General features: G+C 36.1%; 1 protein-coding gene across 1 annotated transcript; it reads right to left on the bottom strand.

Moving 5' to 3' along the window:
- Positions 1-2,610: 2,610 nt before the first annotated feature.
- On the bottom strand, positions 2,611-576,911 carry GPC5 (glypican 5). Its single transcript, XM_050976550.1, has 10 exons — positions 576,746-576,911; positions 568,680-568,841; positions 486,670-487,364; positions 469,613-469,746; positions 468,371-468,478; positions 465,298-465,423; positions 385,876-385,996; positions 275,124-275,286; positions 3,412-3,545; positions 2,611-2,682 (listed from the first exon to the last, which is right to left on the bottom strand). Exons 1-10 carry the CDS (start codon positions 576,909-576,911, stop codon positions 2,611-2,613), a joined length of 1,881 nt encoding a protein of 626 aa, XP_050832507.1.
- Between the last annotated feature and the right edge of the window lie 398,264 nt (positions 576,912-975,175).

Raw genomic sequence — 975,175 nt, 5'->3', positions numbered from 1 at the left:
CCTACTGTGACCAGTCCATCATTTTATGTGGATGGAGATGCTTTTATACTCCATCCATTACCACAATCTCCAGCTTAACTTTTTTTTCTCCTGTTTCTCATCTTGGCTTCTCTAGAGCATTCTTCATGTTTCTGTTCAGTGCTATTCCTCTTTCCATTGTTTGCTTTAGCATCGCACAGCAACATCAGGGCTTTTTGGTCTTTTGTTTTCCCCCTGCCTTCAAAATGTGGAGTTATACAGAATATTCTCAAGGTTCCCACATTTTCATGCAATGATACCTCCATTGCAAGTTGTCAGATTGGGACAGATTGTCAAACAGCCTTGCCTCCCTTCTCCTTGCTCTGACGTATTTTAGTGATTATATGATAGTTCTTTAAGAAACTAGAATATTTCTTCATAGCATGGTAGATTTAATGAAAAAATCTTGATGCAGCCTGGCAGATGTATGACTCTAAGCAATGATGTGGAGTGTGCAGTGATGCCTAGAGATGGATGGAACAGGAGGGTGGATGAGGTCTCATGGCAGAATTGTGAGTGAGAAATCTCCAGACCTGACACTTTTATTCATATTGCTACAAGTTTTTTCATTTGTGTTTGGGAAGGAGAAACCTAATTTTCTACTCCAAAAGGAATCTTGGAAGTTATTCTGTGTAGGTACAGTGTTGAAGATAATGAGAATAGCCAAGAAAACCAAAAGAAAGGAGTATTACAGACTAGTAATTCACATATATCTGAGGAGGTCTTAGGACTAATTACTATCAGTATTTGGAAATGAGGCTTGTGTTTCCTAGATTCTATAGAAAAATCTACTGTTCCTGGACTATTTCTCTTTTTAAGGTCTTGAACAACACACAAAAGTTAGGAATGGAAACAAAGTGCTTCAGGACAGAAATAAAACTCTGAGTAATGAGTAATTGTGTATTTCTTTTCTGCATTTCTGTGTCTCCTTTTCAAAGCCTTATTCTATTTTCACTGAAGTGACTGATACTGGCCACTGTTCAAAAAAAAGTTGCCAAACTGGATTGATTATGTGTGTGAATTGACTTTACGAAGGAAAAGAATGAATTCACATTTTCTTTCCCTGAATTACCAATGTCATAATTTCAAGTAAACAAGACAAGTGAATTTGAAAGATTGATTTGCAAAATCTGCAAAGGAAAAAAGAGGTCAACAAAATGTACACTCTGGCACACATGCCTAATAATGGTATTTATCTGGGAGTGGAATTGTTCATAGAAATGTTCACTTGCTTTCCTAACTGTTATATCAGTTTACCTCTTTATTATACTGTATGTTATACTGTGTGTGTTAATGACTAACATATACGTTTGGGAATAAAAATATTTATGTATGTTTCTTTATATTAGTCTCAGAGAAACATTTTTTGTCTAGAAAGACTTCTAGTTATCATAAGAATACATACAATACGAACAGGTGGTTTTCTTTCCTCTTGCAAAATACTCTACTAGAGTAATAACTACAAAATATTTTTAAATACTTCTTGGTTAAATTGACACAATAATTAGTCATGGCAGAAAAATCAAATTTTATAGCAGTAATATATAATGTACCATTAGTACTGCAGCACACTCAGGCAGTACTGCTTGCCTCACTTTATGAAGCATAGGAACTTGAGCTGGGATTGTTGTGATTCAGGTTTGCATCCATTGGAGTGTCACCACTCCAACCAGATATCTAAGCTACCAGTAATATTTGGTGTATGATTCTTGGGCCCACATGTGAATGTCTAGATCTGTCTGAGTAAGGATGTCCCACTTAGCTGCCAGCTGCCACTCCCCATGGCTCCCATTTAAGGAAGCCTCTGGAACATCTCAGAAGTCCTGCATCATATATGCCAGTCCCCTGAGGATGTCTTGGATACTCCAAGAAATCTTAGGTGGCATCAGTCTTTTCTTTTCGGGCAACTGAGTTGCTTTTTTGGGTGTCTGTCTTTGTATGAGCTGAAAAATGCACTGGGCTTCACTGCCTGTGTTGACAAAGGGCTGTGCCCAGAGAAAGACCTGAGGCCATTCAGAACAGTAGTGGACACCAGGTGGGGTTTTTTTGAGCATCACAACGGGCACTTGTTGGGATTTTAGGAAGTGAATCCAATGACTACAGTTAAAGCTTTAAAGCTTTTGAAAAGCACCTACTTAAATATCTGTATGTTGACATATATGTTAAGATACCTTAATCCAACACTGAATGCTAACCTTGCTGTTATCTCTAAGTAAAATCAGCTATCATATTCATATATAGGATCTAACATAGGTTTTTCTGAATGATAAAAAAATTCTGAATTCAGAGGGACCCAGAGAGACTGAGGAATTGGCTTGATAGGAATCTCAGAAAGTTCAAGAAAGGGAAATGCCAAATCCCCCTCCTGGGGAGGAATGACCCCATACAACTGCAACAGGTTGGTGTCTGCTGGTTGAAAAGCAGTTTTGCACAGAAGGACCTTGTGGTCCTAAGGGACACCAAGCTGAAAAAGAGATCATACTGTGCCCTTGCAGCAAAAACAACTGACTACCTTCTGAGCTGAATCAGGAAAAATATCAGCAGGTCAAAGAAGGTGATCCTTCCCCTCTGTTCTCCACTAGTGAGACACATCTACAGTGTTATATTCAGGTCTGATTTCTCAAGGACAATGACAAGAGAGACATGGGGATAGTGGACGGATTCCTGCAAAGGACATGAAGATTTCTAAGGTATGGGAACAAAACTTGTGCAAGGAGTGGCTGAGACAGCTGGGCTTGTTTGGCCTGGAGAAGATGCAGAGTGGGATCTTTTGAAAATGTATAAATACCTGATAAAGGGAGCAAAGAAGATGGAGCCAAACTCTTGTCTTTGGTGTGTGACAGGACTCAGTGGGCAAAACGGGCAAGAGGCACAAGCTGAAATACAGTAGCTAAAAAATATCTGCTAGGAGTGTTAAAGCACTAGTACAGTTAGCCCAGGGAGTCAGTAAAGTCTCCCTCCTTGGAGACATTCCAATGTCAACTGAACTTGGTCTTAGGAAACTTGCAAGAAGTGAGTCTACTATGAGCACAGGGTTGGTCTAGATGATTTCCAGAGACTGTTTCAAACTTGGTAATGCTCTTTTTTTACAAATTGCTTTTAAGAGAAAGATTATCATAGACAACTTCTTTTCAACATAAAATATTAAATAGAAAACATGACTTTTTACGACTATACAAGTGTTTAAAAAAAACACAGATAAAATATTACACAAAACTCTTTGTTAATATTCAGGGCTAAGATCACTGGCTGATCTTATACAAGATACCATAAATATTGCTATATTCACCAGATCCCTTATTCCAGGCTTGTGAGTAGGGATAAATAGATGACAATGAGATAGATATATCAAGGCAGAAATAAGCAGTTACCAAAGACTGGAAACAGTATTACCAAACTAATCAGCATAAATGTCATGTCATCGGCCATTGCTGTACATCCTGCTCCAGTTGTGTCTAAAGTGCTGCCATCGTGGGTTTGATGGATTTGCTTTACGTCACTGAGGTTCGTCTTGTCTGGCATCCCTGCTGAGACAAATAAGAAAATACAGTATGATGCATGCCTTGTCACTACTGGCAACATATTATAGCTAGAAAAAATTTAAATATCCTCAGTGCACAGGCTGTCACAGTTTGGTTTCTAGTTCTCATGTTACTGCCAAATTGTAATGCTTTATAATTGCATCTAGAAATATGCACTATACTATAGGGCTATTCATCGTTGAAAGCATTTCTGAGGTCTGCCAACTCTGAACAAAGTTGTTCTTGTAGAAGTATATCTCAACACACATTTATAGACTGAAGTGAACAGTTTTGCAAGTCCCAGTAGTACCTAAAAGTCCACTGCTCACGTCTTTCTTGGATTTGAAGAAAAAGGAAATAATTTAATGTGAAATTTCTTGTGTCTGGGTCCCAATATTATTGCAAAGTTATGTATAAGTCACGGAAGGTATGCAGAAAAAAATATAGTTGTTGCTATATAAAACCTCCATCTTGGCACAATTTAAATAGACTTTACAATATTGTAAGGAAAAGCTCTAAAGCTAACTTTAAACAGGAACCCTTTTACTGAGTTCCTGGCTGAATATTTGTACTTAATTTAATTTTTTTTTTAACTAGGGTAAATATTTCTCCACCTCAAAACAGTACTCTTATGGAACAAGGATGTAATCACCCGTTATATTTCCTCTGCCTGATTAAACATGGGAAACAGAAGGTCTTAGAGACAGACTGAAATTTGGTAGCATTGTCAGCTGCTTGCATCTGCTGTGCATGCTTGTAGACTGTCTTATCCCATATAATAACTTGTGGCATGCCACTATCAATCAAAATTAACAAGTCTAAATTCAGTGTTATTACATACAACAAATATTGACATTGTAATTACACCGAGACTGAAAAAAGCTTCATATAAAGCAAAGTCAATATTTATGTAATTAGGTCAATACATATATAATTCAGAAGGTAAACTCTACTGCTGGAACAGCAGCATTAGAGAAAAGCTCAGCTCCACTGAACTGATATATTGATTTTACAGTCTGAGTTTCTGCATCAGTATTCATTGTTTAAGTGCTTCTTACCTTTATGTATCATTAGGAAATATGAATAAACTTGTGAATCTTTTTTTTTTTTATTATTCAAACTGACTATAACAAAGTAAAAATATTTTAGTCATGGTGTTATCTTCTTTGTCAAGCTGGTTTAGCAGAAGCTGCAGAAGACAGTTATTCTTAAGAAAACAATTTCTTTTTTTGGGACTTGCATTAAAAGTGCTCTTTTCTCTAAGAGCAGCTTGAAAGCTGCTTTTTGTGAACTTCTGCTCTATGTACTCAAATATCCTTCCTGCAGCCTTGAAAAAAAGCATTAAGGGAAGAGTCAGCTAAAGTCAAATGTGCTGTCTGAAAAAGCCTGCTGGATGCTTTCTGAAAAAAACCTGCTAGAATGAATTAATCTTTGCTGCTGTACTAAGCAGAGTACCCTGATATTTCATGTGGATCCCATTCTCTTGCCTGGAATTTGTGAAAATTAGCTGTATGAGTACAATGCAAGTGTACATATACAAGAAGGAAGAGTGACAGAACAGATGTTGAGAAGGAGGGAATACAACTTTTCCTCATCATGTACTTTCAGTAACCTATGTAGAAAAACATCAGTCAACCAATGCTTCACTGAGAGTGTTTTGGTGGATTATCACTTTCAAGGTATATCAAGGGTTTTTTCTGAGGGAAGGTTTTTAAGTAGAACAAAAGAAAAAAATATGCTTTCATAATTTCTTCAGAGTTTTAGTGAGGTCTTCTCATATTTAAAAAGACTAATTTCATTAAGTGAAAAAATTCAATTCTCGCCCACACAACAAAGCAGTTCAGCAAGTTCTATACGTATAATAAAGTAGATTTTCCAATATTAGCAGATACACTATCAAAATAGTGAAATATTGGGCCTTATGCAGGACATAAATTATAAAATCTAAATCATATAAAAATGAAAAATATTCTTAGATCTTGCAGTTGAAGAAATAACCAGCTTCCTCTGAATGTGTTTTGAATTTGAAGACAATGTGACTAGATAATAATCAATGACACTCAGGTGTAATTTCTAGTGAAAATTTATTTTAGAGTATTTCAAAAATAGGGATATTTTTTTGATGGAAATTTATTTTTTTTCTTTCCAGCCTCAAATGAAAACTGCAGACTTTGGAAGTTCCCATGAAAGCGGTGATATAAAAAAAAATGTTCAAACCTACCTATATGTTTTCCTTTGATCCATCAAAATGCCATAAACCATTATGTGTAATCTGTGATCTTAAATTAACACACTGTTAGAACTGTAGTGTAATCATACAGCAAACCTGTCACCTTTTCAGCCCCATAAATCTATGCCATATTGACTTTATTGAAATAAGACATCCAAAAAATATGTAGCGATATCCCCTGGTGAAAAAAAATCACTGCAAAGAAAACCACTCCTTTAAAATAGCCTATTTGAACAGAGCTGTGCTATGTTGCTGAGGTTTTCTTAGATCTAATAAGTAAAACTATAGACTTAATTCCTAAACCTAGGCTATCCTTTTTATTTAAATTTGTAGGTTCTGTTGTCCACTATGAATCAGGATTTAAACATATATGCCACTTTCCATATATCGTAATCTGTAAAAGAAGTGATCCCTCCCTGTAAATGAATTTAACTTTCATAGTTCACAGCATACTTGCAATGAGAGATATCCAATCATTTTTAGCAGAACAGACCAGAAATAAAGCAAACTTGTTTGGTTTTAGTCTCCTCACATGTCTGAAGCTGCAATTACGTTAGAGAAAAGACATTTAAATTCTTCTTTCCCAAGTATTTCAAATTATCTCTGATAAATGTCTAGTTAAGCAGTCAAATCATACTAGAACTAATATTTTGACTGGAAAGATGGTAAAATTCAGAAGTCTCATCTGAGATTCAGGGAGGTTTTTTTTTCTGATGAAATTTATAATTTAAGCAGAGGAGATCATAAATAGCTTGGGAATTAAAATCCATATACTGTGTTTGCATCAGTCTGCATAAAACAAAGCTGACAAGTATCACAGTCGTGTCCCCAGCATCAGCTCTGAAACTGTGCAAATAGCTGCAATTTAAAGTATTGTCCTGCTCTGGTTTAGAAAAAATAATCAGCTAAAGAATTTCCACAAACATTGTGATTAATATTACAGCATCAGAACACAAGTTCATACTTTGACAGAGCAAAATTTCATCTGTTTGCTGTGTTGTTTAAACAGTTCAGTTTGTGTCAGAAACGTTAAGTGTGAGCAGCACCCCAAATGCAGCATAAAATAGCATTATGCTGGTGCTGAAGTGATGAGCTTTAGAAGGTTTTAAGATTTGGATGGGGTAAATAATTCCACTTAGTTCTTGGTATCTGTAGAGTCTACATTTCCACCTTGGGTTCATTTGGTTAAACAGCAACCTACAGGCATTTTAGGCGTAGGAAAGAGAGGTATCACATTTGGCATACAGCTGCTTGTCCAAAAGTAGACTGATTCTTATAAAACACTTTCAGGATGTCTTGGATGCCTTAGAGCATCTCCAGTGACTTTTGGCCCTTCTAGGTAGACAACTGAATCAAAGTTAGTTACAGCAGTTTGCATTACAGTAAACATAGAGAAATAAGAAAATGCAGAAAAAGATGGTGGAGTACTCAGATGTACATATTTGGTCTGAATTTAAATAGTCAAACCCTACACTTAGTTACATAACAGGTTCAACACTGAGTGACCAGGGAGTGTTTCCCAGTATATCCCCTACCATCAAGCTTTATATCTTTGATGGAAAACTAAAACTAAATATTGAATCATGTAGCTGTGGCAAATAGATTACATTTTAGAAATTTTAGGTAGGAAAATAAATAATAAATAGTAAAAAAAAAGGTTAAATATTGATCAAGTTCATATTCTCTCACCTGTAGTAGAATATTTTCATTTTTATGCCTAAACCCTTGATTCTAATCAATTTTGGTTTCAGTACCTGGTGTTGAAGGGCATGATTGAGGGCTGCATATTGCCATGGAAATAGGCAATATCTGATGTGTGCAAACATTTATGAGAAGCCAGTACTTCATGAAAGTGTTTCCTGTCAAAGCACAGAAAGCATCATTGCAGCTACATTTACATAGCTAGATATGTGTCCCAGAAGGAGATCCCTCAGGCAAAGTGTGTTGAGTGGCTCATGCCTGCTGTGCTCAGGGACAGCAGTACCTAGAAGAAACTGCTAAACAAACCTCCTTTACATGGTACAATGCCTTGCATGTCTTTTAAGCCACACACAGTGATCTCCCAGGCTCAGAGATCCAGTTATCATTTGGTTTGTTTGTTTTAGTTCAAAGTGTCCGAAATAAATATCAGAGCTCTGCTGCAACCCACCAGGTGGTGTTTTTATAACATGAAGCTGAAGGAACACATTACAAACTCTGGGATATGATATCCAGGCAAGGGAAAGTGTTTGAAAATAAAAAGCCTGCTGTTGAGGGACTCTGCAGGGTTGAGAAACCCAAGCCTTGAGCCGTCTGGTTTGTATTGCCTTTTGGAAGCAGTCCTTGGAATGAATTATCCACAGAACTTGAAGTTTACTTTGGAGTGACCAAGATCATTTTCCTTAATGCTCAGCCATAGAGTGTGATGCCTTGTGAAGGCCGACCTGGAACAGAGACTAGACAGAGCTAAAGAATAAAGTAGGTATTTAGTAGGAGGCCTCAATAGATCCACCTTGGGCACAAGAGCACAAGAGCCCAGCCGGGGCTACACCCCAGGTAAACCTAAAATTGGTCCCAAAATGGATGACTGGTCATGGAGCTTCACACTTCTATAAGTTCTGGTCCATTAGCATAATGGAGTTAATTGTCCTGTTACAGCTTTAGCTCATGAAGTCTCATCCTTGTTTTTCTCTCTTCAGTCCACTGCTGTTTATGCTCTTGGGCTGAGATTTGGATAATTTTTCCTTGGTCACCAGCTAGAGAAGGAATTATTTTATACTCTGTGAAGAGAGCTTACTATTCCCTAAAATGAAGCTCAGAATTATATAGAATCTGAAAATATGAAAGCCAAATCATGAGGCATCAAGTGAACAAACGTCCATGTGATGTGGGTAAGCAGAGCTGAAACCAGGAGACAACTCACAAGCTAAGTTACTTGACAATGCAGACATAACCAATGAAGCCACTTAAATTTGGAGTCTTGCTTAGCATCATAGGAAGGTTCTATAATGTGATAGAAAACATAGCAGCAAATTTTCAATGTCTTCATAAGTCTCACCTCTGCAACTGGCCAGTCATTTCTTTCAGTGAAATGTAGTCATTGAGCTTTCATTGCTGCTCCTAAGTAGCCCATGCAACCTGTATCAAGATCCCAGGGAGAACTCTGAGTACCAAAAAGCTGTACCTGAGCTGTATGCCACAAGGTGATGTGGAACAGAGAAACTGTGCTCACTTAGAAACCAACCAAACTGCATAAATACTCAAGAAATTTTCTGTAATATTTATTTGGAGGAAATAATTTTATCTAAAATCCTCCTTTTTTTTAACTTTGTAAATTCTATCATTGTAATAATACACAAACCAACACAAATAGCAATTTTAACTGTAGAGGGAATATCAAGATGCAAGTAATCTCACATACAAACAAAGGAATAGTATTACTGTTATTGTTAGAAACCAATTAAGAAACCTGCCTAATAGTATTAGCTAAGAAAATTCTTCATAGTTGACAATATATTAGGAAATGAATCCAACATATCATGTTTAACTGTGCATATTTTATGAAACCTGTATACACAAGAAATAGAGTGTAACCAATGATCTTACCATAAGTCTGGCAAGTCATTTTAACTGAAAGAGTAGCAGACATTAAGTCTCTAGACCAGTATTTGAAAGTTTTCTTTCAAAGTTGACAGTGGCATTTGTTTCACATTATACATTAATGAACTCAGTATTTCCATTGAGAAAACAAAGCTTTTATGAGTTAATGTAACACAAACAAATGGTGTCATAGACCAAAACATTTCCATTTGTTTCACATTCTTAAGAATAAAAAAATGATAACATAATTTGTTGAAATAGCTAACGTGTACTTTTTTAACTTGTAGGTCACGTTTACCATAAATAACATATATGTTAAAACTACATTGCTAAAATTGCAAGTCTTAGGTGTCTAAAAGACTTGGGTTTATTTTCCAGACAGAGACCAAAAATAACTATGTCTGAAGTATAGAGAACCACAGTAACCTTCATTAGATCTATTCCTATTGCTTTCTTGGGCCATAGTTTCTAAATCCATGTTCATTATAAGACATGTTCATTATAACTTCAAGGCTCTAGGGTACTGGAATCAGCGTTGCCAATAATGCCTGTTTTAAATGAAGAAATCCATCTTTTCAATTCTTTTCACTATTGAAGGAGTTTTAACCTTTATCATTAACCTATGCAAAGGCTTTGTAATCAATACAAAATTAAAATAAGGCCAAAGTCCCATAAATCAGTCTGTGTAAAAGTAAGCAAATTCTTCATTCTCTGAATTTTCTTCTTATTAGTACTAGTTTCCTTCCTATGAGTCAGATGTCCAGATGTCTTATATAAATTACTGTCCTTTGAAACAGTTTACCCATTATTCTTTTTTTCTTTTTTTTCATTTCTGCTGTAGGAGGTTTATAATCAACAATTCTCATTTATCCAAAACTGACCATATAGAGGAATAGAAGAAAGAGATGAATTTGAACTGAAACTCCTGAAATTAATGTGTGAACTAGGTTTGAGGAAGAATGTTACCAGTTAGGGACATGAAAAAAATGAAATGTTTTTCAATTTATTTTTTTTAATCATTCAGATTCCCCTGATTTATAGCCCAATTCCACTGTAGCAGTTCATTATCCTACTGTTTGTCTTGTTGCTATTTCTAAAATTAAAGTAGCTAAAAAAAAAAATCACTACTTTTTGGAAAATAAATCTGCACTAAAACAATTTCCATTGTCAAGATGTTCAAATAATTTGGTAATATTTTTCAGATCAGTCTACCTAGAATTCCAGTCATTACAATCACTCCACTCTCTGTTAAAAGAAACATCATCTGTAGATTTACTTAATCCCCAAAATACTGATACATTAAGTAGTTCTTATGTTTTTCCTGAAAAGCAGATTTAATGACATATTTCTAGAACTTAGAACTATTTAAGGCAGAAGTTTTTACAGTCATTTCCTTATCATGCCTGCAGATGGGAGATACTAAACTCACCTGTTGTCATGCAGTGGCACATTTAACATCCCTCTTGTGAACCTGTTCCCAAAGGTGAGGGGTCAGATCTGTGATTTTTCTTGATGAGTTGGTATTACTGCCTTTTGGGCTCACTTTTGGAACCACCCCACAGAGGGATCTGGTATGTGTTGGGAAGAGGAAGCAGAACCATGCTGTTATAATTTGGAAAAGAACTTATGCTCTCAGCTAATCATAACATTGTAATGCACCCAGAAGCAGACTAAGAAAATGTAAAATCTGCTGTTGATGTCTGACTCATCCCACATCAAAGACTGGATTACTGAATCAAAAAAGAAGTGTGGAACAGTAAAGAAAGTAGATGTCCTTGTCTGCATTCCCTCACTGTAAACAAAAGCACAGCTTGTCTCCCTACAAATAGAAATGCAACACAGAGATCCTCTTCAGTTACTGCTTTCTCTTCATCTCTAGGTATACTTTCAGTTCCACAAGTTTTAACTCTGCTACTATGTTGAAAATATATCAAAGCATAGAATTGAAAAGAATAACTTTTGCAATGTCATCTTAGAAATGCATTTTCTAATCAGATTATGAAGTTTTAAAAACCACGGTCTTTCACAAAAATTTTTCCTCTCTGATTTTCATTTCTGAGACAGTCCTTTCTTGCAGAGGATTTCAACTTCTTTCAGGCAAGATGAATATCAGTGATAAATTCTACGGTGCTTACTGATGAATATTGATCTGCTTCCCTCAGTGTGTTTAGTGTTATGAAATGCCACAGGAAGTCTTGTGTCTCAGTGCATCCCACAAGTACAACATCTTTGATCTGAAGTCACTAAACATAAATAGTTAAACATCAAAATGTGTGTCCTCTTTAAGTTCAGAGGCAACCACTGGGAAATTCAGAGAACCAGCCTGGTATCTTCAGCAGTTTAACCTTTCCCTAGGAAAGCTGGCCTTGCAGAATTCATATAAATATGTAGGTTTCACACAAATATACTGCTCCAATTCAGCAACACATGAATGGTGCTGCTTCTATTTTGCTCCCAAGCATCCATCCCTGAACAGAAAATAACTGCTGATCACCCTGTGCTCCCACAACCTAGCAAGGCTGACCATTGACTTGATTGGCTGTGGTTGACTGACTGGACAAAAGTACTTACCAACAAAAGCAAGATATCAGTCTCTGGGCTAGCAGCAATGCGAGTAATGTAATAACAGTTCTAAACATAACGTGTCAGAAAGAGGAAAAGAAATATTGAGGGAAAAACATTTGTTTCTCAGATTGGTAGTGTGGACATTTGAGAAGCCAAAATAAAAAGAAAACCAATCTGTCTTCAAGAGTTTCTTCTTGAAAGTATGTCAGTTGTGCCTGATCCTTTCTTGTAACTGAAAGGATGCCCATCTATGTTACGTCACTTAATTAGCCTAAATATAAACAACGAGACAGAACTGCTATTTCTGGTTAATTTGATCATTTAGACATATTTTCTAAACAGGATTTTAGTCACAACACAGCCCTTCAAAGAGTACAGGAACACAGATGGATGAGAATCAGCTGAACTTTCACAGTTTAAGTTTTTAGCCTGAAGATATTGATCCAAGAGAGAAAGAATTGAGTAAATAATGGATGAGGGTTGAAAAGCAAAGAGAAGAGAGAAAGGTGACCTCTATTTAAAGCTATTCTGTGTGGACTGTAAGGTAAGGACTCTGTAGGTTTGCACTTAAGTTGAGCTGTACCATTGTCAGTGAAAAGGTACGTCAAAGTGCAAAAAAAGCTTTTTCCATGCATGGGTGAGTCATGGGAACTGAGGGGAATCCCTCAGTTCCCTCAGTCTGCATCAACAGACCAAGACCACCTCCTCCACCTCCTGTTTTCTCTGAAGCATCAGCATGGAGCAAAAGAAGGGGGGATGGTAGCAGTGACCTTGGCAGACAACATATTCACCTTTATCTTCTTTTAGATGAAGAGAAGGAAGATTGGATTCTGATCCCACAGACGGTGCAGCAGAGAAAGTTTTGCCAGAAGCCTCAACCCAAGTCTACAAATGTATGCCAGATTACCTGAGAACAATAATTGACATACCAAAGTTTGTTACCCAGAGGTTTTTTTTAAGTTGATGTGCCTACCTTAGTAGAAGCATCATTTCTTGGGAATTAGTAGGGAGGGTAATCATTCCAGTGGAGTAAAGCCTCGATATGAGGGACTTTAAAGCACAACAGCTCTTTGTGCCCTGAAACTGCTTTTGTTTTTAAATAGTCTTCTTCCAAAAAACGGCAGCTGAATAATGAGCTGGTTTCTTTATAGACCACCACAGGTTTGCTTTTCAGTCTGACACCAAGGATTTGTGATTTCATGGAGAGATTAAAGGTCATGGCATAGGTTTGGGGGAATGTTCAAAACAGAGAAAACAACACCTGGTTCAAATTACACCTATTTCTAGCAGTACAGACAGTTTTGAAGAAAAGTATCTTCTCAGGGCAATTGGATCTTTCTCTGTTAAGGGGCTCCAAATAGCACCTCTGAAGAAAATTACCATTAAGGTGAAGAATTTGAGTGCCTGGCTCCTAAAGCAAAAAAATATAAGCTCAGTCTACAGTGAAAAAACACTGCATCTTAAAAAAAGTGAATTTATTACCTAGATCTTATCTTATACACTCAAGTGTTAGAATAATTCCTTGTTTACTTTAAAGCAATTAATTTTGGGAAGTTAGGTTTAGCCAAATTAGGTTTTTTGTGTTTTTTTTTATCAAATATATACATGCATATAAAATCTTTTGGCAAATCTGACCACCACTTAAGGTAAAGATGCCACTAGATATTTGGCACAAAAACATGGAAATAATTACATGACTAAAGAGGCAGAATTGGAACAGAATGAATGAATGCATTTAAAAGCTAATGTGAGTTAAACAACAAAGGAAATTCTCCAAAAATAGTTCAGCAGAATAAGCAGATGAGTTAAACTGCTGAAAATGCAGACTGTAGGTTTTTAATAAGTCGATAAAACTACAAGTCTGGAAATGTCATGTAAGCTTAAGCGGTAATCATGACATTTCCTCCCTTGTGGTGTGCTGTCTTCCTAAGAGTTCCCTCTTTTTCCTTCAGTCTCATGGATGAGTTATAGCATGTCATGCTTCTCCTCCACACAGGAGGAGTTCCAGGACATGTTCAGCACACTCCAGTCATGCTCCAGCGGTTTCCACAGTCAGCAGGGAATTAGGGAGCGGCTGAGACTCTCAATGTTTACCGCTGGGAGAAAAGTATCAAATTGCAACACCCTCCCAGACATCAGATCAAGATGATGTCTCCTCACTTTGCCAGGCAAGATACCAATGAACAGCTCTGATTTTGGGAGCAGAGCTGCAGAAAAGAGAAAGATGGGATTAATTCTCCCAGGGTTTGCTGCTCTGTCTACTTGGGCACTGAGGATGACCCTAGCACAGGCCATGATGGTGCTTGTGGGGTGCAGTCCTTAGCACCTGAGAAGTCCTGGGCTGGTGACTGAGCCACTTTCTGTGCACTGCTCAGTCATACCAAGGCAAATTGAGGTATTGATTGAGACCAAGGTCCATCAAGGAATAGCAGTCAGGGGCTAGAGCAGGAATCTGGGCCAGAAACTGGTCTGGAGAAGAGGTTTCCTTCAACATTGGTTTGGGATCATTCAGGGGACAAGGGACAGGAAATGATTGTATCTGCAGGATAGCTCAGGGAAGATCCAGGTACACAGGACAAGCTGCTGTGGCGCTCTTGGGCCAAGAAGGCATGGGTGGGACACACAGGTGAGGCCAGTCAGGACCATCAAGGCTTGGAATGGTTCAATCTCAGTAGCAGCTGTCTGAAATTAGATCTTAATTGGTCAGATTTCCTCAGCACCCTCATCTTCCAAGGTATACCCTGAGATCTCATCCACTTTCCAGAGGGTTGTGTGATGCTGAAGAAAGGTTCTTGTTCCATTTATGTCTCTGAATAGAGCACAGGAACACAGTTTGGATGAGCAGTTGGTACAGTTCCCCTCACACAGCAGAAGTCTCCCTCCATTCCTCATGGTGCAGGCAGCCACCTCAGCCCTCTCCCTCTGCATTATGGGCTTGAGCAGGTAATTATAAAGCCAGACCCAGGGAATTCCTGCTGGAATTGGGAGTGCATGCCAGTGGCTGGTAGGGCACTCTCTGAAGAGGAACTTACAAGTCTTACACTGACTTAATGATTCCACCAAACGGGCAAATGAACACAATCCTATTGTGCTCATTTGGAAGATGCCAAATGGAAGATGCCTGTCCATTTGAGCAAAACTCCTGTAATTCCTCACATTTATTCATAACAAAAGTTGATTTCGGTAGCCTGTTTAGTCAAATGCATGCTGATATTGTCACTAAACTGTGCACCTGCCACTTGATCCAATCATCCCTTGCTGTACCCATTGCATTCCTCAATCTTCTCTTTAAATGATTCAGGGTAGATCTGACTTGTATGACACATCCTTCATTGAGATTAAAGACAGATGAATGTGTTGTAAATAATATAACGCCTCTTGCTTGATTACTCCCAGTCTTTTCCATGGGAACCTATTTAGTAGTTCAAACCTTAAATTTCCTATTAAAAAATAAAGGATTGAGATAAGACTATGCAGGCTTCTACAGGGTATGTTTTACCACACTAGTATCAAGCATAAAGTTGTTGCAAACAAATGAAACAAAAAAAAAAATCTCAATTTTTAAAAAATGCAATCAAGAATTACATCCCTGTTACAATTTTTGGTTGGTGGAAAAATATCACAACAATATTATTATATCTTAAAAAATCAGGTACTAAATGACTTTAAAAAGAGTTTTCCTGGGAAAAACCCCGTCTGAATGATTGGCTATTTAAAACAAATTGTGTAAGTTTTCTGCATTCTCAGGGACGTTTTTTGCTTTCCATGACACATTAAATATTACAAATTTAGTAATAATGTAGTCAGTTTTCCAGAGTATAAAAAGAAAGGTGTGGCATTCATAATGTTTGAAAATATTGAATGGTGTACACAGAGGGAATAAAATTGCTAGATGTTACTGAAAGCAGAGAGATATCTTGCTGTTTAAACCTTTTATTGTCACAGTGATCAGCTTGCCAGATTCAAACTACTTTTAGTGGCTTTCTCTGCATATGGAAGGTGGAAGCATAAATAAAGATTTTCTCCCCACAGGTGATCTGATTTATAAATAGACAGTGAATATCTAATATATTTAACACCATATGTCAATAAAAATCCAAAGGAAGTATGATTAGGCATTTTTATAAAATTGTTATTTGAAGACTGATTTAATTCTAAATGTAAAAAAGCCCATTCTTTTACTCCTATATTTAGTGAATTGTAACCTTGGTATTCTTTTAAAACCCACCAGTAAAATAGATTTTGTTATTTAATTGGGAACATAGAAACTTCAGGAATAAAGAATTAGAGATGCATTCTATTTTGACTGTTAAGTTATTTAAAATTGCGTTTTGTTTTACATTTAAACTGCATCACCCAAAACAGCATGTTAGAGACAGTGAGTCGGTCTCATTCACATTTTTGTCTGACTTGAAAAGGAGTTGTAAATGGGAAAATGGAGACACACAGACATAAATAATTATTCATTCCCAAGCACACTTTCAGATGACACGTCTGGGCTGTGTATGGATATCTTGATATATTAAAATTCAATGGCCTGCACTGTGCACAAAATCAGACTAAATGATCAAAATGGAATCCTTTTAGCTGTAGACTTAATAAGCTATGTGCAGATTGAAATCCTCTTGAACTGAAATTAATACTTATTAGCCAGACTTCCACATTATCACTTCAACTGAGAACTCTAATTGTAGGGAATCAGATATAAATGCTCACAAACAGGATAGCCTTAACTTGTGAACTTGACTTGGCCAGACTCATGAAGGTAGTTTTTAATTCTTGAACTATTTTGAAATATTTTTCTTTTTTAAAATTGCAAGCAATGCCAACATTTTCAATATGTATTTTTTTACCATAAATTTCTTACATTTACACATTTTGCCATATTTTGTCAAACTTTTATAATTTGCAAGTGACAATCATCTTTCAAAGATATATTCCTTATCACAAGAGACTGGTTTTTTGGGAGCACTTTTGCGTCAAAATGAATTCATAACTTCTAAAGAGGTAAATTCCTGAAAATAGGGCTTTACTAGCTGGATGCTGACAGACACTTACCTGAAGCACTACACTCAGCACTGTCCAAGTCCTCAGGCACCACCTAGGCAGTAGTAATTCTGTACCTTGTCTCTTCCCATATTTTGTATTCAGATGACATTTTTCAAAATCTTCCTGTATGCAAATACTTTCCCTGGAAAGATATTGTACCTCTGGGAGTGCAGGTGATTTTTGTGTGTTCTTTATTAGTGATAAGAACCTGAGAAACAGATGATTAAATATGAGAAGCCTTCCTCCATGACTATTGTTTCAGTGTTCTAGACCTTTCTATTGTTAAAGGGGTACCTTAAAATAGTTTGTGGTCTAAATGTTCAATTACAATATTAACATTATAGCTAGGCTGTGCTCAGCATTTTTGCCCTGTGGAGTGATTATGAAAGAAGAAAACACAGCTACCCAAATCTGCATCTCCTAAACCACATTTGCAGCTTGTATAACAGAAGGTATGCAATTTTTTATTACCTTTTAAGTATCCTTTCCAGTATACTGTGGTCCCAGCATAACCATGATTTATAACATATCCCAGGTTTTCTGAAACATTTGGCTTAAATTGAAGTGCAATTTGAGGTGGTCATTTGGCTTAAGAAGACTATTTATGCTAATATGTAATTAATTATTTTAGCATTCCCAGGCATATTTCCAGGTATTTTGAAGGAGAGAGAAACCTTATTTATTAAAAAAAAAAAAAAAAAAAAAAAAGAAGATGGAAAAAAACCACTATAAAATCATGGTTAATATTAATATTAAAGATGTTATATGTTGAGAAGGTGCAAGGTTAGCATGATAACCATTTGATCATGTTCACATTAATTGGTTTGATTATGGCTACCCCCTGCAACACTCTGCCCAGAGAGAAACAGTAGAGCTCTTTAGGGATGTTCTGCCCAAACATGTTTGCATGACCATCAGGAGACTGAAAACCCAGAAATCCTAGCCCAGTGGTCCCTCTGCAGCCACAGAAAGACAGAGACAGCAAAGCAGGTCCCACTAAGTCTGCTATAAGATGGATTATATCCACTTTTGAGTCTACCAGTGATGGCAAGACTGGATTTACAAGGTCAATGACGCACTGGCTATGTCTAAGCATCACATGTGACAATGCTGAAATTTTAGCAAAGCTTATTTAGTGAAAAAAGAAAGCTTGTTTTTCCAAGAGAGTTTAAAAAAAAAAACCCTCTATTGAATTTATTTTGTAGCTCCTTGCTGAATTTATTTGCTTTTTGCACAACTATAGCTGATATACAAGAATTATTAACAGATGGGTTTGTTTATTTACTTATTTAGAGACTGAGTGTTTGCATTTTGTTTCATATTGAAATCTAAACATGAGAATTTCCTGACTATATTAGATCTGTTAAATGTAAAGAAAACCAGTAAAGTTACTTTATGAAATCTTTTATTTATATGCATCATTTATGTAATTATTTATGGATGGACAATATTGAAAAAAATTGGATTAAAAAGAACCATTGCCCTGGATATCTTCTGCTCTTGAAATGTTTCCAGTGTTATTAGAAAGCTGACTTCTCTCCAAGACTGGAATTCTTTTGTGATCTTTTAAAAACGGCAAAGTGTAGTAAAAGTCAGTAATGTTTGGAGATTTTCAGAATCCACTAATTATTCAGAGAACAATTGTTTCAAAAATGTTTAGATTTTATCAAGTCTGCAATAATATAATTTAGCTCGAGACAGTACTTTGTCTATCTCTTACTAATGCTATCCAAACCACTTAAGCATCCCAAAGGGAGAAGAACTGGAAGAATTCAAAACTGTCATGAAGCAATTATTGCTGAGCAGACTGCTTCATATCCATGTGTTCAGCACATCTATTTCAATTTGTTTCTGGCAAGAAGGAATATAAAATTAAGGATTCACACAGAGGAAGAAACAGGAATAATATTCAATGAATTCAAAGTAGGCAATAAACCAATTTATCCAACAGAACAACTACAGATACTTTCAACTGAATGTAATTATTTCAGAGCATCTGGAGGAAAATTCTCAGGGCAAGAGGGATTTCTAATATTTAATACAGGTAATTGTATAAATCTATGTGTAACTTGACTTCTGGGAGTACACATGGACATTAGGGAAATTATATATCTGTCTGAAAAATTAATATATTTGAGTAAAGCTTTTTTCCATTTGTTTCAATTCTGAATGAAAATGGATATTAACCCCACTTCAACTAGAATACAAATGTCATCAATTTTCAGCTTTTAAAAGTGCTATATTTTTGTTTGGTTTGAGGTTGGGTTTTTGGCTGGTTGGTTAGTTGGTTGGTTTGTTTATGGGGGTTTTCTGTTTGTTTTTTCTTGAGGAAGATTGGCTTTCAAATACTGATGAAAACTGATAAAGTAAAAAAAAAACCCAAAACCTGTGTGCTTGCTGCTGGGCTGCTCTGTGCAGATGCAATCAGAGTAGGCTGCTGGGGGCTGGCTACCAAGTCAGAGCATGAATAGCCCCAGCCAAGCCTCCTGTCTGTGTCCCGTTTGTAATGGGGACAGGAGTCCATCCACACTAAAAAAATTGTACAGATAAGGGATGAAGCTCTGAACATATTGATGAACAATCAATATGTTCAGAGCTTCAGATATTCAAAATTATCCTGAATGATGGGTTCAATTTTGCCTGAGCATTGAAAGCACCTTTACAATCAGTAATGAAGGCAGTCTGAACAGTGAAGTTGCCTTGGAGCCTTGACTACAAACAACTGTTTTCAAAGCAATTGCTGAATAAAATACAGGCATTGCAGGCTAAGGTGGACAGATTTCCAAAAGAAGGCACTGTATCAGAGTAAAAAGAACAAATTGAAGCTTTTTAGCTGGAAGATGTGTTCATCTGCAAAAAAAGCCCAGCATTATGTGCATAATTTCTAGACTCCAACATCCAAAGATCTCTCCCATGACACATGTAATTCCTTCTTTTCCAGCACAGCACACCCAAACTGGTAGTTTTAAATCTATTGAAAAAGCTTGGTACAGGATAAGTATATTTTAAGTACTGTTCAAACAATTTATCAATACTAATCTCCTAATTCCACTGCCCAATAATGTTCCTGATTACTGTTGATTTGGCTGGTTGTCCAAGAATCCAGATGAGAAAACACCTTCTTGAAGCATTTCTTTTCAGTGCATGAGGGGGTTCTTTATAATCTCTTAGACTTATAGAGACACTAGGGAAAGATCATGATGGCCAGTCAATGTAATAAGAAGAAATGAAGTGTCAGCATATGCAGAAGTAAAGCAAAGTACCTCGATGAGAAGGAAATCCTCTTCCAAGAAAACACATTCTTGTGAGCATATCTGAGGCTGAATAAAGTGAAATAATAGCTCAGAAAAGGGGAAATGATTGACAACTGAAAAATATTTTAGAGAAATAGACTCTTCAGAAATTTTTTTAAGTTTTTGCAACCAGTGTTGCTGCTCTCGTATCCTGATGCTAAAGAGTAGGATGTAAGTACATCTGTCAGACCTCTCTAGCAACAGGAGCTTTCAGCTCTTGAAATCACTGAACAAGGATACTAGACTTAGTGCTTTTAAGCAATCCTCTTGGTGATTCATCCATTTGAACCTGAACACGATACATGCTTTACATTTAGACATCTACTCCAGCTCTACTGTTTCCCTGCAATTCACTGCTAGGTGGTTTTGTGGTTGTTTCAGGGTTTTTGCTTTTTTTTCCCCTGGTGCATGTGCTTGTACACTCACTCTCTGCCATATCATGAGTGAGTACTGATATTTCATAAGCAGTACCTTAATTTTTCCAAGCAGCCTGCTGTGGTTAGAAAGAATAATTGTGGAGTTGATGGGACATGGATTCTGAATGGAGCTCAGAACAGAACCAGATTATGGATTTCAACATTACTTGTGCTTTTGCAATAGAGGCCTTGATACACAGACCGGTGAGCTACATTGGCCTCCTATCTTGGATACTCTTGAATACCTTGCAAGATGTTATGTACCTATCAATACAGACATAGAAGAATCCCACTGTTGTTGTCTTCCACTCTGGTATCAATCAAAATTGGTTTGTGTTGTCATCTTGGCACTGCATGGTCCATCTCTGCTTACCGATATTTTGCGGCATCATAGATATTCCTGTTCTTTGACATGATCAGTTTGTAATTAGGCTTGCTCTTTGCCTGTGGAAAAATCAATTTCTTTGAATGACAACTTGAAATTGAAAGAAAGCCATGTCTCATCCAGATGAATATCCAAATAAACATTTATCAGAAGCAAAATGTTTCTAAATTTCTTCCAAGTCTATCAGATCCAGTATCTGTCAGGGAGAATGTGCAGTTCTGGTGATTGTCTGACTGCTGCTGTTCTTGGCTTTCATAAATGGGAATATAATTGATGTTGATGAAGCCTTTGAGAAGTCATGAAAGAAAACAATATGCTGGTTATCTGAAAGTACTTAGGTGTGTTCCTATTTTTCTTCATTTCTCAGATTGTTTCATAATTTGGAGATTCTCACTTGCATTCATATGGAAGTGTCTACAAAAAGACTGACTATCTAATGTTTCATACATAATGAAACCAATCTCTTTCATGTCTTTTTAGCTCATATTTTTCTCATTCTTGGATTGCAATATATGCACATAATTTTTCCATGTCTTTATTTTATGATCATTTGCTATAAATCACACACCACACAGTTACAGTTATTCACTGACATTACTTAGGAACTCGGGTTTTGTTGCCACTTCCTAAGGGGTGTCTGACTATGATAGAATGAAAAATGACATTATGATGTACATATGTTACTGACATCTGGGTTTTATCCCAATACCATTACCTGCTAAATAATTTTTTTTCTAGACAGCTGTATTGTGTGTAGTTAACACAGAAGTACATGAAGACATGACTTTAGGCACAAAAATCAGGGACTGATCATTCTATCTGTAACTGAAATTAATCCTTTCCAAAAAGTGAAAAATAAGGAGATATTTAAAAAAAAGTAATTTCATTTTAGTGTTAATAAAAATAAACTGATAATTAACAGAATTAAAACTGACTGTTTCTACCAGAAAAAATTCCAACAACTGCAAAGACCTGCATCTTGGTCATAATGACCTTCAATCAAAGTGACTTTCAGTTGCAGAGAACTGGATAATGGATGCTAGTGCATCAGTCCAGCTCTACAATTCCTACAGCACATTAATGCTACATTCGTCTCCTTCTGCAGGTTGTACCTTTCAGAACATAAAAAGAACATTTCTTTTGCAGGTCTTTTCAATCTCCTTGTTTTCATGAGAATGTGTCTGGTTTTAAACCATCCTATTTCATGAAAGTTCAGAACATATGTTGTAACGACAAGACTGTGCTCTTTAATCTACACTTCATTACACATTCTTTGATAGCTTTATTACTCTTTTGAATTTTATACCTGCACGAGGAACATCTGTTTCTCCTTTTCTTTTTTTTTTAAAGTACATTGTGATACATCTATTACAGTAACCGATTTACTTCCTCCTTTCTTCCTCTATACTGCATGTAAAAATAATGTGTGCATCAAGAACAGTGGCTAGTTGCACTATTAGGAGCAAAGTGAGCATCTGGTTTAATTTCTGCTCCAGTTGCTTTTGCATACAGGTCAAACCTGTGTTTATAGCATTTTCTTCAATATTTCCTGTAAATTTAATCTCTGCAGGGGGTGAAATGTATTTCATTTTCCACTGTCTTGCTCACTATTTTACTAGAATCATGCTGATTTTAAGTGTATATGACATTTCAAGTTCAACAAAATGCCCTTATTGAGATATTGAAATTCACATACTTATTAAAACTGAGTAAAAGTTTATTTCTTGAATACTTATCAAATAAGACTGCATATCCTGAATAATTCCAGGATAGAAATGCATATCTAGAAAGGAGCCTAATATTTTCTGCCATCAGGTATTCACTGGTGTAGGCACTGGAGTCATCTGTAATTAAGGCTTTCCAGGCTCGTCATTAAAGGTGACAAGATTCCTGCTTACCAGAATTGGGTTTACTCATACTCAAAAATCTCTGAGTATTTACAGTAAACTGAAGTAAAATTCAATTCTTTATTTGTGAATATTAAAATAAAATTGTTTTCGTGAAGGAGACACCCGTAAAGATACATGTTGATTCCCAAACATTTGCATCTTTTTCATTTACTCTTCTCTGTGGGGTCATTAGTCACATTTGGTTATTAAATTATTTCCCTAGCTAAAGAAATGGATGTTTAATAACTTGAAATGATATTTTTTTAATTTCCCCACTGCATATCTGTAACTATGCCCAGTTACATAGTTTTGAGTACGCCTATGTAATAGAAAAGTAATTCTCTTCCTTTATATTTCTGAAGAAAGCACTTCTTTGGTTCTCCTTCTTATGATTAAACTCCTCCTGCATCATTACAGTCAGTTAACTGACCTTGCTTCCTGTTTAACATGGGCACAAGTTCAAAACTTTCCTCTATATTTTTTTCCAATTGCTATTCTTGGAGCACTGTCAAGAAAACAAGGGTGGCCTTCCCTCTGTGACAGAGTGGCATCAGACAGCCTAAATTTGTGACAGAAACAAAATCTGGTTCAAATGCATTGGTAACAAATATCTTGTTGGGAAGGGAATTCAATGGTTGAATTTGCTCATACCCAGACTATGAGACCAGGGAAGGGGAAGGAAGAGCTTAGCACAAGAAGAAAATATAGGGAAGACTGGAGACTTTGTCTGGAAAAGGGCATTCAGTTCAAAAGAAGAAAGTGACAAAGGGGATCATAAGACTGACAGGAAAATCAGATTTGTGAATGAAGAAAGATGCTGAGCTGAGCAAACAATATAGAGTGGAATCTGATGAAAAATAGATCAGCTGGTGGGGCAGATTGACCTTGACATGAAGCTAGAAAGGAAGAGGTAGAAAAATGGGAACAAGATGGAAACTAAAAAAGTAGTACTTTGAAAAAGAGTTAATTTTTTAAAACTGCATAAAACAATTGAAAAGAGAGATCAATCAAGATCAATTACCATTGAGATAAATACGGTCCAAAATCTACAGTAGGAAGGAGACTTATATTTTGGAATTAGGGACACAGTGGAATTGTATAACAGCTGCTTTAGAGAATTTGTTTACTTCATTCTCATTTTATCTTTAGTTGAAACAGCAGAGTTTTGGCAAACCCACTCCGAGACTCAGCTTCAAGACCCACTGATTGTCATTGCAACTATGTGTATGAAAAATGAGGGAAAAAAAGCAACATGATTTCTTTTTGTTCTGGAGTTCTTCAACTTACTTTTAAGACAAAAAAAAATAAAAAAAAGAGAGAGAAAAGAAAAATGCAAAATGCATAAAACCAAAATTGTTACAGCATTAATATCTGACTGAAAAGTTAACTAGTTAAAAAATTAAAAGTAATAAAGTCACTTCTACTGAATTGATTTGTTCTTTTTATTACATCTTTATTTCCAATAAAGCACTGTGAGGGAGTGTTTTAGGTGACTGAAAGTAGAAGATTTGTAATTCTGAATTGTCAGAATGGTTTTAGACTAATGGTCTCTCCAAACCCATTTCCAGTCACAGGCTGAAAGGTATTATGAAGCACAGACATGGAAGAAAATAGTCACTTTGGGTCTAGTCATCCTGTCTTGGAGGGAAAGAGGGCTTAAATTTTTCTGTCCAGTTGACTTTAGTGCTATTTAAGAGTCCCATGCATGTTTGGTTTACAGATATAGACAAACCCTTACTATCTAAACCAATATTTTTTAAGTTCAAATTCACATGCTGCTCTTTTTCTCTCTGCATAAATTCAGTTAAAATTGTCCATTGCAAGGATAAGTAATATTACCAATCCTAAATAAGTAATCACTTGTATATACAACTCACCACAAAGGTGTTTCACAAGTTTTCAATGCAAACAAATAATTCAAGTTTATTTTTGATAATGAAACATGCTCTGAAATTAAGAAAAACTGTACATAAGTATTGATGTGACTAGTTTTTCAGATATGCATGCCAACTATGAAAAATAATTAAGGCTTAGATGCTGGATCAGATTTGAAATTTGGAAGTTCCTTTGTAGCCCTAAAAATAAATCTCCTTCTCTGTTATGTGCCTTCTGTAACAGTTCCTTATGTGCCATTGTAAGGTGACAATTAATGACACCGATCTGCCTGAAAAGAAAGCACTCAGTTTGAATGCTTGTAATAGTGACAGAAAGCATGGATTAGACACTGTCTGCCAACAGCAGAAATTGGACCAGAGCTTTTTTCTAAACTCAGTGAGGAGGAATAATTGCTCATTGCTATCCAACTGAGTCTGTTACTTTAGGAGAAATGAAATCTAAGAATAGCTTTATAAAACACGCAGTAACTCTCCCCTGCAGACACAACAGGCTTAAGGCAAATAAATGTCTTTAAAAATCTGGCTAAACACTCAAGATGGTCAAAAAATAAGTAGGACAGCCTCTTCCACCAGAATACTCTTTTGTTTAAAAAAATTTCCGGATTTATATTTTTTTCTTTACTGTGTTATGAAAAAATATAAAGGTTTTGGGGCCAAGGCCAATTGTATGGCCAAGGGCTGGGCCCTGCCCCTTTGTCACAATAACCCAATGCAATGCACCAGGTTTTGGACAGAGAGAATGGAAAGTGGCCCAGCAGAAAAGGACCTGGGGGTGTTGGTTGACAGCCACTGAACATGAGCCAGTGTGTGTCCAGGAGGCCAAGAAGGCCACTGGCATCCTGGCTTGTATCAGCAGTAGTGTGGCCAGCAGGACCAGGGCAGTGATTGTGCCCCAGCAATGGTGTGGCCACACCTCAAGTACTCTGCTCAGTTTTGGATCCCCACTTTGAGAAGGACATTGAGGTGCTGGAGTGTGTCCAAAGAAGGGCAATAGAACTGGTGAAGGGTCTGGAGGGTAAGTCCTATTACGAGCACCTGAGGGAGTTGGGTGCAGAAAAGGAGTCTCAGAAAAGACCCTATCACTCTCTACAACTGCCTGAAAAGAGGTGGTAGCCAGACAAAGGTCCCAGCTCATGACAGAACAAGAAGACGTAATCTCACACTGGGTCAGGGGAGGCTCAGGTTGAGCATCAGAAGGAATTTCTTCCTAAAGGGTTGTTAAGCATTGGAACCAACTGCCCAGGGTGGGGTGGAATCACCATTCTTGGAGCTGTCCAAGGAACAATTGGCCATGCCACTTAATGCTATTTTGTCTTTGACAAGTGGCAATCAGGCAAAGGCTGGATTTGATGACCATGATGGTCTTTTCCAAATGAAATGATTCTGTGATTAACTAAAAGGAAGTTGTAGCGAGGGGGATGTCAGTCTCCCCTCCTCAGTTATAAGTGCTAGGGCAAGGAAAAACAGCCTCCAATTGCATCAGGTGATTGAGATTGGATACTATACAATATTTCTTCACAGAAAGGTTTGTCAAGCATTGGAAGAGGTTGCCCATGGAAGTGGTGGAATCAGCATCCCTGGGGGTATCCAATGGACATGTATATGTGTTGCCATGAGATATGGTTTTGGTGGACTGGGCATTGCTGTGTTAACTGGACTCAATGAATTTAATAGCTTCTCCAACACAATTGATTCTATGATTCTTTGTTCTTTGATTCTATGCTTTTTTTGTTGTTGTTTTTACCACAAAAATGCAGCAAGGCCATAAATGCCAGAACAAATATAAATAGGTGGATTATTTGAAAAGAGGTAAAGCAAAGCCCAATTATCTGCCCTAAGTACAACGGAGACCTGAATATTAGCATCCTCTAAAAGGCCCCAATCTGTCAGATTTTATTCCAATTTCCGTTTTTCTTCTAAATCATTATGAAAATGACAGATGTAAAGTTTCTATCATATTTTCAACCATAACATTTACCATGGAAAATATCTTTATCACAACCAAGGCAACATGGCAAATCTCAAAACACTCTTTTCAGAAAGCAATAGGGATGCTAAATTCTGATTTCCCAAAAAATTATCTGAGGTATCACGTTCCATAAATAAATCACTGAGTTTCTGATATTGATTACAGCCTGAGGAGTGCTTAATTTCTTAAGTAAAATTTAAAATAAAATAATATGAAATGTTTGAATTATGTATTTCAAAAACTGGAAAATGTGTTACATGCCCATTTTAATCGCCTTATGGGTTTTACATTGCTCTTCAAAAGTAGTGGTATGAAACCTGCCTTAACATAGAAAAAAGTAAGTTCTCATATGTGAACTATCATTTCCCCTGTCACACTGGATGATACTTCTCAGAAAGAGAGGAAATAAATTTTCGTCTTCCAAACTGGTCAGCCTGTCCTGTAAAAAAATCATAGGCTGAATATCAGCACATTTAGGAGAAACTAGAATATGACTGCATTTCCCTCAGGAACAGAGCGGTAAAACAGTCAACATGAGCAATTCTGTTACAGCTTAACCTCACAGAGCAACAGATTCTTATGGCCACAACATCTTAACATTCATGAAGAAATTACAGGGACTAGTTCTCATAGTCTTGCTATTTCTAAGCAGGCTCATAATCAGAAAAAATCCCAGTAAAAACGATAACATTTTAAACAAAGCAGATATTAAATCTAAGTAATAAAATAAAAAACATTTTAATGCAGAGATGTAAAGCAACAACAACAACAAAATAAAACTACAAACTACAGAGCAGCAGTAGATAGGTGTGATGGTATTCCCAAGGCTAGACCCTCAACACAAAATTGAGAAACAGGAAAACATCTTTCATTATCGGCCACCAAGGCGAGATAATCAACAGTATTCATTTCCATGGCTTTAGAATGATGGAATCATACTTTGTCACATCTCTAATGCTACAGGAATGAGAAAAAGGCTAAGATTATCCCAGATGGAGGATTGGGAAAAATAATGCTGCACAAATTTCCTTTTTCCATACTCTAGTCCAGCTTCATGGAATTGTAATAAAAAGTGTTCAGAAATTCAGTGTGATTTGAGTATTACTCTCAGTAATACAATTTTATCTCTTGTGAGATTGAAAAGTACACAGAACTTTCATGGAAGGAAACATGTTCACTTATAATGAAGGTTTCCCTAAGTTTGTGTTCATCAGAAGATGAAATAAAAGGATATAGGAGAAATAGGAGACTGGAAGAACTCCTAATTTATTCTTTTTACATACACTGTGGCTTAAATACTTAGTTAGTGTTTTGGAAAAGTACATTATTTTTTAAATCAATCTTTTCTATCCTTTTCTTTTCTGAAAGTCTAAAATATTTTCAATCTGCCCCTGTCATATCCTTGAATGGAGGAACTTCTACTCTTTATCAAATATTTAAAGCTGTTGCTGCCAACTTTCTCTGCTCTTTTACTGAGGGTACTCTTCAAAAGTATAGCAAATCACAATTCTGTGACATCAAAGAAAAAAATATTCAAAACGGAACTGAAAGCAGGTTTTTATATACTGGTTTTTATATTTTGAATCTGCAAAGAGTTTCTCTGACTTTCTGTTTTATAAATCTTGTTCCTAGGCATATGAAATTACATTTATTCTCAAATTTACTCATCCAGAAGAATCAGATTTGCATGTGGAAATTTAAAGCAAAATATTTCTAGTTTAAGTGGACTACATTTTTCCAGGTAAATTTAGCCATTTATATGAAAGACTAGTGTTTATATTGATTTCAGTGCTTCTACAAGCAGAATATTAGGTGACAAATCGATTCAGCATTGGTAAAGATAATATCTCATTTGAGACTAAGAGATTTATTCATTACATTTTGTTGCACATTATTTTCTGAAATGTTTTAGCCCAAAATGCTAAGCAAGATCCATCTCTAAGGCTGTCTGCCTGTTCATGGGAAAGAGTACTTGTGAAGGGCCCTTAGTATTCCCCAAATACTATTAAATACTAAATACAAATTTTTATGCAGAAGAGGAAGGTGAATTAAAAAAGTTACATAGATTTAATAAAAGGAATCCTCTTTGTCTCTCTTGGAAATTTTTTATACCTATCTAGCTACTTATCTATGTGCACATAAATATGTATGTATATATGTACATATGTGCATGTACATTTCTTTATACATATATACATATTTATATACATGGTATTTAATTTTTATGTTTAATTTGTTTTTTTCTTTAGGCAACACAAAGTTACACAATTTTATAAGGTGTTTTTCATTTGAAAAATATTGTATTCTTTTTATGTTTGGTTGGCGTATTTAGGGGTTTTTTTGTTTTTTTTTTTTTAATCTATGTACAAGAACATGAATGAAATGTCACTGTGCTCATTGCAACATTTCAGATACTTAGAAAATATGTGCTCTGGCAGCCAAGATGGAAAACCACATCCTGGGGTGCATCAAACACAGCATGACCAGATGGTCAAAAGAAGTGATCATCCCTCTGTATTCAATATTGATGTGGTCTCACCTGCAGTGCCAGTGCAGGGCCCCACTCTTTAAAAAGAATGTGAAGGTCCTTGAAGGTGTCCAGAGGAAGTCAACCAAACTGGTGAAAGGGCTGGAAACAATGTCCTGTGAGAACTAGCTGAGAAGTTTGGTCTTGGACAGTTTGGACAAAAAGGAGGTTGAGGAATGACCTCATTGCTGTCTACTCCTTCCTGAGGAGGGGAAGTGGAGAAAGAAGTGGTGATGATCCCTTCCAACTGAAATAGTTTATTCTAAAAATATTTTTTTTGAGTTTGAGGCATAGGCATTCAAAGGACAGCATGTATTCTCACTAAATCTGCACAAAACTTCTCAGGCGTGATTTTCTGAATTTGTAACCTCTCTTTTTCCTCTTCATAACAATTTTCATGATTTTAAAGTCCAAATTTGGCTTTGAGTTTTATAACTACCTGAAAACAAGTCTTCATGAGTGTGATAAATGCTTTGCCTGAGTTAATTTCACTAAGTTTTGATCTCCAGAATATTTTTTCCCCCCCAGGAAAAATCAATCTTATGTTGTTCAAGATGCTTCTTTAATAGGCAGAACAAAATGTTTCACTTAATTTGAACTTCCACCAAAGATGCACAGTTTCCAAAATTTTTTGTTTAACCAGTGCCCAATTTTTTAGTCAAAACTCAATTTTAATTGATTTTTAGTTTAATTTAAAATATGTTTCTATCTTGAACACTTGTGAATTTAATGAAGTTTTTATAAAAAAAATACAACAATAGAACAGAATTAGACAACGAAAACATGTTGGTTGAGAAGACTAGCAATTTGGGCATCATTTCAGAAAAGCACTTAAATGTGTGTTTAAAAGGAAAGTAGCTTCATTTGAGGCAGACAGTAGACAGTGCATGAGACAATGTAGAAGACTGTCTCAAAAAGTAAAAGATCCCAAGACACTTAGAGTTTGGCAAGACAAGAAAGCCTCAAAAATCAAGCAGTGGGAAATTGACCAAGACTAAATAAGCAGTGTTTGGACAACTAAGATATGGAAAGTTTTAATTCAACTTGCAAGATGTGCTTCAAAGCGTGTAACAAAAATGTGTCTGGGATGTACTAGATGTGGTTCTCCTTGTGTAGCCCTACTAGATGGAGACATCACTAGGAAAATAAGGTAATCTAAAAAATTATTATTAATTGAATAGAAAACAAAGGTTCAATCTTCTTGCTGAAAAAGAGGTTTTAGATGCAAAACATAGTAAGAAGAAATAGAAACCAAACCAGAACCTAGCAAACAAACAAAACAACAAAAAAGGAAGTATATCCTCTCACAAAACATACATGCCATGGGATGCTTTGGACTTGATGAATTACTTAAGTTCAACATGCAGTTGGGTGAAACTACTGCAGGAAAGTCCAGCTGGAACAATTAAAAAAATAGCCTCAGCTTTTTTGCTTTAACTTCAAAATTTAGTGTTATTTCAGGCACCCTAGAAATGTGCAGGTGGATGTTAAACCTGAAAGACAGCCTCCTTTTTTTTTGACCAGAGCTGGTGAAATAAACTTGGGTGCTTGAAGTGACACCAGGCATTCATGCCTATGCATCAGATGTTTGCTTGAGCATGAACTGAATCTCTCTTGAGGTTCTATTGACTGTCTGGACTAGACAGTTCATTAACTATATTTCAGTGCATTACCTATAATTAAAGCTTAGACATGTAGCTCACAGCTAAGCAGTTGCATGGAGACATCCAAATGAAAGTGTATTAATGCTTTGCTAACTACTGAAAGCAACTGCCTCTGAATCAAGAAAGCCCTGAGCTGCAGACTGACAAGAACAGAAAATATTCCAGGAAATGATCAATGGCTTTTTAGACTTGTTGTTTTTGTAAATCCTTTTCTTTAAGCAGCTACTATTAGTCAATGGGGACAGATGATGAGTAGATAAGCTTGAGGAATCCTGAACTGTCTCAGTACAGCAAGATAGATGCCCTTGTGTTGTTCTCTGGGAACACAGTATGTTCTGTACTGTTAGGAGTTAAGGACAAGTCAGTTTAGCAAAAAAAAAAAAAAAGATAAAAAAAAAAGGATTATCAAGAAATCCAATGAAATCCAGGTGAGATCAGCAGAGAAGAAAAGGTTTTAATATCTGCTGTATGAAACAAACTTTTCCTTCTGAAAGGACTGGAGGTTTGCTAAAATAAACATCTTGCTTGCTTCCGGTAGTACCTTGAATTGTGTAATCTGCTTTATATGAAGACACTAACACATGCCAAATATAAAGGTACTACTAAGTCTAAATAGCTGAAACAGGTTGTTTTCCCCATTCTGGGTCCTCAGTTACCCCTATACTGAAAACTTTTGGGTCTTTATCTCCCTTCCCTTACCTGATCTAGCAAACTTCCTTACTCTCCCACACTTTCTTTGCATGATCACCCCAACCCTGTAGCAGCAATTTACAGAGACCAAAAGTGCAGGTCTGATCACTGGCACAGCAATCTGTCCTCAGTAAAGGCCAGCACACTCCACGGTGTGGTTTTGATCCACATTTCCAGACAGAACCTAGAAGTCATTTGAATGACACAGTACAATGCTGTTTGCAACACAAGGGATGATTAACACCTTTTTCTTCTCGGAGTGAAAAGTTTGCTCATCTGACTTTACAATTCTTTGGAATTTATCTTTTAATCATAACTGTTGAGTTTAATTTACTAATACAGATGTAACCGAGTGGGTTTTTTAGATATTGTTTTTTTGTTTTGGTTTGGTTTGGTTTGGTTTTTTTACCCCAGAAATTGTTTACACCACTCCTGCAAAGCTCTAAGCCACCAGAATACCAGAACACTATCCTTTTTTACAGGTTTATTATTCTCTTCTCTCTTACCTTTGTTCTTTCCTTGTGCTTATTTTCACATTTATATTTTAACTACCATTTGTGTCTGACCTTACCATGAATTTCAGATGGTTAGTGTTCACATAAAACCTCACCATGTTTTCTGTGAAGCAGGTAGTTAAGGCATTGATCCTACAGATTCTTTTACTGTAATCCTCTCCCTGTATAAACGTAGCCAGATTTAGGAACAGCTGCATCACAGTGGAGTATAAAGACAAAATATTTCCTGTAAATAGTGCATGGATTTTTAGAAAAGTGTGCACCAAGAAAAGTTATAGCCTTATCTGCAGAAGTATAAAACCCCCAAAAACTTTGGGGAAGCAAAATATTTTTATTCTTCTCTCATAAATTCCCTAATCCACTGATGTCCACTGGAATGCAGATGAAATAAATTTATGCAGTTATGTATTAAAATGCCAAAATGTACACTGGATTCTCTGCACTAATATGTATGATACAGCTATAAATCTGATAAATTAATGCCATTGTCTGTGAACAATTTCATTTTTGCAATCACCATTGGCATGCTTGACAGTAGCAAAGAAACCTTTTCATGTCCAACAATATTTAAAATGCATATAATGAGGTAAAGTCTTAAAAACCTGACATAATGGAAATAATTTCTGAACTTGCTACTAATGACACTCTCATAAGTCACAAGTTTTTTTCTCAAGAAACATGAATTTGAGACTGCAAGTTATAAGACAACTGTAAATAAATCCACACTAACTAACCTATTGTGTGTTCATTTCATTTTTAATAAATTTTCTTTCAAAAAATGCAATAATTTCTATGGCTTTCTGTACCAAAAAAGAAGAAATGTTAACAGGATCAATCCTTATTTCCTCTGCTTTTGCCAATAGTTGTTTTACATTTAGTTTTTAATTCAGCAATGTCTTCAAGTCCATTAGTAAAGTAAACCAAGGAAAGTAAAAATTGGAAGCAGACAAAACTGAAATTCTGAGAAAATGTTAGTGACTTGCAAGTTGAATTTCATTTACACTACTGGAACAATTATTTTCCATGATAAATTATGTGGCTGGATTTGTAAAGTACATTTTAGATCCACAGGGAACATGTGTCACTTTAACAGAATCAAACATTTTCAGTGAGGCATAGTATTTCTTTGTGAAAGTCATATTATGGAAATGTAGATTTCAAAAAAAAGTGTAGAAAATTTAAAGAATGATGTTTCTTCTAGACAATATCAAGTCCCAAATAAACTAACAGGAAATTTAAATGTAAGGAACATTGATCTGAATATTTATTTATATTATTGGCAGAGCTGACACGTAGGCAGTACACAATCTTTTTCTACCTACAAAGTCAACAGATGAACCAGACCTAAAGTGAGCTGGAGATGAATTTCAAAGGAAATAGAAAGCTGTAATTTATAACAAGTTTTAGTAGAGTAAACGCTTTTTTTTTCACTGCAAAATACAAATAGGAAAAATATAGAAACTCACAAATGAAATTGCATTAATTAATTTTTTATATATTGGTTTACATAGAGATCTGGATGTTAATCAAAGAAAAAAGACTTTGGAGATTAAAGTAATCAGTGAAAACTGCTGATATGTTTGCATATGCCAAATTTACAGCATAAATTGGTGTGATAAACCTATTGCTTTTTGATAAGCAAAAGAAATATTTAAATATAAATATCCTCAATGTAAAAATAGATTTTTAAAAAATTTTTAAAGGAGGATAAACCTATTTGTGAATATACTGCAGTTTTTTTTCTGTGTGCTGTACTGATGTCCTATTGAGTACATGAAATTAGGACATTTTAGAAACAACAACAGTCTGAACCTTCAAACTGAACTGTCTAGAAATATATAGACACAATGGATAAAATATTTAGAAGAGATTAAAATTTAATTCCCCTCTGAAAGCTGCAGGAAATTACTACACCTAAAAAAAAATTAAATGTAAAAACATTGTGTAATTATGATCTCATCATCAGATGCATAGAGGGGAGTTCTTTCCTACAATTCCCATATATGTGTCAATACTACCTGCAGAATGCACAGAGGTACAAACATGCCTCTAGAAGGAATTCTGGGCTGTACTGTTTCTGCTTATGCACAAACCTCTTTGGGGGAGGCATATAAAATTACTTATACTTTGTTTCCCATAAGAGTGAAAAGAAAGAGCTGTGGGAGTTTTGCTTCCTTTTTCTTTTTTGTTAATGAACAATTGTTTCTAGAACACAATTTTATTCCATGTGTCACTGCTGGACAATCTGTCATGGTGTTAAAGTAAAGTCCTTCCTTCTGACAAAAGAACAATGATTCAACACACCCAATTTTTATCAAAAGAGGTAAAAATACACAGAAATTTACTTCAATGCATTCTATTGATATAATAAATGCATTATATTGATATTAAAGCACCTTGATCAGAACTCTGAAGATGTGTCTATACAAGTGAGTAAAAGGCCTACTCCCTGACTACTCATGCAAGTCAATTTCTAACATGGTTTCTGTTAATGGTTTTGGTCCTTGCCAGCTATTATAGTTCCACATGATGCCTGGACATAGCTCCAGTTATAACTTATGGCAGGAATATTTCACGAATTCAGGCACAGTCACCATCTCCTTTGGGTGACAGAGGATTTAGCTGTGTGGATGTCAGCCAAGCTGTACCTGTGACTTTATGTGTTGCTCTTAGTTTGTTTCAATCTTTGAACCCTGAAAAAAAAGGAGAGCTAAAAGTAAAATATCTCTTGCATATATTTGAGTAAAGTGATGTGCTGGATCTGGCTGAGATAAAGGTAGCTTGCTTCATGGCAGCCCCTCTTGTGGCTGTGGTTTGGATTCATGACCAAAACAGTGTTGATCACACCCCAGTGTTCTAGATATTGCTGATCAGTGTCTGCATGGGTTGATGTTTTCCCTGTTTCTCACTGTCCCCAGCAGTGAGTGGGCTAAGAGTGGGCAAGAGGTTGGTGGGGGACACAGCTGGGTCAGCTGACCCCAACTGACCAAAGGGATGTCCCACACATTGGGGTACTGTGTTCACCAATAAAACACAATGGGTGTAGGGCAGGGACTCTTTCTGAAATTAATATTGCTTAAGAGACCAAATGGATATCAGTCTGCTGGTGGGAGGTGGTGAATGATTACCCTTGCATCACTTGCTGGTTTTTGAGGTCCCCATGACTCCCCCATTCATTTTAATTCCCTTATTAAACTCACAAGTTATTCTCAGTTTTACCCATCTGACTCTTTTCTCTATCCCACTGCAAGATGAATGAGTGAGCAATTGTGTGAGGGCTTTAGCTTCCAGCCAAGATCAACCCATAACACCTGGTTTTCATACCTTGCAGTGATGGAGTTGTACAACCTCACCAGCAATCTCATGAGGGCTGCATTTTTAGAAAGTTTTCGGATTTTTCCTATGTTTAGTTTAATTCTTCCTGCTGTAACTTAAAGCCCATCAGCTCTTGCTCTATCCACAGTGAGCATAAATGCAACTTTATGATTACTTGTTGTAAAGCTTTTTGAAGAAAAATCTGGAGGTTGTTATGAATCTGGAAATATGTGTTTGAAAAAGAAACTGCACAGCACAGAGTTGTAAGAGTGGCCTGTGTTGATAATAGGTGTATCATCAGTGAGGAACCTGCATACAAGCTCCAGGAGGATGCCAACAAGGTTACAGCATAACATATATATCAGTCCTTTTCCTCTTAGCCCACGAGAAAAACTTGGTGTACCAATAAAGAAAAAATATACAATGGGCAGCAAAGTGGCCTAAGAATTAGGGAAGCTGAGTTAAAGAAAGTTCTGGGATAAATGACCATCCAGCTATTGACTCCTACAGTGCATGAAAGATCTGTCAAAAAAATGGTTTGTTGCCACCAAATTGAGAAAAAAAAAGGCAGGAAAAGGACTTGTATCCTGTTCTCTTTTGCACACAAGCAATGGTGAACAGACCACCTAGAGAATGACTGCTTGTTGAAAAAATGAAATTTATGAAATTAAAAGTGTGAAAAATAAATCCATTGACATTCCTTGAGGGGGTGGGGGGGTGGAGGAAGGCAGTGGGGTGGAAGTCACCCTCATTTTCTAGAAGGCTTTTGAATTTGATTACACTGATTTCATTACAATTCCTCTGTGGGCAGCCATAACACATTGGAAAAGCTGTTATTACAGCAATTTCTAGGCTTTCCTTCTCTGACTCTGCAACCCAAATATTTAATTTTTTTTGCCTTAGGTCCTGTTTTCTAGATCTTGTTGGTTCCCAGTCTTCATAAGCCCATCTGGCTCATGTCCATTCCTAAAATTGCATCTCATTGGGTTCAGAATAGTGAAAATCCAGGTTGACAAAAAAAGTTTCTGGATGACTGGACTAAAGGGTCACACCTTACCTGGAGGCTAGTAATGCAGAGGTTCTGAGCATAAGGTTCAACTACAACTTCCTTCCTATCTGAATTATTCTGTTTCTTTGGATCACTGGTCAAAGTAAATAATTGAAGCGAAGTAAAGAAAGTGAAAGCTGTTTTGAAAAAGTTTGTGAGGCTTTGTGAATTATATGTCCCAACAGAGAAGCTATTTCTTCACAATACCACATTAAATGTTTTCAAATGTTCATCTTATAGTCCATAATAATCCTCTGGTCCTTTACTGCAAAACACGTCCTTTCCTGGTCTGCATTTGTATCATGGGGTTTTCCTCCTGCCACCATGGTATCCTTTCCTCCTGCTGACTTATATTTTACTTAAGCACATTGCTAAAGGAGATAATTTTTTTTAAAATCTTATTTTCCAAAGTATTTGCACACCTAGACCTTCATAGAATCTGAAAATTTAATAAAGATATTATTTCTTCCCCTATCACAAGTGAAAAATATTGCAGAGCCTTGGACAGACTTTTGTGATACCACAACAAACATTTTTTGACTCTGAAAAAGAGTCACAGTTAATTCTTTCCTAAAATAGTTTTCCACTAATTTCATATGCATGTTACAGTTGTTTAATCTGGACTGTATTTCCATTGTTTGTTTATAAAATTATCATGTGATAACTTCCAAAATCCTTCTAAAATGAAGAGGCACAGCAACACAACTCTCCCTCTATCCACAGAATGCATGAAAATGTAATAGATGTTTAATTGGAGAGATCCAGTTTCTGTCCATATCTATATTGTTCCAAATTACAGAGTGGTAGAGTTCAGTACTTCTGAAAATTCATGCTTTCTCAAGGTATTTAATTGAAGCCTAAATTTCAATATTATTAGCTATGGTAAAGATAATTAGAAATTACTGCCTGTTTTTTCAAATTAGAAGCAATTTAGCAGTAGAGACTTCTGACACCACTTTAATTCATTTTAACCATCTGAAATTAAACAAAGGCAAATGCAGTGTCATACAACTGATAAGCTGTGCTTTTCTTAGAGGGAAAAATTTTTGGTGTGCAGAGCGCTGAGGCTAAAGACAACCAATAATTTCTACTGACACTGTGTTGATATCAGCACAGAGGGATAAACTCCACTTATACTAGAGACACACGAAGAAAAGTAAAAACAAAGAAATATACTTGTCATAAAACCATTTAATTGCAGAATCTTTGACTAAAGGTCTGAAACAACTTCCTTGTATTACACTAAATTCCAAATTATTTTCTCATAGACTGCAGGGTCATATGTTGTTGGTGGTGAGGCCCTATGTGTCATTTTCCCTAACTACATTAATATTTCTGAAGCTTCAAAGACATCATATGTCATAGCACTCGATGTCCATTAGCTGCAGTGCTTGTTGGTACTCAGAAGCAGCTGGAAGAAAGAGCAGGAAGGAGAGTGCTTCAGGCTTTTGCTTAGCTATTTTTCCACCACTGGGAGTAGTGGCAGAGGAAGGAGAGCTGCTTTGCAATTCACTTTGCTTAAAAAAACCAAAAAAACCCATAATCTTTGAGGAGCACACAAAAGATGCTGTAAAGTTAGGTGGTGACTCTGAGCAGGGCCACAGGTAGTAAGTAAAACTACATCATTACCAGTACAGCTATTCTTCAGAGAAACTGATGGGGCTTTTTTTTTTTCCCTGCTTCAACTTTGGCATAGGAAAGGAACAAGGAAGCTGTTTGCTATTGGATTAAAATAAGGGGCAGAAAGAACTGAGCCTGATTGGTGCCTGGTGATTATTCCCTTGACTCCCTGCCCTTTTCCATCTCTCTTTGATAGGGATGGAAGGACATATGAATATATCCTGGCACTACATTCCCAGTTGCAGATGTTACAGTGGGCTGACCCTGAGCAGTGCCAGTGGTGCATTTTCTGATATCTCCAACCCTGCTCAAATCACCTGCACCTTACCAGACCTGCGTCCTTCCCTATTCTGATGGAGTTTCAAATACTGTACAGACAGGAAAAGGATATTGGCAGGTGAGGTAAAACTCCTTACCTACTGCCTAAGTGTATCCAAACGAGAATTTAATGCTTTCAAAAAACTTTCTGAGGAAACCTGCCACAACAAAACAGGATAAAAATGTTGCAGTTTGCAACTGGTGATAACCTATCTTATCAGATAACATAGGATTTCCCACACTTTTAATGGAGGCTAGGCTTGCCTCTGCAGTAATGAAAAATGTGACAAGCTGCACACTAAATATAAGCAACATTTTAGAAAAATATTGAGAGCTATGCTGGTAAAAATACCAAAATGAATGGCTTTTTTTTTTTTTGACGCTGTTAAAAAAAAAGTGAAAAGAACAGTTAAATTTTTATTCTTGTTTTCAATCTGTTTCTATTTAAGAGTTGGCAAACACAGAAATATAGTTGTTTTTTTGGTTAAAGAACAGAGATACTTCTCTGTTTGTTTCCTCATAAGTAAAACTGATCCTACAAGAAAGGAAAAATGCTCCTTTCACTTAATTTTCAATGAATGGCTTCCTGATGCTTTGCAAGGAGTAGCTCAATGCCTGCCCCAGGAAGCCCAGTCTCACAGAGGAAGAAACATGAATCTGAACAAAGTGAGTAATAGGGGCAAAGGTGCCTGAAAGAATGTATTTTTCTGCTGCTCATGGGATGCATTTTCCAGCTCAGCATTCACACATCACAGGGTGCTGACTCCTATAGGCATTCATTTAATGATGTGGGGGCATTTTTTAATCTCACTGGTAGAGGCAAATATATACTCAATAAAAAATGGAGAATTACTATTAAAAAAACCCTGTTATTGACTCAAATTCTCAAATTAAAAAAAAGGAATAAGAAAATGAAAATGAGCTAGAGATATAGATCTACTTTGTACTGTTCAGTTTTCCTGTTAACAAGAAAATGGAGAATGGTCTCATTTTATCCTTGTTAGGATTTCACTGATCAGCTGCAACAGCTGCAAGCATTTGATAGTATAAATTGGAAATAATCATTGAGAATCACTTCATTTTTTTCTGAAAAGCTTTTTGAGAAAGTTAGGAGTTTTCTCTGGTGGTTTCTTCTCCCATCCAAGTCCTTGCTCTATTTCTGACACTTCAGAAACCAGAAAACCTCTGAAATCTGCATAAAGATCTGAAACCAGATCCATCCATCAGTGGTCAGGTATTTCTGTGCATTCCTTCCACAGAAGCCTCATTCTCCTCTAAGGATCACAGGCAAGCTTGTTGTCTTCCTGCTCCATAGTTCAGGGAAAACAAGTTCCACAGCAGAAAACCAGTGAAGCTGTGGCCCTATGCAGCACCACATGGTGGTTTTGGCAACAGTTTTTAAAACCAGGCTTGAATTTTCAAAGCCAGATGGTGCAGTACATTTGTGTCCGGATCATATTTCAAGACAGAGCATTAAACAGTCCACCCCATAATTCAATATCCATACCAAAATAGCTAATTGAGTCACTCAAGACACAGGGAATGCAACTGAACCAAAAGTAATGTTTTGCTTTTTTTTTTTTTTAACTTAAATACTAACTGCATCCAGTCCTGGGCTCCCAGTAGAAGAAAGCCATGGAGCCATTTGAATGATTTCCTACAAGGGCCACACAAAGGAGCCAGAGGGCTGGAATACATCTGTGCAGACAGGCTGAGACAGTTGGGGTTGCTCAGCCTCTGCTAGAGAAGCCTCCACAGAGACCTTGGAGCAGACTTCCAATAGCTAAAATAAACTGAGAAGAGAGCTGGAAAGGGACTTTTTGTAAGGGTGTGTAGAGGTAGGACAATAGGATATGGGTTTAAGGTGAAAGAGGGTAGATTTAAATTGAACATAAGGATGAGATTTTTTTAGGATGAGGATGGTAAAAAGCTGCAACAAGTTGCCCATGGAAGTTGTGGGTTCTCCATCTCCGGAAGCATTCAAGGCCATGGTGGATGAGGCTTTGCATAACCTTATCTGCTGAAAGATGTCCCTCTTCATACAAGGAAGGATTGGATTAGGTGATCTTTAGACATTTCTTTCAATTTGACTTACTTGATTCTATGATTCTATAAATATGATGTTGTAGACATGCTCCAAGAATACAGTATAAAATAAGCATTTTATAGCTCCTGGAGCTCCAGGAGCTCCCAGTCTCTGAAGTGATACTATTTTCACCCATATAATTTTAAGCTTGCAGAAAACAAACTGTTTTAAAAGAACATCTCATAAGGAATAAGATTAAAGTGAAGAGTTTGCAGATAATGATCAATGGGGAAAGATTGGAATAGATAATAGATGTTATAATTGAACTTGTTAGTTTTCTCTATATATGTCAACACTAAAGAATGCTACTTAGCAAAGTAAACTTAAAGTGCAAGGACACCAGTCTATTGGCAATGAGATGTCTTGATACCCAGATAGATTAATACCATGGTAAAGCTTCCTTACTCAAGAAAAGGTGGGAATAACAGAACAATGGATATGGTGTGTTCCATTTAAAAAGCAGATTAATCTCCTTGTTGGCAGATGTGGCAGAAAGATGCCAGGTGGATTGTCTCAGATGTTGCAGCAGTGAGGATGCTGCCCAATTGAGGTTTGACTCCTGCTCCCAATTACACAGAAAAACCTCTCCAGAACAGTTCAGAGCTGCTGTTAGCTGAATTTAACTAAATAAAGCTTAATTTCTGAGTCTTATCCCATAATTGTTTCATTACTAGTTCCCCTACTCTACTAGAGCTTTTTTTTTTACATGTGCCTCAAAATCACTGAAAAATTTTGAGATAACAGGGAACTCTGAGGGTTAGCACTGTCTAAGGAATTGATACTTCCTCCCATAAAATAAAGAATAAAACCTTCCAAAGATAGATTTTAGTCTGACTTCTAAGAAGAAATGTTTGCCCCTTTGAAATTATTTGTCACTTATCTATTGATTTCTTTGGATTTATGTCCCAGGATATCCCTTCCTCACTAGCAGAACCTTTCAAAGAACTGTTTGGTCAGATTGTATAAAATTATTAATTTGATCTAGGATCATTAATGTAGGACATTGTAAAAGTGAGACCAGAGATATATTTTGGAAGCTGTGACTTTCCTTCAGAGACATAGTATTTTTGCTCCAGGAAATTATCCACAGTGTAATGAGCTTTTCCCAAAGCTTCCAGGGAAGACTGCTTACATACTTTTAAATAACAAATGAACTTTTGGAAAATATGACACTTTGTATTTATCATTTAACAGTCAAATGGCATCTGAAACACCCAAGAAAGGGCTTAACCTGTCTAGACAAATGTTTTATAAATTATAGATGTTCTGTTCAATCAAGATAAGCTATCTTTTTTTCAAAGCTTTCATCCTTTACTCTTGTGTCTAGTCTGATGAAAACTGTTTATTTTAAACTAACCCTTGAAGTGATTACTCAACATTCAGATCAATTACTTTTAGTTTTAAAATCAGTAAAAAGCTTTTGTCAGCACCACAAGAAAAAATTTACTTTCGCTTTCTCCAACACAAAGGCCAAATAAGATTTTTTCTGCTCTTCTTCGGGCCAAAGTAAAAGTCTGTGGCAGCAGACCAAGTGCAGAGATCAAATGAGTGTCCAGTGGTGAAGGGTGGCTGAAAGGAATCACACCGATTTTGAGATGCGTTTGGCCAGGCTGGGAAGCTGCTGTGAAGAGTAAGGATGTTCTTGGCGGTGGCAGTGGGCACTGAGTCTTTGAGAACACTAAGCCTTCCTTGGGACCTCTGTCCAGAGCCCAGGGGCTACCAGGGCTCAGTCCTGATCCCTGATTCTTGAGGGTCCAAGACACCCATGAAGAGCCTTGTGTACTGCCCTTGGGTGCAGCAACAGCAAAAGCAAAGGACCGTGCCAACGGGAAATGGAGAACAGCTTTTTAGGTGCAGTTCTGAAACACCTGATGTCTGAAGCTTCCAGCAAAAGGGAAAAGAATCTTGCTTGGGTATAAGATTCTTGCTACTGACAGTGCATATGTCTTGGATTCAGCTGATTAATATATTTAGCAGAAAATCAACTCTTCCAAAAGATTATTGTTTCCTATGCTCATATTTGAAATAGAGGTTGGCAAAGAGTGGACTCAGAATTAAAAAAAAACCAAAAAAACCCAAAAAACAGGTCTAGTGGTGATTCATGTATTTGATGGCAGAACACTTTTATGTATTCTACTTGTTTTCCTGAGGATAATTCTCTAAAGGCAGAAGATTTAGACCAATGATCCATATAAAGAGTGTTCTCTTAAACACTTTTTTGCTGGGAGTAAAGGTGAGGGAGCGAGGGCAATGCAGGGAGGGGGAAAATATTGCCTACTTTAATGCAAACAGCAAAATTTCTGAAAGCACAAAAAACAAATACCAATCCAATCAATACTAGGAAAATGAACCAAGAAATCATGCCCAAAGTCAATGGAGGGAGTTAGCTCTTCAGAATCTCAAAGTGAATCCACTCAGAGTATCCTTAATTACACATTGTAACCTAGAGCTGGTAATTCAAAGCAAATATATGATGTTGAAGTAGGTATGTTATATTTCAAGTAATGCTTTTTGACTAATTTATTTACACAATGTAGTATTCAAATTGTACGGATAAAACCAATATTTCTATAAATATATCACTCATGTAGAAAGATGAATCCTGGGTATAATATCCTGAGTGTGGGTCTGGAAGAGCTGTCCTTGCTATTTACATTTCCTAACCACTAACAACAGGGCTAAAAGTTTAGAGATGAAATCCCTAGCTAGTGACTTCTGGCATCATGAAGGCTCCCTTTTTCTTCTGTCTGACTGAAGTTACAAAGGAGATCTTTCTGTTGTTGTATTGCTTCTGGTCTTCTCTCAGAAGTGCTGTGTGTCCTCTCCAAATTTGTACCTTCTGCTGACTTTGCAATTAAGTCATGTAAACATGCTAAAGATTTCCTTGGATGCTCAGCCACATTCTCCAGCATTTTGATATTTACTTTTCTTTCGTACTTATTAATGTGAATTCCACCATTTTAATACTTGCTCTGCAGTGCTCACTTGAATAAAATCCCTCTTTTGATACTTTTGTCTTACCCCCTGGCCTCTGTCTTACTTGCAAGCACTTGCCAAAACCTTGTTTGACTGCATGGACTGAACTGCTTCCCTGTCTGCTTCTGAGATTCCCAAAAGTGATGTGTAAGTGCTCTCTATACCTCATGTTCTCAGATGTCTCAATGCACACCACCAGTTCCATGTACTTGACTGCTTTGATCTGATTAATTTCACCTATTTGTGGCACATAACATAAATCCCTAGGGCAGGAATGTAGTCACCCATGGCTTCATTTATAGTTAATGGGAAGTAGCAAAGTCCTCAAGAGTGCAAATTAGGATGTCATAAAAGAGGTTTTGAGGCAACAGTGCCTTTTCTTTCTTCACTGCCTATCTAAGAACCTAATGTGACTGCAGTCCAGTAGTGCAATGGTATAAATGCACTAGTTGCTGCTTGCTGTGGATTTTCTTCTGATTTATCTTCTCTCAATGAAGACAGACCTTTTTGTCCCCTAAGGTATATATTCATGAGGGATGACCATGTGTATTTGGTTGTTAGGAGTTTACTTTCCACATGTCATCACATTACTTTTTCCTAGTATTTTTTTTAATAGTAACTTGCATTACTATTAAAACTTCTATTCTTATTTGTCTTATTATTAAAAATTAAAAAACCCACAAATAAAATAATGGGATTTTTATATTGCTACAAAATGGATAAAAAAAATCCAAAAGCATACAGCACGGATTTATGTTTTATTTTTGTACCACAAATGTCTTTTAACAGAAGCTGACTCAACCTAAACTATAACATTTTAGGTACATTAATGCCGAATATTAAAGTCACAATAGTTCATACACTATTATCTGGGAGAATTTACCTGAATATATATTTACTGAAGCCATCTCACCATATTGTAATATTTTGACCATTCACTCAGATGCTTGTGTCTGAAATATATTTAATAATGTATAATGCCATTGTTTTTCAGAATTACAAGGCCGGACAAATGAAAAAGAAAAATGAGCTTCCTCATTAATATGCACAGTAAGACTTATTTTATATAATCTACAGAAACCTAGGAATAAATGTATATATGTGCACACTGGGATACCCTTTGGGTAATTTCATTTTTTTCAATTTCATTTATGAATTTGTATTTTATTTTGCTAAAAGAAAGATAGCTACCCCAAACTGCAAGATTAAATGCAGAGTGCCATCCTACACCTGCTTTGTTTCATTGTCTGACTGACAGTGAATGCTGGAGCTCACCCTCTTTTATCCAAAGCATTGATTTGTATTCAGGAAGTATATGAGGCATCTTAGGCTGCTAGACTTAGGAATGTAGCTCTTCTCTTCTAAATAGACGTGTTTAGCAAAGTTTCAAGCAGCCTAGAAATATCTTCTCAGTGAAAAATATTTGTCAAGGATAAGTTCAAATCCCCAGCCAGAATGTCATTAATGCTGTTCAGTGAGAGTGGCAAAGGCTCACAAAGAAATGAGCAGTCCAGCAAAATGTGCAGCCTCTTCAGTTCCTTTTGAATGAGGTGCAAGTTACTCAGCAGATCACTAGAAATATGCAACACATAACAGATGAAGCCCAAATGAAAGCATTTTCAATGATCTGGTAACTCATTTTTACTTGTGCTGATATTGCTAGTTTCTTGGTACCCTGCAAATGAGGTTCCAAAAAAGCAGAGAACACTCCCAGGATAATTAGTAATCAGAACCACAAAGCTTCTTACAAAATGTATAAAATGAGTACTTGTGATCCTTTTGCCAGTCTATTAATTTTCCAATTTAGGAAAAAAAAGAAAAAAGATAAAAAAGGAAGGGGGATGCTTCATTAGAGCTTAAAAGAAGTGAAGAAAAAAACCCTTGCAGAACAAATAAATAAACAAAAAGCACCTTGCCTTGAAAATCAAAGACAAAACATTAAAGAACTTTTGTAAAATAACTTTAATGTTCATGAAATATGTTTAAAGTGGAAATTGCTTTGGGAAGTTGGGAAATGTTCACGTAGTCACACAGAAGACGCAAGCACAACAAGGTTAAAAAACACCAAATGAGTCAAATGCAGAATTAAAGTGAGCACAGTATTAAAAGAGTGTGGGAAAAAAAAACCTAAAAAAGGTCCTGAAAAAGATATATACACAATAATTACAAATCTTTTTCCATTTTCAGTGTATAGTTGCCAGACCCTTTGACCTTTCTCAAAACAAAAACCAAAGCATTTAAATTTCATATTATTCATATATAACTTATGTAATAGACAGATGATTGCATGTCCAGATTCACTAGGATTCAGTGAAATAACTAGACCCCACTGATTGAGGGTAACTTCTGTCTTCTGGATACTTTTCCTCAAGGGTAGCATAATAATAGATATTCCCCCCACAGCCTTTCTTGCATTTATGTTTGTATTATGCCAGCTGAAACGCTACTATTAGGAAATACTATTTTTCCAAGGAAGTTATTCAGATCCTCTATGTTATATGCTAGTTAGCCAGCAGAAAGCAACAACACTGGCATAATTTCTTCAACTGAGCATTGCTTTCAGCACTTGAGGGCAAAGGGTGTCTTCAGCCCCCCCAAGGAACACTTGTCCTACCAGTCTCTAGCTGGCTGGATCAGTTGTCTAGTGGAGCTTTGGCCCATGAGATTGGCTGTCCCTCAGGAATGACTAAGAGGAGGGAAAAGTCAAGTTGCCTGCTCCTGACAGCATCTTGGGTGCAGCTGAGTGATAAAAACCTGAAAGGGATGTGATGCACCATTGCACTTAGATATGATCTAGGTGTCATCCAGACACAGGCAAAACAAGGATGAGTCTAGCTAGATCTAAGGCTGGATGAAGAGCTTCCAAGTTTCTGTAACAATAATAGGAATCTCCATGCTTCACACCAGGAAATCCATGCTGAATTGATACATGCTGTTTTTAGAATAACAATCTCTCTCATGCGTACAGTAGACAGTGCACTGTGAGAAAAACTTCTAAAATGTATTTGTAGATGAATACACTGTGCCACCTGGAGTTTTAATAAACCAAACCAAATTATTTTCTCTCCATCTCATATAACTTTATTTATGAATAAAGTATTCAGATTTCGAGCAAGAGTTTACTTCCATGAATCAGGAAATAATGAATAGATTTGCACCTGCTCTGAGAAAGGCTCATTGGCTCATCACAAATCACTACTAAGTATGTAATTTGTCAGTATATTTTGGGTACTGGAAAAAGGAGAGAAAAAAGAGGTAGAGAGAGATGCAAGTGCACTACACAAGTGAGTTTTTTCAGAATATTTTCAAATGCCAATATTCTGGGAAAGGCTCATGAGAACTACTGCTGCAGAGAAATCCACAACAATTGTCATTTGGGGATTTTTCACACCTTCTCCTCCCTCTCACTTGTGCCTGCCCTATTTGCCTGCAACAGCTCATCTGGCTGTGGCCCATCTTTATTGCATCTTTAGAATTCTGTCTGGATCAAGTAGATTTAAATGGATACGCCCAAGGTTGAGGTATTTCTATGTTGCTTCCAGTGCAATTGCCTTTCTTTAGAGAACACTTACTCTTTTTTTACTGACTTTTTATCTGGAGAAACCACTAAATGATACAAGAAGAAGTCTGTGGTGAAAGGGTGTTTATAGGTTTTTTATTTCATATAGAAAGAGCAAATGTCTACAGCTACAGAGTACTTGTACTTTAACAGCAGAGAATGTAGCAAGTACAAAAAGGTGAGAATATAAATCACATTCCTTTCCCTATAACAAACAGAATGCATCCGCTTTTGACACCTGAAGAAAGATTTCTGCTTTAGCAATATGAACAGCTCTTGAAATTGATAAAGGCTTTTCAAGATAAGAAAGTTTCCAGCTGAAACTGGAAGAAATTTATCTATTCAGAAAATAATATGGCTTTCAACTTTGCCTGTCTAGTAAACAAAGAAAAACAAAAGAAAAAAAGCACTTCACAACTTCTGAGGATCTACAAGCATAAGGCAATATATTCTTTGCCAAAGCTATAAGAACAAACAAAATCTCACTTGAACTGTCAGTCTACATACTCTATTCTTTTTTCTCCTTGTGAAAGGCAAATTACTGCTAGTGTCAGTGGATTCAGATGAAACTATAAAAACTCCCACTGGCTTGATTTTAATTTTTTTCCTACTAGAATGGTAGGTTAATTTATGTGCAATTTTACTTGCACACACAAACAATTTGAAGAAGGGAACAAAACTTACCCCTGAATTTTTGTGTGTGAACAAGTTTCCAATACAATCCCCTGCTTCCAATATGACCCAGTATGAAATGAGACCAGTAAGGCAGCTGTGCAGGTTGCCAGATTGAGTCTCATGTTTACTGATATGGATATACTGCATCCGCTGTCCAAAGCCTGATCTTTGCTTTATTTTTATTCAACATTGTGTTAGTCCTTGGCCATGAGTCTGACTCATCTTCCTTGGTCTGTGGTTCTGAACTAATTGGTGTAGCAAGGCAAAACTACACCATAGGGTAACTGTTTATGTCCTATGCCAAGTATAGAAGCCTGGAGTTTGGGATCTGAGTACCATTTCATTTTACAAGGCAACCACAGCTGGTTATCCTAACAGAATTACTTGTCTAGAATGTCTAGATAGATGACTTAGTAAAGTTTTCAAAAGAAATTATTTTCAGTAAATGTGATTTTTTGGTTTTTTTTTTTTTTTTTTGGAATTTCTTTTCTTTTTTTGAATTGCAACTTAAATGGAGATCATTAAGAGTAGTCTGCAAGGGAGAAGAGTTAGACATAGGCCAGGAGAAATATCCCATGGCTCCTACTGCTGCCTTTGTTGATGATTATCTGGGAAATGTAAGAAGAACAATAGCTTCAGGTATTAAAAATTACTAAAGTGTACCTGGAAGCCTTGAAAGGATATGAAACATCAAAGGTCATCAAAAGGTGTGCATGGATTCAAGATCACTCCATAGATCAATGAAGAAGAGGTGTTGTTTCATTCCCAGCTATACTGAACTCTTGGTCTCTGATCATATTTTGGACAAATGCTCAATAATATTAGATAGCAGAGAAACTCTGCCTTATGTGAAGCTCAAAGAAAAAGTGTCATCTACAGGGTATGAAGAGAATCCAGTGAGTAGCAATGATGCCAAGCTCTCTTGCACAGGACACACACACCTGAAGCAAACCCTGAGGCATCTAGCACATGATGCTCCAATGAGCTAAAAAGATGAACAAGAAGCTAAGGAAGTCAGAACAAAAGTACCAGTCCTGAAATCTTACATCCCTCCAATACAGTGCCAGGCTGATTGAAGTAGCTTAGAAAGCAATGTACAAGTGGTCCTCAATCAAAAAATCCTGTTGGCCTTGGCAATTATTTCAGCAATCTCCTGCACATGCAGGGGACATTTTCACCAACTGAGGTGGTCACGCCCTGGGCTCACCTCTTCTAGGCCCTGCATCACAAGGCAGACTGAACAGAAGTCCTTGGAAAGCCTCAGGATGAAGCCACTGCTGAGGTCATGTGAGTTGATCCAGCTCTGGGACGGAAGACCTACAGTCTAAGGGACAGAGGCCAGGGAAGTCAGCAGTGGTGGCAAGTACACCGCGTGTGCCATTTTTCTTCCACAGCATTAAACTGCTAACTCTGCAGAACAAGCAAAACTCTGACAAGTTACAATGAATTCCCACCTTTGATATGTGGCAGGCAATCCAGCAAAGTGCCTAGAAAGCAGAAGTTCAAGGCTGGTCAAATGGTTGGGACCAAATGCCACAAGAGATGAGGGATGATAGATGTGCATAGGACTGGACTTTGCTAAAAAGTTGCTGAGAATGAATCTCATTAGATTTAGGAGGAGACAGCTGCATTCCAGGTAGAAGACAGGCTGTTGCTAACAGGTCGCTGTGAAGGAGGTGTTTTGGCATCTGCCAAGATGACATGCACACATGTTTGTTTCATTTTCATATCCCTTTGAAAGGGACAAGGTGAGGAAGAAGGATATCACATTTTGTCTACTTCAAGCATCTTCCAGTAGTCCAGAGCACACTGCATTTTGGAGCCCCACAGTCTGGACTTGAGCTTCTTTTGGTTTCTCCCCTCATTCTGTTAGGTCTGGATTCCGCTGGGTCGCCCAGAGCCAGTGGGAAGTGAGGGATCCCATTTGTGCTTACCTGGGACCACACGCGCAGCTCAAGGCTGCTCTCTCTGCTGAGATATGGCCCCTCAGTTAGGTGTCACCATCACATTTTCTGAAAAATCCTCTTTGCCCAGGATTTCTATCCTGGGAAGCTGAGAAGCCTCAGAGAAAAAGGAAAACAATATTATCTCATTTGCTTCTCCTGTATTTTCCTGCCTTGGAATGTGTTTGAAGATTGTTTATCTTTATGATTTTTGTTTTAACTTTACGACCAATCATGGTCCAGCTGTGTCGGGACTCTGGAGAGAGTCACAAGTTTTTCATTTTTATTTTCCAGCCTTCTGTCTGTCTCCTTTCTCTATTCTTTAATATAGTTTACTATAGCATTCTTTAATGTAATACAAAATAATAAATTAGCGTTCTGAGTACATGGAGTCAGATTCATCATTTCCTTCCTGCCACGGGGGACCCTGAAAATACCACAGTTAGGATTGGTGAGTTTCTGCTGCTATTTTCTAACAGTATTCTGCAAAATAGTCTCTGTGTTTTCAAGAAAATATGTGCAATTTTTAAATTGTCACCTCTAGGCAAAAATTGGTGGAGTAATCAATTTAATGGTTAGACATCATGGGTGGAAAACCACTTTTCATCGCTGTTATGCAAACTTCTATTTCCTCTTGTCACAAAGCAGCAATAATAATTTTTTCATATAACGGACTTAAATTAACTTTTTCAGCTGAAAAGAAAGTTTGGTTTTTTTTTTTTTTTGGTCAGGTACATTTAACAGAAAATAATGCTTTTGATAACTGGTTAAGCAAGACATTGTATTTTTTCATTTTAAACACCATTTATTACCTGTAGGCTTTAGTGGTTCCAAAAAGGAAATGGTAAATCGTAAATGCCATTTAAGTTCTCCTGGCCTCCTGCTATTCACTTCATGCTATTTTCTCATGTGTAAGACTGACAAACCATTAAGCAATCAGTGGAAGGGCTTGTTTTATCTCTTTAGAACAAAAAACAAGTTTATGGATGTGAAAATATGGGAAATCTCACCCATATTTTATTAAAGAACACGTTAATATGTCTTCTTCAGGGATTTTCTCAGTGTGAAAGTACGCAAATTCCATTACTTATAAAAGCACAAAGGGAATATGATGCACACTGATAAAAAAATAAAGCCTTTCAGAAAATAACAGGCAACTCACTGGGGCATAACTGACCTATTCCTTTCTCACTTATTAAATGAATCTGAGGGCCATTTCGGGATCGTATTGATCGTGTTTTCAAAATGACAGGTGACCTCCAAATCAGTTCACAGGCCAGTGTCTCTCAGTAAAGCTCAGAGCCGCTTGTCAATGGTGCCCTGGCAATTGAAATAGACATTGATGGACAAGACCTTCAGCTGGCTGTTTAGAACATGCAGATTCCCCCGATTAGACTGGCCTTTTTGGCTGGGTTTTTGTTGTCATTTCTGTTGCTTGGGAGTATTTAATGAGCTTTTATTGATTATGTGTTTATTGTTACAGTGTTAAAGAATGTGTGTGATACTGTAGTTAGGAATTTGTATTCACCACCTTTGTAATACAATAGGGTTTGCTGCAGTCTATAAAAAGAATGATGCTTTTAGCTATAAACATGTGCTCTAGTCAAAATATTAATTGTACAAGCTTGATGCTTATTTCTGTTTTGAAAAAGGTTATGTGAAATTTCTGTAAGTTAAGCAGGCTGTTCTTCTAAAATATAATGAGTATTTTCTACTTATGACACAACTCAGTGATATTAGTTTACAGATGTCAGTATATCTGTAGTATCTCAAAATTTGTGGCAGCTTTTTAGTGTTACAAAGGTGAAAAAATATGATGATTTATCTTTTATTTAATATCTAGAATATTGTTTCATATGCATGCATGTCTTATTTTAAATGCAGCAACCACGTAAAAGAAATACTGTCTTTAGAAAAGGTGGCTGTTACATGTATTTTCTCAGAACCCAGTTTTGCTCTTGTAGTATCCATTGTTCACATAATACTTCAATATAAGGTGTTATTTAAAAAATGAAACCTTGATCAAAATTGCAACACGTGTTTATTAAATATGAGTGAAGGAAAAAAAGAAATCAAATTATACATAATCATTCCTTTCTCCCTGACTTCCTCTGCAAAGTTTTCCTGGTTTTGATTTTCCTTTAAGAGAATAGTGAATATTATATATTTGTAATTGAATCTAAGTTCCAACACATTAGCAATTACTCCAGCTCACCAAGACAATAATTTTATAAAGTTCTTTCATTAAAAACATTTATCTCAAAAGTATTCGCAATTTCCTCTCTGATTTTTTCCTCTTTGAATTAGATTACTCTCCTCCATATTTCATCCCCCAAAAATGCTAATTAAAATGCTCCTGGACCAAAAGCAGACTACTCTGTGAGGTCATAGCATCACTTTCTATCTTGACAATTTTAATGTAACAATAATTCTACATCTGATTCTGCCTTATGTAAGTTGCACATACCTGGGTTTTTAAATTATAAAAAAATTTGAACTCTTTTAGTAACTTTTCCTTCATTTTAAAGTCAAGCTCTCATGATTTCTGAGTGAAATTATTCAAACTATTTAACATGAATCCTATTTATCCTTTCCCAAATCCCATATTCTAAAAGTTTAAGTGAAGCCATGGATGCCGTATATTAACTCCCAAAAAGGTAAAATTGAATCCCAAATCTCTAAAGGTGACATTAGGAGTATGATATTCTGCCCAAGCATAGTGCAGGCAGACTTCAGACCCATTTGTCTTGGTTAGGATGGACACAAGCCTCTCTCTCTGCAATTTGAGCTGTAGAACCATGGTCCAGCTCAGAAGTCATAGCTGCATTTATCCTGCCCCTGAGACAGTGCTTCCTGCCTCTCAGAAAAGAACATGCACTCTGTTGCTGTCAGTATGTGTGGAGCATGAACCATACCCAGCTGAAGTGCAACCAGCTTGGAAAAATTTATGTTGCCTAAATGAATTCAGAGCTCCAGGATGCAATTAGGACAACTTATTTTTCACCATTAGATATCAGTTGTTAGAAGTATCCCTAGGCCAATTGGTTCAGGTGAGCACCCTAGACATAAAATGGTGTTCTTCCCCACCTTCTCTCAGCTTGGGAGAATTTGTATTCATGGTCACTGAGAGTGCATCAAACAGCCTGTGCAGACCCTCAAAGCTTGCCTTTTCTTATTCCAGACAGGCATCATTTCACTCTGGGAGGGGTGGGCAACCATAAATAAGGAGCCTGATTCTGTCACCTGATGATTAAGACACGTTCTTCACAGCAGGACAGCATCAGGTCCTGGCCCTTGTACCAGGTACTTTTGTGCATTTTCTTTCGCCATTAGCAGGTAAGAGAGATTTTGAGCAAGAATGGGAAACATGACATTCCTTCCCCACATTTTACCAGAAAATATAACCATTTCTGGGTGATTTGAATCAATTTTTTTAAGTGAGAGAAATTCACAAGAGTATCAGAAAACATATGTTACTGTAAAGTCAATGATTCAATAGCTCAGTATTATTTACAATACATTGTTGCATCATTAGCAATCTGTATAAATCTTGCTAATCCCATAATGAAAGCCTAGAAACTGATTTTGGAAGTTAGAGTGGCTCTGAAATCCAAATTGCCTACAAACTCAGCAATATTAAAAAGGGAAAATGTACAAGAAATCAGGCATCTCAAAATCCTTCAAGCAGTACCCAGAGTGTTGGAAAATAATGTCGTGTTGTCAGAATGCTAAAATGCTGGCCCAGAAAAAGTCATCTGACAAATATTTTTAAAAGCCTGTGTTTTTTTTAGTCTTTCTAGTAATGAGAAATTGATATTTCAGAATTCTAAGGAAAGTGAATCCATTAATTGTCAGTTTTCTTTCTATTATTTACACAGCATGGAACAGTTGGAAAATTAACTGGGAAATTAACTGGGAAAATAGTTTTCAATTAAAAGAAAAAGAGAAGCAAAACCAGATTTTCATGACTATGTTTATTTTCACAGTCTTTCCTCTACAGGTTTTGGACTTGTTCTTACTTTTTTTTTCTTGAGCAAAGACTTTAATGCAAAATCTTGTCAGTGGTTGAGAATTTTATGTTATGTTCTGCTCCATTCTAAGGCAGTGACCAAAGAGTAAAGGCACTTAATTTTTACATGCAAAGGGAAAGTCACATAGGAATTTTGTAAGTGAATTAATTTTAATGGCTACTCTATTACAAGTTATTCCCAAACCAGTTTTACATCTGAAATTATGTACCTTGGAGTTTTGACTGTTTGGTGGGAAGGGCTGTGCCTTAAATTAAATTCATGCAGTTATTCTCATGAGTGCAAAGTGTTAATCAAAGCTGCTGTTTCTAGTGACATAATGACTTTATCCTAACTAATCTTTGCAAGTGAAGGGATGCTATCTATTGAAATGGTAAAATGCTCTGTAAAAGTACATATTTGGAAAAATTCCTATCAAAGTACAGAGGATATATAAACATATTTAAGATATATTTATGAGATCACAGTGAAAAAAGAGGAAGAGACAGAGAGATTTCCTGGCTGCTTCTGTTGTGTGCCTGTGAATAAAATTTTAAAGGCCTTGCTAGCCAGCAGTTTTATAAATAAAGCAGGACTTGGGGCAAAAGGCAATCCACAGCAAGGGCAAGTTTTCTGGTAGGTGGCTGTGACTTCACAAGCTGACAGTACTGAACGAATGAGTCATCTAGGGTGAAAATAATAACTATTCACCTTTTAATTTTAGAAGAAAACCTATTTAAATAGCTTGTTCCTTAGGCTACAGTACAGCATCTATGGAAAAACAATGCAAAACTAAGGGGGCTGATCAAAATTTGTAGTTTCTGAGCTAGCATGCTCATACTCTTCATATAATAAAGTGACAGCATTGTTGTATGTGGTAGGGTTGAACTCCTGGGTTGTCCTTCTGACTGTGGCCCTCATATTTACTAATCTGAAGCAAACTTGTAATGAAAATGTATTTCATAAATAAATCAGGTAATTTCCCACAACTAAACCTTTGGGATGAAATCCTAAACCTATATATTCAACAGGAAAATCTCAATTAATTGTAAAGCAGGTAGTATTTTACCCTTTACCTTTCAAAGCTCTCATGTTATGAAAGCATAATGAGAAGCTGGTTCACTAGTGCCATTAGCAGTACAAGCCTCTATCAGTGGCTCTTGGTGTGCTAATACCAAGCTTTGTGTTGGCTTCACTCTTGAGGTTTCCTCTCATTTCAGTGAAGTAAAAATCTACCTATAATGATATATTCTAATTAGGATGGTGGAAAATGAAACATGCTTCTGTTATATCAGGGATCCAAGCACCTTTGAATTGCTCTATAAATACAGTGGGTGCCTTATTCAAATGGAGTCTGACTGTACTGAATGGTGCACTAAGCCTTTACATACCACTTCCTGCCCTCAAAGTTTTGAGCTAGCACTGACTGAGTACAATTGGGATGCTCATAAATTTGTTATAAGTGAAGGAATAGCTTTTCTGTCAAGGACTATTGTAAGGAAAATTGTCATGGTAGTGTGGGCCTAAGGGTCAAAAATGGAGGGTGTAACAAGAAGGTGGAGAAGTTCACCGTAGAAGAGGAAAGAACAAAATCCATACAAGACATTTTTAGATAGACCAAAAAATGAGTGAAAGAATAAGAGTGAGAGTACTTTCAGCAAACAGGAGAAAAAAACCAAAACTGTATAGACCTTCAACATTCCTGTTCATAACAAATCCTGCTAACACATCTGAGTGCGTTAATGCAATTCCCTCGCTTCTTTTACACTTCTAGCTAATAACGTGTGTTTGTTTACTTTGGTTATTTTTATTTGGCACACCAAATGTTATGGGTCTTATCAAGAAAGTCTTCCATCACAGCTTTATTGCAGCTTCATACTGACAACCTCAAACTTTCACAAATAGTCAATGTGACACAAAAATCATAGCATTTTCTTTAAATAGTCAAGAAGTGACATAAATAAATGTGAGGTCTCTATGTAGGCTGCCATCTCATTTCTGAGTTGTTAAATTACAGTTGCTTTATCATCAGGCTGTGTATTTGAAAAATAAATTTAAAAAAAGAATAAAAAAACATTCTTGGACTGCTGCGTCAGCAACTGTGGTTTGATCAAAAATGTTTAATTTTATTCACATATTAAAATTGTGAGTGTGGATAACATAGTTTACTGAAAGACTTATCATTTCTCCTGGGTATTTCTTTAAGATATTGAAGAATTTTAAAGATCAAGAAATTGTAAAGACTTCAGCCAACAGCTGGACAATAACATTTGAAAGGACTAAAGTCAACATGTACTGCTAAAAGTATTGTGTCCTGAAGTTACTGTACACCTATAAATAATTGCATTCAGGTTATTACTGAATATTATATACTGAGATAAATTATTCTAGAATGGAATACTACAATAATATCTATTATGTTGCACTTTCAAACTGCCTCTTCCAGGACAGAAAAGAATTGGAACAAGCTGTGCTAAGTGATTTAGCAATTTCCCCAACGTCCCAGTGTGTTTTGTTTACAGCTAGGCATTGCAACTGTCAAAGCTTTTGCTTTACGTTTTATTTCCTTGTGCAAAACCACTACAAATATTCAGCATTAAGAGAAGATCAGAAGGCATCCTGCAGTCCAGGTTATAAAATTTCTTCATCCATTTATATTTCATAGAGTTCAATAAAATTGGTTATGGGTTGTAAAATGTAAGCCCTGAATTCTCCTCTTGTGATGGAGACTGCACATTTATGCAATGCATGACATTGATCCACATTAAGCATCTGCCTATCTGTTCACTTATTTATTTGTTTGAATACCCATACACATGGATTAAGGCAACTAGTCATGCAGTCTATACTAGTTAAAAAGTACTTAATGGAAATCAATCTGGAATTTGGAATCTCAGGGTGGTGCATGTTGCAGCAGCCTGGCAGAATTCTGAAGGCCATGAACAGCATTTGACAGACAGTGGTTTCCTAAATGTAGCTGAAATTTTTGAGTGTGTTCTGTAAATCCATAAGGGGCTGGCATTTGCCATTTCACAGCTTTCTTCTTTCTGCTGGTGAAAATGCCACAGACAAATTAAACAATCACAGGCAAGCTTGTTTATACTTGCTAGAAAAGTACATTCTGAAAAAAGGACTGGTTCATTTTGCAGGTTTCTTAGCACAGCCTGACTTTTTTTTCCACTAAAAACTAAAATAAATTTAGAATTTCAGTGATTGTGCAAGCAACTGAATATGGGGATTTCAGTTATAAGTGAAACACAAACACCAATTATTAACTATGCTCAAATTCTTGGAAGAAAGACCAAAAAAAGGAGGGGTTCTCATCTCTTTTGTTGTACTCATCTCTTTTATGCTTTTCCTCCTTTGGCTGAACGTTCCAAAAGTTTCTGGCAGTACTGTGGCTTGAACTTTATAAGCGTCTTTAAAGTATTTTGAATTTAAATATTTACTTTTATAATTTTTACATAACTTCTTACATCTTTTAATTAATATTTAATGTATGATGATAAGTATTTCTCTAATTCTGAACAATATCACATTTATTTACCCACTGTGAGATAGTAAATGCGCTGGAACATTCCTCTATATTATACTTCTATTTTCAGCCATTCTTTGAAATACTAGATGGTTATTTTATTTAGCAGCACAGAAGGCAAGTACTGTAAATACCACAATCCATTTATGAAAACTAAAAATAATTCATGGAACTTCTAATTCAAGAAAGCAAGGTATGAGTGACCAAATGGAACTGCAGACTAAGACTTATCCACCATAGGTCAGGTTGTGTTAAAGATTTACTGTAAAAAAAAAAAAAAAAAGGAAATGAAAAAAAAAAAGTGGTTTAAAAATTAGTTACTGGTCTCCTCAAACAATCTTTCTGTCAGGAAATTTGTCTGGGGAAGCTGAACACTTTCCCAGTTAAGCTACATGGGTACAATCCCCATATTTTGAAATAAATCATCTCTAAGAAGTGTCTTTGCAGAGAAAATCTTTACTGTGATTAAAATGTAATTGCTCTCTGGGAACTTGTTGCATAATTCAGTATCTGTCTCTATAATAGGAACAAACTGTATGGCTTGAGCATGCTTTTAGATGCAGATTGAGCTCTTTTCTATCTCCAAGATGAAAAGAAGCCCTGGACTTCTCTGATAACTGCATTTGATTTTAGAATGAAAGAAGACAGACAAATTGGGAAAGTAAAATTTGAAGATCAAAGCTCCATCACAGAAACTTTTAGAAGCCTGAGAAACAGAATACAATGGTTAGGGTGCTTTTATTCAAAGATGTATCAAAAGTGGTTGCTTGATTTTAGAGACCATTTTTCTTTATTCTTGGACTAGCGTAGAGTGGATGCAACCTAGAAGTCAGGAAAACTAGATTAGAGGAGAAAAATAGCTGCGTTCTGGAAAACCTTTTGCTTTCCCATTCTTGGGGTCACTGAAGTAAACTTCAAAGGAAGATATTCATATCCCTTATACTTTAATATATAAGTCTTGGCTTTGTAATTTATCTGCCAAGGATTATGAAGAAGCAAAATCCAGCATTGCTCAAAGTAATTTCATTTAAAAATAAAAAAAAGCCCACAACCCTAGGATTTATTAGTCTTGGTCTCAGTCCAACATCTCTATTTTCTAATACAAGGTAAAAAAAGGAAAGGGGAAAGGTAAGGGATCTCCAATAACTTTTTTCATTTAATTGATCCATATAATGATTAAATCAGTGTTTAGATCACCTTAACCACTCACTTTTCCTGCTATTAATATCCTTGTTAGGTAGTTCTAGTGTACATAAGATAGTTTCTTTTGTTTATATAAAAATCAAACTGAGAAGTAAAATTTCAGAGAAAGAAATGGTCAAGTTCCTCAGCATGTACACACCATATAAGTATGCAGATCACAGCCCCCTGGATCCAGTACCCTTGTAAAATTCCAAGAAGTTTACCCTTGTAAACTTCTCAGAAATACTCTCAGACCACTGATATATAGACTAAACCCCATAAATTTGCATCTGCAAAGATGATGTTGTCACCTTATCAGTCAGAGTGGGCTCTCTAAAAGCTAATACACCAGGTGTAGTGCCTCTCCCAGAGCTGGGGAATTCCTGACTACATAACTCACCTCTGTCAAATTTCAGTATTCTGGGAAAGCAGAGATATGGGAGGGAACTGGGAGTGTTTGCAGCCGCTGATTCATTTGGTGACAGGACGTGCTATAAATTGTGAAGCAGGTGGTGTTTGCTGATGGTTTGATGCCCAGGTATGTTGCATTGTCTTAGTCCAGATGGCAAAACACATATGTCTGAGAGCAGGACATAGCCTGCTAGGCTTTGAGCAACTGGATAGAATGCATTCTTATGACTGCTGAGGTCCCTCAGAGAGCAATCCAGCAGCCCTCCCTACCTAATTAATTGTGGCCATGAAGAACCTGGCTGTAGCTGCAAGAACATCCAAGTATTTTCTGCACTTGTCAAATCTGCCCTTTTTACCTTCAGTATCAGCTGCTTGAATTCTTCATCTGGGGGCTAATAACTGTAAGAACTGTATTATTTTGATGGTGTTGAGTGGTTTTTTATTGTGAAAAACAGACAAGAGTGTCTCTGGTGGGTGAGGAATGCTCGCACTGGAATGCACAGTATTTCACAATTCGAATTATGTTAATTGTTACATAGATCCAGTGTCCAATGGTGCTGTCTCTGCTGCCATGGTGTGTGTTCATGTTTCTGAATATAAACTTATGCACGTACAGAGACTCTTTAAGAAGATGAAGAATTTATGCTGCACTTAATGCCTTTTGAACACGAAAGATTTGAATTTCAGCTTCCAAAGGGAAGTCACTGAGCCTGTGAAACTGGCCCGGAAGAAAGCAAGCAGGGAAATCAGTTTCTTTTACCTCCTTGATCAGAGATGGGGACGTTTAGCTACAGAATATATGGCCTCAGCATAGGAAACATGATTCAAGCAAGCCAGAGGGAAAGGACAAACATGAGAAATGTGGAACCATAGTGATAGGTGTCTCCCAGAGGATTTATTTTTTCTGCTACGTGTTTTAAAGGCAATTGATGGCTACTTGTTCAGGCCACCTACTGTCAATTTTTTACAGCTCTGAAAAAACATTCTGATGTAATTATTCAGTGACTTTCCAAATGTCAGTGTTGTAAAGGAAATGCTGGGGCTAAGAGAGCTTCAAAGAAAAAATTGTAGCTAGTTTTTGGCTTAATAAATTTACTCAAAAAGAACATGTTTTGCACAATGCAGAGTGTGTGGCAAACGATATAAGAAATCAGAGGTGTTTTTTTTTTCTAAAATAAAACTTTCATTATTTTTGACTATATCTCAGTTTGAAGTGTACTCTTTACCCAAATGTTTCCTCTTTTCTTAGTTTTGCTCCTTTCCATGTAACAGTAATGATTTTAGTCACAGCTGCTTCACTGAAAAAACATCCTCCATTTCAATGCAAAGGGGTAAATCTGTTTAAGAAAGCTTCAGTTGTAGCTTTAACTAATCCATTTCACTTTGCACAAAAATGGACTGGAAATTTACATGATCAGTTATGGCGTCTCAGCTGCAAGGCTGGTAACAAGCAGCTGGGAAGGATAATTTCATAAACTATTTCATCCAGAAGTGTAAGAGCATTTCTATTTGTGCGCTTGAGAAAATTGAGAAGTCCTATGAAGTCTTAGTGCATGGGCTAGTTACAGGGAATATGAGTTTCTTTATGTCTGCTTATAATTAACAAGCAAATCACCACAGACGTTGTGAATGTGGATTGCACCTTGCAGATGTGACTGGATATCTGGATACTTAAGAGCTTTTATGCTAAACTGCACCTGGACTCAAATAAAGAAAAGTCAAGAAAGAAGAGTGTAACTGGCAGATTTTTTTTTTTTTTGGTAATAATGCAAAAACACTATCAACAAATCAAAAACTGTCAGCATAAGCAAAGTGATAGTGTGAAGCAAGAAGAGCAAAACTCAGCGAGTGATTTTCTATCAGCTGTGGAAATCACCATTTGACTGTTGTTTGCCAACCTTGTGGTAAAATGAAGACCAAAAAAGGCATGTCTCAATTATCATGGGATAACTGATGTCTAACCACAAATGTCTGATGCTTTGAGATGCCTCAAGATTTTCTCACTGGCTTTTCAGCTGCTCCTTTCAAAGGGTGCAGAATTCCCTTGACTCATGTAATTTTTGCCAGGCTTGTGCAGATACCCCAGAAACACTGTAACATCTCAAGTGGTAGGTGACATACACATTTAGTCAAATGAATTTAGGTATCTGAACAAAATTCCACTCTATGCAAGGGAATACTAGAATGAAACTAGGGGAGAAATGCAAAGTAAAGGCTTCTGGATTTCTCATTCAAGCAAGGCTTTCACTTTGGTAAACATATTATTGAGTGGCAACTCAGCCCTCACCAAAATTACTTGAAACAGATTTTGTATTGCCTTTTCTGTGGAAACAGTTCAGGAATCCACAGTCTATTACTGTGAGCAAATACTGTAAAACATGCAAAACTAAAATGAGTCTATGAATTTCCAGCTGTGAGACAAAACACTTGTTTTTTGCTTAATACATGCACAGAACAAGATTTTCTAAAAGCTTGGTGTATGCAGTTCTAAACAAATGCTGAAAAATTAAACTTCAAAACAAATAGAAGGTCTGACAATTACATATAAAAGAGGAAGCAGTGACATGCACATTGTCTCCTTTTAACAGCCTAAGTTGTTTATCTAAAGGTGATAATTCTACTTTTAACATAAAAAGTAGAGCTTACTGTGTGGGTGACTAAAAGTTATGTTAGAATCAGAAAAAAAAAAAAGTTAGTAGGAAATGTAAGTAATCATATAGCCAAACTTCTCTCCATATGCTTTACTCAGATATCCTTAAATCATTTTCCTGGGAGACTTGCCTAATGATGGAGGCAATACAACCTTCCCAGCCACCTATTCCAGTGTTCATACAATTCAAAGATGTGTTTGTTTTTCCTAAAATATATTCTTTTCTCTATTATTTTCTATTTAGACGAAAACAGAATATTCCATCCCTCTTAGCTTGTTCCCCCCTCAATGAGATAATGAATTTTTCCCAGTACTGTGGGGTTTATAAAGCAAACATGACTTTATCAAGCACAGGTTACCATTCACTTTGAAGACTACTCAATTGCAGTCTTCTGTTCACTGTAAACATTGAACACCTTCCACCACTTCAGGTTAAGAGACAAATAGTGCAAGTACAGAGAAATTAGCAGTAATATTCTCTTAGGTGAATGACTAACAACGCCTATTAATGGTGTTCAGGAATTATTTTGTCAGTAAGTAAATCATAGCTCCAAACAGTCTTGTATTCAGTATTTGTACCAGCAGATCTCTACCTTAAATGTCCTCTACATTCCTTCAATTTTATTAGAAAATTTTGAAAAGAAATACCTATACTTAGATGATAGCTATATTATTTCAGAAAACATTAGTCTTAAAAATGCATGATTCAATACATATATTTTAAATGAGTTGAGGCATACTGGATTGAAGCCTTGAGTGCCACATAATTATCAGCTTCTGTTGTCCAGCATTTTACCTTGAGAACTGAAGGTTCAGATGTATTGAAATGTTGCTGTAACAGCAGGACACTGCATAGGAAAAACAGCATTATCCCAGAATATAAGGTATTATAAAAATCACAATGAAAACTATGTTTGAAGAGGGATAAGTCAACAAAGTTTTTCAGAAGGAGGTCTTGCCTAAAAAATCATAGGAACAAATATTAGCATCATACATTTTAAAATTCAGGGTATCCTAAAAAGGATAATAAAATCCCAAGCAAAACAAAACAAAACACAAAACCAAACCAAACAGAAAACCTCTAATTTTATTAGTCACAGCAGATAGAAAAAATTGGAAAAAAAACATAGAATAAGTAGTCTTTTTTAGAATAGAAGGCACTCAAATAAGGTGCCTCTTTCTCCTAGTATGTGTTGGTCAACATATTCATTAATTATCTGAAATACAAGATAAATAGTGAGAATAAAATTTTCTGATAATTTTAAATGATTCAGGATTATAAAAGTAAAAAAAAAATACTGTAAAGATATGCAGTAAGGTGTCAAAATATTGACTGACTATGTAATAAAGTGGCAAATAAAATTCAGTGTTGATTAGTGCAAATTAGCACGTGTGGGAAAACAAACCAAACTATATACAATGACTGATTCTAACCAGCTACTGCCCCAGAGGGCTGGGAGCTATGATTTACTAGAGATGGTAACATGCACATTTTGATTTCATGTCCATTGTTTAAAAAAATGAAAATTTAAAGAAATATTGGATAATAGACATAAAAAGAGATGAAATCACCCTTATAAAATAACATGTTGAACCTTGGCTATATGGACATCTGATTCTGGCTTGTGAAAAGAGTACAGTAAAACTCACAGAGAAAATAGTTTTGTTGAAACTTTATATACAATAATTTCTGTGCAAAGAGAAATTAATTATACTAGAACTTATTGAAAGAGGGAGCTGAAGAATAATGTGAAATGAAATCACCTACATGAGAAATTTAATTGGAAGTCCTTATTCAGAGGAGAAAGTAGGATCAACGTGATTTTTGACATGATAGTGGACTTATAAAATACATATAAACCTAACCAAACCATTTCACCCGTCATTACAAAGAAGATCGTAAGTAATTATTAAAGTCATGAAAGAAAAGCACATTATTGACAATTAAATAGTAAGAAACAAGACTGGGCTGCTTCAGATCATCGAAAGTACAGACTGTTTCATGCAGGTAAGCATGGCTGTACATTCTGGTCCTCCACAGCTGGCAAAACTTTGCATGGGGGATGCTTTTGAGAGATAGTTACTGGAGTAGATGGGCAAGGCTATGAACTGAGTGGTACTCCTGTAGAAGCTCTTGTATTCTCACATCTGCATTCAGAAAATAATTCAGTGATGGCCATTCTAGGATTGGACCAAAACTCCATCCGACAGAATATTCTTTCTTTGAGGAAGAAGTTTCAGGTGAGGGAATGATGGTAATGATAGAGAGAATACCTTTGGTTCATTTATTTTGTCACAGCTCTGAGCAGATCCAGCTCCCTGGAAGGCCTGGGAGGAGTGAAAGGCAGTTCTGTTCAGTGCAAATCTCAGCCTCCCTGTTTTATGCTTTTCCTTGCTTCATCACCATCCCTCTTTCATTTCAGGGCACAATTGATTTTAAGCTGCCTTCACATCCCAGTAACCAGGTCTGAAAGCATATCTAGCACATCTGAGGCCAGCTATAGAGCATTAGGACATCCTCCAACATCCATGCCAGTGCTGAGACTCGGAGTGCTGCACAGCCTCACACTACTGGCCACGTGTAATGGGAGCAGAGCCCTCAATAAAAGGCTTTACTATCCTTCTTTATGAACACAGAGAAATACCAAAGTGCTTTGTTTGCAGAAGGTTCTCCTTTTCTGAGAGATACCAGAATGCATGTTAGAGATTGGATGGATCTACTTTGGTGGATGACAGGGTTTGCAGAAAGCAGACAATTAGAGCCTGCCCACTGGAAGCCTCCCAAATTATTGCAGCAATGATTTTGTAACAAACACAACAGAAAGCAGACTGCAAACACAGAGAGAAGCTTCTTGTATTCTCAGTGCTGGTTATTTTAACAAAAAGCTGGGTTTTTCCAGAAAGAATGAGTCCTCTAACACTATTAACCAGCAGGTGGTTAATAGTGTTAGAGGACTACATACAGGGGCACTGTAGTCCAGCCATAGGGATACAAATGTCATCTTTCTTGCTTTGTAAAAACAGCTGATGGATCTTCCTTTATGCTTGAATTAAACTAGAAAACCACCTTAATCTAAAATTGTACTTATTACAGGCAGAAATCAGAACAGGAAGCTTTGCTTTTGCTTCTGTTTTAAATCTACCAACTAATTCCTCTATTTCACTGACTCAATTCTGTTATGTTTATTATACAAACACTGTTTTACTTCAACATTAATGATGTTCCATTTCCCTACTTTTCCATTTTAGGGTTTTTTTTAAATGTATGTAGGATTGTATAAATAAATACATGGATATATAAAATGAAACATACACAAACAAAACTCCACATAGTGAAGCCATGCTTGTATTTTATAAATGTACTATTTTGGAATATTTCTTCAACAGAGCTGCAGTAGGGAATTGGCCTTGTATTGGATGAACCGAATTTAGAGACTAAATTCTATTACTTGTCTATTTCACAGATGAAAATTCCTAGGAAAGTACCTAAAAAAAATTCCCCTTTTTAGGTAGAAACAACTTACAAAATATGCCTCTTTGGGACAAACAGCTCCTTAAGGACAATCTCATATAAATTTACAGTAATTTTGCACTGAGGCATGGTGTAACAGTTTCATGTGACATTTCAATTTGGACCAATCTGTTTATAGTCTTACTGGCAAAAGTAGAGAGAGACAGCCTGGAGTGGGAGTATAAAATCAAACTGTTGCTCTGTGAGCCAGTTTTCAGTGAAATATAAGCTATACATGCAACATACTCATTGACATGGTAGAAGGCTGGTGTAGTGCCCAGGCAATATTGGATTCAGTTTATTTACCAGGCAGGGTGCAGCAGCATCAGGCTGGTACAGCCAGCACACATTTAAGGTGCTTCCTACTAAGTCTACCTTGTAAACTGAGCCTAATAAATTCAATCAGCTCTGTGTTAGCTCAGCTGCTCTTGTGATGCACTCTGCTATGCACTGTAAGCACGGATGATGTTCTTTTCCCAAAAAACTAGAATTATGTGTTTTTAAAATAAAAGGCAATGTACTTTCACATTCTTGGGGTTTTGCTCTATCTTGCATTTATGCTTATGTTACAGCTTTATGTACTACCATAAAAACTGTTTGTGTTATGAACCTTTTCTACACACCACATTTCTTTTTTATCCATCATTTTTGATACTCCTCTAATAAGAAAAGGTTTATTTTTTTATGCTCTTTTAAATGTTACAAAATAAAACTGGTTCAGATATTCTGTACTTAATATACTCTTAGTTCAGCTATGTATGCAATATTTCTGTAATTGAACCTTCTGTACTGATAGGGCAGTGGCAAACCACAAACACTATGTAAAGTATAAGACAAGAATAATATGTCAAAAAAATTGTGCAAAGAAATGTGGCTAGAATGTGAAAAAAAAAGAGAACTGAAATATTAAGAAGAAAATTAATACATCTTCAACACCAAAAGCCAACTATCTGAAGATGGTGATACTTTATGTTGTTAATCCTTTATCTGTACTCTTCTGTAATGTTACAACAGCTTGGGCAATATTACAATTCATGACAGAAAACAATTAAGCCCAGGGAGGAGCATAAATTTTTATTATTTTTGCCCCATATTTCACAAATACTGTCACTCAGCACATGATCATATACAAACCCTCTTCTAGGGACAGCAAATCTATGCCAAAAATAAAGACCCTGATATTTGCTTTCTCCACAGTTCTCAAGGTTTTATAATCATGATCATCTCACTTTTCATTACAATAAATACCTGACTTGCACGTGACACAAAGTCTCTTACATCAGAATGATGTTTTAATGAGAATTTTTTCATGCTAAAGCTTGTGACAACCTTATCCATGGTTATTGTATACTATATTGCCAGGTTAACAGCTCCTATATATTCCTTCTGTTGTCTATTTAGTTTTTTAGTTTGTCATTAGTCATTAGAAACTAAAACTACCGCTGTAGCTTAATATGAATACAAGCCCCTGTGCTGATGCAGTCTTTGGAAGCCAAAGATTGTCTCAGGAGAAATTTTACAGCTGAGTTGCTTGCAAAGCTCTCATCTACTTCTGATGAAGTACCATGGTATGTGCATATCAAAACTTGGAATGGCTGAAAGAAAAAAAGATAATCTTGTAACACTGATAACTTAATAAAATGAAAACTCCTAGTCCATGAACTACTGCTGCCCCAAAAGAGCAAGATATTCCAGTTATTTGGAACCTCCTGAAAATAAAAAGTGTAGCATGCTCTTCGTGTACATTCTCCATCAGAAAGGCTAAAACTCAGACAATAAACTTGGTGCTGGTTTTTAGCATTATTTTGATTCAAATCAGGAGTAGGCAGTTACATATATGACTTGTCAAATTCTCTAGCAAAGCTTTTCAAAAGTTTTGAGAAAAATGAGCTGTTCTTTTTTCTCAGAATAATGATAACTGGAAAGTAGAATTTTTAGACAATAATGCCTAAGAAGAATGGCAGATTTCTTGAGCAAGATGTAAATCTATACAGCTGCTCCCTCTTTAAACACTTGGCAGCATGCAGTGGTGCTCTATACTTGTTATACAACAATAAAAACAGTGGAGTGTGAATAAAAACACCAATAAACTTCTTGGCCAATCCTTTCTTAAAGTGGACTGTACCCACTTTTACAGCACTATTAGTGAATTCCATGTACTCATCCTTGGTATTTTCAATGCTATTGATTTACAGGGAACATTAATTTCTTGAGAAAAACTCTGATATCTTACTCTAGCTGACTGTGAACTATTAAAATGTGCTTATCAGAGTTTTATGGAGAAGAACTCTGGATGTTAACTTCATGTAATGCTCTGATAAGTCCTGAAATTTGGCTTTTCTTTCAACCAAAAATTAAATAATTGGGATTAAAAAACAGGATTTACACAGTTCTGTGCCCAAGTCTGAATCATCATTGACTTTACATATAAATGAACAGCAGAGGGTGAGTAAATAGTATATACACCACTCTCTTTGCTTGTTTGTGCAGCAAACACTTCAGATGGCAGTGTCTTAGAGCAAGTTATTATTGCCTGTTTGGTGAAAGAAAAGAAGATTCTGTAAAAGAAGGCAAAAGGAAAAGGCAATTGGCTCATGATGCAGAACTTTCCCTTAGTCCATAGGAGAGATGCTAAAGGGTGTCAGCATTCCAAGTGCTCAAGGCATCCCAGCAGAGATCATGGCACACAGACCTGGAAGAACCTGTGCTTATAAACCATGTTCCTTTAATCACGGTGAGGTGGCTGACTGTTTTATGTCCCATAAACTGTGACACAATTTCCTGCCTTTACTTCCCAATGTGATAAAAGGTTTTTCATAATGCACCACATAGAGTTGGTGCAGTCTCTACCACTGTGTTCTGTATTTTGCATCCTGGAACGTACTCTGGGAAATGGAAGCAAAGCAAACAAGCAAACAAAACCTCTTTTTATCCTCTGCTCTTCTTCCTTTAATAGAACATAAATGCCACCTTTTATTCAAGCAAAACAAAACAACACTGTCACTAAAGGATGCTGTCTGTCGTAAAGCTCATGGTGTTTTGAGCTGAGCAAAAGGACAATTAAACCCAATAAAGTAGTAAAAGAAACCATGGGGAAATTTAACATAAAACTAAAAGGCGATTCAGAAACCTGACTATCAGATTTGTAATGTAGTTCTCTCTCCTCAGGGGAACAAAGATAGTTATAAAAAAAATTCTCACAATATTCTAAAGTTCCTCTCTGTAAAGATACATGAATTGCAACTATCTTACTAAGTACAGAAATATCTGAGGGTATCAGAAGTCTCTAAAACTGTCCTTAGCTTTGGCAGCATAATTTCAGAGTTATCATCTATTAACAGACACAAAAATAGTCAATGAAAATTTACTATTGGTTCCATGATCAGCCTCCTCTAACAAAAAACCACAACTTCAGCAAAGATGGTCCTTGCTTGAAATCCCTACATGAATCTGTTCTCAGGACTGCCAGACATTGTACTTGTTGTGAAGAATAAAATAGCAACATACGGTGTTCTTGTTGAAATAACCTGTGGATGTGATAATAGAAATATACAAGTAAGGTAAAATTGCAGATAGAGTTACAGTAAATCAATGAAGCTTTAAAAACTAAAGAAAAACATCTAAATTTGAAAGATTGGCTCAGGTGGAAACTACTTAGTGGCAGATTGCAGAGCAAAGCTCCAAGTTCATAGAGATGAATGAGCAAAAGGTGGTGTTGTACCAACAGATTCAATAGCTTTACCAACCAAAAATGCCTAGAGCTGTTTGGGCCAGGCTTGGGCAATGCTCTTAGACTCCAGAAGGACATGGGCCAACCTTGTATCTTATCTGCTACCCATGTGTGGTGTCCAGGATGCCTTAAGTTATGTCAAATAGCACCAGATTCCTCAATTACAATGTGGTCAATTTACACCTTCATTGTTCAGAATACATTTTAAGATGTGCAGTTTAAGTTTTTATTTCTTAGTCTTTATCCACTTCCATAGAAAACTTGAATTTATTGCTTCTTGACTGGTTCTAAATTCTTTACCCCAGCCCCTCTTCCTTCCAACTGGTACTACATTTAAGATTAAATAATGAAGGAACAGAAGCATGAAAAATGAACAAACCACTCAACAAAAAATATTAATTACATAGGACACACCAAAGTTCATGTAGTATGTTACATGAACCAAAGTTTATTATCATTCATCTGATAATGGTTTATAGATGATGTTTAGGAAGAAACTGTGATCCGTTTTTTTTTTCAGGCTATTTTCCCAGCTTTAAACAATCTGCACTACAGAGACCTCCTGAAGCCCAAGTGATATCTTTGTGTTGATACATTTCTCTTCCACAGCCATCAGAGGTCAACCAATCATTTATTCCGAGTGGGTGACTTGATTGCTTGCAAGGAGTTTATTGACGAGAGAGTAAAAGTTGCTGTTGTGGTTGAGAAAGAAGCAATTGGGCAGGGCATGTGATTTAATCAGTTTCTGGATAATTCCTTTAAAGAAAAAAATAAATGTATTTTCCTGTTCCTGATCATAATGAGCTTATACAATGTGACTTGGAATGGGCAATTTCCAATGTCAAGATGCAAGGGTAGCAAAATGTGCTTTATATTGGTTTCAAAATCAAAACCAGTATGAGTTGCATTTCATAAAAAAGGAACACCAATGCCAGCAAGAAGAATGACCATATTTGTTCAAGTATGGCCCAGCAGAGACAAAACTTCAAAAAATAATTTGAAGGTGTTACACAAAGTAGTTGAAAGACAAATTTTTAGGGAGATGTCTTATTTTTATTGTGTCAGAAAAAGGTTGTCTGTCTATTAAGGAAAGATATGTCAAAGGAGGATGTAAATCCAGGACCAGTTCTCTCCCACAGAATATATCAATATCTTGAAATTCATATGGAGTGACAATATGTGATAAACTCTTTGTATTACATATGAGCTACAGAATCATCTGGCAAAATCACACCTTTTTTTTTCATATATTATGGGGTTTACTAATTACACACATTTTTATATTGAGAGTCTTTAATCCTTAGGAACACATATTATAAAAAGATCCTGACTTCCATGTAAGTCAGGGAATTTGTTAGTTCATTTTAGTTGAATCCCGTTGCTCATGCCTAAAATCTCACTTTTCCACTTCATTCCCCAAGGAGAAGCCTAATGGGTAGCTTTGACCAATGTAGCTGTTATTAAAGCTGAAAGGAAGAATAAGAGGGAGAAAGTACACTGTGCTTTTCCATAATCATGAACCAGTGTATTGTTTCTTCCATATGGCTTACAGCCCTATCTCAGGAACATACACATTGAATTGACCTCTGGACAACCTAAGATTAAACTATTACAGGAAAAAAATAAGTAACAAGGGGCAGCTTAAAGCAAAGTGTGCTCCAGGCAGGGACATAGAGAGCCTGGCTGCACATGCAGTCTAAATAAGCTGGCAGAATAAACCTTCATGGAGTGAGCTGGTGGCACCTTTCCCTCCCCTTGCAGCCATCCACATAAACTTCCCATCACTCCTGCGGGCACTGCACTCATAAGCAAAGGAGCTCTTTAAATGTTTCAGGTTTTTTCCAGACAGAAATTTCTTAGAATATTTATCCAGAGAATATACACTCGGTTGTAAATGGTCTCCTGGAAAACAGCACAAAACCATCTAGGGGTTCTCTCCAGACCTTGCCAGCTTGCTTCCACCGATGAGTAAGGCAGGACAAGTCCTTGAAAGCCTCACCAGAGAACAACAATTACATTTCAGGACCCCTTTGCTTGAAATATTTGTCTTAGAAAGAAAATGAACATGTTTTTACTGTTGGATTTTAGTTTATAAAAATTTGTGTCCCAGCATGTTTTAGAGAACATAGAGTGGTGTCTAAGTGTCCGGTTGCCCCTCAGAGTTATATCTTAAGACAAGTAAGAGACTATGCTTGTGGTCTGGGTTTTTATTTTTCTTTTAAAATTTTGATTTTTTCAATGTATTAAATATTTCTTCGCTTATATCTTAATTTTGAATACTTCCACCTTTTTATTTATTTTTCTTTTCTCCTAGATTCCTGCTCTACTTTTTATCCTCTCTGTGCTCTTTTTCTTCTCCTATGGATGCTCAAAAGGAACACTAAGTGAAGCTGGTAAAGGAAAATAGAAAAAAGTATGCTCTGGTTTAAAAAAACCAAAATCTTAATGTTTTATTTTTGATAATTTTTATTCCTGGATTACAATGCACCTAATTTTTGTAGCAAGCTGTTACAGTGTTCCATTTTTTTTCTGTCTCATATGGTTTGGATTTTTATTGTGCCAGAATGTCTTTGGAAATATATAAAGTTCTTAAGAATTTATCTTTCAAAAGCCTGAAAGTATACAGGCATAATCTGAATTTACGACCACTGCATGAAATATTATCGTGTAGACCTTAGTAGTTCAGGATCATCTTCCCCTTCTTTTATGGGAACAGCAATCTCTGGGAGATGGGACAGAGAGTAAAGGGAAAAGTTGAGCCAACACTCTCTGAAACTGAGTGGATGTTGGATCTGTAAATGAAATGCTGGCACCATGGAAAAGAATGGCAAAATTGTCTCTGATTTCAGCAGAGCAGAATTTTGCCACCACTTTAATGAGACAAGTAAATGGAACTACATGAAACATATCTTTTTTTTTTTTTAACAAATGCAGGCTTCAGACTCAGTTTTACACCTCAATGTTTAACCTATCTTTGTTTTATCAACTTAGAATATGTTTCACTGATGGCAGTACTGAAAAGGAGCCTAAAATATTGTGTGGAGCATTAAATGTGAGAGAAAAGTAATATTTGAATTTGAAAAACCTCTAATTTTTAACAAAGTTCTATTCCCACCTTTTTTTTCTTCATCTCTGATGATGATAGCAAAGTGTTTATTTTGTGATAGCTTCCTAAGTGGCCATAAATAGGCAGGAATGACTGTGAGTTTAAGGAATACTCTTCTATGCCACTTGATTTTCATATTACAGCAGCAAAGGGATGCTACCAACTCACACAAGATATTTTTCCTTTGTCCATTTCTTTAACAAACTTGCACAGCGTGGTCAACCTTCATGCTACTATTATAAAGTTTTTAGTAGCCAATGTTTTGCTTAAGTATTTACCTCTTGAAAATGATGATTGTGTAAATAATTTCAGATTTTATTAAAAAGCATGTCTAGTGTCTAATCTTTACAGCTCTGAAGACCTAAGTAACCCCACACTTACAAGGAGGCATTAGAGCCTTTTGCTAACATTCAAATATGATTTTTAAATATTTGGGATCAAAAATCATGAACCTTTGGGCAGTCTTCCCCTATATCATAAATCTTCCCTGGTTTCAGTCAGACTCTGACGTAATTCTTCATTCCTTTTTTTCACTGCTTATTCTTTTTTCCCTGTTTCTTTTTTTCTTTCCCTCTTTCTCTGCTTATTCTTTTTTTTCTCTGCTCATTCTTTTTATTTTTCCCTTTTTTTCTCTGCTTATTCTTTTTTTTTTCCTTCTTTTTCCTCCCTACACCATTTTCTTTCAGTATCACTCCAAAAACTTGATGAGGTGCCAGTATCTGCTTCCACAGAACTATTCATCTTACATTCATACTGATGTTAGTAAGATATGGATCATGTCACATGAGATGACCATTCAGAGAGAGTGAGAACATCCAAGCTCCTTGTCTCTCTCTGCCCTATCAGCATTTTGGTACTCCAGCCTCATTGCTCAAAGGAGATATTTTTTTAAATTTTCAGGATGTCTTGCACTTCAAACGTGATTAGAGCTTCTCTAACCAATAAGCTAATAAGCTGATTTCTGTTCTTTTAAATTAATGATCACAGACTTTATTCCCTACAGAAACATGCTTAAAATAGCAATTAAAGATTAATAGGTAAGCCTTTAAAATTTAGGGTTTAAAAAAAAATCAGTAATGTCATCTGAAAAATTTTAAAAATCTGTGGTGCTCTATGTTCAGTTGTCTGTGTGTATAAATCAACAAAAAAGAAAAAAAACAATTCAGTAGGAGGGAATTTGCAATACACAGTTTTATACCAGAATCATCTTACTGTAGATTTTATTGGCAATAAAAAGGAAATAAAACTCAATAAAAAGGAAAATGTGTTAAAAAAATAAAACCTTATGGGTTTTTTCTGTGTGCTATCTTATGCAGCAGAATAAGAATTTTCATTTCTAGACAATTAGAATGAGTAAAGAAAACTTAATTTTCCTGTGGGTCAACTTTTTTTGTCATTATGTTGTTCTGGTTTTATATAATATCTCCTAGCCATTTTACTAGGTGGAATATGCAGACTATTATGTAAAAAGGGCTTCTGTTTTGTAAATACACTTAAGCAAAGGAGCAAACTCTCAATCCTATTATAAGTGCATACATACATACATACATATATATATATATATATATATATATATATATATATATATATGCACACAAATGAGCATAAACACTGATGAGGTTTTCTTTTCAATGGCATTTCAAGGCATTGTTCTGGGAAGATTGTTTTCTTTACCCTTGACTTGTGTTAAATATTCCACTCAGGTTATGGAAGATGGTTGTCTGATTGCTTGCCCTATTTTTCTTTGCCAGAACAGATAGACTATGCTTATCTATTAAAAGCACTCCCGAGCTACATTAAGCTTGGATACCTGTGGAGCTTGTCAGCACAGGTTCTCACACAGGTCACTGGTTGCTGGGGCAGCCTCAAGAACAGAATAACAAGCACTATTTGATATGGGAAACACACATCTGTGTCTTTTTCTTATCAGCATACTGATGAGAAATCCTTTGGATAATGAAATAGAAAAGCTCTCTAGGTAATTTTGTTGCTTTTTTTTTTTTTTTTTCATTTTTCTAACTCTTGTGTTCTCCGGTGCAACTATTTTTTATTCTTGAATCAGAGGAAGATTTAACACCTTTGTAGTGGTTGGGATACCTATGCATCACTCCCAGTTCTTGGAGAGATGTCTCAGTTCAGAAAAGAGCTCACAAACACAGATAAGTAGTTGACCACCTGAAAAAACAGAAGGAGTGGAAATAATATCCATCAGATATGATGTGACATAAAATTATACTGTGACTATGATTTCAGGGACTGTATTCAGTTGTGCAGCATAGGTGTCCACCAGCTTGGGACATCTGAGGAAGCTGTTTATATATCTATATTAAATCCTGAGTTGGAACCCATAGGAGACCTGCAGTTTTCTAGAGATGGAAACCAGGGGGGACAACTCTCAACACATGAAAATTCACAAGACACTTTTATTTAGGAAAATAACTTGCACTCCAGTACATTTTGCTTTTTCTTATTCCGTTGCTATTTAATGTCTTAACCCTGGGCTCAATTCAGGTGCCCACACAGAAGTGATAGTTAAAGGTGTGACTCACAGCAATGGCCTGCCCAGCTTTAGATGATCCTCTCATGGGTAGGTTCTCATGCAGATCCTGTGCCACAGCTGATAAACCTGTGTCACCTTCCCTGGGCATCTCAGGTTTTACCAGGTACTTACATATGGACAACTGCTTCAAATCTCTGTGTACTCCTATCTATAAGTTGTCCATAGAGAAAACACACATTGTGAGGGTACCACTAAATTTTTTCAATATTGCACAAGGAGATACTCTCTACCATTCAGGACCATTTTTGCTAAATAATAGGTGCCACGAATTGCACTCAATTCCCATTATTCTGGAACTTTCAGATTCCTTTTTAACTAATGCTTTTATTATTCTTTTGTACAAAAAGATCTACCAGGACAGCCAGAAATGCTGCATTATCACATAAAGACCAGTGTACATGATGTTTCTATTTTCGGAATATATGGAATACAATAATGTTTTCATTTCATATATGCCTGCTGTTTTAAACCTTTGATCTTTTAAAGAAAAATAAAAAGCTATAAATTCACCTATTAATGTATTTTCTAGCACTTTCCTTTTAACATAGAACTCTTACTTCCCCACTGTTCATGTTTCAGAGTGTACCAGAATTTACTGCAGATAAATATTTATCTGTATAGTTGTAAAGCATAGTAGATGTGCTATCAGTTTAGGCTGCATAACCCTGGTCTTACACAATTGCCTAAAACAAATTCAGTAACTTGCCAAAATACGTCATTCAATGCCTGGTTATTGTCTCAATGACATTCCTTCCTTTTATGTGTCTGTTTGATTCATTAAAAAATCTTAAGGAAATATTGCACAAACTAGAATTCCATTATGCAGACAATGAGAAAATTGTCATAAAATAGAGGCAAGCAAAATTTCATTATCATAATTTTGTATTACTTCATTTTTTATTTACTTCATGTAACTTTTTATTTATTTTAAAGAAGTATCCAATTTGACTCTTTTCCTCTCTCCCTTGCAAACTGAGCTTTGCTGAAGTTCTAGCACTACTTTTAAATTATGAGTATAAATATATACATGGCTTGGCTATACTGTATCATTTTTGGGATTTAATTTTTTTCTGTCTTGTTTTAGACATTAAATTAGAGCTAGACAGCTTATGACGTTGGATCTATCTTCAGGCAAGATTCCTCAGGAAGTTCTCTTTGTGAGATGAATAGGTGACTGAGATTACCTAGCTCTCAGACTGCTGTTTCCAAGATGCAGCTGTGCTTAGGAATCTGGACAGGTTCTGTTTGTCCCACTGATTAGGAAAGGGAGCAGATATGAGTTCTTAAGCTTGGAGTCAAGTGCAACAGGCTTGACACATCTGCACTACTGACTTCTACCTGAAATACTTAGAGTTATTGTCTTCTACACCAGTTTTTTTTCTGAGATCTAGGTCAGAGTGGTCCAAATATAAATATAGAGGTAGCTATCAGTTAGGAAGAAAGTTCAATTGAGCATCCAATCCTCAATTTGACTCCCTGGGTCTCTTTTACCTAACAGCATAAGTGAATGCATCCATGAGGAAACGGAAGGAACCACAGATTTGTGTCAATGTGAAGTGAAGAAAAAAAAAAAACAATCCAAGAAAAAAATATTTCTTTACATATACTTCCCTGTTCAAGAATAGATTATTTTTTAGCTTATTGTGGAAGTGATGACTCAGGGAACTTCTTGGCTTCTTGCCTAGTCCTAACCTGTGTGAAGATATTATTTTAATTTTCAGGCTCACAAGAGTGTCTTGCTATTTTGTGTTAAGCAAATATCATGTGCAGGACATGGTATCTGGAAATGCAAAGGACGAAGTCTATCACACAAATATTTGCAATCAACTTTTTAATAAACTAATTTAGAATTAACAGATAGCTAGTAACTAATAGGAAAAAAAGCTTCAGAGTGTGGGTAATGAGTAGAATGACACAGAGAGAACACAAGTGCTAGTGGGAGAGTTCTACTTTCTCCTGGACTAAAGATTCTTGCTGTACTTCATGAAGTTGTTGCTGTATCCTTCTACTTTTCTACAGGTTTTCCTCCTAGCTGGCAGACTCATAGGCCAGCTGGAGGTTAGTCACTTTCTAAACAGTATGTAAGGCAGCTTCTGTGGAACAGGGTTTACTGTGGTGAATTAAAGACATCTGATGCTTTTCCTATACACTAATAATATACATTAACTAATAGAAGTTTTAAAAAATATTAAAATATGCTTAAGAAAGCAAGTTTTATAATCTTACTTTGGATAGGAAATTTCAAATTTCAGGTCATCAGGTCACTAAAGGCTTTTCAGGCCATGGGATTTTTAAATTCCACTTTTCACACAGTAATTGGCTTTTGGTAACAGTCTCTTGCTGTGTCTTTTCTTTTTCTCTTTTGTGCTGTAGTTGTTTTTATAACTTTTCTTTCCATGCCCACACCTAAATGATCAGTCCAGAAAGCAAGATTTGTGAGACCTGAGTTTATTTGGATAGGCAAAGGAACTTCTGAAGTGTGCAGTATGAAATGTGGAAGCTTATAAAGTAGTCACACGACAATCATTTTTTTATCCAAATAGCACCTTCATTAATTGACACCAAACATTTAACTCTAAAATATAGCTCCTGTAAGAATATGAAGATTAAAAGGTCAGCAGCTCAAGTCACCATTCTTCCCCATCATATGCATCTTCAGCAAAGTAGAGGCAAAATCCTACCAAACCAGGGCAGTAGAAATAATTTTTCCAGGAATATCCCCAGAAAAAAGTTAGTCTACTAATGGGCACCTTTCAAACAGGCTCTGTACCTTAACTGAAAACACAATTGAAGAAACTGTTGGGATGGTGGAGAGACATATAAGAGATTTCTAACATTATTTTTCAGTCTTTATTCTATGTGACTTAATTTAATCTGAAACATGTTATGCAAATACGTATATGACCCTATTAAAGAAGTTAATATCTTTAGTCATAAGTTGGGTTTTTTTCTCCTGAAGTATATATTATTTATTCTTTGGGACCTGCATTTTATAAAGGTCAGGTCAGTCTCTGCTATTCTGTTATCAGAAAAGTGTTCACCTATTATGATACTATTCAAAAGTGTTTAACACTCAGCTAGAACAATGTACATATTGAATTGGAGGTGATGAATAATTCATACAATCTGATTTACTTTTTTTTTTCCTTGACATTAGATGATAATTTAGCATAGGGTGCAATCAATGATTTCTAAGATCCTGACATTCAAGGTTGTGCTTGGTAGCACCTAGAAAATGTACAAAATCTTGCTTTCACAATTAATTTAACGCAGTAGCTACTCTTGTCACTGTTGTGATGTACAAAATTGTACTGCATGCGTTTCTGGCTTCCCTAGATATTTAGAATGCACTCACTAATGCTAGCATGGAAATATAAAATGAAAGATTTCTTAATGTCTCATCATCAGGTTTTGACAACCTTGGTATTTCTACATTGGCTTTGGGAAGACTTCCAGACCCATAATTCACTTTTTGTCTATGTACTGCCTTTTCCTTTTTGCATAATGATTTTAGATACTGTGTCATACACAATCCAAAACCAGGACCTGAGACTGAAGTGACGAGATCTATTATGAAATACTAATAGCAATCTTATTAAAGATGATTGATCTTTGCCACTGTTTAAAAATGTGTCAAGATTTCAATCATTTTTTCTAGATTCTGCCATGGATTTTATACCCAACTTTGGGAAAGCAGCTTGAGGTTAATCTTTCCATATTAGAGCTGTAGGTATGTGTGTATTGTGCCTATTTCTCTCAAGTTTATAAAATGTTCATAATTCCTTGCACCCCAGAAGGCAAGAGACCTTGGATGTTTAACATTTGTGGACATCAGACTGAACTGGGGAATCAGAAATTATGATGGCTTGTGATGGTAGCCCTTGTTTCCAGGAGGCAGAAAAGCCTGTAGCAGGGACAAAACCTGAGACAAGTTTGCATAGGCTGCTATGAGATCACATTTTCATCTGCAGGTAGGCTGTGCCTGCTGCAAGGGCATTTCTGTGGCAGCTTGGGGGGTAACTCCTTCAGACTGCCCATTTTTTTATGACACTTAATGTATGTCAACCAGGCAGCGCTGCCACTTTTGCCAAATATGAAATAACACTTTTTTTCTTTCCCTTTTTGTTGTTGTTGTTTAGTTTTATTTTGTGGGTTTTGGTGTTGTTGCTGGGGGTGGGGAGAGTGTTTTGGTTCTGTTTTTGTTTTCCAGAACACTTAGAACAGACTTTGGAGTAGATACTTGGGAATAACAGATTAAAGTTCTTGCAGAATACCTATCGTCAGCAAGTCCCAACAACCTTGAGATTCAATGACAGCTTTACTCCCACACTTTAAAACCCATTGCAGTTATCTGATTTCCATGTTGCTGTTAATGAATCCCACTGGCAGAGCTGAGAATTGTGCCCTAAAATAAATACACTTCATTATCATTCCCTGAAGCCTTCTGCTATGGGAGGTGACAGTGGACAGTAAATTTGAAGAACAATACCTGTTGTGTTGCATAGGTCAGAAAATCATATTGGTTTAGGGAGTGTCAGTAATGCTCATTTTTTCTTTTTGGAGACTCATTTATCTTCTAGGAGTCAACAAGTTTCTGAGCTAGAATCAACCCATTAGTGATTGCCATCAGAACGCTGCTGAGCTAGCACAGGTTGGATAACTTTTTGTTTTACAAAATATGATTAATGAAATGTACTTCATGACAGTAAGTCTAATGATTTAGAGCTGGAGCTACTTTGGAGGTTTCCAAAAAAATTTCTTTGTAAGTTGACCTATTATAAACAATAGAATCTCAGAATTTATTTTGTGACAAATCCTGTACTCTTTATGCTACTCTTAAGCAAAATAGTGAAATACCACACTTCTTACTTCTTAGGTAAGAAGAAGTAAGAAGCTAATTAGAATAAAATAATCTAGCCCAAGATAAAATTAGAATAAATTAATCCAACCCAAGAATCTTGGGCTAATTAGAATAAAATAATTTATATTCAAATTGATTCTAAGAAGACAACAGCTTATAAATATTGCTGCAGTTTAGATAATAAATGAAATTATGTTATCTTGGGAATCATAGCTTCTAGCAATAAGGTTGATGTAGAACCAGTTTCATTCAATATATTATTTTCTGAAGAAAAAAACTAAGCATAAATGTCAACATAGAAAGAGGTAACGTCAGATTTGACATTATTCATTCATTAATGTTTTCTTTCCCTTTCTTTTGAGAATGTCCTTACCCTATTTTACTGTTTAGAGTAATAATATATTTAAAATGCTGCATGAATATATTATTTTTTTTTAATCAAACCAACATGAGGTTGGGTGGGAAACAGCAAAATTAACCTTGAAAGATGCATATTTTTACATTTTTTTGGCGTAGAATATATTTGTATCCCAATATAGGAGGAAGACGATTTTTGCTCTAAAACCTTTGTTTTGAGAAATCTTGCCTGGTTAGACCTGAGAGAGTCAGTTTCAGTACTCAAAGTACTCATCTCCTTAATTTCCAATATTTATAAAGATCACAACATGCCTAATTTATGATTTTATTTGCTTTAGCATTCTCTTTCTTTTCAGAGTAAAGACACAGGTATTTTGAGTGATTTAGAACTTATTTGGATTATTTCTCCCTGTTGGCTGCAGAATGAAATATTATTACATCACGTGAAAAGCTTAGTGCTGTAGGTAGTGCTTACATGCACTTGGCAGCTACACTAATACACAGAGAACAACTTGTGGTGTAGTCAAATACATCTTTAGGTTGGTATAGCTACAAAGAAAGACAATTTGGATGTTTCAAAAGACTGGACATCTGGATGAGAACTAAAATAATTTAATATATCTAGACTAACAAAACCCCCCATGAGATATACTTGCTCTCTATAGATATTTTGGAATTCAAACGAAGCAAAAATTTCAGAGAAGATTTACTTTAGTTGAAGAACACAAGGAAAACTGGACTATGTATAAGATATATTCAAAGAGGAAATCAGAGAAAGATTTTTAACCATTAGAGTGCTGTGATCGTGTTGCAACTTTCCAGTAAACCTTCTATTGTCTTTCAGGTCAGAAATACAGGCATATATTCCTGTAACTGTTTTTGAAGCTCACATGCATTGTTGTGGCACAGTTTCAGTACCATCTGCCCTATAATCCAAAAATCCATAACTTTGGGTAATGCTTGGTATTTAAAAAAAACTAATCAATTTTTTTCCACTGGCAAATTGATTTGTGATTCAAATGCAGTCTTTAGGCAATACAACTATCTTTTATCAGCTGCAGTTTGTATTATGTGTATGATGCATAATTAATATTACAAATATAATTTTAAAATATACTTTTAATATAGTACATATCCATTTTTACTGAAATGTTAGAAAATTTTTCTGAATGTTTTTGAGAGCATAGGCACATATGTATGTATACACTCATATGGATATATAAGCTTATTGTTTGCACAGTTCTTCAACCTTCCTGAGTTTAGTTTCCATAATTTTAGATTACCAGCACAAGAAAAATTGTATTACTTTCTTTTCCTGGTGGTCCCCTTTTAGGCTGCCTTAAAAACTATGCCAAACTATGCTAAAACTACTGGAAAACAGAAAAGAAAACTGATTATTGGAATGCAGAAGATACTTAAGAAGGAGGACCCAGATAAACTTGCAAGGAATTATGAAAAAATTCTATTTTTTCTTTTCTTTTTTGAATCCATGGGAATTTGTTTAAAATGTAGATAGCAAGTTAAAATGCAGGGATCAAATGAATTCTGTCAAAAGCAAGAGAAATAACTAAAACATAAACCAGCCAAAATAGTTGTCAAAGCTCATGACCACTCTTTTATATTATGTATTTCCAATGGATGGCTAGAACTTCAGGCAGATTCATAAACTTCAGTTTTGGCCCAGCTCAACTTTGTTCCCATTTAACTGTTGGGGTGTTACAGTGACAAAGTCTTCTAAGTGCAGGGTAGAAATTACTTGGGGTGAATTATTATTAATAAATTTGACTGGAGTTTGTGTTGGGATTCATTATGTTAAATCACATTGAGTGAAACTAAGTTGACTTACACAAGTAGATGGAGAAGAAAGTTACTCCTTGTTTAAATGACTTACTTACAAAGTATATGGCTATTCCCCTCCTAAAATGCAGGTCAGAAATTCAGAGATAAACTTTTAAATCAGGGAGGTTTTGATCACATCATCCTCATTTACTTCAATAGGATTTGGACTGTCAGCCCAATAGGCACTGCAGAGAGTGAAAAGAGATGGGCTGCATAGAGAATTTCTCCTTTATAACCTGCCTGCTTTCTGTATTTCAGCTGAAAGTTACACAGAGTTACTAAAATAGCTCAGTGGATATCATGAAGAATATTTCAAATGCTGGTGAGCTTCATATATTCCAGAGCCTAATGGAAGGTGTAAGAGAGGCAAAAATGTATTATAGATAAGAAAGTATGATCAAAATAGAAGCTATGGGTTCATTTTTGTGAGGCATTCTCTGTGCCTACTGCAGAGAATATTTTGAGTTATTCTATACATTTAAAATTACAAAATGCTTTTTACTGCTTTTTTTTTCCCCATTCACCAGAGGTCTCAAAATACACTAGGTGTACTCACTCAGGAGGCTATTCTTGCTGTCCTGGCAACTTCCCAGTAGAGCTGCTCTTTTTCCCAGTGGATGGGATAAAGAAGATGTAGGCACAAATACAGCAAGACTTCTTGAAGGCATGTCTCATAACAAATAGACTGATAGTGGGAATGTCAAATGACTGAAAAGAATTCCCCAGTGAATTAGAAGCTTTCCTAAGCAACGTGGTCTATCTGAATACAGCTTCTGAATGAAGTCTGCCTAAAATTAATTCTGATGTAACAAGAGAAGTGAATTGTAGAAATCTAAGGCTTTCCTCTAAGGAGAATGTGTCACCCAGCCCATGACATTTAAACTAAATATAGAGGCTGTCACTTTAAATGTCTCAGTTGATCTCAGCTACTGATATATAAAGTGTAGAAGACAGATCAGGTCTCTAAGATACTTAGGAGTCAAAAGGTAAAAGGTTTTATGAGCAAAACACCAGACCTTGAACTGTACTTAGAAAAAAAAATCAGAAGACACAGAAAATATTACCAGACTGGTGCAGTAGTTCTTGGCACATAAAACACTACCTGTAGCAGAACAGGCATGTTCTTTCATAAATGCACTTTCTGAGAGGTTTTCAGATGCAGATTTCACTTCAGTTGTATACATCTGTCAGTCCACTGGTGACTCTGACAGCATTTGTAAATAGAAAATCTCCAACGCATACCTGCATCAAGACCATAAGCATTCTGACATAATGTGATTCAAAGATAGGAGGTACTTCAAGTCATAAGACAAGCTGAGAAGAATTATTACTTCATATTCTTTTGTGATTAGATATATGACTTCTCTTTGGTTCTGGGACAGGACCAAGGTATTTTTATTACATCTATATAAATCTCATGTCTGTTTCTTATATTACTGCAGACATGTTAACATGCTGTAATAAGGAACCAGATGCATAAAAACTCTGATGTCCAAATATTTAGATAACAGCGTATTCATTCACCCCTCTAAAAATCCATTACAAATGTCACCAACAAAAAACTAAAGCACTTTAAATCCCATAGAACTATTTTTTAAGAAATGAAATAGAAGACAAATATATAACTTGTCCTTCAGAACCTTTTACATCCTAAACACCATTATAACTTACTGCTGATTAGCTGTAGAAATATCTTTTGTTTAATTATTTCATATATCCACTTTACTGCTTAGTGTATATTCATCTGTTACAATTACTTTTTTCTAGAGACACATTTTGACAAAATGTTTAAATCTTAGTAAAAGCCCCTAAATAAAACTAGCTCTTATTTTGGTGATCAAATCCTGGTATCAACTAGTGCACTACCAAGAAGAGTCTTAGAGTTTCTGAATATCCTTCAAGTGCTTACATTAAAAATTAAACTTTTTCCTCTAGAATTCCTTAGCATGCTAAACAGTGCTCATTTTCCCACATATCACATTCTTCATTAGTATGTGCTAAAAAATCCTGCTTGTAAGTGAACATCCTAATTTTTCAGATGAGAAACTTAAAGCACAGAAAAAGCTCTCATTGAATGTCCCATTTCATTGGCAGAAAAAGTAAAATAAAAATTCTCGCATATATCTTGAATTTTGTTCTCTTAGCCCAAATAAAAAACAATTTTTTTTCTCCTTTGCAAATACCTCTGTGACTAATAAATGATTACCAAAATGAATCAGTAGATTTTTTTTCAAACATCAGTACACTGAAGTAGCAACTTTAAAATAAATTAATGTGTAAGAGTTCTTTTAAAGGTTTTTTTGTTTTTTTAATTTCCTGATCTCTTAATGATTGCGTTCAGGTTGTTGATTATCTCTGCTCATTTTACTTAGGTGACAAGAGGTCAGTGCAATGTTTCTTTCCTCAAAAAATAATGTAGTCTCCATAGAGTAATTCATGTTAATTCATGGTCATATGGCCTTTCAATCCATTAATTAAATTAATGAGACTTCACTCCTCTCACCCATGCACCTTTAATTAAAAAACCTGAGAATGAGAAACACAAAAAAAGTAACATAAGGCATTACCAGTGTTGTGCCCAAGAGAACGATTTAATAACAGCTCAAGATAATTTATTGTTAATAAAACCTAGTCACTCTCTCAAAATGCATATGATAATGTGGAAAATCTGTGAATATTCCAATTTAGAGAATCTATTCACTTTTCTCTGCATCAGTCTTGTTGACTAATGCTCCATATTTCCGGTAGCAACAAGGTGGAATATTCAACTGCAAATCTGAATTTGATTGTATCAGAGCATATTTGATGAGAAGTTGTAACTGCTCTTCTGCTGATGAGATTTTTGGGTAGCTAAAACTCTGTATCAGAGGAGTTTAGCATGTTTTCTTGACAGACCTGCCTGAAGTCTATTGAACAAAATATTTACTCAGCATATGATTTACTTTGCTTTTTAGTGGATCGTTTTCCGAGGCTGTTGATGGAGCCTAGATGAAACACTAAATCTTAGAAACCAATGGAAAGAGCTAAAACTAAAAAACAGACAATTTTCATTGCCATGCAAACAGTAAGCAAGTCAATGTGTCTGGAATAAAAAAAATGGTGCCTTGAGATTCCAATAAAATGAAATTACTGACATTTCCTAAATTAATGGCTTAATACACCCCAATTTTTGGTAGTCTTAAGAGGAATTATTTAGGGTTCTGCATAAGTTCTGCTTTCTGATTTGCACAGTAGCATCCCAAATAACTCCTGCTGGGAATCTACCAGGTAGCTGGCATTGAACCTCTGCCTGAGGTACCCTTCAAGGTGCCTTGAGCACAGCATCAGGGAAAAGTTAGAAGAGGAGCAGCCCTGAGGTACTCAGATAACCAAAGGAATAGGGATAGAAAATGAACAGATAGAAATGGCAAGTCTTTTGCTTACAAACATCTAAATTGTCTGAGTTTGCCAGTGGTTCCCTGCATGCAACTGCAACTAAAGAAATATTCATATTTTACTCACAAGAAAAACTCCTAATTCTTGCCATCTCAAAGATGTATAGTAGAGCTATAAGTCCTTCCTTTCAAGGGCAGCACAATCAATCATTTCTCAGTTGCCCTCATTCACACAGAATCCTCTGACTCCTTCTTGGTAGGAGTTCCCAGGTTTCCCCTTTAAGAACTAAATTAATGCTCTGCAGATGGATTTTAGTGGCTGGATTCCAAGCTCTTTGTGTTCATTGGCAATCCACTATATCAGGATATATCCAGAATAACTTAACTCCATGACTAGTTTCCACTGAATGCTATAAACACTCAATGCTCTATTCTATTTCTGCTAATAAGAAATGGGTGCAAGCTGCTCACATAACATAAATATGTTAATGCACAGGACTGAGAAGACTTATTTTAATTAAACAAATCTCTAAATGAAAGCAAACAAAAACAGCTATAATAATTAATAATCAATTGAATGGTTCTGTAGTTTAGGATGTTTGCTAAGGCTTTTTTTTTCCAAAGTGTTTTATTTTTTAAAAATTCTTTATTAATAATATTAAAATTATACTTAATGGCAGTTTTAGAACTGAATGATTCTTCCTAGTTTCAATTCCTCCAGCAGTTTTCTAGTCATGGGAACTATATAAATCTTGCTTACTATTTTTCAACTTTTCTATTAATAAAAGTTAATAAAAACGGTGGAAAAACATGTTTGTTTTTTTTTTCTTTTTTCACAACTATTTGGGATTTTTCTCCACATCATGTTTACATTTGCTTTTTAAAGTTTAATGTATCCTGCATGATAAGGCTTCCTAGAAACAGTATGTGTCTGTAATTAATCCTAGGTGTTTTAATAAAACTAAACCATTACTTAAATAATTAGATCATTCCAAAATTATCTTCCTTGCCAACACTTTGTTTATCATTCTTGCCTTTCACAGTGGGTTCTTTTGCCACCAGATATTGGCTTTCTTCTAGTTTAGTTCTCTGAAATAACCACAATTAAGGACAAAAGAGTGTCAGAGACTGCAAAGCAGGGTCAGAAGTGCAAGACCAAGTTCAGGAGGGAAGAAGTGATTTCAGCAGCACCTCTTTAAATCTTTTCTAGAACTGTGCTTTCAGTTGGTATGAATACCTGCATTACATGTATTTTATATGCATTTTTAATTGGCATAGGGAGAAGCTAGATACATAAAGCCATTTTATTTCTTTGTTCTGCATTTTTTTCTTTCAAATCCTTAACCAAGTTCCTCTTGAAATAACATTTTGCTTTTTTTCAGCAATTCTGATTCCATTAGAAATATTCACAATTATGGAATTTGCTGTACAGAAACTTACTAACACATATCCAACCCCTGGCTAACTTGCACAACATTTAAAACAAGTCTCCTCATCTCTTGTGTGGTTAGGGTGAATTCTTTGAAAAATATTAAGAAAGAAAGAGGGAGCATGAAAACATTAATTGAATTTACTCTTCACTACTTTGGATCCAAAAAGAGAGTCATTATGCCTGTATTACTCCCAATTTTTTCTCTGATCACTTTCCTGACGAAAAAGGTTTTAGTTGCACACAACACTTTATCATTACTGGCTTTTTACCATCCCTATCCAAACATCTGTTTTGGAATAATATTTACTACTTAATGCAAAACAAAATTAGTGAGAGCCCACAATCAAAGGTCTGGTGACACCATCTGCTTTGGACACCTAGTACAGTTGTTTTTGGAAGGAACTCATGCTGCACTGGGAAAATGCAGAGTAATCTCTCTGACAAATAGACAAGGTTCACACTATGCAATATATGGGTGAGTCAGCAGCCATTTCCAGCAAACACCTTGAGCAAATCAATTGGACAGTTCCAGATTTACCTCCTGCTTTACCATGGAAGCAAGCCATGGTATTTATCCACCTCCATTTCCTCTCTTGTTAAAACATATACACACACAGAGCCAGCAGATCTCTGTCACCCCAACTTCCACTAGCATAAATTATTTGCTAAATAAAATGGAAGATTCCACCCAAATTCTGGTATCTTGAAACTCTATCTTGAGTAATTTGGCTGGAGATACGCTTGGTTTCATGCAGTATGCACAGGGAAAAAACAAAAAGAAAGAGATTTTAGTGTTTCACTGGCAAAGAGCCAAAATACAGGGAGCCATAATGAAAATAAAACCGAGGGTATTAAATACCAAAGTGTTCCCTTCTCTACTGGTAGCAGTCTGAGCTATGAAAAATGCTTGTTGTCTATATAACAAGTAAGCAAAAACATTTCAAGCCAGTTTTCATCATCTGCTTCGATGCAGCCAGTTGCTCTCCACAATATCTGCATTCCACTGCCCTGACTAGTTCAGGTCACTAAGATGTTTTATCAGGTATTAAAGACACATAATCAATGTGTCCCAGGAGGATAAGAAACAAAGAATAGTCATGTTTAGAGCTGACCTACAAGTGGCAAAACCTGCACTCCAGGTGTTTCTTCTCTTAAGCAGGCTCTAGTACCCTATTCTTTGGTAAGAGGAAGATTCAAATGAGACTATTTTTAAGCCTTTCACTTCAGCTGAAACACTGTACAAAAATAAATGCCATATGCAAAAATCCAGGGATACAATAAATAAGTGCAGATTTGCCTTTACATCCAAGTTGAAAAAAAAAATCTGTTTCTGTTCTATGTTCCACAAGCTCTGTTTTATTTGTTAAAGAGTAATAAACAGCAAACAATATTTGCACCACAGAACAGCATGCAAAGAATAAAAATATATTGTAAAGACAGATCAAAAGTGTAATGATGTCAATAAATCCTTTTTCCACTCTTTGTTTTCTGAGATTTTGAGCAAGACCCCACAAAAGGATTAAGATTTCATGATTTTTTAATTTCAGATGTTCCAAGTGTTCACATCAAAATTTACTGCTGTATAGATAGATAAATTGAGAATTTCAGTGTTTAAATATATAAAGATAAGATTGTATGTCTTTTTTTCCTTGTGCTGATCTTAACTTTAGTCATTTATGTACTCATTCATTTATCTTTTATAAGGAATTCTTTGGTTTTCAGACAGTTCAGGTGTTAAGTTTGCCTTTAAAAGGTAATTATGATACCACAAATCCCTGATGTATTATTTTCCCTTACCTAAAGATCATAAAAAGGGGACAGCGGGGGACTGCAGAACCTGATTTTTTTTAATTAAAAACTTAGCAGGTCACCTTCTAATAGATTTACCTATGCAAAGGGATTTATATATATTCAGTAAAGACATAAAAGTATAGATGGCAATTAAGAACTGTCCTCTGGGATATCAGCATATGCAGCCGTCTTTCCCCATCTGTACAAAGCTAAGTGTTTCCTATCAGATGTCAAACACCCTAAGAACCACAGCCAACAGGCATTGAAGGAAAAATCAGTTTTTAATGATGCACAGCTTCATGCAGGATTGAAATCCCAGATATGATGAATTGTCTTAGATTTCAAATTATAATTGTGATCATACAAAGAAAGAAAAGGTGTAGATAATTTTATTGCTCCTCTACATGTGTGCAAAAGCCAGAACTGGTGGCAACCCCATGAAAATTCAGCCCTGGAATGATCCCATCCAGGGAGTTGATTAGAAGGAGAGAACTGATAAAAAAATGTATCTGATCAAGCTAGTCTAGGATAAGCATTCAGCAAATGAAGATGTTCAAAACCCCAAATTAATTTGTTTTTTAAAATACAGGTGGATAACTGTAAAGTATTAAAGATGGTGTCTAGGATAGAGCATGGGAATCCCACATCTTGTTAGGACTGCTGGCCGCCTTTCAAATTATTGCTAAGGGAGGCAAAATCTTCCTCAGAAGAAGGAAGAATTAAAATCCACTTTTATTTTATATTTAGCTTTTTTGAAGCAGTACTCTGATTTGCCCTTTGCAAAGTATTTTGCATAATATATCAGAGAGGGAGAGACAAGCAGTGCCTTTTCAAACAATGCTTGCTTCAAAAAACATAAATGAAGGTATCCAGTAAAGAAGTACTCCTAGGCTGAGAATTAGTCTGACCTTTATGAAAATTGCAATGGCCAAGCCTTCATGCCTGTAATTACAGGAACAGTTGAAGAATTAGCCCTTTTGACAAAAGTCATATTACTTTAATTACCAATCTTCAAAATCAACAGTGCTCTTAAGAATTAGGAAGAAGAAAAAGTAATTATTGAAATACAGGTTTATTATTAAAATGCTAATGAACTCAAAGTGGTGACAATCACAGGTAATAAAAGTGATTTTGCAATATTTTAAATCTTAATCTTAATTTCCTAGTTTTAGGAGTTGTATTCATTATTAATTTAGGAATATCTAAATACTAGATTTGAATGATATTCATAATACTATGTTTGATGTGTTGGTTGACTCACTATCTTTCTTTTAAGTGTCTTACACAATGGTTGACTCACTATCTTTCTTTTAAGTGTCTTACACAATGACAAACTTCTATGAGGATTTTTTTTCCTCTTTTCACCCGAGCTAGGATACTTTTATTCAGAAAGGCACCTGAAGTAATTCTGAACAGTAAATAGTTGTACAGGAAGCTAATAAAGAACTGTGAAGTGCAGCACAGATATAATAAAAGATTATATCACAATAGATAAAAGGTACAGTGGTGCTTTTCTCACAGGGATTTTGAAAAGGACTTGAGTTCAATTACACTGTTAGGCACTTTAATCCTCATTCTCTATTTGCTATAAATAAATCAGAACCAAATTTATCAAGTCAACTGATGAATAGCATTCATTATTTTATACTACATTAACCCCCAAAGTTCTTCAGGGTAGCAATGATTCACCTCAATAAGTCATACCCAACTGAGGCCATTTCTAAGAGCTTCAGAGCTTCATAAAAAGGCATCAGTGTGCTTGTACATGGAATATTCTCTGCTTATTCCCATACACAGAGAATAAAGGACCCTCTCTTTGTTCCATATTTAATTTTTAAAAATTAAGTCTTTCCTACTTTAACTACAACAGATTTTTTTATTCATATCTTATCAGATTCACTCTTATTGCTTTCAGTACTTAGCTAAGGGAATGATTTTTGGGGTCTAAAGTTGTCTTAGAGTGCTCTTGTGGTTTCTGAGAGAAGTACCAACCTCTAGAATGTCACTTTGAGCATCCTCCTACATTTTCCCATGGAGATACAGACGTAGTAATGTCAGCATCTTGTAGGTAAAATAAAGAGAAGAGTTCTCTAAAGAGAAGGGTTCCACAGCGCAAGGGAGACATGGAGTTCCTGGAGCAGGTCCAGCAGAGTGCTAGTAAGTTGGCCCAGGGTCTGGAGAATGTCTGTTACAAGGAAAGGCTGAGGGAGCTGGGTCTGTTTAGCTTTGCAAAGAGGCAACTCAGAGAGGTCCTCTCTCTAAATACCTAAAGCAGGGGTGTGAAGAGGATGGAGCCAGGCTTTCTCGGTGGTGCTGAGCAATACAACAAGAGGCAACAGGCAGAAACTGATGCACAGGAAGTTCCATCTGAACAAAGGGAAGAACTTCTTTACTCTGTGAGTGACCATGCACTGGAACAGACTCTCCAGAGAGGTTATGGAGTCTCCCTCAGTGAGTTATTCAAGTGCTGTTTGGATGCAGGCCTGTGCCACATGCCCTAGGATGACTCTGCTTGAGCAGGGAGGTTGGACTGTTTGACCCAATGTGGTCACTTCCAACTTTACCCATTCTGTTTTTCTGTGATTCTTTAAGTCCATCTGACAATGCTTCACATGCAAATTTGTTTTGATTCTTCAAATGCACTTGGGCTCCCCTCCAGTCCCTTATGACTTGAAGCTGTGGATTCCACAGGCTCAATGTCATGCTACCTGTGAGGGAAAAGCAGGCTTAACCCTTCCTTTAACACCAGTGAGAGAAGAACACTTCTCCAGGATTAGTGAGTGTCAACAACCTGGCCTGAGCAGCAGCTACAACTTTGATCAGTGGCCAAGTGTTTAAATGTTTTGAATAACAGACTGCTGAGCATATGCAATCAGTGCAATGCATCCAGAACACGTAAAGCATAGTGTGTGTGCTCTGGCCATCTGTGCAGCTCACAGACAATTGCTCAAGTGAATCCCAATGTGTCAGGATAACTCTGTGTGCCTTGTACATAACACAGTCCCAGGTTTCCTGAAAGCAACACCCAAAAAGCAGAAACAGAAGAGATGCATGTCGTAGGATGCCCATGTTACAATCCCTTTGCCCCAGTTATATTGCTCCTTATCAGCTATTGTTTTACCACCACCAGAAAGGGGCATGCACCAAAGAGTGCCATATGACCCAAAAAGTACCTCTGTGTAATACATATAGCTATCCAGTTCTTTTACTGCTCCTAAGTTAAATAGTCAAAATTACTTGAATATTTTTTTCCCTCAGAATCCTTTGCATCTTTTTAAATCTTTTAATAGATTGTTTCTGAGAGCTCACACTCCAAAGAGCTGCAGAAGGGTGAATTCTCATGAAGTGAGATCTTGTTTTTCAGGACAGGCTACTGTCTCTTTCTTAGCAGAGTCATTTGGCTGAAGACTCTTGACTACTGGGGTAACCCTTTTGGTGGTGTGGTTGTGAAAATCTGAGAATAAGAAGACAATACATCATTAATGTATCTTGAGGGTTGAGTTAGTTTCTGGATCGATTCAGAATGAAGCCTTTGGGTGTGACTGGAGTTGATTTGTGTAACAATTCTTCTTCTCCCCTCAGAGATTCCCTGCTTGATTCAAATCCAGAACAGGGCTGTAAATGTGCTGCATACTTATGGCTACCACAAGGCATGGGAGAGACAGGTAAATATTCTCTTGAGACCAAGATGTAGGTACCCACTGCAGGCACTGCAATCAGTGGTAAGATGCTGGAAGCATGTATCCAAATGACACAAGCTAATTTATTGACAGCTACCTGAAAAAAGCTCTAAAATAGTATGGCATACATGAAAGACCACTTATTTCTAAGGTCACAACTCTTTCCTTCTCTCTGATTGAAATATTTTTTCAGCTATGACCTTTTCTGATCAGCATAATTTCATAAAATAGGGTGGCTTTACCCACAAATACTGCATAAGAAATTAATGTAGCTTGCAAAATAAAATTACTCTAAAATTCCATGTTGCTTGCTTACCAGGACCTTACTGTCTTCAAGCTGTTTGTTGTTCTCACCCTTGACCATTGTTTCCAGTATTGCAGAAATGGAAATCACATGTGTGGGACTCATGTGCCCATGCTGTTTACTTCTTTCTATTTTTAAGAAGAAAAACCAAAAAGGAGACTACCTACCCGTGCCTTTAGTTTTTTGCTACTGTTCCTCCCTGTCCATGTTTTTTCAGAAATAGAACCATAAAACCAAAGAATACGCCCTTTCTCTGAAGAGACCTTGGAAGACCATCTGGTCCAACATCCAATGGAAAAAGGGGCTTAGTTGAGTTATTTTGCATCTTGTCTAGTCAAGTCATGAAAATCTCCAGTGATGAGGACTTCATCCCTAGGGAAGTTGTTCCAGTGATCAATTACTGCCAGTGTAAAAAATTTCCATATTATATCTCTTAATGCCTCTTGTACCCATGCTCCTTGTCTACTCCCTATGGCTTCTTGTGAAGACAGAGACTCTGCCATCTTTTTAGCTGCCCTTTGAGTACTTGAAACTGTGATAAGACCTTCCTGGACCTCTTCTTCTCCAGGCTGAAAAGACAGCTGGTGTCACATTTAGTGACCACAGCAAAACAGTTAGCTACGAGGATCTTGATTGTCATTGACTTGCAGGAGTAGAACACCGTTTGTCCTTCACAGCTTTGAAAATCTCTTCTACCTTTTACACAGAAATATTAACATCTTGGGCAGCAGAATATCTCAGCTGACTAATTTGCACATGTTCAACTTTACCTTTACAGGCAATTTTTCCTTGCTAATTACTCATATTACTTTTTTTTCTGAACAAAAAAGAAATACTTTTATTTGAACAAAAATAACATGGCAGCAATTTTTACCATTTCTTTAATTGCCTGCATTACTTTATTCTTTTAATAGATCTACTTTCTCCTCAGTAATTCTTTCTCCACTGATGTATTTGTGCAAGACTGTCTCTATCCCATTGACCTTTATGGTTAGCCTCAACATACTTTGATTTTTCCTGCCTTCATCTTATCCTCAATACCAATAATATGCATACTATTACCCTTACATCCAGATAGCATTATTGCCATTACAAGTCAATGAATGCTTTCACCTTAGATAATAGTTTTTGCTGGGGAGTAAATTCAAAGTTAAATGTGTTAAGAATGCATAAATTATTTTCCTTGAAGCCTCAGCAGGTACTGAGTCACAATCCATTAATCTTTTCATATACTTCTCAGCACGAACAATCACTATCCCAATATAATGAGTATATAAAATAAGACTAGTGATGGGAAATATTAAAATTTAAAACAAGCAGATAATCAGAATTTTAAAGACTATTCAGAGACTGTTAAGTACTGTTAGATAAAACTAAGATCAGTTCAATACATATGCACCAATCTAGAATCTAGAATCTAACCATTAATAGGAGAGAATGCATTTGCAGCTATGAATACTATCCCATAAGATCTAAATTAAAAATTCAAATGTGATTCATGCTTAGGATAAACTAGACATTTAATGATATAACTTCATTTACAGAAACAAGGATATGACTGCATAAACCTAGAATAATGGACTATTTTGGTTCCTTTTATTAACAATGGATGTAGATATTTATACAACCAGTGGTTCATTTGTAGAAAAATGAACAAAGGAAAAATCTATCTAGAAAGATGATTTGATGTTACAAAGCATAATGAATACCTTGTAAAACCTCATGACATCCATTGCTGCACTTTTCATAAAATCAAAGAATTGTATGGGTCAACAGACCTTTTTCTATAAAATATTGTTGGATTATTTGAGTTAGCTACTGTTGAAATAAATTTATATACTGTGAAGTATCTATGAATTTACAAACCTCAGTGAACACTTCCTTTAATTATGTCTATAAAAAATCAACCTCTGTCACTATATCAAATTGGAACATAAATCTGTCTACGGTTGGTGTGCAGCAGCAGAACCATTGGAAAACATGCTCTGGAATTAAAGGTTGCCCTTTACCCTTATGCTATTGAAATATATCAAACTTTTGAAAACCAGGAAATTAGATCTTGTCTTCTCTGATTTTGTCTCTTAATTGAACTCACAGTAAATAGATATTGCATCAGCATGAGCAAGGAATTCCAATTGCTTGGAGGCTGGCTTGTAACAATTCAAAGATCACAGTTATTTCAACAGCTGCAAGAAGCTCAGTAGTTACAGCACTCAGTTTTCAAAGACAACCAGAGTTCCTTAAAGAAAAGCTCCATCCCTTTTCCATGAGAAAATGAGTCAATCACTTAAATTTATTTCTGAATGTTCATTAGTTTTTCAATTATAGTAGAAAAGGCTATAAGAAATAAAAGGAGAACTAAACACTAGTAAGGGAAAACAATGCTTTTAGTTAAGATAAATTTCTACTTGAGGCCTTTCATCTTTGTAAGTTCTTTCTGTGCAGGAAAATAGAAGCTGAGTTCCAGTTCAATGAGTTTTCTTCAATTATGTCTGGATTGTCATTAAACTCATATTAAAAGATTCAATATAGAATCATAAGGCTTTAGATCAAGCCTACATTAAGGAGTGAAAGACTGCTTTTTTTCTCTCACATAATTTGCTGAAGTTATCTCTCTCCTATGACTTAGGGATGAATATATGTAGCCTGTAGTTTATATATTTTTCCTCTCACGTGGCACTCCTGAATGACCCAGCTTCTCTATAAGCTTTTTGAAAGCCATGCTAGAGGAGCTTTATTTATTGGAGCAGTATGAAAACTGAACTTACATTTGAATATATATGAACTCCCCTAGAAGAGTGTGCAAGGAAAATAAGTTTATCTTATCTATTGTGGGTTTAGGAAAAGAGAATCAGAGTCAAAAACACCATGGATATTACTTATCCTACTCTTGCAACTTCAAATAACTGAGACCAAATCAAGCCTTTCTGCAGAATAGGGGGGAAAACAGTCTTTCATTAATTTCACAGGAATGCACTTAGACTGCATCTAAAAATCAAATTTAACTTAGATATAGAGAAAAGCACACGGCAATCCAGATAGTTTAAATACCTTGGATGCTCTGGAATTGCTCTTTACATTAGCTGTAGAAGCTTAGGCAATCTAGGCATCTAAAGTTAGGTGAAATGAATCATACAAAAATCAGCAGTCTCTGGAAAATTGTAGAATTTCGTTCTTGAAAGCAAAATGCACTTACAGAAAAAAAATAGCAAGACAATGTACTTAAAATGTATTGTTTGCAAAGTTTCTTTTTTCCTAACAATGAAATTATTGTTTTAACAGTCTATGAACATATGACTTTAATCAAATGGCATATTAAGTTAGCATAGATGAGTAACTCACAAGGCATACTCAGCAAATGTCACCATTTTGCTGCATGAATCACTTGTAACTTTTTAAAGATAAAAATTATCAGAAATCATTACACTCGAAAAAAAAAATACAATATGATTCCTTCTATCACTTGTGGGAGTTTCAGCAAGTTTCTGAACTTCTGAACAACCTGTTTTGTAAAGGTTAGGTAGGTGTCATGGAATATTTCGGTTCTCTGATGAGATGAATCATGATGAGATCTGATGTGTTAGCATATCTGAATATGAATTGGAAATGCAATTCTTGCTTGATTTATATGAAAGAGGTAATTGACAGAAACACCTCTGAAAGCATTTGTTAAAATAGACATAAAATTCAAAGCACTCCTGCTATTTTTCCTTACATACCTCACAAAAAAGTAGGAAAAAATAGAAATTAAGTTCTGGTCCAGAATAGATATAATATCATAGGAAGACACACAGCTTGGCCTACAAGTGCTACAGAGTAAATAATGTCTGACCACTGCTCCTATTCTCCCTTTCTGCCTCCATACCTGTTAAATACTTGACTATTCACAGCTAGTTACTGACCAGCCAGTGGTTGCAGCATGCCTCAGGGAAACTCAAGCAGCTTCACTCACCCCAGCTTCCTCTTCCCAAGTCAATGCTGTCACCACATCAGTTTGGCATCAGGAGAGGTTTGTGACTTCTGTCTCCATGGGAGAAGCTGAAGCCTCGTCACCAACGCCATAGATGGGTGGCTGCAGGTGTGCTGAAGAGCCTGGGTCAGCCCCACCTCAGATGAGTTCCTGTTCTTACTCTGCTCTTGGTAGACCCATGGTGGCCATAAAAAAGTGAACCACTTTTTGGAGGTGCTTTTTTCTCTGTGTTAATCATTTGACAAGAGCAGGTTTACATCACTGTTCTGCTAGATCCTCCTATTTATGGAGATTATGGTTCTTAACAAATCACTCCAGCAATCTGACTATATAATCATAATTACAGATTGTGATTATGATGGCAGCTTCAGTGTTGAATTTTTTATTTCAGCTTTACAATGCAGTACCTTCCTTAGAAGTCACATCATGAGAGTCATCAATTACAAAAAAAAAATAAAGAGAGATAGTCATAAACCAGCAAGACACAGAGAAGGGAGGTACAATACCAAAAATTTGGATGCTCCTCAGCAAAACTCTCTCTGCCTGGCATTATCTTTCCTGCACTTACAGAATGCCAAACCTCCTTATCTGTGGCAGTCAATCAAAATGAAATTCAATGGAATATTTTTTGTACATTAGAAGTGAGACTTTGAGTCATGCTCTTTAATTTCCTTTAGCTTTTTCTTTGGCCAAAAAATCTGAACTCATTTTAAAGTGGAATTTAATTTTGAGATTAAAAAACCTAATGATTTTATACTAATGCAAAATGGTGCATACTGAATTAAGTAGGACTGTATTTAATTAATTCTATATACCACATGGTTAAATTTTATAATTTTATTAAGCACAGAAACTGACTGAAAACAGTAAATGCATTTTAAGAAATTTTTTATACTCATTTATCACCTGCCCATACATCTATGTTTTAGCTATATTTTCAACATTTGTTGCAAGATTCTTTCCATCTTCAGGCAAAACTAAAACTAAATTTAGGAGTTACCTAATGACTATATGCATATATAGCATAAGCCTCAAGAAATAATATGAGGAGTGAATATAAAAAGCATTTAACAGATTTAAACAAAAACCTTTTCTGAATTAAATCATGCATTTCAGAAATATTTCACTTGAAAATTGGATCGACAGCTGCTTTAAATATTTGCCAACAAAAAGACCTTTATTGTTCTGTCATTTTAAAATCTCATATGAGTTGTATTTCAAAACAAGGGTACCTAAATAAAGATTATGATATCCCATTAAGCACTTGGTAGAATTTGAATTGGCCTTTGAAAAAAAAACTGAAATAAAACTTACAGTTTACAGAGACACTTCTTTTAACATTTTTATATTTTTACTCTCATTCCACTGGTAGTCAACTTGAAATAATCTGATTTTCTGAGTGAGCCTTACGTTTAAGGAACTGAGCACCAAGATGCAAAAACTAAACTTTGCATTAGGTATAGTGACTTCTGTCAAGACAGAACATATTAGACTTCAACTTATGCTAACCAGGAAAGCCCTTTGCCCAGCAAAAAGGGAAACCCGGGTTTTTGCAGTGTTTTTTGTGATTTTTTTTCAGATTATTTTTCTAAATCTTTCTATAAGTCACTTCCCACTGTTTTCTCATGCAAAATATACATGCTATCCATAGGCAGGAAGCTTTGCATATGCAAATTCTGAAAATGCACAGCTGGAACAGATATTATAGTTCTAAGCAATGCTCTGTTCATGCATGTTAACAATGATATGTGGACAGAGATCATTGCTGAACTTCTAGAAAGCAGGCAAAGGCACAGGCAGAAAGAACATTAGCAGGCCTGTTTGCTGCTGTCCAAAACACCTGTGATAGTGACAGAGAAAGCTGCCTCTTTGCTCAGGCCAGATGCCTGAACAAGGAGGGGAGAAAGCATGATGCTCCACCAGAATCAGACAGTCCTGGGGAAAAGAGAACCAAAAATACATGCAGAAAGCCCAGCCACCTCAATGTGCAAAATGGCTGTGATTAGTTGAGGTTGTGAGGAGAGGTTGGAAAATGGTGAAGTGGAAATCTGAGTCAGTCCTACTCTCTTGGCTGGTTACAAGAGTACTGAAACTTTCTGTTCATCACCTTACTCAGGATCCCTTGGACTTCTTCAAGACTACAAGATGTCCTCCCAAACACTTTGCTTTCTCAGGTACTGGCATAGTATTCCCAGGAATACATCCACATTTCCCAATCTCCTCAAGTGTAGGATCAAGGCACAGGCACTCTTTTGTTCCTGTGTTGGCTTGCCTTTAGTCTATTCACATAGATCTTCCTCCAATTCTGTGTGGCATCAAAAAATTAGAATTTTTTCTTCAACCAGATCTCTGTACCAGCAATAACAGCCTTTTCAATCAGCTGATGCTGCTCTGGATGCTGGTGGCCCTCATCTAAAACATGTAAATAAATTAATCCTGGGATTAATCCTGGGATTAATTCTGGGCAGGAAACCCATAGAAAGGGTAGCACAGAGGTGAGGCATTGAAGAAACAAGAAAGAACAAGGGTTGTGGGCAAAATGCTTAACCAGAAATATCTCCTGCTAACTTCAGAATGAGGATTCACAGCTTATATGGATTTTTGTCTTTAATAAAGGCTCAAATCACTTTGTCAAAAAGGAGAGGAAATGCAAAGAATTTAATTACTCTCTCCCAACGCAATAGGTAGAAAGGTTTGGCCAATGTGTAGGTCTTCTGAATTGCTTTTCACTGGTCACAGTGGATTGCACTAGCAATGCAAAGAAAAGAGATACATACTAATTGGTGCTTTAAAGGAATTTATCCCCAGGAGATAATTTCACTACCTCTAAACTGAGGGTAATGATAACTGCTGCTCAGTTCTGACATATGTAACTGCACTACACATAAGAAAGATTCATTTGGCTGGTATTATCAGATTAAATGGTGTGTGGTCATTGGTAAACAGATTTAAAATTTCCAGGCTTTCAATTTTAAAATGAAAATGGAGAAATAAAGATGAAATTAAGTGAACAGGATATTTAACTCTTGTGCCCTTATTTCTGAAGTGTTGTAAATGCAAGATATATTTAAACTTTTCAAATCAGGACATTCCATTAACTGGAAAAAACAATGACTGTGAGGAATCCATTATATAGTCATATAAAAGTTAGTACCAGACAGCACTTACAGTACAAAAGAAAGCAAAAAAAAAAAAAAAATCACCTAACATATGTTCTCAGTGTAAGCCGTGTGACTAAAGGAAAAAAAAATGGGGACATATGGTAACTGCCTTTTGAATACGGTAAAAGTAAGTTGAAATAACTCAGGATTGAGATGGTGAGAAGTCCCATGAGAAACCAGGAGTTTTCATTCCTGGTTTCACCCCCTTCTTCTTTTCGCTGCTTTTAGCTCAACTGCACCATACATGTGAACTCTACCAGAGTTTCTTTAGTGGAGGTATAATTTAGTATAATGACTTTAAAGGGTGTTTTATACTGTCAAAATAAGTCCAAAAGAGGGAAAAGCTGAAAACCTGAGGCTTCCATTGGAAGGAAGCTGCAATATATAAATACCTTTTTTGAAAGAACTATCATGCTAACTCAATAAACAAATTGCCCCAGAAATGCTCTGACTTTGTGGCATCTTTTCCCCAACAGAAATATCCTCAGCAAAGAAGAAACAGCTACATCCAGCACGTGGACTTCAGATGCTGGAATTTATGTATGGACAATATCAGCTTGTTTTCATGACAGAAAATGAAAGCAGAACAAGCCATTGTGTGTGGTATTGTGGGAACAATTGAATGCAAGTGGCAGTGGGAGGCCTCTTTGAGGGCTCAGTAGGGTTTCACCAGCTGTACCTGCTTTCTAGTTTTGCAAGAAACGTATGTGGGCATGTTCCAGCACATGCAGAGGCATCCAAAGCATACTCTCTTACATATGGACTAACACACAAGGAAGAGCAAATAGCCTCTGCCCTGTATGGAAATTTTATTCCTTCTTCTTCACTCCTTGGATGAACAGGCATGTATTTAGATTATAATGCCAACTGCTTCCATTGAGGAAAGAAAATGATTAAATGAAAAACCAGTCAGCCGATCCATACTTAGCATTTTTTCTGTGTTAAGAAATATAGAAGCACTCTACCTTGTCAAGCAGAAGCAGTGAAGACAATATGGCAATAATGCATTCTTCATTATTCCCTTAAAAAGGTTTTGTGAGTGAAAAAAAGCTATAAGAAAATAAATACCAATTTGCCTAAAAAACTGCATGAGAACACAATGATGCTTTCTATGGAAAGCGTTGTACTTTTCTAACTGCTCTGATCAGCAAAACACCCAAACCCTCCTATTATTTGCTATTTATATGGTAGTAGAAAAAATGTCTAAGTCATCTGAAGAGTCCATGTCCCAAAGCTTTTTAAAATCAAAATAACTTGTGACCTCATCAAACAAATACTAGAGAAAATGTGTTCTGTGCTGTTGGCTTACACTTTAGGCAGCTGCTTTTGAGTCTGTGCACTGCACAGACTGTAATAATGATATGACACACATAGCTTATCCACAAAAAAAAATTTCAACTTTTTACTAGTCTCCATTAATGCAATATAAATAGAATCTGTAGTGAAAAAGTTCAGTGCTCACCCCCCCATTTAAAGAACACAGTGTATTAGTGAAGCTACTAAATACTTTTTCTTCAGTGTTTATGTTGATATTTTTAGAAAACAAGATTGACTGTATAGCTTGCTGCAAAATTTCCTTATAACCAGATGCTCTTTTGAGACCAGAATCCTGCTGACTGGCACAAGAAGCATCTGGCCAGCTGTCAGGATTGATTTGGCTCAGTAGAAACTGGCAGCAATAACAGAGTGGAGGAAGGCAGCAATTACACCAGACAGTAACCCCTCCAATTCCAATAGGTGGGAGCATAACCAAATACCCTTGGCATCTGGTAAAAAAAAAACCAGTGTAATGTTTGGTTCCTGCATTAGTGAAAAAAGATTTCATAGAGCTCCACCAGAACTGCCTTGTCAGCACCCTAAAAAAATACTGCAGGAGTTACAAGTGGAAACCTGAGAAAAAGGATATTGAGGAGAAAGAAAAACAACCTGTGCTTCCTCCCTAATCCTTTTCACTAGCTCCTTCATGCATAAGCCTTCACATGTTTTATTCTGTGACTATTAAGACTCAGATTTGCAGTGCCTTTGTAAAACATTCCTTTCTAACTTTTTGGATCTTGCTTAAAGTACTTGAATACTCCCAGAAACCCCATCCTTTAAGGAGAAATAGGCTGGAAGGATTCTTTCTTCTGCCTTCAGTTAGAGCTGGCACCGGCTGCAGTCAGCTGGCACGTGGTGACTGCATGGCAGCAGCTATGTGTCATTTGTTTGTTGTCAGCTCACACTGACATTAACCAGACTGCAAGGTGAGAAGACACAAGGGGAGAGGGGAAAGAAGACTGTCTCCACAAAACCTTTGTCTGCCATCCTATTCAGCTTCTTCTCTTCATACTTGAAGGCCATTCTATTCTCTGGTATTGAGAACACTTGTATAAATATATGGTTATTTCATCTGTAAAACTGCAAGATGTTGAGAGGATTTGAATAACAGAGCTCCTGAAGACAGCAGGAATGTAAAATACCACCATATTGTCTTTCAGAAATCTAGGCCCACCACACAAGCTAAAGTGAACTCTTTTATACCTAACCAGGTTTTATTCTGTTGCAAAGCCAAGAGCAGCCTAATAACCTCACTGAGAGCATGTACTAAAGTGCAAGAGACTGCAAATTTCCTCTTGTCTTACAGGAAGGGAGTATTCTTTCACTGGAAACAGTACTTTTTTTTTTCTTCTTTTTTCTGAGTAATATAACCCGCAGGTTGTTAAATACCTTATAGAACCAGCAAAATTTTAAAACCCACAGAAAACTTAGATAAATATGAAACTTGGGTAAAGAACAAGATTTTCGCCTCCAAAGAGCAAATTTACATATTTAAAAAAATAGATAGCTTTCAAACCATAGATATTTTATGGTAGGACTATTTCCCTACTGCTGTGTATGTGAACTGTTTTACTTTAATAGATGTATCTCTGTTATGCAAACAAGCACACATCCCATACATCTCCACTGAATCTGTAAGTAGCACACAAGTATTTTTCTTGGCTGCTAATTTAATATTGCATTTCATTAGAATAGCCTGAATGTTTCTAAACGCTCTTTCTTTACACATATAGATGCCTCATTCTTTGACAGTCATGCTGGAATAACTGCTTAAAAAGTCATCAAGAAAGGCAGTGAACCAGCCTGCATCCCTGAGATCTTGTTAATGGAGACTGTGTGCTTTTCTAGTTCTACTGCCATTGTCATGAAGACTTGGTGTTTTCCATGGCTAAGCATGAAAGGGGTTAGATACTACTCAAAACCTCATTACTGTTATTTATTGGTACTAAAAAGTCAAAGAAAAATTACACCTGTCTTGTTTAATGTCATCTCTTACTACGCTTGTTTACTTTAGCTGCTAAAATGCTCATGGCAGGAAGCTATCGTTTCATTTCTTTCCAGGGCAGAGCACATTAAAAGTTTGGATTGACTCTGCTATGTGTAATAATTCATGTGGAAGCCAAAAAGGCTTCTCAAGAAAGATAAAAACTAGTATCTTAAATTAATGGGATCTCTCAACATTCACAAAAAAATTGACATGCTCAGATTACAAAAGACTGAATTTTTATTAACCCTTCCACAGAATTTAGAAAGGTTAAGGTTGGAAGGAACTAATGCATATCATCTGGAGCAATCCTTTTCTCAAGCTGGCCCACCAAGAGATGGTTGCCCAGGACCATGCCCGGGAGGCTTTGGAAGATCTCCAAGAATGGGGAATGCACAACCTATGTAGGCAAGCTGTGCAAGTGATTGATCAATCACCATCATCCTCAAAATTGTTTGCTGGTGTTCAGAGGGAATCTCCTGAGTTTCTGTTTCTGCCCATTGACTCTGGTCCTGTCACTGGGCACCACTGAATAAAGCCTGTCTCTGTTCTTTTTGCACCCTCCCTTCAGGCCTTTGTATACATTGATGGCATTTCCCCCAAGGGTTCTCTTCTCCAGGATGAGCAGTCCAGCTGTCTCTGACTTTCCTCACAAATGAGATGCTCCTGACCTTTAATCTCCTTTGCAGCCCTTCAGTGCAGACTCTCCAGTATGTCCATGTCTTGTGTAACATATAGCCTGTATGAAAAGTTCAGCAGCTTTTTAGTATGCAGTCATATTTAGAATATTAATATTATTTAAAAAATGTTCTGTATGAATTTTTAAAATCTGAATAAACTACTTGGAGATTAAGACAGAAAAACAAATGTAAACCAAAGTACATAGCACCTAGATGTTCTGTAATCAGATTTTAGTCTCAGGTTTTAGAGAAAAAAAAGGGTGTAGAAGAGGACAGAATACCATGTCCTATTTTTTCTAGAATGGATTCTATTAAGTAAAGAATAAAAGTGTCCATTCACACCCTCTTAATGGATTTAAACCATTGGATCAATAGTAAAGGATAAACTAAACCACTTAAGCAGGTATTTCATTAATAAAATCCTTTGCACCTGTCTCTGTAAAAGAGGATAAACAGAGCAGAGTTTCAGGGGGTGATTAAGAGAGCATCAGGTTGCAGTGAAAAGCTTAAAGGGGACAAATTAGCCTTTGCTGTACATGGAGATAAGGCACAGGGCTGCAAGACTGAGCTACACATTACAAGCTTTTACAGGCAGATTAAAAGGTTTCAGGTTTTTTAAAGATGCCAGGGGGATATCACATGACAAAATATCTTGAGGCTGTTCATATAACTAATAAAAAAGATGGTAAACTACTGTGCTGCAGCTGCCCTTAGGGCTGCTTGTTGATCTTATTTATTGCAGCCAGAATTATACTTGATTCATAGCCATTCCTATATTCATTCTGCAGAAAGCCTTCTGGGACATGTGGGGGAAATGTGAGGATTCAGTATGACTTTATTGCATTTTAATATTAAAATGTACAAGTTGTAATACTTTTATGAGCTTGTTAGTTTATAAATACAGTCTAGCAACAGTCAGAGAATCCCTTATGTTCATGCTCTTCACATTCTCCTTCATTCTCAGATGGCAGCTGTCTTCAGAGTTTCACAGAGCTGTGGGCCAAGGAAGGTATTTTATCACCTAGTCTCACTTCTTAGAGGTGAATATACACTGAATTTTACCCCTGTGTGGTCACAACTGACTTTATGGGGTTATAACAAGCAAGTGCTGAAGGAGATCTGGCTCACTACGTGTATCACAAAAGTTTATTAGGTAAACTACAGACTAAAAGATCTTGGTAAATATTACAAGGTGGTTCAAAAAGAGAATGAGAAAATGGCCGTAAATGGCCCATTATCACTGTGGGTGGAGAACATCAACAATATTCCATAAGACTTCGTGTTGGGCTCCACATCATTCAAAACATGCATAAATTTCCTAGAAAAGAGGTGAAAAGTAAAGTGAAAATATTGCTATCACTAAGCTATTTGATATAGTGGGGTCAACTATGAAGGATTCAACAAAGCATTTTAGGGGATTAGGGAAGAAAATAGCTAGCAATATGCAGCCAGTGTAGGTAAATATAGGGTGATGTTTGTGGCAAAGAATCACTTTCCCTCTTGAATTTTGAGTTAATTTCTATCAGTCAAAGAAATTAGCTTGAAGTTATACCAGAAAAAATCATTAAGAAATTAGGTGAATCTCAGTAACAACAACTACTGAGTTTTTAGAAATGAAGCCTAGAATAAAAAAATGGACAATGTTATTCTAAAGCTGCATAAAGCATTTTGCCTACTGTTTGTACTCTAAGTACCCAGAAAACAAAATGATAGAGAGGAACTGGATAAGGTTAAAAGAAGGACAACAAAGAACACGAGAAGTATGAAACAGTGTCTTTACAAGGAATAAATAAGTAGTCAGAGACTCTTCTGCTTGAAGTAGAAATGACTGAGGGGGAAATGATAGAGCATGTAGAAAACTGATCTGTTGTTCTCTGGCCCTTGACAGCAAAGGCAGTAGTAGGCATCAAATGAAGCTGTCAGCTGTCAGGTTCAAAACATGGTTACAGAGAGTGTGTGTATCACCTTGACACAAAGTATTGTGGATGATAAAAATGTAAATGGCTTGTAGGAGGACTAGACGAATTCATGTCAGAAAAATCCATACAAACCTTTTCTGCCTCAGGAAATCTTGTAGGCTTGAAGAAGTATTACCATATGCTGTTGGGTTTTTCTCTGGGAATTTACTTTTAGTACATGTCAGAAAAACTCTTGTGCCAACTTAATCCTTGGTTAATCTTTTTTGATGGCCTAGTATCAACTGCACTGTGATGCTAAAATCTCCAAAACCTAACAAGACAGCTATGATCAGAGAATGAAGACAATAGAGGTATTTATTGAAAACAAAATAATAAAACTCATTATCCTCTCCCTTTTGAATTGTCTTGAGTGAGCTGTTTCACCTAGAGTTGTCTTCAAATCACCTTATACCTATAGGATTGCTTTAGGGGTAAACTTTTGTAATCTAATATAGATAATCGCTCTTGCCCAGCCAAATTTTCAGTCAAATGCATTGTATTGTAGGCATTTGAAAAATTAATGATAACCTCATATTCATGAGACAAAGAAATCAAACATCTGACTTCAACTCTAGGTGACATGAAGGAGTACAATCATAGGGAAATCACTCAGTGGTAATCAGTGGGCATGAGGTACATCCTGCCCTACTGTTAAGAGTCAGATGTTTACGTGTGAGCTATACATGTCTAAATTACCACTGCATTCAACAGAGACTCAAGGAATGAGTCTTACCATGAGGGGTAAGGGAATGATTCAATGAGTGGGCTATTCAGATACATAGGCCAAAGGATATCATGCCATTTTAAGCACCCAGAGGCATTTTCTCACACATTATACTAGACTTACAACAGAACTGTATTCTTCTGGACTCACAGCTGGAGGCTTGGCAGCATGTGGGAAAGCATCTCAAATGTTTTAGCAACTTAAACACATCCTGTGTGTTTCCCTGATGATGATGTGGTCAGCTTCTACACTTCATCAGCAGCATCAACTGTAATTTCATTCATTTAGAGTAGCATAGCATAGCCTATAATAGAATAAATGGAGTAGTTCCAATTTGACAGGAAGTAACAACAACCCTTTAGTCCAACCACCTGAGCATTTCAGGGCTGACCAAGTTAAAGAATGCTGTTAAGGGCATTGGCCAAATGTGGCCCTCCTAAACAGTGGGGCACTGCCCACCTGTCTAGGATGCCTGTTCCAGGCTTTGACCATTCCCACACATCCTATCATCACATCCCAGGGAGGAGAGATCAGCTCCTCCCTCTCCACTGCACCTACCCAAGAAGGTAGAGAGCAAAGAGGTGGCCCCTCAGCCTCCTTTCTCCAAACTAGACAAGCCCAAAGTCCTCAGCCACTCCTCACAGGACACAACTTGCAGTCCTTTCAGCAAACTGTTGCCCTCCTCTCAATGCATTGAAGGACTTCAATATCCTTCTTGGGCTGTGGGACCCAGCACTGCACACAGCAGTGTGGGTGCCTCTGGATGAAGCTGCACCAGAATACAGAGGGCCTCAAGCCTCTGTTCTCCTAAATTTTACTTTTGCCCAGCTTTACTCTGTCCTAGGTACAGAATCCAGCACATGGACTTGTTAAATTTCATGCTGATGCTCCTATGTTCACAGATCCCTCTGCAAGACCTTTTGTCCCTCAAGAGTGTCTCAGTTTGATGTTGTCCGAAAACTTCCTAATGGCATGTTCCATTGTCCTGCATCCAGGCTGCTGATTGAAGAGGACTGGCCCCAGAACTGAGTTCTGAGGAATGCCACTGGCAACTGGTCACCAGCCAGAGGTAGCCCCACTGACTATAGACCCTGTGAAGGATTCTGCCCTTCAGCCAGTCCTTCACACATCAGTTACAGTATTAGTAACAGGTACACATTTGCACATGGATATAAGGATAGACAAACCCATAAAAACTATAATTCTAAACATCAACAGTGCACCTTCGTTTGACAAAAAATCCCAATGTGATAACATAAAATATATTTTGATATTTCAAAATTCATTGTAAATACTTTAAATATACTTAGAAGCAATGTGTAAAGAAAACAATTTTCTGAAAGTGAAGTCAGGATAGTTGTGGTAGTTGCTGGCAGGATACAATAAACTTTAACACATTCAAAATGAAATAAAGAGATATAAAAGCCATCTCATAATTGAGTAAGCCATTTACAATGAAATAGACATCTTTTAAATAAAGAGAATGCATTAACAGTAGTTATTATGTTAAAATTATTTCTTTCTCTTAACCTGTTGTAAGTTATGCGTGCTTTTAATGTATTAACTTTTCCTGAGTCATTGACAGACAAGCCTTTAATACACTTTGAGATATCTTTTTCTAAATTAAGCCTTTTATCTTCTGCAGTGATATCAAGTCTGTTTCTTGTGCAACATTTTAAAATGGCAAAATTGTTTGAAATTGATACTCCTTATTTTAAAAACATTAAATACAAAGCCTAGAACACATTTTTAAATTATTTGTAGCAAGGAAGATAATGCAGTTGTACTTTGAAAAGAAATAATTTTTGTCATCAGTTTCATGGTACGAGTCCAGTTTTCCATTTCTGAAGGATATATATTATGTTGTTAAATTTTGAGATTCTGATGTCAAGATGCTCTGGCATACTTCCTTCTGATTCCTTATAAAAACACATAATGTTTGCAATGTTCTTTATTTGAACATACAGTCTTCACTTGCCAAAGTAATAAAACCACATGTATAAAGCTACCTTGAGAACCTTGGAAAATTATAAAGAAATCTGGAATATGTCACTTTTTATTAGGTGACTTTGCTGAATATACCCACAAGTTCATGTCTCTTTTTATGGCACATAATAATTTATGGCTTTTACACTTTGCTATAGATATTGTGTATTAGCAGGACTGGAAAAGCCTTTTGTGGATTAAGGCGGATGCAGAATTTCAGGAACTGGATTTCAGGACTGTATTTCTGTGATAGGATTGCCTGCCATGGTGGATAGGTAGATCTTTGTTCTGCCCAAGACTTTGGAGTGTGGAGATGCTGTTTGTGAGGCCCCTCTTAGAAGGCTCTGCAGAGACATTTGTCTGACAGGGCAGCTTTTGCCACTGTTTGACAAGAACATGTCAGAATTAAGAGTGAGGAACTTGCAGGAGTACAGAGAGGGGCACATGCTATACAATATGTTACTATGTTTGTTGTATGCAAGACATAACATTTCTGAGTTGGGTTTTCATCTTATTTTCCACCTTATACTTCCTGTATAGTGCATGTTTTATGCACACCTCTGGTACTGTGGGATAAAAAAATGCAACAAGGCAAAGAGAAAAAGAAAGGCTTCATTGTTTTACATATAATTTGAGAATAAAACCCACAGATTTATTTATAAAAAAGAGGTATTGCAAAAATGTAATATGTATTCTTTTTCATAGTGCAGATTTTTTTAAGCCCTATTACTTGTTAAACTATCCTAGACCTGATGTATTACTGGTTCTATATATTTAAGTAATTTTTAAAGCAGGAGTTTCTTATGGAAAGAGACCCCTTTGTGTTCTTCAGTTCTAGTTTCCTTTTATAAATTGCACCTCTGATTTTGCTCATCATATATTAAGTCAAAATTCTGTCTTCCTGAATTCATTCTTCTTGCCTCAAAGGCCACTGAAGAAAATGCAGGGATTTCATAGCTTTCCTGTTGCTGAAAAGTGCACAGGGACTGATATTAGTATTTATCTTCTGTAATATATGGAATAATCAGGGAAGTAGCTTTCCTCTCAGCCTTCCCACAGCAGAAGACTTAAAATTCAATGACAGCTAAGGGATACCCAAACAATTTTGTAACCAATTTCACCGGTACAATATTTGCATAAGGACTTAGAATTAATTTTCACTATGACAGGGATTTGGGAAAATAATTCCACAATTTTTTATCTCTTTAGACTGCTTGGACTGGCAATGTATCACAAAGTTATGAATAATGGGGTTTTTACCTACATTGCTCTTTCTAATGGAAAGATACAATAAGTGACAAAAATGCACATTTTTCTTATCTAGGTCAGTAGCTACTTGAATCTTAAAGAAGGAAGGGAATTAGTGTTATTTTGTGTGGTCTTAATTATGGCATCATTTCATGCTGAACTGCTGTAACATCAGCACTGCTGTGACAGCATTACAGTCCTTTTATGGTGTCTGTATGGTGAAAGGTGGTAAAAAAGATCAGATACTTCTTTTATTTCAAGTGATTCTGTTTTAGGGGTGGAAGAATTTGAGAAATACAGATTAACTGAACTGCTCTATAAGGCAGATGAACAAGAATTTTTTTTTGAATTTTGAAAGATGTGAAGGGTGTTCATCTCTAATAATTTATATATCATAATGAGAATAAAAGTGTAAAAAAAAGCTAAGAAAATAGGGAAGGGTGGGATTAATCTTATCCTCCCTCAAAATACATATAATGAGTCATTGACATTTACGTACAGATTAATTGTTTTGATTCTACATAGATTCTTTCAAAAAAGGACACCTGGTTACAGTTCAGTTATGCTAAGATTAGGTCACTTGACAGAGAAGATAATGTGAGTCTCATCAAATCATTCTCATTGAAAATTTTAGTGGTCAGTGCATCTAGTTTAAGATGAACAAAAATGAATATGGATAACAAGTACATAAATCTGTAAATAAACACTCTGTATTACTCTCAGGAGCATTCTCTACATGTTTTACTCCAGCATGTATAGGAGTGTGCAAACCTGAACCAAACCCAATGAGGAGCAAGTAAATAATTAAGTCATATGGACAATCACTGGACAGTGTTTGAGACTGCTCACAGGCCCTGATACAGATGTGTCTAAAGATCCCTCCAGACTGGAGCTGGACTCCAGAGTATGCCCAGATACAGTGACAAAAAAAGAGATTTTGAAGTTAGGACACTGAAAAGATCTGCAACAAACTGCACCTAATACTGATGTGGAGTAACCTGTACCCTGTTTTCAGGTTGTGAATGGTTCCTGTAAGACCATACAAAAATTTTTTCACAACATTCCATTACTTGAGTTTTGTTATGAAGGATGAGAGTTTAACAGATTTCTATAAATTTCTGTTACAGAAAAATTCTTCTTGATAATTTGAGGTACAGATCAGTGTGATCATAAACCAACATAGGGGAAAAACACAACTGCAACATATAGATAGGTGCAGTCAGGTCCTGTCTGTCCGGTCCCAAAGGGACTTATAAGGGATAACAGCCTAGGGAAATGTCATCTTTTTGATTGATTTAGTAAAGCATACTGAATGGCTCTGCACAACCTGGCTCAATATGTGCTAGAGAGGAAAAAAAAGTGTTTAATTTCATGATAAATGTATATCAATCACTCCTTTTTGTCAAGTCAGGTCTCTCAGTGAAGAGGTCTTACCTTTTATAAATGGACTCAGGCTAAATCTAACTATTTGAATAAGAAGGTCTTAACCCATTCTTTTGGATGTCTCTGATACAAAGATATTCCATTCCATTTCATTGACCTTATTTTGCAATTAGCTTTCCTTACATATACACTCTCATTAAAACAAAACCAGATACGTATTTGGAAAATGTTAATAACTAAATGATATTTCTATTTGCTCAATTCTGAATAGTAGATAAGGAAGAAATAGAGCTAGAGATAATTACCAAATTTCAATATTTATAGAAACCAGGCACTTGTGTTGACAATAAGACAATTCTCAATCTATTTTGATGATGATGAAGTGCCAGTTTTCTGTAAATATTGAAATAAGGTAATTATCCCTTGAAATATTTATTATATATCTGGTTTCAAATCACAATGGATACAGTCAAATTGCCATTTTTTCATAGGAATGTGAAGCTAAAAATAAGTATTGTGCTAACCTTTCATATACTTACTTTCTGGAAGTAGTTTGAAAAGTGTTTTACAAGATGTGATGAGAGAGAATCTCTACATACATAAGGAAGGACAAATTTTTAAAATTTGTTTTTAAGTTAGGACAGCAAGTTTCCTAAAAATGAACTATCCAACGAATCTTAAATCTCTTATCACACAAACACTGACAAAGATAAAGTTATTTACCATATATGTGCACAAGTCTACTAAATAAGAGCAAAGGACATGTTCTGAGTGGCTGGGTTCTGTACTTTATATGCCTGCAATTAAATTAGTCAATCTGAAAAGCATTAGGACTCTTTTTAAACCAACTGCCTTTGTTGTTTCTGCTAATTTTATGTGAACGCTGTTTCAGAACCTGCATTTTTGGAAAGAAAAATTTTAATTTATCCTTAAAAAAAATCCAGAGTACTTGATAAGTATTTATTCTCATGCAAGTATTACTAAATACATTTGTAGACATTTGCAAAAATAAGTCTTGGCTTGTACTTTGCAAGGACTATATATTAGCTTTGTTCTTTATACAGCTTTAATTACAAAAATAAATGAAATGTAGTTTTTATAGATAAAAAGACACTACAGCACTCTCTAAATGTATTTATTTACAATATTTTTTATAATGCATTGAGTGACACACAGAACCTCATGCTGATAATAATTTGGAAACACAGTAACAAGAGAAGTATTGAAATGCAAATTTGCACACCAAACAAAAATTTCACTTATGATAAAATGATGCCTACAAAATATTAACCTTTATGTTATTTTAGTGTCTGAACATGCTGCACTCAGAATTATATTCTAGTAAGACAATACAGAATACTTTTATTTAGGTCCATATCCAAAAATATGTTTTGCCCAAAGATTGGAGAAGGTAAATATTACCTCCTTCAAGAAAGGGCAGAAGGAGGACTCAAGGAACTCAGACTGGTAAGCCTCACCTTGTTCCCAAGGAAGGAGTAGCTAGTTATGGAAACAATTTCCAGGCACATTAACAAAAGGAAAATCATCAAGAGTGGTCATCTTGGATTCTTCAAGTTGAAGTCATGCCTGACCAGCTTAACAAACTTATATGATTAAGTGATTGTCCTGGTAGATGAGGGGAAAGTGGTGAATACTACTTGGACTTCAGTTAGATCTTTGACACTGTCCACCATGAGATGTGCATAAAGAGGCTGTTCATGAATGGATGGAAAAGCAGACTGTGAGACAGACTGAAAACTGACCTCGTGGCTGGGTCTGAACAGTGGTGATTGGCAGTACAAAGTCCAGCTGGACACCAGGCAGAGTGGTGTTCACCAGGGGACAGTGTTCACCAGAGTGGTGTTCACCAGGGGACACCAGGCAGGGTGGTGTTCACCAGGGTACACACCAGTGGGTACAGTCCTGTTTGACATCCTTAGTGATCCAGAAGATGGGTAAGACTGTTTGCTCAGCAAGTTTGCTAATGATGTCAGACTGGGAGGAGGGCTAATTTATCAGAGATACATGCTGCCAGCCAGAGGGACTTTGCCAGGATGGAGAAATGGACCAGCAGGAACCTCATAGAGTTCAGCAAGGGGAAGCACAAAGTCCTGCACCTGGGGATGAACAGCTCCAGGCTCTGGCACCTGCTGGAGCAGACAGAAAGCAGCTTGGCAGAAAAGGACCTAGGTGTCCTTCTGCCCATTAGGCTAAACATGAAACAGGAATGTGTCCTTGTGGCAAAGAAGGCCAATGGTATCCTGGGCTGCCTTAGGATGAGTGATGCCAGCAGGTTAGGAAGGTGATCCTGCTCTTATATTTAGCACTGTGCAGCCACACCTGAAGTCCTGTTTTCAGCTCAGGGGTTTCCAGTACAAGCCATGGACAGAACAAAGGCAGTCCAGCAAAGGGCCATGAAGATGATGACAAAGAGGCTGGAGTATTCCTCTGTGAATAAAGGCTGAGAGATCTGAGACTGTGTAGACTAGAGAATAGAATGCCTGTGGGTGGAGCTGATTAATTTTTTCAGTGGTGCCAGTGACAGGACCAGAGGCCATGAAATCAGAAAATGCCTTTGGGCTGTGAGGGTGACTAAAAACTGCCATAGACTTCCCAGAGAGGTTGTGAAGATATTCAGAATCTGTCTGTACAGGGTCCTGGGCAAGCATCTCTAAGTGGCCCTGCTTGAGCAGGAGGGTTGGTCCAGATGATCTCCAAAGGTCTGTTCCAATCTTAACCATTCTATGATTGCCAGAATGGCAATCTGCCATACCAGATAAAATAACAAAATATTTCCCTCCATTGAAAATAAAATGTGTCTTTGTTTAAAAGAATATGATCATGATCTCTTAAGACATGGTTGTTCAAACTTAAATATGCAGCAGAAGGAAGGAGTGTCTGAAGGCTGGATGTTGTGAATGTTCTCTCAAGAGAGGCTGAAAGCTGGATGTCCAGGAATTGCTCTCTCAGGAGTGGCTGAAGGCTGTCATAGGGCCTGGAGTCCTCAGAGTGCTCAGGGGTTGTGCATCACCAAACCATGTGAACTCTTCTGCACTCAACAATATTTCATATATCTCAACAAGATGCTATCCCTCCTCAGCTTCTGAAGAACATCAGTGTGGGATTATCTTGCTATCAGTGGGTCCCTTGAAAGCACAGTCAGATGAGATGTGGCTGCATCAGGGCTGGACATCAAACAGCCTTGATCTAGCATTTAAAGAAAAGGTGTCAGTCTAATTTGCATAAAGATAACTTGAAATATTTTTCCTGTTTGTTTTCCATGAAAGCCACAAGACTTTATAAGAGAATCTTTCAGAAATAGAGCAAGACTAATTTGCCTGATAAAACCTTTCAAGTCAATAAGATATTTCACTGAAGAACACTTAAAAGTAGATATAATATGCCTACAAGCTCAGGGTCATAAGATCAATTCCTTTTGAAGAAAAGCTGTGCTTTTGTTAAAATTAGCAAAATTATTGACTCTATAGCTGATTCCTATGAGATTCTTTGGACACATGCTTTTTTAGTTTCTGGCTAAACAGGGCAAGAGTTTTGATGACACAGGTGGGATTCATTCATCTAAACATAGGCAGGTAGCACCATAATACTCAAAAAACCAGCCCAAAGCTGATTTTATGACAGGAACACACTCAACTCACTCTGAAAAAAATGAATGAGTTTAAACAATGCACTGGAGACAGAAATAAATTTCTGTGGTTATTATATGCAAGTAGTGAAAGCTTCCTTGGAAAAAAAAAAAAAAAAGACCAAACAAAACAAGAATCAGAGTACAAGAATAACATTATCACATCTTCAGCACTTAAAAAACAGGGAGCTTCAAGCTATTTATCCTAAGCATTACAATACTATTTTTATAATAATTACCAGATTCTTAATATATACTGAAAGGCAAAAATTATTAGTTAAGCAGTTTGTGGGATGATGTGAAAAATTGCATCTACAAAACAGCTTACACTTTTTTTTATCTCCTGTCTTACATAACAATTTTCCCAAGGCTATGTGGACTCTTAATAGCTTTTCCATTTCTGCCTTGTAAATGCATGTGCCATGGCTCATGGGCACATGTTGGTGTGTATAATGTTAGGTACAGCTAATTAAATTTTCATGGGGAGGCAAAAGAAGTATAAATATGTGTATGTTCAGGTGTAGGTAGCATAATAGTGCTGCAAGGATGTACACTTCAATTCCAAAAAAAAAGAATGAAGAAGAAGAGTGACTCAGTACTGATGAAGATGTGACCATACTCTTGTAACAGGCAATTGCATATTAGCATCAGCTCTGCAATGCTACAGATAGGAAGCAATTCTTACTCTTGTTTAAATGGTTAAAGTCCTGGTTCCACATGGGATGCCAACAGCTGGTATTTGTGTTAGACCTTACCAAATTCAGACAGGGATTATAACAGTTCACAGCATGTTTCTAGCACTTTAGCTTACCACAGCATGTATTAAAGCACACAAAGAGCATACCATACATCAGCCAGAATTAGAATCATTATTTTTACAGCATGTTGCTGTTAAGTACAGTAAGACAAACAGGATAGGTATGAATAATGACATTAAAGCAGATAGGTAGTGTTCTGTGTTCTTTCATATGCTTCATTGCTAAGAAATTTTGATTAACAGCCTCTGTAATTATTTCAAGGCTTGCAGATGTCTATCTGCTTTTCTTTTTTTTTTCCTATCTGCTTTTCTTTTCAGGTGTCTATCTGCTTAGAAAATGCAAAGCTTAAGAGTCCATAGAATAGTACCACACTGTGACTTGGGAGTTTCCATAACACTGAGGAGAAAGGATATTTTTTTAACAAAGTATCCCCAAGTTGAATATTATTTAGATGGATCCAAGCTGCTGAATTTACATTACTTCCATTTGCCAGATGTATACTTGACCTTTTGTGTTTGTTCATGTGCATATGTTACATCCAAAAATATTAATTTTTCTAAGCATGCACATGAGGCAAGAGTAATAGGCAATATTTCTCTGGATTCACTCATAGGCACCAGAGAAACTTTCTGGCTCAGTTCCCTCCTTTCTGCATTAACAAATCTAGACACCACCGTGCATATTGGCCTAAGAAGTAAAAAGGCCCCTCTCTATCCCCTGTTTGTAGGTGAGGAAGGGAGATAAGGTAGATTCAGTGTGCACCATCTGATGGAGCTGACTGAGCAAGCAGTCTTGCTACAGACAGACTTCAGAAGAGATAGGTATATGATCTGCAAGTTAAATTGCTTTAAAAGAGTGGTTGCGTCTCTATAGCAACATCAACCTGAAAATTAAAGCAGAAACAGCTATTGATAAGCAAATTTTAGATCAAAATTTTCTGCATCTAATTTATTGCGACAGAAGTGTTGTAGGCATTGTATCCTATATTTTTAATATAAAATAAATTATACTTATTGATTTTTCAAGGTCATGTTATAATTGTATGGGTCCTTTTTTTTAAGAATAAGTGTGTGCTAAGGAATCAGAAATTTTATCATTGCTTTCTTCACTGAAGACACATGAATTTGAATTACTTGTGCCTTGGCTTTGTATTTTTTCTGCATAGTAATTCAGTGAATGAACAGACATGCATATCCTTACCGAGAATTAAAAAATTCAATCCCACTGAATCAGGTGATTTCTGCCTTGCAACCTTCTCTTTAGCCTACGTGCCCTGTGACAGTTAGAGGCCACACTAGCAATTTATCTGTTCAGTCCATACTGTCTAAAAAGGGAGTAATACCTCCAAAAGGGAGTATAATTATTTCTGAAAAAGCCACACATATTGTCCAGAACACTTTCAACAAAACTTTGAGCTGACTTTTAAAAATAGTAAAACCAGAAAGGTAATTTGTGGATTCTTACAGGTACTCAAATACCTACTGAACAACAAAAATGCAGCTGTCAAGAAAGCTGAAAGAGGTAATAATAATAACAACAAACTGAGTAAATTAAGGCACAGAAGATGACATGGTAAAGAATTCAGGGAGCAAAACCATTTCTGCTGTTCCTCCTACACCCTTCTATGGAACCTTCATGCTTTCATTGCCTGTCTGAAATGGCTGTACACAAATGCATGCTGCATGGGGAATAAACAAGAGCTACAAATCTGTGTGAGGTTGAATTGCAGAGACATAGTGGGATAGCTCACGTGACTGGAATACTGTCATGGATGGCCATGTACTTTCTAAAATGGACACGTCAGAGAGGTGAGGTGGCAGAGTTGCTCTTTGTATCAGAGAACAACTGGAATGATCTATCCAGGCACAGATGAAGGAGATAACAGCTTATGGGTAAGAATTAAGGAACATGCTAATATGGGTGACACTGTTGAGGATTTCACTGCAGTCCACCTCATCAGGAGGAGGAGGTTGATGAGGCTTTCTGTGGACAACTGGAAATTGCTTTGTGTTCATGGGCCCTGGCTCTGCTGGGGGACATCAACCACTCTCATATTTGTTGGAGGGATAACAAGGCTTGACACACAGGAAGTTCCTGCAGATGACTGAAAAAAACTTTTTGGTGCAAGTGGTGAAGGCTCCAGTGAGGAGAGGTGTGTTGCTGGATCTTATATTAACAAGCCAGGTTGGAGATGTGGAGGTTGAGACAGTCCTGGCTATTGTGACCATGAGGTGGTGGAACTCAGGATCCTTCTTGGAGGAAGCAAAGCCGTAAGCAGGACTAGAAACATAAATTTACAGAGAGCTGAATTTGGTCTCTTCAAAGATCTACCTCGAGGAATCCCATGTGCTAGGGCTCTAGAAGAGAAAGGGATCCAAAAGATCTGGTCATTATTTAGGCACCATTTCCTCCAAACTCAGGGACCAGTGTATCCCAATGCTCAAGAAATCAATCAAAGGGGGCAGGAGACCTGCATGGATGAATAGGGAACTTCCAGTAAATCTCAAACAGAAAAAAGCAATTTATGGGATGTGGGAAATAGGAGAGAACATGTGGGAGGACTATTGAGCACTGTCAGAATATGCAGGGATATGATGAGGAAGACCAAGGCCCACTTGCAATACAGTCTGGCAGAGGACATAAAGAACAGGAAGAAGGACTTCTACAAAGACACCAGCAGTAAAAGGAAGATTGAGGGAAATTCAGAGCCACTGCTGAATCATGTGGGCATCCTGGTAAGGACATACAAGAAGGAAAAATTACTGAGAACCTTCCTTGCCTCAGTCTTTACTGCTGAGCTCAGCCCTCATGAATCCCAGATCTCAGAAGTAAGAGAAGAAGGCTGGGAAAGGAAGATTTCTCCCTAGTCGTAGGGGTTTGTTTTATGGGTTAGCTAAGCAGATTAAACATCCATAAATCCATGAGCCCTGATGGGATGCACCCATGACTGCTGAAAGAGCTGGCAGATGTTGTTTCTCTGCAGCTCTCCATCATCTTTGAAAAATCATGGCGAATGGGAGAAGTACCTGATGAATGGAGGAAGGCCAATGTTACTCTCATCTCAAAAAAGGGCAAGAAGGAGGATAAGGGAAACTACTGAGCAGTCATTGTCACCCCCATCCCTGAAAAAGGGATTGAGCAGATCATTCTGAAGGTTATCACCAAGGATGTAGAGGAAAAGAAGGTCATTGGAGTAGCCAGCATGCAGTCAGCAAGGGGAAATCATGCTGACCAATCTTACAGCCCTTTATGGTGACCTGGCAGGATGGGTCAATGAGGACAGAGCAGTGGATGTTGTCTGCCTTCATTTCAGCAAGGCTTTTGACACTGTCTCCCATAACATCCCCATAGGTAAGCTCAGGAAGTTTGGGGTAGATGGATGGACAGTGAGGTGGATTGAGAAGTAGTTAAATGGCAGAGCTCAGAGGGCTGCAATCAGTGGAGTAGGATTTGGCTGAAGTCTTGTAGCCACTTGCACTTCCCCAGGGATAAATACTGGGCAAGGGTAGGATCCTGCCCCTGGGGAAGGATAACCCCAATTGCCAGTACAGGTTGTGGGCTGTCCTCCTAGAGGGCAGCTCTGCATAGAAGGACCTAGGAGTCCTGGCAGATGACATCTGGCCAGGAAGGCCAGTGATATCCTGGGATACATTGGGAAGAGTGTGGCTGGCAAGTCCAGGGGGATGATCCTGCCCCTCTACTCAACCCTAGTGAGGCGACATCTGGAGTGCTGTGTCCCGTGAGGGGATCCTCAATACAAGAAAGAAAAGGAACTACTGGAGAGGGTCCATTGGAGACCACAAAGATGATGAGAGGTCTGGAGCATCTCTTATGAGGAGACACTGAGGGAGCTGGGCCTGTTTAGAGAAGAGAAAACTGAGAGAGGACCTCATCAATGCACATAAATATCTCAAAGATGTGTTCCAAGAGGATGGTGCCAGACTCTTTTCAGTGGTGTTCAGCAACAGGATGAGGGCCAATGGCCATGAATTAAAACACAAAAAGCCTCATCTCAAATGAAGGAAAATTTCTTTAGATTAAGGGAGGAAGAACACTGGAACAGGTTGCCAAGCCTCTGTGGGTCACTGAGTCTTCCTCTCTGGAGATATTCAGAACCTCCCTGGATGCATTCCTGTGTCTCCTGTTCTGGGTGACCCTTCCTTGGCAGAGGTTTTGGACTGGATGATCTCCAGAGGTCTCTTCCAATCCTAACAATTATGTGATTCTGTGTTAATATATTAAAATGAAAAACAATAGAGTTCTGTGTGACTCAACAGCTTTAATTTTATTACAAGGGTAAAGGCAGCCAAAATCTCATTTGAAAATTTACATATATGGCCAGGAGGTTGTAACCAAAACATTTCCCTTGGATAACTCATGTATGTGAAGGAAGATCAATGGAGATGTATAGCTCATTTTCTGAGCTGGTCCTTGCTGTGGTCTGTTTGGCATCTCCTATAAAATTCTAATTGTAAATCAAATTAATCCAATTGTGAGTTCAGTTGCCTAAGAATAGGTTTTAAGTGCAAATTTAGAGATTCTAGGGTGTCCACATGCCTTCCAGCTGCATCTCTGGGGGAATATAAGAGAAAGTTAATTGTCACCATAGGGGAAAACTAAAATAGCAACTGGCGATTTTCAAGCTTATTTAGCCCTATTTAATGTTTATGAAAAAGAAACCAAATACCAGGAGCTTCTTAGATACACATAGACATCTCTAATCCTATATTGTGTGGACCATATTCTCTTTCTACATGGCTTACATTGATTTACATAAATTTCTGGAATTTTCATGCCCAAACTCTAGATCATGTCTAATAATTTGGGCATCTCCTGGTCAGAATTGTCCTAAGCATCATTGCAGTATTGATAGTACAGATAAGGGGTTTGAAACATGGTATAAAAATAAACAGCTTCCTTGAAATTTAGCTAGTTGTAACAGTTGAATTAGCCAAAAATATAAATATGGTCCTGCTTCCCTCAAGGTAAAATAGGGTATATTATAAAATCTACTTGTTCCCATCTGATTTTTATGAAAAATTTAAATTAAGTTTGTCAATATCATGGTTTTTTTTTACATTTATAATTTGCATACATCTTGAGGACACTTCAGAGAGGTGGAAAAATTTATGCAAATACTATTCTTTACAGTCAATGAAGAAAGACAATTCTAGAGACTCGCAATAGGAATCAAATTGTAAAAGTTATTAACTCTTTCTTCATTAATCAAAAGGGGAGCCTGAAGGATCAGCTCCTTGAGATTAGCCCTGGCCCCTTTAGTCTTGTCTGTACTCATTTATAAAAGAGGAAAGAGGAACATCAAGCAAGGGCTCTGCCAAAGTTCCCGGCTTAGTCCTGGTCCTTCTGATCATGCTCGGGCAGAGTTCAGGGGAACCTCTCTGGCAGACATCAGCATCTATGGGCAGTTTTGGTCAAAACTGGTATCCTGGCACCATTGCCAGTCCTCCAACACTGTTACAGCATTCTTTGCAACTTCAGCTGCTCCAATGCCTCGTGCCATGTCCAGAACTCCCCTCACATCTACTCTGCCCTCAGTTTCATGCTGTGAAAAATCTCCTTGCGGCGAGCTGCAAGAGAGTACTCACATTGCCTTCTTAAAAACAGTACACAAAAAAGATAAGTGTAACTTTTGGAGTCAGAGGCAGTCCAGGGCTAGATGCTATAAACAAACAACACAACACAACCAATATGATTTTTCCTCCATCTTCAAGGCCAGAAAAAAAGCTCATGTGCTCTATCTGTCCTGCTCAAATGCTGTTAATCCCCTCCTTTAACTTCCAGACTACTCTATTTTTGATAAAGCAGACCATTTATATCATGCTTGTTCTCCTTGTTTATAATGCAAATTGAAACACTTGTGCTGCACTGATTTCAGACTTTGTGAAGGTGTTTGCAGGGCCGTGTCCAAAATTACTGCTATCAATTCTTCCCAAAAAGCTCATTTGAATCTACCTTCTACAGAAGTTTTGATTTGGTTCCTGAACTATTTCACTGAAGAAATTGTATATTCATAATATCTCAGGTTTCTATTTGAAGAATAAAATGTATACAGGTATCTATTAAAAATTAGTAACAGGAATACTGTATCTTATACTGAGGATACAGAAATGCTGTATCCTCAAAACTATTTTTAAAATATAGACATGCACTTCTTCCCCTTTTGCCTTCATAATATCTCTCCTCCTATCAGTCTATTTATTTCTTTAAAAAACAGAATTTTCTTGAAGTTCCATAAATTTACTGCCAAAATATATCTATGAGGGGACAACACTGTCAACTTTCCTTATTGGATTTTTGTGAAAGAATAAACTTACTACACTGAAAGAGCTGAGACATAGATTGTGCCCCGAAATTCTTCCAACATCCACTTTATTCCATTAGTTTCCTCTGAAATTTTCTCTTTAGAACATGAGCATATCAATATCAGTAATCCTGTTAAACTGAGTACAGTTCATGCATGACAATCACTTCATTGCCTCACTTCCATTTGAGATTTTTAATCTGAATTAATCTGAAATTTAATTTCAGTTTGTAATTTAAAAGAATCCCACTTTAATACTCTTCTAATATCAAACACTACTTTTGTCTTTGATTTTTTTTTTCCACAAAAACCTTTCAATAAACAAAAAAAAAAAAGGGGTTTTTGTTTGTTTGTTGTTTTCTTTTTAAGTGAAATGGATGGTGTTTGCTAAATTTTAAAGACAGAATTTTAAATACTTTATACATACACAGTCAGGTTTGACTGGCAAAACATCATTTGAAACAAGGTCCTAATAGAATGAAATTATTACTATTGGAGTTACAAAAGAAGATGGGATGAAGAGGTATGCCAATCACTTTTTTTTGTTGATCAAAAATCAAATAAATATGTATTTCTTCTTTGGAATTTTTGTGCACTTTGAAGTACTGGAGCTGTTGCCTTGTTCTTTTATTGTCACACTGTTGCAGTTTTACAAAACTTTACCAGAGATCCAACTGCTCATTTTTTTTGCAAGACCCTCTGAGAAGAGAATGGTTCTGCAGGGTAAGCAACAGCAGGAACTGTATTTTCACTATTTGTGAAGTACCACTTCCTTGCCAGAACAGACTGAACTTCAAAGCCTGACTAAAACCACCATACACAGTTTATTTGTTTGGAAGATATAAAAAATAAAAGCCAGAGCTAGGGTTGCTACAATGGTATTTCAAATAAATGATAGTGACAGCCAAGTGTTTGTCAAAGGCTGAATATGCTTTTTATCAGCCAAACAATTTCTCTTTTCCTGAAGTTAGTAATTGATCGCTAACTTAACTGCTTTATTGATGCTCAAACTATCACATTGTATCCAGAGCTCAAGAAAAAAAAAAGAATTCATATTTGTGGATCTATTCCCTTTTTCAATTTGTTTTTAATACTCAGTGTTTTTAATGCTTGCCTAATCACAAATTCTAGCCAGACTCTTTTAATTGGTTTTTGACCTACATTCTATTCTGGGCCTGATTAACAATTCCCTAATCAAAGTTGCAAAACACTCTTCTTTGTGTTCAATAATTTAGATATCCTTGTGGGAGTTCATTGTTGCTCTTAGTCTCACAGTGAATTTAGTTCATTCTGTGCATGTAGTCTTGAGATTCACTTGAGCAAAAATAATTTCAAACTCAAAAACCCCCTAATACATCCAAGAATACAATGAGTCTCTAAACTGTACTTTTTCATTGTTAAAGACACCTACAAATTGAATCACTGTGTATTTTGCTAATTAGCAAAATGGCATATTTGTTCTACCAGAAGCCCCCAGGACCAAGTCTTAGGATGATTACTTTTAACCATGTGGCCATAGTGCTTTTGGAGCTATCAAGATGTTAACAGGCAGGTTTAGGAAGGTTGCTCCCCTTCATGAGCAAGGCAAAGAAGATGACATATAATGCCTCTCTTTAGCACCCTCCTTCTCTAGTGCCAGGAAAACAGGAGCTAGATGTGGAAATATTTCCTGGCCACAAAATACTACAGCCTTGTGATTAAAGGTTTATAAGGCCAAATGTCTGTCCCTAACCCATTGACCTGTAGATTGCATCATTCCTGTAGGCTCCAGAAAGCAAGAGAGCGATGTGGACATCTCCAAGGCCAAACAGTCTTTTTCCAGAGGAACAAATGCCCTTTCAGAGAGGAATAGCTTAAAGTACAGGTGAGGACAAAGGAAGAGGTCTGGAAAGCAGCTCAATAGTCTTAACAGGCCTCAGTGACTTCTGCCCTATTATGTACTTCTTGGTCATCCTAATCTTCCTGTATCAGGGATCCCACCATGGCAAGATCTCCCTACTTACCCTCCTGCCTTTTTTCCTTTGTCCTTTATCCACACAGAAAGTTGCTAGTTGGTTTCAGAAATGTTTTATACTTAGGGAGCTGTTTCAAAGCACATCTCAGTAGAGTTGCAGCTTATTCCCCGTTCAAATTAAACACAGACCAGAATTATATACCTGATGACCATTCTCTTGGTGATTCATTCAAACAGTTGGACAAAGACTTTCACAGCTTAGGGAAAAAAAAAGCCCAAAACCCATTGTGGCAGCCTAGACTGTCCCTGAGCATACTGAAAAGTAGATTTTGGCTAAACATTTTCTCAAAAGGTGCACAAGGCTAAACCAAATGTATTTCAACTAATTTGCTGATAACCTTAGTTAGCCACCCGGTGAATTAAAGTAATACTGAAACCTTGGAATTACCTAATGAGCATTCTAAGACTAAAGATGAGGTAACAAGCTCCCTTGTTGATAAACCTGTGACATATTTTTTCACAGCCAGGGAATTTTATGTATCAGAGTAGACTTTTTAAGGAATAGAGAATCTACCTTACATGCATATTTAGTCTGATGCATGATGCTTTGCCAGGCAGTTTTTCCTCAGGGAACTGTGTTGAAATTAATTATAAATATTCAGTTTCTGACATGTCTGCAGATAAATTAATACAATCCAGTAGATAATTTCTTTTTTGCAAGAATCAGACAAAGTAGTTCCATCACCAAGAAGACACGGAAGTGTTTTTAAAATATATGCCGCCTGAACGGTGCGTGAGCAGCAGCACAATGCAATTGAATCTCTTGCAAACTGAAATTAGGAAAGAACATGAAAGTTGAAGAGATTGTTGTCCTTAATTGCTTAATAGCCTTAATTTTCTGTAAAGTTTAAATGTGTAAGGAGTTTCTTCTCATTGGTTTTACAAAAGCACAAATGTGTACGTTTGTACATAAACGTACACATTTGCTATTATGAAAATGCTTTTGGTCCTTAATGTTATTTCTCTGCACTATGAGAGAAGTAAAATTTGTTACATTTTTATCAAAACTAAAACTCACATCTTGCATGACTCCAGGGGTAATAGTGCTATTTACAGATTGAACAGGGATACAAAACAAATACATTATGAAATTTAGTGTCAATCTTAAACTCAGCAGAAAGATATAAAATAATTTAATAAAATTTAGACCCTATCAGGTAGGCATTATCAACAGAAAATTTATCAGGAAGTTGTTTGAATGTTTATACTAAAATCCCCAAATTGCATGCAAATGATAGAAACTGTTAGAGAATACAAGTGAAAAACCCAGCATGACATGTACTTTTATTTCAAGGTTAGAAAATCTACCCATTTATGTACCATAATCACTGTATCTACAATAAATTAGATGCCATAAAATTTAAACTAAAGCACACATTATGGTTTCTGAAGCTAACGAAGGATCTGGGGAAGAAACTTCAGAGAGCACACAGAAAAATTACCAAGAAATCACTGGGGGTCTTAAAGTACAGAAGGAAGTGAACTGTAATTGCTTAAAATCTTTATCTAAATGTTTAGCTAAAATAAATGATCAAGACTACATGCTCAGAGGACATTCCTGCCTGTTGGGTTTAAAGGAACTTTTAGATGCCAACAGAGCAGTGCATGATCACTTTGGAATAGCAACAGTAATGATACATTCTACGAAATTACATTCTGAGAAAACACTTATTCCAATTTTATTTGTCAAGTTCCAGTTTTGCCTATGAATGCTATTGAACTCTTCCCAATGTAAACTTTCATGGAAGAAGGTCTGAATTACACCATGGAATGCAACTTTACGGAGTTAAATGTTGTATATTTTGGGAAAAAAAATCCAAACATCTCCCCAAACCAAAACATCAAGAAAAGATACCTTTTTTCCTTATGATTGTGCTAAAATAATAATTCTCCCATTTTTTCTTATGTATTATTTTATGAGGAACTAAATGATAAAAAATTCAAAGTTTGAAAAGATTTGTTGCTCTTTGTATGAATACAGAGAATATATATCTTCATCTGTATTACAACATATTCTTTATTCATCCTAAATTTCCAGTAAATATTGTAAAAAAGTGGTGGCAAATTTGTAAAGATGCAATGAGTTTTCATCTATTTCTGATTCCGTTTTGGAAGTATATTACTGTTTTTATAGATGGAGAGATGACAGAACAAAAAAGGTAAGGTAGGTATAATATAGCACAGATCATCCTGTCTTGAGGCATGATTGCCACTTGCAGCATTACCTTTGTGAGGACAGATGGTATCAGTATTGATTAATGTTGAAATTATAGACATATTTCATTGGGTTCTCCAAGAGCTCAATATCTAATATTATTCCTCTGTTTTACCTGAAAAATGGTGGAATTTGTGGGCAATAGCATCCTTGGTAGTATTTATGTCAGAAATGGTTCAGACTCATTTAAAGTGCAGACATGCTTCCAAACCTGGCCAGTTAGAGACATCATCCCCAGAGTTTCTGAAAGATGACAGCGGAGAATTCACCCCTTGTAAGTTAGCCAGTGCTGCCTGATATCTCTGTCTGAGACTGTAGGAGGCAATCCACACTGCCATGCTACATCTGCTTCCAGGGTGTGGGCCATTTTACAATGGAAGTATGTCTAGATCACAACATCATAGAATGACTTGGGCTGGAAGGGACCTTAAAGATCATCTAGTTTCAACTCTCCTGTCACAGGCAGGGAAATCTTCCACTAGTTCAGGTTAATCAAGTGCAAGCTGATCCCGAGCACTTTCAGTGATAGAGCATTCACCTGTTCCAGTGTCCCACCATCCTTACCATAAAACAATGTCTGATGTTTGTCCATTCTAAACATGCTCTCATTCATTTTAAAAGCACTGCCCATTCTCCTGTCTCTGTGCTCCATGACACAGAGTCCCTCCCTCTCTTACCCATGGGTCTCCTTAATGTACTGGAAAGTTGCCATCAGGTCTCCTCAGCACTGTCTCTTCTCCAGGCTGAAAAAACCTAAATCCCTCAGCCTGTTTTCATAGGGCAGATGTTCCAACCCCTGATGACCTCATCCTCTGGACCCAGTTGAGCAGGTCCTTGTCTTTCTTATCCTGAGGGACCTAGAGCTGGGTGCAGTGCTCCAGATGGATGGTCGCAAGAGCAGAGTAGAAGGGGAGAATCCCCTCCCTTGACCTGATGGCTACTTTTCTTTTCATGTGGCCCAGGATATGACTTGCCTTTTGGGCTGTGAGCACACATTTCTGGCTTATACTCAGTTTTTAATGCCAAACCCTTCTCTTCAGTGTTGCTGTCAATTCCAGCATCACTCAGTCCTTTTTCATGTCTGTAAATCTCTAAGCCAGGAGCAGGACTTTGCATTTGCCCTAATTGAACCACATGAGGTTTAGACAGACCCACCTCTCAAGTCTGTCCATTAATGGCATTAATTTTATGTGTGAGGTCTACTGTTGTGATAAAACTTTTACCTTTATTCTTTTCTTCATTTTATTTTAGAGAGATAGAACATTCTTTACTTTTTCTTTGTGCTCCTCTTCAGGCATTCAAAACCTGCTTGGTAGATTCACTCTTTAAAAAGGATAATGTTGAAGTCTATTCTAAATAAGAGAAATCTAGATTTATGAATTAGGGAAAGAAAAGTTCACTTAGTATTTATATCAAAACTTAGGTGACTGGTCTCTGAAAATCAGTGTGTGAAAAGTAATAACATGAAAATGTATTAGAACTAGTGCTAGGGGAAGCAAAAATGCTTTGTTGCTGTTTTGTTTTTAGAATCAATAACAGGACTTTCACAAAAACTGAGGGAACAAAATATTTACTGCTCAGTCCAGCTATTTCACTTTTGCCCTGGTACTGCAATTCCCATTGATTTAGCAAGAAAAGCTGTCAAATTTCATATAGGTATAGAAATGAATTGCAAAAATCTTCTAGCTTTCAGGAAGATTAAATCATAACTCTGCTTGGATTGGTTTTTAGTTCCACCTATTTGATGCTAATGGCTATGATTTCTGAAATCCCAATAGTCCAGATGGAGTACCTCATACCACTGGGATGAAATTGAAGATTAATTCTATTTGCAGAATTTTTTCATTTGGTTTGGTAAGTACAACATTTTTCAAAAACACATAGACCATACTGTTTATTTTTTTTCCTTTGCTTCAAATATTTTTCCATGAAATTTGCATCTCTTGAACTCTAAAAAGCAGACATCAGCATCATGTTTTTAAGTGAGATAAAAAAAAGAGATACCATGAAAATTCTGAACTAACCATCTAGAGGTCTGTTTATAGTTTGATGAAAATGATATTGGATTTATTATTATGGCACAATGAGAACATTTCCCACTGAAGTGTCAAAGTTTATATCATAAAGTGAGAACAGAGTACAAATGGGAAAAGAATTGTGAGAAATTTGCTTTATTTACCTCAATACCTTAATTACCTTAACTAATGTTTTATATTTTATATTGCAGATTGAAAAGTTGTGAAAAAGCCATTTAAATTAAAAGAATTTGGGTTCCCTGCATAAAGAGATTCAATTCTGTGTGATTAAAAGAAAATATATTAGATAACTGCTGCTCAGAATTAATAACACTAGCTCTGTGAGTAATTTTATATTTCAAATCTAGTATTTATGAGTTTATTTCAGCACACTCTTCTTAATTTTGACAATTATTTGAGTCACTGAAAGATATGCTTTCTTATACTGTTTCATAAAATGTTCTCTTTTTTTATCTTAGTGTATACAAACTTTTTGACAATAAGGTATGTGTCCTCTATGCTAGATGCCCTATACAGGTAAGGGGAAAATGTCCAAAGCAATGTCATGCCTAAATTAAAGTTTCTGGTAAGTACATTTCAAGTCTTGTGGAACTAGTGAAGAAATAGGGGTTATAAAGCTTAATTTTTTAAACATTAAAAGAAAAGTTGTTCAATTTCAAATTTTATTGACATTTGATCATAAAGTACTTTAATAGCTGCACTGTTTTATAAGTGGGAACATGTCTCACTGCAATATGCAGTGCTTCCTTCAGTAATACATTCTGAAATAGAAAGACTTCTGAATGTCAGAAAACTTCACAACCAGTGACTTTTTAATGGAGAGATACATTTTAGAGCAAATTTTTCCATTTATTGAGAGAACTGTCTATGTATTTTGGGCAGAAGAGTGGGAACACAACTCACAGAAAGACATGCATGTATTTACTTCAGAAAATGAAAAGGTATTCAGAGTTTTTCATACAGAAACAATCTCTCTTCTCCCCTTCCACCAAGGTGGGTTTCATGAATTTAGTCTAGTTAGCCTAACTTGGAGAATAAAGCAGTGTACCAACTCTTTTATGTAGTAGAAGTAAGCAAAATACAACAACCCATCTGTTCCAAACAATTGAATATTTGCTTTGTGAGTTCAATTAGATAAATAGCCAAACTACAAAAGTTGATCATCACACTCAAACATGTCCTGGAGTGTCCAGAACAAGTAGACAGCATTGACAGCAAACTGGGGAAAGAATGCAATTTGATCTCATTTTCATCATCAATGAGATATTTTCTACCCAGTCCTACAAATGAGGACACTAAAGAATACTCAGAGAAGCCAAAGGAAGAGGTTCCAGCTGGGACACAGAAAAAGATCATGTGAAGCTCTGATGGGAATGCATGACCCTGAAGCATGATTTGGGACCATGACTCCAGCACTTCAGACCTTGTGGCCCAGCCCCAGAAGCACACGTCCCACAGCTCTGATTGCTGCACTCACCTTCATGACTTCACAGCTGCATTGTCTCTCCCATGGAACATGGACATTGTGTAATTCTCAAAGTTGCATATATCTGTGATTTAACTATTTTGGTATCCTCAGCCATTTAATATTCACTTTGTGATTTGTTCTCAAGCAACAAGAATTAGGTTTCCCTTGCTTTGGGGATTTTTTTCACACTTATGAGAAGATCAGATGGGAGTATTAATAAGCAATGGTTCAAGAGAGCTGCTGCTCTTAAGACTTCTTTAGAGGTTGAAGAAGCAAGGCTGAGTAGGATCACAGTATGTAGAGCCACTCCCTAGAGCTGTTTGAATGGTTACAGCCTCTGCACATCTTCCATGCTACAAGCAGTAGACAATACACAACCTTAACCTTTCAGAAAGCATCTTAGCATCCCGCTCAGGACTAGGTACTTCTCTATCATCCAGCACTTTCCTGGGTCTCTTGCAGGCTTCAAATATAACAATAATATTTCTGTGTACTTCTCCACGTGTTGTATTGCTCTGGGAGCAGTGTGACGAAGATTACCAAGCTAGCATTTACTGCGTGAAACGGAGGACATGAAGGAAACATTGGAGATATGGCATGAGGACATACTAGATATTTTGCAGGCCTAGAGGTATTTTTTGAAAGCCAGAGGACACCAGTCAGTGCTGTCTCAATCCTTCTTACTGTAAAAGATTCTCAGGAACAAAATATCCTCAAACTGTTTTGGTGCTTTAAATCAGTGAGAAAATTAGCAGTTCTACACCAAAGATTTTTCTAGGGACCTAGTTATGCCACACAACCAATTTTGTCGTAGCAGTCTAGAATTTAACAGTCACAATGGCAGTTTATGCTAATCATAAATCCTAGAGATTGTGTCTCTGCAGGCATAGAACATAATTTCACTCTGCTAAAAAGCATGGCCAATCTCATTCCCACAGAACCATGTCCTAAACACATCTAATACTATTAAAATCTGGTATGCCTGGTGTGCTAGGACTGTATCTTACAGCAGTCCTGCAAGACTACAAGGTTAACATGTTAAATAATCTTTTTTGGATTTGAGAGCAGTGTTAGGCATTTAAGGCTACAACTAAACTGTCACTATCTACACTGTTATGTATGTATGGATGTAATCCATGTAGTGTATGGATTATAAATCTCTTCTTCAGATAAAAGAGATAGGTCATATCCTACCTCATTGACAAATCCCTGCCTTCTTTTACAGTGGGCTAAGTTTTTTTTAAAGAAGTCCTCTAAAAGTCAAGGCAAATATATCCATTGAAAAAAAAAAAAAAAGCCAAACAAAACAAAATAAGAAAACCTTATATTTTATATTAGCAGTTTGGTTATATTGAAAAAGAAATGCCATTTAGTGAATTGAGGGATCACAAACACCCAAGTACTTTGAGAATGTAAATTTGAAGGTAACAACAATTTCTACAACAGACATGACATTTAAAAATATTATTTAAACTTTAGAAATATCCATAGGAAATTAATTTGAATATGCCAGAATTATCCCTACTGCATTTGGCAGCACACTGAAGGAGCCAAAGTTACTGGAAGTAACTACAATCAGATTTCTAGAGGAAACTTTTATTAAATAGATTGTAAAATAAAGGAAGTAATGAGTTTGGAATTATATTCCATAGATATATATTTTGCATCTACTCATGACCACATAATTGTTAAGTAGAAAATAAACCACACACATTTACCATAGCTACAACTTCACTGACGTATGAACCAACATGTAAAGAAATTTTGATTGATAGCTACAAAATATTAAGGCTGGAACACAATTATTTGGGATGCTGTAAGTTTTTCTACTTAACTATTCAACAAGATAAAAAAAAAATTACCTTTATGAAAATAAAACTTAGTAGGCTTCTATTTCATGGTCTGATCTGCACTTAATTGCAAAATTATTCTAAAACAAAAGTCTCAGTTCTTTGAAAGCTAAAAATGAAAACTACGTATTTTTGAAACACTAGTTTCTCTTTCTTATTTTCTTAAACAAGATACAAAACTTGTGTAAAATTGAAAACTTCAGCCTGAAGAAACTGTCTTCTCTGAGAACAGAGCTAATGATCTTTTAACCACAATATTTTGACTTGATTAAACAGGTTGAATAGCCATTGAAATTTATCTATTTAAATTTGCAAGGGATGCACTCACTAGTAGTGAAGGTGACTTGATTTCTTATTTTTCCATCTGCCTCACACTTCTTACCATCTACACAGTCAACAAAAAAACGAAATTCAGAGCAGGGACACTGTACAGTGGCCCAGTAAAAATGCAAACAAAAATTGTGCCTACTGTGCAAAGCCAGTGTCCTGACCTTTGAAGTACATTACCAACTTGTTATAAGTGGCTGTGTGAATTTGAGCTTGATACCAGGTGTCTCTTGTTATGATGTCGAGTTCAAGCATGGGATAATAGCAAGTGCCTTGAAAATGTATGGGAAAACAGAGGACCTAGACCTGCAAACAACCCCCAGATGTCAATTAATTACTGGCCACTGGGGACATACAGCACTGACGGTGGGGAAAAGACTCCTTTCAGCATACTAAAGAAAATAAGCAGGTAAGCAAAAAAAATTAGCTGAGCAACAGGATAAAGCACCTGCCTGTGAGAGTAACACCCTCAGTGCACGTTGCAGTCTCGTCAGCAGAAGCTAAAGGCAGAAACTGCCAAGAAGCACAAACATTGCGTAAAAAATAACAGGATTTGAAAAGGGGTTATGGAGGAAGAAGTATTTATGACAGGAATTGTTTCAGCAGAATTGGTGAGATCACTGGAGTAGTGAGAGAGCTGCATCCTTTTGCTGCCAGCTGCCAAGAGCAGCAGCTCTGGCTCTCTCTGCCTGTTGCAGAAGCCCTTCATTCTTTTGACCTGCAGTTGTCCAGGATTGTATGTGGGAGGGTGTGTCTGTCTTTCCTCACAATTTCTATGTATTTTTTCCCTGTAACTCTCTAACTTGCTGGTTAAGCCTTATTACACATAAATGATTCTACTGTTTCCTCAGCTGCCCTTGACCTTAATCTGTTCTCTTCATGTAGCCTCATATAATATTGTTTGGTACTATTTTACAAGCCAGAATATATATTTTTTTGAATCCAACAACTGGTCAGAATATTCTGCATGCTGTGTGCTAGGAACATGTTAGGAATGGGTGACTGTATGTATCTCTCAGTCATTTTGGTATTTTCTAGCCAGTTGTCTTAGTAATGTGTGTAACTACTATCCTCATCCTTGCCCCTGATCCATTAATCTGAAAAATAAAACTTGTTTTCTTGCTTATGTAAATTTGTTCCTTCCTTGAGGAATAAGAAGATAATGCCTCATAAAGGTGATGACACCTTGATACACTTATTTGTCTTAAATCCATTTTCACTGTATTTAATAAATCTAACTTAAAGAAATTTTGTGGTTATGTGGCAATTTCAGCATTTCACTTTCAAGGGTAAGACGATCCTAAAACTACAAATAAGACATTCAAATGAGAGCTAACTGATACAAAGGGAACAGGTGGGATTTGCCTTTACCTCAGGAAAATGTGATTAAAAATGCAATGACACATATCACAGGAAATTAAAATAGAAGGAACAAGATTTTAAGAGATGCAACATCCCTGGTTTTTTGAGATCTGTGTTGCTAGCTTCTAGCCAATAAATATTTTTGCTTTTCTATATTTTTCCTCTTTCCTGTTTCAAGGAAGGTGAAATATTTTATTGCAATTGGATAGGGTAAAGAATCCCAGTGGTGAAATCTATCACATAGTGACACAGTCTCCAAAGGAAAGTAGTAGAAGCTTTATTGCTCAGTACACTTAAGTCTAGATGAGACAAAGCCCTGGAAAATATTCTTTAGGGAACAATCTGGTAACTACATGAAACAGAAAACCAAATAGCTGTTTTCAGCCCTAATTTCTACCATTAACATCTATGTTATAGTATGAATTGAAAGTTATTCAGAGATTAATGTGTTACAGAGCTGCTAGAATAGATTAATAATGTAAAAATCTGCATTTCACTCATTTTGCTCATTACTGTAGGTTCCAGGGCTAGTAATTTACCATACTTAAAAGAAAGCATAACAAGCCACAGTCCTTGCTATTATAGCAAGGACTGAGCTGTAGCCAAAAATAGCCATCTGATTTTAAGTTGTTGCTTTCCACACAGCAACTAGAAATTCTAACCTCTGATCTTGCTTTTCTTCATAATGATAGATGCTGCCTAGGAGTAATAATTCAAATGGTATGTCAATGAATACACCTACTGGTGTCCAATGGGCTGAAATGGATACCCAAGACAGATATAAAATGCTTTTTAACAAAACATGCTGATTTATCAAGATAATGCTTTACTGATGTAACTATAATGCTAGTCTGTATTAACTGCAGGGGTGATGATAAAATGATGTGGAAAGACCTCTCTCAGAAAATATATAGATCTCATCCAGAGGGAACAGTGTTTACGATTTACCTAACAATGGGGATTTTAACATTCTTATTGTTGACAGTTTTAACTTCCTTTTTTTTTTCTATGATTTACACTTGTATTTGAGACTGGGAATTAAGCTACTAAAATAATTCATCAGTACTTATAAACAATACTATTTAAATACAATAAATGGAAATGTGTGTGAGAAAAAAACACTGGAAGTTTGCTGGCTTTAATATCCTGATACTTAGAAACATGTCAGATACTACCCCAGTGTTCTCTTGCTCCTATTCCTCAATGAGACAGGTGAAGAAAATATTATGTAAGATAAATAAATGAATATCACTTACCAAGGAGCAAAACAGACTTCCCTTGAGGAAGAGTCCATGAAAATTATCAGAAGGCTGGAACACTTCTTCTTTGAAGGAAGACTGAGAGACTTGGGATTGTTAAGGCTGGAGAAGAGAAGGCTCCATGGTGACCTTATAGCAACCTTCCAGCACTTAAAACAGGACTTATAAGAAAGACAAAGAGAGATTTTTTTACCAGGGCTTGTAGTGACAGGACAAGACTCATTGAATTTAAATTAGAAGAGAGTAAACTTAGATTGGATGCAAAGAAGGCATTTTTTGCAATTGGAACGGTGGAACGGTGGAACAGGTGGGTGCCCTAAAAATGAATGTGTTCACAATCAGGTTGGGTGAGGCTTTGACTAATCTGAACTGGTAGCAATTATCCCTGTCCATGGATGATGGGTCAGACTGCATGATCTTTAAAGGTCCTTTCCAACCCAAACCATCCAGGCACACTTGCTTTGTATCAACTCTCTGGAAAAAGATGGAGCACAGCAATACAAGATGTCATATTACAGACTCAAACAGGCCTGTTGAGTGGGACTGGCTATATCACCAAAGGTGAATTCTCAGCTTATTTTTAAAATTAATGTAATTTATTAGCAATTAAAATAGATTAGGATAGTGAGAAGTAAAGGAAAATTTTAAAATACTTTCCTGCCATCTATTTCTCAGCTCCAACTCCACTTGTTCAGTCCCAGCTCCCATAACTACCCCTGCTTCATGTGGCTGCTACAGTGTGGTATTTTTGGGGTCCCCAGGATGAAGGAGGAATTGATGAATCTGACTCCATGCTCTTAGAAGGCTAATTTATCATTTTATGTATTTATATTGTATTAAAGAATGCTATACTAATCAATAGAGAAAGGATACAGACAGAAGGTTACAAAGAACGATACTGAAAACTTGTGACTGCTTCCAGAGTCCTGACACAGCTGGATGGGGATTGGTCATTAAGTCAAAACAATTCACATGAAACCAATCAAACAACCACCTGCTGGATAAACAATCTCCAGACCACATTCTAAAGCAGCAAAACAGGGAGAAGCAATCAGATAATTATTGTTTTCCTTTTTGTCTGAGGCTTCTCAGCTTCCCAGGAGAAGAAATCCTGGCAAAGGGATTTTTCCAGAAAATATGACAGTGACAGCACAGGGAGATGAGGAATGGGGTATCATGATCAGTCAGCAGCACCTCTATGTCCATCCTTCTTCCTCACACCTTTCTTACACTTTTTAGGGGTATTTCTGGGGGCTTGAGGAAATGTCCATGTGTTCTGGCATAGGGTTGTCCCCCAGTCACACTGTGGATATCTGCTCCATCACAGTTCTCCATGGGTTTGAGTAGGACACCCTTCTTCATTGTGTTCTTCCCCCACTGTCTGTGGGGAAATTTCTTCTCTGGTGCCCAGAGCACCCTCTCCTCAGCTCCTTCTCTGACCTTGATATTTCCACTGGTGTTTCTCTCTTTTTTACCCCCATCACACTACTCTTTGTCTGGCATTTTTTCCCTTTCTTAAATGTGTTTATGGAGGTACCACACACTTGGATGATGGGCTCAGCTGTGTCCTGCCATGGGTGTTTTGTGGAGCCAGCTGGACACAACTGTGTCTGGCACAGGATAGCCCCTGGTCCCACAGAGACTACTCTGTAGCCCACGTGATGCCAAAACCTTGCCACACGCACCAATACAAAGCTGTACATCACGGGGTACCCAGTCCAAACAGGGTACCCAGCCCAAACTTCTGACCAAGCATCTGTTTTAAAGCTCTCTTTAAACCAGTTTTGTTGTCTTTAAGATTACGCTCTACCGGTCAGAGAAGTCAGCTTGTGAAACCCATTGCTCTAAAAGGATACCAGAGTATTTCAAGGTCTATTGACTTAGAGCTCTGTTTCTCAGAATACACATTCCTGATCCTGCCCTACATATGGACAGACAGATTTGCAAGGAAGGCAAACACTGACATTTGTGGTGTTGCCAGCACTATTTATTCAAATAACTGGAAAGGCACATATATGTGCCTTTTGCTGAAAAAGAAGGACTGGAATACTGAAAGGCACCTACAGATAGACCTTTACCCCATATTTCTCAACAGCATAATGTACCAGGATCTAGGAACATTCCTGAACTCCTTACGATTAAGTCCTCATCTTGGGATACCAGAGAGTTTCTCTATTCAGTAGACCTACTAGGGATTTTTTATCCTATTGGTTATTGTTACGAAGGTAAAGCAGTATGAATATTATTCAGCCAGAAGCTTGCAGTATTCCTGATCAAGTGATTGTGAAAAGAAAGTTAATGCAGGTTTTATATCTCTTCCCTGCGTAAATACTTTTTTTCTCAGTTCATATACCTAAAGCTCTTTTGAATTCAGAAAATAACTGCAAACATGTTACCTCCTGAGACATTTACTGACATAATGTCACAAAAAAAAACCAAAACAAAACAAAAAGATGGCTTTTAGCTCTTAAGGACAATGTAGGAAAAGAAGTAAAATTCATCATACAAAAATTCATAAGTTTATATCTGCATACATTGTGATATCATTCTAAATCATATCTGTTATCATTTTGCTTCACCTTTCATAGAATCAGATTGTATATTTGTTTTGGTGCTCAAACTATTAAGATAACCATTTATCTTTTTGGCACAATGAAAGATGAATGTTTAATGACAAAAGTTAGGAAAGTAGATGTTTCTTGGGATCATCTAGATCTTCTATAATAATTTGAACATGTACAGTCAAGTTTCTTATCTACTTGTTAAGATTTATGTTGAAACTGGTCTTTCTATGAAATAATGAAAGGGTGAGCTAAACCAATGAGGGATCATTTTAAAAAGAAAACATTCTCTCTCTGTATCACTTTAGCAATACAGATATAAAATGAAATGCTCAATTAGACTGCTTTTTCACTCTGTTCACTTCAGCCTTGCATGACCATGAGCTTCGTGTGAGAAACTTTTTACCAAGTCTGACATAATTTTTCATTTACTTTTTAAGCTATAGAGTCCTGCCACTTTCAGAGTACATAAATTTGTTCTTTGATACTGAGGGAAACTACATAAAGGCAAGTTGAACCCAGAAAATATGGGTGTGGTTTTGTTTTGTTGTTGCTGTTATTTTTAGAAAGCTATGTCAATTTATGCAAGCAATCTGGATAAAAGCATGTTATTACCCTTAACATTGTTCCTTCAGAAACAGTTTTTTATAAATTTCTAGTACTAAATGGTAACTCATAGGACAGGAGTAATGTCTGTTGTCTATTATATCACTAAGTATTTCACAGTCCTTGGCATATTTGCAAATATAAATTTATATCTTTTTAGGAATGATAGGAACTCCATGCTACATGTTCCTCTATTACTAGAACTATGAATTCATTACCTAATGAAACATGCTTCTGCCTCTGTTTTATAGCTTGACCTGATTTAGCTCTTCTATTAGAGTTCAGATGTTCTTTGTCAAAGACATTAGGCTTTTCCTTCCTGAACTCGTGTATTCAGAGACATTACAGACAGACAAACAAAACTATTAATAAAAGCATTTAAACATGTGATCAGTCACTGTTCAAACAGAGCTCATTTAAATTAAAAAAAAAAGAACAGAATTAAATCAGAAATTAATGAAAAAAACTTCCTATAGTAGGGAAAAAAACAAAGGACTGTTGCTGAAGACAAATATTATGTGGAAATCACAGATTGGGTATTTCCAAATTAAGTAATTTCTCAAACTCTGAGCTACCTAAAATTACCGAGTGAAATGCATATGCCATCATACTTATAGTACCATAAGTGCAGGAAGAGTAAAGTACAGCACCACTAATAGCAGTCCATAACTTTTATGTGTGGAAAACACAAGACAGGATGCACACAGAGCTTGCCTTGTTCTTTCCTCTTCCAGAAAACTACAGCATATGCCTTTTACAGCTGGAACATCTATTTGAAATGTCAGGTTTGATGGCCACAGACAAACCATTTCTCCGTGAACTTGCTGAAATAATTTTTGACATTTTAGAAATTATTGTGCTGAGTGGAAAAACTATTACAGTTGTTTATTTTAAACTTGCTACCTGAGAATCTTTTTAGATCCTTCCACATTCTCATATTGTAAGATAGAGTTCTTATTCACCTCTATATTTTATAGCACTCTTATACACCACCCAAGGTCATGCAATGGTTTCTAAAGGATATATAGAAGAGAAACACAGTACAATAGTTGCAAAAGGGAGGCTTTAAACTCAATTAAATGAAGAAGCTTCACTATATGTCTTTTTTAGACTCCATATTTAAAGAATAAGTTGCAGTAAGCAACACCTTGCCAACATTCTATCCTATTTTATAATTTTGCGATTGTAGAAATGTCCCTTTTAGAAAAAAATCCAACCAACCAACAAACCCAACCAAGCCAAAATCAAACAGCTGTTTGAATGTAATCTCTACAAGTATTTTTAAATTCTTGCATTTTTTTACTTAGTATCACTATGTGAACTTTCAACTCCTGAGGCCATTTGCCATCTCATACTCTCTGCAGTGTTAGATAATGCACTTTGTGCTTAGAAGTCACTCTGTATTTTTCTGACTTATTTGTTCTACAAACTTTCCCTCATCCTCCAGTATTTTCTCTTCATTCTCTGTTGTCAGCTTAATAAGGGTAAAATTCTATCCACCTACATTTTTCTTCACGGCAGTTGCTCTCAAATTTTCATCATTATTCCCATGCATCTCAGATACATTCAGAGATCTGTGATTTTCCTCTTGGAACCTTTTCTTGATTTCCCATCAATTTCTTAATTTCTAGTTCCTGGAATTTTCATGTCTTCTGACCTCATCATTTTGTATGATACCATCTCTCCTTTGTCAAGTATTTTGTTTATTTTCTTTAAGCAGAGAGTAATAATACACTCAGATATTTTGAAAACATAATTCCTATTTTATTCTCAACTAGAAAGGGTGTAAATATTATCCAGCAGTTCATCCTTTTAAAAGGCATGTCAAGTGTCTTAACAAAAGGAATGAACAAAGGTGTCTTTTTTCTTATGGTAGGTTTCAGAGTCACCCTTCAATTTCTAATACTAACCAAGTCACTTAATTTTATGTATTCAATTTCTCATCATTTTATGTTGTGAGATGGAGTCAATGTAACAGAGCAACATGTTATTATTCCCTTGTTACAGAAGTTAATTTAAAGTACTGAAGGAGAGCATTTAGTTTGGAAAATCCAATAATAAATACTAAAATAGAAATTTAGGTTTAGTGATGTGCCATACTTTGGGGCTTGCTTTGGAAGAATGTTTGAGACATGCTAGTACAACAGCCACAAAAAGCTTCTTAAAGGGATTTTCTTTTCAAGCACATATCAATTCTTAGGGAGTGTAGGTAGACCATATTGCAAAGGCACTTTCTCACTTTTTTACGGCTCTGCACAGAGTGACAAATATTTTGTTTGATTGGTTTGGTTTTGTTTCTTGTCTCTAAAGAAAACTAGAAGAAAGAGTTCTTGTTTTGAATATTAATAGCTCCTTGAAATACTTCTATGACACACAGTGACAGTGCAAAAGTATTCCTTCCCCATCCCCCCTCTTCTTAGCCATCTACTTAGTGTAAGGTCACCATTCTGAAAACAAGAATTGAATAATATCTTCGGTTATCACCTTTGGAGAAGGACATAAATTAAAACTCATAACACCTGTGGGGCAAACTGCATCCATATTTCTCAGTGAAGAAGAGAATAAAAGAATAGAGTGCTTTATGAATCATTGTGAATGGTAGAGAGAAAAACAAGTTAGAAACATCACCTTGGAATTTTTCTTAAATGGAGACTGAGAAAATAGGAATTTCTAATTAATCTTTTACTCTTTATAGGAGTGGCCATAAGAAGAACATCTGGAGTCTTGTGGGTAAAGAATGTCATGCTTTTCAGCTATGCTTTGAAGTTGGAGATATTTAACTTACTTTTGGCTTACAGTAAAATAGTTTGTGTAGGGCAGCTGTCTTTCCCCGTCTTTAATGTATCGGCAAAACACAGCAGAAGGAAGGACAAGAGTAATTACATAGTCCAGAATAAAACATCTTTCATGCACCACCACAAAAAGGGAAGATAAAATGGTAGGTCATCTCAGAATACATTTTTAGTACTTCACAAGCAGGCAAGTATTTTTGACAATTCAGATCTTATCTGCAATTGTCCGTATATAAAATTCATTAATTCCCGAAAGCAGGCATGCTATCCTATATCAGCATTCTATAAGGAATTTTTACCAGACAATTTTCCAGACATTTGTTGCTCTACCCCCACCCCAGTATTAATAGGACAGTACTTAGCAGAGAAGCTGTCTATGGTTGAAGAGGATAATTTTTCAAAAGATTGTCAGCAGAAACAAGATCTTTGGGGCCTTCCATCAGCCAGGGACCAAATTAAAGTCCAGCCATGTATTGTAATGTGTGTATTGTACAACATATGTGGTAGGGATAGAAAAGAATGTGTGGTGTTTAACATGCCTCCCTGAAAAAGATTGGTGTGAGCAAGGACTAAGGAGCATTCTAAATATCCTTGAAAACAAGCAAAACTCTCAATAGATGCCTCAGAGGAACTGTTTCTAACACTGTTTAGCATTGAGATTGTATGTTTTTATTGATCAGTAAAGTAAAGAGTGAAAAAACAAGACAAAAGACTGGAAATTAGAACTAAAAAAAAAATTATTAAAAAAGAATATAGATAAAATCAGAAGGCAGATAAAACAAGATTGTTATGAAAGTTTAGACAAAATAGCATCCCCCAACTGAAGCCCACTGTAGCATGATGTGCTAAGTATATAAGAAACCAGTGTTCCATTAAAAAAAAAAAAAAATTGTTAGGTACCTAGATGCAAATTAGTTTCCTAAACACAAATTATTCATTAGAATAATTTATTATAAAAACATATTTTAAAAATAATATTTCTACTGTTTTAGGGTCTCACTGTGATTTGATTAATATTGTCCAGAAAGCTGCATTCAATATACAAGCTGAATGTTTTTACCACTTTAATGAAAAAACCTTTTAAGCAAATTTCCTTTTTCTTATTTAATTTTTGCTATTACAGTCACCACTAAAATATGAGCCAGAGAAGAGAGACTAAGCATATAAAGAAAGCCCTGTTGAATAGGAGTGTTACAAAAAGTATTACAAAAGCATTATGAAACTTTTAAACCTATGTTTTTGTCGAGTTGTTTCAATATCCACTACACACTGCCAATTTACCAAGCTGCTTTAATGCCAAATAATTCCAAACTTATCAAAGCACTTTTTGTCATGGGAACTGCTACTTATCTTTCAGTTTGACATAATTTAATAAAATGATATTTTCTTCTAAATGGTCTTGAAATAGATAACCTAATACAAATAAGCCATTGCCAATTAAATAGGTAATGCTAGACCAAAACACCAGGTATTTCTTGATAATGAGGACACCCAAGAGTTCTCCAGGTCATTTGTGGCACAAAGTAATTTTCTTATTGAACATGCAGGGACTCTGTTTCACTCAAATTGATTGACACTGCTCAAAGGGAAGATATTGACTTTTATTAGCCTCTTTTTAGCCTTTTCTTTCACTCTCCAAGTCTTCAAATAAATTGTTTCAATTGACACACACACAAAGAAATAAAACTGCTCTGCTTTGATAAAGCCTGGGCTGCAAAGAAGATGATTCACTGCAGTCTTAGTGTGGAAACTCCAAGAGAGGACTAATTCAGATTGAATTATTCTTTTCAAAGTGCCTTCAAAATTAAAAAAATATAAATGAAAAATACAGAAAGAAACAGAGAGAAAAGATACAGTGGCCAAATGGAGCCCTTATTGCATATCTACAGAGTTTTCAATACCGTTTCCATTTTCTTCTTAACATAGAAACAAACCAAAACAAATTTTCTTTTCCCCCCTAAAGCATGTAGTTTAGTGGAAGTGTGCATAAGGACTAAAGAAGTAAAGAAGTGACTTTCAAGTAGCTGCCTTTCTCAATCTGCATCTGGCTCATGTTCCTATTATTTTTATGGCACATTGTGCATGTGACTGGCAAGGACAGCCTGCTGACCATTTAAAATTACCTCCTTAAAAATGAAAAGTCTACAAAACAAGGTTAAAATTTAATCCTTTTTTTAACTGCTAATTAAGGATACCTAGTGGTTTAAGAACAAATGACAGAGGTTTAAGGACAATATTTTTATACTTACTGATAATGAAAGCCACCTTCAGTGATTTTTCACTGACACCATTTACCAAGGGCTATGCTATTTAGTAAGGAAGAGTGTTAAAAGTTGCTCAAATGAGTTCATAAATGCTATGTAAAAAAAACTTTTTCAATTATGACGGATATTTGGAACAACACTTTTTCTTGATTTGTTTCAAGTACATCTGTTTGCTTCCTGTGCATACTAAATACCACACCCTATAGTTAACTAGCAATGAATCAGAAACCAGGCTTGGTTATCTTTTGATAACTAAAGCAAGCCAAAAACACCAGAATGTGACAGGATGATACTTTGGATAGATATGCAAGAGGAACAGTATGCTGATGTATTTCTTGCTGGCTTTTTGTATCGGTTTCACTGCTTTCCCTGTTGCTGTAAGAGCCTCTGATAAAATTCTGAGAATATGAATGGAGGCAGAAGAGGTGTCACAGTGCAGTGAAGAGTCCTGGGCAGAGAGATTACATTCAGCTCTAGTTAACTTGCTTCCTAGCATCTCCTGAAATAAAAAAGTCCAAATGAAATCTGAAAACATGCATTTCCAAACACACAATAAATTTTTAGATTAAGTCTTGGGAAAAATCCCTTTTTTCCTCTCTCTTTTTTCTTGGCTGAAGAAATGGAAGACATAACACTGGAAATATGTATGTTCTGTAACACAAGAAACAATATCTGCTGATATTCCTGTGCTGTCCTTTGGAACATATCCTTTTGAAGAAGAATGATAGTTTCTTTCCTATAGTTGTGACTATTTTCTAATATTTAAATGAAGGGCAATTCCCCAGACATGAATCTCATATAAAATAATGGAGGTTACATGTGACAATTCACAGAAATCCTGTCTGAATTCTGCTGTACTAGACTATGGAACATATAGTTCCACTGTCTAAAAGGAGATTGAGGCATATATTAATAAGCAATCAAGAAATGAAACATTTTTGATGGATGGAAGTGTTCTTCCTTCTGTCAAAATATTTCATGAAAGTTTCATTTCATAAGTCAGTTCTAACTCAAAGTAAAGATGTTATGTGCTGCCTTCTTTCCTTTTCTATTTTTGCATTGAAAAATCTCCTTTAATCATTTCTGAAGACAGTAACTTCAGTTTTTCATGCCAATTTATGTATAGAATTTAAAGCTGTACAACAAAGTTTAAAATGTTTGCCAGATGCTGTCATAAATGATAAATTACCATTAGTTCTACTTTCTAAATATTTTTTTTAGCATTGGGAAAGCTAGGGATTTTTTTTTATTAGATGTTAGAGTCTCCTTCTGGATAAATTCAGCCTGTCATATTCAGAGCAACATAAGGCTCCAAAAATATTGTTGTAGAATCCTTTTGTAATATAATAAATACTGTAAAAAGAGTGTCTTGGAACCTTAAAGAGGTAAAAGTGTTTATATCAGAATAAGTGACCAATATCACTCAGAGTGATGGGAACCAGCAAAATGGCAGCAAAGGACGCTGTGCAGGCAGAACTTTGAAATTTCAATTAAGAACATATGTACAGATAGGTTAGGATTTCTTTAAAACAAAACACTTCCCACTAGAGGTTAGTTTTATTATGTATTTTTGTAAACCCTTGTCTTGTTTCTTCTTTTCTTAGGTTACAGCCGTCCTAGCCTCATCTTTCATCTTTCATGCAACCCCCCTCAAAATGTTGAAGGTCAGGATTGAGTTCACTAGTGTACTTGTGTAATTTTTCCTTTGTCCTAACTCTTTCCATGAGCTTTAAATCCAATTCAAGACAAAACTCAATTTCCCCAATAATTCACCCCAGCGTTGATCATGATAAAGAGATATATATTTCAAAAATGAGTTTACAGACCAAGTCCAGCCACAAAAAGAGGAGAAAAAAATTAAAATAAAAGAAATGCAAATATTTTGTGTTCTTGTACCGCAAAGAAGAGTTTTGAATCGGGTTCTAGCCTATGAAATATCTGATTCAACAGACTTTTTTGGGTTTTGGATTGTTGTTTTGTTTTGTTTTGTTTTTTGTTAAGATTCTCTGCCCTTATCATCCCATAATTAGAAAAATCAATATTTCAATGAAAACGAAGTCATAGCTATAATTTTAAAGCAAAAACTGTTCCTTGGCGACAGCCACAAAACTGCAACAAAAGAAAGATTTTTTTATTCAAACTTTTTGTTTATTTTACAGTATTAATTTAAGACCATTCTTATTTAAAACTTTTAAACTAAACCCCCAAACTATGAGTTTCAAAATAAGAAGGTAATATTATCAGAAAAATATGCTTAGTTTTACACATTGTAAAGCTGTGTCTGTTCAAGAGATAATAGAGTTTCTTGTGGATGTATAGAGCACTTGACACTACTGACCTCTTCCAGAGCTGTCACAGCTTGCAATGTAAATATGCATGAGATTCACATTTTTAAGCTGATAAAAGGCAAATTCAACATATTTGAAAAGTAAGGCTCAAAGGTAAGTGCTGAATCAATGAAAAGGCAAAGATCATCACAAAGCACAATGAGAACAGAAGAGGCCTAGAATTTGTTCAAGGACAAACTTTTAGGTAAAATGAAGGGCATTACAATGGCTGTGGCTAATTATCAAAAGCTATTAAGAGCACATGCTGCCTTCTAATTATTTATATTCACAAAATATTCTTCCAATTGCTCAAAGCGATACTAGCACAGAGTCTGAAAACATGAACAAGTTATCCCAACACAGACAGCCCAACAAGAAAAGTACTGCAATCGGAGGAATAAACAGTATTAACCTAATTATTGCTGGTTCCTGCTGAATTTTATGCATTGTGACATCGCCACTGAGTAGAATCTCAGTGGCATAGCAGATGGAAGGGGCAGTACCAATGTGGCTTTTTTATTACGGTGTTTTTTTTCTAATACAGGGACTGCAATAAGGGAAATATTATTTCAGGAATGTTGATATAAACATTATCATCATCAGCAAACAAAAACATTCACAGTCCTAAAAACACTTGAGAAAGAGAGATGAAGAATAAGAACAGCAAGAGACTTGCATAAACACAACAGCCCAAGCAAAAAGTGAAAATACTTTTCTGTGTCTATGTCATTATTTTCCTTTATTTGTGAAGCAAACCAGAGAAGAAGTAAGGGAAAAAAGGGAAACTGCAAAATATGATCAGTTGGTAGAGAAAAGACAAAAAATAACAAAGAATGAGGAAAGGGATTTAGTGACAGAAGAAAAACCCTTAAGATGTTAAGAAATGCAATAGCTGTAAATTCTGATTTTTTGCTATGGAAAAATCAATGGTACAAAATTAATCGTCATTAAAACAAATATATACAACATAGCAATAAAAAACCATGATATTGAATCAGAGCAAAAAATGATTCTTTTGTTAGTTGCAGATAGGTAGATCAAAAAAAATACAAGACACAGGGCAAGTAAAAATTAAAATGTCCCTTGCTGAAGAGCAAGTATTCAGTAAGAGTTTCATGCAACAAACTATATGCCTGATATTGTTGTGCAAGGTGCTGCTGTTTTTGTGATCACAAACAATTGGGAAAAATTGGGCAGAAAAAGGGGTCAATGCAAATCGTTTTGTCTAGCTTTCCTTCCTTCTATACTTTAATTCTAAATCATGAAGCACAACCAGAAACTGGCTGTGGGAGAATAATCAGAAGTCACGTGAAAGTTTTGCACTGGCATGGGTGGCCAAGATATGAAAGGAAACCAATGGGCATGGGATCAATTGGTATATTGTACCCAGGAGCTCTTAGCCTGATTTTTAATGAACCAGTTCTTCAGTCCACTTGCTTAATGAAATATAAGTTTTCCCATGTAACTTTTGATGTACATGATTATGTAATTTTGCTGAATCTGTTACTACAGGATGATGTTCCCTGAATTTCTGCCATAGTGAATAAAAAATCAAAGCTAGATTTGGCAGAACTCACGAAATTAAAACTATTTCTATACATATGTTTTATGATGATTTCCCATGTGAAAATCTGTAACTTTTTTCACTCGATTTTCATTTAGCAAGTTAACCTTTCAGAAATCTGCTTTCTATTCTCAAAATACATATCCTCTACCGTAAAGTTAAAATGTTCATGATATTTGCAGAACCAAAAGATATGGTGCATTTTGAGAAAATCCAGGAAAAAAACCCCATAACAATGTCAGAGCTCTAACACCTATGGCTTTGTAAGAGCATTTTCGTAAGAGGAGTTGTAGCCTGAAGAGAAAACTGAAGACATACTAACTGCCTTAATTTATGTAAAATCTTCTGTTCTCAATGTCCATAGTAGAAAAGCCAAAAAGTATCAGACTTAAAATAAAGCAGGAAAACTTTAGGCTAGAGTTTTAGAAAGATTTTCTATCAGAAGGACTTCTAAGAACTAAACAGGTTACTGAACTAAATTGTAGAGACTCAAGATTGGCAACCCTTAAGACCAGATCTGACAAAATCTGTCAGGAACGACCTTCCTGGGGTTGATAAAGATTAACTCAATGAAGTGGAAGGATATCCCTGCATCTGCTGTAATTCCAGTTGTAGCTCATTATTTCACCTGGGAGTAGATCTCACATGCCTATTAAGAAACAGGGAAAAATGGTGTTAAGAAAGGCTTGAAAGACATTAATGCTTAAATATTTAATTCAGGTTTCACAAAAGAGAATGAATCTATTTACATGGGGATAGACTTTTTATCTTGTGTGCATTAAAAAAAATCCCAGTCTCTTTGAAAAGAAATTGGTATTTGTAAACAGGCTGATCCTCTAGCAAAATTTATGGAATGACAATAATAATTGCAATATAACAAGAAAATTCAGTTACACTTGTGGACTACCAGTATGTCAGGTCTGTTCCTGTGCACATAAGCAGCACTTTCAGTCTGTTCCTGGAGTGGTCCAGAAAGTCAAATCTATTGTGAGCAATGAGACAAGGAACTGATGTGGGGCAAAGTGGCTGACTGAGTTGCTATCTGGTTTCAAAGAATGCATTTAACAAATTATCACAGAACCTCTGCAGGTGGGGATTTCAGACAGCCCTACCATCATATCCTTACCCTAGGAAGCTCTTTCTGGACCTACACCAATTGATAGGTACTGTTTGTATGGACAGATGTATTGATAAACACCCTGGGGTAGATGTATTGATAAATACCTCTGGGGACAATTACAGAAACTCTCTCAGACAAGTGCTTCTGCTTGTGTCTAAGAGATTTCTATAGAGTCAGTGGAATCTTTACTGGCAGATATGGAATTGTTCATTTCACAGAATCACAGAATGGGTATGGCTGGAAGGGACCACAGTGGAATAATTTGGTCCAACATCTGTGCTCAAGCAGGCGCAGAGCACATCCTGGAGCACAGGCACCGATCTGCGCCCATGTTGATTCTGAACATCTCTGGTGAAGGACATTTCACAGCCTCCCTGGGCAGACTGTTCCAGGGCCTCACACCCTTGCAGTAAATAATTTCTTCCTGATATTTTACCTGCCCTCTTTTGAGCTTTCTGGCGTGCAAATTCTGCTTTACCTATTAAAGTGTTTTCGCCTCAGTCCATGAGCCCCCTCACTCTTACCCTTCTGATTCTCTCCTGCAAGCCACAGTTGGGCAGTGAGCCCTGCTAAGCCTTTGCTGGGATTAGATGACTATGGGGTTACCCACAATAAGTTTAATAATAAAACAAAAGAATTAAAAGTAAAAAAAAAGGTCACTTTTATGACAGGCATATGTATGGGTGCATTTATGTGTATATAACAAAAACCCTATTTTGACCAAAAGAATGTCGGGGAAGCTCTTCAGTTCCTAGACAAATCCCATTTCTTTGCATACATTCACTTAGCATATTTATACATACATTTTAATTTTTTATTTGATTTTTTAAATAGTGACAATATGACTTTTGCACTTCTAAAAAACTATATTATTTAAAGTATAACAAATACTGCAGAAACAGATTTTACTGGGGCTCTTGTAATGTAGCTCTTGCAACTGTTCTATTTTAAACTTTTTAATTTTTTTTTTCTTTATTTAACCCTGTGAGGCTGTAGCAAATCACAGCCTTGTTCTTAGATTAAATATTCACATGCTTAACTTTGAGCACAAGTAACCTCATAAAAACCAATGACTTAAGCAGATGTTTAAAATTAATCATGACAATAAATCTTTGGAGACTAGAGGCCTTTAAATTATATGTACCGAAAGTTGTATAGTCACTTTCAAGGAATGACAAGAATTTTTATCAAAAAAAAGTCATTCGCATCAAATTACCACTTATGTATATATTACTGAGTAATAACTTTGGACATTACCTTCTCCCTTAAAAATCAAAATCCTAGGCCAAACAAAATTGAGTTTGTAATTTCTAGAAAGAAGAGCCCTAATTAAGAAACATATGTGGTGTAGGGAGGAAAGCAAAATGGAATAGTACTCAGAAGTCATAAATAACTTTAAAATATTTTTTGAGAGCAATATTATTCAGAAGACTTTTAGGGCTATATTCAATATTGTGTTATGATCATGAAGTGCAACTTATGTGAAATTTAACACTAAAAATGTGATCCAGATGCCTTCAACTACATTTCGTTTGAGTTTTTGCAGGTGCTTCAATTCTTACTGTGTCAAATTACTTACGCTGATTGCACAAAAGAGTCACAAGATAACATTCATATATGGATTAAAAGAAACAGTCACAACACTGGACTTTTTCTTGTTCCTGGTATGCCCACAAGGCCTGTCTCCAGTGAAATATTTATACTCTTTTCCTTTTCCTGACTTTTGTGTTCTTATTGGCTGTGCAATATGGCAACATGGCCCAGCTTCAACCTGAAGCGTGCATCCATCCCAGTCTGTATTCTGGGTGGAGAAGTAGGGTTTGCAGATTTGGGTCAGAGAAGGTATAGGACTTGACCTTTTGATCCTTCCTCTGTGTCCACACAGTGAATGTAGAGAAGCATCTGTCAGTACCTAAAAGGATTATCTGAGGCACGTCAGTATGAGCCAAGCTGAGTTAACATGACAGCAGCCCAAACTGGTGGAAGACAAGCTATTTTCAGTCTGCAAATGCCTTGCAGCTGTACTACTGCAGGTGATAGCCACAATAGTGACTTATTAAGGCCAGTCTGATGGATCTATATGCAGGCATAGGCTTGACCTCATGTATATACCTAATTTTGGACTGGATCTGTCTTATATCCAGTCTTGTCATAGTGTGGGTGAAGGCCATGGGTCACACCTTTGCCTCTCTGTGCCAACATGTCATGAGGAGCCTGAGTTACCCAGTTACAATCAGTGTTCCTGGGCAAGGATTTTGGGAAACATATCTGGTTTCGTGGATCCCATTCCAGCTTCCTAAATAGTATATGTTGGTATAGTATTTCATTATACATAAACCTCTGGGCTTCATCGTCTTATTACTTAATCAAATGTATTTTTTCCAGATCAGACATAATTAGGAAATTTCATTGAGGCCACAAGTATAAGATCAAGTTTTCACTTCATCATATATTGAAAGTTTTTCTATATAAGCCACCTTAGAGAAAACAAATTAGAAAATATGTCAGTCCAAATTAGAGAAGTGGACAAGTAATGAATTCTTAATGGACTGCCAGTCCTGGAAAGAATTTTTGTTCTTTAAACTTGGACCACAAAAGCTATTATGGCAATGACTATAGTACCTTTTAGATTATTTTGTTTTGACTTGGAGGGTGGCAAGCCTTTCTTCTACCCTTCCAGCTCCTCCTTTTATGACAAAAGTCATAGCAACATTGGCCTTAATCCCTCAAATAAATCAACAGGTCAGCCTGTGTTATTAAGTAGTGTGATGTTAATTTCTAAGTCTGCAGATAAACAGGTATGTTTGAAAAAGAACATTAGGAAAGCAATTTCAAATTCACAGAATGCAATTTGTTCTTTTCCATTGTCAAGGCAATCCTGATAGCTTTAAGATGTTTGCTACTGCCCTGCTAATCTGTTTTTACGAAGAGCTGTCCGTCCTCTAATTTTTCTCAATTTAGTGAAGGCATTCTGCCTCTTCACTGCAAGAATTGCATTATATACAGAACTTTTAGGTCAAAGAAAAGCTATTGGTGCTTTCCTTCTACCTTTTCAGTGATTTCTGGTCATAATCATACCTACATGGTTATACTCAAGTCTAACACTGATTGATCAGGACATTACACTTTATTTGGCTAATGCATTTTCCATAGAATTCATATCCAGTTTCCCTATTATGTAAATATATCCTCTTACAGAGACCATACAAAGCACCTTCCATAATGTGATAAAAATGAGAGAAATTTCTCAATGTCCAAGTTCTCTGTGGCAGAACTCAGAGCCAAGTTTAAGTCTGTAAAATACTTTAAGTTCCCATCTCCATGATGAAAAATACTCAGGTATTCCTGGCTGTATTAGACATATTTACTTCGGACATCTTACAAGCAGTTAATCTGACATACTTATCCAAAGTTATTTTTCTAGCTGGTCTATCTAGATCTGGTCACAGACCCAAAACTTCAGGGTTGCATAGACCAGAAACTTGTAGTGACCAGACATCACCCAAGACTGAAAAAAGAAAAAAAATATATTGAGTCTCTGATCTAGGGTAGTTGGAAAGAATATTACCAAGAATGACTTCAGAGGATTATTACAAAATCCATGGAAGTAAATACGGTAATAAGATGTAGGAATGAAAACATTTTGGGCTTAGCAAATAGATTTTTTGCTGAAAGCTGTCTCCAGCTGTCTCCAAGAAAATATCCAGTTAGTTCTGTTTGTTACAGAACTCATCATGAAGCTCTATGCCTCCTAGTAATGGGATACAAAACAGATAAGTCTATATAAAAGTATGTAATGCATGATTTATGCATCAAGCACATTTACTCTTTTATTACAATTTCATAGGCTTTAATGTGAGAGAACATGCGCCAGACATGGAACTCAGTCAGCAGGAATAAACACACACATCAAGGTGAATATAGGTAAGTAATATGTTCAGTCAGGAACAAAAAAAACAAATAAATCAGAATTCTGAAACAAGTCACGCATTTTCAACAAAGGTTATGATGTTCCAACTGGTAAAAAGTATTTAAATGCTTAGCCCTGCTTGCTCAACATTAATCTATTCATCCATGATCTTTACCCTGAAACAAGCCCTTTCCTATGTTGTTCATGATTCTAAAAGGAGCTGCTTATTTTCAGTATAAGATTTAAAGGCACAAAAAGGATCTCTGAAGTAAGCTCGTGTTCTGATGAAGTACATTTAGGCATAGAAAATAAGCTGAAAATTAATTAAAAAATAATTTTTGCCCAAAAATCGTTTTACTCAAATACCATTCTGGATGATCAGCTGAAAGAAAAAATTCTGATGTTTCTGACCCATCAGCTAAGTCTTGACATAAGGTGAACAAAACTGGCACAATGTACAGGCTGCAATTGGCAAAGAAAAAATTCAGAGCATATTCTGTTTACATTAAAAGTGATGTAAAGGACAAGAACAGCTTTCAAAATCACTCTGTGAAAGGCATAACATGGACCACAGAATTCCTGGGGGACTCTGGAAGGGAGAAGTGGGCAAAGTGCTTGTCTTTTCTTGCAGGGTGGTATCTTGATCCAAAATTTAAATGATCATAGAATCATGGAATGGCTCATGTTGAAATGGACTGTAAATACCAACTAGTTCACAGAACCACAGTGTAAGGCTGAAGCAAACTTTTGAGATCATGGAGGCTCCCTCTTGAGATCAGCGAGATCATCAATTGCCTCTCTGGGCAATCTGTTCCAGTACCTCTCCATCCTCACAGTAAAGAATGTCTTCCTAGTAAAGAATTTCTTACAATCATGATGTTTAATTTCTAATCAATCAGGGCAACAGTGAAGATGTATTTCCTGGAGGCCCCTGAATTTGACTTTCTGGGGATGGTGGAGGAAACAAGAACTCTGTAAGAAGCTGAAAAAAACCCCAAATTAAAAACAGACATGATTCACTGCATTGTGAAATACCTACCTCAAAGTTTCCCTGTCGAAAAAAGGTGTAAATGGTAGTGGGTCCTATAGCTTCAGATACTAATCTTTCTGCCAATTGCTTAAAAATAGCATACAAAAACCAGATTCATACTTAAGAAAAAAAAAAAAAAAAGGACAAAGACCAGACTGTGATTAAAGCTAAAGTCTTAAATATTAATATTTGGTTTTGATGATATTACTAGCTCTCTGTCGGAAATACCTGTCACAGACTTCATTAAAGAAAACTAATTCAGTGACCTCCTTATTCAGTTTTAGAAGGGAAGACAAGTCTACTTAATAATGTATTCATTTTTTAAATTACCATCTGCAGTCAGTTATACCAGTTTATTTCTTGTGTATAGTGCTCTCTCGGAAACGTTTCAAGCAGAAATGCCATTCATTTATATGATTATTATTAGACTCTTCCTCTGTGCCTCTTTCAGGAAGGAAGTACAGGGAATTTGCTCCCCATCTGTTTAGCAAAATGCAAAACATAGGTGAAATCTGCTAGCATTCAAGGGATTTTTGTTTGCTTGGGCCCCAGGACATAGACTGATATACAGATCCAGAGTTGAAAGACATACATCTGGCATCTCCTATTAGTATCCTTATACACCAATGAGGGCTTATAAAATATTTATTTTAACCATGATATCATCAAACTTGAACCAGCAGATCTCAACAAGCAAATCTCCTGATTAGCCATTTAAAATACATAATGATAGGAAGCACAAAGGCATAGATTCCAAAATGAGTAGAGATCACAACAATATTTTAAATTCATAACAACTATACACTTATAGGAGTATGTTATAGACTTTTAATTATATGTATAGAGTAGATAATCTACTCTCAGTCAATCTAAGAAAGAAAAGCAGAAAATTCAGTTCAGGTTTAAGATAAAATTCAGACTGATTCCTACTTTATACATGCAAGTTCAGCCAAGCATAATAAATCCTTCACAAACTGTAAGAGCATGTATAAGCTTACTTTAGTGAGAAAAATATTATTTCTACTTGTCATCACAATACAGGAAAATCATAGATTTGTTTCCTTCTGGAAGCCCGTGTATATGCATTGCAACCAGACCTCTGGATGCTTAAGGACAGGGTGAACCTCTTAGAGCAAGTTACAACATCTGCAATGGCCAAAATTTTTTAAGACAGTACATATTTATTCTATTAAATAAATATCTCTCATCAACTAAAATCTGTTCCACTTCTGTTAGCTAACTAGACAATTGCTTAAATTAATTATAATAGATAGTTTTCTAGTCTCTCAGAATTAAGCTGCAAGCATTGCTCACAGCCTGAAAAATGTTTTTATTAAATTGTCATTTCCAAGATATTATGCAACCATCAGTCAGCTGTTGTGTTAAGCCACAATACATAAAGTATCTAAGAAAAACCTTTTTTTTCCTTACTGTAGCTTTCTTTCAACTACAGAAATCACTTTTTCCCTCTAGAGTAGTCTCCATGAATGACATTTGTCTTCACTGTTTGCTTATGTAAAGAGAAATAATATAGAATATGTTATTCCTCATTCAATTCTTATGTCAAATAACTGATTTCTATAACTCCTCCATATAGTCATTATGAAGTCCACACTTTGATGTTCTAGCTGCAGAGTAACTTAAGAACACTTAATACAGCAATTAATGGAGTGTAAGTAGGTCGTACAAGTATAATGTTTAGACTATTTCTTCTTCAAATGGTTATGAAGTGAACTGGTTTCACCATCATAGCAATGTAGCTTCCTTGTCAGGACATCCAAAGACCAAACTATTCTGTCCATGTGCATGTTATTCCCTGAAGTACCTCTTATGTATCTCTAGAAATAGGTTTCAAGCTTAGCTCTCAAACTGGCCGCTAACCATGAAATTAAAACTGTTATCAAGTAGGAATATCAAGTTTATCTGTTCTCTCATTTTGGTGCTCAGAAGACAGAAAAGTTTCATAACATCATAAATTTCCTGTGAATACTTATATGCCCCTTCTACAGGCAGGGAAAACTTGATCCAATGGAGAATTTTTGGTCACCTAGAAAAACTCACCAGTAGAGAAATGGAACACAAATTTTAGGAAACCAGGGGAACAAATTGGAAGTTCTCTACTCAAATTTTATTAGGTTTATTGGTCAGACTAGTGTTGCATATAGGTAAAGCCTTATAAAATAAGGGCCTTGTTACCCTTGTCAAAGCCTGCTTCTTAGGCTAAGTAGAAGGGAACTATAGGAGAGTGACTCAGCTGGAAGAGGGAGGAGTAGAGAGACATGAAAGACGTGAGACACGTGCTGAGGGACTGCCATGTGTCCATCACACATCGTGGTGTATGGTGGTTGGTCTTGTTGTGCCTTTAAACTATGTAAACTGGTAATTGGCTAACTGCTTGAAAAGGCCTGGTTTTTTTGCAATAAAGGGGCTCTCCTTTTCACTGCCTGGGGTCTCTGTGTCACTCTGCATCATCGCAGGCAAATGTACAAAGATGGAAAGTAGTCTCACCACTCAAAGGGGTGTGCTGGGTAAGGATGTATCACATATGATCAAAGTCGTGAGCAGATGTGTTGATTACAAACATCTGTAATTAGACATTTAGATTACAGTGCCTTCTGTTTTCTGTCTTTACTTTTCCTACCAGTTGACACCTATTCCCTGGTAGTATCTCTTTGCCAACTGATTTTGTTGCACCCAGAGAAGTCTTATGTTTGTTTTTCAAACTCTTTGTAAATAATGGAGTATGTGACTGTAGAACCATATTTTCCAGAGAAAAACTGCCTGCAAGATTTCTGAGAAAATTCATGGTCAGGTTAAACATGGTACTCAGATTTTGTTTTATCTTCAGGAAAGATCTGCTTCTCACCCCACTGCTAAATTCAGGTACACTGAAGGACAGTTACAGCTAGAACTATACAAGCAGAGTGAAATCATTATTAAAAGAATCAATATATTAATCGGAGATCTAAATAATTTAGAGCAAAGAAAGTTGCATAGTCAGTATCTTCAAAATTACATTATGCAAATGCATGCACAATTAAAGACAATCTACAAAATTGTCTTTAAACTTTTGCCTTATTGTGTGTTTCAAGAGGAGAAGATCGCAGACAGAGACTACAATGTGCCTTAAAAGATTACTTTCTGCTTCCATTCTCCAGAATTTTCTGAAATCTTTGTACACTTCTCCAGATTCTGATGCAGCAGCTACTACTTTTATATGCACTTCTATGGAGCAGCTGGTCTATACAGCTTTTTGCTTCTGTTTTGATATTAGATTACGAGCACATCTGCAAAGCCTATAAACAACACAGTGTTAGAACAAAAGAAGATCTAGTCAAAATATATTAGTCCATTTCACTTAGTTGTTCTTATCAAAAAGTACTGAAAGTGGTTGATTGAATAAAGAAGTTTTTTTCCTCCATGCAACTTCCAAGAATTTACAGGAAGCAAGTTCTCCAATAGCAACAGACTAGCAGTAGAAATTTAGCATGCAGAAGTTGTGAAAGAAGACTCTGTCAGGATTTTTACCCACACATCTCTAATACATTAATATGTGATTTTTCTGCAGTTCCTTGGCTGTGTTCTGCCTCCCCTCACTCCTAACATCAGCCTTCTGACTCTTTCCTTGACTTATAATTGCACACTGCCCTCTGTGTCTTCCAGTCTGTTTACTGACCAGAAGTATGTGTTATGTGTTGGCATTTTGGGGCTTTTGAATAGGATTTGTGAAAATATTTGCAGATATTCCTCCATTAGGTTGCATAATCAACTATGTGAAGAGCTATTCGCATTTACAGGCAGAAAAATATTTTAACTTGTAACCTTTCCAGCTCACCTATTCTACATATTAATTAAGACCATTAATCATTTCTCCCACCTCCCTCATTTTTTTTAAAGGTCACATTTGGTTTCAAATTTAAAAAGACCCTTTCTTAAATTTATACATGTGTGTGTGTGTGTATATAAATATATATATTTGCTTATATAAAATTTGTCAAAATCTGCAAGTAACAAGTTTTATGTCATAAACTTCACTAGCAAAGACCAAGCAGTACTTATTTACCTTTCCCCTGTTACTCAGACCATAAACCTTTTGCAACCAATTTCACAGTCTGTGTGACCCTATTCATAGTCATATTAAAGAATGACTGGAAATTCAATAACAGAAATTTTACAAATCAGATGAAAGATTAGGTACATATACAGATACCATTTCAAAAGTTTTGGCAGCCTGAAGGATCACTTAAATACATGCATCATGTTTATATTAGGAATTTTTTTTCCACTAGGGTGAAAAAGAATCCAGCTCATGTGTATATTTCCATATACAGTATTAATACCTTCTCGTAGCTATTATGTTTTATACATTTTTCCTTTAAATCACCTAAGCTTGTGTTCAATCTTCTTAACTGAAGTGTCTAATTCACAGTCTTAATTACCAAGGTTTTCCTCCCTAGCCAGTCACCCCTTAAGGGAATAATTTAATAGACCTAAAATCTCTGGAATGGTTTATCACTTCCAATTAGCTATTGAGGCAGCTGAAAGAAGAAACTTTCCTAAATTACATGTGCTGTACAAGGAGTAGCACCAGTTCTTGCCTTCACATCAAAATGAAAACATGAATCTGTTTGCTCTGCTTGAAAGAGCTTTGTGGTACAATATTCAATTTAAGGTTTCCTTGCCAGATGGAGGTAAGAAGCTTTCTGTTGTCAATAATCTTTCTTTTTATTCTTACTACACTAACTGCTAAAACATTCCTCAGGAGAGTCAGGAAAAATTCAGTGCACTAAATCTAGGCTTCTGGTGGTGGTTTTTTTCCTTTCCCACTGACTGGAGCCTACATTTGCATATCTTGTGACTGGCATGTGCACAGGCATTCAACTTCTGACACTTAAATTTGAGAGTCTCAATACAGTCACGCAGTATATTCCCTGTCTTGAAAGAACGTCAGCCTTACTCACTGGTCTTTGGGAAGAGATGTGCCCGATTTCTAGATGTCAGAGGATGTCTGATGTCCAGGCTTCCACTGGAAACAAGGCAAGCAAGTTCCAAATAAGCTCTAGTGAAAGGACATGGTGCAGAGTTGGAGACAGAATTTCATGCAATTCGAAGACACTGACATGTTAACTCACTGGAAATATGACAGTCAGTTTTGCTCTAGAGGTTTATTGTATTGTCATAACATCGTAGTATATCCTGAGCTGGAAGGGACAAACAAGAATCATCAAAGTCCAACTCCTGTCCCTGCACAGGCCCAAGAGTCATACCATTGTGTCTGAGAGCATTGTCCAAATATTTATTGGACTCTGTCAGGCTGGTACTGTGACCACTTCTCTAGGAAGCCTGATCCAGTGCCCAACCATCCTCTTGGTCAAGAACTTTTTTCTTGATATCCCACCTAAACCTCCCCTGACAGAACTCCAGACCATTCCCTCAGGTCCTGTCACTGGTCACCACGGAAAAGAGATCAGTGCTGTCCCTCCCCTTCCCTCATGAGGAAGCTGCAGACTGCAATGAGGTCTCCCTTCAGTCTCCTCTTTTCCATGCTGAACAGATCAAGTGAGCAGTTCCTCACACAGCTTCCCTTCTAGACCCTTCACCATCTTTGCTGCCTTCCTCTGGATGCTCTCTAGCAGCTTTATAGCTTATATATATTGTGGTTCCCAAAACTGCACTTGGGATGCTACGTGGGGGCACAGCACCATGGAGTAGAGCAGGACAGTCACGTCCCTTGACCAGTTTGTGACACTGAGTGCCAAAGATGCGGCAGATCTACCATATTTCCCCTTCCCAGTGTTGGGAGGACAGAGGTTTGCACAACAAGGTGTCTTTGTCTGTCTTAGGCACATTGCTGAAATCTGGTTAATCATTAATGTGTTTTAGAAGTTTTCACACTGAAAACCCACCTAGCATTTGACATATTTTTAAGCTTGGTTGTTTTGTTTCTGAATAGAAAGTTATGATTTAAAATTATTGTATGCTTGTAAGTTTCTTTAAAATTTTAAATCATCAATTGGAAATTGGGATCTTACACAGTAAATTATTCTGGATTCTGTGCTGGGCTGAGTAAGATAGATAATGTGAGGTAAGAATATGTTTTATGGTTCCTGTTAAAAACATGAAGAACACTTGATATTTTTCAAAGTACTAAACACTTTCTACCTTTTTATTCCAGCTTTGCATTACTGCTTTTCTCAATTCTAAGTAGAACTGGAAGCAAGAAGTTGCACTAGAAGTTTTAGATGCATGAAAGTTGTCATGAAGGTTTTTGGTCAACTGTAAATTTTCAAAAGATTGAATTTTCAAATGTGCTTAGCACCGTCAATGATGCAAAATCTCCAATGCCCCCCCCCCATCATTTGCTTTGGGTATGATGTGCATGGAAGCCAATAGAAAAACTTCCAGTCTCATTTAAGGGAATAAATGGGAAAAAGAAGAGAGCTTCTGTCTTTGAAAACACATCCAAAGAAAATTAAAAATATTGCTATTGTGTTTAAAGTCTGACGTATGGGGGCTTTTGCAATTTTATGTTACACATGGTAAAGAGAGAAGCTAGTTTTTTATATTGCTGGTAAGGGAAAATATTAAAAATTGAGCCAGTGCTAAGAACATGGTTTTTAATGACAGAGCTGGTCGTTATCACTTTTTTATCCTTGAGAAATGGCTCATAGATGGTGCTAACTAGAGTCAATTACTACCCAGTATCTTGTGCTGATAGATAGCCATTCTGCTCTGGAGGGCACTTGCAGAGAGCAGAATTATTTTTAGTTGTAGATACTTGGGAGCTTCAAGTCATTTACTATGGATCATGTGACATTAAATACCTGAGGCAAGCTGCCATCTCTGACAAACTCTTTACCATGACCCATGAGTACATGCACAATTAATATCAGACTGTACATCATTAAATTTTACTGTCTGACTGAGTTCTGCCCTACAGGCACAGAAAGAAGAAACAACAATGATCCTGCTTACCTGCCCAGGAACTGCTAAGTTACTTTTGATATGTCTTCCCCCATGACTCATAAAAAGATTGTTAATTACATTGGTGATATGTCATCATACTTTTATCCTAATAGGGATTTCAGTAAAAAATTACAGCTTTTTATATCAAATATTACTTCTTCCATCACGGACTTAAATTTATGTAATTTAATTAACTTACGCCTCAGTGATATTTTGAAAATGAAGTAGCCATGAAGTAGCCTTGAATGGGATTCAATTGATATTCTATCAGAGTATACTGCACCAAAAATCTCATTCTCTCAATAAAATGACACTTTCAATTTCAAAAAGGAGGAAAATTGGACCTTTCTACTTAGAATGAAAAAGACCATGCAGCTCAGATACCGTTGAAAAGTAATTGTGCTGAAGAGGAAAGACTGATGGAAAACTAAAGTTTACTTAAGGGTAGGTGTCTTCCAGAGCAGGAGCGCTCATTGACAATGGAAATGCTGCATATTTTGCATATTCAGTCTCTCTCAGAATTGATGGGTGCTACTATTATTTTTCATTTACTTTGGGCACATGTTCAACACAGCTGGTTTCCTTCTCATTCATCTACAGACAGCAGGCAAAATAATGTTTTCAGTTTTTATATTTCTTTCAAACTTGGACTTTTTTTCATCTAAATGCAGACCTAGCTGTCTAGGCAGCATCTGCACTTTTTCTACTAGCTAGTGATCTAAACTTCCTTCATATTCACCTAGTCATACAGAGCTTTTCTCTGAATTTAAAAGTAACTATATGAGTCTAGATAATGACTGCAAGATCAAACATTATGAAAATTGATGGACTAAAATTTAATTTTTGAATTGCTATTTTGTTAGATAAAGTAACTCCTTATTTACATGAAAACATTTCCTGTAATTTTAAACTGATATTTTTCAGCGAGTCTTTCAAATATAATAGTGAAGGTTTTTTATAGCATGGGAAGAAAATTGCATTATCTTTTGCAAAGGCAATTAAATATTTCCCACATTAAAATAATTTTTAATAGTTGTAGAATGTATTATATGAGATCCTGAACTGACAGACACATATATATGCAAAGGAAATGGTTTTTTGCCTCCAGTGAAGATAAATATTTCAGGGAGGGAAAAGTGTTAGTATCATTATAGTGAAAATTTGTGATTTAAATACAATGTGTAGTCTTTTCACTTAAAAAAAAACCCCTTAGCCAATACAGATTTCTATATTAAAAATAATACATATTTCTATATTAAAATACAGATTTCTATATTAAAAATAATATTCACTAATAGTCAAAACTAATTCATGGAGAAATAGAACGTGTACATGACATTCAAATTAAAACTCCCTTTCCTAGCCTCTTATCAGTAAATATCTGTAGAGTCCCAACAAATTGATGTAAATTCCACTTAACTTAGTGTCTATGATTGTAAGTGATTATTTTATTCTTTGCTTGAAAACAACACATATCCATGCAGAATCAGTCATTTTGGATGTTACTACAGTATATCAATTCTACTTGACCAACTTCAACCTGAGACATAAAATAGATAGTTAACTTCCTTACAGACAGCATACAGTGTGGACTAATGTAGCCAAAGCCTTCTGCTGCCATGATTCAGTCAGGCTGTTGTTCCTTCTCTACATTAAGAGAAAGATATTGCATTGTCCAAAGAAAGCAATTGGTCTCCAATTTTTCAAAAAAAAAATAAAGGGGCTAGTATTAGGCACTTTCTTGAATCAGGTCTCACAGTTTGCGACAGAAGCAGGGTGGTAAAAATGGTAGTTATGATTATTATAACAACTGCAAGTACTGCTGTTTGTACCTCTAGTGAGAATTTTTCTGTGGCCTTTTCCATCAAAAAACAAGGGGAATCTGTTTTTTTTCCCCTCCACACCAGGAGAGGAAACAGCTCCCCTGTTTAGCTTTGTCACAGGAATTTAATGTATTTTTGAAACCACTAATGCTATTGCACATAAACTACAAATGGCTGGATTTTCAGAATGTGCAGAATCCGGCGTATGAGGGTTTCTTAGGACCAGGCCTGGACTGGAGATGAGCTTTGCATGGGCCAAGTGTGGGCCATATGCACCAGATAAAATATCACCCAGTATGAACAAGCCTCGATGCTCCTCTGCTTCTTGGCACGTTTATTCCCTGTGGAGGTCATTTCAGCCCATTTGATTAGCAGGAAAGGACAGCCTCCCTTTAGATCAGGAAGCGGAGTTAACGAAGTCTGTTGCAAAGGTATCGGAGCCAGCTTGGCCATGGGAGGAAATAAAACATTTAGTCATTTCTGATATGACTCAGTTTATGGCTAATTGGTAGTTACCCTCTAAACTACCTGGCACTCAAAAGATAACATATTCTAAATTTCTGGCAGCCATTAGAATGCTAATGTTTAAGGTTGGCATAAATTAGACTTACATGAGCCAATCTATCGCTCACTACTCTTACACACTTCAACTGAATCGCTCATGTTTTTGTTACTGTGGATTGCCTCTTTTTCCTTTATTGCTGTGCTCAGATACAGATGCATTTTGTTTTAATTAAGTCATTACTGTTATCTTGCAGATCTGCTTAGCACTTTCAATGCTCAGCTGTTATCTACATCTGTAATCCTCATCTCTATAATTAATGTTATTTTTATGATATTTTAATGTGAAATCATTTTGAGAGAGACAGCCTTTAGCTGCTAATATAAGCTTTAAAGAGATAAAGCTCCAAAGGCTGGAAGTGGCTGGGATCTTCAAGGCTTATTAATGACAGCAACACACTTACAGCTATGCCTACATATTCAACTATTTTAATATATTTCAAATTGAATATCATTGCTGTACAAATTTGTCCACATGGTTTAAATTTCCAAAAGCTCTCAAAAACCAGGTAACCTTTTGGAATAACATGGGCTTGGAGTGGCACATGAAGGACGATGTTGAAGATTAATTTCAAATGACCCTTGTTTCCTGGGTTCTTTTAACAAAAATCAAAAATGAAACAATGGTGGTCAAGCTTAGATTTTGAAACAGAATAAAATAGAGGAGGGAGAAAAATCTGACCCAGGATCTGAAAAAAAAATTGATTTTGAAGAGGAATTTTTGCCTCTGTGACCAAAACTACCCTTCCTTGCATAACCACCAAATAATTTATTCAGTTATTTCTGATTCACACTTACCTTCCAACTATGCAGCTGAAATTCACTGAAAAAGAAAATATGTACAAAATGGCAAGACGTGGGATGCAAACTGTGCATATGTTCACTGTCACAAATATAAATGATGCAAAAACGTGCTTACCTTCTATAGTTAGTTTTTTTGACTCCTTTTTGTTGCTTCACAAAAGTAATTTTCACTTTCATTTGCTTAGCCCCATATGCCTAAGGATCTTTCCACTCCCTCTGAGCTGCTAAATTTTTTTCTTTAAATATTCCCTGGCTCACATACCTTTTGATTCTATTAACTATAAACCAGATTGAGCATTAAAACTGGTATATAACATCAGAAGTCATATGTATGTTATGTGGAAATGTAATTTCAACTGATTTTATACTGTAGCTGTCCTAGAAACTTTAATCAGATTCTCTCTTTCCATTTCTAATATAAAACTGTCTATTAATAAATAAAAAAAGACAAAAATACAGCAACTTAAGATCACACAGAGAAACTCTTTGCAACCAGCCTATTATTTTTGAAACAATAGAAAGGTATCTCCTATTACCCAAGAATGCTTTTTCTTTCCTGCTGGCAACTGTTTCAGTTCACATTAAATTGTATCCCCTGGTAAGAAAAAGCCCTTGAAGAGAGAAAATCTTCTTCTGAGATTAAAGGAGGCATTTTCTAGGCTACTACACCACTAGTATTAATATACATTTATTTTTAAATGTTATACTTCTATGCAATTTTGCCATCATTCTTTATAAGTAAATTTCACTTTGAAATCTAAACATTAGGAATAAATAGACAACAGTTTATTAATATATCCATGAAGGTGAAACTGTTTCAAGTTAAAACAGAAATGAAAGCTTTAAAAATATGACTTCTCTTCCAAAAATTATTAATTGATAGAATTTACAATTTATTTTGAAATAAATTTTAAATTTATTAGAAAATAATTTACCGAACTGTAAAAACAGAAAGCATTATGAGTTGTATCTCAATAAATGTTTTCAACTCCTATCTAAATGGTATTTTTTGGGGTTTTTTTTTAATGATTATCTAAAGAATGTTAACTGTGTATTTAATGGAACACCTTTGCACCACTTAATTTCTCTATTAAGCTTTTAAAGGAACAGCTAAGGAATGCAACAGCCTTTGCAATTGTTCTCTGTGCAATAACAAAGGCATATTGTTATTTGTTATTCAAAGAGGTTGTAAAAAAATATATTCCTTCAGCAAACAAAGAAACCCAAATAACCTGCATTCCTTCATGAAAAATCAAACTAGAATTTAAATTTTACTGAAATGCACTATTGAAAGGAACTATTTTTACTATCACAAAAGCAATTTCCCAGCATGAGAGTGTACTTCATTGTATTAATCAGTAATAACCATGTAACTGCTTTGTACTATTACTTAATGGTTTTCATTCTGAGTATTTATAGTAAAAAGTAGTGGGTGTTTTGAAAGTTAGGTGTCTCAGTGTGCCTGACAAACATTCAGATGGATAGACCTATTTTAGTCTATCTGAACAGGAAGCCAGGTCACTCAGTAAAGAATGGTCAATAAAAATGGTGAAATAGGTTTTCTCCCAAGGACTGATAGCTGGATAATTTGAGAAAGCGATGGAGAAGGATCATGAAATACCTCTGGATCGATGGCTATTAATTTAAGAGCAGCACATTTCCTGGAATGAAACAGTTGATGTTGTTGTGTGGAACAATTACCATTTTCAATTAACTGACATTTCACATAGCTTTGAGACTAGAGGAAGACAATAACCCTCAGCACCTAATCTCAGCTCTGCTGTTAGGTGAGTCTTTTGTCAATAGCTCTGTGCTTTTATTTCAAAGGCAAACCCAATACACTGTGAGAAGTTACTTTCTTTGTCCTCAAACAGTAAGAACTGCAGCCACAGTTCAGGCACAGTTCAGATGCAATGAGTATTGAGACAACAACAGTCTGCTGCACTAATGTATACCTAAAAGTGTATATAGCTTCTTATACATAAAAACAAATATGTATGGGTTCGTCTGTATTTATGGTTTTAACTAACTGTATTAGTGCATTTCTTCTGCCATTTCATCAAGGTGAGCTTTTATGGTTGTTATGGTGTATCACAAAAAAAAATGGTAACACAAACATCAGTGATACATCAAGCTGTCTCCTTTGAATGAAATGAACTAGTCTGCTCATCAACACTATGTTTTATATCCTGCTATATAAATCACTATTTAATTTCCTAGGCTAAATTCTTACCACAGCTTGGGAGATTCAGATAAGCCTCTATAATGACAGTCTCTTTAAACTGACTTTAGATCCCCATGGAGTTAAAAATTCAAGGGGAGAAAAGAGCAAACAGAAGAGTGACCAAGAAGAGCCAGATGCAGATAAAGAGTCTATAGCTGCAGCTGTTGTAATTTTACACTAACCAAAACCTCAACCATGAATTGATATATATTTTCTGGGACTCAATTCAGTTATCATTGGTTCCTTCTGAGACCCAAATTGTGGTTTTTGTGTCACTGATACGAGACAGGTAAATGAAGGGCACAACAAACCCCAAAGCCAGGTAAAGAAGGGAGGTGGAACACATGAATGAGAAATGCAGAAGAGGCTGGGAATGCAGCAGCCAGTGCTTACATCAGTTTAGGCTGCTGTGGAAACATAGGATTTGTAACATATTATTTAAATAATACAACTAGAAAAAAAAAAAAAACAAAACCCATAGCATTGTGCTAAACTCTTTGTGCTTTCAGTTATTTCTGCTTTCTATCAACTGACTCTTTGGAATGAAAAGGATAAACAGTCCATAGATCAAGCTGAGAACACAGAGTGGTTCTTTTTAGTTTCAGCTCTTTTAGAAGCATTTTATACTTTCATGTTTTTAGACCCAAAAAAAGTTAAAATACATCAGAAATTTATTTGGAGTAACAATATGGGGAAAAATCAAACCCACAACCAAACAATCATGTTAAAAATGATAAAAATCATAAGCTGATTTGAAATACAATTAACTGGATTGTAAAACCACCAAAGTGTGTGATCTCATCCTTTTATCTTCTGAATGGAGTCCTGAGGAATGGAGGTATCCACTGATAGAAGGTTTTATGACCAAGAGATAAGCAATTAGTTCTGTGATGTAACAGAACAACTTACATGTCCTTTTAATATATTGGGCTGACTTATAACTTGCAAAAGCTTTGGCCCTTAGCTCAGTATAGAAACTGCAATTGGTAAATAATATATCAGAAAATGAATAAAATAAAAATATTAAAGAATAAAAAAGAATATAAATAAACATACTTCCCTAACAGGTGGAAATGTTTTCAGTTTTGACCTCCTTCATTGAGTAAAATTAAAATCCTTATCATGGATGTTAGTTTCTTCTCAAAAAAAAAAAACAAAAAACCCCCAAACCCTGAAGGCATGTTAATTTCTTTGTATATGTAAAAGAAATTTTATAAGTAATGTTTAGATGCAGAATTGCCAGAAAATATTGCAAGTATTTATTTATGATGTGTATAGAACTTGAAAGAAATTTTATGAATATAAAACTAATTTTCATCTAAGTCCATTAAGCAGTATTATCCCAATCTTTAAACATGTGGTTATTGATTTGAAAAGATATTTATTGAGCAGTAATAATAAAATTTTTCTTTTCTACACTGTATATATTCTTATTTCATAGTTCTTTATTTTTTTTACACCAGAGTATGTTCAATAGCATTCTAAGTGATGGTACTAACACCTGTGAAAAACATGTTGTTCACATTTGTGTTCTCTCATCCTCTCTTTAAGGAGGACACACATGCTGCTTTGTTTTGATTGTTTCCAGTTTCATTTCTCTTCCAAATCAGCAAGACAAATACACTATTACATTGGAGAAGTTATGCAGAACTGCAATGGACTTTCATTTATAGGAAGGAGTAGCAGAATTTGTGATGACATGTAGCTCCACCAGGATTTAGTACCAGAATGCCTGGAAATTTTATACCCAGAAGAAATTATTTTCTTTTTTTGAAAGGTTTCTGAGTGTAATAATTGTGCAAACATCAGCCTTGGTTTTGCACTCATCAGCCTTGGTTTTCATTTTCATTTGCAAACATCAGCCTTGGTTTTCAGCCTGGAATTCTTGGATACCATTTGCTTGGTCCATTAAAAAAATCTTGAATATCTTTCAATACTTGCGACAGAAAATGGTTTCAATAAGTAAAAGATGTGCTAGATATCCTGAAATCCATGTAGGGTACACAAATCTTCATAATAAAGTCCTTGTCAAAAATTTCCTACTGCAGTTATTGAAAGAATGATGAACTTAAGGTTGTTGGCTTCCCTCACAATGGGTGTAGTGCAGTTCCTGGGAGTTTGGTACAATTCATAGCCTTTCATGGCAAAATCAAGATTTCAGTTGCCTGAGAATTGGAAAACCTCTCTTCAGAGTTCAAGACAGCATCTAAACTGAGGTTTAATAAATATTGAGCACTAAGCTAAATGAAAATTTGTTCCTGCAAGTTAATCTTCAACCCAATATCTGCAAATCCTGTGTTTCATTTCTTCTCTGAATTTGAGAAAGAAAAATAAAGTCTGAAGCAAACTTCTAGAGGACCCTTTGATTTCAAATGTTAAGCCAAATATCTCCTTGATGTCTCTCTGTTTTCTTAGTAATTGGTGGTTTTCTGACCCTCCAGATTTGTTGTTATCCAGCCAGCCAAAGCAAGAGAAATAGGAGAATTCTCTTTGAGAACTCTTTGAGTTGTGTGGAAACTCTACTAGATAAAGTTACTTGAAAGTTATTTTTTAAGTAACCTTTACTGCCATTACTTGGTAAAATGTCGAAGAAGCATCACTGATAGATGTTTCAGATTCTTGAACTGGAGATACTGTTATGCAATTGCAGTAAATTTATTCCTAATTAAAACTAAATTAATATCACAAATAAATAAAGATATTATCCACCACATTTAAAACACATCAGAATGTTACAAACATATATGAAAGGCACTCTGCCTCACCTTTATCCATCTGACTTTCTGTCAGCATTCATGGCTTTGAGGCATTCTTTCTGCACTAACACTTTTTGAATTAACTATAGATTAGATTTTCTTGCTGAATTGCTGTAACCAGTCTCACTTTTGAAATCCTCCAAGGGTCCAGACAAATTTAATCTTTCTACCTGAAACTTTTATTTCCTCCTTATTCAAGAGACAGTTTGCTTATTCTTCTTAATTAAAGTAAGCATCCTTTTACTCGCTTAGGGATATCTCTTTGTTAGATTAGATAACATCTCCTGTAATTTAGTGACTAATTAATGTTTCCTCAATGAGTTACAAAAAAAAAAAATCTCATTTTTCCTTCTCCTTTGCCAATGAATACCAAGTTTCACAAAACAGGTTGAAAAAAAGGCCCTGATTTCATGTGCATAAGATCTAGGTACATACTTATTGATGACAAAAAAGGAAGTGCTGTTCCTGCTTCCTGAACCCAGCTCCTTTCTTTTTTCTAGTTTTTGTCCCTCTCTCTCTCCCATTCAGCTCCCTTCCTTTTTCCTTTTCCTTTTCCTTTTCCTTTTCCTTTTCCTTTTCCTTTTCCTTTTCCTTTTCCTTTTCCTTTTCCTTTTCCTTTTCCTTTTCCTTTTCCTTTTCCTTTTCCTTTTCCTTTTCCTTTTCCTTTTCCTTTTCCTTTTCCTCTGCAGCCACCATATCTGACCTGTTTTGAATTCCTCTGTGCATTTTCTTAGCTCTCTAAATCAATTGAAAACAAAAGCAGAGAATCAAAACTGGATTTTTTTTTCAGCTGAATTGGTATTTTTGAACAATCCTCGGCAGTGGAGAAACTGCAAAAGCATAAGAGAAAGTGGAAGGACACAGGTACAAGGAGAGAGGAGGAACAAGACCCTCAGCTGCTGATTGACCCATGATAGCACAGCTTTATTTTTCCTGTATTTTACTCTTTTCTGTATCATCTGGACATTAATGATACGCATCATATAAACATCTAAGTAGGATAAGCATATGCAACACAGATGGCTCTTGCTTGAGATCACCCACCCTCAATTTGGGGTGCTTGTTCTTCATTGTCCGTCTTCTAAGTTTTCTATAACTCTGGGTACAATTTGACTTGCTTTAATTTACATGTCCACACTGTAGACACCTGTGTAATAGAGAGCTTATTTCAGCCAGTTAATCATAGGTATCTAGTAGTTTGAAGTGATATGGTTTGTCTGAGATATTCACAGACAGCACAAAAGACGTAAGACCTACGGAAGTCATGCCCATACACCAAGACACTAAAAGTGGTACTAGTGTCCTGCAAAAAAGATAGCTAAATCTCATCTCCTACTCCATGATTTGAACACTTTCTTGAAGAGCATAAATCTAACCTTCATTTTAGAAATTTCAACTTTTTAGGCCCTTGTAAGTCTTCTATTCCTCAGAAATAGGAGTGAATTAAATGGCAAAGATGAGAAAGAGATGTTCGATTGCCATGGTTCTATAATATGCTTTTTTTTTTTCAACTAGCTGGGAAAAATTTTAACTCAGGACATTTATTTTATGAACATAAATACACCTACAATATATATTATATGCAAACATCTTGTGCCAAAACTTAACTAAGAACTAGTCCCAGTGCACTCATTCAAGTTTTTATCTGACGTACACACATTGGTGTGTTTATATGCAGCATGAGTGGTTATATGCTTAAAGCTATCCATGTGTGTAATATCTTGCAACACTGAGATCACAATAAGCACTACTGTTTCAGAATATGTTTTGTTGAAATCTAAATTAGGATCAGGAATCTAGTAGACTGAACTATATCTCTAAAAAGCAACATTTTATATAAATTTCATGTTCAGTAATGGGGTCAGAGTTCTTCATGATATACTAAAATTTATCGCCTCTTACCATCAAATGCAAGTGCAAATTACATATGACACAAAAATGGTCACCTATTCCATTTCTTGATATGAATTTCAATTTCATAGGTGCTTTAATTATATTAAGTAAGCTTAGAAGCCAAAGTATTTTCAAAGTTTCATATATTTTCAAAAGGCATGAATCAGTTCCTTAGCAAGTCAGATGCCTACTCCTGTGTTCATTGGTCAGGAGGATCTGACATTCTTTGTAAATCATCATTACTGTGAAGATGCATAATAATCTTTCTTCCTGTTATGATATTTCAGTTCTTCCTTGTTTCACTAACTAAACATTATAATTGTTTGGATGAATGTTACTTTGAAATATTTCCTCTTTATTGAGACTCACACTCTAAGTTTTTATGAAATTCCTGGTTAAAGACTATATATATCACCATAATATTATGTCACAAAGGTCCTGATCCTTTCAGGAATTCCTCATGGAATTAACGTAGTCACAAACATTCTGTTATTTAATTGCCTTTTCTCAAATTTATTTTTACAGGAACAGATGTTATTTTTTCAAAGTATACACTTAGGCTAAATCTTCCATTGGGGCCAAATCAACCAAAAGGTTATTACACAGTGTGAAAGAAAACATTTCCAAGGTACTAAATAACAGTATAGTTAATCTCAACATCAACAGAACTGAATTTTGTATACACAAATGGTTCCAATAAAAATGTGGATACATTTTTATTATCAGAAGCAGTTACATTTAGCTGCATGAACTTCTCTAAGATGACGGATTTGCACTGTTGGAACAGAGCCATATCTAATGTTACAAATGCACTCCAGGTGTTAGAAGCAAAATTCTGCTCAGGAATTTACCCAGAACTACCAGAAACAAGAGGAGATGGATAATTTCCTGCATTACTTGGACAGATGTTTAGGTCTGGCTGTTCCGGAAGCTTGCGATTTTCATTTGTGTCACCACAAAGGCTATATCCTCAAGGGTACACAAGGAATTGCCAGTCAACATCTAGAAAAAATTAATTTATCAGGTCAGAGCTCCATACTGTGAATTAAGTGAAAAAGGGGTTGAATCTAATATCTAGGCCCCTTTATAGAAGAGATTAGCTACTACAATGAGACTCCTCACTGCAGAATTGGTGAAAAAATTTGCAAACATGAAACAAAACCAAAGGGAGTTCAATCTATTAATTTAATAGGCTTGTGAGTTGGGGAAATGGACTCTTTCCTCACTTTTGTAGGACAGTGTTGGGCATTTTGGAAAACAAAATGCGCTACTTGCAGAATACGATTACGCAAGTCAAGACTTATTTTAGTTTTCTGCAAGTAGGTTGGAGGTAGCAAAATACACAGCCAAGTAAATATTAATTGATCATCAGTTGCTCATATTGTCTTACAGGAATAGCCAACCTGTGGCAACAAATATCCTCAAACCTACACTGCAGCTGCAGTTCATGAGGGTTATTAAAATGCAACAGGCAGAGAAAATTTCTATGGTTCAGCTTATTGTGCAAGCGTACATGTATAAGGCACACCATCCAAGAAACAGGCTGGCATGGAAACTGTAATTTACTGCAAGTCTTGGTACCCTTACAAGCAACTGAGCCTTTGAAGAAACCATCCAAAAGGACCTTATATATAAAAAGTCAGTGCTCTATCACCAAACTCCTGAGGAACTGCCAGAGGAAGAAGCTGATATCCTTATTCATATTGTCAGAGGACAAAACACCCTACTTGGTATGATAATAAAATTTATAGTCAAAGCTGTGCTTTATGCCAGCCTCCTGTTTTCATTTGGATGTAATAGTCTCATATTTTTTTCCTCAATGACTGAGACTTTTCATATCACTTTCCTTATATTGGAAATATAGCCAGTCAAGGACATCAATACCTAAAATCAAGATCTCATATTTTTGGCAGTCAGTCACCTGGAATCCTGCAGTAGTCAGGAAGCTCCTGCTGTTTTGTACTGAGAGAGTAAGATACAGCTAATATAAGCCTTAGTGAGAATTGAGTCCAAAGCTGTATCCAAAACAATTCTCACAAGAAAAACCCTCTATTTGCTATTTCACTGAATTTCCTAAGAAACCTGGGGTTATGTTATGAACATGCCCTGAGCTGTCCCAATTTAAAAATCTCACTATTTGTTTCCCATCTAAATGGATTTGATTAAGATATAGCAATGGGGAAGGGAATATTTCTTAACTCCTGCCTTGCTTTTAGGGGCCTAAGACTGTTGAAGACAATTATTCATTCCCTGCACACTCAGTCTAATGGATTCCCTTTAATCCTTCCAGAGGGACGATTTATTTCCCTGACATAGATTTCTAATGTTAGATGAGCTGGATTTTATTTTGGGAATGACTTACCTATCATCATCTTTATATATATATATATATATATATATATATATATATATATATATGTATGTATTTACTGTTTTTTTCAGGTGGTGAACTATGCCTTAGATCAATATATTTCCTCCTACTGACAGCAAAGACAACTTCAGGTACTGACTTTGATGCAGATACCTGCTCTATAAATTTGGTAAATTAATATTACCTTAGATGTTATTCTTCCTCTATCTCTTCAGAGTGCCTAATACACATCAGCAACAGTTTCCTGCAGCTGTGGACATGGTTTTTTTTCCAAGGGAAAGGTAGAAAAGGTGTTTTATCCTGTCATAATTAGCAGTAAAAATTGCCATATCTGGAATAAGTGCCAGATGAGCTCCCCAATGGCAATATGGGATCTCTTTGGCTACCACAATGTTTCATTATGTATTATATCCTAAAATGGATGGATGGGGAGTGCACCATGATCTGTTGGAGGTCAGAGCATAGTGGTAGGAATCAGGAGACCCAACTATCTACATACTAAGGACCGTACTGAAGCAGAAAGCATTCCCTTTCTCTTTCTACCTTTTAGAAAAAAGAAAAGCAGGAACTGCAACATTTTCTGGAACCTGATCCTGTCAATCTGCATTAGGCATCCTCAGCATAAGAAATGTGTACGGCGTTTGAGCAGAAAACCCAATGATTCAGATCCTAAACCTATTTCTTGACATGTTCCTGTTCTATGTGAAAGGCTGATGTTTAAATATAGCAATATCTGAGATATCTGTGAGCTTTCAAGATACCCACTTAAGGCTACTAGGTTTTGCTGAGGATGTATGGGCTATTCTTTGAGTTTCTTGAGGTAAAGACTGGAGGTTACTTTAGGTCACCCTAAGGTCTAATAGGCTACCTCAGGATATCTCAGATGTAACAAGACACCCCAACTGAGGCTACTTCATTAAATTGTAGACTTCCATTGATTTTGACACCTGGTTTGCATGTATACACCTAAATCTGGGCATCTTAATCCCACATTTGGAAGCATAGAAAAGAATGGTGCTATTTTCAAATTTAGATTACATGCATACAAGCTTGTACTGAGTCTAATCCTAGATTTTTGTATCTTAAACCTTTATGTATAATACAGATTCTGTATTGAGTTACATTTTGTGATCTTTCTATTTAATTTGGTCTTTCTATTTAAATAGTCTCAGTACCACACATGATGTGTAAATTCATTAGGGAAACAATGCAAAAGAAGCTGGACAGTCACAGACTAATTCTAGATGGAGAACTTCCCTTAGAATATATGGCCTCAGCACATTCTTCTTAATCTTGGCTACAAAGTATATCATCATAGGGCCTTTCTAGCAAATCGATGAGGTCTCACTTTATCATACTTTCCCTAACTCAGCTTTTGTACTGACCTTTGAGAGAAGTTAGTCTATCATGACCTATGCAAGCACATTCCTTGTCTTTATTTTGGGATTAACTCCACTAAAATCTGGTGAGAACTGGGCTGTGGCATTACATTGCCTAGTCTTTATTTTCATGGGAATTAACAAATTTTTATTTTCACTTTCTTCTTTTGTGAGGAAAGGGCCTTAATGGCTTTCTGAGCAGAAATAAAATACCTTTCCTGATTTACAGTTTAACTCTTGCTCCCCTAGCAGAAAGAACAACATTAAAACTGAAAATAGTGTTAAATCACTTCAGTACAATGTTTAATGTGTTAGGCATTTCACTAACTTACTTTTACTTAAATTATTAGAATTTGGCAATGTGTGTTAGATTGGATTAGGAGAATGAAGAACCCTTTCACATCTCACTTTCAAACTCTGCTGCTATTCCTCCCCTTTATATTCTGCTTTAGATTAGGTGCACCAAATTCTGGTTGTAGACTCAAGTACTTCCTCAAAACCATCCTTTGACAGTAATAAAACCTAACTGCATTTACTACAGAGGATTTAAATATCAGGACTAGAGCCAAACCAGCAAAATTCTTATTTGTTATCCCAGATGTGCAGCTTCTGAGAGCTGACTCTTTATCTCCTTTTGTCTACAAGCATTTACACGTTTTTGTCAGTAATAATTTCTAGAGTTAGAAAGCAATGGGAAGGAAGACTTATATTTTATTTGATACAATTTCATTTGTCTACCTTCTTGAGAATGCTTTATAAATAGATAAATAGATAAATAGATAAACAGATAAACAACAGAGGAAATACTCTTCCTAGGAAATGATGAATCAGCAGGAAATTTTTGACACAATGGTAGGTCTCTATGACAAACATATGAGACTTCTATAGTTTCAACAATGTTAACAAGCGCTTGCAAACCCTCTATCTATCTTTCATGGAATTGTGTTACTTGTCTTTCACAGAAGTGTTCGCTACTGTTGAACTGAGTGTTCGATTTAGAAATCACAGCTGTTCTTGTAAATAGACAAATTTGCATCTAAGTAATAAATGTGAAATTGAGTAAATATCCACAATATGCACTCCACCACTCCAGTCAACATCATAAGCATCTCTAATTTAAACACAATTCAGTGTTTCTTTTGTCGTCTTTGTGATACAAAGCCTAAAACCAATTTCATCCATCAATGGGACAGTGAAGAACTTCATTAAACAATTTTACAGTAGATGACTTTTTTGAATTTAGTTTTTGAAATAAGTGTAAGTAAAATCTGTCTCTAGACTCAATAATTCCTGCAGAAACTTTCTCCGACAGAGATAACTACATACCCATACTTTTCTCAATCAGTAAGATACCAGCATTTGAATGGTCCATTATACTCCATTTCTTTGTATTGCTGTTGTATGACCAGTTTTCTGGATGGAGTTATATGGAGGTTTTTTGTTAGACCTATATGTGAAGTGGTTTACCCCCAAAATTCAGGAATAGTAGAAAAAGGAAGGCAGGTATTTGGTCACAATGAAAAAAACATTCTGTTTTTTTCACCCAGTTTTGAAGACTGGTGTCATACAGAAACTAAGTCCATGTAGTTATGCTCTCTCTGTGCATATGTGTATGTGTGTACAAACACCTTGAGCAGCCCCGAGTAAATTTTTAATTCCAATCCTAGTGTCAACAAAAAAATGAAAATATTTTAAACATACATTGTTGTTGTGTCTTGTAAATGTAGGAAATGAAGAAAGGAGGAAGAGCCACTCTGATAGAAAAGCTGAAACATGCACAAATACCTTCTTCATGAAGGTTCACACTTTAGATATATCTCAGTTGATCTCTGATGCACACTGGCACATAACCCTGGAATTTTGATTCCCTGCTCATGGGAGCTCTTTAGGATGCATAAGAAGATTCCATCTGTGTGAATGACATTGTGAAGAAAGCACATAGCCCTGACAGAGGCAGATGATGAACCCAGGCCTGCAGCCTTTGAGGGCCTCCTGGCTGCTGGATCAGGTGTCAACTAGACATAGCCAGAGACACACTATAAATACTTCAGCCAACAATGGCAGTCAATCAACCACAAGATGCAGAATTGTAGGAAATAGGCTTCTGATCCTCACAGACAAGAAAATTGCCTGTATTTTCATTGTGAGAAGTTTGTTATTTTTGCTTTTACAGAAACATGGGGTAATTTCTCTCTGTGTCCTTCAGAGACTTGTGAAAGGGACAACTGCATTTGGAATGCATAGCAAGCCTCATTATGTTAGAAGCATGTCTTTGCTAAAACATGGCTCAGTTGTACACTTTTTACATAAATTTTCCCCCTCTTAAATGCTCAGTCCTTTACCTCTGTTCACTGTCCTTTGCGGCAACAAGCTGAAACAAGTATCCCCTGCAGTTTTACATATAAAATATGCATAACGTGAAGAAACATTTTAATTCTGTTAAGGATCTTTTGCTTTCGGCTCTTTAAAGAGATACCAAGTTTCTATTCCAGTGCTAAAATAGTTAGATCAGTTAAGAAACTTGATTGTCAACATCACTGTTATACAAAACAAAGGCAGCTCTTTTTTCTGTAGTAGAAAGAACAAAGGATTATTATAACTATAATCTGTGATAGCAATATAAAACCAAATTAAGTCTGTCTATGCTGTCTATATGCTTTAGACCACACACAAAACATTTTGAATTTTTTGCTTCCTGGTTTTCATGTAGATGTTTATTTTGATTAGAGCTGAATCATTTTCTAACAAACTGACATTTTATTTATTATTTTGCATGACCACCATCAATGCATTATTTCCATGTTTCCCAAACATTAGTCCATTTATTGTTACAAAATCCAATGGTGACAGAAAAATATTGTCTCAATTTCTACACTTGTGGCCAAAGACCACACAGTTAAGGATACATCAGACCCTGGAACTGAACCAAAACCTCAAAGTCCCAGCCCAGCACCTTCCTGGTATGACTAACCTTATAAATTTCCTCTCAGACTTTCTTTATGGTTGTCATTTCAAGCAACACTCCACAACATGAAGTGATAATTACATAACCGTATTTACAGTCCATCAAGAGTTGCCGCAACTTGAAACAGGGAGCAATATTTTGTTTGGTACAAAGGAAACCCATGTCAGATGTTTTCATCTTCCTTAGAAGTTAAGTAAAAATAATTTCAGCATTGATGTGTGATATTAATCCGATGTAGCTGGCTATCTGGAGTGTGTGTATCATGACGTGACCTCTGATAGAAAGAGAAGAGGGCATTTTCTTTGACATTTGATATAGCCACAGTTACTCTTACTTCTCAAAACTTTTTATACCTCTCCTCTTATGATTGCATTTTATCCAAAGATCTATGCTGTGAGACTACTAAGACAAGGTCTTTATTAGGAAAAGAACTTAAGGAAGCAATACACCCTTTTGTTATTTTCATTCTTACTTAAAGTTCATATGATTTTTACTGAAAGAATTAGATTTTTATCTATTAGGAATTTCCAATAAATTCAATGTTAATAATATACACTCATACACATTTACTCATATACATATAATTATATATTAAAATTATGTATTATTATATATCTAGTAATAAGATGTTTAAGTCTGAATAAGTTGATAATGTCCAATTTTACAGTCAATGGAGAAGAATTTTCAGTTGAATATTCATTTTATCTCCCTTGGAATGAAATTTACTCTTGAAATGACTGTGTCTTTCTGTTGAGAAAATAAAAATACTTTTGACGACTACAATTTTGATACTTTAGGAGGCCTAAATAGGAACAGATTAACTCTATCCATATCTATAAAAATAGATATGACTGATCTGAAAGAAATATCCTCATGTTTTTCCATTTCACTGCTATTTTGCAGAACAGTATGTATCTTGGTACTGAACAGAAATACCTTTTTTTGAGCTGTACTGTTTGGTTGCAGAAAAGCACTTTATTTTAGAGAAAAAGCAAAGGTACTTTTTAGCTATTTCAAACAATTTTTACATCATACAGTGTGTACAATGCTTTAAATAATTTTTCTGTTTATAAGTCAAGAACATTCCTTTCATTCAGTCCAAAAGATTATAGCACATCACAAGTTAGCTTTAACAAAGATTGCCTTCTGCATTACATGTATCATGTAATGTGGATAATGTCATAGTTATCTATTTCAACAAAACTAAAAAATAAAAACCATTTAAGAATGTCCTTTAGAGAGGACATTAGATAGAAACACTGGGTTTAAATTTCATTATCTTTCTGTGAGAACAAGAAATATTTTGTAATTCATTACTTGGTTCTATCTGTCAGGCAATACTGAAAGGCAGCTTAGACTGTGGGGACATTTCACTGTATAAAGATGCAAGTCATCCAAGGAGATATAGTTTATATCTCAAATTTGTACTGGAACCCCCTCAAACTTCTCAGTAACTCTTGATAAAAAATGATTTTTAGAATATTATCAACAAGACTGGAGTTGTGATTGTAGTTTAGACGGTATATCTAAAGTTATCAGAGCACTACCAAGGTCATTTAAATAAATGCATTTTATTTGAAAAGCAGCAGACCAGTAAGAAACCCACACTTGGCAACTGTGCTTTCAGGAACATCAGTGATCAGGAGATGCAATTAAATTGTTTTAACGAAACCGCAGTAACCTCCCCACAGACTAAGGTAGAAGAGCGTGTATGTTAAAATGCAAACTGGAAATTCAATCCTGTCTGGCATTTTTTGGCCCATTGCCACAGGAATAACCAAATGTCCATGGCAATCCCTTGAATAATTTATTTTCAGTGGTCTAGAGCACTCAGCACATTGGACTCCCAAAACTGAGAAACATAAACAGAAATTTTCCATCAGCACTCAGTACCATCTTTTTTACCTTATTCTGGGCCTGTGCAGATATTGAAATACTCCAGTGGGAGAAACAAGAGGTAAAAATATAAAGAGGATTTTTTTTCAGTCTTGAAGGGAACATAATTGTGACTATGAAAAACATGTCCAGTGTTCACAGGCATTATAAGAAGCTGTGGCATGCATTTCACCTTGACACCTTATATTGTAAAATTGATATGGTTTCTGTCTTCTACATGTGGCTACAGTGCTGCAAAAAATACTTTTTTGGGGGAAAAAGCTTAACCAAAATTTTGATTGATCAGTTGAGTGTTGGATACTTTCTTTACCAAGGTATTGCTGGTGTATATATACTACAAGTAATACATCTAGTGTTATGTTATATTAGTATTTAGATATACTTAATTTACTTTTTCATCAACTTTCAGGATGTTGCTTTACAGAAAATATGTTTTTTACGATTTCTGCATATTTAATAAACTTGAGTAAATTTACCAAACCCTGTATTTTTTCAAATTATATTCATGTTGACTACAAAAGAAACCCTGAACCAAAACTGAACAAAAAGGGCCCCCAACCTAATTTATTGCAAATATTTTTACATCTATGCTTTCAGCTCTAAAGTTTGCATCTTCTAAGACTTATTTTTCAGTTATCTAAATACTATCAAGCCATACACAGCATCTGCCTTGGTGTACCTGCAGCCCTAATTTTTTATGAAGAAGATGGTAATTCACCAGCTCTCTTTAGCCATTTATGTTAAGGAGCTTTATAGATCTGTTACATTTGGGAGCCACATAACTCTGCGGCAATTCAGCCTTATGTTAAAGTGTTTTATCTCTTTGCACTATCTGTCATAAGGTAGAGCTCCATAAAGGAAGGTGACTGTGCAATTCCCAGGGATTTCAAGGGCACTTAGGGTTCTAAATAAATCAAGGCATTTGTGTCTTACTTGGTAAAGCATTTTGGGGTATACTTTAGCACTCTGCTGAGTCAACACCTAATGTCCTCTCATTTTTTTGCCATTTAATCTTCAAAAGAAAGAAAGAGTAAGGTAATTCCAACTTTAGGAAAGCTTTTGTCAAACAAGGATAGCACAGAAGGAGACTGGCTCCTGTACCTTAAGTGTCAAAATTTAGGTGGGATAAAGTTTCATGAATGTGAAACACTAGGGGGTCTGCTGAGTTTTTATTTTTTAGTAACCCCTTCATCAAGAGAAATAGGCAATTTTGGTTTGACAAAAGCAAGTAAATGACCCTGTACTTTTATTTTTTTTATTTTCATAAAACTATCATTTTAAGTAAGAAAGCAAAGAAGCAGAAAAAAATGCCATAATGAAAATTTTGAGTTTGCTAGTGAGTAAATTATTTTAATTATTTCTTTCCAGAATAATTTATCTACGAGCAGGTTAATCTTAGTGGAGATTAGCTTTGAATATTTTTCTGCTAAATGATATTTTATCCAACACATTCATTTATCTTCCCCAATTTCATCAGCTTAAAGAGTAATAAATACCAGATTATTTTTCCTCTGCATAGCACACATGTAATTATTTTTCATTCACAGTTTGCTAACAGTATAGGTTTTTAATGCAGCCTCCAAAGAACAACTTTGGCAGTTTATCTAGGAAAATCAGTATACATAGCTCATGACAGTAATCTTAGTTATTTTAGCCTTTCATTAAAAAGCTTAATTCCTGTAAACAGCAAGTATTAAGAACATTTTAGAATAATCTATGTTAATTTAAATGGTGGCAAGGCAAGGACTGCAGACATACTAAAATGCTATAAAATAAATATTAAGGTTTACTGTCTTCTGAGAATAAGAAATCAGAGAAGCTTTTATAAAAGATTAAAATGATCATTATTTGGTTTAAAACCTAGCATTACACTCAGCAAAGGTTTTATCTTCCAGTATCTGAACTGTGATGAAGTCATTGTGGTACTCAACATCAATATTTATTATGCTACAGATCTAATGAAATATATAAAATTTAATTAAAAGGGGTAATTTTTCTATATGTTTATCATTATCACAGGCTTTTAAATGATCTCACAGATTGCTGAATACAGTTCCTTTGTGTTCCAGGTACACCTATCAAATATCTGTCAGGCATTACATGGAAATTAGAATTAGAATTAGATTTCCAGTTGTTTCTGCTTCTACTACAAGGATATATTGGAATTTTGCTTACATATCCCTGAAAAACCTTCTAAAATTCCAGTCTAAATTTATTCTTGATCAGTGACAAATGCTGGTTCTCATTCAACACCACCCTTCAGCTTGACATCTTCCTCTCTTCCCAGTGCTTATTCCCCCAATGTTTTTATAATGTAACTGTATTTCCTCTCCTAACCTCAGTTTTGGAAGGGTTGGTAAATTAAATTAATTTACTCGCCTTTCATAAAATAAAATTTTCTTCACTCTCCTGATTTTGTTAAAAGTCATTCCTGCATCTCTTTGTTGTAAAATTAAAATTTTTCAAATGAGAATGAGCAGGAGTACACACAGGACTCTAGATGATATCTTATGAGTACAACGCCTTGTATTACAGTATTTAATAGAAATAAAAGATTTTAATACAATTCTTTCCTCTAATAACCTTCAGATTACATTTTGCTATTTATAAGATTATTCTTCATACCAAATATTTTTCTGATTTATTAATTTCCAGCTAAAAAAGTCTCTGTTTATAGCAAAGCATGTTCCTTGTAGATATGTCTCAGTCCTGTGTTCAATATCATTAAGTTTCATGACATTGTCACTTGATTACTTTCCCTGACTTCTTACTCAAGGAAATATTCCTATTTACTTATATATAAATGGTGCTTCCAACTTAGGCAGAAATTTCCTCAGAGTTTTCCTGTATATTGTATTTAAATTCTTACTTTTAAAATTATGTAAGTTTAGTTTCAAGGATAATCTTAAGAAACCCCACTGTTGATGCCACTTTTAACATTTCAGCTCTGTATTTCTCCTGATGGACCAGTTGCTATCATTATTATTTCAGCTCTTTACACAATTTCAAAATATTTTAATTAATCCCCATTTTTCCACCTTGAGATATGAGCTCTCATGTGGCACCAAGAAACCATATTGCTGAAGTCCAGACAATAAATTTGCTGCATTTTCTTATTTTAGAGGCTCAGGTGAGATAGATACAGATGTATTAGCTATATATATGAGATACATAATATATATAAAATTAAATTATTCTGGCATTGTTCCTATTTGTAAATTAATGCAGTATTTTACTCTTTTCTTTCCAATGTAACCTAAATCTTATGGAGGAAAGCCTAGTGAGATTGTCTGGATTGCTTTTCCTGACTTTTTAAGCATTTTCCATTCTTCAGATGTATGATAATACTCTAGATTTTAAAATTATTCTATTCAAACTTCTTTTGGTTTGAAATGTCACTTGTATCAGAATAAAAGTAGGACACAATTCACTTTTCTGGAGAAAACTGAATTTAGTGCATTGCACTTCTTTAGTTTTATTTCAGATCTATCACTGGTATTTTTCATTTCTATGCATTTATTTGTCTTAACTTTATTGCCTTTGTTTTCATATCGAACATCAACTCCTTGGTGGAGCACTGAGACATATTTTAGGTTGGAATACATATGATAGTGGGGCCCTGGGAAAATGTTAAAATACTCTGAAATGTTAGGCTTTGTGTTGTACCTGTGTAAGCAGTATGATAAAAGATATAATTGATGTGATGATTGTTTAGTAATTAAATATAATTATTGTATAATCATAAGAAGAATCATGAGAAACTATGTTGGAAAATCTAAGAGGGGCTATGCTTGGCTGAAATCTGTGTATACTGTAGAACAATATAAGTTGAATAATTAACATGAAAGTTATAACAGTAGAATATAAAAACACGTTCATCCCGAACCCATGTCGGAGTCAGATTTGGGTTTGTACCCCTGACACCCAGAGCTCTTCAATAAAAGCACCTGCATATAATCATTTCTCGTGATTTTGTGTTCCTGAACGCTAACACATGGGCACTGATTTCCAGATTACACGGCATATATCAGATGCAAGCCACACAAGTTATAAGAAAAGGGAAATTGCATAAATAAGAAGTGGAGAATCTTGAAGCACACAGGGTACTGATCAAAGGGAGACCACGACAGAAGGAAGAAAGCAGGAGGAAAGAATGAATAAAGAAATACACATTTAGGAAAAATGAAAATTGGCTGATATGAAAATGAACACAGACATTTTTTTTTCTTGCACAAGGATGAGAGATTTTCAGACATTGACAATAATCTTGCAAAGACCTGTTTCTAGATTTGACCTTGGGTACAGCAAATAGCTTTATATTAATGAGTACTCACTTTAGATAAGACACTTTAAAAGCAAGGAGCTGAAATAGCATCAAACAAATTACTCAGAAAAAAAAAAAGTTAATGTCCCTGTTGTTAGCATCTATGAAAAATAACACATGTAAATCACTTTCAGATTTTACTTTCTTTAATTGTGAACAATGTTTGACATGTTGCATTCCCTGGACAATAGTTTGAGAAATTATTTGTGTTTTAAATATTTACCCTAAGGTGGTTTTATTTCAGAAATTGAATGGTTATCATACACTGCACTTGCTCGCTTGTTTTTTTTTTGCCTCATAATAATATTGTACTTCAAGCATTAGCAAGGATATTTGGTATAGTATGTGCTTTCTTGTAGTTTACCAGTTATATGTCATTTGGTCCAATTATCAAATAACAGCAATTTAGCTTTTTGTAGATTTTCAGAGAGAATGTTTGTACCTGGGCTAGTTCCCTACAGAGAATGCAAATTGCATTCTTGAGCTGCATTTTTCTGACACATAGCTGGTACCTTGTTCAGGACAAAACAGATTTATTTTTCTAAAATATACCTTCCATTGCCTATACAACCAACAGGAGCAATTTGGTCCCATGTTTTCACCCCTCCGTGTTTAAGTATATATGTGCAAAGTTTTCATGTGAACTAGCTCTAATCTTTTTTCAGGGTAATTGGATATTTATTCAGAATACAGTCTCAGTGGTGTTGAGATGAAAAAAAAAATCTAGGCGTTGTCTTTGGAATAAACCAAATAACCTCTGCTTTTGCTCATACTTTAGTTTGTATTGAATAGGTATTTGTAATCTGGAGAAGAAACCAGCCCTAAAAGGCTGTTGGTCATGTATATCCAATGAGCTGCCTTCATGCAAAATTGCACCATTTTTTGTTTGGAATAATAGTATTCTTCAGTCCTTTTCATATCAGCTAAGAAAGAACAAGATGGAAGAAAAAATGAAACATTATCAGCAGGTTAATGTGTGGAGTGCCCACAACAAACCCTTAGTGTCAGTGTCAAGCCTGAATTTAAAGCTTTGGGTTTTATATTTATGTCCTGAATAAACCAATAGGAACTGTATATCTGCTTTGACAGAAAAAAAGCCTAGTGAATCATGGAATCACAGAATGGTTGATGTTGGAAGGGGCCTCTGGAGGTCATCTGGTCCCACTGCACTTCATGAACAAATAATGGAAAAGGAAGAATTCTTAGTAAGTTAAATAAACGTTTCTCTTTTTTTAAGACATGAAAAATGGGACCTCCTACTCAAAGCACTATCTCTTGCCCAACTTCTCCCTCAGCACTGAAGAAGGACACTATTTCAGCAAGAGCTAAAACTCAGCTGTTAATTTTTGTGGCAGTAGGAAAACGTGCTCTGGCAGCAGAAACCAGGGAGGGCGGTGGGATTCTGGGTTGCAGAGCTGATCTCCAACTGCTCAGACATCTAGAGCAGGCAATCTTTATTTTAGTACTTTTCCTTCTACATTGCTATGGCCAGGCTCTGGGCACTGAACTTAAAAATCCCACACGGAAATCCAGGCTCAGAGTCTGGAGTTACTTTCTATTGTTTTAGGTTTCTTGAGTTTAAAACAAATATGTTCAATTTTTTAATATTATTTTTAGAGTATAATCTCCTCCTGCATTTGGCTCCCCTGTTATCAGTAATAAAAAGTAATTCAACAGCAGTTGAATTTTATGTCTGATTGTCAGAGGGATCTACTCATTGGAGATTTATTAATTTGGAATCATTTATTCAAGAGCTCTCTTCCCACCTACTATTCTCACTTCTACTCTCCTCACCATAGATTTCCCATCTAAATCCCTTTTTTTGTACATTTTAGCCTGATGTAATGTGTAAGTTTTAAATCTTTGATTTTGTCTGGGCTCTAGAAAAAGACACTTTCAAGCACTGGATGCTTGGACATGAATCAGACTATCTTAGCATAAAGTTACATGCATGTTTTTTAAAGACAAATAAAAGGTTAAGGTCCATCATACAAGTAAATAATACTGAAACCTTGGATAAATAACAAAGCAACACCAGAAGAGTAGAACTGAAGACCGCTGACTTGAAGATGTGTTGGGGTGTGAGGTGGTTAGTGCCTTGGTGGTTGCTTTGTTTTTTGCAGAACAGGAAGCATTCCATTAGGAAAAAGTCATAACAGTCAAACACAAATTCCATTTAAAAGCCATGGAATTATAATCTATATAGGGGGTAAATAGGGCTTTCCTCTGTACCTGCTAGAATCAGAAATCTTGAGTTGCAAACTAATATGAAAATAGATAGATGTTACACTATATGATGCATGAGAGAAACTGAGGGTCTTGGAAGATAAGATTAATAAAAATATGTATTTAAGATTTAAAGTGTATTAACAATTAAAAAAATTCATTTTCTATCCTTTATTGATTAGTTATTAATTTTATAATATTATTTTCTATTTTTTATCAATGAAGTTATTATTATATGAGATGGGACTATTTTTTAAATAATAATGGAGCCTAACATGTTTGCACTGAAAATAATTTCATTGTTATAGAAAAATAAAATAACTACAAAGTTTCTAGGATCATGACACAACATTTTGCCAGTTTATTGGAAAGTGAGAAAAAAGGAGAAGCAATGAAATACTTTGTGGTATCAGAAGAGATATTCTAAAACAGAAGTAAAATTCACTTTGGATAAGTCTGAGGGCTTCCAACAAAAATGGCCCTTTTAAACCCCTAGCATAAAAACAACTCCTGAATGTTCCTGTTTGGTGGTCTTTTAGGCCACAGCATATTTTCAGAATATATATATTGGATTTTTTCCCAGAAGTACTAAGTTGTCAAAAGAACATGTATGAAGAGCAGCTGAGTGTGCACAGTACCTAAATGACAGGAGGACAGCTCTAAAATCCTTCAGACATTTGAAGAAGATTTCATTTGGAAAAATAATAACAGCACTTTACCAGCCTGTATAGAAATGTAAATAATATACAGATGAGGAAGCTTATAACAGCTACAGTTCTGCAGGTCTCACACAGGCTATCAGGATGTTTCCCTATCAAGGAAAGCTATTGCTCCCCTCGGCTTTGTGTTTGGCTAATAGAAGTTTTTCCCTGTTAGGAAAAGAAAATTGTCTTCAATTTATTTTAGTAAATACAATTCCCTTGACCTCTAGTGTTTCAGGAGGGAGCAATTGTATCGATTTCAGAAACTGAATTAATGACAACAATTTATATGCATAACTATCCTTTAGTGCATTTCAGCACAACATTGCCATTTTTGTTCGATGTGTTTGCAGTGTCCCCTGTCCTTTGTGTTAAGCTTCAGCACAGAATGCATGCAGCAAGGAATTGGCTGAAATAATATTTCATGTTGCTTGGATAATACTTGCTGTTAAGTAGCTGGTTCATTTGGGAGCTCGTTCTCAGGATGTTGATTAGAAAATGCAAACATGCATTGTTTCATCTAGAAATACATACCAAGCTTGTACTCATATATTGATATAGATATTATATAGATATATGTTATATATGTATTTTAAATATATATATATTTCTATATTTCTATATTCCCTTATGTATACCAAATGCATATATACATATATATATAAAAAGTTTATATATATGCATAAAGGTTATATGTATATACACATACCAATATAAATCAAGGTAACCTCTTTCTGCATTTACAAGCATGTTTCTATAGTAAAAGACAGTCAGATGATAGGGATTGACAATGTGTGCTTCTTTCTACAGTAGAATATATCTATATATTTATATGACTAAAAGAATATGAAGAAAATATTGACATAGTCTGAGAGTATTATGTAGAAAAAAACAAACTTGCACATTCTTTAGGTCATCCAATGCTTAAAGCTGAATAAAAAAACTATTTCATTTCAGCTGACACAAACAGTTGCTTTAATATTCAAAAAATTCTGATTTTGGATTCCTTCCTTTCCATGTTTTTCTCTGACTGGAACAATCTTAAGCAGTTTATGTAATGAACAGGTAGAAGTCAGTATAAATTACAATATATGGTAATGCAAATGGTCACATATTTTGTGAATGAGACAAGATCCTCCTCAGAATTTCTGTTTTTCTCATTCTCTCCTTTTGCTGGTTCATTGGGTACTAACTTGAATGTTCTAATGCTCTTCACCTGGTTCTATAGACCTAATAATCTCATATGTTTGTAAGTCTTTGCCCATCAAAATCCCATCAGTATTCCTACTCTTTCCAAAACCTAAGGCCTTCTTACCTGTTCTTGTCTATTTTCCAAAATCCCTGTAGAATCCCTGTAGAAGACCAGGATTATTTGCACCAGTGATTACTTTTCAAAAGAGACTCAATATTGGTCCCTAAAATCATATTACATGTTAGACCTTTTTGGAGGAAAAGGAGTAAAAAAAAATCTCTCAGAATCATTAAAAATTCAGTGTTAAGCTAAGATCAAACTCTATACAATGGCCATGAACAGACAGCCTTTCATACAACAGGCAGCTTTGGAAGAAACACAAATACTTTGAAATGCTCTCAAAACATTCACATTTTTCAGCCTGGCACTGAATTCCACAGAATAAGGATTATATTTCCTTAGGCAGCACCTCCAGATTAATTCTTCCTAAATTTAGATTTATTACTAAGCTAACTATTTGAAGAGATAAGTTACCTGAACTATGGTAACTGAGGGATAGGAGCTCTTTATTAAAATAAAAGCCTTCCCAAAGGATTCAGATGTACAAGGAATGTACAGATATGCCTAGATTGTTTCCAAATAGTGCCTCAAGACAAAATGAATCAGTACTCCAGGGATCACCATGCACAAACACTCTGGGTTTAAAATTCAGATTAATTTTTAACATAGCCTCCAAAAATTACTTTTGTGCTAAAGACAGTCAATTTAAAATAATGTGCTAATGTCAGCTACAATACTGTGAGGAAATCAAGTGAAACAGGAATTAAAATGGTATATAAAAATACAAGATATTCCAGCTCTAAAATGAAGTATTTAAATAGATATTTAATCAGGGCAGTTAACCAGTAATGACACCAATTAATCAAGAAGTGGAAGCACATTCACCTTGCAACCCTTCCCCCACACCAAACCATTACATTTTGAAAAAGATTGATTGTGTTTATTTAAAAAGCCAACAGTGTAATTTAATTATTATAAGACAATGTCAAACAGCTTGTGAATTCTGTGAACACCAGAACTGTGGCCCTTTCTCAGACAAAACTCTTGTATAGTTTGTAGACATTTTGCTATATAAGAAGTACAGGATTGGGCATTTCATGAAAAGTAGGAGCTGCACATTGGGGTAGAAAGAGATAGAAAAAAAACAGTTTTTCCCCCCACAAAGAAAATGGAAAATTTCTGGTCTTAAATTGTCCTTTTCAAGTATTCTAAAAAACACGCCTCACAAGACTTAAACTTCCGTACTTGCCCAGGCAGTTCTCATCCTGAGACTCATTTTTATATAGATAATCAAAAGAGGTTTTGCAACAAAGTAAGAACACATTTTCTGATACAAATATGTTATGAGATGGAGAATGCTTTTTCTTAAAAAAAAAAAGTTTACTGAAGCATCACTTAAGAAAATAGACATACCTCTAAAAATGTCAGTAGCACCAAGTGCCTCTGACAGAAAACATGAAGCTATGTTAGTGGTAAGCATAATTTTTAAATTCCAGTTTACTACTCCAGTTGGCTGACATTTAATAATCCTTTTTCTCCCCTATACAAGTTAATTAAATCAGGATTATGTATTTATTTGCTCATGTATTTCTTTGTCACAAAAAGACTGTGATGACTGCTTAGATCCTTCTGCAGTGTTTTAAGTTTTTTACAGCCACTCACAGTGTGTTCCTGTAATGCCATAAAGAATAAGACTTGTGCAGGATTCTGAGAGATAGAAGTATTCAGGACCAAATAAGAAAGAGAAAATACAGTCAGATAACATGAACTTGACATATTGGTATGAGAAAAAAAAAATCAGAGTTCAAAAGAAGGACTGAATTATCCTCTTCTCTCTTCAGAAACTTTTTAATGTTTTATAGCTTGTAGCATTCCAGTTGCAGAGACACCTGATTAGAAATGGTTTTAGAAAGAGGAAGGAGTTAAGCAATCAATATTTACAGCTGAAGGGAAGACCTGCATGCTTCATGAGAGGATCATTGGCTTGAATGTAAACTGTATTTAGCACCTCAAAAAATCCCAGTAAGTTCCTCCTTGGTCTGTATGGTTAAACAACTACTGAGGAAGAAAGCCAGAAATGGATCTCAGAAAGGGCTGATTGGGTCCTGGGGTGCATCACACACGGCTTCACCAGCCAGGCCAGGGATTGTCCCGCTCTGCCCTGTACTGGTGGGGCTTCACCTCAAGTTCTGTGTGCACTTCTGTGTGACACAGTGCAAGAAGGACAAGCAAAGTGTGTTCCAGAGGAGGACAAACAAAATGTAAAGGCTCTCTAAGGCAAAAGTTATGAGGACCAGCTGGTTTGTTCATCTTGCAGAAGAAAATGCTGAAGGATGAACTTATGCAGCCTATGATTTGCTGTTAGTAGGGCAGCAGAGCAGGAGGTGCTGAGCTCCTCTCTGGTGATCAGGGATAGCGCACAAGGAAATGGAATGATGTTACATCAGGAAAGTTCAAAGTGGACATTAGGAAAAGGTTTTTCATTGAGAGGGGGATTGGTCTCTTGAACTGGCTCCTCAGGGAAGTGGTCATGGCACCAAATCTGTCAGAGTTCAAGAGATACCTGGATGATGCTCTTAGTCATATGACTTAAGTTTAGGTAGTCCTGCCAGGAGAAGGGAGTTGGATGCAATGATCCTCATGGGTCCCTTCCACCTTGAGATGTTCTTTGATTCTACAGCTTGATTTTGGATTCTAATTTTCCTGGTGAGCAAAAGTTATTTCCTATTCCACCAAGCTGGTGTTATTGCACACCACAAAACAAATGGATAATTTATTTTGATAATAATTGATCACTATTTTTATTAATTGATATTAAGGATGTAGAAAGAGCTCTTTGAACACAGTCTGACATAGAGTAAGCTCTAAAATCTGCCTCAGAAAAAAATTTAGGAGAGGTTGAGCAGGCTGAAAGGCTCTCTCAACCCTTTAAACAACTGGACTGCAGCTAAATTTAAGATCATTTGAAGTCTAATAGCTCTTGGCAAGAGGTTTGACATATTCTTCAGCAATTACAGTAATTTAATTGTAGTTATCTTATAGTATTAAAGTGTACTGGGCAATTTCCTGTAATAAGCTTGATTAAGATACCTCTCAAACATCTACTGTCGGTTGTAAGTCTGCTTTAGAAGGTGAATCATGCCCCATAGAACCTGTTTCTTTCATTGCCTGTAAAGAGTGTCCAGATGGTCAGCTCATAGCTAAAAGACTACTTTGTACAGAGGTGCACTTGGCCAGTTGAAGTTTATTCTTTGTGTCTACAATACTTGTTTGTAAAAGAATGGATCTCAGACTTTGAACTAATACTTTGCCTTTTTCTATGAAAGAAAAAACAATATTACACTTTATTATGATTTCCTTAAGTAGGAACGCCTCCATTTAAAAACACACCACTTCAAGCCTCAGAATCATAAGGTAAAAAAGTAGTTTTAAGCCCCAAAGAAGGAAGCACTAAGTTGGGATGTGAGTCACACTTCAAGGGATGGTGACTCCACTACTTTATTGGCATGTTTCTTCCAATGGTTTAGAACATTTCCTGTAAAGAAACTTTTCTAATATCTAATATAAACATTCCCTGGTGAACCTGATTCCATTTTCTCTCATCCTTTCCCTTGTTGCTTGGGAAAAGAGATTGATACCCACCTCACTACAACCTCTCTTCAGACCTGTGAAGTCTCCCCTTAGGCTTCTTTCCTCCAGGCTAAAAATTACCAGCTCCTTCATTGCTCCTCATAAGACTTGTCCTGCAGCCCTTTCACCAGATTTGTTGCTCTTCTTTGGATTCCCTCCAGCACCTCAATGTTTTTCTTATAGTGATGGGCACAAAACCAAACACAGTACCTGAGATGTGGAAAGTCAGTTTCTAACTGTTTTAATTACCAACTGAACCACAGCAAAGTTCCAGTCCTGACAATACCAAGGATAATATTTCTCTTTACAAAAGCATTTATGCAGAAACAAATAAAAACAAGTTTCTGTGTTCTTACAAATCCCTTTCTCTGCCTAACAAACACAGCTAGAGTCTCTCAAGTAAGCTGAATCTCTTTGTTGAGATCATCCTTGAATTTTGTATTGATGCTTTTTTTAGCTTTCTGAGTTGCAAATCATTAGACAACCTTATTTAGAAACGTCCAGGCTCTTTGTTGTTAAGGTCCTATGATCTTAAAGGTGCTCTTTTTTCATTGATTGAGACCTAATGAAAAAGATGTATATTGAACTCTTGAAAAACATTTCCTGTATTAAACCAGCAGTGAGTACAGGAAGCAGATTTTTTTAAAGATTCTCTCAGGTTTTAATATCCTTGAGATTGAGGTGAAACTTGACTTAGTCAAAGGTCAATTTCCTGTCCATCAACTCATGAAGTTACATGGATATTGCTGAAATTCTATTTCTTGTGTTTCTCACGCTGTTACCCATTCTATCAGTTTTCTAAGTGTTGTGGTTTTATTTCACATCTTCTTTCTGGAGGGATAGTCTTTTACAAAAGTGCTGACATCCTTAATAAGTGGAATGACGATGAAGGCATGAGGCAAAGGCTGGGTTTGGTCACTAGACCATTTGTACTCTACAGTCACGATGACAAAGGCTGAACCACTGAAAAGCTAGAAACACAAACTCTTGCTGTTAGAGATATGTACATTTCAAAATTTCATCCTTAAACGGTTTACAAGTCTTTAGCAGGGACTCGTCAGCTTCTTTTTTAAAATCCAAGAGCCCTCTAATGGATATTGTGAACCATGGGTGTTGCAGTGTGTTTTCCTTGTTTGACAGGTGTGCTGCTTAATTTCTGTTTTTTGTTCACTGTTTGATCTGTTGGTTCTGTAATTCCCCTGTATTGTTCTCCCCCTGCCTTTGGAGAGGCACAGGCGCCTCATTTTGTATATTGTCTTTCTAAACTTAGACCTGCTCCCTTACTGTTATTCAGTTCAGTTAAGTGTCAATTTCTTCGTTTGCCACCCAGCCACTCCCTACCTAGGCTGATCCCCAGTCTTCCCAGTTGTCAATCCCTCTTGTCCCTTCCTCCCCCAGAGTGTCAATCCTCCTTTGAACCTGCCCTTCCTTCTGGAAAACTCCCTGTCTATCCTGTGTCTTTTAGCACCCTATTGGTTTACCCAAGTTAGGTTCCTCCCTATTGCTCCTTTATTGGTTTAAGTGTAAAATGTCCTGCCTTCAACCCCTCCCCAACCATACCCCTATTGGCTCGTTACCCTAAGACCCCTCCTTCTGAGTGAAGCTATAAAAGCTCTTGTTTGCCTCAAGTCTTTGTTTTGGGGTCTTGGTGTCTTGACATCTGGGGTCCTCACCATGAGTAAATAAAGCCATCCCTGCTTTAACCCCAAGACCCATGCTGCTGCCTTTTGTTCCTGCGCCGAACCACTGCTGGGAGCTGGGATTTGCAGAGGAGCTTGCGAGGGGGATCTGTTGTGCCCCCATTGTTGTCGTTGCCTGGCTTGCGACTAATTATCGCCCAGGCACATGGGTTCATTATACAAAAGGCATTTCAGCTGTTTCTCACGGTATCATGTCAGTCTGTCTGCTAGTTAACCCACTCCTCTAAACAGTCTCTATATCTTAACAAACTCATCAGGCTTTTTTTTCCCCTCAGGATTTCTTTTGAAGCACCCTTTAAAAATTGGCATTTGCCCCTTTTGTGGCAGTACCTTGGCAACAGCCAGGACTGTTTCAAGTAAAAGTGTCCATGTCTATTTTTTCAATTAAATGCTTAAAATTGTTAGGTGATTAGCATGTGGTCCTGGTAATTTGCTGAAGTTCATTTGTCAGACTGTTGTGCAGAGTCTTCCAGTGACATCTTTGAATTTTAAACAAAATCTCTGCAGTTTTTCACATCTCATTTGGGACCCCCTCCAAGCTTCTCTGTGTGGATCAAGGAATAAAAACACCAACATTTCTTTTATGCTATGGCCATGGATTGTTTGAGTGCTCCCTCATGCTTGTATATTGATCATAAAAGAACAGATGTATTTAGAATGGCCAGAAGTTATTTGCAAGGGAATTTTATAATTCTTTGGTTTAGAAAAGACAAAAAAATCTGTATGATATTGGCATACTGTGATAACATAAATACTCCTATAAGGCATATTTTGGTTTCACCATGAAGGTTAAAAATGGGCCATTTTCTTTTAAAATAGAGACTCTATCTGATACCTCACATTGGCAAGTTACCATTGCAGTGCAGTACACACAAAGTAGCATTTTGTGATTAAAACAGTTTTGGTGGAGAAGAAGATGTGTGTCTCTTACATCCATCCCTAAAGAACCTACCAACCAGAAATCCTTTGTCAAAAATGCATTAAAAGCACATTCCAGGACATGAAAATTCAGCAGAGTATACAAAGAAAATAAGACATCAGAGCAAGCCCTCTCACTTTTCGACCCACCTTTCAGTCCCATCTCATGTAAACAAAACTTGATGTAGGTCAAAACATTGAAAATCCCATTCTGAGTAAGCTTCACTTGGGTAAACAGGATTCTTGCCTTGAATACTTCCGTTATTTTTCCCTCGTGTAGTATACTCTCTCAGCATGTAAATATATATGGTTTTGAGGTTTTTTAAAGTGGTATGGATGCATTTATTTCAGCTAAAAAATGTTCTGGTTTTATTTGAATACTCAGGCTCTTCAAGGTAGTAGTAATATGAACTGTCTTTCTTACACTTACTATTGTAAAAATGGCTTTTCTAGTCATTCTTCCCTTTTCATAATGTGAGCAAAGCTGAGACTAGATTCTACCAACAGATGTTTCAGCTCCTTTATAGTGCCAGGTAACATAAAAATCTCTGTGCACAAATATGTCAAGCGTTGTATTTTCAATAATATAAAGGGAAAAAAAGAACAAAGAGTCTCCAGTGAACTTTTGTATGTATAATGCAATTTTCAGAAGTGCCAGTCCTAAGAATTGCAGTTTGAGAGATCTACTTATCTGAATGAAGTAAATATTTGTTTATCAAAGATAAATTGTGAATGTATGCTTCCTGACAATAGACGTGCTACAGTTCAAAAACAATATCCCACAGGATCTTTTTCGCTGCATTCAGACTAATAAGCTTCTTCACAAAAATTTTTCTTTCTACTTGTGGCAGTAGAAAAGAAGATAGTAAAAATAGAGCTTGCACTGTATTTGGAAAGTACTATTTGTGAGTACATTGCAAGACAATCTTTAGTTCACCTGTCTATGACACAGATATATGAGCTTTGAAAGATATTACTGAAGTCAATTAATTTAAAAGAATTTTAATTAAAATTTAATTGGTTATGGTAGGCAAGTAGAAAGGAAATTTTTTATCTCCCTGATTTTTCCTCAGAGACTACAGCAATTCTACTATACATCATTATAACTTTGAACACCAATGCTGTTTGATGGGATCAAGCAGAATGAATGATATAGGATAAACCAGAACACTTGGAGATGTAATGTGGCTCAACAAATCAGCAAAAATTTTAATTTAATTTTCAAATTATTTTAAAAGTGAATGGGAAAGCTATTGACCAGTGCTTCAAGTGGTTTTTTACAACATTGACATATTATTCAAGGAAATAAACTTTTTCTTTTTTTGTATATAGACAAAAAAAATTAAATACTAAATAGTTTTTCTAACGTTCCATAGAAATATTGAATTAGTTTTTACCTTAGCAGATGAGTGTTTTTTAAGGTACTACTTGAATTTAAAGCACAAAAGCTACTCTGATACTAGTTTAGACCAATTGAGACAATATTTGAGGTTCATCTTGCCAAATCTTGGACAATTAACTAATTGGACTACCTTTCTTTAGTGACTATAGAGAGACCTGGACCTTTTGCATTCCTCTGAATGCCAAGATGAAGACCTGACTATTTAAGTGTGACATTGGGCACTGCTTGGAGCAGGTTGGACTGAAGAGCTCCTGAGGTTCTTCTAAACGGAACAATTCCATTATTCTGATTAAAGAAAGGCAATCCAAACTTCACATTATCTGAGGTTCCTTTTTACACATTGGTATTTATTATATTTTGGTTCAGATTTTTCACCCTGAAGATGGTCATGTTGCACCACAGCCACATGAACATCAGTATGAAAGGTAGGTCCTTTAAAATTGGTGTTGCTGTGGAATCACACCAATGTGCATTAGAAACCAATTCTGAGAGTAGAATGGGAGGGGTTTAGTGTGAAACAGCTTTTAAACCATCACATACTGGGACCATAAACAGAGGCTTTGAGTGCTTTTCTCTCATCTACATATTGCACAGTTGTAATTGCACGTTGGAAAAGTTTTGTTCCTTGGATTCTGAAAACAAGGTAAATATCCTAGAGATAGTTTATGAATCAGAAACTATCAGAAATCCTTAAAAATATGCAGTTCAGTGCTTAGCAATATGATAATCTGGTTTTAAAAAATGTGCAGCTATTTTGATGCTGCCTAAAAACATGTATCACTCTGGTTCTCAGAAGACACATTAAAATCTTATAATGTCTGTTTAAATGAATGCCTGTGTACAAAACAGTGTGGTGCACCATATGACAAATTTTTTCCCTGCTAGGCAATAATTCATTGTGTCTATTTGTTTTAAACAACTACCTCTGAAGGAAATGAGTGCTAAACAATTTATGTGAAGGGGACCTGATAGATATCATGGTCCTCTGGAAAATATGCTTTAATCACAGGTTTGTTTAACAGTTGCAGTTTATAAGTTCATAAAAGGAAAGCAAAGTATTCTAAACCAAAAATGCTGTTATACAAACCCATTATTTTTAAATTCTTCCACTGTGATTCATGTCACATTCATATTCTCATTTAGTTAACTTTCAAATATTACAATGTGGTACCAGATTTTAACTGGTTTAGACCCACACAAGTTTTTTTTATTTTTCAGAAGGTTTTTAACATGTTAAAAACCATCATGAGTTTTTTTCAACATATTACTCATTATTTGTAATAATTCAGCCATTGTGTTAGTTTCCAGTACAGAGGCTGATTGTGTCAGCAAATTACAACATGTACTTTATATTACTAAAAATTATAGGGTTACCATATTATGCATTAAATTTAATGTATGTTTCCCCTGTCTATGGCCTCCTTTCTGCTCTAGCAAACCAGAAACACTGAAGTAAAGATACACTATGTCATAGATACTCTAAAGAAGTTAGAAGCACAGAAGACAACCTCCCACAAAGCTGCATGAAGCAATATGGATTGGAGATTCACTACGGTTAATGATAAAGGAATATTCAGAAAATTCCAAAATTTATATTTCTTGGCATCTGAAAATCCTCCAACTTTATCCCCAAAATTACAGCATAAGTTTAGGAGAAAAAGCTTTCTTTCCCCAGCTAAGCAGAGAAATGCACATTCAAACTGTGCCAAAGAGAAACATAACAAATCTCTGGATTTTTCCGTTTCCCCCAAAACCTATCTCACACACAGCTGCTTTCCCAATTGTCACAGTGAGACTCTCAGATTGCTTCTCACTCAATCCTTCCTTGACAGAGCAGACACTCAAAATGTGTCTTGCCATAAGATTGAGAAGAAAAAACCCTACTTTTTTCTTTGAATGGGTGATGGAGAGAAGTTATTTATGAAGAAAAGAATTAAAATATCTCAAAAATAAAGAAACCTAAAATTATAGCTTACCACTTAATATCAGTCCTGTCATAAACCACGAATGCCACCAGTGCCATAAATCATTAAGACACACTTATCTGTACCTGATTTTTATGGCTGACTGCATTGACAATAGTTTGTGTGATTAGCTGAAATGCTGGATGCTAGTAAAAACAGAACTGTTCACTAGAAGGCTATCAATACATTCACCAGATTGTGGTTACCAATTCTAAAATAACTTGCTTTCTGAAACTCCTGTTCTCCACTTCCTCCAGACTTTTAAACGAAAAAACAAATAAATCCTGGCTCTGAATTTTATACTGTCACACACAGGACTATCAAGAGGATGAGACAGAGCAGGGGATGACTATAGTGAAAACTTTACAGGTGTTACAGAAATGAGAGTCTATCATGCCAGTTCATTTAAGCTCCATTTATGCTCAAAGTACTTACCAAGAAACTAAAAGTGAACAAGCCCTGCAGGCCCTATTCAAAAGCATTAGCAATAAACCAGCCCCCACTGTGTCACTTAAAAGTTACAAGTTCTAATTTCATGTGGGAGTTATCTGGAAAGTTTGTCTCTGCTATGATTATATCAGTCTGATTTTATTCCCCTCGTCACACAAAGCCTCAATTTTTTTTCCTGCATAATTGTCACACATCTTGGGTCTGTCTCTAATCTGCACAATTATCTACCTACACCGATTTTCAATTAAAGGATCACAGTGCACATGGCCATAGCGTATTCTTGAAAGGCCACAGCCTCTATATGCAAGCTAAGAGTTTTGCTATCAGAAAAAGGCTATGCACTGGTTTTTACCTGACATTTTGCCTTTGGTATAGCTCAGCGTGTACAAGAAATATGAAAAGCAATCCTCAGTCTCTTTCGCTGACAAATATTTAACAGAACAGCAGGGGCTGAGAGTGTTGGTGGCCTTGGCTGTGAATTGAAATGTCAGTAGTAGCACCATAATGCAGCGTCTATCTGTTCACACACTTCAGAGAATGAAATCCAAGTGCTTTCCTTATAGCAGGACAATTTAACACTTAGCAGTGCACACACATGGACACAGCAAAGAAACAAATGGCATAAAAATGGTTGAATTATTGCAAGAGGTTTTGTAATAGATTATGAGCTACATTTTCAAAGGTCAAAAAGCTCTGAGTACTGAATATGGAATTACAGACCATACAGTACAACAAGTTAGCCAATTAAAGGTTTTTAATAATGTATATTTTGTCCTTCCACAGATGAAGTCTTTTTTCTAGAAAGTCAGTTATTATATTTTGCAGGAAAAAGATAAAAAATTTGAGCTAAATTTTATTTCAGGAAAAAATGCTGCTAAAATTTTTGTCTAGCAAAAAGAAGGCATTCCGAACAAGCACACTGGTTTAATGCCATCTTGGTTTTGGCTTGTGTCTTCACATTTTTCTCTATGACATCCAGCTCAAGAGTTAATTTCTTTTGATGTCATTTGACTAAAAAGACCAAGAAAACAGGGTCTTGCCTGCAATCAAGCCCACCAAAGTTCAGTCCATGAACAAATTCTGTATGAATCCTTAGGGAAGATTGTCTGGAACCCCATCTATTTAGTCATTTGGATAATAACAGAGACATAAGCACTGTCTTCTGCGCTCTTGCCTCTGTTTTAACAACTCATTTACATGGTAATTTGCTTGCCTAATCCATTGTTGTGTACATGCAATTATTAACTTCCTAGGTTTTGATTTTCACTAAAGAAAACCCTTCTGTAATTTGTTTCCCTGTATATTCTCCTCACAGTCATGAGCTTTGCAGCTTTCTTCTGTGTTCGGTTGTCCAGTGTATGATACTTTTTCACTTTTCATCTGAGCTTTAATGTTTTATTTGCTTCACATCACCCATAACAATTTCTTCCTCCTTCTTCCTGAGTAATTTGAGTAAAAATCACATGCCTTTAAAAAAAAAAAAATATAATTTTTCATTTTATCTTCTCCGGTATATTATTTAATGAATTACATACTCATACCTTAACTAGGTCTGGATACTTTTAGACCTCAGGAAGTTAGAGGCACTCTGGGTTATAACTATCATACTCCTCATGTACAGATTGGACTACTGGGTGAATAAAAATTTTAGGTTCCTACTGTCTTGTCTCTATTTGATTTACTTGTTATGAAGACATGATTTAATTCTGCCATGACCACCCTTGTACACACTTCTTTATTCAGCTGTGTTATTGTGATCTTTTAATAAATTTGCTTATTTCCTCTGCCTACTCCATCACATTCTCTCCCAGAATTTCCTGGTTTTATATTTTCCTACCTACACATTTAACATGGACTTTCTCTAGGAAAAAGAGAAGCAGTCCAGTAAATTTTACTTTCCCATTATAACCCACTCACCTATTACCAATGTCAATGCTTCTCATCTGTCTTTTTAAAGAGATTTTATTTTGTTCATCTGAATTAAAGTAAAAGATTTCAATGCACTGTTAAACAAAGGGCAGATACTTTGAATAGTCTTCTATTACGTATCTCAGCAGTAAATTCTAATGTATTAATTTAATATCACTCTGTGGCCCGGAGAATAGTCATAGATTATGTAGATAAAATATGCATAGTTATCATGACAGCCTCCGCAGGTTTTTTCTCCCAATTTATGATGCTGTATATATTGTCATATATCATCACACAATGAAAAAGAGTGCTATGAGTTTCTCCTTGTAGAGGCCTTAGCAAAGTAGTTTTTAAACCTCATAGGTAATTCTAGCCGTTCTCTCCTTAAAACTAATATTAAATAATGAAAAGCAATCTAAAGCCAGTTCTTGGTCCTAGATGAATGGTGAGTATGTGCAAGGTTAGATTCAATTCTGTGCATTCAACATCTAAGTGCCTGGAGGTTGACTATACACTAATTATCTGTGCATCTATCACAGTCAAAGGGCATCTGGGGATCTATTCAATTTCTTTAATAGAGGCACACTGTGTAATTTGCCATGCTTGACTGTCACCACAGCTTCCTTTTCATATCTGAGCTCTGGCACCGTACCGCAGTATCCAGGCTCATTGGCTCTAAGGACCCCAAAGACTCCATGTTCAGGTGACCTGTTTCTTTAGGGATGAAGGAGTAGCTCTCTAGACTGTGCTGTGCACACCTGTTAATATTTTCTTAGGTTCCAAAATAAAATAAAAAAAGCCCCAGCATCATAGGAAGAGGGGGAATGGATAAGGAAAGCAGGATGTGACAGCAGAGGTATGCCATACTCCTCTAGGGAAGAAGCAGGGTCCACGAAGATACTTTAGGGCACCTGGAATGGCAGATTCAGGAAACTAAATCCCACCTTATATTGCTGATCTTCACTGACTATAGCAGGGTGGAGTGGGTGGATCCTGGCCAGCAACTTGTTCAGTCCTCTTGTCCCAAGCAGGATGGGGAAGAGAATTAGAAGTGCAAAAGCAAGAAAAACTAGTGGATTGGCAGAAAGAAGGAAGGAAGGAAGGAAGGAAGGAAGGAAGGAAGGAAGGAAGGAAGGAAGGAAGGAAGGAAGGAAGGAAGGAAGGAAGGAAGGAAGGAAGGAAGGAAGGAAGGACAGGAAGGAAGGAAGGAAGGAAGGAAGGAAGGAAGGAAGGAAGGAAGGAAGGAAGGAAGGAAGGAAGGAAGGACGGAAGGAAGGAAGGAAGATGGCTAGATGGACAAATAGTACCCAAGTATTCTGTTCTACTGACAAAAAAAAAAAGTAATTAAAAAGAAGAAAACCACAATCTTTTTATTCCTTTTGGCTCCAATACCTTGAGTACTGTATTTAGAAAGGAGCACTATAAAAAATACCTGTTATAAAAAAAAAATCAAGAGAACAAAAAATGTTAAGGAAACAACCAATTTATCTAGCAATGTCTGTATCCTTGTCTCATGGTGCTTTTTTTTTTGACTCTGGACATGGGGGTTTCATGATAATACTCCAAGTTATCTTTGGAGTATTTATTTGTCTGGTTAAAGATGAATGACAAGAGCTTTCTGGGCAAATCTATGCTACTCATTGTCAAGGGGGGATGAGAGGAAAAAATCAACACACACTTTGCAGAGTTTGAGATATTCTAGAGGATTTAAAAACTAAGCAAGAATAATGGGGGAAGGAAAAGTCATTATTTATGTAACAGTGATAGGTGAACACATTTGCAGCTTTCTTTATCTTTAGAAAATGTTGTATGTTTCTTGTATTTGATAGGAGTTACTTCAGATAAATGTAGCTGTCAGAAAAGTAAGTGATTATGCTAGCATTTTGCTTAGGTTCCTGGTAGATACAGTGGGAACAGTAGATGTTTCCAACTGAAGGACACTATTCTTATTCTTAACTCAGCAGGATCCCAGTCTGTCTGTAATACATGCTTGTCTACATAATTCACACACTTATTGCTGTCAGAGCATAGCTAATTTCTGTCCTTTACCTATGCCATTTACATTTGATTCCTTGGTAAACACTCCCTCAAAACTCAAGAATTCTTTAAAAATAAACTTCTTTTTTTTTTTTTTTTTTTTTTTTTTTTTTTTTTAATGGTATGGTTTTGTATTCTAATTTCCTGGTGAAAGTTGCAGTGTGGCTCCTGGTCACCATCTGTCTCACATCTTAGTTTTGTGACCAAACTCTTGGATGTGCCTCTATAGCAAATGTGATGAATGATCATTGACAAAACTGTCTGGGCTAGTGAACATGACTTTTTTTCAAATGTTACTTTTAAATATGATAAAGATATATTCAGTATAACAACACAACTATTTTAATAGTGTTTTTAAAAGTGTCTTTATGTATTTCAAATTTCTCACTTCCACATAGAGAACTGTGGAGATACAAATCTTCCTATAAAAAGTTAAAAGTACAAAAATCCTGCAATTCACATGAGAAATTGTTCCAAAAATGATGTTCACAAGAAAAAAAAAAACCTCAAAGGTATACAAATGCAGTAATGAAGAGGCCAGGGTCATAAAGCTTGCTATTTTTTACATGCCTCAAGAAAATGGCTGACTATAAATTTTTAGAACTGAGTATAAAAATGTTGTGAAAAGCTGAGAAGTTTGAAATCTAAAGGAATCAGACAGTATTGCTACGAGTATTTGTGATACAATAGAGATTGCAACTAAATATAATATTTTTTTAAGTTTCTGTGTCTTAAAAAGGACTTTGTAATCAGTTCTTGAATGAAAGATGACTTCATCTTTTCACCTAATGAAGTTGGAAAAATCTATGTTTTAATCACCACTAGAACTCTAAAACCAACATTTATTGATTGGTATGAATTTTTTTCATTTATTGATAGGTATTAATTTTTTTAATATTCACATCTTTTTGCAGATTATAGTCTGTGGGTTCATTTTGACTTCCAGCTGACATGTGGTGGCCAGAGAAATCTTTCCATCTGCATGTAACAACAAGGTTGCAAAAAGATTTTAGATATGACTCTTATCTGGGCTTATTTTACCTTCACTGGAATTGACCCCAAACATCTTTAGCTGCGGAAACAATAACCTAATTTAAACCATCATCGGGCTGTATAAATGCTATAAAAAGACAGAGATACACCTTCAAAGTGTGATTCATTCAATCTGAAGATAAATATCTAAAATAATTGGGGGGAATAATCACCCTTTGAAAGGGTCAATTTTGTCCCTATGCCTGCCAAGCAAACCTATATGACTGTGAAAGGAATGACACAGTGAAGGCAACTCTACTGACTGACATCTAAGTGTTGGAGTACAACATAACTCAAGGAAGAACACACTGAAATAACTGAGCAGCACAGATCAGCATTTATGTCCAAATATAACTATCTGCTCTAAAATGAACATCTAAGTTTGCTCTGTAGACAACGCCACAGGGAGTTTCCATGGCTTACTTCTAAGGGGGTGTTTCATGATGTGAAAGTGTTTCATGGTGTGAAAGTGCTAAAACCAATGACTATCTCCAAGTAACTTTGAACTATGGATATACAAAATCATGCTGCTATGGACTTAGCATCTAGGGGATTTCTCTGTCTTCCAGAGTGCACAGCTGTTATTTAACCATGACCAGTGACAGGACTGGAGGAAACAGCATGGAGCTGAGTCAAGGGAGGTTTTAGGCTGGATATTACAAGATTCTTCAGCCAGAGGGTGGTTGGGCACTGGAACAGGCTCTCCAGGGCACTAGTCAGAGCATCAACCTGACAGAGTTAAAGAAGTGTTTGGACAATGCTCTTGGACACATGGTGTGACTCTTGGGGATGTTCTCTGCAGGGCTAAGAGTTGGACTTGATCATCCTCGTGGGTCCCTTCCAACTCAGGTTATTCTGTTTCTATGATTCAAAGTACCAACAGCAAAGTGTTCTTGGCATAGATTGGTTTTCTTCGTTAGTCAGTAACTATCCCTGCTTTTCTCCTTCGTCTTTGAGGAAAAGTAAGCAGCACCAGTGGTGCAGTACTCCAACAAACTTCCATCAATTTGAACTGATGCTACCTTTCAGTTACTAAAGGAACATTAAATTTATTATAATAATTTTAAATACACAGACACACATGCACTAAACATATAGTCCCAGTTTAACAGTATTTTGAACTGTGACCTGAACATTAAGAGGTGCTCCATGTGAATACCCAGTACTAGACAATTTAGGACAATGATTGTCATTAAAGCACCTTCCATCACCACTCAGTCTCTAAGAAATGTTAACTAATTTTTTTTTGATTCCTCAGAGCAAAGCTAAGAAAAAGCAAAGAACCCCAAAATAAAAGATTGTCCAATAAGGTAACATAAGCAAGGCTGATTCCTTATATAAATCACATTAGTTAATCTCATTTCTTCAAATAGCCAGCTGAGTGATATGCAGAAAGAAATTCCAAAATTGTATACTTTCATATAAAGTGAGTTTTTTATTAATGGAAAGTAGTTCTAGTCAATGAAAGATTTATTAACTCTTTATAATTCCAATCAGTAGAACAAAACATCAAGAGTAAAGTGTGCAGTAATTAAATATTAGTCTACTTAGGGCTTATGTATGAAAAAAATTGTTAAAGAAAAATTTGAGATCTAAGAGAAAAACATAACTACAATGAGCATGTGCAGCCCTTGAGCAGTTACAGCATTTATTGTTTATAACTAAAGCAGCCATGTTGTGTCAATAACAAATAAAACATCAACAGCACTTCTAAGGAAATGCCAGCAAATTAAGGTTCATGGATTAATGTGTATTCATGGTGCTTCACTGTCAGGGAAGTACTGAGCTGATCACACAGCAGATCCAGCACAGAAACAATAGAGTAAAATACTTTTATTTGAAAACAGGAAAAAAAAAGAAACAAAACCAAAACCTTTTGCAATTTAGTTGGAGAAGGTATGCCTTAAGCAAATCTCACAGCAGCAGTAAAATAGAAAGTGCTCATTTTCCTATGAGTTTCATGTGATCTTTTGAGCTGCATCATCAATTATCAATTTCCTACCCCCTATGGCTCCTGGATCAAGAGGCAGACACATTGATCAAAATGTTACTAAAGCATCAGTTAGAAAGATATGTCTGGATGCTATTTAAACACTTTGCCCTTTTCATCAGATTCCGAGGGAGGTGGAAAAAGAGTTTCCTACCAGACCATAATTTTTCTGAAATAAAAAAATGTATTTTTATTAAATCCTTCATGTATAAGCCAAAGAGTAGATCTTGTAAAAATAAAATCGATTAATTATTTGTAATGTAAAATCTTACAGTTATACAAGTGAGCAAATAATTTAGGCAGTGTTTTATACTATTTTGTACTTCAAAAAGTTAAGAACTGCTAGGCAGTTTTAAAGATATGAATTATAGGTGAATAAACAATGGGGAAAATGTAATATGACTTTTTCCATCACTGTGACTTACAGTGTTAGAAGCCAAGTAGAAAATATGACTCAGCTTTCTGATAATGTCAGACTCTGCAGCCTTCAGGGTCCAAATGGAGTCCTCTCACTGCTAGCAGCCTCTAGGACAATTACAGCTGGCTATTGCCCAAATTGTTTTAACTTTAGCTTAGATTGGTAGATACATGTGATACAATGTTTTTTATTAGAATAATTTTGGTATATTTCTGTCACAAACAAATTGTTTAAAAAAAGTATTTATTCTACGTACTTATAACACTATGAACGGCTAGAGTAGTATGTCAACAACTCCTTTTACAGCTGGACATATCTGACTCATGGGATCATACCTCCCATGACACTTTTCCACTAGCATTGCATCTTATTGTTGGAGGACAGAAAATAAGGTCAATTTCCTGTCCTGTTTTGATAGGGGACTTCCAAATAGATTGGAAGGACTTTCAGTATCCACTGGGAACAAAGCAGTAACTACTCCCAGTTGTTTGTCAACCCAATACAAATGCAACAACCACTACATTAAGAAAAAAAAGCTTAAAAGTACAGGCTTTAGGGAATTCATTACCTGGTTTAGAAAAACTGCTCTTAACAGCAATAAATTCCAACAACCATTTAACTTTCAGGTAATAGAGCATGTCCTTGGTATGCATTTTCTCATTTACCAATATAGTTTTTAAAACTACTGTAGCTCTTTCTGGTTTTGCAAATGCAATGTAAAATACACATGGAATCAAAATGCAGTTGTTATAAAATAATAGTACTGTTCTTTGGGGTTCCTAAGAGATTGAGAAATAATTTTGTGTGTGTTGATTTTATTATCTCACCTGCTTCTTCTTAATTTCATTCTATTTCTTTCCTCTTTTTTATTATGTATGAGAAAAAAAGTAATACTCTTTGTATTATGTGCCCAGAACATTAACAGATGCACTCAGAACTCTTTTTACAGCACCTTAAGGATTAGGGAGTATTTTATTCCTATTTTAAAAATAATTCTTTCAATATCTGGCAGATATTCTGCTGATCAGATTCCAACAAGATGAATAAAAATATTCCCTCTGTTGCAATGACTTACAAGTTTTATCTCCTTACTCAATAAACTCAGAATATATCCTATATGTTACTGAGCATCAGTGAGCTGCATGCTATGAAATGTTTTCTCTCAGCTAGTTTTATATTATCCAGTTTAGAGACACAAAATGTTCAATTTTACCAACCTGTTGATTTTTACTTTATTTAAACTAAACAGTTTACTTGAGAAGTAAACTGTTTAGTTTAAATAAAGTAAAATTTGGAGACCTACTTTTAAAGCCTAACAGTAACCTATAAGATTTATAAGTAAAATGGGTAAGAGGGCTGACATAGTAAAAGTTTTTCTATTTATCTATCTATCTATCTATCTATCTATCTATCTATCTATCTATCTATCTATCTATCTATCTACCTATCTATCTATCATCTATCTGTCTATCCATATTTGTGTATATCTAAGTCTATGTTGAGAGAGACCACTGTATGGTGCGTTCTAAATTTAATCACAGAATACAATTTTATTTCAAATTTAACCCCCCTTAAAAATCTGCTTAGGAAAGGATATTTTGTGTTTACCCAATATGCTAAATTAGTTCAGAAAATAATGGATTTTTCACATGGGGAGATGTTTTAAAGTGAATTGTTTACTAGACATCTGCATAGAGTGATTAACTTGTTCAGCATTACTATGAAACACTTGTTTATATTCCTGAGAATATTAGTACCTCAAAAAAAAAAAAAAAACCATAAAAACGACCTGGCAACTATATAAGAGCTTGGAAATCTGGATGCCTTGACTACAATTTCCAGTCAAGTCTCTAGGTTGATTGTTGCGTTCTTCTCCATTGTCATTATGCAACAGAAAAAAAAAAAAAAAAGTTCAATAAACTCACTGATTTCCTATTTCAGAGAAATTATGTTAGTAAGAATTAGAGGTTGGTAAGGCCCATCTTTATCCATGGGGATGTAGCCAAACAGCAAATCCTAGAAAACAAGCTGAAAACCTTTTATGATTAAGTTATTGGCAGTTAGATGGGCACAAACTAAAACACAGGAAGCTCCCTCTGAACATCAGGAAACACTTTTTCACTATGGAGGTGATCAAGCACTGGCACACGTTGCCAGGGAAGTAGTGGGGTCTTCATCCCTAGAGATATTCAAGAGCTCTTTGGACATGGTCCTGGACAGTTGATTCTGGGTGGCTCTGCTTCAGCAATGGGGTTGGTCCAACTGACCTCCATAGGTCCTTTCCAGCTTCAACCATTCCGGGACAAAACAGGTTAGTCTAGCAGTAGAAATAAAATCTGTTTATATATTAATTTATTTCTCTCTACCCAGCTGATCTTGCTACAGCCAGCCTTGTTTCAGTCCATCAAGATTTCTGTAAAGACGAGCATGTCTAGAACACAGTGTTTGTACCACAAAGTACATTTTTAAGTCTTCCTTTCATTCAGGTCTGTCCGTTTTTACAATTAGATTTTGTCAGAAATTGGACAGTTTTCCTAAACCTCCCAGTTAAGGGTTAGCAGAAGAGTTCTGACATCCAGCATATCTGACTAGTTCTTCCTTCTCACTCTTTCACTGTGAGATGGAGGGTGAGATGATATTCCAGATACCTGAAAGATAGATTACTATGAGCTTTGGGGTTTTTTCAAAGCCCTTTTACTTGACTTCAAGCCAGTGTGGAACTGAACTGAAGGAGGCATTCTAGGAGTACACCTCGTGCATTCCAACAACTAATCACATAAAAACATTAATAACAATACTAACAATAAAAACAATAATAACAATAATAACAATAACAACAACAACAATAATATATTATGATGACGACGACGATGATGATGATGATGACAAAAACTAGACTGGAGCTAGACTTCATTAAAATCCCTCATATATTTACAATGCTGGTCCTGGAAAGCAAGTGTTTTTCCACACAAATCCCACCAAGCCACACTACTTGCTCCAATACAAAGTAGCATTTCTAAAGGGTCAAAGAGTGGTTGCTGTCAGGCGCTAAAGAAAGGTTAGATGACTCTCAATCATCTGAGTCTCATGACTCTCAATCATCTGTGAATAAAAGGGCAAGCTATTCACTCATTCTGTAAGAGCTCCTGAAGAAGCACTTTTTATACTACAGTTTTAGAAATGAAGTTTAAAATACATTTTCCTTTTATATAAATTTATATACTTAACCACTGCTGACCTGGACTGGATTTCATGAAGAGCCCTACAGATAGTGGCAGCATGTTCTCCCATCACTGGCCTCTTGGATCACCCAAGGAGTCTACTTCTTCTAAACCACAATATTCCAAAAGGTCTCCTAATCCAATTTTAGGTGTTCTGTAAATAAATAATCTTTTTTTTCTATTGGAAACAGATGAGCAGATTATCATGCATCTGCTTATTTTCATATGTGAAATTCTTAACTGTACCTACTACTTGACCGCATGCTTGAATTCATCTGTGAAAATAGAGTGATGCTATTTACTCAAGAGAACTCTAGTCTCCTTAAAATAAACATTACAGGAAGATCCCTGGTGTTTTCTCACTGAGAAACTTGCCTAGTTTATAACATATGTAGTTTCTATATGATAAGGTACTGTAGGCAAGATGAATCAAAACTGAAATAATAATGAATTATTTTGCACCTGAAAATTCAACGACTGCTCAAATGCAAAAAAATAACTTGCATCTAGAGTTACTATGAATTCTGCTTTACTATTTCAGTCTAGAATTAAAAATACATTGAATATATTTTTGTCTCCTCCTATTTCATCCCTTTGATTCTGCAGCTGGAAAAAGACAATCTTGGTTGTGTGTACAGACCAGGGGATGGAGGCTGGAAAGCCATGCTGTGGAAAGGGGCATCCTGCTTGATGGCAAGACAAATGTTAGTCAGCAGTGCCCCAAAGGTGTCCTGGGGTGCATCAGGCACAGCTCTGACACCCAGGCAAGGGAGGGGATTGTTCTGCTCTGCTCTGCTCTGCTCTGCTCTGCTCTGCTCTGCTCTGCACTGGGGTGGCCTCACCTTGAGTGCTGGGGGCAGTTTTGGGTGCCACAACACAAAAAAAAAGACATTAAGCTATAGACAGTGTCCAAAGGAGGACAATGAGGATGGTGAAGAGGCTGGAGGGGAAGCCAAATGAGGAGTGGCTGAGGCCACCTGGTCTGTTCAGCCTGGAGGAGACCGAGGAAAGACCTCATTGTGGTCTTCATCATCTTCACAAGGGGAAGTGGAGGGGCACATAGTGATCTATTCATTCTCATGACCAAATAAATAAATACATAAATAAATAAATAATCACTCTGAAGTTATTGTACCAAAATACTGCCTTACTTCAGAAATTAGGTTTATGGATTTCAAAATAGACTATATATAGCCATTTTACTACCCTGCCCTGCCCCGCCCCCCCATTCTCTCTGTATTATGTGCAATTAAATTGCACATAATACACTTTTCATACACTTTTCATTTGAAAGTAGATGCCTGTCTAGGAACAGTGTAATAAATACTTGGTATATATTCAGCCTCCTAGACATCGCTGTTATTTCATTCCTATTTTCCTCCATAGTCACAATAAACAGAAGAGTAATGCATCCAAAATTTTGGTTAAAGAAGCGTGATCTCAGCACTCTGTTAAATCCTCATCATTGTAAGAAGTTTGCTCATTCCACTGAAAGACAATGCACAACTTTGCAATTTTTCTTTTGTGTGCAATAAGGGGAATGTGGAACACAGAAAATGCTTTTGCTAAATCTCAAAGAAGCTCCCAGAACTAGCTTTGCAAAAGAATACTACATAAAAATATCACCCTGAATCTGCTTTTCTTCTTGTAGTTGTTATACTCTCTTGAACAAAGAGTAATGGCAAAGACCAAGTTTCATCTTTGTATGAAACTAGCAATAAAGGTCCACCCACATCTTGCTGAGCATTGTTATCGTCTCAGCGATCCTTTTCCCAGTCCTTTGAGTAGACCTGCATACCTAAGATAAATGCTATTTTTCATGAAGCTTAATAGTACAGGTTACAAAATATATTTATTCTCCTTCCACAGGCACTGAAAAGTAATCCATGTATGTGAATATTTTATATTATATCAAAGAATGCCCAAAATATCTGACTGCAGAGAATGGGATGGTTTGATCAATTCCTGTTACCAAAAAATTCCTCAAACCTACCCTCAGGAACCCTGAAAAAAGGCTTTGGACTGGATTTAGCTGTGATAATGTACTTCATGCTGATAGGAAGGAAGCCTGGTTGGGAAGGATTCATCAGGGGCTGGCAGAAGTCCTGTTTCCAGTTCCAGAAAGAAGTTAATGGGAGCAGTGAGCTGCACTTTCCTAAAGACTGTTATGTACTTAGCCTCATGATTAGTCTTAAGAATGTAGGAGTTCCAACGGTTGAACTTGATTATCCTGGAGGTCTTTTACAACACTGGCCATTCTATGTTTGCATGACCTGTGAGGACTTAGCAGGACACTCAGGAGCAGAGGGCATTAAGCACTGTCAGCCAATGAAATGGTTGTTGTTAGTGGACAAATGTAAAGTACACGATGACTGCCCAGCAGAGTTTTCAGAGTTGCTTCTACTGGTGGTGCCTGTAACGGGGACACTAAAGAACCAGGGGATCTGCTACAGGACCAAAGATGAAAGAGATAAATAGACCTGAAGTCTCCCACTCTTCCTTATCATTTTTAGGATTGTTAACAGGAGATTGCTGCAAAGCTTTCCAACATCTTTGTGGCTAAATCCAGGCAGTGCTGTCCATCAGGTACTTCCACAGTAAAAGAAGATAAATTACTTTTTTCCCTCTACAGTTTTACAATCTCAAAATAAATATTTTCAATTCAATTCAAAATCTCCATTAAAAAAATATGGAGTTGATGGGTCCTTTTTAGCCCAAAAGTTTTTTAAATATTCATTGAGGCATAAGTCAAAAGACCCTGCAGTTACCACAATAAAAAATAATGACAAAGCAAAGAGAATTCTTCAGAGCAATATGTTCTTCATGCTTATATGTTTCCCTTGGCACTATATTTTGGCTGTTAGGACAAGCTGTAGAAGTAAAGTAGGAAGTGTAACTTTGCAAGATATCTCTAATTTTAAATCTTAGAAAATTACTTATTTTTTGTCTCTTTGCACTATTTTTAACTTGTTAACTCTTTTTGCTGTTTTTGATAATATACCACATGTATTTATCCATTCTGGAGCTCATCTTAGGATTGTACTGCATTGTTGAGCTTAGTATTGAACATTTCCATGAATGGGAGAAATGAAGGGTCCACAACTTGTTTGGAAAAACTATTCCAGTGTCTCACCACCCTTAAAGAATTTCTTCCAAATATCTAATCCAAACATACTGTCTTTCAGTTTAAAGCTGGTTTTGATTTCAAATAGTATTTGTGTTTATTCATGCTCTAGCAGCTCAAGACTTGGACTCTTCTCATGATGTTTCTGCTGTAATTACTGTAGCAGATATTTTGGTGACCCACCGGGGACCCTCACCTCATATGGACTGAAAATGTTCAGGTTTCATCTGTGCTCCCTGGTAATGACTGAAAGCTGGTTTTGGGGACACTTCTGAGCAGTGAGGTACATGCCTTCTGGTAGGGGCTTAAAAGGTTGGGTGCTGAGAGAAATTAAGTAGAATGAAGTGGTGGCTGGGACCCAAATGGAAATTTAGTTTTCCAATGTACAGGTCATGCAGGATTTAAGGGAACCAGGTTTAGTCCTTCCCTCCTCTATTAACAAGTAGAAAAAGCAACCCACAACTTCAATTTTTCACTTTAGCTTCAACATTTGAAATGAGTTTTGGCTGGTTTGGGGCTTGGGGTTGGTGTGTGTTCATGTGTGAGTGGCAGCCTCCAGAGAAACTAGAGCACTGGCTTCAGGCTAGTCTGGCTGCTGACCACATACCATTTTTTGGGGGATGACTGGATGAGGAGGCCTTTCCTCTGATCACATACCATTATTTGAGGGATGACTGGATGAGGAGGCCTTTCCTCTGATTAAACAGGGATTCAAGACAATGTGGTTTCATGTGTGTCAAGGGTACACATACAAGAAAAAGCTTCTTACAGCACTCAAGCTGTTAGTCATTACAACTCTAACAAAATGCTTACGAGAGGGAAAAATGTATTCAAGTAAAGGCTACATTTCCACATCCTTTTCAATAACCAAGCTAACACATGCAACATGGTTTAGTGGTAATATGGAGGAAATTCTAGAGGAAAATTAGCCAGAGAAACAACATATACAAAATTTACCCGTCTTCCTGAAAGCAGGTCTACAGAGATTAAGGCAAATCAAACGTGCCATATTACAGACAAAATATTTAGAAAATTCTCATATTTAAGTATTTGAATGTTCAATTTATGTATTTGGTTTTTTTCATCTTTGATAGCACCTCTTCTGTAAAAAAATGAGCCTCCTAAATTCTTGACTATATTAGAAGGTCTTGAAAGCTCTGTTCCTGATAGCAGTTTGGAGAGGGAAAATAATACCATGAGATATCAGCCTTCCCTCATACCTGGAAGGAATTGCTTTGACTCTAAGCGAGAAAAAGTCTAAATGATTCTGTCTGCAATCCAGGTGTAATCAAGTTCATCTACTCTCTGAAGCCTTGCCTTGGAGAAATACTTTTTTGATGAAGAGTGCAGCTAATTACATTGGAATTAAAACGCAATATTTCTACCTACTAAATAACTGTAACTCAAATTGAAGTGAGAAAAATTGCCAGATTATGTAAAATAAGCCCAGTGTGGTTCTCTGGGCTGAGCAGCATAATATTGACAATCAGCTAGGATCACTTTTTATACATGGTAATTCATTTTAGAAAGGGTAATCCCTAACATCCCATTTTTTAACTAAATATGTTCTGAACATATGATAGTCACTACTTTAAGGCCAAACAAGCACTTTAGATTTATATGTGTTTCTGAGATTTCAAAAGTAGGGAAAAACAATCAGAAAGTTTAATAGCTGTATTCAGGACACTTATAATTGCTATGACATCTATAAAGATGTGGAAAGAAGGGTACATGAAAAGAGAAACTCATTTTTTTACAATGACAATTCTGGAGTACCATTAATGGTTCTATTGCAGTTTCATCTGAGGAAATTAGGTCTTTGATTTCTTTAGAATGTATTTGGTGTTAACTCACATGGGAACTGCATCTCGTGCAAAGGAAATTGCAATGTAAGAAGTTTGACATACTTTTCCCCACACTTAATGTTCTATTTCCTTATTTGGAACATAACATAAAAGTCAATTAGACACAAAAAAAGTAGGAAGGGCTTTGACAAGACATATTTATCAGCCATTTAGATGGAAAGCTGAAAATACTTAGAGTTCAGACTGAATGGGAATTTATGTTCAAAAACAATTTAATATAATATACTGAGGAAACCCTATACTTCAACTTCTATATGTTTCCTTTATAGGAACTTTTATAGAAAGGAAAATAAAGCTGTTTATAAATCCATCATTCCTCCAGATTTTAACATTTTACTTTTGATTCCCTTTAAACTGGTTTATTTGTACAAACATTATTTAGCTCAGTGTGCTCTGTTTATCTCATATAAACACATCTTTTTTTTTTTTCTTTGTGTTTGATATTTTCTGTCTTTAAGCTAACAAATGAGAAATGTTCTTTTCTTCCTTGTTCTCCCACAACTGTTCAGTATGAAGTTTCTGTTTCATCAATGTCCAAAATCTAAGGATTTTTGGTTGAATTTCTGGGACACCATTACAAACATATTTTTGCTCTTTCTGGCAAGGTAAATTATCTGCACGTAGAGGTGAAAAGGTTGTGAATGTCATACCTTGCTAAATTAAGGGTTCTGATGAGGAAAAAAAAACTATAATAAGGTTTAACAGGTTAAAATAATGGTTAAAAATACTGTCTCAATATTAGAAGATGAAGACAGTTACGCTCTTACATTTTTCAAAGAACAAGTATTGAAGAAAAAAACCCAAAAACTGTAGTAAGGCCATACATGAGAAGATACAATATATAGGCATGAACAATAATACATCAATTTGCAATGTGATATCTCAGCAATTGGTTATATTGTGTGCAGTATTAAAACCTAGATAGATGGAATTGATTGATCAAAGGGAAATTGAACCACTACCAAATTTTCACTGCTAAATTAAAGATTCTCATGTGTCTTCCCTCTCTTACTTTTGCAGTCTAAATGCACACAGAGGGAGTCAGAAACTAGTTTTAAACCAGTCAAAATAAGACATAATAGCCAAATCATTTTCAATTTTTTTTTTCATGCACTGAAAAACAATGAAGTTTGGTGAGCAAAGCTTACAGGAAAAAGTCTGCCTAACTAAATTGCTGTAAAGCATTTAATATTACTGCAGTAACTAAGAAAAAGAAACACCAATGGTAAAAGTAGTAAGAAGTTATTAAATCATATCTCACACTTAATAAGCTCTAGGTATGACATGAAAATCGAGGTTTTATGAAACATTTGCAACTTCAACTCTTGGTAGTAGTGCACTGCTATTTCTTACAGAAAACCAGACAGTGGTCACGATAAGAAGCATTGCAATAATGAACTGGCTGGGAATACCTGGGAAACTTACTTCTATTTGGAAAATGCTGTGTTTCTTAGTCCTGGGAGCAAAGTCTAGTTAAAACTACTGAACACAGAATAGGAAGGGCAAAAGAGTGAGGCTAGCACACTCTCCTGGAAGAATCAGCTTTTGGACTTTTAGTATCACATCTCCTGTACCTGCCAGGCAAGCAAGAGTGCTTCCAGTGCCTTTTGTTCCACCTACTCTTTTGAGGCAATTTTAAAATAAAATATTACTCTCCTCTTTTGAAAAGGCTCAAATGTTTACACTCAGGCAAGAAATAAAGGTTATATATTATCTGCTGAATCGGGTCCCTGGAGAGGTGCTGCAAACACTCCTGTCACCGTCCTCACCATTTCTAATAAACTCATTTCTACAGCTCACTGCTCTGTGTTGGATATTGTTAATGTTATTCTAACAACTTCCAAAGGCACAGGCAACTCTGCAGCTACTGCACCCCACTCGTTAGCATGTGGGAGTGAGAGCAATCTTCTTCTCTTTGACCTTGGTGCAGAGTAGGCACATACCATTGAAAAACAGAGATATGAGGCCCAGGTACAGAGGGAATGATTCTTTCTAAGGCAATTGCTGATGGTTATTCCCCTGAAGCACCTGTGGTGGTGATAATGCATTACTAAACTGTGAGAAGGTCCTGCTTGGTTAAAACATAGGGATTTAAAATTACTTACTACAGAAAATTCTTAAAGATTAACTACTCAATAGCATAAGAAATTAAAGAAAGCTCTTACCAGTCTTAAACCAAGGTATTTTAAAATGTTCTGGAAGTTATGGGGAAGAAGGTTTTACCTTACAGAATTCTATAGCAAGAGAACAAGTTTTATTTGAAAACCTTGTCTTCTCTCACAACACACTTTTCAATAATCTTCTCACCCACTGGGCAGTATCAGTTGCCCATTAACAAGCATTTTATGATAAACAGCTGTACATGAAAACTGAGCTGGACTTGAAACCAGAGAAGTGGGATTACTGCATTCAGTCTGCAGAAAATAGAAATTATTATTGCCATGTTTTCCATGGAAAGGTGTTAAGACAACATATAATTTTTTGCCAAAATCCAGTAAATGCACACTAACAGCTCAACTCATGTCAGCAAGGACAAATCAGATATTTCATCCTTCTCAAACCATTTTACACATGCTTGGATATGTTCTGGAACACTGATTATGATCAATTATGATTAGTTCATAACAAGAAATTCAAACAATAATGGTCATTTTTTAATAGAAGCTTGTGGGAATTTTTTATTTAAAGGCTGCCAGCCAAAGGCAACACTGTTGTTATATTCCCACTTGAAATTTGTTTCTACCTTTCTGGATTAATTTAATTTGGATTAATTGTGATATGGATTAATGAAGGTATTTGAAAAATTAAATTATAAAACATATCACAAAAGCCTGCTGTGATAGTCCTTTTTCCTCTTCTATCACTTAGATTATATCAGACCTAGGGAGAGTCAAACTGTGATGAACCTTGCCTTTTGGAACCCTGAATGAATTTGACTTGCAATCAGTCTGAAGGCTGAATAAAGGTTTTACTTCTAAAACTGTTCCAAAATGTTAAGAATTTGCAATTGCATCTGCCTGGAAGTATTATTATATTGCAAATTGAATAATGTTGAAAAAAGTTAGATTTCAGACCCCTTTTACTTTGGGAAAATCTAGAGATACTAAATATAATTGTCAAAGAATATAATTAAATAAGCATATCATTAGATGTCTCCACAGGCTCATTTAATTGAATTGAAAAATTCCACGTTGAAAAAAATATGTAAAAGTATCAGTCACTACAGAAAATTTTTAAAAATTGCCTCACTGTATTGTTGAAAGCTTTATGAATTTTACCAGTGTAAACTTCTAAGTAGAGAACACACAAAATTTTGTTATGAATTCACAAATGTGCTCAATGTTTATATAATAATTCCTCTTCAAAGATGAAAGAATGAATGAAGAATAAATAAATTGTGACCTTCCTCAAAAACAACTTTACCTTTAAAGATGGATCATGTAGGGTGATGCTTCACTGCATCCAATATATTAATAGTTATTAAGCTGACAGAAAGTCAATTTCACCATAGCTCATTCTTTACCAGAAAGCAACAGTAAAATGAAAAAAAATAAAAGGAGGACATTCAATCCATGCTTCCTGTAAATGTCATTGTACATTTTAATAGAAAAAAAAAGTCTTCATAGACATTAATAAATAAGCTGTACATAAAATTTGAAAAACCCAAACCCTATATATATTCCTATCATGTACAGTTTAGGCGTTGACTGACTTTGTAGTGCAGTGATCCTTTGAAGTCATGTAGGACAAATGTCTCCAATAGCCAACAGTGCCTGGTAGGAGTATGATTTCTGCCACTCCTAAAGCAGTACTGGGAGAACATGAAATCATTTAGTCATCACTACTATACAGCTGTTTAGGAATAAATAGATAATATCATTTGCCATGCCAGTAAGTTATTGCATACTAATACAAGTATATGAAATAAATAACATTTGACACAAACCAAAAGGTTAAATCTTAAAGACAGAAAAAAAATTGCAAATTAATATGCTAAAAAGATACCACAGAAATGTAGAAAACAGGACATTTTGGATTCTAGAAAAGAAAAATACCAGACAGATTTACACAAGGATTGATTGATCTTATTTTTACTGTATTTATTATGAGTATATACTGAATATATTTTCAGCAGCTCAATTGTTTTAACTGATTGAACATATTCAGTGCAAAAAGAAACTGTTACATGACGTGGTCATCCAATGATCTAGTGTATTTTATGAAGCTACAGTTGCATATTAAGAAGGCACTACCATTAAAAAAGTGATAGCAGGCACTGAAATTCGGATCCCCCTTCAACTCTGCCTAGAATGATAATCTGAAATGAATCCTCTGTGCCTGATAGTGAAATACCAGTGTTTTCACAACTTGGCCATCTCAGAGTTGTTTGCTTCTAATGAGATGAGTTACACAAGCTGTTGACAGAGATGGTAAGAGCTGAGCTTTTCCATATGGAAATGTTAATGTGCAATCTAAATGCACCTTGGTGAACATTGGTCTTGCAGGGGGTCCAGAAATGCCTTACAGAGAAGGGATAGAGAACTATTTCTCAATTCAGTAGGATTAAGCACTCCATAAATCTTTTTTTTGTTCACAGAGCATGGGCATTCCTAGAGTTGGAGCTAAAGTGATAAACACTATCTTAAATGTTATTTCATGAGTGTTGCTTGAAAATTTACTCTTTCAAGATTGCTTTTTTTGTACAGAATTTAAACAGCTTATGTATTAGAGATATATCCTTATTTGGCAGCTTACATTAAACAGAGATTTATAATTAAAACTAAAAATACAGTGCAATGGAGTGACTTGCAAACAGAATAACACAGGACATAATGAATAAGATAAATAACAAGAAGTTCACTGAGACAAATGGCACTTAAAATCCTGCAAAGACTATGGAAAGTGAAAAATCCTCTGGTCTTTATATGACAAAAAGGGCCAAGAAATTATTTTAAACAATCAAACAAACTGCTTGTCTTCTGTCAAGAGTTATTTATTTCATACACCCTTGTAAATATGCATAACCTTCTGTAGGGGACCATACTTCAGAATGATTTGTCTCAAACATTTTGAGTATTGCTACAGGAGAGGTGATCAAAATGAAGGGTCCCATGGAGGTGGGGGAGAGGTGCTCTGATCCAGCTGCTTGTTTTTTTTCCTTGCTTTTCCCCAGCAAAGCACAACTATCATATTCTATTCCATACTCCATGTGGGAGTATATTCCATATTCCATCTCTGCTGTGGGAGTGGGGAGTACACCTCTTGTGTATTGGTGTGTTGTGGCTTGTGAGCCAGACCTGGGAGGAGTTTCTGGTGGGAGCTGAGAACTTATTGAAGTGTAGTGGACAAAATGAAGGGTTTGTTATCTGTCACTTGTGGAAGTCTACTGTATGAATTTACAGGCTTGTCAGCACCTTCTCAGTCTAAATAGTGGGCTGGTTGCCAAAGTTTTGGTGACTGTAAAATAAAACAAGGTTTCCCTGGCACATGGTTTGATGTCTTTGTTCAGCCTCATGAGAATTTACAAGGAACACCACAGCCCCTACCTGTGGGTCATGACACTTACTGGTAGGGCAAATGATAGTAGCTGCTTTTTATGAGAATAATTGTTGATATAATTTTATAGCATTGTATATAGGTATAGGGTGTGCTAGAAGATGAAAGCCTGTAAAGGGACTAGAAAAAAGACCTGTTCTAATAGAGTTTTCAGGAAAATGCCATAAAAGTGAGATTAATCTAGGAATTCCAGTAATAGGTGCAATCATCTTTCTTAAGGGAACACTTTGGTATGGGGTCTAATATGAATCAAAAAGTTTATAAAGCATTGCTAGCGTGTGGATTTGAATACAAACTCGTTTGATGGGAACCCTGGAAAAAGACAATAAATTATTGTCACATTGAAATGAGTGTAGCTAATATTTCCCATTTTAAACTTAGCAAAAGCACAACATATTTGTGATAGCAATTAAGTGCTGTGTATCTGATCTGGTTCTCCATTACACTTGAGCAGCACAGGTAGAAACCTGTACAGTACATACAGCCCCCAAGATTTCACTGTGTTTTCACCTACTCTCTGCTACACAACAAAGTTATGATGCTGAAAGTTATTCTTTAAAGGATAATTTAAGCCTCAAATTTTCATTCTACAGTGAGAGTTAATTAAAAATCTATTATTGCTGATTTACAGGAAGTATGAGTACTACCAGTTTTCTTCTTCATTTCATTTGCTCTGTCTAAACAGGTAGATAACACGTCAAGAAGACACCTGGGTGCTATAGGTATGCAAATCTTTCCCTACAGGGAATTGCTTGGCTAAGTTTCCCAGCAATCATTCTTATGACCAAAGACATTTAACATTTTTGATTAAATCACCTTGGCAAAAGGGCCAGGACTATATTCATGAGGTCTGCTGATGGCATTCTCATCACTATGGAGAAGGACTGGAACTTCTCACTGGAATAACTGGATCTTTCTGATGTATGAATAACAGTAATTGGATGAAAATCACCAATGGTTTAGACTGACTGGAATAATTAGGGACTGAAGAGAAACAAAAGGAACTGTTTCTTGGGTTGGTAAACACCATCAAGATAAGGCAATGGTGGAGAAGAGCGTTGTGCTGGCTGCATCACATAAAGTATTTTTAGCATAGTTCCACAGGGCTTCTGTAAAACCACATTTTGAAACATACAAATTATTACCTCCGATTGGACTTGATACAAAGACAAATGAAAAAAATCTGGTACTACCAATCTACCAGTAGAGGTTGTGGATAAATTTGCACTACAAAACTAATGCATTGTGAATGGAATATAAGGTAACCTTTGACTGCCCCCAGTGTCCCCAGCTGATTGCCTACTTATGAGGAAGCCTGTTTTCCTCAACATTTTAAGGATGCTGTTGGGAAAAAAATGTGTGTTTATACATACAGTTAATTCAGGTCAGCAAAGGCTTTTGGGTAGATAGAAAATCTAGGCTTTTAAAAATTGAAATAAATTAAATAAAATACATGCTATTCTGCACAATAATGGTATTTTCTTGATTTTTGCTCATGGAATAAAATATTATTACCAAGAAGAATATTACCTGTGGTAGGGAAAGTAATATTATTAAGCTGACTTTCATAAAAGTGAATGCTAATTATAGCTGCTAATCCAATGAGACACATTTCAGAGGTGTGCATAATCACTACAAATTTCACCTTTCTGTGAATATATAATGAAGCATCAGAGACTTATTTCTAAGCATATCAACTTCTGTCAAGAGATTTTCATTACATCAAACATTGATTAAGCTAAACTTAGGTCTACCATGCAAGAGATGGCTTTGAAGTGCTGGTAGGCATCATTTAAAATGTATCTTTGCAGAGACCTCTATTACAGTGTGTGAAAAGGAAAGAAGGGAATATTGTCAACTTGCATAAAGTACTTGAAAATTGCAAAGTAGAAACTTATGTGATTTCTGTTGCTTTAAAATCTGGAGACTGTGGGGAAGCAAAGGATAAGCAATGGAGGTAATTATAATTAATGCCTTTGATGGTTGTTGTTCTAACTCATAGAAAGCTTCTGTTAACAAACTGTGATAAGCTTGTCATGCTATTAGGATCCATGTGGGATCTTGTGTGGAAGCAAGAGCTGATACATGTACATATCCTGTATATGCAGAAGAACATATACACAGTGTACATACACATACTCTGATACAGGGGAATTCGTCCCTGTAAAGAGAAAATCTTTGGTAGTTTATGCAAGTTTTATGTTACAGACATAGACAAATGCTATCCTAGTAATCTGGTCTAATTTAACCCCTGTGCCACTGCCTGTGCATTTCTGTCACAGCAGGCTCTGTTTATTCATTTGCTGAATAAAATGCATGAATACATTTATGCCAACATGCTGCACTGCATCCTTATCTGGTCCTGCCAAAATGAACTGCAGCACATTCTCAGGACTGTACTGTGCTGTATTTGAACTATTATCTTTCTGGTTTACATAGGCTGGTTTTGGGTGGGACAGAGCTAATTTTCTCCATAGTAGCTGGTATGGGGCTGCTTTGGATTTGTGTTGCAAACAGTGTTGATAACTGAGGGATGTTTCAGCTGTTGCTGAGCAAGGTTTGCTCAGTCAGGGCCTTTTCTGCTCCTCACCCCAACCCCACCAGTGAGCCATCTGTGGCTGTGTGGGGACACTGGGAGGGGACACAGCTGGGGCAGCTGGTCCCAGCTTATGAAAAGAATATCTAACACCATATAGTGCCGTGTTTAGCATATAAAGATGGGGTAAAAAAAAAAAAGGAGTGATAGTTTTGAGTGATAGTGTTGTTTTTTTTTTTTCCAAGTCACCATTATGTGTGATGAAGCTAGGCTTTCCTGGTGATGGCTGAATGCCTGCCTGCCCACTGCAAGTAGGGAATGAATTATTCAGTTTACAGTAGATTCTACTGTTGTAGTCAGTATAAGTACCCAAAGAATACAAAAATGGTACTCAATATTTCATTAATGCCCATAGAGCCTTCTGTCTTCAAAAGCAATAAATCTTTTGAATGAAAACAGAATAATTCTTCAGTTTGTAGGAGGATCCTGTGGCAAGTTAAGCTCATTTCTCACAGCACTGAGACACCATCTTCTTTCACTATTTCTAACAGCAGGTTAGAACACTATATCTTCCAGGAGCTGTTGCTCCAAATTTTATTAAAAGCCTTTTAAACACAGTACTGTGCTTTGAGGAGTCTTATAGTTCTCGGTACAGTCAAGGGAAAACTGAGGTGTTCAAAATAAAGCCTTTAAAGCAGTTACTATCAGGGTGTGGCCTCATGTATTATTTTTCACACTGAAAAAGATTACCATTTTCTAGCCCTTTGCTGTCACTATCCTGCTGAATCACCACATCATCACTTTATAAACTCCATACACAAGTTTTCAAGCACTTTGTCCTGTTTGGGTTCCTGTTGTAGTCCAGCCCCTGGTGCTCTTATAGTGCTCATCAGCTGGCAGGGAGAAATGCAGAGGTAACTCTGAGGGATACAAGGAGTGTAACTGAGGAGTTGCATACTCCAGGTTAACTCTAAGTCCACTAGTGTTAAGGACGGTCATTTTGCAGCTTCCAAGGAGGATTCATGGGATGAAATGCACACCAGCTGACTCCAAAGGCTTCTTCCTCAGACAATGGAGATAAGTGTTCCCAACTAGGAAATTATGCACCTCAGTTCCAGGGACTCAGTTAAATTGCCTAAACAAGTAGGCTGAAATTTGGGCTAGGATATCCCACATGGTCTTCCACTGATGTGCCAGAAGGGAAAAATTCTGTCACAGAACCTATAATATTGGGGTTGGGTGTTTTTTGGAAGCATCAGGAGATCAGTTTCAAACATCTGCCAAACCCTGTTTTGGATTCCTTAAAGCATCTTAGATACCTTTAAAGCCCACAAATTAGCCCTAGATGTCTATATGAGAATAAGATATGCCCTAGCAATGCTTGCTGCTTTCCTTAGCAGAGATATTCAAGGGCAATTAGATCAGATACAGATGACTGGAGTCAAGTGAGATGAATAACTCTCTCAGTGGTAATTAGGTACTGCTTTGAAAAACATCAACCACAAAATGTACAGGAGAGCTTCAATTACTCCTCTCCTACCCTGCCTGCAGCTATGCTGTAGCCACTGAAACTGCAGAACTTCCAGGCTGTATGCTGGGGAAATCATGGGGTGTCTGAATACTCTGGCTTGGGGGCAACTTGCCTCTGAGATGGTGCATTTCGTAATAGTCATCCTGTAAGTGGCATAAATACCACCCATAGCTCTTTCTTAGGGAAAGGTTCTATCAAGCAAACTGCATTTGCAGATATGCAAGAATGGTGTAGTTATTTACTAGCAATAACAAGGCTATAAAAATACAGTCAGAACTTCCCTTTTTCACTCTATCCTTACCTTTTTAAATTAAAACTTAAATCAGTAATAAATACAATGTTCTTTACTGCTGCTTTGAATTAGTATTGTAGTTTATGGCAATTCCACTGATCTAACAAGACTGTCTGCCCAGCTGTCAACAAACAACTTAGGCAGGAGAAAGAAAGGAAATTGAAATTAAGTCAAACAGACAGTTTAAAAGTGCTAATTAAGGTGTTTATAGATAATGATGTAATTTTTGGTTTTCTACTATTTTAAGACCATATTAAAACATGTAAAAAAGGCTTTTGGTCTAAGGACACACTAAAGAGTGACCTGGAGTGGTACATTTGTCAGGTCTGTTTGTGCATCTCTGTGAGACAGGAAACCTTGCAGAAACTGAAGTGTGCCAACTAAACACTGTAATGGAGTTTCACAACCAGTATAATGTTTTGGGGATGTAATTTCAGTTTATGAAATCTGAATGGAAGACCAGATTACTGGGAGAGGTCATGTCTGCTCCATGAAGTGGTGCCAGAGCTGAAAGAGCATTGTTCAAATTAGCTTTAAATTAGAAAGGCTCCTGTTTGGCAGGATAGTTTCCAGCACTCTAGAACTGCTGCACATGATCTGCAAAGGCGAAATCAAGAGACTTTCAAAAGAAATTTCCAAAGAATCTTTATTTCATTGGATTTTTGGAACTGGCACATCTATGTAAATACTGTATCTCTAATTCCTTTTTTTAATTATGCTCCTAATATGGGGAGATTGCAGTTGTAGCCTTACATGCTAATATTTGCTCATGACAGTTTTGCTGATGAATTGCTTGCTTATTTCAGTCGTCAGTCCTGCCAATCACAATCTGGAATAAACACGTACATATTTTTTTTTTAAATCTAAATACATAGTGTAAAATGAAATTTAATCACAAAATTTCATTCAGTATATCAATAATACACTATTTTACTAGGATTCAAAGTACAATTAAACTGCTGGAGAAGCTACTGAACAGTAAAACACATTTTTTTCTTTAACTGAGAGCCAATACCTTAGAGGATAATATCCCTCTTAACCAAAAAAAAAAAAAAGAGATAATTAAAACCTTTATAAAGCATCTGTCATCCAGCTATACTCATTAGGGATTGAAAAACCACACAGATTATAAAACATGAAAAAAAAGGTATTTCTGAAGTTCTCTCCAAAACAAAACAGAAATATATAATGGTCAGACCTTTGCCTAAAAGCACAGATAAATTAAACCAAAAAAGCCCCAAACCCCAAGCCTATAACTTTGAGTACAGTTCTGATGTGTAAACAAAGCAATCACCATGTAACATTTCCTGAGAAAAAAACAGAATGATGAGGTACAGTGTGGATCACAGATTATTGCACTTTAATTTCTAAATGAGCTTAGACATCTGTGAAATTAAAACCCCAGGGCAGACAATTTATGTGACACTATGTTGAGAAAGAAACAAAGCTTTGAGATGCAAATTCCATCTTTCCATTGCATCAGACCAGGTAACCTTGCAAACAACCTTCACACAGACCAGTCTTCTCCACTCTGACTGATGTCTCCCATATGTATCTATTTCTTCTCTCCGTTTTCCAATCAAGTTGACAGCAATTCCCAGTTCGTTTTCTAAGGAGACTGATAAAAGCCAGGCTGGACCTGTACCTGTTATTAACCTCTCTTGTACCACTATTACTTATTTTTCTCCTTTGAGATAAGTGGTTACATTGCACTTGCTGATCCTTGCATGTGATGTGTTATTGCATAAAAACGGTACTGCAAATGTCAGCCTGTTACTGGGTCATTAAAGTCAGGTCATGATATTTGAAAAAGTGATGTTCTTAACCTTTTCAGGAATTAACCAACATATATTAAGGGATTATTTATCTTTGTTTGTTGGTTTTGTCATGGTTGTTGTTGCTTGCATCAATTATTCATGAACACAAGGGCATATATTATGCTATAAAAAGCCATGAAGTCTAATTGATTTATTCATATTATTGAAACTATGATTTAATCATTAATAGTGTTTACATATTTATTTTCACTGGCCACTTTGAGTCTCCTTCATCATTGTGAAGAAATAATTTTGAGCTCTGTACATGCACAAACAGTTACTCAAACATCTTCTATACATATGCACAATAGCACGAGATAAAATAAGATGGAAAATGGCCCCAAGCTGCAACAGGGGAGTTTACTCAAACACGAGGAAAAATTTCTTCACCAAAATGTTGGAACTTTCCCTGGCTGCCCAGGGAAGTGGTGGAGTCAGCTTCCCTCAAGGTATCTGAAAAATGGGTAGATATGGGACATTGTGGGCATGGTTTGGTGGTAGACTTGGCAGTGCTGGGTTAATGGTTGAATTTGAGCTGAAACATATTTTCCAGCTTAAATGATTCTATGAATCTGTTATTCTGTGATATCCTATTTTTTCTAAGTGAAAGTAAGACTTTTTGGCCTATCATTAGCATTCCTGAATCTTCTTCAGTTATGTACACCTTTGTGTTTGTTAAAAAACAAGGCGAGATGACAGATATTTCTTATTTTCAATTGTAAACTAAAACATTTGATAAAATATGTGTTTGAAAATGGGACACCCCGATATTTTGCGGATATGAATGAACTGCAAACTTCAGGTAATGCTTGAAACACATCACATGATAGGCATTCTAAGATGCCAGAAATTATGACACTTTCTTATATAACTGCAGCCCCCAAAACCAAAAATCTATGAAGTTCATTAGTTTTTACAGGCCCAGCATGATTTTGTGCCAACAGCTAAGGAGAAGAAAAAACAAAAAAAGATGGTGTTCAAATACTTGCCATGTTTGCTTTGAATTGGAACCAAAATTATTCTGAGAAGCCTTTCAGAGCAGAAGGTATGAACCCAAATTCCATAGTCTGCTCACTTGGTTTAATTCTCTAAATAAATCAATTCAAGATTTTTTTTTTCTTGACTTCTCTGCATACCACATGGTTTCTGCAGACAACATATTGTCCTCCTTTTGGTTATTACATTATAATTATTCTTACATAAACAACATATAAAGAATATTTTTTGCTAAGCGTATACCTAAATGTCTACTATATATAAATATATTTTAATTCATTTATTCAATATACTTGATGAAAAGATGTAATGAAAAAAGTCTTCTATGAGAACTTTCTTTGGTTGCTTATATAATTGGAGGAAAGTTGCTAAACAGCTCTGTGTAGATATCCTTTGCTGTATTTTATACATGCATTTATAGAGCAATAATGCCAATGGCATGCTGGCCATCTGCTGTCCAGCTTCAAGTGAATTGTCATTCTTCAAAACCAAGAAAATATCTTTTTTTTCCTGATATTTCCTTCATGGATAAATACTCTTGAATATTTAAGACAACTACCAAAGGAAGAAATCTCTTTTTACAGTGACAATAATTAAGTCAATTTAAAACAGGTAGTTTACAATACCATACTAGAGAAGGTGATTTGTGGGTCTTTTTCAAACTCCTGAGAACCATCACTGAAACAGGGCCATTTTATAAAACATCGGTAAAACAATCATCAGTTTCCTGTCGTTAAAGCAATCACTCTTGTTTAGGAGAAAAATGGGACAAAGCTTTCATAACTTGTAAGAAAAATAAGCTACTAAAAAAATTAAAAATCACAGATTAATGATTCTAGAAGTCATGAAGATGTAAGCTCCAGAAGTGATTTATCACCTTTCTGGGCAGGTGAATGGGCAAAGTGTGATTAACTAATTGCAAGTATGAGTATTTTTATGGAAACTTTTTGCTTCATGTCAGGTCAATATGCTGTTTCCTCAGTTGCTGATGTGACACAACCAACCAGGAATAGTGAGAGTTGCATCAAAAAGCCATTCACAGAGGGAATTATATTATTTTTCCTGGTAGTCCTGGGGTGGAGAAGCTGAGTCCAAAATGCTAGCAGTACAGCTCTTCAGAGAAAACAGAATATGCTTTCACTCATTCTTCTGGGTCATTTTCTAAAGTAAACTTCTTTTTTCTTCTGTTGTTGTGTTATTACTACCAATGCAATCCAAAATCAGTGGAATGCTCATTAGAGACATTAATTTTTTTTTTTTTAAGAAAACCTCAGTCTTTCATGTTTTTCTTAGACCTATGGACCAAAGCTATATAGTTCATGGGTGGCTCAAACCCATCCATCAACAAAATGTTTTTAAACCTTTGAATTTCTTTTTAGAGCTAGAGTCTATCTTCACCATATTAGGACAGGGCAGCCTAATTTACCTTTACTTTTGAAATAAACATTTCTCTGGAGTGTTGACCATTTCTTCAGGGAAATATTCCCCAGACACACTTGAGAGATAAATTGTCTAAATGAACTTTTTAATAACTTTTTACACAGCATCTAATTGAGGACTAGCCTAGCAGGCAGCCTCAGCAGGTGCATTTCTATCAAAATAATTTCACTGCATTTTCTATATAATTGAATTGACTAAGTTCTGCTGCATCATGACGTTTTCTTTCATTATAATGACAGCTGTGATATATTACAAGTTAGCTCTTGAGGAGAAGAAAAAAATATACATTTCAACCATAATTCTTCAAACCAAGCATCCAAGGGAGAAAAAAAATCAAGCAACAAATCATTACCCTGAGATAGGAAGCAAATAATCTGAAAGGCAAATATTTTTGTTCCAGAAGTACCTAGACTGTTTTTGGAACATTCAGCATATTTAGAGTAAAAAAAATTCCTTTAACATGAGTATGTGCCCTGAAAATATTATTCCTTGTGGTAGAAGAAAAAAAAATACTAATCCCTTAGAGAAAATCATGGTGTTCTTCAGTTTTTTAGCAGTGAAAATAGTCCTCAAGTTCTTCCTGGTGGTGCAAATAAGGCTTTCTTTCACTTTTCTCACCAGGAACACACATTCCAAAACATTCAATAAATATAAGCAGAAAATACATTGATTATCTGCATACTGTAACTGCAATTGGCAGCCATTAAGAAAGTGCCCTAAGAATAATTAACTCTTTAAAAAAGAGAGCTTATTTACTAAAAGAAAAAAAAAAAAGTAAAATTATTCTGTGTGTGCATCTGTTTTCAAAAAAGTACAAGGAGTAATTTGCTGTCGTTGAGAACGGCGATCACAGAATTAAATTAGCTTTTATACTCCACTGTGTTGAAGAAGTGTGTTCAATTGTCTAACAGTCAGAAATAAGATTCCTCAAATAGGATTCATTCTACTACCACAATTGTGACTTCTTAGTCTGAATATCACTTTCTCTTTGCGTTTGTAAGCATTCATGGCACAACACATAATGAATAATAACTTTACTGGGTTATTGAGTAACTAATTACTTTCTCATTAATAGTTCTCAGAGGTTTCACCCATTTCATCTGAACTGAGAAATTGCTATTGTCCCAAGCAGCTTTTTAATTCTTATTGGAAATAAGAATTTATATTATCAGTTCATACCCTCGCAAAACATGTAGCCTCTGTCAAACCCTTTTAGATACTTTGAACTACTACTTTTCACTACTCAGTGCAGTGCTTTTGAAAAGAGAAAGAATGATGGAATGAGATGCCAAAGGGAAAAACTCAGTTGTGGCAGAAAGGCAGGCCCAAGGAAGAAAAATTTAAATTGATTGTGTTCATCTTAGGCAATGTTTTCCACTCCTCATAGCTGAGTGTATGTGCTTCTTTCATAGTCCTTCATCTGAATGACACACAGACTATATGCACTTCTCAGGGGCCAACAGCCTATTCCCAGCTCTAAAGTGCCCCCCTTTGCCTCTAGTGTCAGCTAAAGGTTCAGGCATGAGATGGTGGAATGCAAGAGAAAGCTCTGAGGAAATAGAAAATGCATACTTGTAGGGAGATTGTTGCCCCAAGGGCAATTCCTCAGATTTGCTGCTTGTTCACTGCAAAGACTGATTTTTTTTTTAGGAAAGCTGAAAGCAGGAATAGACTTCAACATTCAGCCTATAGTGTTGTCTTTGGTGGCAAAGCCCATTCCAGGCTGAACTAAGCCTTTGACCTCCAGTGATTTAGACAAAAGTTTATAAACCTGCCATATACCTGGAAAAAACCACCTTTTGAGAAGTTGAGAGTATCCAAAACCTCCTTTGGGATTGGCAGATACTGCAGAAATCTTGTGAGAAATCTGTGTACTTCTGGACCAGCAGAAGGAGAAAAAAATCGAACCTCAGAATGCATTAAACACCATAAATACAACAACTGGACCATGACACCAATGTCTGTAGGTGAGTTAGGTCAGGGGACCCCCAGAACCCCGTTCAGCTGGTCACATGCAGACATATTATGTGGGCATTACCTGATTAGCTTGGGACAAATGAATAATGGGCCTACATTTGGTTACTTCATTGTAAATGCCTAAAATCTGGAGCTTTACTTGGGGCACAGCTCAATCAGTCACTTGATCATCACTGATCTTTCTTTCATAACACATGAATTCTGGCTATTGTCTCTTAGAATTTGTTTAAAAGAAAATTGGAATTCTGTAGAAAAAAGGAAGGGAGGTACAATAAAGGAAGTATATTAAGAACAGTATTTTCAAAGACTTTAGTAATTAATTCTTCAAGAAAGTATCCATTTATTTCCAAGCATTTATGAAATGTTTTCACAGATTTGTGGAAGGACAATGTATAGAAAGCAGGGCAAATTTTGCAGTCATCATTGTTCACATTTTACAGACATAAATAAGTTATAAAAGCTGCCTATCAGCACTTTTTCTAGCAGAACTTAAGTGCATACATGAAATAGAAAAATGCAATTAAGTGATAACACAAATCTGATTTAATAAAGTTTCAGCACAAGCTGAATATGATAACTAAAATTTTCTGAAGTCACATAAAATATAGACTATCTCTCTTATTTACTGTTAGATAGTTTATTGATGTAGTAGCTGATTAGCTATGAGAATCTGAATTTTTTCTGCTATGCACTAGTATTCCCAAATTTTGTATAGGAAATTATTTTTCTTTCATTTTTGTCCTTGTCAATAACACTCTTGCTTCTCTAATTCTATCTATGGCCACAAGGGAATTTTTATAATCTCAGTGAATGATCTGAAAAATTTTGTGTTAATTCTAATCAACTTCTTAGTGCTTCATGTTGTATAATTTCATTTTAAAAGAAATATTTATTTAAAGGTAGTTTTTTTATTTCTAGTATCTGAGCAACTAATTTTGACTCTTAGATAACAAAGACATTGTCTGAAATTATCTGCTTGTATCAAATAATCTTGGAGGATATTATCTCAAAACCTGCTTTTTCATTTAACACTTTTCCTAAAGTATTTACATAGTAGCAATACTATTCCAGAGAGTTCTTTACCTACATTTCATGCATTTTCCAGTTTCATGTATTATGAGGACTTTTGAATTTGAAAGATCATTGTAAAATAGCAATTCCATTGTACATGAAAAGCTGATTTCACTTAAAATTGCTTTACCTATCCTGAAAACAACTCCAGATGTAAGGAAGTGAAAGGATTAAGGGAATTGATATGGTTTTAGGGGACCTACTTATCATGACCTTAAATTGGACAGGGGTTTAAATTACATGTAAAATTACATGGAGTAGGGTCAAAGAGGGCACCTCTCAGACAAGTGTGTGGTTCACCTAATCTACAACACAGGTGTCCAACATGTGCTTTTATGCACTGCATTCAGGAGCTTTTGGGTGAACAAGACTGTATGGGGTGTGCATGGCCGGGTTTTGGTAGGGGGGGACTCCAGGGGTGGTTTCTGTGAGAAGCTGCCGGCAGCTTCCCCCACATCCAGCAGAGCCAATGGCAGCTGGCCAAGGCTGGGCTGATAAGAAATGACAGTAATGACTCTGTGATAACATTGCTAAGAAGGGAAAAAAGTCATTGTGCAGATGTAATTGTGGCCAGGGAGGAGCAGGGTGAGAACATGTGAGAGGAAGAACTCTGCAGACACCAAGGTCAGTGCAGAAGGAGGGGCAGGAGGTGCTGCAGGTGCCAGAGCTGAGATTCCCCTGCAGCCCGTGGTGCAGCCAGCCCATGGAGGGGCAGCTGTGTCCCTGCAGCCCATGGGGCTCTGTAGGGATACAGAGATCCACCCTCAGCCCATGGAGGACACCCACACCAGGGCAGGTGGGTTCCTCAGAGGAGGCTGTGACCCCGTGGGAGACCTGTGCTGGAGCAGGGTCCTGCAGACCCGGGGAGAGAGGAGCCCACACTGGAGCAGGTTTGCTGGCAGGACTTGTGACCCTGTGAAGGGACCCACCTGGAGCAGGCTGTGCCTGAAGGACTGCACCCCGTGGAGGAGTGACCCATGCTGCAGCAGTCTTGGGAGGATTTGTGGCATGGACTCACATTGCAGCAGTTTGCAGAGGGCTGCTGCTCGTGGGAGGGACCCCACAGTGCAGCAGGAGAAGGACTCCTCTCCCTGATCCTCAGGAGGAGCCTCAGGTCATGAACCCCCATTGCCTATCTCTCTCTGCCACTGGGGAAGGAGGTTGAGCTAGGAAGAAGAAAGCGGGAAAATGTTTTTTAAGGTTTATTTTACTACTCATTATCATGCTCTGATTTTGTTAGTAATAAATTTAATTAATATCTCTAAGTTTAGCCTGGTTTGCCCATGATAGTATTTGGTGAGTGACCTCTGTCCTTATCTCAGCTGATGAACCCTTCATTATATTTTATCTCCCCTGTCCAACTGCTTAGGGGAGTGATAGATTGGCTCTGGTGGGTGCCTGGCCTCCAGCCAGGGTCAACAGACTAAAAAGTCATCATGGGAACAGAAACAAAACCTCAGCTGTTCCATCTCCCCAGGAGCAATTATATTACCCAGCAGAACTACCAGCTTCTGTTCCTTGATTTCAGTTTTGCCCCTTGCACCTCACGTTGTTGGCTGTGCAGTGACACAGCTCTACCAGAAGGACACCTGTGTACTCTGTGCTTGAGAACTCTCAAACTCTCATGAGGATACAAGCTCAAAGCCCCTGGGGACAGGAACAGAAAGCTCCAGATATTCCAGTCCTGAAGTTCTACTTCACCACTCAGATAACAACTTTTTGCTGAGAAAATTTTGGCATGTCAGCTTACACTATAGTGACACTAAAATGCAAACTATGTCATATAAAGTGAGATGCTGATGAAACTCCCAGAGTGGAGATAGGAACAAGCTGATCTATGTGACCCTATCAATGTATCTTAAAAGCTGATGTGCCATTTCTTTTCACATTTTGTCACAGACCAGATGTGCTTTGATATGCAACATGTTTGAACAGCTAATTAATATTTAAAAGTGACATTATGGCATAATCTGTATAAACATACATTTGGAATTCGCAGCATCCTGTCAAATACAATTTTTAAAAAATTGTATTCAGTAAAATGGTTATATATGGGTTGTAAATATTGAAAAATCACAGGGTTTTTTTTCTGTCATTTTTGCTATTTCTTCCTTCAGAAAATGAGATTCACCTTCAAGTATATAAATGCAGGGAAAACATATTTCCAATTAACAGCCTTTTTGAAAAATATCCATTACATCTATTTTCTTAAAAGTAATAGGTTTCTCCTTCAAAGTCAGAAGTCTTTTACTAAAACTTCCTTAGAATAATTTCAATGTTTTAATTAAAGAACAAGTTTTATGATTAAACCATCTCTCATTGAAGAAAAGGAATGCAGTAATTTTATAGTTTTGTAGAAAAGAAAAAACAAAATTATATCTTCACTTCCAAAATACCTAGTTTGCATATATATTTAATACTTATATAATCATATTTAGAGTAAACTATAGCTAAATAAATAATTTACACATTTAAAATCCCAGTGGTACTATTTCCTTAAGAAGTGTTTCTCAGACATGTTCTATCTACTGCAGTGCTCAGTGGTTGGTTGCCTTTTTAGCTTTACCTGTTCTTTAACTGTTTTTGAGTTTTAACAGTTCTCTGAGTGGAAGAATGTGGATGTTCAAAAACTCCCTAAATTTTGTAGCCAACATCTTCAGGAGCTTTTCTGCAACACCGGTTGGGGTACAGCTCCAGTCAAAGACCAACCACAGCTCTTCCCTTTTAGCCAAACAGTTAACACTAAATATAAGGCACTTTTGGCTTTGTAACTTTTCTCAAACATCTATATTCAACATTTCAGAAAACATAATAAATGTATCTGTGAGTATAAGTGTAATCACAAATACCTTTGCTAGCAGAAACTAAGTTGAATACATTTTTAATCCAAATGTACCAATAAGTAATAACAGTAAATTAAAAAATCAGAAAGATAACACACCTACTAACTTTTCATTAAATCAGGACAATTTGTGGAACTTAATAATTTATCTTAAATACAATATCATACTTTGCTAGAGTATTTAATTCAATGGTGATAATACACAGCACATTTTACAAAAATACTACACAGCAAGCAGTGGTGCTTTGCATGATAACAATTAAGAGTACAAGTAATCTGCCCCACATCATATACGTAGAAATTTTCCATCTTTTCTCCCAAAAACTGGTTTAAAACTTTGTCTTTCTCACAAGATGTTAAATATGTCAGATGGATAATATTCTAAAATACTTATTTATGCTTATAAGTTACAAAAAATGTATTTTATTTAAAATATAGGTGTTCTGTATTGCAGACAAAAGGGTAGATAGAAAAATTATAATCAGTTTTCTCAGGTTGTGAGTCTTACATAGTCAAAATTTTCCATTTTAATGCAGTTGGAGTTAGCTTTGCAATCAGATATTTTTTAAGATCTTGAAATCAAATACATCCCCTCCTCAGCATGACTTCATACTTTCCAAAGCTCTACTTTAAGTAGGTCTACTGGTTTATAGTTCTGTGAAGCCACTGAAAGCTATGCTGTTTTGTGCCCTTTTCCAAGCATATTGTAAAATCAATTTTTCCTACACAAAATGTAATGCATCTAATCAAGTTTGGGTGACTTCTATATTTAATAAAGAAGCAGTTATTTATGGCACACAATGGTTAACAGCAACATGTTGATTCATTAGGAATCAAGTTATATTTTCTATATGATAAAATATCAACAGTAGATATTTAATTATTGATATAGCCAGTTTAAAAGATTTTTTTAGGATGCAGTAATTACTAATTACTGCATACCAGTATTTTTTTTAATTTGATTTTTTTGTCTTTTAAAACTCACAGATTTCTTTTGTAAAAAGCTCCATATCTCAGACCACCAAGGGCTTGTTCATATGAGCTTTATGTTTTGCAATTTGTATATTTCATGTGTTTTTCAGTGAAAAGGAAAGGAAGGGAGGAAACAGCTGACATACCTCAGTTTATGGGGCTTTTTCATACAATGCATCAGTTGGAAAACTTCCAACAAAAAAAACAAGGACATTTTTCTCCATGAAGAGAGGAAAAAAATAGCTGTATTTTTGATATATACATGCATGTACACATCCAGCCTGAATTACAAATATATATATATATATATATATATGTGAGTGAAGTAAACAGCACCAGTTAAAAAAATTATTTAAAGGGACACAACTCGGTTATCTTACTGGGTCTAGGAGCTCCAGATATGCTTAAACTCTAAACTATAAATAAATAAATAATTATAGTGGAATCGCATCTTCTGAAGGAAAAAAGCATGATAAAGGAAGAGATGTTGACATTCAGGAGACTTTTTCTCTCTGAATCTGCTGTTATAGCAATGTAAATTACAGCATTAGCTCATGAACTGTTTCAAAAGCAGACTTTCAAAGGTGATCACTTGAGTCTATTAAGGACATTTCCACTGTTCTCAAAATATGTCATTGAAACAACTTTGTGTTTTCTGTAGCAAACAATTATGTATTGTTGGATTGCTGTGTAGAAAAGTTTAAACCTTTCATCTTTGATGCTCTTGCATTTCAGAGAAACATGAACTCTATTTATTGTATGAAGTTTCTAAAGCCCTTCCCTGTGGGAGACAGACTACATAAACATAAGATACTGCATCACAAAACTGGAGAAATCTTCCTTTATTCATATTCTGTTCATATTTCTGTTCATACTGACTCCTAATGAAGTAAATGGGAATGCTGCCACTGACTTTGATCGATCTGGAATTGGACTCCTCAGATTTGTTTTCTCTTACCTTCAAGAATCCCAAAGCATTCTTATCCCTTTTTCTCAGGCTCCTTCTTTGCTTATAGATCCTTCCCTCACAAATTGCCTCTCAGGTAGAAAGACAGTGTATTTGAAAACTCATTTTTTGTTTCCATTAAGGTCTGGACCACAAGGCACTTGGTAATGTCTCTGCTTGTCTGTATCACATATAACTCTCAGGTTCCTTCCCTCAGTTACTTACAGCCCTCAGCTAGCATTTGAGTTAAAACTTTTTTCTTTATGTCTAAATTGCATTTGAGTTAAAACCTTTTTCCTTATGTCTAAATTGCTCCTTTTGCTCTCTCAATTATGATTAAAAGCTTCCTTAAGTGAAAGAGCATTCTAATTTTTTTGATGTCATCACTTTGAAAATGCTTAATCTGAGCAACTGTGGCCATATTACATTATCTCAGTGATATTTTACATATCTCTGTGATAGTTCTCTGTACAGTACATGGACAGAAACAGAGATTGCTGGAATCCAGTTCATTCTTTAATAGATGTCTGAACTATTAACATGAGTTAAGAAGTCTGTACCAGACTAGGTAAAGTAAAGGTGAGGAATTTTAGTATACACCAAAGAGGAGAGTGGGGATGTGGTTTGCTTCAGAGTAAGCTACAGACCTGCAAGTAACTGCTATAGGAGCTCTAAAGTAACAGGACTGAGTAGTTTTCACTATGGTTGTTTAAGTATGGAGAGGATTCTAAAAATACCTGGAGTGTGTCACATATATTAACATGACAGCATTACTTTACACTTTACCATGAAACGTGCAGTAGGTAGGCACAGGGCAAAGCCCAGTTCTCTTTTGCATCCTCACCTATCCAATATCACTATAGCTATGTAGGAATCCATAAATTCAGAAGGTTTTGGGAAAGCTGCAAAAGGCAGGCTTCAGAGACAGCAGAACTGTGATTAGAGCTAAACAGTAGCCATGAGATAGGTCAAGAGAAAAATTATTTAATAAGTAGAAAAGCAAGGACAAGTAGAACAATGGTCTGTGTATTAACGCTTGTCTAATAACGCTTGAGAATAACTCCCTAAGCTACAGAAAAGTTTATCTAGCAAGATATTAGGAAGTTTGAAGCTTAATAATGGATTTCTGTGCATTGTGTTTTAAGGCTTACAAGCAGGCATTGTATTCGAAATAAGCAAGCATTGTTTAACCAAAGGTACGTGTGCTTACAGTGGTTGGATGGAACCACTGTCAATATGCTTCTGCTTTGTGTGGTTGGTCAAAAAAGTTATAAAGTAAGTTGTAACATTAAGTTCTTGGTCTGCTGCCTGGGATGTGAGCTGCTGGCATCTTCCCATTTTCAGAACCATGTAATGAGACTGATGCCAAAAAATGAAACAGCTCAAGGCACGTTCCACAGCAGTCCTGTCCCATTCGTGATTTGTACGTAGCCCCCGGCCGGCCATAGAGCTACATGTAGTACGAAGTCAAGATTCATATGAAATTTCTGTTTAGTTGTTGGCCTCTAAGTTCATGTTATAAAAGATTAAGATCCAGGAGATGTTAGAACTGACAATTTACCGTACATATCTGGTAACTTGGAAAAGCCCATGAGTGATAGGGGCTACACTGAAAAGGAAACCGTTTGTGTTCCTCTGCCACTAGACTCCTGCTGAATGCCTGGCTTTGGTAGCTGGAAACTGTGAAGCTGAATTGGCAATTAATTCAATGAACTTTCAGCTCCAAAGAACATGAAACACTTCAGCCTCTTCCAGTATAAAAGAGATTAATTTTTTTGTAAAGCTAAGAACAAATATCTTTTTAATTTCTTGCAGTCAATGAATTCTAACTGCATTATAATTTTTGCCTTTTGGCTTTGAAGCAAGTACTCCAAGTAAACTCCTGTACATGTTGCTGTAATAAAATCCATGTTAAAAGAAGTAATAGACAAACTGAATTAGATAAAATGAATTTTTAAAGAAGATTGTGGATAAAATATATGCTTTATATTTTTTCTTCTATTATGCCCTTTACTACATTTTGCAATATCAATAACTTAATAATATAGGAGTACATTCCTCTCTTCAGTGTACTATTCCACTATAAAAATAGGAAAACTTGAATTTGTTTTCAAAATATTATAAACCAGACCTGTGACTGTTATATAGAGATTAATTAGAATAATCCCTATAATAGATGTGTTTTTAAAACAAAGCCAATTTTTGGAGGATAAATTGTTTTTAAATTCTAGCCGTTACCCATTTATTTTCACCCCTTTTTTCACTGCCACTTTTCCCCTTCTAATAATTCTGTAATTTTCCATAATTTTCTCCTAAATATATAAACCTTTAATACAGATTGCAATCCTAAAATTGAACAAGCCTATCTTATTCGTCTGGCCTGCTCCTATGGGTCTAAATATCCACTGGCATCTGGTAACAAGGCAGCCTGAAATTGTAGTAGTGAAGATATCATTTAATGGGGGCCATATGTAAAATCCACTGTGCAAGTTTGCTTGTTTAAACAAAATAATCACCATGTCACAGGTGGATGGAAATATGCACTAAGATTTTTGAAACATTTAGTCTTAGCAGCCTCTTCTTTTCCAGTTTTTGCTTATTTAGGTTCTGTTTTCCAGTGTTCAAGTCTTAATACATCTCAATAATTTAACTGTTATGTGCAAAAAGATTTTGTGCCATGGAAAATAAATTCTTCTTATTTCAACTTGCATATCATATCTGTTTTATTAATAGGTGAGTGTTTATTAGAACATAATATACTGATCATTTATTCAGGAACATATAAATGTATATGACTCATGAAGAGAGGAAGGAAAATTGTTCCCATTTCCACATTTTTAATATAGATAATATTTTATCAGATTTTATAAATCAAAGCTGCTCCATGTTTCATTTCTTCTCAACTGTTCATATTTTCCTTGAATTAAGTTTTTATTTATATATGAACCTCATAGCAAGTTTTGCTATCTTACAAAAATAAGGGTTGCCATATGCTTTCATAAACAGAACTTTTATTTGCTTTTATTAGCTTGCTGCATCAACACAGAGCAGATTGCTTTTGAAAAACACAGTTTCATACTGCCATAGAAGATCCAGAAAAGAATGCACCATTTTAAAGCTGAAGTCTATTTCAGGAGGAGCTATTCTTTGAATGAAGTTTTATTATATAGGGCCAACTGCAATGTTAAGACTACAATCTGGAAAAGGCTGGGGCTCCATCCCACTTTCTTAATATTTTTTTTCAAACAGCAGTATAAATGGAAAATCATTATAGTAATAAGCATATTGGAAATTATAGTCACAAGCATACTCAACTACCTTCTCTTTACCTGTTTCTTTTTCTGTTGTTCCACAGTTTTATTTGCAATGTTTTAAATACTGATTTCAAGTTTATTATATTCTAGAAGTTAAATTAAGTTGTTCAACATAGCATCAAAATAAATAAAATGATATGCATTTGAAATGGATATTTCTAAGAACTAGATTAGATTTTCAATGATCTGGCTGACATTTATCTGTTCAGAATGCAACAATTCATAAAAAACCCCTACAGCTTCAATTGTGTCTGGATTCATAAATATTCTAATCTCATTCTCCCAGGTAAATAGTGATAAACTGTTAATGTCATTTAGTATTCTGAACTGATAATTTCAATTTATTTTCCATTATAGGGGGCAATATTTTCTTCATTATTTTTGTTTCTTTGTACAGTGTCATTTTGGTTAATAACAGCAAGGTAATTCAGACTTGAATGAGGAAGGTAAGATATATCTTATTATCATTCCTCATAATACCTTACTTATTGTTGACATAAATTTCTATGTTGCTTAAAAAACCATTGAAATGCTATTCTTTTTTTTTTTTTTTTTTTAAGGAATCATAAAATTAGAGTGCAGGAATTAGGATGCTGAAAGCTCAGGAGTAATTATATCTTTTGTTCTGGCTGCACTGGTACAGAAGTTCCATGAAAAATCACAAGCAGCTAGTTTTAAAGATTCTCAATGCATGTGAAATAAATGGAAGCAAGACAATTTAACAGACTATTCAGTAAAACATCCTCACAGTAAAGAAATCTTCATATCATACCATTATCATGGTGAATAAACTATATACCAGACACTAAAAATGTTAGTGTTGCCACTTAATGAAAAGATAAGAATTAGTGTACCAAATCTTCTTTAATTAAGATAAATTAATTTGGAAATCAATTATGAAAAATAATGTAATAAACTTGAAATGTAGTGGAAAATAGATTCATCTAAACAGAGATTTTATCAATTAGCATTTTCTGAACATTTATCAGAAGAGGGTTTAGGAAGTTTAAAAATGTATATATAACACTAAATAAAATGCTGATCTTAGTTTAAGAACACACTAGTTTTTGATGACTGAAATTAGGCATTAGGCATTAAACCATGTTTAAAGTTAGTGAATAATTCAAAATTTCTGTGTGGAAAAATATCTGGTCTTCCACAGAATTAATATACTATTAGAAATTTTTTTTTTCCTCTAGAACTAATATCAAGATCATTTAGGTATACAATAAATTGGTGCTAATAACAAACACTTAGTACATTATTGGCACATTTTGGCTTTACAAAGCTAGGAAATCAGAATTCTCTAGCTATACACCAGATGCACCACAACCATAGGTTTATGTTCAGTGGTAATTTGAATAACTGCCACTTAGTCTTGTTCTGCTGAGCTGGGTGAAGTACCCTGTGTTCACCTGGAAAAGTTGTGAGATTGCATAGAAGGAAAAGTTATATGAATGGTTGTAAATTCAGAGATTTCTTGATTTCTGCACAGCTGCACAAGTGCCCGTGCCAGAATTGAGCTGATGCAGGGGCAGGAAGAGGTAGCTGGGATGGAACAGGCATTCACAGGATGAAAGAGACACCAAAAAAAGTTAATGATGTGTAACAGCTGAAATCACATGAAAGCCTCATTAACACTGCAATAAATTGGGGTTGTTAATTTAGATACCTGAGTGAAATACATAGAGACATATAGTGACAGCATCCTTGCCCTTTCCTTCCCAGAGCATATATTTAATGTTGGTAAATAAGGTGAAAGCCAAGAAACAATACAGAATTCTTACCATTTGTACAAACTAAGAATTCTACTTTTAAGAAGCACTCCAGAGAAATTAAAGGAATGTTGTCAGGTATATCTACCAGCAGGAGTTAAGGAACAAAAGTTCATTTTCTTTTTTAATACCATTTTTAGCAGTGATGCCTTTTTTCCTCTCCTATTCAGCCTAATGGTGAACCTTATTTTTCCATTTCTCTCTAGAAAGCAGCAAATAAGAACACAGTAAAATTTTTAACAGTTTACTGCAATGTTTCTTGGGACACTAACCATGAACTTTGTACTTAGACCCTCACCTCATAGTTCTACTATGAAAGTTTTCTGTGTTTTGCATGGAGATTCTCTATTACAGAAATGCCATTTTCTCCATGATGTTTTGAGCTTCTTCTAAGATGCAGTTAAATTGCAATGTTTTTTCCCCCATTAGTCCCTGTACTAACAGAAAAAGGCACCTATGTGCCAAGCACTGCCAAATACATCATTTAGGGATTCAATTTGTATTTCCAATCAAACAATAGTAACTATGCCTATTAAACTAGAAACAAAAAGGGAGGGTAGCAAGGCATAGAAGGAACAATGTGCTCTTTCCAAATGCCATGGGTCACAGTTAGTTGGTATCCAGATTTGGGAATGCAGAGATCATTTAATCTCAGGTCAGAAAAAAAGAAACTTAGGATAAACTGAAACTTTTTTCTGACCATCTTTCTTTGGTTTCTAGGATAGTCCTTTGGTTCAAATACTTAGATGGCAGATGTAATTTTGCTGTTATATATGTGAAAGCAATGTGATCCATAGGGCAAGAAGTCTCTAAATCACACATAGGAAATGTTTACAAATTTTCCTGAAAGAGTAAGGGTTAAGAAATTGTCCTGAAATTCAATATTATAAAAGCTTGTGGTACAGGGTAGTAAGTTCCTACCTTATGAGCATTTCCACAGGATCCTAGATCATTCAAGCTCATTCAAGCACATAGGACAAAAATTAAGGTCCATCTCCATTATTCCATAACTTCCACGTGCTTGACTTTGAAAATCTCAATTAAATTATTTTAATTTGTGTCTGAATACAATACAGTATAAAGGAAGTAACTGGGTCAGGAAGGAGCTAATAACTACAATGAAACACGTTTGCTTCTGGGCACTCTTTGCATGTAAAAATGGAAATAGTTTAATTTAATTTTCTTTTCATTATGGTATGAGGGACAGCTCACCCTATTACTGAATGAATCCCACTATTAATGAACAATTCAATTGATTAAGTTATCATACAAGCATTATTTTTTTTACATATCTTATATTTCTAATATACAAATAATGATTATTTATAGATCTTATTTAGCTCCACCCAATAACACTTAGAAGCTTTACTCATCTCCCCTTTACTTCAAACAAAACATGATTTTCCTATGTATCCTCAGTAGAGGGAGTCAGAAAATTAACAATCCAGAGATCTGAAATAGAATAAACAGCAGTGACTGGCCTAGTCCTCTGACAGGAATTGTAATATTCACATGACTTCTGATAGATGCTGATCCAGCATTAAGCAAAATAAAGTCTTCATTGGACTCACACGTTCAGCACATTGACCTCAGTTTGCTCCTTCAAGTGTGAGTCCAAGACTGGCACTCACAGACACTCCAGACAAAACAACTTCCCCACTAGTATTAGGATGGACCCCATTTTACCACAGGTATTTGAAGAAGGAAGTTTTCTGTCCTCACCAAGCAAGACAGTGCCAATGTCTGGCTACATATTGGCTTCTAAAAATCTGAAACTCCTGTGCTGGAAACACAGTCTGGCAGAAGTCAGTAGGTTTTATATCAGCCACATGTAAAGTCATTCAAAATTTACAAAATAGATCTCATTCATTTATACCTACCTACAATTCTGTCTTTCTTACCTCCTTTTATCTCTTGTAACAAAACTACACTCCAGAGGTGAGTTTTGATTGAACTAAGTCTGGATGACAGCAGTCCAGCAGGTTATTTTCTGGGCCCAAGATAAGTAATGCAGAAATACTTTTTTTCCTTTTTATTTAATCCAGTTTGATCAACAAACAAGTGGGTTAATTTTATATCTCCTTGTGTTTGGGGATAGGCTGCAGGATCCACCTCAATTCTGGATTTCCTCGGAGAGAAAGTAGGACTATGAAATAATCACTCCATGGCCAATGCCAGTTACTCCTTTAAAATATGGGCTACAAGTAATTAATATTTTAAAACCATGTATAATTAAATAAATTTCCTCAAAAGAAGACACATTATTTAATTTAAATTGATTTGATTTAATTTAATGAAAAGCTATTTTGAAGGCCCTATGGCTGAAAAATGATGAAATGGAAAAATACAGTTCATAATAATGAAAAAGAAAGGTAAAGACAGCATTTCTGTGCTTTAGCACTCTTTCAGAATAAAAGCACAGAACAACTTTTAACTAGTTCTGCAGCTAAAAGGTCTTGCCAAGCTTTCCTAATTTTGTGGAATGAGAAGACCAGATTCCAAGACACACTCTAGTAATTTGTCACAGGGAGCTATGCCATTTTGCATGGTTATTTTTAACCTTCTAACTTGCTGTCCTTCCAATCTTTCTTTTCATTCTGCTGCTTTCTCTTCCACTAATGACTTCAGTTGTTATTTGTGTGAGGAAATAATGCAGTATTTGATTCATGGCTAATAAGGCTTTGAGAAGAAAGCCTCTGAAAGCAGAGATTATGTTTTGATGGACTAGACATTCAAGTAAAATTAAAATGAAATAGCTGTTGAAAATGCAAATACCTACTGTTTCCAAGCAAGTTTTCTATTTTAGAAAACACACAATCTCTGTTCTGTGTTTAAGATGGACAGAGATATTAAGTTCTGTGGAGGCACTGAGAAAATATCTTATATATTGGAGTAGTGCAGAACAGGAATCCTTATGTAGGTAAAGTGTAATTCTGCCCACGTGTCCCCTGCAGGGGAATACCTCATATTTATCCGTCCCTACAGGGACAGGTTCTTGAAGGAAATCATTGTAGCAATTTAAAATTACCTACACACTATATTCAGGAAAACTATGAGCAAGGACTCAAGCCTGAAAGAAGAAAGTAGATTGTCTGGGTTTTGGAACCAAAATGTCAGCAGAATTAAATGAGCATTTAACACATTTGTTTCCTCCAGAAAGACCCCTGGTGAAATGGAATCATGACTTGAGGATATCTTCTTCTCTGTACATTATAGGTAAATATACTGATGTTTCAAAGCTAGAAATTCTAGAAAGCAGAATTTTGTCAATGAGGTTTATTTGGCTTTGAAAAGGAATAAAATTAACAGATCCTCTAAAGTATTCTGAATGAGTATCTTCATTTCAGAAGTAGCGTGGATAAAAAATGAGAAATGCCTGTGCAACATTTATAGAATGGGAGACTATATCTTGCCTACCTTGTCAAATGAAATAAGATCAGCATTTAATGAGTAGTAAAAGCGAGAAATGCAAGTATAATTATCTTATCTTGACTCCTGTTCTGGTCTTCTGCTTCAAATCCTACAAGTTTTCCTCCAGAAAAGAAATTGTAAGTATTTCTAGTCAAGTTTCACCATGCTATGTGGGGAGAATTAGCATTGCACTACGCCAGTACGCCAGGAAAATCGCACTACTGTGTTGAAATTTACTGCTTAGGGACTCAATAGGTTTTTAATAGGTTTAGTATTTCAAATAGGTCATGACACTCACAGAATTTGCTGATAATCAACACACAAACTGCTTCAAATTGTCAAATTCTTCCCAGACATTTTTTACGGAATAATAAGCAGGAACAAATTCCCTTATTTTTTTTCTCAGTTTTGGAAATGACTGAGGAAATTCTTTTTCCTTCGGATTTCCACACACAGAAAGAGAAACCCTAGTCAGAGAAGCATAATGTTTGACCAATCAATAAGCAGGGAAGAGGAGTGATTTATAAGAGAAATTACTGCATCACCTTGATTACCTATGATTTGCAAAAGCGAAAACAATGAAGATTTGTAAATAATCAAAGTTAATAACCTGTCTTCCTCCTCTTCCCACAACACATTTTGAATTAAGGCTGCACATTAGAAGTAAAATTATTTTAGAAGTTAAAAATAGCAATCATAGCTTGTTTGTATAGGACATATCTTTCATTTTGACTTGCACCTTCCTTTACAAATCCCTAAAATTATTTCCATGGGATTATGGCGGATTAAATGACTGTTCAGGGTAAAACTGGCAGAATTAGGTCCTAGAAGATTTCCTGTGCTATGCTATGATCCCAGAAGAGAAGGAGTAGGAATTACACTACTAAAATTAATAAAGCCAAATGGGATTTGTTATTTTACATACCCTTTGAAAAACATTTCTGCATTAACAGGAAGACAGACAGGATGACATGGAACTGCATATTTTACTTGAGTCTCATTTGTCACTATCAACTTGGTCTTTGAGAAAGGTATTTCTGTTTAACTTTATTTTTGAATCCGAGAAAAAATAAATATTTATATTCCCTGAATATATTAAATCTATCAGCTCATAAAATAAACCCATTTACAGAAGGGTTGGGGTTTTTTCTTTGTGTGTTTTTATTCAGAGTTTTTGGTTCTTTTTGTTTTTAGGATGGAGAGAGAGACAGGAGAATACAAAACTATGGCCTATGGGATGGGGAAAAGTAGGAACTGAGCAATTATATTGTGATTTATTTTATGAAAAGATAATATAACTTCTCATTGTACACTGAAAATGAGACATTTGAGACACTGCAAAAATGAATTTGCCTAATACAATGCATCAATTGAGAAATAGCAAATGCAATACTTGATACCCCATCCACTGTAAATAGTATCCTTTTATCTGATCTTCTTTGGCTGTATATTTTATTAACAAAATGTTGCAGTATTCAAAAACTGGTCAAAATGTTTTCTGTGAGATTTTTTTAGGAGAACAAATGCAGCATAGTAAGTATGCATCAAGAGGGCTCAGGAGACCTTTGAAACTATAAATTATCTACAAAACTCTCTGTCTTTTTGGGTTCACTCACTCATATAATTAAAAGACACAGAAAGACACACCTTGCAACTTTAGATATCTGCAAATGGCAAGAATCTAAGGGACCTAAAGCTCTAAATTGTATTTTAACATACTAATATGTCAGTAATAAAATTAACATCCTTGCAAGGGGAAGGATGAGTAAAAGATATCTTTGGAGAAATTATGTAAATTTGTGGAGAAATATCCATTTTAAAACTTGTGAGAAGAGTGGCTAAGCAGATTTGATTACGTCTTCTTATATGTATATTTTTTTCATACCTATGTTTCTGTGTTACTTTGATAATCATCGACTCTACACTGAAGTACATTGAGAGAAACAGTAAGGAAGTATTTCTTTGTATCAGTCCTGTCGTTGATCATATATGTCAAAACAAGCTCAAATCATCTCACAGCAAGAATGTCTCCCAGACCCAATAATTTCAGGAATAAATAAATAGAAAATCATAAAGGACATTAGTTCTGATTTTACTTTCAAGACTGATTAACAGGGTATTCAAAATCTACCACCCATCATGGTTCATTTCTCTTCACTTTCTTTACTTCCCCAGCTCAAGTACCTTACTGACCACACAGTTCCTACAGAACTACTCTGACACTGTTCTCATTTTTCTCTCCTCTCTAATTTTAGTTTAATTTGCCTTCAGAATAACTATTTTGGATCGGGACAAATCGATTAACATAATAATGTGCTTTAAGTTATTCATTATAATGTGTCTTAAGTTACTATCTTTAAGTTTATTTTCTCACATCCCATAAAGGCAAGAACCACAGACATACATATTGTGATATTCTTATCAAACCAGCAGATGTAAAGAATTCAAAGAATTTTCACTATATAGAATAAATATTTACTTATGGTCAAAGCATACAAGAAGGTTAACAGGTATGAGAAATAATTATCAGGAAAAAATAGAAAGAAGGTCTTAGTTTAAACAAAGGTATTCCTGCAGTTTACAAGACCATTAAGTTCATAATCTTGGCCCACAGTCCTCCATCTGCCACCTTTACCAATATCTTAGGAAGTCCTTTAAAGTATTTTCATTGTGAATAAAATAACTATTAAATTGTCCATGCTGTTGTAGTTAACACTGCATCAACAGTTTTACTGTAGCCCTTGGTTTCACAGCTTCATACCTCTACAGTAAACATGTTCTTCAGTCTGAAGCTCATCATAGAAAAGTGAAATCATAGAAAAAGTAATTCAACTATCAAGATCAGTGTCGAATTTTGAAAGAAGAGTTTAGATAAGTATGGTAATCTAAAAATTATTTTACGCTTTGCAAACTAATAAATAATAATCGTAAAGATTCAGCATGCCTTTTTTATGGTTGTCCTCATTTCAAAGGACAATAGATTCATTATGACAGACTGATGTTATTCCAAAATTGTGAGAAGTATTTTAAGTTATCTATAGTCTTCTAAACATGTGCACAACTTTGTGTCAGCAAATCTGCAGTGACTTTAAAAACATGTCCATGTGTACAAAGGGTATTTTTTTCACATGTAACCATTAGAGCTTTAAGTCCTTTCATATCAACCATTTTTAAAAAAGGTTGTTATTATTATTATTATTATTATTATTATTATTATTATTATTATTATTATTATTATTAATATTATTATTATTATTATTAATAATAATAACAATAATAATAATAATAATAATAGTAATAATAATAATAATAATGATATATAATAAAAGGTAGAGATAAAGATATAATGTTTTACAGAAGGAGCAGTAGTTTTTCGGAAGCAATACTATTTTTTGCCTTCTTGATTCTCACAGAGCTGCTAAAGCTTCATCCTATATGGCAGAAAAACTGTACTGTATACCATAACACAGATGAGAATTCAACATAAATAAAGTGAATATTTCCCTTAAAAGGAGTTAAATTTGGCCTGAAACACTCAGTGAGTCTAAGGAGAGGATGTGGAGTGAGTCCAACTTCACTAGAAGGCTTTCATGGGGCAGAATGGAAGATAAAGGATCTGATCCTATTTTTTACTGTCCTAAAGTCTCTGTTAAGAGACCTCTTCTGTTGAAAAGAGCACAATTTGCCAAAGCAAAATGCCCAGTAACTCTCTATTGTGAACACTTGCACCAGGGATTTTCATTCAAAGTGATGCACCTCTGTCCTCCTGTTAATGTGAAAATTCAGTGAGTCTCTGGCTTTTATTTAAACACATGCTACCACAGACCTGTGCCTGCTGCAGGATTTCCTATCAGTTCCAAGGTGGTTTTCCCACAGCTATAAGTCCCATATTCTCTAAGGAGGACACTGATTGCTATTGGGGTGTCATATCACCACAGTCATTGCATTCTCAATGAGATTCACATTGCACTCTCCCCAAAGAAATATGGGGCTTCACAATTATAAACTGGCTCCTTTCAGTTTATTTATTCATTGTATAAGAGCAAAGGCAAGCACCTCACAAATATTGAAGAGGGGGCATTGTTTAGAGCAATTCTTATTTTCATGCTATTTTATAGGTTTGCATTTGAATTACTGCATTAAACTCACTGTAAAAAAATAGCCCAAAAGAAAGGTCACAAGACTCACTTTCTGCTATGAATAAAGCCAAAAAAAAAAAAGAAAGGTTTCAAAACACAAAGTTAAAAAGGACACTAGCAGGATAAAAGTCATATTTTTTTTAGTCGATGTCATTTCCTTAGCTACTAATAACATTAGATTTATAAGACTGAGAGAGGAAAAGGTAATTTAATTTTCACCATTTGTGTTGTATATTGCCAAAGGTCAGTCTCCTCACAGCACAGTATCTACCTGCATCTGATAGTACGTAAATCAATTCACAAACAATTCCAGAAAAAGAAAACAGCATTAAAAATAATCTAATGACACAATTTAAAAGGGATAGGAGAGATGCAGCTTTGTAAAGTATTGAGCCTTGGAGTGATACAAAGCAACCACACTGAGTACAGGGCACACCTCCACAAGGAACCAGCAGGGCTTTGTGTTTGGTATTAACCAAAAAAGGGGAATTGCAAAATTTTTCATCTCAGCAGAGTTTCAGCAGCAAAAGAACTACTCCAGCAAAAGAACTCTTCCATTTCTCACAGCAGCTGGAGGTCTTCAGACAGTTTAGAAATCCTAGATTAATGATCACTACTTCACCCTAAATTATCTTCTCTGATTACAACAAATGCATTTGGGGCTGAAAGAAATCTTATTGCTGTCTGACTACTTATCATTATTAGTGTTACAGGAGATGATAGTAACTAAATGCAAAGAAAATAGTTCATTTGCTGTTCAGGGCTTAAATAGTAACCCTGAAAAGAGCCAACCAAATCTATTATAGCAACTCTCTGACCTGTGCTGTGCCTCAGACCGTTGCTCAGAAGTGTCAGGGTAGTCTCAGGTTAAACATTCCCTTCTGTACTGAAGAGGTGCAGCAGTCAATACAAGTAGTAGGAAAGATGACAGCACAACAAGACGTTTATGGGAGCTCTTGGCAGCAGGCTACAGAGTGGAAAGAATGAACGGAGAGAGACCAATGCTGCTGGAGCACAGCAAGAGTACGTCAGCAAGGCACAAGCACATTACAGTGGCTCACAATGTCACTGCAAAGCATTGCTGGATCAAGACAGAAGAGAGGCACCAGAACAGTACTAATCCTAAAAGAGAAGAAGATAATGCTCTTCACTAAAGGGACAACAAACTAAAAGTCTGGTGCTTCAAATTGTGTCTTCACGTTTCTACAGAGCACTAGTGCTTCTAGAAGTAAGGGTGTCAACTCTAGGCTGCTACTGGACAGAATGGATATTTCAATCCACTTGAGCAGACACTAATATTAGAATAATAGAATATCCTCAGTTGGAAAGGATGCAAAAGGGTCATTGAAATCCAGCTCCTGGCCCAGAACAGCCCAAGAATCACAACAGGTGCTTGAGAACATTTTCCAAATTCTTCTTGAGCTCTGTCAGGCTGGTGCTGTGACCACTTCCCTGGGGAGCCTGTTCCAGGGCCCAACCACCCTCTGGGTAGAGAAAATTTCCTGATATGCATCCTAAACCTCCCCTGACACAACTTCAGACCATTCCCTCAGTCCTGTCACTGGTTACCAGAGAGAAGACATCAGTGCCTGCATCAGCACCTCACTTTAAAACAGAACACTTGAGCAAAGTGCCAAGACTTAGAAAAATACTTAGTTTATTAAAGAGTGAGTAGCACCCATTCAAAAAGAAACAATGCAGCAAACCTTTGCAAATGCAATAAAAATAAATCTTTTGTTCAAAAGACCCATTCTGATTATAAAGAGAGTCCAATTTCTGGTTACAGAGCAAACGCTAAAGAAATCTGACTAAAATTTAATTGATTGGAATGTTTTCAGTCTCCTAATCTCATAGCATTGCCTGACATTTTGCTCTTAAATAGATATTTTAATAGGAAAGCAATTTTAGAAACAAAAAAATTACATATTGCTGTTTTGCAGAACCTAATGCAAACATTTTTGAGACACTGTAAATTCATTATGCCTATGTAAGTAGAGAAAAGATTTCACCAGAGGCTAAGGTTAGTATTCAACAAAAACTTAGTCAAAAAAATACATGACAGTAGATTAAATGTTGTGGAAAAATAAACATATTTTAAGACTTTATTTTTTTCATATTTAATTAATTGATGTTATTCGTAGAATGCATGTTTCTTTCCACCTCTATTGGACCTCCTGACTCTTAAGATGAGACAGCTGTTTTCTTTGAGGAATTGTTTTAGACAGTTAAAAGTCTGCAGATAATTGACTGGTCAGATCTGTAGGAGTCCCTTAGAGGCTGCAAAACATTCTTCTACATTTGTAATATTAATACCTAGTTTATCCTTGCAAAGCAGCAAAAAAAAATTCCCAATAAAGTTAGAAACCTCTTAGGTAATCAATTATGTGAGTGCTTTGAGTTCTGACCAAGGACTGGCATTGTCCAGGATAAAAAATGGAACTGAGTGGATTAGATTTTGTTGGTTCTTGTAATAATTGTTCTTACTGGAACAGACAGAAAACATGTATGTTTATACTGTGAGACTAGAAATGAAAAATTATACCAAAAGTATGAAGAAAATTATATGGGGTCATTATTATACTACATTAAACAGTCTTGAGATATTAATAATTTTCCATCTGTTTACTTGTGTTCTTAGAAATTCCCTCATGACTTTACTTGAGATTTAGCTCTCCAGTGTTGCTAAGAAAATTTTCATAAACATTGAGTTCTCAAAGGACTTCTAAGATGTCAGTAAGGAAAACTTGGCCAGCATCCCCACTATCAGGGTTTGATAAACTAAATACAAATATAGTTATTTTTCAAAAAAAGGAAGACAAATCTTATATGCATAATTATGTAATGTACTGCATGCAAGTTATTATAGTCAGTATTTTTAAATATGCAAATTTCCTTTGGTGTAAAAGCATAGTTTATTATCATCTGTCATTACTGAACCAGTATACTGCTTTATAAGAAGTTAGTTTCCACCAGCATCAACTTCTTTGACAAAAAAAAACAATGCCAAACCAACCAAAAACAATAAGCAAAAAGAAGTCATATGTTCTCTTATGTATTACTAGCCTCATCACATGTTTGGAAGTTCAAATCTCCCAATTCTTTTCTAAAAATTAATTTCTATCTGTTTATCAGTTGAACTCAGCCCTCTTGCAAGTTAAAGTTTTCCTAATGCCTTTGATTCATCAGAAATTCAAATATATTATTTCCAGTGTTTTCTATTTTTTTACCATACAGTACTTAATAATTCACATAAAAGTTTTCAGAAAGAAATTTGATTCCTTTTTTGAAAATTATATCATGTGTAGGCACATAATTATCTCTGAGGATGTAGTCTATAAGAAGCACAGCTTCCATGAAGAAAACCAAAACCTGGGCATTTAGAAATCAAGACGACTTTGTCTAAAATGTCAAAGATATATTTGAAAATCAGATTTATGCATGAGGGCAAAATAGCCTATAGTGGCTACACAGAGTTAAATTCTACAGTGATATAACACATGGCTTATTTATTTAGTAATAAATAAATAAGAAGAAAATTATCTTTTCCCTATAGACAAAGACGTATAATAACATTAGGTATGATCTTAAGTCACTCTTTAATAAGAACTCAGAGTTCATTATTAAAAGAAAAAAGAAATCATGCAATAATGTGTTGTGGTCTTGCAAAACATGTCAGAATTTTTCTTGTGGGACAAATCACACACAAGTTACACTGAAGAATAAAAATAATTAATGGAAATTTCATTGGAATGGGGTTTAGATATTCTGGAGCATTTACAACTGGTGTGTATAGGTGTATTTATCTGACAGTGTATATAAACCCCTTCCAAGACTCACATTCACTCTCCCACAGGACAGAGCAGAAAGAGAAGGAAAGCAAGGATGCTCAGGGTTCAAGGCAATTACAATATATGAAACTTTTTTCTCTAAACATGACTATACAAGTCTATATGACTATCTAGTCATAAAAGTGACTTTTTCTTATTTCAACTACCAGGCAACCCACTTGTTATCAGCAGAAATGACAGCAACTAAAAACTAGGAAAAACACCACTAAGACTATTATAATATAGTGACAAATACTGAACTACTCAAGAGTCAGAAAACTGTTCTAGGAAGGATTTCTTTTTATTTAATTCAGAAATATATATTTGACATGAAAAGTAGATTTTTCAAATATATTTACATTATTTTGGTTTCTTTGGAAGCTAATGGCACCTAAAGACCTGTGTAAATATAACAAAAAATGTGAACAGTTTGTTGAAAGACAAGGATTTAGAAAAGAAACCTGACAGAGATTAAGCAGCAAATAGAAAATTCTCTGTAATAGAATCAGAGACAATTATAGCACCAGTGATTGAATAATCCATTCATTTCCCCTTTTAAAGGATCAAAAGAAAGAAAGAAAATAATTTTACAAGCTGAAAATTTTTAGATATTAATGCAGCACATTAAATTAAGATCTTCCCTTTCAGCCTGCAAAATGCTTTATAGCAAATGCCCCATCTCATTCATATTTAAATTACATGAGTTCATGGCAACCTTAGAAAAATTCAGAATTAATTTAGTCTTTTTTAATGTTTGCAAAATGCAGGTTATATCGAGCTCCTCAAGTCTACTAAATCTACAGATCAGCATGGATCCAGGTGAAAAGAAAACTATCTATAGCAAACTTTGCAACTGAAAATACAAAGTTCCTTCACTGACTTCAATTTTGACATATATTTCTGAGTATGCTATTACACAGTCTTTCCTTTTGGATTAGCACCTGTAGCTAACAGACATGCTAAACTCATGGCAAAATGGAAACAAATACAAAAAAAATACGATTTCTTAAATAAACTCACAAAATTTTTATCTTAATCTGTATCATTAGATTTTAAAATAAATCATTGAGATATAAACTCTTGAGGAAAAAGAAGAGTATTTTTTGTCACACTGAATTTCTGTAATGCAATCCCCAGCACCTTAAAACAGAAGAAAAAACATACAAATTAAAAGACAAAGAATATCCCCCATTTATGTTTTTTTTTTTTGTTTCTGATAGACAAATACAAAATATCCTTAAATTCATATTTTTTGTAGATTTTAATGCACTTGTTTATGTCTTTTATAACAAGATAATTTAATGATTATTTGATTTTTAGTTTTCTTCTGATGCAGTTCTTATGCTCAATTCCAAATGGAAAGAATAGATAATGATTTAATATATAATGCTCTTCAAGTTATAATGTGTAATAGGACTATTTCTTTTCAAATAATGTATTTCATATCCATATAAATATGTCCTTTCAGAATATCCACACTCATGTGGATAAATGTTTCATTCTAAAAATAAGTTTTTCATACTTCTTGATACAGTTATTAACATATGTGTTTTTTCTTTCTCGATTTTGCCAGTGTTAGTGGCACTGTTATACTGAGATTTAATTCAGGACTTCAATACCTTCATTTGTTTGAAGATCTTTCTCTGGGATATGGAGAGGTTTAAAAAGTTTTATAAGGATAGGGCCATGTGTAAATACACAAAAATAAGACAAACTCAGTTACTTACATTTTGGAGACTTCTGTTTCCCTCAAACTGATTTGTCTGATACTCTCTAGGTTTGGTGATGGACAAGAGGATTTTACCATGAAAAATAAATGCATTCAATCAGACAATTTTTAAATATTTGAGGTAATAATCCTAAATTCTGGTATAGGGGAAAAGGCTTATTTACACTCACTTAATATTTATTAACAAATATATTGTGTGGAGGATCTTCTTACATTTTAATGTTGCAGCATATAAGCAGGTACCACAATGCTCCATATTAACTTTTCAGAAATTACAGAAGTAAAATACTGTTACTGTTACTGTATGTGCCTTTGAAAATTATAAAAATATAGAACATTTAATTTATCTAATCACATAAATTTGAAGAAAAGGTGTTTTTTAGCAGTGATCCTATTCCTTTAGATGTTAGTTCTGATTGATTACTAAAGGCTTACTTCCTTCCTATGATTCTCCAAACTGACACGCTTTAGCAAAATTAAAATGTCAGAATACTAAAAGCACAACAGCCACCACAAACCAGAGATAAAACAAATGGGAACAGATTCAGAGGAAGTCTTTAAATTGGGCTTAAGAATAAAGGCTATTTTTAAAGAGGAATCTGTAATATAGGGAAAGATGCTACAGAAAAGGAAGATCTAGGAGTAAGAACCTGAAAAACAGACAGCTATTTATTAAGGATAAGGCAAAGCAAGACAAGTGATGGAAAATTTGGAAGCATTTGGTGATTTATAGAAGTGTTAAGTAGGAAATGTGATTTAACAACATGGGAGTACAGGGTTGCCACTGTTTTTACTGTACTTGAAATAAAGCAAAGGGGTAACAGAGAAGGAAGTACTTTATTTAATTTCTAGTTTGGATGTATTCATGTGTGCATGCAAATTGGTCTGTGAAGAACCAATATCAATACTGGAATTACAGGTGAGATTGTGAGATCCATGAAGTGATTTACTAGAAGAAAAGCCTGTATTCTGACTAGAATGTTTTTCACAACATTGAAGCACTTGTATGAGTGAGTTGTTGCACATTCTGTGTTACATAAATGGACAGAAAAAGCCCAAAAAAATAAAACAACAAATAAAACAGGAAAGGCTTAGAGGCCAGATAATGAAAATTTATTGTTTTCTCTAGAAAAAGCGAGGCTTCCTCCTAAAATTGAGAATTTTTCTTCTTTGGAACCATTCCTTGTTGGTAGTAGACCCACCTGGAAGATTTCTTCTCAACTTATAAAAGATGATGCACCGGAGGAAGGATGTTTCTGAAATTACTCCAAGTTCAAAACAATTTATACTGTCTTGTACCTGGGAAGGGCTTACAACCTACTCTGAAAAATACTTGCTAAGACTCAGATGTGAAGTGATAATATGTCAAGCTCCAAACTCAATTATGGCTTATAAATGTCACTAAAAGAAAATATTTATGCTGATTTGGTTTTAAAAAAATCCATTGCTTACTAATTAAACATCTTCTGTTTCTACAGTTTCCTTTGTAAACATTTTATTTCAATTTTATTCCAACGAAAGATCAGCTCTTAATTTTGTAGAGAATTAATGTTAACACTTTGGAAGGGAAAATTTGAAAATCTCTATGGATCTTACCAGAAAACATAAAAATAAATCTAAAATATATTATTCAAGACTGTATTTCTTTAATGATGGATGTTAGACAATGTCATACCACACTGCATTTGAGGGATTTGGTTGCATTTGGTTTTGGATAGGAAACTCACTGGCAGGAAGAGTCAGTGAGAAATAACTTAGAGTGGCCCTAGTACTTGCTCATATCCATTTTTCCTATTCTTGTTGACCTTATCTGAATGCAGTATTTTCTCTAATCACTTTTCTGCTATGCAGGAGTTTAAAAGTATGTTGGTATCGTCTCTTTTGATGTTAAACTGTTAAACTGAACTGTACAGAGTAATGTGAAGAGGTGATGGATAACAGGCTTAGTATTCCTCAAAATTTTTTATTTTAAACCCTGGATACATACATTGTGGACAAGTATAATTTTATTTTCAGCCAAGAAAACTGCACTAAGCACAGTACCATTGAAAAGTTCTCTTTAATGATAACACAGAACAAAGTTAAAAACCCTGTATTCATTCCTACCACTCTTCAAGCTTTAAAATTAAAAAAAAAAATCAGAAAATACACAGTAAAGAGCTGTGGAAAATAACCTAAGATCAATATATTCCCTTAGGGAGTAAATAGAAAAAACTTTTTGTAGGTGTGTGGTCTAACACTGCCCAGCAGACATGGCCCCACACAGATCCTAGTTTGCCCCTCCCCAGTAGGAGAATGGAGTGAATCAAAAGGGTATAAGTGAGAAAACTCGTGGATTAAGATAAAGACACTTTAATAGAAAGTATGAAAGCCATGCAGAAATGCAAAGCAAAACAAGGAACTCATTCATCACTTCCCATGGGCAGACAGGTGTTCAGCCATCTCCAGGAAAGAAGGATTCCATGCAGCAGTGTGAAGACAAACACCACCAATGTGAATGTCCCCCCCAGTTCCTCCTTCTTTCCCCCTCACCAGCTTTCATTGCTCAGCATGGCACCAGAAGGGTGTGGAATATTTGGTCACCTGGTCACAGCTGTTCCAGCTGTGGCTCCTCAGCCCCCAGGGTGATTGGACACTGTGAAAAGCAGGAATGGCCTTGATGCTTGATAGCAAGTACATTGCCGTGTTATTAATGCAGATTTGGGCACAAATCCAAAACACAGCACCTTATGAAGAACTATGAAGAAAATTGATTTAATCCCAGCCCAAAACAGCACAACAGATAACTGGCTTAATTCTGTGCAGGGGAGAGCTGTTAGAAGAAAATATGGAGTTCTAATCTGGCCCCTCAGTAGCATCAGCCTTACTGACATCCTTATCCAAGCTGGATAAAGGGTATCAGAAGCACAGCTTCTCTCACTTCAGATGTGAGACACAATTCTTTGACCTTGGTTTGCAGAGAATTAAAAATTCTGGTGTGCACACAAAATTCACCCATGAGGAGAGAAAGGAAAAGCAAACATGATGTGACAGATGATGCATTGTTACTTAAGATTATTGTTGGCCCTGTGATGACAACCATGATACAGGAACCTGAGTAGAAGGTAAGAGCATAATAAGCTTTCCTTTCAATCAGCTAGTGAAAGAGAATTATCTATTACCTATTTTTTTCATCATTTTTGTCTTATGTAGTTTCATCAGACAACACATGGCCTTAGATGATTCGCATAATTTTAAAATACAGAAAAGGCCACTCTTGTTCTCAGTCTTTGCCTTATCTTAAAAAATACATTACTTCTCAGTGTGGATCTAGCTCTTGCAAAAAAGGTATTGCCTTAATTTTATTATAAGGCATCATGCTGTGTGTTTAACTAAGCTGTACAAAACAAAAAGGATGTATGTTGTTAGCCAAGGTATGCTATTGCATATATGCTGCAAAACCACTACTAGAAGTAGGACATTAATTTCAATGTAAAGAATAAAATAATTCCAATACAGTTGATTCAATTAAATCTTTAGTAGTTTGTTAATATTTTTTTTTTAATACTGGTTCTCATAATTAAGGAATAAGAGTCTGGTAGTTGAAATTCATTTAGTGGAGGACTCAATGTTTGATATTAAATATGTTAAAAAAATAATTTGATTGCTTTTTGCAAAGGAAAGGGTTCTCAGACCAAACAAGCCAACAATTTTCATTCTACATACTGTATGGCTCAGCTAAATATGAATAAAAGAAAAATACAAGATCTGATCATTTTTACAAACCAGTCTCCAACCCCTGAATACTTTTTCATTCTTCATTGCCTCAGAAAAGTATGAAAACAGGAGCAGAAATCTATTAGCTGTTTCTTCAGTTCTTAAACTACTGTGCAGAAAACTAGTTTTTTGTTTATACAGGTTAGGAGAGGGAAGAGAGCAGATATTTGTGTTCGATATTCACTGAATTCAACAATATGATCAATATAACAACATTTTAGACCAATATTTACTGAAGCTGGAGATGGCTTAGGAATGGGGGTTCTTGCCCACATATGAATGCATGGTAATACCACAGTATGTAATATCCCCTTCCTCCTTTCTTGTCCTTACTCTCACTGATTGTAAAGGTAAACTTGAGAATAAGAATAGATAAAGTAAGGGTTGTGACCAGGGCTGTATTTCTCTCTGCTCCCAAAGTCTGTTGAAAGGATTAAGGCAGCTGAAATTGTATCAGCTGTCTCAAATGAGCAGTTTCTGGATATTGCTGCCCTTGTAAAAGGCAGAGCTTGATAAGTCATGGGGTCACAGGAAGATGGCCTTTAATATATTTTTAGCATTGCTTATTGTTATGAAAGAAATTTGAAAATTTTAAATCATTATGACAATAAAAGTAGAATAAAAGGAAACAAAGTGCATTAAAATACTCGGGAGGAAATTAAAATCTATTCAAAATCCAATTTTTGAGACGTTAATTTTTGCCATGTATATTCAGTGAAGCCTTGTTAAAGCAGCATGAGGGATTACTTGTGCATAACATGACAACATAGAGATTATGCCCAGACCAAAGGAGAGCTAGTAGTTGGCTTCAGATATATGAGTGAAACAGAAATTCTCTGTGCCAGGAACAGCCAGAGAAGATAGCAGGAAAGCAAAGGATATGGTGAGGAAAATACTGCTAATATACTTCAGAAGAAAGAACCAAGGGAGAGAGCACCTTCAAGATAGATGTTCTGAATTATGGACAAAACAAATCTGCTATTTGCTTCTTACTGTACTCAGGAAAATAATGAGATGTACTTCCATAAATTAAAAACAAAAGAGGTTATGTCAGTGTCAGTTTCTATTCCTTGTGAAAGTGTACACAGACCTGAAGAAAGACTCACTAAATACCACAGTAGAAGTGAATCACAGAGAATATAAGGAAAATTAACATGTTAATGACTGAAAATTTACTGTGATCAAAGTTTTATATTTCATGCAAGAAGAGATAATTACAGAAAATGTTTTTCTTTAATCTTTTAATATGAGAACGGTATTCTCAAGATTGACAATTACATAACCTTCCAACTGGTAGTATGCTAAATATAATATTCATTCAAATAATTGATATTTACTGTTTTAAATATTGACCTAATTACTGGATTTAAAAACCTGTATATAGTCTAAGAGTGCATTTACAGGATATCTTTCAATGCAAAGAAAAATCTAAGGAAAAGGGCATTCTTGGTAAATATTGAAATTTTCAAAACAAACCTCCAAAAAAAAAAAAAAAGGGAAAGATAACAGTCTGAAAAAGCAGCATCCTGCAACACATGATGCCATGAGATATTGCCTCACACAACCTTAATAAAATATGCTATATGATCATACTTCAGTCCTGTATGGAAACTACTGGTTTGGCTTATTATCAAAATCAGCTCCCAAACACACTACAAAATTTAGCTAAAAGTACATTCATGTTCTCTTATTTTCTGCTTTGTATTTCTGTTATATTTTAATAAAATATTAGTATGTGTTGAATTTTCATCACCAGGGTTTGGTAGCAGGGGGTCTACAGGGGTGGTTACTGTAGGAAGTTGCCAGAAGCTTCCCCCACTGTCTGACAGGGATAATGTGAGCTGGTTCCAAGGCAGCCAAAGCAGAGCCCATCAGTGACAGGGCCAGCAGCTGTGGGATTAAGCAATTTAAAAAGGGTGAAAAAACCCCACTGCAATAGCAGCCAGAGTGAAGAGGGAGAATATCTGAGAGAAACAGCCCTGCAGACACCAGGGTCAGGGCAGAAGGGTGGGCAGGAGGTGCTCTGTGTGCTGGAGCAGAGATTCCCCTGCTGCACCTTGCAGTGCAGACCCTGTGAGCCAGGCTGTGCCCCTGCAGCCTCTGGGAGCCCACAGGGAACAGCAGATATCCACTGGCAGCATGTGGAAGATCCATGGAACAGATGGATACCTTAAGGAGTTGATGGTCCTGGCAGGACCTGTGGCCCCATGGAGAAAGGAGCCCCTTTGGAGAAGGTTTTCTGACAGGGCTTGTGATCCCCTGGGGGATCCATGCTGGAGCAGTCTGTTCCTGAAGGAACACACCCCATGGAAGAAACCCACACATGGAAGGGAGCAGAGGAAGTCTGAGTCCTTCTGGGGAGGAAGGAGTGGCAGAGACACATGAATTGATCACAACCTTCCCTCCTGGTCCCCCTGCATGCTTGGGAAAGGAGAGGTAGAGAAAATAAGGAATGGAATTGAGCCCAGGCATAAGGGAGGAGTAGGGGGGTGGTGTTTTAAAGGTTGGGTTCATTTCTTCTGACCCTATTCTGATTTCATTGGTATTAAATTTTAATAGTATCTCCAAGTCAAGTCCATTTTGCCCCTGATGGTAATTAGTGAGTGACTTATCCCTGTCCTTGTCTCAACCTACAAGACTCCTTTTATTTTCTCTCTCCTATTCTGATGAGGAGAGAAATAATAGAATTACTTTGGTGGGCACATGGCATCCAGGCACAGTCAACTCATTCCATAGTGAAATTTAGATTATTTCATAAAAAGGAATATTCAGAAGCGGTCCATCAAAGTCTTTAATTTAAATTACTTTCAACATTTTATAATAATATTTACCAGTGATGTTTTCCAAAAAGAGATGTGGGCACAGCTGTGACTAAATGCTTCATCACAAATTATTTTGGATCCATCAAACTTTTCTAAAGATAAAGATGAATTCAATGCATCAACACAGGAATAAGCAGTTTGTTGCTGGCAACACTGATGTGCACAGTGACATAATATTCACTGTCTATATCACTGGCCCTACCTATGAGTCATCAAAAAAATTCTCTATTGCATACTAAACCCTCAGCCACACTGTGCTTTGTCTCTCACCTAATATTTGGTGCCTCTGAATAATGCATGTGAACATCAGTAAACATGAAACCCAGGGACTGTGGTAGAAATTGAGTTAGTTTCTGCTAAAATCAAAATTAGGTTTTATGTGGATTCTATTTAATTCCAAATATACCTTTATTCACAGTTATTTTTAGCTGTATTTAGGGTAGAATAAATTCTGTTTTCCAGATAAAATTGTTGTAATTACTGATGAAAAGACCGTACATTTGCAACAGATGGGATACACATTTTATATACTTCACCTTCTTTGCCAAAATTCACTCTGCTGATGCATTTAACATGCACTTTCACCTTTTAATTATACAACTATAAGTTAGTTATACAACTATAAGTTAAAAATATGAATACTCAACTCTAGGGTGTATTTTAGAATTCCCAAAACAAAAAGATAAAAAGATGAGTTGCTATGGAGAAGCAATGAAGAAAGTTTTACAATGATACTAAACACAACAAAAAGTCTCAAAGTGTAATTACTATATAACATTTTATTGGTGGGTTCAGTAAGAACACTTAAGTTCAGTCCCTAGGACTGAGCATTTGTTATAATTAGACCAATTTCATAGGTTGTATTCAAGGCATTTGATTGTTTCAGCAAAAACTTTTGATAGATGTTTAATCAAAAATAACAATAGGCAGGTATGAGTTGTTGTTTTTCCTCATAGTAATCAGCTCTTCAATAATCTGTCACTTTCTCATTCCTCCCTACATATTCCTTGAGAAAATTGAAAGAAAGGACAGAATGATCAGCTAGTGTTTCATGAAGATAGGTGAGAAGGCATGAATTACAGTGCAAAAGATATCCCAAATTTCCTCACCACCTGGATGAGCTCAATGTGCCTTTCAAAGCCACAGCACAGAGACCAGGCTTTTAGTCTGTATGGAAACTTGTGAATTCTGATAACAAATGCTGTTCTTTCACTAAAGAGATGATTACTAACTGAGGAGCTACTGAGTGCACTGAACGGGCTGAATAGATGTGCTGGATGTGGAAACAAAACACTTTTGACCAGTAGACAAAGGGAAGGCAGTAAACATGGGTGTTTGGGATTTTAGAAAAGCTTTTGATACGATCTATCTCTCACTGCATTTTTATGAATAAAATGCCCAGCATACAGCTGGACATGCACACAACATGACGGGTGAACCACTTGCTGAAGGGTCAGGTTCAAAATGAAGTAACACCTCTCTGGTGACCAGTCACTAGAACTGAAAAATTCCAAATTCTGGATGAGAGACCTGCTTGATCTCAAGACATGAGGTCTTTAAATATTACCTGAAAAAAGAGAATATTGATAACACATGTCATAAAATTTGCATTGTGCTGTGCTTGTGAGTAATTTTTCCACCTTATGTGGCAGAAGAACCTGCAAATCTTAAATTCCACAACAGCATTCTGATTGTCCATTTGATGGCACTAACATTTGGCAGTGGATTTCAGTGTCCCATTGGAAAACTTAAGTGCACACACACTTTGCTGGCTTTCTTATGTAGGCACCCTGAGGACAAACAATTAATTAATAGAGAGCTTGTTCAAAGGAAGTGCTTTTAAAGTGCTTCTTCCTTTTGTAATTCTTTATAGATTATCAATTTCAACATTTTTGACCATCATAGCGTTGCACAGTAACCTTCCTTCCTCTTCTCCCCTGTCACCAGCAAGTAACACAGCTTTCAAGAGGTAAAATGTTTAAGTTAAAAAGATAAATAAATCAAAATAAAATAAAGCATCCTTTTAGGTAGACCTTTCAGGGAAATATTTTCTGGCCCTGTTTCTTTATCACCCTGGGGGAAAACCAAGTTTCTAAAGCTAGTGATGGACTGCCCACTATGAGAAATTTTAAAGTATAAAAAAGAAAAGAAAAAAAAAGAGCACCACGACACTGAAGTAGATAGATGATCTCAAACCTCTCTGCGATTAACTGGATACAGAAGAAAATGAAATAGCAACCTAAGAACACTATTTTTTCAAAGTGATTTATCTGTTATATTAAACAGCAGGAAAATCCTTTCTAGAAAAATCCTTTGGAGAAAGAACATGTACTCCTATTAGTGTTTGGTACACTGCTGCAGCACATAAATATCCAAGGTAGCAAATACAGGACTAGGCTTGCAGTTTTAGAAATTATGCCATAAAACAACTATTTCCTTTAATTCCCAATATGCAGTTATTTTTGTTTTTTATTTTTTAATAAATAAATATGGCAGAATCTCATTCTCTCACCAGATTAAGACCCTGTGCTTTTAGGATACTCACAGTAGTACCTTCTCAGGTGCAATCAATCAGATGCTGTACCTGATAATATTCAGGTCCTTCTCCCCTGCCATCAGTCTTTACTGTTGGTAAGCGAGTGCTACAGTGGCATCTTCTGGCATACAGAAGAATTAATTGCCTTCTTGCTGAGAAAGAACACTGCTATTTAAAAAGGTAAGTTAAGAAACAAGACTGAAGAACTGAAATAAAAAGCACCTGCTGTTCCTCAATTATTCTGTTTAGAGCAATTGAAATAGTAATGAATGGTGAGAAATTAAAATCCACTTCCTTGCTAAGTGGCCGTTTGGACACAGAGTTTATGTGTGAGTCAACTGCTCCTAAGGCTATTAGTATCCTACATAATGACTTACAATTATGTCAGTTGACATAAAATGACAAATGGTAGTTAATTAGAAAAAAGGAAGGAGCAATAAAAAAGGAAGAAAAAAGGCTATAGATAGCACTAACTAGAAGAGGAATAAAATCTGATGGTTCTCTTTTTGAAACCATAGCTAAACACTTTCTTTTACATTTTATGACTAACATTTTTTTGAAACTGCTACACAGTAAAATAAATTAATGTTTATGGATTTGGGGATGATGAGAGTTGTTAATGAACTGAATATTACATTTGAAATTTTACTAGAAAACTACTTTATAACTTCATAAAAATGTTACTGAGCTCACAGCTTTTAATCAGAATCTCTTTAATTATATATTTTCCTTTTCTATGATATATTCTATGTCATTATGCATCACATGTCTTGCTAAGTGCTTTTAAATAAGAAGTGAATCTTGAGAAGCAGAAACAGCAACTTCCTCAGTCTACTCATAAGAGTCTGAAGGTCACACAGGTTCTGAATGCAGGTCGTGAAAAGATAAATTTTTTCTACTCTCTGTTGAATTTTTCCCTTTTTTGTGGAAGTTGGTAACACCAGTATCAGGTTATCAATCACAGGGGCCATTTTGCACAATGGAAACTACTGGGATTTTGGTAGTTACTGACTGTCTCAAAGAACCTAATCCCAAATCTGTCAAAATACTTGCTACAGCAGCATGAGCAGCAGAAGTCCTGGGTGTGCATTAGCAGACCTACAAGCAAACACTTGGTAACTTAGAAAAAGTAACAGATCTTGCCCTCGACAGGCCAAACCACTGTGTGTTTGCAGCAGTGGGCTCCCAGCTGAGCCCACAGTGCTGGCCAGAGAGCTCACAGCTCACGGCCGCAGCGAGCGATTAACCTCAGCCTGTCCCCTGGGCCACACTTCCAAAAGTGATTCCCTCTTGGTAAGGACAGGACTGCCCTGTGCTGTCTGACACACCAGTGCCCAGTGTGCAGTCTCACTGGGTGTGTGTGCCCCAGTGCTGGCAGTGGGGGCTGTAGGGATGCCATCTGCGAGGAGAGACTGGGATGCTTCATGCCTGACACAGGCATTTGCAGTGGGATTCAGCAGATCCATCCAGGGCACGGCTCAGCCCCACCAGTCAGGACTGTGGTGTCCCAGGGAAAATGTATTTTAAAAAGGGAAAAATTCTGCTTATCACTGAGAAGGAGGAGGTGAGCGTGGTGGAAGTGAGAGAAACTGAGAGAAACAACCTTCTGAGCACCAAGGTGAGAGAAGAAGGAGAGGGAAGAGGTGCTCCAGGCACCACAGCAGAGACTTCCCTGAGCATCTGAAAGGAGCTGGTTACCACACTGCAGCCTGAGGAGGACTTTGTGTTGGAGCAGGTGGATGTGCCCTGAAGGAAGCTGCAGCTTTTGGAGAAGACCCACGCTGGCACAGGGAAGAGAATGTGAGGAGAAAAGGCAGCAGAAAGGAGCTGCTATGAACTGGCTGCAATCAATCCCTTTTCCTTGTCACCCCTGCAACACCCAGTGTCAGAAGGAGGCAAAGGAGCTGGGAATTAAACAATAACATGGATTAAAAAGAAGTGGGTGATGGGGGTGAAGCCATTTGGTTTTTGCCATCTGACTCTATTTTAATTGGCAAGAAATTAACTTTCTTCAAGTTGAGTCTTTTCATTTTTGGGATGTTAATTGGTAAGTGATCTTTCTGATTTTATCTTAACACAAGAAAGCTTTTGTCTCATCACACTATTTTTTTATTATTTGTTGAGGACTGGGAGCTAGAGAATAGCTGAGTACCCATCTGGCAATCAACCATATCAACCCTGCACATCTATATTAACATAGAGCAGAAGCACATTCAGTTTGCATCGAAGTTTTGGTCTGTATTAAAGAGCATCATTTGTGGTTCAGCTACAGTGACTAGAAGAGACACAGCCCCAGAGGATGGGCAAGGTGGGCAGCACAGATCACCTTCTCAGCTAAATTAATTTGCAAATGATAGTCCATACTCTTATTTTGCCTGTATTTGAGGTGTGTCTAGGTGTCTTGTGTGTCTAAGTCTTGGAAGTACCAGAGAGGAGTAAATTGTAACCTGGAAACAAAACTATTCAAGTTCCTTATTATCATTCAGTTCATTTAAATATATGAGTAGTCATTTTTAGTTATTGGAAACAAAATCTCTGATGTGCACTTTTAATTAGCAAACCCTTAAACAATAAATATTTTATTAATCTCAAGATCTTCTGCAAGTCATAACATATGATCAATATTTTTGTCCATAACTAGTTCTTGATGAACAATTTTATTAGGAAATATCTAATAGTTCCTTCATTTTTTTGCTTTTTTTTTTTGCTAATGACTGTGTTTATACATGTAAGGCAACAACACAATATGCAGTAAATTACTATTTAGCAGCTATTTACTTCATATGCAGCTACTTCCTTTTAAAATAACTCCCACATTCTGGTTTTGCTCCCTGACATTTCAGAACAGGTTTTTTTTAACAGCTAGCTGTCTCCACTCTAGCAACTGACATATTTTCCAAATGTCACTGTTACAATCCATAAGATTCTCTTAAGAATATTACACTTTCTACATCACTATCAGCTGTGCAAGTGCCATAAACTGTGTTTCTCACATCCCAAAGCTGGTCACAGGATCTTCTCTTTAGCCTCAGAGATGCAGCCTTACATTTATGTACATTTCTACTTTAGACTGTGAACACTGGGGAAAAAAATGGAAAACGGTGGAAGAGACATGGTAAAGGTTTGTACAAGCACATTTCTACATTTCTCTTTTACATCCTTCTCTAGTCAGACTTGTTCTCATTCAGATGTCTCAATCAAACATTTTCCTCAAAAAATCCTCTTTGGTAGTTTCTTATTATTAGACATTATATTTCATCCTATTCCTGTTCTCGAGGCTACATTTTAGCTTCTCCAGGTTAGGTCTCAGAGACATTTTGGCCCTGAATTAAAATGACATTGATTGATCTATGTCCACAATCCTTAGGGCATTAGTGATAATAAAATAAAAACAAAAGTTTCATGTCCTTTCTAGAAATCTGACCTATCTTTCTATATGGTCTCTTCATGTTTATAACAACCCCAAATCATATGCCTCTATGAAAAACACAGCAGCTACTCAGGAGGCCCTAAATTCAGTTTGTGCTGTTAAAGCATTTAACTGGGGATGACAGCAGGCAGCATCAACCTGAGAAAGGAATCCAAATGGGAGAAAAGCTCCATGTTTCAGAGACCTAATGGGCTTGACTTAAAAAATGCTAGTGACTACATGGTTCCACAAAGGATGCTTTGATGAAGTCTGTGTCTATAGAGCTGTGATGTAACCCTCTCTTTCTGCATGTCACAATGAAGCAGATTTTCCCTTCTTTAAGCACATCTACTATCCTTGAGAAGTGTCTGCTCATTGGGGCTCTAAATAGGGACAATAACTAAAGTTAAGCATGTCTAACCTCACTGCTACTGGCCAATATCTGGGGAAGTCATTCTCGTTAGTCAACCTTTGAAACCCCAACCACTGGAATTTATGTCCAGGTTAATCTATCTAAATGTAGGTCTCTAGAGTATAATGTTTAATAAATATGAGCTAACTTCTGCTATAGACACTGGAAACAGAGTTCATGCAATAAAAATAAACCAGTGACGACATACAGAAACAGACTCCTGAAATGATCTGCTAAAATGACAGCGTGTCTAAGCAACAGAGTCCCACCCCTCCAATTAGGTATTTGCTATAGCTTTTTGCCTTGCAACATCTTTTCCACATAGCCTTGCAAAAACCTTTTCCATACATTTAATTCTGGAAACTTAATATTAGTACTAGTGCCTGTTATCAGACTACTTGTAGAAATGAGACATCGCAATCCTGAACCAGATTGGAATTATACCTCACCACTTCCTTTCAAAATAAGAAAAGAAAAAGAAAAGTCCACTTACCATCTTCCAGGTACATTATTTTACAGAATACAGGTCATAACTGAGTATTTTGAATAGTTTCACTCTTTTTTTAGGGAACTTCTGATGATTTATATAAGTGTGTGTATATGTGTATATATACATATATATGTTCACACAATTTTTGCAGATTTTAAGATCAAGATCTTTCTTAGGCTTGTATCTCCCTTACATTGCTTCTTGGGGGAAAAAAATTGCTATGTTTCTGTAGCAAACACAAATTAATTGATTCTCTTTTATTTAAAAGTTAGCAAATGGTTTGAGCATGAATTACTGAGAAGCAGATTAGTCAAGGCATTGGAGTTATAATCATTAATAGTGGAAGACACAACTATGAAACTAATCTAATTTAAGTGTCTGCACAGGTTGCAAAGGGAACTCTCAGGAGATCACACACACTTTGATTTTCTAAAAGAATATAATAAAGCCTGGAGATGCATGACAGGCCAAAGAGCAACCTTTGACTATAAATCACCTTGGAGTAAATCAAAGTGTGACATTTATCATGGTAACATTCTGTTTAAGAAATAGAAAGATAACAGTCTGAAATCATTCACAACTTTAAAAAAGGACAGATTCTTTCATAAGTAGTGTTTTACAATTCCTTTTTGATTCAGTGAAGTAATTTCTTATTCAGGTAATGGCTATGAAAGTTTTGTGTTGTTGTAGTTTTAGATTTATTTTTGTGTTCAAAATCTAAAAGGAGAAACAGGTAAAAAAGATACCAAGAAGGTTTGATACCAAAACACACCATGGGATTTACAGACATTCCCAATTCTTTTTTCACCAGTAGCCATTTTCTACATCACAGATGATGGAGAATAGGAATGATTTCTTCTCCCAGCAAACTAGAGCTTTGAGCAATGTGAATTCTGTTTTACAGGTCTGATAATTTGTATTTGCAAGTACCCCCTGTATTTTTTATTGCAAGAAGTAATTAGTGATACTGACAATAAGACTGTGAAGTACATTTAAAGATATGAACTCTTATCTAAAAATAAAAATCAATATTGAACAGAACCAGAGTGAATGCAAAAGAACCTAACTTTGGGAAGGTGTTTTCTAACTAACTTTAGATATCTGTACTTAAGTTACTGGAGCTTGTCCTTTTAAAGTCAGTTGAGAGAAATAAGGATTGTAGGGCACAAGTCTCATCTTAACAGACATACTTAATGTAGGCCTAACGAGCTGTGCCCTCATGTGCTTACTCATTTTCAGGGATGCTTGTTAATTTCTTTACAGTGGCTATAAATGAAGTCTAAATTTTTTAGCTCATGAAGAAAAATCCTGTCACTGTGTCTATCATTATGTAAGTAGGGTTGCATTCTAAGGAAAAAAATGAAATTCACAGTAAGCTATAGCTGTCCTCCAATATTCATGTTTAGATTTTGGATGGTAATAGGAAGCATTTTTACTCTAAACTTGAAGTAGTTAATCTGATCATTTAAAGGAATTGTTACTAGAATATGATAATAGTTTCAAACTACAGAGGTTAGCTTTATATATTCTCTCACTCAAAGAAATAAAACCAGTTAATTTCTACAAAAAGAAAAAAAAAAGGGCAACTCAGTTTGAGGCTTTTGGTCAGTAGAGTAGAAGAAAACTGGAAGAGTAAAAGAATCATCCATAGTGGACAATAAAATCTATCACAGGCAGTATTGGAAATGGAACATCAAGAGAGAGATGCAGCTCTTCCCCTCTTTCTGGAAAAAAAAAATTAAAACATGGACAGATTTAAAAAGAATACTTCAAAATTATGAAGGATTTCTCATGTAAAGATCTCCTAGGCACAATAAAATCAGTCATAAGGGTAACTGGAGATGAAGGTGAGTATTCAGGTCTGTTCTTTAAAATGCATTGACTTTTGAGAGCTTATTTGAAGTAAAAAACTCTCACATCTTTGAGGATTAGACATCACGGCTCAGAGAAAGGGATTGATTTAAAATACAATTAATTAAAAGGAATGTATTTTTGCAGCAAAACACCTGCTCATTTTTGTTTTGCATAAAGGAAAACATTATGAATTCTCACCCACTGAATTAATGGAAGTATTTGATAAAACAGTGAATGTGGTTAGAATACAGGGATCAAGAGTTATAAAAATTTTTTTCTTCATATCCCTAATACATTATTATGAAACACATTTCAAAGAACACATTAACAAATAATGAATATTTATTTATTTATTGAATTTTAATCAATGACTAATTAGAAATTATTAAAATATAATATTGAAGTTGGTTCTATTAAATGTTACACGTATTTCTGCTAACTTCAGAAGTAGTGGTATTATAAGAAGGTAATGACTTGAAAAATACAATTAGAACTTTTTAACTCCATCAAAACTTATTATGTGGTCTCTCTGGAAAATACAAACTCATATGAAGTCAGTGAAATGATGCCTACTCAGAATAAAGTCAATCAGAACTGATTTCAAACCTAAAAAATTAGCCTTATTATTTTCCAATTAACCATACTTTGCATAAACTAGCAGTGTATTTTGACTTGATTGTGCACATATTAGATGCACATGCAAAAACAAATAGTCCATAACTTAATATAGAATAGATAAGGAATTTTATTGTCTAGTATGGAAAATAAAAGATGGTACAGTTATTTTTTTAAGAGTCGTTGCCTTGATGAAATTCTCAAAGTTCTTCTCTGTTAACAGGATGAATCATAAACCTTTAGAAGATGTTTTAGGGAAAAAACCCAATACACCTAAGTTCAGGTCAGACATTGGTGAAGTGGTTATTCTGGTTTTAGACTATCTGCCAGCTGAATGGCTTTAACCACAGCTGTAGAGACCTAGCCTGATTGTTATCTCCTACTCTATCCAAATGACTAAACAGTCTTTGCACCTGAGGGAGACACTTACAGTAGGTAAAGGCAGGAAACAATGCACTTGAGATAACACACAGCTTTTTGAAGGATTAGCCTTAGCTGGCTTGCCACTGGCTCATTTCATGGGATTGGATTAGTAAATAACACAAATTCTATGGTATCACATAAACCATTTGCATTTACAGTCACAGTTTATTCTGTGTTTGTGGAGTGGATATGGTTAACCTTTTCTTGCTAAGCTAGAAGAAGTGGCACTTAATGATTGTTCTTGACACATTTTAAAGAATTCAATGTCGGCTTTTTTTAACCTTACAAATAAGTCAAGAAAAAATCTGTTTGTATTCCCCATCTCAAAATTTTGTTTCTAGCTGGTGGTTTGTGTTTGAGATATGTCTGAAAGATCTTTGTAGAGGAGGAGCAGGAAATGAGAGAGCTCACAAAACAAACCATCCCATTTCAAAAGAGGAAATACAGCCTTGCCTTATGGAGGGCAAAAACTTCCACACAGAAGGTGTTTTTACTCTCCACCTTTCTTAAGAGTACCATTCAGAATTAAATCTTGTAGTCCACAGTAGGAAACTTGACATTCACTGTCAGGTCAATTTGAGCAAGGGCTGTATCTGTACTTGGCTTTCTTTACCTCTGTAATTGCTTCTGTGCTTTTTGGCATAAAATTTAGGTGAAATAAGGGAATGGTGTATTAATTATTTAATCAGTAAGAAACTTGTTGATTGAAAGCTTTGAAATTTCTATATGTCCAGAAGACCAATCACAAGAATTTGGGGTTTTTCTCCCCTCTCTCTATCCAAGGAAATATCCTGAAGGATGTCCATGCTTGTGAAAAGTTAGAAGAAAAAGCACAAATCCATGGAGAGCAGTTAATTGTAGCCTTAGTATTCTCCATGCTGATAAATTACTCTTTTATTAATCCATTACCACATAAAGTGTCTATCTCCACAAAGATAACTTTATTCTGATGTATAGCATAGCAGCCCAGATGATACACAACCTTCATGATACCTTTACTACACAATGCCATATTCTGTGTTTCTCTGATATTTACAAGAAGGAGCTCTTGAAGTGCTACAACTTTATATATAAATATAGTATTTTATATATAAATATTATATAATTTTTTGTTCTTTTTTTTCCTCTCTTCACAGGAGAATCCAGAGCAGAGAAGGACATGCTGGTGTATATTCTCTGTCCTCAAGTTTGGGAGGCATAAAGCAGTAGGCAGGAGGGGGATTTTGGAAGTTTTAAAAAACTAGTAATAAGTAATAAACCAGAATTTGTTCAACAGGTAGGTGCTGTACAATAGCACTTTTCCAAGATTGGCACTGGCTACTTTGATTCTACCGCTTTGGAAATAAAAATTTAGGACATTCTTTATCCTGATAAGTAGCTATGACACCTAATATCTTATTAGTTTTCATCAGGAAATATTACAGAATGGATGAGAAAGCAATAAACATTAGCACTTTGCCAGAAGTTTGTTTACTGGTAACAGCTGAGTGTAAATATTTATACATTTGAACATTTGTACATTATAAATATTTATACATTTGTTCAATGAAATAATACATGTAGTAAAAGGCTCCAGATTTCTGGTAACTTCAGAATTAATGGTATTATTATAAGGGAATTCCAAGCAAAATATAGCCTCATGTTATAAATGCAGGTTGTTTGTAATAATTGCACTGCTCTGATGTGCTGTTTTAGACCAGTGAGTGTGCTCATCAAACACTATATGATAACTTAAAACCTTTGAAGAGCAATTGTGCTTCTTTCTTTGTGTGTGATAGCTGCTGTCATAAAAATCTTCATGTCAATGTAACATATTAATGCAAGGCAAAAAAACCCCACTGTTGTAAAATATGAATTTTTATATTATCTGAGTTTATTTCTGTCTCTGTGTAAATTCCCTCAGCAAATTTTACATAACCCTTCCCCTTATTTGTTTTTGAATTAACAATCCATCCTGACAGTACAGTTTCAGTCCATTACTCAGGTTAAATTAATCACTCAAAAAGTACAAATGTTGACTCATGAGACAGCGTGCTGAGAGAGAGATGATACTCTTCAAATAGAAAACAATCAAAAATTGAAATATTGTCTTACTTTTTTCAAATGCAGGTCACTTACTTTTTATCATTATGCAGGTCACACCTTTTTGCAAAATACTGCATAAAAAAGTTGTATTGTAACTTTTCTCAGTGTTTGCAAGGCATTTTCAGTGGAATCCTTTTGGTTTTTTCTCACTGCTTGTATTGGTTCTGGCTGAGCTTGAGTTCCTTTTCCCATAGCAGCCCCCACAGTGCTGTGCAGTTTGATGGCACTTGGCACCTGTCAACCCACCACAGTGCTTCATGTTGTTGTACATCTGGCAACTTTACCTGCTCAGACTTCACTGGCTGGTGAAAGTCTATGCTTAAGGACACAAAAGTGGTTTTCGGATTTTTGGGGGGTTTTTTTTTGGTGGAAATCTTCGGAATTTGTTCATCCTTTGTCTTTGTTTATGCTTCAATAATTTAAATCATCACGTATTTTTGTGCCAACACTTGATCATGCACACAGAAAAATCTTTGAACTTCATATGTGTTCACAATATGTATCTTCTTGCTTAGTATTTACTAATTCTGGAAATGCAAATTTTTCACGGGAACGTACTAATTTCAATAAACCTTTCTCTTCAAAAAAGCTGCACAAAAGAAAAGGCTATGAGAGAAAAGAGCTCAGATTGTGATAGTCTTTATGTGAAAAAGAAAGGTGAGATCTCCCAGCCTCTCATTTAGCCTATGAAAATGTTATTGTTAAAAATTAATTTTGCAATATTTAGACCTAACGTGGCATTCACAGCAAGAACTTCTATTTTTCTTATTCATTTTTAATAGAATTGAGATGTTCTGAACTGAATGAACGATGAACAGTGAAGTCATGTTGCCCTTCCAAAGACACCTGAATAACACCTCACATTAACATTTAGGAATTAGGAAGAATACTCTTGTGTGTAAATAAAACCTGAAATCCTACTCAGACATAAGGGATTTCTTACTTTACTGAGGTAACAGAATGTAGATGAGAGTTAAAAAGAATTTAACAGATGGCAAACATCATAATGGAGATTTTATTGCCAGCTTTAAGTAGCTTTGTTCCTAGAATATGCCACCAGAATCAGATTTAACAATGAGAAAAGCAACTATACTGAAGTGGGTGAAGAAGCAGAAAGAGAAGAAAGGACATTTGATACTTGAGAATGCAGTATAATGTCAGGCAAGAGACACAGACTGGTTTATTTATATAGAGACCACAATGTAAAGCCTTTTTCAAGGCTCCAGCATGATTTGAACAAGAAAATAATAATCCACAGATTAAGAAGCCTGAGAAATAAAACATTTAGGAGAATTCTTTCTTCAAAGAGGATGAATATCAGGCGAGATTAAAAAAAAAAATGTGGGAGACAAGGTTTGGCCATGTATATCTTGAGCACAAAGATATCCTCGATATTTCTGCATATTTGAGCCCTGAGATCAGGGAGATCCCAAGGACAGCTCTGGCTGCAGTGTAGAAACATGTGTGCTGCATGTTAAAATGAGCACAGAACGACAAACAAGTGGTAGAGCACTTTTCTGTGAATCGGTGGTCTTGCGAGAAGTATTATGAGAATTTTGATAGATGGTATTGAGAACCTCAGTGGAGTGATATTGGGATTAGCCCCTCCTCACAGAGCTATTTGAAAACAGATTCAAATCAATGTGCAGGTGATAAGTATTTGTTGTTATTACTGCTGCCTTCCGCAGGGGGTTTCAAAGAGGTAATTCATTGTGACGCATGAAATAGTCCTGTGGGAGCTCCCAGGTTAGAGCAGAATAAAACTAGCAAATGAAGTGTCAAGGCTTTATACTACTGTTTATTTTATACATTTAAAGTACACTATCCTTTCCAGTACCTGCATTTCTTCAAATACCTGCACGATTTACTGTATATTAAAAGTACTTTTGAAAGAGCAAACCAGTCAGCACAATTGTGGCGCTTTGAAGCATTAAATATAATATAATGATTGGACTGTTTGATAGGAAAAAATTGATTTTTTAAAAATATAACACATTTAAAACATTTTTGTAATGCAAGGCTATCTTTTCTGTATTACAAATACCAGATCTCTTCACTGGCCTTCTAAAGCCCAAAGGCTGTCACCACACATTTGTCAGTCTTCAGCACCAAATGAAATAAATTCTTACATCTCCAGCACTGAATGTGGAAACAAGGAACCTTTCACTTCACAAGCTACCTGTACACATAAAATTTGTACAAGTTTGTTTGGCAAAAGTATATCCCCTCCCTTCCCCTCTGTTTCTTCTGGGTCTGAATATCAAACACACATCCAAAAGGCAATGACATGGCCAAAATAAAGGTGGATGTGTCTTTATACTTTATTTTTGTGCACAGCAATGTAATAAAAGGGGCTGGTTCTGTATCATCCTTTAATAGCTTTTTAAGATCATTGGTTTGTTGCACACAGGATTATCTCCTTGGTGAAAATGCCTGCAGAAGCTACCAAAAAGAGAGCCCAGGCTATGGCTCGGACCTCTAGATTAAACTATGGAAAAAAATACATAGCAATCCCTTTTTCTTTCCTGTCCAGCTATGAGAGAAAGCAAAGTTGTCCACAAGTAAAAGAATGCAGAAAGTTTTTTGATAAGGAAAAATGATACTAAATTTGTGGCTCTGTAGAAAAGCTAATGTTGAGGATCAAATTTACTGTGGTAAACTTGTAGGCTTGCCTGAAATTCAGACATATTTTTTTAGGTAACTGTAAGCAATATCATCATAGTGAATTTAACTCTTCTTTTAAAAAAACAGAGTTTAAAATCTTACTTAGCTTTTGATTGATACCAGTGATCCATAGCTAAGAAAATTACACAAAATTATATATATTGCAAAAGTACTTGTAAACTATAGATATTAAAAATATAAGCCTAAATTCTTATTATGTTTATATTTTTTTCAATTCTAGTTCCTTACATAAAATCTTAAATCTTGAGAAGACAATTTTGTTTTCTTACTAAAATAGAATGGTTTTCACTTTAAATTTAAATTCCTGAAGTCCTACTCATATATCACAGTGATGCAATAGAAGAATTTTTCAAACACCTGTTTCATCTATCTTAAACATACACTTTAACCTATACTTAAAGACACAAGTGATTACAGAAAAAAAAATCTTAATCTATATTGTAATAAAATTCTACACAATTGAATGTTTTAACTGTTCTGTTGGACAGCCCATATCTGACTACCCAGAACAAGGTAGGACTTTCTGGTACAGATTAAAGACAATTTTAAGACAAATTCCAAAAAGGAAATGCATGTCAGCATAAATCCATGAAATCACAACAGCTCATGGAAGGTATTAGTAGCTCAAGATTTATGCACAAGTCAAAATATCAAACAGTATGGGTTCAGATTTTTGTTCTATAATATCTTAGAAAATGTTCAAATGAAATAGAATTACATGAAAATTTCACTATGCCTAGCACACAGCTTATAATTCTAGCAATTTAGAAGATGTAGTATAAAGAGGATATGAAGGCTAATTATAATTTTGACATTTTGAAAAGATTGCACTAAATATATCAATATTAAGAAAATTCTAATGCAGTAGAAGGGAGTGAAATGAAATATACTGTTCTTGAAATTCCTTTGTCATTTAATACTTTCTTAATAGCTCTAGTCACATTCTAAGACTATTTTACAGTACTTCAATACCACAGTGTGTCATTATCAAATAGATATAAGATATATACTGTATTACAAAGAACATCTGGTTTTAAATATTTGAACTCCTAACTTCTTTTTCCAAAGTTAAACCTCCAAGGGCATGCTAAGGAAGTAAGTTTCCAGACTTTTTTGGATATTGCTCAAAATCCCATCTAGACTTCTAGTAGGACTTGAAAATGTATAGATTAAATGTCAGGGCAAGAAGATCTTAGGCTGATTCCAAACTGAATTAAGGCATGCCCCAAAATGTTCTGCCACATTTTTCCAGCAGTTCAAAAAGAAATGGGAAACCATGTTCTCTAGAGCGACAGTTTTAATTGCCTCTTTCCTGTCAAGTCAAAAAGGACCTGGGGTTCACATCTAAACCTGAAAAATGCAACACCCTCAAATTCAGTGAATTTAATATTCTATAACATATAGGATGCCCCAAAATGCAGGAAAAAAATCAAAATGGAGAAATAGAATTTAGATTAAAAAATTCATCTATTGCCATCATCTCTGCCTGTGTTTCTAAACTGGGAAGAGAAATAAGACATGCTGAAAAATGTCCTGATTCAGAGAAGTAGTAACTTTGGTTATGGTTGGAGTTCTATGCCTATCAAGTGCATAGCCAAAGGATTTTTAATGAAAATTATTCAGAGAATAACAAAACAAAAATACAATGCAACCAAATAAAACCCCAAACTGCATAAAAACAAGACTGTAAGAAAAGTGGAAAGATGAATAAGAAACAGCAGTGGCATCATTGTTGACTGCTTTAATACATTGGTTCCAATAGTTTTCCATGAAATGCAACTACCTCCACCAAACCTCATGGTTTGCCATTGTTTCATGAAAAATTAGTACAGTTTCTCTTTTTAACTACTAAATCTCCTCTGTTGATGTAATAACTCAGAGGGACATGCCACTTTATGCCTACTATTTGACTAAAATACTGTGTTAAGTCTATATTGTGCCAATACCATGTGTTATGATAAAACTGATACTCACTGATACTGTGCTCAGAGAAATCCTATAATTACAGGCCTATTCCTGTAAATCATGGAGCACTACACAGGGGAGTTTGCACATTTTTTCTGAAAAAATTAAGTTGCATACATTAGAGGAAAGCATAACAATTCACTCTTTAAATGCATGAAAGAAACAGAATCATGGACTTACGATCTGTAATTTTCAGGACTCTTTTGAATTCTCCACTTCCAGATCCTCCACAACCATCTTCATCATCACAATCACCACTGATTTGTTCATCTACACCTCCACCACTTCCTGTTTGTTGGAGATCCCATTTGTCAGGTTTTGGAAATGATTTGCCCTGCAACAGCTGAAGACAAGATATATTATGCAAGTTAGCAGTACATGTGGAGAGCTTCAGAGAGTACCCAAAATTTTATATATGTCCCTAGTAATTACCTGATTTGAAAAGGAAATTTCAGGATCAACAAAATGACAATTCTGATTTTTTTTTAACCCTGACTTACAGATAGATTTAAATGAGTGGCATTTGGGGATGTATAGTTTAGTTTTAATTAAAAAGCCACAAAATGTCCTAATCACTATATAAGAAAGTCACCAATTTCTTGCCCAGAGGCCAAGTGGAATGGTTAAGTACATAGAATCATAGAAAAGTTTGGGTTGGAAGAGACCTTTAAAGGCCATCTAGTGCAAATTCCCCTGGAATGAGCAGGGACGTCTTCAACTAGATCAGGTTTCTCAGAGCCCCAGCCCAACCTGATTTTGAATATTTCCAGGGCTGGGTCATCCACCGCTTTCCTGGGAAACCTGTTCCAACATCTCACCACCCTCATTACAAAAAAACTTCTTCCTTATAGGTGGTCAAAAACAAACCTCCTTCAGTTTAAAACCACTGCCCTTATTTCTACCACAACAGACCCCACTAAAATGTTTGTTGCCCCTTTCCTATAGGCCTACTTAGAGCAGATAGAATCTGTGCTACTTAACAGATGGACCTGGATCTTTTAAAGACCCATGTGGTGTCTACAGAGACTTGAGATTCATTTACTGTTTTATGTGAATTTTTCACATTTGAAATACCTGAAATAGTGTGAGAGCTGTATTGCAGCTCAATATTGGTGAATCCAAAACACACTTGTCTGCTCTGGGTGTGTCAGACAGAAATGTGGCAGAAGCTGAAGGAAAAAAAGGTGTTGGGATGATATCAAATGCTTGACCAAGGAACAGCAGACCAAACTGATACATTCAGAGGCAGGGCTAGCATGGAGAGAACTATTTCCAAACGACATCCAGGCATTACTTAGGTAGAACTAATAAAAGGGAGGTAAAATAAAAAAAAGGGATAGCTGGTACTGGCCTAAGCAGTATAGATGATTTGGTTCCAGAAAATAAGATTGTTCTCTGACTCCTTTTTATTTCTCACTATAGAGATGGCCAATGATATCTGCATGATGTATAAGAAAACAGTAGAGTTCTCTTTAAAACATTTCTCCACTCTGTTGAGCACTGCTGAGCAGTCATCTGAATAATGTTAATCTCTCTCATTTATCAAATGTACCAGTGCTGTCACACAGTTTTTAAATACTAGGTGGTACAACTGTCATATACACACAAAAAATGCCCTCTTCCCTATTCAGATTCAGTTCAGTTTATCTGTCAGATAAATATACACATCATAACTTATAAAAACCCAGGTTCTCACAAAGGTTAATAATTCTTATAACCTCATCTCATCCAAAATGCCAGTTTGTACAGCTTTGTGCATTACTCATGCTTTAATCTAGGAAGACTTTACACTGGCTGAAACCTAGTATCTCAGATTCTTTAATTTAAAAATCAGATAGTACTTTCTCCTTAAAGGAGATATTAATTCATTAGAAACAGACTCTGTTGTTTTATACCTTCAAAAATGTGTTTGCTTTTTTGTTTAATGAGATACTGGGTTCATATTTTCACCTGTACACTGAGTTTATTTTCAGATTATGGAGTCACTCCCCAGATGAGGATCTCTTAAGTGCTTTATAGTGCCCAACAAAAAATATTTAATCACTACTGCAATGAGATCATTCAGATAAATCTCAATGCTTCCATAAAATCCACTTGCTCCTCTCTGTAAGAACAGGAGAATGCCACTCACCACTGACTTAGCAGAGCCAATTTATGCAGCACTTTTAATTCAAAAGTTTTATTAGACATTTATATGCTACCAGAAAGACAAATTACCTAGCTAAGAGGAAAAAAAGCTCCTTGGTACTTCTGCTCTGCTCCCTGCTCATTGTGTAATCCATGCCATACTTCTACAAAGTAGTATTTATTGAAACAAAACACAGACTCTTTAATGAACCACACTCAGTTAAAGAGCACACTTCTTTTTCACCCCAATTCATATTGTGACACATTCCCAGGGCCAGTTGTATGATAAGGTACTCTATCCCTGAGATCTGTGGCATAAACATGGGCAGGAACTTCCAGCAAGACAGTTTTCCAAACAAAATGTGTTGCCAAATTTTCTTCAATATGCCATATTTGTATATACCATATATAAAACATATATCTGGTGTGTGTGTGTGTATATATATATATATATATATATATAGGCTTAATAACGTTTTATACTTTGTTGCTTCTTTAAATTTCAGCACAATTTAGTTATTTCTCTTTCCTCTCTTTTTCTTCCTTTTTTTTTAATATTATGCATTATTGGCTTATGAATAGAAACCTTAAAATACAGATGATCCCACTTAATTGCTTTAAAGGTAGGTTCAGTATTGAAAAAGTACTCTAACTTTTTCCAAACTTTTCACTGTGCTTGAGAAAGTAGAGATTAAATAATGAGCTCATTTGTTATTTGGACTTTGTTATTCTCAATTCAGTCTCCTTAATTGTACAAGAAGAAATATTGTCTCCATATAAGTTCACAATTCTCAGTGCTGGTTCTCTACTAAGCAAGACTTGGACCTAGTATAAATTCTTCATTAAACAAAAATCCATGTAGTGCTTCAAAGCTAAATTGATTCACATTATAAATAAAGATAAAAGTTGTTTAAAAGAATTGTTCTATTCTGCTGCACTTTTTATAAACCTATTCTTTAAGAGGAAAATAAGTACATGTTATAGCTGGAAAATTTTGTTGTATATACTTACTGGGTCTTTCAGCTGAATGAGGAGGGTTACCAGCTGTATACTATCTGTACAAAAAGTACCATGGCTGTTTTACTGCTGTGTCATAGTGTAAAATTGTTTATTTTCTTTTTATTTTGTCTAAAAGTTATTCCATTCTATCAAATTTTTTTTTCTCAAAAACCCTGAAACCCCAAATCCCATGAGTTTAATCACACATTATTCCAATTTCAATGAAAGAGACAGCAAATACTCTTGGCAACTGTGTTAATTTGAATGAGGTATGGCAAGGGTTAATTCACTGTTCTGAGACTGCAGTAGATACACCAACATTTCAGGTTTGCTGGTTCTTAATGTTGATGGAAGTTTAATGAACTAACATTTTGGTATCAAAAGCAAGTCCTCTGCTAGTGGCATTTTATTTTCCCAGAAAATTTGGGCACCACTACTATGGTGTATGTGAATGGGGGAATGATTTGGGTGTAAATCAGCTGAAAGGTCTTTGGGAGTCTTCAGCTTCACAGCTTCCCTACATAGCTTTGAGAAATTTGGCCTCCCCCTTAGATCTTTTAGTGCTCAGTTGCCAAAATACCTCTCAGGACTTGGACTGATGGCTTAGTGGAATGCTTTCTTTTGATCCAAAAGCAATTCTGAACAAGGTTATAACACCAAAAAGTACCATGAATAAATTTTGTGACATTTCACATTTAAGAATGGAAATATTTGCATACAGAAGTTACATTGTTGTATTAAAGTACTTGCAGGGTTCTGTAAATAGATGACTGTTCTCTGTAACATTTCAGGAAGAAAATGAACTGCTTGCAGCAGCTAGAGAAGCACCTTATGAGGGTTCTTGAAGCTTCTCAAATCTCAGAGTCTAAGCATAATTAGGAAAATTATCAGTAAGGATGTATGATTATTGTACAAACCTATAGGGCATTGTAATCTTTCAAGATTATTTGAGACTTTTATTGATGATCTGGAAAGCAAAATGAAAAACAAAGTGGTAATGATAAATCTTTTATTGCCACGGGAACTGGAGAACTACTAAATAACAAAAAGAAATGACAAACTAAGAAAATCTCATCTGGCAAGTGAGGCAATTGAGTGAATTTTAAAACACATACTATAATCAAAGACAGAAAAAAGGAAATTTGCAAGTCTAAATATTGTATTACATGCATAATAAAAGACAAAATATTCTGTTTCGTAAATTAATTGGGGGTGTCCTCTGTAGCCAGCAGAATATGAATTACCCAGAGCAGTGTTCTAGCTAAAGATTTTAATGGGATGTCTTTGGGGACAGAAATAGGAATACTAAGTCAGATTAGGGGTGTTACATTATTCCTAAATCCCATTCTCGTTGTCTTTGTTCAGAAAGGATGGCCCAGAAGTGAATTCCATTACAGTGATTAAAATGGAACCAAAAATCCTTTGGTTTTAGCCACGGAGCTCATCCTTTAGTACACTCAAAAAACCCTTGATCTCAAGATTTAACCAGCCTTATAAGCCTTGTAAGTGCCTATATGGCAAATAGAGATTTAGCAGATTGGGCAGGCCAAAGCATATGAAAATGGAAAATAAATTAAAAAAAAAAAAATCAAAGATAATTTTAAAAAATCTATTCTACCAGAATCATACATTTAAAAACATTCAGGTTGGTCTATAAAAAATATTTTTTTGATAATAAACAATAATTATTGACAGTTGAGGTAAGGGAATTTTTAGTTTGGTTTGGTTTATTTGGGCTTTTAGAGTATTTTTTTGTTGATTTGGTTTGGTTTTTCCTGGTTCAAATAGGTTTTGGTATTAAAGCAGGAATAATTCAGAAGTTCAAGGACATGGTATGTATGAGGTTAAATTAAAAAACTGAAATGGTCCCTTCTACCTCTCAAAAATTCATATAAATTAATCCAAAATGGCAAGAGTGTATCTGTTTTGCATTTTCTTGCTTGCAGAAAGTTACAAGTGATTTAATCTCTGTTGTTTGTCTCAGCAGGAGCACCAGAGAGCCATTCACTCACTCATCCTCAGTGGGATGAAGGACAGAATCAGAAAAATGGTAAAACTCATGGGTTGGGATAAAAACAGTGCAGCAGGACATAAAAGAAATGGCAAATAAGAGTAAGGATGATGAAAGAATGTACAAAACAAACCATGCACAATGCAATCTCTCATCACCCACTGACTGATGACCTGAGCAGTGGACCACCAGCCCCTGGCCAATTTATATTCTTGGTGTTATTTTGTATGGTAAGGGATAGCTCTTGGGTAATCTGGGCTCAGCTGTCACATCTGTGTCCCCTCCCATCTTCTTGCACAACTCCAGCCCTGCTCACTTGGCAGGGCAGCAAGAGAAGACAAAAAGTCCTTGACAGAGTAAGCACTGCTCAACAAAAAGTAACATGTTACTGTATTGTTATTATTGAAATGTTAATAATAAATCCAAAACACAGCATAATACCAGCTGCTAAGAAGAAAAATAACTGTATCCCTTCTGAAACAAGGACAATGTCTAATGAATGATGATCACTGAAAGGCAATGAAATTTATGTTTACATGATTGAAACAGATGTGATACAAAAATCTAGTATCCTATTCACTTATTCTACATCATAGACCTTAATGGGAAATATGGATATTCTATAAATTTTATTTTATTGTATTTCAATTAAAATATCTTGATGCTCTATTGCAGTTCAGTGTGAACTAAGCTCAGTCATAGTATTTCCCCTCTTTCATTTATGTGCACATCATAAGTACTTTTGGAGGGAATCTTCAAGGACCTCAACAGTGAATCCAATTTAGCTAATCAAGTCAGACCCAGAAGAATTATTTCTAGAAGTATTGCTTCCTTGAACTCTTTCAAATGAGAGGAATAAACTGCTATTTTTTTAACCTCTGCTTAACATTACATATCTGAATACTAAGAAATCAGAATTTCCTTTGGTGATCTCTAAAAAAAATTATTCATACACCTGTAGGCCAGAATGTCCTCCAGGGTTTCATTTCCTAAAAAAAACTGTGCATTCCAAATTAGTAATCCAGCTTATATTTGAGACTGGCATTTAGATCACTAGTATGACAATTCATTGTCCCTTATGAATAGTGAATGCCCTGTGGGGATTTTTTTTTTTTAATAAAAAGCTGAATTTTTATATGAAGTACATCACCTCCTTTCTTTTTTTTTCTTTTTTTTGGTTATATTTTCAAAAAGAGGATGAGATTTCTAATCAGGTATAGCCTTTATATCCTTGAGATGATACTAAGTCCAAGCACTGTATACATTGCTATGTCAAACCCAGTTTCCTGCCTACACACAGGGCTACAGCTCTGTGTTTCAGCCCTGAAAACTAATTCTTCTCCATAAAATCACCAGTAGGCTGAATTTCTGAGGGAAGTAACACAATACTTCTCTCGAGTCTTAGCTGAACGAAGAAAGAAATAGACATTCATTCTGCTTACTGAACTGCAAAAATTAGAAATGTGGCTGAGCACCAGCACTGCACAACACAGCTTTAACCTACTCTTTGTGCTTTCTTGATATACCTTTACCACCTCAGGATCAAATCATTTGCTGCCTGAATAGTGAAAATAAGAATCACCCCAGCTTATTATTACACAACTACTCCAAAATCCTTCTCAGTAGTTATTTATGAAGCATTCAAAACCACTTAGTAAGAGAACAAAATTTTCAAAGAAAGCTAATTGCTAAATCAGGTAGCAATGACTGGCAATTTTCGTTGAAGGTACAATTCCTCACAGTGGTTCTATGGGTTCAAGCACAAGAACACACTGTACATTTTGTTCCATCCCTAGCATGCTTCCTGACCATCACAAAGTCGAATTGACCTAACTAGCACTCTCCAAAAAAATGCTTGACCCCAGTTTGAGCCTTAGCATAGTCTACAGACTGTTCTGAGGAGGCAGCCTGGATATGGGTATTCTGCTGTAGGAAGTAGGACACATGAAGTCCCTGAACATTTTTATTTAGTACAATGGATGCAGGTTTTTTGGGATGTCTACAGTGCCAAATAAAAGAGAAGCAAGCAATAAGGTACAGTGACAGACAATGAATTCTCAGTCTTTCTAACTTACATTTGTTCACCAATCAGTCCTCCCTAGGGTAAATCAATTATCAAGAGGCTGTTTGTAAGCCCTGGGGATGTGGAGCAGTGTGCTCTCAACCTTTTTCCTCTTTTTACTTAGTAATATAATACAGCTCCTAAATGGAATTGTCCATTCACAAATAACCTTTTTCTAATTTGTTATGTATAGAAGTCTTGCTTTGTATCTGTGATGGTATTTCACAACTTAAACCCACCAATTCAGGTTCTCACTTGAGTTCTGTCATGAGCAATTAATTTTCTTTCCAGTTGTTACTGGTTCAGAATGAATACAAGAGCAAAAGCTTGGCTCTTATCCCTTGGTGCAATCCCTGCCACCCCAGTTATGCACACTATCAACTTGATTTGTTTAAAAAATTACGTATTTCCATCTATAAAAATGCATGTCTTGCTAACATTTCACTGCAGGTTTAAATCATCCTCAGAAAATTAAGTAAATGAGTTAGACATTTCTGAGATAACAAATGAGAGCAAAACAAAACCCCAGAACAATAGCATGAACTCCTATTTCTGTCTAGTATTTGAAATAACAGAAAAAAAAGTTACATTTTATATGATTAGTGTTTAGAGACTAATATTCTTTGCCTGTTTCACCCATCCATGCATATACTTGTATTTTTTTTGTCACTATTCTTTTCTGTTCATCTGTTTATTCTTAGTTATTTAAAGGTTATTGGTTATAACCCCCCCCACTAGATATTACAAATAATTTTTCAGATAATTTAAAAATAATTTTATCCTTTATCTTATCTTTATCTGAATTTTTGGACCTTTCTTCCTTGGCAAGGATTGATATAGATAGACATATATGACATATATTAGGCAGTTTTCTTTGATCCTAATAGTAGACTGAAATTATGTCTTTCCAGAACAGAATATGTGAATCACTAGACAGCTTAATATTGAGTGCTTGAATGAATGATTAATGTGGTATAACAAAAAAATAAAGAAAAATGATTGATTTAAATAAGGGCATACTGTGATCAGATAAAACTCATTTGAACAAACAGAGCCAGGATTTTGGGTGGAGTTGGGCTTCAGAATCGTACACCTCAGTGTAGATGTCAAAATATTGAAATGTTTTTATGTAAGTGAAGTGTCTAAAGTCCTCTGTAATTAGAAGTTTGATTCAGTTTTGTGAAGATCATTGTCTAGTGCTTTTTTGTTATGACCTAGAGTATCTGGGGCAGGGAGACAGGAGTGATAGAGAATTTGCAGAAGACCTTCTCAAGAAACTGCTGGAGGCCAAGGACCAAGGAGCAGCTGGAATTGTCCCAGGCACCTGAGCACATGCAATTGAGCCATAATCCTAGTTAAAGCTGGGAGTTATTCAGCTAAAAAAAGGCTGGAGTCCAAACAGATTTATAGAAAAGAAACAACAGAAAACATTTACCAAGAGGATTCTTAATTCTTTTAGCCAGGCAGTGGAATTTTTCTTTGTTTGGTAACAACACAGCTCATAGCACAACAGGGCAAAGTGGATAAAAGCACAGTGGGATCCCAACCATTTATCTAGATGCTATAGATATAAAATTCACGGTTTCTCTGTATGTTCCCTCTCTATATAAACAGCAAAAAAAAAAAAAAAATCAAATTATTTGTGAGGAAAAATGCTGCTTACAACTTAAGAATTAAATTTTCTCTAAGAAAGTTTCAAACCAAACATTTTCAGTGCTGCCAACTAGAACTTGGAAAATCATATGGAGAATGAATCAGAATTACAGCCAGTTTCAATAATCTCATGACTATCATTACACAGGACAGTTTTTCAAATAAAATAGGAAACCAGTGCATACCAGTGAAGCTGTGGAATGGAAGAGAATTCACCAACCTGCAAGATTCATATATACAGACATGAGTACACAACCATTAACTCATTATCATGCACTGATTTCTGCTGATAGTACCATCAATCTGTTATTAGTCTGGCTGTTACTAAGAAATAAAAATCATGGCATTAGCAAATTGTAAATGTTCAATTTTATTTTTTAAGAATAAAGTTTATTCCGTGGTTCAACATGTTTTTTATTAAATTACAACTGAAAAATAAGCTATGAATGGGTTCTACAGCAAATTATCTATACTACATCAATTTTCCACCTGTATATTTCCAGTCTGTGACAATTTGGAGATTATGTCTACAAAAGTAAGACATAAGATTCATTTTACTCCTTTGACACAGTTTTTTACTTAAGAGTTAATAATCTGTAAACCCTAGTTTCTTCTCATTATCAGTGGAAACAGAAGTCTGATGTTACAGCTGAAGTAAATTAAACATCATGATAGATAATGAAAACCACAGACAGGCTATTTCAGGTTTTGATTTCTTTTTATACTTCACAGATCTGCAAGTGAAAGGGCATTATATTAAGCCATTTAGAAGAAGGACTTTCTGGAACCCTTTTCACTTTATAAGAATATGCTACTTGACATTTCTTCCGGAGGGCCATTCAGGAGACATTATAGGAAAAGCTGCATTGAAATAATATGTGATGCCATCATGAGCAAAATTGTGACTACACTGTTAGAGGTACATTTCTTTTGCTACCCTATTGTGAGTGAATAAATTGGTGATTTATCCAGTGAACTGGTTTCAGAGAATGGAATTCAGTACACAGTCAGTGGAGGTGACACACCAGCAGTGCTGACTGACACACTGCTTTCCCTTACCCACCAGCAGCATGATAAAGCTACTTTTGTCTTCTATTTGGTGACATTTCTAGCCCTCACATCAGAGGACTCGAGTAACCAAGGAAAAGCAACATCTGCTGTGTAAAATTCATGAAGATTAAGCTGACAGCAAGGCCAGTATTGTGTAACTTCATAAAACTAGTATGCTCCTAGCAACATTAAAAGCAAATTAAATACAAAAATAAAATAGAAGGAAGCCTTTACTTTTGCATTAGGCATTGCTCTGTAGATAATGTAAGTGAAAAATAGTCCCATATACTCAAAAAATTGAAATATTAAAAATACATTTCCCTCTTCAGCAGCTGCATACGTACTTTTTCCTTAAATCACAGCATTCTAAATTGATCTAGAATAGGATATGACAGTAGAAACCTATAAAATTTAATGCAGAACTCAGTATGAAACAAAATCCTTCAGTATTCATTTATCTCACAACAGACCACAGCAATGTTTTCTGTAGAACAGTTTTTGTGGGGAGGGATTCTCTGTGCAAAAATATTGTCATGTCCCATCTCTCTTTCCCCCTCTCCCTGCAATACAAAAGATATTATGCAGAACCTTAATATAACTAATATAAGTTATAGCCAGGAATCTCCTCACGTTAGTGAGAGCAAGTATCAATCACAAAAGCATACCTCCAGTCCTTATCTGTGACTTTGTTTGGCCTCATCCTGTAATAAGAGATTGCCACAAAACATAGCACAGAAAAAACATGGACCCAGAATCTTCTGCATTATTTACCAAGTTTTCCTTAAGGTCCAATATATACTCTTTTAATTTTCAGAATATACCCTTCAGACAGAATGCCAGTATAAACTCTAGTACATAATTTATGCCACACTTGATTCTTACACTGAAAGTCCTCCAGCTGCTGAGATTGTGTGCCAGCCCTTTCCAGAAGACAAGTGAATTCTTAATGAGGTTAAAGCAAGGCCTTCCTGCCACACAATTTGCCCCTGGTCCCCATTCTCGAGTTGTCATTTATTTTCATGATTTCTGTATAACTGTACTTCTCTGGTTATATTCGTGTAGTAAGGCTGCTTTGCATAAATTGAGACTTATCACGTATGAAGGACTGTGGTTTTAAATATTCCTTGCCTCCAAACTATTCTTAAAATAGTTCCCATTGCCTAGTCTTGTCAAAATGCATCATCCCTGTTTTTCAAAATCTTCAAGAGAATTAAGGCATCCTTGAAATACGAAAGTGGTGGAGGAGCAGCCGTACATTACTTGAGAACAGGTTTCTTGGTGCATAAAGAAGAGGACCATTTACAATCAGAGTCTTCTCAGAAAGATTTGCTAGAACAATTCTTTAGATCCCATTGGGTCTTTGTATGTGTGATAAGATTACAACTTTTCTCAGAAAAGCTAGCTTCAAGTTCAAGTAGCGGCCTCTGCCATTTCTCTGCAGCATTACTTATTCAGATGCAATCAAGTACCATGGAGAATATTATAAAATAGAAGAAGCCTTTTTTGAAATTCCTGAGAAAGCCTGGCTCATACATTTTGCAGCTGTAATATGTGCGCAAAAGTCTAATTATAGTAATCCTAATCTATGCAGACTATGTTATTAAACGTGACATATATTTTAATTGTTGACAGATGGCTTTGAACCATGTATAAATATTTATAAAGTCACACATATTCCTATAGCTAGCACACACAAAAGTTCCAGGTATATTAGACTGTCTTTTCTGAATCCTTTTATATGCAAATGCAAACTCAGGATTTCCATTTTAATAACTATTTTATTGTTTAGGTTATCTGAAGACATAAAAGGACCATTTTCTTTTAAAAGTGAAATGAATATTGCATAGATTACAGGCAGTTTTGATTACTGTGGAAATCAGAGTACTTTTTCATCAGTACATTGTATTGTGTTAGCACATGTGCTCACAGTTATTAAATATTGCCATTGTGTTGCTTATTCATAAGCACCCATCTTCTCTCATCACTACAGGGAAGATATCAATAGAAACCCTAAAATCTCCATGAACAGAGCATAAAACCAGGCTCAATCCAGCAAGACTATTTATTAACACGCAAATCTAATGCATGTTCCTCTTGCTTAGAACTCAGAAATCCTCATGTAGTTGGTTATTAGGAAAACACCCAAAACAAGTAGAAAATGGGTAGCATTTACAAGAACTACCATCTAGGAAATACATTATCTGAGCTCTTCAGAGATGTCCAAGGGTTGGCTTAAACTAATGAATAAGGTGAAGGCTGAGGGATCCCACAAGTCAGAAAATCTGCTTACACATCTTTTCAGCTGTGAGGGTGGGACTCACTTCATGGAGCTTTAGAAATCTAAGGTTAGGCATCTGTCTCCGCAGAAAGACAGACAAGTCCAGTGGGTAATTCATCTTAGCCTAAAGTTATCTGTAAGATGGTTATTGAAGTCAAAAAGTCAGATTCTTTGCTGATCCGTGGTTTTGCAAAATATCCCAACCCACCAACCAAACAACCAAACCAACAACAAAAACTTGTGCAGGTTTGCTTTTTATTCCCCCCCCGCCCCCGTATGACATTTCTACTCAACTTAAACCCCCCCAGACTAGTTAAGTGGCACTTGTTACCTTTTAGAGTCACTAGAGCTTTCAGAGTCAATGGAAAGAAACAAGCACCTCCAAAAGCCTGACCTCATCCTAAAACAAGTCATGCAAGGATGTTTGGATATATGCATTACTGATTTTGGAAGAGCATTATCTGGTGCTATATATTCCAAAGAAGGGTAATTTTTTTTCTGCCTGGAGTCTTTCACTAAAAGCTCATTGTGGCACAAACTGCTGTCCTGCAGAAAATGGAGGGAGGAGGCAGCCATTTAAAACAAAGTGAAAATTAGAAACCTTAGAAATTAACTTCAAAAACCGAAGCCATGAAGGGATAGGATACTAAGTCCTTTCAAGAGGGTGTGATAGTTTCTTCCTTGAAACTCTGGTGAAGGGATAAATCAGCAAGGAAGGAAAGAAAATAAATGTCAGCCATTTGATGTCAGTCTTCCAACTGTTTCAATTGAAAAACAGAAAAAATAGAAAAACAGAAAAATTATTTTTAAAATGTTGAGAGTAAATTATAAAGCTATTTGTTAAATTCATTTTCCTCACACTTAGAAATTTTTATGGCAAGTTTTTTGTGCATATTTTAGCACAGTAACAGTAAGCTTTCAATTATTTTCTTCATATGAAAAATATTTCACACAAAGTGTGCCAACAATCAAACATCAGAAATAGATGAATTCTAAAGAAATGCAAAAATATATTGAATTCCTTTGAGATGAGCCATATTTATTGTATTTCTCTCATACAGAACATCTAATTGGGGAAATATTGCAAACTCCTATTCAATGCAGTTATACATTTTTCATTTTATTAGAAGTATGAATTTCTAACACTAAAAACTTTCATACAAAATTAAAAAAAAAAAATCATTGTTCAAGCCAAGCATAAATATCATATACTCTTTGTAAGGCACTTTGGGTGTTCTTCAATTTCTCATAATGCAGTTACATATGTGCATTTCCTAACTTCTCTGGAGATAATATATGACAGATGGAGTCTGAATTTTGTTTCAAATGCTAGTAAAACTTATATATTGTACTTAACCTGACACAGATTTCGTTATTGCAATGTGTTCATTTCTGCACAGTTTTGTAATGTAAATTCATGTAGAAACAGGAATCACTAAGAGATCAAGTATTAATGCCAAAAAAATAAAGAATGCCTTTGATAAAATATAAGACAATATATAAAAATGTTAAGTCTAAGGTTTATTTTCTAGAGTTCAGTGTTTCCATTTCTCTTTATATCTTTCAAAAACTGAATGTGTAATAATTTACAATCCTAGAAGCTGTTCAGGTCAAGACTTTAACATACAATCAACTGCATATGCATAGTATAAATCTTAGCAAAAATACAGTTGTGTTTCTAATAATAGAGCTTCAATCCACCACGTATAATGAAATTTGATTTTTTTCTTTTACTGTAGTGTTCTTTTGCAGGCAGGGCCAGGCTATACTGCTCTATAAATTGGAAAGAAAGCAGAGCAGTTCTAATGTGAGCTGGTGCACTACAGTGCAGTTCTGGGGGCTGCCAGCTCTTGTGCTCCAGCCTGGGAAAGATATTACCCCCCTAATCACAGAATCATAGAATAGTTTGGGCTGGGAGGGACCTTACAGATAAGTTAGCTCCAATCCTGCTGCCATGGGCAGTGACACCTTTCACCAGAGCAAGCAGCTCAGAACCCTATCTGACCTGGACTTGAACACTTCCAGGGATGGGACACCCACCCCAAGAGGCAAATGTCCCCAAGAGGCAAAGAGTGTTTGTACAAAAACAGCCTTAGGGAAGAAGATATAGCTCAGAAATCAAGCATTTACACACCTCACCCTATGTTAAAAATCTAACAGAAGAACAGATATCACTTATTTTCTTTCATATAATAACTTATTTATTAAGGTTTTCATGCAAAAAACTAGAGACTCAGGCTGAAATCCACACCCTGTTCACAGTGAATCCTATCTATATTTTCTCCTATTACCCTAACTTTTATATTATAGTCTAGTTCTATTAAGAAAGACATGTTCTCTATATATTCTTACAAAAAATCTATCAGCGAAGAATGAATCCTTAATATTTCATGGACCCAAAGTACTAAAGAGAAATCCGAGATCTGTAACCTCTTAAAGACCTGAAAGTTATATTAACTGAAGAATAAAGTTCTTCCTCCTCAAAGATCCTGTAGTTTTGATGTAGAGACACTCTCTCTGGAATAAGCTGAACTAGGATTTCTCAACTTGTACTTCAATAATCAAAATATTGGATCACTTCATATACTGAAGGAGTTATTTCCTAGGAAATGTGAGACACTTCTGGGGTGTAGGGAAAGAGCATTTTGAGATTGTACAAAGCTTAATTAGAGGCAGAACCAAAGATGGGGAAACATAGAGATCAAGGGGTTCTGAGGAGGAGCAAACATGGGAAAATAAAGAGGCAAAGAGATTAAAAGGGCAGGTTAATTTTAAACAGAGTCTCATCTGTACACTAACTGGCGATGCTCTATATGTGACCTGCACAGCCTGCCCTGAATTCCATTTGGCTCCCTCTCTAAGTGTCATTTGGGGTGAGATACTGGACAGGTCAGAGGGTCTATGAGTTGTTAGTAAAAGGGCCAGGAAGCCATTTGCACATTCATGTCAGTGTGTGAGGCCACCAGAGACCAGAGGATCCCAGACCAATGGGTGGGTGTTGAATGCCTAGGGGAATTACCAAAAGGATCTCTAGTCTGTGTGCCTGCAGGTATGGATGGGCAAAGGGATAGCATGCTCAAGTGCCAGCAACTGGGGACATCAAATTTCAGTTAGTGGACAAGATAGGTGTCCAAAGGCTAGGTATTGAAGGAGTAATGTGTATGTGTGTATGTGTGTATGTATATAGATATAGATACATACATATGTGTATTATATATATATATATATATATAGCACATATATGTATGTACGTATGTATGTGTGTATGTATGTATGAATGCATGTTTGTTTCATTAGCTGGTTTTTGTCCTGACCAGTCAGACAGGTGAAGAGAGTGAGGCAGTGGGTGCAGTTTGTTCTACATGATCACTGTGTTTGCCATCTATGCTGACATGTTGCATATAGCCCTGTTGTGTGTTTATACACATTTCCTTTTTGGGAATACGTGCTCAGCCTTGGTACTGACTGAACCCGGGGACACGATGTTGCAGCGGGTTTGACAAGCCCTAACATTAGGCATTTACATTAATGGGTTTTTTTAAGGACCTCATTCTTGGTCCGTGTGTGTTCAGCAATCTTTGAGAATGATTGCAAAAATGCAAAATTCCAGGACTGTTGCACAGAGAGAAGTCTTATTTTTGCGTCTGCAATAGCAAAACTTTGTGGTTGTCACAAAGCTCTTCTGGGTAAGACAACTTCACACATGCAGAAAGTTTCCTTTTAGAAATTTTAATTTAGATTCTCACCTTCTCGGTTTTGGGGTTATAGATTTTTTAGTTTTTCTTTTTTTTCATGGTTAGAGGAGGTCCATCTACCTTTTAAAGAAGATGAACAGAATCCTGAAGAATGGCAGTGATCACAGCAGATACCCCTGTCTGGTCAGTAAGCTGTGCAAGTTCCACATTCTGTTAGAGCCCTGTGCATATTGGTTAATAAAAGTTGGCAGTCAACATAATTTCAAAATTACTGTTCCCTGTGAGCCACATGATCTTCCTCCTGCCTGGAATTTCATTCCACAGAGCATTTGCTTTCAATACCTGATGCTGAAACCCAAATTCAGACATATTTTTCCTTTTTTTTATCCCCACAAATAAGCAAAAGCTCCAGGCCAGAACCTCAAGAAACCATGCATATACAAAACAGTATTTATGACAAGTGCATGCAAATTGTTCACAAATGCATCATATATCAAAGGCTGTATATTGGCTAGCCTCTGATATTCTTCAGTTTATTTCTATTGTTTTAAACCAGTTTTGATATAAACCATCAACCCTGTTCTACTGCAGCATAAATTAATGCTAGAGTTCTAATGGCTTCTTTTTATTCCTTTAGAACACACTCTCACAGTTGTGTTCCTACTTCACAAGCCAAATCTCAACTATGCACTATATGGTACATATCACCAAATGAACATAATTTAGGGTTACTATCTGGCCAAATAAGATATAGAATTAATAATTTATTTGATGTATAATTTTGAGAAGATCTATTACCTAACTAATTAAAATGTAAATGTTGGCAGAGTAGATTACCCATACTACAAGATCCCAGGGACACATTTGTGTTCCTGCCTACATTTCAGCCCTACTTATCTGAAATTGACCTTTTCATAGTTATTTTAACCTAAAAAATCATAGACTGAATTGTTTGTTAATGAAAATTTCCTGATTTTCTTCCCTCGACTTGCAAAAACAGGCACAATTTGAAAGAGAGTAAGATTTGCTTTGCCATATTTTACTGCATTTGAACAAAAAGCCTTTACTCTCCAATCAGTACTCACAGAACACTGAGGATACACACTGTAAAAAACACAGAAAAACCCCATTCAAATACTCAGTTCCAAGAGGATAATCATATATGTGGCAAAAAATGCAGGTTTCAGTAGCTCACCATATTTTGAGATAAAACTTATTCTCAATAATAAAACCCATCTGCTTTCACTCTCTTGCTACTTCTATTATTTCATTGAGTCACTGTCTCTTTTACCAGATCACTTTTCTCTGATTTACAGCTTGCAAGCAGCATTAAGTCAGGATTTTGAAATGAGGGCCAGCTATTACAGCAGATAAATATGTTCTATCAAGAGAATTCAGAACAATCTACGATCCAAGAGAACATAATTTCACCTATATAGTTTGTACACTGAGGCCTAATTTTCAATTATTCAATTATTCTGTTTAGCTATTACAGATTTAAGTGTTTTTTGATAATCAGCAAAAACTAATTAGACACAAAACTATAACACATTCATTTTCAAAAACTTTATTACCTTGTAAATGCTGCTATTAGCAGATTACACAACATTTTGTTTGGTTGCTTCATTAAATGATTGCTAGAGAATGCTCTAAAAGCAATAACATTTGCCCTCCAATTCCTTCAGAGTCCATAGTAGGTGCAGACTATTGCAGGAAAGACACAAATTATGCACATTTACTGTCAAGCACACCAGATAGATAAACAACCCCTGCTTACATTCACAAAGTTGCAGAGTGATGTCAGAACTGCTTTTTGTCAGTAGGAACTACAAAATATTCCTGGACATGGAGGAATTAACAGAAATTGGTCTACCATATGATCTCAGAATTGTAAACCATCATCACCACAAAACTAAACAAAAACAAGAAATAAAACAAAACCAAAACAATTCAAAACAAAACAAAAAAGAACCCCAAAAACAAATCTGAAGAGAGCACTAAGCTAGCAAAAAAAAAAAAAATCCTAACGGCAGCCAAATACATCAGTGGAATAATTCTTTCAATGGAGACAATACTTTTTCAAGGCCAAATGCTCCTATATCTGCAAGAGTATACATTTTAATTTTATTCTGTTATTTCCATGCAGTTATCTAGCTTTAAAGTACTACCAATTTGCTTTGGTAATATCTCTGTAGCAAATTACCACCCTGCTATTCAGATTTTTCTTCCCGCAACATGAAGATTATAAAAATTAAGCCAAATATATTAGTATCTCACACTGCTGGAACAAAACATATACAGAACCTTTCCTTAACCCTTGCAAACAATCTGTTGAGATACTGTTTATTCCAGGAGTCTGATTTAATAGCAGAAAAAGCTATTGAGAAGCAAAACAGAATAAAAAACAGCTGGCTGCATTCCTGCCAGGCACTTTCACAGTTCATAAACCCCCAAAACACAAATGAAATACATTAACATCAAGCAATTCTTATATTTCAACAAAAACCTTTAACTTCACAGCTGAAAAATATAGCATAATCTCATTTTTCCTGAAACTGACTCACACTCTGTTGAAAGTCTCTCTGCAAAACAATCAGCATGCTGAGAGATTCAACAACAACAACAACAAAAAAGTATAGGACTAATTTGTTTCTTTCAGGAAATCATAGGAAAATATTAAAGACTGCAGCTTAATCCAGAGCTACGCATTTTCTCTGCTTTGAAGGCAGGTCATGTAAAGGAATTATTACATTTTTACATGAGACAGAATGAGAAAGTATAGACAATGACAACATGTATGGAATGCAATGAAAAGTTAATATCTCAACACTGATACTAAGCACTTTTATTATTTTCCTTTCTAAATTTAAAAGAAAACTCACCACAATATTGACAAAGCTGCACTGTAGCTGTACCAATGGTATATTAAGTAGTCTGCACTCTGAGGACTCATTTTAATGTTGGCACAAATAATAAGCAGAACACTTTCAAAGACAGCCATGGAAACTGTACAATGCATTTTGCTAAAACAAATAAAACCTGAAAAATTTGTATGGCCTAGGAAAAAATGCTTGGAATAACTGCTGTCTTCATGCTTAATTCACTTTTCAGTCTAGGAATTTTCTCTCAAGTCAGGGTCTTGCAAAGTTTTACCTGTGCAATTTACTTGCATTTTGAAGACCACACAAATGTGTCCATATCATTTAATAAAAAAGTTGTGGCCATTGCTCAGTTCTCAGCCATAATCATCCCTACTTTCCTGAGAATGTGGCAGGATATCATCTAGAATGTTCTCTAGCCCGTATCAGCTGGCAAGGGCCACGAATCCCAAAGAAGAAAATAATATTTAAATTGTAGTTTGCCTAAAGTGAACACTTCAGTTGTCTCCATGCAACTTCCTAGTGTGGATACAGCCATCCAATCTAGCAGGTTGAATACTTTGTGTTTCAACATGAATCCTTTATTATAAAAGCAATATTCACAAACAGATGACTGAGATGTTCAGCAGTTATCACATAGTGGTTGCAACCCAGAATTAGACTGCCCAATTTCCAACCTCAAATTCATAGAAAAAGGAACATGTTAAATTTGAACAACAACTCTACTCTAAATGTTGATAGGTCTTTATTGCAATAATTAGTTTCATTGAGGCTCTACTCCTGAAAAAAATTAAAAGCAAAGAGCTTAATATAAATATTTTTTAAATCAATCAGAAGACTTTATCTGGTTACTGAGGCTTGTGAATCACTCCAAAAGCGTGAAATAGGTGTAGTCCAAAAAAGTGAAGGTTTTAAGAAGAAGAGCACAATTGTTTTGAATCTATTCTCTGTAAAAACACATGAATGATTTCCTTTGCAGAACTCAGACTAGAAGTAATTGTCAGAAATAAAAATCAATAATACAAGAATCACAGAAAGACATACATTACATTAAAAACGTGTAACAACCTCCTCAGAAAAAAATTTGAAAATTGAGTTATGTGAAAATTTTCTTGCAAAACACAAGGAAATACCAGAGAGTTCACTTTCAAATAAGTGTTTTCTCTTTTGAATTAATTGTTTGGCTCCAGGTAAGCCATAGCACAACTCAGCTTGGAATTTATGATTAATATCGTTCTCAGTTAAATATTTCCCAATCAGCCATTATTGCCTACTGGCATGAAGAAAAATAAATCAGTACAGTAGAATGTATTTTTTAATTATTTTTATCAGTGAAGCTAATGCCAGGATCTTTAAACCATCTGCTATATTTAAGGAAAAAGTATGGACAACTGGTGATTTTGCTGAAAAAATTTAGAGGAGAAACATATGTTCCAATGGCAATTTTCCCCCTGAGTGTAGAGGGAAAGAGGAAAACAACATGTAAGCTCCAAAGTTACTGTTCCAGAGTCTTGCATATTCTGAATTGCATTCCAAGACATTAAGGGGGTTTTTTTTCCTACATCTGCTGGTGCTCAAGGGAGCACAGGGGACAGAGTAAGCAACTGAATTGTCTTGTGATGTATGCACAGTTCAAAGTGAACACACAAGGATTGATATGCTGATGACTGGACCAGCTATCTGATCACTCAGGCACATTCTGGATAAACATCCTGGAAACTAACCTGGCAAAAAAAATCTGGTTTCATGTAGATACAAATTTTAAACTCAACCTCTGTCTCTGCCACTTGTACTATTTCCTGGTTCATCCACACTTTAGGAACATCCAGTTAGAAGGATTGTATAAGGCCCAAGGCATTAGAAGAGGGCACAGGTGTTTGTCAAGGCTGACAGAATAATTTCCTAGCCCCATTTGAAACTGATCTGTTCTGAAGCACTCCAGTATCATACAGTCAACTGTGATAGCTTGCCTTGCCAGCATCTCAGCTGCAATTATTTCCCTTCCTCCCCTATGTTACTGGGACTAAAACGACAGACCACTTCACCTGAGCTTCTGCTGAAGCCTGTCTTTTCACAGGGCACATGAAAAAGCAAACAGAGAAAGAATCTCCCAACTGATTAAAAAATTATCTGAGAGATATGTCTATGACCTTGGCAATGCTTATTAGCTGAGAACAAAGAAGCAGACCTTTCTGTGAGCTTCATATTGCTTTAAGCAAGCTCTGACTCTAAGGTATAACAATTCTTTCAAGGGAGTTTTTTAACTTCTGTGTCCAGAATAGCATGAGGAAGCTGTGCCAGCCCATCAGACATGTGGGATTCATGCATTGAAAAGCAAATACACGGGCCAACTTTTCTGGCTGTGGCATGTGACTATGTGGTGGTGCCTGGTGGTGTAAAGCCTGCCTGAGGTATTGCTGAAGGTCTGCAGAGACCCAAGGAGCTCAATGTACCTGAATCCCAAAACTGCCTAAACAAAGCTCTCCCTAGAAGAAGCAATCTTGAGTGAAATACTTGGGTTTTACATACATAAAATGCATTCATGAAAATAGCATTTACACATACATTTGCTGTGTTTTACAGTCCTCACAGAAAGCATTGATTATAAATCAGGGCAATGCAGTAAACATCTGAGTACAAGTCATTTAGAGGCCATCCATGGGAAAGGAAGACATCATGAATAGCTTGTGTAGAGAACACAGCTGCTACTTCTTATTTAGCAAAACTGACCTGAGATGACTGCACACCATGTTAGGGTTTACACAGGACATCAGAATTCCCTTACAGTTTCTTGTACTCAGCAGGCATCATATGCAGTGCCTAAGGAAAAACATTCTTCAGAAAGGATTTCTGAAAGAAAATGTAATCAGAATTCTTGTTGCAAAAAATCTTGTGAAAACTGCTAAGGAATGTGGTACTTTCAAAACTAAATCTCTCAGTACAATGAAAATTAATTGGGGTTGTATACTCTTGCCTGAAATACAAAGCTAGAGACACATATCTGTAGAAGTGACAGGTGGGAGGTTCCAATGGGCAACATGCCCAAACCAAAAGGGAGAGACAGGAATGACTTCTAAGAATTTAAATACAACTATTGTGAGTGCAGGCAGAGTAGAACAGAAATAGAGCAGAGATTATTACCAGGACCACATTCTCCCTTAACAGTATCTCCTAGTGCTACTGTAAGAGCAAGAGTACTGAACTCACTGGACCACTAATCTAAATGGAAAGGACTTTTCTGGTGCTCTTAATCATTTGACACTGAAGGAATAGCCATTTGGGAGGAGTCAACATAGCAGAATAGCCTTTATGTAAAATAACTAGTATTGGTTTGTGGTAAAGGAAAAAAAGAATAAAAGAAACTTTAGAAGGTAGATGAACTGCTCTGAATTAGGCTAGAATAAGTCTGATGCTGTATCTTAATATATTATTATATTTTGCATTTGTCAGTAAAGACACCCTATTTCTGACTAACATCACATTCTGGTTTTTAGCCTGAGGATACCAAGAGCCTTACTATGCTGTGTTCTTTCAAATACAAACAGCATCTGATGACATAGATATCATTGAGTATAAGCACCTTAGTGAGCTTCAGACATATGAATTATAAGCTCATAGGGACACAAATACAAGGCAAATATTTGCACAGAAGTGGCTCAGCAGGAACATTTGAATTTGAAATAGCTTTTGAGCATTTGGATTAAGAACCAAAGCTGAGTGGGAGGGATGAAAACAGATTATACCAGACACAGATGTCTTTCAGTAATATGCCTTGAGATGCATAACCAGAAAATTTGTGAATTTACACTGCAGACTTTACCTGGTGAGAAAACTGAAAGAAAAGACCAGGTCTTGGGAATTACTTCATTTGAATACTTCACAATTGTCTTCATATTAATTTGTCCACCTTCAGCTTTTAAACTGAAGTTTAAAAAAAAAAATAAATCTTATTGTACAACAGTCACAAGTGCATTGATTAAGAGAAATTTTTTCAAGAAAATATTATTCATTTATCTCTTTAGAGACCTATATTACACAAAAAGTCTGAATTAAATTTTACAAGAAACTGCATAAGGGTTAAGTTGCTTACAATTTTTAAACAGAGTTAGATCCACTGGTGTTATTCTAACAAATTACGGATTAGTCATTCAAAAAAAGTCGTATTTTATTTCCCACATGCATGTCATTATTTAATGTAATGCAAAAATGAAGGAAAAAAGAATTCCTGCTTTCCCCTGAATTGGGAGGTTCATGACAGTTCATGTACTCCTTTCTGCAAACTTCTTCTGGATTATTCAGCTATTTGGCTGCATGACCAAGCACAATACAGATGATTCAGAAGTATATATCCTAAGATTTATTAATCCTAAGTATAATACAGTGCTTCCACCAGACTAAAATCTAGCAAAAATTGGTCAAAATATTAAAATCCTGATTTTTGGCATTCTCTGTTTTACTGTTGGTCACTATCTTGCCATACATATCCTACCTAACAGATACAGTAACTAACAAAACAAAACCCTATTTGGGCATAAAACCTTTGCAGCTGTATATCAGCTGTGGTAACATCTGTGAGGGATGACCAAAAATTCTGTACAGGATAACCTCTGCTACTGGTTGTCATATTAAAAATGCAGACAGAGCATGCTGCTAGCATTCAGGCTGAAAGACTGTTTTAAGCCCAAGTCAACCTTCCAAACAGGTCTACTCCTGGGTGGTGGTTCCTGACATGCAAGAAAGGAAATACAGTTATGCTTTTGTTAAAATATGTCTGGCATTTATAAGTGAAAATTTTTTCACTAACAAATATCTTGTCAGTAACATTAGACTGGTAGCTGTCAGAGGGACTAGAAATATGACTGATGGAAAAAGAGAAAAAGAGAGAGTGAAAGAAAGAAGGAAAGAAGGAATGAAGGAAAGAAAGAGAAAAAAGAAAGGAAAGAAAGGAGAAAGAGAGTAAAAAAGCCCCACCTGCCTTTTCCCAAAACAACATGAATGTTAATCCAGATTCCACAATGAAAATTCCATTGCTTTTAATGACATAATGGGGTCCTCAGTCATAGAAAGACAGCCACATTTCTGTGTAGCACCAGGAACCCATTTACACTGAGGAAAGAAATGGCCACCTAAAACTTAAAGTTTTTGTGCATAATAGCTTTTTATGAAAAAGACATATGACCCAATTTCATTTTGAGAGAAACCATGCAGTGAAATGGCCATCTGAGGTAAAATTCTTCCATTAAAATTCATTTGTGCTGTGAGCTTTAATTCTTAATAGAACTTGGGCCATATAGAATTTAAGTACAAATGCAAATATTAACTCCTGCAGAGCTTAGCACAAAAGTTCTCCTTACACTTTGAGTCCTTCACTTAAAGGAAGAAATTGCCTACCATGACATTTGCTGTAGTTACATGACTGAAAGGCAAAACCCTTCCAGGCAGAAAAGGGAACAAGTCCAGAAGAAAACAGTAAGTCAGTAGTGGTTTTCAAAGGTTTTGATTTTAAGCAGGCTGACTACATGCCCTAATACAGCAAAACAGCTTTCTACATGCTTAGCATCTTGATTGTTTCCATCAAAGTCAATGAGATAATTCAACTACTTGCAGGATGAAACAAGTATTTGAACCCTTTATACCACTAAAAAATCAGCTTGAGCAAAGAATAACTTAAACATTATGAACCTTATTCTCAGTAACTGCAAATTCCTTTTACCCCCTGAATTTGTTCTAATTCCATAGACTTACAGCCATTAATGATGTAGGGGCATATAAATTGTTTTAATGCAACTTCTTGGAAGAGGGATAACCATTTAATCATTATTTTATCTCTAACAAAGTGGAAAGATAATTCAGAAAGTTATAAATAATTCTGTAAATTTTATAATATAGTAAGATAAAGAAAAACAATTAAGCTATTCACAAATAGTCATCTTACAGTTTTTCTCAAAGACCCAAAAACATTAAAGATATGAAAGATGCTAAAATACAAAAAATCAAATAAAAGGGATTTGGAAATTACATTATTTAAGCATTGAAATAAATTGTGTGCAAAACCACCTCAGAGAATACAATCTATCCTGAATTTATTTCTTTCTTATTTTGTACTTAAATATACGATCTGGCCTCTACTGACATTTTAAATGCTACTTTTAGAGTCATGTCATGCTTTAAATAATTCCAGTTTGAAATAATTGATTCATGAGCAGTTTATCTGATTTACTTCCTTACCAGATGGCACAGAAATGTTCTGTGTCATGAGCTGTGCTACTGGATCTGGCTAAAAGACTGGATTACTTTATGCATTGCACCTGCAGTGCCTTTTAGTAATGAGAGCCTGTAAATTAGCTCAATAAATGAATTTAACATTTATCTTTCAATAATCAGTGATTTTTAGACTACAGGAAAAGAAAAAGGGTTCTGGATTTGTGTTAGCAGCTCTGGTATAAGAAGTTCCCTTCTGTCATGAACATACCTTGAACAGACTCTTTTAGTGTGATCAAATACAGAAATGCAAGCAAAACCCTCATTAATGGTTTCTATGGGATATGTAAACCCTGAAAAGTGAAAAAGATTATGATATAATTTTAAAAACTAATTTTAAAAAAGTGTTCTCTCTCAAATTCTGTATTTCAGCATTTAAATTGAAAGGAAAATTATTCCGGCATCAGTTTTTGGACCATCACAAAGTGCCATGTAAAACTTTCTCTATCAAAATCTGCATCCATTTAACAGAGCAATGCTTTAAAACATTAACGATATCCAAAACTGTGAACTTTTAAACTTCATATATTTAAGCACTGAGTTCAATTCTTTCTCTTTCATTGCCTGATGCTACATAACAATTTATGAGATGAATATAGGAAACACAGAATCAGGAAGTGTAACTTAGAGAAAACACACCACTTTATCCATTAAAATGACTGAGCATTTTGCTGGCATCTAGGTAAACACACTAGAATTACGTTACCCAAGCAGGAAAAGGATGCTGCAGCCAGGGAAGTGCCTTCCTGGAAAGTTGAAGAATAAACTTTACAAAGTTGATTTAATAAAAACCCCTGTTGGCATCTGCCAAAAGAGAATGGCAGCAGCTTTTAAATCCAAACTGTCTCACACAGATAGTGCAAGAAAAAAACTGACAAAGTGTTTATGCCCAGAGCTGGCACTACAGTTAGGAGAGTATTCTGTCCTTTAGAAATATAACACTATGTAAAGTGGTGAATGTAAACACCATGTAAAGTGGAACTGCGAGAAGGTATGCAAAAAAATTTAATATGAAAATTGAGTTCCTTAATCATGACAAATATTATCTAAGTCAGGTGTGGTTTGCATTCTGAGATAACTGCTATACGCTTGGATTTTTTAAATTTTTAATTTGAAAAAAATGTATAGCAGCAACTGCTAAGAAAAACATTTTTGTTGGCTCTTCACCTACAAGTTGAGAGCAGTGGGTAAGTAAAAAGCTGAGACCAGGGATGAACATAAATTATACTAATATGGCAACCCATCACCTGATCCTTCCCAAAAAGGGAACCAAGTATCAAAAAGAAGCTGGAGGCAAAGAAAGCAACAACCATATCAGGCATGAAGAACTGATACTTCACCTTTGAGGTTTGGAAATATCAGTCACTCTGTCTCAAATCCAGCAGGAGAATTTCCACTGAGGGAATTTACCCAGTGGTGGAGCAGCTAGAGGCCAATCTAGGGAACAGAGAGCCATGGACACACCATCTTGTAATACTGGTGACCAGACAATGAAGAAGTGACACATGGGAAGTGGGGTCTAAGCCATCTTGCCGGATTCCCTGCTTGGCCATTTGCTGAGGAGGAGCCCTGGCTGGCTCCAGGGACCAAGGGTGGTACCATTTTTGACAGATTGCTGAGGAACTTCTCAGGGGAATGGAGGAGAGCTGAAGGACTGTCACTCATCCTTCACTACTGATGGAAAGCACACACTTTTGGCATCAAAGAACAGAGAAGTAAAACTCTGTGAAATGGAAGTGTTAAACATTGGAGAATGCTTTGAGGCATGTCCTCCTCTTGAAACTGCTGGAGCAACGAGAATGAGCAACGATAGAAAGCACTGACAAAGTTATGGTTATTGAATGTCAGCTGCTCAAGGAGGCATTCCAGCTAGGTGTTTCAGATGCTTGTTTATATAAAAAGAGGGTAGGCTTTCTCCATGCCATGTATATGTTTGTCTTTGAAAAATGTCTTGATGTGCTCTCTCAGCAGTTGAACATTGTAGTTCTTTATTTTTTAATCACTTAGAGAATTTTGACCTATACTTTATCAGATAAGCAAGCTGAAGGGAACAAAACTGTTTTATTTATGTTATCTTATCTCCTGACACAGCCTGCAGACTTTTAGGGTAAATTAAGACTGTGTAATGTGGGAACACTTCTGATTTCCTGGACTCAAGCATTAACACCAGCCATACTGCCTCCATCCTTGGGGATGAAAAGGAATGATATGTGATGCTGACTTCATGCTACAGATGAAGAAAAACCTTTTTACAGCATATAAACACAGACATTGCCTTAATTTTATTTTGTTTTTAGACATAGGATTCTGAATCAATGCAGGTGATGCTGCTGCTGTTTGTGCACAGTAACAACACACTCAGACTTGGTTTCAGTGCAGCACACTTGTGCTTACAGCCTTCCACATGCCATTGAACATGTATTTACTTTAGCAGCATACATACTTCTTCCACATATCCTGCTTGAAACTGCATATATAGTCAATTTCAGTGGAGAATAGTTTCCACATTTCATTGGCAGATTCCAAATTTTATCTTCCTGATGTTTGGATTTAGTTTAGGGATCTGCGAAGCAACCATATATCAGGGTTTTATTTCCATATATTAAATCTTATTTTAAGCCTCAAATAGTTCCTATGATTAAAAAACTGAACTACTGACAATATGTGTCTGATTCTACTTGTTCCTTGTGGTTCTTCAGTGCTGTGAAGTGAAGTCAATAGAGAGGTTCATATAATCATGTTGATCACCATTTAAAAGAGCACTAAGTCCAATTCCATGATCCATTATCCAGTTGCATAACTTTTCCTGTATCAAACAAAGGAGCTTTTATTTCTAAATTAATATTATTTAACTTCTAGTACCTTCAAAGACGTGGAGGAGCAGATCTGGTCTGTTAATTCACTTTAACTATAAAACTGTCTTGAGCAAGAGATAGCACTCCTGCGAATTTTAATTGATTTAGTCTGCTGTACTACCAGAAGAGTAACACCATTATACAGATACTTTGAGTAATCAATCAGCAGTGCTCCAAGGGAGCAGAAGCTGAGCTTTGGAACCTTTCACCAGCAGAAACACAGCTTCTGAGTTTCTGAATGCAAAAAGGCTTCTTGCTGCTTCCCCCGAACAAAACTTAAAAAAAAAAAAAAATATATATATATATATATAATAAAAAATGAAAATCAAACTCCATTCCAGCTGGAGGAAGGGGAGGAAAAGAAGCCAGCAGATTATTCAGTGAGGTTCTCTCACCTATTTTGCCCTGAACAATGTAATCAATCTCTGCATTACCATATTCACTTTACTTTTTCCCTTTGATTTTCAGATGGAATCACTGTCACATAAGACCACTAGACAGAATTACTGTGTCTTTTCTGCCAGCTACTGCATTACATTTATAGTTCAGTATCTGTTTTTCATTTTCTTTTTCCTTTTCACATCCTTATTTTACCTTCTCTCTGACCAGTGTCATCCCTATTCCCAATTACACTCAAGACTTTGCACATACTTGAGGATGTATTTTCATTATTTATCAGTAGTTTATCTCCTAAGTGCTCATAATGTACAAGGCAGCCTCACAGTACACTGTATATGGGAATCTGCATGTAGGAGTAATAACACTCTTTGAAGTGTTTCCTTCATGCTGTGTTCTAAATCTAACTCCCTATGACATGTTTGCTGCATTAGTCTGTATTCAGGACATGAGATAGACAGGGCTGTTATTATCACAGTTTTTTAGAAATTCCTCTTATTTCAAGAATAAAAGTTGAAACTGTTGGGCTCATAATGGCATTTTCAAAGTAACCAGCAGTTTTTACAATCATTTGACTTATTCTGCTTTGCCAGCAAAACCGAAAAATGCAAGTATTAAATATCAGCATGTCAAAAATTTCAGATGCCAAACCATGAAGCAAAAAAGCTATAAAAACAAGGCTTGCTAGATTAAATAATTCTAATGTATGTTTCCAAGCTTTTCTGTAAATTAGGAGCCTACAGTAAACACTACAGTTTTCCCATACAACACTGGTGCTCACAGCTCATGGTACCAGGAAATTCAGAGCATATGCATCCCAGAGCAGTTCCTTTTCCCACACATAAGGAAACCATAGCCTTCATGCCCTTAAACAAGCCTCCATTCTCCTGTCCTCAACTCAGAGGATAACACCATGTCACCACCTTTTCCCACCACTCCTTCAAACTGATACCCTATCCATCCATTGAACTTCCTGCCACATCCTTGTTACTGACAGCTGTAATCATGTCTGGGAATGTGTGTAATCCCACAGCCAGAAGTCAGCACCTCCAGACAGTCAGTTATTACTTTGAGACTGCTGAGTGTCAGAGACTTAGGTTTAAGAACTCCACAGAGGCAATTGTTAATCACTGATATCTTTATTATCTAAGGGATATAGCCTGCAACTAAGGTGAGCTTCTCCACACAGGCAGTGGAATCATATGGATCTGTTTCCCATAGGAACATTTCAAGGTTTATGTGCTCTAGGAAGTCTGTAGGGTGGCCAAAGCATTAGCTTTTATAAAAGATTTATAAATCAGTGGTGCCAGATGTTTTTGTCATTTCCTAGAATTTTGAAATCTAACCAGGATACCTTTCCTGAGAATCAGGACTTGTCCAACCCAGAATACTGAAACCAGTAGTTACCACGTGTTTTTTCAGGGAACTGTATTTTCAAGTGTCAATTTTTTCCCCAAGGACTGGAGTGCTTGATTTTTTTTTTTTCCTGGAAGACAAAAATAATGAGATTGTGTTGTTTAATTGCCTGCTAGAAAACTCCTAATTTTTTTTTTAAAAGAATTAGTGAATTCCAGAAAAAATTTCATAGAGGGAGTGGCATCTACCATTTCTATATATATCTTTGGGAATCAATGACTAAGAGACATTTCAAAAAAGAAGGGAAGGCTTACTTGTATTTGATTAATCAGCTGTGGAATCAGCAATCTAACATCACAGATGTTAGGGGAAGGAAGTGCAAGTGTCCAGAAATCATGTGTGCCCTATACACCAGTAACATGCCTGTGATGGTAGTGGATTATGTCTGTGACTATATTATTGATTATAATTCCATCTGGACCAGATAAAAAATAATCAAAATCTCTAGCCAATCTAATGAACTAGTGTAGTTTATTCCTTCCGTATCTCTAATTCTGAATTTGAATTTACAAATGTTTAGTTCCACTGTTTGCTTTAATTTTGCCATTAAATTTAGTGTTTGGTAACTGTGAAACATCTAGAAATAGTGAAGTGAAAACAAGACTACTATTTGAGAATGGCAGATCTGGTTTTACAAATCCAGATGGATTATAAGGTTTTCTCAAAAGATTTTGTTATTCAAAAAACTGCTAGAATCTATCTAGCAGGAAAAGAAACAAAAATTATGTTGAGAAGCTACAATTCAAGTAAAATGTTTTAATTTTTTTAATTAGTAATACAGGTTGGTACTGAAATAACATTTTGTCTTGAATGAAATACAAAACCACTCCGACTAGAAAAGGTTCACAGAGCTTTATTAGGCATTGATGCCACCTACTGGAAACCAATAAAGGCAGAAACTCCAAGTCTGAACAATGCTCAAATACCCAAAGGAAAATTAGTTAATTGCTGTCACACATAATCACTGAACACATAAGCCTGGTGTGAAACATGTGGACAAGCTCACTAAAAAAATTAAAATCATGATACTGTGTACCTACACAGTAACTAAAGAGAGTGCTTGCAATTGTGTGTACCAAAACAAAATCTGCACATTCTGAACTTTGAACTCTAAGCAAAAACCAAGAAGCTCTTAAAGAATTCTGAAGTTTAAGAGGGTTTGTTTGGTATAAGGGACAGTTATACAAAATATGTGAAAATATGAGATATTTCCCTATCGCTTTAGGGTAAAGACAATTCTTTTGTTGAGAGTTGAAATAGACCTTCCAATTACATTTGAATGCATAACCATATCTTTCTGTCATAACTTTAAAAATCATGGATCTGCCGGCTGTAAAAGGAAATTACCATATTATATCACAACCAGAATAAGGACCTCTAAGGTCTAACCTATCCCTAAGCAGAAATTAGATCAAAATATAAATTACCTTGAATATTATTTATTGATTTGAAAGGGAGCTTGTATAACCACCATACATGTTCTAAAGCCAAAAGTTTAACATTTCCACTCAGGCAATTAAAACCTTCTGTTCTTTTTTCCTTTCACAAACACAGAGCATTCTGGGCATATTTATTTTGTGTCAGTTCAAAGTTTCTGAGACACCAAGACATTCCAGGCATCCTCACACTATATATTACATTATGATCCTAATATTATAGCCCAGTAATCAGTGCCATTCACAAGCCACCTACAAGCATGAGAATGATTTTTAATAACAAAGAAAAGTGTAAAAGTACAAATTATAATGGGGAAAAAGAAAAAGATCATAGACTCACAGAGTCATAGAATCTTAGAATATGCTGATTTGGAAGGCATCCATCAGGATCATCAAGGCCAATCCTGGCCCTGCACAGGACACCCCAAGTCACACCATGTGCCTGAGAGCATTGTCCAAATATTTCTTGAATTCTGTCAGGTTGGTGCTAAGACCACTTTCCTGGAGAGCCTGTTCCAGTGCCCAACCATCCTCTGGGTGAAGAACCATTTCCTGATATTCAATCTAAACCTCCTCTGACTCAGATTGTTGCCATTTCCTTGAATCCTTTCACTGGTCAGGCGAGTGAAGAAGTTGGTACCTGTCCCCCCTCTTCCCTCATGAGGAAATTGGGAGAATGCAGTGAGGTCTCCCTTTAGTCCCCTTCAGGCTGAACAGACCAAGTGATCTCAGCCATTCCTCATAAGGCTTCCCCCCAATGCCTTCTCCATCCTCGTGGCCCTCCTTTGGACACTCTTAAATGCCATTTTTATATTGTAGCATCCAAAACTGCCCCCAGCACCCGAGGTGAGGCCACCCCAGTGCAGAGCAGAGCAAGACAATCCCCTCCCTTGCCTGGCTAGTGATGCTGTTCCTGATGCCCCCCAGGACACGTTTGTCGCTCCTGGCTGCCAGGGCACTGCTGGCTCACGTTTGTCTTGCCATCAACCAGGACCGCCAGGTCCATTTCCACAGTGCTGCTCCCCACCCTCTCTTTCCCTGGTCTGTACACACAGCCTGGGTTGCCCCAGCCCAGGTTCAGACCCCAGCACTTGCCTTTGTTAAACTTCATGTGATTGGTGATTGCTCAGTTCTCTTATTTGTTGAGGTCCCTCAAGGCAGTGGACAGCTCCTCCTAGTTTAGTGTTACTGGCAAACTTAGAATCTCCTCAAGTCCCACATCCAAGTCATTCATGAAGATGCTGAAGAAAACTGGGCTGAGGAGGGAGCCCTGTGGAACCTCACCAGAGACCAGATGCCAGCCTGATATTCTCCATTCCTCAGCATGTGAGCCAGTTGTTCACCTATTGTGTGAGCACCTTATTCAACTGAGTGCTGGATATTTTGTCCATAAGGATACTGTGAGAGATAGTATCAAAAGCTTTGCTGAAGCCCAAAAGTATTAGATCTACTGGATTTTTTATATTAAGTTACCCTGTTGTAGGAAGAAATTATGTTGGACAAGCATGACTCTCCCCTTGTGAAGCCATGTGCATCTTGGATATTCTCAAAAGAAATAAATTTGAAGTCATCACTGTTTCTAAAATAATATTTTTTCATTTTGTGTATTGCACTCTTTTCAACAAAAATAAAACTTAAAAGGTTGTGTTGGCTCTTGGTGTCTCAACTGCTCTAACTTACAGATATACAAATGCAATACTCTAGACAGAAATAGAAATGGCAGAAAGAAGAAAGGGCTTAGATAGTGTAAACTTGCTATATTAACTCAACAGAAATAGACAATTATAAAGACAAAATGTAGTAAAACATGACAAGAAGAAATCCTGCATCAGATACAAAGTCAATTGAGAGTTAAAATTGTTTAAATTTTGCTCTAGAACTCAAAATTAAATAGAAGAGTGCATTCACTCTATGCCAATTCCTTGACAACATACATTCCAACCTCATACAGAGAATTCTTGTCAGACAAGACTTTGTTAATTTGATACATTATATATATTTCAAGAAATAAAAACTTATCCCAAAGAGAACTCTTGTTCTCTTAGTCTCATAAAATTTCAGCATTTTTGCAGTGCCATTGGCAAAGGCAGCAGTAAAATGCAGGGAAAGATTTTAAAATTGATAGTATCCTGCTAAGCTCTAAGCACATTTAGTGGTTATGGCACAGGAAAAAAGCCTTATGAAAGGCTGCAAAAGGCAGATATATGCTGAACCCAAAGTGTAAAGACGAGTAAATCTGGTCCTAAAACTATGCAGGATATCCTTTACAATTACTAACTGCTCTCATATTTGCAATGACTGCATTCTTTTCAGCATAAGAGATCCTGTATCCAATTTCCATAATCTCAGCATAGTTATGGCAACTTTGAAAAGGCTTTAAAGCAAGTGCAGAGCTAAAGTCCTTTTCTCTCCAATGCTCTTATTCCACATCAATTCTCACTGATCTCAGAAAGAATTTCAGAAATGAGTACAGCAAAGCCTAGCCCCATGTCTCCTGGTATTTTTTCAAGTAGTACAGATGAGTAGAATATGTCTGACAAAGTACAGGTGTAACTGAATGTAGAGGACTTTGAGGCATAAGATCCCTGCAGTCAGGAAATCCAAGCATACAAATAGAACTGCAAAAGGAAAAGGGACAGGAAAATCTAAACAAATAAAAATATGCAACTTTTGGAGTGGAAAAAAACTTGACCATTCCTTGCCTTCAAGCTGAAGCCACTATGCTCAAACTTAGAGCTCCTCTCCACAAGTACTTTCCTATCCTTGAATTTTATAAACCATAGGTAAGACTTAATGCCAAAATCATAAAAAATCTTAGCTACTGGGACAAAACCACTACTAAAATCATTTAAAAATTAATTTATTCAGTTTTCACTGTGGAACTTCAAAATTAAACCCTGTGATAGTTAATGAGCTGGTAATTAGTGTTTAGGTAGAATGTGGACTGAGGTTCCAGACTTCTCTGAGATGAGCAGAGCACAAAGAGGAAGGTAAACCCTGGAATCCCATGGAAAGATTTGTTTTTATTGCAGTACAAAATAAGAAATTTTGATGTCACAAATTAACCTTAGTTATTTTTCACTGAAGTGTAGATTACACTGATAACAACGTTCATCTTGGACACTTCATGATTAAGTATTTCAGCCCCAGTAGGTCTATATTTGCCATAGGACCAGAGTATTTTGACTGATTTTTCCTTTTCAGTCCCCAACAACATCCACAGAGGCTTTGTCACAACACCCTGCTTTGGTGTTACTTGTATATTGTTTTCATTGAGCGATGCTGTTCTGACAGCATGCAATTTTTTAGTCTAGCCTGCTGTCACTCTCTAATGCTTCTCCTCTGAAGAACTAGACATATGTTCTGTTATATTTAGAGCATAATTCAACAAAATATTTAACTGCATGTTTAAATCTATTGCTATGAGTTATGTACTTAGATAACTTAGAAGATAATAGGGTTTAAAGTATTTCTCAGGTTTTATACAGACAGTATTCTTCACTTTGTACATGAAATTCTTTTCTTTTAAATATGTATTTATCAGATCTTGTCCTTTCAGTTAGCACTGTTGAAAAGAAAGTGTGAAGAGCAATGCTAGCTGCCATACTGTCAAATCACAGCCTAAACCTAGATTTTTTAATCTCTAAGAAGTCAACACACAAACACTAAATCATGATTAGCCATAAAAAGATATTAATTAATTAAGTCTTGATAACTATTAATTGTATTTTACTTACGTCTAAAGGCACCATGATTCGTCTTTCAGTTTTGCTATCATTTTATGATTAATGGGACAATTCATTATTATTTAATACATATAAGAAGGAAGGAAAGAAGTTGTGTCTGGTCTAATAATCTTAACAGTTTAAACATGTTCCTATAAAATATAATTGGAAGCATTTGTGAATTCATAAAAAACTAAATTCTTCTCAGTGGGGTCATCTAATTTTAATAGAAATGGAGCTCTGGAAAAGACATACAGGGCCAAATTCAGCAAAGGTCTCTATGCCTCCAGCAGAATCAATGCCAGCTTGAGTAGCAGGGCTGTCTACACTTCTCACAATAATAAAGAGGTGTCTCTGATACTGAACATGGAGATATCCATTGGCAGAAGGTGCTGCTCATAGAGAAAATGTGCAGAGAAAAACAGGGGTGTGAAATAGCATCTTTTTTCCCAGAGTTTAAGGATTCCATCACCAAGAATCAGAACCATTCTTTTGGATAAGTAACCAAAGAACCCCCCCACTCTTAGGCTGTGACTGATGCCACTTCCTGTGTGTATGGCACTCCTCAGTATCCTGTTGGAACTGCTTTTACTGCTCAGCAAAGAATTTAATGAACAAGGTGAGTAAAAGGCCAGATGAAAAGGCCACTTTGGTAGCCTAGTAATTATGGCTGAGAAGATACTTGGTATGTGCTCTTGCTCAGGGTACCTGCTACAAAGGATGCATTTTTATGCAGAGGTGTTTAAAATGAGGTTTAATCATTCCTGAAATCAAATGCCAAGTTGAGTTTATGTTATGGTCTTAATGAAATGCCCATGTCTTAGATTTGACACCTATCATTACAGCCCAATTCATGAATGTAGAAGAGAAATTCACCTTTATTTTCTTCACTGCTTTCAATACTGAGCAGCCTGGTCTAGTGGGAGACGCCCCTGCCCATGGCAGTGAGGTTGAATTAGATGATCTTTAATGTCCCTTACAACCCAAGTCACTCTATGATTCCATGATATCACCACTGTTGTTATTATAACTGTCTTATTAATCAAATATTACTGAATTGTCCCATTAATCACAAAGTGATAGCAAAACCTGGTTTGTCACAGACATATGTCCACCTTCCCATATGTCTCCTCTGCCTATTTTCAATGAAATGAAACATGATCTCACCTCCATCCTATCCTTAAAACAACCCCACAGCAATGCTTTAGTTCTCCTCCAGCAGTTCCCAATTCAACAGAAATGACAGATTGTCCTGACATCCCTATCACCTGCTTGTCATAGTTTAGCAGACTTTCATCACAAATTCCTCCCTAAAATCCCCTCATTTTCCCCTAGCAGCACATTCCTCCAATGGTACTAGTTTCCTTTGGAAACTTTCTCCTCCAATGGAGAAAGTTTCCTTTCTCCAGTTTTGGTACATGGATGAATTAAATCAAAAATCACTGCAATGTCCCCCTGCTGAGTGACATCTATTTCTTCATTAATTGTGGATCAAGAATGGTAAAAGGCACAGAAGTCATCAAGAGCATTGGTAAACACACCACCACTGCACAGGCTTCAGTTTCTTAGGAGGCTAAAAAGGTGTTCACATCTGATTGGCAAATCCATCTTACTGGAGGTAACATTTGGATAGTCATAGTTCTCAGGAAAAACCTATTTTGTGTTGCAAAGGTGACTGGAAGCATGGCACAAATTGATTTATTTAAAATATTTTGCTGCAGTGCTGCTGGGAAAGTGTTTATCATATTATATTAAACTAGGTCAATGATGGGCAACTATCTGCACAGTAGTAAGAATTTTTTTTTTTTTAATTCCAGCAACAATCTGTTGTGTGGAGCAGTATTTGCATATCTTACATACATTAATGCATGTTGGAAATTCATACTCAGTTTCCACAGCGTATGGGATGCACACTTCTGGAAATTCAGTTTTAAAAGCAAAAAAAAACTAACAGATTGTCTCCCTCTTGAATCCAAAGTGGCACTCAGACACGTTAGTAATGATGCCTGCTGTTCAAGTTCATCTTGCAATGTGGTTTTGTGGAATTTTGAACCACATCTTTCTCTCATTTGAATAGCCAATTTCTTTATCTGGAAATAAATTACTTTTGGAGGTGTTTTAGTGAGAGAAAAAAGTTTCCAAGCATTTCTCATACATAAAATATATCAAGTCCGTGTGAAATGCCTCAAACAGAACACTCGGCTTGTAGCAGAGGCTTTCAATTTTACCTTTTATTCTCTGTAATAGTTACAAGCCATTTTCCCCTTCTTTTCAGTATTTGAATGGCATATTTCATTCACACATCCATTGCTTTCTGCCTAGCACAGTAATTCAGCTAAAGGAAAAAGCTTAGTATTTGAAAATGTCAGCTGCCCAAAAGATATTTAGAAGTCTGTGAATGTTAACCTTTCTAACATTTGCTTAAAGCCATCTGAAATTAATTTTCCTCTCTGCCTTCCCATATCTAAATAAGGAAAAAGAACTACTCTAAGATGCCTATTTAAGCAGAAACTGATACAAGGTGTATGATCTCTGGGGAAAACAGGCCTCCTAATATATGTAAATAACTCCCATTCACATTACCATAACTGCAGAGGAACAGATTTTCTCCCAAGATTTTTATTCAGTAAATTAAATTCATGTTCACCTCTCTCAGTTCCTCTTACTTTTATTCTCATAAAAATTTCTTTTTCTGATGATCTGTGCACACCTTTCTCATCAGTTCACTGTACATAAAATTAAATGAATAGAGATTTATAAGTAGCTTTAAATAATCTTAGTACCCAGGATATTTGTTTTTAACCATTGATTAACAATTCATCAAGTCAAGATTACTGGCAAACACATAAATCCTGAAGAAAGCTTTGAAAATATTATCAATTCAAATAAGACTTCACTGTGTAACCTCAAAATGCAACAGAACTACAAAGTAAAATGCCTCAATTTGCTGGATCATCATTAATGTGAATGTGACACTGTCTATTATATGTTTGATTGCATCCTCTCAACACAAAGTAAAATGAAACTGCAGATCTGATTAAAAATAACGCACCATGTAATCATTTCAGAGCAATACAACAGAGCTAAAATTGTTTGTAAAGAAAAAAGAATGATCTTAAAATGATTTATGCTTGAAGCAAGTAACTTTTTGCTATTGATACAGCTTGCTCTCTACATCACAACAAGGTTTTTAAAATAAATAGTATATACTCAACATTAATAGGTCCTATTTGGATAAAACGATATGAGTTTAGAGAGGCAAATCTGAATTTTTTTTCACTTGTTTTTTCTTCCCTCTGTGTTCTTGAGAAAAGGAAAAGTTACACTCTTTCCTGCTGATGTGTAATCAGAGCCTCCTGCAGAAAAACTACTCTGGGCCACATAAATGGAAAGTGACCATGGTAACCAGAACAAATATTAGACAACGTGAGGCCACAACCAAGACTTACATAAAGCCCAACTTTTTACTTTTGAAATACTTAGCTTCTTCTTTTTCTTTTAAAATCACATCTGAGCTCCATCTTGAATCCACATCATTCATTATTCATCCACAGTGTTATCTTCCCTAAAGATGCTAGAGCTGGATGTCTAGCATCCCACATCCAGTGTCCTACCACACATCAATCTCCTTAAGCCATGACAGATGTATCCCAAGCCTACCCCAAGAGACAGAGAGCTTCTCCTTTGCACAGCAGAGCACTACCCTCCTTGTCAGGAGTTCCTCTACCCTTGACAGGACATTTGGCACAAGAGACATCTGTACCTACATGCAGAATCTCATCTTGTGCTACTATAGCAGCATTCAAGATCTTTCCCTAGGATTCAATACATATTCTTCAGCATTCCAAGAACATCTGACTAGCGAGATGTCAGATGTCAGAGCCCACTGTTCCAAATTGTCACACTTAAGTTCCTAATTTAATATGAACTGGTGGTAATCAAAGTCTAAAAAAATTGTTCTTCATTACTCCAGACTTGTGTGGTTTGCATGAACCACTCCCACAGCATCAGAGATCTTTGTCCAAGCTGAATTCCTCAACTCTCACTAGGGTACTTACACACACAATCTATAGCCAGATTCAAGATATCTGGTTTCCTTCAGCATTTAGGTCTTCCAGAAGAGATTTGTCTGCTTCCATCTGCATCAGAAAACATCAGTCTCTATGTCACTAGACTGCCAGTGTGCACTGTGAATGTTACCCTCCTGCTATTTTGAGCCATATATCCTTGTCTGGATTGTTGCAATTTTCAGCCACTACTGAACCCTGTGAGGCTAAAGATGGATATATACCTTCAGGCAAATGACCTGATGCTGAAGGACTTGCAGGGACAGTTTAGAAACCTGCATCCCTGAAGCCATGAGGGTCATCATGGTTTATTGCCCCTTGCTTTATTTCTGAGAGAAGTCTGGAGAACCACACCAGGTACACGAGTTCAAAATACCTCATTCAACTTAATAAAGACTGGGGCAACTGCTGCCATCTCCTTAGTACTCAGGAAGGGGAAGAAATTAATGTCCTATGAAATACATGAATGTTGAGCCCTAAGGGCTCACACCTTCCCACAAGACTGCCATCCATGGGTAACTGCAGGGAGAGAAAGAGATGAGCCACACTATTTTCCAGAGAAGAAAAGACAGCACAGCACATAGTATCCAAATGCAAACTGATTTGCAATAAACCATTCTAAAAGGGTATTGTATCTTAAAATGAAGGCCATAATTAATCTGTTGTTGACTTGCAGGATCAGCCAGTCTGACTGGGAGAAAATGAAGGGAAGGGGAAAGAAGGCACAGTCTGCCTACCTGCTGCAGCATGATACATCAGCCTGACTGCCAAAATGAGGTTATAGTATCTGCCTGTCCCTCTTCCCTCTGGATGTCCTGTGAAACTTAGTTTATATCCAATTGTTTACAGGCTTTGGTAGGGCTTTGGCAATGATTTTACAGTCAAAGGCCTGACAAAAGTTGATATAGCATAGCTACTTAGATATAGCAGATAGAAATTTTCAGAGGGCTTTTCCCCTATACCCCTAAATTTCTATAGATTTGAATTGGAATACCTGGTCCCTTGCACAGTGGTCCCCAGGGCTGAGCTTTCCAGATGCTAGGAAATGTCATGAAGCCTGGGGAAGCATTAGAAAAGTGGAAACCCTGTAGAAACCTGGACCTCAGTGCTTGCTCCCTGCCAAGGCACTGTTGAGTAAAATTTTCCCCTGTGCCCACAATGTAGAAATTAAAGAAATAGTCCAGACTGAATCAAGGAAAGAAAATGAAATTAATTTTAAGGTGAATGACTTGAGTTCCACGTCAAAAAGTAAAGCAGAAAATGATCCAACTTAGGTAATTATCCTCTAACCTTTGGCCACTTAACGTGAAAATCTACAGAAAAGGATGGTGGATAAGCCTTAACTTAAGATAAACCTCACAAAGTCCCTGAGATGCAGGACTTATCAGAAAAAAAAAAAAAAAAAAAAAAAAAAAAAAAAAAAAAAAAAAAAAAAAGAGCATAATCTTATGCAGCTTTACCTGTCCTTCACTGCCACATGTTTTGTTCTCTCTCCCAACACAGCTAGCTCTTCTGAGTACATTGCTAGCTTTTTTTTTTTTTTTTTTCTTTTTAAGTGGAGTTTCAAATGATGCTGTCAAGGATAAATATTGGAATGCTGTTTCTGGTTATTTGCAAAGCAAATGGTGTTTAATCATTGCCAGGGATGATTTGACATGACATTTTCAAAACTGAATTATTATATTTTTTACACTAAAACCTGACCACTTTTAATCTCAAATATGCAAAAGCCCATGATTGAGATGGTGATTATGATCACAGAACCTACATATTACAGTCTACTCTACTTTATGTAATTAGAATTTATCACCCATTTCTCAGAGAAATGACAGCCTCAAAGAAGAAGTTTCTCTTCACCAAAAACCTCTGCATAATCTGTCTGTATGAATTCAGAAAAAGTCTTAAACAGACACAGTATGTAAAAATTCATCCTGTGAAAATGACTGAAGCTGTATGAAGCCTGAAGCCAAAAAATGATAAATCACTTCCTTTATTCTTTGCGAAGTTGACAAAACATTTGCACTGGAACCTGAAAACCATTAAGAGATGTATTTTTTGCTTGTTTGCATCTAGTGTCTGTAAATATATGTAGTCAAAAGTCATATAGAAAGACAGTATTTTAAAATAATACAGGTCCAAAATCATCAGTCACCTTGGCTTGAATAAAGACGTCGGCCTTTCTATGAAATGAAAACACTAAAGTTTTAAGAAAGCTCTTTAAGGGATTTTTATCTGCTCTTTATAAATAGTTGTACTAATTATATCTATTATGATTACTGAACTTTTAAAACTTTGTTTAGATGGGACAGTTTTGTTTTCTATTGAGTAGAGAACAAAAGAGAGACAGAACTTCAAGGTTTGTGGCTGTTTTTATACAGCACTGGATGAAGTCTTCAGGCTCAATTGCATATGTGACGCCAAGTTTATTTTTTATTTTATAACTAGAATCAGTTTTTCTCTTTTCTCCAAGACTCAAAATAAGAAAGGTGCAATGCACATCTGAGCTTTTGGCATGCTCCAATGAAAGAAGGAATATCTAAAAAGCTGTGGTCCCACACTCATTCTTCCTCTCTGCTTTCAGCTCTGAATTCTACCTTTTTTTGTTGAATTTGCAGCTCACTGTGTCCCAACTCAAATTGATTTGTCTATTCAGTAAAATGCAAGAGGAAAGAAAGTGATATTAATAGAGGTCCTGTAAATCTTTGTGCTGATACCAATATCACAAGCACTTCAATCATCATCATCTTGCACTGCTACTAAAAATTGCCATCTTGCCTCTGACATGTCTGCAACTGTCCCAATTTTTTTTTCACACAGAGCTTTTGCAGCCAGGCAGGGAGCTGAATCTGAAAATTAACTACTGCTAAAAGAAATCCTCCAAATACATCAGGTTTGACTTGTGTTAGCTGCTTGATCCTGTTCACCACGTGGTCGTGCTAACATGCCTGCAGGTGAAAAGCATCCAGCTGTGCAGGACAGGGAAGTGGAAAAAGTGTCTCTTTCAGAAGCTATTTCAGGTGATAACAACTTAAAATGTGACAGCCCAATGAAAGGTGGGATAAGAGGTGTACTAGTCATAAATTTTTAACTAGTAATTGGTTAGGTTACATATCAGGAGGTGCAGGAAAATGTGGTTAGTCTTCAGCACCTCGTTGCAAGCCTAAGGAAGAGCCTAAATATAAGTTTCATGTGTGAAAATCTGTTCAGTCCATTGAAAATTATACAGTATTTAATCATTCTGAAATCACTGTGATACTAATGAGCTCAAATGCAATTTCGATTTATTTTGATGACTAAATAACAGAGATTCTTATGGGCATTGGAAAACCTCTAAGGTCTACTAAAAAGATATCTGAAAGGATGCTGGAAGCCAAACAAACTTTTATGAGTTGACTGCCTTTGCTTTGAACATTGGACTGATAACAGCAGCATCAAGATGTTTAGAATACTATCATCCTTCCTGCATTTTAATGATAAAAATAGATAATTTTAGGAATTTTTTTTTGTTGTTGTAAAATATAATCCAAAAGCTCTGAAATCCTTCACTAAACTGATTTGTTCCAGAAATTCTCTCAAAGATGTTTTCATCTGAGATACCAAGAAAAAATATGATTTTGCATCCTTGCAAGTATACCCATTTCATGGTGAAATGTCTATCACCAGGCCTGGCTTTCAAACACTTCACCCCCAGCTCCCATCTGAATTCAGGGCATGTTCTGCTGGACAGCCCAGCCCCATGAGACAAGTCCTTAGAAACTTCTTTGAATAAGAACTGTGTACTTTGAATAAGAACTGTGACACAAACTTAAATGGAAATATGGTGACTGAATAACAGATTTAATGTCTGTGTGATTTCAAGATAAAGTCAGTTTACAGTGAAAATGCTTTAAAAGCTGCTGAATAAAAGAACCTGGAAGAGTGTGCAGAGCTCTTTGAAACCTATTTTCGTGGACAAACTGAAATAGTCCACACAATTTTGTTAAAATTGTTAAAACTTATGAGATTTTTTTAAAATTATTAAAATTAACTAGTAAAACTTTTCACCAGAACCTGTAGTAGAATATAAAGCTGCATGATTTCTATTATTTAGTGACCAAAAAGGAAGACAAACATCCGAAGATGTAAGAAGTGTGTTTCCTGAATTAACAGAGACTTTCAGTCAATTATAAGAAGCAAAATCCACTTCCATAGCCTAGGAATTATGGGGGATTTTTTTGTTTTTAATGATTCAATGGTGCAACTCTCATCAAAGTTTTCAGGAAGAAACATTTAGTTCTGATATGGTATTATGGTCTCATCTAGAGTGGAATGAATGGTCTGTGAGATCTAACTCAGACATCTGTTGATGGTTTTGGACTGAGGGCATCAGAACTCTGTGATCCACATGACACCTTCCCAGCCTATATTTTCATACAGAAATAACAATCACAGTTGTACAGTCAAAGACTGAGCAAATAGCATGCAGGTAATAGTACTGGTTTCTGTTGATGCCAAAAAGATTCAATTTTTGTAATTTTAGCTATCAAAGGGAAATGGAATAGAGCTCACATATGAAAGACCTGTAATGCTTTAAATGAGTACATATAGAAGAGATTTACTTGCAAATCCTCATGGTTTAGGAATGATTCTCCACAATTCAGTGCCCCCACTGAGACTCCAAAACCACAGGAATTTTTCTCTCCCTCACCTGTTTTACCCTCCCCCTTCCCACTGCATGGGATGGAGTTGAGAATTGGAGGCACAAAAGGCAAAGGTCAAGGGTTGAGAAAAGATCCATTTACTGGAAACCAGAGACATAAGAAAGCAAACAGTAGCAGGAAATACACTGATGACAGAAGGTCAAAAAAACTAAACCAAACCAAACTGAACCAAACCAAAACAAACAAACTAAACTAAACTAAACTAAACTAAACTAAACTAAACTAAACTAAACTAAACTAAACTAAACTAAACTAAACTAAACTAAACTATTTACATGGGAAAAAACCTCCTGGTAATAGACAATACCAGACAGCTTCCTCCACTGTTTTTCCTTGGATTGGGAGGAAGCGCTCCTCCATGGAAGAGAGCTCCTTTTCCCTGCCCCTGTCAATGATATAGGTGGTATAGAATAACCTCTGTGTCCTAGCCATGATCCCTTGGGCTACTGAAAAAATTGACCCTGTCTTGGCTGAAACCAGAACAAAACATCTGTTCTGACTTTCAGGTTTTGTATAATATAATTGGGGTATAGAAATTTGTCAAAAGAAATTAAAACAAACTTCTCACAAGAGATTACTTCCTTCCACTTCTCACTTTTTAATTCACCTTTTACCACCACAAAGTCTTAGTGCAAAAGTTTATGAAAACATTAAACCACATATTTTGCATTATCAGCTCTGGAGCAGTGAAAATGAGATTATAAGAGAGTGATGTTAAATTATTTAAGTTGTAAGCCAGTTTCAATCTATGTTAGTATGCAAAAATTATTTTTACTATAGACTTTTTCATAATGAAAAAAATATTGCACATATTTCAGTGTGGATAGGCACAGTAATTAAAATATTATAACAGAATCATTGGGGAATCACAGTCTTTCTATTGAAGTAATTGCAGGTATTCATATCAGCCAAGCTTTATTTGGAAAACACTTTAATTTGATTATGTGATATATGAAAGTTCATTACAGAAGATAACTGATACATTTACTTATAATTACGGTTTTTAGTTAAAGCCTGATAATTTAATAGGCAGATTCTCTTGACTTCATTGAGTCTGCACTAAAGGAAATAAAGGGATATAATTGGCATTTACAGGCGGGATTGCACACCTACACTTAAAAATAGGAAAATTAGGCTAAATTACTAAATAGTATATAGCATTTATTTGATTACTAACTATTAGTAATGAATTTTTTTAATATTGTTTTAGATAAATTCTATTTTTGTCATGCCAAACTTCTGACCAATATTACAACTTTTTTTTCAACAAGTAAAGAAAAAAAAAAAAGAAAATGTAGCAATTGAGGATGTGACTGTTCAGGATGAAACCAGTTACTTAAAGCATAATTTGAAAAGACCTCCCATAACCCATAGCCTTCAAATCTGTTCCACAATATCAGCCTAGAAATATGAAAAATGTAAATTTCCTTCATCACAAAGAAGCTAAATGCAGCATGACATTATAGAGCAGCAATTGGTGTGCTGGGGGCCAGAGAGAAATGTCACAGCTAAGCTTCTGAATTCTTACTCTTGTCTCCTTACTATTTTGCAACTTTTCTACAGCTATGCACTTCACTCTTTCAGGCTTCTTAGTGGTTTAAAGTTCAGATTACCACATGCTGGTACTTGTAATTGCCACAGGCTTCACATCTGTTTTAAGAGGAAAATAGTCAGAGACCATCATGTAGAAGGCAGTGGAGGTAAAAGCCAGCCTGTAGGATATTTCACAGGCCAAGTTAGCCTCACATTACTTGTGTAAGTTGGAAGAAACTTTCAGTTATTTCTATTGTAAAATTCCCCTGCCTGGTGTCTTGATTAAATCCTCTGTTTGGAAAATCAAAGCAACGAAAAAATCCATGAAAAATCTCAGTTTGCATGTTAGGTTCCAAAACTTTTTTTCTTTCTTTAAATGACAGCTAACAACAAATAGATCCTAATAAAGCCTTTCCCTTAAAAACAGTTTGTGCAGTGAAGCAGCCATCTACAACAACCCCTTAGCTAAAGACAGCTGGGACCCAGTCTCAGAAGTTTTAATTAATCAATTAGCAAATATTATATAAAATATATTAACGAGATATCTCAAAATTAAAAAGATTGCATTTATTTGGAGGCAAAAGATTCATATTTATCCTTAGCTGTTAGAGAGATTTTTCCAAGTTAGTTCACTAAAGAGACTATCCAAATCTTACAATGTTAAAAAATACAAAAATAATGTGTCCCATTCACTTGCAGGAGCTTTTTGCAAAAACGAAGTCTGCTTATAGGGAAGCAATAAACATAGCATAAACATATGGGAACTTTCAGGATGAATACAAGAAGAGATCACCAAGTAACCCTGGCCAATTTTCTCATACAGAAGTCTCTCCAGATTAAATAGGCCTTCAAGATATTTAATTCTGTGAACACAGAGGAAATAACTAGTCCTCACAAAGGGCATGTGCCTTCTGACTAGAGGAAAAGAAATTAAAAGATGAGTACTGATGTAATGCATGAAAGAGCAGCTCCAAATGTTGACAGCCCCTAACTGCTTTTGCCATTTTACTCCAAATCTAATAATTTTGATAAACTTACAAAAAAATAGATATTACATGGATTTTTCAAAATCAGACTGTGGGAGTTTCATTCCCTGTGAAAGTCAGTGGTGTGCTTTTCAGACATTTAGATTACTTTATGGAAAATCTTCCCTTAGTGTACATATTATTCCTATTCTTTTCTGCAATTATGGAAGAATGGTTTTGGCCATCAGTGTGTTCAACATGCTGCATCCATGCATCATCAGCAAAACTGTGCTTATATCCATTGTTTTAAAGAAAAATTAAACCTTGATTTTATGAATAGTGGATGGAATTATAGTTTCATTTAAGATTTTCATGTTTTCAGTTTACTGAAATCACCTGAAATGAAACAAGACAGGGAAATACGCAGTCTTAATAAAAACAGAATAAATATTTTCAGGATTTGAGCTCAGTATTTTCTGCAAATGAACTAAGGCATATTGTTGTGAACAGACCTGAAATCACCATTATCAATTCCCAAAGATGAACGATTCTGGGAAAGGAAGTACTGCCTTCTACCCCTCTCCAAGACCAGAGAGAACAAAGTCTTTTGTTTAGTTTTTTGTTCTTAATAACATTTATACAATGTGCAAGGTCCCTTTCCTGCTCTCAAAACTGGAAATTGTATTCCTTCTGGAGTAGATTTTTTAATGAATTGTTGTAGTCTCTGTAAACACAAAGAAAGAATGAAAGCTCCACATATCTATCTCATTGAAATCTCAATGAATCATACCAAATCTTCTAACAATGATAGTTTTGACCTCAGGCTATTCAAATTTTCTGCAGAGACCTCTTCTACACAGCATGTTTCTTTTCGAGGCCTTGACATATAAGTAGAATTTACAGCAGAAGCCTTTTTTTTCCTTCTTGAACACTCTTTCTTAAAAGACAAAAATGTAATAAGTAAAAAGACACACTGAAGATTTGTGCATAACTGAGTGATGTGCTTCTTTTTCTTTAAGTTCCAGTCTAGTAAAAAAAGACCCCAACCAACAAATAATAATTTTTAAAATTCAAAACAAACAAATGAGCAAACAACCCACACACATGCACACTTATAATTACATCTGTGCCCCTTTCAAGCAGTGGCATTAAAAAGGTTTATTCCATAAAATCACATGGTGTATAATTACTATTTTTAAGAATGATAACTTACAGTCTGTGTAGTCAGTTTGATGATATTTTCAGGTTCCTTTCATCACAAACTCAACTACAAGTATAATGCAGAAGCTTCAGGCTACCACTAAGCTCTCAGTCATTGCAATAAATACCAAAGGTACGATATGAAACAATGTAAGTCAGATTTTAAATTCAAATTTTTTTCAAAGGTAGACTCTACATATCAGAACTGGAGCTCTCCTTTGCTACAGAAATAACAATGAAATCCACACTCTGCAAAAGTCCTGCCTCAAAGAGCATAAAATATGTGCAAGAAAAAAAAATAGGAAAAAACCTCTGCAATCCAGATTTCAGAAATCCTGAATTTAGACCTAATGATATTCTCAGTTACCATTTACTAAACATTTACCAGAACAGGATGTGATGAAGTACTCCTATCAGTAAGTACAGTAAAAGATCAATCATCCTCTCCTAAAGGACTTGTCCATGAAGAGCCTGAAGCATTGGTGTACTGAATTCCATGACTTCTTCCTCATCAGGCATTAGACTCTCAGGACACTGTAGAGGCTGGAAATCACCTAAAATTTTCTGTGCCTTAGAAATCAACCACAAAGAAATGCTGAAGATCTATCTAAAGTCACATTTTTTTGTGAGGTCTAGGTTTTTAAGATATGCTTGTGGCAAGGACTGCTATCAGAATAGCCTGAATTTATGTGTTTAGACTTATCTAAGTTATATTTAGGGTCTTCAGGCCTTTGTCAATGTGAATTTCAGCATTGGTAATTCATGTTTCCTGAATTTCAAATAAGTAATTCAACCATTAAACCTTAACTTTTTACTAAAAAGCCTTAGCTCTACAGAAAATAGATGCACTGATGTTGAGCCTTTGATGCTCATGATTTGTTAAACAGTTGTATAATTTTATATTCTATCTAGATAAGCATAACTTATTAAGCAATTACCTCCCTAGACGACTAGTTTAGTTTTTTTCAGGTAAATCCATCATGGAAAGTTTTAAGGAAAAAAGGCCACCCTTGTATCTTGCTGAGACATCTCATCACTTCATTAATTGAATTGGGTGAGGGAAGGCAGAGAACAAGAGAACAAAAATACCAATGTAACATAAGTGGCTATGTTGGTATTTTCAGTATGGCCATTAACACTTCTTTTATAAGAATATTTTCCTCTCCCCAGATGTCAATTTCAAAACAAACCAGGAAGAACCACGCCACAGGTCTGTAGGATCCCCAAGTGAATTCAACATGATAAATAAGCCAACCAGAGAAAATTTGCAGTAGACCACAGAGCAGGCACAAAACCCCACGACATTCCAAAACCAAGCACACAATGGAGGTGGCAATACCAGGTGATGGCTTCTATTTTGTAAAAAAATTACCATAAAATTATCATTTTAACAACTGCATTGGGCTGAACATGTCTTCATTAGCAATCTTTCACCAGTGGCTGTATATTTTCTTGCTGTAAAGGGAAAAATTGAAAGAATTTCTTTCAACTTGTGTAAAAATACTACCTCATAAAATAAAGCAATGAGATTACTCAAATTATTCTGTGTACTGTTAACCTCATTAGTTTATCTCTTCCTCTCATAATATGCTCAAATAATCACTATGTCTGAACAAACAAACAAGCAAACATCCCCTCCCCCTGTTTATTATTCCATAGAATTTCTCTTAAATGCAATTGCTGGGAATAAATTTCCTGTGCACTTGGAAGAGAAATCAAAATCAGTATGAAGAAATTATTTAGCTGTGCTGCTTTTAATTAGATAGTGGCAGATCCCATTAGCAATTTTGAACTATTATTCAACTACGAAAGGAAAAAAAAACCAAAACAAAACCAACAATAAACAGAAAACCAGCAGTAATTAATTCCTAATATTCAAAAGTAGAGCAAGTGGGTATTGCCAAGACATCCAACATTTAACTGATTGTCACTTTGTGCCTGGAAGATAAACTAAATTTTTCTTCTTTCAGGTACCAGGATGTCTAGGCTTTTTAAAATTCAATGTTTATTTCTAAAAAAATAATCTTTCTTCAAGATTTTTTTTTTAATTGTGGTTAAAATTATGCAACTGTTCTTTAGCTGAACATGTAGAGGGACAGAAGACCATTTATTATTTTTAGCATTATTATTAATGGTTAAAAATTGTCTTTCTGTGTGCTCTCTGATCCAGGAGGACTGCTCAGTGAAGGACCTCTGACACACTGGTTGGACACAAGGCTCTTAGCTTTTCTGGAAAGCTGACAGACAAATGGAATAATAAGGGTAGAGGAAATCCCACACTAAGGGTTGAGGAGATCTCCCCTTTTCTAACATGAGAAGCCTGAGTTCTTTTCACAGCTATCTGCCTTCCCCCAGCACGCCCTAATGAATGGGGTTGTTCCCTGCCAGGTAAAGGACCATGTCTTTCCCCTTGTTAGGGCTCTGTCAGTCCATTTCTGCTGACAGTTCAGGTCCTCCAGACTGGCAGCACAAACATGGTGTAAAACTTGGAATTGTCATGTAGCTGGATAGAAAGAATGATCTTCAAGACAGATGGAAAATATGCCATTGGCACAAACAGTATTAACTGCAATCTACAGAGCAAACAAATTTTTCTGTTTAGGTATGTGGATTACACTAATCAAATAAAAACAAAGTGAGTTTTGGCCTTATCAGCTCTTACACTTTGAGTTTGATTTTATATGAGTTTGATGTATATGAGTTTGATTTTATATTACTTTTCTAGTGCTAATAACTTTGGCAAATGTTAATCCTTCAGACCAAAACTCTGCAGATTGCAACAAATTTTGCCAATGTAAATGATAAAAAATGCCCAGTATCAATCACAGATTGTCACAATAAGTCTTACAAATCATCAGGTATTTCAAAATTTAAATCATGAATACTTAGCTGCCTTCTATTTTTCAATTTTTCTGCCAAATAATTTTGCAGGTTCTTCACTGATAAAGAAAATACTGCACTGGGTACAACATTAGACCTTCTCCTGGCCTTTCTTTAGGCTTCATTGCTTTCCACAGCTGGGGATGTTCTCATTTCCCATTGTATAAATGACAGCTTGGTGTGTAAGGACAGAAAAAGGAAGCTGGCAATGAAAGAACATCATGTGTCTGGATCACTTCTCATAAGATGGAAAATGGAAAACATAAAGAACTATACTGCTCCATTTCAGCATTTTACCTCTTTTTTTTTTTTTTTTTTTCAAAAACACCCGCATGGTTTCTAAAAGATGTATTTCACTCTATAGGTTATCTGCTTTTTTCCTATGAAGTGAGGTTAAAAAAAAATAAAGGATGATTAGATTTCTAAGATCTGGTGTGATTTGATGGCTGAAGTCATTTGAGGCCCTGATAACTTCTAGGGACAGACTGCCCTGAGTGAAAAGGGAGTGAGAGCATCTGTGGCCTTTGTTTCACCTGATACAACACATTTGTCAGTCCTGCAATGTGCTCACAGCCACTCATCTGCACAGATTCCTTTTCTCACACTGCTGTTCCAGAGACCTGCTTCCTCTCCATAAATCTCAACTCAAACCATGATTCCTTTCTATCTATAACTATTCCTCTGCTTCATAGTTTGCTCATTAACTTCAAAATAATTTACCAAAACTTAAGTCTTACAAGCACGTGGAGAGGGCCTGCCATCTATTTCTGTCACATAAGTAGCTCATGAGAGGCTAAAAGTAGACAGGGAGAATCCAACATTGTTAACCTGAGGTGGCTTCAAGGAAATGACAAATGGTTTTGGGATTGTTTTTCAAAAATAACTATTTTGCAAAGCAACTCTGTCAAGAACTGAAAAGGCGAGATAATTCAGGCTTAAGATTGACACCTTAATTGCAAACAGCAGCTTAAAAATGTGCCATAAAGACAAGTGGTGTCTGCAAATATGGGTTTTAACATGTCAATTTGTTTGGATGGAGATTTGTCAAGATTAGAGGTAAAAATTACACATATTTTCTCCTTGGAAACTTGTAGTAGGCAACCCAGTTGAAACCATGTCTTCTTCCTATCTCCCCTGTTATCAGAGGGTTGTGAACATTGCAGGTAACATCTCATGATGTTGATTCTGTGGTTCCCTGCTTCCCAATGCATTTCTAGTAGATATTACACAGTACAGGATGTAGTTTTTGACAATAACTTCTTCCCTGTTAGACAGCATTTCAAGATGTCCACAGCAGCATTCAAAACTGATTATTTGCTGTTTGTGTTTGGAGTCTTTTTTAAGTAAGATATATCAGCAGGTGAATTTGTGCTACTTTTTTATTCATTTATTGAGGACATACATAATTTGTCTGAAAGCCTCATTCCATTTCTTGAAACACACAGAATGTGCTTTGGAGATGGATCAAATGCTAACAGCTGCCATTTACCTCAGCCACCAAGGCTGATTATAATGTATAAAATCCAGGATGTTGTCACAGACATTGTCAATGAGGAAAGAACACAATAATGGAAAGTGCTCACACGGAGGGCAGAGGGAGAGTTAGTGCTATTCTGTTACATTAAGCTCTGAACTGTGCTATAAAAAAGATCACAAAAGAAGCAGCCAACAGCTCTACATGAGATCCTTTAATCCATTAGACCTGGGGTGAAGAAAGAGCTCAAGAACCTCTTATTCAAGAATTGTTAGTAAACACACTGATAAATCTCCTTCAGACAGAAAGAAGTCAACCAAAACCAGGAGGGAAACCAAATTACTTATTTGGGTTATTTAGCTCTGCAGCAATATAACAAAAAAAGCCACTGAAAAGCGATTTTCCGTCTCTTTAAATCAAATAGGAGTTCGATATAACAATATTTTGTTATTATAATCTGAAGATTGTGATATTAAAAAAAAAAAGCAGATATGTCTAAGGAAAGTCTGGTATTTTACCTCAACATACTTCAGATACTGTGTCATCTCTGAGAATCTGGGAAACAGGCATTGTTCAAGTCACATCTCTGACTGCTTTTTTGAAAGAAAATGTCACCATTGTGCCTTAGCACCTAAATCCAGTATTGGGCATGTGTAACATAATAATCTTTTCCAGCAGGGAGACTAATCTCCTAAAATATGCCAAGACCCTTTTGAAGACCTTCAAACCAAACTCATTTTTAAAAATTCAAATCAGATTTTTTTTTTTCATTTTCTGTATCTGATTTCGGTATTTCAAGTCTTTGTCCAGTCTCATTATCTGGACAATCTCCTATGGCACCTAATTTATGTTTTTGAAAAGTATTAGTGCAATATTATAAATTTACCCTCTTCATTCAGTACAAAATTCTACTGAAATTGCTTGCCATATAATTACCTTATTTCCTCCCACAGCATGTGTTTCCATCCTTATCATATTCACTACTTGTTTCTGAAGGCTATCTTTAAACCCACTAACATTTTTTGACCCATTATTTACATTAATGTCTTCTTTTTCTTATTTTTATATATTTATACACACAATTCTGCACTTGAACATACAAACAGAGCATTTGAACTCAAACTTCAGAATGCTGCATAGAATAATCATGCCACCAGAGGAAAAAACAAAATAATAGGAATTCATCTATCCCTTTGTGGCTAAGGTAATTGCCATTGCTGCATGGCAATCACACATTTTCATATACTTTAAACAATAGTTTGAAACATAGGTTTGATCACACTAAAAGTTTTGGTTTTATTTCTTATTGCCTGAATCAGATTAAATTTCTTGCCACATAATACAATTTTCTTAAATTAATACAAATATATCTTTTCTTGATCAATTCTCATTTCATCTTTGACTTGTGTTTCAGCATCTGAAGATATAAGAGGCCAATCTGTGAAAGTGCCGCACTTCCATGCTGAAAATGCATTTCATGTTTTTCTGCTGATTAAAAAACATATGACAAATACAAAAGAAAAAAAAAATTGTCCACTACCTTCCAACACCCAAAGGAGAAAGATGTAACTGTTCTGATCAACAGAAAAAGTGCTTTTCTGGATGATTCAATGAACGAAGTGAACAGAGAAGATTTATTTTCACTGGAGGCAAGGATGAGGAATGACACCTTTGCATATTTATCATCTAACCAACATGCATCCATTTCAGATGCTGGCAGCCTTTTTCCTGGTATATTTGCTTTGTTTTTGCAGGTGAAGGAAGCCATGGGGGAGATGTTTAATTGAACTCTGGTGTGGAGAACACACACAGAGAAAGCAGAATGGTTCCAGCTTTCACTTACAAATTACACAAAATCCTCAGGGATCTTTAACTGGCAGACATTTGGAGGAAATTAAATGCTAATGTGTGCAGTTGTACTTTTTACACGCACAGACATCAAATGTATAAAGACACTAGCTGCTCTTCCTTTGCAGCAAATTCATAACAAATGCACAAAGTATAAGGTTAAATCTCATGAAGTAAGGTAAGAGTTCAGTACCAAATCATGCACTCCCAATATAACATGAGTCTAGACAATTTCAGCCTTAAACTGTTTAAATAAATGCCAAACACTTTTTTTTTAATGTGCAAAAATATGGCTCTAGTGTAGAATTAGAGACGGTCCTTGTTGAGAGCTACAATGTGAATTATGCCCAGGAGAACACAGTAAATGATGTTCTGGGATGGCATTAAAGCTCTTTTGCATAAGCCTTCAACATCTCTATCCAGAGAAGAAAAATGCTTTAAATATTTCCCATTTAGGACTTCAGCAACTCAGGAGAAAGAGTATGAGCAAGTAATGGCACAGGGTGAGTTCTGGTCACAGTGCACTCATGAAAGCTCATGATCATATTCTTCTTTCCTGTAGCTTATCACAAACGTGTGCATGTGTATAAAGGACAAATTGGGATGCTATTACATATGTTTTGTTACTGCTCTGAAGCATCACAAAGATGCCATCTTTAGGAGAGAGTAGTGTGTAAACAGTCAACTTATGAAGTAATTATTTGCAAAAATGGTCTGAGAAAATACTGGATAATTGCATAAATGGACTTTTAGAAATCAGTCAGCAGCAGCTAGTATATGAAGAGTTGATGAATTATACCAAATGTATGCTTTAAAAATACAAGCAGAAACAATGGAATTTAAAAGGGAAAGGTTGATTTAGAGGATGCCAAACAACAAAAAAATCCATCTGTTTCCTTAGAAACCTAAATATTGGGTTCTAGATGAACATCTTGCTGAGTTGTTCCTTAAGAATAAAGGGAATCAGAAAATGGGATCTGTGAGACCTAAATGTTATCTATACCTGAAAACGGCTCATTTTGTAGTTAGTGAAGAAAAATAATTATTTTAAAGACAATTTGGATTACTAATGTTTAAGTTTCTAATACTAACTGGGATGAATTGTGCCTCAAGTTTTTACCAACACTAAGGATGAGCATTACCATATTGCTTGTCGCAGTTAACATGAGTTAGACCCAATTGAAAGTGTTTGTTGATGATCTTTAGTTGATGCTGTACGTAAGATACAACAGCAATATAGAGCACAGAGAGGCTGTTTGAGCCTATGGACAAACATGGACAAAGATGGGATTTGTCTGAGCTGCAAACATAAATTTACACAAAATTTATTGCAATTTAAACTGGCTAGAATCAACAGATTCTCATAGAGCTGGCTTTCAGTCAGTACACAAAATCTATGGTTTCACCTACAGAGCTGATTCAACAGCTCCCATTCAAGGTGCTTATCTTTCCTACTTATATTTCTCACCCATTCATCCCATACTTTGTAGAACTGACTTCACCAACCTTAAATTTCCAGAAGCAATATGGATAAAGGTTAAGTGGTTTGAAGTTCTTTTTGAATCAAATCTTTCGCAAGTGTTAAAAAAAAATAATATAGAAACTAATAGCAGCAGGCCTGTCAGAATATTGAAACAGTCTGATAAAGCAGTACTTCTGGGGGAAAAAAGCTCCAATAAATGGAAATGTAAAAGACCATTATCTAAAAAAAAACAACCTTCAAACCCAAAAAACCCCAAACAAAACCTGAAACAAACCCCTACACTGCCATAATGAATACAAATATCCTACACTTGCACTGTGTTTTCATACTGGTATACAAAAACTCAAACTTTGGAAAGCTTTGTCTTTTTCTTCTGATTTACAGAAGTATGATTTCACTCTAATAGAGCAAAAAGGGACTCAGATTCTAATATTTTTTGTATATTTTGTCTATAATGGTGTAGAGAGAATGTAGTAAATGAGTCTTTTTATGTTTAGTATTCTATGTTTAGAATTTTTAAAACTGTAATGAAGAGGAGCAATTCATTTCAGTAAAAAAATAAAATTTCATAAATATGGAATATTTTTACTTTTAAAAAATCATACTGTATTTAATATTGAAAATATTATAAAAAATTAATTTTAACTTCATCTGTTTTTTAACTTCATCTGTATTTCTTGAAATATTTTTTCATGAGATTTTGATAAAGTGACTGAATATGTTGGCCACATAAACTTATAAAACTGTTTTTACCTCAGCAATCCCTATAGCATAGAAAACACAGAAAAATTCTCACTGTGTTTTAAAACATATTTTTCACAGCCTCAATGGTAACTTATCCAAGTATGCAAATACCTAATGGGGATGAGTGAAAAAGATGTTGTCAGACATTTTTTGGTACCACCCAGTGACAGATGAGGGGCAATAAGCACAAAGTGAAATTCAGTAACTTCTATTTAGGTAGAAGAAAAAACCATTTAATACTGACAGTGATCAAAGGCTGGAGGTGGTTGCCCAGAAATGTTTGGAGTACCCATCCTTGCAGATATTTTAAACTCAACTGAACAAAGTTCTGGGCAACCTGTTCTAGTTGGCTCTGCCTTGAGCAGGCTTGTCAGCTTAGATGATTCCAGTGACTCCTTCCAACCTCAGCTACTCGTCGTTCTTTGAATTAAAAGGCAATAAAGCAGTTAAAGTGGTAATCTAGCTATTTATTTGAAACAAACAACTCCAAAGCAACAGATTATGATCAAGACATGATCTACTGCTGAAAAGAGTTTCCTAACACAGATGATGAGACTAAGCACTGTCTCACTGGAACACTTTTCATTGAATCAGAGCAGAAACAAATACAGTCCAAACTTTTCATTTCTGTGCCTAAGCATTGGAAGAGTGAGGATTGTACTGACTGTGGTACAAAGAGAGAGAGAGATAATTACAACACTTTTGACTGGCCAAAAATTGTCTTTGCCTTAGTGATGGCACATCTTTTATTCCAGCCTCCCACCCCTGCTGTTGCCAGGCTCAGTTTCTTGCAGTGCCTAGAAACAGAACCCTCAAGGCAGTCATTGTTCTTTTTGGTCTTGTTTACCAATAAAACATTCAATTTCTGGAAGTATTTTGGTTTGTTTTTTAAGATAGCTTCCGGATTAAGGATTAAAAAGTTCTTAGTGCTAGTACTAGATATGCTAGCAAAAATAAAGTTTGGGTTTTTTTTTTTTACAGAGATGACATGGAAAAAGGCATGCAAAAATCAAAGCACACCAATTGAGAAAGCAAACTGGAAAAGACACCTTTTTCTTTACCTTGTATTAATATAAAGGACCATTTTCCTTAGCAGCTGCAATACTGAAGGGCAAGACTCTTTCACTGTACTTCAAGTCAGTAATTCTGATAATGGTTTCAACAAACCAAGTTAGTAGCAAGACTGAATGCATTTTAATGTTTTTTTAAAGATTACTCTTGATGTTGTCTGCAAATTACATCTCCCACTGCATTTGGCTAAGCTCCAACCCTCTCCCACTGCATTTGGCTAAGCTCCAACCCTCTCCCACCAGGTAGTTTTAAAATACTAGACCACTTCAATAAAATCAGAAAATCCACATTACTTTAATATCTAACCCTAGTACACAGTGGGAATAGCACAGACCATCTTTAATGCTCTTTATGTAATTAGCTCTTCCACAATTATGAACTTGGAAAAAAGTATCTATTTGAAGAACATCAGTGTGATTCCAAAAAATCCAAAGGAAAACAGAAAGCTTGGTAAGTTTCTTTGGTACCAAAGTGTCTTTTTTTCTCACAAAAAGGTATTTATTTTCTTTTAAGTTCTTGAACATCCCTCCCTCAGCAATGTACAAAATATTTAATACTTTAATTATTTTAATTCTTGAGTAGTTTTTCTCACACAATCATGCTGAATTGTGCCTTCATGGGACCTGAGATGCCAGCCAGATGGCTGGAAGTTATCCAATGGCTACTTAGCAGAACACAGACAAGATTCATGAAAAACTATTGCTCAGAGTATGTTTATTCTTGTAAAATGTCAGTGAGTTAACTGGTTTATATAGAAAAGTGAAATTCTTTTTTCCAGTCATAGCATATATATCAGTTATAGTTACAGCCATGTACTGACATCCATCATCATTCATTTTCTGGTCAGGCATATATGCATTTACTTTTGTTCAGGGATTTTACTTCCCACACTGCTTTTCAGCTACTGTAGAAAAGTCTAAAAAAAAAAAATGCTGAGGCATCATGAATTTTTGGTTGTTCACATACGGTCTAATTACTTTTCAGGAGCTTAAGATACCAATTTGTTGCAAACATAGGTGTACAGGTACAAAGAGTATTCTCAAGACTCTCCCATTTCAGGATTTTCTCTTTCATTAAGTACTCAAAAAAGTAAAAAAAAAATCTAGGACTCAAGACACAGAGAAGCTTTGTGAATTGTTTTTTAACTGCTAGCTCTGAAAAGAATACCCATTTCTCTGGACAAAAGAATTAATATTTATGACAGTAGAAGCATAGTCACTTTCTTGAGTTTGCATGCCAGAGTATGCAAAGGTAAGTAATGCTCTTGAAATGCATAAGATTAAAATGCAGATAAGCTAAATGTACCTTTTCATCTTTGCAGGTTGCAATTTATTTTGTAAATCAGAAGATTCAATAATAACTTTGCCTGCATCTCCCCACAGGAGACCTCCACAGAGGCTGAATTGTCTTTTACAAGAAAGAAAGGATCATTTCACTTTCTTGACTTGAAAGACAGGATAAGTATTGTCTCCAGGGCAGGCCTAAAACCCATAAATATTGTTCCCTAGGCTCTGAGAAAGACTAGCCTGAAACCACAGCACTGTCAGTGAACATATTCTCCTCTAGGTAACTACCTAGAGGCATTTTAGTCTCTGTGCTGCAAATAATAGATCTTATTCTGAGGCACCTAAGTATTCACAGGATATATATTTTGTTTAAGGTACCATGACATAAAATTCAGGAGATGCATCATCAGCTCAGAATTCCCCTTCCAAACCACAAGGAAATGAATCTTTGCTTTCAAAATCCTTGGTTTGATATGGCCTGTTTCATCTGAATCAAGCTCAGCATTTTCTACCTTCAGGAAACATCCCAGTCACAAAGTCATTGAGCTCTTTTTCCTTTCTGTTTGGTTCTCCTATTCTCATCAGGAAGGCAGATGCTGATTTTCATGTTGGCTAGGTAAATTATTAAACTTCTGGGTAACACATTTTTCTCTGCTTTTCTGATCCAATGCATGTGTTTGGGACAGATATACATACATTTGCTGACATAATTTCTCATCATTCCTTGCCCCCAAAATTCCTATAGAACCTGCTCCTCCAAAAATAAATCTAAATAAATTGATGGGCAAAATAAATTGATATATCTAAATAAATTTATAGCCTGAAAAATGTCACCCTGGATCTATCTGTGGCGTTTTTTTTAATGTATAAGTTTCAGTGACTGGAGCTACTTTGAATGCTGTTAGCTGTCAGTATAAGGAAGAAAGTTTTTACCAACTCTGATTTGTGGACCTAGACTACTACTGCTCACAGGACTTTGCACAGTGCTTTGCTAACAGCTTTATCATCTAACTCAGAGATCTTGGAAAAAAAACTGCAGAGATTTTGCTGTTCACTTCAGGAAAAAAAAAAAGATGCTCCTCTCAGTCTTAAGAACTGGCCCTTACAAAAGCAGAGGAGGAGATAAGGGAAAACACAGGGAGCAGATTCTGCTTGTGGTACTGACTCAGCAGAAGGCTTTATGTATAGAGTGGTGCTGCACAGTAGTTGTGGGGCTAGCAGATGGAATTTATGGATACAGTTGAAGGAACTTGTGGATTCAGTAAAATATAGTGACATGGAAAAAAATCCTGCACTAGTTTGTTCTCTGTGTGTGAGTATATATCTGTGCATACATACATACATACATACATACATACATACATACATACATACATACACATATATATATATATATATATATATGTAAATATAAATGTGTATGTCATGTAAATTTATATGTATATAAATAAATACTTCAAGGAAATAGTATTTTTCAGCATCTTGGCTAGACTATCCTTCTGCTATTAAAAATGTGTGTCTCTCTCATAGTGGGGAGCCCAAACTGGACACAGGACTCTAGGGATTGGTTTAACTTCTGAGTGGAGGGAAAGAATCACATGCCTGGACTTGCTGGTGACACAGTAACATGGCCCAGGACAGCAGTGGATACCAGGATACCACCTTTGCAACAAGAACACTTTGCTAGTTTATCTACAATTTGTTGTCCACCAGGGCCCACAGGTCCTTTCCTACCAGGCTTTCTATATTCTTTCTATATAATGTGCTGGTCCATTTTATTGATGAATTTGTTCTTGTTGTTATTATAATAAATCATTTTATAAAATATACCTAAAAAGTCATAAAAAATTACTGTTTGGTACAGTGGCTTGGGCTCAACTATCTCAATTAAGTGTCCTGCACTATTTAAGAAGTCCCAGAGTGTCTAAGACACACAAACTGAGATGAAAATTATGACACAGGAAGAAAATGAAATTTGCAACCTATTGCAAGACGAGATGGAAGCCAGGAGAAAATCTCAGTTGACACTGGATATTTTATGCTACATTAACCAGATCAATCCCAATGAAAGAAATGTCTGTGCAGAACCTAAGATTTCATTTACAAGAAAATACATTAAAAACTATTTTCTCTTTGTTTTATGCCCACAGCTATTTCTGACCTTTCTCTTTTCCTCCCTCTACTAATGTGCTTCACACTGTCTAAAATGCAGTTGGTAATATAAAAAAAAATATTTAAATTTCTTACTTGTCCTGTCCACTTCCCATTTTGTTTGCTAACCTGCTTCAAACTGCTTTGTTTTGAATTGTTTTGTTCTCCACCATTTATGGCACAACTATGATTTCAACCAGAAACAACAACAAAAATCTAATTCTTGCACAATATTATGTTCTCTTGTTATTGTACTAATAATATAACAAATATGACTGGTATATTTGTTATATTATTACTACAATAACCAGAGAACATTGTTAAAAATAACACAGTTAACCAAATTGCAGAAATACATTGCTCAAACACTCAAATAAAGCAGTAATGACTGTCTGCTATTCTTAACTTCTCGAACTTCTGCTGATTTCTCAAACCCTCATGCTAGACTTCCCTTTATTTCATGTTAAGCACAAAGGGTTAAAATTACTAGACCCTGATTTTTTTTGCTTTTTCTTTTTCCTAATCAGAAATATTGAACAATCAATTAAATTAAATTAAATAATAACTTTAATATCTATGATTCATGTCTACTTACCATATGGACTTTAAATTTTCTTACATATAAATAAATAAATGCTTGTGTAGGTATATGGAATGACTTCATTGTGTTACATGACAATTAAATCCCCAAAAATTCTTTTCATATTTTCAGAAGTTTTGCATAAGAGTTTTTTTAACAGTATTTCTCAGAAGAATGAGGAAATCAAAAACACAAAGCAAGACTATGGTATGTGTTATCACAGCTGAGTAGAAACCTTCTGTGTACATTTATCCTTTTTCTTATGGAGTCAAATGCTATCTGAAATAATTAATTTTATCAACTCTCTTTAAAACTGTGTGCAGACTGTTACTTGGAAATATGCACATTTGTCTATATTGGAAATACAATTTATCATTGGTTATGAGATCATGATTAATTTTGGTTTATAGTTTACTATTGATTGCCTACACTTTCCACAGTAACAACAATTTAAAATTTAGTAAGTAATAATAGAAATGTCTGATTTTATCTTACCTGTTTCCACAAAAATTTTTAGGGCATTACTGAAAAGTACAAAAATGTTGAATAGCAATAGCTGAGTAGACTGGGGAAGATGAATTGCTCCTGTGCTCTTTAAACACCTACTTTTAACACTGATCCTAAATCCAACTATTCTGTAGGGCCCTTTGGCACATCAATTACCCATGTATTCCAGTACTCTGCCTCTGTGCATGTCTGGTAAGAGACTTCAAACTATCAATAGAAACAAAGATTTGTTGTCCAGGATTTCTGGTGGGAAAACATGAGCAGAGAAATGTGCAATGAGCACTTTTACAGAGGCTGCATTCTGTAAAGTCTTAATGACAAGGAGCCACCAACAACATACATCACCAATGGAAAAGTGAAATAGCTAACAGCCACCTGGTATGCATTATCAACTGGGAAATACAAGAAATTGCTGAAGGAAAACAAAGGTATGCATGAAAGCTCTGAGGCCAATATTAAAGCTAATAAGCAGCACACAACAGTGGAAAGAAAATATTCTAACACTGATGTGTGACTTGAATTTGACACAGATGGCCAATTCATCAATCAGTCATTATACAGCAGGTCAAAACAGTATAAGACTATTCCTGTATTTCAAGCAAAGCCAGGTGAAATATCTTACTGAAAGTGAAAACACTTTTTATCACATCAGTAAACAAAATTATTTCAAATGACACCTGATAAATATTTTTAATGCAGTTTAGATCCTATTTTTAAAATAATAAAATTTCAATATCACTTTGTTGCAAACTGAAAGTCTGCAGTAGACAATATACATATAGACAGAATATATATACAAGCTAATCCAAATAAGTTGCAGGGAAGAACACTGAAATTATGGATCAAGGAGCAGTCTGGATGACTGGTGTTGATACTTCAGTAAATGATAGAGGTGGACTACAGTGCAAGGCCTGGGGAATTTGGACCAGCTAATGTTCTCCCCAGCATTTTGAAATTGGTGGACCAAGGCAAGTATAGGTCTGCTAGTTCCACATCAACTTCATTTTAAAAAAATCCAAAAAAACAATGCACATCCCATCAAAAAAAACCCAAACAAACCCAAGAAAAATGTATATGTGATGTGATCTACAAATACTTAACAGATGGCAGTGAAATCATTCCAAACTTGGCACAGCTTATATAGATATATACAGATATATGTCTTCTGAGACATGAATGATACATATGTGTATCCTAATACCCACTCATGTTCATGTGTGCATGTATGATCATTTATAAGGGTATATATTCATATGAATAATTATCACTCAAGGCAAAGAAAATTACTCATAAAATTAGGTTTCCCTGGAATAAAGCACTCCAGTCTCAGAGGTATTTTTTAACCAACCTACCTTCCATTTCAGTCTCACATTGCATAATATTAAAAAAGCTTACATTAAATCATTCTTCTGTCATTTTAAAATACCTGAATCATCCATTGAAACAAAGCAGTAAGATATTAAAATTTCTTGTGCTGATATCTCAGTGAGGAAACTGGTTTAGCTGTCTATTGAGAGTCAGGAAAAAATTCCTACATGATAGTAATATGGAGCTTTTTTTTCTTTCTTAGAAGAGAAAAGTTTTGGCCTCTGCTTCTTTTTTTTCCTATTTTTTTTAATTAAAAAAATAAAGTGCAAACATAACAAATCTATATTTTCACCATTTTCTGCTAGAAAAACAAAACTTTAAGAGCTTTATAGAAGCCAGACATTGTTTACTTGCTAGAGAGTTAATACTGCAGTGGTTTTGGGAATTCCTTGCTCAGGACTAAGTGAAGTAGGAACAGCAAATAAAGGTTGTGCATTCAAGTGAAAATTTTCTTGATTATAATGAAGCACCAAGATAACCAAGAGTTTGCCTAGAACTATGGGGAGTGTGGAAAAAAGTGTGCAGAAATCATCACAAAATAAGGAGAAGGAGTATCAACTCTAGAGAAATAAATATATGCTGACTATCCAGCAGTGGTTCTCTGCAGCAAAGACTGTGCAGGAGGAAGACTCTAATTTCCTTCTCCTTAGGATTCCTCTAAATCCTAAATTAGATCTATATCCTCTTTTAGATAAATGTTGAGCTTACTTGTTTCTCACCCTCACTATATGCCTTCCTGTTGTTTCATTCAATTTCTCTTCCATTTAGAACAAGTTTGACCAAAAAAGCTTCAGGGGAAAAAGTGCAGTCTAAGTAATTTATGTAGACATCAACAAAGTGATCTTTGCTTTCTCTCAGAATAAGTTTTGGGTTTAGTTCATTTTTTCTTTCTTTAAAGTGAATATTTAGAAATCATAAAGCATTGCTTCATATCCAGAATCTGTGAATTACCTGAGGACAAACATGAGATAAACTTGGAAAAACCTGCTGTCATGTACAGGTTCTTTTTATTCCTGAAGATCTCATGTAGAATACAGTAATTTGTTTCACAATGAACAAGTACTGAAGCATCTTGCATAATGGATCAGCTTGCCTCAAAAGGAAATTGAAACTCTTTTTTTAATAGAATTGAGAAACTGATCTGTGAAGGTCCTTTAAGAGAATACACTTATTCATAACAGCAGGACAGATAATATTTTCAATTTTCCCTGTACCACCAACAGCTATTTATAAAAGCAGAAAGGCTTGCTCATATTGTGTACATGCAGTTGGTTTTCTTTTTTCTTTTTTTTCCTTATTTTTAGAAAAAATTTAGATACAACTTTTGCAATCTTTCATAAAAACAATTGGCAAAGCAATATATCACAAAACAATATATCACATGACACATCTTTCACAACTTCATATTACTCTTAAATAGAAATCAACTATTTTTTCATTAATTCGCATTCTGTGCAATTAATAATATATTCTGTGGGTAAAGAGATTTAATTATATCGTTAATTTGGGGATTTAACATGTATTACAGAATTATTTTAGTGTTCAAACATTTTGTTCATATTTGCAATTTAAAACAGCATTCCAGGCACTATCTGACAAGATATTTGTTTTACAAACCAAAAAACCCAAACAATTATTTATTGCAATAACTGAGCAAAAAAGGAAAGGAGACAACTTCTATGTGAAATCCATACCTCTGGTTGCCATTTTATATGGTGTCATTTTTACCAATTAGCATCATTACAAAAGTGAAATTTGAAATAACATTTGAAGGACTGATCTGTTCAGTGTTGTGTTCATCAGTAATCCAGGCCAAGGTAGACACCCAGAGCCTCTTCTTAAGAATATCAGATTTTGAAGAAACAGACAGGTGGTTCATTGAAGTGTTTTGTTATATCAGATTTATTAAGAGGATAATTAAAATATTAGTGACTGTATCAGTGTATTCTAATTTTTCTCCTCATAGTCTTATACACAGAGATATTTGGGAGATTTTCTTTGATAGACATTACTGTAAAAAGGTGATTTACAGTCAGTTTTGGCAATGTCAGTTCAGCCTTTGCATATTGTGAATGTTACCAAAAAAAAAATGAAATTATACGGTTTGATGCAGATTTCTGTACCAAAAACATTATAATTACATGAAATCCACATAGTAGTTTCTCAAAAGATATATCAGTGAAAAAAGGCAGTGAAAATTATACATTCAGGAAAAGTTATATTGCAGTATTTTGTCACCATCAAAACATCAGACAAGAACTCAAACTTGCAAGTCTTGCTGAAAATAATTTTTATCCTTTTTAAAAGAACAGAAACATTTGCCTATGTATCTAAAACAAAATTAAAGACATTAAAAATGAATGTACACTATTTCATCCTTCACACATAAAAAAGGCCAAAACATTATCTTCCTCCCCCGTTTTCTTTCTTGTTTGAGTATTTGCTTGTTTGGGTATTTTTTTTTTTTTGTTCTGTTCTTTTGCAGATGTGTGGAGAAAAGCTCAATAGAATAATGATGGGGAGAAAAATCATCACAGATCCATAAAAATGAGAAATTTAGTAAATGATCTATACTTGTGGACAACTTCTTTATTGTATTGGGTGTGGCCACTGAACTAAGATGTGGTCATGCAATGACAAATATAAATTCTCAAAGGAAGTCTTGTTACCTTTAATGAGATAGTCAACATCACTGTGCTACAAGGACATGCAAATCTTCATTGGCAGCTTAGGAACATTTTCCAGTACTGTATTCCAGAAAAGGGAAAACACACTTTCAATAGACAGAATGGGAAAGAATTAGTAAGAGCACTATACTTTTTAAGGCAGCTTTTAACTTTTTTTAAACAGAATGTAAAAAATGTTCAAAAATAAATACTGGCACTGTAGACTAATAATTTGCCAGTTCCTTTATTGATAAAAGTGAAAAATCATCCCAATTAAGCTCTGCAATATTTATGTTAAGTAATGTAATATTTTATTCACTGCATATTGTTCTCAACCACTTTATCCACTAATTATTCCCTCTTTACTTTTCAATAAGTATAGTATTTTTTAATAATGCAAATTAACCTCAGTTTTTCCTTTTAGGCAAACAATTACACTTTTCAACTAGACACTACTTAATCATGTCATTGCCACTTGATTTTAGGCTCACCTGATTGAGGAGCCTCAGATACACTGGGGTGTACAGTGAGTGTTGTTGGGACTCTCTCAGTTTAGGGAAATCAAGATTGAAGATTTAAAAGTACCACCCTCTTCATATAGCTTTTCTGGTTTTTACCAGATTCCTAATAACCTCCAGAATGATGGATCTGAAACCATTCAAGTCCAGAGGAAAAACTTAACTAACATTATTGAGCTCAAATCAAACTCTGAATAAGGACAGTAGGACCTTCTCCTGAAGTGTTGCTTCTAAATTCAGCTATGTGAAAAAAAATTAATTAAACTATTATAAAAGCATGTAACTATGACAATAAAATTATTTTTCTTTAAAAAATATTACAGGAAAATAAAGAGGGGTTTTGATAGTGTCCCTTTAACCAATGCTTTCTGCTCACTGAGTTTCAATATGCTACACTTTGTTAACAGGCAGCTAGATCTTTTCCCTGTTATAGAAAATCAATAGAAAATGTATCATTGATTTCAGGTAGAGTGAGAAATAGCAGGGAGTCAAGTCATAAAAGGGCAAAAAAGAGATTTAAACACATTTGTTTTATTGATTACTTTTGCCTATATCTTCAAACCCATAAACAACTTGATTATAAAAGAAGAGGCCTCCATTTTTTTTCCTTGTCTTGGACACAGAAAAAAAGAGTACATGGAAAAAACTGCACAAATCAGTTACAGAAAGGAAAGTGAGGTGAAATGCTGACAGAACTCTCAGGTGCAGTCTAGAAATTACTACCAGTAAGTTAGTGAAACAACTCATAAGATATATTTTCTTTATCAGCATTGCCTAACACACAGCTCTTCTGCATGAAGAATTACTGATAATATCACAGTATTCCAGTTGATTAAGTAATCTAAATATTAAGGAACATCACCAACTTCTCTACACATACTTGGATCAGTAGAAATAAATGGTTGAAGAGACACATTTTTCCAGAGTAGAGAGTGCACACCTAATTTCAAGGCTTTGCTATAAAATATGGGATTCTGTGTCACAAAATGAGATGCTAAACTTAGTGGACAAGAAACTTGCTCTGGTTTTGCTTAGAAAGGTAAGGAACAGAATGAAATATATACTTAATGGCAAAAGTTGGGGTTGAAAACCTTATAATTCATAAGCACTTGCTGTCATGGTGCCCAATGACCTAAGCACAGCCTAAGCACAGCCACAGTTGTATGGCTGGGTCTGCTTGTGTCTGAGCTGAGTCTATCCTGAACAAATGGCACTAGAAGTGTGAGAATGCAGGAGAGATTTTAAATCCACAATGTGCCATAGGAATATCTAGTCCTGTGCTCCACAAATGACACATAGCAAAACCTTAAGCACAAAAGACCAGAGCTTCCAAAATATATGCACAGGAAGGTACTCTGAACAATCCCCCTCTGGACTCCTCTCCTCAATAACTGGGACAACAGGCAGTATTGCTTCACTTGTTTGCTGCATTCTCATCTGCTGCACCCCATGCAACCTTGCTTCTAAAGCACTGTGATGTAGAGAATGATATGGTAGGGACCAGAAAAGCAAAAGTGACATATTCCACTTGGCATGGCTGAGGGAAAAAACAGGTATAAGGTAGGTTTATGTTCCCATAGATTCTGGGGCTACCTGAAGGCAGCTCACTCCAGTGCTAACTTGAGCAGTGACAAGTCTTCAGATTTACAGCACCCAATGATAATTCTCCAAGCACTGTTGTAGCTGCTAGAAATTCCCTAATCACAGCCAGATATTGCCTATATACCTTCCTTTTCTGAGAAAATCAGAGGGACAAGCTGATATGAAACAGCATCACAAAATCACTAACCTGGCCCTAAGCCCAAACACACCTATTATCATTTTGGCAGTGCCTCCAGTCTTTGTGTCCTTGTGTTATTTCACATGAATTTTGCATGAAAGAAAAGTTTCACCTGTCTGCCTTTATGCAATACATTTCCAGCTCCCTCTCTGAACAGCTCTAAGAGTGCCAGCACAGAAATGCACTCAGTGTCACATGCCAGAGGAAAGAATGAAGCCTGCTGTTGTGCACACATGATGCTCACAGAGGCACCTATAGTGCATGATGAGCATAATTTTGTGACATAGGCTGAACAATGAGGCAATTACAGCAGCCATCCTGCATTTCACAATCACCACTTCAAAAAACATTTTGTATACACAGTCATGCTGTTTGGGAAAGAACTTACTCTCAGAAGAGATAAGAGCTGATTGATTGAATTCTCTACTGAGACTGTTTTAACCAAGCATGCTTTATTACAGCTTACTGCACTTTAGTTTGTGTTTATGAACATGCAATGCTGAACACGCCTTGATAGACAATGATGATGTCTCTGCCTGACATGACTGTTATGATCCTGTGATTTTATTAGCACATAAATATTACTCCATTAAATCTTTTGGATCATAGTCAATTCTGTAGCAACTCAAATGGTTTCACTAAGCAAAGAGACAAAATAGAGAATTTTGCAGTCTAGTGTGATGTTAGTACAAAATTAAGTAAAAAACATTGGAAATGGGCTGTTTTCTAGTGCTAAAATCAATCTACTTGTAAAATGTAACTTGAATTTAAACTTATCTTAATTATTGAATTCACTTTCAGTTAATTATATTTAAATCCACTTAATATTCTGTAATAAATGTTATACTTGTAATGGATAGGCTCAGCACATTAAAACAATAATTTTTTTATTAGTGAGATGAGGCCAATTTAAAAGAAAATTAATCTGTGGATGGAATGAGGATTGAATTTCAATAGTTTAATATCTCAGACAAAATACACTCTTACCAAGGGCACCTCTATCAGTATGCAGCATATTATTCTACAGTACAAAGTACACTGACCTGGAGAGTCTTGTATTCTATTACTGTGGTCCCCAAACACTTGCTTTGGTTTTCTATTGATTAATAACTGTCAATATTAATTGATATTTTAACAGAAAAAACCAGAAGACAAAACTGAAATCTCAAACTTGAGAAGTTCATTTTGGAAACAATGGGTCTTGATTTCACAAAGTTCAGCTAGAAAAATGACAGCCATCTCTGGGCCTCCACATAATTTATGTCCACATTTTCAAGTAAAGCTTGTGGGTTTTTTTATATTTGCAGCACAATGAACCTGAAGGTGCAATTTTGCAAGCAAAGACATTTTTAGCCTATCTTTATGCAGAAAGTAATACTTGCCTTTTTTTTTTTTTTTTTTTTTTTTTTCTGGCAGATTTCCGGACTCTCAGGAAAAATGCTAAAATAATTCAATTCATTATTCTTGAAAATTCATTAATTTACTCAGTAATGAGAGATTGAAAAGTTAAATAAATATTCCACATAGAAGAATCTGAATTTTTACTGCCTAGCTCTTCTCTGGAGCTAGCAGTCATCTGCTAGCATTCCATCTCTTCTTAGAGTTGGTACTGTAAATAAAATTTTATATTATAAACCTTACTTAAATGTTGCAGTTGCACAATTAAATGGAATTAAGGCTGCCATACTCATATAATTCAGTTTCTTACTGCTATTATAATCATGTATTAAAAAATAAAATGAGAGTCCATGAAATGGCCAAGTAGACATCCTAACACAGGATTTCTCTTCTATACTTTCAACACCAAAGAACAATATTTCTTCTACTGAAACTCTCTGTCTCACTCACTATGGCCTCTTACTCATCAGTCCTGTCTCTGAACAAAGTCATATTCACCAAGTCTCCCAGAAAAATCTGTTTTCTTACTGAAAAATTCGAACCCACATTTGGTTAAGCATTTTAATTTCAAAAGAAAATATTACTTTCATTCAGAGCAAATTGGCAGCACAGGATGACTGCTTCTCATGAAATAGATTATATGGGCCATTTTTATCCTAAATCCACAATTTCATGTTCCAAAACATTGGAAAACATTGTGACATATTTTTCTCACCTTATGGTTTCAAATGCATATTTTTTTTCCTAAGAATGCTTAAGCTCAATGATCAGGTTTAAGTATTGGGGTAGAAGGGAAGGTACCTATAAACCTTATATGTGAATTTCATCCTCCACACATTAACATATAACAAACACAAATATGAATTGAGTTAGAAAAAGCATGATTCTTGTTTCTTACTGATTAACACACTCCAGGGAGGAGCTGTACAGCAGTCATTTCTGAGTCTGCCATTTAAAATAGCTAAAAATCACCAAGACATTCTTGTTTCAAATGCTAATTTATTTAACGGTAAAGACTATATTATTGCTTGTTATGTGCATATAAAATACTAATTCCACCGTAGTCATTCTGTTTTCCATTCTTCTTCTCTTTTAATCTTACTCATAGGTAAAGCCACCATATAACCCACATAATGCAATTTATCTACTCACCATAAATAGAAATTTTATGTCATGCATCTTACTTCCCATACAAATACAAAGGACAGGAAATTAGGACTCATTTTGAGTTCTCTCCTCTTATATTTAGCCAGTAATAGAGCTTAGTTAATAAAACATGACTACTATTAGGACATTGGACAACTACAAATGATCTCAAACTGATTTAATTCAATCTTTGTAGAGTCACATAATCACAGTTCTCCAAGTAGCATCCAAATGTTGTTTTGACATGCTTCCTTCAAGTAGTACTTGGTCATTCAAAAGGTGGTTGCTATAAATGCTCCCATTAGAGACAATACATGAGTATTAGGAAGAGAATCAAATTACAGGGTACAATGTTCTACCTGTTCATCACTGGGGTTTCTGCCACTTTTCTGACTTTCTTTTTTCTTTGTTTTTGCAGTCTTTAAAATGTCAACAAGAGACACATTTCTTTCTATGCCAGAACAACCACTCTGTGTTAGAGAGAATCTTTTACTTGGATAGCAGCAATATAGCTAGAACTTGTTTCTCCAGAATTCACTTTAAACCAGATCTTTTATGGTAGGGTATCACCCGTTCTTTTCTGTATTTGATGTGTTTATGCTGTGTTTAATTAGTAACTGTGTCACAGTTTGTTAGTGCTGATATATTAAAGATCACTTTTATTACTGAAGAACATTGATGAAAAAAATCAATTAAAATAATCACAAGCTTTAGTTACATATCAAACACCTTCTTATAAAAGAAAAATTCTTATTTTCTTATTATTATTTATTCTTCCTATTTTCACCACTGTTACTCACACACAATTCATGTAGGTATTTTGAGGTCTCTTTGTGCATTGTGGTATTTTTGCTATAGGAAAAGGCAGTGTGATTTCTACAAAGTCATAGATCATGTCTGCATGAACAAGAAAAGAGGAGCAGCAGTTACTGTGGCTCTCTCCTGCAGATGTGATAGAGGCACCAATATTCTAACCAGACCCCATGACTTGGGAGATGTTCTGGTTAGGGCCAAGTTTAGTGAAGCTCACTGCAATCCCTCTGCAAGGCTTCTCAGCCTATGGAAAGTTACTCCTTCCTTACCACAGGCACCAATCATACTGCCAGCAGTAACCTGGATCATATTGACACCATCTACAGAGCTCTGGGGTGGAGAGATGTGGACCAAGGTGTGGTTCTCCTTAAACTTCTCACTGAGGCAGGAAAGGCTTTAACAGAGATGGAACACACTAATTTTTTCTTAGATTCAAAGTATTAAAATTGCCATGAGAACGTTTAAGTACTGGCTCAGATTGCACGGAGAGCTTGTGGTATCTCTGTCCTTGCAAGTACTCAAGACTCTACTAGATGTTTACTCCGAGTTATCAGGTGTAATGAAACCTGCTGTGAGAAGGCAGCTGAATGAACTGACCTCTGGAGAACCCTGCCAACCCATGTTATGGTTATGTTTTTCAATGTCATTATGAATACATGCCTTGAAAAGAGCATGGGAGTGAAAGATGAAAGATTGTTCATGTTATAAAGTTACTCAGAGTAATATAAGTCAAGGTTCAGCTGTGATGACCTGTGAAAGAACCTTATGAGTGGTTTACCAATAAAATAATGCATGGAATTTAATACAAACGAATATAAATTACTTCATAAGGTGGAAGAAAAAGAATTCTAACAATATCTAGACAAAAGGATTTTAAATGATCATTTCCAGTTAAGGACATTGGGCTCATAACAGCTTTTTCCACCAAAACACCAAACAAATTAATAGATTACCTCAGAAATACATAAAAATTGCTAGAATTTAATAAGAAGCTATTAAAAAAAAAACCAAACCCACAGAGTCTTAGAGAGCATTGTTCACTGCATCAAAATTCACAAGTCGCACTCACATTTAGACCTGTGTTCAGTTTGGCTCATTCTTATCTGAAAACAAAGAGAACCACCAAAGCAATGAAAGATATTTGATGAGAAGTAAGCAAAGAATTTTGTACTATGAGCAATTGATTAAGAGGGCATTCTCATTAACGAAAGTATATAATGTCAGGGGAGATGATACTATAGAGATTCAAAAAATGACTGGCTTAGATATGGTAGATTGAAACAGACTATTCATCTTTTCAAAAGTAAGAAACAAGAACATCAAATAAGGTCAACTGAAGCCAGTTTCATAACAAGCAAAACGGGTACTTTGTGGAATGAGGCACAGAACTGTAAAACAGTTACAGTGATAACTGTTACTGTTTTACAGTTCTGATACATAGTGCTGTGAATGCCACACGGATTTCATAGGAAAACATGACCAGTTAAAGGAATCTAATGGTTATTGAATATGTAAAAATGACCCTGCCACTGAATGCATTAAGGACATGCTCTTCTTCAGGCAATTGTTTTAGGTAATACTTGAGATGGGGACTTGGGATTTCACAGATCTTCTAGTGGTGACCTGGGATAGCCATATTAAATTTTGTGGGACAGTTCATCTGCATGTCATATTCATAGATCCATAGAACAGTTTGGATTGGAAAGGACTTAAAAGATCATTTTGTTCCAACTGCCCTGCCACAGGGTTGCAGACCAGGTTGCTCAGAGCCTCATTCAGCTTGGGCTTGAAAACCTCCAGCGAGGGGACATCCAAAGGTTCTTTGAGAAACCTGTTTTGGTGCTTCATCAACCTCACAGTAAAGAATTTCTTCCTAATACACAACCTAAACCTATCCTCCTTAAGTTTATCCCAGCTTGCAAAAAGGACCTTCTCCAGGTCCTTCTCCAGATTTCATGTAGCTCCTCTTCACGTACTGGAAAGCCTAAACCTCCCCTAAGGTGTGCTTGACCCTATGCCACAAGCTAGCCAATCATATAATATGCAAAAAATGAAAACACACTAGTCAAAAGCAATTACTGTCTTTATTTTTCTTTTATACTGCTACATAGTGAATAAGAAGGGAAAATTTCAGATATGTGTTTTGTGCTGGATCACCAAGGAATGTTTACAACATCATTGTAATTTAAAATAAAGCACTGTGGTACTCTGGTTTGATTTACTTTTAAAAATCCTACTTATTTTACAACTAAAAATTCCCCATGCTTTTAACATGGAAGGCAATAATTTTCCTGTAATACATGCAAGGATAAATAAGAGCTGACAGATGGTATAATATACAATAAAAGTTTCTATTAGGTTCATAATACATATTACACAAACACAGTCCTTATGTTCATATATCCCCAATGGCCTTGGTCTAGGTCCTAGTGAAATCAACAAGACCATTTCCATTAAATCTGCTGTGTAGCATAAGAAAATTAACAGTTTTCCAGTCATTTCATATTTTTAATAAAAAATGAACAAAAATTTATTGCTTGCCTGGAGTATTGAGATGCATTGATTTTAATAATTTATGATCCCTTTGTGTTTATGTACTGCAGCCTGAAACCACATGATTAAACTAACTATATACATAGTTAAGACAGCAAGAATTTATAAAAGGAATGAAGTAATATCAAAAGAAAATGGTGTTTTCCTTTTTATTTGAGTCTTTGGGCACGCATTCTCTTCATGAAGCCCAGAGGAAACTCAAAGCTGTGGATCAATAGAAAAATGAAGAAATTAGGTAAAGTCAACCATGACAAAAGTAATAAAAAAATACAAAAAATAGTGTATAGTTTTAGTTTTTGATAAATGTTCTAGCTCTAAGAATATCAGTTGCCTAGAGAATTTAACCTATTAGTACTACAGAGTCTATTCTTTTGGGGCTCTGTTGTAGCTAGTTAACTGTAAACTAAATTCGATTAGGCAATGAAAACTTGGAAGATTTTATGCATGACGAAAAGAGACATGAAACTGTCTTTTCTCTTTCCATGTCAGAAGTAACCCTGGCCCCACAAGGACTTATTCTGGCTATAGCCCTAAAAGACAATAAAAAAATGTTTCTATAAATAGATTAGTAACAAAGGGAGGGCTAAGGATAATCCCAAAAATCCCCAGACTTTGTTGAACATGGGGGGAAAATAGTGACAAAGGAGGAAAAGGCTGAGGTACCTAATGTCCTTATTTTTTGCCTCAGTCTTTAATACAAAGACCATCTGCCCTCTGGATACCCAGCCCTCTGACCTGGAAGACAGGGATGAGAGCAGAATGAAGACCTCATAATCCAAGATAAAATTATCTGTGTCCTGCTGCACCATTTAGGCACACACAGTTCTAAGGGTCTGAATAGGATTATAGAAATATAGAAATCATTAGGGTTTGAAGAGATTAATTCCAACCATTGAACCTTTCACAAACTGAGACAGTGAGATTTTACTAAAGGCATGTCTTATTTGAATAACCTGGTCCCTTCTGTGGCAAGATGACCCACTCAGTGGATGAGGAAAAGGCTGTGGATATTGTCTTTCTGTACTTTAGTAAAACATGTGACACCATTTCCAACACAATTTTCCTGAAGAAACTGGAGTGATGGTGAACAGACTTAGAATCAGTTGGCAGACAGTCACAAGTGGTGTTCCCCAGGGCTCAGTACTGAGGACAGCCCTGTTAATTAGCTTTACCCACAATCTGGGCAAGGGGATTGGAAGCACCTTCAGTAAGTTTGCAGATGCCACTAAACTGATCTGCTAGAGGACTGGAAGGCTCTGTAGAAGGTTCTGGATGGGCTGGATCTATGGGCTAAGGACAATGGTATGAAGTTCAACAAGGTGAACTGGGTCATGCAGCTGGGTAAAAACAACCTCATGCAGTGCTACAGGCTGGCAGAAGGGTGGTGGAAAAGCTGCCTGGTGGAAGAGGACATGGGGATTTTGGCCAACAGACACTGAACAAGAAACAGTGAATGCCCAGGTGGCCAAGGAGGCCAATGGCATCCTGGCCTGTATCAGCAATAGTGTGGCCAGCAGGACCAGGGCAAAAATCATCCCCCTGTACTCAGCACTGGTGATGCTGTGGCTGAGGAAACTGGAGTTGTTTAGCCTGGAGAAATTAAGATTCAGGTGGGACCTCATCACCTTCTACAACAATCACAGAACAGGAGATTGTACTGGGGTGGAGGGGTCAGTCCCTTATCTGAGGTAACAAGAAACAGAAGAAAAAATCACCTCAAGTTGGGTCAGGGGAGGTTTAGATTTGATATTAAAAATAATTTCTTCATGGAAAAGGAGGTCAAGCACTGGAACAACCTGCTCAGGGAAGTGGCTGAGTTACTGTCTCTGGATGTGTTTAAAAGATATGTAGATGTGACACTTAGGGACATGGTTTAGTGGTGGACTTGGCAGTGCGGGTTAACAGTTGGACTCAATCTGATCTTAAGCGTCTTTTCTAACCTAAACAAATCCATGATTCTATAGCTGACAGCTGTGACAGAAAAAGAAAGATTCCTTTAGGATTTTTTTTTCAAGAAAATTGCTTCCTTTTGAAAAATGAACACAGAAACAAAAAAGTAGCTTATCCCAGGGGGGGAAAATTGTTGCAAACACTTTTACAGTTTGGTTATATTATAATCATTCTGTTGATATGCTGAATAAATGAGAAACTACAAAAAGCTGTCTTCACAAAATCTTTGAATATGTGACAGACACCATAAATACAGATTTTCCCTTTTATTTACCTCTTTCCTTAGGTTTTTTTTCAAAAAGCAGGAGGACCATTAGGAAAATGAAATGGTTTGATCTGAGAAGTCTAACAACATGAAACTTCTAACTCCAGAACACAGCTATTGTTTTTGTTGTCATGTGCAGTAAGCTGTGGATATGAAAAACCTTAATGAAAAACCATTCCCTTGTAGTCAAAAGGAATGAACTCCCAAGGGCATCTCTTATGTGTCATCCACATTGTGCTTTTTGATCTGATCAAATTTAATCTTTCATGCTTGCTGAATACACAGGTGGTGTCTTATAATGTTGCCTGCTCCTTGGATTTTCCATAGCTGTTTCTAAAATTTGTTTTCATGTTCTCAGTGCCCCCTGGGGCAAACAAGCTACACCTACTTTAAATTATTTTTGAAAGTTAAAGTATTTTTATCAGTATCTAACTCTTTTTATGTTTTTTTAACTTTTTTTCCCCACACATTTTTCAAACCACCATTTTTGTACATTTTAAAGAACAACAAGAAGAACTTGGGAGGCCAGTAGTTTTGAATGACACTCAATTCTAGCCCATTTATCTGAGCATTAAGTGCAAGCTCATGTAGTACTTAGAAGAGAAACTGAGTGTGTGACAAAACCATGATGCCAGAGAGAAGGGAATGTTAGAAAGATGGGATTTGTCAAAAGTGGTGGTTGAGAGTACATTTTTCCTTTTTTTTCACTGCTACACAAAACCAGTGAGTCATTAAAAACACTATAGCTGTGAAGTAAGGGAGGGAGGAATACTACTTAGTTGTACAATTATTACTTGAAAGTATAAAAGGTAAAACAGGAAAAGTAAAAGTTTACATATTATATTAACTATAGACAAAGGAATACTGGACTTTGACATTGCAGGAAAGAAAATTATCAAAAATTTTTCAGAGGTTCTGCCAATGTTTTGGAAAGTGCTGTGATAGGCTTTCAGAGGGTGGAGGGTGAGGGGGCTCAGGGAGGAGTGTTTTATATTTTTCATTAAGTATAACAAACAATTATAAAATATTTTGGGAAGCAAATAACATTAAACAAATTTAGACAGCTCTCTTTCTGATTCCCACTGCTTAGGCTTTTAGATTAACCTTTCAGGAGACCATGCCTTTTTAGTTACTGCACTTTGTGTAGAAAGCCCCAACTCAAGAACCACAGACCTCAAAATATCTCTTAAAAAGGAGAAATCTAAAGGATTTAGCAATAGGATAATGATGGTTCTTGGATAATGAGCCAACATTGCTGAGAGAACTGAAGTGCAAGGAAAGGAAACTCCAGTAAAACAAAGATGGAGCATATCTCTTTGGATTAATTATTTCACAATGCATTTCTACAATTTTAACAACCAATAGTTACAGCATCTAAATGCATAGCTTTGCAGTTAAAAAAAATTGTTTTAACCAGGTTTTTAAGAATCATCTCGTTGAGCATGGAACGCACCATGGTGCGGCTGAAACATACAATGCAAAAAGCCATTTAGTCATGATTTCCTGCTCTCACAGTATGAAGAGTTAATCTTCATATCAGTGCACTGGTATCCACCCTCACTAGTAAAAATTATTTTCTCTTCAAATGTGTCTAACTGCTTTCTCTCATCATTATTCTTCATAAATTTCAGATTAAAGCTGAATTTCCAGATTTTCTTTCTGAAAATTATTATAAACCAGGAAAATAATTCCCAAACCATCCTCCATATTTCTTTGCTTTAAAGAGCAGGTTAAAGATGCTTAAATAGTAGGTTCTGACTGAGAGCTATCTTTTCTAAACATAATAGCTTTCTCTGTATCTTCTGTATGTTTCCACACTCCTTTAAAATATTGACTTTAGGTCTGCATTGAAGTATTGGTCTCCTTGAAGACAGATTTAAATGAAAAATAGTCTTTCCTGTCTCTACTGTACACACTTTTGTTTAACCTTTCAAGGATGGCAATAAACGTGCCTGCACTTATTGTAATCTCAGACTGCTGAACATTTTCCAGGACTACTGCTTGCAAAGGCATGGACGTGGTTTCTGTGGGTATGGCCTATCCCAAAACATTACTATATGCATGTCTATTTTTAATTTTTTATTATTTTTTGCAGCAAAAAAGTGAGACACTGATCTGAATTTTTAGTTTCTTTAATAGTACTGAAACCAATTCATGTCAGTGCATAGTTTGGCAGTTTTCTACTACTATCAATGAATAAAACAACCTTAGCTAGTGAAACACTGCAATTAATTTTCAGTCACAGATTATTTGCAGCAGTAATATATAAGGACATAGGTTTTAAGGCTAATGGCCTAATAATTCACCTTTTTGCAGCTTCTTAAGATTAATTAAACTAAGTGCTCCCTGGGAGTGGTAGTTGGATATATTATTGCTTAGGCCACTACATCATTTTAAAAACAAAGAAACAAACAGAAACTCAAACAAAAAGAAAAAACTTAGCCACAAATTAAAAGACAAAAAATTTCTTAGCATTTCCTAAGGGAAGTAAAAGGAAGGAGGAGATAGAAGCAGATATTTAACCCACATCTTCCAGCTTCTTGCCACGGAACAATTTACATTCCCAGATCACAGGTGAGATTTTTTTTAAGATGCTTAATTTAAACAAAAAGATTTTGTGTGCCAGAAGCCCTGCTTTTGCTACAGGATGGAGCAAAAGATGAAAACTGACATGAGAAACCAATGTGTTCCATGGCTAAAGCAATATTCTTCTCACTCCATTTTCCACATGAGAAAATTCACTTATGCAAAGATTCTGATGTAGCTAAAAATGCTCGTACCACAGGCACGTATTTATCTCTAAGATAGGAATCTAAACTATCATCACAGCCAGTGAAGATCCACTAAATACAGTCAATAGAGTCTACAGAGCTATTTGTGTCACTCTAAAAGCAGACACTGACATTTGATCTGCTGGTTCTCTAGACACTATCGGTGTGCTGACAAGAGGCTCAATTCACTTGACTGCAGGTATTGATTTAGTGCCGTCTGAGACAGCAAAGTCTATCCTGCAGGGCCTCCAGCTGCTGCTCCTGTGACACCTGTGGTCCCATGCCATATTTGCCAGCCACATGCAGGTGCCTGAGATAGGCTAAGGTGTTTCAGAGAAGTCTTTGAGCAACTGAACAGAACTTCACCGTCTCAGTGTGTGAACTGTGAAGGAGGTGAATTCCACGGCTGTCAGGACATAAAGAATACATTTGAAATGTCTCAGCTCACTGTCAAAGAAAGTTCCTGTAAGATAAACCCCCACAATGGGCACAGATGTAAAAAAGGGAGGCATTAATTTCAGGTCTACACAAAGGTGAAAGGTTTGGAATTAGCACACCAGACAAAATACCACTGGGCATACTGTGAGAAAAGCACAGGCAGCTACAAAAGGAAGACGCTGAGCCTGATGAAGCAGATCCAGGTAACTTATCCAGACAAAACTTCCTGCTTACACACATGCCATCCCAAGTTATGGGAATGGCACAAACACCTCGTGGATACCTGGAACTGGACTGTATAAGAGCAGCACCTCAAGCAGAACACTTGGGCACCCACACCACTGAGCAGATCCGGGTAAAGAAGGGCCAGCAGGAAGCTGCAGGAACCATGTGGTGATGTTATCTTTTGCTTAATATCTCTCTCTTACTCATCCTCTTTCTCTTCTTCCCCACTCTCTTCCTATCTGTCTCTACCTCATTTTTTTTAAATAAAATCCATACTAATGTCCTTATTTGCACCTTAATTTGGGCAGAGGCATCCTTTAATGGTTGGACTCTAACATTATTTCAGTGTATCACATTATTTTGGTGTCAAAAGTGGGATCAGAACAATGGCAATACCCAGACTTCTCCTCACACTTCTCCCCATCATCTAGAGCAAAATAACTGGGGACACAATGAAGCTCTTTCATTATTAAGTACCATCATTAAATCAGGGTTTGGGAGGCAAGGAAAAAATATTTATGCAGATTAGAATCACAAACGATAGTCTGTAGAATAAACTTTTTCACTAACACTATTTGATACAGCCTTAGATATCAAGGTCAGTGATACTATTCACAATATTCACACTTAGTCTGAGCATTCTTTTAGCACACTAATAGTGTAATTGTGGTGCAGAAATATCAAATACAGGTGATAAAGTAGTTACAGCCAGAAACAAGACTGACATAAAGTCAATGCAAAAATTATGTATTTTTGTTCCATCAAGTAAATCAGGTATTTCCACTAGTTTTACACAAAATATTTGCAGTATGATTTGGAACAGACAGAGGTGGGATTTTAGCTATTTATATTTGGGAATTACATTGTAGACACTTCATGAGGCAGCCATTAATCTTGTACAGCTGGGAAGCTTCAGTAACCTAAGAACTATGTGATGGGTATAAATTATTACAATAGCAAATGTTTATTTAGAGAATTTTAAAATGGCAATTTTCAATTCTAAATTTTATAACTTTCAATGTCTAAGCTTTAGGTGTACTTTGAGTATTGATTTAAAAACAGAAAAACAAGATTCAATTACTTTTCCCAACCTTTTTGCAAAACTAGTTTTTTCCAGATAATTTTGCTTTCCCAAACACCCATTCAAAAGTCCTCATTATTAGATTTAGCAAAATCTAATATTAAAAAAGTTGTAATGAGCACCTAGATTATGAACTTAATTTCGGAAGCCTTATTAATTTTTTTTGAAAGAGTGTAATTTGTCTTTCACTTATTTTTGACAATGAAACCAAATTAAGTAGCTAATTTATTTTTTCTACGTTTGAGTCTTTAATTGCTGGCTTTGTGTCTCACTTTGGGCTGCAAAATGGATTTAGAATGAATAATCAAAGTATTTGGACTTGTGGGTCCAAAATGATACTTTTTTTTGCAATGGGCTATATTTATCTATAAATTAAAAAAAAAAGAGCTTAATATGTTTTTTTCTAATTATTTTCTATTTTGATCATACAAAAGTAGGAGCAGATTTTACAAAGGATTCAGAAATTCTTTTTTTTTTTATCTTAAATAGATGTCTTTCTACTCATATTAAGAACGTTGCTATCATACTGTAGTATTAATTCTAAAAGGTTTCTAGGTGTTTATTCAGGCAAGATTGTGGTGCTGAGCACTACCAAGTTAAAAGAATTATGAATATGTTAAGAATGTGTTGGAGAAAATAGAAATTTAGTATAAAAACCTTCTTTACAAGCTATACAGACACATAAATGAATAATAATTTATTTTATTTTATTTATGTCATGATTTTTTTTTACTGTTAATTTGTTCACTGTGCACTCATACAATGGAATTTACTGGAAAGGTTTTTAGACACCTTAAGGTATGTGCAAAACTTATCAATTCTTTATCAATTTTTCTTTATGCTGACTAATACTGATGATACAGTTTGTGATCTCTTAATCACTTCTTTCTGCAGTACACATATTGGAACCAGCATCAGCCACATTTTACATCTTAAATATCCCTTGATTTTATTTCTTATTAGCCTTTATGAACAAGAGAGGAGTTGTTCTGTAAGCACCAAGGTTCCCCCTTTTGCTTCTCTTCCACAACTATTTTTTTTGGGGGGGTGGGGGTTGGCTGTTTGGGAGGTGGGGGATTACAGTGTGAAACAGTCATTAAGCTCTGCTAACTGAGCAGAACTTGTACTTGGAATGATCCTGTCTCTTGTGAAATTCTCTTTAAAATATCAGCCAAATTACTGAATTTTCAGTTCAGTGAATGGCTTATCTTAGCATTTGGACTAATGCCTACTTCCTCTACTCTACAAATTAAATGCATTCTTTTCCCTTATCACAATATAAGTGGCTTCTGAATCGCCCTCTTGCATATTGACATCAGAGCTGTATCTCTCACATTCTCAGGCATTAGTTTCCATCTTCTTCACTCATCACTGCATTCCTTGCTGGCTCACTCTGCAACATGAAGTTTACCACATTCTGAATGCTGTTTTTTCAGTTTTCTTTTATCTTAAGATGTATATTGATTTTGAGTTAGCTGTCTACAGTTCGTAAAACCCCATTAACACCAGGTTGCATGAGAGATAAGATCTTCCAACTCACGATTTGCTTTTTTTTTTTTCTAATGGTCATCACTTGGCTAGGTAATTTAAAAATTATGGTTAGATCCAGATCATATATTATGAATATGTATGTGGACAAGATATCTTGGTCTGTTTCCTCAGGGAAAGCTCCAAAACTAAAAACTTGCTTCATGGAGCACAAAATTGTCATTTTATCAGTTTTGATTTTTATCAGTATAATTTCAAATATTCTATGCTCTCTCTCTCAAAAGTTGTGGGGTTTGGCCAAGTCCTTCTGTTTGCAACTACGAAGATAACAAATTGCTTCAAACAGTAAATCTTACATATGTATTTGGTCTGACTCAATTTTTCATCCTAAAATGAACTTCCTTGTTGACCTTCACCTCTAGGATTCACTCTCCTGTTCTCCCAGTGATTTCTCAGTTGTGTAAGTCCCTGACACAGAATAGATTTTCCAGGAAATATCGTGGTTTCCTGGGCACATTGGTGAAGCAATGAGTGTCCTGAAATGACTAGAATTTCATAACTGATGCTTCAATGAAGATTTCACCTCTGACTGTAAGTTACCAACTACAAAGCTCCCAGCCAAGTTTTGATTGGTCTGATTGGAATAATTTCTCCCCCAGGCTTCATCTATTCTTGTGCAACAGATCACCATTTCTAAATTACTGACAATTAAAGATTGTGTGCTGGTTGCTCAGGCATTTCAAATTCACAGCCTGGCACATTCATTTCCTATGCCACTGGTTTTACTTTAAATAAAAATAGCAATCCACCAGCTGGGAGTAGCTGGCATGTGCTTGTTTCTGACAGCCTTGGTTTCATTTGGAGAGCGACTGTTTACATGAGCGTGCAGTGACAGGACAAGGGGAAATGGTTTTAAAGGACAGTAGGGTTAGATTAGGTATTAGGAATAAATTCTTTAATGTGAGAGGGACTGAGGCTCTGGAACAGGTGGCCCAGAAACTTGTGGGTACCCCATCCCTGAAATGCTTAAGGCCAGGTTGGATGGACTCTTACCTAGTGTAGTGGAAGGTGTCCTTGGCCTCAGCAGGGGAGTTGGAGGTAAATGGTCCAAATCAAACCATTCTATGATTCTAGGACTCTATGTTCTGGACAACTTCTGAAGAAAAACACAGCAGAAGAAGTGGAGGAAATTTTTTTTTTTTTTTTTTTAATTGCATGAAGAATGAGTTGGTCTGGAGTTATTTGCCACCTTTTAGAAAAATATACAGACTTTGCTTTATTCCTTTTGTGAGGCTTTCGGCTAACTTTGTCTTATTTTACATTTCCTGGGACATATTTGATTTTTTCATCCTCCATTTTCTTTTTTAATTTCATTTTTCTTCCTTCATTTATGTTTAGCAAGCTACAAGCATATGCATTGTCTCCAAGGAAACTAAATCTTATGATTGCCATCAGTAGTGTCTTTTTTGGCTTCTTGGTTATCCAAACACTGGGGCTTGTGGGGGGTCAAACAGTCCCTATGCAAACTAGTTCATTTACAAAGAAAAAAACTAAATCTCATTCAGGCCACACTTGGTCCAACATTTTTCTTCTCTAACTTTTTTTGTCTTGCAGTCTTGTTGGCTTTTCTCTCTTTTTCTTCCGCCCTTTTTTTTCTTTTTTTTTTTTTTATTTTTGGGCCCTGCAAATAACAGCTCAAAGACAATTTTCTTCCCCAAGTGCCTACCTATGTGTTTATTCTGGGAAGTGATACCACCCTGGGGTTGAGGGCAAGGCTTCTGTTGTTTCAGTTAACTAGCTCCATAGAAGGTTTTAGAGCTTCCATCAAACCAGGAAAGAGGTTCATATCCAGCCTCAGTGAGGCTGAATCTGGCCCACAATATTTTCAGTAGTCATGGAATCATACTGATTTCTAAGCCAGTTTGCATGAGGACATTGCAAGTGTTAAACAAAGCAAGTTTTCTTTAATCTGCCATAATAGTTATATCATTCTCCTGGCACATCTACTATAAGAAAAGCTCCAGAGTTTATGCCAGAGTAATAAAATCTTCAGTGAATGGAAACTTAAAAATAATCTTATTCTGGTAGAGCTAAGCAACTTGCTTTGCAATAATGTACTTAAAATAGGGGACAAGAAAAATTTTGAGAAATGTCCACAGCTTTTCTCCAGACAGAGCTAGATGATCACTCTGACAGATTCCATTCTTTTGGTGCTTGGTTTTCTGTTACCGGAGTTTGTAATATCTTATTAAAAGGAGAGATGTTTCAAGGAGCTTATTTCTTCTCACTAATATCTAGCTTCCTGATTATCAGTTCATTTATGCTTTCCAAGGAATCATTTATTTTTTTGAGACAGTGTAATTTTTGTGCAAGCCTGACTGTTATCTCATTTGCTTGCAAAGTGACAATTAATTCCTGATCTATAGCCTCTAGTGTACAGCCCGTGTCAGCTGCACTATGAAATACTCATTCACTGATCTTGAAATCTGCAGGAAAACATACTAAAACTTGTATAAGGTTTAGGGGGGGATTGTTTGGCTTAGGTTTTTTTCTATAGAAATGAAATTAATGTTGACACATATGTACACATATTATCTGCTCCAAGGAATTTTTTATTAATTGCATTTAAAACTATACTACTCTACTATGGATCCTCTTGTAATTTCATTTTCTTTTGAAATTTTCCAGGAGACTGACATTTCAGACATGAAGTCCCTCTGTGCATGTCCTTTAGATGCTTGCTATAAAAAACAAGCTAATGTCTAGTAAGACCATGTATGGAGTTAGAAAGTTACATTCAAGCAAAAAATTAGACTGAGAATCTTTAAAAATGCATAGGAAACTTTCCCCAACCACTTAATCACTGATTAACAAAACCATTTAGAATGGACATTTCTATGAGAGATAAACAGGACTTGTGCCTTGACATTGTGCAGAGAAATCTGAGATCCAAGAGAAAATCAGCTAACACATCAGATGTCTTTAAAGTTATGGTCTGACTGATAAACTTTTATGGACTGAAGTGATGTGAAGGGTAAAAAATAATTTTTAACTGAGGAATGATATTGAGGCAGCAGATGGAGACAGCTTGAAGAAACTTTAGCATAGTATAGAAGGTAAAAAGTATGTGAAGAAAAGTGAAACACAGGTTTCAATTAAATTTACACATTTGGATCACTGGGGATAGTCCAGATTTGAAAAGACAAAGGAAAGGACATAACACCGTTCTGCAAGCTGGAACAGAACTTTATGCCAATCCTCATACCAGCCTTAGCTTTCCTCCTAATATTTACACAAGATTTAATTTCTTTTGCCTCTAAGTTAGAAGCATCAACCTGCTAAGTATATATATATATTTTAAATATTTTTTCATTAAGGTAAATAAAGTCTTCATAGAACTAGTATAGGGGGTTGCATTCCATTCCAGCTGAAGTAGCAGTAAATTTCGACGTGTTTTTACTTAATGCTGTCTACATTAATGAATGTTTAACCAATGTAATACATCTATCCCCTTATCTGCAATAATGGACTCCAGTAGCAAAAAGACAAGAAAGAAAAACTATACAGTGTTAAAAGATAAGGCCAGAATAACTCCAGAGTTAACATATATTATTTACCAGTCACAGGCTGCAATTCAAAGCTTAGAGGAAGAAAAAGAAAATTTTGACTTGGCATTGCTGAGCTTAGCATGGCTACCACAACACCTTCACTAGATTACAACTGCAAAGATTTACTTGATTCTTTGGCCAAGATCTTTTTCTTTCAATCTCCTAACTAGCTAAATTTTTTACAAAGTTACACTGTCATGGAAAGTACTTGGAACTATACTTGAAGTTCGCAAATCTAAAAATGTCAGGACATGAAAATACACTGATCTATCAAAACATTTGGCAGAACAAGTTTATCTATAAGATCTATCAGGCAATTGTAAGAGGATGTTGTATGAGGACAGACTTCAAAAAGGGCAAGAAGGACCCTGGTAACTAAGTGCCAGTCAGCCTCATCTCTATCCACATGGATAAAGGAGGAGAACAGGAAGAGTCAGCATGCATTCACTACAGGTAAATCGTGCTTGACCAACTTTATTGTCTTCTATGACAATAAAACTACCTGGATGGATGCGGGAAGAACAGTGAGTATTGTGTGTCTTGACTTTAGCAAGGCTTTCAGCACTGTCTCTCACACTACCCTCACTGATGAACTAAGTGTGGACAGAATGGGCAGCAGACAATGAGGTGGAGTGAGGTGGACTGGCTGAATGGCAGATCCCAGACGGTCACAGTCAGTGGCACAGGATCTAACTGGAGGCCTGTGAAAAATGGTGTCCCTCAAGGTTCCATACTGGGTCCAGTATTGCTTAACTTATTGATCAATCACTTGGATGAAGGGACAGAGGCCTCTTCAGCAAGTCCACTGATGACACAAACCTGGGAGGAGTGGCCGACACCCCAGAGGGCTGTGCAGCCCTTCAGAAGGACCCAACAGTCAGCAGAGATGGGCAGAGGAGAGCCATCTGAAATTCAACACAGAAAATGCAGTCCTACACCTGGGGAAGAATAACCCCATGCAACAGCACAGGCTGGGCACTGACCTGCTGGACAGCAGCTCTGCAGCCAAGGACTTGTAGGTCCTGGTGTACAACAAGCTGTCCATGAGCCAGCAGTGTGTCCTTGTGGCCAAGAAGGACAATGGTGTCCTGGGGTGCATAAGGAAAAGCTTTGACAGTAGATCAAGGGACCACTCAGCCCTAGTGAGGCCACATATGAAGTACTGTGTCCAGTTCTGGGCTCCTCACTACAAAAGAAACATGGAGATCCTGGTCCAATGGATGGCAATGGAGATGGTTGCAATGGGCAATGGAAAGGCTGAGGGAGCTGGGCCTGGTTAGCCTTGAGAAGTCTGAGAGGGGACCTCATCAATATCTCTAAGTATCTGAAAGGAGGGCGTCAGGATGGGATTTCCAGGCTCTGCTTGGTAGTGCTGAGCAATACAACAAGAGGCAATGGGCAGAAACTGATGCACAGGAAGTTCCACCTGAATATGAGGAAAAACTTTTTTACTGTGTGGGTGACCACACATTGGAACAGATTGTCCAGAGAGATTGTGGAGTCTCCCCCACTGAAGACATTCAAGAACAGTCTGGACACAATTTTGTGACATATGCTCTAGGATGACCCTGCTTGAGCAGTGAGGTTGGACCAGATGACCCACTGTGGTGCCTTCCAACCCTACCCATTCTGTGATTCTGTGACCTTAAAACTTTAAATATATACAGTCATAGTTGATACCATGAATTATATATATATATATATATATATATATATATATATATATATATGCACAGTCTGCATGTAATTAGGAGATTTCTCCTCTCTAGATACATGCACACAGAGTAACATTATTCCTTTCTTGCTTTCCTTGCCTCTCCTTTCAGCTTAATTCCCTCCTTTGTTGGTTTCTTTTCTTGTCTTCCACTTTTCCAATGTTTTTTCTTCTTGCTTGTCTTTCTCCATTAAATATTTACTAGCACATATCTCATATTTCAGTTTTTTCTCTCTAGACCAATTTTTGCATTATTTTCTGCTTCTACTCATCTTTACTCTTTTCCAGTTCCTTTGCTTTTTTGTTTGTTTGTTTGTTTGTTTGTTTGCTTCTCATCCATTCAGCTATTTAGTTATTACTATTCAGCTTCCCATTTGTAATCTTTATCTTTAGGTCACACTCTACCTGTGTAGCTGTAAACTGCATGCAGCACACACACATAAGTATTGCATTGTAGTTTTAGGATGTGTCTATGCAAAGCTTAAGTTACATTTTAATTCATTAAAATAAGACAGCAATAGATGTGAGTAGGCAGAAAAAAAAATCTGCTTCAGCATATTTGGGAGATGTAGTGAGTGGGATCTATTACTTTAATAAATGATGTATTTCATTCAGTTTTAAGCTTGTTTTGAAAAAGGCTCCATTGTCATTCTGTTCGTACTCTGCCCAGTGTAGCACTTCTTGTTGATCTTAAAGACAGTCAATAAGAACTACTGCAGCATTACACAAACCTTCTCTGCCTTTTGTTTTCTGCATAGATATCAATTTGTTAAACAATCTGAATCTTTGATGACTTACAAAACAGTTCAGCTAATGGTCCATGCTTTAATGCATCTTATCAGCAGCAAACATCTGCCAAAAAATGGCTATGCTTTCATGACTGTCAGGCTCTAGGGGAAATGTGAAGATAGATGTCATTTTGCTGATCAGGTTTAAAACAGGGAGTGAAAGATAAAAGATTCCTAGTTCTAAGCAGTAACTCCATGTAAATAATTTATAGTCCAAAAATAATATGCTATTCAACACATAGAGAAAGGAATCTTCTTTCTATATCTCTGTTATAATAATTCCTTTAGAATTCTTCCAATTAATATTCAAAGATAACCATCTTCCTATCTATAAATTAGTTTCTTATTAATAATACATAAGCTGTTCTCCTTTCTTCTGATGAGGCAGAGCACAACATGCTGCAAAAGGTATTGACAGGAAAATACACGCTTTGTAACTGTTGTGAAGGCATTTGCCATTCATGAAGTAACTTACTAATAATAGTTGCCTGCTTATGAAAACTCAAATGTCAAGGTTTTAACAGGGCATTAAGATCAAAAAGGATTAGTAACAAATGACCTAGAACTGAATTCTTTCTTATACAGCTGCATAGAACAGTGTTCAATTTGATTTGCACATGCATGTCTTGCAACACATGCAAGACTTTTCATTTGCTGGAAAAATCAATAGAAAAATACGACAAGCAAAAAAATGTTTGTAAATACCTTATTTACTGGCCATAGATATCAATAAATAACAACATGAAAATAGGATCTTTACATCAGTGTGTCTTTGAGGAAACAGAGGAACTATTCATAAAATCAAAGAATCAAATATGCTGAGTTAGAAGGGACCCATCAGAATTGTTGAGTCCAACTCCTGGCCCTACACGGGACACCTTAACAGTCACACCATGTTCCTAAAAATGTTGTCCAAGCAAGGCCTTAACTCAGTGGACAAAAGCTAAGTAAAGGTTGCCTTCCACACCCAACATCAATTTATCTAAAGCATGTACAAATCAAACACAATAACTGTAGAGCAGTGATGTACTGAATGAAACTTCATAACTACATGCCGATGATTTTGACATGTTCAGCTGTTTAACATCATGCCTGACTGCTCCTTTATAGCTTATGATTTTCTTTTGTTAAATATGACAAGTCTAAATAAATTTGAACCCAAGTGAATTAAAACACTGATTTATTTACTTTGGCTGAAATCCCATATGTACAAACTGAATTCATGGTTTTGCTATTGCTAATTCAATGATAGAAATGCACAACTATCTAAGAATTCATCTAATTGCTGCATATTCCATAATTCTACTGCACAAGCAAGATCCTTCAAGATACAACGCAGTCAGAAACTATTCCTCACAGGAGGGACCAAAGCCATTATCCATGACAATTTTTTTTAATTTTTTTTAATAAATAGAAAAGCCAAGACTTTGGTTCTTAAAATAAATTTGAAACTGGTTTATATATAATAAATGTGGCATGTGGCATCATATTGATCAAAGAAACTAGTATAGTATTAGCATTAGAGTAATGTTTCCTAAAGGACAAAACAGGATTGCACACAAATGAGCAGTCTGCTCAGACAGCATCACTAAGCCATACCAAGATCTAGTTGGTGTTGTAAAGTTAATCAGCACAGCATTGGGATGGGAAGGAAAATATACATGACAGCATTTTGTCTACTTTATAAAATAAATCTCAGTAATTAGTTTATTTTTCTTAGGAGATAACTGCTTTATTTTTCTTAGGAGAATTATGGTCCTGCCTTTAAAAAGAACTAGAAGTGAAACAAATTTAATACAGTCCATCTCTATTTTTCCTTAGATTAAAAGTTTTCCAGAGCAATAGGCAGGCACACAAATAGGAAAAAACCATTCTTCTCAAACGCAGTCCTGATTTTGCACAGTTTCTTCTTACAGATGTGACACACATGCTTATCTCTTTATAATTTCATCATATCACTTTCTGTATTTCCTCTACATGTTGGAAAATGCTGACTGAAAAAAAAGGTAGCAGTCATAATAAACAAGCAGCTGTGAAAGACCAAAGAAGTAGAGGTACAAGAAATTTAGGAGGTAGAATTTATATGAAAAACACAAGAAAAAGCATTCTTTCTTGAGAGGCAATTATTACTAAGTTTTCAAAGCTACATCAATATTTGTGCTAAGACAGCACACTAAAAAAAAAAAACAAAAAAAACCCCCACCAAACCATTGCCCTACCCCAAAAAAAAGATGCAAAAAGGAAAATAAAAAGTAAAAATCATTCATGTTTCAATTTACCAAAAAAGAACTAAGTAATAATTTATATGGAAAATCAGCTTCTTGGTTTTTTTCTCAGAATTTGTCATGGGAAAGAAAAGGACAGCAATAATGTTTCCAAAATCTCTTATTCCGGTTAATTTTTGCCTCTTAGAAACCAAAAGGCCAATTGAAGTCTGATAAGAGTAAATTGCAAGGAAATTGAATATCTGATAGGAAGTCTTCTAGGAAGATCGGAAGGATCTTATTGTTTGAATTTGAAAGGCAGATTTTCAAAATAAGCATGACTAACTGCACTAAATTCTATGCTTTCTATTTAAAAACACAAATTAAAAGATCTTCAAAATGTGAGTCAAGTACTGCCTGAGTTTCTGCTGCCTTGAATGTGAATGTGAATGAGAACATAGGAACATACAGTTTCCTTTCAGTAGAATAAATTTCAATAAAATACCTTCTGGATAGGGAAGAAAAGCTGCCATCCTCACTGGAGTAGCACCAGTGAGGACATAAAGTTGCAAATCTAGAAGTTTAATTTCTGAACACCTGTAGCAGAAGCAGCAGCCATGACCAAGTTCTGTATAGCAGAAGGACCATGTTGATCGTGCTAAGGAAGGAGGAAGCAGAGGATGACAAGACTAATAAATCCATTCCTGAAGAGCTTAAATTCAGTTTCTGCAAGAGTTTGCTTCTTTGGTGACAAGAATTTACCTCTCTTGCCCTGCAAGAGATTCTATCAGAATAAGACTGCTTACTCATAGTTGCCTATCCCCCACCCTCTTGAAATAAAAGTAGATAGTACATTTTTTTAAATTCAGTATAATCCTATGATATTGATATTTCAATGATTGATATTTCATATGATATGATATGATAATACTGAATATAATATAGGCCAGGATGTTGGATGTGTTTATTTGGAAACAAAAACCTTGGGTTTAGCATGCTGGAAGGAAACTTCACTGTCAAAGATCTCAGCTTGTTAGCTAGTTGCAAGGTGTTATCAGATTCATAAGATGGTTCAGATACTCCTAAGACTCTGCATATAAAAATAAGAAGCCCCAAAGTCTTTACAACTGCACAAAGTGATTTCTGAAGTTTTGGTAAGGTCATTTTTATCACAGCAGGGTGGTCAGATATAATTTACTTCTGGTGAGAAGACTGCAAGATTTTCCCAGGGAATGAGGTAAAGATGAGCCTGTAGCTCCTTGGGCTGACCGTCAGGCTTTTATTTCTTCCCAGTGACCATGTACCTTCTCAGATCTCCATGACATTCCAAAGATGACAGAGAGCAACCTGGCAAAGACATCAGCCAACTTTCTTAATTTTTTTGGTTGCTGCCCCAAAGTCTGTATGCTGCTTCTGTTCTTCCTTACTTCATTCAGGATACTGAACTCCCTGATTTTCTGGTGATTGCAGCCAAAGCTACTGCCAACTGACATATCCCTAGGAAGTTCCTGTTCCTGAATATCTGTTCTGTCTGCGAGCCTTCATGTAAAGAAGCAATAAAACTACTTTCACAAAATTAAGAGCAATTCAGCTATTGAAGTAAATGAAACTGGAAAATACGGACAAAGTTGAAAATTAAAAAACAAATATACAAAATATAACAAATATACAGGGTCAAATCCTAAGATTTTACCAACTGTAACACTTTCTGAGAAATCTCTAGCTAAAGTAAATGGGAACTTTTATTTTGGTAATATATGGCATCTTAAAAATAAATTCAGTTTTCATTGATTTTGAAAGTAACACTTGCAAGTATGAAGGTAATAGCTTTTTGATTGATTCAGTCAGAATGATTTAGGCCTTGTGAATAAAGGGGAAATTAATCAGTAAGGGTTGATTTAAGGCCTCTTTCATAATATGGATTTCCATTTTTTGTGTGTCATTGTTCTGTTGTTAAAAACCTGATGGACTGTTTGCACTGAGGTGAATGATTAAATGTCTGTAACTAGGAGTGGCTGAGAAGTGAGGCCATCTTTAAAGAATTAAAGCCTTCCTGAAATTAAATGCAACAATCAAATCTAATGTAAGAAAGTCTGCAGAAAGCTATAAAACAAACAAGCAGAAATGAAAACATTTTCCAGTTCAGACAGAGCAGCTCAGAAAGGAGAACTATTGCAGAAATTAAATTTAAGCAAGTGAAAAAATTGGTTAGGAGGCAATAAAGAAATTATTTGAGGTATTTGTGACAGGCATTCAGCAAGTGAAACACTTCAACCCTACACAGGACTAGTTTGACAAGAATCACCACATAAAGTTGTTCCCTACTGGACTTTGAGTTTCTTTTTTTTTTTTTTCCTATGTAGATAAATGCTATCTCAGCAAGGGCCAAAACATTATTAGACTTGCTAAGGAAAGCTGTGATTGAAATGGAGGTTACTGGACAGTGAGCTAAACAAGCAGTTTTTTCGCTTTTTAGCTATTAAAAATAATTATTCAGGAAATGTTGGACTACAGGAGTAGATACCAATTTTGTGCCAAAATTTCTGTACTCTAATCTACTTTCATATCATTGGACTGGAACTATTACCAGGACAGAACCACAAATAAAATTCCAAAAAACGCTCATTTATTCTCCCTTACAGATGAGACAAAAGAGGTCCCTGTTATCTGCTACCTTCAAGCAGAGGACAATCTCCCATCACAGCTACTTTTCTCTGGTCACAAAACCAGACCAATGGTATGGGATATTTCAGTGATTATGCACAAAGATGCTTTCTGTGTATGCGTGTGTAAGTGTATACACTTATATAACTTGCTGAAAGGAAGAAAGAAATTGATAAGAAAACCTATACAGAAACAGGCATTTAGTAGAATTTTTTTATGCTTGTATATATTATCATGTATTTCTCCCCATAATTATCTATAAAATAACTAGTTTAAATGAAAAATAATGTAATGATCAGGTTTGCATCATAAGACCTTGTTAATAATAGCACATATTGTAATGATTCATCAACTTACAGCTTACAAATTCATATTTCATCTGTTTCCTGGAACTGACTTAACTGATTATGATCAGCTAGTCCCTTTTAGAAATTACTCTTTTTTAAAGACAACATAGTTTAAAAGAACCTAGTAAAATATTACTTCAAAATCTTGAGTAGTGATACTATGACATCAGAGCACTTGAACAGAAAATTGGTCTCGGCAAACAGCCTACATCACACTCAGAAAAAACCAAGTATATGCATGCTTTAATAAGTTCAGAAAGAGAGTAAAACAAGATGAATGAATATAATTATTCCGTTGTTTGTGAGGAGTGCAACATGTATGTTCTTTGCTTTTCCAGATTGCTTTATGGCTACAAGTTTTCTCTACTATATTCTGTTAATAGGGCCATGATTAGGCATGGGAGGAAGCCAGCTGTTTATGTTGATTGCTGTGTCCCGGGTAGATATAGAGATAATGGTACAGTCTAGTGAAACAAGATCAATATGCAGTCAGGTTCATAAGCAAGCACAAACAATGGCATGAGACTTTTCTAGACAACTCTTCGCTGCTTCCTGCTTTTCAAAGAGGAAAAAGTCATAAATACAAAGCACCTCGCTGTATTACCACAAGAAAACTACAGAAAAAGGTAAAGAGAACTCTGTGTAGCTCTTCACACCCTGGAAGTACACATTCCTGCAGGTAATCACACATGCAAAAATGAAAATGGTTCTGTTTTCCCTTGAATATGGCAGATAAATGCCAAATTTACCATCATTTCTATTTGGCACCATGGATGGGCTGTTTAGAGCAGTTTTGGGTTAAAACAAGAGAATAATTTCCTGATGCTTATAAAAGAAAAGGAAGAGATAAAAGAGTAAAGAGTTTACTTTTAAAAAGCTTCACTAAATTTGAGTTTTACAAGGTAGCACTAAAGACACTTCTCTTATAAAACACCATGACCCAAGGTAGAACATTCTTTTTTTCTAAATGCACTGGAATACAGAGGTATCACCAACAATAAAATTATTGCAACTTCTTTCCCAAAAAAACCCTGAGAACTGAAGATTATAGTCTGCTTTATTCTACACTGCCAGTGTATTTTTTACACTGACTTTTTCCAGTCAGCTAAACTGGCTGGAAAATCTACGTATAGGCTGTATTATGGATGGAAATACAAAAGTTATAGAGTGCAGGTGGGTAAGTCAGAAGAATCAGTTAAGGGTCTAACAAAGCTCTTGCAGAGAGCAGACCTCAACTATTTTGGCAAATATTAGGAAGTGACAGCTGAAGAAAAAGTCTTTCAAAGTCTAAGGGATCTTCCAAACTTTAAATTGAAGAGTATGGCTGGCAAGCTGGCAAATGCTGTTTGGACAGGCATTTTTTTTCCCACTTCTCAATGTTCTCTCACTTCTGTTTGCCATGACTTTATGCTGTGCAGTTCTCCATGGAGAATAGGCTTTATTGGGAACATCATGGCCTTACCCTTGCAGACTACTCTACAGGCTGCTACTGATGCTGACATCTTGGTTAGTTTGGAAAACTCCTCACTATTCACCACCACTTGGTTTTCCATTAAAAATTCATGTAAAATGAAACACACACTTGGAGTGCTTTCAGAAATATTATCAAAAACCCTTAAAAAACAGTGCTAAAAATAATAGAAAAATGGCACAACAGGAATAAAATTCTCTTCTTTTGCTGAAATAGATGTACATTTTATGAAAATGTGGGAGCATGAAGTACTGAATTAATGATTTTTCAGAATGAATAATTTCAAAGGTCTTTTGATAATAGCTGCACTTTCTTACTTATTTTCTGCTGTTCATTTTACTCTATTTTTTTCTTGCTAATACAGAAACAGATTGCTTGCTGCGGTCACTGTAATAAAGGATTTTTTAAGATAGCAATTTTATTTCATTTGGAGATTTCTAGGCAAGAACTGTGCTATAAACACTTACTAATGCATTTTTTTGCCACTTCATGTCAGATAGCATATTGCAGAGACAACTGTTATACTAAACACTTCTGGAGGACACTTCTCAGTATTTTCTTTTACTAGTGCACTGGAAATTGGATATTTTTGTTTTCTTCTGTTTGGGAGAGACAGCAGTGCGATGGACTGGAGAGCTGGAATTGCAATTTTTATGAACAGTTTCGGAGTTTAAAAATTGAAGATTGATCCAAATACCTTTCTCTTTGAAGGCACAGTATCTATATTCACTATTTCCCAAGTATTTTTATATACACTTTGAATGAGTTTCATTTTGTGTTCAAGTTCGTATTATTTATTGTTATTTATCTTTCCAAGCTCACAGATTCATGTCCAATAATACAGTGCAATTAAACATGTTGCCAAGACATGCTTGTATGAAACCCATGAATTCACAGCAATACACTGCTCCAAAGTATGCATCAAAGTTACAGTCATTAACAAAACCCCCAAAATAAAAACAAACAAAAACAAAAAAAGGGGGAAAAAAAAGAAAAAAAAAACCCAATGAAAACAGAAAAAAATCTGCACCTGGGGAGGAATAACTCCAGGAACAAGAAGCGCAGGCTGGGGACCACACAATTGGAAAGCTTGGCAGAAAAGGACCTGAGGGTACTGGTGAACACCAAGGCAGTGAGGAGCCAGTGATGTGCCTCTGTGGCAAAGACCACCAGTAGTCTTCTTCAGTTTACAACTGCTGCCAGCAGGTCAGGGCAGGTGATCCTGGAGAGAATCCAGGGAAGGGTCACTAAGGCAATTGACTGGACTATATTTTGTGTAAGAAGAGGCAATGAGAGCTGAGGCTGTTCAGCCTCAAGAAGGCTCAGGGGATCTCATAAATGTGCATGAAGACCTGAAGGGTATAAAGAACAGGGAACCAGGCTCTTTTGGATGGCCCCCAGTGGCAGCCCATGGACTCACCCTGAAACACATGAGGTTCCTTCTCAGCATCAGGAAGCACTTTGTTCCTGTAAGGGTTACCATACACTGGCATGGGTTGCCTGAAGTGGTTGTGAAGTCCCCACCTCGGAATGGTTCCAGAACTGTTTGGACATGGTCCTGGGCAGTTCACTCTGGGTGGCCCTGCTTGAGCAGAGGGGTTGGGCTGTATGATCGGCAGAGCTCCCGTCCACCCTCAGCCGGTCCGTGATTCTGTGATAATTTGTCCTCAGGTTCCAATGCTCTCAGCTGGAGCTGTTCTTGGATTGTGAGCACTGCTGTGCAGTTGTAACACTGCTTGCAGGATGGCTGAGGTTTGTGGGAGCCCATTGCTAGCTGTTGGTTTGTAGTTTTCATTTCTCATAGCTCTTCTTGAGTCTGATCTAATACTGTCTCACTAGCATCTAGTGAGACAGTATTAAATCACCTTAAGATCTAATACTGCCCACCTTAAATATATGATGGGGGAGAAAAATAAAGGCTTATATTTTTTCTAATCAACATTGCATCACTTCATTTACTTTATGTTAATGTTTACTTTATGTTATGTTAACTGTTTTCCAAGTTTTAATACCATCCATACCAAAATCCCCAACAGAAATTCTAATTGCAGAAAGACAGAATTCACAACACAAGGAGATTTAATATTCTAAAGAGCACCTCAGAATAGTAAACAAACCAAGGGAAGGAGAAAGATGTGTCAGTGTAAAGCATTTTGCAGTAAACACCATATACATTTAAGCTAATTTATGGCACATAAAGAACCAGGCTTAAATTAAAATTTATGGCACAAGAAAGCAAAATTTAACAGATAGACAATAAACACATTTCACAAACAATTAGGAACGCATCATTTCCCATCTTCCAGATCTTGTTAAGAAAACTGTCTTTTATTGTTTCTTCCTAACACGTACATTATGTTATCTCACTGAATATATTTTAAATCAAACTCTCATTAAAATCAGAAATGAAGGAGAAATGCTGAACTTTTTCTTATCAGTAGACAATTAATTGTGATAAACAGGAAATATTTTGCCTTTTCACAAATAATAAGTTCATAGTCAAAATTTTAAAAATAAACCCAACAATTATACTAATTTTATTATCTAATAATGACTAGTATTAAGGTGAAATAAAATATTATTTCTTAAGAAAAAATAGGATAAAGGAGGTGTGACTATACAGATTGATCTGAGTAATTCTTATTCCAACAGAGGCAACAATATGTGCAAGCTAATCAGCACTTAGAAAGTGAAAAAAATCAAGAAAAAGGTTTTATTTTCTCTTTTTCTTAATTTTAGATTCAGAGGTCTTCTTGAGGACAGTCTGCAAAACCAGTCATTTTATGATAATGCTATGTTAGTTTTCCAAGCCACTTTCTTGGCAATTGTCAGTAGAAAAGGGATTTCTGAATGAAGTTTCAGCCTTTTTTAAATAAAATTTCATCAGCAGTTTGGAAAAAACCCATAAAAATACAAACATTAAAAAATATTTTTGGAAAGAATAACTAACACTTATAAATGCAGATACTTGTGTAAATCTATGCATAAGGAAAAAGGACACTAAATCAAACCAAAGAATACTACTAATTGTTTTTTTTCATTATAGTATTCATAATAAAAATTGAATTATTTTCCAAAAGTGGAGTAACTCACAATTCAAAACTAATCTTTCAAATTGTCATTTAAATATTTTTCTGTAAAAGTAAATTAATTAGCAGGATTACACAAGCTTTAAAAAAAAATAAATCCAGATTTACATTTATTTATTTAAAGAAAAATAAAACAATATCTGAATGCCTTATGTCATATGCCAATAATCAATCTAGATACTGTGTTCAACCCTTCTCTTTATTACTAAACTTTCTAAAATAGGGGAAAGACCTTTGATCAAGTCTGATATGAATGAAAAAGACACAAGTAATAAGTATTTAAACATCTTTTTCAAAGTGTGTTTCTACTTTTTTTAACTCTCAAAACTGCTTAACCAAACAATTAAATGTTGGAAAGCATCTTAGGACATCAAGAGGTTTTTTTTTTTTCCGAAGAGAGTATTTCTACAACAACAAGAAAAAAAAAAAAAAAAAGGGGGGGGGGGATATTTTTAGAGGTCTTTTTTGCCAGCTAAGAAAAAAAAAAATTGGCTTACCAGAACATGGCATAAAAGCAAGATTAATTTTTTTCATTTTGTTTTCCAAAGAATCATGACTCTGAAAGAGTTTTACAAAAAACATGGCTCAGATTTCACCACTTCTACAGTCTAAAATGTTCCCAGCCATCAGGAACATTTAGCAAAAGCAAAGAAATGTTCTCAAAACACTTCCATGAAATATTTTTTCATTGCAATTATTTATAATGGAAAGTTCAACGTACAGGGAAGTTCCTTATGCTTCACTTCTACCTTTTGAAATTATGTAATTATGAAATTAGATGTAGAAATATCAATAGAAGATAAAATGGTTAAAATGAATCTTCAACTATTAAAGAGTCAGCAGAAATTCAATGTTAATAAAAATTTAATATATTTTAGTGAAGTACGTGGAGTTTGGGAATACTCTGAGCTATTTAGTTCTAGTGAATTTACTAATAGTAGGATTATTGATCTTGTCAAGGCAATAAACTCTGAAATAAAATCACTTCATCAACTGATGCACCGATGATCAGTGCATCTCAGAAGCATTCAATAGAAAGTAGGAGATACTACTACAATAATTTTTAAAGTAGTGTTGCTTTTTCTCTAAGTCTCAGCAATATCTACTTTTTTCATTAAAAGCTCATAAAAATGACACAATCTTCATTTTCTAAAAAATACCCAACATTTTTTTACATTGCTAGTACTGAAAAAGCAGGTAAGAGATTTTTAATCTCTTATTTTCAAGAATCAGACTATCATATCCAGCTTTAGAACAGAACAGTTTAATATTTATAGATGGTTTGGAAATATTTAGGTATTTAAGCGAAGCTGAAAGAACTGAAAATACAAATTCTGACTACCAAGTTTACTTGTGACAGCATGATATATTAAAATCAAATATAGAGTCTGAAACTCTATTATATAAGGAATTAGGAAATGTTGAATAAAATACCATAGGGAAACTGGATTCATGAAATAAGCAATTAATATACTTATCCTAAAGCTCATCAATCACACTGAAACATAACACTATATTAATACCATTATTCAAGCTTTTATAGAATAAGGCTTAAAAATAAAAAAATCTAAGAACTAGCTTATAGAATTTGTAGAAAAAAAAATGAAATTTCATTTTTATTTAGTTTTCTATTCAAGAAGAATATAGAAATTTGAAATAACTTTTTAAAAACCAAAGCAATAAAACCCAGGTATATTCCACCCTTCCCTGAGTGCATATGTCATATTTGAATACTGTATAGAAAATAATTGGGAAGATGAATGTCTGATTAGAATCTGTTTCTGGACCAGCAGCTGTGAAGAAAATAATAAGCCTTCTATGATTCCAAATTACTGGGAAATGGAGGTGGCTCAAATTCATCTTTTGATCAGTTGCCAGACTCAGGCGTCCTCATTTGCTTCCAGCTGATGTTTCAGCCCCCATACAATTTCTGGATTGTAATGGGAAGCCCGTACAGCAAAAGCTCTCATTTCACATTTTGGTATTTAATTCTATTTCTATTGTTGTGGCCCTCAATAATTTCTGAATCATCTGACTTTTCTTCAGATTGCCAAATCTTGTCATTTCCAGATTTGTAAAACACCACCTTATTAAGCCAAGGAATAGGAAACATAAGAAGGAATGAAAAGTATATGATGCTAAAACAATTTTTTTTTCAGTTAGAAGTTTCAAAACCAATACTTTTTCTCTTTTAGAACTTCCAAATATTTCAAAATTCCCCCAAAGTGTCTATTTTATTACTTGTTATGTTTTCATAAACTGTTGCTTCTTGATAAAAGTTCTAACTGAAGAGATTTCCTCCTAGACAGGAAGATACACATCTTTTTACTGATGTGCATGAAAAAAAATTTCTTAAAACTGATGTTTCATGAGGTGACCTCTTCACATATAAGCCCCCAAGATATACAAAGATGAATATTTTATGAGATTTAATTTTACTTTCACCAAAAATACAAGTGTCTTTTTGCAATACATGCAGAGTTTAACTATGGTTATCCAGAAGAAAAATCCGCTGAAATCTGACCAACCCAGCGGTCTGGGATTGCAAAAGGAGAAAAGTCTGTTCCTTGATTATTATGGTATGTTCTAAAAAGTATCTAAATGGATATGTCCACATTCCACCAGCTAAATCCTAACTTTACACTCTGCTTTTAGCACATTCCTGATACAAAACTTCCTTGAAAGTGCTGAAAGAAACTCAAAGAAGTGGTTTTTTGAAGGATCTGATCAGAACACCACTATAAGCAATAAAAGCAATAACAAATGCACTCTTATTACATGCAGTAATTAAAGAAGCCACAGTGCCTTACCTGGCTGTGGTGAATGAACCCTGTGAGTTGTGTAGATAAGGTATGAAACAACTTTTGGATATGAAAAAACATTAAGGCTACATGTAGATCTATACAAAACCAATCAAAAGAAGCTCTGGATACATGTAAGCTGCTGGGAAGAAAATTGAAGCCCAAGCCTTCCATAGTAGCATTTACTGACATACTTTTAGAATCCCACATGCCTACAAAAACAAAAGTAGAGGAATAATATTAATCTAAAATTGAAGAAAAAGTACAAGGAAAAAAATATCTGATTAATTAAGAACAGTAGACAGTAGAAATTAAGAGAGCTGTTACAGGAGGAACTAATTGCAGCTGAAGGAATCCAATGGCTGGCACTTCAAACAAGGCTTCAAATTGGTTGTAAAAGAATTCTTGGACAGAAGAATGGGGGAAAACTGACAGCTATGATAAAATATGTACTAGGTATGTAACACTGAACTGTGGCATGGAGGTACAGAGGTTTAGAGGAGGACTTCTAATGAATGAAATGATAGAGTAGATCAACAGACAAACAGAAGGTGGAAAAAGTCAGATTAAATGGATTAAATCATTGCAATAAATAAAAACACTTCCCAGAGTGCTTCCATGCAACCATTGAATACCATGATCCATGATTATGATACTACCTGATTCTTCAAAATCTGTATGAGATTTACTTGGAAAGCAGATTGTATGTATGTGACTGTATATGACAAGGTGTAAAATCAGGGGATGAAGAAATAAAGAAATTAATGACAGTTTTATGATCAACAGCCTTACTGTGATACAGGTCTGGTAGAGAAGTTTGCACACTTTTCTTGAAAAACTAATGTTGCTATATTTATTGACACATTATGCTGCAGGTTTTTGTCTGCCCAGATCTGTGTGCTTCGATAAATTGAGCATAGACTTGAGTAAATAGTTCTGTTGAAAGGCAGAGTTTGGGCAAGGCAGCTGCATTAAGAATAAAATTACAGTTCAAGGTAACAGAATTGGAATTTTGCAGCCTCTTTCAATCTTATCACTGTGTTTTTATCATAGTCATTCATTATTCGCACTTCGAAATGCCTCCCTACCTTTCATCACAATCAAGACAAAAATTTTCACAGAGGCTATAATACACTTCTCTATTCCTTTCCTGCATGAATAGTTAGTACCTAACAGTAAGACTTTAACTCAGATATTTAAACTAATTTTTTCAGTTATAGACTAATTTTTTCAGTTATAGTCCTGACTGAATGGGAAACAATTTTCTTGCTTTTGAGCTTTTTGTCCCAGACCTGCATACCAATGGAAACATAGAAGTTCAGATACCTGTTAAAAGAAAGGTTGAATATGGCAGGGAAGTATTTTGTGGAACAAGATGAAAACCATATGATTATTTGAAAGAAGAAAATGAACTGGAGATGGTCAGGAAGCAGAAATAAGAAGGGAAAACTGAATCTGGCAAAATAATACTTAAAGGATTATAGAAGAAGGACAGAAGAGTTCTGTATTCATTGCAAATATACATTCCATTAACGAGCAGAAAATTAAGGAAAGCACTTTTATCTAAAATTAGCTTACAGTACTTCTATCAGCAAGAGCCTTTAGTCCTCAAAAAATTTCTTTTTGTCATTTGCACAGCCTGTACTATGGGCCAGTGTTCCTATGAGGACATTTATACAGTAACCACATGTCAAGTAAACTAGATGAGGGTAGTGATTACTTTTAATGATTTTGCTTAACTGAAGTGACAGGCAAGTTACAAGAAAAGAAGTTTTTAATCAAAACATTATCATACATGAAAAACTGGGCTCTGTAGATTTTGTTTAGGAATTTAAAGATACAGGATTGGTTTTGGGTTCTCTTTAGAAATCAAATGAATTTTCATTGCTTGAGGGTTTTTTATCCTACAGTTGTTTATATCAGTGCAGTGAGGCAGGCCACAGGTCAAGCTGAATGACTGAGAGAAAAGATAAAAGTGCAGGAAAAAGAGGAAGCAGAGATGTTCCACCAATGTCCCACTGACAGAAGAGCACTTTGCTACAATTATCACTGGTTCCAGAGTAGGAATGAGAAAGAGGTGTCTCCCATTTTCTCTACAAAGTATGACCTACAAGGATGGAGCCTTGCAAACAAGTCAGGGTGGGCATTTGGCAGCAGAATGTTTAGATCTTCAAAGCTTTCCTCGGTCTGCTCTTAAGGATGAAGCTTTTCAGACACAGGCAAATATTGAAAAGGCTAAAACACAGCATTAAGGGACTGGTAAGTATGCTGGGTTTAAGCCAACAAATAAGATAATATTACTTTTAAGATGTAAGTTTTTGAAAAGTCATTTCAAGAACTGAACACACAAAAATTTAAATTAGACTGCACAATCTGTTTAATAAAGTATATTAGGATTGGTTTGTTTTTTTAAGGATTAAATTTGAAAAATATGTTTTCAAAGTAATAGCTAACCTGTCTTGTAAAGAAATATATAAATGTCTATTCAATCAGGCTACTATAAAAGTTACTATTTTTTCTATCCTGACGAGTTTTCTTCTTTGAATGTCTTTTTTATTATAAGCTTGTTTCAGAAGGAATTTAGAATCAGCATATATATATCAGGCTTCTTTTGGGTTTTGTTTTTTAAATGTATCAGTCAGTTAAATACAGAGAAGTGTAATATTTCTGTACTGGAGAGAAGCTAAGAAACCTACCCACAAACCTAGTACATATCCATAGTCTGCCAGGATATATTTGTATTTTTCTGTATTCTCTCCTAAAACAAAAACTGCTTTAAAAAATGCACAGCACAGCTTGCTTCTGACACTTCCTTTTACTCCACAGTCCTGAGCAGCTTTGCTGAGACTTCATGCAAATTAAATACTTCACCTTTGGTACTGATTCTTCAACTGCTTGCTGACTTAGTCTCTCAAGACAAAAACAGGGTTGTGCTGAGCAAAATTTATGACCTTAAGCTATATGGTACTGTTTCAAATACAGTTTGTGTTATCCACATGGATTTCAGACCCACAGTGTTCAAAAGCAGTTGAATGCTCCATACTGTGCTGCTGCTTTTCACAATTCCAAAACTTCCAAAGAGCTGATGAGTTCTTTAGGCAACACACAGCCCTCATAGATAACATGAGATTTCTGTTTATAAGATTTCAGAGCAACAGATTGCTTTCCAGACGGATTTTTCTTGTGCCTATAGAACACATTGCTTATTTTACAAACTGGCAAGGAGAACAAATTGCAATGATGCTTGCAGCAAATGACTTGCTCTGTATTGCTCTTCACAGGTCACTGCCTCTGAGGATTTCCCAGGACTGAGACCAAAAGGAAATAGCGTGTTTCAAATAGGAAACATTCAACATGCTCAAAAAGGATGCATTACTTTCCAGGCCAGAAAGTCTGTGCCCAGCAACATTTTCCCCTGAACAGTTAACCATTGAAATGCTTCTGAAATGCCTTTTTTTTTTTTTTTTTTAGGTATTTTGTGCTGTTGTGGTACCTGATTCGTTTTAGATATCACAATTATATATAATGACTGTTATATATATAATTATATATATAACAGTCATTATATATATAATTATATATAATGACTGTTGCACATATTCTAAGAAATGGTCTTAGGATCACTGATGATAGAGAATCCTGTTTCCTTTGTGCTGTTTTAGAATTGCTGACAACATCTTTTCATGCCCATAGGATTTATGACAGCTCTTCTCACGTGTATTACCTGGTGTTAATAGCACATGAGTTTACACAGTGTAGTCATGGAGTCAGTAGAACCATAGAACAGTTCAGCTTAGGAGGGACCTTTAAAGGCCTTCTAGCCCAACCCTCAAACCCCCAGAAGCACTCTCCTCAGCTGTGACACTTGGACTGACAAAAGACAATGCATTCCCATCAACATTTTTGGAACTGCTGCTGTATTTGAACACTCTCTGCTCCTGTAGACAATCCAGAGCCAGCAAACCAAGGTGGGACACCGTGCTGAGCCAGCACCAATGCACAAGTGGACACCCAGCACAGCCATCCTGCTCATTGCCTTGATAGGTCAGCCTAGAGGAACCCCTCACACGGGAATTTCCATGGCACTGAGGAGACCACTGCAAGAGCATGTAAATGCCACTTACACCTTAATGGGACCTACTGTCCCACTCTTCCTTTTCCTTTTTAATGTATTTGCTCAAATACAAAGTATCTTCTTAATGTTGCTGAGATGTTGACAGATTACATCTGTCATTAATTAGCATGAACAGGAACACTAAGTGGCTTCTCAAAGTTTTGTTGATACTTTCCATCCTGATGTGATATTATCCTATCTAGTTGCTAAGATTCTTTTCTTAAGAGGCTGTCAATTAAGGTAACTAGGGGAAGGCTTTGTGATGTGTGTCAGTTTTCACAAGTTAAAGCCCACTCCTTGATTTTCACTTCTGACTAGAGAGTTGATATCCTGTTTAACTTAAATCTTTTACAGCCCTATTTGATACCTCTCTACATTTTTCTCTTCCCTTTTACCAAATATGTTCTTCCAAGCATGTCAGTTTGAGAATATTCCTCTATCCATTATTATTGAAATAAGAATATTGATTTAAGAAGTATGTACTGTTACAGTGTACAGCGTGGTGGTCTCTATGAGGAGCAGGTGAAGCTACCCCAGGCTCTTCCAAAATCTCAAAACTCTCCTTCCCTTTATATTGTCCTTAAAAATGAGAAGGTAGAACAATGGTCCTGTTTTTGCTAAAAAACCTAACACAAGCAATTTTTACCAGCTATGACAGCAAACAATTTAGGTGCAAAATAGACTTTTGTAGATAGGATCTGCACCATAATGAGTACTTCAGTTAGTTTCAATATCCACCTAAGTAGCTAGAAAAGGCTGTTTTATTTTCTCTGCTACTGCTCTCTTCAAAAACTGGATAAGAATTGACAGTATCTCCCTGCTGTATCAACAAATATGTTTTCTCACTGTGCACTGTGCAAAGATTTATAAGAAATGCAAGAAAAAAAATAACATTGAATCAAAGGTTAAGGTTTTTTTTTTCTTTTTTAATTAGCCCATTATTAAGAGCTTTATACAAATTTGAACAACAAAAAATTTCAGAAAGCCCTGTGCAATGTATACTCTTTTCATTTCAGCATAAATCCTATTTAAAAAAGATACTTCACAAAAATAATCATTTGTTCTAAATAAACAGGACTTTGATTAGCCCTTAATAACTCTGGTAATCTAGTTAGTGAAAAACAGAGTAAGCTGGAGAAGCTATTAGTAGTATTTTAATTAAATTACTGATCAGAAGGACTATGTGGCTGGTGACTGTTTTTCTCAATTTACCTCCTAAGCATCCCAGCAGTGGGAGAAGCATCAGCTAAAATGCATACCCTCCCAACTACGTTTTTTTCCTGCCTTCTACCTGTAAACAATATGTACGTTTGAGTTTACACATAATTTTCCAAGAAATACAGTCATCTCAGAATGTTCATGTAACTTTTAGTGTTTGACTTACAAATACAGAAAGGCCACCTTTGTGAGCAACAAAAAGGGTTTATACCTTCACTATCATCACAAAACTGTGAAGAAAACCTTTTCACTCCCAAGAAATACAAAAGCAACAGCAATCCTGCACTCTTTTGTGTACTTTTGAGGCTGGAAGTTGAAGTACACTTTAAAGGGAGGAGTATGAATCTCAGAAAATAATTTCCCACCTAATCTCTAACTGCTTAATGTTTTTACAGGAATTCTGCCAATATTTTACATGCAGTGGTAATAGTCAAGCACTTAACATATTGTTGGCACCAGCCAGCAGTCAGAGGCAGCTCTCCACAGAGAGGATAAAAGACTGGAACAGCTCGCAAAACAAATATGAAATAGACTTCTCTGTCAATTAGGAATATCCTGATATCCCTAGATCACTAGTACTCTACTATCATGCCAAGCCAAAACAAGAATTTCTTCAGGAGTTTTCTTTCAAAAAGACAGTAGCATTGTATTCCTTCCAGAAAGAAATAATAATTTAAAAAAGAGGCAGTGACAACAAATCTCTGGGGAAAAAAATTAACCCAATCAACATACTGAGCTATTCTTTACCTGCAGATTTGTTCTAACTTTACATGAAACCAAAAAGTGTAAAAAAAACCCCAATAAAAACAAAATCTAAGGCAAAATTAACATTTAGATATGCATTTGTAATATGAAATACAAAACAAACTCATGAGGAAGTCTTTCCTACAGCAAAAAAAAAAAAATAGGCAGTTTAGGAGCAAACACAGCTGAAAGCAATTCTACTACCAGTGAATGTTGAATGGCTGCTGCATAAAGTGCACGGAAAGTTTGCTTCCCACTTACCCATTATTGAAAGGTACAAACTGCAGGTTACACTATACCAACAAAAAGCATTTAAGAGAAGAAAGGGAAAGAAAAGTTTAGAAAGTGAGTCTCCAATAACATGTTACTGAAGAGTGAGTCAAACTAGGTATCTTTCTAATGCTGTACTCTTGAGAAATCCTTCATTCCAAGAGAAAGAATTGTGTTTCAGCCATTAAAAAAGTAATCAAAATGTCTAATTTGTGACATATATACAGCTGTTGGCACTAGTTTAAGAGGAAAGGGGGTTTTAACAATCATAACAGGTGGTTATCATAACACTAGAGTAAGTAGGCACAATTGCAAGTGCCACACCTTGTGTATGAATAATTTCAAAACATGGTTTTGGATTGATGAGGATTCAAGTAACATATTCCACCCCAATTTCCAATTCATACTTGAACAGCTCTTACAAAAACACATATTAACTTGACTCTGCTTTAAAGAATGCAGATGGAAAATTTAGCTGTCACCATGCCAAATCAGTGTCAAAACAAAGTCTCATCTCACTATTTTTGCAGCCTTTTTGAGTCAGGTAAATGGGCAAATGGGAGCATGGTGAAACAGAGCATTCACCATGCAATAATAATGACAAGTAGTAAAGGAAAAATTAGACTGTCATCAGCATTTAATGTCATATGAAGTAATGGCATTTACTCAATTAAGGAATGTAAGTATCAATTCCATCAGGGACAGTTTGCAGCCCTTTCTGGAGAAGGTAAATATTATTTTATGCATATCAGCTAGCACTCTAGTGGTATAGCAGTGCAAGGTGGGATCTTCTCCAAATGCATTCAGACATGCCTTTTACTGCACTGAGAAACTGGAAATCATTTATCTTGAGAGAAGCATTTAAATTTCCAGTATAGTCACTAATGGTAGGTGCCTCTGGAGATCTCCAGAGAGAGATTTGGTCTGCCTAATTTAGACAGGCAGACATAGGAGTATCTTCTGCCATGGTAAGATTTCCTAACGTGAGGAAGACTTTATTTAACCTGTAAATACAAGCTACAAGTAGTGCCTATTACTTCCAAAGGCAGTATTTGTTTGAGATTCTTTTAGAAAAGAAGAAACACACTGGAAAGGCCAAGGTCCAATTGCCTGCAATCACAGCTCCAAAATATCATACTTACTTCATAACCTTAGTATTTGTACTTGCAGGAATGATGAATTAATTACAGTTTTAAATTATTGGGGAAGAAAGGAAAATAATTCCCATTACTATTTACACTGTATGAAATTGACTTTGCTTATCTTGATTACCTGTTAGAGAGATAGTTGCAGACTGCAGTACATAAAATGATATGCACTGAACCCATAATTTGCCTGCCATGAAGATAAATGAATGAGAAGGGTCCATCATTTAAAACTCTCAAAAGTACCAGTCTGTACCAGTAAAGAGTTCTACAGAAGAAGGTGACTTTTTCAAGCCATATTCAGCACTGACTGGTTCATATCAGTTCCTCTAATTTCACTTTGTTGTTGTGAATACAAACCTGCAGAGTCCAGGGCAGAGATTACAGGCATTGGAGTCCAACAGAATCAAAAACTTCTATTGATTTTTTGGTAAATCCACTATTTACAGAAAAAGAAGGATTACTGTGAGCCTCTCACAAAAGAGAACTGCCCAGAAACCACAGCCTGCTGAAAAGAGATATTGTCACTTATGCAGTCAGGGGTTGATTTCAGGGGTTTAGAGTTTTTAACAGGAAACAACCTGGAAAATACAGTTTAAACATTGGATATTTACGTATTTTAAAGCAAATTCTTTGCCTGAGATTTTTATGCCTTTGTATAACCAACAGGAAAAAATGGAGGAGATGCTAAGAAATCCATCTGTTTCTGTATGCAGGACAGAATGGTCTTGATTTGTTTTCCTAAGATAACATTAAATGTGATCAGAAAAGGATCTCAAAAATATCTGCCCTTTTGCTATTTTCAGCCTAAAGATGAATTAAAGTATATAGCCTGTAAATTTTAGAAATTACTGGTTTTGGAAAACTTCACCAATATGTTTTACTCCTACTAAATTAGCTATTTAAAATGTTGAAGTTCAGAAATACAGCTTGGATAGTTTGTTAGGTTTAAGTATAACTCTGTCTCTGAGGCATCACCACAATCCATTAAGCTCCCCTTATTTTCTGCCCCATTGTAAAGTTTAGTATGTGATTCATGTTTTTTCAAATCACACAGGACAAAAAAATGGTGATCTTTTGTATTTGAATCTCTAATTTACACTCCTCATCTTCTTTTCCCAAGCAGTAATGGTGAAGAAGAAAGCTTTTTTCAGCTTCTTCAGCTGGGGAAAAGCAGTTATATGTCAGGTCTCTAAGGATTTTGATGCTCTCTTTATCCCTTGACCCTATTTTCATACTCAGAGCTACAAGGAAAGAAACAATCCCACAGAAGGAAAATATACTTGGAGGCTGGTAAGCATTTCAGTATGTAAATTGTATGCCCTCTTCCCCAAGATCCACTCAAGTCTTTAGGGACAAGGGCAAGTAAGCTCTCAAAATGAAATACTTTATAATGGAAATATTCTATTCCAGTCTTTTAGGTACTCACTCAAGGAGAAAACAGCACAACTTCAAGTCTCTAGAGGAAACCAACACAATAAACTATATGGAGCAGTTTTAATATAAAAGGAGGAAAGCACTTCTTATAGATGGAACTTACCAAGTAATATTTAGAAAGTTTATCTTTGTATAGTATTTTGTAGTTATTAATTAAACCACAGCATCTCTTGTAGTGAAAATTGCATTGATTTTTCCCACCACTGTAGATGGCATTTTAATAAAGAAGAGAGACAAAAGCATGATGCTGAAGCTGGAGGGATAAAAAAGATATTTCTTTTAAGAAGGAAAGAATAATGATTTTCTTTGAACTTCAAATCTAATGCCACTTCTCCCTGAAAACAACACTACTGATGGAAAAGAAATTTTTTTCTGTTTTTTCACTTTTTTCTATTTCAGCATTCTTTGTTTTGTTGTCAGAGGAGAGTTATTGCTCACAATTAGAGATGTAAGAACCAAGAGGCTTTACCGTGAAACTATCAGTAATATTTCAACTCCAGAAACCATGTGGAAAGCTGTACTTAAATGCTGTCAAGAAGATGTAAAAACAGAATGAAAGTAAGTCCTCAGATGGATATAAATGCACTAGGCAAGGAGAAGACATTTAATATCTTTAATTCTCTTGTTTGGGAAATGGGGTAGAGAAGGGAAGTTGAGACAATAACAGTGAGAAGCTTCATGGCTTCCCTAAGTCGCCTCTCCTTTTACCAGTGCAGAGAAAAGGACACTGGGTTAAATGGGCCACTGACAAAAAATGCCTGTAGAACTTTTCTGGTCACTAAGCCTTCAGATCAGAGTGAAAACTTGTGTTTTTAAACTGAAATACAGAGCTTTTTTTTTTTTTTTTTGTCTTTTTGTCGGAAAAATAACTGTTGTCTTGGACAGAATTACGTTTCTGTCCTCTAGTTCTGGCTATCTGTGCATATAAATGTGGCATGTGACCAGAGATACCTGTTATCCTGTAAACCTACTGCAATAATATAACTGTACAGAACCACATTGGAATTGACTTCCTTGTAAGCCTTCAGTTTAGCAATTCACAGATATGCACAGCAGGTGACTAACACCAACTCATTTAGCAGGCATGTGAGTTTCATTCAAACTTCCTAGGTTTTCTATCTGCCATCTAAACAAATACAAGTTAAGAAAGAACTCTCTGTTAAGATTTAACAGAGAGGGAAGAAGGAAATTAGGTCTTATTGTTATGTAAACATATGCATCCACTTAATATCCCTAAATCACCCTGTTGGTGCTTCTGTATGCTCACTGCAATGCCCAGTTGTGGTACTTGCAGGTACAGATGGCCCAGCTATCAGAGCCTCACTTCCCACACTTATCTACCATATGCAAGCCTTTTAACTAAATAATTTTTAATAACTGAAGTGAGGCACTGAGCAACTCGTGTTTTGCTGTGGATGTGCACTCAGCAGAAACTTGAATTAACCTTTATGGTGCAGTAAATGAATACTTTCATTACTAGAGTGGTAGTTAGAACTATACTGTATCCATAGGAAAAAGCTCCTTACCTGAATAACATGTTTCAGCTTGTCAATAATTTGACTTATTACAGGATCTGTTCCTTTCACTTTTACTTCTGGATTTGCAGACTGAGCTTTGATTCCACTGCCAACCACTCGGTGCGTATAGCTAGTTTAATACAGAAACACACATAAAAATGGTTTAGTAACTTACTCTACTCTCAGACAGTCATCTTCTGGTTTGTATTATCTCTCATGGCACCAGCATACCTCTTTAAGGAGATGCATTAGTTTTGTGCATGTTTTTCACAAAAAGGAAATACAACAAAATATAATTACTACATTCCACAGAGTTCTGTTATTTATTAGCATTTTAAGTTTAATGCAAACTTTAACAAGGAAAGTTATCTACATTTTGTAGCATGAAACATTCAGCCCTGTGCATGTCTCTTTGTGTGTGTGTAAAAAGACTGTAGTCCATTTTGGCTTTGCTGAATACAATGACATGATGATTGCCTTAATGTGTGACATTTAAAGGTCTTAAAACAAACTCTAGATTCCATACACGCTGTATGCTCAGAAATAAACCTGAAGATTTTTAGTGTTTTTGTGAGTGCATGCACAGAGAGAATATTTATTGAAAGATAACAGCCACATTGTGCATTAATTATTTAGCAATACATAAATTATATAAGTAAGAGTTGGCCAAAATGAACTTGATACGTAGATATATAAAAAGAAGTAAAAAACCAGATATAAGCTGATTCAAAAAAGAACTGCTTGAGTAAGTAGAACATTGTTTATAATATATCAAAATTCAAAATACAGTAAATAAACTAACCACCGAGCAGGATTCTGTAGCTTATTAAGAAGCAATTCTTCATTCAACTTACTACATTATATGTAATACTCAAGTTATGCAAGAAAAAATGAATATCTACCTTCTCATCACAGATACTGTACATTATGCAAATACTCTCCATATGCTATATTTTTTGAGTGTACTCTATAAGAGGATAGCTCTGTAGCTCTCTGTCTCAAAAGTATTTTGCCAGCTGTTATGCTGTAAGGAAAATAAAGGAAATAACCTTATCAGAGTAAAGAAATATCTAATTCCTGCCAGTTAGATCCACATATAAGCACAGACAACACTGCATATTCATATTTTGCAGAATTTGTTTTATGGAAAACATTATAGGTCCTCTTAGCTCTGCAGAAAAGCTTGCATATATGCTAAACAATGAATGCAGTTCAGTAAAACAAGGTTGCCACATAACAACAATATTTTGTCCTTGATCTTTACTTCAATTTCACCCTAAATGAGATTTAGTATATTCCTGAATAAATGAATGGCTCATATTCTTGAAAAGGTGTTACTTTGATTTACAGCAGACAGCTTTTTGTGCTGCCTTGTAGCAATGGAGCCATTTGCCAGCTTGAAGTGATGGGGAAAAGCTTTGTGTGGACAAAATCCACAGTCTGCCTGCTAGTCTTGGGCTATTGTGTAATGCAGTAATTTGGGCTGGGTCAACAAACCTTCTGGTAATTCTAAATGTGAAAAAACTAAACACAAAAACCTTCCAAAAATTTCTTTGGCAGTCGTTTGTATGAAACAAAATATATAAATAAAGAAAGAATTAATTGCAGCTGAACAATGCTGCAGTGAGCAGAAAAAACAACTGGTTTAACTCAACCTACTAGTTTAATGCAACACCAAAATTTCTCTTCACACTATAACACTATAAAAAAATCTTGAAGGTTATGTCTATTCTTTTAATCCAGTGGTCTTGTTCTGTTTCACAGCATGCAAAATCTGTGTTCTCACTTTCTGTCACTCAGAATTTTTCAATTAACACCTTTTTTTCAAATGCTGCAAACCCAACTATTGCACATTTTCCTGTGAACTGCATAACTGTGAAAAAGAATACCCTTTCTCTTTTTTTAATTCAATGATACTCATTTCTCTAACCATGCAAGAAAAATATATCATGCAGAAGCTGAAAGTTCCCTAGACTACAATTTTATTAGTTTTACTCATTTGAGAATTATTTGGCAATGACTTATTCAAGACTGACTATCATTTCTTTTTCAGCTATTTCTACAATGAAATCAGAGGTCTTGCACAGCTGGTATTTGCTGTAGGACTGACTCCCTTCTTCCACATGAGAGAAAGCAGCTGGGAAAGTAATGCTGTCTTGAGAGTGGACCTGATATTAGGAGTTTCAATCATGTTCTCCAGCTTCTTCAGAGTCAACATTCCCTAAATTCCTCTTCACCTTTCATCAGTTGAGAGTGGGGAAGGGTGAGAAGCTGAAGCAGAGGTAACATGCATTGAAACAGTGACAACCAGCACACTAGTGCTTGATAACACCACATCTTTAAGTCTATTTGCTTTAAACAAATATTTGGATCAATAGGTACTGGTAGTAACAACCTTGGTATTACTTTTTCTTATTTTCCTGAGCTGTTTAGCATATTTCTGCCTTCCTTTCCCACTACTAATTCTTCTCTCACCAACAGCTGGCATGATCCTTTCTGGAGCTTACAGAATTAATTTGTTATTTTCCCTGCTTTCTGCTGCCTGCAGGCTCCTTATCCTTCATTTTCTAACAGAACACTACACCTTTCCCCCTAAAGCCTTGCCAAATATACTGCCTACCCCCAAATTCTTCAAACCTTGCTCTGTGAAAACTGACACATTTCATCCCATTCTCCTGATATTTTTTTCTGTTACAGGCTCCAGAAGATCCCAGTTAACATACAAGTTTATGTCAATAGAGAAAATACCAATCCTTATATACCAACACTTTGGAACCAGTAATGGTGTAATCATTACATGTTCCAAAGTTTTATGGTTCATCAAATTTACTAGATATTTACCACATTCCCACCTTAACTCTTAAAGGAGTTGATATTTCTCTCCTTTAAAAAATCCTTATACTTTTGAAGTGATGCATTTTAATTCAAGCTTTGAGAAGATTTTACTCCCTTTAGAGTTTTTAATTTTGTATTCCAAGACTTTAGTCTTGAAATTGATCCTCCAGGTTCTGGATGTGATTTCTCCCACAGGAACATACCAGAAGTAACCATCACGTATGGAAAATGAAGAGCTGGATTTCAAAAACTAAGAGCCATTTAAATGGAATTCGATTTGGGAGAATATTTTGTCCAAAATATATTTGGTTTGCTTGGCAAAAGCAAAGCCCAGGGGTGGCTGCAGGAGTGGCTGCTGGGACAGACACCAGAAGCTTTCCCCAGAGCAGAGCCAATGCCAGCCAGCTCCAAGACAGACCTACTGCTGACCAAGCCCAAGCATGTCAGTGACGGTGGTAGAACTCCTGTGACAAAAGATTTAAAATGGAGAAAAAACTGCTGAGCAAGAGGAGGTGGATGAGACAAACTGAGACCATGAGAGAAACAGCCCTGTAGACCCACATGGAGAGAAGTCTGTGCTGGAGCAGGTTTGCTGGGAGGTGACCCTTGGAAGAACCCACACTGGGAGGAGCCTGTTCCTGATGTACTCCACCCTGTGGAAAAACCCACACTGGAGCAGCTGGTGAAGAACTGCAGGCTGTAAAAAAGATGCAAGTTAGAGAAGTTCATGGACAACTGACTCCCACGGGATGGACTCCGTGCTGGAGCAGGGAAAGAGTGTGAGGAGGAAGAAGTGGTAGAGACAGTGTGTAATGAATGTTCAAATGTAAGCACACTCAATGTATTGAAGTAAATGAATGTATAAGTTTGCATTTTTCTTGTTATTGGAAATCCTAACCCGTATTAAATTTGCTTTCATTTTAAGGTGATCCAGCTTTGACCAATTGACACCAAAAGCTCTCAATTAACTTTGAGTTTGTTGTAATTATATGCTCTGACAAATCGTAAGGCAGACTGAAAACCTTTTTTCTTTCTTTGGATATAATAAGGCATTGACAAAACCTTATGAAATATTGCTTTATTGATTCTTATCATAAAAGTAAGATTATGAAAGTCAACATACTTTTGTTTAATCCACTCTTTGTCTGCTTGAAATGGTATCTTTTGCCTACAAAAATTATAAATTACTCATAAGTTGTTTCATACTCCACGTAATTGTGTTTAATTAACAAATGTCTAAAAATCTAACATCTTCAAGTATTCTAATGTAAATTAAATGATCTGTCGAAGCTAAACAGGCTATTGGGAATCTGAGCATGGTACACAAAACTTCATCCCTGTAGGCTCACATTTACATGCAAAATTTGTTTCCCTTTATTTGGGTAGGGGATAAAAATCTCAGACTCTTGGTTTGAGACTCCATTCATTTTGAAGTTTTAATATGGCATTAATCACTTTCTGTTTCTCTAACTCCTAATGCACAAGTAATGGGAAAAATATTTTAAGAATCCCCACAGAGGTAGTCTGACTTAAGCAAGTCTTGCTCAGATTTGAATCCTGGGGAAAAAAAGATGACAAATTTCTTGCTAGAGAAATAATAGACCCGCCATCTGTGCTCATTTCTGTACAAGCATGGTAATGTATCACATCACTTTAATAGACAGACTTGGTCCCCAAGTACTATTCATTTTCATCAGCATTAGGGAAAAAACCCAAGAACTAATATATTTGTATTCTATAAACATGTTTTAAAGTGATTAATTACAAGGTGCCCATTTTCTGAGCTCAATATATGAATATTCATATAAGTTACCTATTACTCTCTGTTGTACTTATGAATACAATTGGTTGGGTTTACTTTTGATTCTCTCAAGATCTCTGATAAAAGAGAAAATCATGCTTTATTTGCTATCACAAATTTCTTGGTACATGTAGTTGGAAAACCTATAGAAGCAATAAATACATCAATTCTTGTATGATTCAGCCATTTTGGATGTGGTGCTTCAGGAAGATCTGAAGCACCACATCCAATATCTGGATATTCCTCCAGCACAAAATAATCTGTATTATCTTGTGATGACAACTAATACATCACGTTTATGGTCAACTGTTGCAGTGTGTTTTCCTTGTTTGACAGGTTGCTGCTTAATTTGTGTTTTTTGTTCACTGTTTGATCTGTTGGTTCTGTAATTCCCCTGTATTGTTCTCCCCCTGCCTTTGGAGAGGCACAGGCGCCTCATTTTGTATCTTGTCTTTCTAAACTTAGACCTGCTCCCTTACTGTTATTCAGTTCAGTTAAGTGTCAATCTCTTTGTTTGCCACCCAGCCACTCCCTACCTAGGTTGATCCCCAGTCTTCCCAGTTGTCAATCCCTCTTGTCCCTTCCTCCCCCAGAGTGTCAATCCTCCTTTGAACCTGCCCTCTCTTCTGGAAAACTCCCTGTCTATCCTGTGTCTTTTAGCACCCTATTGGTTTACCCAAGTTAGGTTCCTCCCTATTGCTCCTTTATTGGTTTAAGTGTAAAATGTCCTGCCTTCAACCCCTCCCCAACCATACCCCTATTGGCTCGTTACCCTAAGACCCCTCCTTCTGAGTGAAGTTATAAAAGCTCTTGTTTGCCTCAAGTCTTTGTTTTGGGGTCTTGGTGTCTTGAGATCTTGGGTCCTCACCATGGGTAAATAAAGCCATCCCTGCTTTACCCCCAAGACCCGTGCTGCTGCCTTTTGTTCCTGCGCCGAACCACTGCTGGGAGCTGGGATTTGCAGAGGAGCTTGCGAGGGGGATCTGTCGCGCCCCCGTTGTTGTCGTCGCCTGGCGACTAATTATCGCCCCAGCAGTCAACAACTGATTATGATTTCCTTTTCAAACTACTTTTAGGCACTATGACCATGTTTCAAGTGGGAGATTAAAGTACGGAAAGGTGTACTATGACAGAAAAGTTATTGTCCAGAACATCCCTAAGTGCACTGGCAGTCAAGCCTCTCCCTGAGAGACCTGGTGATATTCTACACTTTAGCAAGTTTAGCTGGTCACTCCATCCTGATGTATCTCTTTCAACTACCACCACCACCACTTGTCACAGCTTTCTTCTGGTCACCAGTGGTGTTCCTCAGGAATCAGTGCTGGGGTCCATCCTGTTGAACACCATTATCAATGGCTTGGAGAAGCAGCTCAAATACAGCCTCAGTCAGTTCACAGATGGCACCAAATTAGGTGGGAGTGTTGATCTGCTGGAAGGTAGGAAGGCTCCACAGAGAGATCTGGAAAGATTCAAACAATGGGCTGAGGACAATGGCATGAGGTTCAGCCAGGCCAAGAACTGAGTCCTGCACCTGGTTCACAGCAACCTCATGCAGCACCACAGGCTCAAGGAAGCGTGGCTTGAGAGCTGATCAGCAGAAAGGAACTTGGGGGTGCTGGCTGATGCACAGCTGAGCATGAGCCAGCATGTGCACAGGTGGCCAAGCACTGTCTGTCCTCTGCGTTGGTGAGGCCTCACCTCAAATCCTGTGTTCAGTTTTGGGTGGTCATGTCAAAAAGGACATTGAGGCAGTGGAACAGGTCCCAAAAAGGGCAACAAAGCTTATGAAGGGTCTGGAAAACTGTCCTATAAGGAGCTGCTGGGGAAACTGTGCTTGTTTAGTCTGGAGGAGACTTGGAGGGAACCTCATTGCTCTCTACAACTACCTGAAAGGACGCTGCAGTGAGAGTTTCTTCTGCCATGTCTCAAGTGAAAGAGCAAATGGCCTTAAGATGGAACAAGAGAAGTTGAGATTAGATATAAAAAAAGTCCAAATCACTGAAAGAGTGGTTGGCATTGGAATAAGTTGCCCAGGGGGTTGGTAGAGTCATCACCTTTGGAAGTGTTTGAGAGGAGTCTGGCGGATATGGTTTATGGTGATAATGCTGCTAGTTTGATGGTGGGACTAGATGATCTTAAAAGTCTCTTCCAACCTTGATTATGATTCTGTGTGATTCTTGTGCTTTTCAGTGCTTGGGACAATTGCCACTATCAAGAGCTACTCAGGAAGCTCTGCATTAAGTTGTCAAGTTACAGGGTCATGAAATTGAGACGACTGTTCTGGTTGTGAAAGGCTTCCAGTGGGCTACACTGCCTTACCCCTGAAATGCTGGTGGGTGTCAGGTCGTCACACAGCTGTGGGGCATTCAGTGGGGCCAGAGCTGATGCAGCTGTACAAAGACACTGCCTGACAAAGCTTGTTTTGTTAATCACTTTGTGGCAATAGAATTCTCATCTTCATTTGTGATATTTCATCTCTAATGAGATCTTACTGCAGCAGAGTAATCTTCATGACAGTAAAGAGAAAACAACCACCAACTCCTCATCTGCTAACAATGGAAAAGTCTCTCTCCATCCACCTAATTTTCTGCGTCTGAAACCCAATTTGGTGTAAATGATGCAATGCTGGCTTTCATCTGCTTGAAGTAAGCAGTGAAATGCTAGAGAACTCTTTTTAAAGTGTTTGCTTCTACTGGGTTCTTTGGGAAGATCCAGATGATGAGAATATATGCTCAGGAGACCAAACAACCTTTAAAATAGTACACTTATTTACCTTTCCTGTTTTCACATCCTTTAACTGCCATTAATACAGTAACCAAGCTGCAACTTCTGCAGAATGTTCTCTCCTTTGTGAAATGGATTTTCTTATTTGTACCCTCTAGTTTTTAAAAGCAAGCCTTCATGTACTGGCCTTGTTAAGGGATTTGTTTTGTTCAGCTTCTCACATTAATTGAATTCTAAATTACTTCAGAACTTAGCTTGTTGGCACTTACAAGTTTTGAGCAAGCACCTGTATTTATATAGTCTCACTGTGCTTAAGAATGGTAAAATACCACAGCGTTCCCACTACATTTTATTTCAGACATGGGGTGTGATTTTTAATAACTCAGCTTGCTCACTTTATGATTGCTGATAATTACTGGTTTACACCTGCTATTGTTAGCATCTTCATCATGGCTGGGCATTTCAAAATTCTGGGTATTTGAGAAATTATTAAGTACCTGAATACAAGTAAAAAATAAACATATGCAGCAACAAATGAGTAAGAGTGCTCAGTGGTGTAAATTTTAATTAGCAAAGATGAACAAATCAAAGAATCACTGCAATAATAAAAACTACTTGGAACTTAGACATATGGTGTCTATTTTTAGTCTTACATACTTTTTAAGAGTAGATTTGTAAAAATTAATTTCAGAAAGTTTGTAAAAAGTCTCTTACACCTAGGTATCAGAGACAGTATTTGTAGTAATCCTAGAAGAGATCCCATTTCCCCTGGACATTTTCAATATATTTTAATTGATAAAAATTTCAGTAAAATAAAATATAAAATAAAATGTATTTGAATTTTTAATGAGGTTTTTTTTTCAGACCTGCAATTTAGTATACGTTAAAAAAACCCAGAATGTATATACACTTGTTAAACATGAAGAGTGGAAAAAAATGGAGTAAAGTTGTACCACTGTTTGTGCTTCAGAAAAAAACGTGTTCCTGCATTATTTATGCTAAAACATGTATTTAAAAAGATAGGTATATAATTTTTATCATTGACCAGACCTGCCTTGTTAAAGGAAAACAAAAAATAGCAGATCAGCCTTAAGACTTTTCTACATTTGAAGACTAAGTGACATGTTTTTGAAATAATGTTTTTAAAACAGATATTCCATTTAAACAGAGCTATTTGAAACTGGGTTCACATGAATAAAACAAATAACACTGAAGTATGTAATAAAGCATTATAGAGTTTTTCAGAGTATTTATTTCAATTAATCTCCAAGTGTGGCCCAGTCCTGTTTTTTATTTTGTACAGTACAAAATCTTTTATCATCAATAATTTCCATTATGTTCTAATCCTACAAAACATTTTTGCCAACATTCCATCACAGCCTTTGTTTGAGTCCTAAAATTTTTGAGAGGATTCTGTGTGTGGTTGTAAGCCAGTTAGTCAAAGTTTTAATTTTGGCTGTGGCTTCTAAAAATTAGTTCTTAATAGGCCTTAAGAAGTACTAATGATGTCCCAAAGGCCTCCTTAGGCAGACAGGTCTCCCTCTAGACTCCCAAAAGCATCAACTGGTCTCCAGCTGCTATGCATGGAACATGTATTTAGAAGGATTGTTTAACTATGCATCTGAAAACCTCTGCAGGATGTGTGTCTGTTAAGTCAGACTATCCTTTTATGCAAATAATGTAACTTCTATTAAAAGCTAAATTTTCCTCAGAAGAAAAAATGCTGTAACCTACAAATTGAAAATTCATTTTTTTAAAGCTTTCTTCTACCACAGCAAATTTTATGCTGTTTCAAAAATTCCAGAACTTTTGAAGAATTCTCACTGGAAAGATGCCATTGAAATTTGTCTCCTTGTCAATTAATGATAATCATAGTAATAGTTATCTATCTGTACCTATCCCTGCAGTATGTTGCTATTTTCTGGACAGAGACACTATTCTTATATGTGATGCAAAATGAATGCCCCAAAAACCATGGGAAAACATGTCTGCAGTGCACCTAAAAAAATAAATGTGTTCTAGTAATTGCAAGGTCTGTCAAAGAGAAAAGAAGAGCTTTGAGACAGATATTTCATATAAACTAGGTGCCTTTGGGTAAGTCACATGTTTAAATTGAGAAAATAAATTCTTATTACATTAGAAAATAACTAAACAGCAGACATATGCAAGTGCACTAAATCTATATAAATGAGGACAACAGGATCTCCTTCTTCTTGTAGCTTTCTGGAAATCCTCTAACAACAGTAATAATTCTACTGTACCTTCATTTAATGAAGCAAGGAAATGAGAGATATTAATTACCATAAACAAGCACATAAATGTTTACAGCAAATAGCTGGCAAAACAAAAGGAATTACCTTGGAAAAACAATTCAAGCAACTTGGAAATACAAACCTGTCAAGCCTAATTAGTGTAAAATTGAGAAGCCTGCTTCCCCTGTAGGATACGGAAACATTTCTGCTTGGAAATTACAAAAGGGTCATGCAACTATGGCATTATGTAGAACATCAAACCCTGAAGACAGAAGTATGACATGCCATATTTTGTCCAACATAATGCTTCAGTGCAGAGACCAAAGGGTCCTCCAGGGACCTGGAATGCACCTGATAATTTTGGGACTGATACTTGACATAGCCAATACTTATCTCTCAGCCTCATAAGAAGTACACCGCTGAAAATGATATCAAAAGTGCACTTTTACAATCTGTTCTTTGTTATTGAATGGTTTGGGGTCTTTTCTGAGGTAATTTCTGGAAAATTAGCCCAAAATGAGAGTAAAGTTCTGGTGAAGGACTATTAGATAATTAACTTGAATATGATTATTGAAAAAAGAAAAAAGGTCATTCAGCAAATAAAGGTCATATGAAGGAATCAACCTAAGTCACTGTGCAATGCTAAGAGTGAAGTGCTATTTCAGCAAAATCACTGACATGAGCCACTCAATAGATTTTCTTGTTTATTCTAAAGAATTAAATCCAATCTGAAAAAGCTGATACTGTCCTTCTCCGTTGTCCAAGTACACCCAGAGTAAGAAAAATATTGGTGAATTATTAATAAATCAGTGTAAGTGGCCAATCCATCTCTGTGGCTTTAGACTCCTTCTGTCTTCCTAATTTATCTAAATGTGTATGAATGAAGATGATGCACACTAGGACTCATGACTCGTACACAACAGATGACACTTTTTATCTTGAATGTTTTTGAAACCTATGTGCCTCATAGTAACTGGGAGGGGAACGGTGTACGGGAGAGGGTAGGTTGTTTGTTGTTTTGATTTTGTTGGTTTGGGGGCTTTTTTCCCCCAGATAAAACACTTCAGTCTAATCTGTTCCCATTTTCAATACTACCAAGTTTTGGAGAATATAGCATTTTCCTCAGGAGATTCCCGAGGATGTAATTGCCTCTTCATTCAAACAGTTTTACACTTACTCAAGTGCACTGACATCATACACATCTGTGTGGAAGGAAAATCTGGATGACTCCACAGTCTGGATTTGAGAAAATTTTTCTCAGCAGCTAGAAGTTTGTTCAGGAGTAAACCTGTAAATTTTTTTCATTTCACAGCTTTATTATTCACAGCACCTTTGCTGGAAGCATTTGCATTCCCTGATTTGCAAGCTACCTGCATTGCCTGTTCTCAGAGCACCGTGAATAGCTCCTATTTGAAGAACAAATACAGAGTTATGTATCAGAAGTTCTACAGCTTGCTGCATTTTATTAAATAATAGAAACAAGCATTACACTATAATGCCAGATATGTGATAGTGTTACTTAATCTTCATGGGAAATTAAGCATTTTGCACAATGCCATATTTTAGCAATTACAGTAAAGTAACTTTTCATTTCATACTAATGCTTAACTAACCTTATAGTAAAGACAAGTACATTTGCCTTAACCTTTGATGCTTTTTACCCTCCATGAGAGCCATGATGGATATTTTTTAAAGTATTTCAGGACAGGTCACGAAGAATATGGACTTTAAATAAAGTTTTACTCAAATATAGTGGCACATGCATGAAGAACGTCAGTTTCAGAAGCCATTAGTAACAGAGTAATGAGCTGAACTTCTGTTCCCAGTAACAAACTTCTGGAGAAGGCTGAAGGATATTCTGGAAAGTCACTATGCAGTTATATGGACTGGCCTATTAAGACTTGTGTCCTTCATTTCCAATTCTGTTGGACAAAATTATATCAGTAGCACAAAAGCATGTTTTAGATGCTTTACATTTTTAGTATCTAACAGAATAGGAATAATGTAAACACTATACACAAAGCATATAATGGCACAGGGGACATGAGCAGGGATAAAAACACGTTCAAGGATCTTTCAGGGTTTGCCACAACATTTCAGCCCAACAGTTCTTGCATTCATGTGTCATATGGAGCCTTCTTTTAATGCTTCTTTAAAAAGATGAACTCGCTCTTTATCTTTTGTGAGCACAATCAACAAACAGATGAGCTAAGAAAGCTGACATAGATAATGTTAAAGTGTTTAAAGACAGGCATTGTATTGGAGGTTTAAGAGCTTTAATAAACTTTTGGGTTTCCCTTTCTTCCCAACCACCCCTTCGTGTGTCTTTTTACAAATTATACTTATCACATTCAGTTATTGCTTTCTTTTAGATAGAAATGAGTGGATGTAAATACATTTTTTTTCTCTTCAGTGGGAAAAGGTTCATAGGACCCTAGTGGTAAAAATATTTTAACTAAATTTTACGAAGATCATATTTCCAGGTCCTTGGTTAAGTTTTGTTGTCATATGAATCACAGTAATTGTTCTTAGTTTGGCTCCATTGTGACTCCTATTCAATCAAATCTTAACAAAATACAGCCTTTAGACAAATGCCACAAATTTTTACCCTGAGAATGCTCCCCATAAGAACAAGAAATATTACAAAATAATTAGCAACTGTACTCCACCTACTTATTTTAGCTATTGAAAAATTAGGCCTCTACTGCCTAAGCATCTACTTCCCACAGAGTATGGAAAAAGAAAGAAAAAAGAAGGCCCTCCTTCTTTTGGGAAATAAAGCAATAGTGTAGGATGAAATGATTAGTTGTCCTCTCCATTGGATATGCCTCCTAGACAACCAGTCTAGACACAATACTGAACTTTTAAATAACTAAACTCAAATTAGATTGCCTTACCCTTGGGGTACTGCTTTCTGAAGTGGTAAGCTTCCTAAAGCAAGCTTATTATTCTCTCTGTTTTTCAGTTTTCCATTCTAAAGTCATTAGAATTCTTACCAACTTGCACCATGGAAAGCTCTATGAGAAGGCAAGAGCTAAACATGATATGTCCAGCTATTTCATTAATGGGAACTGTATACCTAAGCATCAATAAAATGTCAAAGAACTTGACATTTTTTCCAGGAACACACAGTTCAGTGCATTCTAGAAAACAGGACGGATAATGACAAGATTTTTCTTCCCTTTTGTTTCTAAAGAAGCTGAAAGTATTTAATTTACTGAAATATTCAGCAGTACCAGAAAAATTGAAAGACAAAACTTATAAAAAACTAATATAGATTGTAATGAAATGCTGGAAGCAAGGAAAAGAAGGGTTCCACTTTCTTCCTTTGGGATCAAAAGGAGAAGAATTTTATCATCTATTATAAGTTTGAAAGCTCTGTGTGACTGCTTAGTATGCAGTCTGAAGAGGGAATCAATCTAGATAAGGCTATTCTCAGAGATTTGATTTTTAACTTCACTTGTGATATTGCCTTGGTTACAGAAATTAATGTCAAGTAGGCAACAAGGGGTTCAAGGATAATGTAAGTCAAGCAGGCTCTCTTCTGTATGGGAAACGCTGTCAAAGGAAGACAAGAAAGGGCAGTCAAAGTGTTGCCAAGAAACATTCTTCAGGACAACAGTACCCTACAGCAAATATTTCATGTCTGAAAATACTAAATGGACCTTGTGTTGCAAAAATATATTCAGTTTCTCTGTATAGTTATGTATTTGTAGGCATGCATACGTACAGCCATCTCATTTCTGCTATGATCTACATGCTAAGCCAAACTCAAGTATCCCTATTCTGCATCATGAAATGGTCAGAAAGTTTATGAAAAAATGGCTGGATTTTAAAAGCATTGTAACAGTGAGGAATTTCACTGAGAGATAAAAACATACTTCCGTATCATGGGACTTGAGAAAGTTGGGTTTCACTTGTGTCTCCACATATTCCTGATTTAACAGTGAACAGGCAACTGGAAACTAGGTCTTCCACACTACTAGAGTGTTACAGTGACATTTCAGTCATAAGTTTTAAGTCGTTGGCTGATGTCAGGAAAACCACAGACTAAATTCTTATGCAAAATCTCTAAACGGAGAGAAAACAGCTTTTAAAAAGGATTCACAATAACTAGCACAGTAACAGAAATTAACATGTTTCTGAGCTAAACATTATTTCATGTTTACCAATACACACAAATTTCAAGTCACCTTAAAATATTTCTCTTCAGTGGGTTGCTTCTTATTAATTCTATCAATTCCATGGAGTTTACTTCATTGTCAACTGATAGGATTAAACATAATGACTCAAATGATTGATGTGCCTCAGATTTACTTCATGCTGTAACACAAGAAAGAGCTGGTAACAGGAAATTCTCCTCTCTGTTGACAGAGTGTCAGTCACATCAGTAGGCCATTCACCTATAGACTAATTATATCAGAGACAATAAGGACTGTGGCTTGTTTTAAATAGTTGGGGAGGAAATGAAGGGAGATAAAAGTTCCCATATCTTTACATAAAAGTACACAGCCTTTCTTTTACAGTTCCTGGACAAAATGATGAAATGTGCATGACACCATGAACTAAGAAATCTATCTAATTCCTAGCAAGCCATCCTGATCATTAGACTAGAGGCCTGGTCATTACTGAAATTTTTTTTTCAACTCGTGAATCTCAAATTTATTCCATATAACCTAAAGAAATATAAGTGGTACAGACTAAGAACTGTGTTTTTGATGTCTGCAATGGCCTGTACCCCAATGGATTTTGAGATGAGCAGCAGCCCTGAACCCTCAGTCATACCCTGGCAGTATGTTTCTAACTGCTGATTTAAAGGAAGCAGGAAACTGCCAAGTTTTTTTTTGTTTTGTTTTGGTGTTTTGTTTTGATTTGGGGCTTGGTATTTTCTAATGCATCCTAATCCATTACACATGCTCTGATAACACTTAACAGATTGATTATTGCATATAAACCAGCCAAATCCTTTGAAATGTGAAGCCCAAAGAGGTTGGTGCTTGAGCTGGAATTCAGCTGTTCCACACCCTTATTCCTGGAACAGGCATTTAATAGCCAGGGATTAAACAAAACTTGGCAAGCAGTTTAAAGAGGAAGTGCCATATAAAGGCAAGCAATAAATATATGGAGCAACATGAATAGCCATGCAAACTTCTGATGTGAAGGGGGCTGTGCTTTTTTTTAGTATAATTCAGTGCCACTGATAATTATCTCCCCTCTCTGGGAGCTAAAAATATTGTGTAAGTAGCCCTTAGTATCAACATCTGAAGTCCATTCTTCAGACTGCAGGGTTTCCTCCCCAGATTTTATACTTTCCTCAGGAGACTGTAGTCTGTCAGTAAAAACCTGTTGGAAAAAAAGTACTTTGACCATTAAAAAATATTCATTTACAAATGATTTTTTTTTTCCTTTCTCCTTAAGCACCCTCCCTATTGGACAAATCAGGCCTCCCTAAGGTCTGGAATAGGTTTGGGAAAAGTTGTGGACTTGCCATTTGGGATTCAATGCTGGCAGTCTCATACTGTTGTATTGTTGTGTTGCTGTAAACACTCTAACACAGCTTGGAAACAGCAATTTCACTTGAACTGCTGAGCTCAAAACACAATCACACAAAATTCTAATATGCCCAATATTATGAAAAATATAGTAATATAGTCTATTACTTCAACTTTTTTGGCCTCTTCCTACTAATTTTGAGTAAGCATTAGGATGTACTTTTCATTAGAATACATCTTTTCCACCAATATAGATGGAACAAAGTGGAAGTCAAGTCAAGAAAAAAAACTTGGGTCAAAGTATTCAGAACACATCCCAGAAATACTCATTATTCAGGTCATTGATCTTACTATTGTGTTTTCAGATTAGGACTGAGTCACCAAATAACACTGAATATTCTTTTTTTTCAACTGGCAGCATTCACAGAAAGCAGTAATAATGCAAACTATATTCTCTGACTTAATCAAGGCACAATGTTATGCTCTTCATTCAAAGGAATTTTCAGTTTAAGGTCCTGAACTTTTAATGAGTCAATTCAAAGAGGTCTCTGTCCAGGCAGATAGTGAAAATGCAGACCTCAACTGCAAACTGGATTATTTTTTGTAATATCACTGTTTTGTACACCTTAGAAAAATACTGAAATAGAAAGGTGCCATGTTTTTTGCTGGTTTTTGCTTGTTTGTTTAGTTTTGGTTTTTTATTTACTGGAGTGCTTTTAAAACATGGCAGCAATATTATAAGCCAGAAGACATTACAAGAACTTCCTAAACAGCCTCCAATATTATCAAATGAGTGTGTTGCTCACCACAACAGGCAAGTGCATATCTTGCCCTGGGACCCCCCAATTTTCTTTTGTCTTACATGAATTTTGGCAAGTGTCATCCAAGTGTGTGAATTCAGAACCCTTGCTCAGAGTAAGAAACAGAGTCCTTTAGACATTCTGCTATAGATCTACCAGCTCAACTGTTTCTAAAAGTTTTATCAACACTGGAGGCAAGTAGGGTGGTTGTTATCAGTGACTTTGAACACTCTAATTCCCTTTGACAAAGTCTGAAAACTAAACATACCATTAAAAGATTATTTTGAAGAAAGAGATTGAAAAGAAGTCAGATTAAAGCACAAAAATTAGTTTACATTTTTCAGTTCTCAAGATGCGACAAGTATTCCACTACTTCTCTGGAATTTCATTAGTTTCTTTAAAATAAATAAATAAATAAATAAAACTACTGGTTAGTGCACCATGGGAATGAAGTTTGATTTTTTTCCTCTGAAGGAACTTACTTGTATAATTTTAAAACTCATATGAGTTGACAGAAATCTGGATATCAACAGAAGCTTATTTGTTCCTAGAGAAAAAGGGATATTAATTGCATCAATTCTTCACCAAATATTCAGGTAAAAATTAGCTGTTCAATATAATTTAGATTTATGGCCAATTCTCAGGAATGGTTAAATTAATTTTTTTTAATTGATATAATATACTCAAACCCTGGGAAAATAATTTTTTTTAAATATCAATATTTTTAAATGTTTCTCATCTGTAATATTAATATAACTATTTTTAAATAATTTCTAAATATATTTGAACTAAATTCTATACTGAATTTCAGGAACAGACAATATATTTATATGATATTATGTGATATAATACAATAAATATAATATAATATAATAAAACATAATATAACATAACGTAACATAACATAACATAACATAACATAACATAACATAATACAATATATAATTAACTGTAGATTAGGAGGGGGTTGCCAGTTTGCTCCTAAGGATAATATCAGCTTAATGAATTAAACCTTTTTTTTTTTTTATTTTTGCCTCATTCTGATTAACTATTAATCACAGACAGTGATCAATAAATAGCACCAGGAGACATATTTCACTAAATCATCAAAATCACTTAACTCAGGAGCCTTTCATTATATTTTCTCTCTCCTGTCCAGCTGAGGAGGGGAGTGATAGAGAAATTTTAGTGGGCATCTGAAGTACAGCCAGGAACAGCCCAACACAGATCTATGCAAAATAAAATCAAGAAGACGTAGAAGAGTTTTGAGATATTCTGAGTTTTTAAAGTTTCACTTTCAGATTTATCTTGCAAACAGCATGGACCGTAAACTTGGCAGCACACTGGGCAAGGGGTTGATTTTCTAAACAGCTGAACTCTTTCTGAAAAGCTTTGAGTTCATTTCACTTAAGTATTTCCTTCTTCTTTCATTAGACTAGATTTTCATGGACATTGACTACATTCACAAGGACTCTTTCTCTCCCTCAGCTATGTATGTGCTGTTTGAGGTGCTGTCAGCTACCACAGCTGGCCAACAGCTGCTGCTTCAGACCTGTGCAAATCCCCAACAGTGTGTCTACCTGCTCCAACCAGGTCATTCTAGTTACTCTGGGTATTGCAAAAGAGCACATTACAAGCATTGTATGTTATTAAACAAAATTCAGTACTGTAAATCCCTGGACTGCATTGGGAAAACCTAACATGCTTAGCCACAGTAGTAAACTGACACTAATATTAATATATGCAGTGGTTTCTAACATTGATATTAAATTAGACAGTTTTTTTTTTACTTATTCTTTAAATCATGACTGCATTGAAATAACAATTGGACATAAATATAGATATTCAGATATAATTTAGCCCTTGAATTTCTTGATTTGATTTTGTTGGGGTTTGAGTTTTAATGGATTTTTTAAATGTATTTGTTTCATATGAAAACTCCAATTTTCAGAAATTTTCTAAAAACTCTGGGTTTTGAGGCATTCTTTTACCCAAGCTCCAAGCTGGATAGATGCCAACCAATCCTGACCTGAGGGATGTGAGTTCCAGCTACTTTAGTAACCCTAATGAGAGTACAGCAGGGTGCTAACAAAGATGCAGAGCTTTCAGACTGGAGCAGGCTGGCCTTCAGCCAGCTCCCAGCACATGGACAGCAAGATTTGCTGTCACTTGCAGCACTCCAGATCCCAGGACCTCATGGAATGAGCACACTTTGAACAGCCAGGTGCAGAATGGCAAAATCTCTGAAAACATCTGTGGCTAATGTTTGAATAAATATGTCATATATCAAGAGACCTTTGTTGGCATGATAAGACGGCCAACTACACAGAAATGCAAGAAGGAAAAAATAAGTCCCAGTGAGATCTAGGAAACTAGAAAGGTCTACTTGATGCAGGGGTTTTTGTACCCAGAGAGACAATGTTAACTGGGGATGAGGTACAAAGATAAAAATAGTTATTCATTAGAAGTCTGGACCTAATATCTGGACTAGTTTACACATGGGCCCTTTGGAAGCCATTAATGTTAAAATAATGTACTTATACCAGAAAATACCTTCAAATAAATTTGAAAAGACACTTGTGTAACTAATATGAATGCGATTCCATAATTTCACACTTACACTACTTAAAAATGTTCGGGAAATGAGAAGTTTTCAGGACATAAAATACGATACAGGTGGTTGTGAGAAGTTATATTTATACCATCATGGTAACTCATTTTGTCAAGCCACATCACTTAAGAAAACAAGATTTTATATATAAACATAAATGACAGAATTTGAGAAGATTTTGTCTATTGTTGTTTTGTCTGTTTTACTGTTTTTTATGAAAGATAATAACTTCAAACAAAATAATGTTTACTCATGACTTCTTCTACAATGTGAAATGTGCGATATTTTACAATAATTTTAGTGACTGATAAAAAAAATGTATGCAGAAAAAGTTTATAGTTCTATTTAACCTAATCAGAATCAGATAAGGACTTCATCAAAATTAATTTTATTGATGCTGCCATTTCCAATACATACAAAGAGGTTGTTTTCCTGTTGTTAAGCTGTTATTTACATTTGGATGGAGGGAATGAACAGAACAAGAATTTTTGTTCTTACATAGGCAAGTAGTGAAAATTTTGAAATGCACATTTTGCATGTACCACACTTTGAAATGTGGTATGAAAGAACAGAATAAAAAATCAAAAATCTTTTTCTGCTTGTTATAATACTTGTGGATTTTATATTAACAACATCCAGTTGACTAGAGCTCCTTATGTTTGGAGCAAAGCTGAGCTCACACCAATCAGCTTCTTCATACAAAGTAGGCCACCAAAAAGTGCCTGCAGATTTTGACTATAGTTTAAGTGAATAGTCCAGGAAAAGTACCAAATAAAACATGCATCTATTTCAATGCAGAGAGAGATGAAAATTCCCTGTGCTGCTCACACACTTCTTACAGTGTAGCAGAATGTGCAATGAATCTTGTGATGTAATTCTGTGATATTTTCATCGTCTACCACCCATACAAATTGTTCAGCACCCACACACAGAGTGAATATTTCCATACCTGGAGAATGCATATGTATATACTCATGAAAAGACATATATGTCTAACAAACTAAAAATACAGCAATCAATCAAATCCCCAAAGTGGGATTTTACACACCATTTCTTGGGATAGCTTGCTATAATCCACTGTTGGCAGAACAATGTATGTAATAAAGTGGTCAGAGTGATTGTAATGTAGAGGAAAAAGGACTTTTGATCCGCCCGTAAAAAATGGTTTTAGCAGCTATCAGACAGCTCTCCAGTGGCAGGATATTATCTGGGGGTACACAGATTGGCCTGGGTTAATTCTGCCTAAGTGATTGTTTAAAAGTGCCAAGACTGTTTGCTCAGTTGCTGAGCCCCTCTGTAGTCAGAGGAAAGACAGGGGCAACTTGAAAGGGAGAATTATCCCTCTAAGTCTGATTCAGCTTTTGAAGGGCCTGGGTCTCTCCACTGGTGACAACCAACGCACCACCACAACAGAAGACTGAGAGGAGGAGGGCAAGGAAGATGAGCTCAGGGAAGGAGGTGAGGAGTCACCGTAGAGAAAACTGAACTCATCTCAACATGGCAGGGACAGGAGGGTGCCTTTCTGGCAGATATCTATTGTACCAGTGTGTCTGCAGCCTGTAAACAGTGCTCCCCACAATAATTAGGAGACAGCAATGCTTTCTGAGCTAGCCAGACCACCATACAATGGATGGATCCACCCAGCAAAAATTATAAAAGCTGCACAGCTAATGAAAGGAACTTAAAACAGAGAAATGGGCTTGAGATGGCTTTTACCCATGTTCTCCTTCACAGCAAATGGGGACACCTGGTGTCGTGACATGTTGGTGAGGATACAGGGATCAGTAATGGGAATCATGTTTGTTTTGTGGTTCACCTGTATATTTCAATCCCTCTGTTATGTTTTTTTGTGAGTTCTTTTTAATGTCAAAATCACTTAATGCCAGCTATCTTCACACAAGTAAATTTGATGTTAAACATTAAGATCTCCTTGTGTGAAATACTTAAAGTCCAGTCAAACAGTGCTGGACTCTGACACCACTGAACATAGGAGGCCATAGGACACAGATTCCTTGTTTAGCAGACAGGCTAGTCTTAATTGTGATGTGATGAATAAGGGACAAATGAGATGTTCAGGATTCAGGTCACTGGATTTCAAGAAGCATGGTGCCTAATAGGGTTTCAAGGACTACACTTAGCTAACTTTAATCAATACAGGACAGTCATTTAGGAAAGAATACAACATAATTCCATTTTGAGCAGCATTTTTCCAAATGGGTGTTTCCCTATATACTGGGTACACTGGCATGGGTGGGGAGCTTTGGATGTTCTGTGGGTGATTATCTGTCAGTAAGAAGAAAAAGAATAAAATTAAGTAAGGAAAAAAGTCTATTTCACATCTGGGCCTTATGCTTTACCCAGTAAGAGACATTTTCCAGGTAGTTCTGTGAGCAAATGCTGGCCAATGTATATCCTCCTGAATATGTGACTCTATTAATCACTTTAAAGAAAATGCAAGTGTCCTGTATATTATGATAAAAAAGGGAGACAGTACTATCAGTACAGGAGTTGCACTTCAGCAATCGCTTCTGGCTGTCAAAATAACTGATTCTAATAGGAAGATTCAACAGAGAAGAGAAAGTGCAACCATATATTATGCAAGGAAAAAATTAATCACAGTATCATGTAATTTACAGACCAGTGAATTGATTGGCCCAGGTTCCTGAATTTTTAATTTTGTCTGCTCTCAGTACAATCACTGTAGCTCATGCCAACACCATATGTTACCTCACATAAATGCCACTCCACTTCTGTGCACGTTCAGATAATGAAGATCTAGGAGAACTCTACTCGCTTGGCTGAGTCACTCGTGAGGTTTCAAGAAACTTGGCTCTGTGTATTCCTGTTTCTAAAGTATGCACTTGGTCCATGAACAGGTGTGGGTATTAGGTAGAGATATATAAACAATATATATAAAAACCATATATATAAACAAAATATTCTTGCTGAAATAAACATTTGGGGAAAAAATGTTCAAGGACAGAGAAGTACATGTAAAAACTTTTCTAGGTAGATTTCTTGTTTCCAAATTAAAATATTCGAGAAAGTCATTTGAAATGAGAATCATGTAAGTAAAATCTTAATGAGAGTATAAAATATAATTTTCTATTTTTATTTAAGAATGTAATCTAACTTTTAAACTTTAAGAGCAATGGAAGCAAAGCTAATATGTATAAGAGCTCAAAAGCCAAAGACAGAGATGAAAATGAGAACAGCTATCATTTGAACTGGAACATGGTATTAAAGGAATTGAAAAAAACATGTCATAATTAAGGGAAATTTTAAATATCTCTTATCCAAAGTCTTTAGAAAACCACCTATATATGTGGCATTACTTCAAGTCTAAAGTTATAGACAATTTAAAAACCAATGTATATATGCTGCCTTACACATCTTGTAGCAAGCAATTTTCAGACTTAAAATCACTGTCACAATTTGTTTCAGCCCATCATGTAAGGCACCTTAAATAATTCAATGCAAACTGAGTCTTTGTTCTCCTATTACAGCATAAAGCAAAAATATAGCAAGACTGAACATTGCTCAAAGAATTTACACTGAACTGTTTTATAGCATTTCATAGCACTGTTTTATTCCCAAACTAGAAACAGGAGATTTTTGCAATGCTGAGCAATGGAACAATTACTTAAGAGAATTAATTAACAGAGCAAGTGGCAGTTACCATCTTTCTTAAAAATAAAACTGGCTATCATTAGAATGTTAAGTGCGGATCTCATCCAGAAAGTGTTTGATAGGTGTGTTGAGAACATGCCTTCAGATGGAGCCTGTAGGGGATTTAGTGAGAAGAAAACCTAATTTAATGATCAGTGTTTGGATTTGACATGAGATAATCATGTAGCTGCTCCACTTGAAATTGCCTAAGATAATTCTGCCTACACAGAAGCAGAATTTTTGGTTCCCTGTTAAATGTTTTGATGCCTGTTGGTGTTGAGGAAGGCATTTTGATGATCACAGCTCCACATGTGCACATAAATTCTGTGGACCAGGGCCAGATTTATTAACCAACTTGTGATGCAGAAAATCTCTGGCAGAGGCAGGCAATGACTTGATTCCTGGAAGCAAAGGCAGTTCATGATTACAGACCTGATCTGGAATTAAAGGAAATGGCTAGTTTAATTCCCTGCTCTGTCACAAACTTTCCGTGACCTTCACCAAGTCCTTCTGGATACATCTATTTATATGTGTATCTATCTCCAGATTTTTGCTAAATGAATCAATGCGACCCTCTGAAGCAGCACAGTTGCATACACTCAGATCTGTGAAGCATGGCACTCTGGAATCTAATTCACTCTATTTCTTTTCCAGTAATTCCTTATCAGACAGATTTCAGGACTGAAAATATCTTAAATAATTAGGTTTTAGCAGCTATGAGATTTTTCAAAACCAAAACAAAAAAAAAAAAAATCACAAAAAAACCCCCAAAAAACCCAAAAAAGGTAAGCCATTCCATTCATTCCATTGCCTTCTTTTCTACGTCTTTCCTGCTCAGCATGAACCAAATATTTATTTAAAGACACTTCCATCACTCTGATACAGACAAAATCCAGATGGTATTTCTGGTTATATTTTACTCCTTACAGAGCTGTTACTTCAATATTGTATGTTTAGCAAATGGAGAAGGAAACTTCACTGAATCATGTGTACAGAACACTAAGTTGCTAATTTCACAGACAGCCATGATTCCCCTGTCTTTGGCATTACTGATGAGACTTGAGCCATGAAGTTGAAATTTGCTATTCAAACACCTTTAATAAAGAAACAAAATAGGATGACCAGAATTTTGTTTTTATCACTTCTTTGGTTCAAAGAAATGAAAACATTATATTAAATTCCAAAGAATTTAACCCAGAAAGGGTTGAAGAGGTTGAATATGATGTCACATATTTACAGAGGTCAGAAACTATAGAAAAAGTGTCCTTACCAAAGGTTTCAAAATCAAAAGTGTGGTTACTGTTTGATTTCTATTCCTATTGCAGCACTTGCTTTTGTTTCAGGCTCTGCAAGAGTTGGGTGACAAAGAAACTGCATGAAAAAACCCATCATTCTTTTAAGCTGTGTTTTCAAAAATAAAAAAAATCTTGATAGCAAAATTGGAAGACTTAAAGAAGGCCATTCATGTTACCCAGGAGAATACAAATCAATAAAGTTCATGGCTCAGAGGTTCTCATTGATTGGAACATACTGGTAGCACAGTAATTTCAAAAACCAGAACAGGGTTTGCCAACCACACCACATTTTGTGATTGTAGACAATAAAACTCCATGACCTAGAAACAGCTCTCTATGGTACAGGCCTCTGAATGACTTAATGTGCTTGATTCCAACATGGATCAGCTAAATACTGACCCCTTGAAATTTATTTCAGAAAATTATAATACTCATACAACATAAAATGTTTAATATAAGGAAATCCATAAAGTACTGCCAGCTGAAGAGCACAGACATTTTAAAGCATAAAAGCAAACTAATAATTCAAGGAAAGTTCTGCCTTATGAAAGCATGCTTAAATGCCATGTAATGCCCTTTAAAAATGTACCAAAGTAAACTCTTCTATTCATTCATTAGATGCTGTAGGTATTATTGCTGTCACAGTCAATTCATGCATGCTGCTATGCCAGTAATTAACTTCAAGTGAGCAAGGAAAAAAAAAATCCACTCCTCTTGCTCAGAGACATATCTCAGTTAAATTCTCAAGCAAAAATAGCCTTCTCTATCAGTCGTTGCTGTGAAAAAATGCAGATTATGTCTGAGATGTAAAGTAGACTATTCTGACTCATGGGACACACTGTAAATGCTATATTCACAGTTCCAAACCATGGAACCAAACATGAAACAAATTTCTACACAGTGCATTAACTCCTGCAGAGCCAAGCAGCTAGACTTGAATATTTAATTGAGGTATAAACACATAATATAGATATATATATATAATTATAATAATATAACATTCTCCAGTTAGGGTTGCTTTGTAAAGAAGCAACCCTAGATCTGAGGCAGGTTATGTATTTCATAAAGTCTGTATGGTGATCAGGCACTCATGCCTGAGTCAGAAAAAGCTGACCTAGAAGAGCAGCAACACCATGATTTTTATTTTTTTTCCCTTTATATGTGTTTTAGTTTCAAATAAAGAAACAGGTTTGGAATGGATGGAATGTTTCCCTGAACAGTTTGTCCTTAATAATTTCTGATTTTCACAGTAAAATCAGCATATTCCTTCCTGTTCCTCCATGACTTGCCCATATCCACAGGAGCTGCTCTTATGAAGTTCCTTGCTTACCTGAGTCTAGAGAGAAGACTTTGTAAGAACCTTCAGTGTCTGGGAACAGATTTTACAGGACTGCTTCTTCTTTCTTCTTTGTTTTTTTTTTTAAGTCTATCTTTCAGACTGCTCCAGATAGTTCATGCTCCACCTCTGTCTCTAAAGTCATATATCAGGTGACAGAAATTGCCAGTGTCCAAGTATGGATCTACTGCTGAGTGAATCTGATTCATTTCTCACCTGCTGCCTCCACATTCCGTGTTAGAAGCATTCGCTGCCAAGAAAGGCAGATACTCCCATGCATTTCCATCTTACCTTGATTATTTTTTCCTTTATCACTTTCAGGTAAATACTTTGGGATAGAAAAAACTCACATTTTATGTGTTTGTGTATTTCTGCTTTCTAGTCTCTTTTTAAAAAATGTATTATGTTTGTAATAAATAAATTACATTTACATGTTATCTAAAGGACCATTAAATCCTATCTTCAGTGGTGTGCCAGAAAATCATTTGGCTTCAGGCCATGTGAGCAAATATTCTGCCAGCCTTTTCCAGTTAGCTAAGCTGACTGCTTGCTATAGAATTTTTCTTTCAAACACCTGATATGCTTTCTCCAACATATGTGGGCTCCTGTCCTTTTTCCTAACAGAATTCAAACAGTCTTCCCACCTATCCTCTTTACATCTTTTTTCTCCTCCTCCTCCTAGCAGTCTCCCCCTCAGCACCTTACACACTTCAGAAGTGGAAGGCTGTGTGGCACAACCAAATCTGTAAGCATAGCTGAATTTTTCTTAGGAGCACTCAAGGACCAGCAGAGTTTGAGAAGCTATTACATCTTCATTCTTCTGGAGTGCCCCTGAGGCTGTTCTGAGTGGTGTGGTTTTGGGTAGACATCTGGGTGAAATTTAAATTGGGTAAGAATTAGTACAGAATGTGCACTGTCTTTCATAAAGAAATAAAGGCAAAAGCAAGAGGAGAGATAGCCTATATAATATCAATTACCTATTATCTATGACTATCATCATAAGAATTGTTAAAATCCCCAAGTAGGAACAGACTTTTGGCACTACAGATTTTTGCAGTATCCTGGACACTGCAGATAAGCTGAGTGCATGGTCTGAGCAGTAAAATTCTGACATCAACTTCAGATACAAAATCCTTAGAGATTATACCAATGCTGAGACTAAGCTCACGTAAGCCTGGATGACCTTGATGCTAAGCCAGTTCTTTTTAAAGCAGGTTCTTCTGTGAGGATGACAAACCCAAGCAGAAGTGAACATCACTACAGACACTTGGACACATCTTCACAGCTCTCCCACGTAGCAGTGTCCCCAAAAGCAAATGCTGAGAACACCTGTCTTCATTATATTTCTGTATACTCCATCAAGGTAGAAAGATCTTACTACAATCTCCACTTTCTACTGCATTATAGGCTTAGTACTACAGAGGTTAGGTTAGAAAAATATCTTCATATGCAAAATCAATTTTTCTACTCTGCAAATCACTTATTTTTGCTATTAAGTCAAAAGAATAGTATATCCTACAAGCAATGAAAACTCATTTTCCAAACCTAATATGCAAAAAAAGTAAATAGAGATTCCTCATGTCGCAAAATTAATCATGAATTGTTGAGGTTTCTTTGCCCCAGATAATTATGACTTCTAATTACAGTAAGGTTTCTTTTCATATATCCCAATCTTACCAAGCTAAGAACAGCTCAGATACATTGCAAAGAGACATGGCTAAGAACAGGCACCCAAGAGGATCGTTATAAAAATATGGTTTTGGATCACCTGTCAATTCAAAACATTTCTACATATGGTCGTGGCTTAATGCTTCCCAATGCTCTTCTCATGCTCATGTTCTCCTTTCAAGTCCCCCCTGCAATTAGTAGTATGTTGGAGCCAGCGAGCAGGGTGTAAATCACCCCCAAACTGGTGTTTTTATGATCCCTCCTGCTGTTGTTCGTCCTCTTCCAGCTGCTTCTCCTTCTGTTATTTTGCAACTTTACAGAATAAGGGCAACAATTTGAATTTTGCAGACTCATCAGTTGATGAACATTTTTGAAAAAGAGTTCCAGCCTTTAAGAAGTCTAGTTTCCATATTGCTTGTTTGGTAATTTCCATAATAATTTCCAATCTGATAGCCAGTTTAGTACTGAACACTGTATGGAGGCCAATTTGGCATTGGTTTTTGCCACTCTTAAGTCATACAAGTTGCCAATGAGAGTGTGGCAACATTATCTGTAGTTAAACTTCAAACAGGAAACATGGCAGAAAGAACTTTTAGGAATGGTACAGAAATTCAAAAGACTTTATTTTAAAATCTTGACCTTTTTTTGTCCAATTACTATAGTTCCATCCAGTAGAATTCAAAAAGCCTGTGTTATCCTCTTCACTATGCAAAAGCCACAGCTACTGAACAATCCTCTAGACCCACATTCAAGTCTGGAAGTCTCATTTGGGGAAGAAAAGTTGTCCCAGTGTGTCATCTTTTCCTCATAAAGAAACAGCTTCAGCAGAACAGTCATCAAGTATTCCTGGCTATTATTTCAACTAACAGAGCTATTTAAGGAGTAGATAATTGGGCACATCATGGATTCATCTGCTTTTCATTTCCCATGCTTGGAAGATTAACAAAATTAATCCAAATGGCAATAAAATTTTTAAGAACTGAAAAAATTATTTGGGATATTGCCAAAACTAAAGGCAGTATCTATATCTAAAAAGGCCTTATTTGCAAATCAACTCTAGAGCATTTCTTTACCCTCATGACACTTAGTACATGCTTTCCCTTTAGATACTCAAAAGAAATCATGTGTGCTCTGTTGGTTATGCAGGTATTTGACTTTTGTCTCATCTTTTATTCTGTATTTAGTGATGCAGTAGAAATCTGAAAGGCCATCTCTTTTACAGGCAAGACCACCATGAATTGTACTAGGTCAATAATGCAATTTGAAATAATTTTTCTGGATTAACCTACATTGAAATTATCTTGAAATAAATTATTTTAAATGACAAAACACAAAATTTTGTTTAAAAGGAAAAACAATGACAGAAAAAGGAACAGGTTGGGACTGTTATAAAATTTAGTGTACTTTCCATTAAGATAAGAGAACTTAAGAACACTATTTAAAATACTTTGTTTGTACTATTTTGACCCTAGTTAACAGTATTTTACTTAATGAAATTCCTAATTTTTAAATAAAGTAAACCAGGATACCTCTCTTAGTGAGAATGTATTTCGTTTTTTACTTTCATTGCCTTTACATTGCTTTCAATACACTGAAGAGAATCTTTTTTATCTTTCAACACAAAAGTTTGTTATCACATCCAATTAGTCAAAGCTAAATTGAATTCTCTGTACACTGGTCATATCTTTTTGATGTCTGGGTATTGAAAAAAATGAACACAATATAATTACATTATATAAAGAAGGACACAGACTCCTAGCTTCACATTCATATTCTCTTCCCATGCATTTTAGAAAATCACAGTAGATTTTTGCTTCTACCATGTCAAATTGCAGGGTGATACATAATTAGCCAGGTAGGAAAAGAAACAGAAAAGGGAATATTTATATCGTGCAGGGTCAGATTGTATTTTGAATTGTTCCTTAGCAAGGATTTGGAGTTTGCAATCTTCTTTTTAGCAGACTTATGATTTCCCTCAGTTCTATTCATTTGAAATGCCTGCTGAGACCTTTTTCAGTCTTTACAGAACAATTGAAACTTTCCATCTTTCATCAGAAGTCTTTCATGGTGCAATGACTACAATGAGGTGCAGAATTGAAAAGGCTTCTTCTGTCCTTTGACCTATTCATTACATGAGATATCATGAGCAGCCTTTGGAACTCCTTCTGAATTTCTGACCACATGGGAAAGAAATATGGTCATAGAGCACAAGAGTTGCTTCCTGCCTAGATGATCCATTTTCAACCTACTCCCTCAGGCTTTCTTTACATTCCTATTGTTGTTGCATGATCTCCTGAACTTGTTTTTTTCTTCATTATATTCTTAAGTCCACATTTTGCTACTGACCTTTGCTTTCCAACTCTTGCATTTTTCTGTTGATATAAAAAATACACATTTTTTTTCAAAAACTTTTAGGCATAGTTGTATCATCATAATTTTTATATGGATGAAAATACCTTCTGTCTAAAATACAGCCCTTGCAAAGAACAGTCAAAAGTGAAGAATCACGTGTATATAGGTATCTGAATTAAATGCTATATTAAACAGAATCCCACTCACAGGCTTCCTTATTTAGGGCCGTCTGGAAGATGCCCTAATACTGTGTACTAAAAAAAAAATGAAAAACAGATGACAGGAAATCTCAAATCAAGTAATCTAATACATAACAATTTTTTTAATCAGTTCAACAAAGGATTCTATATTATGCTCATATGTAAATCTCTCATTTTCCAACTGATTAATAAATTGTCCATAAGTATAAATATTTCACAGCCTTGAGTAATAACACCTTGTGCACAGCTCATGCTGTTTACTTTGACATGCCAGTTTAATATCTCCCACTTGTACATCCTGTTCCATAAAGTACCATAGGTATCTGGTGGCTACTCTGTTAAGTTTTTTGATGAAATATAAATATGATATTCATTAGCTCAGGGTCAAATGCTAAAGCTCTCTTAAGCTCATCATTAGTAACATTCTGCAAGTCTAGTGCTGCTTGGCTCCCCACTGAGAGAAAGAAACCTGGCACTGTCCTGCAGGTTCCAGCAGGCTCTGTTGCACACAATCAGGAGAAGAAATCTCCCAAGCCCTCTGGATTACTTTTTGAAGGCCGTCAGAGGCACTTCACTTTCTAGGAAAATAAACAAGGTGAGCACAGGCTTCTAATTCAGGCAGCATGAAATACACTGCTTAAGCATCACATCTGTGTTTCAGATGCAGACTCCAAAAGCACTTGGGCAACATTAATAAATTGAATTCCATGACATGTAAAGTAAACTATAATGTATACATTGAATTTTCCACTTTAATTCCAAAGTCCACTCTGCTAAGTAGAACACATTTCTCTTTGCTTACTATATTTACTGTAGCAGAGCCCCATCTTCACTTCTCTAATTGCACAGCATGGTTATGTGTGGTTTGCCTTCAATTTATGACAAGATTCATTGAATTCTACACCGAATCTGTGATTTAAAAAAACCCCAAACCATATATTTCGCAACCCTGCACTAAGAATCCATTTTTATTATCAAAAGTGTAGAAACAATCCTGTCAGAGAATATCTTAATTCACCTGTTTTTTTGAGAAGTTTCACCCATATTTTGTTTCAGACTACCTTAATGGATAATTCTATATTCATAAATGCATTCCACAAGCATAGCATTCCTCCAACATTGAAAAAGTGAAATATTTTTCAGTTCTCCTGCCAGCAGATGAGTTACTTGTTGCTCATTCTTTTTCTTTGTAAAGTAGCCAGGGTACAAATAAAGTGTGTGCATTCTACTTAAAAGAAGCTTAATGTCTCCACCTACTTTAAATACCTGCAGTTATTGAACTCACAGTTGCTGTTGCCTTTGTCTTCAAATGTTTGAAAATATTCCCACAACACCAAAAAGTGAAATAAAAAGTGCTCATCAAAATTGACAGAAGGCTTTATTCTGAGAACCAGAAAGAAGACAAAATATGGAATGAACTTTAAATCAAAAGAATAAAATAATCTTATTTGGAATCTGAAAAAAAATATTTGCTGAATAAATTTTCGGCTTTTATTTTAGATGCATAGATTGATAAATAGATAGACAATTATCTAGGAAATACTCAAAATATCATTAATTTTATTGGCACTTTGGATAAAAATATTGGTATTCCTGAGTATTTCTAACTACTTAACAAGACAGGCAATTCTGAAAAACAACAGCCTATTAAAATATATGTTTTAAATAATGGGAGATCACTACTAAGGACTTTATTTTCTCTCTGTAATAATTATCAGTTGGTAAGTGAACATTCTCTAAATTATAATAGTATTTCCCATAATATGGTGATAGTGTGGTGAAGACCAAGACAATCAAATGGGTATCAGTCATGGTTTTTCTCCTTCAGAGAATAACTTCTACTTGATCAACTCTTTCAGATCTATATCCTCAAAAAAAAGTCAATTTTTTCAGGTGTGTAATTTGGTTTAGCAAAATACATAATTTTTGTCCACAAACACAGATTTTGAATGATGTTTTTTACTTGTTCATCTGAGAAACTAATGATTTGTAAAGTGTGGTACAGAGCACTGTGAATATCCAATATTAAATCTTCTGAGTCACATAAAATGGAAGAGTTGACAAAACTATAGTCTCCTAGGAAAGCCATTTGAAATTCTTGCCAGTACAGCATATTCTCAGTTATTTAAAACTCACATAAGAATTTTATGGAACATTTCAGTCTGTTCTAAATTAACATATTTACTCCATTATGATATGTGGACTGCAATTATTAACATGAATTCTGTGACTCAAGAGACACACTTCTTCTCTTCAACTGGTGTAACAAATAAATTCACTTTTTAGAAAATTTTGTCCTACACTGAAAGGCCCTCACAATGTAGTCCTTCTTTTAATGATCTAAAAATTCTATCATTGAAAAAAGAAACAAAACTTTGTGATCCCTAGGACACAACATTGGGAAAAGCCATGCTTCAAGTTACTCAAATCTTCAGGAGAACAAAAAGATGTCTTCTCTCACATAAAAAAAAAAAAAAAACCAAAAAAACAACCAAACAAATAAAAAATAAAAATAACTCCTGACAGATTTGTATAACCCCTTGACAGGCTACAAATGAAGTTCCAATGCCATCATTACATACTAAAATGCAGCACTGTATTACTCAGTTTGGCCTTCTTGGTTCCTAAATAATGCTTTCAGCATGCTGTATAGTATATAGGTAGGTTCCTAAAAGAGAAAGGACTCCTTCTGTAACAATATTGAAAATACTCCTTCTGTAATAATATTAAAATTCATAAATTAGGAGGGAAAAGGAAAGTGAAAAGACTCAGATATCAGTGCAAGACAGTATTTAAAGGTTATATTTTAAATATCTTAAGTATGTGAATATAAAACAGCCACTGAACAATTACGGGTTTTGTACTTTTAGTTTCTCATGTAAAAATTAAACAAAAAAAAAAATAATAAAAGCTTTCCCTTCCTTATGACAAGATCCCATAGTGAGCCTGTATCTCATTTATACTGAATACATCTACATGTAACTGGCAGGGTTAAGGGGAGTTTCAATGAGTATAAATATAATTTATGTTCAACCAACAACGAAGAGTTGATCTCTCCCTGTTCTGCAGTTCCATTCTAATGCATAATTTACATATAACTGAATCATTAATGTCAGCTAAAATAATTAATTTTTGAAATCCTACATAAACTTAGTACCAAGCTTCATTTTTAAAGATGTTGCTAGGTGGCCTTTAATTTATATGATGTACAGTAACCTTTTCCACTGGTAAATGTGCAGTTTGATCTGCCAATTAAATTAAAAAGCTGTTCATGCCAGGGAAGATGTTCAAAGGATGAGCATAATTCTGGTAGGAATACTGCAAAGCTTCTTTTCTGTTCAAAATATAACAAGATAACTTTTCCTCAGTCAGTACCTAGCATTAACACAGATTTTACTACACTTGATGCTGTCCTTCAGCAAATATCATACAAGAAAAAAAGCCAACAGCTTGGTAATAGATCATACTAACCACATCTAATCCTCTACACTGCACCTGAGAAACTCTTTTTGGAGTCTTGCTACTTCATTCTGCTTTATTAAATCAGTTCAGCTCTACATCTGAAGACTGAGAGAAAAAATTAATTTATGTTTGGGAGATGATGCTGAATGTTAGGGATAATCACATGAACTACAGAAGTTATATGACAAACTAGAAACATAAATAAATAAACAAATGCAAATTGTGAAGTCAGTTTTGGTTGCTGATAGGCCTGAAGTTTGGTCTCCTTTCTAATCACAGAACCCATCCATGGATTCGTGGATATTCCTCATTCCCTAGAGACCTGATCATTGAACAAGGAAAGCAAAAGACAGAACATAAAGTTTTGTGAAAACAAAGTTAGAAGACACACAAAACCAGGAGTGGCACACAACCCTAACTTTTAGCTTGGAAAGTGAACAGGGGTGCATGAAAGAAGCTGCTTGAAGACCTTTGAAAATTTATACAGTAGTAGACTCAGTAGAAAATTTGCTATTTAATCCACTTAGATACTTTTATATTTTGCTGCAGCTTTCCATTGGCTCTTTTTTCAAAACTGAGGAAAAGCATGAAAGAGCTGAAACATGTGCCATGAGATTGATCCAGATCTTTTTTGTCACTTCTGTCCCAAGTGTTTTTTCTAATGGCAACTTGAAGCAGAGGGAAAATCCATTATATAGTAAAGAGATTGCTGTGCAAACATGAACATGTGAGATTTTTCTTTTTTACTAAATCATTGTGACACCATCTGCTCAGCATTATTTCCATACTGCTTGACCTATTTCCATATATCAAAGCAGAACCAGTCAGAAAACAGAAAAAAAATGTCACTTGATAGTAAGAGATGAAAAAATAGGATTTGTCCTGCAGTTGCTATGACAAAACTTTAACCCATCCCAAAGCTTTATTGAGACAACTGCTTAAACAAAAAATCTATTTTCTGTGTTCCAAGACAGTCTATTCACTGCTAATGACAAAGACTCAAATAGTCACACTACTCACTTTTCAGATCCACTCATAGTTTTTGTGAGCCATACATACTCACCAATACAGCAAAATGCTGGAGACAGAGCTAAAGAAAACAGCCAAAAGACATTGAAGTCAACATGAATATAGATTTTGAAGCATGAGCAATGAAGACACCAACAATATTTAGTGTCATTTTCCCTAGACACCCTCTCAACCAGGATGAGAGTGGACAGCAGCTGAACCACTGCAATTCTAAGCAGTGAATGAGAAGCATGTACCCTAAATCCTAATTCAAATTCTCCCTGTTTTCACTATGAGACTCATCTCAATCTCACAGTCAAGCTTTCTTAGAGCCCCATAGGTATTACAGGAGGATGTGCCCACACTACAGTGTATTCAGGGCCCTGGGTACTCAGATCACTCAAGCAATTGACTGCAGCGTTGTGCTTACCTGGGTAACATCCCCAGGTTTCCTTTTTGATGGAGTTGGTGCACTGGTTTCTCTCACAGGATTTAATTTGTATATCTGGATGCAGCACAGATACTGCCATCAGTAAGGTATTGGTTTGGTCACAGAAAAAGACCAACCACAGACATATTTACAGACCTTGTATTTTATTTTTTTTCAAGCAACTTGCCAATTATGCTTTATTGAAATATTTTGATATTCTGCTGTTATCAGCATATTCAGTTTTCCAATAAAATTGAACATCAGCACTAATGAATACAAGCATCATTTGAGATGTGATGGACTAAGTGGAACTGACATAAAGGTGGAAGACTGATTAAGAGTGACCAAGCCAAAGGATGGTCTAAGAAAATTATCTATGCAGGATGAGTGACTGAAGTAAAATTAGACAAGCCAGTTCAGTGAGCCCAGTTAGAGCAGCTATGTTCATAATCTTACTGGGTCACTAGCAATCTGGAAAAACATTTGAGAGAATTTGGCAGTACTTGGGGCATTTTCTGTGATGCCAAAAACCCACACTGCCAGTTTACACCAAATGGGAACCAAGTCCAGTTACAGCAATTTCTCTTCACTTGGCTGAGCAAATTCTTTCTACTTGGCTATGCTGGTTTGGGCTGAAGCAGTTTTCTTCACCATGGCTGTGTTTTGTGCAGGGCTGTGTTTTGGATTTGTGCTGAACACAGGGTTGTAGAGATTTTTTATTATTGCTGAGCAGTGCTTCCAGAGAGACATCTCTTTGTACTGCCATGCTGGCAAGGAGGTTGGGGGTGCATGAGATGCTGGGAGAAGACACAGCCAGGACAGGTGACACAAACTGACCAGAGGAACATTCCAGACCATGTGACATCACACTGAGTATATAAAGCAGGGGGAAGGAGAAGGAAGCAGGGGACATTTGAGGTGATGATGCTTGTTTTCCTAAGTCACTGCTGAGTAGGGCCCTGCTCTCCTGGAATGGCTGAACAGCCCCTCTGCCCATGGGAAGCAGTGAATTGATCCCTTGTGTGAGTGGCTTTTGCTTTCCCCATGAAATTCTTTACATCAACTCATGAGTTCTCCAGCTTTTACTCTTCCTATCCTCTCCTTGATCCTGCTGGTAAGGGAGCAAGTGTCTGCATGGGGCAAGGATGGTGGCTGGGGTTAAACCAAGGTATTAACTCACCCAGCTTGTTGTGTTGAGTGTATTCCATACTCTTTATTAGCAAGGAAAATAAAATCTATGACCTTGGCTACATTCCTGTGAAAACAGAAACAGCCCCCTATCTGAGGATACAGAGATGAAGTATGTGATTTAAATAAAGCAGTTAAAGAGAAAGCTGAGAAAGTGCTCCATGGAAAATGTGGATGTATTGATAAATCCCCTCTGAGCTTTGCAGGATGGCAGGTGTGACTGAAGGCCTTCTTTCTCTGGAACAGTGACATTCTTAAAATCCTGAGTGTATTGAAAACATCAAGCTCTTGGACAACAGTATTTTGTAGTGCAAGCAGGTTAAGACTGCAACAAAATATAAAAGCAGAATGGAAAATAAATAGACCCATATTTTGTGATTTTTTTTCTTCTAATATTCTGAAACTTGTGACTGGAATACTCTGATGGTTTCCATTATGCTACAGTGTACACAGACATCATATGGGGATTTTTTTCTTTATGATCACAGCAATCTCTGTCCCAAGATTGCTTATTACAAATTTATATGAAATAGCTGGTGTTCTCTATAAGCCACTGGGTGTTTGTTGATACTACACCCAGCATGTGTATTTACAGTACTCAAGAGAAAGCGGGGTAGTATTTGTTTTTGAAAATTCTAAAGCATCTTCAAGGTACAATGGAAAAAACCCACAAAAATAAAGTCTGCACTGCCTCAACTCACTGAGCAAATGCTGACTACTTAGAATTAATTTATCTTCTACTGGAAAATAATAGTAATTTATATTATCTGCCAGGTGAGGGAAAAGGAAGAGCAGAATAAAGTTGCCCTGGCTATTCAGACACTTCAGATTGGTAAAAACTATATGAAAATATAAACAGGAAAATCTGGCACTAAACAGTGTTGTTCCTGCATAGAAACAGGAATGGAAACAACCTAGGTCACTTAGAATAGGCAAACCTAGGAAAGGTTATGGCTTTACTACTTGAGGGAAGTATTTTAAAAATCACACCTGAAACAGCAAAAAATGTCACCCTAACCTACTAAGAATGACTGAAGCCACATCAACAAAGTTCATGTTTAGAACAAAGTGATGTTACAACACTGAGTATTTATTATTGAAAAGTGATAATGAAGTCCATGTCTGCAAAGGAAATTAATTTAAAATTAAAAAAAGCTGAGGAAATAAAAGCTGAAGGCACAGGAGACAGCAAAACCCGAAACAATCAGCTCACTGAAATGTGCATCAGTAATACTGCATTTTTGCATAATTTGATATGCCAAGACATATTCCTGGAAATAACTTGAATGAGGAAATGAAAAAAAAATAGCTTTTCAAGAGAGTGAAGAGATTACACAGCCTAGCTACTTGCAGCACAAAGCTTGCTAAACATGCAGGAGTGATTGTGTGATTTTCTTTTGATAGCAGAGCACAGCTGAGGTTCAGCAGACCTCTTCTAGGTCTTTTTAATTGTATCTGGCTAGTTGGGGTTTGTTTAAGTTGCCTAAACATAAGAGTTCAGCACAATTACAGATATCTACTCTTAGAATTCATCCTAAATAGGGCAATGGATTTACTGAATGTCTTTAAAAGATTTTGTAAAATACATCCTCTTCATGCAGCTGAGAGCACACAGGGATCCCAGTCATCTTGGCTATCACAGAATCATAAAAAAATTTGGGTTGGAAAGGACTTTAAGATCCCCTAGTTCCAACACCCCTGCCATGGGCAGAGTCACCTTCCGCTACACCAGGCTGCTCAAAGCCCCATCCAATCTGGCCTTGAACACTTCCATGACAATACTGTGGACCCTGCTCTGAAAGTATTACAGGATTGCTTAAGACTTTCTAAATAATCTAATTAATATAAAAAAAAACCTGGTTGTTTATTCCAGCATTTTGCAGTTTCTGGTCTCTGCTTAAGAAAAACTAGTCTGTCCATCACATAGTTTCCATGCTGTGAGGTTTCTTTAAGATAAGCTGCACATTTGTGTGTACTTTTTAAGTCACAATTTTATAGGTCCTGTGTTCAATGCCCTTAAGAGGTTAAGTGTCATGTTTCAGCCTAGTATAAAGCTTGGAAATCTTTTTTTTGTTGCACTGCAGGTCAAAAGTGCAGATCCTGACAGGTCACTAGTTCCCACTTGATGGTAAAATATACTCTGTGCTGCTGAGGAGATTTCTCAGCTGCTGATGAAAAAGATTGATGCCTGGAACCTGCTCAGGGGCAGACAATACAGGCTCTACCTCAGCATAATCTCTACTGTTTAAAGCTTCATTTAAAATATTATTCTCTAATATTTTACCTATTGTAAAAAATATTTACATTTGGGAGGGTAGAAAGAGCACAAACAGCTTTTCTTCCCTCCTTAGACTCTATGAACATGCTTATGTTATATCCTAGTTTATTTAGAACATCAAGTCCACCTTCTGCTTTTGTAAATCAGAGCCCAGGAAGAATTTTCTATTATAACCCAACAGGAGAAAAATCAATAAATGTTGAACTTGAATGTCTCTCTGAGAGCCTGCTAGACAATGGTTATGAAAAATGCTGACTCCAAAAACATGGAGGGAGTCCATGCTTATCTGTAACAAAAGAAAGAATGCACTGTTTTTCCTGTTACCTTGTATTCTATTTCAGAAGATGGCTATCCTAGATGGTAAAGCCCTTGCTCAACTGTCCAGGTTGATTACTTGGTAACAGAAGACAGGAAAGATTTATTGTTGTAATTAATTATTTTTGCCTTGCATATAGTACACTGATGCCATCTACAGACATGTGTAAAAGCATTCCTAAATGCATTCAATTCAATCTATGAAGCTTATCTCCTGGATATTAATTAATATGTTTATTTCACTATGACTGGAATGCTAATAGTTTAACCACTGGAGATGAGTTCCTCTGTGATTGAGATCAAATAAAAGGCTCTCACTAGTTTGTCAGAAACTGAATTAGGCCCTGAAACAGTTTTTCTTTTTCTTTTGACACCACTGTTCCACCACACACGTACACACATACACACCCCCTCCACACACACCACTCCTTCCTCTGCAAACCAAATTATTTCCTCAAATTTTGCTGCACAAGACAAACTGCTCCTTTGTGCCCAGTTGATATATTTTGTTTGATTTGGACAGACTCACCAAAGTCTTATAAGAGGTAAACTGTTCTGCTACAGTTTTTCCTGAGAAATTCCAGGAAAATACTAGAGGTGTAATTCCTACAGTCAGGTACAGCCCTGCATTGCTTTTACATTCACAAATCATCCAAACCTTTGGGAGGTTTGTCTTCTATTCATTTTTCTTGATTTGGGATTAAACAAGTGCAGTGCAATCTGATTTGGATTTTGGTTTGTGGCCTTTTTTTTCCCCTTGTCTTTGCTTTCATTACATCCCCTAGGGAATTCCACTATCTCACCTGTCACTGAAATTTTGTTCAAGATACACTTTGTAGTCCAAAACCTGCAGCTCTCTATTTCTGCAAATATCATCCTGAATCCAGACATAGTCACTAGTTCATTTCCTACAGCTGTGCTTTATTTGCATTTCTAGTGGACTGGGCATTAAAAATGTACTGCCTCCTGTACGAGGTCTGATGAGAGAAGGAGGTTCTAACTGAAATTATCAGAAACCTGAAAGGATGAATGTAACTGCAGTGTTCTCCCTGCTCTAAGATTGAACATTCTTAAATAAATTCATGTAAATAAACTTCACAGTCTTTAGCATGCATCATGATATGCTTTCAAAGATTTTGAAGCTCATTATACTCACAGCTTTTTTTTTTTTCCTGAATGGTAGAAAGAGGAGAAAGGAAAGCAGCCCTGAGAACAGGCAGCATGGGTACAGGAAAGGCAAAGGGCCTGACCCTGCTGGGGTCATCACCTGGCATGGTGGCTCTGTGGGTGAGGGGAGAACAAAGTGTCCAACCTACTTCAGCAAAGACTCTGAAATGGCCTGGCATAATATTCTTATAGCCAAGCTGCCGAGATATATTTTGGGTAAATGGTCTGTAAAGTAGTTGTAAAATTGGCTGGATCACTAATTTTAGTGAGTTGGGATCAGTAGAACAATGTTTAATTGAAAACCACTTCAATGGAGTCAGAGCTGGGGCTGGTACTGTTTAATGGCTTTATTAATGGCCTTTACAAGAAGGAAACACACTTTCATCAGGTTGGTGGGTGATGACAAACTGTGGAAGAGCAATCAACAGGCTGGAATTGGGCTACAATTCAGAGGCATCCCTGACTTGGAGAAATAAGACAGAAGGAATCTCCTGAAGTTCAAGGAAGGGAAAGGCAAAGTCCTACTCCTACACTTCTAGCTGGGCAACTCTATGGGACATCTGGGTTCTTGGTACCCACTGAGCAGACAGGCATTACTGTGAGAACCTGTACTAGGAAAACACACGTTAGGCAGGACTCCAGATTTCTACATCAAATGCTAATACCAGGAGGTTAAAAACTAGAAGAATAAAAAATTTAAAACCCTAATCACTTGGACTACCCTGATTTCATGAAATACTTTGTCTTGTTCTGGGTTGGATACAGCTAGCTCCTTCTCAAAGCAGAAATCCACATATAAATACTTTCATGTCAGCTTTGTAGCTTACAAAGAAAGGAAAATTCTAGAAAAAGACCTAATTTTTGACATTTTGCGTTGCAGACGTGAAAATATACATAAAAAAATCTGTTAACCTAAATTTTTCTTTTAAATGGAGAGAATAGTGAGAACAACCAAGAACTAATCCAGCACTTTGACTAGAAGATTTCTATTGAAATTTTAGGAACATCTAAAGCCAGGGTGAACTTTCCATGATGCCAGATACCTCCAACAGGTAAGAGTTAGATCCTGTGTTTGACATCACTACTTGGTACAACCCTGGAAAGTATAAAAGCTCAGTAATTGTTTGCCTAGATGCAGAAATTAGGTATCTAAATACATGTATGTGCGCTGTTAGGGAGAATGGTATTACCCAAAATGGAGTTAACATGAAACACAAGAGAAGCAAACCATCAACTGTGAAGCAGGTAATAAAATAAAATGAAATAAATTTTAAACTTTTTTTAAAAGAGGGAGGAAGCAAAAGAATAAAGGGGAGAAAGAAGGAAACAGGAATAGAGAATATTGAAATTGAAAATATTGGATTTAAGATGTATGAAGTTGAGAACTCATTTGAAAATAAAAAAAACCTTAAGACATTAGTTGAGGACAAGAAAATTAGACAAGGGGATCACAAAGAAAGAGGAAGAAAAACTGATTAGACTGGAGGAAAAAAAAATAACATCATGAAAAGTCTTTCTGTGTAAAAAAATTTGTACAGTGCCAAAGTTTGGAAAGATGAGTTCCAGTCATCAGAATGTTGGAGTATAGCTGGATGATGATAAAGTGAGGATTAATACCACCAGACAGGAATATACACCAAGAAAGATTTCATTTTTTAAATCTCAGCAACAATCTAAGATGAAAGGAGAAAATATATTTGTATAAACTATAACAGGATATTAGAGTGCTCTCTTTAGAAAAAGAAAATTACTTAAATAAAAGGAAAGATAAACTGAATAATGAAAAAAATAAATGAATGCAAATGAAGGTGCTATCAACCATTAGTAAAACACAAACATGAGAAACAGGAATAAGGACTAATCAACTTTAAATAGAACTTACTAAGTTTATGAAAGGAATAATATAGCACAGTTGCTGCTGACAAAAAAGGTTGATCAAAGTCACCTGCTCCAGCCCTAGGCTTCTCATGCTGGCTTCCCAAAGTGGCTCCAGAGCCAAAGCGGTTTTTTACATTTTTTCTCCAAAAAGGCAGAAGGGCTACCTTGACCTGGCTGAGGAGTTAGGATCTCACTCACAGCAAGTAGAGACCAAAGTGGTGACACCATGATGCTGAATCTGTCTAGGGTGTTCACATGCCTGCCAGGGAAATCACTTTGCATCATCTTAGAGATCTTAAAGATCTAAACTTTAAACATAAATTTCCCTTTGAACCTCTTTTAAAATTCCATTGCAATAAAAATGCAAAAGTATATTTGCCTGGAGTAATTTAGATGATGATACATCTCAATACCACCAGGAAAATTCTTATTGCCTCGGTGTTATGAACGTATAATTGCAAAGCAAAAGTTCCACTGTAACTGCTATCAAAACAAAAGTCACCCAAAGATTTAACAATTGAAAAACTGAAGCAAAATATGAGCAGCCTATGTCTTTTGGATTGTGAGCAAGACACTGGAAACAGCTTAGCAGCAACTTAAGGTATTTTGGTGTGCATATTTTGACTGTTTCAGACTTCTTGTAGCACCTGGATTTCTTCTGTGCTGAAGACCACAACCTAGATATGCAAATAACCACTAAACAGCTAGAGGAAGGGGTAACTGTTTGGTCCCCAAAAGACAGGTTAGGACAATTGGTCATCCAGAGGGTGACCAATTTTTGTAACATTTTTAATATTGTAATATTGTTTGGAGTCAGGAGCTATTACAAAAGCAGATGTGGCAAAAGAAGGGAAAGTCTACCTGGTTTTTACTAAAAAGGAGCCATCTCAGCTGGATATAGAGGTCACTGCAGCATAAAGTCTATGGGAAGTTACAAATAACCTGGCTAGTCTATTAAGTATGGTGAAGAAGGGATTTAGGGAGAAAAAAAAACTCCAGGAAACTGAAGTTGAAACTCAATATCAGATAATGAATAGAACAAGAAATGTAAGGGTCAGCTGTATATATCTACTGCACAGTTTGCACTGAGCACCCATGTGTGAGTGACTGAAATGCTGAAGATTAATGACTCAACAATCAGCCATTTGCAAGAGCAGCAGGTGCTTTGCAGAGGGCAAGTTTGCACCTCTCAGCCAAAGGGAAGAAGAGTTTCTGGGCTGGTGGTAGCAAAACTTCAGGTGTGCACAAGAACAGGTGCAGAGGGGCTGCCCTCCTGCCACCACAGGATGACCATGGCAAACCAACTTTCATTTTGCAGCAACCTGGGGTTCCAGCCAGGTAAGCAAAAAGGATGATATGAGGAAGACCCTTTGGAGCTGGAGTAGTGCTGTATATATATATATATATATATATATATATATATATATACACAGCCATCCCTCAGGGTTGTTTCACTCTAATCCATCCCAAGGGATCTACCAACAAGAACCTCAGTTACCTTCCCTTTTGGGGGTGGGTTGTGACACCATGGCACACTACATCCAGTAAAGCTGCATTCCAAGGGTGAAAACAAAGAAGTCGAGGCTCAAGCATGAGAGTTAGATTGGAATTTAATATTTGGATGGAGAGTGGAGTATCAAAGTTGCAGGGTGCCCCCATCATGGAAATGATTGGCATCTGACTCTGTTGCTTCAGAAGGCTGAACAACTGCTTTATTAAACTATACCATATTACATTACAACTATATTAAAGAGAGATACTATACTATATCTAGCTCAAGAACTCGTGACTCTCTGCAGACCAACAGACCACACAGTTTGAACCTGATGGGTTAATTAACATAAACAATCTCTACCAGAATCCAATTACCAAATTTCTTCCGGTAAACAATCTTCCCAACACATTCCACATGTGCAAAACACCAGGAGCAGCAAACAGACATAAAAATTGTTTTCTCTCTGTATTTCTCTAGGAAAAACAATAAGAGAGAAAGAAAATTATGTCTCTCTCTGTTCAGAGAATGTGAATGCCACAGCAGAGGATTTTGTAATTGGACAAGAGAACTCATACACCAGACACATACAGACCATGTGCATTCCTTTAAAATTTTTTTTAAATTCCAGAAATATGTTGGCAGGTGTAGCACAGCTCAATAGTTTCAGAAAACTTTTTCCTTTCTTATTGTTTTTATTTTTCATTTGTTGAGTGCAGTAATATTGTCTGGGAAGCAAATCAGTAAATGGATAAATGACCACCTAACAATACTTGACTGACTGTACAAGCCACAAACACTAGTAAGTTCTCAAGTGCAGTTTGGTATTTGTCTGAATTGCAAATGTTTACAAGGTAAGTAAGACAAAAGGGCACATTGTAGATCCTCTTGCTTCCTTGCCTGATCATTCCCAAAGAATGTCCAGGAACATGCCATAGGATAGCAATCATGGCATTTTCCAGCAAAGTGCAGATGTGGACAGTTAGTTTGCTTTTATAGATATAGCTCAGAAGCTGAAGAGTTGTGTTGAAAACCTCAGAAAAGGAGCTCATTATGTTAAATGTGCAACATCAGTTTGTTATCATGCAATTGTATTCCCTGTATTACTGAGAAAAAGACAAAAAAGATTCTGAGTTCCCTAATACTGACACCACAGATGCTGTTACCACGTGATGTTGCCACATCTCAGTTTAGAACCTCATTCAGAATGCAACTGTTTAGGTGTATTCAATTTAGGATACACTGCAATCATTTGCTTTAATGAAAAAATGAGCAAACCAAACCCTAAACTCTCCAGCAAAGACAATGTTAGTTTGGGAGATGGAAACTTGAAGGAAAGATAATTACTTTGAAATAGTGAGTGTCCAACACACAGAGAGCCTGAATATTTCAATTCATTCTGTGGTATATGTGATCTATCTGTATTATATTAAATTGACATTTGTGTGTTGGGAACATTTCCTGACACCAAGATAAACAGGTGTGAAGCAGCCCTTGCCTAGGCTAGTGAGATGTCCCAGCCTTCAAAACAGGGTGATTGCAGCATATTGCTAATTGGGAACAGTGCCTAGAACTTTCAAACTCCCAAATTATGCCTGGGAATTGCTTGGGGGAGTGCCAGTTGATATAAATCAAAACTCTTCCAGGGACTGTTCTAATAACCTAACAGGACAGATGATGTTTTTCCAATGCCCTGATACATTCCTGAGCATTAGTTACGTTATACACACATATAAAAAAATAAATATGGACATATACACATATAAAAACATATTCAAATGGTTGCTCATGTAACCAGAAGTTCTGACTGGCTAGGCACTCCTTATTTCACAGAAACCCTAGTGAAAAACTTCAAGAAACTCTTTTGCTTAACCCACCTTCTCCTGTCAGACCCCACTGGAAACTGTCTACAGGAAAAGAGGACTTTTGGGAATGGATACAAGCTCAGGCCATTCTAACAGGGAACTTCTATTTATAGAAGTGTCATTTCTGGATGGTACAGCACATAACAATAATTTAAACTTCTTTGTTTCTGAATTTTAAATAACAAATGAGAAATCACTGTGAATAAATAAAAAATAAAATTATCAGCAGTCGAAGGGCATATTGGCTTCTATAAGAATATTTAGACATAAATTATCCAGACTCTGGTCTGAGTATATAAATTTATTTTAGATCTATAAATTCACTACATTCTTGCAACTCACATTTCAGACTGTTCTTCTCCTCAATTTAAGCAGCACTGCAATGATGAGCAATGGGTGTAAAAGAATTCCTGTGTATGTAAAAGAAATGGCTGCCGAGGCAGCTTCACACATGTGAACTCCTTCCCTTTGAAATTATCCATTTATTTCTGGATCTAACACACTCCATAATATTTCATAAAAGCTGCACACTCCATCAAGTCTGCACTGGGTGGAATTTCTATGGGGAAAAAAAGGGATGCCGTGGGAAATTTTTTAAGTTGCTGCACTGCTAATGAGTACCACCTGGCTGGAAGGAAGCAAAAAGCTGCTGGCTTGATCAAGTTTGGTTTGTACCTGCTTTTTCTTGTAAAGAGAGATACACAAACCCTGGACTGGCAATTTTTGGGAGAGGACCTTCTAAAATAAAAGTTAACAAGCTTTTAAAAACACAGAAAAGTGAAAGTGAACTTACTAGCAGTATCCTTAATAAGAGTCCTTTCCCTGAGTTACCGCTGTATATGCCATAAGAAAGGCAGCTATTACCAATATCATTATCTCTTCCAACATACAGATGAAGACACTAGGGCTGCATACATCATTCTCTCAGCTTTGCAAGAATGGACAGAGCCCTCCTCAAAACAGTGGCTGTGCTCCCCCTGAATGACAAAGTACTCTGAATCAAGTCATGTTTAATAGCAGTATGTGGGGGGGTAACCTCCATGTGATGCTTTTTAACAAATAACTATCTAATAAAATGCTACCACTCAGTGTAACCACTGACATGTCTACAGCTTCTCTGCACTCAGGTGACTGAAATCCTGACAGGAATTTGTCTGTAGTGGAGGGGTTTTTTTCAGCCAGAAGCCTGACTATTCACCCAGGTTCCTGTCAGTCCAACGTGTCCTGGACTCCACACCATCTAGTTTTAAATCAGTTCAGTATGTGTGCAAACAGATCTACTGGACAGTGAGCTGCAGTCATGTCCCAGAATCACAGAGAGGTTGGATTTAGAAGGGAAGGCTGGAGATCACCTAGTTCAATCCCCCTGCTAGAGCAGGGTCACCTAGAGCAGGTTGCACAGGGCAACATCCTGACAGATTCTGATTATCTCCAGGGAAGGGAACTCCAGAACCTCAATGGGCAGCTGGTTCCAGTGTTCTGTCACCCTCAAAGTAAAGAAATTGTTTGTCTTGTTCAGATGAAACTGTGTTCATCTGAAGCAAGTTTATGCTTGCTGCCCCCTGTTGCTGGGCACCACTGAAAAGAGTCTGGCCCTACACTCTTGCCCAAATGTAACATATTTAAGATTCCCTCTCAGATGCCTTTTCTTCAGTTAAAACAGTCCTTGTATGTAATACAGGTCTAGACCTCTATAACAATATTGGTATTTTTAATCCATCCATTTCAAGAAGGCATTAAATATGTATCTGATTCCATGCAACATACAGGGACCATTGCCATTATTAGATGGCAATAGTCCTTCCCTTTTTTCCTTCCTTTCACCTTTGGTCCCAACCTGCTGAAGAAGACTGCTACATCCAGAAGGCTTTAGGGTGGGTTTTTTTCTTGGCTAACTCCATGCCTGCAATAGGTTGAGTCCCTGCTCTACCAGAAGCCCCTGTAACCCATCAGACAGTGAAAATATATCTAAAAAATAAGGGTGTTGCTACCTTTGCTGCATTCCGGAGTTTTACTCCCCATAATCTGGTGTATCTGGGCTGGCAGTACGACGTACTGCTATTGCATCACAAGACTACAGTGGCAGAAATCTTGGCAGCCAGACAAAAGGTAATGACAATTTCAAAGGTACAAGGTTCTTCTTGGAGCTGCAGAAAGTGACAGAGCTGTCAGAGGAATCATAACAGAAGCACCTAAGTAAAAAGAAAAACACCACCACTAACAGCAACAAAACAGAAGGCCTTTTTTTCTGGAGATAACTGAAAGTGGAGGTTAAAAATACTATATATGCAATTTAAAATAAAAAGTCTTTCCCAATACTCAGGAGGTTATTTCTATTAAAGGAGCTAGCAGAGAAGGGAAAGTGATTTTTTTTTTTTTTTCCTAAGGACAGAAGAAATACCACTAACATTAAACATTTAATAATCTGTCAAGAGCAAAGAGTAAACATACAAACACGGATGGCATTCTGTGTTCCTGCAGTGTAAATGCTTCTTGAACTGCAAGTATTTAGCTGCTCCATAGTCTGGTCTTTAAAAAGAGAGTTATATTTTCAGCCTGCAGACCCAAAGGGAATTAGATGCCATGCTTGGATATGTACTGTGTTTTACATTAAAAATTTCCTTGTGCTGCTCAGAAAAAAATAGGCTAAAATGATACGAATTTCTATGTACATGTGGATTGCTTTGTCATGATAGTTTTTAAATTATTGAGAGTTTAAAATTTTTAGTATATTTACCTAACAATCAAGACAAATATGCTTAAGAAACAGAAGCTGTATTTTATATGTTAAGTTTTGTATAGAAAAAGCTATACTCAAACATAAGTCAAGCTTTCTGATATTAAAATCATGCACCAAAAAAGAAAGTGACAAACCACAAAGAATATAAAATCCAATACTTTCCATTCTACATATGTACGTACATTTCATACAATATTTACAAAGTTGCAGATACAGGAAAGAATCCATCCAAGAATTCCTGCATGGCATTTGTTCTAAAATGTTGCTTCAAGCAAGAATCTTTTAGTAACTTCACCTGTAGTGGCACAGGCAAAGCAAGGGTTAGAGGAGAAGCAGCCAAAGGATCACTCCAAAGCCCTTTAGGAAATCTCCTCTTCTGATATGTGGCTTAAACAAGAAGCAGAAACCTTCCTGCAGCAATCTCTGCAGCACCTACCAGTGCAGCAAGAGCTCCCCCCTTTGTTTTCACAAATTTTAACCACTTTGGTCTCTTCTGATACTTGAAGAAGAAGACGGGAGGAAAAAAAATAAAAGGCAAAAAGTAGCTATGAGGCTCTATGAGTGAGGAAAAAAACCCAAGCAAATTAAAAAAGACAAAAAGGCAAAAGAACCCCACCCCAGAATACAAACCCAAAATCCAAGTTCTTAACTTCAACAGAAAATACATAACCTGAGTACGCTGGGATCCTTACAAAGTCATCCACTTCGAGCCAAACTGGACTTGCTTAGAGAGCAGGCTATTGTGCAGCAGTCAGACTGGGGAGAAGGGCCTTCTCAAGGCACATTTTTCAGAAAGCATGTCTGATGAGTCAGAATCATTTATTCACCCCCAGAACAAACCCCAGAATCTTCTGAAAACAAACACCTGGAATCTCTTTAAAGACAGGAATTTCTCCAAGCTTTTACCACTTCAGCCAATAATCTGGACACTGAGCTAAGGCCTCTCAGGTTGACTGGCCTCTTTATTGAAAATTTATTGAAGTTACTTATTTTATTGAAAGTTTATTGAAAGTTGTTTAAAGATCTTCAGTATACCCTATGAAGACCAGCACTGCACATACACTGAAAAGCAGTAAAATAAAAAGAAAGGCAAACAAACCTGGAAGACCATTTGAGACATTATCTATGAAGAGTTACTAAAACCTCTTAAAAACATTACTGAATGTTTAAATAAGAACAGTAACTGCAATTTCAGTAACTATAGCAATTAAGGCACAGACTCTTAACTTTCTTTCTCTGGACACAGACTGATGGTAATAAGGAACATTTCTTATAGTACTCCATTACTGGTTGCTTTTGGTAATGTGCCTTAATTTTAAACTCTAGTAACTGCATGAACCAGGAGGAAAGTTGAAATGTATCTTATTTTTCCAGAGAATGTTTTATCTCAGTTTTGAAACAAGTAGGAGGCCTTCCTATTAGCATATTATTCTTAAGGGGAAAAAGAATCTGAATTAAATTAAAATGCATTTGCACACACTGCAGATTAACTAATGCTTTGTCTCAATTATATTTTTGCTGCTTCAGTGGACCTGGTAGGGTGCTTCAGAGTTTCTGACTCATTTAGCTGTAGCTCCACGGTGTGGCCAACGTGAGAATATATTGAAAGAGAGAGAACTATCTATGAGAATATATTGAAGGAGAGAGAGAATTTTCCAGTTGCTATGTGCCTTCATTCTCAGTTAGGTATCAACAGCTTTGTCCACAGCCTCCTCTCCCAGTAGGAAAGACTACAGGATACTAATGGGTTTGATTTAATTTCTTTCCCACCATTCATTTCAGGAAGCTTAACACCTTTGTTATATCCTGTAAAATGATGGCTTCCATATAAAACATCATAATGAAAAAAAAGTGAATACTATTTATATACTATTGACAGAGACAAAAGATACCTCTGCCTAATAGAATAGCTTTTCATTTTTAAAGCAAATTCATGCTCTGATAAAACACAAACACACTTTAGCCATTATTTCTTTTTCTGCTGGAACAATCTACTAAGTGACATAAATACATTACATTGAATTACATGGTATTGATTATTAAATTCACTTACAATTATTTTCTTATGCTGAATTATTTCTTTGAGACTCTTGAAGGTAAAACCATTCAGGTTATTTCTTGCAGTGTCTATGTGCGTGCACAAGCTTGTTTAATTTAAAGCTGGACCACAGATCCAGATCTAACATTCCTTAGGGTGACTGGAGACAATACAGATCTGTTGTTCATTCAATACAAGTACTTATTGAAATGAACTATTAGAATGCATTAAAAGTTCATTCAGTGCATTAACTGCAAAAGTGATGACTATTCTGAGGGTTTAAGAACACAATCAATTCTGTGCTACCACTGCCAAACTGATTCATTCTAACAAGGAAGATTTTAAACTGGGAAATTACAATACAGTTAAGGTTGCCAGTTTGCATTATTCTATTCCTAGCTAAACCTTTCAGGCATTCATAAATTGACCATAAAGATTTGCTCTGCCCTGGGGCTACTGTGATACATATATTAGGCTGACAATCTGTTCCTTATTCAGCTTGCTATGTCTAGATAAGAAATATCACACGTTATCCTGAGTCTGCTTGCAAAGTCTGACAAGGGTGTATGAAGTTAAGAATCCAATGACACATTTTATCCTGTCTTTTCTCATATCAATTGACAATGCTCTGCAGAATTTTGCTCACCCAGTTTTGATTATCCTCATGATAACTAACACAGTAATGACAATTTATTAGAATACTTTAAAAGCATGATTTAATTTATATTCATTATACCCCCATAAGGCAGCTAGGTAAGTGATGTTACCCTTATGTGGGGAATCAGAAAAAGGAAAGTGACTTGCAAAAGGCTGTACAATGATTTCATGCATAGCCATAAGACCAAGACTTTTCTAACCATATATTCTCTCTTCTGGATTCCAGCTCCTGCCACATTTATTGGACAGCCTGGTCCACTGGGGGGTGTCCCTGCCCACGGTAGTGAGGTTTGGACCTAGACTATCTTTAGTCTCCCTTCCCATCTACACCATTCTATGATTCTGTGATTTTATAATAAAAGTTTTTGATACTAAGGATACTATTTTTTACAACATATAAGTTTAAGTGCGCTGGTGTGAATATACCTTTTTATTCATATTTAGTTCTGTGATTAAAATTAAAGACTGGTCCTGACTTAGAGTTTCAGATATCTATTTTAAAGACATGCTGGCAATATCAAATACACACTCCTTCCAGTCATCAAGCATCTGAAGTAATTGTATATGAGAGAGATAGTGAGAAATAACACTGTTTTTTTTTAAGTAAGTCTGATAGTTCTGGGAAAGCTTTGGGTATTTTGGGTTTAGCTGTTATTACCAAACCCAAAAGCTGTTAGCAGGAGCATTGTAACAAATTGTCATCTCTCCTTCTGCTCTTTCTATGATTACATTGAACTGAATACCCAGAAAAACATCCAAGATCTTAAAGATATTAACTCATTACACATGTCCAAACTTTATATTTTCATTTTTAAAAATACCTGTGAAAATTTCAATCTTCACAAGCTTGTGCTGCATGAAAACAGACATTTCACTTCACTTCATCTGATGCTACAAAGGCTTCTTGGAGTTAAGCCTTCTTAAGAAGTGTTTATCCTCTGCACTGCAGCATGGTCCTTGCTATCTGTGGTCTGACTCCCTCACTACCCTGATTTAAAGGGTGTAGTGGTCTCTCACACCTGCCTCATTTCAATGCATTTGCTTAAACACTTTAATCATAAAACAGTTTTTAAGAAAATGTTAAAAGAAAGAAATAACTCTATTTCTTGAAGGACAAGAATGTCAGAGAAGGAGACATAGTTTTTAAAATAAATGTATTAGACATTTCTTTAGAAGAAGAAAGTCCTGAAAATTTTACACCAGTTTTTGTTTGGATTTTTTTTTTTGCAATGCTTGCCAGTATGATATGTAGCCAAACAAACAGCTTTGCTGAGTTTCAAATTATTATTATTATCTGTGTATCTGAGGATTTATTTATCTACAATCAACTGCTGAAGTAATTGAAAAGAGTGTCTTTAAGTTCCACTGATAATTGCAGCCATATCCTTCTTAAAATGCTCTCTGCTTGCATGTTTTTGAGAGCATCTTTTAGTGGCAAAGAGCATATAATTTCCTTTTATCTTCCACTGTCACTTCTTGCCTTCAAAGGCTGTGAATATACCAATATTATAGTCTGAATAATGAAACATTTGTTTTCATCTGAAAGCATAAAATCTTATCAGTTCAGCCTCTGTCTCTATGCTTCAGAGACAAAAGAAAAAAATCCAAGTAACTTTAACTGTATTATAGTAACATACTCTATAGCATGTAAATATATTCTTACAGGATAAAAATGGCTTCAGAGAAAGGAATCACCTTCAAAGCATTTGGAAACTGTGCCCAGGAATCATACCAATTAAAATAAAGAGAAAAGAGAAAAGAAGGGAAAAAAATAAATCCACATGGCTGAGTATTCTCATTAAAATTAAAGTCTGTCTATGAGTATTTATCTTCATTCTTCTGCCTGGAAGGAAGGCTGAAGAAAGACTGAGCAAAACCAACTATTTCTGTCAATGAGCCTTAGTAATCAACTCTGTCACCAGAAGTCCTCTTACTGCCAGCTGTCATTCAGATGACAGGTTATTTCAATATATCAGCAGAGGGCCAGCTGGCAGGGGGATAGAAATGACAGCCTTGTTTGAGTAGTGAAAAATATTTTCAGCAGAATTAGCAAGGCTGAGATGCCTGTATGTGCCTGAGGATACAACTAAGGCCAAAGGAGGGATGCATTTGAGCAAATAGGCAGATTTATTCTCTGCCTTCCAGTGAATGTAGGAAAGTGGTTTTTTTCCAAATAGCATAAAGTATTTCACTCAGAGGTAAATGAATGTTTGATCTGTTTGACAGGTTACCTTTTCTCCTTTACGTATATTTCCTGGTGTTATTCCCCTGTCTCGTACATTTAAATCTTAGAAGTTTCAGCTCAACTCTGTTTTACTGCATCACATACAGTGGTTTCTTTGGACTTCCTGTCAACTTTGTGATATTCCTTTTCCTCCCTTCTTTTAAACATCTTTAGGGTCTTACTAAAGACCCTACATCACTTCTTCATTCAACTTCAGCTTCTTCTCAGTCTCTGTAATTTGTTCCCTGCTGTGCATTCATTCAACTTCCAACCCTCTCAGAGGTTTAACTCCAGTTGACTTTAAAATTATCTACTCAGGGACAGGGATAAAACTTGTATTTCCAAAACCTCACCACCAAAATTGGAAGGTCCTGTCAGTAGTGCTGCAGTGCAATTATAAGAAACTTGTACTGACTTTACTGGGAGCTGAAGGTATCAGAAGTTGTTGACATTTGATCTCTGATTATGAGTACAGACAGATAAAAACTTGACTTTTTTTCTGCTACCCATTAAGTTCATTTCTATTATTTATCTTCAGGTTTCAAAGTCTCCTTTCAGTGCTTCATTTCAATTCTGTCTTTCTCCATCAAATTGTTCAAAAACTACTGAGTACTCCATTTTCATAGGCAGAATCTGGATTTAAAGTGATGGATTCTAAATTAATTTGATTTGGAATTAGCTGGTATTCTATATAATATTTTCTGGTTTTAATTGCAATATATTAAGTAACTATTTTCACCCTTAAAAATACTTTTGTTAGGGAGGGAGGGAGCTTAAATAAGGGCAATTCATACAGTTCTTTCTAATGCTGAGAATGACATTATCTACAGAAGAAAGTATGCCTAAATTAATGTTTCTTAGCACACAGATGCATGATTCCATCTGTTTCCTATTAAGTAGATATTATCCCATCAACACAGGTTGGACCATGAAAAAATAATATTAATTTTTGAGCAGAACTCATTTGAGTATCAATAACCATTTTGGCCCCCCAACAAGATTTTAATATGCCATTTATAAATTTTTAGGCTGCCCTAAGGCACATTTTGCTACTCCATTTATCTGTGCCTTGTGTAGGTACAGAAAATACCAGAACAGCTGCCCACAACATTCCAAAGCAGTTTAACATTTTACTAAAAATACCACAAAGTGTTCTAATGGTATGTTCTAATCTATGTCTTATGGAATGTTTTAACCTATTTTGGTACAGATTTTTAATTTTAAGATGAGATTTCAATAACAACAGGACATTTAAAACACAGCACCACCTTTCCACTTACAGACTGTTTTACAGACATGGGCTTTAACATGCTTTTTTTTCTTTTTGCATAGGTTTGTTTTCCTTTCTATCAGGATAGTGAAATGACTGCAAGAAACAGGAAATTGCTCAGTTTTCAGGAATTCCTATAATGAAATTTCCACAAATCTCACTGATGATACCAACCTTCCTTTACTGGGATGCTGACACTGAACACTCACTGAAGAGATTTACTTGCCATACCTCTAATGCCATGCTGCCAGATTTTAGAGGATAATAGCACAATGCAACTTTTCTAAGTAAACTAGTGAGCTCCTTCCCTGGGTAAAGGGAGGGCCTAGAAATCCCAGTGGTCACTGAAAGGCCAACAGTGTCACATCTCTATCCACAAAATATTCTTTGAGAATGACCTGACTCTACATTCTTTAGCAACCTCAAGCCAGCTTGCATCCCTAAGAGTGATGCTGCTATTTTAAAAAGTGCAACTAAGCAAACTCTAGACACAACACTTCCCTGTTCCTCATGACAGAAGAAGAGATGAAAGTGCTACTTATTCTGTGGCCTAGCAGCATTCAATATTGTTTAGTATTTGGATATCAGAGGGACAGGTGCTGTATCAATATACAGAACTGCTTGAAGACATTTAAAAAAGAAAAACTGATCAATGTTAAGCCAGTCTTTAAAATGCATGACTGCACTATGTTACTAATAAAGGTGCCTTGGAGATAATGCTAGTGAAAGCAGACATGGGTTCTGAGTACCCTCTCCTAATTCTCTTGTGAATTGAGTGCATTATAAGCAGAAAGGGAAAAGGGTGATTCTTCTGAGACTGCACACTGGAGAATTCCATAGTGTAGCTTACAGCACATTCATTAGCATTCTCTTTCAGATACAAAAGAAACATTACAGGATACAGTAGGAAAATGATCCTAAATGAGCCACAAATCATGAAATTAATTTTTTAACCTCTGGAATTAATAAATCCCTTTTTCCCTCCTATGATACTTTCCCTGACATCATCAAAGACTGCTTCAAATCAGAACAAACCCAGCTTAAGATGTAATCTATTATTCAGGGCTAGAGTCAGACCCAGTTTCATTGGGACAGCTGCACATCATGTGTTCAGCATCCCCATTTCCTGCATCTCCCACACCTGTAGTATCTTACAAAAATTAATATTCACATGGTGGTACCATTAAGGTTACAAGGAAAAAATAATACATGGGAAAAAAAAAAACAAGAAAAAATTATGACTCTTATAATAAAGCTCAAGAATTTATGCTTAGGAAAATACTCCCAGAAAAGACAGACTTACAAGAATTGAATATGTTGTGGAAAGAATTAGGTGTTCTACACCTTTTGGAAAAAAACTGTCTCTGCAAATCCACAGAACAATTACATTATCCTAAGATATGTTAAATTACGGTATGGAATGTGTTTTTACTATGTTTAGGTAAAATAGTTAGAACCAATAACTATGTTCCTAAAATCTGACAATATATATTTTTAAAAGCTGATTGGTCATTTTCAATGATTCATGAAGGTCTAGGGCATAAGCTGATGCTACCAAACAGAGCAGATGGGCACTTTAAATTTGAGCTGAATGTCAAAAGGCTACTTCTGAAACATGCAAACTGATAAGAAAATTAATAGACATAAGTCAGTAAGGAAAGAAACTCCCTCATTTTTCAAGGTAATGCACAATTCTGCTTACACTTACCTGTAAGTGTAATTTTAATTACCTGGCTAATTAAAAGGATTTCATGTATCAAATGAGTGCTTAAATATATACCAGGCCCATTTCTTCCTATTTTTTTAGGAATCTTTGAACAGGAAGAAAGGAAACAGTCATTATAAAATATTATCTCATACAAATATTTTAGGAAAAGGGTAAATATTTGGTTGGCTGCATATTGTAGTTATCACTGACTGTTTAGTTATGAAAATTGCTCAACAGCCTCTGCATTTCCTGCAGTTCCTTTTTCTCTGATACTCCCTGGGAAACAGCGATAGAAAGCTTATGTATATTTAACTCCATGAGATGTTGACAAGTTGAATTAATTACTCAGAATTTTCTGTAGTTTTAAAAATATTGATGTGAGCCCTAGTTTCAGATGCAGCAGGCTAGTTACAACCATGAAAGGATGCCACATTTAAGAAAATTAAACTTGTTTAAAATTTGTTGCTACTATGCAATGCTGTCCAACACAGATGCTGATTTCTGGCCTTATTCAAATGCATTTCCTTTCCTTTTCTTCCCCCATTCTATACAGTTAGTCCATTTGTCCTTTTAATAATTTTTCTGATGGTATCTCTCATCTTTTGTCCCCCTAACTGAGCAGTAGTGGAAAACCTTCACATGCACAGTTTTTCCTGCCTGCTACAACATGATAATAGTCTCTAAATCCCACTCTATTTTTGCCATACAATCTCTGCTCTGCTCAAACTCAAAGAGTGCCCTTTCCTCAGCATAATTCCACCCAATGCCAGGAGCTAAGCTTGACCACAGCTGATTCACAACCACATCATCAGACACTCCCCGGGCTGCCTTAACTGGCTTGGGCTTTAATCAGGGCATGGCATCCTGCTGATCCTGTTGGACACTGATGTGTCTACTCCAAGGAATCTGGGAGCCAGTCAGTGGTGGTGGACAATAGATAGATAGATAGATAGATAGATAGATAGATAGATAGATAGATAGATTAGATATAATTAGATATAATAATTATTATATTATTATTATATTAGATATAATAACCATTCTGGTTCTGCTTGGTCCATCTGATTTGTACTATTGTTTTCTGAAAAAACAGGGAAGTAGGGTCTGGTAAGTAATTCAGCACAGTTATGGAGAGTTATTTAAAGGTTCTTCATGTGAACATCTTTTAGATAAACTTATCCATGTCCAGCTGTACTCCCTCCAAAAATCTTCAGTGAGGTGAGCCCGAATTATGATAGGTTGATACCAAGGTAGCTCTTGTGACTGCTGCAAAGCATCAGTAGGTGCACTGGGGTTTTATGACCTTGCCAGGGAAGAAGAAAACAGCTGATATGGGAATCTGGGAGGCATTTTTATTAACCTTTTTGCTCAATTGATGGGTTTAAACAACAGTTCATAGAAAAATTTATGGGACCCAGTATAGGTCACCACTCTGCATGTTTCACAGTTACAAGCTTAATCATAAATAATACGTAAATAATTTACATACTGGTATAAATGCACAAGTAGTGACTTTTATGCACATATAATTAAATTTATACCCTTTGTTATTTCAGTTCTACATAGGCAACTGTTTCACAAGATTTATAGACATTCCTAGTATTCATATACTTGAATATAATTGAATAAAAGAACATTGCAGAGATCGATAATTTGCAGGTATTTTATTTTTTTTCTTTTCTGCACTTTATTATTTGATTCTATAATTATTATTTTAGGGAAATGGTCAGGAAATATTAGTATGTATTGAAATTTATTTTTATCTAGGTAAGGGAATAGATTCAATTGGCAAGATAAATGGAAGGAAGATAAGGAAAATGAGTTTAAGAACTAAATCTTATTACTCAATATTTGCTTGCCTGGCTTTTGTAATTAGTGATTGATAATACCTTCTAGAATGAAGAAAAATCCACAGCTTAAAATTTAAATTATAATAGCAAAATACAAAGAGTAGTGTAGTGCTCTATACCCCAAAAAAGATCATAAGTTAAAAAAAATATGGATTAAACAAAAGATTATGAAAATTTTAGAAGCTGAAGATTTCAGACAAATAAATGTTTTAATAGGAATATTTTGAGCACATTTTAATATCTCAGACTGGTTTTTTGTGTAAAAGCTTTTGCCCACAGTTTGATAAAACACCATCTTCAATATTAATATGTGACTTGGGCATAATTTTCCATTGTTAGCAATTTTTAGTAATACTTTACTACTCCGTAAAATTCACTCCTTGCAACTGCATAGAAAATACTTAGAACCCCTTCTAAATTTTATTTGAATCTTCACAGAAGTTACTGCACTTAGTATTTCTTTCTGTCATGGTTTGAGAGGAAATGAAGTTTTTGTGATGGTGTGGGCAAGCCAATCGGTGTTCAGATTTTAATATTGGCACCTGGTTTGTCCACTGAGGGTATGGATACGCCTCTGAGAACACAGGGGGTTAAAAGCTGTGAACTCCCAGGGGAATTTCTCTTTTTTGAGTTCCGGTTTGGGACTGAGCAGACCCTCAACCCTCCCTGCCTGGCCCAGCTGGGCAGGGTGGGGAGGGGAGCCATGTGGCCCGAGGGAGGTAGGCCAGGCCTGGGCCCAAGGGTGGAGGAGAACATTGCAAGGGCTTCGGGCAGCCATCCCCTGTTCCTCCCCCCGGAGAGAGGGAGAGAGAGACAGAGCCGTGCCTGTGATAGTGGCCCGGCGTGAAGGAGAAGGGGGGGGTGCCCAGCAGGGCAGCCAAGCGTGGGAGTTGATGGAGCAAACCGGCAGAGCCTGGGACTTTTAACCCTTCTGGGGAGGATGGAAACCTTGCAAATGCTGATTCCTCCTGAAGTTGATGAGATTGAGAGGATGTTGAGAAGAATCCTAGGTGGGAGGAGATGATGGAGTGGCCTTTGGCTGGACTTTTCTTGTATAGCCACAGCAGAACCCCCTTGTGTTTCTGTGACACAGAGACTGCGTTCCAGGGGGAGGCAATGGCTCAGAGCCAGGAGAGTGCGGTGATGTGGAGGTGTGTGAACAGAGACGACGGGTGAGGAGGGTGGTGGTGGTGCCCTCCGTCTTCGATGAAGAGGAAGAGGAAGATGATCTCTGTTCAAGAGACCCCTCAGCCCCAGGGGGTGAAATTTGGGGGGGACAGGTGTCCCAAAAGGAGAGGAACTGTGCTCTTTTTTGGAACTGGACAAAGTATCCTTAAAGGGAAAAACCCTAGAAGCAGCTCTGGTCCATGTGCAGTGGTGAGAGCACTGGACATGGAAGGAAGAGTCACGATGGCAAAATGTTCTCCGGGCGGTGCCACACGTGACATGGAAACACGAGAAGTTTCGACTGTTTCCTGGGGAAGTCTGTGGTGCAAGAGGGACTTCTCTCTTCTCGAGGAACTGAGAATGGGTTATCTAAAGGGTGGTAATGGAATTGGAAATTTGGTGGGGGGAGGAGGAAAAAATTTGGAAGGTTTTCATCTTGTGTTCTTTGTGTTCTGTGTGTTTTTCTTTGTAGTTTTAGGTTAATAAAGTTTTTTTTCTTTTCAACCTCAAGTTGGAGCCTGCTTTGCTCTGTCTCTGATCACATTTTACAGTGGAGGCCAGGGAAAGAGGTATTCTCGTGGGGGCACTGGCATTGCGCCTGGCTCAAACGATGACACTTTCCCAAGAAGACTGACATGCAAATTCCATAATTTTTATGTTTATTTTATCTGCCTTCAAAAATCTTTAATCTTTATTATTTCTAAAGACAGTAATTTAAAAATTCAAACTAATCATATGTATGTCACCTACTTACTAGTAAAGATGCTGAGAAAAACTCAGAAAAACAAGTTACTTGTTTTCTGTGACAGCAAGAGCAAAAAGGACAAGATTTTGACAGAAAGAAAGAGACGTTGAGCTTCCTAAGGAAAAAAATTCTAAATTGTAGATTTATCACTTTAATCACTTCCAAGTCTCCTTCACAGCTTACAAAATGTGGAGGTTACGCTTTTAAAAAAATTAATCTTGATTTTAATTATGACAAGTCTATCAATACAATAAAAAAGAAATTATTTGTCTTGTGAACCAAACGTGCATTGTAACTGAACAGCTTTTGATAATTTAATAGTATTGGAGTTCTGAAATGCATATTTAATCTAAAAGAAAAAGAAGAATCTTTAAAGTGCCCTAAAACTGCTTTGACAGATAGCCAAATAGGTATATTTTAGATAAACTCAGCCAGCTCATGCCACAAAAATATGATCTGGTAATGGAAATGTAAACATTACTTTACTGTACCCAGTTTGCCTTCATCATGTGTCTGATATTTGTACCAGAGATTGTCAGGGATGGTTAGTAGAAGGAGTCAGAAATTAAGTGACAGAGCTCTGTATCATTACACTTTGTACTATTTACATTTTTCCCAATATTGTGTTTATGTACTTAACAGAAATTCTTTTCCCTCTCAAGTGTACTTGATCACATAATCACAGTGAGCTACCAAACATTGCAGCCATGAAAACAGGATCTTCAAATGCAACAGCAGAACACTGCTATGTGTGAATTAATATTCAGCTACACTGCTGCCAGGGGATGGCACCTCCACACAGTGCAGGGTGGACATGCCAGCTCAGCTAGGAACCTTCTGCAATGCTCTCCTTTAAGCAGGTAAGATATGTCCTGGAAGAGTTTCTTTAGTTTATCAGAACCACACACAGGCTAAGGGAAGATGGTTACTTCCATACGGACACACTCTTCAAAATCTGGAATGGACATGAGGTACTTAACTGCAATTTAAAAGTCAGCTAGATGGTGGCATAAGAACAGGACACAGAGGTGTGACACCTTAAAGACCTCAAAGTACCTTTAAAAATATTTCCTATTATTCTAAAGAGCCTTGCTTAATGGGGGAGAAAGGAACAGACAGTAGGCTCTGGCCAGTTCACAGATCTGCTTGGACAATTGTCATGGGAGATGGTTCTGGGAAAAAAAAAACAGGTCCAAAAAAGATCGTTCATCTTATCCAAGCTCAAGAACAGTCCACTTTCTTGTGCAGGAAATCAAGCAAAGGAGACAGGAGGCCTACATGGATGAACGAGGAGCATCTGAGCATGCCCTCACACTCAAGAGGAAGTCTGTAGGAGGTGGAAGTAGAGTCAAGGCACCAAGGACAAATACAGAGATTGGTACAAGGATGGAGGCGACTCAAAACCCACCTGGAGTTAAATCTGGAGAGAGTCACAAAGGATAAGAAGGGAAAATTTTACAGGAGAATCATAAGCAAAATAAAGCCTAAGGAAAATGCGGGACAGAATTTAGCCCTGAGAAACCTTGCTCTGAGCAGAGAGCTAGACTGAATGCTCTCCAGAGGCCCCTGTGTGACAACCCCAGCATACTCATCTGCTATACAGTTGTAAAATTCCTGAGCCACATCTGACTTCAAAGGATTCTGTGTCCTGCTCATCAGGTTTCATTGACAGTGGAGGATTCCTGCTCACTTTTTCTTTTCCAAAGGAAATGTTAAACATTAACTACAATTTTTACCCTAAATCAGACAAAGACTTTTCTGTCCTGTACAAAAATACAAAATACAGCAATTTGCACCTTTACTACTGTGCACATAGAGAACTTAGAGAACTTCTGCCTTTGCAGAGAGAGGATGCCCTTACCTATTAATACCATTATGGAGACACTTAATTTAATGTGGAGTAAATGGAGTGTTGCCAGAATAAATTAGATGGACCTGAGCTATGCGACGCCTCCACAAATCACCAATTATTTTCTCAGACATAACTATCATCATTTATCTCTGACCAGTGTTACTTCTTTCTAAATCTTTGCCATGGTAATCCTGCTCCGTTTTCTGTTTTTATAGCAACACTGGTCAGTATTATGGTGACAATATCATTACAAAATGACACAAAAGAACTAACAACTAAACAGACCCCAAACTCTGTGAGTGTGCCACAGCCCAACATTGCTTTATGAACACTGTGTCACACAGCTCTCAGCAGGAACTTGCTTTTCCCATGCCCTGCTTACCCTGGCTGGCCACACCATTCTGGCTGATCCTTCCTTTGTCCTCATAGAATTGAAAATACACAACAGTTTGGCATCCTGTGATGGATGCTTTCCTCTTTTCCAACAGCACATCTCTCTTGGAATACATTCTGACTGGGATGCAGCACAGCTTCTTCACCTTTCCTTGGAGAGCTGCTACCTAGTCAGTTCACCCAGTAAGCACACAACATTTATTTCTGTCTACCTACAATTACTAATTGGAGCTTTCCCCATAATTTTTTTTTATTCAGATATTTTCTATGCTATGTCAAGGTAATTTTAAAATATTAGTGTTTTTCTCCACTGCATGAGCCATTAGGGATCCTACACAAACACCCAAAACCCAGAAACCTCCAATGCTGCATCATTCATTCTACTTCAGGGTGCTACTGGTCTTCCACAGCTTAACCTGCTCTTTCTGTCAGCAGGTAATAGCTGAATTACAGATTCAAATGAGAATAAAAACTTGTATAAAACCTATGCTAATTTTATATTAATAGTAGAGAAAACTATTACAGAAAGTTATTATTTTATAGAAAAGATTTTCCATTCTGAGAGAAACCCCAGCTATACAGCCTGATTGAGTGCCTGACCTTTTTTCTTTCCCTTGAATAGGCCTTTTTACTGCTTGTTTCTAGATAGCTACACTGAAGAAGGGAAGCAAAACCTGCAGTTAATCACCTTCTTCTCTAGAGATCAGAAATGGGTCAAATGTAACTGTCCAGTATCTGAACAAAAAGTGTTAAATAAAAAGAATTAATGTCTTTATGTTTCTGCATGCTGATGTGAAAACATATTTGAAAATTCTTTTAAAAATCAGCCATATCTATGAATATAGCAGCATAGTTGTTTCTGTTTATCATAAGAGCCTTCATACAAAAATAAAACTTGTCATCCCTTGGTGAAAAGCACATGTGAAATATTTGAGTGACTATGCCACTTTTAAAGTCTCAGTCAGTCTTTGCAACAGCTTCAACATAAATACATTCTTATCTAAACACAAACACGAGAAGAAATACTACAGTTATTGATTGCAAAAGTAATGCTGTCTGGTTACTATTTATTTAACAAATAACTCTGCCAAACAGAGAACATATTCCTCAAAAACTTCATTATCTAACACTCCAGCTTTGCAAGTACTTTGTGTGTGTGTGTGGTTACACACATAAGTAGTTCCTTTGATTTCAGCAATACTTCTCTGACTGCATTTACCTTCCAAATGCCTTTTTCTTGTCTGAGTTAAGCAGATGACAAAGTCAAGGCAAAGGAAGCTTGCAAGAAAGATGAATCTGAGGGATTTGGGCATGGCTTCCTATGTTATCATGGGAGAAAGGTGGCTGCTTCTCCAAAAGAGCTGCTTAGAGAAGAAGCTTAACTCAGGGCTTCCCAATCACCTTCTTGCAGTCTGTCCAGCTCTGGCTGCTGTTTAGGAGATTAGCCTATGAAAAAGCCCAAAGTCAGATGCCTAAAGCCCAGGTTAAAACCATGCTCCATTATTCCCAGTGTTTGCAGACCAGGAACTGAAGCACATAATCCACCATGCTGTGGCAGCAATAAAATGCATTTTCTTAGGCTCTAAATCCACTTCTCTGACTAGACTAGAAATGTAAAGCAGCAAACACGAAAGCTTCATTCCCAAGATATTTTAGACAGAAAAAGGTTCAGTTTTCTTTTTCTCCCTGGGCCAGGCATACAGAGATTCCAATTTGAGAAACATTTTCTTTCAGTAAGAAATATATTTCATAATCTATATTTATGGTGATAGTGGTAGTGTTGCAGTCAAGCCCCCAAAACAGCTAAGAAGTACTGAAATTCAAACTATGATATAAAAAATTACAATATTAGGTAATTTTAATTACTACATGTAGATCTGAAGAATTTGCTACTTGGTCTTTAATATGCTAAATTGACACACACAGGGACATATGTATAAGTGTTTGTTGGTAAGTATCATGCTAGGTTTCATTTACACACTATGTTACATACTGGTTACACAATCTTTTTAGTCTGCTTGGAGAATACATTTATGCTTTTAGTTTACAAAATTTTCCATTTCCTATCCCACATGTGTCAGCACACACACACAAAGAATATAGGTGCATAAGTCAGGGATCATTACATTTCTAAAAGAATCTATACTTGTCATTATGCAAAAAAAAGTAGTTACCAATTTTATCATTACTTCTCATGGCTTAAACAATTGTTGTAAACAATTATGTATTTACAATTTTTAACCATTGCATCATTTTAGCAAATTGCTCATCTGTTTTGCTGAGGAAAATGGTATAAAATAAAAACTTCCCTAACATACAAAACATGCTCACCCTCAAAATTTCCAAATTTCCAAGACAATTAAAAAAACCTTTTTGAAAACTGTTCATGTCTTTGAAGACTGAATAAAATTTCCAAATTTCCAAGACAATTAAAAACACCTTTTTGAAAACTGTTCATGTCTTTGAAGACTGATGAAGACTTTTAAGTCTTTTCTCCTATTTTCAAAATATTTTCAAATACATCTTCCCTTATAAGCATAGGCAGGCTTTATGGTTTTTAAAATTTACATTTATTTTTACCAGGATTCTTGTACTGCACAGGTAAAATAACAGGTAAATATTAAGGAGAAACCACTTCATCTGGATTCATCCCATTTAAAGTGTTACCTTATAAACAACGGGCTTCGGTAATCAGTTTTTAATCCATAGAAACAAACAAGAATGATGAGTTCTATTTTTAATTCCTTCACTAAGCAGTATATATACTTCAAATCTGAACCCATCTGTCACTTTACCCAGTCATCCATCACTTGATGATGAAACTGAAGTGTCCCTGACTGTGTACAATTTATTCAGTGTTCCAAGATTTCAGGCAATAGGATAAAACCATCCTGCAGTGTGAAGTTTTTTCCAGCTCTGAAGTAAGCACTAGGGAGTTTAATCCACTGTCAGAGACATTTGCCCTTTCAAAGAGCAATGCAATCTCTAAGACTGCAGAAATGCAAACCAGCTGTTTCAAAACAAGATGAAGTAAGTCTATTAGTTCACTGAATGACTGCTGCACTCAAGAGTTTGCAGTAGTGGAAGAAAATAAAATCTAACCTACCAAGAGCATTTGGCCACCCTTCTGTGAATCCTCTGCCTTTCTTCCTTTTCTCTGTCTATCAGAGTACAGTGTCACACTGCTCATTTGATTTGTCCCCTTTAGTTTATTTATTAGTGTTGGACCAGACAACCTTTTGATACTGCTTAATGGAATGAGAGGGCTAGCAAATACACTGTCCTCAGACCTTCCCTTTCAAGTTCCTGTTTCTTCCAAGAGTCAAAAATTTCTGTGTAATTCTGCTGAGATGATCTCTTTGTTCTAGACAACCACATCGGCAGGATTTTGAAGTACATCTGCTCCTTAAGTATAATAGAAAAATAATGTCGAAAGCCTATAAATCAGTAAGCACCTGTAAGATCTTGAAAATGATATGATTTCATGCCAATAACAACTTTGGCTGTAAAAACTGTAAATTTTTAACCAGTAAAGCTATAAAAATTGCTGTTATAGCTCCAGGTATTTAAGAAGAAATGCCTAATGAGCTAAGGTTTTTCCCTTTATGTTAAAAGGATCCATTCTGCTGCAGGCATCTTTACACCCATAATACTGAATCCACACTGAGTGAATAACTGTACCCTGGGAGCAGAACAAGGAAACCTTAATAACAGGCTCAGCAAGAGATCTCAGTCATTCTGATACCCTTTTGTGCAAGACAGGCTGAGAATGCAGAAGGAGCAAAAGCTACGAGTAATTTGTAGCATTTCACAGTTACATTAACACCTCTAATTGTAACTGACAGGGCAATTAAGGCTGAAAAACATCCCAATACACTGCTTCCTACATGATGATTGTCCCACTGAAACAACAGAGCGTGTACTCTGTTTGGAAGAAAAGTGTTTCACTTTATTTTCCTCCATTGAAGTAGATGCCCCAGTTCATCATGCCTCATTAGAGATTTGTGTTGCTATAAACATGATTATTTCAAACAATCACAAGCCTTTATATCAAGCACATAATTTAACAATTCCCTTCTCAATACAAGTGTCAACAAGGTTCTTTTTAAAAAAAGAATGTTAATTGTTACATAATCCATTATAATAATGAGTCTTAGAATAATGAACAAGCAATAGAGGCTGAATACAAATATATCACACGTTGACCCTCCTTTTTTTTTTAATGTAGTCCAAACTATTCCACTCATGTGCCCGGGTTTAGCAGGTTTTGTACATTTCTTTTCCTACCAGTCTCCCTTCCTCCCACACACATGCACAGCTCTGTGATGAGCCATAACAAGCCAAGTTGTGTACAATATTAGCAAGTAGCTAAATTATGTAACCACTAATTTACAGTTGTTGTTTGTTTGGTTTGTTTTTTCTGTCAGAACTTGATGCTTAGGGCCCAATATCTACACTACAGATATGTGTGGAGGAGAGAATACTTGATTAGATCTATTTTAATCCCAAGAGACTGAATGTCCATTAGTAGTCAGGCTGTGTTAGATGTGATCTTCAGGCACGCCTTCTTGTTTAGCTTCATCCAAAAGGAATCCTGTTTATTTGGCCCAAGACTGTTTCACAACATTAACTGAAGAAACTAGAGATGACTGAGAGGTTTATGTCAAAAGCACACTCTTGATCCAAATTAAAATGCTGCTGTAGATGCCTCTGTGCCTGATTCTTCAAAAGGCAGTAAAAAGTCCACAATTTAGGAGAAATTAATCCCTCTCCAGTTTCTGCACATATATTCAGGATTTAAAATGGGTGGGATTTTTTTTTAGTCTGACAACTCTCCCCAATCTTAGCTGTTGACTGTTTATTTTTCTATTAATCATTAGTTATATACATCTGTATATCAAACATTAATAATATCTGGCCACAATTTGCACACCTTTGATTGTATAGGATACAATCTTAAAGAATATATAAGAATAAAAATAGTCTGAAGGCTGAATAATGATGTAACTAGTTCCAGAAATTAACTAAAAAAGAATAATAAAATGATTGCTCTTAGAAAAATACTCAGATCTATATCCAAAGTGTGACAGAGGTCATTTTAAGGGTGAGCAGTGGATTTCAGAGTGTGTTTTTGTTACCTTGCCCAACCTAAACTCAAAACAGAGCACTGAAGAGAAGAAAAACAGGACATAACACAAACCAAAACTGAAATTGGAAATGTCACAGTTTTATACGGGCCTTTATGGACCAGAAAAGAAAAGTGAATCCATTGAGATGACACCAAGATATTAAGAGAGCTGGAGAACTTGACATATAAAGAGAGGATGAATGAACTGTGTTTATTCAGCCTGGGAAAGACCAGGTTGAGAGGGGATCTCCCTACACAGTTCATAAAAATACCTAAATAGGTACAGAGAAGGAGGGTATAATCTTTCCACAAGGATGCACAGTGATGGAACAAGAGCTAACATGCACGAGTTGCTTACGGGAAACGCTGTCTAGACACATGGAAAGAAAAAGCAGCTGAGCATCAGAACAGGCTGCTATAAAAATAAGTGAAATATCAGCCATTGAAAATGCCACTTACCTTGCCAGTGTCCTGAATATACTAATCCATGGCCTTGACTTGTTAGAGAACTTGTACCAGCAATTCCAGAGGTCCTTTCCTAATGCAAGCTTTGCTGTGCTTCTGAGACCAGACTAACAAAAGAAATTCTACACACAAGGTGAAAAAATATTATCTTTCTTCTTGCCATTGGAATCCTGAACTTCAGGAGTTTATGCATATTTTTACTTTGAAAATTATAAATAATAGCATGGTTTTTGGTTTTCTTTATTCATACTGCAGGCAATGAGGAAAATACTGAGACATAGGTTTTATATCCTTCCAGGTTTCTGCCTTATCTGCTACAACCTGGTTTCATGAGTGCAAGACTGATAAAAGGAGAATGCTAATGTTAAGAGGGCTTTATAGAAACAGAATATCTCACAAGAAGTTTAAACACCCTCCATGAGCACTTGTGGGCAAAATTAGCCCTGCCCTCCTCTCCTTCCCACTCTTGAAAAAGTCTTTGGGGGAAGAAACTGAAAATTTGAGATACCAGGTAGCAGACTAGATAAGGAGGGTTCTTTTCAGCTGAAAATAAGAGGGTCAGTTGAAGACATTGAGTTTCTTTTAATCTTTCTAAAGAAAGGAAGCACTATTTGAGATTGTTTGCTTGGTAACTTGGCTTTTGTCACAGCAGTGGCTTACTACAGACTTCCAAAGACAAAGGATTTACCAGATATCTTTCCCCATTTGTAACTGGTCTCCTCTGGACACTGCTGGGGTTGTGGACCAGGGCAAAGTGATGACTTTTCAGGGAAGCTCTGGTCATAGAAGCTACTTGTCACTGTCTTCCATCCATCCATATATCTCTCTTTTCTTCAGAGTCCATCAGTGCCCTTCCTTTTTTTTTCTGCATTCTAATTCAACCTTCTCTCCTCCTTTTGCTAAACACTCAGAGTATTTCCTTATGATACACTACTTAAATACCAGGGGCTGCCAAAACTTGCCTACATTAGCTTTGTACAGCAATTGCAAACACTTAGATGAAATAAGTAGAGAATGAGTCAGAAAATTTCAGTAATATGAAGTGAAAAACAGGTTTGGAGTTTGGGTGGTTTGTTTTTCTTTCCTCAAAGTTGTGAGCTGCTTGTTTAAACATAGCTACGGCTAAAAGATGTTTGTATTAAAAGAGATTTTAACAGCACATGGCATAACTTAAATGAAGTCAAAAATAAGATCTTTTTTTTCCTAAAATACATGGCACTGTTGCAAATCACAGCTCTGATCCAGTGCCACGCTGATCAGTTTTTACATTAATGTAAATGGAACTGCATTGTTGTTCCATGTTCTATGGCATTAGCACACCTGCCAAACTCAGCAAATATGTACAGAGCAGGAGCAAACACCAGAGCAAGGGAAAACAACAAAAGCAACCAATGTTTCCCCAAAAGACCACCCCCAAATATTTGCTTGCAGAATAAAGGGCTGCTGTGCAGGAGGCAAGAAGTGGTCACAGCAGCAGAGTTCAAGAAGTGTTTGGACAACACTCTCAGGCACATGGTGTGATTCTGGGAGTGTCCTGCACAGGACCAGGATTGGACTCGATGATCCTCGTGGGTCCCTTCCAGCTCAGGACAATCTATGATAAAGCTTCTCACTTTTGGGATTGTGACAGGAGAAGTTACACTCTTCTCCACTGGGTGGCAACCTAGGATACAGCAACAGGCAGACCAGCTCTCCCGGCAGGAGCACCAGAACAAGGGAGTTTTCTCCTGTTGCTGCTTCACTTTGCAGGGCTGTGACATGAGAGGGAGGGTGGGGGGGAAGGCAGCTTTGAACAGGGGTAATTGATTACGAGCTAAACAGACCTGGTGAAGTTCAACAAGTATTAATATTGCCCCCCTCCAATGTTTTGTTTCTTTTTGATCGTAATAGTGTAATGAAATGTAAACTGAAGTTCCCATTAGACGTGCTGGAAACTAATGCTGACTCCTCATAAGTGGCTTTGCACATGCATCATGGCTACAGTTCTGCAATTTTTTTATAATGAATTATTTTTAAAGTCATTTGAAGTAGTAGCAAGATAATGTAAGACACAAATAAGATTAAAAGAGATTAAAAAAATTTAAAAAGTTAAAAAAAAGATTTAAAAAACCCTACAAAGACTATGCCTCTGATTTCTTTAAAAACCAGAATGTATTTTTTCTGACAAAATTCCCTAGAACATAATTACAGTATGCATATGTATCTGTACCTCTTACTTGCCAGAAGACAGGTGAACATGATAGAGATTTACCCTCACATGCACACAAGTTTAAATCCATAAGCTCAGAATTATTTCAAACACATATATAAATGAGAAAAAATAACTTAATACACTGCCTACTTACCAGAAGATGTTTTTCTAGGACACGAGCTGTTCTGTACCTAGAGAAAGATTTTATTCTCTTTCTATGAAATGATGATCTATTTTATTCAAGGTCTATTTAATACTTTTGGAAAAAAGGTGGGGAAAAGGCAGTGTAAATCTCAAAACAGTTAAAACGTTTTGGGGATTGATGCAATTACTAGAGAAAACTGCTCTATGATCTTTTTACATATGGCTTCTCTTCATGTATTCCAGTACAATTTTTGTACACAGCTGAGACAGGAGTTTTTCTTGTCGTGAGCATCTGCCTGGCCCATGGGGAGTGCTGCACCTACCACCGTGAGCCGTTCCAATGGCACTGCTGAAGCATCTGCCACACAGGCGCTCTCTACACAGGAATTCAGAGCCTAGAGAAACCTGAAAGGTAGCTGGGAACAGCAAATCAATGAGCTCTAGCTGGAGTCCAGGAAACCTGAAGGGTTTTTTTACCTTCTGATAACATCTAAGGGTGGTGCACAGTGGTGCTCTTGTACCTACAGCTCCCTGCGGCACAGGGTAGAAGTGATCATTTCTGTACTTTCCTTTTGGTAGCCCTGAATTATGCTCTGAATTGTGGTGGTATTAACTGGAGCAGAGCTATTTCTCTTCACAGTGGCTGGAATGAGGCCATGTTTTGGATTTGTGCTACAGAGGATTGATAATATAGAGATGTGTTTGTTACTGCTGAGCAGGGCTCACACAGAGTCACGGCCTTTTCTGCTTTTCTTACTGCTATGATGGAAAGAAGCTGGAGATGCATGGGAAGTTGGGAGGAGATACAGCCAGGACAGGGGACCCAAACTATCCAAAGGGATATTCCAGACCATAGGACATCATGCTCAGAATATAGAGTAGGGGGGAAGAAGGAGGGTGGGAGGGTGTTTGGAGAGAAGAAGTTTTGTCTTCCCAAGTCACTATTACATGTGATGGGGCCCTGCTCTCCTGGAGATGGCTGAACACCTGCCTGCCCATGGAAAACACTGAATTAATTCCTTGTTTTGCTTTGCTTGTGTTTATGACTTTTGCTTTCTCTACTAAACAGTCTTTATCTCTGCCCCTGAATTTTCTAGCTTTTACCCTTCTGATTCTGTCCCCAGTCCTGCTGTTGGGGTGATGAGCAAGTGGCTGTGTGAAACTCACTGGCTGGCTGGGGCTAAACCATGACAATCTTCCCTCAGGGCACAGTGTTTTACCATCAGACTTCCATCTTCTTGAGGACAAGTTTAAGATGATCTAAGCTGCACAACCACTCTGTGCTGCACACTCCCAAGTGATTACAGGGGTACGAAGCAGCCAGTCCACTAGCACTAAGTAGGACTTGTCTCACTCCACTGACTGCACTGACTCAAGAAGTCCAAATCAGATGCCTGTGTTTGCAGAGCTATGGATGTCAGTTGAATCTCACCACAAAAAAAAAATGAAGCTGTACACTCAAATTGTTGTACACTCAAATATGGCATTGTCAACATATGAATACAAAAGAATTAACTATATTGACTGAAACATAAGCTGAAATAATTTTCATTTTAAATTCTTCACAGGTGTCAAGGTAAATAAACAACTTCTGGCTGTTTGATTCAACTCTTTTTCACTATAAATATATTCCTTTACTAAGCAATTAAAATTACAGAGAGGGAGCACAGCCTAGCTATAAGCTCTTGAACTGACTGGTAAAAAATTCCGTTTGAAAAACCAATTCCCTCTATATTAAAATATTTATTTGAAATTAAATTATTACTGTGAATCTCTGAGAATACAGTCTGAGCTGTCACAAGCCTGAATGGAAGTCTTTCTAATCTGAGATTTTGTTGGGTTTGATCATAATAAAAACCTTCCTGTACTAGAAATATATGTTGTCCTGGGCTAGTAACATTTATCTAGACATTCTTGTTCAAAAAACCCCTACAATGGTTTATGCCACCTCTCTCCAACATCTAGCTCCTGTCCAGCACCCCAGGACCATTCAGTGCTGTTCTTCAACCATTCAGAAATTGCAATGTGTTAACTGACAATGTTTAATACTATTCACTGCAAGATGAAACATCCTTATATCAAAAACATTGTTAGGATTTTTTAATTAGTTTATCTTCTGTTCAAGGATTTCAGGAGGAACTGCTTGTATACTTTCCTTCCTTAAGGAGAAAAGAGGAAGTTGTTTTAGTGTTTGTACTGACTAATATTAGCTGTCTACCCTGTTATCTTTGTAGATTCCAGAAACACTTAAATAAACAATGAAAAAAATGCATTTTTATTAGATGGAACATAGGCTAGGCTTGTTACTTCATCTGTAACTGTTGTAGTAATGTGTGATTCAGATATTTTAAAGAGAGAGTGAGGCATATTAAAATAACGATTTCTGGGAAGCTATTTTATACAGGAACATAAGCATCTCTCAAAAAATGTCTTTGCCATATTTGCAGAAATGACATGAACATACAGGTTTTTATAGCACTTTATAAGAACTGCTTTAAGAACTGTTAATAACAGTTTATAATTATTGTTTATAAGAAGTGAACCTTGCCCAGAGAGATTGCAGAATCTCCCTCACTGGAGATATTCAACTGTCTGGACACAATCCTGTGCCATGTGCTCTGGGAGGATCCTACTTGAGCAGGGAGGCTGGACCAGATGTACCCCTGTGGTCCCATCCAACCTGACTCATTCTGGAACTCTGGGATTCTGTGGCTGAAGACTTAAAACCTGGAGTTCTAGACAGCATAACATCACCCACAGTGAAAACAGGCTAAGGAAACATGGAAAATCGCTCTTCTTTTCATAAACACTCTAATCCTCTCCAAATCTGTTCCCAACTTCGTCTTACATTTAAACTAAAACTTTGAGAAACTATGTGAAATGCAATGTTTGGTACCTTATTCAAGAATATGTCCCATCCTTGACCTACAGCACTGAGAAAAAATTAAACTGATGCTTTTTCTTGTGTAATTATTTTTTAAAGCTTAGCTCAGTGAGCTTATTACATAACTTTGACCAGAAGATCAGTACTAGCAAAAATAGATCAACAGTATTATATGACATGCAGTTAATGGATAAAGATGGGTACCTAGTTTTCAAGTGAAATATTGCAAACACTTAGACATACCTGCTTTGAATTAGTCTACCACCTGTAATATTTAGTCTTTAGGTTATTTTGGTTTTTTGTCTCAGCATAGATACTCTGTATTTGCTTAAGTTACTAGATATTTTAACCTTTTACAACATAAATTCTATCAGTACTTTTAGACTGATGCCCTTCACAAAGGGGAGGAAAAGTCCTTCTAGGAAGTTCTATCAAACTATTTGGAAAAGTAAACTAATTGCATCCTACAAGGTTCCATTTATCTCTTCACTGCAAAGAGGCCAAGAAGCCCATTCAGACATGCATTTCTTCACACAGATACCTGGAATATGTAAGATCAAGAATAACACGGCCAGCTCTTATTAACATAAGACATAAATATGTTTAATATGAGAGAGATTCACTCCTCAGACTAAGGAAGAGAAGCTACATCTTATTAAACAGCAGTACACTAGAATGCAAACCCTCCATCCAAGGGATTTTCACAAATAAGCATAAAGATTCCCAACAGTTTGAAGGAAGGTCTTGCTGGTAGCAGAGATATCTTGTTTATTCTGAAAGAAAGACACAGCACTTTGGGAGATTGGACTGGCTTTTATGCTTCTTATTTCCTTTCTCTCTCTCTCATAGGTATAAGAGAATGTTTTTAGGAAGAATCTGCAGTCTCCTGTTGCAGGAGACTGCAGATAATAATAATAATTATTATCTGTAATAATTTAGTTCAGCTGCTTTGATCTGTTATAATAACTTCTGGTATCTTAGGTGCTACCTGAGCATGGAAACCTTTCAAATTTAGATGTGACTATTCACATTAGTGCCATTTACTAAGGCTGCAGCATGGCATACATGGGTGTACCCATGTCCTTTTCACTGGGCTTTGCTACAGTCTTTTTTCAGAGATAGCTGTCACAGAAGCACTCACAGCAGGTAGGCATTAACTGGGTTGCCTCTTTGCATTTCTGTGTGGAATACTACACTTTAAAAATTAAATTTTTTTCTGAATTAAAGTACCTTCAGTTTGGGTTATTCAATGAACTGAGAAAAAAAATGAGCTAACATCACTAATTTCTAAATTCATAGTCTTCATTAATGCAGCTTAATTTTCCTGAGAGCCCACTTGTGGAGTAGTGATAAAAAACTTTGACCCTAGCAATGCAGTGTTACAATGGAAACAGAACAAAACAGTAATTTTAATGAATATAAGACAATTTGTGCTTCCAATCACATAATTCTAAAGGAATACAAGTAGAAGCTGAGCTGCTAAAGAAGATAAGAAGCCATAACTTTTATTAAGAAGGACAAAATGATATTTTGAAGTACATGCTAGTAGACTAACAGTTCTAAATGGCAGATTAGTTATACTTCATTAGAGAGAATATAATTATTCTTTTGACTACAAAAGCAGCAAGAAATATTTGATAAAACTGGAAAGAATAATATTTGTTTCTAGAAAAAATAATGAATGAACTAATTTTTGAATGCATTAATAAAACTATATAAATACCAATTTTTTATCATCTGTGTTATATAAATGATAGTAAAAATACCAATCTGTACACATAAAAAATCTATATTCATCAAATATTGTAATATTTGAATATTCATCAAATAGGACTATGTAATGCAAATTTTTCTTATATAAAGAAAAAGTTTCTGCAAAGTTTCACAATTAGGCTCATAGGAAAAATTTGTGATATTCATATAAGTCCCCCCAAAAATTTCCAGACCTTTAAAGGCACCTTGCTTGAGTATCTATGTCATCTGTAAAAATGTCAAAAGCAAAACCCTCAGCACAATCTAAGTTTCAAAAGCACACTTTCACAGCCAGTGCAGGAGGCCCAATGAAAATCTGACCTATAGCTGCCAAGAGAAAAAGTCTTCAGCAGAGGTTACATAATAATACAAAGGTTGAAAGGAACATCTGTAAATGCTGCAGTGCTGGACATTATTACACTGAAGTCTCCTCTCTGGACTGGTAAAGTTGCAGAGTTTATAGAAAACTGCTTGGGCATTACATTGAAAGAAGACCCCACAGACTATATTTCACAATCCAAAATATTGTTTAAATAAGTCCTTGAGGGTGCTGTATAAAATTGCCATGAATAGAGGTGATAAATAACTTGGGTTTAGAAAATGTTTCAGAGTATCAGTGTGTGAAATTGTAAAATATCACTAAACTTACTATTTGAAAGAGAACCTGTATATATAAGTTGAATTCAGTAAGAGCATATTTCTTTTATAAGAACTTCACTGAGGCACAAACTTTCTGTTTCTACTATGATTCATAGTTATTTATTCTATGCAAGGTTTATTTTAGAACTGTGCATCAAAATCTCCTGAATGAGTTTTCCTTGGGTTTAATATGAACCCTTATACAAAAAGGAGATGATAGATTTTTATTTTTATTGCCTTCTTTCTTTCATGTTATAAAGTGTAGTAAAGTAGTCCTGAATTCACTTGGAAAACCTTTAAGAGTCATCAAGTCACTAATATTAAATTGTGCTTCTTATTTTTCTATGATTGTGTAAAATGAAAAGCCAAAACCTTCCAAAATGAAGGCATGATGATGCAATAATTTAAACTTGGAATATTCTTTGTTACTCTTCTTTCTCACGCCTGCCTTTGAATAGTCTTCTGTGACTTTATAAATGCTACAGTTTATTTAGCATGGTGCTAATAATGTTTTTAATTTTAGAAGTCAATACAATTTATAAATTATTACCAACCTAATAGAAATTATTTCACCCACTGTCAGAACCCTTCTATTACAGGCTCTGCTGTGCACGACAAACAAGTGCAATGATTCTAGGGCAAACACTACAGAAAATGATATATTTGCTCAAGCAAACAAACGGAAAAGTAAAACATTTTTTTTGAGGTTATCAAATGCAATGCATACTTTGAAGATTTTATGTAATTAAATCCATTCCATCCTGATGAAACATGAGGTTTATCTAAGCATATACCGAGAACAGATATTACCAATATTAAAGCAGGAATTACTTTTATTGTTATAACTCACAGCAAAATGGGGAACCAACCCCAAAATTATTATAAACGAAGGGATCCTTTGCCAGTTCATGTCTTTTCTGTGTTGACACAGAAATATGTATCATAAGCCCCTCTTAAACTGACTCAGTGCTTTGGCATCTGAAAACTTCTGGTTCTCTTGTGGAAAGCTAGTGGTGTGAAGATTTTTGAGTTCATGGGAAGATTGAATGCTCACAGTTCTGGGCCAGGCATTTGCAAATTTGCATGTTTTGAGGAAGTACAAGCTTACAGTTGTTTTTTTCTCTATGATCCTTTGTTGGCAGCAGCCTATTGGGAAAAGCAGTAAGAGTCATAATGGACTGCTCCTATATTTTAAGTTGCTCAGGCACATCAGGTGTTATGTGGTGCCTTAGATGGCAGTTTACAGATTTCCTTGTTTTAAAAAGTGATTATTAGCTCAAATAGAAGGGAACTGAAATCAGCTTATTAATTTCCCTTATAGAACCATTTATCTTCTTTTGTTGGGTAAGAACAGGAACAGGATTTTAGTAGTTTCAGAATATTTAAGAACCAAAAGAGAAAATTTCCTCAGCCTAAGAGCTGTGCTAAAACTAAGCATTTATTTGATGAGAGATGCTTATTATAATCACTTTTTAATGATTTGCTCAGCAATTAAAATCAATCATGCTGTTTAATTTCTCTTAATTTGGGTACTTCAGATAAGCGCTTTATATGAAACTCTTCCTTCAAAACTTGATTAGCTGTTTTTAATAATCTCCATTACTCCTGAATCCTTCAACATACAAAATATTACTGTTTTTTTTACTCACATCTATTTTTATTTCAGTTAAATTGCTCGTCCCAAGGTGTAGAGTATATATTATGCTCTCCTTTGTGTATTTTTAATTTATCTCTCTTCACATTCTAGCCAGGTTCTCTGGACAACCAAAGCTGTATAATTGTCAGGTAAATCTCTTTATGTTTGTGAAGTGGAAAAATCTCAGTCTATTTATATAGCTCCCATTATTTTAGCTTTAATGCTAAGATGCCACTGAAATTCCAAACCCATATGCTTTGGTAGTGCATGACTTTTTAATTTCAGTTCTTCTTTTTCCATTGAACTTAATGAATCCTATAACACTAAATTCCAGGCACTTCATCACAACACTCGCCTGTGGCTTTGAAAGTGAAGTTTGATTTCAATTTCATGCTAGACCTCTGCAGTAACACAATTGGGCAAGAGAGGGAGGGGCTGAAGACTCCTCTGAGATGTCTTGTGCCTCTCACTGCAGGGACACAGACCTCACGAGAGTGGTCTTGCTCCTGCAAGTCCTGGCCACTCCTGATCCTGCCAGGCATGAGTGCAGGAATGTGGGAATTCTGGTCTGAGGTCTTCATGAAAGCATGAGCCTGTACTGTGTGAAATGCTAGATCCAGAACAATTTCTAGAATTGCAGAGTCAAGGGCCATATTTCCATGGCATTGTGATTTGGAAAAAAAAAAAAAAAAGAAAATGAAAAGACGGCTTAAACCAAAAATGGAACAGCTGAAGTGTATGAAATGTAAACTGTTAAGTAAGCTTTCATTTCAATAATACTGTTTTTCATTTTCTGACCTTTTCCCATCCAAGCTTAATAATCTCTTGGATAGCATTAGAGAAGGCAAAGGTTATAAGATTTAACTGATACCCAATATTGTCAGTGTTAAAACCTTTGAAATGCCTCCTTTAGAAAGACACACAAAAAAGGAAAATGAAAAACTGCAATGATTTTTTTTTTCCTCATTCATCTGTCTTCAGGGCTTTTTGCTACTTGCAGCTTGAAACACAGATCCAGCAAGCAGTCTAAGCAATCTCCTCAGGTCCTGATAGTTCATTTTATTGTTTTCTCATGCCAAGCCCAAATTTCAGTCATCAGCAGCTAGCTATGGCACATGTTTTTGAAACAGAAGGCAAAAACAGATGGAAAAGAATGAAGAATCTCAAAACAGATAAAATCTATTTGTCTTTAACTAATTTGAACAATGGAGACTTTTCCCCATCAGTGCCAGAAACACTGGTGTGATGCACTGATGAGTTCATCAGTATTGTAATTTATTGTTATATTAGTGGGAAAGCAGGATGAGGGGAGAAAAAAAAAAGAGTAAAGAGAGTGAGTGTACAGGTTCTTCAGTATTTAGAGAGAAAAGCAGTGATGCCTGCTCAGTCATTATTGCTTCTAAAATGTCACAGCATCCTGGCATCATGACAATAGAAGTTGAGCAACAGAGGATTTAGATAATCCTGCTTTCAGAATCATAGGGTTAGAGGAGATTTTAAGAAATTATCCAATTTATCTCCACATCACTAAGAGAAATCAGCTTTTGCTCCATCATTTCTCAGTGACTGCCTTACCTATTCTTAAAAATGCTTCTTTATGTAGATGCTGGACAAGAAAACTACTTATTTTTGTCCTTGTCACTAGAAAAATCTTGCAAGTGTTTAAGCAGAATATATTTTAAATGCTTGCTATGCATCCCAGCCATTAAAAAAGCAGATGCTAGACACTTTTTCTAAGGTCATCACTTCTGTAAAGACAATACTAACAGCAAAAAAACCCTTATCTTGGTCAAAGTGCAGAACAGCTTTTCCCCCTTCAGTTACCAATGAACAAATATAAACAAATTAAATTGAACAAAGGGCCTTTTGACTGAATAAAAAGGCAAAACGAAAGGGAGGAAGAGGATGAATCTGAGTGCCTTCATGAAGATAGTGAAACAGGAGATTGTGTACCACAATGTATTTGGTGTACAGTCAGAGGTCTTGAGATGAAGGAACTAATCTGCACCTCTCAGCTTCATTGGATAATCCAGAGCAACTCAGGGTTTCCTACTCTTCTGGTTTTAATAATCATTCTGTACTTCTACTGTCTACATCTCAGTTCTTTCAGGAAACTGACACTGACATGTACTGACCAAAAAAATAAATATATGCATTAATATATATACAAAGACAAAATATTTAGCTAAGGAAATTTTTAACTTAAACTAATAACAAAGTGGTATTCCTTACTTTTAAGATACAGTGCTTTTGTCACCCATTATATCTTTTGGGTGGATCCAATATTAAATACATTGTGTGCACACATATATATATATATATATAAAATATATATAAAGCATATATATATAAGCATATATGTAGCCTATATATATATATTACTATAACTATTAAATTACTCTAAAAAAACCCTATGAATTTATAAAATTTAGAGAATGTTTGATTTCTTTATCAGGACCCTAGTGTCTAATCAATCAAAATCAAACAGTACAGTATAATAGTATAAACAAAGTAATAATGTAAGTATATAAGCAGCCACAAGAAATGATAGGAGAACTCTGTTCTTAGGAAATCCTGTAATTACAAGACCCTCCTTTTATATCGTTACTGAAATATTTGGTAGGAATACTTAAAGTGAACTAGGGAATGGTCAAAAAAACAAAAGCAAGGAGATACAGTTGAGATTAAATCTCAAATACAGTTACCTAAAGAAGGAACATGGCCTCTTTAGAAGATTGTTGAAATCCTTGGACAAAGATTGCCAGTGAGACTGTCAAGGGAGTCAACCACTCACTGGACTTTGGTGCTGCCAAAGCACAGGACTGGCCGAGAAGATAAAGAAAAGTGGGCCTGTAGCTGTTTGATAAAATGATGTCCACTAAGTTTCCTCATGTATCAATCAATAGATCACAGCTCCTACCTAAATTTTTAGACATACCTAAATGTGCATATCTCCCACTTCTCTCTCCAATTGCTAGCTCACATTTTACTAACTCTCCTCACAGCCTTCTTTGACGTGACCTTTGATATTACCTACTAATCCACATCACACTAACATAATGATTTTTATTACAAATAACTGCAACAAACTTCTCAGTGTTTTGGTCTCTCTCATCATGAAGAGAAAGATTTCCTGCTCAGAGAAATACTTGTTTTGGTGATCAAAGCAATAAAGTAAAAACACAGAAATCAGCTCTCTGAAAATCTTTCTGCCATCCAAAAATGTTTTATAAGCTGTGTAATATACTGATTCCAGAGACACACATCCAGGACTGTAGCAGTTTATTATCTCTTCTTTGCCACTGCTGCTGAATGATGTCTCCCAAGCTGCTGCATATATAAAAAATACATGTTTCACTTTTAATGTGTTTTATCTTCCCATTTAACTTTTAGTTCTCTCATAGGAAACCATATATACTAAGAGATTACTTCACACTTCAGAGCCAGAGAAGGTTTTAAGCTTGGGTCCATTACCACACGCTGCATTAAAAGAAGCATCTTATAAAGACCAAGCTCAAACAAAAATCCATATTCTTTTTGTCCAACTGTATTTTGTAAATGCCAATCCAGCTTCTTTTCCAGTGTTTAGGTGCTGCAAACTTGAAGAAAAAATGTCTGAAGAACATTGGAATTCTTTTTTTCTTTTTCCTCAACCGAGATGCAGGGAGATTTTATTTACTGTGTACAGGTGAAGCCCGGGAGAAGGGATCCCACACTTATTTAATTTTCAAACTAATCTTGACACAGACACAGGGAAACACCACAGCTGACTGGAATAGAAGCTGTTTTAGCAAAACATGACTTACAACAGAAAACAGACAGAAAGCTACCTTCTTACAAGATCTTCTCCATCCCAGCAGGGGAGCCCATGGGCAGCTGCCAGCTCCTTCCCGCACAGCTGATCCGCCAGGCTGCCGTAAAAGGCTCTGTACAGCCGCAGGTGCCCGACAAACTCCCTGCACATGGGAACACCACAAATAATTGTCAGTGCCAACCAACAACATCGAGCTGCCTTGTGCTGGGCATTTCTAAAAGATAAGGAATCTGTTTATTCCATGATTCTCCACTGGTTCTGGTGATGTTTTAAATCGATCTGTCAACAGATGAGTTTGATTCTTTTAGTTATGCTCCATTAGTTTACAAAGTTGATACTCCCACTGGTCAAATTAAAAAAAAAACAAACCTACTTTATTTATGCTCTGGAACAGGAACTATTTCTTTCAACATGAAATTTTCTTGCTTTGTAGTGATGCAGTCTGCAATGCTTTAGTTGGACAAATAGATTAAAAAATGCTCCAAAAAAAAAGCATAGTAAAGAAAAAAATAGGTGCAGATGAATAAGTCTCCTGTTTTCCGAAAGTGCTGACAGAAAGTCCCCTACTTATCTTTACAAATACTATAAAATTGTAAAGTTATGCAGCAACTCAAGATTCAGGTAAAATGGGTTTCAGATGTAGGAGTTCAGAATTTAGTAATAACCATCGGAAGGATTGTATCAGTTCTACCACGTGCTGTGCTGGCAAGTTATAAATTATGCATTGTAATTTTAAATAATTGTAAAGATGCCCAGAGGTAGTGATAAGGTTTTGCACTTAATTCAAAACAAATGAATTACTTTTTAGTTGGTATGTTCCTAACAGAATTGTGGTATTTAATATAAACTGTTTGTTTATGAATTGAAAATCTCTTCCTGGGAGAGCCTTTCCTACAGTATAAATTAAAATACTTATTCATTCTGAAATGGAACATGACACATTACTGAGTTATCTATGACCTGCAGGCACACAGAAAAGCCCCACCAAATATTGCACCCATTGCTCTGTAACCCAGCAAGCTCCACTTTATGTTAACTCCTTTTATAGTGTCTGGAGCTGTGAAAAAAAGGCAGAAATAATCTATACATTTCCCTATAGTTAGTTACCATAGGACTATATCCTATAGGGATTTTAATTGTTCAGTATTGTTTACTTCAAATTAAAACAGATAAAACATCAGTGATTTATCCAGTCCATCATTTAAAAAGCCATACATTCTTTCATGTAACAGGGCAAATATTTTACACAAACTACAGTGGCTTTGATTTACTATGTCTATTAAAAGTGATGTGAGTGCCCTACTAATTTTAAAACTGCAGTTCTGAAAAATCCCATGTAGGGTCAATTTTGACTATGCAACATATAATTGCCTATGTGCATTAGGTTTTAAATGATTCATCCACACTCTCCTAGCTATGAATAATCATATCTTTTATTTCTCCACACCCAAAATTGAATCCAGTGTGCACAGTGGCTTTGCAATTTCCCTCCAAATGCCATTGAGTGGATTAATTTTGATTTTGCCTATGCTTTATGTTTACATTCTGGCTGAAAAATAATGTTTAGAGAGTCCTCTCAAAGTGAACAGTTGGAATTTTTTCTTCTGAAGAAATAAATATAAATAAATGTAGCTGTCATAATATCTTGTCACAAACTGCATTCTAACAGAAAGGTCATTTGGTTTATTAGTAAATATGTCCAGAGGCAAAATTTAATAGAGAAGTAATAACTGCTTTCAGCCCCTGTTAATGTCTGACCAAAGTAGTTAGAAGGGCAAATGGTATGAATGTCAATTTTCACATGATCATCCTCTAGACCAGAAAGCACATAATTATAGGCAGCTGACCACAAAAGTGCAATTACAGTCAGTGGCAGCTGAAGATACTTAGATATTTTTTATCTGGTTTTTTATCTGTTTATTCCGAAATATTCTTTTTATTTTCTTTTTTTTTTTTTTTTTCTATTTCATCCTCTGTATAGAGGCTGTTTACAGTTCTGGAGAAAAAAAGCATTACATACTTCCAAGTTTTTATGTTGCTATGGAAGGGTTTGCTTAGATTTTTTTTTAAATTCATCTAACAATTTTTTGGCATCAAAAGAAAGGAGAAATTTCTTTTTCTTCTTGTACCAAATAGTACCAGAAAATACCAGCTTAGGTCTAATGGTAAAAATAATTCAGGAGAAGTTCAGGCAGCAGCAGCCCGACATGTACCTTAAAATGTAAACTTTCATCTGGACATGCATTTGGAAAACAGAGGTGCCACAGGAGGTAACTAAGGTGGAGTTAGAGAAGAGCACTTCCTTAAGAGCAGGCTGCAAGCACTTGCTGAAGTCACACTTCCACGTGAGGTTCTTACAGTTGCTATGGGAATATAAAGTGAAATGTAAAGTGCCTGTGCCTAGTAAGGAAGGAGGTGATCCAGGAGGGAGCAACTGCAGATGATAGCAGAGGGGAAGTTGTGAAACTGGAATATGCATCAGTTAACCTCAAACTTTCTTTGCCTTCCCCTTTTTGGTGCAGCTTGCATGCCATGAAGAAGTGTCTCTATCATCTCAGACAGGTGACAGGGAAGGGAAGGGAAAGGGAAAGGAAGAGGAAGAGGAAAAGGAAAAGGAAAAAGGGAAAAGGAAAGTGGAAAAGGAAAGTGGAAAAGGAAAAGGAAAAAAGGGAAAAGGGAAAGGAAAAAAAGGGAAAAGGGAAAGGGAAGAGGCAAAGGCAAAGGCAAAGGAATGTTGCTTTGTGTTGCCCACTGCCTTTCATGCCCCTGAAGGTCTCTCAGGCAATCTCCCTGAGGTCAATAGAGTGTTCTGCTTTGAAACATGGAACAGTCCTGATTTAAGTGAGACTTTAGAATATGGTATTGTGTTTGCAGAGTGTTAGCAACCAGAAAACATCAAGAACTTACATGTAACTGAGATGCATGCACCCATGTAATGGGTATTCCCTGAAATACATCTGTGCTGGCTAAAGCAAACTTCTGGTTCACATATCTATCTATCTGTGACCACAATGTTTTTAAAACCCTCTATTTATATTTTGCATTGTTTTGGGGGTTTTTATCACTATTTAGTAACTGAAGGTCCTTACACTGAGAAGAATGGTGTGCCTTTGAAGCTCAGAGGCACCTTTTCTTCTCCAGACATCAGGAGTGAGCAATTATTCCCTGCAATTCTCTCATTTCTGTTTCCTTCTGCACTACAAAGTGAAATGAGAGGAAAAAGAGGACAAAGAAAACTTCTGTGTTTTAGCAAACACTATGACAGAAATGAAATTTCTGATTTTAACTTTGTACTTTTTTTGCATAATGGAGCCTTTAATCTTAACTGCAACATTCCTAATGCCTTAGAGTGCTATTATGGTCATTAAAAACCTGATTAACTTGTCTAAATATAGATTGGCCTTTGAGATTCCTTCAGCTACCTAAGATATCTGCAGAAAGCTGGAAGCCACCACAAAATCACAGAATCTGCTGATTTGGAAGGGACTCAGAAGGATCTTTGAGTCCAACTCTTAGCCCTGCACAGGACAGCCCTCAAGTCTCAGCATGTGCCTGAGAGTATGTTCCAAACACTCCTTCAACTCTGTCAGGCTTGAACTCTATGCTACAACTCATGGGACACCTGCATCCTTCTCAGCAGGAGAAGATCAGCTGAGAAGGATATCTCTGAGTGGCCTGGATGTTTACAGATGTGTGGGCAGCTCAAACACCTAACTCATACAGCTGCACAAAGTTCACCCTGCAATGCTGAGCCAGATTTAAATGAAATCTCCAAGCCTCTGCAGTCCCTTCAATTCACTATATACCAGGAAAAGAGTCAAAGAAAAAAAATCAGCAAGTTCTGTTTGAACAAGGCTTTCAAGATTTAGTCCCAAATGTTTAGTTGTCTCTTTTTTTACAGCAGAAAGGTATGTAAGAAAAGTAATTAATTTTTTCTGTCTTATCACCTTGTACTAATGGTTTTCTGTAAAAAGCTACTATCATTTCTTGTCAGATTTAATAATGCCTGCTGATATGTAAAGTTAAATGTAATTTTAAAAATTGCACATAGATCTAACATACATATTCTATTAATGTTATCCACCCTCCTAAATAATTTAAACCACACCAAATTACTCTGGTCATATGTCCATTACTTCTGAAAACAAAATCTACTCATGAAATTACCCTTTCCAAAATGTAACAGAGTAGACTGTGTTGCTAAAATGTTTCATTCTTTGGAGGCTTCATTCTCTAGTAATGCATGCCATTGCATTGAGCATAATCTACTCTGTTGTAAAATTAATGGCTTACTTTATTCTTTCTTTCTGGCTGTAAAACTAATGGCTTACTTTCTTCTGTTGGTGAGTGTTTGTTCACTGTCTCTGGAGAACATCTTCAAGCCTCGATTATCTTTGTTCTGATCAAAGGAGCAACCTGGAGACTGTTTAGGCTTCCTTACAGGAGGACCACATACCTTATTCACCTAAAAGGAAAAAAAAGCCACAAGAAGAAGGAAAGAACACATGTAAGCAACAATTGTTACGTATCTCTCAATTCACTTTCACTACATTTCAACAAGAAAGACAGACTAAGCTACAAAAAGCATAATTAGTTATCATACTGTGTAACACTGTATCCATAATGAATGCAGCAAACATATAATTAGTTATTTTATAGTAGAAAAAAATAGTCAAAGCATTCCTTTTTAAGGGATACCAGGTGTGTAAGAAAGTCACCATGTATTTTATTGATAGTGGTGTTTTTTTTCCCATAAGGAAGGGTATTTTTATGTAGACTGTACCAGAATCCTCAGAGAATATGATGTGTTGCGAACAGCAGCATATTTCCATTTTTTCTGTAATGCATCCCAATCACATTTTTAATATCCATTGAATTTTTTGCCTTCTTTCAGGGCTGATGAATTATTATGGCATGTTCAGCCCAGCTACACAAAGATATAGTGAACAGTTAGCATGGTGGATACTTGCATTACAACACTGAAAGACATTAAGGTAGTGACCCAAGATGTAAGTTTATTGATATTGGACCACAGATGTTGAAAATATCAAGGAATTTTATGTCCAGCTTTCTGATCCAGATGTCAACAGATAAAAATTCACATGAAGTCTCATTTTCTTCTTTGCAAAACGTGATACTGAGCATTTTGTATGACTTAGGACATCACATTCATAGCTCATTACTCTTCCTAATCATTGAATTAAAAAATTAGGCATATACATATATTTATTAAATAAGAAATAGTTATGCTTGCAATCACATCTGACAAGAAATATTAAGCAGACTGAACAGCATGCATTTGTGTAAGCTGGCACTGGTGAAACTTGGTAGTCATTAGGTAGTCAGCTTTTAGAGAGAAATAGGGAGAGAGGAGATCAATGTGGCCTCTAAGGCAAACACCCAGTCTTGAAGCAGAAACATATTCAAAATGCTACCATGTGAAGGAAGGAGTGTGCACACTACACAACAAGGATTATTGTTTCCTATTTCTATATTCCCACATGTAAGAACAGAGACAGCAAAAAAATCTCATTCTCAAGTCATCATCATGCATTAAAGAGAGAAATGCAAGTCTTATGGACCATCTTTCCATCTAAGAACTCCTGTAGAGCTAGTTAAGAAATACATTTAAAATTTAAAATGGAATAAACACATTTAATGTAACGAGTTTGTTGGCATGCATGTTGTATGTGGTATAATGAAACATTGCTGAATGCACCTACTTAGGTCAGTGAAAAGAAGAAAGAATCAGCATTATTACTACATAAGAACTGGTGCTCACCTTATGATTTGAAACTGAAGGTAAAGTTAGAAATACGACTACGGGATTACACTTTGTCCTTTAAGGGATTACACTTTGAACATCACTTGAAGCATTCATCTCTACATTTCTTCTTAGAGGCAGACTCTCTCTGGATAGCATCTGACTACATTCCTTCTTGTCCTCAAATTCAGTTTCAAACCTCCTTCACTCTATTTCCCCCAGTACTTCTTCTTCAGAATACACTAAAAATATTCCACCAGCTTAACTGGACTCCCCATTTCCCCCCTTTCAGGTCTCTACACCTTTTCTGTGTTTCACGTATCCTTATGCAAGTTTGCTTCTTCAGTGCCAGCCTCTGCAGCAGCTTATCACATTAGCCCCTCTATGCCAATATAATATAGATATACCAGATTCACAAAATGTTTCCATCATTTTATTTGTCTCACTTTTAGCATATTCTTTTCTGCTCACTGATGTGACACAGGGAACATTTTGCTTATGATCAGCTTCTGTGACAAAGCAACTGATTGCTCAAGTTGCCTCAGTTCCAGCTTCCCATACACTCTTCAGCTGCTCTTTGTCTTACCAAAAAGAAAAATAAGGTATAACAGAGAGTGAAAGTCAGATCCAGATGTTTGGGAAGGAGTCATCTCCAGATGTTTTGTCTCATGACAGGCCTGGGTCAGGTGTGTAGGGTGCTGTAGGTCTCAGGTGCCTTGCAGATCTGAACAGGGCACCTTTGCTGTCCAGGCACTGGCAGAGCCTGACAGCAGGGTGAGAGGCTGTGGGGAGGGGAGAAACAGGGTGGAGGTGACCTTCTGGCTAAGGCAGCCCCTGAGCAGATGAGTAACAGTCCTTCAGGTCAAGGGGAAAAAAAAAAAGACAAAACCAAATAAATTATCTCCACCTATAGTAAAAAACCTCACATACATTCACTTCAGTAGGAAAACAAGAGAATCCATGTTTCTTGAATTCACAGTAAAATCTCATTATATTTTGCTCTGATTAAAATGAACAAAAAAAAAAAAAAAAAAAGAAAACCAATAATTTTTACAGTCATAGATCCTTGGAATATGGATTATACTTGTTTTACATGTGCTTTACATAGACAGTTGTTTCAAAATTCTGTCTCACAACCTTTCTCTGCTCTCCTTGAGTCAATGTCTCAAGAAATGCATTTGCAATAATAGGAAATCTGCATTCACTGATATATGTAAATACAAACCTTAGTTTCAAATACAAAATCTTTCTTAAAAAGTAACCTTGGGTAAACTTCATATATAAAAATAACATTTAAAACTAGTAACCATTTGAAATGTCTTTTTAAAAACTGATTTTTTCCCAGTGTTGGAAAATTCTGAAAATTGTAATAAAAAGCATTTGCACAGCACCACATACACCTCTGCCATTCTCACAAAGATATGCATGACAGTAATCATACTGTTGAGAACTCAGTTCTCTTAATGAGGGCAGCAGCACAAAATTTGCTCTTTAGCAGCCACTTACTTATTCACACAGTTTCTGAAGGATGAGCTACTTCAGCATTTACCATGGTGATGTCAGCATCTCTGTAACCTTTCTCATATCTGTGATATTTAAACCTCTGGGACGACTGGCTTTGTATGATGTTGGTTCCTCTTTCTGTGTTTGGTACACCATGCTCATATTGCTCCCCCAGATGAACCCATCCTGAGGTTTTTTACCTGTTCAGTAGTGTCTCTCACTTTTATGTCATTAACTCTATGTGCATAACAAATTTACTTTTGCCTCCCTCACTAGCCCAGTCTTCATTATCACCTCGTTTCTGCAGTAAACTTGTGCATATGAAAATGTCATGTATTCTTGCCTTGCCTTCAGGTGCCTGTTTTGTCTGTGAGCCAAATAATTTATAACTTAAATATTCCAGTATTTAATTTTCCAGTACAGAGCTGATGACAGTCTAAAAACCAGATAAATACAGCTCCCATAATAATTTCTGCTTTACTTTTTTTTTTTTTTTAATGCTTTCTTTAAATGTACAGGAAGAAGTACATGTGCTAAGCATAACACCACCTCTTGTATTTCTTGACTTCAACTATATCCATAAGCTAGATTGTTTCCTAATTTTTAGTCTCTGGACAACAAAATTAACATTCCAATTGAGAAATCATTCAGTGCTATTATTGCCAGTCCTGAGAGACTGGAATCATAACTTTGAGAGAAGAGCAATGCTCTCACTATCCCACTGAATTAATAAATGACCATTTTGCAGCAATATCTAATCAGAATCTATTTTTACTATCTTCCAGTGTCACTGAAATGGGATTTACTCTGAATGTTTCCATAAACATTTTCTTGGCTTCAAAAAGAAGATGGTGTGAAAAATGATTCTCAAAGGGGATGAAAATAGAAAAGTGAAACTGAAAAATCATCAGAAAAAGAATTCAGTGAGATACCTCTCACTGAATTTCAGGAAGACTTAAAGACTTCCACAAAATTTTAAAACAGTCAAGCCTCAGCAACTTGCTAGGATTTTTTCTCTCTTTTTTTTTTTGCTTTTTTGAAATGTTCTTAAATACCACACAATATTTAAGGGCATAAAAAGAAACCTCCGAAAATTATAAAACTCCTGATTTTCAGAGTTCAGAAAAACCTATTGTCATTATAGTCAGCATGCTGTTATTACCCACAATTTGTATGCCACAGTATGATGACTGAGTTAATTAAAAGCTCTTGTAATAACCATGCAGTTAAATTGCAATTAGTGCCACACATGAACTTTATGGCAGTTTGATTTTCTTTGGTGCGATTCCTTAGAATGCCTACTTATGATTACTGACAGTTTGGAAAACTGCAGCATTATAAACCTTTGTATTTAAACAGGGCTGCACAATGAGGGGAGCATCACAGCAATAATGGTCACACACTGCTCTCTAAGTTCAGACACTCAACATGAGAAATGTGTCACATTCTTTGTTTCGGTTTTGGTTTGTGCCTTCTACTCGTTTTTCCCACTACACAAATGGTTCTTTCTGACCTCAGCATTTCCACCGAAATTATTTTGCACCAAATGACTGAAGCAAACAATTCACAGTCCTGTTATGCAGCCTTCTATTGGTGATGGCTTCAAACTAGACTTATCAAGTCTCAGCAAACTCAAGTTTTAAATGCCTGCATGGACTATGGCTACACTGATGCCCTGAAGGTTTGTGAGACTGGATCAATCTAGTAAACACCTAACACATTTACAGGAAATCCTAGAGATATATACATACATGTATCAAAAACTTACAGTGCTTGCTAAATTTACCAAAAAAAAAACCATGAAAGAGGTAAAGGAACTCTTTAAATAAAGGGCAGTTTTCAGACTCCTGATTCTGACACCCAGCCAGATCTGAGTAAAAGACCAAGAGGTTTTGTACCCAGAGAGGTGTCTTCTCTCCTGTTCCTCGATGCACAGCACAGTCTAAGGGACTAGACATGCCATTATGTGATTTTATTTAATGCATGTTTTAGCTAGTGATTAGTCTGGTGGCTTTCAATTCTAGCTGTCAGATCACAAACTTGCCATATTCCTAACAGTTAAATCCCCTCAAACACTCATGAGCAAATGGACAGCTGAAATCTAAAACCACTAAAATAAATCTAGAATGAAATATCATGCTGCTTGGAAACCCATTTGTTACAAATAAAATTGTGGTTGATTTTATTTTCCTTTCTAGAAATAGAAAAGGAATACTTTCTTCTAGAAACAGATTCTTGATGAGTTACCTGCATTTCCAGCACCAAATTACTAATCAAAAATACCAAAGATTTTGTTCAAGGAAAATAATGAATTAAACTGTTATAGATTCCCTGGTTTGTTTTATTTAACTAAACCACAAGAGGGAGCATCAGTATTTCAGTGTTCCCAAGCACTTCAGCAGCCTTCTATTGGTTTGGGAGGTTTTAGGGTTGTTTTTCTTTTTGCTTGGAACAAGTGCTCATTTAACCTCAAACATCTGTTTCAAAGAAAAATGCATTTTGATATATGAGAGTGTGCACACGGCACAGGAGATTAAAGTATTCCATATTGAGACAAAATCCAAGGTTTTGAAAACAAGGAGAGAAAGCATGAGGTAACAAACATCTACTTTTCCTTCACAACAGGAAAAATGTTAATGTGCAACCATTAATGTGAGGAGAGGCTAGTGGAACACCAGGTTTGAAACCCAGGAAAACCATGAAGAAACTCTGTATTATTTTCTTTGCTTTCTTTCCAAATTTTTTCTTCTTATTCTGTGACTACTTGACTCTAACAATATGTCTCAGACATAGGAAAATAAGCAAGTTCTGGAGTTACAATGGCAAATTACAAGATGCATACCTACACTTAAGCATTTTACAGAATTTGGAGGAGAAGTCCATGACAAGTGAGGAGGAAAACATTGTGAACAAAAGCCTAGAGAATTAGACACTTAGAATAATACCTGCTAAAATTACTAAACAATTTAGAATCCCTTGCAAGACAAATCTCAAATAGGCTTGCCAGCTTATTTTTCAAGAAATTTTATTCAAAATTGAAATCGAAATTTCAGGTGATACACAAAAATGTGCAGCTATAATTTTTCAACAGAGATGGAGTTGCAAGTGGTTTCAAGCTCAAAAAGGATAAAGCCAATTCAAAGAAAACTTTTGAAATATAAGAGTTTGTCTCACACCTAAGCAGGTGATATTGAGGAAAAATAAATGTAAACTGCAGATTTACAGAATGTACCCCCAGCAAGGCAATGGTAGCCTCCTCAGGGGAAAAAAAATCAAAGGATTACATGTTGGAAATAAAAGGAAAGTAATTTTCTGTGAGATGTAAACTGAAGCACAACTTGGAGATACTGAAATAATAATTCCACTTGGTTTGGCACTATGCAGAAACACTGCCATGGAGAAATGCCCCATCCCTGGAAATATTCAATGCCAGGCTGGATTGGACCTCCAACATCTTGTCTGGTGGAAAGAGTCCCTGTCAATAGCAGAGGGGTGGAACTAGTTGATCTTTAAAGTCCCTTGCAATGCAAACCATTCTGTGAGTCTACAAAATCTTCAGTCAAGACCAAGGAAAGAGACAAAAATGCAAAGAGTTTGCAAACCAGCTTTTTATAATCAGAATTTTCGCATATGGTTTTGTAAAAGACAGCTGTTCAAGCTGTTGGATTCTAGGAGTCACAGTCCCCAACTTTCACATGACTGAGAAGCATATCCTCCTCCTCCTACTACATTTATCAAAATCAGTAATCCTGTCCAAGTTCTTGAGAGCTCTGTGCTCATATCTTATCAATGTTTAATTATCTCTGCTTTCCTTCATAATTTTGCATGTTGGGGATTGCAAAATGAAATCTAAGAGCCCATTAAATATGAGCTACTTAATATACTTTTAATTTGTATCTTCTGGTCTTTAATCACTAAAATTGTAAATGGTTTTAGTTCTGGTGCTCCATTCATGAGGGACTAACACTCAGCAAGTCTGGCAGTAAAAATAGTTTCTCCTCCTGAATGGAGCTGGAAGGGAAGGAAATTTTTTTTTCTTTTTTTTTTTTTTTTTACTTTAAATGACTTAATGTCAGGGGAAATCCAAATGTTCTCAGCCAAGTTACCCTGTAGCCAGAACACAGCACTGCCAGTTCAAACTCCTCAAAGGCAGTTCAACAAAAACTGCTTCTTATGAGAGGCTGCCAGCTCTCCCGATCCAAGTCTGCTTCAGAGGATGCCAAGGTGTTCCATTCATGTTCAGTGAAAACACTCTGTGGTTCTCCTCCCAAAAATAATTATAAAAAAACCGACAGTAGCCCTTTCCAAAGATCAGCTGCTTGTGTGTAGTTTGACTGATTTATTTGTGCTTTCATGTGGTTCAAATATACTTTATTACTCCATATTTCTGTGTGCCCAGCAAATACAGCCCTGACACACAGGGCGAACATTGTGCTGTCTTATAGGATACAGGCAGAATTGTTCTTTAAATCTAGGTCTAAAATTATCCAGGGTCACCTGTGTAAACCAAAAGAGATTCAGTAGAATTGCGATTGTCAATGAAAGCAGAACTGGGTGCCTTTATCAGGCACATACCTCACTGAAACCAAAAAATACATTTAATATTACAATACATAAAGAATTAACGAAAGCAAACCAAGCTGACTGCATCAGCATATCTGCACAACATGTTTACACTTTAATGCAGACTGCAATTTATGTTCCAAAATTGTGAGCAGAGCACTTTCGTTAGCAAAATTCTGTAAGCTAATAAAATCATGTTCACTTCAATAACAGTCATAATACATTATTTCATTTAGCATTAGACACTGTCAATAACTCTTTCTTTTCAAGATAATAAGAATCAAAAAAGTCAGAAAAAAAGCAGGGAAAAACCCACTATCCAGTTAGTATTTCAGAGAACCTCCGTGTTTCTTCCCCATTCCAAACTGCAGCTTACAAGATCAATGTTTCTGCTTCCTGTAGCTCTATATTACGTGTTTCAGTGCCTCCTCACTCTCTTCTTTGTACCTGGGAAAAACAGTTTTCCTTGAAGATCTTTTGTAACGTAAAAGACAGGCATTTATTCATACATGTTCATATGATGTCAGGGACCAAAACAGTCCAGAAAGCTCAATTGCTTCAAAATCTCTGGATTTGCCCTGAAAAAAGTTTTTCCCTTACAAAGAGTTGGTAGCGATTTAAAACCAGCTGAGATCCCAGAAGTCTGCTCAACTCAGTACCTCTCTCTTCCTGAAGTCACTCTGTTTCACAATAAAAAATGAAGAGGAGAGAAAAAACACACACACAGCTCACAGAAAGGATTGTTAGGGTTCTTCTTTACACTTGTTCTTGCCTTCTACTCAGCTTTGGAGAAGGAGTGAAAAGTCTCCTTCCTTCTCTTTTCGCAAATATGAAGAATGAGATTGCAGTACTTTCAGCCTCTTAGAGAATCTTTCCCACCTTCAGTCCAAGTGCCCAGTAGGCACATTGAAGCAAACCTGCCATTGTGCCAACGCAGACTTAGATATCTATCATATCACCTAAACCCAGACCATGGTGGCAGCCCAGACTTCTCACTCTGCATTTTTCAGACCTCTGAGTCTCCATGCAGTCAGTGGAAAGCGAAAAGCCATTTCAGATCAGTGCATTTTGCCCAAATTTTGCCTAATCTTCTGTTACTAAAAAAGATTAAAAGGGGAAAACATATTAAAGATCCTATGCTTTCCTGGCATGCAAGATCTCAATCTTTAAAAAAAAAATGCAGCAAAATTAAACAAGTTTCAATAATTTCAAATTGTGAAGCAGGTTCATTCAAAACACATTAAATATGAATGCATAATGCACACCATTATATGCTCCTACATTATTTACTTAGCAGTCTGGATTGAACATATCTCATGCAAACCTGCACTACTCAGCATTGCTTGCCAGAGCCATGCATGTGTGTTGGTAACTGCAGTGGGTTGGACTAGGCTAAAAGCCAAAGGCCCGCCCAGCTGCTCTCTCACTCCCCCTCCTCTAAAGAATAAAGGGAGAGAAATAAGAAAAATCTTATGGGTCGAGATTAAGACAAGGACATCACTCACCAATTAATGCCATGGCCAAAAGAGCCTCAGTTTGGGGAAGACTAACTAATATATTGCAATTAAAAAGATATTGCAATGGTGGGAAATAAAGTTCAGACTAGAAACACCCTCTGCCTATCTTCTCTCTCCATCTCAAGGTAAATCTCATTCCTTCACTTCCAGCTCTTCCACTACCCCTCAGTCCCCCAGGTACTGCAGGGGTCTCAGAGACTGGAGATTGTTGCCAGTGCAACTGCAGCCCATTCAAGTAACTCCACTGTGGGAGGCACAGAGGAGGAATCTGGGCAATTCAGCAAATGAATTTTTAAAAAACACTTTTCAGAGAAGTGTGAGACATGAACTTGACACTGGATTTGAATGTCTTCTCACTGAAGGTGAGAAATATGTCCTCTGTCATTTCCATTTAAAAAAAGAAAATTTGAAAAAAAAGAAGAGGCATAGAAAAGGATGTACCTTGAAAGTGGGACCAAAAGCTGAGATACCATATATTTAAATTCTGAGAAGCTAAAGAACATAGCAACTGATTTTGTTTAGACAGCCGTGGTTTTGTGGTTTCATGGTTTCATGTTCTGCTATTATGTTTAAAAAGTTCTTGATGGAAACAAGTGCTTCCAGTATGCCCCACACATCTCCCTGTGTATCATAAACCTTAGAATAAAAGACAACCAGGATATTATCAAGTGTATGTCCAGCAACGTGTAAATATTTTGTCTTTCCAATTTGCATTTGTGTAAAATACCTGGATATATCAAAGGAGTAGATCATAACCCTAACACCCATTTTTCCACAATGTGCACATAACTATGCATGTATTATTACCTCTGCCAATATTCTGTGCACGATTTCAGACCCTGTTTCTACACATTAGAAAAAAGTAGAACAACTGCACTGTAAAAAGATACCAGTTTTGAGGATAATCCAGCAACATTAGGCATACAACTGCCATTCCAACACCCAAAATACTCTGACTTGTGATTGCCACGATTTTTATGTTAAATGTTGTAGCAGGTATCTTCTTGTTATTGGATAAACACTGATTTCAGTGACAAAAAATCAGCATAGTATAATATATAATGTGTGGTAAAAATACCAGAAATAACAGTAATACTTCAGACCTCAGTAAATGCAAGCTGCTGAAATACATAGAAAGGATGGATCAAACAAAATAAGATGGAAAGAGCTGCCCAATTGCTAAGAATGTTCAGGTACGAATAAAGTCTACCATTTAATGAAAACAACTTCTCATTAGTTAGAAACAAACCATAAACACTTTATTTGGTGATTTTTGTTTTGTTTTCAAAGTTCTCCAATCTCTTTTCTGATGAACAAAACCCAGCTTAGCTCCAGAAGAAAACTTTTTGATAAATGCAAGGAGCTTTTCCATGATGAAACAATGGGGAAGTGAAATACACCACCTGAAGAATCTGAATTTGATGGAGGTCATGAGTGCAATAGGCTTACTTCATGTTACATTAAAAAAATGATAGATGTATAAAAAACATGCCAAACTGTATCATACAAGCAGTACAGTTTTTCACAGCTATGGCTGGATGCATATCTGAATGGAGAAAAAGGGAAGGTGATGGTCTTAATTCTGTGTTAGCTGAAGCAGGAATCTTCTTTTCTAACACAATTGTATTAGACTTTAGATCCAATTACTGTTCAGCAGTTTTCAGAAATCAGTTTCTATTGATCTTGTGAAGTAATTTAAATTCATCAATGTATCAAGTAATTTAAATTCAGCAATGTTATGATGGCACAGTCATATGCCAAAAGCATCAGGCAGAATTCCACAATTTTATTCCAAAATCGGCTTTGCTGAAAATGAAAGGGGTTTGGGGGTTTTTTGGTCTTTTTTTAAGTATGAAAGAAATTTATGGCAAGTGACTCACTTGGGGGTTGTGTTTTACAAATTGGTAATGGGAACACACACTTGCTGAAAGTTAAAGAAATACAAGGCTAAGACCATATAGATAGTTTGGTGACAGGAACAATGTAATTAATTTTCCCACAATGTCAAATTCAGGTAGTATCTGTCCAAGCTCTAAACCAAAGATCATTTTTCCTCCATAGCTTATCACCAACACCTCCACTTCTCTTGAGAACCAAAGTACTACTGTTGAGTGGCAGCTTGGCTACCACTTCCTTTGAGAACCTCCAGGCTATCACTCCATTAGTCTCAAATTTTATCATCCTGTTGTGGGGAATTTTATCCACGCTTAGAGACTGTATAAAGAGTAATTCATTCTTTTGCTTTGACCAAAGATCTGTGAAATAAATAGACAGTACAGACTTGTGAATATTCAGTTTTAGCAACATGCTTGCATGGCAATGTTCACCAGCCACAAGATGAAGCCAGTGCCCACATCCTGCACTATAAGCACACCATGAACAGGATATGTTCCTGCCCTGTCCATGATCCTTCATGCAGGTCCTATCCCACCACAGCTCTTTTACCATCTGAGTAAAAGATGGTTGGCTCCTTAGTAAGAATATTCCCCTGATGCACCTACCTTCTAAACCATTTCACAGAATCAGATTTATTTAGCAGGGATTTTTTGAGGTCGTATAGTCTAACATCCCTATTCAATAAGGGTCAGATACAGCTGGTTGTCCAGGTTCATACTAATTGGGTTTTGACTATTTTCCAAAGTAAACTCCAAAATCTCTCTGGACAACCCATTCCGTGCAATTTCATGGGTTATGATTGCTGCCCATTGCCTCTTGTCCAGCCAGTGAGCAAGGCTGAAAATAGCTTGACTTTGTCCTCTTTAGTGGCTTTTACCATGTATTTATCCACATTGATAAGATTCCCCCTGAGCCTCTTCGTCTCCAGGCTCAACAGCCCCACATATGGAATATTCTATATATATACCTATGTATCTCTCAGCCTTTCCACACATGGAAGATGCTCCAGTCTCATATTCATCTTTGCGGCTGACCTCACTTCAGACACTCCGTAACTTTCTCACACTGGGCGGTCCAGAACTGGACAGAGCACCTCAGATGTGGTCTCAGCAGTGCTTCAGTGGATCACCTCCCTCAAACTGCTGGCAGCACTTTTCCTAATGAAATCCAAGAGATTGTTAGCCTTCTTTTGAGGTGCATTTCTCATGTTCAGCTTGGTGTCCTCCAGGAGCCTCATGCCCTTACTTCCAAAGCTGCTTCCCAGTCAGTCAGCCTCCAGCAGCTGTTGATGCATGGGATTATTCCTCCCCAGGTACAAGACTTTTCCTTTTGTTAACTTCATCAGATTCCCCTCAGATCAATTCTTTAGTCTGTTCCTCTGAATGGAACAACCATTTGGTGTATCAGCTGCTCCTCCCAGTTTTGATCTGTCTGCAAACTTGCCCAGGGTAAACTGTTCCATCACCCTGTCCATTAATGAAGACATTAAAGAGTATCTGCCCCAGTATCAGCCCCTGGGGGTCAGACCACTGATGACTTGCCTCCAGCTGTACTTTGTGCTACTGGTGACAATCCTTTGAGCCCACATTTTTCAGTCTTCCTCACTGTGCATATTGACAGTTTATACTTAAGGATATTGTAGGAGACAGACTCAAAGGCTTTGGTAAATTATCCAATGCCCTGCCCATACCCTATCAATCTGGCTGTCCTATTAAGGATGTCAAGTTGGTTAACCATTACTCCCAATCCACTTTTTCTCCATTTGTTTGGAATATAGTTTCTAGGATTAGTTACTCCATCACCTTTCCAGGGATGGAAAGGCTGACTGACTTGTATTTTCCTGTCTCATATAAGGCTCAAAATAAAGTTTATTAAATTCTTTTTTCTATTAGCATTTTATGCCCCAAGAAAGATCTTACTTTCTTTCCAATATTAGACAGCTGATTAAAAAAAAAAAAAAATAACAAGACAAAAGTCTCTCTTAATAGAATATAATTATGCCTAGTTTTTAGAAGACACATAACTTAGATATTCTTTCAGGATTAGACTGAGAAGAATGTATTGAGAGCTTCCACAATATTTGAATATACTGGTATTTTTGTTGTCTCCAACTGTTTGGAAATTTCTTAGAACATAGGGAAGACACAGCACTTTTGAAAATCCTATTCTAAATTTTTCTAGGCTTATATATAAAAAACACATTCAAGAATTTTACCAAACCTGCAGCACAGATTCCTCACTTTCAAAATAAGGAAATGCCAGAATTTTTGTGATCTTTTTTTCTGTTTTGGATTCCCACATTTTTATATGCATGTGTATCTTTTAGTATCATGGTCACATACTTCGTTTTCCTTCAGATCCCAAAATCATCAGTGCTCAGAATAGCCAATGAACAACTAATCAATATTCTTTTTCATCTCTTTTTATTCAATTTTAAACTCAGACACCATTGATCTTTTGGGAATCAAGAACAAAATTCATATGCAAATTTTGCAGGGAAGATTTAACTACAAAGTCCTGTGAATTTTAGTTTTCTCTTTTCTCCTTTTCCTTTCCCCTTTTCCTTCATTTTTTGCCCAACCTCATACTCATTTCCACTGCTCTCAGGTCCTCTGTTTGTTCCACTCCAATGAACCTCTCCCTTGCAGGTTACCCAATGTGCAGCAGCACAAGTCTTCAAACAGCAAAATGAAACTTTAAGAGCACAGACACTCCCTCAACCAGCATGACTTTCAGCAGCCAGGGCAGCAGGCACAGAGGCAAAAAGGTGGGAGCAGAGAGCTGAAGACAGTGCCAGAGCAGGACTTGGGCAATCCAGGGTGACACTGGATTAAAGTGCTGTTGAATCCCATTGTAAGTGACACGGAGTGTGTCTTCCACGGCCTGGGGTGGTGACATTAATCCACACACAAAGGGAGTGGGAAAATGCTCCTATGCTGGGGATAGCAGGCTCCATCCACAGCAAAACTTTGTAAATCTTGCTGAAATATCTCTTTGTCCTTCTGTCCTAACATTATCAGTGGTTTCAATAACAGAATGGGGGTGACATGAAACAATTTATTATAACTTGTAAAAAAATTTCCATGGATTTTTTTGCTTGGTTTTTAGTTTGTTGTGGTATTTTGGTTTGGTTTGGGGTTTTTGACATGTATGTAAGGCTTAAATGTGCCATAAAGTTCTTGTGCATTCATCAGGCTGTACAGTGCCCTCCACAGGGATTTCCCTGGCTATACACAAGCTCAGAGACCAGCATGTGCCAACTCTGTCTGGGCACAAAAGAAGCACAGGATGAGTCTGCAAGGTGCTCTGTAACAATGGGCACTTTTAGCAGTTATCCAGAGTGTAAGAATGACAAGAATTACATAACCTCTTCTTCAGATTATCCTAATAATGCAACTGTTCCTGTTTTGTATGGTGGAGCTCTCTTAAACCTCTATTACACTATATCTGCACGAGCATTCACACAGATGTTTGCTAAAAAATTTCTGTTCCAGCTAAAAACCATAGGGTACACTATGCACTGAGCAATATATGGACATATACAGACTTCAGGAACAGAAATGGCATTAAATATATGACAATATGTAGGTGTGAAAATACAGAAATACACGAATAGTTGCACAGCCCACACATATCCACTACAGAATAGCATCAAATAATGCACAGGTATCGAGATGATTAACAGGTGCTGATTTATTTGTCAGTCAGCAGAGCTGTGGGAGGCAGAATTAAGGGTGATTTTGAAACAGTAAGAAGAAAGTGAAAGATAAATTCCAGATGGACACAGAGTTGGCACTGCTCTGAAGACCCGAGCAGAAAATGGAACAAGCTGTAAATTACTAGAAAAAAAGAGTTTTGTAAAAGGAAGCCATGCTATATAGGCATTAGTGTTCTTTCCACAGCACACAGAGCTTAGAGCATGAATATACATCAGATTTAAATACTCCTGCAAACTGTTAGAAAAAATCCTTTACATATGGCTATTTACACAAACATAGCCATGAATGAATAAAAAGACTACTCAGCTACATATATCATTAAACAGGTTACTCTACAGATTCTCACATTGACACTTGCATAATTATATATGATACTTCCAAAGATTCAATTTTTTTTCTCTGTTCACTTCTTTAAAACTCACAAAAAGTAATGAAATTCTCTTTTAAAACTGCAGACTGCTGCGTGCCTAAGCAAACCATTATTTGCTTGCTCATAATCATCTTTTCCCTGTCTGTTAGAGTCACTGATGCATTAATTGCTTATCAAAACCTGAAACAGTTCATGAGTCACTCTGAAGATAAAATAAATATTAATGAGCCAATTTCAATGAAGTTCCTGTCCTCTGCCTCTTAAAGCTGAAATGCTATATTTATTGCATGTCAGAATTTGGTCTTGACACCTAATAAATGGGGAAATATGAAATATACTGACTAGATCCTCATGTTTCAAGGGATCATCACATTATAGTCCTAATTGACCAAATTAGTGATCAAAAAGAGAAAGGACTGGTCAATTATGACAGAGAAATTAGGTAAAAGAGATGTCTAGGTCTGGTGCAGTTGGAGTCAAAAATGAAGTATGTGGGTTTTGAAGCTGGGAAATGCTTCTAGACACACATCACATTAAAATCACGGATGATTTTAATGTAGCATTAGTAAAAATATGATCTTCGAACAAGCACATCAGCAACAAATATCATTACATAAGAAATTTTAGTATCCCCTACACTGAATGAAGGATGGGGAGAAGGAAGGCATGGAGTTTTCAGGAATATCAAAATAAAGCACTTTAGTTTGGATCAATATGAATTTTCATTAAGCAAACACACTAAGTGGAGGGCTCTTGACCCATTTAATTTTTTACTAAAATTCAGTGAAATATACTATTTTGGACTGTAAAAACTTTCATTTCGAAAACACAAGTTTGCTGAGAGATTTTGAAGTCTGGGCCAATGATAATTCACTGTTGAAAATCCAAGTCTAAAACTTTTCAAATTAAATGACACAGAATGAAGTAGGAAACACAAGTCCTTCCCTTGAACTTTTACTTGCTTGTTCTAGCTTGTTCCTGGAAATGGTAGGCAAAGAAGATCCCACAGAAATCAAAGGAGCTACAGGTTATTTTCCAAAAAAGACAACTGTAGATCTGAAATAACTTGTGAATTAGAGAGACATCAGTGAACCACTTTTGAGTAAAAATGTCAGTGAAAAACCCTTTTACAAAAAAATTACAGCCTTCCTCAAGGAAGCTGAGCAGCAGGATATTATGGCTCGTGAAGCTGGCTGGTACAAAGCAGATATAGTGGGAAATCTGTAGAAATGAACCCTGTTATTCACAGATTGCAGCAGGATGGAGAACCCATTTTATTAGACTCTGGGTCTTAGAAGGAAATGAAGAAACCTCTATTTCTGATATTAGGTATTTCTGATATTAGCTGCACCTCACTGATGTCACAGTACAGGGACACCCAGACAGTCTCTTTAGGGTGTACTATAAAACTAAAGGCATCTCCCCAAACCAAGCTATCCAATCCAATACTTAATACAGAATATGCCACTCTCAGTGGCATATTTTGCATGTAATAATATAGAGAACAAATGTGGATTAAATATAATACAGGAAAAATTTGGATTTTGGTAGTTATCCTTATAAATTACCATATATACTAGCTTTTTTCCCTAAAGTGTAGTTAAATAATGTCCACTTTCCATAGCAGTATGCTAAAATTCTTCACACATTCACAGCTAACAGAGCTCTCACACAACTTTTTGTTTTTCTCTTCAGTGTAAGAAAGGACTTATTTAATGTTACAAATTAATTGTGCTGCTTCCTCTGGAACATACCAATTTCCAAAATTATGGAAATAATATATGCAAAGTCATGGGTTCTTTAAGGCAGGCCACTGGTATCTAAAATAAGGATTGTTTACATTTATCATAATGTGCACATAAGATAACAACGAAACAATTTCCTTATGCTCATGAAAAGTATCTTTTATGCTCCCAGAAACTGCTTAATCAATTAAGGCTGAACTCAGATACAAATGTGTATCTCACCATAAAAATGGCCAAACAAATAACAGCTATCAGTGATACCTTTCCTACTTTCATGTTTGCCCTGAGTGTGGCTAAAACCAGCATCTTACCTGCTCAGATAACTCTGGCCCATTGATCCGAGCCTGTACCAGAGCGTCGTGGACAAGGGAATGGAAGTTCAGCAGCACGTGCTCGATGCCATGTGCTCCACTCAGGGCTCCTGAGAGCTCCTCCAGGGCCTGGATGTACTTCTGCCAGTGGAGATCAACTTCTGCTAGGGCAGCCAGGCAGCCCCGGATGATGCTGAGGCAGTAGCCCAGGCAGGGCTTGCTCAGCATCAGCCCCTGGCAGTGGGGGCAGTACTGCATTCTCAGCAAAGCTCTGCTGCAGTCTCTGGAGAAGTGCAGGTGATCTGTCGCATTGATCAGTTCAACCCCCAAATTCAGAGCCTGCAGGAAAGTCCGGCTGGGTAAGAGTGATCTTCCCATCTGTCCTACGGCCTTTTTGGGAACGTTGCCAAAGGGCCTGAGGTCTCTTCTCGCCGCTCGGAGGCACTCCGCGTACTCCAAGGAGATGTCAGTCGGACCAGGGTTAATTACATGGTTGTAGACTACTGGAAACAGGGTGTCAAAAAATCTGTTCACAAATTCCTCTGTGCTGGCGTCTGTGCCAAATAAGAAGAGCCCAACATCTGTGAAAAACTCCTGCACGTGCACAGCAGCCTCAGCAGCCATGTTTCTGTAAGCATTGCAGAAAAGTGTGCTGGTGTAATTCTCAGCCAGTCTGATGAGCATTTCAAAGGTTTCTGCAATAAATCAATCAATATTTTAAGGTTAAAAAATAAGAAAATAGAGTAAGAACATAAAAAAATTATATTAAGACAACTTACAAATATCCCAAATTAATTTTTGTGTCAGAATTTTTGAAGAGAAAAACTTCTCACAACTATGACAACTGTCTATTCTATATAGGGAAGCACCTTACATGTAATGTTACAACACAATTAATAATCCATATTTTCTTTGCAGGTTACATTAAACACAACCTAAGAAAAGTTCAGGAAATAACTGTAAGCTGTGTTAAGTTACAAAATACAGAAAAGTCCTATTGTATCTGTCTATGTATATAAATCCATGAGCTCTCTCATCTGATGACTCATTCTGCAAGTTGCAAGAAACAGCTGAATGCTCTCAGTAACTCCAAGCCATTCCTCTTACCATCCTAAATGGATGAGCAAAATACTAAACAATATAAACAAGTCTTCATTTCTACAACTCTCAATTCTATTACAACTTAATAACTCAGTTTTTATTTTGTGTCTTCCAGAGGAAGCAGATGTTCCAAACACACAGCAGAACATGACTTTGAACAGTGCTGTTTGGTCTGGCAATTGGTATGGTCAAGAACTGCTTTCCTCAGGAACTGATGGATAATCCCTTGCTGAGCCTCAAGAACTAGATAATGAATAAAGCCTGAATGGACAAACTTGCATTTCACACTTTAGGTGGTAATCCTTAAATACACAGAGTAGTGTTCAATAAAGCATTTAAATATACTGGAAAAACATCCCCTTCTGACTTGATCTATGATTTGCAAGTAAGAAAAAACATCAGCTTTCAAAACAGAAAAGAGTGTTTACATTGAGGAATTCCCTAGATCTGCCTGAGAAGGCAATGAAGCAATATATGGATCAAAAAGAAACTTGGCTTAGAGTTGAGAAAAGAAACACAGAAAGACATACTACAAATATTAACCCATTTTATACACTGAATGGCTTCAACTCAGTAACTTTTATTTCAAGTTTTACAAGTTTTCATGTATTTATTTTTTCACATTCATTTTTAAATAGGACTGTAAGAACAAAGTAAAGAAAAGCATGAAGTGCAGTTAATACTGTCCAAACAGTGATGTTAAATACAGGCAGAGTCAAATAGTGTGAAAACATGTCTGTCAAATAGTGTGAAAACAAATCACAAGCAATTTCTGAAGCATCTGAAGTCTGCTGGTCAGTCACTGACTGAAAGGCATAGTAGAAAAACCAGAATAAATGTAAAAAAGACAAGACTGGCTATCACACAGTTAAAAAATGCCTACACAAAAGGGCCTTATATTATGATAAAAGTTGGTTCAGTTCAGGTTAGTGAAAGGATTCTTGCTGACTGCAGTGATTTTGAAATTGCATGCTTTGTGAAACGATCATATATACTTTGTATTCAGTCTGTCCTGTTTCCAATAAAAAATAGATGCCGCGGCTGCTGTGTCGAAAGCACTCCCCTCCCGTCCGAGTGGGGGGGAAGGCGGCCGGGGCTAGCTCGGAGCACAGCAGCAGCTAGCAGCTAAGGGGGCACTACCCAGATCCGTCAGGGACGTCCGGGCTGCGCCTTCCTCGGCAGGACAGCAGCAACAGTATCGAAAAGAAGCGGCAAGGCGGAGAAGCCGAGAGAAAAGAGGGTCTTGACACGCCCGGTGTAGCCCAGTGGTTTTAATGTATCATTCCTCCACCGCGTCCAGGCGGGAAAAGACGCCACTGCGTCGGCGGGAAAGACGCCACTGCGACCAGGCGGGAAAAGGCGAGACAAAAGGGGGAGAAGGAGTATATAAAGGGGTGTACAAGAACCAATCGGGGGAAACTGAGGAGGGGAATTCAACATGACTGACAGGGGTGGCAACAAGTGACACACGAACGAAGGAGGGACTCAGGGCACCTGCCCAATCACCCCCTGTGGAAGGGAGAAGTTTCTGGAAGGATGGGGGGGTTTCAGGAGATGAACGGGGCTCTGGAGGAGGGGAAAGGGGCAGTTGCCAGGGGAACGGGGGTGGAGACAAGGGCTTGGCAGCGAGCCCAGACTGGGAGGATACCATTCGAGGGAAAGGGGGAACCAGGACTGAACCATCGAACTGGGTATAGGGTTGTAACCAGGGGAATCATCACAAAACAATACAAAACAGGGAAGATAACTCAATTGGGAACTGGACACACACCACAACAAATAGATACATGCTTCTAAATCACAATGATTCCTCTGCTATCTGTAAGTTTTAGTTTTGTATTTCACACCACTCTTAAATTGAATTTGCTGTTCTCTTTTCTATTCTTCTAGCATTCACACAAGTAAAAAAAAAATGTTGACAGCTCACAGTAAAGAGTCAGAAAGTGCATCTCACTTGTGTGGTTCTTTTGGGTTTTTTTTATTGCTATGTCACATACATATGTGAACTTCTCCTTAAGAGAATTTCACTTTAATCATTCATAACTGCCAAATATTATGATGTCAAAAATCAAAGAGACTAATTTGTTTCAGAAGTCATACTCCTAAAGTCAGTACCCTTCATGGAGGCTATGTTCCCGCCAATGGAGACCCATTCGACACAGAAAAGCCTCTTGGCTTTATCCTGTGAGTTAACATGCAGAAGTGCCAGCTCTGCAGCTCCCAACACCTCCACCAGCCCCTCACACCTCATCCCTGAGCTATGGGAGACCCATTTCCTTCTGGAGCAGGCAGTGAGGCACAACAAATCAGACAGGGCAGATTAAATTGATCAAGATGCCCACTTTAAGGCACCTGAACCAAGGATGATATCTAAACCAGTTGTACAGGCAGTTTGGACACCCAGCTCCCATGGAGGCACAGGAACATGGGAAAATAAATTATAGCCCTAAATTACTAAATATCTAACTATAGTACATCTCATTTTTGCTGGGGGAAATAAGGAATTCAAAGAAACTTTAGAAACTTTACTATAGAAAATTTATTTAGTTGCCCAAGAGTGTTTGATAGCATTTTTAATGGGAGATGCCATTTTTTATTTGCCTGTCCAAAATGGCATGTGTGTTCTGCAGGTCTTGTGCCATATCTGTAGGCTCTTTATAAACATTTTGCATTTAAAATGGTACTGGATGGCTGTGCTGAGACCACTGAACTAAACTGTAGGTATCTAGTTATCACAGACTTGACAACCCTTCATATAAAATCCTGGAGCAGCCCAGAAGAGGAAAGACAAAAAAAAATTAACTAAAATTGATTCTTGGTTTAGATGGCTTTAAAAAATAAAATGTGAAGAATATGAAAGCTTTTTTTATTATTACTTTTCCTAGATGGAAACCATTAAGTCTGCGATCTAAATGTCTGTTACAATCCATGGCTGCAGTATCCTATTACCAAGTGCACAAATATTAGTTGAAAGCATAAATCATGCTGCATTTGGACAATCAATAGATTTTGCAATGTGATCTAAACAATAACAAATCTTCAATACTGAACTATATCGGTGGTGCCTCAGCAACCCCCAGATGAAGGAGTACAATAATCAACTACAGAATTTACTGACTATTTCTGCCTTTCTAAATAGAATGTGATGATACTGGCTACTTGTGTTTCCAATTCTGCATCACGTTGTTTAATTGTCACTTTATGATTTCTTACAGAATTTGTTAATAGTTTTTTTTCTCCTGGCACATTTTCTACTTTATAACCATGGCTATTTCAGAGATTTGTTTTGCAAATCACACCTATGTTTACTTTTAATATTGAACAGCTTTTGTGAATACCTTACGAAGGCAATCTATGTCATTTACAGCACATTCTGAAACTTCAGTGACAAGTCAAGTTATACTGGTTCAATACTGCAAACTGTAGCAATCTGTTTATCTTTTAAATCTATGGGCTGAAACCAACATAATCAGCATTAATTACTCAGCAACATAAAAGAAGCGATGAGTTTTCCATCAGTCTAAATGTAATACATATAAAATACATTTTAAGTATAACTAAGATGAGCTAGAAAAGCTCTTTCTATTGTCATCAAATGATTTTTTAATCTTCAAGGTCAGTGTCTCTTATCTCCATAATTTATGAGATCTTCATATTAGCTGCTATACAATATCCTATAGATACTTTGTGCAACCTTATTATTTATAATGTCCAGTCTTTCCACAGATGACATGTCAATTTTATTTTTCTTTGGTGACAGTTAAAACTGTTGTTTGTACATTCCTAAATCAAATTTGAGTTGTCAATATTTAACTAATTCATTTTTTTTAAAGAACAGTAGTATTTCTCTTCCTGATTTACTAAGGACAAAACACGAGGCTAGGAAATTTGTAAATGAGAACTTGTTTGCTTTGTGTGTAGCATTTTTTCAGCTGATACTTCATACTAGTACATATAAATATTGTTTTTTGATAATAGTGTGTTTAACCAAGTGATTACAAAGTGATGTAAAAATAACTATCTGGTCATTGCTTTAAAGGGTTTGCTCTCTTCCTTTAGCCTTTCAGTTCCTTAGAGCCATGGGGAGTTCTAAATTACAAAGTTCCAAGGTATCAATTAGACCAGTGGATAAATGGGTTTAAAATAAAAATCAGAAGTATACACATTACTTGTTTACTAGATCAAAGAGAACGAGTCCAGTTTTTTATTCCTGGACATTAATCAGATTTAATGGAAATACTGCACAGAATGAAATAGAATTTGCATTAGGTTTTAAACCAGCCCTGCAATTCTCATCTGTAATAGTTTTGGCAAAGTGTCTTTATACTAAAGGTACCCTAAAAAATTAATTTGAAATACATTTCTATGGAACTGCGCTGTTGTAAAACAACTACATTTTTTTTTTTTAATTTTACCCCTTCTTTACACAAATGTTGAATAAATCTCCTAAATGAGACACTGCATGGTTCTAAATGCTTAGCACTACCTTTGGAAACACATATGGTACTTAATGCAGACATAGTCTCATAAATTAAAAATCCAGGATTAGTAGTGGTCCAACTAGTTGTGAAGTCTTATAATTTGGTAATAATTCACCAGCCTAAATTACATATTATAAATTAATTCATATTTAGGGTAACATATAGAACTCAATGAATTATAACCAGACAGGTTAAAATCCATCCTTGATTTATGACATTGCATTTAGCAAGACTTCCTTTCACAGTCCAGAGGAGATCCAAAATTGATGAGCCTGGACTATCGGAAGGGTCAGCCCATAATATACAGGAATCAATAACTAAATCTAAGCAAACCTGAAAAACCTAGCAATGTTATAAATTTATTATGATTTGAAAAAATTCTATGGGAAAGTATTGCCAGCTGCCATAGATGTTTGGTGATTTTGTAGGTTTTCCTTCTGTTTATGCGTAGCACAAATAAACCACGAGCATCATACTCCTTCTTCTAAAGATTTATATCACAATCAAATGTACCTTGCATGCATCTAGAGTCACAATGAATGTCTCAGGTGCAAGTTACAGCCAGGTAAGCAATAGGCATTCAAAAGTTATGAAAAAAATAGTGGAGAAGAAATTAATCCACACAGCATTACATTAATTCTTTTTTTTTTTAATACATCAAACAGAGAACTATGGATAGGTGGGAAATTCAGTGTAGTTATTTCTATTTAGCAAGTGACAGATTTAATGCAAAATCCCTGAATCATTTACCATATCAGAAAAATGAGCTGGAAGAATCATGTCTTCAAGACATATAAATGAATTATAAAGAATGAACTCATTAGGGCATTACCTGTGAAGGTTATATAGGAAAGAGATCAATAGAGCAAGTGCCAATCAAATAGATTTGGGACTCATTGAAACTGCTCCTCATTAACACATATTTCAAATTAATCCATTTCACAGACTGCAGACCCACCAATGAAGCCAGGAAGAAAACAGGTATAATAGATGAAACCTGTAGTATAACCAACTTTGTGTTGCCAAAGGACAGCAAAGCACCTCAGGCTTTTATAGCTCAAAGTACTCATAACAGACTTCAGAGTTTGCCAGGTCTTGTCTGGTCTTGAATTTAATTTAGCTGTTTTTGAGAAAAATACAAACATTCAACAAACTTGTTTTAGAATTGTTTGACCATTGCCTAAGTTCTTCTGTGTTCAGTGGCATATTATTCATATACTCAAGGAGTTTCTGACATATCCTGTGATTTGGAGTTTGGTTTAGTCATCCTGGTTTTTTTTTTCTTTAGATGGGGCTTGTGTTGGGGTGCTTTTTTTTTGGCATCAGGACATACGGAAGTTGGAATATTAATAGGAATTAGCAATCATATATAATCATACATAATTCAGGCTATAAGCATTATTTACACTAAAAAGAACTGCTGCACTTTGAAATGAAATAGCAAATTGTCTCAAATCCATATGTAAAATGTGTTCTTTTTTCCCTCCAAAGAAATTGTGAGGACTCATAAGAAACTCATTCCCAAGTTAACCAATACATAGAATTTAGAGAAATGTCCAAAGCCAAGATGAATTTCACTCATTTTCGTGCTGCATCTTTTCATTAGTCTGAATTGGCAAGTGTACTTCTCATTCTTGTTTTATAATCAACTTAATATCATCATGCAGTGTTAATTTTTGCTGACTAAACCTGACACAAACTATTTTGCTGTGTAGAATTTGCTTTCTAAATCAACAAATTTAGGTGTGTTTTCCTTTCCTTCTCCATCTTCTTAGCTATGCATGTGAGAAACGGCCCTGCAATGAAAGACTTCTCAAGTTCTGGTGATTTGACACAATCATCCAAATCTTGTCACTTGCTTGGGGGTTTTTGTGGCTTTTTGTTTCTTAGGGGTTTTTTGTTTTGGTTTTTGTTTCTTAGGGGTTTTTTGTTTTCTAGGGGGTGTTTTGTAGGTTTGTTTTTTTTTTTTAATTTTGTTTTTGTTTCTGTTTTGTTTCTCAATAAAAAGTTGGAATAAATTTCTTTTTTATCCAGTTCTTTGGAGTTTTTAATTTTTATGACTTAACGTAAATCATCAAAATTGATTCAGAAGATTAATTTTGAACTTTTCAGTGAAACTTGCTGCTGTTGATTTTAAAATATCTAGCCTCTGAATTAGCCATTTAACATACTCCTAAGTCATAACTGGAATGTAAAGTATTTCATCTTACCTCAACAGATCATATTTTAATATTGAATGTCTGTCATATGAATGAAAAAATGAATGAATAATGCAAGGTTATCATTTAATCTAGAAGTGATTCCACTTTTCTCTCAACACTGTTCTTTTCTTTTCTTTTCAGTCTGGTGTTATCCCTTTAATGGTGATGACTATGGAACCATTCATCTTGTCATTTTGGAAGCAACATGAGCAGATTGTTTTCTATGGTGCCAGGAGAAGAAATAACTAGCAATTAATAGAGCTCGACCAAGCCATTTTTTATTCCATTTTTTATTTGAATTCTGCTTATGTTCTCTCTGATTTTGCACTGCTCTCCAGGCAATGCTTTTCCAGAGGAAATATTTCTGAATTCTGAATAGATTGCTTACTGCCATGGAACAAAATATGCTCAGAGTTGCAAGCGGGGCACTCCAGGGAATCAGAGCTTTAAAACTGGTATCTTATAACAAAATTGTTTGGAAATAATTTGATGTAAACTGCTGTGCATGGTTCGCAAAAGGACATTAAATTGATACTGATTTCAGATAACCATTTTTACACATTTGCTGTAATAAATAAGGACAGCAAGTCATCTCAGATGTATGAAAATGGTATTATTAAGAATTTATACCAGGATGATGTTGAGATAGAAGGGCCAGAAAATTAATGGATTAGAAGGATAAATTAATTTCACATAATTTTCAAACTATATATATGAGAGTTAAGAAGCACTTCTAAGGCATGATTCATCTTTCTGACTACTTTAGACTGAGATGAAGTGCTTACTGGAACTGTTTGTTCCTCTCACTTGTACTATAAAGGGATGTGACATTGAAGCCCTAAGATTTTTGTAGGGAACTGGTTTTAAGGGAAGTGTCCTTAAACATAATTCAGTATTGCAATTTATGCAAATAAAGAGCTGAGATGCTCATGCATCTATAAAGTGGTCTTAATGGTAGATAAATTACCAAGTTCTTGTGTATTTATGCAAATCTTTTTTCCCTCTTCACACCTGTAATCTGCTTTTCTTAGAATGAAATATATGGTTGGTTCCAGGGAGCTGGTGGAGCATTATGTCTATACATGTTACCTTTATAGGAATTAATTATTTGGGAGTCACAGAGAAATTGCACTTGAAAAGAAAGAGCAACCTCAGAAAGATTTCCATAAAGCTACAATGATGACTGACATCAGATGAAGCTTTTGTCTTCCTGTTTAAAACCTGACTTTCTATTTATTTTTTCCAACTTTCCCAGTTTTATGGTGACAATACTCACTCATCTTCAGTAAGATGGGGGGGGGCTTTATACAAATTAAAGTGAAATGTTAATCAGGTTCTAGCACGTGCAACACCAAGATCAACATTTCTTGCACATCAAAGAAGTAAATATATTCATTTTGTATCACTGCATATTTAATCTCAGAGTTTTTTTCTAAGTGTTGATTAAGATTTGATGAATTCCTGCATCTGATAGTCTGAGGAATTCCACACTAAAAATTATCAGACTAGTCAGTGAAAAGAATTTGAGGAGATTGTTTAGTTGACATATGAATACATGTAATGGGTTTCAAAGATCTTCCAGACAGCTTGGTAAGGGATTAGATGCATTTATTATCTTTTAATTTACTTTGCTCAACTTGAAATTTACTGAGGAAAAAAAAAAGAAAAATATGAAAAAAGTCTGCATTTCTTAAACAAACATCCGTGCTTTTCATGGAAGATTCAGGAGCAATAAACTTTAGGACTGGAATATTCTGTGCAGCTGCTTTTGATGATAACATCTTAAAATCAAATATTGATATGGAACAGCTCACTCTACTTCAATTCATCCTTCCTTATCCAGTATGAATCCTGATTTTAATACAATTGATTTCTACACCAACTAATGACTCATTCTTTAGAAAATAAGGATAAAAAAATACATGTTAAATGATCCATAGTTGCTAGTAGCTTTGGCACTTAGAATGAGAGAACAGAAGAATTCTTTAGGTCCCTCTGAGACCCCTTCTGTCTCCTGCATGCCATGAACCTCCGAGCCCTCCCTCTGCTGAGGCAGCAGAACAAAGGATCTCCCATCTGATTTCTCAGTCCAGCTCTCTGACCTCATGGCAACAGGGAAGAAGTCAAACCCTAGATTTCTTAGTTTAGTCTGGATTTCTTCCAATAGTTTACACACATTTTCAAGAAGCAGACTACTCTGAAAATTGTTAAATCCTGTTTTTAAATACCAATACACTTATACATTTTTAATGAGATTATTATCCCACCTATTATTTTCTGGTTTTGTTTTGCATTATGCCTTTTTATGACTATTAGTATTCAGTCAGAGCTCGCTCAATGAACCAGAGAACAACCAATGTTAGATTTAAATGCATATCAATTTCTTACTGTGTAATTACATAAATATAGGTTGAGTATGGGCTGAATATAATGAAATTATTCTCTTAAAATTTATATCTTAATGCTTTTTAGACTTCACCAAGTTCCTTTCAAATACACAAAAGATAATTTGCCTTTTTAAATGATGCTACTTTGTTTCATTTCAGAAAGATTATGAGTATAGTCAGTGCATTATCTACTTTCACAGTATAGCTTTACCTGCTTTCACCCCAGCACTGTTTGCAGACACTCTGCTAAGCCCTGTCGTGCAAGCACTGCTCACTCACACATTCTCAAGGCATGCAGTGCTTTCCAGGAAGGAGCTGGAGATATTAGCTGATGGAAATACATGTCTCTTCCAAACTACAAGCCCACAGTAACTTCTACCCCATCGTGTGATTTGCCCCATTGTGCAATGTGACAGGGGGTATGCACTTCTGGCATCACTCAAAACTGGATCATTACCTCTCCACTCCCTTTACAGTTCTGTATCCTAGATTAGACAGGACTGGAAGATCTATCACTAAAGAATGAAACCATGTAGAAACACAGGGCTAGAAGGCACTTGAGATGGGTTCTAATCCATCCATTAAACCCAGAACAGGTTCAACTTGATTTATGACCTTATATTTTAACATTTTCATCCAAACTATCCTTAAAATATGCACATTAACAGAGAAGCCACAACCTTCAAGAAAATTATTCCAGAGCTTCACCATACCCTCATTTGCTTTTACCAATGAGAACAAATTATTTTCTAATTCCTCCTCTTAGTTATTTCAGACTAGATCCTCTGCAATTGACAGTAGACATCTCTACATACCAAATACATCTCCAAAGCAGATTTGTCCACATCTCAGCTACCAGTAGAGAGGATGATGGCATGATTCATCTGACCTAGTTTAGAGGTCCACATGGAAATAAGATGAATCACACTGCTTTTCTCCTCTATTTATTCGGAGAAAGAGGGTGATTAGATCAGAGAAACTGGGAGATGAATCTTACTCCTGAAAACTGTTAAAAATCTTTCCTCTTCTTTTTATTAAAAGGATCAATCTTCTTTCAGTCATAAGGGGGGTACATTCCACCCCCTCCTTAATTCTAATTACTACCAAAGAGAAGTCTAAATTGCCCATATTATGTGTTTAAGTGGACAAGCTGGATGTTTAGGAGTTCCAAATTCAGCTCTGTCTGACTAGCTGCTATAAAAATGTTATGTTAAACTACTTCAGAATTGCATGGTTTCTCTAAGTCATGTTTACTCTGGGAAACACTAAGCTTTATACATTATTTCAACAGAAAAACTGCTGAGCCAGTCCTTCTTCAGTCTTCAACTCAATCTTATTCCTGCCTCAGTGCAGAATCCACATATGTCCCCATTTTGAATTCTAGCTCTATTTTCCACCCTATGAAAGAGCTCTTGCTGCCTTCCCTCATTGAGAGCACACTGAATATTTCACCATTCAACACAGGAATGAAAATGCTGTCTGTACTTGCCTAAGAACTACATCTGAAGTGCCTTTTTCTAGTCTGACTGTGAACACTTGCTAACCAATCAAATTAACATTTACAAAATCTTTAGCATCTGTTTAGTGGTAATTTAATCAAGATCATTCCCAAATTACTTATGTGAATGCCACGTTGAAGATCATAAAGAGACTTAGGAAAGCCAGTTGACTTAACACCTGTACTTTTCACATACCCACATTTTGGATCCATTTCCCTACATGGAAATTAGATTAGTTTAACCCAACTTGTTACCAGTAAATACAGCTTCATTGTTATTGTTTGGTATGTTCTTGTTTTTAGCTTCTAAATAATTCATCTTTTTATTCCTAATAATTGAAATTAGGCTAAGAAGTCTAAAATGCTCTAGTCTCCTCCTTTTTTGTTTAACAAAAAATAAAACAGTCACCATTTTCAGTCTTTTGCTACATCTAGAAATCTAAAGACAAGTACTAGGGCGCTTCAGAATGTGTATATTTATAAAAGAAACTAATCAATGTAAAACCATGTGGAAAACAATTCTGAAGTGAGCATGCTTACATCTTCCAAATGCTGCTCCCTAGCTGTACACAGGGGTCCTTTACCTGATAATAGACTGATCAACATGGGTGATAGATGGGCTTGAACAAAACTAACTGCTTCTAGGGGATCCTGACAGGACATGTGGGAACATTTTGCCCTTTCCTCCTCTTTTCAATGGATCTGCATGAGAATCTGATTTACGCCCCTGGAGTGATATACTGTGATATCATCTATTAAAACACATTTCACCTCTGTTATACAAAGTAAAAGGTTCATTACAGAGCTTTCAATTTTATACTGTCCAGTTCATATGTACCCTTGAATGCATGCATGTCAATACTGATGAAAGCAGTTGATATTCACTAAATAATGACAACGCCAAACTCAAAATCCTCAAGACAGCAGGTAAAGATCACATCTGTTTATCACAGCTGTCACATAAGTATACAGGGTAGTGATTCATCCCAGCTACCACCTCAGCTAAATACCATATTCTCTTTTTCTCAGAAGAAAAAGAAGAAACTTATGGGATGTTTAAGGTATGATTCATCTGACATATTTCAGATGTTTATGGGAAAATGAATCATGCGAAAATATTTACGTGGGCATGATGAATCATGCCAAAAAAGTGCCTCTCTCCATTTTATATTGTGGGAGCTGATGGTGACAAGCTCATCAATCCACTCTATTATACCAATCATCATTAGTTTTGCTATTTCACATGTACATCTTATCTCAGTTACAAATTTACTTATAACTTCCATATTGTTGTCTTGGAAGAGCTGCATCTGAATTGCCGTTGTAGAAAATTGGACCAAACTCTGTTTGCTCCAGAGGTTTACTTGCCCAGAGATTATTTTCTTGCAAGTAGATAAAATGTTTTTTATTATGTATTCATCTAACTTCCACTACATGAATGCAATCTATATCATAGAATAAATTTCTGGTAAAAGTAATGAACTCGTAAAAAAAATATACAACCTGTACAGATGATCAAAAATTTGCCTCTGCAAATTCGACGTCATGTTCCATTTCTTTTTGATGTCACTTAGTTTAATATTGACCTAGTAGTCACATGAAATAAATGTGTATGCATCTTCTTTTATTTATGCATACTTACCACTAGACATACAATAATAGCTTACTCCAGATTTGTTTCAGATCACTCCTACTAGTTCTTTCCAAGAGTTCTTGTGTGGTTCTATAGACAGGCTTACTACAGGGACCACTCTGAAAAAACAGCACAGCTGAAACTGTGTAAGCTTCAGCACTCTCCACACTTTTTCAATATTGCTCCTTAAAGCTTCCCATTCTCTTTATCTTTCTGACACCCCATGGCCTATAGCAAAGTACCTTGGGTTTATTTTGGTAGCTGCAGTGCAGCCTTCCTATTATTGCAGACTAAAAAGTGCATTTAAAAAATTCCCTGTAAAATCAAGAGTGCACACACAGCCAAGCAGTACATGAAAAGGACGTGGTCATCCTGCTCTAGAAAGAAGTCCTAAGTGGTGTGGAGATGAGCCACACTGCATTACTTGGCCTGCAGTCTGGTATTTCTTGAGACCTCTTGAGACCTGTGCAGTTAGTAATGCTGATGCAGCAAACGTTCAGTTCTGGGCAATCTTCCTCCTGTAATGTTGAGGGCACATTAGTATTTTCTTCCTCCTGTGTACCTTTCATTTAACTTCTGAATATTGTACATAGTTTCAAAACTCCTCACAAGGCTCTGTCACCCTCTACTAATAGAGATCAAACAGATAAAAGTGGTACAAGAGGGAAAAGAAATACAAATCGTGTACTGTCTGTTGAAGACTGGAAGTAGCATCCCTATTCTCCACTCAATTTACCAATGCCTTTTAATTCCTTTCCAAATCCAGTTTGACAAGATCAAATATTAAACTATTAAATAATTAAAATATTAAACTATTTTCTGAGCTGGCTACTTTCCTAGCAGTGACAAAACCACAGCTCTTTTCTTCACTGGAGTCTATGAAGAATGGGACAGGAGAAGGAAAACCAAGAGCACCGATCTGCTGTAACCATCCAAGGGGAGAAAATTTTCATTTTAGTTCCAATGATATGTTTTTTTAAAAGAAAGCCATGGAAATTAGGCCTACTTTAATCCTGAGGGATGAGTTATAATCCCCGCTCTTGAACACAGACTATTACCCTGAACACAGGATATACAAAAGATGTAAAACCTTTCTCCATAACCATGAAAGCCATCTGTCTTTAAAGCAATAAAAAACTCCCTTCTCAAATCTCATGCAAGCAGGAATGATTATATTTCCAAACTAGCAAATAATAGACTGTGAAAACAAGAGGAAGATGCACTGCAGGGAACTTCTCAGTCTCTGAAGACTCTTGTAAGTGCCCTGCTATTCTCTTTTGTGACCAGAAGTTCATATGGGCAGCTTGTGCATATTTAATATTTCAGGAATGTTCTGAGAAGTAATTTCCTTCCTCTTTTTATTAGTGGGTCTTAGTGAGATGACATTTACAGCAGAGACAGAGGATCATCCTGTTCTTTCCTGAGACTCTTATGTATTGCTCTCAGTGGTTCAACAAGACTTCTCAAACCAGTATGACCGCTGATGGATGACTATCCTTCTTGAGATGAGAGACTGCCCTCAGAAACTGGTAATCTGACTCTCTACAAACAGCAAGAAAGGCATCTTTTTCTCTTCTATCTGGCAGATAATGCAAATCAATATACCTTAATATATCTTAATATATCTTAATGCTACCCTAAAATAAAGATGCAACTAATCCCATAGTGGGAGGCTCAAAACCAGAGCACGTGTACGAGGAACAGCACTTCAGAAGTTTGCTTCAGAAGCTTCAATGAGCATTACCTATGTGAAGCTGAGTATCAGAACATTTTTTAAACAACTATTTCTTTAGATTCTCTGACTTATTCCTATCCTATGAGAATTTTTCAATTTTTTTTTTCACCTGACATTTTGCTGCATGGTTTGGTTCCAGTTGGCTTTCTGTACAGCATGAGCCATAATCATGGGTCCTTTAGGAAGCATGAAAAAAGAAGTAGCATCATAAGAGTCATTGTGGATCAACTGAAAATATGGGCTTAGAAAACTTTCATCTACATGAGAAAAGATGACACCCATATATATTTTTTGTGGAAAAATGCACCATACCATAAACCATTCCACTAAGCAGACACAGGTCTGTGAGCACTCATATTACAGTCATATGTCTTTATAGATGGCAAACACAAAAAAGGACTCAGAGGAGTAATGAAAACAGGCCAGAAAAAAATCCATATAAAATAATTTTTTTTTCTATTTCAAGTCTTATGTTCCCTGCTTCATGGGCTTTACTGGTTTTTACTTTTCTAAACCCACAATAAATAATAACACAACTCTAAAATTACAAAGTTCTGACTTTATTCTGCCTTTTATCTGTTGATACAGTTTATGCATCATTTATAACTTGCTGTTACACCAAATCAATAGTTTTCAATAATGAATAAGTAAACAAATAAGTACTACTGTATGGCTTAGTTTATATGGGCAGTTAAGACAACAGTGCATCTGTATTCTTTCTTAACAGTGTACTGGAATGGGGGAAAAATAAAGTAAATAATATTTTATATGAATAATATTGTAATTTGTAGTTTCAAAATAATGAGACAATAACTGCCAAAATGTAACTTTTTCAAAGTTTAAAGCAGAATTCATTTCATCTTACTTTAGCCATACAGAAGTCAAACACTTCACCTACCCCATCTATTTGGATAATTAGACAGGCACCTCCTCATATTTTATCCCTGAGGCAAATCTAAGGTTACTGAATAATTAAAAAAAATTAATGCTTTAACTGTGCAAGCCACAGTTCACACTCACACAATTCATTCTGATTATGGCAACCATCCACCCTAAGATGGGAAGAGTTGAACTCTGGAATTCCTTTCCTTTATGAACTAGCCTGAGCCTAAATGAGGCAATTGAATAGACACACTTCTAGCTACTTTACTACAATTAGAGAAGATGAATCCCACTCTTGCAGTCTGAAAATTCAATTGTGTTCAGTTCTAGGTGGATTAATACTGAGTTTGCCTAGCTCAAAGGTCTTCAATCACCACAAAGAAAACTTCTATTAATTAATACACTGGGGGAGGGGAGAGGAAATAAAAAAGGGAACAATATTTTACAGAATTCCTTACTGTTTGGGAACCTTTAGGTGTTAAATATCTTTATATCTACCAGTAATATATTTGCTTTTAATGTCAATAAATATGTGTAGCTTGATATACAGGTCTGTTACCATCCATTTAAGAATTTAATAACACCCATTTTCCATTCTTACAGTAAGGATGCAACACACTACTAATTCAATACATTTTTTCCTAAAGAATAATCTACCATAATGACATGATTTTTTAAAATTTATGCCATAGAAATAGATATACTCCCATAGAACAGTTCCCATAGAAAAGCAATACTGCAGTGAAAAGTCAGTACTTTGCTGACTTTAAAGTACTTTTACTAGCAAACTATTTCCACTGCAGAAATATTTCCACTTCAAACAACTTTCTGAACTAAATCTTTATTACCAAAAATTCACCTAAAATAAAGTATGCTAAATACCTGCATCTCCATACACATTAAGATTCCAGATTTTTTTTTTCTGTGTCTGGCTGCATGACCAGTTAATTTCCTGAATTTAGGATAAAATCCAGGTATGCAGCAATTCCCTTTTCCAAAAAATAAAGTTAATTTTCCTCAGAAGGTCTATGATCAAAACACCTAGGAAAGCAAACATGAAAGCAGGAATCCAGATATTATTAAATAATAACACTTCAATTTTTAAGAACGCTTGTATACAAAGTTGAGCCAGCTCTACAGAAAGATTTCTAAGCAGCAGGCTGAAGGTGGATAAAAACCAAGCAGGCTGGAGGTGAATAAAAACCTTTTTGTACACTGATGTTCTCTGGTCTTTCTAACTTAGCTAGAATCTGAAGAGAAGTCTGAGTTTTACCAGCACTTGAGCCAGCAGAGACTTCTCTCTTCAGTGGAAGATGGAGAAAACAGCTCACCCTATTCTTCAGAGTAACACCTTTTTTGATATGCACATCTGTCTCACCTTAGGAAGATTATTTATTATTAAAAGCTAAAGTTCTAAAAAATTTTTGAGAGCTACTTTTGAGCATCAGTTGAAAATAACACACAACATAATGTATTGTTAATGTGGAAGTGGCACAAGGTTGTGGCATTCATCTGTGTCCCAAAGTGCCTTCCAGTACAGCATGGGACAGAATAAATAGCCTAGTTCCACTAATGCTCCACACATAATAGTTTTCACACCAGAAGAGAAATTACCCAGTAACAGTTTCTAAGTTCCTCTGAGAAAAACAATGTTCTGTGCGATCACCTATTTCTCTTTTATCACATAATCAGTTGCTAATGTTTGATATCAAAGGCCAGAAGGGAGACTGAGCTTAGAATCTCATACTGGTCATAGTGATAAGAAGTCATTGTTTATTGATGTTATTGGCCCTTGATGTTTTTTGTTGTGCTGTACTACGTCTGATCCTTCACTGTGAAACACACAGGAAATTCATTCATGTTGTGCATTTATGGAACTCAGTGATTATGTCTTCCCAGGAAGGAAAAACCTCAGCTAGTCAGAGAGATCCTGGATCAAATGCTGACAAAAGAAAAAAAACCCCACATACGGCATTCTCAAATAATGTGTTAAGTACACTTATCTGAAGGAAATCAATTATTTGGCTTAAGAGTGAGAAGAGTTTTGTTCTATTATTTAAAAAGCAGGAAAGAAATCTACTTTGGAGAAGAGACTGTGAAAAGTTTTCAAAGCTGCTTGAGTTGCAGCTTATATTTTCATGCTGAATGCATTAAAAAGTATTAAATAAACGTATCTAATTCCTTCAGGTAGAAAGCAAGTGCAGCTGAATTTTTTATACTCTGTTCAGTGTTACAGTTTAGTACACAAAATAAGACTATCAGCTCCTTGGAAGACTCCAAGAAAAGCCAGGGCTGTTACAGTATTTTGTGCTGAGATCAATCCAGCACACTGTGAGAATGAGGATCCATGAGATTTTGGCATGGGGTCCTCTAATTTTTGCATGTTGTCACACAGTTAAAAGCTGAAACATTAGAAATTGAAGTGCTCCCACATATTTATGGAAGTACACTTTTTGAGCACCTTTGTGAATTTAGAAACTGCAGTGCCTGTAGAGTTAGGTACCAGCTAAATGGCATGTTTTCAGATTACAGTTCTGAAGGTAGACAGTGAAGTTTTCTCCAGCTTCTGGTATTTGCTATCAAAGATAGGTTTGTCAATGAGTCATCTAAGAATATTACTATTCAACAGAACTTGACTTCTTGGCATCACATGAAAGACAGCTGTTTGCTGGACACACAAAGCCTATTCACTCACTTGTATCAAGAATGTCTGTCAGTTTACAGGTTGATACAGAATATTATGCTTCATCAGTCTGTCACACATCACACTGCAATTTGTGTGTCAGATCTTAATGTGGGAGCCCATTGAGGTTGCTGCTTAACTACCATGTTTGGTGTTTAATTGCTTCTTTAGACTTAAGTTTCTTGATCTAATGTTTTAAAGATGATTTGCAGATTTAGAAGATTTGCTTTCACTGAATGTCCTCAAATCTGAACAAAAAAATTCTAGTTTTCTTACTTTGCGATAATAAATAATACAGTGTACAAATCACTTGTCAGTCATGGTTACAGCAATAGTTAGCAATTAAACAGTGCTTTGAAATGGTGCATTTAATTGAGTGAACAGGTTAGACTGCTGATGCTATTTAAAGGTATCCAATCTAAGACCAGATCTACTAGATTACTGGATAAGTACTAACAGCATAGTATTTTGTAAAAAAACTTGACCAGCTTCAACATCATACAAAAATGGCTCCATTTTAGAGGAAAGGTCTACTTCTGAGTCCTGTGTGTTTCAATAACAGAAATGCTGGCAGACTCCATATAAAATATTACCCATCCATATAATGGGTAATATCATCACACATGCTCATATGATTGAGTATTGTACAGAATCTGTTTCAAAGTACTACAATATAGTTAAGCTATAGTGGGACGCTGTGTTCTCAGATGATAGATTGAAATTTATGTTATATTATTTAGGACTGAGAGCTGAAGATATGGAAATAGTAGTAAAATAGTTAGCATTTCTGACAATAATGTAGGGTACTTTGCATCACTGAATAGTACTGAGAATCCTGAAGACTCAAATTCCAGTACCCCAAAATTTTGAGATGTTTACTGTCTGTGAAGATTTGGGGAAGTCCTGTAATTCTGTCTGTTAGAAGACAGCTCTCAGACCAGCAAGTACAAGCATTAACCCAGAACTGCAGTGTCCACCACTAAACCACCCCATTCTATTATTTTGCAATGTTAGGATAATATACTTGTAAAGAAGGAGGCTATAAGGATTGTTTATTATTTGATCATCATGTTTTATACATCAAGAGACATAAATATTCTATCTACATTTATGACTAAATGAAGACAGGAAATTTGTCTGAAACTTCATTAATATTACAGCTTTGTTTACATATTCTAAAAATATATAAAATTATATGACTTGTTATATGTGACTATCCTGTTTTCTATTACTGATTGTTAAAGCAATGAGGAAAGAAAGATGGGGGCTATTGCACCACTGACAAACCAGAAAGACTGAACAGATCAAGATAATTCTTACACACATCTAAGAAACACGGCCTGAAAAATAAAATCAGGGAAAATTACAATCTCCAACAAACAAAATATCTTTTGGGAAAGTAATATAGTAAAATGCAGACTATTCATAAATCTCTCTGGTTGGACTGATAATAATTTGTTACACAATACAGAGAACAAGAAGACATAGACCTTGCAAAAGAAAACAGATAGAAGCACACACTGAGAAAAGTGAAGGCACACATTGAGAACAACTAGGAAGAAACATGCAAGGTAAACAAAGAAAAAGATCAGTTAGAACATTAACTGCAAAGGGAAGACAAAGGAAAGCTGCTCCATTAGTCAACAGGCAAAAAAGCTATCAAGTCATTATCACTCAGAAAACTTTAACATTTAATGCATTTACTGCTTCAGTCTTCACTAACAGAGTTGGATGTAATCAGGCAGATAATGTTAATAACATAAACATCAATGCATTCAAGATAGAAGAAAGGAAGCAGGTTAGGGAACACACCCATTAGTTAGTTGGCTTTAAATCATTCCAAAATTATGAAATTCAGGGAGTACAGACAATTTGCTGAAGCAATTTCAAAGGCACTTGAAAACCTCAAGGATGATGAATGGGATTCTGGAGACTGTGAAAAAAAACCAAACAAGCCACCTATCTATCCTTGAAAAATGGAAAGTAGAAAAAGCTGGAAAACTATATGTATCAGTCAGACTAATACTTATTTCTAGAAAAAACACTGGAATATACCAGCAAACAAAAAACTGCAAGTGTCAGTAGAAGTGATGATGAGTTAGAGTGAATAATTTTTTTAAAGCAGATTTCTATGGGGGACAAAGGGGCAAAACAAGATTTTATTTGTTTAACAGAAAAAAAAAGCTTTAGTGAAGCTTCTGACACATAATGTTCTCTAAATTCTCATAAGATGACTTAAAACAGTCTAAATTAAGTTACTCTTAATTAGTAAAACCAGTTGGCCAGATATTTCCAGAGAGATGAAAACAGTTCCCTGTTAAGCAATATACTGAGAGAGAGGAAAATGGTTCCCTTATAAACATGAATATACAGATTTGTGATTCCTGGGAATCTACTGTTGGCCGAATCAGTATTTTCCTTAGTAAGCAATTTTGGCATAGTTTTAATAAATGTGAAGTTATGAAATAGAAAGGCATTGGCAAGGTGAAGCTAACAGAAAGCATTTTTGCTCACAGAACTAAAATTCAAACTGACCAGAACATATTGAATACATGTTCTGCAAAAACGGAATTAATTTCCCCAAAGAGAAGTGAAAAATACTTCACTCAGGCAGAAGTAGTCAATGGCACAAGTCCAGACTCTAGAATAATTGCCTGCAAGAAATAAAACATCTGGGGGCTTTTGTGCTTATGAAGTTGAACAGGAGTTTTCTATGCCATGTAGGAAAGGAAAAGACTGGACAACTTATTAAAAAAGATAACATACCCTGTAAACATGTAAATAATCTTTCTGCTGTAGCTGGCTTTAAGATGCATTACCCTGCAACATTAAATTTGATTTTGGAACTAGAATCCCCAAAGTATCTGGATTGTCTAGAAGAAATAGAGGGGGAGATAACAAAAAAAATAATCTGAGATGATGATTTAAATATGGCTTGTAATGAAACATATAAGTAATAGAAGCTAAAATCAGTCTAAAACAGGAAAGGCATGACAGAAGGTAACTGCAGAGAGGAACAGAAAGAATATTCTTCATGTCTATTATGGGTAGTGCAAGTAGTAACAAGCTTCAACTTTGGAAAGGGAGATTAATTTAGGCATGAAGAAAAGCTTACTAGAAGTGATAGCTATGGTCCAGAACAGATTGCTTTATGAGAGTGCAGAGTAAATACCAGTGAGATTTTAAAAGACAAGTTACACAAAAGCTATTTAGTTTTGTCCTTTGTGGTTTGCAACCTAAAACATTTTGAGAGTCTGTCTTGACATTTCCCAGACTTCATAGTTTTCTGAATTCTTGAGCTGCTTATGATACTTGGTACCATTGTGACAAATCAGGAGAGAAGTCTGGTGTTCCCCAAGATCATGTTAAGATGGGAAAGGAGATGCTGTGAGGAAATGCTGACTGTTGGTCACAAAGGCGAGAGATGAGAAGTTGAATTTGACAGGTGACCTCGCAAATAGCCCAGCAGATACAGAACCAAGGCTGTATCTTAGCTCAGCTGTCTGATAGCCAGGATGCCTGATAAATGAACATTTCATCATGGATAATCACAGGACAGGAAGGAGTTTGGAAGACAGATCAATATTAAAGAGGGGAAAAAAAAGTCACAAGATCCAAAGGCCAAAGACCCAAGGGAATATGGCAGGTTTGTAGAAAATGAGACCAGAAACACCCAGCAGTTACTGTTTTTTTATGATGAAAGGTTTTTTCCAACCAGTATATGCCAATGGAATGTGTGAACTGCCACTGGATCAGAATTTTCCAGTGAAACTGCACTACCCACCAAAATACTGAAAAGCAGTTTTCTGTAATGGAATGAAATCTCACCAAGCTGCAAGGGTCTGTGTTAGAATTTTAAAGAAAGGAAAAAAAAAAAAAAAGGATTAAATACTTGTTCAGGTGACAATGAAGTGATAATATTTTTAAGTACAGGAGTATCAGTTAAGTGACTGAGAGTAACATTTGAGTAAGGAAATGAGAAAGATCTTTTGACTGTTAATGTTTGATCCTCTTTCTCACTCATGCCATTTTCACGTGAAGATAATTATGGTGGTCACAGGGACATGTTTCACCCAGATGTTTTGCTCCCTCTCTTTAGCAGTTCTGCATTGCTTACCTGTCCCAGAGCTGCAGCCTCAGTGAATACGGATTTGGGGTGGTCTGAGAGCAAAAATTACAAAGAGTTCTGGGGCTTTAGAGCTAGCACAAGAGGGAAACTTACGTGAGAATGAACCTCTGCACTGAGAAGTCTTCAAGGTTCTAGTGCAGCTGTGGCAATAATACAATTTTAGGCACAAGAATTACGATTTGGCACGTGAAAAGACTTTGAGACAGGACACTAATGAATTTTAAAAATTTCTTCCTCCCTCTAAACATCTAGAACCTGATCTTGAGTGATCAACACACACAGCTCATCCTAAAGTTGGGATAAAACAGCTGTGTGCGTTTTTACCTCCTTTCGATGCTATTTATTTGTTATTTTTTAAACTTTTAATGTTTTTTAGTAGGGAATATGATAGCCATGCAGAATTCTAAATGTCACTCCCAGAAATATGCCTCAATTTCAAAAGCTTAATAAATGAATCCCTGCAAGACCTTAGGAGTACAGCACAAATTCTACATAACACCCAGAAAAGCCAATGATGGTGAGTACATTGTGCATCAGAAGCTGCTCTGCTTTGCATTCCAAGAGCAGCAGCCAGTGCTCCATCATGCATGTGTTCCTACAGTATTGGACATTTCCCTCACTAACTAATAACATAATGCTGTTTGTTGTATCACTGTCATTTGGAAACACTGCTCTGCCGTGCTTTGTGGAATCAGCTGTGTATACAAACAGTTCATTGAAGGGTGGCAACTTTTTTGTGAGATTAAGAGTCCTACACCTGTCCCTCACTTGTCAGAAAACAGCAAAGAAATTATCAGAATTGTTCAAGAGAGCCTGCTGCAATATTTAGTTAAATCACTTTGCCAGACATATTCTATTTATTACTTACAATGTGCTCAAAAAAACCCCCACAAGATTATACAGTCCCTCATCTACAATTATTGTTCTATATCAGCCATTTTAAAGGAAACACCTGAGTTGAGAAATTGCACTTCTAGAACTTCTCTACAACAGGCAAGTCATTAAGCATAGGTGATATTTTCATACAGAATTTTCAGCATCATATTTGGGGGAAGGGGTGTGTTTCAGATAGAAAAATTCTTTAAATATGTATTCTCTTTTCCTCATTTCTGTCTCATGCAGTCACGTTCCTGATGCCAAGACATAACAAGCACACTAGCAATAAATACAACCCAATAAATTATTAAAAACATCACTACCTTACTTTTAAATTACTCAAATACATAAATTTGTTCAGAATATTCAAAGCATGACAAAATTAGCTCCAAAACAAACCAATGCCTGAAAAAACAGACTATGTATTCACATCAAATATTCTTCTGATTCATGTAATTTGATTAGAACACAAAACATGCTTGAACATAAAGTCATACACTGCTAAAAGTATTTACTGTTACCAAAGATGCCCATAACAAACTATTCACACTACTTCAGTGACTTCAAAGTGCTCCTTAGGACTTCTGAGATGGGGAGTGGGAAGATGACTGGGATGGTTGCTTAGGGACACAGTTTATTGATAGATTAGGCAACATTAGATTAATGGTTGGACTAGATATCTTAGAGGTCTCCTCCAGCCCTAAAATTTCCAAGATTCTATGATCAAGGTCAAATTATCACAAACCAGAATAAAAATAACCTCAAAACCTGCACAATTCCTGAAGAAATCACTCATGTTCCTAGGAAGAATAATTTGAGTAAGGTTTGTATATGCTAGATACTCAGATCAAAATAAAGAATGCTCTGTCTCCAGAGCCCATACAAAGTGCTGGAATTCTGCTGACTAAACAGACTTTGGAGTAGACAACAACACTACTTTTATGTTCTATATCTATCTGTATACACTGACTATTCAGCATGCACACATCAACAGAGGAATACTATCAGAAGACCAAATTTGCTTCCAGGAATATATTTCAAAATATTTTTTAAAGTGAAAAGAGCACAAAATTGTATGCACTAAATTAGTTTTTTATGGTCATCAAAAGAAAAAAAAAACATTATACATATGTATGTATGTTTGTAGGTATATGCATAATAGGATTTAATCCACTGGCATGTCCTTGAGCAACATTATTACCTTACAACTGGATGCATGGATTTTTTACCTTTAAATTCTTGTATCACAGCTGCTTTATCAATGTCATGCTTATTCATTTTCTCGCATGGCTGGCTGCAGAACTCAGAGCAGCCTGATAGAGAACAACTATGAGAAAATACACATTCACTTCCTTCTTTGCTGCCCAGAGCAAATGAAAGGAATTTTGTTGGATGAAAAGTAATTTAGAATCTGGGCATATACAATTATTTTGAAGAAATATTTTACTATATGTATCTTTTGAATGATGAGAAACTTCTGTGGTTCTTGAGCTTTGTTAGCAAGACGGAATGTTTTTTCATACTTGTAAAGAAAACAGATGACTGATTTAATAGGAAAAGAAAATATAATAGATGAAAAATTCTACTTAATGTAATATTGTTATTTTACTCCCTGTCATTCCTCTCAAAGAAGCAGCTTTAAAGTAGAACTTTTACAACATCTGAACATATTGCTCTATGCCCACTCCAAGGAAAAAGAGCTCAGAACACTTATACACTTAACTAATATGCCACCACTCTGATGGGCATATGAAGTTTCATGATGTCTTTGTACATACGCTGGTTATATCAAGTCTTTAATTTATATGTTATAGATACTGTCCTCGTGTGAAATTTGTAATGTAGTTTTCTTAATGAGACAACATTAAAGCTTGCAGTTCTTTTCCTCAAAGTAACTTCCCTTTATCTCCAATTAACAGATGGATCTAACATTCCTTGGGCATTGAGAGAGCAGGTGGGTCTAGAAAGTGTTGCTTTGTTTGGCTTTCTAGATTATTTTGGATATAAATTTTTCTGTACTTCTCTCTTCTGTCTCAACCAATCATTCTCTCTTTTAAATAAAAGTTTCTTCTGTTTCTTTTTCTCTTGGTACTTAGAGGATCACAAACCAGTGCTTAATTCATAAAAACATTGCTTCATACAACAGAGATAGACAAGCAACATGCCCTGCTTCTGAAGTGGGCAGCGGGCTAATTGCAGGCTCAGGTTAGAAATGCTGAGAAGATCAGATATAAAATTCAGGTGGTTGATTTGGCATCTCTTCGGCGTCTATATTATTCTACATTATTTGCATTCCATAACTGTTACTGTGTATTAACACTTCAGACATCTATTCAGCATTTGTGCTGGTATCTTTATGATCTGTATGAACTAAATATTTTTATGAGTCCAGCAAGGACATGATAAAAAAATGTGTGACCGTTCTGAGCACGTTTCACAACAATGTCAAAAACCAGAGTCACTTTTTTATCTCATCTTTTCATCAAAGTTTACCAGTCATGGTACTATTAATCTAAGGAAAGACAGACATCATCAGTGTAGGTGTGTATTTCAGATACAAATTCTAGATTTTGGTTTTACAAAGGCATCCAATATTGTTCCAGTGGAGTAAACCTGGACTATGGCTCATTTTTTCCATTGACTATAAAAGGAGTGGAAATACTTATACTATAAACATTAAAGATACAATGAAGAAACTCTAGATTAAGTTCCTGATCATTATTTTTTTCTCTTGCCTACTGTAAGGCAAATTTTCTTGTCAGCACTGGGACACCTGCACTTTAGTGCCTCCAGATGTTGGAAGACTTATAAAACACTTAGTGATGAAATGTGCTACTGTACACAAAGTCTAAAACCTTGCCTGAAGTTTCTTAACTACAACATATCCCATTTTCCAGGGGTTGTTAGGTGCAGAATAAAATTATTTTAGAGGAATTACAAGTTGAATATAAAATATAACCCAACATACTGATACATTTAAATCTGGGTAAACTATGTAGAAGCTTAAAAAACAATTTAAGAAAGTTAAATAAATTAATTCATTCCAAATGTTAGACTACAGTAGGTTATATATTTCTGCCAGATGTTTCTCTTCACACAAATTTTATTGTGCCGCAAAGGGCAATTTGCTTTAATATTTTTTGAGAATAATATTTACTTTGGAAAGCAGTACTTCTCTAGCTCCACATTCTAATGAGAACACTTTCCTTTGATTCATTGGTGTTACCATTCATATGTTGACTCAGTCAAAACACTAATTAGCTGCACACATGCTGCAAGAGTGAGAAAGCAAGAAAATGCTGATTAGGGTCCCAATCCTGAAAACTCTTGATTAATACCCTTAACTTAGTGGATTTCTTTGCATGTACTGATTGCATGATTTGGAGATTTAAAGGTGAAAAATTACTAAATAATCTGGTCCACTGTGTAGCTATTTTTTTAAATAAAAAATGTAAGCACCTCCATTGTTTAGGTTGTGTCATCATTAGCTGGTTGTCTTTCCTACTGTTCCAGCCCTTTTTTTCCAACATGTATTCAATATGTATTTGTCTCTTACATCTGCTACATATTATTTAGCTATTGCTTCAGATTTAGAATCTGAATTCTGGTATTGACAAAATTCAAATACACATACACAAGTGGTCTCCTATTTTCACCTATATCTCACTCTTTCAAGCTGCTACCAAAAATAGAATCTAAATTTGGTGCTGAAAAGCTGAAAGTTAAACAAAGGATTTTGCTTAAGAAAATGAAATTATTTAAATTCAGCTTTAGCTTTCAGGGGTTTTTACATCTTCTAGCTACTTTGGCCAACACTGATTTTCTCATGAAAAAATTAAGTCAGTATTAGATCTAGAAAGACTGAGATGTTAAAGAAAGTAAAAGGAAGACTAGTTTATCTTTCAGTGCAAAAATGGGTTCCTTGAATTTCTGTGTTTTATGAACAATCTATCTAAAACTGGGATCACAGGAAATTTATACAGCACATGTATCATGCATAAACTTAGAATTGTCAATTTCTTTAATTAGCAAGGCAAATAATTTTTTTTTTCCCTGCAGAGCAATCTCTACAGGTAAGATTCAGTTATAAAATTACATATTGAAAATACATTGCCTTTCAGTGAGTACTGTAATTCGTAATGTCAATTTTAACAACTTAATTTCTAAAGATTTGCCTTCTGACATTGATTGTAAAATTATAGTGTCCTCTGGCCCCACATATGAATCATCAAAAAAATCTGGTAGAGAACAGATTTTAGTGAACTGTGTATAAGCAGAAATTGAAATGATACAGAATAGATTCTTCAGTTTTTCATTTTAAATTACAACAACAAGCAACAAATAAAACAAGTCTGCTGGCTTAATGATGGTTTTTGTACACAGCAGCTGTGAGTAATACGTAGTAAGTAAGCTGTAATAAGTTAATGAAGCTTAACAGTTTTTTAATAAACTCAGTAACATTATTATAAATGAACTTTTTGGTTTGAGGTAGACACTATTCCGAAACTTTTATTAATTTCTCTGGGTTATTTTAGGAAAAAAAAATCACTTATGTAGCTCTGAAACAATCAGCTTACTTACTACATAAAAAAATGGAAATCTATTTGACATAAATGACATTTTTTATTTTGTTACCAGGAATATGATTAAGTTCATCAAAAAATGTTTGTTTTCAGGGACCTCTGGGAAAAAAAAAAATCATAGAATTAAAATTTCAGTTGGAAAGGGCCTTAGGATCTTTGAGTCCAACCATTCTCCTAGCACTGTCATGCCCCAGAGTACCACATCTACAAGTCTTCTAAACACCTACAGGGATGGTGATTTTTCCTCTTCCTGGGGCAGTCTCTTCCACTGTTTAACAACCCTTTCCATGCAGAATTTTTTTCCTGATATCCAATTTAAACCTCCTCTCATGCAATTGGAAGCCCTTTTTTCTCCTTCTATCATTTCTTACTTGGAAGAAGAGGCCAACATCAACCTGGCTACAGCCTCCTTTCAGATTGTTGTAGAAAGTAATAAAGTCTTCCAGCTGTCTCCTTTTTTTCAGCCTGAGTAGCTCAACCTCTTTCAGCTGTTCCTCACAGGACTTGTGCTCCAGACCCTTCACCACTTCCATTGCCTTTCTCTGGACTTGCTCCATGTCTGGTGTGACTTTATGATGCTGAATTGTATTCATCTGTTTAGCCCAGAAATAAGTTTTGCACCTTTAAAACTAGATCTGAGAGTGAAGGGGAGGACAAGGAGAAGTGGTGGAATGTTTGAGGTGGCTGTATTCAAAAACATAAAGATAAAAGCTTCATCTTTCCTTCTCACTGCAGCATGGACAGTGGGAGAGAGCTCTCTATTGCTTTTAGCTTTTTTTAGCTAGCTGAGGCAGAGAAGATCTCTGGACTGTGGCTTTGCTTGAAACTGATCAGCCCAGCTCTGGACTGAAAATCCAGAAAAACACTGGGAGATCACACCTGTGGCCCACTGGGGCCTGGGATGTGGCATTTTCCAGTGCTGGAGGGACTGATATGAGACTGAGAGAGCCGAGCTACAAACCACAAAAAAGACTTTCTGAATCTGCCATCTCTTCAGAACAACTAAAGGTTTTATTGTTTAATATTATTTACTTTTTAAGCTTGTGACTACTGTGCTTGTTAAAGAAACAGGTTTTTCCCACTTTTCTCCAAGGAAATCTTTTCCTGAACCAGTAGGGGGAGGGGCTGCTTGAATCTGCTTTCTAGAGGGACCCCTTTGGAAGTTTCCTCACTAAACCAGGACACTCCAGCACCTCAATGTCTTTCCTACAATGAGGGCCCAGAACAGGATTGGAGGTGTGGCCTCACCAGTGCTGCCTACAAGGGGACAATCCGTGCCCTGGTCCTGCTGGCCACACTATTGCTGAACAGGCCAGGATGCCATTGGCCCTCTTGGCCACCTGGGCACTCACTGGCTCAAGTTCAGCCACCGTCAAAGAGCACCCACAGGTCCTTTTCTGCTGGACAGCTCTTCAGCCCCCAGCCTGTGGTGCTGCCTGTGGTTGTGTCCAATGTGCAGGATCCAACACTCCACATCGCTGCACCTCCAGCCATTGGCCGCAGCCCACTGATCCATCCATCCCCATCCCCCTGCAGAGCCCTCCTAGCCCCAGCAGATCAACACTCCTGTCAAACCTGGTGTCATCTACTGACAAACTGACTGAGGAGCCCCTCAAACATCTGCAAACTGCACTTGATCCCCCATCCATATCACTTCTAAAGCTATGAAACAGGGCTGGCCCCGATACTGAGCTGTGGGGAATCCCACTGATGAACGTCCATCAGCTGGGTCTAACTCCACTCACCAACACCCTCTAGGACCAACTGCCCTCAAAGATTTTCATTCAGTGAAAACTGCACCCAGCCAAGACAAGAGCAACCATGTTTAAAAGCAGTATCGACTTCAGTTAATATATTCCTTCTCATGTTATTTTTCTGTGCATTTTTAATAAGTAATTATCTCATTGCAGAAGTGAAAAAATATTTTAAATACATTAAACACAATTTTTATTTATTTTAATTTCCTATGCCTTATGTCTCTTTTGATTTTTAAATTACCCTGAATATACATTGCTCAAGGTAATGACCCTAAGCCCATTAATAAAATTCAGAAGAACTATACATGCAGCAAACTGATAGTAATCAAAAAAGGTAATAAGACCCAAGTGCCAGAAGGGTTTTCAGCCATTTGATACATATGTATAAATATACCTACAAATATATCATGTTGTACTTTGAAGTGAGGTTAAGCTGGTAATATTGACGGCTTTATCAACAAGTGCACTGCTGTCATTTTTCAGGAGCACTCCTCAAAGAATGGAAAGAAGAGAATACCTGGAATATGTTAAAGATTAAACAGCTGCAGACTGGCAATAGGTATGACTTATATTTTTGCCTTTGCAATTCAAAGATGAAACAGAAAGAAAATCCCTATAAGTCATGCTGTAGGACTGACCCATAAGTGACTGGTTAGTGACTGTACCTAGTGATTTCCCCACTGTGTCATACACTTGGCTGCCTTACAGAGAAAACTAGCAGGGTATTCTTGTAAAACTTGGCACTGTAAGCATTTCTGGTAAATTCAGACATATACATGAATTTCCTGGATACTTATCATTCCTAGAAATACTCCTCAATGTTTGTGAAATCTGTAAGATATGTCCTTCAGCATTACTTGCTAGAAAACTGGTGTTCATTTCAATAAATATTTTTCAATATTAATGAAAATAATTTAGAAATAAATGTAGATTCAAACTTTTTAAAGGACCAAACCATGTGACATAACTGTACAGATGCTAATGTTGAAAAAGAGGCACAATTCCAATAAAACTGTTCTCACTCTTGGCTGTGTTTGAGATTTTATTGCAAAGTTTTTTTACAGTTTTATTTTCCTTTTCTTTCCAAACTGACCTCTCTCACATCCATTGAATTGTTTATAACCTATAACTCTAACAATATTATTACATATGTAAAATAAAAGTTGTTTAAAATAAACCCCTTTGTCTTACCCTGCGCTCTTCCTAGTAGATGAATGGGTTATTTATTACTTATTATAATTCTGTCCCATTCCAACGGTGCAGACTGAGAAATAATTGAATAGGGAAAAAAACCCCACCAAGACATGTACTGTACTTACACATGCAGAAAAAGACAAACACAGCAAATATACAGTGCTAATCTATATGCACATATAAGTTTATATACATACATGGATGCAAACCTAGGTTGTATCAAGAAAGAATTCCTTTGAGTGGATACAGGGTGAATGATGCCTTCTGGCTACTTTTTACATTGTAGACTGTTAGGGCTCAGCAGACAATTACCAGTAGCTGGAATTGCATCCAAAAGGGATAAGGACATCTACATGTATCAGATCTATTCCCCTATTCTTTCTTTTTTAATCACTGACACTAATAGCATTCTGGTAATCTGATTTAATAATTAAAATATCATTTTACTTAGTGCACAGGGTCGGGATTTTTTTGCTAAACTAAGAGCTCCTTTAGTTTACTATTTGTTTCAAACGGTATTCTTCTCATCTTTAAAGATTTAATTTAGACTGACAGAATTCATAATGATTATTTCCCTCCTGTCCCTTTCAGTTTTTGAAGATCAGCTCCACCTTAACTTTCTCTCTTAATCCTCCAGTGCCTACACATTTTTCTTAATTTCTCTTCTTTTTTAGAATAAATTACAGTTTTAATAAACCGTGTTGAAATCCACTGGATCTATGCATGTTTTTGCAGTTTGCAAATTTCTAACTTGGTTTATGTCCAGCTGCTATTGACTAAGGCCCAGGCTGTAAGGGAGAAAAGCAGAGTGAGGAGTTTGCCTGACCAACCAAAGCCAGGCATGGAGCAGCCAGCCCTGCAGAGGCAGCAGCACCTCATCAGCTGCCATTCCTCACTGCACAGATGAAATAGGATGCACTGGCAGATAAACTTAAACACGAGCATGATTTGAGCAGAAAAAGCAAGTCACAGTCAGGCATGGATGTCAGCCTCCCGATTCAATACCTGTTTTTCACCCAGACTGCATAGCTGTGTCTCTCCTGAGACTTGGAACAGATCCTGATGTGCCAACCTGATCATGCTTGCTCATTCCCTTCCTTTTTCTTTTTTTTCCCCCCGAGATTGATTTTGTTTTTTCAAATCACTTAAGCACTTGGCTACTCAAGAGTCATTAATCATTAATTTCATCTAGCTTATTTATTAATAAGCTTACTTTCTTTCTAGCCCTCCACTTTCCCTTGATATTCTTGAAATTGGCATTGACTGTAACTGCTACAGGTGCCACTAATCTGTTCTTATGTTTTGCTATCCTTACCTTTTCCCTGAATAATAAACGACCTTAAGTCCATTCAAATGTACCTCAAGAAATGACTTGTAAGTAAGTAAACACCACTTGGCTTCTTTCTTGAACAGTCTCTTGTTTACATATTAAATAAAAGGGTGAAAGACTGCATATGCAGTAATTGCTTCACTGCTGGTTTTCTACTTGATGGTCACTCAGAAAGGTACTTGCAGAAATAGCTGCAGCCTGCAGCAAGTACAGATGGTTGAAAAGGCCTGTGAGAAGAGACTGGAACTATAAAAACAGTAAGACAGGCTGAAATGTGACACTGAAACAGAGTTCTGTTCACTTTTGACCAACTTTCAGTTAATGCAGTTTCTTTTTTGATCCAATTATGGATCCATTCTTCAAGCAAGCTATAAATAAATGAGCAGAATCTTCTAACAAAAAAATCACAGAATAACAATGATTTTTAAAAACTTACCGCTACAATAACATATGTAAGTGATGAAAAGCAACATGAAATCAATGCAGATTTCAACTCTGCAGGTTTAAATGTATGCTGATTACAGGAATTAAGATGTAGTTTATACAACAGTTCTTCTTGGAAGTATTTTCTTTAATATGAAAAACTCTGGGCACTGCAAACACCTCTTCCCATGAGATACAATAACTTTTTTCTTCCATTTTTTAGAGATACTTGCAGCAGCTTGCAAGCCAATAAAATAATTTTCTCTTTGGAAAAAACCTGCAGCACTGAACTAGAAGGACAGTAAGGAGAAACTGGCTCTCACTTGGCCCTGATAATTGCACACACCTTACGCAAAAAAAATTTGTATATTGTCATGCACACCTTGAACAGAATGGCAAAAAAATTAACAAGAGATTTCATGTGCAGAAAAAGGCATACACATGTTTCCCCTTCAGCTTCAGAAATAACAGCTCTACCAAAACACAATCCCAGCAGAAATACCAATTCTCTTTCCTTATGAACATGACTATCATAGCATAACTATAGAAATACAATAAATTGTATTTCTCACCTTCTAATTGATAGATAAAGCCCAACTGATTTAAAAACTTACAGAATGACGCTGGTGGGGCATGAAAACTTGGCCTTAAACTTAGACTAGAAAGTCGACTTCAGAGAATGCAGCATTTCATAGTTAACCTCTTCTAAGGAGTCACACTTAACAAAAAAGCCAAGTAACATCTATTCTAAATCCACACTAATATGTCAGAACCAGATAATTTCATTACAAAGTCTCAATGATTCCACAGTATCCACAAGTGTGCTATGAGACACAGGTTTTTTTTCATAAGTGGAAAAAAAAAAAGCAGTATTTTCATCCATCTAAAGTTACAGCTATAAAATTAATAATGAAAAGAGACAGGCAAGTATTGTTTTTGTTCATAGAGCTTATGTATCATGTAAAAAAATTTAGATGACTGCTGGAATCAGTGCTAACTCTAGTTTGTGCTTTAAGGTAAGTAGGGATACTTTCCACTGAGACTGACCGGCTATGCCAATGCAGCAATAATCTTTAAAAGGAAGAAAATATTGTCTAATAAAATCTGGTTGACTGATCTGGGATTTTTTTTTTTTCTGCACTTAGCGAATATGCTTAAATCTAATTTTATTTTATTTATCATTACAACAAAATATTATTTTAAACCAGCTGAGAGGTTTGATGCTGTATGATTCATACAAGAATTATCTATACACTTCTTTGGTGTTCTAGTATATAGATGTGAATTACCTGACCCTTTGTTCTTTTCAAAATTAGTTCTGTCTGTATTTAATAATCTTATTTCACATGTTGAGCATAATTTTTACACAGACTCTGGAATGTTAATATACTTTGTTTCTGCAAGGAATTTAACCTGTAAGACGTGAGAACTACGTAAATATATACCTTTATTCACGGTATATATCTGGTGTGCAGAATTACCATGCTAAATCTGTTCTACCAGGACAGACTAGCCCCACAGTCAGTAACGCCCCGGAGCTGCAGTGTCCTTGCTAAGGCATGAAAAGATGTGAAGGCTCCCTGTAACCTGTGTCCTCTTGCTAGGGTTTCAAAGCTGTATTTTATCTTTTATAGTGCAAGCATTAGGGACATCTTTTTGATTACCATTTCTGATATCAAATTTATCTTTTATTTCACATGATTTGTTTAAATGTTTTTTCAAAGCCATGAGATAATTTTAATGGTAAGGTACAACATAATGTCCTACATGAGAAAAAGAACACCAAAGTAACATCTCTAACCAACAAAGAGGCTACTGTCCAAGGAGCTATAAACCAGTACAATGCAGCTGTGGGGCAGCAATATAGGACTGACACTGAAAGGATGCATTAGGGATGGCGACTAGACAGGGTTCAAACAGGTGTAAAGATTATACAAACCAGGTAAAACAGACACAGACAATAATAGCATAAGGGTTGAGAGATTTTCTGTGGGTGTATGCAACCAAAGACATAATTAAGAATGCAAACAAGAGGTGAGATAGGTAGGTAGAAATCTTACATTATTATTACATATGTAAAGAACATAAGCCATACTCTTACACTTTTCCTTCATGAAGCATCACTCTTTCTGGATAAGCAGATCAAATAAAACCCTCTCAAAATAAAGTGTTTCTAATGGTCTGAATCACTCAAAGTTTGACTCAGGCTGATTTACTCCTCTAACCCCAAGGTAATGCTCTTTCCAGACATGTTATGGTAGAGGGTTTGCCCATACTGCCGGCTGTGCCTGTGCCAGACTGATGGGACCAAGCACCACATCTGAGTTCACGGAACTCACACATGCATGTAGCTGCAGCCACTACAGATTGGCCCATGACACAGCACAGGTCTCTGGACATCACACAATAAACCAAAACTATGACTGATAAATGGCTGATGACAAGTTAACAGCAAAAGAGGGATATTTTGTCACCCAAACATCCAAAATGTCACCAATGATTCCAGTCCTCCTTCTTATTACTATAAAGAAAACTCTGTAAAGTTTTATAAACTTTAAAGTTCCTAACTCTCTGAAAGCGCTAACAGCCAACTTCTTTCATGGTCACAGTACACTTCTCTTGTCAAATGCAAACAGCCTACACCAGTCCAAATCAGTCAGTTACCTCTCAATCTAGCTATTTATACCCCATTTAAGAATGTTTTATGTAGAGTTTTGTATTAATCATAAATATTCTGAATTTCTACAGCTTTGCTGTTTCAGAAGGTAAACATCTGTTGTCTTGCAAGTGACAGGACTGGACACCCATACAGATTCCCCTGCAGTGAAACACTGCTGCATTAGGATGTAAAAACTTGATAATAAGCTAACTCTTTACAAGTTACTATTCTCAACATTTTCAAAGTAAGACTTTTTCCTAAAAGACATAGTCACAAATCGTTAGCGGAAATTCTCACGGTTAACCACAATGACGTGGATTTCACTACTACCCCTGGGTATTAGACAAAAATCTTTGCTTATTCAAGGAATGCCATGCTCAATAGAAAATCTGAGGAACAAAAGAACTAAAAAAACCAGCCCAATGCAGTTCAAAAGGTGCAAAGAAATGCTTAGGGATTCTACAATATTACAGGAATGTCTTTGCTGATCTACATGAAGCATGACAGATATAATCCAAGCTATGACAGGAAAGATTAGGAAAAATCCTACCACAAAGGCATGCAAAACACCAAACTATGCTACTACTAATACACTGCTTTTTGATAAGTATGCAACAAAATTTCAAAAGAAGTAAATGACTCAAAATGACTGGGAGGAACTTCTACTGCATCTTGTATTACATTGCATCATTCATTAAGAACATGAGTGGAATGGAATAACAATAATACCTTATATGTAATGAAATAAAACTATTGGACTCTCCATCGAAATTCAGAAAAAGACTGCCTTTGTTCTTTCATCTCCCACTGATCACCTGTGGGACTTCAAGGAAATAAACTTACTACTTGTTCTTTGCTTCTCTTTCTCATTAACTTACACTTCGAACTTCTTATGATTGAGACTTTCCTTGTTCTGTCTCTGCACAGCACCAGCAGCACAGAAGACTTGGAGAAATATATACTCCTATGTGATCCAGAAGCAATTTTAGTCATAATGAGCTCTTACATTTATTTTCCACCACTGCTTACTCTTACAGCTTTAGACACTCTTTTACATACTTCCTTGCTTGTCTTGACAGTTTTCTGGATAGCTATACTTTGATATTCACATATCCTAGGTCAGAATAGTCCTGGGACAAGAACACAGCCAGCTGTTTCCCTCTTATACTCCTAAGTAAACTAAGGTCAAATTAAATTACATCTTCCTCCTGACTAAAGGTCTGAAAGAACCCTCATTATTGAGTCTTCACTGCAGCTACCTACATCTCCTGCATAGTGCAGCTAGTTAAGACTTAATTTTGCTTTAATTACGGTATTTAACACCATTTTCCTAGTGAGTAAGACAATTCTAATCTAGATGTTCACCTTGATATAGCTTAAACACAAATATTCCATCTCAGGGGGAGGTTCTTTTCAGGGTACATGCAACAACTATCTGCTCCTTTTGAGAGCCTCTGGCCAAAGAAGCTATAAAGACATGAACAGCACATAGTAAGGGCAGTCATGTTAAGAACAAAGTGTGTCGGTGGCATAACTGATAAGGATATGAGGAGTGTGAGAATATCTTTCCAGTTGGGAGGATAAGGCAAGGAAGGGAAACAAAACGGAGAGAGACATAAATCCAGGCCAATTAGCCTTAGCAAACAAGAACCAGAAACAAACCAGCTCAGTCACACTAACTGATAGGCTACCAAAGAACTGTACTTTTCAAGAGATGAGGATGCAAACCTGGGAGTCCTGCACTGTGGAAGGGTTTGGTGGGACTGTGTCAAGTGGTGGGCAATGAGCAGGGGGAGGGGGAGCAGGAAGAAATAGATAGAGGGGTATGCAGAAAGGGTTGTATAAGCAAGACAATGCATAATCAGTGCTGGACAGAGCCAGTGGGAGTATTTATCCTACAACTGCTGTGAATGGGGTACATATTTGAATGGGGTACATATAAAAATAAACCTGAGGTACTGGGGTGAGTGAGGGGCTCGGAGCTGGTGGCTGGAGTGGGTCTTGGGTCACAGCCCATGTGCCTGGTGTTGGCTGATTGGGGTAGTATGTTTGTGAAGGGTCCTCAGTCCCGGCAGAGGTCTCAGACAGGCAGAGAGTCCACGCTGGTATTTAATGTGGGGTATCTGTGGGATGAGAGTGTGAGTGCTGCATGTTTGCAGCGAGCACCCAGCTGCACCAGCCTGTGGGACAGGTAAGTGGGGCTGGGATCCAGGCAGAGGTGCCAGTTGTGTAAAGGCACGCCAGGGTACCTCACAAATGTCCATGTGTTTGTGACCTTGGAGAGAGCTGTGTGTGTGCTCTGCTGGTGATGTCCTGAGGCAGCCTGGGTGATCAGCCGTGTCAGTGTCCTTGGCGTGCGCGTGTGTCCCCTCACCCGTGCGTCCCTGAGACACAGACTCAGCTCCACCAGTGGCTGAACCTGCAAACCTAACAGCCCTCAGCACCCCTAACACACATCATATTGCTTCAGACAATACATCAACAGTCCCTTTGTCACTGGAGACAAAGGCAGAAATGCAACAATCCTTTGTCCAACAGAGAGCAAGGAAAAGGAAGCCTGACTTTTAATTTGTCGCAAGGGCACTAAGCTGAAAGGGAGAAAACTAAAACTCTCATTTACTTTCTATCCACAAAATCATGTAAAATGCCCAAGCACTCAACAGGTAGAAAGTGATGTCTGCCTCTGGCCTCACCATTTCTTTTCTGGATGCTTGACAAAAAAAGCATTTTTCAGGTTATCAAGACACCAATTTTTTCCACTCAGACTGGAATGAAATCTAGCTACCAGCAATCTGTCTTTAGAATGTTCTTGCTCTTTTTTTTTCCTTGGCAATAGTTTAAATTTTGAATTTTGCCATTCTCATTTGCAGTTTATATTTATTTTATATTAATTATTTCTCAAGAAAATGATAAAAAAATAATTTAGCAAACAAAATCCATTTTAAATTAAAAGTTACAACAACAAAGTGGGTTTTTACCTGCTTATGATTTGCTGGGAGAAGAAGAGGAAATAGACATTTATTTTTAGTATAAATTAAATAAATTAAATAATATATACATGCACAATAAGGTCTCTAATTCAGGTAAATATATATGATGCTTAGCATCTGAACTTTCAGATACTTCAAAAATGTCACGAGCAAAACCATGTAAAATAGTGCCTAACAATGCATTTTTAGAACATCACCATCTGTTTCACCTTGTGTAAGGGATGTGAAGTACATATTATGTACTGTTTATTGCCATAAGCCAATTAAGATAGGTAAACTCATCTTAGACTTAAAAATTCAAATATGAAAATGTATAATAAATGCTTTTCTTCACAGTCTTTAACGATGCCTTTCTCAGTTCCCTCAAAGAGACGATACTTTAGAAAAGAAAAATGGGGGTTTCTTCATTTCAGCCTCAGGAAAGAAATCACTGAAGCTGTGCCATTTATCATCCTGGAAGGCACTGTATGTATTTCAGATAACTGTGAAAATACCATGCTTTGTTCGATAATGCAGTAACTTTTAATTTGGTTCACTCTGCTTAAGATGGTGACTTGGATAAGGTCAAATAAAAGAACAGAGGAAAAAGAGGATTGAATAAGACATACCACCCTAGAACAGGCCAGGCTGGAAGGGCTCTTGAAAGATCAAGTGGTCTAGTCTTTTGTGGGAAAGGGAGCCTAGATCAGATTATCAAGCAACCCATCCAATTGAATCATGAAGCCCTCCAATGATGAGTACTCATCTTTAAAAAGTGCATTTATTCACTGTAAAAACTTTATTTCTTATACTGAGATGAAAGCACTCCAAACGCCACTTGGAGCCATTTCCTCATGTCACCTCCATGTGGCTTTTTATAGAGAGCCTATGTCCTCCCTGTAGCTGCCCTTTTAAGTACTGCTATGCTGGACTTTAGCTAAGGTTAAAAACCCACCCATTTGATTGACAATAGATAAAACAAATCAGTCCTCTTACTTTGTTTTGAACAATTTCACTCAAAAATTATTGAGAGATGTGAGATAAAGGGACTCCAACCATACTTGCAGTCCTTAAGGAGAGCTGAACACTGCCAACACTACAAGCTGCACCTGGAAACCTCTAATAACTCTGTTCAGGTACATTAGCTTTACTACCTGTCTTGCTTCCATCAACTCTTACACGAGCCTGCTAAGTTCATTGACTTGGCAGGATTAAAATTTCAACAAAACTGAGCATTTAAATACGGCCTCGTGTATATTGCCACTTTGGAATGGGTTTAGGGACACAGTTAAATACTTGGCATGCCATGATCTCTGCAAACCCCAAGAACTATGTCATTTCTATGCTACAACCTCTTCTGAACACTTCCAAAGTCATATAAGATAACATGTACTCTCTTATTATCTCTAGTTGTTTAGCTGTTGTAACTGACATATAATAAGACATATACAGAGTGATGTAATTTTTGAAGAGTTTTACCTAAGTGTGAGACTGCAGAGCCCTACCAGGAAATGGTCCATATTTGCAGCTCTCAATCACACCACTCTCCTTTTACAATTCAGACAACCACAGGACTGAGTCTAAAGAGATCCCAATATATAGTCATAAACCCACAGTATAATTTATGATCTCTTTCAAGATTGGTCATTTGATTCTTTTTTGTTACTATTACTTAATACAAAGAAATGCCTAAAAAAGTCACACAAATGCTCCCAAATGTAATGCATCTCCATTTACTTCAAGAAATCAGAAATTAAACCTAATATTTCACCTCTTGCCAAAATTATTGCTGTCTCATTAAGCAGAAATCTTATGAAAAACATAATCCAGATGTTCCAGGATGGAACTGGGCCTGCATCTTTGCTCTTTGAATGCATGTACCCTGAAAATATTATCATTCCTAGGAACACCTCCCTTTTCAAACCAAATAGTGCATTCACACTGAAAACAGTTTTTTACTTACCTATAAAACCTATACTGCCATGTCAAACAGGAAATGAAATAGAAAAACATATTTTAAGTACTTATCTCCAGTACAACAAAGATGAGGGATGAGAGACCTTTCCTAGGATGAAAAGAAAATAAATTGAAACAGCTTATAGTCTTGACCACACGTAACTTTTCTGTTTCTCTAGCCGGAATTGAAAGAACTCATATGTCTCTGCCTTAAGCTGGAAAAACATGCAGCAATGGTGTGACACTTAGTTAAAAACTGCCTATCACAGTATGGCTGAGGTTGGAAGGGACTCTCGAATTCAGCAGGCCTGACTTCCCCTGCTCAAGCAGGGCCACCCAGAGTCAGTAGTCCAAGACCATGTTCAGATGACTTTCACATTCTCCAAGGATGGACACTCCACCACCTCTCTGGGCAGCCTCTTTCAATGTTTGGCCACCCAACATGACAAAAGGTTTCCTAATTTTCAGAGGGAATCTTCTGTGTTTCAGTATGGACCCAGTGCCTCTGTTGCTGCCAATGGACACCACTGGAAAGAGCCTAATGCCCTCCTCTTTGCACCCTCCTGTTGGGTATTTGCAGACATTAGTAAGATCCCCCTGGGCCTTCTACTTCCAGGCTGAACAGTCTCAGCTCTCTCAGCCTTTCCTCATATGAAAGATGCTCCAGTCTCCAGTCCTTGTGGCACTTTGCTGCAGTCTCTCCAATATATACATGTCTCTCTTGTACTAAAGAGCCCCTGCTGGACACAGTACTCCAGGTTTAGCCTCATCCATGCTGAGAGGAGCAGCCAAAACAGGACACTGGTCTTATTAGTAAGGAATGAGGAGAAGAAGGAATTGAATACATCAGCATATTCCATGATCTTTGCACCATGACCACTGCTCATTCAGCAGCAGCTACAGATTTTTCCCAGTTAGCATTTGGCTGTTTATATATTCATAGTCTCCTTTATTGTTGCCTCTGTCATTCTTCCATAGCTTCAACTTCAAGTGGGCTTTGGCTTCGCTAACTTCATCCCTCTAAGACTGGACAGCAATTCTGTGCTCCTTGTGGGTCATGTGTCCATGATTTCACATTCTGGATACTTCTTTCTTAATCTGACTTTTGCCAGCAAATACTGTTAGCCTCTTTTTCCTATCTTCATGACCACTGGGATGGACACCTCTCAAACTTGATCCTTGAATATCAACCAGCTTTCTTGGCCCCTCTGCCCTCAGGGACCTCATCCCAGAGAACTCTTTTAAAAAGATCCCTGAAGAGGTCAAAGTGTCCTCTCCTGAAGTCCAGACTCATGATCTTGCCTTTTGCCCTGCTCTCACCTCTCAGGATCTTGAATTCCACTATCTCATCATGGTCATTGCAGAATGTGCATCCGTAAAACCATTATTCTTTAATAACTGCAAAATTTTTTTTTGTTCTGCTGCCATTAAGTTAGCAGGAAAGAGAATTAAATAAGGTATAATACTTTCCTTTTAAAGAACTGTTGATGTAAGAAGAGATATATGAATGCATTGGAAAAGTGCTTGACTTCTTTAACTTTTGACTTACTTCTTCTTATTAAACCAATTATTCCTGCACCATCTAAATCCTTCTGAAATAACTTCCCACTGGCTGAAGCAAAAGCCACTGCAGGGAGCAAAATCAGCCAATTTTTTGAAAGCTGCCTACATTGAAAACCTACACAACATGCTACAGAATTCAAGCAGATGTTTTCACGTTTTAAGATTAAGCAAACTTTGTATTAATGTCTTCCAGTGGCCTGTTCAAAAAAACTGATGCCCTTTAGCTTCACTGGGGCTTGAGGTCAGCAAGAATGTGATATAAAAATATTACGGTTATTCATCACCAACAAGTAAATCTATGAGCTTGTAGCAAACTGAGAATAGGATTTGTATTGCAGTCTAAACCATTATTTTTTACAAAGCAGCAAATTGAAAGGCTTTTGTCTTCATGGACTTTTGAAGTGTACTTTCTGTTAACATAAAAAAATAAATACTGTGCAATCTCATGTTGCATACTGAAAAATAAAAAGTGAGTAGTGTCACTAAACAATATATGGATCTGATTGAATATAACAAGAATTATCATCAAAATCTTTTAGAAGTATATATGTGAAAGCCTGCAAGGAAGTGAAATTCTTTGGAGATCCTTGTAATACAGACATGACTTTTACATTTAGCTTTAGGCAATGAACTGCAAATTAGTCTGAGCAACAGAAAAGGAAAATTGGAGCTTATTCTCATTATAAGACATTTGTACATCACTTTGCTTGGTAATAAATTTTTTTTGTTTCTAGATGCATTTTCAATATTTTGAAGAAAAAGGAAATGTGAAAGAAAAGAAAAGGCAGGAAAAAGAGTGTGAGGGATGTTGTTTTCTATGGTACATTTGTCTGTGGAAACTAAAAAGTTGTTACTTACTAAAAGGATGGCCATGAATACTAACTATCGCTCACAGTAGCCAAGTGACCAGTCCTGAAACGGATCACTTACTTCTTAAATGAATTTACTTATTTGATTTTATGATAGAAAATGAATGTGGGAACTAGTTTATGTAAATCTCCTTTATGTTTTTACAGGGTTACCAAAAATAATTCAGAACATAATACGTTCCTCTACTTTCTGAGTCTGCCTAACTTTCCGAGTGCCTATTCATGCAGCATCCTCTTTGCTCTGGAAGGCCTTTTGCCATTTAATTACAATCCACAGCATTTGCTTATTTCTGAGAGTTTTACACTTTTCTCCTTCCTAGAATGGCATTTCAATACTTCTTTAGATAGATGGGCATCCAAATCCCACCTAAAAACCCTAGGGAAGCCCCAGAAACTTGCATCATTTGCAGCAGGTACCTGCAGGGTAACAGGTATTACCTAAATTTACTATAATAATTTTGATACCAGAAATAGGTGTCAAGTCCTCAGCAAACCAAAGGAAAATTGATCTTTCTGCAACTGGAAAAGACAGACTCTGTTTTTTCAGATGAAGAAAGAACCTAATGTATGCAGATTTAACTGTTTCTTAAAAAGCAAATAAAACATCTTGCACACATCTGAATCAACTCCTATTCACTCATAACAATCTCAAAAAAATCAGGGAAATATCTAAGAAATTTTGATTTTTATCAAAGTTTAGCAAAACAGCATGTTTATAATGAAGATTAAAAACTCCATTACAAACTAATGCTATCCGAGGGTAATCTCTTAAACTAATAAAAAGATCACTATATAAACAAATACTATTACTATACTACTAATATTTTTAATTAAACAAATTTTAAATTCATGCTTGAAATTATCATATTCATAAATAATTTCTTCTAAGCCAAAAAAGATATCAAAATACAAACCAATGTATGTTATCTTGAGCATCAAGGAAATTTTGAAGATACAGCTTAATTTAAAATCACAGATCGAGAGGCTTTACAACCCATCTGAAGATTAAGCATTTGTACAGCCACTGAAAGTTTTGAGGATCAAAATAATGAAGCACATTTAAATGAAGTTCAGCTGTATGTTTCCACCAGATGAGGATTACATCTCCATCTTTCAAATCTGTAACGTTTTGCTACTTTGAGTTGAAGACCTGTTTTCCTCATTTTTTTCAGCAATCACAATGTATAAGGCAATGAGTTAAAAACAAAAAAGATTCCTATGGATTTTTCCCTCATTTTAGTCATCTGCTATATGCAGAGCTTTTGTTTTATTTGAATTTCTTAAAACTCCTCTCTCAAAAATTAGAAATCATCTGGAACAAAGAAGAAAAAGCTCAGGGGAAGGAAATGAGAGCACTAATATTTGTGCAATATTCAGTGCTCCTAACTCTCTCTGGATTTTTTTGAAAGTGGATCAAAGACCTTCCCAGATATTTTGTACAATAAATTCTTCTAACATCAAAGTACTGTAAGATGTCACTATTTTCCTCTAGTTTTCCTCTAGATGAAAAATCTCATTGGTTTCAAAGTTTGTTTTTGCTGCTGAAGAATGAATTGTAGTCAGGTAAGCGTGACATGAAATAGAACAAATTCCCTTAATTACTTAATTTTTAATGCATTTGACAACTTTTCTACACTCTAAATCCTGGTATTTTTCTTCCATACTGCACTGAAAAACCTTAATTTATGACACAAATAAGATGACCAACACAAACTAAAAAATAACTTTGTTGAATAATTCTAGCCAAGTGAAAAGCAGTCCCAGTGCTATCATCCACATACATACTCTTCTCAATCCAAGTTTTCTCCTAAAGAACTTCATGAGCCAAGTCCTAAGCCAAAGTTTTTCTGTCATTACTGCTTTTAAGTAGTTGCCAGGTGAAAACATGAGTCCTTAATGTTTCTTAAGATACTGAGCATGCATCAGAGGTCTTTTTTAACACCAAGAAGTACAAGAACAGGTATATACAGTAAATCTTCTCCCTGAGCTTGCAGCTGAGAGCAATTACCTTTGTCAGTAACTGACAGGAATTGATTTACTGTGATCTCAACAATAATTATGCCTATGGGAGTCACTGTTCTGATAAATTACTATTTACCTCCTTATGTGAAGCCTAAATAATGACCAAAGTTTTCTGAAGAGCACTGACTTTTCATAACAATGTCACACATTTGTTCCAAAGTATAAAGATAAGACCACCTACTAGTGACCTCATCTATTTCTTTATTTGAAGACCTGCTAGTGATGGACTTTGGAAGACATGGACAGAAGAGCCACACAGGTGACAGGAGAGGTGATAATTTTTCATTCTTCAAGTTATCTGCTGAAAAGTTAACCATATGCTATTGCTACACTGTCTCTATTAAGATGATAAAATGAGTTCAGCTGCCTGAACTGTAAATTTTTAATTGCTTTCATGATTTCTTAACCTTTCAACTCTAATCCTAATTGACTCCAAAGAGTAAGATTTAAATTCTGGCAGAGCAAATCTGTTTGAGGGAAGATGCTCAAGAGCAAGCAATCTATTATACTGTAACTGATGCTTCAAAAATTTACAGTAAGATGACCTCAGCTCCAAAATGACAATCTTTACCTAAAAAACAGAGCGTGACCTATTGAAAACTGTGGATTCTATGACGTTGCATCATAAACATAGAAATCACAAACAACTTCCATAAGATGCAGATATCAGCAGTAGTTAGTGTAAATTTCATTTCTTTTTTTTTTTAATTTAATCCAGATATAGAGTCACGCATCACTGAAAGGTTAGGGCTGGAAGGGACCTTCAAGATTATCTACTTCTCTACTCCCTGCCATGTGCAGGGATGCCACTCAAAAGCTCAAGTCACTCAGGGCCCCATCCAGCCTGGCCCTGAACACTTTCAGAGGTGGAGTATCCACAACTTCTCTGGGCAACCTGATCCAGTGCTGCATCACCCTCTGAGTAAAGATTTTTTTTTTACTAAATCTAATTTAAAACTGCCCTCTTGTAATTTAAACCCATTGCCCGTTGTCCTGCCCATTACAGTCAACATACTTCAAGTCTGAATTAAGAAAAATCGTGAACTGAATAGCACTTAAGTGCACAATGGTCAAAGTTCACAGCTACTGCATGCTTCTATTGTGCTGTTCAGATTTTCCCTCTTCACACCCTAACACAGAATCTTTCCAAAGTCCTTAAAAGAGGTGATAATTCACATCATATACAATAACAGATATTGAAAATGTATTTACGTGCCAACCTCTGCCTGTATTTTATTTCAGCTGGATTTGATTCTGTCCTGTGGAACGGAAAATGGATCCCTAACTAAACTGCACAAGAGGTTATGTTCAGTTCTCCAAAGCACTGAGTTACAACAGAAGCTGTTTCAGAAGTGAGTCCCATGTGAGACTGTCAGGTGTGACATGAGCCTGTAAGGCCCTTTCTGAAGGCACAGCTAATGGTCAGACAGGGTACTGTAGAGGCCTCTAAAATGGCACTTTCTGTATTGTGCTAGCAAATCTTACATAGTTTCTGCTAAATCTTCTGAGTCTCAGTGTCTTTTCACATACTGCTGGATGTGTAAAGCCGTGGTTCTCCTCTCTGTGGCAACCATACAATTACCTATCAACCACAGCAGATCAAAGTTACTCACAGAGCTACTTGCAATGATGTTCTGACAGCTTCTGCTCCTCTTATAACTCTGCTTTTGAGTATTTTAAAGCAAGAAGAGTGTAAGAAGTAGTATTTGATTACAGGAAAAAAGCATTCTTCTGTCTTAGCCATTAGCAAAGAGAATGGTATCCCTTGCAGCTCCACAATATGAACTATGGTAGAAACACACTGTTAACTTATTTTTCTCCATTCTGATACCTCTGGATCTTGCTATCTTAGTGCTGTGTGCCACATTTTACCACTAGACTAATTTCAGTTGAACAGAGTTGGATGCTGAGGTTTTTTGAAGGACCACCAACACAGCAGGCATTTGAAGTAGCTCTTAAGCAAAAAATACACAAACTGTGTCCATCCTTGATGGAAATTAGCTGCACACAATGAGTTTTTCATCTCACTGAGTTCAATACAGTTGTTTTAAATAAAATAGTTTTAATATAAATAGATTCTACATATTCACGTTACAAGAAATAAAGAGATAAATCCAGAAGACTATTCACTCCTTTCCTAAACAGGTTAAATGGATTGACCACTGCAAAGTTCTGGTAATTCTGTAGGTCACAGAAGAGTCTTTCATATATGTACAGGAAAACTATGAAAGACGTTCAATTTCATCTGTCTTGATTTAAAATTTTTACACCTGAACCAATCCTACTAGTCTATACTTGTAAAATCTATATGGAACTTGGGTGTCAAAAGCACCATTCATCTGCTCCTGAAGTATGAACATGTTGCTCTGTGTCTTTTTCTCTACACTGACTTTAAATGTTACCTGGGCACCTAGCACAGATATAGACCTTCAAAGTTTTGATACCTAAATTTGCACAAAGTTCTAATTCCCCACAAAATGCAAAATAACCCAGACCCCCTGGGAGAGGTTAATCTCCCTGTGAGAGCAACACCAAACGGGTTTACAATCACAAGTTAAGGAATAGTATTGAGAGACTTCAAGAAAACTGATAGGAAAAGGAAAATTCTGTTACAGAAATAGCAACTGAGAAAGATATTTTATTGTGTAATGATAGGACAGTATTCAATTTTATTAAATGAGCAAAACAACATAGTGTTCATCCCAGGCTATTACAAATTACTACTGGAAGAAATTATTTGGGTCTTCCAAAAATATTCGATTATGCTGAATTTCTTTAAGATTCAAAAACATGAGTATTGTAATAATAATTATTTTTAAAAATATAAAGAGCTCATAAATACTATGTTTGTTAACTGGATATAGTTTCACTAATCTGACACTGATCACAGGCAAAATAATGCTTTCCTGGAAAAACAAAATGTTCTTAATTAAGAGTAAAATCACAAGTAGTACTTGACAAGTAGTTCATACAAGAAGTGTGGCTTTGTACAAGATAGATCTTCTTGGCAAGATTGCTACTTTATAATGAAACCACAAGATCTTTCAGTTCACAAAAGTAAGTGAGATGAGAACTTAAAACCTTTGAATTAATAATTAAGACATGAACAAGCACTTGGAGTAAAAATGAAGTAAATACCCCTCTTGGATCACTAAAGTTAACCAGATTGTCTAAGATCCTGTGACTAATTGCATTTAATAGAACAAAAAATAAAATCTTTGCTCATACAATTTGCAGATGATATAAAATTAGAGGGAATGGTGCAGTAAAACCAATGATACAGCTAAATCTGGATCTTTCTGTAATATGCAGACATTTGTACAGAGATAAAATATAGCTGCCAAATGCAGAGTTCAAATGAATATAAGACAGGTAATGCAATATCTTTAAATAATCTGATACTGAGGGACCTAGAAACATTGGCATTCAGAGAGCTGAGTTCAAATTGCTTTTATGACAGTGAATTTCTAACTCAGTCCTTGGGATCATATCGTGTCACAATTGATGCACCCATACATAAACCCAGTGCAACCAGTACTAAAATCCTGTGCCATCTTTTTGAGAAGAATGCAGAAAAGTCAAAAACAATTCAGAAAACAACAACAATGTCAAATCAATTCTATAATCTATACTTTACAGCAAGAGATTTAAGAAGTTCAGCCCAAATTAAGAAGTCAGGTCAGTAAATGACATGATAATGAGTAATACATTATCACAGGGTTTTCCATATTTTTACAGCTTTAGCTGAACATGAGTAGTGACTGCTATGCCTCCTGAAATCCTCAGATACAAGGGTCAAGGACATTTTCACTAAGTTGTCACAGTAACTCATCACAGACCAAGCACACTCAGCAGGGCAGTAACAATGGTTTCTTTTTTCATGTATATACACCTACCAAATGAATGCCAAACCCATGAAAATGGTGGTAAAAGTACAGAATCTTCAAAAGGGCCTGCAAAAATTTTCCAGGCAAAAGCATGGCAAGCATGGCTAAGAAACATCTTACCCCAACATGCATGGGTAAGAGATGTCTGATAGTAAGTGGCTGAAAACAAGATTGAGTGAATGAAAGCTCAAACTAGGCTACATAGTAAAAGAATTAAAGTACACCTTTCCTGGGACTGAGGACCCTTATTACTGATGTAATGTACCTTAAAAATACCACAAATCCTTTATAATTTGAATCTTTTCATTCAAGACTGGAAATCTCCTTATAAGTAATGGTAAAGGTCAAAAAAACCCATGCCAATGCAAAAATTATTAGATGAAATTTGATGCCAAGTATATAGAAGTTATTAACATTAGATTACCACTGGCTTTTAAAAGCTCCCTGTATACAGTCTTTAGATTAATAGATCCTTTAGTAACATCAAAATGTTTCCAAAATTTTTTACATATATCTGAATGCTTATATACTGTTCAAAGAAATTGTATCTCAATGCTCTCAGAACCAGACAGACGTCTGCCTGTATTTCATACTTGTTTATGCTTCTTGTTTTCTGCATTAATTTGGCATAAGATTGTAATCAAAATTCAGAATTTCCTAAAAATCATATGAATGAAGCCGTAACATGAACTGAAACTATGTTTCTTCCAGGTCAAGACTCTGTGGTGGGTAACCCAAAATGTCATCAATTCCAGCCAGTCCCTGGGGCCAGGTCACTCTGTGCTGGCACCTACATTTTTTTCCCAGACCTGACAAAAGCCCAGCAGCACCAGCACCGGCACAGTCTGGCGGGCAGTAGGAGGAGGCAGCAGGAGGAGGTATCAGGAAGGGGCAGCAGGGGAGGCAGCAGGAGGGAGCAGCAGGCAGTGACACTGACCCCACACACCCCAGCACCTCTCATCTGCCACTTGAGCTCCTCCCGCATTCCCAGGAGGGTTTGCTGCCATCCTTTCACTTTGTCTCCCAGAGGACACAGTCACCTGCAAAGGTCACCACCTGGGAGGAGGGTCTGATGCCATTTTCCCTGTCTCCCCACACACAGCTGTCCATGGTGGATGCCATCTGGGAAAGGGCATTTCTGCCATTCTAGGTGTCTCTCTGTCCTTGGGCAGATTGTGAGATTTGGGAATTTTGTATCAAGGGATTATTTACTGGTATTTTCTACTGTTGCTGTTTCACTTATTAGCAAGTTATTTGTTCGCTTATATCTACTCGTATTTTGTTTCTCCTTATTGGTGGAAAGGGATTGGTTAAAACGAAGGGGGAGAACTCAGTTTTGAGCATTCCCCTTTAAACTGCTTTTAACAAAGAGAGAAACGCAAGAAGACCATAGGACAGGGAAAAAAAAATGCCACCAAAACAAACAGAAAAAACCAACCAACCAAACAAAAACACCACAGCAAGCAAAGCATGACAAAATAACTTCAGAAGTAATCTCTTAGAATTTGCATTTAATATTGATACCCCATGAGAGATTTTATGTGCATATACAAGAATAAACATGTTTTGATGAAATAGATACAAAGAGGTAACCTCAAACATCAATTCCAGAAATTTAACTGATAATACCAGGAATCACATATATTGGCTGCATCCAAATTTTGATACTAATGACAAAGCTGACAAGTAAATTGGGGGTTCAAGGCTAAGAAGTGAAACACACAATTCAGGTACCTGACAGTTTCTCCTGACAAGTTCCATGTTTTCTCTGCAGTGTTTAACAGCAGCAGAAACTTCTGCTTCAACCATTGTCAAAGACATACAGAAATGAGACAACGGATCAATTGGGTAGAGATTACTCTGTGCAGATAACAGTAACATATCGTTTCAGTATCTTGATTACAAAGAAAACAAGCAAGACATTTTAAGTCATCACTCTTTCTGCATGCAGTATTGACAAGTATTTAAGGACTACCTCACAGTACCCAATTAAACTGATTTTATTCATACTCTTTTCCTTCAAATCTCCTTTTAAGTTAAAAAATGCAATTTTTCTTTTAATCATTGGCAAAATTTTATTTGCTTTATGAGCATAGTTGGGTTCTTTTGACAGTGTGAACTTATCTCATTTAAACAATCCTTATAAAAAACCTCCTTGTCACTTTTTCAAACTATGGTAATTAAGATCAATTTATGAGTATAAATATAGCTTTATGAACTTCATCCTGTTTGGTTACCCTTATTCTAGTTGGCTAGACTGCATTTGCTGATTATATTCAATATTAATTGAGAATGATACTGAAATATTAAAACAAGCAAGTTCTGATAAAGTATTGGGATGTTACAATAATGCAATATTTATATATCAACAACAATTGCACAGGACAGTTATAAAGAAGCTAATAAACAGGAAAAACCACATTTTTTAAACCTTGCAGGCTACAAAAGTACCTAATTATTCTTAAGACCTAAAGTATATGTTCTTGCTGTTATGTACCTGGAGAATCTATTAACATTCCTTTACGTGAGTGCAAACACTTTCAGTTCCATCCTTTTCTTTATTTTCATTCAGAGGTCACAGCCTTTAGCTACAAATAAAATGTGTAACTTTATCCTACTTGAGTCATGTCCAGTGCTTCAGCTAACTTCAGTGGAGAAGAGAATATATATAGGAGAAAACATTACAGCTCCTATACATGCTAAAGTTCAGAAAGCTACTTGCTCTCTTTTTATACACACTGTAGAGGTGATAAAACCAAAGGACTTCTCACAATTCTTTTTCCTCATTCTCAGTGCAATGCAAGTTTTTTATGATTCCATCTCTTCGGCACAATCTGCAGGGTAAGTTTACCATTACACAGATCCTAACCTCTTAAGAGCCTCCAGAATCACCTAAGCCATCATTCTGTACTGACAAATAATTAGATCATTATAAACATTTTAATATTTAAGTATGTGTTAACAGAATAAATAGAATATACCAGGCTTCCAAGAACTTACCAGAAAAAACAAGCTGATTGTTCCCCTACTTTTCTCAGCCATAACTGGTTCTTCACTTCGGAAGCAGATATAAAGTAGTGCCATTGCTAATGAGCTACTTTTTCGTTAGGATTAAACTTAAGACTTAATCACTTTTATGGTAGGATTCCACTGAAATTACTCAAACTCTGAGCTATGATTTATCAAATACTATTTCCCTAATCTTTTCTGAACAATGTCAGGTTCACCTTTGGATTGAGGACTGCTTTAAAAGCCTTTATGAAATACAAAGCACATGACTCCCATACTTCAGCAGTGATTCCTTCAAACAATAATGAACTGCTCTGCAAGCAGTTTGCTATCAAATGGCTTTGTGAAACCTTCACATTTGCTCAGCACATTCTTTTACAAAGTCTAGGAGACTTATTCAACTGACCAACATGTTGCTTGGTAGCAGTTTGATCATTTGATTCTTACTGGGAAGATTAAAACTAGAGCATTTCATCATTGTACTCAATTTCTACCACAGAGAGTGAAGAAAGCAAAGGCAAAAAAGGTCTTTTACCTAATCTTTAATTCACATTAACACAATTCCTACTCAGATGCAGCTTCTGATAAAAATCCCACATAAAAGCTCTTTGCTTTAGATATCACAGGCAAAAAGAAAGCTCACTTTAGCACAATATTAAAACACAGCTTCAAATCTTTATCGGTTTAAAAAAAAACACAAAAAAACCCAAAAAATAACAATCCCCAAATGCCAATATTAGCAGTTAAACTTTACAAGAATTCTAATTATTATGTGCTGGTACAATAGTGTTTATTAAAAGCAGATTATGAACAGATTGATCAAAGAGACAAAAATGTAATTTTGAAAACTTCAAGACTACAGATATCTCTGACACTTAAGCTTCATCTGTAATAATGAATTAAATATGGCTGTGTACTTTGTCATGGAAGACAATTTGTGTGGAATCCACATTCACTCTGAGTCACCATGCTGGATTCTGGCAGTAGGTGTTCTTGAACTATAACTACTCCAGAAGTCTACACAGGAAGTTTTTGATATTGTGCTGGATGACCAACAAGCAATTATGATGTGACATAACTATCAATCATAGGAATGGTCAATTCCAGAACACAGGCATTTGCCTGGATACTCTACTACTGATTAATTAGGAAAAACACATATTTTCATAGACTTAAAGTTATTTGCTGAAGCTTGACCCTTCCACAGGTCAACAGTGACAAGTGGAAAGCTATTAATAAACATACAGTGCAAATGAATGCAGAGAAATGAATGCAGAAAATGCTTTAGCATCTTTAACTCAGACCAGAAAATATCTGAAAGCTAGGTGTAAACCTCTGAACTATACAATGATCTATTAAATATTGATTTAATCTTTTAGTAAGGCTGCCTAGATAAGCTCTGCTGCTGTTCAACTTGCAAATTATCTTCAGTAAATGCTGGAAAATGCTGAACACAAACTTATTTTGGAGTTCTAATCTTCTGTGGAACTTCTGTGCCTTAGTATGTCCACTTGCCACAACTATTTGCAATTCAACCCTCCATTACCAAAAAGCAGATTCTGAAATTCAGAATTAAAGTGATTAAGTTCTAAAATGTCTCTAGTGGTGGCTGTAGCAGTGTACAAACCTCCATCTTTTTCAGGGAAGAAGCACTGTAGCATTAACTCCCTGTGCTCTAGAAAGTAAGAAACTTAGATATTCAAACTCTTAGATTTAATTTTCAAGGAAAATCATAGTTTTCTATGTATAAAGACATAAAAATCTGTCAGCAGTGGAGACTGATAATTTTTTATTTTGACGACAGTGCATTATTGTTTCTAATTCTAATTAGAATAATCTAATAAAATATTTATTATTATATTTATTAACATATTTATGGTTGTAGTTGCTGTCATAATAATTAATATTAATAAATATAATAGTTTCTAATTGAGAAATTTACAGCTTAAAACTCAGGGATAACCTTAAATAAAATAACAAAAATATACCAAAATAAAACAGGTCATTATTGACCACTAAGAGAAAAAAGTACATGCAAGCTCTTACTCAAGAAACTTCTTCATAGGACATACAGAGGATATAACCAGTAGGATGAAACAGAATTCCTTTAGTGAATAATACATAAGGAAATAAGGAAAAATCTATCAAAGCATGAGATTAGCAATCCAAATAGATTCTAATGTGCCATTTTAGCTTTTTTTTCCATTAAGCATGTAATGACCTGGGACAAAATAAAATGAAGTCCTGCTTTGACATTTTTTTACTGGACAGAATTTTGTTAGTTCACAATAATTTCTGGCTTAACAGTTATGAGCATCTACAACACTGCAAATCAGCATAAATGCAAGAGAATATATCATTCACCACAACAATCCTTTGAATGCTTTTAAGTGTACTTCAAAGCACATCTGTTAAAAATATATTAATATAGGATGTTCTTTGTAAACACACACACAATGCTTGCAAATAAAAAAAATCTTTTTACCATGATCTATCACTGCCATGTTCTGGTTTTAAAATCTTTAGTGAAACATATGAAGTGTAAATTTTGGTAAGCGTACAGAGGATTGACTTCCATGTGATTTCATGAAACAATTTCTTGGTGAATACAGCAAATTTAAAGAGGAAAAATTTAATTCTAAATTTCTAAAATGTATCCTTCAAAAACTACATAAATTTTTAAATCACAAATATTTACCATATTACCTCCTGTTTTAAACTTAGTTTAATCCTAAATTACACTGAACTTTCCCAACTAGCATACAGCAAACATAATCACACTTGAACAGAAAGAAAATCAAATTTGCTTTTCAGCATAGTTCTCACAAGTGTGAAACTTACAGGAAAATATTAATACTTACTCCCTGAGTAACATAAATGGCAATTTGATTTCATTTAATTTTGTAATAGCATGGCTGGCTCCTTTCTTTTTCTAACGTAACTGAAGGGGCTGTGGACAATCCAGTGTACTAAAAAAGGGATCACTTCTGTCTTTCTTTCCTTTTTTTGCACATTTGGGGATAAAATGTTTTTCCATCCTAAGACACTCATACAAAGATGTTGGTGAATAGCCCCTCGACTTTATGATCTGGAAAGTGCTTTTTTCACAGAGGAGGGAAAAAACCCCATACCTCTGTTTCAATGCACCCCTCTCTGGTGGTGTAGATTATTATTCTATCCACCCTTTCTGGTGAATACAATAATGAGACTCTGCTGCTTTGCAAAGGGAAGAATTTTATGAGCTTTAAAGGATTTTGCTTAGACCACCAAGATGTGCAAGGTCAATATCTGCCATGTGATCCTTCCCATAAAGCTCTGCTGACAAAACTGAGCTGTCACCTTAGAATAAATAACCCTTTTCAAGTAACAAACTAATGTGGTTCTTCACTTATTATGCTCTTTTTTGCAATAAAAATACATAATAAAATTGCAGGCAACATGTTCTTATATGAACTCTTCATACAATTATATAAAACTTTACAACAATTCAAGAACATACATTCTTTATTGGAAAAAACCCACAACTAAAAAAAAAATCAAAGCCAACAAAAAGAAACAAATCAAAATCCAAGCATTGCTTCCAAGGGAAGCAATAAAGTATTAAATTTAGAAGCATGGTGCTATATGCTACTCAATGTAGTAGCACAGCATTAAGTATTTCTGTGAAAATATCCAGGATTCTCTTTACACTTTGATGTGAAGTTTTTGTTCCTTGAGAGTGTTCTGCATTGCACTGATAAAACTAAACTGTTTGATGCAAGGCTGGCTTCATGAGTTGTCCTTAATGAATTCCCTCAGGGCATCTATAACCTACGCTCCCATTCTAAAAGAACAGATTCACTTCTTTTCAAACCAGAAGGTTGAAATCGCAAATCAATCTACAAATAAAATGGTATTTTACACTCAGAAGCCTAGGACATTTGAAATTTCAATGTTTTCTCCATCTTTTATTTTAACAGACTTTCAGTTGTAGATTTCTCAGAAAAATCACGGTACTTGAGTCAGTGAAGGTGCGGAAAACTGTTGCTCACATACTGTTTAATGCAGCTCTAGAATACATAATAGTGCTTGATCTCACTTTCATTGAGAGGGAATAGCAGCCAGCTTTATGGAACAGGAGTATCCTGTAAAACACTGAAAACTACTGCAGTGGATTTCCAACAGAAGACTAAGTGTGAACAGAGATACCAACAACAGTTTGCAGTTCTTGGTTGATTTCCTTGTGTACTTTCCTTCAAACTCTACTTGATTAAAAGGAAAACAAAGTTCTCTTTATTCTGATTCACCACCTGAAAACCCTCATATTTTTTATCAAATTTCATATTACCTACAGATTCAATCTGCCACCTTCATACCATCCTCATTTCTCTGCAACGTTTTCTGGAAAGCTATACTACTTGTCCCTCATCTTCAAAGCTATTTGGTCACACTGTTATGAGTTTCAGAAATCCTATCAGTCGAGATTCATTCTCACAGCAACTGGAAAATATTGTAATAAATGTAACTTGTCAGACCTCATTAAGCATATTTTTATTAACATGCAGCACTAGTTCTATCTTCTGTTATATATAGGAACATGCATAGCATCTTTTCTAATGACTATTAACATATAAAAAGATAGGAAAAACTTTGATGAATTTGAGGTAGTAAGTCCCAATTGCCACTCTTCTATCAGCTTATCTTCAAGTACTGCTGTCTTTGACTATGTAAACTGGACTATCATCTCAAGAAAAAATATTTAAAAAAAAAAATGAAGAATTTGAAAATGGTTTAATTAGTCCTCTGTGGAAACAACTGACATGATCCCCAAGCAATGAAATTTTGAGCTAACACATACTTAGTTTAATCATTATAGGCTGAACAGAACTGGAAATAGAAGTCTGCTGAAGCACTGATGGCTCTATCTTAAAGGGAAGATCTAAGGTAAAGAGTTGGGATTTGTGTGTATGATACTAAGAACACTTTTTCAACTGCTAACGCTGTGCAAAGTCAACAAAATACATACAAACAGGATATATGTGTACCCAAGTCTAAGTAAGACCATCTTGCACATACATCCTGTGTATGCAGTGCAACATTTGATTATTTTTCCCTCCTGAATAGTTTTAATATATATTAGCTAATCTCTGAAATTTCTGTTAACTGAGAAATGAACTGAATCCCCATGGACAGCCAAGCCACACCCATTTTGAACAAATGTAGTATTTCAGAAGAAAAAAAAGATGCCAAATGCCAGGGAAACATTTTTTTTTAGTTGTTAACTAGCGTTCATTAACTTTGTAAAGATAAATAGTCTATGGTTATGAATACTTCAAGAATTGTCTCCAGTCATGCAAAGGAAAACACATACATATGCAATTTAAGGTATCATCCTTAGAAAACTTTTGTGTGTGTGTGTGTTAATAGGACTCCTGGGGTACAAGCATTTAGGCTACTATAAATAATCTAAAAATTTATTCTAAATTTTAAAAATCCACATACAGGCGTAAAAAAACCCCAAACAACTGTGTTACCAGAGATACCAATTAGCTTATGAGCCAAACTGTTTCTAAATCATCTTGCATATGACAAACAAATACAGAATATCAAAAACTCCAGAAGGAAATGACCATGAGAATGTTTAAAAGGCAAACATGACTCTGTTTATACAACATTCCCCTTAGAGATTTAAGCTGTCAGAAGATAAAGGGATCTAGCAAGACTGCAATAAAAATAAAAGATCATATTTTCCCAAAGGAATTAGAACAGCTTTGTAAATTAATAAACAGAAGAAATTAATATGCTCCTACAAAAGAAAGGGTTCTTAATTTACTATGATGTATGAATAAGTGTCTTTTATTCACACTGTTAAAAGGAAGATGAGCAATAGTTAAGGGCAAAGGCTACACTTTCAGTAAAACAAAGTGCAAATGAATGGGAATTAGATGAATATATCAGATACAGATAGAATACAATCTTTGGAAAAAAACTCATAATAGGGATCTAAAAAGGAGTGGTTTTGCCATTACCATGCAAGACCAATAGATGCATAATTGTTCACAGAGACATCTTTCAGTCACTGAATACATCAGAATTCAGAGTACTAAACTTGCAGAAGTAAATTATCAATAAATAAACTGTAACCATTGAGAAAGATCTGTGAAAAATAATGATTAAACACAGGATGCTTCCTTGATCCAATCCTCCACGACATAAATGTTTGACTTACAGTATGGTCAGGCCAAGGGGTTTAGTCTACTGTCCTGCCTTATCTGCTTTGACCTGACAGGTTCTCTTGGCCATCATCCACCACACAGCCTGAAGAGCATCTTAGCCCTTCTTTCCTTCCTGTGCTCGCCCTTTTGCCACTCTTGGGTGTCCTTGCCTCCACCCAATCTCCTCTCACACAACCCATCTCCAGCTTTTCCCCTTTGGTGCCTGTTCTGCCACATTCATACTCAAATTACCAAGTAGTAACTGGTACATACTGCCAGCCTGGCAAGACTCTGCTTCTCTAACCATCTCCAATGCTCCTCTCCCACTGCCTGTGGCATCCAGCCCTTTCTCTCATAACTCCTGCTTAATTACCTAAGAAATCCAGCTATTTCTAATTTGCAGTTTCTGACATGCACTGTCATTTGTCACCAACATCTATTTCTTGTGTCATTTTGAGAAGTCTCTAACATCCTGTTTAATTATTCCAAGCTCAGAACAGGGAATAGTCATGTTCTCATAGCCCCAAGGGCCCAAGTCCAAGTCTCTCCCTGGACTGAACAAGTAAGGCCACTGTGTTTAACCTCACAAGTTATGTGACTAGAATTGGAAGGAATGTGAGTGGAAAGACACTAAGTGATCTAAACCTACAGTGATCTGAGCTTACTTTGCCTACAGACTTAAGCCCACATACCAGGCTTCTATCTACAAGTTGTTCAACTGCCTGTGTAGCCTCTCAGTAGGGCAGCCTTTCCCTGCACTCCATATATGTCCATATTTTCAAAGTCTTGTCTTTCAGCTTGATTTTCCCCTCGTCTTTATACTCCTCACATAAAAAGTAAAAACCTAACAGTGTTCCTCTACCTTTCAGCTAACACCTTTGCTGAACATTCCAGGAACATGGAAACTAAAGTTTCTTTTATACTCCAAGGGTGCCAGAATGTGTTATTACACATTTTCAGCCTAAGAAGTCTGGAAGATTGCCTGTGTTCTCCTCAGCTAATGTGGGACATGGAGGCCTTCCTCTTTCCTCACGTAGGCTAAGAAAAAAAGAAAAAATAATATGGGCCCCATTTTTTCTGCTAATTCTCTTTCCAAGATGTTGGAAATGATGGGAAAAATCCCAGGAAATTCTCCTCATTCTCTTGGCACTGGAAGAAGAAGGCTGGATTGCAAGTGAGCTTTGTTTCTCATGTCACAAGGGGACAATGGGAAATACTGCCCCAATTAGCTGTGAAAAGATTATCATCCTATCATTCCATCTTGTAATCATCCTGACTGCACAAGCTTACAACCAAGTCTTTCCTAAACCCCTAGATTCTCTATGTTCTCAGGGGCTTAATGCTTCTCGGTTATAGAAAAAAAAATTATTGGACTTATGATAATTTTATTTGCTTTAACTCATCTGAGTTTTCAACTTTCCATCTTTAACTTTTTATTAGTGTCACCTCTACTTTGTATACAATTTTCAGGATCAGAATAGAGTAACATTATCTGTACACTACAGGTATTGCTCCTTACAAGTTCTCCAAAAGCTCCACTGAGCAGCAGGTGAAAGCTTTAAGTCTTTAGGACAGTAACACCATTAGATGACATTGTGGAGGAAGAAATGCCACTCACTCCTAATCACACTCAGCTCATCATGGAAGGAAAAGCTGCAGTGTAAGATACGGTAACAAATATCACAGGCAGGTTCAGGAAAAATTCCAATACAAATACCTATTATTAATAATGCAGAATAGAGATTATTTAACCCTTGCATACAGTGCTATGGTGATCTGTATACATAACTGATATATAATTTCCATCACTAAAATTATTTCACAGTTAGGTAAACTGTTTTACAGTAAAGCACTTAGTGGGTTGATTAGCTTAGTGAAACAGTTATTGAGAACAATATAATTGCATTCATATGGAGAAAATGCTGGATATTAAAAGAGCTCTTGAACAGAAAAGATGTTCACTTGCAGTGTGATTGCCTAGTGAATCAAATGATTAAAGAAAAAAATGGCTCCATATCTTCTTCCTTAGAATTTCAAAACAAAATTAGATACCTCTCTGGAAAATAGTTTTAACTAAATTTTACTTATTCAACTCAATAGAGATGTAAAAATATAATGTTTGACTAGATGATCTACTGATAACATATAAGTGAGATATTTTGTCTGAGGCTTTAACTGTCAAAAGTAGGGAATTACATTACCAGATCTGTGGAAGAATAATAACTTTTTTCACATGCAGCTGGTGAAAGTGATAGCGATTCTCCCAAACTTATCCCTGCTAATCAGAAAGTACAAACCAGCCAGACATTACAAAGTAATACATTAATACTGCAAGACACCCAAGCTGACACAGGAAATAGCATCATGTGTCTTAAAACATCTGGATTTCTGTAGAAACAGTAGTGGGCACAAGAAGAATACCTCAGCCTTGCAGGCTTGACCTCATTTAGCATAGCCACCCTTTCCAATTCACAGTCCAGAACCTGTACATTAAAACTACAACTGAATTGACACCTGCAGGTGTTACAACAGAAAATGGAAATTTGCTTCCTTGAACTTATTACATTTAATCCATCACATAATATTTTTCCATGCTGCTTTTTTCTTATGTCCATTCATTTGCTAGATATGTATTTTAATGCATGAAAACTGAAAACAAGAAGAAGAGATTCTGAGTATTTTTAACTATTATAGGAATAATTTGTGATTTGAAGGACACCTTTAAAATCAGTTTCTGCAGTGTGAGTGAATTTGCACACTACACAGACAAAAAAGGTTAGTATTCTGGATTCATTTTTTTTAATGTGCATTACTAAATGTCAGTTAACTGGCTACGGAAAAAAAACTTTTACAGACGTGAACAACAGAATGCCTCTGTTTAGGTGTGATGGTGAGTAACTGGAAAAGTAAAGCACGTAAGTAACTGCAAGAGACCAGATTGTTCTGACCTAACACAAAAATATTTAAGGGAATACTTAAAAATACATCAGCTACAAAATGCAGTAAGAAGAAAGAAATGTGTCATGCATTCTATCTATCGTACTCATTGCCATAGTGTATGAGCAACTCTACGAAAATTATATTCATGGCAAGATACCTTTTCCTCTTCAGCTGATACCTCAAGTACAGGCCTGTATAGAGAACCAGAAGGCTCTTATACATGACAGACATGAAAAATGTACTAGTATCACTCAATCTTCCACCTGCCATGTACTCTGGGAGCTCTTCATAAAACTCACCATGTTCAGAGAGAACTGGTGAGTTTTATGAAGAAAACTCAGAGATGACCTCATAATAAATTGGAGTTAAGTGCCTAAATAAAAAACTAAGATACTTCAGGTTCTGTACCAATAAGAGAGACATCCTGAAGATGAGGTCAGCTTTGGGTGGCCTGTACCACCTTTGAAGCACAACTTCAGCCCACCAAGTAGCTGGTGAACCATATGCCTTTAGCACCTAATTTTCATTTCCTTTTTCAAAAGTGTCTGAAGGTGTGTCACAGTCAGTTGCAGCACCTTTCCACAGCATGTAACAGAACATAATGTGTTGTGACAATAATGTCTGTCCACGCAAATGTGCCACAGCTTCCTCCAAATGGCATTTAGGGGTCTGTCCCTGTGATGAGCATTTTAGCAAGCACAACATGGCACAAGTCAAGCATTATCTGAGAAAACACTAATGATCAGGCAACACAAACGAACAATAGTTTCAATCTTCCTCCCAGACAATGTGCTATTTATCAGTACAGATGCAGCTCAAATCAAAGCTAGGAATTATGAATATTAGCCCAAGATCTTAGTATTGCTCTGAGTGAGCATAACTAGGTGCTGAAGCCATGGCCATGGCGTGATGTCTCATCTCTGTGATTGTATGTGAGCAAATGTGAGTTCCCCCACTCTTACCTAAGTCTAGCCCCACATTTGCTAGATCAATTAGGCTTCCTTTTGTTCAAAAGCTTGCTGATTTCCCATTTCACTCCTTTGTTACACTTTGTTTGCAAATTGCTGAGAGCAGGTGCATCTGCAAGCAGAAGAGCCTTGGTTAGGACAAGATCTCCAGAAGGACCTGCCACATCTGGATCAAAAGGAATGTTTGTGATCACAGTTAGTACAAATATTCGCCTCTTTTTTTTTTCTCCTTTACTTCTAAAATCTCTACACCACATTTTTGTAATACTTGCTCCCCAGAAAAAAAAAAGAACATATTTCACACTCCTCATTGATAAGAAACATATTCTTTGGAAAACAATTACAATAAAATCTATCAGAGTCAGAGTGCAGCACGACTAAGGAGTATTATGAATCTGCTGAGAGGTAGTCCCAATTGACTAAAAACAACATATTTATTCTTATTTAATGATAAAATGAAAACACAACTCTTTCAGATCATAATGCAAAAACTGAATATACTTAACATGGATCAGTTCCAAGTTTATTCTGTCCAAAAGTCCCCATAAAATGTCTGAAGTACATGTGAAGCAAGAGTTGGATGGGAAAAACTTGAAAAAAAAAAGGTAAAAAAGAGAAAGAATTGATGGTATTAGAGCTAATTTTTAAATAAATATTACTTATAGATTGTTTCCCTGTTCTGAGATTTTGCTGGTCAGATACAAGAATAAGGAAATATATTCCTTCTTCTTTTGATTAATAACTGTCTCCTGAATTATTAATTATTACCTTAAATATGAATATTCTCAAGAAACCGTATCTCTAGATGTGGCTGAGACAGATGTCAAACTTCAAAACTGTATTTTTTTCAGATGGATGAAACTTTACAGGATAAAATATTTTAAATTAAATATTATTTACATCTTCCATCACTGTAACTTCAATGCACCTAAACATTTATTCCCAGATTAAATTCTGCTGAATTTCAGAGTTCAATTCAGAAACTCTACAGTAACTTATAAATCTAATTTGTGTAGCTGTCCCATTTTATACTAGAATTGTTTCTGCTAATTGTCTTGAGAGAAGTTTGTCTGTTAATAAAATACCACTATATTTTCAATCTGTACTGTAGAGAATTCATGCAAAAAATTTCCAAACAAAATCTGTATGAAGTAGAACACAGTTCTGATGCATTTACTTAATTATAAATAATCAACAGCAATTATACTATACTAGACAAACTGTGTCAGCCTTTTAATTAAATAATGCATTTGCTAATATGCATTATCATAAAAAGCACTGCATCACTAATAATAATGCATTAGTTATACAAAGCACTGAAGTTACAAGACTGCCCTACTGCTTCCCTTTCCTGAACTTAAAGTAGCCCATTTGATTTACAGTAAAACAGATGGGGTTAATAACTACACTGGGATGTATGTGAGTACCTACTCTAATGAGAAAGAAAGATTACAAAAACAGAAGTTATGGCAGACATGTAATCATAGCTGCCTTTTAATTATAAGCACTGGAGGTAGCTCAAAAGCACCATGACTTAGGCTATGGTTTCACAAGTCTCTGGCTGCAGTACCAGACAGACACACAACTGTTTGTGCAGCTGCTCCATGAAGCAGATCAGGGAAAGTATCCAACTTAAACACAGTACAGCAGGAAAAATTATCCAGTGTTAGTTTCCCACTGTACTTCACTAAAAAGCCACAAAAGTGGTTGGGATACTACAAAGGGCAGAGAACAGCACATACTGTCAAACAGTCAGCAAGGAAGGAACATGAATAACTTCAAGATCATATTGAGGCTAAAAATAAAGAAAGATAAAAATAAGAAAGAGCTTTAGAAATACCCATGATGAAAACTGGCACTTAACTGAGAAACTGCCAGACAAAGGTATCCCATTCTGTTTGAACAGAATACTATTCCTCGGCACAAATGTTTCTGATAAAAATCAATGAAAATGAAGTGATCTCCAACACACAGCTGGTTCACAAGCCTTGGAATAAATTTTATCCTTCCAGTATCACAGATACTTAAAAGATTAGGAGGTGTGCAAGCATATAACATGAAAATAAAAGCCATGCTTTAAAAACTCATACTGACTTTAATTCAGGAACCTACATTAAATAAGGAAATTGGGATTACAGGGCACCCCACAAATCCAACAAAGAGAAGCAGATTCTTAACTGAATCTGCTGAACCTCTATTTGCACAAGAAGCTTGAACATAGATGCTAGAAAACAAAATACTTCAAGACAATGAATGTGCTTTTCAATACTCAAATTCATAATGGCAACCCAATTCCTACTGAAATCGATGTGACTTGATACCTCATTTGAAATTCTAAGTTTGGGGAGCAACGGAGGTGGAAGATGAAGAAGCAGGCTAGTTTTCCTCTGCAAGTCCCTTTCTCCCACTGCTGACTACAGAAGAACTCAGGAAAGCTGGCTCCTAACTTAGCTGTTCAAATAATGTGAAAGGAAGACAGGTTTTGGTATATTCATGGATTTAATGGAGCTGCTCAAATGCACTCCACTGAAGCACAGACAGCAAGGAGTCTCATGGCTCTAGGCTTTTTCTCTTGCTAATAAAGATACCTCCAGGAGTCGTGACTGGTGCACCCCACCGTCCTTTCTCTCCACAGCCTACACTGAGGGCTGAACTGCCTAATTTAGGACAGAACTTTCAGCAGAATTTCTAGAACTTGTAATCGCTAAGTATGAGTGAACAACAGTAAGAAATAGGTACCTTTCAATGGCAAATTCAGATGCTGTGTCTTGGCAAAGTCTTTCAGCAGATCCTCAACAGATGAATTAATTATCTCAGTGACTTCACCACTCAGCTGTCTTGAGTAACTCAATGCCAAATCACCATGCTATGAAACTGATCTCCCTGAGTTGTACTTTGCACTTGCCACCCCTCAGATGAAAAAAAATAAATCCTGGACTTCAAGGCCTTCACATATTCAATGTATGAATGGGAGGGTAGGAAAAACACCTATCCTTTCTTTAAGAATCTGTAAAAAAAAAAAAAAAGGGTATAACCTGAATACATTAGTAGTATATGTTGCAAAACCTCCTGCTTTTACTGTACAAGAAAAGACAACATAAACCAAAAATTGGTGAATTACTGTGCTTGTAGGTTCTGAGCTACAGAACAGAAAACTCTTTAGTTACAAAATGTTTTTTTAAGCTACTTTCCTTCAAACTGATACTGCAGCCATTATACACAAAGAATTTTAACTTTCGAAGCAAATGTAAGCACCATGGTTTTCTTTACTCTTCTTGAAAGAGAAGTATTAGGGTAACTATATATATAAACCATTATTTGCAATCCTTCATGGTTATTCTTAAGAGAGCTTTAAGTGAAAAATTTATAAAGAACAGAACATTGGTTTTCACTTTCATGTATTTATAAGTGTGAAGGAAAGGTTAAAAGGCAAGAGTAGAATTTCTCACAATACTTTCCTTGTGAGTAACAGCTGAGAAGTCTGGAAAGCAAACTAATTGCTTAACTTTCACATTATCAACAAAGCTGTCTTTTGACAGTGCAGTTAAAATCTCTGTCATCTGTTATGTTTGATCAAGTTAGTTTTGACTGAAGTACTCACACTGTCTAATAAGAGAGCTCCTTATTTTTTTAAAGGGTTTCAGAGACACCTAAGAAAATGCTGTTTCTTTTTCACTTCTAAGCCTTTCTGGGAAAGGATGCAAAAACCATTATTACCACCATCAGAAGAACCTAAATAACGAAACAGATGGTGTCTAGTTAGAAAAAAAGTACATTGAAACAATGAATGTTATCAGGTTATTTTGAGTCTCTGCTGCCTTAACACTAAACACTGAAAGAACCACCGAATCCACTAGGTTGGAGAAGACCTCTGAAATCATTGAGTCTAACTTCTGACTGAACACAACCTTGTTAACTAGACCATACCTCCAGTCATTTCATGACCTCCTCCAAGTAAGATGACCCCATTATGTCCCTGGGCAGTACATTCCAACATTTAACAATCTTCTCAGTTAAAAAATCCCTCCTGATGAATTCCTATTGCTGTCCAACCTGCATCTCTCCAGATACAGCTTGAGGCCATTTTCTCTTGTCCAGTTGCTAATTGCCCAGGAGAAAAGACTGGCCCCCACTTTGCTACAGTCTCCTCCCAAGAAGTTGTAGAGAGCAGTAAGGTCACTCCTGAGCCTTCTCTTCTCCAGGCTAAATATCCCCAGCTCCCTCAGCAACAGCCCCAGCTTCCATTGAAAACAGGGAGCATGTAATTCTATGTCAATATATGGCATATCAAACAGAATGAATGTTTCAAGTCTTGATCCACATCAAAGCATTGTCCAACATTACCCCAACAGGATTTGAACCCGGCTCCTAGATATTTTAATGAGCAACAATATCTAAAATAGAAAAAGGAAAATTTCAAAAAATATATGACTAGACATTAGCCAATCTGTGTAATTCTCCCGCTGACATCAATTCTCTCTTTGGAAGAATCAAGATATTTTCTAGTCATTATTGGGCTGCTGAAAGCTTTACATGGCAAAACAACTGTGTGACTTCTGTAAAGACCCTAAGAGGATGCAACTGTATCATGTACCTGGTTCTTCCTTGGAAAGCCAGATTTCTGCATGCATCCCAGTAACCTATATATATACACTAAACTTCTCATGCCTCCTGACTAAAAAATAGCTTATTCTCCCAGTCTCATTGCATTCAGCTAATTTCTACACAGCAATGTTAAAAATGCTGTTGTCCAGCAGTTCCACTGCTGCCAACACTAATATCAATAAAATCTGCTTAAAAGCAACTCGAATAACCATAAATATACAGAGAAACAGAAGGAGCCCCAGAGTAGGTGTGATAGGAAGATGTGGCACTAGATTCACAGGAGACCTGTGCTTCTCCAGAAGAAACCCTGAGGCCAGGTAAGAGTTTTCAGATCACTGAATATAGTATTAATGTTCATGCTTAGGAAACCAAATTTTAAAAAACTTAATTTGTGTAATACACAGGAACAGAACAGCTTTTTTTTTCAGTATTACTGATTTTAATGGCAAATGAAAGTGCAAACTAAAAATAAACAAACTAAAAATAGATAAAGAAAGTAAAGTTATGAGCATAAGAAGGAACGTCAGGAAATGTATATGGATGAATAAGAGAAATTTGATATGAAGAAGGAAAAGAACATTAAAAAAGAACCAGGACCCTTCCTGCTCTATGAGCTAACTATGAATTGTTATCTATGACTGAATATGTTTTTGTTTCTCCACATTTATCTGCTGAGGAACTTGGTGTATCTATCAAAAGCATCATAAGGGATTCTAACATGACAATGACTACCACCTGTGTTTCCTTGGCAAAATAATGGGCTTTATTTTTGCAACAGATTAATTTTCTGAAATTGGTTTAAAGGTCATACCGACAGACTGAAATCTCTTTTAAAGAAAAGGGGGGGGGGGGGAAAAAAAACAAAAAACCTTATCCATAGACACAAAGGAAAATTACTAAAACAAAAGGTCTGTACACATACTGCAGCATTCTCCTGACATTAGATATGCTAGAATTTCCTAGCACAATATTTGGGAATAAAGTTTAAAATTCTTCCCTGATGAACACATTTCTCCCGCCAGCTCCACAACAAGCCTTTCAATCACTTTTTAGCTCATTGTACAAGCTCCTCTGTATTTTAGGCCCTGGCTTTGTCCTTAGCCAAGCCAGGTGTTTGTGGCCTCCTCAGGCAAGGAAGAATATGATATCGGTGCTGTACATGGACAGGAAAAAATCAGCAACAGAATAGATCCAGATGTCCATGTTGTTAAAATATCTAACACATAAAGCATTTACAGTTTTCTTTAAGATGTATTAAAACCCAACAAAAGTGGGCTTTAATCAAACATCACTCAGAGGAAAAGCAACTAGATTAAAAAAGTATACATACATAAATATTGATCTAAATTATCAAACAACAACCCAAACATTTTTCCAAATCTCAAATTATTTTCTTTAAATCTGGAAAGAGACAGATGGGGCTTCTCCTTGGGATTAACAAGCCATGTGGAAGGAAGTACCTCTCACCAGTCCTGGTCAGCTAGCTAGCCTCTGTCCTGGGATGTAAAATTCTCAGGAATGGGAAGGAGAGAAGGAAAAAAAGATGATAGATAGATAGACAGACAGACAGATAGATAGACAGACAGATAGATAGATATCTCTAGCATTATCATCCAAAACTCAGAAAATAACTAGGAGTTTAGGCCCTGCTATGGAGACACAGAACAAGGATATCTTGTCAGTGCTTGAAGCATTCTGGGTTTTGAATCCACCAGCTGTTTAAAATAAAACACATAAATATATAGAGAACAGAGTCCAAGTACCCCCTACTGTCCATTACTATGCAGATGCCTTTTCCCTCCCTGAATAGAAAGGGAGGGAAACAAACACAAAGTTTTGCAGGAAAAGTAGCACAATTAAAGTGTTAGGAAAGATTCTGGCTACTGTGCTCTCACAAAGCAATTACTTGGAAGCAGTTGCTACACCTAATTTTTGAAAACTCATCAAAGCAACAAGAGAAAAACATAAATCTCAAGTAAGAATGCTTCCACTCAATCAATTTCTCAGAGATCCTCAGGGCATAATTACTAGGGTAGTAACAACAAGTAGATTAGAACAGCCCTTGAGGTTCAAAGGACAACTAGATACTGGTATTGGAATTAATCTGGGAGCAGACAACAGAAAAGACTCTTTAAAAGCAAATTTCCTCAAGTAAAACTCATTGCAGAGAGCATGGAATACAAGCATTTTCTCTTGAGATTAATTTTCTTACATCTGAAGTAGACTATTTACTAGTATACTGTTCTTATAACTCTGTTTACCTCACTGCACAAATAAGACTAGGATTTGTAAATATGAATAACTTTTTATGAGTTCAAAAAACATAGCTGAAAGTTTATCCACTCAATAGAGATCATAAGAGAAATTATCTTCATCTACAAACCTCTGCTTACCTTATCTTAAATGATAAAATCCAGTAAAAATTAGAATTTTAATGATGATTTATACAAGTCTGATTTTTTTCCTACCCTTCGTTTACTTCCTTCAGCTAGGAATGTTCTCAATCCTATATACTTACTATAGCAATAGAGTCACCAATCAAAAGAGATAGTTGAAAGCAAACCCAAACAACAGCTCAAAATAATATTCACTAGAGAACCACAGTAAAAATAACCTGGTTTCACTTAATAAGGCATGTTAAACTTTAGCCTGGTAAAGAATGGAGGCAAAATATTACTAATACAAGGTAAAGACTCATTTAGCAATTAATAATAAATCATGGAAGCTTGCTTCCAATGTCATTCTTTCCCTGCATAATGCTATAGATTTAACTTGATAAGGGGAAGATGACTCGGGGCAGGAACAAGCAGAAATTGTTTCTTCATGGTAAAATAGCAGCGTTAAAAGATGTCAAGATGCTCAAAGTATTTAAGTTTTGTAAAAATAAGGAGCTGTCATGCACAACGTTTTTCCCTCTGTGATCAAGTAATAAAAGCTCTGACAAAATCTTTAAAGTCCTGTTTTGTTGTAAAGCTTGATAGTTTGAAGTCCCATCAATGGATCTCAGGTTTTACTAGTTCTTAAAAGCCCGAGACAAATTTAGTTAGTATTAATCACAGAGAAGAGTGAGAAATAAGAGGAAGAAATTTTGGCTACTATCTGTTTTTTAAAAAAGCCTTAATGAATAACTATGCAAAAAACTGACTGTACAAAGCAATAATGTCAGTGGTGTGCAAGTCTGTGATGCTGAAAGAAATGAGTGACTTCCGCACCTAAACAGGTAATGGGACTTGATACTCCTAACTCAAACCACCCAGAAAGTATTCATTTAGGACACAAAAACACATAAATCCTAAGGTCCTAAAAAATTTATAAAGCCTGCAAAGAGTATCCAAATCAACCATAAACACTTGATGTGATATTTAGACTTCTGTCTAAACAAGAAAACAAAGAATTGATTTCGTGATTCATGTACAATGCTAAATCCCACTTAGTTGCAAAGCTCCTTGGAGAGACTGAATATCTGAGCAGTCTTCCCTTAAAATTCTGCATGAGGAAGAAACATGGGGGGAAGTGTGTGGAGCAGACTGCATTCAGTTTTCTGATTAAATTGACACTATACATCTTTCAAAGAATCACTCCAGTGCCAAACTGTACTATGATGAATGCTTTCCTACATTCACACTTACCATTTTTAAGACTGGAAAAGGATTACAGATCTGACTGCTGTGACACACCTTGGGCCTGCAAAAGAATTCTTGACAAAACAGGGCAGTGGCTGGCATTTGATTGCAGTGAAGAAATTGAGATGGGGTTGATATTCTATCACCCCCAAACAGCCTGTTCCAGTGGTTAATCCCCTTGACTATTAAAATGTATGGCTTATTTCCTACCTGAGTCCATCTGGTCCATGTATTTTAACCAACTGGGGAAGGACTGCCCTAGATACTCTTATGCCTAGATATTGGAAATGCATCACAACCAGCTGAGTACCTCCTCATTGCCAGACATCACCCTGCCTTGAATCCACCACTGTGGATTTAATTGGTAGCTCACCAGGTTCATATGCTGAGTATTTACTCTGTCAGTGTGGACTCAAGGAACAGCAAAAGAATGCTACTAACACTGCATATCTCCATATTAAATAGGTAGAGTCAACTTCTAAAGGTTAAGAAGTAAAGGAAAAAAAGAAAAAAGGAAAATAGAGCTGTAGAACAAGCTATTTTCCCCATAATTTGTCCATGCTCTAAAGCTTTGAGTCAAGAGTAGCCAATACCACCTTCTCCCATGTTATTATGGGAACAGAAGTGAGTTTGAAGGGTTTTTTGAGAAACAATTTAAACTTTGAATAAACTCTACATGCTCTCTTCAGAATATTTTTCTTGCTTCATTTTCCTAGAATATTAAATAGAGCTTTCTTGGTTGTTAGAATTTTCATTTTTAAGTTTTCAGGAAGGTGCTGCAACACTGTTCTCACGCTGTATGAGGTTTTACATTTCTAAGTGAGACGAATTAAAAACTATCACTTGGTCTGAATTCTCAGCATGAACAGTGAGAAGATGGCTGGACTTCTTTCAGTGTCACAGAAGTTACTTCCATGTAAATGAGCCAAGTTAGAGCACTGCTCCTTCTACTGCAGCTGCAGCTTCTAGCTGTACTGTGTTTCACTGAAATTTAAAGCTAGATAATGCAGAGGAGTCATAGTCTCCTAAAAAAATCCCAAACTTTTTTTTTTCTTTAGGTTACATGAGGAGAGTAGTGTCTTCATTTGAGAAGCAGAAAAGAGACTTTCTGTATTCTGTGCAAAAAGCAGTTGATTAATTCTTAATACTGCCTTTGATTTTCACCTTCCTTTCTGATACTTACCACCATTTTAGGTTGTGATCATCTCAAGAAAGCACTGTTGGGTTTAGTTATGCACTGGGCAGGTGAGGAAACAAAGACTGTAAATTCCAAAAGAAATTAAGAAATTAAAAATACACACATTTTCCCCTTTTCTTTTTGCTTAATGTCCTAATTTTATACTTCTCTTATTATTTTTCTAAAGATTGTCTTTTTAGGGTTTATTAATCTCGGATTTTTTATTTGGTTTCTTTCTGAAGATCTTTAATTGACATGGATATTTTTAATTTTTTTTTCAGTAGTATAAGTACTCTTGATTGGTTTTATAAGAGGTGTTGATTTTTAAGAAAATATGCAAAAAGGTTGCACCTTCGTGTATCTTACCAAATCCTTTAGACAGTAAGTTTCTGTTCCAGTTGCATTAGGAACCATAGCAACTACAGGGATAGAAGCTGAGTATCAAAGAACTATTTCAGCTAGTAAAGCAAATCTGTACTTAAAAGCAAGACCACACCTATGATCATGATTTTTTTTTTCAACCTGTTACCTGGTCTGTTCTGCATCCTAACTCAAAAACTGGGATGTTCCTCAAAAGCAGCAATTTCATTGCAATTTTTAAAATCTTCTTTCCCTAGGCTCTAGTGACTCTTCTGTAGCAGTGACATTGTCTAGGGCTTCAATATAACTTAGCCCCTTACTTTCAGAATATACATATATACAATTCATTGTAAGTAAAAAGGAGTAATCATTGGAGTTACTTGACTCCATTTAAAACAGATATATTTGATCTTATTTCCTTTGAACATAATGGGACTAAATGCCCCTACCTAACATGCAGACACTGCATTGTTGACTTCTACATTCTAAGAGAGTGAACTTAAATCTTTTGTCCAGAATACAGTAATTTGCTCTTCTCAAGGTTTTGCAGGGTATCCTCGGTGGGATCAGCACCTTGCTGTAGTGTTTGGCCTGGAGAACAGAAAGGGCACCCTAAGACAGCTCAAACAGCACTAGAGAGATGCCTGTTGTGCAGCTGAATCAAGCCCTGAATCTCATCCCAATGACCTACTGCTAACACCTTTGCCTCTGGGAGGGTCACACTGAACTATGCCATTAAACCATTTTGCTCTTAGGCAGTTACCTTTTCTTCTCTTCATGGTGCCCCTCTAACTTCTCACTATTTCATCTTCCATATTCTGGGCTAGTACATACCACAGTAACAGCACTGAAAGAGGAAGCAAAATCAAATTTCTTTAAACCAAAGGGGTCATTAATCTGCCTCACAGTAAGGACTAAGCGCAGTGAGTGGAGGAAGGGCTGTCTTTAAATCCTAAATTATAGTAAGTACTCAAAAAACATTGTCTTTAAAAGAAAACAGCAGGTTTATGATCCCCAGGTGTAAAAGAAAGGGAAAAAAAGCCAGCTTAATAAACCATTAAATATAAAATGCAATTATTAAATGAAGAACTACATTTCTCCCATGGGAGCAATCGCTACAAAATTTCCTTAAATATTAGCTTCTACCTAATACACAATAAAGAAAAAGACCTTTCATAAAACAAATTACAGATTTTAATCCTCTACTCTGAAGGAAATCCTTAAATTAGATGGCTATTTCAATTTACCTTCAAAACAACAAGAGTAAGTCATGAAGAATCAAGTCTCTCATGGGACTGATCAAAATTGAACTTGCAGTTTCCTGTACTATGCTGACAATCATTTACAATAAAATCAGAACGAAAAAGGGAAATTGTCTGTGGGACCACTGAGCCAGGTAATAGCTTTAGTATGACATGGTCACACAGCCAAAATCAAATTAAAATGTACCCAGAATTTTAATATGGTTGAACTAGATTTTACTTTGCTTATAGGATCCTGGCTTGCAGCTTTTAAGCAACAGATCCAGAGTGAAAAAAACTACTCATTGGAGATAATCAGGCATTTTATGGTACCAGCAATTTGTTTAAAATAACATTAAAATTGTGTTAGGGAAAACAAAGAAAATTCGCTTGTAAACTATTTTGGTTTGAAACTGTTATGACATAATGCAAACATGAAGAAAAGCTATTTTATAACTTCAGATTTCTAATCCTTCTCTGTATATCTCTAAACCTTGTAAATTATAACCACATTAGCCCATCTTACAAAATTCAAAAGACCTCATAGGCTCAACATAAAGAAAAATGAATACTTCAAACATTTAATTATTTTCAGATGCCTAACAATAAATAAATATAGTTATATATCCATAATGTGTTTTACACAAGTATGGAACAAACATTGGTATACTTCAGTTTAAAAATAACATATACACTTGATTTGAAAGAAATCTTCTCAGCAAGCCTGGCCCTGCAGACATCTTTGCACAAGTTTACTTCCACAAGCAGCCAGCCCATGACTGTCATAGGGGTAGCAATGGAGGGAAATGTCCCTTGGATACATATTCTCTTGGTTCTTAAAAGAAGGTAATTAATTGTCGCCCAAACAGCAAATAATTCCTTTTTTTTTAGAAGTCTGGTGACCTTAGAGGATTCACTGAAAAAGGCAATAAAACAGATAAGATCTGGACACTGGAAGTATATCCAGCCCAGATCTACATATCTTGAAAAACACTTGTTCTAAAGTGATTCAGGCCTGCAAGTGCAGACTATATTTATAAATTATACAAATAATTTAAAATACTCACTGGAGCAGTACCCTTGCTTTGTGGCACACAAGTACCCTAATCACTAAACTGCTACAGGGCTAGATAAATTTTTCACTTTGCTTCTATCACAGTGGATATTACGTGGATATACAGACACAGACAGCTGGAACAGGAAAGAATTACACACTGCAAAATAAATAACCCAGAAAACAGCCAACTCTCCTCAGTAAATTCTGCTGCATTTTTAGACACTACTGAAAATCCCTAGATAAATGGCTACTGTACAAGTACTGAATGGCTATGCAGCTGATCTACAGCAGATCTGTAGCATGCTGTATTTTGACCTGCAATGCATATGCATTTCAAATGCACTGAAATAGTGAATACAAAATGTTCTCTTCCAGAACTCAAGGATCAGCAGATTTCTATCATGGCACTCCTCTAGTCTGCACAGACCTAAGTTCAAGCCTTTAATACAAGAGGAAATTTGTAGCTTTATTAAAAATGGATAATACTTGTATTAGTAGCTCTTTGAAGAATCAAAGTACAGCTACTTACACTTGCTCATGAAGTGTTTTACATTACTAAGTTTGTTTCATTACCACTGTTAAAATCACTGTCACCTACATGGTTACACCACACTCATACCTTTCTGCTTAATTCAAGAACAGAAAGAAAAGTAGATATTCACTTCTTATTTTACAGGTAAACAAATTGCCACATGATAAGCAAAAGCGTGAACAATAGATTTGACACTGTTTACTGACTCTTCTTGCACATTTCTACCTCTTCAGCAAGAGGGAAGAACTAAGTCAGTTTTCATTGACATCAGGATAAGAGCAATCACCTCCAAGCAGCTGACAGGCTGAAAACTCAAATGTGAGCTTACTGCTCAATAACCTGCTTTTGTTCCCAAACTTTACTCACAGCTTGCACTGTCAGATAGGGTGGCTGTAAGGTTTCAGAGAGCAGGGAACTTCTGAGGGCTCTTACTTTGATGTGTAGAATAGGAACACTGGGGCACAGCTTCAGAGACACCTCGGTGTAGGTATCTAAAAGAGTGAAATTTAGCTAAGTGTCCAAACTGTCATTACAGTCCATGGTGACACTGGGCTCAGCTCAGTTGTCCAAGCTTAGATTTCCAGTGGTATTTGGCAAGTCCTGGGGTCTTCAGTGACAACCTTCGGTTTATCTCTCCACAGGAGCAAAATCCTCCTCCCAGGTTTATGTGTACAGCACAGCCTTTTTAATTCTCTCTTTATTATACTTCATCTACTTCAAGTACTCGTATAAGTTTTTCACAGGAAAAGTTAGGGCTTGGTTTTTTGAATTTTGTAAAAATGTATTTTAATCCTTGATAAATTCCAATTTGATGCAATTCTATTCTTCCTCACTTTTTCTTTTTGCTATTTTGACACAATCTTTTTCTTATTTAAAAAGTCACTTAAAATATAATCAGATTTATCCACTCTAGATGTAAACATACCTATCTTTAAAAATTCCATGTCAGATCAGATAACGTTAGGTTTATATCTGTTGGGAAACCAAACTGGTTTTACCTCTCACAAAGCTTTTGAAATGCAGTACATGACTCCACTTCTAAGCAGTATGTCAGGTTCACCAAGATGCAATTTGTAAAGTAAAAAAGGTTAAAAATAAGCCTGTCTCTGTACTGTAAAAACTGCACAATTCTTTGAATTTCTCATGTAGAATATGTAGTTCATAATAGCATAAGTATCTGTTGAAGTGACAGTGTAAAGACCTATTATTTCTATACAAAATAGTTCCACGGTAGAACAAATAATGAAAAAAAAAAATCATGTATCAAGTTATGAACAAATTCATGTTCTTTTAATACTGACATAAAATATTCTAAATTTAAACCCATTCTGCAAGAGTCTTCATGACCGAAGCAATCCATCCCATTATGTTATAGTAAAGAACTGTGTAATCTTCTTGGAGAGAGATTAATGAACAAACCCTTTTTGCTAGAGCATAACACCCACAGATTAATCTTAAAACTAGTTAAAACTTCCAAATCACTTAGCTTTTCTCCGTAAATCACATTTTAAACCTGTCCTAAGGCCAAGAAAAGTTTGTTGAGCAGTCCAGTCTAACCCCTGGCCCGCAAGCAGAATTAATCTTATTTACAATAATTCTTGGCAACCGTTTTCTTGTCCAGCTTGTTTCTAAAATGTAGAATTCCCAAAATTGTTAACCAAAAGCATTTTAATATTGTCATTGGAAAATATTTGCTAATATTAAGCATGTATTTTCTTTGCCTGTATTTTCTTGCAGTACGACACCACTGCGGCTTTATCTACTACAAAGGAGTACAGACAAGCACTTTCTTATGCATAGTTTTTTCTATGTAGATTTCAGAGCATGTTTTTCTCTCTTCTTTCCAACTGGTCTGTGTCTTTCTAGTACACTCCCCAAAACTGAACAATGATCTCCAGTTGACCTATGCAAAACGGAAGTTTCAATTCTCTGCTGTCTTTCTGTTTAAGAACCTTAAAATAGTTGCCTGACTGACAACGGTATGAAACTGATGACTTTTGTCATCTTTTGATCTATCATTATTCACAGAACTCCTCCTACAGAACAAATCCGTTGCACGATATCCCCCATACTATCGTGTCTTCCACTGCTCCTCCCCAGCTAAATGGAGCACTTTGCATTTGTTCCTATTGAACAACAATTTTTTCGCACTTTGTCTCCATTGTGTCAGGACCATTTTGAGTTCTGTCTTTCAACAAGACTTGACTTGCTAACTTTTTGGGTTTTTACTTTTTCTTAACACAAAATAAAAATACAAAGTGAAAACTTCCATGTGTATTTGAAAATCTTGGAAATCTAAAAGGCTGCAGGCAATTCTGCCTTTGAAATAATATCAAAAATTCATTCAAAACCATCAATTTTATACTACCTTCTCTGCTGGAGTTGAGTCTTTGAAACTCCTGCATTTTGTTGACTATTAGCTTCCCAAAGTTCTCAGAATAAGCAGGAAGCAGGCATCCATGAAAATACAAATTTTCTATGGCCACTGCTCCCAAGGGAATGATGCTTTAAATTTGTATTTCACTTCCTTTTTCAAATGCATAAGAACTACATAAAGCATAAAAAAAAACTACATTAGCATATGTCTCTACTGATCACTGTTACAGAAACACAAACCAAAATAGTAGTTAGCTGAGAACTAACAAAAATATGAAAAAAAAATCTTAGTACTCACCGAGTATGAGACTGAACAGTGCACCGCCATTAGCTTAATTGTAACTCAGACACTATTGTAACTAGGAGAAATAATTGATGGTAAATGAACAGGCTGAGACTAGAATACAGGAGCACAAGTGAACATTTGAAATGAACATTTTAAGAAAAGACTGATGTGGTAAAAACTGTTACAGAAGCCCATGTGCATATATACACATATATGTATATACAGAAACCCTGTGCATATATAGGTAGATGTATACACCCCAGGAGTGCCTACAGGCACAGCTCACATACAGGCAAGAAGATAAGAATGAGATAGAGTAGAACCAAATTCTTTTGGAATGATAAAAGACTTGCTTGCAATACAGAAATAAAACTCAGGATTAATAATGAAATTTTAAGTATTAATCTAAATCTCTACATTTCTCTTACAGCAGTCCCTTAGTGCTGTGTTTAGATATATACAGACATACTGGGTCCAAATCTAAGTTACATTAGCATAATGTTTATCCTGCTTTTTTATTATAAAGAACTCAAAATACCATATGAATAGTTGATTTCTGAAGAATAAAGTCTGTATAACAGCTTTGTTCCTTAGACTCATCAGAGGGTACACTCATTTTTCTGTGTTATTAAAATTCCCTATTTTTTCAGTCCAGAGGGGAGCATGCTCATAGCTGTGGGGAAGGGCTGCAGAGCAGTTGAGAAAGAGGACTATAACTCTGGTGAACTACAGATATTTTTGAGACTCTCATCCCTCAATATAACAGAGTGACAAATGGAGTCTCTCAACCTGTCCACATTTTTGTCTTTTAATAGAATCCCTAAACTTCATTTAATTAAAAGAAGTGGGATTCACGAGTATTTAGATTTAGGCCCATTTATATCACACTTAAAATATAAAGGATTATGGAGATGTGAAAGAATATGTTAGAACATCAAAGCAGTTTGTATTGCAAACATATCATTTGAAACCATGAGAGATATAGCAGCTCTAGCTGGAAGTTTTCTGATCTTCAAATCATTCTTCCGAAAATTTCACAAGTGGAAAGCAATTGAATTAGTGCCAGGGCACATTTAGTTTCACAAAGCTGAACAGAAATTCCATTATTTCTTATGGATTACCAGAGAAAGCAGCTCAGAAGATTTCAACCCATTTTCTAGTTCACACAATTTACTTTAGCTACTGACTAAAACTTTTTCCTATTTAAATGTAATAATTGTACTGTGATCTCAAACAATATGATGCAACAATTTGACTTCATTTGATTATGCTTTAGGATAAAGTGGAAATTGATCTACTGTGTAGCAATAATTTCATGGAAAAGCATGAAACTGCATCAAGAAAGCCTGATTCAATATACTTCAGAACTTACATGGCAAAAGCATTAAATCTTTCCTACACAGTAGGAAGTGTCAGGTAATGCTCTATTGAAGAGTGCAGTTTATTACATATTGCATACAGACACACACTTGCCAAGCCCTCTGTTTCAGTGACAGGCAGCCTCATTCAGAAATGATTGATGCTTCCATATTTATGAAAACTATGCTACACTACTAGAGGTGCCAAATATAGTAGCACAAAGAAAAGTCCATTTGCTTTAGACTCCACAACTGAATTCTTATCTATAAACTTCCCTTTCAACCAGACGAGCTGTTATCTCACTCTATGTCATCCATGGCCACTTTTTAAAGGGTTATGAGCTCTCTTGTGGAAAAACAGTGAAGTGACACAAGATCTGCTATTCTGTTGCACAGCACTTCATCCTACCCCAGTTCACCAGATTCTTAGATCCTTATTCAATTCCTCTCCAAAATTTAGAAATAGTAGGGATTTCATTTTTTTCTCTACACAAAACCCAGCACTGCAATGTGACTACACTGTAACCCTGGTGGCACTTGTTAATCTTTTGATTACAGGTTTAGACAAAGGCCAGTGTGAACTCTGAGTAACATCTAAGAACTATACAAAATGAGTGTGTACATATTGAGATATGTCTATGACACGCAAATGTAAGGTTTAAAAAGGGTTTGGGTTTATGGTTACTAGAATTGAGATGTTATAACAATCCCAGTACAGCAGCAACAATCTCTTCCACAAATATTAAGATAAGAAATATTAAAAATCAGAAATATGCCATAACGTTATCCTATCAAAATTACTGTCTTGAAACAATATTATCATACAGCTTAAGTTCTCTAGGCACCTTTCCCAAGGGAAAAATGATTTATTGCTCTCCATAATGTATCTCCCACCTACTAGATTAATATCTTATTTAACTTCATTGCCACCCATCCTTCTGTTCTTTTACCATTCCTCAAAGCTGTTAAAAAAGAAATAGAAGATTCACAACGAAAAAGAAAACACACATCCTGAAACACCCTGAAACATAAGGAAAAAACTAACAGTACTCAGTAGGACTCAGTACACAAGTAGTGCAATTTGCACCATGTCCTAAGAGGCATGGAATTTTTGAATCATTTGAAAATTGCAAATAGTTACTGTCAGGAGGCAGCACTTACCACAATACAGAACCATGGAATTTTAACAAACATTAGAAAGTGACAAAGATATGTCTATATATATAGATTAATTACTCTTATTTAAAGACACATGCACATATGTGACAAGTTAATAGACAGATAGACAGCTGCCTCATTTGACCAACACAGTCACCATAAAGTCCTGGTAGTTAGACACCCTGAAGACTCAGGATCTCTAGACTGTATTTAATGCTGAATGGAAACACACCTCTGAAGACCTCCAGAGTCAGACACAGATCACTTATTTTAACTGCCTACTTCTCTCTACTGAATATATAAGAAACTAAGACAGAAAAATTAGTTATTTGTTCTGCTGGTATCTAGTCCACCCCTTTAAGGCCAACCTTAAGATACTTTGCGAAAAGGCAGGTGACAGCAGTGATAAAATCCATGACATCTGCTCTGTTCTCTACACACCCCAACAAATCCCTTTAAGCTTTCTGTGTGACTCCTGAGATGTCTGCCCAGTTGCCAAAGTAGCAGAAGAGATCATCACACTCCTATCTGCGCAGCCCAGCCTCATCTAAAAACAAAAGGTGTGCCTAAACATTTGGTGGTGAGATACTGTCATACTATAATTCAGATTGGAAAGGACCTTAAAGAAGTGTCCAGCCCAAAGTCCTGCTCAAAGCAGGGTCAAAACTGAATTCAAACCAGATAGAATGTCTTACTAAGTACCTAGAATTCCAAGCTGAAAAAACATCAGCAGCATCTTGTTTCTAAATCTGAAATAATTTACCTTCAATTTTAGTTAGCAATAGTTGCAATTCTTCAAATCTTAGTGGTATATTCAATGGCATGCTTTTCCACAAATAATTACTTCAAAGTTGAACAAGGTTTTAAATCCAAATAATACCAGAACTGATGCAACCTTCTCTCTTTTATACTTCTTTAAATAAAAATAAAATAAAGACAAAACTACTAAAGTATGTACTTCGAAAATATGTGAAGTGTATAAGATATATAAAATAGATTTCACTTTAAAGTATATGCTTTGAAAAGTATTTCTTTAAATGCAAATGATGACCTGAAGACAGGAGAGCAAATTTAACATGTTATAACATGTACCAAACTCTAGGTTAACTCTTGTGGTAACAAGAAAAAGGTAATACACAGAATTTGAAAGGAAGAACAAAGGCAGAAAAGAGATGGAAAGATTTCTCTGTACATTTTATCAATGATTCCCTGATTGTAATACCCTTTGACAGCTGTGTTAGGCAGGCTAAATGGCAAAACTCCCAAAAGGTGGAGAGCAACTCCCAACTCCAGCTTGTTTTTAGCATTAGACAGCCTAAATAAAAAAAAAAAAAAAAAAAAAAAAAAAAAGAGAGGAGGCTTTCGGACTTCAAAGCCAACTACGCATTTTATGACCCCATTCTGCTAATTATTTCAGCATCACAGGTTAAAAACAAGAGAGTTGCCAGAAGGATAACTTCCCAAGCCTGTATGAAGTAACCATGTTATCCTTTCCAATGAAGTGGTCATAAAGGTTAATAAGTACATATTAACAGACTAATGACAAGACTTTAGGGCTTTGTCCTCAACACATGTAAACTCTGTACCTCCTTCCATCACACCCAACCTCATATCACTACTATTTTCACATCTTTGCGGCTCTGTGACCAATTTCTGCATAAACTTATGCCTAATTAAATCAAAAGAAACTAACAGTATACAAAGAGTAATCACAAAAAGGAAATGCCACCACCAGTCCAAATAACTATTATTTATCAGGTAACCTCCTGTTGTCTAAAACAGGAGGTTACCTGATAAATAATAGTTAAAACAACTATGGTTCAACATGCAATAATTTTTTCAATCATATTTAGGAACTCAAGAGTCTGAAAAACTAGATCTGAAAAAAGAATCTCAAAATCAAACTACCCAAGAATGTCTACTAGAAAAAGACAAAGAATATAGTGGGTGAAAACGGTGGTATAAAAAAATCCCTCTTTTGTAGCACTCCAGGCATTAATTTTGCATTTTAGTATGGCCCAAGTTAAAGAAGTTAAAAGGAACGTGAAGTTATGGGTTTACAATTAAAATCAAAGCATCTTAGTAGAATGTTTTCTTACTTTTTATCAGATATAATTTTTTAAAAGCCAAATTCCAAAAGCAATGCAGTTTCTAATCACCTGAATGATTCAGAACTCCTTCTTTGAAAGCATAAAAGCATAGGGAGAAGCTAAAAATTAATAGATAATTTTTATTGCATCATAATAATAAAATACTAAAATCAAGAAAAGTATGAACAAGTTTGGAAACAAATAGCAGAAAGCTTTACCTTGAAAAGCAGCTGCATTACGAGATATTAAAAATTTTAATGTAGCACTTGATGTTTGAAGCAATTGCTGTATATCTTGCTTTGCTGCAATCTGATACCTTTCTTCCATCTTTTTGGTACAGCATGTTGGATTTTTAGAAGTACAAACCTGGAGATCAACACCTAAGGAAAAGGCAGTTACACTGATTAATATAAAACAGAAGTATGCAAAACACAAACACCAAAGAGATTTTTTTTTTTAACATGGGTAATGACACAGAAGAAATACCCAAAACTTCAAAACATTTGGTCTTGTTCAACAGAAAGGAATACTAATTAAAATTCTGTGGGAAGAGTACACTTATTACAGCTAATTAAAGTCACGTAATTTCCCTGACAATGCAATCCTGTTCCAGCTGTGAATATTGCTCACTAATGTTGGTCACATACGTTGAATAGGCATTGTACATCACGATACAGGTGGTGTCCCACTCCTGGAAACACTCAAGATCTGCTCAGATGGGGCTCTGGGCAACCTGATCTAGTTGAAGATGTCCCTGCTCATTGGAGACTAGATAACTTTAGGTGTCCCTTCCAACACAAACTATTCTGTGATTCTATGATCCTCTAGAATACTGAACTGCTGGAGCAGCTCATGGCTGGCACTCCTGTGCTTCTGTAAATCTTGCACTAAAAAAAGCTAACTACTTCCAAACATTACAAACACACCAGTGGAAAGCTCATTCCTGACAATGAACGTGCTTATATTAATTTCTACATGGAGCAATCCTAACTTCCAGCCTAATCTCCCTGTGTCTTTCTCTAACACCAAACATTCCCCTGAATCCCTGACACCAACTCCCTACTTCCCTAATAGGTTGGGAGACACCTCTACAAGTGTCTTTTTTTTTTTCATTTTGGGCATGTTGAAATCCCAGAGGGAAAATTCATTACTTTTATAACTTTACAACTGGAGCATAATCAAGCATAAAAAGCATGATTCACCTTGCTTGTTATCATATGGTATTAAAAATCCTTTTCTTTTTTAATACTGTATCTAAGCAATGCTTTCTAATATAAAGAACAAACATATTATGAAAGAATAAATATGAGAATTTAAGTTATAGTAATACAAAACTTAACAGTCCAGTCCAAATTTTTTTCTCAAATACATTATTTCATTGACAGATATGAAAGATTTCTTGGAAACATAGTAAGAAACTTATTTTCATCTGCATGACCTTTCAACTTCTACATTTCTATTATTAACAAATAATATACAGGGTAACGTACAGTTCCCTGGGTACACAGGCATAGACATTAATAATACTTGTCTAATATTAAAATGAAATAACTTAAAATTAGGTCTATTACCCAAACTCTTCTTAGTATTTTAACCAATTGTTAGACACTGCTTAACTTTCAAACCTTTGCCACTTGTAAAGCAGAAGTATAAATATATAGATATATAGATATTCTTGTAAAGCAGAAGATATAAGTATCACTGCTACAGAAACTACTTTGAAACTTTATCTAGGCTTTATGGACTTGAGTATAGCTTCAAGAAGACACACTTTTAGCAAAACCCAAAAATAATTATGAATATTTATTTATGGCTTCAGATGAAACTTCAGTATTATTTTATTTCCTTGATGTTATGAAAAGCATTTTTAAGCAGCATCTTTCCAACATGGATCTCATTCCCAACCCTAAGTGAATTTTGTTTTATAGTTTTAAGACTGCTAATCATGTACATATGAAGTACATTTTATTGATCTACTTTTGTTCCAGCTCATTAAGCACAGCTGCTTTCACTGGCCAGGAAAACATAACCAAATACAACCTACAAAGAACACAACTGACCAAAAATTGAATTGTTGCTCAAAACCCACAGAGTGGTTTTCCAGTTGTTTTTTTAGAGATCTACAGAAGGAGGAACAGCTTACAGATAATGTTTCAGAAGACACACAAACCAGAATGTGAAACAGGTCTTTCCATTTCAGTATAAGCAATATTAAAAAAAACCCCAGACAATTATTTTCTGAGTTTTCACACCTAAAAAACTTTCCATCTTCCAGAAGAACTGTTTTATCAATAACCAATTTTAAAATGGAGGGAGAAAACACTTTCTATTCCAAAAAGGCATATTGGCTCTTTTCAATACCAAATTCTGATGGCTCTACACTGTGATCCATTTTGAAACAAGATCACAAGACAGCTGGAAGTGAAATACCTTAGCCTGTAATAAAAATATATTGAATTAAACAGTCATGGTACAAGAAAGGTTTTAGAACTGAAAAGAATCTAGATGAGTCTAAGAAAGACAGTTTGGAAAGAAAAACATATTTGTTCTAAGGTGCAAGTTTACCTATCTGGAACTGATTTCAAACTTTTATTCACGGTCTCAGCTGTACAAATCTGTATTTTCAGTACCTTGAGATAAACAAATGCTGACAGGATGAGGACATTAACAGCCAGGAAGAGCAAATGCCAGATCTGTGGTAAATTTCTGCCTGTCTATTTAGACTTTCACGAGATCAAATCCAAGGTCTGAAAAATCCCAAAACAGATTTAGGATTGTCATGACAGTCTTTCAAAAGCCAGCACTGAAATGCCATATGGCTTGGATGCAATTGTCAAATCAGAGGTTTATATCGAAATGGATTTGGAACCTGTATCAGACCTAAGTCCTTCTCATGCTTATCCTTTAATATTTATTAATTTATTTTTGTTACAAGCACCACTCCAGATTTAGCATTACTTCTATCACTACGATTGTTGTGAGGTACTTCAGCTTTGCTCAGTAAAAGAGATGGGGAACAGCCTCAAGCACCTGGCCCTGACTGCTGATACTGTTGAACTATCATCTCACTTTTTTCTGTGGCTCCATTCTGCAGGAGTCAGTATTTCTCTCACCTGCACTTCAAGAGGTGGTGAATTCTATATATTGCTTTCAAAGGGCACTCCAGACAACACTGTAGTAAAATTTTGGCTCCTTCCTTATACACTCCAAGCTTTTCTTTCTGCCTACTAAGAAGCACTCCAGCAAGGTGAAACCATCCCTTCATACAACCACACAACAGTTCACAGAACAAAACATGTCATCCTGTCCAAAAGGCCTCTTATTTTTGAGACTGCTTGAATTTCAGGGCAGGGGAACACACAGTGTCTTGGCATTACAAAAGCATCATACTGGTTCCCAGGAAGATTCAAGAGAAAATCCCATGGAGTGAGGACAGTCCATTCCTTCTACAGGACACCAGCCTTAAGCAATGTAGACATAAATAACCCTGCTCTGTTCCACTCAGCATGAGAGCCAGGAGGCGCTCCTTGAGCTGCAGCACCTTTCAGGCCAACCCAGCCAGATCAAGACTACCGAGCACTGATGACTTCCTAGAGAAGCTGAAAGACTGGAGATTGAGATGGGGAACTGCTATATAGCTAAGCCCATTTTTTTGTTCATTTTAATCTCAAAATATTGTCAGATTTCTTTTCACAGTGATCATTTTGTGGATCCAGAGGTGAAATATTCACACACAAACAAAATTATGCTGTTGGCAACAGTCCTTACAAAAACAGATGTGATATAATGAACATCAGTAACTGATTTGACAGAGCAATTCACATTCTGTCTCTGATTAAATCATATTCCAGAGCTCTGAATGCCTGTTAAACAAATAGAGTAATTACAAGTGTCCCTGTCTCCATACAACAAAAGAAAAAAAAAAAATTTGACTTGAGGTAGAACCAAAATCCAAATTACTGGAATGTAAATTATACTAGAAACCCAAATGAAAATTCAAATATGATCTTGGGATTGTATTAAAGTAACCTGCTGGATTTTAAACTAATTTCTATTGTTACTTTAGGGGAATTAGAAAGAATATTTTAACTAGACTTAACAACAGTACCACAGACCAACTTTTTCTGACATTATCTCATCTTTCCAGCAAGGTTTTTCTCATTTATTCAACTTCATATTCTTAATGGTTCTCTACCAAAAAGCCTTTACAGTAAAACTTTAAATAATCACAGTCTTCACTCACTTTCATGCTTCTTGTTCTCATAATTACACACATGATCTCCCAATGTTTGCTGAAAATAAGCCTCGATTGATCTCTGAAAAAATAAACCAACCCAAAATCAAAAAAGCAAACAAACAGAAACCAACCGAAAACAAACTGCTGAGAAAAAATATCTCCAGCACTTTCTTCCCCCCCCACTTCATTGGGAATTGCTTGATCCTACAGTGACAGTAAATGTAACATTTTTCAACAAGTCACAGAATTCAGCTTTTTGGTGCAAACAGAAACCTGAATTTTTTCCACTGACATACCTACTGGAGGCTCTCTGTTACGAAGGCAAGAGTGAATGGTTTATCAGCTGTACTATTCTGCTGTGGCTAAAATCATATCATAGAATGGTCTGGGTTGGAAGGCCCTTTCAGAATATCTAGTTTCAACCCTCCACCATGGGCAAGGACATATTTCATTAGACCAGGTTTTTCAAAGCCCCATCATGCCTGGCCTTGAACTCTTCCAGGGATTGGGGATCCACAACTTCTCTGTTCTAGGTATTGTGAGTGAAAGAAACCAAAAAATAGATATTATTTGCAACCAAGATAACAAGAAGAGCTCAGAGCTCCCATTTAATCTGTCTGGAAAAAAAAAAAAGAGCTGCTGAAGTTAGTTAAAAGCTCTAGATTTACTAGCATATAGGGTAAAAGAGTGGAAATCTTCAAGAAATCTTGGGTTACAATACCAGAAAGGAAATAAAAATATGTTTAAAAGTATTTTGCAGACAGCAATTTCTTTTTTTTTTTATAATGGAAGTCATATTGATCAACAAAAATAAAATAAAAAACTCCAGACCTAACCTCTGAGTCCTTTTTATATTTATTTCATTTTTCATAGAGCAAAAAAGTATCTTTCAGGATTTTTAATTACTGAGGTTATTCTGTACAGTCCCACCAAAAATCTACTTGTAGCACAGAACCAGAGAGGAGAAAACCAAAGTATTTTTGCAACTAACATTTAAAATCAGCATGAATGCAATTAATGTTCCAATATAGCATGTGATGAGGCTGATCACAACTCTGTACTGTAGTTCCCAAATCACATTTACAAAAGAACAAGAACAGTTAGTCAAATGTCATGATTGCTAGGGGTACCAATAAGTATCTTGGGATTGGTAAATATATTAATTTATCTTGATTATTAGTGGCCATTTTCAACTCTATTATATCTTGTCTATATGGATGATAACACAAACTCAAATTTGTAGTTTCCATATCCTTCAAGATCACCTTCATGTTCATATATATGTCATTTCTGCATAGGATGTCAGAGGCTTTTTTTTTTCTCCCTTAAAGATACACAACCTTTATACAATAGCTGCAAAACTAATTCTATAAAATAACATATAGGTTTTTGAGCTAACGTATATTTAAAATACAGACACATGACAACCTCCAGAACTAGAATTTGCATGATTTACTGATATAATGCTGCTGGTTTTATTCCTACTAAGAAGCAGAAAGAATGGGAATGGTACAGCCTTTTTTTATACATGCAACAAGAACAAGGCAAATATAAACTCTATAATTTTATTGACTTCCACTGCATACAAAACCATACATCAAGCAGCATTCCTGCTGTTCTTCAGCTGGTGATCATGCTCTACCCCAAAGAGTCAGCTTAAGACATTTAAAGGAAAGTGTTCTTAGGTTATGTCTAAGGTATCATTAAAATAAAGACACAGAGCCAATGCAGTGGAAGCATTTATGCAGCGGAAGCATTTATGCAGCCTATTCTGAAGACAACACCAACATTTGATAATGGAGTAGCTCCAAGATGCCACAAGCTCCACTGGCTGTCCCTGTGGTTGCCCACAAGGAGCACCTGAGATGGCAAAGGTATCCCACCCACTGCACACTGCACTACCAGAAAGATGTAAGTTTCCCAGAGTTATTGCATCTGTCAGCCCCACTGGGAACATTATGGAAACCCTAAGAAAATTAAATTGCTGCTAGATGCCTACATTTCAGCACTAAAATTAAACCTTGCAAAGGCAGCTTGGACACCTATTTTCGTAAGTGGACAGCTACAAGAAATGTGTGTGTGCTGTATGGGCACATCTTATACGTAAACACATTTCTTAGTGTCATTAGAAAAGGTTTTAAAATATTTTTACATCTTGCTTCAAAGAAGGCTTAATATAGAAGATCAGTAGCACAAAACTGACATTTCACATTACGCTTCAAGCCTACTAATACCTTTAATCACACCTAAACCTTCTAAAATACTCATTTAATCCCCATTTTCTTGTCATTGCACTTCTGGACAGATTTTACTGTTTGCAATTATTTTTTTCATGATATCTGAGATCTATGCTACTCAGAACAAGAACTCTGGCAGCCCACAGCACTGTAATTCCTTCATAGAGTGTAAGGCTGATGACCATACAGCTGTACCACACCTCCTGCTGCTCACTGTTTGCAAGGGCAGCAGAGAAAGGTATTCTTTTATATTCTTACAATTCAAACATGGTTTTTCCTACAATCAGGAAATGCAGAAAAGTCAAAATCAAAAGAAAAAAGTGAGTGGTGATATAAAAAATATTATAGGGAGAAGGAGGAAATCAGAGGAGCAGAGCAGAAGAAACATATATAAGGCACTGTAGTTCTTTTCTCTTGAGTCAATATATTTCCTCCCTAAACCTAGTACACAAATGAACGGCATAGTAACCAAAATAAATAATAACAGAGAAAGCATAATATTTACACTAGGCTATGGAATGAGAGGAACCATAAAGTGATACCATATAATTCATACTGAGATTATTCACACAAATGATCAGCACAGAAAAACTAAACTGCCTACAGGACTGTAACTCAGATTTCACTTTACAGACACCTTTATTTGCACAGTACCTGTCTCGTCAGGCTTTCCAATTGAAATGTTTATTTTCTTTTTATCAAAGACAATTATAAAATCTTTAGGTAAGGACAATGCAAGAAGACAACCATGCATGTTGATAAATGTACTGGTAATAAATATAGTACTCCCATTTATAAACTACACACTGCAGTATTGTCTGTGTTAAGCATTATCTGTCACATTCAAAGCTAGAGTTATTAAAAGCTCTATTTTGGAGGGATTCCTTTAAAATAAACCTAGTATGCCTTATCTCTACTTGCAGAGTTAATAAAAACCACACGAATTATCTTTAAAAAACCAATGAGGTTAGTTATTGATATTTTAAAGTGAGGGGGACATTACGCAGCTTTTGTTGCACTTTCTGTCTAAAAAGCACTGACTCTCATTTACTAGTTAACTTGTCATCCAAACATGAACACACTTTACAGATGTTTAAAAAAAAAGTTGTTTTTCATCCTGTATCGCCGATTACTGAAATACTTGCATTTTAATCCTCTGAGTTCAGCTGAGGTTCTCAAACCTGGAACCAAAACCTCAAACCTAAAAACGTACACCTTACTATATACGTGCTTTGCAATGTTATTGATCATCTACTTTAAAAAAAAAAAAATAATCACTGCTGATACAAATGCTAGATATACTCAAATTGCCATGAAGACTCTACTTTCCCGGGAATTTTATTCCATTACGTTCCAGTGACAGACAGATATCCAGTACGGAAAATGCGCAGCCCGACCACTGGCAGCGGCGTAAGTCGTTCTCATTTCCCAGCAGAGTGACTCCAGCAGCCCCAGACGCAGTCAGGTGGCTGTCCCCAGCCTCCAGGGCTGGCACCGATGTACCTGTGCCTGCCCACGGCCGGCTGGAAGTAGGATGACCCCAGCTGAAGCCGGCTCGCTCTGCTCTGCGCGGCACGGAGGGGATGTGGGTGGGCACGTTTTAGGCAGGTGTCGGGGCGCCCCAGTGCCCACAGCCCGGGAAGAGCGTTTTCTCTCTAGAGTAAGGGGCCAGCCGCGATGACGCTACGAAGGGGGGGACCCGATGAGCCCCGCCACCAATGCCACCAGCCCATCGCCGCCGGCGGCACCGAATTCAAACCCAGCGGCCCCGCCGCCGCCGGTGCCTCCCGCCCCGCCAGCTCTGCCTTACCTGCCCGCGGGAACTCCGGGACGCTGCCGAGCGGGCCGAGCCGCCGCAGCTGGAAAACTTTCCGGACAGCCTCGCAGCTCGGCGGCGGCTCCGTACCCTGCGAGGCGGCGGCCAGGAGCAGGACGGCGACGGTCAGGACGCCGAGGCAGAAGCGCTTCCCCCCCATAGCCCACGACCGCCGCCAGCTGCCGCAAGGACGGGGGTGAGGCGCCCCGAGCCGCCGCCGCGGGGGAGGCGCCGCCCGCCGCCCCGCCGGGACCCTCCCCCGGCCCGGCCCGGCCCCCGCCCGAGGAGGGGCCCCACGCCCAGGGCGGCAGCGGGAGGGCGGTGCCCAGCGCCCGTGTCGGGGCTGGGGACAAGAGGAAATCCCCCCGCCCTACCACGTACACCCGGGATGCGGAGAAGAAACCCAAAGGCAAAGCAAGCGCTGGCATGGTAGGGGAGCAATTTCGACCCAAAAACACGAAAAAAAAAAATTACAGCGCTTTGGGGAACTGCTAGCAACAGGCTTAACGCTGTCAGTAAGGTACGCCGTTCAGTTTGGCTTGAAATGCCAAACTTGTTTTTCTGACAAAAGTTTCCAAGAATTCCGCAGTCTTCAGGGCATCTTCAGAAGTTTCAGTTTCCTGAGGCAAACGTGACACGGGACCAATTTATAAATTCCTGTCCTGTCTACAAGCTGAAGTCCGATGGGAGCTGTTAGAGCAGCCAACATGGGAGGCATCAGGTTATCTTTAAGAACGGCTTCCTTGATGCCAAAATCAAGAATTTTCTCCATGCACAAATTTTAAATGTCACACCTCACCCCTGAAAGCCAGAAATTTTTCTTAGTGTGCTTCAAAGCTGCAAGTGGTCATTCAGAACTGTAAAACAAAAGGCTTTCAATTTAAAAGAAATCTTTAATCCATGTCAGCAATTTCAACACAAGACTGCAAAACCAGTTCTAGGTGTGGATTATTCCACACTTTCATTTGAATACAGTTAACAAACCGAAACATAAGTTATTAAAATTTGCAGTAGAGATCAACCACTACTGAGCAAAGCAATAAAACAATGTCATTATCCAGTCTACTAAATGACAGCTCATAAGAAGGGGTCAGGACTAGTATTTCTCAATCATCCATACTCCTGGGCAACTTCCTTCTGTCAGCAATCTCCAACGTAGATCATATGAAATGTCCTTTAACAGAATTTGTTGTACTTTTCTTATACATTGATGTATAAAGAGTTTACACAGATGACAGGTTACAATCTTCTTGATAAAGCACACTACAGCTAAAGACATTTTAGCCCCCATGAGAAAAAAGGGGGGAGGGAGGGAAGAAAACAGTGAGTCCTAGTGCAAATATAAAGATTTGGTTTAGATTAAAGTAAATAAATAAAAAAATAAATTGCAATGGCTTGTATGGAAGCTGGTAGTAGGCAGTGAACCCCTTGTCATTCAGTAAAATAGTCTTTTTTAAGATATTGAAAAATACCACTGGGGAAAACAACCTGAACATGAGAGCCAGAGAACATAGGACCTTATTCAGCAATTTGAAGATGATAGAGGAAATTCTGGAAATGATGAAATGCCATCTTCAACAGCACTCACAGTAAACTTATTAAAATAAAGTACTACTATTCTGGGAAAAATGCTTACAAGTTAAGAAAAACATATAAGTATTCCTACTTGCAGATGTCTCCTTTACGCCACAACCACATGGAAGTTTGCCAACAGTAATAGATGATGTTGGGAAATCTCTAGAACCCCTTTGCTTCAAATGGAACCAGTACTTTCTCATGTCCTCAGTAACAGCAATTCAGAGAAACCTCTATCCTCCAACTCTACAGTTTAAGAGAAAAGGAAGGTTTTTGGTCAGAAATTGAATGTGCATGTTTTAACTAGGTCTTACCATATGAAAAAGATTCTAGTTTGTTCCAAAAGGTGAAGTGGGTTTTTGTTTGTTGGGGGATTAGGAGAGTTGTTTTTTCAATTTTTAATTTTGTTTTAATAGCTTTAGCATAGGAAGTGTGAAGGAATTTTTTTTTTTTTTTGCTCCATTAGAATACTGAGTTTAATTTCAGGTTTTATGCTTCAAAGTTTCCCTGATTTTAGTCTTAAAATGTGTATTTTAGCTAAAAAGTTTCAAGAATTAATTATTCTGCGATATACTAGACTGAATTTATATTTGCTAGTGCTGTTTTACTAGTAATGACCAGGCTCCTGTCTCCTGCCATGTGGCTCACTTTTGTGACTGTATTTTGAATCCACTGTTTTTTTAGTGGGCACATTTTGCTTTTGCTTACTGTATTTTGCTTTATCACCTTACAGTATTGTGCCTGGGAATGCTTTGATAACAGCCATTCAGACATGCCTCCAAGGGATGGCAGGTGGCCAGAGTGTGGTGGCTGCTGTTCCTGTCCTGCTGTACTGGACAGGCTGGAACTGTAGTCTGAACTTGAGTTGAAAGGTCTGTGACCTGTGAATGAATGAATGATGGAGAAGAGATCCACCTCCAGCCCTTGGAGAACCCCATGCCAGAGCAGGTGGATGCCTGAAGGAGGGTGTGACCCTGCAAGATGCCTGTGACTGAGCAGGTTTGCAGAAAAAAGGAACTCCTCTCATTTTAACATGCGAATATATATACACGTATATGAAGTTTATGAGAGAACATTAGCATTGCCTAGACTTACATCTTCTTGGCCAAAGCCTGAACATACACACCTGATGGGTCCTCATGGATATCTAGCTCTTAGCACAAGATGACGTAAGAATATTCCTTCTAAAAATTCTCATTCTGTTTTCCTTAATCTCAAACAATACTACTGTATTACCTGAAACACTGGTGCAATGCCAGAGGAGAATCTTCAATTTATCCCTCTAAATCATAGGAAGCTAAAATGAAGCTTTCTATTATTTTTGGAACACAGCTGAGTTTCCTCCTTATCTACACAAATGACATTCTCCTTTGGACTGTCATCTTGTAATGACTGAAAACACTTCATATGGCTGTGCCACCTTTCCTGTTTTCATCTCTTCTGAGAGCTATGACAAAAATAACCCTTTCCAACTTGTTGCTTAGACCATGTTCACTTTTCTCACATTCCTTATTGTGTCAAACACAAGTTGCTTGGCTTTGGTTGCATATCCTTCTAAGTGGTCCCCTCTCAGGATGCAAAGGGGAGTTTCTACTTCCCAAGGACTACAGCACCTGTCTCCACATTCTGAAATGATCATATACTTTCATGCTATGTATTCTCATGTAAAGGAAGGAAATCAATCTTTATTAATTAAAGAGACAGACTAGTGTCTGTGCTGATTGCCATGTTCACTTCATCTCCTAGTGTCAAATTCTATTTCTGATCTAATATATGCTCTCTGGATACTATCCTTTTGATTTTTATATAGCTTTGAACAGAGTGGGAATCATAGGACTGAAACAGAACTTCTTGAAGTTACAGCAACAGCATAGGGAGGAACAACAACAAAACAAAAAACACACAATAAATCACCAACTTTTTATTCAGTTAAACAGAGCTATTATAATGATTCTATAGATAGTAAGGAAAAGAAGACAAACCACAACCAAAAAGAAAAACAAAAACAAAAAAACCCCAACCAAACAGTTACCTTATTTTAGGTTGGGATAATAAAGCTGGTGAAGACTAAAAGCTACACAGCATTGTATATTCATAACAATGCCACACTTACCAATGATACCATAAACTAAGTGAGGCCTGTAAAACTTCACACACAACTCTTATTTCATCTAATCATTCATTAAAAGTAGAACTGGAAGAGTTTATACTAGTCTTGCAATTTTTTACCTGATTTTGAGATAAATTCTCAAAAATGTTGGTTGGGATATTTTGATTTTTTTAAAGAAGGGGAAAATATTAACTTTAACTGAAAATATTTTTGAACTCTTAATGAGGAAACTGGATTATTGTTTCATGCTTGCAAGGACAGAGTTGTCAGCTGAGAACTCTGGGTAGGGACACATGAGAGAGAGAACACTGGGGAAACAGATGCAGACCACAGAGGAGTTTATTACAATCACAGGAAAGTTTGGAAGGGACCTTTAAAAGTCCTCTAGTCCAACTCCCCTGTGACGAGCAGGGACATCTTCAACAATGACAGACCACCAGCGTTGCTCCTCCCGCCCCCAAGCACGAAGCAGATGCTATTTTCCATTAACTTCAGCTGAGGCTTCCCCCGCGCATTACGGTCCCAGCATCCCTTCTGTCCCAGCTCCCGGCCTCTCCACTACTCTCTACACACTCTCCACCTTCCCGGTGAAATCAGCCAGCCTCTGCCACCCAGGAAAAGCCGCTGGCAGGCATACTCGAGGAACCGCTGTGCCTGCCTGCTGCCGCTGCTCCCGCAGGCGCACCCTCGGCTTGGGGACACGGGGGTGGGGGGAAAGGTCTTCTCCCCGCCATACACCACCACAGCCCCTGGCCCCGAGCTCTGCAGGACTGACTTCTCGCTTCAATTAAAAAGGGTGCAGAAGTTCAGACCTGGGATCCTGCCTACACAGGCACAGCTTCCGTTCCATTCTTCACAGTAATTCCAAATTCCAGTACTTACTTCACAGTACTGTATCCAGAAGGTAATTGCATATCTATTTTCATAAAGGTTTTATTCATTTAATAATTTATACTTCAAACATAGCTCAGCAGTCAGCCATTTACTCTTAAAAGTACTTCTTCTTACTGCTAGGTACATTGTTTCCATGGAGACTTCCTTAGATATTCTGGGGTGAACACTCTTAATCTGTTATTTTCATTTTAAAAATCAGGACAGACCTAGGCACTCCTGAAAGGCAGGAAAGGTTCAAGTTTCCATTAGTAACAACTTACATACATCTATTTTTAGATTACTAGGAGCTACAGGCTGCCTGTGTTGAACAGGTGACCTACCTCACCATTAGGTCCCCCATGAATTGACACACTAAGGAGAACTCATAGGAAGTCTCAATTTAGACCAAAACACAGTAACTCTGTTACACCTGGTGTAACTAAGTATCAAAAAAAATTAATGCAGTCACCTTCATTTTCTTTAATACCAGTCACACATTCAAGATTCAAGTGACTAGCTTTCTCTGTCTGCTTAACACAGATCCAAACTTTCCCACCTCCCAAGTGAATACACAAGATATTAATGTATTTTTTAAAGCAGCAAGACTATGCAATCAATCTCTGATATTATCTTATCCTAACATGCACTGTAGTAATTGTAGCAGCTGGTCTGGGGAAAACAAGAACATCAGTCTACCAAGTGGGATATCCTTGGTACACATGACCAAGAATTTGATCTAAAAATGCTAGCACTGATTTTTTTCCTGCATTATAAATACACAAAATACAGCCACAGCTTTCTATTCAAAGGCTGTTGAACCTCCTGCTGAACCACATCATGTGCTCTTTTTATGGATCAGTCTATATTTATCAGGACACAACTTCCATCAGCACAGAAACTTGATAATGAAATTCACAATGTAAAGTCAATGGTAATGATATCAATTACAGCAATTGCGTAATGATGTTAATGGCTATATGCCTAATGCATATAGTTATGTGTTAATAGGTACTTCTCTGCTGTTATAGGCATGAGATATCCAACATGCTTCAGTTACAGGAAAAATCTTCAAGTGGAAATAATGTGAATACCAAAGCCATCCACCACACAAAGTTTCATGAACACTTATCCCTGAACTACTTGTGAAGCATACTTCAAGTTTATTTCTCATTTTGTATTAAACAGCAAAATGCAACCAGTACCTGGAAAAAGTAAGGCCAAAGTCCTCAGTAAAGAAAAAAAAAAGTGTGCATAAGGAAATACATAGCACAAATTTTCCTACTACATCTTACTGCCACACAGAAGACATACATTTTTTCTTAAAGAAACAAATCATTTCAGAAGCTGAAACCAAATTGATTGCCACTAATGAGCTGACTAGTCCTGGATGAGGGGCTCAGATCGGTGTGTTTTTCATGTCTTCTCAATACCATTAATATATATTTCATGGAAGATATTTATTACATGTGAACAACTTGGGAGTCCACTGCAGGAAAAAGAATTAATCAGTGCAGCCTGGAAATACTTTGAGATGTTAGTCTGCTGTTGTCTACTGGCTGTTCCAGAGTACTGTGTAGATAATACAAGAATGTAAGTTCAATCTTAGTACTACCTGGTTTCAATAAAATTTATCAACAATTAATATTAATAGAAATATTACTAAAAATACAAAAAAGTGATCACAGAACATACTTGAAAATAATGTTATAGGCTTAGAAGAAAAGCTAAGGGAGTTCTCCAGTAAATATCATATCGCTAACTATATTCCAGCCTTGTCTTCAAGTGCAGTTCTTAGATTACTTGAATATAAAGAAATAAGTTCAAAAATTTTAATTTAAAAAGAAAAATAGAAGTGAGGGTAGGTATTGGTATTGAACTGATACTTTTTTTTTTTTGCTTTACCTTGCTAGTAAATGTAGTTTGATGAAGTATTGCTGGGATGGTATAATGCTATATAGCAATCAAAATGGACACAAAAATTCTAATCAGCAGAGCTAATTTTTGTTCATCTCCTTCAGAAACAGAAGCAAATAAAAATGAAGGGTCTTAAGTTTGCACATTATGAAGACTCCTCAAATCCTTTCCCCCATTTTTTCAGCCCCAAACAGAATTTCTTTAGCACATTACATTCAACTGTACAGAAAGAAAATGCTACATCCAGACTGCACTTGCATGTAACTTTGGGTCACTATATGATTTCATTCACTGTGTCTTCTCAAACTGCTCTTTACCTCACTGTGGTTTGGAGAGCCACGCTGTACCTGCAAGGCTGCATTCCTTGTGATTGTTCTGCAGTGCTGTTTCTATCATAAACTGCAGAAGTTTCAAGAACAAAACATGGTAATAACAATCCAGATAAAAAACAAGGCAGAATACTGCAACAGAGTACCTTATGCTAGTTCAGGATAGCATAATACAAATCTTTAATCAAAACCAGATAGACTGTAGATTTCCAACAGTGGTAAACAAAAAATATTCAACATTTTCCTTTTCTCTAGAACATGGAAAACCTGTGGAGTAATATTCCATCTCTCCAGTCATATTTTCGGGGGTCAAAAAGCTGGAAGAAGTCATCACCAGACACTTCTGGTCTCATGTCTACACATTTATCTAAGACTTTCTCCAGAATTCTAGGACTAACATTTTTCACAACCTTCTTCATACTCTTTAAGTTCTGTGTTTATTAAATGTTCCTGCACTGACTGAAAAGAGAGCTAAACGTAGCACCTGCTCTTCCATTAGAAGTTGCCATCGTGTTTTATCGAGTACCAGTGGCCACCAATCCTTTATTTCCACAAACAAAAGTACTTTTCCTTTTAGGTACATAAGCACTTGAGCAAGTCTCAGTTTAAAGACTGCCTACATGCTCATCTCTGCCTTTTTTCCAGAAATGGATTGAATATTCTCTCCCTCCTTTTTCTTGGTCAGGATAGCTGTAATTTGTTCTGCCTGTATAATCCAGCAATATGGAGCAGGGATGCTGGCAGCTGTGCTGTTTTTAATAATTGCTACTGATTATGAACTGGCACTTTGTAAAGGAGCCCCTTTATAATTTATCTAAGCTAGACAGCAATAGTGGAGTTTATGCTCATCTAAGAGCTAAAAAGGGGATATTTACCTAGTGGCATAAAGTGTAAGTTGCAAGTGTTTAGCTATTTACTAAGTTCCTGATTCCAATTTTTCTTTTACACTTTCAACTAGTTTGGTACAGCTAGAATTGAACTAACTTGTTTCAGCAGTAAGTGTTGTGATAGCTGCAAAGCATTGGAGCCACCAACTGTTCAAACATGGCAACAGCTACCTAATTTCTATTCCAGAATAGTAAATACAGAACAGATCATGCTAAGTTTTGGGACCACTGAGTTTCTTTCATTACTAAAGACATAATATCATATTTATCCCATTAAAATTATGAAAACTTTTTTATTTCATAAAAAGATATTTCAAATCTCAAATTATTATATTGCCATCTTTAAAAATACAACATTCATCTAATACCCTAGAAGCTCTTGCAGTTCTCCTTTCAATTAGACACTCAAATGAAAGACAGTTACATATAACTAAGCAGCAGATGCATTTCCTCACACACTAGATCATAAGTTCAAGCAAGCCTTTCACAATGAATTTTATACATTTGTTACTGCAAAGCATTATATCCAGAATTTTAAAACACTTAAATATAATTATTATATTAATGAGCAAAATGAATGCAGAGTTACCTCAGAGCACACTCTTAACCACATGTTCTGCCAAAAGAACACCTTGTTGTTTTTTAAGTTGATCTTGAACTTTTGTTTTCAAATACACATATGTTTTAATTCCCTCTATTTAATTTCCTTACAGCACCTACTTTAACCATACATTTCTGTAATTGAGCTCTACCAGCTCAGTTAAGGCAGCCATCTCAGTTGTCCCAAGCTCTGACATTCTGTGGAGTTGAACACAGTATTTGCAAGTTTGCTGATGACACCAAACTGGGACTCTCTAGAGAGTGCTGTTGACTCTCTACAGAAACAAGAGACCTTGCAGAAGGATCTGGATAGACTGGAGCACTTAATCATCAATTAAGTGAAACTTAACAAGTCCAAATACCAAATTCTGCATCCAGGACAAATTGGGAGAGGAGTGGCTGGAGAGCAGCCCTGTAGAAAGGGGTCTGGTGCTGTCGTTGGCAGCAGGATCAATGAGTCAGCCATGTGTCCTGGCATCCCAGAGGTGAAAACACCTCTTGGTGCATCAAAGGCAGCATCACCAACCTGTCAAGAGAGGGGATTATGCCTCTCTATTCAGCACTGGTGTGGCCTCACCTTGTCTGCTGTATGCAGTGCTGGGTCCACAATTTAAGAAGGATATTGAGGTCCTTGTATGTGTCCAAAGGAGGGCAGCCAAGCTGATGGAAGGGCTGGAAAGGATGTTCCATGAGGAATGACTGGGGATTTTGATGTTTAGTTTGAAAAGAAGGAGACTAAGGAACAACCACATTGTTCTCTACAGCTTCCTGAGGAGAAGTGGAGAGGTGCTGATCTCTTCTGAGATCAGTTATAGGATACGTGGGAACAGTTCAGAGCTGCACCAGGGAATAATTTCATTACTGAGAAGGTGGTGAAACTCTGAAACAGGCTTCCTGAAGAGGTGGTCAATGCTTTGAGCCTGACAATATTGAAGAGGCACTGGGACAATGCCCTGAGGAACATGCTTTAATTTTTTGAAGTGGTCAGGGCAGTTGGATTAGATGATTGTTGTAGGTCACTTCCAACTGAACTATTTTTACCTGAATTCAATCAGCACAAGATAAGGAACACCTGAAAATGAGTACAATAAAGTTCCAGAATTTTAACCATTAGGCAACAGTATACAGCGCAAATTTCAGTTTGCAAGGCATCTTGGAACAAGGTGAGTTTATATTACACCACTGCAGTCTCCAGGTAGAAGACAGAACAAGAAAGCTACAAGAAAGGTTAAGTCAACTGCACAGTTCAACTATGAGAAACCCAGAACTTTGATCAGTTTTACTTTTCCTTAATGCAATGTTGCACTCATTACTATAAAATAATAACTCAAACATTTAAGAAAATATATATACTGAAGCAGACTCCACAGCAACTATCTTACTAAAACAGCTAAAAGAAGCTGATTTATATAGGGAAACAAGAAGCAGCTGTGAAGAAAGAACAAGTTGGAAGAAAGTAATAAAAGCTCCTGATTTGTCTATAACCCATTTCTTAGGCCCCTCAAGGACAAAGAGGAAATGTCATTTGGAAGCATAGTTTTTGGGAGCATAGTTTTACTTTTTTTGACCTTGTATACTGAGGGAAAGGCTAGCTCTAAAAGCAAGTCAGAGGAAATCAGAGAAATTGCAAAGATCTATAGTTTTACTAAAAGCTTCCCCAAAATGTTCCCTGAAATCCACAGTACTTATTAAAATTCTGACTAAAACACAGCACGCTTAAACTAACATTGTAATATTTCTAAACAATTATATAAAAGGTTAATTATCTACATACAAAGACAAACTCTTTAGAAAACTTTTAAAGAAAGCTTAGGAAGAGTGATAAAAAAGCTGCACTTCCGACTTGTTGGCAGATCTTAAAAGAGCCTGAGAACTCTTACCAAAAGACAAACATAACCCTGATACTAGAACTGACCAATCAGATGAATCAAGATTATAAATGTCTATATCCTTACCACATATGTGCAATTTACCACAGGAGCACACCAGAGATCCAGACACTAGGGAAGTTTGATTTTGTTGGGGCCATAAAAAGCCAATCGATGAGGATGTTCTGAGTGAGTAAAATAGAGATAAATCTCTAGTTAGTGAAAAGACTAGCAGAGCAGAGAGCTGCAGCTCTGACAGGGTGGTCAAATACTGATTAATGCACCAGTTCTACAGTTACAGCTACCACATGAAAGAACACCACTTGCCCTGCCTTGCCAGTCAAACAAATGGTGGTGTTGCTGCCCTGTGGTAACAGCACTGGTCTCTTGAGCACACTGCACACCAGCTCAAATTGTGGCATCATGTATTATATCAAGTGCTGGTAAGGAAACTTCCCACTCTGACCATTCATGGGCTCCCCACCACTCACACTCCCCAAGGCCAGACTTCCACTACTGGGACTGAAGCCCCTTCCCAGCAGGTGGCTCCAGTGACCTGACGGGAGCCCTGCTTGGCTCCCCACTCAGTCAGTCACTCACTCACACAGTCAGACCACATTTCCCACAGCAAGGTCTTGGATGCCTCATTACAGGAATCTATTTATTCCTTGCAAAGTTCCACAGAGCCCAAGATGGTGCCTCCGAGAAAGAACTCACTAAGGAACCCTTGGGCTTTTATCTCCTCAGTCTCCCATGATCCTGCCCCATGACTGTGTCCATCCACCTCACTGGGTCTCCAGTCTTCATCTCCTGTTATCCAAACAATTCCCAGCTGTGTCTCTCAGTGTCCATTCACCTGGCTGGCAGCATCCATCTTCATTCACTTTGTCATCCCAAAGGTTGGCAGTTCCCAGCTTCTTGTCCTGGGAGCTCTACTCCCATCTCAAGGTACAGCTTTCAAGCCCAGCTAGCTGCACCAGGTGTATTCCTCAGCAATGCCACCTTCACATCAAAACCAGACATCCATAAAGAAGACATTCAAAGCAACTTGGGAGTGCAAGAGACTTTAAAAAGATCTCACGTTCATGCAAGGGACCGATTTTATCACACCACCAAGGATCACTTAATCCCAATGAACGCTTCTGAGCAGCCATACAGATGGGCAAGACATACACCTGCATATTCTTATAAAATTTTGTTCTAGCTTTTGTTTTGTGCTTTATTAGAACTCCCCAGAAGATTATTAGTAAACTAATTTTACCCATTTGTTGGTTGGATTCCTTGGCCAAGGCTCCCTTTAGGCTACAGAGCGAAGGCTCAGTTTATTGCTAGCAAAACTCTGAAACACCTAGTTCATGTTTTATGAATACAGATAATCCCTTAATTCTTTCTTGAATTCTAGACAGTTCTTTTGCTTCTGCCATGTCTGTAAAAACATGCTTATATTCCTGTTGGCTCCCCATACTTCTTATAAAAGAATATAAGATAGAATGTAACCTAATTTAAATGTCCTAGAAATCAGATTTCTAGAAGTAGGTGATCCCTAACACCCTATAGCTTTCCTATTCCCAAAGGAGAACAGGCCTACAAATCGGTACACTTTAGACTGAGCTCTTAATTTAGTACTAGAGAGGCACTTAGCAAGTGAACTATACATGCACAGATGGAGCAAATAATTTTCAAGCTTAACTCCACATGGTTGCAGACACCAGAATGTGGCTCCCAGCTGTCAATACTGAATACCTCAGTACGTACAACACTTTTAGCAGCTCCCACAAACTATTTTTCAGGTAACCACTTGTACGTCAGAGTATGAAGTATGTCTGTCACAGCCAATGATGCTGTTTAAGTTTGGATGGGAATTTTCTCAGTAGATGAAGGATAGAGCTCAAATTCCAGGTTAAGTCCAGACATGCTATTTTGACAACTGCTACATGAAAGTAACCCAGAAAAACATCCAATCAGTGCAAGGCTTACTTTTTGATATACTAGGGAATGTTGGCAGGAAACAACTTCATGATTTGGAGAGGAAAAGAAAGTAGAGTTAATACAAGAGTACCTGCATCTTCAGATAGAATCCAGGACAGTCTTTGAATACTCCATCACAAAATACTGCAGAAAGGATTCACCAAAGCTCTGATTACTTTTTTAACCACTCTTCATTCTTACAGTGAAAATTTATTAAGATAAAAGTTTGTATTCTTACAAGAAAAGAAAAACAATTTGAAAACCACCAATTTGAAACAGTGACATATATTCTACTGTCTATAATCAAGAAACTCATGTTACAATGAAGAGGACTTCACTTAGCCTATTAGTAAAACAGTTCAAAACTCTTAATACTCCTGCATTTTCTCTTAGAAATGGAGAAAAAAAAAAAAAAAAAAACCCTTCCCCCCAAAACTACTAAGCCTCCCTATGTGAAATACATCACTAGAGTGGAATGGACTACCTCAGAAAAGTCAAAGTACTCTTGGGCACATTCAAAAGCTGTGTTAGAGTTAAGACAAGAAATGAGACTAGTCTACCAGTCCAGCAGAGTTCTGCAGGCTTTTTTTCTTTTTACCTCTCAAAAACAAATCAGCCCCTCCAAAAAAAAAAAAACCAAACAAAAAAACCCAAACCAAAAAACCCAAAACATCAAACCAAACCCACTTGACAAAAAGCAGGAAAATTTATTCTACTCTTAGAATGAAACTTATTTTGCAATAAATACCACTATTGCAATATTATGAACACAAGAATGGCAGAACACTATTTATCACTCCAAGGACAGTTTACCTCAACTTTCTTGGAGAGATCATAGTTCTAGTCTCCCCCACAGACAAGGTCCTTTTCTACCAATTATTTTTCTTCCTTTCCTCCCCTAATGTTTTAACATCCATCCACTCCAACCTCCCATTTAGAAACATGTCAGTCACATGAAAATATGGTATGTTTTCCTTTCCATATTTCAAGTGCAGTAGATATTTGAATTCATGTGTAACTGCATCTTTCTACTGACTATGTGTTTAATTACTGGCTGAATTTAATAAACAAACCTTCAAAAGGGACAAAAATAACTGTGAATAGTAGATACCAACAAGTGAACACCTGTTGTCAAAGTGATCTATACAATCTTTGGACGTGAGTTGCTAGGAAATAAAGGTAAAAAGAATCATCCTCATTCAGAACACAGCTTCAAACAGGAGCTGACTCAGACCTGGCCATACAAAGAACATGCTCACTTCTGTTTGCATTGATCTCCATGGATAACCCATATTACAGACTCCTCGTGCAATCTCCCTGAGCAAAACCTCCTTTCACTATACTGCTAGAGCAGCCTCTCAAATGCTGCCTGCTAGGATCTATTCATAACTCAAGCATTTGGATTTAAGCTGGGATCAGTGAATTTCTTGAAAACACATGAATGGGGAGAACTGGAAAGAACTACTCCCCCAGGCACTCAGTAACTAAAGGACAAAGACTCAGCCCAAATTTTTTTAGCATCTCTAGTTCAGTTTTTCCCTTAATTCTGAGGTATTCCAAACCTCTTGGCTGACCATTGAAAATATTCCAAGAACGTCTGGTAGGATTGTTAATCAAGCAACCACAAAATACGTTCATTCTCAAAATTATTTAAGTAAGCATCTTTGGGCTTTCCATCAGTTCTTACAGCATACTCACCTGCACACATATCCAGTCCAATACATTTAGAAGCACCACATATCTGTTAATGCAAGATCAGAGCTTAAGCTCTACCAGAAGATGCTGGCAAATACAGAGTACAATTTGGTGCCATACAGAAGATTTAAAACCAGCTGTGGGACCTTCACATTTTAACTAATTTATGAACTGAGCAGTTCAGAGGCTACAACTTGCTCATGAAGTGAACCACCCTATGCAGTATTATACTGCAAAATTTCCCTGTGATGGCTGAAAGGGAGCACTTCTGAACACAAAATCCTCCACAAACCTTGAGAACATAAGCATAATATAATTTCAAAGATATTTGTGACTTACAGTGCATTATTTTGACACACACAAAGATGTAATGATTTGCTTTTATGCTTCATCTGATACACTAATGCACAAAACTACATCCCAGAACAGTAGTATCTAACTCAATAAATTATATTCTATCAAAAATTATTTAATATAGCACTACCATACACCTTCACCCCACATGGAGAAATTCCAATCATAAAATCTAGGTATGAATTATGGTACAATCAACCATTTTTCAAAATCTTTTGCTAGATAAGAATTAAGATTTTACCTAAATTAAAACCCTATTAGCAGAGCTTATCACATATACTGACACTCTTTTCTGCAGTTAAGAAAGTTGTCCCTAAGACATTCTTGTTTCATTATGAAACCTATTATCAAAAAAGGTTCAATATCAATAAAAACCTTTTATTAGAAAAAAATTATTAGCCACCTAGTAGTGCCAAGTTCTCCAGTTTGTCCATAGAAAAGGAGATACATAAAAGAAGTTCTTCAAGACATTTTCTGGTCTTTAGAAAACTACTAGGAAAGCTAAAAAAATAAAACCAACCTGAACTCACAGTTTTACAAGGTTTAATACAAATATCTTTTATTTCCAATTATTACAGTAATATTCAGGAACTACAGTGTTATTTCCCACATTAAACATGGGCCTTTGCAAAAGCAGTATGGAGTGAGAAAATAAAATGATACACATATATCAAAACAACTAACTAGTGACTCAGTACTTCCTAAGTGCTTGTATTTTACATCTCTGCAGAGAGGACAGTTAAAGAATTACAGAAGTAACTAGAAAAATGCCAGTTCTCTGTAACAGAAAAAGTAGCTTTCTCTCTGCATAAAGTACAATAAACAGGAACTAGTTAATTTGTTCTGCAGCAGGAAAAAGGACTGCCATACACGTAGAAGATGGGGGTATCTAGAATCTCTTAAAGATTCTATAACATGTCGCTCAAGAGATTCCTTATTGTTGTGCATCTTATCCATTGTTAAAATTCCTGATCATTTCCGTCCTACTGCTGACATGTCCCACAGCAGGACAGTTGCTCTAACATTCTTGTTGGTCATAGCAGCATACAAAACAGAGATTAAGTAACCAAAGTCATGCTACTCTTCTGCCTTAACTGAGCTTTCTACTCTCTTTACCATCTATTCAGCTTTTTCATCTTCCCTTCCTTTAGTTGCTTCCTTGATCACCTTCCACCTCCCAGGGAGTATCACACTATTTCCAAGAGGAAATAGGCCTACATTTTTCTATTAAAAGTGGGGCACGACCAGCTACCACTTACCTGTAGGTCGTATTTCTCCAACATACTTCCAAATCACTAGAGATGTATTTTGCACTAACTACAATATAGATTACTTGCATAATAATCTTAAGCATTCACCAGACTGTTTGGTTTTTTTTTTTTTTTTCCTAAACATTACCCCATTAATTCAAGCTATACATTGATAGCCAGGCAATAATTAGCTGGGTCAGCCCACAGTAACCAAAACCAGTCTGAATCCCAGATACTACCCAAATACCAATCATCCTAAAGTAAGCATTTCTTCACTTCGAAGTCTCAGCCTGTTGTTTACAGAACTTGTGTCAAATTTGTTCCATGCAAAGCACGTTGGCCACATGTAAAAGCCATTTTTTTCCTCCTTTAATAAACTAGGGAGATTGCCTCCCTCAGCTAAAGTGGATGTCTGAACCTGGTACAAATTTGTAATGTTTGATGGAATGGGTCCTTCAAGTGCTAATCTCCTTGAGTCATAAAATGCCACTGAAGGCTACCTAAGTCACAACTATTTGCATTTACAACTTTGGCTGTAGTTTGTTACCAATGTAAAGAATCTGACTCATTCTCACAGAGCCTGAAATTATTTAGTAATAAATTATTTTGATCAAGCATTTTATGTTTGAACATTGGTCATTCAAGACTAGAATAATGCATCCTAGTCATGTCAGTCTAGTAAGCTAAGTGCAGAAATGAAGAAACCCCAACATCGCACCCCATCCCAATAAAAACACCCAATACCCCAACACTTCAGCCCAAAATTCACAGAATTGCTCACCATCTAAAAGGGGAACTAGGCAAAGTTAAGTTTTGTTTAACAGTAAGAATGAAATGCTACGTTAGCTTTAGTAGTTTTGCCTTTTTTACAGCAGTGAAAAATCCAGAATGAGTTATAAAATGAACCTCAGTCTCTACCTACTAGTCAGTCTCTTCCCACCAAGAACCCAACTGGCTGTGGAATAAAATGTCTTGTATTACTCTGTTGGAATGAATGTATGCAACTTTGTCGTGTTTATCCTGCATTCAGAGCTTCAGAATGTGCAGCATTCAACAATGGCAGGGTGGAAACGCATGCATCATCTCAGACTCCCGACAATTGCCATGCACATTAACAGGTACCTGCTTCAACACTTCTCTTGCTGTATCATTACACAAATGCTACACAGATACAAGACACGCGCACAGCAGATACCCATCAGAACAGATATAGTAAATGGAGAATTCTAGCAGCACACTTATTTCCCTCCAGTATCTTTTCCTTTGGACATGACCCAAAAATAGGAACGGGAAAGGAAATTGCCAGAAACTGGCTCTTCAGAGAACTGCAGATTTTATAGCAAGATTTCTATAAGGAGTCACAACAGGATGCAGTCCACTCCTTCCTATTCTGGATCTGTGTTTCACACACTGAATGCTATTAGCCTATTCACATGAAGCTACCAGGACCAGAAAGAAAAAGCTTCAGGGAGTGAATTCTGTGATTGAGGAATGATAGGGAAAAGTGGTATGGAAACAAATTCCAGTAATTCCAGATTTAAAGAAAGCCAAGTCCTTGCCAAGACTTTGCACACAAGACCACTTATGAATTACAAAAATATGAGTGATGTACTGTATGACATAGAATATTGCATTTATTTTCTATGGTAGAAAGTCAGCTATGTCAGAGAAACCCAACTCCGTGCCACCACAGCAGGGGAGACTCCTTTTTAGTCCTGTTCATTTAATGTCTTATGAACAAGCTCAAAATGTCTGTGCCTGACAGTCATCTCACTAGTCAATTTTGATATTCAAATGTCAGCATAAGAAAGTAAATTTTAAAGAACTGAGCTGTTTTTTTTCAGTATCACCCAGTGACAAATTAGTGGAAAAATGTTTTATTTCCCAGCATGCTTTCAGATACTCAATACACAGAATTTTCTATTGTTAACAGAAAAGGTTTTACTTATAAGGCTAACTGTGCTATACTAGGAATACAGGAAGTCTTAATACAGATTGGAATTTCTTACTTTTTGTTCAGAAAGACAGTGTAAGCAATGCTCTTCCTGCATATACATTTTGAAAAAATAACTTCATTACAGACAATTTCTTAAAATCCACAAGTTTATATTCATTAGCTCAATCTCCCAGAAGTTTGTACAGTTCAGACTAATTCACAGCTCACTGTAAAAATTAATACCTGTATCAAAGCCAATAGAAATATGTTTCTCACACATGTGACATTTTTAACAGAAAAGCTGAATATATCTGCAGAAAATGCCTCTTGATATTTTTTCAGGAATTTAGAACTGGCACTTAGTTTCAGCCATCTCACCAGTCTTCTTTAGTCACATCATCTACATGAATATTGAAGACAAAGATCAACTTAATTCAGTAAACCCAGCTTAACTTAGCAGCATTACTTCTCTCCCTACAGTCTCCTGTCAACTATTTCAGTCTCAGCTACACTGAAACCAATGTACAGAGCTGATGATTATGAGAAAACATTCAAATGACTGAAAAGCCCCGTTTACACAGAACTTAACGTAAGACAGGACTGGATTTACTTATTACCTATGAAAGTGTAAAAGTATAAACAGAGTATTAAGGTGTTTTCCAAAACGAACATATGACTAACATGAAACTTTCAAGTTCTAAAACCAGTAAGCCAAAGCTGTATTAAAGGCATGCCAAGTAAGACTAGTATTAGAAAGGCAGTTCCATAACTGCTTCTTGGATAAAGCAGAGCTTACTACATCTTGAAGATGCTGTTTAAGGTACAAAATCATTTCTCATACCTGCACTATGTCAAAGTATTTTTTTGGAGTCCAGGCATTAAAAGAATTTATGATGAAACACAAAAAAATGCCACGAAGTTTTTATTTTCACATAAAGGCATTAAAACTAGGTACACTACAACACATTCAATGGACAAGGCTCCACTGACATAAAACTTCCTTGTGCAAGCACTTGATTTTAATAGGCTTTATTGTCCAACTAATAAACATCTTCGGGCATTTCAAAACTTGATACTTACATGGCAGTATAAACATGATCACATATTAAAACATTTTCTGCATTTAAACTTTTGAGAATATCGCTTTTACACTTTAAGGAGTTAAATCTTAAATCACCAGATTACTGCAGAAACTGAGCATCCAGAAATCAGGACAAGACACACACCTCATCTGCTGACTCCACAGACACAAGCTTCCTCTAATCAGCAAGACTAAGAAGAGAATTTTAAGCTTGGGAACAGAGTATTTGGGACAAGAAACCTATCTGAGCAATACTTCTCGAATACAGACACCAAAAGCACTGGAAACTGAGCAGCATGCACAAGTCCACCATGGCTTGGTTCCTTCAGGAAGAAGTTTAAGGACGTCATAGGCATCTATGTATTTATTACTTCTTGCAAGAGGACGGAGTAATATGGAGAGGTAGCACTGCAATACCCAGTGTTCAACACTCTTTAAGAACGACCCATTTAGCTTCACATTCTATATGAATTTGAAGTAAGAAGAGCAAGGGCAGCATTGACCCATATTTTCCTACCACAAAGGAGCTCTATTCTACTTTTAAGTACTATATAGGGTCTGGCAGGTTAAAGTGAGAAGTTTGAATTTATAGCATTAGTCCTCTGTAACCCTGTTTGAGAACTAAACCCATCAACATTTGAGCTACGAGTGTAGTTTATTACTATGCAGCTTATTTAACAATGCAAGGTATGTTGAATACTCCACTTCAAGATTTTAGTGACCCTTCCTCATAGAGCCAGTTATATCTTTTTTTAACAACCAATCTCAGCTTCTTTGAAGCAGATACCTGGATGAGCTTTTCTCCAGGTATGTTTTTCATGAAGCTAAAGAAATGCTGTATTTCATTGCTAAGTGATTAACTTAGAAGGTTACAAGCTGACCACTGTTACACTCATCAATATAGACACTCCACAATAAGTGGACACGTTTAAAGATTCCATAGGTGATGAATGATTAAGGCTCTGCCTGTAACCTCATTTGTTGCTCTTTAATTTGACACATTCTGGATGGAAAAATTAAGGCTAAAAATGCACCCCATTATCATTTAGAAAATGCAGAGTTTCAATATAGTAAGAATTATTACAAAAGCAAGCTGCTGAATCCGTCACGTAATTTGCATCTCCAAAGTAAGCTTATCCTGAAAAAGTCTGAACTTTCATGCAGATTTTTTGATACTCAAGATCCATCTTTCTCCAACAAAGTCATGAAGAAACTGCAAACAAGCATCCACCTCAGTTTAATAGAAAAGTATTAAGCTTTGGGGAAAAAAAAAACAAAAACAAACCCACTCAAAAACTTCAGTGAATACATACTGTCAGCAACAAATCCAATACATACAAACAAAAAGCCAAATACAAAAAATCCCCAAGTCTGGTTACACAGAGAATTACATTTTTAAAAAAAAAAATCTTAGAAATTTAAAATTTCATGGATCAGTGAAGGAGAAATTCCTTAAAGCTACAAGGGTGTTTCGGCCTCTATCCCCACCAACCTCAACAGGCCGGGACAAGTGCAATACCACAGACACACACAGCATTGCAACTGATCCCAACCTGTGTAGAAAGGGGTATAATTTTTTCACACTCACTGACTGACTTGTCACTGCCACAGTCAGTTTTGCATGGATTTGCACAGCAGAGTATCATACAGCTGGATGCAAACCTGCAAAACTAACCAGAGAACAGTGTTCAATAAACAACAAATAAATTGTAAGACATACTTAACATGTAGTTCTACAGCTAGCAGTACTTTAAGTGCTTATAATGCAGTAGATTAGTGAACACTACCTGCACTATAAGCACTTTAGTGCTACAAGAGCTGTCATTCACTAGACTGCTGTTAAAATAAGGAAGGCCACAAAATATCCCATAACCAGCAGAAAGCATTCAAACTCCTTGATGTAGATTATAACAGGCCACCATCAGCTTTGCATAGATTTGCACAACCACTCTCTTCTTGTAGTGCAACTATGCAAAACTAACAGAAGTCTGCAAAGCAGAAAACTACTGGAACATCTACAGTCTCAACCTGAGTGACTGGATGAAGACATAACTTCTTATGCCAGAAGGAGCACTTAGGGCAGTAGATGCTAATCTACTTCACTATCTGCACTAGATGCACCTTAGTACAAAAAGCACTTGACACCACCACACTGTACCTTTCCATTCTCTGAAGTCCTGCAAGATCTCCTGAGGCAGTTGTCAACATAATGCTACAAGTGCCTTCACTGCAGTAGGTTCTATATATCACTACCTGCACTGTAAGCACTTTGACATTACTCTGACGCAAACAGCGTTTTTTTAGTAATTCAAGATATGTTGTCTACCTTGTACCTGCTGAAAGAAAAGAACAAAGTGAGTATTTGATCAGGTTTCAAATTACAAGCTTTGGAACAAATATTCACATTTCTGGGCTAAAGATCTCCTTCAGAGTAAACTGAAGCAACCCATCAGCCCAATCCAGGACATTCCTATGCAATACTAAGCAGTATCAAAATCAATTCTGATTCACAGAAGACGACCCAAATGTGAAAATTACAGAAATGCTTCTCTCACACTATTTTCAGAATGCCACAACAACTTGAAGAGTTAAAAATATCTTTTTAAAGGCAAACCTGAATTTGGTGATGAGCTCCCACCAAATCTCTTTATTTAAAAAGTTTACACCTAAATTCCAGAGAACCAGGAATTTAAAAATTAGATTCAACATATCCTACCATTGGCTTTCTAACATCCAGAAGCCACCTTATGATGTGCCAGGTATCTTTCTAAGTTTTCCAATTACTCATTTTGCTGTCCAGTTAAGAATATTTGCTGCTACTGCCACAGACACGTTGTCTCAAATTACAAATTCTACCGTGGCATTTAGATTAGTCTATCTAGCAACAAAAAGCAGGTTCAAATAATAGCTGCAAAATATACTACCACAACCAAATTACACCTTATTACAGACCTGAGGTTCAATAATGCAGGACAGCACTATATTAGAAACTTGAAAATGTATTTAATTCCTCCTTTAACAGGAATATAGACTTGAACGAACATGTAAATATTATGTCCCACGTGATACTTACAGCAAATTTAACACAATACTTTAAAACTACAATAAAACTAGCTTCTGTTAGACTAACTAAAACAACCAAAAAGAGCTTAGTTAAAATAAGGAAAGAAAAATCCAAGATACCAAATCTAAACATTTTTATAACTTACTGTTAAACTGCTTTATCAAACAAATGATTGCTTGGGAAACTTAAGATTATTCTCCTCTAAACGAGTGAAATTGTGGACTGCTACATATGCATCCAATCCCAAGGAACTATTTGCAATTTAGTAGTCCTAACTGAAGTCTATGCCTGAGCCTCAAAAGAACTGCTACTGCCCCTATATTTAAAAATAAATTATTGAAAAATAAAAACTTACCATCACCCATTGAAACTAACTTTCTCCGCAAACACACTGCTGCAACATCCACAGAAAGCTTCATTACGTTCAGCTGCACGTGGGGATACTGTGAAAAAAACCCAGCGAGTTACTTGCATTTTGATCCTGAGGAATGAACAAAGTCACCGAGAAACTTCCCAAACCCAGCGTTCCCCATCCCCACTCTACCCCTCCCGGGAGGGCGCGAAACGCTCCGAACCCCCTCGGGCGGCCATGAACCGTCCCGTGCGACACACCGCACGCGGGCTCACACTTTCTTCCCGGTAAGTGGATCCCCTGTGCGCCTAGGCAGGATCCCTCCCGTGCTGCCGGGTGTGAGCCGTGGGCCCGGGCCGGGCCGGGGCCGCTGCCGGGGCCGGGCCCGCTCCCCACACCGCGCAGCACGTGCTCGCCGAGAACACAGAGCCGGCCGCCAGGGGGCGCCGCCGCCAGCAGCGCGGAGGTCACAGCCCGGCTACGGCGTGACGCCCCCCCCGCGCGCCCGCCCGGGCCCCGCCGAGCCCCGCAGCCCGGGCGGACGCGAAAGGGTCGGGCCCGCCTGCGCCCGGGGGCCGCCCGGGCCGGGAAGGGGCCGCGGCGGGGGGAGGGGAAGCGACTCCCCGGGCCGCTGCTGCCCACACGCGGCTCCGGGCCTAACAGGGAACAATCGGCCTCAGCACGCAGCCGCCGCCATGTCCCCCGCCTCCTCCCCCCTTCCCAGCAACATGGCGCCGCCGAGGGCCCGCAGCTGCCGCCGCCGCGCCGATTTCGTAATGAAGCTCGCAGCTCCCGAGCGGCGGCGCGGGGCGCGCCCGATGTTCCCCGTCCGCCTGCCCGGGAGAAGCGGGAGGTCCCGCACCTCGGCGGAGAACTGTGGGGTGGGGGGGGGGGGGGAAAAAGACGGGCCCGCCGCCCCCGCCCCTCCTGCGAACAAAAGCCCATGCGGAGGGGCCCGGGACGCGCTCGGAGACCGCGGCGCTGCCCCCTCCCCGGGGCCCCGCGCCCCCTCCCCCGGGGGGCGACAGAGCACAAAAGCGCCTCCGCCGGGAACTCCCCGAGAACCCCCCCCGACCCGCGCCCCCCCCCCGTCCCTCCCCGCCCGCCGCCTCTTTTACCGCCGCTGCCGTTCCCGAGCTGGGCGTGGGCGGCGAGCGGAGCCCCCGCGCCGCCGCCGCGGCCTCTGCCCCACGTGCGGCTTTGTTCTGGCGCCGCCAGCTCCCCCCCGCAGCCGCGCCGGGCACGGCGCAAACTTTCCCGGACGGGCCTTCCCCCCCGCGGGCCGCGGGAGCAGAACCCCCGCCCGCGCCCACCCCCGGCCGCCGCTGCCATTGTGCCGCGCACGCCGCCCTGCCCTGCCCGTCCCGGGGGCTTGGCCGCTCCCCGCGCCACCCTGGCCCGGCGAGGCGCCCCGGGCCCGGAGCGCGGCGGGAGGAGGGGGGGGGCGGGCGGGAAGGGGGCGGCGGGACTCACTGCAGCGGCGAGCGGCGCGCACGCTTTTTCAAATCTCCCTCATTCCAGCCCCTCCCGCCCCGTGTGCAAGCTCGGGAGGCGCCGCGCCATGCGCCCTTCTCCTGGCTCCCCCGCCGCCCACCCACACTCCCTCCTACCGCCCCGGCCACTCGGAGCGGCCCCACCAGCCACCGTCGCCGCCGCCTCCGAGCTGCCCGCCCGCCCCCCGCCGCCGCGCTGCCTTCCCCGGGCTCGCCCTCCGCGCCGGGCGGCCGCCGCCGCCGCCTCACAACAGGTTTCCTGTCACCGACACGCGCGCGGCAGCGACACTCACCAGCCAGCGGCCGCCGCCACCATCTTCCCTCCTCCTCCTTCTCTCGCGGCCCCGGCGCGGCGTGGCCGGCCCGGTCGAGGGGAGCCGCTCCGCGCCGTTCCCCGGCGGGGCGGATGAGGGCGTGGGGGGGAGAGGCGAGGGGGGGGTGGGGTGGGGGGAGGGAAGTGGCGCGAAGGCAGGTCCCGGCGGCAGCAGCGGTCCGGCTCGGGGACCATGTGGGTGAATGAAGGGCGGCGGCTCCCGCCTCAACGTAAATATCCACAAGCCCTGCTCCGCCCTCATTAGAATAGAAAACAAAGTGCTTCCGAGCGCCGCGCCGCCCAATCGCCGGCCGCGGCCCCCGCCCCCGCCCGCCGCCGCCTGCTGCGATTCATCCACGCACCAGGCATGCACCGAGCCCGCCGCCCGCCCGGCCTGCCCCACGCTGCAGGGGCACCGCCGCTGCCGCCGCAAACTTTGTCTCCGCGGTTCCGCTGGGGCCGGGCTGCGGCGGGGGAGCGGGGTGCCCGCCCCACCGCACCGCACCGCGCAGAGCTCCCGCCGGGGGATGGCGGTGCCGCGCGCATCCTGCCTGCGCAGGCGGTGGGGAAGGGGAGGGAAGGAGGGAGGGAGGAAGGCACGGGGTGGGAGATGCACATGGTGGCCCCGCGGTCACGGGAGGGCCGGGGGAGGCCCGGCCGTGGGGGGCGGGCGGGGCAGGGCTGGGCCCGCCCGCCGCAGCCCCACGAAGTTGCGCGTGGTTGGGAACGCCGCGCCCGTCCCGCCCCGGCCGCGTCCACGGACCCACGCGGAGGTTCGGGATGAAGGGGGTGGTGCCGCATGTGGCTGCACTTGTCCGGAGGAAACTCCTGCGCTTGCATCTGGCGGAAAAGCAGGATAGGAAACCCGAGTCGTGAGGGTGCGAGTGGGAGAGCTGTGAGAAGGCGAGCAGGATCAGCAGCATGCCCGGCCGGCGGGCTCGGATGGGGGTCCTGCTCGCGACAAACGGACCCAGGTGCGAATCCCGGAGGCTGCGCTGGGCTCTGCCCGGTGTCACCCGCCGTCTTGGGCAGGCGCTCTGCGGGCGAGCCCCTGGAGCTGAGTCCCGCTCGGAGCCACCATCGGCTGCAGCTGCCCCGGGGGCCCGCGGAGACCCGGTGCCGGTAGAGGTGCCAGGACCTGTGGGGACGGATGGGTGTTCATTGTCATAAAGCTGCGTAGATGACGGGGCAAAGTGCCTAAGTGAAGTCTGTGTCTGGGTTTTCTTATGGCCCTCGGTTTGATTTTTGGTTTTGGTGGTTTTTTTTAGTCTTCGCCTCAGTTTTCTGACTGATAGGAAATGATAGTTAGAGATCAACATACGTTTCCATCACATAGATGCTTCTTTTACAGACCAGATCAATCGTGTATTTTAAAAGGTGAAAGTGCCTTTAGTTGCTGATATTATATTACATTGTTTTGCGCAACAGTGATATTTTATAGATCAGCATTTCATGATATACAGTTATTTGCGTCATTATAAACAGAAAAATCACTTTGCCTTCTGAATAAAACACCAGAAAATCCGTAGTCTGAATTTGCCATTTCTAGCGCACTTCGAGGGCTTGTTTGCTGTCATATTATGTTGTCTAGTGATTTCTGCAGATAGTAGCATATTTGTTTTTATAAATTATTCTAGTAACCTTCCGCACATAGCCGAAGAAGTTTGCCTCTTCTCAGTTTGTCTAATTTTGTAGCTTTTCAGAATAGGACGCCAGTAGTTCCTATGCTCGTTAATATATTTCAATAAAGCTACAACAGTATATTTTAGGTGACTTAGCTGTGTTTGAACCTTAGGAATCTAATAAACTAGAGTTGTGTTTGGTGTTTTATTTTAGGATTCATATGTGATGTCAAATATGAAGTAGATTGTAGGTTTTTTCTCATCCACACCTTGTAGTTTTGGTTTGATTTTGTTTCTCTTAAATATGTATTTACTGATGAACACAAAAAATATTTTACAATTCTGTGTTTGATAAATTACCTTTTCAGTACTATAGCTGATTTTTAAAACCACAGTAGTGGAAAATGCAATTGGTTTTACATTTTCTTTTAGTAAAACTGAGGTTGTTCTTCCTTGCACCTGAGGCTCCTTTCTTGCACCTTTGGCCCTGTTTACCTCCCCACACCCCCAAAACCATTTCTATAATTTTAAATTCTTTTTTGTTTTGTTTGTTTGTTTTTTCTCTGTAATCTTCTAACATTTGGCAAAAAGGCAAACAAAGATAGTAAGATGCAAATAGAAAAATATTTTTGTCTTGCTGCTTTGGATGAACTCCATGCTTTGACAAAGTTAATGGCAATAGTCCCACTGGTTGAACAGGTAAAGTTTCAACCCTTGTCTTACATCCAAAGATTCCAAATGGCTTTTGCAAAGCTGGGCAGGTATTCTCAGAATCTAGAGCAAATGAAGTGATAGGGAAAGTAACATCGCAGCATACCAAACTTTCCACTGGCTGAAAAGAGCCAAAAAAAGCACAAGTGAGGAAGAAGACTAGACTGTTTTTTTTTCCCAGTGACTTTATTCAGAGAGGATACTGCATTCAGGACCTAAGTGTCTTGTGTTCTCCCCACAGCTAGAAGAAACAGGCCACTGATGAAGAAAAATGTATTACTTCACTGATTCAAATGGTTGGGCTCATAGAATCCAATCTGTCTGCTGCTGAAACCAGTGGAGTGGTCTTCATAAAGCCATTGTGTGCATTGGTCATCCACGAGCACACATGTTGCTGTTTTGTGTTTAATGGCTCTGGTGGTTTCTGGTACAGATAACTTCACTTAAATGTAACTTCAGAGTAGAATCTACTAAATTGAGAATAGCTTTCCTAAAGAGGAAAAAGTGACACAATTCTAAATGCCCCTTAAGAAAAAAAAATTATAACTGTAAATACTGTTCTGTATCTTGAAAAAAGACACTGAGAAATTAAGGCCCTAAGGTTACTGTCCTTTAGCATGTATGAACTTATCTGTTTGTCCTTTATAAAGCACTGTTCTTTTTTCTTTGCTACAGTAGGTGAGAATATCACATCATAATATTTACCTACAATAGTGTGGCATGGCAATTACTATGCCTGTGTAACAGATAAGGAGTCTGATATAAGGTACAGAAATTAGCATATTCAAAGCCAAGACTGGCTTCTTAACAAAGGCCAGTTTGTTCTATTTAAATTGATAAAAAGAATAAAGAATAAATCAGTATCCTTTACACATCACCCAGTATCACAGGTAATGTGAATGTTATGCAGTACACACTACTAAGAAATCTTAGGAATTTGCTACTTTATCAAGATACCTCTAAAAAGAAAAGAAAAATTATCTGAAGGAAAAATAAAACTTTCATAAGTCTGTTAAAAAACCAGCATTGTCTAGTGAGATGTACAGTAGTGATGTCAGCTCCTTATCCTTATGCTCTTCATTAAAGTGATACTTATTAAATAGAATTTGTAACATTCTTTTTGGTACTTTTAGGGTCTTTTATTTCTAAAAAAAATAAGCAACAGACCAACAGAAGGTGCTCCGGTTTGGTATTTTACTCCCAACTTTAAAAATTTCACTAAAAAAAAAAGTTATTATATCAAAGTACTGCAAACTTTATTTGTAACAGAGGTGACAGATTTAGTAGATTTCAGTCAAAAAAGAGAAAACAGGACAAACAATTCCTCAATATGTTTTTATATTTACTTAGCATTGCTAATGCATGAACCAGTTAAAAAAATGACTCGTCGAAAGTAAAACATTTTGGAATTACTGATTTTCTCCAAGATAATTATTGCTGTTCGAAAACAGTTTCAAAAACACTACATAAAAGTGCCCAAACAACAAATATAATGGTGCAAAGAGGCTTGTTTCTAGGATTAGATTATCCTTTTCAGTCATACCATTTTTTAAAAATCAAAGCTTTAAAATTCCTGCTCATTTTATCATACTCAAATACATGGGAATCATAATTTCAAATATTTGTATTTAGAAGGAGGCATGTACTCTGTAGGGAGATGCAGGAGTCCTCAGTCACAGGCAGTTAAACATCTATATCTGATTATTATTCTTGGGAGCATAGTACTTACTGCTATCATTCAACCATTAATTTTATTTCCCAGTGTTTATGATGTTATCCTATCTGGAGATCAGTGTTTGCACAGACTGTAGCTATTCATTTCACTTGTAAAAATGTTCCCCTTTATATGTTAGCTTCATTTGAGGTATGGAAGTCTCTAATCTGTGGGTATTTTTCACCATCTGCAGAGTTGAAAATTTAAGAGCCGAAGTAGCATGAAGGGAAATGTTTATAAGTAGAGAGTGTTGCATTGGCACCAGTGTTTCCCTTTTACCTCTGTCCTTTGCAGTTCAAGTTTTATGCTCTCTGAGGCTGGAGTGGCTGCATATAGGCAGGAGGACCCTTAAATCCCTCTCCCTCTCAAGCTAGCCAAAAGCCTCTGCTGCTGTGTTTTTTTACACAGACAAGTTTTGCTGCAAGATCTGCCTTAGGTTTCTCAAGAATGCTAATAAGAAACTGGAAATATACCCCAATAGGATGTTGTGCTTCTATGAAATGGTTTGGAGAGATGTTTTTGTTACTGTGATCCAGACTCAGCTACAGGAAGCAAACGTTGCTGGGGAGAGAAAGACTGAAGATACGCTGCCTCATCTTCAAGTATTCTGTCCTCTGTCTCAAGCTTACTTTCTTGGCTATTGAAACTCTCTTGTTTACTGTTTCAACCTGTTCACTGCCTTTCCTTTTCTCAGTTCCTAAGAGAAAAGTATCTTACCTGTGTTCTTCACAGTCTAGAGGGAGGTATTGTGAAAAACGCTGAACAGCTGGAGAATAGAAGCCACAGGATTTACTTCAGACCAAACTGGATATAAAAATATTTTGGGGGGAGAGGGAGGGGAAAAGCAAAGGTGTGAGCATGGTAAGGAGGGATTTGGCAAGTAAGAAAAAGATGCTTAAGAACAGACTCTGAAAAGAGAGGAGAGAAAAGGTTGAGAGCGATTTGGGCAGGATCTCTCCAGGATGAAATTGTGCTCTGACATGATTTTTATAAATGTTCAATAAGTTACTCTATCCTTCAGCCTTTCTCGGTACTGATAGATGTAATTCTTGTCTTCTGTTCCCTTGGCATCCATGCAAAAAGCAGATACTTCTTGTTTTGCTTGCAAACATTCAGAATTACTAAGAACATGGTTTCAAGCCTCACCTCAAGTGGCTTTATTGAGGCTAAATAAATGAACATGCCAGGAGAGATAAAGCAAAGTATCTGTTGTACCCTTCCCCAGAATCCCCTCTCCACACTGAATGGGAGCATTTTTAAACTGTTGTGTAAGGAGTGAATCCTGGCACGTTAATGCAAATAATTATGTGAAATACCTTCACAGGTGTGTAAGAGCAGTTAGTGAAATGTATGTGGTGTTTAGAGACATGGCTGTCTTTTAGTGATTTACCTGGGCTAGCTAACCTAAATGCTTAATACAGCCACCTGTCTCCTAGATTAATTAGAGAATGAAGATTAGCAATGAAGGAGTGGAAAAGGATGAATATGGTAGATGGAAGGACTGGGGCAACATATGTACTGCAGGGATTTGGGAATATGGTGATTAATAGATTAAGGGAGAGAGAGAATTAGCATGGAAGAGGGAATTATTGAGTAATGAAAGGAAAATGATGAGTGGTGAAAAAACTGGGAATTTGAGAGATTTTTTATGTTCACGTGAGAGCGTGAGCTGAATACCAAGGCACAGTGAGACCTTTTGAATGTTACAGTAACACCTGTAGATATTATGGATGTTCTTCAGAATAATATCTGTAAACTCTTGATATTTGTACTTAAGAAATTTATACCTCTGTCTGTCCCCAGAATCTGAAGTACTGATGATAAATTGTACTTTAGGTCTTCTGCCTTTGACTCTGAAATAAGTCAGTGTGTAAAGGACCACCCCGGCACCAGGATAAAAGAAATACCTCAGAGGATCTGAAACTAACATTTTTTGAAACATTTGGCAGCTTTTTGGACCAAACATAACCCTGCTGCCCAGTCAGAATCCTGAATATTTGGGATGCACATAGGACTGAGATACTTGAGAAAGAAGTGTTTGTGGGCAATGTATAGTAATAAACATTATACTTCCATTTGCTGTCAGCATATCTATTGATAATGAGCGTTACACATGAAAGACATCCTCTGACAACCCCTCGCTGGAGTGTGTCTGGATCTGGGTACCCCTGGCCTGTCCTCATCCCAAGGGAGAATGAAACTCTCCAGCCTGAGAGAGCTGCCTGCTCTCCATCATAAAGGCCCCCGCCTTTATTTAGTGCTTCTGCAAACATTCAGTCCTTCTTTTCCTCTCCAGTGCCATCCTCAGCTCTTACAAAGCTTTGTGGAGCAACCATCCCTTCTTCTAAGGTGGGAAACTGTGAAAAAAATATAGATGAAATTCATATACATACTCTTATCATTTTAAATAATTTTAAGACATTAGTCAAGGTAGGAACAAACTTCAGGTATTTATTTTCCCTCCTTTTAATGTAGCTTTAGCTCAAACCTCTTACTTTATCACATGAAAATATAGTAGTTTCATTTTTTTCCAACGTTATCTGGGCAGGTAGGCTAGCTGTGTGCAGAGTTTTGAAAAGCATTCTTTCTTATTAGTGAGGATAGTCACTGAATTCAAGTATATGGCTGTTCATATGTATGTAGTGAAGAGCATGGTGACTCTACCCTTTATTGTGAGACTGTGCTGAAAGTGCTATACAAAAATAAACATATGTGTCGATGCATGTATCCACCAATAAAAGTGGTAGTGATGTCATAAGCATTCAACCTGCCCTAGTGTACTGTAGAATTTATCTAAGATTTTATCTTAGATTATTTAGAAGAAGATTTATCTAAGATTTTATCTTTCTCCATGGCTTTGTGTCAGTGAGACTAGTGGTTCTTGGTGACATCACTGTGCACATTGATTAAAATCCTTTGTCCGGTCAGCGACCTGTGAGAATTTTCAACAGCTGCAAGCTAGGTTGAATATGCTGGTTCCAGAAAAGTGATAGGACATTTTTTAAGAGGAATTTCCAAATTGCTTGCTTCCCATTTTTGATGTCTGCAAGCAATGAACAAAAAATATTTCCATTATTCTAATCATGATTATCACTAGGTGTTGCTAGCAAGAAAACGTCTGTATCAGTTGGTGCACCTGACTGATGGAGAGAGCTCTGTTGCTTGGAAGGTATTTCTGACCAGCCTATAGCACACAGTAAATATAGAGTAGTCAACATTTAGCTGAATCTTGTGATTATTCAATATTGTATTTTTTTATCCTACTCAAAGTGGTAGGGAGGCTACTGAGAGGTTTAGAAGTGAGATAATATAATAGATGCTGTCACTGCACTGACAGCAAAACCCACCATTCCCTGTGTCTCCTATTCTACAATTCATATTCCATCCGTAGAAAAGAAAATTTAATTTCTTCCAGAAATGGAGACTTGGACAAGAGTGATGCAGTCAGTAGTGGAGTAGTAATAGAGTGGGGAAAAAGAAGAAAAAATGGTTCTGTGTCAGGACCTGTGATTAATTAGTTTGAACACCATCTGTGACACATACTTTAGACATGCAGTCTTCTTGTGCAGATAGGTACATACTTATCAGATGCAAATAAATATGTTTTCAACTACATTTAGACAAATTTCATCACCTTTTTGTCAGCTTCTTGAATCTTTTTCCAGTTGTGTGTATGTCAGCTGTGTTTTTGCAGTACTGTCTGCAACTACTTTGAAGCTAATCTAGATTCTTTCATGAACAGAGATTTATCTTAACTGAATATAGCGTGTTCAAGAGCTGGGCTAAAATGTAGCATGGAACTTAAAATACTGAACTACAGCAAAACAAATGCCACATTTGCTGAGCTTTCATATACTACAAGTCACTTTTCATGCCCTTGATATACAGTGTTCATTGGCAGAGTAAATCTTAAAATAAATTAATACTGGTTTTTCAAAACAAAATAAATCCACACTTTTTAAAATCTCATATATTTATCTGAAGATAGCAAAATGCAGAAACAATTATAAATACAAATGTAATGAGTGAATGAAAATATAGATATAAAAAGTCATGAACAAATGCTCTTCTGGAGGATCTGACAAATACTATTTGAAAATTAAAAATATGAGAATCACAACTTTCATATTCAGAAGACAGATAACTTTTAATTAAGTTCCAATAGGAATTAATTTTAAAAATAACTTTGTTTATTGAAATGTACTAACTGTTTTGCATTAAGAGACTCCTTCAAATGCTCTGATAAGTAATATCTTTTTAATATAAACTTAAATTTTACTTTTAAATGTTATATATCAGTAAGATATGCGTAACATTTAAATGAGAGAACCCCTAGTTTCTTCTAATAAAATAAATTCAGTTAAGGACTTCTTCTTGTTGCAATAGAATTGAAGTTGATCAAGTGTGTTTACAGTGTGAAGTATGCTTGTAGAATTTGACTCTGCTTATTCACTGGATCTGCTCCTTGCATTTAATCCAAGTCATATCTAGTCTACTGATTAAAAAAACCTGTTTGCTTAGTCCTTATTTATTAAACCTAAGAGAAAAAAGAGTGTCCATGAAAGATTGTGGTATACTTTTCTCAGTTCTGTTTCTATCATCAATAGAGCTGTTAATTGAGTTTAATTTGTAAAAGCTCCTTATTTCTTCAGGGACATAAACAAACAGCATAGTTTCATACTATTTCAATGTTCAGAAGCCACAACATTAGGATTATAAAAAAAAAAAAACAAAAACCAAATCCATTTGCTATCTTCATCTTTTTGTTTAGGATAAATTAATTACCTATAATTTAAATGACAGATTTCCTTTAATGAAAGAAAGCCTGTGAATTAAGTTACACCATGTGAATGAAGTGTATAAATTTTAGTTCACTTATGCTACACAAGAGTTCTCGTGTGAAGTTAGAGACTTGCACAAAATATTACAACTCTTATTCTTAACTGACAAGTTAAAAATTGAAGCCAGTAGTGTTGAATTCTCAGTGTTGTACAGGTGTGTGTATGTGAAAAAATAAGTATCTAATAGTTTTCAAAATAAAAGATCTGCTGCAGTTTCAGCTAGCTGATTGGTCATTTTTCCAAAAAAACTTGGCAGTAATGCTAAGCTCAATCAATGGAATATGGCCTCAGATTTATTAAAATGAAAAAAACCCCATAGACATTGAACAGTGAAGAAATCAAATTTTTTGCCATTGAATGATACACTAAGAATTAAAAATATGCTAAATAATTCTGCTGATATGCAAAATAATTGGTAATACTTTGACCTAATATTATAATTGGAACGGAACAATACAAGACAAATGAAGAGGTAAAATAAGAATTGTATTAAGGAAAACAAATAAAAATATCCCATTCTTCTGTGAGAATTGATTGTAGTCATTAAGAGACATAACAGTTATGACTGTTAGATATATATTTCAAAATGTTTTGCAGAATAACACATTAATTAAGCTTAGTCATGTTCCTTTTGGAGCAATGGTAAAGGAGGTATTTTTGACCTCAGCTGCACCATTTCCCTACATGAGCAAACAATATTATAATCTCTGTTTTTTGGTCTGATGAAATGCTGATTATCCAAAAAAAAAAAAAACCAAAAAACTCTGCTTACTTTTTTTTTTAAGAAAAGAAAAAAAAATTATTCAAAATGAGCAAATCTTGTTCCACCTTGTGAGATAAAAATTGTTTTAATGAAAATATTTTTAAATGAAAATATTTTTAAGAAAAGCCTCAGATGTATACTGTCTCTACTTCTCTTCAAAATATTTTCTCATTTTGTTTTATTCCATCATCTCTTTTTCCATCTGCATCACTTTCTAAGTTCTTCCCTCAAGAAGAGTTCTCAGGCTACAATTAGCCCAAGCGTAATGAACACGTTTCTGGTACTCAGAGGAAGCTCCTTTAGGTATCACAGCACCATGCTGCAGCGTAGTATCCTGTGGATGCACTTACAAAATGCTTTTTTTGTTTCCCCTAAAACTGCTGAGCCCCAGTAACTTGCAAGATGCTAAATGCCCTGAATGCTCCTGCTGGGGTTTTAATACACTCATTGCCTCCCTATGTGCTGAAATAAGAACAAATCAGAAATATGAGTGCAACATTTTGACCATGGCATTGTATTTTGTTATTATGAATTTCAGAAATGTACTTCAAATATTTATTGTATACCTGTATTTGCAAACTGATATTAGCAGCATGCTTTAATGTGTCTTTCAGTCTCCAAGACTGAGAATGATGTAATGTTTTGCTGTAATGTCAAAACAAAAAAACCCGTACAAATTTATTTTCATAGTGCACATATGCATATGTTATTAGTCAACTGATATATGGGACAAAAAATCTGCAGTGATACTTGTGTGAGACAGATTAACATTTCTTTAGATATTTTATCATTTTTCTCTGATGAATGCAGCCCAGGAAACTACCCATACCTTTTAGTTTTACAAAACAATTCAGCTTTGGTAAGTTACACCAGTCAACATCCTTCTAGTAATGTTATCTGATCAGCAGACAAGCAATATTCATAGCTTAAAAGAAACTTGAACTTAAACTCTTCCATTTTATATTGAATGAATTGGATATTTTGGGGGTTGCAATGTACCTATGCTATTGTGGCACTTACAGAAAGGTTTACATTTTATCACAATGGGGAATTATTCTAGGACCTCTAAAATGAGAACGTCAGGCTCAAACTCTTGTGAATAAGAAAGATAGGCAATATGAAATAATGAGCTTGTAGAATATGTAAAAAATATTACCTTTTTAAAATTTGTAATATAAATCTTTTTAAGATAGTGCTTTACCAAAAGGGAGGAAAAAAGTTGCACTACTCTGCTTTACTCTGTCTTTTTCCGCAGCCCAGTATCTGAGCAAAATATTTAACATAATATTGATTCTTCTCAATAGCTTTTTCTGGCCAGTAAACATGAGACAGATTTATCAGTAACATAATTTTAGTAGATTTTGACACCTTATGGTAGCTAGCAACTTGATCCAACAAATGCAAGACTGAAGATAAAAACAAATTCATTGCAGAATAAAAGAGGGTGTAGTCAAAATGATACTGACAATATAAAGTGAATTACAACCCAAGACCTTATGCTCTATCAAACTGAGGAATCAACTTTCATAGACAGCAGAAAGGAATAAGAAAGTTGTAGATGTAATCATAATAATAAAGAGAAATAGAACAGTGGGAGAAATATGATTATATTATTCATACTTTAAAAAAATACAAAGGTGTTCAGTTAGTTAATCTTCAATATCATTGTCTTTATTCTGATTTTGAAGATAATGGATAATGTTAGATGTGAATTCCCCTTTTTCTTTCCATATGTTCCTATAGCAAAAATAGTTTCCCCTCTTCATATGGATTTCTCCAAATAAGGAATGAAAAATCTGTAAATTAACTCCTCATTACTACAGTACAAATGCATACTTCCAATATGTTGATTTAAGGGGAGAGGAGAAATGAGAAGACAGCTCTTTGGAAAACTCTGTTGAAATCTGTCTTCCAGAATTTTCCCACTTAATTACAGACTTATTTTTTTTAAACAGCATTTAATTATTCGTGTTTATACACATGAAAGCAAAAAAGAAAACAACAACAAAAACCCTCAAACACCAAAAACTCAGCACAAAACTTAATTAACTGGACTTTGTAGTGAGTTTCATTCTGTTTGTAAGTTCTTGATTCTGGTAAGAAGATAGCACAACAATGAGATTGGATGATCCTGTCGAAAATCCCCCACTACAGGACAACATGATTTAAACAGCTGAGGTGACCAGATATGAAACCAAGATTAGAATGCCAGGCCAGAATTGAGCAACAGAGCTGTAAGGACTTCCACAGCAGAGAGCTAAACGTCCTTATTGCCATGTGCTGTTGTTCAGACCTGTCAAGAAGTTCTCTTTGGGAAAGGTAGATTCTACCTTCTCTTTCTGCTTTTATGATTTCTTCAGTACCACTTGTACTTTACAGTAAATACAACATCTGTTACACGACGAAATAACATCTGTTGTCAACTAACACAGGCAAATAGACTGAGCTAGATGAATCAGAATGATCCAGAATGACAGCATTTATGAGTCTCTAACACAAATAGATGTAATAAAAATTAACAACAAACATAGACTTTTGCATACACTAGGATATTAACCTCTACAGCTTGCTCTGAAAAAGAAAAAAAAAACAAACCACCATGCTGGATCTTTTTCAAATGACCAAGCTGTAGCTTTATGGAAAACAAATCCCAAAGTATAGTATATTTGGGGAAAAAAAAAATTATGTATGTGAGTCTGCACATATATGCTCATATTTGAAGACATCAGGAATCATATTGTGATAGTGTTCTATTTATTATCAATATAGCCTAGAAAGTGCTAATGTTTTTTTCTTTTCACATACATAAGTTTTTGTAATGAAATTAATATTCAAATAGTTAATGTATTATTGTCTTGTTAATTAAAATATTTTGACTTCCAGACACAGCCTTTTTTTTTCACATTCTGGCTTGCTACTCTGCTTGAGTTCAAAGCCAGCATCTGTTTTCCCATTGTTTTACAAGAAGTCTTCTGCAGAACAAATAAGTGATAAAATTAATTGCAAGCCTGGAGGTTAAAAACAAGTTCCTGACATTAAAAGTCACTAAACAGAATTATCTGCTATAGTACTTTTACTTTTGCCATCTTTCATTACATTAACAAAATGTATCCATTATCTTCATTATTTAGCTCTTCTTGTTGATGCTACTACTTTTCCTGGTATTTTTATCTTGTTTATTGAAATCCTTAAATATTTAATTGTAAACAAATCTGTACTTCTCAAGGTTTTCAATGCTAAATTTTCAAATATAACTATTTTAATTTCCCACATGTAAATTTTGCTTGTTCTTCTTTCACGCAATAATCTCTAATTTATCTACTTCCTTGAAATGCATGAAAGTTGCTGTACGAGCTTAGGGCTTTTCTCCCAATTCACTGTATTCTCAGTTCATCATTTTGAAAATTAACTGTTCACCCATTATAAATTGTCACTAAGTAGAGTTGAATTTCAACCTCGTATAGTGTGCTCTCTCATTATGTCATTCTGTGTCTTACCAAATGCAGACAATTTTTGTGGGGTTTTTTTTTTAGCTTCCTCTTCAATCACACGATAGTTCAACTTTCTTTTAAAAAAAGTTTTCATCTTCCTGGATGCAGAGTAAAACTTGAAGCCATGGATGCTGTAAAAGGGAATATAAATAAGAAAATTATATTTTCATGTTACTTTGAATCAGTGTTTCAGTTTGGTTCAGTGGGGTTGTATTTCGATTCTGTGGTTTGATCTTTTTTAAAAAATTGGGTTTTCAGTACAATTTTAGGTTTTGAGTCATGTTTCATCTTTGTGTGTTTTTATATTTTATTTGCTATAGATATGTCATTTCTTATAAATGATTGTTTAATAGATAGATATGCATATCCAATTTGGTAATAGTTCAAAACTTTTAAATCCAGAAAAAAGACAAAATAGGAGAAGGCTGCTGCTTATGATAAGGCAAACTGCCATTAAGGACTGAGTTTCCCAGACATGCTGGACACCCTGCTTGAATACTCTGTTTTTATACATACATACCTAGCTGGAAATGGATAGAGAGTAAAAAAACATCTTAAGTACTGTATGCCATTAGATACTGGAAACTACATATGAATCCTTGCACTGCTAACCTATGTTAGCAGTGTTAGAAGTTTAGTTCTAGCAAATAGGTATCCTGACTGGCACCCAAACACTCTTTCTGTGCAAAGATTTCCAGTGAAAATCAAAGGCAAACAGCAAGATTCACATATTTAGCTAGGAAAAGCTGACAAACTGAAGGCAAAGCTTAGATGGCTAAATACTGATATGATATGAAAATGTGTGCAGCTCTCAAAGTTGCTGTTGGATGACTCCAGGAATGTTTAGAAATTGGTTCATTTTTGTATGGATGAAATGGAACACACAGTTTATGCATCAATATTAACAACACTTGAGCATCAGCAAGCACAAATAAGAAGGAAATTTTGGTTTTATGTCATGCCTGTAACTGCTTCTGTTTCTTTATTTATGGAGGGGCATGTGATATTAACTGACATTAATCAGAAAACAATACTACCATTGGCAAAGAAGATCTAGCAAATGCTTTGCTATACTGTGTGAATATGGAGGTTATTTATTCATAGTTATAAATACAGAATGTAAAGGCTACATAAAAGTGAAAAGAAGTGAAAGAATCTGCGTAGATGACAGGAAAAATGCTCTCAAAACATAAGTGTTTCTATGTTTCTTAAAATATAATAGAAATCTGACTTTTGTTTGTTCTTGATTTCCTCATTTTAAAAGAATGGCTCAACTAGAAACTAAATAGGTGATTGTGTGTCTGGTCTGTTTTTATCATTGCTTGACACTTAGTGATTTAATGAATTTTCTTTGATTTGAAATATAAGTTTAGATATGCAAGCAAGGGTCTACATTTACCTTATATAATACAATGGGATCATTATTAAGGTATACTTAATAAAAAAATGATGGCACACCAAATTCTAGTCCATATTTATCTCCATATTCATTTTGTCGAAGAGCACTTACACAGCATGTTTTGTCTTGTCTTGATATTTGTTCAACAGAAACAGAAAGGAAAAATCATCTCTACCTGTGAATGAGTAAGTGGAAGAATGAAATAAATTAGGCCTTAAAGTTTCAGAGCGTGTGAGGCTGCACAGCCTCAGTACACCAGGGCTTAACCTCTCCAGTTTAGAGCAAGTCTGTAATGCTGGAGGGCTCTTAATAATGACCACTTTGCTGCAGTGTTAGCATGGTTAGTGTCCAGTTGGCTATAAGTATTTGTATCATGTACAACGTTATTGTTAGCTTTTGGCATGTTACGTTTTAGTTTCGTACAAAAGACAATGTGGGGCCTCTCAGGGCCAAGCTTCACAGAAAGGATATCCTGTCTTTATTGGCTTGGAACAAGACATAACAATCTAGAGTTGTTGAAAGCACCATCAGAGATAAAGGTGAAATGCAAAAATGCATCTTCATTTTTTGCTGCCAGATGTTCTGTTGCTGCTGAAGTTCAGGTTTCAGGTTCTCAAACCTGAAAATACTGAAATCTTCAGTCGCCCATCTTGTCTACAGCCATTTGAGATTCAGAGTGTCTCCACAGCTACATGCCAGAAGAACAGCTACATGGACAGATGACATGACATGACATTAAACAGCAGTAATTAGGAGTATGATTTCTGTTATTCTGTGTGGGTGCTGGGTCCTGCCTTTTGCTAGTGCTAAGTTACTACACCACTAGTCAATGGTGAGAGACTAGACAGAGTGAGAGACTTGTGTTCTTAAGTTTAAGAATCTAATTCCCAGTTTTCTGGAGAGAAAAAAAAGTAAAAAAGGAAGGAAAAAGAAAAGAACTATTACCTAATTGAATGGTTCTGGTATGACACACCTCCATGCTGTCAAAACATCCCTTTAGTGTAGAAGATAGTTTAACTCATTCATAGGACTCTAGGTCAAACTGATCAACATCAAAGAAGCCTGGCTTAGTGTATTTAAAATTATTTCACACATTTTATAGTTAGACAGGAAGACATTAAATTTTGCCCCATAGTTACTTTTTTGGATGTGGATCTTGAATACACAATGACTTCTATTCTGCCTATTTTTTATGGTAGTGCACAAATTGGGAAGCAGTGTGTGTTTTTTACAGAATGGTTACTTTGTTTCTTTTAGTGTAAATTTCACTATTTTGGTCCTGATGTTTTTCCACCCTATGTAGAATTTATCTTGAGTTTTATCTAAAATTTGTTGGGTTTATCTCTACCTTCTACTAATCTTATGAATTTAATTTATGTAAACATGCTGAATATGTTGGTTTTTATTATGGACTTTCTACCCATATTCACACCACAAACTAGGTAAAAAAAGAGAACAAACAAAAAAGCTAAAGCAAAACGAAAACTCTATTTCATGTTTCCTGAACCAAAAAATAGCCGAAGAGTTTATGTGAATTCCAACTGATTTCCTAATCAGACACTAACTGAGAAATAATTTCAGTGTTTAGTTATTGAGGGGTGGTCAGCCAATATAAGTCAAGACCTTTTTTGGCTATAGATAAAGTCAAGTTAAACAATGTTGCTAGTAAAAACAAACAGTTACTTTTTACATACTGAAGTCCACAATAAATTCCTAAAAGTGTCTTTTCCTTTCATCTACATATAAATGAAGTCTACCCTTTCTAGCTCAAGCTTAGGTATTGCAGATACCTAAGACTACCCGAGTTGTATGTACGACGTGCTAGCAAATGTTTCATTTCCTTTTCCACTCAAAATAGCATGCCTTCATATATGTGCAGATCAGCCACCAAGACCTAATCTAAAGAAGTCTTGCAACCTACAAATGCCTTTGATCACCCTTTGTTACCCCAAAAGTTGGCATTGCATGTGACATTCACAATAACTGATGGATCATCCAACTCCTTCCAGACACCTGTTGCACAAGTCTTCTCTGCTTTTGCATACACACTCTATTATTGATCTAAACTCTGTCTAAACATGATCCAACTTCCAAGTTCCTTAGTGTCAACATTCCCATCTCATTTAATCTTTCTTCAGGTTTTATGTCTCGAGTTTGGAACAACAGGATTATTACTGTTGTAATAAACTGTTTTAAAGGGTTATTACTGTTGTGTTGGTGTATTTATCGTCTGCAAACAGAAGAATTTTGAAGAGTTCAAACTGAAGTGAGAAAATGGTATAACTTTAAAAGTTCACAGAAGAATACTAAATTGTGTCAAAGTATATCTGCACAGTTTCGGTCTGGGATTATTCAGAAAGGATGTTTCTCTAGAAAGAAGATAAAGAGGTTCAAGGTATATTTCTAGAAACAGAGCAGAGGCAGAAATAATGACATTCTGGTGCCTTACCATTGTTCATTTCATGATCAGTTGTGGAGAACTTTGATGTGAGCAAAGATGTCTACTTAAAGCAAGGAAATATGTAGCTTTGTAACTTGAATGATCGTGAAGATGTGATTGGACATAACTTGATAGTAATTGTTCTGAAAAAAAAATGACACTGGTTTGGAACCTGACTTTTATAAAAAGAAGATATTTTCTTTATAATTATCATGGACTGTATTATGAAATATTTTACTTTTTACCAACCTGCAATCTTAATATCAGATGAAGGTAGCTGTGGTACCAACAAGTTTGTCCTTTCACTCACAGTTCTATTTCCTTTGAATTCTTGCTTTCAGCTATGCTCTTGTGGTGAGGGAAAACAAAATGTATTTTATGATTATTTTGAAACCAAAAAGAACAGCAGTGCCATAATGTAGACAACAGCAATATTCATATGGAGCAACAGTATTTATGTCATTATTTAAGAATATATACCTATGTATACATATTTAACAAAAAATTATGAGAAAATGTGATTAACATTCTCAGTAATATCTTAAGCTCCTTGAATAATGCAACAGCCTCTTGTTGGCATAGCAGTTGCTCTATCATTGCTCCCACTTTAGCCTGTTTCTGGAAATGATGAAATATTCTTCCCTAACTCTGTAAGAGATACATAAATTCGGAAATTATTTGATAAAACAAGCTTCCTTTGTATCTTCATTGTAACTTGAAATCCCTTCCTGTTACTTTTTTTTCCAAGGTTTGCAGAACTTGTCTTGAATAGCTAGCCTTTCCTCCACTGGATCTTGAAGCAGAACATCCTTTTACCATTGCAGATGCATTAAAATTATAAGCTGGTTCCCGTTATGGGCAATGATGCATGGTCTTTCAAAAGAATGACTCCTGTCTGTTAAGGACAACTGGCATGCATCACCCTTACATTTCTATTTTTCTACAGTAAGAAGCCTAGATGAAAAATATAGGCCAGCTATGATTTAGACAGCTGCAGTCAGATGTCTTAATTTGATCCTCCTGTTGGTTATCCTTCCCAGCCCCCTTTCTCTACAGAAATATTTTGATTAGATAGAAGGCAAACCAAATTTCATGTCTTTGGAGAAAGACATCAAATATTTTTTTGTTCCAAAGTTTCTACCATTGGTATGACTGTGCCACTGGGGACTAGTTTGACTTTGTGAAGAACATCTAGCTGACGTTTGGCAACTGGATAATCACTCCAGTGATTGATTAATGAATCTGAAGCACAACAACAGAAGCGGATGGATGTCGTAACAATATTGCCAAAAGTCAGGCATGCCAATGAGATAGGAGACATGCAGGAAAGAAAGAAATGAAGAATGGAAGGCAAAGAGATTGAAGAGAATCACAAAGAACCCTATAAAATGCTGCTTCTACAAGATCTCTAATGTGATTATGAAATGAATGGGCAAGACATAGATTATTCACGGGATGTGCTTAAGAGAGTATGCAGTTAGAAGAGGGAAACCTCAGTAACACAAACATCTGTGGTTTTGTTTCTGCATAATCATGGACTACAAAATATGAAAGCAATATTTTGGAAAGGAAGAACTAGCAAATGAGCCACAAACCGACAAACCATTAGCAACACAGACTTCATTCTGTCTTTAATCAAGGCTCTGAAACAAGAGCAGATGCAATATAATAATGATTATAAGAGCCCCTAGTTATTATACAGGAAAAAACCCTGAGGTTTTACCCTATATCTGATGCTTACACATAACTGACTAGTCTAGTGCAACTGTATACCCACTTTTCTGGATGAGTTGAGTTTAAGCAGAAGTGAAGAGAAAAGAGATTTTATTTTCTCAGTAAGTAAAAAATATTAGAGTTGAATATGAAGACAGTGGATTCAATGTACCATATGACAGGCCAAATTTGCCATGCCACCTGATTAGTCAACCTGATTATGGTCTCCAGGCAGCTTGCACATGTGACTTAAAATAGCATCTCTAATGTCTTTGTAGTAACAGACCACGTCAGTAAGAAATTCAGTGGGTTGTTTGTATGCAAAGGACAGTTTTGCAGCCCATAATTCATAGCATCCTAAATTCAGGGAGGTGATCCACCTTCCCTAAAGATTGTAGGCATCATGATGTACTCATCATGACACAATCAAATGAAAGGCAGCAATAATGTTACAGTTCAGATGAGTCAATTAGAAATGCCATCTTGCTAGAGGGCACCTTTCAACACAATCTGCATTGCTCAGAAAGCAGTTCAATTAGACAGATAATGCAGTCCAAACAGAAAATTTCCCAGCTGTCCAGTTTAAAGATGAAGTTTTAAATTGGTGTTCATCTTATTTTAAATTTGATTATAACATGGATTTCTGCCAAAAGGAATAAAAGGCTGTCTTACAGAAATATTTCAGCGATATATATTATTTTCTTCAAGACTTAAAGGGCAGCATAGAAGAAACCATGAAATTGAAGGTAAGAGAATTTAAAATGAATTGGTTTAGACAGAAGTTTTATGGAAAGGAACAGAAGGAAAATAAAATATTTTCCTTTCTGTTTATGTTAGGGTATTGTTGCTTCCATCTGGTTACAACAGTTTTGGCCTTTGGTCTTATGAAATGGTATAAATGACACTAGCTGAAGTTGAAAGGTCTCAAAGAGAGTCAGTAACCTCACAGCATGATAAGCTAGGAGAAAAGCACATTTCAGATATTTTGTGTATTTTTTGATACATTAAACAACTGTACTTATGAAGCTTTACTATTGCTGCAACTCTTGGGAAAAATATGCTACTATTTGAGTCTGTTATCACTCTGTTGGGCTCTCACTTATATCAGTTTGCAAACAGTCAGCCTAAGAGAATATATGTAGAAAAGCTTCAGAATGACCAGTACTGTGACTATAATGATGGAGGTGGATGATGATAATTTTTGGAAAAATTTATTACATTATGTCTGATGCCATAACATGCATTATTATTCCAATATTTTTTCTTATTAAATTATTTCCTAATAAACCTGACTTATAAAAATATTGATAAAAGTAAGCTAGTATGACGTGCAATGATAAATTATTATCACGCCAACTGATGCCTGCATTCTCATTAAAGTTTAAGGCACATGGGAAGACCACTTATTTTTTAACAAATATCTCACAGTCTTGTCCCAAAACCAGGGACAAGACATTACATTGTCTTTGCCTTTATTGATCATTAGTAAAATATTTTCAGATGATCCTTCCTTTCCGTAAGGAAACAGGACTCCTGTGGCAACACTGGCCGTGTGTGAATGGTATGTATTCGCTACTAACTTAATTTCAGTCACCTTCTCCTTGATCAGTTACTTCAGACAGAGAGCTGGGAGTACCAAAGATATGCAAGCTCCTGGATTTTTCATAAAAATTGGTACTTGGGAAGAGAAGACCCTATTAATATACACAAAAGAAAATCTTCATCATAAAGGCCAGGGACTGCAGAGGGGAAAGAAACAAATCAAACCAAATAAGCAGCTTCGGTAGGGCGATCCACTGCCGGCTATGAACTTGTCAGCCCAAGAATTCAATTTACCTGACTTGGATATCTTGTTCTCACCTACAGCTTAGGTAAGAGTTACCTCACCAATAGTGGCCATCTGAGAATTATTTACCCAGGCTAGTTGTACTGGCTATGTCTGTAGTGTTGAGTGAAACATGGCTAAGGACTAGCCCTGACTAATAGCACTGTTCACTCTCCAGGAAACTTAGGTACTTTTTTGAGAAGATCTGCTTCTACAAAGACACGAAACCTAGGTGTAAGGTATCTGATAAAGACCGACAGAGTTCAGCTTCAGATTTTCATTGATTCTGGTGCTCACTTAACAATTTTAACATCTATAGTAGCATCCAAATCTTATATGGTGGCTTTGGCTAGGAGAAAATAAGTTGTAAATCTGAGGCACTTCCAAACAACAAAGAATTAAGCATTTTAAGTATTTTAAGTATTAAATATTTTAAGTATTTATCCAGTGTTTGAACTAATTCCCTGATTATTTTTTTTTATTTCACAAAAGGGCATCCATGGTCAGTGGAGCTAACAGACATCTCCAGAGGATAAAATGAATTGTGCTAGAAAAGACCTTTGCTGTTGATGACAGTTGAAATGTACAGAAAAAGGTTAGACTAGACAATCTGATTTCAAACAGTTTAAATCAGGTACGAATAATCCCATCCTGGAAGCTACCGAACTGTTCTCACAATACCTGAGTTCCCTAAGGAGTCAATGATGAAAACTAGGGATTTTTTTGAATCCAATTAGCTTAATTTTGCTTGTTAAACTGAATGAGCCAAAATCACCCACTTGAGAAACAAAGTCTAACTATTGAATATCCAGGAAACTTAACCACTTGCTTTAAAAGATAGCTTCCATAAGCTCAAGGCATTTAGGTGTCTAATAACGATGAGCAGATTTCTTTTTTCACATTTCTTTAGTCTTGTGTTTGTTGAAGAACCTTAACAACATTAGAGCTGTTAAATTTTAGTATTTAGTATTTAGTATTAAAACTGATGTACATACTGTAATTTTTATAATCTGTTACCACAATAGGAGAAGATTACAAAAAAGTTACAAAAGATATGCAGGAAAATGCAAAGCATGTCCGATTCTAACATGTCTGATTTTTCACTTATACTGGTAATATCATTTGTATTATAAAGAACTTGTCTAAATTGAGGAACCTAGGAATATTTTCCAGCTAGTGGATCAAGGTGTATGATCCATTTGCTTTTTAGCTGGATGACAGCAATTACAGATCTTTGGATGAGTGGAGAAGAAAGTGTGGTGTATTCAGTAAGACCCCTTGCTTGGGACACAGTCATCATAATTTATGCTGTGAAGATTTAAACAGAAGTTTAGGAATGGTAATTTTTTGGGGGGGGGTGTGTGTATATGCACATACATATATGCACACATATATATAAAAATACTTCTTTAAGGACATCCATAAAACATTATATGAATTTTGCAAACAATTTGTTAACTAGAAGATCATTTAAGGTAGAAGAAACATGCAAATAAATAATACACTAGGAATCAAACAAGCTACCTGAAAGAACAACAAGGTCTACTTGATGGATTTGCTCTGAACAGCAGATAAGTCAGACTGAGAATAACAGTACAAGACAAAGAAAAAAAAACGAAGGAAGAGAGGATGCATTTGCACCAGACAGAAATAAAATTGCTCAAGGCTGCAGCACTGTGGAGGCTTGGGAGAAATGGTAGCATTTTCCTGTCCCTGGGAAAGCTTGGAGCTGATTCCAAAAGGCAGTACTCAGGGAAGGGCTGTAGCTGAATTTTTTCCTTGGTCTCTATGGCTAACATATACACGAGGAAATCCTTATGACCAACCACAAGCAGACTTTAAGGACTTATTTAAAGTCATATTCTAAATACCTGTCTTACTTTTTTGTGCCTTTTCTAACTTTCTAGTTATTTTTTCCAGTTATTTCACTGAGTAGTTTATCCTACTTTGCTAGGACAATCTTGTGTCCTCCTCTAGGCTTTTCTGCAAACCTTAGCAGAATAACAAACAGGTCTTAGGCCCATTAAACCAATGGCACTCATATTAAAGCAATGATCTTTTATTTGGTTATCATCTGGCTGCCAATCATCCAGGGCAAACCCTGAGGCTACAGATACATGAATAAATGAAAGGGATAGGGGGTGGTCTACTGTTCCTGATGGCAGCAGCAAACACACCCACAAAGATAAAATATTTTCTCATTCCCACACAAGATGGCCTCTTGCTTACTGCCCAGCAGAAAGAAGTCTGTGTCCAGTGGTATTTCCAAGACAGCATCTAAACATTGTCTGACAGAGCCTCTTGAAGGACCAAAAGCAGAGAAGCTTGTGTTCTAGCAAATCAAATTGTACAGGAGACCATTTGCTGGTGGTGCTTGAGTATATATGCCCTCATCCTGTTTGTTAGTACTACAGGCAGAACAGCAGGATCCAGGCCTGACTAAAGGGATAGCATTTTTTAAAATTCTCATTCCTTAATTATCTCAGTTTATTAAAGAATTTGTATCTGTCATATAATAGAATTTGTCTATACTAGGACTTAGAAAGTAGAGTTAAAAAGAAAGAAAAAATATCAATACCATTCACTTCCCCTCTGTATATTTTAGGCTTCCTTCCAAGCCTGTTTTTTTCTTCCATCTCCTTCCTCCAAAAGCTTGCTAGAAGAAAATACAGGGAAACAGCAACCTTTAATACAGAGTCACTATTTCCAATATAAAATCAAAACCAACCTCCAAAAAAAGAACAGAAGTGCAGTTATGTAGAAAGTCCTACTTAAAACATAAAAAAAAAAAGACCTCGTCTGTTAAGTAGGTGTATTAAGAAAAACCTTACATAATAAATACATTACATTATAGAAATTTATGTTCTTAACACATTTAGAATAATTAATCACTTTGGTTAATAGCATACAACATATCACTAGCCTTAGCTACTGTTTCTCACAGAGTACTTAGAATATCTGTAAGTATTCACAAGTGGCTGCATTCATCAATTTCTGTACTTTAGGAAAAAGTACTGAAACACACAGAAGAACAGACATGCTGGAAAGCAGATCTATGTTTTTAACACAAATTTTTCAGTAGTGCAGTTTTCCAGTTTTGTCTGGAAACCAAGAATCCAGAGGTTTAGCTCATCATGGATTTCTAAAGAATCTGGTTCAGAGGAGCTGCCACTGTTTGAAGTGGCAGCTCCACTGTGTTTCAGTGCTGTTTGAAGACTGAGATTCTAAGTCACAAAACATGATTTTATCTTTCTCAACATTTATTTATGAATTCAATAGATTTCTAGATCTATAATATCTGGGATCTTTCTTTTACCCTTTGAAAAGGAATAGCTAACAAATATCCAAAATTCAGTTTTAGTTGGCAAAGTTTTGTCTGTAATGTACTGACAAATATTTTCTCTAATGAGTTCAAGCATCCTTCACAAATAAATATGATATTAGGCTGTCAATTCCTCAGCCAAAACTATTTTTCTAGTGCCATTGCACAAATTTCTAGGGGTCTGAAGTGGAGTAAAACTGAGCCATGTAGTTTTTGGTTTCTGGAGAACCTTTTGTTTAAGTTACAAAGAAGTTTTAGGGCAAGCGAAGAAAGTGGGTGTTAAGTCAGCCAAAATGAAATTACTTTTCCAAACAGACATAGCAACAAAATATGTTTCTGCACAAACTTTGTCAGTTCTATAATTTTACTTTATAAAAACAGGAAAGCTAGTAAGTTAAATAATAGTTTTTGAAAGTTTCTCTTAGCAATATTTTGATAAAGGTTTCACTTGAAGATGACAGTGCTACTGAAAATTTTAGAGCTGCAGTGGTGGGAAATTAAAAGTTCAGCCTGGAGAAGAGACATATATTTATCTATGAAAATATTAATTATGTAATAATAATTGTTTCAAATTGACAGCTGATGCATCTACATCTGTATATTGACATCTAATTGACATCTGACTCTACATCTGCTATAACTAACTCTAGAATAGATTCCAGTCCATGATCACCCAATATTGAGGATTTTCCACCAGGAAAAGTATTAACAGAATGGATGTATTGTAAAACAAAGACTGAAACAGCTTCTCATTCTGATTAGGGGACAGCTGAACATGATCAGCAAGTCTCCTGAAAATTTGAAGGACCAGAGAAAATCCTTCAAAAGATGAAGGCTTCTCTGTGCCTGGAAGCACAGCTTGAAATTTTGTTGAAATAATTCTGATATAAAATGGATAAAACAGAAGAGCAGACCAAGACAATGCATTTAGAACCTCAGGTATAGAAATAGTTGTGAGGAGACAGTAGACAGGGGAATAGTGTGAGAATAGAATAGAGAATAGTTTAATTGGAAGGACCTATAAAGATAATTTAGTCCAATTCCCCCTGCAAGTTCCCCTCATCCATCAAGGATGAATGTTTAAGTTGTAAACTTAGATTTACTTTGTTGAAGATTTCTCTCTTCCCTCCATACTGCTGTAAAAACATGGAAGTAGGAATTTTAACAATCTGTTCAAAATTATTTGCATTAGAAAGTCAGATTACATTAACCACTGTTTTTTTCTGTTCATAAGACTTAACTGTTACTTTTTCTGTTATTAAGTGCTTTCCTAGGGGTTTTGAGGGTTTTAGGTTTTGGTGATGTAGATGCCATAATACAACTTCCCATTTACAGAAAATAAAATCTTCTGATACATTTTAAATTTTCAGTCTTTTTTTTTTTATTATTATTTTTCAGGCTTCTACATGGAATTGAATTTCCCTGATATGTACAAGTTGATGCTGACTGTTCACATCAGCTCTAATAAATATATATGACTAGTTTTTACTTTACCAGTCCGATAGTTTTGCTCATATTATTTAGCTTTGCCAACGACGTATAGTTATGAGGTAAAATTCAGTAAACTGATATATCTGTCAGTGATGCAGATGAGATAAGATTTTAAAACTACAGACTGTGAGTGCTGTACTGGGGTTTTATGTATGTTTTTGAGGCAGTGATGACATCTTACATGCAGAAGAGCACCAGGTAAATGAAGCTTTGAAACATGCTCTTGGTATTTTATGTACTTCCCAAAGTCAATATTTAGTACAACACACTCTCAGATGCTTATTCACGTAGCACAGTTTCAGCTACAAACATGGCTTTTCCTGTTCAGCAATTTTTGTATAAATTTTGGTTTTTATGTACATATTTGTTCTTTTGGAGTGATGAAAATTTCAATTTGAGACACCCAGAGAAACGACTTTACAGTATCTGTAAATATTTCAAAACAACTATTGAAAATCAGGGAAAGAAAAACCTGAACAAGCCCAGTAGAAAAAGAAGGGCTAATATTCAGTAATCCAAAGTACTGTAGATAAAACTGATTCTGGTATATTTTCATGGTTATTCAGGCTCAGAGAAATCAAATTATGTTGAAACAGTTACGTGTCAAAATATATAATCCAAAAAATTAAATATTTTAGGAATGCAGGCAGAATCTACTCTGCTGATTATATTTAAATAGAAGGCAAAGCTCTAAAGGACAGCTGGGTGGCAAAGGGTAGGATGTGATGCAGTCCTTTCTCTCACAGTCAGCGTTAAGAAGTAGGTGATTATTTGGTGCAATTTAACACAAATGACTAAAGAAACTTTAAGCTGGTCAGATGAATAGTATCCCAAGAGGAGAACCTACGATGCCTGGCTCAGGTGCAATTGTTTACAAGACTGATGTCTACAATCTGCTGAAAGGAATTTTACCCTAAAAATCACTGTGGAATGAAGAAGGTTCATCGCTTTTTTATACCTGAAATTTTTAAGCGTAAAAAAACTGACACCTTTAGGAAGGTCTCAAATGGAACATGAATTTTTTAATGCAGATATTAATCTCACATGTAATGTGATCTATTCATAGAAAGAATAGTTTGTCTTCCAGTTTTAATTGCAAAAAGCAATGTGAGCTGGCGCTATTTCCAGCTGTTTTCAAAGTAATGCATTAGAATATTCATGTTCTCTATGAAGCTGGGGAGAATTGGGAGTATTGACTCCATGTTTTTTATACAGTTATCAATGCAATTTAAAATTTAGCTGAAATAATTTGTCCAAATATGTCTTTTTCTAAAATTTTGTTTCTAATTACTGTTTTGTTCACATAATGAATAAGGACTGTTTGGTTAATTTTCATAAACACCATTATCATTTCTTAAAAGTCAATATAGTCTTTAAAATTATTTCTACCATTTAAAAATTGTTTATATTGTTTTTATATTCTGAAGAGATCTAACATTATAATTGTACTAAAGATAATTTCTTCCATTTTTATGTGTGTATTGTTTAATTATTATTATTTATATTGTCTTTTAGTAAAGCAATATCATTTACTAAGGTATTTGCTTAAATACTTTCTTAAGCTGGAAACATAAGGCCTTTGGCACATTCTGAAATATGAAGAATAATCCTTTGATTATGATGAACCTGTTCAAAGTTTAATCTATGATTGGATGTTGCAATTATTAAGTAACCACCGAAGCCCTGGTAAAATAAAACACCTCTTTTTATGGCTTTTCCTCAAAAACACACCCTCATAGGAAAAAAATGCAGAATCCAATATTATAAATAGAAATAATTGTCATTTGGTGTAACTGGGGAAGTGCTCTGTCCAAATGTCATTAAAAGCACCAGTCTAAGACTAATTCCAGAAGTGCCCAACTCCATTATAATTCCATTATAAAAATTATGGGTAGACTTTATCATTCATGTTCCTTTACCATTTTGAAAAGCTGAAAAAAACCACCCCAATCTTTATCAACCGTTAAATATTATTTAAATTTTGTTTTGGATGATGGTGTAAATCTCAAATTAAATTAGATTTCAAAACATACATGTGCTTCTGTATGAAATGGCATATCTCCCCAGTTTACGTCTGAGCCCTCACCTCCTTATCATTCACACTATATAAGCATTAATGCATTTCTGGTCTTTTTTTCTGGACAAAAAACCCAAACAAACAAGCCCAGTTTCTTTTACAACAAAGCTAACAGCTTTGAGGACAGTTCACTCTACTGGCAGCTCTCATATTTTTTAGGAGTAACACTATATAGCTCTTAGCAGAAACTTTTGTAGTCTACTTGTGCATGCATGCAAATGCATATCCACACTAGATGTTTGATAAAACAAATCTGTACAATGCACAAACAATACTTGTTATTCTATCTATTATCACTGTTTATTATCACAACACTAAAAAACTTGAGAACATTGTGCTTTTTTAATGTTGGAAAACATAAAATTTGGCCTTTATCTTGTAAAAGATTCGATAACATTTTCCTACACTCCCTTTCTCATGTTTAACTTTGTGGTGCCGCACAATATAACAAGAGGCAACAGGCAGAGACTGATGCACAGAAGTTCCACCTGAATATGAGGAAGAACTTCTCTATCATGCAGTAAACTGAGTGCTAGAACAGGCTGCTCAGAGATGTTGTAGAGTTTCCTTCCCCAGAGACACTCAGAAGATGTCTGAATGCAATCCTGAGTAAAATTCTCCCAGGGACTCTGCTTGAGCAGGGAGGTTGAACTCAATGACTTTCAGTGGTCGCTTCCAACCTCAACCATTCTCTGAGTACGTGAAGAACTTCTCACAATTTTTTTTTTGTGCTTCAAAAAAAGTACAGGCTGTAGAACAATATTAAGGTCATAAGAGTGAAGAAAAATGTCATTCAGACATACCTCTTTCTTTCTATTACCCCTTTGCCTTCAGAGAGGATTGAGAATGCTCAAGGAATTCCCTGAGGCCATTCTGCACCTCTTAGAAGGGTGCAGAATGCTGTGCTAAGCTGTGTTACACTTTGAAAAGGGGGCTTGTGCAGATAGCATTTTCTTCCTAAGGAAAACCTGACATTCATGGTTTTCTGTGGATGAAGTTAACCAACAGAGCCACAGCACTCCTGACAGAAGCCAGGTGAGGGCTCAGAGCACAGATATGATGTAGAATGCAATGGTAAATATTATTTAGGATGAGTTCATTCTTAATTCCAATAATTCCAACTGACACAGAGACATTAATCCTAAAAAAATATCAGCAGGATTTTGTTGAAGAAACAAATATTGTGAACTATGTTAGGTCAGTTATGTAAATGAGAAAAAAGATATACAATTGAAGATTTAATTATAATGCTTTGGTTTTTGGTTTTTTTTTATTAATACATTGAAATGTATGTTCAGTCCATGACTCCTGAACCATAAAGAGATAACTTTTCTGATCAAATCCCACACTTCTGGATCCTACAAAACAGCATCCTTTTTCTCGGCTAAAAAGCAGGAAACCTGGGATGCTCCTTTAAAGTATTGAAATGTCCTGATTACTTATAAATCAGTAAAGATATAAAAAAACCCCCAACAATTTAAACAGTGTTTGCAAAAATGGAAGGAGATTTCAGCTGCTTAGTCTTTCCTTCCTTGTTAAATACTGCAGTTAGATATTTCTCATTGTAGGTGCTACCAGTAATGCTTCAAATTTCTACTTTTGCCTAAAGCTACAGTTTCTGAGGAAAATATCAGTTTTGCTTAAAAAAAAAAAAAAAAGCATGAAAACCCACACATGTTGGGACTACAGTGGAACTTGTGAGATTAAATTTTTGTTAAGACTCATGTTTGCTTCTAGAGGAGGCCACTTGAATGTTGTCAAGTGTATTATCACAAATTTAATTTTGTTTACATGGTGTCTTGATAAATTAGACTCTATAGTCAGGAGTAAATAGATACAGTTCTGATTGGTAGTGCTGCACCTTTGAGCTACTGAGGGGAAAAAAAAACCACTGTTCTTTAGATTTGGATTTATCATTTGATTACTCCTAGGATCTATCACAAGATCCACATGCAACGAGGAGGCACAACACAACACCTGCTTCACAGATTTATTATCTTCTAGCAGCAGCACCTGATGTCTGAGGCAAAGTTTTTGTCTGTTTAATACTAAGATAAAAAGTACTTTCAAACTACCCACACTTAGTGAGCCAAGAGATTCAAAATGGGTCAACTAATTTATTTTGTAAGTAGCTGCAGGACAGGGATGCCCACAAGCTGAAAATTCTTGTATTAAGGTATTGTAGTTTAACCAAGCGGTTTAAACCAGGATATAAGGTTTGTCTCAAAGGAATTTTCTTCCATCATAGAAACAAATGAATTCTTAATCTCATTCACCTAACTATAAAGGGATTTACAGATGCTGGGACATCCAGAAATAATGTGCAAAAATAATAAACCACATGTTGTACTCTACTCTTTGTACAACATAAACACAAAACTTTATTGGTAAGTTTTGTCCTTTTCTGTATGTTCTTAATTTGTGTAGAGAAACAGAGATATCAAAGTTGACAAGCATACAAACCATGGAGTCGCTAAATAATGGTTGGAAGGTTTCTGGAGGTGATAAGAGTCCAATCTCCTACCTGAAGGGGGACTGTTACGCCTCTCCCAGGTCAGGAGTGATGTCTGAAGTGCACCAAAGACAGTCCTGACAACTCCGAGCCTTGAATAACCCTCCTGACCGAGCCTCCCAAGACTGTACATGTAGCTCTCTTGCAACATCATCTGGCACTACTGTCACCTTCATAGTGGCCTTTCAAGTAGTTCGAAGCAATCACTAAGCCCTTCAGGACCACCAAAGTTCATTTCCCCTCCCCATCTTTCTCGTAGGGCATGTTTTAGGCACCGACTATCTTAGACGCCATTACCCGACCGCTGTCTCCTGTAAGTGCGGGACACCAGCACCCCCCGTCACCTGCCAGCTCCCAGTGTCCAGAAGAGGGGCACTGTGATTTTCCTCAGTCTCTTGGCCACCCTTTTTGTACGCGACGGGGCAGTGACAGGATGCGCTGCACCCGCACCACGGCCTCTGCCTGGTGCTGCCTTGATGCCAGGCCCGGGCCCATTGCCGGGGGCACTGATGCCATAGCGGGTGCAGACCTTGGTCCTTCCTCGCAGCAAGTCACTGCCAGCCCCACCACTCCTGGGAACTTTCTGGCCGTGACCTAAGCGGGACAAGGTGTTTCTGCAGCCGCAGTAGCGGCCGGGACACCTTCGGGTGTGCAAGGGGCTCTTTGTTCCGGGCACAGCGGTGCCGTGGTATCGGGCCGGACGGGCAGCGGGCACAGCGCCGGCACCGGCACAGACACCGGCGCCGCTACAGGCACAGGCACCGGCACCGGCACAGGCACCGGCACCGGCATAGGCACAGGCACAGGCACAGGCACCGGCACCGGCACAGGCACCGACACAGGCACCGACACAGGCACAGGCAGGCGCTGAGCTCGCTCTCGGCCACCCCCGGCTGCCACTCGCCGAGGAGCGCGGAACGGGAATCGCCGCCGAGTTCCTGCTTAACCACAGCTCCCCTCGGCTCGCCTCCTCCCGGGACACCCCCGCCCCTCGGCCCTGACGGGAGCGGCCAGCACCGACCGAGCCCCTCCCGCTGCCGCTGCCCTCGCCGCCGCTCCGAGCACCCGGGTGCCCCCCAGCGGCCGCGGGACGGGCCCGCGCAGCGCCGGCGGCGGGGAGAGGCCGGGCCGGGCGGGCGGCTCCTCCCCGGGGCGGTGAGGGACACCCGGCGGGACAGCCCTGCCCTGCCCTGTGCGGACCGGGTGCGGGGAGGAGCGCCTCCCCATCCCGCTGAGGGAGAGGCTGCGAGGGCGCCCGGCTTTCTGTAGGAGAGCGGGCTCCAAGGAGAGGCTCCAAGAGCGGGCTCTAATCAGATTAAACCGGGAGGGAATTTTGTCTGAAAATTGTGAGTGTCAATAAACCCAGGCTCACGCCGCTGACAGCAGATTTGTAACCCTCAGCGTGTTTTTATCTGAATTGGTTGGCTCTCCCGATACCCCCAGCTCTGTTCATTCCGTTTGTTTCAGGAAGAGGGATCCCCGGTACTTAAGGAAGGGAGTGATCCATTGTGTGCTGCCTCTTTAAGATGCTATATGCAAAGTTTGGTTGCCAGGTCCCCCCCCCCCTTTTTTTTTTTTTTAATGCATACCAGATGTCGGGAGAAAAAAGCAATTTATGTTCCGACAAGCCTACGGAGTGGATGTACATTTCTAGCTGTTAGCAAAACACTTGCTAATTACAATGCTTCCTTCTCTTTATAGCACGGATAACTTGCACAGAGTCCTTTTCGCTAAACCGCGACTGAACGTTATGGTACCAGTCCTATTTTTTTTTTCTTTTTTCCCCCCAAAGAAACGGTGCAGAATATGTTGAAAATTCTACTAAATTCACTAAACACCTTAACTGAGAATGGGAAGAACTAGTTTTGCTTTTTGTTTTCCCCATTTGAAAGCTAGAGAAAGTAACATCGGAGTCGCGAACAGATGGCATCAATCAGTCAGCACAAATCCTGCCTAACGTCAGTGTTACAGTGTAGTACTCTACTCAAATGAACATTAATTTTGGAAACCAAAATGATTTTTAAGGAAGTGTGTTGGAGTAATTTTGTCCTTGTCTTATGTTCCTTCAGTTATTGCAAATTTTTCTTTTTGGAATGGCTGGATAAGCAAGTAATTGTTAACTCATTTATAATTCTTAAATAAATTGAAGGTCTTTTTATTTTATTCAAGAAAGTTAAGTTTTAAGTAAAGCTTCTTTTAACTGTCTGATAAGAAATATCCAATGGACCACTTCTGTTCTTGCTATTATTCACTAGGCAGACTGGTCTGTCTTTACCTCTGGGCTAATAGTGTTTTTTCAGTCCTTTTTAGTCTATTTTGCCTTTTCAGTAGTGTATCAATCAGTCTTTCTCCTATTTTTTCCCCTTGCCAGCCCACCCTCTGCCCACATGCATGGGAAAGGGGAAAATTGCCTCACGTATTCTTCTTCTTCCAGCCGGCGAGTAGGAGGTGTTTTATGATATCTTATTCCTCTGTAATAGGGAAGTCACAGATTTGCCCTACTACATACAGTTATTTAAATCTCTTTTTAATCCAGAAATCTATGTATGCAATTTAGGGGAAGAGGTAGTTTTCAAGAAAGTAAACAAGATTTATAACTTTGCTCAGAATCCAGTTTGTGTGTACTTACTGATTAGGGTTATGGTTTCCCCTTTTTTGGATAAGCCCTTGAGAACAACTGGAGTAAAGGCTCTTCATGATTTGTTTAATTCCTATGCAATCTGCTGATGTGGTGGGAAAGAGGTTTTAGATCTTTCTTGAGCTTCAGGTTGGGAAAGGAAAACTTTCACTGTCTGTGGGGGCACAGCTTCTTTTACACCCTTTTGCTGTGGGAAGTGATACTCCATCACCACCTGGGAACTCAGGGAAGCCAAAACTCACCCTCTCATTCCAACCCCTGGAGCTGTGTAGTAACTACCACAATCTGTTCTCTGCTCTCCATCCCCTGGCTCACATTTCTCATGCCACCTACCTTTGTTGCCACTTATCTTGTTACCAGTCACAACCTACTTGCTCCTTTCAGTTATAGTGAGCAGACCCCAGGGCTTCTGCTTTCTCACAGGGACAGGAGAAAAAAGTTGCCCTTTCTCTGGCTTTCTCTTTTGAGTTCGTGGTGCTGTTTCTTGTGGGTGACCAAGCAGCCTTGCCATACTTGCTCTTAAGGCAGCTTCCAGGAAAACAGAGTTACTACTTGAAATCCCCTCTGAAGGGTCAGGTACTGGCCAGCATCTCAGGCCCCTCATTTCCCAGGTAAGTCCTCTCCTGGGACTTACCCAGGAGAGTAAGTCTTCTTCAGCTGTGCTCCTGCTTTTCCCACACTGCACCCTGGGATGAGGATTTTGCCTCCTGAACAAAGAGAAGTGCTGTGAAGCCTGGGGGTCAGGACCTATTTTGGTCACACTTCTCTCCCAACATCACCTGCTGATCTTTGGGAAACTCACTGTGAGCTGACTCCATCCTTCTGCAAAGATATTGAGGCTTTACAGTAAGCAGAGAGAATGAAGACACCAAATTACTCTTTGTAGGATCACAGAGATGCCTTAGGAGGAAGCTGTAGAGTTTTCTTCATTGATAGACTGGTAAAAAGCTAGGATTAATGTTTTTAACTCTGATGTGTGCTTCATGTAACAGCAGGTAGAAAAGTATTTAGGAAAAATTGCTTGTGAGGAAAGGAGAAAGATGTCTCAGTCATCCCAGCTTCTGATGTTAGCAAACCATACTTTGTTATAGTGGGTGATAAATTTCAACCAATTTCAGCCTCTTCAAGAACCAGTTGTGTTAGTTTTTTTCACCAGTCATATTCAGAATACAGGCTTCTAATTCATGTGCTAAGAATCAGATTGCTAGGTTTAGCTGACTGTCCTTATCCTGCAAAAGTGAAAATTCAGAGCCTAGTCTGGGCAGTTTGAACACAATCCAGAGGCAGCTGCCTGCCAGAGAACAACCTGTTCAGATCCTCTCATGGCTCAATATTCTTAACTCAGTCAGCTTTTCCCATATCAGCTATAGGAACCACCTATAGGTGTTATGCACCTACCAAAGTATCAGCTGCACAGGTAGTATTCAGAACAGCCTCATCTCATGAACTGGAGGTTCACATTCCTGGGATTTGAATTTCAGATTATTATAATAAATCTTACAATGAAGAATGATTCTTTCTGACACTGTGCTTGTTAATATGGACCCAGGCTAATATAAAATGAGAAGAGGGAGTGTGATTGCAAGGGGCTTGTCTGCTTTAGAGGAGGGTAGCATTTGAAGAAGGAGACCAAGTTTAAAAAGGGTTGTATTTTTCCCCTTGGATGAATAATCTCTAAGGGAAACAAAATCATAGCTGTTGAAGGAATGATAAAATAAATGATTCTGAGTGCTCAGCTGTAACCAAACAGGAGGTGGTGTGTTTTTTACTTTAGACTGCAAATGTTGCTGCATTTCTAAATCCCACGTTCCTGATCACTTAGGAAACACATAGTAATGCTTTTCCCCTAAAAAGTACTACTCATCTCCTTTTGAAATTATTTTCAACCAGGCATGAACTTGAGTATTTTATTCCACAGCATTCTACAGCAAATTACTTCTACTTAACTTGAGATTAGTAAAAAGCTCTATGGATGATGATAGTCAAAGAAATTATTAAAGCAAAAAAAGCCAACCAAGACCAAACCCAAAGAATTAAACCAAACCAACCAACCAACACCCTCCTCACCCTCCCCCAAAAAGGCAAGGAAAAGTATAACACAAATCTTTTCCTACAGTGATTAAAATTTAAATGTTAATTACGTTCTCATTTGTATAATATATGTGTGTATTTGTGCATGGATGTGTGCTTGCAGATGGATGCTTTAGCTGTGAAAAATGAGACATGTATTTTCAACTGTGCAGGAAAAGAAAAGAAATCCAATTTTTCAGTTGTTGACCATTTTAGACATCTGTATTATAAACTGAAGAATGTGAAATTATCAAGATTATGGTAGAACAGAACAGTCTAGAAGGAAATGTAACCATCTTGCTTAAAAAAAAGTGTAGCAAGCAAAAGATTACAAATGCATGTTTTATTTGCTTTAAAACTAACATTTTTATCATCCCAAAAAATTGTCAGTAAATACAGTGGAAATGAGAGCAATCTCCTATAGATATTAACAACCTCCCCAGTTTCCATGTTTCTACAGTAAGGTTAAAAAAAATATCCTCAGGAGAAGGAATCTTTTACCAGTTGTGGTTAAAAACTTTGAGGAAAGATGTTTTAAATAATACTTTGAGAAGGATTAAATATTTTATCATCACCTTATTTTGCATCAATCCCTTCAAATTTAACTTATCAAACCCAAGAGAGATGCCTGGAACTTCAAGAATCTGAACATGATGTAGGTAGAACGGATATATTCTTACCTCCTTTCCTTAGAAGAAACAGTCACTTTGACAACAATCTTCAGGTAGCAAAGTAATTCAAAACCAGCATTCACAATTTTGACAGAATTTTAAGGCAGGAGTCACAGCTTAGCTCTTTATTGAAGGCAAAAAGTGCAATGGAGGAAAAAATATACAGCTGCAGCAACAATAACAGGAAACCAGAAGAAAAAAGGGGGTGGGTTCTGCTTCTTGATCTGAACATGCTCAAGATAAAGTAAGTGGTAATGCTTCAGTAAGTAGTTTCATAACGGGTGTCCTGCCATGTGGAACATCCTAGACACACAGAGACACACACACCAGGACACCAGGTATATAACAGTGAGATTCTGGCATCTTTATCTCCTTGGTTATTTTTGGAATTTAATTCTTAATTTTTCAGGCAGACCTAGAGTGATTTGAGAGACTGAGTAAAAGGACTTTTAAGTTTGACTCAGGAAGGAAAAATGTCCAGGAACCATGTGCTCTAGTGTTTCACTTTGGAAACAGCTCCTCTTCTGCTTCTTGTCTCCTAGATTTTTATTAAACTTAGGATTTTTAAAAGTTTATGTTACTGCTCTTAGGAATGAAAAAAAAAATGTTAGAAAGGTAGATTATTTTACACAGTGGAAATGTTCTGTTACAAATTGGGATCTTTGTAATTTCTCTGAATCTTTCCAATTCCATTTGGAAGTGTAACTGCTGCAATAGCAATCTTATAGGATGGCAGCTACCTCCAAACTCTAGCGCTTCATAAGTTTAAAAGTTGACTTTGGTTTTGCTAATTTCTCTTAAACAACACCACCACCCCAACAAACAAACAAACAAACAAACAAACAAACAAACAAACAAACAGGGGTTTTGAAGAATATGCAGGAAATGTATCAAACAAGAAAGGTCTATATCCATCACTCTATGAAAGGTATATGCAAAGTTCTTTAGATTGCATGTTCTTTTCAAGCTGTGCATGGTATGCAGATTGTACAAATGTGTAAAATATTAATACTCATAAAACTCCAGAATTTTGACTATCTGGAATCTACCTGACAAAAACTAAACCCCAGATACCAGAGCACTGCTTTATTTCCTTCCATAAATTTGTATAAATTACAGAGACACACAGAACTGCAATAATGAAGGACTGTGTCTCTCCACACCTGCAGTTTGCAAACAAGGAGCTCATTCTGGCATGTCCTGACTTCAGCCCTGACCAAAAAGGAGCAAGGACAGAAGGACAGAAAGGACAGAAGCTACTGAAATGTGCTCACTGACACTTGCCCAGCAAAGGCAATCTGGGCACTGGATAACAATCTGGAATGGCTTTTGCTTCTATAGAATTTACAGGATAGTATTTTTTCAGTGGTTTTGGCTATCTTAACACTAAAAGAAATACTAATAATTTAATTTACTGTACTATTTACTGATTTTTCCTTGGAAATGTGGCTAAATACTCAGACACTAGCAATGGCCAAAGAAGTCATGATTAGATTTAACTGTTAAAACTGTCGATTTAAATTTTCTTTAAGGACTAAAGAGCTTCCATTAAGTGTTCAAGCTTAATTAAAAATGTTAACTGATATTTCTGATAAGATCTCCTTTAATCGGATATTTTTTATACGTGACAATTAAAGAGAGATAATTTACTTCTATGTTTTCTTTCACTCAATATGATCTCAGTCACCTGCAGTTTTCATAGTGCACAGAAATGCCAATAAATGTGGAAGTAGCAACAAGAATGAGCTCAGTTCTATTATTGAAACCAGCTTTTCCTTGTTCATTCGTATAATGTGATTAAAATAATATAGTATTAAAAATAATAATAAAAATAAAGGTAATTTTTAATATATTTGTCTGTCTAGAAGATACTGCTCTTTCACCCTTCCACATTGAATATGAAATTCAGAGAATTTTTTTCTGAGGAGATCAATACTCATGCTTGTAATGACAACAGGTGGCAAAATACTAAAATGTAGCTGCAAAATGGGCTTCAGTGTTATCTCTGGTGAGTAACACAGCTTTGGGGTTTGAGTTTGTTTTAAACATGATTGTAGTATAAGAGGAAATGGCAAGATCTCTCTTGTTTGCCTTTACTAGAGCTGATACTTCTGCAGTATCTTCAATTGAGCTAAAACAAGGTTTCAGATTAAACAGATGCATTTTTTTTTCCAAATTCAAAGGATAAGGAAATTGGTTTTCTACTAGGAAAAATGACCACTATGGTCAATTGATTCCAGTAAGCTGGAAGCAGACAGGCCCTAATTGCTGATGTGTGGTGATGGCAGCAGTGCAGGTAGAATTTTATAGCAAATATAGTAGCAAAGGAAGAGTGCCAGTGCAAAGGGAAGGTGGCACACACAGTATAGAAATTATACAGAAATAAACAAAGGAAAAAAAATATAGGTTTCCATGAAGCATTTTAAGGAAGATTGTCCAGGGACAGCTGCAAGGGGAAAATTGCTTGTAGTGAACTATAGGCCTATGAGGGAATAATACATCATGATTCATTTGGGACTCTTGGAAAGAAAGTTTTTCTTAGAAAAATATTTTATGTTCTTGGTTGTCACTTCTTTTACTGACACCCTCTGTTATAGATAGTTATTCTTTATCAAATGACTAATTACTATAATAGTTTGCGTTAACTTAAAAACAAAATTGCCTCCATCCTATTTTAGAATTTTTAGGAAAAAAGAAGAAATATATGGAATATAATGAGTTTGCTTTTTAAAAATACATATAAAACATGCTAGCTCCCTTATTTTTTCCAAATCACTAAAATAACTGGTGAGGAAGTAAGAAGTGCCTTAGGAAGCTTTGTAAAGGGATGCAGGTTCAGAGATGAGGCTTGAACTTGCACTTACTCTCAATGTGCTTCTGTCACAGGCTGCATACACCTATATGCATCTTTGCTTTCAGGCATGTACACTTTTTCTACATACAAGTTTTTCAAGCCTTGTGCTTATCCTCATCTTTTCCATATGTGTGATTGCTTGCCTGTAACAGGACCCTGATTTTCAGAATTCATTCTTTATCTGTTTCAGTTAGATCCTGTTGCAGCATCTCAGTTTCAGGACTGAACAGCCACATCACTACAACCAAAAGTAATTTCTGAAAGCCTTGGGTTTGACTGTCAGAATATGCTTTGTAAGCAATGATTATTTAAACTTGGCAAAGTGATGCTTTTAATGGCTGTGGTTTGATTTTTATGAAAAAAGTAGTATTGAATTAATGGATATCACCAAGTAGCCAATCTTTGATATTAGATTCAGTCAGTATTGGAGTGTAAACCAGTTATTTTCTCATGTTTCTGTTCAAGTGTACAAATTACAGCAATCAAAACAAATTCTATCTTGTTTTTAACAAACTCAGTGTATAGATGGTAGACAAAGTGGGAACTGACTGTACATAGCCCTAATTTCTATACAGGGTGACAAAATTCTGTTAAAAAAAAAAAATCTAGTAACTCCAGTATTTTCAAATCTGCTCTCAGGGTGTGTTTAAACTGGCTCCCAGCAATGCCAAAGCATATGTAGGCAAGATAACAAACTATTATCAAGCATTTATGAAAGTTCACTTTCTTTTCTTATAGTTTAGTAGGTGCTGTGGTCATTTGTGTCCATAGAATTGTAACAGAAGCTATATCTAGCTTATCTTTTGTATCTATAAATACAAAATTTGATAATTAGAACAATTGATTTCAGAGAAATTGTATCTTTTGTTAGTCTTGTAGACTGTTGGCTTTTATTAAAGGTATATATTTATTATACATATTAATCACCAGCCAGTAAGTTTCTGCATATTGTATAAAAAACTAGTTTTCCTGTTTCATTTGTCATTTTCTTTATGATATTTTTTGCAGTATATTTTTTACTAGCTATACTATTATCTTCAAGTTTTTTTCAGTGAAACTCCCACTAAATGTCATGTTTGATATATCTTTAGATAACTAAACATGAGATTCAATTTACCTGACTCTCAATGAAAAGTGAAAACAGAATAAAATTAGAGTATTAATATTAATTTTTTTTTTATTTTGCTAACACTAATGTATAATATAAACAGACACTGAAAAATTACTTAAGTCTCTGTTATAGGTACCATTGTCATATTATTACCTAAGTTGCTACTGATTATCTTACAAAAATAACAGCTTTAAGAAAAGCAAACAAAACACAACTGGAATAATTTGATTTCCAGAGGCCACCCAAATTTCAAATGCAGCACTCATGCCAACAAAGGAAAGCTTTTCTTTTCCTTCATCTTGAAAGTGTCTAAGTGTTTTAATTAAAAATTTATTGACTTAGTGTCCTGCTAAAATAACCACACCCACACTTCTTTGTGGCCTGATTTTTAATTTTCAAGTCAGTTTCCAGTGCAAGGAAGCAATCTGTAGGAAGACATCAGTTCTGTTTTTCAGGAGAAAAATGACCTTCAGGAAAGCTCCTTGCTGTGAATGCATGATTTCTTTTATTTCCTGACAAAATATGGATTTATATGCTTGTATTGCTTTGCTTCAGTGAAAAACAAATTTAGTAAATTTATAGTATATAAGTATAGAGTATGTCTCAGAAAGAAACCAGAAGTGCAAATTAGTGAAATCTGCACTTCCATCTCCTCTGAGGGATATAAAAAGACAATAATAAAATAGTGGAGGATGGAGTACCCCCCACTGTCTGCACTGGTTGTCAATATATATATTTTTCCCATCTTGAAATGTCTGGATACCAGCAATATGTATTCATATCATAGAATCACAGAATGATTGATGCTGAGGTTGGACAGAAGCTCTACATGCCAGCTGGTCCAACCTGTTTGTTCAAACAGTGCCACCTATGTCGGGTTTATCAGGGGTGTGTCCAGATGGGCTTAAAATATTTCCAGGGATGGAGACTCCACAGCCTCTCTGAGCAATCTGTGCCAGTCCTTGGTCATCCTCACAGTGAAAAAGAGATTCCTGATGTTCTGAGGGAAACTCTTGTGTTTCAGTTTGCACATGTTGCCTCTGGTCCTGTCACTGGGTACGACCAAGAAGAGCCTGGCTCTGTTTTCTTTGCACCCTTCCTTCAGGTATTGTACACATTGATGAGTTACCCCCTGACACTTCTCCATGCCAAGCAGTCTCAGCTCTCTCAGCTGAATAATAATAACAAAGATTGTCCAGTCCATCATCAGCTTTGTAGCTGTTTGTTTGACTCCCTCCAGCACGTCCATGTGTCCCTTTCTAATGAGGAGCCCAGAGCAGGATGCAGTACCCAGGTGTGTCCTTGCCAGCCCTGAGTGGAGGGGAAAAACCACCTCCCTTGACCTGCTGGTAACACTGCCCTTGTTGCATCCCTGCACACTGATAACCCTCTTTGCCACAGTGGCACCTCTCTATCTCATGTTCAGTTTGGTGTCCAGCAGGACGCTCAGGTTCTTTCCATCTGTGTGGTCCTCAGCCTGTCCTTGGTGCCCAGGGTTGCTCCTTCTCAGGTGGAACCTCTAATGCCAGTGTCTGCATTTTTCTTATTCTTCTAAAGAAGGAATTCACATTCTTACTTCTTTGAGGTGCTTAATATTTTTCGCCACCTTTTGGAAAAACTAAGGTCGCTGCTTTGTGTGTACAGATCAGTCTGTGTTTAACTGCACTTGAGGAGTCTGAGATAAGGAGTACCTGCAATGGAGTTTGCTATGGGTGAGTTCAGTTGTACTAATTGACCTCATTCTGGGTTAGAGGGTTTTAAGCTCCAATTTCTATTTCCCTCATGTATGTATTTCAGTGTATTACTTTTTTACTATGTTAATATTTGAAACATAGCTAGAAAACTTTAACAAAATTCTATGTGTAACAAAATATTTTTATCATTAGTTCATATTTAAAATATCCATAGAGTAGTCATATTTAAGATAAGAATCACAGTTGAGAATAGAGGTCTTGATTCAGAAAAGTATTTATTGCCTAATTTAGTTTTGAGAACTTGACAGTCCAAATGAATTCAACATCTAAGCTGCTTCAGTAACATATAAGAATATTTTTATTATGCATTACATGAAAGAACTCAGACCTAATACCCTCAGTTATTTGCATTAGACTCATATATCCCATTTATTTCTAGGTACAATCAACTATGTAGCTACAGAGCTACCCTGCAGTGCATCTCAATTACTCCTATTCATCTAATCAGTAAATTTAATATTTTTGGTGCCACTATCTGAAAAGAGTGCTATTTAGCCTTAATTAGAAATTCAGTTACAGGTTTGGGATGCACAAAATGAATCATTTAGAAACTGTTTTATTTGTGGCAACAGACTGAAATTTCCAATAATATTTGTTTGGCTTATATACATACATACATATATGTATATACATATACATATATTTGTGTGTGTGTGTGTGTGTGTGATTGGATCACATACAGCGTTCAACAACTGCACACTAATGTCTTATTGCATATTTTGTGCTTATGTGTTTATATCCAGCTGACTTTGTGAGTATGACACATCAGTTTGCCTAAAAAACACAGTGTGTGTTTTCCACACTAAAATGTTGGAATTATAAATAGCACCTAAACCCCTCATATTTATTTTTGTAGCAACATCCATTTTTTCCTCTAGATGGCAATATATTGCAAGAAATATTGTCAATCAGTTTGCAGTACTTATAAAGATTGAATTTGGCAGTCTCCAGAAGGTATTTAAAGTGAAATTGTTCACTCTTTTCTCTTGAATTTTTTTTGAGGGTTGTTAAGTGTAACATAATATATAAATAAGAAAGTCCTGTAAAATTGGAATTAAATAAGTTAAACAAAAACTAGACAGTTATACTACATTCAGTGTGTAAATACTTGCCTGTAACCAATGGTCACATGGGCTTTTACATTAAGATAAAAGGATTTCCCAAATACATTAGTATTTTTCACATAAATTACTGTAGGAAATGTGACTTTTACTTTTCCATATCAAGACTTTAAAATTCCATATTGACATTTTCTGATTTGATCACAAATTAAAACACAGTATAACAAAAATAATTTTCCAAAACAATGAGCAGTACTAACACAGAAAATTAAGTATAATATATTAGAGGTAGAGATGCTGTTGTGGAAGTGATGATTAAAGAATATAGGAAGACCTGATCAGTCAGGATAGGTAGTATCTTTCAGCTGATATAAGCAGAGTGTTAAAATAGACATTTTTCCAGGCATCTCAGTCAAAAACTTGTATTTTCCCCTGTTGATACATTTCAAAGCTGGCTTAATCACTTTCTGTTCTAGTATACCATAATAAAAAGATAGACTGTATTTTCTTGAAAACATTAGGTAGAAACTCAGGGGCTTCATGCACATCTGGAGCTCATATATTTTTATATACTCTTTTAGAAAATACTGTGTGCACCTACTGAAAAATATATGAATTGAGACACTATTTCAACCATATAACACACTTGAGATATCCTTGTTTCTACACATAAGCCTGACTTTTTTCTCTATAGAAATAAATACTGGCACTTTATTGGAAGACTTTAACCTTCTTTCATTTCAGCGGAATCTGACAGATCAGTAAATCAGCCCAGAAGGTTTATTCATAGTGTCTTCCCCCGAAACTTCCAGTGTGGATTCCTGAGGAGTTACTAAAATAAAATATTTTTTCCCTAACTTTAGTCAAATGAAGAGATGATCTGGTGATATGATTCTGAGTATGCTGATGATAAGCTCTGCAGCTGGGGAGCTCAACCAGCTGGGAAGTGTGGCCCTAAGAAAAAATTGGAGGGGGCAGTGAAAGGGGGTAGAAATGGCAGTTTTATGGCAACACGTCTGTAAATGTTTGTAAGTTAGTCACAGTTTGCCTCAGGATAACTCTATGGTTTTAGGTATAGATTTCTTAGCACTTTTATATTTACCCTCTTAAAGTGTTGAACTGTATTTTTGGCCTTCTGGATATGATTAGGAGAAATGCAGGGGTACCTGATGCTAATAAATATGGAAAGGGAAGGCACAGATCAAGACATCTGGGCTTTGGTGAACACTGATGGAGGAAAAGCTGTGGGCATTTCCTTTGAGATGGCAAAAGGATGAAGATGAGCTCACTGTTGACTACAGATTTTGAGACGACTCCAGCAAGGAAGACAGCAGAAAAAATGCTACCTGATTTCACTATACCAAACAGATAAAAGCTGCAGATATGGGAGAGTTAAGAGTGGAGTGAGGAGTTTGCTAGCTGGTTTCTTTGAGATAAAGTCCTGAAGGTTAAAAGACTAGAGGAGGAGCTGAGCTGTAAAGCATGAATACCCCAGGGAAGTAAATATAAATCATTGTGAAACAAAGAAATTAGTGCAGGAAGAATGGAAAAAGACAGAACTCCAGGATGCCTCTTAGCTACTTGGAATGCAAAATTCCCAATTTGAACCGTGGCAGTTATAAAAATTGCCACCAAAATTCAGAATATCACACTACTGTGGTGTACTCAGACTTCTGGAGTCTGCTTGTAGTGTCTATCCATGAAATTCTTCAAGAGCAGGCAGCACTAGGGCTGAGCTATGTGATGAAATCCTGGATGTGTTATGGAAAGAGACAGAGTGTGGCATTGTTGCAGTGCTGCATCTTCTGCAGAAGGTATTGGTGCTTGGTCAGCAGTCCGAATATGCTTCATGGAATACTTTGTGATTAAACTCCTTAAATGTTTACTGTAGTGCTTTAGGAATACCATATTTGCCTTTAGGAGTCAGTCAACCAGCCCTTGTTCCTGTTGGTAGGAAGTAAACATCTCTGTACTCCTTAATAAAACCTTGCCCTTGGCACTGAGGAAAGGATTATTATTATTTCATGCCCCTAATATTTTTTAATATATTTCTGTAACCATATGGAAGAAATAGTATTTGTGTAGTGCTAGAGACTGGCAGCCAGTTTCCTCTCATCATACTAAAGCTCCCTGTGGAAAGAAATAAAGATGTTAAAACTTTCAGAATAATGTTCTTTTGCACATTTAAAAGGAAGATTAATACATTCTGACAATGTATTTCTATTTTAGAGAAAAAAACCCAAACCCATTGGGTCAGACAACAACCTCTTCTGTTTTGCTATTTGGACTTCCATCTGCTGATGTTGATTAATAATCAACTCTTAATTTTCTAGGGTAATTATATATGATGGATCGTTAGGATTGCTAGAAAGAGTGATGGAAAATATTCTAACTTCTGATATTTTTTAAGACAGATTTTGCCAAGGGATTCTGTTTCCAGTAGTAAGAGCCAGATAATAACTTACAAATTACTGTGGCATAAGACAGAGACAGTAAATAAAATGTATCAGAGTAGTTTAGTTTCTTTTCATTGAGTTGCTATCAGTTGCAGCTTTTTTTGCTTGCTGAAGGGAAGAAAAATCTGTTTACACTAAGTTCCCTATTTTAATAGTCAGAATACTTGAATATGTTTCTGTAAGTTTTTTGTAATGATCTGGGCCTGGGTTTCTTCAGCTGTAAAATGGTTTTCATTTTCACAGAGGTTTAAGGAGACACAATTAACTGATATTTAGGAAATACTTTGAAATCCACAGATGGAATTTAAAATAAGTTAGTTCTACATGAAGTGTGTTCCAGAGATCTGCGCATGTTACTTGGATAATATTCTGCCAAAATATTCAGCCAAATATGTAGGTATCAGTCAATCTGTAAGAGTGAAAACAAATTTGGAATTGCTAAAACTCAGTACATTATGGAAACTGGTTAAATTAAGAGAAAATGGAATGTTTTACTCCTGGTATGGAACAGAAACCACCTGACATGATTATGTTGAAGAAAACTTCATCTTCCATATGTCAAGAATGAGTTTTTCTTTACAGACCAACCATAATGGGACAAGATCTGGAGGCGTAATTGTACAAAAGGATTTTAAATCTGATTGACAAAGGAGTAGGCAAAGACACATTTTGTCTCTAAAAGTGGTAAACACAGACTGACACAGCTAATGCAGAGGGAAGTGCCCAGTTAAGAGTGCAGTTGTTCAAACCTGTGTGAATATCCACTGAAGAGAAGTATAAATCTCTCAGGACAGGAGTAATTGTAGGTTATAGCCTGTTTTACTCTGTGAATAAGGAACTTGCATTCCTGCTATGTCTGACTGTAGTCCTAATATGATGCCTCTGTTGCTAAATTTATGTAATGAAAGATACCACCTATTAAATGAGAAGAGAGCAGTGCTAGTAGCAAGTCCAGCTATTCTTTCACTTTAAATAAGTAGAAAAGAAGAAAAACAAAATACAGAATGTTAAACAACAAAAAACCCCAAGTAAATGCTGGCTTTCTGATTATTGAGATCTACTTTATTTTTATAGTGTTACCTTGTTCATGACAAGGTAAATCAGTAAAAACATTAAATGAACCAGACACAGTATAAGCAATGGATGAATGTGCCAAAGTTCTCTTTGTGTTTTATACATAATGGCATAACAGCAGACAGCTCAAAAACATGCAGATGAACCCCCAGTTTGTCAGGAGTTCAGGGAACAAAAAAGCAGCCTGCAGCTAGCAAGCTTTCTCCACCTATGCCTGGCACAAATACAGTAACTAAATGCTGTATTTTATTGCTGAATAGAAAGAAACAAACAGTGAAATTTTACCATCAAACAAGAGCTAAAGCTGGCAGAAGAAGAAAAACAATAGCACTCAAAGAAAATAACAACAGCAAGGAGGGAGTAATATGGTCCAAAAATGAATAAAAGACAAGGGACCACATCCAAACCCAGAACAGGTTGTAAAACATGGTCAGAGATAAAATATTCCCAGTGGAAGTGGGAGAGGCACTATATCTCATATTGTGGTCAAGTGGAGAATTTTGCAAATCATCCTTTAGACTGCCACCAAATACCATTTTGTGTCTGTGCTGTTATCCATTTTTTGACATTGCCAATTTCTTTCTATGCTTCTTAGAGGTTACTATTTTAATTATTTTAATCCCTTTTTTGTTGGTGGTGGGCTGTTATCAAGAAATATGTGTAGCATATGCCTAGTATTGGCCTCATTAATCAGCACACAAATTTTGACAAAATTCTTACAAATTTTGAATATGTTAATATGCACTGAAAGAGGCATATGAATGAGGTCTTTATTCTTCCTTTAAATGTCTAGTTTTAATTTTTAGGGCCTTTAGGAATCCCTTATAATTACCTCCCAATAGTAAAACAAAAGAGTCCACACCTCAAACATACCTGCATGTCAGTACTCCAAATAGACACAAATGTGAGGTAATCTGACAGAAATGTAAATAAAGCAGGTGCAGAGATTCTGAATCTTGTTCTAATGAAGTGCTGCATGTGTGGATACAGATCAACAAAATGGCTAATGCAAAATCCAACTGCCCCCTGAGTGCTGAGATGGTTCTGCTCCTCCTATGCCCATCCTGGTGCTCCCCCTCTGCACCCACTGTGGCACTTTGCAGACATGCTGAACAGGTTGTTTGATTAATGAACAGAAAATTAACATGATAAAGGAAAGCTTGGTTTTCAGGTCTTCAGAGTCTGAAATCAATCAAAAGGGCATTTCCAGGAAGAGCCAGAGACATAGCAGGAGGGGAATGTGACCTGCACAGCTGGGTATGCAAGCAGACAGTGATGAGGAGAAGGGCTTGGTGTCCACAAACACCTCCTGTAGCAACAGCTGGCTCATACCTGTCACTGAACTACACCTTCAGAAAGAGAGATATCCCTAAGAGCAAAAAGAAGGATACAAAGAGTGACATAACCTCTGTGATAATGTATCTGTCATTGAGTAAAAGCTGAAGAAAGTGAGCACTTATGTGAAATGCTAACAGTTACAACTCTAACTCTGGGGAGGATTACTGTACACCCCTTAAAGAAAAAAATAAAATTACACCAAAGGAGTGACTCATCAGTTTCTTTTCTGAAAGGAAACAGTTTATGTTTTGTGATTTGTTTATGGCTATTTAGCTCACAGAAGGCATAGCAAAATTGTCACTAGATGGGAATGGTTTTAACAAAATAGAAGCAAGTTCTGCTGCACTGAAGGGAATTGGTGATTCCAGAAAAACTCCTGGAGAAATATAAAATGGGAAAAACCCCTAGGTATTGAAATGAAGGCCAAATAAAATTAAAGACAATCTGATACTGCCTTCCTCTCAAAAAAAAAAAAAAACCCAAAAACAAACACCCAAAAAACCAACCAACTGAAAAACCCCAAAGCAACAACAACAACAACAAAACCCCCAAACCTAACAAGACCCAGAACCAGGACATGTGTTTTGTGCTGTGCCCAAGAAATTTCTGTGGGTATTTAGAAAATCCAGTGTGCTTGTTTGCCTTTTCCAGGTGGAGCAGATTGTATAAATTCAAGGTGGTGTGCCAGGGAACACCATGCCAAAATGCCACTCAACAGCTCTGGGTAAGCTTTGGTGGGAAACTTTCACGGTATAGTCTTAGGGCAGAGAGAAGTGAAAGAAAATACATAGAGGTGATCCCTAAGGCAGGAACAGATGAATTGTCATGAATTGCCAAACTCAAGAGAGTGACCAAGAGATTTTCCTAGAGACGAAGACCTCTAATGGAGTATGTTTTTTTGCAACCAACAAAACCCCACTTAAATTTGCTAAATGGAGAGCAAGACTGGAAAGATGTCAACATTTTCTTCATGTATCTCATCTGTCCAATTGGATGGATTCTGCATTTTCATGAAATACATTTTTCTACTTGGTTTTACAGGAAGATCAGAGATGTATTTTCTTTAGGAATAAATTCCTTGAAAATTCTGGCCCACTGTAGGGATTTTCTCCAGTTGTCTAGGGAAGCACAACTAAAAAGATTCCAGAATAAAACAGGCAGACAGAATAGGTGGCCAGTTACTTAGCTCTTATTTAGAAAAGGTGTCCTCCAAAGAGAACTTTGGTCAAATTGCAGCCCAAGACAAACTGTAGGAAAGTCTGTTAGACTTGAAAAATCACAGCCATTGATCTCCAGGAAGAAAGATCTTGCTTTTATATTTGGACCACACAAAGAATTTGCATAGGATTTGGGTATTTTTGCAACTGTTATTTACTTTCTGTAAACTGAGACTTTGCTGGAACAGGTTCAATTTGCAGTCAATCTATTTTAAATATTTAGGTAGAATTGTAATTGCATTGGAATTGCTTGAAAATAAGATTAGATCCCTCTGAGTTCTGAAATTTGTGAAGCTGCAAACTTTACAAGTGCAGCCCTGTGCACTTCTAAAATGATTTTGGCTTTTGGGTGAATAGAGAAATCATACTAAATCTAATTTGTGGAACAGGGAATATAACAGTAATGGGAACATAATATTTGAGAGTTGATAAGTGATGACATCATGATTTAGAAAATGAAGACAGGTTGGTGATGTAGATCTTGTGACTAAAATATTAAAAACATGTGTCTATGTTTTGGGTTCCAGCCCCCCAGTATTTATACTTGTGCACTCATTTTGTGATGCAACAAAACAAAATAGAGTGAAAACAAAATAGAGTGTTTGTGCTGTCTTTGGTAAGTATATGACACATATTCTTTTCTCTAAATATCTTGTTTGGTCACAATATTTCTTGGTTGCCGACAGAAGGAGCATTTTATGATTCAGCTTGTAGAAAACAGTAAATGTCACCATGATATTTATCTGTGTATATTTTTTAATCACATAATCTTATTACTTTCCTAGATCTAGATTTTTCTTCCTCATATAAAAACTGCCTTCTTTTTGTGAGCAATCTCTTTGACTACAGTGAAACCAGTTATGATCAACATTACAATTCAGACCGAGTAAGGCTGTTGCAATCTTTTCCCTAATATGCATATTTCCCACAATTTATTTGTTTTTTTTTTTAGTTTTTCCCTACCTTGGAAAAAGTTATCAGAAGAACAATTTTTCAATTGTTTATAATAAATTCTTTATGACATAGCTAAGGAGAGGGGAAATTCTTTCATATCATTGGTTCTTTATAGGTATAGTACACACAGAATTTTATAGTGGATTATGATTTTTTTTAAAGCAGTTCTTTATTGTAACATATTTGGTTGATGCAGTACTTATTAAACCCCAAAATCAGTGAAAATGTTAATGTTTTGTAAGCAACTACCCAGGGAAAATGCAGTATCCATTACTGTTTAAGCTTCTGCAGTGGCAGAAGGATGACAGATAAACTGGAATGTGTCAGTATTTTAATTCAGTTACATTGAAATGTAAAGACTCCAAAAGAACCTTTGTTAGGTTTTCAAAGAGCTAGCACTTGGACTCCTACCCAGCTGCAATGGCACAGTGCGGTACTGTCTGTTACTGGTGCCAGTTTCACACCATTGCGCAAAAAGGTTACAGAATATCCCTCACATCATTTGGGCTGCAGAATGAGCTCCTCACTCAAATGAACATGTCTTCTCTTCTTGCTGTGAAGGCAGTACACTGAGAGCATTTGCTAATTCATTCTCATTCTGTTGTGTTTAATTATAACTTTCATCCCTTATTCTTTTGTACTTAAGTCTTTTTTATTTTCTCTCCTTTTTTTACCTGAAACATAGTAATGTTCAATGAGATAAAATTAATATTTATAGAAGTTATCTTCCAATTGCACACTCCACACACCAAATTTTAACTTGATAGATTTCTTCCTTGGTCATTGAAAAGAAGGATAATCTATATGTTATGGTTTTATAAAAGAAGTCTCTTGGGTCTATGCAAGAGAATCAGACTGGGAGAGATTTAATTTGAGTTCTAGGGAGTTAGTTATAATAGCTAGGATGGTAGCTCAGAAATATGCATGGATTTAGTTGAGTTGGGTCTAAGCCAAATTTTTCTTCCCCAAAAGCCTGCCTTCTGTGCTAAGCAGAATTGCACTCGTACCTGAGCAGGTGCAGTTTACAGTCAAGTGTGTAAAACATCACACACCTAATTTTCAGTTCAAGTTCTGAGTTACATATACTGGGGATACTCAATTCATCCATATTGCTTCCCCTCAGAGGTGAGTATAGCTAAAAACAGGTCGTCTACTGTCTATACCTCCTTCTTCCAAAGGGCACTGTGCCAGCAAAGAGCTATTTTGAGTTGCAATTGGATCTCATTGGTTTCGGTGAAACCTCATCTGTCATAAAACTGGGAAATTCAGTTGGAAATCAAACTGCATATTTTCTGTCACTGAAACTGCATATATTCTGCCACTGAAAAATTCAAAGACTTGTCCTGCTGTACAAAGCAGTGAAAGGTATGGAAAAGCAAACTCTAGAGTTCATAGGATGGCATAATAAAGTTCTTCAGATGCTTGAAGAACAATTGCATAATTTTTAATGTAAAGCAGTCTCAATATTTCAGTCTACTTCAGACAGAAGGAAAATACAACTCTGTAGCAGGATTTTAAAGTCAAATCAGGTGCAGTAGAGTAACCTTATCTGGAATATGAACAAAAGAGTGGTTGCCAAGAATTAAGGGATGATCTTCTTTAGCCCATAGATGGATGACAATAATGATAAGGTGGTTTTCACCTGTTTGGTACCTTATTTCAGTATTACCATTGTAAATTGGAGTGTGTTAATGATATAAAAAACACAACTGAACCAACTGTTACTGAAAAAAAAAGATTATCTTAAAGATAAATTTTAATCATGTTCTCTGGAACATTTTTATGGGAAGCCTGGAGGATGCATAACCTACAGTGTCAATGAGTCCTGGATAGTACGTTTTTGGGAACATGTAGGTTTCAGCTGTCAGGCAAGAAGGGATGTACATGCTTCTTTTTGTTAGGATAGATTATGATGGTATTGTCAATGTCCTTGTCTTACAGATGTAATTTTAAATACAAAAATGCCCAAACAAACAGTGTTGTTGATAAAACTGTAAATACTCAAAATTACGAAGTTATGAGGCGTGCTCATATTCTGGCTTCTGGGGAATGAGGCTATGCCATGTATTTTGTCCTGTATTTATTGAATACTGTGAACACTGGGATCCTGATCTTCTGTTGCTACTCACATAAGCAATTGTATTTACTTAAATAAGAGTAATTAATATTTATTACCTTTGTATTTTCAATCTCGTGATACAAATTCCCAGTTCACATTTCTATTCACAGCCTTAACATAAGAACACTGAAAGTCAATGAGTTTTATATTTTTTCATATATTAACTTAGATATCTAGAATAAAACATGAGTTTGTGTTTTGAACACATTTTCTCTGAACTATGTAATTTTAGTTCTTAATTTTGCTTATAGATGATCTGCTAAGAGTTTAAGTGGAACAGTTGCTCATTAGTGTGTGACGAGGGTGAACAGGTTGATTGTAAAAAGTAATCAAAGAAGGCAACTAAATCAATATGTGTTCAACGTTTGTCTGTAGTTTTGGCAAATTACTATCCAAAAAAAGGCATAAATTAAGTTGGATTAAGTTCTGATTTTCTCTGAAAGGTTGCCTCTATCTCAAAAAGCATTGATTGAATGTGTTGAAACAAAATTCTTGCCAGTTTCAGTGTTCTTTAGGGGAGTTCCTATAGTAAGTATGTAAAAAATGGTATGATTTATTTTTTCCATAACACTTGCTCTATCCCCAAAGTGACACAAGTGGGAAATCCCATCTGTGAATATCATCTGCTGCATGTTAAATTACTTTACTCAAATTGGGTTTGGTTATATCAATCATCCTCAAGCTTAATGCAATTCCTGAGGAGGTGGTTAACCTTAATATCAGTTACTGGCAAGAGTTTAAATTACTATTTTTAACGGGGTACTGGGGCATCCTATTTTACAGGAACATATTAGGTTCCCTCTAGTTAAACTAAATACTGAAATATAGGTTCAAACCCACAGATTTGTGAGGAAACAAGTTCAGTTCAGGCACAGTAGAGTGATAAGACAATATTCTTTGCATTTAGAACAAGACTTGAAAGTATTAATGTAATAGTAATATTTTGAGTATTTAAAAATGCATTTAATAACTTTAATTTGATGACCTAAGGTATGAGAACAGACATCTCACTACCCACAGAAAGGATAGAATTACTTTTAAGCAAGGAGCAGTTTAATGGTGAACCTTTCATGACCTGGACCATCAATAACCAGAGTCAGCTGCCAATCAGTTGACAGAACCTCCTTGTATCCTCTGAAGTTGAATCAGCTCCTTCTGGATAAACCAAAACTGGTCTTCATGACAGACCCTAATTCCTAGAACTGGATCAAGCTGACCAGCTGAAATGTATTAATTTATTAGCTGCTATCAAATCAGAAAATTGAACCTTCTCACACCACTGAGGCTCTAAAGAGCTGGGAGTGACACAGCAATGTGTCTGTACTATGTTTCAGGTAGATTTCTATTTTTATTATTTTTTCAGATTTTTATCTGATTTTAACCATTAAAGCAAAAGAGAAATTAGCACAAATCAATCCTTTTACTTCCTGATGATTTTTTTCTGAATTGTTGAAAGGATCATATGATAGAATAATTTGTTTACTTTTCCATTATGTGTACTAAAAAAAGAATCCATTCAACCAGTGAAGTCTGAATTTATAATGCCAGATTATAAGTAGGCAGTAATGGTGCCAAATAATAAAAGGCAAAGCAGTCGGGCACAAAGTGAATGACCCAAGTTATTTAAAATACAACAAACACAAAAAAGAAAAATTGTTCTGGGTATTGTTCTGAGAAAAGGATGACTGGAAGATACAGAAGGTTATATTGAATATAAGTATACATTTTTGGCTATTATTTTCATACTGAGAGAAATAAAATGGGAAATAACAATTCATTCCAGTTGACTAGACTTCATTTCCAAAGCACTCTCAACATATATTAAATATAACACAGTAGAAAAAACACTGTAGTGAAGTTTATGGAAAAAAAAATGCGTACAATTTGATTAGGAAAAAAAAAGTAAACATTTCCATCAAGCTACATACTGTTCTGGAAGGAAGTTAGTGTTGAGGCTCACCCAGAGGCATGTCAGAGATGTAATCTGACACATGCTAAGAGGGCTCTCTCTGCAAAGGTCTTTGAAAGAAAATGTGTTTCCTCTCATTCTCTCAAGATTATACAATATTTAGAAACAGTCAGTAGTTCCAACTTTAGAACTTCCAGTTGGTCCCTGGTGTAGGTTAGTCATGTATCATTTAAAACGTGCAAGGCTAGACTAGCAGAAATCTGAAGCAAATTTTCAGGATTAAAAAATAGCTGATTTAGGCTTGAGAAGGAACGTAGGCAGAATTGTACATAAGAAAGTGAAAATGATCAGTATTAGTCTTTTACATCTTGACAGCTAAATTTATTAGGCTGTGGAATGGTCTCTCAGGGAAAGCAGTGAAAATTCAAATATTTGATATTTTAAAAATAGGTTTGGCAAATGTGTAGTGGGTGTACAAGAGCAAACAATTACTTTGGCAAACAGAAAGACTATAGCTGTCACTCAAACTATCTCATAATCTTAATGGGTTCAGTTTCTGTTTAACACTGGCTCCAGCATGTATTTTTTGCTCCACTAAGCAACTGCTCAGTAATTCAATTTTGAGACCTTACCAATGAACTTTGCAGTTATGAAGTAGGATGGATAAAATGGACCAAAGCAAATGGAGTGGCGCTTTTGCACATGCAAAAAAAAAGCATGAAGAATCTGAAAATTCTATTTTATTCACTCTCTCTGGGTCATAGAAGACTTTTTATTTGTTGTCCTAGATCAACAGATTTCCTTCTCCTGAGTATGGGATTTGGGAAATCATTTATAAAATATATAGATGATTTCTAGAGGTCCCTTCCAACCCAAACAATTCAGAGATTTTCAAACATGCTTTTCCAAAGAATGCCTGGCATCCTCATAGTCAGGACCTAGGAAATTTTTGGCTTTATGATGTAGTGGGGAAGCAGTGGGATTCATCACTGGCACAGTCTTCTCTGTGACCTTTCCTGAACGGACTATATGTCAAATTAATTTGGCAATAGAAGTGAGTGGAATAGTTGGTTAAAATAGTTCATTTTAGGGGTGATTGAGACTGTCACCATTTCTCTTCAGTGAGGCTTCCTGACAAAGAGAACAGAGCCATCAGTTTCTTTTGCCTGACACCAAGTCCCAGTTTTTGCCACATGCTACCATAGATAAGTACTCACAGTTTTCCTGTAAGGAGCTGAATTTTCAGATCTTCTCAATCAGCAAAGGCTTCTGCAATTATTTGATGCATTCTTTTTAATTGTAAATTCCCAGCTAACTCCCCATTTATAAAGCACCCCATATCTCAGTTGCATCTTCAACCATTACATCTGTTTTTCCTTAGTCATCTCCAGATCTCCTCTCTTGCACTTCAAATGGGATTGAAGCTTCCTTACAGAAGCTTTAGCACATGGCAATCAGCTTGGACCTTTTAAACACACTGGTGGCACAAGATGCAACTTTTCATAGAAGATCTTTGCAGTACTGGTTAGCCTCTGCAAGTTGTCACAGTTCCTAATCCTGAGACACAGGATCTCCCTCTGACAGAGGCTCTGTCTCTGCTAGGAAGGACATAGCTGCTACTGTCTGTCTTAGTGCCTTCAACTGAAACAAACACCATTAACAAAAATTAACAATTTTAATGTCTTATCTGTACGTTGGCATATTACAGGCAGCCTTAAGAGCCATAATAGACAAATCTAGCAGTCAGTTGTACCGAGAAAAGATGTGACATGGCTGTAGAGGCAAGATCTTTTCTTGGAATAGCCTGTATAGTTGGAAAAAGAACATACAATCTTTTTTAAAGTACATTGTAGAAGCAACAGACTTCAAAGTTAAATATGAGTTGACAATGCCTTCTTGGTTTAATTTGTTTTGATTTTTCTGTACATTTCTGCCAAATTACTGGATAGCAGTAACAAAAAAAGAAAAAAGAAATGAAAAAGTTACCTTTTTATAAGCTCATTTGAATCATCTTTTCTTTGCTTCCTTCCTGTACTTGTTCCTGCTATCAGCTGAGTTATTTACTCCTGCCTGGTACTGGCTTTAACATTCTACATCTTTAACCTGGCTAAGCCCTCCCTGCAGCGCTTGTTGGTATTAGGTGGTTTCTTCATTTGTTTGGGTTTTTTTCTGCAGAGCTAAGGGTTTTTTTGCTAATTTAATGAGACAAATCAGGTTTTTTTGTGATCAAATTATCACCAGCACTTGTTTTATATAAGCTGTAGGAGCATGGGCTAGTGCAGATGGGAATGAAGAGCAAAAGTTTCTCTTTTGAGAAAGAAAAAGCTTTCAGTCCCAGTTGTATTTCAGAAGCCTACCCTGAAGCCCTATGGGCAACTTGATGTTTGCTTTCAGAGAAAAAGGAAATGTTTCTGAAGCTTATGGACACAACTTTTGCCATACACTCAGGATGTGAGAGGTAAATACACTGGTTTGTGGAATATATAACTGAAAAATAGCAGCCAGCATCCAAAACACAGAGCACCTTAGGAAGTAAAATTTTGTTGTTAGAAGGAATTTCCTTAAGGCAGAAACTCAGATGAAGCACTGTGCCAATATTTGCTGGAGCTAAATGCATGACAAACTAAGAAAATGACCCCAGTGGAAGGCATAGAGAAAGAGATGGAGACAGAACAGAGCAGGGTACCAGCAACACCAAGGTTGTGGGTTCAATCCCCATACACATTTCCATAAGGGTCAAACTCAGTGATCCTTGTGGATTCATTCCAACTCAGAATATTCTGTGAATCTGTGAATATAAGCCCTTATCTTGCAACACACTGCTTTAGCCACAAGAGACTAGAGTACTAGGAAAAATGAGATTTGGAGTTCTAAGCAACAGTGGTTGTTTTAAGTTTTTGACATTTAGAGGAAAGAAAGACACAAAAAATATTTTCTTTACCTAATAGGAAAAAAAATCCCTCATAAAACTTTGGATTCATCTGATTGCTTGGATAAAATAAAGGGTGAATTTTTTTATGGATAATATAGACAAAAATATTGGTAACCCATGCTTGTCTTCCTTAAACAACTTTAAAAAAAAAAACTTTGGTATTTCAGAATTTGTTTATTTGATCCCTCTCTTCATATGATTAGGACATTTCATGTGGAGAAAAGCAGATAAAGGTACATATAAACTTGTTTTGGTTTTTTATTTGGTGGTGGTGGTTCTTTTTTTGCCTCTAACTCTTCCAGTTGATGGGTGGTAAAGCAGTTCAATGTGCTCCTTCAGGTACATATCTCCTGATCAGCTGCACAGTTAAGTGGCATTGGAGGAGTGTGGCTGCATAAACTTAGTGAGAAAGGTGAGAAAGCTGAATCCCACTAAAATATGCTGGTCAACACTTTGACCTTGAATTCGTTTTTGTTTTAAATTGTAAAAGAATGGTTTTGAAAGAGAGATATGTACCTATTTCCAAAATCCTAACTAATTTTTGGGATTTCAGGGCTTGTCTTTCTACTGCTTCCCTGTTTCATATGGTTGTTTATCTTAGAGAAGAAGCTATACTTATGGAAAAAAGCAACAGAGTCAAACTAAAGGTTTTAAAAGTTCTTTCCATGCTTTTACCTTTCTTTCTTCTGGAAAATTGATTAAAAAAATTCTTTTTGAATCCCACTTTTACCTTCCACTTCTTATTCTTATCCTGTCTTTCATTTCTCTTTGAGCATTAAATTTTCCTTTTAATTTTCAGTGATGAAAAAGTATTTTGATTCTGTTCTCCAATTTAAATTTTTTAAATGAAAGGGAACATGGAAGGGAAAAATATCTACTTTGAAGCATTATTGGTTTATATAAAATTATAAAAATTCAAAATAATTAAAAGTCATAACCTTTTTCAAAATAATTTTGCATAAGCATTTAAATATTTTATTTTTTAATCTAAAACAAATAAATTACCATTCTCCTCTTAGATTTTTTCTATTTTTAGTGGAAGTCTGGTAGTTCAGGATGTCTTATTATTGCATATGCTCAGCACCCAGCAAAGTGGAATCTGAATGATATTCAAACCTTAGATATGCCAGAAGTAAACTGTTAGTAAGTGAAGCAACAGTAGGAAATAGAGTCCTTAATTATTTTACAGTGCATAAATTTGGTCAAAATTAAAGTGTGGAAGTTATTTATTGAAAATGTATACAGTTATCTATGCACAAAGTTCTTTAAAAATTGAAAAAAAAATATAGCTAGGGACTTATCTGGTTTTACTTAAATTCTGAGAAATTATAATGTCAAGCCACTAGATACACATACCAGAATTCATGCCATTAATTTGGATTTATTATGCTGATTAAAGTGAACTAAAGAACCACATGGAACTGGATTTTTTAAACTAAAATGAGCATTTACAAAGTAATGATATACAATTGATCCTGGGAAATTCACAAGCTGAATTTCCTGTTCAACACAAAATACCATCTGAGGTGAGAAATTGTTCTTAATGTAATAAAAGACTCAGAAACCTTTGCCTCCATTTTTCTTTCAGCATTATTGCAATTTGGGTTTAGTCAAATATTGGTAAGTTCTGGAGGGTGATACTCAAATTCTGGTGAATCCTGTTGCCACTTAAAATTGAGCTGCTCTGCCCCCTGCCCCATCCTGTTCCATCAACAATGAGCTCGGTTTTTCTCCACAGAGCAGCTTCCTGCTTTTCATGAAAGCATTTCTTTCAGCTACCACCTTAATATTCCTTTTTCTAAAATTTGTATAGAGTGTGGTGCTCCTTTGAACAACAGAGAGAAGACATACAGAGAGCAGGACTGGGAGAAGAACAGAGATAGCTGCCATCTGTCACTTTAGCTAAACTGAAGCAAATTGAAAAGGCTCTTCAGCACAAGTTCTTCTTTCTAGGGAACAAAACCCCTTCAGTTAAAAATGCACTCTTTTTCTGAGTATCTTTTACTGATACAACAGGGATATTTTAGAGAATCAGGGTACTGTGTATGACACCAAATTTAGTTTTTCTTTCAGTTGGAACTGGGAGAAAAAGATGCAATCCAAAGCCCATTGACAGAATTTAGAGTTTTGGAGAGTATGCAAACAAACCCAAACACTCCATATTTTCATGTTGAATGCTACAATAATGAGCAGGAAAAGCAGTCCTGTAAAAGAGGGGAAGATGCTGTTAGGGTTAATGCAATAAGAGAGAGAGCTAAGAAACTGCAATTTCTAGCATTAACCTACATGACTGTCCCTATTGCCCTTATCATCCTCTGAGCAAGTAGGAGCATGTTTATGTCTGTTGGAGAACACAATGTGTTTGGGACCTCGATCAGTCACTAGCTGTAGTCATTGTGCAAGCCCTTTGTTTCTGTGAGTCACAAAAGACTGAAATCACTGAAGGCAAGGCTCAGCCTTATTCCATACACTTCTGGAAGATTTGTGGTTTTTCCATTATTATACTTTTCAAATCTGTACTTCAGATTTGAGGAAAATTAAACTGGGGTAAATTTTGGCCAAATTTATAGTTTCAGCATAATAAAGTCATGAGATGCAAAGAAGTAATAATGATTTCCAAGAAAGTGCCCAAGAAGCATGCTGTTTATGCTGTATGCAGAATCAATTTAGAGTCCACATAAGCATCTGGATAAACTTTTGCATGCAACAAATAACTAGAAGTAGCTGTGACAGTTATGAAGATGAATGGGAGAACTTTAAAATTGGAAGTCCATTACTTAACTTGTGAAATTTGCCTATTTAGATGATGAAATGTTTAATGGAGTGTAGAATCTTTTAGGTAATACTTAAACACATTTCCTTTCTGAACATTTTTCTTTTTTTATTACATAATTTACAATGATATTTGGAGGAAAAAGGACAGTATCTGGCAAACTAGAAGGTGCTCCTGTGACAAAAGGACTTTTCTTCCTTTGATCTCTGGGAAAATCAAAGAAGTCTGGCATTGATAGATGTCTAAACAGATGTGAGTAGAGTGACCTGAAGTGATTGTAGCCAGGAGGCTGAATATCCCCCTTAGGCTTCCATTTTTCAGTCCACAGGCTACTGTCTACAATTCCTCTCCCAAAGCAAGAAAGACACCATCAGGCTGGGGCAAACCTAAAGGATGGTCACCAAGCTTGTTGGAAGTGGATTACTTGCCCTGTGAGGAGAGGCTGTACCTCAGAACATAACTGAAGTACAAATGTCTGTAACAATGAGCAACCATTTAAGTAGCACAACACAAGTTTTCAGGTAATCCAAAGTGATGAAACTCCTCCATCCATTCAGAATGGTTACAGAAAATATATAGTCATTATTTAGTAGATGATAAAATCTACTGAAGAGCTTGCAGGGTTGTTGTTCACTTGAGTCAATCAGATTCAGGATGTCCCTCACACCAAAGGTAATCCACCCAGACTGGATACATGCATGGGGTCATGCAGACCCATGTATAGACTGCACAAGCATATGTATCTGAAAAGCCCTTTCATTTAGGTGAACAGCAGCTGTTTTGCATTGCATTAATAGTAAAATTGAGCCATTTAGAGTTTAGGAACCTACTGAGTGTTTGCTATTGCTCAAAGAAAGCGATTACTTTATAATAACAACACGTCTTACAATATAAGATCTGGGAATGTCTTTTCCTGGTACTAAAAAAACCATTCTGATTCTAAAAGAAGTGGAATGGCAGTCTTGGATGAACTCATACACAAAATTTTTATATAAATTTGCAGAATTGTTCTTATCAATTTACATTTTATTAGTTTTCATGCAGGAATTAGGAGATAGGTTGTACATTACACACATAGGTCAAGAACTCATTTTAGCAGTTAAAATGAATTGCCTAAGTTAAGCATTTAGCATTTCAGCCTGAAAGCTTAAAGTGGCAAAAAAAACAGAAAGGCTTTTCTTTTCTGTTCCTTCAATAATTTCTAGTTAAATCCTGAGCAGCTATAGATTATTGCAAGATTGTGTCACTTTGCATGTAATTAAGAAGATATTTATGAATTGTGATAAAAACATTCCATGTAGGGTTAACACACATCCTGAAAGTGCCATAGGTAGTTCCTCTTAATAATTTATTATGGCTACTAACAGTGTGGCACATTGACCTGTGGTTTGCATTGAACACCAACTGCCATCTGCACTGATGTATTATCTGCCAACATCATTGCCTCCAGATACCAAAACACATTTAGTAGAGAGTGGCAAGGCATTTCCTGTTTGTGATATTCCAGGTTAAGGAAACTTGTGAAATGATTAGGAGAAATAGCAGGCAGTTAGGTGGAACTGAATTATTTTAGGGCTGTGAATTTCAATGAGAATAAAGAAAGCAGAAGAGCTGAAAAATACTTTCATTTCTCTTTCACAAATTGTAGATGTCTTGGTCTTGGGAAACTAAATGTCAAAGTAAAATGAGAGTTTCACAGCTATGGTATTTCAGATTTAACAGAAAAAATAAGCTTTTCCTTATACAGTTTAATAAGACTTCAAGAAGGCTTTTAGATTTTATTTCATTATTTTACTTAGGCACTCTCTAATAGTTTACTTGTTCTTCATTAATTAGTGATTGGTTAACATGAAAGCAATGAAACCAGCACACTGCGAAGCAAAAGATACCACTGACCAAGCTGGAGACACCAAATTAACCTTTGTTTATCCTGAGGCCAAAACCAGAAGTGCTGGGAACATGGGCCAGAGACAACTAATTTTATTTCCTTAATTTTTCCATGAATCACATGATACATATATCAATTTGTGGGATGAAGTTTTACCATCTTAAATTATGCTCAGATTTTAGCAGGCATAAGGGATGTGTCCTAATCAAGAAATAGGAACCAGGAATTGATTCTAAGGTTTGTCTCTGCACTGACATAATTTGATAGATTTTGATTTGCATGTGTGCAACAGTGTTAGGCATGGGCTAAGCTGGAATGTGTCCTGTGAGAACTCCCAGATGGAGATCGTGTTGAATGCTTTATAAAATCATGTCCAAGAAACCGTGATGTTACAGCTGGCATTAGTTCAATGAATGGTACCGGGTGTGCAGTACACAGAGGCTTCTCTTCATGACTGGTAAATCCATATTGGAAAAGCTGAACTTCCAGTGCATGGCAAGGCAACCTGTGCACTACACAAAACAAACAAGCAAACAAACAAAATTTCCTGGGGGCATCAGGGTCTAACTCTACAACCTACTCGCAGAGGAAGCACGTATCTAGTTTGGACATTTGGGTTTGCCACGTATTGGTGGAGCTGCTACACGAGATCTGCAATTTATCAGAATATTTATTCTAAATATTTTTAGTTTTAAGTGGGAGAAATACATGAATTTTAAGAGGCAGACTTGAAGCAATAAACAAGAAAAACTCAAATATTTTGTGAGCTGACACTAAAGAAAAGTACTTGCATACTTTGCTGCAGTAAACCACCTATAAGTCCTGTTTTTGTTTTCCTTTTAAGTTAAATTGGGAGGTGGTGGAGAGAAAGTGCAATAGAAAATTATATTTTAGGCTATTTGCATTGCAAACCTAAAGTAAAAATAAATGGAGAATACAAATTAAGGTTTCCATAGCAATAGTAATTTGCCAGTATTATCTATCTGAAGCATTTGCAACTGTTGACTGGACTACTGTGTACTTCACTGAACAATTTGTGCATTTATGAGTTAATGACTCTATGGAAACCTTTGGCTCTTATGTTTACGGACTACAATGGAATAAATCAGCTCATTTCCATTTTGGTATTGTTTTTAATCAGTTTTCAATAGTTGAAAACTTTCTATTCAATAAAGAATTAGAGCTTCAGATTTTTTTTTTTAAACTATAGTAAGCTATAGGTTACTCTTAGTTTTTGACATGTTTGTTTGCCAGTAAGATCTGGGTGTACTCCCCTTCCTCCTTGGAGACGTTTATCTATTCCCTCCCTGCCCCCATGCCTAATTGCTGTAACTAGAACTAGTTAAAAAAAAAAATTGGTTCTCTGTTGTCTTTAATAAATTAAAGCCTAATACACTTAATTGGTCTTGAGGACCATATTCTTTCCTTTTGACCCTTTTAATCTTGAAGATGTTAACAACACTCAACCTTGGTTAGCTGGGTATCCAACTAGCTTAGCTAGTCCCTCCAATTAAACCTAGTAAACACAAACAAAGACTGCTGCTTTAATTTCCTAACTGAACCCTCAAAACCAAATAATTTTATAACCTGGAAACATGGGAGGATGTGGTGAGAGGCATGTCAATCACAGCCAGAAGATCATTGTTGCCACCGGATCTGATTGCTGCTGGCCGTTGTCTCCAGGAGAACAGGGGATTTCAGTTCAAAGAAATTACAGACAACTAACATCTCATTGAATCAGAAGCAAAACTCTTACTAACTCTGAATAGATATTTAGGCATTGAGTAAGAATTTGATACAGTAGTTGAGATGAAAATGAGAATCTGGGCTTTTTAACTTGCTACTAAACAAAGCATGGCAGCAACTATTCTTTGATTTTTATTCCTGAAGGAAGTGAGGCATGGACAATTACCTGGACTCACAGAAGGGACTTCCCAGAGATATTTTCAAATAAGCTGCATGGATATTAAAGAATTATTATTCTCTTTTCCTGTTTTATGAAGAGTTTAGTTTGTACTATAGTGCTCCAAACCACTGCAGGTGTACATATGCAGACCTTTGATTACTCTGGAGTAAATGAATGCATTACATCAGCTACAGGCTAGTCACCCACATATACATGTCCTGTAGACAAGCAAAAGTAAACTGTATTTCAAAGTCCTGAAAGGCGGGAGAATAACATAAATCTAATTTATTTTAAAAAACATGGTGAAAGGTGTTTAAGAGGGTGTTTGTTTGTTTCCTTTTGTTTCTCATAAATAAGCTAGTTAACACGGTGATATGGGAACTGTGAGTAGTATCCAATACTGTATTCCTGTTGCATCCAGTGTTGTATGTTCAGAATTAGACAATAGTGAACAAACAAAAATTTTCCACAGATATATTAGACAAAAAGAAATCACTACTTCCTCCTATTAAAGAAAACAAAAAACTTGTGTGTTGACATTCTTTGAACAAGCACTTTTATTTTTTGGTCAGTTGGAATATTTTTCTGCAAATCCCAGATTTTATTAAAAAAAAATATTCCATTTCAAAATACCTTAAAAAATGAAGGATTTCACTATTAGTTTGCCAAAGGAAAAAAAAAAAACCAAAGCCTAACCAGTAAAATTTAGAGATTCTTTTAAATTTTTTCCCTTCCGTTGACAAGTCTTGAATGGGACATAGAGCAATGCTTTCACAACAAATGAAGAGAACAGTTTCTCGTAACTAGTCTCAAGAGTGGACTCTTCACAATTAACGAGCTAGCAGCTTTTAAAAATTGTGTGGTTTATGCAGTGTTTATAAAAGGAAGCAAGACTGCACAAACTTGTCCTGCACTGCTCATTTCTTTAAATAGTCAGTATCTCATACATTCTGTGTATTTAGCTAATAAGAAAGGAAGAAACAGCATATTTAGTTTATCTATGTAAAATTACCTAAGACAACTTGGATATTTTAGATGAATATAGCATCCAACAGTTACAGTAGCTAAATTAATGGTTGCTTTTCAACAGCATATGAAAATGCTACGAATTACAAGGGTCAGTTCATGAAAAGTAGCTGAATTTATTAAAAACAAGCTCAATGAGTACATTGTAAAAACACTAAGAAATCAGCATATGATGCTGGATTGTTTTGACTCCTTTGTGTAATCTGTGTACATCCTGTCATTTATAGAGAGATACACACATAAATATATGTGTATAAATATATATACCAACACAGGTCATTAGAAGAAACCTGATGACAGCAACTTAAAAACCTCATTTACATAGGCTTCTTTACTGTATGCAAAAGCAATTTCCCTTACTTTAACAGAAGCCATGATTTTGAAGTTAAAATAGAGAAGCAGCCCTAATTCCCAGTACCATATGGGATTAGAAGGTATTAATTCTCTCATTTTACAGAATAAAGAAGGAGCCTTTTTTGGTCTATATGTGTAATGGTGTATGCAAGGATAGAGGAAATAATTGACAAGAGACAAGACATTGGCAAGAGACATACTGGGATACTCTTAATGATAATTTTATCCATAGGGCAATTCCAGTTTCTAGATAAGGGAAGCATTTATTTTTTCATCATTGACATTTGGATTAAATGATGGTGTGTTTACATACCAAAATTTTCTCTACTGATGCAAAAATCTTTAGTGACTTGAATGCTATGTTTATTATAGATTCACTATTGACTGCGAGACATTCTGCTAAATAGCTATTTATATATTTTAATCTGACTAGCTTTGTCCCATTTTTTGTGAACTTGCTTGTCCTCCAACAACAGTGCTAGGCTGTGAAAGAGAGCAAAAATACATCGTAAGTAATGATACGGAGTAAAAATTAAAAGAGAACTTTCAGATCGGAACAGTCAAAAAGTTGTGAATTTCAGAGGAACTCCATCAGGAAAATGGTATTTGAAAACCAGGCTGACACCTTAATGTGAAGGGGTTCCTTGACCCTCATAGCAATATATTACCTGGTTTAGGTTCTCAGAATTTAATGACAAAGCTTCTTTGAAAGCTTCTTAAAATTTGTGCTAATCTTCTGTCAGATTTTCCTAAAAGAGTAGCATGAGAGATAAGATACAAAGATCAGCTGTGGTCATAGAACTAAAGGTATTTATTGCTAGGAGTTTGTCTTCCAGTAAAGCAATGTCCTTGTCATTTGATATAGTGAAGACATTTTGGGTGGTCCTATCACTGACAGGATGGAGAACTTTCCTTTACAAAACTTCTGAAGCCATGGGTGTCCCTGGAAATACAGTATAACCTGTAGGTAGATCATGAAATGAGAATGGAAAATTAATACATGTGAGATACATGCATCACAGCAAAACTCAAGGGCTTAAAAACTTCATGATTATCATCTCCTTCTTCATTACTTGCTAATTATCTGGTTTTTTTTCACTGACAAACTGCTGCTTCTAAACACAAAGAAATTCTCATCATGTCTTCTAATCCATCTACCACGGTTCTCAGCTGAGGACTGAGGACATGAGAAACTAAAGCTGAAACAAGGTCATGAAAGTGGCTTTTGTGGATATGCCAAAGAGGAGACCTGCACATGTGGAGGCGAATGTAAAAAAATTAAATATGTCTGCTGCGCTCACATTCCTAGCTTAGATATTCTTGACAGAATAGTTCAGGCTAATTTTTATATTCAGTTTTAAAAATCTATTTCCAAAGAATTATTTGTTTTAAATATTTTTTTGGTCATCTTCCCTACCCCCCACCACTACAAAAGTTTTAGTATTTAGAAGGGAGATTTTTTTTTTTTGGTAGGTAGGTGGTTTACATTTGAGTTTGGCAACCTACAAGATTGCCTGAAGACTCAAAAATTTTCACATCCTTTGATGTTGAATCAAAACCAATATCAAAATAGAGGGCTAGGCCTTGAACGTTGTCAAGGAAATAGTTTAACTCTGTATCCAAGACTGAGCATTTCTAAAACAATAAAAAAATATAATAGGCCCTGAAAAGTAAATGATTGCATGCTATAGTCAACTCTGCAAGTAATAACTTTGATGCTCTAGTTATTATTATTATTATTATTATTATTATATTATATTATTATTATTATTATTATTATTATTATTATTATTATTATTATTATTATTATTATTATTATTATAGTGTTCAGTTTAGACAACAAACACATTTCCTTAGAAAGAGACTAATTCTGCATAAAAGATGAAGACACTAAGTGAGAGCTAAATAATGTAACAAACTTCCTCTGACCTGAAATAATGATGTTAAATGATGCTGCTGCCAGGCTCATGCAGAGAATAACTTTTTAATTTCTGTCTCGTTCAAGCAGTTCCAAGGTGTATTTAAGCACTTTTTTAAACTCATACTGAAGTGTTAGGACACTTGTGCCCAGTCATAGGTCAGCACTGAACATTAGCTGGCCCAAGTAACTGAAATGCTTTTTTTGCATAAATGGAGATGATCACTACTGTATTTGGATTAAAATGAGCAGAGCAATGCATGTGCTCTCACACATCCACAGCCATCAGTAATCAAGTGTATTAATGCAGGTCTGAAAACAACTCTACAGCAAGGGAAACAGTGGGGGCATTGCTTCAGAGAGAAGCCAAGAGAGAGACAAGGAGAGCTCCTTTTAGACTCAGAGGTGACCAAAAACCAGACTTGGATTTATGAATAAAGAGGTAGTCTTCTCTTGTCTAGTCTCTTTGAAGAAAGGAGAATCTGTAATCCTCCCTTAAAAATAAACAGAGTTATAATAAAGAGAAACCTGAAATAATTTCCTTTGGTTTGGTTTGCTTTGTTGTTGTTACTGTTGGGAACAGCCTGACACTGGCTGTTTCCCAGCAGCTGAAACAGCTCATCTGGGAAGTTATCTTTGTAAATAGCTTTGCATATCTTGACATTATCTACTTATATTTGGTTTAAGATGAAAAGGATCACTTTTCAAGAATATGACTTGAAAATAGTTTATATTAAACAATACACACTTATTATGTCACTTTGAACCAAAGCATGTTCTTGCATGGTATGAAAAGTGTCCAATTCCTCTGAATAAACAATCTTTTCTCTCTGTGCCTCTTTTTCTTTCACTCATTTACAGATCCCACATCATGCTTCTTTATAGAGAGATGCATTGTTCTTTGGGGGGAAACAATCCTGTCAGCCCAGTATGTGTGGTGGTTTTCTAAAGATTTACATGGAAAGATGTCACACAGTAAGAGACTACCACCTCTGCTGGGCCATGCAAGGGCTTGGGAGGAGGCATTGCTGATTCCTACATGCATGCAGAAAATGAGAAGATCAGAGATATGAGTGTGTACCAGAAAAAGGGACACATACAAACATGTTAAATAAGTGTATTAACCGAAAAGTTCTGGTAAAAACATGTTGTCTTGAAGTAGCTTGTCACTACTTGTAGGTGATGTAGTAGTTTGTCTCCTCTGCTTGTATGTCTAGAGGCACATAGATATCATGCAAAACTGTTTTCCCCAGAATAAAATAAAAATGTCAAGTAGAACTTTCATATTTCATACGGGGGTTTGGTCTACTCCTAGTCATGCAGCTTAGCTGAAGAAAGTGTAGTACAAGGTGTATGAAAATTTTTAGGTAAAGCCCTGTATAACTGAGAGTCCCCATGTGGACAGACCTTCTGGGCTGAAGCTGGTAGGACAAAGCTTTTCTGCTTAAACAAACAGGGTCAGCCTCTTCTTTTACCGATAATGCTAAAATTTTCTGCTGTCAGTGGAGCTTAACATTTTTAAAATAGGGATAGGATAACACCCATGGCCATAAATCTTGGTACTTTTCCAAACTGAGAAATAAACTATTTCTTGGGTAATTTTGCCTTTTTTTTTTTTTTCAGCATTCAATGTAAATTAAAATGTTTAACATCACAGAAAAAGAATTGAGAAAAGACGGCAGAAATCATGTCAAGCAGACAAACTGAGATCTACTTTACACAGCACTAGTGCTTATCTGTTTAAATTGTGCTTGCCATTAGCTTCCACAGTGCTAAGTGCTTTAGATAATGTACTTTTCAAGGAAATTAAGAAAAACATCAAAAAATATCCAGGGAGTGTGTAGGTAGCTTCCATTAGCAGTAATGGGAGTTTGGGCACAGTTGCAGCTTACAAAATCCTCAGTTTAAAACCTGTTTATCAGATGTTTGTTGCAGGCTGGGAGTGGGAGCACAGGAGCACTGAATTAACACAACACCTTTCCAGACACATAGTCTTTGCAAGAAGCAAATTTATTAATATTTTTTTCTTTTTAAGTTCAGGATGTGTTTTCTTTTCAAGAATTTTTATCTTGAATAAACTTTTTAAAATTGATATAAGAATAGGAAAAAAAAAGTTTTTCTATTTGTTTTTTTCCAGCTAAGAGAGTAGCCCCAGGTTTTATTATTTCAGCATCATTTAAGGCCAGTCTGTCTACACACGAGACTGAAAGCCCTTAATGAAGTGCTGAAAGTATATTTAGTTATTCAAGGGTAAGACTGACTGTGTTGTGTGAGATGTAGTACAGACTGTGTCTTTAGCACAGGATTTGTGAAGTGGACACATGCCAGAAATCCACCAGATGTAATAAATTGTCTTGGGAAGTTCCTCTGTTAAATAATTGACAGCAACCTGAGGCTGAGTATTCATGAATTTGTTCAGCTTAAGTGGATGTCTTAAAAAATCGTTTACATCTGGGTATTTGAACAATATTTTATGTAACAATGAAAGTTCCTTCTGAGCCTGGAAGGACGATCATTACAAACCAGAGCCACTTGAGGCTGCCACCTACCGGGACAGAGGGAAAACACACAGAGACCAGCGGGGCAATCCAGGGCATCAGTGCTGCAACTTCGGGATTTCTGCCATTTAGAGAGAGTTTAGGAGGATTTCCAACCCTCCTCCCCCGCCATTACATTTAGGAAAATATTCTAGAACAGCAGTGGTGAAAAAAAATCCATTTTTCAGACCAAGACTCTAGGTTATTTGAGATGTATTTGCAAATATAATTTTTTAAAGTATTTGCGAATGCCAGTGCAAGATCCCATTTTCTAGAACTGTTGAGTTGTGTGTGCATGAAGGCACACGTGTTCAGCACATCCAAAATCATCCTTGGTAGGTCTGCAAATACAATTCAGGCACTACATGCACAGAGCCTCAGCTGTGGGACCTCAGGGATAGGCTGAGAGAGTAGTAGAGATATTAGATTTAATACAGAACTGAACAGCACTCAAAACTGAGTGGTGGAGAGAGATCCTAATTTCCATTTATCATGTGGATAATAAATATGACCAATGCTTTTGGATAGATCTGATTATTTGCGTGTGATTAAAAAAAAAAATCCAAGAATTGGAGTAGAGAAAACATCAAGAATTTGGTTAAAAAAAATCACACGAGATAAAGTGATTCCAGGATTCAGTTTAAATAGAATTGGGGAAAAAGAGAAAGTTTCAGTTAAACTTTTTAGCAATTAAGAAGCCCCTAATTATCAGAATAAGTGAAAATAATTTCTTAGGTAGATTTTGAAACAGCTGCTTGGAATTTGCATCTCTTTCATTATGTTTTTTATGCTCTTCTGACTTGTCAGAGCTTTTCTAATTCACAATTTTTAACAAAGCATATTTTGCATATTCTTTTAAAAAGAAATATGATACCCCAATATTTATTTAGAGTACAATAAAAAAAAACAAAAAACCCAGAGATGCAATTTTGGTGGGCAGAGATTTATCAATGTACAAATACTTTTTCATGAAAATATAATTTTCATAATGCATCACACAGAAGATAACGGACCAAATAGTTACCTTAAAGTCAGAGCTGATGCTGCCAGAGTGACACAAAGTCTTCATTATCCTGCAGGTATCTATACTGTGAATTTCTCCTGAAACTCAACAGTGATAGAATTTGGTCTACCTTCTTATTATCTCTGCATCAGGACTTCACAGAGATGAAAAGGGATACACAGTTTGACTTCTGTCACTTTGCTTCCACAGGACTTCTTAATTGCAGTAGCTGTTACTTGTCTCCACTGTTGTGGAGGTCATAGAACAATTTCCATGATATCCTGGTGTTCTCACAACTTTCTGACACATCTCCCTTTGGAGCTGAAGTGTTCTGTGCTTGGTCTCTGTACCAAGAGCAAAGTCCCTGTGGGTGCTTTCAAGTCATGAGAGAATTAAAAGTAACACATGTTCTTTTTAAGTTGTCCCTTTTAAACTGCAGACCAGGGAAATTACACTATTAAGAGTTGCTGAAACAATGGTTCAGTCTTCTGTGGTATAAATGACTTGAGACTGTGAAGTTTTTATGGATTTGGCCATGTCTGCTCTAAGCTGGCACTTTGTGTTAGGTGGTAAGATAACTGAATTCTATTTTGTTGCTAAGTCTAAACTTATAAAACTCCTAGTTAAACAAAAAAGATATTTTTTCACTGGGGCCTAAAATATAAATTTTATCCATCTACTGATTAATTTTCATGTCTTATTTCAGAGGAATTTAAAATCACATTTAACATGTGGCAGGCTGGTATAATATTTAATTGCTAAATTGAAGAGCTGTAGTTGATTGTGTTAAACATACTTTCCAGTTGTTCAAAATTTTAAATAACTGAAAAAAAAGCTGAGACAAGCAAGTCTTTTCTCTTTTCCCAACCAAGTGCCAAATAAGTCCACCCAAGTGGCTTCTAATCATGTAAACTTGTGGCCCATATTTTTTGATCAGCCATAACTTGTATTTGTCCCTAGCAGTCAAGATTTTAGGCAGGGTAACATGGATAAGAGAGGAGCTCAAAGAGGTATTTTTTTAGAATTTAGCTCAGATCTCTTATGAAATATGACTGTAACTGAATAGATCCAGAGTTTGTTTTTCCCTTTTTCCTTTTCCTTTTCCTTTCCCTTTTCCTTTTCCTTTTCCCTCTTTTCCATTTGGGGCAATCATGCAAAAGCAACAGAACAATGATGGAAGTTAGATAAGACATTACATTTTTCAACAAATACAATTTTATCAATTAGCATAACACCCAAAAGTAAAGTAGATGTGGGAAAACTTCCAGGATCCAAGATTTCACCAATAGCTTTAGTAATCAGTTCAGAACACTGAAATGTGAGTTCCCAGGGGCTTTTTTTTTTTGTCTATGCTAAATCTTGAATAATTATTTAATTATTTAATTTCATTATAAAAGTTGAGGGGTTTTCCCTAAATTTCTTCTGATTAAACAGCAAATGGTGAAGAAAATGCCCACACTTAGAATTTTTCTAAGTTATTTTTCTTAAAAATCTCAAAAAACCTATTGACTTGGTAGATCAACAGGAAATCTGGAGAAATGTTCATGGAAATACATTTGGGTTGGTATCAGAAGCACAGTTGGTCTTTGGGTTCTTTGGAGCTAAGGAGCTGGTGATTTTAGGAAATTTTAAAAGAGCATAGTCCTGTACAATGCATTCTGGTCTCTCACAAGTGTTCTTTTATAAACCCCACAGCATTCATCTCATGAAATGCAAGGAATAATATTCTTGGGTTAAAAAAAAAAAAAAAAGATATGAGGCCATTGTTAACCAGACAACTTAGGAGAAGATAATTAAATATTGTTATTTATGACTTTCATATATTAGATCAACTCCTCAACTGACATGAACAAGGACTTTATTACTGATCTCAGAGGAATTGCATGCCTGGATCACTTTGCTCATGGAGATATACTGCAGTACAACACTGCTACAGCATCTCACAAGAACATGGCTTGTTTGATAGCTGAGGTCCTAAGTGCATTGTCACTGCATCAGAAAAAAGTGTTTCCAAAAATAAAAAATACATGGATGCTCAAGGTTTTATTTTTTTTTGTTTCAGATGTCATATCCTACTCATATATATGTTTTATTTTGTGTCTATGTAAAGCAGTATATCTTAATCCAGTTCATTTAATAAAAGGCAATAAGATTTTTGAAATTCAAGGAGTATCATTTTAAGGATATCTGCCTTATTTATTGGGTATTATCTGCCTTATTTATTATTGTGGGATTTCATATACTTAAATGTATCACAGGTGACTTGGGTAGCCACTGTGTTCACAAACCCATAACTTCTCTTTCTGAGCTTCATTGGACATTACAAAAAATTAACTTAGGACAATAAATTGCCCAAATCCAATCCATATGTTACTCAAATTAAAAAATAATGTGCCAGAAAATCTGGCTTTGCTGACCCCTGAAAAATTCTGATACAGATAATGGAGATATATGCACTAAATCTCTTTTATCTACATGAGTATGTAGGTGTATATGCTGATTTCACAGTGATAATTGTGATTATTTTGTTTTGTATTGAATTCAGAAAAAGAAACTAGCAAAAAATGAGAGTTCCTATGACCTACATACTATATGCTATAAGAAAGGATGATTATTGGTTAAACATAGTTCATAGAATATTTATTTTATTATCATCCAGTGTCATTTCATTATTCATCTTAGAATCAATTAAACAACTGTTAATAGCAGAGGAAAGTTGTCACTTATATGCTTGTCTGTCACCCCACAGACTTAAGCATTGTTGTTTACATTCAACTAACAAAAGGAAGTGAAAATCCTTTGTAATCACAGCTACAAACACAGAAAAATGTTCATCCCTTTGCAATCTGTGTGCAAAAGAAGGAAAATATCAAACCCATAGTCTGTAGTAATGGACTTTCAAGGGCAGAATGTTTCTATACATGAAGGTAATTGGGCAGTATTCATTCTTGCTCATCATGGCCTTTAGTAGCATTTCAGAGCCCTACACAGTGAATGGTGAAGCCTTTGATTTTTCATGAAACTTCAGGGTGCCAAGTCATAAAAATTATAAAAGGCATAGTGCAATCCCAAAGTGCATGCAGAGCCACATTCATTGCTTTGGATTTGCTGACTCACAGAAACTGATTCCAGTTGAATTCTCATGATGATAGCTTATGATAATAAAAGAACTCCCTAAATAATTTCAGTCCTTGCATTATTTCTGGAGATTTTTTTTTTAATTCTGTGAGAAATGCTTCCAGAGTGTGCAGCTCTTACTAAAATATGTATTAAATAAATGGCTCAGACCAGAGCTGTTCTGAGTCCTGTCTTTATCTCTATCACAGACAGAGTGGCTGTCATTTTGTCCTGAGTCTGTGGTATCTGGGACGGTGGGTACCACATACAGCCTGTGTTTTAATATGTGTATTTTAGAAAGATAGAGCGAGATTCATCTTGCTTGCTGGGTTTTAGAACTCAATTTCTCAGCTGATTATTCAGCATGAGCTTCTGGGATGCTATTTAACTGATAAATTTATGATAAGGCGGATAAAATGTTCCTGTAAGTCCCACTTTTCTCCTGTTGACTCTGAAGGGAGCCTTAGGTGACTAGTGAGAGATCTGCAGTCTGAATGTGTGACACTGTTGATACAATTAGACATTTACTCTGTGATTCAACTCATGGTAGGCATAGCTGAAGAGTGAAAGCCCCAAGATCCTAGTAGTACAGTGAAAAAAATAGCTTTATAGAAAATTTCAAGTAGTTTTTAAGTCATTCTGGGTGGAATGATCACTCAGGGATCATTCCATTGGGCCAAAATAGCTTGCCTTTTTCTTCCTCTTCTCCCCTTTAATTCTCTCCTCACTGGAAGATATCAAAGCAGAATAGACAGAATATATCTGGTTTTAATTACAAGAAATGACACTAACTTAAGTTCTCACTTAGAAGAAGTTCTTTTTTTTTCAGCAGAAGTAAGGAACCATGAATTATATCCTTTTTTTGTTGTTGTTGTTTCACTGAACTATGCTAGCCTGGTTGTTGGGGCTTCTTTCCTTTTCCTCTTAAGCCCACATGATCTCCTCTATGTCTATTTGAAATTTTGTTTTATGAACAACCCCTTTCTTTAACATGTTCATCAGAATTATGCATAGTTCCTCAAATTCTCAGCAGGACAACAGAACTAACAAATTTCCAGTTTGTTAGCTGGAAAGGATTATATTTGCTTTGGCTGTACTACGGTGGCAACTCAGGGTGGGAGAAACAAAACTGGGTTTTGTCCTCTTTTATTTTAAGGCTGCTAAATTTTCAGTTCAGTGTATCAGTTTTCTTGCATGTTCTGAGTGATAATGTTATTTTCATTTTATTCTATGTTCTGATTTAGTTGGTCTTTGAATGCAATCTACTCTTTTTCACTTCTTCCCACTTCACTAATACAGCCTTTAATGCTGTTCCAGTATTGAACATCCCCCTTACAGCGTGTTCAAAATCCATATGCAGCTCCCGGCTTTTAGTGTGATGTTCCTACAACCAAAATTTTATATAAAACCACTTTCAAGAATGATCTGGAATAATGTATTTTTCCCGTGTTTTCAGTCTGGATGGTGAAACTTCCATTTCTGCATAGCTTGTTGCCCCCTTCACATTTAGGAAGTAATTTACTAAGCTCAACTAATTTACAAATTCATCGACTAATCTCAGTATCCTTGTGTTAATAACAAGCTTCTCAATATGGCATAACATCAAATGTTTTGCTAGATTTTATAGAGGTGAGATCTTTTTCACCACTTTTATCCAGTCCTCTGTTTGAGCCTGCAACAATTTTCTCATTTGGCAGCAGATTCTCATCACTGTGAACAAAATGGTACAGCTAAGCACAGATATAGCCATGTCACTCTCCCCTTTTCTCTGAACTGCTCCTAATGCTACTTTTATTTTGATGATTGTCAAGGAGGAAGGAATAAAACATCATATCTGAATGAAAGCTTCGTTATTAAGTGCACTGAACTATTTTACCCTTGTTATTTTGAAGGAACTGCTCAGCACAGTGATAATGATTCACAGTATTGTGACTAGGTATAAAAATATCTAAAATAGTTTGGCTTATAGCTAAGTTAAAGCATGGTGTAATTCTATAGAACAATTCAATTTATTTTAAAGAAGTGCATGAAAACAAGGCTTTTAGAAAACAGATTCCCTTTCCATTCCAGGGTTGTGAATTAGGGAAGATGACTTTGTGGTATCTGCCCTGGAAATATCTATGTTGTTTACTAATTCCACTGCAGGACTAAAGATTGAATTTCTAGGGAATTTGTCACAGAAATATAGGGGGAAGACCAATAATATTCTTACTGATAAGTAGGCTTTGGAATAAACAAATTATAACCTCTTTAGAATGATAATGAATAGATTCTGCTCAGGCTTTCATATTCATTCAGAGGTGTAATTTTTTTATTATCTCTCAGCCAGCTTGTGCCCAAGAAGTTTAGCTCTTCCATCCCTCTTCAGTTCCCCAAACTATCTGCCTGCCATCCCATGCACTGATACAAAACACTTGCAGGCAGTGCAAGACTGATTGTTAGGAAAAATGCTCTTAATCTATGGCACAGTCTCTTACTGATGGAAAAAAATCTAGCAGGGATTCTGTTGGAGGAAGGCATTTCAAGTTCTAGGATCCAGTCCTCTTAAGCTAACATTTAACTACCTGTAAAATCAATGGAGAAAAGCAGATGTCATTGAAAGACTCCTGAGAGAAATTTGTTCAGTATTCTAACTTTGAGCATAGACAAAAATGAAGTTATCCTGGGAGAAAAGGAATATGTTTCATGAATTGTTAAGACAGATTTTTTACCCTGAAAATGGTTGAACACCTATGCTTTAGATTTATTCTAAAATAAAACTTTATCCTTGCAATTATTTTATAGCTTTTGAGATAGGTCTGGTCTTCTTCCCCTGAAGTGAATGGCACTTCTCTATAATTTTATTTCTTTTCAGAGTATAGGAAAAAAAATCCTTTGTCATATAAACTGATGCTGGAAAAGATATATGAGAAAATGAAATACCTACAAAACATTTGAATAAAACCTCTTATTCTTGTTAAATAACAAATTGTTGATTAAAAAACAATATTTTGTCCCTATATTTCTTTATGGGAGAAAACCCCCCAAATATTCCTAGTAAGTGCACTATTTGGCACAAAATCTAAATTCATCCCATGAAACTAGAATGTAATGTTAAATGACACTTTCGGAGCTATCTCCTTACACACTTCACTGGATGCCTGCTCTGAAGTAATTGAGGCAAGGAAAGAGCTAAATGGGTCTCAAGTAGGTCAGGAATTGCAGTTTTTCCGACGGCCGCGAGATGGCAGCATTGATCAAGGTACTGCTCCGCTTCAGGGCGTTCCGCGCACGGCGAGGCACCCCCGGAGAATCGTGGCAAACGCTTGGGTTTATTTCCCCGTTTCGAACAAGAATTCACATTAAATATTTATTGCAAACGTATGCAAGTTCCAGGGCTTATGACTTCATAAAATCTGCTTGTGTGAGTGGTAGAGGAAAGGGCAAATAGTGCTTTTGAAGTGGGGATTAATTAAAAGCCCCTGAGAATAAAGAGAGGGATGTGGGGAAAGTCTTGATATAGAACTGATACAGGTGGAAGGGATAAAGGATACACACTTTTCAAAATGAGGAGTAAAGGTTAGAGAGGTCACAGGGAATGCCAGAAAAAACAGTGGAGATTAGTGGAAAAGCATGGAGGATCATAAAATTTTGAGTAAAGGATCTGGGCATCAAATCAACAGATTTTACTGTTTACGTATCAGAATTACTGATCATTTCACTGACTCACCTTCAGTGCCCTAATACTATTTTAAAAGAAATTTTGAATTCAAGCTTTGTATTCTCTCAATAAGTGATGAGGATGAAATCATAAGCTGTGCAGTTGTAGCCCAGTGCTTGGGTTTTCAAAATGAGTCATTATGGTTTATTTGCTTGACTCATGAGATGGTGATGGCAAAACGACTCACCCACCTGAGTCACTCCTAAATCTTAGCAACACTTCTTCAGGACACCTTTTTACCTTGAAATCCATCTGCCTGCATACCTGTCACAGAACTGCTGGTCAGACTAATTCCCAACTGGATGCTAAAGCTGCCTGCCAAGCCATCACCTCTGTGCAGCTGGTGCCTGATAAACTGGTCACAAATTCTGTGAACTCCTGTCTGCAAACTAGGGTGACCTCTGTCTTTGTGACCATAACCCCCTTGTTCAGTGGAGAGCAAAGAAGAAATGCCCTATTCAACCTAACGAGTCTCTGCAGCTTGTTTTTCCTGCTCAGTAGAAAAAGCAAGTGGTGGTGATGAATCAAAATTGTATGACAGTGATGAAATTACCATGAAGTTTGTGCACAACACGGTCACAAGGCCATAGACCAAAAAGAAGTTTTGGTTATTTCTGGTCAAAGTGGGAGTTAGTTTTAGGTGGTTTTAGTGTGTTGACCCTGGCTGGATGCCAGGCACCCACCAATGCTGCTCTCTCACTCCCTGCAGCTGGACAGGGGAAAGAAAATATAATGACATGTTCATGAGTTGAGATAAGGACAGCCAGAGATCACTCACTGATTACTATCATGGGCAAAACAGGCTCGAAGCAGAGACATGACTTGAATTTCTTACTAATAAAATCAGAGTAGGATAATAAGAAGCAATATGAGCCCTAAAAAACACCTTTCCCCCACCCCTCCCTCCTTCCCATCAGTGCAGAGAGGCAGGGAATGGGAGTTATGGTCAGATCACAGATTGTTTTTCCCATTGCTCAGGGAGAGGAGTTCTTCCCCTGCTCCACCATGAGGTCCCTCCCACAGGAGATGGTTCTCCATGAACTTCTCCAGCATGAATCCATCCCACAAGCAAGAGCTCTCTGCAAGCTGCTCCACTGTGGGTGCTCCAACTCTTCCATTGGGTGCAGCCCTTCAAGGACAGGTGGCTCCAATCATGGATTCCCCATGTATTCACAGGTCCTACCAGGACACCTGCTCCAGTGGGGAGGTCCCATCTCCATGGGCCTGCAAAGCCCTGCCAGGACCCTGCTCCACCACAAGATTCTTCCAGGTTCACAGCCTCCTCTCAGACACTCACCTGTTCCAGTGTGGATCTCCTCCATGGGCTGAGGGTGAAACTCTGCATCCCGGGGGATTTCCATGGGCTGCAGGGACACAGCTGCCTCTCCATGGGCTGGCTGCACCACGGGCTGCAGGGGAATCTCAGCTCTGGCACCTGCAGCACCTCCTGCCCCTCCTTCTGCACTGACCTTGGTGTCTGCAGAGTTCTTCCTCTCACATGTTCTCATCCTGCTCCTCCCTGGCCACAATTACATCTGCACAACAACTCTCTTTTCTCTTCTCAGCTTTGTTATCACCGAGGCGTTGCCACCATTCCTGATCGGCCCAGCCTTGGCCAGCACCATGTCCATCTTTGGAGCTGTCCGGGATTGGCTCTGCTGGACACTGAGGAAGCTTCTGGCAGCTTCTCACAGAAGCCATCCCTGCTTCCAAAGCTTGGCCATGCAAACCTCATGCAGTGGGATTGGAAATGACAGGGTCCTGGGCTGTGGCTGCTCTTCCTGTTCCCAGGCTGCTCTTCTGTTCCCTGCTCTTCTGCTGGCAGCCTGTACTGGCCAGCTCTGATACTCCTTGGCTCTGTGGCCCTGAATCCAGCTGCTGAGGAGGTGTGGGAGGAGAAAGAGCTGGTAGAAATTAGGGAGAGATGGGGATGCTCCTGCTTCCTTACCCTTAGGAACCGCTCAGGCCTGAGCTATCATGTCTCTGACTGGCCTCATTCCTGTTGATCCTGACCCTGTCTCGCTGACCTGATGTCCTGGCTTGGCCCCAGCCTGTTTTCATCCCCATTCTGTCTCCAGCCCCAGGGATGTGCCCAGTGCCAGGGGCTGGGGCTGCCCCAGTGTCCTAAATTGTCCTGCTCTTGGCAGGGGGCTGTAATGATCCTTGGCTGGCTAGCTCCTGTCCCACTGCCTGGTGGGGAGCCCTTAGCCTGAGGAAAACCTGGATAAGCAACAGTACTGGGGAAAGTAAATTTGAAATCATGCTTGAACACAAAACTGAGTTGTCCACGCTGAGTGCCACTAAACACTCAATACCAACTCTGGGGTGCATTAGCAGCAACACTGCTCATGAACTGTGGGGAGGAATTCATTGTCACTCTGGCCAGAGTAGGAGAGGCCTCACACAGAGTACTCGTTCCATTTTCAACACCAGGTGTTAAAGAAGACATAAATGGTTTAGACAGAATTCACAGGACAAATATAAAATATACTAAAAGGTTTGGAAAGCATGAAGCAGGCAGGGGGAAAGCCTGCTCTGTGCTGTTTGATCTTGAAGATAGTTAAGATGGAATTTTTAGGAAATGATGGTTATACAGAGAAAAAGTTATGACAGTAGTTTAATTGGAAGAATAAAACAGCTTTATTTTTAGTATGAGAAATGTTATTCTAAGTTTGAGAATGGTGCAACACTGTGAGACTGTGGTATGTGCTTCCCTGAATTTTTGCGCAGTAAGTATAGAGAAAGATCTGCCTCCATAATTTCTGATCTCTTGAAATATCTTCCACACCCTCATTTCTATGGCATGGCAGATATGAACCACTTCTGATTTCTTTTATTTTTGTATTAATATTTATTTAATTTTTTGCTTATTTCTCTAACATTAGTGGCAGTTCTCCATTGTAAAGAGAGCAGAGTACTCGAGGTGGAAACGTTAAGATGGAATTTTGCACTGGAATGTATGCACAGCTCCAGCCCTCAAGAACAAGGTCATCTTTAATTACATTTCATTAACTGCTGTTAAAGTTCCTTGGGATATTGCAACATAGATATCAGTAGCGTCAAGTACACATCATTACGAGATATTTTCTGCATTACCTGAACTGCACAGGTTAGAGCTTGGAATTTTAATAATTAGAATCTCAGTGTTATCTTGCGGCATCTGAAAACGTATCTATTTGGTGAGCAGGCTAAAGACAGCTAGCTTATTTTGTGGCTGAAGGTTGTGTTTATAGCTAAATAAAACATGGCCTGTAGCTTTATTACAGCAATCATACTTGGTGGTTTTTTTTGTTGTTTATTTTTTTTCTTTTTTTTGTGGCTGCAGGTGATTTTTTCTTTTCCCCTGCAGAAAAAAAAATCCTGTATGGGTTGAGAGTATGTTGTCATCCCTATAGATTTTTACAGAATACTGTGACAGGAATACTGGATTTTATAAGATGGTTTAAAGTTACATAGGAAGCTTCTTCTATTTATTCTAAGCCATCTTAGTGCAAGAGAGACATATGAGACATATTCCTTGTGCAGAATTCTTGCTGTACATAAAGGTTGTTTTTCAGCATGAAATTCCATGAGGATCACTACACTGAAAATATTGCTGCATAGCCAAAATCAACTTGAGGTAAAATCATGAAGTAAAACCACCCCAATATGTACTTTATTATTAAAGGAAGTTAGAATAAGGAGCCAGAGATCAAAAGGACTAGAGAAATAGGAGTTCTTCAGTTCTTATGGTTCAGCTTTTTCATTCAGCAAGGAATGGCATAAAACTGTAATTCAGAGTTTTCTCCCTGCTTTTCAGCTTTGTCAGTACCACCTTTATTTTTCATTCTGACCTTTTATTTCTTGATTTCTAGGTTAAAAATATTTTAATATACGGTAACAAAAGATATTTTTATGATTCCAATACTGAGATTGTTGCAGTTTGCTTTTAAAACAAATGTCTGTGTGATTGTTACATGTTGCAATCAACTCTAAATGTTATACATTAAAATAAGAACAGTGTCAAATCCAATAAAAATTACATTAAAACATCATTTCTCTAAATTATGACAATGCAGGATTCTACCAATAAATATTTTGTTAACGTTCCTAATACTGCTTAGATATTTACCCTGCCTCAACATAGGAATGCTGCTAAATTGTTCTAGCTACTAATCTCAAATTAACCATTAGATGGCAATGTTCACATGGCAGTACCTTTGCAGCACTGCTGGAAACTTTAGGGCATTGTGTATTTCTATACATTCGTTTATTTCTTATTCTAAGCGTTAGTGTTTTATCACTTTTCTACTTTTTTTTTTCTTTCTTTCTTTTTCCTTTTAATACAAAGCTAAAAGAAACCAGACATGGAAAAAAACCCTGAGGTTCTCTTTCTGTAATGTCATACACTGCAGGACTGCTTCAGAGCTGCAGCTTAGTCTTTATTATTAGAGTTCCCTCAATAAACTTCATTTAAGTAATCAGGGCAAGGCAGGCAGAGCATCAAGTAGTGTAGATTTATGCACACCTTAGCTGTGTAATGAGGCATGAGGAAAAAGACCATCACCACCTCATCTGAGGTTTCTTTATAATGCAAACAAAATAGCCATTTAAAGAAATTAAAAGCTGGAATTTTAATATTTAGATCTTAATGTGATTGAGCCTTAATATCCTTCAATTTAAAAAATATTTTGAAAATATAATAAAAAATTGCTAGTGAACTAATTCCAGTGCATCTCTGAAGTTCTTTTATTGCACTTAATTTTCTTATAAAGTGCTAATATTATTATTAATCTGTCAGATCTTTATTTTAAATTCTAATCCAAAAAGATTCTGTGTTAGACTTGTATGCATGTTGCTTCTTTCTGCCTTATACAGGCCATGAAGTCCGAGGACATCATAGTACTGATAGCAGGATTCACACTGTCCTCTCTGCCAGGTCGTTACAGTGGAACTTCTGCAGAGGTGAGTGGTTGTGTTAAGCTACTTGGCTGTGTTTTGTCTAAGGCTCAGCCTGTGAGGTTCAAAGAAGGGACCACAGCATCCACTGATGCAGAACAAACTAGTATTTGGCAGTAAGCTTTGAGTATTCTCTGTGGGGATCAGAAGGGAATGGTTTGAAAAGATCACATTTTGGAAACATTCAGAAAGCAAATCCTCTAGAGCCAGGAAAAGGTAGTACATTTCAAAACCTAAACTGCTAGGAGAGCTGTCCATTACCTATGCTTCCAGCAAAGCTTTCTCTGTTAAATACTTTACTAGGTCTGCAGGATAAAGCAGGAAGGAATGCTTTCAGAATAGAATGAAGTCAATGCTGTTTTAAGAAGGATGGTCACCTCAGCACGCGTGTGTCTAAGTGTGGTGTCCCCATTGTGCATGTCTGTGCTAATAAACTTAGAATTCTTAAAGAATAAGTAGGGAGAAAATAGACTGTGATGAAGGGACATAAACACCTTCAGACAGGGTGTGTAGAGAACAGAGGCAGGGTCTGCTCCGTGGTACCCACTGACAGGACCAGAGGCAATGGGCACAAGCTGAAACACAGAAGGTTCCCTCTGAACATTAGGAAATGGTCCTGGACAGCAGACCCTATGTGGCCCTGCTTGAGCAGGGGGTTTGACAATCTGACCACCAGATGTCCCTTCCAACCTTTTTCTGTGATTCTTTGAAAGCTTTTAAGTTCTGTTTAAGGGTTGCATTTTAAATGGTTAATTTAGAATCAGTCAAATTTACAAAGTAGTTTTACTTTTAAAGTCATCACTTTTATGTCTATATTCTAAAAATTATAATTCAATGCTAACATTGTAATTCAATTTGATTATTCTAGGAAGAGGAAGACAGCCTATTTCATTGTTTGCATCATATGCCTCTATTCAACCTCTGACTATGAAAAAGGTAGAATAATGCATGGTGAAAGAAAGAAGCAAGTATCAAGGTCCTTCCTTTCTGTTACTGACTCCCCTATTTCATAGTTTTAAATTCTTGCTTTCTTTTAGGCAGGCTAAGGGTTCTCCTGCACATGTTATCTGTCTAAATTCTATTAAAAAGACCCTGCTCATTGGACTTTGCTTTTTTCTTAAATTTTCTTTTCATTTAAGAAAAGCAGTATCTTGGTTAGGGGAATGCCATAGGCATTCTGCTAGTGAAAATTAAGCACTTCACTTTTTTTTTTTCCCTTTAGGGTATTTCATTTTTCAGAATAGAAATCATCTGCATTAAATACAATAAAATGAACCTTCTAAATCAAGAAATAAAAAAGGAACTAGCTTTAACCTTTGATTTTCTAAATTAACTAAATAATTTCATCAGGAAAATTATTTAGCAGTTAAAATGTAATAATTGGTGGTACTGGAGACATACCATGTGGACTTGAGCCTGGATAGGATCCTTAAGTTATTCTTCCCTAAGGACTATTCAAATCGTTCAGAGAGAGGAAAACCTATCTATTCAGAAATTTAAAGAAATACAGGGTTTATCCATGCTATCAAGCCATTTTAAAGAGAAAAAACATATGTTTTTGAAGCAACTCTTCAGTTATGAATACTTTTTTTTTTTACCCTATACCTGTGACAATTTGCATTGATGGAGCCTTAGCACCATAACTTTCAAATGCTGTCTATAAAGATTTCCCATTGCCATCACTAGCACTTTGACATGGAGCCATCAAATGTGGACAGAAATGATCACCACATAGGAAATGGGTAAGGTCTGGTAGTTTGCCTTAGACATGAAACATTCAGGTTTTCCAGAAAACAAACACCACAAAACAGATTTTTTCGCTTGTTTGTTGGTTTGGTTTTGTTGTTTGTTTTGTTATAATACACCTGTGCCTAAAGTGTAAAGCTATGCCAGAAAAGGTCTTTGTGATCCCCTTTGTGTATGTTTATACTGTGCTGACCAACAGCAGCTTTTTTGTTCACCTGAGTTTGAAATGCCTGTGAGGCTATGTCACTAGAAAATAGCTTTGAAAGAGACAGCCTAAAACCCTCTAAATTCTTAACAGATGCTTTTCCTTGCTGCATCTTGCGCTAGCACTGGTCCCAGGATTTCAAAAGAAAGTCTCAGACAAGAAGAAAGATGGATGTGGATTGTGCTCTGGACCTTGTTTTCACTTCACCCTGGTACAGAGCAAGATGGTGGAATCATGAGGGGCTAAAACTAAAACATGGTCAAAAATCACTGTTTTCCACACAGAGCCACACAACCTCATGCTGGCAACTAAACCCCATGCACCTCTTTGCTGACTCCCCCTGGCCCAATGGGATGGAGGTGTGGAAAATAATTACTCATTTTTCATAGTATAGGAAGGTTTATTAAACCTTGCCAAAAATACAATGGAAGACTGAATAAAGGAAAAAGGTTTCAATGCTGGGAGCAAAAGATTTTCCCCACCATGTGCTCAGCCCCCTCACAATAGAGGTTTTGCCCTTTTTAACCCTTTAACCCCACCCAAAGTTCTGTCCATCAATCTCTTCGCTGTCCAGTGGTGGAGATCTCTTCCTCAAATCCTAGTGGGGGTCAGATGTCACCATAGTGACAAGCCAGCCTTCCCAGATGTCCCAACTCCCGTTGTCCCTTGATAACCACGTGATGAGGTACAACATAACTATAAATCTATAAACTTTTCTTAACCCATATAGGTGATATTTGTCCATTAATTGTGAGAGTCAATCATCCCCTTACTCATTTATCACAGAGGGGAGGACAGAGAGGGTAAAAATGAGAAAACTCGTGGGTTGAAATAAAGGCAGTTCAATAGGGAAAGCAGAAGTTGTGTGCACAGGCAAAGCAAAGCTCATTCCCCTCAGTTTGTTTGCTGAGCCATGTGCTGTGCTCCCTTTGCTCAGTGGTGGGCAGCTGTCACAGCTGTGTCCCCTCACAAATCCTTGCACCCTCCAGCCTGCTGGAGTGAGCTGAGAGGCAGGAAAGGCCAGGAAACTGTGCAAGCATTGCTCAGAAATAACAAAAACCTCCTTGAGTTATCAACACTGTGTTCAGCATGAAACCAAAACACAGGTCCATACCAGCTACTGTGAGGAAAATTAACTCTATCCCAGACAAACCCAACACACTTCTTTACTCTAACAGGCAAAACTCACCTGAGGTTATTACCGTAGTTTGTTTCCACAGCTGCTTTTTCAGGAAATTATGGGGAAAAAATGCCTAAACCCTTGACTGTCTTTCACCATAATTTTGGAAAATATATTAGGAGGAAAAAAAAAGTATATATAACACATATATTTTACATTTACTTGTTTTGTAAATCACACTTTTTATTTAAAAATGGATTATTTTAATGAATCTGTGATAGCTGTAAATGAATTACCTATTCAGTATGACTTTCCATTTTTATATAGGTTTTTTTTTAATATGAGGGCAAACATCACAGTCTATGTTTTTTCAAATGAATGAGGGAAGCAGATACAATATCTTAGGACTGCCACAGCTGGTCTTTTAAAGCTGCAAATATGCTCATGGCAAAAAAGACAGGGAGAAGCTTTTTAATATTGCTGAGAAAAATTTGTTTGGGTGAAACCTGTTTTTCTATTTTCAATTATTTTTGAGCATTTAAATGTATTTTAATATATTTTCTTTGCAATTTATGTGATTTGATTCCCAAAGATAAAATAGACATTTAAAAATATTTCCAGGAAAGAGAAATATAAGTCTTGAAGAAAAAATATTTCTTGTACCTGTTCTGTGAATGGAGGGACCAGAATATTTTATTTCAGAAAGAAAGGACAAAACTTTCTAACTTGAGAAACAATTTTTCTCAATTTATCTACCGAGCAGACATCAAAACCTGATCTAGTTCATGCCAGGTCACCTTGGTGATCAATGGAGAGAAAAATGTCACTTCTAAAAGGCAGCACATCTCTCACATATCTGTCTAAAATCACATGTATCACCTCCTGAAAATGCTTACCTCTCTCATTTGGTAAAAGGGGCACATGTGATGAACAGACACACAGAAGTTTTACTTTCAAATCTTCATGCATGAACAGGTTGCTTATACTTTGCTAATTGGGTTTTTTGTTCTAAGATCAAGTTCTCTTTCAAGATGCCTTTTCGGGTCAGAAGCAATGTCATTTTTAAGGGTTTGGCAGCTGAAAAAATGTAGCAAAAGTATTTTTATGGTGCAACTGTTAATTTCTCTCTCTATTATTCTCTCGCTGTTCTCACTTATGACTCAGATTAAAGCCTCACTCTTGGGGTCCCTACAGTGGGAACCTCTCAAATTGATTTTGAAACAGAATTTGCAATGGTGACTGCCTTTGAAAATTTTCCATTTGGGAGACCAAAGACAAAAAGGCTGTGACATTGTTGACTTCCTTGGGTGTCCCATCCCTTGCTTGTTCCTGCATTCTAGAGAGGTTCCAGGGCCAAAAGAGTCCCCAGATATGCTATTTATCCTCTGGCACTCCCTCCACACCAGCTATACATTTCCATTTCTATTTCTGCCTTGTTTTCCTTATTTAGTTCTTCCCAGTTAGAGATGTGAATTATTCTCTTAATATTTTCTGAGGGAGAATTCTAAAAGAAAAATATATTATTAATGAGTTTAGAAAGAATATATTTCCATTTTTTAATTCTTATTTTTATTAATGCTGCCTCTTCTGAATTACATTAATGTTAGTATCAATCTCTTTGCTTTACATTTATGAATACAAAAACTGCTGTACTGGTGCTTAATTTCCAGGCACAGAGCAAACCATCTCTTTTTTCAGTTAAAACAGTTTCAAATCTACTTCAAGATAACCTTCCCTTCCCTCTGTACATTTTTTCCCCCACGAGAAATACAGACTTTTTTGGAAATTCACTATAAGTAGTAAAACTCTTCAAGTTTTTCTGCAAATCAACAGTAATTTTACAACAGGCTTTGTAAGTCACTGTCATTAAATAATTAATGCTAGTAGGGTTTACAATTTTTCACTTTGTTAGTTTGCTGCAGGGCTACCCTTTCTAAAATACAAGGTTAAAGATAGTGTAGGGCTTTTCACATCAGGACTGTTTCTTGTGGGTTGTTACAAAGGTAACAGAAAACTTAACTCCAGTTAATGGTAATTAATTCAAATTAAAAAATTAAAATGAGTTCAAATACTGTCACACAGATATATTCATGGGTCGTTAAGATTTCCTAACATGTCGGTGTATATTCTGTTTTATAAAATATATACAGTCTCTGAAAGTAATGAATTTACACTCTATCCAACAATTTTGAATAATTTTTGATAATTCTACCTCTTTCTTAAGTACTGCCCTAATGTATCCTCAAGGATAATAAAATGAAGCTACATTTTGATACAGAAAACAGATCAAGATCCCTTTTTTTCACTCCACTAAGAAAACGTAAGCCCAAACCTGCTGGTCCTGAAAAGCAAAAAATTCTTGGAAATCAGGCTAGTTTTCTCTGGGAAGGTGGGCAGGACCAGGCCCACTAACAGGAGAACAAAAGACACAATAATCAAACACAGCAAAGTCCATTTTGCCGCCTGCCCCGCAGGAGAGGCTCAACTCCCTGCGGCTTCCTTTGCGCTTTGCAGTTTCAAAGGCTGACCCTGCAGCAGGGGGTTTGACCTCTCCAGAACTGCTCTGATCACAAGACACCCCGAATGCAGCCTTGTGTTCGCTGAAATAGCCCAAGTGAGGATACTCAGCACCAGGAAATGAGCACACCCACAATTTCCTTGAGCTAAATTGGGTTCCTCCATCTTCAGTTAACCCTCAGAGGGACTGCAGAGCTCATGTTGGAAGTAGCCCACACAGTCAGGCACAGCTTTGCCTTTTATTACTGGTGATAGCAGACTTGCAGCAGTGCTGACCATGGATACTGCTTGGCACTCTCTACCCGGGCACATGAAGGAAGATAGCCTGAAGTCTGAAATTTTGTGTTGTAGATGACTGGGAAAATCCAAAGGAAATGATGAGCAGAAGATTTTCCTTGCAAGAGGATGGGAATATTAGAATGAACTTCCAAGGAGGTGATATAATGAAGGCAGGTTATTAAGACTGGAATTAAGTCGATGAAAATTAGTGATCTACTGTTAAGGAAAGATCAAAGCTGTGTCCAGTCATTACTTGTGGACTGAAAATCCATGAAACTTATTTCTGGTTATTCGAAATAAAATTTTAAAGTCCATTGAAATATTCAGATAAATGGAATTAAGGGTAGGCCATCACAAGAATAATGACCAAGCAAAAGCATGCTGCAAGGAGTCAACCTAGATTTAAATAATTGGCCATGTATGAACTGTCTTTGCCACTGCTTCTCCCTGGAAAAGCAAACATATTCCCAGACTATATACACTCTAGTTTTGAAGAATTTCTCCAAAATAATGCTATTTTATGTGTGTTGAAAGTGTACAGTCTATCTTGCAAATCTGCTCATCTGTAGATTCTGTTTTGCCTTAAGGTCACTGAAAAAACTCCTGTAAATCTAAATTAAATCTGTACTTAATTTATAGCCTTAAAAATGATGGGATTTATCTATTCCTGTGAATCTGAGAGATTTCCAGCTTGTCTAAGTAAAATCTTGGATAAAAGTAAAAAATCTAGGGGAAAAAATTGTTGCTAGTATGTTTTATTACTGTGTTTTATGACACTGTCTTAATTATGTACAGAAAATTAGGAGAGATAATCAATACCAAGTAATCTAAGATATGATGCTGGTTTGTCCTGAGAAAGAGAATATATTACTTAGTGACTATTTTCTGGTACTGTTCAGGGAAGATCTCAAAAAACAGACCAGATCTCAGTAATCTGAAAAAGATCATATCAAGAAGAAACTCATATTACTGTAATATTGTTGTTGATGAATTTCAAAGTACTCACTATGAAAATGTGCCCTACTGAAATGGTCAGTGAAAACTGAAAAAGTTTTCAGCTGCCTTAAACCCAATGCAACCATTCCACTTTAGGACTTTCAAGTAACCAAAGAATTCAAATTGCCTTTTAACACCAGCTGGATCTCTTTTAAGTCCAGCTGGAAATATAAAAAGTTTTCCAAGGCTAAAATTGGTAAAAGAGGAAAGTTCAGCAGGACAGGTGGAGGTGATGATCTCTGGTGACATTCATCTGTGCTTCCTAAGGTATCCTTCCCTGGACGACTTCTTCTATCCTCTGCAATGTATTATATTCAGGGCCTCGTTTTTTGATTGCAGTTTCCTGGATCACAGGTGACATTTCAGCAGTGGGACAAAATGATTGGCATGCCACAGGATAATTTAGCTCAGCTGGTGTAATTCTGCTAAGTGCCTAGCTCCTCTTACTAGGTTTTCAGCAGAATTATTGAGGTGAGACAAGTGGATTAAAGATTATTGATTCAATCTTTGTAGTGGAAAGTGCTCTGAAGTGGTGATGGTATCTTGTTGTAAATTTGAACTGCTCCTGACACAACAGACTTGTTCTTTCATAACTCCTTAGAGAGATTTTAGACAGTTCAACATTACAAATTAATATGTTATCAGAAACATAATCATTAGAAAATTCATAAGGTTATAAAAATATTGACTTTGCTTCATTTCCCTGTTTTTTGGGTTTTTTTTTCTTGATGGTTTAACTGATACTGTACAAATCCTTGTTCAAGCATGGGCATCCTTGGACCCTTGAGAGCTGCAAATTCCTAGTATAAATTAGGCCAGAGTTTACCTCTCTAGCCAGCATAAAATCATTTTTTTTTTCTCCAAATATATTGAAAATTATTCTTCATGTAAAAAGTTTATGTCATTCAGCTGGTGATTCTGGACAGAAAAGAATATTATAAAAATGTCTTAACATCAAGCCCTAAACCTTCTGTGCTACTGACTGTTTATCTGATTCACTCTTCCTTTGGCAATAGACTTGTCAAACTTGGCTCAATACCATAATGGAGGGGTTACATATCTAAAACTCTTTAGATTTCCATGTCCATCCATTAGGAAATAATGGACCAGATTTTCCTTTGAAGTTGGGAAAGCCAGTAGGAGGTATAGTAATGATTACCTAAACAGAGGTACTTCAGAGCTCTGCATTTTTAGCTTCCTGTCTGTGGGGTTGTCTCTACAGCATCAAGGCAGAACTTATTGCAGTGTTTTTAAATAATTGGTGTCTCTGATATTGAAGCATATCAGTAGAATATTATATAAAAAATACAATTATAATTCTGTAGAAAACCCTACCTGAAAGTCTCATTACTATAATTTTCTGTCCAGATTAAGAATTAATGTATTTTCTTTTTTTCTTTAAAGTTTGCACATAAAAGTAAGTCTAAGCTGTTTGTATTCAAAGGTAAAAAGGTATTGAAAGTTATCTCAGAATAAATATATAATAAAGAATGTCACATTTAACTCTCAAATAGACATTAAAAATGCCAGTTTTCCTTCAACTTCTGGAAATAAATGAGAAATGTTTTTTCAGAGTATTAATTTTAAAAATAGAATATTATCTGTAGTTAAAGATAGGTTCAAGAAACCAAAGGAATGGTCACTAAAAGAAGCCAGAATTAATCTTGTAAGAAATCCTACACAGACAAATCCCAAAGTTTACTTCTAGAAGGCTTGTTGCTGAATCACTGCACAGAAGCTAATAATAGAAAGAGATACCTGAAAAAGAGCTGCCTAGAAAACTTTTCTGAATATGAAAGACCTTTTCTTCAAGAGTACTAAAAAATGAATTCTTAAAGTTCTAAAACTTTTTAGAAACAGACAAATAAGATATTTTTTCAGTTTATGTAATGACCAACAGGAAAGCTTAGTGTATGAACACTCCCTAGTCCCCCTGAACCCTACCCCCAAGTTTCAAATATTTTCCTGTACATTTTGTAGATGAGTTGAATCTGGGGCATATCTCTGCAAACCAAATAATTTTTCTCTTCTGTCAGGCTCAAATAGAAAGGATGCCAGATATCATTGCCCTCCTCCATCTTCTCACATATCTGCCTACTAATGATAATTATCATCTTTAAGACACCTCTTTCCTGAATCCTGTGAGCTGATTAAAAGTGATTCAGATTAGTTAATTTTAAATGGATACACCATTTATTCACCCAAATGAGTACAGCCAGTGAGATGGGGCTATATTCACAAAGTACATATATCAGAGATGTTTAGATGTTATTAGATGCCCTAATATTAAAACACAAATAAGTAACTTTCACCCTTTTCATCCCTTAAGGTTTCTTGGGCCTCTGGGTTTTCCTGTCTGATACGATTTATTTCTGACTTATTTCTTTTTGTACAATTCCTTTCAGTCAAATCACATTTTTTAAAGTAGATAAACTGAGTCAATTTTCAAGTAATTTTCTGTGATGTTGTCAAATATATAAAAGTGATCAAAGAGATAAACTTTGGCATCTTGTTACTTTTAATGTTATTATTAAAAAAATATTTTAAGATACCATGGATTTTGAAAGAGCATCTTTATGATGTTTGAAATATACAGTGATACACTGAAAACAAAGATTGGGACTATGCAGAAAGAACAAAAGAAGTATAAATCAAAGAATATCACAGTGATATTATGAGTGCCTGTGTGGAGACAAAAAGACCTGTGGATCCTTGTAGGATTATGGGACTGTGAGTTGATTTGGGGGTTTTTTGGTTTGTTTTTTTAATTTTCCATAGGAGACAGTATATCATCTCTTCTACAATGATCCTAGAGGATTCCTGCATGAAAATCTTGGCCTGTCATTGCTTGTTCCATTTTAGGTTATGAAGGGATGACTCAAGCATATCTCATTCCATAAAGGATCTACCCACTCCTGCATTTCCAGATTTTAAACATATGGGAGAAGCAGCGAACCTTAACTATCAAACTATTGTCTTCAAGATGCATCCCAGCAAATAATTTCCTTTGTCCTTTGACCAGATCTTCCTATGTGCTCATGCTGGTAAATATGATACTTGACTCCATCTTCTAATTTTTTTTCTGGAGTTTAATTTTTTCCATAAGGGCTCCTCTGTAACTAAGGAGAATTTAGTCATTACTGAAGGAGAATAGATGTCACACTTTCTCTTTGGCTGTGAGCATCTTTTAGGGCCATGTTTGGTGATAAGCTTATTGAATGAGTGGTGCAGATAGTGAAATAAGAAGTTTACAGTCCAAGGAAACAAAATAGAACAAAGGACTGAGAATAGAGGAAAATAGAACTTCTAGTTTCTTTTCTTTATTACTTCATAAGGCAGATTCTGATTTACAACAGCCAAGTTCAAAAGCCCTTCTATTTGAAATGAGACTTGCAGCTTTGTCACTCAAATTAGAACATCTGCTGCCTTCATTTTACTGGTGCTTTATTTCTTAATGCAATGTTTGTATTCTGAATCTTTCTGGTAAAGGGCAAAGGATTGTGGACAACTGGATGGATCCTTTACATTAAACTGGTTGTGCGGTGGGTGATGATAATTATAAAGGTCAGGGATTTCCATGTCTTTATCTGATCCCATGAGATTTAAAATACTATTTTCTCTCCATCCTGCTGAGCAGGAGTGAGAGGGGCTTGGTCAGATTTTGCCAGACAATGTCAGTTAACTCACCACACTGAGCATTAGTGAAATTCATCACACTCCATTTAAGCCTAAGAAAATTTTTTTCACTGTGAGGGCTATGAAACCTTGGAGCAGATTGTTCATAGAGTCTGTGGAGCCTCCATCCTTGGAGATAGGAAAAAATCATCTGGACATAATTCTGGACAGCCTGCTCTAGCTGTCTGCTTTGAGCAGGAGGATTTAATTAGATGACCTCCTGAGGTCCAACCTCAACCATGTGGGAACTCAGCACATCACTCCTGATGTCCAGAGCTACCGAGAGAACCCTTGGGGGGCTCGGGGGCCTTGGATTGTTGCCAAAAGCACTTGGTGGCTTGATTTTGATCCATCTAGGGATGTGCCACCGATGTATGAGGAGATGGAACCTGTGGGAATCACTCGGGTGTGAATGGTGAAGGGAAAACGTAGTTATAGGGTAAATTACAGATTTTGGGGTTTTGGTACAGGGGGGTTGTGGAGACAAGATGGAGGAATCAGGGCAGGTCACAAGACTCTTCTTTCTTCTTGTCGTCCATCTTCTGCTGTGGTGTTGGCACTTGTGGATTGGTCTGGGGTGAGGGTGTACTTGGTGACGAGGGTGATAGGTATTGGGGATAAAAGGTAAATATGATATACGTAGTTTTTGTTATAAAAGATGTGCCCGCCTTGGGGTTGGTCAGAGTGCCTTTGGCTGCCGTGCTGGTCAGATCCCAGTCGGGCAGAGAAGGGACTTTGTAGCTAAGATATAATAAACAATTCTGAAGACCGAAAAAACCTGGAGTCCAGACTCATCTTTTGAGGCCCAGCGTGCAAGAACCATCGTAAGCGGGTGTGGGAGAAGAGACGAACAGCCGAACCCCATAAACCACAGGGTGATTCTGAGGTAGAAGTGAAGATTGGTCTTTACTCATGTGAATCCTGGGAAATCTAAATGATACATGTTGACAAGCATGAGGAATAGAATAATAACTTCACAGGAACTGGACACTTTTAAATTAAAAAAAAAAAAAAAATACCCTATCTTAAGTACTAAGAATTAAATAAATGAATTATTTTGAGCTTACCTGAATGACCTTATTTAAAAGCTTTTGAGATTTTACAAATTTATTCTATTTTGTACTAGTCACAGTTTGATAAATCAAAAAGACAGATGAAATGAGAAAATAAAAAATCAACATATTAATTACTGAAGTCAGTCATAATTTTGGCAAAAAATGGAATGCATTCTTTCATCTTAAATTTAATTAAAACTTGGCAATTAAAAAATGATAAAAGCTCAGTTTGAAAATGTAGAAGGTATGAACAAAATGGTTTGTACCCCTCCTGAGGAAAGTCTCTGGGGAAACCCTGATTATCTCTGTTTTCAAAGTGAATGTTCACACTGCAGAAATAATTCAGGAACGACTCAATCTGCTGTTTCCCTCAGCCAGGGATCATGCAAATAAGTTTTCCAAAAACCCAACCCAACACTGAATGCCTCTGGAGCTGTAAGTGGCCATTCACAAGTTGAACAGGCTCAAAAACCTTTCTGAATTATACTGGGTACTGTAATAATTCTCATTTGCTCGGATAGATATGCCTTTTGTTTTGTGCCTTTCCTCTTCATAATGACTAATCCTTCAAGGTTTGAAACATTACTCATGATATAACAGCTTGAGCTGGCAGTTTATACATTTTCATCAATAATGATTGTCAACCCACAATTGAATAAAAACCTGACTCTAAATGGTTCATGTGTTAGCAAAAGCTAACAGTAAGAGCAGACACTTTCCATGTTAATGACTGACATAACTACAACATGGTAATATAACCTATGGATGGTGCCATGATTTTACACCAAGTTTTAGTGATTTGAGGATACGTAAACTTTTTCATTCCAGAAAAGTATTATACAGTGACTGTAGATAAAAGATATAAACAAAAGTTTTCTTTACTCTTGGGGTCTTCATATTAAGTTGAATCAGTGGAATTAGAGCCTGAAAGTATCAAAATCAAAATGATAGGCTAGAATATTCAGTTGCTCACTACATTCTCATGTTTTTCTCTCTGAGGCTCTTTTACATTTGGCCTCAGAAAAGCCATTCTGCCTCCATGTCTTGTATGTGTCTCAACTCTGTTTCGATGAGATTCTTCTCTATGGTCTTCCCAGGGAGAGATGGGATGCTAGCCAGTTTGCAGTTACTTGTACCTTCCTTTCTCACCTTTTTAAGAAGAGGGGTGATGTTTCCCTTGTTGGATCCTTACTTGGTCTTCAATCTTTTCTAATGACAATCATTATTCAAATAATCTTTAAAAAAATCAAACCCATGAAAATGTTGGGGAAATGCTTATGGAACTCAGTTAGTAGTGTTTTTTTTTTTTTTCTTTTAGTAAAAAACAGATAGAGGACGCTCATAAGCCCCAATATACTTTTTTAGAGCAGCTTTTTTTTTTTTTTTGCTTCATCTTTAAAATTATGTACTTTTCTGAATTCATAAAGTGAAATATTTTTCTCACTTTCTTTTTCTCTAACAAACACCAATTTTTATAAGACATTGATTATGTTTATGGTACATGAAATTATTGATCCTGCTCTAACAGGCATTACCAGTTGAGGTGAAACCTTTATGCACATGATTTCAATGAAGTGCAGTTCTATACAGAAGTTTGACATACCTCACATTGCTGATGACCATCCAAACTTATTATCTGTATTGAGTGCTCCCATGCAACTTTCTTTATTCCATTTTTCTCCTGTATATCTGTTAAGGTGAAAAGCTCCAAGGCTATGGTTAAACACCATATAAAAAAACCTTCTGTGCAATTCTCAACAACTTATGTGGGTACTCAAATTGTAAAGTACAGCACTGGTAAATAAAACATGGAAAAAACTTATCTGCTTAATTCCAGCTCTGGGTTTTGTTTTTTTTTTAATTTTGTGGAATAACCATAAGCAATACAATTAGTAATGAACTTTTTTCTCTTTAGAATGCATCACTAGCCTCCCACTGGATCTGTAAAATTCCTTTTAAATAATAAGCAATTTCTTGCTGCAAACCAAGACGTGACCTTTTATTTATATGACAGATGAGCTTATAATAGGAATTTGGTTTGACGTGACATGACATTGACAAGCTCACAAGGATCTGAACTGGACAAAGTGTCATTAGGTAGAATACTTTTTATCTATAAACATGAAAGGCCCAGAAATGTTGAACTCTGCAGAAATCCAGATCACCTTAATATTCTTCTTTAAATGACTAACAGTGTTTTTCTTATACATATATAAGCCCTCCAATTATGGACTTTGGCATCATATTGAGCTTTTATTTCCTCCCTACATTTTACACTCTTGTTTGAAATGAGTACAAGTTTTGTTGAGGTAACAATACAGTGAAGCACAATCTGTTAAATTGAAAGCTTTTTAAAAGCTGCATAGGAAAATTTCTTTTAACTTAATTTCCCTATTCAGAATGGAAATGTGTTAGAAATAAATGAACAAACAAGGAGCTAATTCTACTTGTGTTGATTGCTTTTCATAGTGTGAAGTTAGTTCCATAGTGTGAAGTTTCCCATTTCAAGATCCTGCTGTCTTGTACCAATAAAAATGAATAATTATAAAAGATACAATTGAAATCATAGAAAGGTCTTGGAGTACCAAAAAAAGGTCCTGGAATATCAGTTGAATGCCATATAACTCTTCAGCTGAGAAATTACAGTCATTTTTAATGTGAAGAGGAAAAAAAAAGAGAAAATTTTATATAAATAAACACATATGTACCTAACAAAATGAATATATATATCTCAATATGTGTGTATATGTATAAATTTGAAATTACAGTATGTCAGAGCTTAGTTACAGGTCACTAACAGAGGTTTAAGATGCAGCTGGATTTCTCTCAGTGCAATATCTTCTTTTTTTTTTTTTTTTTGCATTACAAAAAAATAATTCTTTAAGCTCTCCCCCAAAGATACAGCATGCATTTACTCATTTGTTCTTAACTGTGACTTTATTACTCATGTCATGTTTTTGGAATAGCATTTTTCTCGTAATACTGGCCAAGAGAGTGAGATGAAATAATATTTCTTTATGCTACATGTGAAACTGATTTAGTAATTCTCTTCCATTTCTGCAAGAGCTTGGTAATTGCAGTTTATAGGTCACTGGAATAAATACTGCAGGTTAAACCTGCTGACATCAAAAATTCTTTCTGATTTTAATAAATACCTTCGTAAATATTAAGTTTTTATATTCCCTTAGTTAATGAAGAGGTTACAAAAGTATATAAAATAATGGAAAAAAGTACTTTCTTCAGAGATCACTCTTCACTATAATTCTTTTCGTATTTAAAAACCCTAGGAAGTCTGTGACCCCTTGTCACTTTTCCTGAAGAAAGTATATTACATATAACAAAGACTAAGTTTTTTGACAGGTGCAGATAAAATGAGATCTATTTTGTGGTCCTAGACAAGATTTAAGACCTTAGATGTTGTGGTGGGTTGACCTTGGCTGCATGCCAGCTGCCCAAGCTGCTCTATCATTCCCCTTCCCAGCTGGAACAGGGAGAGAAAATAAGGTGGAAAATGGCTCATAGGTTCAGATGAGGCAGTTTACAAAAGCAAATGTGAAAGTTTACATTCTCACAAGCAGAGAAAAGAAAGTTCCTTCTCTATTTCCTATCAGCAAGTGATGTTCAGCACCTTCCCAGGGAGCAGGGCTTCAACACCTGTAGCAGTTTCTCTGGAAGGGAAGCATTGTAAACAATGAATGACAGCATCTCCTCCTCCTCCTTTTCCTTAGATTTTATGTCTGACATTCCAAGGATATTTTACCTGTGTGGCTCACTTGTTTTCAGCACATCTCACATTCATGAATGACCTCTTTGATAACCTCCATGATCAGGTCTACCCCTCAGCCACAAGTGTGCCTGTGTGCTGCATCTCTTCCTAGATATCCTGATATTCCATGGGCCCATGGAGCTACAAATACCTCACCCTTCCACTCCTAGTCCAAGTCCATCTGAGCTATCTCAATTTTGGCAGCCTTATCTACATGTTTGGGTGTTTTTCAGTGACACAAGTTTTGGGCAGGTGAACACCAGAGTTTGGGCACGTGAGTACCTTCAGAGTCATGTTTTCTACCTGTACTGCAGCAGCTCAGAGGGGTTCATGCCTGCATTGCCAATTGCTCTTCCATTACTGCAGCCACCCCCAGAGGGCATTAGCCACTATCCAGGAGTCAGTATAGAGTACAGGACACTTTCAGGCTCATTCAGCAATCTCTGGGGCTAGTTGGATGGCTGTCCCTTCAGCAGATTGGCTTGACTTGCTTTTTTCTTCAGCAGCCCAAACAACTCTTTGTGTGGGACTCCACACAGCAGCTTTTCATCTTAAGATCCATCAGTAAAATAGAGCATAGCTTTTTTCATTTTCTGATAACTCATTATTTGGTGGGGCTTCTTGAGCACAAATCACCTTCTCATGCAATATTCCAAAATCTTCTGGCTGGTCCATAATCTCTTCCTGGGAATTTGGTTTTCCCATTTGGGCTCCTTGTGTAATTAATGCTACTTAGTGCAGCACTGGTTGCAATGTGTTGAGGGGATGTTTCCTTTGAAAATCCAGTGCAGCACAGCAATCACAGCCCAGGAAGAGACAGGTTTCTTCCCAACAAGTTCTGAGATGGCTTGAACCTTCTCATAGGATGCTAATATTTCTTTTTCAGTTGGAGCGTAGAGGGTTTCTGATCCTTAATAGCCCTGGCTACAAAACCTTAATGGTCAGCTTCGGGTTTCTCCAGATATCCTTTGTCAGAGGTAAAAAAAATCTAAAAATTCCTGGCCGTTAAGTTCCACACTCAAAACAGTCAGTGTTCTTGATCAGGACTGAATTTCTTCATAGATCTCTACACTCTCAAGGTACAACCATGGTATCTGAACTACGGAAAAATGTGCTGGCTTACTTTTCAACTCTACTGGTTCCTAACCTTTCATGAGCACTTAATTCCTCACATGGTAGGAAACAATCACACAGTCGAAGCCTGTGGACCATGAAGGGTAATTGGATAAGATCTTTGAAAGATTTACAAGCCTGCCAAGGATTGTGCCAGCTTAAAACTGTTTGATTCAGTGTGAAAAGATCTGAGCAATTCTGACCTAAAGGTTTAAAGAGAGACCTTTTCTGTGAGAGTGTAATTTAGAGCCTGTAATAAAAGTGTATTGAAAAACACCAGAAGGAAGAAAACAGCCATAAATTTTAGAGCTTAATATTACATTATAGGACACTTTTCAGTGACATATCCTCTTGTCTTGCAACAAACCTCCTTTACCTCAAACTGTTTTAATTGTTCCTTCCAAGGGTTACGATGGTAGCTCATCCATAAAAGGATAATAAGAAAGCCATTTGTTTAATACATCTGAGAATGTGGACTTGCTTTCTCTCTCCGTGTAGGGAAACATTTATGAGGTAAGACCAGGTCTTTGGACAGTATTACAACTAAGAAATAAGGGGAAGACTCACAAAGAAAATTAGGCAATTAATGTGCAAAAGGTAGGTTCTCTAACATCTAATTTAATATATAGACTACCTTGAATATGCAGCAGTGTTGAATATGACCCAATGGTAAATTCTCTGTGTTTAACCATTTCTATTCCTGTGCAACTCACTATGGGCCAGTGCAATGCCCAAAACAATGTAGGATACAGAAAGAGGATGATTTCTCCATTCTTACCTGCATGGTCCAGCTGAGCCCATTGTTCAGGTAAAGGTGAAATAAGGCAACTTCTGGTCTAGAGCATAAATCCTATGAGGAGCAACTGAGAGAGCTAGGGCTGCTTGGACTATAAAAAGGAGGCTCAGAAGAAATCTTATGGTTCTCTACAACTACCTGTTGAGGTGGGGGTCAGTCTCTTCTGCCAGGCCACAAGTGACTGGATAAAGAAATGGCCTCAAGTTGTGACAGAGGAGGTTTAGACTGGATATTAGGAAAAAATTTCTGCACTGAAAGTGTTGTTGAGCATTGAAACAGGCTGCCTAGGGATGTAGTAGAGTCAAAATCCTTGGAGTTATCTAAAAGATATGTAGATGTGGCACTTAGGTGAGGGGTTTAGTGGTGGACTTAATAGTGGATCAATTAATGGTTGGACTCAATGGTCTTAGAGGCCTTTTCTGACTTCACCTGCTCAGTGGTTCTGTTTTATGACTCAAAGCTTCCCGGTGGTAAAGCAGTAACAAATCTTTCAAAAGTTTCACTCAAAATTCTTAGGTGGCACATAAGCATTAAGCTCTGCATTAAAAAGAGGCATTTTACTCATCTTTGATTACAAAAGCTTTTTATGCAAAATAACTTTAAAACTTTTGCAACTGAGCTGTACTGAACACAATGAGAAATATAATATAAATTGTCTCTGGAATTTCTTGGAAATATGCTTGTGCAGACTGTTATAAGCATATGTCTGTATAGTAAAATCTCTGCATTTCTACCAGCTCTCTATATACAATTTGAATGGTATAAAAAGCAAATCACTTGTAGTTGTCATAGGGTTTAATGAAGGGAACTAAGTCTCTCTGTCCTTTGAGATATGCGATGAAGTCAGTCCTGGACTCCAAGGGCATATGCAGGGCCAGTGTCTCCCCTGTGAGCCACGTGCACTGCTTTGCAATGTCCAGACACACACTACCACTGCTTTCAATGAAGTCCTTCAACTTTTCTTCCACAGTTTTTTACTGACCTTCAGATAAGGTTTCCTGTCTTCCCCCATACTTTCTGACTGCAAGCCTTCCAGGTTTGTTATTCATGTTCTAACTTTATGGTGTGTGCCCATGAGCAGAAATTTTTGGAGGCACGTGACAGGAATATAGGAATGACTAATAACTTCATTCAGACTCACAATTACTGAATTTTAAACGAAGATTTGCCCTTAGGCTTCTGTTTGAATTGCAGTGGTTTGACTTACATGCCTCTAGGACAGCCAAGAACAACCTCTATGTGGATTCCAGAGGGAAGTGTATCCAGACATAATCACAGCATGGACCTGCAGGACCAGCTGAGGAGGTATTCTTGTGAGATAAAGATCAAAGGGCAACTATGAGATAAAGGGAAAAATCTCTGGGGCACTTCCAAGCTGTAAAAAAAGCATCAGAGACTCCACCACGAATAACAGCTAGAGAAGCACAGGGAGAGAGACAGTGGAACTGCTTGAAGAGGATAGACTGAAATAATGTATTTGCAAATTTAGAGTTTGTGGTAAGGGGATAGGATTTCACAGAGTACCTAATTTGCTGTTGGTTGAGGCATTTGAGGTTTTTTGCTTGGTTAGTTGTTTTCTTTGGGGGTGTGTGTTTGGCTTTTTTTCCCCTGATGAAACTGAGAAAGACAGCCTTCACTCTGGCCAAATGTATGCTGATGTACGCCTTAATTCCATTAAAAGCACTACAGTTCCACAGGTGCCAAAATACAGGAAAGTAGGATGGAATCTAACCACAAGGCTAAAAAGTAGTTAATTTTTTTTTCTTGAAATACATATAGCTTCTATCTATGTATCTACCTGTAAATTTCTAGGCATAATTTTCTAAACTAGCTGTAGCTTGGTAAGTATGAAGGAAATTCGGCTTAGCTCCATAACAGTCCAGGTCACCTCTCCATTTTCACATTCTGACAAAATTTAGACAAAATGGCACATGGTAATGATGACAGCTGAGCATAATTTTTTTGCTATTTCATTTTCTGTGGATAAGCCTTCAGAGTGAAAGATTACCACAGACAAATTAGAGAAACACTGTCATGAAAATGAATTAGAGTTTGACATTTTGCAGGTTGTCTGTGACATGATGATTGCTGCTTTAGGAATATTTCAAAGTGCAATTAAATTGCATCTCTTACCAACAGACTATAAATCATTATCTCTAGTTCAGTGGGATAGCTTCAGACCATACATTTTAGAGGATTTGTTGTAGTTTATCAAATTGTGTACCTTTAGGGAGTCTTAATCTTTAAATAATTGCAGTAATAGTTGGTAGGAGACCTGCATTAGATGCACTCAATAAATCAGGTTATTGACACTCTAAATCAAAGAAATTATGTTGTACAGTTTTCACAATATTGAAGTGTCTTTGTGGTGACAAAAATAGAGTCTATACAATATTATGCAAGATAGTATTTATTTATCATCTTTGCTTTCTTAATCATCTTTTTATCACCTTTTCATTTCTAGATATTTCTCCACGGCTAAGTAAACTATCTATTAGAACATCAAATCTAAACATTTTATGCTTCATGAATCACAAAATAGATTAATGCCACGCAAGCATACATTGGTTCTTCCAAAAAGGAAGATTTTCTCAATAAACTCTATTTACCCTTATGCTCCCTTTGCACTATTATGTTCTGCTCTATCCCATTTTAAACAATATAGAGAAAATCTATCTTTGAATGCAAACCTCAGCTAACCACTGTCTTTTCAAAATTATGTTGCGTGTTACCACTCGACTCAATTATCTACGCAGAATTGTCGACAGCAGAAAACCCCATGAGAATATAGTGAGGAGAAGTGCTCAGGCTGCTCTAAGAACAACCATGGCAGATGGAAAAGTGGACAAGACAGCAGAGTGACTGGCTGACAGCCAATTTCACTGCAGTTTCACTGTTGTCCATAGCAGAGACTGGGGTAGGAGTCTTGCCTACCACGTCCAACAGCTGTGGTAGGCTGACCTTGGCTAAGGGCTACACTCCCACCAAGACACTCCCTTACTCTCTTCAGTGGGGCAGTGGGAGAAGATTGGACAAGAAAGCTCATGGGTCAAGATAAAGATGGGGAGAACATTTGCCAATTTGTATTGTGGGCAATAAATTATTTACTGCTAATTAGAATAGATTCAGGGAGTGAGGAAAAAAGACAAACCTTACACCAACAACTTTTCTTCACCCTGTCTTCCCAAGCTCAACTTCATGCCAAACTTCTCCATCTCTTCTAGAGAAGATTGGGGTGGGGGGTTGGCAAATAGGGGTTGTGGTACTCCTCCTGCCTCATCACACTTTCCCTCTGTTCCTGTGAGGGGTCTCCTCACGGTCTATAGCTTCCTTCAGAGATATCCATCCACCTGCTCCAGAATGAGATCCTCAACTGGCTGCAGAGAAATACCTGCTTCAGCAAGGGTCCTACACGAGCTGCAGGGGAGTTTCTGCTCCTGGGCATGCAGCACCTCCTCCTTCTTCTGTGTCTTTGCCCTTTCTTAAATATGTCATCCCAAAGGCACCACAGGTTTGGCTGATAAGCTCTACAGTGCCACGTGGTGGGTCCATTCTGCAGTCAGCTGTTCTGGCATTGGGCAGTCCCTGCTCTCATTTCACAAAGGCCAATCCTGCAGTCCCCCACTGCCAAAACTTGGACATCTACATATGCAATCTCTGTTCCCCTTGCTTGTATAAAAACCTGGCAAATACCTTAAAATCTTGAAGAAGAGGTAAAAATCAGACGATACTGGCTATAACAATTGTAAATAAAAAGTGTCTGAGTTTTGTTATAGGAATGATCTGAGCTTTTTATGAGATTTTCTTCTCTTCTGCATTTCTACTTGAACTGCAAATGTAACCAATCCAATACAGTCCCCCGTTGAGCAGAAAATAACTGAAGGAGCACAGAGAAGGCAGGAAGCACTGAAAGATTCAGAGGATTAACCTAATTTAGGACTATTGTGAAGAGAGGAGTGTGCTAAGCCAAAAAAAAAAAAAAAAAGTTAACATTTTAATCATTTTCAGAATTGTTTAAATAGGCAAAAAGCCCATACATGGATAAATAGAACAAGTTAAGTGAGGTATTCATGCCATGCCCTTGGAAACCAGTCAGCTTGCATCCACCACAGAGGTACCACACCTGATGGCTGCAGGATACATGGCCTGGCCCTTCACTGTTTTTCTGTTCTTCCACACCTCCAGCACACTGATTTAATTTCTCATCTTCCTTCTGCAGCAGCCTATGACCAAACAGGCATTTGGCACAGGATAATAATTTGAACAGAGTAGAAATCTACAAACTGGGATGGGGAAATCAGTCATTGCCCAGGATCACCAGGAATATGTTTGTGTTTTGGGGGAAAAATAGCAAAGACGTTTAAAACTTGATTGTTTGATGTTTCTGGGTAGTCATTTCTTTGGTTCAGCTGTCATAAATTGCCCAAGAATACAAGATGCTGATATATATAGATGAGCTATCAATCTCAAAGTCCTCCAAAAATGTCCTCTAAAGAGAGTTGGGATTTATGCCAGATAAAATACTGACTTGTTCAGATGAAGCTGAGGGAAGCACCTTAAGAAATTATAAAAATAAAAGAATTTAAATGCTTTGCTATTTCTCTTATCATCCTTCCTAGACTTCTTTTAGGATGTCCACATTTATACTTAAAATTTTAGCCTTGTTGTCACTAGCTTTTTTTTTTTCCTTTTTTTTTGGTCTTAACTATTTCTCCTGATTTTGCAATGGTTTTGGATTCTCTAGTTCTGTCAAATAAAATAGTATATTCACAGTCATATGTGTGCCATTTCAGATCTAAACCCTGATGACTACTCATCTTAAAACAGAGGAAGCCCTGTATTTTTCCATTTCCCAAAGACTGATCTTTTTCTTGTTCATTTTCAGCAAGCTCTACTAACTGAAAAATGTGCTTATTAAATACTCTCTCTTGGGTTATGACTTTCTTAGTAATTATTAATGCTACACCAAAGCAGAGAATAGGAATTATAGTCATGACTAGAGGATGGTTTTAAAATGTACATCTGTCTTCCTGTATATTTTAAAATGTGGAGATTGCATTATAGCATCCTTCTTCAGAACAGCCCCTAACTATAGCACATTGAAGCAGAAATTCCTTTTCTAATTTTCCTACTTTCAACTGTTATTCAACTAATGAGTTTCAGACACTTCTAGATATTTGCATCTCTTTTTTTTTGTGTATTTGACCCATTATTTTCCCTTATGGCCTGCAGAATTCTTTCAATCTTAACAAAAATAAGTCTGCAGTTGTAAGATTGTACTACCTCTGCAGAAGTATGGATTGCTCCCAATATTTATGTGTTTTGCCTCTCACTCATTTTTTCACAATTATGCAAGATTTGCATCTAGGAGTTCTATATATTCAACCAGAGTTTTTTTCTGTCTTATGTGTGGCTCCTAGTTTTATGTCCTTCTTCCAGTAAATCATTATCAACTTCCTGTAATTATTGATCTAATTCAGCAGGTTTCTAATGATGAATTTTCTTACATTTGCATTTGATGAGGAAGATGTATTACAGTTATTCTCTCTATTAGGTAATGCTCATTAAAGCATTCTCTAGGCAGAAAAATAAATAGTTAAAAGTAGATGATGATGACTTGGCCTTTTAGGACATCCTTGTTATTCTGCAGTCTGAAGTGTGGCACAGTGTCCAGAGGGCAGGTGTACACCAAGTGAGAGCTCAGTAACAGCGCAGGGTTATTCTGAGATGGTTACAAAAACCTGACCTCAATGAGGCTGGTATCCTGCCTAAAGAGGATGGGTTAATAAAGCTACAGCTAATACAGACTTCAGGACTGGAGCTGACCCACCTCTTTTCTGAAAAATGAGAAGAATAACTGCAGATCTGCTCAGAGCTCAGGCAGTACTGCCTCAGCAAAGGGCTGTGTGTGAATAAGTGATCTCCAGCCACAGTGGATGTATCTGAGGATATACTCATGACATTGTGAAGTGACTGTTCCCTGGCCCTCTGCTCCCTAGGGTCTGTAAAGCAAAAGCTCTTTAAGATACACTGAGGACTTTTTGCTCTTTTGGATTTCTGGTGAACACGTCTGGAAATATCTTGTGCTTGTACAGGATTTGACTCATGACATCTTCAAGTATTCTTCTTACCCAAGGAAAGAAAAGTTGTGATCAAAACAATTCTGACCTCTGCGCCATACATGATGTCTCAAATGTATCCTGATAAGAAGAATTCAAGAAATAATAAATTCCAAGGCCAGCCAGCCTGACCTCTTGCACAGAGCAGGTCATAAGATTTTATTCTGCAACTCTTTCAAAAACCATAAAATTACATTGGTGCTGAACTCTTATGTGAAAGTTTAAATCTTTTGAAGTCACTGTCACATTTCTGCATTTTCCAGTTGAAGTTAACACTACTGGCAGGCAAGGAGAGAATGTGAACTCAGACCACTGGATGTGGTAGGGCTGAGGTTGGAGTGGGGTCTAACTTCACTGTAGCACAACATGAAGGGTAGCAAAGCAAAAGACTGTTATTATGATGGCATCTGATTTTGCATTCTTTTTTTTTTTGTTTGTTTCCATCTAGTACTCATCGCATGCAATTTAAAAATTTTTGATTGCTGTCTTGAACAGGTCAGTTGCTTTGATGGAACTACCATTCTCAAATGCTTTATTTTATGAAATTGAAATTTCTTTCTTGTTTGCATATCAATCCTTTTTCCTCATCCTGTACTGAAAAATATATATAAATGCATTCTGAAACAGTATAAAGACATGAATACATAGAGTGCTTGCTTTTCTTAAATATGAAAAAGTCCAGATTTATTTAATGGGCAGCTCATTTCTCAGTACAGGCCAAAAGCAAGCAGGAATATAATATAAATATGTTAAACCATGTAGGAGAAAGGCACGACTGAGAAGTAAACTAAATTGGAGGTAAAGAAACTTTGAACCTTTTCAAAAAACCTTATTTTCTGAAGGTTTTCCCTATCCACTTTCAAGACATTAAAATTAAAACTGTAGAAAGTATCAACAAAGTTTTGAACTACTTTTCTCAACACAAGTTCTCCTTCATTGAACACATTTGGTAAATTCCTTTTTCACTGGTGGAACACAGAGTCATACACGAACTGTTTTTAATTGAGTCTATGTAATTAAGATTTTAATCCTAATGGTTTATAGCAATAATACAGGTCATTTATCAGCTACTATTGCGAACTTGATTATATTCTTAACTGTCTCAATCAACATAATTTCAGGAAATTGGAAAGGAGTCACAAGCCAATTAAAAATGCACATTGTTCGTATTATACTGATGAATGAAAAAACTGCTGGCATGAAGGTCAAATTTCCCTTCATGACCATTTTGCATAGAAGTTTTCATTTCTTATTGTCTTCTCTTTGGTTATCTCTAAATCCAAGAGGTTGTGTACTTGTAGTTACACTTCCACAGCTGTAAACAAGCACACAATGCAATTGAAGTACAACATTAATAGATAAATGGAATGTTTTATGACTTTCTTACTGATGACAGTTTGTGAGTATTTTAGATCTGCCTCAGTTTTATTGCAACCTTCTGCCCTATTAATATAACTAAGTAGGTCACAGTGCATGTGCATGCAGATGCATACATATCCTTTTTAATCTCCCTTCAGAATTCTTTTAACTTGTTAACATGAACATGAAGGCTAAAATCAGAACATTTTAGTATTTCCTGTGAAGAAGAAAAACAGTACAAAACTGATAAAATTGATATGCATCTCTTAATGTAAACAGAGAAAATGTGTGTAGCTGGACAAGTAAGCCAAACAACATTTTTAGTTACACTACTCTAAAATTGGTTTAATTCTGTGCCTTTGAGAGAACACAACTTCTTTATATTTCATTGAAATCACTGAAGAATATTTTAAAGAAAAATATTTTTCCTTTAAAGTTTCCTTACTGCAGACATTTACTACTCATATATTATCTTGCATAATAGGATTATTAGTCGCAGCTCTCTACTTTCAGAGTTCAGCATCATAAAGAATAACTAAATGGAGCAGAAAGCCTAAACCTCTTCAGTAGAGAAACTCAGCTTTAATCCCCAATTCTCTTTCTGATGCAATTCATTGTGCAAGTAACAACTGCAAGAGCTTTACAGGAAAAGGAAAAAAGGTATGGGTACTCTCATGTCTCCTCTCCTGGATTCTATGGGCAAGTTCTCTCTTTCTGTCCTACTGTTGCAGCTGCCTTGGTATTTTTCTTCTAGTGCCCCAATATGTGTTTGTCTTCAGAACACATCAAATCTGCAGTTAGAAGTAAGTTTTTCCTTCTTGCTCTTACCATATTTCTCCTTGCCATCTCTTTGAATATTTGACTCTCTTTTTAGCTATGCACAGGTATGTACATGTTTTATTAGGTCTAAATATATGCTCTTCTGAAAATTGAATTTGATAAAGACACAGATGCTTTATTTTTAGAGATTTCTGCCTACCTTGTAGCAACACTATGGAAAGACATAAAGGAGCTCAGACCAAGAAGCAGTATGGTGACATTGCTGCAGGGTTTGTGCAGGGTAACCAACCCTGTGCAGGGTGTAGTGTAAATCCAAATGGGGAAAAACCTACCCACAGTATTTCCTGTACTCGGTGTAGTTAGGCATGGAAATGTGTTGAATTGCTGCAAGCAGGTTTTCTGCCTTTGGAAGGGTCAGAGATACATATGTCTGTAAGCATGCATGGGGAAATTCAGATTCTGATGATGATTTTAGCAGGGGTCATTACATTGAGAAGCAGGATGTATAAGTTAATCCACAATAAATTTTAAAGAGAAGAACAGTTTCCTCAGGCTTTTTCACAATGAAGCAGCATGATGGGGTTTAATAAAGTCTGAAGTTCAGAAAACTGCATTTCAGCCTTTGTTTTGACTGATTTGGAGTAGGTTCTTGAATTCTAACTCCAGCTTTCTAAAACTGCTCTCTGTCTGCTGGACTATGGGGTGTTTTGAGGCAGCTTATTCCTTGTGAAGCTTCTTGGATGAATTTATTCCATTTCATACAAAATATGAGGTATCTGGGGATATGATTTAAACTCCTCTTTGCTTCAGCAGATCTTTGTTAACTCAAGGGCAGAATACAAGACTGCAGAATCAGTTTTTTGTTTCCTTTTTTTTTTTCTTCTTGTATGATTTTCCCCTCCCACTACTTTTAGAAAGTAATTTCTGCCTTTAAAAATGCTGTATTTGTAGGCTGAGGGCGTTCTACATCTCCTCAGGTGTAGCTGAGAATTAAACCTCTGAATGCTGTCACAGACCCAGCTGCATTTTGGAGGAAGCACAGTTCAATAGAAAGGGTCTTGCTGTTTGTGACCAGTCATTATGGAGTCAAAAATTGACCCCTGGCCTTACAAGTTGTGTAATGCTGATTGCCTCCAGGCCAGAGAGGGCCAGCCCTCTATGCTACAGATTCATCCTTAAGGGGGTGAATTGGGATGGCACAAAACGTGTCCAAGGAATAAATGCAGGGGCAGTTTCTGAAGCGCTCAGTGCTTGAGCTCCCTGGTCCTTGTGTGCCAAGCAGCACAGATGTCCCTGCAGTGCCTCTCTCTCTGTGCCTCCAGCTGCTGGAGGCAGGGCAGGTAGGACCTGCTTTGTAACTCCCTGTAGGACACAGCTGTGAAAAGCTCTTGATGGCCCTGAACAGAATGTCGCCTGGGGATTTGTGGCACGTCTGGAGGCAGAGGCTCAGCTGCCAGCCTACCTGCTTTGCAGAAGCTGTTTGCATAAGTGATGCAGGAGCCCTGAGGATGCCTGGCAGCTGAGGCAGGCTCCTGAGGACCTGCTTTTCAGACCTAGCCAACTACTGACACATAAATGGCACTTAGGTGGTTTTATGAGCCCCAGCAAACATTTCAAGTTTATGAGGTCTGAGGCTAGTAAGGTTTTCAAAGAATCTTAAATGGGATTTAAGCCAATGCTAAGAAATCCCAAGAGCTGCCAAAATATTTTGAATATAAGCTACCTTGGATTCTTTTCAAAACGTCACCTCAGTGTGAAATTGTTATTAGCAATGAAGAAATAATTTTATGACTGTATTGTAAATCACACGTATTTTTTGTTCTCTGTAAGAGCAAAAAATCTGAGGAAAAAAATGTTTTTCTGCTTCACAGATGTCTCTGGGCTGAAGTGGGTGCAAGGTATCCATTTGAGTCTAATTACCCAACTAGGCTGAGCACAGCCAGTCCAACAAAAACCCAGCTGTAGTTTTTAATTGCCTTAAATGAGCTCCTAAATAACTATGTGGAGTTAAACCACAGCACAGAGAGCACAATACAAGTGCATAGAAACCCTGAACACCCAGGGCTCGAGAGTGCTCAATTAAACTTTCCTTGATTATTCAATACAACAGAAGTGTGCAAATTAAAGGCTTTCATGCTACAGCAGGCTACGACCTCATTCTCGAGTTTCAATATTGCAATGTAACTTAATTAAGATTTTCCCTACACAAAGCATAACCCTAGAGGTAACTTTTGTTCCAAATACCTCATATAGGTATCTCTCCTGCTGTTAAGTGAATGGCTCCTGGTGAAGCAAAATAAATATTATTCTGGCATAGACTCACTTTTTTGTATACACTGAGAACAGAGAAAGGAACAGTATGAAATCATTAAAACATTTAAATCACCATGCTGAAATACAGTTGCTGAAAGGCCTCATTCCTATTGCATTCAGACTGTAAAGTGCCTTAAAATAGTTTGTGAAGAACCCACACTAATTTCTGATTCTGTGACAGATACTCAGTTTGAATAGACACAAATTGTGTGGAAACCTGCAAGTGCAAAATTTTTGCCTAGTTTAGGTCAGTGGTACAAAACCAGTAAAATCAATCTGCAGTAGAAAGAGCAGCTTCATCTGAGTGTGTTTGTTTGTTCATATGGTGTCCTGAAATGTTGGGGGTTTTAATAACTGTGAAGTACACTGGAATCACTGCACGACAGGCCTTTTAAATTCAATGAGGCATTAATTATATGGACAGAATGCCAAACACATGGGAAATGGTTGTGAGAATATACTGGGTTTGTCCTTTATACTTAGTTTAGAACCACTAATATGTATTAATCACTCTCCTTAAATTGGACTATTAAAATGGAAATCTTAGACAACAGAATAGTTTAATCTCAGTACCAAGTTACACTTCACACCAAAACCCTTTTTATACAGTTGGAACAATTTGTGCCCTTCTAAATGTTTAAATTAAGTGCCAAATTGCATTGCTAATAATGATGCAAACAGTATACTGTTGCTTTGCTTTGAAAAGCTTTTTTCTCCAAATACTTATTAGTAAATTCAATTACTGAAAGCACAAATACATCTTAATTTTATTATGCAGTTTGTTTGACCACATTCATCTAAGCAGACTGAGAAAGCCATGTCACTTTAGACTTCTACCTCAGTTATTAGACAAATTTATCTGTTGCTTTATATTATTCACACCTTTCTTTCACATTTCCCTGTCTTCCTTTATCTTATCATTGTCCTTTATCTTCCTTTCAAAAGGTGGCATGAGAAGCTGATTAGAAGCTGGTTTGATGCCATTTTTTGACTCCACATCAGTCAGTTCTGTTTTTTCCAGAATGAAACTTTCAATCCCATTTCAGGAAATTAAAAAACAAGAGTTCAACATTGACACAAGAATAATTTCCTTTGTCCCAATATTTTCTTCTACGTAGCATATAAGCCTAAATCACCCCAAAGCTATGCTTTGTCATCTCTGAATTTTAGGCACATAAGAACTGTATTAGATCTTAGTAACAACACTGAAGACAGAAATCTTTGTTCAGCAGGTTAAGCCCCAATATGGTTATTTTACTTCTGAACATGTATGTTTAGTATATCTTCTAGAAAGATTAATACTTTCCCCCTCAAACTAATTAATCTACAATAAATTCCAGTTGCATAAAAAAATAAATAAATGACAAATTAAGTAACAGTTTTCTGATAATTTTCTTAAATTTGTGAACAACATTGTGAACAATGTGAAAATTATGTACTTTTGGCCAGCTCATAGCAAACTCAATAAATAGTTGTCATGGTCCCACCAGGAGCAACTTCTTTGGATCAACCAGTGGGCTCAACAGCTGATGTCTGTAGTCTGTGCTTTCTCACTTGGGTGTGAGGTGATGTTATCAGAGAGCAGCACAGGCCTCTTCTGAGCAGTCTGTGTGATCCTGGCAGTCAGTTCACAAGCTTTTTGAAAGCCAGCTAGGCAGTGACACTGAAGGCAAAGGAGAATTATAATGGGAAATAGAAGAAAAAAGAGAAGAAAATTTTGCATCAGGTACAGATAAGTTTGAAGTAAATATTTTATTTCATGTGTATTTTTCATCATTATATTTCAGGTATTTTTAAAAGTGGGTTTTGACATATCTCTGTGATCTGTAACACATTACCTACAGTATAACTTCTGGATATAGACATAAATCTACAGAAGTGGGAAATCTTTCTCTTCAGCTTGCTGTCAGATTCTTTGGTGGTAGGGTATTCAATCAAGAATGTAAACATGCCTCTTCACTCAAGCTGTGTGTGAAATGACATTTGCAAAAATAAAAAGCTAAATCTAAAAAAATCTAACCTTATGTCTGTTGTGCATTTGTATGTGTATAATGCCAGCACTGGTCATTAGAAAATCTCTCTAAAATTACCCTGTTAAAAATGTGAATCATCCTTATGAATTTAGTGTTATGAAATGCTAGAGTGCAAATATAATTCTTCTAAATATTTCACCAATAGGAAAATAAATAATATAAAATACCTGGTCATTAAAATGTCATCTGGAAAGAGAGACTAATATTAAGTGAGATATTTTATCATTAGGACTTGCTAGGATCAGAAAGAATGAGGGGAAAGCACTTTCATCAAGTCAACAGATGATTCTCCAGAAGAATTTTTGGTTTGTTTCCTCCACCGTCTGATGGCTTTTTGGAAATTGTAGTTGAGAAGTGTTATTTAATGTTCAGTAAGTCCAGCAAATAACTGTGCAATAACTGATGTGTAAAACCACTGCACAATTATTTTTATTGTGCAATTTTATAGTATTATGAAACTGCTAATGAAACTCTTATCTCTAGCTTCCACTTTTTTTACTAGTTAGCAGTAGTGAAGTATTTTCAGGGAAGCAAATGAAAATCAAGCATTCTTTGTTAAAATAGAACTAATATGGAAACACTATTAAGGAACATCTGTTCTCCTACCATTTTCAGCTGCCCCAGTTACAATGATCATCCTTTTTAATTGCTAAGCACCTGTCTTTTATTATATTTGATAGCAATTCTAAATTTCATTTAATTTCTAGTCTCCTATCTGATTTTGAAAATGTTTTACTTCTATAATGCCCATTTACATGGTTTATTACCTTAATTCCTCTATTTAATCTAGAGAACCCTAAAAATGATTATAGGATTAATTGTGCAGGAAAGTAATATTTCTCCCTTTTAGTGTAAACCAGATACCTGCTCTCCAGTCTCTCTGGGGGAAAGGAAAGGAAAGGAAAGGAAAGGAAAGGAAAGGAAAGGAAAGGAAAGGAAAGGAAAGGAAAGGAAAGGGGAAAGGAAAGGGGAAAGGAAAGGGGAAAGGAAAGGGGAAAGGAAACGGGAAGGAGGAAAGGGGAAAGGAAAGGCCGGAACAGGAGAAAGGGAACGGAAAGGGGAAAAGGGGGAACAAGGGGAAAAGGGGAAAAGGGGAAAAGGGGAAAAGGGAAAGGGTACCCTTAAAATTAATAGTTTCTAGTGCCATTAGGATGGCACTATAGGATGGCAATATAGTCCTGCTTCTCAAGGAAGGACTGACAGCCACTGACTACTTGCTGTCATTGCTGAACACATTAAATGTCTGAGTATTGCAAATACAAGCAAGAAATAAAACTGAGCTAGGGTAACCCTTTCTTTCAATAAAGAGCAACATGGCAATAGTATTTGTGACACCTTGTTCTCACTTGCTCTGAGCATCCTCTTCCCGCTTTCTGTCACATACTAACCCATGAAGTCAGTTTTGGCTTCTGTATCATCAACCATGACACCGGACACAAATTTGGTAATTCAAATGAAGTTATTTAACAGGACTGATTCTCTACTGTAAATAATTGCTCAGTAGTTCCCAAGATGCTCTTTTCTACCCTTAAAGATGGGTACAAGTCTGGCCCATCCCAGTTGCCTGACGCAGGAAATCTTTCGGTCAGCAGGAACAGTACATCAAGGGCAAAAAGTTTTTCTTTTAATCTCATTATTATTATATGCCCTGAAGAGTGAAAATTAGTTTCTATTTTATAAATCCTATCTGTTTTGGTTTTTTGAATGGAGTTTGGTACTATAGCAAGATTGTCCATACAGGGTATGAGTGTACATCCACATATTTATGTATAGGAGAATTCTACAGAAACAGAAGTAGCAGGGCTTTTTATTTTGTGTCAGTAGCCACGCAATCATTAATTGTGAAGATTTGCAAATCAAAACTCAAACTAAATATTAATATCTCTTTTCAAGTTAGGGACTTGGATCTTCCATTATCATTTTCATGACTTGAAATTCAAGGCCTAGAGTGAGAAAAGCTCATGGGCTAAAATTGCAAACCTGCTGCTTTTAGTGCTGTGTGCCTTCTGTGTTCCCATTGATACCTGTGACATTCATGCATGTAAGCAACATGCACAACACGATTATGCATTTCTATGATTGTTTGGGTTTTTAGATCTCAACGTGTTTTTTTTAAAAGATGGCAGAATTTTCATATTACTTATGCTAAAGGTAAGCTAGAGGAATGTCAGCATTTCTGCCCTCTCAGCTGAGAAAAATGGAAAAACTGGCAGAAGAGTTGCCTCTCAAAGCTGAATCATTTGCAGTTCTCATTGCAATAATGAGTCTTCCAGTACCAGCTCTAGGTATAAACATAGAAAACACTGGCTGAGAGCAGCAGATTCTGGGAATGGCCTGGGCGAGCCTGTGTCAAGCCACTTGGACACACATCTCTGCCACTCCACAATGGATACTGCAGAGCTGCACCCACAGCTATAAGCCATGAAAGTCATACATCAAAGCTCTTCCCCTGGACCTGTAGTGCACAAGGCTGCTCAGGTGTAGCCGCAGAGTTACAGTGAAATCAGGAGTCCATCTATTTAAGTTCAGTATCTTGACTGAATTTATTGATATTCTACTTCCCTAAATTTCCAAATGAATTCACAGAGTGTTTGTGCCTTTTCTGCCACTGACAATCTGTTTTTGAGCTCTGCATTTCCTTCATTGCTGCTATTATTTTTGTTCAGTTACAGGTTTAATTAATCAAGCCCAAATCCAAAAGCTGTGCTTCCTTAATTGAAAGTTCAGCCTCAGTGTTTCCAATAAAAAGCTTGACATCAACTCTAATGACCTTCAGAAGTGTTTAATTCCTTCCAAAAGTACATCTTTCCTCTTTTCCTGTCTTTCTGTTTCAGATGTTAATGGCAATTTCATTATTAATAACAAGGAAATCAGAAGTCTTTAGTGTGATGGTTATACAAGCCAGTTTGAGATTTTATCAGAGCTAACATTGGCAAATCTTGGCTCTAATAGCCCGTGGGTGCCTCTGAAAATAGTTTGATTTGTTTGTTTCTCTCTCTTTCTGTGGCTTGTGCTGTTATCTAACTGCCACTGGTCTGAATGAGAGTTCTCCACAGATAAGTATTGCTAGAGCCAGATGACTTATTATCTTTAGCACTCTGCTTCTCTAAAACAGAGAGTGACAAATTGAGATGTTCAGTTGTTTGCACCTTTTTAGATATTGTGGTGGTTACTCTGTGGTTCAACACGTTAGTTTGCCAAGTGCTTACTCATTTGAACATACTAATGGACTTGTAAAGAATACTAAATTGGTCTGTTTTGGTGAACAAGGTGCTGAATAAGCCTCTAACATACTGAGTACTATGTCAGTCACCTTACCTTGTGGGATGTGGGGTTTTGTTCTGAGACAATTAATTGACCAGCTTTAGAAATGCCCAAATATATAAGTCAGTATATTTAGTTATCTTTAAATTGTCAGTAAATTATATTAGATTTCTTTATTATTTCTATCAACCTAGTTCCATTTAATTAAGAACTTGTGGAGTTTTATATGTGATACTTTCCAATAAGAAGAGGAGGGGAAGGGTGAGAGGGAGAATTAGGAGGAGAGATGAGGAGGAGGTGGGAAACGGAATAGCAAAAAATTTCTCTTGATGCATTTTCTCACTCCCACTTCTGCCTAATAGAGTTTAATTTTGAAAAAATGCACAATGTTAACTGTGATTAATGCTCACCAGTAGGTCCAGCTAACTTTTCTGGGACTGAAAAAAATTGAGAAATCTAGTGAAAAATTGATGCTGTTGATAAGTGTACCTGTGACTCAGAAGTGTGCTCTAACAGGTTGACTTAAGATAATTGAGAAATTAATTTTACCCTCTGCTGTGTTCTAAGTAAAAAAAGCTTCCAAAAGCTTGCTACCTGCTGTCTTTTAATATGGTAATTATGTCTGGGCAGGTTTTTTTCTGCTATTAATCTATGCCTTGAAAAGCCTGATGCCTGTATGTAAATATTAAACTTTCAAACTGGGAGTCTGATAATTTAACCATTTCATCTGGGGAAAGACTGTGAAAGGTAGCACTTATTTCATCAGGTAAGATGTGTCTGTTTTTACATAATCAGAGAACAGCTAATTAAAGGCAACTCCTTCCCCATCTTAGATTTGACCCTGCATTTCTCCAGCTTTCACATGATTTTCTATTCCTAAAGGTTGTGGCAAAAATGTTTTCAGAAGCAACAGGAGGATGAACCCTGGTGGCAATAAACTGTCTCTCTTATATTATGAAGAAACAGTATAATTTTTGGGGGGGAAATATTTTAATGTGTGTTGGTGTAGGGTCTTTAGTTTAGCCTGATAGCAGAAGACTGTGACAAACTCACTGCTAATTTTCCCCTGATTGGAAAGCTCCAAGCATGCAGAACATAGCATGGGAGCTTCAGGCTGGATAGATCTCTAACCATCAAATTCCTAGAGACAATTACTGTGAAGAATTTATTTTTCTTTGTTTTTCAGCCGAACCCTGTAAGTTGTGGGCAATAAAAACAGTGGCATCTATAATATTGTCAGAGTTTTAAGTATCCTAGGACTGAAAATATCATTTTTTGCATAATATAACCTTCATGCAGCTTAAAATCATCGTTATGATTTTGATTTAATCAAATTGTATGGGGTTTGTATGGCCATGGGTTTGGTAGTGGGAGGGCTACAGGGGTGTCTCCCATAAGAAGCTGCCAGAAACTTCCTGAGTGTCCAGCAGAGCCAGTCCCTGGTGGCTCCAAAGATGGACATGCCTCTGGCCAAGGCTGGGCCAATTATAAATGTGATATCAAAGTGAGGGGACAGTTCTATGTGCAGCCAGAGAAGTGCAGAGTGAGAACACATGAGAAGAACAATTCTGCAGACACCAAGGTCAGTGCCGAAGGAGGGGCAGGGGCTGCTCCAGGCACCAGAGCTGAGATTCCCCTGCAGTCTGTGGCACAGACCATGGTGAGGCAGCTGTGCCCCTGCAGCCCATGAAGGTCCTCAGGGATGGAGAGATCCAGCTGCAGCCTGTGGACGTGCCCGTGCTGAAACTGGTGGAAACCTGGAGAAGCTGTAACCCCATGGGAGACCTGTGGAGAGAGAGGTCCCTGGTCCCAGGCTGGAGCAGCCTGTCCTTGGAGGACTGCACCCACTACAGTGGAAGAGTGACTTACACTGCAGCAATTTTGGGAGGACTGATACTTATGGAATGGGCCCATATTCTGCAGGCTGCCCAGAGCTGCTGCTAGTGAGATGGGGCCACATCAGAGAAGTTCATGGAGAGGTGTCTCCTGTGGGAGGGACCTCATGGTGCAGCAAGGGAACAACTCCTCTTTCTGAGCAGCAGGAGGAGCCTGACCATAGCCTCCATGCCGTCTCCCTGTGCCTCTGGAGTAGGAGGTAAAGCTGAGAAGGAGGAAGGCATGGGGGTGAGGTGCTTTTTAAGGGCTTATTTTACTTCTCATTATTCTGCTCTGATTTTTTAAAGTAAGAAATTCCCTTCATATCTCTAAGCTGAAGCTGTTTTGCCCATGATGGTATTTGATGAGCAATCACTCTCTGTCCTTATCCCAACACATGAACTCTGTTAAATTTTCTCTCCTCTGTCCAGCTGCAGAGGGGAGTCAGTGAGTGCCTTTTGTGGGTGCCTGGCATCTGGCCAGCTTCAACCCAATGACACAAATTTCTAGTATTCAAAACCACAAGAGAAAGGATGCCTTAAGGTCAGTAGAAAATGGGATTTGGAATCCATTGCATCTGTTCTCCTTATCTAAATGGTGTGTACCTATCAATGTCATATACCAAACCATAAAACAGCTTCTGATCCAGAAATGAAAGTGGAGATCCCACAATTCTGCACATGTTGCCTGTCTGGGAGCCTCCCAGGCTCTGCTCTACTGGCAGGACTGTGAATGGTGTACTCAGGTATGCAGTGACTCCTCTTCATCAAGGACAAACAGTGGATTTTTCCTCAGATTGTGAACCAAAATAAAAAATTTACTGAGTGCATCTGTGTCTCAACCCTGGAATTTCAGTATTCTTTGATCCCTTTTAAAACATTCCTTTAAATTTTAAGAAATATATGATGAGGCTATGCATTGTATTGCAAGAGCAAGTAGTGGTCCCAGTTGACAATAGCTCATTTGTATATTCCAAGAAAGAGTGGGGAAAGACTGAACTAAAACCCACTCTTTTTTTCCTAGATCCTTTATATCTTAAGATCCAATAAAGTTACCTAGAAAATTGTAGAAAGCTGTTTCTTTGATTTTTAAAAAAAAAACTTATTCAGTACTTTCCTACTCTTAAGAAGAGATTAGTAGTCCTGTTACACAAGGATAATGTGCTGAAACAAATATATGAAAAGGAGTGGGTAGTCTTTCATTTAAATGCCACCAACATTTTCTTAAAGCTCTAAATAGTCTTTCTTCTCATCTTTAGAAATGCCTTATAAAGTGTATAACTAAGTTCAGAAATTTCAAATTGAATTGCCCTATAGGGATAATGATAACTTTCAAATCTCACAGAGCGGCCCTCTCCAAAAATCAGCTCTTTACATTATTGTGCTGTTTTTATTTTATTGTGCCAATTCCTTTCTGACTTTTTCTTTGGAGACTCTGTAAAATGCTTATATTAGAAATGAATAAAATCAAACCCCAGAAACACAATTCCAAAGCCCTGAAAGCACTTGAATAATATGAAAAATGAATTATTAAGTAAAGATACAGTAAAGACAGGTATTGTTGGAAGGAGTGTAATTCAGTAGAAGAGAAATAAAATTTTATTTAAATGATGATTTACAAAAAGTTTCCTTTTATTTTTACATGTGAACTATAGTTTCAGGATAAGAAATTATAGATTTTGATTAAGCAAAGATTTAATGAATAATTAAATATATTATGATTTTTGTTCGAATAAAAGTTGGATATTCTCTATCTTCAGTTGCTTTAAATACATGTTATATTATTGTTTTCTGTCAGGAATGCACTGTATAGGTCCATAGAGACTTCTTTGATCTTCTATTTGGGAAATGGTTGCTACATGGAATTTTGTTATTTCTTTGCTGTTGAAGTAGTATTTTTGCAGCCATGTTTATTTGAAGAAATGCAAGTAGAAGCCAGGGGAGGTTGATTACATGACAGAAAGTTCTTTCTTTGCTCTTTCCTGTTTAAGATTAAAAGCTTTGCTTCACACAATCTCTTTAAATATTTATTTATTTATTTCCAAATATTACTGTCTTTCCAGTGTAAAAGTAAATTATGTGGGACAAAAATCTTGTCTTGCTGAGCCTCAGGGGGCCTTAAACTAGAATGAGTCGAAAAAAAAGAGTGCTTTTTCATCATTGTCTTGTTGCTTATGAAGTCATTTACATGAGAGTAAAGGAGGCAGAAAATGTTACTGTTTTGTTATGAGTAATACAGGGAAATAAATAGGTGCAGCTGCAGCTGCTATTAATGGTAGGGAATTGTGCTTCTCCATAACCACTATTATATTGTGTAAGTAGAAGTTTGTATATTGAGTTGGTCAGTCGTTATCTGAGTTATTCTGCTCTTGATTTATGGTTTGCAAGTAGTGCAGAATCAGCCTTAAGGCATCAGCCCAACATAGGATCATAGATTTGAAAGAGTTAAAAGTTGAACTACTTAATGAACAAAAGTTTTTGTTATTCTTGTCGGTAAGTATAATTTGTTCAATGAAGTTGGTAACATGAGAAAAATCAATATTTTTTGATACATGTATATATTATTGTACTTTAATATTATTTAAAATGAATAATTAGTTTCTTTACAGGTTATTAAAAATTAACAGAAAAAAACAGATGATGGTCTGTTGACTTCCATATATACACAACTGAGCTGAAATTTGTCTGTGACTCCCTTGAAGAAGTCTTGAGACCTTGTGGTAGTTCTCTGACAACATCAACCCAATGCTCAATAGGTCAAAATGCAATGCAATGTTAGGAAATGGTAGATCTATTAAGAAAGGAAATTATTTTGCTATAGTTTATCCACCTCATATAAAGTATATATGCTGTTTTATACATACATATATTTATATATATGTATTTTTTTTAAAAACATGTAATTATCTACATCTTGATTAAGGTATGCAGTAAAGTCCACAGGATTTAAGTAGGACAAGAAAGGCCCACAGTATAATTAGGGAAGATAAGAAACATAAGGCAGTATGGGACAAGATATGGAAGAGTTTCAGAGAGAAGGATCTTTGCAGATAAACTGTCTTTAGTGAAAAGAAATTCAAGGTGTCCCCCAATGAAACAACTGCACAGTAGATTTTTAAATGGTGGAAAGCTGTTTGGTTTGGTTTTTTTCCCTACAGAGACAGAACATTAAGTTGTAGGGCCCATCTGTGACAAGGCATTCTGGAAATCGAAAGTGTGTGTTAGTCCAGATAATAGTACAGAACAAAATCTTCTGTCAAACACTGTGTTCTGGAGTCAACATCTGAACCTGGAAATCCTGAACCAGAGGATTTCTACAATTTGGAAAGATGTGCCTGTGGAAACTTTTCATACATATTTCCTCTTAACATCTGCTACTGGCTAAAGTTGTAAGGATGACAGAATAAAAGGATGCGATAACTGCTTCTCTACTGCTAATAAAACATGGTAAGGGACCTTCCTCTGGTCTTAAGGCCAAGTATTACATCTTGGCTGAAATCTTGGATCTCTTCTGGGCTTCATGGCATGCTTTTTTGTTCTTAGAAAATAGTTATAATTTTGTGGGAGTTTTGTTTGTTTGGGTTTTTCCCCTTTTTGATTTTCAGTTCGAAGTGTCATGTGAAACCATATGAAGGAAGTTCACTGCATTGGTAAATTCATACAAAAAGTCTGAGGATCTCTTTTACAAGGTCTGGGATGTGTCACAAGGGCCAGCAGGGACACTTCAGGCTCTGCAAGCCATGTTGAGATCGAGTGTGTGAAGGGAGCCCAGGCTGATGCAGTCTAATCCAGACCACACATTAGGAATGGCAGACAGCATGTGGTGTCTCCTGAACTTTGCCTGGACACTGCCCCAGGGGATGCTACTTGGCACAGTTTAAACTTGACCTCTGCAGCTAAGAGTTAAGCAGTTCAGGTGATGGAAGCACCACTGCTCAAGCTTCTTGCCTTGAGTGTTTTTGTTTAGCAGTATTTCAGATGCACAGAGTGATGCCTTGCCTTCCCAGTGAGGTTATAACACAGCTTCTGTTTGAGTTTCTGGGAAAGGTAACTTGAAAATGTGATGTGTTTATTTTTTATCCAAAGGGAAATCCTGGCATAAATTTTTATGGTGGGGTCAAACATGGTTGAATACTATATTATTCATAAAGACATGTTTATTCTTTGAAGCTGTTTCAAGTTAGGGTAAGCTAACCACAAAGTTCCTTATTTCTAGAGTTTTAAATCCCTGTAGGAATTTTCCCCTAGCACCTTCTTTGTTTCTTCTGTAGAATATATTACTTTTATAAGTCGGCTGTTCCAAAAAACCCTTGGAAGATGATTTAATATGCATTCTCCATTTTTTGTGTCTTAGAGATGTATCATAGAGGCTGGACTACCTTATAGTTTGCCTAAAATATCATATGAAACCAGAAATTTTGTGTAACTTGTCAGTGACTTTCACTATTGTCTGAATTTCTATTCCAATGCACTTACAACAGTTATTTTATTCAGTGGAAGAGAGATTTCAACAGATACTGTTAATTTTTATGTAGAACAAGGATGAAGAACTGAAAAGTTTAGTAGAATATGTAAGTGCAGCTGTGGACAAAATGAATTATCTGATCTAAAAAAATACCTATGCTGGAATATAGCTGAAGTAGTTAAAAACAAGGGCAGAGTAAAGTAAGATTTTAGAGCTTTCCCTAAAATTAGTTGGAAAATAATTATTTTTATTTCCTTGAGAGCCTCAAAACACATTCTGGATGCTGAATGCAGCTGCAGGGACACCAGAGATGGCAATGAGTACATGAAGAGACACTCCCCTCTCTAAAGCCAGCTGAGGCTCCTTGGCTCATGAAGAGTATAGCCCTTCTCAAGCAAGATGTGCTCTTTGTGACAGGAGCAAGTCCTGTGCCTTGAAAGTCTTGAGAGTCAGAATTTGCCCAGGAGCCAGAGAATTTCCACCCTTGCATTACAAGGAAGGTGGACTGCAGAAGAAGCAGAAGTTCCAGACTACAGACAGATCTGGGGGGTAACCAGAATGCTGACCCCAAATTTCACTTCTGCTAGGCAGCAACAGTGAATACACAAAAGATGAAGGAAACATTGGAACCTGCAGAAAGAAGGAAAACTGGAGAGAGACTTATTTACAAGGTAGAAAAATGATGGATGCATACAGTGAAATAAAACCAACCCAGCAGCTGAAAAACAAACAAATAACCTCCCGATGTTAAAATTTAATCCAGGAGACTTCATATTTCATTTCGTTTTGAAAAGCTTACCTCCAAGTGAAAGTGTTAGAGAGAAGAGCAGTACACAAAACAGCATCTCTGGCTGCTCAACAATGTGCAGTCTCTGTGGCAGCTCCTTTGAAATCCCTCAGTTCGCCCCATGGAACGACTGGTGAATTGTTCTTGGAGCACATTAGTTGTCTGCAGGCTCCATCTCAGCTGTTCTTTGAATTCAGCCAGGCACTGAAGTGCTACTCCAGGCCTTTGCCTGGTGATTCAGGACTACAGCAGGTGTAATTAAGCTCAGGCATGCTGGTAGGAAACCCAGGACTGCTCATACAGTACATGTGCACTATAAATGAAGCTCCTCTTGTTATAAAAGAGTCTGTTTTCAGTATCCTGCCATTCCTATTGCAGCACAGGGCTGCTCTGCAGCAGGGAATCCTTTTAGGTAACAGCAATGAGAACTGACTGTGATGGGTCGCCTGACATGTGTCCACAGGACCTGGGTAAAGGAGTTCAAACAGGAGGATTACAGGACTTAACTCTTTGATGCTTACAGTGAGGATTTTCTGATACTTAAACAGCACCAAAATAATTAATGTTAACAGTGGGATTGTTATTATTACAAAAAAAAAAAAATTGCAGAGATTAGCTATATAGAACTCTTGGACTTCATGGATGTGCTATGTCAGTGTGCATGGTGCATTGTCTGAGGAACTTGTCTAGTACTGAGCTTTTGTCTGAGGAAAGCCCCAGTGGCATTTGTTTGTAGATGTGTGTTTGAATTGCAACTGCCCTAATTTAAGTAAGTAACTGTTTCTGGTAAAGCTAAATCTGTCTTACTTACATACAGATATGACTGTGCAGTACATTAAAACTATTATGTCCTTACATGCCTCTTTAAGAACACAGACTGTTGCAAATTTAATTTTCCTCATGAAAAGTCAATGGATGGATTTTGCCATCCTTAGAGCAAAACTCCAATTCCAGAATTTTTAGAAGAGCTATAAAATTCCACTTCTATTGTGGATGTAACACCCACGAAACTGATCTTAGGGAGAGCAGAATATTTGCCTTCCTCAAAATCAGTTCTATAAGAATATATAATAACCTTGGTGTGTTCAATTGCCTAATGGCCTTTTATTCATTTAGGTCCCAGTTCACCAGGGTACTGAAGGAGATACATTGCTTCAAATGCTCAAATAGTCCCCATGAAAATAAAGAAAGTATGCCTGAAATTAACTACATGTGAAAATTCACTAATGAATAGAATCTTAGATTATGAGCTGCTTTTGCAGAAAATTTGTGTATAGTTAACCTCTTTTATACCACTGTGTGAATTCAGAGTACTATTGAAATGCAGCATTAGAATCATGCAGCTTGAGAAATAATTTGGTTGCTATATAGGATGTGCCCAAATCAGCCAGAACTCTGACAGGTCCTGTCTTCTCAGAACTAGACCAAAACTCATCTATCTTCTGCATACTCAAAGTCATGAACATAGGAGCATTACAAGTGAAATATTGCATGCAAAGAGACATATTTTCTGTTTAGTTAAAAATACTTTTAATGACTTTGCATCTAGAGATTATATAGAATGCAACAATGTTAGGGTTTACTCTTAGATGAGTGTTATTTTCCATTATATTATTATAAAAAACAGTCCTACAGAACAGGCCACTGCTATTGGAACAGTTTCTTAGGCAGGAATAAACCATTTGAAATAAAATAAACTTCTAAAGGCAATAGAAAAAAATAAAAAAGGAAGCAGTCAGCAAATGACACAAGACACTGCTTGCAATTCTGTTCCCCTCAGAGAATCTGAATGTCTGAATATCTCAGGCAATTTTAACCAACAAACCAATGAAACTATTATCTCAAAATTAACATCAAATATACTTTCTCTTCCTTAAAAAAAATCTTAAAAATAGAATACAACTCTTATATTTTGCAATCACAGGAACCAATATCATTCTTCCACTCACTCTATCATTGCTGTGATTCAGTTTGAGTTGAAAATGACCATTAGAATCCCCAAATCACAAACTTTTTTCATTTGTTATCACTCCATCACTTTTGTGATTAAAGTAGTTTGCTAAAATAGTGGCTGAAATGTTCTGAGTCTCACAATAGCAGGTGAATTGCAACCCTAATGTGCTGGTTGCAGAGGGGTAATGACAGTACAAATTGTGACCAGTTTTGTAATCTTTCTGTACAGCTGTATCAGGAAATCAGCCAGTTTGGAGAAAAATTCTAGTCAGAGGCTCTTAGACGAAGCATGGAGACAGCTTTAGAGTGTACCTCAGTTTTGGAGATCATACTGATTTATTATTTTTTAAAATTCTTTAATGTTTGTGATGAATTTACTCATTGAATTTAGAATATTTTAACTAAAATCAAGACTAGCAATATGGGCAAAAAAATCTCCCCAAAGCCAGCTTTTCTAATGAGTAGAGCAGTGAGCCATTAGAGCACTGTTTAATTTGCTTCAGCTTCTGCTCTTTGCCTGCCTAGTGTGTGGAGACAACGGGCCCTTGGGAGCAGACAGTGTGGGTGGGGTTCATTTCTCAAATCCAGACTTCCACATGCTCTCTAATCACTCTGGGCTCCTTTCTAGGGCGCAGCTCATCTTATCCTAATTTGCAGGTCTGAAATAAATGGCAGGGACTGTGCTCTAGAATTGCCTATTCGTCTCCCTGGATCCTGCAGTGACCAGCTCATGGCATTGGCATCCCAGGTGAGGTGAGACAAACCCTGTCCTTTGTGTTGGCACAGCAGAGCATAATGCACACAAGGGACAGCTCTCAGTGCAGGGGGGGCTGCACTGCTGCAGTTCAGTGTAATAGATATTACTTCCTTTGAGATAGCTAGACATTGCTGCAGGCTGCATGTGTTTTACCCCCTTGCTGATTTGCTCTGAGTGTAAGCATTTGCACAGTAAAATAAAATAAAATAAAATAAAATAAAACCAATAACAATAGCAACAACAACAGCAATAACAACAACAACAACAACAACAATAATATTAATAATACCTTTTTTGTGTTGTGGTTTTCCCCTGTACTCAGAGGCCACAGCCCATGTGGGTGTTATGTCACTGACTTTTGATCAGCAATGAAAAATTTTAGGCTTTTAAAAATAGCCTCATTCTGAGCCAGAGGGTTTACACAGCATTACCTGCCAAGGGACATCATCCTTCTGCTCATTTTTTTTACTACTAGTTGTGCTTCATGCTGTAATGATTCTCTTTAGAGTAGAAACACCTAGGTTTTAATACATGTAAGGGACTGTGCAGGACTAGCTATCTCTCTTTAATACACCATTACAAAGTGGGCTCTTTTATGGGGCAGATTTACTGATTACTGTGGAGTCCATCACCTCTAGTCTACATTTTCATTGAAAGAACTCCTGACATGAGATTGTACACTTACCAAAGCTGTGTGCAGAGAAGTCTGTTAGAAGAAAAGAACTAATTACTTTTAAAAACTGATTTTAATAACTTTTTCAGTGCTCTCCCTAAAAAGTAAAAATGCAAATTTCCTGTTCTCTATTTGACTGTCCCTGACTCATCCTGCCCCCTCTGCTGGCTGGTAGGTGCAGGATCACTTTTCACACGGCCTTGGTTCCCAGTAGGTAGCACCTACAGACTGTATTTTATGATGAGAGCACCATGAAATACACGGGAATTTAGAAGCACCTCTCCTATGACTATGTAAAATGCTTTTATTTTTCCTATGCTTTGAATTTTCTAGGTAATTTTCTCAGTTAAAAGCCAGGCAGACCTTTTGTGACACAGATATCAAACCACAGATGACAAGTCTAGTAGTTTTTGAAGTATTCCTTTCTCCTTGAGAATATTCATATTCTACAATACAGGTGCATAAGCAGCTGGGAACTTCCCCATAGGGCTGCCATGGACAGAAAAGGGGGTTTTCTTGCAATCTAGGAATAATTGCAGTAGATGTGTGCCATCCATAGTGTCTCTGGGGAAGAAGGAGAGACAGGAGACAGGAAAGGAGACAGGTTCACTGACTCAATAATTATTTATCTCCACAGGAGTGGCAGAAAGCAACTTTATTATTTATTTATTTATTTATTTATTTATTTATTTAGTTAGTTAGTTAGCCAGTTAGTTAGCCAGTTAGTTTTCAGTAGGAAGCCATGATTCATATTTGTGTTTTGTTTGTGATAATCCATTTAATCTGAAATCTGATAAAATACTCATAGGGATTCTAGAGAATCCTGAGAAAGTAGCTATGTAGCTTGTTTTAACAATAGGTATTGAAAATAAATTGAAGAATCCAGCTTTTGACCTTTTTTTTTTCTTTTCTTATAGTCTCATAGTGCAACATAAGGTGAATGATTCTGCTATACTGCCCTTGTAACTAGAAGCAATAAGTTTCACTGACCAGGGATTAGAGAAAAGAGAGTGGAGGGAATTAGTCCATTTTTTGTGATTGTAACAATGGACATTTATTTTCAAAGGATCTCTGGCTTTACTGCATTCTCCAGTGGTAACCCTGAGACCTGATAATTTGTTACCAAAGTTTCCTTTAGTCCTGTATTTTTGACACCCTGACACTCAGCAGGTTGATCCTTTTCTCATGGTTTCCTCAGTTGTAGGTTAGTTTAAATGACATATTTAAACCACAAGCCAGTCTGGGACTGATTCTTCAGAAATATATAATTTTTAAATATAATTTATCTATAGCATTTATTTTGTCTTGCACTACCAACTTGTTTTATGTTCAATTTTGAAGAAAGGCTCCAAAGACAGCCGTGTCTAGAAGGTCACCAGCTATCCTAAAAGTCATCTGCTATAATGTGAAGCAAATTACTGGGCCAAATTTAGCCCTTTATTGAACAAGAATAGGTTTCTGTGCCAAAACTAGTAGTAGGGTTTATACATGCACACAGAATACAAATTTGAGTTCTGTGTCAGAAATAGAGACAGCAGGTCTTGGATCAATATTTGGAAGACAGAAAACAGAAGAAATTTTCCTCTGTACCACACTGCTTTTAATGGGGAATAATCCACTTGTTCCTGCTTTTTTTGTGCTTAATTTCAATTATTAAGAAACTTAGCAGTGGGCTGAGCAAGCTACTGCAAGCTGCATTATTTGTCTGAGGGGGATACAGCAACTGCCTAAGAGAAAGGGTATTTGTGTGCTCACTGTGTGGACTGAAAAAAAAAAACAAATGCTAGGTGGTATCCAGACCAAGATGTGCTATAACAGTTCTTCATAGTGGTAAATGAAAAAAGCAATTACCTATCTAGTATTGCAATCTTAACTATGTTTTTTGGGAATTATTGTTTGAGGAAGAAAAGAGACGCACTGCTCTCAGTTACTTAAAGTAACAGAAACTTACTTTAAACTGACAAATGTTTTTTCAGTTTCTGTGTGTGTGAAGATGTGAAAAAGCTTGGGCATATGTAGTTTCTCCCATCTGCATGCTTCACTTGAAATATGAACAGAGCAAGGCACTCCCCTGCCATGACCCTGGGCATTTTGACTGTGTTCAGCCGTGATTTTAAGAGCAATCATCTCCACAAGCATTGAAGTTCCAATGCCACTTGGTGTCAAACAGTGTCTAAGGAAGGGCTCTTCTAAAATGGAAAGAGCAGATAGAAATGAACTCCTGATAAGGAAAAGCTAATAAGGAAAATATAAGGAAAAAAAAATGTCATTTCTTAGATGATGCACCTTCTGGTACAGTAGTTTCCTATTGAAATGAGTGTCTAGTACCTGAAAAACACAGATGGTTAACAGTGTGGCATTAAGATGACTGATGCTATCTCCAATTCCAATCCCCTTCTGCAGAGGGAGGGGGGTAGGGTAAGAGAAAGAAATTCCTCTTAATGCAAAGCTTGGATGGCAGCATTATATGCAATTATACAGGTTGCTGCTTCCTGCATTTTTATAGTAGCAAATCTCTGTAAAGCATGCTGCACTTGCTCTGCTGTTCAGAAATGTACAGTAAATCCCCTAGAGACCATACTGAGTTTCTAGGACAGGTATGTCTATTGCAAAATGTGACTGGATTTTGAATATGCTCAAAATCTTCTAATGTGCTTTTATTAACACTAGGCCTTCTTGAACTTGTCTGTATATCCTAGGTGTTAAATGAGGCATTGTATTTGCATAAACTAGTCCATGCATTTCCCTGAATTACCTCAGCTGGAATCCTCATTATTTGGATAATGTAGCTTCCTGTCATGTTGGGGAGGGATTCTTGTCAAACAGAATAAATTCTGACACTCTGCTCATATTTGGCCTTTCAACAAAAGTAGGCCTTTTTCCATTAGTATGCTCTCTTCATTTTTTTTTCCTTCAAATATTTTTTTTTCAGCAGAACCGGATGCAGCGGTACACAAGAGGGCTTGAGTTTTACAGTGAGTACCCCCCAAAAAAAAAAGGCAGCAAGTGGGACTGAAATGAGCTGCCTGGCCTGAGACTACATTTTGAACCCAGGTGATGTATGATGTATACCATCCTCTACTCACCTATTCCCCAGTCTCCATAAAAGAGAAGAAGATGGTTATCTGAGCTAGGAATAAAGAGCAGCATCTTCTTGATCCGAGTGGAAAACAGCCATGCTGAAGGATGAAATGCCCATCTGAAAACAGTCTTGTTTCCAACACTGTTAGCAAAAACAAAATCCCCAGCGCCTTTTTCCTTCCCAGGAAAACAGAAGTAAATAATGAAAGTAACTTTGCCCATTCTGGTATTTTAGAGAAAGAGACCAGTGTGATAGATGGGCTTGGAGGGTGAGAACTGAAAGTTAACCAAGAACAGAAGGGAAAATGAGCTGATTAAATTTTGCTTGATGTAGTCCCCCCAAGTTGGACATTGTATTTCACAGTTTAAAAGCACTTCTGAGCAATTTTTTAAAAAATGAAATAAATAATTAAAAAAGGAACATGAACTTAAATGCTTATATAAAAAATATATATATTCTATATATATATATTCCTAAAATGCTTGACATACTTCAAATGAAACACATTCTGTAAAAGTTCCACATTCTCAATAGTATTGTCCTTTGGAAGGTAGAGGTCTCATTCAAGGCACATCCTTGTACAGAAAGAATGATATTAAAATTGTAGGTATTGTGGGCATAAGAAACGCTGAAAAAATTTAGATGGATGCCTTGAAAATGAGAAATATTGCCTTCTCAGGTATAAGTGATTAGAAGGATAATTTGTGATGAAAAGAAAAGAATTCTGACATCTGTAGTGTGGCTTAAGGTTTATTCTGCTAGCAGATGGCTTTCTTCAGGCATTAGTCTGTTAAAGGGTAGCACCCAAATTTCTGTTGTGAGGTAAGATAAAAACGTCTGCCTTTGAGTGAAGTAATGCCTCTGTGAAGGCTTTTCACAGTCTTATTCCTAGTTGACTTGATTTTGTTTTAAAAATCTTCTTCATATGGGATTCCAAAAAATGGTCTTTGAAGCCTAAGGAAGCCATCTTGGTTTTCCCCAAAACTAATGGTTAGTATTTATAAGGAGGAGCTGACTTAAGTGTTGGATTTGATGGCCCTGGTGGGTCCCTTCCAGCTCAGAACATTCTCTGAATCTGTGAAGAACTGAAGAATCTTCTTTGCTGTTCAGGATCTGGGTCTGTTGATGGGGGTGCAAAAAGGAATGTGCCCAAATCTGCCCAGGTAAACATTAAATATTTGCCTGTGCTTTAAAGAGAGCTCTACTAATACAGCTCTACTAATATCACTCTGACACCATCTCTTTTCCCAGGTGATGTCATTACTGGCCTGATTAGGTAAAAAAAAGCTGATGACTGTGCACCACTGCAGTCAGTTCTTGCAAATTTGGTCTCTGCTGCTAAATAGAGCAGTCAGAGCACTGTTTCTGCATATATTAGTGAGATTTTAAAGCTAGATTATACTTATATATTAGGAGAAGTATGCAAGCACTGAAGAAAGTCTAACATTCATACCTTCACTATGATGCTTACAGTTGTTACTCATAGACAATCACCCAGTGGTGCTAAACATTCTAAAATTGTAGGCTCAATTTCTTCATGCTCTTTGAATCCCCATTTTTAAAATTACAGCAAATAAACAAATGCATTTTCCAAACTAGAGATTTATATATTTTTAGAGTACACCTATGATTTCATCCCCTTTTTATTAGCAATTCTTGATTTTTTTTTAAATTTTTGGTCCTAATTTTTAAAATTATTTTATTTATTTGCCTTTTTTTTTAATCGTAAAACAATCCAATATTTCTATTTTGGTTCAGGTAGAAAAGCTGCAGTATTTTATTCTTGCAGTAGGTGGCAGATGTAGACTACATATTTCTTTGCAATTTTGTAAATACCTAAACTAGAGGATTATTCTAATTTCTAAATATCTCTATTGATGTTTAGGAGCGCCTGCATGTTAAAAATGTTATTCCTTCCTAATAAATTTTGTTTTAAGTACCACTGAACTCTCACAATCCCTTATATATTTATAATAATAATAGGTAAATCACAGGTTAGAAAGAGAATGGATTGGAATGAAATTATTTCTGCTGCATTAACCTTGAAGTCAAACTTGTTCATTTCTCATGTTCTCATTTTCCTGGAGTTAAGAGTGAGCAAAAACGTTTCTGCAAAAGAACAGTTGTTTTCCTATAAATAACAAACACTCTGATGGATCCCATAATACATTGTCTGGAGCTGTTTCAATTTCTTCTAGCTGCTTAATGCAACAATACAGAGCCTCTCTTGATTAGAATAGATTTGCAGTGGTAGAATTTTGAAGGCCAAATTAAAGTATTACACAGGTATTTTCAGTGGCAGCTGCTGAAGGCATGCCAGACACTGTACGTGCCTTGTTGAGGCACAGATGACCTCAGAGAGGCACACAATTCTTAAGTACTCTGGAAGACCAAGGGAAAATCAATCAGTCTGAAAAGCAATATGGGTTAGTGCTAATATGAATAATAGAAAAGAAGCATGGACATAGGTTTTCAAAATCTGTTAAAGAACATTTTTCTAGTGGAATGATTAATATTTGCTTGCTGCAACAGCTTTTAATTTATTCCAGCTTTGTCAGACTCTTGCAGTGTGTGTTGTTCCATTATTTTTTATATGTGCTCTTACACTGCACTTATCGTCATAATACCCGAGTGTCTTAGGGTAGGTGCATTGAATAATTAACATCCACTGCATATTTGTGCTGTCAGCTTCTCCCAAGGAGGCAAGTGTGTGTGAGAGGGTTTTTTTTCAGGCAATTAAAGCAATGCACAGGCACACAGGGATATGTGTTAGAGAGGGCACATTCTGAGAAATATGGCTTGTAATTAGAGAGATCTGAGGATTCTTTAGTTCCTGTAGTAGGGCTTTTAGTGGTTTTGTTAGCTGTATTTTCTGTACATTTGGGTGTTTTGCAAAAGGATGAAGCACCATTGTCTCATGAGAGCATATTTGTAGAAATTTTAGCTTGTATGTGTGAGTGTAGAAATGTTGGATGCTTGTTTAATAGGTTTGCAATGAAATCAGTAGAATTACAATGGGAATTGGAAAGAACTCCTATACTGTTCTCTGTACAATTTATAACTCATTAATTGTTGCAGTCTTACTGTGCCAGTACTCTTTAAAGAATTATTTAAAGTTCTTCTGTAGGAAGTAAGTATATTATCTTGATATGCATCCCATTTTCTCTCTTTTTTTTATTTTTTTCCTTCTTTCATTGTTCCCTCTGTCTTTGTTAATCAGATGGTTGTATTGACCAATTAGCCAAGGGTGCTATATGTTTTCATGATTGCTGGTTTGGGGAATCAGGCTATTTACTGGAACTTGGATGCATGATAAATTCTCCTATAAGTAACCACCTGAACAATTTCTATAACAATTGCCACTGTGGATGGAATAGATGAGGGCCCTTGCCTTTCATTGAGAATGAAATCTGGCTAAGTGTGATGTCGGATCCTATCCAAACCTCTTCTGGATTTTTCTCTAACTACATTAAAAATAAAGAGCAGATTATCTCTCCCTTGACAGATTCCACTCTTCACCATACCTTCTTCCGACTGACGCTGCAGATGATTCCATTTGATCTGGTGCTTGATCATAGTTAATACTAGTGGAATGTACTTGTATCCAATCACCAATATTTTGCAATACCAAGTAGAGAGGAATATCAAATTCTGTGATCATTTGTTGGCCTTATTCCTATTAGACTGCCAGTCAGAGTCTGGAATCTCAGTCTAATTTTGTTTCTTTAGCTAATGAACAAAGATGTGAAACTCTTGTTTATCCCTCATAAGAAAAACAGAACAATTGAAAGAGATTTTTGTTTTCTGTTCTTCTTACAGAAAATTGTTTATATTATCGTAGAATCTAGGAATCAGAGCTCCACTACTTCCATTATGTGCAGTACTGTAAAAGCAGAACAAAAAATCCCAGAGTCATCAGTATATACAATAGTATCAGTATATACATTCATCAGTATATACAACAAGGAACAAGAAGTATATCTGTATAAAGAAAAATAAGATTTGCATTTTGAATTTATTCATCCACAGAATGGAAAAAAACCACAAAACACCAAAAACCAGACAGTGGAAAAGTTGTTTACAATAATGCTAAACCTTCCTTGATGAGACACTTAGACTGAGATGCTGTCTCTCACCTCTGTTTATTGATTGCTTTTCTGACTTTTTGCTGGATGTCGGAGTCTTGACAGGGTGAACATTGCCATGAACAATAATGAAGTAGCTGGATCCTGTCTTATAAACCATAAAATGGTCTAAGAAGAAATTAAAAAATAATAATTGTTGTCTAGATTTCCACCTCAGCATGATTTATGAGACTTTTAGGAAGCTGACCTTAGATTTGTCATAAGAAAGGGTAGAAGAAACACCTTATTTCTTTTTGAATTATGAATTCTGGCTTTCATGAAAACTTCAGACATAATCCACTTTGTTACTAAGCTAACAGAATGTAGTCCTCAGCCGTTAGTAATTTACAGTAATGATGAATCAAAATATGGGCCAAAAGTTGTAATGACATTTAAAAAAAAGTCTGGTGATTTAGGTTGCCTCACATAAAATTTCTGACAGTCAACCAAATCAAATACAAGTGGATTAATCTTGTCCCCAAAGACAAATTTGATCTAGTCCTTGCACACTATTATTTTGTATTTAAATACATATTAATATTCTCATGCTTTATTCAAAATGTGAACCATTATTCAAACCTGCTTTCTGCTTTATGGCTTTGGATTACTGTGCAATGTTTGCTCTTTTTTTTTTTTTTCTTTTTTTTTTAAATTTGTCTGACCCCTTTATGCCCTATATTTAACTGTCTCAATTTGTATTGATGTCTTAAATTGCTACTGCCTGGAATAACTTGAGATTGTCAAAATAAATTGGAATTACACAATTTATTTCAAATTAAACACAGATTCCTGTAGATCTAGTCCATCTGCTTTGATGCTTGGATTAGCAGAGTCAGGCTAATTAAATTCTGCTCACTGTATTTAAATTCTTGAATGTATTTTGTTCATGGCCATCCTTCAAGCAAGAAGATAATTATCTGGTGAATCTGAAAACATCCTAAGCTATTATTCTGAATTTGGTCTTGGAAAGGTCTTCAAATGTTTACACAGGTTTTTGGTTTTGTTTTACTTTGTTTTGGGGTTTATTTTATAAGACATATTATGTGCTGCTGCTCTGCTAGGTAAGACAATTACACTGAGTGGATGGCTACTGATTATAGTCAATTCAGCAGACTGTGTTTGGGTCTGAATTGAAGCTAGAAATGATCTTTGATTTACACTTAAGGGCATGGTGAGCCCAAATTGCTCTACCTCCTTGCTTCCTCTGCAGATCAAAGTGGACTTTCAGCTTGCTCTTACATGTGCAAATATCAAATTAATTCAATAGTAGAGATGACTTAAAAGGCACATGTAATCCATGACCTCACCAGGAGCCTGAATGATACTTATTGCTTGTGCATTTGCAGAAGGACACATTACTTTTTAAAATTATAATGAAAACCAAAATATGCTCATCCAGAAGTTGTTTAAAACAATGAAAAACAGTTATATTAACAAAAATGAAAAATAAAGTGAAGATTGGCTTTATAGGCAGCTCTTTCCAACAATGAGGGACAATTGGGAAGAAGTCAGGATAAGACAGGGAAGAGTTTCAGAATTGCCAAGAGAAAGTTGCTGCTCTGAAAATTGAGTAGTGGATGCAGAGACTGGTCAACTTCTCACATTTTTCAGATTGTCATAGGAAATGTAAGGTACTGCAAGGATGAGATGAGGATATTTTTTTTCCTGTCCTGATGGAAGTTGTTCCAGAGACAAATAAAATGTGGGCAATGAACCACTGAGAGGGAATGCTAGAAAGGCTGTGGTCTTAAAATCAGACCTTTCTCCTGGAAAAGATGAGATAAAGCTCCAGCTCTGGTATTGCTCTGGGATCATTGTGTATATTTTGAGTTAAAGCTTTAGCAGTGAGAAAGGAAAAAGGAATGCAAAATCTGGGCTAGAAAGGGGCTATGCCTCTTTTGTCACCTGTTGCCCTTGACTGACCTGACTTTCTGATTTTTTTCACTGTCTTCAGACATCAGGTCTTGATAATCCAAATCACATTTAAGATTCACAAGGGATTTAGGGATAGTGTTTAAAAACCTTTTGGATTTATTTGTCTGTATATAATTTTTCAATTCTAAATATCTATTTATTTAAAAGGAAGCATACTAAAGCTTTAGTTCAATAAACCATATTCACTGAGAGCCAACTGTGACCTTCCTAAATAAGAGAAATAAAAAGAACTATATTAATAAGAAATACATTAGAGAAGTCAGAGAAGGGAAAGAAGGGAAGATAATTTTTTTGAATCTTGCTCTTAGCTGATGCATTGACACCAAACTCATCATCACTAGCATAGAATCATAGAATCATGTATCATGGACTGGTCTGGGTTGAAAGGGACCTTAAAGATCATCTAGTTCCAAACACCCTGCTGTGGGCAGGGACACCTTCCACTAGACCAGGTTGCCAGTGTTCCATTCAACCTGGCTTTAAACCATTTCAAGGCTGGGACATTCACAACTTGTCTCTCTCTAGGAACTGAAAGTCTTTCTGGGCTTTTGGCAGATATATAAAGCTAGAATTTCCATCTAGTTATTCTAAATTATGAGCTTTATTCAAGGAAGAAGGAGCACTTACATGAAATCCCAGTATATAAGCTGCTTCCACTTGCTTTTGGCACAAGATGAAATTGGTTGTAAAATACAAGTCAGAAGATACATGTAGAAACCTGCAGAGTATCTTCAGTTTGAAATTCTGTAATAGTGTTTTATAAGGGTCTTTAGGTGGCAGCTTATTTCCCCCAGTTGCCCTGTAAATGATGATATTAGTGTTAAGGAGACCCTTAAACTCCTGATATTTAATTTTAAGCATCTGTTGAAGACTTCAGCACATACAAATCTTTTTAGGCATCAAGTCCAACTACTTGAAGTTTAAAAGGAGGTTTATTTTAAGATTCAGCAAAAACATTTATAAGCTTCTATAAGAGTCACATCAAGAGATACCATTTTGCTCACTGTTACTATTAGTTGCTATTAATATTACTCTTATTAATGATAACTATACTTTTTAGAATTGTAATCATTAACTGTAAGAATGTTTTGTAATGCTTTCCTGAGTTCTTACATGTATAGAGATACCATTGGCATCAATTATTTGCTGTTATTATTGTTATCAATGATTGTGATCATGATATGTTGAAAAATATTTCAAGAACATTTGGAGTCCCCAGCTGAGCTCACAGCCTCATTTTGCCAGGCTTTACAAAAACACACAGCAACAACTTATGCCTCTCTTTCAGTACAAACAGATGTGAAACATAAGAAGCTGTTGGTGTGATTTGATTAGGAGAGGTATACTTTTATAGTACAAGATTAATTCTTATTTTAGTTGACTAGTGCCACAATTTCAAAAATGCAAATCACTCTGGCTTTAGTAGAGCTTTAGTTCTGTCTTTTTGGTGTTGTTCCCAAATATGGAGAATAATTGTTAATGTGGTTTCTAATTTACTCACTTGAAAATGCATTATTTCAGTAATTTAACTTTAGTTTGACTAGCTATAAAAATCTGTTGGTACATCATATAACACTTTTCAGCAGTTAAGCCCTCAATCAGATGATAGAAAAAACCCAAGAAATACTATCAAACAACCCCACCTTGAAAAGTTCTTATCATATACTCAAGTGACACAATATCAGTTCATGGGAACTGAGTGAGCCTGTGGAGGATCTAACTTAGTGAGGTTATTTGGCAAGTTAGTGACTTTTGTCAGACCTTTTGTGTTCTCAAAGAACATGGAAAAAAGTGATTCAGCCTTGAATACTAATATCTTTATGGTAGCACATTCAGAAGCACAGTAGGAAACAGTAATTTAGGATTTTACATATAAGCCATGCCTAATAAAAGCAAGATCCCTTATCACAGGTTGATCATAGATGAAAAGTTGTCTTTCTGACTCCTCAAAATGTAGTTTGCATCCTGCAAAGCATGAATCAAGAAGTATTTCCTCTATCAGTTCCATAGAAAGTCCTCTCAGGAAGTTTAAAAAAACTTCAAGTTTGATCTGTTTATTTGCTTCTTTTGTAATATCTGTCTATGATTTTTTCCCTTTTCATTTCTACCATGCCCTTGAAAACTAACAATGGCAGGTTTTAGTGATTACTTTTACATCAGGTTAGAAATAATCTATTATTCTCAAGAATGAGTTAAAATTTTCTGGACTCTGGCAAAATATTGCTTTAATTTCACTTCCTTATTCAGCATGGTCTGGTAAAGTTGCAGGTTCAGAGACACCTCATGTTTCAAGAGCAAAATGCTGCAGTCTGTATAGGTACAGTGGCTTCCTGCAGGATACACATCTGAGCTCAGCACTGAAAAAGTTTCATTTGCATGGGCATTCACCATATTGATTGCAACAGAAAAGACAACAGATAATAAAGGTAATAAAAGTCAGTGCTGCTCAAATAAAATCTTGTTTTTAGCCTGCATGAAAGCTCAGTTGGAGCTTCTGTGATAGGGCTAGTCTTTGAAAACATTTGTCTCATAAGCATTTTTAGATAGTCTGCATGAAGTGATATAGAAAACCAAAGGAAGTCACAGCTTTATGTTCATGACAGTGAGACTGCACTGTAATTTTAAAATGCTTCCAATAAAATAGAAATGAATGTACTTTCCTTGATTTGACATCTTCAAAACAGTTTTTGGCTACTGTTCTTTACAGATATGCTGTGGCATGCCACGTGCATTTTTGGCGTGTATTGCAGCAGCAACAACTTTACATTTCCTGCAGGTTTGCAGCATTCAGGTAGGTATAATGGCTTTCCATATTCCTTGCTGTCTTTTATTACCTTATCTGGCAGTTGAAAAGGACATCTGCTGTCTGCACATATGGTAGGCTTCAAATCTCAGATTCACATAGGAAATCTTGAAGGATATTGGACAAAATGTTTTTCTTTAATGGATGATAACCCTTGCCTCTAAGATTGTTAATGGCAGAAAACTTAAGTTTTTCTGTTGTAACAATTCACAGTGACAATGAAACCCACAGACAAATGTGTTTGGCTTCCTCTGTCCTCTGTTAAATGTCTGAAAGTCAGATGTTGAAATATGATCTAGTCAGCCTAGACTCCCTTGTCAGCCAAGTAAGAAAGTTATGCACCTCCTAAGGGTGATTCATTCCTAAGGAGTGTTTAAGATTTGTCCCTTGAATTTTCTAGGACTGTGTCTTTCTCCAAGTAAAGGAGTCTCTGGCTTCAGATGTGAATGCAACCTTTTCAAGTCTGAAGTTAATTATGCTTCAACCTATCCTTGAGAGCTTTAAGATTTTGATACCTGAAGACAAGAGAAGCTTTAGATGGTACAATGGATCATGTGAACAGTCCATGTCAAATATAGTACAATTTAAACAGCTGATAAGAACGATTTTATGCCTTTTTATTTTTATTGGAATGAGATAAGGAGCTCTCACAGAGGCAGATCCCTAATGGTCTTTTATGGTTGGCAACTGCAATTGGGTGTTTGCAAGAGGCAGTGACTCAAGTGCTTTTTATCTAATGGGAATGTCAAAAAATATTTTGTGGTAGGTGTGAGTGTGTGTATGTGCCTGTGCATCCCTACATATAACACACTTGAAATTCAAGAGAACACTTTTATACAAAACAAGAACAGTATAAACTACTCAAGTTATCATGACACTACTAGCTCAAGGAAGATATTTAAAGGTTCTCTGTTGAAACACCTCAAAATTACTCTGATCCAGGTTAAAGGGAATTGCTACTTTCTCTTTTTATTTCCTTTTCATTCTCAGCCTGTGCTGCCACAGGCCTTTTTCTGTGACCTTTGGGCAATTGACAGCACTGGTTTCTACAGCATAGGTGCGTGGAGATATGGGGACTCAGCAGCACTGTAACTGAACTTGATTTTTCAGCACTAAATATCTGTCTTTCAATTTCATAATGCGAAGGAGGGTCAAAGCAAACAGTTACAGAATAAAGTCTCACAAATCACCTCATGCATGAAATCACAGGAGAAAAGGGGTAGCAGGACCGAGCAGCTCCCTGCTTTTCATGCTCAGCTCCGTGGCTTTGGGGGTAGCCAGGGGAATCCCAGCTGCGGTCTGTGCTCCCTGTGCCGCTGTGCACTTCCTCTTGTGGTGTGTCACAGTGCTGGCACTGGGGCTAGCAGTGTCACCTGCCCTCAGCCCCAGAGGAAAATGAAACCAAACAAGTTTTACAGGGGACTTTCAACACTGAATGGGGGTGGATCCCATTACACTCAAGGCAAGAGATACAACTGAGATAAAAAAAAAAATTTGGTTAGCAGCAGCTTTTCTGACCACTGCAGCCGGTGCCAACAGATTGATTTGAGCAGCTTTATCCTGGTCAAATCTGTGGAAGTTGCATTACCTGCAAAAAAAGATAAACAGAAGATTTTCAAGTTTAAAGGGTCAGGGGAAGCATAGATCTCTCAGCTAGAAAGTCAACGAGCTGATCTAGGGCCAGTTCTTTGGAGAGTGGTAAAATTCACTTTAGATTAGGTGATGGTAAAATTAACAATTATGTGAGTAGAGATGAGTTCTGAATTCAGAAACTAAAACTGGGTTTTCAAAATTCAGCCCAGTGTCTAGCCATCAGACTTATTTTTCCTTTCCAATTAAACATCTGAAAGCACAATTTATTGCTACCTATGAAAAAAGTGGTAACTTTCCCATAATTTTCCACTATAAAGAAGAGGTGAACACAGTTGATATTTCATGCTTATTTTCTCAAGATATTTTATCCTCAAATATATGTCTGGGCTTTATGGTAAAGTAAGATATTAAATAACACAGGATCAAAGTCTTCAGTATTTGTTCTGCATCAGGGGAGAATGCTATACTGACATAAAAAGTAAACTTTATGTTTATACATCTGTCCATCTTACTGTTCTGCTTATAACACAGACTGTTGAAATGGAAATAACACTGTCTTATGTTCAAAAACCAAACTAAAGAAAAAGCAATTTTTTTTAATCAAGACCTAATAGTCTCCAAAGAGATATTATGGGGTATTTTTGTTTCTCTTTTTTTTCCATCAAGTTTGGAATTTAGAAACTCTGAACTGAGGACATTTGAAAATCTTCAGTTCTGCTTATATGTTTCTTCTTAAATCCCTGTAAAAACCCTTGGCTTTAGGTGTCACAATAATGAATAAATGATTATGGATTGCTATAAAGTATGACTGCTATTACAACTGTTTAGAATGCGATAAAAATCTTTGTTCATTTTTCCAAACAGAAAATACAGCATGTATTATAACTTCAATAGCAAGTGAGTATATTTGATGTTGAGCTTCCTTGAGATTACTGCAGTGTTATCTTTTTTTGACATTAAGCACCATTTCAAGTCTAAAAATAGTTTTCTTCAGAAGTAATATGTTAGTATTTATGTTACCATTAGCATGTTTAAATGAAGGGCATTTAGATTTATTATTAGTAAATGAAAATACTGCTAAATTCACATTAATATTAGTCTTAGAACCTTATATATTTAAAGTATTCTGTAACATAATTATATAAAGGAAATTCAGTTTTAATATGTCACATAGTTTTATCATCTTACAGGCAGCCCTCCAAAGTTAATAATGTCAGGAAACATGAAGTGGTTTTGGCTATAAGATTAGACTTTTTATTTGGGAAAGGGCTTTAATTTTCATTTCAAAAGCAGATTTCATGCCCCATGAAATTTAAATGGTGACATTTAGAAAAAGTTCACTTTATTATAATATAGTGAAAAATTATAGTGTACATGCTTCTTGCTCAATCCATCAAGACTGCCTCTGGAAAGACAAAGAATCTTTTTGCAGGTAAAAAAAGTAAATTCACTAAATAATCAGTTTCACTAATTACTCATCCTCAGGAGGTATATAGCTAGGGATAATTATTTACTGCCTGAATTTTATTGACTGGAATTTGGAAACAAAACTTCTAAATGTATTCAAAAGTTTTCTTTTTATTTAATGACACTTATTTACTGAAAAAGTTTAACTTCCGTGGAGAAATTCTAAGAACACCTGACAAAAATTAAACAGACAATGCTAGTAACTCTTTATTAGAAGTGACTAAGCAATGCTGTGATCACCTTCCAAGAAGTGGGAGTTGTCTTATGCAAGAAAGATTTGTCCATATGCTTCTTTGCAAGAAAGTTAATGGAGAAGAGTCCCTTACCTTTGAAAATATGCAAGTGAAGCCTTCTAGACCAGTGCTCAGAATCTCTATAGGCATGTCTTGATGTTTATAATTTCATAAAAATGAGAGGTCAATATTAAAAAGACTGGAGCAAAAGTGTTTTTGTTTTGTGTGCACTGCCATAGGCCATCTCTGCAGGAATGGAGAGCTGTTCCCAGCAAAATTATGGCCAGTCCTCTGTGTAGAAAGAGACCAGCAGAGACAAGATGCAGGAAATCAACTCAGTGGGTGTGCTAATTGTGTCTGAGGTAGAGTAAATGTCCTTCACAATTGTCTTGTTGAGTTGTGCTGAAAACAGCATTGATAACAGGGATGGTTTTGTTGCTGCTGAGCAGTGCCTACACAGTGTCATTTCTCTTTCTCTTACATCCCACCAAGGAGTTGGGAGAGCCACAGCTGGGACATGTAACTCCATCTGACTGAAGGGAGCTCCCAAACTTTATGGCATCATGTTCAGCATATAAATCCTGGGCATGAAGGAAGGAGTGGTAGCACATTCAGAATGGTGGCATTCGTTTTCTCAAGTAACTGTCACACATGATGGAGTCCAGCTCTCCCGGAGATGGCTGAACACCTGCCTGTCATGGGAAATGGTGAATGAATTTCCTACTGTACTTTGCTTGCATGCATGAGTTTTGCTTTCCCTATTAAACTATCTTTATCTCAGCCCATCAGCTTTTTCCCTTTTACTCTTCTGATTTGCTCCCCAGTCCTGTTGGTGGGGGTGTGAGCGAGTGGCTCTGTGGTGTTTAGTTGCCAGCTGGGGTTAAATAACAACAGCAGGCTATCTTCAAGTACCATTGATAAAAAAAGGATCTCTTTTAAGGAAGGAACAGGCCAATTTACTGCCTTTGAAGTGCCCTGGCTGTTCTTCAAAAAAGAGGTGGGTAGTAAAAAGCAGCCATCCCTTACATTTCCCAGTTGCCCTGTTAACAATAGATTTTTGTTAAGCATGTAGTAGCAATGCAGCTGTGACCTGTGATTCATTAGTTCTGTAGTTGGATAGATATATATGAATCCTACTGCTTCAGTTAGTATCAGCCAGAAACTGACCATTAATTTCATCAATCAACGACTGAACCTCATGGACTGGTTACAATTAGTGTTAACTAAATGGTGTATAACAGCATGTGCAAGCCCTGGCAGATGTTGTGATTCTCACTGGGCTTTGCTTTTTTTTAGAGGAACTGCTTATGCCTCAAAGAACTTTTTGATATAAATGAGGGAAAAAAAAAAAAAAAACGAAATGTGAAAGAATAGATATCTCCATATCAAAGCAAAAGTTCAAGACCCGCATCCAGTAAAGAACATATTCAGCTGCACCCTCCCCAAACCTTTGGTAGAAGTGTTATAAAAAGAGATTTCTATAAAATCATGGAATGGCCTGGCTTGAAAGCAACCCTGAAAACCATATAGTTCCAGCTTCCCTGCCATGGGCAGGGTCACCTTCCACCAGACCAGGTTGATCAGATTTCCAGCTTTGAACTCTTCCAGGAATGGGGTATTTACAACTTCTCTGAGAAATCTCCTCCAGTGCCTCACAGTAAGGAATTTCTTCCTAACAGTCAAGCTAAACGTAGATGAGAGAAGAAAACGGGTGACAATGGGAAAAAAAGAATGATTTCACTGAAGAAAATACAGAAACAGGAATGGGTGTAGAAACTGCAGATCAAATGGGGGAGTTTGCTATGTTGGCTTGTCTTGGTTTAGGAAGAAGCTTTAGCAGTATTTAAGAATTTACAATTGATTTATTCTCTGTAAACCATCCTATAATTTTAAGAGAACCAGTTCAATAGAATATGGTTGCTTACTAAGCTCCCAAAGAAGGAAGTAATGTCCTGACAACATTTTGCAGTTTTCTTAAATTTGTGAAGACAGTTGTTTTATCAAGTGCAAGAAATAAATCAGGGGTCTGAAAATAGGGATAAAATTTACAGGCAGAAAACTTTTGCCAAGGAATTAAATAATATTCCTTGGCAAAAGTTTATGGTTCTCCATATTTAGAAACTTTTATGGTTCTCCATATTTAGAAAATATGGAGAAACTTTTATGGTTCTCCATATTTAGAAATTAAAAGTGACTTTTAATTTCTAAATATGGAGAACCATAAAAGTTGCCAGTCTAATGTATGAAGTAGTGGGTAAGTGGATAGTGGGAAGACTTTACTGGTAGAACTAAATCATGTCTGTGTATTGATTACCCGTTTCGCCTCAGGTGTCAATGTTTAAGGACCCAAATTTTCCATACAATTAACAATTAAACAAGGTTGCTGAAGAAGAATGCAATCTTACACAGTTGTCTGGACACAAGTTGTACCCAGTGAGCCTCACAGGTTAAGACTTTCAGTAATCCACTGTGCTTAAAAGGTTTTATTAAGAATAATCCTGATAGTATTGATTAATTGATGTCAAGATAAGATTTAGAAGTGCTAAAACTCTTTGCCAGTCTCTTCAGTTTATTCAAAAGAAAGTCTAGCTTCCAATCCTCTGGATTTAATCTTATCCGGTATCATTCTCAAGGTATAGAATAAATGTTCTGAGAGGATCTATTTCTCTGGATATGAAATGCCATAATAGCTATTGTATTATGTAGTGGCCACTACAGGAACTGCCCTGCACATTTGATTTTCACATCTCAATCAAACCAGAGCAGCAGAGTGGTCCAGAACAGGTGGTGCTGTGCAATGCAGATGATTCAGCTTTCCAGGGATCTATCCACCACTGTTTTTCATGGTCTCTGACTCTGGGAACTGAGTCAAGGTGGTGAACACCTTTTTTGTGTAAAGCACTTTCTCTTTTGTATACTTTTGCCATCAATATTGTTGTTCTGTGCATTATTCCACTGCATTACAGTAATTGGTTATTTCAACCCATAGTCTCTGCCTCTGTCTCTCTCTCGCCAGAGGGGGTGGGGGGAAGGAGAATGGTTTGAAGTTTAATTTCTAACTGGTGTTGAAGTACTCCAATACTTTATACACAGAGGCAAAGGGATTAAATATCTCTCCATTAGTGTTATTAACGATATCCTTGTTCATCTCTTTGGGAATTTGTTATTTACTTGTTCCTGAGAAATGCATTTTTGTGACCGTTAAGAATCAACATTTTAGTTGTACATTGTTTCTGTGGTATGACCTCAAACTTTAACAGATTCTTCTATTATCCTAAAAACTTCTCCCTGTGGACTTACTATGGCCTTCTTGTCTACTACAGAAGAATCTAGATGAAGCATAGAGCACAAGAGGAATTTCAAGTCTTTCAGCTTGTTCTCTTTAAAATAAGAATTTTACCAAGTGTTCTGCGTTCCGAATATTTGTGCGGAACAACCCAGATAGTTTCTACCTGTGTGCTCTACACACTCATTTTTATTAAAAGAGGTAAAAGAGATGCATCCCAACAGATGCAACAAATTCACCTCCTTTCCCACAAATATCCCAAACTGAGTTTTCTGTTCAAAAAGGCTGCTTTGCAGCCAAAAAAAAAAAAAAGTTTTCTTAGCAGTTTTTCTCTCTCATTTTATTGTGTTTTCACTCTTGATAGAAAACAATTACTTTTCTTATCACTTTAGGAAATGAATTCTTTTTAAGCACAGATTAATGCAATATTGATAAAAACCATTGTTATGTATATATGTCTGCAGTGAACAGAAGTAATTTTGTTCCTCTAGACTTTTTAAAGCTGCAGCATTATTGGCCGTCTAAGTCTCATTGATTTGCCTCATGTAAGCACATGGAGGTTTTTGTAAGTAATGAAATGCTAGGGTTCAGTTTGGTGCATCTTTCATTAAATCTGCAGTGATGAAATCTCTTTAATAATGTGTATGACGTTGTTTTCCCCTCCCCCAGCTTTCATCTGGGATGGAGATGTAATTGAATTGCTTTTCCTTCATATTTTATATAGACAGCTAGTAAAATACATGATATTTTTAAGACCTTGTGAAATTTAGCTTTCTTGTCAAGTTAGAACCTTGCTTTTTATATATATGTATATTCAGAAAAAAATACCTATTCAAACATTGAATTAGTAGCCACAACTAAACAAAGAGTAGATCAAAAAGACAAGGAAAGTAATTGTCAAAAATACAGACTCCCTCCTGAATCCCAAAGATACTTGATTTTATGGATGCTTTTAGAGAAAAGAATAATCTATCTGAAGTTCTTGAAACTTTGTTTACAATGAAATGAATAAGTGTTGCTACACGGAGGAAGAAATCTCTAAGCTTTTATTGTTTTAAAAATGGGTAATTTTTCTTTTTGTTATTGGACACTTGAAATATAAACAGCATTATGTTAAAACATTCAAGTTGAATTTATAAAGCAAGATTCTGAGTCTTGGTCAATACTTTAGTACATTAAGCATGTGATAGAAAGAACCGAAACTGAAAAGAATGGAGGCAAATGTCCTTTGCACTGCATGGAGAAGTATATATTCAGAGAAAATGTTTTTTTGGGTAAAATATTTGAGCTTAAATTATAGCTATGTTGATGACATTGATGAATCACAGATAAAATTTAAAAAGCCTTTTCCCATGAAAAAATAAATATATAAATAAAACTCTGTCTTTAAATATTAAAAAGATCAACTTATGAAGCCTGACACTGTCTTTACAGTGTAACACACTTCAGATGGGTGTAATGCTTGAATTACAAGTAATTCTTGTAATTACAAGAAATACAAATAATTTTAGTGCTGTCCAGTGTCAGAACTTTTGTGTCCATTTTAAAGCCTAGATAAAGTTCATAAAAGAAAGCCTGTTTCTACACTTTCTTTCCTTCTATCACATAAGACAGAGTTTTATATTTCAGCTACACATTGACACTTGAATTTTTCAAAGGCACTAATTCTATACCATAGCATAACTTACTACCCAGCTCTGATGGGTGTAGTGTATGGATCCACTTCTTCAGCTTCCTCTAGTTTGAATCAACCTATTGTTCCAGTATCTTCAAATACAAATCCTCTGGTCACCTTTTCTGCTAGTTACAAATTCATTGATGTGATACGGGTCAGAAAATAATGGACATGAAATCTGTTGTACATTGAAATGAAGGAAAAGCACAGGGTTTATTCCTAGGAAAAACAGCTGTTGTGAAAGTATGATTTAAGAAAGAACGGCACTGTGAAAGTATGATTTAGGAAAGAATGGCACTGTGATACAGCACAGCTGAACCATTAAAGAGGTTGCTTATAGGTGTCCTTCAGTTAGATGAAATATTATAAGGCAAATGGTTTGCCCTCAACAGAGTATGTATGTCTTACTAGATAGAGAACGGTCAGGGACAGGAGCCATGACTGCCTTCACTGCTTAAATGTCAGCTTGCTCCCTGGATTTGGGCTGGGCTGGCTCTCTCCAAAGTAACACTTGCCTACTGGGATCTAAATCAAAGCAATATGGGTTCAAATCAGATGGTGTCACTTTCCTTAGGATCATCATCCCTTGCTCTTTTACTACTTATCACTGTAGACAGTCAGTATGTTCTCACTTCAATGAAATGAAGTGCTGATGATGCTGGAGACATTTCCCGTTGAAAACTTGAATGACTTTCTTTCCAAGCATTGGCAGGATGCTAAAGGACAGTCAAGTAGGCATTAGTAAATGGAAGACATAAGCATGGACATACCCAAGTCTGTCTTTTTTAAAAGCAGTCGGGTGTATGGGGAGAGGGTAAGTAATCAGCCACCCTCCCTGTTCCTTATTTTGTGTGCTTGAGGCCTGAGATCAAATTCATCAGGGAATGAATGTAATCTAGGGACCGATAATCTGTATCTGCTCTAAGATATCATGTCCCTGTTACCCACAAAATGGCAACTATTTTTTTTAAAGGGAACTCCTAGAAATGTGTTTTATCTGAAGGTAGAAGCATGCATTTTGTATGTCTCTATAGATTATAATCTTGTTTTGTATCTTTGTAACAGTCAGTTTATAGCCAGCATAGATGTTTGTTCAAAAATGAGTCTAAATACTTTGAAACGTTTCATAATTCAGAAGTCTTCTCTGTAACTTTATAGTGGTGGTACATAATAGCCCTGATTAAGGTTGAGGATAATTTCAACTGTTTTCAGAATTTTTCCACCACTAGAACCTCACATTGTTTTCCTATACAGGCTTTTCTCTTAACCACCTGAATAGTTATTATAACAGTCTGAGTTCTCATATTACCCTCCCTGCTCCCCACTGTTACTTTGCCTTTCCACTAAGCTCTCTTCAGAGATAAATACAAATATGAATAGCACTCATAATTCAGCCTCTTCTAAAAGAACATTTCATTAATTTCTCAGTATTTGTATCTACTCATGGTGTTTATGTACTCTGCTGTTGTTCACTTTTCTCTTGTTTGCTTTATTGCTTCTCTGACGTGCGGGTTTTGGAGATTTCTTCTATCTCTTGTGTGATGGAAGGCCACTTAGTATGCATTCCCTTTCCTTGTCCTTTTTTTTTTTTCCTTTAATCCTTCTCTTTTTTTTTTTTTCCACATATAAACCACTAATCTGAAAAGACTGAATGTATTTTTCCTGAACATAATACAATAAATCTTTCTTGTACTCTGAAGAAACAGTGAAATGAAGCAACCTGATTAAAAAAGGGAAGGAAGAAAACCAGCCTATGTATAGTACAAAAAGCACCATTAAAATAGTCTTTAAAAAACAAAATCACAGTTCTGTGTTTCTAACCTGAAACAATTTTATTGGAATCAAAAAGAAAAGATGCATTACTAAAGCATTTAAAGTTCTGCAGATTTTTTTGTTTTATTTTAGAGATATTGTAGGAATAACACAGAAATTATCAGCATTTACACATTTCCCAGGTTTTATTTTGCTAAAAAATAAATTAAATTATTTCTAATTTCCAGTTTAGGCAAAATTTTATTGGAAAGATAGAAGAGGAACCAGCTGGAGGAACAACTTCTCTTATAAATGTTTAAAAAACCCACACTAGCGATATTGTATTACTTGCAGTTGTGAACTCTTGTCCTTTTCCACACTAGCATTAGTTTAAATGTCTTTTGCTGCAGTTTTCTTAGAATGTACCACAGCTGAACAACACATTTTGGAAGCTTTCTAGGCCATCCCACTGGTATTGACTGGCCTGGATGGATGAGAGTTGAAATTCCCATAAAGCTTAAAAATTGATTTTTGGAAGAATTCAGTCACTTTAAGAAAGCATTCCAATACAGAGGCCACTTGTAAATGGCAGTTCATGTGCTGACTAGAAACCCCACTCAAAAAATAAAAATTGTTTGTCAAAAGAGAGGAAGACAGGCTATAATCCAGCTCTACTTGAGAAATTTATTCTGAAATATTGTTGTTTTGGAAATCTAGATGTCCCAGTTTATTGTCATTCACTTTCATCTAGAGCATTGTTTTTCACTAATTTTTCTTTTCTTTAAGACACTTTTGTTTCTTTTCAATATAGTAAAACCCCATAAACCCATAGTCAAAAGCCATGTATATCACAGAATCACAGAATAGTTGAAGTTGGAAGGGACCTCAGGAATTAATTACTTTCAACCCTCCTGCTCAAGCAGGACCATCAATCCATGAAGTTGGGTTTTAACTTTTCAGTGAAATCAAATACAGGTCAAATCACTGCCTTCTAGATCTTGGGTTTAGCTCTTTATTTTGTGCTTCATTACATTACATTTAGGTGTCCTTTGAATCAGGAGAGGAATTCTACTAAAACTAAACCCTGGAAATCAGTGGAGCAAAACAGCAGCAGATTGGGAGCAGCAAGAAACAACAAAAGCATAGTCCTAGATAAAGGGAAAGTTTTCACACTGGTGTTACTGAGTAGCAGAGCAGCTTTGAAATTCGCAAATTCACTGCATTTTTGGCGGAGGAGGGAGGAGTTTATTCCTGCAGCGTTAAGAAGTCACTCCAGTCAATAGATAGGAAAGATGGACAGAAGAAACTAGATCAGATCAGGATTTAACATCTTCATGAGTAGTCTAGGATGGTGAAGAATGAAGAATGTGAGGTGTAAGGATGTTTTGAAAGACTGTATGCATAGCTTCTGTGAGAAAAACACAGCTCATGTCAGTACTGATTCAATGGAAATTACTTTTTTGACTTTTGGACACCCGATATACTTCTAAGCACTTAGCTATTGGTAAGGATAGTAGGAGTGCTGGAAAGTGTAATAGTTTCTTCTTCTTTGAGGCAGAAATAGCAGAAAAAGTGAAAGGCCAAATAGACTTATAGAATCTAAGTTTGGAGAAGACCTCCAGGATCATCAAGTCAAAGCTTTGCTCAAACACCCCCATATCAACTAAAACATAGGGCTAAATACCAGTCTGGAATTTATATTGAAAAGTCTGGTCTTGGAATTTTTAGAAAATTTTCTGGGGATGGTGACTCCACCAAACTCCCTGGGCAGCCTGTTCCAATGCCTAACCACACTTTCAGTGAAAAACCTGAACCTGCCCTCATGCAGCTTGAGGCTATTTCCTCTTTTGTCCTGTCACTTGTTGCTTGGGAGAAGAGGTCAACTCCCACCTTGCTACAACCTCTGTTCAGGTGGCTGTAGAGAGTGAGAAAGTTTCCCCACACCCTCCTTTCCTCTAGGCTAAACAGCACCAGATGCCGGCTGCTCCTAAGATGCCTTTCTCTTCAGACCCTAAACATCTTGTTCCATAATGATGAAAGTCTGATTTAATGCAAGTGACCTCCAGCAATAGAACGGATGATTTTCTTATGCAATACCAGTTGCCCTCATTGCCTAGTCCTCTGGTTAAACTGAGCAATTCCTGTCCTTTGGCAAAGCAGCTTGACTAATTGCAATTAATTTTTGCTGTAAGCTAATACTTTAAATGCCAACAGTAGTTGTGCCTAATGAAGTGAAAATGAAAATGAAATGGATAGTTCCTTGTCACAGGAGGAAAAAAATTACAAAGAACATGCCGTCTAGAGGAACTGTATATAAATATATATAAAAGAAAACAAGTGTTATTAAAGAGCATAAGAGAAAGGTAAAGAATAAATCAAAAGAAGTATGTTGCTCAGCTGAATAGTAAGCTGTCCTAGTTAATAGGGCCAAACTGTTACTGTAATATGTGCTTCTCTCTTATGTTAAAAAAAAAACTGAGATAAAGCAGAGAGATCTTAGAAGAAGAAATTCTAAGAAGTTTAAGGCAAGAAGTTAATAATGAGATGTCTTCTGGGAATGCTAAATGAAAAGGAAAAAATGTTGTGTACTACTTTAGGCTAGACTGCTGCACAGACTTTATTTTTCAAATTTCAAGGACAGTCACTGCAGAAGGAAAGCATAGATGGTGATAGATAAAGATCTAATTAGTGATAAAAAATGCTTTTAGAATCTCCAAAAACTGTACTCTAAGATATAAAACACCAAGATGAACTTGTATGGGGGTACAAAGCTAGCAATGATACTGTGCACGAACAGATCAATTTTCCAAAATATTTAACAGGACAACTAAAATCAAAGGTACTTTCTACTACATTTGTTGGCTTAGTATGTATGAATCAGTATATGTTAGAACTGTATTTGAAGAGCTTAGTTTGAACTTGTTGTGCCAGTCCTAAACAGCTTTAGAAATTCAGGTGATCTATTATCTTTTCAAATATTGCACATTAGAACCTGGAAAAAAGATATATTCAGCTCTATTTATTTGGTTTGTAGTAGAGGGCACATCCAGTTAATCCCCACAGTTGCCCTAAATACTCCCTGAAAAACTCCCTGAAAAACTTTTGCACCTACCTTACTTTTGTTTCACTACTGCAAGGATTTCTACATCTAAATTTATCATAAGTGCAGAGGGTAGAATTGAATCTGTGATCTAGACAAAACTGCTCACACTCAGAGCATAGAAAAGGGAGTGCAAAGTTGAGGGTACCATCAAGAGAGGGAAGGGAAGCACAAGGGAACTCAACAAATACCTTAGACCTGTGGGACCTCTTTTTATTGAAACAAATATGGACTTAGACACTGTGAGAGAAGGCCAGCGCACTGATGCTTGCGGTAACTGCCTCTCTGTGTCCAATCTGTCCTTCTGGCTATATCTGGTGAACAGTAGTGAGCCTCTGACTTTGCTTGAAAACTTTACTAGATCAGTAGGAATTGTATTTGCTTTGTCATAAGAACTCTATTTTAATTCCTAGTTGAATTAGGACAGCTCTCATCAGTTTTTTGTTATGATTTCAACTAAACCTTTGCTGACTATGTCTGTGTTAAGGAAAACCAAAACAAAACATGAACGAAAAGAAAAAACACCACCACAAAAAGATATCCCCAAGGGATAGCCTTCTGCACCAGCCTATGACTGTTTTGGCTACTGAATTCTTAGTGTCATCACTGGTACAGCTATGGCTGTGCCAAAGTGTTCACTCTAATTTTGTCTGAATACAAACTGATGAGAGAAGATGCCAAGAAACACTCCCAAAAGGCATTATGGACAGCACTGTTCCATATTTGGGTCTCTCTGCTCTGTTTACTTCCCCAGCACTGTCCCAGCAGACTTTGAATCCTCCTACTCCCCCATATATTTTTTATGATACACTGCAGATCTTCAGTGTATGTGTCATGTACTCTCAGAGTCAGCTGTAGATTTTTCTTCAGAGATTTTGAACTGGTAAAAATAGATAGAAATAACAACCAGGTCTCCTTGCCAGAGATGTACTACATAAGGTCTGAAAAAGATATGTAGCCAAGTGCTATGCTGTGAGGAGGTGGCTCTGCTGTGTCACTTTGCCTTGGGGACAGAGAATGGATCTTTCTTCAGCTTAGTTTACTAATATCTATGTGCCAATGTCTGCTAGGCACCTAAAAGAACATTTGTTGTGTGACAGCTCTCTGAAGCAGAAAGAAAAGTTCAGCAAGATCTCAGCTCCTCTTGTAAAACAGAGGCATCTTTTGTCGTCCCTTTCAGATTCTCCTTTCTGGCACCTATAAGACATCACTGCAGTTTCTGGCATGGTGAAGGGTAATTTTTCCTACCAACACCTTACCTTGCTTTCTGATATCACCATTTAATATCAATCATAAAAATTGATGTTTTTGTTTTAAAAACATTTATCTTAACAGAGCAGGTGTGCATTCTGAAATGTCCAGTAAACTGTCCTCACAGAGAGCTCCATCTTTCCTGGAGCACCTAAGGCCTTTCTTGCCACTCTCCTACTTGCTTAGCAAGAAGGACCTTGTCTATTCTTTATTCTTAAACACTTCACAGATTCCATCAATAGGTCTTGGGAGAGAGGGCAGAAATCTAGATGCAGTATTCCACAGAGGTGCATATCCCACACCTTCAGTGAAAGCAGCAGTCTTGTACTTCATTACAGTTGTCTTTAGCTTAATAAATAATCACTTGCACACAAAAGGAATGTCCTGGTAACTAAGCTTGCAACTAGGCTTGACACAGATCCTCACTCACTGCCTGTTGTGGGACGGGGAAGAGAATCAGAAGAGAAAAAGAGAAAACTCATTATTTGAGATATAGACAATTCAATAGATAAAGAAAAAGCCCCACACACAAGCAAAGCAAACTAAGGAATTCATTCACCACTTCCCATGGATGGTCAGGTGTCACCATGATATTTTCTGAAAATTCCCTTTGCCAGGATTTTTCTCCTGAGAAGCTGAGAAGCCTCAAAGGAAAAGAAAAACAATAATTATCTGCTGCTGTGGAATGCAACAGGTGCATCTTTGATTGGCCCATGTTGGTTGTTTCTAATTAATGGCCAATCACAGCTGGCTTGGACTCTCTGAGAGTCATGAGCTTTTGTTATTCATTCCTTTCTATTCCTTTCAAGTCTTCTGATGAAATGCTTTCTCCTATTCTTTTAGTATGTTTTTATATATCATTTTATTTTAATATAATATATATCATAAAAAAAAAATCAAGCCTTCTGAAACATGGAGTCAAGATTCTCATCTCTTCCCTCATCCTGGGACCCCTGCGAACGCCGCCACAGTCAGGTGTTTAGACAGCCCCAGAAAAGCAGAGATCATCACACACAATGGGTGCTTTGGAAGGCACATTCCATTACTCCCTCTTCCTTCTTTATCTGCTTTTTAATGCTGAACATGATGTCTTGGGATATTCCTTGGATCCGTTGGTGTCAGGTGTCCCATTTGTGCAATGCTGTCCATCAGCTATCCCACTGAGCTTGGATGCCTGATAGCTGTGGCAAAGTCCTAAGAAATTGATATAGGAGACTAAAACAGCAGTCCTTTGAAGTGGTAAAGCATTTTAAACACTGTATACAGCAGGATGGATTCAGCAGAATCCAGACCAAACTTCTCAGAGAAACTTAGAAGTACACACAATTTGTGGTGAACAACAACTCTTACAAAAGAGTTATATATGACTGGATGGGTCAGGGCAGATTTAATACAAAATTAGATGTTTGAAGCTTTAGCTTTGAGGATTTAAATTAACTATGATCACTTTATGAGCTCTAGTTAAGGGTCTAACCTAACAAAAAAAATTTTAAGTTCCAAAGTTAATTTATAACCATAAACAATAACATGACAGCAAAAGGGATATTCAAAGATAGAGGTAGAGGCAGCCTCTATTGTTCTTTCATACTGAAAAATGCAAAGAATATGAAAATTATCTAGATTATATTTGTGGAGCATTTGGCTTAGGCTAAAATTCAGTGATGCATGCTGAACTCCCAGGACTGCAGTCTTATTTATGGGTTAAGAAGAATGAACTAGACTGGCAATGCATTTTCATGGAAAATTCAGGACAGAGCAGGGAGTTTAAATTTGTCTATACTACTAGAAGGTATGGACCCATCACTATGAAGTCAGCATTTACCAGCAGCAAAGTTGTTCAGGCCAATTAATTAACATGGAAACAAAAGTGTATATGATGAAAAAATACTGGCCTGGATTTTCTGAGCCAAATACCAAATCACAGTGGAAAATTTAAATGCCAAAGTGTTTTCTGTCTTTATTTTATGCCTTTTCTCATGTCTGTGTGTGCTCCACCCTTAACCATCATTTTGTTTCTTTGCTAGAAATAGTGCTGATTGGAAAGATTAAAAAAATTCTAGAAAGTTAATACCCATAAAAAGACTATATGATTTTCTTTTGAGGATTCATTGTTTGAGTTACCCAAATCTTGAACAGTAAATAGCATGTCTATAAGAATGATGTTTCTGCAGTGTAATAGGAAATACACCAGAGGACAAAAGTTAATTGAATTAAATATTGTTTAAGATAATTTGTTCATGTCAAGCTCACATTGGTTGTAGGTAATAACTAGTTTGGCAAGATCATAATTTTGTACTTCATTTTCTTGTTCCTAGATTTTGAATAGTATATTTATCTTGTCTAATTATAATACCATCACATTCTATTTACAGAATAATAATTGGAAACAAACCCACCACCATCAGCCCACACTACTTGGTGCTTTTAACTTGTAAAATGCCAAGACTTTGTTACCCTTATAAGAAACTGCATCTAATTTTGTGGGTACTTTCCCTGGTTTCAAAAATGAATGATGGAAAATAGATTTAATGCATTTATGAAAATTTGAGTCCTGAGTGCCAGCATGCTATGAATATTATAAATATCAAAGGCATAATGAATTTTCTTCCAAAGTCTCAAAAGATTATGGAAAAATTGCCACAGTTTTCAGAGACAGCTGGTTTGTGTCCCAAAATAAGGCAGAACTGTGCATGTACTTTTTTCCTTTATGTCCTGTGTCAGTGTGAAATCCATTGGACTTACAGTGATTTCCATTTACTACAGCTTCTTTGCTTGGAGATCTATTTGGCTGAGGTTTGTAAAGTGTAACATTGTGTAGAAACCAATGACAAAACCAGAAAAATAATTGCATAATGCAATAATTTTCTCTTGAGATCATCTCCCCAGTACTTTAATATAGAGCTCCAAAGTTTTGATTATTTGATGGTATTTCATTATTGAAAGGGTATTTGAAATATTGCTAAAAATTTAAATGTTATTGCAAATCTTCACACAGTTTGATAAGATTGACTCTATTTGGACAAATACTAGTAAACAGAATTTTTGGTCCAACGCGAAATATTTTTTTGGTATTTCAAACCAAATTAGAATTTGGAAATAAAAAAAGAGGTTGAGAAAATTTTGAATGCAGTAAACCAGATTTTGAATTATCTGAAGAGTTCTTATCTAGATTTTCTGGGTAGGTTTTCCGTTGATTTTAAAGTACACTGGGAACAGAAATGATTTAACAGATTTTGTCTTCATTATGGGGCATCTAAAACTTCTCTGGGCAACCTGTTCAGGTGCCTCATCACCCTCAAAGTAAGGCTTTTTTTTTCCCTAATAGCTAACTTAAATCAAACAACTCTCAGTGTAAAGACATTCCCACTTATCCTATTGCATGCCCTTGTAAATCCCCAGGTACCTTCAGGATCTTAAGACCTTTAAGTCTCATTCTGATTGCCAAAAAAACCCTTTTTTTTTTCTCCCTAATGAATGTGTGGGTATGGTTTTAGAATTGTGTTGTGAATGTTCTCATAGCAATATCCCCTAGAAGCTGTATCCATAATCTGTGTAAGACACTGTGGGCAGAGCTGAGGCGATGTGTAGGATGACAGTGGTGGTTCTGTGCGCTCCCTTACCAGAACATGTCAGCTGGAGTGAGTTCCAGGCTCCCAGACCCCTCACTGATTAATTTGCTGTTTGCATGTTTCACTTTTCTACATAGTCTTTTAGGTAGCTAGAGGACTGATGCTCCTTGAATTTGATGAATACCTAAACAAGAATACTGCAACTACTATTGCACCATGCATGCATTTCCTTCCTATATTCTATACAGAGAAACAGAAGATGTTTCTTAACCCATGCTCTACCCCTTTTTTTGATTGGTGGTTTTTGGGTTTTTTTTTTGGTTTTTTTTTCAACTTAAAAAATTAATTTATGGCTAATAAGGAGTGCAAAAATAAAATTCAAACCACACTGTAAATAAAACATAATTACTTGACAGGTAGCAACTGCACCCAGTCAGTAGCAGATCACCATAATCAATCAGCTGGTTCAATCAGGATGAGTATGCTCCAGTCTGAAAGAGATGGATCTGCTGGCAGGCTCTTTTAATAATGTTTTAGGAAGGTGAGAGGGCATATTAAGGTGAAATATAGTAAAGCTGGATGAAATCTTCTGTTTCAGTAGTGCAAAGAAGTTGTAGAGATACATGAGCAGCAAGGTAAGTATTCTTGCTCAGTCTCTATTAGTGCTATCTAATTAAATTATTTTGTTGTCTCAAAAACATGTTGTAAAGTGGCAACAAACTCTGTATGTTGGTGAAAAACCTTTGGAACATTTTTCCAGATGATGAAGGAAGAAGATGAAGTTGTTTCCCTCCAGTCTCACCTTTAACTTCACTGAGAGAATGGATTTACAAAAATTTACATAAATTTGCAAAACCAGGGCATGTGTGTAAGCTTCTCTATGTGCTCATTGCACAATTTTACCTGTCTGGACCTTTATCTTAGCAGACACTCTGAATTTGAGCTGTAGACTTCTGGAGTCAGTAGTATTGGTTTCTGTGTTACAAAATATACCATGTCTCTAACTCAGATCTGTAGCTACAGCCTATGAAAAGCTAAGTGAATAAAAACAAATAAAAATTCTTTACCACAATCAAAAATAAAACAAAACAAAAGAAACTACCTAAAAATGTGCTTGATTGAAGTCTCTAAGTATGGTGTTCAGCTACAGCCTTTAAATACCTGACTGTGTTTGTCTCAGGCTTGAGCTGAAATGTATGCCAGACTAGACATTCTGACCAAGACTTTAAAAAGCTAAAATTTGCACCTATGTTTGTGTTCCTATTCTGACTCTGATATCAATGATATTACTATTTTCATGTATATTTTACCATTTATCAGTGTTACAGCTCTTTTGTAATAGTATTTTTCATGTATTTTTCATTTAAAAAGCATCCACTAATCATCTGCTTTAAGTAAAATTAAAATCATCAATATGTTTATCTTTTTTTTCCCATGATTTTTTCTGATTATTATAGAATATTTATGGGAATTTTTAAAGCTTTATATTTTTTCTATCCTGATAATTTACTGATAATTTATTTCATATATCCTATATGAATATTGTCTTCTGTTCTATATGATTATTACTGTGCTTTACAAGAAGCTGGAACTTGTCACAAAAAACATTCTTCAGATTTCACAGACGAGAAATCCAGAGATTAATTTCTGAAAGATCCCAAAGACTTGTTTTTAACACTAATTTGAAACTAGTATCACTGTTATCTAGACATTAGAAAGTGCTTGCTTAGTACAAGTACTATATCTGCCTTGAAATCTTCATTTTCTTCAAACCTTTTAGAAATGTTCCAATTGATTGGATGATCTTCATTAGTGAAAAGAAATTACCTAGGACAGAGAACTTTATTGGGGTTTTGCTGTCTCTAAGGGCTTTTCAAGTCCCTGTATTTGAAAAAGGTTTGCTTTAACATGGAACAGTATTCTAAGATTACCTCTCACAGAGAACTGAATAACCTGTTTCACTGTGCATGATGATTTATCAGCATCACTTTAGTCAACTGGGTAAGTTTTTCTCCATTTGCACAGAGAGCATTTCATACTTCAAAAGTATAGAATCTTAAGTCATTGTCTATCTGTCCCAGTAGGCACACCAAAGCAGGCAATAAAGACCCTATGGAATTTAATGAATGCACATACCTGTGCAATAACACTTTAAGTAATGATAATGCAAAATAAAAAAATCACATAACTTCTAAAAAACATCTTGTAGTAAATTTTTCGTGTTTCCTGGAATTTGGGCTTTTACATGTCCATATTGTGGCACATCTATACATAAATGTTTATACAGGGGACCTCAATGCTATACCTATTACTAAGCTGAAGACTTATAGCCACAGTTCTCTCAATGGCATAAATTCAGTTGCAGAGGGAGCATTTCCAGCTCTAGTTACCTGAGATATTAAAGAAGTTTTTCCTGCAAGACTAAAAAAACCTAAGAAATATTGTAGGATGTAATGTAAAGGGGTAGGAATTTTTTTTGTGGATGCAGACAAATGGCAGACCACAACATATGTAACTGCAGTGGTGATATTTCTGAAAGCATTGAAACCTAGTGGAGGCAGAAGGTCAAGAAGAAACATCAAAGAGAATGTGCTGAATCTGAAAATACTGTCAGCTATCTTATTGTGGTGCATAGGAAGGAACCTGTTAGCCTGATTTAATTCACAACCAGCCTAAACAATTTGGTGTAAAGCCAGGTGTTGGCTGTTTGCTGCTGACTAGGAAATTTCATTCTGAATGAAAAAAACCCCAAACTTAAGGGAAACGATGGCAGAATTCAGAAATTTACTGTGCTCAGTGATTTTTTTCAACACTATCACTCACATTTCTGTGGTCATAAAGACAACATAGTTATGTCAAAATACAATTTGGTAAAAAGGTTTATTGCTACAAGAAAAAAAAGTCTGTAAAAAAGAATGAAAGTGTTATATGTCAGGCAACTAGTCCAATTTAATATCATATACTATAATAAATTGCACAAATACTGCTCTTCTTTAAGGAAACATCAAAAAAGCTGGCTGATTTTCACTTAGTTTACAAACTCCCTGGGAGATCTTGAAGTTTAAGCATATTGCACAGTGTCCAGAAAGGCATTTAAAAACCTGTATTTAAGATCAGGCACTGGCAAACCTCTGTTTGAGAGGACTGTGCTACATTACCTCTGCACAAAGTGGTCCATGGTGATTAAGAGAAGAAAACAGAGCAACATTCAAAGATTGCTGGGTCACTGGGCCCTGATAAGATGGTTTGGAACCTGTTTCCTAAGATTTTTATTTTCTACATTAAGGAATGAAGGGCATAATTTTTTTTTGTTGTTTTTAGTCTGAAATTACTCTTTTCATGAGACAAACATGAGTAGAAATTAGCCAATATTTTGTTTTACACTTGATGCATCAAGAGTACAGAATTAAGTTTGGATCTTATCAGCTCCTTAAAACTGCTGCTTCATCTGTATTATAAAATAGAAAAAAAAAATTGTCTTATGAACAGTTTTGTTGAATATGGTCTGGATTTGAAAATTCATGTAGTATAGTTTACAGAGATTAAAAGTTCCTTTCTACAGCTAAGCCTGAATATAGGTTCTGGCAACTTTCTTGAAAGATTATTCCCAGCCACTTCTTATCTTTCAGAAGTGACATTATCACTCCACTGTAAATGTCAGTTAGGCTTTAGTAAGAAGGTCTAGCTCCCAATCTTATCACAGATAAAAATTGCCATTAATAGTCCTGATAATTCACTGGAGTAAGTACACCAAATTTCTAATATACCTTGAATAGTGTGTATTATTCACAGGTGTGGAAGAGAAGACTGATTATCATATTAGCATACTTTGTATATTTAAATTTATAAATGGATTGTATTAAATAGTTACAAGATATAAAAGACTTTTGTTTAAATGTCTTAGATGTTGGTCAAGACCAGAGACAGTTGCCAAACTATTTTTGTGAGAGTGAGTTTCAGACCTACAACTCCAGTCTGCTTTTTGAGAGACCCTCATATCTCTAAAGTGTCATCACTGAAAGAACTATCACCTGGAAATACATAAATGTGCTGAAAGAAATATATTTTAAATCCTGTAAAAGCTGGGCAAAAAACTAATGTACTGATTTTTTTCTCTATTAGCTCTTGAAAGAGAAGTCAGGTCAGAGCAAGATCTCTGTTAAGCTCCACTCAGATTTCAAGAATCAATTCCAGAGGTCATATTCATGATATCACTGTAAAATTTATCCACACTTTTATAGGAAAAGAAAAAAAAAAGTAATGATATGTTTGGATCTGGAAAAAATTGATTTTTTTTTTTGTTTCTGCACTATTATCTTGAATCTATGCCCCACCCACACATCTCACTCACAGTTAATCTGTGCTGACTAAAAATGCTACTAAAAATGACACACTGTGCTGTCCAGCTGAATGATTTCTATGCAATGTTTCACTCATATATTTGGGGTTCAGCCTGATGAGAAATCTCATATGACTGGGTATGAAAGAATCCCATTCTGTTCTGTAATGTCTTTTCTCATACCATTATTAGCAACTGGAGTGTAAACAATAGTTGGGAAAAACACTTATTGATGTGCTGATCGATGCTAGTGACATAAAAGGATTTACAGGCAGGCAGAAGTGAGAGTTAAATTATTTCAGTGAAATGGTTTTTTTAGTTGCAGACCTTAACCTCAGGACAGAGACTTAGAGGGGTGAGTTCAAGCAGATCAAGGAAGGTTTTTTTCAAAAAGGTAACAGACTCTGAACTCCTCCACTCAGCTAAACTTCATGCTGTTTCTGAGAAGAATTTTTCTGGGGTATAAAAATCTATCACTTGGCAGCCTGATAAAGTCACGAGATTATTTTTGAGTTGTTGAAAGACACAGGAGGAAAGTAAGGCAAAATACTCACAGTATGAAATCTCCATAGTGCACCCAAGGCCTGGAAGACTAGGTTGTTTCTTTATTTAATTTTCCATTTAACAAAAAACATGAGATTTAATAATTTAACATTAATTTTAGGGGAAAAATAGGTGTTATATTTGAAGATTTCACTGAAATTATTGGCTCTTGAAAGATAATATAGTTAATATAAGAAAGAATATAAAAAAAAATGCTACTATATGTTAATATAGGAAAGGGCAGATTCTGATTGAGTCTAATAACCACATATTAAGACCTCACACACTTTACTTGTCCTCACCTGGAAAAAAACTGGAGCTCATTTAGAATAATTCTTCGAAATAATTTTTAGCTCATTGAATGAGACCTAAAGAAAGCACAATAGCTGTATTTTTCAAAGGTTCATTCATGGAAATATATATAATCTTACATATTTATGAACCTGTGCATTTTTAACAGACCAACAGAAGAGAAAGCTATAAGGCAAAAAACAGTTCCCTTCCCCTGCTGTGCCTGAGAGGAGACTCTTCCCTTGCTGTGACACAATAACAGAAATACACTGTTTGGCTTCAGCCAAAATGACATGGTCTTTTTCTCCTCAAATAGACATCCCTTATTATAAGTTCTTCAAGTTCTGCTCTCTGAGTCTTTGAGAGGTCAGAATGACTTCAAGTAACATAAAGGAGCAATAGTGAATAAAAAGAAAAAAACCTTGTTACACATACAGTCTTAATATCCACTTAGAGTATACCAGAGCTAGTAGAAAAAATGCACTACAAATTAAGAGACACTGTATGAACCCAACCAGAAAAAATGACAGAAAATATTCAATTTTAAAATTTACACTAATATTTTACAAAAGAAAATTCACCCTGCTGTAGCTAGAAATAAGCTACAATAATGACAGCTTCTATAGTAGCTCATACTGAAATAAATAATTCTAAAGTTCAATTTTATAAAGTGAGGTTTCTCAGTTTTCTTTTTGTCTAGCTAGCAACTAACTCATTACGGCCACGATAAGGCTGGGCACAAAAATAATTATAATTTCTAATGGTACCTTTTTTTTGATTATGACAAATACTTCTCCATGTACTGAAAGGTAAAATGAATTTTAAACTGTAATTCAAAGAATCATAAAATATCCTGAAATAGAAAGGAAACGCAAGGATCATTGAAGTCCATTGATGGCCTTCCATAGAACCATCCCCAAGTCACACCATGTGCCTGAGAGCATTGTCCAAAAATTTCTTAAACCCAGACAGGTTGGTGCTATGACCACTGCCCTGGGGAGCCTGTTCCAGTGCCCAACCACATTCTGGGGAAAGAACCTTTTTCTAATACACAGTTAAACCTCCCCTGATACAATTTCAGGCTATTCTCTTGGATCCTGTGACTGGTCAGGAGAAGAGACCAGTGTCTGTCCCCCCCTTTTCTCCTCAAGAGGAAGTTGTGGACTTCAATGAGGTCTCCCCTCAGATTCCCCCTCTCCGGGCTGAGCAGACCAAGTGACCTCAGCCACTTGTCATACAACTTTCCCTCGAGGCCCTTCACCATTTTTTGGCCCTCCTTTGCATGTTGCCTAGTAGATTACAGACTTTTTTATATTGTGGTAGCCTGAACTGCACAAAATACTCAAGGTGAGGCCACCCCAGTGAAAAGCACAGTGGGACAATCTTGCCCAGCTGGTGATGCTGTACCTGACACCCCCGAGGACAGGGCTGGCCCTCCTGGCCACCAGGGCACTGCTGACTCAGATTTAACTTGCCAGCACCCAGGAACCCCAGGCTGCTCTTTGTGGCACTGTTCTCCAGAGCCCAGTTAACCAGTCTTGAATACATCCACTGGTGCTCTGATGGTGCTCTGTCCCAGGAGTAGAATGTGGAAATTTCCTTTTTTCAAACTCCATAAGGTTGATGATTGCCCAGTCATCTAATTTGTCTTGATCTCTCTGTCAGGCTCCTTTGCCCTCAAGGGAGTTCTCAACTCTTCAGGTTTTAGTGCCATCAGTAAACTTATTGTTTCTCCAAGTCCTGCATCCCAGTAATTTATGAAGATGTTGAAGATGTGGAACCCCACTAGTGACAGGTCACCAGTCTGTGTCACCCATTCACTGTGACCCCTTCAGTCCGACTCAAGCCAGTTTCTCACCCACCACATGATGTCTTTATGCAGCTGTTTGCTGGACATGTTGAAGGAACCTGTGAGAGCAACAAAAGACTTACTGAAATCAAAAAAGATGACGTCAAATGGTTTCTCTTGATCAGCTTGGTGTGTTACTTTGTTGTGAAAGGAAATTCAGCTCAACAAGCAGGATTTTCCCATCATGAAGATGCTCTGGTGACTGAGTTGTTGTTCAGGTGTTTTTCAGTAACTCTCAGAATAATCATCTCCATAATTTTACCAGCCACTGAAGTGAAACTAACAGGCCTGTAGTTTCCAGTGTCATCCTTCTTGCCTTTCTTGAAAACTGGGACAATGTTAGCCAGCTCCCAATAAATTGGGAGATTCCCAAACTTCAGATTCCCAAGACTGTTCGGAAATCATAGAGATGATTCAAAATGATATCAGCCATCTCTTTGGGTATATTCTTACATGATTCATACCAGGACCCTTAATTTCTAGGAATCCAGCTTGAGGAACAGTTCCTGCACAGCTTCAGGGTCCACTGGGAGTTTATCATTCTGGTCCTCCAGCTCAGGGCACTGAGACCCCTTTGGTCCTTCCTAACTGCTGAAGAACAAAATTAAGAAGACATTACATTTCTTTGCCTTTTTCTATCTTCTTTGTGAGGTGGGGATCATCATCAAGTGACACACCAATGTTATTTCTGGATTGTCTTTTGCTAATGACATATGTAAAAAAAATCTAGTTTTATTGTCCCGCTTCTGCTGAGGAATTCAAGCTGTTTGAAATTAATGAGTGAAGAATAAAAAATGGCTTTTTCTCAGATAGTCAGCGCTTGTATATGTCACACAAATTGTTAAGCCATATGCTAGCATTTAAGTGTTGAATCTAGAATTAAGTGAATCCCTTCATAGTGTTTCAAAAATTGCTTCTGAATCTTTTCAAATTAATTTAAACCATAAATTATCTTTAGATCTGCATAATGGGTATTTCAGTTATATTTGCAATTCACTGCTTCTTGCTTAACTCTGCATTGCCTGTGGGTACCTGAACAAAAATTATTTTTGGGCTGTAACAGAATAATTTATTCAGCACTTTAAGGATGTGTTAAGAATTTGGATAGTGTTTTAATATAAAACTACTAATGCTGTGGGTCTGTCATTGAGTAAGATACTGATTAATTTAACAGAGCTTCCCAATAGATTTGTCTGGAATGTACTTTTTGGCATCTCTGAATATTTTTAGTGATTTTAATGCTTTTGAAATATAATTGTGTAGGAAGTCTTGTCTACGTGCATCTTAAAATTCTATCATCTAAGTCTAGTCATGTCTAAATTTACTTCAGCAAATCTCTTTGGCTTTTCATTGATCAGTAGATATGTGAATCTCATATGTTGATACCAGGATCATATAACTGTTTTCTAGATTTTTTCCATGTCACTCCCTCCTGGGGCCATCAGCCCCTCCCTCAGTGATGCTGGAGCAGGGCTGGCCTACAGTGCAACCCTGCCCTCCCCTACTCTGGGCACCACTGAGCTGTGCCCACCTGCAGGCATTGGTTTCCTACAGGTCCCATCTGATGTCTGCTACCACCAGGCAGGTGATTTGAAAAGCTTCAAGTATTTTGTACAGTGTTAGACTCCCATGTTTAGGAAATGGAAATAATCCCCAAACAATACAGTCGTGAGTCTAGAAAGATATTCAGTAAGCAAAAAATCAGATAAAAGTAGTCTGTCATAGTGTATAATAAATCTGCCCAAATTTCACCTATTGTACTTCTGAGATTTTCACTGAGTGTGATAAAAATGTAGTAAGCTAAATTTAAGTGAGTTGAAATCCATGCTTGACCTCAAGAAGAGATTCAATTACTAAACAGTTCTATCTGGCAGTGGCATTAAGGCACTCAGGCTGTTTGCAGCAACAAAAGATTTTGCAGTAGTATTGGAGATCTACTGCAGGCAGAGAAAATCAACACTGGATCAGATTTCCGCAAGCTGCCCTTTCTGAAACAATGAGTGAGATGGATTTACTCCTGAATATGCCCTCCTTGGATATGGAAGAGTCCTTTGAGCACCTCATACCAGAGCAATGGACTAATCCAGTTTGTAAATGTTGTGTGGATCTGATCAGCATTCCAGGCTTGATCATACTTTATTTATCAGAATAAACAGACCCTTAGATTACCCTAAACTGAAGTTATCAGCCTAAACTGTTTAAATCTAAGAAGAATGTGGGAAAGAGGAGTAAAATTGTATTACTTCATTCTGTCTCCAAGAAAATTTACATCCTTGCAGAACTTCTTCAAAACTGCATAACAGAGTCTAGAGGACTGATTAATAAATTTAATTAAACTGACACATGGCTCATTCCTCCCAATTACTTATTTAGCTTCAAAAAGTACATCAAGACAACAGGAGTCTTTGCTATACTCATGTTTAAATCTCTGATTTGCTTTCCTTTTTAAATAGAGAGGACAGCCTGGAATCTGAACACACAAAAAGCCTCTGGGGCTGCCACTCTGAATGGACTTGTTTCCTTGCAAAATTTGCAAGGAAAGCTTACAACATGGCCACCTACTTTAGCAAATTTCAACCCAGTATTATCTGACTGCAAAGCTATTAAGTTCACATAAGTTTTAAAAGTAACAGAAATTATTTGCTAGATAGCAGATTTACAAAAAAGGGCAAACTTCTGTAAGCATACAGGTGTCATTTTTACTAAGGTTGATGCATCACATTTTGTAAAATATTTTATACACTTTTACCTACAATTCATAATAATTCAATGTCTTTAGGAAAGGTTGTAAGATAATGAAGGAAATATCTAAGTAAAATACTAATATCTTGCTTAGCTACAAGAACTGATCCTCATAAGAATTAAAGAGTTATGTTGAAAACTAAGCAGAGTATGTTGTTTAACAATATTATATTAAATGTCCATTTGGCTTTTAAAAAAATTTATATGTAAAGTTCATGAGGTACACAGTGCAGACAATTTACTCAGACAAATAAGACCCCCAACTGTTTGAATGTGATAAGAGAGTTCCTTTAATAGAGCCCTTCTACAAAATGTTACACTTGCTGTTTTGAAACCATGGGAATGGCTGTTACTGCATTATCTATGCAGCAACTACTATAGCTTATGGCAGAAACCATTCAGTTTAATGGCTTCAATGAGCTAGTTTTATTTCATTAATTCTTCTGCATTGAAAATACTAACACGAAATAAAGTAGTTCTTAAAAGGCCTCACAACTCTTCTATGATTCATATAACATGAAACATATCATATTCTTGAAATACCATTTTAGTATTGGAAAATAAAACTGTTACATTATTGTGATGTAAGTAACCTGAATTCTTTCACCATCTGGCTCAGAAGTATGGAAGACTGAGCTGGGAACCATAATCATGACACTTAGTACTGCTTATAAAGGAATAATAAAAGGAAAAACAGCTTTTGCAGGAAAAACACTTCAAATACTACAATCTGTCTTCCAGAATTTACTCTTTGAGTGTCCTTCCCATACTATATTCCTCTAGTCTGTCCTAGTTTTCTGGTACCTTATGTCAAACCATGTAATATGAACATTTTTTATGTTCAGAGTGTTAGACAGAAAGAGAACAATGTGATTTCTTTTCAAATGGAGGAAGAGACTGTAAAGAGGAAAGACCTTGCAAAGAGTTGTTACTAGAATTTAACTCTAATGTATGAGATCTTCATATTCATGCACTTTCTGAAATCTCTGATCTGCATTCCATAGGCTCCTACAAAGACGTCAGACTTTCAGAGATGGACTCAAGAATCATAGTTTCCACATATGAAAAATTTCATTATTTACTAGGCCAGTGGCACCATTGTGATAGTTACTGCTGACTGGAGTGTAAAATCATAAATTAATCCTCTTTGCTTGGATTTTTTCTTTTTTCTTTTCATGTCCTCCATGAGACCATGATGTAGAAAAGCCAGGTGAAATGGACCTCTAGTTTTTGAAAAGTGGAGACAATGAGCAGTTCATCATTCACTGTTCACCTTTGTGATGTTCATGACCACCTACTTCAACATCATCTCTTTCTCTCTCGCTTGTGCTCTGCTTTTTTTGCTTTTCCATTCTGTAGATTCTTAGTTGTGAGTTCCTTAAGATCCTTGTTGATGATGCCTTTTCTCCTCTCTGAAGATTCATTTAATTACATCCATTTTGAAATGGAAGGACAAGAGCTGTACAAAGTTTTATAGATCCACTGCAATATTAATTTGCAGCAGCATTTGTTTCCTTTGCTATCTGTAATTTTTCCTAATACATTTTAAAATTCAGCTGAAGTTTTTGTTACTATTGAATACTAGACATCTTTCAGAGAATCAAATGTACTTTTAGGATCTACTCCCTGAATAGCATGGTCAGCTCAGAGATCATCACTGTACAAGGATTTTTTTAAAATTCTTTTTTGTGTATAGCTATAGTTACAAAAAATTATCTACCATGAATTTCAGTGCTAATAGTTGAATTTAATCAGGCTATTACATGAAACCGAAAACTCTGAATCAAAGTTCTTAGTGTCATCTTTTTCTACATGAGTGAAAAAGAAAACTAGAAACTTACTTCTGCAGATACTGTGTGTCGTAAAAAAAAGGAGGGAAAGACATGGCATCATATACTGCAAAAAAAAGAACCTGAGAGAGCTGCAAAAACATTTTCACTCTGGAAGTGATTAATTTATTTTTCATTATTCAGTTAATTACATTGAAAGACAAAATACTTTCTTAAATTGATTTATAATCAAGTATAAGATGACTTCTTTTATTTTCTGTACAGAGTCACAGGGAATTATAGTCTTTAGAAATACATTAATGGCAATCAATGTCAACTAAGCTTTTTTTTCCCCCCCATCTTCTAGTTTTGCCTAATTAAATCTGGGTGACACAGCAAAGAAATTTCCCCAAGGGCTGTCTGGTGTCACTTTTCTATCAGCAAAATTTCATTGTACTGTGCAGCTCATCTTCAGAAAGTAAACAAGGCAGAGGTAGGTAGTGACCTCAAATCTACCCAAACCACCAACACATACCAGTGAAGGCAAAAAAAGGAAATTAAAAATCTTAGCTGGTGTAAATCTGGCAATCTATACAGAGTTGTCTGTACTGGCATTAATGTACCATGACGATTGACACACTGCTGAGGAATACCCCTGGTACAGGTATTTGGTCTTGCAGGAAGCAGAATGGGATGCGCTTTGAAATGTGGCTTGAACTCTTGGTGGGGGCCCCAGGCAAGAGGCTGGGAGCTGCCAACTTTTGGGATAACATAGGGCAGGAAGGGTGCTGCCAGCCAGGTGAATGGACACTGAGAGACACAGCAGGAGCCAAAGATTGGGAAGATGAACAAGAGTCAATTGTCCTGTGTGCTTGGATTTGGAGGGGATAAAAGGGAATAAAAGACCAGGGGGTCCTTTGTTCGAGGTTCCTCCTTGGAGCCACCAGCCTGGGCTGTGTCTGTGGTATTGTGCCAGGAATAATGGAATGAGACATCCAAGACAACACGGAAGCCTGGTCTGACTGTGTAAGTGGGGTGAGTGGGGAGCCAAGCAGGGCTCCCATCAGGTCCCTGGAGCTGCCTGCTGGGAAGGGGCTTCAGTCCCAGTAGTGGAAGTCTGGCCTTGGGGAGTGTGAGTGGTGGGGAGCCTGTGACTGGTCAGAGTGGGAAGTTTCCTTACCAGCAGCTGAAAAGCTGAGTTTCTTTTCCATAATGCTTGTTAGCTTGTTAGCAGATAGTTAGCAGGATGTGCCATTTTAAACTCCAGTGTTTATAAAAACAGCTGTTCTAATTAGCTATGTTATATAATTAGTTTTAAAAATAGTTAGGGGATTTCCTCTATACACTGTTGCTCAAGTAAATTTGAAGAACTGGACAATGATAGGGTTTGGTCTTCCTGGTCTTTACATCTCTTGGTATCCTAGACTGACTTTAATTTGTCATCCTAATGTAAATAATGGATAATTTCATCAAGTCACTGGAGCTACAGGACCACTGCAGAATTCTAAATAATAATTAATGGTATATCTGAAATCATCAGTTTGGCTTAAGGATGACATCCAATATATATTAATGAATTGAGTAACCAAAAGGCGTAGCATGAGGTATAAATTTCAGTGACATATGTGTAAATTCTGCGCTGTCTAGAAAGTAATGGTCTGTCTGGGGGAGGGGAAGCTTTCCAATAATGTCTTTGTGCTGTACCAGAACCTGGATTAGTTTCTTTAAGTGGCTTTTGTTTGGGTGTTTTTTTTTTTTTTAGGAAGACTGCTCAGAAACTGATCCTGGCCAGCTTGGCTGTCAATCCCCATTTGGCAGAGTGGTTATTGAGCTTGTCTTCAAAAAGAATTTGACCTTCTGAGGAGTATTTTAGATAGAAATGGATAAATTGCTGGTGAATGCAAACAAAAGCAAATTGCCTCTATATGTTAAATATTAAAAAATATCTACTCTCTGGGGCCATATGAGGACTTGCATGAGTTTTAATTGTCTGACTGTCTCTGCATATCTTCCTGATCCAAAACTGCTGATGCCTTTATAGGAAGCCTGTTAACTGCTGACTGACCACGTAAACATTTATTAGTGAAAAACAGAGATATTCTTGATATGAGAATCTTAGTGTGCCAAAACCATTTTACATCTAGTGCAGCATAATAGGTCTGCTTCTACTGTAAAATCTACAGCCTGTTCCTTTGCATACCTTGTCTGCCAACTCGGATCTGTCCTGCATTCCCAGATGCTAATAAAACAGGCTTTTGATGAGACAGTGAAAAGAGCCAAGTGGAGACTCAAGCAATAGGATAGACTACAGAAGCATCCAACACAGTCTTTTTCACATTCAGATTTGTGCTTTGTTCTGGACTACTGGCCTGTTTGGAACAAAAGGTGCCGCAGCTAAAAAGTACTTGGAGTTACAATTCCAGAATCTGGACTCCAGTTTCCTGGTTGGAGTATGGTTGATTGAACCTACCTCATCCAGTAGAGCACCCTGTTACATCATAACATTATTAGATTTTGTCATAAATCTATTCAGATTCATATTGGCAAGATTATTTTATTTTTAATTGAGTGTGACTTCCAGGTTCAAGTCATTGTTTTTATGGTAGATGATGTATTTACTCAAAGATCATTACATATGTATGCTTCTGTGATAAATAAACAAACATATAAATAAATAAACGAAGGGGAAAGAATAAGGAATGGAATTAAAATCTTCTATGCTCATGCAGTGTTTGGAAGAAATTAGTCACCCTTCAGAAGAAGGAATTGAGATATCAATTGCAGTCCTGTTCTAAGGGGTATGAATCCTGAGAACATATGGAGCATACTGGAAGGTGTACTCTTAAGCTCAAGAGTTCTCTGTTCTGATTAATTAAAAGTTATATGGTCATTCCTGTCAACCTTTATATTTAAAAGAGAGAAATTGTCATCCTTGGGGGGCTAAAAAAAGCTGAGATAGGACAGGTGAATTATTCTTTGAACATATCTACCTCTTCCAAATTATTAGAAAGGGTGAATAGCTTGAGTATAAGGCAGGTAAATTTAATTCCTACTGCATGCAGGGTCTTTTTCCTTTCTTAACCAATTAACTTTTTTTATTATTATTATTCTGGGTGTATCAGAACAAATTACACTGTACTAGACCACTGAAAATAAGACATGTAGTAATATAGACATTGAAATTATTTTAAAAATAAAGGGGTAACTTAGAACCAAAGGAAATATATGGAAAATTTTTGCAGAGAGATGGAGAACCTTCTGGAAAAATGTTTTTTTGCTTGCTTGTTTTGTTTTTCAAGTTTTTTAAAATTTTGTTTTGTTTTGTTTTGTTTGTTTAGGCTGGTCATGAGGATCAATAACGATTTGAAGAACTAGAAAAGGGAATTACAGAGCTCAGTTTTGTTTCATGCAATTAACAGTACTACCCCCAAAGCAGGCTATAGTTTTTCTAGAAAAAAATTGTAGAAAAAAAAAATTTTGGAGTGCTGTAGATTTTTGTTTTTCTGAAGCTGAGATACTTTGGTTAGCAACTTGATATGACTGTAGATAATAGAGGACAAGAGAAAGAAAACACCTGCACAAAAAGTTTAATCTGTAGTCATCTGTTATGTCTTCCTTTAATTTCTAAGATTTATAACTAAATTATAAAACTGTACCTAGTTTATAGCTCTGTATATATGGAACACATGCTCAGTTAAAAAGAAGTTTATAATGACTGTTTATATTTGAAGTGATAAAGACTTGCTTGGCTCTCAGTATGGCAACTGGCTGGTTATTCCTGCCCTTGTTATGTTTGGTGGAAAGAAGAGTAGAGGAGGTGAGAAAATTAGCTACTCTGTTTAAAACCAGTTTTTACTACTAGCAGGAAGTGCACAAGCAAAGATAATTAGTGTGGAAGAGGGCATACAACATGAAATAGGTAAGACAAAATCTATTAATTTCTTTCTTCCCAGATGCAGAAATGCAGTTCATAGGGCAACATTTCCCTTCCCACTCTTTACAGGTCAGACTACAGTGACTGGAGATAAAAGCCAAGAATTGTTTTTTGGTTTCGTTTTTGGTGGGTTTTTTTGTTTGTATATTTGGGGTGGTTTTTTGCTTTGTTTTGTTTGTGGGGTTTTTTGAGCAGTCAGTGTGGATCTGTGTTTTGGGTTTCTGGCTAAAAGGGTTGTAAACACATAGGTGTTGATCACTGCAGAAAAGGTAGGTTCCTACCCCTCTCTCAGCTTACTGGATTTGTGGGTGCTTCACTCTGGCAGTGGTCAACCTATCACACAGTGGAGAGGTTTCTAGCAGATAAATACTACTGTGGAAGAAGCCAAAGCAGAATTCTTTCAAGTAATTCGGCTTACAGGTATTTTTATTGAATGGGAGAAACAGGAATGAGTCATCTAACCATTCCAGATTTCCAGTATGAGATAGACCACCAAAATATATTTCTTACTATTTAGTCAGTTGAATTCCATGCTTCATGTCAGTAGTTGAGGTCTCATCTAAGGTTTTCTTAATGAAGGTTCAACTGATCAAGAAGATGAAATATAAGTAATTTATAATTGAAAGAAGAATAAAACAACTAACTGAGGGATGACTTGGATAGGCTTGAAGTGAAAGGCCAACAATGTTATTGCACAACAGAAGAAAATTCCATTTTGGGAATACTTATCTAGGAATCAGCAGGAAACCAATGTATTTCTTTGTCTCCTGCTGTGTGACAGCCAGACCAATGCTTGAAGGGATTACAGCATCCACCTGTGGATGGAATATAAATTTATATTTTAAGAAGTTGAGAATGGATTAATGGGCTCAGTCAAATCAGATATTACATTCACAACAGTAGAATGGGAAAAAATGTGAATAGAAACAAATGACTTTGGCAGGAAGAAGCTGTGAGTCGGCTGTGGTGATACAAAATGAAATAAATTTGAACTAAAGACTTCTCTAATAGGTAGGAACTGTTATCTAATGCAGCAGAACAGAATTTTCAGCCAATAAATGTGCTGGACTGTTATGGGAGAGCTTTTAACAGATGTACAAAGAGTTCTGTGGAAAAGGTAAGTTAAAAGAAGGCTATAAGTGAAAAATAAAGAACAACAAGAAATTATAAGGGGTATGACAAAAGTCAAGCACATTTTATAACAGATTTTAACAATCAGAATCAACTGAATATCATAACATGATGGATATGAAGGATATAATTAAAATAATATTCCATATAATTCCCTAAATATTTGATGTTTCCTGGTGAGCCGTAGCACCTGTAATATATTAGTGGCAAGGTCAAATGTCAAAATTAAAGTTAGCTTAAGTTCATGAAGATTATTCCTTTTAAAAGATGCCTATAATTATTTTAATAAGATGATAGGTTTTCAGAAACTTGCCTAAATTCAAATTAAAATGAAGCCAAGAGCTGTAGGCTTAGCATGAAATATTAGATAGTTCAGAATGCTAATTTAATTTTAATTGCTATTGCTAAACAAAAAGTTAATTTTAGAGCAGGTGAATAGTGTTGTGGAAAAGGACACCAAAGCTCTGTAAACAGATCCATACTTCAATATTTCAAACAGGTAGATGAAATGTCAGAGTTGTGCAGAAATTAAGGCACACCTTAAAGTGATGTCATTTGTGTTGTGTCTGGGAGCAATAAAAATCCACGCCATAGCAAAATTAATCTATTTTCAGCAGAAGTAATACATAGCAGACATCCTTTTTATCTGAGCCATTCTGGTCAGCTTCATGGGCAATGTTCTATGCTCTTTGCCTTCGAAATACAATTGAATGGTCCTTTCTTTCCTCTGAATTCCCTCATCAATCCTGTATAATAACATCTGCCAATGCACTCTTCCATTTCAGCCATTCTCATATGGAGTCAGTGACACAATAAACAGACTTCACTTCTTGACTTCTGAGCACTTGGCCATATGAATAATAGAATTACTTCACTGTTTCAGATAAAATGCTTAGGTTCTTCAGATATCAAGCACAGAGAAGCAACAGATGCTTGGGGAATTGTTTAAGGTATTTAATGGGAAATGCTAATTTCATTACAGTTTTTGCACTCTAATTTAGAATATCACCTTAATGAGTGGAATATGGAAAAGGAATGAGCTGCTACTGCTTTATTTTCATTGTCCATGAAAATTCATAATGTTGGGGGTTTTTCTATATCCAGTGAGCCAAAATCTACTCTCAAGTATGTATGTATGTATTCATGACTTTTTTACAGCAATGGAAATTGTTCATCTTTATATTCAAGTTGATTTTGTCACATTGATTTTTCTTGACATTTTGTCTAAGCCTACAGAGGAAAAAAAGCAATAAATATAAACTTAAATGTGAGGAAACTTGTGAATGTATTGGCAGGATGAAGTTTAGAACTACTCAAAGTAATTTTCCATGTTAGCAATTATTTTTGAGAGAGAGTGGTCTTTGAATGCTATTTGACTCTCTGCTTTCATTTTTGGGGAAATGGAAGCCATGGAAACCTACTTTTAAGACGACTGGGAAAGAAGTTGTCTTGGAGCGAGCTACAACATTCTAGCAATAACTTTGTCATTACATGAATGTCTTCCAAGATGATTACAGAAAAGTACATTTCCTTTTGAGAGTATGAGTAAGTTCAAATCAAGAAGACTAGGGGTGTTTTTTTCTGGTTGTTGGCTTTGTTTTGGGGTTTTTGTGGTTTTTAGGGTATTTTTTGGGGTTCTTTTCTGTTTTGTTTTTTTTTGGGGGAGGGGGTGGGTTTTGTTTGTTTTTTAAATAATAAATTACCCTAAAGTATACACTTAAAATATAATGTATAATAGCTGTGAAATTTTTATAGAAACCAGTTATATAACCAACACTTGATTGTGCTGCATTTTGATTTTCTTTCAGAGATTTTACAGCAATGACAAAATGTTTTCTTCTTTCTGTAAAGGTTTAGTACACAGAGAGAAGGACTCGGTCAAGTGATATGAGAGGGTTTCATTTTTTCTGTGAGATTTCCCATTGTTTTCTTCTATTACTTTCACTTAGAATCATGAAATCAAGACTGGAAGAGACCTTTAAGATCAAGTCCACCCATCAACCCCTAACTCACTAAATTATATCACCCAATGCCAGGGTCCAGACGTTTTTTTGAACTCCTCCAGGGATAGTGACTCCACCAGCTCACCAGTAAACCTATTCCAATGCCTGACCACCACAACAGTAAAGACATTTTTTCAAATATCAAATCTGAATGTCCCCTGTCTCAGTTTAAGGCCATTTCCTCCAGTCCTCTCACTGCAAGCATGGTAGAAGAGACCAGCCTCCTCCTGGTTATAGCCTCCTGTCAGGTAGCTGTAGAAAGCAATGGGAGCTCCCCTGATTACAAGGGATTACAAGAAAAAGGATTTCTTCCTGTAATTTGAATTGTTGGGGAAAAATTAAATTTTTTACAGCAATGTTATCTCACTTCATCCTTGTTCTTAGAGGATTACATATTCTGAAGCCTCACAAGGAGTTGAGGCTTTCTAGTTATATACTTAAATCCCTCACCACTCATTATCTTGTGTTGATTTTGACAGTCTTATTTTAGCCTGACAATGTTATCACCAATCCACCGTTTGTATTAAATATTGCTGAAGTCCAAATTTTGTAACTTAGATTTTAATTTTAAAAATAATTCTTTGCCAGTATTGAAAATTTATGTTATTTGTTAGTATTGTAAGATATATAAGCACTTGAGAAAGAGCATAACACTGTTACTCAGAAGTGGTATACAATGGGCCTTTGTTGCAAATGCAATGTACACTAGTTTCTTAAAACCAGTCTGCTCAATCTGATGGAACTCATACAAATGGACACCTTCTATTTTAACTGAGAATGTTTTTTCTGCATTTAATTATAATGGAATGAAAATAATATTTTTCATTTCACAAATGTCTGCTAAGACAGTTGTTAGAAATTTTTAGGGTAAAACTATTTATCTACAATAGGATGTATTGACTCTACTGTATTTATGGTAGTTTTATGCCTGATCACAGAACCATCAAGGTTGGAAGAGACCTTCAAGATCCTCTAGTTCAACAGTCAACCTGGCACCACCATAGTCATCCCTAAGTGATATTCCCCAGTGCCACACCCAGACACTTGAATGTTTTGGAGTTGGTGACTCCACCACCTCCCTGGGCAGCTTATTCTGATACCTAACCGCACTTTCAGTGAATTATTATTTTTCCAGTGTCTAATCTGAACCTTCCCCGATGCACCTTAACGCCATTTCCTCTGATGTCGTTTTGTTCAGCCTGAGTAAGAGCAGCCTACAGCTTCCTCAAGAGGGAGGGTGGAGGGGCAGGGACTGGTCTGTTCTCATTGTTGTGACCAATGACAGGACCAGAGGGAATGGCCTGAAATTGTGTCAGGGGAGGTTTAGGTTGGATATTAAAAGAAATTCTTCACTTAGAGGGTGGTTAGGTACTGGAGCAGGCTCCCCAGAGAAATGGCCACAGCACCAGCCTGTCTGAGTTCAAGAATCATTTGGACAATGCTCTCAGGCATGTGGTGTTACTCTTGGGGTGTTCTTTGCAGGGCCAGAGGCTGGACTTGACTATCCTTGCAGGTCCCTTCCAACTCAGGATATTCTATGATCCAATGATTTTTCTCATTTGTGCCTTAAGTTTTTCTAGTTTTCTCCACTGGTCTCAATTTAAAATTTTCCAAATAGTTCAAACATATTTATTAGTTTTTACAGCATCCTTCTGAGGCACATAAAGATCACACAGAAATAATGTAGTGTATCACTGAAACTCAACCTACAGCAATGTGATACCTGCAGCGGAGTAAATAAGGCATGCAAAATAATTTTTTATCAATGCCAGGAAGGAAATGAAAAACAGTTCTATTCTGAACTCCCAGAAAGGTTTTAGGCATATATCTTACAACTTAGTGAATTAGAATTCAATTAGCATAGTGACATTGCTATAAAAATATTAGAGATCTATAACAGTCACCTGGCATTATATTCATTGACTGAACTTAATTTAACTGCTCAAAACTTGGATCAACCCTGCCAGGTGTTATTATTAGAGATCCTATGGCACTTTTTGTAAGATCTTTTCCTGCTAATGGATGCAATAATGTTTGGGATGCTATTTTGCTCATCCTTGCTTTTCTGCATCCCAAAAAGACTTTGTATTGCCCTAGTTCAGGCACTCTATTTGCCAGTTGGAGACCTTAGATGTCTGAAATTAGTCTAGGCACCTGTGTTTATGCAAACAGAACAATCATAAAGGATTTCAAAGTGACTTCAGAGTGCAGATGCCCAGAGTGGGATTTGGCTCCAAGTTAAGAAGATTATACACAAGCATTTATATTCAAATTCTATGTCTAAGGTCTTGTAGTCATTGGAAGTCAACGACTTGATTAACTTGCCCAAACATAGGCATCCAGCACTCTATGATGGGCCTCAGGAGAGCCTCCTGACTGTTCTCTTACCTTGTATTCCAAACAGCCATGCTTCTGTTGGTGCTATTTTGCATCTGCCAGCTATATCTCTGCATCTTTTGTTCTTCAGACTGCATGAACTGGCACTAAATGCCCACATAAATGGAAGTAAATAAAGTCCCTAATCAACAGAGGGAATGAAATCTGAAGATGCATTTAACTGTCTATATAGGATGTGTTTAATGTCTACAATCTGGAGTTTAAGTGGATTTACAAAGTCCAAAGGAATTAAATTTACTAATATCAAGAATTTTGCTATTGCATCTTACCTGGAGGAGTGTGTATCCTCCCTCCTGCTCATTAGTCAGGGCAGGTACTTTTTGACTTTTGTGAAAGTCAGTGTTGCTTGATGCAATGCAGTAATAACAGAAGGCAGTACTTGCTTGGCTTTTTTGCCATTTAGTATTTATATAATTGGATTTCCTAAGGGAAGAAGGAACTTGAATATGACTTGAGGTAATTCTGATTTCACCACCAGGAAGTTACTGGTTTAGTGTAAGCCACCCTGCAGGGCTAACACAGTCTAGCAGTGATTTGTCATATCTGTGTACACAGCGTTTGGTCCTGGGGCTTGTTTTAACCCTTCTGGCCTTTGGATACAATTCTTAATGTGTTGATTCTTTTTATCTGTTAAAAGTGCTTGAAATAGAATGAGAGTATCTTTTGGCTTATCAGAATTAAGTTGGTTTACTATGAAATTGAAGGCATGTGATTAATTTGCAAAAGTGTGGCACAAGGGATATGTGTGGACCTTTCAGGATACAACATTCTGTAGAATACTGGGATGTGATAGGATACAGATGCTGTAGTTTTGTTCCACATTCCTCCTCTTGAGATTCAACTCTGGAATATATTGTCTTTTGTGCTGTGTTTTGTTTTCACCCTAGAAGGAACTATTTACTCCACCTAGGAAGAGGGGTTGGTGGTGAGTTAATCCTTGGCATTGAAAATTGTGGAAGGACGATGCAAGGAATTAGAATTTAAAATTTTCCAGGAAGATTAAAAAAAGCTTTTATGATAAATTTAATGATTGTTAAGTATAGTTTATTTCAGGTTATGAGAATCATGATTCTAATAATGTATTTTTATAAAAATGATTGAAAAGTTAATTTCTATGCAAGGACAATGTATTTTTTTCCTTCATGCAATTTAAAAGTAAATATCAGTATTATTTGGTTTTGCCACCATCAATTCTATTATCAGTCCAATTTTCATGTGAAAGTTATTTTGTTGATCAAATGTTAGCCAATCTAAATTCAGGCATTTAAATGATGGACCTAAGTTAACATTCTAGTTGAGCTCTCACTGTGTTTTTCCTACACAGTGTATTGGATTTTCATGGTAAGGTTTTGGTAAAAGTGAAGCTTCTGTGAGAAGACACCAAAAGTTTTTCCTGTGTCTGAAAATTGCATTCATACAGAACAAAAGGTCAACAAAAGCTAAGGAAGCCTACTGATAACAATAAAAGTCTTCAGAACTGGAAAAGACAGCGAGAACATAGAGATGCCAAAGAACAGAATTATATTCTAATTAACATGGATCCTGACATAGAAATTCATCAATTTTAATGCAATACAGAAAAAATGCATTGGTGTACCAGGGGGAAAAAACATCATGGATATGCAAAGGCTAGCTTAATTTTTAAATTTTTTTCCTTTGCATTTAATAATCACTTCCAGTCAGGAAATGATAATTCAGGAAAATTCGGTTGTTTATTTTTTTTTGTTGGCTACCCTCCTGCTCTAAAATGATTAGTTAATTTGTAGCTCCAAAGGAATAAAAAAAATTAGGTGTATATAAAATATCTATAAATGTATATAAAATGTATATGCCTATACCCACCAGAAAATGACAGGGATCATGTATGCAATAGAGGATATTTCAGAATGACTTAGAAAAATAGGGAGAATGAGACCAAGGGTCCTAAGTCAAAAGATGGTAAAAGACAGCACTAAAATCAGCTGTATGTATGTGCTGATTAAGACACTAGAGAAGATGCCTTGGCAATACTGTCATATAATCAACCTGGAAAGCAGGAGATAAGAACTAATACTTATGTGCACTAAGCTTTTATATTGATTTCAGACTTGAAGAAAATCTAAGGCCACAGCTGTTTTGGAAAGATGATAAGAGCAGAATCAATCAGAAAGTGAATCTTACATTTTTTACTGAAGAGTGTGACTGATTTGATTGTTGTGTCTCTCATTCTGTACAGGAGAACAAAGAATAGAAAATTATTAAATAAACTTCTGTGACATGTTAAGGACATGGGATGTAGCCCAACACTGTATTTACCAAAATGGTCTTTTGAACACGATTTATTATATATAATATTTGAACTATTTAATACATCAACTTGTGCTTAGATGAATTCTTGTATACTTGTACACTTGAATACAGTGGAAGCCCTGTAGGATATCCTGGTTCCCTGTGACTCCTCTAGTGGATTAATTCAGAGAGAAGCTGAAAGCATTATGCTTACCTAATCCAACCTTCTAAAGAGGATACTCAATGTAGAAAGTTGCCTGCAATTTCTAATATCCAGTCTAAGAATGGTGATCAGATTTGCAAAACAGAAAGTTGTATCTTGGATTATGAACACTGTCAATAAATCCTTCAAAAAGACCTCTTGTTCAGGTGCTCTAAATAACAGAAATGTGCAAAAAGCTATTGGAGAAAAAGCATTAGAAAGGTGTCAAAAGCACTGCCTCTAGCCTTGGTTGAATGCATTCTGGCTGCACATGTGAAGATGACTGAAAATACATCTAGATTCTGAAAAGAAGTATAAGAAGTACTGGAAACTAGGCAGACTGTAAAACAATCTGCTTAATTTGTCCAAATGAGGATGGAAAAGTAATTTTATGGCAAATCTTGTGAAGTAGCTGAAGCCAATGAGCGAATCTAATGGTGTTACATACTTGTTTTAATCAGCAAGTTTAATATATATTTATTAACTAGCTGAAGAAAGTACTGTAACTAAAATGGTCATAACTTTCTTCATTGACTGACTTGAAGAGTCAGCACCAGAGTGTCTAATTCATTCATGGCTGATAAAATAGTACAGAAAATATTTCTTGTTTCAAACTGATAAAGGAAGATCACAGTCTAGTTTTTAATGAGTGCATTCTTTGACTTTTTCTTGGTTTTTCTAAGCTCTTAAATTAGTAATCTGTATTTCATAATACTGCAATGTAATTAGAATCTCTAGTGTCTTTGAAAAGTGGTCAGTTTACCTGGAGGCCTTAAAAACCTTTTTAAAAGTTTGAAGGCAAGCATTCAATTTGGAATCATGGTGAAAATTATGATGAATATCGGGTGTTATATTCTTCCAACCTATTGAACCTCTATCTCTTGGAAATGAATAAAAATCTAGAAACTTCTTTGTTTATAGAGCTACTGCTTCACAGAAGCCAAACATATTCAGACAGTGAGTATTAATTAAACCACAACACTTCTAGGAATGCACAGGAAGATGAGGAAGTGTGACTGTGCATATCTGAAGAGTAAGTTTTGGTGTGCATTAACTTTCTGTTGGCCTGAGGAAAGAGGTGAGTCACTCACATGAATGGATCTGAGGTTTGGCTTAGAGTAAGTGATTAGGGACATAGATGAAAAGTATACATTTGTAGCATGCAGTAGATACAGAAAGGATATTTAAGCATAAGATTTTGTTATTCATGTGAAAACATTATTATTTTATGCATGTTTTTTGATCCTGAACCCAAACAAAATTTGACAGTTACTGTCAGTGTTCATGTAACTTTGCTACAGTAGTATATCTATGTTAGCAGAAAGCATATTTTGGGAAAGTTTTCTAGGCATTTTCCTTTTTTAAATACAAACATAAAGACTTTGCACGTACTTAATTCTGGTTTGCAGGTTTATGAATCCTGTAATTAAAATCTGTAATTTTAAAATACAGATTGCCTCCTGTCAAAGTAATTATTAGTCTATAGAAGAAACCTTGTCTGCTGGTTTCTTCTGGGGTATTGGGAGCAGTGGGGTGTCCCAGCAGGGTGTCAGGACAGGGCCTGTCCTGCTTCCCAGTGAGGAACCCCCCATGTGCAGCCAGGGCACACTGGGGCAGCTGCAGCCATGAGTTTTGGTCCCCTCCTTGGGGACATGATCAGTTTAAGGCTGGGCTGGGATATTGTCTGTGGGTGGCCAGGCAGAGCAGGACTTTGGGGAGTTGGAAACTGTCCCTGCTGTAGTGTCACTGGGATGGTGGCTTCCACATGAAGAGCAATGTGTAAAAGTCCTACTGTTTCCTCCTGTTTGCTAGTCTGTGAGGAGGACTCTTGTAAAAATGATAAAAGGCACCCTTGTTGCCTGTAATCGTTATCATGTACTTAAGGCTCATTTACTTAATGCAATAAATTGGTTAATAAATATATCAGGATTTAATAATATTTCAATAATTTTATTTATTGTTTTTTAAATTGGCCTGTCAGGTCTTTTAACACCACAGTGCCAGGACTCCAAAGAATGATAATATTTGCATTGTGCAGATGCACAGTGATGGATATGCATAAGTTCTGTAATGACTGCTCATAGTACATTACCTCTGTTTCTGGTTCCAAATTATGACCTATAGCATAAGGCATGTCCAAACATTCATTATTTCCAAAAAGGGATCTTTTTTTCTCCTGTTCAGTTTTTTCTGCTGGGTTTAAGAAAGTCTGTTCTCTTAAAATGGTTTTTAGATACTGCTTTTTTACTCCTTAAAGTATGTTTAAAATTTTCCAAAGACATCAGAGGAGGTGACAGAGGTTTAATTCTTAATCGAAAAAGGAAAAGTATATTTTAAATATATGGATATATTTAGTATACTTATATATATATGGAAATCCTCATGATTTTGTGATGAATTCCATTCTAAATCACTGTGCTTTTGAGCAAATCTCTCAATTTCTTAGAAGGAAAAAGAAAATCCTCATTAAACATATTCATCAGTACTTTGCAACAGTAAGTAAAAGAAATTCTTTTAGCAATATCTCAACATGCTTTTAAATCTTTTTTTGACTATTTACTGAAGATTTCAGAAGGGGTTTTTAAAAAGAAAAAAGAGAGTAAAATCCATTTATTTTTGCTTTGTTTCTTTATTATCATGACAATATTTCCCCCCTTCTTTTTCTGGATCTAGTAGTATTGAAGTGATTGTTTTTGCAACAGATCTGAGGGCTCAATATCTGTTGCATTTAAAATCTGACTATAAATCTTTTTCTAGAGCTGAAAAATAAATGACAACCTAGGGTTTACAACAGCTGCTGTGGATGAATAAACCATGAACTTTATATTATCAGGTGAATATCTGTATGAAGGCTTTAAGCACATCTCAAAGCTGTAGGATATTGGAAAATAATTTTGTTTTTATTACCCACGACATCTTACTGAATAAATTAAAAGTAATCTTTTATGGATGATATGAGAGATTTTGTTGACCTTTAAAATGTATAATGAATTTTTCTCAGAATAAAAAAGTTAGTTGCTACCTATTTATCTCACATTTCAGCTTAGTATGCATCTCTTGTCCCATTAAAAATGAGAACTTAAATCCTCATTAGAGAATACTGGTGAATAGTGTTTCAGGGTTTTTATGGTTTTGTTTTTTGCTTTATGAAAGTACAGACACCTGTTTGTTAATTTTTCATAATTGTAATGCACAGATAATGGGGAGGCTAGTGCAAAAAAGATAAAAAGGTTTGTTCAGTTGCTGAGGGCACAGCAGAGATACTGAGAATGCAGTTTCCATGTTTATTGACAAATGTGGGATTAGTAACAAAGATGTGAAATGCTTATCAGAGGTAACTAAGTAAAAGTATTAATTATATAGAGCAATTATTAATTAAATAGAGCAATGAAATTTAATTTGAGGTACACATGCCAAAAATTAAGAAATGGTTTATAAAATCCACAGCAGAACAAAAAGGAAAAGGAAACCTTGATCTAGATCATAGGTTTATACCATTGGCAGAGCTTTGTTTGGACCAGCTCTCCCCTCCCATCACCATAATCTTAATGTTCATTATAGTATCCAACTAAGGCCTGAAGTCATCATAAATCTTAAATAATTTTGTTTAATATTTTACTAGGACTAGAAAAAAAATAAATTTTATGAGCAGCATCACAGACACATTTATTTGAATTCCTAAAACACTGACAAATTTATTCTGTACAACAGATCTATGGATAGGATATGTGATTAGCCATGAACGTTCTTTCAGTTTTCTTAGAAAGAAGGGGTAGGAGTGTTGCTCTAACACCTCTAAGGACACCTGTCAACTACCTGTGGAATCCACACATGGATGAATATTGGATTTTTCAATACTCCACTAGATTATGTGCAGCTGTCAACAGCCTTGTGAGTTGCTGTGTAACTCGTGAGACACAGGTGAGGGTCTATGAATATCTCTATAATTGTTCATGCAGGTCTTGCCTTGGGGGCTTTTTCCATAGGTACACAGGATCTGCCACATACTGAGCCATTGATGCAGTGTCAGGTATTCCTGTGTGAAGCCACTTCCTCTCTGTACCTTTTGTTTCACCTATTTATTCTTTGTATAAATGAGATTTTTAGCTTAAGGCACCAAAGGCAGCTTAAGGCACCATCACATAAGCCCAGGTCAAGTTCTTGGGCTTTTTCCATGTGTAAGACCAACCAGCAGTTGACACCCTGCTTCCTATCTCATCCTCGGTCTCCTACCTCAAATGTGCTACATTAACTGTGAAATCAGTGATGGTTTTATAACATTTATCTATTGCCATTAATTTCTGAATAATTTGCATATAAATTAACCCAGTCAACTCAACATGATAACAAATGTTAGAGTGAGATAATAAAAAGAGATCTATAATAGTAAAAGGAATAAATTTTTAGAAAATCCTTTCAAACACAATGATGGAAGGGCAAAAATTGGGAAGTTAACAGCTTTAAAAATGAAGTAGGTTATATTACAGAATGGGCCATATGGCATTCTATTTGCAGGAAATAACTGAATTGGGAATTCTCTGAATTCCTTTTGATTCTAGACTGCTGTTTGATGTAGTTTTATAAAGACTTGTCAAGGCTTCAGATCTTTATAGAAATTCTCATGCCCTACTCATGCAGACTCATGCACAAATATTCTGGATCCACAGGGTTTTTTCTCTAATATATAACTTATTACCATTTATGCAATCCCTGTGGTAGGGTTTGTTTCCCAGATTGCCTATCCTGGAGAGAAATATGTAGGTTTTATGCTTCACACTTTATTCAGCCTTGGCACTTCCTTGGATCTCGTGGGTTTTCCTTGAGCAGAGTGATAGTTTCTCTAATTCATAGTTCAGTGTGAAATATAATAGGTCTCAAAACTGTTACTACTCCTCTTTTCTGTGGAAGACAAACCATCTACACTACATTCTGTCCACCATCTCTTTTTTGAAGAGGCCTCATTTTATCTGCTGCCTCACTTTTATTGTGTAATATCTAATTCCAAAATGTTTTCTTAATTGGCAAAAAATTCTCACAACTAATAAAAAGACACAAACATTTTTGTATTCAAGATTTTTTTTCCTTTTCTGTGTATATTTTACATATAAAGAAAATGCTATGTAGGGAAACAAAGTGAAGAGTTTGTTTTGAAAATAGTATATGCAAGGAAGATAAAAATTCCTCTTGGATACAGATAGTAGAATAATTTATATATTGGAAAGACTTGCTAAATTATTTTTTATTTTTAGCTTTTTCAGTCAAAATCTCCAATCCTTCTCATATTTGCTGCAGTCTTATTGCAAATACTTTAATTTAAAGATCTTATCAAACTAGGAAAATAGCCAGAATAATTTGGTGTTAAAACCAAGAAAGCAGATGCAGGTTATAAAAAACTTAACTTCCTTAGTACAGACTCAAGTTTTTCAGCAATTTTCCCTACAGTGTTGAAGAGGAGCAACAGATTGTTATCCATGGGAGGGTGACAGTGACACCAGTTATTACGTTCATATTTATCCTTTCCCTGTCAAGGATTGTCCAAAGTAGATACTGAAGGATTAGTGCAGACTCAGGCTTCTTAACAAACCTTGTAGAAAAGTAAACAAAAAGTTAAGCAAGAAGATGAATATTAGCAGTCATAGTTAATCCCCTTGGTCCTAAATCCCTGCTGAACTTGCTCATCAGCTTAAATGCAAATGAGTTGTGGAAATACAGGCCCTGAAAACAGTGATTCTCTTCCTATATAGAGTGTCTGGAGGTATTCCTTGCTACAAACTTTCCTACTCAGTAAAACCATTCTAGAAAATTATTTGAAATATTGAGAAAGTAATACAGAGGTAATTTTATTTGCTAGGCAAGCAATGGTTTGTGAAAGAGCATTCTGTTTAGAACAGGAATAATTCCTCTACTATTATATTAGTAACAGGCATTTTAATTTTACTCTGCTTTCTAAATGTTTCCATAAAATTTGTGAAAAACACAGTCTTGTATCAAATCATACAGAGTTTGATAGTAAATACCCCAAAATACATCAGATTTTATCCAATTTCTTTGCAATGTTTTCATTTTGAGGAAATACAACATAAATACGTTTACTAAGAATGTGCTTTGGCTAAACTGTGGTGTGAAAAAGCCTATATCTTTCTATAGATTCATGCCAATTAGTGGATTGAAATTAAGAAAGCTGACTCAGTAAATATTTTTTTAAATGGTCAGCAACATTTTAACTGAAGATGTACAAGCATAGCTCCCTAGAGAATGAGGCATCAAATATCAGTTCTATGAAGTAAAAATGAGAAACTGTCATCCTTTCATGTTCAATCCCCTTTTTTGAGTTCAATACAGCACTTTTTAGCTTCAAGTTTAATGAAAATTAGAGCATGAAGCAATTATCACAAAGGGATATATTCAGAAAATTTCTTAATTTCTTCTACAATAAAATTTTAAACCCCCCCCCCCCCCCCCCCGAGATTCTGAAAGCAGTGATATCTCAAATTCATCTCTGGAAACAGAATCCCAGGTTTAACTAGAGGGCAGAAGGACATGGCTTTCATAGAACACCCCATAACTCACACCAGTGCATTTGCATTTGTATCAGCATTTTGTTAAAGTAGAAAGGCAGTAAATCACTGTTACAAAGACAGTAATCTGCAATTCAGATACTCTTTTCATTGTAGTGTATACTTGACTGTCTTTGATACAAATCAGCAGTCATATGTGCTAATATATGCCGTGCTAATCATGAAATAAATTGTACTTTGTTTCACCTGCTCTGTAAATATATTGTATGCATTAAGTGTATTGTGAGTTTCAGTTCTTCAGTAAATGTGTTGTGAATAAATTCATAGAAATCATCATCTGTTTGCAAACAAACTCCTAAGAGAACAAAGAGACAAAATGACTTAATAGCTTATTTTCAGGAGTAATAACACTGGTGCACTTTGGATCTTTCTGCTTACTGTCTTTCATTATAACTGATTTTGAATAGAAATTTATCATAGATTATGTCACAACTCTCTTTGCTTTTAAGATGAATACAAATGATATTTTATAATGTGTAATGTGGTGCTCAATATTTAAATTTATTCTAGTTAAATGATCTAGGAAATGATCTTTGATTTATGGGGCCAAATGACATGGTAAGCCCATATCCATTCAACTCATATACATACATCTTACACAAATCTTTTATTCCCCTCCTCAAATAAGGAAGGGAATTTAAATTAAGGGAATTAAATCTGTTAGGATTAGATCTAACAGATAACCCCACACCTGCCCCTGTCTTAATCTAGAATATGCTAGTCTGCATGGGCTAAAAGTATGACATGGCCTGTGCTAATAATCAAGAGTGTGGACAATTATGTATCATTGCTAAGATCTATGTGTGTGTGTCCTTTTTGTTTTACAGGTGTGCACTTAGCCTTCCTAATCCTTAAAAAATCAGTTAAAAAAATCCCTCCTCCCAGAAAAGGGAGAAAAAAAAAAAGAGATTACTCCTAAATAGAAGTTTCTTTGTGCACCACAGTAAACAAGAAACAAATACTGTAGCCTAATCAATTTATAGGGTGATAGGAAGCAAAGTTAATCAATTACTGAAGCATTTTAGTTATAGACTTTCCACAAAAAGCTTCAATATATGGTCTTTCTAGGTTACTGCACAAGTTGTCATCAGCACATGTCCTCCTAATGTCACATAATAGAGTGTAACTGCATTGGAGGCAACAGATTTCTAAAACACTGCCTTCTATGAAATGGAATGAGGAAACAGTGATACAGGGTTAAGTAGCATTCCTGTCATTTTTATCACATTCCTTGTAAATGGAAAAAATTGTGTTTGAAATATCTGCTTTGCTGACATTGGGAGTTTTTTTCTTCCCTGACAGGTGTAAATCCTAGGACATGAGTCCTTGTTACCAAGTGGTGTCAAGGTGTGCTCCCTGAAGCTCTCATCCCACAGAAGTCCCAATGCTTCACTTTGTAGGAAGTGTTCTGAATAACTCTTCTGACTATTTCTAGACATTTAGGTAAGGATCCTGATACTCAGATGTAATGATATTTGCATTTACCAAAACTTCGCAAGAACCAAACATTTCAATTTGTCTTTTCCTTATGATGTCTAAATTCAGTATTTTCAGTACTCCTGTTAAATACATAAAAAAGAAATTATTATAGAAAAGAAAATCTTGAAAGGCAATGAAGCTTAATCTTGCTTTTGATAGGGGTTCAAAACTACATTGACTTCAATGAGAATTTCACAAAGAAAGTTATTATAGATTTGGATCTCCAAGACTTCTGCACAGAGAGAAGTTATTACATTCTTCCTGGGTTCTTCAAAGTTCCTAAAAATTGGAATCAAAGGATGTAGATATTTTTCTCAGAAGGTATTGTAACACTCCTGCTATATTTTTCCAACCCTAATAACTCGTGTACTTTTTTATAATCTTGCTACAAAACCCAAAATACTTTATATTCAATAGTGTAACACTATTTAGCTTGCAGTAGCATAACTGAGAAAATAATTTAAAATAAATAGGCCATGGACAACGTAGCTTCTGATATCTGACTTTAATTTTGATTCACAGAACCATGAAAAATAATGTCTGCCTGTCAGTCATGAAAGAAATAATAACACCCCCTCCCTCCCTAGCTCATGCTAGATGGATAGGTAATGAATGTTATCTAGATGACTTTGTGTCTATCAAACACACCTCCTTAGCTCAGAAATTGACAAGAACACAGGTCAAGTGCATGTGCTCTCAGGCTATCTTGTGCCATCCAGTTACTGAATTGTTCTACCCTGCACTTCAACAACTGAAAATGACTTCCTTTTAATGATGCTGAAATAGCACTTGTCACCCTGATGTGTCTCACACTGTATATTAGGCTTTCCATCCTTTCTTTGGTGATAACTACAGTGGCAACATTCACCCTTTCACATCAAAAGACTGTAAGATGGAGAAGAGAGGAAAGAAGCACTAATTCACTGCAGCAAAGCTAGTCCCAGCAGCCCAGTGATAAAGTGTTTTGACAGAATAGTTCAAAAGTCATGGTGCAGTAGTTTTTCATTGCATGTTTTATGCTCTGCAACCTATCCACAAAAATCTACAAATCTTTAAGCCTATATAAGATAAACTGCATTCAAGATGCATACTTCATCACTGAAAACAAATATATTTTGAACTTTTGATACATTTTTAGATTAGGTAATACAAGCCTTCAGGTGTTGTGTGGACCAGTTAGAAACTATATGTAAAGAAAAATGTTAAGACAAGGATTATTTCTGGAATTTTGACATTATAATATCAGGATAGTATCCATACCTTCTTATCCAGACCTTCAAGAGCTTTTCTGTCATATTTAGGGACAAAACCAAGTTGAACCCCAAGGCAAAAATCTAATTTTAACATAAAAACAGAGACATAAGAAAGCACCAAATAAATACCATTTTAAAAAAATCTTCAAATGAAAACGAGGAGTCAGATAAGAGGCTATCTACTTAAAAAATGTTCTGTTGAATGATATTCTAAATATCTAAGGTATCCAAGGAATCTACATGCAGCTGACAGATATGGTGCAGAGCTATAGAAGGCTTCAGACTCTTCCAGAGAAGCAGGTTGCTAGGTAGCCAAATGCGTAGAGAAGAATTTTGGACAATGATATCAAAAAACCCCTCTGACTAGATGGCTGGGCCACTCCAGTAGCAGGGCACTGGAGCAGACAGTGTCACGATGGAAGCTGCAAACCTCCTGTCTGAGGAACAGCCTACTGAAACAGGCTGTTGAAGTGCCAACAAGAGATGGAGCAGTTGCACTTCTCCTGAGGACATAACTGGCACAGAAGGAGAAACCTGGGTTAGGTCTTGGAACAACTGGTGTCCCAAGAAACTGTAATTCTACTAAAAGTAATTCTAGTAACAAGAACATAGAAGTGAGCTGGGTGGCATTCTATGCTCTCTCTCAGTTCCTTGAATGGAAATGTTCATTAGAGGCTACCTGATAATTAATATCAGATATATAATAATTAGAAAGCTATGGTAGTGCTTTTGTAGTTTGTCAAGCTCCATGTATTTACAGAGTAACACTAAGAGGAAATAATATTTCAAGGTGCTTGACAGAAAAATTTCTCAGTGTTAACCCTGTCTCTAAGGGTGTGCCTAATCCCTCTAATAAAATTGACGATAGTTGCAATTTTTGTGAAGCAATTGTGCTGCAGGAATTGAATTTCAGCTACTGGTTAGTTTCACACAGATCACTGAACAGCAGAAGGCCATTTCAAAACAAATGATTCTATATTCCAGGCCCAGTTCCATGAGATAACTGAGCTCTTGCGTTAGAATGAAGAGAAAAACATTTAGGAGTGCAAAGAAATGTCTGAAAGGAAATGAAGAATGTAGCTTGGATGTCCAGTAATGGACAATGGTATTCCTGGTGTGGTTATAAAACTTGAAACTGTGCTGGAGAAGTAGTGAGTGACCACTTCCAATTAGCTGTGAGTCTATGTGTGTAAATGAAAAATAATGTCTTAATCTTTGGACCAAACTACTTGCAACAAATGTGCTCCAAGTGCTAGAGCAGTAACTAGGGCAGAATTTGATCTAGAAACAAACATAAAAATAAATAAACAAAGTCCCTATCCCTTCCACCTAAATATACATTTTAAATTATTTGTATTCTTTTGAGGGGTGAATTAAAGATCATTTTATATTCCACTCTTGTAGAACAATTGGAGTCAACTGCATTCAGCTCCTGGTTCAGCCTCTGTCCTTGTTCCTTATGCCATCATTTTTGGGACCTGTAAAAGAGCAATTACCTGAACTGGTAATTCACAGGCACACGGAATTCTCCTACACTTGCTGTGTGACTGTTACGAATGAAGTGACAAAGCCAAAGATCCATGTCCTACAGCCTCCCCTTTGGGTTACCCATTTTGAGCAATATTTAATAGGTGAGTTTTCTTCCCTGAATCTTTCTAATGCCATTATTAGATCCCAGCTTTGTCCTTGCAGAACTGATATGCTCACATCCAGAAGACATGATGGCCATGCCGTCCTTTTAAGGAAATCTATTTTCATCCTGCTCTCATCTAACACTTTCAAGTGATCAGTCTTTGGAGAGGTTCTGTGTCAGTGATTAAGGGCATGTGCCATTATGGGTCTAACACTGAGGGAGGTTAATTTCAGAAATGAAAATAGTTAATGTTTTTTATTCTACAGAGGGCATTTGTGTCGATTCTGATTATCAGTTCCCAATGGAATAGAATTATGTTGGTATCCTGTTAAAAAAAAAATCTATTTTCAAGCACTGTGGTGGTGCATCCCCACCTCCCCCAACACAGACTGCTCTACAGTGTCAGAAATTCTTGTTAGCCTGGGCCTTGATAAATGACTTGCAGGTGATGCTCTTCCCCTTGAGATTATCAGAAACACTGTCTGTACCAGGAACTTCTGCTGCCTAACCGAGGAAGGGGATGAGACAGAATCAGTCATCCCCTGCTAGCCTTGGAACATTGCTTTACTGAGTCATAGACAGAGTGGAACGGTATTATTGTTACTAGACTTTTGAAAAATTCCAGCAATCACCATCTTGGATTACAGCCAGGATGGAAACTGACAGATGGCTGAAGACAATTGTCTTGTGACCCTATAAACAGTGGACCTGAGTGAAGGCCTTTGAGCTCTCCTGAATTGTAGTAGGCTGGGACCAGCATCTCCTGTACTTGGAACATCTTGAAGAAACAGGTAAAACAGCAGAACCCACACAAAGTAAAACAGAAAGTAATTGATGAAAAATTCACAGGGACAATGACTGAACATTTTTGAAAATAGTAGTAGTGGTAATAATAATAATAATAATAATAATAATAATAATAATAATAATAATAATAATAATAATAATAATAATAATAATAGTCATAAACCACATCTGACATTACACATTTCAAAAGTAACATCTGTAAAAAATTAGCGCTATTAGGATCTGAAAGGCTGCTTGATAATGTGCTGCGCCACAATACCTTCTCCAACTGGTGGAAAATGTATTTTTATGAAAAGTACTTTTAGGTGTAGAATCTAAATCTGTACTAATAAGTCATGGCTCTTTTAATTCTTAGAAGCTTTATCTAGTTTGATTGTTAAATGTGAAATTGTTAAATTGATAAAATCTAAATAAATCACCCTGATTTCCTTTGAACTTTTACAGAAATTTTAGATGTAATAATTTCACACTTTTTAGGATGGATACATTTGTTTTGTTTTGGTTTGTTTTTTTTTTTTCAGTCTGACATTTTCATAATGACAATAAAACAGACAAGAAAAAAAATGAAAGAGAAAGATGTTAAGCAAAGCCTTATTAAGGTACATCTCCAGTTTGAAAAGGACAGCAGCTACTTCTGAGCATGTTGTCACCTGGCAGCTAAAATTCATAACAATATAACCACATGAAACAGATAAGCAGACAGGTTATTGACATTTAAATTATTTTCACATAGGAGTTTTCCAACAAGAATTTTCAGTGTATTGCAATTAATAGCTAAAACAGTAGCCAAAACCATAGAGGAACAGGCAAAATTAAATATTAGGAGAAAAAATTTTAAACAATTTATTAGGGAAAACTTTGAAGTTTAGTTTTACTTCTTTTAATAATGTAAAAACTAAAGATTTATAAAAACTGCTCCAATAGTTCTGATTCTCTTCTGTCTGTATATAGATCTGCCAATTACTCTTCAGTTGCTTAAATACAGCAGTACTCAAGCACTTGAGTGCAGCAGCAATTTTTTCTGCTGTAATTACTGGGAGATTCTGCTTAAAATCTAATTGAACTTAAAACCTGTATATCTTCTGCTGTAAACACTGAATAAGAAAATCTATATTGCTGTGACTTGACTTGAAGAAGTCTTAGAATCCAATTTTACATGAGTAGTGAAAGTAATCATTGCTCATGATTGCTAACTAAAGTTTAGCATCTAATAAAATGTTCCCAAATAGTGGGGATTCGATCTACTTTAAAAAATCCCACCTAAATCCCTGTAAAGTCTACGGAAGGAAGAAGGTACATCTGAAAGCAGAGAATAATTGTTCCTTATTCATCCAATCTGCATTGGCTGCTGGGAGCACAGATATGTCAGAATAGTCATGCAGGCATGTAGGGAATGAGTCCTGTTCTGAAGAGGGACACCAAAGAGAGCGATGTAATAAAACAGCACAAAGGCAGGACTGCCCACCTTGTGCATAAGGATCTAGTTCTTTGAAGCTTTCCTCCTGGAAACTGAAAACTTCTATTCTGGGCTGGCTTTTTTATCTGACACTGAATCAAAGCCTCTCTGTAACCAAGTATAATGGAGTGGGGGAAAAAAAAGGAAAAAGAAAAAAAAAAAGACAGAACTAGTACACAGATAAATCATGACTCTTGAAAGTGTTTTTCTTTAATTTATCTAATGCAAATTGCATTCAGGAAAGTGCTATTGGTGCTTCCAGGTCAGCATTCTGCTGTATCTTCACTCTCAAACTCAGGGGACAAACTTAGGTTTTCTCACCTAAGAAAAATTGCAAATTTTTACCATGAGACTTTTTCCAAAACACAGCCCACAAAATAGGTGCCTGCCCAGAGTTTCAGTGCTGTTCTCTTCAAGAGGCAGGGGCCCATCTCTTCAGAACAAGTAGCTCTGATCATGCCTGGGTGACACAATTAACTTTTAGCTAAAATGGAAGAAACACCAAAGTCAGCTAAGCTGGAAAAGCAGGCAGACTGAAAAGCTGCTTGACACTCAGTGAGCTTTAGGCAGACATGCCCTGACTGAACTTTCCTTTATCTATGCAGAATCATATATATACATCAGGGAACAGGAGAGTTTTTAGAAATGGGAGGATTTGAGGACTGGAACATACTTTGTGAGATAGGAGAAAAGCTGCTTTATCTGCCACTTCCCTGCTCCATAATAGAAGCTGAATAATTCTTATCGGTTCTACACTAATATTAGTAATGGAGATATAAAAGCTTTGTAAGGTTTCTTCCCTTTGCTTTGAAAGGGGAAAAAAAAAATCACCAGAATTTCATTCTGTCCTCCAATTCTGCCTTCATTAGTCATGTGGTATAATATTACTTATCATGATGAACTCATTTGATTTGAGGCAGATGTATATAACAGATACTTCATTTCTGTTTCTAATTAAATGAAATTAATTAAACATTAATTAACATTTCACTATAATAAAGCTACTTTCTGAAAATATCTTAATAAAAGTAGAAGTAATTTGCAGCACACACAAGATTGGGGTACTGACACTATGGCTTTGTTTATAAAAGATTTACATATGTTGAGCTTTATTGTTTGTGGGTTGTTCCAGTTACTTCCCTGCAGTACTTATGCTGTATACAATGTTGTGAAAATCTTTGCAGGATTAAGACCTTCCCCATTACAGACAGAAAAAAAGGTTAAAGAAAAGCATACAAAATATTTAGGTTTATTTCTGTAACAGATTCAAGTATGTAAAGTACAGTCTTGTCTGCATATACCAGAGGGAAGTTTTCCTGTTTTAGCCAAACATTTTTATGACCTAACAATTAAAGAACTTGGGCATTTTATTGCCAGTTCTGCTACTAGTTGCCCTTAAAGCATTAAATAAATTTATTAACCTCTCTGAGCATCTTTTCTGTTTTTGAGAATGGGAATATAATCAGAAGTTATGCTTTACATTTATCAACTGAGTTCAGATTTTTAAAAAGAAACTGCAATAGAAAGAGGAAGACTTACTGTTTCCTCATCTTTCCTTTATTGCAATAAGCAAACAGAAATTACATTTGTTAACTTTTCATTTTGAATTGTATATGCTGCATCATTGACATATAATCTGTCCTTATTTTCAGTTCTTGAAATGCAACTCAAGCATTCTGAAGGTCTGAAAAAATTAAATTCTAAATCCTAGGTTATTAAAAGTCAAAATAATTAGAAACGTTAGAAACTATTGATTGTTAGAATAATTAATTGTTAGGAACTGTGTTGATTCACACACTAGAAACAAGTTTGCATCAGAAAATACAGTTCAGAAAAGCATGAAGGAACATGGTATAAATTTAATATGATTACAGATTGCAATTCAATGGGGAAATCAGTGTAGCCTAATTTGCATTTTGAAATTAAAATTAACTTCATAGATTTTTTTCTCCTATTAGTTGTGAGAGAAGAAAAGTGTCCACATCTGTACCACATTTGTAAATGTTTAAATCAGCTAACAAGAAACATTGTTGTTCCAAGTAAAGCAATCTGTTAATTTGTGAGATAATTAAATATGCATTTCTGTAAAATCTCAGAACTGCAAGCATGTTTAATGAAATTTAAATGACATTTATTTTGCATACACAGATATGTTATTAATAAACTGAGTAATTTCGACCTAATTTACATAGTAAGTGAATATAATTAAAATCAAACCTTCATTAAAGAATCACAGGAAATCTTTAATTTCTGATGTATTTTAAGAAAAGAACCAAGATTAATTAAAGAGTAATGCCAACAATGGCCAGTAATGCATCTGAAGCAGGTGAAATTCATACTGCACATGCCAAACTATAATTTAAAAAAATTCTGATAAATCACGACTATAATTTTTGCTTTTCATAAATGTTTTAATTTTGTCATTGAGATACATTACTCAATAATATTGAAATATCAAATAGTAAGAATATAAGAATTCCTCAATTTCTGATACTTCAATTTTTTCTTTTAATTGTTGATATTGGGAAGCATAGGAGCTCCTTCTCTTCCCCAGATTTCTTTTGTACCTAATAAATTATGAATAGATAAATCAATATAGAAGAGTTTAACTTATCAATTAATTTAAGAAGTTTGGACTTTAAAAAATTCCTACATTTAAGATGAATAATGGTAAGGTTATGCATGTTTACAAGAAAGGTATAAGCTGTAATTCAGCTCCCATGTGTGCAAAATTACAATCCTGTTATCATTGTGCAGAAAAAACAACTAATTTGGTAAATACATTGTTTTTTTCAAACCATTCTTCAGGTGAATGAGATGATGGTCCCTCAGGTCAGTGAAATTCCATCAACTCAGCAAAAAATTATAAAAATCTCTTTTCCAGTAATAGGGATGATGCTTCCAAATTGCACTCCAGCATCGTTTTCAAGGTTTCCTTTTATACATGCAGTAGAATTAATCAAATTATTGGTACAATGCTGACATGCTATTCCTACTAGTTGCCTGTTTTTTTTTTTTTTTTGTCATGTGGTCTCCTGATGTCTCCATACAGGTAGACAGGCAAATTCTGTGCTTTGTGCATTTAGCATGCACACAGTCAGGAGCTCCAGCTTTATCTGGAAATAACTGTAGTGGATGGGAAAGGGCAGCGCAGACCTGGAGTGGGGATGGACTATTGGGCTGGCAGATAACAAGTGTAACCACAGCACAAAGTGAGGCTTTATGAAATCATTGCTTTATGAAGCACTGTTCAAAATTATGTTCAAAAATGGTCTAAAAAGGGATAGTAGAGGACTCCATGTTCACTAAGAAATAACAAAATTGTTCAGATCTTTCTGTCTTCTAATCATTCTGTTCTAGTATTAGATAGAATTAGATAGCTGGCTCTTCATGAAGAATTTGGATAATAGACTCCTGACTCCAAAGGTATTTCAGATCTCAATATGTGTAATAAAAGTAGAAAGAACAGAGAACCAGTTGCCATGATGTGATATTATCTTTTGGTTTAATTTGCTTCCTTTGCAGTCTTGATATCAAATTCTCTTTTGAAATCAAAATGAACACATTTCAGATTTATTTCCTGTAATAAAACTCCTTGGTAAAGGACAAATTATTACTGAGAAAGTCTAAAAGAAAAAGAGAGATTCCCAACAGTGTCTTTGTATTTAATGGTTTGTCAACATTTCTGTTATAAACCCAGATAGTCTCTTGGCTTTTTACTAGAAACTGAGGATAACAGCTGAGATGTAGTTTAATTAAATAGAACAAAAAGCATGACAATCTCTAAAATTATTCTGGCATTAAAAAATAGGAGATAACACAATTCCAATAATTAAATATTTACTAAGCAAAAATATTATTAAGTTTCCCCACTAAGAACAGTGCCACTGGAGAAAATACATACACTTGTTCTAATATCACAGTTACTTGTAAAAGATTCAGAGAAAGTCCAGTAATTTACTATATGTATTGTGTACTGATTTTAATTTATTGTAGGTTAAAATTGGTATGGCAGGCCTTATTGTGTGGCCAGTTTGATATAAAAAACTGCTTTTCAATACTAAAATCAGGTACTTGAATAAAGGTTTGTAAGACTGAGAATTCAGTGATAACTGCATTAAACACTGTTACTGTCAAAACAATGAATGAGTGTCCTGTGAACCCTATCACCATTAATGAAAGACAACACTGCTAAAAAGCATACTTATCACATCCCAAGGTATGAGTTAAAAGAAGCACTTATGTGTGGAAAGTTTATAATATAATATAAATCTAATTTTATGACAAATAGTTATTTACACAAATTTTCAAGTATTATTGTTTTTATTTCCATTGTTTATGGATACCACAGGGGAAAGAACTGAAGGTCTTTGTTTCCTCAGGGTACCCTTAGATCTGTTAACAGAATTATAAAGAGAAGATTTTTATTTTTTTCCTTTCAATCTCAATGCTTCTTGCTTTGGGCTCACATGCACATTGTCTTTATACTGAATAAGTAGGCTATGGGGAAAAAAAGCCTCAAATTGGCATATGAGTGTGAAATAATAATATAAAAAAGCATACAAACATTGTGATCCTGTCCCTACCTATATAGGAATGGAGAAGCAGGAATTTCTCTGTGGGATTTCTGTGGAGTAGGTCTGGCCTCTGCAGCCCATGGAGAGGTGCACAGTGCAGCAGATATGGATGACTCCAGACTCCAGACTGTGGATGACTCCAGACTGGAGCAGGGGGACATACTCTGAAAGAACAGTGGTTTGTGGAGAGCCCACACTGGAGCAGGGAAAAGGCAGGCAGAGGAAGAAAGGTAGATAAAAACTTTAAAAATAACCACAACTCCCCCATTCCTCAGCCCCCTTTTTCTTTTCAGACTACTATATATGAATCCTTAAAATATCTGCTTCTATTTTACTACTATCAACTGTCTCACACAATATTTTCTAATTTTTCTGGTGTTTTGATTATGATTAGTTACTACAACACCAATATTAAGTAATTTTTTCAAGGAGCTGTAATTTGCTCATTTTCAGAATAAATTCAACCTTGCATATTCTTCAAAACACTGGAAGTGACAACATGTTACTAAGAAAAGACTGAGGTTTTCTGACTTATGTGTGTGGATTTAGTTCTGGGTGATATTTTTTTTCTAGACATTGTTTTCAATTTTCCAAATAAGGATAATAATAAGGATTTTCAAAGTCAGTAATGATTTTTAGTGTCTAAACCAATTGAAACCAAGGAAATTCTTGCTAACTGCTGTGAAAGAATATTGGTAGTTATTGTGGGTTTTGTGAAAACATAATTCATGTTGCTGTAAACAGTGACAAGTATAACCTACACACCAGATTTTAATATTTCCTTCTCTATGAGAACACAGATTGTAACACATATAAGTTTTTGACCATTCAGAAAAAGCTGTTAGCAGTGCTAAACCATTTATTTTCTATGACATGTTTTACATTTCTAATGTAAATCATTTTTTTTTCCTTTGAAACAGCACTCAATAATATTTATTTTAAGCTATTCCAAAAATGCAGTAAGATTTTCCTGTGCTTCTACTATGTGATGCTACAATTTTTTATCTCTATTGTATCTATCTTTACTTTTAATGTGTTAATTTTTATTTTCCTATCAATGGGGGTAATACCTTATGGAATATAGTTACAGGCACATTCAGTTTGAAATTTAAGTGTTGTTAGCTATTTAATAATTTCAAGACTTAGCCATAAGGAGAACTGATAATTCTTCCTGCAGAGGTACTCAAAGTAAAAAAAAAAAATCTCAACACAGAGATTCACTTCCATGCCTACTATCTCCTGACAATAGTGCTAATTTAAAATGGGAAGGCTCTGTCAACATTGCCCTTGAAAACATTTGTAGTGTTCTTCATCTTCAAGCTGTTAACAATGTTCCTTCATGGCTCATTTTACTCAATTTAACATCTTCTCCAGATACCATTGACCCTGACATTATTTTACATCATCTTTAGCACTTTGTAAGTCTCACTGGCACTGTTTTAGCTTGGCTGATAACTTTATCTAACTTGACCATAAAAGTGTAAAATAATTACTACAGGTATATTTTTCTCTGGACTTATTTTCAATTGATTCAGGTATCTAGACTACGCACTATATTTTTTGTTACCCACATAATCCCTCCTCTTTACATTTTAGTTATGGTCAATGCAATGCTAGATGATGCTTGTTATCTGAACTTACAGTTGATTCTTCCTAATTTAGATGTTTTACTACACTGTCTTTGAAAATGGAAAATTACATAACAAACTCAACTTAATCAACTATTTATACATGACAAGGAATTTCTATTTAGCAATTTTAAGTTAGGCTTGCTTCTTTGTTTGATGCCTGTAATCAGAATTTTACAATAACCTAAAGGCAGACCATGTGTCCTACTGGGGATATATTATTTGATGCTATCTGCAAGTTATTTCCCAAGAAAAGCATCTTCCTGGAATGTAATGGTTTTCCAGCAGTGCACTGAATTCTTGATCCATGTGTGTTCCCATCCAGGGATATTTTCTGTCCCCCCAGAAGTCAGATCTCATGCTGTGTAATCTAGTGCATGGTCATGTACTTAGTCTTCCTGTGGCATCAGTTATTCACATCCTCTCTCAGTGAATCATTCTGTGCATGCATCACCTGCCAACAACTTCCACCCTGCTGATGGAACCAACTCCAAAGTTTAACACAGAGGCAACTTCTGTCAAAGACAAGCAAGTTCAATATTGATATATGGCCACAGAATTTTTCTCTGCTTTTGTCTTCTAGGTTAAAGAATTCTCAAATACCTGATTTTTTTTCAATACAAAGCCATATGTAGAAAACAAACATTTTCCTTGTAGCCTTTTTCTGTTTATTTGATAGACTGACTCTGACTTAAAGACTCATAGAGAGCAGTGGGAATGTTTTTGACAGGGCTACTAGCTCCTCAAAAATGCCTCTGAGTTGTTTGAAGGTAAAGGTCACTCCCACTAACCTTCACGTATATGCTTGATTTATTTTCCTGCTGAAATTTGGGTTATGTATTTTTACCTTAAGTCACAGCTGCCTGAATTACACTCTTGAAACATAACTGTTTTACTTATCTTGTATACATGCTAGTGCACATGAGTGCAGAACAGAAGATAAAAAATCTTCAGATACAATATTTACATATTGTAAGGAGTCGGGATGTCCCTCTGCCTCATTAACAGTGGGGAAAAAACCCAAGGATACAGACATTTTCACATAACTTCTTTTTATTCATACTCTCTAACTGGCTACTTTAGGGAGGTTGCTGCTTTCAGTTCTTAAGGATCTACACATATTTAGAAATATAAAATAGGATTTCTAATTTTTTTTTTTAATGAAGCACAGGGAATGCTAAGATATACTTTTGTCTCTTGGTTTTAGGGAAACTGTCTAACTTTAGAGGTCTGTGTCAATTTTCACACCTTATTCTTTCATCTCTACTGCTAAATTCTTTTTCTCTAAGCATTCTAGTTCCTACCTGAATCTTTTGAAAAATGAAAAGGAGTAGGGGGAAAAGGGTTCTAAGCTAGAGGCTGAGGAAAGGCTAGGACAAAAGATGTGACAGATCAACAGAAAAAGTGACTGGAGAGAAAGAATAGAAAAAATAAATTGGTTTAGGAAAACATAGAATAGACAAGAAAAAGTTAAAATGGCCACAGCTGAGTATTTCTAAACTAAAATCAAGGACAGTTAAAAAGTAATTAGAAAGATTAAGGGAAACCAAAGTGAAAAAAAACAGACCTCTGAGAACCAAGAAAAGAGGATTATGTGCAGTAAGTAGGAAACTACTAATAAAAAGTATTTAGACAAAATAAAAATAAGGCATGAAATTAATAATAGCTGTTAATTACATTATCACCTTATCAGGACTGCTTGCATTAGTGGATGTATTGGAATTATATGGGATTATCTTCTCTCAGATTCATCCACTAACGACTTTTTAGCATATTCGTGCTTGTGTCAGATGCCAGTTCAGGGCTTCTCACTCTGCATGCAATTATTTGGCAGCTCAGCTTCTTCTTTTGTTACATTTTTCCCCTAACTCCTACTCTTGAAACTTCCTTCTTTTGACTGTGGTTCTATCTGCCTATTTTCCTTGCTCTGGGAACAAGCTAATGGTAATGTGGGAAACGTGGAAAGAAACAGTCAGGGCAGGCATGGAAAAGGCCTGTTTTATAAAGGAGCCTGGAATAGGCAGAGTGGGAGCTTTGGACAAAATTCAATAATCAACAGCCACTGAGTCATGAGAGGCCAAGGATACCCCTTGCTTTCGGAAAAACTTCTCAGGGGGAGAAGTCTAGGGGAGGCTGGATCATATCTTAAACTCAGATTATCAGTGGTTTAAGTTTTGCAACTTTGTCCCACAGGTTTTAAAGATGGCAAGTCACATAGAAAAGGTAAGTTATTTATTAAGAGAAATGAACAGACAAAAGATTATGGATGAAAGATCTGGATCATAATTGCTTACTACACAGTATAAGATGAAAAGAACTACTATTATGTTACAGTATTACATAAAATACTGCACCATATCAAGGTATCTATATTAAAGCTAGCAAAAGAAATAGTATTGATTAGGAATCAAATGTAACTTACCACTGAAATGACCATAATATATACAGGTTACTTCACTTAATCCATTGGGAAGTAACTGTGAAATAGGAATTCCCACTCATGGGAGAAAATTCACACATTTCCAGAAAAACATATAGAAGCCTTCAGCTTTGTAGAAGTTTGGTGTGACTTTTACAGTTGTAAAGGGAATGGCTGTCTGTCAGAAATCCAGCTTACCTGGTCAAATCTCATTCAAGAATAAGATGTTTTTTGGTCATTGGGAAATTCTGCCCCTGTGTTAACCCCATGGTGCCTAAAAAACTCACTGGGAGACAGCTTGTCTTGTTTGAGTTATCTGATCAGTCAACAAACAATAGGTAAACTCCCAGGGGAGTTAGATGTCCTCTGTTGAACTGCAGTATATATGCACAGATTATGTTTTAGAAGTTTATTACTTCCACAGAGAGCTCAGGTCTAAAAGGCACTGATAGCACTCCACTGTGCTCCTGCAATATGCATGGAGAGGGATGGCAGAAACAGATCCAAATGCCCCAGCAGTTTCAAAGTTGCACAGCTTATTAGCTCTGGTCCAATGTCAGCTGCTCTTGGCCTGGGTGCTCCAGAGCACCCAGTCTTGATCAAGCTTACTGGGTCAGTCACAGTGCCTGGCAAGAGCTCTCTGTGTATTTTTCCAGTGTCCCAGGTAATGAGCCCTTCTGACTCTGGAGCTCAGGAGAAACAGTTGAGTTGCTGTGCAAGAAGCTGTCTGAGCCCTGCAAAGCTGAGATTGAGGCAAAACTAATAACCATTGCTCAAGTGAAGCTGACTGTATATATTGGGATGCCTCTACATCTGACTCTACAGTACTTTTGGGTCTGGGAATGTAATAAAACTGTCTTTTTTATGGTTATGGATGGGTTTATTCTCTGATCCTGGCTTATTACATGCTCATTGTACAGGACACAGAACAGGAGTAGCGGGGTGGTAAAGGATAAGGCTGCCTGTTGGATCCCACTGTGGCTACAATAAAACTAGCTGTGTTGCTAAGTGGTCCTTTCCTCTTCTCCTTTAGCCCGGGGTCTCTTTCTTTGGGCACTAATATTTCAGTGGCTTCAAGAGAGCTGAATCAGAACCTTTTCTTTTTCTTTTTCTTTCCCTTTTTTCTTTTTTTTTTTCTCTTTTTCGGTGGTCTGTGTTTCACCTGGGTCAGTTCCTGGAATGTATAACTGTCTAAGTGCTGGTGGTGGTATAAGAGAGGTAAATATCAAAATACAGAAGCACATACTTAGAGCTCATTGCCCAGGACCCTGTCAAGACAGCTTCTGAATATCTCCAAGGATGGAGAATCCAGAACCTTACTGGGCCATCTGCCCCACTGTTTGGTCATCCTCTCACTGAAAATGTGTTTTCTGATGTTTACATGTAAACTCCTATTTTTGATTTTGTGCCTATTGCCTCTGGTCCTGTTACTGGGCACCGCTGCAAAGAGCCTGCCTCTATCCTCAGCTGTTTGTAGACATTGATGGCATTCCTCATGATCCTTCTCTTCATGCTGAAGCATCCCAGCACTCATCCTTTGCTCACTGGGGAGGTGTTTTCTGTCCCTTGGTAAGCTTTGAGGCTTTTCAATGGACTATCTCTGGTAGTTCCATACTTTTCTTACACTGGGGAGCCCAAAACAGGACAATGTGCTTAATTTTTGGCCTCAGCAGTGCTAAGTCAAGACAGGGCTGGCATCTTTTTAATTTTGGTGTTTCATCACATCATATAGTACACACCCAACCAGAAATTTCTGTTTTTCCAGTATCAGCTGGTATTATTATCACCTCATTGCATGAGCTTTCTTTCTAAATAGTCTTCTAAATTTGTAATTTGGGAGCAGAATACCCAAATTATAAACCTACATTTTTTGTCCTAGCAATTTCTTCAATGGTAAAACTATAAACTGAGTTATGGCAAACTGGTCCTAGCCTACTCAAAAAGGAATGTTTTCCTTTTTTTTACAGATCAGTTTTCAAAGTCAACTATGATCAGAGAACATATATTAACAAGAAAGGCCAGAGGAAAACATTTTAAAAAGTGAGAGAAAAAGGTTTGTCCCTCAAGGATTGATTGTAAATGTGAAGATTTTTGACAGTTCCAGGACAATTTTTTTGCCTTGTCTTTGATAGGTGATGTCTCTGGTCAGAGATCCAGCTGGATAGAAATCTATCTCAGTGGGTGATTAAAGTTTCCTCTTTTTTTCCTAGTGGCATTAAACAATGCAGAAAACAACTGACGAAGAATCAAAGAAAGAATCAAAGCCTTATACCAAGACTGTATAAGTTACATAGTTACACTTGAATAAAAGCTTATGCTATTCTTCTAGCATACCAAACAACTGGGGACAAAAATATTCTCTTTTCCTTTGAAAAGGTGACGTACAGGACAAACACAATAAAGTCAACTAAAGAAAAATGCATAGAATTTTCTAGAATTAGTCTATGGAAATAACCCAACAGAAAGGGTTTTATTTTTTTGTTTGCTTTTGTTTGTTTGCACGTTTTTGTTCTCAAGAGCTAGATCTATTTACTGTTACAGAATAACTAAATGAGACTCACAAACATAAATAATTCTGGCTTTACTTACTTAACTGCTAGAAACTAGAAATGCTAGAAATGCTCAAAAGCAAAATAAAATGCTGAGGCACAGACTACACTGTGGGTTTTTTTCCCTAACATAATTTATTACAAATAAAGAAGAAAAAAAAAGGCAGGATTTTGAATAATCTAAATATTTTTCGCCTTATGTCATTTAAATTGAAAACCAATATGTCTGTTTCAGGGGAAATTATTTACATAATTTACTTCACTGAGTGATTATACAGCTGGAAGTGAAAAATCTTAACTTAAAATGTCATTTGTTTTCTTTTGTTTTCCCACCCAATTTCATTCACTGATTTGATAAAAACGCTAACTGCTAACTGCACTTTGTTTTCTTTAATGAATTCAGATAAATTTGGCTAAAAAGTCGTAGCTGACTATCCAAACCAGAAAGTTGATGCCATCAAGACAAATGAATTGGTGCTTCATTTTCTGCACCTCAAAGCCAAAGTCCATAATCTAAATGCTGCTGTCTGTGTATCCTATTCAGTGTATAAGGAGAATTTCTTGTCCAAATTACATACTAGATATTAGGTGCAGTACAGGTAGTGAAGAAAAAATGCTAAGTTTGCGTTTTTCAGGTTTCCTTGAAATCTTACCCCTCCTGAAAAATTAGGCACTTAAATTATTTGGGATAATTTACCTTGAATCTTTTTGTGACCATGGACATTTAATAACCACTCTTTTAGAGAAAATAACCATTTGCACTCCACTGTGAAAAAAAAAAACAAACAGTGCACACATCAATTGCTTTTATTTTCCAGTATCAATGTGAGCATGAAGTGCAAAGTCTGGTTAAATTGCTTCTTTCTCCTGAGTATGGGTAAAAAGGAGGATTCAAGGTTATGCTTGGACCCTACCTGTTCAGGCTGAAAAGATCATCAAGATTGTGGGCTGTCTATACTTCTGTAGATGAACATTCAAGGTTGAAGGTACCATGATGTGAGAATAGAAGAAAAATCTGTTCCTAATTTAGTAGATAAAGAATTCCCATGAGAAAGAGGTCTTAAATTTGCTCCACTGAGGGTTCTTTCTCAAATTCTTTATTTTTTTTTAAATTTAGTATCTGTATAATAAGAAATGCAGTTTGTGTCTCTCATTGAGATCAAACCAATAATACTTAAAATGAAAATCCCATGTAATGTTACACTTCATGATAACTTTGAATTTCTTTCTCATGTTTTGACTTTTATGGGAAAATACAGGTGACCTTGTAGGTCAAGAAAAACCATATAAGTTACACTTGTAGAGCAGCAATCAGCATCTTATAATACAACAAAAACTAAATCTAAGAGACAGGAGCCCAAATATGTTCACTTTTAACCAAAATTTTACTTTATACCTGGAAATGTTAAAGAGAATTAAAGAATGGTAAACAGTGTAAGTTCAAGTAAGTGGACTGTGTATCAGCATTTACTCTACCAGGAGACTCAGGGGTAACCTTATCACACTCTACAAGTTCCTGAAAGGTGATTGTACTCAGCTGGGGGCTGGTCTCTCTCCAGGCAACAGCTGTCAGAACGAGAGGACACAGTCTCATGCTGTGTCAGGGGAAATATAGGTTGGATATTAGGAAGAAGTTTTTCACAGAAAAAGTGATAAAATATTGGAACTGCCTGCCTGGGGAGGTGGTGGAGTCACTATCCCTGGATGTGTTAAAAAAAAAAGACTGGGTATGGCACTTGATGCCATGATTTTGTTAAGGTGTTAGGGCATGGATTGGACTTGATGATCTTGAAGGTCTCTTCCAACCTAGTCATTCTGTGATTCTGTGATTTCCCCCACTATTAGGACAAAGAATAACTGTAGTAAACACCTGATTCCAGGAGTAAAATGAACTGGTATGGCCCAGAAACTATCCTTGATCAGTTCAGTTGCATTTACAAGGTAAGTTTTTGACATGTAAATTTAGATGTGGAGGTTCTCATATTGACTTAGAAAGCTCAGCTATTACTGGCATTTTTGTAAGAACTACTTTTTTATTAATCTTAGTCATGAAGCATATGCTTCTGATGGCCACACTGATTCACAGAAAACATACTCCTCAAGCTTTTGTTATAAATGCTGAGTTAAATTTTTAGTCGGAACTGACCATTAAAAAGAACACTGAATTACATAGAAATGTAAATCTGTTTTGTTTGGCAAAAATACTCCTTCAGTTGTTTTTTTTTTTTTAACAAAATGCAAACAATAGAAAGCACTACAGATGCTACTTCGGTTTTGATATTCTATATAGAAAAATCTATCATGATGTTTGAATTCTCCAAGAATGATTCATTCACACACTGGTAACTGATGTGAACAATTTTGCATTGGTGGTGAAATGAAGCCTTCTTGTTATTTCATAGTTTATGAACAACGAAAATTTGCAATGACATTAATGATGATGAAAACAGCTACATCAATGTATAAAGAATTCATTGAGACAAAAAAGGCATAACCTGCCTAATTATTTCTCAGTAATAATTCCATGACTTGAAGTTTAAATAGACTACTATTATTCCCTCTGCATAAGTAAAATCATCAGTAAGGAATATTAAAAACATTGCCATTTTAACAAGTGGAAATGACATAAGTAGGCTTAACTGTAAATAACATACATATTCATTGCCATTACTAACATTATCATCAATAAGCTAGGAAAGAATAGAAGTTGTTTTTCCTTCTCTTTTCACACTTGAGTTTTAGTTGCCATTGTTTTGTCAATCTTATTGTAAGCAACCTTACATCGGTTGCAGCCTAATGATTTAACTTTTTTTATCGATCCATGTAGATGTGTGCAGATTTCAGATATCAGTTAATGGATGATAGAACGTAAGACATAGACCATTCTTAATTTTATCTTTAAATAACAGAATGTATGACCTTAATTAACATATAATCTTGCACTTCAGGGTAAGGAAATGAAGACATTTGTTTTCAAAAGAGACTATTCTGTTGGAATATTACATGGACATGAACTGGAAAAAGAAATCAAATCACCTCCTGACAACCAAAGTCTTTATTTTGAAGGCAGTGTAAAATGTTGTCACAGAATGCTAACAAGAAATAATGATTGTTTTCAAAATTCCAACAACACAACAGTACAAACCACTCAGAGTTCAGCCATCTGTGGAACTAGTCCTTGGAAACCCCAATTACTTTCAACAGAGGTGATATAATTTCTGATTTGAGCTGCAGTTACAACCATATTCATTTGGTCAAATGAAAGTATAAACTCATAAAGTCAAATGAGGTACTTCCCTGTTAAAAAAAACAAAAAGGAAACACCATCTATCTATGATGTAGAATTTTGATGTTACAAAATTTTTGACCTATGTTAGCTTGCTTTAAACATGAGAAAGGCTCATAACCCATGCATGATTTATGCACATTCTTAACTTGTAGTATTTGAGTAGTCCTACTGAATTCACCAATATTATTCAAGTTCTCACATTGCTTTTTGTTTCTTTGTTTCTTTTTTTTTTTTCTTTTATTAAGCATAGCAGCAATAAACCATGATGCTGGTATGAAGTATTAGCAATATTACTGGGGATGGTAGTATATTTTTAGAGAAATATTGTAACCAAAAGAAGATGTACAGACTGATCCTGAACATCATACAACTTTTCAATTTGTAGATGTCAGAGGTTTCTTGCTTTCCTAAGCAAGATATTAAATTTTACCCACTGTCTCTATCTACTTGTTCTTTTCTTACATTAATTTGTCTACTTGTCCTTACTTGAACTCAAACATACTTTTAGAGTTCACAGCATCCTGCAACTGTGAATTCTACATGAATTGCACACTGCATGCAGTGTCTGTAGGAATCAGTGTTAGCTCCTTCTGTCTACATGTGAATCTTGTCCCACGTATATTCCTTAACTGAAGACAGAATTTGATGGTCATTGCTGAAACTTAGTGAGCTGGACCTTTGGAATGTTACCTATATCTGGATAAACACTAAGAGAGAGAAAGTACTTGTACTCTTTTGTAATATAAATGGCATTGTAAACACCCTGAATTGTTAAGCTGACATATATAAATAACACTAATCTATTTTTCCTTAACATGTGGTGCATGTACTTTTCTATTGTAATGCCAATATTCAAATTCTGATAAAGTTTTGCAGATAAAAGAATGTCTTGTTCAAAAGTTTCTCAATTGCCTATTGATGGAAGTTCCTTGACATTTGTTTGAGAAACTTAAGGAAATAAAAGAACCAGAATTCTAAAAAATAGTGGATATGTGTCTTCTAGAAAAAACAAAGGCCTCTTGAATAGATCAAATTCAGCTTTGCATGAAGGTCACCTTGACTGGTAAAGCATTTGTCATTATTTCCCACAACATCCTCAAATATAAGCAGACAAATTGATTTACATAAGTACACAGTGAGGTGCATTGAAAATTGAGTAAATAAGTAGATCCACTTAGTTTTGATCAGAATCAGAAAGTCCAGCTGGAGGCAAGTAACTAGTGGTATAGCCTAGGGGTTGATGCTGAGGACAATATTTCAATACCTTCATTAAAGACCAGGATGCTGAGACAGAACAAACCCTCAGCAAGTTCTCACAGATATTGCAAAGCTGAGAGGAACAGCTGATGGATGGCTGTGTTGCCATCTAGCAGGGCTTAGACAGACTGGAGAAATGGGCTGAGAGGAATCTTGTGAAGTTCAGCAAAACAAAAAGCAAAGTTCTCTTTCTGAGTTAAATAACTCCAGACACCAGGATTCTTTCAGTGCCACGTGTCTGGAAAGCACTTCTCAGCCCTACAGAGAACTTTAGGGTTCTGGTGATCAGCAGAAATCCCTTCTCATAGCAAAGACCAAAATTTTCTTGGACTGTATTAAGGAGAGTGCTACCATCAGTTCAGGAGAGGCAATCCTTTTCTGCTAAGCACTGGTGAGACTGCATCTGGCGTACTGTGTCAAGTTCTGAGCTGCTGAGTGTGAGAAAAATGACTTACTGAAGTTAGTCCAGATTAAAGCCTTTGTGGTAAGGAACTGTAACATCTTTCATATGAGAAGAACCTGCAAGCTGGTACTGTTCAGCCTGGAGAGGGAAGACTCTCAGAAAACATACTCAGTCTGATTCTGCCTGACCTGGGCAGCTGGACCGGATAATTTCAAGCGGTCCTTTCCAAAACACGATTCTGTGATTCCATTATTTTTGAACCTCATGGTGTTTCTATTGATCAAGCCCTCTACTTTCTGAGGTCACTCTGAATTGACACTTTGCCATGTATTTTGTCAGCCACTCCACCCATTTTAGTGTCCTTAAAGGCTTTCCCGCTCCTGCTCTGCTATAGGTGTTCAGTTCACTGATTAAGATGTTGAAAAAACAGGTCTCACTATTGACCCCTGCATACTCTGCTTGTCAGTGGCTGTCATCTGGACATTGTACTATTGCTCATATTCTTTGCACACAGGGATCCAACAGGTTTTCTGCATACTTAAATATCCATCAATTCATTCAACCATTGCAGATGTCTTCAGCTTCTGTTTTAGTTTCTGTTATTTCTGTTATTTAGGACAGAACATAGTGTATAAAGGTCAAATGCCTTGGCCAGTAAGCATTGCCTTCCTTATGGAGAAAAGGAAAGAGGGGAGAAAAAATCACTGCTTAATTACTGACTTCATTAAAGAACCCTGTCAATTTACTTTCTGATAAAAGAAAGAAACATAGGATTTATTATATTTACTTAGTTTTAAATATTCCTAATGATTGGCATGTTAACAGCTTGTATATATTCTTTTTTTTCAAAATGTAGTGCAATTAAGATTGTAAAATTAATTAAGGAAAAGAAACGGTGGTATTCTCTATGCAATGTTTCCCTGAAAGAGATTTTAAAAATTTGGTTTAGCTATGTATGTGATACAGAGAATAATCTGGTTTAGATGGCCTACCAGACGCCTAATTATTTGGGTAATGTGGAATTTTGTGACAATTACTAAATTCTTTTACTGGGAATTACATTAGCATTTTGTCATGGTATTAAAGGCTGAAAAAGGGAGAACAAAAAAAAAAAATTACCAGTGAGAAAGGTTAATGAGACTTGCTCAGGTAATGTGTAACTTAAAAAGTAGTATTTGGGACGTTATACTCCTTGTGGAAAATAGAAATTGTTATATGAGATCATTCATAATTTGGAGTCATAAAAAGGGCATACAAAGTACTATATAACCGCAAAAGACAGATTCTACACATGCGATGCCTCAGAGAGAGTTACATGCTGCTTACAGAACCATTAGGACTCTTGAAAAAACTTTTTATTGGGTTTTATGTCTTGGCTCAGCATTGGCAATGTGTACTCCAGGTATCTGTCCAGGCTAAATTAAAAAAAAGGAAACAGCACTTAATCCCCAAAACAACACTATCAGTTATATTTTGTAATGGCACCACAGTCATCAGAACTCCTAGGTAACTTATAATTGGAAGGACAGGGGATGAGGGCTAAGGCACAGTACAACCCAATGGTCATGATTCTGTTTCAGTTTTAAATCAATGTAATTTATAAATGATATGAGGAGACAACAGACCTCCATAGTGAAAGGAAGCTCACAAATATTATCTGTCAATATTCTCGTTGAGAAGAATTGTTTTTCTGATCCTAGCAACCATGCAGTCACATTGTAAATTCAGTCAGCCTGATGCAAACCCTTTTCATTATAATGGTTTAAAGTAAGACATACTGCTAACAGAAGTGAGGTGTGTTCATGCTTTTCATAATTTTCCATAGGTTTTTATAAGTGTTTAGACATATCAAGATACAGCAAGTCATCTAGCAGGATTTCTGTGGCATGACTTACCTGCACAACAGTTTCTAAATGTCTAGAGAGTTTCTATCTACTTAAATATTTTTAAGTCTCACCCAGTTTTGGAAGCATGTAGCAAAGAAATGAAAAATGAGCATCATGAAGAGGGTGGGTAAAAGGTAATTTGTCTTTTCTAGACAAGAACTAGAAAAGCATTGAAGGGTAATGCCTGTCCATAGCCTGTGGAACACTGCCAAAAGGAATTGCAGATTCGAGCTTTCAAGATTCAAGCTGTTTGGACAAGCATTCAAGGACTGATCAAATGTTGGTCACTGTAAAAAAGATTTAACAGGTCTCAGACAATCCTCAATCCATAGATGGTGTTTGGGAGCTGAAAACAATCTTAGACTGTCAGAGTAGTGGGAACTGCATTATATGTTTATCTAGATATTGCTCTTCATAGGAGTCCTCAAAGGGTCACTTATGGAGATAATTTATTGGGTTGATCCAGTGTGGGCATACAGGTACAAATGCAATTTAAGTCCTGAGGACGTGAGTTACAGGAAAAAAAGCAAGGTGTAACTCCGAAGAACAAAGAGATGCATATCATGCCTAAAGAAGTCTGAAGTTTAAGGAGGACAAACTAATTAACTTTTTGCCAGCAGACAAACAGGGAGAAAATCTGCCCCTTGTGCCACTGGGTGAAGGGGCATTTACTGCACTCCCCCAAGGGGTGTCCAGGAGAAAGTGGTAGGGAGGGAAAAGAAATGTACCTTCAGAGACCCAAACAGGACAGTGGTCATGGGACCATGCCCTCTGCATTTGCCCCACTCATTGCAGGCGGCCCTGACCTTCTTGAGGAAGGCTGAAATATTCAGCACAAAACGCTCCCAAGAAGTGCTGGACTGGGAAGTGCAATAGTAGGGAAAAAAAGTGGTAGAATCTAAGGTTTTTCTCTTTAAAAGATGTAAGAAGATGATTAATGAGCCTTTCTGTAATAATTAGATTATGTGGACTCTTAGACTGTTAAAATATTAATTGGACTAGTGATAAGGTCCTGGCTCACAGGAGAGGTGTTTTGCTGATGCCGTAATGAGGTTCTGAGAGTTGCAAGAGCAGAAGATCCAGCATAGGGCTGCTGTCACCAAGTCCATGGCTGGGCACAGCCAAGGTGCTTACAGGGGCTGCAACCTCACCCTGGAATAACTCCTGGCATTAATAATGAAGAAAAATCTCTTAGAGGCAATCTTGAAGAAAATCCTCAATTTTCACAGTGTAGTAACTTCACTTTATGTCTTAATCTAGAGGCCAGTCTTTCTGTTTTCATCTAGCCTCACACTTCCAAGCCTTTGCAACTGAGTTTTAAGACGATCACAGGAGCAATTTGGGTACTTTGGTGATAACATGATACAACAGGTAATCTGCCTGTTTGAGATATGTGTGTTCCTTTTGCAGGTCCGTGTGGCTACAGCAGCCAAGCTGTATATAAACATCAGGATGTTCATATAATATGAAAAAAGACTCAAAATATTTGCATGATTGCCTTAGGAACCAAGTATTGGGGTATTTGTTTCTTTTACTAGTGCACCATGAATTATTAAAGTGTTTTACTTTTAAAAATATTCCAGATTTTCAAGTTGCATAAGGGGGTAGTCAATGCTGTAAGTGGAACCTTGGTGAGAAGAGATCTGTGCTGTACAAAAGGTGTCTGTCACCTGTGGCTTGCTTCACTTGTGTCTGTATAGAATTAATTCTATACAGACACAAGCATAGAGAAAAGAAAAGTGGAGATCAACAATTTTTTCTAAGAGCAAGAGTGGCTGATTCCTCTTGTGTCCCTATTCCCTCATGAGAAAATCACATTGCTGAGGAATCTAGAGCAGCTGTGACTTTAGCACTGCTGTCATTGATCTCTCACTGCCACCAGGCTTTTATAATTTTTCTCCTAAATGAGATAGGATGATAGTTGCTCCTTTATGTATAAGCTACTTCCTCATCTTGTAAAGTCATTAATTCCCTTTCCTTATTGCTTATGAATTCATCTTGAGGGCCTGACAGTCTTTTTCTAATCTTTTTCCTCTCTCTTTCCATTCATTCTCTTCCAGAGATCTTGTGTTCTGCCTGAGGTTGTCTGAGTGCTTATGGATTATCAGCTTCTCTACAGCAAACTCTCTTCAGTTACATTAAAATTCAATAAAAAACAACCAAAAAAACTCCCCCAAACCAAACCCAAATCCAAAAAATTGAGCAGTTTTGTTTGACAGTCTGCTTTACCATACTGGTTGACAAATAATTATGTTTTTATTATTTTTTTAGTTAATAAGTATTTTGTGATTTTTTTTTCAGTGACTATGTCTATTAGGGCATCAGAAAAATTTAATGCACAATTTTTTTCTACAAAGGCCTGAAAATAATATTTGGATTTTTAACAAGCAATTATTAATAATTTTAGCTTACAGGCTCAACACAGTTTAAAAATCCACCTAGAAATGACTGTATTTTTCATCAAAATATACTGAAAGTAGAATGATAGGTTTCATTTTCAGTTAAAAAAATCAATGAGACATTTTAAACCATGAATTATCTGAGAGATAGCACTCTCAATTTTGGAGACTGAAGAGACCCATATATTTCTATTTAATCCATGAGTAAAACCAAGATATGCTAACTTATGCCAAAAATCTATATATTGATTTCATGAGCATTTAGGATTGTGTACTATCTATCATACTTGCTTATAGAAAATGTAATTATTTCCAAGGTATTTTATTAGAACCTCTGAATGGCATTTTTATTAGATGAGAATCAAGACACAAGGGGGCTCACTTGCTTTACTTTCCTGGATTTTCTTGTAATACTGATATTGTACAAAACATGGTTTTCCTTGGAATTATCCAGGACACTTTATATAAACCTATAAATGTGATTGAAGGGTAGGTTATTCTACTTTGAGGAAGAAAAATGTATGCTTTTAATTTTTTCTTTTGTTTAAAATATACAATTTTTCTTTAATTCAGCTTCCCTCAAAACAAATATAAAAATGAAACCCTATTCACTAATATATATTAGTTAAATATATATGAAGACAATAATTTGATTTTTTTTTAACCAGGTGGATGAGATTAGTCCAGTCTTTGCAAATATTTTGTCTTATATGTGTGGACCTTCTTTGACCTATGACGAAGTATTCCACTTTTAGAAAATGTTAATTGACTTTGCCAAAGAAAACAGAGTGGGTTAAAAAAAGCATTTCATTATTATCTGAGCAAGACTGACTCCTCTTTTCCTTTAGAGGAATAAAACCACTACTTTTGTGTGACAGAGTTGTTTGCCAGAGAAAAAGAAGCTTTCCACTTCCTGAATTACAGCTGGCTGCCTGTACATCCACGGAAGGTGATGGCTTCTTCACAAAGGAACGGATGAGGGGTTTTCTTGCAGGGATCTGTTAAAGCACGCAGTACCTTTGTCTCTTTGACCTCCTGTGTGGATAAGAACTGTTCTTCAATGCCTTCTTGTAGTTCAGATTATCCTGTGCTTGCATTTCATACCTCTTTTTTTCAGTAATATTATTTTGCATTCTTATATCACCAAGAAAAAGCCAGAACAAATTTCCTCCCTAAATATCTCAACTTAATTTCTTCCTCAGGAGGAAGTAAGTTCATCAACAAAAAACAACTAGTTTTCCCTTTTATGTTCCTGAAGGATTAGCTAATTAATATTTTCCCAAATAAATTCTGACATTTTTAATGATGCTGATGAAAAACAAAAATCACAATAATAATGAAGTGATTCTGAAACATATGCAATGAAAAAAATTTTGTCCATTCTATATCTATATATGTAGGCAGAAAAAAATCATAGTTCTGCAAAATGAAAACAAAAGACGAAACAAATGTAAAAAAAAAATAAATTAAAATCTCTCCAAATAGAAACAAGATTTAATTTGTCCTGGTTTTACAGAGATGTTAGGGAATTTATTAATTTGAGTTTGATGATGGATATATAAGATATTTCTATAATGTTGGCTCACCTTAAGAGCTGAAATTCTCTTTGTGAGGAACCAGCCTCAAATAACTTACCTGTTGAGGTGCTGTTTGGTTTGAGGCATTTGTTTCTGCAAAAGCTCTTAGAAATTTTAGGTCCCTCTGGGGCCTTAAAGCTTGTGCTGAGCTGGATAAAATATTTGAAAGCTAGGAAAGAAACATAGTCTAATAACAGTAGTTACTAGGCAAAGCCATGCTTCAGCAAAGGAAAACAAGCTCTAGACAGATTGTGACTTGTTCACATAAAAAAAGGTGGTCAATTGCTTTACTCCTTTCCAGCCCCACCCTCCTGCACAAATGAGATTAGCTCTATCAGGAGAAAGTAGACATGCTATGAGTAATAGTTTTGTGATTTATATTTATCAATTCTTAATATTCTACCTAATGCCCATCACTGCATTTTTCCCTCAGATATTCTCATTAGGGTTATAAGACCTTTTGCCAGAAGAAGGAATTCAGATTTGTACACAATATCTTCTCTTTTTCTGCATCACATGGATTTTGACAGGTCCATTAGCAAAAATTTACAGTTTCAAATATAATTTTGGATTGAGGACCAAATGCTGTCTACCTTACTCACATTAGTTACCTCAATATGGGCATTGACAACTTCCTTCTTAAAGGATCAAGATTATAGAAAAACAACTAATCTGCTCAAAAGGGTGTGGCTGAAACCACACGACCCTGAGTTTAAAACACAGTCTATGACTTCTAACTGTAGTTTCTTTGGTCTAACTGTAGTTTTCTTTGGTCAAATTCTATTCGTGTCCTGTCAAAAAACCCCCAACGTTTATCTGATTGCATTCACACACTTAAGCACGTCAAATCCTGATGAGAAAAAGCCAACAGGATAACTGATTCAGTCCAAGTACCTGGAAGAGTTGAACTAGGTAATGATATGAGTTTTAACTGAGCCCAACTGACCTCCCCATCACATGTGGAAATAGGTTGTTAGCTTATTTAACGATACATAAAAAATACCTTAAGCTTTCTGTAGACAACCAGAAGGTATACTATAGATGTTTTTTTAGCAGAAATCAGATATGCAGGCTGGCAGAAAAGGGATAAAATTGGGGTATTCTTGATTTCACTTTTCCTGACTACTCACTTATCAAATAATTTGACACAGAAATGCTAGTGTAGATTATTGTCCTAATAATTCAACAATTCCAGTAAGGAATGATTTTAGACATTCAGTTACACTGCTTTTGCCCCCACAGTATTAGGCTCCAGCAAAGTACACTGATTGGACTAATCCATCTGCCAGCTGCAGCTGACAAGGTTAGAGGTGGCAATAAGAATCCATCACGTTTGCTTGCTTTCGGTACCATTTGTTTACAGCGCACAGATTTGGTGAGCTGAAGGAGTCTCTGCGCTGCAGTTGAGCAGTCGAGCATATCTGTGCTCAGATTTCCCTCTTAGGTGGCCAGCTCATAGTTCAAATGACTTGGCTTCTCCTGTGCACAATCAGTCATGAGCTGTTCAAGCACCAGTGGCTCATCAGAACACCAGGTTCCTGGAACAAAAGCAACTGTCCACTCAAGCCTTTTGCCTGCAGCTTTCCTTCCTTCCCCCACTGTATGGTTCCTATTTTATTGTGTTGCTTCAGCCTCCTTTCTGGTTACTCTGAGTTAGAAGGCACTGTTGCAAAGTTAGTTGATGCATTGTTCGCAGGGATCTTAGAATGAGGGAAGAGACGAGAATCTTAACTCCATGTTTCAGAAGGCTTGGTTAATTATTTTATGATAGATAATATATTAAAACTATACTAAAAGGATAGAAGAAAAGATTTCATCAGAAGGCTTAGCTAAGAATAGAAAAGGAATGAATAACAAAGGCTTGTCTCTGACCGAGACAGTCTGGTCATGTGGACTGTGATTGGCCATTAATTAGAAACAACCAGATGAGACCAATCCCAGATCCACCTGTTGCATTCCACAGCAGCAGATAAGAATTGTTTGCATCTTGTTCTTGAAGCCTCTCAGCTTCTCAGGAGGGAAAAATCCTAAGGAAAGGATTTTTCATAGAACTTGTTGGTGCCAGTGAGAGATCTACCAGTCTGGCACTGTCAAAACAATGGAGCAGCAGGGTAACTTCACTGATATGTTGGCTTTCTTCATCACAGATCTTAAAACAGAGATTATTCTTTTTAAAAATTATTTTAAAAAGTATTTGTCACAGTTTTTAAGAACTGTCAGCCAGATTTAAGGAAAAATTACTTATAAGAGGGCTTACTGACTGAGGTTTCACCAGACCCCTTGAGAGTTAGTAATTTTATCTTGACCAGTGCTAACAGGTATCTCTCTGTAAATTTGATTTTTTTTTTTTAAACTGTCCTGGATTCTTTTCTATCTCTGCTTTTTTTCTTGTATACCAATCTATTTTAAATCACTAAAAGCACATGAAAAAAAATTTCCAGCAATTTTTCATATTCTACTTGCACAGTCTGTAATTCCTCAAAGTGTACTACAGTAAAGCATGTAATGCTAATGAAAAACAGTGACAACCTGTTTCTAATTTGGATTTCTATGCAAAACTTTGTTTATAGTAATGCAAATTAAAATAAACTTGCAAATAGGTATACTCCTTCAGTAAGTGAATAACAGAACTAAAATGATACAGCCCTGTTGAAATTCAAGGGGTCACTTTATTTATGTGACCCAAGAACCTTGCTATTGTATTTGCTGTGACCCTCATGGCAGGAAGGAATGATGAATCTGACTCCATGTTCTCAGAAGGCTAATTTATTATTTTATGATACTATATTATATTAAAGAATGCTATACTAAACTACACTAAAGAATACAGAAAGGATACTTACAGAAAGCTAAAAAATAATAATGTAAACTCATATCTCCTTCCAGAGTCCTGATGCAGATTGGCACCGATTGGCCAATGAGTGAAAACAAGCCACAGCAGAAACCAATGAAACACTCACCTGTGGTAAACAATCTCCAAACACATTCCAAAGGAGAAAAACACAGGAGAAGCAAATCAGATAATTATTGCTTTCCTTTTCCTCTGAGACTTCTCAGCTTCCCAGGAGAAAAATCCTGGGCAAAAGAAATTTTCCAGAAAATGTGAATGTGACACCTTACTTTAACAAAAATTTCAAACCATATTATATTTTTAATTTCTCTTACCAACTAAGAATGATATCAGAAGACAAATAGACAGAATGAAGTCCAGTAGAAAAATTTATGAGTTAGTGAAGAGGAGGCATGTATTAAAAATGTTGTACAAGAATGTCTGGATCACTTCCTACCTGAAGTCTACATATTAATCACTATTGTGAATATGAAATTGTTCTGCACCCTTGCAAGCTTTCCCTGAAAATTTAACTTACAGATTTCAGCTTGCTGTTATTTAAATGTAGCTATAGTATTTACAGGACTTAGTTGCCACAAAGATTAAGTATTTTGGAATCATCACAAAATGTCTTTATATAGGTGTGCCTACAGTGTGTATGGCTTGAACTATAATGTTATTTTTGCACACTTCCATATAATGAAGAGTGTCATGGCTGTATAAAAACTATCTAATGAAATCTTTGTTTAAAATAATTTTAGAGCATCTAAAACCAAAATTATGCTCCTATGCCAGATGGTGAAATTTATGTCATATAATTCTCTATTTAACTGTGTGTTATATTGCAGCTGTGAATAACCTGGCATGCGGGAGGCTGGTTGAAGCCCATCATCCATAAATACAAAACCAGTTATTTTGGGAAGTGTTATGGGAAAAACTATTGAATGTTTCTCAAAACATAAAGGTTAAAACTGTCAATTATATGCAACAGGTTGACAGTTTCATTAGAATTCTATAGTGATGTCCTAGAGATATTTTGGCAGTATATCATAAAGTAAAGAAATAGTGATTGAATATGCAGATTTTTAGAAACTGTCTACAGCTTAAACTGCTATACTGAAAACAAACTTCCATGTGCCTGCCAGGATTTAAAAAAAGAAGTATTGTGGAGAACCGATTTGCAGTCATTGATGGAACTGTCTGAAGTAATTACAGGGTATTGCAGCATTACAGAGCAAATTTGTGCAGTTTATGGATTGCAGACTCTGTAGTTGCAGTGGACATCAAATAGAGCTTTACAGCAAAGTACAGTTTACAGACCTTGGATTACATTAACTTCAAAATTATGTAGACTCATCACCTGATACTAAGGATTCCATACCCTGAAAGGGAATTAATACTTTTTAAAAGAATCAAATGGATCAACTTTTAGAATTTTTCTAGTGGTACTTGTTGTAATATGCTCTAGTAATTCATCAGTGTGGAAGGATAAAAACAGTTTGCAATTCTGAATAGAGATATAAAAGCAAAATATAACTTTATTCATTATAATAATGTATGTAGGTACATAATAAATGTTGGATATATTTCTGCCTATTATTTATAAAGGAAGTGGATCAATACTTTAATGCAGGTCCATGGAATACTGTAGTATGGGCATGCAGTATTCAATTTCTTTAACCAGACAATCCTTTCTATCCATGAGGCTGGAAGGACACTGCCTAAACTTGCAGCTCAACACTATTTGAAATGTTCTTTGACAAGCTGTGGTTCTAGCAGGCATTATCATTTAACACCATGAAAGTTAACTCTTCTTGTGGGCATATGAGTAAGTTATTAAGCATGCTGTCAGGCTATTTCTAGAAAGTTTTTTGCTTACCTAAAAGCTTCCAAGTGAAAAAAATATTTAAAAGAGTAGAAGAGTTACTATGTGGCTCAAGCCATTTTTTCAGCTTTTTTTTTTTCCTTGAGAACTGAGTGCTCATGCTGGACTGAGTTCCTTGGAGAAGTGGCTTACCTGCTCTATACAGTATTTGATTCTCTCATTTCAGAAGTAAGGACTCCAATACAGGAAGGTAAACTCAGTTAGAAACAGAACCTTTGTCACATCCTTCACAGTGTTATAAAAAGACTCATAGGTTTACTTTTGATTTGAAATAGTATGTATAGTCAAATGACTACAGAAATAACTGAAGAAATTAGGTAAAGTCAATGTTATATTAAATGAAATTAACACCACCTGTAATAAATTGTATAAGCTAACTTCATTGTTTCATTTTCTTCAACCAAAAGACTGAAACTTCCATTTTTCATGGCATTTAAAAATAAAAATTATCAAGAAATTTTTCATTTTTTCCTATCCCTTTTTATTTTTCTTTCTTTTGTAAATGATCTGGAGGTTGGAATCAAATGTATATTAAGGAAGTTTGCTGATGATACTAAATGAGGAGGAACTATAGATTCCCTCAAGGGTAAAGAGGCCTTAGAGAGAGATCTGGATAAACCAGGGAGTTGAGCAATGATTTAATTTAGTATGTGAGGTGGCAGCCCTATATCCCTATAATCTGTTTGAGGTGGCATCCCTACCCACAGCAGGGTGGTTGGAATTAGATGACTTTTAAGTTCCCTTCCAGCACAAACCATTCTATGATTCTGTGTTATTATGATTCTATTGTTCTATGACTATCTGAAATACAACAAGAGAAAATGCCAGATTCTGCACCCTGGGCAGTGTAATCCTGGCTGTTCACACAAACTGGGGGATGACAGGCTGGAGAGAAGCCCACTGCAAGGAGCAGATCCCCTTCAACCTGTGATAGTCTTTGATTCATACCAGGTCTGGTTTGCTTTTCTTGTTAAGGAATACATATTTACTTAGAGAAATTCTATCCTGTGCTGAGCTAGAAAGGTGACTGTATTAAGCTCAGCAACAGGTTTTTAATTTTTGGATGCTTCTCCCTCCCTCTTTTCCCTGCCCTTCCATTTCTTATAATGGCTTTAAAATACCTAGCTAGATGTAGGTAAATAGCTGCAGCATTGAGGCAGAGATTTCAGTGTTTCAGCTAGAAAATTCAACTTCTTTCTATATTCTCTTCAGTGTTGTATAACCTCATATTTTCTTGTTGTGACAGATAGGTGAAAATTATTTGAGTCCCAAAAAATACTTTGGACAGTAATTTTAGCTTAGCCAACCCATACCATGAGTTTTACCCCATAAAATTGACATTATTCAGTGATTTAGCTTCATTGTTTTGTTACTGAAACTATTTTAATATTTGAATAGATATTAAGAATTGGTCTTTCCAGAAGTGGTAAACAGTATGTTGTTTACATGTGCAGTGACTCAATAGTAGTTAGCAACTGATGATTCATTACCATATGCTACAATTTCCACAATTTCTGGCATTATTAGTTGAGAATTTTGATCCAATCTCAAAAGACAGCTTCTGAGTTCATGAGTATTCTGAAGGCAGAGACCCCAGGCAGGATTCATCTTACTTGGCTTTCAGCATCTACTGATGGGATGTCTGCCCTCAGCTCTGTTTCTGTTCAACTGAGAGAAATATGTGCATCTGTTGCAAACTTCATCTGATCAAATTTAGCTGGTCCCCTAAAATAATTTGTACTGTAGAAGTTGTAATTGCTCCTCATGTTCTATAAAGGGAATCTAGACAGATGATCTGAGATACACAGTCTGCACTAAAATGTGAATAGAAACTCTCCTACCCATCCCACCACAAAGCTGACCAGTTTGCCCTTTCAGTTCACAAACACTGAGACAGTCTCTCCTCCAGTTCAGGCTTCCCTTGTCCTTTATTCCTTCACTAACTTCCCTTAGACGGATCTTTAAACCTGCCTCATACGTGGAGATGCTAACATTTCAGTGATGAACACACCTTCTAGATCAGTTTTTACTCCTTGGCCCATGTCTGATGGAGATGTCTCTGCACTTGTTGATTCCAAAGTTTTTCTGGAGAAGAATAAATATTTTTGAAGATATTTGTAGGCTGTGAGGGTGGAATGGGGTTGATCTAACAGTATGTGAGGTAATAGCATTTTGGTCCACAGAAACTCTGCCCTTTTTTATTCATGTACTGATAGGGTGGAAGTCTCTAGCACACAACCTTTTATTTCTCTTAACAGGAAAGTCTGTTGAGCCTGTCTGGGAAGGAGTTAACTTTCCTCGTAGCAGCACTTACAGTGCTGTGCTTTGTGTTTGTAACTGGAACAGTGTTGGTGACACTCCAGTGTTTTGGTGACTGCTGAGCAGGGTTGCACATAAGGACATCAGTGCTGCCTCTTCTAGCTTGCCCTGCAATGGCCTGTAGGCTGAGGGTGAGCAAGGCTGAGGGGGAGCACAGCTGGAACAGCTGACCCAAGCTGACCAGAGAGGTGCTCCTTACCAGACAACATCGTGCCCAGCATGAAATATTAAAAAAAGAAGGAGTGGAGTGGGCATTTTTTAGTAAGGCATTTGTCATTAAGGTATTTGCCTTCTGGAACAACTGGTCTGCATATTGAGGCCCTGCTTCCCAGGAAGTGACTGGGGAAACACAGAATTAGTTTCTTCCTCTTTTGCTTCTCAGCACTGCTTTTACTTTTCTTTGTTAAGCTGCCTTTGTTTCAAGTTTTCTCCTTTGTTCAGCTGAGGAGGGGGAGTGATAGAGAAGCTTGGTGGACACTTGGAATCCCATTAAGATCAACCCACTGCAGGACCCAAAAATTGTTACTCGGTTTTCAAGGAGCAGAAGAGAAGGATTTTGCTAGGAAAAAAATATTAGCTGCAAATTATTTATACAACTTTAATTTTCAGATGAAACAGGAATGACTCATTTAAGCTCTCACAGATTTTAAGCTGTCTTGAAGTTGTGGACACTTATAAGTTTGTTCTTTTTAAATGTCTATTTTTAATTAATAACCATGCCTTACATATATATCATAAATGACTGGCTTCTTTTTATTTGAAACTATGCCCAAAGTTTATTGCTTTCTAGTGAAAAAGTGAAAGATTATCTTTCATATGTTAAAGTAAACTGAAATTGATGACCCTGAGACATATAAATGGAGGCAGAACAGAAAACCTAGTTCTGAAAGTTGCTTCATAAATAATTCATGACTTTTCTAGAAATAGTCCATGAGCTTTTTATGAGATTTTGTAAGCCCTAAAGTTTTTGTTATCACGAGTTCTGTACTGCTTCAGTTTTAAGCTACTTTTGCAAATATATAAAAAATACAGTTGGAAGGGCAGTAAAACCAGGCATCTTTGCCCCACAGTGCACATTTTCTTATTTTAGGTTGTATTGTCAGGCATTTCTAATTAGCTGAATCATTCAACATAGTACAAGATATATTTGTTAACTAACTAACTAGGATAAAAACAAACCAAGCAAATGAAACCTAACCAAAAATAAGAAAAAATATATAGTCTGCATTTGGGGAAAGGTTTAAAGCTGATAGATTTGCGCTAAGAATTCACAAGATGCAATAAATTCATTTTTTTTTCAGGTTCTTTCTCCTTATGTAAGCTATGTAAAGTCACAGAGTTACTTACTTCGGGGACTGATTACCTCCTTTGTGTTTTACCTCTGCCATTGATTGTGACAATTCAAAGCTTGGTTTTTGTTTCATTATGACTGAGAAGATTTTGTTTCAGTTATGACTGAGAAGATAAACAGTTTCTGACATATATGACACAGTGCTCATGATGATTTAAAATGGAATTCTTGCAAAAAAATCTTCCCACATGAATTCATTGTCTCTCGGTAATTTTAGTAGAGAAATATTTGTCAGCGTATTTTCAGAAATCAAACCTATAGGAGGGGAAGAGAAAAATCATGACATTGAGGGATTTTTTTTCCTATTTTTGGTTGTTTTTGTTGTTGTTTTAAAGGAAGCATTTCTTTCTCCTTTATTTCCTAGTTCTGGTTTACAGCAGGAAAGTTTGAAAAATCTAACAGTATTATTATTGCTTTTTGGAAGCAGTAGCAATAATGCAAAACATCACACTCGCTTGATACATGAAAAACTGGGAATTACATTTAATCAGGGTCTCAAATTTAAACTCAACAATACTGGTGCACATGTGCAAGTCACATGAGAATTCAGGAACAATGCCGTTCCAAATGTGCGAAACTTAAACTTGGGAACTCAGCTCTTGCATGTTGTGCAAAGTTACAGAAGACGTCCCATATTTTCAGATGGAAAGTTATAAAATATTTCTTTTTTTTTATTGTCTTGTCAGAGAGTAAGCCAGACTTCCCACTCAAAGAGAGTAATATGAAATTGTGCAGTCAATGAACAAGGAAAAAAAAAGGAAAAAAAGGAAAGAAAAAGTAGTTCTATGAAAAAATAGATTTTTATTCTATATTTTCCTTGTATATGTTTGTGTCTTAGATCTCAAATCATTCTCCACTGATTTATGTATTGACAGCCTTGTTTTTGCAGTTTCCTTTTACAGCCTCCCTTTACTTCTATTTCAATAAAATTTTTTAATCTTTCCTTTGCCCAGTCTCTTTGGCTTTGACAATTTTTCGCTTCAGAGCATTCAGATACCTTTTCTTTTTTTGACTTATACATACAGACAATTGAGGCATGCACACAGTCTATCATTATCAGAGTAATGTCTACCATTTTTAATAGTGGAACTCTTCAAACCTATGAGAATTTTTGATTTCAATCTTGGACCTCAGTTCACTCACATCTTTTAAGGATATTCTTAAATTAATCTTTATTGAGCAAAACACAATAACCAATTTCTAAGGTGCTGCTGCTTTCACAAGGGATTGAGCACATGCCCCAAACAAAAGATAAAACTAATGCTTAAACTTCTGAATTAGTATATTGACAGAATCACATGAGCACAGAATTTTTAGGGTTGGAAGGTACTTCTGGAGCTCACTCACTCAAACCCCCTCTGCCAAGGCAGGTCTCCTAGAGCAGGGAACATGGGAATGTGTTTAAGTGGCCTTTGAATGTCCAGAGAGGGAGACTCTATTACCTCCCTGGGCAGCCTGTTCCAGTGTTTTGCCATAGAATAAGTGTGTTTTCCATCTTCCATTCTCCACCCACAATCGTGGCTGTAGACAAATAAATCCATCTTTATAGGCAGTATATAAGAAAAGTTCTTTCCGCATGATCATGTGCTGACTTCATTCGGAAATATGGAGTTTTCTTCAGTTTGGAAAAACACCAAAGTTCTCTGCAAAATTACTTAAAGAAAAACATCTTAACATGTTTCCTGGGCACATAACACAATCTTGTTTTATTTTGTTTTGCATAGAACAAGAGTTGACATGTTTGATAGATGGTGAAAATAAGAGAAATGGAAGCTGACAAGAATGGGAACCAGTCTGTAAGTCATTCAGGCTAATAGGTAACTAGATTAAAAAAAAAGCAGTAACAAAGAGCAAAAATTGCAGTGAAATCTGTAAATGAGAAAGTAATGCAGTGATCAAAGGCAATATGAGCCTCCAGGCCTCCAAACATGGAGAGCTTATTGTGTTTCAGTTGGAGATACTGGAAAGTGAATAAGGGGAAAAGATGGAAAACTTGTCATGGGATGAGTAGAATAAAGCAGACTGAAACATTGTGTGTTTTTAATTCCCTCCACCTGAAAGTCCAAGCTCAGTATAGGCAAAACATCTTTAAATCCTCACTCTTATTCACACCATCCTGCAGAGAGACCTTGGGAAATTAGAGGACAGGGCAATCACCAGCATATGAAGTTCACCAAGGGAAAGTGCCAGATTCTGCATCTGGGATGGGGCAACCCTGCATGCACAGACTGGGGAATAAGATGCTGGAAAGAAGTGCTGCTGAAAGGGACCTGGGAGTCCTGGTCAGTGGAAAGTTGCACATGAATCAGGAGTGTCCTGGCATCCAGGAGGACCAACCCTGTACTGGGGGGCATCGGGCACTGCATTACCAGCTGGGCAAGGGAGAGGATTGCCCTGCTCTGCACTGCACTGGGGCAGCCTCACCTTGAGTTCTGAGGGTAGGTTTGGGTGTCACAACATAAAAAAGACATTAAGCTATAAGAGAGCATCCAAAGGAGGGCAGCAAACATGGCAAAGGGCCTTGAGGAAAAGCTGTAAGACAGGAGGCTGAGGTCACTTGGTCTGTTCAGCCTGGAATAAAGGAGAGAGGAGACTTCATTTCAGTTACAACTTCCTCCCAAGGGGATGAAGAGGGGAAGCACTCATCTCTTCTCTGAGGTGACCACTAAAAGACTTGTGGGAATGGCCTGAAGTTGTGTCAGAGGATGTTTAGATTGGATATTAGACGAAAGTTCTCTGCCCAGAGGGCGGTTGGGCACTGGAACAGGCTCCTCAGGGAAGTGGTCACTGCACAAGCCTGACAGAGCTCAAGAAGAATATGAACAATGTTCTCAGGCACATGGTGTGATTACTGGGAATGTTGCTGTGCAGGGCCAGGAGTTGGACTTTGATGATTCTTGAGGGTCCCTTCCAACTCAGGATATTCTGTGATTCTGTGATTCTGTGACTCAGAACTACATGGTCTAATTTTGTACTCTTTGATGTGGAGAACTGTCAGGAGATTACTTTGTAGGTTGTCTGCCTTTTCCTCTTGATAATTCCTCAGGCTAAACTTCTATGTTTTCTCATAATATTCAGTATCAGAACAGCTGACTCAGAACATCCATACAGACATCTCACTGCTCTCCCAATAGAAGCATGGAACCATTAAACTCTTCTTTACCTTATATGTGCATAAAAATGATGATGTATTTGCAGATACAAAAAACTCCAAGGCTTCTGTTCATTATTATAATCAAAGTGATTGTTTGTGCTTCCCTTTTGGTTTGGTATATTCACTATTCCCTTTTCCACTTCTGAGCAAAAACTTTAGTAATTGTTTTCTGGTCATCGATGCATTGGAACAATAAAAGAAATTTCTTATCAATTCCCAATTACTGAGATAGAAAGAATGACTGATATTTATCCACAAATGGCAACTCCAGAAGACTTTTTCTGCACTATCTCATCAGTGACTCATAAAATATAAAATCAGTGCTCTTTTTCGTTGCTTTAAAATAAGTATGACATGTAATCATGTGGGTATGGCATTGACTTAATATTACATCACTAATTTAGATATTTCCAGAATATGCACTCCATTAGCTGGCATTACTTGTTATTAAATATTATTGCTTTGTACCTGATCTTCTAGAATTAATTCTGTTTGAAGAATCACATTTTTTTCGAATTCATTCAATTGGACTTTTTGCTCTTTTGCTCTTTACCTTTCTTATCAATGTTTAGCCATCAGAAAGTTTATTGTTGCTGTGTTTTCTTCCTTGACAACAGTGGAAATGTATTGACTGCTCTGGAACCCAGGGAAACCAGCCATTGATGAAGATTTTGCATGGGTGGCTGTTGTGGAGCTAGCAGTCAGTTCTCAAAACTTTTTCACATAATGAATACTGTATTTTTACTTTAAATAATTTTTTAAAATAAATAAAGAGTTCTCTACTAATTTTCATCAAAGCCTTAAAATGTCTTACTGTATCTTTTGTATCTTTGTTTATGTGAGTAGCTTTTAATACTTCTGAAAAAGGCAGTATTATGGGAAGCCCTCCAAAAATAATATTATTAGAATAGAATAGTATCATACAGAAAGAGAAGAGTGACTCAGAAAAACAGGTAGCAGTAAAAATAGGTTGCAACTAAAAAAAATAAAATATATATATATATATATTCTGGAAAGCTAAAGTGTTTTGCCATCATCTAGAAAGGAAAGGGTAAAATAATGTCCAGGAAGAAGACAAGGATACAAGGTGAATATATCATGGTATTTTCAGGCAACTTACAGTGTAGCCTGAAAAAAAAAAATGAAGTGCGTTTTTTAACATATGACAGTTATCCTACGGAAAATGTTTCAAATTTTCTTGTACAGAAACAAAGGTGCAGAAAGAATCTACAAGGACTTGCATCTTTCCCTTTTGTGGAGCCAGAATCTCCATAGGACAATGGCTGAAGAACTAAAAAGCAACCCCAAACCTGGTGTTAAGTTGCTTATTTCTACAAGCTAGAGAAAGAGTAGACAAGTGCTGGGAAAGCAAGAATAAATGAAAGCATAGAAAGCAAAGAAATCATGTTTATCCAAATGCTTTTAACAAAGCAGGAGTCTCCAAACACTAATATAAAATTCACATTTTTAATAGAATGTGTTTCAACATTTTCCAGGAGAATTCAGCTTTTATTATATAGAAAAAGCTTAAATGTGACCCAGAGAAGTCTGAAGAGACATAAAAAGACAACAGAGGCCAATTTAGACTGGAAAATAAAAAGTAATATCAAGCTGCAGACTCTTAAAATTTTAAACAACATGCTAGTGGGGAAGATTAGTACAAAAATAAAAATTAAAAATAAAAAAAACCTAGTTCCAAATCACAAAAGAATAATGAATGCATCATTGCTAGACATTGTATGCCAAGTAATTATGGGTTTTTCAAATATATACACAATAAACTGCATATGTGATATTTTCCCTATTTTAAATGTCAAGAAAATGGATAGACAAAGAAAAGATGAAGAACTGACAAATCTGTCAACTAAGTATGTTACAGAGTAAGAAAGTAGCAAATCTCTCTGCTGAGAAGTGTGTTCTCTCGTGCCATGGGTCTCCAATTACGATGATATTTCTTGGAGCTGCCAAAGAAAATATTTGAACACTCCTTTGTGTGAATATTGGCATTCAGGTCCTGCGACAACCAAAGATCAGGAGTATGGACAAGATGACATGGAATTCTTTGCTTCCTCCCCTTTCTCTAATCTCAGCTGGTAGTTCTTGGAGAAACATTTTGAGATGACCCTGATTCACTGCTGAGAAATGCAGTTCAGTTTTGAAATGTGAAATGGAACACACTCATACAAGATTCTGGATGATAATTAAAGAAACGTTTAAAATGTCAATGAAAAAGCAATACAATTAAAGAAATGCAAAAGATCAGAAATTAAAACAACAAAATATTTTTCTGGAAAAGAAGACTTTGAGACATAATTATTAATTGTGTGGCATAGTTAATTCTAAACCACTGACATTCTGTATGAAAACAGGAATAAAAAATTTGGAATGAAGAAACATGAAAAATAATCTTCAAGGTCTGTACAAGTGCACATTTGTATCAGAAAAAGGACATAATGCTTTCTCATCTTCTGTAAAGGCATAGAATCTCAGAACCACAAAATGGCTGAGGCTGGGAGGGATCTCTGGAGGTCAACCCCTTTCTCAAGCAATCCCACCTCTCTCAGCCTTTCTTCATACAAGAGATGTTCCAGCCCCTGAGTCATCCTGCTGGCTCAGTAACAAAGAACTGGATTTCTAACATTGAACTGAAATTATTTCCTCCAGCTGAATTTTTCTATTTGCCACTTTATTCCAGAATGATACTGACAATTTAGACAGAGTTCAGAATACAAGAAAATAATCACTATCAGTGGAGTAAAAACAATGACTTCTGAGGGATTACCTTTGATAAAAAAGTAAGGTTTCTTAGCATCTAAAAATATTCAGAAGACAAAATTCAAGGAAGAAAGTGGAATTATTTAGGGTAATAAATGAAGGTTAATATGGAATAACAGAGTGAAAAAAAGGGCAGAAAACCTTGAATGAAGAGTATAAAATTTCCTGAAAGAAAGAAATCCATCTCTGTGCTAACTTTCTAAGGCAGTCACAGAAACTGATTTATTCAGAACCATTATTACTGCCCTTCCCCTTCCCCTTCCCCTTCCCCTTCCCTTCCCCTTCCCCTTCCCTTCCCCTTCCCCTTCCCCTTCCCCTTCCCCTTCCCCTTCCCCTTCCCCTTCCCCTTCCCCTTCCCCTTCCCCTCCCCTTTCCCTCCTTGTCCTGTAAAGACAGACTCTAACTCCATCTCTTTGATTTACATATAGGACTGTCAGATTCACTAGCTGATTCGTATACAGATATATACGACCTATATGCATACACACACACACACATAAATATTTATATAATCAGTGTATCAGTCAAGGCTACAGCCCCACCCAGATTAAAAAAACCCAAAAACCTGTAATTCCTGAAGATAACGTTTTATTTTCTAATTCTACAAAACAGTTTCTTTCTGTTTGTTGACAAGTGTGACAACTCCATATAGTATCATAGGAGGTGATAAAGCCTTCATTGTATTTCTGTAATTATGTAAAAGCTGCTTTGCTGCTTTACTTCCAGGCTAGGGAGATACCCCTTACAAAACCAGTGCCAAAATGAAAGCAAAGGATTTGTTGGAACTTGAACCCATTTAAAGGAATATACAGCTATAGAGTTTTTGGTGCTATCTTTGTCACTGGGAATTACACTTTTAACTGATAAAGCTTCATATCAGAGAGAAAGTTCTGAAGAAAGTGTAGTGAAAAAGCACATTTTCTGTTACAGTAGTTAATACTGACTAAGTAAAAAGATAAAGTGGATCTCTGTCAAGCACTTGAGCTAGAAGTCATTAAAGAACATGAGCCCCCTCTCCATCGTTTACTGTGGTGAAGGCGGGATTGTGTTGATTCATTTTCTGAGTGAAAATTGAGGGTACTATATAGAAACAGAATTTAATGTTTTGTGAGATAGACTAAAATATTTCATCAAAAGGAGAGATTTTCCATGAGAGAAGAAAAATGATTGTTTTGATTGTTTTCCAGCTATAGGAAATCAGTAGTGGTAGTGAGAATATTATTGGGATCTCAACTCACACTCCTAAGAATTTATTAATTATTTAATTAGCTGTGGTGAGGGTGGCTTGTTGGCTATATAACAGCCACTGAAACTTTTAAAATTGGGACTTTGAAGCCTAGACACAGTTACTGCATCAAGAGTTCAGACAGGTCTCTGACTAAACTGATGCACTTTACTTGATTGATTCCCTGTTTAGGTGAGCCCTTATATTGAAAATTTCTCCTTATCTTTTTGTATGGTGAGACCATGTTCAAATTAAAAAGTTTGTAGTCCTTCATAAGTATTTCTCATGCTCAATCATAAATGGTTTTCTAGAAGAAAAGAGTAGGCTTTTTCCTACAAACTAGACCAGAAACAAGTAAAAAGAACTTTTATTTATACATATTTAAAGATATAACATATTGTGTTTTATCTGGGTTTTTTTAATGTAATTGTGTTCAAAACTGGGCTGGGCACCCTGAGGACAGGAGAAGAAAGAAATTTCTTTAGCTGATAATTTAGCTGATAGTCTCTAAGAGGCCAAATAAATTTTACATCGTTTGTGAAATCTTGATACCAGCCTGAATTAAGAAAAAGGCTTATCTGCAGTCTTGCAAAGTCCTTTCTCATGAGGAAATAAATTATGCTTGTCGTACTCATATATGTTCAAAATATCTGTTTGAAATAAAGGAAAAAACCCTTCACCTGTCAGTGTTTGGTGAATAACTACTCCTTTTTCAGGAGTGATATGTGTAAATGACTGTTATGGTCAGATCTGTTGTTGAAGTTTTGGGGTTTTTTTAGACTAACCTCTTCCACTGATTATCAAAAATTGTAAGGATTTTTGGTAGATCTTTCCTTCATGTGATAAATGCATAATGGTAAAATTTAATATCCAATTTAATATCCAAATTTATATTAAATTTGATACTTTTTATCTACATTTTTATAGAAGTTCAGAGCATTGGGTTACTTGCTATGGTATTCAGGAGTGGCAAATACTTGATGAAGATGTTTTCTTTTTGGCTTAAAAACCAAAAGAAAAGAATACCCTAAACAAACCCAAATCCAATATCTTAGTTTCTGCTGTTCTCTTGCCAAAAATTTGAGCAACATATGAATGAAAGGCAGGAATACACTTGAAGATATTATTTAACCCAAGTTCAGGCATTAATTCAGGATCACTACAGCCACTGTCAGAGACATTTGACTTATCTGTGCCTTAAAAATGTCTTGTAAAGAAGATTGAGATTGGCTCCACCAGTAGTACTTCAGTACCCTTTCCATCATATAGTTTTTTCCTGTAGATTTCCATAAGCCTTCACTACTATCTGTCTTTAGAACACAGGTGTTGTCAGCCTGTGCTCGGAAAAAGTATGGCTGTACTCCTCATGCTCTAATATCTCTTTGAAAACAGTATGAGCATGGGAATGAGGTTTTCAGCCAGAATAATAGAGTTCATATACAGATGGCCTCATGAGGGATTCACCTGTCTAAGCATATCTGTCTAGTATCATTATTTATGCCCTAATAGTTCTGAGACACCTGCAGACATTTGAAAGATAAAATACAGAACTTGGGGAAGACCTGTGGCTTTCTTGGTGGCAGCTGGAGACAGGATGCAATAAGGTACACAAAACGTGTAAGAAATCAATTTTTCAAGAACTGAGTCCTGCCTACAATACCTAAAATATATCTCCCTATAAGGCTGGGAATGCAGCTTAATGGAGCTTAGAGATGTGTCTATCATGAGGCTGGACTGCATTGGGTGCACTGGTGATCTCCACTAATTACAGTGCACATCTAGGTGCTGAGGTCACGCTATTGAACAACTGCTGAATTCTCTGTATTTGTACCTAATTGAACTGGAAAACCAATATTCAGAACCCTGCGCTGCCTATGAAAGATTGTCAACATGGATGTAGGTTTTCTGAGGAAAAGGGCATAAATATTACCAATGGAAATCACAACAATCCCAACCAGAAAACAGCAAAGTGCTTGTTTTTTATGCCCTCTCTGACATAGGAGATGTGAATTTAAATGACTGGTACAAATCACCTGCAATAAAAATATTGCAGGTGGAAACAATATCCTTAAGACCCAGTCTGTGGGTTCTGCTGAACAGCTGGTGCTAAAAACCAAAACTGAATTAAGGAAAATAACAGGTTTTTTTGTCCTGACTATGAAAACTGCTACATGACTGTTCATAATAAGATTTCAACAACTCTCTCCACCTCTCCTGAGCAAATGTAATTGTCATTTCCGGATAGAAGTGATCCTAATGTAATAAGCTGGTGCTTTTATTCTGTCTTCTACAGTAAGAGAGTCCTGTTCTTTCAAGAGAAAAAAAAATCCAGAGAAAAAAAGAAGAAAAAATAAAAAAAACCCAGCAAAAATTCTACTCAAGTCCTTTAGAAAATGCCTAGAAAGAATGAAAAAGAAAATCTTCATAATTTTGTGAAGAATTTGCAGTTTAATAGATTCAGTTGCCCTTAAGTTACATGGAAGTGTGTATAGAACTGCTCTAAATAAAACATAGCAATTCAAGATGCAATTGATGCAGGACTGTTTGTACTTGACTGATAAGAGAATGACAGGTTTGATAAAAATTATAGGACACATGCTTTTTTAATGAAACACATCTTACTGAACAAAAAAGGCTTTATGGTTAAAAGAGTCCTAAACAGAGCAATTATTAAGCCTAGAAAAAGCAGTCTTGCTCCACTGCATAATATGAAAACTAATAATGCTACCTACCCCACTTTTATCCAAGGTGTGAAATATTACTGTAGAGTTAACTCCAAACATACACAACCATCACCTGCCCTGAATGAATGGCAAGAGATGTAAGGAAACTGAAGTTTTTGTATGACTCACTTATAAATCAATGAAAAATCTATAATGACTGTAAGTTAAAGAGATAAAAAAGAGATCAGGAAGTTCTAAACACTAGAAGTTCTTACTGTGATAATTTTCAATAAGTTTGACATTATATGTATGAATATCTATGAAATTCTCTGATATCTGACAGAGATTAATCTTGGTTATCTTCAATATAAGCTTTTTATATTTAAAAGCATCTCAAGGCTAGTTAACTTCACAGAATTCAGTTAAATAATTTTAGAAAATTTTCATAATTGTTTTAGAGTTTTTAAAAGTATTGTTTTTTTATACATTTTCTAAAACTATTACTTGACTGAATATTAGGAATGTTAAAGTTACACTTACAAGCATTTAAGTAGAAAACTCATAAGAAAAAATCAGCTTTACATACTGTCAATCACAACAGTCAGTACTCATGTATTCTTATTGATGTGCTAAATATATCCTTTATAGGATATATATAAAATATATATATTTTTTTCATATAATTCTTTTATTAATTGTGTACCATTTTTCTCTTTATGAATTCATTGAAACTAGCTGTATTCTAGTACGGGACTTAGGGTAGTTTCTGTGTAAGTTTCTAACTTTTGGCACAAAGAAAATGAAAAAAATCTTAGTTATCAAATCTAAAAGACTGTTTCTTGGTAACTTTTTTTAGAATTTTGTAATAAATTGGCCCAGCAGGACCAGAAGTAGACAGGCCTGGCATTTTTGGGTATCATGCATCATCATAACGTTTCCTATCATGTGAAATGAGTGTCTGTCATCCCTCAGGAAAGAACTGTCTCTGGAAAGGGACCTTTACAGCACTTCTCAGTAATTTCCACTCTGGGTCAGTAGATGTGCCTCTGCTATATGTGTATAACTCCACATTCATCTGGCATGCAAATCATGCATATGTATAAATATGCAAAATAGTTTAATAATGTAAAAGTGTTAGATTGCCTCCTAATGTTTTCTGACTTGCAGTTTTAATGGATGGAACTTATATCAGTTTTGACGTGTCAGCCACATATTTTCATTTTGCATTTAACTGTATGGAAGTCTTACAAGGAACAGCTGAGGTCAGTGGGATCCTTCACCTTCATCTTGGTGAAGAGGAGACTGAGGAGAGACCTCATTGCAGCCTACAACCTCTTTGTGAGGGGCCAAGGAGGGGCAGGTACTGATCTCCTCTCCGGTGACCAGTGACAGGACTGAGGGAATGGCATGAAGCCAGTCAGGGGAGGTTTAGGCTGGATATCAGGAAAAGTTTCTTCACCCAGAGGGTGGCTGGGCTCTGGAACAGGCTCCCCAGGGCAGTGGCCACAGCACCAGCCTGCCAGAGCTCAAGGAGCATTTGGACAGTGCTCTCAGGCACATGGTGTGACTCTTGGGGAGTTGGACTCGATAATCCTTGTGGGTGCCTTCCAAATCAGAATATTCTGTGACTCTATGATTTATGACTGTATTTTACTTTGAAATGATGCATGAATTAACCATCATATGAAGTATCTGCATAATGTAATGCTAGGTACTAGCAAAGGGGGAGGGAATTAAAACTTCCCAAAGGTTACAGCAAGTGGCAATAGAAAATACTTGTTGAAGACACAAAAATTTTCAGACTGGTGAAAGTGTTTTAAGTTAGAAGTGTCAGTGGTATGATTTTTAAAATTCAGTGATGCAAATTATTTCTGACAGTACTTTAAATAAAACTATCTAGTGTCCAAAGTATAGCAATTTAAATTAAAGGTTTTTCTATTTTTTTTAAACTCCATTGGGATCAAGCATGTCTTTGAGATTATGAGAAAATTTTGAAAATGTATTTCCCAGTTTTATAAGAAATTATCTTTGACTTGGTGTGCTGATAGAAATCCAGACTGCTCATTACTTAGATGAATTACAGAACAAGTAAGTGAGGTAGCTCCAGATGATGTGTCAATGAAAATAGGGTGAAAAGAATTTATGGGGAAATGTAAATATGCACAAAAATCCTTCTAGATAGAGCTACATTAAGCACAGAAGGATGAAAAGAAAGAAACAGAGATGGGGTAGAAAGGACAGGATGCTCCTTCCTTTTTACCCCAAATACTAGGTTAAATGGTGAGTGTTATGCTACTCCTCACTATGGCTGGAACATTTTTATATGGCACTAATTAATTTAGCAAGTGTTTCAGCTTGACCTCTAAAGTCATGGAGGTCTGGAGAAAATGATAAGACAAAAGCTGCCCACTAAAATGTGCACAGGAAGATAGCAGTATGAAAAGGGCAGAGATTCTTCTCAAAGGAAAGAAGATCCTTTCACTTATTTCCAGTCTAAACTTCTTACAGACGTGCACAGAAGAGATTGTCTTGGCTATTGGCTTCATCAAGAGGCTTTATTAGGTTCCTGCAGATTAGGGAAACTATTTAATTCCAAAGCTGTTCACAATTCCTATCTTTGTGAGATAACATGTTTGTCCAGTCTTCCTTATTTGAACATATACTCTGGGGAAATATCTTATTCTCTATAACATCACTGTGATTTTAAATGTTTATATATTCATAGATATTCATCATGCTAGCAATTTAGACTCATATTTTATATTTCCCTTTTGGGAATATAAAAAGTTTATTATGTTCCATGGATCACAGTAATAATGACGCTTGATAAAAAGAACTGGAAGAGAAATCTGAAGATTTATTTTTAAGTAAAGTTTTGAGACCTGAAGAAAAACTTCATGTGATCCATGATGTGAGGGCGATACTTTCAGATCAGATGAAGCGATATCTTTGAGCTAAGCATAATAACCTCAAATATTTGATGAAAAAACTTTACACTATATATATATATATATAAAATATATATATATATATGTTTTTTAATACATATATATCTTTATTTGGAACATAACTGCTATATTCTTCCTGCTGTAATTTTTTTTCTAACTTGTATTTTAAAAATTACTTTGAGTCTTGAATTTTGAACTATTTTCTTACCCCAAATATCTGAAATGAGAAGACTTTTTTTTATAATGAGAGTTTTTTCTAGGAAATTATTAAGGTGAGAAAAGCGACCTCATTCTTAAACAGGTTTTGAAGGACTATCAGGGAAAGAAATGAATGAAACCATCACCTTAAAAAATGCAAGGAGAAATTAAATCTTTTATTAAAACCACATTTAATCCTAGTTTTTTGTTGTTGGTGGTTTTTTTTTGTAATTTTTTAAATTTTTTTTGCAATGATTTCTACCCTCTAGCCTCTTAAAATTACCATATCTGATACAGAGACTTGTGTTTTTTCTGCATTGTTAAAAGAATTTCATGGCTTCAGCAACATCTATGGTTACACAATCACTAGCAAGTAACCTCTAACCCATCAAGATATTCTTCAACATTTAATCCTGGAATCTTAAAAATCATTAACTTAAGTTCTAAGTTATCAACTCTCAACTAGTTGAAATTCCATCTTCTGTGACCAGTATTGTGAACAGTTTTTCAAACTTTTAAGACATCTCAACAGGAATTGTTGAGCAGTGTTCAACGCTTGCATGCAAGACTGTCTCTGTGTATTTAGCAGCAGACATTTATTAATGTGTACCCATTGATTATTTCCTTAATTGAAGTTTTTCATTTAAATATTACCTATATTAAATCCTTTGTAGGAAAGTTCAGTGTTGGGAATCAGGTCGTTTCCTGACACTAATCAACATATAATTCAGGCAGGCTACCTTTACACCATAGTATCAACATTCACTATAACCTGCAAGTGACTTTGTTCATGCTGCATCTGTTATGTTGCTGTAACTTTCCCATATCAAATGCCACTGAATAGAAAATACTTTTTTATTCTGAGGACTGATAGCTAAGCAGAACTATCACAATCCAAATTTTTTTTCTATGGAGCCTAAGGATTAATTCAGAAATAATATTATCAATCTGATAATTGGATTAATTTTATAATTCGATATAATCCTTTTTCTAAAAAAGATTATGTAATCCTCCTGGCAAGAACTGACAGGCAGCAACAAAAGCTGAAATGATATCTAAAGACTTAATTCTTAAACACCAGTTCAAGCAGACCTGGGATAATTGTATTTAGTTTTGGAAAAGTTTTATCTAAGTCTTCCATGTGCAGGCATGAACTAAAGTTTAAAAAATAATGCTTTTATTCAAGGGATTTAAAAAAAACTAATAAGAGTACAAATAAATAAGAACACTAATAATAATGAATCCTTAGTATATAATCATAATGGTTTTATAGTCTTTCCTTGAGCAATTGACCATCTAGTTGACTTTCCCTTCCTTTAGTAACCTTTATTTACATTTGAAATAATGTAAATTATTGAAAATCTTTTACTGGGACTTGGTTTTGCCACATGTGCATTGTTTCTTCTACCAGAGGGTCCTTCTTCCACTAGCAACTATCACTACCCACCTCTCACAGGGCTCCTATGTCTTCTAGCCATGGCTCTGTCAACACTGCACTCTTCCAGCCGCTCTGAAAAACTCCAAAATGTGTGCTTAAATTTTTATGTAGTTAAGAATAAAAGTTGTTATGATATTTTATTGGAAAGGATATACAAAAAATTGGAAAATAAGTTGGAAAATAAATGCCATCTCCCATTACACAGGAGGTGTGCTCACAGTCTTTTCCATTTCCCCCTATTTTGAAGGACCCTTACAGAAAAGCTGGTGAATTCTTTGCCTGTTGAAAACTTGTATGTCAATAAAATATTTCTGTTGGTTGAAGCTACCTTACCACCCTTAGGTAGAGTTAGGTGGCTTAAATCTCTGTGCACTGCTAACATACTCTTAAACTATATCTTGATTTTTAACAGCAATATCTTTCAAACAAAGTGACACAACACTGCTAAATCCAAGCATGTCTAAGGCCTTTCAATTTGTTTTGTTTTCACAGCTGCATCTGTCACTTAAACTACCCCTTTTCCAGGGTTGTTCTATCTCAGGGATGTCTGGGATGGGCTGATTTTCTTGCCACATTGGAGGATGGGATGGTTTTGCTTACAGTTGAAACCTGAGACATGGTTTACATGTATTTAGTCCTTCTGGTCATTTGGTATGCTTTATATTTAATGTATTCTCTTTGCTAGGTGTAAAGAAGGGCTGACAGAAATGAAAGACACGTTAATATTCCATGTGCACTGTAAGAAATATTTCACCCAGAGAGAGAAATATCTCTGTCATCCCTTAACCCCTCAAGCAGCATTCACTCAGGACAACAAATTACTGAATATGAGATAGTCAGACTGTAGATACATAGTTGAAAGTCTATAGACTTAAGATTTCTCAGTGAGAAAAATCAGTACTCTCCATTTAAATGGATATAATGTTGCTCTAAAAGAAGGTGAGTTTTATTCACCTGAGTCCATTTTGTTCATTTGGAAGCATTTGGAAGCCATGTAATTACCTCTTTGCCAAACTGCAATAAGGGTCTTTATGTCCATCAGCCTGAGTCTTCCCAGTAGGATCCTTAAGATTATGACAACTTGAAATATGTAGGCCTTTGAAACTGCACTTCTAGAAACAGCTTTAAAAAAATTATGTGGCATTACAGTGGAGAAGGTAATTTAAAAAAATAGAAAAAAAAATTCTGCAAAACATTCACTTGTCTTTGATTATGTCTATATTTTAAGAGATTTATTACTTTTCTCATAATAAAATATATAGGCCTGACTTGCTATTTTATGATTTTCTGCAAGTGTAGTTTGCTGAACTCAGCTCAGTACTTGTGTAAATATGGAGTAACCAAAGGTTTGTAGTAGTTTTAATTTCTGATTTGCTAAGTTGCTTTCCATCCTCCAGCCAAATTTAGATGGTTTTTCAGCTGAATCTGCATTTTTACTTGCAGTGGCAGATGTAATGAGAGCTATTACTGCCTCTCACAGGAGACAGACATCAGCTCTCAATCCTCTAGCGTGCTTATTGTACCCTGAATACAGAGTAAGTAAAGGAAATGAAAAGGACCTTGCTAAGGCTCTTGGCTTGAACATTTCTATCTGGAAGGTCAGTTCTTGCCTGATATGCAACATCAAACATATGGCCCAGACATTTCCCTGCAGATTTTCTTGACACTGTCAGAAATATATGGTAGATAGTTTCTTTTATACAAAGCCAGGACATCTGTTAAACCGCTCCATGTTCGTGTACTCCTAACCCAACAAATCAGAAGGGACCATTATGATTAGGTTATTGGACAACCCAAAATTAATTCTTAATAAATTAATTTGAACTGCAGTACATGAATAAAGACAATCCTTTCATCCCCATGTTTTTTTTCTTTTTGGTACTCCTATGCTACATGGAGGTGGTTTTGCTTATCATGTTCAATTACATGTAGGAAGAAGTCTGGAAAGAAGCATCATGACAGACTAAAGCATTATATATATTTTTTTCTGTTCTTTCAGTAGGCATAGCAGAGTTCTTCCTACATTACCAATTCTTCTTATTTTGTTTTAAAATATTTTGTTTTCAAATCTCAAAGAAGAAATTTTTCTCCCTTAAAAGAAAAATCACACAATGATCTAATATATTAAGGAGATCTCAAATAAATTTTCATCAAAAAATACCAGTTCAGATGAAATTAGTATAGTGTGATACTATAATGATACTACAGAGGAGTTTTATTATAGGAAAAATATTGTGAGTAAAATAGCATGCTCTGTACATATGTCTATCACTACATTTGCTCAGGGTTAAATACTGAACAACAAAGAAAAACAACTGGAAATATTTAATACATTTTTCTGTAGCAGTGTCACAGTTACCTTGCTAATCTCTGAGAATTTTGCCCATGGTCCTTCTCAGATTCTTTTATATACATTAGCAGTATCTTCTCCTTCTGTGCATATGGCTTTTCTGCCCAGTCTGTGTGAAAGTAGAACACCCTCACACTGACAGCTCCCTGAAACAGCTTTCTAGAAGTTACAAAACACCTTACAGGGAAAAAAAATTACAAAATGTACAATTTACTAATTTTCACCATTTTAAAGGAGGGTGATGGATAGGAATATAGAAAGGTGAATGCTGTTTTGAAAGTCATTAATTGTTCCTGTTTAATGGCCTTTCCAGGAGTAACGAGTTTCACAGGCATCTTTTGAAATGTAGAGTAGCTACAATAGAAGTACAATAGAAAAATTAAAACCTTTAATCCTATATGCTTGTTCTACTTCTGTTCATAGAATTATGCAATTTTGTCTATTCTAAAAGATTCTTGAGCAAAGATTTATTCATATTCTTGCCAACCTCTTAGTCTATTGCATTTTAATAATTTTCAGTGCCATGAATCCAGACTGAAATCCTCAAGTAGGTTGATTCTATCTACAATTCAAAAACGTTTTACTTACAGTGATAGGGGGTGGAGCACAATATTAGGTTTACCCCTTAAGTCTGAAAAATTTAAATGGTTTAACATTTTGTTTTAGCAAAAGCTCCCACAAACATGTCCTTTGCTTAGAATTTAAATTCCCTAGTGGCTTTTACTAATTAATATCCAACATGATTTCATTCTTTTAAAAGGGAAGCATATATGAGGGCAAAATTAATTTGGAAAAGAACAGTAATAAAATATGACATGTCATCACAAGACTAGTGAATAGGTGTGAAGTAGTTTTCAGTATAAAGAAAAATAATCCAGTAACAACAACTTTTAGGTGCCTTTGAAGTCTGCTGACTTATTTAAAACAGCATTCTCTGTATTACTGGCTTCTATTATTACTTAATCTACATTATTCCAAATCAAGTATTTTAGCTTCTAGCAGTCATCACTTAAATCCTGATAATAGGACTGTCAAAACTGCAAGACTGAAGATTCAAACGCTTTTTAAAAAATTATGGTCTTTTACTTTGCTAACAGTTTCGCCTTAATTCAGGAAAAATTGAAAAGAGAATACTTGTGGAATACAATCTTTAATAAGATAGACTTATCTTGAAAAACAAGCAGAAGATATCAATAATTTTACATTTTGAAAAAAAGGATATTTTATTCACAAAAGAGCAGGAATTTACTGAAGACCTGAGGAAAGAAAAAAACCTAAGCTTCTTGACCTAGTTCACCTAGACTTTGTACAGTGTTCCAACATCTTTGTTTCTTCAATCAAGATTCTAGCTGCAACTTGCCACCAGAAAAAAAATCCTATTTTCAACTCTCTCTGTAAAATGAAAATTGCTGATGATATAAAGCCAAGTGAAAGAAATACTTCTGAGTCTTCCCTTAGGGTGTGGGAGATATGTACAGAAATATCATGACACTATGTAGGTCTCAGAGACAGCAGAATCCCACAGTTATGATGATATTGCTAAAAAAACAGGGATTGGTCCTTAGCCCAAGCCCGAGAGACAACAATTTTGTTCCACCCACACTGCTGAGGAGTGGGCTTTTCTGTGGCACATTTATTTTGAGGAGAGCTCCTCAGGACAGCACAAAATGATCCTGACAGTGAGCTGACAGTTAAATACTATGTGTATGGGATTCAGCGTCGGCATCCTAACTCGCCATGGCTGTGGTTAATTTTGGGCATGACCTAGAAAAGAAAAATAGAGTTATAATAGGATTGCTACTAGACTGTGCTTGGTATGAGAACATAACTTAGTCTGAAGCAGATTCAGGACCAGTATTTATACACTGGGAGTGTTATTAGCTGCCACCTGATATGAAAGTCTGGAATATTATGTTTTAGAGGAAAAATATTTCTGTCTTTACAGGTGGATTCTAATTAAGTTCTTCAGAAAGCCCATTTATTTATTTCATTTCTGGGGATAAACATTGATAAAATTCCTAAGAAAGTGACTGCTGAGTGCACCCAGAATTCAGCATTGATATCTCGTGCCAAATTTCTTCTTCAAGTAGTCTGTAAAATTAATGTGACTTTTATCAGGAAATATATTCTCTTGCATTTGAAATTGTAGTTTGACAGGAACATCCCTAAATAGAAACAATAAAATATTAGAACTGACAGTTAAAATTTTTTGTAAATTCTTTTGCATTTTGCTGACATTGAATTCCTGCTAAACATATCATAATCTTTAAATTGCCTAACCCACCTAACATCTTAATTAACACATTATGTGGATTCCAAGAACAGTGCTTAAATAAAATTAAGCTGGTAGTACAGCAAAGGACAGGTTGATGAGAATAATAGGATTACATTTGATTTTCTCCAAATTTAGCTTCATTTATTGTGATAAATAGCAGTATGACGAACAACATAATTCACTGTCAAAGTCTCTCTTGATATTTTGAAATAATTATGAAAGGAATAAATTTTTGTAAGCATTCTGAACCATTCAGAGGATTTAATATTAATATTGTTTCCATCAAGAATTTGAAACTAATTTCCAGGTGCTTCATATTTTACAAAAGAATAGATTTTCGATGTAAACTGATATCAAATTTCATAATCCTTAGAATCTGAAGTGGCTATAATTGCTTATTTGCTCCTGGTACTTCATATAGAAAAAAAAAAAACAGATGGAAATTCTGGAGAAAATTATAAAATAAATTTCAGGAAAAACATGCTGAAAATGTGAGAAAAGTATTCTCCAGGTTAATTATGTTTAATTCCTTTTGTATGGAAATGGAAATGACATGTTTAGAAATGCCCCGCTTTATTGTATGGGAAATCTTGCATGTATACCTCTTGAGATAAATACTTCACTATGACAGAAACTGTATTTCCCATAAGAACAGCACAATTAAAAGATGTAAACTATTTGACATTCTACCCCTTTGTCTTGCAATACTCCAAACATTTTCTCAAAGCACTTTACAAGACTGAAAAAGACTGAGAAAATTAAGAATAGGCTATATGCGAAATGATTCTGTGCCACAAATCAGAGGCTAAGATGTGCTCGTTTTTCTGTTATATATATGTGTTGCTTTAATTGTCTTTCCAAACTAGTCTACACTTTCTGACATCTGCCTCTAAAACAATGCTTGTAAATCCCATAAAGACTTTTTCCTCAACAGGTTTCCTCAACATTAGTTTTTTCATTAAAAACATCTGAGGCATTGACAGCAATTAATTCAGACCTGTGAATTGTGAGTCTGCAGTTCTGGCATTTTTTCTATCAGGACTTAATTGGTGATTGTTAAAAGTCATGTTGTGGCATCACCTACTTTGTACCACATCTATCTCAGACAGAAATTCATTTGAGACATCCATTTAAACACATGGGAAGAAAATATCATGCTCTAAATCCTATCATCTAAACTAATAACAATAGTAGGTTAGCATATGGAATTTTTTTCCCATCTGAGTTCATATGGATTTATGCAAATGAGAATATATGTATAATGGTATAGTAGTCATAGATAGAGTCGTGTGACACATGAAATGGATGCATGAAATTTTTCCATGCAATTCCTTAAAGACTGAAACATTCCCTATCTCATACTATTTTTTTCCTAATTCTAAATAAAAAAGAAAATAGAAAGTAATGATATTGTTGAATAGAATTTTTCTGAAACTTTAAATTTTGTGTAATCGTGATATTTTGAGTGCTCATTTAAAATTTGGAGGAAAAATAAAGTTAAAATATGAATCCTGACATATGGGGAAAAAGAATCACAGACTCAAGTCCTTTATGGTGCTCATCACAATAATTGACAAGCATACCAAGGTGGCAGTTCATCCCTTTGAAAGGACATAATTCAGGGTAGAAGAATGATAACTGAGCTTGAGTAGACAGCTATGTAAAACAAAGGCTGTAGCTGTCCTCTAACTCTGAGCCCAAGTCTGAATGTCCTCATGATACTTGGTTTGGATTTCTTCCAGGGCACAGGTAGGTATAATTGAGGGAACATGTTAGTCTGGAGTGTCTGCAGGAAGGGAAAGCTGAGCCATAGACCAGTGCCTCCAGGAACAATGTTAGAGGACTACACAGGATCGACTATGAATTGATACAGCCTTGCCCATACAAGAGTGCAGCAGTAGTTTTGAGAGTAGTAGTTGAAAAAGTCCAAAATGATCCAGGGACTATGCTATTCATGCAGAATACACCTATACTAGTAAAAAAATACAGATTAGAAATAGTTCTCTGACCTTAAAATAAGATGCAGGGCACATCTTTTGTCCATGTTGATCAAAGAGGGTGGCCATAACCAAATTATCTACTGAGAATAATCTCAGTTACAGAGAGATTACAGATGCAGAGTTTGTTTTACCTGAGCATTTGTTCAAGACCGCAAGTTAGGACAGTCTAAAACAGGATCAAGGACAATGGTAATAATTTAACATTATGAAAATTTCATACTGGTGCCAAAAGCAATCTGTCCCCATTTAGTTTGCAAATACATTCATAGAAACAAGGGCAAACCTCAGTGGCTGGATGATTAATTTGTTCCAAGTTGAACTGAAACTTCTATGACCATCCACATTTACACAACAATAGAGCTCTAAACTCTTCCACACAATTTCAGTCCTGTACTCTCAGGTCATCTACAATAAAGCCAGACTGATTCTGTCAGTATGGGCTTTAAACTGGCTGGCATAGCAGGGAGCTCAAATGGACCCACTTCTGTTAAGTATACATAGATACAAAACCAGATTTACTATTTTATCAATTTTTTTAGTATATTTCAAAAACCAAAATCAAATATGAAAGTTTTCAGAGTCAGTTTAAACTCTCCATCTTTGATCTGGCCCACAGCAGGATCAGATGTACTCAGTCATTGTGTCTGGAAGTCATCTAACAGGATATGGATAGCAAAATCTGAGCTTGGTATTTTAAATTTTTTATACACAGTATGAATGAATAGACACTGTGAGCTCACATCCATCTTAGAATGATGTGTATTTGCTTACTTATCTGTACCTGTTTGGTCATCAGATGAATCTCAAGTTTTCCAAAAATGGATGCAATAAATGATTCTGCTGTGGCAGTTACTGAGTGCCTACCTTAACTTTCTAAATTGTCTTTGTAGACCACCTTTGAGTATAACAGATCAGACAGTCATAGACATCTGCAGTAATTATATTTTTCTTACTATTTTATAAAGAAGCTATTGGGAATGATTCCATATGAATCTTTAGCAAAAGCTAATTGTTTTATTGAATTAATTGCATCTGTATGTTGGGTAGCCCTGATACTACGAAACCGGGTAAAAATTACAATAAACCTCATAATTGTTGAAAGGATTCATTAATGAACCAGTTGCATACTTCTTATGAATACTGTACTAATATCATTCTAAACTAATTTCAGGGAGGGTTTTCTTGAATAAAGGTGCCAGGCCAGGGACATCTTGCCATCCTATAGCTTTTATGCTGTTGTAATATCTTATGATATACAATCATGGGCTATATTGTAGTAAACAGTCATTAGACAAATGAAAAATAAGCAAAACAAACCTGTTTTACAGAAAATATTCTTGATTTTGTCTCCATTTTCCATATTTTGTTCAGAGTTATTTCAGATTCAGGGTACTTGGAAATACATCTACATTTCTATTCAATTTAATTTTCCAACAGAAGACTGCAGGATTGCAAATAATAGGCTGTCAGTTTCTTCATTATCACATGCGTATCTCTTCCTTCTCTGCAGTTATTTTACTAGTGGGTCATTTTATCTGAATTTGAGTGAGAGCAAAAGGGCTAACTCCTCCTGCCAAGAAACAAATTAGCTTTTTACGTTGTTTAATAACTGCATCCAGTTCCAAATGCCACCAAACAGCTATTAAACAGCAAGCCCCTTGAACAAAAACTCAATGGTGCATAACACAGTTGATTAGATGTACTCTTTTCTGAAAGGGCCATTATTCTTAGTAGGCATATTTCATTACTGTTAATCTGAGTTTAAATCTATGCACCCATAACCTAATACTTCCATCTGAATTGCCTAATGTTATCTAGGTAATCTTTGGATGTCTTCTAATATTTTTGGGAGAGATTTTTGAGACTGAAGAAAGTATCTAATGTTCTCTGATGCTGTTTCTTCAAACTGAGATCAATCGCACCTAAGAAGAAAAAGATTTTGCTATTTTACTGCTTAGTTTAGTTTTCTCTTCAGTTGAAACAAAGCAGTATTCTCAGCAGTTTCCAAGCAAACACATCATTTCCAATTACTGCTTGGTACTGGTTTCTGTGCCTGGGTTACTGAATGCCTTTCCTTTTAATCAATTTTCTCTATTTGCAGAGAGTAACACAGGTGTATTTGCCTGAGCATGAGTGTGGTTTGTCTATATGTATCAATGAACAATATCAATAAAATATGCTTTCAAAAACAATATCAAATTGGGTGATATGTTTCACTGCTGAAAATAATAAAATTCCAACATTGTGAAGGAGAATTTGCTAGTTTTACTGGAATCTTGATTTAAATGTGTTTCCTGATTTAGTAGGGAGCAAATGTAGAAAGATATCTGCAGGTGATTTTATTTGGCCAATCAATAGTAGTCCTTCTATTTTATGCCTCTTTAAGACACTCTTATTAGCAATTAAAAATTTAAACATCATTAGAAAGTAATCAATTAAAGATTGCTTTAAAAAGGAATTTGACATGATGTGAAATTTACTACATTGTGCTCATATTTAAACTTTGATAAATGAATTTAGAACCTTACATACATAAACATACATCTTCTGTGTAATAATTGCCTTGGGAAATAATGCCCCAAGAGATGAGAAAGGTGAACTTCAGCATTGTAAGGTTATCTTGTAGCTCTTATAGTAGCGTGGAATTTGCACAGTATATGATTTTTAGAAGACATGAGCACACATGTCAAAATTGATGTGGCTGTTTCTATAGTAAAAACTTTCCTTCTTTGCATTACCTTCAGCTTAAAAATAAAATTCAGAATGTCAGTTGACTGCTTGTTCCGAATGTGAGTGACTATTGTGATTTTTTACTACTCTGGAAACCTCTGATGGCTTTATTTGTTCATTGGCCAAAAAGGCCAGCATGCATTGAGGGATGAAATCTGAATATTCAGGGAGACAGGGGAAAATATCACTAATAAAAAAATGCAATTTAAAGTGGCATTTAGCCACACATTTTCATTGTATTGAAATCGATGATGATGATGATGAATTTGACAACAAGGTTGAGTGCCTGTGGGTGAAGATCAGGGGGAAGGACAGCAGGGTCGATGTCTTGGTAAGTGTCTGTTACAGATATCCTCACCAGGGAGAACAGGCAGGTGCTAAGTTCTACTGGTGCCTAGCAGAATGGTCACCATCACCAGCTCTTGTACTCATGGGGGTCTTCAATCTGCCAGATGCCCAATGGAGGTACAGCACAGCAGAGAGCATGAAGTGTAGGAGGTTCCTGGAGTGTGTGCAAAATAATTTGCTCATGTAAATGGTAAGAGAGCCTACCATGGGGGGTGCCTGACTACACCTGTTCAACACCAGACAAGAGCTTAACAGTGGTCAGAGGGTGGTCACTGGGGCTGCAATAAACATGAGATTTACTCACTTGGGCATGCTGTCTCTTGCTTGATTGAACAAGGAAAGTAATCAATATTATTATGAAAAAAATCCCAAAAAGGTGATACAAATCCACAGTCTCTGGTTTATAGTTCATTAGACCAACAGGGCTGAAAAAGGAACATTAGCTCTTTTGGAAGCTTAAAGAAAAACAGAAAGAAGATCAAGTATATGTATTAATATCAAAGCTGTGCACTCTTGTCATTCAAAGGATGATGTTTTTGGGGAATAATGACCATAACAGAGCTATCTTTTTGTACTGCATATGTATTTTGTTAAAAATACTGACTTGGAAAATTTTATTGACATTTGCATGGAATGTTGCTTCCACTGCATCAATTTTATATGTGGTATATAAAAAAGAATATTAGAAAAACAGGTACATGGTTAAGACAGTTAAAATTGGAGAGTTAAATAGTTATATATGTATGTTAGGAAGTGTTTTCCTATGCTTGAAGCCAAGTTCTAGAAGAAGGGAAAATCTGAGACCTAGATGGCTAGCCAGGTCCCTAGGAAAAGGAGGTTTAGAACTGAATATCTCCTTACATATTTTACAGGTTTTCTGAAACTGACCTTTCAGAAAACCTGTAAAATATGTAAGGAGAAGGCTAGATCCTAGCACTTTGAGCATTTACAACAGTCTTTGACATGTATCTAAGGAAATATTTTTCAATAAGTGATATGCCAATATTAATAGTTTCTGCTAAGGGTTGGAGGGAACAAAACCAGGGAATTGCTGGTAGTCACTCTTTAGCGAATTCAATTTTTTTAAGCCTCTGAAGGATGATCCTTCGACACTCTAAGTTAGAATAACTTTCTAGGAACACAGTAAAACTTTGTCAAGACTCTGATTCCTGATTAAGTATTTATGTCAAGTGATTTTACCTTATGTATTTTTCCTAGAATAATGTCATTTGACAGACACCAAGGACCTAAAATTGTTACATCAATTGGCTCCTCTGTGAAAGTACTCAGAGATAATATGCATCCAATTTTCAGAGCTCTCCTTAGTGTCAAGAATGAAATTCAAAAGAAGACTTAAAAAGTGCCGCAAGGCAGCAAAATGACAATGAACAATACAATAATGCTCAGGGATTTACACGTTTTACGTTACTAAACAAAAACCAAACAAATACAATAGAACAAACTAACTTCAAAATAAGACTTGTACAATTATTTTAAGTACATACACAGCCTTTTCTTATACTTTCAAGTTCTATGAAACTAGGACTTCTCAGATTAGGTTGAATTTAGTATCAACCTGTGCAAGTTTATGAGCAATGGTTAGGCTACTTGTGTGAATCTCCACACAAGATGTTGTGCCCATTTCAGTCTTATCAGAGCCTTAATTGAGTGTTTCACATGACTAATTTATTTTTTGTTTTCTTAAAAACTATATTCTTACCAACACTACAAATACATATTTTTTTGTCTCCCAATGTATTTAGAAGTATTTATTTTGAGGACATGGGTGGATGAGGGCTTTTATCTTCTTCCCTCTATCTATTGCACAAAATTTAAGTAGATCACTTGGTGGTCTATCTTCTCTTATCTGAGTCCCCAGTATATTTCACTTAATATTACATAACAATTCTGTTACTACCAGGAACACTGGAAAGACATGAGGAAATTATTTTTGTTGAAGTCCTTGCAGTCACTGAAATAAAAAAAAAAATAGGTAAATAAATTTTAGAAAGCTCAAAAGAACAAGAAGGGAATCAGAAACACAGCAAGCTGGTCAAGATCACATCTTAGGACAATGGCAAAATGTTGCCTAGGACAGGGATTTGAAGTCTTATACTGACTGTGAAATAAGTGGATGAAACAAGATGCTTTGGCCTCATCATACTGCTCATAATATCAGAAGATGCTGAAGGACTCACTGCTTCTAAGCACTGGTTCTACACCCATAGATACCCTTTTGTTTGCATGAGTTATTTTTCTCTTACTTTTCTTTTATATGAGCCATTGTTGTCTCTTTTAGAACATCAGTTACTAAATAGTCTTAGAAAAAGCAGGGGTTTATTCAATCCATATAGAATATTAATTGATTTTCTCACACTGCTTGTCAATAAATTCTAATTTGAAATGCAAAGAAGAGAAAAGAAAACAATATAAAAAGATTTTCACTGAAAGGATGAAACTTCTTCCAAATTACTGTAGTATAACCAAAACCTTAGCCTTGGGTGTTAGCACACGGTCAAACAGGACTCACAGACCAGGCTCTCTCAGTCTCTGTACTTTTCAACTAACAGAGTGCAAACATGTAGGTCTTACACTTGTTAGTACTATGCAGGCATTGGGGTTTATCTCACATAATGAGAATGAGTGACCTGCTCCATACAGTTTAGGAAATAAAGAATACAAGGCTAGAAATAGAAAAAAAATATAGTTTTGTAACTGCTAAAAGAAAAAGGAACAAAAATTCAAATTCAAAATAATCCAACGAATTTAGAATTATTTTTAGCTGCATAGATTTTTGGCAGAAGAAAATGAGCCAAGCAGCCAAGCCTTCATTACAACAGTTATAAAGAATACAAGCTGTCCTCCAACACCCTCTAGTCCTGAGACAGTGGCATGTCTGGTACTTTGGTCTGACTAGGAGGTGCCTTGAAGGCTGGCAGCTCCCCCTGGGAGGTATAAAATGGACTTGTGGCTTTGGCCTGGTGATTAGAAAGCAGGTGTACATGTCACCATTGACACCAATAGTAAACATTTATACTGAAGGCAGGTAGAAAGACTCAAATATTGTGGTAAAGGGTGTTTAAAATCTTCTGTAGTAGTCAGACTTCTTGATGTCTTTAAGCTTGCAAACATTGAGTAGGACAATATAGCACTCCTATCCTGCTAACTGGAGTATACCAAATTAATAATATGTACAGAAATAATATGTGTGCTTCAGAACAGCATAAATAAATCTACAGATCACTACTGACATTACAAATAACTCTTCATAGTTATACATTAAAATGCATTTAAAAATACATTTAAAGTATCTACTACAGGACAAAAGCTCATAAAAACTGGCATGACTGCTCTCAAAAATAGAATGAAGGTAAATTACTGTAATAAGGAAAATAGAGACCAAAATTAGGAAGTAAGTTATACTTATGTTGAAGCAAAAAAACCAGAAAGAGTTGAAAATGATAGAACAATGACTTAAATTCTTCTGAGACAGCATTGGAATTGAGGTGATAAAGACAACTTTCTTAAAGCATGCTTAACAGTTCTATTCCTTTCTCTCAGATATTAAGTCCTAAGTATTTTTCTCAGTAGTTTTCATTTGGAATTCCATATTAAAATTTTTGTTATCTTGTCAATTTTCTAAACTTTTCTGAAAAAAACAGCATCCTATTGTGCTAACTGATTCTGTAGGGTGTCTATCAGTATATACTGTTTAGGTATCCTTATAATTTTTTTCTTTTCCAAGTCCTTAGTGCATTCAGGAAGCAGATTCATAAAAATAGTCAATTAAAATGGTGTTACTCACCAATTTCAGTCTCATATCGGTATACTCCAGTGATATTCAATACTTTGAATGTTGTTGGAGAATAAACAAGGCATTTTTTTTCTGGCAGTTTAAAATTACTTTGCTAACTTCAGAGCCATCAGACTGATTTTTTATTGTACTATTTCTATATGTATGTCATCAAATAACTTTGAAACTGTTTTTTATATAGCAGTGAGAAGAATAAAAAAGTAATGATATTTATGAGTTAATGTTTTCTATTATTCTTCTTGTTCTGTAGCAATTTCTCTCCTGTTAGGAACAGAAGATAAAATATAAACATAATTTATGCACAAGTAATAAAATTTACATATTTTACTATGCGTGGAAATACTGGAATAGTTTCTACATTGGAAAAATAATGCTATTTGTAAAATCTTACTGGTAAAGTGCAAAGCTGCAAAGAGCTGCCAGTGGTGATGGCATTGACCTTGTCCCCATTCGCACTTAGAAGACAGGTATTGTCCTTATATTTGTCATTAAGGACAAATATTTGTCACACAATAATCAAAGTACCTCTCTTAATGTGAATTATTACCATAGGATGTACCTATGTATAGCTTTACTCTTGTCTTTGGAAGGAGAGTGAAAGAGATCCTCATCACCATTTCTCACTAAAGGCATCAAATTTTCACTTTCTGAAGCAGAAAAAACCAAATTGTGTGCATGTGTGACCATAAGTTCCAACTGGATCACTTCTATTTACAACTCATTCTCCATCTTCAGGGATGTTATTGCAGATATTACAGGTAATAGCCACATAATCCTTGAATGAATCATGTTCATCTGAACCTGTTTGTGCATATTGAGCCATAGCTGCTTAGTTCTACACAATGCTGTGTAAAAAGACCCCAATGGATCATTCATCTCACAGGATGGATACAATTAATTCCTATTTCGAAAGGGTTTGTGATTTTCAAAAAATAATAAAATTCTATCACTGTTAAAACAATTATCAAAATTCTTGAAATGTAATACAAGATGCATTCTGAAAACTAAACAGTTCCAAAAGAGAAAAAAAGTGTTTTCATCTTGACTTGAATAAATTATAGGATTGAATGAAACAAAAATTTATGCAGATTTATATTTCAGTTTGCTCATATTTGACATTGATGACCTGTTAAAGTTCTAGATGAGTTTTTAATCACGCATTTAGGTAAACCTGCAAATACATTGGGTCTTGTGTGTATCAAGAACTTTTTCTTTTTCTTTCAAATGAAAATGAAATTAGAGAAAGGATATTTCTATATGATATCAGAGAAAATATATTTATTCTAAATAACGGAAAAAAATCTTGTTTGAAGTCATGTGATTTGCCAGGTTGTGTGGTTATTTGAAAAATTTACTCCTTAAATATGTATCTTTGTGACTTAATTCAGATATGTTTTCATTTAGGCAAACAAACAGTTTGAGCATGTCTTTTATCAGAGTTTTTCTATTTTTTTTCTTCAAACACATCATCCATGACATATATTTAAAAAAACAAAAAAGTGGTGAACAACCGATGAGGTGTTAAAAAGGTTTCCTAGGTCTCAGGTTGTCAACTGATCCAAAGCCAAATTTTCTTTCTAGAAGTTGCTATGCCAGTCTGGGCACAATCTTGAGCAATGAGCTCTAGGATGACCCTGCTTGAGCAGGAAGGATGGACCAGATGAGAAAACAGCCAGGGCCACTGTGGTCCCTTCCAACCTGACCCATCCTTTCATTTTTGTGATTTGGATATAAGGGAAAGCAGAATGTGCAGTTGGTGAAGGACAAGACTGATATAATTTTAATCTATTTAGAAATTGAAGTAGGCTTTTCTAACTGTAATGTTTTAAAGGCAAAAGATTTAACACAGAGATATACTGCGTGTACTGAGGTAAAACAGGGAAGATGGAGACAGAAAATGCAGATGTTAAAAAAAAACCAACACAAAACCTCATATATAACTAGGAATTGTTTTGCACATTCAAGTGGAATATTGAAGCTAAACTAAAGTAAATGTTCCCAAATCATTTACTTTCTATTCAGTTGTTCAGCTCTATCCCTGAAATTGTGTGTTCAAAGCACTAAATTCAGATTGCATACTCAAAATACTTAGGTGAAACTCTGTACTACTAGGAGTTTGAAAACAAATAAAACAATCCATTTGGTCCCAACTAATCATGGAAATTCTGTCAAAGGTGATAGAGATATCCAGAGAAAAAAAATTAGAAAATTTACAGAAAATAGGACTAAATTGTATTATGATTACCCATAAGACTATATAGAAGAGAAATTTACATCTTGCCCAGTGTAGATTACCATCTGGAGTGCAAACTCCTAAGTTACCATTTCGGAAAAATAACTTTTTCTTTTGTTTTCCTTTGCACATATAGATTGTGGAAGGATGGAATGGAAGAGAATAAAGACAGTGAAGAAGGCAACCTCACCCCTGAGGAGTTGCAGCTGTACTAATCACCAAATATTAGGAACAGGCCTGCCCTTAACTGGCCTCAGCTGTGTCCAGTAAGGATAAGTGCTACAAAAGAGTGGGTTAGGGGGTTGAGAAAAGGGCTGGAGTTGGTTGTTTGGGCTGTAAAGAAGAAGAAGGAGTCAGTGCTCTCGGGAGTTGCCCATGAGAGCTCACCAAGAAAGTATGGAGCTTTTGCAATAGGATGATAGCAGTAGATGACCTCATATACACAGATCCTATAATACAAGGTTCCAAGATGCTAAAAGTTAATACAAGTTCATTATGCTGCTATTAAGTGAGAACAGATAAAAAACTTCCATTATAAAGATAAAGCCCAATAAAATAAACTTACTTATTCTCAGGTCTTTTACATAGTCTCCAATTTAATTTTGATGGAATATGAAATTATCTTCTTAATTATCTCTGAAGGGAAATTAGAATTTTTACTAACAGTCAATGGAGCTAGGAGGAGTCACAGCACTCTGTTGTCAGTCATGTTGTTTATGGAATAATAACCTTAGGATTGTTTCTCTGAATTTTTCATCACTAAATAGTAAAGCAATTTGTAACTTGGTGTGTTTTATACAGTAACAAATCTCTTCCTAAGAAATATTTGCCTTTGTGTCATCATATCTATTAATATTGCATTTATTTTTTTTCTGTTGTGTCTAAATCACTTTTAAAGAAAATAATCTATGCAAATACTTCACACTCTCAAAGAGAGGCAATGTCACCATTTAACCCCAGTAGGCAAACCAGTCCCACACAGCTGCTCTCTCACTCTCCCCTGGAGGGATAGGGAGAAAAATACCCTTTATCAGAAGGGTAAAAGTAAGAAATCTTGTGGGTTGAGATAAAGACGTTTTATTAGGTAAAACAAAAAACCACATGCACAAACTAAAGTGAGGAATTCATTCACCATTCCCATGGGCAGGCAAGTGTTGCCCCAGACAAGCTGAGCTCCATCATGAGCAGCAGTTACTTGGGATGACAAATGTCATCACCCAAATTCTTCTGTCCTTTCTCTTCTCCCCCTTAGGTTTTACTGCTTACCACAATTCTGCTACTTTCAAATATCCTAAGGGTAAAGTTAGTAAATTCATTGCTGTCAGTTTTAAATCTGAGCATTTTATATTTATTGCTAGAAGTAGTTAATGTATCCAGACTTTCATTTTTAGGACATTCTTTAGTGATTTGCTTATGTCAAGGAATGAACCAGAGGTAGAACGTGGAAAAAAATCAACTATCAGTTGTGAAATCTAGAGTAAATTGAGTCACTTTGCAGTTTTTCTATTTCAAAATGTTTTTGGTTTTTTTTGGTTTTTTTTGTTTGTTTTTATTTGTTTGTTTTTACACACTGTTGAAATAACAGCATATGTGATTCTGGAGATACACCATGAAAATATTTACAAGCCATACTGAAAATCGGTATTGTGCTTCAAAAGAAAAGTAAAACTGATTTTTAGAACTGTGTAGGAAACAAAAAATTAAGTCAGTACCATTTTTCTATCCTTTGTTTTATTAAGGATTTTTATTTAGTCTCAAGCAGATCTGACTCACCATTCTACCTATCACATTCACTTAAATTCATGAATATAGACTGATTAAATAATATTGGTAACAATATTTTTAATGTTATGATGCATGTCTTTGTACATGTTTTTAAAAACAACTACTGTAAACCAAAACCATTTCTGCTGAAAGTTTAATGTCGTACTGTCATTCCATAATCAGACCTCCAATGAATAGGAAGAAACACAATAGGTTCAGATTAGGTTACAGGAAGAAATTCTTTACTGTGAGGTCTGTGAGGCATTGGAACAGGTTGTCCAAAGAATTGGTGGATGTTCCATCCATGGAAGTGTTTAGGGCCAGATTCACTGGGCTTTTGAGCAACCTGGTCTAGTGGAAGGTGTCCCTGCTCATGGCAGGGGGGTTGGAACTAGATGATCTTTAAGGTTCCTTTCAAACCAAACCATTCTACATTTCTATTCTATGAAGTAAACCATATATGGTTCTATATAATGAAAGCCCTATGTGTATATGAATACGCTTTGCATGTTCTCTCTTGAACTATACAGGTGTATGAGCCAAACAGTTATGGATCAAATAATTTATTGTTAATATAATATAATAGTTTTTGCCATCCTTTAGGTTTTTTTTCTCCCCCAGGAAAATCCAACATGAAACATTAATGAAAATAAAATGCCCATTCCAAGTTTGTAGCAACTTTATTATCTTTCTTGAACATAACAAAACTATGCAACTGTATTATAAACCTCACATAAAGCTTCCAGGGATGGCTACCTATTTGTTTCCACCTTGGAAGGAAAAATATGCAAAACAAGGCATTCTTTCTGGAAAGCTGTAGTTTTTCACTTTGGAAAAACAAAATTCCTTTCAAATTGCTTCTTAGACTTTTCATATTTGAAAATTCTTCTCCCCCTTTTTAAGGATGAAGTAAAATGCTAATCGAAGCTTTATTTATTTTTTATATGAGTGTGTGCTTTCTTAAACAAGGCAAAACTCTACATTGTACTGCTTTAATGTCATAGGATGAAAACTTTTGAAGAAGCTCAATTTTCAGGTCTCATTAAATAAAAAACGTTAAAATTGAAGAGCAAAATCACAAGCAGATTTTAAAAAGAACATCAGTGTTTACTTCCATTCATTCACTTTTTCACATGAGCACTGAAAACAGATTTCTATGTAATATTTTTAAAATACATTTTCTTGTAATCACTAAAATGTACCAAACTGTGAATTCAGGACACCAAATTCTACTTCACTTTCCATTTGATAAAACATACACTGATAATAAGTTCACCTTTTTGACAATGTCTGCATTAATAGTAGTACCATCCGTTATTCAATAAATCATTTTTTTTTTTCTATGTGTGTGAAAGAGCTGACTGTTGTTTTTGGAATTAGACTAATGCCTAAGATTATGCAATAAATTTAAGCAGTAATATTTGAAACAGGAGGTTGTCTTAAATTTAATAAAATTATTTGTACCTTTGTAACCAAACATTTTTACTGATGCTACATAGATATATTGCAGTATTGTATTTCTTGCTGCCCAATTCTCTTATTTTACAGAAAAAAGCAACCTTGTACAATATTAGCAGTTTTCTGGGGGGAAAAAATAATTTCTACTAAAGTTAGTGCCTGTTTTTATATTATCTTTGTCCTTGGCAATGCTTCTCCCCATTAGCTACTATACCAGCTGTTAACTGCTGGTAACAGATTTTAAGCAATTTCTTAAGAAGGGAACTAATAGTTAATTAACTTATGTGCTTTTTAAGTATCTGAATGTTCTTTTATATTGACATTTATTATCACTAGCTTTTAATCTTAGACTACAAAATAAGGTAATTAAATTACATTTGTTTGTGCAGCAGAGGACCTGATGAATATTCTGGAATCATGAGCATTTTTTTAGGATTTTGAAAGGTCAATAAAGAAAACCTTAACCAAAACTACTTTTCAGTATGTCATTTCATGAAACAAAGATCATAACAAAGGCTGCTTTTAAAATTTTTTAAAGTTTAAATATTAGTTGCCCAACTGTTGGAATAGGTTTCTCACAAGAACATGATAAGTACAAGAAATGGAATACTGGTAAAAAAATTCTATTTGTTTGGAAAACAAAATTTCCATTTGTTTGGAAATCCAAAAGCAAAGTATGAAGGAAAGGATGTGTCTTAAACCTGTCCTTTTTGGATTAGGCATTTTGCACACAGAGAATTTAGCATCTTGTACTTGTCATTACAGCTTGTAACCATCCACAGCTAAAGAGTAGACTTTTTCTTTAAAAAAATTTGACAACAGTCACTCTTTTTCTTATAAACAAAATATTTTAATATATGAAATAGAACATCCCATGTATAGGTATTTAAGAATTTGTTGCAAATCTAGTTAACATTTTAGTGGTAATAAAACTAGTTATATTAGTCCAGGCACAATAACACTAACAGCCATAACCAGTATTAATATAAAGAGCTTCATAAAGCTCTTGAAAATGTTACACAGGACAAGGTACTGTATCTTATTCTCTCTGCCATCAGGCTCACCCTCCTAAAGGATCCTTCCCTCTTAATTAAGGTCAGTGCAGACTGTCATCCTCAGGAAAAGAGATGGCTTAACACAGCAGGTCATCAAGTGTCCAGAGGAGGAAATCTGGGGGCCTTTTCCACTGTAGTCCTACATCTGTGTGGCTGATATGTCCTATATTTTCTGAAAACAACCTGATTTTTTCTTTTTAACTGCTGGCTAAACTTTGTAAGGGGAAGAACTGCCTTCCTCACTCTCCTCTGGCACAACAGGGCTTTTCTTAGGTAAAAACTGCTGGGTTTTTATAATACCAAGGTACAATTTAAAGTAAAATAGTTTGGGGAAGAGGAACAGACTAAGACTCTCTTATCCTCACCAGTTAGGCAAGTACTGAAACACTGCACTGCCCAAGGACTGTACATCTTGAGTCTTGCCATATTTTCACATTGGAACCATGTGATGGCCATATGGAGCCAGGTTAGGCTGAGGAATGAGAGTGTGAGGAGTTCCATCTGCACCATAGGCAGTTTTCCTGCGTGGTCAGAAGCAGATCTGGACTGTGTAGGAGAAGACAAGATGGGATACAGAAAAAGCGAGAGAACAAGGGCTGTAATTTAGTGCTTACGACTTCCCTCTGGGCCAGCTGGAGTTTGCATTCAGCTTCGAAGGCTGATTAAGTATTTGAATTGTAAAGCACATAAATAGAAACCCTGGTTTTAAGCCTCCTCACACAGAGGAGAAATAAACCAAGAACATTTCTTGTACTGGATGAATGTCCTGAGCACTAAATCCTTATCTAAAGGACATTGATGACTCTTCTGGCCTCCTTCTTCAGGAAAATAGTAATAAAGTTTTGGGTGTGGGGCGGTTATTGTACTTATCCAGTAAATGTTTTCTGTGAAAACCCTCCTACTGTGCTCCTTCCAAACCTCTGATTTTCAAAGTGAAAAAAGTTAATAATGGGAATAAAGAGCTTTGGGGATTCTTGTGAAAGACAGGGTCGATCTAGAAAGCTATAAATCATAACTGTCAATTTCAGAGAGACTTTAGACATAAAAATAAGCAGAATTTTGATTATCTGAAGAACCTGAACTTCCCAATGGTTCAGGGTCTTAAGTCTTGAGAGTCAGAGTACAGACTTAGTTATCTATACTCCACCTAAATTATTCTCTGGAAATTGTTTTTCAAACTGATTGAGCATCAAAATGTTGAGCCTAGGTATGGTCAAATATTTTTGAATGGCTCTATTGCTGGATTTGAGGTCTCAACTAGGAAAACAATTTTTTTTTTTTTTGAAGAGTTATTTTGTCCTTGTTCCTTGAAAGTGAAACTGCTATGGATGCCATTAAGGGTACAGTATTGTATCGACCAAAAATGATTAATATTAAATAAAAAATAAAATTGGCTAATATAAATATACTTAGTGATTAAGTCATGGACATTTACCAAACTTTTAGGTATATATATGTTCCTTAATTCCTTGCTAATAGTTCTTTACTCTTCAGCTGGGTTTTTTTTTTACTTCTGCCAAGCATTGAACAGGTACTTTATTAAACTCTGTCTTGATTCTGAGTACTAATGGTCATTACCAAGCCCAGATTTCAACATATCAAGGTGGAATAATTTCTCTGTGTGTGCTACATTTTGTAATAATCTATAGTCAACTTCATCTTCTATCTTATTGCCCTCTATTATAACATCCTTCATAATCTGCTGTGTCCTTAGTCCCCTGAACAACTCTATATAAGCAGTCAACTTTTCATTTTTTATTCATCTTTCCAAATATTTTATATATACAGAAATGTATATTATATGAATGTGTCTACATATATACACATATATATAGATTCATATATATGTACACAGCTATTTATATGTGTATAATGAATAGCATAGAAGCTCTTCAGGTGGCTTCCCTGCACTGTGACAATGCACCTTTTACTCATATCCTCCTTTTTATTTTTCAGCCAACAATGTTATAAAGGAGTGGTGGCTCTTGCCCCATTTGACCTCATTCTTCATTCTTAGCTGGTATTAAAGGCACTCACTCAGGGAGTGCAATCTATGGCTGCATGATGCCAGGTGAGGCCCTGCTCTTGGGTGACACCCAAGAATAGGTGGTGCAGATAATTCAGCTTCCAAAAAATCTCTGCTGAGGTCCGATTGTGCCATCCAAAGCCAGAGTCACACCAGTCTGGTTCAGCATGTCTCAGAATATTAGGTAATATGGATTTATCCTTTGATAACTCAAACTACTTTTACAGTGACTTTGGATGCTGCAATTTGCTACTGACTCTTCCCCTTATAAAAAGTTGACCTATAGAACAGCTGAATAATTAAAGATGGAAAAGACCTCCAAGGTCATTGAGTCTGATCCTTGACCAAACACCAGCAAGTCAACTAAACTTTATCCCCAAGGGCCATGTTCAACTGTTTCTTGAACACTTCCTAGGATCATGACTCCACCACTTTCCTCAGCAGCCCATTCCAATGCTTAACCACTGATTCAGTGAAGAAATTCTTTCTCATGTCCAACCTGAAACTCCCCATGTGCAGCTTGAGGCTATGGCCTCTTGTTCCATTGTAATTTGTGATTTCATGGGAAAAAGGCTGCCCCCACCTTGCTATGACATCCTTTTGGGCAGTTGTAGAGGGTGATGATAACTCCCCTGAGCCTCCTCTTCTCCAGACTAAACATCCTCAGCTGCTCCTCATAAGACTTACTCTTGCAGACCATTCACCAGCCCTTCTCTGGAACTGCTCCAGCACCTCAATGTCTTTATTGAAGTGAGGGACCTGGAACTGGACACAGGATTCAGGGAGTGACCTCACCAGTGCTGAGTACAGTCCCAAATTAGGCATTCTTCTGGAGTGTGTTTTCTGGTTTCACTTAAAATAATAAACTATTTCTGTGATACGAAGCATAGTAAGTGGAAGATATCAGGAAATCAGCTTCAAAATAATGTTTCTGAAACTAATATTCATAAATGTTTGCACAGCAGGTAGCCCTGAGTTCAGTGCCCAACAGCTGCACTGGCTGTCAACACAAAACAAAGACAGATTATATATTGTTGTGTGACCCTTGGTAAAAATATTCTCCTGGAAAAAGTAACAGCTTGATTCTACCCCCACATTGCTGCCATTCTCCAAAAAAACCCCAATTAAAAGACTAGCCTTGTGCACTACAAAATAATATTTTGGCTTTTTTTCTTTGGTAAGTAATCATAAAAATATAAGAATAATAGGATTAAAATGAGAGCAGGAAAGCAGATACATTGATCTCTAGTGCCTAGCATCTTAGGCTCAGCCAGTGGGGAATGTTTTGGGTCCTCCTTTCAGGTGAATCATTTTTAGTCTAAGACTATGCCTCTGGGGGTCACAGGGAAAAATGTTTGTGCATTTGGTCAAAATATAATTTCATTGTGCAGTTTTTGTGACTTCGTGTGTTGGATAAATACCTTGGAAGCTGGATGAATGCCATTGGGTGTGTCGTGTACTCAATGATGTTTTTTGCAAGCTGAACATGAGGTTATCCTCACAGATTGATATATATAATTACCTCTAATTTCTATCTGAATTGATTTAATGTTTGAGAAAACTTTCAGAGGTGTTCTCTTTCTAGAGAAAAGAACCAAATCTTATAAGGTGAAATTAAAGTAAAGAAGATGGAAAGTGCTTTGTGCACCTCTCAGAAAAATATACCCTCTCACTCTGGAGTAATCCATCACTGCAGAGTCACAACAAAGAGTTTTTTCATTAGCCTGAACTGTTTTTCTTGTACTCTAAAGATCCACTACCACTGAAGATAGGAAGTTCAGTCAAAGCCTCCAGAATATTCTTTTTTTCTTCTATTGTGTTTGTCCTTTTCTTCTTGTAAGGTCTCAACTAACTTGTGATTCAGGATGTAGCTTAACACCATAAATATAACACAATATAAGTTAAATCATCTGTCAAAAAAACATAGCAGCAAATAACTGCTATCCTATGAGCATTATGGATATTTTTATTTCACTCTTTATTATACTAATTTATAGAAGTAGGCAGAAGAGTAAAAAATGTTCCTAATATGAGTAAATTAGATTTTATTTCATTTTACATCTTATTTTCAAGTCTGACAGCAAGATTAATCTGCATTTAATATTCGTTGCTAGTGCATAGATGATATTTATTATTATTTAGGATTCAAGGATATCTGAATTTCTTTGTGGTGTAAAGTTTCCAACATTATTTTTCAAGCTCTCTTTTGGTCCATGGAGTGGAATTGCTATGCTCAGTAACTGGGAGACCGGTTTTGACAGTATATTAGTTTTAATTTGAAGTAAAATTAGAGATGCTGCTGAGAAGGTCACATTTCAAAAATAATGATATAAAATCTCTCCTGTAGGAAAGGTCTTATGGTTTGGGGATTTCTTTCCTTTTACTTAACTGATGGTAACTCCTTGCCATCATTATTAACATCTGAGCATTGAAGAGTAGCAGGATAAAATACTCAAGGCTATTGGAATCAACCATTTTCCATTACTTTCCTTCTGATCTAAAACATATACCTAATGAATGTCAATTCTTCAGCTTTGAAAGGTTAAAAGAAACAAAACAAAAAAAAAGATACAGGACAATTCCATAAGTTTTGTGACCTGACATCATGTGCCTTGAGACAGAAATTAGGCAATACTCCCTCTCTTTGCCAGAACACTGTTTAGTGGAAGAACAATAGGAATCTAGATGTAAAATACTTCCCCTTGAATTTTAGCTTTACGTTTCACACTATTTTAAATTCCCATACTGAACCATGACATGCAAGTGGATTGCATGAGATATTTACAAAGATGTAGAACTTAGGTGTTGAGGTTTTGTTTAGCAGGAAACAAGATAAGTATTTAAATTAACTAATTTCAGATTTGGAAGGGGGAAAATGAGACCTACTCGTTCTAATTGTTCAGACTATTTTGATGAAAGTTATATCCAGATTGAAGAAATGTGAGTTATTTCTACTTTTCCTTCACTAAGTTGTCAATAGCAAATTTCAAAGAGACATACCTCATAAAATGTTGGACATCTTTTACTCAGGCCAAATACTGAAGAAACAGATAGAATGGTATTTAAAAAATACAGTAAAATATGTACGGTAGAAAATGTATGATGGTGTAACCGTGGAAAAGTAAAGAACATTTAAGACTTCAAAATTCAGAAGAGGTCTTATATATTTTTTTAATAGAAGTTTCTAGAGCAAAGTAAAATACCCAACTAGTTTCACAGGCATTAACCTTTCTTAATATAGAAAAAGTGTGAGTATATTTTCATAAATGTTCAGGAATGTTGAAGTTGCCTTTTTAGCCTTTAGGATTGTATGGTAATAAAATTTGTGTGAAAGCCTGTATATTCTTAGCTCTTTAAGTCTTTTCTTTTGGAAAGATCATAAAGACAACAAGGGTTTTTTGGTAAAGAAAGATGACAGAATTATTTACTTTTATTTCTGGAGCACTGAGAAAAATAGTGATCAGTTAGGAGAACTTGAAGCTGTCTACTGATAGATGTGGAACTGCTTACAGTTTCCCAGAGGGACTACCAGAAAGATATGTAACTGTAGCCTTCTTACAAAGCTCAGAGAAATCAATGAGATATATTTATTTATCTTTCTGTAATTTATATAGATTCTATGTTTCTTGCCCCCTGTGTTCAATTTCCTTTACCACCCTGGACCAGGAGGGGTTTCTAGCATTTACAGTGTCAATTCCTGTTCTTGACCTTTTTTTGAAGACATACTTTATATATTTTCTCTTCTTCTCAAATGTTTAAAGATCTTTGCTCCTCAGGGCTTACACAGAAGGTGCAACACTGAAAGCTTTTGGTAAGGAGCCTGCAAGATCCTCAGGGCAAACAGTTTTTCTTGATTCTGTCTGCAAAGCACAAAGCACACTTTCCACAGCATAAAAATAAATCTTACTCTCCATCATCCCTGGTAGGCAGTTTGACAAATTTTATATTAAGTAATTGCTTTTGGCTTGCTTCTTCAAGGTTCCAAGCATCTTTCAGTTCATGATGGACTTTGGGGGAGGGAGTGAAGTTTTTCAGACTCTTGCAGCAAACAGCCAGCATCTTTAAATATTGAATGCTCTCCAATAACATTGCATTTGTTGAAAAAAAATCCTTTTTTAAATCAAAAATATTTGGGTAATTTATTAAATAAAAGTCTGCATTAAAAACCTTTTGTATTTTACATGACAACCCATTCTAGAATAGAGAAGTATTATCCTGTTCTATTGAATTTTTGTCTCTTCTGTTCTGGACATACAAAAGTTGATTGAATCTATAGTGCAGTGTCCTGAATGCATGCACTGCAGACTAGTCTTTCTGAATACATTAAGGCCTGATTAGAAATTAAATTCTTAGAGAATGTCCAAATAATGCTCTTTACATAGCTGAATTTTAATGAAGTCTAATATGGGTTTTGCATGATATTCACATTTCAGCTCAGAAAATGCTTTGACATTGCACTTGACATAGTGAAATAATTATCAGTGTCTTTATTAAGTTTCAAACATATAAAATAAAAAAATAAATCAAAACATAATAAATCAATACAAACAACAGCATTTTACTCATAGGATCTACATCTCAAGATTTATACACTGTGGATGTTACAGTAAATAGAAATCCTTTAATTTTTTTTTTATTTTAAAAAAAAAAGAATATAGGAAAAGATTTCAAATACAGATTAGGGACATAGAGAATAAATAAATATTTTAATGCAAAGTTTCTTAAAGATTTCAAAATGGGTCAATTTTATTCAGAGATTTAATGAAGAATACATCCCAAAAGTCTTAAATGATGTTCCAGTGAGAACTAAGATTTATCAGTAGACCTGGAGAACAGTCTAAACATCTAAGCAATTACCTGATTCCTCTTAATTTTGAAAGTAACTTTCAGTAATTATAAAGCATCTTTGCATTCATGATAAGACTAAAATAATTTTTCAATACCTATATTTAAATTTTGTGTGATTTTAGATGAGTCAACATCCCCCCCCCACCCTCCCAATGACATTTGCAGCCTTTTTTGACATCTGAGGAAGCTTTTGCTGAAAACTTTTGAGGGAGCCAAGTGGATATCTAGACAAATATCTTCTGTCTTTTTTTGGGATCCACTGAGTAGAGATCCTCCTTTTAGGTGTCTGAAGTTCTGCACAGAAATACCATTCAGAAATATTGCAGTTGGTAGTGTTGAAGCTTTTTTTCTAACAGTCTTGATAGCACTGAAATCTACACGTTTTCATTCCCTGAGTACTCTTCTCATCAACACAGAAAATGAGGAGAGACCTTAGTCCTTTAGTTAGAACCAAACCACAGTAGTGATGGCAAGAATGTAAAAGAGCAGTTTGTTCTTTTACATTCAACTAAGGAAAATTATGATAGTGTAGAGAGCATCCAAAGGATCTTAATGTGCAATTTGGACTTCCAAGATTTGGTGCTTCTTCTCTGACCTGTTTGCGGATATGCTAATTAAATAAATACCAATCCCCAAACACACAAACTACCTGCACAATTAATTCACCATCTCTGTTAATTAGGCATAAGTTCTCTGCTGATATTACCCCATTTTAATTGATAGAATTTATAGATATGCCTCCAAACATAGAAATAATATTAGAAATAAAATTATGTTCCCTTCCATTTCCTTGTCTCTGGAATCAGACAGGAGGAGTAGCACAAATGTCATCTACCTGGTTCTCTCAAAGGCCTTTCAGTATCTAAAGGGGGCTTATAAGAAAGATGAAGAAAAACATTTTATCAACTCCTCTAGTGACAGGAAAAGAGGCACTAGATTATAATGAAGGAAAATAGACTTTGGCTGCATATTAGGAAGGAATTCTTTACTGTGAGAGTGATGAAGCACTGGAACAGAGTGCTCAGATGTCATATCCCTGGAACAGTTAAAGACCAGGTTAGATGGGTCTTTGAGCAGTCTAATCTCATGTCCCTTCCCACAATAGGCAATTTAGTCTAGATGATCTTTAAGGTCCCTTTCACCCTCTTCTATCATTCTGTGATTCTAGGTTTTATAAGGCAACACCACAAATATTCTTTCCCATAGACTTGTTCATATGTAGACTGCATGAAGATACAGTGGTCTCTTTTGCAATCAAAATACTGTTCTGTGATGCATCTTAGTATACACTTGTGGAAGTCAGAGGACATCAAGTAGAAAAGGGCAACATTAAAGGGAAGGCCAGGATTAATTATGATATAAATGGATTAGATGCATGTTTTGGAATCAACTGAGAGTGAAAAGAAGTAAGAAAAGTGATTGATGTTGCTTCCCACTGAGCATTCAGATGAGTTTGAAGGCCATGTCACTATTAATTTGCTCCTAAATATATCACAGCTTCTAGGCTTGTCACAGTAGGAAATTTTAAAGGCTTGTTTTGCATAAGCAATCACTTTTATTCCTTTTCAAGTACAATTATTTTTTTTCTTACTCTCTGTATGGAGTCTCAGGCAGGATCAAAGAAGTCCTGAAGTGTAATGTTTTATAGTGTGATTCAGTACCCTGTATAACAGTACTAGAATGCAGATTATTAATTTGATGTGTTCTTTTGTAATGTCCTTAGTCCTGATAAGATGCTTGGGCATCAGTTACTCTTGAAATTTCAGTCACAGGAGGAAAGGGGAAAAGTGTTTCCCTTGCAGGTACATTTCAAGGTTCAAATACTTACACAGAAAATATGTTTTAGCATCACAGTTTGAAGCCAATAAGGGGGCAGATCTTGGCTGTTTAGAAAACAGATGTCCCAAGGCTTTAGATGTTGTTTTGGAATTTCTTACAAGAATAGACAGTATTTATTTTTCATAATAAGCATCTGGTTCTTCATCAAGAAACCCTCCAGAAACACTTTGCACTCAAAGAAATAATTATCATTTACAGTTTGGGGAAATTTATATGCATACATAATTTTGATTCAGTTCTTTGGAATGGCATGATAAAAGGAACTAGAAGAGTGGACCAGCAAGTGAAAGAGCAATAAAATCATCTTAAAATATTAATATTTGGATAAAATTAATAATTTTTTATGATATTTGTCTTTCAGATTTTACATAAATGTGCAACTCTTATTCATTTTAGGACTATAGTGGGTAAATGAACCACTAGAATGCTACCACAAGTATCGGTTTCTGTCTATTTAGCCAACATTTTCCAAAGTCTTAAAATTACTCTTCTTGGTTTTAAATAACACACCAGGAAATTAGAAAAAAGAAATCTATTAAAGACTCCTATTTTCTATTTAATATATATATGTATATATTTTAAAGCAATCTATTTATACAAAATATCCACATGGCAAAGAGGATAATTGCTGAGTGTAAACTGTTAAGTAATGATCCATGAGAATGATCAAAATGGGATCTGTAGCTGGAAAACATTACTAAATTTGAAATTTAGAGACATCATTATAAAATACAAGACCTCCAGAGGGAGAGATGGAAGAAATTAATATAACACTGCAAAACAGAAATAGCTTTTCACAACCATAAATGTTGCAATCAATTTTAACAAAGCATTTACATTTTGTAGATTTTTTTATTGTGCATTAGGTAGTTTACTTTTAATTAAATAGGCAAGGTTTGAAATTAATGAAAACTCAAGTATTTGCACCTCGTTGTCTCAATCCAGCACTGCAGGAATCCAACACTGATGAGCTGTTGAAGATGAAAAAAGCAAATCCCTGGCTCCTCTGATATCCTCCTAGCAAATATCTGCTGAATTCAGAGGTGATTTTAAGACATAGGGGACATGGTTAGAGCAAAAGGCCACTTGGACTTTATGCAGCTATTTTAATCTCAAGGAAGTTAACTGGGAAAAAACCCCAAACGACCTTCCCATCCTATCCTGAAGCACAGATCTATGTACAGAGATACCTGCACACACAGACTTGCATGCCAAGGCATGCACAGACACAGACATATGTGTCCATCTTGCTGTAATTCCTCTAGCAATTCCAATGAATTATGTAATGGAGAATTGAGTTCCTGTTGCCTCCTGAGCTGTTTGGCTAGAAAGCAGTACTGGGCTCTGTGCAAAGAGATATCCCTGGCACTTACTGACTCATGATCAACTGATTGATAGTATCTACCTTGCAGGACTCCTGCTGATCTCTTGATGATGGGAATACTGCTGCCTTACATAGCACAAGCTGTCAATCTGGGCAAAATGGGAACTTGGAGAAACTATTAGATAGGAGCAGGTGCCTTGTTACATGTAGGCAATCATCTGTTCTTGGAAAAGGAAAGCCTTCCTAATCTTGCTGAGTTCTTTCAGATTCAATGAAGCAGACTGCCTTTCTCTTTGTGAGGCAAAAGCTTGGCGCTGTCAGACAGTAAAATAAAAGAAAAATACAGAAATTGTTATTGAGAATAAAAATCTTTTTTAGCAAATCCAGTGTAGTGACATTTCGCTTGGCTTCATCTCCCATTCTGAAGCCTTTAGATTTTTCCTGGGTTCCATATCTAATTTTAGTTCTTTTTTGCACTTTTTTTATGTCCTCTAATCCTCTGTAGACTCCATCCAGCTAAAAACCTGCTATGGCCTTAGAGTCTTGTATTTGCTCCTACTAGTAAATCATTCCTTGAGCAATAAGCAAGCATTCAAAGCAAACTCTGTCTTCCCTGAAACTTCTTAAAAGTTTGCTCCAGAAACTCTGGAGCAGTTTTATGGCCCACAGAAAAAAACAAAAATCATTAGAAATCACACGACTTCTCCTCTCTTCACAGACAGCAACACAAAAGCCAAAAGGAAATATAAATAAAAGAAAGAAACTTGCATTTATCCAGAACAGTTTGGAAAAACCTAAAGAAGAAAACAATGGTTTTCAGCCTGTTTGGTAAATTGAAGGGGTTATGCCAACATATGTAAATAGGACACTCTTAAACGTGATGAACAAACACTTGAAGGTATTCCACAGACTCTGCCTGAGGATTTCATCCCGTGTAGGAACAGTATTTCTTTCTAAACTAAAGAGAATGACTTTATCTGAGAAGCCTTAAATTACATGTCCCTTAATCTGTTTTTTTTCCCACCAGTTATGAGTTTTCATGTTGGAAATAAACAAGGGTGTATTTGAAAGAAGAATTTTTTTCATTAAGGACACTCTTTTTTTCATTTGTTACTGGTGAAATGAAAAGTTACAACACTGGGTAAAATATGTCAGTAGTACAAATCAATATGGCAAACAGCCAGTCTGCTTTTCAGCCCTGCTCCATTTGAGACATTTCTTATTTTAAGTTTTATGGATTAAGCGTATCTGCAGAGATGTGTTAACTAATTTGGTTACTAAAAAGCTTAAGAATGTGGAACTAATATGAAATGAGTAAAACATTATCTTTTACTCATAGTGCTTTCAACTGTATCTCATTCTCCATTGTTCATTTCTAAAATGTCAATCTAGATTAAAAATATTTGAGATAAAAACATTGAGTTTGATTCTTAAATCTGTTGCTGTGGTACACAAAATACCCAGTGGATTCTTTCTTTTTTTTACAGGGTAACTAATTCACCACAGCTTTTAAGGAAACTGATAGTGACAGATGATGGCTTCAACTTTATTGTGCTTGCCTTTTCAGTCTTTTGGGATTTTTGCAAATGGGTTTTCAGTAGATGCACTGGACATACCTGGATTGAAGGGCCACTAAGACAAATTTCTCCTCTTTCTCTCAGAAATCTCTAAGGCAAACATAATCACCTGAGCCTTCTTTCAGTTTGTCTTTGTGTGGTATCTAGTATAAAATGATCCCCACATGTGAAAACATAATTAGAAGGGTCATCCAATGCAGACTGCATTAGAGAGCTTAGAATTGCCTGGGAACTTGAGGGAGGAAGGAAAGATATGGCAAAATCTGAGTCACTCTTGGCTGCTTGGCATTCAGTTTTTCTCAGATGTTGTGGCTGTCTGTGCCAATATCAACAATAATCTAGTAAGAGTTCAGGACTGTCCCTAATCTTAGAACTCCTTTGGCAGGTTCTTTCAACAGAAGGTGCAGTTATGGCCATCAGCCACTACTTCAAAGAATTTTTCTTGCCAAACCGCCTCAGAATTTAGCAGAATTTAGGCTAAACCAGCCAACGTCCTCTCAGGACTGTCTATGCCAAACACAGAGTTACTGAGAGATCAGCTCTATCTGGTTTTGATGTGGAAACACAGAGCTGAACAGCTGAACATTGTTGGAGTACTGATGATAATGCACTCATCTCACCTCACATCTCTGTTTTACAGGTGTGTGCAGGTATGACAAGACCAAATTCTATCTGTGTTAATCTGAAGAACAGAGGGCAAAATAATCAATGTATTCAACTCTGGTTTCATAACAAAAGGTGTGAATGAACTCACCCTACTTTAATTTCAAAAAACTGTGTCAAACATGTGACTTTTATTTGAATAGGTAACAATTAAATTATAAGTATTGTTTTTGCACCAAATAGTAAGAGTGATGTCACTTCTGGTTACTGCATGAACATATTTGCTAACCTGAATTACTCCTTTTTCCATTGCCAAGTCTGAAGTATTTGCTTAGCCTATGCTACTGGAACGAGTGTGCAAACACATACCAAAAAACTTCCCCATTTATAAATAAATCAATGAATTAATAAATTAACTAATAAATAAAATATTAAATAAAAAGAAAGTGAGGTTGCGGAGCAAGAGAAAGTTGCAAACATTATTGCAACTTTCATAGATTCTTTGAGAATTTAAATGTAAAGTTGAAACAATTCTAAATGGATCATGTTTTGGAAAAACTTGATAATTAATCATGGATGACAGAAATTAAATGGCAGTGCCTCATAAGAGTTAGTCTTGCAAATCTATTTCCTCAAATCAAGTTACTTCTAACAAACTTTATTTCCTACCCTTCAAATATAATTGCCAAGTTCTGTCATAAAATACATGGACTATCATGATGTATGGAACTGATTCACTCAAAAAATAGAAAAATTCCAATTCTGGTCTTAATACAAGTTCCTCATGCTACTTGCTGTATTTTACTAGCCATAAAATACATAGATTAAGTTATGTGAGCAGGGTAGTCTAGGGCGTCTCAAGTCTCTGGCTGTGTTATTGAGTGAAAATGATATAAGGACAGCAAAGCATTACACTTTCATTTATATATTACCATTTATATATTATGTCAAGTTTGGCAGATTTCTCTTTTGTGTGTATCAAAAGGCATTTCCACATTCTATTTATTTAGATGTACTGTTTCCTATAACATGTTATTTAATCATCGAGTTGTTTTTCAGCATATATTTACCTTTCATTGTACAAGATCACACTTAATCAACAATTTTTTATGTATTTCCAACTTTTCTATTTAATGCAAATTATTTAAAAATCAGGGCTTGTCGCGTAAAACAACAACAACAAAAAAGCTTTCCATTCTGCCTCCAAGAGACTATGCTTATTCAAATACTGTGTTTCATTAAAAAGTCAGCAGCCTTCTTTACTGGCTATAGCCTGTGTTTCAGAAGCATTTTTATCCAGCCATTACTAATGTGTATTCATACTTGCAATGTTCAGGGTTGAAGTGCTGTCAGCTTTTGTTGGGGCTGCCCTCCTTTATCCACTAAATTACCTCAGGGGAAGGTAGGACTTCTGAGGCAACCTAAATTCCAAGCAAACTTCTGTCAGAAAACTTTTGTGGAAAAAGAGCCCTGACCAAGCACTGGGCATAAGACATACTGGGCTTGTCATGTTTTGTCCAGGTGTAGAGCAAATGTTGTGTATCCTGACAACTGCAGGCAGCGCTGTCAACATTGCTCTATCCAGGATATAAAGGTAATATTTATGAATTTATTTTGCTTCACCTCCAGACACTGGCTTCTGGATGAAGTCGCTGTTGGTTTGCTTCTGCAAACTCTGCACCTGTAGTTACCAGACATAATCCTCCTCTTCTTTCCTTCTTTCATCTTCCATCCTGCTGGTGGGATAGGCACAGAAACAAATTGTTAGAATCTTTAAAGTTTGCTCTTTTAAAGAATTTATTTTACCTGAAAATGCTTACTTTTGAAGATGTCATTTCACCTTGGTTTTACAGTAGGATTGATAAAACAGTAAAATCTCTTTGAAGTGAAAATAGGCAAAATTAAATCTTCTTCTGTTTAACCCACTTTTTAGAAAACGTTTCAAGAGACAAAATGGCTTAAAAGCAGACATTTTGTCAGGAGCCATGAGCTTCAGAAAAGCTGAACACCAGCTTTCTAGTACATTTCTAATTAAATATGCAATTAAAAAGCTTTCAGTGGCCCCTAAGGCTTCCCAGACTAGTTAATAGAAAATGTCTCATCTTACTTTAACACGCAAGATAAAACTTTCTTAAAAAATTATCCAGTGTTAAATATAGTGCTTAGCTTGCTTTGTTTCCTCTCTGTGCTTCAAAAATTTATTTTATGAATCAAGTGGCTCAGCATTTTAGAAGCAAAACAGCAAAGATAATGAACATTAAATCAGTTTGTTGAAAAATAAAGTAATGTAGACTATATTTCAGGCATTTTCTGGGGGCTGAAGTAATATTCATGTTATGTGAGAGTCCTGTTTATTTAGTAATTATTTAGTTGGTAATTATAAAATTTAAAGGTTTGCATTTCAGTAAAAGAAGTCAGATAAAATATTTTCAGATAAAGTATTTTTATTTCAGTTGGACTATCAAAGTTGTTCCACTGAATGGTGCCGATGGTGAAAGTTTGATCATAGTAGCATACATTAGAGGATTATTTTCTTTTTTTACTTATTCCTCCAACTTTTATTTTGTTTTTTTAATTATTATTTTAGGGAGACTGTTGCACTGGCATTGAAGCATGGATGAAAGATATACATGAAAATGGCATGTGGACACCTATGATGAGTGAGGGTTGTCAGAATACAACAGACAAATGGACATGGTCTGTGGAGGGATAGAATGTAAGAAAATAAAGACAGTGCAGAAGGCAGTCTCACACCTGAGGAGCTACAGCTGTACTAATCACCAAAGAATAGGAACAGGCCTGCCCTTTATAGGCCACAGCTGTGTCCAGTAAGAAGAGTGCTACAAAAGAGTGGGTTAGGGGGTTGAGGAGAGAGATGGCTTTTGTTGGCTGTGAAGAAGTCAGTGCTGTGAGGAGCTGCCCATGAGAAATCGCCGAGAAGGCATGAGAGCTTTGCAATGAGATGACAGCAATGGTCCTTGTCTCAATGGGTAGGTCAAAGTTGGAAAGTGTTCACTGGAAAGCAAACCCAACAGAAATAAGCCTATGGGAAGTGTCCAGGGATAAACTGAAAGCCTTTTGTGCTGTTGAAGACACAGTTAAAATGAATCCATGTTGTAAGAAATCTTATATAATTTTTCTAAATAATAAAAGCCTTCCTGTAACCTAGTGGCAGACCAGTTCCTTTGGTGAGTGTTTTGCATTGGTTAGAGATTTAGATTTTATTTCCCCCATTTTCAATTTGCTTGTAATGAAGTTCAGGAGCAAAATATACCAGAAAAACTGAGATCAAATGTTCTATTCTATGTTCTCACCTATCTGCGTGTATATATATATAATATATACTTAAGTTGTAATGAGGATAGGTTTTATCTCAATAAATGAGTATTGCACTGTCAGGAATGCATGGATTTCATTTGGTTCCTTTCTTCACAGGTCTACTCCAGCTTTTTTTATCCAGGGAAAATAAATAACTTGGAGTTAAATGATTTTTTTTTCAGTTCTGCAAGTATTGGAAGTCACTGACTAAACGAGTAAGTAAACTCTTGGGATTGCAGTTCTGTATTGAATATTCATGTTATTGAGTTCAAAATCCGTGTTTTAGCAGTATTTTCTACTATTCCCAGAAACATTATTTTAGACTAACTATTGACTAAAACAGAAGCATCAAGAGATGAACTTGACTAAAGCAATTTGCTTACGGAGCTGAAATCTTAAATGTAAGGGAAAAGGGCATGAAGAAGCACCATCTTATTGTGCATCTTCATCAAGACTTACTGCCATGGAATATTTGTTTTGGATCTAGAAATACACAGGGGGCAAAGTTAATTTTAAATAAATAATAGACTTACAGTAGAAACCTGCAATTCAGTGACTCACCCAAGGCCAATGTATTGCTATTGGAGGAAAATTATTCCTTATAGAGTAAGCCTAATTTTACCTGTGTTGTTTACCTGAAAAAGATGAAAATATGTAGGATACTCCGAGGGACTAAATAAATATTCTATGAAGGGAATAAAGACACATAAAAGAATAAGAAATAAATGTGATCCTCTTGAGACAGTGGGAGCTACAGATGAGATTTCTGAAGTAACATCAATAGGACTGTGTTAACCAAATGGAAATAATAAAAATAGAATAAGGAATAACAGTTGAAATGGAGTCAATATATCTAAAAATGTGACTACAACATTTGTATATTTTATTTCTTTGAGGATGGCTGTAATTTTCTTTTGTGTGGATGGTGATGTAAAAAAATCGCAATGACTTGTAGGTATGAGGAGATTGATAATGGCAGAAAAGTTGTAGTAGAAGAAATGGCACAGATGGAAAATATTGCTGAAAAAATCTGCAATTTACCAGTCCTGCATGAAGAAAAGTTACTAACCTTATTTCTATTGAGGCTTGTGTTTCAATATCCAAAACATATGAGTCACCAACAGTGTTTAAAACTATCTAGTATTTATGCCAGAAAGATACATCAGCTGCTATAGAATCAATGTTATTGAGAGGATTCAAGATAAATTAATTTGATACCAGAAAAAGAAACTTGATGCAATATGACAAAATTACATCCAGCTGAATATTTTCCGAGTTGAGCTAAGCTATTTGGTAAGCAACCCTGGAAAAACTCCATTCCAAATAGAAAAAAAGATCTAACCTCTCCTCCCTCAATCCCTCAATACTCTCAGGGGTCACAAACTAATACTTTTTAAAGTGGAGAAATACACAGGAATGCTTCCTTGTATCTTCAGAAGACTATTGGTTTTCCATTACCTTAGTCTTTGTCTTCAAAGTTTCTAGATTTTATAATGAAAAATGGTGAACTAACTCAAAGTATGCAAAATTCTGAGCCCCGTATGAATCCAAAAACACATAAAAGAAGGATTTTTTGTACGGAATAATTTGCACTGTGTGAAGATATATTCCTGTTAAATTTAATAACTTATTTATAAAAAAAAAATCAAACCCCACTTCATTTTTCTTGTCTAGCTGAGGAACAAAGTAGCATTACATCTATTCGTAGAAAAGGTCAAATAGCTTAAGCCATTTACTCATCATAATGGCTATGGCAGTATTATGAATAAAGGCTTTAAATACCTTTTCTTATATATCTGAAATTTTCAAGGGGATTCACAGAGATTTAGTCATGTGTCTCCTATTAGAATATATCACATACCTAAATGAACACACGCTACACTGAAAATTGAGATGTTCAGAGCCAATTCAGTGATCATATATTCATGCAAGTAGCTTGTATTTACATTTTCATCACATTTAGTGGAACTACTGTATTCTGCATTTTCAGGAACAACCTATTAAATGTAGCACAAGAGAACAAACACCTTACAATCCTAATTTTAAACAGGAGAACATTTAATATAATCATATGAATAATTTCCTACAGTATTGTGGATTTATAGCTTCTGAATTGAACATAGCAATTTTCAGTTATCAGAAAATTAGTTAGAATAATTTTTGGGTGTTGATACCTGACTATATCTGCCTTCCTGAAGTTTGTCTTGTATAATCAACTGGCAATTAGTCACTGTTAAACATTTCTACAAAATTAAGACCAAGGATTTTCACCTATGCAAGGTTATTTGATTAATCACAGAATTACAGAGATTTGGAGAGGACCTTAAAGATCACCTAGTTCCAACCTCCCTGCGACTGAAAGGAACACCTTCCACTAGAAGAGGCTTCTCAAAGCCCCATTCATCCTGGCCTTAAACCCTTTCAGGGATGGGGCATCCACAACTTCTCTGGGCAACCCATTCCTTTGTCTCACCACCCCATCCTATTGAGATCTTATGAAAAGTTTCCATCCAGCTCTCTCCAGGATCTCTTTAGGCACTGGAAGGATACCAGGGGCTGTACAGGAGAGGGGGAGTAGATGAGGAGAACCACTGCCCCTGACCTGCAGGTCATACTTCTTTTGATGCCACCCAGGAGATTATTGTGTTTCTGGGCTGAAAATGCACATTGAAGTTTCATGCCAGGTTTTTAATTCACCATGACTTCCAAGTCCTGCTCCTCAGTGGCTGCTCTCAATCTATTCTCCTCCCAGCTTGTACTCATTCTTGGCACCCTACCCCCTGGCAAATATCAGCAGCATAGGCAGGATGCTGCCCCTATTATGCAGGAAGGTCATGCCTGTCTCAAAGCACATCAGTGGAGCCAAGGGCTGGTGTGGCTCTTACTCACCTCCCCGTGTCATTTGTGCCATGGACTGTTGCTGCCAGATGACCCAGACTCAGCATCCCAGGCAGTCCAGCAGAGCCATGGCATCACTTGTGACCCTCTGGTTTGCTCTTGGGGACTGAGTCAGTCACTGTGTGAGCACTCTATGCCTTTTCTTTCTCACAGCTTCATGGAGTCATAGAATACAGTGTTGGAAGGGAGCCACCAGGTTAATCAAGTCCAATTCCTGGCCTTGCACAGAACAGCCCAAGAATCATACCATGATACAATAAAACTTTTAATAAAGTTATACTTTACAATATTACACACCATTACTATTTAGATCACAGTCAGTATTATATCAATCAATTTTTAAAGTATAAGCAATCAAAGAAAAATTTCAATATTGAAAAAATATTGAATATGGTGTTGGTTGAAATGCATGGAAGTCAATACCTATTAAAATATCAAATCACAAAGTTCCTAAAAATAAGTACACTAGATCATCTATGTTTTACAAATTTATTTTTTAATGTTTTATAAAATTTTAAGTCTATAAGGATTTGCAATGTCCAATTCTTTTTTGTAATCTCTAATTCTGTAGTCCCCTTACCATTAATTTAAAAAAACAATACCTGTCACGTTATTATGCATAAAGGCATGCATGTTAACATTCTGATTTTGCAGCAATATGCTTTTTCATTTGTATATAAGAATTACTGGCAAAATTGCCTCTTTTTTTTTCATAGTCATGACTCAATCACTGCAGAAAAACTGAAAAACATGGAGTAAGTCTTGATGGATTTTACACTAAGTATATATGATCAGGAACTGTATAAAGCAATAATGTCTTTAGCAAAGGAGAATAGCAAAATGCAGATTCTGTGGAACATATTTCTGTTGTAAACTGTGATGTGAAGATGCAATGAAGTAGAGTGTAATGGATGGCACTAGTATTGGATGTGATAGGTAATTCTGGAAAAACATGATTTGGGCAAATTCCAAGTCTGCTCATTCATTCAATCACTCTCAGATGTCGGTGTCATTAGATCATGCCTTGAAATGTTGGCATGCACATCAGAAAAACAGTAGCTTCTCTGTAATAGAAACTTCTTTCTTTGAAGGAATTTGTCCTTATATTATTAAAAAAAGTCCTCAAATTTAACAACCACAAACCTAACTAAACCCTCATAGAACAAAGAAACTCCCCTTAGTCAGGTTTCCTGTGAAATGAGAGATGGATTAGTATGCTGGTGGCCAGGAACGTGTTGTCATCTGCATACATATATGCATCAGTTTCCTGAAACAACCTATAAATAAAAGTATCATGGTTCTTCTCAATGCACAAAGTCTTTGGTTACATTTATTTTAGTTTCTGTAATTAAAAAATTAATTTTTTTTGTAAAGACTAATGGGAAATGTTTTAGCTTTTCCCATGGAACAAAAGCGGTCAGCATTTGTATCAGAAAAAGTCATAATCAGATTTTATGCATAAAAGCCTCTCAGAAATATAGGCAGAATTTTCCCTGAGGTAAACATCAGTGTATTAAACTCATTTATCAAACAGCACTATGCCTGAAACAGGATGCAAGTAGCATTTTTAAACACACTGCACACCAATACAGTGTAACAAGCAAAAAAAAAAAAAAAAAAAAGCTGCTTTCCTCTTTCTATTTTTTTAAATCTCCTGATTTTAGAAGTGCACTGTACAAATCATACAAATAATCATAGGATGATCTGGGCTTTGGGTTGGTGGGTTTTTTCTTTTTTTTTTCCCTCCTCATACAAAAAGAGGTTTTTTTCTCTCTTTTTCTCTCAAACAAAATTTAAGTTTAAAATGGGAAACAACTGCACTGAAAGCATAACTATTATTTTTGATTTTTGTGCTCTAATGCTCACATACTGAAACCTAGTATCTAGTTTGTGATGACTCTTCAAAAACCAACTTCAAGCCTATTTCTGCTTTTGTGAAGTCTGAGTTTTATCAAAATCTCTCTATTGCAGATTTCATCTTCTCTTACTGCTTCCAGAATCCCTAATGTTGTGTTACAAATGTAATAGAAAACATCACTACAGATTTCTTTGAGAAGATGAGTTATGAATGTGCAGATGCAGAAGGTAATACAGTCCCTCCTAAATATAAAACCCATCGATATCACTAAGATTTCCATGAGTGAATGAAATATGCAGCATTTTGGTGATCAGAATGAGAAGAAATGATTAAAAATAAATTCTTTATGTAGTTGGAATATTTGCTTCAGCACAAAAATATTTGAAAACTATCACTGAAGTAAAATACATTTGGATTGGATTATTTCACTGTCATCTTAATAGTACCGCTCCCTGCAAATTGCCCTAACAGTGTCAGTCATACTATTTTGGAATAGTATGTTATTATCTGAGGCAGGACAATCTAATTATTTTACCAATTATATATTATTCATCTGCATTTAAACCATTGTTTCAAAATTTTATTTTGTTCAGAAATTGTAAGTCAAAATTATTATCAAATAATTTCATCTAGAAGTAACTTGCTTTTTTTCCTTCTTAAAAAGTTTAATGAGAACTTTTAGGGAGTGTTCTCTGCATGCAAATATGCTGAAAAGAAAGGATGCTTCACTGACACTTTCATATATTTATTATACAATATGATGCTCATCAGCAAAAAAATCTGCAATTAGTATATTCTCAACAGAAACAAGGGAGCGTTAAATTTATGGTGACCTAAGGGATGCTAATTAATTTGAAAACTTTTGCCAATCCCTCTGGGTCAAACACAGAAATACATACATCATTGTATTTCTTTGGCAATAGCATTTATTATCTAATTTTCACAGCTCCACCTAAAAGCCAGATTTCTATTTTTAATGAGTCCAAAGTGGTAATGCAGAGGAAGACAAAGATTAACAAACACATGTAGCATCATACTACATATTGACTACATCCAGTCTGAGAAGGGAAAATGATCTATTCATTCTGATTAACAACTTCAAGAGCAGGCTTAGCAGCAGCAACAGAAAAATATTTACATTTTTTGGTATATTTAAAAATTTTCCAGGTCACAAACAATAGTTCCTATTTATATAAGAGATCTAGCTCTGCTTTACATTTACATTTAGACAGCTATAACAACTGATAATAGTTTTTGCTGTTATCTCAGCCATGCAAAAGTAGAAAACCATTACAAGACCATCTATTTGTAACTGTGGTGATAAATTTCTAAATAATACAATATTAATGAACTTGATAGATCAGCTTAGTTTTGTGAAATGCAATTTTTTTTTTAAATGAACCTGTTTTCATTGCCCAGCTGCATAAAATTTAATGGATTGCGTAAAGGTAAGCAGAGATTTTGAAACGTTAAGATTAATGATTTTTTACTTATAGGTAAATTCTGCTTATCTCTTAATTAGCACCTGGCTCAGAAAAGTCAAGCATGCTCCTTGTTACATCCTCATGGAGTATCACTTTACTGCTGCAAATTCTGAAGTAGCTATGGCAATATTGATATCACTAAAACCTTTCCATCATAGTATTGAAGAGATTCAACTGCCTCTGTAAAATGAAGAGTGAAATAACTGTACCTAGAATCTCTCTTTGTGTCCTATTTTAATGATGTGAGAGGAACCAAAGAGAGTTTCGTCCTGCCACCGTCCTGTCCTTGCCCCTGACTTCTTAGAGCAAGCTGAATTTCTCTTCTAGCCTGGCTCTGTATTTTCAACTTAATACTTCAATGTCCCACCTAACTCTTTAGGTGGTAAAATACATTTAACTTCATCTCTGCTTTGAAGGCTAAGCTGAAGCTCTAAATAGCACACTATCAAAAACCTAAATAAAAACATGAGTTCTCTGCACCGACTTACATCTCCAGTGTCACCAGGGCAAAGCAACATAAATGTGCTCGAGCAGGTGACAGCTGTCTACTGCAAGTACCCTATACCCTGCTGTTTCAGACTTCAGAGGAAAATGCTTGCAATCATCCACTTTTGCTGTGGAAGTTCCCAGCCTTACTAAATCTTTGGCTCATGTATTGCAAGTTGTCAAGCAGTAAGAAAACACAAGTCCTCCGTAGCGCTTTAAATAATTTACTGGTATTGAGTAGCTGAAAATTAGTCTAGCCCACAGATGCAGTGTGAGTTAGCACTTTAACTGATTGCTAAAAAAGTTGATGATACTGAATAATAGAACAGCCTGTAGTTATGTAGGAAGCATATATTGTAGCAAGTTGTCATGCAGTTGTACCCACAAAGCAAAACTGTATTCTGCATCTGGTTCACAGGTACAGATTAAACCTCAATCAGCATCAGCACCTTGAAACAAAATTGGCCTCCTGTCACTTCAGATGAATGAGAGACAAAGCTGCTTCCCTAATGCAGACTATGTCAGCATGCTCACCTTGTGCAGGGGTTTTCCTATTTATCCTCCCTTGCTTTGGTACCCTCCATGATGGCAGCACAGCTTCAGCTGGGCTGTCCGTGCTGCAGTGTTGTGGGCTGCTTTCCCTTTGGGGAGCTGGAACACCTGCCTTGAAGTTCTTTGTAGGCTTGCAGCTTCCTTGCCAGGAAGGGCCTGGTGTGGCAGGTGCATTCTAACAGGAGGCATGTGCTCTAAGCCCCCTGCAGAGGAGCCCGAGGGTGCTTTGAGATCTCCCAGCTGGGACAGATCATGCTGAGCTAAAGCCTGTGACCTGAGAGACAGCCTGAGCCTTTTCTCACCTGACAGCAGCATCTCTTGTGCTGTGCCTTTTGCACCATGCCATTTACAGCTGGATGTTCCTGTGCACTTCAGTGCCAACTCTAATTGCATGGTGTTGTATCACCTTTCCTTTTTGACTGCTGCCTTCTTTTACTTCATGTGTTAGTGAAGACCTTTACTATTCCTAGAAGAAGGTAGGAAAGACATCAAAGATAAAGGGAGGGGAGAGAGAGGGAGAGAGGATGACTCAGACTTCAGAAAGTTTTTGAAAAATTCTGCAAAAAGGATTCTATGGTAAAACCTATTATAAATATGTGCTGTGATACTGAAAAAATCCCTGACATTTCTCCCTTTACTGTAATGTAGTACAGGAGCGTTTGTCAAGATGAAATACATAAAATTTATTTCCAGAAATGTCTCATCTTGACAACTGAAATCTGAAATGAGTAAGAGCCAGGAGGGCTCTGAATATGTTTATTCAAGTCCCCTTAAAGCGAAGAGTTTTTAATGGTAATGTTCAATTTCCAAGAAGAGTGTATAGCTTCTAATTTATTCAATAAAAGAAAATGTTACTGTTTTTCCATTTATATTTTCTGTAAGGTTAATCATCTCTGAGAAAACTCATTTTTAACCCTAGCTGACATAATAGGGAGATCCCTTAATATTAAATTCCAGTGGTTGCTGAGATCAGGAAAAGTCTGTTCATTGTTGACAACACACCATAACTTGATCCAGATACTTAAGCACCTCAAAAAATTATTACCTCAAAGGTGGAGGGGCAACTGGGCAAAAGATTTGGCAGTATTTATTTTGGAATTAGAGTATCTCCTTGTAGTGTACACAACCAAGCAAGAGACAGAAACACTTTCTACCTCCAAAAGCTAGAGTTGCTGAAGTCATTTATCCTTCTGAGGTGGTTCAGTTGGACTGTCATTTTCAGTATTATGTGGAATGCAGCTACTACCTTTGCATGGGATTTTTTTCCTTTATTTCAAAATACCAGCCTGCATTTGGGGCTTCCATAGGTGTCATAGTGTGGTGCAGTATAGGCTATGCTGGGGACACTTACACTCCTGATCTGTAGTCCTCAAAGACACACCAGTATTTCTGTGTAGTTCTCACTACATCAACTGGGACTTGGATATTAAGCACCTCTGTCCAGCCCTTAAATCCTTTTAAATATCTAGCCCTCAGATACAAAGGTGAGCAGTATAAAAAATAAGGTGTAAACTTCCTTTCAGTGCAGGTTTGTGTAGTACATAAGCACATATTGCAGGAGGAGGGTTGGGAAATACTGAGTCACAATTTCTTCCTTCTCTAGGCAGTGGCCATCCTCCCGTGCACAGAACAAAGCAAACAGCCTGTGAGAAAAACAACAGTTTAAGTCTCAGACTTACTCAGAATCGTTTTTCACAATAATTTGAAATTTTGCTTGAGACTACAACTGAGCTTAAAGGAACAATTTTGTCAATTGTGCTCTTCTTGATGGTTTGATTTGGTTTACTTTTGCATAAGAGATACGTACATACATAAATATTTGCACCAAATAATCACTTTCTCAGTTAAGAGCAGCACATATTGAATAAGTAGCTTTATAATTTGCTATAGACATAATAGAACCACATAAACTACTATGTGGTACTTCATGTGATTGTATGTGTGTATCCTTACCTTCTGCCCTTCTTCCTTCTACTTATTTGTCTCAGAAATTTAAAAAAAAAACAAATAGTTCTGAGCTGCAGGAGAGTGTCTAGTACATTCACTCAGCTTCAGAGCCTTTTGGTATTATGGAAGAATGACAGTGTTAGTACATAAAGAACAGAAAATAGAGAGTTAGTAAAAAAGTGCTAATTTCTGCAGAGTTTGAACCAGCAGGAGTCTCTCTTGTTCTGCACTCCATGAAAGCACATGCAGTGTTTCAAAAGGAAGGGCTTTCCAGCTGATAAAGAACAGTAAATTGTAATGCATTTTTTACTGCAGAAGTAATTACAACCATTGTAATACTGCTTACACGGATATGTTTTCCTATTCAGCAGAAAAACCTCAGAGCTGCAACATAATGAATGTGTTTTTGTTTTTCCTTTTTAATCTCAGCATATTAGGGAAGTCATCTTGATGCAGGCTGCATTAGTCATAATCATACCTGCTGTTACAAGGAGAGTGTATGGAATAACTGAGGCACCAACAAATCATTAGGCTCTTTGATCAAAGATGTATAATGTATGTAAGAGAAGGCATTAGGATAAAATTCTTTTAATAATAAACTGATATTAGCAAACTTCCAAAATGTTGTGTCTAGGTAAGAAATCACTTTGGCTGTTTACAGTTCATCTGAAAAGGAAGAATATAATAAAAGAGACACATGTTCAGAAAATGGATTTTCATCTTATAAAAAAAAAACCTAGGGAAAAAGAAAATATTGTGCTTAGTAACTGAAGTGCAGCATGTGTAATTTTTTACAAAAATCATGCATAGGTTAAAAAGGAATTGAAAAATTGATTTTAAGATTTTTTAAAAGGGTGTTTTTAGGTGATTATGAGCTTGGATGCTTTTTCAGAAGGGTTATTAACTTACATCAACTTTCACAAACATTTGCAAGCATGAAAGTGAATTCTCAGGCAGTTATTTGCAAGGACAAGTTACTGTGGAATTTTCTATGACGTTTCTGTTTCCTGAGAAGTCTTGTGAGAAATCCAGATTTTGGGAGGAAAAAGTGTATAATCTAAATTAAAAAATTAATCAGTATTCAGAAAGCATATCACACATGTTTAAGGCCAAACATATAACAATGACAATGAGATTGTTTTCCTGAGTATGTATAACCAGTAATGATTCTCAGAACAGAATCGAATTCTTCAGTTGAGTAATGACAGAAGAGAGGGCCCACACATTTTAAAAAAAATAAGTTTTTGAAGGAAGTGAAGGACAGGAGATTGACAGGAACAAGGAACCAGGAGTATGATAGAAGGAGACAGCATTATAGCTACAGCCCTGGCAGTGCTGCACAGTAAGAGGATGCTGAGGGAAGAGGAAGTAAGAGGAAATGGGGCCAGCACTGGGTGGAGAGAAGTGGCATATGCTTGCCATGGTTTAAAGACCAACTCCCCAGAAATCTCTAGTTTTTATGAATCATGCATCTGATACACAGAAACCTCTATTTGAAATATTAAATTAGTGTTTGAAACACACAAAAGCCAGACTACAAGAAAGCCAGAGAGGGACTTTTTAAAGGGGCATTTAGTGGCAGTAGAACAGTTGATGGCTTTAAATTGCAAGAGGATAATATCTAGATTAAATATGAAAAAGAAATCCTTTACTGTGAGGCTGATGAGGCACAGGAAGTGTTCATAGCCAGGTTGGATGGGTCTTTCAGCAACCTTTTTAAATGGCAGGGGAGTTGGAACTAGATGATTTTTAAGGCAGTGCCTTCCAACCCAAGCCATTCTGTGAATCTATGATTTTCCTTCTGCAACAACTGAATACCTGAGGTGACTCATCTGGGTAATCCAAATGTCAGGGGCACTGTTTCCTTGTTGTTCCTACCCACATCCACCATGTCTGAATCATAGTCAACACCCAGCCTTTTTCTCACAGGTGTCTTTTCCCCAACATGACACAGTTGTACAAGAAGTCACAGCCAAAAAATCCTCTCCACTGTCAGACAAAAATTCAAAGCAGTGTCAAGTGCACTAACAGAAAAATACAGAGTATGTGGGCAGACCTAACATACTTAACTGAAGTCCTGTTATGCCAGCCTTGATTCTTTGAATAGTTAACAGCACAAAAAATACCCAGAAAATATCATGCATTAGTAAAAGAGCAGCTGTTCATTTTAATGTTGTAATGAGAAGGAAAGCCAAGAGCAGTCAAGTTCAAAAATTCCCATTTTCTGAATGTTCACCTCTGCTTTGAATATCACCTCAATATTTTCATGGGTTAAAACTTTTTTCTTTTTTTTTTTGTGTGGACAGGAACATTGCACATTACAAAACCTAATATTCACCTAAATGCTTAAATGAGCCAGAGAAATACCTCATGGAAGAATTCTCTGCCTAATTTTATTTAGCCCTTCACATTTTGTGTGAGCTGTGAGGACATCAGATAAGACCAGCAGTAACTTCCCAGATGTATTTCTATGAAATATTTGATATATCATTCCAAAGGACAATCTGTTTTTCATTAACCCTTCTGTCTATGAGCATGTCTTATTCAGTAGAGCCTGAAGTTCCTTGTGTTTAAATTACTTCTTTTGTAAGGGAAGATGAATTTCAGGGAGTGGCAGAAGGTATTTTATCTCACGTGAAGCATAGGATTAGTTTTGGTTTGGATTAGGTTTGGTTTTTAAAAAGCTATGAAAATGCTGTGTTGCAAAAATACTAGACTCTCATCCAAATATCTGGGGTTTATTCAAACCAGGCCCAAACCTAAGTTTTTAAGTGCCCACCCAGTATTAACTTGAAGTTTCCAGAGCAGTACATTTTGAGTATGATATGTCTTGCAGGCTGATTTAGAGTACATACTTGTAGACTTGTACTGAAGAGACCTAGCACTGTCTCTGACAGTCTAACTTAATAAGCTCACTAAGCATATACTTGCTTTAAAGAACTACATCAGCTTAAAAATGGAAAAAGGCAGTATAAACTCAAATTGATCCCAGTGGTAGCAAGCATTGTAGATCTAGCATGAGGGACAATTTTTTCTGCCTTCATGAAGTTTGCAAGGGTGCAGAAGAACTGAAATGCCTGTCTTATTTGCTTTTGCCCTTTGGGTAATCACTACCATTTTAGTAAGCCTCTGTCTGTACTCCAGGATATTGGTAATGAAAGCCAATATCAGATGCATACAGTATAAGACAACCTTATTGCAGTGCTGCCACCACACATCATTACTATCAATTTGACCTTGTCAGCACACTGTGCAATATGTTCTTTGCTTTAGGTTTTATTACTGCTATTCTTACTGTCTGCAGGAGTTACGTGATCTAATTGATCTCCACAGCACACTCACCCACACAAGGAGAATAAGTGCTCTGTCTTCAGGCATATTATTGTAGTGATTTCTTGCATTTATCCACAGCTCATAAGTGAGCAGACCTGTTAGGTGCATTATTATGCACTGCAATGTATTTTGCCTTTTAGATAGGATCTTGCACTGCCTGTCATTCACTCTCCTTTAACATGAGTAAAGAGCTTATTAGGAATGCATACTTCATCCTCTGAGATTAGCTGCTGTCAACACATTTATGCCACCATTTATTCTAAAAGTGTTGCAGGGAAAATGCCATTCAACAAACATATAGTTTTTTGCATGCTTATCTTCAGTATATTAAAATTGTATTCAGGTCACTAAGTCAAATTGAAGAGCTCCTGAGACCAGGAATATATAATGTTTTTCATTTTCAATAGCAGTGTAATGAAGAACTAAATGCATTCTAGAAGGAAGAATTATAGAATTGCAATAAATATATTATCAAAATTATTTTAGGTGATGAAATTGCAAGGAAGAACTAAACTAGCTGTTACAGCAGCTGGAAAAGTTTTCAAGGGTCAGAGAAGGAAGACATTTTGCTGGAAAGAAAAACCAGCATTTGTTAATCATCTGTTTGGGTGGTGAAAATGGAGAAAGCTGATGAAGGGGAGAGACAACAACAGGACAGAAGGAGATTTACGAATGAAAATAATGGAGAGCCATGGGAAAAATAAGGACAAGAAATAGTAACAGTTCTGATTGCTTTGGAATAAAGAGTCAATTTCAAGTAATTTCTTTTAATCTTGTAAAAGCTGGGAGTTTTATCTGATATGATCATTTTGGTTCCCTTGATAGTCTGCAGAGAAGGTTATTCCAAAGGCTGACTCCTGTCTTCCCTCAGAGATATATATTGCTAAGCAGTCTGAATTATAGATGCTTTGTTCTTTCTCTCTTTCACCAATGATTCTGATGAGAGTTTAAACTGACTGTCAACATTTTACAAGACTTCAGTTAGGGGAATGCATTTCCCTAACAGAATCAAGATGGTTTTACACCTACAACAGCACAACCTGGCAAGCAGAAGCAGCTGGGCTGATGCAACCAAATATGATAAAGGTAAGGCTAAACAAGGTTAAACCTAGCATGAGGTTGGCAAAAACGAATGGAAGAATGATTCCTCAGTGTCATTATCAGAAGAGCTGATAAAAAACCCCAAAAAAAACTCCTCCAACAAAACAGTCTTCAGTGAATTTGTTACAGAATTATGGGTAAATAATTTGATAATTTTTATAGTCTTTAAACAGCCTCATACTGCAGAGGAAGACATGAGTGCATTTATTTAATCTTATTTTCTTCCAGAGAAAATGTGATGTTTCCACATGCTTCATCCCTTTGAGATCACGTGCTTTACATTCAAATCTGCAATGAAACAATTTGGTAGATTTCCCCTCACTATTAGAGACAGCAAGTTTGTGGTGGCAGAACATGGAAAGGACAATATGAAGGCTAGAGCCAAACATAATTCAGCACAGGAAGAAGCCTAGATATAAGTACTTCTAAAGTCTATTTCTATCTAGAGTATATTTTTTCTAAATATACATGGGTTTGATTAAATGTGAATTATTTGCACAGGCATTAAAATTACTATCAACTCCATCTTTTCTAGCCTTAAGCTGAGATACCTGATAAACATAACATTATGTATCAGAAGATCATGCAAGTAATACAAATCTTATGGACAGAGAACGGAAAAAAACCGTAAAGGGATAAAATCCGTAAAAAATAAAAAAAAGGAAACAAAGAAAGGAATATAACTAAATAAAATATAGCATTTTATACATACTTTCAGAAAGCTTCTATTTAAACTATTTTTTCAAGTGCATCTATATCTTTAATAGTTACGTTGTCCCTGTCACTACTATACACATTATTTTTATATCATTTTTTAGAAAACCATGGAAACAAAACTTTCCCCCTATTTTTATTGAATAAAATTTGCATTTAAGGATTTATTCAGTGCTGCAGCATGATTTATTAATTTATAGATTATCATTGTAATAATGCTACTGTAGTGCTACTTATATAAAAAGGTAATTCAGATCCAAAAATCAATTTAGATAGACAAAATTAATTCTGTTGTAGATATAGTTTGTATGTTCTGTGCTATATTTAAGTAATTGATGCTTTTCTAATGTCATTTCATTAGTAGCATTGAGAAGCTGCATAATGAAACACACATCTTGTTTTTAGCTCAATAAAACCTGTCTGTAGTTGAAAAGAAATGCATTCTATGATGGAAATTCACTTAATCTTTGAGGGCAGAGTTACAATGTTTGACTAAATGACTGATTTGTGTACTAATCATCACAGGTCAAAGCAGACAAAATTAAGCAAGAGTCTTAAGACAGCCCCAATTATGTCCAAGATAAAAGAAAGTACAAAAAAAAAAAAAAGAAGGAAGATGTGAACTTGCTTTAAACTAAAATAAACTAAATTAGCTATTGGTATGTCACAAGAAATAACATTACACTTACTAAAAAAAAAAAAACCAAAAAACAAACAACTGAAACCAAAACCAATAAAAATTATAAGTGCAAAAAGGAAAGGAACCTGATGGAAAGTTGGAAAAGCAGATTATTTGTGAATATTTGTTTCAATTACACTTTTTTGTCCACTCAAACACCTTGCTTCTCTCACATCCCTTTGTTGCTAAGAATATTATTCCTAAAAATAATATGTATTTGTAGGAATGGTTAGGCTTTTTAAATATGTGTTACATGGTTTGTTATTGTATTTCTAAGTGCAATAGCTTACATTTCTAGACAAAAGTTATTAAAATAAAAGCACAGACATCTTTTAAATGTCTCTGTCCACATTAGTGTGCTTGCTAAGAGCAGTAACGAGGTTTCAAAGTGAATCCTCTGGCTATCCCTAAGCATTGATTAAGTTTGAAAGGGATATGCATTAACAAACATTTGATTATTTTTCAAGTTAACAAATCCAGGAGCTCTGGTCTCAGATTTGGCTCAGATGCACTTACAGTGCTAGGGCAGATTTAAGTGTTTGAACCAACCATTTCTCTTTTTGGGCATCTTTATATCAGGAGGATGGAAGGGACATTTACCCAGTGAAACTGAGTAAAACTAACCTAGAGGATGTAAAAACCATATTGCATATTAAATATTTCATATATTGTCAATGTAGGCACTTTTCAAATGGTAATTTGATATAGAAGACCTGTCCTATGGTACAAAACTGCTTTCTATTGTGGACACAGCATTTTTCATGCACTTTTGAGTATTTACTTTTCACTTAAATGAGACAGCAGATAGAAGTGGAAACAAATATAATAGATCATCAGGTACCAAAAACACATAACACTTACTGCAAGCACTTAGCATGCACAGTTTGTGAAAAATTCCAAACTTTAATTAAACCATACTATGTTTTTCCAACCCACACTAGAATAGTTTCAAAAATAATTCTCCAACATGTATGGAGAAATAAGAATGATTTTGCAGTTCTTTATTAAATGAGAAAAAAAGAAGATAAATACTCAATTTATTGCAATGGATAATATAGGTTATATAAAAAGTTCTATTGATGACTTGCAGGATGGAATTCCATGGGTTTTTTACTATTAAATTACAAAGGAAAGAGTTTAGCTGATGTCACCACTTTGCACCTAATTACTTTGGATAGACAACCTAACAAAAGTGGCTTTCTGATTAGGATTTATGGATTTTGTGTGCTGAAAGAACTAAAAGAAAAATTGTCAGTAGAATTCTGTTCCATCATGGTTAATGTGTACTTCCAGTACTTCTGAGTTCCATTTAAATCTCTTCTCTTTGCAAACAGCCACATCCCTTTCACTCAGCACTTACCTTTTCTTAGCCAAGACTTTTCAGTGCAGACATTCATCTCCTTGGTGAAGTGTCCCTAATGTTATAATCAGCTTTTTTATTTAGGAAGAACAGGAGGCAGCTCCCAATAGCATGGACAAAGATGATTTATTTCAGCAAGCCAGCAAGATTTGAGGATTTGTGGCAAGAGAAAAGGGCACAAAAGATCTCAGCACATCTGAACTGTACACATCTCATCAGTATGTTTGTTCCTCAAAATTTACACTATGGTCTTGGCAAAATCCTAGAAATAATCTTTGCAAAGAGGAAGTGAGTATAAATAGTGTTTGCTAAACATGGAAGGTCAAAAATTGGAGCTTTCTAACAACCATGTTCAGAGACATACTGGCTGGAACTCCTTTGCAGAAAAGCTTTATGTAGCTTGGATAGGGAGAATGCAGAGGGTGTTCTTTGATTGTGAGAAGCCTGTATGTTCCACAGCAGGCACAGAGACAGTGTTTTATAAGTACTGGGAACCACTGTGACATCTAGGGATTATAAATAATTTGATCATCATACAATTAATTCTAACTTGAATGGAAGCACACTGAAACAATGCAAGCAAGACGAATATGTAAGCATTTTGTAGCGTTGTCAGGGCATAACACTGTGAGCCTGACATTTCAGCAGTTTGCATAAGTATGAGAAAAATGTGACCACCAAAGGGGAAAAGTTGCACATAAGAGCCATCCAAGTAAGACAAAGTTGCAGAGGTCTGCAAATCCACAGAACTTTTGACCAAGTAAGTCGGATCAGGAGGAGATGATTTTCCTCCCGAGGATGGGAGAGGGAACTGTAGCAGCAAATAGCATGAAAAAAGCAGGCACAAGTGAGAAAACCTGCAGAAGAAAGAAGAGAAAACAATGCACATCTGGCTTATCCTGCCAACAGCTCTCAAGGCTGATCACCTTGTCTCACCAAAGACCACCACAAACTGCAGCCAGCAGCGGCATCAGTGATGTGGAGCTGTGCACACACACACACACAGGTAATTCAGAATTTATTGAAAACACACTGTAAACTTCGTGCTGAGGCTTTGTTGAAGACAAAGAATGGAATAAACTTTAAAACAATATTGATAACCTAACACAATATTGATTGTTAATGTGCAATAACTAAGCACTGTCATGAAGTGTGCTGTTATTGAATGAATTTAGCAGACATTGTTTTTGAAGTCTAGAGGCAATCTGGCTTGTCTGCTTTCTAAGCACTCTTGTCACAGTGATCAGGTTTTTTTCTTTGTTTTTAACTGTGTGTATAGATACACACTCATATTTTCAGTTGTAAAGTAACATAGAACTGCTCTTGTTTTCTCAACTTTATACTCAGATGTAAAGAGACAGACATTTTTTATAACAGAAGAAGAAAACCAAATCTGAATTTTTAAACTCTTTTGATTTGCAGGCAGGTGTTCACTTATATAATAATATCTAAAATCTTTACCTTTGCTATTCCTTTACTTACATTTCCACTCTGTTTCCTGTGGACACAATATAAATTAGTCATCTCAGGCAAATTGCCTAAATAAAGAGTTTAGCTCTAAAGTTTGCTGAGCTTTTCAGCTTCCTTATATCAAAAGTCATGAAGTCAGTGAAACTGCTCAAGTGAGCATAGTAAGTTCTTGCTTTCTTATAGTTTAAATGGACATAGATGAAAGCTTTCTCTATTTTGACTCTAAAAAAATATAAAAAACTCAAGGACTTGTTAAAATAATTTATGACATACAAATTAAAACACCTTAGATATTCATATTCTTTGTACTTTCCTGGTTAAATAATGAGTTTTAATGCCATCAATCAGACAGTGACTCAGAAGATATCACTTTTATCTCAAAATATTAGTCTTAGTTTGTTGATTAAAGAGGAGATTCTGGGTCTTTCATTCCTAATTTGCTGCCCACACATTCAGTATTTCTCTTAAGTCTCACTGTATATTTCTTCCCTTTAAAAAACACCCTAAAAATGAACCAGTTCTTAAACACAAGAGAAGTATTATCCTCTCCAAGCAACACACTGAAAACTGTAATAGACAATATGAAAGGCTGAATCCTTGTGGCATAAAAAATTATCTCACATAAAAAAAAAAAGCCTATTAATTATATCTAGTAATGAAACATCTTGATCAAGATAAACAAAACTTTATTCATTGTCTACTAATTTTATTTGTATTCTAATCTGTAGTTACCTGTTTATATGTTAGCCATTAATAGCCTTAACTTTTGGATTCTTCTTTGGTCCCTTGTTTTTTTCCTCTACCTCGCTGTCTCCCATAATTCAGCAATTTGTTACTTCTGTTATATACCATCCACTTGACCTTGTTTTTCTTGAAACAGCTCTGAAACAAAAAGCCAGAAGAAAAGCTGCTTTAAAGATATATCATAATTTTCTCTCTTTTCTTTTTTATTTTTAATGAAAAGACCACTCTGACTAGGGTCAGCTTTCTGCTTCAGAAATTTCAGGAAAAACAGGAAAAGATAGCAAAAGAAACAGTTTACAGAATTGTACCATGATATCCTATTGCAAAGGATAGTCGAAGGCTATGAGGTCTAAGAGGAGATCAAGAATAAATGATTAAGGCTATCCAAGATGAATTAATGAACATCTACAGTTAGACTGGTATCAGTCACCTAAATTCTTGTGCTTGGTACAAGGATTACAAGGGTATCAAATACATGGGTGTACAGAAAGTACTTTTCAGACATATATCAGATCAACAACTGGATCTTCACGAATCATCCTTCACTCAGATTATGCTCTTATCAAGTTATATGTATTATTATTCTATGTATTTCACCCTTCTAAAAACCTATTAAAAACATCAGAACTGGATATCAATTAAGAAATAACTTTTCTAATGACAGATTTAAAAAGAAAAATACCAATCTTTCAATTTTTTTTCCTTCTGAACAGGCTTTTAAAAATCAAACCGTTAGTGAAGATGTTCTGACATTTTTAACCAGTTTTAGTCTCAAAAGTTACATATGGAGGCCTTAGAAGCACATAATATGTATCAACTGCAGCTATAAACATCTTCCATGAAATTTAACTGAAGCTTAAAATAATAAGTCAAAGAATTGAAAATCACAGGCACAAATTTTTAATATCTTGACATGTAATTCAGTTCCTTGAGTTACTCTGTCAGACATTTGCTTTTGAGCTAGAGATAGCAGATTGTCTTCTTAGCATGTGGAGAAAAAAGTATACCTCTAGAATGGGTTTATTTGGTTTTCATCCCAGAATAAATGTCCAGGATGACACTTCTGCACAGAAGCCTTTTTCTTCTCAGAAGATTAAATAGAAAACCTAGAGTGACTTTCACAGTTTAAAGTATTTCTTTAAGCTCCCTAGATTTTATGTGCATAAAGTCAGATGAGAAGAATCATCTCATGTGTCTCTGATTTTCCAAGTCCTTGAGTTGCAGTAGAAACCTGGGGGAGTTCAATCAACTGATTGCTATATAAATATAAAGATAGTGAAATTCTGCATAGAAAAATGTTAAAATGAACATGACTTTGAAGTGTAATCCTTTGTTTCACTGCATTGCTCCCTCACAAATCAAATCACTCATACTATATTGTCCTTTATTCCATAAACTGTGACTTACAAGTAAGAAAAGAGCTTAAAGAACAGAAGCTTGAATCAAGATGGTTTAAAAAGCAAAAAACAATACTGTCATCCCTGTAGAAGACTAAAATAAATGAAAACTATTTTCTAGAAACTAAAGAAATGCATCCATAACAGGAAGTTAATACATGTCAAGGACTAGCAGTAATTTACTGCAGAAATTGAAGATAACACAGGTACATATTGCACATTCTTGTTTTTAAAGAATGGAGAAGTTTTTAGCAGTGGGGTAAAAAAATGAAAGTCTAGTGAAGCAATACCATGGAATTAAGCAGAATTATTAAAGGACCAGAATTGCCAGCTTCCTGCTCTCTCATCTTCTAAGGGGTAATAAAGAATTCTCTAAACAGTTTAACAACTTTTATCTCTGGTATTATTCAATTTAGCTAGAAAATAATACTTTAGAATGTGTTCTATTATGCTACCCAGAAAGAAGTGTCACAACAATGTTACTATACAAAAGAGAGAGTTATTCTATATTTCTTTCAAAATATAGATACCAATTAAAAGTTTGTATACAAGCTTATTTTTAATAAAGAATAAATTTTAATAGCTTGTTGTTTAGCTACCTGACTAAGATATATTGCAAATTCAAAATCCTAAGCATATACTCATTGTCCATTTTTGATTTACTTTTTTTTTAAGTAAATCAATATTGTGATATGAAAGTGTTATGATGCTTGAAATTTAAATATGTTTAATTATATTTTTCACCAAATAGAAATCTTCCCTGTATTTTGCAGGAGAACTTACTCGAGGATATGAATTTGGATTATTTTTGTTACACAGTCTCAGACTCACGTATGTGATTTCTTAATTTCTTTATTTCAAGCAGAAGCTTCCATTTTGAGATGAGCCCTGGAGAGAAAAACAATATCAATGACAGTTCCTGCTAATAATGATCCCAGGTCAATTTTTTTTCTCTGCACAAATACTTGCTTGAAGAAAATTTAAATGTCCCTGTTTGATGTAGAATGTGGATTTAGGTGTTGGATTGTGACTCAGAAATTGTTCAGAAAATTTTTGTTTGGATGTTCACATTTTTCTTTCCTCTTCCTCTCCCTCTCCTACACCCTCTCCCCCACCCCTTCCCCTTGATAACTGGTTTTGGAAGAATTTTGAAGTACTTTGATTTTGACTATGTTGAAATTATTGTAAGTTGAATCAATTTAGTGAGTGAATTCAACATAATGCAGATACCAAGTATTTTTCCTACTGCTGATGAAATGCTTAATGTCCCTACTATGAGGTGAAAAATCCTGCAATCCAATGAAACAGAAGCAGGGGAAATGAGTGATGCATAGTAGAGATACCAAGCATGCAATTGATTTCATAGATGCTTAATCCCCTGACTCCAGCCCCCTAAAAAGCAAATAGTTATATGTGTACTTTCTGCATTTCACTGGCAATCAACCCAAAATGCTTCATTTTCCTCACAAGAAAAAATTCTTTTCAGCTATTATACAGCGAGGTTTTACACAGTATGAAAGTACATTATTCTCTCAAGCTGAGCATGGCAAGAACAATTCTACAAAGCAGTTTAAAACAGATAATGAATAATAATGTTGAAGTCTGTGGGAATCCAAATCTGAAGAGGTCTATAAGGGGATATTTGGATATGCTGCTCCTGCTTGGAGAAGAAAATAGAGTGCGTGCATTATTAACTCACATTTTAAAATATATTGATTTAGTATAATGGACAACAGAATATTTCTTGAGTAATTTTTTAAGGCAGAGCAAGAATAGTAAAGCCACAGCAATAGCTTGGCAAAGAGATCTGTAGTTTACTTAATAAATCAGAATCTGCAATGCACTTTATCTTACTATTAAGCAGAGATCAAAAAATATAATCAGAAAAAGACAAAATACTATACCTGAAAAAACCACTCACAGAAGCATAAAGACTGAGAAACAAAAGAGAGACTGTGATTTCCTCTGAGTCAAAATAAGATTTTCTTATTGCAGTCACCTTAAGGGACAAAGATATTTAGTGCTCCTTATATCATGGTTGTGAAAGTAACATTAGCATTCAGTGCCTCTTGGAGAAGAAATATATCCATATACATATTTAAACATAGATGATCTATTCGCAGCATGTGATTGATTGTGAAATTGAATGGTGACATTAAAAAGGATTTTAGTACATATTAATGGATAAATATAGGCAGCAAGACCTCCAAAAGTAGAGGGATAAAGCACCTACTTGCCATAGTAGGTGAAAAATCAAAAAGGATGATTTTCAAAACTCATTCAACTGTTGATTGATGTTCAAGGTGATGGTGAGTTTCTCAAGCCTCTATCTACTGGACAGCCTGTCTTGTCTATGGGAACCAACAGAGGGGTTGATTTTAAACCAAACATATTTGTAACACATTATATATGCAACTATACAAAACAATATACAAAACTGAAGGAGGTGCTAATTTTACACCTTGTAGGCTGGATATAAGCAGTCACCTAGCATATGGCTAATCTAGATTTTCTTGTCTATCAAGTAAGTCACACTTATAATAAGATCTTAAGTGTTAATTTAGTCTTTCCTGATTATCTTAACAAATATCACTTTTTCAAAGTTTATCTGTCTTTAAACGTTTAATTTTTCTAATTGGCAAAGCAGCAATCCATGTATTTTTATGTCTGTTGTTTTCTATCATTATGTGAAACAACCTTGGTTGCCTATTTTTATCAATTGTTCCAGGGAATCTTAATCCACAGATGTTCAAACCACCATCATCACATCCCCTTCTCCCCACCCCCCAAAGAAACAAGCAAACAACAAAAAATATTATTCACATAGCCACTTAAAAAAAAAAAAAAAAAAGTGTTGCTTTAAGGAAAGGTTGAGAACTGACATATCTTGCACATAAAATTGCATTTAGCAGTCTTGACCTCCCTGACAACATTTTGTATTTTCATTGACTCTCAGGTTTTGAACTAATTTACATTGGCAGCAATTATTTTGATAACATTGGAGAACACTACTTTTGCCATTTGAGGATTTAATTAAACAGCCTTGGGCACTGCATTCTAAAATGAGTCATAGAGTCATGTCACTAATGTTCAAACTGTGTTTAAACTTCTCAGTGTGGTTGTTTATAATAACCTCCATCTAATTGTTCTCATTAGTTGCAAGCAAAGATGTAACGAATCCACCAAAGAGATAGGGGTTTTGGCTCTTTTAAACTCTTAAATTGTTCAAGGACCAAAATATATTTCAAAGGAGGTAACAAAATGCAAAATTACACCCTATTGTCCATTTAGAATTCTGTACTCTTTTCAGAACAGTAGGAATTTTGTTTGGGAAAAGTTCTGAGACAATTGAAATGACTCACCTAAAAGTAAAGCTGGTATATATTAAACTTAAAGATGAAATATCATTGTGGAGTAAATAATGAGCTTCTCTTTGGCAGAGAAATGATCTTCCAAATGCTTCCCAAGACAGCCCTCAGTTAGAAACCTGCAGTGTTTTGTGATTCCTTATCCTGCTGTTACCCAGTGATTCTTCTCTGAGGGGTCTGTTCACTGTATTTGGAAAACATGGAGCTTTTTCTCAAACATGGATGATTATGTCAATACCAGGCCCCTAAATATAGGCAGGAAAACTTTACAGGTGGACTTCAGTAAAAGCTGTGTCTTGATCCTCTGTGATGTAATACCAAGCTTCCCTAAAGGAGAAGAGAATCCTTCCCTTTGCAGAGGGAGTCACAGCAATGTTATTCAAGGCTTCCTCCCTGCTGTGTGAATCCTCAGGAAGTGTATTATGATTTTTTTTTCCTCTGGTGTGAAATAAAGATTAACATGAACCAATGCTCTGGTACTAGCAGTTGTGCCTCTGCTTAAAGGGTGGGGTCCATTTACAGCAGGATCAATAATACCACTGGTGGAAAACCTAGCAAAGTCAGAGCATTCAGCTCAAGCACATGCCTGTGGTTGTGGGTGTTGTTAATTGTGGGGAAGCACAGCTCATGTTTGTGCTGGACAGCAGGCTGCCAGCACACAGAGAAATTACAGGGTTCAGAAAAGGCTGGAAATTTTCTCCTGTATGCAGTCTGGGTGAGGTCACCTTGAGTTAGGAGAAAGAGCCTTAGGCACAAAATCTGAACCCTGACATTTCTCACAGAATAAAGCTTGTTCTGTTTTATTTACAGGGATTCTATTCCCTACAGCTGAGAAGAAAGAAATATTCCCTTCCCACACTCAGTCACAAACCTCCATATTTTATTTAGTGACCAGACTATACAATCAATGCAGAGATACTTAAACCTGATTATTATAGTGGCAGACATATAGCCATTTGTCTGATTGCAAATAGCTTCCATGTTTATCATGCATGCCCAGTAAGAACAAGACCTTACAATTCTTTCTTGCATGGATCCATCCTTTGGAAACATTCCAGATATAGCTTTTAATTTTTTAAAAAGAAAATTATTCCCCATGTGGTCTATTAGTATGTGCAGCACAAACTTTAAGACTTGCAATCTCAGTGGTATTAAATCCCACAGGGATAAACACAGCAGCCTGCTTTAGTCAAGGAAAAAATGTACACTGATTTTTTTTCTTCTTTTTTTTTTCAGCATAAGTTATAACTCTACCTGACTGACAATTCCAGTTAGAAAAGAGTTCTTGTAAGAATTTCATCCTGTGTGTGAAAGGTCAGAATCAGAGGTTAAGTGTTCTACAGCCAAGCTCTAGGCTTGTTTTTACAGAAGCCCAGAGGAGTAAGAACATTTTCAAGTGAAGCAATAATGGGTAGAGATAAACAGAAAAAAAAAAGCCCTGGAGGGAAAAAAAAACCCAAAACCAATCCTCTAAGAGGAAGAGCAGAAAATAAAAAAAAAAATCAGAAAATCTTTACTCTGAAAGATTTAAGTATAAGAACCTGTATCTAACAATATGAATAATTTATATTAAAAAACCCAACAAAAATATTAACTCTACCTGCAATCTATTATTGGAATATATTAAAGTTATCTGCAAAGTAAACTATAAAAAAAAGAACATAAAAATTTAAAAAATATTAAGGCATAAAGAAAAGTGAGACTATCTATACAACTTAACTTTGCCCCAAGATGATATTATGCATAAACCATATGATTCTATTTTTTGTGTTCTTGAATGAGCCTGAGGAGTGACTTTACGTGTGAGAGCCCTACTTATTACTCATTCTCCCTTTGCATAGGCAACAGTGAGTAAAATACAGACTAAAATTATAAAATTTTGACTCTTTTGGAGAGAGTTTACTATCAACTGCTGTTTGTTGTATATTTTTAATTGTAGATGAAAAATATAATTATTTCTCTTTTACGTGAGCACGTCGTCTCTTTTTTGTATATTAAAAAAATCAATCCCAATGCTTGCTGTTTCATAGTCACATGTTGCTCCCTACTACAGACAATCATATGAAGAAACAAGGCTGGTGTATATTGCTACTGTGGGAACTTGAGGTAGTTTTTGACTGTGACACGACCTGTTGAAGGATACCTTGGCAGAAAAGCTGGGAATCTGCACACTTTAAAACTTACTTCCTGTTTCATAATGAAAGAGGGAAAAGCCAGAAGAATAACAGGAATTCTTCTACCTATCAGCAGGTTTGCTCACTACTGCAGTTCCAGTCTACTTGCCCCCCTAAGGACGACAGTAGCATTTGTCAGAATTAAATTACTGAGAGTGTTAACAGTATTCAAGCAGCAGCCAGTCAAAGAGCAAGAGCCTGCCCACTGCCTATTCCAGCATTTACCATTTCATAAGATTAGGTCTCTTTACTCTGCATTTTGAGATGTGTGTTTTGTCACCCTCACAAATGCAAAAGTCATTATAATGGCTTCTCTGAGTACCATATCTATGCAGGTAGGTAGGAGCAAAAAGCAGGCTACAAGCAATGTAGTTCATTTCTGTTCTAAATAGAAGAACAATTTCTGTTAAGTATTACTGAATATAGGACATACTTGACAGCTATTAACCTGTACAGTATTTAACATTAGTCTTGCAAATGGAAGATTTTATAAAAGCTTTTGCTGAAATATAAAAATAATTCTGATGATTCATAATTAACAAGAAAATTCATTTTCTGATAAAAAAATTGTCCTTGTTATTACAGGTTGTGTCTAATTGCCAAAAAAAGTTAATAAAACCTAATTGCCCTCTCCAGGTCACATAGTTATATTTTTGACACAGGCATTTCGCCTGTATTCATTTTTTTTTCTTCCACTTTTTAAAATAAATTTCTGAAATATTTCTGTTATATATACTTTGCTTATAAAAACTGGAGATATCTATCTATCTATATATCTATATATATACACATCTTTAAAATGAATAATTGTGTACATTACATTTTAGTCTGAGACCTAGTCTTGAACTAATAAACTTCAGGTCAGTTAGGATTATCCATTTCAGCCCGGAATGAAGATTTAAGTACCTGGCAACATCTTAAAAGGCAGCAAAACTAGTAAATGACTAAGATGGGCTGCATAAAGTGACCTCCCTATGTACTCCATTTTCTCAAAAATTTTGATTCATCCTGGGTGGTTTTCCTTGGAAACATGGCTCAAACCATAGTGAAGCTATTTTTCTACATAAGCAATCACATCTACTTAAAACTTCTTCTCTCATTCCTGATTTTTATCTTCAAAGACAAAGAAATAAAAAAAAATTATCACAACTATTCCAAATAGATAGTTTTGTTTCTGAAAAGTTAATTTGTCTTTAAAACTGAAACCCCTAAAAACTGAGAATTTAACACCTGTGGAAACAATACAGATTGCCATTAAATTAGACCATGATTCAGCCTTTCATATCCTCACTGGGACATACTGCATTTCCTTCCTTGGAGAAGATATTTTACTGATGTGATATGTTGCTTTTGTATTTTCATTCCTAAAATGCTGTCATCATACTGCAAATCTCTCATGCCTTCTCAGTAATTTCTCATGGGCAGCTCCTCACAGCACAGACTCCAATTCTCTTCACAACAAAGCAAACAAACTCCATCTCTCTTCTCAGCACTGCTAAAAAAACTCCAACTCTCTCCTCAACCAGCTAACCCACTCTTTTGTAGCATTCCTATTGGACACAGCTGTGGCCAGCCTGTGCCTAATCTTTGGTGATTAGTACAGCTGCAACTTCTCAGGTGTGAGATTGCTTTCTGCACTATCTTTATTTTCTTACATTCTATCCCTCTACACTAAAAAATTAATTCAATAAAAGGAGACACATAAATATGTCTCTTAATTCCAACCATCCAGTGACAGTGTTAAGAATTTAGCAAATACAGAAAATGTAAAACACTACCAGGAATCTGAAGTACCTGATGACACTGAAATAGAATTCTTCTCGTTTTCTGTTTCTTTAATGGAAAATACTGGAAAAACCTATTTTTCCCAGATTGTCACTTTCATCTCTCTTCTCCTCCTACTTATATAATTTCATATCAAGGTTTCCAAAAAAGCATCTTCTTCAAATTTCAAAGCAAACCCCTCCCCCATCAATGACTTTGTCTTCCCTCTCCTTACTTAAGTCAGTCTTTGCTCCAGCCTGATCCTTGAAGATTTGGGCCACCTATTTATGCCAGTCTGCAATATGATCCACTTGAACCTCTCTCCCTAACCATGGAATACAACAATACAACTATGATGCAGAGCAAGCTATCTAGAATTCTATTTATGGCTACTGAGATATGTTTCCTTTTTTTACCATCCACATGCTTCTAAGTGACATTGGAGCTTTTTTCTGAATAAAAGGATCATACAGTTTCTGGCATTCTGTAGCATGAACCTTTAGATATATGCCCTGAGAAAGAATACAAAAAAAATTAAAACAACCCACATTGCAGTTTATAACATTATAAAGACATTAGAGTGGTCAGAGGAATGTTCTGCTGTAAAATAAGTTATTCCATTTTAAAGATCAAAATTATTAGGGGTGCCTCTCTTTGATTTGGATGTATTATCAGCAATCCTGTAGTTATCTCTGAAACAGTTTCAAATAAATAGAATACAAGTTATTTCAGGAAAAAGGGAGAGGACAAAAGGGAATGTGTTTTGACATTGTTCATATATTACACAGATATGTATATATCAAATCAGCAACTAGTAGAGAAAATGTGTGAAAACATTATGATTTTATTTTTAACTATTTAACTTGGTCTGTCAAGGCTCTGAGTATTCTTCATGATCCTGAAATACTTTCAAAAAAGATAACAAAATATAAATATACATAAAGACAGTCTGTCAAATTGTTTATTTCACAAGGAAATTCTGAAAAAACACTTTAATGACAAAACAAATGCTTTTAGACCAAAATGTTGATTTTTTTTTTAAACTCATTTTTTTTCATATGAGGTAATATGAACTAACCCACTTTATTAAATGGAGTGAGAAAGACAACCAAGAGAAATGGAATCCCTTTTGTTTTGCAAATGGAAGTACAGAGGTCTCTCCATTTATTACAAATGGAGCTTGATGAATCAGTATACTGAGTCTGAAATTATATGCTAAAATTGATTGAAATGGAGCATATCTTTTGTGACTCTTGTGAGGAAAGCTTTCTGCAGTTTCCATCAAGACACAAACACAAAAAACTTCTTTGGTAAAATTATGGTGATGTGAAAAAAGATAAATGTAAACAAAACTGTTTTCTCTATTTTCTGTGGTGTTTTTATTTGTCTTATTTGTTACTTTTTTTCTTTAACTACTGTTTTAAATGTATATAGTAGTGGTCCTAAAAAGTTTTTACATAAACCAGAGAACTCTCAAAACTAAATGCATTTTACTGCACAGCAAGGTCTATCATCCCCTTATATGGTCATAAGAAGTGACAAAACCAAGGAAATAACTTGTAGGATTTTTTTTTTTTAATAGATAGCCTATTATACCTAAAACTTAAGGGTAAGCAAAAAGTCACAAGAGCAAATTACTTTGAAATATTTTGGAACTAGAAGAATGGGCAGTGAATCTTAGTCTGACCTTTTTCAATGATTTGTCTATAAGAAACAACACTGATAAATATATATCTCGAGTTGTACCTCGATGAATAAAAGATACTTTCTAAGATTTCTGAAAAAATGTGAATTTTATTAATTAATGACATAAAATTAGTTATATGAACTTTTAAAATGAGAAAATAGTAGTTCAGACTGTTTTTATACACAAGAAATGTTCTCATTTTTAGGGTAAATCCTCTGCTGTTTGTAAGTAATGCTGTAATGCAGCCTTCTGAGAAGAGATAGGTAAGAGACTTGCAAAATGGTGCCTAAAGCCCCTCCATAACAGATTCTCCAAAATGGACTGCTGTGCCCATGTCAGAAAGGCATTTTGTCTTTGTTTTCTACCAATTCAAAAACTTAATTATTGGTTCAAATAATTTAAAAGGTATCAAAATATAATTTTTGTTTCATTCCATACTTTGTACTACTATTGTGTGACAGTGCCAAGCAATCTCAGCTCTCATCACTCCTGACAGGAGGCAAGATACTTCAGTGTTAGAGAAGGTGTTCACAGTAGTAAGACCTGGAGAAATGAGGCACGTTTTCTAATTAAATATGTTGCCATAAGGAGCACTACACTGGAATTTTATAATACAGCTGCAGTGGCTAAAGAATAAAGGCAGTAATGAAATATTAATATAGATCTATTTTAGAACAGGTCTAGAAGACCCATGTGACATCCACTGAAAATCCAGGTCACTGGGTTGAACATCACCTGTGTGAAGCTGGGTATCCATTCCTGTGCATAATTTGAGTTATTCAGGTTCCTTTTCTCCATCAGTCAATTACGTAAGTAAATTCTTATCAGTTAGGCTTCAAGTATAAACTGAAAATGAAAATATCACTTGTGAAAACCAAAAATTCATTACAATAGATTTTTAGATTTAGGATTTTTCCTTTTAGCCATGTTGAGAAGTAATTTTTCTCAGAAAGGATAAGCTCGAAAAATTGAGGCAGAAAGCGAAAAGTATTATTAATGCTTTATATAACATATTCTGAGTGTCTTGAGTTTGATAAGTAGAGCAAAGTCTGCACTTATCCATAATATAATGGAATCATACTGGTATTCTGGAGTAATTGGTGTGTTGGGAGCTGCTGTAAAGCTACATTTATTCAGGGATAAAAAGAACTACCCTTCTCAGTGATAAGGAATATTAATTGGCCTGGCAAGGTTTGAAGAGCAAAGAGGATAACAGCACAGAACACAGAGGCAATAAATAATCCTCCTATGCAGCTTTCATCATAAAAACAAATCAACAGACACTTAGAGATGCTATTGAACATTATAAATGGGGGAAATGTGGGCTCACAGTTGTCACTTAATCGCTGATGAGTCAGTATCTTCAAAGTTACTCCAATATCATTACATATTTTTTATGGTGAGTGACTAAGTATGACTTCTGTCTCCATTTTATCATGTGCTTGAACTTAGCAAGCTACCGAGCTGCATGTACAAATACATGAATTTCTATGTGTAAGCAGTGTTGTAATGCTCAAATCAAACCAGAATAATGCAATAATCTGGTTTTTTTTTCAGCTTGCATTACCGCCTATACCTTGTACAGAAATGGGCAAAATAAACTCTAACATGCAAGTACACATTAGGTACTTTTACATGCTGTATCATCTTGCTCAGCTACTAAATGACTATACTGATCTCCCAATAGAAGACATTGAGAATTAGAAAAAAACTTTACATATTTAATTTATATAGATTGTCACATTTAACATAAGTTAATGCTAAATTGTGCAGATAATTAATTTGTTCTGATTATTCTACATGGACCAGAACCATTCATGATCCAGACACAAGTTCCACCTCTGAAAGACCCTAACATGTCCTTTGCAAGAAACCAGAAAGGTATGAGAGGAAAGGAATCAGTTTTAAAGTGCAGAATGGATCATCTGGATTTTTAATTTACCAGCAACTATCATGCAGCCTTACAAAGCCACTCATCCATGTAGTGCTCAAAGGCACTGGTATGTACTGAGACATCCTGTCCTGTGAAAAAGAAAATAATATTTTTCAAAACAATACAACAAAGTCAAGGGAGAATAGAGGGGAATATTCACAAGTTTCTGTGAACAAGTGATATTACTCACCTCACTAGTATTAATTTTGTCCCTTGTTTCAGTATGGCATTTCAGTTCATTTCTTGATGCATCTGAGAGAGTAAGATAGTTAGTAGAATCATAAAAGGTCAGAGGGAAGCTGGGATAAATAATATAGAAATAACTCTCAGTCACCAGTGGTGGAGGCGAACTATAAATGATGCAAGGTAATGGAGAAAAACATGTTGTCATTTTTTTCAATGTAGTCAAAACTGAAACGACCTACCTGCTGTTTGTATTTTTCTTCTAATCAGCAAAAGGACTCTGTAGTGGCTGTGCAAAAATACCAGATGATGAACATGTGTTTTTTCTTCTCCCTAATTAATTCTTTTTTACTAGCCTCTATTTTGCCATTGACTATTCTCAGGAAATCTGAGATCCTTAGACCAGTTACCTGTGCACTCATATCTATCTCCATTATAATATTCTGTCCTATATTCTCCTCCTGAATCCATATTTCTCTGTTTTCTTCTCTTTGCCTACTGCTTTATTTCTAGAGCTCTGTTATTCCCTTGTATCACGTTGCTGAATTGTATAATTCAGTAAAGTCTACAGATGCTCCCACAACTGCAAGTATGGTTATTTTCTGAAGTGAAATTCAAGTAATTCCAGTTAAAAGCAGTTTATTTCAAATTATTTTTTGATAACTATTTTTACCAAGTTCTCTCAGTTATATGTATGGCATTAAATGTCTCTTCCCTGATTTGTGAGCCTTTATGTGCCATTTTAATGATGCAATGAAGATGGTTTGAATTTGCTGGTTTTTTAGGGTTTTTTCATACCTATTTCAATATGAATGTAGGGCTTTCAAGATCTTCCTTTTAAAACTTTTATGATTTTCCATATATAATTAAGGTTCACAGTGATTATTAACGTATCTGAATGCCTTCATAATATATCTGAAATACTGAAGAGTATTGATTAGATGCCATTTTTACATTTCTTAACTGTAAGTAAACTCAATAACTAATTACACTCCTTTTGGAGTTATATTAAACCTTTTATATTTTAAAAATAATACTAAAAAAGCATCTGGTTCTTTTGTTGTTGTTTTTTTTGTTTTGTTTTTTTTTTTTGTAATAATACGGTATACACAAATGTCTTCAAAATACTGGATAGGTCAGTCATAAAATATATACAGATTATTCCAAGTTTAATGTCATTATTATGACATCAATTACTCCTAAAATAGCCAAAGGAGGGAATGATTTCACATGAAAACCTGATTGTGAAAATTCATTAAAGCAATTCCAACTCAGAAATACAACAGAGATGTTTAATGTGAAATATAGATGCAGAAAAAATGACATAAAGAAAATATATAATAATTGTCATACTTTTTAAAAAGACTTTTGTAATGAGTTTTGTATTGTATAGTTGCCTTTTCCAATAAAAGAGGAAAAGACCACAAGAAACTTTCTATTAGACATTTAAAAGACTTAGTAATAAACACATCAGCAAACATATGTTAAAAAAATTTTACATACGTTTGACTAAGACTCTTTTTGAATGAAAGAGAGGAAGATTTCCTGTATTTCAAAGAATAAAAAAGGGGCAGAAAAAACCAAGAAATGCGATTTACTCTTATGATTGATAAATGTTGAACTTTTACTACAATAAATATTTAGTTGAATGCTTACATTCAAGCATATGAGATGTCTGAAAGAATTATTGTGTTTGACATAAAAAAATAGGGAATTAGAGCCTGAATCTTCAAAAATGAGTATATGATTTTGACCAGTGATAAAAAAAGATTCCAAACTAAATAATGTGCTAAATATTTCCTAGAGGCTAAACCTTTGTAAATGTTAACTGAGGTGGTATTGGAAATAAAATCCAAACATTGGAATGCCTTTTATACAGAATCCATACACTGTTTTCCAAAAAGCATATGCCCTGCAAGTTAGTTAAATATCACAAGGTTGAATTCAGAATCCCAGGACCCTGAATAAGACAGAAAAAAAGCCACTTTTTTTTCCCCAGTGTTCCAAGTTATCTTCCAATTGTCAAAAGTACACATACCTTTTATAATATATGGAACCTTTTTGCTTAGAAGAAGCAGCTTGTCACAGCTGCTGGACTTCTGTTTATGTGTGCTATGTTAGGACATAGAAGAGTGGCCACTATTTTTTTATATGCAGAGGTTCTTACAAAATGTGTCTTGCATGCCTGACTTTTTTTTCACCCAACAATGATTTCATCAGATTGCAGACATTTGCTCTTCTCTATACTCTATGTGGTAGAAGAGATTGTAATGTCTTCAGTCACAGATATTTTTCTGTTCCAAATCTAGAACTGAACCCTACTACATAGGGGATTTCATGCAGACTATTATTAAAATATGAGGGTTCCTGTGGAGATCATAGATTAGATTCAGCTATTGAAATCATAAAGAGAAACAATAAAAACATTCTTTTTGGGGTTGGAAGATATAGCACAAAACTAAAGGAAGTCTGCAATATTGATCTAGCTGCAACGTGTCAAAGGCATGTTAACAGTTAGAGACATGATCCTCCTGTTTGGGGAGTTATTTTAGGAGGCATGGATGCAGGTCCTTCACTCCCAGGAACAAAAGATCTTGTCCTTTTTTGGTTTTTTCACCATGCCTTTCATTCCAATGCTATAGGATTCATGGTAGAGAGGTGCTGAGTCTTTATGGCCACACACAGGTCATTCATATTTATACACTATCTCTTAAATTGCTGCTTACTCTACACTCTTAGAGTGGCCAAAGTTTTCTTGCTTCTAACAATGGATGGAGCTGTGGTGGAGGGAAATTGGATTACTCACAGATTCATAGAATCAATGCCAGAACAATCAAGATAAGGCAAACAGATTGAAATTCAAAGGATTTATAAAAGAAATATCTTGGCCTATGTAGGAAAGAGTGTCATTCCTGCCCTGAGAAACTATGGGAATGTACAGAATAGCATTCAAAGGCTTCAGCAACCTGGATTCTGTCCTGCACCAAGCATTGTCCAAAAAAAAAAAAAAATATATAGTCACCACAATGAAGCAATGAACTAACTCCTTCTCAAAGACATGTTCTTGCAGAACATGATGATGATCAAACCCTACTGGAAGAATCTCATTATTCCTTTTTTTCCCAGTTAGATATGCATTACCTATTAAATCAAACACTGTATAATACCTTCTTTGCAGAAATTCAGTTCCCATGATAGCTTTTCAAAGTTTCAAACTATTTTATCACTAATGTGATAACTTTAATTAAACATTTCTAGAACTGACATATTTTTTAAGTTCAGACTAAATATGCAGGGCCAAATTGTGGAAGATTTACTCACGCTGAGCAGCAACTAACTCAAATAATTAGTTATTTTTCTTCTATTGATGTTATCTTCAAAACAAAATATTATGGAGTATGATTAAGGTATTGAACTCTGCAGGAAGCAACTACCAGCTTGTACTCTTATTTTCTGCTAGTTTTAATACATCAAAGCATTCTATAATTTTTTTCGGCATCAACTGAAATGTTACTGACACAGAATGGTGGATGACTGAAATTATTTATCTGCACAAGTTGTGTTATTTGCAAAACTTCTTTACTTATTTCATTCTTGTCTCAGACTTTATATTAGTTTGTCAGGAGAAAATAGCATCCTTCAGACTGTACTTATTTAAAGAAGTAATCTTATGGCACCTAATACCCACCCACAAAAAGAGAGAAACATGAGAGTTCTTCAAACTCTGGATTAGAACAATGTGTAATTCTTGTGATAGAGAAAGTCCTTTATCTAAGTAAACTATGGTTTTCAGACAAGAATGAGAAATATTCTATTTTTGATAGTATAAATTGATCCATGGGACACAATTTTTTTCTTTTCTAGCGATTTCTTTATCACTTTGAAAATATGATTTTTAAAAAGGTTCTGAACTGTTTTCTGTACATGGAAAAGATAAATCATTTGTTCATTTGCTTTGAAGTGAAACTCTAATATTCGAAGTCTGTGCAATCAATCTAGTTTCAAGAGAAATACAACCCTGTAAAAAGACAGCATATAAATGAAAGGCATATTTTCTATTTGTTTTCAAATGCCATCTCTTTCAGCTGTTAGGTATGATGTCTACCTGAATATATTTTGCCCACTATTTTCTCCCTTAATAGCAGAAATTAAAATTGAAAAATCGGCAATATGCTTCAGACTAAATTTCCAAAGAGTATCTCCCTTTCTCAAATACTTTCTGTTTATTAATTCAGTTCGAATCCCAGAATCATAGAATCTCTGAGGTTGGAAAAGACCTTTATCATCATCGATCCCTGCAGTGGCTACAGTTGTCTGCATGTCTTACTCAAAGAACATTGGCAGTGTCTTTACCAAACACAGTGAAAAAAAGACAGCATGGATAAATTTGAATAAATGCTTGGCTCCACCCTTCCTTGTTTTCCTAAGTGTGACTCTAACAACACATCTGAAGCCAGTCCAGCTGCACCAAAGACATTCTGGTCTGTGTACAGGCCCTTTTAGAGGGCACCATGCTCTTTCTGTGGCTGCAAGCATTTCTTTTCTAGCACTGGTGCTCTACTCCAGGTGGCTCATGTAGAAAATTCCTCAGGACCATGTTGGATGATGTCCCAAATGTCTCTTGGGGACAATCAGTGTGTTGGAAGCATACAGCAAGATGAGAGCTATACCTAATGCAGAAAAACTCCTCTGGGATGTGCTTCCAGCAAATCCTGGGAAGTGAAGGATACACACACTATGTGAGTACCCCAGTAGCCAGTCCTCTTCTTGCCATGTCACTCTTGGTCTTAACGTCAATGCAATCTCTTTGGTGTGTATGTGGGAATCATCAGAATCCCTCTTTGCTTGAAAGGAGCATAATGTTTTTGTCAGCTGTTTCCCTTTCTATCTTCTAGGATTCCCCTTTGTATGTTTTTTTTTTTTTAATAGATTTGATAAAATTGTACCTTGTTCTTGGTCTGCAAGCTACATGAAATTTTACACCAAAATGTGGCACCTTTTATGCCAGAGACTTGTCTATTGTTCTCTCATGACAAAAAATAGTTGAGATCCTGGGCAGCATTGCTTAAACCTATGATGAATGTGTTTCTCACAACTGTGGGATGTCCAGTGTCAACCTTGTCTCTGTTTCCCATCATCCTGTGCCCGTGTTCTTTCCTCCACATTGTGTATCCCCAGCTCCTAGAGCTTCTACTATGAGTCCAGGACTGTATTTCTCTGCACAACAAGCAATGCCTCAGCCATAAGTAGCTTGCTATAAAAAGAGATTATGCTTACTATTAATTATTGTACAAAAATTGGAAGACTTACATATTGAAATAGGCAAAGGTGGATTAACTTTGACACTGAAAGTGTCACAAGAAAGAAAAAATTGTGTTATATTAGGAATGTATTATTATGAATTATTTTAGAAAAAAAAAAGAAATTAGAAAAAAAATTTTCCCAGCTAAAGCAAGTAAGAGTAAAGCTGTAAATGTTCATAACAGGTTCAGACAAGACAAGTGTGACAAACCCCTGTTCTGAAGGAGGACCTGTAAGCTCAGGTGGCCATTTCTAGCAATGGCATTTCAATATTACTGGGCTGGAAGCCTGCAGTATCTTTCAGTTTGCCTCTGCTAAGCAGACAATTCCTCTAGTGTCCCTCTATTGTGATTAGGGGCTTGTGATTAGGGGACATTCAAGCTTCCATTCCCTGCACTACCAATTTACTAGAAATAATTTAATTTTTAAAGTAACTGAATATATCCTGTAACTCAGCAGTCCTTTATCTGACCTGCAGTTGTATGGAGTACAGTGAGTTATTCCAGCAACATAGAATACAAATACTATTGTTTAGCTGCAGGGAACTGAGAGTCTTCTTACCTCTGTCACCCCAGACAGCCTTTTTTATTTGTTTTCAGTGAAGACAGATGGTTCATATCCCTTCCCCAGAGGTGAAAGGAATTACTTCATTCACATTTATTAAAAGATCTCTAAACAGCCAACCACTGGATATATTTAGAGCATGCTAATTTTTTTTTTTTACTACTACTAGCTTTGACCAAGAGGGTTGGAGTATCTGATTATGCACAAAACTGGTAAATACATAAATATTATTGCCGCCATGCTACTTTAGATATATATGAGTACCTGAACTTTTAATGTACTTACACAATGGCTGCAGTTTTTTGACCTAAAACAGGGATCTGCAAAGTAGCAGTTAAACAAATATCCTCAAGATTTTTCTGTTAAAATTCTGGAGCCATACTTGTTTCTAAATATGTAATTACTCATTATGAAAGAATGATATACATACTGCATTCTGAAAAGCACAAAAGAAAGTTTTTAGAAATGTGTTCTTTATTCACAGAACTAAACAAGGAAAATTATTAGACACTGTGATCATAAAGTAGGAGGTGTAGGATAGTTGTCAGTAGTAAAAAGTATTAATTATTAATATAAATCCACTTTTTTCTCATACCTGAGATGCTATGGATGGACACTTTCTTCCAGAAGACCTCATATTTTGCCCATGAGAGTAGAAAAAGCTTTTCTTTTTAATTGTTTTTTCTTCTCTTTCTTTCTTTTTTTCTTTTTATATTTTCAAATGAAAATATTCCTGACCCACAGGTAAATAATTGGCATTTCGATTTCTTATTATCAGAAATAATCTTCACCTGGCAAATAAGAAGGCCAAAAAGATTTAGATTCAATTAACCTGAAATAAACTTCCCATGATATTTAAGATATCCTTGGATAGTCCTCCTGCCTTTCTATTCCAAACAAGAATCATTCCATTTCACACCTCTATTTTTAAGAAGGAGAACTGATATGGCAGGTTACTTTAACTAGTGTGGTATCTGCATATTTATTTCACAGTTAGAGGTGTGAGTCACTTTCAATACCAGTGCTTTGGGGCCAGCAATAATGCTTTGGAATTCTGTGTATTCCATAACATATCAGCTTATATGAAATTATTAGCCTTTTGCTCAGAGTGACTACTGGATTTGACTAGTTGTGATCAAATTATGAAAAATGCATGCAATAGAGGAGCTATTAGATTATGAAGAAATGTGAATATTTAGCTCCATAAATAAAACCTTCTATTTCTTTTTTAATAAGAAGACTCACAGTAAAGCAATTATGTAGACAAAAAGAAAATGTCAGCAAAAGTAGAAACACAGGTATGCAGTATATTTGAAATGCAGTGTATTTGAGAATGAAAAATAAAAACCTCTTATGTGGAGGGAGACCTATTAGAGAAACAAAACAGGGATATTAAACACTGAGGTGTACCAAGAGCCAGACTGCAGGCATAAATTATAGCATGTAATAACATTTTATGTAACTTATAAACCAAGTAATGGAAAGTTGTTGGAAATTTACAAAAAAAGTTACACTTGTTGCTATTCTCAGCTGATAAAAGGAATTATTGATTTTGAATTTATTATAAATATGCTCACACACTAGTTTAAAAAGCCTGAAATAAGCCTAGTCCCACAATATTTCCAATTTCTGTCTTTTAGCTATACCTGTTCTCACAAGCACAAACAGAATGTATGTTATGTTTAGAACTGGACCATACAGGTGTGGTTGTATGCTAATAATTTAGATGCACTAAATGATTATGATGTAATTTATGTTTGTTCATCTTGTACCCCTTCGCTTAGGGCTTCTAAGTTTATAAACCTATAAACATAAAGAGATAGGTTTAGTACCTGTCTAATTAAAAGCAAATAAAATTGAAAAAGAAAGAAAGGACTTAATAAAGGGAAAAAACCCATACATAGCATGTTTTCTTAATAATGTTTTTAGTTACTGTTTACAAAAAACCCTCATTTTCTTGAGCTGTCCACTTCTAAGTTATGTATTGGTGATTTACTGTAAAAACTGCATAAAAGTGGGCCCTCAGAGATGACTGAATGTAGGAATATATTAAATTTATCAGCCAGATCTAGAGCACTGCCTCAGTAGGAGACCCAGGGAGATTTTTGTCAAGAGAAAAGTAAGAAACCAACTAAGGCTGGCATCATCTGCAGATCAGAGGCAGTGCATTGATGGTAATGTGATTGTCCTGGTTTTGTCTGGGACAGAGTTCATCTTCTTAGTAGCAGCTGCAATGCTGAGGGTTTTTGATTTAGGTTGAGAACAATGTTGATAACACCCTGATGTGTCGGCTGTTTCAGCCTCTAGCCTAGGACTTTTCAGTGTCTCATGCTCTGCTAGAGAGGAACAGCAGAAAAAGCTGGGAGGAAAATAACCAGGCAGATGACCAGAACTGGAGAAAGAGATATTCCATATCATAGATCATCACGCCCAGCATATAACCTGGGCAAGTTTCATGGAACGGGGAAATTCAGGTTTTTTGGTTTTTTTTCCCAAGGAACTGTTATGCATGGCAAAGCCCAGCTTTCCTGGAGATGGCTGAACACCTTCCTGTCTGTGGGAGGTAGTGAATAAACCAATTGTTTTGCTCCACTTGACTTTATGGGTTTTGCTTTAAAATATTAAACTGTCTTTTATTTCAGCATGCAAGTTCTCCAATTTTTGCACTTTGAATTCTCTCCCCCATCCTACTCGAAGGGAGGGAGTGAGTATCTATGTGGTTCTCATTTGCCAGCTGGGGTTAAACAGCAGATATGAGATGAAAATCTGTAATTAGGAGTAAATTGAGCTGAGAAAGTTCTTGAAAATAAACCTTAATAAAATGCAAAACTTAGATTTTCCAGAATAGAATGTTCGCTGGACTAAAGAGTATAATAATAAAATTTCTTTTTTTAAGTATATGTTTTTCTAAATAGATAACAAAATGCGTTGCAAAAAGCTTTGGTAGTAGTATCTTAAATATGGGGAACCAAGAACTAAAGCTAATTCCAAGCTATGTCTTTACTAGTAAATAAACAGGCCAGGAACATTTTTGCTGGTTTGGCGATAAAACAGCATACACAACTCCCCTTCCAGGATCTTTCCTATGTCCCAGACACCCCCACCATGTGATTCCCCTTAAGGTTACCCATTAACAATAGTCCCCTGCAAATAATGTTCCTTGAACTACACTCTGAGTTGTCTGATTGTTAAAAATATCATTTGGAAAGCAAAAATAATAAAAGGAGATAAATTCCTAGATTCACTGAAGATACAGTTTTGCCACCAATGTGTTAGTACTTCAGTTTCAGTCTCTGTGATTAAGTCATTTCCAGAATGAGAGATACTGGCTGTTGAAGGTAAGGAGTTTATTTTCTCAATAAAATATAGAAGCTGTTTCCAACTTAGCTCTTGGTGTCTGCTATCTGTATTATTAGTATATCAAATACTGTCTCTACAGCTGTAAGCAGGAAACACAGGGCAAAATTTATATGGAGACCAAAGAGAGAGAGAATCAGCTGTATGGTTTAAGGTTTTATGTTGCAATATATGAAGTAAGCAATTACCTATGAGAAACATGACACTGCTAGTGTAATTCATTTTAAGAAAACTGTGCCTTTCAGACAAAAAAGGGAGCAGGTATCAGCTTGAAGAGCTGACACACAGATGGATAATCTGATCCCTTTATAACCAGAATTGTTTAGTGAAGGAGACTGAATTGCCTTTTCTTGAAATGACATTCTAAGCACTGATTCTCCTAAAATGAATGTTTTAGTTTAACAAGACAGCTACTTTAAGTAAGGGTAGGTAATTAAAAAGCAAATTCTAAGTGCATCATTTAACCCCAGAAATAGTTGCAAATATAAATTATCAAACCAATTTTTGATGCCTATTCTAAAATCAGAGCTGAAGAAAGTAATGAACTACATTTACTTGCAATAATCTCAGGAAATAAGCTATTAGCTATTCAGCCTCATTTTTCTACCTAGGAACTGAATTATTTCTTAGTTAGAAAGGGACAGGACTACCATTATCCTTTAATGACATCACCAGATCCTGTTACATTGTATCCAGTGTGACATCACACTGTAAGCCTTACAGCTTCAGCCGGCAATGTTTTTGTGGTGCCTGGCAGCTTAAAACCCAAAAACACTCTGTCCTTGATGATGTAGGTATCATCCCTTTGCAATATAGTCTTTTCAACAAAATACTCACTGCCACAGAGATGCACAATTTTCTATAAATCAGCTTTGATTAGGTGATGAAGGCAGAGTTCAGATAATGTATCTTGTCTGCTGAAGATTGCAGATTCTCTTTTAATAAAATTCTGCTGATAAGAATAAAACAGCCTCTTACTCGGGATGTAGTAATTAGAAATTAGGCTGTTTGGAACAGGAGCTTAGTTTTGCCTAAAAGAAAAAGGCTTCTCAGAACAAGATGTGTAGATCAAAGCCTTTAGTTATATGGCCACTTTATAGACCCATAAAATGAGAATCACCTTGGAAAAAAAAATCAACTTCCTTTTAATTAATATTGGGGGGAAATGGTTTTCAAGCAGTTGAAGAAAGCTAAGTTCGTCCTTGGGTGATCAGAAAAGACCATGTTCTACATTTGACTGAATGGGGACATTTAGGCAAAAGGTAAAGCAGGACTACCTTTCTGAAATCACTATTAAGAGGGCACTTCTTCTGTTGTAAGTGAATAGGGATAACCAACATATTTAATTCTGCGTTTCCTTTCTTGCAAGAGTATAATTTTTTTTCCTCCTACCCAGATTTTCTTTTGCATAGCATTCCCTGCCTCTGTACTGAGATTCTTTTTCTGCACGAGTTTCTTACATTGGCTCATAGAATTAAGCAGTGTCTTTCATAAGTAATCATAGCAATCTTGAGTTTGGAGGCCAGGCTTTAGAAAACCTTTAGGGCAGGATCTTAAAAATAAATTTAGAAAAAATGTTCTGATGAAAGTAATTTCGGCATGCTGGGAACTTGACTCTATCAATTATGCCTAAGCATTTTAATAACATTTCACACTGCTTGTGATTGCACACAAAAGATGAAAGATGAGCTGGCTGTTGAGAGCAGGCAAGTAAACTGGAAATGTAAATCATTCAGGTAATTAAAATGCTGACTTACAGAAGCACTCTGCACTACGATAGAGGTTCTTCTGCCATGAGACTTAACATTTGTGAAAAGGTCAGTTTTCTACTTTCTAAAGCACTTAAAGTGCTTTTATTTTGATAATGATTGTACATGGCAGCCATAATAATCTTGGTCGGCCATGCTTTTCTGTCCCTAATTGGTACTGAAAACACTTGGGATTTATTCACCTCCTTGAGCAGTGTCTAATGCCACTGCTACACAGATGGAAGAGACACTTGAACTGTACTGGGAGGTAAAGCATAAGACAAGGAAAACCTGAGCTTTCTGGACTAGCAGCTGAATGTTATGTAAAATTAGGTAGAGCACTTCTGGTAGCACTACACATCTGAATGATGCTGATAAATTCCTTCATTAAACCAAAAATTACATAGTTCAGAAATAATTCAAAATATGAATTACTCACATTGGTTGTCTCTGTCCATCTTCTTTTAATCACATCTGAAGAGCTACCCTCAATTTTTATAGTAAAAATGATATATTTTTTCCTCAAACAATTTTCTTTATGTGGATGAAAATAGTGTTTGATTGAAACCTGCTTATATTTCAGATTATAGTTCTTTTTTCCACTATCTAGTCTCAAATAAAAAAGAAATATCTTTGTTTCCGTTGTCTAGTCATTCAAAATGAGCATTCTGTTTTTCAACATGGTTTCCCTAAGTGACAATTTAGAAAGCCTTTTTCATATTTTCTTTATCTGTATCACTGAAGTTTGCAGCCGTTTGACTAAAAACCTTTAGATAGCAATGGCTTATAGCAACTTTTATGAAACATATGGTTAATATTTTCTCCACAGTTGTATATTCTTAGTTTTATAAAGGTTCTCTGGATGTTATTTATTTCTTTACTCCTCATATGTAATTTTCCTATCCTGCCCTATTTACTTTTGAGATCTCAGATTCAGCTTGTCTTATGCAGAAATCAGTCTTGAAGGCATGACAGGTGGTATATTTTAATTGTATTTAAATTACTGTCAGTTTTTCTTATAAGTTTCCCCAAGAGTAATAGATTTTGTCTGAAAAAAAGTCCTTTTCATTTTTTTTCATCCATTAAATTTATTGTCTATTGTAGTATTTTATGCCAACATGAGAATCCATTCCTTCCATTCCTATCACTTCTGGTGAAAACTTTCCTTTAACTTTCTTTTCCCAAGTAAATAAGTTCTTATTTCATTCTTTTTTACCCTACTACTTGTTTTTAGTCTACTCAAAAGAGAGAAGATCACTACTAAACCTCTGCCTTTCTGTTGATTCACAGTCCACAATTTTCTCCTGTGAATATCTACAACAGGACTGTACTTCTGGGAGGGATTTTGTTGATCTCAAACATTCAGAATCAAGCTATTCAAGATATGGATATTCCAGGAAATAGTCTTCTTTGCATAGCCATAAATAAAATTCCTTTCCAATGGTGATGTTCGCAGGGGTCCCAGGACGAGAGAAGAGATGAGAATCTTGACTCCATGTTTCAGAAGGCTGATTTATTATTTTATTATATATGTTATATTAAAAGAAAATGATATATGAAAACTCTATAAAAGAATAGAAGAAAGGATTTTGTCAGAAGGCTTAAAAGGAATAGAAAAGAATGGAATGATAATAAAATCTGGTGACTGACCAGAGAGTCCCAGACAGCTGGACTGGGATTGGCCATTAACTAAAAACAACCACATCAGACCAATCAAGGTTGCATTCCACAGCAGCAGATAATCATTGTTTACATTTCATTTCTGAGGCCTCTCAGCTTCTCAGGAGAAAAGATCCTAGTGAAAGGATTGTTCATAAAATACATCTGTGAGACTTTCCTATTTGCTGGATTTTCTCTCAGTTGGCTATCACATGAGGAGGAGAAGTTGTCTTCCTAGGAGGACTCCCTAGTCATTCACACAAGTGTGAAGCTGATACCCCTCATCAGCAGCAGTGTCCTGAGGCATAGCTTAAGCACATCAACTCTATCATTTACTCAGACATATATTTTATTGATTTTTAAGTTAACTTAAGACTTATTTTTTTAATACTTTTAAGACTTTTATTTTTTAAGACTTATCATCTTAGATAACCAAATGTTCTGACATAATAATTTCTTCCCACTTAGGAAGTGGTATAAATGCAGCACTTTGAGTTAGTAAGTGCAGGAAAATGCACTAGGTATCACATCTTTACCCCTGAATGTTCTGTGCTGCTTATTAGGAGCTTTTCTTGAGTGCTCTTTCCATTAGGGGACTTTGTCTTGCTTTTCTCAATTACAGTCAAGTTGAAGATTGTGGCCAGTAAATCTGAATTACTATAGGAATAAGTATAAAAACTAAAAACTAATTTCAGCAAATTTGGAGAACATATTTATTGTGAAAAAATTTCCATCTTTTTCACCTTCTCTGACATCTGTACTTTCCAATACTCTTCATGAACAAGCTCTGTTACATCTTTTTAGCTGTGTTTTCTGTCTTTCATTTTCAAGTGCATTAAGTAATTTTGCCTAACATTAATGCTGATTGGAATGCTCTAGGCAATAGAGATTGTAAAGACACATTTGTATTAACTGCAAAGGAGAGGAAAACTAACAACCCACATTATCATGTTTGTTTTCCTTCTAACTGAACTGATGTAATGAAGGCTAAATGTCTTTATCTTCACTAGTGTTATTCTGAGAGTGACTTTTTTTTTCAGTAAGGTGATAAAAAAGTAGAACAAGAAATATATCAGCAATTTCTGTATTTTAGCTCCACTCCTAAAATTTCATATCAGTGTTTTAATATTTAAAAATCTATATACTCTAGTAGCTAAATAAACTCTACTTTAGGTAGCTAAGGTAAAAAAAAAAAATATACATTGACAAAGTGACTATTCACTCTATTCATGCTATAACCATGAAACAGAGATGGCTCTTCCATCACTGACACATGCTCATTCTTGTAATTACAGAGGTTTGGAAGACATTTAAACCATTCCACAAAATATTCTTTTCAAAGGTTCCTATTTCATATGGCCTAGTTGACATTTAGGAATTACCATGGTAATCAGTGGTCTAATCAGGCATACCCCTTTGTCTTCTGTCCACAGCTTCTTTAGAATGAAGTTAAAGAAGTGTTTGACTGCATAATTTCTGTGTGTTTTTCTTTTCTCCTTGAATAAAATTTTAAAAAAAGGAAAAAGAAAAGAAAAAAAGAGACATTTATAGATAAGGCACTTGCTGGGAGCTCATTCTTTCATTCTATTGTATATCTTTAATATCCCTGAACTTGGATTCTTCATAGGTTTGGGGGTTTATTTTTTAATTTGTTTTCTGATATAGGAAAATAAAAAGAAAGACAGGAATAAATCTCTGTATTTTAATTCTGACTTGAATTAAGAAGCTGACTGGTTTGGAGTTCTTAGCTTTTTTTTTCCTGAACAGTTTAAAAGCTCAAAGGAAAACACGTTTTACCCATTTTGGCAGTCTCCATTTCAATAAATTGTGCGTAAATTAGGAGGTACATTTTTTAAAATGTGCGTTTCATCTGTGCAGGCTATGAATTTGCTCAGCTCCTGTTTGTCATTGAAGGAGGGCATGATCATTCCTCAAGCATGAGGAATCTGCCAAAGTATCTTTCCCAGGCCCACTCTGACAACCAGTGGAAGGTGTCCTCGGCCATGGCAGGGCGGGTTGGAACTGCATTATGTCTAAGGTCTCTTCCAACTCAAGCCATTCTATGAGTCTGTGATCTCAAATAGCACAAACCTAACTTTAGGTAAGTAACTGAGCTGTTGATTTCTATATGTAATTGGATATTCTAATTCAGGCACCTACCTCTCTACAGACACATTCCTGATCTTGATATTATTTCTAACCTATGACTCCACATAAAAACCCATATAATTTTAGGTGTCTCAAACTTTTATTGAATCTTTGTTGGAGGTAATTACATATCTGTCACTCAATAGAAACAAAAAGAATAATGTCTACAAGGAGATACTGCAAAAAGTGAGCAATTGCTATTTTGAAAGAAACAGAAAATGTGGTTCAGCCCCTCTTTAAATGCTTTAAGCCCAACTGGCAATTAAGCTCCATGTAGTCCCTTGCTTGCAATTCCAGCTATGGAATTTGGTGGAGATTCTGGAGACTAAAAGTGAGAAAATGCATGGGCAGAGATAAAAAAAAAACAAAAAAAACAAGGAATTAATTCACCACTTCCCCTTGGCAGGCAGGTATTCAGCCATTCCCAGGAAGGCAAAGCCCTGTTATGCACAATTATTTCTTGGGGACACAAACTCCTAATGTCCTCCCTTCCTCCTTTGTCCCCTGGTTTTATATAATGAGCATGACATATCTGATAAGGAACATCCCTTTGCTCAGTTGGCTGTTCTGGTTTTTCCTCCCACCCTCCCACCTATCCCCAGTCCCCTCGCCAGTGTGGCAGTACAGAAGAGCAATAAAAGGCCTTGGCCCTGCCCAGCAATAATAAAGACACCTCTATATTATCACAACTTTTCCAATCCAAATACAAAACACAGCCCCATACTAGCCATTGTGAAGAAAATAGGCTCTACGCCATCCAAACCCAGAACATCCCAGTGTGAGCAACTTGAACTAAATGGTCTTACTCCTTTGAAGAATATCTATTTTTATAGCAAAAAGATAAACTCCATGTGTAAATGTGATTTTACCACCACAGATTTCCTCAGTAACAGCAAAAAATTCCAGTCAAAAGCAGATCATTATGCATAGCTAAACAGGCTTTAGGGCTTTTCTCTCTTTTGACAGCAGTGCATAACAGTAAATTCTTCAACAGTCCACCAAAGCCAAGCATTTATATTACTGATGCCTTAAATGCCCTTTTTTTATATCATTGGTCACTTCATATTTGTAGTGTTCTTCCTAAAAAATTTGATGAAAAAAATTGCACTATGTATATTTTCATTATGCTGGAATCCATATACTTTGAGAGATACTTTAGCAACCCTTGACTTTTATGTACATTATCAGATTATCAGTTAATGCCCTATGCTAAGTCAAATGGTGAACAGAAAATTTTATTTTTTAAGAGGAATAAAGTAATTATAAAAAAGAAAATATACATTTCTAGAGCTCTGTAAACATTAAAAATTACATATACTTGCTCTAGTAAACTTCCCTGCTAGAGAAAGGACACTAAAGAGCACCTACTACTGATCAATTCACTTACTAGTTTATGTGAAATATGTATTTGTGAGTTGCCAGGTCTTCAGATCCTTCTTTGGTAAACACACAATTTAATAAACTTGCAGTGTGAAGAGGTTTGGGGGTGTTTTCAGTTTTATGGGATATATTTGAAGCAGACTGCTTCAGGGAGTGGTGCAGTTTCTCATTTGTATTTGCTTCACGTCTTTAGAGTGATAGGTCAACAATACATTTGCAGGTCTCTTCATTCTTTTTTCTTTTCTTTTGTTGTTTACCTGATATAAAGATTACTGCAGAGATAGGTGGGCATTAAATTCCAAACTGTAGAGATCTGTCTTAGGATTAAACCTTAATATTATTAAAGATACTGGGACAGTGGACATGCCCTTATCTAGATTTTTTAATGAAAATAGCACAGTATATCAGGTGTGGTCATAGCCTCCTATTACCAGTCTGCTGTGATTAGTGTCCAGAGTGGTTGTAGCCTTTTGCATGAGAGAAGAGCAGGCTGGTTCTGCTGTTTCTTGTCCCCAGTTCCTACTGCTTAAAAATAGGAAAACAGGTGGCCAGCAGAAGGATAGGAAAGGGCCAAGTATGCAGTCTTTCATGCAAGAGGGACTGGAAAAGTGAAATATGACAGCAGTTAATGATGAGAAAAGGGGAGGTTAAACCAAGTAACAGTCTGCACTGACAAGAGACAATAAAGGAGAGGAGGACAATTGAAGACACAACTGAAAGGGTGCAGAAGGGAAAAGCTGGTGTAGGCAGTAGGGAAAAGGAAGAGAATGCAATGTCAACATCATGTCATACATGTTGATGCAAGAACACATCCACACTCACAACTGGAAAGGAAAACGGGAAGTTTTAGAGTAGATATAGGAAATACGTCTTTAACTCTGTAACTGAATTGAAGCCTATGAGAAAAGAAGGTTCAATAAAGGGAAAAAATTCTCCAGCTTCTCTAAACTGAAATGGTTGTGCTGAAGAAAAAGGAACTATATTAGTCCAGCTTCAGACAGGAGTTAAAATTTTAAATGATAAAGCTGAGGATTTGGAATTATAAACAGTGTGTTTTCAGAGATATATTAGTGCTAAAAGCCATGCATAGTCATAACCATAATGAGTACCTGTGGGTAATTCAAATGAAAAAAATTACATTAAAATACAAAACTTAATGATTTCTTAATGTAAAAATGTCAAAGAGAAAAATTCAAAAAGAGGAAGCACATGATAATGATTATATAAATTATCCTAGTTAGCAGTTAGTTTTGGAATGAATGCATATTCTCTGTGATATATAGTGTTGCAACACAGTTTGTTCAATCAAGTTACTTTCTAATTTTCAAATTTTGAAATGTAATATGTAATTATGTTCTACTTAATATCTTCTATTTAACAGTTGCTTTAACTAAGGCCAGATGGACTGCAATTAGATTTCAAATGGGAACATTTAGCACTTTCAAAATTAAACTGGTTATTCTAATTCTTCATGAAAGTGATAAAAATAGAGATGGGGGATGAACCATACAAAAGTCTGAGACAAGCTACAGAACACTTAAAAAGGAAAAAGAGGTCTTTTCACCATTGCTCTCTGAAGAGCTGCAATCTTAAGGAAGGAAAAAAAAGAGGTTTTCTATTCTGGTAGAAGAAAAACAAACAGAAGAAAAATAAATACCACAATAAAGTTTCTTCCCCCTCTAATGGGAAACATTCTATTCACTGCTTGTGAATTTTTGTAACATTCAATAGATGAAAATACAGGTGCTAGAATGAATCAGGCCCTGCTTGTGCAGTGCTTAAGATGCCTACACTCTCTGAAGATGAGGTGACCTGGCAGTCCTTTAACATCTTTGATTTCCCTGGCAGTGCATCTCTGCGAATGAAACTAATTTAGGAAAAAAAATGGATGTGTGAAAAAATGGAGAAGCAAAGAAGCAGTGGCTTGTATATCTCTCACATTTCCTCTGTAAATACAGTTGAGTCTGATTGTTATCTACCTGCAGACAGTGCTTAATCTAGCAATGGCTCTTTTTTGTTTTCTTTAATTATCTCATTCTTGTTTAATTTTTTCTTTCCAACCTCCTATAAATGCTTGGTTCATTGTGGTAGCTCTAGATGGGTGTTTAAAAACTAGAAGTCATTATGTCATTCTTTTAAAGTGAGACCACATGTAGAAAAGAATGAAAGGCTCATAAACAGAAAAAAAAAAAGACAAATGAATTTTCAGTTAGAAAGATCATGCAAGGACTGTAACTCTTCTTGCTCTTTTGCCTGGTTTACTTATATGCATTGTAGTAAAACCCCTACTGGATTTTAAAACTAAATTTTAAAACTTTAAAATTTAGTTTTTAAAAATTAAAGTGTAATTTATCCAAATTGTTGAAGATGACAGAAGTTCACACACCTCTCTTGGATACTAGTAGCATTCCTGATTCTTCCATCTGAGGAAGGCAGAAAAAGTCAAATATTCCACCATCTGAATGAGCATGTCAACAATTGTCAATAATGTGTATGTATGTCTACCCATCTCTATGTGAATATTAAAGTTACATTTCCAATTGGTTAATTGTAGATAGTTTTTTGTCTAATATAAAGAACATTTTGTTTCATATTTTAAAGCAGATAAACACTGCTCATGTCTGAATATTGGACTTCGTTCTATGGAAGAATTATATCTGGTTAATTTGGAAGTAATAAGTATTTGGGATCGTGGAGTAGGGGTTCTCATTGTTGAAACAAACCTTGTCAATGTATTTCAACTTAGTGTTTTACTTGGAACTTTCTTTAGCTTCATATTTAGCAAAAATTCCTAAAGACATAACAGGTTTACGTTACTTATAGACAGATTCAGCCATTGTACCAGCGTTTCTTTTCTTCTTGGCTTTTTACATTTTCTAACAGTAACACAGTATTCTTCAGATAATTGTCTTCTTTCTAAGACTTCCTGATAAAAAACTACTACACTTGAACCAATTAGACAGATTTTGTTTTGCTTAACCTTCAAAAGGCAATATTTCATATTTAATCTATGATGGGGCTTCCTATTTAATCTATGATTAAATATGATTAAATATCAGTTAAGGTGATGGTAAGGCCTAAGTAAGGCAATTAGATTCTAGGACTTAACTGCTTTACTACTACTCCATACTCACATAACAATGAAAACTTAATTATTTTCAGCATTAACTTCACAACACCCTTGTTCCATGACATATATTGAACTCATTACCACATAACTATTTTTTCATAACCTATATGTTTTCAAGCTAGTGAAGCTGCTTGAATAGTAACACTTTCCTAAATCAAGCTCTGGATTTTTCAGCCAGCTGTAGTGGTATTTAAACATGCTTGAAAAAATAGCGACCAACCAACCAACCAACCAACCAACCAACCAACCAACCAACCAACCAACCTCCCTCCAAAAAACAACAAGTAAAATCCAATTAAAAAAACCAGCAAAACTCCCTAACAGAATTATGAATAAAAATGACCCAGATAAGAAACTTATTTGTGAATTTATAACTAAATAATGGCTAATAGATGGATTCATATTTTAACTCTCATAAAAACCATAAATTTTCTTTAAATATTATTTAGTGGGACTTCCTTTTTTTTTATGATTATGCAGAATCATTTGGGTGAGAACAATAATTTCCTAACAGAGTTTAAAAAATGCAGTACAAGATATAAATGTATAGCTTGTACACAATGTTAGCTCAAAACAATTTCTTTGATATACGATCCTGATGTTTGGAATTTCTACCCCACAAAGCTAACTCCATTCATTCACTTTAAATTCAACCTATGAGAAGCAGAAAAACTTGATTATCTAACTCTAATAAGGTTTTGTTTATGGGAAGATTAATCTTTTCCTTGATGTGTTGCCTAGCCTAACAGGAAGTTTTAAAGATACTTAATTTTTGTTAAAAAGTGATCAGAAAAAACAATTTATCATAGGAATAATTCTAGGGCTCTGAAAGGGGCATTGAGCACTCCTCTTTATGAAGCTGACTCACTCCACAGCTGCAACTGCAAAAACCCATGCAGATAATGTGGACCATATAAACAGTGACTCACTCATTCCAGAGTATTGTTTTTAATCTCACTAAGAAGTGTGAGCTCATTAGAGGTGGCATGCATGTGTGTCCACCAGGCTTATGATACCTCCCTGAGACAGGGCAAAGAGCGTCAGTGCAAGTAGTGGGATGGCTGAAAAAGAAACCTTAAAAGCCAAATCACTGAATCACAGAATGGCTGGAGTCAGAAAACATCTCTGGAGATTGTTTAAGCCACCCTATACCCAAATAAGAGTATCTTCACCTATGGAAAGTCTTCCAGGACAGTGTTCAGTCAGGTTTTAGATATCTTCACAGATAAAGATACAACAACTTCCCTAAGAAACCTGTTCCAGTGTTCACCCACCCTTACAAATGTTAAACAAATATTTCTTTATGTTCAGACAGCATTTGAACATAGCGTTTGTTTCGATTTACACAGATTGTCTCGGGGCACCACTGAGAAGAATCTCTGTTTTACATTTCCCTGAGCCTCTCTTCAAGCTGAACAGTCACAGCCCTTTCCATCTTTTCTCAAATGAAAGATGCCCCAGTCCTTGATTCCCTTTGTGGCCTTCACTGGACTCCTTATTCAAGCCCTACATACTGAACTTTGACCTAGGTCAGTCATAACTTTCCTATTGCAAAGGGGTACAGCCTGCTCAGGAAAATGAGACATAGAGTATGCCTACTCAGTTCTGCCTGTTTAGGTTGATCTGGAACATATGGGAAAGACAGAAAAGAAAAACAGAAAAGGACGGAAGGAAGGCAGGAAGGCAGGAAGGAAGGAAGGAAGGAAGGAAGTGGCGGAAGGAAGGAAGGAAGTGGCGGAAGGAAGGAAGTGGCAGAAGGAAGGAAGTGGCGGAAGGAAGGAAGGAAGTGGCGGAAGGAAGGAGGAGTGGCGGAAGGAAGGAAGGAAGGAAGGAAGTGGCGGAGGAAGGAAGGAAGTGGCGGAAGGAAGTGGCGGAAGGAATGGCGGAAGTGGCGGAAGGAAGGAAGGAATGAAGGAAGGAAGGAAGGAAAGTGAAGGAAGGAAGGAGAAGAAAGAAGAAGAAGAAGAATGAAGAAGAAAGAAGGAAAGAGAAGAAGCTAAAGAAAGAAAACCAGACAGAAAGTCAATGAAAGCCATACGTCACGAAGAACAGAAAGACCAAGAAAGTACAGAAACAAACTAAAGAATGAAAGAACGACACGCAACATAAAGAAAGAAAGAAAGAAGAAAGAACGAAAGAAAGAAAGAGAAGACAGAAAGAAAGAAACAAAGACAAGAAAGAAGCAAAGAATAAAGAAAGAAAGACAGAAAAATGGACAACTGCTAGCCAGCTTTATAGTTGTGTCATTTTGGAGCTGTACTTATGAACTAACTAAAAAACACTAATTAGCTCTAAATAGGGGGATACTCTTGATCCTTCATAGAGGTCTAAAATGGACCAGGGGGGATGAAGCCATAGTTTTTCACTAGTGTGAACTCTGTGCACATGAAAACATAGAAATCACTAACCAGCTGTTGTACTCATATTGTAAATAAATTTGAGACTGTGTGAAACTGAGCACTGTGGTTCTTTTCTCATTGCTTCAGCATCCAAATTCTCCAGTTTGAGACTGGTTTCCCAGTTTACATTGGACCATCACAGAACAATAGATAGGAATGAGTTCGCTGCGTGGATGTGTCCAGAAATCTATCAGCATTACTAAATTACAATTGCTACTATTTTTTAATTACAATTACTGAAAATAAAATAAAACAAGATACATTATAACAAAACAACAAGGTTTTCAAATTGCATGCAGATGGCAATTTTTGCTTTTCTCCAGGTAATGCTTTTGAATAATTTTTCAATACTTGTGACATTCCCATTTTTAATTTATTATCATGTTTTTGTTTAGGACAAAAACTAAAGGGAAATAAAAATTCCCTTCAGCTATTCAAATACCACAATCCAGGTGCTTTTGAGCTTAATGTATTACTATTAGAAAGACTCTGGAGTAGTTAAGGGAATAGTTCTTTGTAATAAGTAGAAGAGAAAGTGCATTGTTATGAGGAAACTGTGAAGGAGCAAAAAAAAATACAAGGATGCATACTAATAGAGTTTTGTTTTTACCTTCAATTTATACTGCATAATTGAGGACATCTACTCTTCAAGAAATCATCATTATTATTACTGTCACATAGGGACTGATCAACCTTTTAAAAGGAAGAAGTGGAAAGTTAAAGATATTTAAGTTTTTTTTTTTTTACTTCTTCTGCTGTGGGATTTTAAACTCTTGAGTTTTTTCATACTAGCTGAAGGACTTTTGACCTTCATGAATTAATGAATTATAGATAAAAATGAAATCCACAGAAAGTAGAAAAGATTGTATTGGCTGGAGAGACTATGAGAGTTGTACTTCCAGAGGCATTCCCAGTTGAATGTATAATATTTGAAAGTTCACTTGCATAAGTAACTATTATGAGTGAGAAAAAATAATCTTCAGGTGATATTTTTGCTGAGAATTTTACATCATAAAAAATGATACTTTGACTATACATTTAATATAAGGACTGTATATAATCTGCTTATGATCTGGATGATTTTCTACCCCAGTTTTTTGTTCTAACAGCTTCATCTAGAGCCTGTAAAAAAATAAAATAACTCCTTTCAGGTGGAAAAAAATGCAAACAACAAAACACATACAACTCCAAAAACATGACCCAGCCAAAAAATACCAAATGACCCAACAAAAACTTTGATCCATTAATTTCTTGCTACTTGTAGCTTCAGCATTTCAGAAAGTATTAACATAGAAGATGAACGCTTGACTAAACAAAGCAGGCTGATTTATTTATTGCTCAGTTCTGATAATTTTTATTAGTTTATACTAAAGTTTAACCTCACAAATTATCTTTTCATTCTATTTTTTTCCTAACATCACTAATAATTTTAATTTTTTTTATATTCATGCAGCATTTTAATTGGAGATTACTTCAAATTCTTGCTGAAGGATTTTTCTTCAGCTTTCAATAAAGCTATTAAAGAAAAATTCTTATACTCTTGGTATGTGTCACTGTTTACTCTAGAAGAAATATAAAAATTAGATTAGCTTGTAGAATATAATTGGGATGGTCAACCTACATAAGTTTTCCACTTGGTAGAAGAGCACATTTCTCTGCCACTAATTCTGATTTTCCTAACACTGGGTTGTTTACAGAAACTTGCAGAATGTGCTTGTGAAACTTTAAGGTCAAAGGATGCAAGTAAGGTGATTTCATTTTAAGAAAGAGTCATGCAGGATGGAGGTCTAAGTGAGAAAAGAGACACATCTTTAAGACATTTCACTTGAATCACTTTTAATTGACACTAAACCTTAGCCCAGATGCCTATAATGACTGCAGTCACTTGAAAGGTAACAGACCTTATCAGGACAGGAAAAAAGTCTGAAGGCAGCCACCCTTCTCAGCTAACTCCACTGGGAAGACAAGGCTATCCTCCAAATCCTGAAGAGAGGCTGCACATACAAGAGCAAATAGTCCAGCACCACTAGAGTGGACCTAAAGAGTGAAATATTTGGTGTGGGGACCAAGACATACTATTTTTAGGCATTGTGATGCCTGCTGATTATAGAGTGCTCCCATGGCTAAGTTCTGCATAGGGGTTGCAATACACCAGGTGCTCTCCCAAACTGCATTTTCCTGCATCGTTTCATCTGGGAATTGTCTAGTTTTGGCATTCAAAGGTTGTTAAACTGAGAAAGCATAACAGAAATTCACTTTCCAGCCTCAAATGAGTTTTGAAAATGAGGATGGAATTAATCCAGGTCACGGTGTAAGACTAAGAATGTGTGTACACATTGTATTGTAATTCATTTACTGGTCAATGTCTCTATGTTCTTAAGATCATACTGACTATATGTCCTTTTTTTTTTTTTCAGTATGAGCAATTTTATTATGGGAATTTAACAGAGTAACTCAAGAAATAACTTTATAATGCTGTCAACATTACACATCAGACTTGATAAACTTTCAGCCAGCCATCTACATTCTCTGAAGGGAATGTTACTTAAATGGCTAGGTAACCAGAAAAACAAGCAAACAAATTAAAAAAAAGAAAAATTAAGGCAATTTTCATCAGATAAAAAGAGAAAACTTATCCACAGTAAAGGTGTATTGAAAACTTATCCATGGTAAAGGTGTATTTATCCATGTTATTCTTTTTCTTAATGTGTGTCAAGTAAATGAATAACAATTTATTGCCAGTACTTTTCTCTTGAATATATTAGGCCATGTGGACAATAATTTATTTGCAATTCCTTTGCAATACTTCAGTTACTTAATACTGATATATTACTGTAATATTTAGATACAGCATTCGGAGAAGATTTTCTGCATATAATTATTATGCCTCAGGGTGCAAATCTCACTAGTTGTTACCTTTGTAAATACTATTTGTGTACTCAGGAGAAATGGGCTGAAACTCATGTTGCACAGTAAATTTATCTACAGAGCAGCGGTCTTCATCCAAACTATCATCCTATCACCTCCAGTTCTTTTGTAAGGTAATTTCAGATGATGAATCTTTTCTATATGTTACTGATATAAAGGTTAACTTCTTTTTAAACAGGATTTCTAGCTCTTTGTTCACATTAATTTTGTAACTTAGCTAGAGATTTACAGAGACAATAACCATCAAATAAAGATGAATATCACCTATAAATTTAGACTATCAGATCCTTATACTATCCCGGAATCTGAAAGAAGTCTGTCTATAGTAAACATTTTATAAGATTTTTAAAAAAAATTATAGGCAAACTTTTAGGTACATATTGATTATATTGATTAAGGAAAAATAAACAATGCACTTAGTTACATATGCATCTATATGTCTGAGTGTTCAGTGTATGATTCTGAGGACTTGAGATAAAGAATTAATAATACAGAGGAGTTCTTTCAGAAAATACACAACCTGCTTAACAAAAAGGTTGGTAATATTTGTTACACATCCACCTATAACTAGGGAAGGAAGGCGAATATTAGGAGAGAATGAAAGAAGCTTGATCTCTATTTCTGAGAAATACAGAGTAATTTGATTTCTCTAGTATTCATTGTTCAGAATATTCCTAAGCCAGAATGTATAGCAATCAAAAATCTTTGTTTGTTAAATCCTTTCCACGACCAGACTTTAAAATAACATGATTTTTCGTGTATGCACTTGTGTTCATGAAAGCTTCAGTGTCATATAAATATTAGGTTCTTCTATGAATGAGTTCTTTTGTAAAAAGCTGCCATAGCTTCTCTGAATTTTCAATGCTTTTCACTTATTTACAGTAATTCTCCTATCTCCCCTTGGCACTGAGAGATTCCAGGATGAGTAGAACATATAAGTTTAGTTTTTTAAAGACATGCCATGGCTTAACCTCAGGCAGCAGTCAAGCCCCACACAGCCACTTGCTCACTCCCCCACAAAGGGCTCAGAGAGGGTAAAAGCAAGAGAACATGGGGGTTGAGATAGAAGCAGCTTAATAGGGAGAGAAAGAGCCACACGTGTCAGCAAAGCAAAACCAAGGAATTAATTCACTGGTTCTCATGGGCAGGCAGGTGTTCAGCCATCTCCAGGAGAGCAGGGTCCCATCACGGGTAACAGTGACTTGGGAAGCCAAATAGCATCAGTCCAAATGTCTCTCCACCCCCGTTTTATTTTCTTCCCCCAGTTTTATATACTGGTCATGATGTCATATGGACGTATGTTAGCTGGGGTCAGCTGTCCTGGTTGTGTCTCCTCCCAGTTTTCCCAACATCCTTGTCAGCATGGCAGTACAAGCAGAGAAGTTTTTGGCTCTGTGCAAGCCCTGCCCAGCAATGACAAAGACATCTCTAAATGATCAACACTGTTCCCAAAACAAATCCAAAACACAGCCCCATAAAAGCCGCTGTGAAGAAAATTAATTGTATCTCTGCCAAAACCACAGGAAAATATTCCTTGTCCTATTCCTTAAGCTGAAGCCTAGATGGGTAAAAAGTTGTGAAAATTCAAATGAGAGCTTTTTAAAAGGCCCCCCCATATATGTGTGTGAGTGGATGTGTGTATATACACCCATATTGAATATGAATAAATAGAGAAATTTGCATTCTATGTGCTTGCATATTTTTATATAAAATCTCTCTATAAAATCTTTCAGCTAGGAATTTGATGAGCATATTGATTTTTTTGTGTGTTAAAAACCATAGTGAAATAATGGTACAGAAGATGCAGATGGATAACATAAAGACAAAAAAGTGTCACACGATCACTAAATTCTCTTTAAAATGCCACTCAGGTCTTTATCTTCTGATTTGCAATTAGGCAAACAAAGTGAAGGAGTGGGCAATGAAGACATCAGGGTAAGTTCTCACCATCTGTGCTTTATGCAAGTGTACTCATTGTCATCTTGCTGTTATCTTCCCCAGATAATTTCCTGCAGTTAAGTTTTTATAACTTTTTTTCCAAGGCGTCACATTCCAAGGTTTTTTCCCTTAAAAGAATCTCTTGGTAAAGACATGGTGTAGCTAGGTGGATATTTTAGATTAGAACTGGAGGTGATTCAAAATGGGGCAGTTAAATACAATAAAGACACCAGCTTCTAACAAACCTACTCTACCCAACAGTTCTTTCTTCAACTTCCTAAAACCAGAAGAGCTATTTACCAAAAATTAAGAAATACTGATGTTCAATTTAATAAAAATAGATAAATATATAATTTAAAAAATATTGCAAAGAAATTGAAAAAAGTAAAATTGTGGTAAAAAAGCTGCTTCCATTACTATGAACATTTTTGTTGAAATCTCCTAAATCCTCTGAGAGAGGGAAAAGGAAAAGGCAGAAAGAGATTGTGAGAAGAGGTGAAAATGATCCATAGGTTACAGTGAAAGAAACAGCATGTGTTTTATTTTTGCTGTCCTTTTTTTGTGTATGTAGCTGTACATTTTTCCCCCATTAGGAAAAAAATAAAATTCTTCAGCATCAGGGTATTAGTGAAAAGATTCAGGATATTGAATATCATATACCCAATATTGAATATCATGCAACCATGTGAATACAACACATCACATCTGCTAAAGGCATTGATAATCTTCAGTAGCTTGCACTATTCCAGACAATCAAAACTGCATTAAAAATTATTTAGTAATTACAAGTGTATATGGGTTTCTCTTTCAGGAACATAGGATGCAAGTATATCAAATCTTAGTTTTATACTTGAAAAATATGTGTTTATGTGCAATCTTACATGAATATTCCAGGAACATAAGAATGGTTTTTTGTCAGAGGCAAAACTTCGCTGTAAAATCTCATCTATTCTCACCACACATATAAATATAAACAGCAGTCAGATTGCAAATCTATTAATTTTATGTATCACTGATGCTCTATGGCAAATATTTGAAGGTCATTACCATTTTTATTCTTTTGGTTTGGAAACATTTTCATTTATTAACACATTTAAACAATTGCAATGTCAAAGATACCTTTATTTTACAGGGTAATTTCAATCTCAGCTAAGCATGGAACAAAGTCACAGAATCTGTAATTCTTGTCCTTCTTTTCCTTATGTAATTCTTTCCTTCTATCTGTAATTCTTTTCCTTCCCTTGAAAAAGTTGTATACAACAAAGTAACTCTTAAAAGAAAATGAGCATTGTCAGCAGTAGCAATTGACTTTGTATTAGCTTTAATATTTTAAAGTTTTCAAGCAAGGAAACCCTGGTTTTCCCACAGGTCTCTCTTTCCATTTAAGCAGTGATAAACAATCTAGATGAGTGTGCATAATTTCTTCAGGGACTTATCAGTAATAAGAAGACCAAATCTTCCACAAAAGAATAAGGCAAATTACAATGGAGTAAAATAAGTGCTAAAACCCAAATGAAGTGCCAAAGCAAATAAAAAAGTAAATAAATAAATAAATTGCAGAGCAGAATAGTATCTTAATTGGATACACATCTGAGACGGGTCCTGAAAAAGAGATCTTTTGCAATTTTACTCTCCAGCCACTAAATTATACAAAAGATGAACACAGATTTATTATTCAGAATCATTTTAGCAACAGTTTCTGTAGTGTAGTTGATATAAATAATATTAAAATTCTGAAAGATTATTAAATTAGATAACCCCTAAGGGATTGCATGACAGTCTTGTGGGAGGCTATTTCAAGGTGATAAGAATGATAACATTGGGGAAGAATTTAATGAAGGATTTTAAATTTCCTTGGAGAGGTTAGTAAATGGAGTAGTCTTTTAAATAATTTAAAACAGTAAAACAATAAGAAAAAATTGAGTTTATTTCTGTTAAGGAGATTTATTTGATCTTGACTAGTTTCCTAGAGTTTTTTCCTGTAGACTAAAAATATTTGCCATTTTACCTTAAAAGAAGCTTTTAAAGTAAATATGACATTAAAGTGAACAGATTCACTTGGCTTTCTCAGGTTCACTGTCAGCCAGCTCATGATTTGTCCCCAAAAAAATGCTTACAAATGATTTGGAAGGTAATAATATTCAAAAGCTATTTTTTGTGTAGCTTTTTTGTGTAGATACTTTTGCAGAAGATTTAAAAGCAGTATTGTGGTTGATATAACCATGTGATCAAAGGAAGTTCTATGAGAATATATTGGCTTAGAACCTCATCAGATGTACAGCCAAGTTAATGTCAACAGGCAGGTTTATGTTACTCTAAAATAAAATATTGATTCTTTTATGCTTTTGATTGATGGGTCAAATAGTTGTGGTACTCTGTTGGATCTCTTACAAAGAAAGAGTATCCCACTACAGATATGAAGGCTGAGGGCAGCCTTGGCAGCAGTGTAACCATGAGATTAGGGAGATTAAAATCCTGGAAGTGAGAAAAATCAATAGCATAGCCACAGCCCTGGATTTCAGGAGAGTAAAAATCAGCTTGCTTTTGGAATTTCCATTGGAAAACTCAATTGGAGAGAAAGCTGAGCAAATTCAGCAAACAGTCAGCATGGATGAACAGTGAACTCCCCACTGAGCCACAGCCACAGAAAAAAGCCCCAAATCAATCCTTAACATAAACCAGAGACAGGAAGGGCTTGATTTATGTGGAGCACAGGGTGAAATGCCATAAAATGGAGTAATTGGGAGATCTAAATGCATCTGTTTGGACATTTCTGAATGCTTTTGTTCCTGCTGGCAAAATACATTTAAAGCCTACACAAATAAATTCTTACATTCCAGAACAAGCAGATAATGATAAACATTGTAAGAGGTATAATTTGTTTTTAATCTAAAAAGAATGAGATATATAAAGCACAGTTTAGTCATAATTCCCATGGAAAGATGGGTTGAGCTCAATAATACCTTTGGATGTTCCGTGGTGATTGAGTGCTTTTGAATAGCTATGTAAAAAATCTTAATCTCAAAACTCATTTTGCATTAAAATTGGGCATTATGCAAATCAGTTTTTCTTTGCTTCTAGGTAAAGCTGTAGGTTTTGCTTCTAGGTACAAGCTGTAGGTTTTGCTTCTCTTGACTTAAAGAGGTAAACTATTAACTGAGGATTCTGAGCAGCATGAGCAGAAATAATTTTTAGTACTTCAATGTGTTGAGTCTTTAGGTGTAATGGTTTTGGCCATATAGTTTCCATTCAAAAGAGGAAAACATAAATATTTATAAAAACAAATTCTTTTCCATCATACATAGGTGAACATAATTTGTGCAAAAATGCAGTCTGGCATATACTGGGAAGGTGAGTAGTCTGGGACCAAGACTAAAAATTAGCTTTCTGCTATTGTTTAATGAAAAAAAAAAAAGAAAAATCACAGCAAAATAGTTTTTATCTTTAAAAAAATGCTTAGAATATGCTAAATTACAGTTCTGAATTTTGTTCCTAAACTAGTTTGAAATTATAATTCTCATCAATTCAATTTAGAGATTGAACAAATCTTAGACAATTTCAGAAAGAAAAATGATTTTATGTATATTAATAAAAATACAAAAATATCAGTCAAGATTATTTTGTTAAAGCTAACTCATACAGACAATGTATGAGCTTGTTCAAAACTTAAAATAGATTATTCCTCTTGTAATTCAAAGTTGATAAAATCAATCCAAAGGTTATTAGCATGCACTTAGGATGATCAGTATAAAAATAAGTGAAGAATAGTGTTACCACTGTCATTACTTTTGGAAGTTATTCTTCTAAGGATTTTTTCAGATATAGATTTCATTTGGACTTATTGTTCTTGAAGTCCACTAATAAATCTGTTCTCTGTGGCTTCTGGTCCTGTTTTAATTCCATTATAGTTTTGCTCTGTATACACACTGACAAATTTCACAATTTAATTATGTCAAAAAAATGAAGAAAGACCTTCACATCCTTATTTTTTAAATTTTTATTTAGACACCCATTAAATAAATTTGCCTCTTTCCTTAAGTGATATTAATTAATTTGACAGATAATATTTTATCTGTGCAGTTGAAACATTTTTCTCCATAACTTTTTTGCATTCACTGAGATGGGGTTTCATTTTCACTGTGCACTGTGTCAATATAGTGGGATTTTTATTTAAAGTTCTCTCTAATCATATATCTTGAATAATTCAACATTACCAGAAAGCTTAGTGGTCTTGTTATTCATTTTTTCTAGAATATTTACAAATATACTGAGCCAAACTGTCCTCAAATAGCAACATTTGTAAATTTCGTTGAGAGTGAAAACTTCTCTTTTGTTTAAACCTTTTATTTCCTATCAAGTACTAAGTGACCATCTTTTTTCACAGCCTCCTGTTTTCCTTTTTTTTTTTTTTCTCATTAAAAGCCTTTGGAGATGAAGACCATTGTCAGATTTTTGAAATTTGAATGTATTATGACTAGATGACATGCTGCTTGATTTCTTCAAAAATTCCCATTGGTTTTTGAGGTAAGAATTTCTGACACATAACATTTGTAGTCCTTTCCCCTTTGTATGCTGCATATTTTATGTGTCTATGAATGTGTCTATAAATCTGATATTTATTCAAATGCAGGTTTATCTGCTGTATCTTCTCCTTCACTGATAAAGTCCTGTTTCAAATATGTGCTATTAAATGCAATAATTTTCACTTTCTGCCAAGGCTGGTTTTGACAGATGGGCTGTTGACATTCGTATTCTAGTCCCTTCAGTGCCATACTTGGGTAAATGGCATTTGGCCAAGTTTTTAATTCTATTAATTTATTCTAAAACCGCTGCTACCTAGATTTGATTTGGAATTATCCACCTGGTTCATCCATATAAATAATGCTTTCAGTATGAGAATATTCCGCTGCCAACAATACTGTGAAAAAAATAATGTAATCCTTTTGGTTTTGATTTACCTTCCAAGGATATTCCTATTACATCCATCTAGTGGCTATACCCACTCATTGGAAGATTTCCTGATTTTTAAGCACTTAAGAGGTTTTTTTTGTTTTTTTTCCTTATACTTTTGGCAGACTTTTGCTGAAATATTTCTTGAAATGTCTTACTATGATTCTGTATTTAACTTCCTAGATATGTGAGCTGGCATTGGCAGGTTGCAGGAAAAAACCTTGAAACCACAGATGAAATGCAACGAGAAAATTTATTTTAATTTCCGCGCCAGCTGGGGGATCCCCAAAGCAGTACCCAGGCAGAAGCACAAAAGTGAGATCAAAGGCACAGCAGAGCTCAGTCCATGTTAGAGGATCACCACCTCTGCTGTTTTTCAGCTATGTTTCAGGGATATTGGCAGGTGATATTTACCACTGTGTTTTGGTCTTTCCCACAGTAGGACACAAGTCTCAACCATACTCAATAGTGTGTCTCTAAGTCTATCACAAGCCTATGTTAACCAAAGACATACATATAAAAGAGGGTTAATTTACATTAGATGTAAGGAAGAAGTTTTTTCGATGAGATTGGTAAAAGACTGGTGCCTCAGAGAGGTGGCAGATGCTCCATCCCTGGAAATATTCAAGGTCAGGATGGACTGAGCTCTGAACAACCTGATCAAGATATTGCTGCTCATTGCAGGGAGTTGGATTAGATATCTCTAGAAGTCTTTTCCAAACCAAATTATTCTATGATTCTATGTTCTACTTATCAATCACACAAGGCTAAGCAGCAATTAGTGCACATCTATTAACAGGTGTTTTTCAATACCTCAGCTGCAGATCACTTGAATGTGTTTACAGTCCTTCTCAAAAACTTTCCCTTATTTTCCAGCTCTAGAGTTTATGTCCCTGTCTAATTTTTCATTTGGCTAAAACTTTCACTTCTTACTTAGAATAGCTGTCTTTTCTTTCCTGTTGAAACATAATGGCTTTTGAATGGTTTTTGATAGGTACCATATATCTACTCTGTATTTCTAATATTTAATCTTCACAGTACCTTCATTTTGTCTGCAAGCTAGCATTAATCTTTCAGATATTCCTTTTAATTTTCTTCTTCAGTTTAATGTACATATTAGTTTTAAAACGAAAGTTGCTAAGAATTTTGGTTGGCTTGGTGTTTTTTTTTGTTTTTGTTTTTGTTTGTTTGCTTAAAGATATCAAATTTTAGCATATTAATTTCATATTCTGTATTAAGTATAGAATTCCACCCACTGAAGGTCTAAATCATGAGTAATTTCTCCTCTGTTGTTCCAGTAAATACATTCCATTTTTTTTTTTACTAAGATTTATATTGTCTACATCTTGAAATTAATGATGTCAAAAAAGTCTCATTCTAATTCAATATGAGCTTTAAAAATGTCAGCAAATTAAAGGATAGTTTGACTGAACAGGGAATACAGTTTTTTAATAAAAGAGAATTCTGCTATGTGAAGATTAAGATGTGTTCCCCAAATTTATAAAAAATGCAACTAACCTTAGCAATAAATAAATAATGAATTAAGGAGAAAGAAGCATGTCAGCTCTTCACAGTAAAGTGCTTGGATTCCAGAAAAACACTGAAAATCACATCCAGTACTTCATAGGGATGGATTACTAGTAGGGATGTTTCCGACTGCCTGCCTAATATGGCTAGAGTGACTGTGGAACACTGGAGAGCCCAAATGAGAGATTCAGCATGAAAATGAAAATATAAGAATATATGAATGTATAAGTTTACCCCTTCATTTTTCCATACTTGTTCCATCCCTATGCATCGTCATTCTTTCCTTTCCTTTGTTCCATACGTCTCATAATACATTTGAAATAATTCTTTAAAACATCCCATAGTAAATTTTACACAGTCCCAAAAATTCTCTTTGCTCCATGCCAAAACTCTCTTGCCTCTGCCTGCTACAATGAAATCTATAGTAATTTAAGTCATAAACTCTCTTACTTTACAGAGCATCCTGGATACTAAGGATTATTTCTGCTGAATCAACTTGGGGGGTTTTGTAGTGGGGATAGCTGTTTTTATGACAATTCAGGGTTATCTTGTTTTTGTTGATCTCCTAGCAGGAGTTTTCAAGTCCCCATAAGACACTTTATGAAGTCTAAAATAAGTTTTAAGATAAGTTTCAAGTTTCAAGATAATTCTGCCCAGAGTCCCTTGCTTTGACTGGTTTTCTCTATTAAGCTTCCCTGACTATTATCCTCGCTGTTCATTCTAATCCCTGATATAAAGTTTTCCCTCCTCCTATTAGCAAAGTTCCCTTTACCTCAATGTGACAAATATATCTTGTCTCTCACTAGCACTCCTTACACTTCTAAGAGGGGTCCATGCTCATAAATTCTGAAGTAATACCTGCACCACCAGCTGTACCAGCAGCCGTTCATCTATAGGATGGGTCCAGTCCTGTCTGGAATTTTCCCCTCCACGTGCCTCCTGATGCCAGAAGTCAAAATCCAAGAGCTTCCATCCTCAGAGTATCATTCTTCCACTTGTTCAACCATCTCCTCTTGCTGTCCTTGCTCTCTTGCAGTGAGCTGTTCGAGCCCTTGGGTGTCTGTGGAGACTCTGTCAAGCCCCTGCTGCCTCACAGCCTGCTCAACTCCTTCCACAGCTCCTCTGCCTGGTGCCTCTGACCTTGGGCCATCCAGGGCTGGCCTGGATGCCTCTGACACTGGGACATTGACAGCTTTGCCCCAGCCATTTGGAAGCCCAGAGAAGAAGCCAGGCAATGTAACAGAATTGTGTGAGTGGAGTCCACAATGAGACAAAACACAGAAAGTAGGCAAGTAATATATTTTGTCACCAACTTTCTTTGTTATTTTACTTTATCTATTTAATTTCCCTTACACTTCCATATATATATTGTGGAATTTCCTTTCTGGAAGAGTAGAGTCAGAAACTATCTGTCGCCAAATGTTCCACTTTCCATAAATGATCATTTTGCTATAATTTATGAAGACTTTTATTTCAAAATGTACAGTGCTGAAGAGAAAACAGATGTAATATATACATATAACTTGTATATTTATATTAAAAATATTGCCAAATTGAATATTTTTAAAATATTTTGTTCCAACTTGGTCGTAAATCAACAAATGCATTTTAATGGACTCATTTATTAAAAAAAAGGATCAATTAAATTCTTTATTTTTATATGTTTCTATTTAGAACTAGCTGAGTAATACTGAGCTCTTTTCTGTGACTGGAATTTTGATAGGCTAATTCTCCAGAATGCATCACTGAGCACAGAATGGAGGAGCCTTTGTCACTGGGTTACAGCCTGGAACCATGAGTTATGTTTTCATTTTGTTTCTTTCCAGTGGGATGACATGTCAACATATCTGTATCATATCACTGATTCTCAGCAACATCTCTTTGGTATCCAAGACAATTTACTGTTTAGAAAAGGAAGTTAAACTCCAGTCAATAGTAAATGAAGTGAGTACTTGAAATAAAACTGCCTAGACCATACAGATATTGAATTGTCCATGGAGTAATTTAGTAAAGACATGCATTCTTTTTGTGAAAACTGTGTCAGTAGAGCATACAATAATTCAAACGTCTTTTTTTTTTTTTTTGTGCTCTGAGTAGAGAAAACTATCACAGGTGAGGAAGCATATCACCAAGTACATATTTTATTAAAAAAAAAAAATCCAAAAAACCCACACAATCCTTTGTTTTATTTATTTGCTTTTAGGGTTTTTTTCCTCAAGGTTTAATACTGAGTACTTCTTGGCAATAGAAATATGAAAATAAATTGATGTTGAAATGGTATTTCACTCCTTTACTATCAGAAATGTTATTTTTTAATTTATTGATAGGAAACATTATAGTAATGATTAGATATGCAAAATGCAAATCTAACACATTTTGTAGTCAAATGGCAGGTATCCTGGAGGCAAAATGCTTATCATGCATACACTGTAAAATATGTGTTTGCTTCAGTCTTTTGGGACTCCTCAGTATACAACCCAGCTGAAAAATGTAATAGGAATTTCATTTCATAGCTGTCACTGGGGAGTAAAAAATATGGCTGACTGAATAATATTTACATGGAGTTTTGTTTTTGTATGCTACAAGTCTTTGAACTTATCAAGCAAAAGCTTAATCAAGGACTATAAAAATGTTTGTTAAGACATGTCCAGATGCTATTGCATTTGAAAAGACAGTTGCAAAGAGAATCTCAAGTATATTACATTTAAGACTTCTTGCTGGGATTAAAAATAAAACATCTTCAAAAAAAAAATTTAGATCATAGTGAAAAATTAATTTACAAGACTTCTAAGCTCTTTGACTAGTCATATATCAGGACTGCTTTGAAATGTTAGTGTTTTTAATTACAAGTGTCAGATGCTTTGCATTTCAGAAATAAGCATTCTAACTTATAATGAGATAAGGTTTTATACATACATTGCAGACAATTTTGATTTCTTTTTAACTGTGCTGGGGAATTCAGCAGGAAGGGAGGCTCATAGTGTTGTCAATAAACAAATCTGTATGAAAAAACAGCATCAAAGCTGGGAGGAAATGTTAACATGGAAAAGGACTGGAATATCACATAGGAGCAACAATTGATCTTGAAGATACTGAAGTAGGGCGACATGCAAGGATACACTGACAAGGACAAATTTCAAATGAATTTCAGCTATAAGATGGCAGGTTATCTGGTGGCAAATAAAGAAGAGAATATGTAGGCTACATTATTAATCACAATAGAAATCAGATTTGAAAAGAAATATGACTGTCGAAAGATTCAAATGAAGTATATCCAACAGAAAAAAGTGAAATTGTGGTTTCTCAACCACAGTTAGACTGTTTTCATAAAATACTGGGATGAAGTAGGTACAGTAAAAGGTTTCTGAAGTTAAGCAGTTACAAAGATGGAGAATGAGAAGAAAGAAGATTTATATAAATCAAAGAAAACTATTGAAATTATCCATTTTTATGTTAATAGATAACAGCAATTTTTAGAAAATAAGGATATACAACTATAGAAAAGAAAGTTAAAATTTGTAAAACTATCATCACACAAAACATATACTAAGCTCTCTGCTAGAAGGAAGTATTTTCAAAAGATTCTGGACAGCACTTCTATGTTTATAATGTTTAGCTTTTGTACACATACTTTTCTGTGGGTTCTCAGCTTGTTTTTTCTGCCTCTGTCGGGGTCAGGATTGAAGGCACTTGAGACCATAGCTCACGTTCAGACTCCAATATTCATTGTTTCCTATCAGTGTTACAGCCTCACAACTGCAAGTTCTTCAGTCTTTCATTAGCAAGGCACAAAATAGCTAACCATCTTCTGCTACAAGGTCTTTTAAAGCTAAACTATCTAATTAAGAAATGACACCTAGATTATTTTCCCTTTTAACCCATTAACTGATCCCTCAAAGCCCGCAATGAGGACTTTTCTGCCTAATTACAAAACACCACCCAGACTCACAAAGAAGAAGGAAGAAGGCAAAGAAGAAAAACCTCTCTCCACCCTAAAACCTCCATCTTGCTTCATATTTATTTCTATATTCTAAAACCCTAAACTCTAAGTTTTCCACCCTGTGATATTACACATTTCTAACCAAATACACACCCCCAATCCCAATGCTATCAATCAATTTTGGAAGCCTTCTCCACAGCCTCAGGTCAAATGCAGTGTTCTCTTGTGGGTCTGTGCCTTTAAGCACAGAAAGTTAAAAATTCTCAGCATCCAGGGTTCTTAATTTATTCAAACTATATTCTTTGGTCTAATAGCTGACAGGATAAAGTCTTAATTAAATATCTAGTCGATATTTCTAATATAATCCTAATATCTCATTTGCAACAAACTTGTGTGTCAAGGGAGCTTTTGAGCTCTACTTCTTTTTTCTTTTGTTTCAGTGACTATTGGGCTTTGACAGAGCAAAGCACACACTCTCTTTTGACTAATGTCTTGTATTTAGTGTATTCCAAGACCACAAAGAATACATACTTGCAAAGGGGATAGTAAGTTTTTCTACAGGCTGAGACTATTGACACCAGGTCAAATTATTGGTTTTTTAAGGTTGCACCCAGAAATCATTTATCTGTACCAGATAACTTGTTCTGACTGCTGCCATGTGTATGTATCAGTGGTTTCCAGAGATGGTCTTAAGGTAGCCTTATCTAGACAGCTGAAAAAAAAGCTTGCCATCTCATGTTCCCCTTGTGAAAGGACTACAGTGTGAGAAAAAAAATCACAGTTCTGCCCTTCCCTCTTTCTTTTAGCTATCCAGCTACTGCCTTATCATCTTATTAAAAAATCATTGTCAGTCTGTTTGGAGGGTTAATAAGGTACCAATTATCCCATCACACCACACCTACATATACACACATTCACAAACCCCACATACAGTACTGTGTGAGCACATGCACAGAGGGAAACAAAACCTCCAAGTTTCAGATCCCAGGCCAACCATTAACTAGCAAAAAAAAAAAAGGAAACATTTCTCTCTGTGTAGCAGATCAGAAGTTTGCTTCAGAAACTTTTGAATATGAATTCTATGAACTTCTTACAGTCAGGATTAGGACAGTGGACCCAGATGCCCTGATTCAGTATGACAATACCTGAATTTTAATGCTGCCCAGCTTGAGGCAAACCATGAAATGCAGTCTGAGGTAGAATCTTGTAATGCAACTGCCCTTGAAGTAGGAGGACAGCAACATGGCAAGCAATCTGTTACAAGCCTTTATAGCTATCAAACAGGGATATTTGATTGTCACTTAATGAATAAAAGAGTGTCTTTGCTTAACTATTTTAATTAGCATATTTCTCTGAAGCTTCTTACAGTGAGACAAATTCAAAAGAATTCATAACATTTCACAGTGACTTAACTTTTTCCTCTTTCTTAAACTTGTTCCTCTTAAGTTTTAGAACAGCTTGAGATTGGCAGGTTTTTTTAATTATCATTTCTATCCCTTTTGGTATATGTGTGAAATCACCAAAACCACAGGAGTTTTTTTCCTCTGGTATGTGTAGGATGATAGTTACAGCTAAATTGCATGCTGGTACTACACTTTAGGAATTATTTTGTTTCAACAATGTATTGGTCTGAATAGAGGTAACTTTATAAACCACATAAGCACTTTTTCTTCATCATACTTTGGCACTCACATTCTGCTCTGCCCTGAAACTAGTATGATAAAAAGTATGAAGATGGTATTGGTTCCTCAAATACCTACCATAGCTTACAGATCTGAAAAGAAAGAAAATTCATTTTTTGTAATCCATAGAGACACTGAATGATACTTGATGCACTTGTTGTAGTGCAAGGTGGGCAAGATGCTTGAAAATAACCACTTAATGGAAAATGCTCATCACTAATCCTCTGGAAAGTTCCAGTTATTCACCTTTTGGATATTGTGATTATAATCCAAATACACATGGGATAAAGAACTACGAATTGTAAAACCAGCTTTTCAGGCTTTACATTTACTGGATAGTACCTTCCCACAGAAGTGCTCTCATTAAATTCTGTGCCACTGTAGCTTAGTATTACAACAAAAATTGAAAGTGTTTTTTATTCAAAACTTAGCTTGAAAGGACACCTTTTGTCAAAGACAATTTTCAGAATGGTTTCTGAATGCTAAAATTAAGAAAACAGCATCTTATACTTAACATCTTCAAATAAACCCAATAAGCTATATGTAAAAGATAACCTGTGCCACCTGTGTAATAACACTTTCATGTATCCATTAATTATACATTGACTATTTTTACTCAAATTTTCAATGCCTAAGAAGTAAGTGAGAATTATTCTTATCTACATTTTCACTCGTATCATACATAGGCAAATAGAAGAAAAAAATAACATTTTTCAGGCTGTACTTTCCTGTAAATTGTATTTGTTTCACAAAAGTTACAGTATTTCTCTGCAATATTTTGGACTTTCACTGCCCTCAATGACAAAATAAAATAAAATTAAGTAGGAAAACCTTCAAAATACTGCTCTAAACAAACTCTACAATCTTAATTAATTTTATTTTTTTTACCAAAATGATTTGGGAATGACAGATTAGACAAATAATGTCCACAGTGTTGTCATGCTGCACTGGAAAGTTTCATTAACCGAATAGAAGGCTGTGTGGATTTTATACAATAGCTTGAGTATATTCTGATTTTTTAAAAATTTATCCTAATAAAAACTTATCCTTACGATGTAGTGGTAAATAGGTTAAATTTCTATTCATGCAGTAAATGTTGACAGAAAAGATTTATTGGTTTTGCCAGGATTCGAACAAACGTAACCATTTATTTTTCAGTACTATTTCACTTGATAAGAAAGAAAATAATACAGTGGTGCTGAAAGAAATGACAAGAGAATAGGCTTATCCAATTATTAGTTTTTTCCTGTCATTTGTAGATACATGAAAAAGGTTTGTTAAAAATGCTTGAGGGGAATTGATTGTATTTTGCTGACTTTTCCTAGGCTGTGCAGTGTAGTTTAGGGGGTTTTTAAATGGAGAATTTTATCTGGAAAATTGGTGGGTGACAATTCCTGAGTACCTAAAATTATAAAACTGATCTGAGCAGATTTTTACCATTATGCCAACCAATGTCCACATTGTGATTCAGATGTTCAGCCTTTGGCTTTACAGTGTCTGAGATGGGTTTCACTTTTAATGGACAGTAGGTAATGAGCTTTTCATCCTATTCTAAAAACTGCTCAGAACAGGGCAGATCCATTGTTCCTTGGAAATGTCTGTTTCTGTATCCCAGAATGGTTAAATGAGAAGTAGGAATTCCCATTACAGACACCTGAAATCAGACTTGCCTTAGTGAGCATGGCAGACACTAAGCAATGCCAATCCTACCTATTCTGCCTCTCTGAGTGATCAATAAGCAGGCTGTAAGGGTGTCCTACTGCTAACCTAGCCTTTAAAATGCCCTCTTTTGTCAGAAGCCTTCTTTATTTCCAAAGAGGATATACCAAAGGGAGAAAGATGAAACCATGCTTCCAGTGAGAAATCATTAAGTGTCTAACCCAAGATACTATTGAAGGATTTTTTATTATTATTGTTGTAGTTTTTTTGTTTTTTTTTTTTTTGTATTCTATATTTATGTATTTGCATTTGTAGTTTGCCTGTTTAAACAAAGACAGTGAATTGTCACAGTTTCCAGGACAAGTAGAACTGAAGCTAAGGCATACTAAAATATTAGTGTTGAGCAGCACATGAATCTCCTCTGAGCCTTGTGCTCTTCTGCAAACACTGCTTTTTTGTGTTCACAGTCTGAAATAATGGAGAAGATTTTTAGTCCATCCAATAGAGTGGAATTCCTTTTAATGTGAAATTGCAGATGTATGTTGCATGTCATTAAGAATGGTTTGGAGGGCTTCAGGGTACCTTTAAAGAATACTCAAAAGCCAGTGTGGGGTGTTATTGATAGTGTACTTGATGCAGCATTCTGGATAAGGATTTTGACTCCACTATCTCTTAAACTATGTCTAAATAATGGCTTTAAAGAGTTTGGAACACACAGAGTCAGACTGCTTGCAATGATGTAACATAAGTGATAAGAATCCAGTGGAATTTTGCTGGTTTTCTTTTATTTAGTCCTGTGGATCCATGAAATAAAATATATTAACCTCTAACTTTGTGGTCCTTTTATTGTTTGCATCTAATTGCAGCTAATCTTCAGTGTCTGTTCTTCACTGGTTCCTGAGACACTGTATGGCAGCTATGTTGTTTTAACTCACCTGCTTTCAATTTAGTTATGATGAGCCTTGGCAGCGCTTGGAGAAAACCTGGTTTAGTATTATCATTTTGTGATTTCATTGCTTTAAATGTCTCCAAATTTTAACTGAAGGAAGATATGAAGATGTTAGCTCTTGATGATATGTGTGACCTATAATTCAACAGGACACATATCATGTGCATCTTTCACTACAAATATTGTAGGATATTATACAAACTGAATTCCAAGGCTTCCTTGCCATGTTCATATCAAGGATGGATCACAAAGCACCTCTGACTTAGTACTTCACTAAATTATGTATTATTTGGAGAGAAAATGTCTTGCAGGGGATGACAGTCTGAAGGACGATGTAGGAGCAGCTAAATACAAAAAATACTCTGAAGAATTCCCTTGTCTGCCTCTCAAACTTGTAGCTGGGGTCTTTAAAAGTTTATAATTTCAATTCTTCTTCAAGTATGTTGCTAAGGAAATGTGATAACTTACAGAAAGAATCTTAAGTGGTCTCTACAGCTTCTCCAGGTATCTCTCAAAGGTAAATAAAAGATGCAGCAATTTTATTTCAATTACTTGATTTTATTTTTATTCTTTGTAAAAATAAAAAAGATGAAATGAAACCAAACATAATTTTGGACATCAGCTTAGTCTCTTGGGGCTCTTTCTGTGCTTACTACCAGATCATTAAGTTTTTCCCATGCTCCCACCTGCAGAAGAATTAAGCTTTGGAACAGGAGAATGTGAGATACAGTAAGTATAATATGGCTATCATTGATTTGAGCCTAAAATAGGTAAACAAACAGACTCTCTAAAATTCTTAACCTTTCCAACTCCCTCTTTTTAAGAAAGCTCCATCTTAGTAGGCTTCTACACAAATGCCAAACTAGCTACATTACCAACAGGTATTTTTATTTTACCTTCACATACACTCTCCAATGGTCGTGAAACACTGAATTTAATCAAATACCTAATAAAGCCTTGGTCTTTCAATTGACTTCTAGTCTATGACTTTCATCATTACAAAGGGATTATGCATCCTATGGGTTTAAGTTTGTTTTTTGTTTGTTTGCTTGGGGTTTTTTTCATATATTTTAACTGGAACAGAAACTCTGTATTTCTAGCTAAGTCTGCTTGTACAGCAAGGCTAAACAGATTTCAGTGAAATACAAGAACTGTGTTTTTGTTAAAAATACTAGAGAGCAAGCAGCCAAGTAGCTAATCAAATTTTCAAATATGTATGCTATGTTCAGCTTTAAATGAGGGTCTATACTTTGTGATATTATATTAGTAATGAAGTTATACATTTGATTACAGTAACCTATGGATCAGGCTAAACTGAACCATAAAATTTCACTGATATTCACAGGGAAAACATAATCCAACAGAAAAACCTGTAAGCACTCACTCTAGTTATTGGCTATGTCAGAGTATACTTGAAACCATGAATCATGAAATCACAGTTAAGATACATTCTTCAGCTGTGGTTGTTCAGGTAGAATTTAAGATTCTTTCCATCATTAAAATGGGCGGGTGGATTTTCAATGTGATTAAGTGCTGGGGTGTTTTTTTTCTGCAAACCTTCAAGATGGTACAACTGCACTTTAATTAAAGTAGTCTTACACTAAGAGAGGAGTTTTCTGTGATATTTATTAAATGCAGATTATATCAATATTCAAGAGCAGTCTTTAAAAATATTGAGAAATAAAATGGTATTAAAAAGGAGAGAGAGAGTGAGAGACATGAAAATGAAAAATTTTGTTTCTTACAGACTACCCAAGGAGTGATCACAGTGAATCCCCAGGGGGTGAGGAAGAGAGGGGTCAGGGAGGTGAAATTTTTAAAAAAGGTAAATAATTTGATCAAATAATCAATACAATGCATTATCTGGCAGATATTTTTAAATGCCTAGCTAGAAATTATGCAAATTTAATACATTTTTAATCAGTTTCTTTGAAGGTAAATTGCCAGGGAAAATTACCCTTGTTTCTAATATTGATAGAAATGACAGTCAGTGACAGTACAATTTCCATCATATTGTACAATTTGTAATGCACATCTTAGTCCTTAGCTAATTATCAGTTAAAAATGATTAATTTAAAGAGTGTAAACATTATATACCAAAAAGTCAAAAAGTGAGGAACTTCCTTTAAGCTGAGAAAACAAAGAAGAAATGCCCTGGTAAGAAAATATTACTTTTAACAAAATCTTGATATTTTGGTTCATTGAAGGGATTGTGTTAAAATATATAGCATGTGGGTGGAACATCTGATTTGTATAGATGTTGGGGCAAAGTTTTTTGGAATTGAGGTCATGCAACAAACACATCATCATTGTCTAAGGCAAGCACTGACTTCTCCAGGAAACACCTGACACAAAGAGAAACTTGTTTCCTATGGGTTAATCTCCCAGGTAGGTGCTTTGTTTAAGTGATATGATAAACTCAAAATAAATACTTTTAATAGAGATATGAGTTAAGTGACAACAATATAAGAATAAATATTTCTTGACTTTTGTAGCTAATTTACAAATAAGAACTTTGAGTTCATAGCCACTGTAAGAATTGACAGAGTTTGGGTTAGTTACAAAAGTACATTACTCTTTGTTGTTGCTGTTCTTTGGCTAGTCAAGTGAAGCAAAACACCAGAAGAGAACTTCTGATAAATATTTGAGGTGAAATACAGTCCTTTGTATGTGAACTAGTGTTTGTTCTGTTTGAACACCTAAATGTCCACAGAGGGAAAACACAAAAAGGTTTTGAACCTGCCCAGCAAATCATATTTGATTTGGATCTATATATGAATGAGTCTTTGAAGATCCTATTTTTATCCTCCAATTAGCTGATTATAGTAAAACCAATAAGGAATTAAAAAATTAATTTATCATTATAAAATTTCAGATACCAGCAAAGCTGACGTTAGCAATAGCTGTGAACTGTGGAACATTTTAAAAGATAAGTCCATGGAATAGACAGAAGGTCATTTTATTCTAAGTGACAGTAGAAATTTAGATGAGACATCAAGGTATCGTCCCAAAGAACAGTGGTACTTTTGTCATAACTCCTTTTAAAAGTAGCTCTAGAAAATATCCTTTATTTAATAGCGCTGCACAATTCACCTTCCCTGCAGTGACTGAGTGATGACCCTTGCAAATGTAGTAATTAAACTTTTGAGTTGCAAAGAGGGCCTCTGACAGTCTCAAAAGGAAAATTACAAATTAGAACTCTGATAGACCAAACCTCTGAAAAAAGGAGTCTATTTCCCCAAGGCATTTTAACTCCAATTAAATTTTGACAGATAGAGTCAGGTGTGGTAAAAAACCCCTCCAAAAAAGTTCAACATGGATCATGGATTTTAGGCTGGTATATATCTGCATTTTCTATCACTAATCATCCAAGGTTTAGTACAGATGAAATCACATCTGTACCCATTCATGTCAGCTTTCTGCAGAGATGTTCTCATCTGATAGTTACATACCCATGCAAGAATTATGCTTAAGCTGTATTTTAAACCCCTGAATTAGAACTTCTGTTTTAATATTTTGAGGCAAAAAAGAATATTGCGAGGCACAGCTTGGTTCCCCATAAGCCTATCTTACCTCAATTTTTTTACTTACCATTTATTAGCTATTGTTGTTATACTCTTTTAAAGCAAAATTCATTTAAAAACCAGTTAAATTCAACTTTATTTAAAGGCTTAATTTCAACTGCCTTATTAAGCTAGGTAACAGTAATACACAATCAAAGGATAATTAGGTAATAACTCTTGATGAGGTGAAATTAAAATTAATTAATTTAAAATTAAAGTATTGACCTTGAGCGACAATAAACCACACTAGAACTGATAGTTAATTGAAGGTAAAATTTAATGTATTTTACTACAGTCTTTCAAAACACTGTGGGGTTTAGGGTGATGACTTTCCTCTTTTACTCAATAACATGGGTTTGATCTTTTACCTTTAAGAGTTGGACACAGATTCAAATGTACCAGTTAAAAAAGTTATTGTTCATCTATCAACTAGTTTGTGTTGAAATGGTCTGGAAACATTCATATGGTCTTACTTCTGAACTATGAAACCCTACAGATAAATGACATCATTGAGTAACGTACACTGGCTTCAAAAGCTTTTCTTTCTAGATCTAGGTCATAACAACAATGATTTACATAGCCTTATCTTGGTGACTTTCATGTTCTTACAAGATCAACACATATTGACTCTCATGAACCGCAGGAAAACATTCAAATAAATAAAATACTAGGAATTAAAAAACGTGTCATAAAGCAAAATTTTTTGCTTGTATATTATGATGATAACATGTATGTTATGATGATTTTCTTGAATATGTGTCTGTAAAGTGTGTGAAATATGGTCAGCAGGTAGAAGGAGGTGATTTACCCTCTGTTCTTGTTACACCTTACCTGGAGTGCTACATCCAGCTCTAGGGACTGCAGCTTAGGAAAGATGGACCTGCTGGAGTGTATCCAGAGAAGGGACATGGAGATGATCACTGGGCTGAAGCACCTCTCCTGTGACTTGAAATTGAGAGGGGTGAGATTGTTCAGCATGGCAAAGACTCCAGGTAGACCTATAGTCTGCCAGTGCCTGTAGGGAACTTACAAGAAGGCTGGAGAGGGACTTTTTACAGGGCATGTAGTGATACGACATATAGGAATGGCTTTAAAGAGAAAGCAAGAGGTTTTGATTACATTTTAAGAAGATCATTACTGAGAGGTGAGGCACTAAGGTTGCCCAGAGAAGCTGTAGATGCTTCATCCCTGGAAATGTTCAAGGCCAGGTGGGATGGGTCTTTGAGCAATCTGATTTCATTTGGTGGAAGGTGTCCCCAGCCATGGCATGGGAGAGGGGATTGCAAGCAGATGATCTTTAAGGTCACTTCCAACCCAAACCATTTTATGATTCTGTGATTAATGATTCTGTTTGAGGGGTTGATATTATGCTCTAGGAGTATATTCACTTATGGCAGAGTGCTGTTTAGTGAGGAGTTTTAAATTTTATTTTGCGCCAATATTTTTCATCTTCTTTGCATTAATGCCTTAGGTTAAAGTAAGCCAGGTCCAGTGACTGATTGGTGCTGTGAATTTCTGTGAAAAAAACCACCAGAAAAAGAGCCATTTTTATTTTTCCTCTCAGCAGTTGTTTTTTTTTTTTTTTTTTTTTTTGCATCCTCTAGTGGCATTCAAAGCTTCTCATTTAAAATACCATTAATCTAGATACTACAGAAAAGCAGTCATATGGATATTTGCAGTGAGAATCTGTAGAGCGTTTTTAAGACAAGTATATTTTTATTAATTATTAAGGAGCTTTTTGGTTTCATGGATCAGCTGACACCCCCCACAGTTCACCTTGTTCTGCAAGTAGTTCCATTCATTTCATGTAAACTCAATAATCCATTGGGATTCTTTTTGAAGAACAGAATACTGTTCAGGTCCCCTGTTGTACAACAACACATTCACTCGATTTAGTAAAATTGCACTGCTTTAGACCAGCTGAAGATCTGGCACATAAATCATCCACAAATGTTATTCAAGTACACTGGGAAATCAGTAGGGCTGTTTAGAAAGTATAGATCATCTGGAAATTCTGGTGCTGTTCCAATAAAGCTTAACCATAATAATTATTATTGATGGTATTTTGCTTCTCAATTTCCAACAATTAATAAGGATGGGAGAAGGAAGTTTTGGAATAGATGTTTTGGGATTAACTTCTTATGCTGATGAAGGTTTTTTGCTAGTGCTTTGCTAAGATTAAGAGCTGATGGAAGGAGATAAAAACAGTCATGTGCAAGACACACCGAGAGGCCAGCCTGACAAAATAAACCTCATTTGTTGTGTCTCAGCCCCACACTTAGAGTGATAAGCCTTTACATTAACAGCAGGATGGATCCTGGATCCTAAGCACAGATCCTATTTCCTCTTGCATTGACCACACAATCAGAAAGGTGTCCTGGTAAACAGTCACCTTCACTTTGATGTATAAAATTTCCTTTATTTTTTTAAAAAAGAAAATGTCTTAGACTGCAAGGGTAGTCAATAGGAATGAGCCTTGAAGCAACATTTCAACATTATATCCTGTGCTTAAAGTTTCAAGTAAAGCATCTACTACTATTCTGATTACGAGAGATCCTCTTCTTCTTTATATTGTCTTTGCCCTGTTCCAGTTTTGATTCTGACCTTCTCATAAAAACAGGACAGGGAAATGTGTTAGTGAGTCTAGAATGCTGCTTTCCAGTCTCTGTTGAAACGTAAGATATAAATGTTGACTCAGAAGGAGCCCTGGAGCCTAGCAAAAGGTTGGGGTTTTTTTTTGCCAGGATGAAATAGATTGTGTCTAGAAAAAATAATTTAAACTTAATTCTGTTTTGAAAAAAAAACTAGCCCTACATTTTCTTCACGGATAAATTTCTGGTCAGCACCTACTTGTTGAAATGCTTGTTATTTGGTAGTTAAAGAAACAGCATAATGAGTTTAGTTCATTCTACTTAAGAAGAAATGTTTATATAAATTATTTACACATTTCAGGTCTAAATTCAAGAATTTTTTTTCAGCTGTACCATTTGATGAAAGAATATGAACTCTTGTATTTTTCATGTACTGGTTTTTCAAAAGATATGTTTTAGCACTGTTCTAAACATCAGCTTTACAAAGGTTTGCAAACATACATATATATGAATAACACATATTCACATGTTTGGCTGTTTTGAGGAAAAGAATCTGTTACTTCTCCTTATGGTGCCATGACTAAATGCATTTGAAACCAAGCAATTTTATTGTCAATACTCTGGCACATATTCACTTTTGGCTCAGTTCTGCAGAGATCTGCATGAAGTGTTGAGCATTTACAACATTGACTGCCTTCCCTGACTTTCACTCAGAGCTAGGATTCACTCCCATGCTCAAGGACTCTTAGAGGACTATGTAAAATCCAAATGGATGACTGAGTTATGTTATATTCATTAGCATCAGCTGTAAAGCAAAATGTTCAGGTAATCATGTCAAAAATACCAACTCCCTGTCATCACTTGCACATGCAAAGCAAGAGAGAAGTTTTACTATCACCTGCTTCTCATGGATTGAAGTTCCTTCTAATTACAAACTCTGCATTAATCTATATTAATATATTCCCAATGGGTTACTGTGAAGTGTTTATATATATGTATGTGTATATATATATATATATATATTTACCACAAATATGGAAACATATTCCATGTGCAAAAATAGACACTGAGATGAAAAGTGTGGAAGCTGCACTTCTGCACAAATGACACTGATCACTTAATGACTCATAATGGCTCACTGAAAATCAAAGGCACAAAGTAATGAAATGCAGCTCATTGACAGTCATCCACGTGAGACAGCCTGTACAATAATCTAATGATACAGCAATGATATTGTGTTACAAGATTTTAAAAACTTTTGACTGAATCAGAGTGAAGTTTGGACGTATGACAGAAAATCCAATATGGAGGGGCTGCTTTCACTATGAGCTCCATCTTAATTAAGGGCTGAAAATGAGCTTACAGGTTCTTCTGGGAATGGGTTTGTGGTTTGGTGCCTACAGGGCAATTGCCCACATTGGAGAACCTGCATGTTATCTGTTAAAACTCAGTACACAATTCCACCTCAAGTTTTAGGCTAAACCCTTACAGCAAATTTCCAATACAGCAAGTGAAGCTCAGAGCCCTGAGTGATTGGAAACTGTTCTACAAAAGGATGGTCCCATGTCTTCTTTGTGTTGTCTGATTTTGCCTATAAACAAGCTGCTGAATTTGTAATCCTGTCTAACTTTGAGCAAGTGATTAAAGAAGAATGTGCTCTTATGACATACACTTAGATAAAATATCTTCCTTTCTTAGCTCAGTAGTAGTTCTGCTGAAACAAATGACAGCATCTTTGAAACTTGTATTTTAAGGTGACTATTTCTGAATATTCTTGAAAATAAAATGCAAACAAGTATAATTTTGAAAAAGCAAATCCAGTTCAAGTACCCTTCTGTACAAAGTTATCTAGAAAACATCAACTCAGCATTTAGGATTCTTAAATAACTCCACCCTCCTTCAGTTTCCGCAGTGTTTACTTAGCACTCACAGGCAACTCTCAGTACTCAAAAATGTATAGACAGAAATGGAAAGGGAAACAAAAAGAAACATACCTGCAAAAGCATTCTTTCTTGGAACTTCCATTGCATCCCAACATTCTTCCAGCATTCCAGGTTTTTATCCTCATGTTGATATCAAGGACATTTTATACCTCTTTTTATGCATGTATCTTTCTTTATTGCATCTGGACATTCATCTACAACAATCACATACATGGTTTTTGAAGATAATTGGAACTGGGGTTCACTTCTAAAATATTCCCAACATTTTTCAGACAACATTTGTCTTATAGAAAAATTAGAATTGAAGACTGGATGTAGAATAGCTGTAAAATGACATCCACATAAAGATTGGGACATAAAAAAAGCTGGTGATTCTATAGAAATATATTCTTCTTGCAAGAACTGTGGAAGCTTCATTTTTAAATACAAGTATACCACTACTCAGAGCAATGGATATAATTTGTTAGCAGGATGTTCTGTCCTTTTGTACTGTACCTGTCTGAATAATAATGCAGAGGGTATAAGTCTGAATGAAATTAGATTATTAAAATCTCCATTCCACTGAACAAAAATTTCATTGGCTGTCTAGTGAATTGGCCTGGGAAGTACATAATGATAGTTAGAGATTAAAAATCACCTGTGCAGGCTCTGCTCAAGTGTTCTCATAATCATATAAATATGAAGTATGAAGTCATGGCAGTTCTCATTGACACAGATTTTAATAAGAAGTTTGTGGAGGCAGCTGAAATTTTATCCATAACCAACAATGTAATTTGAGAGGCACAAGATCAAGTCAGATCAAAGTGTACATAGACCACAAAATTATATAATCCTATAATAAGAAAACCAAAGAAACTTTTTCATTTTTTTAAATTTAATTTTTAATAGGAAAACGTTGATATTAGACTGTATTTTATTAGCAGCACTACTAATTCTCTGATACTCTTTACTATGTTTCTACTGTACTGTAATTTGAAGAAACTGCAGGTAATATTTTATGAAATAAAATGCATTCCATTATATGGAATAGAACAGCAAATATAAACATACTTGCACATGCTCCCAGAGCACTTTGTCTGCCCACTAAAAGGCTTAATATGCTTGCAGGACAAGATCCACAGTATAATTATTTCTCTCCTTTGTATGCTGTACTTTAGTTTACAGATTGATATTATTTGTTTGCTAATTTCATAGAATGTAATTAATTTAGGAAAAAAGAATGAACATAACTAACAAATCAAACCATATTGAAGTTTTTTCATGGAAGGTACTGATTTATCTGAAGAAAGTCACGTGCTATTGATTTTCTGAAATTGTACAATATATTTATGATTTATACTTTTGCAATAGGCACTAATATAACTGCAAAAATGCTTCTGTATATCTCCCTGTATGCTCCTGATTTGCTCAGGACAATGTGCAGATAGATTTCCAGTCCTGCCTGACACAAGTCTGCTTCTTTCACCAGAGCAAGCTCTTACATTTTCCATACCACTTTCACAGCATGAGAAATTACCTTCTGATTGTCATATCAAATGATTGCTGTATCAAGGCAGTCACTTCATAATAAATGCCCTGCTAACCCTAGGATAACAGTGCTCATTTGAAACAATTCATCATGTCTCTCTCATCTGGAAAACAACTTATACATTCCTCTATCTTAACATGGTTTTCTTTTCCTGCTCCAGTTTGATAGGGGCAGGACAATCACAAACTGAAAACTTCCACTAAGAGTATTCATACAGTGGTGTAAGGGAGATAAAGTGTTGATGGGTCATTACATTTGTCAATTTTCAGTTGCCCATGAAAATACAGCTATCATATACAGAGGATTGCTTGAAAATATCTTGACAAAATGCAAACAGGTTTTCACAGGTCAATGAATATCCCTGCCAGATTTCAGGTTTCTAACATTTACCACACAGGTCTTCCACAGGTGCTACAACACATAAACAGTATGATGCAAACACTATATTTAACAGCCATTAATGCTTTTATTTACATTCTACAGATTAAAAAAATGTTGAACCATTTTTATTCAATAATTTAAAAGACATCAGTTGTGTCTGCTTATATGAAAAATTCAACATGAGCCACTCTGAAAAAGACTTCCCACTTCTCAGATCTTATAACCATTTAAACACAAAGCTGTTTGCACTGTTTAATGTGCATAGAACTCTAGACTGTATATATTCTTTATTAATATTTCTGCCTTGTTCAAATAGGAGCTGTCTGTTTTTGTAGCACAGAGCAGCCAGGCATCAGTGAATGCACCCCATACCAGCTGTAAGAAGCAGCTAATTACCTGTATCAGCACCACAGCTGTGTCTCCTTGCTAAGGACGAGAAATATGTTCTCCCTTTATACTGGAGTTCATTCACTACTATGTCATGCACAATTATATTTCTCTATGATTATCAAAATGCTGGGATGGGGGAGGGGGAAAATAACAAAACCACTTAATGAAAAGCAAACCAAAACAAAGCAAAACAGCAAACAAACCAAACAACCAAACAACCAAACCCCCCCCCAAACGAACAAAAATGATAGCACACAAAAAACTATTTCCTTGACATTATATAAGTATGAATCATTGATGTCTGTGGGAGAAAAAAAAAAACCTAAGAGGAAGCCATGCAAGTATTTGTCACTATAGAAAATACACTAACCTCTATGTAATATTTTTTTTTCAGGAAAGCATCTTAAAAAAATACATCTTCTATATATTTAAGACCACCCCCCCCTTTGTCAAAACTTACTTAGATTTTTTTTTAAATTTTTCAGTCTTTAGTGCAGCATCAGAATTCCTTTGGTCTTTACTCTTCCTGTCTTGTATAGTACCCATTAAAGAAAGGATTAAGGTCAGAAATACTCAGTGACCAGGAAGACCTTCACCTTTCATAACACTCAACCTTTAGTTTTATTCAAATTGAAAGTTCCTCTCTTGTATAAACAAGTAGAATTTCATTTTAGCAGTTTTTTGATTTTTTCCAGTTCTTCACTCCCATGCTCTCTGAGGGCTTCCTGAAACACATGTGCATTAATAGTAATGAAGGACCTGATGCAGCAAGAGCAGGAAATTCCTGAGCCATTGCCTGCTCTGTGACACAGTACTAAAGAATAGGAATTTGCACTGACCTTGGTGGCACTATGTGAGAGTTACACAAAACCACAATAAAGATTAAAATGTTATGCAAAGCAGCCACAGTCTAGATAAATAAGAAAAGATAAATGGTGATGGCAGCCTAACTACCCTTGGAAGAGACACCCATAGACATTTTGCTTAATTACATTTTCAAAGTTAATAAAATTAATATTGGATGTGTAGCATGGATCCAAGGTTGAACATGTTTTACTTCTGTCTGGTTTCTTTCCTAAATAGTAAGGGCAGCAAAGAGGTATTCGTTTGCAAAAACTTTTCAGTTATGCTGAAGATATTTGATATGAATATTGGCAGCAAAAGAAGAACATAAAATTCATGTAGAAATAGGACATGTTATTTTATTCCATGAACATTGAGGAAAATATACTAGGTACCTCTCATCTTCTTTTAAAACAAATACTGTTCTTCATATTTTATTTTGGTTTGTAACTACAATCAAACGGAGACTAGAGAGCTGAAATAAAACTGGGTAGTTCTCTACCTTTGAATGACTACATCCACCCAGTGACTAGCTCTCTATTATCTCCAATGGAGATTTAAGCATCTGGCTCAGCAAGACACCTAGATCACAGACCTCTCAGTGTGTTTAGAGCTGCCTCATAGCTCTGAATCACACTTCCAAAAATCTTCATGTGCAGCTGCGTGAGCAACTCTGGCCAAGAAGTAGTGATATTGTCTGTGACTTTAGGTTCATAAAGCTGATTACTTAATCATTATAGAGATTAATAATACTAAAGCTTCAGTATCCAGTTATATTGAAGCTGATGGATAAGACACAAAATAAAGATTAGTGGTGTGCATATGACTTTCAGCATCAGGCTTGAATTGCAAATTTCAATAAATATGAGTTGTGGCAGAAATTTCTCATTATCCTAAATACATCCTTTCTGATATCTTAGCTTGCCTTCAGAAAGCCCATTGATTTTTCTTCCTGGAATACAATAGACTGCAATCTTTAATTTATTCAAACATTTTCCATATCAACCTAAAGAGATCACAGTACTGGAAACTATGATAAAAACAGAATAAGAACATGCAAGTATAATGATAAAAATAAAATAACTTTTCCCATTGTAATATTTTGAATGTTGTTGTACTAATAAATGTAATATTTATGAAAAAGGTAGAGCAATACCTGGTTGAAATAGACTGTCTTCAGTTTTATTATGCTAAACATAAGAAAGAGTACAAACAGATTTTGAAAATACCATACCAAATCTTTTTTAGTGCATCTTTTCATCTAGGGGAAACTACCATCAATGGCATCTTAAGGATGTTTGGTCCAAAGAGGTACTATCACCTATAATGCCCTGGACACTTCATGTATGGGGCTAAACTGAGGTTCTTTTGCTCTGGGTAGACACATGGGAGGAATGCCAACCAGATATTCTCAAGAGGTAAGAATTACACAAAAGTTTACTGGCAAACTGTAAAAAATCAAGGAATTTTGTCCTGAAACTTAGTCAAATTCATGATTCTTTCACTATTCTCATTGTGAAGTTAGAGTAGTGTCAAGTTGAAGGGTTTCTTGTTGGGTAACAGTTTCTGCTTCATTTTATCATGAAGTAGAAGGCAAGACTGGCCTGTGGAAAGCCCAGTGAATACTCTACAATTTTGAAGGTGCTTACATCAAGGTTAGAAACAAAAGTTGTGATAGTCTTTTTTCAATTGTTTTATGATGAACCTAAACCCTATATATTGCGGAAATAAAAGAACCCTACAGCCCAAAAGCCCTACTACTATTGCTCTGTTCATTTTATATTTATTTTGTGTAAATTATTATCATTATCATGTGCAAACTATTATTGTCATCTATGAGCTTTACAGAGTTGAAATACATGCAAAATGAGTGCAGACATCCCAGATCTACTAGATTCATCTCTGCTGCTGAAGAGTTCTCCAGGGAGCAGCTTCTTGCTTTGAAGTTTAGCGCTGCAGGATGGCTCATGCCTGTATTCATCTGGACAGGTCAAACCTTAATAGCAGAGTGATGATATTTGCACTGCCTAGAACTTGGCTAGGTCCACTTTTGCTTCCATGTAGTGTCTTTTTAGCCCTAGGACCCAATTACTGTTTTTCTTACATGTGCATAATGGGACTTTGACTCAGTAAAAAGTTTCTCAAGCAATGTGAGGAACTTAATTTAGTTAAAAGAAATAGTGTCTTTGCAGGATTAAACTCAAAGTTTATATAGTGTGTCCCATGGTACGACATAATAGCGTTAATGGGGATGTTACAGGGTGCACAATTCACTAAGTGGGGCATTACCTACAGCATGTCAGAATCAAAAAGTCTTCTGACTTTTTTATGTCTTTTCAAAGACTCGTAGTCTTTGAAATTTTGCTTCTGGAAGTAAACTATATAGTTCACACTCTGGTGTGAACTATACAGCAGAATTACATCCAAGTTTGTCTTAGAGGGAACTAGAAGTTTCTGTGAGAAGAGAGCTTGTGAGTAATTTAAAAATAAAGCCATATGGATAATCAAGAGACAAAGACTCAGGGGACTTAATTTTCTTCAGTCTGTACTACAGTGATGCCTCTCTAAGCTGAAAGGTTTATAACACAACACTTATCAGGGCTTACAGTTGGATAGAGCTGGAGTAATCAAGTTTAGGGGAAATGTGACCAAAGTAAAAAAAGGAAGTTAACTGTTTTAATATACATTCTAATTTTTCAACCATATAAGATGATAATAAACTAGGTGTCATAATACTGGGTTTAAATTTAAAAAAAACCAAAAAAACAAAACAACATGACAGAATAATGAGTATTAAATTATAGTGTAAATTACTGCTCTAATAACATTCTTCAGGAAGAAGTCCATGTTTCCCTTCTAGAAGACCCACAGACACCCAGGCATTCATATCTAGCATTTGGTACTGTCCATGACACACTGTTTAGCAGATAATCTTGGTACCACTAAGTTGTTTGTACCTATTTGTTCAGAGATCAATCCATCAGGTGCAAGGTGTGCATCACCCTTGTTTGCTCCTGCTCATGGCATGACTATGGAAGATTTCACCAAGTGGGAAGGGAGAGTTTAATTTTGTGCAATGATTAAAGAGGCAAAGAAATCCCCCTGGAAGCTGTCCTTCTATGTCCTGTTAGATGGATAGAAAGAATCACATAGTTTTTACTTCATCCCTTCTCCTACTCAGTTTGGAGTAGCTCAAAACACTTGACAAGAAAAGTTCTGCTCAAAACTAGAAGTATTGTTCTTTTAAGGTCACATTCTTCATAATGTGGCCAACTTAATTGTATTTTGGTTGTCTCACATATACAACATTATGTTTCTAAGTCAAGATACCAAGGTGCGAGCAATCAGCCATGGCCTGGAAGAGGCTGACTTGGCATGAGCAGTGGACACTAGAGAGGTTTCTGTAAGGAAATTACTTGTGAACCATGGTCATACAGGCTTTGTAGGGAGAGGTCTGATTTTCTCTCCTCCTAAAAGAACTGCATTCCAGCAGAGACCTCAGAAGCACAGAGCAGATCAAATGAGGACAGTAAGCTCAACTACACTGACACTATTTCCAGTACATCGGCACAAATTGCAACTATTTCCAAATTATAAACTGCCTACATAGCTGATAAATTTACATAACTCAAGGTTTTTAAATACATCTTCAGTAAATACCTGTCAAGAATGGTTTCATTAGAGGTGATCCTGACAGAAAATGTCTGACCTTTTGTAATCCTATCCTGCCCTGTTTTTATGATCCTATGATTAAACGTATAAATAACCTCAGGAGCAAGAAGCTTAAATTTAGATCACAGCAGGTTTTTTTTTATGCCCAAATAACTTCAAAAGTAAGGTAGCAGACCACTTTCAAAGGTCACTCAACATTTCAGTATATGTAGACTTGTACAAAATCAAACTCCAGGTACATGACTTAATGTTTCTGTGAAAAACTCAGGTTTGTCAAGTACTTCAACATTTGCAGGAGGCAGAACATTAACACTACTTTGGACATTGACTCTGAAATTCTGCTTAATTTACACTTCAAACATAAAAGCTTTTTAACGACTTTGCCCCAGATGTAAAGCAATTGAAGGCTTATGGGGAATATCCAGAGGCAGAACTTTAGGTACTCTAGACTAATTTGTTTTAAGGATTATGAGATGTGTTAATCAAGCTGAAAATATACCCTAACTGCATTAAACATGTCTCTTTTACCAGAGGAAATCTTCTACAAATTTTGAGGTAATATAGTGTACTAACAATTAAAGAGAGTTAAGTTACTAAATTAAATAGATTCCTGAATGTTCAGACTGTTACAAATTTGTTTCAATTTGAAATATGAGGCTGTGATATGGAACTTTAAAGCCACAAGCACTTTTAAGTTTAAGATTGACCATCTTTAAGACCTAATTTACCTATTTTCCAATACATATAGTGCTATTAGTTAGCAATGTCTCACATCTGTAAATTGGCATAACAACCTAGGTGCAGATAGTGTACTTAAAAAAAATTTGTGATTTGTGAACAAATTCTTATGAGATAAAAATTATGAGAGATACTCATGCCAAGAACGACTTAAAATTTTTATGAAAATAATCAGAAAGATAATTTGTGAACTTTCTTCTTCTAAACTGAGGAAGTAAGAAAGAATAATCTGAAATCTCAATTTGTGGCATATAGATATTAGCTGAAAAATCTCAATTTATATCCTGAAACGGCTTCAACATCTCTGTTTCTCTGATTTATTTCAGACAAATGACATGACTGTTAGAGGAATTTAAAACACTAGATTTTTAGAGGAATTCTGTCATTTTATGGGTTTTTTTTTTTTACAAACTGCTTTTTTTTTTTTTTTTGTTTTAACAACACCTTTGTGGAGTCTTCAGCTATGTTTGAGACATTTTTTATATTCAGCTACCAAATAATTTGCTCATCATTCACGGGCTGGTAAAGTGTATCTTTCAAAGACAGAGTGAATTAATTTGCAAATACTCCTGCAAGGAGGATGATTTTCCAGCAGGGCTGGAAAGAAAGGCCTAGCATTCATGCATACTGGGATATGAATTTCCTCCCACTTCAGAAGCCCATCTCCAGTGCTGCATGCTGCTTAGCTTCTCTTAATTTTAGAGACCTTGAAACATTAGTCATCAATGTTCTTGAAGCTATTTCATGCTTCAATTATTATTTTTTTTTCAGCAGTGTTTATTTGAACAAAACAGTTACAAAAAACCACTAGGCTAAACAGACTTACATTGAAAACTGCAATGACTAACATATAGTCAGAATAAATGGCAGCTTTTGACTTTCTTATGTATCTTCACTATCAAGGCTGAGCTGCTAATTAAGAAACAATCACACAACACTGTCAAGTGTTCAAGGGAGTAAGAACTTCTTTGGCTCAAATTCGTTAAGGTAGATATGCTTATTCCCGAATTTTTCAATTTCTCTGTGCAGGTTGCACAAATCCATGAAAGGTTGTTTTCGGCCCTTTTATAAAGATCTTAACATTTTATTCCAATTTTCCCTATATTTGTACAGAAATCAGACATTGTGGGATAAAAACAAAATGAGAAGGTTTTGAAAGTATCATTTAATTCTTTCAAGCCAGATTCTTGTTATCATCCTGGGGGTTTGTGTTTATTTGTTTTGATGATTCAGTTCATCTTCTATAAGAGATGAGACCATTCTGTATTTTCATGTCTAGTTGTAGTGTCCAAGTTCTTTAGGGAAAATATAAGCCCACACATACTAAAACACTAAAGAATGTTCTGAATGGAGGCAAAAGTAGGTATGAAACTCTATTTTTGTCCATAAAATGCACACACAGAGTACAGTGAAAGCCAGAATGCACTGTAGGATTCTGTGGTTTTGACCCAAAGTTGATCATGTAAACAGAATGGATTTCAGTTAGCAAAAAATCAGGAAGTTAAAAAAAAAAAATTCCCCACACGTGATTGAACTATGGAATCTTTAGAATTTATGAAGAAAAAGGAAAAGGAGTTAATATGCCAAATAAAAATACTAAATGAAAATATAGAGAGCTTCTTGTCCAAATTATTTTATTTCCAGAAGTCAATTCACATCTTCACTGAAATTTGATGTGCTAAAGAGAGGTTTCATGAGACACATTTGAAACACTGTTGAATATGAAAGTAGAATGTATGTGAATATAGAAAGCAGATTGAACTCAAGACTTTTAAGGAACATAGACAAAATAGAGTTGCAGTGTTTCATTTTGGTATTGTGTTTGAAACATCAAACAAATTTATCATCAAAATAGTATTTAGGCTCTAGGGGTGGGAGAAGGAGAATGACTGAGATACTTAAAGGCTTTTGGGGAATATAACTGAGGAGAAGAGTCTTCAATTTACAAGAATTTTTTCCCTGCAGGAGTCCACCCTGACCTACAGTTTTCCATCTCCCTTCAGGTTGCTGCCTGGTGTGTTCAATATATTGTCTTTTCTTTCCAGTTCTTTTCATCTCATTTTATTTCTATACTACAAATATCTGAGCATGAGGAATGATATAATAATTATTTATAAAAAGCAAAATTATTTGGATTGTTGTCCCAGTAAGGCTGAAAAAAGGCAAATAATTGATTTGATATTTGTGTGTTGAACTAGTTATCACGAAAAATTCAGGGTTTTTTCCAAATTCATTAAAGAAGAGTTAAGCCATTTTCATAGGATTCTTTTCCAGCAAAAATGAAAAAAAAAAATTCTTGAATTTTCATAAAAATCAGTAAGACCAAAACAGAGTTTTTCTGCAATTTCCAGGATCAAAGAATTCACCTAATCTGACATTCAGAATAAAAATATGTGTTTATGGAAAATGCATTAGTCATAGATGATACACAAGAAACAGAAGTTAGTTGTAACTGACATTTCAAGTGAGGGTCATGTTGAGGTCTGTAGTTCATTTAAAGATTTTGCTCATTTTGAAGTAAAAAGAATAAATAAGATTTAATCTATTCTAAGCAAAAAAAATCATACTTTTCCTTATGACATAAAAGAAACTGATTATCAAATGATCATGCATTAATGACATATTAAATTTACTTTTACAATGACATATTACTTTTTACTCTCTTTTTAATTACATTTTTATTATTATCAGAACAAAACAACCTACAAAAATGACTACATGCTACTCTCTTTACATACAGATTAAAGAGTATAGACATGGTTATGGTAGAGAAGATGCCATATCCCTCTTTATTTCTTTGCTCTAAAGAATGAAATATTGGGCATTAGGTTAAGACACCCTCAGACTTCAATGCCATTGTTGTGATCCTCAAAACTCATTTCAGTTTCCTTTTAAAACTGAGTCAGCCTGCAACAGAAAAGTTACACATCTGGAGAATTCCAGGTAGTTATGGATGCTGACAGGGTCAGTCTCAACATTTTTCTAGCAGGTAAGTCATATCAAGGTCTTCAGAATGTATTTTTTTTTTTTATGTTCTTTCATTTTCGTTCTTTTTTTCTTCCATCCATCCATCCATAAAGAAAGTATTCTCAAACTTGTATGAAACTGGTAGTTTTTTTATTGCAGACTTTATCAAAATTATTTTTTATCACTGAAGTTAGTGCTCAAAAGTCTAGGTTCATAGAAAAGGTGTTATTTTTAGTTAAACATTTATAAACATAGAAAACTCAGAGAAAATTCAGTTAAAATCAACATTTTATCTGCTATTAGAGGGAAGACAATAATCTCTGTCCTAAAATTAGTTTGCAAGGAATAGAAAGCCACTGCATACTGAACCTTAACATTATTGTCCACATCAAGATTTTTTTCAGTGAGATTTTAATTAGTTTTTTTTAGACTGTAGATTTAATTTTAGATTTTTTAATTAAAAAGTACACCAGTTGGAGTTTTGTTGAAATTCCACTAGTGATAAATACAAACCCTTTGATTCAGCAGTGATTCAGTTCTATGTATTTTTGCATAAAACTACTCATTGTATAAAATCTGTCTCTGAACCTGAAGTTTTACAGTCAACTGAAAATCTGTAGTCTCTGTGAAAACACAATGTGAGAAGAAAAGATTAAAGGGCATGTTTTACAGATGTGCATGAGGTTTGCATGAGAGGTGGTAGAAGACAGCTATTGTATATTAGGGCACTGCTGACATGTAAGACTTTAAGAAAGAAGGAGATATATCTTCCAGCAGTATACAATACCACTAGTTAAAATGAGAGAAAATAATACCATGTGTTTTCTTAGCAGAATTCGGTGGGTTTGCTCAGAAAAAAAAAGGAAAATATATTGTCTGTACATTTTTAGCAAATCAAGGTAAAAAAAATACTAAGGTCTGTATTGAAATCTGGCCCATAATCAATGGTTTCTAACAATTAAAATACTGGGCTAAATTTGTTGATAAACAATGATCACAAGGATAATAAACTTGTCTTTATACTTGCTAATGAGAAATTTATGTTATGTTTTCACATCTTGCAATAATCTCTAGCTAGGAACAGATATGTTAATATTTATGATGATAGATATAACAAATAAATCTAGATGTTGCAGATTTTTTAGCAGTTTTGAACTGCTGAAAAGAGATGACAATGGAAGGAAAAAAACAAAAACAAAATAAAAGTCTCCAAAACACAGCAAATAAGCTTGAGCCCACTCCTAAAGTCCTGGAAACATTTAATATTATTGAAGTTCCTGGGATCTCATTTTCATGATGCTGTGTGAACTATATGGACAGTGTGTTAAGAGAAGTGCCCACTAGTGAGGTGGCAAACATTAAATAACTGTTTCATGTTTAGACCTTTTTAAAAAATTATTAAAAATAAAATGCCCCTTATTGAGAGGTACATACCTTATCAGTACTACACTGTTGGCTTGCTGATCCCAAGAAAATGCAGTCACCCCCAAAAGACAGGATGTCAACAGGAAAAATTCCCTATGACTCAAAATATCTTTTCTTTGTTCTTCTCTGAAATGTATTCTAAAAACTGTAGCAAAAGCTTTGAGTTCAGTACATTTATTTAACAGATGTTCCCTAATGAGTCTCAGGGACTATTGGTTTCTATCACAGACAGCTTAACTCAGTTTTCTTTTGATACTGGAAGGCCGGGAATCTACTGTAGAACTTTTAGAGGTGAAACAGAAATCCTTTTTTGTCTCTAGAATGGAATCCTTAAATTTGTTATCAGTTCAAGTAATTTAGATATTTATAATTATCCTTCTAGCAACCTCAAGAATTTCAATACACTTTGTTTTGGTCCTATTTACAGTAAGAACAATTGCTGTATTTCCATTGTGTAGAAATGTGTCAGTTGGTTTGGAGTAGCATAAAGGGCTCAGTTGTCTGAGCTTTAACCTGTGAATATTATTGTCTGCCTTGTTCCTTTTGACATCTCTGGCTTTTACAGCTCAGTAACAGGAAAATACTGCTGCAATGCAAAACCATCAAATTCAATTGCATTTAATGCTCACAGTAAAATGTTGTACAAGAAACAGCACACTAAGTGTGGAAATGAAGGCACCATATATGAGGGTTTCTTCTTTGTCTTTTGGCCATGTCTCCTATCTACTACTACACAGCAGCGCAATCTCACTAGAACAGAACACCTGCAGCACTTTTAGTTTCTGACCAGGTCAGAAGGCTGGGTCAAGGGCTTTAGCACTGAAAACATCTCTGAATCACGCTGGGCTGAGGGGTGCCTAAATCTACTCAAGCTGTTTGGTAGAATATTATATAAAAAGAAAGCATCTCTACCTCTCACTTCTTAAATGAAATAGACTTAAACTCTTGTCTTTTTCTTGGTTTGCTTTTGGCATCTCAGTGAAGTCTGTAAATGCAGAGTGGTTTTAAAGCATTGCTTGTCAGCTGCGTCCCTCAGGACATTAAGATCTTGTCAGCCTATTTTCTAATTCCACTGGGTCTTGTTTCAAGAGTAAATAATCTGACTACTGTCATAGGGGAAGTTGTATCTACTGCTACAAAAGCTCTGGAGAAAAAACTCAGATCAAAAAGGGTAGAACCTACTGAATTTATGTAGACAGTTACCAGGTGTGTTCAATCAACAATCACAAAAGCTGGATCCAAGCAGTTCGATATAACCAAGATTTTTCTTTCAGTCTGACCTAAATTAAAGACACTGTGGGGCTTCATTTTGGTCCCTTGTGCTACAAATAGAAATCAACAGTGTAAATCATCATCAATAATCCATTAAAACTGGACTATCATAATATCTGAGCATTATACTTATTTTATTTAATGCATCTTTCAGCCCTACTGGGACCTTTCTGAAGCTACAGTAAGGGCTTTTATGTGTAGTAACATATTAAGAGCTTAGTCCATGACACCGTCACAATATTTTTAATGATAAATTTAACAGAAAGCTGAGTGACATCTCAAAAGTCAAAGACTAAACAATTAAAACTTAGTGCATAATTATCACAAACAGTTGCCACTGAGCATAACTCCATGGAATTGACTTGATCTGTCACCTGAAGCTCTACACTTTGAATGCTGTTTTTAGCTGCTGTTTTGAAGTTGCATAACTGGATAAATACTTATAGTCACCTGAGTTATCTTTCAGTTCTTTAAAGGTGCCCTGTAATTAAATAATTGCCACTCTAAAGGTTTTTAAATGGCTATTTTTGAAATTATTTATTTTTAGCTTTGGCAGCAGAGTTCATCAGCATAATATGAGCACTTCTCAAGTTTTAATTAATTCATCATTATGACATGTCTATAAGATAGTGTCCTTGCTTGACATACCACAAAGATGAGGCCACATTTTCAGTGTTTACTTGTTGTGACAAATATGAAACAAGCAGAAAAACAAAAAGAATTTATACAATCAATAATTTGGAACAACTGGAAATTAAAATCTTAAAAGTAACTCAGTTTACTCATATTAATAATTTCTATATTTAAAAGATCTTAGGTAATTTTTTTGTTATGGGGGTTTTTCTTTTGTTTGTTTGTTTGCTTGGTTTGATTTGTTTTTTTTTTTTTTTTTAATTCTGCAACCCTTCTGCTGACCAGTATTTTTTTTTTGCACACACAGTGTAACATTTTATTGTATTTAAGAGACTTCTTCTATTATTTTATTAAGACTATAACACACATTACTTTAAATTAAAGGTATAAAAATGTTTTAAAGCAAACCATATTATTTCTTATTGCATCCTGTATATTACATTATGGGTTTGACTTTGGTAAGGACAAGTAATTTCGAAAACTGTTATAAGTCACTGCTATGCAATTTTACAATCTTTCTAATCACATTATGCAGTTATGTTTCTACTGTGGAACAGTTTTCCATAAAAATATTGTTAACCCCTCAAAAAAAAACCCAATTAGATGATTGTTTTTTTGTATGGTAATTTTGATTTATAGCCAATAGGACTGTTAATTTTGATTAATTCCAATTACAACTGAAAAGTTAACACATTTTATAAAGTGTTAATCATTAAATCAAGTCACACACTAAGTGCTGACTTATAAATCACATAATGCCAAAGGCAAAACTGAACTTGATCATGAAAATAATATTAATCTTTCAAGACAAAGTTTTAAAAATATAAAGTCTAAAGAATCCTGCAGTTTGGCTCTATCTGGTCAAAGCAAGAGAAGTGTGGCTGTCAGTACCACAACATCTGATAAATAAAAGCAGAATAATATCTCTTAGCTACCACTCACCAACAGCAAAACCCACAAAGAAGTTACACCACTATTTTTTTCCTGTCTCCTCTTAGAGAATGTTACTGAACTTGCACTAGAACACCAGTGCAGTATATGAAAGATCATGGAATAGAATATGTCTAGAGCCATTTTCCTCAAAATGCAGTCATTAGCAGAAATTGAGTAATCCTTCTTTTTTAACATTTCCCAATGAGATATAGGTCTTTGTAACCTAGGAGCTTGCCAAGCTAGAATCACAGAATCATGGCTCACTAAGGTTGGAAAAGATCTCCAAGATCATCTAGTGCAACCTGTGAGGGATCATCATATTTGTTGACTGCATCACAGCATTAAGTGCCACATCAAGTCATCTCTGGAACACCTCCAGGGATGGTGATTCCACCACCTCTCTGTGATGTATGCTCCTAAGTCTGAAAAACATTTCAGTGAAGAAATTCCTTCTGATATTCCACCTGGACCTTCCCTGGGGAAGCTAGAGGCTATGTCCTCTTGTCCTGGCAAAAGAGGCCAAATCCCACCTGGCTACAACTTGTTTTCAAGGAGCTGCAGAGAGTGAAAAGGTCTCCCTTGAGCGTCCTCTTCCCTCTTTGCTAAACAGTGTTCCAGCCTTTAATGAAGAAAATTTGCCATCCAAATGCCTTCTCTGCTTACAGTTGTTTTCTTTGAGTGTGTTAGATGCTGGTTTAAGCCCCTTGTTTCTGAGCTGGATCTTGAATAAAATGTCTTCCGCTTCCTGACAGATAATCTATTATGGAAAAAACAAAAAAAGGATATCACTTTGAGTTAGATTTCTGTGACATAGAAATATAGCTCTTAGCCATCCAAGATCTCACAGAGGAGGTAAATGAGGTAATTTTAATAATCTTTGGCCAACATTCTGCTGAAATTGAACAGTGAATAATAAATCCTGTCTTGGGTAGCTACGGTATCCTTCTAGAGAAAAATTCCAAATCTAATAGTCATGCTCATTTGGTTTGTGAAAGTAAAGGATATCCATTCAGAACACGACATGACAGCATCACACAGCATAAAAATATTTACACCTCTAAGATGGGACTCTGTCCTTCTGGTCTATAATTGGTTGTCTGCAATATTCCTGGTATTAATGATCAGGTTCATCTTGCACTATTGAAAGACTTACAGAAGGTACTGTCACTTTGAACAAAGTTTCCTCTACATTTCAGCAGTGTATTACTAGATCTGATGCACCAGATGGGGAGAAATATACTGCCTTTTTCTTCATGCTCGTTATTGTGCCATAGATCATCTGAAACAATTTTGCCTTGTCTTTAAATGTGAGGTTTTATTTAGGTCATAAGGGGAAAAATACCTAAAAACTCAGTTTGTAGATCCTTGATAGGGTATTAGTCAGTATCAAATGTTTAAAGTAATGAGACTAACATTTTGGTTTCTATGTTTCTAAAGTTTTTAAAGTTTTGGGATTTTGACATCTGACAGGAATAACAGACACATAGGTAAATAGAGAGTGCTCCAAAGCAATAGGCATCTAATACCCATTGCTGCTCTACTTTACTTACAGCATGAGTCTTCATTTAATAAACAGGCAGGTGTAAAGCAGTTTCAGCTTATGGGCAACAGATAAACAAATAAACAAACAAGAATAATGACCTAAAGATGCCTACTTTTGGTTGAATTTTTTTTATTGTCTAACAACTTTGCTTTTCACACTGATATCCAGTGTAAAGAACATGTATAAATATGATCACTATTAGATAAAGCATTAGACTTCATTTATCTCATCACACTGTTAGTTTTGAGTCTAAATTGTTCATACTGTCTGTACAGTTGGTAAATCTGCATGAGACGTGTCCTTCTATATTTTCCTGTTTATTTTTTTAAATCAAAAAATAGATCGATCAATCAATCAAATAAATCTCAAACTTTCAGTCAGCACTTCATTATGCAAGTAGCAGATAGCAGACTTAGGCTTCAAGCTCCAAAGTCCCCAGGCCTTCTCAAAGACACCATGCAACATGTCTTCTATGTGGTTGTCATAGCTTTGAATAACCAACCTCTTTTGAATGTTGTTTTTTTCAAAATAAGAAAAAAAACAACCCAAGAAGTAAAGATTAGTTTTTAAAACTCAATTTGCAAATCGCAACAGCTTTAATGGGAGAGCCATTCCATATTTATGTGTTGCAGCTACATTTGCTAAGCAAGAGTATGTCTGACTACTTGAGCTAGCATTCCAAACAGGTAAAAAAATAGGGAGAGAAATTGCAGAGGACCACAATTTTAGAATTTATACTTTCTCATAGTGAGACAGTTCAGTTCTCAGTATGAGGCAGTTCATACTGATATAAGCAGATTTTTGGTATATTCTTAAACTTTTCCAAGAAGATCAGGAGGCTTTTCTCAGAAAGCATAATGAAAAAACCAATAATATATATTTAAATTGATTGCAGGGACCTGAAATAAGTAATTAAAATTTTTGACAATAAGCACATAAAATACAAATATGAAACCTTAGGATAATCTGAGGGTTTGTTTCCTAACCACTTAAAATACAGTGGACTGATTACCTTCATAATTTCCCTTTGATTTTGTTTTTGGGTTTTGAATTTTAACCAGTTCTCTTTTATGAATATTTTTCGAAAGAGATGAAATTATCAGCTGTAAATAATAGAGAGAGCCACCCAAAAAATCCTTCAGTTTAGTGACAGATATTTATTCCTTCATCAATACTGCTAAAAAAAGAAAAAAAAAGTAATAATTAATTCCCTTAAACAAACAAAAATCAAAAAACCCAAGCACAATTAACTGGACATATATCAAGGCAAAAACTGTTCTTGGGTCAGTGAAAGAGATACAACTGTTTCTAATGGATTTCATGTTTAGGTGTTGTAAATATAGTGTCTGAAGTTTCAGAATTCTTAATATGCTACATATATTGATGACATTGGAACTGGGTTGATTGATCGGTTTCAGTTGTTGATTGAATTGCTCAATGCTTATTTCTGTGCATAAAAACCCACTAACTTTCAGCTCAAGTTCATTGACTGTGTTTCCTCTCCGCACAGCTATGAAAAAAGCAAAAATAATTCTGCTTTAGCCTAGAGTAATCTATTTATTATGTGTTTTTATGTGTCACAATTCACAGGTTTATTTCTGTAAGTAAATCAGTAAAAGAAAACGGATTTCAGTGTGTACACTATACACGGACCTGCAAGTTTCACAAGTAAACAACGTATTAAATGCTACCAATAAGATCAAAACTTAAAGAAGAATTAATTTTTGTGCCTTCGCTTCCAGAGTTACCCTTTGCCTCATCAAATTTTCTTTTCATATTTTATTTTTCTAGACAAAAGAGCAGATATATCTGAAAGTTAAAGCTTTGCATATCTTCTCAGGTAAACTAATGTTAACTCTATTGCTCTGATACTATTTTTCTTGATTTAGAGTAGGAACTGCAAAGAGAAACAGGTCTTACCCTTTTATACTGCCTTAATGTCAAAGACATTTTCTTTCTGTGCCTCATGTTATATTTTTACACTTTCTCATGCTGCTGTCTTTTTCAGGATCTTGTTCCACAAACTGCCACTCACAGCATGTTGCTGAGCTGGACAAAGATATTTTCACCATCATGTCTACACCTAATGTCCTGAAGTCACAGTAGATTGAAAGGAAAGTTGTGAAATAATTGCTGTGACCTATTTACTGCAGCCTCCTACTCACTGCTGTACTCCTACAGCAGTGTTGTCTGCAGGGTGAAAGAATGAAAAAGAAATGGACTCATTACAGTGAGAAGACTAAAAACCACAAAAAACACTCATTCACTGAAGCAGGGAATTAGTAGTAAGTAGTATTATAACATGTGAAGTAGTGAAGCATCTATATTAATCCAGAAATGGGCATTTATGTTTTAACTACAACTTGTTAACTTTCTGCCATCTCTTTAAAAAAATTCCCCTTTTCTTTAAATTGCTCCTTTCTTTATTATGCATGTCCCAATGGGGATATTGTGAAGCTCATAATCCTGTACAGCAGTTCTTTTGTTGGTTGAGCAATACTACTCACAAATGTGATAAATGTAATAAATGGGTAATGAAAGAGTGCCAATGGGCACATATTTTTAAAATTAATTGTTTTAAATATTGTTATATTTTACAGAATTTTGAATGCGACGTATGAAAATGCTTTCATGGTCACCGCCTTTTAACTAGAGCTGGCTGTTGTCACTTAAAAATATGGTGCCTCTAATTACTTATTGTCATATAAACAAAGAGTAAATGAGTGAATGTCCTTAGTATAAGAGCTTATAATCAAGGAAGGAAGAAGCAAAATCAAAATACCTCTTATTTTCCAGGACACAGTGTAATTCAGCTATTCTTTATTCCATAGGAGTGCATGCCTTCAGTTACCCTTGTCTGGAAAGTTAAGAAAGGGACATAAGCTTTATAGAGAAGTTAGAAATGAGCAGGGGTGCTGTGAGTGGAAATCGATATAAATACAGTATGGAACAAGGGACACAATGGTACTTTGGCAGAGGTTATCTGTTGCCTGGCAAATCAACAAGCAACAGGATGAGCAGTTTCTCCAGCATTCATTTCTAACAAGAGTGATGAAATTGTTTTCTGAGCAGTGAAAAAGGTGCAGCTTGATTTCCTACAGCTTGTTGAACTATGCTTCAATGACAGAACAAATTCAGATCCCATGACACGTCCTGTATCTGTACTTTCCCTTCCCACACTTCCCTACATTGTTTCTCTCCAACCTTGCACGTGCTTCTCAGGATCACTCATTCTCACTCATTAATTACCTGTTACATAAGAAGGGGTGCATCTTGATCCATTTGTTATTTTTTGGCTGCTAAGAGGTCAAACAAAGAAAAATGATGAGCTTAAGCCTTTCTCAGGCTGTAAATATACAGGCCAGGCATTCCCTTCCAGCCACCTGGCTGATGAAACACAAATAAATAATCCTTGAGCATTTTACTCTTCTCAAATGTTACAGAAATTATTAGTCATCAAAAAAAAATATTGTGAAACAAATGATAAACAAATGGGCAGATAAGTAATCAAAACTTCATTTAATAAGGGATTTTTTTAAAAAATAGACTTTATTTTACTCCATTTTAAGGAAGCCAATAAATACAAGAAGTCTCATTTATGTGCTTTCTGTAATGTCATTAAAAGATACACAATGATTAATATTTTAAATAAACCAGTTACCTGAACTAATTTTATTTAAGATCAACTAAAACCATAATTACCTACATATGAATCTATATCCTCTGGCTACTCTTGTTTTGTGAGGAAAGCATGGTTTTAAATGTGGATATTTATTTAAAAGAAAGTCCTCCAAAATCTGCAGAATTATGAAACATTATATATCTTAGCCATCTAGAAACATCACTGTGACATCACTTGCCCCACCTTTCCATATAAAGAAAGCCGTTCTTCCAAGTAGTGCTATTGATTTATGTTGCTTAATAGATCATTAAGTGATACTGCAACTAAAACAGCAAAGAAAATTCTTGGATTAAAATTGTAAGATTGTCAGGTAGGTGTAGAGAGAAGATCCCTTGTGTACACATATTCATATGGAAATTACTAGCCTAATACTGATAACATTTCTGGAGCATCTCTGTTTTCTTAACAACACACTACTTTTTTTTTTAATGTATCACATGCTCCAATACAAATTTGATACATAAAATCAACTAAACAAAAAGACTTTTATTGCGTGTGCTCAATACGTCAATAATGACAAAAGACACAAGTGAGTCTGATTGTGGAGATACAATATTAATTTCCAGAGAGTAAAATAGTAATCATCACATTAAACAAAATTTGGCAATCACTTCTTTGCAAGAAGATAATTTGTTTGCACACAAAGTTTGTTAATGTAAGACAAGAATATACTCAACCAAGTATTAATGTGAAAGGAGATTACAGTCAATGGGGATTATAGTCATGCAATCACCTGTGGGCATTTATGTGATTATTTTTCAGTTAGTGTCAGAGGACTCTTAAAGGAAAGCTACATATTAGGAAAGCTACATATAAGGAAAGCTACATATAAGGATGGACTTATAGATTCTTTTCTGGAGGGTTGCCCCAAAAATTGGAAGCAAGAGAGCACTGAAGAAAATTTCATTGAATGAAAAAATATAGCTGAGCCATAATAGTTCCCTGTTTTATGATCTTCAAGTACTTCAGTCTTATATCCAATATTAGAAAGAAATTTCCCTTAAGCAGCTGTCTTGTTATGTGCTGTAGTTTCTCCCTTCTGCAAATGAGGCAGAATGGCAGAACAGAATAGAAGCAGAAGCACAGAAATGTCAGAAAAGCCTGATTACATGATATATACAATCCTATGCAAGGTTTTTGTAGGGAGAAAATTAGCGCTAAAAAGTGTTTCAAAAATTTTTGATTTATTTAACGATCAACATAGATGTTCTGTCTGGGTATACTAATGGTTCTTCAGTTTAAAAGAGACAAACAAGCAACAAAACCTTCAAAAGTTACAGCTGAAACTACCTCTTCACAGCTCAGACATTACTTACACAGTTCACTGCTTTATTGATCTCATCAAGTACGGTATGTCTGTAATATTTTCAGTTAATTTCTTTGTTGAATATTGAAGTAGAAAAGTGCAACAGTAAACGTTGCATATTATAAAAAAGCAGAGACTATAAAGGCACCAGCTATAAAACATGACATTAAGTGTCTTTTACATTGCTGTGTGCTCAGCAAAAGTCAGTCTGTAGCAAATGTTTCTAGAGTTATAGCATGTAAAATTTGGCTCATTGGGTTTAAGACCAAAAAAACAAAACACTTCTCTCAATGACAACTGGATGGAAGCTGCTAAATGGTTCTCATTGGTTGTGAAGAGATCAAATACAGTGTTCCAAATCAAGAGCAGTACACTGACTTGAAAAATTGAAGTGTTACTACCATTTAAAAGGTCAAAATTCCAAACAAGGTTTCATTAGATAAGAGGCAGCTTGATCTGTGCTTAGTTGGATAAAAAGTAATTTTAGCGCCTGTGAATGTTTATTGGATTCTGCTGATTTAAATGTACTGACAGTAAAGAAACATTTGCTGAATATAGCTGAGATACAGACTTACAATGCAGTGGATGCTCAAGACCTTAATAAAATTAAAGGTAAGCAGCTGAGAGAATCTGAATAATCTACACAACTTAATAGTGTTGGTCATAACGACAGTAAAGCTGAAAACTTACGAACGATCTATTCACCAATTAAACAAGTCTCTAAAGTGATAAAACATGATGAAACTGTGTTACAACCTTGCTTACTGCCATGTAACACCACCACTGCTAGTCACAAACCCATTCTGCAGCTCTGGGTCAGGCAAAAGGCAAAAGTAACGTGAGACATGGTATCAGTTTTGTGCTATTAAGGTACTTCTCACCAAACTGTTTCTGAATGTCTTTGTTTAAATGAAAACCAGAGGTTCTACTCTTGTTACAGGCAAGTTCCCATGTGTACACAAGGATGACTACACAGTGCAAAATGGGCAGTGCTGGCCAAGGTACAATCATCAAATATAAGAAAGCAAGTCCATGATATGCAAAAACTCTGTCATCTTAAAGGGTTGTGTGCGCAATCCTGAACTTAACTCCCATATTATTGCCTGTAAGGCAAAGGTTTTATGTGAATATCCACAGTAAGGACAGGATGGATGGAGTGGGATTGAGTGTACTACCAGATGGCACAAGTTGAATGGTGCTA

Source organism: Serinus canaria, chromosome 1 (assembly GCF_022539315.1).
Source record: "Serinus canaria isolate serCan28SL12 chromosome 1, serCan2020, whole genome shotgun sequence".
NCBI lineage: Eukaryota > Metazoa > Chordata > Aves > Passeriformes > Fringillidae > Serinus > Serinus canaria.
Note: the sequence above shows the minus strand (reverse complement) of the source record. Positions and strands in the feature narration are given on the sequence as shown.

Bases quoted from the DNA above. Each gene is read 5' to 3' on its own strand.
- GPC5 (XM_050976550.1), bottom strand. From the start codon at position 576,911: ATGGGGGGGAAGCGCTTCTGCCTCGGCGTCCTGACCGTCGCCGTCCTG. The intron at 468,479-469,612 runs GTAAGCCATTAG...TTCACTTTGTAG, and splicing joins ACACTCACCAACAGAAGAAA to TGCAGAAGGAAACAGAAATG. The intron at 2,683-3,411 runs GTAATACTGTTT...TGTCCTTTGCAG, and splicing joins CATTTATGCTGATTAGTTTG to GAATCCGTCCACTATCCCCA.